The 1153433-nt window shown below is 37.7% G+C and overlaps 6 protein-coding genes, 2 long non-coding RNA genes, 1 other non-coding gene and 3 pseudogenes across 22 annotated transcripts; 5 read left to right on the top strand and 7 right to left on the bottom strand.

The window, feature by feature from the left end:
- Positions 1 to 39882: 39882 nt before the first annotated feature.
- Positions 39883 to 48259, bottom strand: LOC110743498 (annotated as a pseudogene).
- An 83916-nt stretch (positions 48260 to 132175) lies between these two features.
- ARRDC3 (arrestin domain containing 3) lies at positions 132176 to 147105 on the top strand. Of its 3 annotated transcripts, none has more exons than XR_648225.4 (8): positions 132176 to 132717; positions 136691 to 136772; positions 138707 to 138854; positions 139863 to 139965; positions 140624 to 140880; positions 141520 to 141682; positions 141924 to 142116; positions 144368 to 147105. XR_648225.4 is itself a non-coding variant. In XM_003899919.5 (8 exons), exons 1-8 carry the CDS (start codon positions 132438 to 132440, stop codon positions 144422 to 144424), a joined length of 1245 nt encoding a protein of 414 aa, XP_003899968.1. In that variant the 5' UTR covers positions 132176 to 132437; the 3' UTR covers positions 144425 to 147105. The 3 variants fall into 3 exon arrangements, 2 of the variants coding, with proteins under 2 accessions (XP_003899968.1, XP_017815220.1); XM_003899919.5 differs by having other exon boundaries at positions 141962 to 142116; XM_017959731.3 differs by lacking the exon at positions 138707 to 138854 and having other exon boundaries at positions 132209 to 132717; positions 141962 to 142116.
- Positions 147106 to 160450: 13345 nt separating this feature from the next.
- LOC101025021 lies at positions 160451 to 161414 on the bottom strand (annotated as a pseudogene).
- Positions 161415 to 244476: 83062 nt separating this feature from the next.
- On the bottom strand, positions 244477 to 244617 carry LOC116275199. The gene has a single exon (XR_004184144.1). It is a non-coding gene; the product is annotated as a U4 spliceosomal RNA (small nuclear RNA).
- A 109496-nt stretch (positions 244618 to 354113) lies between these two features.
- ADGRV1 (adhesion G protein-coupled receptor V1) lies at positions 354114 to 939171 on the bottom strand. 4 transcript variants are annotated; one of them, XM_031666293.1, is made up of 90 exons: positions 938947 to 939171; positions 890902 to 891086; positions 887961 to 888110; positions 886729 to 886824; positions 884439 to 884543; positions 881886 to 881999; positions 879653 to 880218; positions 878706 to 878976; positions 878005 to 878334; positions 872207 to 872383; positions 869535 to 869758; positions 864766 to 864892; positions 864483 to 864668; positions 863528 to 863708; positions 862660 to 862823; positions 861436 to 861559; positions 859772 to 860038; positions 855717 to 855843; positions 854887 to 855104; positions 853511 to 854254; positions 849168 to 849541; positions 841157 to 841333; positions 836907 to 837087; positions 835713 to 835915; positions 834949 to 835078; positions 831525 to 831605; positions 829687 to 829826; positions 826948 to 827557; positions 825146 to 825361; positions 823220 to 823435; positions 822251 to 822495; positions 820511 to 820692; positions 818575 to 819386; positions 816105 to 816314; positions 809432 to 809562; positions 808749 to 808848; positions 807647 to 807826; positions 806835 to 806998; positions 804478 to 804571; positions 802339 to 802417; positions 802090 to 802228; positions 801003 to 801144; positions 796679 to 796941; positions 794321 to 794496; positions 793454 to 793578; positions 789907 to 790064; positions 789664 to 789810; positions 789239 to 789346; positions 785921 to 786185; positions 785080 to 785202; positions 769849 to 770068; positions 769314 to 769518; positions 764390 to 764536; positions 761235 to 761490; positions 759901 to 760103; positions 758454 to 758630; positions 757919 to 758101; positions 755496 to 755675; positions 751335 to 751499; positions 740181 to 740298; positions 737895 to 738018; positions 736434 to 736572; positions 735890 to 736069; positions 735402 to 735634; positions 733616 to 733764; positions 731552 to 731753; positions 730822 to 731041; positions 726553 to 726792; positions 725035 to 725184; positions 723527 to 724000; positions 712679 to 712822; positions 709970 to 710144; positions 707694 to 707829; positions 704419 to 705524; positions 700349 to 700466; positions 699295 to 699466; positions 692710 to 692952; positions 680836 to 681243; positions 674544 to 674728; positions 669866 to 670115; positions 669195 to 669334; positions 667504 to 667664; positions 658773 to 658873; positions 560619 to 560735; positions 545005 to 545183; positions 447126 to 447283; positions 418958 to 419079; positions 368050 to 368241; positions 364897 to 365074; positions 354114 to 354557 (listed from the first exon to the last, which is right to left on the bottom strand). In XM_031666293.1, exons 1-90 carry the CDS (start codon positions 938966 to 938968, stop codon positions 354439 to 354441), a joined length of 18918 nt encoding a protein of 6305 aa, XP_031522153.1. In that variant the 5' UTR covers positions 938969 to 939171; the 3' UTR covers positions 354114 to 354438. The 4 variants fall into 4 exon arrangements, with proteins under 4 accessions (XP_031522153.1, XP_031522154.1, XP_031522155.1 ...); XM_031666294.1 differs by having other exon boundaries at positions 831525 to 831602; XM_031666295.1 differs by lacking the exon at positions 831525 to 831605.
- Positions 427794 to 433779, bottom strand: LOC103885243. The gene is made up of 2 exons (XR_001903555.3): positions 429607 to 433779; positions 427794 to 428120 (listed from the first exon to the last, which is right to left on the bottom strand). It is a non-coding gene; the product is annotated as an uncharacterized LOC103885243 (long non-coding RNA).
- LOC110743496 lies at positions 499367 to 499864 on the top strand (annotated as a pseudogene).
- A 21852-nt stretch (positions 939172 to 961023) lies between the features above and the next one.
- LOC103885242 lies at positions 961024 to 962651 on the bottom strand. Its single transcript, XR_648222.2, has 2 exons — positions 962546 to 962651; positions 961024 to 961389 (listed from the first exon to the last, which is right to left on the bottom strand). It is a non-coding gene; the product is annotated as an uncharacterized LOC103885242 (long non-coding RNA).
- LYSMD3 (LysM domain containing 3) lies at positions 962048 to 976597 on the top strand. 2 transcript variants are annotated; one of them, XM_009208765.4, is made up of 3 exons: positions 962048 to 962279; positions 966870 to 967135; positions 972760 to 976597. In XM_009208765.4, the coding sequence occupies exons 1-3, from the start codon at positions 962159 to 962161 to the stop codon at positions 973423 to 973425; spliced, it is 1053 nt and encodes a 350-aa protein (XP_009207029.1). In that variant the 5' UTR covers positions 962048 to 962158; the 3' UTR covers positions 973426 to 976597. The 2 variants fall into 2 exon arrangements, with proteins under 2 accessions (XP_009207029.1, XP_003899965.1); XM_003899916.5 differs by lacking the exon at positions 962048 to 962279 and adding an exon at positions 962578 to 962724.
- A 1281-nt stretch (positions 976598 to 977878) lies between these two features.
- Positions 977879 to 1019828, bottom strand: POLR3G (RNA polymerase III subunit G). Of its 8 annotated transcripts, none has more exons than XM_009208757.3 (8): positions 1019439 to 1019828; positions 1007675 to 1007834; positions 1005195 to 1005324; positions 997213 to 997269; positions 995235 to 995285; positions 990989 to 991071; positions 986011 to 986157; positions 977879 to 980264 (listed from the first exon to the last, which is right to left on the bottom strand). In XM_009208757.3, exons 2-8 carry the CDS (start codon positions 1007789 to 1007791, stop codon positions 980178 to 980180), a joined length of 672 nt encoding a protein of 223 aa, XP_009207021.1. In that variant the 5' UTR covers positions 1007792 to 1007834; positions 1019439 to 1019828; the 3' UTR covers positions 977879 to 980177. The 8 variants fall into 8 exon arrangements, with proteins under 8 accessions (XP_009207021.1, XP_021795240.1, XP_003899963.1 ...); XM_021939548.2 differs by lacking the exon at positions 1019439 to 1019828 and adding an exon at positions 1019128 to 1019239; XM_003899914.3 differs by lacking the exon at positions 1019439 to 1019828 and adding an exon at positions 1018738 to 1018985.
- On the top strand, positions 1018984 to 1038129 carry MBLAC2 (metallo-beta-lactamase domain containing 2). Its single transcript, XM_003899915.5, has 2 exons — positions 1018984 to 1019918; positions 1034781 to 1038129. The coding sequence occupies exons 1-2, from the start codon at positions 1019465 to 1019467 to the stop codon at positions 1035164 to 1035166; spliced, it is 840 nt and encodes a 279-aa protein (XP_003899964.1). The 5' UTR covers positions 1018984 to 1019464; the 3' UTR covers positions 1035167 to 1038129.
- A 51405-nt stretch (positions 1038130 to 1089534) lies between these two features.
- On the top strand, positions 1089535 to 1105600 carry CETN3 (centrin 3). Its single transcript, XM_009208755.4, has 5 exons — positions 1089535 to 1089679; positions 1091524 to 1091659; positions 1093573 to 1093687; positions 1099473 to 1099664; positions 1105199 to 1105600. The coding sequence occupies exons 1-5, from the start codon at positions 1089663 to 1089665 to the stop codon at positions 1105240 to 1105242; spliced, it is 504 nt and encodes a 167-aa protein (XP_009207019.2). The 5' UTR covers positions 1089535 to 1089662; the 3' UTR covers positions 1105243 to 1105600.
- Positions 1105601 to 1153433: the final 47833 nt, after the last annotated feature.

The following is a 1153433-nucleotide window of genomic DNA, read 5'->3' as shown; positions in this document are numbered from 1 at the left end:
TAGCTTCTGGACTCTTGGGGTTGAGAGGATAAAGAAATACTTTAAAAAGTACTTCTTGGAGTGGAATTGAAAATGGGCCTAGCACCAGGGTCAGAAAATTAGTTGATATTTGGCAATGTTCTATATTTTCTTAATTATTTTATCTATGTGCATAAGTCATTTTTAAATTTTAAAAGAAGAGATGGTTTACAATAAGATGAAATATTTCAAATATATTCTGAAAAATAATACATATTAAACTTGTTAAAATCTACTATTTCCCTCCATTTCCCCTTACAAGTAAGGTAGCATCTTCATATTTTTAACAAAAGGTCTCTAACTCTTTTAAAACACTAAGATTCATTTTCGTTCACTAAATTCCCAAGGAAGTCAGAGACTCCTTGTTACATATCCTTCTTTCTTCTCATTACAAGATCAAATACTATATATTTACGTAGTTATTCTACTTTTAGACTCTCCCTTTGCAGATTATCTAATCAGAAAATGCAAATATAATCTTCAGGGTTAATTAGAAAGAAAAAATTTAAACGAGTAACATACTCCAAGCACTTTGCATTTGATACCATGGAACAAAGACTACAATATTTACCATTAATGAAAGACCTCCACAAATTTATGCTAGGTAATTGAACCCAAAATAAAACAGAGTGAGTTAATGATTATAAAAATAATTATTTCTTCATGTGTGAGATTACTTATCCTAATATGTCTAATAAATTTAATTCTTAAAAACACATTATCCCATTTTTGCAAAAAATAAGAAATATGTATGTATGTATATATATGTGTACGTGTGTATATATGTGTTCATGTGTATGTATGCATGTATTTGTATGTACATGAAGAGAAAAGGGACGGAAGAGATATTCATAAAATTGCTGTTACCTCTCAAGAGGGAAATGGAGGTGGTAGGAAGAAATAATAAAGGGAGATTTCCATAATTTGCTGACCATAGTTCTCTGTGGTTTGAATTTTTAACAATGAGATATATTTATGCTTTGTGTAACATATATATGTATTATGTATATTTGTACATAATACATATAAAATCGATGACTGTTTTAGAGTAGTTAAAATTAAATTTATCCACAAAAATTAAAATAAAAGAAATCATTTTGTGGCCGGGCGCGGTGGCTCAAGCCTGTAATCCCAGCACTTTGGGAGGCCGAGACGGGCGGATCACGAGGTCAGGAAATCGAGACCATCCTGGCTAACGCGGTGAAACCCCGTCTCTATTAAGAAATACAAAAAACTAGCCGGGCGAGGTGGCGGGTGCCTGTAGTCCCAGCTACTCGGGAGGCTGAGGCAGGAGAATGGCGTGAACCCGGGAGGCGGAGCTTGCAGTGAGCTGAGATCCGGCCACTGCACTCCAGCCTGGGCGACAGAGCGAGACTCCGTCTCAAAAAAAAAAAAAAAAAAAAAATCATTTTGTGACATTGAGAACTTAGTATTTAAACAAACACCATGGAAAACAATCCGAAACATTTAAAAAATGAAGCATTTTTAAATGAATTAACAAACTTTTAATTCTTCTCCCTTTATGCCTAGATTTCTACATTCATATAGCTATACATAAAGTGTCACATACATTTATCCCATTAAAGCAGTAAAAAGAGTAAAACCAAATCTAATTTCTATAATCTTATGATACTGCAATTCTTAGTCTATACTAAGGAAATATGGGAGGGAGGGTTAAATAAGATATAACTTTATGTACTTCTGACATATTTGTAATATGTTGACTTTTCAGGGGAAAAAAAGTATCTTTCCTAATTATCTTATTTTATCTTTCTAAATGGTAGAGAACTTTAAGGGAAATGATAAAAGTACCCGATTTGTTCCTACCTTCCAAATCCATGAACTATTTCCTGAAACCTTACTGATGGGCTCTCATGCGGAACATTTCCCATCAGTAGCTAGAAATTACCTTTCAGAACCTCCAACGTGCTTCAGAATCTTAGGATGAATAATTAATGCAACTGCACTCACAGACCTTTGTAATGAGCACATATTTTATAAGTAAATAACTAATGTCCAATACCAAATGAATACCAATGGAATAGAGATTTCTGGGAAGTAGACTTGGTGTTTTATGTGAAGCCAGAAACTGACACCAATAGGCTAATATCCACAAACTTCCACTTTTATTAGTTGGTTTTTAGACCCATTTACTGAGTGGGTCAGCTTAGTTCTCATATGGGCAAATGAATATTGTTTGTGGCTCATGAAAGAGAATGGAATTGGCTATACCACGTAACCACAGGAAGTCACAAATAATGTTAACTGATCAGCTGGCCATAAATTTATTTTTTTAACTGTTGAATTATGCATTCAATATTCTGCACCTGAAAGCAGTTTTCCTTTCCTTTCCTGTATTTGTGTATTTGTGTCAGTTTTCTACTTTGTGGATCATTTTTACATTCACAGCGGATACTACATGAATCACAAGCTTACGCATACATATACACATATGTATATAAAAAATTGTACAGCCTCACATGCCTGCATGACTGTTAAACATTTTTTCACTTAATTTAATATTTTTTAAAAGTCAGACTTCGTAGATTCTAATTTAAAGGTCTTGTGTTGCATAAAAGTACATAGCTAAGGAAGTACTTATAGAATTGACCACTTTCTCTGGTAACTACCAAGGCAACCATACTTTCTGCATTACTCTGTTCTCACAAGATTAGTTTTGCTGATCATCTCTAGATTGTTTTCAAGTGAAACTATTTCAAGTACTCATGGGTGTTAATTTTTTCCCTTAGGAAATCCAAATTATGTCTCATTTTCTATTTGCTTTGAGAGTCTGAAGTGAAGAGAAGGAACTCCGACTTTGTTATGATATTCTGTAACCATTTTACAGAAAATATCTGTGAAGTGTGTTGGCCTAAGGCAAAGGAAGGCTATTAGTGAATGTAAAGAGTGTAGCAGAAGGGCTAAAGAAACCGGAAGCAGTGAGGTCAGAGGGGTCTGAGCTCAGCTCCGCACAGCTGCTGAGAGAGCAGGGAGAGCTAACCTGACTTCCCTGCACCACAGGTTTTTCGTGTGTAAATGGGAATAAGGATGTCTCTTGAAGCTTTTATTCAAATTAAATTAGAGTATTTAAAGTGCATGACACATAGTAAAGAATCAATAAACATTAGTTCCCTTCGCATCCTCTCCCCTTCCCTTGTCCAGTTACAAGTATCACATCTGAAACTCTGGAATTTTGAAAAAAATAGACAAATGAAACTGCATCAAATTGAAAAGCTTCTGCATGGCAAAAGAAGTGACCAACAGAGTAAAGAGACAATCTGCAGAATGTGACAAAATATTTGCAAGTCATGCATCTCATAAGGAGCTAATATTAAAAAAATATAATGAACTTAAACAACTCAATAGCAAGAAAACAAATAACCTGATTTTTAGAATGGGGGGAAAAAAAACAAAACCTGAGCAGCCATTTCTCTAAAGACATCCAAACAGTGAACAAGTACATGAAAACATTCAACACATCACTAATCATCAGGGAAATGTAAATAAAAACTACAATGAGCTATCACCTTACACCAGGATGGTTATTATAAAAAAGACAAAAGGTAAGTGTTGGCAAGTATGTAGAGAAAAGGGAATATTTGTACACTTTGTGGGAATGTAAATTAGTATATCCATTATGGAAAACAGTATGGGGTTTCCATAAAAATAAAAAAATAATTAGCATGTGCTCAAACACTTCCACTTCTGGGTATTTATCCAAAAGAATTGAAATCAGGATCTGGAATAGACATTTGCACTCCTGTGCTCGTTGCAGCATTATTCACAATAATCAAGATATAGAATCAACTTAATCAACAGATGAATGGGTAACAAAAATGTGATAAATGTACACAAGGGACTACTATTCTGCCTTAAAAAAGAAAAAACCTGTCATTTGTAACAACATGGATGAACCTAGAGGCCATTAAGCTAAGTGAAATAAGACAGACACAGAAAGAAAAATATCACATGATCTCACTTATATGCGGAATCTAAAAGAGTTGAACTCATAGAAGCAAATAGTAGAATGATGATTGCTAGGGGATGGGGACTGTAGCAGGGAGACATTGGTCAAAGGACACAAAATTTCAGTTAGAAAGGAAGAATAAGTTCAAGACATCTACTGTAAAACGTGGTGATACGTTAATAACAGTGAATTCTGTCGTGCAAGATCTGAATATTAAGGCAATCATGTAGTGTCTCCCTGATTTTCCTTCTGTCTGTATTTTCCCTTAATGGCATTGACCACAACTGTAATTAATTACTCTTATAACTATCTGTTTAACGCATGGTGCCTCCACTAAGCTGTGACTTCACAAGGACAATGACCATTTCTGTCTTCCATAATTGCATCCCCAGAACCTGGCACAGGAAGTGCTTAAAGAATGCTCATTGAGTGGATGAAGATGCAAGCCTTTTTTGCTAAATGCTCTAAGATCAACTGCCTTTTATTTGAATCATGGATAGTCATTACTGGTACATTTCACCATGAAATACACAATTAAATGTAATAATAAAACTTCAAGAAAAAAACAACACAAGTTTTTACCAATACATAATCAAAATAAAGTTCAACATTTCCATGTGTTCCAGATAGAATGCCTTCAAATGGTTTATCGCATCAAATAACATTGTTGGTCACTTTCAAAAAGTATACTGATTCTACTGCAATTATTCTACAGCTACTTGTGTTTGTAGGTTTTGCTGAAAAGATCAATTGGTAACGATCTTTCTATGGAAGAACATAAACATCATTCTTTGATTTGTTGCTAGAGAGAGCTGTTATTTGCAGAGCCTAAGGCTGCTTAAGTCTTTACTTTAAACTCAAGGTTTACCTGAAACCTTTACGAAAGGAGAGGGAAAACATTTATGATTGTTCCATTCAGTGAGTTGTCCGCTACTGACATTACTTATATTAAACCAATTTTAATCCATTAAAAGTTGTTTCAAAGACTATGACTGGGATTCTCTCAAAAAAATCAAATAAGTAAAATACTGATTACCACAGAGACCACAGCACATGTGCATTTTATTTTTAGTGCAATTTAAGTGAAAATGCTAAAATTGTAAGGGAAACCTGTCCATTTTGCAAAGTTGGAAAAAGAATAAACTGCTTGAAAAACTTTGATACATGTAAAGAAATTACATGCAGAGATGTTTGTTAGAATAGCAATGGTGAAAACTGCTAAATAAACAGAAATCACAGTAGTTAGACATACCAGAACCAGAAAATTAATTTAATATTAATGTTCACTTATAGGTTTAACTTTAAAATTCTTTTAAAGGTCTCTTATATGGTAGTTCTTTACAACATGTCAGACATTCTGCTAAGCGTCTTAGATAACTTTTTAAAATTTAACTCCCAATTTTAAAAATGATCCTACAATGTAAGAATAATGACGTTTATTCTATAAAGAAATTAGGCCCTGTTAACAAGCAAAATCACTAGGATCTTAAATTTCTTTCTTTTCAAAATTCTAATTATTAATTGTTATGCTATATTGGCTGTACAACTTTATTAGTTAGACAATTCCAAAGTGAGAAGCATTTCATCAAGAAAACAATTTTGAAAGCCCAAGTTCAAAAACTTCTGCTTATGAGTCAGGTAAATCTGTAATTTAAAATCTGAACACAGAGAATCTAAGTAGTGCCAGCAAATATTTTTGTCACACTTGCCTTCTACAGTCCCTCTAGAGTGATTCAACAACCACTGCAAGCATACTGGCAGAGACTAGGGGAGGTCTCTGAGGTCCCTATTTCTATCCACATCTCCAAGGAGACCATGATTGAAAATCCCTTCTCCTAAAAGGCAGATGACAGCCAAGGGAAAAATTACAAAGAAAAGAAACAGCTTCTACTCCAAGGCAGAGATCTCAAATTTGTTGGCTTTTCTACAGAATACAGTTAGCAAAAGTCAACAGAATCCATTCATCCACTGAACAGTGAGAGAAAATTCCTCCTAGGCACTTGCTATGTGGAGTCCTTGGGCCAGCAGCACAGTCCCACCGGCCCCAGTTGTCCTAGAAGACAGCTAGCTGCTTGACAAAACTAAATTGCTTCCAGTCTCTGTGACAAGAGAACTAACTTTGGACCCTAAAAATCTCAGACCAGAGAATCTTCTTCCCAGCAAGTGTGAGAAGAATGAGAGTTAGCCAAGTCTTATTACTAGCCTGAGAGAGTAGGAAGTGGTCGTACAAACTGATAAATGAAAAAGAGCCAATACAAAAGTGGGCAATTTTAGGAAGCACATATTCCAACTATAAACAAACAAATGAAATGGTGTATGATCTCACTAATAGTCAGGGAAATTAAAATTTAAAAAACATGAGATGCCACTTGTCAAAATGCCAAGTTAAAAATATTAATGCGTGCTGCCAAGAATGTAGAAAAACTACTACTTTCTATGCAATGGAGACCATATAAAATGCTAAAAGTTCTTAGAAAATAATCTAGTAGTATCTATTAGAAGTGAAATTTCAAATATTCTTAAAAGCAGAAATTCCACTTTAGGAAACATATTGGACAATAATACAAGCATCAGAACATAGGAATATAGGTACAAGGATACTTTTGTGTTAAAAGAAAACTGAAATCACCTTGAATATCATCTATAGAGATATGATTAAACATGCTATAGTACGTCCATTTCATGCAATATAAACCAGCCACTAAAAGGAAGGTTTTAACTTTATTAATCTGGAAGTCTATGAAAAAAGCAAAGTGATGATAACATGTACAGTAATATTTTCTTATTTAAAAACCCAGGTAAGTGTATACATGTTTGATACATTGGCACAGATATGAAGAAAGATGCAGAATATCACACATTGTACTATTAATGTAGTTGATTTCAGGGGAGATAGCAATAGACACATACGTGGAAATCATTGTCTTTTCCTTTATATATCTCTAGATTTTTTTAACTGGCACCAATGGGATATTATTTTGGAATTTTTTTAATTCAAAGAAAAAAGTATTAGATGAAATAACTGACAATATAACACTGATCTGACTTTATATGAATTTAAGTAATATTTAATTTCCAATGTTTCATATTTAAAATAACTAGATCAAAATATATTAAATGGATTGCTATATTTCTATGATGAAAATGAAATATATCAATCATGTCCATATATGCATAATTTCTAGCCACACACTTTTTTGAATAAATGCTAAGATTTATGCTATATTCTTTCAGAGTCATTTTCATCATCTCCACTTTTTAAAAAAGTTAGTTAAATGGCAATAAAACAAAATAAATCAATTCTGAATCTAGAATTTGTGTTTGTACTCTCTAAAATCTATTGCTTTAACTTAATTTTGATGACCTGTAGGAGAAATAGCATTAAACATTAAAATGAAGTATTACTTTCATTTTATTTTGTTCCAAAAGGTTTATTTTCTCCTCAACACTCTAAGTAGAGGGTTTCAATTGTTAGAAAGAATTGTTGGATCATTTTTAAGCTTTTGGAGATAATATTGTTTCTAGTTATTTTTAAGAAGGCTGAAATAGGAGAGCAGTCCTGGAGTATCAGGCCAGACACTAATTTGAATACACTAATTAGAGAGAAACAATAAGCCCTCAATGAAATGTTTCCTCTGTGCTTTGAAGTGTTCAGGTTTCCTGGGTTAAGGACACTTGACATATCTGCAAACAAATGTATGGGAATCATATCCAGACACCTATTGTAAGTCTAGAAAAAAAAGAAAAAAATATTCAACATATCAGGGTCTTCATTCATTCTACCCTTCAACCATTTTCAATTTACTTGAAACCATTTTAAATGAAACCTACCTATTTCATTCCCAGGAAATTAGTTTCAAAAAAAATTGATAGATTTTCTATAGAACAAATTATTTAATGTTTCACTTGTTTCTACTACTGATTGTTTCTCATTACATATTAACTAAATTTCTGCTTCTTAAATTTTTTTTTCTGATGATAACTTCCCCCATTCGATTGCCTCAACACCTGTTTGGCCTGCTCTAACATTCTGATTCAAAAGCTGTACTCTCAAGTTAAAATGCTCTCTACCCTATGCTCTCTATTTTAATTACCAGGATTTCCACATACTCCATGAGCTAGAAACTTTTGGATCATCATTGTCTTTCTTTCTTCCCTATCACCCACATTAAAACCCATTTATGCCTAGTATTCCATTATTGGAATGCTAAGCATGTGGGAGTTACTGCTCAAGGTCATCACCAAGGCCTGATTTCAAAATTCAAAAAATTACAACCTCAGGCATAAATGGGTTAATGGATTACCATGTCCTGCGTATCATTTGAATTGGTCTCTTTTATTTCTCTGTCCACTAATATTACCTTGGTTTCGGTCATTATCACACCTCACCTAAGTTAATGATGACTTTACTATTCTCCCTATTTGAGTTGCTTTTTATTATTGTTTATTTTCAATTCTGCCAAGTTTGCATCTAAAAAATTAATCTGATTACATCTAAATGATATTTCAACACGTTTAAGACTCAATGGTCAGCCAGGCATGGTGGCTCACTCCTGTAATCCTAGCATTTTGGGAAGCCAAGGTGGGCGGATCAACTGAGGTCAGGAGTTCGAGACCAGCCTGGCCAACATGGTAAAACCCCGACTCTACAAAAAATACAAAAATTAGCCAGGTGTGGTGGTGGGCACCTGTAATCCTAACTACTCGGGAGGCTGAGGCAGGAGAATTGCTTGAACCTGGTGGGCGGAGGTTGCAGTGAGTGGAGATCGCACCATTCCACTCCAGCTTGGGCAACAAGAGCAAAACTCCACCTCAGAAAACAAAAAATTCAGTGTTCATGTATATTCATTCGTTGATTCATTCATCAGTATTTTTAAGCATCAACTAGTTGCTGATTACCTAAGTACATAAAGGTAAGACACCATCTCTTTGCTAATTCACATGGCTCCCTGAGTTTTTTCATTAGCATCTCAGGCATACAAAGCAATAATATTCTTCTTTCCCAAGGCTGAAACTTAAAAACATTAAATTCAGTTATCTGCTTTTCTATTTTAAACCAAATTTTACTATGTTCTTTCTTATTCCTGCAAAATCATTTTAATATAGGACCTTCAGGTTAATGCCTAATGAGCATATATTCTGTTTTAACTTAACAATTATTACTAGAAATTGAAATGTGTGTTTCTGTGTGTGTTTTATATATTAGTATACAGACATATATATACACATCTACATTATAATGTGTGCGATGGGGATACGTATTTACATGTATGTTTGACATAAAATACTTCATTTGGCTGGGTGCAGTGGCCCATGCCTGTAACCCCAGCACTTTGGGAGGCCAAAGCAGGTGGATCACCTGAGCTCAGGAGTTTGAGACCAACCTAGGCAACACGGCAAAACCCCATCTCCACCAAAAATACAAAAAATTTGCCAAGCCTGGTGGCATGCGCCTGTGGTCCCAGCTACTTGGGAGGTTAAGACGGAAGTATCGTTTCAGCCTGGGAGGTGGAGGTTACAGTGAACTGAGATCTTCCCACTGCACCTCAGTGTGGGTGACGAAGTGAGACCCCGTCTCAAAACAAACAAACAAACAAAAAATAAAATACTCTATTTGAATAGGAGACAGGGACAGAGTTTATATTGTTTCTGAAATTAATGAGCCTGACTGGTGTTCTCAGCTGGGCAGAAGGGCTTAAAGATTTTTATAAAGGCGGGACTAAAGAATAACTATAAGAAGAGTCAAATAATCATCAGAGAAAATCTTCAAATGTCTTTAAGTGCCACACTCTAAAGCACAAAAGAAAAAAATTTGATCCAGAAAAAACACCTGTAAGTAGAATGACCTTATTCCTTTGGTTCTACCAGAATAAGTTGCGTTGACTTGCTGGATTGAGTTGTGTTATTGGATATGTAAGCACTGTAGAATATCTAGAACTATGCTTGTTGCCTTAGTTTAATAGGTAGAGTACAATTTCTTAAGTAAGATGCCTTTGTCCGCATCCGAGCCCCATCATTGTCCAGCAGTAAGACCTTGGCCAGGTCAGTAAGACCTCTTAATCCGGTGCCCTCTCATCTGCAAAATGGGAATATTGACTGTGCCTACTGCACAGAATCGTATTAGAATGAGTGGTAGGCAGAATAACAACCTCTCTCCCAAAGATGTCCACATCTTAATCTCTGGAACATGTGACTCTGTTACCCCATATAGCAAAGGGACTTTGCAGATGTGATTACGTTAAGGACCTTGAGATGGAGAGGGTATTTTGAACGAGAAACTAAATGCAAAATGCATAGCACAATATCCCTGATACAATGAAGTACTCAATAACTGTTCACATGGTAATGATGGATGATGATGATGCATGTCTATTTTGGTTCCGATAATTTCCAAAAATTTTGACTGTTGAAATTAAGTTGTACAAAAATTCCAATATTTAATCATTTTACCTACAAAAATGATCATATCATACAGCTCAACCTAATATTTCTAAGTCTACTACTGGTTCACAGGAATAAAAACACCAGAGGAAGATGTCTGTGCCCTCAAAGTTCATCTTAGCAGTACCTCTTCAATTCTAACACCTCATGAAACCGTTGTAAGGATTAAATGAAATAACATACGTAAAGTAGTAACAGGAGTATTTATAGTAAGCCTGAATACAAGTTAGCCATTATTATCCTCTTCAACCTGAGTTCCAGAAGAGCAGGAACTTCCTGTTTAATTCACTGCTGAAACTTTTGCTCCCTCAACAGCACATGGCACATTTTCAAATAAATTACTTGCAAAAAGGATTTGGACCCAAAAAAAGTCTTCCAAGTTTCTCGTAGCACCGATCCAATATGCCTTTTTCTTAGAATTGTCATGTATTGAAAACAAAAATTTTTGTTGGATTAAAAACTATCACTTGGGTCTTCTTTTGTCAAATATTCTGTTTCTCTTCTGTTGCATGATTGTTCTCCATCTGTAGCTTACTCGTTATCGGTATTTTTTGTAGCACCTAACTTTGGGGGCTTAAGAGAAAGTTGTTTTCAGACTACCTGATACAAGCAATGATATCTTTTAACAAAGGTGTCTTCTTTCTGCCTCCCTCCTGGGGAAATGAAATACAGTAATCCACATCTGCTTTGTTCATAGCAAGCAGTGTGAGACTGAAGTAAAAATTCAAAGTTACCAAAAATAATGGCAAGTGTTACTGCCTACCAAATATACCTGTGCTTCCCCACATTTTCCTGCCTCCTTTTTATTAGGTAAAGACCCGTGACCAATTAGTATGGTCTAAGAGAAACAATGGTATGTGCTCCTTCCTGCCCAAAACATTTAAAAGTCTATGTGTGAGCCTCCAACTCCCTGCCCTAGTCAAAGAGGCCATGTGCTTCAGACAGTTCATTCATAGGAAGCAGAGCCTCCTATAGCCTGTATTCCTTCAAGGATATGAAAAGCAAAGCCCCACACACCCATGTTAGACTTGTAGCACAAAGGAGAAATAAACTCTGTGTATGTCTTAAGCCACTGAAATATTGGAATTGTTTGTTACTGAAGTTCAGCTTCTCTTACCTTGACCAATAAAAAGAAAAAAAATATGTATCTAATAATTTAGTGATCCTGGTCTGATCATAGACATAACATATTTACTTATCCTTACCTTTCTAAAAAACAATTATTTTCAAAATAACTTTTAAAACTTAGTTTGGAGAGAATATCAGGGACATAATAAAATAGCAGGAAGCAAAGGAACTAAAGCATTGAATATGATAAATGGAAGAACAGCCATCAGAAATACAGTTAGACAAAAATTGAGATTTATGCTACTAGTTCATAACACACATAGAAAGAAAAGCAATATTCTAGGTTTCATAATGCCAGGGAACAGACACCCTGTTCAACATTAATGGATATTGTATGTTATTATGCACTATTATTGCTTGTATTAGAATTCTAGACAGATGTTCACCAGCTGACAACATAACTCTTCGAGAATTTCAAATAGAGAGAGACCATCTGAGATATAAGACTGTGAAATAACATTCTACATCCGTGGGTCTCAAACTTTAGTGTGATTAAGAATCACCTAGGGATTTGGTGGGAAATGCAGATTCTCGAGAGCTGCCTCTGGTCATTCTGGTACCCTGTGCTTAGGGAGATGCCCGTAAACTGGCAATTTTAGCAAGCATCCCTGCTGATTCTGATGCAAATGGTGCATGTACCCATACTTAAAAGTATCCTTTACTAGGAACAAGTTAGTAACTGGCTCTAACATAAATGTAAAACACCCTCCCACACATACTCCAATGATTGCTTTTCCCTACACATTTGTTTTATCAGGGTTAATTTCAATATAATATTGGAGGTTTTTCTCCCTCTTACTTAAGAGAGTGTATATGTGTATATGTGTGTGTGTGTGTGTGTGTGTGTGTGTGTGTGTGTGTGAGATCTCTAAATAACTCAGTAGTTTAAATGTGTACTTGGTTGAAAATAATCAAAAATATTTCTGTATAACTATGTATTCTATAAGAATGTGTTCTTTCCATTTTTACCATCAGTGATGTCATATCTGAAACACAGGTTTCTTATTACTGTTTTAATTAGAACAATCTACAAGGATTGTTAAAAGAATTAAATGAGATATTATATGTAGTTAGAAGAGTGCTTAGAATATAGTGAGCCTCAATAATGTCAGATATTATTAACCACTAGAACATAAGTTCCATGAGAACAGAAACTTCGTATGTTTTACTCATTGCTGTAACTTTTGCTCCAACACATAGAAGATACTTGATAAATGTTTGCTGAATAATGGATGGATGATGCACAGATGAGCAGAAAATGGTTTTATTACTGTCATCTTCTAAGGTTCAACCATTCAACAGCCCAAGGGTTTACCCTCACACCTGGTCAGATTAAGTTTCACTGTCTGTCTTCCCTTCCTTGCTCTCATCCCCATATCCTCAACACCCTTAGCTCAGGCATTTAGTCCTACTTATCCATAATTCTAAAAGGTCCATGTTTCAGAGTGGCCTCCATTCAGAGTTCCCTGAAATGAACTCTGTTATTGCTTGACCCCAAGATGTTGCTCAGTGGTACAGGATCTGTGCACATGAGGCTGAGAACTAGTGAGTCCATCCCTATGCCAGGAATCCAGGAGGTCATATAATCACTGTATTCCAGCTACTGAGTGGAATTCAACAGTCTCCAGTGGAAAACATAAAATTTATAAACTTGTATTTGGGCAGCACACAAGATGCTCCTTAGACCATGAGAGAACAGCAACCTGGCCAAGTAAGAGGCTGCCACATCCCAATCTGACATCAGAGTGTATCCACAAATATTTCTGTGCTAATAAGGGAATAATAACGTTGTGAGGAAAAGAAAATATCAGCCTAAATCTCTTTCAATCTCCTAAGGATGCCAGGCAGCTGGATATTTTAAAAAATGGTAAAAAAAAAAAAAATATGTAAAGCCTTCAAAAATCATATCAACTGCATACTATCAAATATTACACCACATTGTTCTGACAAACTTTGACTTGCAATACAAGTTACAACACATCTGCTAGTAATTATTACGATGATTTTATTCCCTAATTTTGAATAATGGTTGTGTTCCTACCTCTTAAACCACACAGACATACATTGTACATGACATTAATGTTACATTTGTTTCTCATTATACACGTTTCTCATTAACAACTAATTAGTCTTGATTTTTCTCCTTAAATTATGTACTATTAAAAGAAATAGACCTTAAAAAATGTCAACAGCAGTCAAAGTCAATCTTAAAGAAACAAACAGTTCTGGCCTATAGTTAACCTTACAAGCAAGAGGAAAAATTGACCACTCAAATTCCATGTTTAAATTAACCCCAAAAAAAGTGTGAAAAAAGTATGCTTTGTACAGCATATATTTTTGTGAAGGAATAAAAAGAGATTAGGTGCACTGCAGTTGGAATAAAACTGGATTATATTAGATTTGCGCCACCAATATGTTTTATCCCTGCTTCCTCTCTTCATAGTTAGAGACCTGAATGATGTATGTTTCTCGAACAAAAAAAAAATGGTTTCAATAAATCACACTGCATTTAAAAGGAAAAAAATGCTTAAAATGATATTTTTAAAATCTGAAAAATCAACTGCCAAACTAAAGCATCCTAATGATGTCAAACAATATGCTAGTACGATAAAACTGGAGGAAAATGTTTCATTTTCTTTTCTCTGTTATAAACTCAAAAATGTTTGACACCTGTTAGAAATAAAGGATGTAAAATGTATCCAGTCTTTAACGCCTATATTTGGCTGCACTGAATTTTAAAATATAAAAGAAACCTAATGATGCCATGTCTACTTCACTAATAATTTTAAATAAGTCTTAAAATTCCCCCCTCATTATTTGGCTAGAAGCAGAATACTTCTAATTGTTTACACGGCCTACAGCAATACTGCATCATGGGAAGAGATGCCTACAGTTGTAAGGCTTCCTGCAGTGTGAGAAGGTAGAAGTTCAACATGTCCCCAGTTTTACCCTGCCCATCAAGGGTTCAAAGTAAAACAGTCCTGACATTGACCTCTCAAAGACCCAACAGCTAAAATAGCCTTAACAAGGTATTAACACTGCAACATGCTTCATAAACTGTTACCAGCTGGAACATGGGCCAGGGAGGTGAGGCATGAGAGACAGAGACTGATGAAAAGAAAAATACCAAACCATTTCACAGCTGAAAGAGACAGGGCAACAATAGAAAATTAAAGAATACAAAGTTACTGGAGTTTTTCTGTATAATTGTTTCACTGGGGACAAAGTCTAATATAGAACAGAGATGAAGTAATACATTGCGACTCAAACCATTGGAGCTATTTTATACCTTCTCTTTCATTGCATTCATTGTGTTTCAATTTGGATTTGGAAAAATGCAGGGTTCTTACTGTTTTCTGTTGGCTAAAAAAAAAAAAAAAAAAAAAAAAAAGGAGACTTCTTGCTTTAAGAATATTATTCCCCAAAGGTTTTAAGAGAGGGAGGAAGAGGAGAAGAAAAAAACCACCATTTGAACCCCTAAGAAAATAAAGTAGTCCTAATTCTAACAATGACCTAAATCTGTGTTTCTCAAGCTGTAATGTGCATAAAAATCACCTGGAGAGCTTGCTAAACTGCAGTTCTGATTCAGTGGGTCTGAGATGGTGCCTGAGATTCTATATTTCTAAAAGGCCCCTGGTGATGCTGACACTGCTGGTCCACAAAACCACACTTTGAGTAGCAATGACCTAGATTCCACTGCAAATCAGCAGAAGATCCTAGCAGATGGAGCCTTTCAAAAAGAAATTGTTAATTGGTCTGTTTTACTCTTAGGTGTTTAAGGTGGCTTAACTTTGTAATTTCTCAGTTTCTCTTTTGCATACTCTGGGCCATGTTTTCTTCATGTTTCTTAGCCACATTCCATGGGAACCATGGAGTATTTCATAATTGGTATTTGATTATTGTTTCCCTTCTGTCCTATATATCATATATAGGTTATTTGATTATTGATGAAGCATTAGAAACTTATCTCCTCCTAACAAACTGGAAGAAGACAATTTCAGGCTGACTGATCAGATCACTCCCCTAACGGTACCAGAAAATAATTGAATGAAATTGGGTAGTTACAGTAAAAAATTGAGGAACTGTGAGAAATGGGATGAGACAAAGGCTATGTCCATATGAATCCAAACATCCAGTCTTTTCACCAGGAATAAACACCAACCCAAATAAGTATTTGATAGGAAGTAGTAAAAACTAGTAACTGGTCAACTAAACTGGTTTCTCAACCAGTTACTTGGTGCCATGTGGTCACAAAAATTATGAGAAAGAGAGGTTGGGGGAAATAAGCTATTATTATTTTCATGTTCTTTATTGTTAACAAAGATAAAGAGCTAATAGAGGCTATTCTGGAAAAAAGCTGGTAAGAAAAGTATAGGACTTCATTAGAAACTAAATTTAGAAGAGCTAAAAAGGTAAGGAAAAGCAAAAAGTAAGGCATGCAAGCAATAGATAAAATGGAAAGGCTCCTTGCAATGGAAAGGCTTTATCGAGAGCCAGGGCTATGGAGAGCAGAGAGGATCTGGGAAAAGGAAGGAGGCGAAGAAGTCACAGGTCAGGACAGAGACACAACATGACAAAACCATTGGAATGAAGGAATAGTTGTAAAGTTACATTAACATTCTAAAATATCAAAAAGTGAAACCAGAATTCCAAAATTCAGAATATTTTATCCACAGTAAAATCTACATAATAATGCAAGGACTATAATAGGAAGGAAAAAGATTTTTTCCTTTTGAGAACTCTTCATCACATAATTTAGGCAATAAAATTCTGTGGATTTTAACAAAGCAACATATCTTTGAATAAAATGGCATTCATAAAGATAGCTGAGCTTCCTTCTATTAAACTCAGTGAGACCATAAAATAAAAAGAATATCTCACCAACACCTTATCACCATGAAGATATACTGTTCTCATAAATGTGGACAGCAGTAGTCACAGGACACTGTCTTATGTCTGCTTTCTTTTTATTAAAACTACAATTTAAAATACTATCACAAATGGACAACTAAAGTCTACATCTAAAGCTGTGGCTACTTTTGAGTATATTAGTACATTGTCAATCCAAAACTAAAAATATTAACTCTAAATAGATTTACTGGAAGTTACCTTATTTTTCTAGAAGTGATACAATCTGCAAAAGGAAACACGGTAGAATAAGAGATCTATTTAGGATAAAAGGACTCCATTTTTTAACTCCCCCCAACCACCACCATCATCATGTATCTCTTCATCTTTTCCTCTTAATCCACTTTTTCACTAAAAAAAAAAAAAAAAAAAAAAAAAATCTGAGAAGAGAGGACTGGGAAGGAGGTACGGCAACGGTAATTTAACTTTAGTCTTACAGTGACATCTAGTGGTGATAAACGGTTATACTAGCGAATGTGTTCCTATTTAGCATAAAAATAGAAATTGCTCCATTAAAAATGATAAGTTATTTCAATGAGGATCTTCCATCTCTGTGTAAGCATGGGAAGATCTTTCCTGATTGCTTCTACCACTCTGTGTGTTCCTTAGGTGATTTGCTTTTATACTGTTTAACACCCATTTGCTGGCTTGTTTGTCTTGCCTGCATAAGGTGAAAAGACACAAGATCAAGGCTTGTATTTGCTGTACTCAGGTTCTTTACCCATTCCTTATGCTATAAGTTAATACAGGTGATTCAAAATAATCATTCAGGCCGACCGCGGTGGCTTATGCCTGTAATCCCAACAGTTTAGGAAGCTGAGGCGGGCAGATCACCTGGGGTCAGGAGTTGACGATCAGCCTGCCCACATGGCAAAACCCCATCTCTACTAAAAACACAAAAATTAGCTAGGCGTGGTGGGGTGCACCTGTAGTCCCAGCTACCTGGGAGGCTGAGGCAGGAGAATCGCTTGAACCTAGGAGGCAGAGTTTGCTGTGAGCCAAGGTCGTGCCACTGCACTCCAGCCTGGGCAATGGAGCCAGACTCTGTCTCAAAAAAACTAAAAAATGGTTTTTTAAAAAATATTGTTCAGCATGTGAGCAATTATTTTAACACACACAAAACCAGCTTAATAGCAACCTCCTTTTGCTTTCTCCTTCCTCCAGAGCAACTGAACGAACCTGGGGACAGATCCCCAAGCCTCTTCCCGCCCAGCCTTTTTTTCCTTGGCTTCACAATATTACAGATGCTAAGATCATGAAATTTGAATTTAAATAGACCTGGATTTTATTCTTATCTCCTAAATGTGATCTATGTGACCAGGAAACATTGTTTAACCTCTATAAATTTTAGCTATCTTACTGATGAAATGGAGCTAATCCCTACCTCATAGAGTTTTGGGGGGATTAAATTGGATGATGCATGAAAAGCACCACAGAGCTTGGTTTGGAGAGACTGTTTAACGTGTTTGGTATTTGCTTTGGTAATTTTCTTCCACTGAATTCACAAGCAGACAAATATCCTACCAGTTCCCAAATATTCAACATATATTCCAAGCTGTGTAACTTTACTCACGCTGCTCCCTTTGGTTGGAATACCCTTTCTTCTGGGCCCAACTCAAGTACATCCTCTCCCAGAAAGAAAGGCTGCCTTAATAATAATGTCTCTTACATTTCTCCTTTCTCCAGTTCCTAGAGAAGCTATTTGGTTCTTGACATGATCTGCTTTGTTTCACTAATATCCCTTCCAACTAGATTTTAAGCTACTTTAGGGCAGGACCCAGGGTCCAACACTGAGCAGTTTCATATAATAGGTACTCAGCAGACACCAGCTGTTTATAATTTTGAAGTTTGGACGTTGAGAAGTTCAAGTGTATGGCATTTCCTTAGGCAAAGGTATAAATACAGCTTCTCAGTCCACCCTCAACCCACAGATCGATTTTCGCTGATGAAACCATGGTTTTCAAATATTTGACAGTAAATGAATAGACATAGACATTATCCAGTCATTATTAGTGGAAACTCTTCTCCCTGACCCTTTTTTTCCACATAAAGATGCCTTCAGGTAGCATCCCTAACCTCTTGCCTCATTTTCTTTACATGAATTAGGAGTGATTAATTTGATTAGTAGGTGGTGTTCACTTATTAAAAACTGTAAGGAATGAACATCAAGGGTTTTTCTTTCCTGTCTGCCCTGAACCAGTGCCAAGCAGGGATCTGGGTAAATGCAACTCATGGGATCACCTGAGACACTATCCCAAGTGATAGCCAGCAGCAGGAGAGACGGGGAAGGTGTGGAGGAGGAAGGACAAAGGACTATTACCAAACCACCTTCTCCAAAAGCTTTCTCACAAAGAAAGTTTTTATCCGCCTAACACTTGCAACTATCTCTCAACTCAGGCAGAAGCAGCATATCCAGTTAGCCTTTCTAAACCCTGGCAAGTCACATCAGCACCGCCACTCTTCCATCTTATACTTTCTGCTTGCCTAAAGACTCTTGAACCAAGTATCAAATTTTAAACAAAGACAGGCTCTGGCCCTACCTTGCATGACCCTGACTTACTCACCTAGGACTCATCTCAGCTCTCATTTCAATAAAAACTATTTACCAAAACCGGCAGCCAATCCATAAGGCATAGGAGACGAACTTGACTTTTTAAAATACTGCGTTAAAATTTATCTTGATTTCTGAATTGTTCAATGTCCCCTTATATTTTGCATCTGAAGTGAACACCTCACTCTCCTCCCCTAGTCCAAGCTCCTCTGAATTATAACCTTCTTCTCAGGGACCTTTCCAGCAAGAGGTTAAGTAACAAGCTTGAGGAAAATGAAGCCAGGGCCTTTAACTCATAGTACCCCCGTGGCGAGAGAAATTTTTTTTTCTCCAAGCATTTGGGCATAGGGTACAAGGAAGGCCAGAGTTCTTCCTTAGAACGGGACTGGCAGAAAGGAGTTCTCACTCCTCAGGGATTGCTGAGTCTGGAGCTAGGTCTCTGGTGCTACCAGCAGGCATCTTCTGCATCATTTGAAAAAAGCTTGTGTGCAGAATAAAGCCAATCAGAGACCAGCATGATAAAAGCTAGATAGAAAGAGACAGTCCAGAGGTACTGAGACCCTTTCAGCATCCTAGTTTTCCCAACAATTCCTTCAGGCATGTGAACTAGTGGAGCTGCAAGAGCCACCATGTTTCCTTTCTGCTCAAAGTAATTTGAATTAGGTTTCCGTCACATGTTTCCAAAAGAGTGTTGATCAATTTCAGGATCCCATCACTAAAAGTTCTTTGATGTCTATCATTATCACCCCAAAAAAAACTTTTTCCGGAATTCTGTTGGCTGGTCTAACCTGAAGACCTTAACCTTCAGGATGGCAAATATTCCCACACAGAGAGCTAAGTTTTGTCCCATGACAAATGGAGAAATGTTTAATAACATGACACATTTCGTGTGACCCAAGATGCCTGTGGAATTACAGCCATGAGCTGCACAATGACACTTCAGTTAATGACAGAGAAGATATGACAGTGGTCCCATAAGATTATAATACTGTATTTTTCCTATACCTTTTCTATGTTTAGATCCACAAATAGTTACCATTGTGTTACAACTGTCTACAGCATTCAATGCAGTAGCACGCTGTACAGGTTTGTAGCCTAGGAGCAATAGGCTATCCCACATAGCCTAGGTATGTAGTAGGCTACACCATCTACGTTTGTGTAAGTACACTGTATAAAGTTCGTGTGATGAAATCATCTAATGACACATTTCTCAAAACATATTCCCATCACTAAGCAGCGCATGACTGTACTAGAAATCCATCACAACTTTTCCTTCAAAAACAGCCCCCAAAAAGATAGGAACTAGTTGAAGTTTGTAATTTGTGTCCTAAAACTTATTTCTAAATTCCTCTATGTATTTTCAATACTCCCTCTTAGACATATTGTGCTTCCAACTGTTCCTTGATATGTTGGGTCTCAGCAGAGCTTGCAGAATGAGAAAATGACTACAAGATATCTAGAATTCCTTCCCCAAATATCTAGGAAACTTAATAAAGCTAATAGCAGAGAAGTTCTACTTTCAGTGAACCCTATTCCAGAAAATTCATCTCAATAAAATGTCAGACACCTCACCCTACTTTTTCCAGGAAAACTAGGACTCGAAGCTAATGGGGTCACAGAGAGACTGCTCTTCCAAGAGCTCCTGGCCATTTCTGGGTTCTCTGAGTAGCTGATTCCTTGAGCCTACACAGATGGCAGGACACTCAGATTCTAATTGTGAGCAGAAATATATAGAAGATGAATCCTGATTTTTTTAACTTATCATAAATAAGATTGCTTTTAATGACTCGATAAATCATCTTACATAGCTAGAAATCTATAAACTATTCTTTTAAATTCCTAAATTTTGTCTAAAAAGAGGGTGTGGTTCTGTATTGTCACTCGCAGATCACAGCAGGACAACATCCAGAGGGTTTACCCCGTGCTCAGCACTAAGCTAAGCCCTAAAGTGACTTTATAAGACACAGGTTACCCTTTAAAAGCTTAAAGCAAATAAATGTTTAAGGCAGAGGCTGAAAGCATGGGGCACAGTCTATAGAAACTATAAGTGAGGTAGGAGGGCTGCTGTGTGTAGGTTGTACCCTGCTGGGGTGGTGCTGAAATCTATCCTTTAACTTCTGACCAAACCGTGAGTCCTGGAACCACTTTCTAATTGCTCCACCCAGTGGGGGCTCCCTTTTGCAACTCCTCCAGGAAGAAGTAGAATGAATTAGAGGACTCCCTAGAGGACAACAGACCCTAGACTTGAAGTTCTTCCTCTCAACAGTACAACCAAAGCAAGTGGATAGAACCATGGGCCAAAGAAGTACCAAAGAATAGCAAATAACTTTGATAACAAAATGAGTCAATTTCTGATAATCAAATGAAACTGATAACTAAGTTATTTGCAATTGGTGCAAAAATACCTTTCCACCACATCCTAATTCCTAGAACCTATGTTAAATTACATAGCAAAGGAGAATTAAAGTTGGAGATGAAATTAAGTTTGTTAATCAACTGACCTTAAAACAGGGAGATCATTCTGGGTTATCCAGGTGAATCCAATGTAATTACAAGGGTCCTTACAAGTGGAAAAGGTACACAAAAGAAGAGAGTGGAGTGAGGAGGACTGAACCCGCTCTTGCTGGCTTTGAAGATAGGAGAATGGAGGCCAGGGCATCCCATAGTAGAAGATAGGACACAGTATATCTTCCCCATCGCTTGAAAGGGGAGAAAGGCACACAGACATCCTCTAGAATCTGAAAAACAGAAAGTAAATGGATTATCTCATAAAGCCTTCAGAAAGGAATGCAGATCTACTAACATTTTTGTTTTAGCCCGGATTTTTGACCTACAGAACTATAAAGTAATAATCTTGTACTGTTTTAAGCAACTAAGTTTGTGGTTATTTGTTATAGCAGCAATATAAAACTAATGCATTCTTTTTAACAAGTTTGCACCACTAATATAATGCTAAATTAATTAAAATCACAAAAAAATTATAAATGATTTACTTAGGATCTTAGGAAGTGATACTGGAGGAATAATTTCAGGCATGGGAAAAGCCACAGAATAGGAAATCCCTTTGAAATCCTCTGTGAATAGTGATTGACTATCGTACCTAAGGTGAGATGCCACCCCTGCTAAGACAGCTCACAAACACAAACTCGCATGTTGAGTCTCTAAGTCTAAGTAAATCTGTAATATCAGGACTGGCTAAAATCTCAGAAAGAGAGCTTCTTGTTTCCTGAAAATAAATCATAACATTTAAGATTAGTGAAGTTCAAACTTTTTTTTTTAGCTGTGAAACCATTTTTTCAAGTGAATGGCTCTTCAGATGATTAGGCAAAAAAGCAGATTAAACTAGGTCAATGCTGATTGAGTGGTGTTGGGAGTCAAGCTTCCCCTCATGGCCTCCCTGACTTTCATCCTCACCAGCGGTCCCGTGAAAACTTCACTGTGTATAAACTGTACCTCAAAAAATCAAATACTGAATTCTAGTGTTCATTATGTTGAAGTGCTTTCAGGTGAAGTGTACTGACTGCCATCTGCAAGTTATTTTGAAGTATATAAAAAGATATGTGGTTGGATGATGGATGGATAGAAAGAATAGATATGTGATAACACAAATATAATAAATTAGGCTACAAAGCAATCTCAATTTCAAAAAGCAACAATTAATTGATATCAAGCATTCACAATTAAGTAGGCAATTACAAGACCAGTTTTAGTTAAAATTTCAATATTCAACAATCTTATTTGTCCTTGCCCTGTAGTTTAATGGACCTGTAGCATATCTACAATGTTAGCCCACACCTTGTGTGGATACCAGCACCCACTCAAGGAGCTTTATTTATTTGTTTGTTTGTTTATTTATTTATTTTTGAAACAGGGTCTTGATCTGTTGCCCAGGCTGGAGTACAGTGGTGTGATCATAGCCTTGAACTCCTGGGCTCAAGCAATCCTCCCACCTCAGCCTCTTAAGTAGCTAGCACTACAGGTGTGCACCACCAGGCCCAGCTAGTATTTTTTTTATTTTATTTTTTTTTGTAGAAACAGGGTCTCGCTATGTTACCCAGGCTGGTCTTGAACTCCTAACCTCAGGCTATCCTCCTGCCTTTATAGGTATGAGACACCGTATCATCAAGGAACTTTATATAGCATTTTATTTGTTCTAAAGATTATCTTAGAGTTCCTCTTCCAAAGTTCACGAGCAACTGCAGGTGAAGCAGAGTGAAAACTTACTTAGCTAATGCAGAATGAAAATTTATCAAGCTAGAAAGAACCATTTTCTAAATTCCATACAATTAAGATAGTCAAAGTCCCTCGAGTTCTTTAGAACTACTTTTAAAACAAAAGTGTGGCTCATAAACAATTATGAAGATATTAAGACAATCTTATTTATCTTCTCAGCAGTGCATAAACTTCCCTTACAAATGCTAGCAATCCTGAGCTGTTGGGAGGACAATTTTGAAAACCTCTTTAGCACAGAAATCTTGACATTTGAAATGATTTTTTGCATTCAGCACATGATATAAAGTTTACCTATTTATAAGGTCGACATCAAACCTTTATTAATTTTTCTTTCATTTCACATGAATAAGGACACCAAATTTTTCTGGACTGTCCCTTCTTTAAGACTTTTTTTTCCATAATTTACAGGAAAAAAATAAAAAATAAAAAAAAGATCTGTGTCATGCAGAATGCAAACCACCCCATCTGACACAATGAGTAATTTTGTGAATGGTCAGAATTCACCTTGGCATGCGCCCCTTACCTTAAATACTACTTCCACTCTTCCAAGGGAGAACAGTATGGAAGTTGCAAGCTTTTCTCTCTTTCCTAAGCCCTATCCTTTAGTAATGTCTAATAAATCATCACACTTCTCAGAAGTCCTTTTTTAGGAAATTGAGACTGGGGAACTTTCTTAGCAAAAGGAACCCAGGCCTCCAATATAGGTCATAATTCAGAATTAGTCCAAGCTAAAGATTTGTCCTTATACCTCCTAAGACAAAATCTAGATAAAGATTAGAACCAGTATTCTCTATTTGTGTGTACTATCTGGGAGAATTATTTATTCTGGCTTTGAAGGATTTCTCTCAGGGGAAAATAAAACTGAAAGTTAAAACAAAATTGAGTGGCAGATGTGACTTTGATAGCTCTTACTGTTTGTTCTTTCGCAGAGGTGACTAAAATTGAAGAAATATCCCTAAATTCAACTAATTGTTCTCTTCTACGAAACAATCTGCTGAACAGACATATGTTATTTCCCAGCGACTTCTTTTAAGTTTTGATTTATTCAGAAAAACTCTTTAGCCTTTGACATTCAAGGAAATGAGATTGATGCTGAAAGCTTCATGTAAATTATTAGAGAGTCAGAGAACTTAGCTCCATACTAACCTTCCCTACACTTGAATCAGAAAATGTTCCAGAACACACCACTTTTTTCATTTTTAATCCACGAATCTAAGTAAGTGTGGAGACCTAACTGTAACTTAGTCGGATATTGTCATTGCCCCACTGCCCATGCAATTTGTGAACCCCAAATGCCAGCCTTGTGCAATGAATTTTCCAAGACCAATTTTGATGGACATAAAACTTCTTTAATCAGTTTATATTCCTAATGAGATTAATAACTCCTTTATTTGAGTATGTATATGAGTATGTGTATGTATCATGTGCAGAAGAGAAAGTGTTAACAAAATAGATTGGGGTAGGGGGGGATAAACAAGAGTCATTTCGGCCCAGTGTGGTGGTTCGCCCCTGTAATCCCAGCACTTTGGGAGGCTGAGGCAGGTGGATTGCTCAAGCCCAGGCGTTTGAGAACAGCCCTGGAAACATAGTGAGACCTCATCTCTACAAATTAAAAAAAGAAAAAAACTTAACTAGGCATGGTGGCACACACCTGTAGTCCCAGCTGCCCAGGAGGCTGAGGTGGGAGGATCACATGAGCCTGGGAGGTCACGCCACTGCACTCCAGCCTGAGCCGCAGAGTGTGACCCAGTCTCAAAAAAAGAAAGAGTCATTTCATTTTTTACCATATATCTGCTTTCAACTATTTAGAACTAACCAGCCCTGCAAACAAATCTAAACTGTGTAATGTCATAAGATTTTACTACGACTCACTATTCAAAAAGCATTTATTGAGCTCCTACTTTATACTGGGGTAGAAGAAACAGATACTGAAAACATGTTTGTAGCCTTGAGAAGCTTATAATCACAGTACATGCTCAGCTAGTAGAGCAAAGTAAGGGCTTGACTCTGTTGTTTTTCCTCCCTGGCACTGAAATTTCCCATAATAAAAACAAGTAGGAAATGTTTTGGCAAGATGTCTCTAAGCGCTCTTGTAGAGTTGAAATTCTGTGATCTTATGAATTCATTATATTTTCTTAGATGTGTTAGACTTTTTGAAGTTGGAGGAAGAGTAAGAAGCCCAGTTTAAAGTAGTTAAAGCTAGTTTGCTGTAAGGATACCCAGGGAATTGAGGAATAACAAAAAATAACCTCGACAGCTTTACGATTGCAACCTAGCCCACTTTTAGTGTGACGTTTCAGTTTTCTGATGGTTCAGCTACTCTCTATTTCAGTTTTTATAATATCTACTTCTCTTGCTGTTTCTTAATGACTTTGACTTTCTACCTGCAACTTTTGGCTTTTGCATTTGGTGGCTTTGGCAACGTTGTGGAGTCTGTTAATTGCTTTCTTTCTGTGATTCTCTGTGCTTTGGAGTTGTTATACCATTTATATGTCTCACATTTGAATGCGTTAATAAGAAGATGTAGCCAGGTCCAGTCTCCTGTCTCCTATATAAAACATTGCTACGTCCCAGGGTTCTCATGCCATAACCTGCCACCCCAGGATTAGTGATCAGCACATAGTTGCCTTTCTTTACCTCACGTGTTGATCTCTGGTCCGATTGGCTATGCTACCAAGCAAAGGCTGCGCACACCCATGGATAAGGAACTATTCCAAAAGTTTCACACTTAAAGTCAGAAGTTACAAGGAGTCAAATTTTAAAACTCATATATTATCCTTTCAAATTATGAATTCAGTGTTATTAACATAATAAAAATACAGTTTTGGTTTCTGATGAAAAACTAAATGTAAAAAAAAAAAAAATAGCCACAAAGATCCAAAACATCTATCAGAGGGGCTTATGTTTCTGATAAATATTTAAGTGTGTAAGGCAGAACCACTGAGAACAATAAATACTTTATAGCTGGCACTTTGTCAAACCTATAAGTGGCTCTGCCTTAGAATTTTACATCATCACTAAATTTACAGTCATTTGATAGGTGGAACAGGACAAGAATTACTTCTTTCTAAATCTAAACCCGGTAATAAATCTAACATCAAGATTCTTCTTATTGTCTGTTATCATCTGATGACAATGCCTCTTACCTTCATTGTCTTGGCAGAAATATGATATGTAAAATTATAATGTCATATTACTCACGGTGATTTAACACTATCCAGCCCATACCATTTTAATCAATCAAAATTGTCGCTTTTTAGTGTAATGATTTTGTGGTGAATTCCCTGTGTTTAATATGATATATGGTCCTATCCACTGGTTGATTTACTATTCTCTTCCAAAGTCTAACAGCTCAGGAGGCTGTTCTTGCTTTCGGACGTCTTTGGAATTAGCAAACAAGAATAATTTGTGGTAATAAAAATGCTAATTTCTATGGCAAAAATGAAAGCTGAGAAATATCTTAAGTGCTAGTAGCTGAAGCTAATTTAAGAAAAAATAAAAAGATGATTTTGTGAATTAAAACCACAGAAGTCCTAGAGCTTTTTCCTCTGTGTCCACATATTCTTCAATGCTATCAAGAAAAATCAGGAACACACAAAGTATTCTCCTTCATTAAATTCAGACACACATGGTAGAAATTTCTTCTTTAAAAAAGTAATTTGAAAGGCAGTTTAAAGTGATCATCAAATATTTATAAATCTTTTCTACTAGAAAAAAGCTAATAAAAATCAACCTCAGATCTCATTCTTGAACTATGTTATACATTTAGAAGGGACTACGGTGCCGTAACACCCAACTACCAAACCTCAACGGCCAATGCCGTAATTTCTCACTCACACTGTGCACCCCAAAGAGATCCACAGTCACTTGGGTATGCAGTGCCTGAGGGACTCATGCTACAGACTCCACATAGGCCACCAGGGAGTCACCTAGGGAACCCGGTTTGTGAAGATTCTGCTCTCCTATGGCTGCACTTCTGGAATCTGCAGCCTCCTGAGACATCCTAGAGAGCTGGGTAGTAATAATTTCCACATCACAAAAGGAGGAAGCAGGGTCTCATGCTAGTGATTAAATGATGAAATTACACACCTGAGCACATGTCTCTTCTGCTCAGAGCCCATTAGCCAGAACTAGTTTTAAGGCTCCTCTCCAATTGGAAGTTGGGGAAGAAACATAATCCCCCCATTTGCCTGGAAGGGAAAAACAGGATATGGATGAACACTAAACATCTTAAACTTGCAGGTTTTCAAAGAAAAAAAAATGTACAAGTTTATTCCAGGCAACTCTCTTTGTAGAATCTTGAAAATCATATATTAGCTCTGGAATCTGTCATCTTACACAGTGAGAGAGAAAATTCCCTATATGACACTAGATGAGATGAACAACTGATTCCATTATTTAAGTGACTGTGTATATTTAAGTGAGAGGAAGGCAAATATTCTGCCCATCGTTTAATAAAAGCACTGATCTTTAAAATTGAACCTTTTACCAATTGGCAGAGTAATAAAAATAATTTAAAATAAAAATTTTTGTTTTGGCACAGTCATCCCAGTCTGGCTTGTTGAAGCATAAAGACAGATTTTTCAGAACAAAAATATTAATAAGAAATTTAAGATTCTAATATTTCTTATTTAACCTTAACAGAATGGGTTGAGTGAGGTTCTTTCAAACTTATCAAAACCCACTGTTACTGGTGCCCCTGGCCCAACCCATTGAGAAGCTGCCATTGTAGTTCCCAGATTGCAGAATCAACTGCTCCTACCTTCAGCTGGTTTCCCAAGGCCCACCCTATGCTGGTGGCAAGAGGAATATGGGAGTTCAATCATTCATCTAATGAATATTTGCTGAATACCTACAATTGCCTACTAGTATGGCACTCTGCCATTCTTTTGAAAATGTGACAATAAATGAAATAAACAATAACAAAAGTTTTTTTTTTCTTGAACTTCACATATTAGTGAGAGGACAAACAATAGTAAGGGGAGTTAGGGAGTAAACAACCACAAAATCCCAGTGGCCAAACACCAAAATTTCTTACTCATACTATGTATCTCAAACAGGTCTATAGTCAACAACAACAAAAAAACATAATTACATAGATCATTCCATGTAACTATGAATGTTATGAAAAAATAAAGGCAAGTAATAGGAGAGTGACAGGCATGGAATTTGGAGCTACTTTAGAGTAGATGGCCAGAAAAGGGCTTGAAGGATGTGACATTTGAGTTGAGAGCAGGTGGATATGAGAGAGCCTGGGAAAAGAATCTGGGGTTGAAGGAACCCAAAGGCAAAGTTTTAAAGCCAGAAATAATTTGGGCACACTGGAAAAAACTACCAGGGCCACAGGGCTGAGGTGTAATAGGCCAAGTCAAGGCAGCATCAGGGAAAAGTAAGAAAACAGGTCAATAGCAACTCAAGATAAACAGCCCCCAGACTTTCAAACCATTAATGTGGTATAGAACAGAAAGTTTCATGTGGTGATCAATAGTTGATATTAAACAAGTTCAGTATGGTGGCTAGACCATCAAATAGTGTAAAACTTATCCTCCAAGTCCAAGAAGCACTCTAGAAGAGGTTTAGTTAGTTAAAATTTTGAAGTGATGAATATAAATTTGGAGTTGTGGTTGGGGGTGGAGGGAATATAAGAAATTTAATCTGTGTTTTAAAAATTTTACAATTATATGTAAAAAAACAGAGCATATACCCTAGAGAATGAATCAAAAACTTTTAGAACACGTCACTAAGTAAAAATTAACATGAGACAAATTAAATTCCAAGTATTGAGGGAAGAGTCAAAAACAAGGAAAGTAACTCAAGAGAGGGTGAATTCTATTTGGAATTTTGAAATAGAGGCCAGATGAAAGACTTACTAGCGAAATGCTAGAAAAGTATCAAAGCAAGGTATTCCATGTAGAGAGAAAGAAGGGTGCAAAGTGGGAATAAATGGTTATTGTTTTGGTTATCTATGCATTACAAAACGTGCAAATTCTAGTAGCTTAAAGCAACGTATAGTCTCTCATGGCTCTATGGATTGACTGGGCTCTGCTGGGTAATTCTTACTTGAAGTGTCTCATACAATTGAAGACAATGGCTGAGGCTTAACTGAGTCACTCATCCAAGATGGTAATTAATGCTGGCTCCTGGTGGGGAGCCCAGTTGTAGCATTCAACTGGAATACCTTCAAGTGGCCTCTCTTTGTGGCTGGGGCTTCTCACAGCAACAGCAAGTTTCCAAAAGGAAATGTCTCATAAGTAAGCATTGCAATAGAACAAGACAGGATCTGTGTAGCTTCTTATCACCTATCCTCAAATATTCCATAACATAATTTTCACATTTTATTGGTCAAGCAAGTCACTGAGGTCAGCCCGGATTCAAGAAGAGGGAAATTAAAATCCTCTTCCTGACATAAGTAGAAGCATGTCTATATAAAGATGAACAGAATCCATAGGGACATTCTTTTACTACTATGCCTTCTGGCCACCAAAATTTGTGCCTGTTCCGCTCACTCTTTCAAGACTCTCAATATTCTCATCCCACTATGGCATCAGGCTCAGGTTTGAGGTTCAAGATCTTGTTATTTAAATTGGGTCCAAGTGCAGATGTGCCATGTTTCCTCAGGCTCAAATCTTGCAAGTACAGTTTCTATAAATCTAAAGAATTGTTAACTTAAAAGACAAGTTATCTGGCACATATACATATCATACAATAGTGAAAAGGCATAGGATGACTGAAATAGATACTCTCTTTCACAAAGAGACAAAATGGTAGGTACATAGCAGGTCCACAGACATTCTGAAATCTATTTGGGCATGTGTCACTGGTTCCCTGATTATGACACAGTCCTATTTCCTGGGAGTGATTCTCTAGCTTTTGATTACTCCTCCTAGGATCCTGATTCATCCTTCTCTCTTCATCCTTCTCTCTTCATGACAATAGTCATCTTTGTAAATAAGCAGGGTTTTTTTTTTTTTCAACTTGTCTCCTGCAAGTTATGAACACAAAGAATTTCCTTTTCACTTTGTGTCATCTCATCCCTTTAAGTCAAAACTTGTATAACTCCTTTAAAAGCTTTATGGGCCTCCTGTGTGTCATATTATAATCCACTCTACTCAACAAAATTCACACCCCAATTTCTTTCTAAAAATACTTGGTCCAAGCATCGAAGTCCATGGACTTTAGGATACTTAGAAGCCTTTTTTTCCAGTTTAAAATATCTAAGAGTCACACTCTTAAGATTTTTAGGGGACCTATTTTCTATAAGACAGGGCATGCATTAATATTTTTAGAAGCCCTAAGCACGCCCTTAAACTTTTCTTAGGTCACAGCAAATGTCTTACAGGCAAACCCTTGAGGTTTTAATCTGAGATTATGCCTTATTGATACCATGCTGGATTTAATCATTGTTCATTGTTCTGGTGTCATCACTGATTTTGAAAATCTTTTGTGGGGAGAGGCTAAAGATGAGAAACATTTTTTTTAAACACAGAAAGTCCCATCTTCTTCATATTTCCTCTAATTTTGCTTAATAACTGTTCCTTAAATTTATCTAAAGTTTTTTAAATATGGTTTTTAAATTTCATTCTGAAAGCTCAAAATGCAAACATTTTCATTTGGAAAATTCTATAATCAAGAACTAATGTTAATATTTTGGGAGACAGTACAAACAAGTAGGAGAACAGTACATGAATTTCACTGCCTCTTCTTTCTGGTAATTGGTCTATAGCTATAACCATTGTGTCCTAATTTCAAGACACACAAGAAGACAGATCAATTAGTTATTGGAATAGTTGCAATCAAGATGTTTTTATTAATATATATGCCCAAATACCAAATTATCCTTTTATTTTCTATAATAGTAGTTCAGGGTTGGGATGAACTTGATTCCTGGATCCCACACATTTAAACTTCCCTTGATTTTATTATGTACCTTTCCAATAAATAGGCCACTCAACCAAAGTTGAAGTAAAATGCAGGTAAGCCAGACAGTTGCCCAGGGTGCCAGGCCATGACGGACACCAAAAATCTCCTAAGTAAATTAAAAATACAATGCCAGTCAACTGAGGTTTTACATACGACTTTTCACATGGTTGTCAAATTATAAATGAATCCTGCTCCCATTTAGTTCCTAGTTTTGATATAAATATGTCTTGAAAAATATATAAGTTATTCATAATCCCTACTGCCTTTGATGGAGAATGGATCTTTCAAATGGCAGGTCTTCTGCTAGCTCTGGTTTTTTTTGTTTGTTTGTTTGTTTTTAATGTCATTACAATGGTCTTTGACATACTTGTGGATAATATAAAGTAGTAAACAAAGACTGTGGTGAAATTTGAAGTATTTTCTAACCAGTAGACCAAGGGACACTGGCTAATAAATACTTTTCTCAAAAAAAAAAAAAAAAAAAAAAGTTTATCTATGTCTTTGTCTCTCTAGAAGAAACATCCCCATGGCTTTCAGGTCTGGCTGCACTATCATGGTTGTAAAGATTCTCCCAATGCTGTTTTATGCTCCCCTCTCACAAGGCCGCATTCCTCACTGATGAAGACAATATGCCACATTTGCCCCTACAAATATGAAGTACAGCAGCACTCTCACCTCTCTGTGATGCACTTTTAAATCAGTTAAAAATTATACCAGCATTTTTTGCAGCTGCCTCATCATGTTGACTTATGAGTTATCTTTCTGTAAACAATCTTTTAATATTACCTTATTACATTCAAAGTTTATGTCAAAATACTTAATTAGAAGAACAGACACCTATCTGATGACTCTAAGAGGGAACCTGCCAAAGTCATTTTTCCTCAATCCCAAAATATATGAATCAGAACATCCTGATGTGTAACATATTTATTCTAACTGCTTAAATTAAAAGTTGCTCAAAAGAAGTGTTTTTATACTTACCAATTTAATTAACATTCACATGACTGTGAGAAGCATCTTTTATACCAATGTTTAATTCACACATCAGTAAGCACTAATGACAAGTGTATTACCATATCATCTTCTAGCAGTTAGGTATATCAGTGACATGCATCATAAAATTAAATAGATAACCAATATTCAAAAGTGCTGCAATAAGAAATTATTGTTGTAATTACCAATGTTGAAAGTAAAGAATTTTAATCAAATCACTTTCTTGGGTTTCCATATTTTCAATTAAAAATTACTTTAAGAAATCACAGAGAAGCTTGTTGTTCTCAGTGTCAAATGCATGTCTAATTAATGTCTTTACTAAAATTAATAACTATTACACTCAGCATTTTAAAAATCAGTATAAATATATTCTCTCTTGCTTTTTTCTCTTCACCTCACTCTTTGCCAGCTATGTTTGTTACTGATGTTTGGTAACAGGGAAGAGTGTCTACTTTGCTTGGATAAAATAATTATCATTCCTAGTGTCCAGGAAATATCCTCATGACTGGACACAGTAGATATTTGAAGAGACTTCCAATTCCTTCTCCTTCTTATGTTTGTGGCTTTTAACCAATTCCGAAAGATGCCATCAGTTTTTTATGATAGTATCTCATAGTACAAGCTCATACAAATTCTGCTTTCTTTCGTTCCCTTATTTATTTGATAATATAAATTTCCTTTTGGCCTTCTGTTGAAACTGGATTTTCAGAAGAAATTGTTCTCTTTCAATGGTACTTTATAATTTTCAGGCTGCATTTATATCCTCTGGTATTTGCTAAAGGTGATTATTCAATTATTACATGAATGTTAAAACAACATGCACTTAACTAACCAAGATGATAAAGAACCCTTACTCATGCAATGTTACCTCAAAATAGTATAATGGCAAAATAGAAAGAGAAAAAACAGAAAGATAACTGGACTAGAAATCAGAAGAACTGAGCTTGAATTCTGATGCTCCGACTATTTTATTAGCTGTGGAATTTTGCACACATTACTTAAAACAGCCTCAGCTTTTTTTTTTCTTTTCTTTTCTTTTTTTCTGAGATGGAGTCTCGCTCTGTCACCCAGGCTGGAGTGCAATGGCGCCATATTGGCTCACTGCAAACTCCGCCTCCCCGGCTCAAGCGATTCTCCTGCTTCAGCCTCCTGAGTAGCTATGATTTTAGGCGCATGCCACCACACCCAGCTAATTTTTACATTTTTAGTAGAGATGGGGTTTCATTATGTTGGCCAGGCTGGTCTCGAGCTCCTGACCTCAGGTGATTCACCCGCCTTGGCCTCCCAAAGTGCTGGTATTACAGGTGTGAGCCATTGCACCCAGCCCAGCCTCAGTTTCTTTATTTACAAAATGGTGGTGAGTATTTATAATAGAGTGATTTGAGGACATGAAGAAATAATATATTTAAATGAACCTTTAAAATAACTCACTCTAAGATCTTAATAATGCTATCTTGATGGTAGATGGTATAACTACTATGAAATCAAAAAATAACACATAGAGAATTCTATAATACCTCTTTTAAAGTATGTGATTTTTTGCTTATACGCCTAAGTCTTTGCAAATATAATTGGTTTTTTAAAAGTCATATTATTTCTGAGGTTTTCTTTTATGAAAACTTATCTCCTTCTGATATATCTCAAACAAATGTAGGCTACACTTACAAATTCTCTCATAATCTTTCTTACACAAATTTTTGGAATAACCGGAAGAGTGGGAAGAGCTGATAGCCCTAGTATTATAAGGAGAGAAAAATGAATCGTTGTTACAAGCTCTTTGCTTCATGGTACGAGAAGCTTCCTGCATGCAGAGGCAAAGTCTGACCTATACAGACAAAATCTTAGTGATGCTGAATTTTTGCAATGTTCACTGGTGACTGCAAAAACTCATAGTACCTAGCCCGCCAAAAAAGTATGACTAAAGAAAGGTTTTTACAACATAAGGAAGATATCCAGTAAGAGAGCTCAGAAAAAGCAACAGATTATAGAAACTGATATACACTCTATAACTTGTCACATCGGCCAAGTGAGCTCCACAATATAGTATTAAATGGTGTGTTATTAGTTGGAACTTGCCATCAAAGTAGACCATAAGTAGTCCAGGACTATAGTATTTCAAGGCCTCTTTTGTAAAGTGGAAATTCCATGAAAATCCTGGCCTGAAACCATCTGGTCAGCCTAGCACAAAGGACTCTTTCTCTGACTTGTTTCAAAATAGACATATAGAAAGTCCTTCAGAAAAGTTCTCCAACTTTGGGCTGCAAAGTGAGGGTGAATGAAGCTGCCACAGTTACCTCTAAGATGTTAAGACAGACCATTAAATCACTTATACAACAAACATATACTATGTGTCTGGTGCATTCTAGATCCTATAGTTGAATCAATGAACAGAACAAAACCTGTTACCTAATAGAGTCCAGTTCTACTAGAAAGGACAGGTAGTAAGCAAGTAAAAATATAAATGCAAATTACATTATCAGGTAATGAGAAGTGCCATCACAAAAACTTACACAAGTGGGGTAAAGTAACAGGGAAAAGCAAGAGGGGTGACTCCCTTGAGGTAACATTTGCATAGCCAAGAAATGAAGTGAAAAGATAAACAAAAATCTGGGGGAAGAGGGTTCAGGGCAAAAGAAATAAGCAGAAAAACTCTTCGGCCAGATAAGCTTGGCATGGTCTTGAACATAGCAAAGTCAGGGTATCTAGAGCAACATGAACAAAGGGGAGGGTTAGAGAAGACAAGCTCAATGAGAGAGGACCTCATGGCCACTGTGAGAGCTCTGGCTTTTACCATGAGTGAAGGAGGAATCACTGGGTTGTGTTGGGGTAGGAGTGGCATGGTTGACTCTGCCTGTTACTCAGGAAAAAGACAAAAGCAGCTGCTCAACTTTTTAATCTCCCAGGCACTTTACACCTAAAACTTACTGAGGACTCCAAAGAGCTTTTCTTTAACAGGGTTATATGTATAAATATTTACTATATCTCAGTCTATTTAGTAAGAATGTTTTTAAATATCTGTGTATTCATTTTAAAGTAATAATGACCCATTACAAAATAAGATAAATAACATATTTTTAAAATAAGCGTATTTTCAAGCCAAAAAAACTTGATGGAAGAGTAGCATTGCTTTACACCTTTGCAAATTTCATTAATGCCTGGCCTCATAGAAGACAGTTTGGAGTTTCAAATCTTCTGCATTAAATTTATGCTATATGATGTTTTGGTTAAAGCATATTAAGAAAATCCAACCTTACACAAGAATGTAATCAAAAAAGGAATGAGTGTTTCAATAAACTTTTCAGATAATTTTGCATATTCTTCTTTGATATTATACCAAAACTTAACAAGTGCTAATTTCTTAAAGGTTATTTTCAAACCACGTTAATAAACCTCGCCTACTCTGTTTCAAAAAGATCCATTGGTCTATTCTGTGCTGTTTGTTTGTATGTTTGTTTGTTTGTTTGTTTTTAGATGGGTTCCCACTGTGTTGCCCAGGCTGATGATCTCAAACTCCTGGGCTCAAGCTATCCTCCCATCTCAGCCTCCCAAGTAGCTGGGACTATCCAGCTATTCTGCTCTTTGAATGGATATTTTTTCCATACGTGATCTCTTAACATTATGCATTGGTCATTTGAAAAAATTCTTGATTCATTGAGTTATGCAGATTCTCCAAACTTGCAAATATTTCTTTACATAATATCAAAAATCATATTCATTAATAGCACTTCTAATATCAATTAAAAAGTTCTCAGGTACTGAAAATCTCTCAAGCACATACAAGTTTTCCAAAATTTGAATTTTCACTCAAAAACTTTATCATCAGCAACAGATGCTGTAAATTGCTTTCCATGAACTGTTAGGCTTATTTTATTCATTTTTAAGAAAATGTCTGCCAAATGTCCAAATCTGAATAACTATTGTTTTTTGTCAGTTTTTCATTCAAGTAAATAGGTGTTTCACGAAAAAAGTAGATAGTTTAGTTTTTGTCTAAAGCAACTGCACATTGTGTTCCTTCCAGACAGCCACCATATGTCAGTAGGCAACAGAAATGCTTTCTGCATACTTCCCACATCATCATATAGAATATTAAAAAGTTGTATTATCAAAAGAGAACAAATCACAGTTTTTGCTGCTTTACCAAGGACATCCTTAAGTGAAATTGCATTTTTTTGGTGGATTGTTAATGAAGTACATTTTGACTGCTAGTAGACTTTGGTGCCACTGGCTTGATTTGTGGTAATGCACTAGCAATTTACTCACCAATACCTTTGCACCAACACCACAAATGTCAGTAAGAGTGAAAAACAGCAGATCCTCATATAATTAAGAAATTTGATTTGACCTCATGTACCCCAAGAAAGGGTCCTGGGGACCCCCAGGGATCTATGGGACACATTATGAGAGCTTGAACTATAAGGAACTTAGATGGACTGTAGAGAGACAGTCCATCTGCCATAATCCAGGCAAGGAATGTGGGTCAACAAAGCCTGGGTGATAGCAGTGAAGTGAGCAAGAAGTGGTCAGATTCTGGAACCAACAGGAATTTCAGCTACATTAGATATAGCCTGTGAGAGTCAAGGGTCAAGAATGATTAAGAGATTTAAGGCCTAAGCAAATTAAAGGATGATTCTGCTCTTTACTGAGATAAGGGAAATACTTAAAGAAAAAATTGAAGATTTGTTTTTCGGATATGTTAAATTTGAAATATCTATAATATATCCAAGATGAGATTTTTAAAAACGGTCAGTTAGATTGCAAGTCTAGAGTTCAAAAAAAAAAGTCTGAACAGAAGATATGAAGATATTAGTTGCATAAGTTGACCACACAAAACATTCTAACCTAAAGATAACTACATAAACTGATCACAGAAAATCTTCTATAGGCCTTTATGAAGATTGGTTCTGCAGCCTTAGTAGGCACCACAGTCATCAAGCAGACTTCAAAAACTGTTATCATGCATAATGTGGCATGGTAATCTATTGAGATGATTCACGCATTCTTGCTTTTTTTTTTTGAGACGGAGTCTCACTGTATCACCCAGGCTTGAGTGCAGTGGCACGATCTCAGCTCAATGCAAGCTCCACCTCCCGGATTCACACCATTCTCCTGCCTCAGCCTCCCGAGTAGCCGGGATTACAGGCACCCGCCACCACACCCGGCTAATTTTTTTGTATTTTTAGTAGAGATGGGTTTTCACCATGTTAGCCAGGATGGTCTCGATCTCCTGACCTCGTGATCTGCCCGCCCCCGCCTCCGCCTCCTAAAGTGCTGGGATTACAGGTGTGAGTCACCACACCCGGCCTCTTGCTTCTTTAATGACACAAAAAAATGAACAATGTTGCCCTCTTCCTCCAACAAGAGAGCAAACTAACCTGAAAATCTTGGAGGCCTGGAGGCTCTCTTGTCAAAGTTAACAGGCCTTGATTTGGAAAAGCCTCTGCTTACAAAAGCAATAGAGTCTGGAGAGAGGTGTGGAGTTGATGGATGGGAAGTGGCCCTAACTGAGAGAAAGAGGATGGCTTCCCTGAGACACAATGAAGGAGATGGTTCTGGAGTGAGCTTTGGGAGATGAGTTGGCAGGCTCTTCACTTGCCAGAATGCTCTTTTCCCAAATATTCACAGGGCTGGTTCCACTCTTCATCTAATCCTCTGCTCACTCTCCTGGAGGCTTTTCCTGACCTCTGTCTAAAATAGCCACTTCTAACACCCCATCATCACCTTATATCCCCTTTGGTTTTTATTATTTTGGGGTTGTTTTTTTTGTTTGTTTGTTTTGTTTTGTTTTTGGTGCTTGTTTTATTTGTTTGTTTTTGAGACAGAGTCTTGCTCTGTCAAGTAGGCTGGAGTTGCGGTGGCGTGATCACAGGTCACCTCTCAGGTTCAAGTGATTCTTCTGCCTCAGCCTCCCGAGTAGCTGAGACTACAGGTGTGTGCCACCACGCCTGGCTAATTTTTGTATTTTTGGTAGAGACGGGATTTTGCCATGTTGGCTGGGCTGGTCTCAAACTCCTGACCTCAAGTTATCTGCCCACTTCAGCCTCCCAAAGTGCTGTGATTACAAGCACAAGCCACCATGCCAGGGCTGGTTTTTGTTATTTTCTAATGATAATCTCAAACTGAATTTTATCACAGATATATTGTACCTACTTACTTACATACTTATTTATATAGAGACTTATTGTTATTCTCCCTCACTAGAATTTATGCCTTTCAAGGGAGGCATTTTTATTTTTTTAATCTTTCTGTACCTAGTGCACAGCAATGAATCAATAAATATTTGTTAAATGATTGGTTTTCTATTTGCTTTTGAAGGATATGAAAGATGTAAACATTGACAGGGCCCCCCAAAAATTTAACTTTTCAGATTTAAAATTTGTTATTAAATATTGTAAACATATTAAACAATTTATAAAGCATTAGGTGAAAAGAATAAAGAGAACAACCACATATCACTAGTTAGCTTAAAAATGGAACATTGCAAGAACTTTGAAGCCTTTTGTGAGCCCCTTCCTGTATCCCACAGGTAATCACCACCAGAAATTTTTGTATTTATTAGCTACTTGCTATTCTTTATAATTTTATGTTTGTATCTCTTTAAAATATTACTTACTTTTGCCTGATTCTAACTTTATATAAATCAACCATATCCTCTCTATTTTTCGACTTGTTTCTTTGGCTCAATATCATTTGTGAGATGAGTTCATGCTGGTCCCTTCAGTGCTACTGCTTCATAGTATTCCATTGTATGAAAAGCACAATACAGTCATCTAATGTCTCGCTGCAGGATGTTTGTTTCCAACTTTTTTTGTTATTACATACAATGCGGCCATGAAATTCTTGTACACATTTCCTAACAAACATGCTCAAGAGTTGCTCTAATCTATATGCCACTGAGAGGAACTTGGGAGTCACAGAGCATGTATATATTGAAGTTCACAGAACGCCAAATGCTGAAATGTTTTCCAAAGTGCATGTATCCAGGCTGCTACACACCAGGATGACTTGACCTGTTTGTAAAATATTGAAATAATTCCACACTTGATAAACAACTGCTGCCCTAAGTCTCTGGAGGATCCCCTTGCAATTGCTATGTCCACAGGGTAACCTACACTATCCCAGCTTTCCTGGGACTGAGAGGGTTTCTAGGACAGGACATTTCAGTTTTAAGCCAGAAAAGTTAAAACAGGACAAGTTGGTTATCATACCTAGCCAGCCTCTTAGCCAACACAGACTTTCTCACAATTCAGTAACTAAAGCATTAATGCCTGACACAGTGGTTAAGTGTTGTGAGCATTGTGTGTGGTTGCACCTGCTTATATTCCCACTGACAGCTTATGTGTTTCATTACTCCCTTTCTTTATCATCACTTGTTATAGCCCTAATTTTTATTTTTTGTTATGTAGTGAGTATAAACTATTACCTCATTGTCATATTAATTTTTTATCTAACTATATTGAAATTTTTGAATAGTCCGGAATCACTTTCACTACCTGGTCATATCACCCCCTTTTGAATGTGGTGAAGAATTTTCATGAAGCCACATGAGTAGCCAATTATCCTACGAAAATATGATCAACCACATTTTGACTATATTGACAAGATACTGATTGGTTACATTTTGAAGAAAATATACAATACAAAATACAAGAAGAAGTTGGTTCTGTCCCCTCCCACTATCCCCCCTACCCAGCCACCCCCAAATACTCATCATGATTTGGTCAGAACTGGGCTCAGAGCCAGAGGTCAGGGTGACCGAGGGTGGAGGAGTTGTAGGCAATGGGTTTGTGGCTGTCACAATAATGCTGTGATAATGCTGTGGTTTCCCAGAGGGGAGCATGTGGCTACAACCAGCAAAAGAAAAGTGGGAAAGCAGTAGGAAGAGGAGGAAGTGGGAAGAGCAGAAGATCATATATATTTAAAAAGTGACTTCAGACTTAAAGTCGAATTAGCATTTGTACAGAAAGGTACAGGTGAAATAACTCACTATGGCCTATGACCAAAATTATATGGAGAAATCATGGTGGACTCCTACCCCCTTACCCAAGAGGTGGCCCAAGTCGTTAAGTACGATTGGTAAGAGTGGATTCCAGGTCGTTAAGGTGGAGAAGGTGGGGGCAGTGGCAGGCAAGGGGGGCTCCATTGCTGCAACACTGGCTGGGGCTGGCCGGCTGGTTCTCCTGGAGGTCCCACAGCTTGGTTTCTGTCTGGAGCACCAGCTGCATTCTGGGGCTTGTTCTTGGGAAGCTTCTCAGCTATTGCCATGAAAATTTCATTCACATTCATTGCAGCCTTTGCTGATGTCTCCATGAACAGCCAACTGTTGTTGTCTGCATAGGCTTGTGCTTCCTGGAATTCCAGGGCTTTCTTGCTGGCCAGGTCTGCCTTGTTACCTGTGAGTGCAAGGACCATGTTGGGGCTGGCCTGCCTCGATAGCTCCTTCACCCAGTTCTTATCTCCAGCAAATGTATCTGTATTGGTGACGTCATAGACCATGATGGCAGCCTGGGCTTCCCAAGAATACATGGCGGCCAGGCTGTGATATCACTCCTGTCCAACCATGTCCCAGATCTCAAACCTGAGTGTTGTGTTGTCCAAGCAGACATTCTGTGTAAGGAAGGCTGCTCCGATTGTGCTCTCCTGGTACTCATGAAATTGTCCCTTCACAAGGCAGAGGACAGGCTGGATTTGCCCACTACAGATCCAGCAGAACAAGCTTAAATAGACAGATCTTATTGGGTCACGCTGTGCCTCCCCAGCTCGCCACTGCTCATCCAGGTGCAGTGGTCCAGAGAGGTGGGAGCAGGGACCAGTGCCCAGTGCTGTGCAAAAAGGCATCTAGTGGGGAGAGGGACCTCCAAGGTGGCTCCGGGGCAGTGGCTTTACTTGGGGCCAGGGCTTGGACCAGCTCTGCTTCTCTCCCCAAAGGCAGTGTTCCAGACTTCAGCCTCCTATCATGTTATTTTTCATTTTTATGATGTGGCTGATCAATTTTCATAGAATAATTGGCTACTCATGCGGCTTCATGAAAATTCTCCACCACACCCTAGAAGAGGTGATATGACCAGGTAGGGAAAGTGATTCCAGGCTATTCAAAAATTTCATTTCCTAGTAGCCTTTAAGCTTTGACAACGTTTCCTATCCTCTCCTAGCTTGGCCTGGAGTAAGTAGAGCACCTAAAATTAGACCATCAAGGCTTATAACTATGAGCGTCTATCACAATGCAAAAAAAAAAGTAAACTGAGGACCAAAAGTCCTTCCCTGCCTTTTTCCTAGTGTGTAGGCCACACAAGTTTCCTGCATTGTACCAAAAAAGAGGGTAGGAACAAACCAATTACAGCCATTACTGAATATCTAGCCAAACTAAGGTGGATAATGAATATATCAATTTTATTCAATTTAGAAATATAGCAGTATGCTACTCTTGTACTTTTTCATACTGAGCCATATTTATATTCCCTACACTAGACTCATCTGACCACCAAACCAAACATGTTATAATCTGCTCTAAATATGTAATCCATGCACATTTTCATATTATCCAAAACCTGGATGTTAGTGCAGACTTGAAAGGTAAAGCAAATCCAGAGGCAGAGAGAGACTGAAAAATGAAGTGTCACAGCTGGCCCTCTTCTCTTGTGAAAATGTTTTAATGACATCTTGGAAAAAGGGTTGGGCTCAGTGAAGGTAACTGAGAAAGGCTCCATGTAACTGAGAAAGGTTCCATGAAATTGCTGCATCAGAAAACAAAGCTTTTACCTAATTTCTGTGGCTGACAGGAAGAAGGCATAATTTTAACCTTGATTAATATTTCTTTGGCTTTTACACTCTATAAAATTGTTCATTCATGATCCTTCTATGGTGCCTTGTTTATAAGAAGAGGAATTTCTGCAGAAATGTTTGCAGTGCATTATTCATAAATATTTTGGTCAATAAGTAGTGATGGTGGAGACAGTAGAAGGGCTGGAGAATAAGAGGAACTTGGCGATTAGATTTGTTATTTTTTAATCAGAGAATCTCTCCATTCAATATGATTTAGAAAATGTGAAAAATGATATTTAAGCTATTGGCAGAAACATAAAAACAGTTTTGTAGCTATCTTTTTTTAGACTTGTTGAGCAACTAAGTATAATAACTATAAATATGATAAATATGCTGGGTCTAAATAGCTTAGTAACTAAGAGCCCAGTAGCTAAGAGCAGTTCCTGAAACTAGAAACTTTGAAATGCAAGCCTGTCACGGGCTTATGTTGTACATGAACCTTTACAGTCAGAGGTTCTGGAGACATGTATGTCAAGATGTTTCCAAGAGACTCTCAGCATTGACTACCATAACTAGGCTTCCACAACACCACTCAGAATTAGCTTCCTCTTGGGTAATATAATTTAAGAGATTTGGGGAAGAACCATCCAATTCCAAAATATCTTCTCACTCATTGTTACAATGTGGGGAATTATATCATTAGACCCTACATAGAACTTGAAAGTATTCGACAAGAGGACCCTACATATTTATTTTTCAAAAGCAACTGTTTTCAGAATATATGACTCAAAAATAATGTAACAGATGAGAAGGGATTATGGGGTGAAAGCTGCATCATCTAACATAAGAGTAAGTTCTCATAAGTGTTCCTTTATACTCCCGTGAAATCAACTGAAGAATTATTAATGAATCAAAGATAAGACTTACCTTCTTAGTAGCACATTCTGCTTATTCCTACTAATGCATCACTACTCCACCAGCCCTTCTTCCACTTGCCATAGCCAAGTGATTTCCCTTTACTGCTACATCTTAAGACCCTCAGTGGAGCCCAGGCAACATCTGACCACTCATTCCCCAAGCCACAAAGATGGACTATTCGGCCTGTGTGTTCTGTGCAGGAAATCTTAGGCTGCTTCATTTACTAAAGGCAACAAATTTTTTTGCCCACTATTATTGCTGTTTTTAAAATGTAGATAATATGTCAACAGTAAATGAAATCTGAACAACTAATTAAGAATTAGAAAACCACTTTTGTGATTAAAACCTGAATTACTATTAATGCTGAAAATCTTGGGAATTTTAATGAATAATGTGTCATGTTTTTATGTAGCAGGAAATTTTTGTCATCTTTTTATGTAGCAGGAAACTTTTAATTTGAAGCAACTAAAAACTCAGGAAAGCAGCAAATCTCTGTGAACACAGAATCATAAAAACTTAGGCTTGGCAAGGAAACTCCTTTTCTATTTAGATGTGCTTCATACAAATCAGTTCCCAATAATATTGTGTGGAAGAAATATTTGTGTTATACAAGGCAGAAGGATTGTGAAGCTACTGTTATCTGTGGTTATACACACAGAGAGATGTGCACACATAGACACATAGAAAAATAAATGTCCCCCTATGAAGGGAAGAAATAAATCAAGAAATTTGTATTTTAAAAAACTGAAAGAATCAACAAAATAACATACATAGAATGAACACTGAGGAAAACAAAGGATTTGGCAAGAATCTAATTAGCCATATCAACCGAGAGAGGTTTGGGTTAGTTTTAGTAAACACAGAGTGGTTTCTGAGTAGAAAGCAAATAACTGCACTGAGGTACTGTTCTAATCACATTTGTTCTAACATTGACCTTATAATAATTAAAAATTGATGCTTGCAACATAATACAGCTGTGCAATCATATTTAAACCTAATCATTTCATAGACAGAGGAAAGTTGTACAAAAAGGTCAAAAACACTTTAATTTCATGACAGTAAATTTACTCTTTATTCCCAAAGTGAAAATCTCTAATTTCTAAAAGAGCAAACCAATAATTACTTATTATAAAGCTATTTTAGTCAATACTTAATTTTGCTATATTGATTAGTGTTTAGACATTTAAAATGTACCCTACAGCAAGAATATGTGTTTACAATATGATTCTCCCTACTGATGTTTGTAAGTATTACAGATATTGATTTAAGACATGTCTCAAAAATGCCAAACTTAATAGTAATCATATAAAAAAACTGACTCTTAAAATTGGAATTTAACTTTAAAAATTTGAATACCAGTGTCCTTAAAGATCTCTTTGTATCGTGATCACCAATTCTGCCATTAAATACTCTAACCATGAGTGCTCAATTAAACTACATTATAAACTCTACCCCATCCCAAAAGTAACAGAGAGAAAAAAAACAAATGATCAATTTTACCGTTCACAACTGGAACAAAATGTTTTCTCTCTATTTTATGTACTTCTGATTGTAAAATAAAGACTGGGATATTATTTCCCCCTTAACTTGTATTCTGTGTAACTTAGAGCTCCTTGCAATAAAACAAAATGATGCTTCATCAGGATGTTACTGGGAGTACCAAGGCAATTTACAAACATTAAGTCTGAGAACATCACTGTGAGGGAGGTATTAATATAACACTTCTCTCTTGAGGAGTTCAATGCACTTTACATAACGTTATTTTATTAACTCTTCCTTGAGCTGGGCAAAAAGGCTAAGAATTGTCTAACCATTTACCTCACTCACATGCAAGCGTAAAAAGAACAGAAGAGACGGTTCGACACAACCACGTCATTTAAATTCACTTTCACTTCTAATCTGAAATTATGACTAAAGATAAGGCCAAGTAAGTCACTCAATATATTTAGTTTCTACTAATATGGATTTTGAACAGGTATCAATTTTATAAATATAAATTCAGAATTATATATTTGAAAGATAATTAATCCCAGTAATTCTTAAGCAATAATTGCTTTTGAAAGTGGAAAAATGGACAGTAATAACTTTTCCCTCTATTATAATATACTAAAGACTCCAAAACCACATTATAATTCTGTGGACAAGCTTCACAACATCCTTAAGTAAATCTATGCATTTCTTAGCAAGAGTGCAACTACGCACACATGAAGACAGCCAGAAGAGATATATAAAGTGAAAGATATAGAAATGCTGGTGATATCTAATGGTGCTTGCCAAGTGTCAGTCACTATTCTAAGGAATCTACATGTATTCACTCATTTAATCCTCATAACTCTGAGATGGGCAGCATTTTCATCATTTTATAGACAAAAAAATTGAGGCTCAGGAAGTTGTTAGTCCTAGGTCACAGAGCTACAAAGTGGCAGAGCTGAGATGCAACCACAGAAAATATGGATCCAGAGTCCATGCTCCCAGCCCACGTTCTAGAAAAGAAGTTGTCCCCAGACATCCCTGATCATGGAATTCCGAATCCACAATCATAATTTTTTCCACTCCAAATGTAACATTTCCCACCTCACAGTCTACCTCACAGTAATCACAGAACAACTGCTCAATTTTATGTATCTCACTTTCAAAATATGATACTTGTATTTAGAAAATGGTCACACGGAGGCAGTATAATATAGTTTGGAGTACAGACCTCAGGATCCGACAGATCTAACAGGCTATCCCTAGACAAGTTATTTCTATCCAAGCTAAACAATATAGGTGATAGAACCTACCTCCTGATGCTGTAGAGAGAATTAAACAAATTAATACAACGTATTTAACATACACCTTACTATGCCTTCTACATAGTAAGCATTCAACAACTGTTGCTACTGTAAGTTAGTATAAACTTATTCAAGCCATTCTCAGAATTCTGAAACTCCCAATTAGCATTGAATTTAGCATATCTCAATGCTGGTGTCAATAGAACTGAATTGATTTTTTCATCAAATATATGTTCTAGCCACTGGCCATGATCTCATTTAATCCTCAAAACAAACCTATGATTTGTGTTTTTATGCCCACTTACAGGAAAATAAGCCTTGAAATTCTAAGTAACATCCATAACCATGCCAGTAATAATTAGATGATTAATCAATTAACTGCATGGATCCCACAAAGCAGGTTAAAAAGTAACCAATAAGCAAGGAAATTATTTGAAAAAGCCTTCTCTCCATAAAATTATAGAACTAAAATTTCCTAGACTGAAGTTCACCTTGTTTAGCCTTTGCTATAATTAGAGCAAAGCTGTGCCCAGAGAAAGTAGTTAGAACAGAGATGATAAAAAGGAAAAATACTACCCAAAAATACACACGCCAACCCCCGCCCCAACCCTATTTCCAGTATACACAAGGCGCTTCTGATTCTTCCATCATCAGAACCACTGAAGAAAATAGCAAGGGCCAAGGTCAGGGTAGGCTTCAGAGTTGGACAGTATTATACAGGACACAGGCAAGAAGTCTGCACTTGGGGACCGGTGCTTCAGCCAGAGTGAGGTACGAGATTGTAGATCTGTAAAGCACATTTGCCTCAAATCAGCCTCACCTGCACCCAAACATCCTGTAAAGGTCAGCTTCTGGTCTATTCACAGAAATCTGCAGAAAAAGAGAAAATGCATTACATTAGTCTTTTGCTGACCAAGCTTCCTTGACCCTTGACCTACCAGCATTCCCTAAATTGGAAATGTCTTAGTTACGCAAAACAAAAATAGTTCCTGCTGAATTAGGACATTATTTCCTCATTCCCTCTATTTAATGTAAAAGAAATATTTTTGTCATTTGCATAATGACCTGCTGCATATAGAAAGACAATTATTTATGATTTTCACTTTAAAAAAGTGATTCTGAATTGATTATGATACATAATAATCATGTGAAAACATGATTGCAAATAAGACTTAAGTGAAAGAATGGAATTTCCACTTTCATCAGCCAACGTATAAACCAATATGGAGGAGGTGGCAGATACAAAATAATCATATATAAAGAGAGACAGAAGCTCAATGATAAGGGTCTGCTTACACAGGCACGGAAAGTAGTGGGAAACAATCTTCAGCCCATACGTTACAAGAAATAGAATTTTTAAAAATTCACATTATCCCAAGAATATGTAAGATCTTATGTTCCATTATCAACTAGCAGGTAGTACCCAACCTAGTCATTTCTTCTATACTTAGAATCAGTGGCCTCTTTCAATAACTCATTCCAGCTTTTAGTAATTGTCATGTAAAGGTAAGCTTTTCTTTTATCTAACTTCAGTTCTTTACATAATATGATTGAAAAACCTGGAATGATGCTCCACACATGCAGAATACTTCATATACCCTTGTGGATGGGATGTTGATTTCAGTCTATTTCCCTTTTTTCTGACCTCAATGGAGACAGGAGAAGTGCTTAGACAGAAACATTGACAAAATGGTTAGAGATAAGAGGAAGTTGATTAGGGACAAATGCAGAGTCGAACCGGGGAAGAAAACAACGTGGAATGACTCACCGTGCCCCAGAACAGTTGATCTGTTTTAGAAGACACAGCCAGCCACCAACAAAATGTGAGTTGTAAAGCAGAACATGCTCAAGCATGCGCTCAGAAGATCTACCGCTGCCTTTCCACTCACTTCCACGCAGATAAATCGATCAATCCATCTCTCTCTCTAACCCTGGCCTCTGTGCAGAGTTCCAGTTCTACCTACACGATTGTAAAATTGAACTGGGTGGATAGGATATTCTTTCCCGTGACTCACTCTGTCCTTCCTCCACAGCTTTACTGCTGGTATGAAGGCATCTTTGGTAAGCTCTAGTGAAGAGAACCACAGTAACCAGCGTCACTTTAATATGAAAAATAATCCGTACTAACAAGGAAAAATGTTGTCTTATCTTGCAGATTCACCAACATCTTAAACCCAAAAATGTACAGAAAAGACCTCATCCTGCCCGTCCAAAAAAAAAAAAACAAAGAACCCTGGGGAACAGGGTCAGAAGCTCACTGGGAAAATTAAGGTAGGCGATTGGTAAACAGCAGGACACTTTCTGAAAGAATGGACTTGCCTTTTATCCCCTACAATAAAAGGCCCAAGAAAGGGGTTAAATTTGGATGCCCTGGCAGCACCTCAAACTTAACATTTCTAAAATTAAACTTCTCCAAGAACTAGTTTCTGCTGACTTCCTGTTCGTTAAGGGTACACTTGTTCTCTCCGGCTCCAAACATGAGTCATCTTGCTTTATTCCTCTCCCACCCCCACCATATCTAATTAAACACCAAGTTGCATCTATTTTTTTCTTCAGCACTTTTTTGCAACTCTCTGTTGCTCTTTTCACATGCTTTATCTCTTATTTGGTTTTGACCCCATATTAGGCCCACTATTCTTCCAAACAATGTGGCTGGTAATTTCCATTTTGAGTTTAAGCTCTGCCTTGATTAGGTCTGCTCCTTAGCAAAAAGATTCTGTGATACCTGCTTGTCTACTGAACAAAGATGTTGCAAGCTATTTCCAAATGCACCCCAAACTGCCTTTCAGTCTTACCTTCTCCTATTTTCCTGGGCATCAGGCAAGCTAGCTATCATCCTACTCCCCACCATACTCTATTGCCTTAACTCCTACCACTTCCTTTTTCTGAAATACAATCTCTGCACCCTCAGAAACTCCAAGCACGCTGCCCACACAAACGTTAATGCCACAAATTCACCTGTGAATGTTTGTTCAGATATTTTTATTCAAAAAGTCATGTCTAAGACCGAAAAATAAGTATTTTAAGTGTTTTTTATACTAAAACTCCATGAGTTTCCATGGAAAAAGGTGTTATTGAGAGGTGACAATGTGCTAGCAGCCCTCACCCTTCTCGGCCTCGAGGAGCGCTTCAGCCCTCCATGGCACCGTGGGAGTCCCTCTCAGAGCTGGCTGAGGCCGGAGCCGCCTCCCTCTGCTTGCTGGGAGGTGTGGAGGGAGAGACACGGGAGGCAACCGGGACCACCTGCGGCACTCGCGGGCCAGTGCGAGTTCTGGCAGGCGCGGCGCAGGCTCGGTGGGCCCCGCACACGGAGCAGCCAGCCGGCGCTGCCGGCCCAGGGCAGTGAGGGGCTTAGCACCCGCGCCAGCAGCTGTGGAGATTGCGCTGGGTTCCCCAGCAGTGCCGGCCCGCCGGCGCTGCACTCAAATTCTGGCCCGGCCTTAGCTGCTTCCGCCCGGGGCAGGACTTGGGACCTGCAGCCCGCCATATCTGAGCTCCTGCCCTAGGATAGGCTCTCGCGTGGCCAGAGCCTCTCAGAAGGGCGCAGCCCCCTGCTCCATGGACCAAGGGCTGAGGAGTGCAGGCCCCGCTCGTGACTGGTGGGCAGCTCAACCTGCAGCCCCAATGCAGGATCCACTGGGTGAAGCCAACTGGGCTCCTGAACCGGATGGGGACTTGGAGAACTTTTATATCTAGTGGGAGGATGGTATGTGCACCAATCAGCACTCTGTATCTAGTGGAGACTTGGAGGACTAGCACTCTGTGACTCTGTGTCTAGCTCAAGGATTGTAAATGCACCAATCAGCACTCTGTGTCTAGCTCAAGGTTTGTGAATACGCCAATTGGTACTCTGTATCTAGCTAACTCTGTATCTAGCTAACTAGCACTCTGTGACTCTGTCTAGCTCAAGGATTGTAAACGCACCAATCAGCATTCTGTCAAAACGGACCAATCAGCTCTCTGTGAAATGGACCAATCAGTGGGATGTGGGTGGGGCCAGATAAAGGAATAAAAGCAGGCTGCAGCGGCAAGCACCTGCGACCCACTGGGGTCGCCTTCCATACTGAGGAAGCTTTGTTCTTTTGCTCTTTGCAATAAATCTTGTTGCTGCTCGCTCTTTGGGTTCACACTGCCTTTAAGAGCTGTAACACTCAGCTCGAAGGTCTGTAGCTTCACTCCTGAAGCCAGCGAGACAACGAACCCACCGGGAAGAATGACCTTCACTCCTGACGCCAGCCAGACCACGAACCCACCGCGAAGAATGAACAACTGCAGACGCGCTGCCTTTAAGAGCTATAACACTCACCACGAAGATCTGCAGCTTCACTCCTGACAGTGAGACCACCAATCCGCCAGAAGGAAGAAGCTCCAGACACATCTGAACATCTGAAGGAACAAACTCCAGACACACCATCTTTAAGAACTGTAACACTCATGGCGAGAGTCTGCGGCTTCATTCTTGAAGTCAGTGAGACCAAGAACCCACCAATTCCGGACACCTTACCAGCTCAACTGGTAGTTCAAGATGTTGAGATAGAGCCCCTACAAAACAGTCTTCCTTAAAAAAAAGAAAAAAATACTCTTACTACAACTGCATGATTCAACCCAGCAAAGCAATTAATAATAGATTGATGTTAAATAAATTCATACTTAATAGTAAATTTATGTTCAATAATACTAATAAATGGATATCATTTGGAGTTTAATTTTACATTTTAAATTAGGCGCAGTGGCTCACACCTATAATCCCAGCACTTTGGGAGGCCGATGCAAGAGGATTGCTTGGAGCCAAGAGACTAGCCTGGGCAACATGGTAAGACCCCCATCTCTACAAAAGCAATTTTTTTAAATTAAAACAAAATGTTATGCTTTAGAGGACTTTTAGATCAAATAAATCAAGCAAAGTAATATTTTAGTTGATAGTGTCTGTTTAAAATTATTTGCACTCCTAGCAAAAGAGAATTCTACAATATTTACTATAATGCACTATCAAAAAATGCACAAAAATAAGTCTATTTTCTTACAGAAATGATTTTGGTTTGCTATACAGCTTTTCTTATTGTTCCTAAAAGTTCAAATAACTTATACTTTACTATTGTACAACAGCGAGTAGTAGAAGGTTAAAAAAAAAAAAGACTTGTTTTAACTTATGTTAGAATGAAGTCTTTTCTTTGTCTATTTGCGCTGTGGTCTCACCATGCTTTTTTGCGAGTATTTCCTATCTGTGTAAAGGTCACCTTTCCTTGGAAGCTCTACCACTGAGTCAGTCTACTTTAGCCTCCTTATTAGTTCTTAGGAAAGCCACTGTCCATACAAGGAACTTCATATACAGATTAAGTAAACACAGATAAAATTGCAATTTTACCTCATTCTAATCCCAGATCTATACTTGACCTATTAGGTGGCACACATCATGAAAGTTTAAAAGTGAAAAAGACACAGTCTTTAAATAGAGAGTGAAGGGGAGAGCCAGATACCAAGTTCCGTTGGAAGAAAAGCAAGGTCATTTGCAGGAGAATGTAAGAAAGTCATTTAAAAACCCCTCAGGAAAAGAAAAAAAAAAAAAAAAGGAAAAGAAAATATTAGCAGTGGTAATAAAGTGCATCTCCATAATCATCTCTCTGCTTTGAAAAAAAAATTGGGGAAATTTTTCCATGACCTTAATGGTGCACTCAGAACATATTTGTCGTGGTCTATTATAGACTATTTACTTGTATTTCTCACTCACCTAAATCTTATCAGCAATATAAAATGCTGGATTTGGCCAGGCGTGTTGCCTCACATCTGTAATCCCAGTACTTTGGGAGGCCAAGGCAGGCAGATCACCTGAGGTCAGGAGTTCAAGACCAGCCTGGCCAACATGGTGAAACCCCATCTCTTCTAAAAATACAAAAACTAGCCAGGCATGGTGGTACGAGTCTGTAATCCCAGCTACTCAGGAGGCTAAAGCAGGAGAATCACTGGAACCCAGGAGGCGAAGGTTGCAGTGAGCCAAGATCGAAACCATTGCACTCCAGCCTGGGTGACAAGAGCAAGACTCCATCTGAAAAAAAAAACAAAAAACAAAAACAAAAACAAAAAAATTGCTGGATTCATAGGATGGCCTATAAGTATTAGAGGAATTCAAAAAGACCTGTGCAGGTGAATTAGTCAAGGGTGGCTTCCGGAAGAAATCACCATCAGTTTTTTTCTTATCCAGACCCATCTTTTCTAAACAACTGGTTTTCCCATAGAGCCAGAATCTAATCAGGCTCTCTCTGTTTCCTTATAAAGTCAACTTTGATATTTGTCTAAACATTTTATAGCTCCTTCTGCTAATTTACATGCTCTTTGTATTACACAGATGAAGTCAAACATTTTTCAATGAATTTCATAATAGTGAAGTGGTTCTGGCTTACAACATTGTTTCTGTGTTCCACTTAATATTCATAGGTCCAAAATTTTAATAACTTGGTTATAGTAAACTAAACAATGGACTATCTAATACACAGGAATCCTTCTCTGAAAGCCATCTATGGGGTCCCATTCCTTACAGAGAAAGACCATGATAATGTGTTGGTACATTGCAATGAAGGGAGAAAAGGAAGGGAGGGAAGTAGAAAGAAAGAGGAAATGAAAGAGGGAAGAAAGGGAGGAAGGAGGGAAGGAAGGAATAAAGAGAGGGAGGGAGGGAGAATTGAATTGAACTGAGATGTTTAAACTTTCTATTTTGTCATCTCATAGCATCTTTACCTCTCTTCACACTTTTCTACATCAAACGATACCTAAACAAAACTATCATGAGTTCCCAAATGGCCTTTAGAAGAATATTCTAATATTCTAACAGATACAGAGGCAAGAAATTCGTACATTCTGAAGAGTTAATTTTCTCTTCAGAATTTATACATGAGCAATGTGAATTGTAGAAATTTTAACAATTTATATTTTATTACAAAATTTCATTCCAACTAAGAGGAAAAAATAATTTTGCAACCTTAAAGAATTAACTCACCAGGTGCAGTGGCTCACACCTGTAATCCCAGCACTTAGAGAGGCCAAGGAGGGTGGATCACCTGAGGTCAGGAGTTCGAGGCCAGCCTCACCAACATGGTGAAACCCCACCTCTACTAAAAATACAAACTTAGCCGGGCATGGTGGTGCATGCCTGAAATCCCAGCTACTTTGGAGGCTGAGGCAGGAGAATCACGTGAACCAGGGAGGCGGAAGTTGTAGTGAGCTGAGATCGTGCCATTGCACTCCAGCCTGGGCAACGAGTGAAACTCCATCTCAAAAAATAATAATAATAATAATTAACTCTAGTTCAACAAACACAGTCAAAATAAATAGTCATAGATACGTAAAAGATTATAAAGATCTAGTCACATAATTTTTTTTACTTAAAAAAATGTTTAACTTTTATTTTAGGTTTAGAGGTACATGTGAAGGTTTATTACATAGGTAAATGTGTCATGGGGATTGTTGTACAGATTATTTCATCACCCAGGTATTTAGCCCAGTACCCAATAGTTATCTTTTCTGCTCCTCTCTCTCCTCCCACCCTCCTGGTTCAAGTAGGCCCAAGGGTCTGTTGTTTTCTTCTTTGTGTTCATAAGTTCTCATCATTTAGCTCCCACTTATAAGTGAGAATATGTGGTATTTGGTTTTCTGTTCCTGTATTAATTTGCTAAGGATGATAGCATCCAGCTCCATCTATGTTCCTGCAAAAGACATGATCCCATTCTTTTTTACAGCTGCATAATATTCCATGGTGTATATGTACCACATTTTTTTATCCTATCTGTCATTGATGGACATTTAGGTTGATTTCATGTCTTCGTTATTGTGAATAGTGCTGCAGTGAAAATTCACATGCATGTGTCTTTATGGTAGAATGTTTTATATTCCTTTGGGTATATACCCAGTAAAGGGATTGTTGGGTCAAATGTAGTTCTGCTTTTAGCTCTCTGAGGAATCACCATACTGCTCTCCACAATGGTTGAACTAATTTACAGTCCCACCAATAGTGTATAAGCGTTCCCTTTTCTCCACAGCCTTGCCAGCATCTGTTATTTTTTGACATTTTAATAGTAGCCATTCTGACTACTCATTGGGATCTCATTGTGATATTGATTTGCCTTTCTCTAATGATTCATAATATTGAGCTTTTCTTTCTTTCTTTCTTTCCTTCTTTTTTTTTTTTTTTCTTTTTTTGACACCAAGTCTCACTCTGTTGCCCAGGCTGGAGTACAGTGGCGTGATCTTGGCTCACTGCAACATCTGCCTCCTGGGTTCAAGCAGTTCTCCTGCCTCAACCTCCCAAGTACCTGGGACTACAGGTGTGTGCCACCATGCCCAGCTAATTTTTGTATTTTTAGTAGAGACAGGGTTTCGCCATGTTGACCAGGCTGGTCTCAAACTCCTGACCTCAGGTGATCCACCTGCCTCGGCCTCCTAAAGTGCTGGGATTATAGGCGTGAGCCACCACACCCGGCCAGCTTTTTTTCATATACTTGTTAGCCACATGCATGTCTTCTTTTGAGATATGTCTGTTCGTGTAGTCTGACCACTTTTTAATGGAGTTGTTTTTCTCTTGTAAATTTAAGTTCCTTATAGTTTTTGGATATTAGACCTTTGTGAGATGCATAGTTTGCAGCCTGCAGAATATCTCCGATTCTGTAGGTTATCTGTTTACTCCGTTGTTAGTTTCTTTTGCTGTGCAGAAGCTCTTAAGTTCAATTAGATCCCAATTGTCAATTTTTGCTTTTGTTGCCATTGCTTTTAGTGACTTTGTCACGAAATTTTTGCTCATTCCTATGTCCAGGATGGTACTGCCTAGGTAGTCTTCCAGGATTTTTATAATTCTGGGTTTTATATTTACATCTTTAATCCATCTTGAGTTGATATTTGTATATGGTGTCAGGAAAGGGCCCAGCTTCAATCTCCTGTAGGTGGCTAGCCAGTTATCCCAGCACCATTTATTGAATAGGGAGTCTTTTCCCTATTGTTTATTTTTGTCAGCTTTGTCAAAGATCAGATGGTTGTAGATGTTAGGCCTTATTTCTGGGCTCTCTATTCTGTTCCATTGGTCTATGTACCCGTTTAGGTACCAGTACCATGCTGTCTTGGTTACTGTAACCTTGTAATTTTCAAGGTAGGTAATGTGATGCCTCCAGCTTTGTTCTTTTTGGTTAGGATTGCCTTGGCTATTCAGGCTCTTTTTTGGTTCCACATGAATTTTAAAATAGTTTTTCCTAGTTTTGTGAACAATGTTGTCAGTAGTCTGATAGGAATAGCACTGAATCTGTAAATTGCTTTGGACAGTATAGCCATTTTAATTATATTGATTCTTCCCATCCATGAGCATGGGATTTTTTTTTTTATTTGTTTGTGTCTTCTCTGATTTCTTTGAGCAGTGTTTTGTAATTCTCATTGTAGAGATCTTTGGCTTCCTAGTTAGCTATATTTCTAGCTATTTGTGTGTGTGTGTGTGTGTGTGTGTGACAGTTGTGAATGGGATTGCCTTTCTGATTTGGCTCTCGGTTTGGCTGTTGGTGGTGTATAGGAATGCTCGTGATTTTTGTACATTGATTTTGTATCCTAAAACTTTGCTGAAGTTATTTATCAGCTGAAGGAGCTTTTGGGCCTAGGCTATGGTGCTTTCTAGATACAGAATTATGTCCTCTGCAAACAGAAATAGTTTGACTTCCTCTCCTCCAATTCAGATGCCCTTTATTTCTTTCTCTTGCCTGATTGCTCTGGTTAGGACTTCCAATTCTGTGTTGAACAGAAGTAGTAAGAGAGGGCATCCTTATCTTGTGCCAGTTTTTTGAGAGAAGCTTCCAGCTTTTGCCCACTTAATATAACATTGGCTATGGGTTTGTCATAGATGGCTTTTGTTATTTTGAGTTATGTTCCTTCAATACCTAATTTACTGAGAGTTTTTAACATGAAGTGGTGTTGAATTTTATGAAAAGCCTTTTCTGCATCTATTGAGATAATAATGTGGTTTTTGTCTTTAGTTCTGCTTATGTGATGAATCACATTTATTGATTTGTGTATGTTGAACCAACCTTGCATCCCAGGGATGAAGCCTACTCGATCATGGTGGATTAGTTTTTTGATGTGCCAGGTTTGCCAGTATTTTGTTGAGGGTTTTTGCATTGATATTCATCAAGGATATTGGCCTGAAGTTTTCTTTATTTGTTGTTTCTCTGCCAGGTTTTGGTATTAAAATGATGCTGGCCTCATAGAATGAGTTGGGGAGGAGGGATTTTTGGAATAGTTTCTACAGGAATGGTACCAGCTGTTATTTGTACATCTGATAGAATTGAGCTGTAAATCCGTCAGGCCCTGTGCTTTTTTTTTTATTGGTAGACTATTTATTACTGATTCAATTTTGGAGCTCATTATTGGCCTGTTCAAGGAATAAATTTCTTCCTGGCTCAGTCTTAGGAGGATATATGTGTCCAGAAATTTATTCATCTCTTCTAGGTTTTCTAGTTTGTGTGCACAGAGGTGTTCACAGTAGTTTATGATGGTTGTTTTTATTTCTGTGGGGTTACTAGTAACATTTCCTTCATCATTTTTAATGCATTTATTTGGATATTCTCTCTTTGCTTACTTATTAGTCTAGCTAGTGGCCTATATATTTTATTGCTTTTTTCAAAAAAAAAAAAAAACAACTCTTGCATTCATTAATCTTTTGAATGGTTTTTTTGTGTCTCGATTTCCTGCAGTTCAGCTCTGATATTTGTTATTTGTCATCTTCTACTGACTTTGGGGTTGATTTGTTCTTGTTTCTTTTTTCTCTTCTTCTTCTTTTTTTTAAAGACAGGGTCTCACTCTGTCGCCCAGGCTAGAGTGCAATGGCATGATCTCAACCCACTGCAACCTCCACCTCCTGGGTTCAAGCAATTCTCCTGCCTCAGCCTCCCGAGTAGCTGGGATTACAGGTGTGCACCACCGCACCTGGGTAATTTTTGTATTTTTAGTAGAGACAGTTTCATCATGTTGGCCAGGCTGGTCTTGAACTCCTGACCTCAAATGATCCTCCTGCCTCGGCCTACCAAAGTGCTGGGACAGGCATGAGCCACTTCACTGACCTTGTTCTAGTCTCTCTTATTCATTCTGTTGTGAAGTTAGGTTGTTAATTTGAAATCTTTCTTTTTGATGTGGGCATTTAGTGCTATGAATTTAACACTGCCTTAGCTGTGTCCCAGAGAATCTGGTATGTCATATCTTTGTTCTCATTATTTTCAAAGAACTTCTTGATTTCTGCCTTAATTTCATTATTTACCCAGAAGTCATTCAGGGGCATGTTGTTTAATTTCCATGTAATAGCATGGTTTTGAGAGATTTTCACTGCCTTGACTTCTGTTTTTATTGTGCCGTGGTCCAAGAGTGTATTTGGTATGATTTCAGTTATTTTACATTTGTTGAGGATTGTTTTATGTCCAAATATGTGATCAATTTTAGAGTATGTGCCATGTGGTGATGAGGAGAATGTATATTCTGTTGTTTGGGGGTGAAGATTTCTGTAAATGTCTATCAGATCTATTTCGTCCAATGCTGAAGTTAGGTCCCAAATATCTTTGTTAATTTTCTGCATCAGTGATCTGTCTAACACTGCCAGTGGAGTGTTGAAGTCTCCCACTATTATTGTGTGGGAATCTATGTCTCTTTGTAGGTCTCTAAGAACTTGCTTTATAAATCCGGGTGTTCCTGTGTTGGGTGCACTTATATTTAGGATAGTTAGGTTTCTTGGATTGAACCTTTCACCATTATGTAATGCCCTTTTTTTGTCTTTTTTGATCTTTGTTGGTTTGAAATCTGTTTTATGTAAAATTAGCATTGTAGCTCCTACTTTTTTTTGTTTTCCATTTTCTTGGTAGATTTTTCTCCATCACTTTATTTTGAGTCTGAGTGTCATTATATATAGTCACATAATTTTTAATAGCAAAGTAACTACAAACTGAATGTATAAATTAATCAATATTAATTTAATAAATCAGAATAGTGTATCATCACTAAAAGTGATTCTGTAGAAGTATATTAACTAAAATAAAATTCAAATTTTTAAGAAGCAGATTGCAAAATACTACAAAGTCATGTGCTGCTTTCCTATGGGAATATGTTCTGAGAAATGTGTGGTTAGGTGATTTTGTTATGCAAACATCACAGTGTATACTTACAGAAACCTAGATGGTATAGCTTACTACACACCTAGCTATATGGTCTAGCTTATTGCTCCTAGGCTACAAACCTGTACAGCATGTTCCTGTACTGAATAATGGAGGCAGTTGTAACACAATGGTATTTGTGTATCTAAACATAGAAAAGGTACAGTAAAAATATGGTATTATAATCTTATGGGACCGTCATTGTATATGCAGTCATTGACCAAAACATCATTAATGCGGTGCCTGACTGTACATGGTATACTTGTAACATTTTGTGACACATATAATCATGGAAAATAAACACTAGTAAGATAGTCACCAAAATGTTAATTATATTCGTCTCTGACTTGGAGATTATAGTTGATATTTTATTTTGTTTGTAATACTTTGTCTACTTTATACATTATCTATAATAAACATGTAATATTTTGATAACCAGAACAAAAATAAGAAAATGCCTGGATTCTAATGATAGCTGGGTCACATTGAGCAAGTTGCTTAAGCTCATTCAGCCAAAGATACTTCATCTAAAAATCTGGAGCAATAATTGTACCAACCTTTTAGGGTTGGATAATAATTATATAATATAATTCATGTAAAATTCTTAGCACTGGTACATGAGTAAATGGAAGTTTGAAAAGATAAGCTACAAGAGCTGTAGAGGAATTTCAAGTTTCCCCTCGTCTTTTATTCTTAATCATTTTAGCCATCAACAATTTAGTTAGTTTACCCTTGAGTTCAAACTCTCCTAAATCAAATCATTGTTTCACTAACTTGTGGAGGTTTGTTGAGCCAAAGAACGTAACTACAGCTGTGGCCCAAGTTAATATTTCCCATCAGCTGCATTACACATTGGTAGTTTCAGTAAATGACCATCATGGCCAACAGAGGAAAGAAAAGAATTATCTTCCTAATTCATACTCTTTGGGAATTCTAAGAAGGAAACACGTAATTACTAGAATTTGGCTGGCATATTGAATCTGGGGCATGAAGAAAAGTCATGGGACTTTTAATGATAGAAAACAGTCCAGACCTCAGATTTTTATGTCATCAAATAAAAAAAAATCCTTAAAGTAAGATACTCTAATGAATAAATATTTTTTCTGGGTATATTTCAGTCATGTTAACTGGAAATATAAATTGTTATTCTGTATAATTATTATATTTTTATTTTTTCTGGAATATATATGTCAGCATTAATCAGGTAAAAATCTGATTGAAGAGAGTCACAAGTTCAGAGATCCACTCATTCCTTCCTTCATACATTCACCCAAGAAATACTTATTGATCACTCAGTATGTGACATTCACTGTGTAGATAGGAGGATACAAGGAAGGTCTCTTCTTGTGAGGACACATAATGGGGGGAAATAGTCAAATAAGAACACAAATAGTTATGTAATTATAACATAATTAAAGTTACAAAGGCGAGGTGGCATGGTTCTAAGTGAGGAGTGGAGGATGTGGAATTAGAAGCAGCAAGCTTTGGCCAGTGGCTCACACCTGTAATCCCAGCACTTTGGGAGACTGAGGTGGGTAGATCACCTGAGGTCAGGGGTTCGAGACCAGCCTGGCCAACATGTTGAAACCCTGTCTCTACTAAAAATACAAAAATTAGCTGGGCGTGGTGGCGCACGCCTGTAATCCCAGCTACTCGGGAGACTAAGGAAGGAGAATCGCTTGAACCCAGGAGGCAGAGGTTGAAGTGAGCTGAGACAGCACCACTGCACTCCAGCCTGGGTGACAGAGTGAGACTCTGTCTCAAAATAAATAAATTAATTAGTTAAATTAAAATAAATTTTAAAAAAAGCAGCGAGATTTTACAACGCTGAGTTCTCTCTCACGGGATAGTGGTCTCTCTCCCTCTCTCTCTTTTGCTCTCTCTTCCCCACCTTCCCTTCCTCTCCCCCAACCACCTGTGTGTGTATGTGTACATGCGTATGTGTAAGAGACAGAGAGTATGTGTGAGCGTGTGTGTGTTTTCTCTTGTAAATGCCCATCATGGTATATCCACACCCATGCTTTAACCCAATCAGTTGAAACTGTTAGGGGTGTGTACTAGTTTTTGAAGGCTACCATAACAAAATACCAAAGACTGGGTGGCTTAAACAATGGAAGTTTATTTCCTCACAGTTCCATATGCTGGAAGTCCAAGATCAAGATGACAGCTGGGTTGACTTCCTGGGAGGCCTCTCCTTGGCTTGCAGATGGCGGTCCCTGCTGCCACTTCACATGATACATGGTCATCCTTCTGTGAACATGCTCCCCCAGTGTCTCTCCCTTTTCTTAAGAGGGCACCAATCATATTGGATTAGAGTCCTACCCTGATGACCTCATTTTAACTTCATTACCTCTTTAAAAATGTTATCTCAAAGCATGGTTACATTTTGAGATACTGATGGTTGGGATTTTGACATATAAATTTGTAGGGGACACAATTCAGCCCATGACAGGATATTAAAGGCTTAGGGTGTTGGGGGGCATAGTTGCCACACATGGTTGTGCCACTTATGCATTGCACAGGCTATAGATGTGCCATTCACATAGCAGTTATCATAAGCTTTTATATTTTTTAATAAAAATTTTCCCACAGAAAGTGTCTGGAGAAAGATTTGCCTTTTTTCCCGCCACTATGAAAGGTTTGCCTTTTTCTGATTTTCACAAAGGACTATTTGGGCTAACAGTGTTGCTTTATGGCAGGAAACACTTTTCCCTAATCTGGTATTTCCTTCCATATGGAAAGGACTCTCCTACAGTAACACCACAGGCCCCTCTTTGCCCCTCCTTACTCTCAATCAATCCTCCCTTGAAGAGTGATTTATCTTTGATGACTAATTTGGAAGCAGCTCCATAAACGTCCTGTGTCCACACTCACACATTGACACAACAAAGGCCATGTGGGGTAGGATTAAACATGGAGCTTCTGGAATCAAATGACCTGGGCTTAACTCCAGTTCTGCCACTACATGACCATAGGTCTTATTTAACACCTGTGTGCTTAACACTCCTCACCTGTAAAATAGAGATTATAAATATAGCCTCCTTTTGGGGTCATTGTAAGAATTCTATTTATAGTGAAGTCAATAAATAAATATTCAAGTAAAAGTTGCTCTTATGAAAGTTGCTCTTATGACTTCTACACAGATTTCAGGATTGCCTTTCTGATGTTCTTCCTTCAAGGCAGGGAAGAGCAGGCAAGCCACGCTGATAATTATGTGAATGCAGCTTCAAGAGGGCTATGACTCCTTTGCATATATACCAAACACCTGGCAGAGCTCTGGGCATGGAGAAGGCATTCTTGACTTGTTGAATGAATTTATTTACTAAAAGAATCAAGGTCAGACTGCAGAATTCCAGTCTATACTTGAGAGTAGGGTTTTTATCTCATGAGTCTGTATATCCTCTGAACTGCCTAGTGTGATAACTTGCTTCTGGTAGGTACCAAAATATGTACTGAGTTGCTATTAGTTGCTTTAAACATGAAACATTATACTGTAATTTTACTATTGTTCCTTCCTGTATGATTTTTCCTTGAAAGACAAAGAGCTTTTGAGAAGCTTTGCATTATTTTCAGTGCCCCTGTAGAGTTCTGGAGAAGGCTAATGGTGATGGTTGCATAACAATGTGAGTGCACTTAATGCCACTAAACTCTACACTTAAAAATAGTCAAAATGGCTAATTTTGTGTTATGTATATTTTTTAAATATGTCTGCCAAGGATCTATGGTGAGAAGAAAGTAAAGTCATGCTGCTCAAAGATTTTTTTGAAAATCAAGTAAGGTACCCAAGTGCCTGGCACATGGCAGAAGCTCAAGAAAAGTTAGTTCCCTTTCCACAAGTTCTGAATCACAACTGCCCCTGATGGTGACAGGTCATGAAGGATGACCCCTGTAGTTTCTATTGCCAGATGAAAACATTTTTCTAGGGATGGGGAGGGGGGGAATCAACATTTGTAATGCTTCATGTCCTGACACTGTGGATGGTGGCAATAATCCCCCCGCCCTCCCCCCCGCCAGAAGAAACATTAAAGCTTGGTCTCTATTATAATCAATTCTAATATCATGAATTACAAAGTGTCAAAGGAAATGCTTGAGATATTAAAAGAAGACATGCCATCTACTTTCCATTTTGGATAGGCATCTGTAACATTTGTTTCAAAATAACATAGTTTTTTTTTTTTTTTTTTTTTTTTTCAATTACAGCTCTAGTGAATTTATGTGCCTCATTATAAAGTAATTCTGGAGGAGTTAAGGGATTAGAAAGTAGAGCCATTTACTCTCTTCAGAGGAAAACCACAATAACATACAAAGAAAGAATGAAGGATACAAATAATCTTGCATTTAATACAGTCAATATTTTAGACAAGATACGTTCTATCCACCTACTCATCGGCCTCCTTGTATTTGACTATTTTTTACAAAAATCAACCTATTCTTGATTGTCTTAGTTTAAATAAATCATGACATGATCCTGAGAACTTGGCAAGAACATCAATGATTTTACATCTGGCATCACACACCAGCTGCATATTGAGGGAATGAAAAGCTTTTCTATTTCTTTACCTTGCTTCATTAGTGAGTATGTGGTGATGCATGCATTACCGCATGTGTGCAGGCTCAGCTCCCCATATGGAGAGGCACCCAGCAATGTCACAAATCCTATGCATCATTTACTGTGAAGCAAAACTTTCAAAAAATAATAAGAATTGTATTTTTACTAAAATATTTTTATCTAAAAATGGATATATTGGGTTTTTGTGAATAGAATTATATGCTTAGCGTATATAGGTGGAACCTGTTGCAAAAGTCTCTAATGGAGAAATAACTTTAGCTGTCACAGTTGAACATATGTACGGTATGGTACCCATCTTCAAGTCATCATACAGTAAAAAACAATAATTTCCATGCCAAATCTATGTCCAACACATTTTCTACTCAGTTCTTGACAACTATACTACTTACTGGGAAAATATGTGCTGTGAGCTTTATGGTTATCTAAGAACTCTTTACAATGTCCTCAGTCTCAGCAAGTTACCTTGTATTTGAATTTTGTAAAGTTAGCAAACATCTCTTTGTACTAGTTATCTATGCTGTGTAACAAACTACCCCAAAATTTAGTGGCCTAAAATAACAATTTATTATCTTATGGTTTCTGGGAATCAGGAAATCAGGAGTGGCTTAGCTGGGCAGTTATGGCTCTGGATTTCTTATGAGATCTTGCCAGGACCACAGGCATCTTAAGATTTTACTGTGGCTGCAAGATCAGCTTCCAAGATGACTCACTCATGTTATTAGTTTGCTGTTTATGGCTGTTTTTGCAAGAAGTCTCAGTACTTTTCATGTGGAACTCTCTAGATAGCTCCCTGAATATCCAGATGACATGGCAGCTGGATTCTCCCAGAGTGGCTGATCTAAGGGAGCAGAGTAGAAGAGGCACTGCACTGCCTTTCATGACCTAGCCATAGAACACCCACCCCATCACTTGCATGGTCACGCAGACCAAACTGGGTACAGTGTGGAAGGGGATTACACAAGGAAAGTAGGAGATGAGGATCATTAGAGCCATCTTGGAAGTTGAAAGTTGGAGATGAGGATCATTAGAGCCATCCTGAAGGCTGGCTACCACACTCTTAAATAAATTTTATTTTCAAATGTATAGGCTTCCATTGCATATACACTTTTATTTGGTTGAAATCTGATTTTGCATATGTTCATTTTTCTGTCTTGGATGAGAATTAAAACGTTCTCAACTTTAATAATTTAATCAATCTAAAAATTATAGACATATCCATACTCAGCAAAAGAAAAATGTATCTGATCTAAAAGCAACAGCTATTTGTAACACACTGGAAGCACTTACCCAATGATGAAAGCTAAAATCATTTTAAGTAGTTGGTTAAAATTACAGATCAGGAAACTAATTATTTAGAGAGATTTTATTGTTTCATCTCATTCAATATTCTGAGGTAATATCAATCATTAATCTGGAACTATTTTTTAATAAACAAATAAAAGCTTTTTATTAATGACATGTGAAAGGAAAAGAATGATCTTTATTGGATTTTACATAAATGAAAAGGAAATATTCATTCAGAATTTATCACTAAACTATTTGTAGAATCTGTAACTTGGTATTTATTCAACAAATATATCTGAACACCTGTTGCTTTGAGATATTCTAGGGAAATAAAAGTAAGCCAAGGAATTTGCCTTCAAGGAACTTACACCTGGTTGGGTTGATAAGGCAGGTTAACACAGACTTAAATACTAACCATTGTGCAATAAATTTTATAAGAGAAGGGAAAAGTGTAATATGAATAGTGGAGAAATAAAGCAATTTTAACAACAAACCCGCAAAGCATTAGAGAGTATTGGCATTTTAGCTGACTCTTTAAAGATTAATAGATTTTAACAATAGTGGATATTACAGTAAAAGAAGCAGCAAAATAAAAGTCTAAATTCAGTAAAGCACAAGGTTACCAACACATATCAAGCCCTCCTCAGTGTATGTACATCCTCCCACCACCTCCATATTTTCAGGTAAGAAGCCAGGTAGATTCTGTCTCACTGAAGATTACATCTTTCTCCTCACGCATCCTCCAGCCAGTCCAACATTGTCTTTACCTTCTACTGGCTTTTTGGTTTGCATTTTCTGAGGCTGGTTTTCTGCCATTCCATCAGTTCTATAATTTAAACAATTTGATTCCAGTAAGTTCCCTCTTTTTGTTGTTCCTGCTTCAATGAACCAGTGAAAGTCTCTACATAGGATCTAAAATGTATTTTTATTTATTTTTAACTAATACATAATAATTGTACATATTCATGAGGTACATAGTGATGTTTTGATACATACAATGCACAGTGATCAGAGAGTGGTAATTAGCATATCCATCATCTCACACATTTATCATTTCTTTGTTTTGGGAACATCTAATATTCTCTCTTCTAGCTATTTGAAAATACATATTATTGTTAACTGTAGTCATCCTACAGTGCCATAGTTTAAACTATTCTGATACAGCTATTGTGTCAGATTGTATTTCTAACATGGCCACAAAAAGATCTCCCATTCAACATTTTCTTTTTATAATATGACCCTTCCTCTATCCAGACATGGCATCTACATTCCCTTTTCTTGAAGTGGGCCTGTGACTAAGCCAGAAGTGGTAGTATGTGACTTCAGAGGCTGGCTTCCTCCTAGAACCATTGGGATGCTCATTCTTGGAACCCAATAATCATGCCATGAGATGGCAAAAAAGCCACACAGAGACAGGGAGGCCATGAGTAGCAGGAGTTACCACAAATAGTTGGAGCTAAGGTCCCAGCCCCAGCCACCATCTGACTGCCACCACAAGACCAGTCTCAAATGAGAACTGCCTAGCTGGGCCTAATCAATGCCAGAACCATAAGAGGTAATCATGAGCTGACTGTTGTTTTAAGTCATAATACCTTTGAATGATTTATTTCATAACAGTAGATAGTTAAGAAAGATTCTGGCACCTGGAAGTGGGGCACTGCCATGACAAAATCCTGAGACATGTAGTATTATCTTTAGGACCAGATAGTGAGCAGAGAGTGGCAGAACATTGAAGAGACTATTAGTAGAAACTTAGCATTCAGTAAAGTGTTAGTGGAAGCCCAGAGGGCTGAAGGAGGCTGTCAATCAGGGCTCAAGCAAAGTACAGGAAACTCAATTGGCAACACTGTCATCCCTAGTAATGTGAAAAAATGAAAATGTACCTAATGAATGTGAAGATCTAGTTAAGAGGATTTTAGGCAGAATATTGAAATTGCCACCTGGCTTCTCACTGCCTATGATAAAAGGCAGGAGGAAAAAGATGGGCTAAAGAATATACCGTTAAATATAGAAGATCCAAAACTTGTTGGATTTGAAAATAAAACTATTTCTTGTTCTCAATCTCTTACAATGCAAAGGATTCCAAAATTAAAAGTAGCTTCTGGGCATAGATGAAATCCAGTGCACTGTCTGGAAAACGTGGTCTACAAGTGAAACATAGGGCATGACTGTAAAATTCTTCAACATTTTAAAAAGATTTAAAGTGATGGCTCATAGAACCTTTCAGTCAGACCAAAAGCCATTTAAGGATCTTAAGAGTGTGCTTTGCAGATCTTCTCAGTTAAACGATTGGGCTTTAAGAATCTCAAGGATGTTGTGTCCTGCAGTCTCATATGAGCCTGAGGGAGAAAGGGGTTTATCTGGAATAATAGGAGGGTGTGCCTCAGGATTATAAAGTGATATATTTAAACACACAATGCTTTCAAAAGAAGTATTCTGGAGGAATCACTGTCAGCTTGGACTGTAAAGGACAGATAAATACTAAATATTTAGTAACAAGATGACTTTAAACCTCTACCCTTCTACAGGCAGAAAGCAGACTAAGAAGACTACTAAATTGCAAACTTAGGTTTTCTTATTGAAAACAGAGGATGATTCTGAGGGCACCTAGAGCCCAGAGGGTAGAGCCAAGAGCCATGATGAACACCTCCCAGGCAGGTGGACTGAGCCCTCATCAAGGATATAGAAACATGCTAGCAATCAGTGGCTGCTCTGTGCCCTTGTCCTACCCTTTGTGAACTATTCTATCATTATATGTTGGGGATGTAGAAGAGAGACATCCTGTTTCTTTAAACTGAGAGCAATGTCTTCGAACTGAGAGCAATGGTCCTCCAGGAGATGTACCCAGGAACCACAATGAAAGAGCCTCACCTGCACCTGGGCCTGATTGCAATTCCTACGCCTCAAGCAAATGCCATAATGAAATGAGATTTGGCAGAAGAGAAAAAGACAAGCATATTTTGCCTAGAGGAGGGATGTAAATTATTATGGCCAAAGGGGGGACTGTGACAGATACTGCTTTCCGACATGACCACAAGATCTTCCATTCCAGATCTGTTCTTGGGATGTGATTTGACACTTCTCCCACAGACAGATCATATGCCTCCTCCTTGAGCCTAGACAGGTCTATGATTATAGCAGAAATGGAGTGACCTCACTTCAGAGGATAGGTTGTAAAAGGGAATACAGTTTCTACCTGGACCTCATGGGACACTCCTTCTTGAAACCAGTCATGTGTCATGAAGAAGAGGAAAGACTTCATTGAGACTACAGAAAGTGTTCTTGCCAATAGTCCCAAATAAGGTCTTAACCAAAAGCCAGTATCAACCTCCAGGCATGGGGGAGAAGTGAGCCTGGAGACGATTCAGCCCCAGCCACCATCTGGCCACATGGAGATCCCAAGTAAGAACCACCTAGGCCGGGCGCGGTGGCTCAAGCCTGTAATCCTAGCACTTTGGGAGCCGGGCACGTGGATCACAAGGTCAGGAGACTGCACCATCCTGGCTAACACTGCAGTCCCCATCTCTACTAAAAATACATAAAACCAACAGGTGGCGTAAGCCTGTGGTCCCAGCTACTGGAGGCTTGAGGCAGAGAATGGTGTAAACCCTCGGGAGGCTGGAGCCAGAGCTGAGATCTGGGCCACTGCACTCCAGCCTGGGCGACAGAGACTCCATCTCAAAGAAATCACCTAGTGGAGTTCCAGTTTGTCCCCAGAATCAATATGACTATGTTTAAAATGGATTCTGCTGTCACTAAGTTTGGAGGTAATTTGTTACACAACAATAGATAACTAGAACAGTTTTCTACTAAAATAATTAATGATTTTTAATCCTTAAAAATGCCAAGAGAATTAAGTTAATATTGGAAACTAGGGGTTTTTTTTCCCATAGCAGCTTTTATTAATTGATGTCTTTCTTTCATATAAAAGTTTCACTAAGGTGCTACCTTCTTCTTCTTTTTAAATTGGGAGTATCTGCTTCAGAGCTTTTTCTTTAATATAAAAATTTATAAAATCTTTTGCAGTAGATATTTCTTGCTTTTTGTCTCCACCCTATCCCCCAGTTCAGGTTGGTCAATAGGAAGTTCTCATGATTTAAGAAATGCCATGTGACCCACCATGCTGAGGCAGTCTATCTGTAGAAGGAACTGCTACTTGTCAGGTATAAGTTAAGTTTCTGTAATGAAGAGGCTTCAAAATATTGTTAGGGAAATAAAGCATAAGTTTAGTACACACTAGTAACCATCCAAAAAGTGAGCATTTCAGGGCTGGCAAACTTTGCTATACAAAGTTATCCGGGGACACAGAAATGATTACTCATTAATCCCATGATAACCCATTAACCCATTAATCCATTAATCCACAAGGACAGGGCCCTCATAACCCAGTAACTTCTTAAAGACCCCACCTCTCAGTACTGCCACATTGCAGGTTAAATTTTTACACGAGTTTTGGAGGGGACACATATTTAAAAAATAACAAAAACATTGGCACCAGAAGGCAAAATGAAGGCATTTAAATGGGATGGAATAAACACACAGAGCAGGTGACTTAGCCTAGTCAGCTCAAGTCATGGAGGTCAAACTACAGCTAGCAGGTGAGTAAGCAGCCAATGTAAAGGAGTTATAGCATGATTCAGATGCTAAGCAGAACTAGGGTAAGTTAGTTTGATGTGACCATCAAACTATGGGGACAGACAGAGCTGCAAATCCAACTCTTCCAGAACAATGACTGCATGGACAATGTTAATGTTTTCCCCAGGTACTCTCTTTCTTGTGTTTCCTAGGTAAGGTGACCAAATTTTTTGGATTGACATGTTCTTTTCGGGATATTCTTGCAATCCAAATTTGCCAGGTAAGGTCACCATGAACAGTAATACAGATTGAATGAACTATACAATGTACAGTGGACACATATAAGGCAACAATACCTCCATTCACATGGATTTCATATATTTGTATATTTGTTATGGCATTTATCTAACCAGATGGAAGTCAAATATCTAGAGTAAGGGGTTTCTTTTGTAGTAAATTATATAAAACTATATGGACTAGTGGCTGGCAGTACTCATTCTTCTTGCCCCTTAGGAGTGGATGGAAATTGAATTCCTCATTATTCTATGGGAAGAAGCCTGAGAAACAGCCTAAGTGCCTTCTACTTAAAAGTTCTCTGCTAGTCTAGATCCCACTCCAACTAGTAGTGTGTGACAGAGTACCTATGTCCATTCTGCCTAGTCCCCTTCTTAAGTTCAGCCATGCTTGTCTCTTCCAGACTCATATGAACTCTAGGAGAGGTGTGATAGCTTGAGCAGTTCTTTTACTTATGAAAACTACTTCCAAATTCCATCCAAAATGTATGAAGTAAACATACTCTAACTAAAGAGTGCACTTACACTATAAAAGAAGAAGGGGTGAAGAAGTATATTTTTGAAAGGCAGTCTTGTTTCCTCTCAACTACCCTTATGCTTTCTAATCATCAAGTCTCAGGCCTTCTTTAGGTCCCTCCCTGGTCCAGAAACTCCAATTCCCTTCTGAAGAATTTCTGCCTCTCCTCAAATGAGATAAGTCCCACACCACTGTCCTTTTTTGTGTCTTCTGAACATTGATGCCTCTGGTCTCAGTCTGATTTTTAATTTTTTTAAATTTAGTCTTGATTTTAATGTTCATTTTTCTGCTCTAATTGCTGCCTTCCCCAAAAGAAAAAGAGTGGACTTTAATCCTGTGAACACAAGGAAGAAAGTATGTGCCAAGATTCCATATCAATCTTTCTACCAACAATAGTTGCAACACATTTCCTTTTAAATTATCTAAAGGCAAACACACCACCCCCAACACCAAGTGAACTAGTTTCCTACAGTTTTCATTTCAAACTACCACAAACTTGGGATGGTTTAAAACAACAGAAAGGTATTATTTCACCATACTGAGGCTAACAGTCTGAAATTACGGCATTGGCAGTGCCATGCTTTCTGAAAGCTCTAAGGAAGAATCTTTCTGTGGTTCTTCTTAGGTTCTGGTGGTTGCAATCCTTGGGGTTCCTTGGCTTGTGGATGAATCACTCCAATTTCTGTTTCCATAGTTACATGGCATTCTCCTTCTGTCTGTCCATGTTCTAATTTCCTTCTTATAAGGATACCTGTCACTGGATTAGGTCCCACCCTAATCCAGTATGACCTCATTGTAACTTGACTAGATTTGCAAAGACCCTAGTTCCAAATAAGGTCACATTCATTTGTACTAAGGGTTAGGACTTGAACATATCTTTTGGGGGGGCACAATTCAACCCACAACACCACCAAGTATTAATTTTCTGACATCAACAATATAATCTAGTTCATCTGAGGCAAGTATATTCCTACTATCAATATGACTTTGAACCAACACTCAACAAAATAATAACTCTGATTAATGGTGTTTAAGAAAAATTACCCCTTTTATAGGCCTTGAAGTATTTCTCTTTTTAATTTTTTTAATTTATTTTTTATTTCCGTAGGTTTTGGGGGAGCAGGTGGTATTTGGCGACATGAGCCAGTTCTTTAGCGGTGATTTGTGAGCTTTTGGTGCACCCATCACCCAAGCAGTATATACTGTTTATCCCTCATCCCCTTCCCTCCCTTTCCCTCTGAGTCCCCAAAGTCCATTGTATCATTCTTTTGCCTTTGCATCTTCATAGCTTAGCTCCCAATTATGAGTGAGAACATATGATGTTTGGTTTTCCATTCCTGAGTTACTTCACTTAGAATAATAGTCCCCAATACCATCCAGGTTGCTGCGAATGCTATTAATTCATTCTGTTTTATGGCTGAGTGGTATTCCATTATATATACATACCACAGTTTATTTTAATCCACTCATTGATTGATGGGCATTTGGGCTTGTTCCACATTTTTGCAATTAGAAATTGTGCTGCTATATGCATATAGGCCTTGAAGTATATCTCTATGTGTTTGTAACTATCTAGCTGTCTGGAGCATATGAGTTTGCAACCTCTTGAATACAGTCCAATTTTGCAGGCCTGGAACCGCTTACAAGGGGAGTATGTACATATCTATAATGTCATCTATTATACTATTTTTAAAATTTAACTCTCAGACAATATGTTTATTTCCAAGTTTTTAGAGGAAGTTGCTTATAATAACTGACACATCCTGACAACGTTAGCTGTCTAAGGGGACCAGGGCATTGGGGTTGGGGGAAGAGAGGATTAAGCCTATCTCCTACTTCCCCCTCCCCAAAACGCTCCAGCAACTAAGAGGATTTGGGGGTATTACAGGATTCTGTAGGCTATGGATACCTAGGTATGATGAAATAGCCCGTCTGTTATATAACTTCATAAAAGAAACTCAGGGAGCTAAAACTCATCTTTTAACCTGGGAACCTGAAGCTCAAAAGGCCTTTAACCAGCTAAAGCAAGCCTTGCTCAAGGCACCAGCTCTCAGCCTTCCTGTAAGGAAGGCCTTCAATCTGTATGTATCAGAAAGGAAAGGAATAGCCCTGGCAGTTTTAACACAGGCTGGAGGAACAGCTCAACAGCCAGTGGGTTACCTAAGTAAGGAACTTGATTTGGTGGCTAAAGGGTGGCCAGCATGCCTCCAAGCCATTGCCTCGGTGGCTCTGCTGGTCCCAGAGGCCTCCAAATTAACCCTGCGGAATGATTTAACTGTTTACACCCTATATAATGTGGCAGAACTACTGTACTCTAGAGGAAGCCTTTGGCTAACAGCCAACTCCTTAAATATCAGGTCCTACTGTTAAAGGGTTCCAACATCCAATTAAAAACTTGTTCTAGCCTAAATCCAGCCACCTTCCTCCCTGAAGAAACTAGGGAACCTGAGTATAACTGTGAACAAGTCATAGTACAGACCTGTGCAGCCAGGGAGGATTTCAAGGAAACTCCTCTAGAGAATCCAGACTGGACCCTCTTCACAGATGGGAGCTCTTTTGTAGAACAGGGATCCGCTGCCTGGCACGGTAGCTCACGCCTATAATCCCAGCACTTTGGGAGGCCAAGGCAGGCAGATCACAAGGTCAAGAGATTGAGACGACCATGGCTAACACAGTGAAACCCCATCTCTACTAAAAATATAAAAAATTAGCCAGGCGTGGTGGCAGGCACCTGTAGTCCCAGCTACTTAGGAAGCTGAGGCAGGAGAATGGCGTGAACCCAGGAGGCGGAGCTTGCAGTGAGCCTAGATCACATCACTGCACTCCAGCCTGGGTGACAGAGCAAGACTCCATCTCGAAAAAGAAAAAGAAAAAGAACAAGGATCCACAAGGCAGGATACGCAATAGTCACTGTAAATGACGTCATTAAAAGTGTGTCTCTCCCTTCAGGCACAAGCACTCAATTAGCTGAGCTAATAGCTCTTACAAGAGCAATTGAATTAAGCAAAGGAAAGGTAGCTAATATTTACACGGACTCCCAGTATGCTTTCCTAGTTCTCCATGCTCATGCGGCCATTTGGAAGGAAAGGCATTTTCTTACCACCAGTGGATCTCCTGTAAAATATAACCAGGAAATTAACAGGTTATTATCCTCAGTTTTCCTTCTATGAGAAATCACAATAATGCATTGTAGGGGACATCAAAAGGGAACAGATGAGGTAGCCAAAGGACATAGATTCACCGATCAGGTAGCTAGTTTAGCAGCAAGAAACCCTCAAGACATCAACACACTTCAAACCCCTCTAATCTGGGAAGGCTCCATAAGAGAAATTAAACCTCAGTACTCTCATACAGAAATAGAATGGGCCACTTCTCGAGGGTATACATTTCAGCCCTCAGGATAGCTACAGTCAGAGGTTGGCAAGCTCCACTTCCAGCCTCTAGCCAATGGAAAGTCACTTGGGAAATGATAAGACGTTATCAATGTGCCCAGAGATTGTTTTCAGGAGAGAACTTGCTAAAAACAATTAAGCAAGTGGTTAATGCTTGTGAAGTCTATCTTAAAAATAATCTCCTTCCTCCTCAAACCCAAAGAATAGGAGGGCATCCAGGGGATAGACGTCGCCCACATGCCAAAGACAAAGAGTATCCAATACCTGCTGGTATGAGTAGATACCTTCACTAACTGGGTAGAGGCATTCCCATGCCATACAGAAAAAAGCCTCTGAGGTAATAAAACTGTTAGTTGATGAAATAACTCCTCACTTTGGTCTACGTAGGTATCTTCAAAGTGACAATGGATCCTCGTTTAAGGCAGCTGTCACACAAGGGGTCTCAACTGTGCTTGGAGACTCCAATCCTCAGGAAAGGTAAAGAAAATTAATGATATTATTAAGAGACACCTCAGAAAATTATTCCAAGAAACTCACCTTCCTTGGGTCACTCTTCTTCCTATGGCCTTACTATGAATAAGAAATACCCTTTCAAAACTAGGTCAAAAGCCAAGAGCAAAACCCACTGTGACTTCCAGTTACCATCTGAAAGGGAGTTCAGAAGGATGAACCAGAGATCTCTGCTGGAAGAATTTGCAAACCTTGGAATTTTCTTAAATGTATCTATCTTGTGTATCTTCTCCTTTTCCTAAAATGATTAGTTGAAACCCCATACAGAGAAAAGGGCCTGGGTGCTTTGGGCACAGTAAAGAAAAAGAAAGTTACTCTTGATAACAAGCAGGCCTAATGAGGAGAATAAAGAGGACTTTTAACTGCAGTGGTTAAGTGGCCAAGCCCTGCGGGGGGGTGGGAGGGGGAAGGAAAGAACGAACTTTGAGCACTAGGAGCTATGTGGGATCTTTCTCAATAAGCAGGAGACCGATTCACTCTCTCCCCTGGGACACAGAGATAATTGATTATTGTCCACAGGACAGGCACTCAGAGTTACACTAAAAGGGTGATTCTTGTGAGCCCCAAATATCTGAGACAGGTCTCAGTCAATTTAGGAAGTTTATTTTGCCAAGGGTAAGAATGCACCCATGACACAGCCTCAAGAGATCCTGACAACATGTGCCCAAGTTGGTCGAGGCACAGCCTGGTTTTATACAATTTAGGGAGACATGAGACATCAATCAATATATGTAAGACGTATACAGTTGTCCGGAAAGGTGGGACAACTCGAAGCGGGAAGGGGCTTCCATGTCATAGGTAGGTAAGAGACAAATAGTTACAGACTTTTGAGTTTCTGATTAGCCTTTTCAAACGAAGCAATTCCGCAAGGAAATTCCTTGTATATAAATTGTGAGGGAGGTATGTACCTTTTTATCTTTTGTAGGAATAGAATGGGAGGCTGGTTTGCCCTAAGCAGTTCCCAGCTTGACTTTTTCCTTTGGCTTAGTGATTTTGGGGATCCCAAGATTTATTTTCCCTTCATATTCTTATAATAAAATGTGGTTTCCAGGCTGGATGCAGTGGCTTATGCCTGTAATCTGAGGAATTTAGGGGGCCTAGGCAAGCAAATCACTTAAGCCCAGGAGTTCAAGACCAGCATGGACAACATGGTGAAACCTCATCTCTACAAAAAAATCCAAAAAAAAATTAGCCAGGTGTGATGGTGCATGCCTGTATGTGCCTGTAGTCCCACTTACTGAGGAGGCTGAGATGGGAGGATCACCTGAGCCTGGGAGATTGAGGCTGCAGTAAGTTGTTATTACCCACTGCACTCCAGCCTGGGCAACAGAGTGAGACCCTGACCTTTTTTATTAAAAAAAAAAAAAAAAAAAAGTCTGGGTGCAGTGACTCACACCTGTAATCCCCACACTTTGGGAGGCTGAGGCGGGCAGATCACGAGGTCAGAAGATCGAGACCATTCTGGCTAACATGGTGAAACCCCATCTCTACTAAAAACACAAAAAATCAGCCGGGCATGGTGGCAGGCACCTGTAGTGCCAGCTACTCTGGAGGGTAAGGTAGGAGAGTGGCTTGAACCCGGGAGGCGGAGCTTGCAGTGAGCCGAGATCATACCATTGCACTCCAGCCTGGGCGACAGAGCGAGACTCCTCTGTCTCAAAAAAAAAAAAAAAAAAAACAAAAAAAAACCAGTGATTTCCAGGCCAGTAACACCATCATCACCTGACAATTCATTTGATATGCAAATTATCCAGCCCCATTCCTGACCTACTCAATCCAAAACTCTGGGGATTAGGGCTAGCAATCTGTATTTTAACAAGGTTCTGGGTGATTATGATTCACAGGAAAGTTTGCAAACCATTGCACTAGGGGATAGGATTTGGATCATTACAGCATTTCACTGCAGGAGGTACTATTCCCCTGGAAAAAAGGTAAAAACAAAAGTAAGTTGATTAGAAGGTAACTGTGCTGGAAAAAGCTAGAGAAAATGATTCACTTATTCAATATATTTGCCAGCAGAAAATGTCACAAGAAAGGCAAGGCAAATAATCCATTGAATGATCATGAGTCATCATTCTCAATAGTATCTATCTTCTATATATACTGCTGTACAATCCACATTTGTTTGCCGACAGTTGTACTTGTTAACCAAAACCAAGAATACTCAGTTTGACATAAAAATAGGACTTAAGATTAGTGCAACTTACCATATCAGATAGCAATGAAGTTGGCTGAAAACAACATATGCCTAAGATCAATATATATTATTCATTCCAGTCAGACACTTTAAAGAAAAATAAAATAAAATCCAGACTACGGCTATCAACATAAGACACTGATGTTATAAAATGAAAGGTTTATTATTCAAATATACCCATGAACTTATTTAAAATGTAAGAAGTCCTTAATACACTGTTAAATGTTTATACATTCTAATTAGTTGAATAAATGAAGAAAAAAATTGTATACAATATCATGACCAAACCTCTCTGCTTCCCAGATTTTAATACGTTAATTTTTAGATTTATATTTCTCATAATAAATAATCAGTCTTTGTCATCACTCCAAATAGAATCTACAGTTTTTTCCTTTCCTCAAAGATTGAGTACATCAGAACAGGAAGAAATGTTGGAAACAAACCCTTTTATTGGAGAAGAAGAACCTCAAGGCCTCTCACCATTAGTAGAAGACAATCCCATAGCGTGGAAGCAAGGTGGCTAAGCCACATATGAAAGTAGACTCCCTGCTATGGAGCATTACACAAATGTCAACAGTGATTAATTGAGAGCAAAAGTTCTCAGTGCCAGAGTCTGGGAACGTGAGTCAAGTAGGCTTACACAGTCAAAGGAAAAGCAGTCCTGGAATTCTACCCACCATGGCTATGGTAGGTGACAACAGATGTTTCGAATCTTCAAGTGGTTAGATTTTCTTTATTAAAACAATAACAACCCAGAGATGATACTGATGTATGGACACTAGAGCAGCAAATAATTTCCATTTATCTCAGATTGTCTCATTTCAACCTTGCTATATTCAAAGACACCTAATAATATCACCATATGCTTTGAAAAGAACATATTTATCACTGCATTTAAACAAGCATATGGTGAAATATTTTTCAGTGTTATCTTTTAAATGAAGTGAAGAAGAATGGATGTAGTATATAATACTTCTAATATATGAGGAGCTTGAAGACCTTTGAGATATAACATTGAAACAGGTGGATTAATAATTTTCTTGACATATTTTTGCATGTTTGATTAATTAATCAGTGTCTTGAGACTATGTCATTTTATATCAAGATTTGAGTGTACATGGGTTAATTTAGTAATGGATATCATTTTAATTGGATTTGAAATTGGGGTATATGTCTCCAAGGATCTTTAACTGGTCAGGGTAGTCAAAAGTATTAATTAATGTGCTTCAGAATATTAACTTATTTTCTCAAAGCCTTATGGTCCTGTTGAATTCATAGAGTTGTGAAAGTTTTCCTCTCAGCACAAACTTAATGCCCACACATTCAGATGTTATAAAAGATTAGTCAAATGTGAAATTATGAAAAAAAGTTAAAAATATTTTATCACAGGCCTCTGTTACTGATTTTTAAATTTGTTTACTGAAAATACACGTGTAATATCTAGGGAAAATTCAATTTTGTGTTTCTTGGATGTCTAAAGTTTCTTCCTATCAAATAGCAATGCACTGGCTGGTGTTAATGTTAAGTCATTTAAACAAAAATGTTTGTCAATCTGTTTTAGAAACATGTGTGTCAAAATACTCATCAAGTAGTTTGGGGATCAGAAAATATAAGAATTAGTTGTATTCTTTCCATTAATCATTTGTGCAACCTTGGTCACCTTAACCTGTACCTTTGTGTTTGGTGCCCTTATTTGTAAAATTATGCTGCACTTTTAAATTGCCATGGTTCATTGATGTCTTGGTCTATGAAGCCTACAGAGAGAAAAGATGGTATCTATTTATTAATTTTATTGTGTTTATTGAGATACTCACCAATCACTCAAGGACACCAAATACAAGGTATTGTACTCCTTGCAGCTTACAGATGCAAAGTGTCGAAATTCTTAAACAACTTCACACCCCATAGTGCTCTGGTGCATATCACATGGATCCCATTACATTCCCTGAAACCTCTGGAGGTATGGCATGTGCTCTAGGAATACCTTCCAGGAATCATCTATACAAAAGATCCTACACTTATTACCTTCCCAGTATGAGTCCAGGCCCATGAGAAAACAAAACCAAGGACTATGCACATTGTCCTCCATTTTATTTTCTTGCCTTGTGTAGGTGAGTAGAGCCAGAGAGAGGCAAAGCCTCATGAGTACTTGATGTGTCCTTTCAAGGCCCTGCATGAGTTTGTCACCTGCTTAACTCCCTAGCTTCATCTACTTCAGCTAGCAGTGGGGCTCCTCCTCACCATCCATGCTCCAATTAGAGTGGGCATCTTGCCTCCTGTCTCAGGGTCCTGGTACCCATGGATTCCTCCAGAAGACTCCAATTGCATGTGCCATAGATCTACAAACACTCTTGACCTAGTTCATTCATTCACATCACTGTCAAAGTATCACTTTTTCAGAAAAGCTTTCAATAACCCCTAGTCTAGGTCAGGTTCCTTTCTGATGAACACTAAAGATTATGATCCTTTCCTTCACTTACCTACATTTGAAATTATATTCACTGATAAGATTATTTCAATTGTATCTGTCTCCTCAACTCAATTATACTATCCGTGAGTGTGGACTTTGAGTCTTTTTGCTTACTAATTCTTTTGCTTACTTTTTTAGTCTTTTTGCTTACTGATCTTCTCATTCAACACTATCACTTTTTGCTTACTGATCTTCTCATTCAACACTATCATTTAATCCTATCATTCACAACTGCAAGCAACAAAAACCAATTAAGCTGATTTATAAGCTGGTATAGATAGTGGTTAAAATCCTACATCTGGCATCAAGCTGCCTGGGTCTTGACTGCCACTTATTAGCTTGTGACTTTGGATGGGTTCCTTAACCCTTCATGTGCCACGGCATTCTAATATATAAGAAGGGAATAATTAGAGGATCCACCTATTAGAACTCTAGTGAGGGTAAAGTAAGTTTATTCATGTAAAGCACTTAGTAAGAACAAAAGAGCGTAAAACATTCAATAACTCTTAGCTATCATTAAGCAGAAAACAAATGTATTAATATTTATTTAAAATGTTAATATTACAATAACATGTTATTAAGAAATTATTAGGTAATATTCTATGACTCTGGAAAATGTAAAACCATAGGGATAGAAAACAGATCAGGGATTGGGGTGGATGAGAGTTGGCTACAAAGGTTCAGCAAGAGAGAATCTGAGACATAATAGAACTGTTCTATAACATGACAGTGATGGGTACATGACTTTATACATTGTTAAAGTTCATAGAACTGCATATCTCAAAGAGTGAATTTATTGTATGTATATTTTTAAAATAAAAGGCTACTAAAGAGCTCACATAATCACTGTGATATTTGGAGAATTAGGCCTAGAAATTGAGCAGAAATAAAGAAAGCAAGGCTGTTGGACACTGGGTGCCAGGGACTGCACCACAACCACCACCATCCAGGGCACGGAATGTGAGAAGCTGCCCTTGCCGTTTGTTACCCCCATTTCCCTATTTCCCCTAGAGACCAGATATTGATACTTTCATGGCAACCACCTGCCACCAGAGAGCTTTTCCACCCCTACTTCTTAGGTCACTAGCTACCAAGTCGAACTCTAAGGTGAGTGCAAAAGATTAGCAGAGCCTAGATCATGTACACCCATCTTAGCTACAAGGGAGGCTGGAAAGATGAGTGTCTGTTTTGACTTTATGATGACAAGCAAATGCTACCCCCAACAACATTAATAAAGAAGGAATTATCTCCAACATAGGAATAGGTTCAGATACTGGGAATCAAAATGAATAAAAAATAAACATGTCAATGGTAGTTTTCAATAAATACTTGAATCAGATTTACTCAGACAGCTGAAATCAGAACTTTCAGAAAAGCAGTTCTTATGAACTTTAACAATAGATATTTCTATCTCATTTAAGTATAAACTGCATTTAACAAAAAACTGTTATGTTATTATGGAAAGAAAACTGAACCAAGCATCCACAGATCCTGAATTCATAGACAAATCCCTTGTCCATGTAAAGGTTTTACTCCTATATCTATAAAACAAGACCTATTGCAGAGTTGTTGTGAGAGTGAAATGAAGGGAAAATTATGAAAGTCTGTAAAACTCTAAAATCCTACATAAATGTAAGTTATAAAATAATAAGACACTTTAAATGATTTAGATCTCTATGTGTTGCGATGGTAAAATCTCCAAGATATGTTTGCTGGAAAAGAAATTTCTATCCTCTGCCTTGTATTTCTATATCAGCCCCTGGGAGAGGATTTAATACCACCTATGCTTCCCAGCCATGTGTCTACCCACGTTCTAGCTACTCTTCTGCCTGCTATGGGAGGAAGAATTGCTAATGTCAGCCTCATTCTTGAATGAAATCTTACTAGTGGCAGAGGTACTTTTTTTTTTTTTTTTTTTGAGACAAAACCTCACTCTGTCACTAAGCTCACTGCAACCTCTGCCTCTCGAGTTCAATCGATTCTCATGCCTCAGCCTCCCAAGTAACTGGGATTACAGGCACACACCACCACACCTGACTAATTTTTGTTTTCTTTTTTTAGTAGAGACAGGGTTTGCCACGTTGGCTAGGCTGGTCTCAAACTCCTGGCCTCAAGCAATCCACCCACCTAAGCCTCCCCAAATGCTGGGATTAAAGGTATGAGAAGCTGTGCCTGACCAAAGTTACTATTTCTTAAAGGCAAGAGTAGGTTTCATCTACTCTATTGCTGCCTATTCCTACACTGTCAGTTCACAGAGCAAAGTCTGGCCTCTGAGGCAGGTTGCCATGCTCACCCATAGGTAGGGTAAGTACCTGGACTTAAACAGGAAGCAGGGAGCTAGAAGCCCTGCTTAGATTTCCAGGCCTCTTCCTCATGGACCATCACCACTTCATAGGGACATCTTCCTATTATACAGGTGTCTTCTGAGGTAAATCTGATTTAAAGATATGGGACACTTGCTTTGTGATTCTGTTTTAGAAATTATTACTTGTACTTTGCCCTCTATTGGGCTGTTGTTTCTTATTCAAGAGTCCTGGAGAAAAGGCAGGTCAGCAGTAGGATTTAGTATTAAATTTCCAACCAACAACAAATATTTTTAATAGAGGTAAGAGAAGTCTTAGAACAATGTTCTAAGAATAACATTAAAGAATTACATTATAAGTCTATTTCTATCTAAATAAATATGTTCCCAAATTCTGAGTATATGCTTCAGTGATTTTGAAAATAATTTTTTGAAGACACAAACCACACTCTTGAATTATGCCTGTCACTAGAGAGGAGAAGAGGACAAAAGGAGTTAAAGAGAGAAAATGTGAAGAGAAGTGCTGACCTTCTCCTCTGTGTTTCTTCTGTGACTTTTTCCTCTACATTGTTTGAATTTTTACAACGAGCATGTTTTCATGTATTATGTGCAAGTGTTTATAAATATAAAGTTTGTTTCTTTGTTTCTTGGTGGAGATAGGGGTCTCACTATATTGTCCAGGCTGGTCTCACACTGTTAGCGTCAAATGATCCTTCTGCTCAGCCTCCCAAAGCCCCAGGATTAGAGGTATGAGCCACCACACCTGACTGATAAAGATAAAGTTTTTAATACACAGAAAAATAACTTGCTGAATGTCAAAAATCTAAGAAACAAAATCTTACACACCAGAGGTTTCCCTAAGCAAATATGTGGCCTTATTTAAACCAAACTCTCCCTCTCCTAAAAAAATTCAACAAGAAATATGAGAATCTATGAAAAACATCCTTAAAAGAAGACAATGAAAGATAAAACACAAAATAATTCCTACTTTAAGTTTCATTCTTGGTTCACTTGAGTTGCTGTTACCTCTGGGCCATTTGTAGAAATAGACTTAAACAGTAAGTATTGTGGAAGATGGATACAAGATTATAAATTCTCTGAGAACAAAAGAGAGGCTGCAGTTTGCCAAAGCTGGAACTGATGTTTGTCTTCTGAGGTTAGGTAATGTTATTATCAAGTGCCACAAATGTAAATATATATAGCTAGACATAGGCACACATACATACACATGTTTATGTTATATATTAGTAAGCTTCCTAAAAGGACAAACCATACTTAGCCATCTTTGGATCAGAGTACCCTGTGCAGTATCAGGTACCTAGTTCTCAACACAAATGCCTGAGCTATGTAACAATATTTATTAACTATTGTTGGCTAAAGACTTACCAGGCTAGCCACTTAAAGACATTGTAATTGAACCTACAACTTACTAGGTAGTTGTTATGACCTGAATTGTATCCCACACCCAAAATTTATATTTTAAAATCCCAACCCCCACTACCTCAGAATGTGACTATTTTGATATAGAGCCTTTAAAGTGGTAATTAAGGTAAAATAAGGCCATACGGGTGAGCCTTCATCCAGTATGACTGGTATTCTTATAAGGAGAGATTAAGACACAGACGCATAGAGGAAAGACATGTGAAGACACCAGAGAACCACGGCCCTCTACAAGGTAAGGACAGAGGCCTTAGAAGAAACCAACCCTTCTCACACCTTGATCTTGGATTTCTAGCCTCCAGAATCGTAAAGAAAATAAATTCCAATTGTTTAAGCCACCAGTCTGTGGTACCTGTTATGGCAACAGTAGAAAACTGTCATCATCAAGTAGATAAATTATTTTATCCTACTTCCAGATTCTTTTGAGGTTTAAGAACTGGTAGTGTGCGTCAGTGGACTTGTAATGGATATCTGTTATTTGTCTGGCCCTACACCCTCTTCACTGTATTCTGTTAACAGTACCCTGCTCTTCCCATGAGCTTCTATTTAAGTCAGGATGGGTCTTCCAAACAAAAGGTGAGCATGTTGGCCCTGGAGAAGACTCGCAGCCCAAGCTTGCAATCAGCCTCTCTCCTAGAATCTGAAATCTGAGTAAAGTCACATAGGACAGAAGGAACTTGGAGCTGAGGCATTTGAAGGCTAGTGCCCTACAGAGATTCTCTGTGAGTGATCATCATACAGGTCCCTTGAGGCCCTGTTTGTTTGCTGACCTTCCCAAGGCCTTGAATTTTCAACTCTCCCTCTGCTTTTAAGCCTGTGGAGCATACTTCTAATTCATTCCCTTTTTTGGCCTAAACTCACTAGAGAGAGTGTTGGTTCTGCAGCCAAAAACACCTCAGTAATGCACATATTATTTTGTACAGCCAGGTTCCTCCCATAATAGTCTCTTCATAAATGAATTAATAGTATACTCTTCAGCTCCATAAGAAAAAAATATTTGAAAATATCTTGCAAAATAAAATTCTCCATTATACCTATCCAATGTAGGTATGTAACAACACTGTTTCACAGATGAGGAAGGTCAAAGAACAGATGCTAATGTATGAACAAACTTCTGCAACACATCCACCAGAACCTACAAGGAAAATTAAGGGCAAGAGAAAACAGGACGTGGAAAATTTGAAATGCAAGTCGGAGTTTGTACCTGCGTGCACTATGGCACACAGCTAACATGGAGATGGAGAGTGACTGAGTGCAGGGGTTTTGCAATGGTACCTTTGCCCTACTGAACTATCACAACCCAAAACCAGATGGTTGCTACAGAGAGAAGCTACCTCACCACCAATGTGACTTAACATCATAACTTGGTAAAAGAATTTTAAAAATCATTTTTAATAGTAATGTTTCTCTATCCCTAGGCAAGTAATATGCAAAGAAGTTCTATCTGTGCCAAAACAGTGATTTCCCACTATGGAAATCACTTATTCTGCATTTATTATTTATATCACTGTCACATTGTTAGCATCGAGTTTATAATAAATGTATTCTCTCAGTCACTAATCATTCACAATTTTAAAAATCATCTACAGCCAGATAATAGAATTAAATCACTGAGTTAACATAACCCTTTTTCTGCTTAAATTTTAAAACATCAATACAGTTTTTATTTACTTTTCCATTCTCCTTCAATCTGAACAATTAAATTTCATTACTTTTTTCCCTATTATCTGGAAGATTTTTACTTGTGGTTTCTGCTTTTTTTTTCCCCATTGATGAACTGCTACAATAGTTTTCCAAAGCTTTATCAGCCACAATCCAAACTGATTTGATCATTCATAAAACTGGCATCATTCATGCTGCCAGGTTGCTGCTTTAATTAGCAAGTATTAGGAATGACCTTTTACACTCCAATAAAGTAAATCACTTCCCAAAGTAAGTTAACTAGTGGGGTTAGCAAGGAAGCCTTATTATAATGTCCTATACCTAAGGAAGTGTGCAGGTATCTCCACTACCAGCTACAGAGCTAATATTTATTTCACCCAACTACATATCTACAAATCAAAATCTCCCTTTTTCATTCCCCTTACCCCCCTCCTTCCTCATCTCTATTTATGAATATTTCCACTTCAGTGTTCTGGATCAATCAATTTCAGTTCAACACATTAGTTCCCAAATAGAAATGTACAGGAAGATAAAATAGTTATGACTCAGGAGATGCTAAAAACCTCTATGGTGCTTTTTCCATTTATGTAACCGTTAACACTGCCCCCAAATTCCCATTACTAATAACCGTAAGAGAAGGTTAAGGGCTAGTGTCTCTAGAACAACTCTTAAAATACGGCAGCTCTGGAAAATTAGAACATAAATAGACATTCACATGTTAGGGGCTCATATGCTAGGAATGAAAAACTCAGCAGCAAATAGCATAGACCTTGACATTTAGCTGTGATGTGATCAGTTATCAGCAGAATCACAGATTGAAAGACAGAAATGAAGAAATTAGATGGCATAAGAAGTTATAATCTGGGAGGAGATTTTTTAAAAGTCGGTGCAATAAGGTGAACTGCTTCCATGAGAATGGTGGGGGAAGGTCCACATTTGTGTGGAATGTAAAGTTACAAATAAAATTGGGGATAAAAGTGAATGTTGATTTAGTGTGAAAAAAGAAATAATGAATTGCTTATTTTTAAAAGCTGACATACATGACATACCTTTTTAATACACTTTTCCACCTTTCTTATTTACATATTCTTTGATCACCTTTTCAAATGGCAATAATTTGGTCTGTCTAGAAAGAGAATAGAAAAGTAATCCAATCTTCCTTTAGCCTGGCTGACAGACTTTTTTTTTTTTTTTTTTACCGATAGATTCTAAACGTTTCTTTCAGTTTCATTACCTAATTTGTAACATCAAGCAAATTTTTAGGGTTGTTTGCCAATTGGAGAAAACCTCCCCTTAAGTTTCTTTTATACATAACTAGTTTTGGGTTCTATACAGTTCCAACCTGTTTATCTGTGCTGCCTACATATTTTCAGAGCCAAGGACAGGTTTACATCACAATATGTTCTCTGGTCTTACGCCTTCAAAACAAGCTGGCTGGTGAGTGGGCACACTACAGGAAGCCATTCCTACACACCCTTTAGTTTTGAAACCACATTTTAAATGTAGAACATACATCAGTAGCTATTTTATTTTTATAACATTTCTCTCTGAACCAAGTTACAAAATACAGAAGCATTTACAGTAACACACAGATGTACACCTACTTTTAATTATATTCTATATAGAGTAAATCACATGACTATGCCAATAACTTCCTCCTCACCAGAGCCATTGGTTTTTCTGATTCTGCCTTCTTCCAGGCCTTTTTAGGTAACAGTGCTAACCAAATTACCCAATTATTCATAAAGCTCAATGAAACATTAGATCATATTTATTTTCACTAATTAAATTCATACCCAGGTGCTGAACAAGAAAAGCACTCCTTCTTACATAAACCAAAACCAGTTTTACAAAGACATTGCTCAGAAAGAGTGAATGTAATTGTATTAGTCCATTTTTACACTGCTATAAAAAACTACCCAAGACTGTGTAAATTATAAAGGCAAGAGGTTTAATTGACTCATGGTTCAGCATGGCTGGGATGGCCTCAGGAAACTTACAATCATGCCGGAAGGCCGAGGGGAAGCAAGGCACCTTCTTCACAAGGCAGCAGGAAGAAGAAATAATGCAGGAGGAACTACCAAACACTTATAAAACCATCAGATCTTGTGAGAACTCACTCACTATCACAAGAATAGCATGGGGGAAACTGCCCCCATGATTCAATTACCTCTACCTGGTCTCTCCCTTGACACGTGGGGATTTGGGGATTATGCAGATTACAATTCAAGATGAGATTTTGGGTGGGGGGGACACAGTAATGAATCAGAATATCCTACATATAAAGTTACATGTAGCAATGCAGGCAGTTGCACACGTGTTCATTTGCAGATTATAGGGAAAGTTGTACCCTTCATGTTATTTTTTTCTTATAAAATTGTATGTTCTATCATAAACTACACAGTTTACTAAAGAATTGATAATAGTTCCCAAAGTGCATAATATTGAAGCTAGATTTTAAAACCACAAAATAGCCAGGCATCGTGGCTCATGCCTGCAATCCCAGCACTTTGGGAGGCCGAGGTGGGTGGATCACAAGGTCAGGAGTTCGAGACCAGCCTGACCAACATGGCGAAACCCCATCTCTACTAAAAATACAAAAATTAGCCGGGTCTGGTGGCACGCACCTGTAATCCCAGCTACTCAGGAGGCTGAGACAGGAGAATTGCTTGAACCTGGGAGGCGGAGGTTGCAGGAGCCGAGATCACACCATTGCACTCCAGCCTGGGCAACAGAGTGAGATTCCATCTCAAAATAAAATAAATAAATATAAAACCACAAAATAAAAATAATATTTCCATAGAGCTAATTGAAAGCATCCATTCACACTATTCTTATGATGGCTATGAAGTTTCTGATTTGTATCCTTTGATTTTATAAAATTAAAAAGCTCTATAGGCATTTCTTACTCTAAATTTCATAGTTTACTGAAATACAGAGACCTAAAAATGCTTCTTTATCATGCATTTAGTCCTTTACAAAATTCCTTTTGGAAAAAAAAAAAAAAAACACCTGTTTAGGAGTTCAGGACAAGACAAATGTTTTGAAACTCTCTTTGATTATAGACAATAGTAAAATGTTACTTAAAGTCAGCTATTCACAATCTTGGATGCATATTAAAATCATCGGGAGCTTTTAAAAGTCCTACTGTCCAGATCACACCTCAAACAAATTAATAAGAATTTCTGTTTAAGTCCCAGGCATCAGTGCTTTCAAAGGTCCCAAGTAATTCCAAAGTGTGTTCAAAGCTAAGAACAGTTGTTTTACAGTGTGTTTATAATCAGCTGGCAGACACAAATACATTTTAGAAAGGGCAAAAGAAAGCACTTTAATTTGCTATGATTTAATTCAAAGGGGGAAACTGTACAAAGTATCCAAGTTGGGAAAAGTAGTCATTCCAGAAATAATGAACCATCTGATTTGACTATAATAATGAAGCTCATAGGTAGGCTAGGCCCAAATGCTATGAGGAGTGTCCCAAAGTGGGATCCATCATATGATGGTACATGTGGGGCTAGTGAGGAAGAAATCCCTCTTCAATTCTCTTTCTCTTCTAGTCACAAGGAGATGGCAGTGCCAGTGTTCCTGCAGAACGTCTTCACGACTTACTAATACTGCTTTTGAATGAGAGAGCCAGCCTTGGGCTCAGAGTATCAAATGAGAATTTAATAATTGTCTCATTATATATTTAGCAGGTATTTTACAATTATGGCAAGTGTTGCTTTTCCATTTACAGAAAGGAAACACGTTTTTCTTCTAAAATAAAGTTGTTTAAAGTTTTTTTAGCTGAGTCTTTTTAAATATTAGAAGTAAAAGTAGAATACTCATAGAATTTTTAATGTCACAAAATGAGAAATAATTCTTTTAAAATTGAGGTCCAAGTTGACTGAAAGCTATGGCCACAAAGTCGTGTTTATTAATCTTTAGACTCAGTCTCAGCATCACTTATTTATGAATGGCCTTACATAAAGATGCAATGGATCCAAGTAATCAACATTGAAAACTCATTTATATAAATTTCTAACAAACTGCAATTATGACTTATTGGTCAGTTGGGAAAACAAGGTAGTGTGGGTCTTACCAACATAAATTTTAAAAATAGAATATATTAGAAAATATCAGAGTATATCATTATCATACTTAGCAAGCAGAAGGGTTATTTTGTGATACTTTTGTTTCATTTAGCACATATATATATATATACTGTAAAATATGTTTCTTACTGCAAGTCTCGGCTGAATACTAAAAACACTGCTTCTTGTATATTAACTGAACTGTTCAGGCAATCCTATAAGGGCTTTATTATTTTTATTGTTACTATTATTATCTGTAGACAAGAGTAAACTGAGGCTAAAACTTAAAAACATCATTCATTTGCTCCAGGTCACACAGAGAAAATGGAATAGCCAGATAGGGACCTAGGCAAGGTGACTAATAGTTCAGGCTCTTAAAACAGTTCTCTAATTCCATGAGTATCTTTCTTTCCCTTCCATAACTGCTAATTCATAGGTCCATGGAAGGAGGCCTGCCCTCAGCCATCTATGGATGAATCTCCAAAAGAATTTGCTCTGTTTTGTTTGCTGACATGACACAAATTAATCTAGTTCTCAGTAAGAGGCTCAAGGATTTCTTACCAATGTAATAATATCTGAAAAACATTGAAAAATATGTCTGTGGTAGATAAAAGATGGCTATACATTCTTTGATGCTCTGTCTGACAGGAAGAGTTGATGTCCCTCAACTTGAATCTGAGAATACTATGACTGTTTAATCAATAGTGTATGGCATAAGTGATGCTACATGGCATTGGAGGGTAGGTCACAAAAGGCCACGCAGCCTCTTTAATAACTGGAACACTTGCTCTTCAAGCCCTGAACCTTCATGTAGGAAGTTCAGCTACCCTGGGGCTTCCACACAGAACAGGTGAGGTACACTCACTTAGGTAGACTATACCAGCTATGTACTGCCTCCTAGCCAACCCAGCTAAGGCCTCAGACATGTTGTGAAGTAAATGTGGGCCTCAGAGACCAGACCATTTATAGAGTAGCATTGAGAGGCTTCTGCAATGTTATATAAAACAGAATAATCATCCAGCTGAGCCCTGTCCAAGATTTCGATCCTCAAAATGCAAGCTATAATACAAGGGTCATTGTTTCAAGCCACCGAGGTTTGGGTTAGTTTGTCAGGCAGCAATAGTTAACTGAACCAGAACTTGGTTGTGGGGGTGCTTTCACAACAAAACCTAAAACATACAACATTGACTTTAGGACCAGATGGGGTCAAAAACATATAGGCCCTTAAAGTGACCATTAGCAAAAGCTGGAAAGTCCTTAAGGAGGGTGTTAGAAACTCTGGACAGGCCTCAAAGAGTTTGGCCAAAACTGGAAATGAGGAAATTGTTATTGGAGGTTGGAAAAAGGTGACATGTTATGCAGAAGAAGCAAGTTTGCAACGCTGTCACCTATGAAAACATGGAAAATAGAAAATATTCCTAATGAAGTGGTAGATTTGGCCAAGATTTGTTAGGCAAAATGTTAAAAGTGCTAACTAGTTTATTTTAGCTGTGTATGATAAGATATGAATACAGAAAGATGAACTGAGAAAGGAACTATTCTGTTTTTAAGCAAAATTCAGGGGAACGATAAAGGAACCAGCACAAGTTAGGTTTCAATATAAAACTCTTTCTCATTCCCAGCCTCTCCAGATGACAAAAGGCTCTCAAAATAAGAAGCAGTTTCAGGATAGAGATTACTTACTTTAAGGATGTGGCTATAAGACTTTCTGTTGACCCTCTCCATTAGACAAACAGACTTCTATGTCTAACAGGGGCTTTGTCTCACAGTATCTTGACTGTCAACCCAAGCTGAAGAGGAACTGCTCTTGAACAGATTTGAGGGTGTGGTGTTATCTAACAGACTAAACCCCAACAAAATTTATAGAAAACCCACAAAACTTTTAAGAAAATTGTACTAACAAAACACCATTGACTTAGACTAAAGGAGACAAGGAAGTTAAAAAGAAGAGCCCATAGGCCACCCATGTTCTACAGAGGTTAGAAAGCAAGTTGAGAAATCTATGCAACTATCTACATGGAGCATGGTAAACCAAAGGAAGGATGATCCAGGGGATAGAACCAAGGAGCCCAGAGGATAGAGCCCAAAGCACAAAAACATACTCAGGGGCCAGAACTGGGACCCGATCATGGAATTGGCAACCTGTGCCCAGCTAGAGTTCAACTGCTGCCATACCAAATTACCACAAACTTAGTGGAGTAAGACATCATATATTCTTTATCTTACCATTCTCTAGATTAGAAGCTATATACATTTTTTACCAGACTAAAACCAAGGTGTTGGCAGGGCTGCCTTTCTGGAGACTCTAAGAGAGAAGTTGTTTCCTGCTCATTCTGAATATTGGCAGAATTCAGTATCTTGAGATTACACTATTGGGTTCCCCACGTTCTTGCTAGCTGTAAAATGAAGGTCATTTCCAGCCTCTAGATGTCATGATATTCCTTAACTCACAGCCTCCTTTTTCCATCTTCAAAGCCAGCAGCAGCCTCTGACTCACCGTGCTGTCTTCCCCTTGTACTTTCACAGAGTCGGGTGATTAGATTTGGACCACAGACAAACCAGAATACTCTTTCCATCTCAAGTCCTTAAACTGAATCACATCTGCAAAGCCCCTTTTGCTGTGTAAGGTAACATATTCACAGGTTCTGTGGGTTAGGACTGGACATTTTTGAAGAGGCTTTTTCTTCCTGTCATAAGTAACTGCTATAAGCCTTCTGTTGTCCTCCTTTTAAATGGAAATTCCTTTCTAAATTTTTTTAAGAGGAGGGAGCTCACTACATTGCCCAGGCTGGAGGGCAGTGGCTATTCACACGTGCAAACATAGCACACTATATCCTCAAATTCCTGGCTTCAGTTGATCCTCCCACATCAACCTCCTAAGAAGCTGGAACTACAGATCCATGCCACCATGCCAAACTTCAAATGGGAACATCTGTTGTGGCTCTGTCCTAGCAGACTATGTGCAGGGAGTGGGCATGAGGAGGAGTGGGAGAGGGACAGATAATCTGCTCTTTAATGTACACATGTTCAGAACAACTACAACTGAATTTAGGAGCTGTATCCAAGGAACAACACATGAGAAGCCTCATCCACATCTGGATCTGATTCAAATAAGGAGGTCCTGGATTTCGAGCTGATGCTATAATAAACTGGCATTTCAAAGGACCTTAGAAGGGAAGTGAGTATATTTTGCATGTGGGAGAGATGTAAATAATTTGCAAGCAGAAGGAAAGCTGTGGTAGATTAAAGATGAATGCAAATTTTTTGCTAGTCTCCTCAATGAGAGGTGGAGGCTACTTCCCCTCCCCTTGAATCTTGTGACTGTTTTGACCAACTATGTATGACAAAAGTGAAGCAATGTGACTTCCTGGACCAATTATTGTGCCTATCAGTGACATAATACTGGAAAACACTTGTGGAACAGATCAACAAATGAAGAACCTACCCTCTGTAGAAGTCAGGGCAGAGGATTACTTTAATTATTAATCATTTCATATGGTCACATAACCATTTACTGAAGACTTACTATGTGCCAAGCAGTATGCTAAGTGTTTTTACATGTGTATACAATTTTATTTGATAACTATTATATGAAATAAATATAACTATCTCTACTTTATAGGTGAGAGCAGAGAGATTAAGTAATGTGACTATAATCATACAGTTAGTAGCATAATTGGTGTTCAACCCTGAGTCCCTCTAATGCCCGTCATCTTCTTGCTTGCTGGCTTTCTTCTTTTCTTTAATTATTTTTAACGTCCTTCATACAGCCAGAAGAAAAATACAAATATCGCAAAAGAGTATACTCTGTGAAAAAGATAGCTCCTTCCTACCTCTGACCCTAGTCTTCCAGTTCCCATTCTCAAAGAAAGGCACTGCTATTAGTTTCCTGTGTATCACTCTATATATATCCTATATATATACAAGTATATGTGTGTATCCTTTTTCACACAAGTGATAGTATTTTAAATACAGTTATTCAACGTTTTTCGTATTACAAGATGTCTCCAAAGTTTTTATTATTTTTTTGGGTACGTAAAAAGTGTATATATGTATGGGGTACATGAGATACTTTGATATAGGTGATATGGTTTCGGTGTGTCCCCATTCAAATCTCACCTTACACTGTAATAATCCTCACATGTCAAGGGTGGGGCCAGGTGGAGATAATTGAATCATGGGGTGGTTTCCCCCATAGTGTTCTCATAGTAGTGAATAAGTGTCACGCGATCTGACGGTTTTATAAAAGGGAATTCCCCTGCACAAGCTCTCTTGCCTGCAACCATGTAAGACATGACTTTGCTCCTCATTCACCTCCTGCCATGATTATGAGGCATCCCCAGCCATATGGAACTGTGAGCCAATTAAACCTCTTTCCTTTATAAGTTACCCAGGCTTGGGTATGTCTTCATTAGTCTGTGAGAACAGACTAATAGGCATGCAAAAGTAATAATCATATCATGGAAAGTGCGGTATTCATCCCCTTAAGTATTTATTCTTTGTGTTACAATCCAACTATACTATTTTATTTTTTTGAGACAGAATCTCACTCTGTTGCCCTAGCTGGAGTGCAGTGGCACAATCAAGGCTCACTGAAGCCTCAATCTCCCAGGCTCAAGTGATCCTCTCATCCCAGCCTCCTGAGTAGCTGGGACTACAGGCATGCACCACCATACCCGGCTAAGTTTTTGTGTGTGTGTTTTTTTTTTCTTTCTTTGTTTGTTTTTTTTGTAAAGATGGGAGTCTCACTATATTTCTCAGGCTGGTCTTGAACTCCTGGGCTCAAGTGATCCTCCCACTTTGGCCTCCCAAAGTGTTGGGATTATAAGTGTGAGGCACTGAACCTGTCCTCCAAAGTTTTTAAACAATATGCTACATCCTCATACACCAAAAAAAGGTAAAAACTTAGAAATCTGATAGTAATTTGAGGCAGTCTGTTTATTAGTTTAAACAATAAAACATTAATGTGTTCAAAATAAATCAAATATTTTATTCCTCAGGGTTTTTTCAATGAAATCTCTTAAATTATCTGTTCTACTCCTTGTAATGGTCAAGGGACATCAAGTATTAGGTTCACTAAGCAAATGGATAAAATATGTGATGTAACTTAAGTAATAATATCAAAGTTATATTCAAAGTATGGACACCTATGCAGTCTCAAACAAAGGATAAATGGCAGAGGTGTAGTCTGATGCTATTGAACTGATTTTAACCACTATGCAGGGGAAATGAGGAATATAAAAAGAAAAAATATAAACATTTCCACAGATTCTGAAATACTTCTTTTTAAACATTCTGAACCTATTGCTAATCATCATATGAAAAAAATTACCTTGACTGCCTCTTAGATAGGTTTGCTTCCATCTATTATTGATGCAAAATAAAATTTGAACAGAAGTTTTCTGCGGAGGTAGCAGAAAATTTTATTACTATAAAACAAGAAAATATAAATTTTACAAAAGATGAAAGAAAGACTTTGCAATATGAAAGATTAATTCAATACTTCAAGAATCACTGTCCTGGAATAGGCATTTATGTTCAAAATATGAGAAAATTATCAAACTGCATCTTTCAGGATAAATTTGGCCAATAAATGTCATACAAAATAAAACTATCAATTAATAAAATCTCTCTTTCCTTTAGTAGTAAGAAAAAAATGGCCCAAATGTTTGGTTATAAATTTTTCATCACACCTGAGTAACTTATACATCAAAGTGACACCATAAATAATATACATGAGAATAATCCACATTTGTCTTAGTTTGGATTTCCCCTAGCAGCACACTCTGCAACCAAGATTCCCCTGCAAGTTGTTGATTTGGGAGGAGATCTCAGGAGACACTGGTAAAGTGGGAAGTCAGTGAAGTGTGTTTTATCAAAGCAGTTACCACTGTGGGAGACTCGGAGTTGGTGTAGAACATGCCCAACCTAGGGGCAAGAGAGCTGGGGTATTTATCCATTGGCTCTCATTGTTTGAGGGCTACTCCCTAGAAGTGTTGATTCATGGGCCCTTCCCACCTGCTGGGAACACAGGCAGGGTGCTAAGACCGGAAGAAAGCCCTAAGGCAGTAGCAAAACCACTGCACTACAGGGGTAGGACCTGAGGACATATGGACAGTCTCTGATATGAGATATTTCAGAGGAGGGGTCAGCAAACATTTTCTATAAAGGACAAGAGAGTAAATATGTTAGGCTTTGCAGGCCATTACAATCTCTGTCACAGCTATGCAACTGTGGAGTTACAGCACGAAAGCAGCCACAGACGATACATAAATGAGTACGGCTGTGTCTCAACAACACTTTATTTACAGATACAAATTTGAATTTCATAGAATTTTCATGTGTTATGAAATGTTATTCTTCTTTTGACTTTTTTCAACCATTTAAAAATGCAAACACTATTCTTAGTTTGCAGCCACGCAAAAACAGACTGTATTTAGCCTTCAGGCCACAGTTTGCCAATCCCTGTTTTAGACTATGAAGATATTTACCAAGCACTTATAAAATCTCAAGGGAGATGACATTCAATTTGCAAGAATATCACATGAGAACATTTAATAACCAATTGAACACAAAATAGCCCTAGCGTTTCAAAAAGTAATTTATTTTCATGTTGGTTCACTGCTGTATGCTGGAGTTACTAATGAATTATTAAATGAAATGAACATGTATATGAAAATCCAACTGGTACAAATTATCTCAGACTGATTTAAAAGCTGATAGAGTTCATCTCATTAACTTGTTCTTTTAAGGTAGAGTAATCTTATATCTGATGACTACTAAAACAAAAACGAGGCCGGGCATGGTGGCTCACGCCTGTAATCTCAACACTTTGGGAGGCAGGCAGATCACTTGAGGTCAGGAGTTCAAGACAAGCCTGGCCAACATGGTGAAACCCCATCTCTACTAAAAATACAAAAAATTAGCTGGGCATGGTGGTAGGTGCCTGTGATCTACTACTCAGGAGACTGAGGCACAAGAATTGCTTGAATCCCCGAGACGGAGGTTGCAATCAGCCAAGATCATGCTACTGCACTCCAGCCTAGGTGATAGAGCGAGATTCAGTCTCAAAAAAAAAAAAAAAAAAAAACCTGAATGACTACATCACAAAGTTTTTCAAGTGCACTGTGTTAATTTGCATACTTAAATTAACTATGAAGTTTAAGTAATGCAATCTTAAAAGGCAACTGCAGACTACACTGGGCACACTGCCTATACGGTAGCCCTGCTCTGCAATGAACAGTAAAACAAAGGCAACTACAGAATGTCATTTTATAAAGGGATATCAGTGAACTGGTTGGAAGCTGGGGCTTCTTTGTCTTGGGCTGTTTGCATAACAAACACATTTTTTTCCTTATTCTATTTATTTATTTATTTTTGAGATGGGGATCTTGCTATGTTGCCCAGGCTGGTCCCTAACTCCTGGCTTCAAGCAATCCTCCTGTCTCAGCCTCCCAGATTATTAGGAGCCATTGCACCCAGACTACTTTTCTTTAAATTGTAAATTTACTTGGGTCAGGCGGGGTGGACCATGCCAGTAATCCCAACACTTTGAGGAGCCAAGGTGGGAAGATTACTTGAAGGCAGGTATTTGAGACCAGCCTGGGGAACATAGTGAGTTCCCATCTCTACAAAAAACAAAACAAAACAAAAAATTAGCTGGGTATGAAGCCACATACCTGTAGTCCTAGCTACTCAGGAGGCTGAGGCAGGAGGATTGCTTGCACTCAGGAGTTTGAGGCTACGGTGAGCTATGATCATGCCACTGCACTCCAGCCTAGAAAACAGAGTGGGACCCTGTCTCTAAAAAAAAAAAAAAAAAAAGTATAGATTGTGATTGGAATTTACTCGGAATTGGCTTCCAGGGTGAAAGGAAGAAATGCTGTAGATTACAGAAGAACTCAAAGCTTCCCTTTATGCCCGCACTATAGCAGGTAAAAGGGTCAGAGTACCAAAGAATCTAAGCTCAGTATTGTAGGGGACCAACCTAACCTCTCTGATCATCATTCATTTATAGAATAGTCATTGAACACCAACTATGCAAAAAGCTCCTTGCTAGATGCTGGAGATAGACACAAAAACCTTCCTGTTTGTAAAATGGATATAATTATGTGCCTTAGAGCAAGCATTCTGAACACACAGATAGGCTTCAAGACAGTCTGCTGAAAAATATTTGTTGATTAAACCAATATTTCTCAAATATTTCCTATGTACCAAGCCCAGTGCCAAGCCACAGGCTTACCACAAAAAACAAACACACACTAGATAAATTTGATGAATTCATAGGACCTACAGTATATAAAGGATACAGACATTTAATGAGTAAACAAAGAATAAAACAATTATAGATGTTTCTAAGTACTAAGAAGAAAATGAGTACAATGCTATGATAAAGACAGTAACAAAGGTCTTAGAAATTTTTTATTTTTCTTTTGAGTTATAGTTTGCCAGGAACAAATTTTTCTGAGGAGGTTTCATTTCAGCTGAGACCTGAGAGGAAAGATAGAGAAAACATTTAAAAAGATGATAGCAAGTGCAAAATCCTTTTGTGAGAAAGAACTTGATCTGCTTTCAAAACTGCCAGCATGACCAACAGATACAAGGCAGAATGGAAATGGGGTCAGAGACGGAAGCGGGTGCAAGTCATGTAAAGCCCTGAGAACATGAAGATACAATTAGAGAGTTAAAAAAATAAGAGTTGGAGCTGACTCCCAATTTTCTGATTATAAAGGATTGATGGTTACGTGTAATTTGCAGAGAAAATGGAGACTGAGGAAAAAACAAGTTTGGGTCTATAATCTAAAATTTGACTGGTATTAGCTTGAGGTATGTACAAAAGCCCAAGTGGGAATGTCAAAAAGGCATGTAGGTATATGAATCTGGAGTTCAGAGAAGAGGTTTTGACTGAAGAAATACTTTGGGAGAGTACTTAGCCTATAGGAATACTTTAGGGGAATATTTAGCCTATAGGATTGCAGGGTCTGACATTACCGGAGAAGAGTGCTACATTGTTCAATGAATATTTGCTGAATGAATAAATGAAACCTCATTTAAAATGTAAGTCATAAGTCAGAGAGACAAAAGTTTAAATCTTGACTGTGCCACTTGTGAGCTGTATGACCTTCGGTAAATCACTTAAGAACAGTCAGCTCAATTTTCTCATCTGTGAAAAGGGAAACAATAATAACCAACTCCTTGGTTGGTTTTGGGATTAATGAAATTACAGTTATAAAGTGCTTAACAGTGAATGACACACAACAGCCTCCAGTAGATACTAACTTTCCTCCCTTTGACTTCCACAATACCCAGTGCTGTAGGTGAAACTTCCTACTGCACCTTTACCAAGCAGCCCCTTTCCCCTTCTGCCTTTCTCCCTCCTTTCCTTTGCTTCCTTCCCTGTTGCTGTCTTGTGTGCTCTCTCTTTCTCTCTTTGTGTGTGTGTGTGTATGTATGTATGTGTCTTTTTGTTGAAACCCATTGAGTGCCTGCTACCTATATGTATAATGCTTCTTTTGGACACTGAAGATACAGCAATGAACAAAAGTGTAGTAGCACAGAACACAAGCAATCTTACGGTTTACATTACCCTAAAAATAGAATTAAACCAAAGACCCACTTAATCTAATTAACAATGATAAAAGTGAGTCACTACAAAAGAAAAAAAAATGACTTAAAAGCAGCCATAAAGAATGAAATTTTGTCCTTTGCAGCAACATAAATGGAGCTGGAGGCCATTCTCCTAAGTGAATTATCTCAGAAAACAGAAAACCAAACACTACATGTTCTGATTTATAAGTGAGAGCTAAACAATGGGTACACATGGACAAAAAGATGGAAATAATAGATACTGGGGACTCCAAAAGGAAGGAGGGTGGGAGGGGAGCAAGGATTGAAAAGTTACCTATCAGGTACAATGTTCGCTATTTGGATAATGGATACACTAGAAGCCCAATCCCCACCACTACAAAATATGCTGATATAACAAACATACACATGTACCCCCGAATGTAAAATAAAACAATTTATTTTTTAAAATCGTCAGTAAAAAGAAGAGAAGCAAAGAAGTTTCCACTAGTTTCTAGAGAGGTAACTAAAAAATTCCACCAATATGAACTCTTCCCTCCCTTGGCATTTTGTTTACCCCATGCTGTGCCCCACCGAGTTGCTTTCTGGATTGTGAAAGGAAGCTCTAAGGAAAGAACGAGGCAGTATACAACTTAATGCAGAGCTACAATCACAGAAGCACTTTAATCAGGAGACACAGGAAACTTTTATCTTGAAAAGCTGAAAAAAAAAAAAAGACTAAAAGAAGTGTTAATCCAGTTTTTCTGTCGTAGCTTAATATAAGCAATTGCAATCATTCTGCTAAAATAAACAGCTTTCTCACGAAACTTGAGCATTTATGTCCTTAACCTCTTAGACACTGGTCCAGCAGTAAAGCTGGGACAACACTTCCCATTGGAAAGATGGTTGCGGAAATTCATTGAGACCATCCACTGAAAGAATCCAACCCAGCCCTGGGTACAAAGCAGGCCATTTTTTTTATTGTTATTATACTGTAAGTTCTAGGGTACATGTGCACAACGTTCAGGTTTGTTACATATGTATACATGTGCCATACTGGTGTGCTGCACCCATTAACTCATCATTTACATTAGGTATATCTCCTAATGCTATCCCTCCCCCCTCCCCACACCCCATGAGAAGCCCCGGTGTGTGATGTTCCCCTCCCTGTGTTCAAGTGTTCTCATTGTTCAATTCCCACTTATGAGTGAGAGCATGCAGTGTTTGGTTTTCTGTCCTTGTGATAGTTTGCTCAGAATGATGGTTTCCAGCTTCATCCATGTCCCTACAAAGGACATGAACTCATCCTTTTTTATGGCTGCATAGTATTCCATGGTGTATATGTACCACATTTTCCTAATCCAGTCTATTATTGATAGCCATTTGGGTTGGTTCCAAGTCTTTGCTATTGCAAAGCAGACAATTAACAATGTCACTACCAGCTCCTTCCCCCTCTCCCTCTTGCATTTTTAAAATAAATTCTGATATTCATACACTCACATACCCCTAGCTCAATCTTTTATAGAATTGTGAAAAAATAAATTTAGATTTTATTGAACTAGTCTGATTTCTTTTGGCGAAAGAATCTTCTCTTGTATTAAGAAAAAGATAGCAGATTTATGTGTATAATGCTTTCATAAATAAATCAAATACAAGTATAAAAGAACCCATTCAAGACTGAAATTCTGTCATATAACAATAGGTAACATAACAGAAATCTGTCTTTGATTTTTGTTCTCAAGTTCTTGAAATCAACATTTTAAATAATTTTATCTATTAATAGTGTTTATTGGAAAGTGCAGAATAATTCATTTAAGCCTTAAAAGAGAATCTGAAAAGTTGATATTTGGCCACCAGATGGCGCCAAACCTCCAACTATTTTTGTGCCAGGCATTCAAAGCGCTCAAAAGTTAATTTAGAGCTAAAGGTTAGGCACTTGTTTATTGACTTTTATGCTTATATGTACAGTCATCTTGAAGAATCATACAAAATAATTTCCCACAGATCACGACTCCTTTATGTGCCTCTACCAGATTCTTGCTTTGCTGTTCTCATTCTAATATATCCAGTTGAAGAAGTACTTTTCACCACCAGACCCTCACCACATAAGTTTAGTGAAGAACTTATTCATTAAACATTAAACCATGAATGACAAAAAAGTGTTAAATATAATTTCTCCCAGCTCTCAAATTTTAGTTATTTTAAATCCAAAACAACTCTGTAAAAACGGATTCAAACCAGCTTTCTAGGATCATTAAAGTTTGGGATAGAAAGTAAAACTGTTTCAGAGGTATTAATGAGACATGGAAATTTCATTCTTAAGTACTGTGCATAGCTGTTTCTTTCCAAAGAAGTTACCTTTCATATGTGTCTTCTTTTCAACCTGCCAATTTCAGTACTGTGTATTTTTAAATCTGTTCTACATGTTTCTGGATGATACTATAAGATTTTGAGTTGTCATCTCATTGAAATGATTTAGTTTTCAACATTCTATTTTTTTATTTTTAAATGTAGGATATAGAATATACTGAAAGTATAGATATCTGACATTTTAAATTAATAAGTTAGAAATAATCAGAAAAGAATATTCAAAATTTTCATTAAGAATTGAAACTTATATCAATATTGATAGGTTATGCAGTTATAATCTATAACTTCCAAAACCTCAGAAAATTAAAAAACAAAGGTTTATTTCTTGCTCACACTCCAACTTCACTGAAGGTCATTTTGGGCTCCTCCACATCAAACTCACTCTAGGGACCCAACTAAGGTGTCAGTCACCAACTGGAATATTCCTAGTTTCTATAGCACAGAAGAAAAGAGCTAGAAAATTTACACTTGCCCAAAAAGCTTCCATCTGGAAGTGACACATCACTTTCACTCACATCTCTTTGGACAAACTAGTCACATGGGTACACCAAACACCAGTGGACCTGGAAAGTAGAAAGCTGGAAATAGATGATGAAGATTCGCTATAATTCATAAATATTAAATCATTATACCCATATATAACAATGTTTTGGGGATACTATGGTACAAAACATTTTATAAGAGTTTCTATGTCCTTACCAAATCTTTGTATTTTCAATCTATGTAGGGTAAAAGATTAAAGAAAATGAAAAAAGTTCTTCTTTTTACATATATTTAAACTGGAGAGAAAAGACATATATGAAAAACAAAAATTCTGGCGACAACCAATGCCAGAAATTTTGACAAATATTCTCATAAGTGCTAAAGCAGATGAGTGAGGAAGCACAAGGTGTTAGTTAAAGACTAACTGAAAGCAAGGAGATTTTATCTGGGTGTCACCAGAAGTGCAGCATTTGTATTTAAGTAGCTGGAGGACATTAGAAAAAACAGAGAGATAGGAATAAATGAGGCTGTTAAGGAAGAATTTTACAAAATCTTCACTAAATTTCCCAGACCAGCAAACATTTTCAGAGAGAGAGAGAGAGAGAGAGAGAGAGAGAGTCAACTCACTTTTCCCAAGGAAGATTTTTTTAAAATGCTTCCATCGACTATCAACTCAATTTTATGAAGAATATTTTATCACAAAAAGCTAAAATAATATTGAAATTTTAATTATGAATAACTTTAGCTTTATACAACCCTAACTTTATCATGTTACTGTGGACCAGTAAAAACTTTGTCACAAGCCAGCTTCTGTGAATAGCTGACCTGAAATGGAAAGTCCAAATTGAGATTAATAATTTCATCCAGTTGGCAATGAATAACTACTGTACATCTTTAAGTAGAGAGCTGCCTAGAATTGGGGGATGGAGCTGGAAGAAAGAATCTAGAAGCAGTGAGAACATTCAAAATGACCCTGATGTAACCCTGAAAGTTATGGGGACCTAGATTAGGGTGCAGACAGAGAAAAAGGAGAGGGGTATTTTAGAAGGAAAACCAAAAAGAAATCTTGAAAATAAACCTATTTTCACACTGGAGGAAAGGTTTGTTTTGGTTTGGTTTGGTTTGGTTTTAATGGTTTGTATAACAAACAGAGTTCTTAAATGTCTAACATATCAAAATGTTCCATAGATCTTGAAAAAATGCTATATAAACAAAGCTATAATCCAGCAATGAGAAAGAAAAGTATTTCAACATCTTCCGCAGGTTGGGGGCTATTACTTAAACCTTCATCTGGTAGACTTGACCCCTGGGGAAGGCAGCAAACTGATCTTGTTTATGTAACTCTAATCTCACTTTGGTTTTTACTTTTATCGTGACCCATTCAACCACGCAACTATATGAAAACAATGCTTAGGAACAGCCATGCACTAAAGTATGAGATGATTAGTTATTTCTACCTGTGCAACTCTGAAGAAGGAAAGCATTACTTAGCTTAGGCTACAAGTACTTATCAAGAATTATTGAAACTGGCCAGGCATAGTGGCTCATGCCTGTAATCCCAGCACTTTGGGAGGCCGAGGTGGGCAGATTACCTGAGGTCAGGAGTTCGGGACCAGCCTGGCCAACATGGTGAAACCCCCGTCGCTACTTAAAATATGAAAACTAGTCAGGTGTGGTGGTGGGAACCTGTAATCCCAGCTACTTGGGAGGCTGTGGCACGAGAATTGCTTGAACCCAGGAGGCAGGGGTTGCAGTGAGCCGAGATCATGCCACTGCACTCCAGCCTGGGTGACAGAGTGAGACTCCGTCTCAAAAAAAAAAAAAAAGAAGAAGAATTTATTAAACTAAGAATCTGCAAGTAGTTTTAACCTAAGTAAATCACAGTACTTTTCTTTGTAGTAAAATAATACTTTATTTTTCTGGGGAAAAAAAACCTTTTTTGCATTAATTAACTTTTAAAACATATTTCTTTATACAGGGCATTCTTCCCCACTGCAAATAAATCAACAGATGGCATCATTTTTTTAAGATGAATAAAAATCCAACATCCAATCAAATTCATTATAATGTTATGCATCATTTTGGAAAATGCCTACTGTCATATGTTTTTAAACAATAACAATAGTAAATTTCCCCCTCTGTTTTAAATGTAAAATATTTCAAGCTCACCAAAACATTCAGGGAATAATAGAAATATCCAGGCCAGAAGCAGTGGTTCACGCCTGTAATCCCAGCACTTTGGGAGGCTGAGGCGGACACATCACCTGAGGTCAGGAGTTCAAGACCAGCCTGGCTAACATGGCAAAATCCTGTCTCTACTAAAAATACAAAAATTATCTGGGCATAGTGGCAGGCGCCTGTAATCCCAGCTACTCGGGAGGCTGGGGCAGGAGAATCACTTGAACCCAGGAGGTGGAGGTTGCAGTGAGCCGAGTTCGCGCCATTGCACTCTAGTCTGAGTGGCAAGAGCAAAACTCTAGAGAAGGGAAGGGTAGGGGAGGGGAGGGAGGGGAGGGGAGGGGAGGGGAGGAAGAAAGAGAAAGAAAGAAAATCTAAGTGCCTCCCATAAGCTGTAAACATAAAACAGAAAATAAAATAATCTGGGCACCTCCACATACACACTAATTAGATTTTTTTCCCATCCCAGAGATAAATACTACCTCAATTTGATGTGTGTGTCATTATTATCACACATGCTGTTGTGACTTTGCTACATGCATAAGCATCCATAAGCAATATACAATACTGTCTGGCACATTTTAAAACTTTATATACAGCCTTTCCCATGTTCGTTTTTTCACTCAACATAACATTGAGATTTAGCCACAGGTTGATACATATAACTATGGTTCATTCACATTTTCCATCACGTAAAATATACTTAATCACTCCCCATTTAACAATTAGATATTTTTCCATAGTTGTATTATGAACAACACTGCCATCACTGTCTTGTCCCGATCTTCTCATATGCACATACAAGACTTTCTCTAAATTCCACATCATCACCCTGTACAGCCTCTCACCAGCAGTATAACTTCTTTCTTCTCCTCCACACCAACACGTCCTTTTATGAAATTTTCTGATTTCATGCAGTCTGATGTGTGTGAAATGATGTCACATAAAGATTTTAATTTCCTTTTTCCTGATTACCAGGGAGGTTAAGCATCTTTGCCTCTTCATCTCTTTACCTGTTTCTCTATTGAGTTGATGATTAAGTTTTTTTGTTTGCTTGTTTTTGGAGACAGGGTTTCACTCTGTTGTGCAGGCTGGAGTGCAGTGGCATAATCATAGCTCACTGCAGCCTTGATTTCCCGGGCTCAAGCGGTCCTCCCACCTAAGTCTTTCGAGTAGCTGGGACCACAGGCGCAAGCCACTGCCCACCTAATTTTTTACTTTTTTATAGAGGTAAAGTCTCACTGTGTTGCCCAGACTGGTCTCAAACTCCTAGGCTCAAGCGATCCTCCAGTCGGCCTCCCAAAGTGCTGGGATTACAAGCATAAGCCACCACGCCGGGCCTTTTATTTCTAATTTTGTAGGTATCTCTATATATTTGCAATATCATTTCTTTGAAAGCCAGTAATAAGTGCTATAAATCTCTCTCTCAATCTACGGCACATATATTTACTTCTTAATGCTTGTCCTTAATGCACATGAAGTAATATTAAAGGAAAACCCATGTGTATACTCCCTATGCAGATTGCTTTCTTTTGCTTTATGATGTTTTTTATGTCTTGTCTTTTTTTTTTTTTCCTAAATCACTATTCTGAGGGCATAAAGAATTTTCTTCTAGAATTTTTAAAGCTGTTCTTTCACACTAAAGTCTTTTATACACCTAAAATGTATTTTTTTTAGTATGATGTTAGGTAAGAATCTAATTTTATTTGTTTCTATGTGGGTGAAGAATTGCCCTGGCATCATTTATTGAATAATGCTCGTTGTTTCCTTGAATTTTATAGCATCTCTGTCATTTATCACATTTCTGATACGTAAACATCTGTTTCCGAGCTCTCTATTCTTTTCCAGCCAGCAGGGAACTTAAAAGGAGCAAAGCTTTATCTCACTCTTATCACTCATTATCTGAATTTTTCTGTAAGTTAAATATAAATTACAAGAAACTTTACATCTTCAAAAAGTATGAAATGAGCTTGATAAAATAGGTCTCTGCTTTATTTTCACCAACTTATCAGTATAAATTTTAATACAAAACTCTGATTCCCTAAGAAATGTTCCACATTCTTATGATCATTTGAGGTTAAAACAATCAATTTGAGATTTTTTTCCTTTTCCTTTTCCGCCTGGGGTGTCAGTCAATGAAATGAACACTTTTCCACAATGGTAAAATCTGCCGAGGAAGAGTAGGGGACAAGCAAGGAAAGAACACACACCACAGTTTGGGTTCATTGCTCACTTTATTTCTTCTGTCTTCTGGTTCTTCTGTTGTTTGCTAGACTTTTTTCCAACGTGTCTTCCTCAAATGTGATACCCCATTTAAGAGGCTGAGTGATGATGTAGTATGGAATCTCCGGAGCCAGATCAGTTTCATTGAGTCCTGGCTCTGTCATTTTCTAGCTGTGAGATCTCGGACATATTACATAACATCTCTGTGCCTCAGTCTCCTCACTGGTCAAGTGTAGATAAAAATGAACCTACCTCACAGGGTTATTGTGAGGAACAAATGAATTGGTACAATTAATATATCTAAGGCACTGAAGAAGTAACATAAGTATCAATAGATGCTACTCCACTGTCTTCTGGCTGCCTGGGTGGTACTAGAGAACTGATAACCAAGTCTGAAATGTTTTCCTATCTAGGACTTGTTCTTTCCACCTGAAGTCTTATAACATTTTCTATTAATAATTAGCAATAGGAATTTTATCATTATATACTAAGTATGTTTTTCTTCATGTCTCCAGTCTGGAACTTGGTGAGGTATTACCATCTACAAGCACTAATTTTTTCGTTTTTTTTTTTGTTTTTGTTTTTTTTTTTTTTGAGACAAGGTCTCTATCACCCAAGCAATGGGTGACAATGCAATGGCTCTCTGGCCCAATGCAATGGCCAAATCTCAGCTCACTGCAACCTCCACCTCCAGGGCTCAAGCAATCCTCCTGCCTCAGCCTCCTGAATAGCTGGGACTACAGGTGTGCACCACCATGCCTGGTTAATTTTTCTATGTTTTGTAGAGATAGCATCTCACTATGTTGCCTAGGCTGGTCTTGAACTCCTGAGCTCAAGCCATATGCCTGCCTTGGCCTCCCAATATGCTGGGATTATAGGCATAAGCCACCACTCCTAGCCTTTTTCTTCATCTTATGGAAACTGTCTTGCCTGTTTATTACTGGCTTCCTTTTTTCTTCTTGTGGAACTACTATTACTCACATGTTAGGCCTCCTAGACATATTTCCTAAGTATCTCCCCCAGATTTCCATCTTTTTATATTTTTACTCTGTACTTCAAGAAATGTCTTGGTCCTGATTTCTAGACAACTATTTCACATTTCAGCAGTGAGCATAGCATCTCCTCCCCTAGTTCCTCTACTAAATTATTTATTTGGAATTTTTTCTTAGCTCCAGAGAGCCTCTTTTGTGCAACACTTTTATTTCCTTGGGTGCTCTTATTATTTTTGAATTCAAGATTTCCTTTTTCTTCTCCCAGAAGCTCTATTTCAGTGATTGGTCTGCTGGGTCAGCCCCTCTGGCTCCTGACCCCATTTAAATAGGATGTTATTTTTCCTTTTAGCTCAGTTGGTTCGTTTCTGGTTGCTAGAGAACTCTGTATGGCAGTGGTCTTGCAGGATGCAAGGCAAAGATGGTGTCAAAGTGGCAAGTGGAGGAGCAGGCAGAAAGCCATTGCCCTATTGCAGCAATGGAAGGAAGCCACCCTCTTATCCGGCCTCTCAAGGATCTCCCAGCCTCGATAGCAGGGAAGACTCAGCGAACCTATTAAACTCCGTCTTGATTTTTTGGAGGCCAAGGAGACTGAGTATACTTGTGCTGAGACTGTACTTTCTCCCTGAGACGGCCAAAGTCTCCCCTGGATCCGTGGCTTTCTGGTTCTCCTCTGCCCTCCCAGCCCCAGGGCTTTACAGCTTACCTGTACTCTGTTTCCTGAATTGGGCTTAAGAAAGTACATAGACCGGAACTGGGTGTGGAAGTGTACCAAAAAATATTCCAGTCACCATCTTCCCAGTATCCCCTTATGTAATTTATAAAAAATAAAAGGAAAAATGCTTTAAAAAAAAAAAAAAATTCACAGAAGTATATACAAGGTAGGATTCCTATAGGGAGGCCAATTTTGTTATTTCTATCATTTCCAAATATTATAAAACAAATATATATAATTTTAATAAATAAGAAAGTGTGGGGCTGGGTGTGGTGGCTCATGCCTATAATGCCAGCACTTTGGGAGGCCGAGATAGGTAAATGGCTTTGAGCCCAGGAGTTTGAGACCAGCCTAGGCAACATGGCAAAACCCCATCTCCACTAAAAATACAAAAATTAGCTGGGTGTGGTGGCAAGTCTCAGCTTCTCAGGAGGCTGAAGTGGGAGGATCACCTGAGCCCAGGGAGGTCAAGGCTGCGGTGAGCTGAAATCGCGCCACTGCACTCTGGCCTGGGTGACAGCCAGACCGTGTCTCAAAAAAAAAAAGAAAGAAAAGAAAGTTTTGTGCTACTATTCATGTTAAAGCCACCAGAAGCTTTTGGTGGCTTAGATCATTTTAAAAATCTAAGCTTATTATTGGCCAAAACATGTCACATGCTTCAAATGAAAAATGTTACTATTATGATATATTTCAGTGAATCTGAATACATTTATAATCCAAATTACTGAATTAAACATTAGGATTAAAATGAGATCCAACAAATATTTCACCATAATATGATATCTTAAATTGTTACATGTGATGATTGACTACAGATGACTTTATGCAGATTTCATGGAATTGTTAAAGGTCATGCTGTTAGCAATAGCTCACTTCTACAAATGGCTAATGAAAATTTTCTATTTCAATAGGTGAAACACTATATTGGAAAAATGCCTAACCTGAGGGATAATAATTTCTATATATTAACTTTGAATTTGTTCTTGTCAATTAAAAAAAATATGTGCATGACTTAAAAATTCAACCAGTACAAAAAGGTACACAATGAGAAATAGGCTTATCTCCTGCCCAGACTTCCCAGTCTCCTCAGATCATAACAGTTTCTTGAGTACCACTCCATATATGCATTTAAATATCCTTCTAAAAAATGCAAACATACAGTACACAGAGTTCTGCACCTTGGGTTCTTTTAAGCAACAATATTTCTTGGATATCATTTCATATTTTTGAATGGCTATGTGTGGTCATCCATTTCTGTATAATCAGTAAATATGTTTCACATGTCCCTGACCACCCACAGAGGTCATTTTTTTTGTTTACTAATGAAAGCTAACACTTGCATAGCACTTACTATGTACCAGAGACCTTCTATGAGGTAAGGATTATTATTATCTCTGGTTTACTGATAAGGAACTGCAGTTCAAGGTTTTACAAATAGGAGAGCCAGAATTCAGAAAAGATTTGATATAATATTCTATTCAAGTTTTCATATTTTTACACTTTAGAGATGTGTTGTAGTCATTATCATTCTCCTGTATTGAAAAAGATACCCCAAAGTGACTATTTGTCTTTTACCAACTGCTGCTATTTCTGACATGATTTATTACAGTTTCCCTAGGCAGGATTCCTTTCCACTTTCATATATCCTCTTTTGCCTGGTTTGTAATAGGCCAGCGCCCTCATTCTGCCCTGCAAAAGGCCCAGCTCCTGAAGACCCTAGCAGTGCTTCTATTTGCCAGGCCATTTCCTTTTCTATAGCTTCAGAGACTACATCATATACATGATGTGTATATAACAGGTCCTCAAAAAACATCATTTTGTCCATGTCGTTTTGTTGTAATGTTGGTAGGGGGAAAAAAATAAATTCCCAGAAGGGCCACTGTCCATGTAGAGTTTGCACATTCTCCCCATGTCTGCATGAGTTTTCTCCGGGTAGCTTGGTTTCCTTCCACATTCCAAAGATGTGCATGTTAGGTGAATTGGAATGTCTACATGGTCCCAGCTTGGGATGGCGGCCTGGACGGGGCTGGTTTCTGCCATAAGCCCTGAGCTACCTGGATAGGCTCGGGCCACCTGTGACCCTGAACTAGAATAAGTGGGCTAGAAAAGCAATGAATGAATGAATGAATGCAAATGGTTGTACAATAAACATGCTTAAAGTCTCCTGTAATCATACAAATGCATGACAATAAATGATGCCATCTGAAGGTGCTCATTGAGCCTGCCATATTGGTTGTTTTTGAACTGCCTGGTGGTAGGAGGTGCTCCTAACAATTTTCACTTTGCAAACTTTTATTCCTTGATTTAACCCCCCACCACTATATCAATATCACTCACTGATTCACCAAAAGTTGGGTAAATAATTATCTTACTTGTTTTTATTGATCTTTCTTAAATATATATATATATAGCTCACATTTATTTCAGTGTTTAATATTAGAAGTGTCTTGGGTCTTTGTTTAGAAGTTTGGTGATATTTTTGTGACAAAAATATGTGTTGTAGGAACTTAACTCTTGTTTATATCAATTAGCCTATGGTAAAATTGGGGGTTTTTGGTGGTTTTTTTGAGACAGAGTCTTACTCTGTCACCCAGGCTGGAGCGCAGTGGCATAATCTCAACTCACTGCAACCTCCGCCTCCCAGGTTCAAGCAATTTTCCTGCCTCAGCCTCCCGAGTAGCTGGGATTACAGGTGCGCACCTCCATGCTGGGCTAATTTTTTATTTTTAGTACAGACAGTTTCACCATGTTGGCTAGGTTGGTCTCAAACTCCTGACCTCAAGTGATCTGCCTGCCTCGGCCTCTCAAAGTGTTGCGATTACGGGTGTGAGGCCACAGCGCCTAGCCTAACTGTGTTTTATTACATGTTGTTTTGCTTAAAGTCGAAGTTTCCAGGAAGCTATCCACATTAAGTGAGAACTTACTGTACCTAGAAGCTCTTCTCATAGGCTAGTGGGTGTTAGACTAACTATAAGTCAAAGTAAATTTGAATAGCCATTATCTCTCAGTCAGGGGCTTGTTTTCATTGTGTTTTGCAGCCTCCTTGAGTGAAGAACAGCTGAGCTGGTTTCAGTGTCAAATGGAGCCTAGATGGTGACTCCAAGGTTAGAGTAAGATGAAAGTCATCACTCTTTCCTGCCCTGCTCCCAAGGCAGACATCACTAATCAATCCCTGCACTCTATACTGCTGAGATCTGATTAGGTTTCACTGTATTCTCAACACAGTGTTGAGAAACCACTCCCAAGTGACCCTCTATATCTACATAGTCTAAGATTATGCTATACCAGCTTTAGGCCAAATCACAAATGAAGCAGATTGCATTCTTACATATTGGCATTTCCTTTTCATTATACATAAAATGATTCAAATACTTTGCTTTTATTACCTCTCCTATTTTTCAAACTTTATTTTTGATGGGTGTAATATTATTACTTTATTTTATTTAGTCTCTAAACATGGACAATTTGTCTTTTCAATTATAGAATGCTCCTAAGTGTATTAACAACAACTACTATTCAGAACAGGGATCTCTGAAGAACTAAAAATTAAGACAAAATAACCACTACTACAGTTTAGTCACTGAGTTCTCTTATTTAATCCAAATACATCTATTTAAGTGACTTGTCTGTCTGTAATCAGGGCTTTGCTGAGTTCACTGACTGAAATTATCTGTGATGTCTCAGAAATGCACAGTTACAAGAGTATCAAGTGGTAGCTGCACTTGCTGTGAAATACTATTGTGCAATTTTATATCTTACAAAGATGTAATAACTTTTGTTTACTCTAAGTATATGACTAACCATCTATACCCTAGATTCTGGACACTAGAAGATAATGTGTCAGCCTAAAAAGGTAAATAAAAATTAGTTTATATTTTATTGTGATTGAAATGGAAACAAATCTATGTTACAGGACTATATTTATTTAACTTTTAACAAGAGGCCCATGATCTAGTGAATGCTGGCTCATGAGGCCCTAGTTTGCCTTACAGAGGCGCTTCCTCTAGAATGCACTTTGCCAAAATAAAAAGTTGAAGATTGACCATGGGCAACAGAGAAAGGGCTGGGCTTTGGAATCAGTCAATCACTGCTCAGTCTTTACAGGAGTATATTTATTTAAGTTTTAACAAGAGGCCCATGGTCTAGGGAATGCTGGCTCAGGAGGCCCTACTTTGCCTTATAGTGGAACTTCCTCTGGAAGGCACTTTGCCAAAATAAAAAGTTGAAGATTGACCATGGGCAACAGTAGAAAGAGCTGGGCTGTGGAATCAATCTATCACTGCTCAGTGTCTTACTAGTTATATGATGCTGAGCAAGTTATTATTATTCTAGAGCCTCCATTCCTTTATCTGTGAGATGGAACTAATATTCCCTAACTTAAAATGATGATGTCATAAAGATTAAAAGTAGGTATATTTTTTAAAAGACAGAGCTTTATTGGTTGCTCATGAAGTTTTATTACTGCTGTTTTTGTTAGAATTGAAGCTGAGAAGACAGTGCTGCACAGGCCGGGGTCTGAGAAGTGACCTTCCAGGGTTAATTACCAAAAAGTCTACAAAGCTAGATTGAGTGATAGGCCTCCTATCCAGTTCGGATCTCTGACTCAGGATTTCAGACCCCCGCATTGGCTTGTTCCTTCCAAGTAGCCATGATTCCCCAAATGCTGATACTTGGGATACATGCACAAACATTTATTTCCATTCTGTCACCCAGCTGTCTACTGATGCTTCTCTGCTACTCCAGCACCTGCAATTGCTCACACTGTCTCTGTGCTTTATTCTCTTTGTAACTTCTCCACTACCTGAAATTACATTCTAAGCTTACAGGTTAGCTTGCTCATTATTTAACTCCAACATTAAAAGTATAAATTTCATGAGGGAAGGCAATTTGTGTCTGTTTTGTACCACTTGATCCTCAGTGCCTAGAAGAGTGGCTGGAACATACAGTGAATTCAATAAATACTTGTTAAATGAATAAATAGCTTAAATAATGTATTCACTCTGTGAAGGTAAACACAAAACTCAGCTTTCATTCAAGAACTATTGAACAATTCACTTACACAAAAATATTTTTGGGCAATGTTGATTTTACTAAAGATTTTGTATAGAAAATGGAGAAAGGATTTATACTGGCACTCTTCATTAAAAATTGCTCAACTTCATAGGTAACAAAAAGAATGCAAATTAAAAGTGCACCAAGAATCCTGAGGTATTGGAGGCTATGAGGAGCGAAGAGAACTTCTGCTACAGATTAGAGTGTGGAGGAGGGAGATGCCAGGCACAAAACCCAAGTGCCTGACATGAAATATCAAAGTGAGAAAGGTATTTATGTGGGAGGAGGCAACAGTGTGGGACTTGTTACCTACAGGGATGTTGATGAAATATGTAAGTACATTAAGAATAACATGAGCCAGGACTTCCACTGTGAGAGAAGAGTGTTAAAAATATGGAATGGGAAAAAATTAGAATGGATCTGGTGATGTTGGCTAGGAGTTGACGGAATACACATCAACTAGTAGTTGTTTATATATGGAGATAAGTAATTACCAATGTACATATGTAAATGTTACTTGGTGGATGGACAAGTGAGAGCAGTGAGGCCCCAGGATGGTAAGGAGACTTTCTGGCCCACATTTTTATACCTCTGTTAAAATATGGGTCTCTATCATCTATTCACAACATTAATTTTGAAAATCTCTCATTAGACATTTTTGTTTCCCAAATTCTTTCCTTTAACCAAGCAGCTACTTCCCGTTCCTCCCCACATAAATGGTCCAGCAAGCTGGCCCTCATTTCTTTTCTCAGTATTCCCCCAGAATCTCACACTCCATTCTCCTCATAAATATCCAGCAACACAGCCCTGTGCCAAATGCTACCTCCAAACCTATGTATCAATCTTTAAGGAAATGAACAAAACACAGGCTCCTAATTGAAAGGCAATTTGTCCTCATTGGTTGGGGATAGGTTGGGGGGTAAAGGAGAACTACCCACAAGCAGTTTATTAATGTTTTTTTCCTAAATACAATACATACAATCTTTGCCAAAGAGAAACTCTGATGAATGAGATTTGTTCCACCTCAATGAAGCACTCATTTACTCATGAGTGGTGCCCCTCTATCCACACACACAGTTTTATCCACCCTAGGACCCTCTCCTGCTTTTCATTTTGGTGGGTCCTGATCTGCATGTACCACCATCCCTCTTAACTAATGCTGAGCTAAGCTGCATCTGTCTCTAAATAGGCCAAAGGCACTGCCCAAATTTGGAGAAACATTTAAGAACTAGACAAAGCTGAGGATTTTTGGCTCAAACTCAAGATGAGAAGGATAAACAAACCCTGCCCAAATGGAATCCAGTTTGATGTATTTTCCTGCCTTTCTAATTAAAGCCAAATGTTTGAATATTTCCCAAATTACCTCTGATGAAATCTACTGTATCATTTCATCTTATAAAAACAAACAAGTTTATATTTACAGTTAATAATTTTATTTCAATGCATGCTAGTTTTTAATTTTATTTGCCATGAGGTGTCATAAATCTCCACTATGGGTTGACTAATCTGCTCCATGGGCCACACATGTACCAAAGAACTGTGGGAACCAGAGATGGTCAGAATACAATCTCACACAATTTTATACCTTTATTTTTCTCACTGTCAAGAATACAGAAGAGGCCAAGCACAGTGGCTCACACCTGTAATCCTGGCACTTTGGGAAGCCAAGGAGGATCATTTGAGCCCAGGAGTTCGAGACCAGCGTGGGCAACATAGTGAGACTTCATCTCTGTTTTTTAATAATTTAATTTAATTTTAAAATAATACAAAAGAGCCCGGGGAAAGGATCGCAGTATATTAGGGATGAGTGGACATCAACAGTAGAAAGTGAAGTCTTCTGACTTGATATTTCAAAACAATACTAAAAATAATGATCCTAAACATTTTAGCAATGCATTTCAGAACCTTCTATAGGCTTTGTCCCATTTGATTTCCATAATTTGAGGTGGATATAATTATCCCCATTCTATCAGTCAAGAAATGAGGACTCAGATGATAACGAATTTCTCCAAATCACACAATGAAGAAGCAGCAAGTCTGCAAGGTGCCTAAATTAGGCTTATCTTCAATGATCTGAGTAAATCTGTATGATTATTAAATTTAATGATTCTATTAGTAATGGGTATTTCCAAGTTCAAATGAGTTTAAAATTTTATAAGGCTATCTAATGCCTCGAGAACATTGTCTGTGGAGGCTGGGAATTCTACAAAATAGGAGCTAAAAAGGTTAATTTATTCCGACAGAAGGATGATTAACACTAGGTAAGATTACCTATCTCTAATTAACCTAGTCCATTATTGAGTTCTTAAGAAGGATATGGATAGCAAAAATGTCACTCAGAAAAAATTCAGCTGAGAAAGTTTGAAGACAGTACTGCACTGGGAATGATAATCGTTATATTTGTTAGCCATTGGGTATGCTTAAAGTCATTTTCATATTTAAGCCAGAACCTAAAATACTTCTTTACTCAAACCTCTTTAAGGGAACTATGAGGCTTAAGATTAACAAATACATTTTAGCACTAACTTAAATTTTAAAACTGCCTATCAAAAGTTTTAAAAGGAAATCTGTTTTTTTTTTAATTAATCCCAAATCTGCTTATATATAAAGGCCTTCTAATAAAAATCGTTAAACATTTTACTGAGTTATGTTCTTGACCAATGATTTCATGATAGGCTTAACCTCTCTCCCTCACTCTGACACCCATGTTATACCTACTATGTTCTGACAGAATGTAAAACAAAACAACTATAGTATTATTCATTAATAGTACTTTTGGGGACCTTGAAAAGTTAATGCTACTTCAAAGTTTCCTAACTTAAAAATCTTAAGCACTGAAAGGATCTGGTTTACCATATCCTGTGGGTTAGAGTTTGTTTTTTGCTTTTCATTATAGACCACAGTATCAAATAAGAATGGATATCATTTAATTTAGTTTTACCAGGCATGGTGGCTCACACCTGTAATCCCAGCACTTCAGGAGGCCAAGGTGAGCAGATCACTTGAGGTCAGGAATTTAAGATCAGCCTGGCCAATATGGTGAAACCCCATCTCTACTGAAAATACAAAAATTAGTCTGGTGTGGTAGCAAGTGCCTGTAATCCTAACTACTGGAGAGGCTGAGGCACGAGAATCACTTGAATCTGGGAAGCAGAGGTTGCAGTGAGAAGAGATTGCACCACTGCACTCCAGCATGGGCAACAGAGCAAGACTTCATCTCAAAAAAATTAAATTAAATTAAATAAATAATAAACTGTTAAAAGGGATTTTTTTCTGTTGTCTTGGAATTGTTGTTATGACTGAAAAAATGACGATAAAAAGTCACAAAGATTCTAGGCTATTAAAGGCCTCTCTAACCACTGGGCCGGAAACCTCTCTGAGGGCTTATTCAGATGCAAAGGAACCACCTCTGCTATTCCCAATCAACATTTCAGCCCTGAGTGAGTGAGCAGGAAAATATTTTCCCTCAACCCACTAGAAGCCAAGTGAAGAGGGAGTTTCAAAGGAATACAGAGTGGGAGTGCTTGCACAGAGGAAAGACTGACAGCTACTACCTAGATGAATACTTACAGAGTTGGGAACCTAGAGACTCACCCCAAGCCTGCCTTCAAAGTTCACTAAGCCAAGTGAGCGAGTCTGTGGGAGAAACTGACACGTGTCTTTTGGAATTTGGAAGCATATCTGAACATCAAGAATTGCGCCTGATTCTTTCCTGAAGATTTTGAAGAAGGAAGACTTGCAGACAAATCCCAGAAAAGTGGAATTTTTTTAAAAAGACCATATTGTGAGGCACTTTAAAAGAAGGTGGAGAAAACATCCATCCCATTCTAGGTTTCCTTATTTTTTATGGACTGAATGTTTCTGTCCCCCAATCCCCAAAAATTGACATGCTGAAATCCTAATCCCCAATATGATGGTACTAGTAGGTAGAGCTTTGGGGAGGTAATTAAGTCATGAAAGTAGAGTCCTCATGAATGGGATTAGTACCCTCATTAGAAGAGACATGAGCTTGCCCGCTCTGATGTCCAACATCTAAAGACACAGCAAAAAGGTGACCATCTGCAAACCACAAAAAGTACTCCCACCAGACATGGGATCTGCAGACACCCTGATCTTAGAATTCCAGCCTTCACAACTGTGAGAATAAACATTTGTTGTTTAAGCCACTCAGTCTATGGTTTTCTGTTATAGCAGTCCAAACTGACTAAAACATTCATTTACCAACGGTTGCAGAGGACTTTCAAGTTTGACTCAATTTGAAGGAATATAAAGAAGGTAAGAGAAGACCAGGCGCAGAGGCTCACGCCTATAATCCCAGCATTTTGGGAGGCGAAGGTGGGCAGATCACGAGGTCAGGAGTTCGAGACCAGCCTGGCCAACATGATGAAACCCCATCTCTACCAAAAATACAAAAAAAAAAAAAGAAAATTAGCTGGGCATGGTAGGGTGCGCCTGGAATCCCAGCTACTCCAGAGGCTGAGGCAGGAGAATCTTTTGAACCCGGGAGGCGGAGGTTGCAGTGAGCCAAGAATGTGCCACTGTACTCCAGCCTGGGCAGCAGGGCGAGACTCCATCCCAAAAAAAAGAAGGGAGGAGAAAAGCTGAAGCCCTGGGGTTAACTAACAGCTGCTGCTTAATAGAGTTACCACGCACACCAAAGGCAAAACTAAAGGGCGACATGGGCCCCTCTCTCTGCAGGCATCCTCAGTGATACAGTGAATCAAGATGAAGCTAAACAATCCTAAAAATTGCACCAAGTTATAAAGAGACCACCAACAGCAATAAAATCATGTGAAGTCTTGAGGGGAAGGACACTGCCTCATCTCCAAAAAGCAACCCCACCATCTCTAATATTCCTCCTCCCTGACAAAGGGAGAGGTACTAGTCAGATACTAATAAATGGAGCTGAGGAGATTATATTTGAATCAGACTTAAGATTGAATTTTTACACTGGAGTGAAATTAGTTTGGCTTTGCTTTGTGTTTTTAAAAACTAAAAACGATGAGAAAGTTGTGGAATGTGACCAAGAAACTGTCTTGGGAGACTCTCTACAAAGTGCTGTTGGGAATTGTGATTGGAGGAAAAACAAACATTATTGTATTACTATCTACTAAGCAGAATGTACTCAATAATACTGGTTATACTAACAAGTTGACTTTCTAAAGCAGGCTGGGAGGGGTGTGTTTTTGGGGAAAAGTTATATATAGTCTTCATAATAGTAGACAATGGAAAAAAAAACAACAAAACCAAAGTGAAATATAGGGCTTATGGAAGCATATTTCAAAATAAGTTTAAAACTATATTCATATTTGATTGCATTACATAAGTTGAAGACACAAACTTATCTATATCTTTCCCAAAAGGAGACATTTTTAGTACTATAAACCTTGGCTGTGTATATGATCTTAGTTTTCAAAGCACCGTTTCATACTTTTACTTATGAGCAAGAGAACAAACTCGCATTTCCTATCCACCGTGTACACGACATAATCTAGACCATAGAAAATGTTCAGACAGTGATTTTCAAATTAATCTATCACTTCCTACCTACTTCTCCCCTTTGCTATCATATATAGCAATATTTTGGTCATTAATCCATATTAATTGAAGATCAGAGAAGGTGGACAAATTATTTTTACAACGTACCTGTATTATTTTGTAATTCAGAAAAATTAAACTTTAAAAAGAATTTGCATTTTATTCAATGTCTCCCTCTTCATACCAACTCATGCTTTAATTTGCATAAGCTCAGTACCCACACACAAAATCTACAAATGCTGAGCATCTGTTGGTTTTGCCAATGGTGCTTCCATTCTCCTTCTTCTGTAAACAGCATCTCTGTTTTCCTTTGAGGAACTTCCCAAACTCCATTTCGTATACTCTTTTTTGGGTTTGTTTTGTTTTTGTTTTTGTTTTTGAGATGGAGCCTCACCCTGTCACCCAGGCTGGAATGCAGTGGCATGATCTCAGCTCACTCCCACCTCCACCTCCCAGGTTCAAGTGATTCTCATGCCTCAGCCTCCGAGTGGCTGGGATTACAGGTGTGCACCACTAAGACCAGCTAATTTTTGTATTTTTTTAGTAGAGATGGGGTTTCACCATGTTGGCCAGGCTGGTCTCAAACTCCTGACCCCAGTGATCCACCCACCTCGGCCTCCCAAAGTGCTGAGATAACAGGCATAAGCCACCGCACCCAGGCAATTTCATATAGTCTTGATAGAATAGTCAATCTCCTGCCCATGAGGGTGGGCACAAAATCTAAGCAAGACCACTTAAACCGTAATCTTTCTTCTCAGTATTTGAACCCTAAGCAGTAACAAGAATGTACAAATAGTAGAACTAATTTTTCCCAGTAGTAATACTGAAGGTGTCCATTACTTTCAAAACCTTGGACACCAAAGCTGCAATAGTTTCTACATCTCTGAAGCATGATTTTTTCTTCAGACTGAGTTTTAAATCTGTGAGCTACCTGATATATTTATAACATTCCACTTTCCAACCTCCACTTCACTCTTAAGTTAGAGTTGGTTTCTGATTGTTTAAGACCAAACCACACAAAAACCTTTGGGATAGGACATGACTCATCTACTGTCCTTCTTCCAGATTCTATCTCTTTACTTTCCTAATAGTTTACAGAACTGTTCAACATTTCAACATCCATTTCCTTCAATTTAAGCTCTCTCTAGTCAATATCCTCAACTCACTTGTCCTTGGTCTTTCTACTTAATTGTTTGCCTAATAAAAAAACTGACATATCCACTCCCAGCCCTGGGGGCTGCTGGAGAAAACCTGACAATCATTAGGGTTGGTGTCTCAATTCATTTTCAGTTTCTATTCTCAGTTAGGTTTTCCACAGTGATCAGAAGCCTTTCTGGTTTCCTGCTCATTTCACTTCTCATTCTCCACAGGATTTTCAGAATTCTCTTCAATCTCCTTAATCTCCAACTAGATCACTCCTTTTCAGCAATGTTTGCACAAAGTAAGTAAAAGCCATGGGATGGAAATTCACTCTTCTTGCGGCCAGAAGACTCTCAAACCAAGTTGTGTTCAAGCCATTCTTCTCTCCCACTCTGAATTTAAGTGGGAATGCAGTCTAAGACTAATCCTCAGAATTGTGCACCAGACCCTATCCCTTTCTTCCTTCTGAGAGAAGTGGTTTTATCAATTATTCTATCTCTTCTGTATCTTTAACCTCACTGTCTAGATTGGCTCCAAGGCAATTACAGGTAAATATGATGAATGCCATCCTTTTTCATCAAAAACTCTTGAAGGAGTCTCCTTTTAGCTACTGCTTTATTATTCTTTTCTCATTCTCTACTAAATTACAGTGGTATCTACTCAGCATGTAAAGGATGGTGATAGAGACAAGAAGGCAGCCAAGGGTCCCCCGGCAAAATCTCACCTTCAAGACTAAAACAGTCTGAGGTTGAAAAACTGGACTGCCAGTCCCAGTGAGAGACAGGACTAGCTGGATTTCCTAGGCTGACTAAGAATCACTAAGCCTAGCTGAGAAGGTGACTGCATCCACCTTTAAACACGGGGCTTGCAGCATAGCCCACACCCAACCAGTCAGAGAGCTCACTAAAATGCGAATTAGGCAAAACAAGAGGTAAAAAAAATAGCCAATCATCTATTGCCTAAGAGCACAGTGGCAGGGACAGGATCAGGATATAAATCCAGGCATTCGAGCCAGCTAGGGCAACCCCCTTTGGGTCCCCTCCCTTATATGGGAGCTCTGTTTTCACTCTATTTCACTCCATTAAATCTTGCAACTACACTCTTCTGGTCCATGTTTTGTTATAGCTCGAGCTGAGCTTTCGCTCGCCGTCCACCACTGCTGTTTGCGTCCGTCGCAGACCCCCTGCTGACTTCATTCCCTCCAGATCCAGCAGGGTGTCCGCTGTGCTCCTGATCCAGCGAGGCGCCCACTGCCACTCCCCATCAGGCTAAAGGCTTGCCATTGTTCCTGCACAGCTAAGTGCCTGAGTTCATCCTAATCGAGCTGAACACTAGTCACTGGGTTCCATGGTTCTCTTAAGTGACCCATGGCTTCTAATAGAGCTATAGCACTCACCGCATAGACCAAGATTCCATTCCTTGGAATCCGTGCGGTCAAGAACCCCCGGTCAGAGAACATGAGGTTTGCCACCATCTTGGAAGTGGCCTGCCACCACCTTGGGAGCTCTGGGAGCACCCCCCCTCCCCCCGCCACCCCATAACACCAGAGACTCTCTGACTGGCCTATGCACTGGGAGGATGGAGTGGATCCTTAGGACAAGGAGTCTGGTCTCTCCTGTTCCTGGGTGGTAGCCTGGGATTCAATCAGTGAGGTGGAGAGTCTGTTGGCAGGACCCAGTGAATTCCATTCCTCATCCTTCTGTGTGTCTGTGAGCCTAATCTTTCCGGGTTATGTGACAAGAACCAATATTTTTCCTACAACACTGGGGCACAGGAAAAGGGGGAGTGGGAGCAGTGTGTAAGCAAAGCCCACCTGATACAGGGTTCAGAAGGCACCAAACAAAGGCCAGTCCGCCATGGAGAGGTCCAGCCTGCATAGGGTGAGGATACATCCACTAGAGGGGCAGTCTGAAACAGGGTGGCAGAGCCTAGATAGGGAAAGAGGGCATCTACATTCAAGGGAGGATGACAGTGGAAACAGGAGATTGATCACATGCAGGGGGGATTGATCAAATAAGTCAATATGACAAGGCCAGTGGAAGCCTGCTTTCTCAGTGTCAAAAAGGTTACCTATATGGAAAGGGAGAAATTAGAACAAACCCTGAGGTGTCAGATTAGAATTTATGGTATCACTATACACTCATGGTTTTACAGATAGAGATAGAGACAGGGAGAGAGACAGACAGAAATATAGATGCAATTTTCAACTGTGTGTCTATACATCCGTATGTACACACATATATATATATGATAGCCCTCTCCACTGGGGACAGCCTGAAAGTACCACACTCTCAAAGCAAGGTGTATACCTAGTGCTCCTTCAAAGACTCAGGGCTAACTTGGAGAAATGGCTGATTCCAGGGCTAGGCAGGGGAATTACAAGATGAGCTTGTTAAGTACAAGAAGTACAGGAGAAGTGTAAGATGAGCTTGTTTCATGTGCCAGAAAAAAAGAAGGTCGTTGAAATATGATGGAGATATGTCATAAGCCACTTTGAAGGGATTTCTACTAGCTAAATTGGGCACAATTTGAAGATCAAGATAAATAATAAATTAAGGCTCATATTAATCAATGGTCATATAAATAAACAAACAAACAGAAAGTTTGATAAGAAATGGGATACTTGCAAAGTTTCAAAAAACTACCATACAAAATACTTACAAATTCCCTAAGGTCAGGGTGGGGAACCAAGTAGATGAGAATTCGGACAGACACATCCTTATTCAAATGATCATTAGTAATGGGACAAACCAAAATTGTACATTATCTGATAGGAATCAGTGAGGAGAAAACAGCATCACTTTTGAAGTGTTCCTATCAAAATCGAATCATTCAGCCTTTTTCAGCTGAACCCCAGCACATAGTGACCATTTGCTCAACTCTCTCAAGAATGGCATATAATTAATGCCATTCTAAATGTATTTTTAAAACTTAATTATTTCATCCAATACATGCTATGGTAGTTAACTGTGTCTGTCAACTTGACCGGGCCCCAGGATGCCCAGATATCTAGCTAAAAGTTATCTGGTTATGTCTGTGAGGGTGTTTCTGGAAGAGATTGGCATTTGGATTGGTGGACTGAGTAAAGCAGATGGGCCTCCCCAGTGTAGGTGGGCATTATGTAATCCCCTGAGGGCCTGAAGAGAACAAAAAGATGGAGGATGTTTCAATCTGCTTTCTGATTGTTCGCACTGGTATGTGGATCTATTTCTCTCCTTAGCACTCCTGAATCTTAAGACTTGTTCTGAACTCAGACTGGTATTAGGTTGGTGCAAAATTAGGTTGGTGCAAAAAAAAAAAAAAATTCGATTTTTGCTATTACTTTTAATTAAAAGTAAATTAGTTTTACTAATTAGTTTTGCACCAACCTAATACTAAATTACACCACAAGCTTCCTGGATTTCCAGTTTGCAGACAGCAGATCATGGGACTTCTCAGCCTCCATAATATCATGAGCCATTTATTTGTTATTTTTTCTTTTTTTTTTTTTTGAGACAGAGTCTCGCTCTGTCACCCAGGCTGGAGTGCAGTGGCCGGATCTCAGCTCACTGCAAGCTCCGCCTCCCGGGTTTACGCCATTCTCCTACCTCAGCCTCCCGAGTAGCTGGGACTACAGGCGCCCGCCACCTCGCCCGGCCAGTTTTTTTGTATTTTTTAGTAGAGACGGGGTTTCACCCTGTTAGCCAGGATGGTCTCGATCTCCTGACCTCGTGATCCGCCCGTCTCGGCCTCCCAAAGTGCTGGGATTACAGGCTTGAGCCACCGCGCCCGGCATTTGTTATTTTTTAATAAATAAATAAATAAATCCCGTTTTTTCTGGAGAACTCACTAATATAGATTTCTAAGGGTGTTAAGGCTTAATTCTCACCCAGAACCATGGCTGAAAAAAAAAAAAAAAAAAAAAAAAAAAACAGGTTGAATTGTACACAGAGGTACAATCTACAAAATATCTGGTCTTCAAAAGGGTCAAGATCATTAAAGACCAGGAAAGGTTATATTGCTGCTCCCAACAGAGGGAGACTAAAAAGGCCTGAAAACTATATGTAACAGGTGATTCTAACCAGGATCCTTTTGCCCTAAAGGAGAGTATTGAGACAACAGACAAAACTTGATTGGGATTTGAGTATTACATGGTAGTAATGTCTAACGTTAATGACTTGATTTCCATGGTTGTACTATGGCTGTGAAGGCATAGTCTTTACTGGCAGTGAGGCATCATACTGGCAACTTACTTTCAAATGGTCCAGGAAAAAAAGTCTTCTGTACTGTACCTGCAAATTTTCTATACATTTTGTATTGTTTCAAAATTTAAAAAATATAAAACTGAAATTCATCATCATCCTCCTTCCCCATGTTCCACATCTCAGTGAGGAACACCACCATTTAGCAAGTTGCCTAGGCCAACCAGTGTCACCCTTGATTCCTCTTACCTCTAACATTCAATTAACACTCTTCCTCTATACCCATATTCAATTACACACCAAGATCTGATTTTACCTAATTATTTCATTATTTTAAAAAATAATTTTAGGCCAGGCATGGTGGTTCACGCCTGTAATCCCAGCACTTTGGGAGACCAAGGAGGGCAGATGACGAGGTCAGGAGTTCGAGACCAGCCTGTCTAACATGGAGAAATCCTGTCTACTAAAAATTCAAAATTAGCCAGGCGCAGTAGTGTGTGCCTGTAATCCCCAGCTATTCGGAAGGCTGAGGCAGGAGAATCACCTAAACCCAAAAGGCAGAGGTCGCAGTGAGCCAAGAAAACACCACTGCACTCTAGCCTAGGCAACAGAGCAAGACTCCATCTTGGAAAAAAAATAAAAATTAAAAAATTGAAATAATGATAATTTTAAAAATTAAAAAATGTATATAAGATTGTTTTGAAATCATATATATTTTAGTGACCAGGGTTTTGCATACCTGACTACTGAATTTACCAAACTTATGAATAAAGAAGTGCCTCTACACAGAAATGTTTTTAGAGATTTTAATTTCTAAGAGGGACATCGTGTAAGTGTGTGTGTGTGTGCATATATATATATATATAAAATATATATATTTATATATAACAAAATATTCAGTAATCAAGACCTTTGAAATAAACCTTTCTATTATCTAGATGCAAATTGTTCAGAATACTTTAAACGTCAGCTATATAAGCTATATACTATGTTAAAAACACAGATTAACAATATTACAAATTTCAATTAGCTTCCTCTCAGGTATTTTGCTTTTTGCTGTGGTACACAATTGCACTTTTCCTTAGGTCCAATTAAAAGCAAGCTGAAAGATTCCTTGTTCATCAGTTTTAAATAATGTATCAAGTGTAATATAAGCAGAAAAATGCTAAAGGATAATATTTGTTTTTTGTGTGTTTGTTTTTTGAGACGGAGTTCTGCTCTTGTTGCTCAGGCTGGAGTGCAATGGCACGATCTCGGCTCACCACAACCTCTGAGTCCTTGGCTCAAGCGATTCTCCTGCCTCAGCCTCCTGAGTAGCTGGGATTATAGGCATGTGCCACCATGCCCAGCTAATTTTGTATTTTTAGTAGAGACAGAGTTTCTCCATGTTGGTCAGGCTGGTCTCAAACTCCTGACCTCAGGTGATCTGGCCGCCTTGGCCTCCCAAAGTGCTGGGATTACAGGCATGAGCCACTGCAGCTAGCCCAATATATGTATTTTTAATATTGCTTTTTAACCATAAAACTTTACTTTAGTCTAAGCTAGTAATCCTTATTTACTTTAACTGAAATTAGATACTTACTTCACCATACTGACCCTGTGGCAATCAGCATACATTTATAAAAATGATAGTTTGAATCTAAGTATTATCTAATTCATCAGTCTCGTGGTTTTCATGTGGTTATCCAGAAAAACTACTCATCAGTGTCTACAATGATACAATGAAAAATTTCTTAAAGATAACATTCCACTATCAATCTATCGCATATCAATAAACATTTATTGAGTGCATATGTGACAGGCACTATGCTACAAGCTGGAGATATGAAAATGTTTGACATTTGGGCACTAGATAAGACAAGGAAAGTGCCCTTGAGAGGCTTGGAATATTATGGAAGAGATAATATGTACAAACTATGTATAAAATTGTTAAGGAATAGGATTTTAAAAGGTGCTGTGAACACAAAAGAGAAACATATAATCCAAACTAAGAGAGGGGAGGATGGTTACAGAAGCCTTCTCAGAAGAGGCCATATCTTATTGATAAAGAGTGTTATAGTACTTGCTTGCACTATAGCATAATGATCAAAAACAAAGGTTCAAATCCTACCACCACCATTTACTAGCTGTTTCAGTTTGGGCACATTACTTAATCACCTTAAGCCTGTTTTCTTCTCTATAAAATGGGTATAACAGTATTTACCTCATATAGAACTCTTACAAGGACCAAACAGGATAATGAGTGAAAAGCACAGTGACTGCCATAAAATAGGCCATTATTGCAGCTGTTAACAATATGATGTGATCTCTCTCTCGCATGCACACATACCCCAGTCAACAAATAACCTCATGGATTTTGGACTTCTTAGCCAATGTATCCATGTCCTATACACCTATAAAGGAAAAAAACTGCTTCACTCCACCACCACTTGCCACTCCTCCCACTCCTCTCGTCATCTGTTATCAGCCAAGCTTCCCAATCCCCTGAAAAGTTTTCTTGACTTCCTGTCATTACCAGACATGCCTGCCTCATGTTCACTGTTTAATGTGAGCCTAACCACCTGAGGTGTCTCTGGACTATCTAATACGACTGTCTTCTCATCCCTCTCTGTTCCCACATCCACCAGGAGACATCATTGTCTGCCCTTCACTCCCATACTGCTCCACTGATGGGACTTCCTTAATGATATTTTGGTAATTTTTATGCAATCCACTAAACTATCTTTGCAGTTATTCGCCACCACTATCTCCTAACTACTGGCCAACGTTTTATTTCATTTGGGGTGACCAGAAAATTTTAAATAACTTAAATTATGTGCAAATGAACATATAACAACAAAAACATTTACAAAGTAAAATCAAGAATCACTGCAGAGACAGACAAAAATAAAAAAGCAAAGTGTTGAGAACACAGAATCACTAGGGCTTGTGAAAATGAGAAAGGTTACTACTATAAATAGAATTAACAGTATCACCTTCTGTTTTTTCCCATATTATCCTCTCAAGCATCAAGAATCTATGTTACAATCAGCCAGGCATGGTGGCTCACGTCTGTAATCCCAGTACTTTGGGGAGGCCTGGACAGGCAGGTCACTTGAGGTCAGGAGTTCAAGGACAGCTTGGTCAACATGGTGAAACTCATCTCTACCAAAAATACAAAAAATTAGCTGGGCATGGTGGCAGGCGCCTGTAATCCCAGCTACTCGGGAGGCTGAGGCAGGAGAATCTCTTCAACCTGGGCAGCAGAGGTTGTGGTGAGCCGAGACCACCTGCAGTCCAGCCTGGGAGGCTGAGGCAGGAGAATCGCTTGGACCTGGGAGGTGGAGGTTGCAGTGAGCCAAGATCGCACCACTGTGCTCCAGCCTGAGTGACACAGTGAGACTCTGCCTCAAAAAAAAGAAAAAAAGAAAAAACATTGCTGATCATCAAGGAAATTTGCTAGGTCATAAATTAAATGTGTGATTTTAAGGTTTAGTTGTCACCTAACCTATTTCCTGACCCTGAAACAAAATACTTAGAATTCTCAGGGTAGCGAGTTCTCAGCAAACAAACTAAAATTGTCCCTCCTCCTTACAGCTTTCCCTTGGCAAACACTTCCTTTATCACACCTACTTCTTCCTTTTTTTTTTTTTTTTTGATATGGAGTCTCACTCTGTCGCCCACGGTGGCATGTGGTGGCACGATCTCAGCTCATTGCAATCTCCTCCACCCACCAGGCTCAAGCAGTTCTCCTTGCCTCAGCCTCCCAAGTAACTGAGATTACAGGCACCTGCCACCACGCCCAGCTAATTTTGTATTTTAAGTAGAGACGGGGTTTCACCATGTTGCTCAGGCTGGTCTCAAACTCCTGACCTCAAGTGATCTGCCCACCTCAGCTTCCCAAAGTGCTGGGATTACAGTCACGAGCCACCTCACCCGGCCTTTTTTAAAACTTTAATTTTAAGTTTAGGGGTACAAGTGCAGGTTTGTTACATAGGTAAACTTATGTCATGGGGGTTTGTCGTCCAGACTATTTTATCACCCAAGTATTAAGCTTAGTATCAATTAGTTGTTTTTCTTGATCCTCTCCTGTCTTCCACCCTCTAAAAGGCCCAGTGTGTGTTGTTCTCCTCTGTGTGTCCATGTGTTCTCATAATTTGGCTCCCACTTACAAGTGAGAACATGCAGTATTTTGTTTTCTGTTTCTGTGTTAGTTTGCGAAGGATAATGGCCTCCAGCATCATCCATGTCCCTGTAAAGGACATGATCTCATCCCTTTTTATGGCTGCATAGTACTCCATGGTGTATTTGTACCACATTTTCTTTATCCAGTCTATCATTGATGGGCATTTGGGTTGATTCCATGTCTTTGTTATTGTGAATAATGCTTCAATTGCTACTTCTTCAAGTAAAAGTCCCTAACACTAGGAAAGACAGTAACATAAAAACTGGGCTGATTAAGGATGGGCGAGAAGCAAAAATTCTCTCTTACAATTTTAAAATTATAACATAAAGATAATAATTAATAGTACATAAAACTAACTTTAGGTGGCAAACTGTTGGAAAAATATTCCATTAAGCAGTACTGAGAAGTTAGTGGCAGTAAATAACAAGTTTTGGGGTTTAAAAAATCATTTATAATAGTGATCCCCTTCATCAACATAGAAAATGTGGATACCTAGAAGGGCAATATGTCCAGGTAAGGTATTGAATATGAAATTCCAGCTAGCTATATGTAAGTTTGATATTTAAAAACTGGCAACCGGTTCCCTTCTGTTGTACTTTACCACTAAAACTCAATATGCATCAAGAAAGTATTTGTAAAAGACAAAAATGACCAGGTGTGGTGGCTCACACCTGTAATCTCAGCACTTTGGGAGGCCAAGGTGGGTGGATCACCTGAGGTCCAGAGTTTCATACCCCTCTGACCAACATGGTGAAACCCTGTCTCTACTAAAAATATGAAAATTAGCCAGGTGTGGTGACCTGTAGTCCCAGCTACTCAGGAGGCTGAGGCAGGAGAATGGCTTGAATCCAGGAGGTGGAGGTTAGAGTGAACCAAGATCATGCCACTGCACTCCAGCCTGGGTGACAGAACACAACTCCATTTCAAAAAAAAAAAAAAACAAAGAAGGAAGAAGATAAGAAAATAACAGATGTTGGCAGGCTGTGGAGAAAAGGGAATGCTTATATACTGTTGGTGGGAATGTAAATTAGTTCGGCCACTGTGGAAAGCAGTTTGGAGATTTCTCAATTAACTAAAAATTGAACTACCATTCGACCTGGCAATCCCATTACTGGGTATATACCCAAAGGAAAAGAAATTGTTCTACCAAAAGACTCATGCACTTGTATATTCATTATAGCAGTATTCACAATAGCAAAGACATGGAATCAACCTAGATGCCTACCAATGGTGGACTGGATAAAGAAAATGTGGTACACATATACCATGGAATACTATGCAGTCATAAAAAAAGAATGAAATCATGTCCTCTGCGGCAACATGGGTGCAGCTGGAATCCATTATCTTAAGTAAATTAACACAGAAACATAAAGCCAAATACTGCATGTTCTCACTTACAAGTGGGAGCTAAACACCGGATACATATGGACATAAAGATAGGAACAACAGACACTAGGGACTACTGCAGCAGGAGTAGGAAGGGTTGAAAAACTACCCATTGGGTATTGTGCTCACTACCTGGGTTATCAGATCAATCATACCCCAAACCACAGCATCACACAGTATACACATGTAACAATCCTGCACATGTACCCCTGAATCTAAAATGAAAGTTAAAATTTAAATAAATAAGAAAATAAAAACAAAAATAGAATGGGTTCTCCGGTTGCTTAAAGGCAGGGGGTTGACTTAATGATTTTAATGGGTCTCTTCAGCCCTTTCATCCCTGGGAGAGTAAAATTTTTCAAAGTAGATATGCTATATAAGCTACATATGCTATATAAAATTATCAAAATGTTGTCCAGGAACGGTGGCCCACACCTGTAATCCCAGCACTTTTGGAGGCCAAGGCAGGCAGATCACTTGAGGCCAGGAGTTCAAGACCGGCCTGGCCAATGTGGCAAAACCCTGTCTCTACTAAAAACACAAAAATTAGCAGAGTGTGGTGACACAGGCCTGTAATTCCAGGTTGAATCCAGGAGGCAGAGGTTTCAGTGAGCCAAGATTGTGCCACTGCACTCCAGCTGCACAACAGAGCTGTCTCAAAATAAAACAGTCAAATGTTTGAAAAACTTTTTTTTTTTAATTTTTTTTGAGACAAGGTCTCACTCTGTCACCTAGACTAGAGTGAAATGGCACAAGCTCAGCTAACTGCAGACTCAACCTTCCAGACTCAAGTGATCCTCCTACCTCAGCCTCCTGAATAGTTGGGACTACAGGCGCATGCCACCATGCCTGGCTAATTTTTGTATTTTTTGTAGAGATAGGGTCTTGCTATGCTGCCCAAACTGGTCTCAAACCACTGGACTCAAGCAATCCTCCCACCTTAGCCTCTCAAGTTCTGGGATTACAGGCATGAGCTACCACACTCAGCCAGAAAATATTTTATTATAGCAAGTAAAATTTTACCCTCATTATACAAAGTTGTGCATAGTCAAAATTTATAAAATAGTTCAGAAAAGAAATTTAGCATTCGTAATTCTTTCTGTAGACCAGACGCCATTTGAGCTTAGATGAATAAACCTTACCAACTCATCTTCTACATGATAATATGCACTGTCATAGCTTAACTGGCAATGCTTTTCTTTAGTTGTACATCTAGATGAAAATACACCAAAATGTTAACAGTGGTGTCTCTGAATGGACAGACAGTAGAATTATGGGTGATTTTCTTTTAATCAAGAAACAAAATATAACAGATTAAATGGTGTTCACATAACACAAATTACACTATTTTATTAATGAAGGAGAACAGAATCCAAATTTGATAGTAATTTTCATCACAAAATCCATAACATATATAAAAGTCTATTAACTATGAAGAATATAACAAACATAATATACATTATGTTTGTAATAGCTCTCAAATCTAGAAAACGAATACTACTCATTTTGCTAATAATAGCAAATCTTCTCTCCAGTCTGCATGCCAAATTTGCTGCACCGTGAGAATATTAAAGAGTTAAGTCAGAGTTACAAAATCTTGAAATACAGAGTTAAGACCAAAGGGGAAGAAAAAACCCTTAGTTTCATAGCACTCAGCCTATCAGCTGCTAGTTAAAATACAGTAAGCATAGATTTCATATTTTTCTTTATGAAACAGATTCTGACTACTGGTAGGGTTTTTTTTGTTTTTTTTTTTAACAACCAAACAACAAAACTTCCAGTTGAGATGGCTTCCTTTTTTAAAAAAAATAAAAACATTGAGCATGTTGATATAATATGCAAAAAACTCCAAACTTGGCAGTAATCTTGACATATCTCCTCAATATCATACACCTTGATAGCAATGATCATTTATCAGTCTTTGATAGAGTTCTTGAGATTGAGTTCAAACTTTAATATATTAAGGTGAAAGAGCCATTTGACTCAAAAGCCAAAAAGCAAATATGAAAAGAGATTCCTACTTAAGCTCTGAAGAAGCAATGAAAGGGGGATGGGAAGTTAGTTATTCAGTCTAGTTGGAATTTTACTCAGTTGTGCCAACTGCATCTAGTGAAGGGATTAGAAAAAAGCAAAGGAGATAACATAGTAGTGGGATGTTATTCTGGGCACCAAAAGCACATGTAAGTGCACACTGGCAACAGTGAGACAAGCTAACAAAGGGGACAGAAGATGTACTTGACAGGAATATAGAAGAGTTAGCAGATGAGTAGGCGGAGATGGCATATGAGACGTAGGCTGGGGAGCAGTAGGAAAGAGCCTTGGTGGTAAAGACAAATAGTTTAAATATAATACAAAATACAATAAGGGCCCAGTGAAGAAAGCTGAGAAGCCCAAGATAATGTCTACAGTACAGCATTTCAAGCTGTCTAAGAAGTAGATATTTAGACAAAAAATCTGAAAGGGGGAAGTTATGAAAGCAACAAGAGAAAACATTCAAAATCTGGTCCAAGTGTTTTTGTTTTTCTTTTAAGAAATGAAAAGATAAGGAGAGACCAGGAGCGGGCAGCTCAGGTCTGTAATCCCAGCACTTTGGGAGGCCAAGGCGGGCAGATCTCTTGAGGCCAGGAGTTCGAGACCAGCCTGGCCAACATGGTGAAACCGTCTCTACTAAAAATACAAAAATTAGCCGGGGGTGGTGGTGCGTGCCTGTAATCCCAGCTGCTCTGGAGGCTAAGGCAGGAGAATCGCTTGAACCTGGAAGGTGGAGGCTGTAGAGAGCCAAGACTGTGCCACTGCACTCCAGCCCAGGTGACAGAGTTGAGACTCCATCTCAAAAAATCAAAATGAAAATGGTAGCTGGTAAGAATTTCTTGGAAATTTGCCAGTTACCTAAGTATTTAAGAAGACACAGTAAAAAGAAAATTTAAAAAATAGCAAAATAAATAATAAAGACAACTATTCAAAAGATCCTGAAAGCTTCAAACACAAAGAATAATGTACTATACAGTAACAGGAATGAAACACTTAATATTTTAAAACAATTTTCCAAACTACAGATAAATTTCTTAGAGTTCTGTTTTATTAAATGCAATTCTGGTGTATTTAATTCTTTTTTCTGAAATAAGTTATATTCTAATTAAATAAATTTTACTAAAAAAATCTGAATTCAGCTATTGTTCACTAACCCTTAATAATTTTTAACACAAATGTAGACACAAATGTGCAATGAATTTATGTATTCATTGTGGACTACACTTTTAAATCCATTCCTTGCTCAGTGGTTTTTGAATGCTTATTAAGTATCATTGACATTATGCTGAGGAAAAGCTGTTATTCTAGGAAATTCACCACTTCTACCACTAGGTGGAGAAAAAACACAAGTAGTATCTGTAATCAAAGCTAGTACAAGGCCCCAGGTACTTTACCTAGAATTTCCACCAGGTGTCAACCAAGAGGGGGGGAAAAAGATAAGACTGTTTTTCCCACTTAAATATGCAAATTTATAATTTTACGCATAACGATCTAAACTCTGAAATAAATGGCCTGCTCATTGTCTAGTTTGCATATTTATACTTTTTATATATTGCTGTTGAGTCCAAGATACTGCCTTGTCAACTAAAATCCAGCCCCCAAAAGCTTAGTTTCTTTTGAAATAAAGAAAACAGCAAGACCAAGAAGTTTAGTTTATTGTGACTCATAGGCTCAACCTACCCAAATACACTACGCAAAAGAATCTAAAATGTTTAGACACGGACAGCCAAAAATCTTCCAAGGTATTTTTGTTCATACATATAGAGAGAGAGAGAGATAGCACCAGATTCATATTTTTTCTTTCTACATTTCTCTTGTAAGGCAGTTCTGTTGATTGCCAGTAATCTAGATGAGTTTATGCTGTTAGGCTCTGAATCCCAGTGTGATGTGACGAAAGCACTGCTATTTTTTACCAAACATTCACAATAAAAAGAGAAATGTACCTATATTTAAGATGTATCATGAGAATTACTACGTTAAATGGTCCAAGGCTCTTTCGGCCGAAAATTAAAGCTTCACAGTTAACCCCTATTTATACACCAAATCATGCTTTTTAAAAACAATTTTATGCGCTTCACTAATTTCTAACAAAGATTTTCCGATTCTGTTGCAAACAATATGTCAGCTAAACCACTATGTCATATGCCTTTTATAAGGTGGTATTTTTTTAGGCCGAACTCTATTCTTATTCCTCTGGACACAGGAGTTGTAATCATGTCTTACTCTGCAAATCTAGCCGTAGGTGGTGTCTTAAAAAGGACTTTTTCTTCCTTCGAGGAAGTGGTCAAGCTTCCCCCCAGCCCCCACCCGTGTCATCCTGGAAACAACTTGGTTGTTTTTCGGTGCTATCTAATTAAGCGATGTAGGAGAAAGAAGTTGAGGAGACAAAAAAGCCTATTGATTACATTGTACTTGCTTCTCTACCTCGCTCTTCAAAGGACTAAGGTTCCTTTGACCTCGACTGAGTTCATTTCCACCTTGCCTACAAAGTACTGGTTTAAAAAAAAAAAATCCAAGCCAAGTATGCTCTTGTCTATGAACAATACTTCTTGTCGAGGTTTATTACGTTTTCTTTGAAAATTCGTTAGATTATGCTCAACAATCGGCCGCTTGCCCAACCGGTTTCTCCCTTCCCCCATCTCTCTTCACACATCACTTTTTCCTCCTCCCATCCAGGCAGTTGGTAAAACGCTGCAGTGCCAGTAACGCACGCTTTGGGGTGGTCACTGCAGTTTATCCTTACTTGGCTTTGCAAACTCCCCACCCAGGCCTTGTCCCCTCGCGCCCCACTCTGCCATTATCTTTCCAGTAAAGTGTGCTCGGTAAGGGGCTCCAGATAGCACGTCGAGGGTATACGGCAGCCTGCCTACCAATAGGAGCCCACAATGAAGAGAAGTCAGGTTCAGCCGGCCGGCAGCTCCAGTATCTCCTTTCCCTAACTCTACACCTACTGTACCCGGGAGCGAGCGAGCAAGGGAGGGAGCGAGCGAGCAAGGGAGGGAGCGAGCGCAGCGCGGCGCAGCGCGGCGCGGCGCGGGAGGGGGCGCGCAGGGAGGGCGGACAGCAGCCGCGGCCTGCGCCTGCGCATTGGGGTTGTTTTTCACAAAGCTGCTCTTAAAGTGAGCTGGCAGCCTTTAGCCGCCCGTCTTTGTAAGGAGACCACTGAGACGAGCGGGAGCGCGGAGCAGCAGCTTCTGCTGCCCTGACTTTTTAAGAAATCTCAATGAACTATTTGTAGAGAATCACTGATCCGGCCTGCAAGCATTTTGCACGGCAAAAATATCGATCAGTGTTAAGTGAAGATCACATTTTATATGCGATCTTGACTTTTTTGTCTTACATTATATTTTTATAGATTTTGTTATAAACATGGTGCTGGGAAAGGTGAAGAGTTTGACAATAAGCTTTGACTGTCTTAATGACAGCAATGTCCCTGTGTATTCTAGTGGGGATACTGTCTCAGGAAGGGTAAATTTAGAAGTTACTGGGGAAATCAGAGTAAAATCTCTTAAAATTCATGCAAGAGGACATGCGAAAGTACGCTGGACTGAATCTAGAAACGCCGGCTCCAATACTGCCTATACACAGAATTACACTGAAGAAGTAGAATATTTCAACCATAAAGACATCTTAATTGGGCACGAAAGAGGTAAGTTTTTCTGTTATTCAGAAGTCATTGGACTCATTTTCTTTGGAAACGTACCTTTTCAGTTTTCTGAATTAACGTGATTCTACTCATAGTATAACTAAGCAGTTTGATAAAGGTTAGCAAAGTTGGAAGGTTTGGATTCTCCTTGACGTTCATCGTGTGTTAAGCCGTAATGCATGCAGGCATCTGCAAAGTGACTGCAAACTACACTTATTCAACTACCTCTATACCCGGCTTGGTCTGTGCCATACGCGCTTGTAGTCCATTTGCACCTTATAAATTCTGCTTGAATCTAATGCAATCGTTTTACTAATATATTTTCAAATGAATTGCTAAAAGCTGCAGTCTTAGATTTTTGCCCTTTTACTTGCAACCTAAGATGTAAAAACTGAACTTCAATCAAGAAATGTAATAACATTTTTAAGAGGCTTAATGGGCGTGTTTCATTTTTAATTTTGGAATGCAAAAGACTTTAAAGAATTGATCACTGTGCTTTCATAAAAGGTTTATGTGGCTTATTTTGACATATGGTATCAACACCCCACGTGTTTTTTTCTCTATTCTTTCCCATTCCTTTAAAAATTTACACCCAGCATTCCTTATTTTAAAGGGTACTGTCTGTCATTATGATAGGTATCGAGTCAGTTTTAGAAGCCATTTAGGATCAGTAATTTTCTTTTCCGAGCATCATGTCTAACTTTGGAACGTGCATTCAATGAAACCCATGCCAGTCAAATGGAATTGAAAAGTATAGGGCACACTGGATTTGATTTTTGGTTAGAAGAGGGAGATAAAGGGTTGTCAAAGGGAGAAGGAGTCCTGAGATTTCCAATCTATTGTTTAAATGGTTACATTGTGGAAATATAGGAGAGTCTAGGCTTGTTTTTCTAAGTTTCCACCCTTTGTTAGAAGCGGTTCAATCCTGTTTCGGACCAGTTCTGGGGGGTGGTGAGGAGGGGCGCTTGTTCTGCTCTCAGCAGATTGGTTACACGCGTCAGGTGGTGGCGATGACTTAATTCCTAGCCCAAGAAGAATATAATGTTAAAACTGGTTATGTAATTTTTGTGCCTCTCCTTTTTAATGCAGTATTTAGTTCAGATGTTGGCGATTTTTCAGAAAAAAATTAGAGACATATTTTACCTTCTTTTTTATATTAAAAACGTACATCCTGGAGAGGTGCTGATGACTGAACTAAGGCAAGTGAGAAATGAAGGATGCTTTGAGGGGCAGTATTAATGCATGATTTCTGAAACTATTAAGGTGAACTCAGTTCTTTAGTAGGATTTTCGTAGATACAGGTACTTTGCATCCTGAAATAACTAATTAATGTCTCCAAGCGTTAACACTGATAGGAGATGCAGATGCCTAATGACAGTCTTGGTATTTGTTGAAAAGCAGATAGATGAGTTTGTGTTTCTACCTTTCTGAATATTGCAGCCTTTTATGAAATGGGTGAAACAAACAGATTTTTCTTCAAGAGGTTGAGACTTGCAATGGGGGAAAAGTAGAACAATGAGTTGTGAGGACAAATATAATTTCATTAGTTACACCATGATTTCATGGTAAAGAAAACTAAATGCCCTGCACCCCCAACAAAATGCCCCCCAAACCCTGCAACGCGTAGACGAGCTCAGTCTGGAATAGTTTCAATGACTTGAAACTGGGAGCTCTCAAACTAGCCTGGTAACTGAGACCCCGCCCCGGGCGCCCGGGATAGGCGGAGCCAGGTTTGTTAGCCTGTTGCTAAGGCGATGGCAGGCGCTGATTGGATTGGGCGCGGGCGGGTGGGGAGAGGGGGCTCGCGCCGCTGCTGGGGCGAGGCTAGGAAACCGGCGTGCGCCGGTAAAGGTCCTTCCAGAGCCACCCCCACCCAATCCATACTCACGTTTGTTCCCGGGCTTCTGGGGGCGCCCGGCCCGTGTCACATCACGTTCTATCGCCCCTCTTTTGGGCCTGCTAAGGACCATCGAAAGGAAACGACTTCAGGCTTTAGCTGAGTTGAAGGCAGACGCTCCTGCCGGCCTTACAGGTGCCGGATGGCCCGGGACCCAACTTTAGTGGAAAATCCTTTTCAGATGGAATTTGGATGGGAAGGGTTGGCAGGACCCCCGTTAGCTATCTTCCGGGTAGGAGGTGTCAGGGGACTCCTGTGAACGCTTCTGAAACAAAGCGTGTTCCCCGACCTCTCCAGTCGCCACACTGGCTACCTTGAGTTGACCTGAGGGGACAGAGCAGAGGCTGGCCCGGGGAAGAAAGAAAATGATTCCAATATCGAAATCTGGGTGGGGGCTTCGAAGGGTATTCTCTGCCCCCTCCCCCATTGTTTTCCGAAAGCTACAGGCCCCCGCCTCCCCTCGGCCGCCCCAGTTTCCCTCGCGGAAACTAAAGGTGTCAGAGTGGCCCGAGCCAGATCGAACCGGTCGCCGGCTGGGGCGTGTAAAGCGGAAGCGCCGCGGCTCGCTCGCCCCGCCCCTCGTCCAGCAGGCTAGGTTGTGCGGGCACGGGCGCGAGCGCCGCGCGACGTATGCCGTATGTATAGCGGGGCGCGCGGGCGGCGGCGGCGGCGCGCGAGCAGGCCGGCTGGGATCTGCTCGCGCCGGTTTAGGCCGGTCCTCTCCTGCTCCGGTCTAGTTCTTGATTGACAGCCCGGCACTTGTTTACCACGGCGCGGCCGCCGCCGCTCGCCTCAATGAGACTGCTGAGCTGGCACAAAAAGGGAGCGAAGAGGGAAGAAAGGGAGAGGAAGGCGAACTTTGGGCGCCTTCGAGGGGAGCGAATTTAAATGGCCCCCAGCTCATCAGCTAGTTTTTGGTTCCGAAATCTGTTCAGGGGATTTGCACAGGGGACGAGGAAAATTGTATGGAGACATAAGCGAATTACCGTGATTTTTAAATAAAAGTGTCGACGTATACATGCTTTTCCCCCCTTTTCTCGTTTGATATCAGGGAAGCATCACGTTTTTTGTGTATATTCAATACTTTGCTGAAGGAAAGTTAAATAATGTGCCAGTTTTTTCTACTCTGGGGGCTAATCATAAAGGTTTCTACACCGAGAAAACTAAAAGATATTTCTGTAATTATTTAGAACGCTAAATAAGCATTTTAATTATCTAGAACCCCCTCCCATATTTTCGATTATATTTCTTTATTTTCATGCCACTTGAAAAACAAATTTGACCAAAAAAATTGGTTGTAAAATGAAAGGTCATTCCTTTTTTATAGAAACTGGAAACTGTTAATAATTAGACTTCATCTTCTTCAAGAATGTCCGACAATATTGTTTCCTTATAAGTAGGCACCTCCTAAATGCGGTTCTTGGTAATGATCTAAGATATAGTTTATGCAAATTTTAATCGTTGCTAGGACTGAGTGTTGTGATCACTTTAGGTCAATAAATAATTATTTTTAATTACAAAACTGACAAAATCAATGTGTGTCCCTTTTTTTTTTTTTTTTTCCTACTGCATCTATTTGACAAAGTTTTCTAGTGGTTTTGGAGTATCTATTCTATTCACATCTTTGGCATTATTTCCCCTAAACTGACATATTTTTAAAAGGGTTGCACGAACAGTTTTTATTTGATACATTGTAGTCTTCATGCGATAAATTTAAGCAAACAGCTGGAGACAAAGATAACATTATCTTACCATGATGTGAGACCCGAGCCTTTTGAGTATATATACTATTTTATCAACAGATGCTTTACAGTTTGGGTCATTTTCCATTTAAAAAATAAAAGTCTGTGGGGTGTGAGTATTCATTATCCCCATTTTACGGATAAGGCAACTGAAAACGGGATTTTTATTTCGTCCAGAGGAAATGATGAAGTTAGAATTAGAACTCGGCTCTCTCAGACTCCAAAGCTTGTTTTGTGGTCTTAATTATTATGTAAGCATCTTTAAAGTTATGCCACCCTGCGGAGTATGTAAATGTCAAATAATAAATTCTTTGTTTTCTTTTTATGTTTCTTTTAGATGATGATAATTCCGAAGAAGGCTTCCACACTATTCATTCAGGAAGGCATGAATATGCATTCAGCTTCGAGCTTCCACAGACGTAAGTATTATAAATAATAGGCATTTTTATACATACCCATGATCAGCGCATTTCTTTAAAATTAAGTATTCTAAATTTAAACACTTTTAGTAAAAAAAAAAAAAAAACCCTTTTCATGACTGGAACTTGCTAGAGGAAAACAATATATTAAACATAAGAAGCTATTTTTTAATCTACCGTGGCAAAATTATAGAAAGCATACTCAAATTTCAGTCTTCTATCCCAATGTTCATGAGGTTTTTAAAATAGGAATAGTGTTTCCTTTAACATGAGTGAATTGGAAGGTGCTAGTCAAATAATAACCACTTTATACTTAGTTTATTATCAATTGTCATTATGAGAAAAGACCCTATCAAGTCTCAGTAGCTTCAATTTATAAAAAGTTCTGTGTTCCACATTAGCTTTTCTGCTAATACTAACCAATAACTAACCAATAGCAGTAAGCTTCAAAAGTAAAAATAATTAGGAATATCCTAACTTTAGAAATGTTGTTCTCCTGATATGAACTTAATAACTTCTGTACAAAGAATTATTGGGAAGGTCACACAAGAGATATGACCCAAGCTTAAAAGGAAAAATACATCAAGGATACGTTGATACAAAACTTGGAATCTAGTAAGAAAGGAAAAAGGAAAGTGGTGTATTCTTGAATTAATGACAGATTGTTGGAAGAGATTATACAAACTTTTTTAAAAAAAATAATGCCTTTTAGCAAATACTAAAACCTGCAAAATGGCACTTGTGCCTATTATTCTGGAGAATAAACAGATTACATAAGATTTTGTCAGGTGACAAATGTACATAATTCTACATTTGTTAATTCTAGTGCTTGAGATGTTATATAAAGAGAGAAGTCATAAATGGTATTTTTTAGAAAATTCTATTTACTATATTATTTGAGAATTTTATTTGGAATATAATGCCCTCATCTAATTTCTGAGAAAAATATTAAAGTTTGTCAATAGAATAACGCTAATATGGGGCCTGAGTATTTTCAGGGTCATTTAATGTTAAAGTTCTATCTGTAAACCAAAGTCATTTAACATAAACTTTGGATAATTATTAGCATACAGTTTAAGATTTTATTTCTCTGCTATATACAAGTTAATATGGGAGTCTAAAATGCAAAAAAAAATGTGAAAACACCAGTGTTCCTTATACTAATCTAAGCTAGCACTCTTCCTTGTAACTAACTGAACACTGAGTATTTTACTAATGAAATTATGAAAAAGAGACTGAACTCGCTAAAATAAAACCTTTCACAAGTAAGATCTGACAGTTAAAAAAAAAATTTGATTCTCTTGACATAGATCAAGAGGACTATTTCTTTTTCTTTTGAAGCCTGTAAAGTTAGAGAACAGCCAAACAAGAATTAGAAAATGAGTAAACTGAGAGATACAAAAGTAGTTTTTCAGTAAACTTATGAAATGTGAAATTTTTGAAACTATAATGACTATTCCAGGCCTTTTCTAGACCTTAATTAGTTGCTATAAAAAGATGATAATCTGACTAATGAGAAGTGGAGTACTATAGGGAATTTGGTCTGAATGTTTAACCAGTGTCTAGAATTTATCAGTAGAAATAGTTAAACCATTGTCAACTTTGTTTTTGAATTCTTGGCCTTTTCAAAAAATGTCCATTAAACTTTCATAATTTTGCCACCATCATTAAAAGTAGCCTCCTCTTAGTTTAAATGGATTGTATTCTTCTGGCTTTTTAAAGCAAAATTTTAAAGATATTTATTGTTTATTGTTACTTGGAAATAGAAAGTTTTTTCCCCAATGACTTATCCCTTTGGAAATTTTTTAAATTACATGTTTGATACCTCATTGGTACATAAACGATACAATATATTAACACTTCTATTCTGACCTACTGTGTAATTGTTAGAAAGAGGTATAAAATTAATATATTGACCTTTATATTCTGCACAGACCACTTGCTACCTCATTCGAAGGCCGACATGGCAGTGTGCGCTATTGGGTGAAAGCCGAATTGCACAGGCCTTGGCTACTACCAGTAAAATTAAAGAAGGAATTTACAGTCTTTGAGCATATAGATATCAACACTCCTTCATTACTGGTAAGAATTGACTGAATTATTCATTCTTTGTTTTTGGCATATAAATATTAAAGAATAATCAATCACCTAAACTATGCAGTTGTCATAATTTAGAAATACTGGTTTTCTTTTAAAATTCCATAAATATACATTTTCTTAAATACAGTCAAGAACACTGAAATTAATGACAAATATGCTCATATTTTTGACATTGTAGTACCTTTAAGTAAATATGAAACTAAGACCAGTATATGATATGAAGTATCTCTTACTCACAATATGAGTAACAAAAGCCATAACAACAAACAGATCTGGTCCTTGGATGATTTGAGTGGAAGAAGGACAGTAGTATCTTTTATTGCAATACAATATCACTTAACTTGACAATATCATAATCTAAAATTTGTACTATACTTTGTTATTCCAATAGAGGGATAGTTGTCAAATAATGGGGAATCATTCGTTTCATTAAAAAAACTCCTTTTTTAAAAGAATCTATTTTTAATTGCATTTGTCTGAGAATAAATCAAATTTGACTTAAAACTGTATTTGGTTTAAACAAATGATAACATCTTTAAAGCAAATAAGAAATGGGCATTTTCCTTTTTTTACATTTTTTTTATATTCTCAGAGAAAGATGTTAACATTTGGAATTATAGTCAGATTGCTTTCTGTGCTGCCTTTTTAAGGCAGTTTAAATGGAATGTGGAAAGGGTTTTTTTTATTTGGTTGGTTTTTCATTACTGTATTTGTAAGTAGTGTGAACTAAAAAACTGTTTATGGGAAAGGCTGTACACCCTTTACCTTTTTTTTCTAATTGAATGGAAATTTATATAAAAATAAAAGTAATGGTATAATTCAAAACCATCAATTAGTTAAAAAATAAGAAGTATATCTGGATCCAAAAAAAAAGCAAAACCAGTTTTAATTTTTATTTTTCCACAAATTTAGGATTATATTTTAAAATATTCTGGTATTGATTGTACCAATCCATACACTGACCTTTTTCTCTAAATTGTTTTCTTACAGTCACCCCAAGCAGGCACAAAAGAAAAGACACTCTGTTGCTGGTTCTGTACCTCAGGCCCAATATCCTTAAGTGCCAAAATTGAAAGGAAGGGCTATACCCCAGGTATGTATGAGGTAGATTCCCACAAAAAACTTTCTTCACTTAGCTTTTGTGTATAAATTTATAATATAACTATTAAATATCAACATAATATCGTATTCTTTTGTGAAATTACAAATTGTGCTTTTCCATTTGTTTTTTCACAAAATAGAATGTAGTTTCCTTTTTCAACTGGCTACTGATGAGTTCATTTCTATGACTCTTAAGTTATTTGCAGTTCCTAGGACACCTTTTCGTGCATGTTAGTTGCTCTTTCTTACTTTAGCTTTAAGAATCTTGATTTCTTGGCCAGGCGCGGTGGCTCAAGCCTGTAATCCCAGCACTTTGGGAGGCCGAGACGGGCGGATCACGAGGTCAGGAGATCGAGACCATCCTGGCTAACCTGGTGAAACCCCGTCTCTACTGAAAAATACAAAAAAAAAAACAAACAAACAAAAAACTAGCCGGGCGAGGTGGCGGGCGCCTGTAGTCCCAGCTACTCGGGAGGCTGAGGCAGGAGAATGGCGTAAACCCGGGAGGCGGAGCTTGCAGTGAGCTGAGATCTGGCCACTGCACTCCAGCCTGGGCGACAGAGCGAGACTCTCTCAAAAAAAAAAAGATTCTTGATTTCTTTTGTTATTTTTTTCTAACAGTAGATATGTATATATTTTTCCCTCTCTAGGTGAATCAATTCAGATATTTGCTGAGATTGAGAACTGCTCTTCCCGAATGGTGGTGCCAAAGGCAGCCATTTACCAAACACAGGCCTTCTATGCCAAAGGGAAAATGAAGGAAGTAAAACAGCTTGTGGCTAACTTGCGTGGGGAATCCTTATCATCTGGAAAGACAGAGACGTGGAATGGCAAGTTGCTGAAAATTCCACCAGTTTCTCCCTCTATCCTCGACTGTAGTATAATCCGTGTGGAATATTCACTAATGGTATGTACACATTTAAGAGGTTTTTTCCTTTCTTTTTTCTTTTTTGAAACACCTGTCACCCAGGCTGGAGTGCCGCGGCACAGTCTCAGCTCTGCTGCAGCCTCTGCTTTCTGGGCTCCAGTGGTCCTCCCACCTGAGCCTCCCAAGTAGCTGGGAATACAAGTGTGCTTGTAGCCAGGCCTGGATAATTTTTGTATTTTTTGTCGTGATGGAGTTTCACCATGTCACCCAGGTTGGTCTTGAACTCCTGGGCTCAAGTGATCCACCCACCATGGCCTCCCAAAGTGTTGGAATTAGAGGCTGAGCCACAGTGCCTGGCCCAAGAAGTCTTTGGTGTTTTGTTTTGTTTTGTTTTTAATCTTAAAGTTATGGAGACATAATTTTGTCTTACATCCAGGTTTTTTAATTCCATATATAGTGACATATGAAATACATAACTCTTTATATAGTTTGACTTATAATTATACCTTATATGTAAATGTACTATATAGAATTATACATAAAAGAGAAACTTTTCATGTATGTAAGATAAAAAATGAAGTAAATGGGGGTTTCAAATAACATTAAAATTGGTTATTAGTTTTTGAAAAGGAAATCATATTTGGCATTCTAAACGTAATATTTCTTTGCAATGTTTAGGTATATGTGGATATTCCTGGAGCTATGGATTTATTTCTTAATTTGCCACTTGTCATCGGTACCATTCCTCTACATCCATTTGGTAGCAGAACCTCAAGTGTAAGCAGTCAGTGTAGCATGAATATGAACTGGCTCAGTTTATCACTTCCTGAAAGACCTGAAGGTAATTTGATAATACATATCTAAGCTTAATCTCTTACTATTATTATCAAGAAAATTATTTTGCTTCTGATATTTTATGACCCTAAATGAATGTAATCTTCCCCTAAAGAAAGTAGATGTGCCCCTAATATTCAGTTTTGATTATATGTCTTCATAGTTTTAATCACCAAACAAATAATTATTATTTTACCTTGACATTGCTTTTTAATACCTACTATTTTGTGTATTTTGACATGCATAAGAACATGCTGTTCGAATTGCGTGTATCTTTTTCCTTCAGCACCACCCAGCTATGCAGAAGTGGTAACAGAGGAACAAAGGCGGAACAATCTTGCACCAGTGAATGCTTGTGATGACTTTGAGAGAGCGCTTCAAGGACCACTGTTTGCATATATCCAGGAGTTTCGGTTCTTGCCTCCGCCTCTTTATTCAGAAGTAAGTACCTACTCTTAAGTATGCAATGAACTGGCTGTCTTGGGAAATAGCATTGCAGGCATTTTTTTTTTAAATGTAATTAGATCTTGATTATCATGATAATAACAGAACAAATAATTTGACAGAGTAAAAGTTAAGATTAAGGTTGTCAATATTTACTAAGTTTGAGATAGAGGTAGGACTGTTCACTTGTTAGGGAATTAAGACAATGATCTAACCTCAGGTTGAATTACTAATTTTTTTTTCTCTTAAACTTGTATCTTGAGACACATTTTTTGAAGGAAGAATTTTGTATATCCAAGCATCAATAGGAAGAACTGGCATTTTGCAAACAGTGATTAAATAGCTAGAATTTATCTTATTCATGATTCTTTTCCAATTCTTGCATATTTTGACATTCTCAGTCATAAGAAATAATGTATTTGTGATAACATCTTAAAACAACATTCCCACATGGTTAGACTATTTTCATTTATCTCATTGATGGCAGCTAAGCACTTAAATGTAAATAAACATAACCCTTAGGAGAGGCCCACAGACTACTGAGGAAAACAAGCTAAGAAGCAAAATATTACATCATAATGTGATAAAATGCACAGCTCATTTGAGGAGCAGCTTATTGGGTCTTGGGAATCAGGTGGGGCTTCTTGAAAAGGCGACCGTTAAGCTGAATTGTGAAGAATGAGTAGTTCTCAAAAGGCAGAAAGAACAGTATATGTAAAGACAAGGAGTAAGTAGGTAGGGTATCTAGCAATTTCACGATATTTCAGAGTGACTTTAGCCACTAGTACACATTTTTAAGGGGTTTTGGAGTTGGTTTTGATACCAAAATAATTCTGTAAATTACTAGAATCAGCTTTTTCTTTTGGTTACTGTAATTTACATAGCTGTTTTACACTGAAATATTACTCCCAAATTAAACATCAGGGGGATTGTTCATCAAATTTCTCTCTCTTTTTTTTTAACACCATAACTGGAAGGGTCAGTTTTCCTTGGGATGCAATAATATGAGATCTTCTTCATTCATTGATTATAGAATATTCAGAATTCTTCATGAGACATAATTTTTTTTACTAATACATAAAATTTCTGTTAGATGCTAAAAGTGTTCTGTCACTTGCTACAGATTTTGTCATTACATTTTTACTTGGACATTTCTTTCTTGCTTATTATAAGTCAGTCATTTCTGGCTTGATTTGAGGCTCCCTGGCTGTCCAAGGAGGCATTTTAAAAAGAATGGCAATCTAAGTATAGTTCACTTTTAAGCAATTTGTGGGAAAATTCTGCCACCTTTTAAAAAGCACCAAAGATAATTTGCAACTTTTAAAACTCTAAAATATGTTCAGGGTGTGATTTAACTAAGAGTTATTTGACTTTTTTCCTTCAAAAATGTGTTTTACCTAAAGCTTCTGAGGTAATTTGGGTTGTTCCACATTTAAATGCAAGTGGATGGGTCTCATCCAAAAGCTCTTTCAGTAAAAAATATATTAAACCCAACAATTTGCTTTTCTGTGACCATTCTATTATCTTTGTACCTGAGAAGCAACTTTTCATTAAAAATATGTACATATGAAAGTCACTCCAAAGATAAAGAAGGTGAGAGAAAATCTCTTGAGTATTTTGGGTTCAGTAGTTTTACTTCCTGATACACACACTGCATTTTTTGGCCATCTCTGGAGTTTTACACCCATGAGTTATTACCTCACATAAGCACATTGTTTATGTAAGTAAACAAATTGTTTGCACATTGTATAAACAAAGAGAATTGTTTACACAATTTCATTTTTCCAAAGTCAGAGGAAGCAATGGGTTAACTTTTTTTTTGTAGAAGGATGAAAAGGGGTACTTTACAAAAGGAGATGATTGCTATGAAGATATTCTATATTGTGTATTTAGGTCTTAATTAAGTACTACTACAATACTGAGTAAGTCTTCATTCAATGATAAAATTTTACTGTTAATTTTTATGAAATAGGCTACTATTCAGACATACCTTAATCTTGTTAATCTAGTAATTAAATATCAGGTACTTTATAGGTACCAGCACCCTTTCCTCCCCACATAGCATTTCAGATATGAAAAGAGAATAATTAGATACAATATGCTATAATTGGCTACAATATGCTAACAAGCTATGTATGCTCTCTCTGATTACATTTCTTGACTAGTATTCAGAATTGTAATCATTTGCTGCATTCTTCCTAGACCTCATGAAATAACTTTGTAAACTTTTCTTCTCATTTCTTTCTAGATTGATCCAAATCCTGATCAGTCAGCAGATGACAGACCATCCTGCCCCTCTCGTTGAAGGAACACTTGGTTGAATCAAGTTGATGTGGGTTCTGAACTGTATCTCTTCCGGCTGAGGACAGAGAAGTATCTTGGAGACACGTTTCAGAGGAAGTGGAATTGTTTTTGCCCAGAAAAATGGCGAATACATGAAACAACCAGTGATCATGCTTTAGAAGCCTACAGCAACATTCTGGGACTGCTCCAACATGCTTGAAGATCTAAGCTTTTCTCTTTTAAAACTGGCACATACTCAGAGCAGTCTTCTTAGCCTATGGTCGTACGTGTCAAGACACCACGTTGTAAAGAGGGATGATCTCCTTCTTTTGATTTGAAAATTTGCACATGCTCAATGCTTACATTGTGCGGTTCGATGTCACTACAGCTTTTTTTTTTTTTTTTTTTTCTATTTTTGCCAGACTCTTGATACTCTTAAAACTTGTTTGTGGTCAGCACAACAAGGAACAAAAGAAAGCTTTGAAAAAACTTTAACATGAAAAGACGCACTGACATTTTTTTTTTTAATTTAATATAGCCTGGACTTTACCTGCGTATGCACATGCTCAGAATTGTCCTACTAGGCTGACCATGTATCACCTCTTCAGCTTGGATCCAATTGTGGATTTATTTACAAACATCAAATGCCTTCAAGCCAATCCTTTTTGCTGTATGTTTTGCAGCCTACTGTAGTAGATACGCAACAGATAATGTGGGGAAAAAAGAGATGAGAGGAGGAAGCTAATAAGAGACTGTCAAGATTGTATACCTTCTTGGTTTCTTTTAAAAATTTGTTGCCTTTCTACTATTACAGCAAAGCAGCATTTTGTTACTGACTGCCTAAAATCACTTAATCTCAGGTGAACGCATCACTTGCCAAACTGTTGGAATGCTATTTGTGTTTTGTTGCACTGTTTTTTTTTTGTTTGTTCGTTTATTTGGTTGGCTTTTTGGAGAGGGAAATTTGGAAACGGGACATACACAAAAGTTATAACCCACCCACATTCCCTTTTTATCATGACATGCAAGAAGAAACTAGCTGAGCTAAGAATGGAGTGAAGAAAGGCAGTATGGCAGGCACCAGCAAAGAGTTGAGGGCTGTTGCTCTTAAAAATTATTTTTATTATTATTATTTTAAAAGTATGGAAGTTTTCCATTCACTGGGGAAAGGAGGGAGAAGTGCATTTATTTTTATACAGAGTTACTTAATTACCTCCAAAACACATATGTTGGAAATCGTTTTTGCTGGTGCAAAGTATATTAATGAGCAGGAATACATATATTAAGGTTATGATTAGAGAGCTCAATTTGTACCTTTGCTATCTTGCTCAAGCTTGATATAGCATGAAAACTCAACTTTATTCCAAAAGTGTATAACTTCAAAATTTAAAATACTAGAACGTTTGCTGCGATAAATCTTTTGTATTTTTGTGTTTTTCTAATGAGAATACTGTTTTTCATTACCTAAAGAACAATTTGCTAAACATGAGAAATCACTCACTTTGATCATGTATAGATTACATAGGAAGAACAATCACATAAGTAAATTATAGTTTATATTAAAGGTAATTTTCTGTTGGCTCATAACAAATATACCAGCATTCATGATAGCATTTCAGCATTTTCCAAGGTACCAAGTGTACTTATTTTGTTGTTGTTGTTGTTGTTGTATTTTAGAAGGAATTCAGCTCTGATGTTTTTAAAGAAAACCAGCATCTCTGATGTTGCAACATACGTGTAAAATGGGTGTTACATCTATCCTGCCATTTAACCCCACAGTTAATAAAGTGGCTGAAAATAATAGTAGCTCTGGCTTGGTGCTTGACCTGGTTAAATACTGTCTTAAAGCTCATACAAAACAAATAGGCTTTTCCATAAGTGGCCTTTAAGAAAACATGGAAGACAATTCATGTTTGAAAAATGCTGACAGGGTGAAGAAAGCCCAGTGTAAAAATGAATCGCGTTTTAAGTGATTCGGTTAAAGGGTTTGGGCTCCCGTAGCAAACTAATACTAGATAATAAGGAAATGGGGGTGAAGTATTTTTTTATTGTTAAATCATTTTGTGAATGTCCCCCTCAAAAAAAAGCTAATGGAATATTTGGCATAAAGGGCATTTGGTGGTTTTATTTTTGTTTTGGGGGGGATTGTCAGAAAATCCCTTTTCTCTCTTATGTCTGACTAGGGAACAATTGTTGATATGCATAGCATTGGAATACTTGTCATTATATACTCTTACAAATAACACATGAAGCAAGAATGACCAATATTCTGATAATTGGCACTGGATCACAAAATGTGATAAAACTTTAAAATGTATAAAACTTTATCAAATAAAGTTTTATTTTCCCCATTAAAAAGTATTTCTTTAGAGGCATTACTTTTTAAAAAATATTGGTCAATTCCTGACATAAGATGTGAGGTTCACAGTTGTATTCCAGTATTCAAGATAGATTCCTGATTTTTCAATTAGGAAAAGTAAAATCCAAAATGTTAGCAAAACAAAGTGCAATATTAAATGTTTGCTTTATAGATTATATTCTATGGCTGTTTGTAATTTCTCTTTTTTTTCCTTTTTTATTTGGTGCTGAATATGTCCTTGTAGGCTCTGTTTTAAGAAAACAATATGTGGGAAATGATTTAATTTTTCCTATTGCTCTTCCTTGTGGAAAATAAAGTGTTTTGTTTTTTTCTGTTTTGTATAATTGTTTGGAGATTTATTTGAATCTTGATCATATTACTAACTCACCATACATGCAAATACATTAAACTTATAATTAAGCTCTATTTTAAGCCATTCTGGGTAAGAATTGTATCTAGGTCTGTACTAAAGAAAATTACTGACCAACTCTTAGGCTAAAGCAGTCCTCCTGTCTCAGCCTCCCAAGTAGCTAGGACTACAGGTGCACACCACCACACCCAGTTAATTTTCTAATTTTTTTGTAGTCATGGTCTCACTATGTTACCCCAGCTGATCTCAAACTCTTGGCCTCAAGCAATCCTCCCAACTTGGCTTCCCAAAGCACTGGGATTATAGGCGTGAGACACTATGTCCAGACTCTAAATTTCAATCTTAAATATGAAGCAAACTTAACCACGTGAAATAATTCACTTACAGGCACCAATTCCTTCTCACTGTGTTGTGTTGAAATTACCAGTGTTTCAAGAGTACATAAACATAACATAGTTACATTTTTTTTGTTTTTAAGAGTGTGTCTCACTTCATCGCCCAGGCTGTAGTGCAGTCGCAGGATCTCGGCTCACTTCAGCCTTGACTTCCCAGGTTCAAGCAATCCTCCTGCCTCAGACCCCCAAGTAGCTGAGACTACAGGCATGCCCCACCATGCCCGGCTAATTTTTGTGTTTTTTGTAGAGATGAGATTTTACCGTGTTGCCCAGGCTGGTCTCAAAGTCCTGGACTCAAGTGATCCACCCCACTTGGCCTCCAAAGTGCTAGGATTACAGGTGCAAACCACCACGCCTGGTGTGAAAGTTACATTAATTTCTAATTTTTGAAGAATATTACTAAATTTCTTTAAATTTTAAAAACAGTGAATATTCTTTGTCTTAAAAGAATCAATTTTATAGTGTCTGATAACCTTAGAAGTACTTTTGGAGTCACATTTAGAATTTTTCTTTCAGTGTTTATACATTCATGCATGAGTTATCAAGTTGTATATGGGCCTTACTATATGATTCTCCAATATTTCTTCCCAAATATATATTCACATGCAAAGTATGTTACAAAGAGGCATCTAGACATACACTTCGGATTTTTTTGTTTTGTTTTTTGAGACAGGATCTTGCTCTTTTGCCCAGTCTGGAATACAGTGATATGATCACAGCTCACTACCTCCCAGGCTCAAGAGACCCTCCCACTTCAGCCTCCCCAGTAGCTGGTACTACAGGCACATGCCACTATGCCTGCTAATTTTTATTTAATGTTTGTAGAGCTGGTATCTTGCTATGTTGCCCAGGCTGGTCTCAAATTCCTGGTCTCAAGCAATCCTGCTGGCCTCCCAAAGTGTTGGGATTACAGGCAAGAGCCACAGAGCCTGGCATAGACATACAAATGTATACATTTTATATACATTTATAGCCACTTAATTTTAGGAAGTACTGTCATCCTTTTCACTCAACCAGAAGCCAGCGATAGCATAATAAAGTCTTAATACATTAAGGAATAACAAGCCAGGCCCGTAATCCCAGCACCTCTGGAGACTGAGGTGTGAATCTGCTGAGGTCAGGAGTTCAAGACCAGCCTGGCCAACATGGGAAAACCCCATCTCTACTAAAAATACAAAAATTAGCCGGGCGTGCATGCGCCTGTAATCCCAGCTACTCAGAAGGCTGAGGCACAAGAATCACTTGAACCTGGGAGGCAGAGGCTGCAGTGAGCCAAGCTCACACCACTGTACTCCAGCCTGGGTGACAGAGTGAGACTCTGTCTAAAAATAAATAGATAAATATGGCCGGGCGCGGTGGCTCAAGCCTGTAATCCCAGCACTTTGGGAGGCCGAGGCGGGTGGATCATGAGGTCAGGAGATCGAGACTATCCTGGCTAACATGGTGAAACCCCGTCTCTACTAAAAATACAAAAAACTAGCCGGGCATGGTGGCGGGCGCCTGTAGTCTCAGCTACTTGGGAGGCTGAGGCGGGAGAATGGCGTGAACCCGGGAGGCGGAGCTTGCAGTGAGCCAAGATCAGCCTGGGAGCACAGCGAGACTCCGTCTCAAAATAAATAAATAAATAGATAGATAGATAGATAGATAGATAGATAGATAGATAGATAGATAGATAATAAGGAATAACAATGACAGTGTGGAAGAGGGGACTTGTAGAATGAGAAGGGTAGACCTAGGTTCTGGGTTCAGTAACTTTAGATGGAGCATAGAACAAAATGCAAGTTGATTTCCTCATCTACAAAGTGGAAAAGTAGCTACCCAAGGTCATTTTCACCACTGGAGGTGTGAGCTTATACTTTTTTTTTTTTTTTTTTCCAAGACTGGGTGTCTATCCTCCTGCCTCAGCCTCCAGATTAGCTAGCACCACAGGCATGTGCCACCATGCCCAGCTAGTGTTTTATAGAGACAAGAGTCCCGCTTTGTTGCCCAGATTGGCCTCAAATTCCTGGTCTCAGGTGATCCTCCCCCTTCAGCCTCCCAAAGCGTTGTTACACATCTTTTAAGTAAAAAGATAGTGCTGTAAATCAGCTATATTGGACAGTCACCACATTGCTTCTAGGACTGTATTAGAATACTTAGAGACGTTGAGTTCAGCACACGTCCCTTAGGTTACATAAGAGCATGAATTATCTTCTGCTTTTGTATTAACTCAACTACACTTTGATCAAAGTCCTATTGCCATTAGTTATAATTTGTTGAATGGCTGAACTTGGTATATTTACCAGGACTTTTGGTTGTAGGATAGGGAGAAGTTCAGACTAGCTTAAGAAAAAACTGAATATATTAACTTGTAATTCCAGGAATAAAATATATTAAACACATCTGAATCCAGGAATCCAAACAATGCCCCGGGGACATACTTTTTTATTGCTTCATCTTATCCCTTTTTATATTGGCCTTATTCTTTCATATTAGCCTTACTTTTTCATGTTAGATAGACCAGAAAAGATCACCCCTTTTATACTTGAAGGATGACATACCACCTAGGGTCCCAAAATCACTTTTTTTTTTTTTCTTTTTGAGTCAAGGTCTCGCTCTGCCACCCAGGCTGGAGGGAAATGGTGCAATCTCCGCTCATTGCAACCTCCACCATCTCACAGGCTCAAACCTTCCTCCCACCTCAGCCTCCCAAGTAGCTAGGACTACAGGCATGCACCACCACACCAGCTAATTTTTGTATATTTGGTCGAGATGGTGTTTTGCCATGTTGCCCAGACTGGTTCTGAACTCCTGACCTCAAGCAATCTTCCCTCCTGGCCTCCCAAAGTGTTAAGATTACAGGCATGAACCACCGCATCTGGCACCAAAAGCACTTCTTAAAAGAGATTATGATTGGCCCATACCTGGGTCATATTTTATACCACATAAAATGGGTTTCTCAGTAGAAAGAGTTCTGTTTCCAGAAAGCACAAAGTGATTACTACATTCTTGCTATTTCGAGTGATGTCCAAACCAGCAGCAATGGCATCCCACAGAAGCTCATGAGAAAAATCAACTGTCAAGATCTACCCTAGAACACTGACCCACATGACCCAGATGACATTTTTGAGATAGAACTTTGTAACTACTGAGACAGTAGGCAGTTATACCTTCGGGATTTTTTTTTTTTTTTTTTTTTTTTTTGAGAAAGAGTCTCACTCTTTTGCCCAGGCTGAAGTGCAGTGGCACAATCTCGGCTCACTGCAACCTCTGCCTCCCGGGTTCAAGTGATTCCCCTGCCTCAGCCTCCCCAGTAGCTGGGATTAGAGGTGCACACCGCCATGCCTGGCTAATTTTTGTATTTTTAGTAGAGACGGAGTTTCGCCATGTTGACCAGACTGGTTTTGAACTCCGGACCGCATGTGATCTGCCCACCTCGGCCTCCCAAAGTGCTGGGATTACAAGCGTGAGCCACCACGCCCAGTCTTACCTTTGGAATTTTTATGTCAGCAATCAACATTTCTCAAAACTTCCATGACAAAATAATGACATAATTCTACCTTTTCATTTTTTGATATCAAAGTCAATACAGAAGGGAGACAAATGTTTCCAACTAGACAAAAACTTTATTAATATAGTTTATTTTGACTTTTGAGAAATATAATCTGCAATATTTAACAAAAAAACTGAGAAAAATAATGAGGAAATGAAATGAATGAATGAATATGGAAGGATCACTACAAATCCAAGACAACCAGTGGTTTGAAAATCCAAAGGTATGTCTACCTGGAAATGGAACCAGTATCACTGTATTTGACTGTTGGACAGCATAAAGTTAAACATATAAGGAAAAAAATTTTTTTGAACCACCTTTGCAAATACCAACTTAAATGATGTCAAGATAGTATATCTTGACATAGCAAAAAAGCAATAAAGTTGCTTTGGAATAGTTTCTAGCATTTACATGTCAAAAATATATATCCTAACATTATTCAAGAAAACAAATGTTTACAATGTTTATATTACAAATCTCTAACACAGCATAGCTAATTCTAACTGGAAATGGATTTTTGCTACTTCTGAATTCAAGACCTAGATAAGTTCTCACATCAATTTCCTGTCCAAATAATAATTATTACTCCTGGCATTGGTAGGTCTCTGGGGAAGTTAATAAGACAGTAAGTTAGGACATAACTTTGTATAACTTGGAAGTCTGTTTACTAGTTACATAGAACAGTCTTACCAGTGAATAGAAGGAAATGAGAGATTAAAATATACTCTCTTAATTTTTAACCTTAAAAAATGATGTTAATTTCACCAATTCATGGGTGCAGTGGCTCACACCTGTAATCCCAACACTTTAGGAGGCTGAGGAGAGAGGACTGCTTGAGCCCAGGAGTTCGAGACCAGCCTGGGCAACACGCAGAAACTCTGTCTCTACCAAAAATACAAAAATTAGCCAGGCACTGTGGCTAATTTTACTTGTGGTCCCAGCTACCTGGGATTCTGAGGTAGGAGAGTCACCTGAGCCCTGGGAGGTGGAGTCTGCAGTGAGCCATGATCATGCCACTGCACTCCAGCCTGGGCAACAGAGTGAGACCCTGTCTCAGAAAACAAACAAAGTTCACCAACTCATAGATCTAACAGTGATAATAAAACTAATGATAGTCAAAGTATTATGCAGTAATTATTTTAGATAATGTGAATTTTTGCCAAAGGAAAAGCTGTTCGATTCTTATAGAATATAGGAATTTATACTTATTAGGTAATTTTTGTCAAATTAATTTACAACTTAATAAGAGAAAGGCAAATCGTTAGAATAAGCAGTCAGGAGGATCTGGTTTATTTGCTTTTTTTTTTTTTTTTTTTGCCTTTTTTTTTAGGGAAATTCCACATTTCCACCTTCTAGTGCAAGACACACTTTTATAATCCAGACAGCTTGACAAGTCTGAATCCCAAAGAATAGTATTAAGATGGCTAGAATAAAAGGAAAATAGCAAGAAACTAAGATAACAGCACACACATCATGCAAACTAATAGTATGCTGGTAGCCTATAAATGCATATACAGAATCTACGGCAATAAAATCATATATGCTTTCTTTTCTAGTTTGTCAATTCCAAATACAAAAGCAGAGGAGAAAATGTTATGTTCCCTCTCTTTCACCATTCTTCCTCCCATTTGGAAAGCCAATTCTAGAAAACCTTTGTGAGGAAAAGCCATCGGAATCTATGCTGTGTAAGGGAAGCCATGGACAAATGCCCCAGGCTGGTGAACTTTCATGAGTCTTGAGCAAACTGATCAGCAGACTGATGGGGAAAATCCCGATAAATTCTCCATTGACTTGCTCCCTAGGTGAGTTTCCTGTGGCTGCTATAACAAATCACCACAAAGCTTAGAAAAATAGAAATTTATTCTCCCACAGTTTTGGAGACTAGAGGTGGCAAAAACAAGGTATTGGCAGGACCATATTCCTCTGAATCCTGTAGGGAAAAAATATTTGCTTGCTTCTCCTAGCTTCTGGTGGTGCCTGATGTTACAGTTTGGATGTTCATCCCCTGCAAATCTCATGCTGAAATGTGATTAGTGTTAGAAGTGGAACCCAACCGGAGGTGTTTGGGTCACGGAGGCAGATCCCTCAAGAATGGCTTGGTGCCTTCCCCAAGGTAATAAGTGAGTTTTCACTCTATTAGTCCATGGGAGATCTGGTTGATAAAAAGAGTCTGGCACCTCCCTCTCCCATCACTCTCTTGCTCCTTCTTTCACTATGCTTGCCATTTGCCTTCCACTATGACTGAAAGCTTCCTAAGGCCCTCATCAGAAACAGATGCTGGTTGCATGCCTTTTGTACAGCCTGCAGAACAATGAGCCCAATAAACCTCTTTTCTTTGTAAATTACCCAGGCTCGGGTATTTCTTTTTTCTTTTTTTTTCTTTCTTTACTTTATTTCTTTTTTAAAAATACGGAGTCTGGCTCTGTCACCCAGGCTGGAGTGCACTGGCACAATCATAGCTCACTCGCTGCAGCACTGCAGACTCAATCTCCTGGGCTCAACTGATCCTCCTGCCTCAGCCTTCCCAGTAGCTGGAACTCCAGGTGTGTGCCACCATACTCAGCTATTTTTTTTTAGAAACGGTGTCTCATTATGCTGTGCAGGCTGGCCTCGAACTCCTGCCCTCAAGCAATCCTCTCACCTCGGCCTCCTAAAGTGCTGGGATTACAGGCACAAGCTTCCATTACCAGCCAATATTCCTTTATAGCAACACAAGGTGGACTAACAGCTGGCAATCCTTGGCATCTCTTGGTTTGTAACTGCATCACTCCAAAGTCCACCTCCATTGTTTTAGGGCCATCTTCTCCCTGTGTATCTCCGTCTCTCCATATGGCTTCCTTCTCCCTGTGTCTCTTTCTTCATAAGGATACCAGTCATATTGGATTAAGGGCCTACCCTACTCTAGCATGACTTCATATCAACTAATCACATGTACAATGACTCTATTTCCAAATAAGGCCACATTCTGAGGTATTAGGGGTTAGGGCTTCAATATTTCTTTTTGGAGGATATAATTCAGCCCATAACACTCTCCTTCTCTCCCCAAAATAGAACATGGTAACAGTACAGTATCCATAAGGAAGAGCTTCCTGTTTAGAGTAAATATAGTTAGCTATTCCTAACTTTACAGAGCAGACTCAATCCTGAACCATAAAATCAATAGAGATTAAAGGAAACTTTTTTTTTTTCTAGACACTGGTACTGTGGTGGGTGAGTACTCAAAATGGGAGATAACTAACCTGAGTTCTGTGTCACTAATCATCGGAGAAACGAAAAACAAAACCACAATGAGATTGAATGTGGTTTTTGTCGTGGGGAAAAAAAGAAAAAAACCACAATGAGATATCATCTCATGCCAGGCAGAAGGCTATTATTAGAAAGTCAAAAAATAACAGATGCTGGCGAGGTTGCAGAGCCAAGGAAAACACTTATACACTGTTGGTGGGAATGTCAATTAGTCCAGCCACTATGGAAAGCAGATTGGAGATTTCTCAAATAACTGAAAATAGAATTGCCGTTCAACCCAACAATCTATTGCTGTATATATACCCAAAGGGAAAGAAATCATTCTACCAAAAAGACACCTGCACTCACATGTTTATTACAGCACTATTCGCAATAGCAAAGACATAGTATCAACTTAGGTGCCCACCAGTAGCAAATTGAATAAAGCAAATCTGGTTCATCTACACAGTGGAACACAGTGCAGTCATAAAAAAGAATTAAATCATATCCTTTGTAGCAACATGAATGCAGTTGGAGGCCTTTATCCTAAGTGAATTAACACAGAAAGAGAAAAGCTAACACTGCATGTTCTCACTTATAGGTAGGAGTTAAACACTGGGTACAAAGGACATAAAGATAGCAATAACAGACACTAGGGACTCCAAAAAGTGGGTGCGGGAAGGGTTGAAAAACCACCTATTGGGTGCTATGTTTTCTTTTGGGTAATGAGATCAATTGAAGCCCAAACCTCAGTTACATGCAATGTACTCCTGGAACAAACCTACACATGTACCCGCTGGGTCTAAAATTTAAAAAAGAAAGTAAGAAATCTAAATTCTAGTCCACATCCACTAAGTGGCCCAATGAACTTGAACAAGTGATTTAAGTTCTCTGGGGGCCCCATTTCCTGTTTCCTAATCTATAAAACAAAGACCCTTCCAGCAATATCTTTCTACTTCGAGTGCCTGATACAATGGAGTTAAAATACCATAGCCTTGTATCCAGGCTTTAAGATTTCATATTATTGTAACATTCATAATTTCCCTAGATTTTAACCAATATTGCAGCTTAAAACTTGCACAATTTAACCCCAGTCACCTAATGGATAAGGCACTGGCTAAAATATTAATTAATTAATTAATTAATTTAAAAATAAAAAATAAAGGAGTAGAATAAAAAATTAAAATTAAAAAAATTTTAAAAGTTAAGATAAAAAATAATTTAAAAATTTAAATAAAATAAGTAATAAAAAAGTAAAAAAAAACACATAAAAATAAATTAAAAATTAAAACGAGAACTTATACAATTTCATTTTACTCTACGAAATAATTTGTACTACTATGTAGGCCACTACCTTATTTCAAAACAGTTGAAGCTCACCACATTCTTTCAAGGCTAGCCACAAAATTATCCAGTGACCACAGTGTTCTGGGAAGTGTACTGAATTAAGAATTAATAATCTTTAGCCAGGTTTGGTGGTTCACGCCTGTAATCCCAGCACTCCGGGAGGCTGAAGCGGTAGGATCACGTGAGCTTAGGAGCCTGAGACCTGCCTGGGAAACATAGCAAGACCCCAACTCTATTTATTTTTTTTAAGTAATTTGTTTAATAAAATGTTTTTTTTAAATTCTAACTCCCAGTCTTCCTATAGCCAGCCAATCACAGTGCAATGCACCCATCAGTATACTCCCTGGATGTTAGCTTCTTCATTCCTCTCAGGACAAGTGAAAGTTTTCCATGACTTCTGAAATTTCTTCTAGCCAAATATTGTACGTCTTTTCAATGGAAATGAAATTCAGGAGAGATCTTTCTTTTATAACACCACATACTATGTAATTTGGGGTTAGTTTGGTTATCTAGTCATAATTCCACGTAAAGTAATTAAAATCTTCCTAATTCCAGCATGAAGATACGTATTTTCGCCGAGTGTTAAGTAATTTTAATGTATACTCTTTAAGCCAAGATATAAATTTTAAAATCTCCAGGAAATTATCAGTAAATAATTATGTATTTACTACTACATAATTATGTATCAGGAAATGTATTTGATTTTTCTTTTTTCTGTTTTTTTTTTTTTTTTTTTTGAGACAGGGTCTTACTGTGTCACCCAGACTGTAGTGCAGTGTCAGGATTTCAGCTCACTGCAACCTCAGCCTCCTGTGTTCAAGCAATTCTCCTGCCTTAGCCTCCCAAGTAGCCTACAGGCATGGGCCACCACACCAGGCTAATTTTCTGGGGTTTTTTTGTTTGTTTGTTTGTTTGTTTTGTTTTTTGAGACAGAGTCTCACTCTCACCCAGGCAGGAGTGCAGGGGCACGATCTTGGCTCATTGCAACCTCCGCCTCCGAGATTCAAGCGATTCTCCTGCCTCAACCTCCCAAGTAGCCGGGATTACAGGCGTGAGCCACTGCGCCTGACCAATTTTCTGTATTTTTAGTAGAGACAGGATTTCACCATGTTGGCCAGAGTAGTCTCGAATTCCTGTCCTCAAGTGATCTGCCTATCTCTGCCTCCCAAAGTGCTGGGATTATTGGCATGAGCCACCACACCAGGCCAGAAATATATTTGATTATACATTATAACTTATGTGTGTGTGTGTGTGTGTGTGTGTGTGTGTGTCTACACACACAAAAAACTTAGGAAACTAATTTGTGGAAACAACATTTGAGTTGTAGTTGGTGTAAGAGTTAGCTGGTACTCAGGAGCCACTGCGAAGCCACTTGCCTGCTTATTTATGGTAAAGGTACTGCTGACTCTGGCTTACATAATGAAGGGAGGGAAACAGGAAGACCATAAGGTAAGCAGAAACATTCCTTCTAAGGGAGGTTGAATATTTCTCTGTTCACCTTAACGTCGTTTACTTCCATGGTAATCTCCAATTTAGTCTTAACATTAGAGTCTTTCAAGAGGAAAAAAGGGCCCTGGGATATTTCTATTTGGGACAATGCTACTCAAGTACAGAATGGAAAAGCTTGGAGAAAATGGTAGCAAAAAGTCTCTGCTACCAATCCCTCTTATTACACAGCACGATTTCTTCCAAAATGCCTTTGGTTCAGCTCTAATGAAATACAACGTAATAGAGTTTTGTTACCTTAGAGTATAATCTATATGCCTCTTTGACACTTAGCTTTCTTGATTCAATAAAGGAGAAAAAAAAGTTCCAGTTTAAGGAAAATCTATTAATGCATTAAGTTCTCTAAGGTACTATTCTTTAGCACTGAGAAGCACTAGCTTACAAAATAACATAGGAATCAAAAAGCTATGACCAGGTAGTACTCGGAGCGTATATTCTGAAATTAGGGAAAAGATCGTTTGTTTGTCTTTCTTAATCTCCTTTCTAAACCCATGTAAAATGATTTGGGAAGTGGAAAATGGCACACATATTTTCTTGGCCTGTCATATAAATATTGTCCTATCAAGCTCTTACAATAAGCCAGGTATTGTGCAAGGTCTCTTTATGTACATTATCTTATTAATCCTTACAACAACTTTCAAAGATTAGTATTTTGTCTATTTTTTTTAGTTGGGGAAATAATGTTCACAAAAAGATTGAGTAACTCTCCCAAATCACACACCTGCCAAATTAAAACTAATCCACATCCAGGACTATCTGAATTTAAAGTCCTTGCATTTTACTGTCACACTACACATATCAATTAACCTTTTATCTGACCCAAGGCTTTGTCTTCAGAAACACCCCCATTAGCATAAAACTCATGCATCCCACAAGACTCCACAAGAACTAGACATCAGAGTGGTAAATATTGCCAGTTGGAGAGAAGAGATTAGAAGACCCAGAATTTCAGGTTCAATTGTGAGCAGCGCTGAGCTCCTAAGGGAGGTCCAGATGGGAATAGGAAATTTAAAGGCAGACCGCTATACACTGTTTTCACAGAGGTAAGTAAGGCTGGACAGTCAGCAGCAGCTGCTGGTACAGAGAGAAAGGTCAATGGGAGTGGACCTGCCAAGGGGTGGGAGAGGCCAAGGTAAACGCAGGAGAGAGGACCTGATTCCAAAGGGAAAACTAGGTCACAGCGCAGTGCTCTCCCAGGCTCCTTGCCCACTGGAAATGCCTCAGTGAATGTACCTGAACTGTCTTGACAGTCAGATGACGCCTCGGAAAACTGAACTAATTAATCCTTTCACGTGATGGGAGAACCTCTTCTGCTTTTCATTTCTTCAGTGTTATGAATAATAAATAATGCTCAAAACACTTAATTAAATGGAAGTGGAAAAACTGGTTTGACTTCAAAACATCCCTGAAAAAAAAAAATCAAACAAATGAAAAAGGAACCCAGCAGTTCACAGCCTGGGCAACATGGCAAAATCCCATCTCTAAATTTAAAATACATGCACACACACACTTATATATAACATATACATACATATTTTTTCTTTAAATCCCTAATGCACATTAGGCTTTTTGAATTTTAAACTTCTAACATTCGTTCAATTATCAAGTCAATCAACAAACATTTATTTTACTTAACACTAAATGCTATGTATAAACTGAGAAAATTAGAACTGGATCCATTACATTTCCAATAGTTTCAAGTTATTATGCCATTAACTATTGCTGGATCCTTCCTGGTGATGGTGATGGCTTCTAAGGTCTTTTCTTACATACATCACCCTTCGCATTTTCTCAAAAAGATCATTCATTCCCTCAGCCTAAATTATCAACCCTTTGATGATTTAAATATCTATTATCATCAGTCCTACTTTCACTCATCTCTTTGCCCTTATTATTAATAACATTACAGATATTTTACTTGGTAAATTCTCCAGTTTCTCAAAACAAATATTTCTAAAATGAACTCCTCATCCTTCCTCATATGTCTAACTACATCCCTACATCTTCCCTCCTGGAATTTCTGATTTCTGTTAAAGGAACCACTCTCTTCACCCATTCACTCCACTGCCTCAATTAGAAAGTCCGTTTTCTCTAAGAACAAGGTGGTATTTGGCCCGCCATTGCCACTCTCTTGGTCTAGGTTTCTGTCCTGTCACACACTCCTCATGCCCTTCCAACCATTCTAAAAACCCAGATTAAGTGTCAACTCCTCCATGAAGTTTTTTTGATCAGTCGGCCACTGGTGATTCATCCCTATAATCTCAGCACTTTGGGAAGTAGAAGCAGGAGGATCACCTGAACCTGGTTCAAAACCAGCCTGGGGCCGGACTCAGTGGCTCATGCCCACAATCCCAGTACTTTGGGAGGCTGAGGCCGGCGGATCACTCGAGGTAAGGAGTTCGAGACCAGACTGGCCAACATGGTGAAACCCCGCCTCTACTAAAAATACAAATATTAGTTGGGCATGGTGGCATGCACTTGTAATCGCAGCTACTCAGGCGGCTGAGTAGCTTGAACCTGGGAAGCAGAGGTTTCAGTGAGCCAAGATCATGCCATTGCACTCCAGTCTGGTGATGGAGCGAGACACTGTGTTAAAAAGCAAAACAAAACAAACAAAAACAGCCTGGGTAACATAACAAGACCCCATTTCAATACATAAATAAAAGTTTCCCGGCCCCTTCCAACCCTTATTGATCCCTGTCGCTCTGGAGTGCCCTCAGCATTCACTCTACCTCACAGCATTTGTTCTTATTTACAATTTATTTGTCTTACCTCCCCAACAAGACCATAAGCTCCTGAAAACAGGAAACAGATTCATTACTTCTTTTGTACTTCATCCCACCCCACCCTTCAATTCTCACAGTGATTAACACTTGGGTTACTGATATGGACTGAATTGTGTCCCCTGCAAATTTATACATTGAAACCCTAACCCACAATGTGATTGTATCTGGAGAGAGAATCTTTAGGAGATAATTACAGTTAAATGAGTTCATAGGGTAAGGCCCTAATCTGATAGGACTATGGCTTTGTTAAAAAGAGGAAGAGAGGTCGGGCACAGTGGCTCACGCCTGTAATCCCAGCACTTTAGGTAGGTGGATAACCTGAGGTCAGGAGTTCGAGACCAGCTTGGCCAACATAGTGAAACTCCGTCTCTACTAAAAATACAAAAATATTAGCCGAGCGTGGTGGCACACGCCTGTAATCCCTGCTACTCAGGAGGCTGGGGCAGGAGAATTGCTTGAACTCAGGAGGCAGAGGTTGCAGTGAGCTGAGATCGTGCCACTGCACTCTAGCCTGGGTGATAGAGTGAGACTCAACCTCAAAAAAAAAAAAAAAAAAATGAAAGGAGGAAGAGTGAGAAGGAAATCTGACCTCTCTGTCATGTGAGGACACAGCAAGAAAGTGGCAGTCTGCAAGGCAGGAAGAGGGCCCTCGCTGGGGAATTGAGTCAGCCTTCACCGTTTTTTTGGTTTGTTTTGTTTGTTTGCTTGTTTTAAGGTATATAAACTACTAACAGACAAGGCCTATAGACTGATTTCTTCTTGGACACACCCACAGTATGGCCACGGTGATCAGTCGTCTTGGTGTGCTGGCTTCGGACATGAAGGCCCCAGGAATGGCAGAGCCCTCTTTGTGCCCAGATCTTCTTTGGTCACTCCAGCTCTTCACGGAGCTTGTTGTCCAGACCATTGGCTAGGACCTGGCTATATTTTCCATCCTTTACATCCTTCTGTCTGTTCAAGAACCAGACTGGGATCTTGCACTGGTGTGGATTCTGTATCATGGTGATCACACGTTCTACCTCATCCTCAGTGAGTTCTCCCACCCTCCTGGTGAGGTCGATGTCTGCTTTCCTCAACACCACATGAGCATATCTTTGACCCACACTCTTAATGGCAGTGATGGCAAAGGCTATTTTACACCACTCATCGATGTTGGTGTTGAGTACTCGCAAAATATGCTGGAACTTTTCAGGGATCACTAGAGACATGGTGGCAGCACAGTGGCGGCGTGTAAGCCTCCTGTGGAAACTGCCTGCACCTTGATCTAGAACTTCCCAGCCTCCAGAACTGGAAGAAAATAAATTCATGTTAGTTAAGCCAACTAGTCTATGGCGTTTTGTAATGACAGCCCAAGCCGATAAAGACGAGAAAGTGGGGATGCTGTCATCACCAGTGCTGCTTTTCTTCTCCTTTTACTATTAAAATTTCATCTTTGGCCAGGCATGGTGGCTCACACCTGTCATCCCAGCACTTTGGGAGCCTGAGGCAGGTGGATCACTTGAGGTCAGGAGTTCGAGACCAGCCTGACCAACATGGTGAAACCCCGTGTCTACTAAAAATACAAAGTTAGTCAGGCATGGTGGTGCATGCCTGTAACCCCGGCTACTTGGGAGGTTGAGGCAGGAGAATCGCTTGAACCCAGGAGGCAGACATTGAGGTGAGCCAAGATTGCACCATCACACTCCAGCCTGGGCAACAAGAATAAAACTCCTTCTCAAAAAAAAAAAAAAAAAAAATCATCCTTGTGAAGGAAAGAGAAGGGCCTAAAAGTGTTTTTTAATTTTTTTCTGTATGTGAAATAGCAACTGAGAGGATTATCAAAAGAAATGAAGGTTCTTCCTGACTGCATAGGTTCTAACATAGGTGTCTCTGTCCAACTTTGTACCCCTCTTTAACGGTAATAGTGTTCCCTACTCCACAGCTTTGAACTTTGAGGTATATGTGAGCTAATAAACAGTGAGCCTTGGTGAGCTTATTCTTATCACCTTGGCCACCATGAATAGTTGGAGGATAGGTAAATGACCCAGTACTCACCAGAGGGATACAAGAATAATTTGGGGAGGATTTCTGGGAAATTTTCTTGCCCTTGCCAAAGAGTTGTCAGGACACGTGTTCTCTCTTCCTCTGGAAATCGTTGTATGTGGAGTTACCTCAGCTGTTATTTAATGTGAAAAAAGCCAGGATATAAATGAAGCAGACACAGACAGGAGCAGAGTTGAGAGACTCAAAATAGAAGTCAAGCTGGAGCCCTGATCTGATTCTACCTGAAACCTGACTGCCTCTTGCACTTTTTAGCTTTGTGAGCTAATAAATTTCCATCATTGCCTAAGCCACTTTGAGTCTGACCTTTAATTACTTGCAGCCAGAAACATCCTTATTAAGAAGGGAAGGCTAAGCCCATCACAACGAGACAATTATTATTCACAGGAGAAAACTCAGCTCTTGTCACTCTTTGTATCTGCACCTGACCCAATTCGACCCCAAATGCCTTCTTTGAAAATACATTTGTATGTCCTCTCAAGTATTCTATCTCTGCTAATTGCTAGTCCATCTCATAGCCTGAGGCACTTTACTCTGGAGCACATTAAACTGGAACGTACATTAATTTATCCTCTCGGATCAACAAACTAAAGTCTCTGATAGACTAAATGGAACAACAGGATGAACATTTGAGGAGACACTGCAAGGGAGTATACGGAAGAAGATCAAAACTCCACTAAAAGGATTTGAGAAATGATTGTAAGATCACTGAAAAAAAAGGCCTTAGAAGCAGAGTGGGAGCTCACAATGTAATAAATGGAAGCCAATTACAAATGACAGGAGGCCCAGGGGGATATATTTTTGTTATAGTTGGAATAACACACTTTAGCTAAATTCTTGCTGACTCAAGGATCAGAAGGTGTTTGTTTGTTTGTTTGTTTGTTTTCGTCTGTGTGTGTTATGTGTGGTTTTTTTGTTTGTTTGAGACGGAGTCTTGCTCTGTCTCTGAGGCTGGAGTGCAGTGGCACGATCTCGACTCACTGCAACCTCCACTTCCTGGGTTCAAGCGATTCTCCTGTCTCAGCTTCCCAAGTAGCTGGGACTACAGGCTCCCACCACCTTGCCCGGCTAATTTTTGTATTTTTAATAGAGACGGGGTTTCAACATATTGGCCAGGCTGGTCTCGAACTCTTGACCTCAGGTGATCCACCCACCTTGGACTCCCAAAGTGCTGGGATTACAGGTGTGAGCCACCGCACCCGGCCATATGTGTGTGTTTTTAAATAAATTTTGAACACATACAGAGAAAAGAGAATGGGTGATGCAGGTTTTTGGGAAGCAGCGGATTTTAGTTGAAAAAGCAGAGGAAGCCCCAGACATTGCACAGTTTAGGCTTTAACCCTGTCCAAGAGGGCCAATAGTGCCTCAGATCTACTCAATACAAACCCTAAAGTCCTTCCCACCCCATGAGCCACTTGTCAGGGTGTGCTGAGAAATCAGCCAGGAGGAACAGAGTCACTTATGGCCAAGAGGAATTGTTCTGGGAGTTGGTTAGTAGGCAGAAGAGACAGAGAAAAAAAGAAGAAAATCCGTGCATGGTGGTCAGATACCTCCAGGTGAAGAAGGCAAGGTATAGAGATCTCTTAACCACTTTTTATATAAGAAGGATGTTTCTGGCTGCAAGCAACTGAAGGCAAGACTCAAAGTGGCTTAGGCAAGAAGGAAATTTACTAGATAACAATGCTAAAGTGTGCCAGAGTCATGTGGCATCAAATATGTTACTGGTGGTAGTTATCCATATGGATCTGCAGCAACCTCAATTCTTGCCTCCTCAGAAGAAAGAATTCGACTAAGGGGCATAAGGCAGAAGGTGAGACCGAGGCAAGTTTCAGAGCAGGAATGAAAGTTTATTAAAATCCTTAGAGCAGTAATGAAAGGAAGGAAAGTACACTTGGAAGAAGGCCAAGCAGATGACTTGCAAGACCAAGTGCACCTGTTTTTTTTTTTTGTTCTGTTTTGTTTCGTTTTCTTTTGTTACAGAAAAGGTCTTTCTATGTTGCCCAGGTTAGAGTGCAGTGGCTATTCACAGTCATGATCATAGTGCACTACAGCCTTGAATTCCTAGGCTAGAGCAATCCTCCTGCCTCAGCCTCCTGAGTAGCTCAGAGAAGTTTAATTTTAAAAACAAATCATTTTGAGTGAGCAAATCCAAAGAGGATCTAATTACTGCAGATTAATGAAGATCTATGAGGAAAAAGTTTAAAACTGGGATGATGTAGCCCAGAGGTCACCAATTTAAATGCCTTCAATGACGAGGTAGGTTCTGTCTAAGTGAATTGTGTGCAGGGGGTAGAACAGGGGATTTGGGATCTGTCAGGGCTACTCAATTCCAGCTGATTGGTGCCCTCTAGAAACATCAGCTTGTGTTGCTGGATTTTTTCAACTTTTTTCAAAAGCTGGAAATGTGTGTGTGTGTGTGTGTGTGTGTGTGTGTGTGTGTTTTGAGAAAGAGAGATCAGAAAAAAAAATCATTTTCAGGACAGAAAAGGAAAGAAGAAAAACGGAAGTCAGTGAGCCAATGAGCCATGTTCTCAGAATTTTCCTTTAACGAAGTCATCCTAAAGGAGCCTGAGGATCAGACGGATCACCAGGGCATCATTTTGCACCTATGGTCACTTCTCCTCTTTGCCCAGCACCTGGAGAACACCCTGTGGGGGCACGTGGAATTAACAGGTAATGACCAGCCCTACCTTCAGTATGCAAAGGAAAATCATCCGAGGATTTTGTCAAATGCAGTTTCTCATTCAAGCGGGTCTGGGTGGAGCCTGAGATTAGCATTGTCCAAGCAGCTCCCAGACATGATGTTGCTGGTTCACAATTTGAGCAGCAAGATTTTGGAGCAGATTTTTCAAGCTTTTTTGACCACCACTACATTTTACTTGGCAAGCTAGAATACATATATAAATGTACATGTATAATTGAGACAAAAATTTCAAAAGATGAAACTTTTTGCATTATATGAGTGTACGCTGATGTTTTTTATTCAGTCCCACTGTTTTATCCTATTCTATGATGTTATATTTTATTTTTTAAATGTTGGTCATGACTCACTAAATAGGTTTTATGGCTCATTAATAGCTTATGATATAGACAAGCCTAGACAACATGGCAAGACCCTGTTTCTACCAAAAATACAAAAATTAGCTAGGTGTGGTGGCCTGCACCTGTAATCCCAGTTACTCAGGAGGCTGAGGCATGACAATCACTTGAACCAGGGAGACAGAGGTTGCAGTTAGTCAAGATCATCACATCAGTGCACTCCAGCCTGGGCAATGAAGTGAGACTCTGTCTCTAAAAAAAAAAAAAAAAAAAAAAAAAAACTTATGATATAGAGTTTGCAAAACACTTCTTTTAAATTTATGTTCAAACCCTTTCTATTACTTTTTTCATTTAATTATTTAATTTAATTTAATTTTTTCTTTAGAGATAGGGTCTCTCTCTGTTCCCTAAGACTGTAGTGCAATAGTGTGATCATGGTTCACTACAGCCTCAACCTCCTGGGCTCCAACAGATTAATTAAGATCTGTGAGAAAAAATTTAAAACTGGGATGTAGCCCAGAGGTCATCAATTTAAGTGCCTCAGTGACAAGGCAGGTTCTGTCTAAGTGAATTGTGATGATTCTTCTACCTCAGACTCCTGAGTAGCTTGGACCACAGGCACATACCACCATGCCTGGCTAATTTTTTTTTTATTTTTTGTAAAGACGGGTCTCCCTGTGTTGCCCAAGCTGATCTCGACTTTGGTTTGAATCAGTCGTCCTACCTCAGCTTCTCAAATTCTGCAATTACATATGTGAGCCATGAACTCAGCCCCCTTTTTTTTTTTTTTTTAAATGTGAATGTCTTTCCATGTCTTCAGAGGACAGAGAGAAAAAGAAGAAAGATCTTGTAAACATTGCCTGAGAAACAGGCCAGCAGAGATTATAATAATAGCTAACAGAGGCCGAGTACTTATTATCTGCCAGGTGTCTTAGTTCATTTGTGCTGCTATAACAGAACACCACAGACTGGGTAATTTTTGAAAAACAAAAGGTTAATTTTGAAGTTCGGGAAGTTCAAGATCAAGGTGTTCGCAGGTGCATTTGTCTGGTGAGGACTGCTTTCTGTTTCCAAGATGATACCTTGTTGCTGTATCCTCCAGAGGAGAGGAGCACCATGTCCTTACATGGTATGAGGTGAAAGGACAAGCAAACCTCAAAAGACAAGAAAACACTGTGTGAAGCCTCCCTTAAAAGAGCCTAATTGCATTCAGGAGGGAGAAGCCCTTGTGACATAATCACCCCTTAAAGGCCCTACCTCTTAATACCATGACATTGTTCATTAAGTTTCAACACCTGAATTTTTCAGGGGACAAATTCAAATGATAACATCAGGAGTATGGTTAAGCACATTTGCTCCAGGACCAGAACATGAGTTAAGTGTGTAGCTTCCAGAGGCAGATTGTGAGGGTTCTAACCACAGTTTAGCCAGTTACAAACTTGAAACCTTGGGCAAGTTACTTAACCTGTCTGTGGCCACAGCTTTTTTATCTGTAAAACTAAGATAATAACATAGACAGGTGTGGCAGTGCACATCTGTAGTCCAATTACTGGGGGAACTGAGGCAGGAGGATCATTTGAGCCAAGCAGTTTGTATGGCTTGACTGTGTCCCCACCCAAATCTCATCTTGAATTCCCATGTGCTGTGGGAGGAACCCAGTGGGAGTTGATTGAATCATGGGAGCTGGTCTTTTCCATGCTGTTCTCGTGATAGTGAATACATCTCATGAAATCTAATGCTTTTAAAAATGAGAGTTTCCCTGCACAAACTCTCTCTCTGCCTGCCACCATCCTGGTAAGATGTGAGTTGCTCCTCCTTGCCGTCTACCATGATTTGTGATGGCTCCCCAGCCACATGGAACTGTAAGTCCATTAAACCTTTTTTCCTGTATAAATTACCCAGTCTTTGGTATGTCTATCAGCAGCGTGCAAATGAACTAATACAGTAAATTGGTACGAGTAGGGTGGTGTGCTGCTGAAAAGATACACAAAAATGTGGAAGCGATTTTGGAACTGGGTAACAGGCAGAGGCTGAAACAGTTTGGAGGGCTCAGAAGACAGGAAAATGTGGGAAAGTTTGGAACTTCCCAAAGACTAGTTGAATGGCTTTGTCCAAAATGCTGATAGAATATGGACAATAAGGCCGGGCACGGTGGCTCAAGCCTTTAATCCCAGCACTTTGGGAGGCCGAGATGGGCGGATCACGAGGTCAGGAGATCGAGACCATCCTGGCTAACCCAGTGAAACCCCATCTCTCCTAAAAAATATAAAAAACTAGCCAGGCGAGGTGGTGGGCGCCTGTAGTCCCAGCTACTCAGGAGGCTGAGGCAGGAGAATGGCGTGAACCCAAGAGGCGGAGCTTGCAGTGAGCTGAGATCTGGCCACTGCACTCCAGCCTGGGCAACAGAGCGAGACTCCGTCTCAAAAAAAAAAAAAAAAAAAAAAGAATATGGACAAAAAAGTCCAGGCTGAGGTGGCCTCAGATGGAGTTGAGGAACTTGTTGGGAACTGGAGCAAAAGTGACTCTTGTTATGTTTTAGCAAAGACTGGTAGCATTTTTCCCCTGCCCTAGAGATTTGTGGAAATTTTAACTTGAAAGAGATGATTTAGAGTATCTGGCAGAATAAATTTCTTAGCAGCAAAGCATTCAAGAGGTGACTTGGGTGCTGTTAAAGGCATTCAGTTTTATAAGGGAAGCAGAGCATAAAACTTTGGAAAATTTGCAGTCAGACAATGTGATAAAAAAGAAAATTCCATTTTCTGAGGAGAAATTCAAGCTGGCTGCAGAAATGTGCATAAGTAATAAGGAGCTTAATGTTAATCTCAAGACAATGGGGAAAATGTCTCCAAGGCATGTCAGAGGTCTTCACAGCAGCCCCTGCCATCATAGGCCCAAAGGCCTACGAGGAAAAAGTGATTTTGTGGGCCAGGCCCAGGGTCCTTGTGCTGTGTGCAGCTTAGGGACTTGGTGCCCTGCGTCCCAACCACTCCAGCCGTGGTTGAAAGGGGCCAACAAAGTGCTTGGGCTGTGGCTTCAGAGGGTGCAAGCCCCAAGCCTTGGCAGTTTCCTTGTGGTGTTAAGCCTGCAAGTACACAGAAGTCACAAATTGGGGTTTGGGAACCTCCACCTAGATTTCAGATGATGTATGGAAATGCCTGGATGCCCAGGCAGAAGTTTGCTGCAGGGGCAGGACCTTCATGGAGAACCTCTGCTAGGGCAGTGTAGAAGAAAAATGTAGGGTCAGAGCCCCCACATACAGTACCTACTAGGGCACTGCCTAGTGGAGCTGTGAGAAGGGGGCCACCATCCTCCAGACTCCAGAATGGTAGATCCACCAACAGCTTGCACTGTGTGCCTGGAAAAGCCACAGACACTCATTGCCAGCCTGTGAAAGCAGCCAGGAAGGAGGCTATCCCCTGCAAAGTCACAGGGGCAAAGCTGCCCAAGACCATGGGAACATACCTCTTGCATCAGAGTGACCCAGATGTGAGACATGGAGTCAAAGGAGATCATTTTGAAGCTTTAAGATTTGACTGCCCTGATGGATTTCAGACTTGCATGGGGCCTGTAGCCCCTTTGTTTTGGCCAATCTCTCCCATTTGGAACAGCTGTATTTACCCAATGCCTGTACCCCCATTATATGTAGGAAGTAACTAACTTGCTTTTGATTTTACAGGCTTATAGGCAGAAGAGACTTGCCTTGTCTCAGATGAGACTTTGAACTGTGGACTTTTTTTTTTTTAATGTATACTTTATGTTCTAGGGTATATGTGCACAATGTGCAGGTTTGTTACATATGTATACATGTGCCATGTTGCTGTGCTGCACCCATTAACTTATCATTTACATTAGGTATATCTCCTAATGCTATCCCTCCCCCCTTCCCCCACCCCACAACAGGCCCTGGTGTGTGATGTTCCCCTTCCTGTGTCCAAGTGATCTCATTGTTCAATTCCCACCTATGAGTGAGAACATGCGGTGTTTGGTTTTCTGTTCTTGCGAGAGTTTCTGAGAATGATGGTTTCTAGCTTTATCCATGTCCCTACAAAGGACATGAAATTTGAGTTAATGTTGAAATGAGTTAAGACTTTGGGGGACTGTTGGTAAGACATGATTGGTTTTGAAATATGACGAAAAGAGATTTGGGAGGGGCCAAGGATGGAATGATCTGGTTTAACTGTGTTCCCACCTAAATCTCATCTTGAATTCCCTTGTGTTATGGGAGGAACCCAGTGGGAGGTGATTGAATCACAGACACAGGTCTTTCCCGTGCTATTCTTATGGTAGTGAATAAGTCTCACGAGATCTGATGGTTTTAAACATGGGAGTTTCCCTGCAAAAGCTCTCTCTTTGCCTGCTGGCTGTCCACAAAAGCTGTGACTTGCTCTTTCTTGCCTTCCACCATGATTGTGAGGCCTCCTCAGCCATGTGGAACTGTCAGTTCATTAAACCCTTTTTCCTGGGCACAGTGGCTCACACCTGTAATCCAGCACTTTGGGAGGCTGAGGTGGGTGAATCACAGGGTCAGGAGATTAAGACCATCCTGGCCAACATGGTGAAACCCCATCTCTACTAAAAATACAAAAAAATTAGCTGGGTGTGGTGGTGCATGCCTGTAATCCCAGCTACTCGGGAGGTTGAAGCAGGAGAATTGCTTGAACCCAGGAGGTGGAGATTGCAGTGTTCCCAGATTGCACCACTGCACTCCAGCCTGGCGACAGAGCGAGACTCCCTCTCAAAAAAAAAAACAAAACAAAAAAACAAACAAAAAATGTTTTTCTTGTATAAATTACTCAGTCTCGGGTATATCTTCATCAGCAGCATGAAAATGGACTAATACAGAATTTAAAGCTTCCATGCCCTATGATCGTGCCTGTGAGTAACCACTGCACTGCAGCCTAGGCCACTCAGTGAGACCTCATCTCTAAAAAAGAAAAACAACAATAATAATAAACACATAGCTAATGGGATGTTTCTAAGGATTGCCGTACATGTAAAGCTGTATGTGTAAAGGACAATGTATTGCACACAGCAAGTGCCATGATCATCATTACTAAGTACTTGGCAGGAGTTAAAGCATTTAGTTTTCTAATAATCCTATAAGATAGTATAGCAAAACGATTGTGTGGCCCAGTTTACAATTATCACTTATATGCTGACAGAATTTCTAATTTATTCATGGTATCCATCCCTCAAAGCTGACTTGAGGGTGAATCCTGGTTAATCAAGGCCGGGCGCAGTGGCTCCCGCCTGTAATCCCAGCACTTTGGGAGGCTGATACAGGTGGATGACGAGGTTGAGAGATTGAGACCATCCTGGCCAACATGGTGAAACCCCCTGTCTCTACTAAAATACAGAAATCAGCTGAGCATGGTGGCATGCACCTTTAGTCCCAGCTACTTGGGAGGCTGAGGCAGAAGAACTGCTTGCACCCAGGAGGTGGAGGTTGCAGTGAGCCAAGATCGCGCCATTGCACTCCATCCTAGTGACAGACTGAGACTCTGTCTCAAAAAAAAAGAGAGAGAGAAAAAGACAATCAAATAAACCCTCCCCCCTTGCCAGTGACTGCTTAAGGAAGAGGACACAAATCAGTTCTGGCCAGTGAACCATGAGACATCTGGGAAATGTTCTCTCTCCCTTAAAGTAAAATAAAAGGAAGAAACAACCTATCTTCTTGCACTGAATGTTGTTCTGTCTGCATGTGATGCCAGAAACAGTAGCACACATTTGAAAACCATGAGGGAGGCCAGTAGAGAACTAAGTGAAAAGCATGCTCATGGATACGGGTAGGTATGGTTATCATCTTCACTACAGATGGGAAGGTAAGGCCTAAACAAGCATAGGACTTTTCCAAAAGTCACACTCAGGGAGTTGCCTATTCTTTATCCACTATACTATGATAGCCACATTTTTATTTATTTATTTATTTATTTATTTATTTATTTATTTATTTATTTGAAATGGAGTCTTGCTCTGTCACCCAGGCTGGAGTGCAGCGGTGCGATCTCAGTTCATTGCAACCTCCACCTCCCGAGTTCAAGTGATTCTCCTTCCTCAGTCTCCCGAGTAAGGGGGATTAAAGGTGCCTGCCACCAATTTTTTTTTTTTTTTTGTATTTTTAATAGAGATGGGGTTTCACCATGTTGGTCAGGCTGGTCTAAAACTCCTAACCTCAAGTGGTCCACCAGCCTTGGCCTCCCAAAGTGTAGGGATTACAGGTGTGAGCCACCTTGCCCGACCAATAGCCACATTTTTAAAGAACACATAGTCACCTTCTAAAATGCCCTGGGGATATGAAGTAACAGATATGAAAAACATTCCAGGATCAGTTGTCCATCTCAAGACTTTTAAGGCCAGTTAAAATAAGTCATTTATTGGAGGTAGACGGGTTGTAGACCTGTTAGTAGATACAGCATTTATGTATTTAATTTGTGCTGACTGGGTACGGTGGCTCATGCTTGTAATCCCAGCACTTTGGGAAGCCGAGGTGGGTGGATCCCCTGAGGTCGGGAGTTCAAGACCAACCTGGCCAACATAGCAAAACCCCATCTGTACTAAAAATACAAAAATTAGCTGGGCATGGTGGCAGGTACCTGTAATCCTGGCTACTCGGGAGGCTTAGGCAAGGAGAATTGCTTGAACCAGGGAGGCTGAAGTTGCAGTGAGCCAAGATCCCACCACTGCACTCCAGCCTGGGTGACAGAGCAAGACTCCATCTCAAAAAAAAGAAAAAGAAAACAAAAAGGTCCTAGAAGAAAAGTCTGAAACAATACAGAAAATCCTGTGTGCCCACGCTGAAGTGCTTAGGGTCTAAGAAAGGAGCCTATCAAAGATTATACTGACACATTCAGAATGCAGTGCCTTCTCACCAGATGCAGTGGCTCACACCTGTAATCCCAATACTTTAGGATGTTGAAGTGGGAGGATTGCTTAAGGCCAGGAACTCAAGGCTGCAGTGAGCTATGATGGTACCACTGCACTCATAGTGGTTGCCCATAGCCTGGGCAACATAGCAAGACTCTGTCTCCACACCTACAAAAAGTTTTTGGACTACAATGCTTTAAATTAAAAACAATAAGTATTTTAAAGTCCACTTATCTGCAAATAATGATTTGGAAACTAAATCACAGATCATTCTGGCATTTTAACATGTCTATAGGAGAAAGACAAACTGTATGAGAACTTTTTCCGCCATGACCCTATATACAGACTGACGGTTTATGGGTTGTACTGAGTGTGGATTGGGAAGAGAGCTGGGGCTTGGGGATGAAAGGAGAGGGGTGGGGAAAAGAAAAAGTTTTACATTCTACAACAATACTAGCAGATCTGCTTCCAATAAGACCAAAGACACAAATCCTCACACTAATTTAATTTTCCCCAAAACAAGCTATGGGTCAGCGCAGTATTCACCGCCTGTAATCCCAGCAGCATCTCGAGGCCGTGAGTATGGACTACAAGGTCAGGAGATCGAGACCACAGTGAACCCTAGCCCCCTAATAAAAACAAAAATTAGTGGCGCTGTGATGGCCGCAGTCCCGCCACTCAGGAGGCTGAGGCAGGAGAATCGGCGAACTCCAGGAGGCTGGAGCGCCCAGTGAGCCGAGATCGCCGCCACTGCACTGTCGGGCGACAGCGTGGAGGACTCCCCAAAAAAAAAAAAAAAAAAAAAACAAGTTAAGGACTCAATAAAACCAACATAGCCAGATTTCTTTCCCAATGTGATCTCAGCAGCTAGTCAAATTTAGAGATTTTCAGATAGTAATTTATTCAACACAACTTTTTTTGCCAGTTTTAAATAATGAAGGCTTAAATGGAGCCTCTAATACTCTTAAACCTAAATTATTTTTTTGTTTGAATCTGAAATATTCAGACCCTATGATCAAGAAGAGGAAAAAACAACTATCAGCCAAAACTCTTCTAAGTTACTCTCTGCATCTGCCTTTGCAATGTGCCTGATTCCTCTTAAGGAAATGTTATGTAAATAATCAGGAGTACATCTCAGTCATTCTGGGAGATCATGCCAGAGCTGAAAGAAGAAAACCTTGAGAAACATCTTCTTATAAAGGTTGAGGCCAAAAAAGGGGTTTATTTTGGTATTTTTTTCCTATAATAACATAAGACTTGTACAACACCTAGTTTGACATAATGAAACATAAGATTGAATAAATGGACAAAACCCCCTTTTCATTTCAGCTTCTTTTTTCCTTATTACCCATATAAACCTTAATTTCATTATAGAATCCTTTCAAAAACATTCCTGTTGTCTTAATTTTCATCTCAATTATTTTCAGAGAAGCCATTCTAGAAATTTTAATTGTTAACATGTATCTGGTAATTTTTTTTAAGAGGGAAAAAAAAACTCTCTTGGCTGGACATGGTGACTCACACCTGTAATTTCAGCACTTTAGGAGGCCGAGGTGGGCGGATCACTTGAGGTCAGGAGTTGAAGACCAGCCTGGGCAACATGCTGAAACCCCGTCTCTACTAAAAAATACAAAAATTAGCCAGGCATGGTGGTGCATGCCTGTATTCCCAGCTGCCTGGGAGGCTGAGGCAGGAGAATCCAGGAGTTAGAGGTTGCAGTGAGCCAAGATCATGCCACTTCACTCTAGCCTGGGTGACAGAGTGAGACCCTGTCTCAAATAAATAAATAAATATTAGCCAGGCATGGTGGCAAGCATCTGTAATCTCAGTTACTTGACAGACTGTGGTGGGAGAATCGCTTGAACCTGGGAGGTGGAGGCTCTAGTGAACTGAGATCAGGCCACTGCACTCCAGCCTGGGTGACAGAGTGAGACTCTGTCTCAAATAAATAAATAAATAAATAAATAAATATTAGCAGGGCATGGTGGCATGCACCTGTAATCCCAGCTACTTGGGAGACTGTGGTAGGAGAATCACTTGAATCCGGGAGGTGGAGGCTGTAGTGAGCTGAGATCAGGCCACTGCACTCCAGCCTGGGTGACAGAACGAGACTCTGTCTCAAAAAGAGAGAGACAGAGAAATCATTTCTCGCTCTGTCATCCAGGTTGAAGTTCAGTGGTGTGCTCATAGTGTACTGTAACTTGGCAGTCCTGGCTGAAGCTATCTTCCTGCCTAAGCCTCCCTATTAGCTGAGACCATAGTCACAAGCGACCATGCCTGGCTAATTTTTTTTAACATGTTTTGTAGAGACGGCATCTCACCCTGGTGCCCAGGCTGGTTTCTAACTCCCAGGCAAGTGATCCTCTCACCTCAGCCTCCTAAAGTGCTGGGATTACAGGCGTGAGCCACCACACCCGGCTGTCTCAGATAATTTCAAACAAATGAATATCTATGTCCTTATAGAACGGTGATTCTCAAGAGGGGCAATTTTGCCCTCCTCACTCTGTACTCCCAGGCCCAGGGAACATTTTGTAATATCTAGAACACATTTTTGTTTGTCATACTGGGGGTGGGAGCTGCTATGGGCACCCGAGGGTAGAAATCAGTGAAGCTACTAAACATCCCACAATGCACAGCACAGCAAAGATACATCCCATCCAAAATGTCAATAGTGACAAGGCTGAGAAACCTTGATGCAGAAATAGCTTTGTTTCTTTTTATTTGAAATATGCAATGTGCCCCAGGGCCCTTGGGACATAATTTAGTGCACCGGGAGAGAAAATAATTCCGCACAAACCCTTTCTGCCATGTGCACTGCTGGAACCCTCAACTGTGCTGCTGTAAATTCTTTTTTTTTTTTTTTTTTTTGAGGCGGAGTCTGGCTCTTTTGCCCAGGCTGGAGTGCAGTGGCCAGATCTCAGCTCACTGCAAGCTCCGCCTCCTGGGTTCACGCCATTCTCCTGCCTCAGCCTCCTGAGTAGCTGGGACTACAGGCACCCGCCACCTCGCCCAGCTAGTTTTTTGTATTTTTTAGTAGAGACGGGGTTTCACTGTGTTAGCCAGGATGGTCTCGATCTCCTGACCTCGTGATCCGCCCGTCTCGGCCTCTGCTGTAAATTCTTACCTGGACTTCTCCAATAGTCTCTCCACTGGCCTCCCTGTTTCTACTTCTGCCTTCTCTAGTCCCTTCTCTGCTAGAGCCGCCGGAGTCGGGGTTTCCCATTGCTAGTCTAGATCGTGATAAGCTTCCTATCTTACCAGACTCTGTAGGATTGCCCGCCTGCTTCTCTCTGCAGCCTCACACCAAGTACTCTGGAGCCATACTGGCTTTCTTTAAGTTACTCAATAGCTTTGTCTGACTCCTCTATATCTTCTTTGTTCGTTTTGTTTTTGTTTTTGAGGCTGAGTTTGGCTCTTGTCACCCAGGCTAGAGTGTAGTGGCGTGATCTCAGCTCGCTGCAACCTCCACCTCCCAGGTTCAAGCAATTCTGGTGCCTCAGCTTCCCGAGTAGTTGTGATTACAGGCACCCGCCATCATGTCTGGCCAATTTTTGTGTTTTTAGTAGAGACTGGGTTTCACCATGTTGGCCAGGCTGGTCTCGAACTCCTGACCTCAAGTGATCTACCCGCCTCAGCCTCCCGGAGTTCTGAGATTACAGGCATGAGCCACCATGCCCAGTCGCCTCTTTATTTTCTTATCATTCACATCTATCTTAATTCCAGTAAGCCTTCCTTAACCCATCATCACTAGATAAGGCGAGTCTGCTCTAAGTTCTCTTATCTCTGTGCTTTTCTTTTTTAAAAATATATTTTATTTTATTTTATTTTATTTAGAGATGGGGTCTTGCTACATTGCCCAGGCTGGAGTACAGTTGCTATTCGCAGTGACATGTATTGGAGTAAATGTCACTTACATTTATCAATATACCTTAATGAATCTGCTTGCTATTAAAGATGAGACACTGAAAAGCATAGGTAGGAAGAGTTTAAACTGTTAAACTGCTTTGCATAATAAAATAAGAATTAGAAGGCTTGGGAATGGGAGGTGGCTGGGGAGGAGAGACCTGTGGCAAAAATATAACTGGAAGTGATCTATTAAGGAGATACAGAAATTCTTTATGACAGGGACTAATTAGTAGACTTTAGTAGAGTCATTGTAATGATTTTGAACTTTTTTCCTGTACTGTGCAGCTCCGCAACCCTTTACAGTTAATACAAATCCCAGTCAAACTTACACCCTTGACCTTGTATTAGTGGTGCTTTGTGAAATGGGAGTAATTTAGGTTGTGTCCAATGTTGCGTACATGAGGCCTGGTGCGGTGGCTCAGGCCTGTCATCCCAGTACTTTGGGAGGCTAAGGCCAGTGGGTCACTTGAGGTCAGGAGTTCAAGACCAGCCTGGCCAACATAGCAAAACCCCGTCTCTACTAAAAATTAAAAAATTAGCCAGGCATGGTAGTGCATGTCTGTGTTTCCAGCTAATCAAGAGGCTGAGGTACAAGAATCGCTTGAACCTGGGAGGCAGAGATTGCAGTGAGCCAAGATCGGACCACTACACTCCAGCCTGGGTGACAGAGCGAGACTCTGTCTCTAAATAAATAAATAAATGTTGGGAACAGGATGGAAAAAAGGCATCAGAGAGGGCAGAGCCTGAGATGCCAACAAATAACAGCAAATTGGAGTAGAATGACTAAAATGTTAGCCCCTCGAGGATTACTGGGATAGATGCTGAGTTTCCACTGTATTGTAAAAAGGGCACGAGTTATTTAAATATTAGAGGTCTAGTTGCCTCCAAACAGGTGACAGGCACTGGCATCCAGACTACATAACAATGTAAAATGAATAAAGAAAGGATTGAGTCACATGATATCTAAGTTCTCTTTTATTTTTTTGAAATTTGCTTTCTTTATTCATTCTAACATCGTTAACACCATTAAGCATAAATCTGAGAATAATTGCTTTTAATTTTTAATGTTTGAGTGTGTATACATTTCCTCTCATATGACCAAGCGTTTTTTTTCTTTTGTTTTCATTTCATTTTCTTTCTTTATTTATTTTTTCAGACAGAGTTTTGCTCTGTCACCTAGGCTGAGTGCAGTGGCACGATCTTATCCATCTTTAACAATCATCTGACAGACAAAAGAAAATAATACTTACCTTTTATCTAAAGTTCCCATAAATGTTTGCAACTCCCTAATTAAAAGCCACCAAGTGACTCATTCTGGAAAGAAAAGGGGAAAACCAACTCTAATGGAATACGGGAAAAAAAATTAGCAATCTCTTCTCATCTACTATTTTAATCATACTGTTAGCTGAAATATATTCCAGGTTCTGTTTTTAAGTTCTTTCATATATCAGTTCCCTGAACATTATCAACACCACAAGATAGTACTATTATTATCCCCATTTCACAGGGAAGGAATCTGAGGCTCAGAGAAGTTAAGTAACTTGCTCAAGTTTAAGAGGTTAAGTAATACAGCCAGTAGGCAGTGAGCCAGGATTAGAAAACAGGCAATTTACCTCTGAAAGCTATCCATTCCAGAGGCTAAGCAATGTGCATTCATGCCTCAGCGTGATTAAGTTCATACTGACTGGTTGGCTTTTGAATACAGTACAGTGTTAGGTAAAACAAAGAATGACAATCTCAGTGAATGCCACCTCTGTACTTGGTTTGCTCGGTCCAAAGAAGCATCCTTGAATTCTGTCATTCTCTTACATCCCGTATCCAACTTGTCTGGAAACTTAAATTGCTCTGCTTTCAGAATATACCCAGACTCCAACCATTTCTCACCATCTTCACAACTACCATCCTGGTCTTTGTCACTGTCACCTTGACATTGCATTATTGCACTGACCTCCAGACATTATCTCTGCTTTCACCCTTGCCCCTTTAACAATTTATTCTCAACACAGTAGTCAGAGATATCACTTAAAATGAAAAGCCATGGCTCACATCTGTAATCCCAGCACTTTAGAAGGTCAAGGCGGGAGGATCACTTGAGGTCAGGAGTTCGAGACCAGCCTGGCCAACATGGTGAAACCCCATCTCTACTAAAAATATAAAAATCAACTGAGCGTGGTGGTGCATGCCTATAGTCCCAGTTACTCAGGAGGCTGAGGCAGGAGAATTGCTTGAACCCAGGAGACAGAGGTTGCAGTGAGCCAAGATCGTGCCACTGCACTCAGCCTAGGCGACAGAGTAAAACTCTGTCTCAAAAAAAATAACTAACTAACTAAATAAATAAATAAAATAAAATGAAAAGCTGGATCAAGTCACGTGTCTTCTGACAATAGTGCCTCCCTATTTTTTTCAGAGTGAAAGCCAAATTTGTTACAATGGTGTATGAGGCCCTCTGCTCTCTGCACTTCCTCCCTTATCACCATCACTGTGGTGACCTCCTCCCTGCACATGGCATTCTGGCTACACCTGACTATTGGCACTTTTTCAAATATTCCATGCAGGTTTGCTGCCTTAGAGCTTTTGCACAGGCCACTTCCTCTACTTGGAATATTGCATACCCTGTCTCCTCACTCTCTATGAGTCTTTATTCAAATGACAGGCCTACCCTAAAAACTCTATTTTAAATTTTGGGCTGGCCGAGGTGGCTCACACCTGTAATCCCAGCACTTTGGGAGGCCAAGGTGGGCAGATCACTTGAGGTCAGGAATTTGAGACCAGTCTGGCCAACATGGTAAAACCCTGTCTCTACTAAAAATACAAAAATTAGCTGGCATGGTGACACGTGCCTGTAATCCCAGCTACTTGGGAGGCTGAGTCAGGAGAATCACTTGAACCTGGGAAGCGGAGGATGCAGTGAGCCAAGATTGCATCACTGTCCTCCAGTCTGGGCGACAGAGGGAGATCTTGTCTCAAAAAAATATATATATATATAAACTGGTACTGTACTAGTCTTTACTGAGCCTCGTTTCTTTCTTCTTTCTCTCTCCTTGTATATTTTCCCATAGCATTAACACTTTATAACATGTAATTTATTCTATTTCTTATTCATTATATTTATTTTCTGTCTTTATTAGTATTCAAGTTTGTGAACGCTAAGGTATCTCAAGTGCCATACATATTTGTGTTGGTTTATTTATTTATTTATTTATTTAAATTTTTGAGATGGAGTCTAGCTCTGTTGCTCAGGCTGGAGTGCAGTGGCTCCATCTTGGCTCACTAAAACCCCTGCTTCCCAGGTTCAAGCGATTCTCCTGCCTCAGCCTCTCAAGTAGCTGAGATTACAGGTGTGCACCACCACACCCAGCTAATTTTTGTATTTTTAGCAGAGACAGGGTTTCACCATGTTGACCAGGGTGGTCTTGAACTACTCACTACTCAGGTGATCCGCCTGCCTCGGCCTCCCAAAGTTCTGGGATTACAGGCATGAGCCACCGCACTGGGCTGATACATATTTGTTGAATGAATGAATGAAAAAGTGGTCATAGTGACCCTGAGAAATGAATGCAGTTGGCTTTTAAAGTCAGAAAATTCTCCACAAAGGCATATGAAATGTATTACTATTGGGCAAATTTATTCTTTGTCATGCAGATATTTGGACTGTTAAAGACTAAAATTTCTTTCCCTATGAATCACTAACATTAAAATATAAATTTAGAAACAATGATTATCACCACTTTAATTGTGAAAGGCCCCATTCCAACACAATACCAACATACTCTCTGTTTATTTTCTTCAGAAAATAGTGGCTCTAGGTGCCCAAAAGAACAGGAAGAGTTATGGGAAAATGTATACATGGACAAATTTTATTTTCAGGACCTGTCATACTTCCAGATTGCTCAGCACATCCTTGCAAGTTTTCTTCTTCCAGAGTCACTCTATCTATGCATTATGTCCTCAGAACACAGCATAGACCTGCATCAGAGTAAGTGGCAGGAAGGACTATCAGCAGGCTCTCCAGTTCCTGGAAGCTGGCTGCCCATCCCATCAGCACCTCAGTGTGGTCTAGAACAATCTACATCAGGGTTTCTGCGGCACTTGTGAAAATGTGTATTTCTGGGACTGCAGCTATTCTTACTGAGTGAGAATCTCTGGAGGTGGGACTGGGCATTTGCATTTTAGTTCGATTCTGGCATGATTTTTTTTTTTTTTTTTTTGAGAGAGTCTCGCTCTGTTGCCAGGCTAGAGTGCAGTGGTGCAATCTCAGCTCACTGCAATCTCCGCCTCCTGGGTTCAAGAGATTCTCCTGCCTCAGCCTCCTGAGTAGGTGGGATTACAGGCACACGCCACCACACCCAGCTAATTTTTTAATTTTTAGTAGAGACGGGGTTTCGCCATGTTGGCCAGGATGGTCTTGATCTCCTGACCTTGTGATCTACCCACCTTGGCCTCCCAAAGTGCTGGGATTACAGGCGTAAGTCACCTTGCCTAGCCTATGATTTTTTTTTAATTTATTGTATTTTAAGTTCTATGGTACATGTGCACAACATGCAGGTTTGTTACACATGTATACATGGGCCATGCTGGTGTGCTGCACTCATTAACTCATCATTTACATTACGTATGTCTCCTAATGCCTATGATTCTTAAATGTCTTCCACATTTAAGAACTACTGCTCTGGTCTAGATTTTTTCCTGACCTTTCTCCCAAATCAAAATTCACTTAACTCTTAGGTAAGAAAACACACACACACACACATTAAAAAAAAAAAAATATATATATATATATATACACACACACACACACACACACACACACATATGTATATGTGTATGAAAAAAAATTCACCTAATTGTGTAGAGTTTCACCACATTTGCCCAAGCTGGGAGCTCAAGCAATCCACCTGCCTCGGCCTCTCAAAATGCTGGGATTATAGGCATGAACCACCACACAATGCCAATTATCACATGCTTGTACCCAATTCTCTGCCAAAGTTAATCATGTGAGAGATGTTCAGGCAATAATTATTGATGTTTTTACCTCTTTGCTCCCAAGATGTCTCCATAATTGCATTCAATACCTTTACACAAACTACTAACCAGTGGCAAGGACTATCCATATAGCCGCAGGCTCATGGGGAGGGCATTTGTGACAACCTCTCTCCCTTTAAGGCAACTCTTCTTTAATGTCTTGTCCTGGATGTGAGTTTGACTGAGAGAAAGAATGCTTCCCTGTTTAAAGAAAAAAAAAATCTTTTTTTCCAAAATGTCTTCTAAGTCATATATTTGGAAATAAATCTATGCTTTTGTACAGTATGTTTACATTTGATTTCACCACGTACCAGGTTGACCTAAACAAAACCAGAAAAACCCTAGTTAGAGTGGCATAAATTAGATTTGTCCTTGGATCTATATTAGCATTTGCTGGGTTACAGGTCAAATATAGACCTAGGTTGGTACTTCTGGTATTAATAGGAATAAAGTTACTCTGAATATCCCAATGTTCTTGTTTGTATGGAATTTCACTAAAGAAGCTAGCCATGGCGGTGTACACCTGTAGTCCTAACTAATTGGGAGGTTGAGGTGGGAGGATCACTTGAGCCCAGGAGCGGGAGAACACAGACTAGGCAACATAGTGAGACCCTAGCTCAAAAAAAAAAAAAAAAAAAGGCTGGGCGTGGTGGCTCACGCCTGTAATCCCAGCACTTTGGGAGGCTGAGGCAAGTGGATCACATGAGGCCAGGAGTTTGAGACCAGCCTGACCAACATGGTAAAACCTTGTCTCTACTAAAAATACAAATTTTAGCTGGCATGGTGGTGCACATCTGTAATCCCAGCTACTCAGGAGGCTGAGGCAGGAGAATCACTGGAACCCAAGAGGTGGAGATTGCAGTGAGCCTAGATCATGCCACTGCACTCCAGCCTGGGTGACAGAGTAAGACTCCATCTCCAAAAAAAAAAAAAAAATCAACTAAAGTGCAAGTGGGTTGGTTTTGTTTTTCTGTTTTTTTGAGATAGGCTCTCATTCTGTCACCCAGGCTGGGGTGCAGTGTGCAATTACTGCTCACTGCAACCTCCACCTCCCAGACTCAAGCCATCTGATCCTCCCACCTCAGCCTCCCAAGTAACTGGGACTATAGGTGTGCACCACCACACCCAACTAATTTTTGTATTTTTTGTAGAGACTGGGTTCCACCATGTTGCCCAGATTATTTTGAACTTCTGAGCTCAAGAGATTCACCCACCTCGGCATCCCAAAGTGCTGGGATTGCAGGTGTAAGCCACTGTGCCTGGCCTCTTGCAAGTGTTTTTAAAGCAAGTCTCCAATGAGTTGATTCTCATTATTCGTGGCAGTTATGTTATGTAAAGTCTCCACAAACACTGAATTAGTGAATACTGACGCATTGCTTCTTAGGAAAAATACAACATTAGGTTGCTACAGCCCTTGGTAACAATGTTTTTGTCAACTGATCAATACATAACCTTGTTTTATATGTTTTTCTGTTTAAAGATCCGAACCCAAAAGCATCTGAGGCAGGTCTCAGTCAATTTGGAAAGTTTATGTTGCCAAGGTTAAGGATGCATTCATCGCACAGCCTCGGGAGGTTCTGACATGTGCCCAAGGTTATTGGGGTGCGGCTTGCTTTTATACATTTTAGGGACACATAAAACATCAATCAATACAGGTAAGATTTACATTAGTTGGATCTGTAAGGGCGGGAAAACTCAAAGGGAGGAGGGGCTTCCACGTCATAGGAAGATTATAATATGTTCTGATTGGCAATTGATTGAAAGAGTTATTATCACTAGAAAGGAATGTCTGGGTTAAGATAAGGGGTTGTGGAGACCAAAGTTTTATCATGCAGATGAAGCCTCCATGTAGCAGGCTTCAGAGAGAATAGATTGTAAATGTGTCTTATCAAACTGAAGGGCTGTATTGATGTTGATGCTGGAGGAGTATAATGAGGTATGTCTAAAACAGCTTCCATCATGACCTGAACTGGATCTTCAGGTTAACTCTGGAATGCCGTTGGCTGAGAGGAGAGATCCGTGCAGATGCCTGGGGGGGCCTTAGAATTTTATTTTTGGTTTACAATTACTTGGCCAGGCACAGTAGCTCACGCCTGCAATTTCCAGCTCACGCCTGCAAAGCCAAGGTGGGCAGATTGCCTGAGCTCAGGAGTTCGAAGCCAGCCTGGACAACACGGTGACACCCTGTCTTTACTAAAATAGAAAAAATTAGCCAGGTGTGGTGGCATGCGCCTGTAGTCCCAGATACTTGGGAGGCTGAGGCACAAGAATCACTTGAACACAAGAGATGGAGGTTGCAGTGAGCCGAGATCGCGCCACTGCACTCCAGCCTGGGGAACAGAGCAAGACTCTGTCTCCAAAGAAGAGGAAAGAGAAAAAAGAAAAACAATTACTTAATATACTTATATCCAACAGCACTATAATTTATGCTGGAATGCAGCTTATCTAATACAAGGATTTATCTGTAAGACGTATCACAGGTGTCTTGTGCTTAGGATCACTAAACAGCACTTTGCCACTGCACTGAGAACTATTTTATTTTATTTCATTTCATTTCATTTTATTTTATTTTTGAGATGGAGTTTCGCTCTTGTTGCCCACATACTACATGGCGTTATAATTATACGCTCACATATCTTACTGTCCCAATGCAATTATGAGCACCTCAAGGGCTAGGATCTTACTTTATCTACTTTTGCATTGTCTAGCACAGTGCCTGACTCATAATGGGGATTCAGTAAAAGTTGTTGAATGAATTTGTAAATGGATGCATAGATGGGTAATAAATAGATGGATGTATGTTTCTAATTTCCACTTTATTTGTGCAATTAACACATTTCTTGGGCACTTGCTGTGTGTGAGGCACTGTACTAGACACAGGAGAAAAAGCAGTGCAAGCAATTTTTAAAGGGTCCTTGTTCTATGAAATACGTGAGCAGAGTGACTGGGTTGGAGGTGAGAGGGATCCTTGAGTGAGCAGCATTTGAACCAAGACCTGAATGATAATGGGAAATGAGTCATGCAAATACCAAAGGGGCCACGACCTCAGCTCAGAAGTAACATATCTTACTTAGGCTCACATTTCATTGTCTAGCACTGACTACATGGCCTTAACTGACTACTGGTCGGTTAAGAAGTAGAGTCTCCTATATGCCTAAGAAGGAAGGGAAAACAGCATGATTAACCAGCAACAGCTCCTCAATGGCTCAGAGAAAAAGGGAATGACAAAAATAATAACTTGGTTGTTTGAAAATACTATCTGTATTGGAATATCAATAAATTTAGTGTGGATGAAAAAATAAAAACCAGAGGCAATTGTTCCCAGCAGAAGGAGAAGCAAGTGTTTGGCACATCAAAGAAACAGGAAAAAGACCGATGTATAGCTTGTGAATGAGAAACAGTGAGGGGTTGGGCACAGTGGCTCACACCTGTACTCCTAGCACTTTGGGAGGTGAGACAGGAGGATCTCTTGAGGCCAGGAGTTGGAGACCAGCCTGGGCAAAATAGTAAGACCTTATCCCTACATGACAAAATTTTTTTAAATAGCTGGATGAGGTGGCATGTGCCTGTAGTCCTAGCTACTAGGGAAGCTGAAGCAGGAGGATTGCTTGAGCTCAGGAATTCAAGGTTATGGTGAGCTGTGATCATGCCACACACTTCAGCCTGGGCAGCAGAGTGAGACCCTCTCTCAGAAAACAAAAACAAACCAAAACAAGAGAACTAGTGTGGAAAAACAAGAGGAGCCAGGGTGTGTAGTGCAATGTGGTCCATGCCAAGGAGTATGGATTTTACTCTCAATGCAAAGAGATACCTTTGTGAGAAAGTGGTCAGATAATTTCGTTTACATTTTTAAATACCTCTTTGGCTGTTGCATGCAGAATAAATTAACAGGGGCACCAGTAAAGGTGAGAAGATAGTCAGGAAGTTCTGCACTAGTCCAGGTGAGAGATAATGATAACTAGGTCTGGCAGATGGTAACAAGAAAAGTGAGAAGTAGATCTTTAATGTAGAACAGGCAGGACTTCATGGTAGATTGTGAGGGGTGAAAATAGAGAACTCATTCACCCATAAATTTTTCGATACACTTGTTTTTCTTTCTGTCCTCATTTTCACCTACAAACTTGAGGATACCAGCACATATGTTAAACTGTGTTCTTCACTGTAAAATTTTTATGAACTGGATTCATAAAGTCAATGAGATATAATGAAGGCAGTAGCAACCATCTTAAACTCTAAAAGTGAAGTAGCCTGTAATCTCACTAGCTTGGGAGGCTGAGGTGGGAGGATGGCTTGTGTCCAGGAGTTCAAGACCAGCCTGGGCAGAATAGCAAGATCTCAGTCTCTACAAAAATTAAAAATAAGCTGGTGCGGCAGCACGCACCTGTAGTCCCAGCTACTCAGGAGGCTGAGGTGGGAGGATGGCTTCAGCCCAGATGGTCGAGGCTGCAGTCAGTGACAGAGTGAGACCCTGTCTCAAAAATAAATAAATAAATAAATAAATAAATAAATAAATAAATAAATAAATGTGAAATAGACTTAGTGGTTCTGGCCAACCTCATTGTCATTATTGAAAAATTGATGGCCAGGCTCAGTGACTCACGCCTGTAATCCCAATACTTTGGGAGGCTGTCTCGGGCAGATCACCTGAGGTCAGGAGTTCGAGACCAGCCTGGCCAACATGGTGAAACCCTATCTCTACTAAAAATACAAAAATTAGCAGGGCATGGTCGCGGGTGCCTGTAATCCCAGCTATTCAGGCAGCTGAGGCAGGAGAATTGCTTGAACCTGGGAGGCAGAGGTTGCAGTGAGCTGAGATCGTGCCACTGCATTGCAGCTGGGTGATAAAGCAAGACTCCATCTCAAAATAAATAAATAAATAAATAAACAAATAAATAAATTGAGACTATTCTTGAGTTTAGAATTTAAAATATACCTTATGATTGAGATTCAGGGTACATAAATGCAGAACATGTGTTTGTGTTGAAAATTTTCTAGAGGTTGGCTTATGACTGGCTGATGAGGTCCAAGTATTAGAATAGCAATCGAATTTTATAAACCTTTGCATTTATTGTCAATAACAATTACATGCTACCAGTGCACTTTCCTAACTTGCTACAATTATTTGTAACTTTTAATTACATGGTAAACTAAATATTTCAACTTTAGTTTTAGAAGTGCAATCTTCTGGCCAGGCGCAGTGGCTCATGCCTGTAATCCCAGCACTTTGGGAGGCCGAGGTGGGAAGATCACCTGAGGTCGGGAGTTCGAGACCAGCCTGACCAACATGGAGAAACCTCGTCTCTACTAAAATTAAAAAATTAGCCAGGCGTGGTGGCACATGCCTGTAATCCCAGCTACTTGGGAGGCTGAGGCAGGAGAATTGCTTGAACCCGGGAGGTGGAGGTTGCCGTGAGCCGAGATGGTGCCATTGCACTCCAGCCTGGGTGATGAGTGAAACTCCATCTCAAAAGAAAAAAAAAAAAGAAATGCAATCTTTAATTCTTTTACATTCTGTGTAGAAACATAAAGATTATTTTTACATAACTATAGAAAACGTTATCGGTTATAATGAATGGAGATATAGGAAAAAATGAAATATAAGCATTAGTTTTTCAGATACATTGAGGTTTACATTTGTGTTACATTCTAGGCAAAGTTGAGGCACCACAAAACGGGCTAGTTGATGTATGAACCACAAATATACAAGGCAACTGGAACAGAGATATGGAAATTATTTATTTTACTGTGTAATGTGACCAGATGTGTTTAAAATGCAACAGAATAGTCATTCTACCGGGAATACAAAACAACAAATATTTTAGAAAATAAAATAAAATGCAACAGAAGCTGAGTTGTGTCTTTCACAAGGCTGGGCACCTGTGAGGATCAGCTGTATCTTGTGATCACAATACATGGTTCCTTGCGATTTTTTTCCATTAATCCACATTTTAAACAGGGAGTCCTCCAGCTCCATCTCTATATACATTTTTCTGAAGCATATTATGCACTTCTTACCAGATGTGGAAACCGTTCCAGGAAGATAGAGCAGGTCTCAGACTGATCCATAGGCCTGATAACGTTTTTTTGTGGCTTGTTTGTGAAAGCCAGGTTGATTCTTTGAGCTAGAGAGACTCATTCTGTTAGAAGAAGAAATTACTCCCATGGCTGCCTAGATCTTACAGGTGAAACTAGACTGGTTTCAATAACATAGCCTAAGGAAGAAACTTTTTTTTTTTTTTTTTTTTTTTCAATCTAAGGGATTTACCAACAGGAAAGATACAATGGAAAGACATGAAATTCCAACACTGAAGAGGAAAGGAAAACTAGTGAACGAGGACATTCCAAGTTTTGGGGGTTTTATTCGTTTGCTTTTTGGTTTCTTTGAAAAGTGATTTTTGAGGAAAATTTTATATCTTTCCCTTTTTTAGATTTGGGATGTATCACCTTTCTGTAAAGTAAGAAGGAGTTATTATGAAAGCATATGTGTATTTCTCCCTTTTTTGCTAAGAAAATTGCCGTTAAACATGCTGCTGCTGCTGCTCCTCTATCTTGCACCAAGTAATGTTTAAATAGTTTAAATAAACATGTTTCAGCTGACTGCTAGGGGAGATTCATTACAGCCAGGGGGAACTCAGTGAAACTGTTCAAGGAGATCTGGTTAATATCCCCGTGATTTTGCTTGCGGTAGAAATTGCACTAATATTTACACGAAGGGCATGGTTTGGGGGCAACAGCAAAGCTCTACTGAAGTGGGAATTTGCACAGTCAGTGCCCACTAATGAAAATAGCTATAGTTCAATGCCCTTTCCAAAAGTAAAATTAGGCCCTTCAAATGACATGTGATTTTCACATTTTTACTCTCAAGGTGCAAATTTTTCTTGCCATCCAGTGCCTGGATTAAGACTATCACTTTGCAAAAATAATTAAGCAAGATAACAATAGGCTTCTGAATAACTTCTGAAAAATGTATGCTGCTTTTTCTTTTATAACAATTATAAATTAAACCCAAAAATTATAATTTTTTTGATAGTTATACTTAAAAAATTAATGGTCTATGTGAGTTATCTTTACAGTCTTTGAATACCATTATATAACTAGGCCAGGTGCGGTGGCTCATGCCTGTAATCCCAGCACTTTGGGAGGCCAAGGCAGGCAGATCACGGAGTCAGGAGTTCAAGACCAGCCTGGCCAACATGGTGAAACCCCATCTCTATTAAAAATACAAAAATTAGCCGGGCATGGTGGCGTGCGCCTATAATCCCAGTTACTGGGGAGGCTGAGGAAGGAGAATCGCTTGAACCCAGGAGGTGGAGGTTGCCGTGAGCTGAGATCATGCCACTGTACTCCAGCCTGGGCAACAGAGCGAGACTCCATCTCAAAAAATAAAATAAAATAAAATTATAGAACTATACTTCTTGGCAATCCAGATATTTGATTGAGTTCCATTTGGGTGGAGAAGAAACTTCAGACCAAAGTTACACTGCAAATACAGTTCTGCTAAAGTTCTTGTGGGTTTCCTGTTTTAAGTGGAGAGGGAGCCAGCGGGAAATCTCTAACACTGAGTTTGCCAGGTTTTTACTTTTTGTTTTTGCTTTCCTAGTTCAATGGTTATTTAACTTGTTCAGGAAGCAGAATATCCTGAAATTAAAGGTGCTCCTTGTGTTATGATAAAATATGGATGTATTTATTTCAATCCCAAAAACTCTGATTTAGTACAGAAAGATGTATCTACATATCTAAATCTAAATGGAGATACCTAGACAGATAAACAAATATTTATGCATTTATTTAATTTCTTTTTCAAGGACATTCAATGTTGGTTTTGTAAATCACATTGCCTTGATCTTATATTTATAAATAAACCATGGCTGCTTTCTTATTTCCAACTAGGGCTCTTTCCATCTTTTCCTGTTAGTATTTGCTACTTATTCACTCACTTTTGTACCCAACAGATAAGACGCAGTAGTTGATGTTTTAAGAAAAATACATGGGAGAAACACCTAAAATTTAGAAAATCCTATTCACTTGTTTGATGTTTTCTGAGAGTTGAGAAAAATCCCATTATTTGATTTTAGCACTGAAGACATTAGTCCATTTCAGAGTCCAGCAATTATACATTTGACAGATTTGAGCATAGCTTGAGAACTATTCTTCAAATTTTAAGTTGAGAACCCATTACGATATCTAATTACTGTTCAGAACATAAAGAGAGAAGGTATTGATACAGCCCAAGGTTAAACCAGAAGTTCTGTTTTTTCTTAACCTGTATTGAGCTCTGACTATATGCCGTGGACTGATTTAAGCCCTTTACATGAATAACTATTTTTAATCTTCAAAACAATTCTAAGAAACAGATAACATTCTTTCATTTATTCGTTCATTTAAACTAAGTGCTAGGCACTATTCTATGCCCTGAGGGTAGAACATGAACAAAACCAAGTCCTTGCTCCGTTCCAGTTTGTAATTCTCATCAAGGATACAATCTGACTGTTTAAATATCTACTCCACCCCTTACTAGCTCTGTGACCTTGGGCAGATTTTGTAATCTCTCTGTGACTCAGTTTCTTTATCTAGAAAGTATAGATGATAACAGTTCTTACCTTAGAAGGTTGATATGAGGTGATGTGATATAATATTAAATGAGTTAATCATTGTAAAACATTTAGAACCTTGTCTGGCTAACAAATAAGCATGATACAAGTATACGTGCATCATCACAGTCATTGTCAACAGAGCAAGCAGATAAAGTGTTTCCCCTGTGTTAGACAAGGAGGAAAATGGAACACATTTATGTATATGTGGTGCTGATGAGTGACAGGAAGAAAAATGAAACTGGGGGCTGGGTGCACTGGCTCACGCCTGTAATCCCAGCACTTTGGGAGGCCAAGGCGGGGGACCACGAGGTCAGGAGATCAAGACCATCCTGGCTAACATGGTGAAGCCCCATCTCTATTAAAAAAAAAAAAAAAAAAAAAAGAGCTGGGCATGGTGGCACGCACTTGTAGTCCCAGCTACCTGGGAGGCTAGGCAGGAGAATCTCTTGAACCGGGGAGGTGGAGGTTGAAGTGAGCTGAGATCACACCACTGCACTCCAGCCTGGGTGACAGAGCGAGACTCTGCCTCAAAAATAAATAAATAAATAAATAAATAAATAAATAAATAAATAAATAATAAAAAGAAATTGGGGAAGGGAAATAGACAAAGACAGAGATGGGTTCGTTTTCTGTAGGTGGATGGGAAAATCCTCTCTGTGAAGGTAAAAAGATACCTGACAGAAGCGAAGTACCAGATCATGTGGTTATGTAGAGGAAGAGCCATCCAGGCAGAGGGAACAGCATGTGCAAAGGACAGGGGAGGAGTATGCCTGAGGTGACCAAACAAGAGCACGAAGGCCAACATGACCAGAAAGGGAGCAGGAGTGAGGCCAGAGACGAGGACAGAAGGCGCTGGGATCATACCAGAAAGAGCTTTGTAGGCTATGAGAAGTACTTTATTTTTATTTTTATTTTATTTTATTTTATTTTGTTATTATTTTTTCTTTCGTTCCTTCTTTACTTATTTTTAAGACAGGGTCTGGCTCTGTCGCCCAGGCTGGAGTGCAGTGGTGGGATCTCGGTTCACTGCAAACCTCCACCTCCCGGCTTCAAGCAACCCTCGTGCCTTAGCCTCCCGAGCAGCTGGGACCAAAGGCTAGCGCTACCACGCCGGGCCAAAACTTTGTATTTTAATGAGCACATTGCTCTGAATAAAGTTGAAGGCAGCCAGGCGCCGTGGCTCACACCTGTAATCCCAGCACTTTGGGAAGGCTGAGGCGGGCGGATCGCTTTGAGCTTAGGAGTTTGAGACCAGCCTGGGCAACATGGTGAAACCCTATCACTACCAGAAACACAAAAAATTAGCTGAGCGTGGTCGCGGGCGCCTGTGGTCACAGTTTCTTGGGCAGCTGAGGCATGAGGATCGCTTGAACCCGGGAGGCGGAGGTTGCAGTGACGCGAGATTGCGCCATTGCACTCCAGCCTGGGCAACAAGAGTGAGGCTCCGTCTCAAAAGAAAAAAGAAAACCATAAGAAGAGAAAAGGTATATATCCCTCTAAACTCTGAGATGGGCATACATTAGGGGATTCAGAAAAAGGAATAAAAATCTCTGATTTACATTTTAGAAGAGTTTCTTATTTTTACCCCTCCAGATCCACTCTTTATTCTCCTCCCCTTGCCCTGTGCCAGGGGTGAGGGGAAGAGAGGTTGGACTGTCAGAAAGAAATCAAAGAGCTTCCATCCAAGGCCTGGCTATTTCTCTGTCTACATTCCCTGTAACCACTGCCTGCACTCTGGGATACTGCTCTATTCCTTTTTTATTTCCCTCAAATCTGTCCTTACCTTTGTAAATTGTTCTTTTATTAAACTGTCTTGAAATTAGTCAGTTTGTGTGGGCATCTCTTTCCTGTCTATACCTTAACTGATATGTAGATATAGTTGCTCTTGATGTTTTGTGAGGACAAGATTACTGATGGGAGAAGGACGTGTGGGGCCTGGGGTGAGGGTTGGAGAGAGGAGGCAAGCACAAAAGCAGGCCAATTAGAATCTAGCAGTGCTGCAGCCAGATTCTCAAAAAAAAAAAAAAAAAAGATTTCATTGCAATAATCTCCAGAATGTGTGGGAAAAGACAATAAAAATAGAAATAAATTATTTTAAAAATTTAAAAATAAACAAAATGGGCCAGGCACGGTGGCTCACGCCTGTAATCCCAGCACTTTGGGAGGCCAAGGTGGGCAGATGACAAGGTCAGGAGTTTGAGACCAGCCTGACCAATATGGCAAAACCTCCATCTCTACTAAAAATACAAAAATTAGCCGGGCATGGTGGCGGGCACCTATAGTCCCAGCTACTTGGGAGGCTGAGGCAGGAGAATGGCAGGAACCCGGGAGATGGAGCTTGCAGCGAGGCAAGACCGCGCCACTGCACTCCAGCCTGGGCGACAGAGGGAGAATCCGTCTCAAAAAAAAAAAAAAAAAAGAAAAGAAAAAGAAAGAAGAAAATAAAGAAAATATTAATATATTAACAAAAATTTTTTTTTAAAGAAGCGATTTCAATAATCAGGTGACACAAAGGTGCTGTGCACCCTGGTGGTAACCACAGAAGTGATGAGAGGTAGTTGGAGTCAGGCTTTAATTTGAAGGTAGAGCAGCAGGACTTGCTGATGCATTGGGATAAGGACTACACAAAAGAAAAATGTCAAAAAAGACCCCTAGTTTTGCAAATCTGTGGAAGAGAAAGGTGCTATTTAGACATCTGACAGAAACAGAATTGACTGTGGCTTTTTTCCCTTTTTTCCAGAGGTGGCAGGATATTCTCCAAGAATTTGCAAGATTGCTTTGGCAAGTTCTTTTCCTACTGGTAGTGTTCATCTCAACACTATTAATGCCTAGTCCCTATCCTGTGGTCTTCTGTGGTTTCTCCAGTGATATCTAAAATGTTGCACATATACTTTCACTGAAGGGAATACATTTTAACCCACTTATTAAAGAAAATAAATAAACCTGGCCTGGCCAGGTGGCTCACGCCTGTAACTCCAGCACTTTGGGAGGTGGAAGTAGGCGGATCACCTGAGGTCAGGTGTCTGAGACCAGCCTGGCCAACGTGGTGAAACACCCTTCTCTACCAAAAATACAAAAATTAGCCGGGCGTGATTGAGTGCGCCTGTAGTCCCAGCTACATGGGAGGCTGAGGCAGGAGAATTGTTTGAACCCAGGAGGTGGAGGTTGCAGTGAGCACTAAGATTGTGCCACTGCACTCCAGCCTGGGTGACAGAGCAAGACTACATATCAAAAAAAAAAAAACAAAACAAAACCAAAAAAAGTATATATCCCACTCCGCCTCTTTAGGAGAAGGAGGAAAGTGAATATTTTAAACCAAATTACAGAGGACTGCTGCAATTGTAACAATTTCAACCCACATATTAGCCCACAAAACAAAACCTTAAGTTTCCAAGCACAGAGCCTCCTCACTAGATCCACTGGCCAGAAAAAATGATGATGGCTACTATGGTGCACATATGCTGAGCATATGCACAGTATGCTCAATAGTATCTTTTTTTTTTTTTTTTTTTGAGATGGGGTCTCACTCTGGAGTGCAGTGCCATGATTTCAGCTCCCTAAACCCCTGCCTTCCGGGCTCAAGCTATCCTCCCACCTCAGCTTCACAAGAAGGTGGGACCACAGGCGCCTGCCACCAGGCCAGGTTATTTTTTTGTATTTTTAGTAGAGATGGAGTCTTGGCCAGGAGCGGTGACTCATGCCTGTAATCCCACCACTTTGGGGAGCCAAGGTGGGCGGATCACCTGAGGTCAGGCATTCAAGACCAGCCTGGCCACCATGGCAAAACCCCATCTCTACTAAAAATTACAAAAATTAGCTGGGCGTAGTGGCACGTACCTGTAGTCTCAGCTACCTGAGAGGCTGAGCTGGGAGAATCGCTTGAACTTGGGAGAAGGAGGTTGCATTGAACCGAGATTGAGTCACTGCACTCCAGCGTGGGCGACAGAGCAAGACTCCATCTAAAAAAAAAAAAAGAGAGAGAGAGAGAGATAGGGTCTCACTATGCTGCCAGGCTGGTCTCAAACTCCTGAGGTCAGCCAATCCACCCACCTCAGCCTCCCTTTCAAAGTGCTGGGATTACAGGTATGAGCCATTGCACCTGGACCAGCAATATTCTAAGAATATATCAATATGTGTATAGGAAAACAAAAACTGAACACATTAAAAGATAAACCAAATTGCTAGGGTTAAATATTATTTAATTAGGGAACTTTTATTTCCTCTATGCACTTGTTCCAATTCAAAGGTTTCTGAAATAAAAAGGTGTTAGTTGGCCGGGCGCGGTGGCTCATGCCTGTAATCCCAGCACTTTAGGAGGCAAAGGTGGGCGGATCACAAGGTCAGGAGATCGAGACCATCCTGGCTAACACAGTGAAAACCCGTCTCTACTAAAAGTACAAAAAATTTAGCCAGGCGTGGTAGTGGGCGCCTGTAGTCCCAGCTACTCGGGAGGCTGAGGCAGGAGAATGGCGTGAACCCAGGAGGCTGAGCTTGCAGTGAGCCGAGATCGCGCCACTGCATTCCAACCTGGGTGACAGAGCGAGACTCTGTCTCAAAAAAAAAAAAAAAAAAAAAAAAAAAAGGTGTTAGTTTTAGAAATAGTTTCTTTTCTGATACTGCATGCTTATACTGGGCTTCCCTGACCATCTATCTGAAATAGTGATACCCTAAAAATAGGCATGTAGACCAATGGAATGGAATAGAGAACCCAGAAATAAAGCCAAATACTTACAGCCAACTGATCTTCGACAAAGCAAACAAAAACAAAGTGGGGAAAGGACATCCCATTCAATAAGTGATGCTGAGATAATTGTCATGCCCCATGTAGAAGAATGAAACTGAATCCTCATCTCTCACCTTATACAAAAATTAAGATGGATTGAAGACTTAAGTCTAAGATCTGAAACCATACAAATTCTAGAAAAGAACATCAGAAAAGCTTTTCTAGACATTGGCTTAGGCAAAAGTTCATGACTAAGAACCCAAAAGCAAATGCAGCAATAAAAACAAAGATAAATAGATGAGAACTAATTAAACTAAAAGGCTTCTGCACAGCAAAAGAAATAACAGAGTAAACAGACAATCCAGAGTGGGAGAAAATCTTCACAAACTATGCATTCCACCAAGGACTAATATCCAGACTCTGTAAAGAACTCAAACTAATCAGCAAGAAAAAACAAATAATCCTATCAAAAAGTGGGCACAGGACGTGAATAGACAATTCCCAAAAGAAGATATATAAATGGCTGGCCGGGCATGGTGGCTCACGCCTGTAATCCCAGTACTTTGGGAGGCCGAGGTGGGTAGGTCACCTCAGATTGGGAGTTCGAGACCAGCCTGACCAACATGGAAAAACCCTGCTTCTTCTAAAAACACAAAATTAGCCCAGCGTGGTGGTGCATGCCTGTAGTCCCAGCTACTTGGGGGGCTGAGACAGGAGAATTGCTTGAACCCAGGAGGCGGAGGTTGTGGTGAGCTGACATCATGCCATTGCACTCCACCCTGGGCAACAAAAGCAAAACTCCGTCTCAAAAAAACAAAAGAAAGAAGATATATAAATGGCCGACAAACATCTGAAAAAAATGAAAAAAATATGCAACCTCACTAATTACAGAGAAATGCAAATTAAAACCACAATGGTATACCACCTTATTCCCGTAAAAATAGCCATAATTTAAAAATAAAAAAAAAAAAAGGCTGGGCTTGGTGGCTCATACCTGTAATCTCAACACTTTGGGAGGCCAAAGAGGGTGGATCACCTGTGGTCAAGAGTTCGAGACCAGCCTGACCAACATGGAGAAATTCCGTCTCTACTAAAAACACAAAATTAGCCGGGCGTGGTGACTCATGCTTGTAATCCCAGTTACTCGGGGGCTGACGCAGGAGAATTGCTTGAACCTGGGAGGCAGAAGTTGCGGTGAGCTGAGATGGCGCCATTGCACTCCAGCCTGGGCTACAAGAGCAAAACTCCGTCTCAAATAAAATAAAATAAAAATAAATAAAAATAAACATAAATAATAGATGTTGGGCCAGGTGTGGTGGCTCATGCCCCTAATCCCAGCACTTTGGGAGGCTGAGGTGGGCAGATCACTTGAACTCAGGAGTTTGAGACCAGCGTGGCCAACAGATAGTGGTCAGAGACCCTATCTGTTTAAAAAAAAAAAAAAAAAAAGAAAAGAAAATGTTGACCTGGATGGGATGTGGTGAAAAGGGAACACTTTTACACTGCTGGTGGGGATGTAAACTAGTACAACCACTATGGAAAGCAGTTCCTTAAAGAACTAAGTAGAACTACCATTTGATCCAGCAATCCCACTACTAGGTATCTACCCAAAGGAAAATAAGTCATTATATAAAAAAGACACTTGTACACATGTATTTATAGCAGCATAATTCACAATTGCAAAGATGTAGAACCAGCCAAAATGCTTATAAACCAATGACTGGACAAAGAAAATGTGGTATATATACAACACGGAATACTACTCAACCATAAAAAGGAATAAAATAATGGCATTCACAGCAACCTAGATGGAACTGGAGATGATTATTCTAACTGAAGGAACTCAGGAATGGAAAACTAAACATCATATGTTCTCACGCATAAGTGGGAGGTAAGCTATGAGTATGCAAAGGCATAAGAATGATATGATGAACTTTGGGGACTTGGGGGGAAGGGTGGGAGGGAGGTGAGAAATAAAAGACTACACATTGGGTACAGTGCACAGTGCTCAGGTGATGGGTGCACCAAAATCTCAGAAATCACCACTAAAGAACTTATCCATGTAACCAAAAACCACTTGTTTCTCAAAAACTGTTGAGATAAAATAAAATAAAAATAGTACATTATTTTAAAAATTAAAAAAAAAAATGATAACCCACTCCCCAATGCAGTTTCACACAAATGCATACACATACTGCTTTACTCTTCTTCATAGCATATAACTCAGCCTGAAATTAGATAATTCGTTCATTGCACAATTCCATCAATAAGATTCAAGTTCTCTGTTCTACTTTTCCCTGCTTCTCACTAGTGCACTTGACTAGTCTTAAAATAAAAAAATAAAAATAGGCCAGGCACGGTGGCTCATGCCTGTAATCCCAGTACTTTGGGAGGCCAAGGCACGCCGATTACTTGTGGTCAGGAGTTTGAGATCAGTCTAGACAACATGGCGAAACTCCATTTCTACTAAAAATACAAAAATTAACTGGGTGTGGTGGCGGGCGTCTGTAGTCTCAGCTACTTGGGAGACCGAAGCCCGAGAATTGATTGAACTTGGCAGGCAGAGGTTGCACTCCAGTCTGGGTGACAGAGCCAGAACTTGTCTCAAAAACAAGTAATTAATTAATTAAAATTTTAAAAAATAAAAGTAAGTTATCTACCTTGTTCACTCTTCCTGTGCCTAGAACTTAGGAGGTGCACAATAAATATTTGCTAATTCACACACACACAGACACACATGGTATTTGGCGCAGAGAGAGATTATCATGGTGATTCTAAAAATCTGTAGCACTCATAGTAGTATATGTTGATCCAAATTTTTTTTTTTTTTTTTTTGAGATGAAATTTCGCCCTTGTTGCCCAGGTTGGAGTGCAATGGCACGATCTCAGCTCACCACAACCTCTGCCTCCCCGGTTCAAGAGACTTTTCTGCCTCAGCCGCCCAAACAGCTGGGATTACAGGCATGTGCCACCACACGTGGTTAATTTTTGTATTTTTAGTAGAGACAGGGTTTCTCTATGTTGGTCAGGCTGGTCTTCAACTCCCAACCTCACGTGATCCGCCGCCCTCAGCCTCCCAAAGTGCTGGGATTACAGGAGTGAGCCATTGCGCTCAGCCAAGTTGATACAAATTTTCTAAAGATAAATGTTACGATCTTTTTTTTTTTTTTCCATATTGTTAGTAGAGATGGAGTTTTGTCATATTGGCCAGGCTGGTCTCAAACTGCTGACTTCAAGTAATCTGCCCCCCTTGGCCTCCTAAACTGCTGGGATTATAGGTGAAAGCCACAGTGCCCGGCCACCATCTATTTTTTTTTTAAAAAAAAAAGCAGCTTCAGAAATATCATGACATTCAATTCAAGAAGCCTACCTTTAGGATTGAATAGAATATTCAGGTAAATATTTATTTACAAAAGTGTCTTTGTAGCATTATATAGCAATGGGAAATATAAGGTTTGGTTAAATATATTATGAAGCCATAAAAGAATAAATTGTTATAGCAAAAAAAAATTGTTAGAGCAATTAAGTCACTATAGAATAGGGTGTGCCATATATTATTAAATTTGAAAAGTAGGTAACAAACTAGCATGATCAGTATTCCTTATACAAGGTAAAACTCTAATGGCTGGGCGCAGTGACACACTCCTGAAATGCCAGCACTTTGGGAGGCTGAGGCGGGCAGATCGCTTGAGCTCAGGAATTTGAGACCAGCCTAGGCAACATTGTGAAACCCCATCTCTACAAAATACAAGAAAAAAAAAAATTCAGCTGAGCGTGGTGGCACACCCCTGTAGTCCCAGCTACTCAGCTACTCAGGAGGCTGAAATGGGAGGATCACTTGAGCCCAGGAAGGACGAGGCTGCAGTGAACCCAGATAGCGGCCTGCACTCCAGCCTGGGCCACAGAGTGAGATCCTGCTTCAAACAACAACAACAAAAACCTCACCTCCAACTTCACCTTCTCAACCCCTCTTCACCTCCAACTCCAAAAACAAACAAACAAACAAACAACTTTGTAAAGTGTGTACTCCAGAATATCTACCATTATTATTGCTTGGTTGTGAGATTATAGATGTTTCAGAGTTTCTTCTGTGTGCTTATCTACAGTTTGTTTGTTTGTTTGTTTTGAAATGGAGTCTCACTCTATTGCCCAGACTGGAGTGTAATGGTGTGAGCCGCTGCACTTGGTCTTATATATGTATATTTACATGTCTACAATAAACTGATGAAACAACATGTTGTTTTACTTTGTTTCATTTTAAAATACTGTTTAAAATTATTATAAGGAAACCAAAGTGGATTTCCTAAGGACTCATAGCTACAGAAAATCTCAAAGCAGAAAAAGTAAAACTTGCAAGTGAATTAGAATCACAAAAAGTCTGAATATTTTCTCTTCATTGTTGTTACCCAAACATTTATCTCAAGTGGAAACACTTCTCTCTGGGCTCCAAAAGAGATTTGTAAAATTGCTACTGCCTGACAAAAGAAATTAATATTGCAAATAATAATTAGGCTAACAATGAAAACTCTGGGGGGTAAATGAAAAAACCACAATTCACAATTATCCTTGAGTGGAATCTGCAGAGATTGGAGGTAAGTGGAGAGCTCTTCTTTCAAAGTCAAATCAAATCAATGGTGTTAAGCACCACAGCATGGACAGGTCCCACTGAACTAAACTCCGAGGAAACACAAAATGTGTGACCCAAAGTCCTTGTTCGCCAAAGACAATACTGATGTAGCGGAGGAAATTCATGTTAGAGAATGGTTTGCGGCCAGGCGCGGTGGCTCAAGCCTGTAATCCCAGCACTTTGGGAGGCCGAGATGGGCGGATCACGAGGTCAGGAGATCGAGACCATCCTGGCTAACACGGTGAAACCCCGTCTCTACTAAGAAATACAAAAAAAAATAGCCAGGCGAGGTGGCGGGCGCCTGTAGTCCCAGCTACTCGGGAGGCTGAGGCCGGAGAATGGCGTGAACCCGGGAGGCGGAGCTTGCAGTGAGCTGAGATCCGGCCACTGCACTCCAGCCTGGGCTACAGAGCGAGACTCCGACTAAAAAAAAAAAAAAAAGAGAATGGTTTACAGTGAGTAGGAAGGATGGCGTAGAGGTGAATAGTGGGGTTGTGGGTAGTGTGGATTGTCATTCCCTTGATCTGAACCAGGGGTTGCAAAAGCATAATCTGAAATTTGAATCAGCCCTGCAGACAAATTAAAGCATTTATAATGCTTAAAAATATGCTAGAGACCAGCTGGGTGTGGTGGTGCAAGCCTGTAATCCCAGCACTTTGGGAAGCCAAGGCAGGCAGATCACTTGAGGTCAGAAGTGGCCAGCCTGACCAACATGGTGAAACCCCCATCTCTACCAAAAAATATACAAAATTGGCCAGGTGTGGCAGTGTGCGCCTGTAATCCCAGCTACTCGGGAGACTGAGGCAGGAGAATCGCTTGAACCTGGGAGTCAGTGAGCCGAGATCGTGCCACTGCATTCCAGCCTGAGTGACAAAGCGAGACTCTGTCTCAAACAAACAAAAAAGTTAGAAACCTGTTTAGCTCATTTCAAGCGTAGCACAGAGCAGCTAGTCCGAATCACAAATTTAAGTTTTCTGTTCCTACAGGTATGGTTTTTGATTCTTGTGTCTAAACTATCCTTGAATCCCTACTTGAAAGTCGACCATTTGTCAAACAAAAAAATCTAGAGAATACTGCTTTTTAATGGCCAACATGAAAGTGCTGTGCTACTAAATTATTTATTTATTTATTTATATTGAGATAGGGTCTCTTTCTGTCACCCAGGCTGGAGTGCAGTGGTATGATCATGGCTCACCACAGCCTCCATCTGCTGGGCTTAAGTCACCCTCTAGCCTCAGCCTCCCATGTAGCTGGGAACACAGGTGCACACCACCATGTCCAGCTAATTTTTTGATATTTTTGTAAGGACAGGGGTGTCACTCTTGCCTGAGCTGGTCTTAAACTCCTGAGCTCAAGAGATCCTCCCACCTCGGCCTCCCAAAGTGCTAGGATTATAGCACTAATAACTATAGGTGTGAGCCACCATACCCAGCCTACTAAATTTTGATAATGGTAACTTCTGCAATTCTCAGGAAATAGCTACTAGGTAGGATTTCCTCCTAGGCCACTTTCTCTTTTCTTTTTTTCCCCCTTCCCTTTCCCCTTCTTCCCCTTCCCCTTCCCTTTCTTCTCCTTTCAGAAGGAGTCTCCCTGTCACCCAGGCTAGAGTGCAGTGGGGTGTTCTGGGCTCTCTGCAACCTCCATCTCCCAGGTTCAAGCGATTCTACTGCCTCAGCCTCCGAGTAGCTGGGATTACAGGAGTGCACCAACACACCTGGATTTTTTGTAGAGATGGGGTTTCACCATATTAGGTCAGGCCAGTCTCCAACTCCTGACCTCAAGTGATCTGCATGCCTCAGCTTCCTAAAGTACTGGGATTATAGGAGTGAGCCACCACACCTGGCCTCTAGGCCACGTTCTTAAAGCTTTGTCTTGTCACTATTTATCTGCCAGGGACAAAAACAAAGAAACAAACAGAAATAAGCCAATATCAAGTAGAAGAAAAAGCAAAACAAATTAAGATTCTATTCTTCTAGGAAGGTAGGTATAGATAAGTTCCTATAGGACTCTAATGGCCAGGATACTGAATTTAGACTTTATCCTGAAGACGACGGAGAGTCTTTCATACGGAGACAGACTAGAAATGTAAAATCAGTCTCTAAATTTCAGAAACAAGGCTGAGTGCCATGGCTCATGCCTAGAATCCCAGCACTTTCGGAGGCCGAGGCGAGCGGATCACTTGAGGGCAGCAGTTTGAGACCAGCCTGGCCAACATGGTGAAAGTCCGTTTTTACTAAAAATACAAATAGCCAGGTGTGGTGGTGGGTGCCTGTAATCCCAGGTACCCAGGAAGCTGAAGCAAGGGAATCACTTGAACTCAAGAGGCAGAGGTTGCATTGAGCCAAGATCACACCACTGCACTCCAGCCTGGGCAACAGAGTGAGACTCAGTCTCAGAAACAAAATCTAGGCCAGGCGTGGTAGCTCACGCCTGTAATCCCAGCACTTTGGGAGGCTGAGGTGGGTGGATCACCTGAAGTGAGGAGTTTAGGAGAAGCCTGGGCAACATGGTGAAACCACGTCTCTACTAAAATTGCAAAAATTAGCTGGGCATGGTGACATGCGCCTGTAGTCCCAGCTACTCGGGAGGCTGAGGCAGCAGCATCACTTGAACCCGGGAGGTGGAGGTTGCAGTGAGCCGAGATCGCACCACCACACTCCAGCCTGGCTACAAAGAAAAAAGAAAAAAGAAAGAAGAAAAGAAAAAGAAACAAAAATCTATTGATAAGAGTTCATTTTAAAGATCATTCTCCACACTTAGAGCATGGAATCATGCCTGTCAGCAATTTTGGTCAGTCTCCAGATTAGTAACTGTGACTTGCCACCCTGGCTGATGGGCTGGCAGGAAGGAGTGTGTCATATCAGAGATTGCCATAGACACCCAGGGCAATGTGATTTGTCACTTAAAGAGGGAGGCAGATCAAGAGCATCTCATCCTCCGGCTGCTGAGTCATCCTGCTCTGGCAGTTATTTAAACAGAAGCCTCCAGGAGACATACAATCAACACTCCACTCAGACAATGCCCAGACCTCCAGAAATCATGTGTCAAGCTTGGATTGCCTTAGACAGGTGCAATTTTAAAACAGCTTTCATCCTCTTTTCTCTCATATTGTCACACTATGGGTTCTGACTTCTGGCTCCTTTCCTCATAAGAAGCTCACCCAGCTGGAACTCTTATGGGACCTTGGCACCAGAGATCACCAATTCCTCTTTGAAGTTTTCTAACAGCATCAATGGTATTTCTGACTTGGCTTTCTTGTATTTCTCTCACGTTAACAAAACTGGTTGAGCATCTACCACGGGCTACATGCTGAGCTACAGGTAAGGTTTGGCTAAAGGATGAATAAGACCCACTCCTTGTCTTCAGGAGTTTGTGTAGCAGAAGAGTTTGTCAAGTAATCAGGAAACCCCCATACACAATGGGATAGCTCTAAGACAGATATATACAAGATGATGTTCTGGACCATAACTGTTTGGGGAATACCACTGCCTTTGTCTAAAAGCCATCACCCTTTTTATATGCCATTTGGGAGGAAGTAGGGGGACGTGGGAGGCTTCTAAGGGCTATGGGAGGATGGACATTTTAAAAGGACTTTTCTTTTTTTTTTTTTTTGAGACAGAGTTTCGCTCTGTCACCCAGGTTGGAGTGCAGTGGCGCGATCTCAGTTCACTGCAAGCTCCGCCTCCCGGTTTCACGCAATTCTCTTGCCTCAGCCTCCTGAGTAGTTGGGACTACAGGCGTCCGCCACCACACCTGGCTAATTTTTTTGTATTTTTAGTAGAGACGGGGTTTCACCTTGTTAGCCAGGATGGTCTCGATCTCCTGACCTCGTGATCCACCCGCCTCAGCCTCCTGAAGTGCTGGGATTACAGGTGTGAGCCACCGCGCCCTGCCAAAGGGCTTTTCAAATCTAACGATGTATTCGCATTTCCACCTGTCTGCCAGCCCTTGTCCAGTTTGACCTGGGCACTCACTGCTGCTTTGGTGGTGAGTACTGTTGATGGTTCTTTTCCCTGCCCATCCTTGAGGTGCTCCCTTCAATATGTCAAATGAGGACTCCCATTACATTTGACTGTCATCCATCAGCCACAACTGTCCTGCCCAGAGGAGCTGGCCTTGGTTTTAAAGCCTACATCCTGGCTGACCTTCTTTACTGCTTTATTAAGGAACCTGACTTGCTGTTTGATATCACATGTGCTACAGGTGCTGTTGATGAAACTGCCAAAGGAGCTGAATATGACTGACATCTTTGGAAGGATGAGACTTAGCGTGCCCGTACAGTTGTGTCCAAATGCTGTCCTTATCTCCCAATGGAAAGGTATTGTAAATAAAGAGAAAGGTCAGAAGCTTATTTTAAACACTAAATATGAGCTAGGAGCTGTCCTAGACACTATGTAAAAGTTTTATTTAGTTCTCACTGTAATGTTGGCCTTATGTTATTATCCCAGTTTTTAGACTGAGGAAATTATGGCTCAGAGAGGTTAAGAGACCTATTGAAGATCACACAGCTCCACAAACTTTTGTGTAGATTGAATGTGTACATGGGTCTATGTGACTTTGAATCTTGTGTTCTTTACCTTAGTGGACTATTTCACAGAAGGAAAATGAAATATTAACATGGCAATAACATTTCTGGTTCCAGTCTGATTATTGGTTTTCCAAGAGTGTTATAGGATGTATAGCCTGAGTCTCTGAAGCTTTGTTCTGAAGCATGCTGTCAATATGAACAAATTGGTATGGAAGGAAGCCACAAATTATACTAAAATCTAGTTCATCAGAGGAAAATATTGTTAAATACATTTACATTCCCAGAACTGTTCATATTGAAGAATAAAACACACAGTGGGAAAGAGACGAAGAGAAAATATGCCTGTTTTTATGACTTGTTGATATCTATGGGGTTTTTCCTTAAGCCTCACAACAATTTCCAGCATTGCCAGCAGCATTCAGTACATTCAGAACAGGATCATTTCACCCGCAGCTGAACTAGGGCCATGCCTGGGACAGACAGAGAATGGCCTTCCAGCAGACATGCCAAGGAGCAAGCCAGGGTCAGTGAGTGAAGAGGAGGGCAGGCCCATTTGAAGTAACACAGTTTATGTAAGTGTGATCTAACTGCTTTCACTGGAAATGGGTCAGGTTCCAGTTGAGAGAACCAGGGGCCTGAATGACCCCAGCAAAATCACTGTGGCATTTCTTTCAATCACCTCTGAGAATATGGCCCTGTGACGACATAATGACACTTGGATTCATTTCAGTCGACCGTGTTTCCTCCTCCTTTCTTGCTTCCCCATAGTTGATTTGCCAAATTTTTTTTGTTTGCTTAAATACGCTAAACTAAACAGGATACATTATACGACAGTCTGTGATAAATTTACCACTGGGAAAAGGGAAAAAGTATGGGATAAAGAAATAGGTCTTTTTCGCCTCTCACAGCTGTGATTCAGTTCTGACTCAAAAGGAAGTGTGCCACCTACTGAATCACGGAAACCACTTCCTGTGGCTGTTTGGTTTATTCTGGAGGAGCATCAGGCCAAGTGCTGCCCTGCCCTGACCCTGACTGGCTCTTCAGAGCCAAGGCATTCACAGCTTGAGGTGGTTTGGCCTCAGACTCTTGAGAACATTGCATATTAAATTACAAGTGTTTCGTTTCCTAGCAAGGAGTCTTTAGCAACATGAAAACGAACATGTGTTATTTGCAAACCAAGTGTATCATTACTGAACCTGAATAGCCTTACTTTTTCATAAGGTATGTATTCCGGATGACCACTCTTAAGATCCGAATGTACACTGGTTCTGTTTATCCTGAGGGGAACTTGGGCAGTCTGCAGGGTGGCGTTTCCCAGCTGAGGGACTTCAAGAGCACCCCTTACTCAGTGAAGCAGCACTCAACTTGTATTCACTCACTCAACGTATTTCTAAGCATGTACTTATTGCCATGTGCTGTGCTAGGAAGGAGTAAGGATAGAGTGGCGAACAAGACCCCACAGCTCCTGACCTCATGGCTCATGTGTTCCACACCATAAGGGAATTATGCTCTGTCTCTCGGGGCAGGGACCTTCCTCTGTTCACCATGCAACCCCAGCATCTAGCACCTGGCCTTGCATAAAGCACCTCTAAATCAGGCTTGTCCAACCCAAGGCTCACGGGCCACATGTGGCCCAGGATGGCTTTGAATGCAGCCAAACACAAATTTGTACACTTTCTTAAAACATTATAAGATTTGTGTGTATGTGTTTTAGTCCATCAGCTATTGTTAGTGTTAGTGTATTTTATGTGTGGCCCAAGACAATTCTTCTGTGTGGCCCAGGGAAGCCAAAAGATTGAAGACTCCTGCTCTAAATACTTGTTTGTTGAATAGATACAGGAAAAGAAAGAAGGAGGGAAGGAAGAAAGGATGGAGGAAGGAAAGAAAGAAGGATGAGAAGAAGGAAGAAAGGAAGGGAAGAAAGAAGCAGAAAAAGGAAAAGAAAGAAATTATGGACAGCACGGTGGCTCACGCCTGTAATCCTAGCACTTTGGGAGGCCAAAGCAGGCTGGTCACCTGAGGTCAGGAGTTCATAGGCCAGCCTGGCCAACATGGTGAAACCCCGTCTCTACTAAAAATACAAAAATCAGCTGGGCATGGTGGTACACGCCTGTAATCCTAGCTACCTGGGAGGCTGAGGCAGGAGAATTGCTGGAACCCAAGAGGCGGAGGCTGCAGTGAGTTGAGATCGTGCCACTGCACTCCAGTCTGGTCAACAGAGTGAGACACTGTCTCAAAAAAGAAAAGAAAAGAAAAGAAAAAACTAAGGACGTTACCATTAATTTTTTGTTGTATTTGCAAGCAAAGACAAAAGCACCAAGGTACTTGTTTCCTTCTGTAATTAGATTTTCAAATAGACTAAAAGTTTCTGCTCTTAGGTGGGTCTGGAGACTCTGCAGTACCTCAGGACCTCAGAACACATGTGGTCTCTTGGTTGCTTCCTTTTTGTTGTTGTTGTTTATTTTTATTTTTTACTTTTAAAACAATTTTTTTGTAGATGAATATGCTTACATATGTTTGGGGTTTTGTTTTTGTTTTTGTTTTTGTTTTTTTTGAGACAGGGTCTTGCTCTGTTGCCCAGGCTGGAGAGTGGTGGTTTGATCACAGCTCACTGCAGCCTCGACCTCCCAAGGTAGGGACTACAGGTGTGGCACTGGGGCACACCACCACACCCAGCTAATTTTCAAATTTTTTTTGTAGATAAGAGTCTCACTCTGTTGGCCAGACTGGTCTTTGAAATCCTAGGCTTGAGCAATTCTCCTGCCTTGGTCTCTTAATGCGTTAGGATTACAGGCGTGAACACCGCACCCTGCCAGCATGTGGTCTCTTAACCAGAGGAGGCCTCTTCTGAACTAGGTAGAGGTCCTGCGAATCGATTCCGAGAGTAAAAGTCTCTTTGTTCTCCTCAGAATAGATCAGAATCCCTAATGATAGAGCATCTATTATTCCTCTAGTGGTCCATGCCCAAAAGATTCATCCAAGAATGGCTGAAGAGCTGTGTAATGTTGAGCAAGTAATCTAATCACCCCACAGAAGAGTTATGACTTGAATTATCCCAGAGTTGGCCCACCTGTTTTCATAAAGATCAGTGTAACTTGTAAGTTTCCCCAGTTCTCCTCGCCTATCATCATTTGACCAACAAAAAACAGAAAACTAGGCTAGTTACGGTGGCCAGTGCATATAATCCCAGCTCTTTGAGAGGTCAAGGTGGGCGGATTGCTTGAGTCCAGGAATTTGAGACCAGCCTGGACAACAAAGGGAGATTCTGCCTATATCCCAGCTATGCAGGAGGCTGAGGCAGGAGAATTGCTTGAACCTGGCAGGGCGCAGGTTGCAGCAAGCTGAGATCACGCCACTGCACTCCAGCCTAGGTGAGACTCTGTCTCAAAAAAAAAAAAAAAAAAGAAAGAAAAAGAAGAAATCCCAATCTCTTCTTTTATGTAGATTCCTCCTCACTTGAATAATACTTTTCTTCCCCAGTATCCTCCATATTATCCCAGAGTCAGCCCCTCTGTTTTTGTAAAGATCTGTGTAACCTCCTCCAAGTTTCCCAGTTCTCCTTACCTATCGTATCATTTGGCCCAACAAAGGGCAGGCAGCTAGATTCTAATTGATATTTTGAGGCCGGGAGTGGTGGCTCATGCCTGTAATCACAGCACTTTGGGAGGCTGAGGCGGGCAGATCACTGGAGGTTGGGAGTTCGAGACCAGCCTGGCCAACATGGTGAAACCTCATCTCTACCAAAAATACAAAAAATACAAAAAATTAGCCAGGCGTGTTGTCATGTACCTGTAATTCCAGCTACTTGGGAGGCTGGGGCAGGAGAATTGCTTAAACCTGGGAGGCGGAGGTTGCAGTGAGCTGAGATCATGCAATTGCACTCCAGCCTGGGTGACAGAGCAAAACTCCATCTCAAAAACAAACAAACAAAAAACCCCTGATATTTTCAAAATTGAGGCAGTTATAACAGCTGTTTAGCCAAGAAATATGATAGCAATAATAGCAAGAAAATAAATTGGTTCACAAATGAGTCTCAGAAGTCCAATGATTTTTATTTTATTTCTATTATTTGAACTTTTATTTTAGAATCAGGGGATACACGTGCACGTTTGTTACCCGGATATACTGCATGATGCTGAGGTTTGGAGTATACATGAATCAAATCTGTTATCCAGGTAGTCAGTATAGTACCCAACAGATAGTTTTTTTCAACCCTTACCTCACTCCCTTCCCCACTCTTGTATTCCCCAGTGTCTACTGTTCCCATTTCTATGACTGTGCCAACAATAATATTTTTTCTTTTTTCTTTAGAGATGAGGGTCTCACTATGTTGCCCAGGTTGGTCTCAAACTTCTGACCTCAAGTGATCCTCGCACCTTAGCCTCCCAAAGTACTAGGATTACAGACGTGATCCATTGCGCCTGGCCCATGCCAACAATAGTTTAAACCCTTATCTGCATATTCAAGTTTGCTACTGGTTTTGTTTTGCTCATTAATGTATCCCAAGCATCTAAACATGGCATATAGTACCGGCATGTAATAGGTGCTTAATAAATATTTATTGAATAAATAAATTAGTTTGAGACTTAACGTTTCAAATAAAACAGAATACCATTCAATTAATTCTCTTCTACTTTCTTTTAAGAGAGACAAATAGTCACACATACATAGGCAGGAGAGGATGCAATTTCCTGTGTTTACGTTTTTATGATGTTACTTTAGTTCAAATGTCACAGAAAATTATATTGAACTCTTGACCAATCTATCTAGTTTTTCCATTGGAGTATTGACCCAAATAAGAAATAGCATCAAGGAAAAATTATTTTTTGGCAGAAAAATATTGTCTCTAAATTCTTGTGTGTTTTGTTTTGATTTTTTCCTTAGTGACTGGAGGCCAGTTTCAATCCACTGAAGCTCAGATTCCAAATTTTCACTCTGGTTTTCTTGAGTAGTGACTGAGTGCCAAAAATGAAGCAATGACACAACATCGCCACCAAGACACTCCCCAGCACACACACACACACCAGAGTCCACCACCAAGACACTCCGCAGCACACACACACACACCAGAGTCCACCACCAAGACACTCCCCAACATGCACACACACACACGCCAGAGTCCACCACTAAGACACTCCCCAGCACGCACACACACACCAGAGTCCACCACCAAGACACTCCGCAGCACACACACACACACACCAGAGTCCACCACCAAGACACTCCCCAGCACACACACACACACGCAGAGTCCACCACCAAGACACTCCCCAGCACACACACACACACACGCCCCAGAGTCCACCACCAAGACACTCACCAGCACACACACACACCAGAGTCCACCACCAAGACACTCCCCAGCACACACACACACACGCCAGAGTCTACCACCAAGACACTCCCCAGCACACACACACACCAGAGTCCACCACCAAGACACTCCTGTTACACACACACACACACGCTTGTGAGTCCACTACTCAAGACATCTCTAGCACACACACACACACGCTTGTGAGTCCACCACCAAGACACTCCCAGCACACACACACCAGGAGTCCACTCACTGCATACCTCTAGCACACACACACCCCAGAGTCCACCACCAAGACACTCCCCAACACACACACACACACGCCAGAGTCCACCACCAAGACACCCTCCAGCACACACACACCAGAGTCCACCACCAAGACACTCCCCAACATGCACACACACCAGAGTCCACCACCAAGACACTCCCCAGCACACACACACCAGAGTCCACCACCAAGACACTCCCCAGCACACACACACACACGCCAGAGTCCACCTGCTACTCTCACACTCTCAGCACATGCTGCCACATGCTAGAGTCTACTACTAAGATAATTTCCCTAGCACATACACACATTACCGCCAGAGTCTACTCTTTAACCCAAGACACTCCCCAGCACACACACACCAGAGTCCACCACCAAGACACTCCCCAACACACACACACACACGCCAGAGTCCACCACCAAGACACTCCCCAGCACACACACACACACCAGAGTCCAGGCCATATTTGGGTGGCTTGCAAGCTTCTTCTTCCCTAGTATTTACTCTCAAAATAATGGCTTTTCTTTTTCAAACAAATTTCTTGCTTATATCTTTAACCAATTCTCATAAAATTTTTGTCTAATACACTGGTTAGTGTATTCCAGACCCTAAAAGATAACATAATGAAACTATCTATGACTAAAAGGTAATCGTATCTTCTAGTTATCCTTTTTTTCCTTCCTTTTAAACTTTAATTTTGATACATTTGGGAGTGAAATGATGACAATAAATGCAAAGTAATTATTGAAGAAACAATAATTTTGTATTAGCTTACTGAAAAAAAAAAAAAAGATAACCAAATATGTTTTGGCAGCCCCAAACAAGTCACATGTGTAATGCAGTGGGAGAGCAGTGCCCTGAAGGAAAAGGTGGCCTGCTGGACTGCCAAGAGAACAGACGTCCGCTGCAAGTAATATGAGCCGTAAGTCTGGACGAGGCCCATGTCTGCTATGAGGCTTGGGGCAATTCACTTAATCAGAGCCTTAATCAGCTACGGACTAACAATATCCATACCTGCTACTTATTTTGTAAATCTCCTTTCTAAAGTTAACTCTATTCGTTGTTCCATAATCCCATAAATTCTAGACTCTTTTCCTGTTACAGCCAAGTTGTCTATCATGGACAGAGATACTCACCTGGTGGTTTTGGCTTCTCTAATCCTCCTGGTGAGAACACCTCCAAGGGAGCTTTCAATGGCATTTAAGGTCACTTGTGCTCTTGGGCCTAGAAACTGCCTTGATAGTGGTTTTAGCCCACATGAGGTAAGTCTTTATTGTATGCCCAACCTCTTTATGCATTACTTCATTTAATTGTATACTAATTATTTGTCATAGGTTATCAGAGTGTTTGACTATGAGTTACAGGAAGGAAAAAACAACAAACTCCAATTGACTAAAACAATGGGGCATTTTTTGGCTCACATAACTGAGAGTCTAGAGAGAAGGCATCTTCAGGTTTGGCTGATGAATCCTGTATGTCTGCCTTGTCTCCAGGTCCCCAGGTTCTGCCTCCATCCTGACGTCCAGTGTTGGATTCCTCTTCACATCAACTCCTCTCTGCAGGTTGGGCCATCAGACCTTACCTCCTCATTTATGTTGAGCAAAGGAGAGAGAATGCCTCTACAGACAACGAAAAAAGTGAAAAAAAAAAATCCTTCTCCTCCTTATAACTTTAGTTAGCTTAACTTTAGTCAGTTTAACTTTAGTCAGTTGCTTAGCTACTAAACAGTAGCTATTAGGAGGTGGGAAGGAATACTATTGTGTAATCAACTAAGGCTCATACAGAAGATTAGGGTTATCTGGAATGATTTGAATTCATTAGAATTTACTCTCAGAGCTGTGGCAATTCCTTGAACCACATTGATTGCTATAAGGTGGAAGAGGAATAGATTGAATTTTGGGGAGTCAACTACAATGTGTACTACAGGTAAATACTATGAATTTCCAATTCACAGATGAGAAAATTGAGGCATGTGCTAGGAGGGAGGTTATGTAATTTGCCCAATATCACAATTGAACCTAGGCAAAAGCCTATCTCCAGGTCTAACAATTCAGTGACCTCCTGTGTACATTTCTGTCTCTCCGTTTTTTAGAGTCGGGGTCTCACTGGGCCACCCAGGCTGGATTGCAGTGGCTTGATCATGGAGATCGTGGCTTTCTGTAGCCTTGAACTCCTGGGCTCCAGTGATCCTCCTGCCTCAGCTTCCCGAGTGGCTGGGACTACAGGCTTGACAACACACCCGGCTATCCTGTGTACATTTCTTGAGAGTTTATGATATATAAGAGAAACTCTAAAATAAGGGGAGGGTGTGCTAAGGGGAAGACCAAATCACTATCGAGGTGGATTCAATCCTACCTCTTTTATTTCCTAGTTGTGTGACTCTTTTGAAAGGGGAATAATAGGCCAGGCACGGTGGCTCCTGCCTGTAATCCCAGCACTTTGGGAGGCCCAGGCGGGCAGATCACATGAGGTTAGAAGTTCAAGACCAGCCTAGCCAACATGGCGAAACGCCATCTCCTCTAAAAATACAAAACTTAGCCGGGAATGGTGGCGTGTGCCTATAGTCCCAGCTACTCAGGAGACTGAGGCAGGAGAATCGCTTGAACCTGGGAGGCAGAGGTTGCAGCGAGCCGAGATTGCGCCACTGCACTTCAGCCTGGGTGACAGTGAGACTCCATCTCAAAAAAAAAAAAAAGAAAAGAAAAGAAAAGAAAATGGGAATACTCAAGCCTGTAATCCCAGCACTTTGGGAGGCCGAGACGGGCGGATCACGAGGTCAGGAGATCGAGACCATCCTGGCTAACACGGTGAAACCCCGTCTCTATTAAGAAATACAAAAAACTAGCCGGGCGAGGTGGCGGGCGCCTGTAGTCCCAGCTACTCGGGAGGCTGAGGCCGGAGAATGGCGTGAACCCGGGAGGCGGAGCTTGCAGTGAGCTGAGATCCGGCCACTGCACTCCAGCCTGGGCGACAGAGCGAGACTCCGTCTCAAAAAAAAAAAAAAAAAAAGAAAATGGGAATAATAAAACTTACTTACTGGAGCAGTAGCAAATATTAAAATTTAGACCAGGCAGAAGAATGTTTTTCAAAATGACATGACCTGGTAACGTGATAAAAATGCAAATTCCTGTTACCACGCCAGACCCATTGAATCAGAAACTCTGGGAATGGGATCCAGGACTAAGTACTTTAACAAGTACTTAGGTGATTAATCCCCAGGTGATTCTGATGATTGTTAAAGTTTGAGAACCACTGGTCTAACACATTGCCTGGTACATAAGCTTTTATTTTGTTGTTGTTGTTTTTCCAAGGACAATGTGTATGTTGACTTCTGTTTCCAGGAGTTCATGACCTGGAGAACTAGAGAAAGGAAGACAAAAATTCTTTAAAGCAGAATGATACTGATTGATAAATACCTGAATATAATACAGGTTACATGTGCTTTGAATATTTATGAAAGGTTGAATTTATTTCCACCAGGGTGACTCTCAGAAGCTTTTATAGATTAGAGAAGAAATGGAAAGGGGAAAACACAGTTATGAACTATAAAGCAGAGCAGACAAGTTTTCAATGGTTACTGCCAATGTGTATATAGAAAGTTAGCTTGGCCAGGCAAGGTGGCTAATTCTTGTAATCCCAGCACTTTGGGAGGCCGAGGCGGGCAGATTACCTGAGGTCAGGAGTTTGAGACCAGCCTGACCAACATGGTGAAACCTTATCTCTACTAAAAATACACAGTTAGCCGAGCATGGTAGAGCATGCCTGTATTCCCAGCTACTCAGGAGGCTGAGGCAGGAGAATCGCTTGAACTTGGGAGACAGAGGCTGCAGTGAGCTGACATCGTGTCATTGCACTCCAGCCTGGGCAACAAGAGCGAACTCCGTCTCCAGAAAAAAAAAAAAAATGTAAGTTATCTTAAAATATATCAATACAAACAAATAAATTCAAATAAATTGATATTTCATATTGTACAGGAACAAAACCCATCAGAAGATGTCAGAAGATAAGGATTTTTGTCCTGATGCTACACTTACCAGCTGCCCCTCAGTGTTCTACTTCTTTTTTTTTTTTTTTTTTTTTTTGAGACGGAGTCTCGTTCTGTCGCCCAGGCTGGAGTGCAGTGGCCGGATCTCAGCTCACTGCAAGCTCCGCCTCCCGGCTTTACGCCATTCTCCTGCCTCAGCCTCCCGAGTAGCTGGAACTACAGGCGCCCGCCACTCGTCCGGCTAGTTTTTTGTATTTTTTAGTAGAGACAGGGTTTCACCGTGTTCGCCAGGATGGTCTCGATCTCCTGACCTCGTGATCCACCCGTCTCGGCCTCCCAAAGTGCTGGGATTACAGGCTTGAGCCACCGCGCCCGGCCTCAGTGTTCTACTTCTTAAAAAAAAAGAGATTGGTCCTGATCCCTGGTTCTTAACCAGGGGAAAATAAAGTGGGGCCAGGGCATGTGCAGACTTAAAAATTACACAGGGGAATGTAGGCATGACCTGTTTAAGAAATACTGGACTAAATGGTCTCTGTGATTGTAGATTAAAGAATAATCAAGTGTTGGCCAGGCGTGGTGGCTCACACCTGTAATTCCAGCACTTTGGGAGTCCAAGGTTTGTGGATCACACGAGGTTAGGAGTTCGAGACCAGCCTCGCCAACATGGCAAAACCCCCTCTCTACTAAAAATACAGAAAATTAGCCAGGTGTGGTGGTGCATGTCTGTAGTCCCAGCTACTACTCAGGAGGCTGAGGCATGAGAATTGCTTGAACCTGGGAGGTGGAGGTTGCAGTGAGCCAAAATCACACCATTGCGCTCCAGCCTGGGTGACAGAGTGAAACTCTGTCTCAAAAGAAGAAAAAAATAGTAATCAAATGTAAAGTTAACACATAAAGGAGGCATGTACATATTATTAAAATCTATATGACTATCTCTGCTTTTTTATTTTTTGTTCAATATCTGTATCTGAACACCTAATTAATGAAAGGAAAACATTTATAATATGTAGCAACTAAAATGTCACCTTCTCTGTGGGGATCACAAAGTCCTTGGCAATCACTTCCATACCAGACAAGTGAGTATTGTCCTTCTCTTTTTCCAGATGGATAAACAGAGGCAACCCGAGGATAAAGCCCTTGTTCAGTGTCACACATTTCAGTCACTAAATAAGACAGAATGGATGCCAGTATTCTCATCCCCTTACAAATAAAGAGCCTTCAAGCTCTTGCAGTCAACAAGAACTTTTGGAATGATTTCACTGCCTAAAAAGGCAGATACATAGATGACATCCACAAACAGGAAGAAAATCAACCTGAACCTGAGTGTGTGGCCTCACTGACTCTAAGCAGTAGAGACAGAAGAAAAGTAAAGTTTTAGCAAAGAAGGTTCTGAAAGAAAATAAGTATAGCTAGTTATTAAGCGCTGTTTTTACACAGTAAAACAAGGGCAAAATTACTCTTCTTTAAGTACTAATTCTTATCTCTTGATTAAGTCACCTACTCATTCGTTTAATAAATACATACTGATTACCTTCTATGTGTTGAGCACTCATCTCTGTATTGGAAATATAATATTGACCAAAGTTGACAATAGTAATAACAATAATAGCTAATATAGCAGGTACTAATGATTGTTTGTTGAGTAAAATGTCAAAATTCAGTGTGAACAGCATTCTGTTTGGGGCCGCATCCGTTGACTGTAACACAGCTAATCTATCTGAAATTTTCCACTTTGGGCCTCTCTGACAGAAGAAGCTGTGTTGGGCCTGCCTGTAGTTGGCGATGCATCCACCAATGAGAATGAATTTATGATCGTTCTTCCTGTAAAGGCAGCTGGAACTGACAGCATTGTGATTTTCTTTTACTGTTAGTTTTAAATTACTAGAACCAACTCCATTACTAGAACCAACTTTACTTCTTTGTTTCCTACTTACCAAAATAGTAAAAACAACATGTAAAATAAAAGAAATGCCATCTTAATATTGTTTTGATGACAAAATGGTGTTCCTTTCAGTTGTGCTTCAGATGGAATAAGACGCAAACAGGCTTGGTATGGTGGCTCAGCCCTGTAATCCTAGCCCTTTGGGAGGCCGAAGTGGAAGGATTGCTTGAGGCCATGAGTTTGAGACCAGCCTGCGCAACATAGCAAAACTATGTCTCTACAAAAAATAAAAAATTAGCTGAGTGTAGTGGTGTGTGCTTGTGGTCCCAGCTACTTTTGAGGCTGAGGAGGGAGAATCTCTTGAGACCAGAAGGTCGAAGTTGCAATGAGCCATGATCGTGCCATTGCCCTCCAGTTTGGACAACAGAGCAAGATTCTATGTCGAAAAATAAATAAATAAAAGACACCAATATATCTGAGATTAACTTTCAGTAGTAAATTTGTTCCATATATGATTTTTAAGGTTAAATGCTTTGGAAACTTTAAAAAACATTTCAGCCTTTTTAAATGCCAGCATACACTGATGATGCTCTCAGATATTAGGAAATCTTTTGAGCAGAAAATGGAAGTGGGGGTGTTGAGGCAGGGAGGAGAGTGATGCAATATTCCTTAGTGTTGTCCTGTGATTTCACAATTTGTTTTTCAATCTGTTTGGACTTTCAAAAGGGAAGACTCTCATATGTCAACGAGCACATGAACTGAAGCTTAAAACACTGGAAACAGCAACTGTAGAGGTTCAAGTATATGTACATTTATGTATTCATATTCCTTGATGGGAATGCTGGCTGGTGTGAATGTTCAGTCTCCTGAGAAATGTAAATCTTTTCTCTGACAGATTTACTAGCTTGCTGTATCTGAGCACATGAACAAAAACAATGCCTAATAAGAAAACTTTCTGTCTCCTTCAAAGTCAAACTCGGAAGAAATGAAGGGAAAATGACTTTTCTTTGCTTGACAGTGTTCAACATTATTGCAGTCAGTGTGCTCATGAAGATTGCAAACTTTTTCTTTTTTTGAGACAGAGCAGCTAGGACTACAGGTGCGCACCACCACACCCAGCTAATTTTTGTATTTTTAGTAGAGATGGGGTTTTAACCATGTTGGCCAAGCTAGTCTCAAACTCCTGACTCAAATGATCCATCGGTCCGCACACTGACTGCAATAATGTTATTTTTGAGACAAAGTCTCACTCTGTCACCCAGGCTGGAATGCAGTGGCATGATCTCGGCTCACTGCAACCTCTGCCTCCTGGGTTCAAGCAATTCTCATGCCTTAGCCTCCCAAAGAGCTGGGACTACAGGTGTGTGCCATCACTCCCAGCTAATTTTTGTATTTTTAGTAGAGACGGGGTTTCGTCATGTTGTCCAGGCTGGTCTCAAACTCCTGACCTCAAGTGATCCGCCTGCCTCAGCCTCCCAAAGTGCTAGGATTACAGGCGTGAGCCACCACACCTGGCCATTTGGCAGTTCTTCATAGCAGTATGAAAATGGACTCATACACCCCATCTCTCCCAAAATAAAAAAAGGAGACAGGTGTGGTAGCACACACCTGTATTTCCAGCTGCTCAGGAGGCTGAGGTAGGGGGATAGCTTGATCCAGGGAAGCAGAAGTTGCAGTGAGCTGAGATTGGGCCATTGCAATGAGCTGAGATTGGACCACTGCACTCCAACCTGGGTAACAGAACAACAACCCATCTCAAAAAAAAAAAAAAAAAAAAAATTAACTGGGGATTAGATTGAAAAGATATAAAAATAAAGCTATTAATCTCTTACAGTCCCATATATAAAGTATATGCTCTCATGTTATGAAAAGATCAGTATAATTATGAATAAGGAAAAAGATTATTGTTCTTTTACGTTCCCACTCTGAGCACCTATGATGAGCATCTATGAGAATCTCTGCTGGTACTTACCAGGTAGCCCACTCACTGTCTCCAAGATTCTGTATGTTTTCCACACTCTGTTGAGAGCATTTCTGGTACAGTATACATAGTTAGGTAATATTAGTCAAGGAGAAAAGAAAATAAAGTTCTGAAGTGGCATTAAGAATAGCAGCAATAAGACTGGGCGTGGTGGCTCACGCCTGTAATCCCAGCATTTTGGGAGGTCGAGGTGGGTGGATCGCCTGAGGTCAGGAGTTCAAGATCAGTCTGGCCAACATGGTGCCTGGCCAACGTGGTGAAACCCCATCTCTACTAAAAATACAAAAATTAGCTGGGTATGGTGGTGCATGTTTGTAGTCCCAGCTACTCAGGAGGCTGAGGCAGGAGAATTGCTTGAACCTGGGAGGTGGAAGTTGCAGTGAGCCAAGATTATGCCACTGCACTCCAGCCTGGGCAACAGAGCGAGACTCCTTCACACACACACAAAAAAGAATAGCAGCAATAAAATAGAGGAAATGACTGGCTTTGAGGTAGATTGTTTAAATAAAATATGCGTGGTGGCTCACTCCTGAATCCCAGCACTTTGGGAGGCCAAGGTGGGTGAATCACTTGAGGCCGGGAGTTCGAGACCAGCCTGGCCAACATGGCAAAACTCTGTCTCTGCTAAAAATACAAAAATCAGCTGGGCAAGTGGCATGTGCCTATAATCCCATCTACTCGGGAGGCTGAGGCAGGAGAATCACTTGAACCAGAAAGGTGGAGGTTGCAGTGAGCCAAGATTGTGGCACTGCACTCCAGCCTGGGCAACAGAGCAAGACTCTTTCCCAAAATTAAATAGATAGGCTGGGCGTGGTGGCTCACACCTGTAATGCCAGCACTTTGGGAGGCCAAAGAGGACAGATCACTTGAGGTCAGGAGTTCAAGAGCAGCCTGAGCAACCTGGTGAAACCCCGTCTCTACTACAAACACAAAACTTAGCCGGGCATGGTGGTGCATGCCTGTAGTCCCGCCCTACTTGGGAGGCTGAGTCAAGAGAATCACTTGAACTTGGGAGATGGAAGTTACAGTGAGCTGAGATGGCACCACTGCACTCAGCCTGGGCGACAGAATAAGACCCTGTCTCTGTGTTTTAAAAAAATAGAAGAAAAGAAAAAAAAAAAGGTACTGTATATATTTCAAAATAGCTAAAAGAGAGAACTTTAAATATTTTTACCACAAAGAAATGATAAATATTTGAGGTGATGTATATGCTAATTAGCCTGATTTGATCATTCATATATATATATATATATATCTATATATGGAAACGTCACACTTTATAAATATATACCTGTACAATTATTATTTGGCAATTAAAAATAAAGAGCTATTTAAATAAGTAAATTAGCCAACTAAATACAAAGTAGTATAAATAGATTATACAGAAATAAAAGTCAAATGAAGTGTTTTATTGCCAGTTCCAGAATCAAGACTTTAAGACAATCTTTATTATTGTAGGACCCATCACTGTGCATTCTCTCAATATTCTTAGATTTTTCTCATCTTTACTATACTACATTGTATTAATGGGTGCAACAAATATGTTTATTTACTTCAAGTCATAGTCAACTTTTCCATATAGATTAAGAATTATCCTTTTTATTTATTTATTTATTTTTTCTGGGACAGGGTCTTGCTCTGTCCCCAAGTCTGGCTAGCTCACTGCAGCCTGGAACTCCTGGGCTCAAGTGATGCTCCTGCCTCAGCCTCTAGAGTAGCTAGGATTATGTCCAGTCCTCTGCCTTGGTCTCCCTAAGTGCTACAATTACAGGTATGAACCACAACACCAGACCTAGATTATGAATTATTCTTGTATACAGCTATGGCCTTGTCAGAGGAGTTTGAACCAGAGCAATTTCATCTTGAATAGGAGCTGCGTAAAATGAGGTTAAAACCTACTGGGCTGCATTCCCAGATGGCTAGGCATTCTAAGTCACAGGATGAGATAGGAGGTTGGCTCAAGATACAGGTCATAAAGACCTCGCTGAGAAAACAGGTTGCAGTAAAGAAGCCGGCTAAATCCCACCAACACCAAGATGGTGATGAGAGTGACCTCTGGTTGTCCTCACTGCTACACTCCCACCAGAGCCATGACAGTTTACAAATGCCATGGCGACATCAGGAAGTTACCCTATATGGTGTAAAAAGGGGAAGTTTTTAATGAATAATCCACCCCTTGTTTAGCATATCATCAAGAAATAACCATAAAAATGGGCAACCAGCAGCCCTCAGGGCTGCTCTATGGAGTAGCCATTCTTTTATTCCTTTACTTTTTTTTTTTTTTTTTTTTTTTTTGAGATGCAGCCTTACTCTGTTGCCCAGGCTGGAGTGCAGTGGCACGATCTTGGCTCACTGCAACCTCCGCCTCCCAGGATCAGGCAATTAATTCTCCGGCCTCAGCCTCCTGAGTAGCTGGGATTACAGACATGCACCACCATGCCCACCTGATTTTTTGTATTTTTAATAGACATGGGGTTTCACTGTCTTGACCAGGCTGGTCTTGAACTCCTGACCTCAGGTAATCCACCCACCTCAGCGTCCCAAAGTGCTAGGATTACAGGCATGAGCCACTGTGCCCAGCCTTTTACTTTCTTAATAAGCTGGCTTTCACTTCACTCTATGGATTTGCCTCAAATTCTTTCTTGTGTGAGATCCAAGAACCCTCTCTTGGGGTCTGGATCATACCCCTTTTGGGTCACAGCGTATCACAGCATTTTTAATCCTATGCATTTAACACTTCTGTATAGAAAAAGAACATCACACCAGAATTTTGATGACAATAGATGACAATATGATGAATCTCACTATATGAAGCATCAAATTTATTAGAGCAGATATGGTACTAAAAATAAAATCCCACCTCCTCTAAAGTTCTTCCAGTCTCCAAGGCCATCATTTTTCATAAACACTGCAATATTTCTTTTACATCTTGCTAGTCTAAAAGTATTAATACTCTGCAAAGTGCATAGCTCATTATTTGGTAGTAACTTAAGCAAAGGAAGAAAGCTGGCTGGATCAATGATTTGTCACCAAGGTCTGAATCACAGGAGGTTGGTCTCTGGTGTATCCTCTTGGTCCAGAAAGTAGGAGGTGGTGGTCCAGTGAGCCAGGAATTGCCTGGCAGCATCAACATCCTGGCTGTTACTTGGGATAGGTTGCATTTTTTGGCTTTTGCTCTTGAACCAAAAGTTCAAGTGTGAAAACCAGGACTGACGCCTCTCCTCTTCTGAAGCCAGGTTAACCCCAGTTCAGCCAGAAGTTAGCTTGAGGGTGGAGTGGCCCAGCATTCCAGGAGTGGCACATGTCAGCAGGAGCTGTGCCAGGGCTGTGTCCCAACTGCAGAGCTGGGCTTGCCACACATCCTTCACTTCATTAGTATAGTGGATTTCTGGGTGACTGGGCAGAGACACTATTGAGACAGAATCAAGATGTGATTTACATGCTGGGTCTATTATGTCAGCTTGGGGGGGCACATATTAGATGAAAGTCAGGCTGTGGCCTGCAGAAATTAGGCCTCTGTCTCCACTGTACCTGGAAATGAACCCTTTTGTTTCATCTTTCTTCAGAGTAAACAGCTCATGTTTCTCCCTTTGCTTCTTTTTTGAAACGGAGTCTTGCTCTGTCGCCCAGGCTGGAGTGCAATGGTGCAATCTTGGCTCACTGCAATCTTCACCTCCTGGGTTCAAGTGATTCTCCTGCCTCGGCCTCTGAAGTAGCTGGGATTACAGGCATGTGCCACCACACCCAGCTAATTTTTGTATTTTTAGTAGAGACAGAGTTTCACCATGCTGGCCAGGCTGGTCTCCACCTCCTGACCTCAAGTGATCCACCCGCCTGGGATTACAGGCGTGAGCCACTGCGCCCAACCTCTCCCTTTGCTTCTTTTGCATGACCAAATACTTTCACAGTAGTGGTTCCCACACTGCATCAGAAAGAGGCAAACATATCCCAATCTCCCCTTCTGACATAACCTATCCCCTTATAATGCAGCATTTGATGTTCTCGTTAATAAAAGTAAGTTTTTAGAAAACTGCAATGATAGATGTAAATGGAAAAGAAAAGCAGTTTTTTTCTGTCTACTCTCACACTCAACACAGAATACTTAAGTGACCAGGCCAGGCGCAGTGGCTCACGCCTGTAATCCCAGCACTTTGGGAGGCCGACACTGGCGGATCACCTGAGGTCAGGAGTTCAAGACCAGCCTCGCCAACATGGTGAAACCCCGTCTCTACTAAAAATATAAAAAGTAGCTAGTTGTGTTGGCGGGCACCTGTAATCTCAGTTACTTGGGAGGCTGAGGTGGGAGAATCTCTCGAACCCAGGAGGCAGAGGTTGTAGGGAGCTGAGATTACACCACTGCACTCCAACCTGGGAAACAGAGCAAGACTCCATTTCAAAATAAATAATAATAATAATAAAAAACACTTATTTGACTAGACATGTAGGATTTTTGCCACACACCAAGCAATTTTCCAGCACATACCAACTAGGTGTCTTCTAATTCAATTAGGACACCGTCTACTTGGAGATAGTGTCAGATCTCACAGATTTAGGTCTCTATCTCAGGAGACTGGCCCCTATTTCAAATGCCAATCACAAGTCCTAGGTTGTGCACTGTGCTTCTGGCCAGCCCGCCATAAATCAGGATTCCAACAATATCCCCTGCTCCCCACTTTGGGTTCAATAATTTAGACAACACAGGGAAACATTTTACTTATCTTACTGGTTAATTATAAAAGATGTTACAAAGGATATAGATGAATACTCAGATGAAGTGACAGATAGGACAAGATATGGAGGAGGCAAGGTATCTGGGGACATGGAGCTTCCATGCCTTTTCTGGGCACACTGATCCCAGCACCTTCACATCTTCAGCAACCCAGAAGATCACCAAATCTTGCTATTCAATAATTTTTATAGAACTTGGCTGGGCACGGTGGCACACCCCTGTAATCCCAGTACTTTGGGAGGCCAAGGCGTGTGAACTACTGAGCTCAGGGGTTCCAGAGCAGCCTGGGCAACATGGCAAAATCCCCTCTCTACAAAAAATACAAAAAGTAGCCGCATGTGGTGGCATGTGCTGGTAGTCCCAGCTACTTGTGGGGCTGAGGCCAGAGGATTGCTTGAGCCCAGGAGGTTGAGGTGCCAATGCAAACACCTGGGTAACAGAGCATCCCTTTTTTTTTTTTTTTTTTTTTTTTTTGAGATGGAGTCTCGCTCTGTCGCCCAGGCTGGAGTGCAGTGGCGCGATCTTGGCTCACTGCAAGCTCCGTCTCTAGGGCTCATGCCGTTCTCCTGCCTCAGCCTCCCGAGTAACTGGGACTACAGGCACCTGCCACCATGCCCGGCTAATTTTTTGTATTTTTAGTAGAGATGGTGTTTCACCGCATTAGCCATGATGGTCTTGATCTCCTGACCTCTTGATCCACCTGCCTCGGCCTTCCAAAGTGCTGGGGTTACAGATGCGAGCCACCACACCTGGTCTCAGAGCGTCTCTTAAGAAAAAAAAAAAAGTTTTATATTAATAGAACTTTATCTCCAGCCTCTCCCCGACTTTCCTGGAGGTTGGAGCTTCCAAACCTCTAATCACTAGGTCTTTCTGCTGACCACCCCCATCCTGAGACTGCCCGAGGGGCCCCACCCTAATTAACCTCATTAGCATGAACTCAGGCGTTATCAAAGCTGCATGTTGCAAATAACAAAAAGGTACTCTTGTCACTCCAGAAATTCCAAGTGTTTCAGGAGCTCTGTGACAGGAATCAGAGACAAAGACCATATAGATTTCTTTTTTTGTTTGTTTTTGATACGACATCTCACTTTGTCGCCCAGGCTGGAGTGCAGTGGTGTGATCTTGGTGCACTGCAACCTGTACCTCCCAGGTTCAAGCGAGTCTCATGCCTCAGCCTCCCAAGCAGCTGGGATTACAAGCACGCTCCACCACACTCAGCTAATTTTTGTATTTTTAGTAGAGACGGGGGTTTCACCATGTTGGTCAGGCTGGTCTCGAACTCCTGACCTCAGGTGATCCACCCACCTTGGCCTCCCAAAGTGCTGGGATTAGAGGCGTGAGCTACTGCACCCAGCTATACTTGGTAAGTATACTGTGGTAAGACTATACTTACGGGGGAAAAAAACTGAGTTGTAAAAATGAAGACAAAGTTTACCTCACCAATCGTTTCACCTTCCCTCTCTGAAGGAAATATTACAGTGAATTTTTTGTTTTTTAAGAGACCAGGTCTTGCTCTGTTGCCCAGGCTGGAGAGCAGTGGCATGATAATGGCTCACTGCTGCCTTGACCTCCTCGGCTAAGTGATCCTCCCACCTCAGCTTCCCAAATAGCTGGGACAGGCCTGTGCTGCTGCGCCCAGCAATTTTTTTAAATTTTTGTAGAAACGGGGGCTTACTATGTTGCCTAGGCTGGTCTCAAACTTCTGGGCTCAAGCAATCCACCCACCTCTGCCTCCCAAAGTGCTGGGATTATAGGCATGAGCCACCATATCTGATCTACTGTGAACATTTCAATGTGTTTTTTTGGACTTTTTCTAAATACGTGCAAATATTATGTATGTAGGTATGTCTATGGGTTTTTTGGTTTTTTTTTTTTTTGGTTTTGTTTTGTTTTTACAAAAATGAGATTTCAATGTTCTCTTTACCTGTCAAAATGTGTGTGCAGATGACAGTTGGATGAGATGCCAGATGTAAATTTACCTCCCTCCCCTCCCTCTGAGTCTTGCTTGTCGCATGCTGTGGCTCTGTGTGACCTCATGACAGGAGAGCTTTCGGTGGCACTCAGGCAATGCAGCAGGGGTCTGGCCACTGACACAACCAACTTGTAGTTTTCAAATACAAGTCATATAGCCAAGACATAGGTGCTTGGGTTTCAGGGCCTAGCATAGTCCAATGTCAGATTGATTTTTAACCAGCTAGTGAATAAATTTGTAATAAATGATCCAGCTGAAGATTTCAATGATTTAACTGCAATGAAATTGCAATGAAACTTCCCAGCGGATAAAATTTTGTGGTTCACATTTGCACTGCTGTTAGCACAAAAGGCAATTATGATGTGTGTGAAAAATGGTAGTCTGATTAGTTGTTCACACACACAAAGAAGTGCTTTTCACACATCTTAATTGCTTTTCTGCTAAAGAAAGTGTAACTGCAAGTCATAAAATTATAACATCCTCCAACACGTTAATTCCATTTCATCAGCAGATGATGTATCTTGACTATTGGTGAAAAGTGACTTTAGAACTCATATTGATGAGGAAAGCTGAGGTTAAAACACTGCTGTCATAGAAGACAATTATAAACAATTATAGTTCATACTCATAAATACACATGTCTCTGTACAGAAGTATTGTGAATTACTATTTTGGGATAATGTCTTAGGTTTTACTTTCCTACATTTCTTTTGTTACTCACATGGACCAGTAGATTAACAGAAAGGAACAGGATACAGGCTAACTAAAGAAGTAAATCAAAGCACTCAGTAGCTTTTCTGAAGGCTAAAGAAAATCATCTTGAAAGTCAACACTTAGAAGAGAAGAAAGGGTTTTAAAGCTGCATAAAACTAAGAAGAACCTGGAACAGGCAGAACACCAGAGTTTCTATCATAGTGTAGGTAAAATGGCTGGCTTTTTCACCACTAAAAAGGAAGATAAAAGTTTCTCCAGCTTAAAGGAGGGAGGGATTAAAAGGGACCTGATTAGTGTCTACATGCTGCTTGCATCCCAGAGATGGGCAGCAGGAACCCCAAAAAGCTTTAAGAAGATGGAGAATATGGGGAGTTTTGTCCTATTCTCATTGTATAGCCAGAGGAAACTGCGAGTCTTTCAGAGAAATGCCTTGTCCAGCACAGTGGATGAGGAAAGATCTGAGGGGATGGAACTGAGAGGAGCCTCACCCCTATGTCAGAGGCGGAGGCGTTTAAACCATAGCAACTCCATCTTGAATAGGGGCTGGGTAAAATAAGGCTGAGAGCTGCTGGGCTGCATTCCCAGTAAGTTAGGCATTTTAAGACACAGTATGAGATAGGAGGTCATAAAGACCTTGTTGATAAAACGGCATGCGGTAAAGAAGCCGGCTAAATCCCACCAAAACAAAGATGGCAACAAAAGTGATCTGTGGTCGTCCTCATTGCTCATTATAAATTAACTATAATGTATTAGCATGCTAAAAGACACTCCCACCAGCGCCATGACAGTTTACAAATGCCATGGCATTTACCATATATGGTCTAAAATGGGGAGGAGCCCTCAGTTCCAGGAATTGCTCACCCGTTTCCCAGAAAACTCATGAATAATCCATCCCTTGTTTAGCATATAATCAAGAAGTTACAGTAAGTATAAGCAACTGAGCAGCCCATGCCTGGCTATGGAGTAGCTATTCTTTTATTTCTTTACTTTTTTTTTTTTTGAGATGGAGTCTTGCTCTGTCGCCGGGGCTGGAGTGCAGTGGCCGGATCTCAGCTCACTGCATGCTCCGCCTCCCAGGTTTACGCCATTCTCCTGCCTCAGCCTCCCGTGTAGCTGGGACTACAGACGCCCGCCACCTCGCCCGGCTAGTTTTTTGTATTTTTTAGTAGAGACGGGGTTTCACCCTGTTAGCCAGGATGGTCTCGATCTCCTGACCTTGTGATCCGCCCGTCTCGGCCTCCCAAAGTGCTGGGATTACAGGCTTGAGCCACCGCGCCTGCCTTCTTTACTTTCTTAATGAACTTCCTTTCACTTTACTCTGTGGACTTGCCCCCAGTTCTTTCTTGCACAAGGTCCGAGAACCCTCTCTTGAGGTCTTGATGGGGACCTCTTTCCAGTAACACCTACATAGGGCAGGAGGGTATCCGTCAGATCCCACAGTTCTTAAGAGGAGCACCAGGGTAGCTGAGAGTAGCTAAGAGACCCAAAGGAGTTTGGTGTAGACTAAGGAGGTTACATCTACCTCTGCAGTGTATGGACTGTGACATGAAGTGGATTTGGTTCAACTTCAAAGGGGACCAGTAGGAATAGGAAAGGATGGAAGGCCAAGGGCCCCTTCCCACCTGATATCAGGATGATATACATATCCTCACTCTCCTCTTCCCCCTCCTATCTCATACCCCAAAGAGGGGATGGAAAAAGGCAGAGAAAGGGTAATCCTGAGTTAAGTGAGAATTACCCAAAATAGAATGAATTTTCAATCAGTAAAATGCAGTTTTCCACTGGCAGTGGAAACTGGGCTCTAGAGTTAGGTTAAGATCAGTGATAGAGAAACAGAGCTACATGCTAGGATACCTGAGTCTGTGTCGGGACTTTCCATGCCTGCTTGCCTGCTGTGTAGATACATACAGGTACATGCACGACTAAGTGTGTCTGTGTCTTTTTTGTTTGTTTGTTTGAGACGGAGTCTCACTCTGTCGCCCAGGCTGGAGTGCAGTGGCGCAATCTGGGCTCACTGCAATCTCCGCCTCCCGCGTTCAAACAATTCTCCTGCCTCAGCCTCCTGAGTAGCTGGGATTACAGGTGTGCGCCACTGCACCTGGCTAATTTTTGTATTTTTAGTAGAGACGGGGTTTCACCATGTGGGTCAGACTGGTCTTGAATTCCTGACCTCATGATCTGCCTGCCTCGGCCTCCCAAAATGCTGGGATTACAGGCGTGAGCCACCGTGCCCAGCCATCTGTGTCTTTTTGAAATGTAAGCCCTGGAGGCAAACAGACGTAGCTTGAATCTTGGCTTATCCATTTAATAACTGGATGGCTTTGGGCAAATTTCTTAATCCAAGATTCCGCTTTTGTAAACTGGTCATAAGAATAGTGCCTCAGAGGATAGTTGTAAAGATTAAATGAGATACATAGTTTACCCAACGACCTGGCACATAGTAAGCCATTAATATATGTTATTTATCACGATCATGATTACTATAATTATAATTATAGAATAGTAAATAATTGTTATTATAATTGTATGTTTGCTCATTTTGACAGTGAGGCTGAACTTTTGACTGGCAGGATATAATTACCTGTTGTGCTTATGGCATGTCACATTCAGCTACCAATAGTATACATGCACAGAGGTTAAGGGAACATTCATGACAGGCCTTTATTGTCTGTGTATAAGATGTATCCCCTTTTATATTTTTGTTTATACGTTTAATTCTTTATTTTTGAGAATTTGCCCTTAGGGAGGGATATGCACCTCTAGATTTGGGGAAATCTGGGGTAAAATTTCTTTTGAGCCAGAATAGAAACTTACATTTTAAATGAGGAAAGTCTGTTCACCAGCCTCACTTCTCATCACTTAGGCGAAACCAGGATGGGTGGGCTCAAGGAGGTTTCTTTCCTCTTTGCCAAGGTCTTCAGAGGCACTGCATACTTGGTCCTTAACCTGGCATCCATTGAAGAGCACTGCTTCATGCAGGGCTTTCATCCAAGGCTCCTGTAGGATGTCTGGTCCTGAGGTGGGTTTATTAATGCAACAGCACTTATATAGTAACCAAGCTGTTATTGTATTTGAACATTTCTGATACGAGAGCAGTATCTACAGCAAAGTCTCTGGGACTTCCTTGTGATTCTCCAAGGTGCTTCTGGCCTAAGCATCTTAATGGTGGTTTGTCAATCCTAGTTCCACCCTCTATACTAACAAGGTGAAAAGCCTACAGGAATCCCCATCCTCAGGCAATAAAAAACTCAGTAATAATCTCTAGTGGTCTATGCTGTATCTGGAAGAAGGACATAAAGTCTTTTCCTGATTTCTGGGTGGCCTCAAAAAAGCATCCAAAAAAAAAAAAAAACAAAAAAACAGGCATCTATCTGTATAAGGGGAATAATGATTCTGTGATAGTTTGCCTCAAGAGGTATTATAAAAAGCTAAAGATTATAGGTTGAGGCCAGACATGGTGGCTCACACCTGTAATCCCAGGGCTTGGGAGGCCAAGATGGGAGGATGGCTTGAGGCCAGGAGTTGAAGGCCAGCCTGGGCAACATAGAGAGACTTGACTTCGTGCACACACACACACACACACACATACACAAAACAACAACAACAACAAAATACAGGTTGAAGGGCAAACTATGCAATGCTGTGATTATCATTATTCAGATAATGGTGAATGGAATGTAAATGATTCATCATATGAATAAAATCATTAACTGCTTAGTGTGTTGTTTACTACAGCCATTCCCTACAGCAGTGTAAAGTCTGGATAGCTGCATCTTAACAGTGGACTTCTGGATTTTTATTTTTACTTTTTATTTTGTAGACATGGGTCTCCCTATGTTGCTCAGGCTGGAGTGCAGTGATTATTCACAGGCATGATCCCACTACTGATTAGCATGGGACTTTTTACTTGCTGTTTCCAATCTGGGTGGGTTCATTTCTTCTTAGGCCACCTGGTAGGCCCCAGCTCCAGCATCGACACTGATGGGCATACATAAGGCATTACAGCCCAGAACTGGGCCCACGCAATCCTCCGTCCTCAGTCTCTCGAGTAGATGAGACTACAGGTGCCTTCCACCATGGCTGGCAACTCCTAGATTTTATTCCAGATAGGTCTTTAATTCATTTGGATCTCTGAGTCTTTCATTCTTGGGTCCTGAAACAAAGATCCTCCTTTTCCATTCGAAAGGAGGTTCTCTCCTACAAAGCATGCGGTTTAGAAGCAGGCGCAGGCTTAGCCAGATGAAAAAGGACAGATGCACATGGCCAAATGTCAGCTGAATTAGGCCTGCCCTGGTTCACACAGATGTTTTACGTAATCTGACTATCTTGTTGAAAAGAAAAGCTCTATGTACATCAACATTTGGCAAGTATTAATAAGCATACTGTGTTTTCTTATAATTATTAATATAATAAGAAGAAATGTTCCTTGGCAAGTACATATGGTATTAAGAGTAGCAAGTTCCTGTATTCTTCAAAACTTACCTAGAAATGTTAGTGAATCATTCTCCCCATCATATTTAACAAAAACATATATTAGTACACTCGTGGAATAAACACGGCAAGGTTGTAAATAATCACTTTAAGGCAACTCTCTGACATTTGAAGAAGACATGGGAAAGAGTCTGGCTTTTTTTTTTTTTCTTTCTATTACTTGTTTCCTCAGGGTCCATGGAATTGCTTAAGTTTTCTTCTGGGATGAATGCCAGCTTTATGCTCTGGTCTGGCTGTAGAAAATCCCAGAGTAGATCTAAGAATATCTTGGTTGGGGGCAAATAATTAGGTCATCACTGTCCTCATCCTTCCAGTGCCGATCCTGGCCTTCCATATTTTTTCTTTTCCACTGCGGGCTCTCAGGTAGGCCCGCATCACCTAATGGGTCAAGGCCTGCCTGGCTCCACAAGGTACCCCGCAAGGACATTTCTGGGGCTTACTCAAGGAAAGAACATAGGCAAAGATTGTGCCACGGAGCCCTCGAATTTCTCTCTTGACTTTCCTTAAAGTAGAAAACAAACTCCTGTAGGCAGGAGGCCGTGGCAATTACTTTACATAGTTGATTTTTTTACGTAGATTCTTCGCTGAGGAAAACTGGTTTCTGTGAAGATTCAAATTGTAATCTGAACTTAAGACAGGCAGCTATGTTTATTCTTCCTTGGAGATAGCAATGATGTGAATTGTGTCATTATTTCTTTTGGATTTGATTAAAAGGGAATATATTTTATATTCTTCTACTTTTCTCAATAACATCCCTATAAAGGCTGTTTCATATATTATAGTGACTGCCACCCCTCACACCCTGGCATGTTCCTACATTTATGTTATTGAAATCCTTAACAACCTTCTCACCGACTTTTGCTTAGAATTGGTGAAGCACAGAGGTACGTCAGAAAATTTTTATTTCTTCTTCTTCTTTTTTTTTTTTAAAGACAGGGTCTCACTCTGTTGCCCAGGCTGTAGTGCTCTGTTGCCCAGGTACAGTTATGGCTCACTGCAGCCTCGACCTACTGAGCTCAAGTCATCCTTGCACCTCAGCCTCCCGAGTAGCTGGGACTACAGGCATGCACCACCACACCTGGCTAATTTTTGTATTTTTTGTAGAGATGGAGTTTTGCCATGTTGCCCAGGCTGGCCTCCAACTCCTGGTCTTAAGCAATTCTTCCACCTCAGCCTCCCATAGTGCTGGTATTGCAGGCATTAGCCACTGTGCCCAGACAGAAAAGTTTTCTAAACTAGAAAATAAACTCATTTATTTATTCAACAAACACAATCAACTACATTCACTGTTGAATTATACTCAATACCAATTAACTCACTGAAATCGACTGAAATTATCCCCTTCTGAATTTTTATTGATAAAATAGATACCTGAAGCATATGATAGGGGAAAGAAAGCTAGTCTTGGAACCTAGTCCTACCTCTACCAATTCCTAGATGTGAAATTCTGGGTGAAATATTTAACTTTTCTCAGCTACAGTCTCTCTATAAAAATGAACAGTGCAGGCCGGGCGCGGTGGCTCAAGCCTGTAATCCCAGCACTTTGGGAGGCCGAGACGGGTGGATCACGAGGTCAGAAGATCGAGACCATCCTGGCGAACACGGTGAAACCCCGTCTCTACTAAAAAATACAAAAAACTAGCCGGGCGAGATGGCGGGCGCCTGTAGTCCCAGTGACTTGGGAGGCTGAGGCAGGAGAATGGCGTAAACCCGGGAGGCGGAGCTTGCAGTGAGCTGAGATCCGGCCACTGCACTCCAGCCCGGGCGACAGAGCCAGACTCCGTCTCAAAAAAAAAAAAAAAAGAACAGTGCAGAAATGAAGCAGAATAGCATAAGATCTCAGGCTTTGCAGCTGGACAGGCCTGGATTCCAATCCAGTTCTTTTCTGCTGCTTATTAGTTGAGTGTCCTTGGGAAAGTTCCTTAAACTTCTTATTTCTCAGTTACCTTATCTGTGAAAATAGGAATGATACTACCTCACCTCACAAAGTTGTATTTACAGGATCAGATTTTAAAATGTTGACCAAGTGTTTAGTATCTATCTGGCTCATAACAATATTCATTAAGCTGTGTTTTTAAAACAAATCTGGAAAGAACTTTTGGGATCACAAAGTATAAACCCTTTTATTTTTCTTTTCTGTGTGTGTGTGTGTGTGTGTGTGTGTGTCCCTACCCCTCCCTGCACCAACTCCTGTTACTTTTCAAAAAGAGAAATGGAGCCCCAGCAGCTAAGGATCCCACCCACAGTCACTGAATTAGCATGCCTGTGATGAACATTCCCAAAGCTTTTATGAGATCTATGGTCTGGAATAGGTATCTTTCTGATCTGTTCTCCTACTTACTAAATATATGAAATATTAAACTTCATAATCACAAAGTTTCTGTATCCATCGAAAAATGCCAAAGATTGAATTGCTATTTATTGAGCGCCAATGTTCAGAGAATGTTGTGGATACTATAACATGCATGTAAGAATTTGTCTCTTGTCTCAAGAGTGCTTACAGTTTAGTTGGAGAGGCATTTATATAGATATTTATGAGACATAAATACCACTTGACATGGCAGAAGTTCAAATGTCAAAAGGATAATACATGAACAGCAACGTATGCCACAAGGTCCTGCAGAGGGTGAGATCCATTTGGCTTGAAGTGTTAGTGATCAGGCTTCAAAGAGAGAGTAGGAGTTTTATCTGTGCACTAAGGCTGAGTTGGATTTGAATACAGAGAGAGGAGAAGGGAAGACATCATGTGCCTTGAACTAGTGCAAAAGTACAGTGGCAAAGATGGTCACCATTAAGTGTCCCACAATTTAGTACTGAAAATTGCAGAGATTACTGAATGAATTTATGAAAGGAAATAATTCTGAGTCTGTCAATACAGTCATGCATTGCTTAACGATGGAGATACATTCTGAGAAACAAATCCATAGGTGATTTTGTCATTGTGTGAACATCACAGAGTATTTAGACAGACCTAGATAGTATAGCCTACTACACACCTAGGCTGTATAGTATAGCTGTGAAAGGAAAATAAAATCTTGGAACACTAAACTCACTATGCCAAAGGGAAAAGTGAAGCTTGGGAAATGAGTCATGCAAAAACTGCCTTCCTTTTGCTCCAAAACAGATAACTGCAGCACAGGGGCCTCATATCTCCCCATGTGACCTCCCTCACAGATTGCACACAAGGAAATTCTTTGTGGGCCCAAGTCTTTACCCTAAAACAGAGTTCTGTGGAATCACATCCTGATAATGTAGATGAACAGTTTATCTTCACAGGTACTGGACAAAGACAAGATTAGAAATCATCCCTCTGCTCACCCTGAGACAAATGCATGTTTGACTTCTGATATGGTCTGGCTGTGTCCCCACCCAAATTTCATCTTAAATTCCTGCCTGTTCTGGGAAGGACCCTGTAGGAGGTAATTGAATCATGGGGGCAGGTCTTTCCCATGCTGCTCTCGTGATGGCAAATAAGTCTCATGAGATCTGACAGTTTTAGAAGAGGCAGTTTCCCTGCAAAATCTCCTTTATATGCCTGCTGCCATCCATGTAAGACATGACTTGCTCCTCTTTGCCTTCTGCCATGATTGTGAGACTTTCCCCAGCCATTGTAGAACTGTAAGTTCATTAAACTCTTTTTCCTGTATAAATTACCCAGTCTCAGGTATGTCTTTATCAGCCGCGTGAAAACGGACTAATACAACTTCTTTCTCTACTCCATGTTTATACTATGTAAAATGCAGATTTACTTTGTGAGAGGAATATATAATTGACTGTTCCTCTTTCCTCACCTGCCTGCTCTTTCCCCTTTAAAAACTGAAGTCCTCAAGACTCTTCGGAAAAAACATAGTCCACAGATTCTAGTGTAATTTGTGTCTCTTTTTCCTGGTGTGTCCTCAATCTGAGCAAAATAAGCCTCTAAATTGATGAGATTTGTCTCAGACACTTTTTGGTTTACATAGCCTATTGCTCCTAGGCTACAAAGCTGTACAGCATGTTACTGTACTGACTACTATAGGCAATTGTAACACAGTTGTGTTTGCGTCTCTAAACATATCTAGACATAGAAAAGGTAACACATCGTGCTACAACCTTACAATGACTATGATGTCACTAGAAAATTTTCAGCTGCATCATAATCTTATGGAATCATCATCATGTATGGAGTCTGTTGTTTCCTTTGCAAAGGAGTTGTGTTCTTTTGGTGGGGGGTAATTTTGAAACAAATATCTTCCTTTGCTTTGGGGGGTTTTTGGTATTGTTTTGTTTTGTTTTGTCTTGTTTTGAGTCAGGGTCTCACTCTGTCATCCAGGCTGGTATGCTGTGGTGCTATCATAGCTCACTGAAGCCTCGACTTCCTGACCCCAGGAGATTCTCCCGCCCTGTCCTTCCGAAGTGTTGGGATTACAGGCATGAGCCACTGTGCCAGCTGAAATCCCTTTCTTTGAAGCCCATTAGAGAATGAAAAAGAAAAGAGAGAAAAAAATAAGAGAAAGAATAAAAAGAAATTGCTGTGTTCTGAGTCATGTCCCTCCTGGTAAATAAAATTTATGGGAGGCCATTATTTTGGACTGAGGTCCCATAGTAGGAAACAATAGACCAAACCACATAATCAAGCTAAAACTTTAAGGAAGCAGATAAATTCCCAAACACACCAGTTTTTCTCGAAAACAAGAGGTTCACTCACAGCCATCACTTGGAAAAGACCCAGTCAACTTGAGTCACCCTAATAAGGAAGTCCCTTCTGCTTTAAACCTTATAAGAAAAGTAACCTGAAGTAACCTGATGTTAACCATTCTGCTTTTTTCTATATTTGTTTCCTTGTTCTCATATAAAAACTGCTGCAGTAAGCGCTGATCATGCCACCATACTCAAGCCTGGACAAGAGTGAGACCCTGTCTCAAAAAAAGCAAAAAACAAAAAAGTAACTGTTTTGCTAAACCCAGTAGAGCACTCACTATTTTATAGAATAAAATGCTGTCTGATTCTAGAATCCCAAATAAAAGCCAGTTTGATCTTTAAATTTGTTGTAATTTTGTCTTTTAACACTGTTAAAATTCATATATTGAAGCCTAAAACCCACCCCTTCTCTCTCTCCTCACCACCCTGTGTATGCACAAAGAAGAGGTCATTTGAGCATCCACCTGCAAGCAAAGAGAAGAGGCTTCAGAATAAAACCTTCCTTGCTGGCACCCTGATCTTTCCAGTCTCCAGAACTGTGAGAAGTATATTTCCATTGCTTAAGCTACACAGTCTATGGTACTTTGTTATGGCAGCCCGAGCTGACTAAGACAAATACTATTTTGAGAAAGTGACTTATCACTGGGTGCGGTGGCTCACACCTGTAATCCCAGCACTTTGGGAGGTGGAGGCAGGCAGATGCTTGAGATCCCAGCCTGGCCAATATGGTGAAACCCCACCTCTACTAAAAATACAAAAAATTAGCTGGGCGTGGTGGTGTGTGCCTGTAGTCCTAGCTACTTGGGAGGTTGAGGCAGGATAGTTACTTGAGCCCAGGAGGCAGAGGTTGCAGTGAGCTGAGATCGTGTCACTGCACTCCAGCCTGGACAACAGAGCAAGACCCCATCTCAAAAAAAAAAAAAAAAAAAAGAAAGAAAGAAAAAGAAAAGAAAAAAGAAAATGACTTAGTGATTTACTTTTTATGAGCTGCTTGGGGAAGTTGATGGGAGATTGGTCACTAACTTCTATCAACAGCTAAGCTCATCAGCCTTATATCTGGACAGAACAAAATTTCCGTCTCAGCTAAATAATGCATTTCTGTATGGCAAAGGCATTGATCTATAATTTAAAGGGCAATAGTACCATGGTACATCCTCTCTGCCCCGTGACTGCTATGCTACTTTGTCAAGGAACTCTCTCTGAGGATGGGAGAAAAGGGTTCTTGCCTGGTTGTTTTGCAACACCTACCACTTTTCTGGCCAACTGATGATTGTAGGGCATTCATTTTATTTAGATTTCCTTTATTTCTTTCATCTCTCCTCTCATAATCAAAGAACATTAAGTGCTTGCTCAGGTGTTTTAGACTCTTGTCCAAGGATCTTGCCCAAGGTCACTGTATTAGTCTGGTTTCACACTGCTACAAAGAAATACTTGAGACTGAGTAATTTATAAGGAAAAAAAGAGGTTTAATTGACTCGCAGTTTCACATGGCTGGGGGGGCCTCAGGAAACTTACAATCATGGCAGAAAGTGAAGGGGAAGCAAGCACCTTCTTCAGAAAGTGGAACAAAAGAGAAGAATGAAGGAGGAACTACCAAACACTTATAAAACCACCAGATCTCATGAGAACTCACTCACTATCACGAGAACAGCATGGGGGCAACTGACTCCACTGTCCAATCACCTCCCTCCCTCAATACAAGGGGATTACAGGTCCCTTCCTTGACACATGGGGATTACAAATCAAGATGAGATTTGGGTGGGGACACAGAGCCAAACTATACCAGTCACTGAACCACCACATTTGTGATGTACATTCCTAAAACTTTTCTTAGTTCTATGATCTGGACAAAGTACCTGTACTACCTCTTTGTGACCTGATCAATAGTTTAGTCAAGTTCAATAATACTGATACACAATACAAGCTTCGTTTACTGAGAAATTTTTTGCCTGGAAATGTGCTAAACCTTTTATAGGCATCATCTCATTTAATCCTGCTTTGTAAACAGGTGAAATGGTGATAATCTACATTATAGGCTTAGAGAAGCTAAGTATCAAGCCCAAGTTCACACTGTTGTAAGATGAACTTGGGTTTCGAACTGAAGTCTGACTGGTAAATGCCAAGGCAATATCAATATGGATATGCTAAGAATAATGAATCAGAATCAGGCACAGTTTTTAAAACATCAAATAATGTACGTAATTACTTAAAATTTTAAATTGTTATGCAATAATTTGACTTTTTTTTTTTTTTTTTTAAGGCTAGCACATTAAGTATACCTCCCATTACAACTAGTTCAAGTATATGAGATTCCATTTCTGGTCCATATTACTCATTTTGCTTTCCTGGGTTCTGATCATCTTTTGTATTTTCATGTTTCCTATTTGTATTTGTTTGGCAGCTTTTTTCTCCTTTACAAAATTGGGTAGTCATGCTTCTCCAGTAACCTTGGTGAGTCAGTTCAACCTCTAATTACTTCAGTCTCCTTCCCTGCAAGAAAAGCAGTCAAACTACACGAACTCTCTATTGTTTTGCATCATTTCACAAGCACACAGGGATAAGGAGGGAAATAATTCTCCCAATGAAGCAGAACCACCGGTAACAGCTGGCAAAACTTCTAAAGACTCAGTCTGTCTTGAAAAACAGCCTCAAATTGTCCCTAAATAATAATTACCCCACCTGTAGCAGGACTATCTCACTGACTAGCTGCACTTGATGACACAATACCTGCTATTAACTCTCAGCATGGATATAAACACTGCCATAATACTTTTTAAAACCAACAATGTATCATTTGCACATCAGGACAACAGAATGTTAGTTAAGGCATAGAAAACACAAAAGGAATGGCTACCCTGTTCTTTGGTGACTCCATATCTAATTATTACCAAATACGTCTCCAGTCTTTAGACAAATTTAATTATTATAAAGGTGGTTGGACAAATAGCAAAGATTTGCTTTTCATTAACAAAGGGCACATCAAAACCGAGTTTATCCTTCCCAGTTACCCAACATTCAAAGCTTCTACTGCAGCCACTTTCTAGTCATTTTAGACCCCAGAGCAGTGTGACGATTTGATGCATAAGTTTCAACACGTTTTATTAATCTATTCTTCTTGTGCTTCATTTAAAATATTGGAAACTATAAAAAGATCAGCGTGTTAATCCTCTGCCAGGAAACAGGGGGAAAAAAAGTTAAAAACCCAACAACAACACGAAAAAAGCAAGAGCGCTGGAATCTCAGCTTTGAGGAAACACATGGGATGAAAGCATCCGCCCAAGCTCTAACCATTTGTCACATGGGACACTTCCCCTCGGGGTGAATCCTGGATGTCCCCAGGATGGAGCGAGGAGGTCGTGCGTGCGGGCGAGTGTGTGACTGCAGGGGGCCTTGGCGGCGCGAGGAGGCGACGCCGCCCCCTCCCTCAGGCGCAGGGAGGGTCTTCCAGGAAGCGGCGGACCTCGGCTGACTCCGCGGCTGCGGGTCCCGGGCTGCGGCCGCCGAGGCCGGCACGTAGCGCCGAGCGTGACTCAGCGCTGACTCATCGGACTCGCTGCCAGTGGATTTCCCCAGTCAGCTGCTCGCGCTCCTCCTGTCGCCGGGAGCTCGCAGGACTTCGCAGATACCGCTGCCTCCTTAGTCTTTCCTGCACAGCAGAGCAGTCCTGTCGCTTTAAACAGAGCTAGCCAGCTTTCACTGCTTTTGAATCCCTACCGAGCGGGGCACTGCTGTGCTCTGTTTTCTTTGCCTGTAAGAGTGCAATAGTCCACTAATCAAATTCTTTCATCAAAAGCGTGTTGGGACAAATCCCTGACATCGTCCTTCCACTGTGACTTCGAGGTGACCTCCACCCAGGTTTCACTTCCGTTGTGCCCAGCTCTTGTCTTATTTTTGTCCCTCATTTTGTGAATTTATCCTCTCACCACGCTTGATAACACGTTGGCGCAAACCCACAATTGTGGTGACGCAAATCAGGTTGAAACTTGGCATCGTCGTGTGCAGGCAGTGAGGGACTTACTGTAAAAACTGGGACCTTCATAAAGGCGTTCTTATCTGCCATCCCACTTGCTGATTAGATACCATGCTCATTTTCTGTCAGCCACTCCCCTTTGAAAGTTCCTAAGAAAGATTTAGATGAAACCTGTATTCAGGAGCTGTCGTGCTCATTTGTTCTTCCCCAGAGTTCAATCTGCAATGCGGCAGTAGGGCAGCATTTCTCCAACTTTACCATGGACCGCCTGCATCAAAAGCGCCGCGGTAAAAATGCAGATTCTTGAAGCTCACCTCAAATTACAGACTCAGAATGTTCTGGCGGGGTGGAGGCATGGAGGCACCTGTCTGAGGGCGGGGCCTAGAAATAATCCATCGTGTTAACCAACTACCTATCAGTGATTCTTAGGTATATTTAGGTTTGAAGACTACTAGCAAGAGGGGGAGGGTGTGAGACATTATACTGGGTAGACTCTAGGACTCCTTACAATATAGAACACTGTGTTCTAAAATTGATGTTTAAGTTTTGATGGAAGGAAAAAATATTTCCAAATTTGGTTTTATATATTATATTGTTTGCTTTAACTGTATATTAATATAGACAAATTTTCTTTCTTTCTTTCTTTTTTTTTTTTTTTTCTTTAAAGACACAGAGGGTCTTTCTGCGTTGCCCAGGCTGGCCTCGAAATCCTGGGCTCAAGGAACCCTTCCACCTCAGCCTCTCCAGTAGTTAGGACTACAAGCGTGCACCACCACTTGGCTCTTTCTTTTTCTCTTTCTTCCTTTTTTTTTAAAATTTACTTATTTTGAGACATGGTATCTCTCGCCCAGGCTAAAGTGAAGCGGTGGGATCTCGGCTCACTTCAGCCTCACCCTCCCCAGGATCAGGTGATAGTCCCACCTCAGCCTCCTCAGTGGCTGTGGTTACAGGTGTGTGCCACTATGCCTGAATAATTTTTGTATTTTTTTAAGAGACAGGGTTTCACCATGTTGCCCAGGCTGGTCTCGAACTCCTGGGCTCAAAAGATCCACCTGCCTCTGCCTCCCAAGGTGCTGGGATTACAAGAGTACACCACCACACCTGGCCAGCTCTTTTTTTTTTTAATTAGAACTTTGTTTATAAAATAAAATCAAGTTTCTATAAATTTTCTTTATTTCAGAGTAATATTTCTTCAATCTGACTTTGTGTCAGAATTACCCAAAGAGTTATACAAAAACTCTAATTCCTTGACCAGCCCTCAGGCTTGAAGACACTATCTCTGAAGGTAAAACCCCCCAAATAGGCTTTTTTTTTTTTTTTTGTCGACATGGTCTTACCCTGCTGCTCAGGCTAAAGTGCAGTGGCATGATCACTGCTTGCTGCAGCCCCAACCTCCCAGGGGTCAGGTGATCCTCCCACCTCAGCCTCCCAAGTAGCCAGGGCTACAGGCGCGTGCCACGCCTGGCTAATTTTTGTATTTCTTATAGAAATGGGGTTTTTCCAGGTTCCTCAGGCTGGTCTCAAATTTCTGAGCTCAAGTGATCCGCCCACCTAGGCCTCTCAAAGTACTGGAATTACTGGCATGAGCCACGACACTCAGCCAAAAATAGGCATTCTGAAATGCTTTCAAAGTTAGTCTTTGAACTTTTTCAAAGTCACCACTATTCCCAAGTAGTAACATCAGTAACTCCAGGGTAGTTGGCCTATATTGTTCCATTGTGGTGTTCATTCATCTCTCCGTCTGCAGTGTTTCATTTTGAAATCACCATTTTAAAAATAAAATTATGCTAAAAAGGAATCTGATGAGATAAAAGGAAAAAGATAAAAATTAAAAGTGACCACATAAAATATCAGCTCACTATTATATTCATAAATTCACTTATTTAGAAAACAAGGTTGAAATATTTGTATTCTAAATCTTTTGTGTAGGTGGGGAGAGCGGGTCGATTGGACAATAATCTTCAAGTCTATTTTGAAATTTTTAGATCAGGTGTGGTGGCTCATGTCCGCAATCCCAACACTTTGCAAGGCCAAGGCGGGAGGCAGGATTGCTTGAGCCCAGGTGTTCAAGACCAGCCTGGGCAACATAGCAAGACACTGTCTCTAAAAGAAAGAAAAAAAAGTAATTGTTTTCCCCTTGGATATTTTGTTTATTTCTTTTCTTTTCCTTCCCTCCCTCTCCTCCTCCCCTCCTCCTCCTCCTCTTCCTCCTCCTCCTCCTCCTTCTTCTTTCTTCTTTAGGGGAGAGGCACAAGACACAAGTTCCATGAATACTTATTTTCTTTTCATTTCACTGGGTTTTTCCATTCAATCTCTGTTAGCATTGTGGCAAAAAGCCAAAAAGCCTAGCTCTGAAACATGCCTTACAAAGACATCTCCTTGCTGACCTTTTTTTTTTTCACTCTGTTGCCCAGGCTGGAGTGCAGTTGTGTGATTTCAGCTCACTGTAACCTCCACCTCCCAGGTTTAAGTGATTCTCTTGTCTCAGCCTCCAGAGTAACTGGAATTACAGGCGCACACGCCACCACGCCCAGCTAATTTTTATATATTTACTTCTTTATTTTTGAGATGGAGTCTCGCTTTGTTGCCCAGGCTGGAGTGCAGTGGTGTGATCTCGGCTCACCACAACCTCTGCCTCCTGGATTCAAGAGATTCTCTTCCCTCAACCTCCTGAGTAGCTGGGACTACAGGCACACACCACCAAGCCCTGCTAATGTTTGTCTTTTTAGTAGAGACAGGGTTTCACTATGTTGGCCAGGCTGGTATTGAACTCCTGACCTTGTGATCTGCCCACCTCGGCTTCCCAAAGTGCTGGGATTACAGACATGAGCCACCATGCCCGGCCAACGCCCAGCTAATTTTTAGAATTTAATATAGTTTTACTTATTTATTTATTTATTTATTTATTTTGACAGAGTCTCACTCTGTCATCCAGGCTGGAGTGCAGTGGTATGATCTCAGCTCACTGCAACCTCTGCCTTCCTTCCTGGATTCAAGTGATTCTCCTGCCTCAGCCTCCCAAGTAGCTGGGATGCCCAGCTAGTTTTTGTATTTTTAGTAGAGTAAGGATTTCATCATGTTCACCAGACTTGTCTCAAACTCCTGACCTCAAGTGATCCACCTGCCTTGGCCTCCCAAAGTGCTGGGATTATAGGCGTGAGCTCCCACACTGGGCCTGGCTTTTTTATAGGCTTGATTCTCCAAGCCTGGTCCTTGGTCCAGCCGCATGGGCATCACTGGGGAACAGACTCTCAGACCCATCCATAACTACTGAATCAGCATCTGCATGTTAGCAAGATCCCCAGGTGATGTGTGTGAAAATTCAGGAACCACTGTCTTACAGTAATTGTAAGAGTTACAATCTAAGGCTGGTGGAGGAGGAAAGAAGAAGAAATAAGTCTGGTTGTGGAGGGGACATGTATTAGTTTCCTAGGGCTGCTATAACAAAATACCCTACAAACTGGGTGATTAAAACAATAGAAATTTATTCTCTCACAGTTCTGGAAACCAGAAGTCCAAAGTGAAGGAGTCGGCAGAGCCATGTTCCTTCTGAAACTCTGGGTAGAATCCTTCCTTGTATCTTGCTAGCTACTTGCAGTTCCTGGGTTTGTAGCTGTATTACTTCAGTCTTTGCTCCTGTGGTCACATGGCATTTTCCCTGAGTGTCTGTCTTTTATGTTGTCTTCTTGTGTTGGATTCGGGCCCAGTGAATACGTTGTAAATTGATTATACCTGCAAAGGTTCTATTTTCAAATAAGGTCACCTGAACAGGTACTGGGGTATAGGATTTCAATAAATTATTTTGGGGGACACGATTTATCCCATAATAGGGAGATGTGGAGATTTTATTATCAATAAGTGGAAATGCATTATGTGAAAAAAAAACTTAAAAAATAAGCATTATTTTAAAATAACCTGATCGTATTTTATTTTTAAATTTTATTTATTTATTTATTTTTGAGGCAGAGTCTCACTCTGTTGCCCAGGCTGGAGTGCAGTGGCACAATCTCGACTCACTGCAACCTCTGCCTCCTGAGTTCCAGGGATTCTCCTGCTTCACCTTCCCAGATAGCTGGGATTACAGGTGCATGCCACCGTGCCTGGCTAATTTTTTTTTTCTTTTTTTGTATTTTTAGTAAAGACGGGGTTTCACCATGTTTGCCAGGCTGATCTCGAACTTCTGACCTCAAGTGATCCATCTGCTTCAGCCTGCCAAAGTGCCGGGATTACAGGTGTGATCCACTGTGCCTGGCCTCAAGGGCAATTTAGCATCTCTTATAACATGATGCTGAGTTGAAGGAAAGAACTCAGTAGTTATTAATAATAATAGTCAAAGCTATGGCATACCTCTGGACAAACATACAAAATCGCACATGTTTAAATATGTATGGTACAAAGCAAGACAAACTTCTACCACAAAGGATTAGTTTGACCATAGAAAGTAAGCTCTAAAAAAAAAGGGAAAAAGCCGGGCATGGTGGCTCATGCCTGTAATCCCAGCTACTCAGGAGGCTGAGGCAGGGGGAATTGCTTGAACCCAGGAGGCAGAGTTTGCAGTGAGCTGAGATTGCGCCACTGCACTCCAGCCTGAGTGACAGAGCAAGACTCTTTCTCAAGAAAAGGAAGGAAAAGTGAAAAAAATAATTATAGCTAAAATTATAATCACATTAACAGAGAAACTGAAAATATCATAGGACCAGAGCGAGAAAGAGAAGGGAATCCTTATAATCCTGGGAAAGGATAAGAGTAGGACCAGAGGGGCAGCTTCAAGGTAATAATGTATTTTTAAAAGCCCTTGACAGTTTGTAGTAGGAATCTCTTTTTGTCTGCCCTGCATTAATTCTCCCTCTTTCCTTTGAGAAGCCTCAAGTCATCCTGGCCAACATTTCTATGTAGGACTCTCAGCCACAGTGCTTGCCTTCTCCTTGTCCCTTCCCCCAAGGTTGAAACACAGGGCTATTTATGTCCTAGGCATCTAAATATGGAGTATAGTCTCAAAAATGAAGAAGGTGTTTGAAGCTGAGTCATTTTAGTGGTAGTGATCAGAGACACAAACCAGATATTTTGTTTGTTTTACCACTGAGAATCTGAGAGCAACCCTAATTGCTATCCTCCACAAGTCCCTGTTGTTTTTTTGTTTTGGTTCTCTTTTTTTTAGACAGAGTCTTACTCTGTCACCCAGGGTGGAGTGACAACCTCTGCCTCTAGGGTTCGAGTGATTCTCCTGCCTCAGCCTCCCAAGTAGCTGAGACTACAGGTGCCTGCCACCATGCCCGGTTAAGTTTTGTATTTTTAGAAGAGATGGGGTTTCACCATGTTTGCCAGGCTGGTCTCGAACTCCTGAGATCTGATGATCTGCCCACCTAGTCCCCATTGTTTAGCTATTTTCTTTTGTTTGAAATGCTGCCTAGTATCTTTCCAAATGTTATTTTATTAAAAGAATTAAGTGTCAATGTTTAATTTGTATATTGTTATTTTTAGTTAGTTATAATTTATTTTAAATTATTTTTAATGGGCCCAGAGCTAGCCTCAGTTGATTTCTGTTGCTTACAAAGAAACCTAAGCAACAAAGATACTGGTGGAGAGAATACATACTGCTCCCACGCTAAGACACCTGAAATAGTAGTCTGCATTCATGATAAATAAAATACGCACTCTTGAAATATAATGAAGCTCTTTTCAGTTTGTTTCAATGGATTTTACCATTATTGTCCTATATATTTTTTACATGTATTTACTTATTTATTTATTTTAGAGATGGAGGGTCTCACTATGTTGCCCAGGCTGGAGTGCAGTGGCTATTCACAGGTGCAATTATGGCACATTACAGCCTTGAACTTCTGCACACAAGCTAGCCTCCTGCCTCAGCCTCTTTAGTAGCTGGAACTACAGACATGCACCACTGCATCCAGCTAGCCCTATATTTCAAGTTGAGTCATTTTTCCTTTCTAACTACCCAAATTGCCAGTGGGTGAAAATGAGAGACTCTCTATTATCATGCTACAGGAAGACAACAATAATCTTTTAAACCTTTTATTTTTTTTTTTGAGACAGGGTCTTGCTCTGTTGCCAAGGCTGAAGTGCAATGGCACAAACATGGCTAACCACAGGCTTGACCTCCTGGGCTCAAGCAATCCTCCTGTCTTAGCCTCCCAAATAGCTGGAACCACAGGGGCACACCGCCAAGCCCAGCTAATTTTATTTACTTTTTTTTTTTTTTTTTTAAGATGGAGTCTCCCAGAATGGAGTGCAGTGGCTCAATCTTGGCTCAATGTAACCTTCACCTCCTGGGTTCAAGCGATTCTCCCACCTCAACCTCCTGAGTAGCTGGGATTTCAGGTGCATGCCACCACACCTGGCTAATTTTTGTATTTTTAGTAGAGACGGGTTTTCGCCACGTTGGCTAGGCTGGTCTCGAACTCCTGACCTCACGTGATCCGCCTGCCTCGGCCTCCCAAAGTGCTGGAATTACAGGCGTGAGCCACTTCACCTGGCCTATTTACTTATTCTTTTGTAAATATGGGGTCTTATCATGTTGCCCAGGCTGGTCTTGAACTCCTGGGCTCAAGCGATCTTCTCGACTAGGCCTCCTCGAATGCTGGGATTACAGGCATGAGCTACTGCACCTAGCCCCAATAATCTTCTTTATGTTGTCTCCAAATGGTTTTCATGATAATTGCAATATTAAGATTAATAAAAGGTGCTCCAAACTTCCTCATTAGAGCTAGTTTACTAAGGGTCTAATTGGCATAATAGAAACAGAGTCATTGTTTTGCCAGGCTAAATGTGATCTTTTTTCTGCAAGCCAAGAAATAATTTTAGCCTAAAGCTTTCATATTGACTAACACTAATTGTGTGTGCTTTGAGTTCTCCTGATAAAATTTAGCATTTATTTATTTATTATTCAGTCTCTGTAGAGATGGTCAAAATTTGCCCATGCTGGAGTCCAGGCTCAGTGGCTCATACCTGTAATCCTAGCACTTCGGGAGGCCAAAGTGGGAGGATCGCTTGAGCCCAGGAGTTCGTGACCAGCCTGGGCTACATGGTAAACCCAATCTCTACAAAAAATATGAAAATTATTCAGGCGTGGTGTTAGGTGCTTGTAGTCCCAGCTACTTGGGAGGCTGAGGTGGGAGGATCACCTGAACCTGGTAGGTTGAGGCTGTGGTGAGCTGTGATTGTACCACTGCACTCCAGCCTGGGTGACAGAGTGAGACCATTTCTTAAACAAACAAACAAAAAATTGCCAGTGCTGACTATATTGCAGGTCATTACAGTGAAGTATTGGGAACAGTTTTCAATTAATAATAATCGCACCTTGGATAAACTGCATTGGCTACCATACTGCCACTGCTCAAAGCTTTCTGATAGAATTGAATTTGACCAAGGTATATCAGCTTCTCAGAATCCTTACTGCTTGCTCTTATAAGTCTCCCTCTCTTGACATGCTTGCATCAATGGCTGCATGGTGGATATGGTTTCATTTCACTGGAGTGTAGGGGGCATATCAGGAAAGTAAATCCAAAATGGTAACTGATTTTGAGATTACAGTGAATCATGAATGCCATGATAAGGACTCCACACTTAAACAGAATGCGTTAATGGATTTTGACCAAAGTCAAAACCACAAATTGTTTCTCCTCTGCCACAACAATCAACACTTCTGAGTGAGTGTGGGGGAGGGGTTTGCCCACACAACAAGCAATCATTTCTGCAGTGGATACCAGCTGGGTGTCCTCTAATTCAATTCTGACACTATCTACCTGAAGATAGTGTCAGATCCCACAGGCTGAGACCTACATCCCCAAAACTGCCCCTCTTCCCCACTTCCGTTGCCAGTCACAAGCCACAGCTTGTTCTACCTGTGTTTCTGATCAGCCAGCTGTAAACTGGGGATCCTACAGCCTCCTCCTGGGTTTATCTATTTGCTAAAGCAGGCTAGAGAACTAGGGGAAACATTTATGTTGTTTACTGGCTTATGATGAGGGATATTACAAAGGATACAGATGAAGAGATGCATAGGGAAAGGCCTGGGGCAATGGGAGCAGAGCTTCCACGCCCACCCTGAGCACACCACCCCGTAGAACATCTGCATGTTCAGCTATCCAGAAACTCTGTGAATCCTTCTCTTGGGTCTTTTGTGGAGACTACATTGGATTGGCATGATTGCTAACTATGTGGAAATGTGATTGGACACAAAAGCATGATCTCATGGTAATGGGCTGAGAGGGAAAACTCAGCAAGGCCTGTCTGTTTAGATTTTTCTTGACCTTTCTGTGCAGCATTTTTTCCTCCAGGGTATGGGGCATGAATTCTTCTGAAAGGCAGGGGAAGATTAGGGTCCTTCCTTGGGGACAAAAAGGAGCAGGTGAAAGAAGGGCAGGAGAAGGCCGGGAGCGGTAGCTCGTGCCTGGAATCCCCGCACTTTGGGAGGCCAAGACGAGTGGATCACCTGAGCCCATGAGTTTGAGACCAGCCTGGCCAACATGGTGAAACCCTGTCTCTATTAAAAATACAAAAAAATTAGCTGGGCATGATGGTACAAGCCTGTAGTCTCATCTACTCAGAAGGCTGAGGCCGGAGAATCGCTTGAACCTGGGAGGCGGAGTTGCGGTAAGCTGAGATCGCACCACTGCTTTTCAGCCTGGGTGATAGAGTGAGACTCTTCCTCAAAAAAAAAAAAAAAAAAAAAAGGGCAGGAGAAGATGAAAGAAAAAGATTCTGCTTTCTGAGGCTTGCTTCTGAGGCCTTAAGTGCCTCAACATTATAACAAAATATTATAACGAAAGCTATGAGAGTTATGAGCCGGGAACTGTGGATTAAGATCGATATATAAGTGCATGTCCTTTTCTGCAATCTATTATTTTCCCCAGCGTTTCTAATTTAAAAAAATTTTTTTATCGACCGTAATTTCTTCCAAAGTTCTCCAACATACTACTTGGTCTATGGAAACTTTTCTTTCTAGGAGACCTCCAGCCTCTGGTATCCCTCTGGCCTCTTTGAACTGATTGCTTTCTATCCCTGTCGAACAGCTATTACTTTGAGACTTCTGTACATTGCAATATTAGGCTGGAGCCACTGTCTTCTAGATCCCATATCTTCATTCCTTGACTTATTCCCTCTACTCTCAAGTATCTTTAAAGAGAAAATGCCTGAAAGATAAACTTACTAATGCCTGCATATCTAAAAATGTTTTTTTGTTGTTACGTTTAATTGATTATTTATTTATTTATTTTGAGACGAACTTTTACTCTTGTTGTCCAGACTGGAGTGCAATGGAGCAATCTTGGCTCACCACAACCTCCGCCTCTCAGGTTCAAATGATTCTCCTGCCTCAGCTTCCCAAGTAGCTGGGATTACAGGCATGTGCCACGATGCCCGGCTAATTTTGTATTTTTAGTAGAGACGGGGTTTCTCCATGTTGGTTAGGCTGGTCTTGAACTCCTGACCTTAGGTGATCCACCCACCTCGGCCTCCCAAAATACTGGCATTACAGGCATAAGCCACTGCAACTGGCCCATTTAATTGATTTTTAAGCTGTCTGGAATTCTTGATTGAAATCATTTTCCTTCAAAAACCGACAACATTGCTTCATTGTCTTAACAGTATTGCAGATGAGAAGTCAGATGAAAGCTTGAATTTTAATTCTTTATTTTTTCCATTCTAACCCTTGAATTTCTTCTCTTTCTTCTTCTTCTTTTTTTTTTTTTTCTCTTGTTTTCAAAGAGGGGATCTTGCTGTGTTGCCCAGTCTGGTCTTGAACTCCTGGGCTCAAACAATCCTCCCATCTTGGCCTCCCAAAATGTTGAGATTACAGGCATGAGCCACTGCACCCAGCCTTCTTTATCCTTTTCTTTTCTTTCTTTTTTTTTTTTTTTAAGCGAAAGCAAGTTTATTAGGAAAGTAAAGGAATAAAAGAATGGCTACTGCATAGACAGAGCAGCCTATTCTTTATTTTTAGTTTAGCTATTCCTAGCTTTCTGTAATTTTAGGGTATTGTTTTTACTAAAGGGTTTTCCATTTATTCTGCTCACCATTTAGCAGAAACTTTCAGTTGGGAAATTCATGGTTCTTCAATAGAATTTCTCTGATAAACTTATTAGCGCTTTATCAGAGAAAAAGATGAAGAAATAGGTGTGTAAATACATTTTCAGGCTGTACAGCTAGGATTTATAGGCACAAGCTAAACAATCTATCCACTTTTAACAATTTGTGAAGATAATTAAAAGACACACATAGAGCATTCCAAAACTAAATGTAGCAATCTACTGGTGAAAAATTCCTAGTTTTCTTTCAATCAAGTGTTCCTTAAATGTAAAAGAGCAAATTTCAAATATACATCTCATTCTTATTCACTACATCTAAACACAGGTGAAAACAAAACAAAACAAAACAACAAACTCCCTGCAACAATGGTATGTACAACTCTTCATAAGGCTTATATCCTTACTAAAATATTGTAGCTCATGCAGTTCACTTTCTATTAATAGAACAGCCTGATGACTCATTTTGCACATTTAGAGTGTAATGAGGATTTCCAGATCTGCAATACCTGTGATGACCATAAATACCTCCTTCAAATTAAAGCACATTTAAAAAAATAGTTCTTTTGAAATATTATTTTGAAAAAGATAAGATGATTTATGTACAGTAATTTTTATGCATTTTAGTGCATAGTTTTGCAAGCTTTGACAAATGCATACAGTCATGTAACCACCACCACAATCAAAACACCAAGTAGTTCCTTCACTCCTCGAAGTACCTCCTACCTCCCCGCAACCTCGCATCCTTTTGAAATCAAACCCAACCCTGCCCTGCAGCCCCTGGAAATCACCCATTTGTTTGTTTGTTTGTTCTCTATATAATGTTGCCTCTTCCAGAATGCCATGTAAATGTTATCAAAGAGCATGCAGACTTTTGAATTTGGTCTTTTTTCATTTAGCATAATGAATTTGAGATTTATCAGTTTTCCTCAGTATATCGGTAGTCTGTTCCTTTTTATTGCTGATAGTATTCCATCTTATAGATATGCCAGAGTCAGCTTACCCAAGTATTGATATTTAACCATTTATCAAGACCTTATTTTATAGACGAGGTTAGTTTCATGACTTTTGAAATTATACTTTTTTTTTTTTCCCTTGAGATGGAGTCTCACTCTGTTGCCCAGGCCGGAAAGCAGTGGCACTATCTCGGCTCACTGCAACCTCCACCTCCGGGGTTCAAGTGATTATCCTGCTTCAGCCTCCCAAGTAGCTGAGATTATAGGTGTGCGCCACGACGCTTGGCTAATTTTTGTATTTTAAGTAGAGATGGGGTTTCACCATGTTGGCAAGGCTGGTCTCCAACTCCTGACCTCAAGTGATCCACATGCCTGCATCTCCCCAAGTGCTGGGATTACAGGTATGAGCCACCACCCCTGGCCTATGCATTTATTAAGAAGGAAAAAAGGAGCCAGGCGTGGTGGCTCACGCCTGTAATCCCAGCACTTTGGGAGGCCAACATGGGTAGATCACGAGGTCAGGAGTTCAAGACCAGCCTGGCTAACATGGAGAAACCTCGTCTTTACTAAAAATACAAAAAAATTATCAGGGCGTGGCGGTGGGCGCCTGTAATCCCAGCTACTCAGGAGGCTGAGGCAGGAGAATTGCTTGAACCCGGGAGGCAGAGGTTGCAGTGAGCCGAGATCGCGCCATTGTGCTCCAGCCTGGGTGACAGAGCGAGACTTCGTCTCAAAAAAAGAAGGAAGAAAGGTGCATTCTCATAATGCCTTAAATTCGTTAGTTACTTGGGATTTATTTGACAATGTATTAGATATAACTGTTTCAAAAGATATGTTTTTTCATATACTGCAGAAAACAATAGATATTTGTTCAACTCTCTAATTGTATTAGAGTGTGCATTTGAAATGTGTATTGTGATTCAAAAGTTTTCTCTACCTAGAAGGGGAGTACAACACATGGGATTATTATTGCTGATGACACCGGATGATATTTTGCCTAAACTCCTGAGGTAAGTGCTCTATGAAGACCCCATTCAACCCAGACCTTTGAAATGGCTCACTTCCCATTTAAACCCTATTAATCTTTTACCTCATGGAGGCAACAGGTGGTTTAGAAAAGAGCCAATAGAAAGATAATTTTTGTCCTTCAGGATCAGTGCCAATGGAAAAAAGTGACCTGAAATACAGATCTCAGGCCTGACATGATGAAAATCTAACGCCACAGCTGTTGTCTCTCAGAACTGTCACTCATCATGTTTTAATTTCACAGTTTTGATTTAATCTTTTCTAAATACAGCACTGGATAAATACAGAACAAGATAACAAGAGTTCCCAGCAAAGGAGCCAGGTTGGTATTCACACTATCCTCTTTTCACCTCCTCCCCAGCCCTTCGGGTTTTATTTTCTGTGGTGATTGCATCTCCAGCACCACAACTTTTTGTATTCGTGAGGGACAGGGCTTCTTTACTAGCTCTTGAGCCTAACAAGAATCCTAGTGGTTTGATTTCAGTGTGATTTATTTATGTTTCTTATCAGGCTAACCAGAATGCTTTTATCAGCCATGTTAATTTGTAACACACAGTGGAATTAGGTTTGCAGGTAAAAAAAAAAAAAAGAAAAGAAATTTTTCAGTGATGTACCCCTAAGAGCCCCTCTTTTCTAAGCTCTATAATGAAAAAAGTAAGTTAAATAAACCAACAAATAAAAGGAATGAGTAATACTTGAGAGCTGAGTCTCGAAAGATGATTAGCTGTTGGCCCACCTTTATAAGGTTTTGGTGAAATTCCTTATCATACATTTTTCTATAAATTAAGTAGCCATTCTCAAAGTTTGTATTGCAGAATAAATCACAGTGAATTGAAAGGAAATAATTATGTATTAAAAACTATAATTGGCAAGCATTATGCTATAGAGATTTTACATATTTCATTTTATGTTATCTCAATAACTATGAAATATTAATTACAAAGCCACATTTAAAGAACTACATTGAGTTATAATTTACATACAATAAAATGCACCCATTCTAAGCATACAATCCTGATGAACGTGTATGCTTGAGTAAACCACTACTACAAGATATGGAGCATCCTCCCCGTCACCCACAGGCCTCCCTAATGTCTCTTTTCAGTCGATTCTGCCTCCACCCTCAGCCCCAAGCAACTGATCTGCTTTCTATCATGACAGATTGCTTTTGCCTTTTTCAGATTATTCTGTAAACAGTGTGTACTCTTTTTGGCCTGGCTTTCTTACTTAGCATAAACTTTTTGAGAGTCATCAATGTTGTTGCATGCATCTGTAACTTGTGTTTTTTGTTTTTCCCCTACTGATTACTGAGTTTTATTTCATTTTATGAATACACCACAATTAGTTTATCCATTTGCCTGTTGATGAACATTTGGATTGTATCCACTTTAGGGCTATTTTGAGTAAAGCTGCTATGGACATTTGTATGTAAATCTTTATGTAGTATTCATTTCTCTTGGGCAAATATCTAGGAGAAAATGCCTGGGCTGTATGATTAAGTATATAACTTTAGTCATTTTAGTGGGTTTGTAGAGGTATATCATTGTGATTTTAACTTGCAGTTTCCCGAAGACTAAGGATAAGACTAAGGACATTGAACAATTGAATTTATCACTATTTCATATGTTTTGATGCTGTTGTGAATGTAGTTGTTTCTTTAATTTCATATCCAAGGGATCTTGGTTAGTATCTAAAATACAATTTATTCTTTAATATTGACTTTATTTCCTATAATTTTGCTAAATTCACTTATTTGTCTCAGTAGTTTATTTGGAATTCCTTAAACTTTTCTATATGCACAATCATATTGTTGGTGGGTAAATACAGTTTTACTTCCTCCTTTCCAATCTTGCTTTGTATTTTTTTTCTTGCCTTATTGTAATGACTAGGATTTCCAGTACTTTGTTGAATATATATGATAAATGCAGACTATCCCTTCGTCTTTGGAGGAGAAATACTCAATATTTCAATGTGATGTATGATGTTACCTCTAGGTTTTCCACAGTTGCCCTTTATCAGATTGAGGATGCTCTTTTCTATCCTATTTGTTAAGAGTTTTGCCATGAAGGGTGTTGAAATTTGCCAGATACCTTTTCTGTATCTACTGAAATGATTATATATTTTTTTCTTATTTATTCTATTAATATGGTGAATTACATCGACTGATTTTTTTTTTTTTTTTGGACAGAGTCTCACTCTTGTTGCCCAGGCTGGAGTGCAATGGCATAATCTCAGCTCACTGCAACCTCTGCCTCCCAGGTTCAAGTGATTCTTCTGCCCTAGCCTTCCAAGTAGCTAGGATTATAGGTGTGTGCCACCACATCTGGCTAATTTTTGTATTTTTAGTAGAGATGGGGTTTCACTATGTTGACCAGGCTGGGCTTGAACTCCTGACCTCAGGTGATTTACCCGCCTTGGCCTCCCAAAGTGCTGGGATTACAAACATGAGCCACCGTGTCTGGCCATATCAACTGATTTTAAATGTCAAATCAAGTTTGAAATCCTGCAATTACAAATACATAGTCATGGTCATGACATATTAATCCTCTTTATGTATTGCAGGATTGATTTTCTAATAGTTTAAAGATTTTTTTCCATTTGTCTATGTTCAGGAGAGATTAATCTATAGTTTTCTTTCTCATGATGTCTTCAACTGGTTTTAGTATTGACATAACAGTGGTCTTGTAAAATAAGTCAAAAACAGAAGTCACACCTTCTGTTTTTCTTATGCAGTTTCTGTGGACTTGGTATTACTCTTTTATTGACTGTCTAGTATAGTTCACTAGTAAAACCATCTAGACCTGGAGTTGTGTGTGTTTATGTGTGTGAAAGTTTTAATTTGAATTTAATTTCTCTAATACATATTTGACTATTTATATTTTCTATTTTCTATTAACAAAATTAGTAATTTGGGTCTCTCAAGTAATTTGTTTACCTAACCATTGAATTTATTGGCCTAAGGATGTTTAAATATTCCCTTATTTTATGTTTAAATATTCCCATTTTAATGTTTGTAGGTCTGTAGTGCCACCCCTTCTTCTTCATATTAGTAACAAAGTGCTATAATATTTGCTTTCAGCAGTTATGAATCTTTTAAATAAAGCGAGGAAATGTATGTGTGTACAATATACTACATATCTGTTTACCCACACAGTTACCATTTCCAGCATTCTTCTTTCCTACCTATAGATTCCAGTTATGATCTACGTAGTTTAGGTGTTAGCCAAGGATTGGGGAAATTTTTAAAATTCAATCTGGAGTAGCACTCTCTGTAGTTCCCTTAATTACAGAGCTACCCCTTCTCACTCTCCACAAATTTCCAACTATTCCTCCAGCATCTCAGGCCATTAAGCCTTCAGCTTTCTGCTGCCTCACGCTGCATTCCGGTTGGTAATATACTCTGTCAAGGACCAACAAAGTCACAGATCTTGCCTGAGATAGTTCTGATACAATGTTCAGATACATTATTCTCTCTTTTCTACCTATCTTTTGCTATCCCCATGTGGTCTTTTCTACTTATCCATAATTTAGCAGTCAGCTAGGGATTTGGGTAAAGTTTATACTCAGAATTTGGGCCTTATCCCTTTTGTGGTTTCCTTCCTTCTAAGATTTCCTCCTAAAGTTCCAGCTACTCTGAAAGCTCTGTACTCTGTCTTCTTCCACCAGTAATACTGTAGTTTTCTGTCCCAGGAGCTTTGGGCATTGCAAACTGTCCTCAGGCAAAACACACACACACACACACACACACACACACACACACACACAAATTGCAATTCTTACCTGCTGCTGTTACAATCTTTCAAGAATAAACTGTGTGCAACTTCTGGTTTTCTCCAGAGTCTTCAAATCATTGTTTTAAATAAATGTTTGTCCAGTTTTTATCATTGTTACCTGCATAAGGGTTCACCTGACCACTTTATAATGCCATAGCTAGAAACTTAACCCTCGACTTTCAGCATTTGGCTTTACAATCGTACACTGAAATTGTTTCTTATATGTGTGCTTTCCACAGATTGATCGGACCATTCTCTCTATAGGTATTGGGAATGATATTTTTATTTGTATGTGCTTTAAATGCCTAATTTTATTGCACATAAATTTATTGAATATTTGCTTGACTTGAACACAAAGGTAAATAAAACTTGGCATTAAGGACTTGTCTAATGTGGGAAAATAATAAATAGTGGAGTATGTATAATGAATTGCTGTTATGCCAGAAGTGGTTAGAGGGTACCATGGATCACAATGAATGTTAAGGGTCAAGACCTCAGAGAGGTTAGAGAAAGTCTTTACAGAATTAGCAACCCAGCTACTCGGGAGGCTGAGGTGAGAGGATCACCTGAGCCCAGGAGTTCAGGTCCAGCCTGGGCAACATAGTGAGACCCCCTTCTCTAAAAAAGAAAAGTAAGTTAAATAAACCAACAAATAAAAGGAATGAGTAATACTTGAGAGCTGAGTCTTGAAAGATGATTAGCTGTTGGCCCAACTTTATAAGGTTTTGATGAAATTCATTATCATACATTTTTCTATAAATTAAGTAGTCATTCTCAAAGTTTGTATTGCAGAATAAACCATAGTGAATTGAAAGGAAAAATTATGTATTAAAAACTATGATTGGCAAGCATTATGCTATAGAGATTTTACATATTTCATGTTATTATCTAATAACTGTGAAATATTAATTATTAGCCCTATTATAGAGATAAGAAAAAATAATTTTCAATTTGCCCAGTGTCAAGCAATTAACAAGTTATGTACATTCCTTCACCAAGTATTTTTAAAGCACTTGTTACATGCCAGACAGACATTATTCTTGGTGTTGGGTAATACAAAAATAAGCAACATAAAGTCCTTGGCCTTATGGAATTTACATTCTAATGGGGGAAGTCAGATTACAAACTAATAAACACATAAATATATGATGTTTTCATTGGCAATAAGTGCTACAGAGGAAAATAAAAAAGGCAAGGAGGTGATATGTTACTAGATATAGAGGATGATCAGAAAAGTCTTCTTAAAGAGACATTTGAGCAAGATCTGGAAGAAGTAAAGGAGGATGCCATGAAAATACCTGGGGGAACAGCATTCAGAAGGTAAAGAGGACAGCACATGCAAAAGTGCATTCTTTGGTGTGTATGAGGAATATGAAGGAGGCCAGTGGGGCTGCTGTGCAGTGCGAGATGGGGAAATGGTAGGAGATGAGATGAGATAGCTAGGGGAGCCCAGCTCATTCAGGGCTTTGTAGGCCAATGAACTTTTGAATGGATGAAATGAATGAAGCGGGAAATCACTGGAGGCTTTTGAGCGTTAGAGAGGCATATTATGTCTTATATTTTAGAAGAACCACTCTGGTATGGAAAATAAACTATGGGGCAAGGGTGGAAGCACATAGACCAGCTAGGAGATTATTACGATTGCTCAGGTAGGAGATTGGACCAGCATTGTGGCCAGTGAAGCTGGAGAGAAGAATTTGGATTCTGAACTTATTCTGTGTGTAGTGTTGACAATATTCCCAATGAATTGGAAGTATCTTTTGAAAGAAGAGCCAAACTCAGGTAAAGCTAATTCTGAACTCACACTTCCTCTAAGTGCAAGGAAAAAAAAATCTATTTAAAGAAGAAAAGCAGTGGAAAAATGCACAATTTGTACAGTTATACATACTGGTAAGAAACTAAGATGAAACTCACGGTCACTGGCAACTCTAAATTATTTTAATCACCCAAAATGTCTTCAAACTGAATTGCCCAGTGTGTCAACCTGAAGTACATTCCTTGTTATGAAAACGGATAATATACAGAGTGTATGCCAATTTGTGAATACTTTAGGATTCTGTGCATATAAAAATACTTTACTCAAGGTTGAAAAATAACTAAAAGTAAAATGAGATCATGACAATTCTGTGAAGTACAAGATGAACAACTATTAGTCCTACTATTCCATAAGTTATACATTTAAAGTCAGGATAAATATATGGCCCCTTTGGTCAAATCCAATTAATCAAGCACTAGGATCAGGGTCTATGGATTCTAATTATAGAGCAGAGATACTCTTTGATCAATTGCTGACTCATGCTCAAGATTGCCTGCCTTTTTGGCCTATTTTTAATTAAAGGTATCAAATATTTGATACCATACCCATGACAAGCATTTTGAAGCACCAATAGATGGTATAAGAAGATCCTACACAATGTTAGATTTAGAAGTGTCCACCAAAGGATAGCTCACTGAAGTACAAATAACTTGGAAGAATCAATTTCTAAGTCTTTATGTTCTATATCAATTATCTTAATTATTTTGAAACGTCTATAATTTTTTTTTTTTTTTTTTTTTTGAGATTGAGTCTTACTCTGCTGCCCAGGCTGGAGTGCAGTGGTGTGACCTTGGCTTACTGCACCCTCTGCCTCCTGGGCTCAAGTGAGTCTCCTGCCTCAACCTCCTGAGTAGCTGGGACTACAGGCATGCACCACCATGCCTGACTAATTTTTTGTAGTTTTAGTAGAGATGAGGTTTCACCATCTTGGCCAGACTGGTCTTGAACTCCTGACCTCAGGTAATCCATCTGCCTTGGCCTCCCAAAGTGCTGGGATTCCTGGCATCTACTACCATGCCCGGCCATAAAAACATCTATAATTGTGTAGATTTCCTTACTACTTACTCTGCAGTGGCAAAATCTGTTTAAATATATGCGTGTTTCTTCGGTGGGGGGTGTTTAGAAATGCACACAGAAGGAACATTTGCAAACACATTTAAACAAACTTGTTTGGAGACTATGATTTTTACTTCTATGATGTTGAGCACATAAAATGACAATTATGTTTTTCCTCTAAAATAAAAAAAATAAAGAAAATGTTTAGACGTGAGGCGGCCATAGAATTTATCTGTACTGAAGCAATAGGGTTGTGTGGATTCTTATCTTCCGTTGTAAATATTTTGCACTTGTCTAGAGTAAGCCTCGGTAATTAGGCCATAATCGTAATTTGTCACTCTTAAAGACTACAGCTGTGTGTATTTGCAAAGGTTAATGATAATTAGATTTTTCAATAATTCTGGGAGCATTGTTTACCAGACTAAGATGGCTAGCAAGACTCTTATTGTTTACTTGATATAAATATATTTTATTAAATATTTAAGACTACATAGCTACATAACTTTGTAAAGAAAGCTTTTAACCAAATTTTGGAAATTAAAGGTGAATTGCTTCTTTCTAAAGCTGTGATTTTAACCTTCAGAGTGCCCAGTCATGTGCCATATACTATTTAATGTTTAATAAATAGATGTCATGACATCTATACACACATATATTTTAGTATTAAAATGTATATTATTGGTTTTTCCTTAAAACTATTCAGAAGGTAATAAGCAATTCTATTTCTATTTTACAGACAAAGGTATGAATATTTAAATGTGTAATAGGCTAAATCACATGAGTAGCAGAATGAGTACCAGAGCATGATTCATTAATTTTGTGTTTACAGATCAGTGAGCCCCAGAATAGTTTTGTTTCTGGACTGTTCTTTAGTCAGGGTGGATTAAACTACATCTGTATTTGCTGTTGGAGAGATTCCAAATGCACATTTTATATGGTATAAGTTGAAAGTGGAATAAAATGTTACTAGAAAACATCACCTTTTCCAAATAAAGTCAAGGCTTTCAAAAGAAGCATAGTCTAGATTCATATAATTCTGGAACACCAGAATAAATAAACCAATCAATAAACTAATAAGTGAAGGAAGGTTTCTTAGTTACTCTTCCAGATTTTATGGCTGGTTGCAGTATCATGCTCATGTTAGTAAACAGCTTTGGGAAGCCTACTAGCCAACAGAAATGTGAACTAAAGATTATTCTCAGTGGAATAACATTAGTTAACATTAACCAGATAGCAAATTTCAATAAAATCATTTAAAATTGGAGAACATAACCCAATTTGGAAACTTCTGTTACCTATGCAAACAACAATGGTATTGAACACGTACTTTTTTTTGAGATGGAGTCTTGCCCTGTCGCCCGGGCTGGAGTGCAGTGGTGTGATCTCAGCTCACTGCAACCTCTGCCTCCCAGGTTCAAATGATTCTCCTGCCTCAGCCTCCTGAGTAGCTGGGATTACAAGCACCTGCCACCAGGCCTGGCTAATGTTTTGTATTTTTAGTAGAGACGGGGCTTCACTATATTGTCCAGGCTTGTCTTGAACCCCTGACCTTGTGATTCGCCTCCCAAAGTGCTGGGATTACAGGCATGAGCCACCGCGCCCGGCCTGAGCAATTATTTTATGTCCACCAGTGGTATAGGGTGATGAGATATGAGAGAGAAAAGTAAGCATTTTTTGCCTTCAAAGAATTTATCATCTAGTTCTTCCTGACTATTTCATTTCAGGGTGGCCAATACAAGCTTTAGATGCCTCTTGATACCTTTAATTAAAGAACCAAATTTTGTCAGAATCATTCAACTCATCAGGTACCGTGGCTTACACCTGTATCCCAACACTTTGGAAGGCTGAAGTCAGAGGATCATTTGAACCCAGGAGTTCAAGACCAGCCTGGGCAACATAGCAAGACCCTGTCTCCACAAAAAAATTTAAAAATTAGCTGGGCATGGTGGCATGCACCTGTAGTCCCGGCTACATGGGAAGCTGAGGTGAGAGGACTGCTTGAGCCTGAGAGGTTAAGGCTGCAGTGGACCATGATTGTGAAACTGCACTTAAGCCTGGGCAACAGAGTGAGACCCCACCCCCACCCCCACCCCCACCCCCACCCCCACCCCCACCCCGTCCCCCTAAAGAAAGAGAAAAAAAATCGCTCATCTCTTTTGGAAGTTATCAAGAAGTAAATGAAGGATAGTGAAAACATATACTGCAAAAAGTCCTTATTTTCTTCAGTTGGTGATGATTCAGTGACCTGTTAGAAAGATCCCAGTGTAGAAAAGGCCTTGACCAGTCAGGTGATCTTTGTGAACTCCTTCACCCTCAGAAAGGAAATAAAATATTGACTCTGCCTCCTGGCACTGGCAAGAAACACATGAATGCCTGTGTAAGTGCATACCAAGGACTGCAATGTCATTTTTCAACAGATTTCCAAAGCAGCAAAGAGCAAGCATTTAAACCACGCAATTGAATTTTAGGAAAAATGCTCAAAAATAAAATTTAACTAATTATTCAACTTTGTTAGGCACTCTGCCCGATCATCTTTCTTTTTTCCTACACAGCGCAAAACACTTCTTTGTGGTATTCATTTCAAGGAAAAAATAATAATTGTTGTGCCAAATTTTTGGTAAAAATTACTTAAAAACTTATCAGTCTACTAGATTTTTTATTGTTATTATTTTTTATTTTATTATTATTATTATTATTTTGAGATGGAGTCTTGCTCTGTTGCCCAGGCTGGAGTGCAGTGGCAAGATCTCGGCTCACTGCAAACTCCGCCTCCTGGGTTCACGCCATTCTCCTGCCTCAACCTCCTGCGTAGCTAATTTTTTGGTACCTGCCACCACGCCCAGCTAATTTTTCGGTATTTTTTTTTTTTTTTTTTTTTTAGTGGAGATGGGGTTTCACCATTTTAGCCAGGATGGTCTCTATCTTCTGACCTCGTGATCTGCCTGCTTTGGCCTCCCAAAGAGCTGAGATTACAGGGATGAGCCACCGCACCCGGCCCACAGTTACTTTCTAAAGTTTTAACAAGCAGTTACTATGTCTGTGTTTGCGTTTCAGTTTCCAGAATTTCCTTATATTGACTCCTTTTTTGTCCTCTTTGTCTTTATGGGTTTGTTCCTCTTTTTAAATCACTTCTCTGTCATTTTAATGAAATTTTAGAAAGAAAGTAAACACAAACACGTATTTGATTCTTTATCTTTATCTAGAACTCTATTCTTTACTTTTCATTATTTTAGTTATTACAGCAACTAGTCCAGAAGCTATGGGTAGTAGGATTTTACGAAATGTCCAAAGATAGATATCTTTCAAGGTGGTTTACGTTAGGCAGATCTAGGCTAATTATGAAAACTCCTATTTGGTTCTCAAAATTTTCCTAAGCTATTATTAACATACACAGCAGTTTATGCATTGCTTAAGTTGTCTCAGAAAAAACTACCCTCTGATTTTGTAGGTCCTAAAACCGAATTGTTCTATACATAATTTCCTTCACATTTTGAATTCAATGGGAGTCTTTTTCACTAATGTGGGCAAATTTATTCTTTAATCTATTTTTCACCAAAATGTTTTCTTTCTTTCTATCTATCTATCTATCTATCTATCTATCTATCTATCTATCTATTATCTATAAAATATGGTATGGATGTTTTTTCCCTCTGTGATGGTTAATATTGTCAACTTGATTGAATCGAAGGATGCAAAGTATTATCCCTGGGTGTGTCTGTGAGGGTGTTGCCAAAGGAGATTAACATTTGAATCAGTGGAATGGGAAAGGCAGACCCACCCTCAATCTGAGTAGGCACAACCTAATTAGCTACCAGCACAGCCAGAATAAAAGCAGGCAGAAGAATGCGAAAAGACTAGACGGGCTTAACCTCTCAGCCTACATCTTTCTCCATGCTGGATGCTTTCTGCCTTCAAACATCGGACTCCTCGTTCTTTAGCTTCGGGATTTGGACTGGCTTCCTTGCTCCTCAGCTGGCAGACAGCCTACTGTGGAACCGCACCTTGTAATCATGTGTGTCAATGCTCCTAATATAAAGGAGCATTTATATATATAAATATATATATAATCTTTATATATACATCTTTATATATACATTTCCCTCATGAGAACCCTAATCCACCCTCCAAATCTCGTGTTGGAATATAATCCCCAACGTTGGAGGTGGGGCTTGGTGGGAGGTATGTGGGTCGTAAGGGTGGATCTCTCTGGCTTGGTTCTGTCCTCTCAGGAATGAATGAGTTCTTGCTGTATGAGTTTGTACAAGATCTGGTTGTTTAAAAGAGCCTGAAACTTTCTCCTCTCTCTGTTGCTCCCTCTCTTGCCATGTGATAGGCCAGCACTCCCTTCGCCTTCTGCCATGATTATAAGCTTCCCGAGGCCTCACCAGAAGCCAACCAAATGCTAGTGCCATGCTTCCTGTATACCCTGCAGAACTGTGAGTCAAAGAAAGCTCTTTCGTTTATAAATTACCCAGTCTCAGATATTCCTTTCTAGCAGTGCAAACAGATAACACAGTATATTAAATTGCTTTTTTATGGCATACAAACAATGAGCAAGCCCTAAAAATTGTATTTTCAATAGCATCTCTATTCTTGTTTTTTGTAATAAAAATTATATTATTTTACTTATTTTACCAATCACTTATTCAAAGGACTACTTTCAGGTACATCTTAGTATAAATTCAATGTTTATAAAATTTATAGAGCTGGCCAGGTGCAGTGGCTCACGCCTATAATTCCAACACTTTGGGAGGCAGAGGTGGGTGGATCATCTGAGGACAGGAGTTCAAGACCAGCCTGGCCAATATGGCGAAACACTGTCTCTATTAAAAATACAAAAATCAGCTGGGTGTGATGGCAGGTACCTGTAATCCTAGCTACTCAGGAGGCTGAAGCAGGACAATTGCTTGAACCCAGGAGGCGGAGGTTGCAGTGAGCCAAGATGGTGCCACGCACTCCAGCCTGGGCAGCAAGAGCAAAACTGTCATAAAAAAGAGTTATCTCTGCTAGGTTATAAGTATTTGGACATCAAAAATAGGTTAATATTTATATTCATGTATTTCTTTCCATGTCTAATACAGTGCATTGTACCTTGACCTTGCACAATAAATGACTGTGCAATTGCTATTTCAGCATAATTACCATGCAGCAAGACTAGATTAAAAACTGCACTGGGCACAGTGGCTCACACGTGTAATCCCAGCACTTTGGGAGGCTGAGGCAGGTGGATCACGAGGTCAGGAGATCAAGACCATCCTGGCTAACATGGTGAAACCCCGTCTCTACTAAAAATACAAACAAAATTAGCCGGGTGTGGTGGCAGATGCCTGTAGTCCCAGCTACTCGGGAGGCTGAGGCAGGAGAATGGTGTAAACCTGGGAGGTGGAGCTTGCAGTGAGCCGAAATTGTGCCACTGCACTCCAGCCTGGGTGACAGAGCAGAGAGAGACTTTGTCTCAACAACAGCAACAACAACAACAACAACAACAACAAAACAAAGCAGCTGTGGGGAAAATAGAGAAGTAAATACATTTTATGTCAGTTTTCTTAGAGGCTCAAAATTGTTGGCACTAGGTGCTTTTGAACTATGGTGAATGTGAGCCTATAAATAGGAGATTGTGTTGAAAGTGTTTATAAGATGCAGTTGGACACCTCTCACCCCAGAGCTCTTCCCCTGCTCTGTATAGTGGATCAAGTGCAGGCACAACAAGGACAAAATATTGCAGGTTTATTCGAAAGAGAATATGGGAAATGGAAGACACTAGGCAACATCGAAGCTAGGGGCTACTCTGCCAAGAACAGTGGAATTGAGTGATTTTAAACATATATTCTAAGAGCAGTCAGCTTGTCTTCCTATCCTTAGTTCCCAGAATGTTTGCTTCCAGCCTCTACTCTCTCTAGGCTGAAGAGTGGAAAAGTCATCTCTGGGGAACCTGATGAGTCAAGAAGACCTAAAGATCCTGATATCAGAGTTCCTTTAAAGAAATGGGCTGCCCATATCGCCCACCAAGAGTAAAGGACCCCCTAAATGTAGTGCATCCAGAAGATGCTCAGAGCTCTCTATTAGCTTTCTAGTCACCTGCTCTTAGAGAATCCAAGGTCCTTCAACATCTGAGAGGATCCTCTTATGTGAAAGACAGAGAGGGCAACAAGGAGATTAAGACAACATTGAAGGGATGGATACAGGCAGGAGGAGAACATGGAAATACTTTTGTATCTCTGATAGAGAAGAGAGAATGCTGTATCCATAAAAGAGAACAGGTTGATGATCTATCTGTCTGTCTATCTGTCTATTTATCTATCTATCATCTATTTATCTATCATCTATCTATCATCTATTTATCTGTCTGTCTCTAAAAAGAGTAAGAAAGATATCCTCAATATTCAAATCACAAGAATATATATCAAAAAAAATATTCAATAGAAGAGTTGAAGGCTGGGCATAGTGGCTCACGCTTGTAATTCCAGCACTTCGGGAAGTCGAGGGCGGGAGAGGGGGTGGATTGCTTGAGGGCAGGAGTTTGAGACCAGCCTGGCCAACATGGTAAAAGCCTGTCTCTACAAAAAATGCAAAAATTAGCTGGGCATAGTGGCACATGTGTGTAATCCCAGCTACTCGGGAGGGTGAGATGAGAGGATCACCTGAGCCTGGGAGTTAAAGATTGCAGTGAGCTATGATTGTGCCACTACACTCTAGCTTGGGTAACACAGTGAAACTTTGTCTCAAAGACAAAAACAAACAAACAAAAAGAGTGGAAAGATAACTATATAAATTGAGGACATCTCTCACAAGGTAGAGTGAAAAGACAACGAGAAGGATAATTACATAGAGAAAAGATTTAGAGGACTAAAGGACCAGTGCAAGAAGTTCAATATCTGACAGGTATTTCAGATGGTAATAGGAATCTGAGGAGTTTTTTTTAAGAAGAAAACAATATTCATAAAAGTAGATAAGAGAAAATGGATAGAAGAAAATGTTCAAATAAGTAAATCAAGAGCATTTGTCAGAACTGAAGGATATGAATTTCTACATTAAAAGGGGACTACCAAGGGACCCAAGCAGTAATTTCTAATTGTTTCAGTGGAATTTAAAAGATTGCTTTTATAGAGACAAGGTCTCACTATGTTGTCCAGACTGGTCTTGAACTTCTAGGCTCAAATGATCCTCCCACCCTGGCCTCCCAAAGTGCTGGGATTATAGGCACAAGTCACCATGTCTGGCCTCAGTGGGAGTTTTTTTTGTTTTGTTTTGTTTTGTTTGAGGTTGGGGGAGAGTTTTTTGGTCATATTTTCTTTTCTTTTTTGAGACAAGGTCTCACTTTATTGTCCAGGCTGGAGTGCAGTGGTGCAATCACGGTTCACTGCAGCCCTGACCTCCCAGGCTCAAGCAATCCTCCTGCTTCAGTCTCCCAAGTAGCTGGGACTACAGGAATGCACCACCACACCTGACTAATTAAAAAAAATTTTTTTTTTTTTGTAGAGACGGATCTCACTATGCTGCCCAGGCTGCTTTTGATCTCTTGGGTTCAAGTGATCCTCCTGCCTTAGCCCCCTAAAGTGTTGGGATTACAGGCATGAGCCACCATGACCTGCCATGTTTTATTTCTAAATAATATGGTTATATAGCTGCTTCGTGACTTTTCAGCTTTAGACATCATCTACTATATTAGTCCATTTTCACACTGCTGTAAAGAACTCCCCTGAGACTGGGTAATTTACAAAGGAAAAGGTTCAATTGACTCACATTCCCGCATGACTGGAGAGACCTCAGGAAACTTAAAATCATGGTGGAAGGGGAAGCAGGCACCTTCTTCACAAGTTGCCAGGAAAGAGAAGAGTGAGGAGGAACTTCCAAACACTTAACAACCACAGATATCATGAAAACTCATTCACTATCACTAGAACAGGATGGGGGAAACTGCCCCCAGGATCTTATCACCTCCCTCCCTCAACACGTGGGGATTACAGGTCCCTCCCTCAACACGTGGAAATTACAACTGGAGATGAGATTTGGGTGGAGACACAGAGCCAAACTGTATCATCTGTTGACTTCCTATTTTAGGATGAGCATTGTTGGACTCATTGCTTTCTTCATATGTATCTATCCTTCTCATCCTACCATTCACCTCGTATAATTACGTTTTAATTTTGGCTAAACCAGTATTCATAATTTACATTATTATGACTACATAAAAGCTGTTCACAGCTGAGACATGTAGCATTTTACAATTTCTCTGTTTCCCATATAAACTTTTGCTTTCCTCTAAATTAATCTTTGTCTTATGTCTTCATTTGTGAGATCTGAAAGTTTAAGAATCGACCTATTTTCACTCACAATTCAAATACTGTCATTAAGAAATGATCTCCCTCCTTTGATCTGCTCTTCTGTCTTCTGAGCCACTTCATTCTCAGGCAGGCATTCCTAGCAAGCAGGCAAGAAGCAACTTCAAGCTTACATGCTAGCAGTTTAGAAACCTCAGCAGATAAAGGGAGACTTTCTCAATAGCTCCAGGAAGAAAACCAATCTCTAACCCAAGAGGATGTGCTTCTATTTTGCTTTCCAGAGTCCCACTCTAGTCAGAGGATGGTATAAGTTTTATGTCAGCATTTAGGATTGAGAATGAGGGAAGGAGTCTGGGCAAACAAAAAAAGATAATGGGCTTGGAAGAATATTATGTATTTTACGTTTGTATCTGTAACTATATTATAGCTCAAACTCAAAAAGGTGTTGTAATTGTACAGGCTAGAAGGGGATAAGAGTTCATTTAGTCCATTCTTCTGATTGAATCAGGGTCATAACCAAAGTATTCCAGATTTAACATTCAAAATTTGTTTATGTTGACCTCTATAAATGATGCATTTTGGTGGAAGAAACACTATATAATTCAATTTTTCAAGTTTAAAATGGCCCAGGGGGCTGGGAGTGGTGGCTCACACCTGTAATCTCAGCACTTTGGGAGGCAGAGGCAGGAGGATTGCTTGAGTTCAGGGGTTCGAGACCAGCCTGGGCAACATAACAAGACCCTGTTTCTACCAAAAAAGAAAAAAAGAAAAAGAAAAAAGAAAAAAAAAAAAGGTCTAGGAGATAAGGGCCTAGTATTATGATTTTAGAGTTAATTCAAAAAATGTGTATTGGTGCTCAAAGGGCAGAAATTTATACATAAATCAAAATTAAGATGACATGAATTTATGGTTCCTATTCTTTTATGGCTGTACCATCTTATCTCTCTGAAGATATAAGCAACTTTAAGAAAGCATAGTTTGGCCGGGTGAGGCGGCTCATGCCTGTAATCCCAGAACTTTGGGAGGCCAAGGCAGACGGATCACTTGAGGTCAGGAGTTCGAGATTAGCCTAGCCAACATGGTGAAACCCCGTTTCTACTAAAAACACAAAAATTAGCCGGCATGGTGGTGCGTGTCTGTAGTCCCAGCTACTTGGGAGGCTGTGGTGGGAGGATCACTTGAGCCCAGGAGTTTGAGGTTACACTGGGCCATGATCATGCCTTGCACTTTAGGTTAGGTGATGGAGTGAGACCCTGTCTCAAAAAAAAAAAAAAAAAAAAAAATTGGAGTATATTTTAAGTATATTAAAAGTACAGAGAATAACACACAAAACATACATGTACCCATCATTTAACCTTTTGACGTATTTGCTAACTCTTTTAAAAATTACTTTTAAATTATGTTATAGACAGTTTTTTTTTCCTCTTTTTTTTTTTTTTTTTTGTTTTTTGAAATGGAGTCTCACTCTGTCTCTTAGGCTGGAGTACAGTGGCAGTGGCACAATCTCCACTCACTGCATCACTGCAACCTCAACCTCCCCAGTAGTTGGGACTACAGGCGCCCACCACCACACCCAGCTAATTTTGGTATTTTTAGTAGAGACAGGCTTTCACCATGTTGGCTAGGCAGGTCTTGAACTCCCAACCTCAAGTGATCCATAAGCCTCTGCCTCCCAAAGTGCTGTGATTACAAGCGTGAACCACCACTCCCCGCCTATAGACAGTTTTAATAGTGTATAGTACATACCCATAATGGCTTAAGGAATAATAAGATGAATGCACATGTACTCTTTAGCAAACTTTAAAAAACAGAACATTCCTTCTGTCTTAGGAGGCTTCTGTGTTTCCCTCTCTAATGGTTGATAGTTTGACTGAGTACAGAATTCTAAGTTGGAAATAATTTTACCTCAGAAGTTTTAAAGACATTGTTCTGGCCAGGCGTGGTGGCTCACGCCTGTAATCCCAGCACTTTGGGAGCCCGAGGCAGGAGGATTGCTTAAGCTCAGGAGTTCAAAATCAGCCTGGGCACATAACAAGACCGTCTCTATTAAAAAAAAAAAAAAAAAAAAAAAAAAGAAGACATTGTTTCCATTGTTTCAATGTCTTCTGGCTTCCAATTTTGCCGTTCAGGCACCTGATGCCATTTGGATTCTTTTTCCTTTGTATATAACCTACTTTTCTCCTCTATGGAAACTTTTGCCCCCAGGGTTCTGATATTTCACAACAATGTACCTTGGTATAGATTTATTTTTATCAATGTGCCAAGCACACTCTATGAGTCCTTTCAATCTGGAAATTCATGAGCTTCTGCTCTGCTCAATGTTATTAGATTACTTTTTTGAAGATTTTTCTCCAGAACATTTCCTATGTTCCCTACTATTATTTCAGGGTGGACATGATGGGCTGATGTCCTAACTTTCTTTCATTTTTCTCTCTTATCTCTTTGCCTTTTTGCTCTACTTTCTGGGAGATTTTCTCAATGTTATATTCATGCCCTTCTAACTTCTCATTTCTAGCATATTTATAATTTTTTTTTTTTTTTTGAGACAGGGTCTTGCTCTGTTGCCCAGGTTGGAGTGCCATGGCATGATCTTGACTCTGTAAGCCTTCCTCTTCCAGGTCTAAAGTGATCCTCTGACCTCAGCCTCCCAAGTAGCTGGCACCACAGACATGAGCCACTACTCCTGGTTAATTTTTGTATTTTTGGTAGAGATGAGGTTTCACCATGTTGCCCAGGCTGGTCTTGAACTCCTAACCTCAAGTGATCTACCTGTTTCAACCTCCCAAAGTGCTGCGATTACAGGTGTGAGCCATCATGCCCTGCCCATATTTGTAATTTCTAATAGCTCCTTTATTCCTGTTTCTTAAACAAAGTATCCTATTTTTTTATGGCCGCTCTGTATTATCTCTCTGGAGATATAAGCAACTTAAAAATTATTTTTCTTCTCTTTGCACGATCTCTGTTTCCTTGAGAACTTTTTTCTTTTTGTCATTTCTTTGTTTTGGTTTCTCTTTCACATATTCCTCAGTATTTCATAGTGATCCTTGGCTGCCTGCTTTCACTAAAAATGGGGCATTTAAGAGATCGTTTGAGTCGGGCATGGTGGCTCATGCCTGTAATCCCAACACTTCGGGAAGTTGAGGTGGGTGGATCACTTGAGGCCAGGAGTTCAAGACCAACTTAGGCAACATGGCAAAACCCCATCTCTACCAAAAATACAAAAATTAGCCAGGTGTGGTGGTTCGTGCCTGTGGTCCCAGCTACTTGGGAGGCTGAGGTGGGAGGATCACTTTAGTCCCCGAAGGGGGAGGCTGCAGTGAACTGTGATTGTGCCACTGCACTGCAGCATGTTCGACACAGTGAAACCCTGTCTCAAAAAAAAAAAAAAAAAAAAAGATAATTTGGAGTTCCATATCCATGTCTGGGAGACTTACTGACCAGGAGCTTTATTATGAGGTGTTTTGGCTACAACATTTTATTGGGGAAGCCCTGACTATAGGTATTATACCTTATATAATATATTATATATATTATATTAATAGTTATATTATTATATATTATATTAATAGTTATATTATTATATATATTATATTAATAGTTATATATATAATATATATTATATATAGTTTTATATAATATATATAATATATATATATCTTATAGTGCCCTTAAGTATTTTTATGAGACCTGGAAAAGAGTCTTCCATATTCCTGCCTTGCAGGTAAAAACTGGTGGCTGATGTTTCAGTCAGAAGGCTGGTGGAGAAATGGTAGTGTCTCAATATTTAGTATGTAACCATTTTATTTAATCTGTTTTCAATATGGTAGCCTGCTCTCACAGTGCCTTGTGCCCCCTAGTCAAGTTCTATTCTCTCTAGGTGATGAACCTTCCGTGTTGTGTCAAAGTAAGAAAATGGCAATCCCTTGACTACAAGGAGTTGCAAGGCTCTGGATATATAACTGCTTCTTCAACATTGACTCAATCTTCCTTTTTAAGGCCCAACTTTATTCCCACTTCCAAAATTACCAGACATAATTACTGGGAGCTGTTTGTGGATTTTGAGGCATATGTTGCATTGCTGTTTAAATTTCTCTACAATCATTGTAGAGTAGGAAGTTTTTTGAATTATGCTAAACCCATTTGGTTTCAGATTGCTATTCAAATTTCTCATTCTTTCTGTGCTTGTAGACAAATCTTTCTTTTTGTTTGTCTTGGTGTTCTACAGTTTAACTAGGATGGGTTTAATTGTAGGTTTCGTTTACCTTGCATTGTGTTCCTTATGTTCCTGAATGTGACGATTTGTGCCTTTTATCAATTCCAGAATATTATCAGCCACCTTTTTTTTTTCCTTTTGAGATGAAGTCTGGCTCTGTCACTCAGGCTGGAGTACAGTGGCACAATCTCGTCTCACTGCAACCTCTGCCTCCCGGGTTCAAGCAATTCTTCTGCCTCAGCCTCCTGAGTAGCTGGGACTAGAGGCACGCACCACCAAGCCCAGCTAATTTTTTGTATTTTTAGTAGAGACGGGGTTTCACCATGTTGGGCTAGCTGGTATCGAACTCCTGGGCTCGTGATCTGCCCACCTCGGCCTCCCAAAGTGCTGGAATTCCAGGTGTGAGCCACCGTGCCTGGCCAAAAATAACTTCTTTAAACACATTTGACATGCTTATTGTCATTTCAGAATCTATGTCTTTGCAGATTTACTTCTGTTGTGGTGATAGCATTTTGCTTTCTTTTTGTTTTTGTTTCTCTTGCTCTCAGTGTCTTCTTTTGTTGTTTTGAGATTTTTCTAATCTATACTCCCGTTCCTTGGAAGTTTATCTGTGAAAACTCTTTGAGACCTAGATTTAAAACATCTACAAGTTCTTCTATCAGTACCACTTGGAAACACTGCAACCTAGAACCATTTTAATACAAATTTTTAGTTTGGGCATTTCGAACCATACAGAGAGTGTAAATTTTGACCTTAAGTTCAGGTTGAGGGCGACTTGAGGTTACATATTATCAAGAGCGATCTCTCACCCTCATCCATAGTTAAGACCAAGGAAAGCAAGTTTCTTTACTATTTTCTTTTGTCTTAGTTGTCTTATTAAAGAGAACAAAATTGTTTCTGGTTGGAGGAGGGTCTCAAATAAGAATTGCAATAGTTAATAGGCCCTCATGTTTATCTTTTTTTTTTTTTTTTTTTTTTTTGAGAAGGAGTCTCACTCTGTTGCCCAGGCTGGAATACAGTAGGGCAATCTTGGCTCACTGTAACCTCTGTTTCCCAAGTTCAAGCGATTCTCCTGCCTCAACCTTCCAAGTAGCTGGGATTACAGGTGCCCACCACCACACCCTGGCTGTTTTTTGTATTTTTATTAGCAATGGGGTTTCACCATATTGGCTACGCTGGTCTCGAACTCCTGATCTGCCCGCCTTGGCCTCCCAAAATGCTGGTATTACAGGTGTGAGCCACCACACTTGGCCTTTTATCATTTGTACTAAACCATAAATCCGAAGCTTTAGACCCCCTAGAATTTGTAGATTTCAATGTGCTACATCCCACCCCCACTCCAGGCAATGAGTGGCGTACACAGCAGTGTTTAGTTCTTGTTCACATCACAGTTCTTTATGGAATAGTCAGGTCTTCCCAGAGACTCTCTTCCAAGCTTTCCACTACCTGGAACATTGAGCTTTCAAAGGTATTACAAAAGTGTCTGTAGGAAAAATTGTAGGATCAAGAAGGATGTTTTCAAGGCCACACTTCTGCTTAGGTTTTATTGCCAGATTTTTGCCCCGATCTAACTCTATATGAGGCCAATAGGCCATGCATGGTGGTTCATGCCTATAATCTCAGCACTTTTGGGAGATGGAGGCTGGCAGATCACTTGAGGTCGGGAATCCGAGACGAGCCTGGGCAACATGGCGAAACCTCATCTCTACTAAAAATACAAAAATTAGCAGGGTGTGATGACTCACACCTGTAGTCCCAGCTACTCAGGAGGCTGAGGCACCGAGAATCGCTTGAACCTGGAAGGCAGAGGTTGCAGTGAGCCAAGATTGTGCCACCGCACTCCAGCCTGGGCCATAGAGTGAGAATGTATCTCAAAAAATAAAATAAAATAAAAATAAACTTATAGGAGGCCAAGAAATATAGTCTTGTGTGCTGAGGAAAAGGAATTAGTGAACATATAGCATTATTTCTGTCACCAAGGAGTGCCTGGGGGCTCTAATGAATCTAGAAAATGTACATTTATGTAATGAAAAGAAAAAAATGAGTAAGAAATCAGTGAAATAGTTTATAACCCATCTACTGCATTTGAATTTATAATATGTCAAATCTGATTCAAACTAGGAGAATTGATTCCCAGATTCCTTGAGCATCCCTGCTCAAAGGCTGTTTCATGTTAATGACATGCTGTGAGCTAGTTTGGGAACCAGTATGGTGATGCTTTGAGAATTATCAGGACAGAAATAAGATGAATTTTCTGGACTTACATTACTGGGAGATATCAACAGATTCTGTTAAGCATTAAACCTCTGACCCCTACTATTCTTCTATGGTTTTTTCATGAAACCCACTAGCCTAACCCCCAAATATATAGTCCTCTCTCTCACCTTTTAATCTGTACGTGTCTTGTTCTCCATACTTGGAGTTCTTTATTACTATTTGCCCTCATGAAAGGCATGTAATCACCAAAAGTTTATATGTAATCTTTTCTCAGAAGTCTTTTTGGAGTCCTCTAAAAAGAATTGCTTGTGTTTTCTCTGTTTTCAAGTATCGTTGTTGGTTTTACTTATTTATATGGTTGTGGCCCTCATTACACTGCCTTATTCCTTACAACACAGGTATACTCATAATTAGGGTGTGATCACATTGAAAGTAAAGATTGAGTCTTTTTGTGTTCTTTCTCCAACATCTAGGATAGTTCTAGACACATAGAAGGTGCTCAATAAATGTCTGTGGCTCAGTGATAACTCCAGCTTAACAGAGTTCTCCATGCACATGGTGAAATTATTCGGTTCAGTCTAGCTGAGGGGATTAACTAACTGCTCCATAATCCACATTATTGTGGTCAGATCACTTTAATTATAAGGGAAGAAGACACAATCTCTACCTTTAATAAACTTTATCTCTAAAAAAGAGATATAAAACATATCCAAGTATACACACAGATATACAAAGAAGTTACAATTAAATTTGAATGTATGAGTGCTTGTTAAGCAGAAAGGAGGGAAAGATGGAGCACACTGGGGTAAAAGAAAACCTATGACGTGAGGTGAACATGCATAGGCAACTGTGGCAGTGTACCCAGCCTGGCTGTCCTCATTCACCCCTCAGCTGCATGCTGACGAAACAGTCACTCTGTCTGTTTGGAAGCTAAAACATTTTTAGCAGGCTTGGAGTGCAGACGTGACCACATTTAGCTCCTCAACGCTGCTCCTGATTGACAGTCCCTAAAATGGAAAACTGGAAATTTGGTCATATATGAGTTTAATATCTCATCAGAAAGAATTTAAAAGGCAAAGTTTATTGGGCTTTTTTTTTTTTTTTTTTTTTTTTTTAGTGAATATCATTCTTCTATCATGCAGTCTTGAAAATACATGGTAGTAAGCATGGATTTTTCCACCAAATGAGGAAATTCTGATTCTAATTGTCAGTCTCTTTATCAATGACACCAAGTGGCAAGGAACATCACCCTCTTTGGAGGCCTAGTGGTGGAGTTAAGCTACTCCAGGGAAACAATTTTATGTAAAGAGGAGTTGAGCTTCCTAGAGGAAAAAGTACGTCTGTTTTTTGTTTTTCTTCCTTTTTCCTGATACAACTTAGCAGAGCAGCACAAGTTTGTAGGTGGGAACCACCACTTTACCCAACACATGCCCCAGAAAATTACCCAATTTCTGTCTATTCTGCTTCCCTCGGCACCCCCTTTCACCTCCCATTCCAATCCTGTCAGTGTCAATCAACCGTTACTGCTGACCTATGGGCCTGACTGCTGAATGCCTTGACTAGAATCTTGAAGAGTAATCATATCTGTTGTTACAGTTGTGGTGTTGGTGGTGATAGTGGTGGTAAGTGTACGTGGCTTAGGTGGGGGACAAGTAATGTTACATGACAGCTTGTTTCCACTCTATGTTCTTCAACAATGACTATACATCAGAATTTAGTATCTGGAGATTAACAACAATAACAACAACAAAAACTAAGTAATAGGGATGTTCATTTCCAGTAGTGACAAACTAGTAATTCAGACCAAACCTCCTACTGAGTTTTAATAGAAAAGATAAGGGGAAAATCCATTTGAAGGTATCTGAAAGCTGAAGAAGTAGGGCATAATTAGTTCAGGATTTGGAAAAAATAAAAATCAAGAGACTTGTGCCTTATGATTGAGGCCGCTTTTCTCCTAGAGACATTTGAAAATTCTAGAAAAGGTATCTGGGGTATAAAAGTCCTTCCCAAGTGGAAGCTTATCAAACTCTTTGCACGTAAGATTGTAACTCCAAAGAACTATAGCCAGGACTAAGGGTGAAGTAGAAGCCAACGGGCTCTCCCAAAGACTGTAGCCCAGTTCCAAATTACTTTTATCACTGAAATTATCTTAAGCATTTCCAGATTGCTAGAGATCCCCAACGCCCCAAATGCAAACTTTTTCCTGGGTAAAGTTAACAATGTGCTAGACCTCAAATTATGTCAACATACAATTTTTAAAATATAAGTTCTGATGCACAATAGAAAATAACCAAGACCCTAAGAAGACAGAACTTCATGAAAAATAACTAAAAACAGTCTTGCAAGGACTCCAAAAATTAGGGTCCCCAAACATTGATTTTAAAAGCTATGCTTTCTTACATTCAAAGAGATAAAAGACAAGATTTGGAATTATAGCTGAGAGCTAAAAATATTAAACCATGGTAAATTGAAAAAGGATCAAATAGAAAAGCTAGAATTTGCAAATGCAGTAACTAAAATTAAGAACAAAATATATGGATTTAACAGCAGACTAAACACAATTGAAGAAAGAATCTATGATCTGAATGGTAGGACAGAAGAAAATATGCAGAAAATCGTAAATCACAATTAATGGCAGACAAAAAAGAGAGAGAAATGATGAGATTACAGTGAGAAAATATGATATACATGTGGAATCCAAGAAGTAGAAGAGAGTGAAATAGGGCAGAAATAATATTTGAGAAAATAATGGCTAAGAATCTTCCAAAGTTGATAAAGAACAATAAGCCTATATTCAATAATTCCTAAGGATAAATAAAAAGAAATTCATACCTAGGCTCATCATTGTAAAGCTGATGTAAATAACAATAATAAGGTAAATTTTAAAAGCAGCCAGAAGAGAAAAGACAGATTACTTTCAAGGAAAACAGTTTGACATATTACTTTCCAAAAGAAACAATGAAAGCCAGAAAACAATGGGATATTTCCAAAGAACCCAAAGAAGATAACCTATAGTTTATACACAGGGAAAATATCCTCCAAGAATGAAGATGAAATAATGACATTTGTTTTTTAAGCAAAAACTGATATAATTGATCTCTAGCAGACCCACAATAAAGAAAATACTTCTTTGGGCAGAAGAAAAATCATTCCTAATGGAAGATCAACTATTCAAGAAAGAAAGAAGAGCAATGAGAAAGGTAAATAAATATGTGGGTATATCTAAATGAAAGTTGATTAAATATAATAATGATCATATCTTGTGTAATTTAAATATTATTAGAAGACAGTTCTTTATAGGCCTCTCTGCATGATTTGTGAGCAAGGGCACTGAAAGTTTTGTTTCAGACTATTTTTTTTTTTTTTTTTTTTTTGAGACGGAGTCTCCCTCTGTCGCCCAGGCTGGAGTGCAGTGCCGCAATCTCAGCTCACTGCAAGCTCCGCCTCCCGGGTTCACGCCATTCTCTTGCCTCAGCCTCCCGAGTAGCTGGGACTACAGGCGCCCGCCACTGCGCCCGGCTAATTTTTTCTATTTTTAGTAGAGACGGTGTTTCACCATGGTCTCGATCTCCTGACCTTGTGATCCGCCCGCCTCGGCCTCCCAAAGTGCTGGGATTACAGGCATGAGCCACTGCACCCGGCCTGTTTCAGACTATTTTTAATGAATATTTGTACAGCAAGGAGCTTTGGGGTAGAGATAGTGCCTCCCTTCAAAGCAGAGTAAGTTCACCCGCTCAGGATTTATTAGTTAAGATTCAAATGCACTATGTGCCTAGTATCTACCTGGACCACTCCATGTCACCCCAATGGGCTTTGCGGGGTGAGGAGAATTGACACAAACACAAAGCTCACATTTCTTCCTGTGCCATGAGTAATAATGTCCTTCATCTTTGACTCAGGAATGTCGTAGCTTCTGCCTGCATCCCTGAAATTATGGCAGGCTTACTTGCTAGCTTGCAAGTAGAGTAAAATCTCATATCTTTCATAGTTCTTGACAAATATGTGAGTAGAATTAAAATACACAACCCTACCATGTAAGCATATATATTACATTCAAGTGAGGTTTAGTAAAGAAATGTAAATTGACTTAACTTTTGAAAATTAACCAATGTAATTCATCACACTTGCAGAATAAAAGAGAAAAATGATTTCATCTCAAAAGATGCAGAAATATCTTTTAATAATTTCAATACTCGGGGCTGGGTGTGGTGGCTCACTCCTGTAATCCCAGCACTTTGGGAGGCCGAGGCAGGCAGATCACGAGGTCAGGAGATCGAGACCATCCTGGCTAACACAGTGAAACCCCGTCTCTACTAAAAATACAAAACATTAGCCAGGCGAGGTGGCAGGCGCCTGTAGTCCCAGCTACTGGGGAGGCTGAGGCAGGAGAATGGCGTGAATCCAGGCGGCGGACCTTGCCATGAGCCGAGATTGCACCACCGCACTCCAGCCTGGGTGACACAGCGAGATTTCGTCTAAAATAAATAAATAAAAATAATAATAATAATAATTTCAATACTCATACATGATTTTCAACTTCTAGCAAATTAGAAATAGATAGGCACCAGGTGTGCTAGCTCTCTAATCCCAGCACTTTGGCAGGCTGAGGCATGTGGGTTGCTTGAGCTCAAGAGTTCGAGATCAGCCTGGGTAACATGGTGAAACCCCATCTCTATGAAAAATACAAAAAATTAGCTGAGCATGGTGGCATGCACCTGTGGTCCCAGCTACTTAGGAGGCTGAGGTGGGAGGATCACTTGAGTCTAGGAGGTGGCGGTTACAGTGAGCCGAGCTCACACCACTGTACTCCAACCTGGGTGACAGAGGTGACACCATCTCAAAAAAAATAAAGAAAAAGAAATGGATAAGAACTTTCCTAATCTGCAAAAGGCATCTAAAATGACCCAGAGAATGCATCAGTTGTATTTACACATCAGCAGCATTTACAAAATATAAGTTTGAAAATATAAAATTCACAACATCATAAAAATTAAAATGCCTAGAGCCAATCAAGATGTGCAAGGTCTTTTTATTTATTTATTTATTTTGAGATGGAGTCTTGCTCTGTTGTCCAGGCTGGAGTGCCATGACATGATCTCGGCTTACTGCAGCATCTGCCTCCTGGGTTCAAGTGATTCTCTTGTCTCAGTTTCCCGAGTAACTGGGACTACAAGCGCACACCACCATGCCTGGCTAACATTTGAATTTTTAGTGGAGATGGTGTTTCACCATGTTGGTCAGGTTGGTCTTGAACTCCTGACCTCAAGTGATTCATCCACTTCGGCCTCCCAGAGTGCTGGGATTACAGGCCTGAACCACTGCACCTGGCCATTTGCAAGATCCTTATGCATAAATATATCAAATATTATTAAGAGAAGTTTTTATAGGCCAAAATCAACAGAGGGATACGTCATGTTCATGAACTGGAAGACTCAACACTATAAAAATATCATTTTCTCCAAACTGATTTTGATCCTAATCAAAATCCCAAAAGAGCTTGCACGCATGCATGTGTGTGCATGTATAACTAAACAAGTTATGTGTGGTCGAAGGTCACTATTGACTATCTACTCTCTCTCTGGCTTATACAGGGACTACGATTGTAAAGTCATAGCATATCTGTGTAATGGCAAAAAAGCTGTTTGTTCATATGATTTCATGTGTAATTTATAAACATGAGATGGACTTAATGTATTGCATAATATTTTGGAGGTTTAAAATGTTGCTATTTCTAAACCTAGTTTACCAGGATTGTTAAAACTCTTGTTGTTGGGGATTTTGTGAAAAATTTAAAAATAATTTATTTTATGTTATAGTCAAGAAAAACACAGTTTTCTCCTTTGACCAAAAAAAAAACAAAAAAAAAAAACAAAAAAAAACCCCCAAAGTCATTATATAGTTAAATATTGCTGTCTATAAAACTTTTATATTAATCATATGCTGGCCAGCTGATAGAAAACTGGCCAGTATTTCTGTACAGGAATGCCAAGAATAAAATTTCATAAGGCCTTTACTTCCAATGAAAAATAATAGTTTATTATCAATTTAGAATGTATATTGGGGAATTTAGATATTAGGAATTTTTAATTCAAATAAAATTTTAGTTCTTTCCTTTGAGGTAGAAAATTATCATTATTATTAACACTATTAACTGTACCTTGGCAGTTGTCTTATTTATTAACTAGATTCCAGATTTAAATATCTTATGTCCAATCTCCTCAACTACAACCCCAAAAGCTGCCTTAAACAGTTAAAGAAAAATTTTTCACAGACCAAATTCTGCATGCCTTGTAGTGGGATGCAAAGAGGTATGTTATATCAATGGTGTGCTAGAGCTTCCGTAAACTGATTTATGAGAACCAGTTAAGAGCGTGTCTTTCCAACTCCACATTTAGTGACGTCATATTGATAATTTGAAATCAGTCATGGTAGACAGGAGTAGTTATGCCACAGAAATGGGTGAACACAATAAATCAGGGTTTGTTGTTGTTGTTTTACCTGGAAGAGCTGTCTGTTAGACATTACCAGTATACAATTATGTTATGTGAAGAAAAAATGAAAAGGAAACACGGAAGTGGTTTTAGTTATAGAAAGGCCATGGAATTTGAAAATGGAGTTCAGAATGACTTGTCAGATTCAGAATTGGAAAATATTCAAAGTTTCATATATTTATGTATTTATTTATTTAAAGACAAGAGTCTCTCTCTGTCCCCCAGGCTGAGTTGTGCCATCTCAGCTCACTGAAACCTCTGCCTCCTGGGCTCAAGCGATTTTCCTGCCTCAGTCTCCCAAATAGCTGGGACCATACGTGTGTGTTGCCATGCCCAGCTAATTTTTGTATTTTTTGTAGAGATGGGATTTCGCCATGTTGGTCAGGCTGGTCTGAAACTCCTGACTTCAAGTGATCTGCCCACCTCGGCCTCCCAAAATGCTGGGATTACAGGAGTGAGCCACCGTGCCTGGCCGTGTGATCCTATTTTTGATCAAGCATTTGAAACCTTTATTTTTACAGACTTCCCCAAATCAAATTCTCAATTTAAGTCTTTTTAACCTTGAACTAACTTTGAGATGTTCCACAGGGTTCTAGAACTTTTCAAATGATGTGTAAAAGAAGTATTAAACTGAAGTAGGCTTATTTCATACATTAAATTATATGAGAAATATTGTCAAATAAGAAATGTTTAATCTTCTTCGAGTTATATTTGTATGGATATATTATTAATATGTGCTCCAAAATTGTAGGAGATTTCAAAAATTATGATGTTATAAGTCATAATTTTGGTTATTATGTTCCAATTTTGTACACCACAGGAAAAAACAAATTTCCTTGTCAAGTGGGTCACTACAGACTCTCATCAGATTTTGAACCATGGCCATTTTATGTCTTGTTGCCTGCAGTTAATTGCTTTGTTCTGATGCTTCTCTGAAAGCTTTTTGCAAGCAACTATACTCTTACAGCATTGTATCTTCAAGGAGATTCATGAAAAGAATGGAAGTAATTCTGACAAGTTCAGGTTTCTGATAACTGAGATATTATTAAACTGGGTAAGAATTTCTAAAACTCTAGTGAAAAAACATGGGGTTGGGCATGGTGGCTCACACCTGTAATCCAAGCACTTTGGGAGGCTGAGGTGGGCAGATCACTTGAGGTCAGGAGTTCATGACCAGCCTGGATGGACAACATGGTGAAACTCCGTCTCTACTGAAAAAAATACAAAAATTAGGCTGGTGTGGTGGCGCTGTAATCCCAGCTACTTGGGGGGTTGAGGTACAAGAATTGCTTGAACTCAGGAGGCAGAGGTTGCAGTAAGCCGAAATAGCACCACTGCACTCCAACGTCAGCAACAGAGAGAGTCTCTGTTTCAAAACAACAACAGCAACAATAACAACAAAAACTGATGGGTTTGTGAAGCTGCTAACCAAGATTAAACAGAGCAAACATTAATTACATTAGACTGAATTAACTGATGAAGACAACATATGAAGTTTTATGGCTTTTAAAAATTTGAGCCAATGCTGGTTCTTTTTATGTTTTGTTTTTCAAATTTAAGGAATTTCTTTTTCTTTTCAGCTATGTACAGCTTACAGCAATTTGATAAAGTATTCTTTTGTACATAAAATGGAAACATTTGCTTTTCTTCCCTACTTGATCTCTCCAAAGTTCAGAAACTATTGGTGAGTATTCTTATTTTTATGTCAAATATGAGTATTTACGTAAGTTCAATAAGAATTTAACTGTATCCTTTAACAAGATACAGTTGAAATATTGAATATATTATTACTAAGGCTTTGACTGGAATGTCATATTTGAAAATGTGCATAGAATGCCTGGCTTCAGGAGTTCCCAACCCTTCAGAGAGTGAGTAAAAAATTGTCACTTCTTGGCAGGCCAGAGAACATCAAGATATTACAAGATATTACTGTAGGCAAAGTCTGATATCTGCTTTGGTTTGACTTCCTAGTGTCAAGAGGTTTTTAAAAGTCCAAATTTAGCTTCCTTGTGAAAATTTACAGCAAAGCAAATTTAAAAGGAGTGAGCTTATGTGGCTATTCTTGCTATACTTATGTAAATATCAGGCCAAGTTTGAGGCTAAACTTATTTTACAAACGTATTGGTCTTACCATGATTATCTTTAATAAAAACGGGGGTGACTGTAGAGAGAAAAATTATGTTTCAGAAGAAAAGTACAGTACATCTGTTATTTGACTGTAGACCTGTTTATTGCTTTTGAGTTTTTATGATCTATCTGTAGACTGGATTCCAAATTCTTTCTAGTTTCCTCTAGCATCTGGGTACAACTCTTCAACAAAGAATAAGAACTGCTCTGTTCCTGAAACCCTATGGCCAAAGTTGGACGATTCAATATACATTCCAAGGGACAAGTCTCATGCCTGATGTTTGAGCCACATAGATAGTTTGTCAGAATGTCTGATGCCACAACTGAAGATACTCAAACTGCAAACTAGGATAAGTCGCTGACTTCATGCTGTGGATAGCTTATCACAAAACCAGAGGAACAAGACTCCATATCATAGTAAGACTCTTACCCTTCTTATTTTTCTTTAATAATTTTTTTCTTTTATATTTCGTAAAGATGGGGCCTCACCATGTTGCCCAGGCTGGTCTAAAATGCCTGAGCTCAGACAATTCTTACCCTTCTTAATTTTTCGTTATTTATGCTTACCTCTTTCACTTGACAGGATAATGCTATAGTTAGAATTTCAGTCAGTAGTTTTTGTGAGTAACTTAACAAAGCATTGGATCTGTCATGTCAAATCCTTTTTTTTTTTTTTTAAAGAAGTAGGGTTTTGCTATGTTGCCCAGGCTGGAGTGCAGTGGCTATTCACAGGCATAATCATGGCACATTACGACCTTGAACTGGGCACAAGCAATCCTTCCACCTCAGGCTCCTGAGTAGCTGGGAATTTAGGAATGCACCACCGTGCCTGGCTCAAACCTAAACCTTTACAGGACTTAAGAGATCTTTGAGTATACCTAACGGGTAACATTAGCAACATTCCTAACATGATGTTTGTTCAAATTGTACTAGTGGTCTCTTTTACAGAGTTAGTACTCTCTGCTTTAATTTGACATTTTCCTGTGTTGCTAGATGATAGAATTGCTGCCTACTATTTACTGAACAGGGAGGAATCTGTGCAGTTGATGACACTTCTTGTTGCACATAGATAAATACATAGGGTATTGTGGACATTCAGTTGCAAAAAGTTAATGATCAGGCTACTTGGTTAAAATGGGTAGATTTCTCATCTGATTCATTCTTTGATCTATTCAATTTTAGGTGGTTCGATTCATCAAGACCCTGGCTTAGGAGCATACTCCAAACTCTTGGTAATATCTTCCTAATAGTTATACAAATAGTCTCCCTGGTGCATTATGTCATCTTAAAAAGTTTTAACTTTTTGCAAACAGCTATCTGTCGAATATCAAATGGTTTTCCTTCAGCCCAAAGAAATGCATTTTCATGAGAACACTGTAACCTACCAATGACAGATTGAGAATGGAAACCCAGAATGATGGTAACTAAGAGTAGTGTTAATATCTTTCGTTTTGATTTTAAAATTTTTTTTTTAATTTTTAATTTTCATTGTTTTGTGATGGAGTCTTGCTCTTGTTGCCAGGCTGGAATGCAGTGGCGTGATCTCAGCTCACTGCAGCCTCAGTCTCCTGGGTTTAAGTGTTCCTCCTGCCTCAGCCTCCCAAGTAGCTGGGATTACAGGTGCCCGCCACCATGCCCAGCTAATTTCTTGTATTTTTTAGTAGAGATGGGGTTTTACCATGTTGGCCAGACTGGTCTCAAATTCCTGACATCAAGTGATCTGCCTGTCTTGGCCTCCCAAAGTGCTGGGATTACAGGCATGAGCCACTGCACCCAGCCAATGCCTTTAGTTTTGATCACACTCTCATCTGGGGGAGAACCTCATCAAAAGAGGGAAATTGTTAAACAAACAGAGGAGGTCATTAACTCCTGCAGTAGGCCCCAGCAGATTAGACTAGAAATGATAAATGGAGTCACCCACACTCACCAAATTAAAACTGAGTTATTATCTGGTCTTCCATGAAATCAAGAGGGACAAATAGCTTAATTTTTCTAACAGGTCTGTTGCAATCTTCAATTGGCATGATAATGAAGTTCCTCTTGTTTTAATCCTTATGCTAAAGAGTGATCTGAAGTAAACTGGTGTTAACCAATCAGTTATCTCTCTATTATTCTGTGTCCCTGTCCCTGTCTTACAAGGAAAGTAACTTTGAAATGATCTATCTCTTTTTGTTCTTTATGTCTGCCTTCTTTAGCTCATTTTCTATCTATAAAGCCAACCTCCTCAGCCCAACTCATTGGAACACTTATTCTATTTTATGGGATGGAGTGTTGCCTGATTCTAGAATCACAACTAAGCCATTTGAAATCTTTAAACTGAATTTATTGTAATTTTATCTTCTGACACTACCTATTACTCTGTTCCTAGGAACACAGATCTCATGAAAATTGTCTGTATGTGATTACCAATTTTTTATTGCTGTATCTGGCATATAGCTATTATTTCTACCTAGTAGTTTTAGTGGCATTTGTTTCCCATGTGGTTTCTTCAGGAAGTTTATTTCCAATATGTCCTTCATTTCTTTTCTTCATTCATCTTCCTTTAGCCTTTGTTTGCTCTATGAGAGGAACGTAGACTCTGGAACTAACAAAGGAAATAGAAATGTACAAATAGTATTTCCAATACAAGAGTCCATGTGACCTTTAAGAAGAGTCCAAGCTCAATTGGCTGAAAATTTTTCTGTGGGAAAAGCATTTTCCCAAGGTCAGGAGAGTTCAAAGAACACAGCAAACTTTGTGGAGCGTGCCAATTAATTCTGTAAAAATTGTTTTTGTGTGTGTGCAAAGACATAGGGCTTGGCTGGTCATTCTGGTCTCCAGATGGTCACAGGATGCAGCCAGTAATGACCATGGAACATCCTGAAACTGATTATTAGTTTAATCAAGCAACATAGTCTCATTTGTTTGCATGTACGAGAAAGTTTGACAAAAATTTTGACTATGCTCTCTGTCATCCCTACTACTACTCCACACTAAGTGACCATCATTTTCTGCCTGGATTATTGTAATGACTTCCTAACTAGTCACCTCTTTAACAATCTTGCTTCTCTGAAATCTATTCACAGTGCAGCTGGAGAGGTCATTTTAAAATCTACATTGGATTTTGTCACTCCTAGCTTTAGAAATGTCCTTGGCTTCCCATGTTAGTTAGAATAGCATGAAAAAAGCTTTACCATAGCCTGCAAGCTCCTGCATGGCTGGCACCCCACCTCTCTTCTCCATTTGTTTTTTCCACCATCCCTCAAATTTCCAACAATCTTAGCTGGTTTCATGCCACTGTCCCTTTGGCCCAGTGCCCCAGCCACAGAGCTTCTTGTGGTCCCTCAAAAGCCCACCCAAATTCCTTCTTATCCTAGGGCTTTTCCATGTGCTCTTCTTTCTCCCTAAAACATGCTCCTCCTTCATAATTCAGTGCTACACATACTGTTTGAGGTATCTCTTTAAGGGTTGTAGCAGGCAGCCAGCAGTGGTCCCTTTAACCTGGCCAGGCTGGTAGTGCTCCATGAAGGAGGTGATTCTCAAGCTTGAAGTTGAGGGAGCATTCATAGGCAGACAAGTGGGACAAAAGGGTAATCTCAGCAGAGGGAACAGACTAGATTAAAATATGGAAGGCAGGAAATGATTGGGATAAAAGTAATGATGACATTTGTTAAAATAAGGACAAAAGACTGAGGAGGAAGTTTTGAGAGAAAGATGAACTCTGCTTCTGTTGAGTTTGATTTCTCTGGGACTTCAAGATGGAGAGAAGAATAGGCAATTGGATATGTGGGGAAGGATTTGGACTAGTTGTCTAAAAAGGTAGGGGAGGACATGTAGATCTAAAAGTTACTAGCACAATTTCCCAGGGAAAACTTTTAGAGTAATACAAAAAGAAACACCAACATTTAAAAAGCAGGCACCAGGCCAGGCATGGTGGCTCATGCCTGTAATCCTAGCATTTTGGGAGGCTGAGGCAGGTGGATCATGAGGACAGGAGATGGAGACTATCCTGGCTAACACAGTGAAACCCCGTCTCTACTAAAAATACAAAAAATTAGCCGGGCGTGGTGGCGGGTGCCTGCAGTCCCAGCTACTCAGGAGGCTGAGGCAGGAGATGGAGACTATCCTGGCTAACACAGTGAAACCCCATCTCTACTAAAAATACAAAAAATTAGCCAGGCGTGGTGGCAGGTGCCTGCAGTCCCAGCTACTCAGGAGGCTGAGGCAGGAGAATGGCATGAATTCGAGAGGCAGAGCTTGCAGTGAGCCAAGATTGCACCACTGCACTCCAGCCTGGGGGACAGAGTGAGACTCCATCTCAAAAAAAACAGGCACCAGTAATGAAGACAAGAAATGGTCAGAAGAGTTGATGTCTCCGAAAGCGAGGAGGGGGAGAGTTTCAAGTTATCCATAGCAAAAACATAGATAATTTAATGTGAGAACTAAAAGGACTTTAAGGTATTTAGCAATAGGAAAGTCGTGGATGAGCTTTGCCAGGGAAATGTGGGAAACTGAGATGTGAGGAAAGTAGCTGGAGATTGGGGAGAAACTGGAATATCAAGAAACGTAGCTGGAGATTGAAGACCATTCTTCTGTGGAGTTTGACTGTGAAAGAGGAGAGAGGGAGCAGAGGAACAGAGTGGTTCCTGTGAACCCCTATGAAGTGGGTACAGAACTATGATGTGGGTACAGGGTTGAGTTAAATTGTTTTATTTGTATGTTTTAGATTAGATAAGGCTAATGGTTTGATAGGCAGAAGGAAGGTAAGATTGAAATATGATATTTGAGAAAACAATTTATGAAACAAAATATTGCAAGAGAGGGTAGGGAATCTGCTTTTGAAACTAAGAAGAAATTAGTAGAGGAACAAATTCTGAGATGGGTAGAAAAGAGGAAAGAGTCACGGCCTGGTTATGCAGCTGTTGTCTGCAACTTTCCTCTGTGAGGTAGGAGCTATGGCTACTGCTAAGAGGCTAGACAACGTGGTAAGTTGCTGCCTCATCTCAGCAACTTAGCTGAGATACCTGTTGGTACAAAATCATAGTGGTTTTACACGTCAAGGGTTCATGGCTATGAAGACTGGGCCTACATATAAAATAAAATATTCAAGGCTGTGATATTCCTGCAGATGTGTGCACATGGTCTGATCTGGTCTCTCCTGGCCCAGCAATAGGGATGCAAGGCCAGAGAAGATTTGAAGGTCAAGGATGTGAAAGTAGCTGCAACAGCAGGTGAGATCCTCTCTGAGTGTAAATGTCAGACCCTCACAGTGACTGACTATCAGGCCTGGATACCACCTTTTTCTTTTCAGTAGAGTGATTTAGGAATCAGTTACAGTTCTAGGGACTATCTGATAATGCTTGTCTGTACCTCATATTTGAGCTAAGAAACATTGTCAAATAACTGTTTAAGTTTGAATGGAGTGAGAACTTTTAGGGAAGGGTAATGCATGTAATTGCCTATTATCATAATAAAAGGCTATGCTGCACCTATACTTCTCCCTGGGGAATAACAACTAAAACATGTGTTTTAAAAATATATATCCAGTGCACTTCGCATATGTTTATCAGGTATATTTGATTTAAATCAAAAGACTTTAGGTGGAAGTAATTCTTCACTTCTTGTATCTGTGAACATATAATTATCTCTTTCTCCTTGCAGCAGTACTAACACTGCCTTCAGTGTTTTGTAATCTAAGTTTTTGTTATTTTGGCCTTTTTTCTTTTGCCTCTAACATTTTGTCTTTGCTTACGTTTTTCTGCTGAGTTAACAGCGTCCCAGGCACAAAGTAAGCACCAGATAAGTACCTGCTGATTGACTGACCCAAATCCTAAAGCAGGATGCTTTAGTCTCAGGGTAGAATCAGGAAAATGATGTTGCCAATTTAAACCTATCTTCCTGGTGGCTTCAAGCCACCCATTCATGGCTAAGTAGTGTGTGTGTGAGCAACTGCTTTGCAGCACTGCTCCAAGTGGCCATGCTCTTGCTATTAGGACCATAGAGGGTAGAATTTACTAAAGTATAGAAATGTTTAGCTTGGGTTTTCTTTCTCTCTAGTTGCTAATCTTAATTAGACTGTCATCCTAAAAGATCACAGGTACATACCATTTTCATTTTTTAAAAAATACAGCTTCATTATCAGTAGCAAAAATTCTTAGGATGAGGCCCTGGGTTAAAGCTATAAACACATAAAGAAATTGTTCAAGGCAGCTACATTTGAACATCTATTTTTATAGCCCATTAAAAAGAATGTTGTAGGTATTTCCATCGTAAGTAGTAAGGCGAGGTCTTTCTCTTTTTCACAAAGCCATGCCATCTATTACTCTGCAGCGTTGTATTTTAAGCAGTGTCTAACTTAAAATGTTACTGATTTTTCCTAGAGAGTTTTTATTGTTCTGATTAATTTGTACTTTTAAAACCTTTGCCTGCTGTTTCATGTGCAAAGGTTTTTTGAATTGTGGATAAATAATGTCTGAAAGATCACAATTTCCCACAGGAATGTGTCTATAATAGAGTGGCACACAGAAGAGAGGAGGTTCTTGTCCTCAGGGAGTTTATCTTCCAGTTGGGAAAGATATAAAAAATAAGTAAAATGATAAATAAATAATTTTAAGTTGGGATAGCATTTGTACAGTAGTGCCCCCTTATCCATAGGGGATAAGTTTCAAGACCCCAGTGGATGCCTGAAACTGCACAGTAACGGATCCTATATACACTGAAATGGAATGGCTGTATCCCCAACCAAATATCATATTGAATTGTAGCTCCCATAATCCCCATGTGTTGGGGGAGGGACCTGGTGGAGGTAATTGAACCATGGAGGTTCAACACCATCCTGTTGTAGTGATAGTGAGTTAGTTCTCACGAGATCTGATGGCTTTATCTTTTGTTTGTTTGTTTGTTTATTTGTTTATTATCTATTTTTAGATGGAGTCTCACTCTGTTGCCCAGACTGGAGGGCAGTGGCACGATCTTAGCTTACTGCAACCTCTTCCTCTCGGGTTCAAGTGATTCTCCTGCCTCAGCCTCCTAAGTAGCTGGGATTACAGGCTCCTGTCACCACACCCGGCTAATTCTTGCATTTTTAGTAGAGATGGGGTTTCACCATGTTGGCCAGGTTGGTCTCAAACTCCTGACCTCAGGTAATCTGCCTGCCACCTCAGCCTCTCGAAGTGTTGGGATTACAGGTGTGAGCCATTGTGCACAGCCATGAGATCTGATGGTTACTGATGGTTTTATAAGGGGCTTCCCCCTTTGCTGGGCACTCATTCTTCTCCTTCTTGCTGCCATGTGAGAAAGGAAATGTTTGCTTCCCCTTCTGCCATGATTGTAAGTTTCCTGAGGCCTCCCCTGTCCTGTGGAACCATAAGTCAATCAATTTTCCTTATAAATTACCCAGCCTTGTGTATGTCCTTATAGCAGCATGAGAACAAATTAATATAGTAAATTTGTACTGCAGAGTAGGGTGCTGCTTCAAAGACACCCGAAAATGTGGAAGCAATTTTGGAACTGGGTAACAGGCAGAGGTTGGAACAGTTTGGAGGGCTCAGAAGGTGGGAAGATGCAGGAAAGTTTGGAAATTCCTAGAGATTTGTTGAATGTCTTTGACTAAAATGCTGATAGTGATATGGACAATGAAGTCCAGGCTGAGGTGGTCTCAGATGGAAATGGGGAACTTGTTGGGAACTGGAGTGAAGTTACTCTCGCTATGCAAAGAGACTGAGGCATTTTGCCCCTGCCCTAGAGATCTGTGGAACTTTGAACTTGAGAGAGATGATTTAGGATATCTGGCAGAAGAAATTTCTAAGGGGCAAAGCATTCAAAAGGAAGCAGAGCATAAAAGTTTGAAAAATTTGCAGCTTGACAATGCGACAGAAAAGAAAAACTTATTTTCTGGGGAGAAATTCAAGCCCAGGGCAGATATTTGCATAGGTAATTAGGAGCTGGATGTTAATGGCCAACACACTGGAAAAGTGTCTCCAGGGCATATCAGAGAACTTCACCGCAGCCCCTCTTGTCATAGGCCAGCAGGCTTAGGAGGAAAAATGGCTTTGTGGGCCTGGCCCAGTGCCTCCCCGCTGTGTACAGCATAGAGACTTGGTGCCCTGCGTCCTAGCCACTCCAGTCATGGCTAAAAGAGGCCAAGGAACAGCTCAGGTCATGGCTTCAGAGGGTGCAAGCCCCAAGCCTTGGCAGCTTCCACATGGTGTTGAGTGTGCGAGTGCACAGAAGTCAAGAACTGAGGTTTGGGAATCTCCACTTAGATTTCGGAGGATGTGTGGAAACACCTGGATGTTCAGGCAGAAGTTTGCTGCAGGGGCAGGGCCCTCATAGAGAACCACTGCTCGGGCAGCATGAAAGGGGAATTGTGGGGATGGATTCCTCACACAGAGTCCCCACTGGGGCACTGCCTAGTGGAGCTGTGAGAAGAGGGCCACTGTCCTCCAGACCCCAGAATGGTAGATCCACCAACAGGACAGCTTGCAGAGTGCACCTAGAAAATCTACAGGCACTCAACGCCAGCCCATGAAAGCAGCTGGGTGGGGGGGGGCTGTACCCGCCAGAGCCACAGGGCCAGAGCTGCACAAGGCCATGGGAGCCTACCTCTTGCATCAGTGTGACCTGGAGGTGAGACATGGAGTCAAAGGAGATCATTGTGGAACTTTAAGGTTTAATGATTGCCCTATTGGATTTTGGACTTGGATGGGGTCTGTATCCCCTTTGTTTTGGCCAATTTCTCCCATTTGGAATGGGTGTATTTACCCAATGCCTGTACTCTCATTGTATCTAGGAAGTAACTAGCTTACTTTTGAATTTACAGGCTCATAGGTGGAAGAGACTTGTCTCACATGAGACTTGGGACTTGGACTTTTGGGCTAATGCTGGAGTGAGTTAAGACTTTGAGGGACAGTTGGAAGGGCATGATTTTGAATTGTGAAGACATGAGATTTCAGAGGGGCAAGGGGCAGAATAATATGGTTTGGCTGTGTCCACACTCAAATCTCATCTTGAATGTAGTTCCCATAATCCCGATGTGTTGTAGGAGGGACCAGGTGGAGATAGTTAAATCATGGGGGTGGTTACCTCCATATTATTCTCATGACAGTGAGTGAGTTCTCACAAGATCTGATGGTTTTATAAGGGGTTTCCCCCTTTGCTAGGCACTCATTCTTCTTCCTGCTGCCATGTGAAGAAGGACATGTTTGCTTTTCCTTCTGCCATGATTGTAAATTTCCTGAGGCCTCCCCAGCCCTGTGGAACTGTGAGTCAATTAAACCTCTTTTCTTTATAAAATGTGTGTCCTTATAGCAGCATAAGAAAGGACCACCACATACACTATGTTTTTTTCCTATACAGTATCAAGCAGGTAGCATGTATAGTGTGAATATATCAGACAAAGGGATGATTCATGTCCAGATTCATGTCCAGTGCAGGACAGACCAGGATGGTGCAAGATTTCATCATGCTACGCAGAATGGTGTGTAATTTAAAACTGATTAGTCGTCTATTTTTAGAATTTCCACTTAATATTTTTGGACCACTATTGACTACAGATAACTGAAACGGTAAAGCAAAACAATGGATAAGGGGGGACTACTGTATTTGCTTTTTCTTCCCCATATGTTTCTGTCAGCCTTATCATTTATAGACTTATGAAATGTATTCTCCATCAGAAGTGCCATACAGTATAACTTCTAATTGAGAAAGTTAAAAATAAGAAAATGGATTAACGTTGATGGGATTACTGACTTTACCATATATCTCATGATACATGGTAGCAGTCTGCCTTACAAAACGATGAGATGGGATACCAAATATTCAACTATGATGCCAGCCAGAAGATAACACATTGTGAAGTTGGGGTGCTAGCATATGAAATATGGTTTGTGGTCTGAAGCTGTGACAGTTTTACGGTACCGATGCTTCCATGGCCTGAATGCATGAATTTGGTAATTAAGGGGTAGAACTGGAATGACACCTCTCAAGAAATCACATAGTGGCTTAATCACAAAAGCTTGCGGCTCACTCCAGTCCCCTTGGGCTCTGCTGGTTTAGGGCGTCTTAGCAGCCAAAGGAGGGTTGCTTCCACAGTGTACCAAGTAAACACTGGCTTAACAGCACTGGAAGCTGAGTTTGCCACTTTTTTATTTCCAATTCTAAAACCACAGGATGAAAAGTCAAAAAGAAGATTATGATATGACAGAAATGATGATTCTAGCTACAATGGGGAAACAGTGTTGCTATTACACAATAGGATCAAGAAGGGTGCTGGTAGAAATCCAGCAGTCCTCTGGGGTGCTTCTTAATACGTCAAGTCCAGCATCAAAAGTTAAAGGAAATCCACAGCAACCTAATATGGGAAGAATGATCAAGGGGCAGCTTTTTCAGGATCAAGGTATGAGTAAATCCTTGTTTGAGGGGAAAAGAAAATTAAAATTGATAATAGAGGAGTTGAGTCATCAGTGCAAATACAGCACCAAGACAAATTACAGAAATAAGACTGTAACACCTACCCATATTTTCTTTCACGTATATATATACATCTTAACCGTTTTTCCTACATTGTATTTTTGTTCTATTATTTATTTATTAGTATTGGCTTTTACAAATTAGTCCATAGTTTATAGAATATTGAGACAATACCATGACACAATTCCAGAAGAACTGGATATCTTCCAGAAAGCCGTATTTCGAGCTGGATGAAACTTCAACTGGTTCCTTTTATATGAGGAAGAATAGTTACTTTAAGTTAAGTAGGAACATTTTTTTTCCCTAGAACGTTAAGCATAGGGAGAAGCTTGTAAGTTGGTGTTGAACTGCCAAAAGTTTGGCTTATAGTGGACATTCGTGATTCATTTTGACTATATGGCAACCAAGTCCCATTCTATACTGTATTTGAGAATTCCCACTCATGAATCTTGGTGTGGGGCAAAAAGAGTCTATTGCTAAGGAGGCTAAGAATGCCAGACACTTAACAGCTTCTTTTGAAGACAGCATATTGTCATGAGACTTAGATAGGTCCAGAACTGGACTTTAACTAAGGGTGAGTGATGGAAGAAACCAAGAACAGGGGTCTTTTTTCTTGTGACTATGGCTAAGACACCTATTAATATTACTTCCTTATCAACAATAAAGCTAAACTTAGTGTGAAACTTTCAGATTTTATCCTGAAATTAGGCTCTCCAGCCCTGCCAGTGAGTCTACAAATTATTCACTATCCTTTTAATAAATTCCTTTCCTGCTTAACTCCAGCTAGACTTGCTAGAAACCATGACATCAACTACCATAGCATTTGTTGAGGCATTTCCCAATATTTTACCACTGTTATGAATTCCTTTTAAAAAATTCTTTTTAAACAACCCCTTTTAAAATATTTATTTTTAAAAGTCAGCCACGGACCTCATACTTTAAAATATTTTAATGTTAAGTAAAATGCATTCATTAACATTACCACTTCTAGGAGCCCCAGGTTGAGGATCACCAGCATAAGATAAACCAAGTACATATTATGCAGCAACATCTCATTAATTCAAACGAAATGGGAAAGACTGTCTATATCTATGTGAAATATCCACTTTTAAAACAATGAAGTTTTATTATTTCCAATTACTTATAGCAAGTAATTGTATCTAACTACCATCAAAGCATTACTAGAAATCTACCAGAAATAACCAGAAATCTGCCAAACTATATATAGAGAGTACATGTTACTATAATCAAGTTTTATTTTCTTGGAAGGGTCCTGTATTATTCAGAATTCTTTCTGTTTCAAATAATTTTTTAAAAATTCAAACTGGTTTAAAAATAAAAGGGAATGTCTTAACACATAGAACTTAAAACTCCAGCGGTTAATCTGGCTTCAGACATTATTAGATGTATGGGCTAAAAAAAAAGAGCCAGGACTCAGTCTCCCTCTCTCCACTGCTTGGCTATGCTTTCCTATGGATTGGTGTCATTCTCAGGCAAGCCCTCCCCCACTTGCTAGCAAGATAGTTGCCAGAAGTTCTGGGCCTACATCTTACCCTTTCAGCAACCTGTGAAGAAAAAGATTTCTTTTTCCCAACAGTTTCCTTAAAAGTCTTAGGACTGCTTCAAATTTTCCAAGTGTGGACCATGTGCCCTTTCTTGGCCAAGGAGATAAAAGTCACTGAATGTCTATATAAGGATCAGATGCCCATTTCTGGAAGCTGAGGATAATTTTAGCTCAACCATACCTCGTAGAAATAGGGGAGAGGTGGTTCAACAAAGAACAATGAGATGCTGTTACCAGAAGAAGGAATAAGATGCTGGCCAGGTGAAAAGACCCATTTCACAAGAGAACCTTAAATTACCAGCGCCACCTGGTGCATCAAAACTCCTCTGAAGCCGGGCGCAGTGGTTCACAACTGTAATCTCAGCACTTTGGGTGGTTGAGGCAGGAGCACTGCTTGAGCCCAGGCATTCCAGACCAGCCTGGGGAACATAGGGAGACCAACCCTTCCCCCTACCCTGACACATCTCTACAAAAGATTTAAAAATTAGCCAGGCATGGTGGTGCATACCTGTGGTCCCAGCTACCTGCGAGGCCGAGATTGGAGGATTGGTTGGGCCTGGGAGGCTGAGGCTGCAGTGAGCTGTGATTGTGCCACTGCACTCCATCCTGGGTGACAGAATGAAACTCTGTCTCAAAAACAAACAAACAAACAAACAAAATTCCTCTGTAACACTACTGATGGCTACTGAGCTTCTACTTGTATACTTCCCGTATTGATATATTTTCTATCCTATTCAGCAACTTACTCTGTTGCCAATAAGTGTTAAAGTTCTTCCTTATGTGGAATGAAAATTTGCTTCCTTGGATTTTAAAAACTTCTGTCTATGCTCTGCTCTATGGAGTTCAGCATGTGCCCATTCTCACTTAAAAATGACACTCCTTACAGTGTTTGAGGTCAGATTTCATACAAATCATGTACCCCATTTCTCAAATGACTCTTTTTCTCCAGGACCTTTATCATCTTGGACACTTTTCTCTAAGACATTTTCTCATTCATTGATATAAAATATACTTCTATAAAAGAACATACTTGGAAGATAAATAAAACAAGGAAATGGGAGTACACCATGAAATACAGAAATCATTTTATTAACTGTGACCCATCTCTCTACATGCAACCTGATTTGGTTAGAAGAGCAATCCTTGGATGCAGAAGTAAATAAAATGCAATGGCCTGCTTTCTTTTTCTCTTTCCTTTTTTGCCTTGACTAGAGTGACTGTAGTCTGGTTTACCCAAGACAGTCTCAAAGTATCCGTTTTCGGCTAGTGTAATTATTATGGTGCCCCCCTTCTCTTTCAAAACCTTATTTTGGTCACGCTAGTCTTGAACCACTATCTGCATACATTGTCCATAGTTTGAAATAAATCATACCACAAGTTTTGGCTATGTGCCAGAGGTAGCAAAACCTACAACCTGTTCAGTTTTTGGATTTCATCCAGGTGAGATGTGCTGATTGAGTCAAGGAGTTTCCATGCTGGACAAGTATGTACTTTTGCTTGATCAGTGCTAGATAATAATGCTTCAAAACATTGTCTAGTAGTCTAATTAGAGGACTGTGTGATATTTGTGACGCTGCCAGATGGAACACGTTCAAGGAGAAGGACAACTATGCAGCCACAAGAAACACACTTTGTGCCTGAAGAAATTATGTTCTATCATCACACTGTTAATCAACTGACAATGCAATTACTTACAGTTCATTTATGCTGCAATAAATGTAATTCTGATATATTTAGGATTACATCTATCAGTTTACTATTTGTTTCCTATTTGTTCAAGCAGTTCTATGTTTCTTTAAAAATGTAAAGAAGACATGTTGATCAACTGATTAAAGTTTCAATGGCCTTATTTTCCTGAATAGCTATAGGAGTGTTCAAAATAGAAATGGACCACATTCCAAACATGATGCATCACTATAGTGGTTGCAGAGGCAGAGCAGATTGAGTGAGCTATTTGTAAGGGCACCCAGAAAATTTATCACCAAAAGTGAAACATTTTTGAGAGCGAGAGAGGGTGCTATTAATAATTATTCTGGAATGACAGATGTAAACCAGGACAATTCCAGGCAAACAAAGATGTATAGTGACCCTAAACAAATATGTATTTATTATATAATTAATTGTTTCCTATTAGGGAACTGTGCACAAGAATTCTGATCATGGAAGCTGGCGATAGGAAGCTTGTTGTATTTGCTGTATTAAGTGTGTACCTTAAGTAATAAACAAGTTCTATGGTTAGGATTTGGTCCAAGCAAATTAAATGTCTAGAATTTACACATCCAGAAATTATAAATGTACTATATCATTTGTAGGCATCAAGATTAGTAAGTATTACATGAATCAGGTCTTAAATAGGTTGGGAAAAGTACAAGTTGTTTTGAGATACCTCAATCCCTCTTCATTCCCATTACTAATCATGAAAACAACACAAATGTTTCTGTTTTCTTCTTGACTTGGGTCACATTCCATTGTGGGGTGATGTAAGAGTTTTAGCCAAGCATAGAATAGTAATGAGCAATTTGGGAGATTCAGTTCTAAAACCTTGCCTTGGGTCACACACAACTAGCACTTAGAATCTAAAAACACGGAACCATTTGACTTGCAAGGTTAATTGTATACCTGTTGACTTTGGGCATATTTTCTAAGGTTAAACTGGAAAAACAAAGAGTCAGTTATGGTCCACTTGTTCAAGAAAAGAAATACAAGCCCATGAGTCTTCTAGTATTTTTCCTATCCCATTGAAATATACAAGCCACCATAGCCTTCCTCTGCAAACAGCTGAGGCCTCTTGACCTCTGCTTCTAAGCCAGTAGTTCCCAGCTTGGATGCGCATTAGAATCATCTAGGGGGACACTAAAAAATCCTGAAGTGTCCAGGCGCAGTGGCTCATGCCTGTAATCCCAGCACTTTGAAAAGTCGAAGCAGGCAGATCATGAGGTCAAGAGATTGAGACCATCCTGGCTAACATTGTGAAACCCCGTCTCTACTAAAAATACAAAAATTAGCTGGGCATGGTCGCACATGCCTGTAGTCCCAGCTACTTGGGAGGCTGAGGCAGGAGAATCGCTTGAACCCAGGAGGCAGTGGTTGCAGTGAGCCGACATTGCACCACTGTACTCCAGCCTGGCGACTGAGTGCGATTGTGTCTCAAAAAAAAAAAAAAAAATTCTTGACGCACAAGCCATACCTCAGATCAATTAAATTATCATGTCTGTGGTGGAACCTAGGCATCCGTGTTTTTAAAACACTGCAGATAATTCCAATGTGCAGGCAAGGTTGAGAACCATTGCTGTAGTTTCAGCTCCATCCTAGCTCTGCAACCATGAAGGGCTGATTTGAAGGGTTCTAGTCCAGTGCTCCAAGATGTCTGAAAGATTCAAAACTGAGTTGCAAAGCTAGTCTGACTTACCAGTTCCAGTGACTAAATTTTTAAGACTCACAGGCTGAAGTAAGAAAAAGAGGAATAATTGGATTCGGATTTAGCTAGGCTTTATTTTATTTTTTTGGACATCTTTTTTTTTTAGACAGAGTCTCACTCTATTGCCGAGGCTGGAGTGCAGCAGCATGATTTCGGCTCACTCCAACCTCTGCCTCCCAGGTTCAAGTGGTTCCCCTACCTCAGCCTCCTGAGTAGCTGGGATTACAAGTGCGTGCCACCACACCTGGCTAATTTTTGTATTTTTAGTAGAGATGGGGTTTCACCCTGTTGGCCAGGCTGGTCTTAAACTCCTGACCTCAAGTGATCCTCCCACCTCAGCCTCCCAAAATGTTGAGATTACAGGTATGAGCCACCACACCCAGCATAGGTAGGCTTTATTTTTAAACCAGAATCACTAATTTAAATTAGCTGTATGGTCTTTGACAAGTTTACAAAGTCTCACTGAGCCTCAGCTTTCTGATCTGTAAAATAGACCAATAACACCTGTTGCCAGACTGCTATTATTGCTTTTCTTCTTAGTGAAACCGAACAACTGATCCCATTTAACCTGGTTTTGGAAGCTCCCACCTCTAAAAAAAGCTGTATTTCTCTCTTGAATTCTATTCTAGAACCTGGCCTCTGCCCTGTTGATATGGATGCCTTCTCAATGACTATAATCTCCTGTGACACCAGGCCAATGGTGGGATTCGGCTATTGGCTAACAGATTTTCCTAATCTTCTCTCTCCATGCACATGTACCTTTGCGTGCTGCCACTTCTGGATTTCCTGTATCTGGGCTTCTGCCGCTTGACCAGTGGCTTGGTCGAGAACTTCTTTTTGGATATCACTGACACCTGTCGCCCGTAAGCACACATACTGTGCACCAAGTTCCATCAGCCTGACTAGATTTCCTCCTATCACCTCCAATTGTGCTATCACTCAAGTTCTACCTCAGCCCTAAGGAATGTATTGTGTTTATTCATTCAATCAGTGTTTACTGAGCATTTACCAAACCCAAGCGCTTTGTCTCTGCACACAGAAAATGTATACAGTACAGTGGAGGAAGACAAACAACCAAAGGTATAATAAGTACAGTGACAGGGACAATTCTAGGCCTTGACTTTCTCTATATCCTCTTTTCTCATCAAAGATTAACACTTTTATATTGGATTAGGTCAGAAGATAGGATCATTGTTAAAGACAAATTATTATTATTATTATTATTTTACTTTGGAGATGGGGTCTCACCTTGTTCCCCAGGCTGGCCTCAAACTCCTATGCCCAAGCGATCCTCCCACTTCAGCGTCCTGAGTAGCTGGGATTATAGGTGCAACTGGCTTTTTTTTTTTTTTTTTTTTTTTGAGATGGAGTCTCGCTCTGTTACCCAAGCTGGAGTGCTGCAGTGGTGCAATCTCAGCTCATTGCAACCTCTGCCTCCTGGGTTCACGTGATTCTCCCGCCTCAGCCTCCCGAGTAGCTGGTATTACAGGCACCCACCAGCACGCCCAGATAATTTTTGTATTTTTAGTAGAGACAGGGTTTCACCACGTTGGCCAGGCTGGTCTTAAACTCCTGACCTCAAGCGATCCACCCACCTTGGCCTTCCAAAGTGCTGGGATTACAAGCGTGAGCCACCGCGTCTGGCCTTGCTGTATTACTTTCAAAATGGCAAAACCCTCAATTACTTTTGCATTAACCTAATGTGTTGGATACCTGTGTTTTGCTCTATATGATCACTGATTATTAATTTTTTTGACAATTTTTCAAAACTCATTTTCTACTCTTTAGTCTACAGCAAGCACCCTGTCAAGTCTATGTTGGGATTATCTTTGTGTACCTAAAGTGAACTCCATGCTTTTCCTTAGGAACAATTTAATTTGCTGTGTGGAGAAAGTGTCCTCTGGCTCTCTAAGAGTTAACTGATCTGGCTCTATCTGATCTATCTGTTAATTTCTATAAATACTTTACAGGTATGTGAACAAACCAGTGTCAGTAAAGGAATTTGGTAGCCATTCCAGCAATCTACTTTACGTGGCAATCGGTGAGGATGTTATCTTAGCTGCCTTTTTTTCTTTTTTTTTTTTTTTTTGACAGGGTCTCGCTCTGTCACCCTAGCTGAAGTGCAGTGGTGTAATTTCAGCTCACTGCAGCCTCGACCTCCTGGGCTCAAGCAATTCTCCCACTTCAGCCTTCCTAGTAGCTGGGACTACAGGTGTGCATCACCACACTTGGCTAATTTTTGTATTTTTTGTAGAGATGGGGTGTCGCTATTTTGTCCAGGTTGCTCTTTTTCTTTTTTCTTCTTCTTCTTCTTTTTTTTTTTTTTTTCTTTTAGAGACAGAGTCTCACTCTGTCACCCAGACTGGAGTGCAGTGGCATAATCTCGGCTCACTACAACCTCTGCCTCCCGGGTTCAAGCGATTCTCCTGCTTCAGCGTCCCAAGTAGCTGGGATTACAGCCACGTACAACCATGCCTGGCTAATTTTTGTTATTTTTAGTAGAGATGGGGTTTCACCATGTTGTCCAGGCTGCTCTCAAACTCCTGACCTCAGGTGATCCACCCACCTGAGTGGATGGATCCCAAAATGCTGGGATTACAGGCATGAGCCACTGCAACCGGCTCCAGGCCGGTCTTGAACTCCCAAGCTCAAGCAATCCTCCTGCCTCGGCCTCTCAAAGTGCTGGGATTATAGGCGTGAACCACGGTGTTCAGCCTTAGCTGTCTTTTTACTACCATCCCCAGCCTCTGCTTATCAGTCGTGAGTTTCCTCTATGCCTTTCTAATTCTCTTTCTCTGTGTTTTCTTCCAGCTCCTTTATGTTACCCACCAGAGGGATGAAAGCGATTGATTCTACCAGAAGCTATTGAAAAATGTATATGGCTTTTAGTAGTCGTGATGATGATGATGATGATGATGACGACAATTGTTTTGGCATTTTCAGATTTCAGAAGCAAATTGCTGCCTCCTGGGCACTCTACTCATGGCCAGTTAACTTTAAAGTGATCCTGTTTGCTTTGTGGTGGTCGGGGGTGGCTTAGCAAAAATTACAAAGGAATAAAAAGCTAAATTTAGCAAGTCTATCTCTACTATGTTGTGTCTAATCTTCTTGTGCTGGTTTCCTAGAGTGCCCTCTGCTGGGCCCAACCAGGTCTTCTGACTCCCATGAAACCCATGCCTCAACTGTCATCAAAAACTTACTATTTTATGTCACATGCCATCAGAATCCTAGCGTTTGCTTTCCAGATTGACAATGAACCCAGGTAAACTAATCCATGTTAATGTGTGAATGTATTTTATCGTATAAATGGGAAAAAAAACCCAACGCCCCTCTCAGTCATTTAAGTGTACATTTCCACAGTGACCTTATGAATGTATGACTTCTACTTAGTATCTAACTCTGGTGACTAATGCTGAGAATGGAAGCCAGGAATCTGGGGAAGGCTATGCTCTGGGAAATCAAAGGGGAATATATTTTCCAACAGACAGAACCTTGTGGCTCCCCTCAAATTACACTGTGTGGGCAGCTGTCTACTCAAGCTATCTGTATGGCCAAGCCCCATGGAGGTAATTTTCACCCTGTCAGCCAGAAAAGAATGAACATCATTGTTTACTTTTAAGTTTTTATGAAGAATGCCTTGAGCTCTTTAGATTGTGTTATCTAAGTCTTAATAGTAAGGAAGTATGTGCCATTGTTTTGGGGATTAATTTATCCATAAAGATAGGTATAGGTTGTACAGTCATTGGCTTGACCTCTGCTGCCCTGTGTACTTTCTTGTCTACTGAAATCAGTTGGGCAATTCTTGTCTGTAAGCACGTTTCCCAAGAACTGGTTAGAGCCAGTCTTCATAGGAGGAACCTATTATGAAACCAGCTCCGAGGATATTTACTTTGCTCAAGATCTACTGAATGCTATGCTTACTTGAAAATGAAATTGCTTTCTTTTAGCTCTGACCCAGCCCCTTGAAAACCAGCGACCCTTGGGATTCAGTTAGAATGAGACAGAAAGGGGAAATGATATGCCAGACCTGATTTACATTTTTCTGTCAATCAGGCTCAGTGACAAGCTTTTCTTATTGTTTAAACTAGTATTTGCATAGTTGTTGAATGTGTGTGTTTCAAGAAGATCAGCTAAACTGATAACATATTATCAAGTAAATAAGGCACCCAAGATTGGGAACTTGGAGGACATAGCACACATTTTTTGAAGGCCCACCTTTTTTCTTAAAATGTAATGTGAAATTTGTATCTTTCTATTTAACATATCCAGGTCTTATTTAAGACAAAGATAACTCACATAGTTGCTTTCCAGTTAAGTTATTTAATCATCCAAATCCTCAGTTAAATAAATGCTCCAGTAAGAAACATTGTCTTATGGCTCCTGATCTAAAATTATGCCTCCCCGGGAATGTATGTATCTAAATTTGAGAAGCACAAGCTCGGAGAAATAGTGAAGGAGAGAATCCAGTCAGAGAAAAATGAGTGTGTACTGATGGTCAATCTGTAGATAAGGAGGACTAGTGTAAGTTTTGTTGTAGATGACTTTCACAGGAGAGTGGCAGTGGGATTTGATGTTGAGACCTAGTACATAGTTGTACTGAGATAAAGATGTTAGGATTATCTAGATAGAGCCAGAAATGAAAAGAAAATAACCTCAGAATATGGAATCATCAGGATGGCTGTGAAAAAGGCAGAAATGTGATAAACACTAATTCAGACTTCTTGGGCTCCTTACACACTTATAGAAATTGTGGATGCACAAAGTAAATGGTATGGCATGTAAATAAAGAAGAAAATTCTGCATATTACTTTTGGCATAATAGCAACTTCTTTCTACTTTGTGAAATTCAAAAATAAATATCCTTTTAATCTAGAGAGTGCTATATACTTTTCCTAACTAGTGTCTTACATTTATTATCTATAATAAATATTATCTGTAATATTATCTACAATAAATATCTAAAATAGTTATTTATAAAATAATATATAATCTGTAATTATACAATATATAATTATTTATAGGATACTTATTATATTTAATAAATATTATCTATTAATATCATAATATCTATAATTATTACTTCAAAAGTTTATTTAAAACTCAGAGTAAGTTTTCCAATGCAGTCTTCTTAGCACTGAGATTTTCAAAACAGTCCCCAGAGTGTATTTAACACACAAGGTCTCTGGAAGAGGTCTGGAGTAAGGGGCTTAAGTATCTACATTTTTAGTAAACACACTTTGATGCAAGTGACCTGGACAACACCGTTAGAAACAGTATTGTAAGAGGTTGAAGACTCTTGGGATAAGGGCTGGAGACTAAGGACACCACTTGAGAGCCTGGGACAGGGTTGCAAAGGGTTGTAGAACTATATGAAGTTGCTTGTTTAGTCCATAATTCCTCTCTCTGCTACTTGGTATCTCTCCCAACTCCCCAACAAAAGTAGATACCTTGGCAGTTAGATGGAACCAACTGACCAGATCTCATGGAACCATGGTAGACACGTGACCTAGGCTAGGCCAACTAAATATTTCAACTTAAGAGTTTGGACCTGGGACAGGAATACCAGTTAACTACTGGTTGTTTGAAATGAAGAGATTCCCCGGAGCTACAGGAAGCCAGGCCTCTCTTGTGAATGGACCGGCAGAGAACAGCACACATAGAGGAAGAAGGAAAAACACACAGGGAGAAGAGATGAGGAACCATGGGTTGGAGATGGGGAGGGAGAGGGAGAAGGAGTAGAGGAGGGAGGGAGAAATAGAGAAAACCAGCAAGAAAGCCAGAGGGAAAGAATTTTCCCTAGAGCTTATCAATTTGCTGCTGTAGATGCTAGTTCCTCCTGTGGTCTGAGTGTGTTTTCTATAAGATATTTTTGTATCTGTCCAATAAACTCTTCTGTCTCGCTCAAGCTAATTTAAATGTGTTCTTGGGTGAGAGGACAACCAGGAATTAAGGAGAAGCACAGCTATAATGAGCTGTGTCTTATTCTTGTGACTGCTTCCTCCCTCCAATCTTTCTCCATTCTCTCTTCCCCTTTCTACCCGGATTTCCTCAACCAAGATTGTTAGAGGAATGAAAAAATGATTTTTCTTCTCTCCAAATCCTTGATCCTTTTCCTTTTTTGTGTTTAACTCCTTCCTCTTCTTCGTTGCAAAGAGGAAGAGAGCCTCCTTTCCTTTTGTTATTTTTAAATTATTATTATTAATTAGTCAATTTTAAAAATTAGAGATGAGATCTGTTGACTAGGCTGATCTCGAACTCCTGGCCTCAAGTGATCCTCCCATCTCAGCCTCCCAGAATCCTAGGATTACAGGCATGAGCCACTGTGCCTGGCCCCTCCTTTCCTTTTCCCATCCTTGCTTCTCTCTAAGTGTTATTCATCTCTACCCTGAATAAGAATGAGTGGCTGCGATGTGGAGGGAAAAGGAGGGAATTTCCAGGACCACTTGGCCACATGTAAGAAAGAGATTGCTCATATTAAAATGTAACACAGGGAGTATATTTGTTTAAAATAGCCCATTTAACAAATGCCCAGTGAACTTAACCTTATGTAATGTTTTACGTGATGGAACACTTCTCTGGTTGGATCAGTTTCAGTTGTGCTAATTGGGCCTTTTGTTTTGAGAGAGAGAGAGTTTCACTCTGTTCACCCAGGCTGGAGTGCAGTAGCTTGATCTCTGCTCACCCCATCACCACTTCCTGGGTTCAAGCCATTCTTGTGCCTCAGCCTCCCAAATAGCTGGGATTACAGGGGTGCACCACCACGCCTGGTTAATTTTTGTATTTTTAGTAAGGATGGAGTTTTGCCATGTTGGTCAGGCTGGTCTCAAACTCCTGGCCTCAAGTGATCTACCCATTTTAACCTCCCAAAGTGCTGGGATGACAGATGTGAGCCTCCACGCCCGGCCCTAACTGGGCCTTTAAAAATTAGATGCTCTTTATTGAGCTGAAAGAAAAGAATTTCAGGTGAGGAATAAAGGTCTAGATCTGTGCTCAACTTGAAATATAATAGTCATTATATAAAAGTTACATCCTTATATCATAAAAATATTTTATGTTGAAAGGGCTAAGCTAAAAATGCCCCAATTTAGACTTGGATGATGATGATGATGCTGATGATTTATTATTATTATTATTTGAGACAAAGTCTCGCTCTATCACCCAGGCTCCCAGACTGGAGGGCAATGGTGTGATCTCTGCTCACTACCCCTCCGCCCCCCGGGTTCAAGCGATTCTCCTGCCTCAGCTTCCCGAGTGGCTGGGATTACAGGCGCCTGCCACCACACCTGGCTAATTTTTGTATTTTCAGTAGAGATGGCGTTTCACCATATTGGCCAGGCTGGTCTCAAACTCCTAACCTTGTGATCTGCCCACCTCGGCCTCCCAAAGTGCTGGGATTAAAGGCGAGAGCCACCACACCTAGTTGGCATGGCTTATTTTTATGAAGACATGGATTGAGTTGTCATAAATCACCAGATCAAGGCAGACAACATATTTGCCTTAAATGAACCTGTAGTGAGTTTTCCTTCTTGCATTTGTATGAAGTTGGGAGAGATGTAGCTTAGCGTGTATGGACGGACAGAAGAAAACTTTGATTCTCGTTCAGCTCTGCTGCTCACTTGGCTAGCTACTGGAATTTCAATAAATCACAATTTCTCTGGGTCTAAATTTTCTTACTTTTATAAAACATGAAATACTTTCTTCAAACAAAGCTACAATATGTACATTAGATGAAAGGACAGTGCCCTGATTGGGTTGGTCTGCAGGTGGGCCAACTGGCCAGAATTTCTTTCCTTCCAATCTCCTCCCCATTGTCCCACTACTCTACCCACCCACCCCACCTGCCTCTACCCTTCTGGACTTGAATGAACTCTCAGGGCTTTCCTGAGCACCCCTGTCAATCCTTAGACTGAACAATTCCCACAATTGTTTCAAGCTCATTAATTTGATGCTTCTATGAAGTTTTTGAGGAAAACTCTAAAGAAAATGAGAAAATACATCGTTTGCTCCAATTAATGTCTTTGAAGGCTCTCTGATGACTATGTTTATGATTCAAGGGAAAGATAATGTGAGAGATCAGATGACTATTGAAGCCACCATTTTAATTGCTAGAAATCACTTTGCATATGTGTTTGTTAAAGCAAGAAGATCCCTCATGTCCCACATGTCTGTATTTGCATTTTGATGGAACTTCAGGGAAAAGGAATGTGCTCATAATGAACAGTTGAAATTGACTTTTCAGTCAAAGCGAAGTACTGTAACTGGGGTTACAAATATGCCTCTTCTTCTAAGAGCTATCAGTTACGAAAGTAAATTCTTAGTATTACTGTTGTTTCACATGGGGCCCGTGCCTCGGATGCCATGGCTGCCTTCCATCCCATCCTTCCTCTTCAGTCAGAATGCTGCCCTTTGGCAGAAAAAAGTCTAATTTGGATGACAAGATTCTTTTTAAGCTTTACCGCAAAGTAAGGACAAACAGGGAGGCTAACACATCTGAGGTTCATAAACCCCCTCTCTGTAGGTGGAGTTCTGTCCCTTAAAAATTCACATGCTGGAGTCCTCATCCATAGCATTTCAGAATGTGACCTTATTTGGAAGTAGGGTTGTTGCAGATGTAATTGGCTAAGATGAGGACCTACTGGAGTAGAGTAGGCCTGGATCCAATATGACTGATGTCTTTATAACGGGGGAAATTTGCATACAGATATGCACATAGGGGGAATGCCATATGAACATGAAGGCAGAGATTGGGGTGATATTGCAGAAGCCAAGGAACACCAAAGATTGCCAGAAAACCGTCAGAAGCTAGGGGAGAGGCATGGGACAGATTCTCCCTCACATCCCTCAGAAGGAACCAATCCTGCTGACACCTTAATCTTGGACTTCCAGCCTCTGGAACTGTGGGACAATGAATTTCTCCTACTTAAGCCACCTACTTTGTGGGACTTTGTTACAGTAGCCCTAGGAAACAAATACAACTACCATCATTATTAAATTTCCGGAGGGGTGTGTTTTAATATGTTCTCACACTACTATAAAGATACTACTCCCAGACTGGGTAATTTACAAACAAAAGAGGTTTAATTGACTCAGAGTTCTGCATGGCTGGGGAGGCCTCAGGAAACTCACAATCATGGCAGAAGGTGAAGGGGAAGCAAGGCATATCTTACATGGTGGCAGGAGGAGACAGAGCAAAGGGAAGTGCCACACTTTTAAACCATCAGATCTCATGAGAACTCACCATCATGAGAATAGCAAAGAAGAAATCCACCCCCATGATCCAGTCATCTCCCACCAGACCCCTCCTCCAACATGTGGGGATTACAATTCGAAATGAAATTTGAGGGGGACACAGAGCCAAACCACATCAGGGTGATTTTTCCGTGTCAGTCACTTGAATAAGGACTTTTGCTATGGTAGTACATGCCACCAATTACAACTTGTTTTATATTTCTTCCTTTAAAAACCTATTTTTAGTTCATTGGGTGTAGAAAAAAGAGAAGACTTTTTTTTTTTTTTAAGTGGATTTGGGGAGTCTAAGTGCTCTTTAAAAGCTACTGAAAGTGCTGAATTAAAATATAAGATCTATTGCTTTTCATTCACTCATTTGTTCAATAAATATGGGTCAGGTCCATGACAGGTATTGGCGATAGACAGAGAAAAAGCAGAACCTAGCTCCAGCAGAGACTAGATGCCTGTATATCATAGTATTTCCTCTTCTTCCTAGGTGCACAGCTTAACTACTTTTTCCAGTCTCTCTTATAATTGGGTGTGGCCATGTGACTTATGGGCAGTGATCATGTGAGGCACCAGCAGGCTTGGCCCATAAAGCTTCTTTTTCAAAGTGAACATGTATTGAAACTGGCTGAGCCACAGGATGGAATTTAGGACCCTGACTCATGCTTGGAGTAGAGCCACCTGACAATTAGGAACATCTGTTTGGACTTTCTATGGGAAAGAAAGAAATCTCCATTATATTAAGCTACTCAGACGTAGGAGTTTGTCTCCTGCAATAAGTAGCATTACCCTAATTAACATGCCATGCTCAAAATCAAATAGGAAAATAGATTTTTAAAAAACCACCATACAGTACAGTGCTTTGAAAGTGATCAAGCACGCTCTGGTCCCTGTACAGAGGACAGCTTGAGGAGTCAGAGACAGAGGAAATGACATTTGAAGTGAATTCTCAAGATTAGGTAAGTGTCAGGCAAGGTAAGCAGGGAGGAGTATTCGAGACAGAGAGAAATGTGTGTACAAAGGCTCCCCAGGCAAGAAAGAGCAATTTTAAAAGATTAAAAGAAGTTTAGGAGGGGGTTCAATGTGGACATGGTGTGAGTGAGTCAGCATTGAGGAGAAGGGTGAGATATTGAGTCTCGAGAGGTAAAGAGGAACTGAATAATGAAGGATGAACAGACAGCTGACCGGATGGGAAGTGGGCATTCTGGGCAGAAAAAAACTGAACGTCCGAAGCCCAGAGTTATTACAGAGCATAGTTATCTCTAACACAAATTAGCATAGATGGAGTAACGTGGGAGTGGAAAATCAGACCCTTTTTTTTCCTATCTTGATTCTGAAGACAGCAAAGTGCTATTCTGGAGTTTTCAGCAGGGGAGTAATGGAACATATTTTTACTTCAGAAATATTCCTCTGGTGAAAAATCATGCGGAATACAGATTAGGGTTTATGTAGTCTCTTAACATAGCAGTGTTTGTTTTTTTCTACCAAAAATGTTTTGTGATGTTTTCCAAGGAATTCTATTTTATCATTGCTAAGAGATAAAACTCTCATTGTGTATGGATCAGGATGTGCTCTATTAGGAAAGACTGGAAGTGAGGGGACATGTTCGGAGCTACCAGTATCATCCAGAACATTGATGATGATAGCCTGAGCAAGGGCAGAGTCAGAGGAAAGAGAGAAGAGGAGATGAATTCACAAACAGACTAAGCAATTTAAAGAGGGGGCTTAGGTGGGAACAAACATCAGAGCTTACTTCAGTTCTTTATTTGTGTGAGTTGGGAGATGATGTTGCTACTCACCCAAGAAGGACCCAAGGCATAGGAAGAAGAAAAATTTGCAGAAGAAAGAAAAGGTTGCTAGCTGAACAGGGTGGTGTACGCCTATGGTCCCAGCTGCTCTGGAGGCTGGGGCGGGAGGATTGCTTGAGCCCCGGAGTTTAAAGGCTGCCATGAGCTATGATCATGCCACTGCACTCTAGCCTGGGTGAAGACAGAGCAAGACCCTGTCTCTACAAAAAAGAGATAAAAGTTTCGTTTTTGGAATGCTGATTCTGAGGTAACTGAGGCTCATCTGAGTGGAAATGTTGAGCTTTCATTTGGAAAAAATGAAATGCTCAGACTCTCACAGACCAAAAAAGGGAAGGATAAATTGTGGAGTGCTATCAGTGTACAGCAGTCCCAGTAGAAGCCTGAATGAAAGCAAGAGAGATTAGCCTAGGTAAAAGGAGCGCTAAGTAAGGAAGCTTAGAGGCCTCTTACATTTCGACACCCAATTAAATAAAAGGAGAGACAAAAGTAGGAAGAAAATAGCACCAAAGCAAGGCTTGGCATCCAGAACAGCACAGTCTTAGCAGGCACCTGAAACCCTGCCATGGAGCATTTTTTATTTGTTTGTTTTGAGATGGAGTCTCACTCTGTCACCCAGGCTGGAGTGCAGTGGTGTGATCTCGGCTCACCGCAACCTCTGCCTCCCGGGTTCAAACGATTCTCCTGCCTCAGCTTTCCAGGTAGCTAGGGTTACAGGTGTGCACCACCATACCCAGCTAATTTTTGTATTTTTAGAAGAGATAGAGTTTCACCATGTTGGCCAGGCTGGTCTCAAACTCCTGACCTCAGGTGATCCACCCAGCTTGGCCTCCCAGAATGTTGAGATTACAGGTGTGAGCCAATGCGCCTGGCCCAGAAGAGGCTTCTATACTTATTCCTATAGAAGTCCCTGGAGACCTTTTGGAAAAGTCTAGTAGAAGAGTGGGAGTGGAAGTGGAGGCCAGATTATGGTGAATGAGAAGAAAGCACAGATGTGGAAATGTCTTCTTTCAAGAAATTTTCCAAAATGGCTAGAGATAGCAAAAAATGCAGGATGGAGGAAAGATTCTCTTGAGAAGAAACATTTGCAATTGTCCACCAAGATTAGAAATGGGTGTGATTAAGGGGAAGATATTGAAGATGGAAAAGCCTGGGGATAATGGTGGGGCAAACTCTTTAATGAGCTGTGAGGGACACAGAAGGACTCTTTTTCCATTGCTCAGAAACATTTTGGCAGCTTATCCTACTTTGGTTCTGAAATGCACCCATTTCTAAGCCAGGGTCCAATGGAGGAAGTGTCTTCTGTGCTAAACATTCTGTGAGAGGAGAAATACCAGCAAGAGAGATGTAGATGCAAGAAATGCATTGCAAATTGATTTACTGAATATACCCCACTCAACTGAAAATAAACACAATTTCAAAAATTATTAAGGGAGCTTAATTTGGGAAAATTAATGTTAAAATGATTGTTTTTGAGGCCACATTTTTTTTGATTCTATGAAAATCACCAAAGATATGTATCTGAAGTGTAAACCAACTGTATTTTTATTTTTTTCTTTGTTTTGTAGATTAATGGTGATGAAAACAAGCCACTTCTTATTTTCTTTAAAAGAATTGGGTTATTATGAGAAAATATCTGTGAAAAAGTCCTGTAGAAATACTAGTTAATTTAGATTTCTACAGTTCTAAAAAACATAATGGTATAGTAGCCTTAATTGACCCCAAACAATCTCATTTCTACAGATAACATATAGTCATGCACTGCATCATGACATCTTGGTCAACAATGGAGCACATAAACTTCCGTAAGATTCTAATGGAGCTGAAACATTACTCTCACCTAGTGCCATGCCATCATAGCCGTCATAATGTCATAGCACACTGCATTCATTACTCATGTGTTTGTAGTGATGCTTGTGTAAACAAACCTGTGTGGCCAGTCACATAAAAGTATAGCACATACGATTTTGTACAGTACATAATACTTGATAATGGTAATGAATGATTATGCTACTGGTTGATGTATTTACTATAATGTATGTTGAATCATTATTTTAGAGTGTAATCTTACTTACAAAAAATAATCTACAAAACAGCCTCAGGTAGGTCCTTCAGATGGTATGTGCACATCTTGTTTTATTGCAGTTTGGTTTATTATGCTTTGAAGATAATGCATTTTTTCCAAATTGAAGATTTGTATCAACCCTGCACTGATAAAGTCTGTTGGTGCCATTTTTTCAATAGCATGTGTTCACTTTATGTCTCTGCTACATTTTGGCAATTCTTGCAATATTTCAAACTTTTTCATTATTATTATAATATTCTTTATTTTTGACGTTAATGTCATAATTGTTCTGGGTGCCACAAACTGCATCCACAGAAGACAGCAAACAGCTAATAAATGTTGTATGTGTTCTGACTGCTTCACTCACTGGCTGTTCCCCTTTCTCTCTTCCTCTCCTCAGGCCTCCCTATTCCCTGAGACACAATAATATTAAAATTAGGCCAATTAGTAACCCTACAGTGGCTTCCAAATGTCCAAGGGAAGGGAGGTGTCTCATATCTCTTACTCTAAATCAAAGCTATAGATGATTAAGCTTAGTGAGGAAGGCATGTCAGAAGCTGAGATGGTCCAAAAGCTGGGTGGTATAAGCCAAACAAACTGTGAATACAAAGGAAAATTCCTTGCAGGAAATTAAAAGTGCTACTCCAGTGAACATGAATGATAAGAAAATGAAACAGCCCTGTTGCCGATATAAAGAAAGCTTTAGTGGTCCAGATAAAAGATCAGACCAGCCACAATAGTCCCTTAAACCAAAGCCTCGTCTAGAGCCAAGACGCAACTCTCTTCTATTTACGAAGCTGAGAGAGGTGAAGAAGCTGCAGAAGAAAAGTGTGAAGCTAGCAGAAGTTGGTTCATGAAGTTTAAGGAAAGTAGCCATCTCCAGAATATAAAAGTGCAAGGTGAAGCAGCAAGTGCTGCTGAAGAAGCTGTAGCAAGTTATCCAGAAGATCTAGCTAAGATAATTGATAAAGGTGGCTACACTCAACAATAGATTTTCAGTTTAGATGAAATAGCTTTCTATTGGAAGAAGGTGCCATCCAGGGCTTTCATGGTTAGAGAGAAGTCAATGCCTAGTTTCAAAGCTTCAGTGGACAAGCGGAGTCTCTTGTTAGTGTAGCTGGTGACTTTAAGTTGAAACCAATGCTCATTTACCATTCTGAAAATCCTAGGGCCCTTAAGAATTGTACGGAATCTACTCTGCCTGTGATCTATAAATGAAACAAGAAAGCATGGATGATAGCAAATATGTTTGCAGCATGGTTTACTGAATATTTTAGGCCCAGTATTGAGACCTATTGCTCAGAAAAAAAGATTCCTTTCAAAATATTACTGTTCATTGAAAATGCACCTGTTCACCCAAGAGCTCTTCTGAAGATATACAAGGCGATTAACGTTCTTTTCTTGCCTGGTAACACAACATCCACCCTGCAGCTCATGGATCAAGGAGTAATTTTGAATTTCAAGTATTATTAGCTAAGAAATGCATTCCATAAGGCTATAGCTGCCATAGATAGTAATTCCTCTAAAGGATCTGGGCAATGTCAATTGAAACCTTCTAGAAAGTATTCACCATTCTAGATGCTATTAAGAACATTTGTAATTCATGAGAAGAGGTCAAAATATCAACATTAACAGGAGTTTGGAAGAAGTTGATTCTAACCTTCATGGATGACTTCGAGGGGTTCAAGACTTCAGTGGAGGAAATAATTGCATATGTGATGAAAACAGGATGAGAACTAGAATACCTGAAGACGTCACTGAATTGCTGCAATCTCATGATAAAACTTGAACACCTGAGGAGTTACTTCTTGTTGATGAGCAAAGAAAGTGTAGGTTTCTTGAAATGGAATCTACTCCTGACTGTGAACATTGCTGAAATCACAATGAAGGATATTATGTAAATTTAGTTGACAAAGCAATAGCTTTGAGAGGATTGAGTCAAGTTGTGAAAGAAGTCCTACTGTGGGTAAAATGCTGTCAAACAGCATTACATGCTACAGACAACTCTTTTGTGAAAGGAAGAGTCAATTGATACAGCAAACCCTATTGTCTTATTTTAGGAAACTGTCACAGCCACCTCAACCTTCAGCAACCACCACCCTGACCAGTGAGCAGCAATCAACATTGAGGCAAGACCTTTCAGCAAAAAGATTATAATTCTCTGAAGACTCAGATGATCATTAGCATTTTTAGAAACAATGTATTTTTGAATTAAGGTACGTACTTTTTTTTAGACATAATGCAATTGCACACTTAATAGACTACAGTATAGTGTGAAGACAACTTTCATATGCACTGGGAAACCAAAAAAAGTGTGTGACGCACTTTATTTTGATATTGGCACTGTGGTATATCTGAAGTATGCCTGGATTCCAGAAGAAGACATTGTTGTCATAGGACATGACAGCTCCATGTGTATTACTGCCCCTGAAGACATTCCGATGTCTTCATTGGACGAGATGTGGAGGTAGTGGACAGTGGTATTGGTATTCCTGACTCTGTGTACGTCTAGACCAATGTGTGTGTTTGTGTCTTCATTTTTAACAAAAAAGTTTAAAAAGTACAAAAAAAAGAGAAATTACCAGAAAGTGGCTACAAATGGGGATATAAAGAAAAAAAATTTTAAGCTAAATGTTCTCATTTTAAGCTAAATGTTATTACAAAAGAGTCAAAAAGTTTAAAAAATGAAAGTTTGTGAAGTAAAAAAGTTACAGTAAGCTAATTTATTATTAAAGAAAAAAATTTTTAAATAACTTTAGTGTAGCATAAGTATATAGTGGTTATAATCTGCAATAGTGTAAAGTAATGTCCTAGGCCTTCACATTCACTCACCACTGACTCAATGACTCACCCAAGAGCAACTTCCAGGCCTACAAGCTCCATTCATGGTGAATGCCCTATATAGGTATTGCTTTTTTTTTTTTTTTTAATCTTTTATTCCACGTTTCATTATACATTTTCTATGTTTATACATGTTTAGATACACAAATACCATTGTGTTACAATTGCCTATAGCAGCGGCCCCCAATCTTTTTGGCACCAGGGACCCTTTTGTGGAAGACAATTTTTCCACTGATGAGGGCAACGGGGGAGGGCTGGGATGGGGAGGACAGTTTCGGGATGGAACTGTTCTATCTCAGATCATTAGGCTTTAGATTCTCCTAAGGAGCTCACACCTAGATCCCTCATGTGCACACTTCACAACCGCATTCGCACTGCTATGAGAATCTGATGCGGCAGCTGATCTGACAGGAGGCAGAACTCAGGCAGTAATGCTTCCTGGACCCTCGCTCATCTCCTGCTGTGTGGCCTGGTTCCTAACAGACCACAAACTCTACCGGTCCACAACCCAGGGACTGGGAACCCCTGGCCTACAGTATTCAACACAACATGATGTACGGGTTTCTAACCTGGGAGCAACAGAATATATTATACCATACAGCTTAGGTGTGTAATAGGCTATATCATCTAGGTCTAAGTACACTCTATGATGTTCACACAATGATGAAATCACCTAATGAAGCATTTCTCTGAATGTATCCCTGTCATAAAGCCATACATGACTGTATTTCACTAGGTAAACAACAAAAATCAACCAGCAAAGTTAAGTGACTTTCAAGAAAGCTTCTTTTGAAATTCTCAGTGGGGACTGCTGATATTTGAGCCTTATAAGAGAAGTATGATGTGGTCAAACAAGCTCTGTCCTTCAAGATGAAATGTTGACTGCACTGAGTATTTAAAACATAAACATAAAAAAAGGACACAGTGATCTGAAGAGATTAAGTATCTTTGTGGATTGGCTTTTTATGTTTTTATACAATTTTTTGTTTGTTTGTTTGTTTTTGGAGATGGAGCTTTGCTCCTGTTGCCCAAGTTGAAGTGCAATGGTGTGATGTCGGCTCACTGCAAACTCTACCTCCTGGGTTCAAGTGATACTCCTGCCTCAGCCTCCTGAGTAGCTGGGATTACAGGCACATGCCACCAGGCCTGGCTAATTTTGTATTTTTAGTAGAGACGGGGTTTCATCATGTTGGCTAGGCTGGTCTCGAACTCCTGACTTCAGGAGTGATCCACCCACCTCGGCCTCCCAAAGTACTGGGATTACAGGCATGAGCTACCATGCCTGGCCTATATAAATATTTGTTATATGAGTGATCATTTACCTTTCAGCCTGCTTTTATTTATTTTATCACAGTATAAACCCAACTATAGTTCACTGGCTGCCACAGAGTTCACTTAAACTTTGATCTTTAAACAATGTATATGCCCAATCTCACCTCTTTATTACCTACTTAGTTTCTATTTATTCTTACACTGCCTGTAGTCTGTGTTTTTATTTTCTCAGAGGGCAAGGCAACATCTGTGTCTTAAGCAATTTGACACATATTATAGAGCCTTAATAAACACCTTGCAATCAATTTTATTTGCTCTGTTAGAAAAGTTAACATTTACTCCTCAGTTAAATAATGATTCTAATGATTATTATAACATGAAATTAGAATGGTCTCTAGGACATCTCTTTCGTTTTCTATGTTCGGGGACAATCTATTCTTGAATTAAAAATGAGCTCATACTACACATATTTCTGATACAGGGCTTTTCTACACTTTTTATGTACTTTACTTTTTTTTTTTTTTAAACAGAACTTTATGTATTCCAAAATCTTGCTCACATCTCCAAGGAAAATGCTGGACTTGTGTTGGAGTAATAATTAGTGTAATTCACCATTTCCAATCCATATAGCATGTTATAGTTATATTTATCTTACAGTGTTTGTGTTTCTTCTGATTTATTGTTAACGTTATGCTCTTTTTGAGTTAAAATCATGTGCTGTCTGTATGTTTTTATCTTTGAGAAGTTACATTATGAAGTAAGGCTGTTTGGTGGGAGGATAGGCTCTTGATTTTGAGAAGAACTGTAAGCCACTCTGAGGCCTGAAAGCCAAATGGGAAGACAGTGAGTCCTGTTCATCAGCTTTGAAAGTGTTTGTGCCCAGCATAAATTGATCCAAACAGAAACAGCTTCTTCCGACTCACTTAGCTATTTACTGTTTTTGTTTGCGTTTGTTTTGTTTGGGGCTATGCTTTTGATTACTCACTTGGACCCGAGTTTGAAATACGAAATACTTATTGTCTGGACTAGTTTCAATTTTTTTTTTAAACTGTGGTAAAATGTATGTAATATAAAACCATTTCAGTCCTTCCAAATGTACAGTTCTGTGACATTAAGTCCACGTACACTCACATCTTTGTACAACCATCACCATCCTTCATCTCCAGAACTTTTTCATCTTTCCTAACTGAAACTCCACAACCATTAAACAGTAACTCCCCATTTTCCCCTCCCTCTAGCCCCTGACAACCACTGTTACTGTTTTCTGTTTCTGTGAATTTCACTATTCTGGGTATCTCATATAAGCGAAATCATAGTAATTGTCCTTTTGCGATGGACTTATTTCACTTGGTGCATCTTCAAAGTTCATCCGTATTGTTGCATAAGTCAGAATTTCCATCCTTTTTAAGGTTGCATACTCTTCCATGATATGTATAGACTATATTTTGTTTATTCGTTCACCTGTCCATGAATACTTGGGGTGCTTCCACCTTTTGTCTACTGTGAATATACCTTTACTTTAAAAGTTACAATGTATCCTGTATTTCAAAGATTTGTACATTTTGTACATTTGAAACACTTTAATGGCCCTAAAATCACGATGCTTTAAAACCATTGGAGTATCATATTTTAAAAATTAAGGCATAATTTACATACAATAGTTCAATGAACTTTGATAAATGAATATTTTCATGTAACTCACACCTTAATCAAGATACAGAAACAGATATTAGAGACAAAATATTTTCATCACCTTAGAAAGTTTCTCCTGCCTGGCACCCACACACGGGCCGCCTACACAGAAGCCACCGTGGTTAGGCTTCCTATCAGCATAGATTAATTTGTCTAGTTTTGCACGTCACTTAAATGGAATTACACAGTGTTTACTTTTGTGTCTGGATTATTTCATTCCATATATTTTTGAGATCCTTCCATCTTGTGTGCATCACTAGTTTATTATTTTTATTGCTGGATACTATTCCACTGTATGGTTATACCATGATTTATTCATCCAGTCTACTGTTGATAGCTTGTTAGGCTGTTTCTATTTTTTAGCTATTATTAATGAAGTTGTCACGCATATTCCTTTTTTTTTTTTTTTTTTTGAGACGGAGTTTCGGTCTGTCTCCCAGGCGGGAATGCAATGGCACAATCTCGGCTCACTGCAAGCTCCGCCCCATGGGTTCACGCCATTCTCCTGCCTCAGCCTCCCGAGTAGCTGGGACTACAGGGCCCACCACCATGCCAGGCTAATTTTTTGTAGAGACAGGATTTCACCATGTTGGCCAGGCTGGTCTTGAATTCCTGACCTCAAGTGATCCACCCACTTCGGCCTCCCAAAATTCTGGGATTACAGGCTTGAGCCACACTGCGCCTGGCCGCCACAAGTATTCTTTTACAAGTATTTCTATGGATGCATGTTTTCATTTATCCTGAGTAACTACCTAGGAGTGAAATTGCTGGGTAATGAATTAGATATATATTTAATTTTATAAGAAAGTGCCAAAGAGTTTTCCAAAGTGATTGTGCCATTCACTCCCTCACCAACAATGTTGAAGAGTTCCTGTTGCTTTTTACCTTTGCTGAAGCAACTATTATCCATATTGAACTTAGTAGTTATGTTTTTTAATGTGTGTGAAGTGTTGCAATCATTTGCTCACTTGAAATTGGGTTATTGTCTTTTTATTATTGATTTGCAGTTCTTTAAATATTCTAAATATAAGTCCTATGCCATCATATAGCAGATATTTTTTCCAAATCTGTGACTTGTCTTTTCATCTATTTAATGGTATCTCTTAATGAGTTGAGATATTTAATTTTGATGAAGTCCAATCCACCGTATTTGCTTTCTTTTATGCTTAAGCTCTCCCTCTATTTTCTGAAAGAGGTTATTCAAGACTGGTTTGATTTCTTCCTTAAATATTTGATGTGATTCACCAGCACAGCCACATGAGCATGATATTTTGTTTTTAGGAATGTTTCATTACAAATGCAATTCCTTCAACAGAGGTAAAGTTATTCAAATTTTCTATTTGTCCTTGAGTCAATTTTGATACACTGTGTGTTTCAAGGAATTTGTTAACTTCATATAGATCCTTTACCTTATTGGCATAAAATTATTCACCATGTCTTCCCATTATCATTTTAATTTTTATAGCTCTGTAGTGATATTCCCTGTCTTGCTCCTGATATTAGTAGTTTAATTTCCCCCTTCTTCCTCTCCTGTTTTCTTTTTTTGATCAGTTTTATTGGGAGTTAATCATGTTTACACTTTTTTTTCAAGGAACTAACTTTTGAGTTTGTTGATTTTTAAGATTTATTTTTTATTTTATTGATTTTTAGTCCTTGTTTCCTTAGTTCTACTTACTTTGAGTTTAATTTTTAATAGTTTTTATATCTTAGCAGTTTTTTTCTTTTTGTACTATAAAAATATGAATGCATTTCTATAATCCCAGCACTTTGGGAGGCCGAGGCAGGTGGATCACGAGGTCACGAGATCGAGACCATACTGACTAACACAGTGAAACCCCGTCTCTACTAAAAATACAAAAAATTAGCTGGGTGTGGTGGCGGGCGCCTGTAGTCCCAGCTACTCGGGAGGCTGAGGCAGGAGAATGGCGTGAAACCGGGAGGTGGAGCTTGCCCTGAGCCGAGATCACGCCACTGCACTCCAGCCTGGGCGACAGAGCTAGACTCCATCTCCAAAAAAAATAAAAAAAATAAAAAATAAAAACCATGAAAGTTTTTAGATTTGATGAAACATTGCTACTTTTTGCAACTGCAGTTGACCCTTGAATAAGATGGGGGTTAGGGCCACTGACCACCTATACAGTCAAAAAACCCAATGTACGACGTTTGACTCCCCACAAGCCACAAATTTTACTAATAGCCTATTGTTGAACAGAAGCCTTACCAATAACATGAACAATTGATTAGCACACATTTTGTACACGTATGTATTATATTCTGTATTATTACAATAAAGAAAGCTGCAGAAAAGAAAATGTTATTAAGAAAATCATAACAAAAAGAAAATATACTTGCTGTTCATTAAGTGGAAGTGGAGCATCATAAAGGTCTTCATCCTTGCTGTCTTCACACTGGGTAGGTTGAGGAGGAAGAGGAATAGGAGAGCTTAGTCTTGCCGTTTCAGGGGTGGCAGAGACTAAAGAAAATCCATGTATAAGTGTATTCATGCATTACAAGTCTATGCTGTGCAAGGGTCAACTGTACTAATTTTACAGAGATATTCCTGAAAAATATCACATCCTTATGGTTCAAAGACATGGGACAATTTCTCTAAAATTCAAAAGAATCTTAGAAAGCGATTTTCAATTTAAGAAAATAGGCAAAGTAAATAAATAAGTAGGTAATACACAAAGAAGAAATAATAGATAACCAATATAAGGAAAGATACGAATCAAATTTTTAACATAACAAACATTTTCTTTTACAACTTAGATTTTCAAAATGAAAAAAAGGTAATCAAAACCTAGTGTTGGTAATTATGAGGGGAAATACATATTCTCATATTAGTGTATTTTGGGTGTATTATTATTATTTTCTTTTTCCAGAGCAGGGTCTTACTCTGTCACCCAGGCTAGAGTGCAGTGTCATGAGCATAGCTCACTGCAGCCTTGACATCCCAATTTCAGGTGATCCTCCCACCTCAGCCTCCTGAGTAGCAGAATCACAGGTGTACCACCTTGCCTGGCTAATTTTTTAAGTTTTTGTAGAGATAGGGTCCCATTATGTTGCCCAGGTCCCATTATGTTGCCTAGGCTAGTCTCAAACTTCTGGGCTCAAGCCATGCTGCCACCTTGGCCTCCAAAGCAGGTGCACACCACCACACCCGGCTAACTTTTAAAAATTCTTTTGTAGAGACAGGCTTTCCCTATGTTGCCCAGGCTGGTATTGAACTCCTGGGCTCAAGTGATTCTCCCACTTTGGCCTCCCATGTTGGGATTATAAGCATGAGCCACTGCGCCTGGCCTCAGGTGTATTTTTTTAAAAGCATGTATTCATCTGTAAAATGAAATTCCCTGGATTATTAATTATTAATCCATTAATACTTAATTATTAATCCATTAATACTTAATTATTGAGCCTCTTAATGAGTACATATTTCAGAATTCGCATTAGGATAACTGAAGAGGGTGAATAAATGTAGTTGTGAGGATGTCTTTTTTTTTTTTTAATCTTTACTGTTTAAGTTCAGGGATACATGTGCAGAATGTGGAGGTTTGTTACATAGGTAAAAGTGTGCCATGGTAGTTTGCTTCACAGATCATCCCATCACTTCCGTATTAAGCCCAGCATCCATTAGCAATTCAATGGGATTGCTGGGTTAAATGGTATTTCTGCCACTAGAACTTTGAGGAATCATCACACTGTCTTCTACAGTGGTTAAACTAATTTACACTCTCACCAACAGTGTAAAAGTGTTTTCTCTGTAACCTTGCCAGCATCTGTTGTTTTTGCCTTTTTTTTTTAGAGATGGAGCTTCACTGATCGCCCATTGTAAGCTCGAGTGCAATGATGAGATCTTAGCTCACTGCACCCGCTGGCCCTGGGTTCAAGTGATTCTCCTGCCTCAGCCTCCGGAGTAGCTGTGATTATAGGTGTAGGCCACCATGCTCAGCTAATTTTTGTATTATTAGAGACAGGGTTTCACCATGTTGGGCAGGCTGGTCTCGAACTCTTGACCTCAGGTGATCTGCCCAGGTTGGCCTCCCAAAGTGCTGGGATTACAGTTGTGAGCCACTGCACACAGCCAGTTTTTTGACTTTTTAGTAATAATCATTCTGACTGGTGTGAGATGGTATCTCATTGTGGTTTTGATTTGCATTTCTCTAATGATCAGTGATGTTGAGCTTTTTTCATAAGTTTGTTGGCCACGTGTATGTCTTCTTTTGAGAAGTGTCTGTTCACGTCCTTTGCCCACTTTTTAATGGGGTTGTTTGTATTTTTTTTTTTGTAAATTTGTTTAAGTTCCTTGTAGACTCTGGATATTAGACCTTTGTCAGATGGGTAGATTGCAAAAATTTTCTCGCATTCTGTAGGGTGTCTGCTCACTCTCATGACAGTTTCTTTTGCTTTGCAGGAGCTCTTTAATTTAATTAGATACCATTTGTTAATTTTGGCTTTCATTGCAATTGCTTTTGGCATCTTCATAATGAAATCTTTGCCCATGCCTATGTCCTGAATGATATTGCCTAGATTTTCTTCTAGGGTTTTTATAGTTTTGGGTTTTACATTTAAGACTTTAATCCATTTTGAGTAAATTTTTGTATAAGGTGTAAGGAAGGGGTCCAGTTTAAGTTTTGTACATATGGCTGGCCAGTTCTCTCAGCACCATTTATTAAACAGGGAATCCTTTCCGCATTGCTTGTTTTCATCAGGTTTGTTGAAGATGAGATGGCTGTAGGTATGTGGCCTTATTTCTGAGTTCTCTATTCTGTTCCATTGGTCTATGTGTCTGTTCTTGTACCAATACCATGCTGTTTTGGTTACTGTAGCCTTGTAGTATAGTTTGAAGTCAGGTAGCACGATGCTTTCAGCTTTGTTCTTTTTGCTTAGGATTGTCTTGGATATTCGGGCTCTTTTTTCATTCCATATGAATTTTAAAGTAGTTTTTTCCAATTCTGTGAAAAATGTCAATGGTAGTTTAATGGGAATAGCATTGAATCTATAAATTATTTTGGGCAGTATGGCCATTTTCATGATATTGATTCTTCCTGTCCATAAGCATGGGATGTTTTTCCATTTGTTTGTATCCTCTCTGATTTATTTAAGGAGTGGTTTATATTTCTCCTTGAAGAGGTCCTTCACTTCTCCTGTTAGCTGTATTCCTAGGTATTTTATTGTTTTTGTAGCAATTGTGAACAGCAGTTAATTCATGATTCAGCTCTCTGCTTGCCTGTTGGTGTATAGGAGTGCTAGCAATTTTTTGCACATTGATTTTGAATCCTGGGGCTTGACTGAAGTTGCTTATCAGCTTAAGAAGCATTTAGGCTGAGACGATGAGGTTTTCTACATATAGGATAATGTCACCTGCAAACAAAAATAATTTGACTTCCTTTCTTTTTATTTGAATATCCTTTATTTCTTTCTCTTGCCTGATTGCTCTGTCCAGAACTTCCAATACTATGTTAAATAGGAGTGGTGAGAGAGGGCAAGGGATGTCTTTTTTAAAAACAGCTTTATTGAGATATAGTTCACATGCCATACAGTTTACCCATATGAAGTATATAGTTCAGTGGTTTGTAGTATATTCACAGATATGTGCAACCATCACCATAGTCAGTTTTAGAACATTTCACCACCTCATAAAGAAACCCTGCACATGTTAGCCATCACTCTTCTCCCCTGTAACCCCCAGTCAGTGTTGTTTTTAGGGGTCAAAAATGAGGAGTGATTTATGTGCTTATTAGTTGAGGTCTGGCTAAATAATTAGAAAACATCTAAACAATGGAATATTTTGATGTAGATATAAAATATCTACTTTTGATGTAGATATAAAATAAAGATTTGGAGGTATTTTTGCAATCTACTTTTGAGTGGAGAAGTGGGTGATGGATTAAGAGAGCACAAATAGCATCATCACATTTATGTGAACTGCATGCTTATACAATACAAGTAAATGCACAGATAGATCACAGAAGGAATGTTTAATAAAATGCTTATGACAAGATAGTGATAATTCAAGTATTATTTATTTATTTTGGGGTACTTTGTGTATATACATTTAAAAACAATAAAACAGTTTAGAAAGAAAAACAAGCTTGCTATTTTAAATAAGAATGAATATTAACTAAGTGGAGGTGAACTTTTACATGCCAGGAGGCACTGGATTTAATATTTTGAGTCCCAGTAGTTGCAGGCTTCCACTATTCTGGGTAGGGCTAGATCAGAGATAAAGGAGTGCTCCACTGTGGAATATCTGCATGCCCCTACCTCTTTATCTATCACCCATACAGCAAAATGCCTATGCAATCCTTTTAGGAATTCCCAGCTGCTTATAGCCATGGTTCTCAAATTTATGGATGGTCTGTCAGAAAAACCTGGAAGCTTGTTAAAAATACTAATGTTTGGACCCCACCCTGGAGATTTCGATGTAATATTTTTAAACTGTTATGTACTGCAGTCTTCAACTCACTTGTAGAATAATATCAAAATTTCTCAATCAGGGAATAAAGACCCTCACAAATATTACTCCAAGTTATCCATCCAATTATAATTCTCAATATCTTCAGGGAAGATATTCTCCCTACTTTCTTCCAAATTTAGGATGTTTATTCTCCCCACTGTGCTTTAGTTCAGCGAAATAATACTGCACAGACTACTGTCTCACTCTTTCTCTGGAGAAACTTTTGCCTGCATAAGTTTTTGAGTGCCACCACACAGCACAGTATCACAGGCTGGGCATCGTAAACAACAGGAATTTATTTTCTCACAGCTCTGAAGACTAAAAGTTTGATTGTGGTATCAGCAGGGTTGGTTTCTTTTCCTTTCTTTCTTTTTTTTTGAAACAGGGTCTCACTCTATTGCCCATGCTGGAGTGCAGTGGTGTGATCTCTGCTTACCGCAATCTTTGCCTCTTGGCCTCAAGCAATCCTCCCACCTCAGCCTCCTGAGTAGCTGGAACAATAGGCGCAAGCCACCATGGCCGGCTAATTTTGTTTTGTATTTTTGGTAGAGATCGGGTTTTGCCAGTTACCCAGTCTGGTCTTGAACTCCTGGGCTCAAGTGATCTGCCCACCTCAGCCTCCCAAAGTGCTGGGATTACAGGCGTGAGCCACCAAGCGCAGCCTCTTTGGCTTGTTGATGGCCATCTTCTCCCTGTGTTTTTGCATGATCTTCCCTTTGTGTGCGTTTATGTCCTGATTTCCTCCTCTTGTTAGGATGCTAGTCATGTCAATTAGAGCTCACCCTAATGACCTCATTTTAACTAACTACCCCTTTACATTCCCTATCTCCAAATTCAGTCACAGTCTGAAATACCAAAAGTTAGAGCTTCAACAGATGAATTTGGGGGAGGAGAGCACAATTCAGCCCATCACACCTGACCTCCAAGGCCCCCTACACCTGAAGAATTTTTACGTACGTCCAACCCACACTGGTCTTCCCATATTCTGCATTTCTTTATGAGAACCATTGTTATTTAACTGCTTTATCTGGAAATGCTCCATGCCTCTCAGGTCACCTCCTTGATATGATTTGTACTTTTCTGGTGTTTACCCCAATTTTCAGCTCACTGCTTTGTACATATAGTCAGTAATGCATAATACATTTAACTAAGTATTTAATGGAGCTTTCTCTCCCATTAATACAAACTTTGAGAATACTACTTCTTGGACATCGTAAAAATGGTTGCTACCAGGACTTCAAAATCATGTATCAGATTGGCCAAACCACAAGGTACAGTGCCTGAATACCAATTCAGTGAGGCAGTCAGAAGACAGTCTATATTCAGGATTATCAGTGCCGGCAGCAACAACACACAGACTCCTGAAGCCTCGGTGGTTTCCTACAACAAAGATATCTACATTTCTTCCTCACATTCTGGTCTGATACAGATCTGACAGCTCCCGCCATTTTGTAGTTATACAGTTGGGCCAGTTGTCTCCAAGTGGGAAGGCAGGGGAAGGTTTGGAGGATGGGGTGTCTTGAGAGGCCAGAGCTGGAAATGACTCTGCTCCTTCTGTTCTTATCCTATTTGCAGAACTAGTCACATGGCCCAGATCTCACCCTCGGGGAGACTGGGGAATGTGGAGGGCACATGGATATTTGTTGAACATTCTGACATTCTGTCCTCTAATCCAAACCTCATCTTTTTTTTTTTTAAACTAGTATTTGGGAAAACCTCAGCAACTTTCTCATTGTAGCTCCTTTAGAACTGAGCAGCATTAGGAAAGGGCACGTTCCCTCTCAGTGGGTTCCCTGAGCAGTTGGTATTGGAGAGAATAGAAACAGTGGCATGAGGGTAGAATCACAGAGTTAGGACTGCAGCGATCCCATTTGGGGTTCTGGGGCTCTGGATTTTAGGACTTCTTCAGGTTTTGTGGACATGGTGCCAGGACTGCAAAGGCTGGGGTAGAATCCAAGATCTGGGGGCTTCTTGTTGGCTTCTGACCTATCCCAAGCTAGGATCAGTTGGCCAACGAGCCTGGGCTGCAGGTTTGACTCAGCTCTGGGAAAGTTATTTGATATCAGTGTAATTCACTTAATATGTTGGGGGGAAGATGCTTCACCTTCTTCAGTGATCTGGATTGAGAAATAAGATTGGATGGATACAAGCATCCAGAAAACAAATGGGTTGTCCTTTTCCAGGCTTTTTCACTCCTCAGAAGAAACAGTGGACACTCTATGCCTCAATGCAGCTGCATTCCAGCTGGTCCCCAAAAGTATAGTCACAAAATTAAACAGGGTAAGTCACCCTACTTGCAATTTTGCTTGGTTGGGAAACTTAAACAATTTAAAGTTAACTGATTTCATTTTCAGTTTAATTTAGATCCATTCTGTTACACAGTCCAGCACTGGCACAGGCAGTTGGCACGTGTCTGTGCAATCGCTCTCCAAGCAGTAATAATCGTCACAATATTACCTTTCACTCACAGCAGGTGCCTCCAAGGAGCTCCTGCACCAGAATTGCTTGGCGGTTGGAATACAGCCCTTTAATGCGCTCAGTGCATTGAGGAACAATTGAAACATAGCTGTGATGAGGGGTAACCATTTTATGACATGGCTATTGCATTATCTCTATTGTTGTAATGGCATATCATTGGCTACCACTCATCAATAGGTTTTTATGGCACAGAGTGATCTAATAAATAGCAGCAGATGGAGTTTGAGTCTCCTTGGAGAATTGACTAATCCTCCAACCTGTGGAACTGCTCTCTTTACAATTTTGCCTCAGCCTTTTTCAGAGACCATAAATGAATAAGACAGAGAAACTGACAGGAGGAAAGCAAGCTGCCAGAGCTTAGAGCTGTTCTTTTGTCTGTACTCTTCAGGAACTGAATCTTATTCAAATTCATAGTAATTTTTTTTCAAGCCAAGCCAATTCACATTGGGAATTGGAACTCTGCATAGCGCTAGACGAGCTAACACAGTAAGTGGGTATTTCTGGTCTCTACCACCCTCCGGAGATTTTTTTTTTCTTTCTAATTGTATTAGTCTGCTCAGGCTGCCATCACAAACTATCACAGACTGAGTGGCATAAACAATAGAAATTTATTTTCTCTCAGTTTTGGAGGCTGGAAGTCCTAGATCAGGGTGCCAACATAGTCAAGTTCTGGTGAGGACGTTTTACTTGTCTTGCAGATGACTATCCTCTTGCTGTGTCCTCACAGGAGGGATGTGGAGCAGAGAGAAAGAGAGAGAAAGAGAAAGAAAGAGAGAGAGAGAGAGAGAGAGTGCTCTCCGATGCCTCTGTTTCTAACGGCACTAATCTCATCACGCGGCCTTACCCTGAACACCTCATTGAAACCTAATTATCTTCCAAAGGGTCCATCTGCAAATATCATTAGATGAGGGGAGTGAGGTCTTCAACATATGAATGTTGGGCGCATAACTCAGCGCACAGCCCTAACATAGTATATGAATAGGAGCACTCGAGGAGCTTCTTAATGGATCTTGCTGCTCCTCACTAGACCCCTACAATCTACTCTCAGTGGAGATATAATTTTAAAGATACGTAATGCAGATTATATCACTTCACTGTTCAAATCCTCCAGTAACTGCCATCCCATCTAGAAAAATATACCGTGGACTACAAGTGTCTGCATGATTCAGACCCTTCCTTCTTCTAGTTTCTCCTTTGCTTACTTCACTGCTAACATACCGGTCTCTAGGAATTCCTTAGGCACATCAAATGCACTTCACCTTGAGGGCCTTTGCAGTTGCTGTCCGCTTTGTCTGGAACACACTTTTCCAGATATTGATTGATTGATTGGGGCAGGGTCTAGCCCTGTTGCTCAGGCTGGAGTGTAGTGGCATGAACATGGCTCACTGCAACCTCGACCTCCTGGGCTCACGTAATCCTCTGTTCTCAGCCTCCTGAGTAGCTGGGACTATACATGCTGCACCACCATGGTTGGATAATTTTTTTTTTTTTCTTGTTGGTGGAGATGGCGTCTCACCTTGTTACTCAAGCTAGTCTTAAACTCCTGGCCTCAAGTGATCCTCCTGCCTTGGCCTCTGAAAGCACTGGGATTACAGATGTGAGCCACCATGCCCTGCCTGTCAACTTCTTAAAATGCTCCTTTCTCCCCAATTGTCTCTGACTATATGTTCTGGTCGACAGTGACTACTCTATCTTCAAAAGACTTCATATGAAACTTTGTTGTTTTTCTTTCACTGTATATTCCTAATAGCTAGAACAGTGCCTGATACATAGTAGGTACTGAATTAGCACTCATCACAAAAAATAAAGAAAATACTATGCACATGCCAATGACTCCGCATTTGTACTTCTATCCCAGTCCTCTCTGTGATTTCCAGGCCTGTATATTCCACTGTCTACTTGGTTGTCTCCAACTGATTACTTCATAAACATCTCAAATGCAAAGTTTTCAAAACTGGTTAATCCATCTCATGAAACCTGAGTTTTTTTTCATGTTTCTTTTCACACAGTCTGGGAATGACTTTAATTTCCCCCTTCCTCATCTCCCTATAATAACAAAATACTGTTAATTCTATCTCTAAAATACATCATGACTCTCTTCTTTGCCCCATCTCTACCAATGGCACTCTTGTCCAAAATACCACCGTTTCTTGCAACATCTTTCAACAGGTCTTTCCACTTTCATTTTTCGCACATCGCTCCTTACCTGTTTTTGAAACAGTAGCCTAAGTAATTCTGAGTACTTAACAGCAATAGTGAAACCTTATTGAGTTCTACCACATGCTCATACTCTGTTGGTGCTTGACGATGACCAAACCAAACATGAATTTTGATCTTCTCACAGATTAAAATGGAAATCTGTTCATGTACCTACCCTATATAAAAGTTATACTTTTTACAAAAAGCTGTATAAAAGCTAAAATGTTACTCCTCAGAGATGCTTCCCATGAGACACCTAGTTAAAAACTGAGTCGTGTCTAACACACTCTTCACAGCATTTACATTTGGTTTTATCACAGTTGGTAATTAAAGATTTATCTGTAACTGCCTAAGAGTGGCCTCTGCCATCATCTGCTTACAATCTTGTAAGCTCTGTGTGCTCAGAAGCCATGGTTTTTAAAAATTTTTGTTTGTTTTCGAGACAGGGTCTTGCTCTGTCTCCAACTGAAGTGCAGTGGTACCATCACAGCTCAGTGTAACCTCCAACTCCTGGGCTCAAGTGATTCTTCTGCCTCCGCCTACCAAGTAGCTGGGACTACAGGTGTACAGGCGTGCACCACCACACCTGGCTAATTTTTGTTGTTGTTGTTGTTGTTAGCCTTGTTTCTTGTAGAGATGGCGGGTTGGGGGGATGGTCTCAATATTTTGCCCAGGCTGGTCTCAAGCTCCTGCCCTCAAGCAATCCTCCTGCCTCAGCCTCTCAAAGTGTTGAGATTACAGGGGAAGTTTGTATTTTTAACTACCGTATCTTCAAGGGCTGAGCCAATTACCAAGTACACAGTGGAAATATAATACATACTTACAATTGTAGCCAAAAATGAGTGGGACACTCTCCACCACCCCAAAAAGTTACCCTATAATAGGCTTTTAACTCTGGTCCATTGAAAAGCTTAAAAAAGAATGTTCCAACAAGTTACTACAAAATGTATAATATGCCCAGTAACTGAGAAAAGGGAAGCATGTTTTAACCATGGCTTTCATTGAAATTGTTCAGTTTTCTGTTCAATAGTAAAAAAGAATCATATTTTCCTGTAAGGAACTTACTTGCATTTGATCATTATATGTCATCAATTTTTTATTTGAAAGCATACCTTTTAAAACATCTATTCTTTAGGATAAACTGCCAATTTATTAATGGAAATGTTGAGATTTTATTATCAAAGGGAAATGCTGCTACTTAAAGCGGTGGGAAGACACACATATTTCATCCAGTTACTCAGTTATTCTTAGCCAAAACTACTTTGCATATTTAATACAGGATTTTGACATAGATTTTTAAAGCCCAAAGTATCATACTATCTTAACAGCAACAATTATTGTTATTACTAACAACCACAAAAGGCCTGGCCTCTAAATCCAGGTTTTTAAAATCAAAATACAAAGGCTGCAGTAGCCAATCATAATAGGAGAGTAATTTGGGACCAAGCCTGAGGCAATTTGTTATAACTGAACTGATCAAATCAAGTTTAGGCTCCAAACAAAGAATATATCTCAATCTAGGTAAGACGTCAACAACCTATGCAAGTCCCAAGCGCCAAGCTGGCCAATTTGCTGTTTTGCTGTAGAGCCCATGACCTGAGAATGGTTTCACATTTTTAAATTGTTGAAAAGCAATCAATACAAAATACTTTGTGACATGTAAAAATTATATGAAATACAAATTTCACACAGCCATGCCCATTCATTTACATGTTGTCTATGCCTCCTTTTGTACTACAATGACAGTTAAGTAGTTGCAACAGATTTTCAAAGTTTTTTGACTAATTCTTAGTAATAAACATTGAGAGCTTTATAGTCACATAGGTACATAGCTAAAAAGTTTCACAAAACAATACTTACACTATTATAATGTGCTCTGCTGTGTTCTGCTCCATTCTGTTTCATTTAAATAATATTTTAAATGTTATTTCTCATTCCGATCCACTAATGATTGCTACTTACAGTTTGAAAAACATTCATTTGGATTTGTTTTCTCAATCCTGGTTGCGTAGTCATAAATAACAGAGGAAGTTCTTAAGGAATATGAAGCCCCACTCCAGATCAGTCTCTGGATACCTGAGTGTTAGTCTTAAAAACCAGCAGACAGGGCCAGGCGCGGTGGCTCAAGCCTGTAATCCCAGCACTTTGGGAGGCCGAGACGGGCGGATCACAAGGTCAGGAGATCGAGACCATCCTGGCGAACATGGTGAAACCCCGTGTCTACTAAAAAATACAAAAAAACTAGCCGGGCGAGGTGGCGGGCGCCTGTAGTCCCAGCTACTCCGGAGGCTGAGGCAGGAGAATGGCGGGAACCCGGGAGGCGGAGCTTGCAGTGAGCTGAGATCCGGCCACAGCACTCCAGCCTGGGTGACAGAGCAAGACTCCGTCTCAAAAAAAAAAAAAAAAAAAAAAAAACAAAAACCAGCAGACAGCAATCAGCCTCTCAGGGTGACCTTATTGGGTAACCAAAGTTGAAAACTCATCCCCTTGCTACTCAAAGCCTGGTCCTCAGAGCAGCAGTCTCTATATCACCTGGGAGTTGGTTAGAAAGGCAGAATTTCAGGCCCCAGTGTAGACCTACAGAATTAGCCCGTGCTTCTTAGCAAGATCCCCAGGTTATTTATATGTACATACATTAAAGTGTGAGAAGCGCTGATCTGAACCAGCTAAAAGTTTGATTAAGCACTGCGGCATGAGGGATTCTTCTTTGTGGAGGAAAGGAAAATGGACATATTTGCTTCTAGTTAGAATTGGATTCAGACCTGCAAGGGCAAGATGTGAAGTGGCTAAGGATAAAAATCCAGAACCAAAAGCCATTTCATCTGTGTGTCATTTTCTACCTGTAGGAGGTGATTCAACTCTCAAAAAAGGGGATTCACACAGAACTAGGTTTCAGAAACATAGCAGGAGTGACCTTGAAGCGTCAAGCCACCCAACATCTGAGCCGGGTCTAAGGGTATGTGAGTCCTTCCTCCCTCTCTCCTGCACCTCCAGGGGGATCCATTACTTGGTTTTCTCTAATCTCAACCTTTCCACCTGGGTCATAATCAGGCCGAGTTCTAGGAATCGGAGTCTAGGCTCTGCTACTGTCTATTTGATCAAAAACATCCATGTTTTAGAAACCAAAGCTCTCTGGGGCATTTCATCCTGGTAAGATCAAAGGCAGAGTTTCTGAGTTTTCGCTGGTTGCTGAGTCCAAGGCTTCCCAGGGACACAGTGAGTCACGGAGGAGCCACGGAGGGGTGAGGTCTCCGGCAACCTACACAAACTCCTTGGCAACTGGAACCTTGGACGGAAAGTTTTCCTCTGTTATTTCCTCAGGCCTCTTCTACAGTTTAAACTATCTGTGTTCTCACAGCATTTCCAAATGCTGGTTTAACCTCCACTGCCTTGAGCAATTCTATTTGGCGCTGTTGTTAACTTTTTAAGTGCTGGTAAGAGACCACAGCATTTTGTTTAGATATTTGCTTTGTTTTGTTTTATTTTTGGTTTTAGTTGAGGGAGAGGATGTGAGAGTAGAGGTACTGGATTCAGATGCAGACACTGACAGAAATTTAATCAAGTAACTTTAGTTCAAGACAGGAGTATTAGGAGCAATCTCTGTTTTTTAGTTCACAACTTCCTTCCAAACAAATAAACAATAAGAAAACAACAAGAAAACCAGATCTAATTTTAAATGAGCACATCTTAATCTGTCTAGAGAAGTTTCCACAATTACTCTTTGATATTATTGCTCTTTGATATTATTGCTCTTGCAGTCCCACCGGTAAGAGAGCGCCTTCCTAGGGCAGTGGTTCATAAAGTGTGATGCCCTGGCCGGGAGAAACCCTTCCACCTGGAAATGTGTTAGAATGTCCATTCTCAGGCTCCATCCAGATCTACTGAATCAGAAACTCTAGGGATGGAGTCCAGCTCTCCAGGTGATTCTGAGTCATGCTAAAATTTGAAGATCTCTGTTCTAGTAACATCAGCTATAATTTTAACTGGTTTTATGGACACGTTAGCTTGATTTGGAAAACAGCTGGTTACCACTCCTCAATATCTTTAGAAAAAAGTTGGGTTTATAAAAGCAGATTTTTAGCCTGAGCATAGGTAGATGCAGAACAACTTTTTATGGCCACCATAACACTTTTCTAATGAGAGCTTTGAAAATTATATAAACATGACCAAGCCGTATTAATCCTCATACTTACCTAGCGGGTTGGTCACCTGTTGTTGCAGATGATGTACTCTGATGGACATGAATCCGTCCGAAGGAAAAGAACATGTTGCTCTCGTTTTACAATTCAGTTATAACTTCCAGTCAATAAACTAGATAAATTAATGTATATCTGGAAGGAATAAAAATGCCTTCAAACAATGGAAAGTTCACCTGTCAAGATTCATTTAGCAGAAAGAAATCTCTGTTCCTGCAACTAGTGCCTTAAAAGCTAAAGGATAAGTCAATATTCGCACAAATACAAAGACTCATGCAGTGTATAAGATATGTTTGCCCAATGAATCATAACATATGGCCTAACAGAGATTTCCAAATAAACTGAAGATCTAAAGTTGCTGCCCAGTTCTCTAGAATAGCTGTAGTTCCTGAAAGAGATTATGCCCAACCCCTATATAGGTGCTTAGTGGAAATATCTTGAGATCACATCAGTGTGTTTTAAGGGTCGCTTTAAAAAAAAACAAAAACAAAACCCAAAACACCTAAATCCAAAAGAACTAGAGACCAATGATTTTCCATTTAAAGATTTTTTTTTTCTTTAAATAAAGGGTAAGTTTTGAGAAATGTTTTGAACAAAAGAACCTATGTGGCTTAATGGAAAAGTAGGAAAAGAGAATTTCAGGTGGAGGTTTTTTTATTCTTAAAACTTACATATTATCCATTCATAGATCTATTTGTTTGTTTATTCATTCCTTCTCTCCATATTTCTTCACACTCTGAGCTCTCCTTGCCTAAGGGATTGAAAATCATCATTAGTGATGAATATTCTGATGTATAATTACAGATTATCAAGGAAACAGAAAAGATTTGGCTATTCACAAAGTGTGTGATCTTGAACAAATTAAGTTTTCAGGAGTCTGTTCCTTTCATTTCTGCAGCAAAATTATACTTTTTTTTTTTTTTTAATGATTCTTGTGAGGAGACATCCTGTACATTCTACCAATGTGATTTCCTCTCAGTGAAGTGGAACATAATGCAGAAACAGCTAACATTTATTTGGGTGTTTCATTTTGTTTTGTAAACAAGATTAATATGCCAACTTTCTTTGTTCATTCTAGATTTTTTTAAATTCCAAATATCCAGCAAGAAGTTATTCCCTCACTCAACAGTCTCACTTTTTTTTTTTTTTTTTTTTTTTTTTGAGACAGAATCTTGCTCTGTCATCTAGGTTGGAGTGCAGTGGTGAGATCTCAGCTCACTGCAACCTCCATCTCTAGGGTTCAAGCAATTCTCCTGCCTCAGCCTCCCAAGTAGCTGGGACTACAGGCATGCACCACCACACCAGGCTAATTTTTGTAGGCTTTTTTTTTTTTTTTTCAGTAGAGACAGGGTTTCACCTTGTTGGCCAGGCTGGTCTTGAACTCCTGACTGCAAGAGATCCACCCACCTCAGCCTCCCGAAGTGCTGGGATTACAGGCATGAGCCACTGTGCCTGGCAACAGTCTCACTTTCTTCAGTGTTTTTTACCAGCCACATTACTCCTATTAATCAAACTAAATATGTCTTTGTTCTCTTTACAACCTGACAACTTCAAAGAACTTCACGATCCTACTGTCTCTTCCTTTGTAGCACCACCCTTGCCTTTTCTTTCCCCTTGCTTCATCCTCTTATGTCTGAATTATGCAATAATCTGTTACATAGTTTTCCTGCTTTCAGTATCTCCTTCTAGTCAATGTAGTCCTGACCATGTAGCAGATAGATAAGCTTTAGAACTTTACTGCATGGGTTTGACTGTTAGTGCTACCTCTTTATAGTAATATGAAATTGGCAAGTTATTTCAATAGAAATAGCTCCCATTTCTTTGTCTGGAAAATGGAGATAATTAAAGTGTCTATTTCACATATGGTTCTTTTGAAGATTCAATGATAGAGGAGATATAAAATCGTACCCATTAAGAGCAAGAATGATATAAAATGTTAGCTGTTATTATTTTACTCACTGATGAGTTAATCTTACTAAGGCATATTGTATCATGTCATTATCCACTCAAAATCCAGAATGACTTTCCAATGCCAACAAGTTAGAGCAGAATGTTCATAAATGGCTGATGACTTTATTGAAGAACAGGTATTCCAGAAATTCCTTAGTGCCCTTACCTTAAACAACCATGTACACTACAGCAGAAAGGGAAGGTAATATTCGCACCCAAATACAGGGGAAAAATAGATAAATCAAGAAGACCTTATAATTCAGAGTGGAGGATCACATGCTGGACATCCTCTCCGTTTCTTGCAAATGTGGTGTCATCTTTGCCCCCAGTGGACCATTGCTTAAATCTCTGAATTTCTCAGTTCTAAACCCCCTGGTTCCTTTCCCCCATCACAACCTTGTATGTGGTTATTTTTTTTTTGTACTTCTCCTGCTTCCAAAGAATTTCAGAGATCTTACAAATATATGTATAGCAGGAGAAAAATAAATACATAGCACCATGTTAAATATAATTAAATTAAAACTGGAGCAAAATGAGCTCTCTTAAAATCTGGAGTGTTCAAACCAATTTTTCCTGTGTGTGTTTGAATTAGACCCATAAAATGCATCCATCATCTGTCTATGAAATTAGGGACAACAAGGTCCTTCTTCCTCACCCATTCCAAGGTCGATACCCAACACCCTGTAACAGAAGTCAAGTTAACAAGAGAAAAGCATAACACATTTGTTTAAAGGATTAATAACAAATGAGTACACCCAAACCAAATTTACACACAAATTACAATTCAAACAAATACTTTATTCTGCTAATCTGAAGTTGGAAAGGAAAGGATAAAGATAAATTTTTACCTGCCACTTTCCCTCCACGGGCACTATAGGCAGAGATCCCGAAATACTGACCTTGGTAAAGACTTTTTTTTTTTTAAACCTTTTTGCTGACTTTTTATCAGTTGTCCCAGGATCTCAACTGCAGGCTCCGGAGTGAGTCAAGTGCCTCAGCCACTCCATGTTGGGTGCCAGAAACGTACGGGTAGAAAGTGAGAAGGTAATATCTTTTAGGGTCATGGCTGACACTTCAATACAGAAGACAAATTAGCAAAAGAAAAGCATAATAAATGTATTTAATTAAAGTTTTATGTGATAGGGAGCCTTCAGAAATCAAGACCTAAAGGCACAGGGAAAACCGAGTACGTTTATGTTTAGGTTCAATGAAGAATGGACAGGCATGTAGAAATGTAATTGGACAAAAAGGTTATGATCTAATGGTCATAAACTAGGGGAACTTAAGAAGTCCTGTTTGATCAGATTCTTTTTGGCCCCTCTGTTTGGCATTCTTTCCTCTGGGTATAGGGCAGGATACTTGTCACATGAGGGTCTTCAGGAGAAAAGGGAAAAGGGCAAAGAGTGACACGGGTTTTATGAATTGCTTTGGGATGAGGAGTTCTAGTTTCTGTGATCTGCTCAGAGGTGAAGTGGGAAAGGAGAAAGGAGGGTTGGAGACGGTCAGAGAGAACTTCTTGCTTCTGAAGCCCTTCCAGTCTCCTTCAGTTCCAACTACACAGCATACCGAAGTGCCATATTTTGGGATATTGTGTTCTAAGCCCCAGCACTATCTATCTCTGTCTATGTTTCTACATCTCTATCATACATTAGGCAGGCAACTGACTCATGGGGTGGGGGATGGAGATTGTCAGTTTTGACATCTGATAACCAACAGTAAGGTGTTGATATATTCAGATACTCAATATTCTTCTAAAAAGTAAATCCATTGTTCTATGAAAACTTAGAGAATTTTGGGGAAAAACTGACACTTTTATTCCAAAATAAACTTCGAAGTTGTTCAAAATAAAACTAAGTGTCTTTGAATAAATGTTGAAATAGTGGGAAAAACTGTAGGTATTTTTAAATAATCTTCTGGAGGATTCACAAAAATATAGCTATGTGGAAAGCCTACATCTCAGTTTCATAGAAATAAAATACATGATGAGATTCAAAACAGATTAGTGGAGATTTAGAATGTAGGATTATTTTTCAAGAAACTTGAATAAATTTACTTCTCCACATAAAAAAGAAAGTGAACAATATCCTTGCCATATTCCAATATAACGAAAAACATGAGGACTAGAGAAGAACTGTTTCAAGTATTGATGTATGTGCAGGTTGGCCACACGCCCTGTTTTACCCTGGATAGTCCATGTTTGCATGTGTCATCCTGTTGTGATTGTTTTTAATGCCTTCTTTTGCTCTTCACAATGTCTTGGTTTAAATGACACATTAAATGTTCATCCTATGTATGTAAAGTTAGATGAAGAATGCTTTATATGTTGACTAATTAAAATTGTCTGATTTGCAAAAGTAGAGCACCTGTTCATTTGGAAAGAAACCAAACAACCTTCTAAATGAGTGTTGCTTCTAGGAGGTGTGAGGACTTGCCAACTTTTTTTTTTTTTTTTTTACATATAATGATAAAAATTCTGCCTCGATTTAGAAATTTCAGTGTTTGGTAGGGATTACCATTTCATTCTTTCCATTTGATGAACCATCTCTAACAGACCTCTGGGAAGGATTTCTTGCAGGGGCACAGGGCAGCTGAGAACATGAGGCTAAACAAAACTCTATTAAAAGTAGGGATTAAGGGGAGGATATTAATCTCATGCAAGTTCTCTTGACAAATCCTAAAGAGACTAATGCAATCATAGGTCACAAACCAACTGTGAAGATTAGTTAAACCCTTAGGTTAATTACTCCGATTCACTTCCCCGATTTTCTATAAAGAGTATTTCCAAGTCCTTATAACTTTAAGCTCTTTCCCATTCATGAGCTCTGTAGAAAAGCAGTAGAGACTTATGGGGTATTTGAGGGAGAGGTATTACAGGCAGCCAACAGAGTCCAAGACTTCAGTGGAATATTGCCAACTTGCAAATATTAAGAGGAAACTACCCATGACTCTTCAGGCAGATGTCTCCAGAGATAGCTTTAGTTTGTACCATCGGGTCATCTCTGTGATTTTTCCCCCATGAAACTGCATTAGAAAACTATCAAAATAGACAAGAAAGGTATGATTTTTTTAAAAAAATCAAGGTCTTGAGCTTATTTAGGGGAACACTATCATCACTTTCATGTTAGATCTCTCATATACTTTAATGAATGACATAAGTGAGTATATGAGATGACACATGAAAACATTCTTTGTCAAGGAGTTATACAAATGGAAGGCATTATTATGGTTATCACTTCACCAGTCTGAATCCTTCAGATTTCTTGGGGCGCTTGGCCACAGGATAGTACAATGTTTAGAGCTGAATTGCAGCTAGGCCATTTGGAGTCCCAAAGGTGAAGTTTACCAACTTCCTCTTCAAGTAAGTGGGCGGGCAGTGGGGCAAGTGTTGTTGCAAACCTATTTCTTCCTCCTTCCCAAACTTGTTTTGACAGTCAGGTGAGCCAGCCAACTTATGAAGACAGTAGTTTCAGTCAGGAATAAATCTTTGTTCTGGATTTTTTTTCCCCCCTCTTTGAGCAGCAGCTTCAAGTTGACTCAGGTTTTACTTGTCTTTTCTTGTGTTCAACATTTATGCTTCTAAGAATGAATTTCTTATTCCTGAAACTCAAAGAGGCAAATGAAAGGGAAAGAACAATCGAGAAAAAAAAATAGAAAAAAAAAAAAAATGATGGTAGAACAGAAAGAAAGCTAGAAAAGAAGCCAGAGGAAAAGATTGAAGTGGAAATGACTTTTGGGCAATGGTGTTATTTTTTTCTTGGTTTCAGTTTCCTCTTCTGTAACACAGAGATGATCATTATAAATAGCTTTTAGGAAAGTTAGTGGAGTCAGGTGTGGTGGCTCACGCTAATAATCCCAGCACCTTGGGAGGCCGAGGCAGGCAGATGATCACTTGAGACTAGAAGTTTGAGACCAGCCTGGCAAACATGGTGAAACTTTGTCTCTACTAAAATACAAAAAAATTAGCTGGGTGTTTTGGCACCTGCCTGTAATCCTAACTTCTCAGGAGGCTAAGGCAGGAGAATCCCTTGAATTCTGGAGGCAGAGGTTTCTCCAAGAAAATGACATGATTCAACAAATAATTCAGTACTTTTTGCAATGGAAGTAATTCGAAAATAGCCAGAGATGCCTCTTAGGTTTCGACTAATCTCACTGAAGAGTCATGCCCTGAGTCCCAAGTGTTGTTTGATGCCAAGCCTGAACAACTGTTACCTGGATTGTGGACTCAGCTGGTTTGATGTTGGATAGGTGAGAGGCAATAACTAGAAAAGATAGATCATAAAAGGCCTTCAGAAATCTTCAATTATAGGTGTGGTGTTTTCAAGTTACCCTGTTTTTCACTAAACTCAGCTCCACCCAGGAGCTGACTGAACTCTGACTGTCAGTAGCCAGTCAAAGAGAAATGACTTTGTAAAGCTTGACAAATAGAGAAATAAGAAAGGAGGAAGCTGGAGGAGGAAGCTGATGCTTCCATCTTTACCTGGGGTGCAATGTTTATATGAAACGGCAACCATCTAGTCTTAAGCTCAGCAAGGAAACTCCAAGAAAGTTTGTATCCCAGGTCCTCCCTTTCGGTGAATCTCTGAGGAGGCCTCTTTGATCTCTTGAACTCCTGTTCCAACCCAAGCTGAGAGAAATTCTATCTCCCATTTAGTTACAATCTTATTTCTGAGATACAAGTGGCATCCAGGGCATCCTCTGTCAATCTAGGAAAATAATGAGCAATAGGAAATATAATTTTCATATACCCAAACATTTAAACATGCACCTTGTGCCAAAGGATCAAGAAACACACATTTCCCCCACCCCCCCGAACTGTCACCTGGACCTCCTTAGTCTTGCACAGGATAACTGTTGTAATGTCAGAAGACTGTTATGGAAGAGAACAAGTCATGGAAAAGACATCCAAAATTATCTAGTTCGGTGGAGCTTGTCCCTTGCTGTATATTAGAACCATCTGGAGAATTGTACAAAATACCAATTCCAAGCCCTACTCTCCAAAATATTCTGATTTAATCTTCTGGGCTGGGGTCTGGCAAAATTATTTTTTAAATTTCTCCAGGGTGATTCTAAAGTACAGTAAGAGCAGAGACACAAAGATTTATTTGTGTCCCTTTACTATATAACAGTGTCTGACATATAATAAGGCCCCCTAAATAATGGTTATAACAGGAAAGGATAAATGTGTTAATTAATTGATAAACATGTAAGTCAAACCTTTTTCTAGAAAGCTGGAAACAAAAGCAAATATTCTGAGATATGAGCTTGATTTGCTCCTATATTTCACTTGGATGGATTTTCTCAGTATTGTACACCGTGATCAGTCAGAGCAAAAATAAAAATTGAGTACTGGCTCAAATGTAGACTCTGAAGATGCTGTCAAAATGGTGTGGTACTTCTAAAATTGCATGCACAAATATTTTTATATTCCTCCCTTTAAGAGGTGGAGTCTAATTTCCTGCCCCTTGAGTGAGGGCTGGATTTAATGACTGGCTTCTAATCAATAGAATAAAGTGGAAGTTGTGGTGTGTAACTTTGGAGACTAAGTCACAAAAAGGCACCCTCTCTCTCTCTCTCTCTGATCACTGACTCTGGGGAAAACAGCTGACATACTGTGACGATGCTCAGGTAGCCCTGTGGAGAATCCCACATTGGTATGAACTTAGACCTTCCGCCAACAGCAATCTGAGTGAGCCATCTTGGAAGTGGATCTTGTAGGCATGGTCAAGCCATCGGATGATTTCTCATGAGGTTGCAACCTTGGCTGACAGTTTGATCCAGCTAAGCCGTTCCCGGATTCCTGACCCTCAGAAATTATGTGAATAATAAATGTTTGTTGTTTGAGGCTGCTAAATCTTGGTGGAATTTGTTATGCAGCAGTAGGTAACTAATACAGGAATGCATGATCCCTGGCCTCTACAAATTTACAATGTAGTTGGAAAAGTAGGTTATAGGCACAAAAAACATAACTAACTACAAAAGAATTTAAACATTCTATCAGATGAACAGAACTGCTGTGGAGTAGAACTCCAGGGGATGACATCCACATGATGGTCTTCATGAATTGCATGTCCTGAAGCACTGTGGACTTGACAACAAGTAATAATTTAAAGGAAGAAATCAAAGTTATAAAAGTTTGAATTGATAAGATTTGGATAGACACAGTGAGAAGATGATACAAGTCTCAAGATATGTCTTTGGGAATCTCTCATAGTTATGATATGTCTGTTGAAGCCAATGATGTAGTTCCATCACATCATTTTATAAAATATATATATATATATATAAAGATATATATATATATATAAAGATCCATTAATCTGGATCTATAATTAACTCACTGAGATTGCATTCAGCATCCTATGAAAACAGATCAATAAAAAATTGCCATTAAAGTAGCTGATTATTCATTGCACAAGTTAAGTTTTCTTGGCTTTAATGTTAACATTGTTCTTGGCATTTGTTTGCTTGCTTTTGAGATGCAGTTTCACTCTGTTACCCAGGCTGGAGTGCAGTGGCACAGTCTTGGCTCACTGCCCCCAACCTCCGCCTCCCAGGTTCAATTGATCCCTGTGCCTCAGCCTCCTGAGTAGCTGGGATTACAGGTGTGCGCCACCATGCCTGGTTGATTTTTGTATCATTAGTAAAGACGGGGCTTCACCATGTTGGCCAGGCTAGTCTTAAACTCCTGACCTCAAGTGATCCTCCCACTTCAGGCACCCAAAGTGCTGGGATTACAGGCGTGAGCCATCGTGCCCTGTCTGTTCTTGGCATTTTTTTTTTTTTATTGCTGTATGTTGTGTTTTTTTGAACTGTACCAGCAGTGGGCCTCTGATCACCATTTGTACAAAATGACTTAGCACTGTCAAAGGTGATTAGAGACTGAAATTCGGATTTAAACTAGAACAATCAGATCCATTCGCAGGAATTTAGAATTGTGATTTAGACCAGGTGCGGTGGCTGACACCTGTAATCACAGCACTTTCGGAGGCCAAGGTGGGCAGATGGCTTGAGTCCAGGAGTTAGAGAACAGCCTGGGCAACATGGCAAAACTCCACCTCTACAAAAAAAAAAAAAAAAAAAAAATTAGCTGGGCATACTGCTACACACCTGTAGTCCCAGCTACTCAGGAGGCTGAGGTGGGAGTATCATATGAGTCCAGGTGGTCGACGCTGCAGTGAGCTGAGATTATACCACTGCACTTCAGCCTGGATGACAGAGAGAGACCCTGTCTCAAAGAAAAGGAAAAAGAATTGGGACTTAGTTGTCCTTCCTTCTTTCTAGAAAGGGTCGCACTCTTTCACCCAGGTTGGAGTGCAGTGATGCAATCTCGGCTCACTGCAACCTCCCCCTCCTGGATTCAAGCAACCTCATGCCTCAGCCTCCCGAGTAGCTGGGATTATAGGAGAGTGCCACCACGCCTGGTTAATTTTTGTATTTTTAGTAGAGAGAAGGTTTCGCTATGTTGCCTAAACTGGTCTTGAACTCCTGGACTCAAGTGATCTGCCCACCTGGCCCTCTCAAAGTACTGGGATTGCAGGTGTGATCCACAATGCCTAGCCTGGGGTACTTTCTTAAATGGAGGATACATTGGTATATGTTGCCAGTCATTTTCTTCCATATTAACTGGGAAGCATAGACATCTAGTTGAGAGACACAAAGGGGAGAAACAGAGAGGGGAGAGAGTTCTATAGCTTCCATGAAATATTCCTGTAACTTTATTTGTTAATTGCCCTTTATCACAGCAGCTGGTTACAAGTAGATCTTTCTGCAACCAAAAGAACCCAATTACAGTAGCATTCATGAATTTACAGTTTAGACTACTAATATTAAAATCCACTTGAACTTTGTCAATTGCATATTATAATAGGGTCCCAATGGCAAAGCATCTATTATTTTGTACTTTAAGTGATTTTCTTTTTCCTAACTTCCCAAAGAAATGGCACAAGTAAAAGAATTTATAAACAACATCTGTCTAGCTCATGTTATTGGTTATTTGTGTGAAAATTTGTCTTATTACTCACACAAGATTTTTTTTTTACCTTCTGGAAAAGAATAATCCACAATTTCCTGTAAGTACAAAAGCCAAGGACATTTTTTTTTATTCTGATCTAAGTTATTTCTTCACTTTTAATTATTACAACTACTTTTACCCTATCCAGCCAGAAAAAAAAGTCTGACCTGATATAAATAAAGCTTTAGAACAATATTGATTTTAAAAGTTTCAATAGTAATGGTAGGGTAATTTAAATAAAAGGACTGTCATACGCCCATATGAAATACAGATAAAAGAGTTAATAAGATAAACCAAAAAATGAGTTTGAAAAACTGTAAGATTAATTGAATGGATACAAGCAAAGACTAAGACATACAGCAATATTTCCCTCTATTTTCTTCCCCAGCAGTGTTTCAGATGATTCTGAATTCCAGAGGAAGTGGTAAGATCTTTTCATGGTTGGTTTTTCCTTTTTTTTCTGCGGAAGGATCATATCTGGCTTAGTGACGTCTATTGTAAGAGATTGTTTTTCAGAATATTTTAACTCATCTTTTGGGTCACTGATCTCAGGTCCGAAGATTGCAAAATGTTTCCAAATGCAGCTTGTTCCTTTGAGCACTCCTCTTTCATAATTCTAGTTATGAAACTAGTAACTCGGGCTATCTGTCCTGGTGCAGAGGATTTATCTTTTCATCTCAGGAAATTTTGAAGAATTGTAAACGTGTATCAGAGTATCCAAAATTATTGTATTAGTCTTTTATGAAAAATTTATTATTTCTGCTTCTATCTCTTCTGGAATTTTCTTTATTGTGTTTGTATTGTTTCTTGCACTTGGTGTGAATTTTTTTTTTTTTTGAGAAGGGGTCGTACTCCGTCAACCAGGTTGGAGTGCGGGGATATGACCTCAGTTCACAGCAACCTCTGCCTCTCAGGCTCAAGCTGTCCTCCCACCTCAGCCTCTCGAATAGTTGGGACAGGTGTGGGCCTCCATGCCCAGTTAATTTTTGTATTTTTAGTAGAGATGGGATTTCACCATGTTGCCCAGGCTGGTCTCGAACTCCTGAGCTCAGACACTCCACCCATCTGGGCCTCCCAAAGTGCTAAGATTACAGGCATGAGCCACCGAGCCCTGCCTTGCACTTGGTATGAATGCTTTTGTTATGGTAGCCAGTGGTGATTCTATCAGCTTATTTCACCCTTAGTTTTTATTCCTTGCAAAAATTGAAGAAATTAACAGAATCTAAGGCGACTATTTAACTTTAGAAACATTTGATTTTTTTTTTTTTTTGAAACTCAAGATAGAGTGGTGAGTCAGCAGGGAGTAATACACTTGGTTTGTGGGAAGCATAGCTTTGGGTGGGCTGAAATGATAATGCCAGAGCCAGGTGTGGTGGCTCACACGTGTAATCTCAGCACTTTGAGAAGCTGCAGTGGGAGGATCACTTGAGCTCAGGAGTTTGAGACTGGTCTGCAACTTAGTGAGAACTTATCTGTATAAAAAAATTTTAAACAGTTAGCCGGGCGTGTGGTGCACGCCTGTAGTCGCAGCTACTTGGGAGGCTGAGGCAGGAGGATTACTTGTGCCTGAGAGGTCAAGGCTGCAGTGAGCCATGATTGTGCCACTGCACTCCAGCCTGGCCAATGCAGATAATGCCAGATATATAAGGCAGAGAAGGAAGCAGGGTGGCTGGAGTGGTAAGGGAAGTGCATGCATGAAGATACACACTGGATTAAAGTGGTCCACCGGAGATGATACGATTGTGTAAAGAATTGAGAGAGGCTCTGTATGTGGCCTAGGGAGTTGGTATTTACCTACATCTGCTCTTTCCTGACACACATTTCCTAGCCAGTCCATCATCTAGACAGTACCACATGACTGAGTGCTGGCCAGTGCACTTCTAGTGATGATGACCACATATTACACGAAAGCTTCCATTCTTTCATTCTTTCTCCCATCCACCTTGATAGAAATGAAGGATTCTGAGGGCCTAAAGGACAGTGACACTACAGAATGAAAGGAGAAGGGATTCCGAGTCATTGCTTTGACACGAGGGATATTGGACTTTGCATAAGCAAGAAATAACTTGATATTATGATAAATCACTGAAAACTGGGCTTTGTTTATTATGGTAGCTAGTATCAGTTCTCTTGATTAATACAATATCTCTTTGGTTCTGCTATTGTCTTTGACATTGTCACAGAAAGAGAATAAAAAAGTAATACAGAAGCAGAAAAATATTACTCGGGGAGAGGGTATTAGTGGATGGGGGAGGGAGCAGCAGAAAACAGATGGCATTGGACATGGAGGGCCTCATGAAATAGGAAACATTGTGTGGGTGAACTGACCTAATTTTAGAACGGAGCAGGATGCCTCTAAATGTACCTTGATTTGCGTGAAAGTAGAGTGATATATTTTTGACAACTACAATTAAAAGGATATACCACCTTCTAGTTTATGCAAGTGTAAACGAGGCACAATAAATTAAGTTTACTAAAAATATGAAATAGGAAAAAATCAGATATCAAATATCAAGTTCCTATGTTTATACCAAGACTTTTTAAAAATGCTAAAGTACACGATATGTATTTTAGAATACCATGTGGAAGAATAGGAGAGGCCTTAGACCCTGAGCTTGCTGAGCTGGGGAGTGCTGTGAGGCTGTGCACTGTATGTGGAGAATGTTTGGATTGTGTGTGATTAACTAGGAAGCATGCAGGGCCTGCGAGCCCAGAGAAAGTGGCAGCAGAGGACTGGTTTTTCTCTTTGCTTTTAGTATTTAAATAAAGTGACTTAGAAGTCAATCTTCATTCAATGAAAACAAAATTTCATTATCAGCTTTGGAACAGTTATTTGAAATTACAGAACATGTGAATGGTAAGGCTCAAGTTTCCTTTGAAATTTAGCAGAGTTTTTTTTTTTTTTTTTCCTGAAACATGGAACAAATACGAAAGTCTGAAATAATACCCCAAATGCTCATTTTTCCACAAATGATTCCTTTGTGACCATCAAGTCTATGTCATTATCTTTTAAATATGCTAACATTGTGGCACCCATTGATTAGAATAAAAGCACTCCTGTATTCCTTCCACAAACTGTCAGTGACAGACAATTCCTTTGGCTTGGGACTTCTTCTTTCTTTCTCCCCATGCCCAAATTAGAGATTTGCTTGGACTGAGAAGTTAAGTCTATTAGTTTACGAACAGAGGTCCCACAGGGTTTGGCACCCACAGCTCCAGGGGTTCTGAGGTTCATAGTACACTAATCGTTGTGGTCACCTACTGTCATCTATGAAGCAGATTTCACAGGGGTGTCATTTCTATCAGGAACAGGAAGCCTGTGGCCTTTAGACTCTAAAAATCTTATCTGTTATAATCGCTACACTGGAGATTGACTGAACAAAAAGAATAGATGCCTTAAACACCACTTGTGCTAAACCTGGGACTTAAATAATTTCCAGCAAACTATATGTATATTTTTTCAGAATTCAAATTTAATATACATTCTATGTAGAAAACTTGAAAAATACAGAAAAGTCAAAGAAGAAACTGAAAATCTCTGTACTTACACTATTAACAACATGTTATATACATGTATGCGTATAATTGTATGTGAAGATTTGTGTATACTTTTACATTATAAATATAACATGTAAAGGTATATGTTATATATTTCTATAAATGTATAATTTTTATATTCATATTGTATATTTATATGTAAATATATGTACATATTTATAATTTTATACATATTTTTATTAGTGATAAACTTTGGGTTATATTATAAAAGCTTTCTCACTTTAATTGCTAATATTCTTAAGAACTTCTAAAAATGTTCTTTCAAGTGACTACGCAAGAGCTTTCTTCTGTCATTTATTTCATTCTCCAAAAAATTTGTATGATGGAAGACCATGTATCCTGTATAATCTTATTTTACCACTATTACATTTTTCTTTAAAACACATGGTATTCTCTTTGAAATGAAGCTTTAATATTATTAGAGAGAACTGTGAACTATAGCTCATCAACATCTGCAAAACGAGGCTTAGTAAATCAAGTATCATGTGTACTTCTTTACATACTATAAGTGTGTTGTATTGCCATTGGGGGTGACTGCAGAAGCCATATTTTAAAAAGTCTCCCTGATTTGGCCATGAATTTAATAGTTTTGGCCATTGTCTATGATGCCTTTAGAGTCCATGAAGGGTCACTTACTGCTAGAGGTGATTCAGTAGTCTCTCCATTTTCCCCAAAATGATAAATGATAAGCCATTTTAATGGTTTTTCATTTCATTGGAAACCTTGGCACTCTCAAAATCTATTATAAGGAATGTTCACCTAAGTCACTTGTAAGTATGTGATGGCATGCTGAGCTTAATTTTTACTTTGCCTCGAAGCAGGCAGAGTGTAAGCAATTCCTCTCTGTTTCATGTTCACAGTTTAGACCTAAAACAGAAAGCAACTATTGTTTATTCCAAAAGCCATTCAGGGCCTTGGGTTCTATACATTTTACCACATGACACCTGGAACCAAGTGGAAATGTGTTATACTTCCAGCTGGTCTTTGTCTATTCTGAAGGTCTAAGTATTCAGCAACCATGCTTAGGAGAAGGGGTGGATGCTAAGGGAAGTACAAATCACTGAAGTTAAAAGGCTTGCCATCTTTTAGGGAGTTGTAAAATTGTGGTCACAGTTTTATTTATCACAATCTAAATCCTGTGAAGAATGGTTGTTCTCCAAAGAGAAGAACCCTGGAGTTCTTCTCTATTTGGAAATGGTCAAATAGTTTCCCTTTCTTTTTCTTTCTTTCTTTTCTTTCTTCTTTCTCTTTTTCTTTCTTTCTTTCTTTTTCTTTCTTTCTCTTTCCTTCTTCTTCTTCTCCTTCCTTCCTTCCTTCTCTCTTTCTCTCTCTCTCTCTCTTTTCCTTCCTTCCTTCCTTCCTTCCTTCCTTCCTTCCTTCCTTCCTTCCTTCCTTCCTTCCTTCCTTCCTTCCTTCCTTCCTTCCTTCCTTCCTTCTTTTTTTTCCATAGAGTCAGGGTCTCACTCTGTCACCCAGGCTAGAGTGCAGTGGTGCAATTATAGCTCACTGCAACCTTGAACTCCTGGACTCAAGCAATTCTCCTGTCTCAGCCTTTCAAGTAGCTAGGACTACAGGTGCATGCCACCACGTCCAGCTTAGTCAAAGAGTTTAAATTCTGCAAAATAAGCGAATCTTGCAATTCCAACTGGACAACTTTGTATTCTAGATAGTATTGGGCAAAATACAAAATCCACTAAACTTTACCTGTAGACTTCTATAGGTTTGATGAGATAGAACAATATAATCACAAGTACAGTGCCCAGAAAACAAGAAAATATATAATACTATGCAGTTTGTTAGTAGAAAATGTAACAAAATATAATAATAATAATAATAGCAATGAAGCAGTATCTGAATTTGCTTACATAGAATCATGGTATGCTAAATTTAATAGTTAAAAAAAATTGGGTGTTTGCAAGGGAAGCTTTCCAGTGCAACCATTTAGTGGATAATTCTGTCTCTCGGTAAAATCTCCTTTCGGGAAACCAGGCAGACATTAATCTAGAATTGTACTACAATTTTCCAATATCCTAGTAACTCTTGTGTTTGAAGTTTGTTAAGTATTTTATAATGCTTGTGTCCTTGACTCTTTGACTTCAATATTTGCCTTGCCAAAGAATTCCAATTTACCTTTTGTTTTTAAGGCATGCTCAATTCCTACTTCCTTTCTAATAACGACATGAACCTGTAACGCTTTAAAAAATAATTTCTCAACCTGAGTAGTATTTATTCCTCTTATTATTTGCTCTTAATATTAGACCTATTATAAAAATCCATAATATGGTCTATATATTTTTCTTTAGTTGTGTAGTACAGAATTGGTCATATTTACTTGTATAAATTTCTTTGTTTCATATCCAGGAAAGTAATTTCCTTTATACAATTTTCTATTATACTATCAGCATGCATAGTCCACTAGTCTGAATTTCAAAGGAAACTGAGCATTCATCTAAATAAAATGAATTATTATTGAACCTATCATGGTAATTATTTGGACTTGTTAACCCCTAAGAACTACTTCAGACTATTTACAGTTTTAAGGTGCTTTTATGAGAGAGACAAAGAGTGTGCATGTGTGCAAAAGAGAAATCACACAGTCTTCCTGTGCTGTGTGGAGAGCAAAATGGTTCATTCCATCCTGCTTCTACCTCTGTCTCACATCAAAATAATTCCTCTATGTACAGAAAAAAAATTTTCCCTGCCTTTGCCACAATACAAATTGTTTTGAGAACACTTACATTGAGTGTTTTTCTATCTCACCTAGGATGAAATGTATGTACTTTGTTGGTGAAACTCCTACAAAGCAGAAAATGCCAACTGCTCATCCTCTCTCTTAAGGCAGAAACAGGGCTGGTATTGATTGATAGAGAGGATAGAAAGGATATAGGAGGGAGCTGTGTGAGGAAAAATTAATCTGGTATTTCTGGCTCAAAAGTGAAGGGATGTGTATTAAAAACTACTTCTGTGTGGCCGTGAGCAATGGCTCACACCTGTAATGCCAGTACTTTGGGAGGTCAAGGCAGGAGGATCATTTGAGGTCAGGAGTTTGAGACCAGCCTAGCCAACATGGCAAAACCTCATCTCTACTAAAAATACAAAAATTAGCTGGGTGTGGTGGCGAGGGCCTGTAATCCCAGTTACTCAGGAGGCTGAGGCAGGAGAATCACTTGAACCCGGGAGGTGGAGGTTTCAGTGAGCTGAGATCATACCAATGCACTCCAGGCTAGGCGACAGAGCAAGACTCTGCCTAAAAAAAAAAAAAAAAAAGAAATCCTCTGCGAGTAGAGGTAGTGGTGGGAGGTAGTTGTGAGAAGAATATGCCAATTATTTTGATTCTTTACTAATGTTCTAATCAGAATCAGGAATCAAAATGGGACTTCTTCCACTTCCTAATATCCCAAGCACCTGATGCACAAATGCAGGTGCTGCCATTGGGGCGGGGCTGGAGCAGGAAGGAAGGGGATTCTCATGCTGCAATCTCAGCCTATTCTCTGGGGACAGAGACTCATACCCTCCCTGAATATTTTAGTGTGACCGAATACTCAAACAGCGCCTCTACTCCAGCAGCTTATCCAATATCACTTTCAACATCTCTGGGTTAAAAAATAACTAGAACTTTTAAGAACTGCTATCAGGCTTAAACTCTGGGTAATAAGCGAGAAATGGAAAGAGATTCTTTCTCATTGTTTCACTTGATCCTCTGTCCTGCCTCAGTTAGGCTGTGCCTTGGCGCTTGAATTTTCATATCATCTCCATCCAGCTGCTTAATCATCACTGGCAGTGACTTGGGCCCTGTGGAGAACTGGCTAAACATCATCCATCTTAACATTTTTGAATTTATTCTTTTCCCTCTAATGAGCTGATGGATGCACTTCATCTTATTATTTATTTCTTAAAAATTCTTAATTTCCAATTCCAAAGCATTTATTTTTTATTTTAAAATTATTTCTTGATTTCATCTTAATATAAATTAATCTTTTATTGGTATTTTGATTTATAATGGTAAATAAAATTTAAAGGTAGCCATTATTTTGAACTGAGCTTCTGCACAAGGCCCCAGCAGAACAAACCAAAATGGAGTCACTTGTGTTAAGTGCCACATAAACAAACTGAAATGAAAAAGAACAGGAAAATCTCTAAATAGGCCAGTTTTTCCAAAAAACACGAGAGTCACAGCAACCAATCCTAAAGGGTCCAGTTGACCTGAGCCGGCATGATAACAAAGTCCTTTCTGCTTTAACCCTTATGAGGAAAGTACTCTGAAGTAACCTGAGGTTAAACAATTTGCTTTTTTGTATTATGCCATTTCCTTGCTCCTGCTCAAGTTTCCTTACAAAAATCAGTTGTCCTGCCATACCCAATGGGGCTCCCTGTTTTGCAGATGAGATGCTGTCCAGTTCATGAATCACTAATAAAAACCAATTACTCATTAAACTGAATTTGTTGACATTTTTCTTTTTTAACAATAATCAGACATGCCCACATAGTGTGAAAAATATAATATACTTTATTTAAAAATAATTTCAACATAAATTTTCAAAAACTCTCTCCCCTATAAAATATGAAGTATGAGGAAGAGGGAAGGATGAATAAGAAGACAAAGAGCAAAGATTCCAAACTTTACTATGTGACCAGTCTTCCAAGAGAAATTTTGTAGGGTTAAGAAAAGGCTTTTTCTCTCTTTCAAAAGTGCCTATACTGTTCTAGTTTATAGAGGTTTTGAATAACTGGACCAAAGATAAAGTAAAATCTGTTTATCTTTTTGTTCATCCTTTGAATTTGTCAATTCTGTTGTATTTGCTCTATAATCTACATTGGCAAATTGCAATTTTGTGTATTTTATCAAAACTCTGTTGTGCTGACTTTAAAGTTTATTCTTTAAAAAATTATTTTCTTTTTCAAACTTTTTTATCTTTTTCCAGGAAAAGGGGTCTACTTTCCACAGGTTAGTCTTTATCTTGGTGACTGACAAGAAGCAATAACTTTTGACTCAGAATCCTTTGGGTTGTCTTGAGAAATCATGATGTGGTTGGATATGGAAAGGTCTTGATTCTTATCAACATGTAGTTCCTAAAATTGTGGAATAGAGTCATTGCTTGGTTGTGAAGATGACAGTGTGTTCTTCTGAACCTTGGACACAAACAGTTAAACTGATTACATTGCTTTATCTTCAGAGTACAGTGAGTCTTATTAACTTGGTTTACTACAATGAGAAATTACATGTTATCTAGAGTTGGGTATTACGGAGCGGACTTATTTCAAACATACTTAGTACAGGCATAATGAATCAACCATGAAATGACAAATACACACTTCTTTGACTTCATACTGTGGAACCAGATAAGTAGAAGCAATTACAACCATTTGGTTATGAAATACTCATGCATATGTAATTTTCCACACAAAGCCCTTATGACTAACAGGTCTTGAAACAAGAATGAGATGCAAAAAGTAAATATCATCTTTTGTTGTTCATTTATTCCTTTTGTCCTCTCCTAACCCCAGTAATCCTTAAAAATCTATTCTAGTTTGAAACCTGTTATATAGACTACTGCCAAAATGAAAATAACAAGTTTTTCATAGATCTTTAGTGGTTTTCAAGACTCCTTGGATGATTGTGAAGCAGAGTGAATTACAGATGCAGTTCAATAAACTGTAGCCTTGAAAATGAAAGCTGTTTGGTAACACGAAGATGATATGGCATCTTATTTGTTCAATAATTGCTATGCATTTGGATTTTTAAAGGCATAACTTCTGTAACCAAATCAATTTTTTAAAATCAAGAAAAAAGGTGCTTTAATTTAGCTACTAGGGTAAAGGTGACTTTTTTTTCAGCTCAACAAATTTATTGGGCATCATTTTGTTTCAGGCACTGTGTTAATTGCCTAGGATAACAAAGCAAATGAGACAGAGACAAGTAAAAGTGGGAACACTCTTAAGGAGCTTAAAATAGTGATCAAACTGCCTTGTAAGCAATTTTTTTTTTTTCTTTGAGACGGAGTCTTGCTCTGTCGCCCAGGCTGGAGTGCAGTGGTGCGCTCTCAGCTCACTGCAAGCTCCGCCTCCTGGGTTCACGCCATTCTCCTGCCTCAGCCTCCCGAGTAGCTAGGACTACAGGTGCCTGCCACCACGCCCGGCTAATTTTTTTTGTATTTTTAGTAGAGATGGGGTTTCACCCTGTTAGCCAGGATAGTCTCGATCTCCTGCCTTTGTGATCTGCCCGCCTTGGCCTCCCAAGGTGCTGGGATTACAGGCATGAGCCACCTCGCCCGGCCCCTGTAAGCAATTTTTAAAAAATTTATTTTATTGTGTTAAGAACACCTAACATGAGATTTACCCTCTTAACAAAATTTTAAGTCTACATTACATTATTGTTGACTATAAGTACAATGTTGTACCATTGTATGCCAAATTTCCAGAGCTTATTCTAGAGCTTATTCAACTTGCTTCACTGAAACTTTATGCCCATTGATTTAAATCCCCATTTCCTCTCCCCCATCCCCTGGCAACCACTATTCCATTCTTTAATTCTGTGAAGTTGACTATTTTAGATACCTCATAAGTGGAATAATGTAGTATTTGTCTTTCTGTGATTGACTTATTCCACTTATCAGCAGAGTAAAATGGCAACCTATAGAGTGGAGAAAATATTTGCAAACCATGTAGCTGATAAAGGGTTAATTTCCAAAATATTTAGGGAACTCCAACAATTCAAAAGCAAAAAACACTTGATAACCCAATTAAAAATGGACTAAGGACTAGAATAGACATTTCTTCAAAGCAGACATACAAATGACTAACAGGTGTATTAAAAAGTGCACAATGTCACTAGTCATCAGAGAAATGAAAATCCAAACCACAATGAGATTTCACCTCACAACTGCCAGGACAGCTCTTATGAGAAAACAAAAAGACAAGTGTTGGTGAGGGTGTGGAGAAACCAGAACCCTTGTACACTGTTGGTGAGAATGCAAAATGGTGTGGCTGCTATGGAAAACAGTATGGGACTTCCTAAAAAAATTAAAAATAGAACTAACAAATGAACCAGCAATCCCACTTCTGAATATTTGTCCAAAAGAAATGAAATCAGAATCTTGAAGAGACATTAACACTTATATATTCATTGCAGCACTACTCACAATAGCCAAGATGTGCAAACAACCCAGATGTCCATTGACAGATGAACAGATAAACAGAGTTTGCATAGACATACAGTGGAATACTACTCAGCCTTTAAAAAGGAAATTCTGCAAAATGTGCACAGAAGGACCTTGAGGATAAAGGTGATCTTTTAGAAGGGGAAACAACCCCTTTACTATATAACACCTGTGTATTATCTGATAGAACATTCAGGAAAGAAACCGTAGTGCCCCTGATAGTTCCTGAGTATCTTTCTAGTTTGTGTGAGGGTTCTTACCCACTCTTTCAAGTCTTTCATTAAATGACCACTACTCCCCTCCTGTAATGTACAAAAGTCTTCAAAATGATTTTGATGAATGCACAGAATAAGGATATATAATGTGGTACAGGTCACACACTTCACAAATCAGCTTTTGAAAACATCTTTTAATCATGGAAACTAATATTATTGTAATTTTCCTACTTTTCTTGCTCTGAATTCCCAGGACTTTTTTTTTTTTTTTTTAAGGCAGTCTATCTTTGTTGCCCAGGCTGGAGGTGCAGTGGCTCCTGAGCAGTAGGCTCACTGAAACCTCTGCCTCTTGGGTTCAAGCAATTCTCTTGTCTCAGCTTTACAGGAACCTGCCACCATGCCTGGCTAATTTTTGTATTTTTTGTAGAGATGGGGTTTTGCCATGTTGTCCAGGCTGGTCTCAAATGCCTGGCCTCAAGTGATCTGCTTGCCTTGGCCTCCCAAAGTGCTGTGATTACAGGTGTGAGCCACTGCACCCGGCCTCCAGAACTTTTCAATCTCTCTCTCTCTCTGTTTCTCTCTCTCTCTCACACACACACCTTTGAAATAAATGTAATCATACCAAAACTCAAAATAGTGATGTTGAAATTGTTTGCATTGTCTCTTTCCTTCATTAGTGTTACAAAACAAATGCTAGGAGTATAATCCTAAATTAAAAAAAAATCAAATTTGTGATTTGTTTACAAACTCATAAAGGTTTATTACAGGCAAAAAGTAAAGTTTGACCTTGCTAAAATTTGAATTATTGTATCTATTAGAAAACAGTGATTACTTATGTTTTTTCACAGTCCTAAAATACTATTTCATGTACTGAAAGTACTCATAAATTTCTTGAGCTATGTCAGTTTTAGGAACTTTGGCTCCAACCTTGGTTCTCATAGTTAGATCCAGTTGCTGAGTCCACTGCAAGGGCCAGGCTGGGAACTGAACTGAGACATCCATAGTACTCCCAAGGACCATGACAATAATACTTGATAATAGTATCCCATTGTCACAGATGACAGGAAACACGGTTATTCGCCATTTGTGTTTCTTCTTGAAACCATGTAATTTACTTTATAAAAGATGTTTGTTAACCATAAATCAATGATACTGAAGCATCAGTAAGTATCCGGGTTGTTTTGAGTAAATTCTTTGTTAAACCCTTTTATCTCCAGTGTAGTCAATTCCTAATTAGTTGCCTAACTTGTCAAGGTGGCTTGAATAGTTATAGATTACCATGAAAATAATGTGTTTTCCTTAGGAATATTGTGCATGTATTAATGCGTGTGCTAGCTACTATGCACTAGTTTAATAAAGCATCTGGGTGTTTCTAATGTTTATAAAGGTGAGTTTGCTTTTCTAGTACAGTGTTGTTTGGGTAGGTGAGAATAATTGAGTAAGAATAAAATCAGAATGTACCAACTACATTTTATCAATATCACTCATCTGAGTTGTATTTTATTTCACTAGTCAGTCAAAAAGACTAGAAGTGGCCTGGTGTGGTGGCTCATGCCTCTAATCCCAGCAGTTTGGGAGGCTGTGGCGGGCAGATCATCTCAGGTCAGGAGTTTGAGACCAGCCTAGACAACATGGTGAAACCCTGTCTCTACTGAAAATACAAAAACTTAGCTGGTTGTGGTGGCGTATGCTTGTAATCCCAGCTACTCGGGAGGCTGAAGTAGGAGAATCACATAAACCTGGGAGGCAGAGGTTGCATTGAGCCAAGACTGCGTTACTGTGCCCCAGCCTGGGAGGCAGAGTTGAGACTCCATCTCAAAAACAAACAAACAAACAAACAAAAAAGAGTAGAAGAGATGCAAGATAATGAAAGAGTTTCCTAGCCTCAGTCATTTGGTCCATTCTTTAAATACTACTCATGGAATATGTGGTCCTTTGACTTGGATCCTGCTAGAGAAGCAATGGAAGGACTGGGTCTATGACATTAACAATTAGAAGGCCATATGGAACACAGGCATGGCCTTGGTGCTTTCTTTGTTTCTGCCAAAGTCAGGGTGTCCAAGGGAGATCCACTCTGGCATCCAGACACTTTGAGGTCAACACCACTTACTTATCTGATTGACACTTAACCTCAAACAAATCTACCCAGAGGCCTTAGGATCTTAAGTGCTGGTAAACAAGGTGAATTTGTTTGGGAGTTCAGTTCCCAAATGGCATTTTGTTTTCATACCTCCATTATGTTTAAACTTCCGTGATCAGATTTGGGAGGCATGGAAAATGTTGATTAAACCTTAAAGTACTTCAAGAGATTGAAAATCAGCGCAAAACTCAAGTTCCAGAATGAAATGCTTTCTGTGTCTTGTTTACTAAGATTTTCATTCAACTGGTATTTCCTGTCTTGAAATTCCACCAGTTCTATCACCATCCTGTAACCCATGTGCATACCCCTCTGTACTTGTATCCAAATTATGAAAAATCCTTTTTATTTTTGACGTTCTAAAATACTAAAAATGTAAAACAGAAACAAATGCAAAAAAGTAATCACAAAAATGTAGAAAAATGAAGACATTACCAAGGAAATGTTAGGTGTCTCTTACAGAGGAAAGAAAATGTGATGGAGATGGGGTATACAGAGTTTCTGTTTGGAGTGATGAAAACATTCTGGAAATATATAAAGGTGATGGTTGTAAAACATCGTGAATGTAATTAAAACACTGAATTATACCCTTAAAATGGTTAAAATAATACACTTTATATGTATTTTACTACAATTTTTAAAAACTCCAATAAAGTAATATACCAAATACCATTGAAGTGTACACTTTAAATAGGTTTTATGGAATGTGAATGATATCTCAGTAAAGGTGTTAAGGAAATGTCATGGAGGGAAAGAGGATCAAGCCTACTGAAAGAGAAAGATCACAGGTGACGTGTTAGAGTCCTAGCCTTTCGGTTTTCATTTTTGAGAATTTGATTTTATTTGCTTCTCCCTACACAGTACTATATGGCAGGTGTCCCACTTTAATGCACATTTGGAGGAAACAGAATGGCAAACTATTGTTGCTATTGGCATATGAATCTTATTTGTTTTTAGCACTGTGGCTTGTAAAACCTTGGGTTTTCCTTCCAATATTTAAAAGAATCAAGCTGAACAGTGGCAGGTAGCCTTTTTGATTTTTATCAAGATGGCAATTTGAATAGCAATAGAAACCCAGCAACCCTTTTTTTTTGGTCAGGTTTTCTCAAATTTTGGCAACATATAGAAAAGAGCTATCAACAATTGCCCCTGTTAGATAATTAGATGTCTAATGTATTTTTTTTTTTTTGTAAAGACAGAATTTTGCCATGTCACCCAGGCTAGTTTTGAACTCTTGGACTCAAGGGATCCTCCCGCCTTGGCCTCCCAAAGTGCTGGGATTGCAGGCATAAGCCACTGCTTCTGACCCTTCATTTTCTACTTACAGTGATAGTCTACTTATCAAAACTCGATATAAGACGAATGGGGTAGGGGAAGGGGAGGACTCACAGGAAAAGGAGACATTTTATAATTTATCAAGATAAATAATGCCACCTCAGGTTTTATAACAAATAAAGCCACCCTTAATAGCGACGAAAAAGCACTTGGATCTTTTAGTTATGGCTCTAAGGAAAATTATTAGCAGAACAAAATTTTCTCTTAGCTAACCTTTTTAACCTTTCTTGAGATGACACTGATTTTCTCAAGCATACTTAAGAATTCCAAAATAAAAAATCAAAATGCCTTCCTCAGGACAAACTTGTTCTGTTCCTGATGATTCTTCTGGAACCACAGTCAATGAAATCATCACAAACACCACAGCGTTTGTTCCGGGATAGACTTTCTGATGTCTCATTCCAAGACAAAGAAAGACTGAAAAATCCAAACCGAGAAATGTTTCTCTAAAACAAACTCTGTATTGTTTGAAAGATCCTCTTCTTAACTGCATGAAAAAATGCTTGATGGAGTTATTTTTAACTGGGGACAGAACGTTCATTCTGAGAAGTGTTCAGATCCCTAATTTTATAATGAGCAGAAATACATACTGTTGAAAGACTAGGCCAAATTCAGTACTCTCATCAACATTTAGGTGCAGGATCATCAACAGACAGACCAGTTTACAGTTTTCAGGAACTAAAGTCTTCTAGCTGCAGTGAAGTCTTGATTCTGGATCACCTGGATTCATGCAAGATGGCACAGGGTGCCTGTCATCATCTACATATAGAGTTAGCTTTTTTTGCCTATGCACAATGTTTCTTTATGAATAATGAAGCTGGATGATACCAAATAGATTCTATTGCTTTATTGAGCATTACTTTCATTAAACAATGTTAGCCATATAGGAATGATTTAAAAAAACAACTAACATTCTTGGAATATGAACATCCTATTAACTGATACAAACTGACTCCATCTTTCTTATAGCAGTGAATTTTCAGGTCACACACAATCAGTAATTTATACTCCAAATACAACAGTCACTTTTGTGTTAATCATCCAGTACAATTCACAGGTTCCTATTACACAGGTGGATGTACTTAGAGAGTTTTAGCACAAAAGCTGATACAAATATGAAAGTGGGCTCAGTCGAATGGTTAGTGAGGTGCTAGAGGTGAGTGTCGGCGATGGGTATCCTCCTGAGCTCCACGATCTGGGAGTCAGTCAAGGTGCCCCCCTCCTGGCTGCCTTGACCAGATTCATTGTCACTGACACTGAGACCAGCACCTGCCACAGAAATAGAATGAACACAAAAATCCAAACTATTAATGCAGTGCATTCTTAAGAATCAATTTACATTAGGTCAATTCTTTCTATTTCTATTATATTAGTAAAAAATAAGCTATGCATTTAGAATAGATATTATTAATACCTAACAATTATGAAACTATCTTTTACGTTTCCTTTGATAGTTTTTTAAAATGTACAGATTAATTTCTAAAGACACACATTTGGGTTCTCAATCTTTATTGTTTGTTTCCACATGGTGGACAGGTGTAACCTACTATCAGAATATAATCTCTCAATGGGGGTCTCATCCAAATAGAAAACCAGTCAGGTTATTAGACTTTTTCACCAGTGGGGTAGGATTTGCTGTTACAAAACATATAGGCCCCGAGCTCATATGCACTGAGGTCCATCACTTGAGATTCAGTGTTGGGCAGTGATCTGAGAAGAAAGACAGGTATGTGAGAACACCTGGAGTCACACCAGTGCCCTGAAGACATTGGCTCTGAATGATTCAGATCTGATCCTAAGATAAAAATAATTACATAACACAGTGCCAAAATAGATCCACACAGGAATTCCACCACAGCAGTTAACTACTGACAGTGCTCAGAATCTGTTTTGAGGAAGCTCCACTATTTGCTACTTTGTTTTGTTTTTTTTGTTGTTGTTTTGTTTTTTACAACTCAGATAATTGAGAAAACTTAAAACGATGCTAGAGTAACACCTTGTTCTTTTCTCTTTCATATTTCTAGAGAACAATGTTCTTTTCTTTTGTAATACAGTTCAGAGGAACACACTAACTCTCATCCTCTCTACACACACACACAATGGGGATGTGGTCATAGGGCGTGCTGGATGAATCACCAGAGGTTACCAGGCCAGCCCCACTAGACTCTGCAAACAAGGAGGAAAGTGAAAAGCCGGTTGCTTAGGCAGCTGGGATTTCCCTTTCTGAGATGAAGAAACGGCAATTCTGCAGAGTTGATAGTTGTGGGAAAATGGTGAATTAGCTTAATCTTAGCCTGTCTGGAGATGGAAGCCAGAGCCTACTAGTGACCTTCTAGCCAAGCCCTTCTTCTTCTGGGTCTCTGACCTTTGCACTCTCTCTGTTAAAGGCCACTGTTGAAACTCCACTTCCTCCCTTTGCTTCTGTGACATGGTACTTGCCCATCTCATCCTCTGATCTGCTGGCTCTTTCTAGACCTCTTCTGCTTTCTCATACATTTCCTCCTGCTGCCTCATTTCTGGAGGCCTTGTCTTCTGCCCTGCCTCAAGGCCTGCAGGATCCTCTTGCCTGCATTCTCTCCTAATGTCTCACTAGGGTTTCCAAGCTCAGGACATGGAGCAGCAGGTCACTGCCTTTTCACACCACGTTCTTATTTTGGCACCTCTGCCTGGGGTGCTCTTCTCACTTCCCACCTCCTTCATGTGGCTGCCTCCACTCTTCCTACCAGTATCAACCCTGCTACCCCTTGAAACAGGATGATTCTCTTTTAAAATTTCTGACTCCCCCACTGGATTATGTCCTTCCTATCTTTGTCTCCTAGCTCAGTACACTGCAGGTGTTCAGTAAATGTCTGCTGAATGTAGTAATAAACTGTGCTCTGCATCCTAAGTTGTGAACCTGCCTGTTCCATCTCATCTCCTGTTCTGTTCCTCTGGTCTGTTCTGTATTCCGCTGCCCTCTCCTTCTCAAGAACAAATGTTAGTTCCTATTGCCAGTTGCAATGAGTTGGGAACCTTCTGCTTTGGCTCTCAAATCAGTCCTTAATCTGTCTCTAGCCTATCAAATAGATGCATCCCAACCATTGCCTTTTGGAGAGCTTTCTCTGAAACTGATCAGGTCTCCTGATGCCCTGAATGCAGCATGTTAATTCCAGCCTGAGTGTCTTCCTGCCTGTCCATCAAGGCCCATCTCTATACCTTTTTACAGATACTTATTTTTCCATCTTATTAAAATAGGGAGCTGGAGGACATAAAATGTGAAAAGTTCTCATCCCTGACAAAATCATTAATCACGTCCCCTTTATTCTCTCACACTGCCCAGGTTTCGATGATAAACTTAATAATACTCCTATCTATAATGTATACATAAGCCATAAAGTAAAATGCTTAACAAACACCCATAAACTCTTTTCTTCAAGAACCAGAATATTGCCAATGACAATGTATTTTTAAAAATTTAGTAAGTTGCTAAAATTTAACAATTTCACATAAAAAAATCAGATTTCTGGTTTCTCTTGAAAAAACAAAAACAAAAACAAACAAAAACCAAAACAAAACAAAAAAACAACCAGAAGATCAGGCAACACTGGGCCTGCATTTCTGCATTACAAAACAAACAAAAAACAACAACAAAAAAACCCATGGACCAGGCAGTCCTTCAGTTTGTCTCTGTTTTCACCCAGCCCTCTTCAATCATTTATGGAATACCATAAATAATGCTTGGCCCCTGAAGGTAACATTTGTGTCTACTTCCAGGCCTTCGAAGGACAAATGGCCCACGTTTCTCTGCTGTGAACAGGAGAACTGTGTCATTTGGAAGAACCTCAGTGAATTGTAAGATAGTGGCCATTCTATAAGGAGGTTACTAAGGCCCTGGAGCCTGTAGCAAGGAAGAGCTAAATATGGAAGCACTAGGGAGGAACAGAGAGGACCCCAAGATTAGCCTCAGGGAAGACTGACGCCAAATCGTTTAACTAGTACCAACTCCCAGTGATTTCAGTGTCTGCCCACTCTAGATCCCACTAGGAATATCATCATAAAGCGTGTGATGACACCTGGGACAAAGCACACTAGAAAGACAAGCTCTACCTTACTGCAAGCATGCTGAGCTTGTTTAGCAACTCAAGATATGTAAGCAAGTTCTAGACTCCTCTTGAGTCACCACATCTACCTGACCCACCTCATCATCTTTTGTAGTTTCTTCCCAGTTCAAAGAAATGCACAAATATCCAAATTCTCATCCCTCACTGAGACTCAGAAAAGGCATATATTACACACAAGTATAACAAGCTGAGACCTGGGAGCACAAACCAGGTCTCCCATCTCTTTGCAATTCATTAAATGATATAGGCGGGTAGTTTGCAGTAAGTATCCTGATATTCTGAAAGGTGTTTCCATGCTTAAATTTCAAACCAAAAGTTTAAGAAAAATCCAGCGACTGTGGTAACAGGGACACTTTCCTTTGGTCGATAGAACAGGCAATCATAAAGGAACTAAAACTAATAATTTACATTCATCATGAGCTTCACCTTTCTTAACATTTTAATATACTTTGGTTAGGATAGGGTGACTATCAGTCCTGTTTTACAGATGCAGGGACTGAGTGAGGATGAGAGGTGCTAGTTGAGTGGCCTCTGTGACAATGATCAATGTGACAATGATCTAAAGACCATACCCCTTCCATCTTTTTCTGAAGAAAAAAATCAAAATCTTTCAAAATTCCACTTTTCCATTTTGATTCTCACCTAACTTTGTTTACTACACTGGGCTGCAGAATTTCTTGAAGTTAAATAAGTCATTGTGGTTTGATGTGATATCTTGCAAAGAGAAATTTATTGATGAGTTCTTGGAGAGGTTTGAGTATTTTGGGCCTTGATTCTGAATGTTTTCATTTGTGTTCAAGGACTTGTCATCTATTTTCTTCTAACTGAAAAATAAATCATGTCTAGGTTTCTGATAGGGAAATGTTTACCATGACATTGATGTCATCGGCCTGGGATAACAGCAGGAAGCCAGGGGGCTGGGGATGGTGGGGAATCAGGTTAGTCATTCTGCGAGAAGCCCCCGCTGAAGAAAGACTCCTTTCTAAGCCCAATATGTTCTAAGCTTGACATTTTCAGGAATCTTGTCAACTTGGGATCAACACAGAAATGCCAGTACTCAAGCCACACCTTGTTAAGAACGTAAATAGAGACATTCCTTTCCATCCTACCCTCACCCTGAGTCTCTGTACTAGTTTGCTTGGAACTTTCTCCTCTTCCCTAAAATGGAGGCTGTCCCAGGGTGACTGTTCCCATTCTCCTAAAGTCTTGGGGACACTGATGATACATTACACAGCTCTATTAAAACAAACAAACAAACAAAAAAATAATAATCAGGATACCACTAGTCTAGAACTCAGTGTCTCACTTGCCTGTGGAAGTGCTGATGTACTTGAAGAACAAATAATTGAAAGACATTATGTCATCTTTTTTTAGAGTGAAATGTGGATTTCTCATAGAAAGTTGAATATTTTAACTTAAAAATTAGAAATGTCAATAGTGTTTTTTTCTAAATTTAAAAAAATGTAATATGGCTAAAATTAGATTGAAAAAGAAGTCCATGACTGGTTTATGGGCCAGGGTTTCTACTTTAGATCAAACAATTTTAATATACTTGCCTTTAATATAAGTTTGAAGTATGCAACTAAGTATGCACTAACACAGTGGCTTCAAAAACATTGTCTTGCTCACATCAGAATTCATTTGCAGCTATTAAACATGAATTTGGAGTCTGCTGACACATTTGTAAATGCTTGTAAAGAAGTGATGATGTTTTTTAATCTGGAAACTGACTACTTAAGCTTTCTCTTTTAGAGATATAATCTTTCTCACAGTTAATCTTAACATAATTAAAAAGAGAATGTCTTAGCTAAAGAGTGTTAGCTCTCCTGCTTGCCCCTTATTATGGCATTCTGACATTAAATTCTCTCTATTGCACTCAGTAAAGGCATTCTACCTACTGAATTAATACAAGCATTTTAGTATGTGCTTGAATATCTGAACATTATTCCTAACTGAAAGATGATGAATTCTAAGGGAGATTAAAAGGGCACAGGAAATAGTATCAGTGGCTATTGAAAGGCCTAGTCACTCTTCCTGAATCCCATCCATCCATCCATCCATCCAATATGGAGCATCAACTGAGATACTCAGCACTGTTACATATCCAGGGATACTGAGATGAATCCCGGTTTTTCAGAACATAAACTCTGGCCCAGGACTAGGCCAGATTCTTATTTCTACATGTTCATCTGGCCACCCTTCCTGCTTCTATGTGGAATTTGCATTGGATGGACCATGCTTCCTATTCTTGTGACCTACTTGTTCATTTGTGACTTATTAACCTCTGTCTTGATTCCTACATACTCTCCGACACATATTTTAGTGCAGGATATTAGGGTAAGGGAAGTACATAGAACAAACCTGATTAACAGGTGGTACAATTTGAGAAGGATAGACAAATAACTTTTCATCTGATACTACCACAGTGCCTGAAGTCCCACAATTAAAAATGAACTTTTTTCCACCTTGTAGGTTTTGGTTTTTAAGAGTTTTCTATTAAGATGTAAAAACCACAGAAAAAGCTTTCATCTTTTACCTGTTTATAGAAAACTTTATTATGAATGATGCTATAGCTAAGAAAGGAGGAGGTTAAAAAGAATAGCTGTTGAATGCCAAAGGCCCATTTTTGCCTTAAATTTACAGTGTTCTCTAAGGTTGGTTGCAGATGTAAGGAGAGATTGGAGGCCTGCCAGAAAGCCTAGGACATGGGCAGAAATTGGTGGCTCACTGTCACATAATCTCAAGTAGAAAATTATCAGATACATGGTAGAAACTGTTATTTGAGAATACGGAAATCTTTGCAATGTAGGATTTTTATAGGTGAGAAGAGGTGGTTAACGATTTGGCTAAAGTCAGTGGTGAATGTGGGAGCTGGCCGCCCCTCCTCATAATCTAATGCTGCACATCACTCCAGGTCAATGCCTCTGCAGGATGTAAAGCACCTGCAGTAGAAGTCTTCAGGCTGGGATTCCTTTAACTTGTGGTACATGATTCCTTTTCAAGGAGTACAAGGTGGTATGGGAAGGACAGCTTTAAAGGAATACATTCCCAGATCTTGAATTTCCATATCTATTATTCTGATTAGTCTTTTTCATTTTTGGCAATCATTTACCAAAACAGACGTTTCTGTTACTCATGTTGATATGTTGAACTGTACACTAGGAATAATTGTGATGGTCACAGTATAAAAGAAATTTTGAACACCTTAGAGTCTTATGGCCACAGAAAAAAATTAAGTTCTAATTTAAAAACATGTTCTGTTGGAGAGAAATATGAGTAAAATGAATTGTAAGTATGAAATATATTATAGTAGGATAAAATTCCATGGAGAAAGTAGAATGGAAATATAAGTTCAAGGAGAAAAGAAAGTGATGTCAAATTTCCAATTATTAAAAAAAGCCTGTTCATATATTTAAAGAATGAATAACTAGATATTACATTGCTAAGGTAGTTAGCAAAGAGCCTTTGGGTTAGTTTAAAAAAATAATGTAAAATTTTTATTTTCAAACACCAAAGTGTATGATACAGTGGAAATTACATTATTTGATACTATTTAAACTGATTGTGAAAAACTTTTTAAACATATGCAAAAGGCTCCATAGCTTTGACAAGTTGTTTAGGGGTTCAAATGAAAGAGACATGGAAGACCCACTGTTTCAGTACTTGACTTGGAGTGGGCCATAGTGAAGGTGGACCTGAGAGAGATCAAGGTTTGCAAACTCAAATGTCCTAGCGGCCAAGGAGGTTTTCATAAACCAGTGACATGGGCCCAGTAGGCACTAGAAAATGGAAGAGCTCATGTCCAAAGGGGCTGCTACTACTCAGTTCCAAGCAAGCAGTGCTGTGCTGGACTTCAAAGACTCTTGCTAGATTTTTCTAGAAATTCTACATTTTTAGAAAATAGCTCTAAATTTTTAATATTGGCTTTAAAAATGTTAAGATGTTATATGGATCAAGCAAAGCACTTTGTTGGGCTGAATCTGGCCTTATGAGTCAATTATAACTGCTGTAGACGGAATGGCATGTAGACTGATCCTTTATTTGACCATATTCTAGAAGGGAAAGTGTCCAGTGGCTGATACTTGATTACTACAGTACTTTTTCTAAAAATATAGGGAACCAAGTGTTAGAGATTTTTATTTTGGTCTTTTAAAGTATTTATTTCCTAGTGAGTTCAGGGAACTCTAAAGGAATGCTGAACCAAATCTATAAGTAAGCAAGACATTCCTTACATTCTAGAACCGAATGCACTTCATAGTTGTTATATAAATATAAGATGTAATGTAATATAGATCTAATTTAATTATGTTCCAAGAATTCACTTTATGTTTCTGGTGTCATAACTTCAACAACTGATGACACTGTAGCAGTGAGGACATAATCTGCCCTGAGAACAACTTGTAGTCTGAAAGTCCCTTTTCAGCCCTGACTTTAAGGAAACGTTTTATCCAGCCAATCATTTCTTACTTCCTGAAACTCCTTCCTCTTTGGTTTTCTTTCTGAACTTGCTACAGTTTCTTTGTGAGACTGTCTTCTAATTCACTCTTTAAATGTTGGTATTATCTACAATATTCTTGTTTCCCTTCCTTCTTCTCCCCTGACTTCCTCATCTCTTTTCCTTTCTTCTCTTCTCTCTCCTTCCATTCTCCCAGATCAACCTTTTTTCATCTCCATAGCTTCAAATATAGTCTCTCTGCTGATGCATTTCAAATCATTCCCTTTTACCCTGGTCCCTCACTTAAGATCCAAACCTGAACATTTAGGAGCCACCAGGCCTGATGTCGACAACTAAACTTATCAGTTTTCTCCTGCATGTTGGCTGAACCAAATCTATTTGTTTATTAGCATAAACAAACAAATGCTCTATATACTTTTCCTTCAGTCAGCCATCATGGTGAGAAGCATGAGCTTTGGAAGATTGTCCCTCAGTTTTTCCTCAGCATTCCTCTTGTTGGGAAGCTCGTCTTCTCATTTTTATTTCCACTCTCCAGATTTGAGGCCTTAACCTCATTCTTTTGGAACACTGTAATAACCTCCCAGCCTTTGTGATGTTGCTTCTAAATTTATTTCTTCATACTTTCATAAGAGTTATTTTGCCTCAAAACCAATAGGAACATGCCATTCCTTTTCTCCAAAGCCTACATGGCTCACTATGCTCTATAAAACTCTCACTCCTTCCCATGGCATCCGAATAGCATTTTAATATTACGCAAAGTTATCAGTGAGTGTTCTGCTCCCCCAAAATGAATGTATTGCTAGTGTTCTGGAAAGACCAGGTTAAATTAAGCAAAATGGGTTTCCTTTGTCTGGAACATTTCAGAGCTGCTAAAATGCTAATGTGAATTGTGAATCTCTGCAATTTCTCAAATATACTGGGTCAGGGATCCTCCCACTGAGGAATGACTATGAATAGCTGAGGGCGGGTATTTGCTGAAACCCAGCTGGGGAACTCTACTAGACAATCGATGGTGCCGGCAAGCTACCTGTCAGGCCTGCCTTCTGCTGCCTGGCTTCTCTCACTCTCTGCCCCTGCCACAGCAGCACTGGTTCTAAAAGAGGCCACAGGCCGTTAGGCCTCTCGGCGCCTGCTAATTCTATTCTCTCAGTTCCTAATGCCCTTTCCTCCATTCTTTACTTGTTTAAAACCTGTACATCCTTCAAGAATTCATAGAGAATTTTCTGTTACCTCTTCATCTCCTCTGTCATTTATAACTCTCTCCATTACTTTATTCTTTCTTATGTCATGTTTGTGTGAATGCCTATTTTTCCTAGCAAACTCTAAGCTTCATTGTTCAAATTCATCCACTCACTCAGCATTCAACAATATCTAGCAAAGGTTATTTTAAGCACTAATCTGAGTATAGGGTTGAGTTCTTATTCCTTTCTATAGTGATATGATTTGGCTGTGTCCCCACCCAAAATCTCATCTTGAACTGTAAGATTCAATTGTAATTGTACAATTCAATTATAATTGTAATTCTAGCCCTATATTCTCCACGTGTGGATGGCAGGACCAGGTGGAGGCAATTGGATCATGGGGGCGGTTTACCCTATGCTATTCTTGTGATAGTGAGTGAGTCTCACAAGATCTGATGGTTTTACAAGTGTCTGGCATTTCCCCTGCTTGCACTCACTCTGTCCTGCCACCCTGTGAAGAAGGTGCCTGCTTCTCCTTTGCCTTCTGCCATGATTGTACGTTTCCTGAAGCCTCCCCAGCCATGTGAGTCAATTAAACCCCTTTCCTTTATAAATTGCCCAGTCTCTGGTATTTCTTCATAACAGTGTGAGAATGGACTAATACAGATCGGATTTGCCATTCTTAACAAAGCACTTGCGAGGTGGTTGTGGCACAGTGACTGAGAGCATGGTCTCAGGGTCAGGTGGCCTGCCTCTGCTGCTTTGCTCCACCGCCATTTCTTAACTATGTAACCTTGGGAAGGTTGTAAAATATGATACGTGAAAATATGCTGTTATTCTTAGGCATTTTGGAGTATTTTCAAGATACAATGTAAACTTTTAATTTCAAAATAATGAAGAAAAATGTTTTAGCAAAGCAATATACTTTAGAGCCAAACAATAAAACTATAAGATAGTAAAATGCACTTCCGAATAAATATTTTAATAACTTCAACTGGGCATGGACATATCTTCTTGCTCATGTGGATATCTAGAAATTAAAATGCACTGTGATTTTTATAGGTGTCAGTTCAAAATTTTTCTGAGGAGAAGCAATTTTTAAACTGCATATTTGATTTGAAAACAACTCCAATTAGTTTATGGTTTTCTTTTAATGTTCAAAATAGAATTTCCCCAATAAAATATCCACTATGTTTCTATTATGAATGCAGCTATCATTTAGACACACAGGAAAGAATGATATCCACTAACTGTTTCACCCAGGAGCGTGTGACCTTTAATCAGGCGGTTTCATGGTCTTTTATTGCCTTAGCCTGTTTCCAGCATCATATGCTGATGAGTTGGGATCTTTAGGACTGTTTTCCTCTCATTCTGTAAGAACTGTTCACTGGGGTCTCAAAGTTGAGTGGGACTGAATATATAAGAGAGTCAAAGAATTACTGTATGTGATAGCCCTTGGAAATTATACCATGCTCATTATGTTGCCTTTGAAAGTTTCTGCTTCAAAGGAACTCCATAAGAAGGTCTCTTTGGCAGGCCAGAGGCAAAACTCCCTCAGTGAGATCCCTATCAACTGTCTATAGCAAACTTAATAGTATCTTGGTGTTCTAGCAAGATTCCAGGACAGGGATATTTACATTTAGTTAGAGTATGCCTTTTTTGAAAGCAAGTTGTAAATTATTTTTAGGTTGTCTTATATTTTGTGCCAAGAACAAAATATCCTAGAGTTTTCCCGGGATTAGGAATGGGTCATGAGAATCAGGATGTGCTAAGGGTGACTGATAGTACTTTGCAACTTCATGGGAAGAAAATATAAATTCTAACATAGCAAGAGTGCCTCCTTGTAATGTGGTTCATGGGTTCATACATACCAGTTTTCAATGCAAATATCAAATCATCAAACTCCTGGGACTCCTCATCAGCTATCAGCGACCCCTGGCCATATCCTCCAGAGGATGGGAATGTGGCTCCATTTTGTGGACTTGGCTTTAAATCAGGGCTGGCCTGACTGGCCTGTTGGAAGGATGCTCTCTCCCAGTCAGGCGGCACCTTTTTGGATTGGGATGGGGGAAAAAGAAATCATAATATGAATGCATACACATTCACTATGAAACCCATATGAACAATTGATCTCTGCCTTTCCTTACAAAGACCTTGTTAAAGGGTGGTGGCACTATTTTGAAACTAGACCTTTACTTATTTATAATTTTTTTTTGGTAGAGATGGAGTCTCACTACATTGCTCAGGCTGGTCTCAAACTTCTGGGCTCAAGAGATCCTGCCTCAACTTCTCAAAGTGCTATGATTACGGGTGTGAACCACCATACCTGGCCTTAAATTTTGGTGGGAGGATTGCTTGATCCCAGGAGTTAGAGACCCGCCTGGACAAGATGGTGAGACCTCCATATCTACAAAAAATTTTAAAATGTAAAAAATTAGTTGGGTGTGGTGGTGTGCACCTGTATTCCCAGCTACTCAGGAGGCTGAGGTGGGAGACTCACTTGAGTTCAGAAGTTCGAGGCTGCAGTGGGCTATGATCATGCCACTATGCTCCAGCCTGGGTGACAGAGAGACACCCTATCTCTACTAAAAAAACAAAAACAAAAACAAAACAACTTTAATTTTATCTTTATTCTTTAGAAAATTATGTCTCTCCCTGAGACAATTTAATCTGTGATTCTAAACAATGTCTCTATTTGAATTACTTGTAGATTTCTATGTTGTCATGTGTGGGGAATGAAAACTAATTTTTAACCCAATAAATACATTTTTTGGGAAGATGTGTACAAAGAAAACTCGGTTAAAAAATATAAGAAATGGAGACGAATCCTCCTAATCCTTTATCTAAAATGCCACACAGGATTTTAAATATAGTAGGTATCTATAAGGACATACTAAATTGAGAAAAATACTTTCATAGCATTCCTCCTTGTTTTGGATTGAATGATTAAAAAGATAGCTCTATCCTGGAATGATTAAATGTATTTACATCCCTCTAGGTTACTGATAAACAACCTCTTAATCCTTCTTTCCTATACTTTCCCTTCTCTGCATGGCTTTTTAGAATGTCTCTGACAGCACCTCACTGACAGCTGAATCAAGGCCAATTCTAAGCCTCTGAGGAATGCAGAGCACACTTCAGGCTCTGCTGTTGCACAACACCCAAATGAGCACCCAAGTGGTGGCTCTGGCCCAAGAATTGGACTGTTAACAGCTACTGCCTACCAACATAGGGTGTTCTGAGAGACAGAAAAGACACTTCATTTCTGAGAACAGCGATCTGAGAACTTTAGAAATGAACTTGAGAGGAAAAGATGAACCTTAAAAAATTTCACTAGGAAGTTGAACATCTAGACCAGCAGTGTCCAATAAAACTTTCTGCAGTGATACAAATGTGTTATATCTGTGTTCTCCAATATGGCAGCTACCAAACACATGTGGCTGTTGAGCACTTAAAATGTGGTGAGGGTGAATGATAAACTGACTCTTTAATGTTGCCTAATTTTAGTTTAAATTTAAATAGCCACATGCAGCTAATGGTTATTGTATTGGACAGTTCAGATCTAAACAAATGCTAGACTGAGCAACCATTCAAAAACATTTTAAGATTCATTTCTGAATTCTTGATCCTAAAAAATCCCTGTTTCCATTGGACCTGCTGTGATGAAATAAGTCTATTTTAAGAACTTTGGGGATAGAGAAGTCACACTAGATTTCCAAAAATTTAAGGATACTAAAGATATAGCTTGATTTTTAAAAACTGTACTTGAACTAATTCATTTTATAACTGAAATTTTGATCAAAATCCTTGGATCAAAATCCTTCATTTCTTTCACCCCCAGCACTTGAAAACCACCTTTCTACTCTGTTTCTGTTACTAGTTAATAATTCTGTATATTAAAATTTCTCATTAAAACTAAAAGTACATATAGTACTTGAATTGTGAATATTTACCTTAACTTTAACCTAACATAAGTAAAATTACTTTCCATATTGCTACAAAGGACAAAAGTTATCTCTGGGCAGGTAAGTTATCAGTCTATTGATCTATCTATCTACCTATCTCTCCATCCATCTATCTATTAATATAAACTGTTACCTTTTCAGACAGGTGTACCTTCATTTCCTGCCATTTTTCAGGAAGTAAACACAAATACTGTTTTCCTTGGCTCCTTAATATAAAGAGGGCAATACGAGCTCATAAAAAAATGGTAACCAAGCACATCTCGGACACTGCAGAAATTTTTAGAGGCCTTTGTTACTATCTCCTCCTGGCCAGAGGAATTCAGGGATGTTTTAAAATGTGAGCAGTGCCCCAGTGCTAGGGGCAGCATTACTGACAAGCTGGTGGCAATGGGATTCATGCACAGGAAATAAAAATGATGAGGACAGAATGCAGAGAGCAGTGGGAGGTAGATTTGTACAGAGGAAATCCTGGCTAGATTTTCCAATAGTGCTGCAGAAGCACTCTTCTGAGCTTTTTTTCTGAAATATTTTCTAGTATGTAAATTGAAAAGAAGTTTGGCTTAATTTCTTTTCTCTGTTTTTTGGGATTGAGGTAGTGAGTTGGAATGGGTGGAGGAAGAGAGCTATGAAAGTATTTTTAGGAAAAATAACATCTTAAGAACCATTTCCTTGGCAGACCCAGTCACTGGCATGTCAAATTAGAAATATTTTGAAGAAAGAAATGTCAAATTATACTCTATCTGATTTCCCAACACAAACTGCTGGTCAGTCTAGCTCACAGGGTGAGGAAGAGAAATAATTAGCTAATGGGTGTGACGCTGCAGTAAGGAAATCAAGTACCATAGGTCAGAAGATGTCAGTATGTAAGATTTAAAAATCACCTAGTGTCATTCATCTTGTACTCTTTACGAGGTAGAGAGCCTGTCAATGAGACACAGAGAGAGACAGAGAGAGAGAGAGAGAGAGAGAGAGAGAGAGAGACAGACAGACAGACAGACACAGAGAGAGACAGACAGACAGACAGAGACAGAGAGAGAATGAAAGGGCAAGGGCAGACACCTCCTCCATAGCACTGATGAGATTCTGAGTGGACTTGCTGATTTCCCCTCCAGCAGGAGGCATTCCACTCCCGGGCGTGAAAAAGGCTGTGCTGGGTCCAGGATGCCCATTCATTTCCACAGTGTAACTGGCCTTCATAGGGCAACACGTTTGGTTGTGTAAAATGAAATAAACCACGAAAACATAAAGTCCCTGAAAAAAAAAAAAAAAGAACATCAGTATGTCAAAGGCAGTCCTGCTACTGTAACTGAAGAATAAGCATGGTTGTATTGGTCCATTCTCATGCTGCTATGAAGAAATACCCAAGACCGGGTAATTTGTTTTTCTTTCTTTTCTTTTCTTTTTTTTTTTTTTTTGAGATGGAGTTTCATTCTGTCACCCAGGTTGGAGTGCAGTGGCACAATCTTGGCTCACTGCACCTCTGCCTCCTGGGTTCAAGTGATTCTCCTGCCTCAGTCTCCCGAGTAGCTGGGACCTCAGATGTGTGCCACCACACCTGGCTAATTTTTATATTTTTAGTAAAGACAGAGTTTCATTATGTTGGCCAGGCTGGTCTTGAACTCCTGACCTCATGTGATCCACTCACCTTGGCCTCACAAAGTGCTGGGATTACAGGCGTGAGCCACCGTGCCCAGCCAAGACTGGATAATTTATAAAGAAAGAGGTTTAATTGACTCACAGTTTCACATGACTGGGAAGGCCTCAAGAAACTTGTAATCATGGTGGAAGGCACCTCTTCGTAGGGTGGCAGGAGAAACAATGAGTGCAAGGAGGTGGGAATGCCAGACGCTTATAAAACCAAGAGATCTCATGAGACTCACTAATTATCATGAGAACAGCAGGGAGGAAACTGCCTCCATGATCCAATAATTTCCACCTGGTCCTGCCCTTGACACATGGGGATTATTACAATTCAAGGTGAGATGTGGAGAACACAGAGCCAAACCATATCATTCCGCCCCTGGACACTCCCAAATCTCATGTCCTCACATTTCAAAACACAATCATGTCCTTCCAACAGTCCCCCAAAGTCTTAACTCATTCCAGCATTAACCCAAAAGTCCAACTCCAAAGTCTCATCTGAGACAAGGCAAGTCCCTTCCGCCTCTGAGCCTGTAAAATCAAAAAGCAAGTTAGTTGCTTCCTAGATACAATGGGGATACAGACATTGCATAAATACACCCATTCCAAATGTGAGTAATTGGTCAAAACAAAGGGGCTACAGACTCCATGCAAGTCCAAAATCCAATAGGGCAGTCATTAATCCTTAAAGTTGCAAAATTATCTTTGACTCTATGTCTTACATCCAGGTTCATGCTGATGCAAGAGGTGGGTTCCCACGGCCTTGGACAGCTCCACCTCTGTGGCTTTGCACATTACAGACCCCCTCCCAGCTGCTTTCACAGGCTGGCTTTGCGTGTCTGTGGCTTTTCCAGGTGCATGGTGCATACTGTTTGTGGATAAACCATTCTGGGATCTAGAAGATGGTGGGCCTTTTCTCACTGAGGCAGTGCCCCAGTGGGGACTCTGTGTGGGGGCTCCAACCCCAATTTCCCTTCTGCACTGCCCTACCAGAGGTTCTTTATGAGGGCTCCACCCCTGCAGCAAACTTCTGCCTGGGTGTCCAGGCATTTCCATATACCCTCTGAAATCTAGGCAGAGGTTCCCAAACTCAATTCTTGCCTTCTGCACACCCACAGGACCAGCAACATGTGGAAGCTGCCAAGGTTGGGGGCTTGCACCCTCTGATGCAATAGCCTGAGATGTACCTTGGCCCCTTTTAGTCATGACTGGAGCAGCTAGGACACATGGCACACAGCAGGGAGGCCCTGGACCAGGTCCAGGATACCATTTTTCTCTCACAGGCCTCTGGGCCTGTGATGGGAGGGGCTGCGGTGCACGCCCTGGAGATATTTTCCCCATTGTCTTGGCAATTAACATTTGGCTTCTCATTACTTATGCAAATTTCTGCAGGTGGCTCGAATTTCCCCCCAGAAAATGGGTTTTTCTTTTCTACTGCATCGTCAGGCTGCAAATTTTCCAAACTTTTATGCTTTGTCACGTCTTGAATGCTCTGCTGCTTAGCAATTTCTTCCACCAGATAATCTAAATTAACTCTCTCAAGTTCAAAAGTTCCACAGATTTCTAGGGAGGGGGTAAAATGATACTAGTCTTTTTGTTAAAGCATAGCAAGGGTCACCTTTACTCCAGTTCCCAACAAGTTCCTTGTCTCTATCTGAGACCACCTCTGCCTGGATTTCATCGTCCTCATCACTATCAGCATTTTGGTCAAAGCTATTCAACAAATCTCTAGGAAGTTCCACACTTTTCCACATTTTCCTGTCTTCTTCTGAGCCCTCCAAACTGTTCCAACCTCTGCCTATTACCCAGTTCCAAGGGCGCTTCCACATTTTTGGATAGCTTTATAGCAGCACCCCACTCTCTGAGGTACCAATTTACTGTATTAGTCTGTTCTCACACTGCTATAAAGAAATACCTGAGACTGGGTAATTTATAAAGAAAAGAGGTTTAATTGACTCAGTTCCACGTAGCTGGGGAGGCCTCAGAAAACTTACAATTATGGCAGAAGACATCTCTTCACAGAGAGGCAGGAAAGAGAATGAGTGCAAGCAGGAGAAATGCTAGATGCATATGAAACCATCAGATCTAATGAGACACACTCACTATCATGAGAACAGCATGGTAAACTGCCCCCATGATCCAACTACTTCCATCTTGTCCTGCCCTTGACACATGGGGATTATTACAATCCAAGGTGAGATTTGGGTGGGAACACAGAACCAAACCATACCAATGGTTGAAAGCATCACTGATTTTCCACAAGCATTCTTCAAATTCTACTAAAAGCTGAGAATTTACAGAACATGTTAGGAGTCTAGCAAGCGACCATGGCAAATTCTGAATGTCACAAAAAATTTAGTCAATGTAATTTAGGAAAACTGACCTCTCACTAACAAATCTTTGTTTTTTTTTTTTTTTTGAGACAAAGTCTTGCTCTGTCACCCAGACTGGAGTTCAGTTAGAGTGCAGTGGTGCAATCTCAGCAGTGGTGCTACCTGCCTCCTGGGCTCAAGCGATACTCCTACCTTAGCCTCCCCTGTAGCTGGTACCACGGGCATGTTTCACCATGCTCGGCTAGTTTTCTATTTTTATTTTTTGTACAGATGGTGTTTTGCCATGTTGCCCAGGCTGGTCTTGAATTTATGAGCTCATAAGATATGCCCACCTTGGCCTCCCATAGGGCTGGGATTACAGGTGCAAGACACTATGCCCTCAAATTCTTCTCTTGGTAAAAACTTAAGCGAAGCTGAAATCTAGCTCTATTAATACATGAAAACAGAATTGCAGAAGTATATCTGATTAGCCATGTACATTTTGTTTTAGAACGGAAACTTCTTTCCTTCCAAAAAAGTACCATATTTTCCCATCTATTTCACTTATTTCCATTTTTTTCTTAGCAAAATGCATAAACTGGGGTACAAATAGTGATCCATTCACATTGTAGATTTCTGGAAGGGCAGCATTAATCAAGCCTCCTGATTTCATTTGTATATCTCACCTACCTATCTCATTTGAAAATAGAATCACTGGGTAGGGACTCAGAGGAATTCAGTAGATTGCTTAATATTTGGCATGCCTTGCCTCACAGTAAATGTTACGTAAGGATAAAGCTAATGCTAATGCGTGCATTCTTAAAGAACTGCTGGCCCTTTAAATTCTTTTGCGACCCAGTCAAATTCTTGACAATTGCTCTGCTTTTGTCACAGATAGCAACTCAAAATTTGTATTGCTGTTCCTGACATCGCCTACACTAGCTCTCCTTCATGGTCTCTACAAAGGATCTATTGTATACTTCTAATGGTATGTCTATAAAGCTTGGTAATTGTGACCTTTATGCTCAGCCAATAAAATATGTTAAATTGTGACTCTTGTATCTATTCATCCTGGTGCGTATGTTTCGGAAGCAAGTAAGAATCTCAATTAAATAGTTACTAAAATTATTAAATTAATACATAAAAATAAAAGCAAGGCATTCAGCTTATTAAAGAAGAAAATGAGTTAACATCAAGATTTTTCAGAAAACATGAATAAGTATCTTCATTTTGTGAAAAATGGCATTCTCCCATGGTTCCTAACATTTCTGGGAGTGTAGAAGCAATAATTTTCATGTGGGCCTGAAACTTACATCTGTTGATATAATCATAAAAAGTCTGTTAGAAAATACCCAGGACCTAAGAATTACAAACAACTTTTATAAAAGTGAAATTAGAGGGCAATGCTCAAGGTATGTAGGCTAGCGTTTGATTTCTGCTGCCATTTCTGGAATACTATTATAATTTAGTCCTTTCTCCCCTTTCTACTCGAATGATCCCTGCTTGGGTTGGCATCTAATCTGTATTGTTAAAAAATATGTTTTAAAATCAGTGGTTTATCTGCTAAAAATACTTTTAAGTGTAACTGCTCTAACCATGATAGAAAAGCAAACAAACATGTGTTTCCCTTTGAATTAGAGTTGTTTGTTTTTTTGGAAACAATAATAATATTCTAAATTGTGTACGATAATAAGTGAATTAGTTTCATGTGCAAAGGACATCATGAACATTAGCAGAAACAAATCTTCCTGAAAATACTCACACACATCCAAAATTTTTCTTGTACAATAAACTTTTCACATGGGTATGACCTAATTACATTGGCTACAGCAATAGACAAAACAGGAAAAAAATAAAACTGTCAGCCTTACAAATTGTGCAAATGTTACTGATTTATTTCAGGATTTCTCTCAGTGTTGTGAAGTGATAGGGTAAAATCTAGATCGGGAAACAAAATCCATGCTTTAAAATCCATCTCTAAGGACCCATTTGTTAAAACAGTGTATTCTCCCTCTTGTTTGTTTTTATATCTAGCCTTTTTTGCTTCAGGAAAGGACCTGCCTGCTGAAATTAACTTGCATGTGAAAGCTGCATTTTTTTTCTTAAAAGCATAGAAATATACAGTAAATATTGTGAATCTTTGAGATGTGCTGCAGTAAACACAAATGCTTAAAATGGAAAGAAAAGAATGTTTAAATGCGTATCGTATGACATTTGCCTGTGTCCAGCCCAAGCTGGGCAAATATAGAAAATGAACTTTCATTATCCAAAGTACTCAGCTGTGGAGGTTTCTGACCTCAGGATAAAAACAAGTCCCCGTTCCAAACACTGCACGTTAAATCTCAGGCTCCCTTTTGTATGCCAGTCTGTGAAAGAATTATAAGAGAGAATCTGGATTCTCAATTATTTAATCCAAGATTGCTGATCACCCACTATGTGCATTGCCAAGCACTGAGATGTAAATATAAAATATTTGGCTCCTAATCTCAAGTTACTCACAAATACAACAATAGCTTAACTGTTTACAATATAACAGCTTAACTGTTTTAGAAGCAGGACCTATATAATTCATCTGTTCTTCCTATTCTTTACCTAGTGAAAGCTGACAGGGAAGGGAATTCTTTCTATGCATTATGATTTTGATTATTTTGTTGGTTCTCCTACTGCAATCATAAAAAATGCTTTCAAAAGTCTTTAGTTAGATTGGGCTTAGTGGCTCATGCCTGTAATCCCAATGGCTTGGGAGACCAAGATGGGAAGGTCACTTGAGACCAGGAGTTTGAGACTAGCCTGGGCAACCTAGAGACCCCATCTCTACAAAAAATAAAAAAGAAATTATCCAGGCATGTAGCACACACCTGCTATCCCAGCTACTTAGGATGCTAAGCAGGAGGATTGCCTGAGCCGAAGAGGCTGAGGCTGCAGTGAGCCATGTTTGCATCACTGCATTGCAGCCTGGGTAACAGAGCCAGAACCTGCCTCTAAAAACAAACAAGAAAATATCTTCAGTAATATCTGGATTGACCATACACACTATTGATGGTAGCAATGGCCCATCTGGAGTGGCTGCTGTGGAGAAGCTGGCTGCAAAAGGGGAGGTATGGCTGGGCTTTGAACTCCATAGAGCTGGTGGGGGCTGGCAGAAGACAGAAGCCCTGACCTTTTGGGTACCACTGCAGCCACCCAAGCTGCAGCTGCAGACCTGGGCATATCTGCACTCTCAAGGGCCCAGGAAGCCCCCTGCTGCCCCTGCAGGCTCAGAAGTGCCTGCTCCCACTGCCTGGCCTCTCCACACTCCCAGTGCCTGCTCCAATCTCAGAGCAAAGTTGAGGCCAAGCCCAGGCACAGTTGCAACCCAGCCAGGTATACACACACTCAGGGCAGCACTGACATACTATCCCCCTGCTGCCTTGACCCCTTCCAGACTTAGAATGCCAATGAACATGGGAAGGAGGCTGAGTGGGGCTGAGGGCAGCTAAGCACTGGCCTGCAGGCTCCCCTCTGTACAAACGGCCTGGGCATTATGAACAGTGGCAGCAGGCAGACAGGCTCTGGAGTACAGGGGGAAGGTCCCTGTTGAGGCCCCAACTTTAAGTTGGGGAAGGCCTGAAGCCTAGGGACCAGGCTGTCAGTCCTGCAAACTGGAGTGAGAACTTATGGTGCTTTTCCTCGGCCTGCCCATGGCCACCCATGAACCAATCAGCATGCACTTCCTCCCTCTGAAGCCCATAAAAACTCCAGACTCAGCCAGACTTGAGCACTTGATGGGATGACCTGCCTGCGGAAATAAGCTACCTACTTTGTTGTCTCCTCTCTGCTGAGAGCTGAGCAGACATAGGGACGACCAGCTGCGGAGAGGAGCACTGTGAGTCTCCTCTGAGCTCTACCACTCAATAAAGCTCCTCTTCACCTTTCTCACCTTCCACTTGTCTGCATACCTCCTTCTACCTGGGCATGGGACGAGAACTTGGAACGTGCCGAATGGCAGGGCTGAAAGAGCTGTAACACACACAGGGCTGAAACACACCACTTCCTTGCCATATTGCAGGCAACAAGGAGAGAAGAGCTGTGGCTCCTTGGGGATCCTAGACCTAGGAGTGCCCCAAGCCAGGGCAGTGACACCCTCTTTGGGGCTCTGCAGTTCCTGGCATTTCCAAGCTTCTGGGCATGACCATGTTCCCTGGTGCCAGCCATGGAATCCACTTGTGGGATGCCTAGTCCAGCCACAGCCTCACAGAGAGCCAGTGCCTGTGGCGGTGTCTGGAGCTGCCGGTTCCACCACTGTGTGCAGTGGCCAGACCCCATACTTGCTCATTCACACATCCCTCGCCACTCCACCCGCCCTCGGCAGGCATGGGATCCAGGCCAGTAGCATGAGCCAAGCGCAGTCTGCCAGGCTGAGCAGGCCCAGTGGGCCTGAGCAAAACTCACACAAAGGCATCACTGGCCACAGAGGTTTCCAGTTGGCAAAGTGAAACCCCAAGGATCCCGTAACACTATGACCAATTCTGTATTTCTTTGATTCAAGAATTTAAACTTATTAGCAAACATTCAGTGAGACACAAATGAAATCATAATAGTCTAAAGGAGTTAATAAATGTTCTTGACATCATCAAGGAGTAAAATAAGTACAGGAGATTCTGGACGATTATCTCAAAAATTTTTATCAGTTCCATATGAGATAGGAAAGAATCAGTATTACCATTGTACAAATTTAACCAGGAAGTGGGGTGGGAAGAAGTGGTTAAAACAGCAAAGAGATTAAGCTGGGCTTTACAGTCTTTTGAGACCTTTTTACAAGTTCTCTAAGGTTCAACAACTCCTAGTTGAAAGACATCTTCAGATTTCAGATGAGTTCTCCAAATCAATGTGGATCCCTGAGACAATGTGGAATAAGGGACTCAGAGGAATGAAACTTCCATTCAAATTATGCTCTCTTCATCTCAAAAATTACAAATTTGGGATTAAAAAAGGAAGACCTTCCTTTAAGCTGTAACCTCCTAGAAAGTAAGAGGCCATGTCCAGTTTACTGTTTTATTTATTTATTTTTGTTTATAGTACGGTCCCTGACATGCACGAGTTTAGGAAATACTTGTTAAATAAGGGATTATGGCTTTTAATTTCATTAGAGGGACAGAGTAGGAAGGGGTAGGGACAGTCATGGGTCTGAGGGATGTGTTGGTTTTAGTCCTCTAATTCCATCACCACTATAGCCAGGTATTTCTCTAGTTGTTCAATACAACTTTTGTTTCGGCTTAGTCTTTCTGTTGCAACATGTAACATGTGTCATGGCTTCATGGGAGAATGAAGCATCCCCTCCTGAACAGGTCAATGCTCTTCTGGGTTGGTGTCTCCCTGGAAGTATGGTCACTTTGTGCTGAGCCCTCAGGTGACATCCTGGCTATCTGGCTTTTCTGCTGAAACTGAGTTTGCATACTGCCATGCTCTTTCCCATGGCTACATCTCCTTAGAGGGCCTGTTGCTTTTGCTGTCTCCTTGGCAGACACCCCTGGGAAGTCTTTGTGATCTCTTATTTCTGGATTCAAACAGCTCTTGGGCTGCTGACCTACAGCTGTTTTGCATCACCAATGACTTAGCAGCAAAGATAACAGATATTGTGCCAGTGACAGAATTGAAAAAAACAAATATGTACAGTATTTCTGCATTTGTATATTTTTCAGGTGTGTGAAGAGTAGGCATTTAATCTCTAATTGCTTCATCTTTAAAAACTACTCTTAGTTTTTTTTTGAGACGGAGTCTCGCTCTGTCGCCCAGGCTGGAGTGCAGTGGTCGGATCTCAGCTCACTGCAAGCTCCGCCTCCCGGGTTCACGCCATTCTCCTGCCTCAGCCTCCCGAGTAGCTGGGACTACAGGCGCCCACCACATCGCTCAGCTAGTTTTTTGTATTTTTTGGTAGAGACGGGGTTTCACTGTGTTAGCCAGGATGGTCTCGATCTCCTGACCTCGTGATCCATCCGTCTCGGCCTCCCAAAGTGCTGGGATTACAGGCTTGAGCCACTGTGCCCAGCCTACTCTTAGTTTTTACATTTAAAATTGCTTTTGTTGATGGTCTTATTTATAATACTGCTTTTGGTGATGGTCTTATTTATAATAAGAATCCACAATCTAACTGTGTATTACATACATGGAAAAAGGAAACAAGTGAGTTCATCTTGATAGCTATAGGTTAGTACAACTGAAATATTTGGAAATCTATGTAAGCAATTTTGCTCAAATGCTTTTTAAAATATTTGCATGGTTTAAGTAACTAGTATTCACCATGGGTTTGTCAAATTCTTCTATAATTCCTTAATAACTTAGGGGACACTATCTATTCAAAACTAGTAGAGAGAATAAAAGAAGTCTGCTGGATTCAGACATGTCTATCATTAAATACCTAGGCAGCAGACCTTCACTTTTAAGGTTTGGACAGATGTCTATTCTAAATTTTGCAATTCCTAGGAACAACAATTTTGCAGTTTTTGAATTATAAATATCCAGTATATGGACAAGGTATTCTTCTTTTTATATGCCAAGGTTTCTATCTGCAATTTAAGAATATATTTCTCTGTGTGCCACTTATGGACATAAGAAACATTAGGTTAGAGTCTCTTAGTGGTAAATACCCATAAGTCAAAAGGTAAGTATTAGGACATGCTTCAGTAATCTCATCTCCAGATAATATGATCCCTGTTCTTCAACCTTTCCTTTTGAGCCTATTTTACAGTGCTTTGTCTCCGACACTCTCAATATTCTTCATGTTTCTGTTAAGTTTCAAAGCATGGAATGCTAATCAGTCATGATAGGACTGATCAGGAGCCAGACTATTTCTGACAAGATAGAAGGAACTGAAAAGTGAGTTTTTAACAGATTACAAGAATCCAAACTCCCTTACCCCACTAACCCTGCTTGGACAGTTCCTAGATTTAAAAATTTTCCAAAGTACAAATCTGGGTAGTTGGATTGCGGGGTAGAGAAGATTGGAGGTGGTCAAACGGTATTGAGGTGGGACTTAATAACACAGAAAAGGTTTGGCATCCAAGGATAATTTTTTAAAAAGTTTTAATAAAAAGTGGAGGAAAGAATTGAGTTGGTATTATCTTTCAATAGGAATTTTTTTAAAAAATTATAAAAATACCACATTGTGCTGTAATAAATAAGATTATTTCTTTAAATCTTGTTATAAGTAATCTTAAATATAGTTTTGGTCAGTGTCCTTTAAATTACCTTTTTGAAAACAGGCCTTAAGAGTTTAGCCTTCAGATATCCTTCTCATTGTAGAGATCAGCGTAATTGTTTGGCCAGTGATAGGTGACCAAAGAACAGTGTTGATGATGATGAAAGGGGAAAATTGGATGACCCAGTTCCAACAAAAATAAGGGAGGAGAAGGGATCACTTTGCTGTAGAAGCTAAATTAAATTTCATACATGTTTGAGGTGAAAACATGTGAGATATTTTAAGTACCCCACTGAAGATGAAGAGAGAAGGCCATGTTAGAATGCGAGTGTAGAAAATAGCTGTGTAGTGGTGAAAAGCTGAAGCCACATGGGTGTATGACTTTTTAAGGGAAGACACTTTATAAAGAAAGAAAGCTGAGTGCTCAGGATTAAACACAGCTGGAGGACATGAACAGGAAGAAGAACCAGTGAAGTAAACAAGGAACAACTGACTGGTCAGGCAAGTCAGATTAAGGACAGCCACAACTATATCAGGGAAGCCAAGGGACAATTTTGTTCCTGGAGAATGAGGTGTTCCACATTGTCAAAACAGACATCAGGGAGAAAGAGAAACAGGCATTTGTTCATTTCAGAAGTAACTGATGTCTCTGGAAAAAAACCACAATTACAATAGAGAGAGTGGTGAGAATAGGCTGAACTATGTAATATGTACTAGTGTCAAAAAAAGGTGTCAGGTTACGGGAATAATCCGACTTGGTCCATTAAATCAGCCAGTTTGATAACTACATGTTAACACTTGACGGGATTATTTTACTCCTTCTAACCCATCCATTTCAATCATTATTTTCCTTATTCAGAGCAAAAGACTATATAGCACAGAATTAAATGCCTTTAAAATACAAACTGAATTCAGGTGTTCCATTTGAAGAGCAATACTGAATGCACACTGCAAACTTCACGTTCTCTGCAATGCAAGACTAGTGCGGTGTGCTTTCCTGCAAATGAAACGCCTTATCTCACACCAACATCCCTTCTAGAGATGCCCAATTTTTGTACTCTTGACTTATTCTTGTCCCACAAGCTGCTGAAGGGAGTCAGTCTGCCAAGATACATATATACCGGGCTTCTAAAGCTTTTATATTGCTTTTAACAGGAAAAAAAAAATCTCAAAAACTTTAAATAAATTATTGACTTCATTATAATGTAACTAAATATCAAAGATGACCTAAATGGCCTTGTTTTAGAAACATTCTCATGTGCATACATTCCAAGACAATGATAGAGTCCATGCAGACTCTTATAGAAATGTGCAACTTCACATGCTATGCTCTGTGGTACTGAAAGACACAGGTGTAAATTATGCCCCAAAGAGATAAGAGGTTTGTCAATAAAGCGGGCGTGGTGGCTCATGCCTGTAATCCCAGCACTTTGGGAGGCTGAGAGGGGCAGATCACTTGAGGTCAGGAGTTCGTGACCAGCTTGGCCAACATGGTGAAACCCTGTCTCTACTAAAAATAAAAAATTAGCCGGGTGTGGTGGTGCACACCTGTAATCTCAGTTACTTGGGAGGCTGAGGCACAAGAATTGCTTGAACCCAGGAGGCAGAGGTTGCAGTGAGCCAAGATGGTGCCACTGCACTCCAGGCTGGGCAACAGAGCGAGTCTCCATTAAATAAATTTAAAAAAAGTTTACCAATACAATTGGCAAAATGACAAATTCTGGTTAGTCTCACTAGTGGATAAATATTCATTGAGATATCATACTTCTTGGAATTTTTGCATTTATGGATTTGAGATAATACAGCATCCAAACAGAAATAAATATTGTAATAATTCCAGCATATATAGTGTCAAAAGATTATGTTATTATTTTCGAATACTCTTTTCTGATGACGGTTTAGTAGAAACAAATCATTATATATTTTTGTTGCTATTTTCTTATCAGTGAAACAAGGGCCCTAGCAGTTCTCTAAGGATGTTCTATAGAATCACTGATTTATTAGTAAAATGCTAAGACTCAATGGATGTTTTAATTTAAAAAAATAAAAATTTAAAAGCAAACCAAGTTCAAATTTATTGCAGAAGGAGAAACAAGAAAGAAAGAAAATACAGAGAAGCCCCCCAAAATTGATATCAAATTTTAGCATTCAGAAATAACCACTCCAGCTTGGATATAAACTTTTGTAAAATTACAATTTCTACAGAAGGTTTTTTTTTTTTTTCCCTCCAACCCGTTAATTATGTAATGAGATGCTTTCATATGTAAGCACTTTTTTGGAATAAGAGCTGAAGGTTGGATTTATGGTTGGGCAATCACTAGGGTAACCTCAGATATTGGTTTGCTTGTGACAGTCCTGGTTTGCCTGGGATTCTTGGGTTAGCCTGTTGTCTCAGCATTTTTATTAACATCACCCCATTTCATTCAACCGGCAATGACAGTGAGTTATAAGGCAAACTAGTAATTGCTTGCTAAGGGACCAGTATCGTAGAAGCCATCCTATTTGATACAGCAGGACTAGCAACTTTATCCTTATATAAATCCAGATTCTAACCAGCTCTTTTAAATGAGGATGGTCTGCAATTTAAGTTCTCTTAACCATCTTTGGTTCATTCACTGAGTAAATACTAATAGCTAAGGGTCCACCTGGTAATGCACTGTAAGCTCCTTGCAGACAGTGAACAGAACAGACTTGGTCTTACCTTCAAAGTATTTCATGGCCACTCATGTAGTCTAATGATTGAAATTCTACCAGGAGTTCCTCTGATCCCTGAATCTCAGACCACTGCTTGAATAGGAAAACAGTAAAGTGGATGATGGGTCCAAGTGAAGGCTTTGCCTACATTTAGGGAAATTCTTCTAAATTTTTTAATCTTTCCTCAACAAAATAATGTTGTATATCATTCTTTAAAAGTTTTTGAGTGTCTACTATATTGGAAACTCTGTGAATGCATAAAAGGATGTAAAATATATGGTACCTGCCTCAAAGAGCTACACTCAGTTAAAATATGAGGCATATGAAGCCTAACTCAGTTAAAATATGAGGCAGTTAAAAATATGAGGCATATGAATACAGTTAAGTCCTGTGGCCTAGAATGTCTGCCATGATGTGGGTCCACACTCCTGAATTACTTTCCCAACAGAAAATTTTCATCTTTATCAAGAGCAAGTAAGTTTTAGATGAGGTCCTGTATCACCCCATCTTGTGATGAAAGTCAAATGGAAAACAAAGGGCTGGGTACAGTGGCTCAAGCCTGTATTCTCATTACTTTGGGAGGCTGAGGCAGGAGGATTGCTTGAGCCCAGGAGTTCAAGGTCACAGTGAAAAGAAAAGAAAAAAGGATAATAGAAAAGGAATAACAAGAATTTCATACATGTATTTATTCTATAGCCAATTTTTCATAACTCAGTTTCTGGTAGTGCCACTTTTAACTGCCATGACCTCAAATCAATCTTTTTTTAAAAAGTACATTTTTTAAACAGAGCATTTCTTTTTCTTAGACCATAACAAAGAAAATCGGCAAAATGACTATTATTTCTACTTCTAAAGGAAATGGAGTGATCAATTCTTGTAATCGGTAACTTGACCAAAAAAATCCAAATAAGGATTTTAGTCCAGCCCCAAACTTAATTTTCTTCATTGAAAATAGCCAGTCTCTTGTAAAGAACAGGATGGTTTAAAGTCTGATATCTTGGAATGAATCTCAGCTCTGCTGCTTGCTAATTATTATTATGTGTACCTATATTTTATTTATATGAACCTCAGTTTTTTAAATCTGGGAAATGGGAATTTCAGTACCAATTACTTCCATGGATTTTTATGAGTCTCAAATAAAATGTACCATATATATTTGTAAGCTGTAGATCAAATTTATAAAGAAAGGTGATACTGTTATTTTTACTACAAAAAGAATTTGCACAAAGTCGATCTCATTCTTAACCTGGTTGATTGATTTCTTTGTACAGCACATTCCTACCAGTTGAGGTGGCCTGCCACAAGGCTGTCTTCCGAGAAATAACGTAACATTACAAGGCCAAGCAGGATCTTTGTGGTTGAATATTTTACACGGCTAAGAATCACTTCTTTCTCAGAACTGGTAGAGAACGCAAACCAAGGTGCTGTTCTGCCTTAAGTGTAGGTCTAAATACAAGTATTGACCACCTTCCTTAAGGCATTTGCAGCTCTTTTGATTCACCAATAAGGTTTATTCTTTATTGAGTCATTTCAGAAAATGGTAGGGGGTAATGGGGGAGGTGTTAATGTTTCAGTGGTTCCCTAATACCTTCGGAATAGAGAACATAATTTTGTAATTTGGCTAATAAAGCTTCTGTGGTTTGGTCTTCATCTGCCACCACTCCCTGCCTCAGAATCTCCACTGCAGGTGTACTGAACAAGGCCACCCACTGCCTCAGATTCCCCACTCCAAGCATACTGAAACATCCATACTTTCAATTCATCAAGATGTGCTGTGCTTCTCCTTAGGTTTGCCCCATGGACTTGTGGTTCCCTCTGCTGCTCTTCCCTAACTACCTGCTAATCCTACTTATCAGTTAAGTATCAACTTCCTCCAGGGTGTGGAGATGCTTCTCTGGCCACCCCACCACCCCATACTGCGTTAGGTAACCTAATACTATACTCTGCCCACGCCCTGTTGACAGCCCTTATTATGCTGTACCCTAATGTCACATCATTGCCCATCAACTTCTTCAAGCAAGAAAGCTGGATTTCTGCAATGTCATAGGCCAGCACGGTGCCCTGCAAATAGCAAGTTTTTCATAAATAGTTGTTGGGTAGATGAGCGAATATATGAACTCTAGAAAAGCCTGTATTGCCTGGGGCCTAGAAAAACAAGGGCAGGAAGAACCAGATTCCCTATAGGAACAGCTTCTATGAATTAAAAGCTCACTCTTAACTAAGAAATGGGTCGAATTATATCATCTATGCCATAATACATCTTTCCAGAAATTCTGAAATACTTAAATTGGGATGCTTTATTTGCAAGCTGCTCCTATGACTCAGATCCCTAGTAAATAAGGGTATGAAGGTATGTAACCACAGATTTTATAGGCTGGGACTAAAAACACCTATATTTGGAAGGGATGAAAGGCATATTACAGGAAAGGCAACAAAAGCTGAACTCTGTGTGTATGTATGCATGTGCATGTTTAAAACCCCTGGGAATATATGTAAAAGCATGTCAAATTTTACTATTTTATAGCATTAAAATAATTTTAATTTTAGTACACAACGCAGTGTCTATGTAGAAAAACAAAATTTTCCTTTTTTCTTTTTCTTTTTTGAGATGGAGTCTAACACTATCTCCCAGGCTGAAGTGCAGTGGCACGATCTTGGCTCACTGCAACCTCTCCCTCCAGTTCAAGTGATTCTCCTGCCTCAGCCTCCCAAGTAGCTGGAATTACAGACCTGTGCCACCACACCCAGCTAATTTTTGTATTTCTAGTAGAGATGGGGTTTCACCATGTTGGCCAGGCTAGTCTCAAACTCCTGACCTCAAGTGATCCGCCCACCTCGGCCTCCCAAGAAAAAGAAAATTTTCTAAAATTAAAAAATTAAATCCCAAATTTCCAATTTTGGTTTTCTTTAGGTAGTTTTGCAAGTCTTTCATTCAGAGAGTTATTTGTACCTTGATTTTAAATTTTACCACTCTTAGAACATACATTTTATAAAATTAGTCTAATATAGGTTGTAATTTTTAGAACAAATAAAACTTTGGGATTTATAAGACAAAGAAATAAAATCTTCATATTCTCTGAAAAAATAATCTTAACATAAGGAAACATTCTAGGTCTGTATGAGGAAATGATTGTACAATTAATAAAAATAATTCATTAATATTTATTTACACATCATTAGTGAAAATAGTGAATCTATATGTTCCTCCCCATGGCAAAAGGATGATTGTGATCCTTTATATGATTTGTCAATCATAGCAAAGTCTGGGCACAAAGAAGCAGTACAGGCAGTTGGGCACAGTGGCTCACGCCTATAATCTGAGCACTTTGGGAGACCCAGGCCGGCAGGGTGGGGATCACTTGAGCCTTGCAGTTTGAGGCTAGCCTGGGCAACATGGTGAAACCCTGTCTTTACAAAAAATACAAAAAATTAGCCAGGTGTGGTGGTGCACACCTATAATACCAGCTACCTGGGAGGCTGGGAAGGGGTGATTGCTTGAGCCTGGGGGGTTGAGGCTGCAGTGAGCCATGATCAGGCCACTGCACTCCAGCCGAGGTGACAGAATGTGTCTTTAAAAAAACAAAAAAACAAAAAAAAGAGAAAGAAACAGCAGGCCATTCCTTTAAAATATATGACCCAGAAAAAACAGAGTTCTCTGTGCTTGCCTACTTTTCTTCTCCTGAAGAATCAAGACACTTATCTTCCCAGTTTACATGCTATTTCCTCTTCCTTACAGATTTTACACATGTGTGAAATTAATAGGCTTGATATAGTAGCAGTTAGGTAATTTTCATTTTATTAAATTATTAGTTTATGGAACTGAAGTCAGTGGCATACTGAGGATTTCCTTTTTTTTTTTTTTTTTTTAGAGCATAGCTACACTTTTGGAAAAGGGCACCCTCTTGGTACTAAAAGCACAGTTATTGCCTAATTAATGATAGGTATATTTCTTTAATACACTGTGTGATGGGGTAACTTCTGTATAAAATCCTGACAAATTAAGTGCTGAATTAAAAACATACTTATGGCAGTAGCAAATCAAAGTTACTCGGACTCACAAAAGTTTAAGATATAAGAACCAGCACACAAAAGAGGAAAGGATTTCTATCTCATTGCATTTCTATATGTGTCACACACTATATCAGGGTCTTTGTAACATTGTTGTCCATATCTTCCAACAGTCCAATGAAGTAGGCATTACCATCCTTCATCCTAGGAGCCTTCAGAGAGGGTCAGTAACTTCTTCAAGTACATTGTTCTCCTTAGCAAGCTCAGAAACCTGAATGTGAGGTGGCTGGAAGCACAAGGATATTTGTAGTTCCCTTCTATTTCAGCAGTGGAGTAGCTTAGGATAGTGGCAAAGTCCAGGGTGGGACCAGAGGTGTGGGTAGTAGAGGTGGCATTCAGTAATGCAGTAATGAGCAGGAGAGTGCCAGATGAATCATCTATAGATGTTGAGTCACCAGGATGGCCCAGGACACCTAGTGTGACCCCTTCTCTCTCCTCCCTCAGCCCCAAATCCAATCTATCACCAAGTCTAGTCAATATCACCTCAGAATTAACTCTTGAACCTCCAACTTCTCTTCAAGTACATTGCTAATATGCTAGTTGAAAACACAATAATCATTTAAGTCTTTACTACCTACATAACGAACCTGCACATGTACCCCTAAACCTAAAAGTTAAGAAAAAGAAAACACCATGATATCACACCTTCACTCAGACAAAAATCTCCCTATCAGCTCACTCCCTAGTCTCTTCCCTTCCTCTCCTACAATAATTCTCCATAATAGAAGATGCAACGTCACTACCTATAACACTTTTATGATTACCGCTACTTTCAAGATGAAAACCTAAATCTTTGCTTGTCTTATAGGCCTCTGCATGACCTACATTCTGCCCACTTTTTCAAGGTCATCATTACACCTCCTTCACTGTCCACGTCTAGCTCCACTCATCTGATTTCAAGTCTCCACCTCAGTGCCTTTGCATGTTCATTAACTCAGTCATTCCATGAATATTTATCATGCAGGTGCTGCCCTCTCCCCCTCACATGCTGCTCCCTTTGGCTGGAATACTATTCTTGAATGGATAGTCCCTCCTGGGCCTGGTGCCACCTCGTCAGCCATCTGATTTCACTTCCTCAGGAATTCCCCCAATTAGATGGCATTTTTCTGTTTATGTATTCACAACACCCCATACTGTTCTCTTGTAGAACTTATCACAGTTTATAACAATATTTGTGTGATTATTTTATTCAAATCTTCCTCCTACAGTAGAATGCAACCTCTGTGATTTTATGCATTCTGTTTGGGACCATTCCGGTTTGGTTCTCCATTGTAGCCTCAGAACCTAATGTGGTCATGTACATAATGAATACCTTTGAATGAATAAATGATGAGAGAAGATACTTGTTGAAATCTTTTCAGAAATACTTACAATGTGATTTGTAAATGTATTAGTGATGAAGATAACAATAAAACTCAAATTTATAAAAAATTCCAAAGAACCTTCTAATTAAAGCCACATTGATTTTTGATTTTTAATATAAATAGTTAAATTAAATTCAACGAATTGTTCTATAAGGAAAAAAATCCAGTAAACCAATGAGAAATGATCATTTAGGTAGCCAGTGAGAGTCAAGAATCTGTCATGCCAATGGACCAGAACAGAGATTCCCGAAATAAAGTTGCACACCTACAGTCAACTGACCTTTGACAAAGTTCACAAAAATAAACAACAGGGAAGCATACCTATTCAATAAATGGTGCTAGGAAAATTGGATAGGCATATCCAGGAGAATGAAACTCCTAACTCTCACCATATACAAAAGTTAACTCAAAGTGGATTAAAGACTTACATGTAAGACTCCCAAACTACAAAAATCCTAGAAGAAAACTTAGGAAATACCCTTCTTTGACGTTGTCCTCCTCAAGGAATTTATGACTAAGTCCTCAAAAGCAAATGTAACAAAAACAAAAATTGACAACTGGGACATAATTAAACTAAAGGGCTTTTATATAGCAAAAGAATCTATCAACAGAGGAAACAGACAACCTACAGAATGAGGGAAAACATTTGCAAACTATCCATCTGACAAAGGACTAATATCCAGAATCTATAAGGAACTTAAACAAATCAACAAGAAAAACAAACAACCAACCTCATTAAAAATTGGACAAAGGGTCAATTACTGAAGTTTGTGCATTTGTCACGTAGTTCTCGTGTTATGGTTTTCATCTCTATCAGTTCTTTTAAGGACTTCTCTACATTGGTTATTCTAGTTAGCCATTCGTCAAATCTTTTTTCAAGGTTTTTAGTTTCTTTGCGCTGGTTACATAGTTCCTCCTTTAGCTCTGAGAAGTTTGATCGACTGAAGCCTTCTTCTCTCAACTCGGACCAGAGGGATTCACAGTGGAATTCTACCAGAGGTACAAGGAGGAGTTGGTACCATTCCTTCTGAAACTATTCCAGTCAACAGAAAAAGAGGAAATCCTCCCTAACTCATTTCATGAGGCCAACATCATCCTGATATCAAAGCCTGACAGAGATACAACAAAAATAGAGAATTTTAGACCAATATCCCTGATGAATATCGATGCAAAAATCATCAATAAAATACTGGCAAATCAAATCCAGCAGCACATCAAAAAGCTTATCCACCATGATCAAGTGGGCTTCATCCCTGGGATGCAAGGCTGGTTCAACATACGCAAATCAATAAACGTAATCCAGCATAGAAACAGAACCAAAGACAAAAACCACATGGTTATCTCAATAGATGCAGAAAAGGCCTTTGACAAAATTCAACAGCCCTTCATGCTAAAAACTCTCAATAAATTCGGTATTGATGGAATGTATCTCAAAATAATAAGAGCTATTTATGACAAACCCACAGCCAATATCATACTGAATGGGCAAAAACTGGAAGCATTCCCTTTGAAAACTGGCACAAGACAGGGATGCCCTCTCTCACCACTCCTATTCAACATAGTGTTGGAAGCTCTGGCTAGGGCAATCAGGCAAGAGAAAGAAATCAAGGGTATTCAGCTAGGAAAAGAAGAAGTCAAATTGTCCCTGTTTGCAGATGACATGATTGTATATTTAGAAAACCCCATTGTCTCAGCCCAAAATCTCCTTAAGCTGATAAGCAACTTCAGCAAAGTCTCAGGATACAAAATCAATGTGCAAAAATCATAAGCATTCTTAGACACCAGTAACAGACAAACAGAGAGACAAATCATGAATGAACTCCCATTCACAATAGCTTCAAAGAGAATAAAATACCTAGGAATCCAACTGACAAGGGATGTAAAGGACCTCTTCAAGGAGAACTACAAACCACTGCTCAGTGAAATAAAAGAGGACACAAACAAATGGAAGAACATACCATGCTCAAGGATAGGAAGAATCAATATTGTGAAAATGGCCATACTGCCCAAGGTAATTTATAGATTCAATGTCATCCCCATTAAGCTACCAATGACTTTCTTCACAGAATTGGAAAAAACTGCTTTAAAGTTCATATGGAACCAAAAAAGACCACGCATTGCCAAGACAATCCTAAGCTAAAAGAACAAAGCTGGAGGCATCACACTACCTGACTTCAAACTATACTGCAAGGCTACAGTAACCAAAACAGCATGGTACTGGTACCAAAACAGAGATATAGACCAATGGAACAGAACAGAGCCCTCAGAAATAATACCACACATCTACAGCCATCTGATCTTTGACAAACCTGACAAAAACAAGAAATGGGGAAAGGATTCCCTATTTAATAAATGGTGCTGGGAAAATTGGCTAGCCATAAGTAGAAAGCTGAAACTGGATCCTTTCCTTACTCCTTATACAAAAATTAATTCAAGACGGATTAGAGACTTAAATATTAGACCTAAAACCATAAAAACCCTAGAAGAAAACCTAGGGAATACCATTCAGGACATAGGCATGGGCAAGGACTTCATGTGTAAAACACCAAAAGCAATGGCAACAAAAGCCAAAATTGACAAATGGGATCTAACTACACTAAAGAGCTTCTGCACAGCAAAAGAAACTACCATCAGAGTGAACAACCTACAGAATGGGAGAAAATTTTTGCAATCTACTCATCTGACAAAGGGCTAATATCCAGAACCTATAAAGAACTCAATCAAATTTACAAGAAAAAAACAAACAACCCCATCAAAAAGTGGGCAAGGATATGAACAGACACTTCTCAAAACAAGACATCTATGCAACCAACAGACACATGAAAAAATGCTCATCATCACTGGCCATCAGAGAAATGCAAATCAAAACCACAATGAGATACCATCTCACACCAGTTAGCATGGCAATCACTAAAAAATCAGGAAACAACAGGTGTGGAGAGGATGTGGCGAAATAGGAACACTTTTACACTGTTGGTGGGACTGTAAACTAGTTCAACCATTGTGGAAAACAGTGTGGCTGTTTTGTGGAGATTCCTCAAAGATCTAGAACTAGAAATACCATTTGACCCAGCCATCCCACTACTGGGGATATACCCAAAGGATTATAAGTCATGCTGCTATAAAGACACATGCACATGTATGTTTACTGCAGCACTATTCACAATAGCAAAGACTTGGAATCAACCCAAATGTCCATCAGTGATAGACTGGATTAAGAAAATGTGACACATATACACCATGAAATAATATGCAGCCATAAAAAAGGATGAGTTCATGTCCTTTGCTGGGACATGGATGCAGCTGGAAACCATCATTCTCAGCAAACTATTGCAAGAACAGAAAACCAAATACTGCATGTTCTCACTCATAGGTGGGAATTAAACAATGAGATCACTTGGACATAGGAAGGGGAACATCACACACTGGGTCCTATTGTGGGGAGGGGGTAAGGGGGAGAGATAGCATTAGGAGATAGACCTAATGTAAATTACGAGTTGATGGGTACAGCACACCAACATGGCACATGTATACATATGTAACAAACCTGCACGTTGTCCACATGTACCCTAGAACTTAAAGTATAAAAAAAAATAAAAAATAAAAAAAATAAATAAATGTAAGGAAGAAAATAAAAAAAAAAAATTGGACAAAGGCTGGGCATGGCGACTCATGCCTGTAATCTCAGCTACTGGCAAGGCCGTGGAGGGAGAATCCCTTGAACCCAGGAGGCAGAGGTTACAGTGAGCTGAGATCATGCCACTGCACTCTAGCCTGGGCAACAGAGTGAGACTCCATCTCAAAACAACAACAACAAAAAACAAACAAACAAACAAAAAACCTAAAAGTGGGCAAAGGACATGAACAGACACTTCAAAAGAAGACATACAAGCAGTCAACAAACATGAAACAATGCTCAACATCACAACTCATCTGAGACACAAATAAAAACCATAATGAGATATCATCTCATACCAATCTGAATGGCTATTATTAAAATGTCAGAAAATAACAGTTGTTGGTAAGGTTGTGGAGAAAAGGCAATTTTTACACACTGTTGGTGAGAATGCAAATTAGTTCAGTCCCTGTGGAAAGCAGTTTGGAGATTTCTCAAATAACTAAAAATAGAATTACTATTCTATCCAGCAATCCCATTACTGGGTAATAAGCCCAAAGGAAAATAAATTTTTCTACCAAAAAGACATCTGCATTCATATGATTATTGCAGCACTATTCACAATGGCAAAGACATGGAATCAACACAGGTTCCCATCAATGGTGGGTTGGATAAGAAAAATGTGGTACATATATACCACGGAATACTATACAGCCATAAAAAATGGAAATCACATCCTTTGTGGCAACACAGGTATAGCTGGAGGCCACTATCTTAACCAAATTAATAGAGAAATAGAATCAAATACTGCATGTCCTCGCTTATAAGCGGAACTAACTTTGAGTACACATAGACACAAAGATGAGGATAAACACTGATGATCCCCAAAGAGGGAAGGATGAAGGGGTAACAACTGAAAAACTACTTATAGGGCACTATGTTCACTACTTGAGGGACAGGATAATAGAAGCCCAAACCCCAGCATCATGTAATAAATCCACGTAACAAACCTGCACATGTACCCACTGAATCTAAAATTTAAAAAATAAAGAGTCTGTCATTCATAGATTCCTTTTCAGTAACCAGTAACCCAGATACTTTATGTCTTGATGTCTCCTATTCAAGACATCATTGAGATGGAGTTTTGCTCTTGTCACCCAGGCTGGAGTGTAATGGCACAATCTTGGCTCACTGCAACCTCTGCCTCCCGGGCTCAAGCAATTATCCTGCCTCAGCCTCCCAAGTAGCTGGGTTTACAGGTGCCCACCACCGCGCCCGGCTAATTTTTGTATTTTTAGTAGAGACAGGGCTTCACCATGTTGGCCAGGCTAGTCTCAAACTCCTGATCTCAGGTGATCCACCCACCTCAGCTTCCCAAAGTGCTGGGATTACAGGCATGAGCCACCATGCCCGGCTTCATTTTTTGTTTTTTTAATTTAGAAATAAACCAGTTTATCTCCCAAAGTGGAGAGAAAGGGGTGTTATCAGATGACTTTAGCTTCATGAAAATATCCCTTTTTTCCTATTCAATTTTTTTCTAATTTTACAGAGCATTTTCTTTCATATTTTGTTCTATAGTCACTAAAAAATTTGGATTATCTGTAGTTCCAACTTCTGACCATCAATCCCACTGAAAAATCAGGGAGGCAGCAAGGGTTATGAGAAGTACACAGATCTCTCGAATAGGCCAATGTCTAAGAAGAGTATTTCTGAACATTTTTTTTCTTTTTCTTATTACAATTATGACTACATAAGAAGCGTATTTTGAATAGAGATCTGTGTCCTCTCGGACTCTAGTCTCAGCTGAACTCCAGTCTCAGCTCTGACACTAAGTAGTGCTAAAAACTCAGGGTTCCAATTTCCTCATCTGCAGAATCAAGGTCTCCTCTTGGAGCATATCACAAAGAAGCTTAAACTTTTGAATTTTACTTTCTATAGACAACTAATCCATTTCTTTAGCCAAGCATAAATCCCATTGTAAATTAATACATACTGAATACTGGAATTGTGCTCAGCTTTCTGCAGTATTGTTGAAATGAAATTGTTTTTGAGCCTGTAAAACTAAGGATCAAACTTTGATCTATGATGTCACCCAAAATAAAGGCAGACTTTAAAATATACTTGAGAGAAAACCAACAAACAATACCACACCCTACGCATCATTAAACTAGTGGTGAATACAATAAGGGCAAGTAATTATAGAACTCATAGGCAGGGGAGAACTCTACCTTTTCCAAAATGCTTTCTAATTTAGCCTGCTCATGGCCTGCATGACAGATAATCATAGTGGGGAGAAAATTTAAAAGTAGATGTTCAATAATGATTTTTGCTGTTCTTACAATATACATGAAAATCATATGTGTTAGAGAAGAATGAACACCTCTAGTAAATGTTAACCATATTTGTTCACAAAGAAAGGAAATGAATTTCAGAGATAGCTCTAATTCTGTTCTAACTCATAAATGTCACAGGAAAACATTCTAAATCATTTTGATCTTAAAACACCCACAAGTATGCATTGATTTCTTGGTACAGAGAAAATTAAGTATTTTGAACCGAGGTTTTTCCTAGCTTAGGCTGATTACCATTTGTCCTCATTTATACTACAGCTTTTGGCTTTAATTACAGAGGTATTGTTTCATTTTTCCAACATTAAAGAATCTTTGCCTCACTGTGTTCTATAATAATCCTCCAGGAACTTAAAAAGAGCATTTATTTCCCAGTGAATCCTGTCCTGCTTGATTTGCCTGAGAGTGAACAATGATGACGATTCAAGTACTAAGTATTGGGAACACAGGATAGACCATTCTGAAATTAGTGTGGCCATTATTAGCTTGCCGCAAGGACAGTAGAATTACCCTCCCCCCACCCATGCTATTACTATTTTTTCCAGGGTGTGTATGTGGATGGTGGTGGTGGAGAAGTTGTTTGAATTTAGGATGTGCCAACATAAGTCAACATGTTGGAAAGGTACAATAAGCCTTTCATTCTTCTTAGCATTAATCCAAGTATTTATTCATCCAGGGATCCATTCAATCATTAAACATTTACTGAGAACAAGTATTGTTAGGGTTGGAACACAGAGATTAAATACATAGCACCTGTCTTCAAGTGGCTAGTTCAGTGAGGGAAAGACAAAAATAATTACGTTACAGATGCTTCTGGACTTACAATGGGGCTACATCTCAATAAACCCATTTTTAGTTGAAAATATTGTAAATCCAAATGCATTTGCCACTCTGATAAACCCATCATAAAGTTGAAAAATCTTAAGTCACTCTAAGTCAGGGACTGTCTATACATAAATGCTGTGATAAGGGGGAAATATTATATTGCAGGAGTTCAGAGACAAAAAATCTAGGGGTAGTTGGGGCCCAACAGAGAAGCTGCCTTGAAAGATTTGACGTTGGAGAGTTTAAAAAGACAAGCAGAAAGCTAGGCAGGAGGCAGAGAGAGGGAGGGGAGGGCACTGGGAGAAAGACTGCAAGCAGATCAGACAATATATCCAAAGGCTTGCTTTCTTTTGTTTTGTTTTTGAGGACAAGGCTGTTGATTGTTTAAAATTAAAATACTAACCAGAGTGATTAGATTTAACACAAAGTTAAAGAGACACACTTCCAGGAAACATAATAAACTCTGAAGACTTGTAAAACTAGCATACTTCCAGTGAGTTCAAGAAGCAGAGTGACTCTATTTTGGAAAGGGTTAACAAGCTTGTTTAGGTTGTGAATCAAAAGCACTGTTGGTCTGTCGAATTTGAAAGCATCTTAAATTTGTATTATGAAAACACAGGAGAATTAAAATGGTTCGGGGCAAGTACTGGTGTCTCTATAAAGCCAGCTTCCTAATTTCTTATCCCAGATTTAAGCTGTCACTAAGATCTTCCTTTTGCTTTGTCTACTGTGTGACTATATGAACTGTTTATCCAGCAGAAGAAATATTTCTCTAAGACATAAAGTCTTCAAGGGATCCCTTTTGTAATAACCCAAATCTCTAGTAAGATTTTTTCTTTCTTTCTTTTTTTTTTGTGTGTGCGAGACAGGGATAGCTCCTTTACCAAGACAGGAATGCAGTGGCAGGATCAGAGCTCACTGTAGCCTTGAGTTCCTGGGCTCAAGTGATCTTCCTGCCTCAGCCTCTGGAGTAGCTGGGACTATAGGCACACCACCATGCCTGGTTAATTTTTATTTTTTTTTGTCACTATGCTGTCCAGGCTGGTCTCGAACTCCTGGCCTCAAGTGATCTGCCCACTTCAGCCTCCCAAAGTGTTAGGATTACAGCATGAGCCACTAGGTCAGCCAGATTTCTATTATTTAACAAATATGAAGTCTCGAATGTCTTGTAGGATGCCTGCAGAGTATGCAAGGGATAATAGCAACTAGCCCTGACTGGGGATGGACTCCCATACTAGTAATGGCTTGCTCTTCTCTGACCTGAGGCAGTTTACAAAGAGTCTAGTACGGCACCTACCAGCAAGCGCAAAGGTGCCGTTAGTTCAGGTTGTTGGGAAGTGCAATCAGGTGACCTTATGTATTATTTGGTTACCGTAATTCTGGAAACAAGGAATTATATTCTATAGAACAGACACCTGGCTGTTCTGCAAGGCTGGATGCCTGTCTTCAGATGTTAGAAAATCAAAAACTTTATAATATGGGTACGCTGCTTGCTGCCTCCGAGAAAGGCACATCCATTCAAACACCAGGCACTTCTGCTGTTGCTTCCGCCCTTCCTAAACCCACAGTTTTCCTACAAAAGTGGTCCACAAATGACAGAGCCATTTCACAGACGAATCCTGTTTCCAGTGCAATGCTGCAAACATAGATTAAGTCATAACTTGGAACTCTTCCACTGAGAAAACTTACAAGAAGCAAAGCAACTTTTCAAAGCATAGCAAAATAAACATTTGCTCCATGACTTACTGAATTTGGCACATGAAAAATATGCACTTCCAGTAAACTTGGTGACTTAACTGAGGTACCGGCTTTACCTTCCTGGTTGCTCAAGGCCACCAGACTGCTCTGGGGGCTGACCTCATTTCTACTACTACCCCCTTCGCTAAGTCTATTATTTGAGGCAAAGCATGTAACCTTCAGCTATTTGAGCTCTTCTAAGTGGGACAATGCTGCTGGCTTTTACCATGGTCTTAGGAAAAATGTTGGATAATTATGTTCTTTTCATGTAAACATCGTTTTGGTAGAACACACTGGAAAATTATGAAGCATCATAATTTGAAAATGTCAGTTTGGGTTGAGGTGTTAACACTGGTTAGTCATCTAAAGAGATTTCCCTACATTGAGAGGATTTATGGAAGGGGAGTGGAGGCATTGGAAATTTCAAATAAGAGATTTAATTCGACAAGAATTTACTGGGAACCCTGTGCCAGCTCTGTAATTAAGCTTTACAGGCAGTACAAAAGAACCAAGAGAGTGGGTCTTCAGGGAACTGGTTAGGGAACTGCCCCAGGCAATGTAGGATGAAGTGCCAAATGAGTGAAGATATGGAATGCAATGTGGGGGTTGCATCAGAAGATGTTACTATAAACTAGAGCAGGCACGGAAAGCTTCAAGGAAGTAGTCCATTTAAAGCTGGATTTAAAGAAAGGTAAAGTTTGAAAACATTTTAAAAAGGAAAACAGAATTACCGATGGACATAGCATGGTAAAAGGAATATGACAATGAAATAAAATCCCTCTGTATCAAATATGAACATAATCACTGCATGTGTTCATTTCATCTGATATACCTCAAAATAGTGCTTTCTAAGTTCTGTTGATCCAGTTACCAATGAAAAGCTCTAGCACAAAATGCATTTGCTCAAAATAAATTTGGAGAATTATTTAAGGCCATGCAATTCTTCTCTTCTTTATTCTTTTGAAAAAAATAATAAAGTTTCCCTTTACTGAGTGTTTACTATGTGGCAAGCACTGGGCTAAGCACATTATGTGTTATTTCATTTACTGGGATTTAGGGATGGCACTCTACCTGGAATTCAAACTTAGGCCTGTCTGATTCCAAGTCTGACTCGATGCTGTGATTTGCCCAAGAATAGTGTTGCCTGGATTCTCTGTGGACCTTAGCGATTGTCAATGCATTTTCAGGGATCAGGCAACAGCTCTGTGCTGTGATGCTCCAGACTGTAGCTCTCACTGTATCTTCCAAGCATATTCCTGGCCCTTTCAGGAAGTAATAGTAATGGCTACTTTTGGGGCAAAGGATATTATAATGCATGACCTACCCAAAGTGAATGATATGCACTTTTAAAGACCACTGTTTGTACATCATATCAGCAGCAGAGTTTAAAAGACTCTCGTACAAGTTTCGGGGATGTCAACCTCTGTGTTTCTCTACTCTCACCCATTCAGAGAAGGCAAGTCCTGAGTGTTGAGAATACACGCAATAGGAAGGAGAAATAAAAGCAGTGTGTGACTTCCCCTCTGTCCACTCCGCTGGCTTTATTCCAGATAGTCTTGAAGATCCTGGACTGAAAACCTGGTCACTCGGAGGTCTGCACTGCCCCATGGCACAGCTGCTGAAACCCCAAGTCTCCAAGGGACTGTCTTTGGCTGTCTCTCTTATCCCTTCTCCTCTGTCTCATAAATACAAACAGCATAGTTCTAGAGAGTCTTAAACCTCACTTTTGAAGTGATAGTTCATTTTAGTATTTAATAGTTCAAATGTCTTTAGAAATTAATTAGAAAAAATATAGGCTCAAACAAAAGAGAGCATTATAGAAAATTTTACAGTTTTATATTTTCACGTAATTTATCTGAACTAAATAAATCAATCTAAAATTTTTCTTCCTGACCCTGTAACTAAAATACCCACGTTTATTATGAACAGCCTTTTTCGAGGAATACTTCCACATTTTACCATGAAGTTTGCTTTTGTCCTGTCAATTTTTCTATCCTTCATTATGTTAACTTCAGAGGTTTTCACTAGAGGGTTACACGATTTTTTCCAGTCATGCTAAAGTCACCACTGGGACTTTTTCAATCTCCAGATAAAGCATTTTTGTTCTATTTTTGCTCACAGTACACCTACATTGGTAAGTGATGTTAGGCAACCAAATTTTAACTTCCTTTTGATGTAGCAATACCAAATGGCCACAATTTAAAATGAAACCTTACCTAATGAAACTAATATTAACTCCACTTAATGGTGAGAGAAAAACAAGACAAACATTTAAAAATTTTATTTTGTGGTGATTTTGGAGAGGTAAATTCAAATATACTAGATAATAAACACAATAGAAAATTTTAGGATAAAGGCCAAAAAACAGACCAAAAGGTTTAGTTTCAAAGATATTATCTTTGTGGTACTAGTAATGTTATGGAACTCACTGTAATGAATAATCGTACTCAGAAATACTACATACAAAAATTTCTACTCAGTAAAAAAGTTTAAAAATAACTATGTGACTCATGCAAGGAAGTAAAAGCAACTGAAGATGGACACTGAGACTCTCCCTGTCTTCCTTCTACCCGTGCTCATTAATGGCCTTCTCAAAGGTTTCAAGGCCTTCTCCTTGGCCACCTATCCCACTGGCCCGCCCCTCGCTCTCCTGGACTTGGAATTTATCATCTTCTAACATACTACATAATTTAGTTATGTTTATTTGAATTATCTATCTATTGTCTCTACCTCACCCACCCTCCACACCCTGCTAGGATGTATGTTTCTCAAGGGCAGGCATTTTTGTACGTTTTGCTAACAGACAGATATTTTGTCTATTTTGTGATTTAGCTAAAGCACCTACAACAGTTCCTGCAACAGAATAGATAAATTAATTAATTAATTAACTTAAATGAAGCATCTTCTGACTCTAATACAATAAATAGCTCAGGGAATGGAGAAGTAATTATAAGTCAATTCAGAAAACGAGACTTATAAAACAAGGATGGTAATGCTGGGAATTGCCATGGTTTGGCAATTGCCTCCAAAATTCATGTTGAAACCTAATCCCCATTGTGGCATTGTGGTGGTATTAAAAGGTGGGGCCTTAGGAGGTGATTAGGTCATGAGGGCTCTACCATCATCAATGGGATTAGTGCTGATATAAAACGGCCTGAGGGAGCTTGTTAGCCTCCTTTTCCCTTTACTCTTCTGCCATGTAAGGACACAAAGAAGGTGCCGTCTACGAGAAACAGGCCCTCACTAGATACCAAATCTGCTGGCACCATGATCTTGGACATCCCAGCCTCCAGAACTATGAGCTATAAGTTTCTGTTGTTTATAAATTACCCATATATTTGTTATAGCAACCTGAATGGACTAAGACAGAATAATAGTAACAACATAATAATGAACAGTTATTGGTATTTATTATGTATAGCCACTCTTTTAAATGTTTTATATATATTATCTCATTGAATCTCCCAACAACCCTGTAAGATAACCATCTTTTTCACTTTACAGATAAGGAAACTGAGACACAGGGATGTTAAGTAACTGGCCCATGATCATAGGACTAGCAAGTAGCACAGCCAGGATTTGAATCCAGGAGCATGGTGGAGAGGCTGTGCTTCCTATTCCCATGGAAAAAGAATGACCAGGGGAAACTGATTTTTGTATGTTCACTTTTGCTCCAGGAGCAGGAGAGACAGGCAGGAAGTCTGGGACTCCCTCTTTAAAATGCCAGTATCCTGGCAGGAAACATATCTGAAACTAGCACTGTGAAATCTTTAGCAGGGATTAACTGAGAGTAAGCCAAGTTCAGCAAAAGAGCACAAGCTAGAGAGTAGTGGGGAGAGGGCAAGAAAAGGAGAAAAACATTGGCAATTGGGTGCAGAGCTACTAAAGATAAACGTCTGCATATTCTATTTTGAAAATGTCACTAGTATGTGTTCTGTCAGTGACAACAATAATCACTTCCTGGCCTACATTTTGCCAGCCTACCCTCTGCCTTTGAAATAAGATTATAAGATACAATCCAATAAAAACTTATGGTTTCACACCGTTAAGTAATGCTATTTTATTTTTTCCCCCAAAATAATTTTCCCAAAAAGAAATATGAGGTAGTAATGTGCTATGACTAGAGCAGACAGTGCTAATAAATAACAATGGCTATTAGAAAATAAACTTGAACAAATAGTACTTTCTCTTTTTCTTTGTGTGTGTGTGCGCGCGTGTGTGTGTGTCTATACAAGTACATCATCAATTATAAAAAGGAGAGGACTTTTCTGCTGAAGGAGTAAGTCCCTCGTTACCATTTGGGAAATGCCACTATGAAATGTATTCATTAAAAGAATTATATTTCCACAGCTATATTCTTGTTCAAAAACATCAAAGGGCAGAAAAGCATGAGGGAAAAAGTATGACATCCCATTTCATCTAGTATGGTAACTCATATTCCACAACAAGGCAACATATAGAGTATTTAGAAACAACTTTTGCTGTTGAATTAGTTTTCTCCTTGTTGTTTTTATGGAAAGACCCAAAAAGAAGAGGAAAGTACCAGAAATTCACTAATTTGATTACAATCCAGTCTTTCTTGTTTCAGAGCCACCAAAACATTTTTAGATTTATTTTTACTGGTAAATACAACACTTTTGAAGTTCAATAACAAGTTAATGGTCCAAGTTTGTTTTTTTTTTCTTCTCTTTAAACCATAATGACCTTTATAGAAGCAAAAGAACAACATTTGACATTTTGCGGAAAAAAAAAAAAGAAACATAATTTAGCAATTTTTCACCAATTGCTGCATGCTACGGCTTTAGAGTTGCTCAACTCTTTCCAGACACAAATGTCTCCCAAGCATGCTTCATATTCTTTTAAAATCACAAGTAAATAAACCAAAAAATATTTAATTAGTTGAGCCTGTACCTCATATTTGGCTGACGTGATCTCCTCTCTGGGAAAAAAAAAAAAAATCCATTATCAAAAGGAAGAAAGGAAAACACCACAAGGCCCAGATGACACTGGACATGCAGGACTTGCTTTTGTCTCCAATGCTGTGGTTCTGAACCGCAGCTCGGATCCTGTCCAAACTGCAGGTCCTGACGTGGTTACTCAGACTTCTGGCCCGACTTTCACACCATAAAGAAGAAACATACCAGTCAGCTCTGGGGCTAACATCCCTTTTGAGTTGCCCCATGTATTTACCTGTTCACTTGGCCTTTTGTTTCACTTGGAACAAAAATAGCCTGCTGTCTCCATCCTAGCCCCTGCACCCCTGGCATGGCTTCTGGTTGTGGTGAAGATTTCCGATAGTCTGGTATAAGGATGGGTGCATTCATGGATCAAGCTAGAAAGGAGCACTGAGCATCTCCCATGGTCTCATGATTTAGCACCTCTACTTTTGATTTCTTTTTCTTATAGTTGAGGACTAGAAATAAATAGTGTTCCCCTATATTCCCCATTCTACTCTGTACTTTCTTTCTTTCTTTTTTTTTTTTTTTTGAGCCAGAGTCTCATTCTGTTGCCCAGGCTGGAGTGCAACGGCATGATCTTGGCTCACTGCAGCCTCCTCTTTCGGGGTTCAAGCAATTCTTCTGCCTCAGCCTCCCGAGTAGCTGGGACTACAGGTGCCTGCTACCATGCCAGGCTAATTTTTGTATTTTTAGTAGAAATGGGGTTTTACCATGTTGGCCAGGCTGGTTTCGAACTCCTGACCTCAAGTGACCCGCCCACTTTGGCCTCGCAAAATGCTGGGATTACAGGTGTGAGCCATAGCGCCTGGCCCCATTCTATAGTTTCATATCTCTTCTGTCTCCCACAGCATCTCATTCCCTTCTGTATGGCTATACTCCACATTGCCAAGGACAGCTGAAGAGCTTCTGACCTGACTTAGAATGAGTGACTTTTTGTCTTCCCTGCAGCTGTAGTACTGAGCCACGTGGAGCGCAGTGTTTTGTACTAGTCTAGAACAGGCCCCGAATGTCCAGACTCTCTGTTCTCTCCTTTCAGATCAGCTATGGACTTGAGGTCACTCGAGGGGATGGATCATCCTGAGGCCACCCTGGGAACTGGGGTTTGTTCCAGACTGTGTTCAGAAAAGGGGTCCAAAAGCTCTAAAAACAACTCTGATTAGAAAACAATGTTCAGTGTAGAACATTTGTAAAAGATAGACAAAGTTGGACAAATTTCTTTTTCCTGATCCACATGGACTATGAGGGAATGCCTACTAGGTAAGCCAGAGGCTACAAACTGGCAGCTTGAATACTGCCTGCTGGCAGGTTTTCATTGGCCCGCATAGTGTTTAAAGGTTGTCTTAAATACTTGCCACCATTCACAAATTAGGAGCTTTCAAATAAAAAATTTGGTTTCTGGCTTCTTTAGAAAAATCAGAAGATCTGACTGACACTGGATCTGCTTCCTGACCAGCAGATGTTTAACCGAAGCCACATAGCTGCTGCCCCTTTATCTCCCTTCTTCCCCCCTTACAAGGCATGCTCCCACTTGACCACAGGCTCCAGGTGAGTTTGCTTCCAGCCTTTGTAGACACAGGAGTTTGCAGCATCTTGGATACCCTGAGTATCCAAGTGAGCACCTGGTGTAAGTGCTATCCTCTTGTCAGTAGCTCTCTAGCAAGATTTGGTTCTTGCTAGTCTCACCTTTTCTACACTTTTTCTACTTCCTATTGAGTTGCCCTGAGGCTGGATAGGCATTCACTAGTGCCTTTTCCTTTGCCAGAAGGTTCTGAATGATCAAGCAAAGCCAAGGTCCTGCAGTCTTTGCTGTCCTTGTGTCTGCAAATCCAATAGCTGTTTGGGCTGGAAAAGACTTGTGCTAGTGAGGAAGATCTATAACTTTTATAATTGAGCCAAGTATTTGCCAATATAAAGATACAAAGTCACGCCAATGGAGAGACTTTCTGGAACCAAAGGAGAAGTGGATGTGTGTGGTTTACTTCTTAATGTTTGCCCTAAAGTTGGCTACAAAGTTGATAAATATGAGGTATGATGCCTGAAGTCAAGATAAGAAAAGTTCTAAAACATTTTGTTTGCTTCTACCTGCAACTATGGAGATTACATTTAGATTTCATCTTTGGGACAGTTGCCAGTTCCTTCCTTAGAAAATAGCAGAGGCTAACTTTTGGTGACACACAGCATGAAAGCCACCATGGGGGTAGGTGATAAGTTGGTAACAGAGAAGCAAAAGACAATTAGGGACGATTTTCAAAGTGCTTCAGGGCCTGCAGCTGTAAGACTCCCGTGGACTGCACAGCAGTGGTGTGCCTACATTTTTCTTCTTCACACAGCTCTAAAAACATAAGCAATCAACTCTTGGCTGACTTCAGGAATCCAGTTGCCTATGTATGATTCCTCACAGCACCTGCCAGTATTAACTGCCACTAGGAATGTGCACTGGCATTCTGAAATGGCACAAATCTGGGTGTTTTATTATTTCTTTTTGCTCTTACTGAATTGGAAAATTCACCATGTCTTCTAAAAATAAAAGAATTCCCTGCTGAACACTATTAGGTGGATTTAAAAACTTTGTTTGCTTTTTTAAAGCAGAGATGAGTCCTTGTATGCTAAAGGCTTGCTTTCTCAGAGAACAAGTCATACACAGTTATCTGTGGGATTACTAACAGAGCTGTGACTGTATGAGAATGATCAAGATAGATGAAAAATGAAAACAATGGGATGCAATAGAAAACAGATGTTCAAAGGAGAAGAAAATGATAAGAAGTTCCAGTTGATGAAACAGAGATGGAGACAGGAAAGGAAAAAAGAGATTTCCCTGTGAGTTTAGAGAGATACAAGCAGTGCCAAGTTCAGAGGGCCCCTGATTGGTGCCATTCTCTATGCCTTAAGGATTAGATAAGGTTCTTTCACTTCAGTGCTCATTTGTGCAGTGTCCAAAAAAAAAAAAAAAAAAAAAAAAAAAAGCTGTGCCAGGAATTCAATTCCGTACGTTCTTAGCACTGTAAGAGGTGTTACAACTATGAGAGGCATAGGAGATTTTTAAATCATGGCCCCTGATCTCAAGAAGATTACACTCTGGATTACAGTTTGTGTATTTATGTATTATTTATTTATGGTAAATTCTTTTCATGCTGCTCTGAGCTCATTCTCAGAGTCAGTATCAGTGCAAGGAGCAAAGCATCCATCATAATGGTTCTGTCCTCCAGCGGAATAAACTCCTTGGTGGCTGTCTTTGGATTTGTCTTTATAGATAGAATGTAAAAGGCCAGAATTCAATAATTGCAGGGGTTATGGTATTTACAAAACAATAATTTTTTAGAAGCTTTTCCCCCCAATTACTTTAAACTGTTTAAATAGATCCCATAATAGTGTGACACAAAGACTTGGCTCATGTGACCATCTCCCTCCCCTAAGGCCTTTTCAACAGTATTTCTCTTTATTATCCTACATAAGCTTAATTCCAGCCAGACAAGGATGACTATGCTCTCCCCACCTTGTACATTTTCCCATTCCTGACTTCTATCTGAAGAACCTGAAGAGACTTCCTTTGCCTCTAGACTCATCCAAATTTGGTAACATTATAGCCTGGCTAAGGACCACATCTTTCCTAAAGCCATCTCTGACTTTTCTAGATATTCCTGTGAACTTATCAAATTATTATTATTGCGAAGAATAATTACAAATAACACTAGATAGCAACCACCACAATGACAATAAGAGTAGCTAATATTTTCTGAGCACCGTTCCTGCTTTGCACACGTGGCCATGCTTCACATATATTATTTATACTACTCAGTCCTCTCAACAATCCTAATCCTAAGGTGGGTTCTATTATTATTCTCATTTTTTGAAGACGGAACCTGAGGCTTACAGCAATTGAGTAACTTTCCCAATGATTCCCAGAATAAGTGATAGGGAATTATTGTTAGTATCATCAGTTTAGCATTTAACTATGAAGTGATCACTTGTGCTCTTGAGTTGCTATTTATTGTGCAGTTATTCAAATATTTTCAGTGTAGTAGTTGAGTAAATGGTTTTAGTAAAAAGCAAAACTGAGGTTTCCAATATAATACAAAATGTCCTCTTCTTTCAGCGTTGCAGTGCATGATAAGGAAACTGATTATAGATTCCCCACTCATATGTTATTTATTGGGTATGTGACCTTGCCTAAAAGTCTCTAAGCCTTTGTTTCTCCATGTGTAAAATGGCAGGAAAAAAAGTCCCTACCATTCAGGTTGCTGCAAAGATTTAATGAAATAAGTACAATTCCACATAATAAACACTTAATCAATATTATTGTTCTTGTTCTGATTTTTATTATAATATATATTGAGGGCATAGAATAATCAGTCTACAAATACATACATGAACATAGTCTGGATAGATTAATGTTTCTGAATGAATGCATAAATAAATATAAGACTTCCAGTGTTATGATATTGGTTCCAACAATAAACTATGTATAATTTACTTTATATATTTGATATTACAAATTTTCCAAATAAAAATTTTACTATAAAATTTTATAATCAATTGTGCTATGAGGAGTACTCTGATGAATTCAAATTCTTTTGTTTTCCTCAAATGGTTACATATTAGATTTTTCTTGCAAACCTTTTTAAATGACCATCTTAACATTCTACTTTACCTACTTTTTACCTACTATTATTTAGTCTTAGCTAATAATTGTATTCCTGATAGGTGATGCTGCATAGTACTCCTCTGGGTACTCCCTATTCTAGCAATCAACATGCAAACAAAACTTTCTGAAAATTCTTTATGAAGGTAATGAGCCAATCCTGATTTTACCAATTTTCTTCCTAAGTATCACATGCCAAATCAAATATTATCTGCCTAGTGTAGTGGCCCCCTTTTTGCAATGCTTGGCTATATTACCACTTTATAACAGAGTTTCCAAGACTAGCAGTATGGTACTGGCCCAACATGTCCCAAAACATTAACTATGGAACAAAGGACAAAATATAACAGGCAGATTTTATGTCTACATCACATTTATATGGCACCCATACATTGAGGTCTTATTTCCAAATAAGATCACTGAGTTGGTAGCTTAGTAAATGCAGCCTGTGACATCATCGGGCTTCTGAACAGACTGAACAATTAGACTAACCGAAGGGAATTAGAGAAAACACTGCTAACTGATTTCAGTGAAGTAATCTTACATGAAATGCATATGCAGTTATGGTATCATATTAGGGACAAGAGAAAGGCAGTTAATGTTAATATACACCAGGTAAGTGCTAGAAATTTCACATTCTTTGATTGATTTCCAATAGGTGCCTTGTAAAGTAAGTAGTGCTAGCCTCATTTCAGAGAAATTATATAATTTGCCTACAATCACAAAACTAAAAATTAATAAGACAGGATTTGTATTTCAAGGTATTATCAATTTGCTGTTTCATGCCATTTCTCAAAGTAAAGAGAACATTATTTAAAATATTTGCAGAGGAAAACAGTGACATGGAATTGGTTTATTCTGCAGGACTGAAGATAGAACTTCCCAGACCCATCTATCTAAAGAGTTTAAAAAGAAAGTTCAGTTTATATTTGAAATCATGCTCTTTATATTTTTTTCAGTAGAACTGTAGTTGACATTTTTCTATCCGTATTCTGAGACGGCAGATCTGTTTCCTGGAGTCCTATCCATTTGGCGCATGTACCTTTAGTTGTAGTTGCCCTTTGTGTTATTAGTCTGTCTGTTTTTGTTTGTTTTGTTTTGTTTTTTAGATGGAGGCTCACTCTGTCGCCCAGTCTGGAGTACAATGGCATGATCTCGGCTCACTACAACCTCTGCCTCTTGTGTTCAAGCGATCCTTCTGCCTCAGCCTCCCAAGTAGCTGGGATTACAGGTGCCCACCACCATGCCCAGCTAATTTTTGTATGTTTAGTAGCCATGGGGTTTCACCATGTTAGCCAGACGGCCATGGCCTCGAGCTCCTGACCTCAAGTGATTTGCCCACCTTGGCCTCCTAAAGTGCTGGGATTATAGGCATGAGCCACTGTACCTGGCCAGTCTGTTTTTCCTATTGTTTTATTTCAGCTTTGTGAAATAGGTGTCGCCATTCTGAAGCTGAAATATCATTTCTGAATCTCAATCTTCAATTGATGGATTACAGATTCTAAGATCTTACTCAACCTCCATATTTATTGCTTTAGTTTTGGTGAATGCAAGAAAAAGTACAGTTCATCAGCTGACCATAAGACGTTGCATGTACAGGCTTCCTCATCATGATGTTCTTAGGATGCCGGCCCAGGAGTATATGCCTTAAAAGGTATCCACTAAATACCTGATGAATTTCAGCACCCCTAAATATCTTCATTTATTAGTATGCAATCAGTATATGTTAAAAATTATTAGATATAATTTGTTGAAATAAATGTATTGAGATTTTTGTTGCCAGCTCTGATGGAGTAGTATATGTCAGATTAACCTCATTGAGTACAACTATTTAAACTGGAGAAAAATGTTTTCACACACACTTATACAATAACAAAAATAGGAACACAAACAAAACCAGTAACACAAGAACAAGAACAATAATGAAATAGGGGTTGAAAGGCATCAGGGAGTACTCAAAACAGCCAGTAGTTGAGGGGCCAAGATCCTGGAGAGAAGCAAAACCCATTTATTGGGGAGCCCTATATTCAGCGCTGTTTTTTTTCCTATGAGAGATCTTGTAGTTTGCAGTGAGATGCCTAGAGGCTGAACAGAAAGTTGCAGCCTGAGACTTGCAGGAATCTGACACGGTTGGGGAGATAAATAACAGAGTTCAAGTCCTCCAAGGCAGCCAGGACTTGAGGAGCCACGATTCCAAAGAAAAAGGAAATGACGGCATGTTACACTTGTGAAGCTGCCTGTGCATGAGAGGAAAGGCTATGGGGACTGAGCAGAAAGCAGCTGCTCAGAAGCTAAGAAGCTGAGTAATGAATTCAAGAGTCTCATAGTATTGGGGAATGAAAAAATGGAGTTCAGAGACAAGGAGGGGAGGTTTCTAGAAAACACAATAGGCTTTCACTGGAGTCCTGGGTCCCCTCCGCAAATTTCCACTTTGTCTCAAGAGAGAGAAAACTATAAATAGATTGGTTAACCTTCACATGGCCTGAAACCCATTTCCTTCCCTTCCTTCCTCCCTCCCTCCTTCCCTTTCTTTCTTTTGACAGAGTTGCTTTGTTGCCGAGGCTGGAGTGCAGTGGTGTGATCTTGGCTCACTGCAACCTCCGCTTCCCGGGTTCAAGCAATTCTCCTGCCTCAACCTTCTGAGTAGCTGCAATTACAGGCGTGTGCCACCACACCTGGCTAATTTTTGTATTTTTGGTAGAGATGGGGTTTCACCACGTTGGCCAAGCTGGTCTCGAACTCCTGACCTCAGGTGATCCACCCACCTCAGCTTCCCAAAGTGCTGGGATTATAGGCTTGAGCCACTGCACTCAGCCATCTTTCTGTGTGCTTTTGTGTTTCTGAGGTGAAGTCTCGCACTGTTGCCCAGGTTGGAGTACGGTGATGCAATCTCGGCTCACTACTACCTCCGCCTCCCAGGTTCAAGTGATTCTCCTGTCTCAGCCTCCCAAGTAGCTAGGATTACAGGCTCCTGCCACCATGCCCAGCTGTTTTTTTTTTTTTTTGTATTTTTAGTAGAGATGGGGTTTCACTATGTTGGCCAGGCTGGTCTCAAACTCCTGACCACATGATCTGCCCGCCTCGTCCTCCCAAAGTGCTGGGATGGCAGGCGTGAGCCACTACGCCTGGCTTTTTTTTTTTTTTTTTTGAGATGCAGTCTCACTCTGTTGCCCAGGCTGGAGTACAGCGATGTGATCTCGGCTCACTGCAACCTCTGCCTCCCAGGTTCAAGCAATTCTTCTGCCTCAGCCTCCCGAGTAGCTGGGACTAAAGGCACATGCCAGCATGCCCAGCTAATTTTTGTATTTTTAGTAGAGACGGGGTTTCGCCATGTTGGCCAGGTTGGTCTCGAACTCCTGACCTCAGGGGATCCACCCACTTCGGCCTCCCAGAATGCTGGGATTATAGGCATGAGCCACTGTGCACAGCCTCTTTCTTTTTTTAATGATACAATATGCTAGGATTTATTAGGAATATATAGACAATATACTGAGGGACTATAATTATGGAACAACTGACTCTCTTAGAGGAGGTAAAGGAAGGCCTCAATGGGGAGGTAATCTCTGAGCTGTGGAAACCCATTTTCTACTAGATCAAGGTGGTCTGCCTATATTCAATTTGCCTTCCAAAAGAAATTAAATTCTCTTAAGAGGGAAAAATTTGAACTTATCCTGAGATTGCACACTGACTGCCATCCATGGAAATTTAGCTTGTAATAGCTTTTGCTTGGCCCGTACAGTGTTCGCTTTTTTCATTTGCATTTGAGCGCTTTTAGGAGGAGTGTGAGTTCTCCAGTTCTTCTGCAGTCCCCACTGATCCCTATAGTCTCACAATAAGCACATTTCAGCCATATAAGTTACCTGCTTGAGCCTAAAGGTGTTTGGTACATATCTGACAGCAGATGAATGACATACAACAGAACTACACTGTAAACCAAGGAATGTGATGGTAGTTACAGAGGAGCTACGGGAGCTGCACGAAGGAAATACCTGTGAGTGAATGCGACCATTGATGGGGAGAGCCTATGCCATAAGAGAAGAGTCAAAGACTAGGTTTACAGTCTCAGCTCGTTGGCCTCTCAGTTTTCTTTATATATATCCTGAGATAAACAATTCCTTTTGCTCATTTATTCATCTATAATGATTTGCACTTGTAAAATATTGCATAGTTTACAGATTTTATTTATACACATATATTTTTACACAGTCCTTAGCACAAAATTTAGGGCCAAAATCAGCACCTCTGAAAAGCGGATAATGCACGTTGCTCGGTAAAATAGAGGTTGCTTGACACTTAACTACAGGCAACTTCTACTAAATCTGACGGCTGAACATTACAAAATGTTGGTGTAAAATATTCATATAAAAGTATTTTTTAAAAAATGTATTCTCCCCACCCCAACATTTGAGTAATACGAGAGAGAAGAATAAAATTTTAGATCCTGGAAAAAATTATCAGTTAACATGAAGACAACGAATCTGAATGACCAGGTAAAAACGAGTCCCAAATGCCATTTGCTTTGTTCTCTCGAACTCTTTTGAAGAGGACGTATGCATCTTGTTTAGTTTAAATCTTGTACGTTTGCTCTTTCAAGTATTGGAGTGTGCTAGATCTTTTTGCAGGCAAAGTAAAGGCTCACAGAGCCCAGGAAAAGCACGTTATTAATACATTGTTTAAAATGCAATAAATGTGCTCATAGAACGCTCAGAAAATGGAAACATCACAGGAAAAAAAAAACACTAAAAGATTAAAAGATAGCACGAATTAGAGCAGAAGAAACGGAGGCACCTGTTTGGAAGGAGGGAGCCAGGTATGAAAAGGTATAGTTCAAGCCTCTCATTACTAAAACTGTATTTGTGGAAGATGTTTACTGGCAGATCAGACCTTGACACTTTTATTTAGAGAACCCAGATGAAACAAAAGTGAAAATCTTGCAGTCTATCTAAAGAACGATGCCTGGCCAATCAACAGGCTAATGAGCAGGCAATGTCAGACACTGTCACTCATTGTGAAATGGAGTTAGCTTGTTGCTCAAAAACACAGACATGTTTCACCAGCCCAGATGCTGCTGAACACAGGGCACAGTGGCACAACCTGATTAAGAAAATTTAAGTACACTTTGTCTCAGCTTCTATATATTTATCTGTGAAGTTATAGAAACCTTTGGGGATGTTTTGAAGGGCGCATGAGGCATTCATTAGTCTCTCTGAATTCTCACTTTACAAAACAAATTTAGTAAATTTTTTTTTCCACTGAATTTGACATGGCTCTGGGACAAATCAATGATAGAGTCCCAGCCTCCCCTGGCTTCTACATGTTTATTCCAGGGTTTTCTGGGAAGACTGCTTTTCCGCTCTTCATGAATAGTTCATGTGCTAGTCTCCAATGGAAACAAAGTGACATTTCTTATTACTGTTGGCTGTTGGAAAGCAACTGGAAAGGGAGTGCCTTGAAACAATTAGTCCTCTGTAACCGATTATTTAACAATGTGTATTTCCCAAGAGCTGTTTATCCTCAAAAGGAAGCAGCCAAGACTAAATATGTACTGTATCTAAGCAGACACCTGCACTGAACCCTTCTGGATACTAAGTGAGAATTGAAGGGGGATTATTAATTTGATCCAGTATTCCATTTGGGATGGAATCTATATTTTCTATGAGCAAAGAAATATGTTCCATTTCTTATGATACCTCAAAAACTATTTTCATTTGGGAAAATTTCTTCCTAAAAGATGGCTTTAATTTTAAAACTGAAATTCAACATATATCAACAAGAGACACATAGAAAACAAGAAAAGAAAGGGTAAAAGGCAGGGTGGGTGGAGGGAGAGAGAGAGAGAGAGACAGAGTGAGAGAGAGAACTGTTTGTTTTTTTAAAATAAGAAAAATGTTTTCTGTGTTTAAGGCACTCTAGTGACCACCAAAAAACAATTTTTAAAAAACAGAATAAACTGTTTCCATCTTTCAATCACTTATTTCCCAGCCATTTAGTAGCTTAAGACACGGGGCTAGGAATGAAAATGATTTTAACCAACTGGCTCTTTAAGTCTGAATATGGACTACATATTTTTAGCTACAAATTCCATGTTGTAACTCCCCTCTCTGAAATAGGGAATGATTCAAAACGTGCCAGGGAACATCTCGAGACCAGATGCTTGTACAAACGAACATGTACAAGTCAGTCACAGAGAAACAGTCAAACAGTACTCTGGAGAATGCAGTCTCATAACTGACATACTGAGAAGTGTCATATCCCAACACTGTGCAAAGCTCTGCTCACTTGCCAGCTTATGCATTCCAAGAAGAATGCGTTTCAGATTTTGGAAAGCTTCTATGCATATGAACCTTCTCCACAAATGGATTTTCTAGCATCTCCAAGCAGCACACGTCTGTTACTGCTGGCTACTCTCATTATCTTACATGGGATTCTCTCTACATGTGAGAAAATTGTCACTGAAATTCTAACACAGTAAGTGTGAGAGACCCCCTAGAAGAAAACCTGAAATAAATGCTGTATTTCAGCCTGAATCTGACTGGTTCACGTTAAAATTAGAAGAAATATTTCAGCACATAATTACAGCTAGGAGTGACATGCAAAATATTTAATAATGAGTGTGGCATAAGCATTGCCCAATCAGAATGGCTGCAGGTCTAGCACTGCACTAGCATCCTGGAGGATCCCTGTCTGGAAGCCTAGAGATGCTTCTAATCTCAATGGGTGGAAGCCTGGAACACCTGCAAGCTTTGGACAGTAGCTATTTTCAATATTTTAACTGACAGGGTTCTGCCAGGGTCTTCCAGCTGAGTATAAACCTGGTGATTGTTACCAATAAATGATGATACAAATTTGGATATACCTTGGCCTGATTAGTTTAAGAAACTTACAACCTATAAGTATTAGCATGAATCCCCTTAGAAATGACAAACTCAACTCAGTTTTTTTTAAAAAATAGAGGTTATTAGATTAATGGAACAGGAAAATAAAAAATATTAAACATAGCTTCTTATGAATTTCTTGTGGACAATATAGAGACATTGGTTATATGATAGATCACAAGCACTATTCTAACAAACTGATATCACACTGATAAAGTTTCCTAATTTTGTGACAGAAGCTGTTGCTGGCCTTGTCCCAAACTTGTATCAATGAACAAGCAGATTTAGAAAGTAAGTATAGTGGATGTCTGTTACTTTGGCCTGCCTAGCACTGTTGCCCCCTTCTGTTGCTAAGAGAATCCTTTCTTCTGGCAGGAATTCCATTCCATGTGGTTTTTTATGAAACCAGCTTGACTCTTTCCATTACTGGACTCTGTTCATGACCAGGCCTGGCCAGAGTACCTGTTACCCTGTGATTGGTTCCTGCATGGGATGCGACCCAGGATGGTACCATTCAGTCCTCCATAGGATTTTCTTATCTAGGAATAAGCTCTCTCCTGCTGGGGCTGGAAAGCTGGCAGGAGGTGAGTCTTGCGCCGTGGCGGCCACCCTGATCAATGCACTTGGAAAGCCCATTCAGCGTAAGGAAACATAGAACCCCAAGGCCTTTGGAATCTGGGCTCACTAGGCATGTAGGTAAAAAAGTACTTTTCTTCTCTCTTGAAGTCAGAGCCCTTCTTTTGACAAAAAATAAAGCACAATGAAAATCAGGATTTGTTAACCTCACATCATGGGGAAGTGGCAAAAACACAATTATCATGACCATGCTCACATGTTATATAGTAGCTACTGGAATTAGGAACAAATTCTGATTGAATAAGCTGAAAGGGCATTTTCACCTTCATTCTCTATGTTCTGCTCACCCTTGATATCCAACAGTTTAATTTTTTAAAATGATCAAGAAAATGTAAAGAATAAGGATAGACCAGTAAGACTTTGAGTAAAAGTTCACTTCTTGGACGAGAAGAAGTCCTTATAGTTCAAGGAAGAGTATTCAGCAATAAAAATTAACAGTAAATGTTTAGAATGATGATTTTTAAACCTTATATTTGCATTTGTATCCATAATGCTTTGCAAAATACTTCACATACATTTTCCTAAATGTGCAAATGTATTATAAGTTTGGTAGTTCAACTTTGAAATTTTAGGAAGTGATAAATTTCAGGTAAATATTTTAGATAATATTTTAAGTGATCAAGATTTTCTTACTTAAAATACATCACACACTAAATATCAAAAAATCAGGCTAGACATGGTGGCTCATGCCTATAATCCCAGCACTTTGGGAGGCTGAGGTGGGAGGATCACTTGAGGCCAGCAGTTCAAGACCAGCCCAGGCAACATAATAAAACCTTGTCTCTACAAAAAAATAAAAATTAAAAAACAGCCAGACATGGTGGTGTGTGCCTGTAGTTCAGCTACTTGTGGGGATGAGGCAGGAGGATTGCTTGAGCCCAGGAGTTCAAGGCTGCAGTAAGCTATGATTATGTCATTGCCCCCCAGCTTGGGAGACACAGCGAGACCCAGTCTCAAAGGAAAAAAGAGACTGTAGAGAAAGAGGACAGAGGTGGCTAGAGATCCTGAGATCTCAGATTCCAGAGTGTGTGTTGAAAAATATTTTTAAAAAACTTAAAATATTAAAAAGATCAGAATATTATAGAAATATCACCTTTCAATAATCAGTTTTAGAGCACCTATGACATCATAATAATCTGGATAAAAAATTAGTCAGTAATCTCCTCTAAGCAAAATGTAGTAAACAAGCATAAGATACATAATATGCTTTTATGGTCATAGGTGTTGACAAAGTCAGTAGAGAAATATGAAAGTCATCTGAGGGTGGGGGGGGGGCAGGGGAGGAAACAAACAAGTGTTTATGGAACATACTTAAAAAATCTTACTATTAATACTATATAGCCATATTCCATGGAAAGGCCTAAATTGAATACCTCAAGCGATTTATAAGTTAAATGAACCAAAATAAACTCTAGAGAAAGGATATTTTCCAGGTGTTCCTTAATAGACATTACTTTTAGGACTGATTCACTGAGCACCTGGTACCAGGAATGTGCCAGTGTGCCAGGTACCAACCAACAGCAGTACAAATAATCATTGCTGCTTCAGTAATGTCACCTGGATTGAATTAAGCTCATTAAACATAAGTTTAAAATATTTTTAGTTTTTACTTATTCTTAGTTTCTAATAAGTTCTTCAAAGAAAGAGACCAAAATGTTTTCTTGTATGTACCAGTGATATATACTACTATGTTCCACAGTCCTCCTTTCTTTACAAACCTCCATAAAAGCTCAATAAACTTTTCCTGTGCATGTGGTTTGATAGGTTACCCAGGCTACCATTATAATCCTAAGGCTTACATTTATTTAATTACTGCTGACTGGCTCAATTACAGATTTAAGTTGTCTAATCTCCACTGAATCCCACTGATTTCTCTCTAAGCAATTCATTTATTGATGATCTTTCAGCATAGTTTAAGTTATGTATGTTCTGTCTAGAAACTGCTCCATACCTTCTTAAAATTTTTATCTCATGCTTTGAACCCATTCCTCTCAACAAATGACTTTGCCTCTTGCCTTTAAGACAAAAGAGAGGGCATTACATGCAAATGCCAACATTCCACACTTTCAGCTCCAGAGTAGTTTTTCATGTTCACCAATCATTTATTCTTTCCCCAGTGTCAGAGAAAACAAAACAAAACAAAACAAAAAACATTGCTACTCCTCCCTCAGAGAAGCCCTCTATCTCTTCTGTTCTTCCTGCCTCGTCCATGATCTTGCCATGACAAGAAATCTTTCCTATAGATGTCAATTTCTCCTCTGTTAGTTCTTGTCACGAGAAAACAAAACCAAAAAATCTCCTTTGAACCAACCAACCTCCCTTCCTAAGCGATTTCTTTCTCTCTTTGCAGTCTCTATTTCACTTCTTTTTCTCATACTGTAGCTCCTATACCAGCCGAATCAGTACCACCTGGAAACTTATTAGAAATGCAAATGATCAGATTCCACCCAGACCTACTGTATCAGAAACTCTGGGTGTGGGGCATAACATCTGTGTTTTAACAAGTTCCCCATGGAATTCTGCTGCACATAACGGTTTTGGGAACCACTGCTGTAAACTGCATTGTTCCTCAGTTCTCATCCTATTTAACTTCTCTCCTACACTAGCCAGAGTTAGGCATTGCGTCCTCTTGAACTTTCTTTTCTACCCACAACTGCAAACCCTGTCCAGGTTCTCTTCCTAGCTCTCTGATCACTCATTAACAATTTCTTTCATTAGCCCTATCTCTGTACCCAGTTACTATAAAACATTGGTATACAGTACTTAGCAATGTCTCCTAAATCTCACCAACTTCACTGCTTATTCACCAGACCTTGCTCTTTATGTGATCTCCACTTGGACTAAAGATATCGGTGCCCAGCCATTCATTCAAGCCGGGAATTTCTAAGTGATGTTCCTCTCTCACACTTTACCTTCCTATATTTAATTGGTTAACCAAATTTCATTAATATTTATCTCATGCTCCTCATGGGTCAGAAGAATTAATATTGTTAAAACAACCATACTAGCCAAAGCAATCTACAGAGTCGATGCAACCCCTACCAAAATACCCATGATATTCTTCTCAGAAATAGAAAAAATAAAATAAAATCCTAAAATTTGTGTGGAATCACAAAAGACCTCAAATAACTAAAGCAATCCTGAGCAAAAGAACAAAGCTGAAGGCATTGTACTATCAGAATTCAAAATATACTACAAAGCTATAGTAACCAAAACAGCATGGTATTGGCATAAACAAAGACAAGTGGACCAATGGAACAGAATAGAGAAACACAAAATTAATCCACATTATCTACAGCCAACTGATTTTTGACAAAAGGCAGCTAGAACATTAATTGGGGAAAGGAAAGCCTCTTCAATAAAGGTTGCTAGGAATCCTGGATGTTCACATGCAGAAGAAAAAATCTAGACCCCCAACTCTCACCCTATACAAAAACCAATTCAAAATGGATCAAAGACCTAAATGTAAGACCCAAAACTATAAAATTACTGGAAGAAAACAAGGTGAAATGCTTCACTTTATAATTTTATAAATAGATTCTTATTTATAAAAGGTTTATAAATATAAAAGGATACTAAATATAAAGAAAAGGTTTTAAAGGCTATTAAATATAAATAAAAGGTTTATAAATATAATAAGAATCTATTTACAAAATTATAAGAATCTAAAGATTCTTATTTATAAAATATTTTCCTAGACCAATGTTCTGAAGCATTTTTATAAAATGTTTAGTTTATAAACAAATGGGATTATGTCAAACTAAAAAGCCTCTGCACAACAGGAAACAAAGTAAAAAAGACAACCTAGAGGATGAGAGAAAATATCTGTAAACCATTCATCTGACAGATAATTAATATGCAGAACATACACGGAACTCAAACATTTCAACAGCAAAAGCAATCTGAATAAAACAGGCAAACGATCTGAACAGTTATACAAATGGCCAACAAATATATGAAAAAATGCTCAGCATCACTAATCATCAGGCAAGTGCAAAACAAAGCCACAGTGAATTATCATCTCACCCCAGTTAGGATGGCTATCATCAAAAAGACAAAAAATAAATGCTGGTGATGATGCAGAGAAAACAGAATTCTTCTACACTGCTAGTATAACCACTATGGAGAATGGTATGGATGTTCCTAAAAAAATTGTCAATAGAACTACATATGATCCAGTCATCTTGCCACTGAGCATTTATCCCAAGGAAAGAAAATCAGTGTATTGAAGAGACATCTGCACACCCATGTTTGTTGCCGCACTATTTGCAATAGCCAAGATGTGGAATCAACCTAGATGTCCAATAACCAATGAATGGATAAGGAAAATGGTAAATATACACAATGGAATACTATTCAGCCATAAAAAAGAATGATGGCCAGGTGCGGTGGCTCACACCTGTAATCCCAGCACTTTGGGAGGCAAGGTGAGTGGACTGCTTGAGTTCAGGAGTTCAAGAGCAGACTGGGAAACACGGCAAAACCCTGTCTCTACGAAACAAACAAACAAACAAACAAACAAAATTAGCCAGGCATGGTGGCATGTGTCTGTAGTCCCAGCTACTTGGGAGGCTGAGGTGGGAGGATTGCTTGAGCCTGAGGTGGAGGCTGCAAATGTAACTGCGGTTTTTGCCATTATTTTTAATGGCAAAAATCACAATTACATTTGCATCAACCCAATATCATTTATGGCAACACAGATGGAACTGGAGGACATTATGGTAAGTGAAATAACCCAAGAACAGAAAGTTAGACATTGCATGTTCTCACTCATGTGTGGAAGCTAAAAAATGTTGATCTCATAGAAGTAAAAAGTAGAACAGAGGGTACTAGAAGCTGGGAAGGGTAGGCGGAAAAGGGGGATAGGGAAAGATTTGTTAAAAGATATAAAATTACAGCTAGATAGAAGAACTAAGTTCTTGTGTTCTATAGCACTACAGGATGACTATAGTTAACAATATTTTATAGTTTCAAAGTGCTAGATGGAGGACATTGAATATTCCCAACACAAAGTAATGATACATGTTTGAGATGATAGATATGCTAATTCTTTTATTACATGTTATATGTATCAATACGTCACTATGTACCCATAAACATACAATTATTACATATCAGTTAAACAATAAAATGAAAAGTGTTTATCTCTGTAACAACTCCCAAACCTGTTACCTACATTTTATTCCCAGGCACACTGCCAGAACATCTATAGTCTAAAATATGACAATAACCTACCTACTTAGAGCTGCTCTTTTTTTCAATATCCTCTCATAAACATTTCATTATCCTTCCAGTACAAACATGTCATCCCATTCAAAATGAAAAAAAAAAATTAATTGACAAGATTAAAAAAAATTAGAACAAAACAAAGAAAAAACACAACTTTGATGGCTTCCCCTTGCTTAAAGACTAAAATTCAGCATCCTAAGCATAGAAAGCTGGCATTTAAACCAATCTATGCTTTCTGTCTCCTCTCCCACCACTTCTTTTCTAATTGCAAGACCTTTCTTTTTCCTTCTCAACTCATTGCTTAATCTAGGCGAGATTAGTCATTTTCCCTTCTTGCAGCCTTGGCTAACAGTTTTCTCTGCCTGAAATTCCCATCTCTAACCATACACTCATTTATTATTTAATAAGCATTAAATGTGTGATTATCTCAGGGGCAAGTAAAATGAATGAAGTATATCAGGTCTGCTCAGGGCTTGGAAATTGCTGCCACGTAAATACTGCCTTGAAAAAAAAGCCAGCAATTCAGGTTTTTAATGTGAAATTCTTAATTTTAAAAATTTGAAGCAAATATTTGAAAATCTAAAACAATCTTTTGTATAACATTGTGTGTCTGACAAGCAAAACACACTGCAGGTTGTTGGTTTGGACCTTGTTCTTAGTTCCACTAGGCCCTAGGGATCCAAAGATAACCAAGACCGAGCCTCTGCCCTGATGGTCAACAGGCCCCTACTCACTTTCAAAATGCTCTGTTTACATGGCACCTGCCACACTGGATTCTTAAGAGTTAATTGTTTACTCCTTGAATCATCAAATCCCAGAGAAGCCGAGCTGTCTTTTTACCACCTGGCAATAGTAAGTGCTCACCTGTAACTATAACCACAGACAGTTTTCTATATAGAAACTTGTACCAACTTGATTCTAAAGTTTTAGTTATTTTGTATTTTCCCCTTCCTAAGTTGATAATATGCCTTGATTAGGCACCATCATGTAAGCTATGATCTAACTAAAGAATTTGTCTGCTCAGGTGCAAACCTAAAAAATGATCGGAGTCACATTTCAATTGTATGCTACAATTCTGAAAGTGTGTATATGTCTGTATGTTTGCCGCACATGATCCTTGCAAGATGGTAGCCAAAAGAAGGACTATTTAGAGATAATTTTAGTAAATTTAAGAAATTATTTTAGTCTAGGGCAGATCTTTTTAGTTTGGAAAACAAGGAAAATGTGTTCACTTGTTCCTTGTTAATATCAGGGTGCAACATCTTTCCATTTAACAAAAGTACTAAAAATTTCAGCTTTCATTTTTGCTGCAGTTATATAGTTTCTAGTTACCCAAGCATGCTTATAAAACTAATTTAAGCTGGGCACTGCTGGACTTAGGAGATGTCAGTCATGTTTTAGTGAACCAAACACTCTCATTTCACTAAGCATCACACTTAAGAGGGGACTGCTTGAACATCACTATTTCACTCCTCAATTGATCTAATTTCTAGACCTAGCCACAATCCAAATATGTGCATTGATCTTACATGGCTGCCATCTGCAAAGTTGATAAACATCAATCCTACTGAAAAAGAAATATGTTTGTGTAGTTACTTCGATGTTGTCAAAATGAAGGAGAATAAATATTTGTCTTCCCTAACTGTATAATGAGCAAGTTAGAATCCCAGTCATATTTCATATGTTAAAGATTTAGGCTCCTATCAGTTTATTTTACAACTCTATATGATGTTATTGTATACACAAATTCACCTGTGTGTGGATGCCTGACTCTTTAACATTGAAATTCTATGCCTTGTGTTCATTAAGATAAATGTCTGTTGTCACTAACCAAACTGTAAGGCTTACCTGCAGACTGTTGAAAATGACAAAGAGAACCAACATCCAGAAGTGTCTGTAGGCCATGTGTAGTCCTCCCCAAAGCCATGTCACAGAAATCAGAGCAAAGAGATATAAAATCAGTGGAATTTCTAGAAATTAAAAAAAAAAAAAGAATTTTTGAGCTTCAGAATACTGCACAGTCACATGTATACACAAAGTTATTTTTGGCTTCTTTCTGTGGTATTCTAAGTGCCCATTTTGAGAGAACAACCTTGGAAATCCCATTCTTATGCCAGAGGAGAGAAGGCACATTGCTGAGTCCACATTCTTTCTGTTTTGCAAATTGGGCTGCTGGTAGGTCCAGGGATGGATGGGGGAGGATGAGAACTGTTCCTCTCCTAGACTACCACCTGCTGGACTGTTCAGAAAGTACCACAAGCAACAATGGAGTTGTAGAAATTTCCTTAAAAGAGTGTTCCACCAGAAAATGGCAGTCAGTAGTGTGCTCCCGAAATTAGCATATTCCAACCAGGCACTTAATAACAGAAATTACATAACATTGTGTGCGTGTGTGTGTATGCATGCACGCGTGTGTGTGTTCGAAAAACCTGTACTCACATCCTTTTTCTGACCGAGAAGACACCAAAATTTATTGGTAAGTTTAAGAGCAAAGAGAAAGTGACTGATTCATAATGATCAACTAAGTTTATTCTACACATATTCTAACGCAGTTTGTTTCAAACGTTTTCAGAATAGATTTTCTCAGGGTGAAGGGACTTTATTACCCTTTCCACTTGTTTATTTTGAATTTTCTTTGCTATCTGAGTTTTAGAATAATAACCGTACAGAGGTGATTTTAATATTTAAATGACAAGTTATATAAGAGAAAGTGAATTAGATCTTTGCAGCCACAAATAAACACATTTTCATGCTGTTGAAAGACATCCGGGTAGACCACACCACTGACAACTTTCATGACAGACCTCAAAGCGTTTCTTTACCCACTACCATCAATTAACACCTAAAATCCTTGTGCACTATGGAATTTAAACAGTTGCTTACAACTTTAGCAATTTTCAAATTTAATTTTATTTGGAAACAATCTCAAATATACAGAAGAGGTGCAAGTAGAGTACAATGAGAAAATTTTTTTTTCCTGAATCAATTGAATATTGTCAATCTGATCCCCCACTACCCTCTGAATAATGTTTTTCTACAAAGACATTTTCCTACATAAACATGATGCCATGAAATCAGAAAATTAACACCGATATAGTACTATCATTCTCAGATTCCATTTTATTATACCAGTAATTTTCTTTTTAGCACAGAGATCCAGAGATCCAGCCTTGTATAGTTGACATGTCTCTGTAGACTCTTAATCCCAAATGGGTCTTCGTGTGTCCTTGACTTTTGTAACTTTGACACTTTTGATGATTACCAGCCAGTTTTTCTTGTAGAGTGTCCTTAAATTTGAGTTTATTTGATTCTTCTCATGATTAGATTTAGATTATGAACTGTTAGAAATCACAGAAGGGATGCTGGGTTCATCTTACAGCATTCTATCAGGTGGCACAAGAACTCAGTTTGTCCCATTACCGAAGATGTTCATTTTGGTCACTTGATTAAGATGGTGGCTGCACAAATTCTTCACTATAAAGCTAGCATTTTTCCCTTTGTAATTAAGAAGTTTTATCTGTGGCATTTCTTTGAAACTATGTAAATATCTTTTTCCTTACCAAATGTTTTATTTATCCACTTATTTATTTTCTAATATAGACTAATAGATTCCTGCTTATTTAGCATATTGTCCATTATTCTTTCTTTTACTCTTCTTTCCTTCCTTCCTTCCTCCCTCCCTCCTTCCTTATTTCTTTTTTCATTTTCTTTCTCTTTTCTTTTTCCTCTCCTTTTCCTTCGCATAGGGTCATACAAAGTGTTTCTCCATTGCCCAGACTGGAGTGCAGTGGTGTTGTCACAGCTCACTGCAGGTTTGACCTCCTGGGCTCAAGCCATTCTCCCACCTCTCAGCCTCTCAAGTAACTACAGGTGCATGCCACCACGCCTACCTAATTTTTATATTTTTTGTATACATGGGGTTTCGCCATGTTGCCTGGCTGGTCTTGAACTTCTGGGCTTAAGCGATCCGCGTGCCTTGGCCTCCCAAAGTGCTGGGATTACAGGCATAAGCCATGGTACCCGGCCACTATCATTGTTTGTTTTGATGCCAAGTTGTCCCTAGTGGGAACCCTTTCAAGATGGTTTCTGTGCCTGTAGTTATATCCTCATCATTCTACTAGCAGTTGTTTGGTTTTTGGCCCAAGATGTTTCAAATGTTCTCTGTCCCAGTCCTGGTTTCTTTTAGGGGAGAATGATATTTAGAAAGTGTGATCTGGGGCTAGGTATGGTCACTGCTGTTGCTGCTCCTAAGCTCTCTCAGTAGATAGAGTGAGAGGATACACATGCATATGCACACACAAACACATTTAGATCTGTTTTACTCTATCTATCTCTATATAATGAAATTCATTAGTTCATTTCAATGCTTCTAATTCCAACCCAACATCACAGGGTTAATTCCAGTTTTCTTCCTTTCCATATTTGTAACTCTTCTGTGTTGGTAAGAGATCTACTTCTCATTATTCTTGAACTCCTAGATTCAGGCGATCTGCCCACCTCAGCCTCTCAAAGTGCTGGGATTACAGGCGTGAGCCACTGCACCCCGCTATTTCTTATTATTCTTAATATATCTACTGATCCGATCCACTCCTCTGCATGTAACCAACTTCTATTGCTGTTATCCATTCCCTCGCTCAGGTGGCCTCCCAAACTCACTCAGCATCCCACAATTCCTGCTGGGCAGCACTGCACTCCTCACATGGATTCCTTTCTCACAATGACTGGCTTCTGACACCCAGGCTTGGGCCCCTTCCTGCAGATGCACACCTTGCTCTGTACCAACTGGTGGCTGTAGATGGAATTGCTCGGGAAAGGGAGGAAAAAGAAAGCACAAGGAGAGAATGCAAAGAGGGAGAAGGGAAGTGGTGAGGAGAAAGAGGGAAACTGAACACTTTTTTTTTTTTGAGAGAAAGAAGGCTTTAGAAGGGGACTGTGCTGATATATACCCTTCATCACAATATATACAAATTGTCTAAATTATTATTATGACTTTACAGGGAAAATAAGACTAATACAAGAAGATTTACATAGATGAATAATTTCTTTGTCACTAATGCTTTGCAGCAGGACAAGAAAATATATATTAAGATTTATTTAATTTTTAGAAAAATTCATTTTTATTTAATGAAATAATACAATTTGATAAAGGGCCAGAAGGCTCATTTTTACTTCTGACAAGATATCCTAATATTTAGAAAACCCCTAAGCTGTGGTCACAAAATTTTCAAAGATTAGGTATCAAGTCTGGCAACTGCATTCTTTTCTTCCACCGTGTAAGAACAAAATTCTATTTATGGCTCTGTGCAGAGTACAAAGGGACACGCACATTTCATATGAACAACTAGGAACCAATTTTCAAAGTTTGGCCTGCATGTTCCTGTAAGTTCTTAGAGCAAAGCAAGTGGTGTGTGCTGACAGAGCTTGGTGGAGAAGCTAAGGGAGCATACTGGGGCTCAAGAGAATGTCCATGGCTTATATTTTCCTTGAATTCTGTAGAATAGTAGTTTGGCACCCCAGACTAGAAACTCCGCAAGGAAAAAAGCTAGTCATAAATAACTCAGCATACTTAATAGATCCCAGGCTTGCCTTCCAGAAGTACAACAATGATTAAGATAATGATTTCAGATAGAAGAAACATATCCAGAGGCACATTCGGATTTTGTGGGCCTTCTTATATTAGGGAGGCTTATATTGGGGAGGCTTGTTTAAAAAACAAAAATTACAAAACCATAATTAGGTACAGGATCTTGGAAGCAGCCAAGGCTGGTGAAAGGACCTGAAACTTAAGCTTCATCAGCTTTATGGTTAATCTACCTCTGAGGAGGCACCTTTAACTCTCTTTAGGGCCTAAGTCAAAAGAAAAGAGGTATTGGGAGGGGGTGATGGTGATGAAAGTTAGTGGGGGGCATGTTGTTATTAAACAGTGATTATAAATTTCATTTGGCAAACTGAAAAACAGTGCTCCATTCAACTGAAAATCACTTTGGTTTTATATTTCCTAAGCTGTCATTTCATATTTGATGAACTACTAATAACTTCTCTGCTGTCTATAATTCAATATTTACCAAAGAAAGCATTTGTAATTGGTAATACTGGAAACAACTTGTGTTTAGAAGTGAATTAGTGAAGATAAAACAGAGTCATTTCAATGTTCTCAATAAAAGGAGGCCCTACAAACACAGTGTTGCACCCAAGGAATGAGTATCTATGTAAAAGACTGTGCCATATAGAATAAAGAACTCCTAAAACTTAACAAAATACCCATTCAATCCATTTGAAAAATGGACAAAAGACCTTTCTTTTGAGAAGATATACAAATGGTCAATAATCACATGAAAAGATGCTCAGGATCACTAGTCATTAGGGAAACAAAGATCAAAACCACAGTGATACCATTTCATACCCACAAGGATGACTATTATCAAAAAACCAGGAAATAGTAAGTGTTGGTGAGGATATTTAGCAACTGCAACCCTTGTGCATGACTGATAGAGATGTAAAATGGCACAACTGCTGTGGAAAACAGTTTGGTAGAACCGCCAAATGTTAAACATAAGTTACCATATGATCCAACAATTCCACTTATAGGTATATATTCAAAAAAAGTGAAGGTACAGGTACTCAAATGGATATTTGCACACCAATATTCATGGCAGTATCACAATAGCCGAAAGGCGGAAGCAACCCAAATGTCCATCAACAGATGAAGAGATAAATAAAATATACTATTTGCATATAATGTAATATTACTCAGTGCCATGTTCTTAATATTTGTGTTCCCCCAAACTTTATATGTTGAAACCTAATCACCAATGATAGCATTAGAAGGTTGGACTGCTTGGAGGTGATTAGGTTGTGAGAATAGAGCCCTCATGAATGGGATTAGTGCACCCCATAAAAGACGCCCCAGGGCGCTGCCCTGCCCCTTCCACCATGTGAGGACACGCGGAGAAGGCACCATCTACGGACAAGAAATCTGGGCCCTTGCCAGACACTGAATCTGCTGGCACCTTGATCTTGAACTTCTCCGCCTCCAGAACTGTAAGAAGTACATTTCTGTTGTTTATAAGTTAGCTGGTCTAGGGTATTCTGTAACAGCCTGAACAGACTGAGATACTGAAGCTTAAAAAGGAATGAAATTATAATATATGCTACGCCATGGATGACCCTTGAAAATGTTACATGAAACAAGCCATACACGAAAGGACAAATAATTTCATTTACATGAAGTGCCTAGAATAGGCAAATTCAGAGGCAGAAAGTAGAACAGAAGTTACCAGGGGCTGGGAGGAGTGCAGAATAGTGAGTTATTGTTTAATGGATATAGAGTTTCTGTTTGGAGTGATGAAAAAGTTCTGGAAACATGGATAGTGGTGACGGTTGCACAACATTGTTAGTGTACTTATGTGACACTGAAGTGTACACTTAAAATGGTTTAAGATGCTAAATTTTGTTATGTATATTTTGCTACAATTAATAAAAAAGAAAAAAGACTATGCCAAGTAACTCAGGCTGTGTCAAGATGAAGTTCCACGGAAGGGAGAAAAAAAAAAAATCAAATCATCACAGTACTTAATTTACATAGTTAAATTAACAAGGAGTCACAAATGTGAAAACCAAAGTAGTTTGAAAAGGTTTTAGTGAAAGAAATTACTTCTTGAAAGGTAAAGAAGACAAAACAAACGACAACAACAAACAAACCAGCAAGTAGATATGTCAATTAGTGCTACTACCATTAAGAAAGTCTACTCATGGGAGTTAGTAGATTCCATTGAGATTACATCACATCTCTTTATTTTTTAGTGAAAAATATTATTTCCATGAATTTAACTGCCATTTTTAAAGAAAGTATGGTGTTGTATTATCTGTTTTCTTTGTAACTGCAGCCTTGGCTTTATTGCTGTGCACCAGTGACAACAATAATGGCTTTATTATGGAAATCACACTCCATTTACATGAAGCTGAAATTTATTCTGTGTTTACAATCTTCCAAAGTACTTGTTTTAATTTTACCTCACTGACCTTCTGATTCTAACAATTTGGAATGTGCTACTTAAACAAACCTATCAATGTAAAACATAGAACACAACTGTGAAATAATGTGGATTTAAGATATCAGCCAAGTGCTGTGGTTCATGCCTGTAATTCCAGCACTTTGGGAGGCCGAGGTGGGGGGATCACCTGAGGTCAGGAGTTTCAGACCAGCCTGGTCAATGTGGCGAAATCCTATCTCTATTAAAAATACAAAAAATAGCCGGGCATGGGGGCTACTCAGGAGGCTGAGGCAGGAGCATCACATGAACCTGGGAGGTGGAGGTTGCAGTGAGCCGAGATAGCACCATTACATTCCAGTCTGGGCAACAAGAGTGAAACTCCATTTCAAAAAAAAAAAAAAAAAAAAAAATTAAATGAAAAGATATTAATGGATCTATTTCCAACAGTGGGGACACATTATTTTTAAATTAGAAAAGAAAGATAAATTGAAACGAAAGAGTATCAAAGAACTTTATTTCTAAAACACAGGTCTTTATTCTGAAATTCACACTTAGAGACAAGGATGTTTCCGTGATCTGAATATTTTCTTGGTGAGAAAATATTGGTGTCCTCGAGGTTTCCTAACAAGGATTAACACCAATTCCGCAGCAGTCAGCCACCACTGTTCTCAGCAAATAAACTGAGGGTCATACAGGAAGACAATAAGGCACATATTTCACAGCATTGCCAAATCATCATGAGGACACTGTGCATGGGAGAGTGAACAACAGAGTTAAAGACGGGTCAGCCTGGGCAACATGGCAAAACCCTGTCTTTACAAATAATACAAAAATTTAGCCAAGTGTGGAGATGCATGCGTGTAGTCTCAGCCACTCAGGAGGCTGAGGTAGAAGGCGCTCTTGAGCCTAGAAGGTGGAGGTTTCACTGACAGAGTGAGACCCCGTGTTAAAAAAAAAAAAAAAAAAAAAAAAGACTGGGTTTGCAAATTGTTCAAAAAAACACCCTCCACCTCATTTGGGTAGCTGGCATTCCTAATCCTTGGCCACTAGTTCTATACTCGGATCTAATTTTAGAATTTACTTTTCTCTTCAGCGGTTCTCCAACACATTTCCAAAATAGCTCTTGAAAACCCATTCGGATAATAAGAAACTCACTCTAGGTCCTTTGGCCTCTATCTCCAGATACGGTTGCAAATATTTATTGCAGCAGGCTAGACTGTATCAACACTTATTATGTGCCAGGTTCTTCATTTTATTACAATATCCTTCCTAAATTCATAATCTCCAATGTTACCTTCCTCCAAGCACATTAGGGCCAACTCTTTCTGAATCTGCTTCTTCACTTCTCTTAAGCTCCAGGCCTGGAGATCCCCAAACCACTTCAAACAGAGTTCCTCCACGGCTGAATTTAGTATTCCTCTTCTCATCACACTTTTTCCTCCGTCTGAGTACTGGCATCACCATTCACACCGATTTACCCTGATGCCGCATTTTCCTTCATATGGTGCTTCAAATCAGTCGACATATTTTATCTATCTTCTAATTTGCTCTGAAATTTGTCCTCTACAATCCTTCCTAGAACATTGTCCTTCCTGAGGACTTCATCTCTTTTAGTGAGCCTATTTTGACAGATTTGTAGGTAGAGCTGTCTGTTCCAATTCACCCCTCCTACTCCTATTATGGCCAGATAAACATCTTTTTTTTTTTTTTTCCACATAGATGGAGTCTCACTGTGTTGCCCAGGCTGGAGTGCAGTGGCATGATCTTTGCTCACTGCAACATCTGCCTCCCGGGTTTAAGCAATTCTTCTGCTTCAGACTCCCGAGTAGCTGGGATTATAGATGCTCACCACCACGCCCAGCTAATTCTTGTATTTTTAGTAGAGATGGGGTTTTACTATGTTGGCCAAGCTGGTCTCAAACTCCTGACCTCAGGTGATCCGCCCACCTCAGCCTCCCAAAGGGTTGGGATTACAGGCATGAGCCACTGTGCCTGGCCCAGAGAAACATCTTTTAAAAAATTATGGCTGGGTGCAGTGGCTCATGCCTATAGTCTCAGCACTTTCGAAGGCTGAGGCCGGCCGATCACTGGAGGCTAGGAGCTTGAGACCATCTTGGTCAACATGGCGAAACACCATCTCTACTAAAAATACAAAAATTAGCTGGGCATGGTGGTGCATGCCTGTAATCCCAGCTACTTGGGAGGCTGAGGCAGGATAATTGCTGGAACCTGGGAGGTTGAGGTTGCAGTGAGCAGAGATCGTGCCACTGCACTCTAGCCTGGGTGACAGAGTGATAGACAAAAAAGAAGTTATGTATGTATGTATGCATACATGTATGTATACATAAAAGTGCATGTTTACATGTATTTTCATATATGATCATGCCATTTAAAGGCTAAAAATCCTTCAACTGCCTCCCATATCATAAAAGATAAACCTCACCACCAGTTCCTGCCTACTTCCCAGTGAATGCTCTCTAGTCTTCCAGGCACCCTGACCACACTGTATTTCTTCACGCGTGTAGCTCTTTGTCATTACTTGTTATGTGCCTATCTCTTTCATTAGAGGTTATTAAGTGCACTAACTCAGTCTATCTTATTTATCTTTATATTCCCAGTGCCTAGCACATGGTCTGGCATAAGCAAGTCACTTAATGTTTGTTCAATAAAAGAATTGTTGATGTGACTTGTCGGTATGACCCTGCTTTTTATTTTTACTGCTGCTCTTTTCATCTGAAAGCTTGAATTTCTCTTTAGAGAAGCCCTGGACTTTGAAAGTACAAGAATGAAGAGAATGCATTTCAGGGAAAAGTTAATTTGCTTTGCAGCAGTAGGTCTAAGGTACACTAGTCCTTTAAGATATGATCCATGGAGGAAAATAACTGCTCTGAGGCAATATTCTGAATGGGGATGAGCATGAGGGATAGATAGATCTGCATCCAGCTTCCAATTCTATCACTTCTGAGCCTGTTGAGTGGGTCTCAGCCAAACTCCTTAACTTCTCTGTGCCATAATTCCTGATAAAAAAGTAAAGGATAATTGTGGAAATTTTAATAATTCATGGATCAATTTGTAAGTATTAGTTAAGGCTGATAGGTCAAATTCCATGTTCCTATTGAACAGCTATTGTGCTAAGCGCTGGAAGTAAAGAGATGAGCCAAGGCAGAGGCAGCCTCTACCTGTGTCGATCTGCATTACAGAGAGGGAAACCACGCACCTAAGGCACTCAGCATAAGGCTGGGCATCAGGCACATGTTCAATAAGCATCAACTACTATTATCCTGATTCTCACCACCATCATGAGTTTAGTCACATTAGGGAAAGAGCACATAGCTATAGATACCCTGCAATTGTTGCTTGTTTTGTTCTGATGTGGGTAGTATTTTTCAAAGAGCAACTATGGCCCTATTTAATTGGCTTCATCTCTCGTCTTCTACAGTTTTTCCAACTTTATTTTTTTTACTCCACCTCTAAATTTCCCTCCATTCCCATTACCTTGCTGCTTCTCATCTTGTCTCATTCTATTTCTTCCTTTGTAGATTTGAAGTTCTAAAATATCACATAGTAAATATGCGATAAACATGTTTAAGTTTTTTATATATATACACCAGAATCTCCCATACTTGTTTGGCTATAGAACCCTTCTGTTTATCCTGATGTAATCATGTGTAAGTCTAGACTCTGAGGATTGTTTTCAACATGCAGACTCAAAGTTCTATCACATTCAAACTGTCACTAAAAACTTCCTGACTAACCAACTAAAAATGGACCTCTTGGGCCGGGCATGCTGGCTCACACCTGTAATCCCACCACTCTGGGAGGCTGAGGCAGGTGGATCACCTGAAGTCAGGAGTTTGAGAGCAGCTTGGACAACATGGTGAAACCCCATCTCTACTAAAAAATACAAAAATTAGCCAGGCATGGTGGCAGGGGCCTGTAATCCCAGCTATTCGGGAGGCTGAGGCAGAGGAATCGCTTGAACCTGGGAGGCAGAGGTTACAGTGAGCCAATATTGTACCATTGAACTCCAGCCTGGGCAACAGAGCAAGACTCTGTCTCAAAAAAAAAAAAAAAAAAAAAAAAAGACCTCTCGGCATCTTCTATTTTCCCTCCCACTCTCTCTTTTCTGACTTAGTTTTTTCATAGCACTTACTGACATCTAACTCACTATATGATTTATGTGATGGTTAATTTTGTGGGTCAACTTGACTGGACTAAAGGAAGCCCAGATATCTGATTAGACATTATTTCCAAGTGTGTCTGTGAGGGTGTTTCCAAAAGAGATTTGCATGTGAATTTGCAGACTGGGTAAGCAGATGGCCGTCCCTGATGTCAGTGGGCATCACCCAACACCTTGAGGGCCTCAAAAGAACCACAAAGGTGGAGGAAGGTTAGCTTCACCTATCTTCTGCTTGACTGCTTGAGCTGGAACATTCCTTCTTCCACCCTTAGCATTCCTGGTTTTCAGGCCTTCAAACTCAAACTTAAATCTACACCATTCACCTCTGCCTCTCAGGCCTTTGAAATATACCACCAGCTTCTTCAGTCTCCAATCTGCCAGTGATCTCTTGTTGGTTCTGTTTCTATGGAGAATCCTAACACAATTTACATATTTGTTTATTGCTTAATACTCTCCTAGAATGTGAGCTCACAAAAGCAATGAGATAATTCTCAAGCACTAGTTTAATGAATTTAAAAAGACAATTTCTGATTCTAGTTTAATAAATTTAAAAAAAGGCCTTATGGGACTGGCTAAGAAGACATACTACAGTTAAAAGTAAAATTGACAAGAAATTGTACCCCCACTATCCCCTTCACTCTTTATTTAAAGAGTAGGGAAGGTGCAGAGAGAAATGTGGATGTCACAGCAGTGAGAGAATTGCTTTTGGGCTGCAGGGGCTTGATAAAAAATTGGAGTTTGTGGCTTGTAAACAAAGCTGCCCATGAGTAACATTTCCATAGAGACACTTCAATGGGATTGTTTCTTAATGGGAGGGAAAAAGAGGGGGAAGGAGAAAAAGTGTGACGGAAGCATTAAATGCTTCCCAGAAACAATCCACCTTATCTAAGATTTCCATAGACATATGTCAGTTCCAGGGCCATTGATGAGTCAAATTTACTGTACAATACTGACTTTCAAACTCTGACCACAAACCGCAGTGAGAAATTCATTTTACATGTGAACTACACAATCTTTAAAGAAAACTTTTATGAAACCCAAGTTAATGTATGACACACTTTGATCTATTCTATTTGATCCTATCCTATCCTATCCTATCCTATCTTATCCTATCCACTCTACTCTATCCCATCCCATCCCATTCCTATACCATCCCATCCACTCTACTCTCTCCCTTGCCATCTCATTCCATGTAAAATATGTTGGCAGTGGGACTCATCAATGTACTGTGTGACCCACAATTTTTAAACTTTTGCCTTAGAAAGTAATTTAAGTAGCTTGTCCTTTAGAGGTAAAGGTAGGAACAGTAAACATAACCATAGTGGAGGCTTCCACCGACTACCTTCTGACCTGGATTTACCCTGACCCTTACTGATATGTGAAGGATACAAGCATGATATGGAAAGATCTGTGCAGGTGACATACTGGATCTGCAGGCAGAGAAGTGAATCAGTTTGGCCTAGAGTATATTTTCCAGGGGTAAAGAGGAGAATGTAAGCAAATTCTCAGTGGAGTCTCAAGGTTTTCTGGGAACTTAAAATGCAGTACTTTGTCAACAGCTGACTTAGGGCTCTCCTGGATGCTAAAAGACAGTCCAGTGTCAGGTTTACTTTGAATGTGATTTATTGGGGTTGAAAAAAAATGGTTCAAACCTAGAATTATGGTCTTGCCTTGCAAAAGCTATATATAATTTTCAATTTGCAGGCTATAATTTCGAATCTAAGGAGAATAACCAAGTTAGATGAGACCCACACAGACCTTGCAAGAACTATTATTAGAGTAATTCTATTTGAACCATGTACTTCGAAAGTGCCAGATAATATTCTGCTGAGGGGGGATCAAATAGATCTGTGATTCTTAAGGAAAAGGTTAAGTGCTCTGTTTTCTTCTAGTGAAGAAAAAAAATATTGAAACTATGGGAAAAGGAATTATCATTTGGATTTACAGCTATCTTAGTAATTTTCTACACATTTCATAAATGTTTCATAAGGTAGAATTATGAAAACAATTTCTTAGAAGATTAGAGTTCTAAAACAAATATGAAGTCAGCCAACTAATGACTGAAGACTGGCTTAACCTAGTTTTCTAACTACATTACCGGTTACTCAACCATTAAGGAGCTCAAGACGCAGCTACAGGCATGCTCAGGCAGCTAACAGCAATTTTCCAACACACTTAACTTTTGTAATACAATGAAAATGTACAATGCATCTTTAAACCTGCCTATGTCTGTATTTTGAATCTGACTAGATGGTCTCCTAATTTTTGGACATTAGATGACTATGTATTTGGCCATGAATAGCCAGTTATCTTTTATAGATAGTTTGATAAGACATCAGTTAGCACTCATTAAGAGTTAATAGGCTCAAAATCAATGCTGAATCTTGAGTCAGAAATGGCATGATGTCTCAGGAAAATTAACCCTAAAGATAACCCTAATTGTGCAAGAAGATATTTGAATGAGTTATCGTAAATGTCAGTTCCCAGAACTGTTTTCTGGTAGACCCTCAATCTGGATAAATGCCAGCATACCTCAAAGCTGCCTTTGTTTCTTTAATTTGGTTCTCTAACCATCACACACAAAACTGTAACACAAATTTAAAATTTGATTAAATTGTTTTACTTCCCTTGCCATGTCACTATTCTAAAAATTCGACTTGAGTTAAATCCTTTGATTCTCTTATCAATGTGATTAACTGCATCTCTTTTCCCAACAGCTATCAGATTATCAGGGCATTGTCTGGTCTTAGAAATAATGGTATTTCCCAACAGCTGTAGGTATATTAGTTACTCTCTGTTGTTAAATAATTGTATTTTTAATTAAGCAAATGGATACATAACTCACGCAGAGCTGTTTTTCACCCATTTAAACAATGGTACAATAGCCACAGGTGTGGCAGGGATTTTAATGCGTAAGGGAGTGAACTAATGTTTTATTGCTCATTCTTACTAGCAACATTGGACCAAGCCCTTACAGAAAAAAAAGGGAAACAGTGGTGTTCAGAAAAAAAGGCAATTCCCAGATTGAATGCCATATATATACTCTAGGGAGAAAGAGGCTGTCTAATACTTGTATATTAGTGATCAAAGTGATTTGATCAAAGTGATTTGTGCCCAGTGATAGACTATTAAATTTTATTTCTGTGTTTGTCAATATTACATGTAGACTTACTTTTTGTGATATTTTAATTCCAGGGTTTTTTTTTCTCCTTTTCAAATGTAGAGTTTAAATTGTTAATGGTTAAACTGGTTCACAGGTGTGTCTGATATTATTAGCAAATGTATGGTTGATGTTATAGCTTCTTTTTGCCCCAGGCTCACAAGTATATGCTTCCATTTTTTCTTTTTAAGAAAAGGAGCATTAGAATCTTATTTAACTCTGGATACTATAAGTTTGACATTAATAGTTTAAGACTAATAAATGAGCAGTCATACAGTTTTTTGGTCACTATGCTTCCTAAGCCTCCAAAATGGAGCTATTTCCACTATTCAATTTCATCTTTAATAAGCTAGGCAGATCCTGCTACCTTCTTGTTTTGTTTCCATTCACTTATTTTTTTACCTGGTGGAATCTGTCCAGTGACAAAGTTTGTGAAAGATGTTTGTAAAAAAACCTTTTTTTCACGGTAGCAAAGCAGCTTTAATATAACCATGGATTAAATATTTATTTGCAAATACGCTAGCATTGGGGGAAAAAGATGGGGAGAAGGAAATCACATGTCTCGGAGATTGTATAATTAAATGAGTATAAGAATCAAATATTGTTCATTTCAATTACTTATTAATTTATAACTATTCTGATTTAGTCTTTATAAAATTGTACAACAGAGCTTTATGTAACTAGGCAACACATTTAAATCTTTCCTATAAGCAAATTTCTACTTCTTCCTTGAAGTTGATGAATCCTAATTGTAAATCACATTATTTGCTTTCTTGAAGGTTATTTATGATAAAATTTAAAGCTCGCTTCTGTCAAATTCAATTAAAAGAAAAAGATCTCTTTTGAATATGAGCCCTCAGCCTATTAAATGTTAAAAGATGCACTGAGGTTAAAAAATATGACTGGGTGGAATTTATTCACAACAAAAGGCAGAATAGTACAGTGATTACAAGCATGGACTCTGGAACCAGGCTACTTGAGGGCCTTCACTAGCTATGTGACCTTGTATTAGTTACTTAACTGCTCTGAGGCTCAATTTCCTCATCTGTAAATTGAATATACTAGGCCTCCCAAATAAGGTTTTGTGGATTGTGAGGATTTAGTGGTTGAAAAGTGGAACACTATGAACAGTTCCAGATAAACTTTGGCTTCTGTTTGTTATTCAAGAAATATATTTCTTTAGCACCAAAATGTATTAGATAAAATGTGACAGATAAAAAGTTCAATTATATTTGGATCTGCTCTCAAAGATTATACACATTCACTTTGGGAAGCAGAGGCAGGTGGATCACCTCAGGTCAGGAGTGCAAGACCAGCCTGGCCAACATGGTGAAACCCCATCTCTACCATTAAAAAAAACAAAACAAAACACTAGCCAGGCATGGTGGTGCATGCCTGCAGTTCCAGCTACTTGGGAGGCTGAGGCAGGAGAATTGCTTGAACTCAGGAGGCGGAGGTTGCAGTGAGCCAAGATCAAGTTGAGTGTACTGTACTCCAGCCTGGGTGACAGAGTGAGACTCCGTCTCAAAAAACAAAAAACAAAACAAATAAAAGACTATATATTTGTAAATATTACATATATATTTGTATATACCCTATAAGAAAAGGTAGGAGATAAGTATTATAAGAGAGATTTATAAAAGTTACATAAAAGTTCAGGGAAAACAGGACGTTCTTCCTATTGATTATTATCAGGGAACTTTGGGGGAGGAAGAAGGAATTTTGGCTGGGCTATGAAGATGGGCCATATTTGAACACCCAAATATTGAGGCAAAGGCAGTGAGAGCAGCATAAAGAGAGGCAAAAAGCAAATGCATAAATTAGTGTAGGTTGTTCCTTTTGGCTGGTATTAAAGGTCCACGAAGGTGAGTAACAAGACGTTTGTAGCATTAGGTCACGAAGGAATACTGAAGGCCAGGTTAAACAATACATAATTACTTTACAGAGAAATGGGCAGCCATTTTAAATTTTGGAGAAGAGGTGTGGCATATTCACATAGCTTAAACTCATAGGAAAGAAAATAGGTTGGTGGAGAGAATGCTAGAGGCAGGGATACCAGTTAGGGAAGGATTGCTGTGGTCTCAGTAATGAAGGCCTGAGGTAGGGGAATGGCATAGGAGTGGCCCCCGCAATGTAATGAAGGGGTAGGCACAGAAATGTAGAGATAGAATCTCTAGTAGTACCCTCATATTAGAAAAGAGTAGGAGAGTTTAAAAATATACAAATTGTGGAACTTCATCACCAGAGATTCTAATTTAGTAAGTCTCACTATAGTGAGACTCATCAAACCACAATTTCTGAAAGCATAAGTAATTTTGATGATCAGTTAGTTTTGACAGCCACTGATCTGAGAGTATGACTATGAAGTGAAAGAAATTATCCTAGCTTTCAGGTTAGGAAAATCAGAAAAAGTATCAAGAGGAAGAAGAAAAGAAAGGAGTGAAAGAATAACACTGAGATCAGAGCAATTAGGATAAGGCAGAGGAGCAAAGTTGATGACAATATCTGTACATCTTGAGGACAAGCTATCAGAGAGAAACCCAAGCAAATGTATCCCAAGACATTTGAAAATGTGAGCTTATATGTGGAGAGAGAAGTTAGGCTCAAGTTAATAGATTTGAACACTATCACTATGACATAAAAAATGCAAAGGCAATCCCTGGAATATACATAAACTTCAGAGTTTTCAGGCATAAGAAGAAAGGGTTATGACCTGGAAGTTAGCAGGAAAATACTTGTAAAAAGAATAGGGTGTCGTGAAAACCAAGAGAGATTGACTTTTCAAGGAAGGCTGGTTATCAGTAGTGATTTCTACAGAAGAACTGAAAGATAACGCAGATGAGAAGAGTGGTCAGTGGATTTGGTGCCCAAAGTCATGAGTGATGAATGAAAGAGAATAAGCAAGGTGCTCTGAAGGCTTAACAGTGAACAGAAGGTGATGAGAACAGGCAACTTGTATGAACTACTTTTCAAGAGTAGTTGTTGGTAAAAGAAAGAAGAGAGGCAGGGCAGTAATTTGATAAAGCAGCAGCATTACAAGTAAGCTCTTCTAGGCAGTGTAAAGTGATACATATTTCTACGTGGACAAGAAAGACCCACAGGAGAGAGAAACATTTAAGATGTGAGGCAGTTGTGGAAAATTCAATGAAACAAGTTCCAAGAGTAGGAAAAACACATGAAAGACACAATTGGGAGAGCTGGCTTTGGTGAGAATGAGCCACTTACTTTCTCATCTAAGATGAAATGAAAAATGGTGAAGAAGAGAGATGGCAAAGAGAAATGATCAGAGAACATAAGGAAAGTTGTGTGAGGTAACACCATGTTGTTTTCATGTCTTGACTAGACAGTGAGGACAGAATGTATAAAACACAGACTTCAGGGTAGTAGAATCTGTTTCAAAGATCGCTTAAGACTTATCAATTAAAAATAATCCAAAGGATGTCTCAGAAGCAGAGATGGCTTAGTTAAGAGTACTTATAATAATTAGTATCCATTACACAGTAGCACTAATTGGCTGATAAAAGAGAACTGTGTGGCAAAGACCGGGTTGGTGATTGGCAAAATTTCTTTTTTTTCTATATATGTGTGTGTGTGTGTGTGTGTGTGTGTGTGTGTGTGTGTGTGTGTGTATATATATATATATTTTTTTAAGACCGAGTCTCACTCTGTCACCCAGGCTGGAGTGCAGTGGCACGATCTCGGCTCACTGCAAGCTCCACCTCTTGGGTTCACACCATTCTCCTGCCCCAGCCTCCCAAGTAGCTAGGACTACAGGCGCCCGCCACCACGCCCAGCTAAGTTTTTGTATTTTTAGTAGAGACGGGTTTCCACCATGTTAGCTAGGATGGTCTCGATCTCCTGACCTCGTGATCCACCCACCTCAGCCTCCTAAAGTGCTGGGACTACAGGCATGAGCCACCGCGCCCGGCCTATATATATATATTTTTAATTGTACTTTAAGTTCTAAGGCACACGTGCACAACGTGCAGGTTTGTTACATAGGTATACGTGTGCCTACTCTTGGAACTTGTTTCATTGAATTTTCACAACTGCCTCACATCTTAAATATTTCTCTCTCCTGTAGGTCTTTCTTGTTCATCTAGAAATGTGTATCATACTGTAAAAATGTCACTTTCTTCTATTCACTTGAGTTTTATACTATGTAAACTGTTGAGTATAGCATTATGATCATGGGTATTGTGCTAACCGTTCATTTTTAAGAAATTTATGATGCAATTGCTAATTCCCCAAATTACCTTTCCCTACTTCCTGTTTCTGTAGTACTAGTACACCCATTTTCCTTTATTTCCCGATCTCCTCTTTAATAATGTACCAGTTGATTCGTGTAACTACAGTATGATCATACAAAGGATTGTGGACTATGTATTTCCTTAAAGAACTGTGTAGGCACTGAATCATAAATTAGAGGTAACTTTAAATAATGAAAATAACAACAAATAATACATGGAAAAAGTTGCAAACCAAGAATGGAAATACAGGTAAGAACTTGGGAGAGAGAAACATAGTGTGTTACAGTATCACCATGTTGATATCAACTGAGATGGCTCATAGACCAGCTTGAGAGAGAAACACAGTGCTTTCAATGCCATACTTATTCCAAGATAAAACAGCCTCAAGAGACTAATTTTTCTGCTCTCTAGTCAAGTTTTATATATACTCATTCTGAATAAAATCCTGGAGAGAAACATTTTAAAAAATCAGTAACTGTATTTTCATTAGCCAAGAGTTGAATGGAAAACTTTAGTTATCCATTTTTTAAAAAGTGCTCTTAAGTAAAAAAATTTAAAAAATTAGCTGGGCATGGTAGCATGTGTTTATAGTCCTGGCTACTTGGGAGCCCAAGGTGGGGGTATCTCTTGAGCCCAGGAGATTGAAGCTGCAGGGAGCTATGATTGTGCCATGGCACTCCATCCTGGGCAATACAGTAAGACTCGGTCTCAGAAAAAATAGGATCTGCCAGGAAAATTAAAATTTATTATTAATTTGGAGAACAATGGCAAGAAAATAGATAGGAAACTTACTTAGCCTGAGTACAAAACTGATAAACAATGGGAATGTTCCATTAATTCTCTGGGTCAAACATTGTATGGCATGGCAGTGAAATGCACATGTCAACAAGAGATGCCAGCCACACTAACGGTCAAAGAGTGTGCGATGCACCTAAACAACAACATCACTTTGATACTCTTAGACATTGGCTTTAAGTGTGTATCACGTTAACGTATCTTCCACTAACACCCTACTGAAGCTTATTTATCACGGGTATCAAGATGGAAATGAGTTTCAATTCTATTCTGTCTCCTCTCTCATTACCGTAAGTGATGAACTCAGCAAGCAAGAGTGAGTTTAGTTGTGTTATTTAAGTCGAGTTTTATCAGAAGTCATATCACTTTTAGGTGGCAGCACTAGTTAAGTATGGTTAGGACATTAAAGACTGTGGAGAAGTAGTGAATATTTGTTTTATTTTAAAATTTTTTAATTAATTAATTAATTTTTGAGACGGAGTTTCACTCTTGTTGCTCAGGCTGGAGTGCAATGGGGTGATCTCGGCTCACTGCATCCTCCACCTCCCCGGATCAAGACATTCTCCTGCCTCAGCCACCAGAGTAGCTGGGAATCCATCATGGCCAGGCTGGTCTCAAACTCATGACCTCAGATGATCCACCTGCCTCAGCCTCTCAAAGTGCTGGGATTACAGATGTGAGTCACCATGCCCAGCTCCTGAATTTTTCCTTTTATTCTATGGTCTAATGATTGTCATTGGATGATTTTATGACATAGTCAATTTTGCTTTTTAGAATGCTTCAGTGTGGAATGGGGATAGATGAGAACTGAGCAATATCAGTCTCAAGATAGCTGTAATAGTCTAAGGATGAGATGATGGGAGACATCACTAAGATGCTACAGACTGAATTGTTTCCTCCATCCCCCAAATTTGTATGTTGAAGCCCGAACTCCCAATGCAATAGTTGGAGATGGGGCCTTCAGGAGGTGATAATCTCATGAAGGTGGAGCCCCCATGATGGAATTATAAGAAGAGACATGAGAGGGCTCTCTCTCACCCAAGAGAGGAGACAGCAAAATATCCATGCAAGCCTCGCCAGGACCTGAATCAGCTGATGCCTTGATCTTGGACTTTCAGTCTCTGGAACTGTGACAAATAAATGTCTGTTGTTTAGGACACCCAGTCTATGGTATTTTGTATGGCAGCCTGAGCGAATACACCAGGCAAAATCATGAAGAAAGGGAGGGGAACATTTGAGAGATACCGGTGAAGTATACAGGAGAAAGGAGTTATATATCTGACTGTATTCTGCACCAATTACATATTGAAAGGGTTCCTATACTAATAAAAATACTAACACATATTGAGTGCTTAGTATGTTTCAGGGACTATACTAAATATTTATATGAATTAAAATTTTATCTTTCACACAACCCTACAAAATTAAATAATGTTATTATACTTGCATTACATATGAGAATAGTGAAGAAAGTAGGGATGTTTTGGTACACCATAAAGAGGGGCAATCTTTCTTGGAAATCAGAAGATTAAGTAGAAGATGAAGGATTAATTTTCCAACCCTGATACCTTCAAGTTTTTTTTTTTTTTTTTTTTTTGCAGGGTGGGGTGGAGCTGGGTGTGAAGTCTAATACTACTTTTATGAAATTAGAGTTCTTTAAGTTTAATATTTAATGTTTACATGTCACTATTACCAAGAAGAGTTTTGAAAACAAAATGGTAAGGGCAAAAGTATTGGTGTTAACAACAATGGCAGCTCTGGAGAGCCTGTGAATCAACCTGCGATTCTAATCCCACAATTTAACAGCTTTGTAAATGTGAAAGCGTTTCTAAGCCTCTCATTTCCTTGATTTTCTTGTCTGACTAGAGGAAATCATACCTGCTTCATAGGCTTCATGTAAAAATTGAGATAAAATGTTTGATAGCAAACTAGGTTAACTATAGTTAACAACATGTACTGTATATTTCAAAACAGCTAGAAGAGATAACTTGAAATGTCCCCAACACATTGAAATGATAAATATTCAAGGTGATGGACATCCCAAGTACCCTGACATGATCATTACACATTTTATGTGTGTCACAGAATATCACATGTACACCATAAATATGTACAGATATTATGTCCATAAGTATATATTAAATTGAGATAATATACGTGAAATTCTAAACACAGTGCCTGATGAATGGTGAATGGTGAATGTTAATGGGTGGCAGTAATGATGATGACAACAACCATGATGTGGATCACCAAGGTGCAAAGGGAGATGCGCACCTGCCACTTACATGCAGTGCCAGCCCTTTACTCTTTCTCTCACCCCCGTCCCATATCCATGCTCTATGCCCTCTGTCCACCTAGAAAAAAGATGTCAATTAAACATAATAGTTTAGTACTGAAATAGCCTGAGTTGGGGATTACCTTTGTCCTCATCCATCTTCAATTGAGACTGGTAAAAGGCACTAAAGTAAGAAATCCAGGAAACCTGAGTTTTAGAAAGGTCCAGGTCTGCCACAAGTGGTCAGCCCCTTTTCCTTTTTGGCGACACGTGTAAATCAGGGGTGTTTCAACAGAAATTTAAGCCTTCTCTCCAAAGTATGATTTTCCTTTTTACTTTTCATGTCAATATGTAAAGCCTTAGGAAACTCCTGATGTTATTGTTCTGGGAGTTTTTCATGAGCAATATCAAATCCCAAGTGTTTTCAGAAACAATAATGAAGAAAACAAATGCTGAATGACTACACATCATCTTCTAGGCAGAGAGATTTCTGATATGAATCTTTGAGGAATGAGGTAAAAAACCTAAGCAGAGAATGGGCATCCATATGTATATGTTTTTAATATGTGGGATTTCCCCCACCACCTTTGGCAAAATGTGGGAAGAGTGAACTGTGCTTCACAAAGATTTTTTCAAGATTGAGTGGGAGTGTCTGTTCATGGTCGAGCGAGAAGCTAGGGTTTTCCTTAGGCCCCAAGGCATTGTTTTTTTTAAATGTTATTTTCAGAAATGGAACTGGGAGTAGACTTCAAACAGGCATCTAACTGCCAAGGACATGTGAAACCTGTTATGTTGGTCATTCTGGATCCTATTCAAGTACGTACTGTTACTGGGTAAGATCACTTTTACTTTACTTTAGCAGAAGCCCCAATTCTGCTTCAGGAAAAAAAAATCATATCATGTTTTTCCATTTTTATTTATAAATCCTGAAGGTTTCTGCAAGCAGTAACATTTAAAAGGACAATGATATACTTACAAGTTTGATGTGAGAATAATGAGAATATTGAAACACCAGAATGTTTCAGCTATTGATTGCTTCATAATAAGCTAGCACCAAACTTGGTGACTTAAAATAATGTACTATTTCTCCCAATTCTGCAATCTGGGATAGGCAGATTTTCAACTCTGTGTAGTGTCCATTGGGGATGGAACCTACAAGAAATCTTCTTCACTCACATGTCCATTTCCGGAATCAGAGTTGGTTTGCCTGACACAACTGGAGGCTGGCTGAACCTCCCTTTGCACATGTCTGCTCCACATGGCCAGTCTGGGGTTTCTACCACCGTGGTGGTCTCTGGGTAATTGAACTTAGTTGGTGGCTGGCTTCCAAGAGGAAGGAATCCAAAACTGCCATTCATCTTAAAGTCTAGGCCCATTATGAAAAAGCACCACTTCCATCACATTACATTGGTCTAAGCAAGTCCAAAGCCAGCCCAGATGTAAAAGGATGAGAAGCAGTCTCCATCCTTTGATGTGAGGAGTAGCACCTACATAAAAGGAGAAAAGTAATTGATGGCAGCCATCTTTGGAGACTGCAACACAGTTTATTTACCAGGAGCTCTTTCCTTTCCCTCTTTTTCCTTTGGATTTCATTTCCTTTGAACTCTATTTGAAATTTTAAAAATGACAAGAGTAAAAAAGGCATTCAACTTTAGGATGTAAGGCATGAGCATTTACAATATTCACTATAAAAAGTTTTCAATAATTTTTATAATAATAATAAAATATTGATTTATATTACTATTGTTGTTCACTCTAAGGTTGAAGAAATGGAAGCATTCATCCTCAAATAAGGCTCCCATGTAAGAGATGTGGCCATTACAGTACCAAGAGATTCTAAATGTCTCAGGTTCACATTACATGACTAGTTGGATCAAGCCACATTTCCATTTTCATATATCATATTGAAACCTATGTGTGGGATTTTTAGAAGAAAGGGATTTGTAATCATCTACTTCCTTTGTTGATTGAAATGAATTTTCCTCTCCTGATCTATGAATCATTCCTCATATAAGAACTGAATCATGAATCAGAAAGGAGTCAGTAAATTCTAATGAGCCTAAAAAGAGAGACAAGCTTATCATTGCCAGAGATCAAAACCAAGCCCGAAAATTACAGGCTTTGTTTAAAATGCTGTTTGAGACACTGAAATTTAGTTCAGGGACATACCTTTATCAAAACTCATTCTCACTGCACATCCACCCACTGAAGGGAGAAGGAGGCAAGTGATTCTCATTAGGAGTCACTGACCTTCAACAATTTGGTCCATGGCAGTCAATGGGCCACAAAAAGCCAAGTTGTCCTGTCCCAGGCCATGCTCGGGGAGGGAAGGGGTTGATGGTGGGCATCTATAGCACTGAGTGTATTCCATTTATGAGGTGCTTATTCTTTGTTCTCCCCATCACTTTGGGTTTCACTGAGTTTATCTGAACTCTGTTTGAAATGAAGGGATGTTGGGAACAAAAACGTCATTCAAAATACACGGTGTAAGGGATGGTTACTTGTATTCATTACAACCAGTGAACAAATGTGATGCAAAGTTGCTCCTGTGGTCAGGAACATTTAATCCACAAAGAGAGTGATTAGCTTGGAGCTCAGTTCTACAGAAATCATGGAAGATTTTGAGCCCAGCAAGACGTCCTGCGTCTACCTGCTTCTGGACCCCAGAATATATCAGGTCTATGGTTTTGGCCTATTCTACCGGTACATTTGGTGTTTCTGCTTTATTTCTGTTCTATAGAGATGCTCATGGTACTTTTAACATTCTTTTGTTATATATTATTCTTTGGCTATTCTGTATATAGAGTAAGGCAGAGGGCAAAACGTGAATTTATAGTACCATCTTAACTGGATATTTAACAGGTTAGCACAAGAGAATTTTAGCAAAAAGATTCACAGAGAGTGTCAACTGCTCCATGGTAGAGTAAATAGAAGAAATACCTCATGTAAATGACGAGTTGATAGGTGCAGCAAACCAACATGGCACATGTATACCTATGTAACTAACCTGCACGTTGTGCACATGTACCCTAGAACTTAAAGTATAATTACAAAAAAAGAAAAGAATTATCTGGAAAAGAAAAAAAAGAAATTTTGAATTTGAGTTAAGTGGAGCATATTCAAGTAGAGGTTGAGTTATAGTATGTTGAAAATAAAAACACAAAAGATCAGGTTGGGAGCAAAGCTGAACATGAGTTTTGGGAATTATAGAGTTTTGGAACTGGGAATTTAATTGAATTGGGAATTACAGAGAATTTGGGATTATATAACTTTAAAAAATATTTCTTATAAAAATAGTCCTAATAATAATAACTTTTGAGGAATATTTACAAACAAATCAGAGAATTAAATCATTTAATTTCTACTTTGATAATATTACAGTTTCTCTCCTTCTTAATGCTATCTTTAGCTTGGGTATCCATTTATACAATTATAGAATTTTGTGGTACATTGATGATTATTAATTTATTCATTTAATTAATAAATATTAATTATGCTCCTGCGATCCACTGAGCACTCTGTAAGGCCCTGGGGATACAGAGATGAATACTAAATGGTTCCTGCCCTCAAGGAATTAATAATTTTTTAAGGAAATCCACCAACCACACACACCAAAACAAATGACCACTCCATTCTAAGATAAGTGCTACAATGACTAAAGGGACAAGTACTTAAGGCATAGGGAAGGAAATGAGTAATTCTTATTTGGTGTGATTCTGTAAAGAGGCAATTCGTAAAGCTTCACAAAAGAGGGAGAATATTGAAAGTTTCTAGAATTTCTGTAAAGAAGTAAAGGGATGTCTAGGAGAATTAACTTGTGATTGTCAAGCACATCACTGTTGCTTAGATTCTGAAGTTATTTTGGAAAGCTTTGTAGAGCTAACAAAGAATACAGGAGGGTGATAAGCCCCTTGCACCGGTCTCTCACTCATCTACATTTTCCCATATCACTTATTGAGCACGTGGGTTTTATCAACTAATGCGGGGGAGCTGAAAGTAGAGATTTCTTTACATGAGCAAAGATGGCAATGTCAGGCAAATTTAGGAAAAAGTAAATAGATTGGCATGCCAGAATGCAGGATAATAGTAACTAATTTGGGAATGGAAACATGGTCCCGGGTTGGACTGTGGAAACTCTTGTAAGCTAAAGGGACTGGACTTTTTTTGGGGACAACGAGAGAAACCATGACTGAAATGCTGGAGAATGAGGAAATCCACTTTATATTTTAAAAATGTAGACATCTGAGATAATGAAATGGAGAATAAAAAGAGTAGAACCAGAGATATTAATCAGAAAACTGCGGCAAAAGTCCAAGTATAATGACTATTAGAATGAATTGCCATGGGAATAGGGGAATTAGAAATATTATACTTTTTTATTTGTAACACAACAATAGGGCAATGCTTCTATTCACATTTTATGTAAGAGAGGGTTCCCTTGTTAAGATACAACTGTGCTGGAACTTTTGCCTTATATTCAATGCCTGAGGGCTATCTTTTTCCGATAACCAGGGTACTGTTTTATCTACTATATCAGTAATGAAGCATATTCAAGAGGTGCATGGGGTGATTTAGGCATTCAAAGAATTAACTCACTATGTTAGGCCCCTATCTTATGTTAGCATTATTGAAAACATGCAAGCACTGGCACTTTTACATTACATATAAAACAACAAATCTTGTCACTTAGAGGAAAAAACAAACGACCATTCTCCCCCAAAAAGAATGTCCATTTTAATAAGATGAATCCCAAGCTGATTAAAAGCATAGCTTCTGAAATGGGACCTAATTAAACTAAAGAGCTCCTGCACAGCAAAAGAAACTATCAACAGAGTAAACAGGCAACCTACAGAATGGGAGAAAATTTTTGCAAACTATGCATCTCACAATGGTCTAATATTCAGAATCTTTGAGGAACCTAAACAAATTAACAGGCAACCCAAACAAGACCATTAAAAAGTGGGCAAAATACATGAACAGACACTTTTCAAAAGAAGACATATGTGCCACGAAGAAGCCAACAAGCATATGAAAATGCTCAACATTGCTAATCATTAGAGAAATGCAAATCAAAACCACAATGAGATACCACTTCACACCAGTCAGAATGGCTATCATTAAAAAGTTAAAAAATAACAGATGCTGGCAAGGCTGCAGAGAAAAGGGAATGCTTATACATTGCTGGTAGGAATGTAAATTAGTTCAGCCATTGTGAAATACAGCTTGGCTATTTCTCAAAGAACTCAAAGCAGAATTACTACTCGACCCAGCAATCCCATTATTGGGCATGTACCCAAAGGAATAGAAATTGTTGTACCACGAAGACACATGCACACATGTTAATCACATCACTATTCACAATAGCAAAGACATGAAATCAACCTAAATACCCATCAGTGGCAGACTGGATAAAGAAAATGTACATATACACCATGGAATACTATGCAGCCATAAAAAGCTGAGATCATCTCCTTTGCAGCAACACAGATGGAGCTGGAGGCTGTTATCCTAAGTGAACTAACAGAGGAACAGAAAACCAAATACCACATGTTCTCACTTATAAGTGGGAGTAAATATTGAGTACATATAGACACAAAGATGGGAATAAGAGACACTGGGGCCTACTTGAGGGTACAGGGAAAGAGGAGGGTGAGGACTGAAAAATTACCTATTGGATATTATGTGTATTACCTGGGTGGTGAAATAATCTGTACATCAAACCCCCATGAGGTGACATGCAATTTATCTACACAATAAACATGCACATGTACCCCTCAACCTAAAATAAATGTAAAAAGAAAGAAGTTAAATTTTTAAAAAAAGTAATTAAAAAAAAGAGTATTAAAACTGAAAAAAACAAGCATAGCTTCTAGATAAATTCTGTGTCCCATGAAAAAGTAGAATTTGTACATTGAATATTTTTTATTAAAGGAGTCAAAATTAATCATAACCTTAAACAATATTCCTCGGCTGGGCATGGTGGCTCATGCCTGTAATCCTAGCACTTTGGGAGGCCGAAGCAGGTGGATCTCCTGACCTCAGGAGTTCAAGACCAGTCTGGGCAATGTGGTGAAACCCCATCTCTACTGAAAATACAAAAGTTAGCCAGGCGTGGTGGCACATGCCTGTAGTCCCAGCTACTCAGGTGGCTGAGGAAGGAGCATCGCTTGAATCTTCTAGGCAGAGGTTGCCATGAGCCAAGATCGTGCCACTGCACTACAGGCTGGATGACAGAGTGAGACCCTGTCTCAGAAAAAAAAAAAAAAATTCTGCCAACACAAGGATTGCATGCTAAATGAGAAAGAATAGAAAAGAGCTGGCTAGATACTGCTATCCTACAAACTATTCCACAAAGTAATACAAATGAGTGTCTTTTCTTTATACTACAAGGAAAATCCTTTTGCATATTAACTGATCAAGTTCAGGAACTAGAACTGCATTACATTAGAGTGACACCCTGTAGCTACTGAGCCCCTAATAATGTATTAGACACTAGTCTAGAGACATCATATATGCTACTTGCTTAAACTTTGACAAGCACTTAAAATGTGAAGAATTCCTCTAAGACTGTCATTCATTTGACTTTAGACTTGTAAAACTTTAGAAAAAAGGAGACTTCTCTTCCTCACTGGCCCAAGAGGGATCCTCTACTCCCAGTTCTTAAGCTGCTCCCTAATATCCCAGTCACTCACATAACATTTTACAGAGCATTTTCTGTATGCAGGTGTGTGCCTATTGCTTCTAGTTAAGAAAATTCCTGAGGGCCTGTAATCTAAAAACAATAATTAAAAGAATCAGATCATAAAAACCTCTGTTAGGTATGATTCAAAGGGAAAAAATGAGCTGCAGTGAAAGCCAATTTGAACTAGAAAGACTTGCATTCTTAAGTAACCAGACATGTGTAGCCACTTATGTAGCTGTCTGATTACATGTTTTTAAACATCTGTCAGCACAACCAGACCTCCGCATGCACACTCATGAGCACTGTGGATGTTTGTTCGACTGTGCAGAAGTCTCAGAATTGGAGAGAAATGAACAGATTTCACAGGGAGAACACAAGTCATTATTGCTTCACTTAAGGCAGGCTTGGGAAGTGGCTCCCAAGGCTGTGACTCATTTACTTGGCTATCAATATCTTAAGGACAAAATTGGAAAGAGCAATAAAACCTACAGAGCACTGGAGAAAGAGACACATCAGAGGTACCAAGAAGCAAGAGAAACTGGAGAGCTACAGCTTAACTTGTGGCTTCAGAGCTGAAAGCTGAGCCGAACTTCCCTCTTCTTGATAAAAAAAATGCAGTGACATTTTCCCACCATTAAAGCGTTTCAATCTCCAAAGTACAAATATAGTTCCTTTCAAACCTGCAGCATTTGTCCTTCCTCTGAAGACATCGTCATATGCTTTCCACTGTGGCTTCACCTGGTAGGCATGGATGAACACCACGAACACCACCACAAGGCACATCAAAGGAACAAGAGCTGCAGTGAACAAAGCAGCATAGACGTTTGGAATAAAACACCTGGAAGAGAAATGAGAAGAGGTAACTCAGACAGTTTCAGTGCAGATATTTCTAAATTCAGAATGTATCACATCACTACTTTATACTAGCTCTTTGTATCTGGATGCTGGCAACATCAGATTTTTGGTTTGCCAAACTTAAGTTTTGTTTGAGTACAACATCCGATTAAATCTAACCCACTGCTTCACACAGTAGGTTCCCCGGAACATTCGCCTCGTGTAAAGTTCAGAAAGCTGCAAAAAAAGGTTATGGCCAAATAAATTTGAGAGATGCACACTACATACATCTCACAGAAGTTAAGGGTACATATCTGTTCATTTGTAAAAAGCCACAGAAAGTCATGGAGTCAAGAGATCTGGGCTCTGAAATCAGGCTATTGAATCCACACCACATCTTAAAAAAAAAAGTCACTTTAGATACATTTTTTAACTTCTCTGAACACTCATCTTTAAAATAAAGATTACAGGTGGGGTGCAGTGGCTCATCCCTGTAATCACAGCACTTTGGGAGGCTGAGGCTGGCAGATCCTCTGAGATCATGAGTTTGAGACTAGCCTGGCCAACATGGTGAAACCCTGTCTCTACTAAAAATACAAAAAAATTAGCTGGGCGTGGTGGCAGGTGCCTGTAGTCCCAGCTACTTGGGAGGTTGAGGAAGGAGAATTGCTTGAACCTGGGAGGCGGAGGTGAGGTTGCAGTGATCCAAGATCATGCCACTGCACTCCAGCCTGGGTGACAGAGTGAGACTCCATCTAAAAAAATAATAATAAAAAATAAAAAAATAAATAAATAAATAAAATAAGGATTATAATAGTATCCGCAACAAAAGTTAGTTGTCAAGATTAACTGAAATAATTCACATAAAGCATTTAGTAAATTTGGTTTAACCCATCATTTCTAGACTTCAACGAAAATTAAACCTTTCTCCTTTTTCACACACACACACACACACACACACACACACACACACACACACACATACATAGACATATGGTCATGCTACAGGACTAATGTGCCCTGGAACACACTTTGGGAATCACTGATCTAGTCATGCCCAGCTTATGTTTCAAATTAGTTGGTGGATTCCAGGGAGAGTTCCAGGTTCCTTTCTACTTCCTTCCTCTATTTAACCTCAAAAGAAGAATGCCATCAGGATTTATGGCCATGGGGCTGATGACAAAGTCACTGTGTCCTGTCAATGACTGATCATGTCAGAGGGACTTCTCTTGACCTCTTTGGCCCCTCATGGTAAAAGGTCACAGAGGCCATTGCTGCTCCTGCATAGGAGGAGGCCAAGCCACCTGCTCTCTTCCCTCTACCCCCTTTCCCTTCTCTCCCTTTCTGCTCTTTCCTTCCTTCCCTCTCTCTCCATTTGGAGTTTTCTTCCTGGGAGGAGTTTTCTTCCTAACAGAGGAAATAAAGGATGAAGGATCATGTCACAATTAGGGAGCTAATAACAAAGCATGGGTTTGCCTTGCTTTTCCAGCCCCAGCATCCCTTGGGAACCATAAGAGAGAAGGTATTGTTTAAAGGCAAATCTGAGGATTCCCAGGGCTCCACTCTTGTCATCTCCACAATCTTGTTTTTTGAATGACTGACAGTTTTCTTATTTCTAAACTATACATTTCCCCAAGAGCCATGTATTCTCTCTTGAAAATGAAGATAATTTATCCATTTAGAAGCTACACTGCACAATTATATTTATTATTACCAGAGTTTAGATAGGACAACGGGGTCCGAGGCAAACTTAGATTATTTATTTATTTATTTTGGTAACACTGAAATTATCAGCAAAATGGTTTTAGAGATATAACTAGAAATTTTTACTTATGGAACATAACATCCACTTGTGCTTTGCATAAAATCTTGCATGAAAATCTCAAAATGGGGGGCGGAGCAAGATGGCCGAATAGGAACAGCTCCAGTCTCCAACTCCCAGCCCCAGCGACACAGAAGACCGGTGATTTCTGCATTTTCAACTGAGGTACTGGGTTCATCTCACTGGGGAGTGCCGGACGATTGGTGCTGGTCAGCTGCTGCAGCCCGACCAGCGAGAGCTGAAGCAGGGCGAGGCATTGCCTCACCTGGGAAGCCCAAGGGGGAAGGGAATCCCTTTTCCTAGCCAGGGGAACTGAGACACACAACACCTGGAATATCGGGTAACTCCCACCCCAATACTGCGCTTTAAGCAAACAGGCACACCAGGAGATCATATCCCACACCTGGCCGGGAGGGTCCCACGCCCACGGAGCCTCCCTCATTGCTAGCACAGCAGTCTGTGATCTACCGGCAAGGCAGCAGCGAGGCTGGGGGAGGGGCGCCCGCCATTGCTGAGGCTTAAGTAGGTAAACAAAGCTGCTGGGAAGCTCCAACTGGGTGGAGCTCACAGCAGCTCAAGGAAACCTGCCTGTCTCTGTAGACTCCACCTCTGGGGACAGGGCACAGCTACACAACAACAACAACAAAAAAGCAGCAGAAACCTCTGCAGACGCAAACGACTCTGTCTGACAGCTTTGAAGAGAGCAGTGGATCTCCCAACACGGAGGCTGAGATCTGAGAACGGACAGACTGCCTGCTCAAGTGGGTCCCTGACCCCTGAGTAGCCTAACTGGGAGACATCCCCCACTAGGGGCAGTCTGACACCCCACACCTCACAGGGTGGAGTACACCCCTGAGAGGAAGCTTCCAAAGCAAGAATCAGACAGGTACACTCGCTGTTCAGAAATATTCTATCTTCTGCAGCCTCTGCTGCTGATACCCAGGCAAACAGGGTCTGGAGTGGACCTCAAGCAATCTCCAACAGACCTACAGCTGAGGGTCCTGACTGTTAGAAGGAAAACTATCAAACAGGAAGGACACCTACACCAAAACCCCATCAGTACATCACCATCATCAAAGACCAGAGGCAGATAAAACCACAAAGATGGCGAAAAAGCAGGGCGGAAAAGCTGGAAATTCAAAAAATAAGAGTGCATCTCCCCCGGCAAAGGAGCGCAGCTCATCGCCAGCAACGGATCAAAGCTGGATGGAGAATGACTTTGACGAGATGAGAGAAGAAGGCTTCAGTCCATCAAATTTCTCAGAGCTAAAGGAGGAATTACGTACCCAGTGCAAAGAAACTAAAAATCTTGAAAAAAAAGTGGAGGAATTGATGGCTAGAGTAATTAATGCAGAGAAGATCATAAACGAAATGAAAGAGATGAAAACCATGACACGAGAAATACGTGACAAATGCACAAGCTTCAGTAACCGACTTGATCAACTGGAAGAAAGAGTATCAGCGATTGAGGATCAAATGAATGAAATGAAGCGAGAAGAGAAACCAAAAGAAAAAAGAAGAAAAAGAAATGAACAAAGCCTGCAAGATGTATGGGATTATGTAAAAAGACCAAATCTACGTCTGATTGGGGTGCCTGAAAGTGAGGGGGAAAATGGAACCAAGTTGGAAAACACTCTTCAGGATATCACCCAGGAGAACTTCCCCAACCTAGTAGGGCAGGCCAACATTCAAATCCAGGAAATACAGAGAACGCCACAAAGATACTCCTCGAGAAGAGCAACTCCAAGACACATAATTGCCAGATTCACCAAAGTTGAAATGAAGGAAAAAATCTTAAGGGCAGCCAGAGAGAAAGGTCGGGTTACCCACAAAGGGAAGCCCATCAGACTAACAGCAGATCTCTCGGCAGAAACTCTACAAGCCAGAAGAGAGTGGGGGCCAATATTCAACATTCTTCATGAAAAGAATTTTCAACCCAGAATTTCATATCCAGCCAAACTAAGTTTCATAAGTGAAGGAGAAATAAAATCCTTTACAGATAAGCAAATGCTTAGAGATTTTGTCACCACTAGGCCTGCCTTACAAGAGACCCTGAAGGAAGCACTAAACATGGAAAGGAACAACCGGAACCAGCCATTGCAAAAACATGCCAAAATGTAAAGACCATCGAGGCTAGGAAGAAACTGCATCAACTAACGAGCAAAAGAACCAGTTAATATCATAATGGCAGGATCAAGTTCACACATAACAATATTAACCTTAAATGTAAATGGACTAAATGCTCCAATTAAAAGACACAGGCTGGCAAACTGGATAAAGAGTCAAGACCCATCAGTCTGCTGTATTCAGGAGACCCATCTCACACGCAGAGACATACATAGGCTCAAAATAAAGGGATGGAGGAAGATTTACCAAGCAAATGGAGAACAAAAAAAAAGCAGGGGTTGCAATACTAGTCTCTGATAAAACAGACTTTAAACCATCAAAGATCAAAAGAGACAAAGAAGGCCATTACGTAATGGTAAAGGGATCAATTCAACAGGAAGAGCTAACTCTCCTAAATATATATGCACCCAATACAGGAGCACCCAGATTCATAAAGCAAGTCCTTAGAGACTTACAAAGAGACTTAGACTGCCATACAATAATAATGGGAGACTTCAACACTCCACTGTCAACATTAGACAGATCAACGAGACAGAAAGTTAACAAGGATATCCAGGAATTGAACTCATCTCTGCAGCAAGCAGACCTAATAGACATCTATAGAACTCTCCACCCAAAATCAACAGAATATACGTTCTTCTCAGCACCACATCGTACTTACTCCAAAATTGACCACATAATTGGAAGTAAAGCACTCCTCAGCAAATGTACAAGAACAGAAATTATAACAAACTGTCTCTCAGACCACAGTGCAATCAAACCAGAACTCAGGACTGAGAAACTCAATCAAAACCGCTCAACTACATGGAAACTGAACAACCTGCTCCTGAATGACTACTGGGTACATCACGAAATGAAGGCAGAAATAAGGATGTTCTTTGAAACCAATGAGAACAAAGATACAACATATCAGAATCTCTGGGACACATTTAAAGCAGTGTGTAGAGGGAAATTTATAGCACTGAATGCCCACAAGAGAAAGTAGGAAAGATCTAAAATTAACACCCTAACGTAACAATTAAAAGAACTAGAGAAGCAAGAGCAAACATATTCAAAAGCTAGCAGAAGGCAAGAGATAACTAAGATCAGAGCAGAACTGAAGGAGACAGAGATACAAACAACCCTCCAAAAAATCCATGAGTCTAGGAGCTAGTTTTTTGAAAAGATCAACAAAATTGATAGACTGCTAGCAAGACTATGAAGAAGAAAAGAGAGAAGAATCAAATAGATGCAATAAAAAATGATCAAGGGGATATCACCACCGACCCCACAGAAATACAAACTACCATCAGAGAATACTATAAACACCTCTATGCAAATAAACTAGAAAACCTAGAAGAAATGGATAATTTCCTGGACACTTACACTCTCCCAAGACTAAACCAGGAAGAAGTTGAATCCCTGAATAGACCAATAGCAGGCTCTGAAATTGAGGCAATAATTAATAGCCTACCAACCAAAAAAAGTCCAGGACCAGACGGATTCACAGCCGAATTCTACCAGAGGTACAAGGAGGAGTTGGTACCATTCCTTCTGAAACTATTCCAATCAATAGAAAAAGAGGGAATCCTCCCTAACTCATTTTATGAGGCCAACATCATCCTGATACCAAAGCCTGGCAGAGACACAACAAAAAAAGAGAATTTTAGACCAATATCCCTGATGAACATCGATGCAAAAATCCTCAATAAAATACTGGCAAACCGGATTCAACAACACATCAAAAAGCTTATCCACCATGATCAAGTGGGCTTCATCCCTGGGATGCAAGGCTGGTTCAACATTCGCAAATCAATAAACATAATCCAGCATATAAACAGAACCAAAGACAAGAACCACATGATTATCTCAATAGATGCAGAAAAGGCTTTTGACAAAATTCAACAGCCCTTCATGCTAAAAACGCTCAATAAATTTGGTATTGATAGAACGTACCTCAAAATAATAAGAGCTATTTATGACAAACCCACAGCCAATATCATACTGAATGGGCAAAAACTGGAAAAATTCCCTTTGAAAACTGGCACAAGACAGGGATGCCCTCTCTCACCACTCCTATTCAACATAGTGTTGGAAGTTCTGGCTAGGGCAATCAGGCAAGAGAAAGAAATCAAGGGTATTCAGTTAGGAAAAGAAGTCAAATTGTCCCTGTTTGCAGATGACATGATTGTATATTTAGAAAACCCCATTGTCTCAGCCCAAAATCTCCTTAAGCTGATAAGCAACTTCAGCAAAGTCTCAGGATACAAAATTAATGTGCAAAAATCACAAGCATTCTTATACACCAGTAACAGACAAACAGAGAGCCAAATCATGAATGAACTTCCATTCACAATTGCTTCAAAGAGAATCAAATACCTAGGAATCCAACTTACAAGGGATGTAAAGGACCTCTTCAAGGAGAACTACAAACCACTGCTCACTGAAATAAAAGAGGACACAAACAAATGGAAGAACATACCATGCTCATGGATAGGAAGAATCAATATCGTGAAAATGGCCATACTGCCCAAGGTAATTTATAGATTCAATGCCATCCCCATCAAGCTACCAATGAGTTTCTTCACAGAATTGGAAAAAACTGCTTTAAAGTTCATATGGAACCAAAAAAGAGCCCGCATCTCCAAGACAATCCTAAGTCAAAAGAACAAAGCTGGAGGCATCACGCTACCTGACTTCAAACTATACTACAAGGCTACAGTAACCAAAACAGCATGGTACTGGTACCAAAACAGAGATATAGACCAATGGAACAGAACAGAGTCCTCAGAAATAATACCACACATCTACAGCCATCTGATCTTTGACAAACCTGAGAGAAACAAGAAATGGGGAAAGGATTCCCTATTTAATAAATGGTGCTGGGAAAATTGGCTAGCCATAAGTAGAAAGCTGAAACTGGATCCTTTCCTTACTCCTTATACGAAAATTAATTCAAGATCGATTAGAGACTTAAATGTTAGACCTAATACCATAAAAATCCTAGAGGAAAACCTAGGTAGTACCATTCAGGACATAGGCATGGGCAAAGACTTCATGTCTAAAACACCAAAAGCAACGGCAGCAAAAGCCAAAATTGACAAATGGGATCTCATTAAACTAAAGAGCTTCTGCACAGCAAAAGAAACTACCATCAGAGTGAACAGGCAACCTACAGAATGGGAGAAAATTTTTGCAATCTACTCATCTGACAAAGGGCTAATATCCAGAACCTACAAAGAACTCAAACAAATTTACAAGAAAAAAACAAACAACCCCATCAAAAAGTGGGCAAAGGATATGAACAGACATTTCTCAAAAGAAGACATTCATACAGCCAACAGACACATGAAAAAATGCTCATCATCACTGGCCATCAGAGAAATGCAAATCAAAACCACAATGAGATACCATCTCACACCAGTTAGAATGGCGATCATTAAAAAGTCAGGAAACAACAGGTGCTGGAGAGGATGTGGAGAAATAGGAACACTTTTACACTGTTGGTGGGATTGTAAACTAGTTCAACCATTATGGAAAACAGTATGGCGATTCCTCAAGGATCTAGAACTAGATGTACCATATGACCCAGCCATCCCATTACTGGGGATATACCCAAAGGATTATAAATTATGCTGCTATAAAGACACATGCACATGTATGTTTATTGCAGCACTATTCACAATAGCAGGGACTTGGAATCAGCCCAAATGTCCATCAGTGACAGACTGGATTAAGAAAATGTGGCACATATACACCATGGAATACTATGCAGCCATAAAAAAGGATGAGTTTGTGTCCTTTGTAGGGACATGGATGCAGCTGGAAACCATCATTCTTAGCAAACTATCGCAAGAACAGAAAACCAAACACCGCATGTTCTCACTCATAGGTGGGAACTGGACAATGAGATCACTTGGACTCAGGAAGGGGAACATCACACACCGGGGCCTATCATGGGGAGGGGGGAGGGGGGAGGGATTGCATTGGGAGTTATACCTGATGTAAATGACGAGTTGATGGGTGCAGCACACCAACATGGCACAAGTATACATATGTAACAAACCTGCACGTTATGCACATGTACCCTACAACTTAAAGTATAATAATAATAAATAAATTAAAAAAAAAAAAAGAAAATCTCAAAATGGAGGAATGTTAAACAGGTTCTCAATATCTAAAACTGCTTCTGAAGTATTCTTATAAGGGATATACCTCCAAGTTACAAGACTATACTTTTAATTACAAGAAACTTTACTAGTAAGAAGTGTCTCTTTTAAAGTATTTTCCCCACTTTCTCTATTTTTCAAAAATATAATATCTATAAACCTAGATAATAATACAGCCATAAATACTAGACTTTGAAGAAAACTCAAGGGGAAACACACATAGCCTGTTTAGAAGGAATCCAAAATATAAGTAACCAGGGAAACACTCATTCTTCTGCTTTGGGAAAATAGTGCTTTAATGTCTTTTTAAATAATTTCAACTTTTATTTTAGATTCTGGGAGTCCATGTGCAAGTTTGTTACACGAGTATATTTCATGATGCTAAAGTTTGGGATATGAATGACCCCATCACCCACACAGTGAGCGAAATATCCAAGTTAGTTTTGTAATCCTTGCCCCACTCCATCCCTTCCCCATCTATCAATTTCCAGTGACTGTTGTTGCCATCTTTATGTCCAAGAGTACCCAATGCTTAGCTTCCACTTATAAGTGAAAACACGTGGTATTTGGTTTTTTGGTCCTGTGTTAATTTGTCTAGAATAATGGCCTCCAGCTCCATCCACGCTGTTGCAAAGGACACGATTTCCCGTTTTTTTGTTATAGCTACATAGTATTCTATGGTTTATATGTACCACATTTTCTTTATCCAACCCACCATTGTTGGGCACCTGGATTGATTTCATGTCTTTGCTATTGTGAACAGCGCTATGACGAACATACAAGTACATGTGTCTTTTTTGATAAATGATTTATTTTCATTTGGATACATGTCCAGTAATGGGATTGCTGGGACAAATAGTTACGTTCTAAGTTCTCTGAGAAATCTTCAAACTGCTTTTGATAGGGTCTGAACTAATTTATATTCACACCAATAGTGTACATGCATTCACTTTTCTCTACCACCTTGCCAATATCTCTTGTTTTTTGACTTTTTAATAATGACCATTCTGACAGGTATGAAATGGTGTTTCATTGTGGTTTTGATTTGCATTTCCCCGATGATTGATGATGTTGAGCATTTTATCATATGTTTGTTGGCTGTTTGTAATTCTTTTGAGAAGTATCTGTTCATGTTTTTTGTCTACATTTTAGTAGAGTTGTTTTTTGCTTGTTCAATTGTATAAGTTCCTCATACATTGTGGATATCAGACCTTTGTCAGATGCATGGTTTGTGAATATTTTCTCCCATTTTGTAAGTTGTCTGTTTACTCTGTTGATACTTGTCAATTTTTGTTTTTGTTGCAATTGCTTTTGGGGTCATAGTCATGAAATCTCCATGGACATTGTGCCAGGGCCTATGTCCAGAATGATATTTCCTAGGTTTTCTTTGGGGAGTTTTATAGTTTTAGGTTATACAGTTAAGTCTTTAATCCAACCCGAGTTAATTTTTGTATATGGTGTAAGGAAGGGGTCCAATTTCAATCTTTTCGATATGGCTAGCCAGTTATCCCAGCACCATTTATTGAATAGAGAGTTCTTTCCCTGTCATTTGTTCTTGTCAGCTTTGCAGAAGATCAGATGTTTGTAGGCGTATGGCCTTATTTTTCCGTTTTCTAACTTATTCCATTGGTCTATGTGTCTGTTTTTGTATCAGTACCATGCTGTTTGGGTTACTACAGACTTTTAGTGTAGTTTAAAGCCAGGTAATGTGATGCCTCTAGCTTTGTTCTTCTTGCTTAGGATTTCTTTGGCTATTCAGGCTATTTTTGTGTTTCATATGAATTTCAGAATAGCTTTTTTCTAATTCTATGAAAAATGATGTTGGTAGTTTGATAGGAATAACATTGAATCTGTAGATTGCTTTGGGTAGTATGGCCATTTGAACAATATTGATTCTTCTAATCCACAAGCTGGAATGCTTTTCCATTTGTTTGTGTCATATATTATTTCTTTTAGCAGTGTTTTGTAGTTCTCCTTGTAGAGATGTTTCATGTCCTTGGCCAGATGTATTCCTAGGTATTTCATTTTTTTGTGTATGTGAGTGCCTCAATTTTATATTAAAAAGAAATATATTATTAAAGGCTTAAGATACTATTTCTTTTTTGTTTGTTTGTTTTTTGAGACGGAGTCTCGCTCTGTCACCCAGGCTGGAGGGCAGTGGTGCAATCTTGGCTCACTGTAAGCTCTGCCTCCCAGGTTCACACCATTCTCCTGCCTCAACTTCCTGAGTAGCTGGGACTACAGGCGCCACCACCATGCCCAACTTTTTTTTTTTAAGTAGAGATGGGGTTTCACCATGTTAGCCAGGATGGTCTCGATCTCCTGACCTTGTGATCCACCTGCCTTGGCCTCCCAAGGTGCTGGGATTACAGGCATGAGCCACCGCACCCGGCCACTCAGATACTATTTCTAATTAACATAATCTGCTTAATGTATTTCTCATGTAAACCAGGCATATTTCAAGAGATATTTCTACACATACTGTGTATCTGCAAAGGGATATAAAAATGATAAATTTCTTGGCTTTTAGAATTTTGATAGCATGAAGCCTGAATCATTAGCTGAACACTCATCTGTATGCAATAAGACCTGATTCTTCCACATGAAGGACACATGATTAAATAAAATGGGCAAACATTAATGGTCTTAATATTGAACATACTCCTGCACTAAAAATAATGGCCATGTTGGTTACTCATTCTTATGTATATTGGCTTCAAAAGGTCACTTATTTTTTTCATGTGAATTATGGAATCCATTGACAGCAAGTAGCCTACAGACGCTTATACAAATTCAGATACTGATGAAGAATCACACATAGGTTTCACTGCCTTATTTGTGTCTTGAAAAATGTCATCACAATTCAATTTGGGATAGCAAAATAGGGAAAATTACTGACTCAATTATTGAGTTGCTCTAGGAATACAAAGATTTCGTAGAGTGCTGTAAGAACAGACTTTGAAAGGTGACCTCCAGCTGATGACACATTATTTTGATTAAAAAATTAAACAAGCAACGTGAAACTTTGGGAGGTTGGAAGTAACCAGACATGTCCACTGCTCCACTCAGGAAGAGAAGGGAACTCTCTAAGTGCTAATCTTAATTTCCTTTGTGGCCAGGCGCAGTGGCTCATGCCTGTAATCCCAGCACTTTGGGAGGCCGAGGTGGGCGGATCACCTGAGGTCGGGAGTTCAAGACCAGCCTGACCAACATGGAGAAACCCCTTCTCTACTAAAAATACAAAATTAGCTGGGTGTGGTGGTGTATGCCTGTAATCCTAGCTACTCGGAAGGCTAAGGCAAGAGAATCACTTGAATCTGGGAGGCAGCGGTTGTGGTGAGCTGAGATCATACCATTGCACTCCAGCCTGGGCAACAAGAGCGAGACTCTGTCTCAATAAATAAATAAATAAATAAATAAATAAATAAATAAATAAATAAAGTCTCCTTTGCAGTTCTCCCTGCTTATAGGATGACTTGACATTGATGGCTCATCCTTTCAGAAAAGGGGCAGGAAAATGACCCAATCCTGAAGCCATCCCCTTTTCTCCTTTTATTCAGAGCTCCACGAGTCATGACTTCTCAGAAGTACTAGTCCCCTGAGAGTACCTATTCCATGTTCATCCTCCACTTGGTCAATGTCGGACCAGAATGTTAAGGAGGAGGGCTTGCTCCCATAGCATGCCTGTTCTTGTTGGCAGCTCCTCTTGCCTTCTTCTCTACTTAGAGCATTGCAGAACCGCAGGGCCAATCCCCTTGCTCACTGCTGTCCAGCTGGGACTCCATCCCAGTCTCCTTCAAACAAAAACTGCCTGCCTTGTGTGCTACCTCCTAGGGATCAGGGAGTCAGACAGTGTTATGAAACACTTAACATTCGCAAAGGAGGCAGGGATACCAGGGTAATCCATGGTGCAGATAACAAATGGGCTCCCACTCCCTGATGGTCCATGGAGAGGAGCTGGGACCAGCTATGATTCCACATCCCCAAATCATGTCTCATATACTTAACACCTTCTTGTTTTAAATTATCTTTTAACTCTTCTTTTAAAGCTCATAGGCATTATTCTGATTTTCTGAGCAATATTGTCTGAATAAAATTTCTATTGGTGTACAATAAAATTTCTCCCAAATACTTAAAAATGTTCAAGATAAATGAACTATATTCTACCCTTAAAAGAAAAAAAAAGTAGCCTTGCCAACCAGAATTTCCTCCAGTTCACCCAAATTAGAGGTACAGTATATTCAGGTAGTTAGTTTGAGGATTAGAGCACATGAAAGTGATGAGGGGTGTTAGGAAACTGTGAATATCATGTTAGAATAGCTTCTGAAATAAGGCTGGGAATGAATTATTAGAAAAACTGAAAGTAACATAAGAAATCAGCAGACAGAAGGCAATGCCTGCACCAGGGCTGTGGAAGTAGCTGATTAACATGCAGCTATTGCTTCAAGAACACATCTGGCAGATATGAGAAGAGAAAATGAGACAAAGGCCATGTAGATTTGCTTCCTTAAAAAAGGTGAGGAGAATGTGTTCTCTGTAATTACAGCTCAACCACCTTCAAAGAACTTCAGGAATCTTTCTCACTTTGGGTGTCAAATAGTCTTTTGGGGTCTTACAACCACATAACTATTAATGTTCCTTTTTAAACTTTCAAGGATAGATTTTCTTGTTAGAACCTACAGACAATTCTAATTCACTTCAAAGTCTTGTCAGGACTTCATCTTTTTCTCTATATTTAGCCAGATGAAACAAGTAGATGCTGTTTCATTACCTTCAGTTTTTCCTCTTCTGAATCTACCCTCGGAGTATTCATAATGCTTTTACTCACTTTCTAAGTTAGTAAGATTATTATCTCTCCTCAGTAATGCTTTATACTTACTGAAACATTTTCACTCGCGTTACCCAACTTGATTTAAAAAAAAAATTCATGTGGGCGGCATGGAGTATTTCAATTTCTTTATTCCTGTCTGAAATCTTTGTAAGAAGGAACTCAGAGGCAGAGGGGTCTAGGAGAGACATGAACTCCACTTACAACCACTGAAAATACTGGAATGGATGCTGGGAACTCCCTGTGCATGAGATTGTGATTTGAGTCCATTTAAATTATATTTTAAAGAAAAAGTTGACCCTGGCAAACTGGAAAATCTGAAGAAATCCAGGCAGCTGGACAGCCAGGTTATATCTGGGTTACATAGGTAATGAAAAGGACTCAGGTAATGAAAGGACAATAAATGTGTCCAAGGTCTTCTTTGTGAGTACTTCTAAGACAAGGATAATAGTCATGATTCCCAGGCTCAGGTACCAGCCTCCCTCAGAGGTCTCCTGAGTATTTCTTCAATGATAGCCTCTACATTAAAAGACTCATTTGTCACTTCAACTACCTTTTTCTTCTCTACGTGGAAATTTATAGTGATGACCTACTTTATCTGGGGAGTACATGGGATGGTCTAGCAATCAAGAATTGTTCACCATTTATCACAAACTGGTTTCTAATTTGTACAGTATATCAGCTTATTGGTTTTATTAGTTGAAGAATACAGATGTTATTCTATAGATGCTTATCCTTTGTAAAGTCTAAGACACTATTTATGATTTCAATATTCCTTTCCTTGTATACTCAATTTACATTCTTTACAAAGATAATGCTCTTATTTGACATACATTTTTATTCACCTGCGAATTTATGCATGCATGCATTGTGTGTGTATGTATGTATTTCCTGGTCAATCCAAATGGGCTGGAGAGACTTAGAGAAACACTTTAAGTGCATTATTTTTTTTTAAAAGGAATAAATTTATGAAAACATCAAAGAAAAGGAGAAATACAGTTTGGGTTTAAACAACTGTAAGGTGGGAAAACATTCCTCTTTCTGTCTTTCTGTTGTAGAGCATATAGCAGTTGTTTTCATATCCAGGGGAATCAACTAAATTCTAAAATGCATTTTTGTTTAAGTTTATACTTTGAATAACATTAAGCTTAAACTGCAGATAATCTCTATAAAGTGAAATGGAACATTAAGAAAGCATATGCACTTACAGAGGGAGAGGGGAACAGGTTTTCCTAAACTGAACTGGCTGGATAATTAAGACTAATTAAGTATTACTGCTGCCACTACTACTACTGCTAGCAATCCTTTACCGTGTGCAGGGTATGAAACCCAATCCTCACATGCATTATCCCACTGAAACATAACTAGAAACCATTATTGTTATGTATATATGGGGAAAATAACGCCTAAATTATAAAACGTCAAATTGCTAGGACCATAAACAGGCTCACTGCCCTTCACTGTACCTCTACAATTTGAAAATTATTTCCACAATTCCAATATAGACATATTCAAGTTAGTGGTAAATATGCCAGTGTTCTTTTGAGGACAGGGACTGTAACATTTTCTTTATATTTCTCCCAGAGCTTTGCACAATCAGATCCTTAAGAAATGCTTATTGATTTAACTGGTTCTTAGCAGTCTTTGAAAACCTCTCACTTAAAAATATGGCATAGAAAATCCTGTATTTCAAGTGTCCTCAGCTCAATCATAATCCAATCAACATTTAAATATCAATCACATACCAGCTACAGTGCTGGGCATGGAAGGGCATATAAAGATGCCTAAGGCATCGTCCCTCCTGTCAGGGAGAATATATTTACAACAATGCACAACACTTCTGAATCTAATCTTCTACTGGAAGTTGTGTTGTTCTTCCATCAGCATCACCACCATCAGCTCCCCCATGGAGCTCCTGAATCTCATCTGCAGTTTCACAAGTTCCCCAGGTGTTTCCTATGTGTATTAATCCTGTTTAGAAAAAAAAGTGCACTTCACTGCCGGCCTCATTTAATTTTACATAAACATGTTCTTTGAGGCTGAAGCAAATTTGACTGATTTTCAATGTGAAAAGAAAACATGAAAACTGTTCTTGGAGTTATTTCTAAACAGAACTAACATCAGAATCGTCTGAATCATCAGAATCTTCTATTTTGGAAAAATCTGACTCATCAAATGAATCTTCCGCCAACAACTGTTCCAAAATGATGTTAACATCATGCGTAGGAATGCTACATTTTCTAGGATTTGACAACTTAAACGATAGGGAATTACTATATATTGTAAATGAAAATACCACTACTAAAAATAGAATGCTATAAATAGAATTATGTCTTTTGTTTCTAAAATCCATATACTAGACAGACATGAAAATAATAAAAGCGAGATATTTTGTGGCAAAGTTATCTTGGGGTAAACGCTGTAGCCACAAGCGCCGCTGCCGGGCATTCTTGGAGCAAACAGGAAAACAGTTTAAAGTCTGAGAAAAACAGTTGGTGCAGTGGCTCATGCCTGTAATCTCAGCACTTTGGGAGGCCGAGGTGGGCAGATTGAGCTCAGGAGTTCAAAACCAGCCTGAGCAACATGGAGAAACCCCATCTCTACAAAATACAAAAATTAGCCGGGTGCGGTGGCATCATGCCTGTGGTCCCAGTTTCTTGGAGGGTGAAGTGGGAGGATTGCTTGAGCCCAGGAGGTGGAGGTTGCAGTGAGCCAAGATAGTGCCACTGCACTCCAGCCTGGGTAACAGAGTGAAACTCTGTCTCAAAAAAAAAAAAAAAAAAAAAAAGTTTGAGAAACACTTTTCTAGCACACTCTTTAGACATAAAGTAGCTTAGTCTAATTAACTAGCTAATCTTTACATCTCTTTGGTAGGGAGCCAAGGGGCTATGGAACTCCAAAAAGAAGCAGACAGAGGTTTCACAGCACAAGGTGGTCACAACAGCCTGAAGAACCAGCGAGAAAGAAAAACAGCTGAAAGCAAAAGGGATAGAAAAGCAGAGATCTGTGATATTTAGAAGTCTGGGCTCTTCAGATGCAATGTTCAGAAGCAATCTGAATGTTGCAGAAAAGGAGAGCTAGCATTAAAGTGACAGAGGATACAGCAGATCTGCAGACCGGCCGAACGAGATGGGAAGGAAAGTGCCGGGCTGCAGTGGGTGTAGTAGGATGTTAATATTCAGTTCTGCTGCATCTAAACAGCTGTTGAAGGAATAAGGTTTCTGTGTGAGTGCAACAGACATGTTCCACAGTGACCTGTGCTGCTCAAAGTTTCTGGAAAGGGGGATCCATGTGCTACGTCCTCCACCCCCACTCCCCCAGCCACAGATGACTAGCTCTGAGATGAACACCTGCCTCAGACAACCATTCTTGCATGCCCCTGACTTATAATTTGGTGACTCTGCTCTAAAAGCTGAGCTGAGCCAATCTGTCTTTTGCCCTTGAGAATCTGACAGGGAGAGTTGCACATTACTGGTGGGCACTAGAGCTGATGTCAGGGCAAATGGCCATATTGGAGCAAATACACAAATCTTCAGAAGAAATTAACAGAGAAAGGGGAAGAGGAAGCAAGAGAGAAGGGGAGAGAAGAAGAGGGTTCCAATGCAAGTAACAACACAGAAGTGAGAGACTCTGTGGTCCCTAAAAGAAGAAGAATGTGGCTCTGGTTTCTGGCATGCTAGTTCTAGGTCTCCGGAGGTAACTGTACCTCATTTCCCGCTATTGAATATTCACGTGAATGCCTGTGGTATACTTCTATATCCCCACCTCCCTTCGACTTGAAATAAGTTTTGTGGATTTACATGCAACTACAATGACCATAGTTAAAACATAGCTAGTGAGCAAGTGATAGAGAGAAAAAGGGAGTGAACACACACCTGCTCTTTCAACAACATTGCTCTTAAAGATTCATAGGATCACTACCATGTCTACCTGTTTTAGAGCACACTCCACACCACGGTGAGAGTTGCTAACTCTACGTATTGACAAATGCCTCAAAAAAAATGCCAAAGGACCAAGGAACAAGAATTGGGCTCATTTTTAAGTACTTAAAATGTACTCATATGCTTATATTGCTTGAAAAGATACGGAAGAAAAAAAGGACCTATTATAGCAATATTATTTCATCTAATTTGAAAGGAGCAGATATTTGATTTCATTTAATATTAAACTAAGATTTTGAAGTAGTCAGATACACTGCCTACATTAAAATACTACCTTATATTGTAAATAATTAGCTCTTGGTGAATAAGGAAGAATTGCCCACATCCCTGGCTCATTAAGGAGTTAAATATATTTACATATAATTCCAAGGGCAAATAATGGACTCCAAGTATTAGTAGGTTAAAGACAGTTGATGAAAAACAGTCCAAAAATCAATATACTTTTTTTTTTCTTTTTCCAAGAAACTGAAGTCTGAGCAGCCTGTTCCCCAAGTAACTCGATAAAACTGCTGAAATAAATCCACTGGACACTGCTTGCCAACTTCATTCCAGGTAGATTCCAGTGAATCAAGCCCCATCAGCATTTCATCAGAATAAGGTCAGGCTGACTTGTTATTTTTTGTGTGTATGAATGCTCTATGTTCTCTCAGAAAACAAAATTGTTTGGTACTGGAAAATGTCATTGTCCTAGAGTATTCAAGGTGTCCTGTTATTACCTCTTGCTCCAAAAAGAGGGCAAAAGGTACCTGGAAAGAAAAGGCCAGTTACCTAATGATTTTCTAGAAAAGGGAGAGTTTCTTGCCTTTCAGAGCCTGCATTTTGGATGGGTCTATGCCCAAGGGGTGTCACTCTTGGCCACTATTGATGATGCAGATGTCTCACTGGCAAAAGAATCCTCACAGCAATGGTTTGATTCCTCAAAAGGGCAAACATCATTTTGTAGAAGGATAATTCAACTTTTAATTATTCACCACATTTTACAGAACAGTAGCCACATTACATTGACCTGGAAATTAGCCCCATATGTGGCTTTATGTGATAGTTACAAATGCTCCAAGAAAAAACTTCTAGAGCATTCCATGCAGGGGTGAACATTCAGTCATGCCCATATGTGCCATCTTTAGTCATATTAACATTTGCAGCACATTGCAATAACTGGTGATCCTAAATGATAACTTAAAAATCATTAAGAAATCATCGGTTAAAGTTAGTCATACTCTGTTTAAAATACACTACACATTTCTTTGCACTATTATTAAAATTTTAATCATAAAATTCTGGAAATAGTAAGGTAATTTTCAATTATTAAGAAAACAGTCGCCAGGAGGGTTGGCTCATGCTTGTAACCTCAGCACTTCCGCAGGCTGAGGTTGGGGGATTGCTTGAGGCTAGGAGTTTGAAACCAGCCTTGGCAACATGATGAAACCTCATCCCTATTAAAAAAAAAACAAAAAACATATATACACACACACACACACACACACACACACACACACACATACATATATAAAATTGCCAGGCATGGTGGAGTATGCCTGTAGTTCCAACTACTTGGGAGGCTAAGGCGGGAGGATGGCTGGAGCCTGGGAGACACGCTGCAGTGAGCCATGATCATGCCACCGCACTCCAGCCTGGGTGACAGAGTGTCTCAAAAAACCAACCAAACAAACAAGCAAAAGAAACAAAACTACCGCCCCGCCCCCCAGCAACAAACAAACAAACAACAGGAAAACAGCAACAGTGTGAGTAGATGAGGTTATATGTCCATCATTTTAAGGTTATTATCTTAAGTTGTAGATTAGTTATGTCTCAAATCCAATACTCAGCTCTGTTGCAGAGCCCATTTCAATTCTGGTATCCTAATTTTTTTTTTGAATAAATATGTAAGGATGTTGGTGTTTGCTGTGTAACAGGTTAGTACATAAAAATGTACTAAGATATCTAAACCCTAAATATGCTCATATTGGATTGTTGCTAGTTAGTCTATGGTGTTACTATTAATTAGTATTTATTTATCATTTTTATGTGTCCTGCAATGTTACAGTTAAAACTGGAAACTTAAGAAATGTAAAAGGCCAATGTGCAAGGGATATTCAATAATGTTAAAAAGAAATATTGGACAAAAAATCTGGAGTAAACTTGAGATACAGGTCATGAATTAATTTCAGAAGAGGAAAGTAAAACTAAAAGTAAAGGAAATACAAGCTAAAATTTTATCCACTTTATGGGGAATTCCCAATATCGAGGGGGAAATGACACATTTCACTTTCCCTGAAGCTTTCCCAGAAGCTTTGAAGTGGTAAGAATTAGATCATACATATGTAGAGGCAACATTTTAAAGGTCCCAATTTGAACTGCCCTAAGCTAGACAGACACATGTCAAGAGAGCTCCTTTATGACTTTCGTAAAGAAGCTTCTCAAAAGAAAATGATCTTGCTGTTGAGGGTATAATGTAGGGGGAAGGACAGAGTGAGGAGAAGCCTTTTACTGATGGGTTAGAATAATTCTGCTCACAAAAAAATACTGGTAATAATGAAGGCTCCGAGGCCAGATATTTGGAACGATCCCAGGTACACCTCTTATTGACTTTGCAACTATGTAACTTCTCCACATCCTCAGTATGTAGCTTCTCCACACCTCAGTTTTCCAAAAAATAAAATGGGGAAAACAATGGCATCTACCTTACAAGAGTACAGTGAGAACCAAATGATTGAATACATGTAAAGATCTTGGATCAGAGGCTAGCATGCTGTAGGTACTCAATAAAAGATAACTAGGATCACTGTCATCTATTGCTAAGCCCAAATCCTCTTATGTATATAATATACAAGATTTAATTTGTATTAAAAAGGAGAAGATATCAAATAGTAGAGAGGAAAGTGTGAACATTCATCACATTTCTTTATGTGTCAGAGAAAAGTGCTGTGCAGTATGAGTTCAGTGAAAGAAAACAGCCTCTCAGTTGGGGTGGTCAGGGTAGACTGTGGAAGAGGTAGGTGAAACCAGCTCTTTCTCTCCCGAGTTCCTTACCAATCAGCAGGTGTTTAAGGTGACTCAGTCATGCAATTATGATTGTCTGCCTGTGTCCACAGCACATTCGCATGAGGGGAAGCAGGAAAACTTTCCCTTTGCTGCTTTTCCTCATGACTCATGTGTGTTTCTGCAAAATCAGTGTTGAAACTTGGTCCAATTTGAAAAGCCAAGGTAATTATGGGTCATTCAAAAAGAGGCATGTACTACTCAAGGAAGCCCAACATGACACCATCATACCGCCAATGGCTGACAAACCAGTCTGGCCAGTGGTGTTAGCAGCAGTAAATTGAGCTGTTGGTGCAGGGGCTTTTCTAGGGATTTAAACTTAGGGTTTCTTATCTTCCATACTCCTGTCCCACTCCCACGAAGCTTCCAAAAAGAGGGCAAAAAGTGCCAAAAAAGAAAAAAAGGTCAATTACCTAATGATTTTATGCAAGAGGGAGGGTTTCTAGCCTTTCAAAGCCTGCATTCTGGATGGGGTGACTGCTGGAGGATCTCAGTGTTGACTGTTGGAATGCAGGCCACTATTAATATCCCTGTCATTCTGAGCTGCCCACTAGAAAGATAACAGCACTTCCTTCTTTAAGAAATAAGTTCCTTCATAGACTCTTAGCACTAGAAGGGATAGGAGAGGTCATGCCACCCTCCCTCCAGCATCATGGGTGAAGAAACCAAGTGCAAGGACTTCTGAGGCTTGCCCAGCACCTGACTGTTTAAACTCCTGGTCAGTGCTGTCATGAGGCTCCGCAGCGTGAGTCAGACTCCATGGAAAAATAACCTAAAATGTTTTCAGGGATCAGATTCTGCTAATAATCTAAACCCCTTGTCAAGCAAATGTCTCAAACGTTTTATTCTTTGCATATGCATTCTCAGGGGTTAGGGAACTATTGAATAAATCAAGTGTTAGTGAACATCACACTAAACATGCTCATTCCTAAGTATAATACTCACTAGTAATACCTGGGCAGCACAGACACACATATTTCTTCCATAAAACAGTTTTCAAAGACATCACACATAAACATTTTTGCATAACACAAAAATTCATGTAAAATAATACAACTCATTCCTTTAGAGGGAGAGAGAGCAAAGCTAGGAGGAAAGAGCAATGAACCCAAATCAGCATTCTGCCACTCACAATCCCCTGTCCCACCAAGGCCCTTTCCCCATCCAAAAAAAAAATTGGCTTCAGTTGAAAAATATTTTATCATAAGGAATTTATTTTTGTCAACAGGATGTTCCTGTTATTTTTAAGTCCTGTAGTTTCAACAACAGGATTTCAGGGTAGCGAAATAAAATAGGAACAGCAGAGTAATTTGAATTTCTGAGCATACTCATGCATGTATAAGAAAAGTCCAAATAGTCTAAAACTGGCTTTAAAGAATGTGAGGCTGTCTCCTTACGAACTTTCTAAATTTCTTCTCATTAAAAAAATGATGATCTAATAGACAGTAAATATTTCTGACCGATATTCTAAAGGTTTTAATTGTAGCCAAACTTCTTAATTGTGGAGCTGGGCCAATTAATATATTCAAACACTTCCCATTATAATGGTACAATAGTTTATTTGTTCTTTTCTTTTTTTTTTCTTTCTTCAAATAAATGTTGCATGTGCTACAAAATAGAAATAACTTAAAAACACACTGAAAATTCAAGAGTGTGAGATGCATCCCATCTGGGAAGGTATCAAGTACTTTTAAACAATACAATTTTCCTAAAGGTCAGGGATGTTTTTCTTTACTCATATAGTGGCCTATTACCTAGGTGTGTGGAGAGGGGTCAGGAGAAAATATTAGGTTGGTACAAATGGAATTTCCATTGTTGGAATTTGCCATTTGATAATGGAATACATTCTTAAATAAATGTGGTTATATTATACATCATTTTAATGGCATTTCTCGATTTATGGCTTTTTGTTAATGACATTACTTGCTGTTTGTTTTATGTTTATTTTAGACTATGGAGATTATGTTAGACAAAAAGCAAATTCGAGTGATTTTCTTATTCTAGTTCAAAATGTGTCATAAAGCAGTGGAGACAACTTGCACCATCAATAATGCATTCTGGCCCAGGAATGGCTAACATATGTATAGTGCAGTAGTGGTTCAAGTTTTGCAAAGGAGACAAGAGCCTTGAAGATAAGGAGCCTAGTGGGCGGCCATCGGAAGTTGACAATGACCACTTGAGAGCAACCATCGAAGCTGATCATTTTACAACAACACAAGAAGTTGGCAAAGAACCCAATGGAGACCATTCTACTGTCGTTGGGCATTTGAAGCAAATTGGAAAGGTGAAAAAGCTCGGTAAGTGGGTGCCTCATGAGCTGAAAGAAAAATTTTAAAAAATTGTCATTTTGAAGTGTAGTCTTCTTGTATTCTATGCAATAACAATGAACCATTTTTCAATTGGATTGTGACGTGCCATGAAAGTGGATTTTATGGGACAACTGGTGATGACCAGCTTAGTGGTTGGACCGAGCTCCAAAGCACTTCCCAAAGCCAAACTTGCACCAAAAAAAGGTCATGGTCACTGTTTGGTGGTTTGTTGCTGGTCTGATCCACTACAGCTTTCTGAATCCTGGCGAAACCATTACCTCTGAGAAGTATGCTCAGCAAATCGAAGAGATGCACTGAAAACTGCAATGCCTGCAGCCAGCATTGCGCAACAGAAAGGGCCCAATTCATCTCCATGACAACGCCCAACTGCACAACGCACAACCAATACTTCAAAAGTTGAATGAATTGGGCTCCGAAGTTTTGCCTCATCTGCCATAGTCACCTAACCTTTTGCCAACCAACTACCACTTCTTCAAGCATCTCGACAACTTTTTACATGGAAAATGCTTCTACAACCAGCAGGATGCAGAAAATGCTCTCCAACAGTTCATCACATCCTGAAGCACAGATTTTTATGCTACAGGAATAAACAAACTTATTTCTTGTTGGCAAAAATGTGTCAATTGTAATGGATTCTATTTTGATTAATAAAGATGTGTTTGAGGCTAGTTATACAATGATTTAAAATTCACAGTTACTTTTGCACCAACCTCTAAATTAAAGACTTGCTTAAAGATCCTGTTGCCTGCTGTCACCCAGAACACAGACTAATCTTGCTGGGTTGGATTATGTGCGGAAATATACCAAAACTCACCACTGTCTGGGTCATTCTGAATTGAAGAAAAGAAGAACATGATGATTTCACAAAACAGTGAGAAGTGAAGTGCTTACTGATGTGAACTCTGAACCAGATAGCCCTGGTTTTGAGCACCAGCACTGCTTTTTAATAGCTCTGTGACTATGGGTGAAAGAAACTACCTCTCTGAGCCTCAGTAGCCTTATTTGTAAAATATAAATAAAATCTGGTTTTTGCCCCACAAATTTGTTGTGAGAGATAAATGAGGCAATCAAAATGCTTAGCATGTACCTAGCATGTGGTAAGGACTCAGTAAAGGACAGTCATTATTATCATTAACTTTAGTAGGCAAATTGATTTAATTTTTTTGCTGTAGCACTGTAATGTCTCCTCATGTATAGAAATCATATATGGCACTTAACTGTATTCATATTTCATTTCATATGCTACTCAAATGTTTGGTTAATATCCCCCATTTTTTTGCAACAACAAGCTTATCAGAGGTCTTAATCCATAAAGTTGTCATCACCTCTAATCCAGTGTCTAATACCACTTCTCAGAAAAGCAAACATTTCCTTTAGAGCACTCATAGCAGTGACTTAAATGTGAAGGCTCTGGGTCAGTGCTTAGTCATTTGAAAGCAAGAAAAACCTACAACCTTTTTATAATATGTGTTTAAATCTTTATTTGGTTCTGTCGAGGTAACTGAAAATTGTCTACAGTAAATCCGAGGTTTAAAATCACAGAAAGGGGAGACGGTAATTAAGCCTTCATGTTGGGATGACTTGCCTACTCAGGGATGTGTTCTTTCTGGTTGCTGTTTTGAAGGGTGGGGAAGCACACACAATCTCAGTGGCCTCCTCTACTGTGACTTTGAAGATGAGGCAGTTCTATTAAAGGTTCTGCCTGCTGTAGTTTGAATGTTTGTGTCTTCCCAAAATTTACATGTTGAAATCCCCAATGTGATGGTACTAGGAGGTAGGGCTTTGGGGGAGTGATTAGGTCACTAGAGCAGAGCCCTCATGAATGGGATTAGTACCCTTATAAAAGAAGCCCCAGACAGACTCTTGCCTTTCTGCCACGGGAAGTTATAGTAAAAAGATGGCTGTCTATAAACCAACATGGGGTCCTTCTGCCAGTGCCTTGATATTGAACTTCCCAGCCTCCAGAACCAAGACAAATAAGTGTCTATTATTTATATGCTACCTGGTCTATCGTATTTTGTTATAGTATCCCAAATGGACTAAGAAGGCTCCTAACATGTTACTTCAATATCCAGGCAGCAGTAAATAGCATCCTCATGATTTTTTTGCCCATACTTTCCTCTTCAGCAAACAGGCACTAGATCTTTGTTATGCTTTTTAATTATTTCTACAAAATACAAAACGATTAATTGATGTGCCTAAAAAAGGTTTCAAGTTGCTTATAAAGTTGCTCAACATAAAAAAATTAAAAATGAGAGAAATGAGGCAAAAAAGAAATAAACTAAGATTGAACTAGGAGTGGGGTATCAAAATGCTATTCTCTAATAATGGGTTATGCATTCATCCCAATTTGCTCTCTTTAGCAGCTGTTTCAGAGTCTTTGTCTCTCTCTGTCTCTCACACACACACACACACACACACACACACACACACACACACACACACACACACACATATAGAGTAGCTGAAATGAAGCACAACTTTTTCCAGTATGAAAGCAGCAGGGCTTTTGTGTCACATAATGGAAAAAATTCTTGATCTTATATTAATGGAAAACCCACCACTGACTTTTACTTGACTGCTATTCATTATTTATTCATTTTATATGCATTTATTAAGCAATAACTATGTGCATGCTATTTGCTATGCTTGGACATGCAGTGATGAATAAGACATGCTTCCTGAGCTGGAGATCAGTCTGGTATGGAGAAGAGGCTCACATTATGCCATAAGTTAGTTTAGTGTTTTAAATGTGATAGCAAAACCACCTGGAGTGTGACTGGAGCACAAGGAAAGGAGTGAATTATTATGTGAAGGGAAGTTAAGACAGTGAAATCTTATTTGCCAAGAACAAGATCAGATTAGAATCAAGAAGGACATTTGTTACTTTAACAATATGAAAATGAATTGGATAGTCTTTGGAGAACTATATTCTCTTTCTGGACAATGGCAAAGAAAAGAAAGGCTCAAAAATTTCTCAACTTTGTTTCCTGTTGGTTCAGGAATCATCTGTGCACTTAAAAAGGGAAGCAGGGCTTGAGATTTTCAGGAAGATAACAATTATGATTAATCTTTGTTTCTCTGGGGCCATAAAACTTTCAAGGTCAAGGATTTGTATATATGCTCTGATTTTGGGGGTAGGGACCAGAATTAATAAACACACAGAATTAAAATAAAGGCTTGAGGGTCCAAAGACACAAGGACTGTGTATTTTACTAATTTTAGAGAAAGGGCCTAGAGAGACTGAGTGACACATATCATTTTGTAACCCCTCCAATAAAGACTGTGTGAAGGGTGATTGTAGAGGAAAGCCCAAGAGAGCTGTAATATAAGGATTTCAAAAGAACCCCAGACAGTTTAGAAATCAGAGCTACATCAGGAAGGAAGCAGTGATCAAACCAATGTTCCCTTTGGAGGTCCCTTTAACCCAGTGAAAATGACAAGGAACGAACCATAAGATCAAAGCTGAGTGGAGGGGCCTTGGGAAGTGCAGTAGAGGTAAAATAATTCACCACTCCCTGAAAAATTCCACTTTCCTTTATTAGCCTTTAATGAATCAAAACTTAACAACTGAAGAAAGCATTAATATTGGGTAGGTCAGCAAACTGAAGAATACTAAAGAAGCATGTTTCTGGGGGGAGGAGAGGCCTCTGATACTGTTTATTCCCTGTCTTTTAAAATCTAAATTTGTCCTTTATTGATATAGAAAAGTTTCTCTTAAACTATAACTGGAGTGTGACATAGACATCTTTAACAAACCTCAAGATACTTAAAATGCTAGGTGTAGGCTGGGGGCGCAGTGGCTCATATTTGTAATCCCAGTACTTCGGGAGGCCGAGGCGGGTGGATCACCTGAGGTCAGGAATTTGAGACCAGCCTGACCAAAGTGGTGAGACCTGTCTCTACTAAAAATCCAAAATTTAGCCGAGCTGGTGGTGGGGGCCTGTAATCCCAGCTACTCAGGAGGCTGAGGCATGATAATTGTTTGAGCCCAGGGGGTGGAGGTTGCAGTGAGCTGAGATCACTGTGCCACTACACTCCAGCCTGGGTGACAGAGCAAAACTCTATCAAAAAAGAAGAAGAAGAAGAAGAAATATGCAGAGGTTTTCCCTTTTTTCAGTGCTATCAACAAAACAGTGCTATTTAACAAAACAGTACAATCAATTCAGTAAATGCTACTACAAAGCAATTTTGGAAAGTCAGATTCTAAAATGCACCTTTTTTTTTTTTTAGGAGAAATGTTCAAGAAAACATAGAAGGTATCAGGCTACCACAAAAGCTAATATTTGATGTCTTATTTCCTGTAACTCCCTTTCTCCAATCCTTATAAAAACTCACTGCAGAGACACTGATGTTAAGGCTTATATTTGCTTAAAGTTCAAAGTGGAGCACTGCCTCTAGATTAACCTTTGAAAAAAAAAGAAAAGGAGATTAATTTAAAAAAGAAAAGCCAGTAAGTTTGTTCCCTAGCTTTGGGTGTAATAATTATTAAACAAAGAGTGTCAAAATACAGATCAAATAAAGTCACAAGTGGTCTTCAGTCTATGGTTAGGTAAAACGAATATCCTAAACAGGATATTCTTCCACCTTTTATATGAAAGAAGTTTTTATATAGCAAACATAAAGTGAATTGTTAATAATATCAGAGTGAGGTTCTCATCATTGTAAAAAAGTCCACTTACATAAACAAGGATGCCAAATGTAGATGCTTATTGGGATGTAACCCCATTTTAAGTCAAAAATTCCCTAAGTCGATCGAGACTACCCTGGCTAATGCGGTGAAACCTCATCTCTATTAAAAAATACAAAAAAATTAGGCGGGCATGGTGGTGGGTGCCTGTAGTCCCAGCTACTCAGGAGGCTGAGACAGGAGAATGGCATGAACCCGGGAGGCGGTGCTTGCAGTGACCCCAGATCGCGCCACTGCACTCCAGCCTGGGCGACAAAGTGAGACTCCGCCTCAAAAAAAAAAAAAAAAAAAAAAAAAATCCTAAGTCAAAATGCATTTAATACACCTAATCTACTGAACATTATAGCTTAGCCCAGCCTACCTTAAACATGCTCAGAAAACTTACGTTAGCCTACAGTTGAACAAAGTAATCTAAAACAAGCCTATTTAATAATAAAGTGTTTCATGTCTCATGTAATTTATTAAAAACTACACTGAAAGTGAAAGAATGATTGTATGGGTACTCAAAGTACAGTTTCTATTGAATATATATTGCTTTTGTATCATTCTAAAGTTGGAAAACTGTTTAGTTGAATCATTGTGAGTCAGGGACTTCCTGTATAATATTTAGAAGTTGAATATATTTAAAACATGCATATAATCAGTATCTTCCGTTTATGGGTTGAAATTCATACATTTAAAAGTCTGACTGCAATAAGGAGACTTTTAGAGATTTTGTATCTCATGTTGTGCTAAGTTTATATGCAATCTTTAGTTTAATCTTCACAAGAAATCCATAGGACAAGCCTTAATTATAATCTCCATTCTTTCCTGACTATTGAGCATTGGTTTAGGTCAGAGAATGTCCGAGACTCCAGGGTTAGAGCAGTGAACAACCACAGCTGCAAAAAGTCCTTGCCCTCCTGGAGCTTACATTCTAGTGGGTATCACTTTGTCTAGATCCTTTTTAAATATTTAATTTTATTTTTCGAGACAGGGTCTCACTCCATCACCCAGGCTGGAGTGCAGTACTATAATTGTGTCTCACTGCAGCCTCAACCTTCTGGGCTCAAGCAATCCTCCTACCTCAGCTCCTGAGTACCTGGGACCACAGGCACACACCATCATGCCTGGCTAATTTTTAATTTATTTTGTAGAGACAGGCTCTCTCTATGTTGCCGAGGGTGGTCTTGAACTCCTGGGTTCAAGCAATCCTCCTACCTCAGCCTCCCAAATTCTTTTTAGTCTAACCTTGTTCAGTGCTAAGTTATTACAAAGACTTTAAAAAAACACAAAAAACTTTCTTTTAAACCTAAGCTAGAATCCCACACAGATACCTGAAATACAGAAAATATGAAAATGCATACAAATAAACAAATACATACTATACTTGATATTGATAATGATATCAACAATGCCATGATGGAAAAATAAAATAGGATAAGGTCATTGTGAAGTGCTAAGAATTGTTGATTTTATATGAAAGGGTCACAGGCACAAAGTACCCTATTTAGAAGCCAAACTGAGATTTAAGATTTCCTACTACCAAATCAAGGAGCTAGACCACTGATGTCTCTTTCAGAACAACAGGAAAATATGTACTGAATTAATATTGCAGTGTTCTTATTAATATGCTGTTGTTTCAAGCAAATTAATGCTACTCCTCAAATGTCAAGATATCACCCAAGGAATACCTCACCCAACTGGAAAAGAGTCCAAATGCTTTATTTCCAAAAAATGTAGATCCTCACTGTCAGCATAAGTACCCAGATTGGTATGGTTAATTATTTTTCTAATTCTTTACCAGCAGGATCTGGAGGAGGACATCTGGAATTCTCCCTGGCAGGCCCGCACATGACTCATGTCAGAGGAACAGTTGCATTAGACAACTGATAAGTTTGTAAATTTTTATGAGGTGTTTCCAAACTTCACACACAGTTGTCCCTCAGTATTTGTGGTACATTGATTCCAGGGCCTCCCGCAGGTACCAAAATCTAAGGATGCTCAAGCCCTAAAGTTGGCCCGGTGGAACTCGTAGCACTCTATTGTCATTCTTGTTTATAACCAGTTTGTTTCTTTCATCTAAAGCACTCCCCCTTCAAAAATAATCAAGAGATACTGGTTATCTGAGTTTTATATTTGTCTAAGATTGATATTTTTCTTGTGAAAATTCATTTCATTTGATTATAGTCATCCCTTAAATTCCGGTGTTTGCCTAAACACAAGCTATCCAGAATTACTTTGAATGATAATATTTGTCTTGATTTTGAATTAACATAAAGTGCAACAAGTGTCCAGGTATGGCCATTTAGTGTAAAATTCATGTATTTAGTTAAGTATTTAATCATTTATTGCAAATGGGCTGACTTGTTCCAAGGAGACCACCACATGGAAAGTTTTAAGACTTTTTAAAAAATGTTGAAATAATCTGCTGTGATCCTAACTGTGAAAGGTCCACTGAGCCTAGACTTAACTATTTCAAAAGAATGAAGGAGACATCCTGGATCATCAGACAACGCATTTAAACGGAGAATTGTCCTGACGAATCCATAAACAAATGTGAATTTATGGGGATAAACCAGTGATAAATCCATAAACAAACACAAGATTTATGAGAATAAACCAGTGCTGTGTCACATAAACTCTAGGGTAAAGGAGAAAGGTTTACTAGTTTACCTAGAAATTATTCTTAAATCTTTAAACCATATCACTTTTTAAGATATATTTTGTTAACACAGATAATTATCAATTGGTTCAGTTCAGTGGTCTTGGTTTTTTTTTTTTTTTTTTTTTTTTTTAAGGAAAAGCAGAATGCACAATAAATATAGGCTGTAATATGAAAGTCACACCAATAGACGGTTTTTAGATAAGTTGTTCATAATCCGGTTACCATCACCCATCTGCAGGTGACTTAATGGCACTGTAGGCAAAGAAACTAGAGTAAAATAAACTTCTGTTGGTGTTGCCTAACTACGGCAAACAAGCCGTACCTTTTTTGTGACTTTCATTTATTTAAGTCACTCTACAAACATCGATAGATCTTGTTGTTAAACTGGAAGTTTTGATCAAGAACCTAAGGCATCAGATATCGAAGTAAGCTGGAAGACAGAACGCATCAGAGCAACTTGTGAAACTATGTGGCTGAGAACAGGCTAGATATCTTTACATGTCAAAGGCATTAAACAGACAGAAAGAGAGAAAGGAAGTTTAGAAAAGGAAAGGTTTTATTTATTTGTTTATTTAATTATTTTTGGCATGCACTTGTATAGGAAAAAGAGAGAACAAGACACCTACAATTGTGCTATGTAGAAGTAACTGTGTGCCCCCTGGAGCTGGGGGGAAGGGATGAAGAGTTCTGGTTCTGACCCTCTTTGGAAAGTCTCCAGTGTGAGAGACAGGCTGGCTTGCTACTCTAGCAGCAGGCTAGAAAAAGAGGTGGTTAGGTTGGGTAAACTTGCACTTCAAAAGTTTATTGGGTCAATGTGTTGCACAGATTTATCTGATACATTGCACAAGAGAGAACTAGAATAATATGATCCTAGTTCTTGTCTGATAGAGCCTTCTGGAAGCACCATTAGGCCTCAGCAGAGACAGGCAAAAAGTACCGAGTTGCTAGAGATTGTGCAAATCATAAGCAACCATCCAGAGGATGGCAGCCAACTTATGACAGTACCAATTAAACAAATGTGCCAGTATTCTCCTGCCTCTCTTCCATATTCTTCCTCCCCATGTTCCAACTCAGGAGAGAGAGAAATAAAGATTAATTAGCAGAAGTGTAAAGAGTCAGGGAAAAAGAGGCTAACCATATGCTTTTCCCTATCTGTAAACTTTATGCCTTAGTAAATCCTTGCTGTTGGAAGGACAGTAGTTTTAACCAAATAAAGTTAGCAACTTTGACAATCCCATGGGATCAGATTTTTAAATAATTGAGTCAAGACTATCTTTGTGATTTACAGTAATCACAAGGCTTTCTATTTCCAAAGAATTATTAGAAGTTTCAAGAAGTTTTCTAAGGTTTTATTTAGTGGCAGAAGACTTCTTTCATTGAACAAACTATAAAGAAACAATCAGCGGCAAAATAGTAAGTAGCACTTTATGATTAGACCTCATGAATCCTAACACATTAGTCACACTGTGATGGTTAATATTGAGTGTCAACTTGTTTGAAGGATCAAAGTATCGTTCCTGGGTGTGTCTGTGAGGGTGTTGCCAAAGGAGATCAACATTTGAGTCAGTGGACTTGGAAAGGAAGACCCCAACCTTCATCTGCTTGGGCACAATTTAATCAGCTGCCAGCATAGCCAGAATAAAAGCAGGCAGAAGAACATGGAAAGGTTAGACTGACTTAGCTTCCGAGCCTACATCTTTCTCCCATTCTGGATGCTTCCTATCCTCGAACATTAGACTCCAAGTTCTTCAGCTTTGGGACTTGGACTGGCTTCGTTGCTCCTCAGCTTGCATACAGCCTATTGTGGGACCTCATCTTTTGAACGTGTGAGTTAATACTCCTTAACAAATTTATCTTTATATATATATTTATCTTCTTAGTTCTGTCCCTCCCTCTAGAGAACTCTGACTAATACATACATGTAAAGAGAAAAATTATGGATAAACAAAGGATATTATCTTTTTTTATAACAACAAGGGAACTGTTTGACTAAGAAATCTGTCCACAGTTACTAGGTGTGGCAACTAGAGCTCAAATTCAGATCTTTGAACTCCCAGATTAGTATTATTTTATTCTACAATAGTCACCACATTGTTTTTCACAGTGGTTGTACTAGTTTACATTCCCACCAGTAGTATAGAAGTGTTCCCTGTTCACCGCATCCACGCCAGTATCTATTATTTTTTGACTTTTTGATCATGGCCATTCTTGTAGGAGGAAGGTGGTACTGGCATTGTGGTTGTGGTTTGCATTTCCCTGATCATTAGTGATGTTGAGCATTTTTTCATATGTTTCTTGGTCACTTGTATATCTTCTTTGGAGAATTGGCTACTCATGTCCTTAGCTCACTTTGGATGGGATTGCTTTTTCTTGCTAATTTGTTTGAATTTGTTGTAGATTTTGGATATTAGTCCTTGGTGAGATGTATAGATTGTGATGATTTTCTCCCACTCTGTGGGGTGTCTGTTTACTCTGCTGACTGTTCCTTTTGCCATACAAAAGTTCTTTAGTTTAATTAAGTCCCAGCTGTTCATCTTTCTTCTTACTGCATTTGCTTTTGGTTTCTTGGTCATGAAATCCTTGCCTGAGCCAATGTGTAGAAGGGGTTTTCCAATGTTAGTTATCTTCTAGAATTTTTGTAGTTTCAGGTCTTACATTTAAGTCCTTAATCCATCTTGAGTTTATTTTTGTATAAGGTGAGAGACGAGGATCCTGTTTCATCCTCCTACATGTGACTTGCCAATTATCCCAGCACCATTTGTTGAATAGGGTAGCTTTCCCCACTTCATGTTTCTGTTTGCGCTTTGTCAAAGATCAGTTGGCTGTATTTGACTTTATGTCTAGGTTTTCTATTCTGTTCCATTGGTCTATGTGCCTATTTTTATCCCAGTACCATGCTGTTTTGGTGACTATGGCCTTATATCATAGTTTGAAATTCGGTAATGTGATGCCTCCAGAATTGTTCTTTTTGCTTAGTCTTGCTTTGGCTATGCAGTCTCTTTTTAAATTCCATATGAATTTTAGGATTGTTTTTTCTAGTTCTGTGAGAATGATGATGATGTTTTGATAGGAATTGTGGCGAATTTGTAGATTGCTTTTGGCAGAATGTTCATTTTCACAATATTGATTCTACCCATCCATGAGCATGGGATGTGTTTCCATTTATTTGTGTTGTCTATGATTTCTTTCAGCACTGTTTTGTAGTTTTCCTTGTAGAGGTCTTTCACCTCCTTGGTCAGGTGTACTCCTAAGTATTTTATTTTATTTTATTTTTTGCAGCTATTATAAGAGGTGTTGAGTTCTTGACTTGATTCTCAGCTTGGTCGCTGTTGGTGTATAGAAGAGCTACTGATTTCTGTACATTAATTTCGTATCCAGAAACTTTGCTGAATTCTTTTATCAGTTCTAGAAACTTTCTGGAGGAGTCTTTAGGATTTTCTAGGTAAACAATCATATAATCAGTGAACAGCAACAGTTTGACTTCCTCTTTACTGATTTGGATGCCCTTATTTCTTTCTCTTGTCTGATTGCTCTGGCTAGGACTTCCAGTACTATGTTGAAGAAAAGCGGTGAGAGTGGGCGTCCTTGTCTTGTTCTAGTTCTCAACTTTTCCCCATACAGTGTTATGTTGGCTGTGGGTTTGTCATAGATGGCTTTTATTACCTTGAGGTATGTCCCTTGTATGCCAATTTTGCTGAGAGTTTTAATCATAAAGCAATGCTGGATTTTGTCAAATGCTTTTTCTGTATCTGTTGAGGCAATTATGTGATTTTTATTTTTAATTCTGCTTATGTGGCATATCACATTTATTGCCTTGCATTTTTTTTTTTTTATACTTTAAGTTCTAGGGTACATGTGCACAATGTGCAGGTTTGTTACATATGTATACATGTGCCATGTTGGTGTGCTGCACCCATTAACTCATCGTTTACATTAGGTATATCTCCTAATGCTATCCCTCCCCGCTACCCCCTCCCCACAATAGGTCCTGGTGTGTGATGTTCCCCTTCCTGTGTCCAAGTGATCTCATTGTTCAATTCCCACCTATGAGTGAGAACATGCAGTATTTGGTTTTCTGTTTTTGCGATAGTTTGCTGAGAATGATGGTTTCCAGCTGCATCCATGTCCCTACAAAGCACATGAACTCATACTTTTTTATGGCTGCATAGTATTCCATGGTGTACATGTGCCACATTTTCTTAATCCAGTCTGTCACTGATGGACATTTGGGTTGATTCCAAGTCTTTGCTATTGTGAATAGTGCCACAATAAACATACGTTCTTCCATTTGTTTGTCTCCTCTTTTATTTCACTGAGCAGTGGTTTGTAGTTCTCCTTGAAGAGGTCCTTTACATCCCTTGTAAGTTGGATTCCTAGGTATTTTATTCTCTTTGAAGCTATTGTGAATGGGAGTTCATTCATGATTTGGCTCTCTGTTTGTCTGTTACTGGTGTCTAAGAATGCTTGTGATTTTTGCACATTGATTTTGTATTCTGAGACTTTGCTGAAGTTGCTTATCAGCTTAAGGAGATTTTGGGCTGAGACAATGGGGTTTTCTAAATACACAATCATGTCATTTTGTGTATTTGACTTCTTTTCCTAACTGAATACTCTTTATTTCTTTCTCTTGCCTGACTGCCCTGACCAGAACTTCCAACACTATGTTGAATAGGAGTGGTGAGAGAGGGCATCCCTGTCTTGTGCCAGTTTTCAAAGGGAATGCTTCCAGTTTTTGCCCATTCAGTATGATATTGGCTGTGGGTTCGTCATAAATAGCTCTTATTATTTTGAGACACGTTCCATCAATACCGAATTTATTGAGAGTTTCTAGCATGAAGGGCCGTTGAATTTTGTCAGAGGCCTTTTCTGCATCTATTGAGAGAATCATGTGGTTTTTGTCTTTGGTTCTCTTTATATGCTGGATTACGTTTATTGATTTGCGTATGTTGAACCAGCCTTGCATCCCAGGGATGAAGCCCACTTGATCATGGTGGATAAGCTTTTTGATGTGCTGCTGGATTCGGTTTGCCAGTATTTTATTGGGGATTTTTGCACCGATGTTCATCAGGGATATTGGTCTAAAATTCTCTTTTTTTGTTGTGTCTCTGCCAGGCTTTGGTATCAGGATGATGTTGGCCTCGTAAAATAAGTTAGGGAGGATTCCCTCTTTTTCTATTGATTGGAATAGTTTCAGAAGGAATGGTACCAACTCCTCCTTGTACCTCTGGTAGAATTCGGCTGTGAATGCGTCTGGTCCTGGACTTTTTTTGGTTGGTAGGCTATTAATTATTGCCTCAATTTCAGAGCCTGCTATTGGTCTATTCAGGGATTCAACTTCTTCCTGGTTTAGTCTTGGGAGAGTGTAAGTGTCCAGGAAATTATCTATTTCTTCTAGGTTTTCTAGTTTATTTGCATAGAGGTGTTTATAGTATTCTCTGATGGTAGTTTGTATTTCTGTGGGGTCGGTGGTGATATCCCTTTGATCATTTTTTATTGCATCTATTTGATTCTTCTCTCTTTTCTTCTTCATAGTCTTGCTAGCAGTCTATCAATTTTGTTGATCTTTTCAAAAAACTAGCTCCTAGACTCATGGATTTTTTGGAGGGTTGTTTGTATCTCTATCTCCTTCAGTTCTGCTCTGATCTTAGTTATCTCTTGCCTTCTGCTAGCTTTTGAATATGTTTGCTCTTGCTTCTCTAGTTCTTTTAATTGTTATGTTAGGGTGTTAATTTTAGATCTTTCCTACTTTCTCTTGTGGGCATTCAGTGCTATAAATTTCCCTCTACACACTGCTTTAAATGTGTCCCAGAGATTCTGGTATGTTGTATCTTTGTTCTCATTGGTTTCAAAGAACATCTTTATTTCTGCCTTCATTTCGTTATGTACCCAGTAGTCATTTAGGAGCAGGTTGTTCAGTTTCCATGTAGTTGACTGGTTTTGATTGAGTTTCTTAGTCCTGAGTTCTAGTTTGATTGCACTGTGGTCTGAGAGACAGTTTGTTATAATTTCTATTCTTTTACATTTGCTAAGGAGTGCTTTACTTCCAACTATGTGGTCAATTTTGGAATAAGTGTGATGTGGTGCTGAGAAGAATGTATATTCTGTTGATTTGGGGTGGAGAGTTCTGTAGATGTCTATTAGGTCCACTTGGTGCAGAGTTGAGTTCAATTCCTGGATATCTTTGTTAACTTTCTGTCTCGTTGATCTGTCTAATGTTGACAGTGGGGTGTTAAAGTCTCCCATTATTATTGTATGGCAGTCTAAGTCTCTTTGTAAGTCTCTAAGGACTTACTTTATGAATCTGGGTGCTCCTGCATTGGGTGCATATATATTTAGGATAGTTAGCTCTTCCTAATGAATTGATCCCTTTACCATTATGTAATGGCCTTCTTTGTCTCTTTTGATCTTTGATGGTTTAAAGTCTGTTTTATCAGAGACTAGGATTGCAATCCCTGCTTTTTTTTGTTTTCCATTTGCTTAGTAGATCTTCCTCCATCCCTTTATTTTGAGCCTATGTGTGTCTGCATGTGAGATGGGTCTCCTGAACACAGCAAACTGATGGGTCTTGACTCTTGATCCAATTTGCCAGTCTGTGTCTTTTAATTGGACCATTTAGTCCATTTACATTTAAGGTTAATATTGTTATGTGTGAACTTGATCCTGTCATTATGATATTAACTGGTTCTCTTGCTCGCTAGTTGATGCAGTTTCTTCCCAGCATTGATGCACTTTACATTTTGACACGTTTTTGCAATGGCTGGTACCTGTTCTTCCTTTCCATGTTTAATGCTTCCTTCAGGATCTCTTGTAGGGCAGGCCTAGTGGTGACAAAATCTCTAAGCCTTTGCTTATCTGTAAAGGATTTTATTTCTCCTTCACTTATGAAACTTAGTTTGGCTGGATATGAAATTCTGGGTTTAAAATTCTTTTCTTTAAGAATGTTGAATATTGGCCCTCACTCTCTTCTGGCTTGGAGAGTTTCTGCCAAGAGATCTAGTGTTAGTCTGATGGGTTTCCCTTTGTGTGCAACCCAACCTTTCTCTCTGGCTGCCCTTAACGTTTTTTCATTCATTTCAACTTTGGTGAATCTGACAATTATGTGTCTTGGAGTTGCTCTTCTCGAGGAGTATCTTTGTGGCATTCTCTGTATTTCCTGAATTTGAAAGTTGGCCTGCCTTACTAGGTTGGGGAAGTTCTCCTGGATGATATCCTGCAGAGTGTTTTCCAACTTGGTTCCATTTTCCCCGTCACTTTCAGGCACACCAATCAGACGTAGATTTGGTCTTTTCACATAATCCCATATTTCTTGGAGGCTTTGTTCATTTCTTTTTACTCTTTTTTCTCTACACTTGTCTTCTCACTTCATTTCATCATTTGACCTTCAATCGCTGATACTCTTTCTTCCAGTTGATCCAGTTGGTTACTGAAGCTTGTGCATTTGTCACGTAGTTCTCATGTTATGGTTTTCATCTCTATCAGTTCTTTTAAGGTCTTCTCTGCATTGATTATTCTAGTTAGCCATTCATCCATTCTTTTTCCAAGGCTTTCAGTTTCTTTGCGCTGGTTACGCAGTTCCTCCTTTAGCTCTGAGAAGTTTGATCGACTGAAGCCTTCTTCTCTCAACTCATCCAAGTCATTCTCCATCCAGCTTTGTTCCATTGCTGGCGATGAGCTGCATTCCTTTGGAGGGGGAGATGTGCTCTGATTTTTTGAATTTCCAGCTTTTCTGCCCTGCTTTTTTACCATCTTTGTGGTTTTATCTGCCTTTGGTCTTTGATGATGGTGATGTACTGATGGGGTTTTGGTGTGGGTGTCCTTTCTGTTTGTTAGTTTTCCTTCTAACAGTCAGGACCCTTAGCTGTAGGTCTGCTGGAGTTTGCTTGAGGTCCACTCCAGGCCCTGTTTGCCTGGGTATCAGCAGCGGATGCTGCAGAAGATAGAATATTGTGGAACAGTGAGTGTTGCTGTCTGATTCTTGCTCTGGAAGCTTTATCTCAGGGGTGTACCCTGCCATGTGAGGTGTTAGGTGTCGGTCTGCACCCAGTGGGGGATATCTCCCAGTTAGGCTACTCAGGGGTCAGGGACCCACTTGAGCAAGCAGTCTGTCCATTCTCAGATCTCAACCTCCGTGCTGGGAGATCCACTGCTCTCTTCAAAGCTGTCAGACAGGGGCATTTACCTCTGCCGAGGTTTCTGCTGCTTTTTGTTTAGCTATGCCCTGTCCCCAGAGGAGGAGTCTACAGAGGCAGGCTGGCCTCCTTGAGCTGTGGTGGGCTCCACTCAATTCGAGCTTCCTGGAGGCTTTGATTACCTACTTAAGTCTCAGCAATGGTGGGCGCCCCTCCCCGAGCCTCGCTGCCACCTTGCAGTTAGATCTCAGACTGCTGCGCTAGCAATGAGGGAGGCTCTGTTGGCATGGGACCCTCTGGGCCAGGTGTGGGATACAATCTCCTGGTGTGCCGTTTGCTAAGACCCTTGGTAAAGCACAGTATTAGGGTGGGAGTTACCTGATGTTCCAGGTATTGTGTGTCTCAATTTCCTTTGGCTAGGAAAAGGAATTCCCTTCTCCCTTGCACTTCCCAGATGAGGCGATGCCTCATCCTGCTTCAGCTCTCACTGGTTGGGCTGTACCCGTGGACTAGTGCCAACTGTCCAACACACCCCAGTGAGATGAACCCGGTACCTCAGTTGAAAATGCAGAAATCACCCATCTTCTGTGTTGCTCACACTGGGAGCTGGAGGCTGGAGCTGTTCCTATTAGGCCATCTTGGGCACGCCCCCTGCCTTGCATATGTTAAACCATCCCTGCATCCCTGGTATGAAACCCACTTGATCATGGTGGCTTATATTTTTGATATGTTGCTGGATTCGGTTAGCCAGTATTTTGTTAAGGATTTTTGCATGTATGTTCATCAGGGATATTTGTCTGTAATTTTTTTGGTTATGTCCTTTCCTGTTCTTGGTATCAGGGTGACACTGGCTTCATAGAATGATTTAGGGAGGATTCCCTCTTTCTCTGTCTTGTGGAATAGTGTCAACAGTAATGGTACCAATTCTTCTTTTTGAATGTCTGGCATAATTTGTCATTTTTATCTTTGCTCATGCTGTGTTTCATGCATGGAATGTTCTCTTCTCCTTCCAAATTACCTAATAAAATGCTTTTCATCCTTTAATGTTTGGCAAAGCATCATCTCTTCTTGTGTTCTCAACCACCCACCATAATCTTCCTACATCTGAATTTTTTTAGAAACGAATGATTTACTGATATGTACTGATTTCTTATGGTTTTTTTTGTCTTGTTGCTCTAAAGAGACTATAAACTTTTCAAGAACATAACTTTACGCATTTTTGTATCCCACTCAATGTTAAGCATATTGGTACACAGTAAGGGTTCAAGAAAGAAGAAACATTTATTCTTTTATCTTTAAGGTACTGACAGTGCGTAGCTAAATAAAATTTCAAAAGGCAAAGTCAATTCATTTTTGTTTGACATTATTGAGATAATAGTATCAAAGCAAGTGCAATTCTGGTGTGGGCTAGGAGGTCTTCCATTTTTCTGACATTTTCCATTTTTACTTAACCTGCTTAAACAGACTTTGGCTATTTTACCCGGTGGTATGTGGTAAAGCAAAGCAACAGCTCTAACAATGCATTGTTGAATGATTCAAAATTGAAAATGAGAAAGTTCTTCTAATAGCAATACTGAAAAAAATGCACACAAGTGATTACTACTTAAAATAGTGAGTTTTTCTTGACCAGCGATAGAAAGTATTATCATTTTTGTATGTAGAGAACTGTCTTAAATTTTTAAACTTGTACTATTTTTTTCTGTTTCAAGTGTATGTTTTACTTCATTTATATTGAAAATATAACTGACTTTGAGAAGTCAAACTAAAAGATCAGGCTTATGTTGTGAGTCCCTGTAGACACTCTTAAGTGTTTCATATGAGGCTAGTGTTCAATGCATTGCAAGCACAGCCTAAAACAAGATCTGATTTATCTTGTAGTAATTGTGATTATTTTGTGCTCTGGAGAGTTCTGATAGAGAGATTCATACATCTACAGAAATGCATTCTAATATAAATATCTTTCTATAATAATTTCTTCATTCATTCTCCAAATATTTGTTGAGCATCTACTATGTACATACCAGACACTGTTCTAGACTCCAGGCATACAGTCTTATAAAAAAGACCTCATTAAGATTACTTTCTTTTTGAAGAATCAGGGAGTTCAAAATATAAAATAAATATAAAATATAATATTGGATGGTGATCAAGGCTTTAAAAAAATAAAGCAGCAAATAGGAACAGTGAAAAAGATGACCAGGAAAGTCCTATTTGAGGAGTGACATCTGGAGAGGGCATACCATGTGAAGTTTGAAAGAATATTCTAGATAGAAGAAACAGCAAATGCAAAGCCTTGAGATAAGAGCAGCTATACAAATATCTAACCTTTAAGTACTGCCCACTAAGTGCTAAGCACTCTTCTCAGTAATACTTAGAATAACTTACTTAATCCTCACAATAATCCTAAGAGGTAATTACTAGAATTATCATCCCCATTTTATAAATGGAGGAACTGAGGCACAGAGAAGTTATTTAACTTCTCAAGGTTAAATTCTAGGAGGAGGCAGAACTAGAGTTTGAACCCAAGCAGTTGGTCTGGCTCCCGAGTCCCTGCTGTAACCACTGTGTACACGGTTTCTCTGAACAAAATGGCTGCTGGGGCAGAGAGCACTGAGCAATGTCTCCTTACAAAAGTGGTAGCAAGAACCTCTAGAGCCCCGAAGAGTATCAGCATCAAGATAAAAGAATACTAGTTTTTTTTAAGAAGTATGGCTTATCAGCTTGAACCTGACAAACCTTAAGCATTAACTATTGATAGAGTATTTAATAGAACTATATCTGGAAAAGAGATTCCTTTAGAAGAAGATGAACACAAATGGATTTGTATTCAGACAATGGACAACTCTACTGCATTACAGCCAAGAACACACTGTAGATTTACTCCTTTGATTATATCTGAAATAATGAAGTAGAGATGGAACGTTGGTGCCTCTTCTCATAAGAGTTACATCTGATTTTCCCAGATGGTGAACAGGAAATTGCAGATACACAGTGAATTGGGGATAAAGAAACCATACAAAGCTCAGACTGTTGCTGAGTAAACATTAATAAAAATGCTTGGGGTTAGTACTGCCTTGAACTATAGCTTGTTTGTTCTCTTGGGAAGGAAAAAAAAAACACCCAGAAATCAAGTTTTAAGGATCTCAATAAAGAGTTGAAGCCAAACAGTAAGCCCTTTCAGCACTCCGAATCACATGTGAAACTGTCATGGAGGCTGCTTTCTAGGGTGCCTTCCATTTATGGGTCTACAAGCACAAGTTTGTTAAAACCCTGACTTCCATAATTTTATAACTGCATAAAGGAAACAGGACAGAGATTGTTTGGTAATGTGGAGGGTATTATTTTTAAAAGGCTGCTCTATTTTCTAATACTGAAATTCAATTCAGATTAAATTATCCTGCTTTAATATTTAAAGATAGCTGTCTGCAATGTGATTGGCTAAAACCCTGAACATATCCCACTTAGGCAATATAACATTTGTTTGAACATCCTAGGTAGGCATGTTTCCTTAGGTCCAAGGAACAACTCTGGCCTAGCTGTGAATGATATAAAACAGTTTACTTGGTGGCTGTAAGAAAGCTGTTGTTTTTAATATATCAATTGCACTGTGATATTTATTATAATTCATTATCATTTCTGGTGACTCCCACCATTATGACTCCTTGGCTGTTTTTATTATCTAAGATAAAAATAATTTGCTGTAGCAAACCACAATCTTTTCATCATGCATTAACTACTCTACTGATTTCAGAGAAGTTCAGGCAGGGCTTGGGGAGATCTTTGAACTGAACGACTATGTCTTCCTTGGTCAGTGGTGAACGAATTAGAGTAATTAGATCACAGTAAATGAATAAAACTAAGAGCCTCAAGCTTAAAACATCTGTAAAGCAGTTAAATAACTTCCACATTTCTTCATCCTCAAAAATACTTCCTAGTGGAGGGCTAATTTTAGCCACATCCCCTAAGTTCTCCTCAAATATAATACTTTCCTTAAATATACATAAGGAAAAACAAACATAGTATGCATGTGTTTAATGTCTGTGTTGAGTTCATTCTTAGAGCATTATGAAAATGGTCAACCAATTGAGTCTCAAGATGATATGAAGGTAGAGATTATATTGACCAACTGAAATCAATATTGATGTTAAGATAGGCCTCTGAAAACTCTCCTCTAGCTTCAGGAAATTGAAATTCTTTCAAGTAGGTTTTAGTTCAGTTTCTGCCATAAAGAGGTTATTTCAAATTGCACAAGTCTCTCCCTCCTTTTTTTATTATTATATTTTAAGTTCCGGGATACATGGGCAGAACCTGCAGGTTTGTTACATAGGTATACACGTGCCATGGTGGTTTGCTGCACCCATCAACCTGTCATCCACATTAGGTATTTCTCCTAATGCTATCCCTTCCCTAAACCCCCACCTCTCAATGGGCCCCACTGTATGATGTTCCCCTCCCTGTGTCCACGTGTTCTCATTATTCAACTCCCACTTATGAGTGAGAACATGTGGTGTTTGGTTTTCTGTTCCTGTGTTAGTTTGCTGAGAATGATGGTTTCCAGCTTCATCCACGTCCCTACAAAGGACATGAACTCATCCTTTCTTATGGCTGCATAGTATTCCATGGTGTATATGTGCCACATTTTCTTTATCCAGTCTATCATTGATGGACATTTAGGTTGGTTCCAAGTCTTTGCTACTGTGAATAGTGCTGCAATAAATATACGCGTGCATGTGTCTTTCTAGTAGAATAATTTATAATCCTTTCGGTATATACCCAGGAATGGGATTGCTGGGTCAAATGGTATTTCTGGTTCTAGATCCTTGAGGAATCACTACACTGTATTCCACAATGGTTGAACTAATTTACACTCCCACCAACAGTGTAAATGGGCAAGTCTCTTAACATAATTAGGTCTCCAACACATCATCACTTAAATAATGAGATAACTAGAGAAGAAGATAAGATTGGGTAGAAAATGGTCCTTAAGTATTTTTTCTGAACCTAAATTCTGTTGCTTAATTCCCTAAAGACCTGGATGCAATATTGAGTCTATTCATAAAGGTGTTATGACTGTGTCCTTCATATTCATTATAACTTGTAATATTAACAAACCTCATCTTCCATAATTACTCCTGAAATGAATACTTAGTTGACAATAGATGGAGACAATGGATCAGATGATCCAAAATTGCAGATAACTGGAAACTATATCAGTCTCTTCTTGTCATCATCTTTTACTGAGCACATCTAGCTTCTACTCACTGAAAACACAGCAGCTAGAAAGTTGGCAGTCTACGTATGATGCCATGTATGTATGACGACAACACCAATATAAATGTAATATTTGTTAAACAGATCCATAAAACAGATTCCAAACATATAATTAACAACTAAGTGAAATACAAATTAACATCAACACATACTTAGCAAATATTTTAGAGACCGTTATGCTCCAGCCCATCAGATGTGAATTTGCCCAACAGAGGATTCCCGTCCTCATGAAGCATACAGTCATCTAACTGGTCACTCTACCCTTGAGCAGTACAGTGCCCCACGGTCCAAACATATGAGAAGGAACTCTACTTTAAAAGATCCCAGAGAAGGCTTGAAATTCATTCTAACAGTTATTAACTCCAAGTTAAAAATATTTATCTCTCATACAAATATTTCGTGCACCTGCTTGAACTTCTTTTATTCTGTTTTATTTTGAGTATGGATGCAAAGAGAAAAATAGCTGCATTTTTTTCTGAATTGAAACCATATATGTAAAAGCATTATATTTCTCTTTTGCTATTGCAATAATTGTATATATTTTATCCTCCTCAAAGAGCTTTATTTTGCATGGACAAAACACTACATACAAATTTATTGATTTTTAAATTTTACTTTCTACCCATTACTCATCTTCATAGAGCTCTTCCGGATCTTTCTAATTGTTTTCAGTTTTCTTTAGCTGAGGAGTTCCACCTCAGATACAAGGATCTAATTTAAGAGTAGTAAAATACCAAAATTAAACCATCATTCCCACATTCTAGACATAGTTTTTATTCATCCTTGTACATCTTTGTTTTTAAAACTTTGACACCTATGGATTCACAAGCAACATACTACAGTCTTTCTATCTTTTCATGTGTATTACTGCATAAATATCTTTTCTTCATCTCATATCAATGTACCTTGTTTTAACCTTCCACATCTGCAATTCTACACTAGCCTGTACTGAAGTCATTCTGTGATGTTTCAGCTCTTCCCCAATTTACTTATCTGAAGTGGGCATTTATTATTTGTTTGTTTGCATGCCCATCCATCTTTATTTCCCCATGTTCTGGGATAAAATCTCCTCTTCTTGTGGAGAACAGATTAGAACCAGAACCAAATATGATTCCAATTAGACTGGCCAAGGCAAGCAGGTGACCCAACTTGGACAATCAGAGCTTTAGCTCAGAGGTGAATACATGACTCAGTCTTCCCTGTTTTCATGGTCAGGAAGCGAGACACTTTTCCACGGGGAAATCAGATGGACTGTGTAGGCCTAGAGCTGCCAGTGACTTCCTTTTGTACTTCATGAAGAAAGCCTGCCCAATAACGAGGGTAACAAAGGACTCCAGAAGGGAGTCATGGAGCAAGACAGCAGCGTGATGACATCTTGGGTATCTATGACTGCCTGAGTCCTACCCTGCTCTGAAAGTTTTTACTTATATGAGCTACACATTTTCTTATGTTAGCTTGAGTTGGATTTTTGTCAATTGTATTTTAAATACTCCAAGAAAATGCTTTTAGTAGTTTCTTAATCCTAAGGAATAACTTACATATTGGAAGCACCAGGTTCAATATTTGATATGGTTGAATATCAACTACATATTCAGAATATCTGTGGGTAGTAAGAGCATTCTTTTCTCCGCATGAGAAAAGGACATATGCCTCATTAGAATCAACATGGGGAGCATTAATGATGGCATCATACCCCAGTGTAAATTATACAGCTTAAAAGGGATCATACTGGTAGGAAAATGTGAGGTGCAATTTGTAACCAACTGAGAGCACAAAGGTATTCTTTCTTCTATGAATTCAAGTAAAAACTACCTGTATATTGAGGTGAGTGTGACATCTCAATTCCCTACAGCTCATCTTTTATCTGTACCAAAGTTAGTTCTTAGGGCTCTGGAGAGAATCAGGTTCCCTGTGTGTATATATCTAGCATGCTTGCTGTCACTGAAATAGAAGTGAATTTATGAGATGAATCCCCAAGAGGCTAGTTAATTCTAGGCACTCTGCCTGCACAGTTGCCCATGCCAGAAATCTGAGAATCATCCACGACTTTCTTTTACTCCCTCTAGATGAAATCAATCATGCAGGTCTGACAACTACACTTTATAAACATATTTTTTGAATCCATTCATTTCTCTTCATCCACACTGTCACTGTCTGTAGCCAGAGCACTATCACCTCTTGCTGGGCTTGTAGCAATAAGCTCTTAACTCTAATGTCTGCATTCATCCTTTTCCCTACAACCAATCCCACGTACAACAATGAAGGGGCATTTTAAAATGCTAATATAATGAGGTAATTCTCTTTCTTAACCCTTCACTGCCTTTGCATTGCCATCAAAATCAAGTCCAAAATCCAATCTGGCTCCTGCTTGTCTTACAATGCTCTAGTAATCCTGACTTTCTTGTAGTTTCTCTAATAATACAGGGTTCCTTCATTCAATAGGGTCTTCCTTCTACCCAGAATATTGTATTCCCTACTCTTTACCTGACAATTCCTACCACAAGTGAAGTATCTGAAATGCTTGGGACCCAAAATGTTTTAGATTTTGAATTTTTTTCGGATTTAGGGATATCTGCTTATATAATATCTTAGGGATGGAACCTAAGTCTAAACAAAATTCATTTATGTTTCATGTATACCTTATGCACATACCCTAAAGGTAACTTGTACAATAATTTTAATAATTTTGTGCATGAAACAAAGTTTGACTGCATTTTGACTGTGGCCTATCACATGAGGTCAGGTGTGGAATTTTCCACTTGTGATGTCATGTTGGCGGTCAAAAAGTTTTGGATTTTGTAGTGTTTAGGTTTTAGGATAAGAGATGCTCAACTTTATTCTGTCTGTTAGGCCTTGTTTTCAAATGTTACCTCCTCAGGGACACTTTCTTTGATATCATAAACTAGATCAAGTCCCTCAATATATAGTTTCATAAATCTTCATTTCTTCTGGTGAAACTTATCTAAATTGCAATTAATCATTTTATGGCTTATCTGTTTAAAACCTGTCACTATCACCAGACTGTTAGCTCCCTGAAGGCAAACATCACATACGTCATGTTCTTTTCTTATTTCTGATTACAGCGAAGAGCTTATTAGTTATCTATCCATCCACATAACTAACTTTATCCACCCTCTCCCAACTAATATATGACAAAATTTTCCCTTCCTGACTTGATGGGACAAACATTGGGAGACAATTCTTTTTCTTTGTTTCTGCATGGCTTGCAAGCAGAGGCACTGACAGCTTTCACTCTGGACTTTTTTTTTTTTTAAGAATATATGATCCACTTTGGAGGATAGACACAGTTGCTTTCCTCTAAAGCAGACAGCAGATTTGCTTACTGTCTAGTATAAAAAAGACATGTCCTTCTACTGCAAAGATAAGGCATGTTTGCTTGTACTTGTTATAAAAGATTGGGCTTTCCTAAACTTGGATATCCTCAGCTGTGATGCAAATCCACTGCATGCACAGCATCCTCCTGGGCTGCTTTGTGTTGCCTGCCTGGGTCTTTGGGGCAAGGAGAACTGATGCGAACATGGAGCAGTGCTGTGTGCTGTGCCATGAATGATAAAATTGCATTGTCTCTGACCTAGAATGTTCGTATCTGTCAGTATCCATGAAACTATGGCAGGCTAACTTACTAGCTAGCAAGTAGGGTAGCATTTTAGATCCATCAGAGTCCCTGGCAACAAAAAGGTCATCTAAGTTGTATAATCTTTAACATTTAAAAATATTTTATTTTTATTTTCTTGCATTTAATTTCCTGCCAGAAACTCTTAAGCCAGGGATTCTTAATCTGAGGTATAAGAATGGGCTTCATGGGCATTGTGAATCCCCTGGGTAACCAATATTTTAACATAGTTCCTTTTAAAAACAATCATATATATATACACACACACACAAATATATATATATGGACAACAGAGCAAGACCCTATCTCAAAATATATATATGTATAAATGTGTATATATGTATAAATATATACATGTATAAATATATATACACATATATACACACACATGTTGAGACAGGGTCTTGCTCTGTTTCTCATGTTTGAGCACAGTTGAACAATCATAGGTCACTTCAGACTCCAACTCCTGGGCTCAAGTGATCCTGCCTCAGCCTCTCTAGCAACTAGGACTACAGGTGCTCACCCGCATGCCTGGTCAAGTTTTTTTATTTGTTGTAGAGACAGGCTCTTGCTTTGTTGCCCAGGTTGGTCTAGAATTTTTGGCTTCAAGCAATCCTCCTGCCTCAACCTTCCAAAGTGTTGGGATTACAGGTGTGAGCCACTGTACCCAGCATTAGCAGAGCTCTTGAAAGGAGTAAGTTACTTTTATCAGATTTCCTAAGGAGCCAGAAAAAAATACTAAGAGCTATTTAAGGATATATGCCTTACCTCCTTATGTGAAGAACATTGTGAATTCATTTAGAGTATATTAGAATATATAATGAAACATAATGATTTCTTCATTAAGTATATTTTTTAACATCAGATATCTATAACACTTAATCTGAAACCCTCATCTGTCAGCTTCCTTTATCTCATATTTTTGTTCTTGAGATTCTGTGTGTAAGTAAGTAAATCTTAGCTGACACATGTATATAGTGCCTACTAGGTGCTAGGCATTGTTGTAAGATATGTGTGTGTATATATATATATATATATATATAGAGAGAGAGAGAGAGAGAGAGATGATTATTATTATTATTATTATTAGATATTATAGATTAGGAAACCAAAGAACAGAGAGGTTAAATAACTTGTCTAAGGTCACCCCAGCTAGTAAGTGATGGAGGAAGATTTGAAACTAGGCAGGCAGATACATGATTTCATCTATACTATTCATACCCAAGCTATATTGGCTTCTCAATTCAAGATATTTTTAGATTCCTTTTGCTCTAACTAAATTAGCCTAGTAAATAATATAAATATAAATGAATAGTTTACCATTCACAAGAACTACATTCTTGAAATTTTCATTATCTAACAAAACCTGAGTTAGTAATATTTCAGAAAATTGGAGTTAAGCAAAAAGTTGTAAAATCATTCTAAAACATATATTGGGGAAGAGAAAAATATTATTTTAAAATCTTATAAACAGAATTATTCTTGGGGAAATAATTTGTTCAGCAAAACTCTTTAATAGTCCATTGGGAAGTAAGTGCATGGACCTCAAGACAAAGACAAGGTGACACCAAGAGAAGATGGATTTGCTTTTCAACAGAAAGTGAGGAAAATTTGGTTTCTTTCCAGAGACAGCTCAAGAGGGAGGCAGTGAGAATTAAGGACATCAAAAAGGGTGGATGGCATACAACATATGGTGGCAGGCTGGATGGTGGAAGAACGATAGGGCTAGAAGGAGAAACAGAGCCATTGCAAAAGTTCCTGTGTTACAGACGGCAGAGGAAGCTTTAAAAATAAGGATGTCAGTCTGGATGCAGTGGTTCACATCTGAAATCCCAGTGCTTTGGAAGGCTAAGGTGGGAGGATTGCTTGAGGCCAGGAGTTGGAGAATAGCCTGGTCAAAATAGTGAGACCTTGTCTCTACAAAAAAAATAACAAAATTAGCATGCCTGCAGTCCTATCTACTGGGAAAGTCAAGGTGGGAGGACCGCTTGCACCTAGGAGTTTGAGGCTGTAGTGTGCTATGATCATGCCACTGCACTCCAGCCTTGGCAGCATAACAGGGGGATAAAAAGAATGTTCACCAAAACACCCATTATGCTGTTTTGTCTGCTTGTCACTCTGATTTGTACTTTTAGAATTTGGCAGAATGCAAAAAAAAAAAAAAAAAAAAAAGAAGAAAAGAAAAGAAAAAAAACAAAAACAAAAGAAGACTGCTTCATGGCTCTGTGGATAAGAGACAGAGAAGAAAACACCTGAAAGAAGCTAGAATCAAGAGTGGAGAGAGAGAATACAGGCAAAGCAGAAATTCAAAGCAAAAGTTTCCATGGAGATACCGGTGAGGACACTGTACGCCCTGCCTTTCTTGTGATAAGGAATTAGGCCAAGCTCTCAAAACGTTTAAATGGAAGGAAGACTTTAGGAAGATGTAGTACTTAATAACAAAACTTCTAAAAACACATCCTTTTCTAAAATAAAATGGAATTATTAATGTTAATAATCTACCATGACATATTACCCTTCTTGAATCTCTCTTCAAATTTTAAGGAAACTTTGCTCAGTCTAACCAGTGAGGCAGATTTCTCCATGAGTTTTGTGTTATGTAGACTTTAACCTGCTTGAAGTTTGTAAACCAAACCTTGTTAGAATGGAGTGGAATGTGTTTGTGCTTAGACTGACCATAGCTGGTTTTCACAAGCCTCAGCAAAATGCTTAGGTAACCTCCCGGCCTACACTAGATTTGGTCTTCCAGCTATATTTTGGAAGATTTGAAGGACAGAAAGCAATCACATTAAATACAAACTTTAAATTTTTTAAAATTTAGTATCTGTAGAAAAAATCAGGTTATCACAAAACTGTAGTTGATTAGGAATTTCTGCATGCTTCATTTCTCTTACATAAAGAAATCAAGATATTTGGTGACTTTAAGAGAAAAAGAAATGTTAAATGAAAAATGTCTCTGTATAATGAAGTACTCAGAATATAAAAACAATCACTAAGATTTGAATATCTGTTAAATGTAAAAATGTGAAAGATGAACTTCAAGTCAATATGGCAGACAGTACTGATATATAAGAATCCCCCACCCTTGCTCCAAACAAATAAATTGCTTAAAATGTAAATAAGAATAGTACAATTTGGAATTTATAGTGTAACTCAAAATTTGGAATCATAAATCCTCATGTGCCAAAAATAAAGCCACAACAAAATGTCACACTGGGTAACAGGACTGAAGTCCTGTGGCTCACAGAGCAATCAGAACTGGGAAGGGCAGGGTTTAATGCCTGTGTGGAGATGTCAGGGCCCTGTTTGCACATTGCCAGGACTAAATTACATGCAGAGACCTAGGAGCCATGAACGGCTGCCAAAATCATAAATAGGGAATCAGAAAAATCTTTGCGCACTGCTCTGGGAGAGTGGCAAATAGTTACCAGTCAGAAACTTGAACTCCAAACCTTGCCCCATGTAGATGTGACATCCAAATTCACACTATTCACACAGACCAGGAACATGAAGCCGAGAATGTAAGATAAAACTGGTCTGGAATCTTTAAATCATGTAGGACCCTGTCAAAGGGCACAAGGAATTCCTACAGAGAATTCTAGCCATGCTTATAATAAAAAAATTATAAACCACACAAGGAAATAAAAGTTCTTGTATCATTCAAGAACAAGTTAAATACATTATTAACTTAAAATATTTTTAAGTATATGTATTTTAAAAACCATACACATTAGTAACCAAAAAAGTGGACTGTTTAATCACATCAATGGAAGAAAAGTAAAAACAGAAGCTAACAAAAGGCTCAGTTCATAGAAAACACAAAGTAAGTTAGTAGAAATAACTCAAAGTTTATTAGCAATCAAAATAACTGTAAATGTATAAAACCCACTAATTAACAGGGCTCTAGATTGGATATAAACAGTTCCAGATCTGTGCTATATAAGATTTACCTAAAGTAATGAATGACCCTTAAAGTCTAAAGTAAATGGCCAGGAAATGCCACAGCAGAACAGAAAGTTGGAGTAGTAATACTAATAGGAAATCGTATACAAAGTAAGGCTTTAAAACATTCATAGAGATTTAAAAAGGTTCAAAAAATGATTTCCCCTGGAAGATATAACAGTGTGGATCTATATGCATCTAATAGAAAATGGCCTCAAAATATATAATTCAAACACTAATATAAAGTAACATTTACAAATCCAAAACCATAATGGAAGACTTTCTTTCAGAAACTGACAGATAAAAGTTGAGAAAAACAAAACTTAGTAAGGCAAAGAAAGAATAAATTATAAAATTAGGAGACTAATAAAATATATATAATTATAATTAGCAGAACAAAACAGATAAGACAAGGTGGTTAATGACTCAACTATAGAAAGCAGGAAGACAATACTAATGATATAAGCCAACACTGGTGAAATAAAGACAAATGAAGGCAACAGAGATAGGTGACTCTAAATAAACCACTACATGTCAGTTGTTGCCACCTTAATCCAAGTGACTATCATTTTTTGCCTTTACATTGCAATAGCATCATAACTTTTCTACTCTGCTTCTGTTTATATTTAAAACTATAAATCAGATTATGTCATTCCTCCCACAGCCTTCTTAAACTCAGAGTCATTACCCTTACCTATTCTGACTTCTCTCTTCTCCCTCTCATTCACTCTATTGGAGCCACACTGGCCTCTTCGCAATCCCCAGACATGCCCAGCATGCTCCTGCCTTAGGGCCTTTGCACTGGCTGTTCCCTCCACCAGGAATATTACTTCTGGGATGCTCACATGACTAACTTCCCTGCCTCCTTTAAATCTTTGCTCAAATCTCATCTTCTCAATAATATTTCTGCCCACCTTCTTTAAAATTGCAGCCTGCATGCTGCTCCCAACATGTGGCACTTCTGATTCTCCTCACTTTGCTTTATTTTCCCATAGCATTTATTATCTTCTTAATATATCAGATAATTAATTATTTTTTCTTTTTTGAACAACCTGTTTCTGCCTCATAAAATCCACAATGCTGGGATCTAGGATTTGTTTAATCTTTACTTTTTAAAAAGAAACCCAGTTAGTTAGAACAGTCTGGCATATAGCAGTTAATAAAATTTATTGATCACATAAATGAAATATAATTGTTTAAAGAGTTAATTCTTTGACAAGATACTAACATTCTTTGGCATTACTGATCATGAGAAGAAGGAAGGCACAAGAACAATGAGATACAACTTTAGATATCAGAAAATAATATGACTCATCTAATGCTAACATATTTGAATACTTGGATTATAAACTATTTTCTAAAAAGAACTCTCAGAAGCGGGGCCGCCCGGTGGTGGGGGTGCCAGAGCGGCCACAGGGACCAGGGCCGCGCATGACCTGCCACAGTCACAAGGTTCTTAATCACTAGTAGCTGGTGCTCCAGACTGGTGGCACTCACCTTTCTCTGAGCCTAGTGACCCAGGGGATTTACTTTCTGGTGGCTTTCTCTGAAATGCCAAAGCCACCAGATTATTCAGAGTTGAGTGACTCTTTAACGCTGGCCATGGTAACAGGAAGGTTTTCGGGACCATTGCATAGAGCATGGAGAATGATGAACTTCCATCAGCGGATGAGATAGATTGGAGTGGGATTGTATCTGTCAGTAAGTGCAGCAGCATTTTACTATGTTTGAAATCAGTGAGACTTACAACAGGCTGGCCTTGGAACACATTCAACAGCACCCTGAGGAGCCCCTTGAAGGAACCACATGGACACATTCCTGGAAACCTCGATTACTTTTCTTGTCTTTTTGGTTGTGGACAATTATTTTTCTGATACCTTACTTACAGATGTTTTTGTTCCTTTACTCTTGTACAAGAGCTGATCCCAAAACAGCTACTGTATCATCCCTATATGATTGGCAGTTATTTGCAATCGCCATGAGGCATTTGTCAAGGTTTCTAATCAGATCAACTGACTACAACTGATTGACATATAAAATCAGTCGACATTTTTTCCTTTGATTACAAAACTGCCAGTACTATATGACTCTGATCACAAGACTGCAGTTTCTTCACAGATCTCAGGAAATTGTGGTGGGGCAGAGGCTTTTCAAAAACATATGAGTAGGGGCTTTCTTTATCTGAATAATAATGAATTTTTAGGTAAAGCCTGAGATAGAGTACTACATAATCATGTTGATGACTTCAGACTTTGGAAGTTAATCTTGTCTGTTATTTGCATTCTTAACTTGACTAAGTACCTGAATTCCTATTCTACTGTGCAACATAGTGATGATTCAGAAATTTTTCCTTTGGGGAAAGAATAAATATGAACATTTCCACTGTGTTAAGTGTAAAAAGGTCCACACATGATCATAAAATTTAAATTTTATACAAAAACAAAAAATAAAAAGAACTCTCAAAAGTGACTCAATAAAAACAGAAAACATGGCTAGACCAAAAATTACTGAAGAAATTAGAGTCAAAATTCACCCTACACCTCTAAAATCAATAGTTTTACGAGCAAAAGTTAAACAAATCTTTATGCACAAAGAATCCCATCTTAAAAAAATGGTACCATTTCTTACCACTTCATTTTTTATGTTATCATAATTTAGATACCAAAATACCAAAAACATATGAGAAAGAATCATCATAAACCGGCCTTGCTTAGAATATACATGCAAAAACCTGAATTAAGTATTAATAATTTGAATCCAACAGTGGACTAAAAAAAAGGGTTTATCTAAGCATTTCAAAGACTTTAATATTTGAATATCTATCAATATAATCTCATCATTAGCAGATTAAAGGAGAAATATCATACAACAATTAAAAGAGTATGGTGTTGATGCAGGGATAAGCAAATGGAACAGAAGAGAGAGTTTACCCACACTTGAATAGTAACTTTAGTATATGACAAGTAAATGGGGAAAGATATTACTAATAAATGCTCTTGAAACAATTGGTTATTATTTTTAAAAAGTAGATCCCTCCTTGACACCATTCACAAAATACATTCCAGATGAATAAAATATCTAAGTGTAAAAAATAAAACTTTAAATATTTTACAAAACACTGTAAGAGAGTATGATATTGAAATACTGTGGGGGATTTTTTTCTAAATCAAAAGTTGAGGAAAATATTGGTTAATACGACTGTATCAAACCTGAATACTTCATTTGATATACAGAATTTAAAAAACAAGGAAAACTAGAAGCAGATATTTGCAACATATTTAATTGACAAATGATTATATTCATGAAATAAATAAAATTTCTACAAATCAATAAGAAAAAAATAAACAACCTATTAGAAAAAATTGTTGGACAACTATTTGAAAGAGCAAGACACCATGTGTTGGTGAAGCTGTGGGGATATGCTTCAAAATAGCTGGTTAGGTTTAAATTGTTGCAACCATTTTTTAGAGTAATTTGTCAATATTTACTAATATTTAAGATACATCTACATGAAGCCAAGCAATTTCATTTCCAGTTACATGTTCCAGAGAAACTTTGTACATATGTCTATGGAAGTGTGTTCATTGAACTACTGTTTATAATAATGAAAAATTCAGGAAAATCTACGTTTCTATCTATTAATAACTAATAAATTAGAGAAATAAATTGTACCATATTCATACCTTGGCATAAAAAGTAATAGATTAAGTGAGTCAACTAAAGGTATGCATATCATTTGGAATCACATCTAAGACATTATGTTGATTAAACAGGCAAATTGCTGAAGCATAAGTACATTTGCATACATTAATTTTCTTTGTAGTTCATGAAGAATATAAAAAGACGGAAAAAATATACACCAACTTTCATAATATGAAGGAGTAGAATGTGGAGTGGAATTGTACATATGATAAATTTCTTTGTAAAAACCCTAAAGAAAAAAGTTCTAATGCTTTGGCCAGGTGTCGTGGCTCATGCCTGTAATTCTACCACATTGGGAAGCCCAGGTGGAAGGATCACTTAACTTAGGAGTTCAAGCCTAGCCTGGTCAACATAGCAAAATCCGTCTCCACATAAAATAAAAAAAACTTAGCCAAATGGTGATGTGCACCTGTAGTCCTAGCTACGCAAGAGGTTGAGGCAAGAGGACTCCCTGACTTCAGGAGTTCAAGGCTGCAGTGAGATATGATTGCACTACTGCACTTCAGCCTTGGCGACAGAACAAAGCAAGACTCTATTAAAAAAAAAAAAAAGAAAAGTCTAGTGTTTTCACTTGGACTTGGGCTCAGACATGTTGGGTGTCATGGTACATCTGCCTGGCACAGGTTGTGTTTAAAGAGGCTGGTCCTTGATGGTAGAGATGTCTTAAACTGGAGGAGGGCAAGACATTGCAGCATGACTAAGATAGATCTAGTATGTTACATAAGTCTGGTCATGTGTAAATGGGCGTTATTATTGAGAAAATGTGCTTAGGGCAGGGTGTGCATTGGGCCAGACAAAAAAAAAGCAAAATGAAAAGATAACAAGACCAACTTTAAGGATATCAAAGTCAGTCTGAAGTCTTTTGTAAATATAGCCAGGAGTAAATAAGCAATCAGTCAAGAAAGAACTGTGAGGCAGATCTTGGTAAATGCAATTTTGTTTCACAAACTAGGAATATATTCCAGGGCACCTTTGCTTCCATGGGGTCAGGTCCTCTCTCTGGGTTTATGGGGATAGCTGGATATGAGGGAGAAGAGGGAATAGTGGAATTGGTCCATTGTTTCAGGGATTTTTGTAGGAATTATTTCCTAAACCATGACTCAGATGACCCCAAAGAAGGATTCAGAAGCAGAAGCTCTATTCTTTTACTCATAAATCTATCTCATCTACTTCTTTTATACGAAACAACAGCACAGAAAAGTTGAAGTTCAGCCATTCATTGATTTAAAGAATTAAAAAAAAAAAAAAAAAAAAAAAAAAAGCTGGACCTGAGTAGCGAGTGAGTCACTTGTGTCTTCCAGTATACAAAGCCTGCTATTTAAGAAATCCTGATTTGGAAAAAAAAAAAAAAAAATCCCTTAGCAACAAAAGAAAGTCTGCTGGCTTGGTAAAGCTTAGAAACCAGCAGGCTCTTTGCAAAGTTCGTCTCAGATTCAGTATTTATACTACCAACAATAATTGTCAATAAATTAGACTTACTATTGTACAACACAGGAAAAAGCAATGCTCCTTGTTTATCTTTGGCCGCTGTTTACTTTTAGCTCTGCTGTGGGAAAGAGAACTCAAACAATGCTAAGCTTTCCCTTAATGAGATCCTGATTAGATAGTCTGGACCAATGTATAAAGCACAGTATACTAAAGCAGGAGAGCAAAACTGAACTCTTCATCACCCCCTCCCCTGAAAGCAAAATTGTCAGTTCATTCCAGTTTGCCTTCAGCACAGAGCAGAGGCATCTCCTCAGTGACTGCCCTCCTTCCAGAGTGCCTGTGCTAACTAGCCCAGTAGCCTTTTTGACTTTCCTTCTTATGCTGTTTCGGTATCTTTCAATGTTCTGGGCTGGCCTTGCCATCTTGCCAAACAAGGAAATACACTCACTGTATCTCACCTTCTCAATACTGCAAATTAACAGAAATCACCACTGTAGGCATTACAAAGAGTTTGAGGGATTTAAACTACAAGTTTTTAACCTGTAGGATGAGGAGTCCAGGGACTCCATCTGTTAGATTATCAAAGAGGTTAGCAACTATTGTTTAGTCCATTATTTGTTTTATAGATTAGAAGATGAAGAACGGAGAGATTGCTCCTTTCCTCTAGTTAGTTTTTCTTTCTTTCTTTTTTTTTCGAGACTGTGTTTTGCTCTGTTGCCCAGGCTAGAGTGCAGTGGCACAATCTTGGTTCACTGCAACCTCTGCCTCCTGGGTTCAAGCGATTCTCCTGTCTCAGCCTCCCGAGTAGCTGGGACTACAGGCGTGCACCACCACACTTGGCTAATTTTTGTATTTTTGGTAGAGATGGAGTTTTTCCATGTTAGGCAGGCTGGTCTCGAACGCCTGTCCTCAAGTGATCCACCTGCCTCGGCTTCCCAAAGTGCTGGGATTACAGGTGTGAGCCACTGCACCCGACCTAGTTAGACAGCAAGGACTAGTTTCTGGTTCTGTGGGTCTCTGATCCTATTCTCATTGCAGTATAAAAGCTGAGGTTAGCTTATCTTTATGAAGACATTAAATTCTTACTTATTTCTTACACATTTTAACTGAGGCCTTCGGTGTCACCAACTTTTGTTACCTGCCAAGTCTTTTTGGCACTCCTCCAAAATCCACTCACAACTCAAATGGCTCTGTCACCTATGATTCAGGAATGCTCATGTTTAAAGTGTCATGAAGCCTCCCCAAGAGATTCCACTTTCTCTCCATAACTGAAATCCAAGGAGGTACCAATCCAAAGTCATGTCTACTTAATAGTGTGTACTTATTTCCTGCTGTTCCTCAATATCAAGACTAGAGGTCTAATCTTGAAATTGTTCACTTTTCAGGATTGTGTTGGAATGTAGGGAAAGGGAATTGTACTGAGATAGAAGAAAAATATTATTTCATAATTAAATGGCAGGATTTTAGAATGGAGGCTTAATTAACATTTACAAAGCAACAAAGCAGTGAAATGATCTTTGACTGGCTTATTTTTTTGAAAGGCATTGTTTTACGCCTTGCTCAAATGAAATATTTCATATTTCCTTTCTTGGCATCAGGCTATTCAGGTTTAAAGCATTTGCAAATATTTAATCTTGTTTGTAAGGCACAGAAGTTTCATAAAGCTTAACAGAACCATGGCCTAACGGTTCAAAGCGCTGACCTTGGAGCAGGTTCAATACCAACTAAGCTGTGTATTGCTAGCTGTGGGACTTTGTATTAATTTTATGTAAATTTTGTACCTCAGTTTTCTCATTTTTAAAATGAGGATGGTGATGATAACAGTACTATCAATTTCACTGTAGCACTGAGTAGTAAGCACTTAAGTATTACTGTCATTATTATTAGATGGCATTTTCTTGGTTATTATCTCAGCAATAAACTGTGCCTGACTCTTCAAGTCTGTCACTCTTGCCTTGTTGAGAACTGAGATGCTTTCACGTGTTGAAGTTCACCTGCCAAGCTTATTCTTAACAGCATATTCATGGTTTTTGGATTGATCACAGTGAAACAACCGTAAAACAGCTTTGTTTCACCTCTCTGTTTTGGTTATCAGTGAAGGTAACTAGAATAAATACAATGGAAATGAAAATGTGTGGGTTTTGCAGCCCTTTTCACTGTTGCTTATTGGTGATGCCCCTGGTTCCCAGGCTGCAACTCTGAATGTGCAACAGAAGGGTGGGGAGATGGGTACTGTACCGGCTATGTCTTTTGCCTGTGGCAGTCTCCTGAGAGATCAGCTGAAACAAACTGTTTCTCTGACGCATGCCCTTCCTTTATGTCTCACAAACAGAAAAAATGATCTTTTGTATTAAAAAGTAATTATATCTGTTATTTCACCTCTATGCCCACAAAGGTCATTGATTTTTATACTAAATCCCATATTCTTTTTGGATGGTAGTTATGCATCTATTTTGATAATTTGTATTAAAATGCTCAACTATTTGGCTTAGATAAGACGTGACCTAAAAAAAAAAAATCTTCCTTTTGCCCTTAGGCAATATTATTGCTTCTCTAATATGCTAGCTCCCGACTTTGCCCCTTGACTACTTATGTGATTTTTATGCAATTCTGCATGAGGGAGGAGGTGGGAAACTGTGAATAAGAGAAGGCGTAAGTGGAAAACAGAACAGAAAAGGAGGGAAATGTTAGAGAGAAGGAGAATTATGCAGAAGAGGAGTTATACTGTAATTAATGTGTGGCAGGTCTTTTGTGAAGATGGATTGGGAGTGGTCTCAAGGTTGCCAGTGTTGGCCAGAGAACCTTGCTATAGGTAATCAACTTTCCTAGTCTAAAGAGAGCTCAAAAAGCTGCAGTTTATAACCAATGGAAACTCTAAAGCCTTTTACTTTGGCACAATTCCCAGGGAAGTGGATGAGGAGCCCACTGGCTATGAACACCATTCTGCGCAATTTGACACTTTTCATTTGGTAGAATTTTGTTGCCAAGGCTATTGCATCAAGTTACCGAAATCTTAGTGGATGTAAATTGTCTCATGTGTTACTTAGCCTGGCAAGAATTTAAAGGGCATGCCTTCTACTGAAAAGAAAGATTTAACTTTAACCCATTAAAGCAATAAGCTGCATTCTAAACCTTATGGAGAGAACGCACATGCTATATAGTTTGTATTCTGAGATAACAAAGTAACTTTTTTAACAACAAAAAAAATTTTGATGGAATCCTGGATCCTTCATTATGAAGTATGCCTACAATCAGGGGCATTTTTTAGGGATTAGGAATTTTATTTATATTTTTAAATCATTTTGTGTAGTTCCGTTTTGTAAAATGTGTGTGCAACTGAGCATTGCTTTTAACTAAATCCCAGAAGAGAAACAAATCAATGCTGACTTACAGAGGATGTAAACAAGGGTTTAATGTTTCCAAATCCTAAATGTTGGCAGAGTAAGGAGAGTAGTTAATAGAGCAATACTTTAGGGTTTATTAACCTACTAAAATGATTCAGGCATACAGAGGCTGCTTCTGTTTCTAAAACAGGATATTATTAACATGCTTCCTTTCTTCCCTTAGGCTGAAAATGCCCAAACCTTCAATTTCATTGTCATTCTCCTCTGACTCAAAGTCATCCAACACCAGACAGGCTGGCCATACAATGGAAGAAATGGCTAAGATCACCAAGAATCAACTGAGATAAACAGATGTTACAGGTGTGAATGTCTAGAGAGGAGGAACTCAATCCTGCTGCACATTAGAATTAGCTGGGGAAATTTTAGAACCTAGCCATGCTTGGCCCCAAGGCTCTAGGCGCAGAAATTGGTTTAGGATTGAGCCTATGGAACAGTACTACTTTTAAAAAGTTTTCCAAGTGATTCTACTGTGTACTCAAGTTTGAGACATAGTGGTTATTTAAGATGAAAAACATGAAAAGATAAACTTGAACTGGAGAGAACTGAGGTTCAGTTACAGGTAGGTTACAAGTTACTATACATCAGTTATTACATTTAGGTCACAAAAATAAACAAAATTAATATTTTAGAAGCATTTTAGTGATACTCCCTGCTTTCATCCTCTCTCTTGTCAGCATAGCCACTTGAACTTTCGAAAAAGGAAACGTAACTACAACAGCCTTGTTCATGGCTTCAGGGGAAAACACTGCTAGGACCCTGAGTTCCCTGCCCACCATGCCAGCCCTGGAGCTTGGGTGGCCCAGGATCCTTTTGCCATTCTGAAATAGAAACCATGGATGGGGATATGGTGTATTTCCAAACCTTTTACCAGAGAGCATTTCCAAATATCTTTCACCCAGTATTCTGGCAACTAAACAATTCAGGAAAAGAAACCCTAACTCAAAAACCAAACAAAAGAAAAGAGAGCACATATATACCTTTTCATTTGACTACACAGCAATAACTTAATCTCCGGTATCAGGTATTTGCTTTCCTTTCCATTCCCACTTTATCACCTCACCTTCCTCACTTCCTTACACTATCACAAGGACCTCCTTGCTTTTCATCCGGCTCTGGTATCTTACCCCTAACTCAGCTTGTGAATTGCTACAGATTAATCTTCTTACTCAAAGTACATAGCACTTGTATAAAACTCATGGTTTAGCTACACATTATGGTGTTTTGAATCACAAGAGTGTTTTTAATATATAAGCACAAGCTTTATTAACTGCAAAAATTCAATATACATTTGTTTATAAAGAAAGGTTTCTGTTTAAGCATCAATTTTCCATTAAGATAATTAGTTTTTATCTGTGGAATCTTCAATGGGGAAAAATCAATCATTTCTATTTTAACCCACTCACAAAAAGAAGTAAGTCCTGAGACAACTGTGGGCTTCATAGTCATCGAAAGAGCCATAGGATCGCAAATATCCTACCCCAAGGTCCTAGGACTTCACACCTAAATTTACTTATTTTTAGCTCTTGTGTCTCCTTTAAATATGACATTTTAAAATAGCAACACAGAAAGCTGCAGGCTAAAACTGTAACTTGTAAACCTGTTGGAACAAATTCATCCCTCACATTAAGGGAAACTAAATTACATATTCATCTCCCCCAAATTGTTTCCTCACAAGTAATCAAGCTTATCTGTGACCCAATTTTAGTTGTTCATGAGTAGGGGGTGGGGTTCCATAAACTCACGTGGTGGAAACACTTGAAAGATTTATGAGCCTGTAAATGGGTGCTAGCCATTTCAAGTAAATACAGGCCAAACCAAACTCTTAGCTGTCTGCATTTAGCCTTGATTACAGGAGTTACACAAATAAGACTACAAATGTCTCTAGAACTTAGAAAATTGCTTAGACGCTTTTTTTTTTTCCCCCAGAAACCTTAAAGCACAGGGAGTAGGTAACCTACTGAGCCTTGGAATCACATCTTTTACTGAAATATTTTTTTCCTGCAGCAAAAAGCCATAGAGAATTTTTGGAGCTCATATTAAACTCTCCCTGATGATAAATTTAGTGGTCTCACCACTTGGGCTCCACTGACACTCTGAGCAGCTGGATGTACCTAAGCCTAAGTCTGGATTTAGCACAAATACTAGGTTTCCTCAGTTATAAATTCTACTCATGAAGATCTGTCATCACAGATCCTAGATTACATTGATAAATCCACTGGATAGCATCTGCTACAATTGAATCTGGCAGATCAAGCTAGAAGAAAAATAATGATTATGCTATTTTAACTAGTTCAAAATAAAATTGTTTGGAGGACTGTGATTAGTAACTATATCAGGTATTCCACTGTGTTTTTTCAATTTCAAAAAGTTTTCAAGTTGCATGCTCTATTATTTGTTTGTATGATTTTAGAATCTGTGTCACTATATTGATACTCTCAATTGCCACCTTTCTTGACTGAAGACTATGCTAATATGGTGCTGACCCATTCTTACAGGCAGGCAATCAGTTACAAGTTGACGGTCATTGGCTGTTTCTCTGATGTATGATATCTTTGCTCACACGAAGCAGCTAGATCTGAATTCCAAATGTTACAGCTGTTCCAGATGCAGACATTATGATGCCTTCTATCTAGGCACCAGTCTTCTTTTGAAACAGAGTTCATATCTGCCTAGGTATTTTCTCAAAAGCCAGGACAAGGATCACTGTGTGTCTGTGTCACACCAGATACAATAATTTAGGCATGCAATCACACTGTATCTACCACTGCTATCCTTTCAGGATAGCCAGATACCTCTATTTGCACTTCCTTGGTAAAGATTCACATGAAAGCTGATGAGATGAGACAGGACTATTTCACACAGGAAATGTGGAAGATAAGCAGTCTCTAACCTGGTTCACTGAGTGGGCTTAATTAGGTCTCTTATTCTTTTATGGGCACAGAAATTATTAGTCTCAGCTTTGATTTCTCCACCTAATATAAATAAAGCTGAGCTCATTAAACCATTTGATCTGTTTCCAGCCTCTCAAATTGGATTTTCTGTACTTAACTTTGTAAATACAACATCGTGAGGAAATTGAGAGAAAAATAATACCACCAAGGGAAAGACAGTAGGCGAGGCCTCGTTTAGAATTCAAGTCATATCTTACTTGCTAGTAAGTGAAAATGACAACCTAATGCCATTTTACATTATAGCTCTTCAAAAATATCATTTGTGACAGTTGTTATTGACATTCTAGAAATGACACAAAAATGAGGTTAGATAAAATATTTTCCTTTAGTAATTCAAAGTTCCAACAATAAGTTAACTGACTTTAAATAACTGCTCTTAGGGATCCAAAGCATTGGTTTGTGTCTGTTTCTGATACGGAAATATTTGCTTTAATTTCTATTGAAATTTGAAAACATATAAAAAGGGATTAAGAGAAAAAGTAAACCCTCATTTACATATTAGCAAACTGGGAATGAATAAGCTTGAAAGTATTCAAACTTAAACATATTTCAAATGAAATGACATTCAACTAAAATACTTATTTTATTTGAATTGTGTACAGGTAGCACAAGAACTAACTTGTACTCAAAGTCAGTACCCCTTAAATAATATTTCAAAGATTTAGACGTCAAAGCAGTGGTATTCAGTAGGCTTAATATCCTTTAAAATGTCTTCTGCTGGTTCATTCCTCTTTCAGTGGCTTCCTAGTGTCTCAGTTTCTATGAGGCTCCCATGCCTTCCAACTGAGATGACGGCACATTCTTCAGCTTTAAAGATGTCTTGATGGATGTGAACAATGGCAGTGGGTCTTTCACACATGCTTAGCTCTGTCTCACAGTCTGCAAATGCTGGAATGGATTCCAGGCAATAGTGTGATTGGAAGAACACAGACAGTTCAGAGTCAAAGACCTGACTCTGTCATTTCTTAGTTATGTAACCTGGTGCAAATCATTAAGGTACCTAAGTTCTACTCTTGACCTGCAAATTTAAGACAATAAGACTTCATCTGTTATGAGAATCAAGTGAGATAATGTACATGAAAGTATTTTCTAAAATGAAAAGTCATATGTAAATGGAAGCTATCTGGCAAATTCTTTTTTCTGTGATCAGCTGATTAAACAATGCGGGCCAGTGAGTATGTCAGCACTAAGAAAGTTACATAGTTCAGAGGGTTGAGAAATAGAACTGGACACATGTTGGATTCCTAGCCCTACTCTTTAGGATCAAGGCCAGCTTACAAAACCATACACCAGTGGTAGCCTGACAAAAACAATTGCTGGGACTTACTCAGAAATAATGTAAACCAGTTAACTTTATACAGATAGGAGCATCATTTGCCATCCATGGGGAAGAAATCATAGTCAATATGCCATAACTATAAGCCTTAAAAATTAAAGTTAGAAACATTATATTTCTTCTAAAACTTTCTTAAACATGACATACTTTGATCACTAAGGCTTAGACAGGCCCAATTATTGGGTGAAAATTTTAGCATTCTAGCTGCTCAAATAATTATACAGGGAGAAAGCATGAGACCTGGGGGTGTAAGAGAGACAGAGAGTAGGAAATAGTTAAACAAGTGAAGGAAAAAATTTTCTGCACCAGAAGAATTCGATTTCACTATACATATATTTAAATAATCATAGTGAATCTGAAGAGCTAACAAGATGTGAAGAAATAGAAAATAATCATTTTTTTAAGGGTCGTGTGCTCAGATAGCAGTATTTTCACTAACAACCAATTTATCTGAATGACATCTATCACCAAAATCCTGGGAATTTAAGGATTAAAAAATAATTGTAAAACAGTTTCCAAATTATCAGACTTCTATGAAAAAAAGAGGTATCAAGTGGCATCATATCCAATTTTTTTTTCCCACAGAAGAGAAATAACCAAGTAAATTAATGGTACAGCAGATCTGTTACTGTTAGTCAAGGGCAAGAAGAGTTGTCTTAATGTTGGTCTCACTTTGCACTAAAGTATAACACACTTATCAAATAGTATAAGTCTTAAGGCAAGAAAAAGTGGTTAAAGGTGTTCTGGCCAAAATGACCATCCATACCAGATTAAAGTAGACAACAATCACAAGGGTGAATGCACAAAAAGCCCACTGCTACTTTCCTTACTACTTACTAATTATGGTGTACCTGTGTAACAGACATAGATGCCAGTTGCCAGTATGACATTTATTCCTTGTTCTTCTGGTAACAGCACTTTAGAATTTCCTTTGAAATCCATGTGATTTCATCATAACTGACCTCATTCTTCCCTGCTCTTGCTCCAGCCATGGGCATATGACCTGGACAATCAATGTTATCTGCTCTCCTATCCACAGTGATAAGTTCAGGGGTGAATATTGAATCCATGCACCCAACAGGACTCCTATTTAGAACTTCTGCTGGAACTGTTGAAAAGAGAAACTATCTTTCTTCTGGACTGGTAGGCTGAAAGGATGAGAACCTGAAGCCACCAGTCATTGTCTTGCCACCCTGAGGGATGCATCTTACAGTGATGAAATGACTGATTTCTATAACATCGGCTCAACACCTAGATGGTGAAAGTCAGAATGCTGTGACATCTTGAACCTCTGAATTCAGCAATGATTGAAGCCAGTCATTCACAGACAACTTATTTAAGCTTTAAGGCTTAAGCCATGGCAGTTTACATCGGATTTCTGTCATTTGTATTAACATGAATCCCAAGTTTGCTTCATAAAATGTAGGTATATTTATTTACTGAATCAGTATAACTCTGCTTTAAAGACAGCTTCACAAAGGAATCCAAATGTGACTAACAAAAGGATTTAAGATTAATTTCTTACTTTATTTGTATGAATGTCCAGTTGCATTTTCCCCTTTAGCTGACTTACAGCAAACATGGTATGCAAGACTTACAAGTTTCTTCTTTCTAGAAAGGCAAAAGTTGCCTTTCACACCTAAGAACTCAAAGCAAACACTACTTGAGGTCATAAATCTACTACTACTTGAGTAACATAAATCTCAGCTTTTCTTTCAACACCTCTCTTGAAGAGGCTCTGCCAAAACCTCTCTCCCACTATGCTGCTATGTAAATCTCCCATATCCAGTTTACTAAAGGCATCTCCCAAGGAATCTCTGGCAGGTCCCAGGACAGCAGAGGGAACTATTTGAGAAATTCATCTGGTGATGAGCTGTCTGGAGCTTCAGTTAACTTCACATACTTAAGGGCAGGGAGAATTGCAGTCTAGGAAGACCACCTGGGATTGCCTGTAGGCCATTCATCTTTCAGAACTGACAAGGTCAGAAGAGAAAAGATGCTCAGAGACTTTCAGAAAAGGTATTTCTTTCCCTTTCAGAACCAGGTTCTTTATTAGGTCTCTGTATATTGTTTTCTTTTTCTAAGTGAATATAGAAGATCCAGCATGTACTTGTTAAAAACATAGTAGGGTAGACTATGAATACTCTCAATATATTTGTTTTACATTCTTCCAGAATATCATATATACTTTATACTGCTGAATATATAAAATTATAGTTTTCTGTTAACAATTTAGTTATGTTGACTGATTGGAAGTGATTCTTTTTCTTCTAGGTCCATAGCTTTTAAACTTCAATCTGCATTAGAATCCTCTGAGGACTTACTCAAAGTGCTGACACCCAGGGCCCACACTAGACCTGAGAAATAAGAATCTCTGTAGAAGGAGCCTAGAAATAGGAATTTTCTAGTGATACAAGTCACCTGGAAACCACACACTGGAAAACACTGTCGTGGGGGTAAATTCACATCCAAGGGCATACACACATTTGTACCTTATAAATCTACTTAACAACAATTCACATCACTGGTGATATATCTACATCTTGATGCTTTTATCATAAAATCCTATTTGCCAAGAGGCACGGCACAGAGTTGCAAAGAGCATGTAATAATTGCTGTGACTGGTTGTTTTGTCTGCAATCACCCCCTGTATTCATGCCACAGGAGGATAAAGTGTTCCTGACTCACTGCTGAAGTGGCAGCACAATATAAACAGCTTCACCTCTCCTTCAGATAGCAAAGCAAAAGACATTTCAGAGACCCCCACGGATCCACTGGAACATTTAATTTGAAAGTTGGTCGGTTTTTTTTTTTTGGTGCTTATTTTTTACTTTCATTTTGAAGATGGAATTACAAAGAAGTACTTGCTGCATTATCTTTCACATTAGAATATGTTCTGCCAATTGTGGTCCAAATGTAGTTCATGTGGTTGGCAGCTGGTCAATCAGTATTGCAAGAGAGAACAGCACCTCTTAATGAAAAATATATGTCAAAATTGAAAGTTTAGCAATAGTAGATTGAAAGCCATGCTTGTAGTAAGCCATGTATCAATTGAAATATGAAATATGTATCAATTCTTGTGGACTGTTTGGTACTACTGAGTGCAATGGAACAATGGTTTCATAAATAGTTCTCCCATTGGAACTCTTCAACTTATATTCTAAATATCCCTATGTCTTCCAATCATATTACAGTCTAGATTAATGTTAAAGTTCTCTTCTCTGTTTCTCTGTTCTCTCATTAGCTTCCCTTTTCATCCCTGTACTTTTTCTTTTTACTAGCACCAAGGATTAGTATCAGGTACTACTTTTATTACTGTATCTCTAGTGTCTACTTCAGCAATTGGCACTTAGAAGGTGCTTAATATTTATTGAATTAATGAACAACAAAAAAGTGAACTAAATGACTTTCTTTTCTTTGGCCACATTATCTTTTATTCCATTTTAACTTCATCTGTAGCCTCAAGCTGGAGCAGGTGAGCATCATCTCTGATTTTCACCATTTGCCACAGGTTACCTAAAATTCATCAATCTCACCTTCGGTAGGCTTACAGGATTGCATGTCTGTTTCTTCTACTAATGATCCAGAGGACAGGGAATGGTTTTCATGAAATATTGGCCAGCATTTCCCCTCCCCACAAAGTCCAAAGGTTTTCTTTGTAATCAATAATCAGCTTAACGAAATTAAGACAAAAAAAGAGACCAAGTAAATGACCTGGGTCACAAGTAATTTTTCTCCGCATTTGTTCACATGTGTGTGAAGCTTGCAGGGACTGAGAACCAGGATGGGGGCTGGAGTGTGTAAGAACAAGGACCCTCTAGGGTCTGGTAATTTCTGAAGAACTTCCTACCACACAATACCTGAAACCAGATAATGAATAAATCCTTAAAAAACACAAGATATTGTTTGTCATTGTTAAGGCATGGCATGGTCCAAATCAGCCAATTAAAGGCTAATTAATAATTTAAAAAATATAAAAATCTTCAACTGAAATTTCATGTCCAGCCAAATTAAGCTTCCTACGTAAAGGAGAAATAAGATCTTTTTCAAATAAGCAAACATTGAGGGAGTTCATTTCCATCAGATCTGCCTTACAAGAGATCTTGAAAGGAGCACTAAATAGAGAAAGTAAAGATTGTTATCAGCTAATACAAAACACACTTAAATACATAGACCAGCGACACTATAAAGCAACCTCATAAACAAGCCAGCATGACAACCAGTTAACACCACAATGACAGGACCAAATCCAAACATATCAATACTAACCTTGAATGTAAACAAGCTAAATGCCCCACTTAAAAGGCACAGACTGGCAAGCCGGATAAAAAAGCAAGCCCCAATTGTATGCTGTCTTCAAGAGACCCATCTCACACATAATGACACCCATAGGCTCAAAATAGAGGGATGGAGGAAAATCTACCAAGCAAATAGAAAACAGAAAAAAACAGAAGTTGCAGTTCTAATTTCAGACAAAACAGACTTTAAACCAACAAAGATTAAAAAAGACAAATAAGGGCATTAAATATTGGTAAAGGGTTCAATTCACCTAAAGGACCTAACTAACCTAAATATATATGCACCCAACACAGGAGCACCTAGGTTCATAAGGCAAGTTCTTAGAAACCTACAAAGAGACATAGACTCCCGCACAACAATAGTGGGAGACTTCAACATTCCACTGACAGTATTAGATAGACCACTGAGGCAGAAAATTAACAAAGATATTCAGGACCTGAACTCAAAGTTGGACCAAATGTATTTGCTAGACCTCTACAGAACTCTCCACCCCCCCAAAAAAAACAAAATATACACTCTTCATGGCACATATTCTAAAATCTACCACATAATTGGACATAAAACGATCCTCAGCAAATGCAAAAGAACCACAATCATACCAAACACACTCTCAAACCACAGTGCAGTAAAAACAGAAGTCAAGACTAAGAAAATTGCTCAAAACCATGCAATTACATGGAAATTAAACAATATGCTCCTAAATGATTTTTGGGTAAATAATGAAATTAGAAGAAATTCTTTGAAACTAATGAGAACAAAGATACAAAATGCCAGAAACTCTGAGACACAGGTAAAGTCGTGTTAAGAGGGAACTTCATAGCACTAAATGCCCACATCAAAAAGTTAGAAAGATCTGAAATTAATAGCCAAACATCACAACTCAAACATTAGAGAAGCAAGAAGAAATGAACCCCAACGCTACCAGAAGACAAGAAATAACCAAAATTCCAGTTGAACTGAAAGATATCAATACACAAAAAAATTTAAAAGATTAATTAATCCAGGAGTTGTTTTTTTGAAAAAATTAATAGGATATATAGGCCACTAGCTAGATTAATAAAGAAGAAAACAGATCCAAATAAACATAATTAGAAATGTTTATTTGGTAACAAAGGGGATGTTACCACTGGCCCTCACATAAATAAAAATTACCACCAGAAACTACTACAAACACACCTTTGCATACAAACTAGAAAACCTAGAAGAGATAGATAAATTCCTGGACACATATACCTTCCCAAGACTGAATCTGGAAAAAATAAATTTCCTGAACAGACCAGTAACAAGCTCCAAAACTGAGTCAGTAATAAATAGCCTACCAACCAATAACAACAAAAAAAGCCTAGGACCTGATGGATTTACAGCCAAATTCTACCAGATGTACAAAGAAGAGCTGGTTCCATTTCTGTTGAAACTATTCAAAAAAATTGAGGAGGAAGTACTCCTCTCTAACTCATTCTATGAGGCCAGCATCATCCTGATACCAAAACCTGGCAGAGAAACAACAAAAGAAAACTGCAGGACAATATCCTTGATGAACATCGATGCAAAAATCCTCAACAAAATACTACAAACCATATTCAACAGCACATCAAAAAGCCAATCCACCATGATCAGGTAGACTTCAGCCCCGGGAGGTCTTTCACCTCCCTGGTTAGCTGTATGTCTAGGGATGTGTGTGTGTGTGTTTGTGTGTGTGTCTGTGTGTGTGTGTGTGTGGCAATTGTGAATGGGATTGCCTACGAGGCTACAGTAAGCAAAATAGCATGGTACTGGTACAAAAACAGACACATAGATCAATGGAACAAAACAGAGAGCCCAGAAATAAGGCCACATAGCTAGGATCATCCGATCTTTAAGTTGACCAAAACAAACCACGAGGAAAAGGCTCCCTATTCAATAAATGGTGCTGGGATAAATGTCTAGCCATACATAGAAGATTGAAGCTGGACTGCTTCCTTACACCATACACAAAAATCAACTCAAGATGAATTAAAAACTTAATGTAAAACCCGAAACTATAAAACCCCTGGAAAACCACCTAGGCAATACCACCCTAGACATAGAAATGAGCAAAGATTACATGACAAAGACAACAATAGCAATCTCAACAAAAGCAAAAATTGACAAATGTGATCTAATTAAACTTAAGAACTTCTGCACAGCAAAAGAAACTATCAACAGAGAAAACAGACAACCTATAGAATGGGAGAAAAAAATTCAAATTATGCATCTGACAAAGGTCTAATACTCAGTGTCTATGAGGAACTTAAATTTACAAGAAGAAAACAAACAACCCCACTAAAAAGTGGGCAAAGGACATGAACTTACATTTTTCAAATGAAGACATACATGTGGCCAACAGGCATATGAAAAAAAGTTCATTATCACTGATCATTAGAGAAATACAAATCAAAACCACAATGAGATACCATCTTATACCAGTCAGAATGAGTATTACTAAAAAGGCAAAACAAAACAAAACAAAACAAAACAAAACAAAACAAAAACAGATGCTGGCAAGGTTGCCAAGAAAAGGGAACAGTTACAGTTATACACTGTTGATGCTAATGTAAATTAGTCCAACCATTGCGGAAAGCATTATGGTGATTCCTCAAAGAGCTAAAAGCAGATCTATCATTCAACCCAGCAATCCCATTACTGGGGATGACATCCATAGGAATAGAAATCATTCTATCATGAAGACACATGCATGTGGATGTTCATTGCAGCACTGATCACAATGGCAAAGACATGGAATCAACCTAAATGCCCATCAATGACAGATTGGATAAAGAAAATGTGATACATATACACCATGGAATAGTATACAGACATAAAAAAGAACAAGATCATGTTTGTTTGTGTTTTTGTGGGAACAAGGATGGAGCTGGAAGCTATCACCCTTAGCAAACCAACGTGAGAAGAGAAAACCAAGTACTGCATATTCTCACTTATAAACTGGAGCTAAATGATGAGAACTCATGAACACAAAGAAGGGAACAACAGACATTGGCGTCTACTTGAAGGTGGAGGTGGCAGGAGGGAGAGGAACAGAAAAAATATCGAATAATAGGCTTAATACCTGAAATAATATGTTAAACAACCCCTCGTGACACAGATTTACTTTTATAACAAACCTTTACATATACCCCTGAACCTAAAGTAAAAGTTTAGAAAAGAATTAAAAACATATATATAATTATGTATTTTAAATATTTATGAATATACGTTACCATGGACGCTGTCTCAAGAGGGAGCAAACTGCTTTTTGTTTTCCACTTTTCCCTCAGCATTGAGCACATTACTTGACAAACAGGAAATAAAGAAAGTAATGGGAGGAGAGCTACATAAATGATGATACAAGAAAACAAGTGGTAAGTGACATAAGATTGTTCAAATAAATAGAAAGCTATTCATAGGGGAGAGAACCCAGCTATAATGGAAATAAAGCATGGCTTCTAGAAGGTCATGGAACCCCAAATAATTTAAAGGTCTAAATAATATGATTTTAATAGACAGATGATAAAGGTGAACTGAAGGCAACTTATGAATATAAATGGTATAAGAAAGTGGGCAGAGAAAGGGAAGTGTAAGTTGTTCAATGGGGAATAATAACAAGTATTGCAACCAGACTGGAACAAATGGAATGTCTAACAGTCATAGACCAAGCTGAAAGGTATCCAGGGACCTTGAACACTGGTTTAAGGGATATCAAATTTTGTTGAGGAGTGAGTAGGAAACCAGCTACCAGGGGAATGGCAATAGGGGAAGGTAGAACAACCTAGCCCCAATGTAAAGAAAAACTGAACACAATTAGCATGCTATTGAAGTTGTTTGTATTTCAGGTCCTGGATTTAAGCAGTAATAGTGTGAATGAAAAGGAAAGGTTAAATGTGAGATACACTATAATAGTTAATCAAAAAGAAAGGGTAATTTTATTAGCCGTGAAGAGAAGGGTGGGGAATGAAGTGCTCAGATACCTGGGGGAATTTTCAGTATTGAAGGAGATTGTAGCTCGTTTCCCAGGGAGAAAAGTGTTTTGGTGTAAATGGACAAAGTGGTTAATTACTACTACTATCATGAAATGCAATTTCAAGCTAATAAAGTAGCTTTATTAACTACGAAACCATTTCTGTTAGCATTGCTTTTTTTTTTTTTTTTCTTTCCCCTGGCCTTACCAAAACAAGCCTTTGTGAATGGAAAATACAGGCAATGTCGTAAACATACAACTTGATAATGATGATACTAGTTAGAGGAAGAACACAGAAATTTAAATTCACCATTTTCTAGTTTTATAGATTAGGGATGTTGGATATGTACACAGTGTATTAATATGTTAATACATATAGAGGGTCTACAAAAGTATTCTGAACATCATAATGTTCTAAATAGATGAGGTAAAATGTGGAGTGAAATTCCCTAGAATCTAGGCAGTAGTGCTTGTTTGCCACTTATTAGGGTGATGATGGCTAAATAAGGAAACTGGTAACTCTAGAAGAAAGAGAAGCAGACACAGAACTGTGAAGAGAAGACAAATCCAAAACATCAGAAAAGAACTAAAAATGACATGTTCTTAACTATAAAAGTATTCAAATTTAATTTTTCTTCCTCAGAAAATAAAATAACTGGTAATACAATTTAGTGAAGACTCTACCATAAATAGCAACAAAAAGTTGGATAGTTGCCAAGTTTTTCATCTACTAACTTTAAGGTGCTACTTGTTTATGTCCTCATAATTTTTATTATAAAAGTAGTAAAACAAGGTTGTGATGAAGACAATCATGCATATCTAAAGCAGAAAGTAAAATACTCCTGATACCCCTTCCCCATCCCATTTCTAGAGAAAACTACTGCTAGTAGATTGACGTATATTGTTCCATATTTTTTCTATGCATATTAACATTAGTAACATAAATTGAATTCAGTATCTTTTTCGAAGAAATCATTCACTCAAATAGTGAGTTTAAGTGCACAATGCTGAAAATCCAAAGTCAAATGATATTGAAATCCTATTTTCAGGGAACTCATAGTCTAGTGGGAAAGAAAGGTAAATCAATTATTAAAATACACCACTCATCACTAAGAAATTATTACTTTGTCTAATAATTATTAAATAAATTTCAAAAATTTCAGAACATTTTCAGAGATTAAGATGAATACAGTTTAAATGAATGAAAAGTGATTCTTAGGATGCAAATTTGATTAACTTATAGAAAATTTACAGAAGGTTTCCACTGTAAGTAGTACATGATTTAGCATTTCAGATAAATCAGACAAAATTTCTTTGTATTATGGGGTGACTGTCACTTAAAGTACTCATTTCCTGGTGGGTTTAATACATGAAAATATCTTTGGCCTAAAACCTTTCATTTCATTTTCGGTCCACTAAAAATTCATCTAAACAAATGAGAACTTGATATCTCCATTTCAAATATTTTAGGACTCAGAGAAAAGCTAAGCTTCTCTTACAATTCATAAATATGTCTGCACAGGCCAAACAAAAGTCAATGAAAAGTGCCTCCAAGATCATCTGATTTCTGAGAACAAGCCTGGTGTTTTAACATAGCCTTTGTGTATAGTTGAGCATTTCCTTTTCTTTTAGATGATGGATAGATGTGTGCTCATATTTAGGTGGTTCTTTTGATCCACCCCAGGAACTGCGTATGAAACTACTGCTTCTCAGAAATGGTGAATTAGCTCATTATTTATTTCTTAGGAAGCCTGTGTGTCATGTTGCAGTTAGCTTTTATCCATTCCCATTCATTTTGTTCCCCTATTAACATAGACTTCCTAACCCGGCCAGTTTTCAGTAATTCATGTTTAAGGACTATTATGTTTGTAATCTACCACAGGCCAATTCTTATGAATGAAATGCTAAGATGATAAGAGTAATTACCAGGGTGACCCTGATTAAGTCAACATTTTTTTTTTTTTTTTTTTTTTTTTTTGCGCTCTGTAATGCCTTAATGGAACTCAGAAATTCAACCAACTTGTTATGTTTTAAGAAACACATGAAATTTATACTAATAATTCACGTAACTATCCTTAGTTTATTGAAACACACTTAAGTGTATGTCCTTTATTTTCTGATGCTTTTTAATCTCTCTTTCTCCTTGACTCTAAATACCTGAAGGGCTATGATAGAATGTTTGCAAATCCACTCAATTTAGTGTGGTGGATTAGTACAATTTTATAAACACATATGATACAACTTGGGTTCATGACATGACTAATTAATTTCTCTTTAGCTACTGCAAAATAAGAGAAAAACTTAAATGGAATTCTTTTATTAAAATCTTACTCAAAAGTTACAGCTTTGAGAAAAGAAAATTTCCAATTATTTTTCATTATCTGGTTCTAAATGTCTGTTATAGACAGATATTTACTATATGACAGAGAAAAGATTACAGGTATGAACATTTAGAATAAAAAATAAAATTTATTCTGAAATCTCTCAGAAATATCTAATTACATGTCATGGGACAGATAACAGTAAGTCATTCTGTTATTCTTGGAACACACTACAGCTGTATTATTTGCCTCGTCTTGTTTCAATTGTCTCCAACAGGACCAGTAAGCATAATCTGAGACTTGTGGCAGAATTGCAATAATGAGTTTAGAAGAGTTTTTATCTGAGGAAATCCCAACAATTCTTGATACCACATCTATTCTCTTTATCATCTGCTTTGATGAAAGATCATTTTGCCCAGATTCTGTGAGTGGAAAGTCATAGTTGCTCCCTTTGACCTCATATCTACACAAAGGAAAATGTCAAGCTTGAAAGAACTCAGGGAATGATGAACAGTTTTTGTGTTACTCTGTGATTTACTTCTATGAACAACACATTTTGAGAATTTTTATGAATTGAAGAGATAGCAAGCTGCATATAAATGCAACAGATTATCTGAGGATAACATCAGTATCAATTTAAGGGTCAGTATTAGTGTTCCTCCTCCACTACAAATATGAATTTTTTCTAGAATCCTCTGAAAATGTCTGTTGTGATTTGTCAATATTCACTTTCAAGGAGCCATGTAAAATACTGTGCTGGGGCTGGTTTGTACTAGCTCTATGAGAACCGATTGTTACATTTTCAAGAATTTGGTGAACCAGTTATTAAACAGAGCCATTATATAAAATTATACAGGCCAGGCATGGTGGCTAACACTTGTAATCCCAGCACTTCGAGTAACTGAGACGGAAGGATATCTTGAGGTCAGGAGTTTGAGATCCACCTCAACAACATGGTGAGACCCTCTCTCTACCAAAAATACAAAAATTAGCCAGGCGTGGTGGTACATGCCTGTAATCTCAGCTACTTGGGAGGCTGAGGCACAAGAATCACTTCAACCTGGGAGATGGAGGTTGCAGTGAGTTGACATCATGCCACTGCACTCCAGCCTGGGTGACAGAGTGAGACTGTCTCAAATAAAAAAAAATAAAAAATAAAATTATATATACTTACAATTAACTAGATTAAAAGCAAAGGCAGTAAATACTCAAAACTCATGACTTCTTAATTATTTTGCTACATTTTATTATTATTCATGCATCTACTATATCTGTCTAGTAGAAATACCCCAGAATGGTGTGCCGTATGCATCTCTTCCCAATGCTGTGGTCAGTGATTCTCCATTGGTAGCTTGGAAGCTACCATGTTGGGAGCATTTAAAACACAGAAATTAACTGATGCTCCAAGTCAGTTGTCGCCTAACCACAGAAGTCAGCTGTTAAACATTTACCAGCACAACACTGCCAGAATAGGTTCCTGGATTACAAAAAAGAATGAGACATTGCTTTTATAAATATTATGACCTAATATTTATCTATGAGAGATAAATATTTGACTGTAAGATATCTTCTAAATGATAAAATAGGGGTTAAAGGCATTAGAAAAGAAGAGAGAGACACAATTAATTTTGCCTGAAGTGTCCTGAGAACGTCACATAGAACAACACAGAATAATAACCTTTGAACTAGACCTTGAAAGTTGAGTAAAAAATCATTTGACAGAGATGGGAAATGCTCTTCAAAAAACAAACAAACAAAAAAACAAAGAGTGAAATATGAAATAATACTATTAGTAGTATAATTGAATATGTACACAGCAGTGTTTCTCAGATTTTTCCACTTAGAAAAGTGGCAAAGAACGAATGGGTAATTCTGGTGAACTGAAGTTGCAGCTTGAAAAGGCCCAATGCTAAGATGGAGATTCTTTGATTTCTTCTGTTTCATCCTAAACATGCATTGGAGTTTTCCATTATCTTTCCTATGTATTTTCACTTGAGATATGGCTCTGTTCTCTTTTCTATCTCAACCTCTTTGCAAGGCAGGGGGAAGTCTTTCAGTACATCAAAATACTAATATTTAAAGCTATGAGAGAAAAATCAATATTATCAAGAATAACATTTGTGTGTCTTATATATGCTCTGTTCTGAGGGTGTAAGGATTCACCAGTAACCTTTCAGAATGGAGACAGAAATCGGCATATTTATCCATGACCACAAGAAGCAGTAGCAGGATGGAGCAGGACCCAGGGGAGAGAAAAAGAAGTAAGTAGGGAGATCAAAGGAGGAAAAGAATGGATTGACTCTAAGCACTGAAGGCTACACTATGAGTATATGTTAAAAAACGTTTTGTATTAATTATCAGGAGCCACTGAAGTGTGGTCTTTCTTTTAATGAACTAGAGGTAGATGTACCATTGAAGGTAATGAAGCTTACGTGTCAGGGCCACTCACTGGCATGGCCCCTTCCAAGGCCAGGAGTGGCCCCAGCAATATGTTCAACTGGTCATGAGTTTTTGTTAAATTTGTAAAACGATTAGCTAAGGCCACTCTCTTTTCAATCTCAATTTTCCTTCTGGCATAACCGCTCTTGCATTGGGTATATTGGAAGGACTGTTAATTTGGGGTGTGGTTAAGGGGAAGTGCAGATGGGATTTAATTTTGCTGGAGTGTGTGGGAAATATTTGTGTGGCTTGCAGGCGCTTCCACTTATCATGAAGTCATTATTAGCCATCACCCACTGTACCACCTCCTATGGCATCAGTGACAAGGACATGCAGGGTCAGAGGTTATACAATGATATGAAAATGTCCAACTGGGTCCAGACACAGAAGAACTAGAGGAAAAATAAAGTTTAAAATGTACATAGCCAGAAGGTTATCTAAGAAAAATGCTTCCAATTATCATACCCCTATTTCTCTTTTTATCAGAAAGATATCTAGTATATTAAATTATAAATGCTTAATATACCTATTTTTAATTTAAAAACTCACATAAAGTAGAATTTATGAGAATTCTGTCTTTGTTGTGAAAAATCTGTAGCAATACTACAAACAGTGAGAACATCTATGAGTATAGGAACAAATTTCAATTGACCATGTTAGAGGAAGTACTCATCTATCATTCAGGTTTCTCCACAGAACATCTTATTAATTGATACCATGCAAAAAGGTGATCAAAAAGTATACAAACATTTTGCGAAAAAAATTAGAGAAGTATGTCTGACAACTAATAATACAGTTATGTTATTTCTGGATTTTGTATATTTGTGGTGTTTGTCAAAATTTTAAGTACAAAATATGTGGTGACTTTTTTCTCTTTACAAACGAATATTCATTTTTGTATCTAATTTTGGATTTGCAATTTTGTACATGTTTCTTATGGTTGGCTCTCCAAATCACAGATGTGTCAGTCTCCTTGAAACCCATATCTGCCCCTGTAAGGCTCTGTACCTGTATTCCCATTCAGACGTCACAGGTATAACTTGTGTAGTATAAAAATGGTATTTTAACTTATTTACCAGCTGACTACTTTAAAAAATCCTAGATATGTAAATAAAATTAAACTTTCAAGAACATGGGTGATGTCTATCCTGTGGCTCTGTGACTCTGGCCACTCTACAAGTATTCTAGTTTGAAAAATATAGACTCAGGGCTTAGCAGGCATGAGTGGCTGTGAAAATATAGGTTGGGGCCAATGAACTAAGGACATTGCATACTGTGTAGAAGAGTTTGGATTTTTCCCTCCAGGGATTTAAAAATTCCTGAAGGGTTTTAAGTAGATCTGTGTTTTGGAATGAACTTTAGTGATGGTACAGGGAAAGGACTGGAATGGGGGTAAGTGATATAACTCGTTTCGAGGCTATTGCAATAGACTTTGTTCAAGATCATGAGGACTTGAATTAGGGCTGTGAAATAAGAATGGACAGGAGAGGACAGGTTTTAAGTGTTATCAAAAGGATCAATAACCCTGTGACTAACAGGATACAGAAATAGGTGAGAGAGTGCTGCCAAAGATGACTCCAGATGATCTAGCTTGAGAAACTAGAGGAACAAGACTGCAAATAATAAAGCGGGAGAGTGCAGCATAAGCAGATTTTTCACAACATAAATAGCAATAGACCAGCTTGGGCAACGTGGTGAAACCCTGTCTCTACTAAAATACAAAAAAGAAAGTAGCCGGGCTTAGTGGCATGTGCCTGTAGTCCCAGCTACTTGGGAGGCTGAGGCAGGAGAATTGCTTGAACCCAGGAGGCGAGGTTGCAGTGAGCCAAGATTGCACTACTGCACTCCAAAAGAAAATAGCAATAGCAAACAAACTGATTTTTTTTGCCTTAAAAAGTTATGATACAATTTTAAGATATAATTTTAAAATTATGTTAAATTTCTTTACCTAAGTATCTTACATTGTCTTTTTCTGTTAAGAGAAAGTAATTTTGGTTTACAAGTCATATCTAGGTGATATTTTAGCAACTAGAAACTTAAATTAGCCAATAAAATAGTTTTTTGAGCATTTACTCTGAAACCAGCATAAAGAAGCTATAAAGTTTAAGATGAATTCTGAGAAAATATACAAAATATCCACTTAAATTTAGTGTAGGGTTGAATGTAGTGTATTTAATAACAATTTTAAAAAATATGACTGTACTTTAGGCTTATAAAAGAGAACCAAATTATAAAACATTGAGGGAAGAACTTTAGAGTTCATTCAGTTAACTTCCATTCAATGCTTGCCTCTCCCAGTTGATTCTCCAGGCCTCCTTTTTGGCTATGTCAGTTCTTCATTTGAAGAGAGCCATGCTGTCTCCCCTAGGACTTCTCACACTTGAGCCCTCCCCGTTGCTTCTATCCGTGACCCTCTACATGATGGCATGTGATCTAACCATCATGGCCATTCTCCTCCTGAAGCCCCACTGTTTTCCAGCATTTCTCTTTAGCTTTAGAATTCACAATGAACGATTAAACCAATACTTAGATACATTTATTAAACCAATCACAAAACAATTCAACCATATCCAGTCCTATATTTCACCATCTCATCCTTAAGAAAGTCGTGAGAGTCAAAGGCAAAGATTACAACGTCTATAGCATTCTCCTATGTTGGTATACCCCTTTGCAAAGGAAATTGGTCTAATAGTATATGTAATCTAGTTTATCACCACTTTCTTTTCCTAAATGTTCCCCAAAAATCAGATGAATAAGACATTTTAGGAAATTTTTTTCAGGACTGGGAGGATTCAGAATCTAATTCATAAAACTGATAAATTAGACATTGAGGATTCATAAGATGGTTGAGATTGATAAATCAGATTTATAAAAATATTTGCTTATTTTTCATTTGTTTTCCATTACCAAACTGTCCTGCATTCTACATTCCTCAAAGTCAGTTCATCAGGTTCTCTCATATGTGAATATTATCATTCATGCAGGAAGAATATATAATGTTACTTAGAACATCTAGATGCTTTTACATCAGTTCACTTATCTGATAGTTGAAGTTGTTTACACGTAGGCTTCCCCGTCCACAAATATTCTATTTGACAGAGAAGATTAAAGCAAAATAGGACTTAATCATTTTTCCTTTTTCTAATACTATAATGTTTCCTTATAGTCGACATTTTCTCCACTGTTGAGTGCATGTTTAATCTGAACACAAACTTTAAATGGCCTCTCCTTTCCTACAGTTACCATTTCATCATTTTTTAGCAAGCCTCACTTTGTTTTAGATTTAAGCTTCCTTTTTTCTTACATTGGCTATTCTTTTCCCATTAATGATACTTTCCTACTTTCTTTCATTATACCTGTCCTTCTTACATCTGAGTCCACTGGGAAGAATACAGGTACCCATACTGGTTTTGATGACTGTAAATATTTTTCTTTAAAATTATTCCCAATCATTCCATTGGAACTTAACTTTTGAAACTTTTATTCCTCTGGCACTCGTTCCTTTCAGCACCTCTGTTCATGAAATACTCATTTTCGTCGGAGTGTTTAAAAATGGATCTTCCTAAATTTTAGTGTGTACACACATCTAATTACGTTCAGGATTTCCCTCCCTGTTTATCAAGGGCTCCACAAGGCGAGAACTGTTATCTCCTGGGATCTCGTCATTTCTATTTCTAGAACTGAACAGAATTATGTCAAGCAGTTTTCCTCACTGCTTCCTCCACCTTCAGAGAAACTGTCAGATATTCACATAAAATATCACCAGTGGCTGTGTTTTAAGTAGAATAGGATTTCTAGCGTATGTTTGAGAGCAGCTATGGATCTGTGGATAAGTCAGATACACGTGGTTTAATTCTAGCTATGCTACCTATAATTATTCTGCCCTTGTACCTCATTACACCTTAATTTCCCAAGAAGAAACAAGTTACCTAATGGTTTACCTGGTATTCACTCAATTAAAAGGTGCAGGATTTCTATCCACTAAAAAGTTGAGCAGCTCAAATAATTTCTTTTTGAGACTGAGTATGACCTTTTCTTCTGCTAGCAGTTCATCTCTTCAACCAATCCTAATTACCTTTATACATTGTTTAGAGGCTGCAGCTCACCAATTCCACAGGAGTAGCTGAAGTAAAGGGGACTGTGTTAGAGTGTGGTACCCTGGGAGGTAAGGAAAGATCTATTACACAGGTACAGAGACAACTGGGGGGCTCACATTTTCCATATATTTCATTGGTTTTTAAAGTATCAGATAACTAGACTATGTAGGTAACAGTAGGTAAATACCACATCCATTCTATAGATCTGTAGTAAATGAATACTTAATCATTGTTAATTGAGCTATTATAATGTATATACATTTAAAATTAGGCTGTATATTTAAAGATGGAGATTCTAAGAAGAAACTGAACAGAACCAAAGTCATAACTTCATGTATTGGACAACATGAAGCCCCATGGCGATCTCCTTCTAGAATGAGTCAATAAATTCAACAAAAAATATCAACATGGGTACATGAGAAGAAAAAGTGAAAGCTCTGAAATTCAGAAGAAAAGATTATAATTTAGAAAATTAGAAAAAATTTAGAAAATGGCTTGGAAGTCTAAGTAGTATCCAAGAAGACAAACCCAAAGGAAAAGAAGCAAAATAAGGCCCAGACAAAGGTTGACTGAGGGATTTAACTAAAGAGGAAAAGAAATGGGGGGAAATGAAATAACACCTGACATCTGCATTGGAAGCAGTAATAAGCAGAATGACACTGCAGAATCCAAAATCACTTTCATAGCAGACAAACTGGAGAAACTGTGACAGATGCATGGGGTAAAGTCAAAGAGCTGAACACTGTTTTTAAAACAACATGATTATTATGAACATGAAAGACAAAGTACTCACAATACTTTGATATCTCTGATTCCAAAACAATGGAAAAATAGCAAATAGACTGTGTAAGATTGAAAAATTTCATTAAGCAGAACACATCACGTCTGTTGACTTACGAGACTGCCCAAGATCAGACAGGTTTAAGAAAAAATAGTTACAGTTATATATACTCAGCTCAAAGTTTTACATTATAGAAATAAAAATTTAAAGATCTATAAGCATTCATGAAGGTGAAGAAAAAATTTACCTAAATGGAAAAATAATATCAGGCTAATCTGTAACACAAAATGCTAGAAAATAATAATATATTTTCTGAGTTCTGATGTGAATAACATCAAGAAAAATAATGTTACAATATTTAGTGTTGTAGGAAATAAACACAGCTTGCAACTGAATTAGCAACAACTGAGAGAAAAAGACACAAAGAGAAAATAATTAGAGAGAATATAATGCAAATGTGTGAGATAGAAGGAAGATCAAATAAGTTAATTGATATTCAGGAAAAAAAGAATCCTCCAAAATGAAATGGAATAAAATGGTATTGAAAGATCTAATAGAAGAAAAACGTTCTGAAACATACAATACAATAAAAATATACAAAAACTTGGATAGATTTTACTACAATTTAAAAATGTAAATCACAAAGTGTGGCAAATATTTTCATTGAATACTACAAAGTAATATCTTTAACAGGAACAAAATTCTCACAAATCAATAACAAAACAAGAAAATGGACAAAAATACAGTTTATAAGATAAGTCCAAAATGGCCAATGAATAAATAAGAGTATGCCTAAATTCCCCGGTCTCATTAAAAAAAATAGCAACAAAAACAATAACATATCATGACATGTGATAGTTAATTTCATGTGTCAACTTGAAATTATATGACATAATTAAATTATTTGACATAATACATTCACAGCAGACTTCTTAAAAAATGAAAAATGGCCAGGTGCAGTGTCTCACGTCTATAATCTCAGCACTTTGGGAGGTCATGGTGGGAGGATTCCTCCAGGTCAGCAATACAAGACCAGCCTGGGCAACATAGTGAGACCCGGTCTCCACAAAAGATAAAAAATATTAGCCAGGTATGGTGGTACATGCCTGTAGTACCAGCTACTAGGGAAGCTGAGGCAGGAGGATCACTTGAGTCCAGGAAGTTGAGGCTGTAGTGAGTCATTATTGCACCACTGCACTCCAGCCTGGGCAACACAGTGAGACCCCGTCTCAAAAATAAAAGAAAAATGGAGACACAAAGGAGAACCTAACTTGACAGATATTTGGTCAAACATTATTCTGGGTGTTTTTTGTAAGAATGGTTTTAGATGAGATTAACATTAAAATTGGTGGTCTGAGTGAAGCTGACTGCTCTCCCTACTGTGGGTGGGCCTTATCCAATCAGTTGAAGGCCTGAGGAAAAAAAGGCTGATCCTTCCCCGAGTAACAGAGAATTCTTCCTGTCCAATAGCCTTCAAACTGGGACATCATTTTTTTTTCCCTGCCCTGTACTCAAATTGAAACATCAGACCTCCTGGTTTTCCAGCTTGCCAACTCACCCTACAGATCTTGAGCTGGCCTTCATGACAGTGTGAGCCATTCCTTATAATAAATGTCTTTATACACACACACACAGAGATCCTGTAAGCTCTGTTTCTCTGGAGAATCACCGAAAGTAATGGCAAAAATCACAATTACTTTTGCACCAACCTAATATACAATATTTACTGTCAAAATCATAACGCTAATAAAAAAAATCAAGACTAGTTCTTGTGTTGGGAGACTGGTACTTTCAAAAAATGTTAAGACTGAAAATTTTCAATCTTTCTGGAAGACAGTTTGGTAATTCCAATATTTCTAAAAGTCTTATATCCTTAATCTAGTAATTTCATTTCAAGGAATCTGTGAAGTGGAAATACAACGTAGCACATTCACTACAGGTTTTTAAATATTAAAAATGAGGATGGGGAGAATTTTAATGTTCAATGCTGAAGAAAGGTAAACATGTTTTATAAATCTGTCATGAGATAGACATTGTGAATCCATTAAAAAGTGTTGAGGTATACTCAATGGCATGGGAAATTCAAATAATATGACATTGAGTGAAATAAGCAGGAGATAAAATTGAGAGATCTCAATTTTCTATTATAAAACAAAAATGTATAAATCTAGACATAAACAGGAACACATCAAGTGTATATATCTAAATGATGAGGATACCTCTGATTTTTATTTTTATTGTATTTTTTTTGCTTTCCATAATTTCTAAAAAAATTGATTAATTTTATAAGAAAAATATAACATTATTTTAAGAAAAAGAAAGAGTAGGCAGATCCTTGCTTCTGAGAAGCTACAAAGTAAATAATACAAACCCAAAATCAGTTGTCAGAAAATCCTTTTGAGCCAGGAATGGTTTTTCCTAAATTGTATGAAGTATCCTGTTTAACAAGCTGCTTACGTTTGTGTGTATTCCCTTTTTCATTAGAGACATCTACAACAGAACTTCCTCTATAAAGAACTGTTTTCTTTCCTGAATAATACACACTTGACCATCTGTGGCTGTATGAGCTTTTTTCAGTTTTTCAAATGGAAATCTTTGAAATATTGAAAAAAACTTTGTATTACAGAGCTTCTGACAATAAAAGGTGCCCAATTTTCCATTTTATCACTAAAATTTTTAAAGAGAATAAAAAAGATGAAATGTAATCTCATAAACATCTCTATCATTATAAGTTCATCATCCGCAGTTTTACAATTACCTATTTCCTAATGCTCTATTCCGCTTGATATTTCAAATGCCTAAATTCTTAGCACTTTGCATTAAAAAGTAATCATTAATCTTCCTGATTCTGCCTCTAGTTAATAAATTACGATGAATATAGACTGAGGTTCTTATGGCAACATATGTTTTCACCATTTTGATCCTGAGTTAAAGTTAAACATAACTTTAAATGTTCTCAACATGTTAACTGTACTATTATTGTAGATGGAAAATTGAATTAGCACACAAAATATTTAAAATAATTATCTGAAACAATTTGATATACAAAAACTCATCTCATATAAGATGTAAATTTCCTTAAAAATACATAAGAGAAAGATGTGTTAATAGATAAATAAAAATTCAAGAGAGACAAAAACTAATAGCTATAATATAGCCCACCTCAGTGCCAAAAGAAGGAAACGAGAAAAGAGTAAGAACAAAGCACTCTCCAAATCATTGAAAAACATGAGCAAACAATCAGAAAAATTAATGTAGGGAGATGAACAAGTAATTCAAAAAAGAAACAAATGCTATATAGATCTGTGCAAAGATATTCAAACTCACAGCGTTCTATATGAGTATGCCCTTAGTATAGTGTCTGGTAACATGATAAATGAAGCTATTAAAACATAACTAATAATTAAAGAAATACAAGTTTAAGGTACTATATATGTGTATATTTAGGTGTGTGTAAATCACACTGGTAAACATTAAAAAGAACTTATTATGCCCAGAGTTGGCAAGAATGTGGGGAAAAAGGCACTGTCATCATTTGTTGTTTTAGTATAAACAGGTGCATCTTTTTTAGAAAACACTTTGACAATCTTTTAAAGTAAAAAAGTATACATATATCATTGAGTCATTCCACTGCTTGAAATTTTCCCTACAAAAATATTAACATAAGTATACAAAGATACCTATATATGGATATTCATCACAACAATGATATAAAGAAGAACTGGAAATAGTTCAGAAGTCTGTCAAAAAGATTGATTAAATCAACACAATAGAATATTATAAATTATCATGTAATGGGTATTACATACTGACACAGAAAATGAGTATTACATACCGATACCGGGAATTATATACTGATAAAAAGTAAACATTTTATTTATTTACCAGTAAACATAAAGTAAATTGCAAAGTACACATGATATCCCATTCTTCTTGTGATTGTGTGTTAAAAAAAAATAATGCTCACTTTTTAAGTCATCCAGTCTATGGTATTCTAGTACAGCAGCACTCACCGACCAAGACAGTCTCATAGAAGATTGTAAGCTTTAGAGACATTTTTCTTTCTCATTTATGACAAAAACAAAACAAGCTCCTAACTTACGTTGGTAGAAGCTTCCGAGTTTCAGAAATATTAAAGAATTTAGTGCTTGCAATCCTTATGTCAAACATGAGTAAAGAAGAAAAGGATGGAAATGATGTAAATAATACTTTCGAAATAGCCGGAGATAACAAAATGGTAAGCAACTCTCCAGGACTTATAGGGTCAACAATGTTTAACTGGGCTTGTCTGATTGCTTACATGTAATTACTACTTCATATGAGACACACATTCATAGACTTATACATGTAGCTTTCACTTATTGTCCCCTCCTCTGTGCCAGGTACTGTACATGCATTTTCCCTACAGGTATCATTTCACTTAATACACATCACAATCCTAGGACACAGGTTTTATGATGCCCATTGCACAGATGGAAAACTTCAAGCTCACAGAGGGTAACTAATTTGCTCAGTGTCACACAACTAGAACATGCCCCAGTCGGTATTTGACTCCTCATCTGTCCACCTCCAAAGCCCCTGCTCTTTCCACTGTACTCCAATCAAGGATAATTTTAGAGGCATATCTTAAGACATATTTAATACAATGAGTTTGTGAAAATGTAATTTTAGGTCTTTGTATTTCAGTACCTGGGTATTCTAGATATGAAGCTGTGTTAGTCTATTCTCACACTGCTGTAAAGAACTACCTGAGACTAGGTAATTTATGAAGAAAAGAGGTTTAATTGACCAATAGTTCTGCAGGCTATACAAGAAACATGGCTGGGGAGGCCTCAAGAAATTTACAATCATGGCAGAAGGTGAAGAGGAAGGAGGCATGTCTTAAATGGCAGGAACAGGAAAAAGAGAGGGCAAAGGGGGAGGAGCTACATACTTTCAAACAACCAGATCTCATGAGAACTCTATCACAAGACAGCATTCTGGGGATGGTGCTAAAGCATTAGAAACCACTCCCATAATCCAATAATCTCCCACTAGGCCCCACCTCCAACACTCGGGATCATAATTCAACATGAGATTTGAGTGGTGATACATAACCAAACTATATCATACCGTCACTGTCCCCTCCCAAATCTCATGTCCTCACATTTCAAAACACAATCATGTCTTCTCAATAACCTCCCAAATATTAACTCATTTCAGCATTAACTCAAAAGTTCAAGTCCAAAATCTTAATGAGAGTCAGGCCAAGTCCTTTCCGCCTATGAGCCTCTAAAATAAAAAAACAAGTTGGTTACTTCCAAGATACAACGGGTGTACAGGAATTGGGTAAATACTCCATTCCAAAAGGAAGAAATTGGCCAAAACAAAGGGACTACAGGTCCCATGGATATCCAAAACCCAGCAGGGCAGTCATTAAATCTTAAAGCTCCAAAATAATCTCCTTTGACTCTGTGTCTCACATCCAGGTGACATTGACACTAGGCGTGGGCTCCCAAGGCCTTGGTCAACTCTGACCCTGTGCTCTGCAGGGTACAGCCTCCACAGCTGCTTTCATGGGCTGGCATTGAGTGCCTGCTGCTTTTCCAGGCACATGGTGCAAACTGTCTGTGGATCTACCATTCTGGGGTCTGCAGGACAGTGGCCCTCTCCTCACAGCTCCACTAGGCAGTGTCCCAATGGGGACTCTGTGACTCTTTGTGGGGACTCTGTGTAGGGACTCCAACTCCACATTTTCCCTCTGTACTGTCCTAGTAGAGGTTCTCCATGAGTGTCCTACCCCTGCAGCAGACTTCTGTCTGGACATCCAGGCATTTCCATACATCCTCTGAAATCTAGTTGGAGTCTCCCAGGCTTCAACTCTGGCACTCTGTGCACCCACAGGCTTAATACCATGTGGAAGCTGCCAAGGATTCTTATGGCTTACATCCTCTGGAGCAGTGGCCTAAGATATATCTCTGGCCCTTTTCGCCACAGCTGGAGCTGGAGGGGCTGGGATGCAGGGTACCATGTCTTGAGGTTGCACACAGCAGTGGGGTGCTGAGCCTGGTCCATTTTTCCCTCCTAGACCTCTGGGCTTGTAATGGGATAGGCTGCTGTGAAGGTTTCTGAAATGCCTAGGAGGCATTTTCCCCATTGTCTTAGCTATTAACACTCAGCTCCTATTTACTTATGCAAATTTCTGCAGTTGGCTTGAATTTCTCCCCTGAAAATGGGTTTTTCTTTTCTACCTCATAGCCAGGCTGCAAATTTTCCAAACTTTTATGCTTTGCTTCCCTTTTAAATATAAGTTCCAATTTCAGGTCATTTCTTTATGCAAATGAGCATAGGCCTTTTGAAGCAGCCAGGTCACATCTTAAACATTTTGCTGCTTAAAAATTTCTTCTGCAAGGTACCCTAAATCATCTCTCTCAATTTCAAAGTTCCAGAGATCCCTAGAGCAGGGGCACAATGACACCAGTCTCTTTGCTAAAGCTTAGCAAGAGTGACCTTTACTGTAGTTCTCAGTAAGTTCCTCATCTCCATCTGAGGCCACCTCAGCCTGAACTTCATTGTCTGTATCACTATCAGCACTTTGGTCTTAACAATTTAACAAGTCTCTAGAAAGTTACAAACTTTCCCTCATCTTCATGTCTTCTGAGCCCTCCAGACTGTTCCAACCTCTGCCTGTTACCCCATTTCAAAGTTGCTTCCAGCTTTTCAGGTGTCTTCATAATAATGCCCCACTCCAGGTACCAATTTTCTATATTAGTCCATTTTCACACTACTATAAAAAGCTACCTGAGGCTGGGTAATTTATGAAGAAAATAGGTTTAATTAACTCACAGTTCCACAGGCTGTATAGAAGGCATGGCTGGGGAAACTCTCTAGACTCATATAGCCTTGAAAAATAGTCTGCATTCTGGGTACACTCTGGCACCCACTGGAGAGGGGCTTTGGGGAGCAAAATGAAGCTGGAGCTCTTTCAAAGCTTCAGTCTCAAAGAAAATCCCAACTTGCAAGGCTTTCTGTATTTCATGTATCTCAGAGTTCAGTCAATGCAAAAAATCTATTCCTTGAGTATAGGGTAAGGAGACAGGGGGTTGTTTGTTAAAAACAACTAAAAGCACATGATTTAACATCATGGCTATCTGAGCCAGGGGATAACAACAATTGAGCAAAAAACCTCAAAAGCTTAGAAGAAAAGCTGGAGTATGAGATATACACATAGGCTTTGGAAAGCTCCAATACATTCCTGGGAATGTAAAAGGCCATGGGCATGCTTGAGGCTTTGCTCATGTTCAGGAAAGACCTGAGAAGGCCCTAGGCTCTCTCACCACTGGTTGACTTTGAGGATGTACGTAATGTGAAGGCTAAGACAGTTACTAACTTCCTGGTAGAGTGTTGAAGTCATGCCCCAACATGCACATAGAGCTTTCTGGCAAAGACTGGGAGATTTATTGGTTACAGGCATTTAAGGAAATCTCTCTTCAATCATTAGCTGACCACTAAATTAATGAAACAAGAGATGTCAGTGGTCACGTGTGACAAAGAATATAGATTTATGAAATCAAATCTGTAAATTCAGAAAAGTTAATAAACAACAACTACTCCTATGAACAGAAACAACAAACCTGAGAGAAAAATTTATGATTTCTAAATTTTCCACATAGAATGTCCAATTTTCAATGAAAATTTACAAAATATGCAAAAAACCAAGGTATGATGTATACACAAGAAAATAATGAATAGAAACTATCCCTCAAGAAAACCAGATGTTAGATTTACTGAACAAATACTTTAGCTATTTTAATTATGTTCAAAACATAAAAGAAACTATATCCATATAACTAAATGAACATATGAGAATTACACCTTATCAAATAGAAAATATCAAAGAGATAGAAATCATAAAAAAGAACCACATAGAAATTCTTGAATTGAAAAGTACAACCACTAGGGTGGGCATGGCAGCCCACACCTGTAATCCCAGCACTTTGGGAGGCATAGGTGGGTGGATCACCTTAGAGACCAGCCTGGCCAACATCGTGAAACCCCGTCTCTACTAAAAATATAAAAACCAGCTGGGCGTGGTGGTGGTTGCCTGTAATCCCAGCTACTAGGGAGGCGGAGGCAGGAGAATCACTGGAACCTGGGAGGCAGCGGTTGCAGTGAGCCAAGACCATGTCATTGCACTCCAGTCCAGCCTGGATGACAAGAGCGAAACTCTGTCGAAAGGAAGAAAGGAAGACAGGAAGACAGGAAGAAAGGAAGGAAGAAAGAAAAGAACAGAAAAATAACCAAAATGAAAATTTTACTAATGATGCTGAACAACAGATTCAACCAGGAAGAAGAAAAAAAATTGGTAAATGTGAAGACAGGTCAATAGAGGTTATCACAACTGAGGAACAGAAAAAAAAAATAGAGCAAAGAAAAATTAACACAGCCTTAGATTTTTGTGGAACAGCATCAAATGTGCCAACATATGCATAATAAAAGACTCAGAGGAGAGGAGGAGAAAGGATATTTGATAAATCAATGGCTGAAAACTCCCCAAACTGATGAAAAACATTAATCCATATATCCAAGAAGTTTAACAGACAGACCCACTCCTAGACATATAAATTGTTGAAAGCCAAAGACAATGAGATAATCTTGAAACCAGCAAGTTAAATCATATGACCCAACAAATTCTACTCCTAGACATATACTCAAGAGAGTTGAAAACATATGTTCATATGAAAAAACTTGTACTTTAACACTCTGTGTCATTCTAGCCAAAAATGTGTAAATTCCATCTAATCTTGAAAAAATATCAGAGAAGTTTGGAGTTATTCTATAAAATAATTGACCAGTACTCTTCAAAAGTGAAAACCGGCCGGGCCTGGTGGCTCATGCCTATAATCCCAGCACTTTAGGAGGCCGAGGTGGGCGGATCATGAAGTCAGGAGTTCGAGACCAGCCTGATCAATATGGTGAAACCCTGTCGCTACTAATAACACAAAAATTAGCTAGGCGTGGTGGCACATGCCTATAGTCCCAGCTACTCGGGAGGCTGAGGCAGGAAAATCACTTGAACCCTGGAGGTGGAGGTTGCAGTGAGCCAAGATCACGCCACTGCACTGCAGCTGGAGTGACAGAGTGAGACTCTGTCAAAAAAAAAAAAAAAAAAAAGTGAAAACCAAGGAAAGACAGAGAAATTGTCAGATTGAAGACCAAGGACACAGAAGCACTAAAGATAATGGGACATAGTGCATTGGATTTCAGAGTAGAAAAAAGACATTGGGGAAAACCTGGTGAAATCTGAACAAGGTCTGCAGTTTAAAGGGTTTTATCATTGTTAATTTCCTAGTTATGATCATTGTGCTATAATTATGTAAGTATGCATGCACACTGGATAAAAGGGATATGTAAACTCTGTATAACTTTTGCAATTTTTCTATAAGTTTAAAATTCTTAAAATAAAAGGTAAAAAGAAGAATTGACATAGACCTAGTTTAGAAGAGATCGATCAAAACAGTGAAGAGATGTTGCATAAGAAACTATATAAACCAATCAGAAATGTTTAGATTGAAAAACAGAACTGGGAGAAATATTTAAAGGATTATCATGTGGAAAATATCACATTATTTTGCTTATTTGCAATGAACCCATCAATTAGATATTAAACCAGAATCTAAAAGAGACAGTTTCCTATTCTACACAAAGAAGTCTTGGGAGAAAGTATGTTCTTTCTCATGGAAGAGTTCAAACATAAAGTGAAAGAATGTCAGCAATGCTGTCAAGGTTACTCAAGAACTACATGGAGATTGCATTAAAAGCTTGATAAAGTTCTTTTTACACCTAGGTTCTACCTTGTGTGCAAAGAGGAGGATCCAGGAACTAAGAGAAGCCAAGCGAGACATAACTCAAAACATTAGTTGGAATTTTTCTCAGAGACCAAAGCGGTAATCAGAAAAGCTAAGGTTGTTGTTTAGAGTGATAATACTGTAAATCAAACTAAGATAACAAGGTATTAGCAGAATAAATTGTATAATTAATCACCATAAAAAGTCAGATATACTGAGCATGGTTAGAATAAAAATTTGAAGGAGCTAACAAGCCTTTGAAAAAGAATTTGAATCATGTTTTTAAGGATGTGGGGGAGACTTTATTAGAGCAAGTTAGACATTTTCTAACCCTTAGATTCCATTATTCTAAGAAGACTTTGTGGGGAAACGTACTTTCAATATTTTTTAATCTTAGGGTCTGAATAGATAGAAAACGCTAGTCTGAGGTTGCTATTTTTATGTGGATGTACTTTTATCTCTTTATGTGTGTGCATGTGCACCCACAGGCAGTAATATATCCCTACCTGAGCAAATGCATGAAGAGATCCTGACAACATTCCTTTTCAAAGCTATATGGCGACTTTGTTCACTCCTCAGACAACAAGTAAACATGTTCTCTAAAAAACATTTTTTTCATGATTCTCTTTTAAAGTAATTTAATGAAAATAAAGACTCTCGTATTATATATTTCCCATACAGTACAATTACTTCTATTTAGTTCTAATTTAAAATAGAGATTTGTTCTCTATATTAATAACATTTCTTCTAATACAGCTTGCAAAATTAGATTGTTTTCAGAGGATTTAGCAAAACTGGTAATTCAGTTCAGAAGCAGGATAATAAGAGTAGGTTTTAATAAAGATTTGTTTAGTGTATCTAAAGTAAAACATAATGCTAAAATACTAAAAAACTAAAATACTAAAACACTAGGCTGGGCATAATGGCTCATGCCTGTAATCCTAGCACTCTGGGAGATGGGAAAATTGCATAAACCCAGGAGTTTGAGACTAGCCTGGGCAACACAGCAAGACCTTGTCTCCACAAATTAAAGACAAACAACAAAAAAACTAAAAAACTGTAATCAATTTTAAAATTAAGTTATGAAACTATGCAACTTTTCATTACAATCAAATTCTATGCTTAGAAGAGAATTAACTTAAGCCTTTATATATAGTCATTATTCAATAAGTTTTGTTGATTTTTCTTAAGTTTGAATTCATACGAATTAGCAAGGATGAAAAAAAGCAGGCATTTTGGAAGTACAAAACAACCTATCATCTTTATTGTGTCATTTTTACTGCTATTGACATTTATTAATGTGTTGGGGTTGTTTAGAAGTTAGAATATTGAGATAAAAGTAAGTAATGTCTTCATTGTCCTCACCTCTGTATGGCATGTCTTTGGCACTCATTCCAATCACTCTATCAATATTCACATAACTGGGGTTCCAGAAAAAAGGCATATTCTCTACGTAAGAACACCCCTCAGGACCACATTCCCTTTACTTACACCCTGGGTCTTGACTTTTTTTTATATTCTCTTTTCCCCTACACTTTGCATGATAAGGTCTCCTTTAGCTTGTTTTCTTTACCTAAAGTAGCCAAAAATCTATCCCAAGAAAAGTAGGTGACTACTTCCAAAGATATTCCATATAAAACTACTCAATAGACTACTTCCAGGTACTCTCAATAGAGTTATTTCTGGTAACAAATAGCAATCATTCAGGGGCAGATTCATTTACTTTTGCCTTTGTTTCAGTTTAAGCACTGTTCAATTATAAAATAGAAAGGAAGTTGGAAGCATTTCTAGCACTAAATTCAAAAGTAATGAATATATATTTTAGGAGTCTCCAAACCCAGGGCCGTGGACTATTAGGAACAGGACCGCAAAGTAGGAGGTGAGCGGCGGGCGAGCCAGCATTACCGCCTGAGGTCTGCCTCCTGTCAGATCAGTGGAGGCATTAGATTATCATAGGAGTGTGAACCCTATTGTGAACTGTGCATGTGAGGGATCCCAGTTGAGTGCTCCTTATGAGAATCTAACTAATGCCTAATGATCTGAGGTGGAACAGTTTCATCCTAAAACCACTTCCCACTCCCAGGCCCTATCCGTGAAAAAACTGTCCTCCACAAAACTAGTCCCTGGTGCCAAAAAGGCTGGGGAATGCTGCTTTAGAAAACTTTGAAAGTGTAGGTGCCTCCTCCTATTAACTTTGAGTAAAGTATGATTCCTCATAGATCCATAGCATCATCTAGTTCAGTGGCAAAGCAGCAATATTAAGTTTATATTGGGTTTTCTACTTTATAGAAAAAAGGACATTTTAAATTTTATAGGTACTTTTGACTTTTCTCCAAATCAGGTTGTGCAATTTAAATCTAGGTTGAAAAATACATATTTGTCTTGGTAAATTAGAATTTGATCTCTTATGTACATATAAGAAAATTTCTTTCTTATAAGATTTGACGCCTCATGTGGTGTTTAAAATATTGAGATATATCATTTGGTGACCTCTAAATATATTAGATATCTTTACTAATCATATTGTTGTATGAAATCTTTATTGTGCATGTGTATGTTATTGTGTAGAGGAAACATGAAAGTTTTTTCTAAACTGTTATTTGTGTAAACTTACACTGGATTGTTAAGGCCTTCCTTTTTCTACTTGAGATATTTCCACTAAGGGATAAACTTACCAACCCTTTCCATATAGTCGGTAAGTAATCACTGTTCTCCAGGCTGAATTTCAAGTTACATGAATGACATAAACAAATATTTTCAACATAGTATAATTAGTACAATCTTAGGATTTATGAAAAGTTATGAGTCTACCAAGGCTATGTATAAGAGGTAGCATTTTAATCTGAAAACAGATGCTTTACTAAGTTGATATTTAAGCTGATGCTTTGAGGAAAAATAGGGACTTTGTAGGCAGACAAATGAAAGAAAGGCATTTGAGATATAAAAGATATATTTAAAGGTATAGAAATAAGAGATCATGGGAAAAATCAAGTAATTCAGTTACAAAGGAAAACAAGGGAGGAGAGTGGGAAGAATGATTTTTAAAAAGCTGGTTCAGCAGTTTAGTGTCAAACCATGGATAACCTATCAAGCTATGACCTTGAAGGTAACGAAAAGCAACCACTGGGTTTTAAGCATCAGAGTAATACGATCACTTGCATATTTCAGAATTTAATGCATAGATTATAAAATGAAGAAATTATAGGTAGGGGCACAAGTTAGGAGGCAACTCAACATACCAAAGAAGACAGAGGCTGAACTGAAGAGATGGTGATGAAGTAAGAGATGATGGTTGAAATGAGAAACTGTATTAGGAAAACAAACATTTAGGAGTTAGACTAGAAAATAATTCATGATTGTAGAATATTGAGTGTAAGGTGAAAGAAGTAGAAAGTAACTTGGGTTCACAGCCTGTGTATGTGGGTGGACAGTGGACATTTCATAAAGAATGTGGGTCAAAGCATTTTAGGATATCAATTTTAAACATACTAAATATGAAATAGCTGTGTGTCACTCTGGTAAAGATGTTTCTGAGACATTTGAATATATAATATGGGTATGAATATATAATATGGGTATGGAGCTCAGAAAAATGTTTTATAGGCTAGAGACACAACTTCTGGGGTTATTATATAGAAAATGGCAAGCCCTAAGAATAGACAACAATGTATAGGGAGAAAAGTAGACCAAAGTCAGCACTTAGGAAACACCAGTATTTAAAGTGTTTTCACTGCTTTCCATAAGAAATTTAACACTTGATTATATAAATTATTTGGTAAAATTTTGGACTTTGGCTATATTTAATCAGTAACACTTAACCAGCGTATTACCATTTAAAATGTAGACATTCACACTATCTATAAAATCCATCTTAAAATACTGAACTATGTTTAGTGAAATAGCTTGTACATGATTTATAATTCTATCTAGAATAATCAGAAAAAATAAAATTAAAGCAAAATCAACGAAACAAAATCTTTTGTTTGAAGGCACTATAAAGCTGTTGAGGCAGGCAAGATTGAGAGGCCAAACTTGTAAAGAAGAGAAGCTCACTGAAATCAGTGCTACATTCAGCATACCACTTTTCCCTCCAGGGTATTTGCCTATTAATACTTGGAGAAGAAAGGGAGACTAAAAATCCAGGATAAGGAAAGATGCTGAGAACCAGGAAAGCCAGTGAATTATTTGGCAATCTCAAAGAGCTAAGGAAACAAAAATTAGACTTCAGGGCTGGCAGGAAAGAGAACTTGAGAAAACACGTTCCAGAAAGAAGTGAACAAGATACTTGGAGATTTTCCCCTTGAGGCATTTTTAAAAATTCTTAGCTCTTCCATAATGAGCTAAGAATTTTAAAATTCTTCTAGGGAAGAGCCTAGAAGAAAAGCAAAATACTATGAAGTAACCACTGGTCAACAGATGAGCCATTAGTTCATACAACCATAAATCTATCATGACCTTTAGAGAAATGGCATGCTTTAAAATGATGATATAAGTATACAATATTTTAGTATCAATAATATGTCAGTTTATAACCTTATATTAAAATTGAAGTAATATTAAAGATACAGAATTTTTACAAGCTAGAATAAATTCATATGGGAATGATTTAGGAATATTCTTTGTGAATTAAGGAGAAAAGTAACCTGTAATGCAATGGTTAGACACGCTGATCTAATAATTTTTTTTTTTTTTTTGAGTTGGAGTCCTGTTCTGGCACCTAGGCTGGAGTGTAATGGTGTGATCTTGACTCACTGCAACCTCCGCCTCCCGGGTTCAAGTGATTCTCCTGTCACAGCCTCCTGAGTAGCTGGGACTACAGGCATGCACCATCATGCTCAGCTACTTTTTGTATTTTTAGTAGAGACGGGGTTTCACCACATTGGCCAGAATGGTCTCGATCTCCTGACCTTGTGATCTGCCTGTCTCAGCCTCCCAAAGTGCTGGGATTACATGCGTGAGCCACCACGCCCGATCTCTGGTCTAACAATTCCTTAAGATTAAAACCAGGTAGAAGTAACTATATTTTACATTTCACTTGTTATAATTTAGTTGGTCATAGAGAACATTTGCCAAAAGCTTAAGAAGGCAAATACTTTGAGTAAGTTCATTTGTACATTCTTTGATCATAGTTTATTTCTCCCTTTAGAAATCCTTTTAAAACGAACAAGATAGTTTTTTCTAATTAATATTACATTCATTGGGTCCATTTAGCAAGGCCAGATGGGTATACATGTAATGCTAAAATTAAGTAAGTCCTGTCTTGCCAGGAAGCTCATGAAAAGAACAGCCTGCTAGCCACCACGACTTGCTTCATGGTTACTTTGCATGTCACAAGGAATGATGTAGAATTTTCTGAAATTAACCTTGGCAGTCCAAGATTTAAATTAATGCAAGGGGTGGTAAAATGTAAAAAATCATAATATAATTCTGAAGAGATGCCATCGTTCCTTTTTAGAAGATTACAGGAATATAGACTTGTATATGCATAAAACACATTATAATATTATAAAATAATCAGTATTAGGGAGTCTTTTGAATTTCAATAAAAAGACAGAATTACAAAAATATATGGTATATTAGTGTGCATTGTGTTTGTATGTTTGTGTATGTTTGTGTGTTTGAGTGTGTGTTTTACATAGCTAGCCTCCTTCATCTGAATGTGGTATGGGGTATGTGTTTGTGATTGCCTATGTGTGCAATACATTCGTATATATCAATAACAAGTATTTATTATGTATATAACTGATCAGAAACAATAATTCTATTAAAATGACTTCTGCTGATATAGTACTTTAACTTTCAATATTTTTCATGTTTATTAACTAATTTTATCTTCATAATAACCTGTTAGACAATTAAGTAATACTGTCTTCATAAGACTGTGAATAGGCTATTTTTTCTTATTTAGAATTTTACTTTTTCTCCTCCTTATAACAAGAGAGTTGGTTGAGCTTTACTATTGCAAAGTGTTTTTCCACCCCATACATGTGGAGCTAATAAGAAGGGCTCAGTGGTCCTCAAAGCCACAAGACACCAGATTTAGGATTAAGTCACATATATATATATACATATGTACATAAAAAGTGTTAAGATTTTAAGATTAAAAGGGTATTTTAACAAGAATATCTAAGACCAAGTTGACCTTGTCTTGTTCCTATGCACTTCTGCAGACACTCTCCATTCACTGTGATGCAGTTGTTTGGTATTCAGGGATCTTATGGGTGATGGTGGCTGCCATCTCCCTCTCTCACCAAAAACACACTGCTTAGATAATGTGCCAACACTCCAACTTTTTTTACTAGTTCTTTATCAAATATTTCATAGTGCCCTGATTTTGCTAAATATTATTGTTTGCTTCAATCTAATAAACTAAATGCTAATGTACAAATTACCATGAACTGTTTGATACACCAACTCACTTGAGGAAACTGCATCTACTAAAGAAACTTGAGAGGCCATAGTTTCCTATTTAGAAGAGTAATTAGAGTAAGCAGAGCTTTGGACACTGTGGCAGAAAAACAAAGATCTTCCCAGTATGTATTTAATCACAGCTCTTATGGCAACAAAATCTGCTTAGGTACATGAAAGCCAGGGCAATGTGTTGCCTGGATGTACTTACAGGTCACCATGAATGAGTCCATAGATCTGTGACATGCTCTGATGATAGATTCCTTTCAAAATAACTATGAGGAGAATCACCACAAAAGCTGGTAGTCCCCAACTCAGAAGGAAAAACAGCAGATATCGCCTCTCTGTGTGCTCATCATTCATCACCAGCACGTACCAGAAATTCACAGACTAAGGAAGAAAACAACATAAAATGAACAGGCTCTTTTTTAATGGCACAGAACACAAATTCACCTGGGTTAGGCAATAAGTTACTGACCAACAAAGGGTCAGGATCTACTTAATGATTAGTTTTGTTTTTTTTTAAAGTTAATTCATACATTCATTCTTTCATAAGAACTTCATTCTTACCCAATAAATTCAGGATACCTCAAATCCTCAAATTCTGGAAACACAGTGAAATATTTAGTTGATTTTCTGTATTTTTTTATTTGCCTTAATTTGCTCTGATTTACTCTCAGTTACAATCTTCTATGATTGCTTTGTAAATGTGTCTTTGAAGAAACATACACTGATATGCAAACCTACTTCCCACATTAACTTCCAGGTGATAATGAGGTAAAAAGCCCTATATTTTCAAACTTTTTGACAATTTTTATTTATTGAGGGCCTATCATATGGCAGGGCCAGATACTGTTCTAGCGGGAAAATAGCGTTGAAGACAACCAGTGGAAGGTGTTGACCAATAAACAGAAAATGATCACATGGAGAGAAAGTACTATAGCAGGGTTTGTTTTGTGGTCCATGTTTCCCAGTTTATACTCTCTCCCTTTTGTTCATTCACATGACAAATATTTATTGAGTGCTTACTAAATTTCACAGAGCAGTGTAGGCACTGGGGATACAGCAGTGAAAGAGACGGGGTGGTATTTACTTTTTTGAACCTTTGTTTCCAAATAAGTAGGACATAAATAATTAAGGGCAATATTTCTTTTATATTATATTTACGTTGCATCTTATATCTGTTATTTCTTACTGAAATAAAACATATAAATGGGACAAGTGTGTAGAGAGTGAGGGGGGATGAGGGGACACATTAAATAAATAGACTAAGAAAACTGAGGCCTATAAATGTTATGTTGGCTCCAAATCCCACACCTAACTTGGATCTAAGTCTTCTAGTGTCTTCTTTCCATGAGGGATGCTTATATTTAATTATCATTTAGTACAGAAACAATATTGAAAGTCATGCCATACATATTTCAAACAGTAATACCTATTGCCTAGATAAATCCACCATCTCAATTTTGCATGGTAGAAAGAGTGTATGAATGAATTATATATTATGTCTATATTATCATATGTCTATATAATTCATTCATACTCATTAATGTTATACTTTAAGTGGATAATCTCGGGCAAGTGACAACATTTTCAGAGCCTCAGTTTCATGTGTACAACAAGGTTATTATAAAGATTAAATGAGATACTACACGCAAAGTGCTGAACACATACATAGTCAATGCTGGAAAATGTCACTGCCTCTTCTTAAGTCTCCTATTAGGAGGTCAGACAGTGTGAAAGGCAAAAGATAAACACTTTTCTATTTGAAAAATAAGCATTCCTAATGTTTGTGGGAAGGCTTTCAGATGTTTTATTTACTGAGGCTTCTGAGTAAGATTTTATCTGTACCAAATTAGCCTTGAGGGATTAGTATTAGGCTAAACCAGAGAAGGATAAAAATGTTTGGTTACTTAGAGACTTGTGTCTCTGAATTTTATTTCCTGCCAGCACTCCATATCTCTATGTACATCTGCTTATATCTGTAATTATGAAGCATGTTTTGAGTTGTTGCTTATATAACTTTGTTCCAACTCATTTTTAAAAATTACTAGATCCAGCATTTTTTTTTTCTTTTTATAATTAGTATAGGGATGTGGACTCAAATAAGTGGGGTTGTGTCAAGTGTTGTTGCTGGGGTAGTCAATATGGCCTGTTAAAGAATGAAAATTCATACAAAGCAAGGATCATTGATTAATCCATTTTCTAAACAAAAGTACTAATTATTTATGTTGGTTAGATGCTTGTGTGCATCCATGTAACATCGTAACTTAGTGGTGCAATAGGTGGAAGAGTCAAGGAGGAGGGTACAGATTGGTAAATGACTCTAAGTTGATTCATCATGATAAAGATTGAGACATTTTCAAAATGTCTGCTTTTACGCAGATGGACATTCGTTCCATCAGTTAGAATTACTCAATCTTTCAGCAGCTGTCTGGCCTTGACCACAGGCTCAGATAAGACTGAGACAAGTGTAATTGTTAGATTTATACATGCAGTGCTTCCGTCCCAAACAGCTCAAGGCCCAGTGTGGCTGAATTACTGAATACTTGGTTAAGCAAAACAAGCTTCAAATGTCATAAGCTTTTGCCAATTATAAATAAAAAATAATTTAAATTTCTTCTTAAAAGACTATGATCACTGATTGGGAGGCTGAGGCGTGTGGATCACGAGGTCAGGAGATCGAGACCATCCTGGCTAACATGGTGAAACCCTATCTCTACTAAAAATACAAAAATTAGCCAGGCATGGTGGCAGGGCCTGTAGTCCCAGCTACTCGGGAGGCCGAGGCAGGAGAACGGTGTGAACCCAGGAGGCAGAGCTTGCAGTGAGCCGAGATCGCACCACTGCACTCTAGCCTGGGCGACACAGCAAGACTCCATCTCAAAAAACAAACAAACAAACAAAAAAAGAATATGATCACTGAAATATACTCTAAGAGAAGTACTTTCCATAATAATATCATTTTTAAAGCTATGGACTAGAAATACTAGAATGTAATGACGCAACATTTAATTATTCTAGAAATATTATGGCCCAAACATAAGATTTGTGTTGACTACCTCATTTCAAGTTTTACTTGAATTTTATTGTAATGTACTGTGGTAGGCACATTTTTGGACACATGCCTAGCTCATGAGCACCCCTTTTCCAAACTCTGCCTCTCTAACCCTCCTCCCATCACAGGCAGAGTGGGTTCAGTGTGCTCTGTGTACTCCCTGACACTGCTCCCCTGGCCACAGCTGATTTGATCAGGGGAGAAGCCTGGCCCAGGCTGAGCCAATCATCTGCACTGAATTCCTTGATGTTCCATGACAGTCTAAGCTGGTCAACTAAAGTAAGAGGACATAGAAAGGGGGTAGTCATGAGCACAGTGAAGCAGAGGTGTGTTAGAGAAGAATGCTCACAGTCCCTTGTGAAGTCCAACTGTAGGTACAGTTCTTAGATTCAATGAGTTATCCAAAATGCCTTTAGCATTTCAATTTTGTTTACTTTAGCTCGACTTAGGTAACTTAGTTTTTCTTTCTTCTTCCACCCAAAACTTGAATGAGATGTATTAATGTATTGCTTTCCCAAAGCAGTGGGGTTAAAATCTCCAGTTACCGCCGTTTTATTTTTAAACCAAAAGAAGACCCTGGAGCATTTGACTATACAATATGTCCTCACTTAAAATCATCAATAGGTTCTTGGAAACTACAACTTTAAGCAAAACAGAGTACCACAAAACCAATGTTACCATAGATTAATTGATGTAGAAAAGAGTTAAGTTCCTATGGCATATTTCTGGTCACAAAACAATGACCAAGCTTCTAAAGACTTAAATACTTCTCATATTAAACACTGAATTAAATGTGACCTATACATACCTTTAAGAAAGACTGATAAAAACAAGTGAGATGATTATTTTTACAAAATTATTTTTTAGAGACAGGGTCTTGCTCTGTCACCCAGGCTGGGGTGCAGTGGCACAATCATAGCTCAGTGCAGCCTTGAAGTCCTGGGCTCAATCAATCCTCCCACCTCAGCCTCTCGAGTAGTAATTAGTTATCCAGGTTTTAGTGAATCAATGAGTGCCACTTGTTGTCATTATGGTGGGTTAAATCAAGGAATAAATGTTTGCAAAGTGAAAATTGTCAGGAGCACTTTCTACCACTATGCAGGTCAAAGACAATCACAAACATGGCAGGCTCCCTGTGCACTTCCGTACAGCATTGTTTATTGTCTTGCATTTACCTGATTTACTTTCTTCATATACTTTATAAATTTTTATTTTACAATAATTTGTATTCATTTATTCATTCATTTTATAATCTGCTTATTCCAGTTCGGGGTCAAGGATGACCAGAGCCCATCCTGACAGCTCAGGGCACAAGGCAGGAACCAGTTCTGGACAGGACGTCATCCCATCTCAGGGTGCACTCACACATACCCACACACATGCAGAGCGGGAACATCTAGACATATCAATTAAGCCAGTGTACACAGCTTTAGGATGTGAGAGGAAACCCGATTACTAGAGAAAACCCATGCAAACATGGGGAGAACATTCAAACTCCACTGTGAAAAGAAAATAAATCTTGGGGCCCCAAAATCACTAAGCTAAAGGGAAAAGTCTAGCTGGGACTGCTTAGGGCCAACCTGCCTCCCATTCTATTCAAAGTTATCCTTCTGCTCACTGAGATAAATGCGTATCTGATTGCTTCGTTTGGAGAAGCTAATCAGAAACTCAAAACAATGCCTCAAAAAGTGTATCTTTTCTACCTATGAACTAGAAGCTCCCTCCCTACTTCGAGTCTTCCCACTTCTGCTTCGGGTTGTTCTGCCTTTCCAGACTAAACCAATGTTCACCTTCCATATGTTGATTGGTGTCTCATGTCTCCGTAAAATGTACAAAACTAAACCGTGCTCTGACCACCTTGGGTACATGTTATCAGGACCTCCTGAGGCTGTATCATGGGCGTGTGTCCTCAACCTCTGCAAAATACACTTCCTAAAATAACTGAGACCTGTCTCAGATTTTCAGGGCTCACGTCTCACAGAGTAGCCAAGGCTAGCAATTTATTTATTTTCTCATCAATGTTACAACAAAATGATGTTGAATGAAATGATATTGATGACCTGTTGTATTCCTTTCCTTGAAATCATTGTTCTTCCTTCATAATCTAACTTAAGAGTATTAACAGATCATGTTTGCACAATTTTATGTTAACAGATATATAGCAAATATGATCTATGTGTCTGACTGACTATGCGTTTATCCAATGTGGAACTAACAGAACACAAATTAGAGGGTGTCGCTCACCCAAATATGCTTCATGCTAACTAAACATAGCTTACTGTTCACAGTTTATCTTATACTTCTCTGCTAAAGACTGTTCTAAAATATTCAATCTGTAGGTCTCTATTTACACTTCTGTTTCTAAGTTTTTAAAATGTTGTTAGAAGGATCTTATAAACTATCTTAAGACCACCCATCCTCACAATGTAGTCATGGCATTTTTAGCCAAAATGTTATTATGCCCAAAGTTAACCAACTACATCCATCCTACTTGATTGTTTCTACATTTCATACACACTCAGAATACAAAGTTTCCTAGCATTAAGGTCATTTAAACAGATGGGATATAGTCTCTGAAGACAAGTACAAAAAAATTCCGAAATATTTTCAGCATTATAAACCAAATTCGTCACTTGGAAAGAGACAATTAAATGAAATTTTTTGTAGCTTAAAAATCCGTGATGTTACTAAACGGTCTCATCTTCAATAACTCTAAACATTAGGATATTAGAACTACCATTTTCTTATTTTCATTGTTGCTTATCAGGAAAGATGATGTACTCTTGAATTCTCACACTTCTCACAATTACCAGCATATCATTATGTCCGGAATTGGTGGGTTCTTGGTTTCACTGACTTCAAGAATGAAGTCGCGGACCCTCGCGGTGAGTGTTACAGTTCTTAAAGACGGTGTGTCCAGAGTTTGATCCTTCAGATGTTCAGATGTGTCTGGAGCTTCTTTCTGCTGGTGGGTTCTTGGTCTCGCTGTCAAGAGTGAAGCTGCAGACCTTTGCAGTGAGTGTTACAGGTCACAAAGGCAGCGTGGACCCAAAGAGTGAGCAGCAGCAAGATTTATTACAAAAAGCAAAAGAACAAAGCTTCCACTCCGCCGGAAGGGGATCCAAGGCGGTTGCCAGTGGCTAGCGCTGACAGCCTGCTTTTATTCCTTTATCTGGCCCCACCCACATCCTGCTGATTGGTCCATTTTACAGAGAGCTGATTGGTCCGTTTTGACAGAGTGCTGATTGGTGAGTTTACAATCCTTGAGCTAGACGCAGTCATGGAGTGCTAGTTAGCTAGATACAGAGTTAGCTAGATACAGAGTACCAATTGATGTATTTACAAACCTTGAGCTAGACACAGAGTACTGATTGGTGTATTCACAAACCTTGAGCTAGACACAGAGTGCTGATTGGTGTGTTTACAATCCTTGAGCTAGACACAAAGTCACAGAGTGCTAGTCCTCCAAGTCCCTACTAGCTTAGTTAGATACAGAGTGTATTCACAAACCATGAGCTAGACACAGAGTACTGATTGGTGTATTTACAAACCCTGAGTTAGACACAGAGTGCTGACTGGTGCATTTACAATCCTTGCGCTAGACACAGAGTCACAGAGTGCTAATCCTCCAAGTCTCCACTAGGTTAGCTAGATACAGAGTGCTGATTGGTGCACATAGGATCCTCCCGCTAGATATAAAAGTTCTCCAAGTCCCGATCCCAGTTCAGGAGCCCAGCTGGCTTCACCTAGTGGATCCTACACCAGGGCTGCAGGCAGAGCTGCCTGTCAGTCCCAAACCACGCCTGCACTCAGCCCTTGGTCTGTCTATGGGACAAGGCTCCATGGAGCACAGGGTGGCGCCCTTTGGAGAGGCCCAGGCCACACGGGAGCCCACCACAGGTGGGGAGCTCAGACATGGCGGGCTGCAGGTCCCAAGCCCTGCCCTGTGGGGAAGCAGCTAAGGCCCCGCGAGAATTTGAGTGTGGAGCCGGCGGGCCGGCACTGCTGGGGGACCGGTGGTGCAACCTTCACAGCTGCTGGCCGGGTTGCTAAGCCCCTCACTGCCCTGGGCTGGCTGTGCCAGCCGGCTGCTCCGTGTGCGGGGGCCTGCAGGAGCCGTGCCTACCGAACTTGCACTGGCTCGCCAGCGCCGCTTGCAGCCCTGGTTCCCGCCAGCGTGTCTCCCTCCACACCTCCCTGCAAGCAGAGGGAGGCGGCTCCGGCCTCAGCCAGCCCAGAGAGGGGCTCCCACGGTTCCGTGGCAGGCTGAAGAGCTCCTCAAGCACAGCCAGAGTGGACGCAGAGGTCGAGGAGGCACTGAGAGTGAGGGCTGCTAGCACATTGTCACACCCCATCATGATCACCTAGGGAACTGTACTTGGGTGTACTTAATTAAAAGCTCATATTAATAAATGTAAGGAAAACTATGTAATGCTATTTTTGAAAATTTCCTATTACAAACACAATCTATACAAATATAGAAAAGGAAGATTTGCAAAGCACTCATCCAAAAGTAAAGCTCCAGGTGCATAATAAGTAATATAAATGTTACATATTTTTAAAAATCTACAAAATTCAAAAGGACATGATGATCAGTAACTTGATTTGCATCTTGGACATGGTTCTGCATGGATAAACTGCTTTTGGCCAATATCACTTGGCTTCTCTGGGTTTTAATTTCCTTCTGTAGTAAGAGGAGAGGTTAAATTTTTAGTTATTAGTAATTTCCTAACACTTTGTGATTGATTATTGCAGAAATGACAATTCTTTAAGTAAAAACACTAATGGCATGGATGTATACAGACTATGTTTTTTTAGCAGCAACACAGATCTTACAGGTCATTTTACCATGACCCCTTATGAGGAAACTGAGGTAATGAAAGAACAGCATAGCTTTTTCATCTTCTGGTTAGCTACAGAACTGGGAGTGCAACATAACTCCAAACTGCCTTGTAAAGACTGATTATATTTAAGATTTATTTCCATATAAATTGACACAAATAGGCTGGGCACGGTAGCTCACACCTGTAATCCCAGCACTTTGTGAGGCCGAGGCAAGCAGATTGCTTGAGCCCAGGAGTTCAAGATCAGCCTGGGCAACACGGGGAAACTCCGTCTCTACAAAAAACACAAAGTACTAGCCAGGCATGATGATGCACGCCTGTAGTCCCAGCTACTCAGGAGGATTAGGCAGTAGGATTGCTTGAGCCTGGGAGGCAGAGGTTGCAGTGAGCTGAGATTGTGCCACTGCACTCCAGCTGGGGTGACAGAACAAGACCCCATCTTAAAAAGAAAAAACAAAAAAGAAATTGACACAAATATTGACAATATTATTATTACGTGACAGTTTCTCGTCCTCATTTTTTTCCCCACTCACTTTATATGCCAGTGGAGATACGCTTTACTCATATAAGAAAAAAAACCTGTTCTGTATCTTCATTTTTTTTCTAAGACTTAAGGAAAACTTACAAAGGCTTATCAGAATATAATACCTAAAACAATTGTGAACTGTGGATTAATTTTTCTTTACCTTGTAGTACCTACTGAAATGCTTTGCATATAATTTTAATTGAGAAATACGAAATAAATGAAGATGCATACAATTCGTTTTGAGCATTTAAAACATTTTATTGACTTTAACACTAATTTTATAATTTGGTTTAATAATTTGGTTTAGTTCTGAGTTTGTTTATATACATATATATGCCACCTTGTTAAAAATAATTTGATTTAAATGTGTTTAAATTTTTAATTAAAATGGGTATATAATAGGTATATATTTATGGTGTAAGTGTGATATTTTGATACAGGCATACAATCTGTAATAATCAAATCAGGGTAATTGGGGTATCCATCACCTCAAGCAGTTATTATTTCTTTGCATTAGGAACATTCTAATTCCACTCCTTTTGTTATTTTAAAATATACAATAAATTTTTGTTGAGCACAATCACCCTGTTGTGCTATCAAATACTAGATATTATTCATCCTAACTATATTTTTCACCCATTAACCACTCCCTCCATAAAGAATTTTAGAAGACTCCATAATTTTAATTGATTTGGCTGAACTCATAATGAAGGACAAAAGTTAACTGGTGAAAAGTGAAAAACGGTGAAGGTAATAGTTTAACGGGAAGAATGAAACAAATATTTATTTTATTTTATTTTATTTTATTTTATTTTATTTTATTTTTTTGAGACGGAGTCTCGCTCTGTCACCCAGACTGGAGTGCAGTGGCGCAATCCCAGCTCACTGCCAGCTACGCCTCCTGGGTTCACACCACTCTCCTGCCTCAGCCTCCCGAGTAGCTGGGACTACAGGCAATTGCCACCACGCCTGGCTAATTTTTTGTATTTTAGTAGATATTTTAACAGGGTTTCACCATGTTAGCCAGGATGGTCTCAATCTCCTGACCTCATGATCCGCCCGCCTCGGCCTCTCAAAGTGCTGGGATTACAGGCATGAGCCACTGTGCCCAGTCGAAACAAATATTTATTAATTGGTTAATAAATGTAGACCAAACATAAAGCTATATATCATTTAATCAAGACTTCTCTCCTAGGTTTTACTATGCTCTGTTTACACTAGAGGAAACGGAGGATGGGAGAAGTGTATTTCTCAGAATTAGTAATTCAGGCTATTGGAATTTAAACTGATTCTGTGTTAAATGCAAGCAACCAATTGTAATACCCAGATATAATTTAAGTCAAATATAGATAGCAGTAAACTAAAAGACTGTGTCTACAAGCATATATACTTACATTCCTACACAAATCTATTTATTTTTACAATAACATTTTCCCTACTATTTTTCCCAATGTCCAGATAGAAAAATTGAAGACATACCTTGTTAAGTGTTTTGTCATAGGCCATAGTTATGCTTTCATATGTTCCATAAACACATATTCATTCACTTATTCATATATCTTCATAAAATGCATATTAGCATATGAGTAAAACATAAAGGAGAAATGCCTTTTAAAGTTAAAAATCGGCTATTTGAACTCCATAATTTTCATGGTATATGAAATAAAGATCGGTATCCTGACTGTTTTTTAATAGTTGATTATTAATTGTGTCACCAGAATCCTTAAACTGACCTATAGCATCAAGTTTAGTCAGAGATCATAGATGCTATTAATTCTATCTATTCCATATGCTCTTAATCATTCATTTCAGATGAGAGTCTAAGAAATGTTATCACTGGTCCTTGCCCCAATTCTCCTCCCTCTTTCTTAACATTTATTGCATGAAATAAATTGCAAGACTTTTTGAGGACTGGAGAAGTCAGTATTTTCTGAGTGTGTCATTTTTATCTTGATACCAGTCTGTTGTCCTTAACACCTTTGATGTCCCCCCAAATTAAATCAATGATAAAGGAGAAACAAGGCTAATTTTAGCATTTCCCTTCCTGTTTTGCTATGCTATGGCACTAAGTAGCCTTTCTACCAAGGAATAAATAATATGTACATTTGCTTGTTCATAGTCTGGTTACATTGAGAAATTAACGCACAAGATGTGAATGCTCAAGTACAACTGTAAAATGATTTCTAACCTTATTCTACCATTTTAAAAATGTGTTCTTCAGTTAAGCTGTAATTTCAAAAGAAAAGATTATATTTCAAATTAAGCTGTAACTCTAGGCATGCAATGAGCAGACTGCAAGAACAATGCAAGGTTTGTATATTTTTCATAATTGATGCAGATTGCTATACAATCATTTAACTTGGTGACAGGAAGTGATCATAAAATTGAGTCAAATGAATATACAGGCAAAAATTGTCTATTTATCTATATCATATACGAATATCTCAAATAATTTATTTGCAATTTATTTACCTCATGATCTGGAAATCCAACTGAGAGCATGTTTCATGTAGACATGAATAGTAAAAGCATAATTCCTAGGAATTTATTCTATGGATACGGCCCAAGTAAACAAATACTCAGAGTGTGAGGATATCCAAGGACACATTGTTTACTATAGCAAAAAGTAACACGATAACCAAAAAATTATGTAATGTCATCAACTGGAGCCCAGAAAAATAAATTATGTAATAACCATATTAAAGCATAGGAAAAAGATATACCCATGCATGGTAAACTTAAAGATGTCCATATATATATACACACACACATGCATATACATATACATGTAACACATATATACACTATATATAAATATATGTACACTGTATATATATATACACACACACATACATACAAGAACACACATGTGCTTATTTAAATATTCATAAATATTTGTCTATGCATGGAATATTTATGGAGAGATACACAGGAAAACAGTAGTGTTTACCTTCAGGAATTGGTATTGAAGGTAGAGCAGAGAACGGAGAATGCAAGAAATAGTGAGAAAAAGATGTACTTTTTATTTAGTATTCAATTATGTTTTGTATCTGCTATGTCTAAAATGAAACCAAATCAGAACAGAAGAAGGAAAAATAGAACTCGCAAAACAGAGTAAAGATACTGCAAGATTTTAAATTCTCATTGTCAATTTTTCTTAAAGGAGATATAACCCTGCCTTCTTAAGGGAGAAATGATTTCAATAGTTCCAAGGGAGTGCTCTTACATGAAGAGCAAACAGAAGGATAATTCAATATGTGTGGCCAAGAAAGGAATTTATGATTTGTTTCCTTTTAAAAAATAAGCAAAATAATCTGTTACTACATCCTCGTCTTGCACTGTGTGACTTTTCTGTCAAAGAAAAGGGAAGCCTGAAGAAACAGAGGCAAGGCTGTTATTTATGGAGGCTGTTATGAGCAATGCATCTACTTTAATAAAGGGTTAAAGGTTCTCCAGCTTGCTAAGGCTTTATAGCTAGTTAGTGTCCACCTCACTCAAAGTCAGACCTCTTTCCACTACATGAAGTTGATTTTCTTTGGTTAAAAAGAAGGTATAATTTATATTGGAAAAGCAGAGCAGTCAAGATGTTTTCAAATCTATGAAATTTTAGCCACAACATATTATCTTAACAAATAATATGGGTAAATATGTATAGAGTATGCAGTCTGTCCCAGACACCACTTCAAGCTCATTCTATGTATTAATTCATTTTATCTTTTCACAGTCTGCCAAGAGAGGTAGTATTATTACAACTTGAGTTTTCAAATAAGAAAATCTAGGCTTAGAGAGCTTATGTAACTTGTTTACCAATAAAATTTTCCCTAAGCTACTCTACAATTAATCTAAATTTATTATAAGGCACTAAAAGTATAGGATATAAAAGTAAAATAATTTTCAAGATAAAGTCATAAAAATGTATTCTAAGACTGAAGATATAATGCAGATAAAAATAAACATTAACAGTTCTGACATGCTTAACTCAGTAATTACAAATTTATGATTAATTTATTGTCATAAGCTATGCACAGACATAAGTAGTATCATATTCACTCCTATATTACTAAAAAAAATGAAGTAGAATCATTGAAGTAAAAATTCTCTCAATTTTATTCAACCTAATTCAACCAATGGGATTGAGCTAATAATAGTCTAACCTTCTACATAATGTTTTTAAAACAGATTTTAGAAAAAAAAAATTTAACAGTCACTATTTTTATGAATGGGAAAATGTTGGTTGGTGAAGTGACAACCTCTGAACATAAAATAATTCATTAAAAGTAACCTAACTAGAATTCAGAACTTATTGACTTTTCCCCTTGTGGTCACACCACAAACCATGAAAAATGTGTGGTGTACCATCTGAAATACATTAAACTTCACTGGTACTTTAAATAGCTTTCCTAAGCCATTAGCCATCCAGAAATCTAATTGGTCTACTAAATGTGAATCAGCCACAGTCATATTTACCTAACTTGAAGAAGAGATGTAGAATATACCAATCTTCATTAACTTGGGTGAAATCTTATATATGATTTTGTCTAATGCTCCCTGAAAGCAGAAAATCCATCTAAAACATGTTTGAAAGTTGGTCATTTCCCTCTCAATATATTTCAGTGATTGAATTCACTCTACTTTTAGAAAAGCCTCTTCAACTTTGACAGTTTTATTGGCTATGAAAACTCTTAACCCGAATCAAGAATTTCCTTCCCTAATTTTTGACCCATTTGCTCTGGTTCTGCCAAATGGAGCTACATAGTCCACCCTTTCCGGTAGTAGCCCTTCCGGCATTTGTAGACAGCCATCACATCTCCCTAAATTCTTTCCAGGTTAGTTATGCCCAGCTGCCTCAAAGTTTCTTAGAGGGTTGTTTTCCAACTTCTCATTGGACAATTAATGTTCCTGCTGAAACATGACCCATGAGAGTGGTTGCTGTGTCCCAAAATAGTCTGAATTTTGTAGATTACAGTGTAACCATGTCTGCTTCCATACTGCTATCAATGCAACCTAGGTGTGTGTTGTTTTTGCAGTTAGTGTAGTTGTTATTGTTAAGCATTCTGGTCACATATTTAATTGCTGCCAAGTTTATGTTAAATTATAATTTTGAGTAATTTACATTAACTTCCATCAGATGATGTCTGTTTCATTCTAGTTTTTAATTTATCACAGTACAGTTTCTCTTCATTAGCTCTACCTGTAATCTTAATGCAGGCAGCTCTCTGTTGCAGCTGTCCTTTCAGTTCTGTACCACATGCATATCTGATAAGCAATTTCCTGTGTTTTCATCCAAGTAATGAATCAAAAATTCTGAATAGGTCAGGGGCATGGACAAAGACCTTTAGCACAGCACTGGGGACCTCAATCCAGGCAGATAGATAACAACATAAATAGGACACATTTTAAAAAGTTTAACTCACATAAACTCTTAAAGAATTTTGCAATCAGAAAATCTTGCAAATGTTATTCTAATTTCAGCAGATATGTAAGTTTTATGTTATATGCTTTAAATTCACTTTTATTTGTAAATTTTTTTGAGAGGGGAGCTTGAAAACACCATAAATTGTCCATGATTAAAACCGCTGAAAGAGCTATAAAATATTAATAATTATTCTATGAGTTTGGAATTATTATCTCTATATGCAGATTTAGAAACAAAACTTGGAGAGAGTCAATAGTTTAATTAAGCTTACACAGACAGTAGCCGAGCCAGAATTCAAACCCAGATCCAGGGTGCCACTTGTTTCAACTAGTTCTATTAGCTAAATAGTTCAGTCCTCTTCTTCAGCCCCCACTACTATCATATCATACTGGGGAAAACAACCCTTCCTTGAGCCTGTGTGGTATTCTCTCATAATATCACCACCTCACTTTCTTTCTCCTTTTACCATTATTTCACTGTTGCTACATAATCAGGTCCTACAACCTTCTTCTTCAACAAGAAAAAAGAATATGCAAGGGACTGAATGCATCTGTTTTCATAAAATAGTTTACATGCATACTCAGAAATGCATATGAAACTGTATCACATGAAAAACTTAACAATACCATTACACAGAATGCATTATCAAATGCAGCATTTTAGTTGAGCCATTTAATTAGTGACGTTAATACTATGCACTGTCCTCCTCTTTATCAACTATATCAGCCATTTATCAACCAAATCAACAAAGAATAATGGAGATAATTTGGGATTTTAGTTAGAAAAGAATTGAAATTTCTCTGCCAATATGCACTAGTTCCTCAGGTGAGTATGCTAGGACTCTGCTGGTCTCACTCTGTACCTTCTCCCCAAGTAATCTCTTCCAAACCAATGGCTCCATTTTCCAACTCTAAGCCAATAACTTCCCGGTGCATTTTTTTTTTTTTTTTAGACGGAATTTCGCTTTTGTTGCCCAGGTTGGAGTCCAATGGCGTCATCTTGGCTTACTGCAACCTCCACCTCCTGGGTTAAAACGATTCTCCTGCCTCAGCCTCCCTAGTAGCTGAAATTACAGGCGCCCACCACCATACCCAGCTAATTTTTTGTATTTTAGTAGAGATGGGGTTTCACCATGTTGGCCAGGCTGGTCTTGAACTCCTGACCTCAGGTGATCTGCCTGCCTTGGCTTCTCAAAGCGCTGTGATTCCCAGTGCATTTCTAAAATGTAGGCCTCCCTTCTGAGCTTTAGCTTCATGTGTCCCCGTCTCCTCAAAGTTCCCACTGGAGGTTTCATAGGCACTTCACATTCAGCATGTCCCAAACGAAACTCGCCAGCTTTTCCCCATTGTTCAGTGATCATAATTTCAGTTACCAGTATCCACCAGATACCCAGGCCAGAAATCTGGGGAGCATCCTGGGTTCCAACTTCTGCATTCCTCACAACCAGTCTTTACATCCTATAGTTCTAATTTTAAAAAATCTCCAAAGCAGTTCTCTTCCCTTTGCTTCTACTGCCACCTCCCTAGTTCACGCTACCATGATTTCCCCTTGAATACAGCTAAATGTACTTAATTGGCTTGCCTATCCACCCTTTCTTGTCTCATATTCACTACAAACAGGGAGATCTTTCTAAAATCTAAATCTTATCATGTCACTCCTTAAAAACCTTCTATTACTTTTCCTAGAAAAATGTTCTAATTTCCTACTGTGCTTTATAGGATAGGGCCCGCATTGCAGACTTCATCTCTAACCACTCCCTTGTTTCAAATCCTACTGGATTTCCGTAATTTCTTCAAACTCACAATGCTCTCTACCATTGTACAGCTTACAGGGTGTTTTTATTTGGCATTTATATCCTGAGAATGCAGTGATGGACATATGGAATTACTTCTACTTCAGTACAGAGTATCAGACATTAAGACCACTCCACCCAGATTCATCATAAGATTAAAGGGGCGGGGAGAGGGAATGAGGTACCAACCTGAATGAGCATCCAGCTAAACTGGCAAAGGTACAGATAATGTGTGACAGCAGCCACAGCTGAACAGCTCTCCTCAGCGAGTTGGGGACTTGCATATGCAGACGCCAGAAACAGAATCTGTAAAAAACAGATACTTCTATTTTTAAAATATGCTAAAATCGATGAAGAACATTAAGAAAGTAAATGCTTTCTTATCTAAACCTATGACTCAGTGATTCCATGGGAAAGTAAGTTGACTTGTTGTCTAAACTGATATGACTTTGTCATTCTAAAAATGGCAATATATGGATTTTTATATTTCTAAGAAATAATGCATGATATGAAATTATGCTACATGTTGCTCTAGGCTCTCATAAGGAAATTCGCAAAGTAAACCATGTTCTTATCATTGACGAGTAAAAATCCCATGAAATACATTTATTTTAGCAAAGTAGAAAATAGTGGAAATACCACTCCTTGTGTAAATCAAAGCTAATGGGAGAGAAAAGAAAGATAAATCAAATATTTGACTTTACCCATCACCTGCAGCCTCTTGCCAGGAAGTAACACAGACAACAAAATGGACTTAAAATGAGTTTAAAAATTCAAATTCTATGATTATCTTAATCTTTGGATTTTTATTTCAAGTGCCTTCAAGCTTTTGTTCAAAAGTCACAATGAGGCCTCTCTTGACCACACTATTTAAAATTGCATCCTGCTTTTAAATTTTCTTCTCACACACATAATTCCCCAACTCTACTTTTCTCTCTCTCTCTCTCTCTCTCTCTCTCTCTCTCTCTTTTAACCATCACACATCACCTTCTAACGTGCTTTGTATTTGCATTTTTTTTTTTTTTGGCTATTAGTCTCACCTCCTAGAATATAATCCCCGCAAAGACAGGATCGTTGACTGTTTTACTCACTAATGTAACCCAAGCACATAGCTTAGTGACTGGCACATGGTAGGTACTCAATAAATACTTGCTGAGTAAATAAGCAAGTGAAGTGAAAGACTCTTTGTAATTTCTACCTTTTCGTATTTTCTCCAATAAATGACTACTGTGTCAAATATTGCAAGGATGAGTGTAGATGGCAGGGGGAAACTTGGAGCAATAATATTGGGCTATAAATTCTCAATGAATAAACTCTGGCTCCCCCTTACAGACAGGAATCAACTTTTTGACTATATTTTCAGAGAGTACCACTGTGCCTGGAATATAGAGGTGATCAATAAATGTTTATTATAAAAATGAATGGTTTATTCCAAAAGCACAGAGGAGAAAACTAGTTGACTTATGCCTTAAAATCTCTCAACTTTTAAAAAGAAAACATGACTGCCTTTAATGCTATTTGAATTTATTTTAAAAAATAAATAATGTGCCCAAAAATAAATAAGACCACGGGATAAAATGTTGTTAAATTTCAAGTGAAATGTGCCCCTCCCCAATCCTCTTGTTACCAAGGACATGTCCCTCAACTCCCCTTGAAAATTTCTACTCAAGTGTATTGGTAGGGCAGCATCCCTGTGGTAAATTCGTTAAGATCTGCAGTGAGGCTTTGCATGTTCCCAACATCTCAATTTCACAATGAAAGATGTACCTTAATCTGATTCCTCAATTACATAAGACCCAACATGCTAATTTAAAATTAATAATTATTAATAATTACCAATTTATTACTATAATTGATATTGACTGTAAATTAATAAATCTACAATATGTATCTCTTATGCTGAAGTGACTCTTTCTTCTTGGAAATTATTCATTGAGTACCTTCCTGTGCCTGATCAAGTATAGAATTAAAAAAATCTTTTTTTTAAGCTACGGACAGTGAACAAGTCCTTTTCCCCTTCTACTTCCCTCATCAATAATAGAAGGAAGTTGGAAAAAATCAACTCCAGAGTCTCTTTCTACTCCAAGACTCCAGAATAATTTTTAAAATAAGAAGTACCTTGATTCAACTTTCTGTTTACTTAGTCTTGGATTTGGTGCATTTGTAATACACACTATTAAAAAGAAGGCATGCCAGCATTTAAAGCAGAAAATAGAAATTCATGTAACATTATTTCCTGACAAATGTGTTCCCTTAAAAAAATAAAGTCCACAAATTCACCTTCCTAGAACACACCACAACATAGCTTTTGAATTATTAGCGATTATGCTTAGATTTTCCTTGACTTTTTTGTCTAACTTTACCATTTATTCTGATCTTTATTATAGGTCATAAATTAAACCTTCCTAAATTCCACAATTATTCCTTGAACACCTTCTATGCACTAAGCACTGGAACTACGAATTAAGAGTATGGTATGGTTTAGCCAAAAAAAAAAAAAAGATAAAAAAGCAATCATTTTAACATTTCATGTTCTGTCTTTTCACAAAGGTGCATCTATTTCCATAAAGTCTTCATAAATGTAGGTACAATAAATTCAAGCCTTTCTAATTCAGATTCTATTATATGGATTGTGTTGAAGTTTACCTAGTAGTTTTGTTCTAATCAACTTAAATAGGTTGTTAGGTAATAGAATAGTGTAATCCAAATTATAATTGACTATGTTTAGCTTTAAGCATTCTATGAAACTATCTATAAGTATATGCTAACTTAAATTCTTTTTCAATATGTTTTCTTTGAAGCAACTAAATCAGTACAGATTCTTGTTTAAAACTGTATTTACTTTCAGAATAGTTTTAACATCCAAAATTCTATTCTTAAGGTATGATTTGATATTTTATTAAACTCTAATCTCCTTTCCTAAATTATAAGAAGATCAGTTACAAATCTACTTTTGTAAACCATGAAAGTTGTTCCAGGTTATTATCTGAATTATGGGAATTGCTTCTGTCTGTACAGGAGATTAGTCAGCAAGAGGAGGCTGAGCTGTCACAATGCACATTGCTATAAAAGGGATGCACAAAGAATACTTGGAGGACTAGGTATTACATGTGACCAGGACTACCCAAAATTTCATCAACTTAAGATGGAAATAAAATGAGACCAAATAAAACAAAATAAATAAAATCTCCCAGCATATTTAGCTCTCTCATTTTTAAGGCTACAAAACCTAAAAATAGATGGAGTTTCACCATTGCTCTTTTATTCAAACACAGAGATTACCAGAAAAAAAGGTTATTTTCAAAGTCAGTTCTCTGAAAGCATTAAGTTGAACATGAACAAAAAAAAGGAATTTTTCAAAGGTTCTCAGTTGTTCGTACGTTGATTTATTCAGTATGAATGAGTGCTTAAGTATCCACTATCTACAAACTATTGTGCTGGGCAAGATGAAGTACATGACGGCAGAAAACTGCTGTATACCAGCATGGAGCTACATGTTTTCCCTCGTTCTTTTGTGTATAAGTCATATATTAATAATGTGAAGTCATTATTGTTTTTACCCCAATTTAGTAAATCACGAAGGAAGAACTATAGGATAATTAACATGTTTAAAGGTCCTTAAACAAGCTTTAAATTTAAATTGGGATTCAAATTCTGGTATCCTGATTTGCAGTACCAGCATTCCTTTTTTTTTTTTTTTTTTTTTTTGAGACAGAGTCTCGCTCTGTCGCCCAGGCTGGAGTGCCGTGGAGCCATCTTGGCTCACTGCAAGCTCCGCCTCCTGGGTTCATGCCATTCTCCTGCCTCAGCCTCCCCGGTAGCTGGGACTACAGGCGCCGCCACCACGCCTGACTAATTTTTTGTATTTTTAGTAGAGACGGGGTTTCACCGCATTAGCCAGGATGGTCTCGATCTCCTGACCTCGTGATCCTCACGCCTTGGCCTCCCAAAGTGCTGGGATCGCAGGCCTGAGCCACTGGGCCCGGCCCAGCATTCTTTCTTGAACACCATACCACTGCCTACAAAGCTAAATCAAACACAGTCCCCTCTCAAAGTGCTAACATTCTAGGTAACTGTTTCTCAAGTCGTTTTACTACATGGCCCACCACAGGCTCATAATGACAACCGTATATAATGCCAATAGCAAATATAATACTATTCTCAATTCCATTTTGATATAACATATATACAACTTAACAGAAAATAATAATAAATATATTTCCCCCCAAAAGCATTTGAGATATTCTTTTTAAAATGATTTATAAAATTCTCTGCTTATTCTGATTGATTAGAGCTCTACTGTGCCAGCTAATGAAGGAAATGAAGAGTAAATACTTTTTTAGAAAACTTATATATACAGCATATGTCCCCACTTGCTTGGGCTACATAACAACTGATGATAAATATTAGATTTCCTCTAAACCTCAATTCTTAGTGCTCCTTAATATATACACCCTCCTCCCTCACTTTACTACAGAATTACAGATACTCTTACTCCAGGTAAATTATTCTTTTAAAAATTATAAAAGTTATTATTCTTGAAATGACCCCCCCCTTTTTTTTTTGAGACAGAGTCTCACTCTGTCGCCCAGGTTGGAGTGCAGTGGCACGATCTTGGCTCACTGCAACCTCCGCCTCCTGGGTTCAAGGGAATGTCCTGCCTCAGCCTCCCGAGTAGCTGGGACTACAGGGCATGCCACCATTTTTTGTATTTTTAGTAGAGATGGGTTTTCATCGTGTTAGCCAGGATGGTCTCGATCTCCTGACCTCGTGATCCACCCACTTCGGCCTCCCAAAGTGCTGGGATTATAGGCGTGAACCACTGCGCACCACCAAAACTAATCAGTTTTTAAAGGACCAGCTCAAATTCTGCCTGACTTACTCTGATCATGGCAGATTCCTAGACTTTCTTATTTTTTAAAGTGGGACATCCCTTGTTATTGAGCATTTATAATGAGCCAAATGTAGTTCTTTCTAATAGAAGGCTGCCTAAGGGTGAAGCTAGACATATGATGCAATACAATGTGACAAGTACTGTAGCAGGGTATGGAGTAAAATACTAGGAGAATGCAGAGTTGAAAGTATTAGCACTGCTTGTGGGGATTCAAATAAACTTTCAGAGAGGAAACCCAAGTCCCATCTGCCCCACCTTCTCTTCCTAAGTTTATCTTCCATAAGACTCTTTGTATACCAAACATTCTATCCAAATGCATTTACTGCTATTCTCTAAACATACTTCTTCATGTCTGGACTCTTGCCTTTGTTCTTCCTCTTCCTTTTATCTACAATTTCTATTTCTCATCTTCCCAGGTTGAACTCATGTTTACCTTTCAAAATGTGGTAGAACTCTGTCATGAATACCTGGAAATTCTACCTGCTTACTCTGATCATGGCAGATTCTTAGACTTTCCTATTTTTTAATACCTGGTTATTCCTTTCAACCATAAACAACCTTTTCCTCCTCTGAACTTTTAAAATAAGATTTTATTATAAGAATTTTTCTCATAAATCTCAACTTTTAAATAAAATTAATTTTAATGTCTTTGAAAACTGTCAACTTCTTAAAAACAATTTGATCCTATCCATTCTTATAATTATTTTAAAGTATATTTTTGTAAAAAAGAGAACATGGCAAGCATCCTGTACAGATTCTATCATGAGTTTGAACACAGTAGGTGTTTGTTTAAAAAACAGCTTTACTGATGTATGATTGACAGACAATAAAAGGTGCATATTTAAAGTATTTGACCTCATAGGTTTTTGCACCTATGAAGCCATCATCACAATTAAAGTAATGAACAATGCATCAGACCCAAAAGTTTTCTCGTGCCCTTTGTAGTACCTCCCTGCACCACCACCACCCCTACAACCCTAGGCATACACTGATCTGGTTTTTGTTTTTTTTTTTTTTTGAGATGAGTATCGCTCTGTCACCCAGGCTGGAGTGCAGTGGTGCAATCTTGGCTCACTGCAAGCTCCGCCTTCTGGGTTCACGCCATTCTCCTGCCTCAGCCTCCAAGTAGCTGGGACTACAGGCACCCGCGACCACACACGGCTAATTTTTTGTATTTTTAGTAGAGACGGAGTTTCACTGTGTTAACCAGGATGGTCTCGATCTCCTGACCTCGTGATCCGCCCACCTCGGCCTCCCAAAGTGCTGGGCTTACAGGCGTGAGCCACTGCACCCAGCCACTGATCTATTTCTAATACATTAGTTTGCATTTATTAAATTTTATATAAATATAGGCATATGTGCTCTTTTGTGTCCAATTTCACTCAGCATATTTTGAGATTTTTTTTCCAAAATAATGTACCAATATTTTTTCAGCACCATTTGTTGAAAGACTGTCATCTTTCCTCTAGTAAATTGCCTTTGGGTATTTGCCTATATATGTTGGAGTCTATTTCTGGACTCTCTAAACTGTTCCCTTGATCTATTTGTCTATGTTTACACCAATACTACATCATCTAGATTACTGTAGCTATATTTATTGAAAAGGGTAGTGTTAGGTTCTAATTTATTCTTTTCCAAAGTTGTTTTGGTTATTCTTAGTCATTTGCATTTCCATGTGACTTTTATGATGAGGTAGTCAATTTCTACAAAAGAAAGCTGAATCTCAACCTGGGGAGAAATGACATATTAACAACATTCACTCTTGCATCCCATGAATACAGTGTCTTTCTCCATTTATTTAGGTCTTCTGTAGTTTCTCGCAGCGTGTTTTGTAGTTGTGCACATACATCTCCTTCACACATTAAAAAAAAAAGATTTACCCCTAATTCTTTTATATGTTAGATATTATTGTAATTGATATTTTTATTAAATTTTAGTTTCTGATTATTCCTTCCCGACGCATAGAAATACAATTTATTTTTATATATTGATCTTGTACCCTGTAAACTTACAGAATTACGTTAGTTTGAGTAGCTGTTTTGTAGATAACATTGTATTTTAAATATAGGATCATGTCACCTCTATATAAATAAGGTTTTACTTATTTGCTAATTAGAATGCTCTAATTGTCTTATCTTGCCTATTGTACTTGCTGGGAGAAATATATGCACACACACACACACACAATTAAATAGAGGTGGCAAAAATGAACATCCTTGTTTTGTTTTCTAATTTTAGGGGGAAAGCATTCAGTTTTTCAGCATTAGGTATTGTTATGGGCTAAATTGTTTCCTCTCCAAATTCACATGTTGGAGTCCCAAACCCCAGTACTTCAGTATGTAACTGTATTTGAAGATAAAGTTTTTAAATAGGTAATTAAGTTAAGATGAGGTCTTTAGAATGAGTACTAGTCCATTATGATTGGTGTCCTTACAAGAGGTGAAAATTTTGGACACAGACACGCACATGCACAGAAGACAAACCATGTGAAGACAAAAGGAGATGATGGCCACCTAAAAGCCGAGGAGAGAGGCCTCAGTATGAAGTCAACCCTAAAGACACCTTCAACTCAGCCTGTAGCCTCCAAACTGTGAGAAAATTAGTGTTGTTAAAGCCATCCCGTCTGTGTTACTTTGTTATGGCAGCCCTAGCAAACTAATACAAGTATCATGTTAGTTACATAGTTTTGTAGATACCTTTATCAGGTTAAGAACATTCCTTCTCTTCTTACTTTGCTGTTTGCTGGGAGTTTTTAATGGGAATTGATATTAAATTTTGTTAATTATATTTCCCTATAGAAATTATCCAAAACATTTCTTTCTTTTCTTTTTCCCTTTTTTTTTTTTAAATTTTTATTTTTTAAGACAAGGTCTGGCTCTGTCGCCCAGGACAGAGTGCAGTGGCACAATTTTGGCTCATTGCAGCCTCAACCTCCTGAACTCAAGCAATCCTCCCATCTCAGCCTCAAAAGTAGTTGGGGAATACAGGCATGCACCACTGGCCTGGCTCATTTTTGTATTTTTTTCTTTTTCTTTTTCTTTTTCTTTTTGTAGAGTCAGGGCTTTGCCATGTTGCCTCAGCTAGTCTTGCAATACCCAGCTCAGGCGATCCACCTGCTTCAGCCTCCCAAATAAAAAATATTTTTTATTTTAGTTTGCTATTAATTACATTGATTAACTTTTGAATTTTAAGTCATCCTTGCATTATTGGGATAGCTATCATTCTGTCATGATATATTATCATTTTGATTTGCTAATATTTTATTAAGAATATTTGCATCTATGTTTATCAAAGACATTGGTTGGTAGTATACTACTTCATATATAGAATGAAAACCTCACAATAATATACTATTTTCTCTCCTGATCTCCTGGCATATATTCTACTTTTATATATGTTGGAAACCTCACACTACTTTGCCATTATTTTTTCTTCAATAGTTAATTATCTTTAAAATAGATTTAGAGAGTAGGAAAAACTTCATATAGTAATATATATACATATATGTGAAATATATTACATACATAATTAAAATATATACATATATGTTATATATACTATATGTAATATATGTGTGTGTGTGTATATATATAAAACAGTTGAAATTTAAAAAAGGAAGCAAAGTTAGCCCGCACTACAGAATTTTTATAGAGCTATTTTAGTATGCTTTTATTTTTTCTCTTTTCTTTAAAAAGTCATCTTCTGAGAAACAGATCTTTATGAGTCATTAACACCAAGACTAGTCTTCTTCATCTGGTACACAGCCAAAGAAGTACTGATTTATTTTTATAAGAAATAGTAACAGCAACAATAATAATAGTTACCATTTAATGAATGGTTTTCATGTGCCAGGTACTGTGCTAAAGGCCCTAGAGATATTATTTCATCATATTTAAATAATCTATGCAATTTAGAGATCACTGCTGTTTTATTTCATAGTGAAGGAAACTGAGGCTTAATAAAAGTAAATACGTTTGCCAAGGGCACAGACCTAAGGAAAGACTATTTCTTTTTTCCTGCTTAATTATGTTTGGTAGAGATTGCCTGGATCATGTGCCACTTGGAATAATGCCATACTTAGTTTCTTGCATTTTCTGTATCTTTTCTTCATTACCTTGTGCTCACATAGCATGTTTACGTTCTTTTTTTTTTCCTGGGCTAGCATCTTTTTCACTAGTGTTTCTACTCTGTCCCTTAAGAGAATATTTAATTGTCAGGAATGTTCTGTCAATTCCAAATCTTAACATTTGCTGTTATTGATAGCATCTTGCTTAACATTACAGCTCTTACCACTGATGTCACACAGCTATACCTAAGATACAACAGACTCAGGACTTGAGCCAAGTTTGTTGACTTCAAAGCCTGTGCTTCTAACCACTTTTAATACTTAAAATAACCACTTAAAATGATGCTAGCATGTACTCCAAAAATCACTAAAGCCACATACTCATACTTCCTGCTTGTATAGGAGATTCTCTAGAAGTATATAAAGTCTTTTTATTTGAAGGAAGAACAACGAGTGCAAAGGCTGGCTGAAATATCAAGCTGAAACATCAAGATCATTTGAATATTACAAAGTTTGAACTAAATTTTACATGTAGACTTGGATTTTCAAAGTTACATTTCTTAGTTCTGTAATGATAGTTTACGAATTCCGTGGAAACAAAAATGTCTCTATAACTGGAGTGAACATAATTAAATTATTTACATAGATAGCACACTGAGGTTTGCATTCTACTACTTTACTGATGGTACTGAGTCATTACTCAGAAAATTCAGATTTTAGATAATTTTGTTGTTGTTATTATTGTTGTTGAACAATTAACTTGTGACAAAACTATGTTCATTTTTTCATTTTATTTTGGTAGTGGATACATGGCCAGAGTCTGAATACAACAGATACATGGTCTGAATATAATTCAGACTCTACAGTCACTTCAAAATTGTACAATAAACTTATTTGAAATATATAGTGGGAAATTGCTGTTATTGCTTCATAAGTTATCAATTGAAAATATTTCGATTCAACTTCTCATGGAATTCCTTGGACTTAGATAAGCATACATATAAGCTGGAAAGGAAACCTTGTTAGATAGAATTGAAGAGAAACTGAGCAAGACTAATACAATTCTATATAAATCTAACAATAGTGTTTATTAACTCACAGGCCATAGCCTAACCTTACTGTGCAAAGTCCAAAGTTTATACTTTCTCTGCCTGACAACATAAAAGAAATTAATGTGTTTCTCTAAGTGTAGTGACATTAGATGTTTCTTAAAAATTAAAAAAAAATATTATTATTCCTTCCCATTTCACATTGAGGATATGATTGCTTGTCCTTAATTATTGAGAGAGTTACCATTTCCCTGCTACGTACACCTATATTTTTAACTACAAAGCACAATTCCCAAATATTTCATCCAATGTAAAGTTGACAGAGAAGCCAACATCAAGGTTACGTTTATTGCATAATTGCTTTAGTTAGAACACTTTCCCAAGTACAAAAGTGTTGCATGATCTATAAAAAGATAAAAAAAGAGGGAGAAGGTATTTCAATATGAGAGCATTTTACAAATCAGATCATCTTTTCATTTCTTTATCTAATTATTCAGAACTGGTGAGTTAGTAGCTGCTGCTTTTTAGGCATGCCATGCTATCAAACCAAGATAGAACATTATCAGTAAAAACATTTGAACAAAATCCTAAGGGACATATAAAGGAAGTCACTTTATGAAAAATGTAACTGCTTTTCAACATGTTTACCTTTTCTTGTACTTGCCCAAATTATGTCTATGATGCATTACTTATAAACAGGAAGTCTAAAAAGTATAAACATTTGATATATTTGTGCATATGTTGCATTTTCTTTTATAATTTCTATTCCCAGCATAATTCAGTTTAGGCCAAAATGTTAAGTTTAGTCGTGATTTTATATTTCCTTAGGTTAACTTGAGACATGTAAACAAGTAAATTATTTATGTGCTATATAATCCTCTACCTACTAGGACATTTACTTAATAGTAGTTTTGTGGCTTAGGAAGCAGAGTAATCAGAGTGAATTAATGGTACACACTGGTTGCTCTATGTTTCTGATTTGCTTTGGACTGAATCTTTATGTTGCTCAAGCGTTGTTTCTGCTGTTTAGCAGTTGCCTAAGTTCATATGTTGGAGCCTAATCCCCAGAGTGATGGTATTTGGAGATGGGGGCTTTATTTGGGAGCTAATTAGGTCATGACAGTGAAGCCCTCGGGACCGAGATTCCATCAACATATATATTCTGTGTGCTTGCCACATGCCTGATTCCAGAGCCAAGGTTCTGTTATTTTAAATCACATTCTATTTCAGGTTGAGGGTTATTTTGAGAAGGCCTGGGATGTATGAATAAACAAACATATACAAGACTCTCTGCTTTGGGGTAGCAGGCAAGAAGTATAGACAATAAAATATATAGGTCTTTGGCATATAAAATTGGGAAATGCATTATTTTCAGATAGAAAGCAAAAAAAAATTATGATTTTGGTTTATTTGTTCATAAATGAGGAATAAATGTGTCTGAGTCAGTTCGGGCTGTTATGACAAATATTATTATAGAGACTGGGTAGCTTAAACAACAAACATTTATCATGGTTCTAGAGAATGGGAAGTCCAAGATCAAAGTGCTAGAAGATCTGGTGTCTGGTGAGAACCCGCTTCCTGGTTTGCAGATGGTCGTCGTCTCATTGTGTCCTTACATGGCAGAGAACACAGAGAAAAAAAGCGAGCTCTCTCTGTTCTTTTCTTCTAAGTGCACAAATCTCGGTCATGAAGGCTTCACTGTCATGACCCAATTAGCTCCCAAATAAAGGCCCCATCTCTAAATACCATCACTCTGGGGATTAGGCTCCGACATATGAACTTAGGCAACTGCTACACAGAAGAAACAATGCTTGAGCAACATAAAGATTCAGCCCAAAGCAAATCAGAAACACAGAGCAACCAGTGTGTGCCATTAATTTACTCTAATTAGTTACTCTGCTTCCTAAGCCACAAAACCACTATTAAGTAAATATCCTAGTAGGTAGAGGATTATATAGCACATAAATAATTTACTTGTTTACATGTCTCAAGTTAACCTAAGGAAATATAAAATCACGACTAAACTTAACATTTTGGCCTAAATTGAATTATACTAGGAATAGAGATAATAAAAGAAAATGCAACATATGCACAAATATATCAAATGCTTATACTTTTTACACTTTATGTTTATAGGTAATACATCATAGTCATAATTTGGGCAAGTACAAGAAAAGGTAGAGATGTTGAAAAGCAGTTACATTTTTCATAAAATGACTTCCTTTATATGTCTTTAGGATTTTGTTCAAACATTTTTACTAATAATGTTCTATCTTGGTTTGATAGCATGGCATGCCTAAAAAGCAGCAGCTACTAACTCACCAGTTCCGCCTTTTCATATCTCGTACAACTATTTTAAAAAGTGAATTAGTATTTTCTAACATATAATAGAAAATATGCTACCCCATAGAGATCCAACATTTAGTGAGCACATATATATGAATCAAAGCATTAGCAAAGTGCTTTAAGGGATACTAAATTTCATCCCCCACTCTCACCCACAAGCTTTTTAATCTTTATAAATAGGATGTTTAAAAAAAAAAAAAAAAAAAAAAAGCAAGGCTGGGAAAAGCAGCCTGATATTTTACACAAGGTTTTACATAACATATGGATATCTAATATATTTTGTTATCATTAAAAAGCCACGTTAGCTGAGTTACCACTTAGTTACCTTAATATTTGTTTAAATATAGAAAGTACTTTTAAATTACTATTGGTAATTATTTGATCAGTCAGTTGACATAGTTAAAATAAAGGAGTATAGCAGAAATTTGATTAACATTTAAAAATAAAACACATGTCTATAGGTCTTTAAAGAAAACAGTTCTTATCTTTTATCTAGATTTCTAGGAATGAAAAATGAAATAAATTTCCTACAACCATTACCATACTCTTCTCTTATGCTGTTCTTTGCACCATTTCCCCTTTAAGAATTATGCAAGAAAATTATAACAATTATTACAAAGAAATGGCATACATTAGTTTTATAATCATTCTCAATTCAAACTTTTACTTCAAATTAAATTAAATACCTAAAAATTTTTATATGTTTTAAACTTTGAATTGTTTTCTTCAAGAGCTGTTTTTATTTTGTGTGACTGTTAGAGAAGAAATATCAAGACATTTATGAATTGTGTAAGAGTCTTCATTATCTGAGTAGGTCAGTTAAAAAACAAAACAAAACAAAAAACTCCCAAACCGATAAAAATAAACTAGATCCTTCAAGAAAATCCAGTATTACCAGAATTGGAGAAATAAGCATATAAATTCCAGAACTGTCCTAAAATGAACACTGTGGGAACACTGAAGTAATATTTTGACTTAACTAAATGAGGAGGAAATCAACATTTACTGGATTCTTACAGTGGTAGGCTTTTCTGTGATTTCTACAGATAGGTTATTTCATTTGACTCCTCATAATAGTCTTATGTTATTGTCCTGTGTGATAGCAAAGGTAACAAAGGTCTCACAGCTAACCAATGACAAAACTTGCATTGGGCCTACCCGACCTCAGCTCAGTTCTCTTTCTGCTATTCTCTGCTGTCGTTATGCTGCTTTATGAAAACTTCTGAAACTCAAGCAAGGGCTATCATGAGTTCTCTGAATTTATGGAGACACAATTGAGATTTTTTCACATGGCTTTCAAAAATATTTCTGTTAATACCAGTGTTCCCGTACACTTGGTCCAAGCTAACCAATGAACCTCACTGGTGAGTAAAACTGTGGTCTTTTCAATGAATAATTACTAAACTGGTTTTCCATTTATGTGAACACTAACATTTATATTCTGTCACTGACAAAATAGGTGACAAAACAATTATCAACAGAAAATTCAAGTGGTTATCTTAAAAAAACATGTCCTGATACAGACAATCCAGTAGCAAATAGGAAATAAAATAAAGGAGCACTGTGTAGAAGAAAACAAGGCAAATCAAGGGACAAGTCAAGATCTACATAAAAGTTCACTTCAGAATCTAAATGGCGGAAATTTTAGGGGAGATTTGAACACTTTCCACTTATTACTACCTATACAGACAGTTCACCTGAGTTTAAGTCCCAAATAGAAAATTTGGTTCTCCTAAGTCATAAAACAATATTTGGAGTAAGACAAGGACTTCTGGAAGCTCAACTGTACTTTAATCATATTACATGTCCTGGATATCTATAGATCAGCCCTTCAGCAACTTCAAGTATCCAGAACGCTCCAGACGTCAAGATAGCCCATCCTGCCACACACTCCAGTGTTTATCACGACCCCCTCCCTCCATCATAAACGAAAGTTAACACAAAGGTAGTACTCTTGAATAGCAAGTAGGAAGAAAGATGAAAAGGGCACAAAGATAACTAATGGTATTCCACAATTGGCTGATCAGAAAGAAAAGAGCATGCCAACTGCCTAAGAACACCCATAGACAATCAGTTGTTTTGAATGAAGGTGAATTTTCTCTGGAGAAGTGGCAGAAATCAAAAGAAAGAGAAAACAGGGAGGTGGAGGTGGTAGCGCAGGTCATAGAGATTAGCAGTGGAGGCACTATCTTGGCAGTGGTGACAACCAGTACTAAAAAGAGAGAAAGAATTTTAAAAGTACAATGCAGACTATGGGCAAATATAAATAGTTAGTATAATGAAGTTTTGGATAGCCACACACAATTTTTATTAATTTTACATCTGTGTAGAAATTTCAGTCTTCAGTCTTTAGAGAAAATTCTTACTTCAATAATTACAAATAACTGAGCTTTATCAGTATTCCCATTGATTTGCATGAGACTATTATGGTAATTTAGCTATTGTCTGGAAAAATTATTATAGCTTTATATACAGTATAATTTATGTCTTAAAAATAATATCAACTCTTTATAATTTGGATTTCATGAATTCTAAGTTCAGATTTTAAGCACTTTGAGGGCAGGGATCTTATTTATTGATATATCTCTAGCACTGAGCATATTGGCTAAGATCTGATAATTTAATATACAATTGGTGAATAAACATTTGTTATATGCAGTGTTCTAACTTATTTAGAAATGTTTACAAACCGATGATTTAAAATTTAAGTTTGAATTGGAGACATTCACTTATTGGTAGCCCCATTAAAAGTGATTTACTTTAACAAATACATTATTAGCTATAGTATATGTCAATTACTGATAGCCGTGGCACCTAATAAAACAGAAATTGTATTAACATAAGTAAAATGTTAGTTTTTAGGAGTAAACAGTGACAAACATAAAATAAAATTTTAGTTTCTAGGCTCTGTTTAAGTCATGGTCAGATGGTATTAGGTTTAAAACTTAAAAATGTCGGAAAATGATTAAAATCCTATTGTCTATTTTCAAGAATCCACAATAATTACAGAAATGTCATTCACTCTTTCCTCAATAAATGGCCACAGGTATCTTCAAAACATGTATTACTTTAAAAATAATCCAGAACGCTGACTTGTCCCCAGTTCAGTTTTGGAGAACAAGCATTCTTATTACCTCTCTACAGTTCAATTAAACTAGTTCTTCCCTAGCAGGCAGAAACTACCGAGCACTGAGTAGGGCTCTATGGAAGACATTATGGAGCAATGAAATGTTTCCTACTGGGAAAGAGTTGACCATCTAGATGCAAAAATGAGCAAATGCCATTATCAAGGCATGGGTTCCATACCAGCTTCCCTTTTGCCTATTGTTTTTATGTTTTCACCACAAATTTTGTAACACAATTGCTTGTTCTGCAAAGTGGGAATGAGGATATAAATGAAGAGCGAGGCCTATCTTTGTTGAGATCAATAATATGAAATATTCAACTTTTTAAAATTAGCCATATCATCCATAGGAAAAAGAGAGATACAGGTAACAGAAGAACATTATTTATAATTCATTTACTATTATGCAAGTTGATCAGAGATACATACTGAAGCCTAAACACGCACTACAAGGTGCCAAGTTGAAATTTTGTTCCTCTTCAACTAAAGTACTCCCGCTACTCCAGCATCTGTGTATCACTCAATAGTTTAAGTTACTCAAGATTTTGACTCCCTTTTTTTCTTTATCCTGTGTACTTGGTTCTCAAATTCTATCAGGTATATTTTAAAAATAGTTCTTAAGGGCTGGGCGCAGAGGCTCATGCCTGTAATCCCAGCAATTTGGGAGGCCAAGGCGGGTGAATCACCTGAGGTCAGGAGTTTGAGACCAGCCTGACCAACAGGGCGAAATCCTGTCTTTACTAAAAATACAAGAATTAGCTGGGCGTGGTGACGGGTACCTGTAATCCCAGCTACTCAGGAGGCTGAGGCAAGAGAATCTCTTCAACTGGGGAGGCAGAAATTGCAGTGAGCTGAGATCGCCCCAATGCACTCCCACATGGATGACAGAGCGACACTCCATCTCAAAAATAAATAAATAAAATAGTTCTTAAATATGTCCATCCCTACCCCTTTCCACTATTATTTCTCACCTAGAATACTTCCTCTCCACAGTGAACAGTGTAATTACATTGATATATAGCAATATATATACACTAAGAGAGATATACTAATATATCTTAAAGTGGGAATAAGACGTTCCTTTTCATCCAGGAGACAAATGCAATTTAAGATGTGGCATGGTACCTTAAAATCTATTCATTGCCACATTTTTCACTGAAATGGCTACCACATTTTAGTGAATGTATCTCCACTTCTCCGACATTCAGAAACATTTAATTGCTAAGATGCTGATAGGGATCACGGACCAAGCATTGTACAAAGTTCACGTTTAACAATGCTTTATTCTGGAAATTAATGAAACTTCAGTAAAGGCATCCCTCCTTTGTCAAAGAAACACCACATCAGAGCACTCTGTACTGTACTGGGTGACTTCCAAAGAGTAAATGCAACATAGTCCATTTTAAAATAAGAGGATTGGGCTGGATGAAATGTAATATACCTTGTCTTACAGCTCTAACATTCTATAATTTTATTTTTTATTTTTTGCTTCTTTCTGGCTTATCATTCAAAAGCATTTCAGAATACTTGCATCAGACTCTAACCAAATCTAGCCATTATGAGAAAGGGCACCCTGTTACGCAAAAAGCCCCTAGAGAATTTCACTGTAGTGGGAAGGTGATGTCCTCTCTATATTTCCCACCACCTGTCCTTTCGGTAACCTATTTCGGAACTTGCTCTTCCATTTATTACTTCTAACATCTATATCTATAATGTTTCTTACTAATTCCCCATTAATTTTTAATTTTATAGTCATTAAGAGGAATACATGTACTACATGATTTGCAAGATCGAATAGTTTTATAAGGTTATAACAGAAAGGTTGTTAAAACAACTGCTACCTGGGATTTCCCTTTATCGTCACCTTAAAAATTTTTTAGATGGAAGTTTAACATTCACACAGTAGGGTGCACTCACCTTAAATTATAGTTAAAGTTTACACACAGACCCATATAAAGTATAGACCCATATAAAGTATAGACCCATGTAACCACAAACAAGATCAAGGTATAGAACTTTTCTAACACCTTGCAAGGCTCACTCATTACCCTGAAACTTAAAGTATTCTTGCATCATCATCATTAATTTTGCCCATTCATGAACTTCATATAAATGGAACCATGTAGTATGTGCTATTTCATGCCTGGTTTCTCTTAACAAGTATCTGTGGGATTAACTCATATTGTTACACGTAGCAACACTTCACTTTTTTATTGTTGTATAGTATTCCATTGAATGAATACATGAAAATGTACCCATTCTACTTCTGATGGACACTTGAGTTGTTTACTATTTCAGGCTAGTATTAATAAAGCTGCAATAAATATTTTATACCCAGATGGCCCCTAACTTATGATGTCTGACTTACAATTTTCTGACTTCATGATGGTGCAAAAGTGATACATATTCAGTAGAAACTCTACTTGGAGTACTCATACAACCATTCTGTTTTCCGCTTTCAGTACAATACTTAATTACATGAGAGGTTAAACACTTTATTATAAAATAGACTTTGTGTTAGATGATTTTGTGCAACTGTAGGCTAATGTAAGTGTCAGAGCTTGTTTAAGGTAGGTTAGGTTAAGCTATGATGTTTGATAGGTAAGGTATAGTGAATGCATTTTAAACTTATTATAGGTTTCTTGGGATGTAACCCCATTGTAAGTCAAGGACAATCCCTACTTGTTTTCTATACGACATTTCTCTTGGGTATTTACCTAGGAATAAAGTTGAAGGGTCATAGGGTACCATGTGTTTATTCGTTTAGCAGATATTCCTACTGGTAACACTTACGTTATCCACTGGTAGTTCTTCCTAATTTTAGTCATTCTAGTCGGTGAACAGTTGTATGTCATTGTGGTATACAACATATTTCAATGTCCTTTAACTTAGGTTCTATGGTCACCCAAGGCCAAGTGCCAAGATAACTTTTTAGTCCTCATCCGACTCGCACTGCTTGGTATTTTATATTATTGACCATGTCCTCTTTCTTTATACTTGCTCCTAGCTCACCTCCTTATAAAACATAAAGATTTCAGACTTTGGAAGCAGAGTCCTGGATTCAAATTCTAATATCACCTAGTAACTAACAGAATAATGTCACGGAAGTTACTTAACTTTCTGAACTTCATTAATGATAGCTTTAAAATCAAGTTAATTATATCTACCTTGTGGAGTAGCTGTGTAGAATAAGTTATAATTCATTTAGTATGTCTCAAACATTTCTGCTGAAGCACCTCTGTAAGGAAAGGATATGAATGTCCGAGTTCTCCTAGGAAGTCTGGGCTATATCTTTGCCAAAGACTTATTTTGTATGTATGTGTGAATGTGTGTGTCACATTGAATCTTTTAAAACTCATTTGCATTTTATAATACTTGTTGCTTTCTCGATATGTTTATTTAAACTACATATTAATGTCATTATGCCATAAAATAACATCAATGATTGATGATATAGGAAGATAGGACACGTGGGTTCTCATTTCACTCTGAAAAATTATTCTCTGGGTCTGGAGGATAAACATACCTTTGTTTGATAAGACTTTTAGGCACAGTGCCTGTACTGACCTTCCTCATCCTATTTCAGGACCTGCTTTCTCTTCCTCCTACTTCCCTTAAATATTGGTGTTCTGGGCCTTCTTTCATATGTCTTTTATATCCCCACTTTCATCCACCAATACTCTAATGCCGCCTACACCTGCATTTTAGCTTCAATTTCTTCCTCAGAATTATGTCAACATTTAAAATAATCCACCCATCAAATATTTCATGATGAAAACATAAAAAAAATTACAACAAAAGCAAAAATTGAAAAATGGGATCTACTTAAACTAAACCCTACAGAATGGGAGAAAATTTTTGCAAACTATCCATCTGACAAAGATGTAATATCCAGAAACTACAAGGAACTTGAATAAATTTACAAGAAAAAGACAACCCCGTTACAAAGTGAGCAAAGGACATGAACAGACAGTTCTCAAAAGAAGACATTTATGTGGCCAACAAACATATGAAGAACAAGCTCGACATCACTGCCTGTTAGAGAAGTGCAAATCAAAATCACAGTGAGATACCGTCCCATGCCAGTCAGAATGGCAATTATTAAAAAGTCAAGAAACAACCAATGCTGGCGAGGCTATGGAGAAATAGGAACACTTTTGCACTGTTAGTAGGAATGTAAATTAGTTCAATCATTGTGGAAGACAGTGTGGTGATTCCTCGAAGACCTAGAACCAGAAATACCATCAGAACCAGCAATCCCATTTTTGGGTATATGTTCTTAGGAATATAAATCATTCTATTATATAGATACATGCATGCACATGTTCACTGCAGCACTATTCACAATTGCAAAGACATGGAATCAACCAAAATGTCCATCAATGATAGACTGGATAAAGAAAATGTGGTACATATACACCATGGAATACTATGCAGCCATAAAAAGGAATGAGATCATGTCCTTTTCGGGGACATGGATGTAGCTAGAAGCCATTATCCTCAGCAAACTAACACAGGGACAGAAAACCAAACACCTCATGTTCTCACCTATAAATGGGAACTGAACAATGAGAACACATGGACACAAGGAGGGGAAAAACACACACTGGGGCCTGTTGTGCGGGAGGACTTGGGGGAGGGAGAGCATCAGGATAAATAGCTAATGCATGTTGGGCTTAATACCTAGATGATGGGTTGATAAGTGTAGCAAACCACCACAGCACGCATTTACCTATGTAACAAATCTGCATGTCCTGCACATGTATCCTGAAACTTAAAATTAAATTAAAAAAAAATCCAGTCAATAAATATAGCCACACAGATACTGCAAAATAATGATGTTCAAATCTCAATTCATTATATTATCTTTTACCAAAGTTCTACCTGTCCATCTCCACTTAATGGAGTGATTCTTACAATGTAATTAAGAAGCCTTACCATGATCTTGCAATGCCCTATATGATCTTGCCCTATCTACTCTGTCACTTCATCATCTATACCGTTGTGCCTATTACTCACTCAGCTGCGGCACTGCAGTCTCTTTTCATTTTCCTGAACAAACCAAGCTCTTTCTTGTTTTAGATTCTTTGCACATACGCTTCCCTTTGCCTGGGATATTCTCCTTCTAGGTGACTCCTGTCCATCTTATTTGTCTGAGTTCAAATGTCATTTCCTTTGGAAGACAATCCTTGATCATACTCCTAGTATTACTTTTTATTGTATCAGTCTGCTAATTGTCCCTCCCTCCCTCCTTTTCTTTTCTTTTTTTTTTTTTTGAGAAAGGGTCTCACTCTGTCACCCAGGCTAGATAGAGTGCAGTGGCAAGATCTTGTCTCACTGCAACCTCGACCTCCTAGCTTTTAGATATCAAAAATTACCCAGGCATTGAATATATAGAAATAAATAAAACAGACTTAAAGCTTGCCTTCATAGAATTCCCATGTTAGAAAGATAAACCAACAAAGTAATGTATAACTACAAATATAGTAAATACAATAAAGATAATTTTAAAACGGGGTTGGTACTGGGTTGAATAGTGCCCCCCCCCCACACACCCCTCAATTCATGTATACCTGGAACTTTAGAAGTTGACTTTATTTGGACATAGCATCTTTGCAGATGTCATTAGTTAAAATGAGGTCTTGCAGAATTGAGGTGGGCTCTAAATCCAATGACTGATGTTCTTATAGGAAGGCCACATGAAGAGACCCAGACACACACAGGGAAGAAAGCCATGTGACCACAAAGGAAGGGGTAGGAGTGTTGCAGCTGCAAGCCAAGGCACACTAAGGATTGCCGGGAACCATCAGCAGCTAGAAGGAGGCCAGGAAGGATTCTTCTCTAAGTTTTAGATGAATTAGCTGCTGGAAATATCTTGAATTTGGACATGTAACCACCAGTTTGTGGTATATTTGTTACCTTAGCCCAAGGAAACTGATAGAAGCTCCACTTTAGATGGGAAAGTCATGGAAGGCCTCTCTGAGAAAGTGACATTTTAGCTGTGATCTTAAGGACAAGAAAGTGACAGTCAGGTAAAGGTGAAGAGAGATTTTGCAGGTCAGGAAACACAGCATGTGCCACAGCACCAAGATGACGAAGAATTTGCCAGGTTCAAGGTGTGTGTGATTTGTCCAAGGTCATAAGGCCAGGAAGTAGCAAAATTGGGACTTGGTTCCAAGTCTTCTGATTGTAAGATGAGTGGTTAAAGCTTTTCCCACTACACCCCACATCTCAGAAGAACCTTAAGAACTAACCCACCCACCCACCCACCCCTCACTGTTCAATTTTCTGAGCAATTACAGGTGAAGCTGTAGAGGCACCACTACCAGTTAGAGGCAGGTGGTGCAGATATTGTGGACAAAGAATACTTTTATGAGAGGCAGGGGAAGTCCAGCTGTAAATAACTACAATCTGTCCCCCCAGCCAAAGCACCCTAGAGAACACATGTGACAGCCAGTTTAATCAGTCATCAAGTCTTGCTGATTACCTATTTAAATGTCTTCCTAACTCCTAATTGTAGAAGGGGCAGAAAAGGCTTCCTGAAGTCTATGGCTTGGGTCCACAGGTCTTTTCCATTCAAAATCACCAATAGGTAACCATTGCGATAACCTTCCTAAAGTATTCATCATTATCTCTGGCCTGACTAAAAAGCTCTAAGACTTCCTTTTCCTACACAGTTATGGGTGTAGTTTAAAATCTGTGTCTATAGGTTTTGTTTGATTTGCTTAGTGTTTTAAAAATCCAGGTATTTCACATAATAGTTCATATAATCAATTTCTCTTGAAAAATAAGAAGTCCTTGCCATAAGGAATGATTAGGTGGAGGTAAATAATGGCTTCCTCTTAGGGCACATATTCATCTGTTACCACCCCTTCTGCCAGTCCCTAGAGCCTTGCTGAAGTAGCTTCTCTGGCCCCAGAAGGCACTTGGGTTTTTAAGCCCTGATCTATAAAAAGATTAACTTTACATTCTTTAACCTGACCCCACTGTATCTGTACACTCAAGCTTCTCACTAGTCTCAAACTCAGAACCCGCTATTAACCCTGAGAAACTCTCCAATCTTCCATAACTATTTCATACTATTCCCCCTCCTCTCTTCTTTCAGCCAATGGGACCCCTCTTCCAGGGAATAACTCGAGTTATAGCCTTTTCCAAATACGTCTAGTCCACTATTTTTCCAGAATTAACTCCTTACTGTGTCTGCTACTTAAGAGTTTTCTTAATTGATTACTACTTGGCATTGTTAGTTTACTGTCCAGTATGTAAGTTTCTTCAAAGATTATGGGATCATCATTAACTCACCTGCTATCATCTTAGCACTTTGCAGCCACAGTACAGATTAGCTTTGGCCAATGTATGGTGTCAATGAGTGAACAACTAAGAAAAAGTGGCTAGTTAACAATGCAAATTATTCACTTTTGGTTTAGATAAGATAGGCTTCTTGTAGACCCTCTAATTTCTGGACAGTTCCACCCCATGGTTATCTACCAAAGAGTTAGGAAGAATAAAGAAGAACATGGTTTTCTTGCAAATTGCTCTAATATAAGCCTTTGTGAGAAGAAAAACTGAAACCAATGTCTAAGATAAGATTATTAGATCATTCAGGCTTTTCATGACTACAATTACCATGGAAAATTTAAAATCAATTGTATCATCACATTTTGACTTCCAAAGTCATTATAATATTATGAGTTAATTCTGGATAGCATCTACTAAATGAAACGTCAACATACACTTCTAACTTAGCTGTGGGTTTTATTTCATATGCACCTGAACTCAGCTGGTGAGAATCTACCCTTAAGTTGCTGAATCTTTAAATTCCTAAGGATGTCTGCATGGCAGAGTGTTTGTGTTAAACATTTCTCCCAGTTTTGTCTCCAGTCCCTGTATTTTTGGTTGGGGGATGGGGTTGGCAATGACTTCTATAGTGAAAAACCATCCAGCAGGTTTTAAATAGTTTTGGATTGCTGCCTAGTAGTAGTAAACCCTGAAATTAATGAGACAGAACTGATTTGAGAATGATGAGCTTGAAAGATACCAGAAGCCCTATAATCACCTTCTTGCCCACTCAATTTAACTCATTCTTAAAAGTCATTCTCATTTTTAAAAATGGCTATTTGTATTTTAAATGTTCACAAGACTAATCATATAATGTTACCCAATTTGATTGCCTTTACTTAAGAAAGTCTTTTGTGACTTTATTTTCACTAGGTGTTATAAAAGATATCCTGTCTCAATTTATTTAGAGCAAATAGAGTTTCTTTATGCACATTCTACAATATCATAACTAGATATCATTTTGAAGGAGTTTTATTTGTTTTGGATGGTGTTATCTGCCTAGACTTTTTTTTTTTTTTTTAAAGTAATTTTCCTTGCCACGATCTTAGAAATTCTCTAGAAGCTGGTTTTGTTTTCATTTTTTTCTCAGGAAATGTCCAAAACTAAGGATGCTATTTTACCAATGTCCACGTTCAATTCTAAATGGGAGGGGGGAAAAAGGCAAATCCCAGGAGGAGAAATGCAGAAAGCACTGCTGTAGCACCAACAGCTATTTCTGTGTCTCCTTCACAGAAGAATAAGAAGTTTGTGAAAACATTAGGCCTATAACCACACAGTTAAATTACATCCTCTAAATGGCCTTTACAGTGAACCTGAGAAATGAGGCAGTGGCTGAATGTAATTCCCCTCTGAGTGTGAATGCTCCTCCTTCCTGTGCTGGTCCCACCTCTTTTCTCTCTGCCATTACTAACTAGTGCCGGTTCAAACTGGCTGGCTCCAGCCTTTGCAGCATCCTTTCTCTCCTTCTGTGGGCTTTTGTTTGAGTTAGAACAGAGCAAGCTTTTTGCTTCCATGCAGTTTGTGAAATTAATCCACAAACTGGAAAACATCACAGTATAGCACTCAATAATTTATTATTGATCTGGTTACCTGAAAAAAAATTAATCTAAGGTAAATGTAACTGCATGTTTATTATCATATATATTTGCATTTCATCTATTTTCCTAGCTCTGGTAGTTCAATAGCTTTTATCCCTTGGCTAGTTGTAAGTCATTCTGTATAATTGTTCTGTTTGCTGCTTATGAGGTTCTAAAGAAATAAATCATTTGAAAACAATCCAAAGAAAGTTCATTCGAATATCCTAACTTTTTCTGTTTTTTTTTTTCACTAGACAGAGAGGAGGAGTAAACAGAACAGTCTTGAGTCATCCAACAAAGGGAAAACTGGAAAATGTTGCTGATACAGTGGCATCATTTTAAGCAGTACACTAGTTTTATAATTATTTTGAACACTGAATAGTCATGCCTCTTCTGTTATAGTACCTGTGAGATGAAAAACTATTCCAAAGCAGTTTCTGTTTTCGGAGTAAGTATATGTTATTATGAAAATTCAAAGGGGGAAAAAAAGCAGTTTAAAGGATAGAAACATTGTATTTTGATGAAACAAAAGGTAACATTATTTAGTCACACCAAACAGCTGCCACACCATATTAACTACAGTATGCCTTCTAGTGCTGAAGAACAAAATGACACCTGTTGTGAGTGGAGTTTTGGCTTCTGACGTCTGTATTTCTAGACCTGCACTATGTGACTGTGTGTGTGTTTGTGTGCATGCATTGGAGAAGGTAGAAGAGGAACAGAGAAAAGATAAGGGTAATGTGACAGGGTCACTGACTCTTTCAGTCCAGAAATTAGAACCCTTTTATGTGCTAATACGCCCTTAACAAATTTAATGGGCTCTACTGAACTAAGGAGGCCTCTACCCCCACTGCAGAGCCTAAGATGAGTCCTGTGACTAAAACCTCTACTAGTACATCCTACAGCCTGCTTCCAAGCTCTTGATACATGTTTCCCTCTCTATTTTAGGAATTTTGTTTTTAGAAGCAAATTTACTCTGACAGTAGACATGGCAATGTGTACAAAATACCACCCTATTTATACCCAGTGCATATATGTTTACAATTAAACAGAGAATTGTACTGAAACTCAGCCAACTCACCTGTGTAAAGTCCCATTGCTGGCAACGGCCAAATTTGGAATAAGAAGAAGCAGCATCAAAATCACGGATGATTCATAAATTCACAGTAAATGCCAACTATACCTGGCCTTTTGACTTAGCTTGGATTGTTAGTGAACACTAGACAGTAACACAGATAATATATTTTCTCTTCGTGGAATAGTTTGAACATAGAGTGTGCTCTTGTATTTCACAAAATCAAAGCAACTAATATTTTGGATAAGACAGCATCAGATTTATATCCAAGTCCTCGAAAGACAATCAGTGAGGGGAGGTAGATTCTTAGCCTATTTACATTCCTTCCCTGAAATAACTGCAGTTCTTTTACTGCTCTGCTAGTCTACAATAAATGCTGGGAGCTGTTTACAGGAACAGTTCTTAAGAAGAAAACAAGTCGACAATGCATTTTGAAGGTCTAAGGAAAATAAAAGACCAAGTTATATGCTTGAGAAAACAAATTATTTCTGAACTATGTGAAGATATGAGGCTAGGTAAGAATGACAGGATCATCTTACATGGAGAGCTCTAAAATGGCATCAGGTTTGAAGGACAACATATATGTGTCTAATCTCTCTTAACCTCTCCAGGAAAACAGATTATTGTCTGTTTTCCACATGAGGCCTCAGAGAATAATTGTCTAACTTACAGGGCTTTTCTAAGGTTCACATAAGAGTAGAACGAGAAAGAGTTTAAAAACCTGGAAATCACTATTCAAGTATCAGGTATTATTATTTTAAAGTCAAGTAAAAAAAAGCAATTCTGCCACCTGTACAGCATCTAAATTCCCCCTAAAAGGTTGTTTATGAATTCTAAATATTATTCCCAGATGAACAAGAGAGACTCTTTATCCTAAATTATAATTTTTCCACATTTGCTTTCATAGTACTTTATATCCTTGTCATTTAGAGCATTTTATTCACAGTAACATTAATCTCCAAATATCTGCACAAAGCAGAAGAAATTCAAATTGCATGGAAAGTCAGCCATGAGCCTAGAGTGGAATTCACATTTCCTGACCTTCAGTTTAGTGTTCCATCTGTTAGGCCCTGCTATTTGAATAATGAACTCAAATTAACCTAATCATCACTGCTCAAAAATTCATTAATCACAGCAGCAGATCAGAGCAAAATGTGTAAGTCAGTGAAAACTAATACCCTAAAACTGCTTTTAAGAGTGATTCCTCACACAGCTACCTAACTAATGAGAGAAACTCTAATCTGTATTTTGTATCTAATTAAATATGGGTCCCTTCTTTGATTATGTTTTAAAATGTGACTTTGAGGTTTAAACTGACAATGTGCTTCCCTTTCATTGCTTTAGTTTAACTTTGTTTTCAAAGCTGGAAGAAGTGAACATGTCTTCTAAAACTGGCACCTTTGATTGATAGAGAAATAAAACAGATTATCAATCTTTTCCTGGCTTATTTTATCTCAAATCCATAACAATAACATTAGAATAACTGACAGTCTTCCACCAGCATAGATTTACTATAGAAAATAGAGAAACACAAGTATATATGTATGTGGTTAGGATTTCTTGTGGCAGTTTTCTAGAAATGTAATAAGAATAAAAGTGGCTTTCCCTGGATATACTTCCTGGGTTGAAAGATAACAAAAGCAGATCCTAGAATCATCACTTTACTTTTCCTACCAATACTTTGTAAAATAAACAATCCTAGAATTATACTTTCTTCAGTGTTTCAGTGATTAATAAAAATTTTCTCTGAGCAAAGCTATTACTAACAATAAGCTGGAATGTAGGTTCCAAGAGGGTAGAGATTTTATATGATCTCTCTGCTGTCATATATCCAGAGCATAGAGGAGTGCCTGGAATATAATAGGTGCTCAATTAAATATGTGTTGAGTGAAAGGGAGAGGGGAATTAAGCAGAGGTTCTGGCTGAGGGAGCACTGTCATATCCAGACTAGATCACAGAAAGCTTTTATAGAAGTATTCATTGGGAAAGTCTTCAAGTAATATCTTTTGGCACTCAAATATTGCCAGTCTCACTGTTATCTTTTCCCTCCAAAAAACCATACTTTCCAATGTTTATGGTAGTATATTGCATTAGGAAGTAAAATGTAAGTAACAGCCAAACAGTTCTAAGATTAAGCCAATCTAAATAAGAATAGCTTCAAGTGAATTCAAAGTAAACTTTTCAGAGCCATGAGTACCAACATGGATGTAAGGAAAGAAAAAGCTGCTTTTGTCCTAACTGACATTAAAAACTATTGAATGACAACTCCAATAAAATTCTTTTTTAAATTTTCCCCTCTTACTCAACCAAGCTGTTTGGGACTCTCAGTTCCAGATGCACAATGAGTTCATACAGGAAAATCCACTGTAAATACATACCAATGATGGATTAAAAAAAATAAAGTTGGGGAGTAAAAATTACAGCCAAGGACAAATACAAGCAAACATTCTTGTGAACCAGAAATGGAATAAAAATCAAGACACTGGGCAGGTACAAATAAAAGACAATTAATAAAATCAACAGTTTGAACATAAATGCACTTTAGATAAAATTAACTTCATGAAACAATCTGACAAAGGTATTAAAAGAATATGCTAACAATGGCCAGAGATTAATAAAGACAAAACCATCAATAAAAGGAATGAATTCATAAAATATACACAGTCAGAAGTGAAATAAGAATAGGTAAAGATGAAAAACACAAAGCTTAAAACTGAAACAAATACAGTCACTGTAATTAAAAGATACAATAAATGTGATATCTTTAAACTGGGATCAAAGGGTGAATTAATGAAGGGGTAATGAAAACTGAGAAACTTACCCAGAATGTAGCACAGAAAGATAAGGCTTAAAATTATGATGTAATATTCATGCTACAGAAAAGACCTCCAACAAATCTTCCAGAAAAAGAGAATGAAGGAAATAGTAAAAGTATATGTAAAGTATTGCTGAGAATTTTCCAGAATTAAAGAAATACACAAGTCATTAGGTTGAAAGTACAAAGTACTAAGTAGAAAAAATAAGGATCAAATATGTAAGGTAAAACCGACATCAATATATATTGTAATGAAACTGGAGAATCTTAAAGTCTACTAGAAGGGGAAAATACAAATTATCTACATTAGAAAAATAGACTGACAATAAACTTCTTACTGGTTACAACAGATGGTAAGAAACAACGAAATGATATTTTCAAGGTGTTAAGGAAGTATAAGTATTAACCTAGAATTTTATACCCTGTCAACCTATTACATGATGTAAGATTGCAGGCAAAATAAAGACATTTTAGACATATTACATTTTTATCCAACATTATTAAATTAGAAATCAACAATTAAAAAGTAGCAAAAAAACCATACGTTTAAGAAATTTTAAATGCACTCCTAAATTAATTCAAGGAATTAAAATAGAAATTACTAACTGTTTAGGACTAAATAACATGAAAAGTACTATCTGCCAAAATTTGTTGGAAAGCAGCTACAGTGATACTTAAAGGTAAATTTAGATTTAATTGTATTTACAAAACAAAACTAAATAAGATAATTTAATTTAAAAGCCAAGTAAAGATGAAAATATAAACATATTAGGTAGAAGAAAATAAATAATAAGAAGATAAAATATTTATTAGAATAAAAGTAGAGATAGTCAACAAAACCATAAGCTCGGTTTTTGAAAATATCAATAAAATAGATAAAACTTGAACAAAGCTTAAGAAAAAAAGCACACATTTTAAAAAGGGGAAGATTTTTATAGATTCAATAGATGTCATTTTTAAAAAAAATCCTAAAGAGATACAAAAACATGTTTACAAATTTGAAAGTAATAGATAGATAGATTTTTAGATACAGCTAGAATGTGAGTGTGTGTGTGTGTGTGTGACAGAGAGAGAGAACACCATAATGAATGTTAGAAATAAACAGAAAATAAAAAACAGAATGATCCAGTAATAACTAAATTGGATCCATAATCCAAAATATCTTGGCCCAGAAGAAATCAAGAAGATTGGAAGAATACTGCAAAACACGACTATTGTCTTTCCGCACCACATACAGCAATAATTCATAAAGTTTACGGTACATAAAAAGCATCCTGGTAATTTATTACAAATGCAGATTTTCAGGTCTCATCATGGAAGAGTCTTATTTTCAAACTCTTGAAAAGCATTTTTTTGTTGTTTTGTTTAGAGGTGGGGTTGTCGCTATGTTGCTTAGGCTACAGTGAAATGATTATTCACAAGCATCATCACAACACACTACAGCCTTCAACTCCCAGACTCAAGCAGTCTTCCTGCCTTAGCCTCCAGAGTAGCTGGGGCAACAGGTGTGTGTCACTGCCTGGGCTGGAAAAACTTCATTTGTAACAAGCAATCCAGGTTACCTACTGCAATCAAGGTGGCCTTCAAACCACATTCTGAGAAACACTGCCTCCAGTCATATGACATTTGGACACACATCTGTCCTTCCTAATTGTGCTGAACACATACCAGAGTTATGTGTATAGGTGTAAGGGCATAAATTTTGTGGGGCCCACAGACTTATAAACTAAACAGCAGCAACAACAAAAGCAGCATCAGAAGGTCACATGCCCCATTTTTTACAGATTTTTTTTCTGTTGAATAACTATGATTTTCCATAATTTTTAAAAGCATAATCAATATTTTCTATATTAGAAAGCAATACGTGACCAAATAGGTTACAACTATTCCCCTCTGCCAGCTGGTACTAGTCAGGGTCTAGGAGGTGTGGAAGTTGGGACTGAATGTAGCAGAGAGATGCAAAGCTCTAGAACTACTCACCCCTGGCCATGAGCAGTGTTATTGTCAACAAAAATACTTTTCTATATTTCTTGTGACATCAAAAAGGCTTAAAAGCAAAACTATGGAGTATGGGAAAGTATTAACTTCTGTTTTGACAAACATTAGAGCTGAACAATCTAATTTCTCATTGGAGAGCCTTGAACCTTATTGACAGGAATAGGAAAGATTTCTTGCCTAGGTGAATATGCTTCATATTTTCACTGATTAAGCATTTATTGTTCTCCATTATAACTGGCACCATCATAAATGCCAGAGATGAAAACAAAAGAAGACAAAACAAAACTGTCATGGATTGAACATTTGTGTCATTCCAAAAGTCATATGTGAAGCCTTGACCCCCACTGTGATGGTAACTGGAGATGGGGCTTCTAGGAGGTAATTAGGGTTAGATGAGGTTGGATGAAGTTATGAAGGTGGGGTCCTCATCATGGGATTAGTGCCCTTGTAAGACACACCAGAGAATTTGCTCTCTTTCCTTCTCCAAGTACAAACAGAGAAGAGGTCATGTGAGCACGCAGTGAGCTAGAGGCCACCTATAAGCCAAGAGAAGAGGCCCCCAATGAAAATCTACCTTGTAAGTGCCCTGCTCTTACTTGCCAGCCTCCAAAACCGTGAGAAATAAATTTCTGTTGTTTAAGTTACACAGTCTGTTGTATTTTGTCATGGGAGCCCTAGCTGACTAAGACGAAAACAAAACACCCCTGAACAAGCAGTGGTCCCTGTGATCTCAAGGACCCAACAATTGAAAGTCTGGAACAACAATTCAAAAGGTGACACGATACCAGTGGACAAGGGTCAGGATGGAGGACACAAACAAAATGCCCAGGGAGCACACAAGAGGAAGTGCTTGTCTCCTGCGATGAGAGAGACCAGTAGCTGTGGCCAGGTTGCTAAGAGGAACTGATAAACAAGACGGGCCTGAAAAGACAAGCAGGACTTTATCAGACTTAGAAGCGTAAGTGGCAGAATAATGTTCTGAAATAACCAAGGTTTTTTTTCCTCTGGTTTTCCTTTTCATCTGTTGTAGTCTCCACCCGTTCAGGCAATAGCAAGATTGAGCAGCATTCACTGCTCAGAGAAGACATCAATTATAAGCAGAACGAAGATAAGGAAGAGATCAAAGGCCTGGAAGAATACTGAGCAAGGGCAAAACTTCCCATGCTAGGCCAGAACAGATCTAGAGACCTGTAGGGTCAGAAGGGGAGAGATGAAGAGAGTGAAGAAATGAGGTGAGACTATGCCAATATCCAGCAAGAAGAATAGACAAAACCCCTGCAGAGGTTTAGGGATCTGAGGTCAGTAAGAACCCATGGCTACTTTTCTGAAATAGTTTCTGGAGTAGAAAGGCTACAGTCTGTGTCTAGGCAGTTGTGCCTGAGACAGGGCCCTTGCCTACCTCCCTGGATGGCTCACTGTTACAAGAGTCCCCAAAGGCCTACGTGCAGCCACAGAATAAGGCCAAAGGAGACCAGAATTGACAGACTGTTCATACCACCCACAGAATAGGGCTCAATTCAGCTGCGAACAAATGGTTATATTCCTCACATATCTCTGTGTGTGGACTGGGATTCACACCCTCTACAAGAAAATGGGCATTCCAGGCAGAAGGAACCTAAATAAAAACCAGAAGGATTGGAGGGCAGAGAACTTCCCGGGAGCACCAAGTAGAGTCCTAATAGTGAAGGCTTTTGAATACCAAATCAACTCAAAAGCTAGAAAGAAAGATTCTCCGAAAAGTTAGTCTCATCAACCCACTCTTCTGCACGAACCCTGCCAGTGACTTCCTATCTCATTTGGAGAAAAATTCTACTAGGTCCTGGCACATCTCACTAACTTCATCTCCCACCACTCCCCCTCACATTCCAGAACCAGACTCACTGTCCTTAAAATAAACCTCAGGACTATATTTGCTTTCCCCTTTTATCTGGAATGTTATCCCCCAGCTACATGTATAGCTTTCTTCCTCATTTCCCTCAGATCGCTGCTCAAATAGTATCTTCTCAGACACATTTTCCTTGGCATTCCTATATAAAATAGCTCTGCTTCTAGCACTCTTAATCCTTTTACAACATTACCCTTTGTCACTGCAATGAATCCTAGTCTAGTGTGCACCCCTGCCTTGCCACCACTACCACCAAACATAAACACCATGAGTAAATTTTGTCTTTATGTTCACTGCCATAAACAAAATAGAGAACAAGTCCTGACCACAGAGCAGACACTCAATAAGTGAATGAATTGATGGGACCAGGTCTCAAGCTCTGACATTAAAAAATTTGAAAAAGCATGTTTTTTAAGCAAACCAACCAATTTCAATTTGAAGTTCATTAAAAGTCTTCAGAGAGTGATTATTCTGGGATCACTAATAACTCTAATTTTATATGTATAATTACACACGTGGGGCCTGCATATGAATGTGTGACCAGCACAGTGTGTGATGAGACTGACTTTCACATGCCACTGAGCAAGTGTCCTTTTTATATAGTCTTGTTGCCATCTGTGTGTTTTTACATGTATACATATATGTATGTGTGTATACTATGTGTATGTATACACACACACACACACACACACAGCTCACGGCAAGCCTATATTCTCTGATGATTTTTTTGGTCCGAAAGCTTTTTCTGACACAAATCACTGTTTGTCTTTTGCAGCAATGCATTCTATGATGACTTAATGCTTTCAATTGTTCACAACTGAGCTGTACTTAGAGATCGATACGTTTTTACATTTGAAAATAAATATCAGGGAGAAAATTACTATTTTAAAGGTAATAGTAGAACTTTTAGTGAACACTTGATATCAAACACATTGTGTTTTTCTAATAAGTTAAACATCTCTCCACAAACTAGTACCTTGAAAAACAGGTACCAACCGAAACAGTTGGAAGTTGTTTTTGTTGGTTTGTTTTAAACAACAACAAAAAAGGCCATTTCCACTAGCAAACAGAAGCCAGGTACAAAAACCTTAGCTTAGTAACAAAAACACAAAAGATGAGTAAATGCTCACAGGTTTTTACTGGGGAAAGTCAGCTGGACACCTTGTGAAACAGAGCTTGGAAAGAGTGCCTCCTAGTGGGCAAACTAACTCAGTGTAGACGTGATGAGATGGAAAAGTACCTTTCACACGAAAATGAAACGGGATATTTGGGAAATCATACCACTAATGAAAAAACATTCACAGCCCTGCGAACTCATTTCCTAGCAAGTTACCACTTCCTTGAATTCTCTCACCTGCTAAAATGATTACATACAGATTTACCCACGAAGAAAATAAACTAAGCTGCCCCGCAATGCTTGAGAAATCCCTTCTAGCAAGTGGAAAATTTATAACAATTTATGCGGAGAAGGAAAATAAAACATAGGGAATAAAGTAAAAATCCAAAGCTAGAGTCCTTCATGCTTCTCTTTGCTGTTTCAACTTTGTGCCTCTGCTCTTATGGACCATTCATTTTATGTCCACTAAATATTCAATTAAGCTTTCAGATTTTAGGGGCTTATATTTATTTAAGCAGCAAATTGACATAAATTTTTCTCTAAGCCAATATACAGTAAAGGATTTTCAAGTATATGCCTGTCCAGAGAGAGTGATTTCATTTCTTTTCATCAATTAGGAAACATGCGTAATTATAGACTAATAAGTAGGAATTAACAATTATTAAAATATTTCTTTCAAGAAATTGTGTTGTCAATTTTAATAAAATGTTTGTTGAATCATGCTGTTTTCCATACTTCAACATAATCACATATAAAATTTGGCACATAATCAAAATGATTTTTTTTCTTACAATTTGTGATTTTTAAAAATATGCTTCCAGGTAGAATTATATTACTTCGAGAACAGCAAACACTTTACCTAGTGAAATTTATCAATTTGGGCATCACTAGGAGAACTGAACTAAGACAAGGAATTTGATTTATAGAAACCATTTGAATGTATCTAGCTCCATAAGTGAGCTAGCTCCATTAAGTGAGCTGGATACAGTTCACTTGGATAATTGACTAACTTTTTGGATAACTGATCCCTTCCACATCACCCCTTTGCCCTAAATCTTCACTGTATAAACTTCTTTGATATCTGGCCCTTGATGACTTAGTTCCTGTTTACCAGTCTAGCCTCATCCTCCATGACTCTTCAAATTTGCATTACCCACCAGTCATCTTAAACTGCTGTTTCATTCTCTTCCTCCATCCACACACGACATTCTGTCAGATCTGCCTGCTTTTACCAGTGCTGCTTGCTTTATCAGGACACACTTCGAGCAAGTACCTCCTTCTCCCTCCTCTCTCTCTTCACCTATAAAAAAATCTACAAATCCTTTAGCTTTGGTGTCATCTATTCTGAGTCACCTTGGGATGAACAAAGTGGCCTCTTCTCTGAGCTCTCATGGCAGAAGTTCAGAAGTTTTCTTATCACTGATGCAACATACTGAAATATTCTGGTTAGGTTTCTCCTTCACAGTTAGGCAGTAGTCATCCCAGATGGCCCACGGGGGATCCTCTGCAAGTGTTTTAATGAATTGGATATTCTATATTATGCAGGCTCTCATATTGTGAGAGATATTTCATTAAAACCTAGGTAAAATTATTGTTACTGAACTTGAAACCACAATATTTCCTCATTTCTTTAAAGTTATTTACAGTAGTGCAAGACCAAGTTGATCAGGGCAATAAAAATTATCAGGTAAGCAAAGGAGGATTATTAGTTCTTGCTTGGAAATTTGGACTCACGTAAATTTAGAAATAACTCTCCAGTATTTAAAAATTACAATTTTGGCTAACACTAAAGTTTGGTCTTTTTTTCTTTGGTTAAAAAAAGCCACATAAATACTCAGACACAAAATGATACTATTTCATTGACAAGAATTCATACATTGAATACCGAGTTAAAAAAGTCCATGCACAAAACCACCCAGGCAATGAAAGTATTACCATTTGGTCATTATGAATTTTAGAAGATTATGTAGGAATGTTCTTGGCCAATTAAGTCTATAATAAAAATACGTATTTTTTTTTAAAGTTGGCATTCTCATTCACTATTTCTGTTTGTTTCTTATTTGGAGTTTGCCAAAAGGACTCATGACATGCCTCTGGCAACATATCCATTTTGTTAGACCAGTACTAAAAGTAAATATTGGCATTGATGTTTCTAATAAGAAAGTAGAACATCTGACTCTATCGGTCAGGAGGCTGTTGCAGCAAAATCACAGTTTAATCTGTCCTTAAAATAGTACTGTTAAGAAATGTGTTTCTTTACCAAAGATTTGCTAGACAAACAACATATTTTTTTTAAAAGAAACAACAAAAGAAGATGTTTACTGGTCAGGCCATTAAAATGGAAAGCCAACACCCATGGCTAAAATTAATGCCTATTTTAAATATAGACTGGCCTTTTAAAATTCATCTGCTATAAAACAGAATGTGGATGAAAAATTAAACTAAAATATAAGCAGGAATGGAAACTTTTCTTAAAAATGATTTCTTAATGTTTCTGTAGGATATAGTTATCTACTTTTCTTAACATTGTACAGAAAAAAATAAACATATCTATATATTAGTCAACAACTTAAATATAGTCAGTGCAGTATAATCCATAGTGTACCAGCTAATATGATCAAAAGCTATTTAAAGAAGATGTGCCTAATCATTAACAGCAACATAAAAAGAATAGCACTGACAACAACTTTTAACCTGAGATGTTGTCGGCACTTACAACAAATAACCTAAGGCCAGATTGGGACTGTTTTACATTGCAGTTTGCAACAGTGACAGTATTGTTTTGTTTGTTTGTTTTTTTTCTTCTACAAGAGTCTGAGGTGTATGAGCCCCAGGTCAATGAAGCAAGCTATTTTATGTATATGTCCTAGTAAATATTCAAAATTTTTTTTTTTTTCTTCTACAAGAGTCTGAGGTGTATGAGCCCCAGGTCAATGAAGCAAGCTATTTTATGTATATGTCCTAGTAAATATTCAAATTTCAGGTTTATATTTCGGTATATATTTAAATTTTATATGTTTAAACACATACTTAAAAAATTTATTTTAAATTGATTTCAAAGAAAATTTCTAAATTGTGATGAATTTTATAGTACATATTAAAAATCAGAGGCAATTTCTAACTTTAAAAATGTACATTCTTCTTTATATACATTAGGCTAGCCCTTACTATAATATTTGTTTATGAAAATATCCTTTTAGCTAATGGTTCCTTTAGAGCCATAATGAAAAATTATAATCATAAACTGCAACAAATTCTTTCCAAATTATGTGATGCATGCACATGCATGTAATCCTCATAAGTTTGAAAGGATATGGTTTAGAAGGTGCAAAAATGCTTCTGTTTCTCATAAAGATAAATAATTTGGTGGGTTTAGTGCTGAAAACACCCAAATTCTAAGCATAACTTCTTATAGGACCATTAGATAAGACAAAATACAAATCAAGTCACTCAGTGTAAATTTAGAGGGAGCCACTATGTAGCAGATACTCTGTGGAAGGTTTTGAAAGGTTCCACATTGAACAAGATACAGTTCCTGCATGAGAAACTTAAGGCCTACAGGAGACCATGCATCAGGAACCAACTGTCACTAATATGATGAATGCTATTTCTAAAGCCTGAGGACCAGCAGTGTCAGATCACATGGGAACCAGTTACAAATGCAGATGCTAATTCAGTAGGTCAGGTTGGGCCCAGCATTCTGCATTTCTAACAAACTTCCAAGTGAGGCCAGTGCCGTTGGTCTGCAGATCACATTCTGAGTAGCAATGGTTTATATACATGATAACACAGGTAAAGCAGCAATGGGCTCTGCTTTGGTTAATTGGAAGGTTATCTAGGAAAGCTACTGATAGGAGGTGACCACTGTAGAGGAAAAAGGGAAATATAGCTTTCCAGACACAGGAAACTCCAAAAATGAAGACACACAGCTATGAAAATACACGACATAGTAAGTGCCAGTGAGCTGGCAAATTTGTTCAAAGTATAGAATATATGCAATGAGTGACAAAGCCAGAGAAATAACCTAAGGTCATGTTGTAACTGTTCTATATACCTGTCACACATCATATTGTTTATCCCATAAATATTTCAGAGGCCACAGAGAGATACTGGACTTTTTAAAATTTTCCTGAAGGGCAACAACAAAACACCAATATTTTAGAAAGATAACTGACATTAGCATAGGGGATGGATTGGAAGAAGAAAATATAATCAGCCAAAAGACTATTTGAAATAGTTTAAGCAAGCAATGTTAACACCATACAGTGTGGCAGTGAAATGAGGTAAAGAAGGAAAGGCCCTGGAAGACATTCATGAAGTTATGTGTGGCACAGATAAGGGACTGTCCACCAAAGTTATCCTCCTATATTTTAATGATAGAGTTAGGGCGAGGGGGTGGCTACCCACTTAGGGACTGTTTTTATTAGACCCCTTGCAACCAGTAGTGTGAATGGAAGTGATTGAACAACTTAGGCCCTTCTTATGAGTCAGTTTTTGACCCCTGACTTGCACTGTCCTCTCTCCCACAGGCTGGAAGGATGACCTCGGAAGTCATATGTTTGAAGATGGAAGACATGTTGTAGTGCTGCATTGACCTGGGGCTCAGATACCTCAGACTCGTGTAGAAAAAAAACAAAAACAAAAACAAACAAAACAAGACACAACTTTATTGGGTTGGGTCTTACTTATTATATATACGCATTACTACATTAATATATCTTGTTCCAGCAGCTTAGTTTTTACTTTTACCCTCTAGAGGATTTAGTGATTTAAGTAGCCATGAAGTTATGGTAAAGAATACCAGGGATATCACAATGACTAAATTTAAGAGCACAGATCACAGAATTGATAGTGTGCCATTATTTGAATTAAAGAAAAAGCAAAAGAAATTGCAGATCTGGGGAGACGATAATAAACCCATATTTTGAAGGATGAAGTTTATGTTATTTGCGGGATATCCTGTTGGAGATATTCAGTAGGTTTTTAGACAAACAGGCCTGGATCTAAGAAAAATATGAAAGGTTTATAGAAGCCACATGAGGCAGGGAATATGTAGGGAGAGGTTGTGCAGCTAGAAGAGAAGGCAGTCAATTACAAGACCCCCAGAAACCAAAAACAATAAATAAATAAATAAGACTCTCATAAAAACAATGTTAAATGATGAAACAAAAAATAGGTGCTAAAAAACACACTCATTCACACAGTGTGGTATCATTTAAATAAAAGTTAAAATATACCAAAATATGACATGACACATTATGTACAGGTACATACTATGTAGCAAAGGAATATTTAAAATGCATATGATTGTAAATATGCAAGTTTGGATAATGGTTACACTTCCATTTAGGCATGAAGGAATATACAATCTGGGAGGAGCACATAGGGAACTTGAACTTTGTTGATAGTGTTTTATTTATTAAAATGGAAGCAGGTACAGAAGTGTTCACTTTTTAAATAGCTTACATGATTTGATAATAAAATTTAAAACTAAAATACAGAAAAGAGAGTTTTACAAAGTAGGATGTGATTAACAATATCAAAGGAAGATGAGAAAGAGAAAATGACAATTGAATTTGACAGCCAGTAGTTAATTAACGACATTTAGAAGAGGAATTTTAGTAAGTACAAGCTGGGCGTGGTGGCTCATGCCTGTAATCCCAGTACTTTGGGAGGCCAAGGCAGGTGGCTCACGAGATCAGGAGATAGAGACTATCCTGGCTAACATGGTGAAACCCCGTCTCTACTAAAAATACAAAATAAAAAGGTAGCCAGGCATGGTGGCAGGCACCTGTAGTCCCAGCTACTCAGGAGGCTGAGGCAGGAGAATGGTGTGAACCCAGGAGGTGGAGCTTGCAGTGAGCCGAGATCGTGCCACTGCACTCCAGCCTGGGCGACTGAGCAAGACTCCCTCTCAAAAAATAAATAAATAAATAAATAAATAAAAATTTAAAAAGTAAGTACAGGGGAACTGAGTTAGCTTTTTAAAAAATGGAATGTGTAAAACTCCACATTTACATTTTAAACATTACACTATTTTTGTTGAGCTATTCACTCTAAGAAATTGCCTTATAATGAGGAGAAATAAATAAATTTTATATTCTGTAGTAATCAGAGGAAAAGATACTAATGAGATGATAACTGCTCTCATTCATCTAATAAAATATTTTTTATTGGCTTAATTTATTATGGGAATCAGCTATAAAATATTAATCATTTCCAACTAGTATATTAGAAATAACTCTTAAATCTGGTAATGTACATAAATTCTAGTGGGCACCTGTATGTAAAATAATGAAAAGTAAAAAGACTGAAGAGAAATTTTGTTTTAAATTTAGGAAGCCAGTAAACCATTTTCAAAAGAGTATTTGTTATGTTCTAATGTTTGTGTCCCCGCCAATTCATATGTTAAAACTCTAACCCATAAAGCAATGGCATTAGGAGATGGAGCCTTTGGGAGGTGATTAGGTCATGAGGGCTCCTCTTGAATGAATAGGATTACTGCCCTTATAAAAGTGGCCCAAGAGAGCTCACTGGCCCTTTCAGCCACATGAGGACATAGAGAAAAAATGTTTATAATCCAGGAAGCGGGCCCTCACCAGACACTGAACCTGCTGGCATTTTGATTTAGGACTTCCCAGTCTCCAGAGCTGCGAGAAATAAATGTTTGTTGTTTATAAGCCACACAGCCCATGGTAATTTGTTATAGCAGCCTGAACAGGCTAAGACAGTAGTGTAAATATTACTCTTTCAAAATATTTTTCTTCTTTTTTTTTTTTTTGTTTTTTTTTTGAGATGGAGTTTCACTCTTGTTGCCCAGGCTGGAGTGCAATGGCACAATCTTGGCTCACTGCAACCCTTGCCTCCTAGGTCCAAGCGATTCTCCTGCCTCAGCCTCCCTAGTAGCTGGAATTACAGGCCTGCACCACCATGCCTGGCTAATTTTGTATTTTTAGTAGAGGCGGGGTTTCTCCATTTTGGTCAGGCTGGTCTCGAACTCCTGACCTCATGTGATCCACCCACCTTGGCCTTCCAAAATGCTGGGATGACAGGTGTGAGCCACCACGCCTAGCCCAAAATATTTTCCTTTCTATTCTAGTAGCACATACATTTAATGAGCTCTCAAGCAATTATCTGTATTTCTGTTAATGAAACTACACTCAAAGTTTAAACTAAAACTCATCTGAATCACAAATACATTTAATAATTACAGTACATTTTAGAAAGAAAAGAGATTACTTTGAGGAATAACTTTGATTTATCAAAGTCCAGTTTTTTTATCTCATTTATAGTCATAATCACTATAAGATCCAGAAAAATAAAGTGAATGAATTAGAAGGTGTAATAACAGAATTTTGTATGTATCCACTACACCTCCCAATATTATTTTCTCTTATCAACGTCATTTTGAAGTCTCCAATCCTATCTAAATACCATCTCTCTAGTTATTAGAAAACATTTTTTTTATGATTGGTCAAGGCTTTCTCTTTCATCCATTGTTTGGGAATATACAGATGCTGATGAGAAGTATATATGAGATAGGAACAGCGGATTTGGGCTAAAAGGAAATAATTAGATGAGTTCTATGCTCCTTTATGATTCTGTGGTTCTTGATCTGGGTGACAGGAAGGAAGTTAATAGCAGCTGGAAAATATGAAAAATTAGAAAAAGAGGTTTGGATTTGTTATCTGAGGATGCACATAATTTGAAATGCTTTATGTGTTGCCAGAAAACCAGAGGATGATCTTTAGTAGGCAAATTAAAACAAAGTTTTTAGAGAAATATTACTCAAAACGTATAAGATGCATCAGGCAGGGTAGGGCAGGGTTATGTTCTATAGTCAGATTGATTAGGTCTCTGGGTTATACACACTGTGAATTCCTAAACTAGGGATAGATACAATTAAAGGAGGAATTGAGAAAGGCCCTTATGGCTCATGTAAATTTCTTCCACTAAGAGGTGAAGAGAAGGAGGCCTTGGTTATAGTAACATAAGAAGTGGAAATATAAAATAATGGTTTAAATAATCATTGTGGAGTAAACATACATGGGAGGAAGAGAGCCTATCATATGCAAGACATTGTACAACATGTTTATATATAGATATCTCATTTAATCTCCATAACAACTCTGGAAACTTACTATTATTTACAGTGTAAAGACAAGAAAGTTGAGGCACACAGACATTAAGAAACAGTATCGAAAGTTATAAAAATACTAACTACTAAGGCTGGAGTTCAAACTCAGACATATGTACATTCGAATTCTATAATTGTTCCACTAATGTTTGCTATCTACTTCTCATACCGAACTTGGTGACTCATGGATGTAGAAGATGCAAGAGAAAATTGTAGAAGATTGAAACCTAATAATGTGATTCTGAATAAAACAGATCTGGCCACTGGGAAATAGAGGTTTAGAACATTTATCTCCGGATCTGGGCTTTCACTTAGTCTAGTAGATGTGGTCTGTCATAAAACCATTGCAGGCTTCCTGAAAGTCAGACTAGGCTTTCTGTGGGGTCACTAAAACCAGAGCTGGTCCCAAACATTGGGACTACTTCCTACAAGATTTAGCACCTGCCACAGCCTCCAGATTGGACTGACCCAGCACTCTGAACTGATCTGAACTGTGAGAGTCAAACAGCTTTAGCAAGTCTACTCAGACCGTAGGGTCTAATACGCCTCAGTCAAATCCCAGTTTCTGCTCTTACTGGTCGTGTAAACTTGAATTAGGTATTCATCCTTTGGCAGCTCATCCTCATTTGAAAAATGAAATACTGAAATATATCTCCCTAAGAGCTACTATTAATAAAGATTAAATAAAAGAAGGCAGATAAAAATGCTTCTTTTTTTAAAAAAGTGGTAGTGGTTATGGTGGTGGTGATGATGATGATGGTACAAGTGACAGAGGAAGAGGGAGAGGAAGAGGAGAAAGAGAACAATAAAAACAACTCAGAGAGATTCTCTGAGCATCTGGATTTCTTGGTATTTGTGACAAAGCCTGCTTTCTGCTTGGTAGCACGCTTCTGTAGTCAAGGGATAATAAACAATACAAAATGAGACTCTAGCTGGTTTATTCTTTTAAGGAAAGAAGTTGGTTCTCTCAATAATAGAGCTTATCTCTCAATTATAGAGGAAACTGACTTCCTCAGGAGTTTGGCAGATTCAGAGCTTGATATAAACTTGAAGAATGCGAAGCAGGTTACACCTGTTGATTTTGTTTTGATTCACTGAAGTTTTGTTTGCTTATTTTGACTATTCCCACTGCTAGCACATGGTTGGCATAAGCTGTAGTAGTTAATTTTTATCCATTCTTGATTGTTGTAGGTAATTTATATCTTTAAAATTTGTATTGGTAATGACTTAGAAAGTCATTTAAATTAGAATAACCTACGTGGATCTAGTTGTAGGCACATCACTGTATACATCTCTCTACTTCCAGGGAACTACCAATGGCTCCATTTATAAACACAGCTATTTGTGGCATTTTCCCCTTCTTTTCATTTTTGGAGCCCTGAAAACAATGAAGATTTGAAATGAGTTTAGTAATCGATAATTCCCAATTCCAGGAAAGCTGTGGTGAAACAAGCACTCATTGCTGACAGTATTATGATTGCTACATCCCTTATGAAAATAACGTGGCAACTGGAAACAGCAAGGTTTGTTCATTCTTTTTGATTTGGTCTGGAAATGATTCAACATAGAAATCAAATGATACTGCACCATTATTTTCTACTAACTTACAATGAAATGTTCAATATTATATGAATAATTTAACAAATTGAGATACACAAATATACATTCTAATTAAAAATTTGTGAACCCTGAAGAAACAAAGAAAATATTCCCTATAAAATTAAGTGAAATATAATATATAAATTGAATGCAGAATAATATGTACACTGTGGTTGAAACTATATAAAACATTGCTTCTTTACCTGGGGTGCACACGAAATCATCAGCAGAGCTCCTAAAAATTCAATGCTTAGGCCTCATCAAAAAAGAGGCCTGATCAATTGATCTAGCATTGTCCCCCAGTATTAGTGGTGAATTTGTTGAAAATTTAAATTTCTTTTTGATTTACAAAACATTGTAATGATGTTACCAATTTTAAAAAATCTTCATATATTTAAATATTAAGTCACATTATTAAAATGTCATTTAAAATGAAATGAAAAATTATTATATTAAATCCATGTTTTAAAAAATTGCCATTGCCTTATTAAATATAATCCTGCTTCTAAACAACTCACTGGGATGGGATTCTTGAAAAAAACAATGTCATAAAAACATAATTAAGGCTTGTTTGCCCCTACACTGAATACTCAGTGAGAGGCCAATGACATCTTGCATTCAAATACCCTCTCCTTCCTATCTCTCCAATTCCCTAAGCCCTGGTGCTAATTCACACCCAAAGAAAACCTCTTAGAAATGCTACAGAAAGGCCAACATTCTCTGCCCATACCCTCCTAAACCAAAACATCCACCTTAAATATAAGGGGATCAAAAACTTTCCAGGGCTTGAAAGTATGAACAAATAAATTATGTTAGGTATGGCCAAAGGCCTTACCTTTAGAATTTCAGTGTTTATACACATAAATCATGAAATGCTGAACTGTTAAATATGTGCATTTTTACAGTTAAAATCAACTAATCTTCCCCTTTGAAGTAATTAATCTTAGTACTTTGTTTAATGATGAAGCGTGCCAACTTAGTATGATCTAGAGGCTTGACTCCTCCTCCCCCTCAGAGCACCCCTGGGGGCTGGGAAAGGGTCTTCCCATCATAGGGTCAGCCAGCAGCACCCCCTTGGCAGCATGCATTGATCACAGTGGCTAATTTTAGAACTTGATGTGTATTTTTTTACTTTGTTCCCACCCTCTTCCCACCAATCTCACAATCAACGTTAATTTTTGCAGAATGCTTTTGCCTTTTTTAAGAGTTTAGCCTTCAGTCACAATGGAAAAACAAATAAACAATCTTGTGGACCTAGTCATGCCCAACTCATGTGGCTCTTCCCCAAATTCCTGACCAAAGGACACAGAGATTAATAAGTAATACTAAAGTCAGGGGGATTAAACAGCCACTGAATTCTTAAGTCAAAATCCATAGCCACTCCACACAACAAATCTCAAAATAATTATTTTAGCATCAGAGTCCTTTAAACCAGATTACTGATTATTTTAAATTTTTTACTTGCCATTTTAAAACGATAAATACTGCCCTATACAAATGATAATTAAGAATTCATTATACTAAAGTACATTGGAATACCTTTTCTATGATTACTTTTAGAACGCTGTCTGGGTAAGTGAGCATTTTCTAGGTAATAAATAATTCCCACAAATTAGTAATACTGAACATTTTTTAAAAGTTTATGTTTGCAATATTTTTAAACAAAATAATTGGAAGAAAATATAACAGTAGTAATATTTTATTATGGAGATATTTGTTATATTCTTTGAATTTTCTGTAATTGTTAAATTTCTTAAAGTTAAAAGAAGAAAAAAAAGTTACATCACAACTCATCCAGTTTTTAGGGGAGCATGTAGGCAGGGACAATAAAATCTGTTTGTTCATAAATGCTCCAATGGTTACTTAGAGAATTTGTCTTTTAACAGATCTTGAAGGCAATTAAAATATATTCCACTGTGGTACTATGACAACTGTTTATTATAAAAGGAACCTTGAAAAACAGGTTGTTTTGTTTCTGTTGTTGTTAATAAATAAACTTAGCTGGTAGATTTAAACTTCTGTTTAAAGATTATTAACAACTTGACCTGTAAACTTAATGGAAAGGATCTAGCAGCTGCTGGCAAGTAAAAATCAATCAAAAATAAGGAAATCATCTCTTTTGTTAATTAAAGGTTATTAGATAAAACCACATTTACAAAATTTTGACTTACATATTAATAGTACATTTGCTGTATAGTTATGTTTCACTCAACATAAAACTAAAACTCTTCATCTAGCCTTAAGGTTTATCTCCACTTAATAGTTGTGTGACCTTAGAAAAGTTAAATACATTCACAGTTTTATTTAAACTCAGTTTCATCATTTTAAAAATAGGGACAAGAAGAGTACCTCATTCAAAGATTTGTTGTGAGGTTTAAGTGAGACAAGTCTCCATGAAAGGTTAAGCACAGCGTCTAGAATAAGGTAAAGTTTCAATTAAGGTTAGTGTTACAGGTTGAGTATCCCTAATCTGAAAATCAGAATCTGAACTGCTCAATAATCTGAAACTTTTTGAGCACCTACATAATGCTCAAAGGAAGTGTTCACTGGAATATTTTGGACTCCTGGATTAGGGATGTTCAACTGATAAGTATAATGCAAGTATTCCAAAATGTGTAAAAACCCCACATCCAAAATATTTCTTGTCCCAAGCATTTTGGATAAGGAATACTCAAACTGTATTATGCAGCTAAATCTGGATCCATTACTATAGCCCCACTCACTACTTCATATGTTAAACCAAGGATTCAATTTTCCCTGTTAAAGTAACAGTGCTAAGGGGGGCTTATTAAGTCTTTAAAATTCATGTCATGGTGAAAAAACATTATAGCACAATATTCACCTGCAAAGATTTATGTTGAGGCAGGACAAAAGTATCATTTATCTATGAGCAACTAATTATAGATATTTTTAAATAAAGCAAACACATGAATCTTGGAAGTGCCTTTTGGTTGGCTTGGTTTTCCCTGTAAACACTCACATGGAACTCATTTCAGAATAAGGTTTTATGAAAGGAACCTCATACTTTGTGATTATATTTAGAAAACCACTCTAAAACGGGAAGAGAGGCATGAGTTATGATAAATTAGGCCCATGACTTTAAATGGAAGATATTTAGTTTCCTCATCAAATGTAAATTTCCTGCAATCAAGAAAAAAAATAAAACTCAGACATTTAAAATATTTTATTATTTAACTTTACTGCAAAAGACATTTTATAATGTCATGTGTATATCAATCATTAAATCTAAAACTATTTTTATGCTACCACTTTTTAATGTTAAACTTCTATTAGAACTAATTGGTTAGATAACTTCTACCAAATTATAAAAATAAGACTTCTCACTAAGAAAATGATAAATATTGATATAACAGCATAATTATTGTAAAAAGTCTAGAACTTCAGGCTTGTACTTTGGGCCAGACGTGAAATTCATAAAAGTGTTGATTCTCTAATTGCTAGTGTAATTGCTGCTATGGGAAGGGGTGACATTTTCATTCCAAAGTTGTAATGGGATAAATGCGGAGCACTGATTTCACCCTGCCCTCAGTCATAACTAATCACTGAGAAGGCACTGGCTATATTTCCACAGTCTATAATGCTCAGTTTTCCTGGGGCCCCAGATTGCCCAGTGGAAAACATGAATCCATGGCTAAGGGTGGCACATCATTTATACATTGAACCTTTTAATGATGAGAAACTTACTACTTACAACTTACAATGTTTGCCTAGTCTTGTTTCTCATGCAGTATTTCATGAAGAAAAATAAAAATATGTTTCGAAACCCAACATCAAAGTCCCAAATTTTTACTACAGAGTAATAAATGTGGAAAATACAGGCTTGAGAAGTGGACTTAATTAACTTTGAGCAAAAGATGATGCTGGACTATTTACAATAGCGAAGACATGGAATCAAACTAGGTTCCTGTCAACAGTCGACTGGATAGAGAAAATGTGGTACACCATGGAATACTTTGCAGCTATAAAAGAACAAAGTCATGTCCTTTCCAGGAACATGGATGCTGCTGGAGGCTATTATCCTAAGCAAATTAACACAGGAACAGAAAACCAAATAACCCATGTTCTCCATGGTATGGAGAACCAATATCACTTATACCACATTGTAAGGGCGAGCTAAACATTAGGTTCTCATGGACATAAAGATGGCAGCAATAGACACTGGGGACTACTAGAATGTGGAAAGAGGGAGCGGAGAAAGGTTTGAAAAACTAACTATTGGGTGCTATGCTTACTACCTGGATGACAAGATCATTTGTATCCCAAACCTCAGCATCATGCAATATACCCTGTAACTAACAAATCTGCATATGCAACCACTGAATCTAAAATAAAAGTTGAATAATTTTTTAAGAAAGATGATGCTGGCAGGAGGTCAGAAGAAATGTTTGGTAGTTTCATTTAAGCTGACACAGGTGCTTCTATTCAGCTGCTTCTCCTTTCCCTTTCCCTCCTGCTTGCTTCATTAGAAGGGGCGTTGGCATCCATACTGCAATAGGCTTTCTGCTTTTACCACTGGTCTTTTTGAGAAGTTACTTTCTCCTCAAATACCCCTGCTAACAAGGTTCTCTCTTCCACATAATCATAATGATAATAAAAACAGCTCGCATTCATGAAGTACTCACCACTTACCAAGCACCTTGTTAGGAAACTTACATGCTTCACAAGAACTCCATGAGATTGACTCATTGAGTCAACTGCACAACTCCATAAAGCTTAGAATTAGCAGAGCCAACATTTGAACCCAGTACTGCAGACCTGACATGCTGCTTTTATGCTGCTGCTCAACAGGAGACTTAGTAGCTGTTTCCTTATGTCCTATGTATAATCTGTCCTCAACCTGAGCTACTGAAGGAAACTGTGGGACCATGACAGTTCCTACTTTAATCAATTTCCTGGGAAGACAACAGAAAAGTCTATGACATTGTTTCTGATTCCAAAAGCTTATAATCTTCTAAAGATGCAGAAAGATCAAATAACAGAGGCGGAATAAATATATAAAGAAAAGGAGGGATACATTTTAACCCAATTTTATTAAAAGTTTAAAATTTCAAATGCAATAGTATTAAAACCACTAATATAAAAAAATGAGAAGTTTCAAGGTCAACTTCTGTGTGACTCACTTTATATGGTTTATATTAATAAAAATTGCCAAAAGCTAAAATAAATTTTATTTTCCCTTCAGGTAAACCTCTATGTAAAAACAACATTGTAGATTAGTTTTTTAGTTTCCACAGAAACATTATGAAAACAAATCTAAATCACATATTTTAATGACCTTTGAATAAACAAACGTAAATGATCATGAATATACCACATGAGGTCTGGATGAGTGTGTTTGCATTAGGACACACACTGGTGCTTCCTAATGTTTACAGAATAGGAAAGAGTTCAAAAGCTAGGTGGCTCATTGTCTGTCTGAAAAAGTCACAGCATTGTCAGTCCATGAAAAAAGTGACCTAAGTTAAAAATAAATTCTCATTATGCTGTCTACCCCCTTTTCCTGAAGAACTTCATTTAAAAATAGAGTCACACAGATTTTACAGCCATAATTACTTTCTTTGGTAAACCCATCAAATGTGTTTAAGATGTTACGGTTCTCTGAAAAAACTCCTTTACCAGGTTTATTTGTAGAATGGACAGAAAACACATGAATTAAACTCTGTTTTTTTTTTTTTTTTTTTTTTTTTTTTTTGAGATGGAGTCTCGCGCTGTCGCCCAGGCTGGAGTGCAGTGGCTGTAAACTCTGTTTTTTAATATTGAATAAGACATGGCAACTACTTAGCTAATACAAGAACCATGTCAGACTAGGTTAATATTATCCTCCTTTTGCGCTGGTGTTTCAAGGTTCAGATAAACAACCAAAACTGTAATAGGAATAGATAGGAAAACTGATTTAAAAAACGTGTCATCACCACTGTCAAACAAGATTTAGTTTTATGTATCACGTTGGTAAGAAGCAACATTTCTGAAAGCATCTAAGAAATAATTTTCATAAAAGATTAGATTTTCAGTCAGTTTTCAGTTTCTTGTTATTAAAGAAACCACCCCTCACTAGGAGTACCTGTATTCTCTAAAAATTTGTAATCGGATGACCACAGAATAATTCCTTGAAAACTTTTTGATCACGTGCCCAAAATATAAATATTTATGTACAATATATATGTTTATTCTCAAAATTAAATACATACAGGTGTGTGCGGATATATACATATAACTAAACACAGACAGTAAAAGTGTCCATTGAAAGTGGGTATTTTAAAGGCTGAGTATAAAAATGAAATAAAAATGATTTTTAAATGGCTGACTAATCATAATATTATATTCACAATGTGTATTATCTCAAAGTAGAATATACACTTAGGGTGAGGTTCTTTGTCAAAGGTATTTGGATACGTTCACTTTTCTAATAGTTTTCTTGGAAATTATCAACTTTTGGTGGTAGAAGTTCAGTTATATCTGATTAAAATACCACTGATTTTTGCTCTAAGTATGGCTAAAGCTAGTATTAGGAGTACAAGCATCAGCTCCTCCGTCTGACTGCGTCACAAGTAGTAGCTTCAACCTGCAGGTTCTTGGCAGGAATCTTTTAAAGGCACTTGACCACTTTACAAATGTTATTTTGGTTAAGGCTAAAACACAATTTGCAAATCTAGGCACGTATAAACAGCAATACCTCAAACAAGCTGAAAGGAAGGTCCTGCTGTCAGCGCCTCCAGGACGCGGAGTTCATACTCTTCCCTCCGGAAGCCCGTTACCAAAGTTGGTATGTGACCATCTGACATATGGAGTGTCTTGGCTCAATCCACAATTTAAACATTTGTATTTTTAATTTATTTTATATTTTAAATGTTTAGTTTTTTTGTTTCTTCTGTATTTTAAATAACTGTATTTCTTAGAAAAAAGTTTTTAAAGATAGAAACACACTGAACCAGTCATGAGAATAATTTCTTTCCACACCCCATGGATCACCTTGCCTATTTTTGAGGTGCAGACCTTGAACTTTGAAGGTCAATGGCCTAGAGAACGAAATACAAACTTCAACCTTTCTTGCAAATCCTTTCACAGCCTAGCTTTATCTCTCTCTCTCTCTCTCTTTTTAATCTTTTTGCGTATTCTCACAAAGTTTTTAGTATTCCCACAAATGATCCCTTCATACCAAGCAAGCTGTTTGTTATGACAGAACAAGAAGCTGGGCAAGAGACCAGGACTCCAATTTGTCTGGTTGGGAATATCACCTATGGAGTAGGTCAGCACTAGCTGAAGAGTAAGCCAGCTATACTAACCAGCCAAGAGTCTGAGTCTTCAGGCTTCAGCCAGGCAAAAGTTACAACACACAGGTCACGGGAAGGCAGACACGAAAGGCAGAAGAGAAATCAAGCAGGCAGAGAGCACCAAGGCATAATAGCAAAATTTTGGAATGGTCAAAAGATCAAGGACTCAGGAATCAGGAGATCCACTTTAGTAGCACAGGGGTTGGTGAAAGGGCAAGGAAACAGATGTGAGGCCCAAGCAACAAAGCAATTTGATACTAGAGCAATTTTCTGCTATGGCCAGGAAGTTTCTTACACGTTTCCTACTGGATGCTTTCCCAGAACTAGGCTAGTGTGACCCTGAGCAGCAAGGCAGCAGGCAAAGAAGAGTGTCTGGAGAAAAGACAGCATGAGAAGGGACCAAGGAAAGGAAAGATTTCTCATTCTCTTTAGACGTTGTGCCTCTGCTCTAATGCTCCCAACCTCCTGCAATATCCTCCTCTCCTACTCATCCTTAAAATCACTCACAAATCCTACTTCCTCCCTTACTCTTTAACAATCTCAACACACTATTCTCTGAATTCCTATAGTGATTATTCCTCTGAGCATTTTAACTTAACTGTGTGCTGCCTTGCATTTTTGTTTGTTTGTTTCATGTATGAGTTTCCCCCAAAGAGATTCCAAACACCTGGAGAGCTATGGATTCGTGTTACACTTTGTTTTTTAATAGGCAATGCTCCTTAAATGTTTCTGAGATTCTCTTTAATAATACATCACTCTTCACTCAGGGATATGCACAGAAGGTCATGTACACAATATTTAGTATATAATTACATAAGAGTAGGTAATTTATCTTATGTTATTATAATAAAATTCTACCATTGAATTCAAAATAAAGGCAAGCAAAAAGTCTGTATCAAAATACAATAGGCACAGATTTCTTTACGTATGTGAAATATGAAGAATCAGAATAGGAAATATTGGCAAGTTGTCATTAAAACATTATAATCTATGGATATAAAATAGAAATAATGTGTATGTACTAATATTTGCTAGCATAACAGGGTGACTATCATCAAAAATAATTATACATTTTAAAATAACTAAGAACACAATCAAATTGTCTGAAATACAAAGGATAAATGCTTGAGAAGATGGAAACCCCATTTACCCTGATGTGATTATTCATTGTATTCCTGTATCAAAATATCTCATGTAACCTATAAATATATACACCTACTATGTACCCACAAAAATTAAAGATTAAAAATAAAAATTAAATTAAATAATATAAAAAAGTATAATCTATCCATGAATGATTACCATAACATTAATTTATCAGCAAATTCTGGCCTGGTGTGGTGGCTCACGCCTTTAATCTCAGCACTTTGGGAGGCGGAGGTGGGCGGATCACCTGAGGTCAGGAGTTCAAGACCAGCCTGAGTGATATGTTGAAAGCCCATCTCTACTAAAAATACAAAACTTAACCTGGCATGGCAGCGCACCTCTGTAGTCCCAGCTACTCGGGAGGCTGAGGCAGGAGAATTACTTGAACCTCGGAGATGGGGGTTGCAGTGAGCCGAGATTGTACCACTGCACTCCAGCCTGGGTGACAGAGTAAGACTCTTAAAAACAAAAAAAAAATTTGGCAAATTCCATAAGCTCCTACAATATGCCTACCATCGAACGCCTAGCAGATACTGTGGTAGGTACTAGATGAAGAGAGGAACACAGAGATGAAGAAAGCTTCATCTCTGCCTTAGAAGACCCCAGAGAATATAAAATATTTCACGTCTACCTAATCAAGTCCAGAAAGTTTTCAAATGCCCATCCCTTTGACATTGGGTATGAAGGATGAATAGAAATTCACCAGGTAAAGATGAGAGAAATCACAGTTGGCAGAAGGGCAAAATTTGGATTTTGGAATCCACAAGGAAAAAGACATACGACAACTAACATACGGGGGTGGGGCAAGAAGAAGGTGTGAGAAACAAAGGATGGAAGGTAGGACTAAAGTGTGACCTGGTACTAGGGCATACACTATGTTAGGGAGTTTAGACTTTATTTTCGAGGCACTGAAGAGCCACTGCCAATTTTTAAGTAGCAAATTAGCAGATTTTTATCTGATTTGCTGGACAAAAATTAATATTTATTAATTTAAGTGATTAATTATAGACTGCTTTAGGACAATATGTGAATCCAACCAAAGTGATACATAACATTAGGGCTTATTCTTTTGTTTCCAGAGTTAGCTATTTTGTTTTTTATGAGTCATTTGATTTCCAAACTATATTTGAGAATATAAAATATGTACACCATGAGGTTAAAAAGAGAAATGTCAATGGCGCCACCATGTAATGTATTCATAATGCCCATAATAAGAAATATGTTGATTAATTTAAACTATTTCCTAGTTATGTTTCATATACGTATCTTAACTTGGAAAAGATGAGCAATTAAGTGCTAGTGTACTATCTTCTGGAAATCATGGACCGTAAACAGAAGCCACCTACAGAGAGTCTTAGCAGGTTTAGATGTGCATCTCTAAACTGCTTTAGAACATTAATTACGTATATTATTACTCAAGTTATTCATGTCCGGATCATGAGTCTAGCAATTCTGCCTTTTCTTATATTAAAGCAATGGAAAACAAAAAAAATTCAAATAAACAAGCTAATGATGCATCTTAAAGAACTAGAAAAGCAGAGCAAACCAAATCCAAAATTAGTAGAAGAAATAATAAAGAAAAGAGCAGCAATAAATAAAATTGAAATGAAGAAAATAATACAAAAGATCGGTGAAACAAAGAGTTGGTATTTTGAAAAGTTAAACATAATTGACAGACCTTCAACCAGACTAAGAAAAAAGAGAGAAGATCCAAATAAATAAAATCAGAGTTGAAAATGGAGACATTACAACTGATAACTGATACCACTAAAATTCAAAGGATCTTTAGAGGCTACTATGAGAAACTACATGCCAATAAATTGGAAAATCTAGAAGAAATGGACAAATTCCTAGACACATACAACTTACCAAGATTGAACCAAGAAGTCCAAAACCTGAACTGACCAATAACAAGTAATGAGATGAAAGCTGTAATAAAATCTCTCCCAGTAAAAAACAGCCCAGAATCTGATGGCTTCACTGAATTCTACCAAACATTTAAATAAGAACTAATACCAGTCTTACCCAAATCGTTCTGGAAAAAAAAAAAAAAAAAAAAAAAACAGAGGAAGAGGGAATACTTCCAAACTCATTCTACCAGGCCAATATTACCCTGATACCAAAACCAGACAAAAACACATCAAAAGGCCGGGCGCGGTGGCTCAAGCCTGTAATCCCAGCACTTTGGGAGGCCGAGACGGGTGGATCACAAGGTCAGGAGATCGAGACCATCCTGGCTAACATGGTGAAACCCTGTCTCTACTAAAAATACAAAAAACTAGCCGGGCGAGGTGGTGGGCGCCTGTAGTCCCAGCTACTGGGGAGGCTGAGGCAGGAGAATGGCGTAAACCCGGGAGGCGGAGCTTGCAGTGAGCTGACATCCGGCCACTGCACTCCAGCCTGGGCGACAGAGCCAGACTCCGTCTCAAAAAAAAAAAAAAAACAACACAAAAAAAAAAATATATATATATATAGGCCAATATCTCCAATGAATATTGATGAAAAAACCCTCAATAAGGGTTTTTCAACTAGCGAACTGAATTCAACAATACATTAAAAACATTATTCATCATGATCAAGTGGGATTTATCTTGGGGATGCAAAAATGGTTCAACATAGGTAAATCAATCAATATGATACATCATATCAAGAGAAGAATGGAGGAATAAAACCAAATGATCATTTTAATTAATGCTGAAAAATCATTTGATAAAAATCAACGTTCTTTCATAATAAAAATCCTCAAAAAACTGGATATAGAAGGAACACACCTCAACACAATAAAGCCATATATGGCAGACCCACAGGTAGCATCATATTGAATGGAGAAAAACTAAAAGCCTTTCCTCTGAGATCTGGAACACAACAAAAATGCCCACTTTCACTACTGTTATTCAACATAGTATTCCAAGTCCTAGCTAGAGCAATGAGACAAGAGAAAGATATAAAGGGCATCCAAATTGGAAAAAAAGAAGTCAAATTATCCTTGTTTACAGATTATGTGATCTTATATTTGGAAAAACCTAAAGACTGCACAATAAAATCTTAGAACTGATTAACAAATTCAGTAAAACTGAAGGGTACAAAATCATCATACAAAAATCCGTAGCATTTATTTATGCCAACAGCTACAAGTTTGAAAAAGAAATACAAAAAGTAATCCCATTTACATTAGCCACAAATAAAATTAAATACCTAGGAATTAATGTGACCAAAGAAGTGAAAGAACTTTATAATAAAAACTATAAAACACTAATGAAAAAATGGAAGGTGGCACCAAAAATGAGAGCTATTCCATGTTCATGGATTGGAAGAATTAATATTGCTAAAATGTCCATACTACCCAAAACAATCTAAAAATTAAAGGCAATCTCTACCAAAATACCAATGACATTCTTCACAGAAATAGAAAAAAATCCAAAATCAATATAGAGCCAGAAAAGACCCAGATTAGTCAAGGCTGTCTTAAGCAAAAAGAACAAAACTGGGGTAATTACATTACCTGATTTGAAATTATAATACACAGTAGTTATCAAAACAGTATGGTACAGCATAAACTGAGACACACAGACCAATGGAACAGAATAGAGACCCCAGAAACAAATCCACACACATACAGTGAACTTGTTTTCAGTAAAGGGGCCAAGAACATACACTGAGAAAAAATGCAGTCTCTTTAATAAATGGTGCTGGGAAAACTGGATATCCATATGCAGAAGAATGAAACTAGACTCCTATCTCCGACCACATAAAAATCAAATCAAAATGGAGTAAAGACTTAAACCTAAGACCTCCAACTATGAAGCTCTGACAAGATAACACTGGGGAAACTCTCCAGGATATTGGTCTAAGCAAAAATTTCTAGAGTAATACCCTACAAGCACATTCAACCAAAGCAAAAATGGACAAATAGGATCACATCAAATTTAAAAGCTTCTGTAAAGGAAACAAAGTGAAGAGAGGTCCTACAGAATGGAAGAAAATTACCCATCTGATAAGGGATTAATAACCAGAATATATAAGGAGCTCACACAATTCTCTAGAAAAAAATATAATAATCCTATTAAAATATTGGCAAAAAATTTGAATAGACATATCTTGAAGAAGACAAACGAATGGTGAACAGGCATATGAAAAGATGCTCAGTATCAATGATCACCAGAGAAATGCAAATCAAAACTACAGTGATATATCAGGTCACCCCAGTTAAACTGGCTTATATCCAAAAGACAGGCAATAACAAATGCTGGTGAGGATGTGGAGAAAAGGAAACCCTCAGACATTGTTGCTGGGAATGTAAATTAGTACAACCACTACAGAGAATAGTTTGGAGGTTCCTCAAAAAACTAAAAATAGAGCTAGCAAATGTTCCAGCAATCCCGCTGCTGGGTATATACGCAAAAGAAAGGAAATCAGGATACTGAAGAGATATCTGCACTCGCATGTTTGTTGCAGCACTACTCACAATAGCCAAGATTTGGAAGTAACCTAAGTGTACATCAACAGATGAATGGATAAAGAAAATGTGGTACATATACACAATGGAGTAGTATTCAGCTATAAAAAGAATGAGATCCTATAATTTGCAACAAAAGGATAGAACTGGAGATCACTGTGTTAAGTGAAATAAGCCTGGCACAGAAAGACAAAGATCACATGTTCTCCCTCACTTGTGGGATCTAAAAATCAAAACAATTGAACTCACGGACATAGAGAGTAGAAGGATGTTTACCAGAGGCAGGGAAGGGTAGTTGGGGGTTGGACGGAAAGGACAGGATGGTTAATGGGTACAAAAAATTAGAATGAATAAGACCTAGTATTTGACAGCAAAACAGGGTAACTATAGTCATTAATAATTTAATCGTACACTTTAAAATAACTTAAAGAATATAACTGGATTGTTTGTAACATGAAGGATAAATCCTTGAGGGAATGAATACCCCATTTTCCATGATGTGGTTATGACACATTGCATGCCTGTCTGAAAACATCTCATGACTGTATAAATACATACACCTACTAGGTACCCACAAAATTTAAAAATAAAAAAAAAATTAAAAGAAAACAAACTCTGATCTGCTTGCCTGTTGGCTTGAGGCCCATTCTAATTTCTTCCTAAAGTATATCTGAGAAATAATCTGCAGTTCATAGTATGTTCCAAGCAAAATATCACTAATCCAAAAATAATAAAGTTAGTAAAGTAAAAGAAAATATTGCTATTATTTCAACTTGTAAGGGCCTAGTATAACTGCCCCATTTTAAAGAGATAAATATTACTCAATATTTTTAAAAATAAACTTTGGTGGATATTATAAAACAAACATCAAAAATTTATCTCCATCTAAAATCATGCATGATATTATAATTCCATGGAAATATTTTGGAGTAATGACTTTCAAATGAATACAGGAAGAATGTTATTAAAAAGAACAAAGATTAGGAAATACACTGTAGCACATAATCCTGCAGTGGGGAAGGGAACAGTCTCTTATGATCTAATAGGATTTTTCCATTATTAAGTTGGTTAATCTTAGACACAAAGCAAATAAATCATTCTTGGTTCCTAAAAGTCCGTGTGGTGATACTCAAAGGAAATTAATTCCTTTTGCTACACATGGTTTATAAAAACATATTATGGAAGCCAAGTCAATGAAAATTTTAGATTACTACCATAAGACGTCAATTTTTCTTAAAATAAGGGATTTTTTTCATCCCTTTCCTAATAGTTTCAAACACAAAAGTGGCTTTCCAGTAACAAGAATTACGTGATGCATGTGGCAGAATGGCAAAGGCATGATGCTGTCATAAATGGAGAACTTGTGAACTCAACATGGTAAAGAGGCCAACACTTGAAAACTGAAAGCAGAGGCTGCCTTCTGAAAAATCCAGATGTTCTAAAGATACCATTCCATTACTTTAAATGTGAGCGGAAAAGAGCCTAATTACTGGTGAAAATGTGATTAAAGTTCTTATCAAATACAGCCAGTACATTGGAATCAAAATGTTATCATCACTTAAAAATGATTTATTTAGAACCTAATTGCACAAGTAAGGCAGCGATTGCCCTCTACGTGCTAACAATCAAAGATGGGCACTTATATCAATGCACGCATATTGAAACACTGAATTAAGACTTGCAGAGCAAATATATGAATGGAAACAGGAATTGTCCAGATAAAAGGTAAGTGCACCGCAGCAAGGGGCAACATATGTAACTGGGTTGAGAACAGAATAGCTATGGAAACCCTTCCTTCCAACTGAATAAACTATGTGGAAATAGTCTGGTCTTTGGTTAATCAGGAGAGTTTGATGAAAGCACAGGGATTTCAAAACCTGTTAGGAAGTTCACAGAACAGGTATAATCTGTAACCTTCCACAGGTAGGTGGTGACAGAAAAGGAGGAATGAGAAAGCCACTGAATAATGGAAAACGGTACAAAGGTGATTTCTTAAAGGTAGAAATAATGTGGATAATTGGTGTCTTGAGGGAAAGAAATCAACAAAGCTTGAATGATTCAACCCAGGGCTCTTTCTCGACTCCTTTCTTTTCCTTCAAAATATAGTGCAACCTTGAAACCTCTTCTCCCCACTACTAATCTCCTAGTTCAAATCACAGCATCTTTCACCTGGACTTCTGCAAAGCCTTCTGAACTGTCTTCTCTGCTTCTACTATCCCCAGAGGCCATTATTCACACTACAGTCTACCCTCTACCCAGGAACCAAAACTTCATAATGACTTATCACACTTAGAACACTTAGACTAAAACAAAAACTGAAGCTATTAGAATCCCATTTAAATCCATGATATTGCTAGAATAGTACGTTTTTAAAAAGGAAGAAATTGACGTCAGTTGAACACCAGCTATATACCAGAGTGTTGAGTTCTATATTTCATCTTACTGAAAAAATATTTTATAATTTAATATATACATATGTCACAGTCATACTATGTATTAAATTCTCCTTTGGGAGCAAGCAAAGGAGACCAAGTACTAATTTTTAAAAAATTATTTGCATCCTAAACACCTGAGATAGAATTGCTAATATGCACAACAATTACAAATCAGAGGTTGATAATTATGTAAGTAGTTGGAGCAAAAGTCAAATGGATTCACATTCATTCCTAAGGGGAGGGCTCTTGGGTACAACGGTTTAGGGGCAATAGAGGTGACTTGGGACTGTGGATATGGTATCAAAAAGGAAGAGCAGCTGAATTTCTCAACTTTGGTCCAGATGCTTACTTGATTATACTTACATCTCACTTCCATTGGCTTGAAGTTGGTCTGACAACTCTCTAACCAAGTAAGGTTAGGACTAAGATGAATCTGGCTTGAAATGCTCCATATTTATGAATACTTACAAATTAAACTACTAAAGAATTTAGAGCTGTGCCTTTATCCTATTTAAATCACTATGAAATTAACTGATAACCATGTTTTTGACTTGGGCCTAATGGCCTGACTAGGAACCATGAGAGTCTGTGATTTGGGGAAAGTCTAATGCCTTAGGCACAAAACTACTGGACTTTACAAAACCGAGATTATTGTATCTCTCGAAGAAAAAGGTAGTAAATTTTTAAGAATGAGGGAGACTTCTTGAGAAGAAATTCACCCCTGCATATAGAAATAAAATTCTGCAGGACAAAAATGGGATTAGTCAGGGGAAAAAAAATCATGAAATAAATATGCCAAAATATTAGTAGTGATTTATTCTGGGTGGTGGTACTATGAAAGACTGCTATTTTATTCTTTGTATTTTAGGGTAGGCAGCTTATTTTATGTTCTTTTAAAAGAAAAGCATCGCTGGGTGGAAGTCTATGCCTTTACCTCTTTGGTTCCAACTATGCTTCTCCTTTAAGACAAGAAGTATAAACTCACATGCCTAGAAAGCCCAGGCAACTAATGTGAGTGATGAATTGTGTCAAAGCAGCAAGCACATTCCCATGTCAAGAGGCAGCTGCTCCTTAGCGCAAGCACATAGCTGCGGCAAAGAAATGCAGGTAGCATTGTTGAGAGATCTTAACATTTTTTTTGGCACTTGCAATCTGTATTTTTGTTGAAACTTTCTGATTTTTAAATTGTAGCAATTTATTTAAATTTTAAAAACCTAAGCAAATAAAAAAGCAAAACAGAACAAACTCTGTGAGGTATCGAGCAAAATGTAAAGGATTTTCAAGGGTGATTTTGCTCATAAAGCACAAGGCACATATTTGTTTATCTGTTTTGATATACAAACCTATATTCATGGTTACACACCAGAAGCACAGATCTGGATTTTTTTAAAAAAAGACTAGCAATGGTCTATAAGCAGAATTTGGGCATACAAACAATGCCTTTAAGAGAACTATTAAATCTCTATCTAAATGGAGGATGGACAGAAAATTCTCAAATATTACTTTCTGCTCATAAAATTTATTCCCTTCTATTTATTACTGTCTTTATTGCATGTTAACAGATTAAACAAGATAATGGGAGTGACAGCTAAAATGGGGTGTCATAATAAAAGTTTACCAAAATTGTAAATGAAATAAGTATGTTTCTGTTTGGTTATTTTGTATATCCAACATAAAATTTGCTGAGAAAAAGTAGTGAAGACTAAATGAGTCAGAGAAAGGAAACCCGAGGGAGCAGTTAAGACAAATCTATGATAAGAATTCTTTCTCTCAAAGAACTGGATGCAAGGAGTGTCATCTCAGGTGGACAGAACACAAGGCAGCTAAGGCCATTAGGTGATGGAGGAATGTCGGCTGGCCAAAACCCCATGAGGCTCAGGTGGAAGACCTTGATCTTGTTATCAGAGTCTTCAGGTGAGGTAGAATAGATTGAGGTGGAAAGAGTGGAAGGAATGGAGCATGACAGTCTGGAAAGTATGACAGGTTGTTAAGCAAGGCCTAGAGAAAACCTAAAAATATATTTAAACAAGGGAAAAAAATAAAAAGTGTCTGAAGGATAAAAACTAGAGGTAGGATACAAAGAACGAGGGTCGGATGAGGCAGAGGGAGAAAAGCATAAAGTCATGTATAAGACAGGTACTGAGGTCAAGGCCAGCAAAGAACAGTGGCCTGAAGTCAGACCCTGGGAAGCAATCTGGAATGTGGTTCTGGTACAGGAAGAGGCAGACTAACAAGTTTCCAGATTTGGCCAAGTTTTTTCAGCTTTGTTACTTTTGGTCAGGCAGGGGATGTTTACCTATCAAGGGCCAGATGAAGTGGAGAACATAAACTCAGGGAGGTATTCAGAATGATCAGTTCCCTAAGTGGACTGGAGGCCAGAAATACCATCCTGAAAGTCTGGGACCAACCTGGGATCAAGCAGTGTATCCTCATTACAGGTGGGCAAAGCTGTGATTCATCTGTCAGCAAGTTTGCTATCTGATATATTTCTGCTAAAAGTAAGCATCCAGGAAGTTAACCTGTTTCATTTACTTTGCAAACAATATATAATCATGAAAACACTTAAAGAAAGAATTTTTAAAAAGTTTTACAGAAGCTAAGTGATTTTTTTATATGTCATGTGTGGCCCTTGGACTTTATGTTTACATAAGAAAGACAGCAGCAGAGTCTGTTTTAATCTTTAACCACAACTGATTTCCAAGAATGAGTGCCACATCCTCAGTTCCTCCTGTTCAGTTACTTTCAACCAGTTTCTAGCATTTATTTTATTTTATTTTTTTAGAGACAGGGTCTCACTCTATTGTGCAGGCTGGAGTGTAGTGGTGTGATCATGGCTCACTGCAGCCTCGAGCCCCCGGGCACACAAGATCCTCCGGCTTCAGCCTCCTGAGTAGATGGGACTACAGGTGTGCACCACCACACCTGGTCAATTTTTTAAATCTTTTGTAGAGACAGGGTCTCACTATGTTTTGTAAGCTTGGTCTCAAACTCCTGGCATCAAGTGATCCTCCCTTCTTGGCCTCCCAAATTGCTGGGATTCAGGTGTGAGTCCACGTACCCAGCCAGTTTCTACCATGTAAACTTATTCAAGCATGCTTGAAAATCAAGCATGTTGAAAATACTAACCTATATTAAGCTGTGAAACTGTTTATTCAGAAGGAAAACATTGCGGTATAAGTCCCAATTATGATATTTGCTATGAAAGTGAGGATAGAGCAATGACTCAAGACTGACTAAGTGAATTAAGCCTGAAACTTGGCTGCTTATCAAGCATTAAAAATGAATCTCTACTACTGATTTAAAATGTAGGAGCTAAACTAAAATATGATAACCACCTAAGGAAATGGTATGAGCACTGAAGACCAAACAATGGTGATTGAAATTGCCAGGATCCTCTACTTTTTGGCCCAAGCATAAAAATTAAAGTCATTGGAGACTCATGTTCTAGTTCTGAACACAAAGTGTTACCCATTATTTTCTCTTTGTTTGCATAAGATCTTTAGCACCAAATAGTCAAACACGACAAAAGAAAATGAACTTGCAATTCATATTACACTTTATAGTGCCTTCAGGGATTCATATGTATAAATGTGCCATGGGAATGAAACAAACACTTTCCAAAGTAATACTACACATGCCTACACAAAAGAGGAGTGCTTCTTAGGGGACACATCAAGCAATCTTGTTCATGAGAAAACCTCTATCTTACTTTTAAGATCCTCCTGGGCCTAGAGGGAACTGGATAAAGGCAAAGACTCTGAAATCTGGAAAAGCCAGGCTAAAGTTAGCAGGGTCTGCAGACAGGGCACAACACCCTCTAAACCTCATCCATCTGCTACTGTTATGGGGTTTGGCAAGGCAAGTTCACCGAATCTGCAATTCCCTCTCCTATGCTGTTAGGCTACATGAGCACATTGTTCGCACCCACACATATTCTAAAGGCATGGCAGAAGGGAAACATTTTCTTGCCCTCTTAATTATAGCTAACCCAAGCCAAAGAAGGCCTCCTAGGCAAAATGACAGCCCTCAAAAAAGGAAGATCTAGGTTTATAAATAGATGTAAAAACTTATTTTAGAGTTGATTTAGTCCCGAATGATATTACAACGGTAGAATGCAAAATGTCCAACTACTCTTTGGGGGCACAAAAAGCAGAAAATATGATTGTTAATGATATTCGTATGTGTTGAGTGCTGATGTTTTGCCAAGCACTGTGCTAATGCTTGCAGTACTTCAAGGACCCCTTATATAATACATGTAATTCTATAATATATGTGTATTACACACATATATCTACATCCACAGTTTGCTCTTCTAAATAATTAACACTATATTATTCAAATTTTATAGCTGGTGAAACAAGGACAAAATTAACAAGTGGCAGGTAAGGGTAAAAAATCTAGACCTCTTGAATTCAACATTGAATCATTTAAATATGAACTATGAATCATTATCCTGTCTTTCTGTCACAATTCATTTTTATTTGAACTAAATTAATCTATAAAATTAAAACTTTACATAATATTTATATTTATGGCCAGGAGCGGTGGCTCAAGCCTGTAATCCCAGCACTTTGGGAGGCCGAGGCGGGTGGATCACGAGGTCAGGAGATCGAGACTATCCTGGCTAACATGGTGAAACCCCCTCTCTACTAAAAATACAAAAAAAAAAAAAACTAGCCGGGCGTGGTAGCGGGCGCCTGTGGTCCCAGCTACTTGGGAGGCTGAGGCGGGAGAATGGCGTGAACCCGGGAGGCGGAGCTTGCAGTGAGCCGAGATCGCGCCACTGCACTCCAGCCTGGGAGACACAGCGAGACTCCGTCTCAAAAAAAAAAAAAAAAATTTATATTTATATTATATGTAAGTATATATTCAATGTGCTAAACTTTGTGCTATCTCAGTGGTATTTCGTATTCAATTCTGTTTCTCTAAGGTGAGACATTTTCCTCTTTAAAATGCGTGCAAACAACAAACAATAAGGAGTCAGTAAGAAATAACTATTTCAGAAGCAAATACACGTGAAAGAATCACTCCCTAAAGCAAGGATTCCAATTTCCTAACCTGTCCATAGAGGTCAGTGCTTTGTGGGACTTCATGGTCTACACTCCATGTGGGTCAGCCCACCAACAAGAACCTGCCATAAGGGGAATGTCATCCAGCCTGATGGGCCCCTTCTTGCTCATTTAATGCTGTCTTGTGCTGGTACAGGCACCAGGAGTTCATGATAAGGCTACGTTTTTATAGTCTTTTTCATGAGATCATAGTATTTACTTTTTCATTTACATGAGATATTTATTTTTTATGATAGTTTCACTTCTACTGCAAATATATTTAAACCATACAATAAAGCCTAGCTGTCAAGGGCCAAACCAGATGAATGGGTATCAACTTGCCTAACACATTACCTATTAGAGTGTAAATTGTTATCTACTTATTTCTCAAGAAATAACTTCAATGCTTACATAACACATAACAAATCAGCTAGGTGCAGTGGCTCACACCTATAGTTCCAGCACTTTGGGAGGCTGAGGGGTGTCAATCACTTGAGCCCAGGATTTTGAGACCAGCCTGGGCAACATGGCAAAACCCCATCTCTACAGATAATACAAAAATAAATTAGTTGGGCATGGTGGAAAATGCCTGTAGTCCCACCTATTGGGAGGTTGAGGTGGGAGGAGTCTCTCAAGCTGGGAGGTTGAGGCTGCAGTAAGCTGCAATCACGCCACTGCACTCTAGCGCCAGCGACACAGCAAGACTGTCTCAAAAAAAAAAAAAAAAACAAAAAACACCAAAACCAAAACCAAAAACAGGTCACTGTAATATCAGATTTATTTATTTTAAATCTGATTATTTCAGAATAAATTTGTAAGACCAATAATCATAAACAGATAAATTTCCTTACACTGAAATTTCTAAGGAAGAAACTCCAGATCTATTGCATTTAAACTAATTTATCATATTTATCATAGTTAAAAAATAACAATGACACAATCCAACAATTTACATTTTCAACTACAGTGAAATCCAGTTAGCTTGATCATTTTGATAGTCAATGACCTCTGAGAATGGAATTCAAGCACTTATCGGCACCCCCATTGGCACTCCTAAACAGAATAGAGCACATCTCATTCTAATAAATGACACAAATTTATAAATAAACAACTTGCAGTTCAACCGTTAGTAAAAAATTAACAGAAGCAGTTCATAATTAAAGTAAAGTTATGAAGACTATACTCTTGGATGTATAGTCAAGCTACTCCTGACTGCTTGCTTACAGATGTCTCAGATTTTGGCTGTATGCTCCCTGTTACACTGTATCTCCTAAACTGGAGGACAGCAAGTTAAAACTATTATCAGCAAATTAGAAGCTATTTCAACTCTGAAGTAGCCAAAATGATGGCATTCTCCTCAGTTTCCTATCTTGAAATTTGCTGAAAAGGCGAGATATTCCATGTATTAACTGAGAAAAAGAGAAAAGAAAGGTGAAGTTTTAAAGATGTGCTATATGAAGACCTTATCCACCTCCTGACACTATTTTCTAAGACTCCCCATCTTGTTCCCTAAATTCCAGCTACAATGTCCGCTTTGTTGCTCAAGCATGCCAAGCTTTTTCTGGCCTCTGGGCCTTTGCACCTGTTGTTTTCTCTGCCAAGATTGTTATTGTCTTAGATATTTTTCTTTCTTCTCAAATCACGTCAGCCCCACAGTGATGCGTTTTCTGACCCCACATCCCTTCAATTACTCTCTGCTTTTCACTGTTACACTTACCACTAGCTAAAGTGTGTTTATGTACCCCTTCATTCTGTCTCAAATGCCAAGGTATTTACTTTCAGAGAGCAGAGACCGTGTCCTTTTTTGTTTACCACTGTGAACATGGTTACCCGGCCCATATTGGAAATTCAGTAAGGCATGAGGATCGCTTGAGCCCAGAAGACCAACCTGGGCATCGTAGCAAGACCTCATCTCTACAAAAATAAAAAATAAAAAAATTAGCCAGACATGGTGGTGCACGCTTGTGGTCACAGCTGCTCAGGAGGCCGAGGTGCGAGCATTACTTGAGCTCAGAAGATCAAGGCTGCAATGAGCAGTGATGATGCCACTGCACTCTGGCCTAGTTGACAGAGCAGGGCCCTGTCTAAAAAAAAAAGAAAGAAAAGAAAACCTTAATAAATACTGATTAATGTAATGAATGGCTAAAATTGATCTAATTAGAGCACTTTGACTTAAGGACCAGACTTAGGAAATAAAACATTGCTTCTTAATATTGACATTCCTCATTTAATCAAAAATTACCTTGAGGAAGTTGAACGTAAAGAATGAACCAGGTTCCATACTCATTTTTAGAAACAGATACCCAGTGTCTTGCACTCTGCCATTTCTTGTGTCCATGCTTGAATGAATCTGTCTGTCAAACTCAGGGAACTCACTGGAGTCTGGGAAGTCACTTTGCTGCCTTGTAGAGTCGGTGACTGCTGTGCTCTTAACAAGGTACTGAAATATCAGCTAAATAAAGTGTTGTCATGGGAGCAGAATAGTCAAAATTTATTAATCTGCTCAGTTTTGTCAGCTAGCAGACAAATACAGTCCCTCCCACCCCACAGCCAGCCATCCCCACAACTCACTAAGCAAAGGCAAGCCATTTCACCTACTCATTTTACATGCTGCTCTGGTTTTGGGTGCAGTTAAAATTATATCCAATTCTGCAGGTAATCCTGATGTCATAAAGTGATAAGTAACAGCAGAGAATGAGGCAGTGGGATATGAGCATAAAAATAATAATGAAAAGGAACACAGATCTTGGAGTTGGAAAAAGGTTTGAGAATTATGAAAATCTCTGCCAAAACTTAAGCTTTGGAGCTTGCTGCTCTGCCTTGGGAACAGCATGTGCTATAGGGTGAGGCACAGTGATTTTACTGACAGATTTTTTGATGCTGTGTTCAATTTAGTTTTTACTGTTTGCATTTGAGGGCTTATTTTGAGTTACGTACTCTCTTACCGTTAATATGTGAGAACATCCATTAATATTTTGAGTCTTTATTAGGGTTTAGCCACAAGCTAAAGATGATCTTCTAAAAGTATGTTGAATGTCCGTGGGATTTAATGATATCCTCTTTGTGTTTCCCAATACCAGTTTTTAAAGCAACATTAATTTTTAAAATATATTTACACCTAAAATACTGCAAATACATTGAACAGTGTGAACAACATATTAATAATCTCCAAAATGAACAACTTTTTGTCAGTGCAGGGCATGGGAAAAATAAATATTGAATTAGCTAATCTTCAATTTAATGTTTATTATTAGTCCTTAGGAGTAATCCTTATGAGTAAATAAGATTCAGATTCTTTTACAACACACTGAAGGTTTAACCTATAAAGTTGGTTCTCTTTTGTTCCAAAAGTCTCGTAAGTACTTAAATATATACTAAAAAGAAAGTGCAGAGGAATGAGACCTACCAGGTTGAACAAAGCTATTGAAATATAGAGTACATTTAAAGAAATGCAACATGGTTGATGGTAGGAAATTATTAAATACATATGCTCTTTAAAAAATTATTATTCAATAAAACTATAAAATTATTGTGTAGTCAGCTCATAAATTATAAGCAAATGGATACTGCTAAAATAGATTTTATGGGCTGATTACACAAGAGTCTTAAAACTTGTCAAATAGTTTGACTTTATATAGCCAAACATATCACGGCAGCCAGCCTTCACAATGGCCTCAGTGATCCCCACCTCCTGGTATACCCTTGCGTTAAGTCGCCTCCCACAGCAGACTAGGGTAGTTGTGTGTGACCAGTAAAATACGGGAGAAGAGATGGCATGTGACTTCTAATAGTAGATTGCCAAATAAAATGTGGCTTTTATCTTGGTCATGCTCATTCTCTCTCTCAGAGTACTCAATTTGGGGGAAGCTGATACTATCATTAACAGTCTTCTAAAACACCCAAAAGGTGAGAATCTGAAGCCTTCCGAAAGCAGAGAACTGGAGCTTTTAGCCAATCATCACACTAGTCAGTCATCTTGGAAACAGACTATCTACCCTCAGTCAAGCATTTAACTTCATTCCTCACTGATAGTGACAGCAACCTCATGAAACAGCAGAGGCCAAAACTACCTAGCTAAGCCACTCCTAGATTCCCAAACCTCAAAAATTTTGTGTCATAATAAATGATTGTTGTTTAAGCTGCCAAGTTTTAGTATAATTTGTCATACAGCAATAGATAACTAATAGACGAATCCACTTGCAACTCATCTACCCCTGTTACTCCATCTTGGCCGAGCTGAAGTCAATTGGGTAAGTTTTGATTAAAGATTATGGATAGAAATAAGCTGTGTTTTGGATACTTCCCAAGGACATGATTGAATATAGAAAAATTTAGAATTAGTATACTACTCTATTACAAACTGGGTTGGAATTTGCTTTTGCAGTATAATGAATACGCTTCGTTAACAAAAATACATAATTCAAGAATATATAAACTCATATTTTATAACAGAAAACAGATCACTGGTTAACTGGAGATAGAAGAGTTGGGGGTGAAGGATTAAAAGGGGTAAGAGAAAACTTTTGGGGTATGCTTATTACTTTGATTGTGCTGATGATTTTTAATAATTATATACGTGTGTGTGTATATATATATGTCAAAACTTATCAAATTGTACACTTTAAATGAGTATCTTTGTTTTTCCAATTTACTTCACTGAATTTTTTAAAAATGTATTTGATTAATGGATCCAGAACTGACCTAATTTTCAAATGGTTATGATTTTCAAATTGCCAGGCCTGAATGACATAAGACTGTTCTTTGGGATCTGGGAAGTTAAGAAAACCATATTTTATCCCATATTATTCTATCTTTATATTACTGAAACAGTCTCATAAATTATTATAACACTGTGTTGGACAATTTGAATCAGAAAGTACTAGAACAGAACAAATTGGAAAATTTCTCAAAATAATAAAAGTTTATTATATAAAATATGTTAAGAAATACAATGGAAAAGTGACCTCACATTCACATGAAATTTTGCAACATTGAGAGAGGTGAGCACTTCAAAGCAAAAGAAGTCGATAAATCTACACTAATGATTTCTTAGTTCTATGAAAGATTCTATGACACTTCCCCTTGAAACTAGAATCAAGAGTTCTAGTCAATTTTTTCAAAAGAATCTATCCTTTAGTCTTTACATTCTAAAGGATAAAACTTGAGGTGCATTCTCTACTCTGAACTCATAATTTTTCAATAGAGACTAAAGAAAAATTACCTAGATGAGGTTATACCATATATAATTTGTCCATGTTAGAATCAAAGTTTCCATATTAACTATATTAATAATTACAAATATATTGCTGCTTCCCCAAATTAAATATTACATATTTACATGGATAAGTCATGATAGCAGGTGGGTTTATGATATTTGCTTCCCTTCAGTGTCAATAACATCTAACCTATTTTAATGATATTACCTAAAACAGAAATTCTCCTAAAAGTGAAAAGAAAGGTACTTTTATGCTATAGCCAAGCAAAATTTTATTGATCTAATTAATTTTGTAGTAAAACATTTTAAATATGATATTCCATAGGATATTTTATTGTTTTATCATTACACCATAATTGATGTGATGATTATCAGTACCTGAAAAAATCTCTCCTTTTTGCTCCTATTATGCTCCAAATATACTTTCCATGTTTTTTCTTGTAAATTAGATATTATTTTCATTTTCCCATTTATACTTTTATAATTAAAGTTTTACTATAAGTAATTTACTTCCCTGCACATACTAATTTTCTTAATTATATTTAGAATATAGCTATCACTTATCAGTCATCTATAGGAAGGTGATATTTTATAAAAGGCTATTTCGATATTACCTTTCAGTTTGTGTTGTCTAACACCCCTATAACATCATTACCCCCATACACACATCTATTGCTAACTCCAATCCAAAAAAAAAAATGAGAAATACAAAAGTATGTCTAATCAAAAGGAAGGCTAAATGCTGGCTTGGTAATAAACCTAAATTTATGTATTTTCAAAAAACTATGAAAATCTGAAAATATTATGAAAAGAACAACATAATATAAAATATAAACAGCTACTCATCATTCAAATTAAAACAATAAAAATTTTCCATATTTTTTCAAACTTTTTTGCTTAAAGAAAAAAAAATGTTACAGATGCATATAAACCCACTCTCCCATTCTATTCCTGCTCCTTCTTCCCAGAGGTAAAAAGTGAATTTCCTTTTAATTTCATATGCTCATATCCACTATCATACATTTTGTTTCGTACAAAGTATGTTAATTGAAAACTACAAGAAAGGCCAATTTAAAAAGATTTTCAACTTTACTCTTTATCAGGAAATGCTAATTAAAATCAACAGACTAAAAAGTAGTAAAAAATCTGATGACACGAAGCATTGGAGAAGATGAAGATAAACAGTAATTTACACGGCACTGGTAGAAATATAAGTTGTTACAATGTCTTTAGAGAACATTTAACAATTTGGGAGCAAAACTGAATATATTCTTATGCTGTGGCCCAGAAATTACCCTTCTATGCATTTACACATGAAAATGTGTCACATTTATATGTGAGGAGGCATGTAAAAGGGTCATGTTAATAAATGGAACACTTGCATAGTGTTTCTTATGTGACAGGTACTGTTTAAGTCTTTCATGTGTTTTTACTCTGCTATCTTCATAAATATGCCTACCTCACAGGAAATATGCTTCATTTAACAGGTGGGTGAACTGAGCACTGAGTTTTACGACTTGTCAAGGTCCTGTAACTAGCAGTGGTAGAACTACAAACCCAAGCAATCCAGCTCAGTGTTGTTAACCACTGTGCTGTATGGCTCACTGAAACACCATGTGTAAGAGCAAAAGGGTGGAAACCATTCAGAGTTCATCCAGTTAGGAAGAACACATGGTAGGACATTCATACAAGGCAGAACAGTATAGCCTTTCAAATGCATAAAACAGACTTACACACAGCTAGTGTACATTTCAGAAACCTAACATGGTATGAAAAGGTGAGCTGCAAAAAGATTTGCACTGTGTAATAACTGAAGTCAGTTTTATGATTTATTTTCAATAGCTAAAATAGCTAAAGCAATCTTAGAGTGTATTAAAAAATATGGAATCAAACAAAGAAAAGGATTCTTTTTTTCCCTCCTTGAGGTTAAGGATTGATCACACCTAAAATGGTGTATCAATATAATGAGCTGCAAGACTTATCAACCAGACTGGGTTTAGGAGTGAGCAGCTGGAATGGCCAAGGGTTTTGTAGCTGTATAGAACAAGTGTGCAAAGTCTTTCAAGTAAGAGAATAATTGTTTATGTGCAAGAAAGAAACTCGGTCTCCATCAGCCCTCTCTTTCTCTACAGGCTTCCTATCAAATGTGTCAGTACATACTTTGATAGGGCTTATCTGTTTGACTTAGGGCAATTATCCTCATATGAAACATTAACAAATGGTATTATAACATCATTTAACTTGATATACATTAAATATGGCATTCTCAAGTACATGGAAGAGTATTAATAACAAATTGTGCACAAAAAAATTTCATGGAAAATCATATAATAATTAAAAAATCTGGCCATTTGTATCTGACCACAAAAGGTGAAAAAATGATGAAAAACTAAAATTGCATAGTTTTTATATTGTTGTAGATGATAGATCCACCAAGAAGTTTCCTTCTTACTGTTAAAGACTATTAACAAAAAAGTATAATACCCTAAGAATATATACTTAAGGGGATATTCTAGTACTGAAAACAATGGTCTGTACAAGGAAGAGCCCTGAGCAATTCTTCATTCCCTGAGTAAGTCTTCTCTATAATGAGAGGCCTGTTAAGAGACCACAATGGTGATGTTAATTCATCTAAACCATCAACCTCCACAGAGTAGGTTCACATTTTATGAAAAGCAATTAATATTTTAAAAGGTCTCTTTTCAGAGAAGACAAACCTAATAAAGACAAACAGTTGAAAGATCAAGGGGTTAAACTGAGCACTGACACACATGGCTAAAATGTTAGTTTTCATGAATACTTAATGGCCAAACAAGTGGGGGTATATTAAATGTTAATTACTCTTAATGTTAGCTCTTGAAAAAATGCTTGTTTGGGTGTGGTATCCCTTTTTGAAAAACTTGTTGGCACTCCAGTGTAGACCTTGCTATGATTTCTTTCCAACATTGTACACACCTTATTCAAAAGACAAATGACTCATAGAAGGCCACAATCCAAGATTTGATAGTCAGCATTTAGCTTACTAATGATATCCCAGATGTAGCCACAGTTTCTAGTATGAGAAAAATAGTAGACAGGGGATTACACTATGGCTCCTATATTTCACTAGAGTCTGTTTTGCGGGAATAGTAAAAATACAGTGAAAGAAGTGTCAGATAAGGTAACGAGGAGAAAGGCCACAGAGGGGTTGTGAAAAGTATGCCAACATCAACAGCTGTTACTCAATATTTGTACCACTTAACCAAAACAAGCCAAGCATAGAAGGTGAAAATGGCTAGATAAGAAAGGAGAAAACAAAGGCAACTAATATAAAGTTGACTAAGCAAATCTGCAGTACAATGATAAAAACACCAAATGATATATGATATCCAACATCAAATACATTATCCATTTGTAAAGGACAAAGGCCCATTAGTCATTTTTTTCCTGCAAAGTCCACAAGCACATTTATATGTTTGAATGTATCATTCCAACTTTTGCCAAGATATATTATTTTGTTTTTAAACACTTTTGCCAGCCAGAAGATATTGCTATTTTATATTTGTTGTAGTTACCAATTTTTAATACAATTTTATGAACACCTATGATTTTACGTCCTAATGATTCAAACGCAAACAAACCCCACTTTTTTTCTCTTTAAGAGCTCACAGTGCAATAATGAGGCAGAAATCTACATAAATATTTCTGTTTAAAAATGAAATTATGCTCTCACAGAGTTATATGGTAGTCAGTTTTCACTTACAGCTCACTCTTCCTTCTAGAGGGAAAAAATTACTTAATGCTACCCTGTTCCACTAGTCAACATAAATGTGATATGACAGATCTCATACACATTGTAGTTTGATACTGTAATGACACTTTCATGCATATATAATTTTAACAGAACAGGATAATATTCAAAATGGTGAAATTTTGGGCACACAACAAAAACAGGAATTAAAGAATACTTCTCATTTTATTTGCTTTTATAATCTCCCTCAAGTCAGACTCTGTGGGGAAATATCTACTTTATCTGTGTATCTGAGATCAACCCTGTGTTCTTTTTCCACATATAAGAAAAAAAAATTAGTTACTGTGTCTAGAATCCTGACTAAAAAAACTGGTACAAAAATGCTATTGTGAATTATACAGCTAAAGAAAGCATTGGCTAGTAAATGTTATCAAAGACTGACATATAATCTGTATAACAGCATGAGAGAGGAGGGACAAGGTACAGTTGAACTATTACAACTCCATGTTAGGTTTTAGTTTGTAGGTTTACACTTTCACTATCAAATTTGTTACTTATTATAAAATCTCACCCAACTTGTTTCCCATATAAACACTTCTTGGCCCTACACTGAAGACATTCTTGCCCTTGTATTAAAGACAAAGAAATAAAACTTTAATAATTAATACCTAATATGCATTCAGTGTTTATCATTTGTCAGGCACTGCGGCAGAAAATGAGTGCACAGCAGTAATGAAAGCAGCCATGGTTTCTGCCCTCATGGAGTGTACCATCCATGAGAAAACAGAGATGAATAAGTCAAGACCCACAACATGCTGAGTACTATAGAGAACAGGAAAATGAACTGAAAGAATACAGTCTGTTGGAGAGATGGGAGGATTAAATAGAGTGAAATAGAGTGATGAAGACCTCCATAAAAGGTGACATTTAACCTGATCCTTGAAGTGAGAGAAGGAACCTCTGATACAAACAGCCAAGGATCAGGGAAAAGAGCACACCAGAGACCATGGCACCCACAAAGGTTCCAAGGCATGACACCTTTAGGGAACCAAGGCAAGGTCAGTGTGGCGTGGCCGTGCAGTCTTAACAGCCATATTATAATGTGGAATTGATCTTGAAGAGCAATGGAAAGCTGTAAAAGGGCTTCAACAGAGGACATGCATGGCATTTTTAAAAGATGACACTGGCTCCTAACTAGAGAGCAAACTAGTAGAGAGAAGAGGTGAAGCAGGCAGATCAGTTAAAACACTATTTCAGCTGTCACATAAGACATGTGGTACATTTCGCAAAAGGTAGTAGATGGATTCAGAAAAGAGATGAACTCATGGCATCATTTAAAGGTAGAATTAAAAGAACTTGCTGGTAGATGAAAGTCTTGCTGGCAGGCTGAATACACATATAGGAAGGAAAGAATAATGCTTGAGAAACTCTGTGAATGATGGCCCCAATTATTAAGATATGGGAAACTGGGAAGAATGGTTTTCAAGCGGATGTTAAACTTGTCATCCAGACATATTAAATTTGAGATACCTGTGAGATATCCAAGAAGAGCTATCAAGGAGCAACAGAGTATATGAGACCAGAGCTTAAAAGAGTGGTTTATGGTGGAGATAAAAGTTTGTGAGTCACGAAGTATACAAAAATGGTTAAAGCTTAACGCTATGGCTAATGATGAGATCATTTATGGAGAGAGTATGGAGTAATATTTCTATAATTTTAGTATACGATTCCTAAGGAGATTCTGATTCAGTATGTTTGGGGTGGAGGCTTTGAATCTGCATTTTTATTAAACTCTCCAGGCATGTCTCATCCCAGTACTTTGTTAAATACTGCTATAGAGACAGAAAATAAGCGAGCCTAGTAGTGAGCTGACAACCTCTAGCAGTTGGTAGTTGGCCAGAAGAGGAAGAGTCTGAGAAGCTGAAGCCAAAGACCAACCAGGAGTGAGCGATCTATTTAATTTTTTGAACCATCTTCAAAGGGAAAATAAAGGTTCCTGACTATTAGGTAATACTAGTAAGAATATGATCAGAGTTCCTTTGAGCAATTTCCTATAAAATAGTGCTAATAGCCAGCCTCCAGAATGATAGGTTGGTGCAAGTGCTTGATGCTGCTCAATAAATTTGTGCATTGTCACTATATGAAAAAAATATGGATTATGTCAGCAACAGGATTGTTGGTGCCTTCTAAGTAAAACTATTAATCCTGCTACACTAAAATCAGGAGAGGGCATCATGGGATTAGTATTCGATATTTTAGAGTTAATGAGATCTTGACCAAGCCACTTCCATATACTGGGGGTGGGTAATGAGCAATACCACCACCACCCTCCCTTTCTTCCTGCTTCCCTCTCTCCCTCCTTCCCTCTTTCCCTCCTTCCCTTTCTTCTTCATGTTATGTGCAGTAGCCTCAAGACGTGACTATTAAGCAACTCCTTAAAACAACAGGCTAAGAATAAAAGGTCCAGACAAATTATGAGGCAGATTCATTTCTATCTCTTTCTCTAACCAGTATTCTGTTTCCAACCCTTCTCCTGGCACTCCTTATCTCCACAGTCTTTTAACTGCTTAGAACTGTCACCTTTCAGTCCTCACCTTGTGCCAGACAAATTAAGCTTCAGAACACTTCCTTCCATCTCCTCTCAAAGCTTATCACATTTCACCTAGGGTTGTGTAATAACCATTTGATCCATAAACTTACTATATGCTGATGGGTTTGTTATTTCCCACAGATTTGCATTTTAACAGGAGTTTTTGTAGAGACAAACTTTAATTTGAAGGAGTTAAGCTAAAGTTGGAGTATTTCCATATCATTATGGAGAAGATGTAAGTATGGAGAAGATAATTTAACAGTTCTTAATCATCACCCAACAGATTGCTATCTGTTTCATCTGTAAAGTCCTGAGACTTTAAGAAGTCTTTGAGTTAATCACCTGGGAACAAGAAAACCTTTAGAAAGACTGCCAAGAGATTATTAAATTGCTTCAGAAAGCTGATTTCTTGTTATGTGGTAGCAGAAAAACATCTTGAACAACAAGTACATCTATGAGTCTGTCTTGTGAAAAAATTACACAGAGCTAAAGATTTTCTTCAACAAATAAAACTGGTCCTTAAATGAAGGGTTGCAAAGCAAAGGTTATCAGGTACAAAACTATTAACATACATGTGTAGACGAGCTAGATATAAAACAACATGGGGCTGCAAGGTCCATGCATGGGAAGCATACTGTAAGAACATACATACCACGACAGTGAGCCAAACTCAACCCACAGGACCTCAGTGCCCCTGCACTAAACTCCCCAGGCCATTGTACAGGAATGAGAGCAGGATTCATTACTTTGGTTGCCAAAGAAACAAAAAGGAAATTATCAATTAGGGTACTCAACTCTCCTAGATTGCTTGGGACTGAAGGATTTACCGATATGTAGAACTTTCAATGCTAAACCCAGGACAGTCATAGGCAGGTGGAGATAACTGGTCACCTTAAATCAAGACAATTATTGTGCTATGCTTCGGGCTGGAGAAACAAAACATAATGACAATGTGGGGTCTAGTTTTTACAAAAAGTTGAAATTGATAGTTTGGTTTGAGTCACAAAGCACATAAGGAAGAGGGCAGAGTCATCACCAAGACAGTCTCCAAAGAATAGTTAGAGTGATCAGGCAATTAATTGTCAGAGGCACCTGATATATACCACTAACATTGTCTTTTCAATATCTCACACAAAAACAATACTGTAAAAATGTAGTAGCAGCTCTTGAAGAGACCATAATATGAAACAAGTCAGAAGCAATTTAATGACCCAGTTGTGTTAAAACCAACATCCTAAAGTCAAAGGAGATAACCGTTCTGTAATTTAAAAACAACAAGATACATTTCATAAAATGTGCAGAAAAAAATGATGAAAAGAATAGACTGGCTGTCTAGAGTAGTGGTTCTCACTTGGAGGTGATTCTGGCCTCCAGGGGACACTTGGTAATGTCTAGAGACATTTTTAGTTTTTGCAAAATGTTTTAGGGGAAGTGTGCTACCGGCATTTGAAGGGTAGAGGGCAGGGATGCTGCTAAACATCCTACAATACACAGGACAGTGCCTCACAACAAATTATCTGGTCCCAAATGTCAATAGTGCCTGAGTTGAGAAATCCTAGTCTAAGGCTATAAATCCTTTATAAAAACCATTTAGTTAATGCCAGTGATGTTAACGTGTATGATAGTAATTTAGTTCTATGAGTGTGATTCCTAACTTGACACAGAGCAATAAAGGGAGACAAGAAGGGAAGTAATGAGGAATAAGGAATGCTGTGGATGATGCACAAACTAAGGGCTACACAAAAGGAGGAGAAGATGACTCGACTGTCACAATACAACCTTCCAGTTCATTGGGGCCCATCCCCATCAACTTCTGTAGAGGCCCTGTAACATTCCACTCAGAAACGCAGAGGTCTAGTTACTGCAAAACACTTCTCCATGCCACAGTCCCATGAGTGGAAGGATGATATGCACGTGGACATGTCTGCTAGCTACAAAATGCAGGTGAGAATGATGGCCTTGGGGAGTTAGGAAATGGGGGTGTGAGAAGGTTAAAGGCTGAAGAAGTAAAAAACAGAGAAGTAGCAGTTAGAAGAAGGAATAGTCTGCACATGTGCAAATACATTTGGGAGGTGGGAGAGAAAGCCAGCATTGTACCAGTATCCCTCCAAGTTATATTCAGAAGCTGTGAAAGGGAAATATGAATCACAGGAGTGACAAGTTTCCAAGAGAATCATTATTTAAAATGAAAATGTTCAAAGTACTAACCAGGAGTCTAAACACCATCATTTTCAGCATACCTCACTACTAGATTTTATACCTACTGAAGTAATAGGAAGAGAGAAGAAATTAGATACTTATTTAAGGATCAATACATATTTGCTGCCTCTCCAGCACAAAAATCCTCTTCGATAGCCTGAAATACCATGCAGATATTCTAGGAGGTAGAAGCAAGATATGACCTTCCTTCTGGTTCCCACAGATGAACATGTAATTTTTAGTATTATCTGTCATGAAAAATCTGTCAGAGTTCATCTGAAAACACAGGAGAAAGAATAATGATTCTTCACAGTTGTGTCTTTGATCAAACAAAATCAATTCAGAGATAATTGAGGCTAACAGTTTTATAGATATACTCACTAAGATTATGTTCAAAGCCTAAACTTTCAAGGTAGAGATTGAAATTTTTTTCTTACTGCACTGCAATTTTGATGAAAATATTACTACGCAAAAAAGCTATCTTTACTCAAAAATCTCTAGTTACTAACAGCATAATAGATAATATGGTCACAGACATTTTGTAAAGTGAAGGTTTTAAATTCAACACTATTTTAAGGACATTGCTATAAGTTTTGAAATTTTGAAATCACAATTACGTTCATGTTAAAAATAGTGTATTATTTACATTTTTTTATTACAACTTACTAGTTGACTATTTCTTTAAAATATGTGTATTTTTGGATGTTGTTTCTCATATTTCTTTACCTTAATCCATATGCCCTAGTTTCTTTAGAAAAAGAAAAGGTATTCATTTTCTATATGTGAAATGCAAGCTTAGCACTTTATTCTGGTTAAGCAGGAAGGGGGTGAGTGTACCCAAAGGCCCTGAAGGGCACAAAGGGAGTTTCCCCATCCAGAACAATAGCTTTCCTGAAATTTTAAGGTGGGAATTATCACAGAGAAAAGTATTTAAAAGGCTGTAATGAAGAAATAGATAGGCGTATGTGTAGTGAGAAAAAATAGGCTATGAAATGATCTGGACGTCCATTAGATTTACAGCTCCATCAGTACAGGAGACTGTGAACAAGTTTCTCTCCACATCAGGAAATAGGAATTAAAAAGGTAAAAGACATGGGTCTCAAGATGATATTCAGTATTTCCTTTCTCAACAGAATATTCAATATTTCCTTTCTTCTCTTTCAAAATTAATGAGAAAGATACAAAAAGAAGTACTGAAAAGATTTGTGAAATCTACTCTCAGAAAGGCAAAAAGTCTATCTTTTAAAATAATTATAGTACAGCAAAATATCAACTTCAATCTTAAAATCTATAGATAACTTTCTGTTTGAAGGTGGGTATATTAATATAAAAGGTAATCTCTTTTCATCTGTGAGGAAATCTGCAATTTTCTACCATATATGAAATGTAGAAGTTTTTCTTTTGGCTCAGTCCTTAGTATAAATGTTGGTTTATTTTCAAAAGTTAAAAAGCAGGCTGTGTGCAGTAGCTCACACCTGTAATCCCCAACACTTTGGAAGGCTGAAGCCAGCAGTTCGCTTGAAGCCAGGAGGTGGAGACCAGCCTGGGCAACAAAGCAAGACCTATCTCTACAAAAAAAGAAAAAAGTTGAGCCTATAGTCCCAACTACTCAGGAAGCTGAGGCAGGAGGATCACTTGACTGCCCAAGAGTTTGAGGATACAATAATCTATGATCATACCACTGTACTCCAGTCTGGTCAACAGAGCAAGACTTTGTATTTTTTTTAAAAAAGTCCCACATTGCATACTTGATGTCTCTTCTTTCCAATCTCTAATCATCTTTCCATATTTGTTGTATAATACTTTCATTAATACTGCTGAGACAGCTGGAAACGATTACAAATTCCAGCCATCCCTGATACATATTACCCAATCTTTATCCTTTGCTGTGACCCACTGGCCAAAGTTCACCTCTCTTGAGTTATTCAATGGGATGAATTTATGGAAAAATACAAGGTTAAAAAAAAAAAAAACTTTCTAAGACTTTAATGAAGATTTGTGATCAGAAAATCCTATTAAATGGTAGCACATTTAATGAGGACTTAAATAATATTATTAACAGTCCAATAATTAGACCCCTTCACCACACAATGTCAAGCTAACAGGGTCATAATTTCCGGCAACACTGGTTACAGGTGCTCTGGAGTTAGCTGCTTTTCATTCTTCTCCTTTAATTTGATTAAGCCAGAAATAATGAGCAAATGTAAACCCTTCCTGGTACGCATCATTTAATTTCTTTTCAAAAATTGCACAGGTGGAGTCCAGCAGTTTCTTGGCCATGTACTGAGGTAGGATCCAAGAAATACAAAATATTCCATCAATTATCAACTAAAGATGAGATGCACAGTGAAGCTTCTCACATTGGTGTTTACCCTCATCATCTGGTTTTGTTAAAATGTACTCCAAAACATTATCCAGGTATGAAGAAAAGAATGCATCATTGAGCAGATAGAGGTCAAGCTTCCCCAAAGAGTGAAAGCAATACTAAGTATACCGGACAGAACCATGAATCCTGTAAAGCAGTCTTTGAACGGGAATGGACTACATAGGAAAGCTCACTGCTAAAATCTGGCGACTTTTCACTGCAAGCTTATTAATACAGATGGGAGACTACTAAGGATGAGAAATTTGAAATTATTTACATATCCTGACATATGGACAACATTCTCCGGAAAGCTGACATCTTGGAATGGTTGCTGCTATTGTTATGAGTTTGTGCAAGTTAGTATAATAATTTCACAATGTTCAGAGAAGCTGAGCTGAGAGGTGACTCCAGGATAAATCTTCTTCTATTATTTCCTTGATAAAAATCATCTAAAGTCTGGAAAGTAAAGCCCCAACTACTAAACTAAGCCTTCATGACCTCCCATAGGCTGATCTGAATCTGCTTTTCAAGCTTCCCCCCAACATTCTCATTCAAAGATGGTACATGTCAGTCAGTGTCCTACTCTGGTGTATTTTAAAACATGTCCTGTACTTTCTTAAACCCAAGGTGTGTCACTGATGTTTTCTTTGCTCAAAATGCTTTCTCCCCACTGACAGGCAACCTCCACCACTGACTGCTCAAGTTCCATCTATCTGATTAAAGCCTTTAGCAATTTTCAGGAAAAGGAAACAGCAGATACTGTACATAACATACATTCATATAGATATGATATACATATTTATACACACATTTTTATACACGTTTGTAATTTAGTGCTTAAAAGAGAATCAGACACACAGAGGTTCAAATCTTAGCCCTGCTTCATAGTTATGGGATCTTAAGCAGATTTAAGTTTATTTAGTATAAAATGAGGATGGCAATGTCTACTGGTAGCACTATTGTGAGAATAAAATAAAGTAGCTTACTTAAAGTCTCTGGAATATAACAGGAGCTCAAAAAGAATATTATTAACAACACCATCACCTCTCTGGAATTATGCAAATAAAAGGAAAAAATAGAAATCTAAAAATTGCTTCTTAAAATAATGTAATTATTATTATTATTATTATTTTGAGACAGAGTTTCGCTCTGTTGCCCAGACTGGAGTGCAGTGGCACAATCTCGGCTCACAGCAACCTCTGCCTCCTGGATTCAAGCAATTGATTCTCCTGCCTCAGCCTCCCAAGTAGCTGGGATTACAGGTGTGCACCACCATACCTGGCTAATTTTGTATTTTCAGTAGAGACAGGAGTTTCATCATGTTGGCCAGGCTGGTCACAAACTCCTGACCTCAAGCGATTTGCCTGCTTTGACCTCCCAAAGTGCTGGTATTACAGGCACGAACCACTGTGCCTGGCCAAGATAATTTAAATTAAAATTTTAAATTAAACATGTCCCTTACCATTTGGAGAAAAAAAAAAAGCATAAAATAAAACAAATCAAAACAGCATAATTAAGAAGAAAATTGAAATTTTGAGAAACTCAAAAGGAAGTGGGAAAAGGTCATTCTTCCTTTGATAACAGGAATCTATGCTTCCCATAATCAAAATTATATCACAAATTTTAAAAGTTAAAAAATTTAAACCTAAACAAATAAAGTATCTTAACTGTTTTACTTCCATAACATCCTACCTTCTGTTTTTTTGAATGAATACTGCTTGTTCTTTTCTTTTCAAATCTCCTTTCAAGTTTATGTCACCCTGTATACTGATACTTTCTTTTGCTTCCAAAATGTTCATATGGATTGCTTTTCAAAGGAATATGATTGCTAGGTTTCTTTGTGAATATAAGGGCCTTTCACTTCTATGTATCTCAAAACAATTTCTGGAAAGATGGTATTAGGTGGGAACCTTGGCTGGGCTCTGCTCCTGTGTAGGGAACCATGGAGGTGAGGTTGAAGCCCTCATTCAGCTTCTGTCAGTGGATGTTCTCCTTCCTTCTTTTTGCATGCAGACTGGAAGAAGTGGAGCAAAAGTCTTGCTTCAAACATGTCTCAGACTCTGTGACCTTACTTCCACAACAGCTTCCCCAAGCCACTCTCCACTTAAAGCTGAAGTAGCCTTATCGCAGTAAAGAATGACTCACTTGTAGCTGGGCGATGGTTTCTCTTGCCATTTGTTCTAGTCTGTCCACAGGAGGAGAATTAACAACCAAATATGGTTCGAATTTTTAATTTTCAAGCAAATTGTAACCTGTAAGTGGGGAAAGTATAAATGTGCAACAACTAATAATGTGTGACAGCTACACTACACCATGTAGCTGACTTCATACTTCCTTGATTTGCCCTCCTTTCATATCTGTATAAATCTCCCCAGCACTCCTAAGATTATAATCTGCTTAAGGACACCATCATGACTATGTTGGAGTTTGTTAGTCAGCTGGTTATCTGTTTAATCTCGTAAATGACTGTGAACATAGAGGTATTTTTTAGAAGTATGTCTTTGACTTTTCATAATTACCTTCAAAGAAGTGATAAGAAGGTGTTCTTCGGAATGAGATCCTAATTAATATTTAGGACTAGATGCTGGGTGGATGTTTCGGGAATCACAAACATACAAAACAGCATTCCAGTGGTGTTCTAAACCACTTACGTTAGCCTTCGAATTCCATGTTAAATTTAAGTGGTAAACAATCTTTTCTTCAAGTTGCTTCCTCTCTCATGGCCACCACTGACGCAGACATCAGCTGGAAGAGAGGCCTCCAAGGATTAGGCAGTGTGCGTTAGACATAACTTGGCAGCCACTTGTAAACTCCAAAGAAAGTAAATCAAATATCAGTGACCGATTGTGAAGCTCAATTGCTTCCTCTTTTCCAGTTTCTCACAAAACTGTTGGAATTCAGCTTCCCTTCTCCCTAACAGTAGCCAATTCTGACGGAAGTCTATTCTCTCAGACTTGCTTCTATTTAGGAGAAATTGCTTATATTGTTTTTCCCAAGCCTATTAATAACCTAGAAAAGAGTTACACACGCTGAATTTTAAACACCACCACAATATTTTCCTGTGGCATTTTCACTGTATTTTTCTAAGGTCCGAATTCTATCTTTACCTGAAGAATATGAATTCGATAGCAAATTCACAAAGGGTAATATCACAGAAACTATACACGATTTAATTTCTACAGTCATACAGTTGCAGTTTTTACGGTTTCATTTTTTTTCCCTGAATTTCACAAAAGGGCATATATGAGGTAGTATTAATATTTTTATATAAATTTAAATATTTCAAAAAGTAAAGTAATATTGATTTATGTCTTATGAGTCTTCAATATGTGATAGCAGTACATTGTGTTTGAAATAACATTGAAAAAAATAATACTGAAAAAATATACCTTATACCTGATTATTTTTTCCTATCTCTTCACTTAAACTAATAACAAAGGGTTCATTGGGGGATGTTATGAGGAATCATTCTTTAAAATATTAAATTTGTAAGAGACATTAAATGAAAAAAACAAAACATAAAAACACACTGAAACCCAACTGATGCCTAACAGACAGAAACCTTCCATTTTTCCATAAACAGTAGTACAGAACTAGATACTTCAGCCTTTTCAGATTAGACAAGTTAACACATTTCAAAAAAAAAAAAAAAAATGCTTGTGAGACACTAAAATATATCTGTGGAACCCAAATTCTTATCCAAAAAAATTCTCATTTTCTGTTGCTTCTCCATACATCAGTTCTGCTCAGGTCTGGCGACTATTCTACTTTTCCAACAGGTCTGCTCAGGAGTAGCTCTCTTTTCCTCGCCATCGGCTGTTAACCAGTTGAACCAACCCAGATTCCTTGCAAACTAAACAAAACATAATCCAAGGTAGAGCAATCCTTTTTGCGTCATTAATCCTGCCAGATACCGCCCATTCCTCTGCCTTTACTAATGTCTGTCTTTTAATTATATGTAGATTCTTCCTGGTGAAGACATCTCATCTTTCAAGACAGCTAAGCATTTTTATCTCTATAAGGATTCTTCTGACTCCACCCCTCAACTTGGATAGAATTAATAACTCTTTTTTGGTTCCTACTGTATACAGACTGCTATCGTACGCTTACACTTGAGGGTGTAAACTATGTCTTTTACTGTGTCATTACTACATATTACATAATATGACATTACTGTGTCATAGTACATATGACACTAAATAGTTGGAGAATGGGAACAGCGAATGAATAACTGTAAACATGAGATAAATTTAAATTGTGCTTCAACAAAATTTTCAGAAAAGGTCTTCTTTTCATTACCTGGAGAACAAATAGATTTTTCTGCTACTTTAAGACTGAAACAGGAGGTGGTAGACAGACTTGCTTGACCTCATCTGACTTTCCTATATTCACACAAAAGTCTTCAATAATTAACCCCAACAGAGGTTGTCAAAGAGCATTTCCTAATCTTAGAGTGAAAGGTTGCTGAAGTGTGGATTGTTTGTATAATACAAGGGCATTTTTAATGGCTTCTCACGAGTATCTAGTGAGTTAACAATAATGATAACCACAAACTCAGTTAAAACACGGGTAATTCAGCTCCTCTGGCTTCCTGGGGTTAATCTCTTAGATGCCTGCAGCCTTTGTGCGCCTGTGAAGTGAAGAAACTGTGTTAGCAGTGCCTACATGGATATTTTTATATAACTGTAAATGCTTATATTGTCCTTCCGAAATAAAAATTTATTGAACACTTTTAAAGTGTTCCAAAAGTTAAACCAACAATTTAACTTAAAGATTTCTAAGGTACAAAACCATGCTCCTCAAATGCAAAGATTTTAGTTTTTTTAAATGTTTCTGAGAGGAGGATTAGGATTTGTGATTGTTATATCTTATTAATCCATTTATTTACGAAATACCAGGCACCGTCATGAATGCTTTCAACTACTCATAGGTTAAAAGACTTTTGGAGTGTGGTATCAGATACGATAAACTCAGAAACAGAGTAGATTAATCACAATTATAAACATGACCTAAACACAACAGGATTGCTCATTATGTCTAGACATCCTGCAGCATGTTGGGGTATTTCATTTGTCAATTTCAACACACTAAAAATATAATAACCTTGATATTTATAGCCATATTTTAATGGCCCATTTTAGTTATTTTGGTACTATAGACATTTACTAGTTAACACTATTAAAATTAGCTTTTACAATTAGTAATTATCTATCTTGGAGTATCTAAATTTTAACACAAAATTTAATTCCTTTGAAACATAGACATTACTTAGGAAAACTTTTTCTGTACTCAAAAAATTGTTCTCTCATCTCCAACCTTGCTTCTTAATAAGTTACTAAAGCTGCTTTAAGAGCCAATTCTCTTTGCACACTCTGTGACCACAAGTTTCAGAAACATTACCATTTGCTATCCAACTCACTTGCAGAAGCACCTATCTGACCCAGGAAGCTAGTGTCCAGAAGTCTCCCTCTTCCCCTCCATCTCACCTTTCCTGACCCCGCCACCACCTGCTTTCCTTGTAGCCTGCTTCTATGGACTTTTGAAGGAAGAAGAGGCATATAACAGAGGCTGTGGGAGCAGTATGGGTTTTCTTGAAGTTCCCAATTAGAAATCAGAATGTGCTTTAACATGAAGAGAAGTTACAAATTCAATTAGGATCCAGAACAGTCAGACAGATTAAGAGTCAAATAAGCTTTGGTGGCTGGCTTGAGATCTTGACTTCTCTTTATAAGCATTTTTTTCTGGGAAAATTAATTCTGCATTGAACACATCTAAATTATAAACCAAGAATTATAAGACAATTTGTTTATAAAAGATGTAGATCACTACGGATTACATTTAAGAATATGTCGTCTCATCCCAAAATCTCATTAAGCTGATAAGCAACTTCAGCAAAGTCTCAGGATACAAAATCAATGTGCAAAAATCACAAGCATTCCTATACACCAATAACAGAAAAAGAGAGAGCCAAATCATGAGTGAACTCCCATTCACAATTGCTTCAAAGAGAATAAAATACCTAGGAACCCAACTTACAAGGAATGTGATGGACCTCTTCAAGGAGAACAACAAACCACTGCTCAACAAAATAAAAGAGGACACAAACAAATGGAAGAACATTCCATGCTCATGGATAGGAAGAATAAATATCGTGAAAATGGCCATACTGCCCAAGGTAATTTATAGATTCAATGCCATTCCCATCAAGCTACCACTGATTTTCTTCACAGAATTAGAAAAAACTACTTTAAAGTTCATATGGAACTAAAAAAGAGCCTGCATTGACAAGTCAATCCTAAGCCAAAAGAACAAAGCTGGAGGCATCAAGCTACCTGACTTCAAACTATACTACAAGGCTACAGTAGCCAAAACAGCATGGTACTGGTACCAAAACAGAGATATAGACCAATGGAACAGAACAGAGCCCTCAGAAATAATACCACACATCTACAGCCATCTGATCTTTGACAAACCTGACAAAAACAAGCAATGGGGAAAGGATTCCCTATTTAAAAAATGGTGCTGGGAAAACTGGCTAGCCATATGTAGAAAGCTGAAACTGGATCCCTTCCTTATGCCTTATACAAAAATTAATTCAAGATGGATTAAAGACTTAAATGTTAAGATCTAAAACCATAAAAATCCTAGTAGAAGAAAACCTAGGCAATACCATTCGGGACACAGGCATGGGCAAGGACTTCATGTCTGAAACACCAAAAGCAATGGCAATAAAAGTCAAAATTGACAAACAGGATCTAATTAAACTAAAGAGCTTCTGCACAGCAAAAGAAACTACCATCAGAGTGAACTGGCAACCTACAGAATGGGAGAAAATTTTTGCAATCTACTCATCTGACAAAGGGCTAATATCCAGAATCTACAAAGAACTCAAACAAATTTACAAGAAAAAAACAACCCCATCAAAAAGGGGCAAAGGATATGAACAGACACTTCTCAAAAGAAGACATTTATGCAGCCAACAGACACATGAAAAAATGCTCATCATCACTGGTCTTCAGAGAAATGCAAATCAAAACCACAATGAGATACCATCTTACACCAGTTAGAATGACGATCATTAAAAAGTCAGGAAACGACAGGTGCTGGAGAGGATGTGGAGAAATAGGAACACTTTTACACTGTTGGTGGGACTGTAAACTAGTTCAACCATTGTGGAAGACAGTGTGGTGATTCCTCAAGGATCTATAACTAGAAATACCATTTGACCCAGCAATCCCATTGCTGGATATATACCCAAAGGATTATAAATCATGCTGCTATAAAGACACATGCACATGTATGTTTATTGCGGCACTATTCACAATAGCAAAGACTTGGAATCAACCCAAATGTCCATCAATGATAGACTGGATTAAGAAAATGTGGCACATATACACCATAAAATACTATGCAGTCATAAAAAAGGATGAGTTCATATCCTTTGTAGGGACATGGATGAAGCTGGAAACCATCATTCTCAGCAAACTATCGCAAGGACAAAAAAACAAAAACAAAAACAAAAAACCGCACGTTCTCACTCATAGGTGGGAATTGAACAATGAGAGCACTTAGACACAGGAAGGGGAACATCACACACCAGGGCCTGTTGCGGGGTGGTGGGAGTGGGGAGGGATAGCATTAGGAGATATACCGAATGTAAATGATGAGTTAATGGGTACAGCACACCAACATGGTACATGTATACATATGTAACAAACCTGCACGTTGTGCACATGTACCCTAGAACTTAAAGTACAATAATTTAAAAAAAGAATATGAATAATTTCTTCTTTAAAATTCTGACTTTAAATTCAGGGTCTTGCTCTGTTTCCCAGGCTGGAGTGCAGTGGTGCAATTATAGCTCATTGCGGGCTCAAACTCCTGGACTCAAAGGATCCTCTAGCCTCAGCCTTCCCAGTAGCTGGGATTACAGGCATGTGCCCCATACCCAGTTCTGGTTTTGTTTTGCTTTAAGGAATTGAGAATATAGGAAGTGCTTATTTTCATGAGAAAATGGTGATAGGTTAGTTTCAGATTGCCAAGAATGTTCTTCATAAGAAAGCCTAAGATTTTTTTTTAACTTCATTGTCTTTCTTATTCATTTAAACAGTTTTTTTTTTTTAATTGAAAATCTAGTGTAAGCCAAAAGGCCTTTTATGAATGCTAGAAACCACAATGAACAAGATAGGCAATTCCTGATCTAATGGAGTTGACATTCTAGAAGCAGAAAGGGGAAAAGGGGACAGAATACAATACATGAACAAGAAAATTTAGATATTGATATATGATATGAATAAATGTAACAGTGATGAGACACCATGGGGGAGGAGCTTCTTGGGGAGGCCACTCTGAGGTGGTAACATAAGAGCTGAGTGTGAGTGAATGCTGTATAAATGGAAACATGGATGAGCAAAACACTGGGGCAGAACTTTCCAGGCTTAGGTATTAACTAGAACACAGCATGTAGGACAAGAAGAAGCTGGGCATATTTAAAGAATTGTGCCCACTGTGGCTGTGCTGGGTGAATGTGGAGATGGTACAAGATGAGATCGGAGAATGGTCAGAGACTGATCCTGAGTAAGAGGGAGGTCAGAGTCCCTCTGTTATGTGCAATAGGAAGACACTGAAGGGGTTGAGAGAGAATGATTAGAGTCAATTTAGTCTTTAAAAGGACCACTCCTGCTGCTGAGAGGAGAACAGATTAAGGAGAAAGGGGTCAGGTTAAAACCATGGAGAAGAGTTTGGAGTCCATAAAAGAAGAAAGGTGGCTTAAGTGAGCAAGATAATGGTGACAATTGAGAGAAGGGATCACAAATGGGATAAACCCAAAAAATGGAGAGTAGAAAAGCATTTAATTCCCAAATATGGTTAACTGAAGTTTTTTTCCTTTCTTTTTTAAGAGACAAGGTCTTTACTACCCAGGCTGGAGTGCAGTGGCACGATCACAGCTCACTGCAGCCTCCAACTCCTGGGCTCAAGCAATTCTCCTGCCTCAACCTCCAGAGTAGCTGGGACTACAGGTGTGCACCACCATGTCTGGCTTTTTAAATTTTTTCTCTGAGCATTTTTTTTTTAAAGAAATCTATACTTTAAAAGTTTTAAAAAATGCAAAAATTGAGAATTTGTACTCAAAGATTTTCATTCAACCTTGATCTCTGTCTTGCAGAAGAGTGAGAATCGGGGGATGGGGCTTAGAGGTGCGCTCTGGAGTGGTGGAATTTCTCAGTTTCCACATCAAACCCCATAAAATCACCAGCACCTGCCATCACCTACAGATGAAATGTGACCACAAAACCCACTTGGTTGTTGATATTTGACATGTTTTTCAGTTTGGCAATAACATTCGCCCTTACAACCAAAATATAGTGCCTGAAACCAAGCTCCTTCCCACTCCTGGCAGAACACAGAGTATATGTTCCCGGAAGGTGGTATCCGAATAGGGCTCTGCCAGAAAGACAGTTCTAGACTGCACACAAAGAATATGGAAAGGCTGTTTTGTCTTTATGACTGATGTTATTTTGGTCTTTTACCTTTTGGCATTGGATGTGATATAAAAAAGAATAGTCTCTTCCCTTGGGAACTTAAAGCTCAGCTAGGCAGGTAGGCAACTACATAAAAGGCACTCTGTTGGTACAGCAAGCAGATAAAGCTCAGGAGACACAACTTCATGGGGTTGAGGTCAATGTAAATCTAAAAACCAATTTTATAAGGATCACTCATTTAAAAGTTTCACAGAAGGAAGCAAGATTTCAGAGAGTTACAAAGGAAACTAAAAAGAAGCCTACTAGCACGCTTGGTATAGTAACAGAGTGAATGCTAAAACTGTCTGCAAGAGGACCATGTCATTAGGCTCCATGGAAGTGGATGGAAAAAGGCTACCAGGGTGTCTGAGGGCTCCTCTGTAAAGGGGTGGAGAAGGGGTTACAGAAACACCCTTTGGAGATAGACTTACTTGATCTGAGACCTGGGGCAAGTCACAGAACTGTTTAGTGTCTGAGATTTCTTACACACAATGCAGAGGCAATAATACAAATACTGACTATGCCATCGAGTGCTGGAATTAACATATCAAGTGCTTATTATAGTCCTCAGCAGTACTGTTTCATTAAATAAGTGTCTCTGTATTTTCACAAGACCAGCCCTCTAGCCCTTCAGCTTTGGAGCCAAGTGTCTCTGTATTTTAAAATATAGGTCTATGTCAAATTTCAAATGTATACACACACACATACACAAGCTCACACCATATATATTTTCTAGATAGGCACGCATATATTATATATATATATATATATATATCCAATTTTTAAGGTTATAACAATTCAACACAAGCAATGAGGACACAAACACTTAGAAAATACTCAGATTAGGAAAAGAAACTCTTAAAAACTATAAACAAAATTACTGATGGTGTCTACAACAGATAATGCAGATCAACGGAAAAAAATTTCATGGTCTATATTATCTATAGTACAATGACAGGCACAGTTACAGGCTTGACAGAGTCAATTACTGAAAAAGGGTGGGGCCCCAAATTCTCTCCTCCCTTGCAGCTGATTTAAGAAAACCTGAAGCACAGAAAAGCAGACTCAGGGCTCAGGTTCTCCAGAAGGATTCAGCGTTCAACTCAGGGCAGAACCTGAAGGGCCTCTGCACATCGTGAGACAGCAGGAATCCTCCTTGCCCTCCTCTTCTGAAATCTCCTTCCCCAGATCTTGTGTTTTGTGCATTTGAACATGATCCACTATGTATCTTCTCAATAACGCTGCAAATCAGGCATTCTTATTATTTTCCTAGTGATTTTTTTTCCACTGTAGTTGACAGATGTTACCCCATCAGTCTCTCTAATTCCAAAACTGAGACGCTTCCCCCTACGCTCCATATTTGTTACAGTTCTTTAGAGCACTCATTAAATATTCATAAAAACAACTTTTTTCATATGCTGATTTTGCCTAGTCAGAGACATCAAGGAAGTCTTTTAAAAGTCAAGGATAGTTTATGTTACTGAAGCTGTAATAGATGGTTCCAAACCGGTATTTTTTTGGGAAAGTCTGGATTTGCCTCACAAATTTTCCTAGTAACAAAAGCCATGTTGCAAACATGATAATGTCACTGTAGCCTAATTCAGAACATTACTCACTCTTTCTGTTGCTTTGCTACTTCAGCACTTGGGAAAGTCTGAATTTCCCAGTATTGTGACCATGATACTATTTTTGTATCTTCAGTGTCCACTTATTTTCAATTTAACGAGAACAGTCTACTTGAGCTGAATTTTGAAAGCTTGCTGAGGAAAGGAATTTGATTTTATTATTAAGAGACTTTAAGAAAGACAAATTTGATACATAAAGGAAAATGTAGCCTTATATAAAAAGAAAGCAAAAATAAAATAACATTTTTTTGGGGGGAGAATTCAATACCTTAATCAATATGCAAATTTCACTCTATTTTGAGTACCAAAATCATTGTAATACTCCAAAGCACACACTTGTGAATAGCATAACATTAATATTTTTGGTTGTAGAATGACTTATATAATTATTTGATAATTGCTAATTATAAATTTGTTTCATGATTGATTGCAAGTTTACATAAAGTTCAATAGTAACAACACCAAAAATGTAAGGCTGTCACAGAAATTTGGATTCAAGAAATGGAAAAAGAAAGCTCAAACTAGAGTTCTAATTTTCTCCTAGATATAACGTGATTAGGTGAGGTGCACTAGCAGGGAGTCACTTGCCTAGACCTAAATAATTCAAATTAATCACAACATATAAATAAACACATGGATCAAAGAGAAACTTACTAGTTCCTATTACCCTTTCAACAAACTTCAATAGGAAGTTCTCTTTCAAGGAAAGAAAATACCAGTGGAGGAGATGGGGGAGACCTGCCCCTTGGGTGGCAGCCCTAGGGGCCAGATTCCCTCCAGCAAACCTTCTATGATCAGAGTCGCCATAATTGTTCCCCACTTCCTGTGCTTTGATTGCCTTCTTCTTTCATTGACAAACTTCACAGCTGTGGTCTGATAGTCTCATCTATTTTCTTCCTACCCATTTACTCTTAAACCTTTTCTAATTTTCATAATTTCTCTCCAAGTTTCTAGGGACCTTGTTCTTGCCAAATTTGAGAACTAATCTCCTCATGATGCACAAATCCTTCCATTTGAAACCCTTTTCCTTCCTTGGCTTCAAAAACTTTAACATTTTTCCAATCCTCTTGTAGTGATCCTTCTCATTCCACATAGCATGGTCTCTAAATGCACGAGTTTTGGAGCCAGACCCATCTGGCTTCAATTTCTTCTTCCTTCAATGTTCTACCTATGTAGGTTAGGGCAGGTAACTGAATATCTCTTATTCTCTTTAGGGATGATAACAGTATCCACCTCATTTGGTTGTTATAAGAGTAAATAATGTAGTATGTGTAAATTACTAAATTCAGTGCCATAAAGTTCAGCCCTTAATGACATTAGGTATATGTATTCTATCTACACAGGCTCTCTACCCAACCTGTCTCAGAGAACCTATTTTAAAGTGTCAAGAAGTTCTACATTTATGTAGATAACATCTAAATCTCTATGCTATGGAATCCTTAAACTCCTCATGCTGAAAATTGCACATACCACTCTCCAACTATTAAACCTTTCCACTTTTCTATTTAAGTCAAATGAAACCACTAGTTTCACAGTCACCTTAAAAATCTCTCTCATTTGGTGACAGAGTAAATTTCATTAATTCCTCATTTATGAAGCAACTTAGTATAGCAGTTTAAAAAAGGACTGGAGGCTGGCTGCTGTGTTCAAATACTAGCTCTGTTACTTACCACTATGTGACCTACGGCAGGTAATTCAACTCTTTATGTTGCAATTTCCTAATCTGTAAAATAAGAATAATATTAATACCTACCTCATAATCCCTACCTCTTGTAATATGTAATAAGTATTGCATTAATGTTTAGTAAATAAAATTTGCAATGTGGCTTTTTTATTGATTTAAAGACAGAAGACAAGAAAGTGCAGAAATTTAATAAAGCAAAATACGATATTTTTATTAGTCCTTATTCCTTCCTTTGAATTCTCATTGCCATTACCATTGTCTAAGCTCAGAACCCATCCTAACTGGATGATGGTAAAAGCAATCCACCCAACCTCTCTACTCTCCCTAATTAGAGTCTCTTATCTTCTTTAATTCATTTTTCCTTTAATCCCTCATTGCCAGATTAATCCTTAAAAACACTCCTTTCATATTGTGACTTTTTGGACTAACTCCATTGGTGACTCTGTAACTCCTCATGGTTCTCAGACAATGGGGAGCTGCCTCACCTGCAGTCAAAACTTACCTATTTCTCTGTGGGATCTTCAAGCCTTACTCAAGTGAAAGCAGCCAGGATCACTATAACCACGATGTCTTTGTTCTTGTTCTTTTCCTTGCCTAGAATGTGTCACATGCTAAGTCTTCAAATCTTATGCACTCTTCAACAACCAGGTCAGATTCCATTTCCTCCCCAGAGACTCTGTAAGCTGGGATCCCTTATTCTCAGCCTATGTAGTACTACATAGTATACTACAGAGGAAGAGATTTTTTTCTCTTTATATACTTGGTTCTTACTATGAGGTTAGTGTTTTAGGTTATTATTTACATGCTTCGTGTGTGTGTGTATGCATCTTGCTTGGTATTTCTCATTGCACAGTCTCAATACTGTGCATATGATAGATGAGATGGAAGTGGTCGAGCTGCTGGATGAACAATGGTCTTGACCTGAGATGTGGGTTTACTCAATTTTTTAGTTTTAATTTCACTATTGAATGTTGAATGGTCACTCAGTCATGAATGTAATAATATTTTCGCCATACATTGAGCATACCTAAATTGAGTCAAATAGTTTAATAAACTCAACTTAAATGTATATTCATATCTGTGTGCAGAATGTCTTTATTCATATTCACCAAACTAATCTCTACATGAAGAAAAGATACAGTTAAATACCCCAATATCTACATAAAGACACAAGTAAATACAGTTAATTGTACAAAAAAAAAAAAAAAAAAGGCTTACATACTCAATACCTTTGTAGTAGGGCGAGGCCACCTACGAGATCTTGGTAGAAAAGAATGAACTTGGGGCAGGGGAACTAGTTATATCTTCTTTCTAGTAGTTTATTTTATGTCCAAAACAACACTGAGAAGTTTTGCAAATTTTCAAATGCTGTGAGAATGACCAGAATAAAAGCCTTGTTCATACTCTAAATTATCTCTTAGTCCACTTGCCTAAGAACCTTTCCCTTTCTTAGAAAAAAGAAAAAAAAGTCAGAAGGACACAGCAGCAGCCTTTCATTAATTAGGGAAAGATACAAGTATGCAAGTCATTTTAAAGGCAATAATATTTGAAATGAAACTAAAAAAAATTAATAAATGGGATGTCTTAAATAAAATTTCATACTAAGAAAAAGAGCTTGATTATATGGATTTAGTAATAATAATAACAGCAACAGCAGCAGCAACAACAACCACCAGAGATGTTTTGGGGTTATAATATAGCTAATCTAATATCTTAACAAGTAGGATCTGGAAACCCACCATAGACTCACTGATGCACTATCCGAATTGTAACAAGATGCCGACATTGAAGTTTAGGAAACACTTCGTTGTTACCTTCTTGATCCATTTATGTCTGCACTAACATATAATCATAAATGTTCTACTGAAAAATGACCCTCTGCTTCTCAATTTCCTAATCTTCAAAGCAAGATTTAATTTTGATCCTTGTACTTAAACTCCTACATACTTTTTTTCTTAGCAAAAAAAGTAGAAACAACAAAGGATATTCTGGTTAATAAGTGATTAGCAAAAACTTCCAACTAAGGAAAATTCTGTTCTGACTAATGAACATTTTACCATCTCTATCTCACTCTGCTTCAGTTAAAATATGCTTGTTACATATGTGTCTTCAAGCCTTACTCACACAATGACTTTCTTGTGTTGGCAATCTCAACAAAACAGCGCAAACTGCTGGAACAGAAACCAGGATTCATAGTATCCAGAAGGAGCTAGCATTTGGGAAGTCACACAGGACTTCTGCCTTTAGTCATGCACGGTCAAAGATTCCCAAAGATGCTAGATACTCAAAGCAAGAATGACATAATTCCAGATTAAAGCAGAAGCTTTTCGCAAGGGTGTCTGAGTAGGATCCTTCCTGGGAAACAGGACATTGCAAAATGACATCCCAAAATGTTGCACAATGAGAAAGTGGACAAAAGACAGTAACAGTCCAACTTTTTTAAATTCCAGAGAATAGGTCCCTAAGCTATAGTCTTGCTGGTAAATGTACAGACTTACACACATCATTTCTAGATGAATTTGCTATTTAGTTTCAGAAAATATGTTTACGCTGTACAAATAACCAACCATAGAGAAGAAAAACAAATATTTTCCCTTGTTAAGTATTATTAATCAGAGTAAATACAGTTCTATCTTATCATCATGTTTTCTATTAGGAAACTTCTGTTCTTTTTTTAGATTTGGAAGATTGCTTTTCCTGACAGAACCTCCAGAACTGAGAACCCTGAACTGCAAACTTGCCCTTTGTGACTAGTTGTTTACCAGCCTTATCGGGGCACACATGGGTTGGCAATGTGATTCAAAGATAAAAATCCCAAAGATATAATTAGATATTTTTCTCAGAAATATCACCCAATACCATGCAAATTTGTTTGCTGTTTTTTCACATAATACTTGAAGCGCTCCACAATTTCTTGCCATTTAATCATTTTCATTTATATAAGTGAGAAAAAAATAACTTGGTATTGAAGAAATATGTATGTTTTTTGATAAACTGAAAATAGAGACCTCTATCTCAAAGCTTCTGTGACATAATAAACACATTTTTCTGTATCAATAACACACTTAATGCTCATAAATATAGTGATGAAAGTGATTTTATGTCCCTGAATTTGAATATATATAAGCAGTAGAAAGATATATTCAAACCAGTGGAGTACAATCTTTTCTTATGGCACTTTTGCATTTAATTAAATTCTGAATAAAGAGGATAAAAAGACAAAGGTAGGAAACCACAAATATGTATTTGCTATGCTGCAGACCAACACCCTCTAGCCCAGTTAAAGAAGTACTATGAAAGCATCTCTCAAATTTTTTACTGAATGCTGTCATGGCTAGAGACTGGCAAATTTAAGGGAGAAAAATAAATCTTCTACTGCCACCTACTGGTATTTTATAGTCCATGATTTTCAAAGGGGCTATAATGACAAACTCCAGATTAAAGCAGAATCTTTATTTTTAAAGCAGGAATCATCTTTGGATTTGTATCTATATTCCTCCAATCATGAATATATATAAATACACACACACATACATACATAGATACACACATACACACAATAAATTATGGTTATAATAGTCCACATATTTCTAGAAGTGGAAAGTAGAGCTAGACGAGCATATTTTCCTGACTTTCTGATTCCTGACTTTCTGATTCCATTATACCACATTGCTCCAAAAGGAAATTCAGGACTATTGCATTTCTATTCTTCCCTTCTCTACAAAAGCCATTCTACTTAGTCCTAGTTCATTAATAAAGATTTGAAAATGAATGGTCTTGGCAGACTTGTCTGCAAAGTATTCACAACTCAAACACTCTAGGTCAGCTACAGAATTTTCCCTCTTAGCTAAAGAACCATAGGCCAAGCCTGTATTTTTTGAAGACTTCTCTAGAGTTAACTCAATCTCCAAAAATGACAATATAACATTGACAGCGGATCCCAAATGAAAGATCCAAGTCTGGAACTGTAATAACTCCTGTTGGAAGATTCTATAACTGGAGCTATAAACATGACTTTAAAATTTATGTAGGGTGGGGGCCCAACTTACTGTAGTCAGCTTCTTGTTTTGGGGGCCTAAGAATTTTTTAAAGCCTTATCTAAAAGGTTTTAAGGGAGGTAACTATTCTTCTTAACTCAGAGGGCATTTTTAAATCTAAGTAGATAAAGCATTTTGAAATAAACTATCTTCTATCAATAATATACCAATTCTTCCTGCCAAAAATGAGATATGAAAATGCTTTTTTAGTTATTTCATGTCACAAGTCATACATTACATGATTTTTCATGCTATCTTGTTTCATTTATTCTAAAAATATACTGAAAAACATGGATATGACTGACCATTTTCTCCAAAATCAATGTTAAATACAACATGAATCAAAAGTTAATGCTCCAACATAGAAATCCTGGTTTTGTCTTTCACATCCCTAGACATGAGAAAATTTGTCTGCTAGGACACTGAAGAGTTGTCTGTAATTCTATAGTGCTATAATTAAGTCTTGCACAAATTCTGCTGCCAAAAAATCACCAGAGTGGGTAGTGAATACAGCCAAGTAAACTCTAATTATGGAAGGTGGGTTTTCTAATATATTAGATTCAAGAAGCAAAGGCGAGATCAAACAGCTAAGACAGGTCACAAAGGCAATATAAATAGCCTTGTGAAATTCAAAGCAAGTCCCTTTGGTAACCACTGCTACTTCTCATGGCTCATAGGGCCTTTAAAAACCCAATCAGAGACCTCTGTGTAGAATCCAGCACTTAATTATTCCCTGAAAAATAGAGTGTGGAATTTACAGGCCATTTTCACTCGTAGAACAAAAAAGTGTGACAGAATCCCAATATTTAAGATAATTTTCCATTTTATATTTCAGCTCCACCACAAATGCTATTTTTTTCAAGTTCTATCCAGAGTTCAATAAATGCACTTTAGCATTCTAAAAAAACTATGCAAATCATGTCTACAGCACAATAAATGCACACAAATTGAATACACACATATGACCAGCACCCAATCAATAGAGTATTGTCTGCATTGCAGTAGTGTCTCCCCATCCAGAAGAGTGGGATTTTCTAATTTTATAAAACAATATTAAAAAGTATCTCAATAAGAACATTATATAGAATATTCTTTCTGCCTGGATCTATAATTTCAGCCTTAAAGTAGAAGTAATTATGCTTTTTTTCCTTTGCCTATATAAATGTCTAGGCCCTTTTTAGTCCTTATCAACAAACTGAATTTTCACTCATTTGAGTCCCAGCTCAATATCATCTCCTCTAAGATTTTCTTGACCATCAGAGAAAAATTTTAAAAAAATGAATTAAGCCTTCATCTATTTTCATAGAGTAGTTTGCAAATGGTCTATGTTCACACATCACACTGAATTATAGTTACTTATATGTACATCTGCTTTTCTAGACTATAAACACTGTATGGATAGAAAAAGCATCTAATTTCATCTTTTGTTCTGGTTTCTGTGCTTTACACGGTGCTTTAAACTAGATACTTTAAATTAACATTGCTAATAAGTCAATGTTTTTCACAGTTTCTTCTACCATAGAAAACTGATTGATTTTTCAAAAGAAAATGTTCTATCAAACTATTATATTATAGGAAACAATACAAAGTGTCCAGATACTTCAAAAGTTTACATCATCTTAACGTCCTACACATAAAGAATTTATAACACAGCATATTTCAAACAGATTAATATGTTAATTTTAATGTATATATAAATTACAAACACATTCAGCATATATTAGCTGACAATATGATACTTTGTGATAAGAAGCTTTTTTTGTAAGCAATGATATTAAGGTGCTTCTCTGTAGAAAGAAGCATTTTAGGCCTAATTTTCCTTACATGACTCTCCTAGCCCCATTCTCTTCCACTGCAAAAGTAAACAAGTTTATTTCAACTAAGTTGAGATTAAACTTTACTTTTACACTCAGTTCAAGGACCAAAGAAGAAGAAACACAGACATCTCATGATAAATCATAAATGCCAGCACTCTCCTACCTGTGTACATAAGCTGGCTGCCATCATGTGAGTCAGAAGTTTAGCTGCAAACATGGAGTACCTGGCACAGAAGATATGGGAAAGAACAGCCAAGCAAAGACCTGTAGGAACAAAAAAGTCCACGTATGGCTTAATAATCCACGAAGATTCTAACAGCATCATAGCAAGAATCTTTGGCAGCAGCTAGGCATGTCAGGTCTGCCACCTGCCTCTGCCCAGTACCTCTGGAAAAGATGACATGGCAATTGTAATCTACTCCATTTTCCATGACAAGTAAGATCTTCACACTTAGCAGTCAAGCCCAATGGATAACTATAAATATCTACATGTTCACTTCTCCACTAAAAAGAAATTACAAATTAAGCAGATTAATAATTTTATTAGGCCCTTGGTTTTCTATATTTACAGAAGTCAAGTTTTAGTGTTTAAGAAAAAATCAAATTGGAATCCAACTTTCTAAGAACAGGTGGCTTGGGGAAATAGAAATATTCAGGTACGTGAATAGGATTTTTCAGTCATAAAATTTTGAATGGTCCTACCAAAACTCAGGCTTGGTAATTACCCCTTTTTTATCCACTAGAAGTAGTTATGTAATTACAATAGTGCTAATTATGAATTTTAAAGGCAACTTTGCACTACTGGATGCCCAAACCAGGAAGAAAATGTGCTATTTTCTCCAAAATGACTTTTAACTTAAACTTCTAAATTTCTAAGTTGTATGAAGAAAATTATTCTTATTATCTTTGAGTTTGTTTGAATTCGCCTGTTTACACAACTTTAAGGGGATAGTCAGAACCTTAGCACTAATCCAAGAAATCTTTTATCTTGCAATTCATATACATTTCTTTTAATGTTAGATTTTTAAAGGCAGAATATACAAGTATTTTAAAAATATTTTCTGCCTTTTAAGACTTAAATGTGCTGCATATGATAACCTATTTGCTTTTTCCCTTAAGTATTTTACCCCACTCTTATTCTCAGTAGGTTATTTCATCTAAGGATTACTGAAACATAACAGCAATTGACATATGTATACTGCTTTGCCATGTACTTTGCACATATTACCTTGTTTAGTTATATCAATGCCTCCTTAATAAACAGGAGGCACTGCACTCATTAAACATTTTGTTTTCTTTTGAAGCTGTGGAACAAACTTTCAGAATACATTGCATGTTGGCATAAGTGGACTGGGCATCTGCAAAAGGTCTACATGGGGTCTTGTGACTCATTTTCTCATAACTTCTTTTTGAGAAACCATTTGAGTTATATTTTAACCAGGTAGACAAGGCTCTCCACAACAAGGGAGGCTTTGCATTAGTCAAGGCTTTTGGCCTAGAAATTTGGCCAAGATATCTGGAGCAATCCGTTTTTTGGGAAGGCTTCCATGGGGTGTTCTGGAACACGTGTGTAGGTCCTGGGGCTGGCTTCAAAATCCACCCACATAAGTACAGAGTGTATCTTCAGAAACTGCAGAGTCATGCCAGATATTGTGCATCTTGACCCAGGTAGTCTATATTCTATTAAAGCGGATGCTCAGAGCTCAAGTAATGTATACTTTGAATTCCCTAGGATGATAAAAGCCAGTTTAAATTCAAGGCTTGAGTGTGTGAATGTGCATGCGTGTGTCTCCGTGTGTGTGTGAGTAATATATCGACTTTAAAGCAGGGCTTGCAAGGTTTTCTTTTTCATTTTAAGGCACATGATCACAAATACATGCTCTGCTGTAAGTTTACTGCGGTAGACGATAACAATGCGAGGCAAGGGATTAGTGCTGAGCAAGGAGAAATACACAAGTCAACTGTTTGTTCTAGTGCACAAGAAGAGCTTATTTATAGCCTTTTCCTTTAATTTAGTAATGCTCTATTATACTCCTGTTTCATGATATACATTTAGTATACTAAATTTGACCAGTTCAGAAATATTTAATTAAGTATATTAGGCTTCAATTAAAATGCTAGCATGACACCTGGTGGCAGTTCAAGATTCAAAGCCAGTGGCAGGAAGACAGGCGAGATTCTACTAGCCTATAACGCATCATAGTTATCTAGATGCGTTTTTTTACGTAGGGCAGAAGAATATTGCTAAAAACCTCAAACAGACCGGGTCCTAGTCTAGGGAAACTCATCTAGCTTGGGTGAGGGTATTAAATACCTAAAATTTAAAGAAATAATTATTTCAATTATCAGGTTTCTAAGACACTATAAACTAAATACTTACCTTTTATTTTTTCATCTGAAATTAAATAGCTATATTTAACATCTATTTAAACTTAGAAATCATTTTTTTAATTGCAGAAACTTTTCGGTTTAAATTCCTTAATATAAATATGCAAATTACAAAGCATAAAGTGTTATAACTATAAATAGAATGATTTTTTTAAAAAAAAGTATAGCCGGGCGTGGTGGCTCATGCCTGTAATTACAGCACTTTGGGAGGCCGAGGTGGGCAGATCACAAAGTCAGGAGATCAAGACCATCCTGGTTAACACGGTGAAACCCTGTGTCTACTAAAAATAAAAAAATTAGCTGGGCGTGGTGGCATGCACCTGTAGTCCCAGCTACCCGGGAGGCTGAGGCAGGAAAATCACTTGAACCCTGGAGGCAGAGGTTGCAGTGAGCTAGGATTGCACCACTGCAATCCAGCCTGGGCGACAGAGCAAGACTCCGTCTCAAAAAAAAAAAAAAAGATAAATAAATAAAAATTTTAAAAAACAAAGTATCACAATTCCAGGTATTACTTAAAGGTATACTCTGAACAGTTTAAAAAAAAAAAAAACAGATTTCTTGGCAATGATGTAGACAAAACAAGCAGCTAATTGAGTAATCTGCCTTTTCTTTTTTTTTTCCTACCGCTATGTAGATTACAGATTTGATTCTAAAAGAACATCTAATTAGTAAAGAACAGCTAAAGTCTTTTATTATCACACTTGACTACAGATTCCCCTGTCTATCCACACAATATCTGAAAGTTTGTATGCATATAAACATATGAAATATTTGTACATAAATTACATATGTGCATTACATATGTTTGTAAACATCTTTATTATTTGGCATCACTTAAGAATGAGAGATACTTTCCAAATAACTTAAGTTTACTCCTTCACAAGACAAGTATTAGTACCTTTTCTCATGAAATTTTCCTTAAAATATTTATGAATTATCTGTTTATCTGTCTGCCTTCTCTACAGATAAATTCAAATAAAACCAAATTATCATTATTTCATTATTAAGTCCACTATTAGCTTTTCAGCTTAGGCTTTTTTTTTTGAGACGGAGTCTCGCTCTGCCGCCCAGGCTGGAGTGCAGTGGCCGGATCTCAGCTCACTGCAAACTCCGCCTCCCGGGTTCACGCCATTCTCCTGCCTCAGCCTCCCGAGTAGCTGGACTACAGGCGCCCGCCACCTCGCCCGGCTAGTTTTTTTTTTTTTGTTGTTTTTTTTTTTTTGTATTTTTTAGTAGAGACGGGGTTTAACCGTGTTAGCCAGGATGGTCTCGATATCCTGACCTCGTGATCTGCCCGTCTCGGCCTCCCAAAGTGCTGGGATTACAGGCTTGAGCCACTGCGCCCGCGGCCAGGCTTTTTTTTCTATTATCCCACCTAATGTATTAAGTTGGTGCAAAAATAATTACGGTTTTGGCAACTAATTTTTTTTTTTTTTTTTGAGACGCAGTCTTGCTCTGTCGCCCAGGCTGGAGTACAGTGGCCGGATCTCAGCTCACTGCAAGCTCCGCCTCCCGGGTTTACGCCATTCTCCTGCCTCAGCTTCCCAAGTAGCTGGGACTACAGGCGCCCGCCACCTCGCCCGGCTAGGTGTTTTTGTATTTTTTAGTAGAGACGGGGTTTCACCGTGTTAGCCAGGATGGTCTCGATCTCCTGACCTCGTGATCCACCCGTCTCGGCCTCCCAAAGTGCTGGGATTACAGGCTTGAGCCACCGCGTGCGGCCTTGGCAACTAATTTTACTTAATTTTAATTTCAAAAACTGCAGTTACTTTTGCACCAACCTAACTGCTGTGCTTGTCACTTTTTCTACTTTTTGGTGCTTATCACTATTGATTCCCATGTTTCTCATCAGCATAATGCCTCCGTCCTCAGCATAATGCCTTTTCGTTACTGCTGATAATAAGCTAAAGGCACAAAACCCTACCTCTACTAAAAATACAAACATTAGCTGGGCATCGTGGCGGGCACCTGTAATCCCAGCTACTCAAGAAGCTGAGGCAGGAGAAGTGCTTGAATTCCGGAGGTGGAGGTTACAATGAACTGAGATCGGACCATTGTACTCCAGCCTGGGCAACAAGAGTGAAACTCTGTCTCAAAAAAAAAAAAAGATTTCTAGTATGAACAAAAGTCAGCATGAAGGATTTTACAGTATAAAAGTTCTGTGTATTAGGGGAAAGGAGTTATTCTAGAGGGATGAGGTTTCCAGGAGATCACCCTCCAGATAAACAGGTGGTTGAACTTAACGCTGTTCAATACAATAGCCACTAGTCACATGTGGGCATTTAAGTTTAAATTTTCATTACTATTATTATTATGTTTTAAGAGACAGAGTCTTGCTCAGTCACCCAGGCTGGAGTGCAGTGGCATGGTCATAGCTCACTGCAGCCTTGAACTCCTGAGCTCAAGCAATCCTCCTATCTCAGCCACCCGAGTAGCTAGGACTACAGCACGTGCCATCATGCTTGGCTTTTTTTTTTTTACTTTTTGTAGAGACAGGGTCTCACTATGTTGCCCAGGCTGGTCTTGAACTCCTGGCCTCCCAAAGTGCTGAGATTAAAGGCATGAGCCACAGCACCCAGCCTTAAATTTAAATTTTCATTAATTAAAATGAAATAGAATTAAAAATTCAGCTTTCCAATTGTATAAGCCATATTTCAAGGGCTCAGGCACCACTGGTGGCTAGTGGCTACCATACTAGACAGTGTAAAATATCCCCATTATCCTGGAAAACTCTGTTGGAGAGTGTTGTGTTAAACTACCCTAAGTGAAAGCAAGAAAAAATATGCCATATTTTAAAATAATTTTTTAAATTATCCAGGCTTGGTGGCACGTGCCTGTAATCCCAGCTACCCAGGGGGCTGAGGCAGGAGACTCGCTTGAGCCCAGAAGGCAGAAGTTGCAGTGAGCCGAGACCACACCACTGCACTCCAGCCTGGGCAACAGAGAGAGACTTCATCTCAAAATAAATAAAATAATTTTTATTAAAAATGGCTACAATAATATGGTATGGCACTTGAAAGTATGAACTTGACACATAGCAAAAATACATCTCATTATTGGAGGATATCATCAGATCAATACTGTATATTTATTTACTTAACAAACATCTATTAAAACTATTGTATGTCAGGCTGGTGTGGTGACTCACAGCTGTAATTCAAGCACTTTGGGAGATTCAGGCAGGAGGATCGCTTGAGGCCAGACGTTTTAGAGACCAGCCTGAGCAAAATAGTAGGAACTCCTGCGCCCACTTGCCTCACTCCCACCATCTCTACAAAACAACCAATGAACTAGTATATGTCAGGGACTGCTGGGCAATGTTCAGAAAGATAAACCCTTGCTGCTCTTTCAGTGCTTGTCTCTCTATTTCTATCTGGATCTTCTCCAAGACAAAGACTAGTTATGAAAGGGCACAGAATATAATTCTGATCAAAAAGAAGCAAGGGAAAACATTCTGGGTGGCTTTTAGGAAAGTTTTCACTGCTGTTAAAACTGGACCCAAATAAGAGCTTTTCCCTTGGCAAGCCTGGACATTGCTAGTGTGATGCCTGGAGTTGCTACAGCCAACTTAAGATCATGTACAGACAAAGCTGATGGAAAAAAATCTTTGAGGATAAAAAGAGAAGAGCCTGGGCTCCTGACAACACCATTAAGGTACTGAATTAATCAATCTGGGAATTAAATCCGTTTGTTTAAGATATCTTTGAACTGTCATCTGTTACTTGTAGCCGAACTCATCCCAAATAATATGTCCATATTGGCCAGGCATGGTGGTTCACATTTGTAATCCCAGCACTTTGGCAGGGTGAGGTGGAAAGATAGCTTGAGTCCAGGAGTTGAGACCAGCCTGGGCTGCATGGTGAAACCCTATCTCTATAAAAAATACAAAAATTTGCCAAGTATGGTGGTGCTCCATCTCAAAAAAAAAAAAAAGATTACAAGACTATAAGAGTTGTATTCAGAGTCAAACTCAATGCAGTAGCCTAACCAATAGTCTTATCTTTGATAGCACAATATCAAAAGAGTTATGGGAAGGCAGAGTAGGCTTCCTTGACATCCTCAAAATAGCAATGATGTGTATCTCAAACCATGCTGAAGTTTCTTAATAATTATACTACAAAATTATGGCTTTATTATCTGATTATTTTAAGTTATACTTCTACCAAGCCATCTTTGTGTTGAGTTCCATAATGCTGCACTCTAATGCACACAGCGATGGATGATTTGTCCTTTCATTTTAACCTCAAGGAATGATCTTAGTTTAATTTTCTGATAGTTGGCAAACTAGTTTACAATTTTAAGTCACATGTATATGCCCTTTCCTTTCATCTTTCTAAGCTGAGAAGTGGTAAGCTTTTTGGCCTTTACAACTATTTCACACACTAGGGTAGTTTTGCTCTAGTATAGTAAATAGAACTGTAAACTAGAATTGGGACCGAAACATTGTGATCTACTCTGTATTTTTAAAAAAGGTTAAATTCCTAATTGTATATTGCTGTATTTCAGGAAAAGTACTAGCAAACTGCTATCAAGTTCAGAGGGATATTCGATGTGTCCTGACCTAAATTATAGAATATGTATATAAGATATATAAAGAATATGTATATAAGATATATAAAATTCTCTTTTCTGGTTCCTGGGGATCCATCAGAGGGATGGGAATTCATCCAGCTCTGAGGGATGAGCTGCAACTGAGGTACAAAGACAAGACTTTGTGTCTCCTTATCGACAGAACATGCAATTACATAACAATATGACATGGACAGAGAGAATAAAATAATTTCAAATATGACGCCAAGTCAAAAGTGATAAAAGCAGATATTAACATTTAGGTGTTGATTCTCAAATACATGAGCAAATCCATGTAGCCTTTTCTAGAGTAAGTTGCAGAAAATATACACAGGTATTTACTAACGATTCTCCAGGAAACCCATTATAGTCAGTCCTACTAGTTTTCTATACAATCCGGATAACATTCTCTCTTCAGTTTTTAAAACTCCTTTTTTTTTTTTTGATATTCAGTCTTTGGGAATAAGCAAGGGATTTTGTGGGTCATAGCAGCACATAAACCTATGTCTCGATGAAAACATTTAAAGTGACATCTAGATTGTATTTCAACATTGTACCTTTTGATATTATTTCATCATTCTATAAAATTGATTTGCTCTTTAAATATATTAGCATAAAAGTAAAATAGGATGTCTCCATCTGATTTTGGAACTATATGGACCTAGAAGATTCTATTAAGTAAGAAATGTCATCCTTTATGAAAGATATTAAGAATAAGAAGTTATTAACTTGCTATTGAATTGAAGTTAGGTTCAGAATTAAAACACATTAAAGAAAATTTATAACTATATAAAATAAAGTTATATTGGAAAGACTGGCAACCAGAACAAAGAATATTAATTAATTACTTGATTCTATCTCCAGAAAAACTTCCTAAAAGATAATGACTATTAGAGACTGTTTGCATACCAAATACAAGAGATATGCATTCAATAATAATCACATTTACGGACAAAATATCACTAAAGCAGAATGTTAGAAAAGTCTCACTTCATATATTTACCACCCTGTTACATAGATACAATTTGTAATCAAATATCATGGGTGGGAAAAATGAAGTACAGAGAAACTAAGTAATTTGATCCAGGTCCCACAACTAGCTAACAGCATAATTAGGATTTGAACCCAAGCAGTCTGGCTCCAAAGTTTGCATTTTTTAACCATTATCCTATACCCAGCTCTTAATTTAATTCACTATATAGCACCTTGTTCATAGAAAAAGTTGTGGGGCTGTAAGAAGAGTATCAGGGCACAGAATGGGTGAGGGTGGGGCATAGAATTATAGTTTAAGGAATTCTTAGATGTCCAACCGTATCATTAATACAGCAAATAATAACACTTCTATTGTTAAGCTGTAGGTAAATAGTTTGACAGACATTAATACAATTTAATTTCTTCTTACTGCCAAATATGAGGCCTAGATGTGGAATGTGAAAGATGATTTATTTTTTAACACAGTGGTTGGCATATTCACAACTCTTAAGTTGTAGAATACAAAATCTTCCCATGGGGTAGCTTTAAAAACAATAAAAAATACAAAAATCTTTGCATGTATTTTTTTGAAAATTCTTTGTGTATATTTCTTAATATCTCACATAGTCATCACATTGTAACTGCAGAACCTGCCCTCTAAACCATGGTATTGTAAACTATAGCTTTTCCTTACCTATTATCTAGCTTCTATTCTACACTGTAGTACATACTCTTTAGGGGTGAAACTGCATCTCATTCTTTACTGTATCCTCAGTACAGAGATGGCCCTCCATAAATATTTGTTGAATGAATTAATGAATAAGACAATGAAAAAGTTTGCTTTATCCTAGTGCTGATGGAATTATGGTATGTTTGCATCCTGCATATATAAAAGGACTATGGAAAAACAGATTTCCATTTTCATAAACATTTATAACTATTGATTCAAAAATACTGTCACTGACCTGAGATACATATAAATCCAGAGGTGAAGAAGGCTTCATTGTATGAAGACAAGTTGTCAGTCTGAGCATAGACAGCATACACAGACATGTGTGAACAGGCACATTCCACATAGTCTGCAGTTTCCTCAACCACTTTGCAAAATTGACTGTCAGACAACCAGCTAGGGCAAAAACACAATAGTCATTTTTCCTCTTTCATCAATACTTAAGGTGTTGAGATGGCTTTTAAAGAAAAAATAGCTTACTGAACTTAAGTGTTCTTTACTCAATACTTAAGTAAACCACATTTTCAAGAAGAAACAGTGAAAGGAACATCTTGTTCAGAACACGACATAACAGATTCCACAGGATGTCTTAAGAAGCAGCCTAAATACCAACCAAAGCTTTGAAGGCATTGTTGGTACCAAAGGAGCTTGTCCTCTCAACAGGGCAGTACAAATTCCTAACTAATCTAGCAAACCTACCCGACATGTTCAATAGAAGGCACTCTTCTCTAGCATTCAAAATGCCCACAAGAACAACATGGCTGTGATATGTGTTTACTCTTCTTTTTTTTTTCCCCACAAGTCCTTGTATTTTGAACCATATTAATTATTTCTATGGTTTTCTAAGATTTCTTCCTCAATTTTTTTCTACTTTGCAGTGACTTATGTATATGTTTTCTAAGCTTCTTTCAAGTGTTTCCTTTATGAATTCTGGCTAATTTAGCAGAAAAACCATGTCATGATTTTAGCAAACATTGCATCTAATGCCAAGCCATCTGAGCCTTCCTCAGTGACTATCGCTTGAGCCTCTTCCCTTTTAATGCCTCTTAGTTTCTTTACCTTTTTAAGGACCTAAAACTTCCTGACCCAAACTCCAGATGCAGCTTGAAACATTCACTATTAATTATATATTGAAGATTTCAGAGTATCTATGTATTAGGTTTAAGATCTGTCTTAAACCTAGGAAGAAATTTCAAGTGGAATTTTTCTAAAAGAAAGTAGAAATTTCAGTGTTTTTGAGGACACTTGGTTACCAAACTAAGCTATTATATTACACCTATTTAGAATTTTAGTTTGCGTGGCTGAAATTCAGTAATAAACAAAATCAAGTGGCTGACACGAACCCTAGACCCTTCTAGGCCAGCACTGCCTGATCCTGCAGCACTGACTGAGCTCCTAGTGACTGTAACTGCTCAAAACTTGAGGCCTGAGGCCGAGGAGATTCAAAGAAAGAATCATTCTCCCCTTTCCATTTGTGTCCATGGATTTAATCTCAAAATGTACTCCAAGCCATGTGGACTAGAATTATAAATTTCTGCTGATTCCTCTTAAACACAAGGCATCAGCTTCCAGAACCACAAGCCCAGATGGAAATGGTAAAAGAAGGAATTTCTTTCCTGCCCAGTAAATTTACTGATAACTTCAAGGTTATCAGAATTGGCCAGAACTCATGCTACATCCCATGAAAGTAGTGAAAATGAAGAAGTAAATAATGTGCTACATGCATATTGAAATGCTGGGCTGCATTTGCCATCAGAACGATACTAGACCATTTCCTATGTTGCTTCCTCTTATTTATTATGGAGGTTATTTTCCAGTCTAATGTCATCTGGGGCCACCATCTATGCTCAGTACAAAACATTAGGCTCAGTGGTACTGAAATGGGGAAGGACCAAATTCTGATTTTTTAAATATATTAATAAGTACCTTGCAGCAGCCTGATTCCAAAGGAGACACAGAGATGTCTGAGGGATAATTCTCGGCTCAGCAGCATGGATCCTGTAGAGAACCTCATTGTCATTAGTCAGGAGTTGTGAACTCTGACCTTTCACACTCAAAGATAATACCTAGAATGTTAAAAGCAACAGAACATATAATGATGTTTTACAATTGGTGTAATGACTGAGTCTCCTACCCTGAGCTTGAGCTCATTTTTCTAGTAGCTACAGTCACTTGTTTTCTCTCACTGTTAGTATTTAGCTTATTTAGGCATGCAGGATGTCCGATTGGTTTTCCATTGTGCCCTTTCTAACCTGCCTTAGTCATTCAGCAGTCTTCAGCTGACAACACTCACTTTGACTCTAACTGGATGACTTCACTAAAAGTAAAGAATAGCATATTATATTAGTGAAAGCTATATATATTTTACTTTCCTCACATACATAATATGTATTTTACTCAAAACATGAAGGAAACATTTCCAGCTCACTTAGAAACTAAACTTTCTACAAATAGTTCATAAAGATGGAACACATTTCATATTAGTTCACCATGTGTAGCACTTACCAAAACTGTGATTAAACAAACGCATTCCGAGTGTGCCTGCTAAAGAAATAAATCACATTCCAACCATATAAGTGTTTTAAATGATAGATTACCTTATTTTTCAGGGTAGGAAGATTGTTTCCACTTATAAACCACTGTTGGCTGCTATACTCTGTAAACTGGACTAATTTACATGTACTTTTCCCAGCCATTATTTCTGCATCCTGGATATCCAGTAGCCTCTCTGGAATTCGAATGTAATCTCCTTCCTTTCCTTCAAACTTGTGTCCATTGATTTGCTGAGGATACCAGTGAAGAGCTAATATTGACAAGTAAGGGCAACTATCAAGGATGGTTTTGCCTCTACAACAGAAAAGCAAAGGGTCTGTAAAAATGGCATGTATTTGAATACATATATCCACTTATATCTGTTAAAGTGCATTACAATTGGGTTCTAATCTTTATGTATAACAATAACACAACAAACCCAGAAGCAGTAGATAAAATGTGCCTTCAGTTCTTTTGTGGTTGTCATGATTTTTTGCATAGAATTTTCTGCATCCTCTGGCTTGATGCTCCTAGTAACCTAAAACATGGGTTTTTGAAAACTGTTTTATGGATATCAAGATGAAATCTGTGGCTATAAAGATGAAATCTGTGGCTATAAAGTATGCTTTTCTATGTCAGTCACATCGGCATTGCTGGAAGAGGTTGAGAAAAGCATGCCCCCCACTGAGCTAAAGCCCTTTGCTTTATTTAAGAACAGCATAAACCTTATATATGTAGAGCCATGTTTTCAACAAGAGTTTACCTCATGCTTTTCTAATCCACCAGAGCCTGGCTAATATAATCTTATTTGACGGACAAGAGAAACAGCACTGAACAGTGATCTTTTTTCACTTAACAAGTCTGTTTTGAAGATCTACTAGGCATAATAAGAACTTGGGCTCAGTGAAATTGCTTCTAAACCTCAGTGTGCATTGAAATTACTAGGAAATTTGTTTTAAAGTACAGATTTCTAGATTACACTGCAGATTTACTAAATCAGAATCCCTACCCAGGGAGGGGATTAGGGGTTCTAGGAATTTATATTTATAACCAGTCCCCCAGAGAATCAGATGCATCCTGTTGGCTGACCCATCATGTTTGCAAACAATCAGGAGATACATAGATAAATCAGATCTTAAACCTGCCTGGAAAAGCTGAGAGAATATTAGAATAAGATTTATGCATTAAATGTTAAAAGTTATATATGTCACAATCGATGTAGAGTATGCGTAACTACATCATAGATTTACATGATATCTTGTCAAGACCCCAGACGTGGGAAATGGATCAGAGAATTCTAAACTGAGTCAGGAAAAGAAAGAGTAAGGGCCAACTTTTTCCTGTAGTGATACATCCTCTCTAAAAATATCTCCTCTACAACCTCAGCTATCCTGTTCAAATTGGTGCCTTCAAATATCTGAATTGAATCCACTTATTCACCTGGGGCTCTAGGTCCTCTGTCCATGCCTCCTACTGAAACACCTCAATTTGCAAGGACCCCACATACCTTCACCTCCACCTCCACCATAGCTTGTCAAAATCTCATCTTTTAATCTGAAGACAATGGTGACTCTCAGCCTAAAAGGTGTCACTGCAGACACCCTGACCAGACACAATGTGGATGAGATCAGTGAACCTCAGACACATGACTCCACATCCCTTTTCCCCTCCCACCCTTTGTCATCTACTCAGAGTCAGTCCAGTCAGGGACTCTGCTATCTTGGTAAACTAAGAACACCACCGCATGCAGTGACTCTACCTAACCTTGACACAAGCATGAGAAATTCCTGACCCCTCCTATTTGCTGATAACCATAATTTCCCTGACACCTTAACCGGTGACACCTATGTCCCTCAAATGCACTCACCCTGATCAATCTCACAGTCTGCTTTATACCTAGGTTGGTATGAGGGGGGAAAACTCCCACATTGACATGTAGATTGGCACCACTGCAAATTCACAGTGACCAACCTCAGTTGGACCCTCAGTGCCACCTGGCATTATTTTTACTTGGCTTCCAAGTGATTGTTCTAGATTTCATCATTCTCCTCAATATCCTTGCTCACTCCCCAAATGCTTAACTCTCAGCAGACACCCTTGATATTGCTCAAGACAATGTATAAATAATGCATATCAGAATGTTCAGCATCTTTAGGGCTTCCTGAGTAAACAAACTAGTCTTGAGCTCTCTCTTATTTTCTGTGTTCAATTTGTCTTCTTCATATTAATTCTACCACCTAATTATTTTCAAGGTACCACCCTCTCACGTCCCTGCCTTAATTTCAGTCCTCATCTTCTTTTACCCGAACAGTAATCCTCTATGTGGTTTTCCTGTTTCTTTCTTTGCCCTATTCTCTAACCTTTAACACTCTTCTCAACATAATGTCTCTAAAATCCAAAGTTTGATTCATTCTCTCTCTCTCTCTCTCTCTCTCTCACACACACACACACACACACACACACACACACCCTACCTAGCTTACTCCATGTTCAATCTTTAAAAAACTGATGATCTCCCCAAACATACCATGCTAATTCTTGCCTGCCTGCCATTATACACGCTGTTTCCTTTTCCTGGACAACTCAAAAAGAAAGGTAAGTCTATTTAGTGGAAGCACATGGCAGAAAACATGTTGATTCATTTACTCATTCTATTCCCTCATTTTATTGTAACCACTGAGAATCTACCACATACCAGACACTGTTCTAGGCCTGGGGAATACAGTAGTCAACAAAACAGAAAAGGCCACTCTTTCTGTACATCTTATATGCTCTTGAGTTTTCACTGGGCCTTTGAAGGCACAGATATGGGACTCAATGTCCACAGCAAGGTAGATGGTTCACATCTAAGATAACCTGGTGATTTTAACATGCTGGTGTTCTTATAGAGATATGGGGAAAATGGAAAAGAAGAATGAGATTGTGGGGATTGCAAAGCTATGAACTGCTTGATTTCATTGAACAAAACAGTTGAACATAGTTCAACAGGGGAAAATAATGACAGGTATTCTTGACTACATAAGCATACAAATGCATACTGTGGCCTCAGTGAGTGTAAACTTACTTGAAGCAAATAAATTATCCATTTCAGAGGTTTCTGAAGACAGCATTAGAGACATTTATAAGACGCACTAAGGAGCTGAACTGCTAATCATTGCTCTCAGATGGACGTTTAGGAGCGGGGGTGAGGATTGGAGAATCCTTTCAAAAGGCCCCTGCGAGGCTTTTCTGATTTTGCACATTAAGAAAACCTCAATTTCCAGGACCCGCTCATCAAAATTAAAGGAAGAGTAGAGTATAGGGATATGTTGATTCTGTACGTTTACCTCAAGTCACACCTTAGAACTGATCTGGGATGAAAGTCTAGGGCACTTCAGAGCCATGGGGTTGGAGAAGGCAGATTTTGCTATGAAGGAGGGGGTTACAATCTATTCTGACCACAGCTGTCCAGCAGGGGCTGTAGACTCAAGTAAGTCTGAGATTGGGTCCAGGTCTCACCATGGACTAATTGTGTGATCCTTGGCAAGCTGTGTAAGATTTCTAGCCATAGTGTCTACATCTGTAAATAGGGGTACTAAAAGCCCTCACTCAAATCCTGAATAGCTACTTAAAATGATCTCTGTAAGGACAAAATAATATGCACAACTTTTAGCAAGGATTAGGTTGAACCACATGGAAATTTCATTATACTGTTTTTACCTATTAACAAAGGCAATTGATATTGTTCAATTTAAATCAGTGTCAGGACTATAGCAGAGGTATAATTAATATCATTTGTATTATTATTATTTTATCCCTTGGTCTGTCTTATAACTTTTTTCTATCTGGATTGACTATCTCTTTGAACTTCGTATGTCTTGTGACCTAGGAACTAACATTGGTCTGGGCACAGTGGCTCACGCTTGTAATCCCAGCATTTTGGGAAGCCAAGACAGGTGGATCGCTTGAGCCCAGGAGTTCAAGAACAGCCTAAGCAACATGGTGAAATCCTGTCTCTACAAAAAATACAAAAATTAGCCAGGTGTGGTGGTGCACGCCTCTCGTCCCAGCTATTAGGGAGGTTGAGGTGGGAGAATCACCCGAGCCTAGGAGGCAGAGGTTGAAGTGACCTGAGACCCTGCCACTGCACTCCAGCCTGGGCGACAAGAGCAAAACTCCGTCTAAAAATATATATATAGTTAATATAGAGGTATTAGTATAGTACCTATAGTATAGAGAGGTATGTTAACATATAGTTATAAAATTAACTATGTAGTTAATAATGAACATGAGCCACATTTTATTTTTTCCTTTTCCTTTTGCTAGCTTTCCGACAACTAGTCTGAAGTTCAACAACATTCTGAGAGCTGTCTCCAAATGGACAAAACAATCACAATTGTTTGTGATTGGGGGAAGCACAGTTAACAGCACATCAAAACACTCCTAAGGGTTGAAATTACTTTTTTTTTTCTATTCAGAATGTACCTTTCACTCATTAAATAAATAAGAGTAAACAGTAAGACTTTGTTATTTTCAAAAAACACTTCAAAATAAGTGGAATATATTGTTGACAGTATACATTCATTTTTTTGATGTACCTGCTATGTTTCCTTCAAATAATTAACTTCAACTGCCCAAGAGGTACAATGCATTGACTGTATCATTCTTAGTTATATCATCTAAATGTCATTTTGCATTACATGTTGCTTTGTAAACAGTGAAAAATGCATAAAAAGTACTGCTAATATATTAAAAGATACTTACTTTTCACCAGGAGAGCCACAAGTAACATTAGTCAGCAGAGAAAAGGCAAAATTCTCAGTCACTTCAGTAAAGTGACTAAATCCCCTAGTGTCCTTGCGCTTTGGGTTAATAAGAGAGCAAAGAATCTCATAGAAAAGAGTTCGGCTGGCAACACTGAAAGCTTGATTTTTTCCTTCAGTAGTTATCTGGAAAAAGAATCTAAGTATAAAAATATATCTATAAAAAGAAATTTCTTAAATTATATGCTATATACATGTGTGTGTTCTTTATTAATAGTTATTAACATTAGTAAGGATAAACATAAGAAAATTTAAGAGAAATTGGTATCAAAATTATATTTCAAATATATATATTTGCAGTTGAAAAGACATAATCATCTATAAAGAAAAGGCATAATCACCAAAATATTTTCTACTTAATCATTAGATAAAGTCCTAAATGGCTGCACAGATTACTTAATTTTAACTACAATAATTAACATCATGAGTTAAAATTAGTCTCACTTTTACATCTATCCCAGGAATTCTTATTCTTTTGACCAACAAATAAGGAAATAAATACCTCAAGAATATTTGTTTATAATAGTGGCAAAATTATTTTTTTCAGTAAACAGAAGCTACCATAATCACTAAATATTTAAAGCACCAAATGAGAAAATCCTTTTCAAGATTAGTTAAGAGCTCCAGTCACTTTTGCCTTTTTCAATAAGTATGACCCTTCCTACTAAAAAAAAAAAAAAAAAAAAACTGGGTTATTTGTTTTTTTGAGAGACAGGGGAAAAAAAGGAGGAAAAATCCAGAATGAACGGGGACCACATCTTTATTGTTTAAGCATTGGTGTGAAGCCACTTACTCCATTACCTTCTGATAAGTCCCTATTACTTTCTCAAACTCTAAAAGTCATCACTTTCTCTATGATTCTTACACTATGCCCCATCTACCAACCTACATTTTCACTCTCTTTGTAACTTGTATGTACCTTTATTAGTGAACTTATGACAACCTAGAAATGATTTGTCTGTTTCAAGCTCATCGTGAAAGTGGATCATGTCACCCATTTTTTTTATGGCTTTGTCATCTAGTACAGTTCCAAGCTTGCAGGAGAGCTCACGATTAGCATTTATAAGAATAGTCATCTCCCAGATAGTAAGGCAGAGTGGAGAATAACCCACAGGGAAATGTAAAAGACACAGAATAAAAATTTAGCAATGCAAAAATTACAAACGGAGACAGAGCACAACCACTGGATACTGAAACAAGCAAACTGAACATGATAAATGGAAACAAGCTCAAGAAAATCTCCCAGAACTTAGAGAAAAGATAACAGGCTAGTAGGACAAATCTTGATAAATCCCTAAGATACAATTTTATATATAAAAGAGCAGGCAGAGGCAAAAAATAGCACAGCTCCATAATATGCTGAAGAAATATTCATGTCTAAAAATGTAGAGATTGCTTTTATACTAGGGAAAATTAGAAAAAGAGACAACACCAGATATTATCTTGGTGATTTTAAAAAATATTATTTCAAGAGTAAAAAAAAAATCATACCAGAAATCAGATAGGAAAAAAATTACCAACAGAAAAACAAAAATTTACTTTAACTTCTGACTCTTCTAAAAATGAAATGTCAGAAGTCAGCAAAGCAATATGTGCAGAATTGTAAGAATTAAAGGTTGTAATCCAGAGATTATATGGCTACCCACACTTTCATTCATATTAAAAAAAAAAAAAAGATAGAAATTTTCTTTTAGTAAGCACACAAAACTGAAACAAAAAGGCCATTTCTGTAACACTCAGTTAGTACAGGGACCTTGTAGTTTTCCGCACTTTCTAGCAACTAATCTTCACAACAACCTGTGAGGAAGGTCCTATTATCTTTGTTTTGTTTCCAGTTAGGGGAACTAAGGCAGAAGGAGGATGACTAACTTGTCCTTTTTGTTCGCACACAATTGGTGACCATGAAGCCTCGGAGGTGCTCCTGACAGCCGCCCTACACTGCCTGGCAACATTCCCCACTTGCTTGTCCAAAAGCAACCACCTGGATTGACTCAGTTCACAGACAAGTCAGTCAAAATTACCTCGAGCATGAAACACAAAACCAGCCAGTAAAGTACAAAGTTAACTCAAAATCCTTGTTAGTATGAAAACAAACTAAATCAAGTGTAAAAACCAATTATTGAAATATAAGGTACCTACTATTAAAAAGTATATGATGAAAAGAATAGGCTGCCTCCACAAGGCCAGTTTACACAAACAACAAAAGAACTCCCAACATTATTAAAATTGCCTTACGAACAAGTAGAAGACCTGAATCAACCATGAAAAAAACTTAAAAAGTTGTCAGGATAGAAGACAAAGATGGAGGTCTTTGGAGGTAGGGGATAGTCTATCAAACTTTTACAGAACTGATTCCTGTGCTCTTTCAAGTGTTTCAGACAAAAAATTAGAGTCAACACCTCCTGATGGGCTTTGCCAAGATTTGATAACCACAAAATCAAAACCTGACGAAATTCAAAGTTAGCATATCAGATTCAGAGGGGTTTTAGACTGCTCTTGCTATTAAGGCGACTGAGAACTTCTAAAATGTTTTTTATTTCACTATGCCTGGGAAAATCAGGGGATAGAATATTCTGTCATAGCAAAAATTTGCCTGAACCCACAGCTGGATTTCATATAGAAAGTCTTTATAGTGAGGCATTTAAAGCTAATGCTCTTTTTCAGTACAATACTTGTGCCACTTCTAGCATGTGTAATAATATTTCCTCAGATTTATTGAGATTTTTTAAAAGAAATGCTTGTATGGAATAGATTTTGTTTCAAAGAACTCAGAATCTGGGGGAAAATAAAATTTAAAAACATAAAACAATTTCACTTAAAATATAAGATCTTATAGAATGAAGTACCTTCCAGTACTTGGAAGTTCTATTCTGTCCTTTTTAATTTGAGGTTATTTTAGAGTGTATATAATTTCATATGGTATATATCAATGGTTTGCCAGGTAAAGTACAAATGACCTTATTCGAATTTTAGACAGGCAGCAGTAACTTTTTGGTATAAGTATTTCCCAAATAAGTATCTGCAATATACTTATACTAAAAAATGTATTTGTTGTTTATCTGAAATTCAAACTTAACTGAGCATTCCTTATTTTTATTTGGTAAATTTTGCAACCTTATCTTTATGTGATAATCTACATTTTCAGTATTTGTTTTATTATTCTCATTATTATTGCTATGTTTAAAATATAAAATATGTATTTCTTGCATTTTTAAATACATTTTATGCATTCATTTAGTCAGGCCCTTCATAATGGCTATCGTTTTTCCCAGTTTTTATTGTTATAATAAGTAATGCTGAAATAAACATTCTCATCACACGTGTATTTGCAAAAATGTTCCCCATACTCATTAGTTGTCTTTTCACTTTGCTTTGGTGTATGCTAAGATAAATTTTATTTAAACTGTATGTGGTCAAGTTATCAATCATTTCCTTTGTGGCTTCTGGGTTTTGTCTGATACTTTAGAAAGATCTTCCTCATTCTAAACTAAAACGATGAAATGACTGATCCATGTTTTCTGCTGCTTTCATGGTTTCAGTTTTACACTGAAATATTTGATCTCTCTAGAATTTATTTTGGGGTAGAGTTTAGGATAAAGTTCAGCTCTTTTTTTTGCTTTCAAGTGGTTACATCAGCCATCTCAACACTATTTGCTGAATAATAGTTTCGACCCATTGACTTTTAAATAGCACCTTTATCACATATAAAATTTTCATATATGCTTCAGTTTTTGAACTTTTTGTTCTATTCCATTGATGTGAATGTTTATGTCTGCACCAGTGCCCCTTTAATCACAGTAACATCATATTTCAAGTATGTTTTTATATCTGCTAGGGTAAGGTCCCTCTCCTTTTTCTTCTTTTTCAGGAAAGTTCTGCCCATTTTCACATGTTTACATTTCCAGGTAAACTTTAGTATCATTTTATCAATGTAAAAATAACCCCAAAACAACCTACTGATATACTGATAGGAATTATGATGCATTTATAGGTTAATTTACAGAAAACTGTTGTGGCCATATATTGAGTCTTCTTATTGCAGAACAAGGTATGAATTTCCATTTACTGAAGTCTATGTTAGTAGAATTTTTGTTTTCTTTATATGTTTTCTGTATGTACCTATGTATTATATATTTCTATAATTATTAAATGTCAGTTAAATCAATAGATTCCAGTATTGGTGTACATATAAAAAAGGAATTTGAGAGTACATTATACCATTCTATTTTTTAAAAAGTAGTGACAAAAACTTGATTTGAAAATAAGCAGAGCAAAGAAGGCTTCAGCTGAAATCAAATATTAGTCATTTTCTTTTAAGAATTCAGGCCGGGTGTGGTGGCTCACGCCTGTAATTCCAGCACTACGGGAGGCCGAGGCGGGCGGATCACGAGGTCAGGAGATCAAGACTATCTTGGCTAACACAGTGAAACTCCGTCTCTACTAAAAATATAAAAAATTAGCCGGGCGTGGTGGCGGGCGCCTGTAGTCCCAGCTACTCGGGAGGCTGAGGCAGGAGTCTTGCTCTGTCACCCGGGAGGCTGGAGCTTGCAGTGAGCACGAGATCTTGCGTTCAGTGCAACCACCGCCTCCTGGGTTCAAGGGATTCTCCTGCCTCAGCCTCCCCAGTAGCTGGGACTACAGGCGTGTGCCACCACGTCTGGCTAATTTTTGTTATTTTTAGTAGAGACAGGGTTTCACATGTTGGCCAGGGTGGTCTTGAACTCCTGACCTCAAGTGATCCACCCACCTCTGCCTCCCAAAGTGCTGGGATTACAGGCAATATTTTATAATATTACAATATTTTTATAACGTTTAAAATTTATTTTTTTCCTCCAAGTATTCCCAGGTTATTTATTTAAGTATCTTCATGTATGAGAAAATTGTACTGTTTGCTAATGGTTACTCAAAAAAAGTTAATTATATTTTCCCATAGGAGCTACTTTTATAATTCAATTGTATTATTCATGATAGTACTAGTAACAGTCAATATGTACTATCTGACAACTCTACTGAAATAAGTGTTGATTCTTAACCAATAATAACTTGGTTAACACACATAACTTATTGAGAACAAAAAGTAGCAGAATTTGCATATATTTTTCCTAAATCATATGAAGTGAGGTCCTGTTTTCTTCCCTAAAATGTAATTACTGTACATTCTTTCTCTTTCCCTGACCAAAAACAACTTGGCATTGTTCTATGCCATTGGGCCATTAGAAAATTCAAGTAATAATATTTTATGGAGTGAGTTTTATTGCTAGAATTTTCTCTGCATGAAATAGGAATTGCTTTCCTTTGCTTTATAAGATGTTTGCCATGGTCTGCTCTTTTTACCTCTGTACTTTATAATTTTCTTTTCTACCCTTCGAGCATTGTCTTTTAAGAGCTAGCACCAGATGGAAAGTGCACGACCATCTAAAACCCCATTGTAAACATCTAAAGTATTTAAAGGTGACTATGTGAGAGATGTAGTAATTATATACTCATGTGTATGTACTCAAACATTCAATTCTTCTATATAAATATATTGATAGGAAATAGATTTATAAGAAAGCCCAAAGTAAACCTTTAAAGGAGGCTTTTTTAAAGTAATAACTTTATAGATATCTTTCAAAATTTATATTCTTAGGCTCTCACATCTCCATTTAATTCCATCATTTGCAGAGGTATAAGTAAATAGGTTTAAAATAAAATCTGTTTTGTACAAGTCTAAACCAAATGGAAAGTCTGAAATTATCTAGTCATTTCTTAATTTTTCTTTTCTGTGAGTTTTCAGTGCCCGCGAGGACCAAAGAACAAGCAGAGGGCGATAATCCTATTCCATGGCATTTAAACTGGAAGGGCTATGTAGATAATCTAGTTCAAGTCCTTTTCTTAATGGACTAAAAAAACTGAGGCTGAAACTACAAAGTTAATTGGTCAGTTTCTGGAGAATCGCCAACTGCCTATAGCTTCCAACCTCTGCAGCCTTTTTTTTCAGGCACTAGGCTATCTTTACTACTGCACTAGGTCATTCTCCAAGCCTAAGACTGAGATTTCCAAAGAGGCATCAGTCATATCCAAGCAAGAGGACAGTGTTCGATATGATGCATTCTATTTCTATATTCAGAAATCTAACTTTATCATAATTTCATAATAACCAATGTTAAAAGAGAATGCAATTTTGGTTTTACTCGGGTTTTTAAATTTACAAAATTTCACTAAATGAAGTGCTAATATTCACAAGAACTTACCTTTTCTATTAAATGCATCATGGCACTGAGTTGTTCATCTGTGTTTTCTGTGGCCACTTTCATGCTGATGGTATGGAGCACTCTGTTGAGAATATCATCATTCATGGGCTGATGCAGCTGATCTGCAAGCCCCCAAATGGCCTGCGAATCTGGGTCCGAGACAAGAGTGATGTTGGCAGTACCATACACTTTATCAATTCTGGCACCACCTTTTGGGTCAAAAAGGACAATCTGGAAGCGTTTAGGAAAAGAATTTAAAGATCCTGTCTCTGGCGTTAGGATGACATCCAATACAGTGCTTCTCTGGCCAGGTTCAAAGACCAATGTACCTTCAGTTATCACAAAATCCTTCCCAGAAATAGCTGGAGATATGATAGTACGACCAATTGTTTCAGCACTCCTCAACTCCTAGAAATTAAACAACACCATTTAAGTGAATCTATGACACCTCTGATCTTGTCCTAAACAAATTCTTGTTTCTTAAACAAATTCAGTTTCTCTTAAACAAACTGGAGGGCAATGATGACAATAGTACTACCAAAATATGGGGTTTTATACTTTTTATAATCTTCTAAGATAAATTAGAGAGAGAAATACATAATATACAGTGATGAGATTAGGAAAGAGATGCCTTCAAATGGACCAAGGAAGCAAATTAGACCAGAAATGTCACTCTTGCCTCCATTTCTCCAATTGTGACTGAAAATCGGGCTTCAAATAACACATGTGGCAAAATTTAAGTATGCAGGAAAAGGGGGAATATTTATATTTTCACTGTCACATAGAAATTTTTGGGGGCGGGCTGGGGAGAGTAGAGAGAAAGCAGTGGGGAGGAAGCAGGAAGTAGAAGAAATTGGTTTCATGTTTACACTCAAATATGGAAATATCCTAAGGAGTAGGGTCCTGGACATATATACCTCTGCTGTTCTTCAAATTACGGTTATTGAAAAGTTTTCTTGGAAAAAGTGTTTTGGAACATGAAGCATGAACACTTTAGTCAAGGAAGAATCAAAGGAATGTGCATTTATTTACTACTGAGCCAAGAACTGTTAAACTCCTAGTACAAGCCAAGTGGCATACTACGGATGTAGATTTGAACAACAGAATACCTGCATTCATAGAACCTACTATTGTAGCAGAAGATACAGGTTGCACAAGGGCTGTGGGATTAATGATAGATTTTTACATGAAGACAAGTTCTATGAAGAAAAACAAAAGTAGGTAAGGGAATGCAGGGTGATGGTAAGGGTACCATTTTATATAAAACTGGACATAGAAGCTCTTGTGATATTTGAACAGAGACTGCAGAGAAATAAATGAATAGGCTACATAAGGATCTCAGGAAATATTCTAGGGAGAAAGAATAATTACAAAGGCACTGGAGGTGGGAACCATCTTAGTCTGTTCAAGGAAGAACCTAAGGCCAATGTGACTAGGAGAAGGAGAGTGCTGGATGCTGATATAAGAGAGGTGGAGGCCGGGTGCGGTGGCTCACGCCTATAAACTCAGCACTTTGGGAGGCTGAGGCAGGCAGATCACAAGGTCAGGAGATCAAGACCATCTTGGCTAACCCAGTGAAACCTCATCTCTACTAAAAATACAAAAAATTAGCAGGGCGTGGTGTCATGCACCTGTAATTCCAGCTACTGGGGAGGCTGCAGCAGGAGAATTGCTTGAACCTGGGAGGTGGAGGTTGCAGTGAGCCGAGATTGTGCCACTGCACTCCAGCCTGGGCAATAGAGTGAGACTCCATCTCAAAAAAAAAAAAAAAAAAAAAAAAAGAGAAGTGGATAGGAGTCAGATCATGTAGGCATGTAGGTTCATTATTCAAATGTGGGAGGCAGACCCTAGAGGATTCAAGCAGGAGAATGACACATTTTATTTAACATTATTCATGAGTATTCTGGCTATTGTGTATATTAGGATATAGTAGGGGATGAGCATGGAGGTTTTTGCATTCGTTCATGCAAGAAACAGTGGTAGAATAAATAGGGTCACATGAGTAGAAATATCAGACTAGAGATACGACTAGAGATACACATGAGTAGAAGTACTCAGACTAGAAATAAATTTGAAGGTAGAGTCAACAGGACTTTTTGTTTGTTTGATTTTTTTTTTCTTTTTTTTTAAGAGATGAAGGTCTTGCTATATCAACAAGGCTGGTATCCAACTCTTGGGCTCAAGAGATTCTCCTAAGTAGCCGGGACCACAAGCTTTCACCACTATGCCCAGCTTAGAGTCAATAGAACTTTCTGATGAATTTGATATTGGGTGGAAGGAAGAGGAGAAGTAAAGGTAACTCCTAGTTGCTTGCCTGGATGAATGAGTAAATGGATAATGAATGGTGGGAAACTGGGGAAAATATTATTAAGGGAGAAATTAAGAGTTATCTGTTACACACAGTAGTCTGAGATGCCTCTTAGACATTCAAGTGATGACATCAAGTAAGAGCAATCAGATACATGGGTCTGGATCAGGAGAGGTGATGAGGTTAGTGATAAAAATGTGGAAGTCCTCCATTTACAGATGATATTTAACAAACAGTTCTACATAGTCTAGCCTGGAGATTGAATCTTGGTGGATCCCAACATTTACTGGCTAGGAAGACCAACATAGACAACAGGAAGGAGCTCCAAGTGAGGTAAGGATTAAGAGCAGGAAGGTGTGGTATTACAAAAGCCCAAAGAAGAGCATTCTTCAGGAAGGAGGAAGTGATTGATTGTGTCAAAAAATGAAAAAAAAAAAATCAATGAATGCTTTTTAAGAGCATCTGCAGTATAATGATAAAACAGAAAGCCTTACTGAAGGAAATAACTCAAAAATCTAATGGCTTTGGAATGGATACATTAAAATATTCCCTGGAATACGATATAACAGTTAAAATGAAAGAATTTCAATTATACACATCAGCATGGATAGTTCACAAACATATGACTGAACAAAACAAGGACCATAGAACAATATAATTGGATTAATTTCATTTGCACAATTTCCAAAACAGGTAATAATACATAAGAATAGAACTACTTAAAAAGCATATGAATAATTTAACATAAAATTCAAGATAGAAATTATCTGCAAGGTGGGGATAGTCAAGGAAAAAGCAAGATGGCATCAGAGGGGTTCATAATGAAAAGTTTTATAATAAAATTCTGATAAAGTTGAATTTCTGAAACAAGGTGTTGGTGATCTGATTACTATAAACTGTATGTATACATTTGGCCTGCTGTTTTTTGGCAGGACTTATTTCACAGTTCAAATATTTAAAGGAAATGAAACAATCAAAATGTTCTTGTGTTCTTTGTGTTTATTAAAATACATATAATAAACACAAAGAAGCACTATGCAATTTAAAAGTGACAATGGGGAGGCAGAGGCAGGTGGATCACTTGAGGTCAGGAGTTCAAGACCAACCTGGCCAACATGGTGAAATGTCATCTCTACAAAAATACAAAAATTAGCCAGTCATGATGGTGGGTGCCTGTAATCCCAGCCACACAGGAGGCTGAGCTGGGAGAACAGCTTGAACCCAGGAGGCAGAAGTTGCAGTGAGCCAAGATCGCACCATTGCACTCCAGCCTGGGTGACAGGGCGAGACTCCATCTCAAAAAAAAAAAAAAAAAAAAAAAAAAAAAAAAAAAAAAATCAATATAGAAATAGTCTTTGAATAGAAAAGGCAATGTGAAAATAAGAATGAAAAATACGGTCTTTCTTGAACTTGTGTGCTTCCAGCTAGCACACATATATAAAAGAAAGCATTTGGAATCAGTTTCAAATTTGTTTTTAGCTATAGGTCTATTTAATTGAAAGATAACTAGAATAACAGATGTCTTCATTGTCTCAAATAGGAAGGACCAGAAATTCCGTCTTAACTTTATATCACAAACTGAGATATAAGAGAACTGATGCTAAGGCTACAGTACTTACGTACATGGGAATGCTGGTCTACCAAAGGGTATCTATGTTACAATGACTGTTTTAACTGCCTTAATCTATTTAAAGTAAAATGAAAATCAATATCATAACAGAATAACAACTTCATCCATAATTATTTTTTCATCCATGCCAGCTACTGGAAAAGAGAATTAATATGTCTCTGTTTTCTAGTAATATGCCTAGCACTTAGAGGACAACATAAGAGCAATTAAGCAACAGGAAAATAATACCAGAGAGGTGAAACTGTCATTTCTAACTGTCTAAACTTTTATTCTGACATAATTGCAGATTCACATGCAGTTATAAGAAATAATGAAGGAGATTTCCTATACCCTTTACCCAATCTCCTTCATTAGTAACATCTTGTATAATTGCAATATAATATCACAACCAGGATTTTGTCATTGATACAGTCAAGAGCCAGAACATTTTCACCCCCACAAGAATTCTGTATGTTACCTTCTATAGCTACACTCGCATCACCCCAGCCCATTCCTTCCTTAATCTCTGGCAACCACCAATTTCTTTTCCATTCCTATAATTTTGTAATTTCAAGAATATTATAGAAATGGAATCGCACAGTATATAATCTTTTGGTATCAGCTTTTTTTTTTTTTTTTTAACTTAGTATGATTATATGGAGATTAGGTGGTTATATGTATCAATAGTTTGTTTCTTATTATTAGTGAGTAGTGTTCCATGCATGGATGTACCACAGTTTAAGCATTTACCCATTGAAGGACACCTGAATTGTTTCCACTTTGGGGCTATTATTAAGAAGATACTATAAATGTTCATGTGCAAGTTTTTGTGTGAACATAAATTTTCATTTATCAGGAATAAATGCCTGGGACTGCAACTCCTGAGTCATAAGGTAGTTCATGTTTAATCCTTGAAGAAACTTCTAAACTGTTGTCCAGAGTGGCTTACCATTTTTCATCCCATCAGCAATAAATAAGTGATCCAGTCTCTGTGAATTCTCACCAGCATTTGGTATTGTCATGGATTTTATTTTAGTCATTCTGGTAGGCATCTAGTGATATCCCATTGTGGTTTCATTTTGCTAATAGCTAATGGTGTTGAACATAATTTTACATGCTTATTCTTTATCTGTACATCCTTTCTGGTGAAATCCACTTTTGTTTATTGTGTTCTTTCTTCCTTCCTGATGTTCCAAGGTTCTTTCCTTTTTATCATTCCCTTTCTGTTTAAAGATCTTTCGTTAGCCATTCTTTCAGGGTAGGTCTGTATGCAACAAATTCTTTGTTTTTCTTTCATCTGGGAATATCTTAATTTCCCCTTCACTTGTGAAAGACGTGTTCACTGGATATAGAATTTAGGGCTGAAGTTTATTTTCCTTCGGCACTTGAAAAATAGTGTACCATTTCCACTTGGGACCCATGGTTTTCCATGAGAAATCTCCTGTCATTCCTATTGCTTTTGCCATAAAGGTAAGGTACTTTTCTTTCTCAGTTCTTTCAATATTTTTCTTGCCTTTAATTTTTATTAGTTAGACTATGATATATGTTATGCAGTGGTCACCATGGGCCTTAGGTGAGACCCCCAGTGCTGTGCTGGCTTCAGGTCTGATCTAGCACAATCCCAGTGGTAATGACCACAAGAGTTCTTGAATCAACCCTCTGGCAGCTCCAGGAAGTTCAGCACAGAGAGAGAGGCTCCTTTTGTTTAGGAGAAAGTAAGGAAAGAGAACAAGAGTCTCTGCCGGGTAATCCAGGGAATTTTCCCAGATCTTATCCAAGACCACCAACGCAGTACTTCTAGGAGTGTGCAAGAGCAACAGCATTACTGGGCTTGGGGTGCCACCTAATGCAGACATGGCTGCAATAACCAAAAATTTAGATCACAGCACCCAAGCCTCTTCAAATATCTGGAAAAACTTCCCAAGAAGGATGGGTAAAAATAAGCCCAGACTGTGAAGACTACAATAAATACATAATTTTTCAATGCCCAGATATTGACAAATATCCACAAGCATCAAGACCATCCAGGAAAAGATGACCTCGCAAAACAACTGAAGAAGACACAAAATGCAGATATTTCATGTTCATGGATTGGAAGAATCGAGAAAGAAAGGAAAGAAAGAGAGAGAGAGAGAAAGAAAGAGAAAGAAAGAAAAGAAAAGAAAGAAAGAAAGAAAGAAGGAAAGAAAGAAAGAAAGAAAGAAAGAAAGAAAGAAAGAAAGAAAGAAAGAAAGAAAGAAAGAAAGAAAGAAAGAAAGGAAGGAAGGAGGGAGGGAGGGAGGGAGGGAGGGAAGGAAGGAAAGGGAGTCAGAGGAAACAAAAGAAAAAAGAATGAAAAACAATGAAACATGCATACAAGATCTATAAATATCATTCAAAGGCCAAATTCAAGAGGTACTGGCCTTAAAGAGGACGTAAGGAGAGAGACAGAAGGATAAAGTTTATTCAAAGGGTTAATAATAGAGAACTTCCCAAACATAGAGAAACATATCAGTATTCAAGTACAACAAGGTTACAGAATACCAAGCAGATTTAACCCAAGGAAGGCTACCTCAAGGCATTTAATAATCAAACTTCCAAAGGTCAAGGATTAAAAAAAAAAAAAGAATCCTAAAAGCAGCAAGTAAAAGGAAACAAATAACATAGAATGGAGCTCCAATACATCTGGTAGCAAATTTTTCAGTGGAAACCTTACAGGCCAGGGGAGTGTAGCATGACATATTTAGTAAGTGCTGAAGAAACTTTTATCCTAGAGTAGTACATCAAGTGAAAATATCCTCCAGACATGAAGGAGAAAGACTTTCCCAGACAAACAAAGCTGAGAGATTTTATCAACACCAGTCCTATCCTACAAGAAATGCTAATGAAAGTTCTTCAACTTAAAAGAAAAAGATGTTAATAAGCAATAAGAAATCATCTGAATGTACAAAACTCATGGTTAATAGCAAGGACACAGAAAATTACAGAATATTATAACACTGTAATTTTTGTGTGTAAGCTACTCATTTCTTGAGTAGAAAGAGTAACAATGAACGGATAAAAATAATAACTACAACAACTTTTCTAGACATAGACAGTATAATAAGATACAACTAGAAACCACAAAAAGTTAAAAAGTGGGGTACAAAGTTAAGGTGTCAAATTTTATCAGTTTTCTCTTTGCTTGTTAGTTCATTTGTATGTTTATGCAATCAGTAATAAGATGTCATCATTTTAAAATAATGACAATTACTTTAAATGGCAATTATTTTAATGGCAATCAGACAAGAGAATGATATAAAGGCCATCCAAATTGGAAAGGAAGAAGTCAAATTATCCTTGTTTGCAGATGATATGACCTTGTATTTGGAAAAAACTAGATTTCAACAACAAAAAAAATAGAATTGATAAACAAATTTAGTAAAGTTGCAGTATTTAAAATCAACATACAAACATCAGTAGCATTTCTATATGCCAACAGTGAACCATATGGAAAATAAAAAAAAAAAAAAACAATCCTATTTACAATAGCCACATAAAATAAAATACCTCAGAATAAACTTAGCCAAACAAGTGAAAGATCTCTAAAATGAAAACTATAAAACTGGGTAGGCATGGTGGCTCATGCCTATAATCCCAGCATTTTGGGTGGCTGAAGTTGGTGGATTGCTTGAGCCCACGAGTTTGAGACCAGCCTGAGTATTATGGTAAAATCCCATTTCTACAAAAACTACAAAAATTAGCCAGGTGTAGTGGTGTGCACTTGTAGTCATGGCTACTTGAGAGGCTGAGGTGGGAGCATTGCTTGAGCCTAGGAGGTTGAGGATGTAGTAAGCCATGATCACACCATAGCACTCCAGCCTGGGCAAAAGATCAAGATCCTATCTCAAAAACAAAAAAAAAATCTATGAGAAACATTGAAGCAAGCAATTGAAGAAGACACAAAAATGCAGATATTTCATGTTCATAGATTGCAAGAATCAGTATTGTAAACATGTTCATACTACCCAAAGCAACCTACAGATTCAACACAATCCCTATCAAAATGCCAATGACATTCTTCACAGAAATAGGAAAAATAGTCTTAAATGGAAAAACAAAAGACTCAGAATAGCCAAAGCTATCCTGAGCAACAAGAACAAAACTGGAGGAATCACATAACCTGATTTCAAATTATACTACAGAGCGATAGTAACCAAAGTAGCATGGTACTGGCATAAAAGCAGACATATAGACCAATGGAACAGAATGGAATAGAACCCAGAAACAAATCCGTACTTCTACAGTGAACTCATTTTCCACAAAGGTGACAAGAACATACATTGGAAAAAGGGCAGTCTCTCCAATAAATGGTTCCGGGAAATCTGGATATCCATATGCAGAGGAATGAAACTAAATCTCAATCTCTCACCATATACAAAAAGCCAAATCAAAATAAAAATGGATTAAAGACTTAAATTTAAGATCTCAAACTATGAAACTACTACAAGAAAACATTGGAGGAAACTCTCTAGGACATTGGACTGGCAGATTTTTTTTGAGTAATACCCCACAACCAAAGCAAAACTGGACAAATGGAATCACATCAAATTAAAAAGTTTCTGCACAACTAACGAAACAATCAACAAAGTGAAGTGACAACCCAAGGAATGGGAGAAAATATCTGCAAACTACCCATCTGACAAGGGATTAATAACTAGAATATATAAGGAGCTCAAGGAACTCTATAAGTAAAAATGTAATAATCCAATTTAAAAATGGACAAAAGAGCTGAATAGACATTTCTCAAAAGACATACAAATGGCAAATAGGTATAAGAAAAGGTGTTCAACAGCACTGATCATGAGAGAAATGCAAATCAAAACTGCAATGAGATATAATCTCACCCCAGTTAAATAGCTTTTATGCAAAAGAAAGGCAATAATGAATGCTAGTGAGAAGGTGGAGAAAACGGAACCCTCATATACTGCTGGTAGGAATGTAAATTAGTACAACCACTGTGGAGAAGTTTGGAGATTCCTCAAAAAACTAAAAATAGAGCTACCATGTAATCCAGTAATTCCACTCCTAGGTATATACTCAAAAGAAAGGAAATCCTAGGGACATACCCAAAAGAAAAGAAACTGTATCGAAGAGATACCTACACTCTCATGTTTGTTGCAACACTATTCACCACAGTCAAGATTTGGAACCAACCAAAGTGTCCATCAACAGATGAACGGATATTGAAAATGTGGTACATATACACAATGCAGTACTATTAAGCCATTAAAAAGAATGAGATCCTGTAATTTGCAACAACATGGATGGAACTAGAGGTTATTATGTTAAGTGAAATAAGCCACGCAGAGAAACACAGACATTACAAGTTCTCACTTATGTGTGGGAGCTACAAATTGAAACAATTGAACTCATGAAGATGGGGAGTAGAATGATGGTTACCAAAGGCTGAGAAGGGTGGTGGCGGTGGGGTGGAGGGGGTTGAAGGAAGTTAGAATGGTCAATGAGTACAAAAAATAGTCAGATAGAATGAATAAAATCTAGTATTTGATAGCACAACAGGATGACTATAGTTAACAATAATTTATTGTACATTTAAAAATAACTAGAAAAGTATAATTGAATTGTCTGTAACAAAAATAAAGGATAAATGCTTGAGGTGATGGATACCCCATTTATCCTGATGTGATTATTATGCATTGTATGCCTGTAACCAAATATCTCATGTATCCTATTAATATATACACCTACTATGTACCTACAAAAATTAAAAATTAAAAAAAAACTGGTATTAATGCATTGCCACAAACATTCTCTACTAAGCCCATAATCTCAGGGTAGTGTGTTTATGGGTCAGGGTCAGAATAGGGTGTGTGTGTGTATATATATATGTATGTATGTATATATGTGTATATATGTATATATGTGTGTCTGTATATATATATATAGAGAGAGATTTGTTATAAGAAATTAGCTCATGCAGTTATAGAGGCTGAGAAGACTCAAGATTGTCTGCAGGATGATTTCACAGGCTGGAGACCAAAGTCAGTGGTTCCAGTTCAAACCTTATGGCCTGAGAACTAGGAGAACCAATGGTGTAGTTCCAGTGCAAAGGCCAGCAGGCTTGAGACCCAGGAAAAGCCAATGTTCCATTTTGAGTCCAAAGACTGAAAAAGCCACTATTCCAATTCAAAGCCTATCAGATAGGAAAAATTATCTCTTACTTAAGGGAGGGCCAGGCTTTTTGCTCTATTTAGGACTTCGACTGATTAAATAAGGCTCACCCACATTATGAAGTCAATCTGCTTTACTCAGTCTACTGATTTACATGCCAATCTCATTCCAAAAAATAACCCTCACAGAAACACTCAGAATAATGTTTGACCAGATATATGGGCACTCTGTGGTCCAGTCAAGTTGACATGTAAAATTAACCATTATGGTGGGGAAAACTGGAAATTCCTAAAAATATATTGTTCCATAAATAAGTGCCCTTTATGATTTATACACAAGTGACAGCATGCATTTTGCAAAGAATCACTTATAAAGAATCTATAAAAGATATAAATATATATGATAGAGATGCTGGCCTTCAGATTCTTCTTTTGGCAACTTCAATTTCCCTCTCATCTGACTGAGCACATAAACTCGCTTAAGATGTGCCTCAAATCTCTTTTATCATCTGTTTCTTCATCTCCAGTCCCCTTTCTTCCATTCTACAAAGTAGTAAGTTATGACAATACACATTTTATGGGAGAACAGGAAGAATGAAACAGACTTTCTATAATTTGTCTTCTATCTTAAATACTCCAATAAAAAATACTCAAGTCTTCCTACTGTAAATGAACATACTTCTCTTTGTGCTATTTAGAAAAGACTTTATTTCTAGGGTCTCATATCATAGAGAGTTTTCTTTTTGTTTGCTGAGCTGTGGACTCTGTCATAAAGATAACTTTTACTGCCTGGCAAACTTCCAGAACAGCTTAATATCCACAGCTTGAGGCCTATTCTCTCATCTTGACTCATGCAACTGCTACAGCATACTGGCCACATATATGTTCTCTTTTATGCACAGAATGTCCTGTTTGTTTGAGTCACCCAATGGTGACACAACCAAGCAGGTACTAAAGGGAACTTTTAATGAAACTGTGAAATCTTAAGGCCCAAGGAGTCATCTGCTTTGGATTCTTGAAACATAGGAAATAGAGGAGCTGTCCAGAATGGTGGTTTTCAAATAGTGGGTTTCCTGAAGTTACCTAAAGTAAGGGGAACAAAGAGAGGACAAAGGTGGGTCAGCTATGATCCTAACAATTATGCTTCAAGCAGAGTAGAGACACATTTTTGCTTTACTATATTAGAGTTTCTAATATAGTAAAAACAAAAGCAAAAAATAAGGCTGAAAGGTATATGGTATTGTTGGGGCCAAGCCCATGGTCTGGTGACTTAGTGTTATGCAGCATTGATCTTCTGAGTCCCCAGATAGCCTCCCTGTCTTTTATCCAACCTAAGAGGATGGATGTGAAAAAAGTGACAGCGAGGCTTTGTGAACGCATGGATGTGAAGAAGTGTAAAGATCAGCTAGTACTGGAGGTTCTGAAAAAGAAAATTTTCAACTGTTTTGGATACAAAACATAATAAGATCCTTACTTTCTGCTTCTGGCCTTACACAGTTACATTCTGAAGAAATTTTAACTCCCTAGAGATTTTATAAAATAGATTTATGTAAGATATAGTTTGCACTGTATAACCAATCTTGTCAAAAGAGAGAAAAAATAAAAGTTTGTCATTTTAAAACATGATCTGTTACTGATGAGTGAAAAGCTGAGCTGTTTCAAGGATAAAGCTTAATGTAATGAACAAAAAGTGAATTACAATGTTATCCTCAGAAAATAATGTATCAATTATTCCCTGTGTCATTACTCTAGCTGCAGTTAAAGAAGAAAACCATAACGTGTATGAGTATATATTCCATGCTTACCTGGGTACTAAAGTTAACAGACATCATTAGTCCTGTCCCAGAATCTCTGGCCACCTGCAGACTGATTAAAGTGGCCTTCTTGTGAGCCACTGCCAGCCGAGAACCCACAGAAAAATACACGAGGCTTTGAGATTCATCACTTTGTAAGATTTTAATCTGTGCAAATCTGGCGCTGTTGTTTATTGCTGCTCCAGCAGTAGCTTCATATAGTTCCACAAAAAAATACACTTCAACCTGTGGTATCTGACGAGAAAAAGGAAAAAAAAAAGAACTATTACTAATATATTTCTATCTGTAGATAGTTCTGATATTTAAAAATTGTATGATTCATACACATTATTAGAGAAATAAATATATAAATCTAGAGATATATTCTGTAAATTATGGAATTAAATTCTTAGATTATCATGACATTTATTTTTTGGTCTTTCTTTAAAAATACATTCACTTTCTCTGGGCGAGCTTCTTACTAGAAAATCAATGTCAGGAAATAACCTATGCATACTATGATCAGCAAAAAAATAAATTAAATGTATTCATACCACAAAACACTATAAAGTAGTTAAAAGGAATAAATTAATTCAATATTTTTTAACACAGACACATCTCAAAATATGACAAGTGAAAATATCAAGCTGTATAATGATATGTATAGCATGATACCATAAAGGTAAAGTTAAAACTACACAAAGCTTAGTATATTTTATTAATAGATACACATTTATGTAAAGTTTTCTTTTTTAACTACCACACCCTGACTGCAGTTGCTCTGGGTGGAGGGTTTGGGTAGGGGACAGGGCAGGGAGTGGAGCTGGAGAATATTACTGGGGAGAGGGAAAAAATGGATTTTCAATTTTGTAAGGTTTTATTTTTATTTTTTAAAGTGTTTTAAATAAATATAATCAAATATTTATAATAGTCAATTCTGAAATTTTATGTATTTTTCAAAATTTCCCAAAATTCAGTATATAGTCTAAATGTAGTCTGCTGGTTGTAGTTTGCTAATGTTTCACCTTGGTTCCTTCTCGATAGTCTCAAATAATTTATTTTCTAAAGCCTGAATTCAATTTTATAACATATTGGCAATCACCTGTTTTTACTAATGATTCACTCTTAACAAAATCATCCACGAGTCTGAGTAATATTGTTACCTTCCCGGCATAACTCAAAGGAGCTAAGCTGATGCCTTTATAACTGCAGTAACATTGTCTAATTTGATATAATGTATCATTTTTACCTACCAGCAACTGCCATTATGTTTTGTGATCATTTTAATGATAATTATTACATCATGAAATGATACAACGAACCCTTCAGAATTATCCAAGTGTTTATAAGTAAGTTATATCTTAGTCACAGCATAAATCAACTTAATCTCCTTTTGTTTTCTGAAGAAACATTTAGTTTTTCCTATGGCACGTATCATTCTTTACTCTTGCTGATCAACTGTCAGTCAATATTGAAATATGGAAATAATCATACTATTTCCACTTTTGAGAAACTACATTTGGCAAACACAATAAACTAAAGCACTATCAAAGTATAGTAACTATATTCAAGATCTAGTATGACCAAGTGAGCTTGAATTCAAAGTAGTTTCTTTTAACTAAGGATTTCGGTATATTATTGTCCAACAGAGACTTTTATTTATTCTCTAGTAAAATATTCTTTTTCATTGTGATGATGATTAGAACATTACGTACAGCCACCTACAAACAAAATAATGTTACAATCTAAGTAAAGAATCATCTGAAATTGAACAGTGTACAGATGGGTGCCTACACATCATTAGACTAGTAACATAAAGAGTCTTCCAGTCTTAGAAATAAACAGTCTATTGAAACAACATTTCTGAAGTCTCATGAGAAATCAAGACTCATAGGTCATATGTGAACCTCCCCAGACTCCTAAAAATGACAGAGACCTCATAAGAGCCCATTCCATGCGTAATTCCCAGCAGGTTCTTTTCCTGGTTAGGTCAGAAGGGTCCCAGGATGATCTTTTGCCCTAACTAGTATAAGATGATTTCTCCAAGGACCAGAACTGTTCAGCAATAGAAAAACCAAAGTAACAATGAAACAATACTTTACTTAAATATGTTTGAAAATATTTGCAACAAATATTTAAACACTGGATTTAAACAGACTTTGTGGTTAAGAGCATGCTTCCTAAGTTAATTGTTAACCTTTCACATTTCGCTAATACAGAATCATAAGATAAATCATCAGGAAAAGGGGAAATGGACTGAAATTCAAGAGATGAGTTATAATCTTGGCCCAGTAATTGAATTGGGAAAGTTACTTAAATTCTTAATAATTCGAAAGTGAAAGTATTGAAAAACTGCGGAGATGATAATCTGAGACAGGACAGAGTCAAAAAACTTTGCGTACCAATAGACTGGATTGAGGTAAGGGACACTGCCATTAATGAATGGTGTTGTAGGCGGCAAGCCACCCAGGTGCCAAGGCAAGGGATCGAGGGCACAAGCTGTGCCAGTACAATAAAGAAAATATATAAAATAAGAGTAGTTGTACTAGAAATAGATTATAGATATGATGATATATGAGTATTGTTAATCATCAGTTTGTAGCATTACTCTTTAATCCAATATTATAATAATCTTTGCTCTACAATTATAACCTAGGAAAAACCAGAGCATACAAAGAAGGAACTAAAGGGGCATGGTGAGAAGCGACCAGAAGACAAGAGTGTGAGCCCTCTGTCACGCCTGGACAGGGCCACTAGAGGGCTCCTTGGTCTAGCAGTAACACTAGTGCCTGGGAACGCAACTGTTACTTAGCTGACCTTGGTCTAGCAGTAGCATCAGTGCCTAGGGAAGGCACCCGTTACTTAGCAGACTGGGAAAGGGAGTCTCCCTTTCCCTGGGGGTGTTAGAGAAGACTCTTCTCCACCACCTCTTGTGGAAGGCCTGACACCAGTCAGGCCCACCCACAGCCATCCAGAGGCCTAACTGTCTCCCTGTGATGCTGTGCTTCAGCAGTCACGCTCCTGTTTCACTTTCATGTTCCACTCTGTACACCTGGCTCCACCCTCTAAATAGCAGTAGCAAAATTAGTGAAGGTGTTAAAGTCTTTGATCTTTCTGAAAAGAGCATACAAGAAATAATGATGTAAGCTGTCCTCTCTCTCTCTCTGCCTCGGATACCTAACAGGGAAGGGCCCCCTGTCTGGTGGACACGTGACTCACGTGACCTTATCAATCATTGGAGATGACTCACACTCCTTACCCTGCCCCTTTTGCCTTGTATCCAATAAAGAACAGCGCAGCCAGGCATTTGGGGCTACTACTGGTCTCCACGTCTTGGTGGTAGTGGTCCGCCGGGCCCAGCTGTCTTTTCTTCTATCGCTTTGTCTTGTGTCTTTATTTCTATGATCTCTTGTCTCTGTACATGAGAAGAAAAACCCACAGACCCTGTAGGGCTGGTCCCTACATGGTGTAATTCTGTGGATGCATTTGTTGTGTCTGCAATATCTGTAACTCTTCTATCACTTGTGTTGATGTAGTTATTACTCAAGTCACTGCATTCCCTTGGGCTCCATCTCCATCCATTCTGAATAATCACAATACTCACCATCTCTTATGAAGGGCCAACTCTGCCGAGAGCTGTGCTAAGAACTTCTTATTCATTATTTTCTTTATTTGCCTCACAGCCATATTATTAACCCGGGAGGCTCAGGAAGGCTGAGCAACCTGTCCAATGTCACCCAGTTAATTGGTAGAAGAGTTAAGATTTGAACCAAAGTCTTCCATTATCAGAACCCTAGCTCTTATACTGACTCCAGTGACTCCAAGAATAAGTTCAGTGTAACTGATGTCTTTCCTTTGACAAAAAATGAAGAAGATGGTGTTTAGGTCAAAAGTCTAGCAATAATTGGGGGGCTCTACTAGGACCTCCAAATAATTTCTCAAAGCCCACTACAGAAGAATATTGTCACAGAACATGTGTTGTTTATATCATTAGGTTTCAGTTTATCTGACATAAAAATAATTTGAACTGGATGAGTAATAAGTTCCCTTCTACTCAAAAAAAGGTAAAATGTTAAAATGTATGGCAAAAGTACTTTTTAAAAAATATTTTTTCATTTTTATGAGAATACAATCATCTTCCATCTTCTCTCTTTTCAAATTTCCTCTTAATGAAACTAGAGTGTATATTAACCTTGCTTGTACCTTGCCTTTTAACAGGTAAAAAGATAATGAGGGAAAAAATGTCTTGAAAATTAGCTGCTTCTCAAAATGTAGAAGAAAACTCTATGATTTGAATATCATATGTGAAAGAGAAAGAAGAGGTGCAAGTAGTTTTTTTCTCTTACCTAACTGAAACTATTTGATGATGGGCTCAGCAGCATTTGTCTAGTTAGGATAACAAATACATACAGATAGCACCCCATGTATTGCATGCAACATTCCCTTACCCCTTAATTATATATTCTTCTGCAAGGAGGGCAAGCTCCGAGGAAGCAGTCTTCCCTAACCCCATCTATACTTTAACTTTCCTATTTCTCTTTATTCAGCTTCCCCAAGCCCACTCCTGATGGCTCTTCTCGTCTCTCTTCTTAGAATTACAAGGTTAACATCTACTGTATGAAACAGATGTTTAAAGTCTAGTGAAATCTTATCAGTATTCTACTTCACCAAAAATTCTATTCGAGATAAAATGCACAATATAATTTTTAGTAATGCACGCATGCAAAACATATTTATGGAGGATGTAAAACCACATTCTAATTTTTGAACGGCTAACAGTTTTATAGTCTATATAAACTATGCATAAGTTGTAACACTGCATATAACTGATAACTTCCATAAGAAATATACAGATAATGTTTTGTAAATTTAGAGAATCAACAACTCCAACTAGAGGTTTCATGGGAGGCTCCATGGAGAAAGTGGTACTTTGATTAAGAGAAGCTATAGTTAAGAAATATGGAGGCTGGGCACGGTGACTCATGCCTGCAATCCCAGCACTTTGGGAGGCCAAGGTGGGTGGATCGCTTGAGGCTAGAAGTATGAGACCAGCCAGGCCAACAGGGTGAATCCCCGCCTCTACTAAAAATACAAAAATTAGCTGGGCATGGTGGTGTGCACCTATAATTCCAGCTACTCAGGAGGCTGAGGCATGAGAATCGCTAGAACTCAGGAGGTGGAGGTTGCAGTGAGCCAAGATTGCAGCACTGCACTGCAGCCTGGGCCACAGAGCGAGGCTCTGTCTCAAAAAGAAAATAACAAAAAGAAATCTGGGGTTGAAAGGGTTGATGGAAGCATAAAAATATTTGGAAGAAATGTGTGAAGAAGGGTTTAAATGTTTTCAAGTAGAATACAGTAAGTCTTCACTTAACCATGACAGATTCTTGGAAACAGTAACTTTAAAGGAAAGGACATACACTGTGCAGCAGGAACTCAACTGTTGTTTATATCAATTAGTCTATGGTAAAACTGGTTTCATTATACAGCACATTGTTTCACATAAAGTTGCAGTTTCCAAGAGCCTATTGAGTACGTGAAGTGAGGACATACTATACGATCAAATGCCTTGAGTACTGAAATTTCAGTTCCTCATTGTCAGTGTGACAGAAAGTTTTAGTAGCTGATGATAACTCAAGAAAAGCAAAAAACAATGATGTGATATGTTGAACTACGAAAAAAAGAGTGGGGATTCAAGACCTTAAGGAAAATATATTTTCTAGCGCTACCACCACCAGAGTGGCCACAAGAGCAACACATTTGCCTGCATCAACTTCCCTGCATAGCTCTAGTACATACATATAGATCTCTAAAATCTTTCTGATCAAAGAAATCAAGTCCTTTGACACTAGTTAACTGGCTGTCTTACATTAGGGAAAAAATCAAGACAGCTCTAGAATACTTGTTATTGCTATAAAGCAAGTATGCTTCCAGATATTTTTAAAGTAATACTGAAAAGACAAAAGACCAGCATAATAAGACTATCAGTGGCCATGCCATGACTATTTGAATACCGAAAAGAAAATCACTTAGTAAGTAATAAAAATTATTTGAATTTGAATTTATAGTGATACTGAAAGAAGAAATGTTATCATTATATAAAAGAGATAGCATGCAAGATAAATATGATTCTAACGGTATATACTTAATATTTTATTAATTTTAATGTGTAGAGTTAGCATATCAAGACATATCTTTTATTAAGCATGTGTTCATTTATTAAGCAATGATAAACATTTTTTTCTTTGTATGTAAGTAGGAAGGCGTTAATAAAAAGAATTGTGAAGAAGACATTTATTTCAAGAAAAGGAAAGAACTGTACCAAGAATACAAATAAAAGAAGTGAAACCTACATGGTTGTTATTTTAGAATACGGCAAGAAACAAAAAAATAGAAAAATGACGTTTATTTACAAAATTCATAATGTAATCAAGTCTGTCTAAAGTTTGTTGTCGGCAAAGAGATTTAGAGATTGTGGCTAAGAAAGACACAAAGAATCTCCATATTAACAATGTATAAGTTTCAATAGTGGTTTTAAAATGATTAATTCTAAAGAAATACAATTAGAAGTTGACACTAGTGTGTGTCTTCATTTCTTACCTTCTCTGGTTTGAGTTCAATGCTGATAAAGCATTTTGTTTGACCCGTTGTACAGGTTGTGGTCCCTGACACAGACCGAAGTTCCTCCACCAGGTTTACCCCATCCTTCTGGAGCACGACAACTGTTTTGTTAAGTGTGACTCGCCAAAAGACCTTGACATCTTCAAAGGCCCTGTGAGCAAGAAACCCACCCATTGCCTTAACAGAGGGTGTCATCCCCATGTCTAATAGAGTTTATTATCACTGTGCCAAATGGTACCTCTTCATCCAAAGTATAGCACTTACTTTACCATTGATGATGCTGAAAATGACCAATTTTCCTCACTACAAATGAGAGAATTAAATTAAGCCTCAGGGCTTATGTGGTTTTCTTTGACTACATTCCATTCGATAATGACTAAGTATCCTGATACTCTATATAAGGAATGTAAAAACAAATAATATTTTTCTATTATGTCCAAAAGATGTGAAAATGAGAACTACAGGGAGTTCTTAAAGGCAAGTAAATGTTCCTCATTTCTCTTTTAAAAAGAATTTTTCTAAAGAAACAACACTTCCACTCATAATGGTTGTTTCTGCAAAATAGGGCAAAGGGAGACTTACATTCTCACAGATTTTTTAGGCCCAAAATGGAAAATGTAATATATACACATGTGCATGTGTGCATGCCAAGCACATGTATGTGATTAGTATCCAAAGATGCTACTATACAGTTTTAAGTTGCAAATAAAATTTTGGTACTCCAAGTTTTCCTTACAGGAAAATGGTATGTGTGTAGAGTGAGCAGGTAACAGGCAGTAAGATGAAGTGATGACCTACATAGTCTGATATTTGTATGGTACTTCATGAAGTATAAAACACTCAAGGTAACCCTAAGTTATGATCATAAACAAAGTATCATAATCACAGATTAAGAACTACAGCATCTGAAGACATGCCAAATTCCACACTACTTCCTTCTATCTTACCCTGCCTCTACCATTGTATGAATTAAAATTGGATTTATACAGACACACAGAATGTTACATCTTCCATATACTATATATATACTTACCTGTTTGGCTGTCTTGTGACAATAAGGTGCAATCTTCTCATATCAGGTCCTTCCCTGAGTTCTAGTCCACTCTGGGACTCCTCACTGAATCCTATGATGCCATTGTGAAGGTCACTCCCTGAAAAAAGAATGGAGGGCTATAATATATTCAAGAATTATTTAAAAGACCTCCCATGCTCCACTAATCTTGCCAGCTCACATGGTTTAAAAGTGAGAAATTCACAGGTGGTGAGGGGAGCTAGAGTTGTTAAAATATCTTTATTAAAAATAAACTAAACTGTGATAACATCAAGGTGGCTGTTTGGGAATAGAAGAAAAGAAGAAATAAATAATCAAATCCCACTCTTTCCCCTGACACACATATTCATTTTTCTATTAAGATCCTACTTTACATTTGACAGTACTTGAAATTTTAGATGTTTATCTGTTTTAAGACTATATATCCCCCACAGAATGTAAGCCCTACTCGAGCAACAACTTTTATTCACTACTGTATCCCCAGCTCCGAGAACAGAACTGAGCATATAGTTAAGTGTTGAATAAATCTTTGTCAAATAAATGAACTCTGCTCAACGGATTTACCTTCACATAAGAGGTTTGACTAAAAGACCATCTATGCTACCCATTAAGCTATTTGGCCCAGAACAAAACAGAAATATTAAGGAACTCCTGAGCATCTCTGGGTATCAGAAACTTTCCTAAGCAACACTTGAGGTTAGAGGTACCATTATACTTAAAAATAAATGTTTAAACTGGAACAAAACTAGGGCCCATACTATACAGAAATCATCACTTCAAATTCTAGGCAGCACCTAAACCAGCTTCTCAGACTAGAGAAATACCAGTGCACAGCTCTGACTGCTTTCTCTTTCTCCATGACCCAGTTTTGCATTGATCCTAGAAGCAATGATCCTAAAGCAATCAGCCTGAAAAACAATGTGTATTAGTTCATTTTTATGCTGCTATAAAGATGCTAGCTGAGACTAGGTAATTTATAAACAAAAGAGGTTTGATTCACAGTTCTGCATGTCTAGGGAGGCCTCAGCAAACTTATAATCACGGTGGAAGGGGAAGCAAAGCACATCATATATGGTGGCAGGAGAGAGAGCAAGGGGAAGTGCTACTTCTAAACCATCAGATCTCATAAGAATTCACTCACTATCACAAGAACAGCATGGGGCAAACTGCACCCACGATCCAATCATCTCCCACCAGGTCCCACCCTCGACACACGGGGATTTGGGGGATTACAACTGGAGATAAGAATTGAGTGGGGACACAGAGCCAAACCATATTATCATGTGTACCCATCACCCTGAAACCTGATTCCTGGCATTCTAAGGAGACAGAACTTCTGAAGTTAGAGTAGGTTGGGTTAAGGAAACAGGAAACCACTGAACTGTCCCGATAGGGAAGAACTAGTAGTCATCAGCGTCTGGACCATTTCCCTGGTCTTAAAGTAAATGTGGAGCCCCTTTGTTAGGGACATGCAAGTGATGGGTTACATTTGTCCTAGGATCTCATGTGTGTTTTGTTTCAGACTGCCAGTCCTCATCCTCACCCATTAATCACTATAATCACTTCGTAACCTGGTATCAGAATCTGACATTGACTTTTTATCTTTGGCAGCAATTGTTTTCTTGTCACCTTAAGTGAGGATTTGGGCTCTTCAAGTAGATTACAAGACTATCACAGCAGAACCCTCATTTCCTTTTCCAAGGCAATAGCAATTAGCATGATTCTAATGAAAATAACACTTCCCTTGTCACATTTACAATAACAAATTTGATTTCAGATTTCCAGTAAGATGATTCCAGACTGATAATATGCCAATGATCGAAATCAAAACTAAATAAACTTTTTTCCCTGACTTACTCAGAAAGTTTGCTCTAAAATCTAAATGTGAAAAGATTATAAAGATGGGTGGATGCAGCAAAATTAATTATCCAGTTAAGTGAGAAATATTATTAAGAAAAAAATGCCAGATAGGGAAAAGATGAGGGCAACATTTGCAAGTAAAGGAACTTAAGGTATTATGACCACGTGAATGTGCCTGGTGGTGTAGTCAGGCCAATTACATCACATGACGTTAGTGGTAGCTATGGCAGGGTGTCAGTCATTTGCAACAGGTGTGTGATGAGTGTGCCTTATGTAGGGAAGGTAAACATCACAGAATCTCACAGAGCTCAGCTGACTTACCATTTGCCTGGTGAGTTAAAACTAAGCTCAGAGCTGATGAAGGAATAGGCACTGGTAGGCTATATTATCTCATAAAACAGGGAAGCACTTCCATTCCAGTTGGTACCTAACTTCTGTCCTGAGCCCCCCCCCCCCCAAAGAGCCCACTGCCACTTTCTTAACCAGGACTACAAGACCTCCTTGTGATCCATTAATTAATGGAGTATCGCTTAGAACAGCAAAGAACCACCAGAAGCCATTTTAATGGGCCTGGCCGGTGCCAAACTAATTGTTACATGTTTTAACTATCAGCCCTGGTCATATTCAAATAACTGTAATAAAATATCTGTGTCATAGAATGAGAAGGAGGATGCTGACTGCCAAACTAATTTTAATAGAAATATATAGATGGTATTAAGCCAATTTGAATCAAAATCAGTAAATAACTTGTAGAATAGAATAAGAATTTACAATACACTATATAAACTGTAGAAATAGGAATAAATCATACTAATTGATGCAAATTTGTAGGTTAACATAAATGAGATAATGCTGAGCATATGAAAGGAAGTTAAAAGACTGCAAAATTATGACTGAATTAAAACTGAGTGACTAAAATAAAATATGAACTCCAGGAAGCATCAAATCTCAAAAATATGTTTTGAGGTCTATTGCACAGAATGGTGAATACAGTTAATACAGAGTACTGTACATTTCCAAGTTTCTAAGATAGTAAATTTGAAATATTCTCACTACAAAAAATGTTGGAGATAATGTACATGTAACTAGCTTGATTAAATTATTCTACACTGTATTTATAAATCATAACATCATTACTTGTACCCTTTAAATATGTATAATTATAAATTGTCCCTTTACAATAAAATATAAAAATGAAAAAAGAAAAGAATCATGAGATAGCCTGTCACTAACTCATATAAGGTATTGACATGCTGATGTATTTCATTTGAAGAAATACAGTATGACTGCAGGCCGGGTGCAGTGACTCATGCCTGTAATCCCAGCACTTTGGGAGGCTGAAGTGGGTGGATCACGAGGTCAGGAGTTCAAGACCAGCTGGCCAGAATGAGGAAACCCCGTCTCTACTAAAAATACAAAAAAATTAGCCAGGGGTGGTGGTAGGTGCCTGTAATCCCAGCTACTCCGGAGGCTGAGGCAGAGAATTGCTTGAACCCAGGAGGCAGAGGTTGCAGTGAGCCGTGATCGTGCCACTGCATTCCAGCCTGGGCAACCCAGCAAGACTCCATCTCCAAAAAAAAAAAAAAAAAAAAAAGAAAAAAAAAGAAATACAGGATGTATTTACAGAGGTAAACTGCAAACTGTTACGAAAAGATTGCATAAGATACCTGAGAAACAAAAAATAATTAAATTTTTAAGCTATTGTAACATATATATGCAATAGTATGATGGCTATATCATCTACATTGGGTCAAAAGCAAAACAAAACACAATAGTTTAAATCTATTTGGTAACAGAAAAAAAAAATTTCCTGCCAATGAGATCTTTGACTTTAGGATGGATTACTGAAAGTGGCTGGTAAATTTAGAATGAAGTTTCAAAACAGGATAGGCAATCACGTGTTTGGATGATTAAATTAAATGCTCTTTATATTGTGAAAGTATGGATTTATAGATTGTATTACTGGCTCTGATCTCAGTGACATTTATAGTACATTAAATTACAGGGCCCTCAGAACAGCACATCTTGAGTTCATGTCATGGGTCCATGCTACAGAAAAACAACATTTTAATGCATTCCTATGAATAACTTAAGTACTTCACCTTCTTCCATTAAATTTAAGCTAGATTCATCTTAATACAAATTACGTACCACAAAAGTACATTTTTATCTCCATCATTTCAAAGATATACCTGTAATAATAACCACGGCAAAAGCTGCAAATCCAGTGTCATCCTTCCCCTCCACAATCTGTGCTCCCCCTTGAGGGTTTGTGAGAAACACATAGAAGAACTCATGCCCCTCGGGCTCATCGTCATCCAAAATTTGAACTGATACTTTACGTTCTTTTTCTCCATCTAAGAATATAAGGGTAAGAGTTTGTTCTTCAAAGTCTTCTTCTTCAACTGCCCACGTTAGGTTGGAAATTCCATAGATACCATGAAAGGGGAATGCATTTGGTTCCTTCTGAGCATGTCTTTCACCGAAAGTTTTAACTGTTATGCTGACATTGCCAGTAAACCCACCAGTTCTTCGGATAAGAACTTCTGCAGTGTTGAATATGCCATTCTTCATCTCCTCTTCAACATAAACAATGGATGGCCCAAGGCTGAATGTTCCATGAATGGAAACATTGGCAGTTACCGTGGCCACATCAGGCTTTTCAGACACAGCAGGTGTGCCATGAAGGGTGACAAGTTTCTCAGGGATGGCAGATACACCAGTTGCCTCAGTAACAATGGCAACCACATTGGTTGGCTGCAGAATGGTAGTCGTCTTGCTTGTGCCGAAGTATGTGGTGGATTCAGTTTCTACAGGAATGAGAGTTGTGTCAACTGCTACAGCCACAGTTGTCATGGGGAAGGAAACATCCATTCCTGTCAGGTCATCATTATCCAATATTGTGATCACTGCAACACTGAAATCTAGATTCAGGCGTGGGCTCCAACTAACATCAAACTTTTGTAATCCCCTAATTTCTACTGAAGTAAGGTTAATGTAAAAGAATTCTTCCATCTCAGAAAGCTGATCATTAATAATGGTTATTTCAAAATCAACCTCAGTTTGGAATTTTTGAAAAAACAGTTCCCCATTCTGAACAGGCTCAAAATCTTCCAGTGGCTTGGCGCTTCCTGCAGTGGTCTGATAAGAAACTTTAATAAGATCGCTGTGGAACCCAAATAGTCTTTGTACATGTAATCTGATCATCTGTGTATCTTCTGACACCATGATATTTCTTGAGCTACTGGAAAATTGGAAGATGCCCATTGGTTCAATTTCAGCAACGATGAAACCTGATCTGGGAAAAAAATTAAATCAAGAAGAAATTGATTTTAAAAAATAGGAATATGACTGTAGAGATTCATCATTCACATATTTAAAATGCTGCTCGTGAGGGCAGTAACTTAACAATGAAGTGCCATTTCAAATTCCATCAAACCTTATTTATTGATAAGGGCACAAGAAATGTAAGAACAGGAGCTACAAAAGCAGGGACAGGACCTAACAAGTCTGAGCCAAATGAAAAGCTCATAGGTCTCTATTGTATTTCTCCATCATCCCAGAGCAACTGTCTGAGGGATCTGAAAATAGAGGATCAGTGCAAGGGGTACAATATTACTACAACGTTCTGGACCTCTGCCAGCTTTCTTATCTACCAGATAGAAATAGTTACTGGCACTAGCAGCAAAATCCTTGCTTCCTTCAGCTGCCAGTAATGGGACTATCCTCTCATGCAAATGTAGCTAAAACTTTGTGTGTGAAGTAGGATAGACACCCATGATAGAATAATTTATCCTCAGTTTTTTCCTATAGATTTTTGTTGTGAGTTAACAGCTATATCAGAGGTTACAACTGGTGGCCTCTTGGCCTAATTCTGTCTACAGGTATAATTTCTTTTGCTAACAGGTTTTTGGTTTTAATATAAATTTAAATGTCTTTAGGGAGGATTCTTCAGATCCCATCACTCTCTATTGTCAAGCAGCTAGCACTCACTACATAAAACAGTGGTTAACACCTCAGACAGAGGTCATTCAGCCTGGGTTGAAATCATGACCCCAACATGTATAAACTGTGTGCTTCTGGGTTATTGCATAATCTATCTATGACTTTTGTCATTTATAAAATGGGACAAATAATAGAATCTACTTCATAAGGCTGCTGGGGAGAGTAAAGAGAGAGAGAGAATATGTGTGTGCATGTGTGTGTTTGTGTGTGTGTATGATTTATGCCTGGCCTAGAGTAAGCACTATAAGATTTATGCCTGACCTAGGGTACGCACTGTAATACTACTTCTTGTTGTTGTTTTTGAGACAGACTCTCACTCACTCTGTTGCCCAGGCTGGAGCGCTGTGGCGCGATCTCAGTTCATTGCAACCTCTGCCTCCTGGGCTCAAGTGAATCTCCTGCCTCAGCCTCCCAAGTAGCTGGGACTACAGGCACATGCCATAACACCTGGCAGATGTTTTGTATTTTAAGTACAGATGGGGTTTCGCCATGTTGGCCAGTCTGGTCTTGAATTCCTAACCTCAGGTGATCGGCCTGCCTTGGCCTCCCAAAGTGCTGGGATTACAGGTGTGAGCCACCACAACTGGCCAAGCACTATAATACTGTTAATGACTATTGTTGCTGTTAAAGCATTTGAATTTGTAACTCTAAAATATGTTTTAAAATGACGAACATTTTAAAAATGGCATATGTATAAAGTTATATCTGATTTCCCCAATGGAGATCTCCCACACATAAACATGTATACAAACATACTTGAATACACTCTAGTTTTCATACCCCCAAATCTTCTTTATTTTACAAATAAACCAAAGAACAGAAAGATCAAGTAACTTTCTCAAAGTCACACAGTGAGTAAGTGGCAAAGCCAGGACTAAATCCCTAAGTCTGAATAACAGGTCTGCCCTCTACTGCTCTGGTTGAGTCTATCCCAGAAATAAGGAAAGTAAATTGCTTTTGGCTGGTACGTGTTTATCTGCAAATATACTGTATTTGCAGAAAGAGTCACTACAGATACATAGTAAAATTCAATAAAATTATATTAAAGTCAAAGGGTCACTGATCCAAACAGGTAATATTTATCACCCCACTGTGATGTCTTATTCTTACTTAATCTTATTCTTACTCTTAATCACTTGGAGCAATCAGGTATTTTCAGCTTCTCAGAAGACAGCTTCCTTTAACAAGAGGAGAACTGCCATCATGGCTTTTAGTGGAGATGGTTCCCCAGTCCCCATTCTCAAGGTGGAGCATGAGGAACTCTCTTTAAGGCAAGCAGTGGGTGGCGGGGCTCCTGAGAGCCGCCTCCCTCTCCAGCATGCACGCCATGTGATGCTCTACACTAAAACTATGTTTGCGTTTCCTTCAAGGAGAATAATCCTTGTGCCTTTTTCTGTTTTGATGGATGAATTCCAGATTATTCCTCAGAGAATTTCTTGGGTGAGAATTAGGTTGGTCTTACCGGAGTTGAGCTCCGCCAGGAGCGCTGCTCTGCACTCCTGATAGATGAAGAACAAAGGCCTCTGGCCGACCAGGGCTGGGAAACGTCCACAGGAAAACTCCTTTCCTTTGTTCACCGTGGGAAAATGAAAGGCTCCCTGAAGGAAAACATGAAAAGGAAAGTAGGGTATTAGTTCTTATCTTAAACTGGGATTTGACTTTTAAAACTGTAGTAATATATTTTCTTATCCAAAATTCAATTATAGTTTACAAAAGGTAAAACATTTTTATAAAGGGATAGGGGAGAGGTAAACTTACAGGAGACCACACAAATCTTGCTGTCAGTCCCTGTTTACTTTTCTCCTTTATATCTTTTTCTTTCCTGGCTCAATGACAAAATCCAATAGTGAAAAGAGACTGGTGTTAGGCAGGCTTTAATACAGATTTAGTGTTAGGCTTTGGTTTAAATTCTGGCCCCAGAATATTTTTAGGATACATATTGAAGTAGATTGGGGTGAAATATCATAATCTATGTATTTTACTTTAAAATGCTTCAGAAAAAATGTCACAAATATGGCTGACTGTAACAACTATTAAATCCAGTCAAGGCCAGGTACAGTGGCTCACACCTGTAATCCCAACACTTTGGGAGGCCAAAGAGGATGGATCTTGAGGTCAGGAGTTTGAGATCAGCCTGGCCAACATGGTGAAACCCCATCTCTACAAAAAATACAAAACTTAGCCAGGCATGGTGGAGCGAGCCTGTAATCTCAGCTACTCAGGAGGCTGAGGCAGGAGAATACCTTGAGCCCGGGAGGTGGATGTTGCAGTGAGCTGAGATGGCACCACTGCACTCCAGCATGGGTGATAGAGCAAGACTCTGACTCAAAAAAAAAAAAAAAAAAATTAAAAATAAAATAAATAAATAAATCTAGTCAGTGAGTTTATGGGTGTATACTGTACTTTTCATTGTGTCTGAAAATTTATTACAAAGCCTCAAAAAAACTAAATGAACCTGTTTGAAGATACAGATCTATTATTTGGGAACTCCTGTTATTTCAGTTGAATCAAGTTAACATAAACTCACAAAAGCGTTTGAAGATTAATGTGATATGTAAGCACAAAATCGTATACACACTCATAATAAGCAATATTTCTACACATAAATCTTTTCATATGTAGAAGTAGTTACTAACATAAAATTTTTTAAAAATCACCCTAAATTGTATGGAGCATGCATATCACCCAAAGTGACAGAGGAGTAAGGAAGTAAAAGATAAGAGTTTCTGCAGGAAAAAGGGGGCTAGAAAATAAAAAAGAAAAGATAATTAAATATTTTTAACTTAGGGGACATGCCAAAAGGAAAACAAGAGGAGCCAATGTCTCAGACATCAGATTAGGGCACCTATCCAGTGGCTAAAGAAGCCCCAGTATCCAAGGCAGTTATCACACTATGGTGTCTCTCAATCGCGCAGCTAATTTCTCTCTGTGTTCTGGGATTGCTGTTAGGATGGAAGCTGGCATGAAAATGTCATTTTCATTGGCCTAGCCCTCATCCCCCATCTTCTACAGGACTTTAGCTTTCATTCCTTCTTATCTCTCAGTGATGCCAAGATCTTGGGAAAATGAAAATCATTCCCTCCTCTTTGAGAGACTAAGGATCTCAGTCCTCCGCAGGATTCATTAGGTTTCTTACTGAGTGTAAATGGTGTTTGCCTGGTGACCAACAAGACCCTGTGAATCAAGGAGGGAGATCCTCAGATTCTGAGCCCACTGGAGGGTTCTTTATAAACTCTCATTATCTAAATTTGCAATGAGCTTTCTATAACATGTTAGTGGTCAAACCATCTAACATTCGCATCTCACTAACTCTCAAAGAGCTAATGCTATACTTTAAAAAATAAAGTATCTAAAGTAACAGCTGCCCTACTGCCAGAAATAGTCAGGTGAACATGGAAATGCATAGAAGAGCTGTACGTATTTTTATTTTTCTTATTACTGTATTTGCCAAATTAGATTCTTAGAATTACTTTCAACAAGCTCCTATTGTATAGACAGAGTAGTTTGCTTAGTGACCCCACTCTTTTGAGGTAAGGCATGAAGTTGCTAATTTGACTGAAAAAAGTTTCTCTCCTTTTCTCACCAAGCAACCTGCACTACTCTGATCACTTAAATATGGGAGTATTGTATTAGAAAACTACATTCAGTGTCCAGAATAAGAATAACCCAAGACAATTAGTGGTCAATGATACCCTTCCAATATTCTACAGGACTCATCTTAGAAAAACTACAACTCACCCAGTGTTGGGGTCATGTTGCCAACAACAATGAATTCAGGAATTTCTAACCCAGGAGCATATCCAGTGGTCCAGGCAACTGACAGAGCACCATATGTGCCCCTCCTAGAAATCATAACGTGGCTTGTGCCGGCAGTGATGTTCATGAGTTGAAAAGCAGTGGAGTCAAATCCGACCTGAGCGAAAAATCATGCTTATTTTATTTCTCTCTAAACCTTCCTGTTTTCTGAGGAATGGGTTAAACATAAACTTTTCCTTGGTTTATATAATATATATCCTTGTCTTATATTGAATTAAAGAGAAGTGCTTAAGAAATAACATCTCAGATTTTAAAATTTATTTTACTTTATTATTTAGGTTATAGTCGATAGCTTTTTCTTTTTTAATCAAAAGGCTATCTTTTGAATGAACAACATCCAAAAAAAGGTAAGCATAATTATGGTTAAATGAAAGGAAACTATTTTAAATGGCATTTAACAGGACTTGTTCATGGGTCTTTCCAGAACCTCATTTGTAGAACTAAAATTTGCCTTCTAAGATAGAATAGTATATTTTGTCATTTATAAAATAAGCACCATGAACTAGACCTTCTATTAGGGTTCTTTTCAGCTCCAACTTAATTTTATACCTTTTTTTGAAGACCAGAAGACTTCAAAGTTTTTTTAAATACCCATCTCTATCACAAGCATCAAGTAAGATTTTGTTTTATGCGCAACATTCCCAGGGTATGTGATTTATAGATGAAGTAAGTTCTGAGCAATGAGGAAGAAAAGCAGATTCCTGGCTTCACATTTTGATTTGAACAATTCAGTTTACCTCTTTTGGTCTCAATAGCTATAAATGTGGGATACCATTTAATCAAGAGTTATATATTAAAACTCATTCTCCCCTTCTTAAATTGTAACGAAGAATAATAGAAAAATGTGAGAGGGTTCCGCAGGATAACTTCTGGAGCCACAGAGGAAAAGAAACAACTACTTTAATTTGACTCCAGCCTAGATTCTCTGTTACAGTGAGGCTGTTCTTCTTCTTCCTCCTCTTCTTCTTCCTCTTCCTCCTCCTCTTCCTCTTCTTCCTCTTCCTCCTCTTCTTCCTCCTCCTCTTCCCCCTCCTCTCCCTCCTCTCCCTCCTCTTCCCCCTCCTCTCCCTCCTCGCCCTCTCTCTCTCCCTCTCCTCCTTCTCCTTCTTCTTCGACAGAATGTCGCTCTGCAACCCGGGCTGGAGTGCAGTAGCATGATCTCGGCTCACTCCAACCTCTACCTCCCGGGTTCAAATGATTCTCATGCCTCAGTCTCCCCAGTAGCTGGGACTACAGGCGTGTGCGACCACATGCAGCTACTTTTGTATTTTTAGTAGAGATGGGGTTTCGCCATGTTGATCAGGCTAGTCTCAAACTCCTGACCTCAGGGGATTCGCCCACCTGGGCCTCCCAAATTGCTGAGATTAAAAGCATGAGCCACCATGCCCAGCCCAGTGAGGCTTCTGCTTAGCAAATGCCAAAAGCTTTGAGTGAGATCATTCTTGCTACATGGCTAGAGGGCTATTTTAAAATGCCCTAGCCACATCACACACACAAACACACATACATACACACACACACACCCCAAACACTGATACGAGTATAGAGTATACACCAAAGACATGAATGTACCATGATGGACTCTAGCCTTGCCCTTTGGGGTGATACAGTATTGTGACAATATGCATGGATAAGCAGTAGGAAATGTTTTACTCTAAATGAATGGTTTTGCTGAATCTTTTTTTTTATAACAACCCATGAACAAAAAGAAGACAACAAAATTCAAAGCATTAATAAATTCTATTTCTTCATTCGCTCTTAAAGAAGAGGAGGCAAAGAAAAAAAAACCTCTTCCTCTCAGTTATTTTAAATGCCAGTGTATTCCATTTTAAGATAAAAAGTATTCATTCTCCTTGGAGAAGATGCTCAGGAGGGAGTAGCTGAAGAGCATCCCGTAGTGGCCAGAGACTATATCTGCCCATATTCCTGCCCATTCATCTGTACAGATTCCACCTCAGCATCTTAAGACAGGCTTGCCCACGTCACTTCAGCTCCCACCTGAAGGAGCAGGATAGAATTATATCTCACAATGGCTTCAAAAATACACATGTTACCATAGCCACAGACAACAGCCTTGTCTTTTTCTTATATTGACAGAATCCACCTGAAAGGAAAGGAAAGCCCTCAAGTTGTTCTTTGTTCTCATGAGCATTTATGAAGCCATTGGGAAATAATCTTTCCTACAACAACCTCAGACAGAAGATGCAAATACTTAGATACAACCATATCACAGGATCTGACTATCAACATTTATCTACATCAGCACAAACTCGCCCCAGTAAACCAAAGTCTGAATATTAAAGATAAACATTCACAATGTTAGTACAAGAAAAAGTCTGGAATATTAGTGCTTCATTATAATTTTAATTATTTAACATAAAATACCTCAATATTAGACACATAATATCAAGAAGAGATCTGGACATATCTCTTTTTTTCCTACTAAATGTTGAAAATAGACTAAGTATTTTTATATAATATATCGGTTACATCTACTGTGATATTCACAGAGTTATTTATATTTAAGAAAATAGTTACTCATGAGAAATGCTAGCTCTAAGAGTCTCCATCCTTCCTGTAAAAGCTGCTCTCTAGTGGTCTGCTGAGAGAACCACACCCAGGGCCAATTACCTGAGAATTGGCAGCTTTCTCAGAGACTGGAAGGACAGCAGATTTTGCTTCCTGAAGAATTGTTGGCATTCCATAGAAACGTCCACTGACAAGCATCACAGTCACCAGTTGCAAAGTGAAATTAGAGCCCAGTGATAGGAAGACCTATAAACAAACAGTGTCAGTGATTTAGAAATAATTTTCAGAGAAAAATGCTGTTATTTGACTTGAGCCATTAGCATACTACCTGAGGTTGCTTTAGTAGCAAACAGTTTCATCAATATATGCACTTTCCCCCATCACAAAACAAATGACCAGTATGTAAGCTGTGAGATAAGGAGCGTAAGATGTAGAATATAAAAAACTACAAATGGGCCGGGCGTGGTGGCTCACGCCTGCAATCCCAGCACTTTGGGAGGCCCAGGCGGGTGGATCACTTGAGGTCAGGAGTTCAAGACCAGCGTGGCCAATATGGTGAAACCCTGTCTCTACTTAAAAAAAAAAAAATTAGCTGGGCTTGGTGGTGCAAGCCTGTGGTCCCAGCTACTTGGGAGGCTGAGGCAGAAGAATCACTTGAACCCAGGAGGCAGAGGTTGCAGTGAGCTGAGATTGTGCCACTGAACTCCAGCCTGGCAACAGTGCAAGACTCTGCCTCCCCCTCCCCCCCAAAAAGGAAAAACAACAACAACAACAAAATACAAATTTTCAAATTTTTCACATGTGCCCAAATGGCTTGACCAATAACAGTAGTCACAGAGGCAGTGTTCATGATGGAATCAAGTGTCAAGAAAACAGAAGGGGCACTCTGGCGAAAGTGTCAGCTCCCATAAACTTGGCAAAACTCACTTTCCTCCTCATCATTGAATAATTACTAACAATTCATCATATTTACTCAAAATGAGTAATTTCAGTATACTAATTATTTGAATATGTTGGATAAATAAAAATTAATGCTATGTATTACATATTTTCAAAATTTTAGAATCCAACACAATAGGGGGAATCTGGAATTTATGTATTGATGTTATGCTAAAAGTTATTTTTGAAACTTACAGCACATTTTCCCATAGAAACATTGGTCTTGGTAATAATCCCCAAGTTATCTTACAACCTGGAATATTCCCAAAAACTTCGCATATCTTTATTGAATGTAATAAGCAGCCGTTTCTGTAAAGTCTCTTCTTTTAAGAATAATGAATTTAGACAACACATCCTCAAATTTGCAAAATATATACTGTGGTGGTTTCAAATACTGGGCACCATGAGGGTAACAGATGTTTTATTCATTCAAAATGACATTCACTGAACATGAATCACAGGTCAAGTGCTAAAAAAGACAAATAAATCACCGAAAAACTTTAATCATATACATCCCACCTCTCCTATAAGAGTGTACCCCTCCCCCATGAAGGTCACTGGCTTGGCAGCTAATGATTTTTCTTTATCTTTATTTTCCCAAGAGTGAAGAGCCAGGTGTCAACTTAAAGCACCAGGTCACTTGTGCCTTCTCGCCTAGCTCCTCTGCTTATGGGCCCATCCAGTACACGTAGACTTGTATGATGTGGCAGATCCCCAGGGAGCAGTCATTAAATGCTAAAATGGAACATGAGTTAGAGCAGATTTGAGGAAAAGCTGGTTTATCTACAGAAGAAAATAGGTTAGATTAATTTAAAAATGAATTTGAAAGTTTTTAGGAGTTGATCGTGTTCTCAATATGCTCTTCCATTTGCGTAATCCAAGACTGTGTCACCAATACCATTTTCTATATTGCCTATCGTTCTTTCTTTATTTTTATTATTATTATACTTTAAGTTCTGGGGTACATGTGCAGAATATGCAGTTTTGTTACATAGGTATACACGTGCCATGGTGGTTTGCTGCACCCATCAACCCATCAGCTATATTAGGTATTTCTCCTAATGCTACTCCTCCCCTAGCCTCCATCCCCTGACAGGCCCTGGTGTGTGACGTTCCCCTCTCTGTGTCCATGTGTTCTCATAGTTCAACTTCCACTTATGAGTGAGAACATGCGGTGTCTGGTTTTCTGATCTTGCGTTAGTTTGCTGAGAATGATAGTGTCCAGCTTCATCCATGACTCTGCAAAGGACATGAACTCAACCGTTTTTATGGCTGCATAGTATTCCATAGTATATATGTGTCACATTTTCTTTATCTAGTCTATCACTGATGGACATTTGGGTTGGTTCCAAGTCTTTGCTATTGTGAATAGTGCCACAATAAACATATGTGTGCATGTGTCTTTATAGCAGAATGATTTATAATCCTTTGGGTATATACCCAATAATGGGATTGCTGGGTCAAATGGATTTCTAGTCCTACATCCTTGAGGAATAGTCACACTGTCTTCCACAATGGTTGAATTAATATACACTTCCATCAACAGTGGTAAAAGTGTTCCTATTTCTCTACATCCTCTCCAGCATCTGTTGTTTCCTGACTTTTTAATGATCACCATTCTAACTGGTGTGAGATGGTTATCTTATTGTGGCTTTGATTTGCATTTCTATAATGACCAGTAATAATGAGCATTTTTTTCCTGTTTATTGACTACATAAATGTCTTCTTTTGGAAGTGTCTGTTCATATCCTTTGCCCACTTTTTGATGGAGTTGTTTTTTTGTTATAAATTTAAGTTCTTCGTAGATCCTGGATATTAGCCCTTTGTCAGATGGATAGAATGCAAAAATTTTCTCCCATTTTGTAGGTTTCCTGTTCACTCTGATGATAGTTTCTTTTGCTGTGCAGAAGCTCTTTAGTTTAATTAGATCCTATTTGTCAATTTTGGCTTTTGCTGCCATTGCTTTTGGTGTTTTAGACATGAAGCCTTTGCCCATGCCTATGTCCTGAATGGTATTTCCTAGGTTTTCTTCTAGGATTTTTATGGTTTGGGGTCTTACTTTTAAGTCTTTAATCCATCTTGAGTTAATTTTTGTATAAAGTGTAAGGAAGGGGTCCAGTTTCAGCTTTCTGCATATGGCTAGCCAGTTTTCCCAACACCACTGATTAAATAGGGAATCCTTTCCCCATTGCTTGTTTTTGTCAGGTTTGTCACAGATCAGATGGTTGTAGATGTGTGGTGTTATTTCTGAGGGCTCTGTTCTGTTCCATTGGTCTATATACCTGTTTTGGTACCACTACCATGCTGTTTTGGTTACTTAGCCTTGTAGTGTAGTTTGAAGTCAGGTAGCGTGATGCCTCCAGCTTTGTTCTTTTTGCTTAGGATTGTCTTGGCTATGCAGCCTCTCTTTTGGTTCCATATGAAGTTTAAAGTACTTTTTTCCAATTCTGTGAAGAAAGTCAATGGTAGCGTGATGGGGATATCACTGAATCAATAAATTACTTTGGGCAGTATGGCCATCTTAATGATATTAATTCTTCCTATCCACGAGCATGGAATGTTTCTCCATTTGTTTGTGTCCTCTCTTATTCCCTTGAGCAGTGGTTTGTGGTTGTCCATGAAGAGGTCCTTTACATCCCTTGCAAGTTGGATTCCTAGGTATTTTATTCCCTTTGAAGCTACTGTGAATGGGAGTTCACTCATGATTTGGCTCTCTGTTTGTTACTGGTATATAGGAATATTTGTGATTTTTGCACATTGATTTTGTATCCTGAGACTTTGCTGAAGTTGCTTATCAGCTTAAGGAGATCTGGGGCTGAGATGAAGGTGTTTTCTAAATATACAATCACGTCATCTGCAAACAGAGATAATTTGACTTCCACTTTTCCTGTCTGAATATCTTTTATTCCTTTCTCTTGTCTGATTGCCCTGGCCAGAACTTCCAATACTATGTTAAATGGGAGTAGTGAGAGAGGGCATCCTTGTCTTGTGCTAGTTTTCAAAGGAATGCTTCTAGTTTTTGCCCATTCAGTATGATATTGGTTGTTTGTCATAAATAGTTCTTATTGAGATACATTCCATCAACACCTAGTTTATTGAGTTTTTTTTAGTATGAAGGGCTGCTGAATTTTGTCAAAGGCCTTTTCTATATCTGTTGAGATAATCATGTGGTTTTGTCATTGCTTCTGTTTATGTGATGGATTACTTTTATTGATTTGCATATCTTGAACCAGCCTTGCATCCCAGGTATGAAGCTGACTTGATCGTAGTAGATAAGCTTTTTGATGTGCTGCTGGATTTGGTTTGCCAGTATTTTATTGATGATTTTCACATCGATGTTCATCAGAGATATTAGCCTGAAATTTTCTTTTTTTGATGTCAGGTTTTGGTACCAGAATGATGCTGGCCTCATAAAATGAGTCAGGGAGGATTCCGTCTTTTCCTTTTGTTTGGAATAGTTTCAGAAGGAATATTACCAGCTCCTCTTTGTACCTCTGGTAGAATTCAGTGGTGAATCCGTCTGGTCCTGGACTTTTTTTGCTTGACAGGCTATTAATTACTGCCTCAATTTCAGAACCTGTTATTTGGTCTATTCAGGGATTCGACTTCTTCCTGGTTTAGACTTGGGAGGGTGTATGTGTCCAGGAATTTATCCATTTCTTCTAGAATTTCTAGTTTATTTGCGTAGAGGTGTTTATAGTATTCTCTGATGGTGGTCTGTATTTCTGTGGGATCAGTGGTGATATCCCCTATATCATTTTTTATTGAATCTATTTGATTCTTCTCTCTTTTATTCTTTATTAGTTTGACTAGCAGTCAATCTATTTTACTGATCTTTTCAAAAAATCAGCTCCTGGATTCATTGAATTTTTGAAGCATTTTTCATGTCTCTATCTCCTTTAGTTCTGCTCTTATCTTAGCTATTTCTTGTCTTCTGCTAGCTTTTGAATTTGTTTGCCCTTGCTACTCTAGTTCTTTTAATTTTGATGTTAGGGTGTCGATTTTAGATCTTTCCTGCTCTCTTGTGGGCATTCAGTGCTATAAATTTCCCTCTAAACACTGTGTTAACTGTGTCAGACATTCAGGTACATTGTGTCTTTGTTCTCATTGGTTTCAAAGAACATCTTTATTTCTGCCTTCATTTTGTTATTTACCCAGTTTTGAGTGAGTTTCCCAATCCTGAGTTCTAATTTGATTGCACTGTGCTCTGAAAGACTGTTTGTTATGATTTCCATTCTTTCACATTTGCTGAGAAGTGCTTTACTTCCAATTATGTGGTCAATTTTAGAATAAGTGCTATGAGATGCTGAGAAGAATATATATTCTGTTGATTTGGCATGGAGATATCTGTAGATGTCTCTTAGGTCCACTTGGTCCAGAGCTGAGTTCAAGTCCTGAATATCCTTGTTAATATTCTGTCTCGTTGATCTGTCTAATATTGACAGTGGGGTGTTAACATCTCCCATTATTATTGTGTGGGAGGCTAAGTCTCTTTGTAGGTCTCTAAGAACTTACTTTATGAATCTGGGTGGTCCTGTATTGGGTGCATATATATTTAGGATATTTAGCTCTTCTTGCTGAATTGATCCCTTTACCATTCTGTAATGCCTTTCTTTGTCTCTTTTGATCTTTGCTGGTTTAAAGTCTGTTTTATCAGAGATTAGGATTGCAACTCCTGCTTTTTTGTTTGTTTGTTTTTTGCTTTTCATTTGCTTGGTAAATATTCTTCCATTCCTTTATTTTGAGCCTATGTGTCTCTGCATGTGAGATGGGTCTCCTGAATACAGCACACTGATGGTTCTTGACTCTATCCAATTTGGCAGTCTGTGTCTTTTAATTGGGAAATTTATCCCATTTACATTTAAGGTTAATATTGTTATGTATGAATTTGATCCTGTCATTATGATGCTAGCTGGTTATTTTGCCCATTAGTTGTAGTTTCTTCATAGTGTCGATGGTCTTTACAATTTGGTATGTTTTTGCAGTGGCTGGTACCGGTTTTACTTTCCATGTTTAGTGCTTCCTTCAGGAGCTCTTATAAGGCAAGCCTGGTGGTGACAAAATCTGTCAGCATTTGCTTGTCTGTAAAGGATTTTATTTCTCCTTCACTTATGAAACTTAGTTTGGCTGGATATGAAACTCTGGGTTGAAAATTCTTTTCTTTAAGAATGTTGAATACTGGCCCCCACTCTCTTCTGGCTTGTAGGGTTTCTGCCAAGAGATCTGCTGTTAGTCTGATGGGCTTCCCTTGGTGGGTAACCCAACCTTTCTCTCTGGCTGCCCTTAACATTTTTTCCTTCATTTCAACTTTGTTGAATCTGACAATTATGTGCTTGGGGTTGCTCTTCTCGAGGAGTATCTTTGTGGTGTTCTCTGTATTTCCTGAATTTGAATGTTGGCCAGTCTTGCTAGGCTGGGGAAGCTCTCCTGGATGATATCCTGAAGAATGTTTTCCAACTTGGTTCCATTCTCCCTGTCACTTTCAGGTACACCAATCAAATGTAGATTTGATCTTTTCACATAGTCCCATATTTCTTGGAGGCTTTGTTCATTCCTTTTTATTTTTTTTCTCTAATCTTGTCTTCTTGCTTTATTTCATTAAGTTTATCTTCAATCTATGATATCCTTTCTTCCACTTGATCGATTCGGCTATTGATACTTGTGTATGCTTCACGAAGTTCTTGTGCTGTTTTTGAGCTCCATCAGGTCATTTATGTTCTTGTCTAAACTCATTATTCTAGTTAGCAATTCATCTAATCTTTTTTCAAGGTTCTTAGCTTCCTTGCATTGGGTTAGAACATGCTCCTTTAGCTCAGAGAAGTTTGTTATTATCCACCTTCTGAAGCCTACTTCTGTCAATCATCAAATTTTTTTTTTTTTTTTTTTTCAGAGATGCCCTGCCCAGAGAGGAGAAATCTGGCAGTCCAGCCACAGCAGCCTTGCTGCACTGTGGTGGGCTCAGCTCAGCTAGAACTTTCTGTTGGCTTTGTTTACACTGTGAGGGTAAAACCGCCTACTCAAGCCTCAGCCATGGTGGACGCCCCTCCCCCAACCAAACTCCAGCTTCCCAGGTCGATCTCAGACTGCTGCTGTGCTGGCAGTGAGAATTTCAAGCCAGTGGATCTTAGTTTGTTGGGCTCCTTGGGGGTGGGACCCATTGAGCAAGACCACTTGACTCCCTGGCATCAGCCCCCTCTCCAGGGGAGTGAACAGTTCTGTTTCGCTGGCATTCCAGGTGCCACTGAGATATGGGGCAGGGGGGGAACAAAAAAAAAAAAACTCCTGCAGCTAGATTGCTGTCTGCCCAAACAACTGCCCAGTTTTGTGCGTGAAACCCAGGGCCCTGGTGCCTGGTGGTGCAGGCACCGGAGGGAGTCTCCTGGTGTGCAGGTTGCGAAGACTATGGGAAAAGCGCAGTATCTGGGCCGGAATGCACAGTTCCTCAGGCTCGGTCTCTCATAGCTTCCCTTGGGTAGGGAGAAAATTCCCCCACCCCTTGCGCTTCTCAGGTAAGGCGACGCCCCACCCTGCTTCAGCTTGCCCTCCATGGGCTGCACCCACTGTCCAACTAGTCCCAGTGAGATGAACTGGGTACCTAATTTGGAAATGCAGAAATCACCTGCCTTCTCACTGGGAGCTGCAGACTGGAGCTGTCCTATTCGGCCATCTTGCCAGCAATTCCTGCCTATTGTTCTTGATGGCATTGGGCACAAACAGAAACAATTTATGGTACCATAACATCCTGTGAACATGCCAACACTGTTTATCCACATGCTTTTATAACTGGTTGTTCATACACTACACAGGGAGCAACATGGCACCAGGAATTGTTTCTCAGTCATCTTTGTATCTGCTGAGCTTCTCACAATGATTGACACATAATAAGTGCTCAATAAATGACCCAGCCACAAATATAAAATTCCTCTTGCATTCCAAAAAAGTATTTCAAACCTAGACTTGTTTCTTTAGCAGGCCAATGATTCTTATTGTCAGTTTGTGCCTCATAAAAAAAAGTCAGTTGTTAACCAGGTGTTAACAACTTACCAGGTGCTAACAGTTGACAATCCAAGGTTCTGGTGTTAAACCTACATCAAGACTCTTTTGTTCTTAGAGTCTAATGGAAACCTACCCTGTTCAAAGACCCATTTGAAGGTTACAAGCCACAGCACAAGGGGTTAGATACATCATGGCCCTTGGGGTCTTTCTCTGTGGCTTACCTGTCCAAAGTCTCAACTTTTATCCCAGACGGTAGAAGAGGGAGAACAGGATGTAAACTCTTGTAACTAACATCCTAATCTTCAAAGAGCAATGGGTTATATACCGGGTGAGAAGGAAGAAAGGGACCACTGAAAAAACTCTTGTCTTTGGTTTAAGGGCATGTCACACCTTTCCCCAAACAGTTCCTTGGAAGACTAACTCACCAATACCTAAAAATCTATGTGAAGTCTTACACCACAATCCTGGAATGTGCCAGAAAGAAAGAAGATATGCAACTTGAAATAGGTTAAAGAGAGGCATTAAAGTGAGCAAAAAAGAGGGTTTTTTTGCATGCATAAACTAGTAAACTTGTGTTACTCTTTATGAAAATAGAAATCATAAAAACAATTAAAATGGGTTCAAAGACAATATTAAGAAATTCATAAATGATACTTCATTTATCGTATTAGGAAAGCTAAGTTTTTTATAAACAGGAATGCTAAGCTTTGAAATGAAATGAAAAGGGGACTACCAGGTACTGTGAAAAACAGTCTAACAACTAGGCAGATCAAGGGTGTTAGTCCGTGCAATAAACATCACATATTTTGGTTTTCTTACACCTGAGAGCAATTTTGTACTACACATTGCTTAGTAAAACAATACAATATCTAATCTTCTCTTTGGCATGCCTTATTGTCAAATGAAAACTTACTATAAAATGAGACCAAACTATTCCTAGAAAAGTTAAAGGATTGCCCCTTAGTGTTCTTTAGCAGCTTATAATCTGAATATGTTCAGAATGTAATGCTACAAATATATGGGAAAATGTTTCGAGTTACACAATTGAGGCATACTGTATTTTTAAAAATTTTTCTAATTTGTAAGTGAGACTTGATACATGATATTCTGGTTAACTTAATCCACCTCTCTTTTTCCATTTTTGTACTCTTTAGCCTTGAAAGCTGTTGGATACAGGAAATGGAGGTTAGAAATTGATCAAGCAAGGTCATGACATTGAGTCAGTTTCCCAAAGAACTACAACAGGTCTTCAAATCACACGATTTCATTCAATGCTGTTTCATACAATGTTGATGAGAAAAACATGAATTCCCAGCCAGGGCCACTGTCCGTGTGGAGTTTGCACATTCTCCCCATGTCTGTATGGGTTTCTCCAGGTGTTCTGGTTTCCTCCCACATTCCAAAGATGTGCACGTGAGGCTGAATCAGCATGTGTCAATGATTCCAGTCTGAGTGAGTGTGGGTATGAGTGTGACTATGCCCTGCGATGGGATGGAGTCCTATCCAGGGTTGATCCCTGCCCTGAGCCCTGAGCTACCATGACAGGCTCTGGCAGCCCACGACCTTGAACTGGAATAATAGGGTGACTAATTATTTTGTTTTTATTACTCTTGTGACTAATTATTTTGCTTTCATTACTCTTTCTCAAACGTAGGTATAGCTCACATTTATTTCAATGTTTAATTTCAAAGTAGGTGGTCTTTATTTAGAAGTCTGGTGCTGTTTTTGTGACCAGAAATATGCTGTAGGAACTTAACTATTGTTTATATCAATTAGCTTATGGTAAAATTGGTTACACTGTACATCATTTCACTTAAAGTTGCAATTTCCAAGAACCTGTGGACATTAAGTGAGGACATACTGCACAGGAATGTAGGAATAACTATGAAACCCATGTCTCACTAAGAAGACCCCATTTGTTTTCTGTATTAAGCAACAACAAAACACTCAGGTACACAACACATCAAAACATTGCACTGTAAATATGGATTAGTGTAATAGGCTTATTCCTTACCCAGAAATGATAACCTATTTTCTACGGATCACAAGTTTATATGAAACTAAGCTGACACTGGCTGAACACCACACCTCCATGAAAGCAGCACCCAAATGCTCGAGCCTTCAGGAATTGATTTGGGTGTTCCCAAAGGCTTCAGAATCCCCCTCTTCACCATTCCTCAACAGAGAGAATATATATATCCTTTCTCATTCTCTCCTAGCTTCACAATTCACCCTGCAAGTTTTTCTCAAGATGACTCCAATCTGTCTACTTCTTGGATAGCCTTTCTTACCTGTGAGATAATTAATCCCAATGCCATAATGCATCCAGTGGCAATGAATGCCATAATGCATGCACAGAGGATGATATGACATGTACCATCCTTGGGGGATTTAAAAAAACAGTCAAATCACTTTCTGTGGTTCAGACTGAGAAAGACTGCTGGGCTGTCTGCTTGACCCACAGGAAATCCATGCATTCTGATCACTCACCCCAGATGTTGGCAGAGCAGCCTGCTGTGATTTCTCCTCACGACTATTAGAGAATATCATAGCCAATTTCCTATGTTCCAACTTTTCAAAGAGAGAAGCAGGTACCAGTCTCTGTATTCGCAAATCCCTTTCATGTAAACTATTTCATTGCACTACTCTTTGCTAGAAGCAAAAAGAAGCCTACAAATTTCTCCCCTTTGACAAGCAGTGTGTGCGCGCGTGTGTGTGTACACATGTGCATGGGTGTGCAGGTGTATATGCACAGCACTGCAAACACTTCCTAGAACTTTGTAAGTAAGTGTCTGTTACTCTCTACACTAAAATCTATTATCTCCATCCAAATAGTAATACACTTATTATAATCTGCAAATGTATTATCCAGTAGTTACTAAACATTTTCAAGGGCATTTTTTGTGGTTCCATTTAAATATCTGAATAAGATTTCAAACTGATCATGAGGTAAGCATGGGCACTCCTGAAAGGGTTTTATTGGAATGATCAGAAAACTGAAGAAATGTCACAAACCTGATTCTTTATTGGCACCATGTCCACTTTATATGTGGCACCATCTTTGACCACCAGCTGCCTCTCCGTATTTTCAGTAACAATCGGCTGTTCTTTATGATCAGATGATATTCGAAGCCCAACAGCCACATCTCCAAATGTTCCAGCAAGCCGGGTTATGTTAATTTGGATGGATCTAATAAGGTTCTGCCCAATAAGTATTGACTGGCGATCAGAATACAGGGCAAATATTCCATGTGGGTCATCATTTGCATAAACAGAGAACCATGTAATACTTTTCTCCAGGTCCAGTTCTGCTCCTCCCTCTACAGAAACAAGCTGGATCATATAATCTTCCTCTATCTCAGGTACCTCATCTGGTAGCAAATGAACACCAAAGCTAGCTTCACTCTCTCCATCAGCAATGGCGAAAAATCCATTGGTGAAAAGAAAGTCTTCAGTAATGTCAAACTCACTACTTAATTCCCAGTAGACCTAAGATAAAAGAAAAAAACTCAACAAAGTTATATAATTCAGTACATAAATATATATATATATTTGTGTGTGTATATATATCATATATATATGCACCAAATTCCTTTAAATTATGTTTTTCTCTATAATATACAAAAAAAAATTGTAATTGTGCATCACTATATTCAAACCAAACTCTCTACGTATATGTTAGCTTGAGACGTATATTGACTCTTTCAGGCTGTTGAATACTATTTGCAGGACAAGATTACAAAATCTCATTATTTAAAATAATAGCACAATTTGAAGGGACACAGAGAAGCAAGCTACCTTAAAAATTCCAGTTCCACAAATAGCTTTAGTCACACACAATATTTGAAGGTAAAAAGTAGATAATTTGACAATTCAAATCAGAATTTTTGTTTGTTTTTAATAAAAAGGGACTATGTAGGAGATGTCAAAAATCAATCATCATTTTTCAGGAATTGCTGGCCTCCAAACTACGAAGTTTCAACTGAAGAAGTACCAGTTAATATCCAATACAGAAAGAGAAGTCAGTGTATAGAGAAATTTCACAAAATATGTTTTTCTAGCAAACAAATTACCTTGATCTGTTAATCAAAAATCATGAAAACTTACAAGGCCAAACATTCTATATAAATATACATGCAAATACAATTTCTTAAAAAACAGTTGCTAATGGAAAAATTCTAATGAGAAATAAGCCCCGGGAGAATTTACACAAATCATTGAGAGGCTTAAGTAGGAAAGGCTTCACTTTATAGTAAACAATAAAATGTAAAATCATTTGGTTCTTTTTTAAGTGTGAGGAAAATCTTTCGAAGTAACTGTAACCAATTTAATTTAGAAAGACAGCTAGTGGTTGATGCTGAGAGAGCCCAAAGATGTTTAAACAAAGCCTCTGTTTCTCTGAAGACTCATGTAATTTTAGTTTATCAAAAACTTTAATTAACTAGAATATGCAGTTTCTCTGTCCCTCTTAACCACATTTGTTAAGCAAACAGTACTTTGAAAAATCAAATGAAAAATAATACCGTAATCTCTCCAAAGGTGCCCTTGACTCTTCTGACAAAGAAGGTAATGAGCAGGGGCCCTTCCAGAGCCAGAGGCTCCGAATAAGTCTTCTTAGACAAAGTCTCAGGAGCAAACTGAACAACTCCGTTTGGGTCACCAAACTTTTGTATCTAAAAAATATAAACAGAGAACAGAGGAAATAATATATAAAACAATAGGGATGAAATTATAGTATCCAACATATTAACAAATGGAGAAGCTGAGGAAATTAAAGAAACATAAAAATGACACTTGAATATAATCTACCTAGCTACCTGATTTTTGAAAACTTCTTTATCACATTGACTGTTACCTAAAACAAGTAGGTTCTTATTCCCCAAAGATGATGGGAATTAAGAACCCAGAAAACTCCCATTTGTAGAATCCCAAGAGAACAGTAATCTGATGCCTGAATTTTGCTTTATTCATCTCATATTTACTACATTTAATCAGTTAATTTTAGCTAAATTCCTCCTACTAGCTATGATATACATGGAGCGAAGCAAATAGGTCCTGTGAGGACTAATTTTGTGTATCAGTTTGCCAAGACTATGGTGCCCAGTTGTGTGGTCAAACGCTCATCTAGATGTCACTGTGAAGATATTTTGGAGATACAATGAATACTTACAATGTGAATGGGCCTCATCTAAACAACTGAAGGCCTTAAGAGCAAAAACTGAGGTTTCCTGGAATAAAAGGAATTCTGCCTCAAGACTGTAACTTAGGAATCCTGCTTGAGTTTTTAGCTTATTGAACTGCTCCACAAAATTGCAACTTCAACTCTTTCCTGAGTTTCCTGTCTGCCAGCCTATTTCATGGATTTTGGACTTGCTAGCCCTCACAATCATGTGAGCTTATTCCTTCAAATCTCTCTCTCTCCCACCACCCCGCTGTGTGTGTGTGTGTGTGTGTGTATGTGTGTATGTGTGTGTGCGCGCACGCATGTCTGTCCTATTGGTTTTGGGTCTCTGGAAAACTCTGAATGATATAGATCCCAAATACAAGTATTTTATAAACTTTAAAAAATGGGTCATCCATCTGCATTATTTTCAGTAGTCTTGGTCCCCGCACTTTTTGCCTTAACTGAACAAGTACCATTTTTCCTTCAAACCAGCTGGAATACAACTAGTTAATAATTTTTACATTCTCTGAAGACAAAGATATCCAATGTTTGGTATGCTATAACAAATACCTCTGGTATGCTATAACAAATACCTCTGCTCTAAAACAGCCAAATATTCCAAAAACACCAAATTTTCTCCAAGCTTGTAAAATAAGTACTTATCATATATTAAAATGTTTTTAAATTACCAATTATCAGGCTATGTAATGAGCTGACATGAAAACCAAAAAGTTTGACCCTTCAGAATTATTATGATTTTACTTGGTTTTATAATTTCCAATTCATCACAAGTATGTAGAGTTTCAACAAATGTAAATGTATTTTCTGATAAATCCATTAAATCCACATTTTGTGAGAAAAATAAAGTCATACATACGGTTAATGTAACATCTTTAGCTCTGGAGTCTAATTTAGCTTCTCCTTTCACAAGATGAAGTTTAATAATGAACGTCTCTTCAACTTCAATTTCTTCATGAGGATAGATTGTCAGAATTATGGTTCTCACTCCGCTTTCTCCTTCTCTAAAAGAGAAGAGCCCGCTCACTGGGTCTGCAATGTCTCCATTCTGTGGCAGTAAGGCTTCTTGAGAGTTGGGTCCTACTATCTCCCAGTTCACCTATAGGATGTTTTTGGTTTTGGTATTTAATAGAGATCAATTTTAAGCAAAGAATTATTTCAGGATATCTAGTATTAAGAAAATATATACACATACAGGAAAATTATTCTAGGATAATTCCATCAAATTGCTGTTTCATAAACTGTTTTTTGTTGTTAAAAAGAATGATATCTGCGGCAGGGTGCAGTGGCTCACGCCTGTAATCCCAGCACTTTGGGAGGCCGAGGTGGGCGGATCACCTGAGATCAGGAGTTTGAGACCAACCTGGTCAACATGGTGAAACCGTGTCTCCACTAAAATTATAAAAATTAGTCGGATGTGGTGGCAGATGCCTGTAATCCCAGCTACTTGGGGCTGAAACAGGAGAACTGCTTGAACCCAGAAGGCCGAGGTGGCAGGGAGCCAAGATCATGCCACTGCACTCCAGCCTAGGCAACAAGAGCGAAACTCCATCTCAAAAAAAAAAAAAAAAATATATTTGCAAACATAAACTACATACCTATAATATTCATGAATAAAATTGTCTAACAGAAGAAAAGTATTAATAACCAGTAATTTGTCATCACATAGGATAAAAAACATGTAATAATCTATATTAAAATACATATTGGAGAAATATAAACATTTTAAAAACATGTAAGTACAATACTGTCCTGCTGTGTGCACAGGCTGTGCCAATCAAAACCTATATAAATAAGACAACAAAACCATGCAAAAACTCTGCTGTAGACCATGCAAAAACGTTAAAGATACTTACATTCCTAGTGTAAAAGACACAGAAATCTTCATACATTGTTATAAGAAACGAAGACTTCTATGTTTCTATGATTTGAAATGGTATGCCTCTCACACAGTCTACAAAGAACGTTGGGCACTTGTTTTTGCTTCTTACTTGATCTTTCATCAGCAGCGTGCCAGCTGACTATTTCCTCCTTCAAACACCACGTCCTGTCTTCTTGGCTTACATGATACTTAATGTGCCACCTGCCTTTCTAGTTTTCCTCCTCCTTTACTTCTCAAGCTTCTCTGCTGGCTCTCCTTCCTCTGATCTCCACATGGTGGAAGCTCAGGACTCAGCGCCATATCCTTCCCGTTTCCAGATATACCCCTTAGGCCCCACGTGTTCAAACGCCTCTCCATGTGTCAACACCTTCCAAACCACAACACACACTCGCACGCTGACCTACCTATGTGACCACGCTCCCCTGGGATGTCCAGTAGTATCTCAGAAGAACAGAAGAAAACAGAACTTTTAATTTCTCCTTGAGCTTCTGCATCTTAGTAAACAACCCTACAAATTATCTAGCTGCTCAAACTTAAATTCAAGGAGTTATCCTTGATTCCTGTGTTTTCCTCAGCCTCTACTTCCAACCTAGTGAATGTTTCTTCCAAATATCAATGTATACCAACTTCTCGCCATCTTTATTTTCACCACCTTGTCGGAGCCACTGTCAGCTTTGACTTGGACGGTAGAGGGAAATAAATAGCCTCCTAGCCATCCTTCCTGCTCCTATGCTGCCCCACCAACTTCTTGAATCCGTTTTCCTTGCAGTAGACTTAAATAGCTGCTTTAAAAGACAATCTGGTGACATTGTTCTCTGGCTTACGATTTTCTAATGGCATCCTATTTCCACTTCGAATGAAATGTTTTTTTTAATTATTATACTTTAAGTTCTAGGGCACATGTGCACAATGTGCAGGTTTGATACATAGGTATACGTGTGCCATGCTGGTTTGCTGCACCCATCAACTCGTCATTTACATTAGGTATTTCTCCTAATGCTATCTCTCCCTCAGTTCCCCACCCCCCAACAGGCCCCAGTGTGTGATGTTCCCTGCCCTGTGTCCAAGTGCTCTCATTGCTCAATTCCCACCTATAAGTGAGAAAATGTGGTGCTTGGTTTCTTGTCCCTGTGTTAGCTTGCTGAGAATGATGGTTTCCAGCTTCATTCATGTCCCTGCAAAGGACATGAACTCATCATTTTTTATGGTTGCATAGTATTCCATGGTGGATATGTGCCACATTTTCTTAATCCAGTCTATCACTGATGGACATTTGGGTTGGTTCCAAGTCTTTGCTATTGTGAATAGTGCCACAATAAACACACGTGTGTGTGTGTCTTTATAGTAGCATGATTTATAATCCTTTGGGTATATACCCAGTAATGGGATTGCTGGGTCAAATGGTATTTCTAGTTCTAGATCCTCGAGGAATCGCCACACTGTCTTCCACAATGGTTGAACTCATTTACACTCCTACCAACAGTGTAAAAGTGTTTCTATTTCTCCACATCCTCTCCGGCAACTGTTGTTTCCTGACTTTTCAATGATCCTCATTCTAAATGGAGTGAGATGGTATTTCATCGCGTTTCGATTTGCATTTCTCTGATAATCAGTGATGATGGCATTTTTTCATGTGTCTGTTGGCCGGATAAATATCTTCTCTTGAGAAGTGTCTGTTCATATCCTTTGCCCACTTTTTGATGGTGTTTTTTTTTTTTTTTCTTGTAAATTTGTTTGAGTTCTTTATAGTTTCTGGATATTAGCCTTTTGTCAGATGGGTAGATTGTAAAAATTTTCTCCCATTCTGTAGGTTGCCTGTTCACTCTGATGGTAGTTTCTTTTGCTGTGCAGAAGCTCTTTAGTTTAATTAGATCACATTTGTTAATTTTGGCTTTTGTTGCCATTGCTTTTGGTGTTGTGCTTTAGTCATGAAGTCCTTGCCCATGCCTATGTTCTGAATGGTATTCTAGGTTATCTTCTAGGGTCTTTATGGTTTTAGGTCTAACATTTAAGTCTTTAATCCATCTTGAATTAATTTTTATATAAGGTGTAAGGAAGGGATCCAGTTTCAGCTTTCTACATATGGCTAGCCAGTTTTCCCAACACCATTGATTAAATAGGTAATCCTTTCCCCATTGCTTGTTTTTGTCAGGTTTGTCAAAGATCAGATGGTTGTAGATGCGGGGTGTTATTTCTGAGGGCTCTGTTCTGTTCCATTGGTCTATATCTCTGTTTTGGTACCAGTACCATGCTGTTTTGGTTATGGGAGCTTTATAGTATAGTTTGAAGTCAGGTAGCATGATGCCTCCAACTTTGTTCTTTTTGCTTAGGATTGTCTTGGCAATGTGGGCTCTTTTTTGGTTCCATATGAAGTTTAAAGTACTTTTTTCCAATTCTGTGAAGAAAGTCATTGGCAGCTTGATGGGATGGCATTGACTCTATAAATTACCTTGGGCAATATGGCCATTTTCACTATATTGATTCTTCCTATCCATGAGCACTGAATGTTCTTCCATTTGTTTGTGTCCACTTTTATTTCGCTAAGCAATGAAATCTTTAACCCGGCTTAGGAAGTTCTGTGTGATCGAACATCTGTTGGGCTCTCTGATTTATCCTGTGCTATTATCCCCTTACCTCCAGGTCCCAACCACATGAACCCCTCCATGCCTGAAACATGCCAGCTTATGCCTCTGCAGAAGCTATTATTCCTTCTGCTCAAATGCTCACTCTTCTAACCTCTTTCTCATAACGCATCTTTCAGCTGAATTATCACATCCTCACCATCCAGCACAGCATTCGCAATTGTGTCTCCCAGTTTTACAAGCAGAGCCCTTACTGTTATCAGATCAATTTATTTTTAGTTGTTTATTGCTCAGCTCTGCTTAATAAAATGAAAACTCTGTAGGAATGGAGAGGAGGTCTGTCTAGTTCCCCAGTATATTCTCAGTACCTAGAACAGGGTGTGACACACAGAAAGCATTCAACGAATACTTGTTGAATTACTGAATTTTATCAGAATCATTTACTTCATTTCTAACAAGCCCTCAAGGTTCCCTGAGGACAGATGTATGCCTCATACATTTTTATGTACTTCATCTGGCTCAAAAGCTGCTGTACACATACAAGGTAATTAATAAATATTGATTGATTGTGAATAAAGAAATAAATATACTTGGGGAATGAAAAAACACACCATACTCAGTCTATCAAAAATTATATTTAAAGTCATGGGTAAAATAAATCTACCTGAATCTCTCCCAAGAGTCCTCCAGTCCGCTCCAGAACCAGTGATAAAATCATTGTGGAATTGGGATTAGGAACAGAAATTTTGCTTTGATTGAGAAACCTTACAACGCCAAAGGGAGAGTCACTCTTGGCTATTATAATTCTGCTCACTAGGTGGCGCCCAAGGACCGCTCCTCCAGTAGCTCCAGTGAGTAGAATTTCAATGGGCTCCTCAAATTCACTGCATGGCAAGAAGGAGCAATTCTGTGAGTCTAAACATATTAAAGTGCTTGTAAAATCCCAATAACCAGTCATTTTCCAAATTGGTCATACATATTCAAGGCACAGTAGTCACACATCAAGTGGTAAGAAGTGGGTGCTTAGCTAAAAGAATGAATGATTAACATCAATATTATATGACCTAGGGCAGTCGTAGGGACTTTCTTGCCCTCTTTTTAATTGCTTAATGCATAAAGCAAGTGAATTAAAGGATGTTTCCACATTCTGATTAGATTTTTTTAAGTCTAGAGAAACAGAAAATATTATTTCCTTTATTTGAAATGAAGTGACATATGCAACCACATTGTCTCCTAGCCCCTTTCCCTACCCCTATACCCCAAAAGTATTTCACCTGTTGTTTCTCAATGGACACATATTATCTAAAGTTCTATTGTCAGTGCAGAACATATGTAAGGGTTAGAACACAATACTTATGTCTGATGTATGCCCACATTATTTTCTATATACCAACCTTTCATTGTCATCAATGATGGAGATATTTATAAAACTTAAATTTTGCCCATGCTGAAAGGTGACTGTACTGTCATGCAAAATGTAATCAACACCTCCAGGACTGGCAGAGGAGCTCTGAGAGATGAAATCAGCTGTCACATAGCCATAAGTTCCATGTAGCCTCACCACTGGAATCATGATCAGCCCAACATCTTCCTCCACTGTAATGGGAACTTGGAATTAACTGGTAAGCCAGACAGAGCAACTAACTTATAAGATTCAGCCAAATTAAACCTGGCAATTAAATATAATGGCACAAAGTAAGCACTCTATGTTTTCATAGTTCTTTTTATCATTTTCAAAGGGGATTAGTGAAAAACCTCCTGACTTATTTTTTAGGAGGAACATAGTTTATGAGATGTTGGAAGTTACAGTGAGCAGTACAATTAGCATTTAAATAACCTATTTAATCGGTAGCATTGGCATTCTCCCTCTGTGTACTACATACCAATAAATGATCCTTGCTTTCTAAGACAATGTTAGATGGACACAAGGAAACATTTAAGTTGGTTGTGCTCACAGGAAACCACTCTGGATTGCTTCCACACATTCAATTGAAATATAAACATGGTAATATAAATAAATGAGGTTTATGATATGTATATCATATGAATTTTTTAAAAGTCTAGATATAAGTACAATTTGATTACATTTTCACTTCCCATGAAATCTACTTGTGAATCTGAAAATGCATCTTCAGTGTTTGATTTCAACTTAAACATTATTTTCAAAAATATGTTTCTTAAACTATGCTAAATTCTGCATATTAAAATATAATTTAATAGGGTTCATATGAGCTATGACTAAACAATACCCAATGTACATTATAAATATAAATATGCACTGACCAAAATTCCCCAAAGACAATGAATCTAACAGAAAACAATGAACTGAAAAAATTCTAAGTCTCATTTATTTCTTGATGCAAAAATGTAATAAGATTTTTACCAGGTAGAGACTGAAGTTCACAAATAGTGATGCATTCCATGACTTACCCATAAAGTCATTATAAACCAATGCCTAAGGTAATTTTTTTTTTTTTTTTTTTTGAGACAGAGTCTCGCTCTGTCGCCCAGGCTGGAGTGCAGTGGCCAGATCTCAGCTCACTGCAAGCTCCGTCTCCTGGGTTTATGCCATTCTCCTGCCTCAGCCTCCCAAGTAGCTGGGACTTCAGGCACCCACCACCTCGCCCAGCTAGTTTTTTGTATTTTTTAGTAGAGACGGGGTTTCACCGTGTTAGCCAGGATGGTCTCGATCTTATGACCTCGTGATCCGCCCGTCTCGGCCTCCCAAAGTGCTGGGATTACAGGCTTGAGCCACCGTGCCCGGCCTCTAAGGCAATTTTTTATGAACTTTAAAAATGGCTAGATAACCAAAGAATTTTGGTAGAGGCAATGAAGCCAATCAGGTTAATTGCAGCAATAAGATATTTATTTTTAAAGTCATATTCGTATTCTGTATTTTAATAAAATCATTTCCTAGAAAGGCAGCCATCTCTTCCTACCTGGGAAGGAATATAACCATATATTCTGTATTCTGCTTCTACAAGAGGAGAAGAATTGGGAACATCAGGCAAGCTGCTATTGGGGACTGTTTCGAGAAAGCAAGATCAAGGATTCAGATACTACCTGCATCTCTAGGCCAGTAAAATGTTCATTTCAAAGATGATTATTAATTAGGAAGTGAATATTCACTGATTTCTAGTCATATACGAAATTAAATATGCACAAATTACAAAGGCTTTCATTAAAATGTTTGAAACAGAAACATTTTAATAATCCTAATGTTAAATACAGTTTTTCTAGATAGCCTTGTTCCTAACATTGCCATGCACAGCAAGGTTCAAGACCACCCAAAGGTAACTGAAAATGTACTTCAAATAAGTAAATAAGTATAAAAGTGCATATGTGTAAACACACACACACCCACAGCAAACTAAAAAAAATGTACACATTGAAATTCAAACCAATGTAATTTGGAAAGTGGTGGTAAACTTACTTACAAGCCAGCTAACTGAACCTACCTTCGAAGGCAGTATACTTTGGGTCAAATTCAATGATGCCTTCTGCGTTATCATTTTTCATTATCATGATTCGAACAATGGAGATGTTTTCTATTTCAGGAGGTTGATCTATCTGAAGTCCATTTTCTTGGATGGTAAAATCATACCCTCTTCCAAAGGCATAGGAAGGAGGAAGGAGAAAGAAAATATAAGAAAGTAAAAGTCATTTCAATTTCATAGCATGAATTACCAAGGTCATATTACCAATTACAACTCTATCTTTATATAGATGGTAGTTTACTTCTGTAATGATACTTCTGCAAAAGAAGTTTTTTTTTTTTTTGAGATTATACTATTGATTCCCATTTCAATACTGCACTCAACTTCCAGGTGCCTATACGAAGCCAATATGACTTTAATTCCTGATGCTAAAAAATGGCAATAAACCATTTTAGTCCTTCATTCAATTCCCAAATTCTATTCTGGTATTTATACGCTACCTAGTGTTGAAAGGTTTAGTTGGTGAATCAAATATAAGGCAAAATCAGAAAATTGAGGTTTGGACTATTAAACGATGAGTAACTGTGATCAGTAGTCTGAGATGGGCTGTAGATTAGCTAGTTGTACTACTTACCTTTTGAGATCAAAGAAAACCTAGAAATTTATCTAGAAGGCAAAACTTGTTCCCCCAGAATTAAACTTACATAGAAATTGCTTTTTAAAAAAACAGTAGCAAAGAAGACAAAATCCTCAAGCTCTAGCTGGTTAATAACACAAATATGATCTCACACTAAATGAGCTTTTACCAAATTGCATTTATTTAATTAAAATAGTCAGTGATCAGCTCAAACTTTTTACTATATTTACTAGGAATACAAATTCACTCTCATTGCCAGGCACAGAAGCATTTTTGGGAAATTTAAAATTTGAAGGGTATGTGAGCCCACAATATATTTTTTTCCCAGATGGGATGATATACACTTAAGTCACTGAGTGACATATTTTAGTTTAAAAAAGTTTTTAAAGCATGATAGTCACATTACAAATGCAAAAATATTTTCATGCACAAGAAAAATGTCTTTGTGATTCTTCTAAACGCAGGCATTATTCTAGTTGAAGGGCCCACCTATCTGCTATCCGGGCAGAGGTGCTGGTAGGTCTCTCTCAACCTGTGCGCTGCAGAACCTGTGAGTATTTAAACATGCTAAAGATGTTTTTCCACCTCAGCAAATCTGCCCCACTAAATCAGGGAATAAAAGAGACTCATTATGGTTAATTCATGATCTTCCTTGAAAACATGGTGCACATTAATGACCAACTAGCTTTCACTCAAAATTTTCCCCACTTTAAAACTATGGGGCATCTATGTCATTCACCCACAGAGAAAACAATCCAGCCTTCAGATGCACCAAGGAAAGAAATCCCTCCCTCTAGCCCTTTCACAAGCATGGAAATCAAAAGCAGCAAATTCAGCCACACCAGTTGACCTCTGATTTAGAGAGCTGTTAGGCTGTTTCTTCACCAATTAGAAGCCCATATCATATTCAACTTCCTGGCCACCCAGAATGAGTCCACACAATAGAAACACATACTTTCAACTTTCAGAGGGAAGTTATATTTGAGAAAATTAAAGAAAAAAAAGCAGTCATTGCCGTAATTTCCCTTCTATGACCTGTTCTAATGTAACACACATCTGGGAAACAGTAGGGAAAGGACTGCTTTAGACCTCAGTATCAATCTCTACACCATAGAACTTTCTCTCTCTCTGCTTTTTGCTTTCTTTTTCCTAATTTCCTTTCTACTTTACCTTCCCTGGAGTTCCACCTTTGTAATTGTTAGAGAAAATTCCTCTGGGCCTTCAGGATGGTCATCATCAAGGATTTCAACTTGCAGACTTTTCCTCATCTCCCCTGCTTCAAAGAGGAGTTCTCCAGCAGCAGGAACAAAATCCAAGCCTGCTTCCGCTGTCCCGCTCATCGACTCGTACCAGAGTCGCACGCGGCCAAAAGCTCCACCGGAACGGATAATTGTGATGTTAACCTATGCAAAAAGCATTTTCTTATTTGATTTGGATGTTTAATCTACCAGACAATACTATCTCTAACTAAAGGTTCTATTTACCAGGATTGTGTTAAAATTACATATAAGGTTATAAAATTATATACATTATATGCTAAAATAATGATGTTTGGAGCAAATTAATCAGTTTGTGAAAAGTTTGGAATAGAAACAAGAAAGCATTTTAATATGTAAAAATAAAAATGATATTAAAATCTTAAGCATTTCATACTATACCCTCTGTGCTTCTGACACTCGAAGTTGCTCATGTGAAAAGGCAAATCGGCCATAGGGAGAGTCACTGGCCACCATCGTGATGTTGGCAGTGCTGCTGGATTCACTCAGAACTCCCTCACTGATGGCAGTGAGCTGAAACTCATAGAAGCTTTTTTCCTCGGGAATGTCATCGTTCAAAGCCTAGAGAAAGACAAAGAGTCATCGACAGTAGAATCTGTGAAATTTCAAGAAAAACTCCTAACCTCTAAATAATAACAGATTTTGGAATATTAATCTCCTCCCCATTCCCACTTTTAACCCCACACACAGGCGCCTCCACAACAACAAATGCTGTCATATTAACCTTCTCTCCAGTCCCCATTGTCATCCACACACACACACACATGTGCATGCCAACAACCATAAATGCTGGAATATTTACCTCCTCCCCATTCCCTACTTCTAACCCCCCCCCCACCCACACACACACACACACATGCTCACACCTGCACACACACCAGCACACAGAGTAAAGGGCATAACAGAAACCAGTTAATATTGATACCTGTATTACTACAATGACTGCAGACTGTCCATCTCGCATTGTCAGTTTTCCTGATGTTTCAGCAAATTCCCCCATGGAAGGAGGGAATATCCTCCAGAACACTGTGACCGCCCCCAGAATTCCTGGGCCACGAACAAGGCTACAACAATAAACAAATGTATATCCAATACATTTCAGTTGAAGGTACTTTTCTTAAACATTTTCTCTTTTAACAATAATCAATTTTCATCCATTTCAGTAACAGTTCTCTTTTAAATAACCTCATCTGCCAACTATAAACCAAAGAAAGTCTTAAAGTTCCAAGACAGTAACATCCAAAGTATTAAGCTAGTGTAAATCTATCTTGACAGGAATACAGGCAAAAATTTATCACTAAAAGCAGAAGGTTTAAAGAAATAAAAAGAAGTATTAATATTTATAGGCTTTTCACTTAACACGAAAGGTACAAAATATGAAAAGTCTTAAGTTATCTAAAGACTGGAAGACCCTTCACATAAGGGCATGCTGATGGGAAGGGATAGCCTTACTTCTGGATAACTACCATGAGGATAAAGTATAAAGTCAAACTCAGCTATGCCATTGATAGTTGCTTCCCATCCCTTATAAGAAAATTTACGAGAAACAAACTAGCCTATGATCATACTAATTTAGTTATATGATAGGCCCTGATACAGTTTGGCTCTGTGTCCCTATATAAATCTTATGCTGAAGTGTGACCTCAAATGTTGGAGGTGGGGCCTGGTGGGAGGTGACTGAATCATGGGGACGGAATTCCTCCTTCCTGTGTTCGTGATCAAGTTCTCACGAGATCTGGTTGTTGAAAAGTAGGTAGCACCCCTCCACCCCTTCCTCCTGCTCCAGCCAGGTAGGACGTGCCAGCTCTCCTTTTGCCTTCTGCCATGATTGTAAGTTTCCTGAGGCCTCACCAGTCATGCTTTCTGTACAGCCTGCAGAACCTTGAACCAATTAAACCTCTTTTCTTCGTAAATTATTCAGTCTCAAGCAGCTCTTTATAGCAGTGTGAGAACAGACTAATACAGACCGATTTTAGAACACTTGGAAGCAAAATGTTTGGCCCTTATGATTTTCTAAGGAATGATTTTGTAGCTAAGACACACAAGCTTGCAGAGATGAAGTAACTCCTTTATATCACATGTTTAGTCACAGAACAGAGGTGAAAGCATAGATTTTCTGATCTGAACTCCATGTGTTTTCCTTGGTGTAATTTGTGCAAATCACTCAAGAGTCAGAAACCTTCTCATGATCTAACATCAAGATAGGTCAGGATATTATTTCAATTTCTGCCCAAAATTTGTTCTCCTCTCCACAGCATGTTAACAGTATATAGGATGTTAATGCTTGAAGACTATGTATGTATTGAGAATGATGGATTTAAGACTAATTATTTAAATAAAACTTTGTAACCTCCACATAGGCAAAGAAAAATCATGAAGTCCTTACCTGATAATAGCAGTACCATTATATTTTGCTGAGGGTTCCCCGATGAGGATGTGCCTAGATGACGGAGCTATCCCAACTTCTCCTGATGCTTGCTTATCACCCCGAATAATTATTGATGCACTACCTAAATTCAAGATGATATAGACCGCTTTGTAGCAGATGCACACAAGCACTTAGTATATGCCTGGCAACTTTCTAAGCACTTTACACACAGGAATCTAGTTCATTCTCATGACTCTCATGTAAGTTAGATATTAAAATCCTCATTTTACCTGTGATGACACTGAAGCACAATGAGGTCTTGAAGACATGGATGCAAATCACTTGCCCAAGATTACATTTTAATGAAAGGGGCAGAAAGAAAATTGGCAGTAATTTCCCTATCACTCTCATGAAAAGCAAGGGCTCCTCTACCATTGGCATTAATTTGCTTCTATAGTAACCATTTTGCAGCTCACTGCAATTGGCTACACAGCTATGTCAACTGGCTATGTGGCAAAAGCAAGACTTCTTGGGGGCACTTTTTCATTTTTAATTTTCTGACTCTATCATTTGACTGTAAGCATTTATAAACCTGTGTCAAATATTTCTACTAAGATGAAATAAAAAACTGTATCAAGTATTTGAGTATCCATATAACTTAGCAGAAACTTAAAGAAAATTGTTTCCAGAAACACACATTAGGGGTTCATGACACAAAGAGCTAGATCATTATACTCTCATTTGGCTTGACAATGGGTTAATGGAATCAACAGTGGCTTGTCACAGCAAGTGTCACAGTCAGACAGAAATATATTAAGAATTAGGTGCAGTGGATCATACCTGTAATCCCAACACTTTGGGAGGCTGAGGTGGGAGGATCCCATGAGCCCAGGAGTTCAAAACCAACCTGGGCAACATAGGGAGACTCCATCCCTGCAAATATAAAAATAAATTAGCTGGGCATAGTGGCACATGCCTGTAGTCCTAGCTACTCAGGAGGCTGAGGTGGGAGGTTTGTTTGAGCCTGGGAATTCAAGGCTGCAGGAATCTGTGATCACACCACTGAACTCCAGCCTGAGTGACAGAGCAAGATCTTGCCTCAAAAAATATGTTTTAATATGGTAAATGATTTATCCTGATCCAATGATATATTCTTCTATGTTTAATTAGCCGATGTGACATCTGTCATTTTAACATGATATGGATAACTAAAGACCTATGAAAGAGTTAACTAAAGCTAACTAAAGACTTATAAAAGAATATGGTGCAATGATATGATTCCCTTGTTGGAAAATATCCTAAACAAAAATGCAGAAAGAATAACTACCCTAAGTATATATAGTGATAGATACTCTACAATTCTAAAAATTTCCTTGGACATGAAATCTGCTTTTAGCCACAGACCCTTGCATAGAATGGAGTTCTTGATGGCAAAAAAGAAATGTAACAATCACCAAATTTTCATGCTAAAAGTTTCTGAACCAGTTTTTTATGGTTGGTTATTATTGTTTATAGCACAATAAAACCATTTTAGAATCATTAATTTTTTCTCTATGGATCCAAGAAACAAATCATCATATCAACTGGAGGCAAATGAGAATTAAAATGCCTGTTTCTGAAATGTCAAAATATCTGAGTAACTACTTTCAGATGAAAATAGATGTACATAGGCTATAATGCTAAACATAATATGAAATGTTTAAAAATAATGTTTTATTACAAAGATAATGTGTGATAATTGTAAATATGCTTTAAAAATACAGGTAATCAAAAACCACTATTAACATTTCAAATCAATAATTCCAACCTCATGTAAGACATGCACATGACAAAACAGATTACATTTAGCATGTTGTCGTAAAATCTGTTTTCTTAATGTGACTGTTATCCATGTAGTTATGTGTTCTTATTTTTTAATGTAATTAACAGTTTTTCCTGTTACGTCATGTTGAATGGCTGCATGGTATTCTAACACATTTAACTAGTCTCCTACTATTGGACCACTTAGGAAGCTGACATATTTTATTTTACATTTTATAAACACTGCTACAATAAACATCTTCATTAAAAAAAAAAATTACACAACTAAGCAGTATGAAATCTTTGACCTATGATCTTACCAAGATTGGGTATTGTAATTTTAATTTAAAACATTCTTAACCTTTAATACATGTGGAAAATGGTATCTTTATGTTTTAGGAATTATAAAACCTAACACTGCCCATTTTTGTAACTATAGGTTATTTTATTACTTTTTTTCTGAGAACTTACTTTTTAATTTCCAAAAATGTGAATTTCTCTTACCTTTTACTGGAGATATTTCTGCCTCATCAATTGATATCAGCTGAATGGTGAAACGCCTGTCCTCCTCCAACACTGTGTCTTGAAGTGTGTGCAACACAATGGTCTTCTGGGACTCAGTCTACATCCAATGACAGAAACAGTGCATTTTCCAGATTAACCAAAGCCAAAGTTTGAATGTTGTCATTAGCAGAATAATGTTTATGTCCATAATCACTTTTAAGGGTGTCTTTTTTGTCACTAGAATTATAAGTTGCACCTAGAAAGAATTACTCCACAAAAATCAGTTCTGAATACAAATTCCATTTGGGTTCTTTATGGGGAAAATGGGAAAAGAATACAACCATTAAATTTACTGAAAAATTTTAACCGTTGAAAATCCAATCTTTAAAGAAAGCTAAATGATCACACAATTATGTAAACAAAGGCCACAGACTTAATATTTATAAGAAACAGCTCCATTCAAAGGAGGAAAAAAAGTGTGAATGACATTAGATTACAGTTGTAGGGACAACCGACAGTCCTGAGATGTCAGCCGTCGTTCATCATCACTGGATATCCAACTCATAGTATATTTTGCTGATGTTAAATTAGTAATGGCACCTTCCAGCTAACAAAAGTATCTAAAGGTAGCAGTAAAGGGCATAATTCATATGAAAATGTAGTTTTTCTATCCAGGAACTTGGTATTTTATATGCAGGTTTCAGTTTTCTTTTACCTTCACCTTTAAGATTTTGTTTTTATCTTTATTTATTAATCAGTTCCACTTGTTTCTTGCTGAATCTATTCCTAGGTATTTTATACTTCTTTCTCATAGTACATTGTTTTTCATTACTGGTAATTCATAAGAATGTTAATGATTTTTTCTTACTTTTTTTTCTTGGATCTCAAGTGTATAGTTTGAATTGGTCCTTCTGTCAGCAGCATTGTTTCTACTGGACAACAAATGGTCTTTTATTATAATTTATTCTTTTTGTCCCCTTTATCAGCCCATTTCAATCTCCCTTTTCAAAACTCTTCCCATCCTATTATTCACTCTAAAATGCATTATGTCTCCTTAATTTTTCCTTCAATGCACACCGTTGAGGTTACCCATATTTTCATATGTAGATTCAATGTATTTTTTTTTTTTTTTTTTGAGACAGGGTCTCACTCTGTCACCCAGGCTGGAGTGCAGTGGTATGATCTCAGCTCACTGCAACGTCCGCCTCCCAGGTTCAAACTATTCTTCTGCCTCAGTCTCCCAAGTAGCTGGGACTATAGGTGTGCATTACCATGCCCGGCTAATTTCTGTGTTTTTAGTAAAGACGGGGTTTTGCCATGTTGGCCAGGCTGGTCTCAAACTCCTGACCTCAAATGATTCACCAGGCTTGGCGTCCCAAAATGCTGGGATAACAGACATGAGCCACTGCTCTCAGACTCAATGTATTATTTTCATTGCTGTGGGGATTCCATTGTTTGCCTTTATACTATTTGCAAGATTTATCTGACAATGGCTATTTACTCTTACAAATAATACTGCCATGAACATCTTTACATACTTATTTATATGTACAGTAATTTTTCCAAGGTGCTACTGATTTTATATACAGTTGGTTCCTCTATTCTTGGATTCCTTATTTGCACATTCGTTTACTCACCCAATTTTGTAACTCCAAAATCAATATTGAGAACTTTTGTGGTCATTTGCAGACATGTGCATATTAGCAAAAACTTAGAATCATTCAAATACATTTCTCATGTTTAATAAGCACTATGACTCACACCTGAATAAAGTTTATCTAATATACATATTTTCTCCTTAGGGTACATCACAGCCTTCTTGTGCTTAGGAACACCATATTTCAGCACTATACTTGGGGGCAAATTTAAACAGTAAACTCACCAACAGAAAGCACAAAAATTTTAAAAAGTGATAATAAATGGACTGTAAAAAGAACATTTGTTCACAACATGAGAGCTGAAACAAAAAGTCAATGTGTTGACTTGTTCAACCTCGGCTGTAAATGTACAAATCAGGTGAATCAAATTCTCCAACACTTTCTGTATGTCCCTGAATGACCATGAAAACACCAGGAGTATCGACTTTGGAGGTTGCAAATACACCTTAGTGAGTAGGGAAATTCACAAGTGGGGGATTGTGAATGATAAGGATTGGCTACTGTGAATCATGAGAATCAACTATATTTTATGTTTATATTGCCCTCCACCTTATCTACTGTATATGTAAGGCAGCTCTTCATACCATATGCTCTTCATTTCTCAAAGAAATCTACAACCAGTAAGAGGGGGAAAAGGGTGACTACAGGTGGAAAATTCCAGCCAATGGTTATAGAAGATAGTAATAAATGTTCTCGGATAAAAAGGTGATGGGGAAGTTTCACAGAGGAATAAATTCAGAATATTTCTTCTATTTGAGATACATTAAAGTATCTAAAAATAATCCTGCATAAAAAGAGCCTACTTAGTTCAATCAAGGTTTTCCCAAATCCATGTGAACCCGGAATCCCTTTTTTTCTTTAAAATTCAGAACAATTATTTGTGTTCTGCTGAATAGCAGTGCAGAGCAATAGTTTGAGAAATGGCACTACATATAGGCTCTCTCAGGAAAATAAAAATACAAAGTCTTCCTATTTTTACAAAATTTAAAACCTTTATTTTTTTATCCTATGGTGTAGAAAAGGTGTTGAACTTCAAAAATTTAAAGCGTTTAGTTTTTATCCTATGATATAGATATTAAGTTGAGGTAGCAGCCTGCTATTTCATTAAAATGTTTCTAAATTACAGTTGTTGTATCAAACACTTTCTAAATGTCTGTAAATTGGTTAGTTTCTTCACAAATATTATTTCATGCAATGCTCAGAGCCTTTGTTTAGATTAAGCCTTATTATCGCCATTTTGCAACTAAGAACCCAAATGTGAGATAAATTAATTTTCCTAAAGTCACATGGCATTAAATAATAGAGTGAAGATTTGGATTAAGGTCTAGCTCGCTATAAAATCTATATCCTTTTTACTTTTCTTTTTTTTTTTTTTTTTTTTTTTTGAGACGGAGTCTCGCTCTGCCGCCCAGGCTGGAGTGCAGTGGCCAGATCTCAGCTCACTGCAAGCTCCGCCTCCCGGGTTCACGCCATTCTCCTGCCTCAGCCTCCCGAGTAGCTGGGACTACAGGCGCCCGCCATCTCGCCCGGCTAGTTTTTTGTATTTTTTAGTAGAGACGGGGTTTCACCGTGTTCGCCAGGATGGTCTTGATCTCCTGACCTCGTGATCCACCCGTCTCGGCCTCCCAAAGTGCTGGGATTACAGGCTTGAGCCACCGCGCCCGGCCCCTTTTTACTTTTCAGTGGCTACTTCCCATATCTCAAGAGAACCAAGATTGTGAAGATAGTAAAGGAGAGGAAAATAATACAAATTATAGGTGACAGAAGTCTGCGAAAGTATATAAACATTCGGGAAAGAAGAACTAGACAGAATTAAATACTAAACAAGAAATATGAATCCCAGAAAGATAGAAAAAATGTAAGAGAACTATAAACACCACAGTAAACCAGTGCTCATGAAGAAATGTCAATAGTATCAAATACTAAGGGGAATCTATGCAATGAAAAACATGTAACCAATTTTTTTAGTGCAATGGATTTTGGCTAGTATGAAAAATAAATGTTTAAGATAGATTATAAAGTAAAAAGAGCAAGCTACTGAACAGATTGCAGTGTAAAATTCCATTTGTGTAAGAATAAGATACATATGTTTGGATACGCATAGAAAATTTTTCAAAGGGTATATAAAAAACTGTCAATAGCGGTTACCTCTAGGAAGTAGGAATGCAAGATTCAGAAGGAGTCAGGAGAATTTTATTTGTTTTTCTACATCCTTGTGTACTCACTGAGGTGTTTATTTTTATTTTTATTTTTTTCCATGAGCACATATATTTTTATAGCAAATTTAAACAAAGATGGAGGAAAGAGACTTCTGAGTTAAACTGGCAGAGACTGGTTGAGTGAATTATGTCTTCTTCAAACGCACATGTAAACACCATAAAGGGCCAAGACTGACAGAAAGAAAGAAACTAAAGATTAAAATGTTTCTAAAATATAGGTACAATTTCACTAATGAAGGAATCAATTTGGAGTAGACCACAGGATACACATTTCATGCCATGAACCTAAATAACAGGAAGAACAACAGAGGGGGTGCTATGGTTTGGCTGTGTCCCCACCCAAATCTTATCTTGAATTGTAGCTCCTATAATCCCCACATGTCTATTGGAGGGACCTGGTGGGAGGTATTGAATCATGGAGGTGGGTTTTTTCCAATGCAGTTCTCATGATAATGAGTAAGTCTCACAAGATCTGATGGTTTTATAAGGGGCAGTTCCCCTACACATGCTCTCTTGCCCACTACCATGTAAGACATGCCTTTGCTCCTCCTTCATCTTCTGCCATAATTGTGAGGCCTCTCCAGTCATGTGGAACTGTGAGTCCATTAAAGGTCCTTTATAAATTATTGAGTCTTGAGTATGTCTTTATTAGCAGTGTGAGAACAAACTAATACTGGGGGTAAGACCCATTTCCTGACTTCTTTGAACTCCAGGCCACAGAGACTACACTAACCAAGAATAACTGGTTACCACCTACCTCAGAGCTTTAGTGTTCCCACTGTTATCAGCTCTTTCCTCCTTATATTGCTTCTGAGTTTCCAATTCATAATATGTAGAGAGTAAAAGGAATGACAGTGATGCACTGCATCCCAGAATTACGGATTTTTCATAAGTACATCTAATGAGGTCTCAGGCAGGGAGTACATATTTTCCTAGAAGCCCTTACAAAATTTTTTAAAATGCATATATTGTAAAAATAACAATAAGCAACTATGAAGAAACAAAAGCTTAACAATAAGCAAATATGAAGAAACAAAAGCTTAAGTGAAGAGATTAATACTATTTAATAATAAAAATCTCAAAGAAAAAATGCAATTGCAAAACTACAATGTTCATGAGAAACAATAAAACGCAGAATTCAAACTGCAGAAAATTTAATCAGTGATGCATAGGACAAATTAAAGTTGTTTTAGAATGTGGAGGAAAAGGTAGAGATAAAAATGATAAGCATCATGATTCTCAAAGTATTGGCGTAGTTGTTCTCTGTATATTTCCTTTCCTCTTATCTTCCCAGGACCATTTTATTTTTACCAGCCTACAGTGATACTTAACAAAGTTTCTAGAAGTTACTCTGCTAAGAGAAAGACAAGAGAGGAAAGACATAATAGGGAATACTCTTGGGACCAACAAAAGTGGATGGGGCGGGAAGGAAGCAGGAATGGGTAGAAGGCAAAGAGTCAAAGTGGGCAGTGAAAGAATAAGTTATATCATAAAAGACCAAGGGAAAGAGAGGGAGAACTTTTCAGAACAATCTTCTCTTGAACGTGGCCCTACCCTGCATCTCTGTGGTGGACGCTCTGATGTTCACTAAGATTCCCCTCCTGGAAAGGACTCATTATCCTGTCTGCTGGAAGCATTTCCAGCAGACAACTCTCATCTGTCAGGCTCCTTTGCAAATTGCCTCATCTGAAGACAACCCCTTCCCACATGGTCAAATGCTCTTCCTGGCATGCTCCACACACAATGACTGCTCAACACAAGATTATAAAACTTAACATCATTCTAACTCAGACAGCTCTGAAGGGTCAGTCCCATTTCAAAATAAATTGTAGTATACTATAGTGTCAGTTTCAACTGCCTCATGGTTTGCCTTCATCCCTGCCCAATCCTGCTTCTTCCACTTACACAGGTGTTGACCTCAAGAGTACTTCCTAAAAAGCCTCTGGACACCAATCTCCACTTCATAATTTTCTCCCCAAGGAAGGTAAAGTGCAATATCCCCCTGACTTATCACCTACGGACCATTCATCAGTTCCAGAGAGTTGTATGTTTCTATAAACAGAGTATGGAGCTTAGTTGTCCTGCATAAAGTAGAAATAGGAAAGAAGAACTTTGCCCTGTTACCAAGGTAGGATTCAACAGAATTATTGTGAGACTTTCCCTGTAAGATGGGCAATGGTGAATCTACAGTCACTGTTACATTTTGAGAAAGTCCAGGAAATATTTACACAGTAAGTATTGGTACAACCTGGGATGTACAGTAGGTACAACAGCTTCTGTAGACTAGGTTTCCCTATTGCCAATGTGAATACTAAGTTGCTATGAGAACGATTTGTGGGAATGGAGATCCACCTAGGCATTACTGATGCAGTGGATACCACTAGCCATGAGTAGAACTGAGAGATGATGAAAGGCATCCTCAAAACCAATCAGAACCTGTGGGAGACACAGATCTTTGTACATATTCAGACATAGACATACAAAAACAATGGAGCCGTTACACAGTTGTACATGAAATATACCAGGCAGATGACTAAACAAGTAGATGGAGAGAGTGGAATCTAGAAACAACACCATCCCTCCTAATGCAGTACTCTAAAAACGAATGACCTTATTCGCTGGAGGAAAAGATCAGACTATTTGCCATTTTAGTGTAGATTTTATGCTCAAAACAAGAAAACCTTTTTAATCACCTGGGAAGTGTATATAGCAGTAAGAATCTGGTAACCAGAAAATTATTGCTTCTTATTACTAAGGAAAATCTTTAGAGACATTTGAAACTAATTTCTAAATTCTAAATGCTCCTCAGGTGAGAAGTTTTCAGATCATGGCTAGGGCACACAACCTAGATGTTTCATGAGTCATAATTTGTCAGAATCTGAGAAGTAAGTGGATGATATACTTGCAACATCTGCCTTGAGATTTAATGCCATCGGGGTAATCACACCTCAAAAATGATGGCAGAACAGGTGCATGGCAAATAGACTGCCAGAGAGCATCACTGATGACCTCCTTAATCACATATTGCAATACTGAAGGGCAAAAAGGTATTTGTTTCTGTGCCATCTCATGTTGCAGGCTCTGAAGAGTCGTCACTAGACTGAAAAAAAAAATGTAGACATGGACCATGTAAGCATATTTGTTGGAATTCCTTTGGAAAACCCCCTACAGATCTTTCAATGTTTTTAATATTTATTCTCTATTCATTTTCAAAAGTGCATATGTTTAGACTTTCTATATCTGCTGTATATCTGCTAGAGCCAATTTCACATAGGTTTTTAAAATTTATTTGTCTACATTTATATAATCTCTTACAATTTTCAATATTTTCTTTTAGTAATTACTTCCTTCTTGTCAATTCTTATTTTCTAAGTTTTTTAAATTTATGAATCAGGTTTTATTGGTATTTTTGTTTTTTAACTAATTGCCTTCTGGTTTCATCTTTATTAATTTAAGAAAGCTGTTTACATATTAAACTAAGAAAACTGTTTAAACATGATTCTAAAAGCAAAAACTATAAAAAGACTGACAAATCTGGACTAGTTTCTTCTCTTTGGCCTGTTTGTTCATCCCAGAGCAAATATCACACTGTCTTATTTACTTTAACTGTGTATTATTTGACACACTGGCTAAGTAGGGCCACCCTCCATATTCTTCTTTTCGAGCTGCTGGCTATTCTTGGCATTTTGTATTTCCATGTATATTTTAGAATCAGATTGTCTCTTCCACCTCCACATCTTCTCTTCCAGAAAAAGACTTAGGAGTTTGACTGGTAAATACCACTGTCCTGTGGTTAGGTTGGAATTATTCATTTAAAAAAACAAAAACAAAAAACTCTGTGCTCAGCTTAACTGGGCCCCATATGCTGCTTCCTCACTTCTTTTGATTATTAAAACTAGCCAAAGAATGGAAAGAGGAGGAAGAAACTGAATGAACACAGGCAACCAGAAAAATCACATCCTACGGTGGGCTGGTTGATACTCCAGCCAAGGTTCTCAGGCTCATGTTGATGAAGACATAAAGAAACAGAAACAGATCTGTAAATGTCCGACCAAACTTTGAAAAGGGGAGTCATTCTTACAAGTTACAGAAACCAACTGCATGGGCCAAAAGATTATGTTCCTACTTCAAAGTAGATAGGACCTTGCACCTTCACTTCTTATCAGTGTGGGAGGCTGAGACACATACAGATGGACTGCAATATGCTTGCTATTCTCAAACTACTTATTGTGTTTCAGTTTTTTTGATTGGCTGAAATTCTTCCTTAATTTCTTTTCAAAGTGTACATGGATGTTACAACCTATGAGTTTTTGTAAGTTTGACATTGTCTTATTATGTTACACAATCAGTATTTTGAGTCAGTATAGAAGTTCTGCACAGTCAGAACAGTCAGAAAACACACTTGAAGGGAAAACTGACTAGACTTGGTAATCAAATACATGTAACAATTACAGAAAGGGTGCAGCTGGGGATGACACCCAGACATCCAGCATGGTTGATTGGCTTTGCCTTCAATCAGGAGAGGAAAAATGTGAGAGAGGGGTAGTTTTGATGGAAAAATGGGGGCAGAGTCTGAATTTAAAATTTGACTATAGATAAGGCACAGTGACTCACGTCTGTAATCCCAGCACTTTGGGAGGCCAAGGCAGGTGGATCACGAGGTCAGGAGATCATGACCATCCTGGCTAACACGGTGAGACCTCGTCTCTACTAAAAAATACAAAAAATTAGCCAGGCGTGGTGGCGGGTGCCTGTAGTCCCAGCTACTCAGGAGGCTGAGGCAGGAGAATGGCGTAAACCTGGGAAGTGGAGCTTGCAGTGAGTGGAGATCGTGCCACTGTACTCCAGCCATGATGACAGAGTGAGACTCCGTCTCAAAAAAAATAAATAAAACATAAAAAAATAACTTTAAAAAATTTAAAAATAGCTGGGCATGCTGGCACAAGCCTATAGTCCCAGTTACTCATGAGGCTAAGGTGGAAAGATTGCTTGAGCCGGGAGGTTGAAGCTTCAACGAGCTATGATCGCATCACTGCATTACTGCTGGGTGACAGAACAAGACCCTGTCTCCAAAAAAAAAAAAAAAATTTTGATATAGGTAATAATAATCTATTGTACATTTCAAAACAGCTGCAGAATAATTAGACTGTTCCTAGCATAAAGAAAAAATACTTAAGGTGATGGATATCTCAAATACTCTGATTTGATTATATGAATGTATCAATTTATCACATGTACTCTGAAAATATGTATATCAATTATGTATCAATAAAAACTTCAAAAAAGAGAATTTGATTTCAGATATCTAGAGTTTCTGTGTGTGTGTGTGTGTGTTGTGTGTGATTTCTTCCCCCCATTATGCATATGGATTTCCAAAAAAATCCCATAGTAAATACTATCGCATGCATTCACAAGTAATACTATGCAAAAGAAAATCAGACAGTTCGCGAGGTGTGGCCACAGAGGGTGACTACAGTCACCATTCCCCTCAGCAGCGACAGCACAGCGCCCACTGCCTCTAGCAGATGACTCTCCAGGGACATCAGGTGCCAGTTCTCCTCAGGAAGATGACCAAAGTTACTGGTGAAAGGACAAGTTCTGAACAGAAAACCAGTGGAAGAGAGCCAGGATCTGTCAGAGGGCCAGTGGGAAGAAGCTGGGGTGTAGAAAACGGAAGCAGCAAGAGTCCGCAGAGATTGACCCCAAGGAGTTTGGAACCCCATGGAAAGTAAGTGGGAGTGCTTCTCTCTTCTCCTCACTCCTCTGACAATCTCCTGCCTGTCAAGCTTCTGAGGAGCCACTCTGCTCATGACACAAGACAATGCTGTAAGTGGCTATTCAGGAACTTCCCAGGGACAGAGAACCGGGTTGCTAGCTTGTGCAGGCATGTCTATGTTCCCCTCAGACCCAAACTGAGATGGAGGGTGCCATAGTGGTTGTGTACCTGTAGTGTCACTGCCCTGCCTGAGACCTCTCTGCTCTAGAGTCCCTGCACCACCAGATCTCCTGCAAATACACCCCACAACTGGCTCTGACGTTGGGAAGCATGGAGGACGGGTGGGTGCCAGGGAGCCAAAGGACTTCTGGAGATCTAAGATAAACAATACAGGCTGCCTATAAGGGAGGGGGAGCACAGCCCACCAAAGTTCCTTGGGACAAAGGAAATGCAGGCATAGGGCCAGTCACTGAAAAGGGCAGCACCAATGCCTAGGGACAGTGGTAGAGAGGCGGTCATCTCCCACTCTAGACTGTTGCAGACACAGCTGTGGTTCTTCCCACGGGGAGTTAATGCATGCATACAAAGAAAGCTTTTTTGTGTGCTTTTTTCAGTGACTCTATCCCTGCTCAAAGTGAGCCTGTGCCACTTGGGCTTACAGGAAGAACAGGGCCCAACTCCCCCTCCTTACACAGAGCAACAGTGTCCCAGCAATGGAGGACAGACAAGTTGTGAAGTTGCTTGCCCTGGAGGAGGGGAAGAGGCCTGCCCTGAGCCCATTTTGGTAGCAGCTCCTAGAGGGGCACATCTGTGGCCTGCAGCTGCACTGCGGAGCCAAAGGACAGTCTATATGAATTGAAAGTCATGAGTCCTGAAACAGGGGCACGAGAGGGAAGCAAACTTCATTCCTGCTGGCTCAGGACTAGAAGCTGGTGTACCCCCTTACCACTCCCCAAGAGACCCCAACACATTCCAACATGATCGCTTCTTACCATCCTTCCCTGCCTGCACCCCACACCAGGGCAGGTGCTTCCACTCAACATCAGATATCTGTCAACCTATTCACAATAGCAAAGGTATGGAATCAACTTTAGTGTCCATCAACAGTGAACTGGATAAAGAAAATGTGGTAGATATACACCATGAAGTACTACACAGTCATATAAAATAATTAAATCATGTCCTTTAAAGCAACATAGATGCAATTAGGAGCCATTATCCTAAATGAATTAATGCAGAAACAGAAAATCAAATACCATGTGTTCTCACTTATAAGTAGGAACTAGACAATGAATACACATGGACATAAAGATGGAAACAGCAGACACTGGGGACTATTTGAGGTGGGAGGGTGGGAATGGGGTATGGGCTGAAAAACTACCTACTGGATACTATATTCACTATTTAGGTTATGGGCTCACCAGAAGCCCAAACCCCAGCATTATGCAATATACCCATGTAACAAACCTGCACATGTGCTCCCTGAATTTACAATAAAAAGGAAAAAGAAACTCAAAGACAAATTAGGGAAAAAACACACGAGTCCTAATGCTGACTATACCTCATCAAAATGAAGGGTCCCATTCAAAGGACTAAGGTCATGTTTAGCCTTCTCATCTATGGTCCACTGAAGTCGTACGGTTCCTTTTCCTCCTGGGGACCGGACAACCGTCAATGTCACATATGAATCTGGGTCATCGGATGAAAGGGATTCATCAATCATTACCTGAAAGAAGAAAATCCAGTAAGGCAAAAGAAACAAACAAAAAGAGCAGGATAAACAAAAAGAATCTTATTTCTGTTTATAATGAGTGCAGTTTTAAAGTTTAGAATGAATGTTACATGTTATGATCGTGTGGCAGAAAAATTTTTTTTTACCAAATCCCACTTTCTATTCCTAGATGCTCAACTAGTTGGCATTTCCTGTCTTCTCTTGCAATTAGGTAGGGCATGCGACTGAATTTTGACCCAGAGAATAGAGGCAGAAATGACTTATGCTGCTAATATTCTTGCCATAAACTTCCACACAAGACCCCACATCCTCTACTTTTCCATTTGGCAGGTGAACAGAGAGGATGCCCAGGACATAGAAGAGGAGAACCCCAAAATGGACAGAGTGTAGGGCCTGAGAGTTGCCAGTTGAATAAGAGGTGTCCATAAGCATCAGCCGACTGGGCACTCTGGTGCAGGATTCCTGCATGAAGAAGAAATGCACATTTACTATATGAAGAAACTGGATATGGGGGGATCTTTGTTACTACAATGAGGCTCCCCACATAATACAGATCTAAACTGTCCTCTGAATTATCTGTAGTGTACCTACTTTAGTGAGTCGAAGTTTAAAAGTGGTTTTATTAATCTGAGATAAAGAGAGGAGATTCAATACATTCATTTACCAGCACTATTTATTTTTTATACAAGTCCTTATTAACAGATCTAATTTAAGTGAAGTACATATGTTGACTCTGTGAAGCAAAGTCCTCACTGAACCTATATCATCCATCTGCTATATAAATAGAAAACATAACACAATGCTTTCCACTTTCAAGACAGATAGAAGCTTAACATGCAATACAATCTTGTTTTGTTTTCTTCATGAGATTTGCATTGATGTCAAGAGCACAGATTTAGAACAAACTGAAATGAGGTTCTATTGTGTGTCAGTTCTTACATATACCTTATCTTATTTAAGCCTCACAGAAACTCACAGAAATCTGAGGGCCAGATATATACATATATTTGGAGATGAGGAGCCTGGAATCTAATTAGGATATTTTGACTCCAAACTGTTCATACCACTCCTCAGGGACTAGAGATATTTAGCAAGAAAAAATAGAGAAAATCCATTATATAAGTCTTCTTGATTCTATAGATGTAACATTTTAGTTTAGGTTTCACAGGTAGATTTCCATGGGTCTCTGCTACTCCCAGGGCTTTCGTGTACTTACCACATTGCCCTTGTGAACAGCTTGTTAATTTTGATGGATTTATACTAACAGTCTTTTCTCAATGTACCTCAGCTGTGAATCTAATCTGTGTCACCAAATAATGCTAACAGAATGTTTATTGTGTGCACAATATTGTATATCTCATTAAGGTTAAAAGATAAACTCCATGTTACCAAGAAACTTTTGTGATAGGAAAGATAGGATATAAGCAAGGGAAGCAGTCACAAAGGGCTGAGCATCATGCAGCTATTATTATCACCAACAATCAAAATAGCCATCAACATCTAATGAATTAAAAGCCCAAGCACGTGTGCTTTACATATTCAACAATACAGTAGGAATTGGGTAACCTAAATCTTTCCTTTAGACTCTAAGACAAATTGAAAATTTGTAGCTGTAACGACATTATTTCCCAGACCAAGTGTGCTTAACACTAGGTTTAAAACACCAGAGTTTATGATCGCAGTTACAATAAAATGAATAAAAATTATTTATGAATACTAGTGTAGGTTTTCATTTACTCTAATAGTAAGAGTAGATTATAAACACATTGTCCAGTGCCCAAGTCCAAAAGTTTGATGAAAAACGTTATTGTGAAGTTTCATCAATTGAAGATTTGAACACTAAACCCTGAACTTTTAATCATTTTATAAAAAATAAATTACATATTCATATGTAATTTTCTGCTGCTTGGAAGATATTCACAGTTACTCTTTTGCCAATCCAACACTCCTTACAAACACAGCTGCCCATTTTTTTTTTCAAGGAAGAGCTCATTGGGCTACAGTGAAAGTTTGTTCTATCCCTCTTACAGGTTTCATATTCTTATGAAATTGAAATTAAATAGCCAAATCATTAGGCAGTTATTTGTTATATTTCAATTTTGGAGCATCTGGGAACTCCAGCCCTTGCAGGCAAGCTGTGGGTCTAGCCTTGCATCCACAGGACAGTAGAAAATTACGGCAATTGGTTTATTAATTAAAAGCGATCTATGTGAATTACTGACTACCTATAAGTGATTAAATGAAGGGAATGGTGACATATGGAGCTGGAAAAGTTGCTGAGTATATGGGGATTATCTAAGTACTTTTATGGTTAATTCATACCTTGGAATTTCTTTTGAAAGGTAAGGTCATAATATTATGTCATAATTATGTAATAATAATTATAATGGAATTTATAGTGTTTTACACTTAAGATGTAGTGACAATTTAGTACTGGGTACCAAATCTGGCTGCACAAACACTTAGCTTTCATGATTAATTAGGCTTTTTTTTCTCTCTCTCTCTCTCTCTTTGTGGCTGAATCAATAATAATTGGGTTCCTTCTTTCAAGTCTTGGAAGTAAACAGCTAATGAGAAGTGAGAAGAAATACAGAGAAATACATGAGCTGGTGGGGGGTGACTGTGGTGCTTTGTTCTGCATAAGTCACAACAGACTAGCATAACAGTGGGTAATATAAATCCCTCACCAGGTAAACCCATTGTGGGATGTAACACCCAGACCCATGACAGAATCCTGCCTGTGACCAGAATGGTGGTCTGGCAGTAAAGCAGGCAGAGAATAGGTGGTGTGGATGAAAAGTACATCTTGGGCCGGGTGCGGTGGCTCAAGCCTGTAATCCCAGCACTTTGGGAGGCCGAGACGGGTGGATCACGAGGTCAGGAGATCAAGACCATCCTGGCTAACACGGTGAAACCCCATCTCTACTAAAAAATACAAAAAACTAGTCGGGCGAGGTGGTGGGCGCCTGTAGTCCCAGCTACTCAGGAGGCTGAGGCAGGAGAATGGCGTAAACCCAGGAGGTGGAGCTTGCAGTGAGCTGAGATCCGGCCACTGCACCCCAGCCTGGGCGACAGAGCAAGACTCCGTCTCAAAAAAAAAAAAAAAAAGAAAAGTACATCTTGGTCTACTACACCCAATAAATAGGAATCTGTTCCCCTTCGTAATTTCCTGATATTAAGGCTCACATTACTATCAAATTGTGTGCACAGGCTGGAGGATTGGCCTCTAATTCAATAGCCCACTCAAAAGATCCTTGAGAAGAGACTCATTCGTGAAGGGTAATAAAGACTTTCTTTTTTTTTTTTTTTTTTTGAGATGAAGTCTCACTCTGTTGCCCAGGCTGGCATGCAGTGGTGTGATCTTGGCTCATTGCAACCTCTGCCTCCCGCGTTCAAGCGATTCTCTTGCCTCAGCCTCCCAAGCAGCTGGGACTACAAGCATGCGCCACCACACCAGGCTAATTTTTGTATTTTTTTAGTAGAGACAGGGTTTCACCACATTGGCCAAGCTGGTCTCGAACTCATGACCTTGTGATCCACCCGCCTCGGCCTCCCAAAGTGCTGGGATTACAGGCGTGAGCCACCACGCCGGGATTTGTTTTTTTTGTTTTTTTTTTTTTTGAGATGGAGTCTATGTCGCCAGGCTGGAGTGCAATGGCGTGATCTCGGGTCACTGCAACCTCTGCCTTCTGGGTTCTAGCGATTTCTCCCGCCTCAGACTCCCAGGTGGCTGGGATTACAGGCACACACCACCATGCCCAGCTAATTTTTGGATTTTTAGTAGAGCTGGGGTTTCACTATGTTGGCCAGGATGGTGTTGATCTCCTGACGTTGTGATCTGCCCACCTTGGCCTCCCAAAGTGCTGGGATTACTGGCCACCACGCCTGGCCAAGACTTTCAAAACAAAAATGCAAGACACTTTCTACTCAAAATTACATGAAACACTAGCCTGAAATAAGGCGTGCATCCCCCTGATATATTTAACTTACTGTCTTTTCTTCAAATCCAAATACTCCAAATGGAGAATCATTTTGTGGAATAACAACAGTTACCACAACATCATCACCAAGTCTGCCACCTCCAGCAACACTGATCAAGGAAATATTGAAAGTCTCTGTCAATTCAAATTCAGCATCATCAATTATGGTCATTTCTATCACTGCAGTAACCTATGAAAGAAAGGAAGGAAGGGAGAAAAAGAAGGAGGAAAAGAAGGAGGAAGATAGGAAATGAGGAGAGAAATAATGTAGTAACAGTTTTTGCTTATATATATTTTAATTTTTTAGTTGAAACTAAAAAACTTAGAAACATGGTACAAAAAAGTAGTTCTTTTGCTTATAATATTCGTAATACTTTTAAAGTTGTATATATTTATGGCATATATATTTATGGCATTTTAAAGTTGTGTATATTTATGATATTTTAAAATCAGAAATTTGCTATTACTTTCAAGATAAAAAAGTATTGATGTGATAAGATAGTATTATTTATACATTAAAAACAATAAATCCTTATTCTTAAAATTTTTTTAATGTCATGCAGGTTCTAATACCATTGCACAAACATAAAATGCAGTATGCTTGGTATTAATATTACATGATATGAAACTTACATAAAAATTACCATTGTCTTCTACAATTAAAATAAATCCCAATGGTTTCAGATATTGTTTTTGCAATGCAGTCAAAAATAAAGGCAGAAAGAAGACCCAAATGTGCTATTCCTGGATGTTTATAATCAGGATTTAGTTCAATTTTCTGAGTCTATGTTAAAAATTTTTATAAACTTATAAATAAATAAATCTTGATCCAGCTTGCAGTTTCACTATTGGTCATAAAAATATTCCAATGTTTCTGACACAGACATTTATCAGAAAATGAAGTTTTTCTATCTAAATCTACCTAAAGTCTTTAATTTAACAACAGAGAAAAGTGAAAAACCTGGATATCACACTCAGACAGGTGGAAACATGAATAAAATGAAATGCTCAAATAGAAGCTAATTAAATTGCCTGCACCTTAAATCTGTGCTGTAAAATAGAGTCCCTTCCTTCGAGGATGTGAATTTTAAGAATAAACCTGATCCTCAGGATGCTGGTTAATGATGGAACTTGAACTTCATGCACACATAAAGAGTTGATAATGTCATTAAAGTTGGAAGGCTGCTTCAATGAATAATCAATGTATTTGTTTTGCTTTTTTTTTTTTTTTTTTTTTTGAGACGGAGTCTTGCTCTGTCGCCCCAGGCTGGAGTGCAGTGGCGCAATCTCGCTCACTGCAAGCTCAGCCCGGTTCACATTCTCCTCTGCCTCTGGCCTCCCGAGTAGCTGGGATTACAGGCCTGGGCCACTGCTCTCGCTAATTTTTTTTCTATTTTTAGTAGAGACGGGGTTTCACCATGGTCTCGATCTCCTGACCTTGTGATCCGCCCGCCTCGGCCTCCCAAAGTGCTGGGATTACAGGCATGAGCCACCGCGCCCGGCCTTGTTTCTGCTTTTAACATAAGAATCTCATTGACTTGCATTCTGCTCTTTTTACTAGGAAATGTTTCAAGTTCTAAAACTGTTTTAAAAGCTCAGAATTTCAAAAATATTAACAATAATATGTTTTTCTGTGTAGGAAAATCTAGATCTGTATGCTTACCTTTTAACAGCACTTACTACTGCTCACCATGAGCAACTAATAAGTTGACGCATACTCTGGTAATCTGTCTAGCCAAAATAAGGCTACCTGTAGACAGAGGTGCTAGTTGAAGTTACTAACATTTCATGGTTGTTCATAAGCCTTATCCACTTACTGATTAAAAAAAAATTTGTATGAAAACATCTTATTCTTACATATTAAAAATGCCAAGTTTACAAAATTTGTAATTCTTGGGGAATGTTTCATAACATTTAAGACTGGTGAGCCTAAATCTAGAATATTGTTTTTCAGTTTTTCAAGTTTTAACTATTTTTTTCATTTTCTCTTAGTCATTTTTTTAAATTATAAAGGGCATTTTAGATATTAAGTAAAAACTGTCCATACTTTTAGTGCAAATTCTAAATAAATATCTATATTTACTGGCATTAAGAAACAAAATAAAAGATAAACTAAAGTCCACAGGAATAGTCTAGTTCATCAGACAGTTTTCTATATATTGTTAGGCATTTCTAAGTCAATTATTATCCTGTTTTGTAACTTCTATTTATTTTAAATAAAACTGGGGCAGGGGGTTCAGAAAAGGGTAAGATTGTTGTATCTTTATAAGTCTCTTCCCATGCCCATTAATAAACTGTATTTCAATTAATAATATTTGTTTGACTCAACATAGAAACATTTAGAGTATAATACATTTAGCAGTCACTAATGTACATTCATTTGATGGATGCCTACAAAATGTCTGAAGTACAATATGTTAGTGACTGGCGTACTTGTCTATCTGCAAATTCAAGAATCCCATGAGATGGTTTAAAGTCTTCCAGGCCAGCACTGTCTGGTGATGCTTTCCAATAAACATTTACTGCCCCAAAGCTTCCAGCCAGCCGGACTACAGGAACTTGAAGAACGTTCAAGGGTGGAGGCACTTCATAGGCAGTAATAACTTCACCAGCGCCCTTTAAGTAAAGAATATCAGTTGAAAGGCAAGATAAAATGGTAACTCTCATAAGTCATCTTTCTAAAGGTATTGTTTCTACTTAACTTTCTATACTTCACCCTTCAAAGTAGAAATTAACAGTCAGATGTAAGTATGCATAAAAGGTCTTCTGAACTCTTACGTTTAATTTAATGAAAGTAAACTTGTTGAATCCTTTGGTCTAGCCCAAAGAGATCTAAGAATTAGTTTATAAGAGCAATTTGGTTACTAGAGACAAAGCTAAATGTTTTGCAGAAAACATTACAAAACACTGGCCAAATCAGCAGGGAGAGGCCTCTGTATGACTGTAAACAAATGAAAGTTCGTCTCACTCTAGTAACATGAAACATAAAAATTCCTCTGGGATCGTCATTTTCTTCAATCATTATCTCAGCTACTTCCATTCCAGGCCTCCGCACACTTGGCTGTCCTGCAGAGAAGTCAGAGTTCACCAGGTTCACCTCAGTGATAGTGACAATAAATCCTTCCTCCAATTCAGGAATGTCATCCTGGGGGATGGGGGAAAAAGATGGTGTTTCATTTTTTTAAAGACATTTAACTTGCATTGAATACTGGATATTTTTCAGTAAGGAAATAATTGACTTTGTTCATGGGAATGGGCAGATCTGTCACACATAGAAAAGATTCTTGTTATATTTTAATACCTTCCCACTGACAACTTCAGAATCTATGGAATATCCTAGCTCACTGGTGATGTTTCAATGGAAACTTCACACTCATTAGCAAATAAAATAATTTTTAAAAATCTATCCTGAAATTTTGACCATATTCTATTGTATGTTTTACATATTTAATATCCCAAAAGAAAATTTAGGAAACACTGGTAAATGCTACATACATTTTTAAAGTGCTCTAGACTTGAAAATCTAGATATAAGCCTATATTTAATTTTTTAAAATTTCTTATTTTGTTTTCGCATAATACAAAATTTCCAAAGATAAAAAATACTCTAAAAAGAGGAGAAAAAAACCCTCATTTCTATCCCATCCCTTATATCTTTCCCAAATTATAATCTTCAGAAGATACTATTACCTAAAACCACTAATATCACTATTAGTAACACTAACATTATATATTTATTTAATAACGTAATATATTCTATGGTATATAATATATAAGATTAATACTATTTATATAATATAAAACAACATTTTGTTATTATTTTATAATAATATTAACACTAATCCACTATTAAACACTTTCAATTTCTTGTGCATCATTACGGATATATTCACACATTCTCCCCCTCTCTTTCTCTGTTTTTCTCTCTCTCTCCAGACATACATGGATAAATACAGATAGCTAAAACCAGATCTAAACCATCTGAAGACTAATCTTGATTCAAGTAATCATATCATGAAAGGAAAAATACTGTCCTATTAAATGAATAATAAAAATAACGAGATTGATTTGGGCATTTCATTTGTTGTCATTAGTTTAAAAACTGACAAAACAAAATTACAGTGGATCCAATCAGATATAATTAATCTAAATTCAGTGCTTCAAAATTCATTCAAACAATATTCCAGTTCAAGGATAAATACAAGTAATAGACATCATTTTTGTCAGCCAGTTATAAAATATTCATTCATTATTAAATATTTAGGTGGGTGGGAACATTAGAATACTTACATTTTTTTATGCTTAAAAGCATCCTTTTATGAAAAAAAAAATGATTTTTACCTAGAAGAGCATCACAATTTTACTTAAGAGCATTTTCCTTTACTTTAGATCACATTCATGGCAGCCTTGACTTACCGGCAAAATGGAAACTTTGGCATGAGCTTCTTTTACGTTTTCTTTCATTATGATTATTGTTTCTTGCAATATATAATCTTCATTCTCAGTAGCTTGATTATCGACATGCAGTAAGAAATTGGGTTTAGCTCTCAAGTGAATGGCAATATCCCCAAGTAGTCCTTTATCTCGAGCTATTTGTAACTGAAGAGTGGTGGTGTTTTCTGTAAGAGAAACATGCCACAAATAAATAGGCTTTTCTATTTGCTGCTAATGCTGTTCCAAGCACCTAGAGTGGAACACTCTACTCTATCCCTTGTAGACAGTTAAGGAAAAAGAAGTGAAACAAAGACAATGTATACTCCCAAGGATTATTCTGTGCTTGGTCTTCCTGGTCCCCAAAGTTGGGCAGAGAATTACCACCCACTCCTAACATTATATCCCAGTTCTAACCCCCCACTTCTGATTCTCTAAGCACCCTTCTATGTTGCACATGTCATACACATTAATAGAAATTGCTGCAAAGTCTTAGGGAAGTACAGATATGCAGGTTGAACAGAGATGATAATTATAAATGCTCAAACGATTCTTCAAAAAATGAAAAATTATGTATACAAAGTCATCATTTAATGACTAATCATTAAGAGTGATTTTGTTCTTACAGTGATGTGCCTATCACGAGACTCAAAGTATTTCACAGCACCTAACTTTTATTTCAATGTTCAGATTTTAAAAACTTAATATGCCATATTAAAGACCAGGAACATAACTACATGTCGTATTTTTCCCATTGACTATTCAAATGAAAGGTACTGGAAAGCTGGATGTCCATGTTATCATGTGAAAAGTTTAGAACCTTCACCAGCAGCTAATATGAATAATTATTTGGGTGATGATTTTATACTCAAAAGAGAAAATGGCCACTGTACACTTCCCAGGATAAAATTATTCGAATTACTATTTTGGATTAAACAATTAATACCTTTAGTGCCATGTACATTTCACTGTGTTGCTCATTGTTCTCTGTAACTATTGAAAATCTACAGAAAGTATAGCTGAGTGAAGAGAACAGATGAATGATGAAAAAGAAAAAGTAAAAAAAGTCACCTCTACTGCACTCACAACTAAAATATTAATATTTCTATTATAATGTATCTTTTAAAAGACACATTTGCTTTAACAGTATTGCTAGGTGATTTCACATGATTACCAAATTTAACAACAAGGATTGAGTATGACCTGTCAAACTGAAAAAGTCATATAAAAAGAGAAATTTACATTCCTTATAAATATTAGAATTAAATTATCCAATGAAGCTTCTCATTAAAACTTGAAAGATATTTAACAATATTTACCTTTAGGCTCTGCTACCCTAATGAAGACAGACACAGCATGCCAGCCCACCAAGCCAAAAGGTGAGTCACTGGGCAAAGTTGTTATAACAGACTTGCTTCTGTCCTGATCAATAGTAGCACCTTTGTATGAGTCCTCAACCCCTTCTGTAGTGATATGGGTGAGGGTTACAATCACAACCTCTGATAACTCTGGTATATTATCAGCAAGAATAGTCAGAGTGATTGTTGACAGTACCTGGCCTTCAGTAAATGAAATCTAGAATTTTAAAGAAAGAAGATGTTATTTATTTTGTAATTGTCACTATGTAGTAAGAATATTTAAAAATTTGATTTTCTTTTATTAAACCCATAACTTAAATAGCAAGAGATATTTAAGCAACATAATAATATGATTCTACATAATCAGATGCCTTTCATATTAACAGAAGATTGTTAGGAAAAAGGAAAAAGCAAACCATTTATAAACTTTAAGCTAATAAAAAAAAATAAAAAATAAAAATAAAAAAAAACCATGCAGCCAAATTGTCAAATACTGGAGCCTGAATTCCATTCTAAGATAAAGTACATAGTCTGTCTGGGAATCTAAGCTCTAGATACCCTATACAAAGATCCATAAAAATAAAATAAGGTGGCATACTAGCTTAAAGATTTTTCTCTACAAAACTTTTGCCCAGATTATTTCCTTTGACTAAACTCTGAACAGATATATCACTAAGCAATGAATCAACTAAAACACAGGTGGAGAGAGAAAGATAGGGAGAGATGCAAATCATAGCATCTCTCTTCTCCTTTTGTGTCTCTCCTATCTAAAGAGTCAAATTCAAATTTGCTAAAAAGCATCTGAAATCCTTGCTGATAGGACTTCTTGAATGTCATTTTCCACTGATTCTCACCTCACACACCACTCTCCAGCAATGCAGCTACAAACTATTTATAATTATTCAAACTAGCATTATAGGCTGATGTTATTATCTACCTTTGCTGACATTCATCTTTCTACCTGGAAAAGGCAATGGAGAATATAAATTGAAAAGCTCTATTCAGTCTATCATTGATGGTCATTTAGGTTGATTCCATGTCTTTGCTATTGTGAAGAATGTTGCAATGAACATACATATGCATGCGTATTTATCCCAGCATGATTTATATGCCTTTTAAACTCACTAATGGAATTGCTGTATTGAATGGTATTTCTTTCTTTAGGTATGCAGTCATAAAAGAAAAATAAGATCATGTCCTTTGCAGGGACATGGATGGAGCTGGAGGCCATTATCCTTAGCAAACTAACACAGGAACAGAAAACCAAATACCACATGTTCTCACTTATAAGTGGCAGCCAAAAGATGAGAACACACAGACACATAGAGGGAAGCAACACACACCGGGGCTTATTCAAGGGTGGAAGGTGGGAAAAGGGAGAGGATCAGGAAAAATAACTAAGGGGTACTAGGCTTAATACCTGCATGATGAAATGATCTGTACAACAAAACCCCATGACACAAGTTTACCTATGTAACAAACTTGCACATATACCCCAGAACTTAAAATAAAAGTTACAAAAATAAATTCAAGAGCTTTATTAATAAAATCAGAGGTCAGAAAACTACTGCCCAATGGCCAAACCCATTTGTCATAAATCAAGTTTTACTGGAAGACAACTAAGCTCATTCAATTGCATATTGTCTATTGCTGCCTACATTGTCTGCTGATATTGCTTATATTGTCTAGCACAATTCTACTGCAAAGGATAAGTAGTAGTGAAAGAAACCAAATGGCTCACAAAGCCTAAAATATTTACTATCTGGCCCTTTACAGAAAAAAACTGTACTAACTCCCTGAATGAAATAATTAATTCTTCCAAAATATAGTCTATGTTTAAGGTACCATTTTATATTTAAATTAGAAATAATTGTAATCATGTTTATATAAGAAATGACAATTGGGGAAATATAAATCAGAACATACAGAACCTGACAGACACAACTTACAGTTTTGGTAGCTTACCTAAAGTAAATATTAAATGCAACAGAATTTACTATAACATTCTTAATATACAGAAGCTCCAATAACCTTTGAAATAATACAGAAACCTAGAATTGATGAACCATGATATATATCTGTCCTTTTTTTGAGACAGTTCCATGAGAGTTCCTTTAAAAGAACTCTTCAGAGAAGCATTTGGGCAATATACACGGACTAATCTATGAAACCGAAGGCAAGCCAAGAAGACAATCCATCTTCCAGCTAGGAACGAAAGGCTCTCTGATCCGTCTTGTTGTTAATCATGTACTTATTTGGCTCATTCTGATTCCATGCTTGAATTTCAGCTGCAACTTTACACTATTCTCCAGTAATGGATAATCTTGTCGTCTGGCCACATCCCTTCTTGGGGCTGATGTACCCATCCCGTGGCTACTAGGAACAACAAGTTCTGTGCTCCTCGTTGGGAATCACCCTGTGCTACAGCAAAGGTCTCACTCAAGGTTATACCCAACCCTGAGGGTGGCCTGAAGCCAAGGACTGCTAAAATGGGGATGTCAATGGCTCAGCTCTAAACTGGGAACAACTCCTAAGGACCAGCTCATCTCCTGAACTCAGTTGCAATCAACCTCAACTGCAATTGCCTGTGGATCAACTTCTCCTTCTGCACATCCTCACCTTCCTCATAGCCTCATAGATTTATCTCTTTAAAATCCTTCTGTCCACAACTCTCAATCTCAGAGTCTATTTACAGGAAACCCAACCTATATCACTCCACAACTCAGATCTACTTTTTCATATGTCTGACTGTTTTATGCAGTTACTACTTACTACTTCCTACTTCTACTTACTACTTCCATTGTGCCTAAATCTGGAAACCACATTTTGATTTTATCTAACAATGTAATGCACCCACAATGTGGCCAAAGAATGTACTGAAACTCAAAAAGAATGACCTTTTAAAGGAAAATTTTGGTTTTACATTTTAAAAAAAGAACAATATCCACAAAAAGAAAACTAACCTTAAAATTATATCCCTCTCTACGATGATTAGTAGGAATCCAGTGTTGACATGGTCAAACTCAAACACTTCATCCATAAGGCAGGATTTGGCCCCATACACCACTAGTAACCATAATTTAAAAGTGTCTCCTATAACTTCGTAAATTACATACCACTCCTGAGGTAGGAAATATATCACTAATACTTCCATCAGCTTCCCATGCTACGGTTATATGACCATATGTTCCTTTCAAGCGTTCAACATTCAAGGTTACTAGGCTATCTTGCTCCATTTCTTCCACTTGCTTATATAATGAATTCTGGAAAAGTACACAGAAAGTCACAGGGGGTTACCTGAAATTACATAATCAGATTTCTTTTTTTGTCTCATGTTATTATGAATTTGCAAACTTCACGGTCCTAAGCAACATGACATAGTAAGTGAAAACCACAATTAAAAAAGAGTCATATAGAATGACCATGATTTAAAACATACATGTTTGAATAAGTAAAAGACTAAGTGAAAGTAAACAAAAAGGTTAATTATTATAGGATTATTTTGTTTCTATATTTTTCTAATTTTGCTCAGTGAACATATATTACATTAATACTCAGAAAGCATGTACTTTTGTAAAAGTATTCATAGCATGCAAAAAGTTTGTAGAAGAGAAAGGATGTAGAGTCAGGAGAGCAGGGAAGCCTTTTTCTCCTTTGTAACCTCTGGCAATCCCTCTAGGTCTTTGTTTCCTGTTTGTAAAACAAAAGCTTGACCTCTATGGTTTCCAACATCCCATCCATGCGCAACGATGTCATGAGAATTAGAGCTTTCTCCTTGATCATTCGCAAATGTCTCTTATCCTTAAATTCATATCCTCTGAAATGTTTCTGTGGGCTATCCTGTCTCCATTGATGGTGTTTTATCCTTAGCTCATGGCCTTTACAACTGTGTTTTCTTGTCTGAAATATCCCTTTCCCTTATGATAGAATTCCTTACTTTCTTTGTTCTTCTTATCTATGCTTCCTAGCCTCTTTCTTTTGTCCCAAACTAATTATCTATTTCTGTGTGACTACAACATTCTTCACCAAACATACACAACATCTCTTGTCAGCCATTTCACGAACTGTTCCTCAAAATGAATGCTTCAGGCAATCTCTTCTTGCAATACCCCTGGATTTTTCATATCAGTAAAGCAAGAATAAGGAGTGTAAAGATTTTTTTAAATCTTTCCATTCAGGTCACTATGATAACCTGAAAAGAGATTCCCCCATTAATTTCTTAAAACTTATGAGAGCTTCTACTTAGAATGCTAATTTGAGTAGCCATTCTATCCTTTAGCAATATTTTACACAGTATTTTAACACGCTGTTACAGATGTTACATAGTAATAAAATCTTGCTCCAGGCAATCAAGCATTCCTAAATAAAATGCCCTGATTTTAAAATATGCACATAATTTATTCACTAAAGACAATGCCTTTTAAAAAGCCAGCTCTCTCTGGCTCCATGCCCTCCATTAATGAGGGTTAATAAAATAAGCACTTCATGAAGCTAGAAAATATTCGAGAAATTCTCATTATCTACTATATCTCATTTTGAAATGAGATTGTCCAGACATAAAAGACCTGTAATGAAGAATCCTACTGAACAGATTGAAAGAATTCAGTATCTATTGGCAAGTATTAACTAACAGTAATTTTATGTCTCCAGAACAATTTTGGAACAAGCTTCATAAAGGGAAATCTACCATGCTCAAACAGTTGAGGAATAGCACATGCTCTCCATCTGCCACAAGGCTGCAGGGTGAGAAGATGGAACCACACAGCAGAGCATGTCAGTTCTCACCCCAAGAAGCCCAACTCTGCCCTACAGACTTGTACAAGGCCTTGAGAAGGCCTTGTAAGTGTTGTGCTTCTCCCACAGAATGACAGGTATGACAGGTTCATCCTAAGCCTCTAAAGTGTGCCAGGCACTTCTCTGGGTGCAGGGATAAAGCTGTGAACACAGCAGTATCCCAGCTCTCATACTCTTCAATTCTTGTAAAAAACACACCTTGATGATAGACAAATTAGGAAATTTAAGTGTCATAAAGAAGAAACTTTTTATAATGATAAAAAGATACAGAATGATGGTGGGGAGCTGCAATTTTCCATCAATGAAGATCTCTCTGGTAAGGTGTCATTTTGCAGAGATCTGAAGAAAGTGAAGACACAAGTGAGTACCTAATAAAAATAGGGGTCCTCTTCTTTCTTTCTAACTTTCCCCACCCACGACTCAGCTCATATCTTATGAGTTGCCTTTTCCTTCACAATAGCCACTGGCCACATGTGGCTATTCACCATTTGAAATGTAGTTAGTGTAGCTAGTCTATAAGTGTAAAATGCACACCAGAGTTTGAAGACAAGATATGAAAAATGTAAACTATTTCCTTAATGATTTTATGTTCACTGCATGTTGAAAAAATATTTCAGATATATTGGGTTAAATAAAATATATTAAAATCAAATGACCTACTTCTTTCTACTTTTTAAAAAAATGTAGGCTGCTAGGAAACTTACATTTTCATATGTGGCACACATTATATCCCTGTTGGGCAGAGATGCCTCAGAAGAAGCTGATCTATGCTTACTTAGCTCCAGGGATGGGCCAGATTGAGTAGCAGTGTAAACTTCTGACCCTTGCAGGCAATAGACACAAGACTTTAAGCACATCCAAAATTCCTCATCTTATCCCCTAAACCTGCTCTTCCTATATCCGTAAGTCAGTGAACACGCTTCCCATAGCTCCATCATTTATTACTGTAATAATTCCTAACTGGTCGATTTCTGTCCTTGCCCACTTACAATGTATTCTCTGTAATATGGTCAGAGTTGTTCCTTCTAAAATGTGAGTCGGATCATTCACTTTTCTACTCCACCCTCTTCAAAGGCTCTCTAATTCCCTCAGGGTCCAAATTCATTACAATGCTAGCGGGCTAATGCAGGAAATTGTTCACACAGTGAACCTGACTGCTATCCATCTGGACAACGAGACAAAAGCCATTGTTCACAGGTCGGCTCTCTGCTGGTGTCTGGGAACTTGGATTTCAGGAGAGTTCCCACCATTCCCAGAACTGTTAAGCAGCTCCCAGTGCCTAAATTGCATAATAATTGTGGTTTATGCTGAACATTCATTTTCTTTCTGAGAGTCTAGAATTTTGGTATGTGCCAGGCAGAGGGTACCTGCATGATTATGATCAGACCCCAGTTAAAATCCTGGGCACTGAGTCCCTAGTATGCCTCCCTGGTTGGCAACATTTTATACATGTTGTGACAACTAAAGGGGAATTAAGCGTGTCCTGTGTCAATGGGTGGGATTGGGAGGGAAAATCTTAGAAGCTTGCCCTGGCTTCCTCTGGACTTTACCCCATGAGCTTTTTCCCTTCAATGATTTTATTTTGCATTCTTTGCTGTAATAAATCATAGCCATGGGTATGACTAAATGCTAGGTCCTGTGAGTCCTCTTAGTGGCTCATCGAAACTGTGGGTGGTCCTGGGGATTCCTGACACAGAGCCCTGGCCCTGCACCTGTTGAACCTCATCCCCTATCACATGCAGACATCAGCCACAGTGGCCTCCTTGTTGCTCCAGATGGGCAGGGCTGCACTGCAGGGCCTTTGCTCTAAATGGGTCCTTCTGCTTTAAATGTTCCTACCCAGATATTACATAGTTCACACCCTCATCCCCCACCAGTCTTTGTCCTTCTATCATTTCCTCCAAACAGCCCTTACTGATCATCTTATTTTAGATTTCCCCACATGCAACCTCCACTCCCTCCCTTGCATTCTCCATCTGCCTTGCCTGCCTAACGTTTCTTCATAGTACACTCATCACCATCAAATATAGCACATATTTTCTTATGTCTGTGTTTACTGTCTTTCTCCCCTTGCTCTCTCTAGAATTTAAGGACCATGAAAATAAAGAATTTTGCTGTTTTTATTTTCTATCATGATTTAGCATCTGAAACAGTATCTGGTACATAACAGGCATTTGTTAAATGACTGCTGCATGATTCAATGAATGAATGAGTGAGTGGGCTTGTTACCCAGTTCTGGACAATGAGACATAAGCCATTTTCTAGAGTCTTTTGGGAAATGTCTTCCTTACTTTGAGAATCTCATAAAATATCTCTCTCTCCCCAAATGAACATAAACAGGAACATAGTAACCTTAACAATAACATCAGGTTTCAAACAACCAAATGAAAGTCAATTTTGTGATGGCAAAGTAGAGAGATGGAAACAATCTAAGCCATAATGACACGGTAGAGTATCCAACTAACCCCGAAGCTCACCTTCTTTTAGGACATACTCTTGGTGTGTAGGCAAATTTGGGTTAGGTTTTCCTTATATGAAAAATATTTCAGAGAAAGATACATGATAGCTGCAGTTATAACTTGAATTCAGAAGTAAGAATTCACTTTGTCAAAAGGACTAAATGATGTAAATAAGAGATGTCCTTTTGCTTGCTGACAAAGAAATATGAAGTCTGGGCACAGGATTGACTTAGGATTTGCATGGTTCTCTTTCCTCAGGAAAAGACATCTACACGTCCAACGTACATATAATTACAACACTCTCTCTCTCCTCCACCCTCCCCCTACCCCACCTCTCATTCTCTTCCCCTCTCCACAGAAGTAACAAAAGCATAATATGACAGTAATATATTTGTACATGATGTGTATATCACACAGTATATATTGTATTTAGAATCTATGTCATCCTTTCTCTCTGGTAACAGAACTAACAGCAGAGTCAAACTTTTAGAGCAAGATCAACCTGTAACATTTCAAAGTCAATCCTATAAAAGGAATCTGAAAATAGCAAAAAGATTAGGACAAGTTGACTCACAGTCCAGTGTGTAAGACTGTAAATTGCAAAATTCAGAATTTTTGTCAGTAGAATTCACCCTAGAATGCAGCATAAAAGGGAGGCAGGGGAAAGGGAAGGGAGAGAGGCTGATGATACTCAAACTATGACTTGCTGAGTGCTAATAATAGCTAATACACAAATACAATAAATCAAACATTTGCATTGCAAGTGTGGGGTCTTCAGTATCATTACCTGAGCAAATGCAACAATTCCATAGGCATCGTCATTAGACAGAATGGTTATTGTTACAGAATCATTAATACCAATCTCTGCTCCTCCTTTGGGATTTTTAAGTTGAACTTTGAAGGATTCTTCTTTTTCTGGAACTGTATCATCAAGGATATTTACTGCTATTGTAGCTTCTCTGTCACCCGGTTCAAATATCAGTTCACCTGAACTACCATAAGAAGCATATACAAAATAAGTTAACTACAACAAATTTAAGATATATACATAGTAGAGTACTCATAAAGTTACCATTACATTAATTGATATTAAAGGTTTGGAAGAATCACTTTCATAAATAAAATTTTAATCCAAAATATTCATGTAATACTGATTAACTTGGTAGAATAGATATTAGAAATATGGATAATAACCAAATTTCAGGCTGAAAAATAACTTATATTTTGTATATTTTTCAGTCACTAAATAAAGTCTTAGAAATGAACTGTCATATAAAATTACGGTGAGCATAAATATACTTAGCATAAAATGTTGAACCTACCTAGGAATAAAGTCAGAATGGCTGGAAATGTAGGCTAGCTCATATATATGTGAATGAACTCCCACTAGAGCTATTAAATTCTTGCTTGAATTAAGGGACTTTACTGTAACAGAAGCCACACCATAAGCAGAAGGTACTTCCAGAACAAAAGAGAACTGATTAAGCTCTGAATTCCAGCAGTAAAGAGCAGACATATCTTGGCCAATAAGAAGTATGTGGGCTGCAGAAAGGAAAGAAAAGACAACTTAAGATGTAAACCGTCACCTCCCACACTCCCTGCATCGGTTCCAAAGCAAAATCTTCCAAAGTCTCAAAGTTCCATTGTGATTCCTGAGGTAAGTAAATATGCTTTAATTTCTGAAATAACTGGATGTAAATAATAATTTTTTAAGTGCTTTGGGATGACCAAGCCAGCTTGATGAGGTATCTATACCCATTTAATAAAAAAGAAATTACTAGCTGCTAAAACTCAAACTAATTTTAAACTCCTTTATATTCATCTTAATATTCATTAGATAGCACAGTAGGATATTTTAAAAAGTGAAACATACTTATAATCCCATCATGAAATATTTCATTTTCCTTTCTAGTTACCATTCATATGAATTCATAATTGACACAGTTATAAACAGTATAAATACAAAAAACTCTTAATTAACAATATTAAATCATGTCTATACTATTATAGTATTCTATGTTTCTACATAGTTTTCAAGTCTATAATTTCAGTGCATAAATAATACATATGTTTGATCAAAATATATTTAATAATTTCCCTACATTTGATATTTGTTATTGTATAATTATTAAATATTAAGTAGAAACAGAATTCTTCATGTTAATTATCTTCACTTGATAAATTCTTCAAGTTAATTAATTAGGCCAAAGGATATGAACAAATTTATGACTCTTAAAGTATATTCTTCCAATGTTTTTGAAATGTTACCAGGAAACCATACTTTTGATAGTTCAAAGCAAGGTTGGGTACAGTGGCTCACATCTGTAATCCCAGCACTTTGGGAGGCCGAAGCAGGAAAATTGCTTGAGCCCAGGAGTTCGAGATGCGGCAACATAGTGGGAGCCTGTCTCTACAAAAAATAAAAAAATTTAGCCAGGCATGGTGGCAAGCACCCGTGGTCCCAGCTGCCTGGGAAGCTGAGGTGGCAGGATCGTTTGAGCCCAGGAGGTCAAAGTTGCAATGAACCATGATCATGCTACGCACTCTACCCTAGGCAACAGGGTGAGATCTTGTCCCTATATACATATCAGTTAATAGGGTTGTGCCTAAAAAAGAAGTAAAAAATAGCTGAAAGGACATATTTATATCTACACAAGTTTAGAAGGAAAGGGGCTTACTATGTTATATACAATACTAAACAATTTTCAGACTTAAATAAAACTGGGAGAAAAAATGAGAAATCATAGAAAAACATGAACAAATTCCAATACTTAGATAACCACATTGGAATATAAAGATATCAAATGAGATTGATTAGATATTAAAATAGCACCAAGAATAAGAAAGCATGAGCCTCTTCTACAATTTCAGCCCATTGGTTACAATGGGAAGCCCCATATCCTTACTCTTACATATCAAGAACTATTGATCATGCTTTTTTATAGTAATGGATTTAAGTATTATCACACTTTAGCAAATGTTGCATAAAAAGTTAACACAGCCAAAAAAAAAAAGGGTTATCAATAAACTTGCACTTTAAATGACCATATAATTTTCATAAAGTTTTATGAGACCAGAGACACTCAGTAAAAAAATGAATTCGGGGGATCTCAACATCCCTCAAGTTTAAAATGAGCTGATTCAATAGTATCAACCAAGATAATCTCTGCGTGCAGTAAAATGACCTTCTGTACTTTGGATTTCCAATGTATATGAGCAAACCAAGACCCTCCTCTAAGCTCTATAATCAGTAGTGCTTACTCTGCATGTGAATGGCAAACTTAACATATTCCAACCAAACTCATTTTCTGTGCCCCTAAAAGTCTGGTCCTCTCCCAAGCAATCACCACCACGGTAGTTACAGCACTACCATTCACCCACCAAATGCCAAAATTAGGGCTCATCTTTGACATCCTCTTTTTTGCCTACCTCCATATCTAATCTATCACCAACCCCGTGGTTCTACTTGTGAGACACCATCTGAATCAATCTCCTCTAACCCGCATCACCTACCACTTTCCAAGCTTCATCATTCAACATCTCTAAAGAATGAGCCTCCAGCTCTTTCTCAGACATCTTCTCTTCTAACATTTAAGTTTTTCTTCCATGGTAGCCACACATGCATGCACACCTGTGCGCACACATATACACACACACACAAACTCTCTTTCTCTCTGCCCATCTCTCTATCTCCACCTTCCCATCCACTCCTCAAGAAAGGCATCCCAATACTCTTAGGATAAAGACCATAATCCTTTAAGTCCCTATCTGATTACATCTTCAGTTAAGCCCAGTATCACTGTTCCCTTACTGTCTGTATTTTGGCCACATTTGTCCCTTTTTAGTTCTTACCTAAAAGCACATGCGCACCACTACCACCTGACCTCTCTGCACATGCTGTTCCCTTTGTCTAGAGCCTGCTCCATCATTAACTCTACCTCTTCAACTCCTATTCAACATATAATTCTCAATTAAATGATTCTTCCTTAAGTTAGGTTTCTGGGCATCTCTTAGACCACGGCAAGTCCTCTCATTTTGTAGTATGAAAGTATTGTAGTCTTTCATAGCAGTTATCCATTTATAACTAGAAACTTATATGTATGATTATACATAATATTTCTCTTCCCTGCTACATACGAAACTTCTTCAGGGCAGGGTTTATATGTAGTTTTGCTTACCCTTGTTTCCCCAGGGTCTACCAATGGGCTTGGCACATAATTGGCACTTAAAATTAACTACTAAAGGAGAAAAGGGTGGGAGGGAAGATAAGTTTATATGTTCTCATGGTCTTTGTCATATTCATTCTTCTTCTTCCATTTAAAGCATTCAGTCACCACCCAGTAATCTGTCAAGTCATTAACCAGAATAAATATGTGATCCTCATAGTTATGGCTCCAATCTAATACTTTTAATAAAACATTTGACACATTCAAAATAAGAAAGCCCTTGAACATTATTTAATGCATAATTTCAGCTTTCAGGAGATCTATAATAAGCCATTCTAAATAATTACCTACAATCTTTTCATACTTCTACAGCCTCAAGTCACAGAAACAAAAGAAAGAAAGAGACCTCACAATGGGTTCTTTAACAAGCCTCTGGCAGAATTTTTCGCAAATTCTTTTAGAAAGTATGCCTAATATATAGTTTTTAAATCTTTAAAGAGAATTCTATAACTTTATTTAATGGTCCTTTCAGGCAGCACTCATCATCCTTAAAAACATTCATTAGGCAACTATTTTGAATAATAATAAGTGACTCAAGGAGACATAGTTAGTCCACTTGAATACTTGAGGAATAAGAAAAGCAAACATAATAAAGGCAAAAAATTAAAGGACAAGTAGATAAAAACTAAACAAATATATGATGAAAGACACATAATTTACTCAACAAATCACTTGTTGAATGAATGATAAGTCACTCAAGTTGTATATCTTAGGATAATAACAGATTTATGACTAGCCAAAGTGTTGGCAATGTAAAGAGAAGTTATTTAAGGAAAGAATGAGCAGAACAGAGACAGGCAGAGGACTCTAATAGCAAAGTAAAGACAGTGTGGAGGCCAGGAAGTGATGTAATAGTTCAGGTAGGAGGTGGCTGGAGACTGGGAGAATGTGGTATGGGCATTCCACAGGGATGAGGAGGAAGGAGTAGAAAACATGGAAACAAAGTACAATGTGAGAAACAATCTATAGAAAGTGAGAGGTAAATAGAATGACATCACCAAGAAGGTGAAATAGGAATTCTCTGGCTCTACTGTTTTCTACAGAAATCCAATTTGCAGCTATTCAGAGACAAGAATGCCTTGATGAATATCCCAGAACATGGGAGTGAGGATGAAACAACCCCTTGGACCACAAAGAAGAGCTTCACTTGAAGTGTAAGAGGAACAGTTTCTCTTTGATTATGTTGCCCCTCCCCGAAGCCAGCACAGTCTGGCACACAAGAGATTCCCCAGGAACTGTGGGTTTTTACAGAGGGAAGAGAGAGTTGAGTTGGAGGCAGACATTCAACTTCCCCAACATTCTGGGCCCATTCACAGGTAACACTCCCTGTCTTGCCCCACTGGAAACACTGGCAGTATCAACATGGCTAGACAACCTGAGGTCACTTAGAAACAACGAACAGGGGTAGGGCTCACAGTGACGGACATGCAGATCTTGGCGGTGGCTCTGCCTTGTGGCCAGTGGAGGCACACTACCAGAAAGGATACCCAACAGCGTTGCTCTGCATGAGGCACAGTTGACAGGCCTCCCAGGCCCAAATCCCTGGCCAGCTTCCACACTCAGCCTTCGTGCTCTCCTTAAAACTTCCCCAGGCCAGGAGATAGCAGCATGTTGATAATTATCTGATGAGTGAACATCTAGCTCCACCCAAGCCTGGTGATTGAGCTGCAACCCAACCAAGCTCTAGTGTACTCTTAAGTCCTTTCTCAGGCCAGAAGGCAGGGGTACATTTGTGATCATTCACAGAGGGGGCATCTGACACCACCTAGATGCAGCTATAGAGCTGTGACCTAGCCAAGCCCTGGTGATCTCCTTCACAGCCACTTCCAGGCCAAGAAGCAAGGGCAGGTCAGCATTTTCCACGAAGGGACCCTCTGACCCTTCCCAGACCTACTGATGATCCAAAGAGAGCATCTGACCCTACTCAGACTCAGCTGCAGTGCTGTGACTTAGCCAAGCCCCAGTACTTTCCTTAACTTCACTCCAAGCTAGAAGTTAAAAGCAGGTGAGTGATTATTTGAATCTAGTCCTGCCCAGACTTAGCTAGTGAGCATCAATCCAACCAAATTCTGGGGTTCTCCTTAAGCCCTTGCCAGGCTAGGAGTCAAGTGCATGTATGTGAATGTCTTCTGAGGACAGCATCTGACCCTGCTCAACTCTAGTAGCTAAACAGCTACTGAACCAAACCTCAGTGCTCTGCTTAAGGATATACTAGTATGGGAGGCAAGCCCATGTCCATGCATATTTATGCAGCATAGTCTGTGGTTCTGCCTACCCCGAGTAGTTAAATAGCAATCTAGACACCTCGCCCAGTCTCCCAGCCAAGGTGGCCCTGCCCAGATACAGATCCCAAACCACAGTACTGGCCAGCCAGGGAAGACAATCTACAACACTGTCTGATCAGAGGCAATTACTAAGCTCAGGCAACAGCTCTGCCTTACTGAAGACCCCAACCAGAGATCTCACTGGATCTCAGAGCACAGCCAGCATTTCCATTTGATCCCAAGTTACAGGTAACAGCCCAGCCCAAGTATAAAACATGATAACAAAGTCTACTTGTCTGGGGTCACTACCAACTAACCCAACCAGAATCCCAAGCAAGACTAAATAGTAAAGTTCTATCACCACCACAGAACACTAGAAAAGCCTGAAAAGGGTGGCTGTTTCCTCACATGTGCAGATGCCAACACAAGGATTTTTTAAAAATCAGGGAAATATGACACCACCAAAAGAAATTAATAAAGTTCCAATAATGAATCTTGAAAAAATGGAGATCTATAAAATGAATGATTAAAAAATTCAGAATAATTCTCTTAAAGAAATTCAGGGACAAAAAAGTAAATGCAATTTGGAAAACAATTCATGAACAAAATAAGAAATCTGATCAAGAAATAAAAAGAAACAATAAAATCAGAAACACTAGAGATAAGGAATATAATGACTTTCTAAAAATTCAGTAGAAAATTTCAACAGCAGACTTGACCAAGCAGAAGAAACAAAATCAGTGAATTAAAAGATAGGATACTTAAAGTTCTCCAGTCAAAGCAGCAAAAATAAAAAAGAATGAAAAAGAATAGAGAAGGCCTATAGGAATTATGTGACACAATCAAGAGAACTAAACAGTACATAACAGGAGTTCCCAAAGAAGAGAAAGAAAAAATACCAAGAATCATTATTTTTAAAAATAATGGCTGAAAAATGCCTGAATCTAGGGAAAGACAACACTATCTAGAAATTGGAAGCTCAAAGTTCTCCAATCAAATTCAACTCAATGAAGAGTTCACCAAGACAAAAATCAAATGCAAAGAAAGAATACTGAAACCAGCAAGAGATAGAAAATATAATCACATTCAAAGGCGTCTCAATATGGCTAATTAGCAGAAGTCTCAGCAGAAACCCTGCAGACCACGAGACAGTAGAATAATAAACTCAAAGTAATGAAGGAGGGGAAAAAAAAAACTTCCACCAAGAATACTTTACTCAGGAAAGCTGTCCTTCAGAAACACGAAAGAAATAAATTTTTCCCAGACAAAGGCTTAGAGAGTTTGTCACCACTAGGCCTGCTCTACTGAATTGCTAAAGGGAGTTCATTAAGCTTAAATTAAAGTCTGATAACTAATAACATAAAACATGTGAAAATTAAAAAAAAGACTGAATGGTATAAGTAATATAGTCACGTTCAGGATATTCTAATAATGTAAGGTGATTATATAAAGCAAATTTATCTCTAATATGAGGTTTAAAAGACAAAACTATTAAAAATAACTGTAACTATAATAAATTGTTAAGAAATACAAATTACAAAAAACATTCTGAGATCAAAATCAAAAAGTTTTAGGGGAGAGAACATAAAAATACAGTTTTTGTTTGCCATGAAGTTTTCATCAAATTTAAATAGCTGTTTTTGAGTACAAGACATTTTATGTAAGCCTCATGGTAATCATAAAGCAGAAAACTACAGTGGAAGCAAAAACTATAAAAAGAAAGGATTCAAAGCAGACCACCAGAGGAAACAAACCCCAAAGGAAAACAGCAAGAGAAGAAGAAAGAAACAAAAGATCTACAAAACTTAATGAAAGAGCAGTAGCAAGTCTGTTCCTATTAATAATTATCCTGAATGAAATGGATTAAATTCATCAAAAGACACAGAATGGCTGAATGTATTTAAAAAAAAAATAAGATCCAACCATATGCTGCCTACAAGAGACTATTTACCAATAACGACACTTATAAAATGAAAATGAAGGAATCGAAAAAGGTATTCCTTGCAAATGTAAGTCACAAGAGAAGAGTAGCTATCCTTATATCAGGTAAAACAGACTTTAAGTAAAAAACTATAAAAAGGGACAAAGAAGACCATTATATAACAACAAAAGGGTAAATTCATCAAGAAGACATAACAATTATAAATATATATACACCCAACATTGGAGCACCTAAATAATAAAGCAATTATTAAATGATCTGAAGGGAGATATAGACTGCAATACAATAATAGTAGGGGACCCCAGTACCCCACTTTCAACAATAAACTGACTATCTAGACAGCACATCAATAAGAAAACACTGGACTTAAATTATACTGTAGACCAAACAGACCTAACAGACATATACAAAATCTTCTATCCAACAGCAATAGAATATACTTTCTTCTCAAGAAAACAGAACATGTTTCAGGATAGACTGTATGTTAGGCCACAAAACAAGTCTTAACAAATTTAAGAGCACTGAAAGCATAGCAAGTATGCTTTCTGAACATAAGGGCATTAAGCTAGAAATCAATAGCAGAAGAAATCTTGGGAAATTCACAAATTCATAGAAATTAAATATACTCTAAACAACAAATGACTTGCAGAAGAAATAAAAAGATACCTTAAGACAAAAATAAAAATAATATACTAAAATATATGGTATGCAGCAAAAACAGTCCAAAAAGGAAAATTTATAGCAATAAACACCTGTATTGAAAAAGAAATAAAATCTCAAATAAACGGTCTAATATTACAATTAAAGGAAACAGAAAAAGAACAAACTAAGCCCAAAGTTAACAGAAGGAAGCAAATAACAAAGAGCAAAAATAAATAAAAGACAGACTAGAAAAACAATAGAAAAAAAATAAAACTAAGAATTGTTTTTTTGAAAAGAAGAGGTTGACAAACCCTTAGCTACACCAACTAAGAAAAAAAGTGAAGATTCAAACAAAATCAGAAATAAAAGTGGAGACATTACAACAGATACCACAGAAATACTGAAATACAAAGGATCAAGAGAAACTACCACAGTTATGTGCCAAAAATTGGATAACCTTGAAAAAATGAATAAATGTCTAGACACATAGCACCTACTAAGACTGAATCATGAAGAGATAGAAAACCTAAGCAGATCAATAATGAATAAGGAAATTAAATCAGTCATAAAAAGACTCATATCAAAGAAAGTCCCAGAACCTGATACCTTCATGGCTGAATTCTACCAAACATTTAAAGAACAAATACCAATCCTGCTTAAATTATTCCAAAAAACTGAAGAACAGAGGATAGTTCCAAATTCATTTTACAAGGCCAGCATTAGCCTGATATAAAGGCCAAAGACACTGTAAGAAAAACAATTACAGGCCAATATCTCTGATGAACACAGATGCAAAAATTCCTAGTAAGACACAGCAAATTAAATTCAACAATGCAATAAAATAATCATTCACCATGATCAAGTGGGATTTATTCTTGGAATTTATGGATAGTTCAATATATGCAGATCAATAAATGTGATTCACCACACTAAGAAAGTGAAGAATAAAAACCAAATAATCATCTAAATCGATGCAGAATAAGCATTTGAAAAAAATCAACATCCTTTCATGATAAAAGCTGTCAAAATAATAAGTATAGAGGAAATGTACTTCAACACAATGAAAGTCACATATAACAAACAAGTAACCAACATTATCCACAATGGTGAAAAGTTGAAAAAGGTTTTCTCCAAGATCCTGGCCAAGACAAAGATGCCCACTATTGTCACTTCCTTTCAACATAGTTCTGAAAGTTCCAGCCAAAGCAATTAAGCGAAAGAAAGAAATAAGACATACCTAAACAGGAATGGAAGACATTAAATTGTCTCTGTTTGCTGACAACATATTTTATATTTGAAAACCCCAAAGCTTGCATTAAAACAAACTCTTAAAACTGATAACTGAAGTCAGTAAAGTTGCAGGATACAAAATCAACATACAAAAATCTGTAGCATTTCTATACACTAATAACTAGCTATCCAAAAAAGTTAAGAAAACAATCCTATTTACAACAGCAATAAAAAATAAGATAAAATCTTTTGCAGTAAATTTAACTAAGAAAATGAAAGACTCGTATACTGAAAACTGTGTAACACTGATGAAAGAAATAGAAAAAAACACAAATAAATCAAAAGATATCCCACATTCATGAAATGAATGAATGTTGTTAAAATGTCCATGCTAACCAAAGTGATCTACAGATTCAATGCAGTCCTTATCAAAATTCCAGTATCATTTTTCTATTTTCACAGAAATAAAAGAAAATCTTTAAATTCTTATGAAACCACAAAAGACTCTGAATAGCCAAAACAATCTCAAACAAAAAGAACAAGGCTGGATGCATCACACTACCTGACTTCAAAATATAAAGCAATTATGATCAAAACATCATGGTACTGGCATAAAAACAGACTGACTGATCAAATGGGATAGGATAAAAAGCTCAGATATTAATTCACACATTTACAACCAATTGATTTTTGACAAAGGTGCCAAGAACACACAATGAAGAAAGAGAGTCTATTCAATAAATGGTGTTGAGAAAACTGGATATCCACATGTGGAAGAATGAAATTAGATCCATATTTTACACCAAATACATAAATCAACTCAAAATAAATTAAAGACGTTAAGCTATAAACTACTCAATGAAAACAGGGGGAGTATCTTCATGACATTAATCTGGGCAAGGATTTTTCTGATTGACTCCAGAAGTTCAGGCAACAAAAGCAAAAATAGACAAATGGGTTTGTATCAAACTAAAAAGCTTCTGCACAGCAAAGGAAACAATTCACAAAATGAAGGAACAACCCAAAGAATGAGAAAAAACATTTTAAAACCATACAGCTATCTGATAAATGGTTAATATAACTCAATAACAAGGAAACAACCCAATTAAAAAATATGCTAGGCAGGGCCTGGGGGCTCACGCCTGTAATCCCAGCATTTTGGGAGGCTGAGGCGGGTGGATCATGAGGTCAGGAGTTTGAGACCAGCTTGGCCAAGATGGTGAAATTAGCTGGGCATGGTGGCAGGTGCCTGTAATCCCAGCTACTTGGGAGGCTGAGGCAGGAGAATCACTTGAACCTGGGAGGCAGAGGTTGCAGTCAGCCGAGACTGCACCACTGCACTCTAGCCTGGGCGACAGACCAACTCTGTCTCAAAAAAAAAAAAAATAAAAATAAAAATAAAATTGGCTAGTGTCTGAAAAGACATTTCTCAAAAGATGTCTTACATATGGCCAAGAGGTTCATGAAAAAAATGCTGATCACTAATCATTAGGAAAATAAAAATTAAAACCAAAATAAGCTATCACCTCACACTTATTAGAATAAATCTTATAAAAAATAAGTGTCGAAGAAGAGGAGAAAAGGAAATCCTTGCACATGCACTGTTGGTAGAAATGCAAACTAGTAAGATGTCATGGAAAATGGTATGGAGGTTCCCCCAACAATGAAACAGAATGATCCAGCAATACCTGCTTCTGTCTGGGAATATGTCAAAAGGAATTGAAATCAATATGTCAAAGGGATATCTGCACTCCCATGTTCATTACAGCACTATTCACAATAGTCAAAATGTGAACTCAACCTATATATCTATGAACAGATGAATGGATAAAGAAAACGTGGTATATATACATGATGGAATACTATTCAACTTTAAAAGAACAAAATTCTGTCATTTGGGACAACATGGATGAATCTGGAAGACGTTATGCCAAGTAAATAAGCTAGGCACAGAAAGACAAATATCGCATGATCTCACTAGTTGTGTAATCTTTTAAAAGTTGAATTCATAGCAAAGAGTACAACAATAGTCACCAGGGTAGGGAAGAGCAAAAGAATGGGAAGTTGGTGGTAAAAAGGTACAAAGTTTTGGCTAGACAGGAGGAATTTTTGAGATCTGCACACCAGGGTGACTATAATCAATAATAATGTATAGTATATTTCAAAATAACTAACAGTACATTTCAACTGCATCATCACAAAAACGTTAAGTAAGTGATGGATATGTTAATTAGCTTGATTTAATATTCCACATTCTATACATCTATCAAAACACACTACACTTAATATATGTAATACAATTACAACTTGTAAATTAAAAATAATACTAAATTAAAAGTTAGACATAAATAACCTATGATTCCTGGTCAGTAGTTGAGATGACTGAAGGTTAACACTGCCTATATGTTAAATGTCTGATAAAGAAAGCAGTAGTCGGGCACCTAAGGGAAAAATTCCAAATACTGACTCCTGTATTTGTGCTAAATCCTCCAGTCTTCGCAATCAATATAATTTACTTTGTACATTTTAACACTTGTGCGTTCAACTATCCCCACGCATGGATGTCTCCAAAATCCAAACCTTTAACTCCCAATTTCTTCCTGATTCTAGTTCCACATCTCTACTAATCATCTACACATGCTTCTCTATTATCTCAAACTAGACACCTATAAACAAGTTCATCACATTTCCCACTACAGACATCTTCTGTGTCTTTTCCTAATTTAACACCATTATCCTCCCAATTGCCAAGGTATAATAACTTTTGCTCCCCACATTTGAACAGACATCAAGTGCTGTTCAATCTTCATTTCTAACTTCTCTTTCCCACAAGGATTTTCATTTCTAATTTATCTTTCCCACAAGAATCTTCATTCCTAATTTCTCACCCCAGCTAAGGGCCCTCTTCAACTCTTGCCCAGGCAGTTGCAAGTTACTTTGTCCAGCATATTCTATACACCAAAGCTATGAGGAGTTGTAAAACATGCCTTTGATCATCATTTGCCGTTGAAAAGCCTTCAAGGATTTCTCTATCTCACTACTGTTGAGTGTGATCCAGGGATCTAAGAGACATTGAAACCCTTTTAGAGGATTTCAGAGGTCAAAACTATTTTCATAATAATATGAGCATAATGCTGTTTTCATAATAATGCTGTTTTTCTACTTCACTCTCATTCTTTCATGAGTGTGTAGGACTTAGCAGAGGCTAAATGACTGATAATACTGCAGTAGACTGAATTCAGATGCAGACATGAGAACCCAGACTCAGACAAGTACTGCCTGATCTCACTTATATGTGGAAACTGAAAAAGTCAAGCTCACAAAAGCAAATTGTAGAATTGTGCTTGACAGGGGCCAGGGGTTGGGAGAAGTAGGGGATTTTGATTAAAGAGTACCAACTTTCAGTTATAAGATGGGTAATTTCTGTGGACCTAACCTACAGCATAATAACTACAGTTAACAATAATGTACCGTGTACTTGAAATTTGCTAAGAGACTAGATCTTAAGTGTTTTCTTTTAAAAAAAGGTAAATATGTGAGGTAATGGATGGGTTAATTAGCTCAATTGAGGAAATACATATCACTATATGTATATCAAAATATCACATTGTATATCTTAAATATATGTAATGTTCATTTGTCAATCAAGCCTTAATAAAGCTGGAAAAAAAGTTAATTAAGAGAATCAGTTGAGCACAGTGTCTCACGCCTGTAATCCCAGCACTTTGAGGAGGGAGGATTTCTCGAAGTCAGGAGCTCAAGACCAGCCTGGGCAACATAAAGAAACTCCATTTTTACAAAAAAAAAAAATTTTAATTATGTGGGCATGATGGAGCATGCCTGTAGTCCTAGCTATTCAGGAGGCTGAGGCAGGAATATGGCTTGAACTCATGTGTTCAAGGTTGCAGTAAGCTATGACTGCACCACTACATTACAGCCTGGCAAATGAGCAAAATGCTGTCTCTCTAAAAAATTAATTAAATACATAAATAAAAAGTAGAATATACATACCATGTATTAAACCAGCCATTAAAGATTTTCAAAAATTAAAATAAAACCAATGCCATTCTCATAAAAGTGTTCGTTTTAGAAAATATGTCTTTTAAAAATAACATGTTACATTTACACGAGTATATTGTTGTCACTTTAAAATAAATGACTTTAAAATTTCTCAGTTTTAATCTCTTATACAATAAATATGAATAGATTCTAAGACCAAAATGTGTGAAAACTGCTGGATAATTTGAGGCATAGGCACACCATGTGCCTGCCATTCCAGGCCATCTTCTCTAGATTCCAGTGTTGTACCTCCAACCTCAGCACCACAACATTCTGGTCAAATCCTCTATCCCTGGCACTTTCACCTACCAATGGTTCCCTCAATGCTACAAACACTTCTGCCTTTATCCTTTGCTCACACCTTCCCGTCTGCCCAAAGTGTGTCCTGCCAATCCACCCAAACATAGCTCAAGCTCTCTCTTATCTCTCTTAATCACTCCAATTCTACCCCTCAGAGAGCAAATGGTATTGGTTGCTGAAATGGTTTGGCTCTGTGTCCCAACCTAAATCTCATGTCAAATTATAATTCCCAGTGTTGGGGGAGGAACCTGATGGCAGGTGATTGGATCATAGAGGCGGATTTCCCCCTTGCTGTTCTTGTGATAGCAGGGGAGTTCTCCCAAGATCTAGTTGTTTAAAAGTGTGCAGCACTCCCCCTTCACTCTCTTTTCCTCCACCATGTAAAGAAGGTGCTTGCTTCCCTTTTACCCTTCCGTCATGATTGTAAGCTTCCTGAGGCCTCCCAAAGCATGCTTTCTGTACAGCCTGTGGAACTGTGAGTCAATTAAACCTTTTTTCTTCATAAATTACCCAGTTTCAGATAGTTTTTTTAAAGCAGTGTGAGAATGGACTAATACAGTCGTATACCTTGAATTAGTATCTTAATATTTTTTCCTGCTTCTCCAACCATACATTAAGGCTTTAAGTAGAGGAATTCTTCATAGCGTTGTAACATTGACTTACATATAATATCAAATTAATAACTGTGTGCCATTTAATTTATACAGAATTGCCATATCTCAATTTAAAAGCAGGACTGTGATTCATCCAGAGTCACCTGTGGAGTCACTCAGGCTTGGCTCACAAATTCTCTAAAGACCTTGACAGGAGACATGATGACCCACTGTCTGTGTCTGCTTCCTATGCTATGAACACCCACCCCATGAGCCAGCTTGATAAGCTCACCATGCCAGCTGGCCTCAGCTTCATCTCCTTATTATCACTGGCCCGCCCAAGGGATTCCTTGCCAACCCTAAAATAACCCTACAACCTGCAGACAGCAATAATACCTTGGGTTCTCTCCAACTGACTTTGTTTCTGAAACCACAGTGATTAAAACTATTGCTTATGTTTCTGATGTGTGGATTAAAGTACAGAAGACCAAGAAAGGATTTCAGACTGTGAAGGAGGTTGGGAGAGTTAATGAAAATGGAAGAATTCTCATAGTCATTCTCCAACTTAAAAAAAAATTCTTAAATGCAAATACTTGCTATGACCAGACACATACTTTCATATTTTAAAAATATATATTTAATGTCAATGTCCCTCTTCATGTTTCTCTAGACAAAATAAATATATTATTTTTATTCTTCACTAATATTTTCCTCCATATTTTAGTTATTCTGATTATTCTCAAGCCAATGTCCATTTTGAAAGTATTAATCTGCAAAAGGAGAACTGAAATTCAAAAGAATTTCAAAAAATTATAGGATTTCTGGAAGGAGTTTTGTAAAGATCTTGATGTTACATTCCCATTAAAATACCCAGTGCCAGCCGGGCACGGTTGCTCACGCCTGTAATCTCAGCGCTTTGGAAGGCCAAGGTGGGCAGATCACAAGGTCAGGAGATCGAGACCGTCTTAGCTAATGGGGTGAAACCCTGTCTCTACTAAAAATACAAAAAAAGTAGCCAGGCATGGTGGCGGGCACCTGTAGTCCCAGCTACTCAGGAGGCTGAGGCAGGAGAATGGAGTGAACCTGGGAGGTGGAGCTTGCAGTGAGCAGAGACTGCCCCGCTGCACTCCAGCCTAGGTGACAGACTGAGACTCTGTCTCAAAAAAAAAAAAAAAAAAAAAAAAAAAAAAATACCCAGTGTCTGGCAATGTGACACTAAATCTAAATCAATGAGATTAAAATCATTCTGGCTTTCCATACTACCTTTAGAATTGGTAAGCAGTTGAAAAGTCCTTACCTATTCCTGAGGCTGGTGTGAAGGAGTGGATTCTGTTAACAGCAGCAAAATCTAGGGACTGAAAATACCTGAAGGAAGACTGCCCCATCTCCCAGATGAAAATATCAATTGAATTCTGATCTCCTACAATAATGAAATAAAAGTCAAATCTTAACACAAAAGTTACAGAAAAAAATGACAAAATTACATAATAAAACTACAATAAAAATATCAAGAAACAAATTTCCTCAGAATCCATTTAATCTAATAAAAATACAAGTTAATAGGAAGTACGTCAAAAGTCTTTTTTGCATTTACTGCATGACACAAATACATTATTAGTCATTAACCATGATATAATGTTAAAGAAAGAACAAGGACAATTTTTTTTTTTATTTTTTAGGAATGCTGCAATTTTACCTATGAAAGTTCTACTCAGCAGCAAAAAGCAAATTTTCCTTCCAAGAATATTCTGAAAGAGTATTATAAAAAGTTCTGAACATTATTTATTAATACTATGAATTATTCATGGCACCTCAAGTAAATACATATAAAAAGTTACTTGTTTGCATCCTGGATATAAAATATTCATGTATCTTTCAACTTTACCTATCTACTTCCGATTTGTTTTAATATAACTTTAAGGTGGTAGTCAGAACACCACAAGATTAGGGGCATACTGCTTAAATATTTCTCAAAAATCCATTTATAGCTAACAATTAATACTTATCATCTATCAAGAAATATTATATGGATTAGTAAAAAATTATTACAAGAGCATTTTCATATAAAATATACCATATGAATGCTAGATGAATTCAATAACAACTATATATACATTACAAACACTTTATCTTCTCACCTAGAAAAACATTTTTGGCAAATATTAAGTAAATATCATTGGCTGAAGACAAAGCCTCAACTTGTGTTGTCCCACTGACAGGCACCTCTTGAAAGTTAATAAACCCAATGCCAGACCATCTGAATAAAAGGGAGTTTAGCCTGGCATTAGCCTGGGAAATGGCTAAGAACACAGAGCCTTCCTTGTTGAACAAGGCCATGGTCAGCACACCTCGGACAGGGAGTTTTTGATGCAACACGAAGCTTCCTCCATTCCACCTGAAGACCTGAAGGAAATGTTGAAATACAAAACCCTTTATGACTAGGAATTTAGCACTTGCAAGAATGTAATCAATATCGTATGTTTACTCTCTTGGATCCTTTTATTTGGTTAAAAAGATACCTTCATAAAAAAAGAAAGCGCTAAAACTGATGCTCCCTCGCTGCTCTCTCCCTTATCTAATCTGTGTGAGTGTGCACATCTATGTCTATACACATGAGTACATACGAGACACACACACACACACACACACACACACACACACACACAGTGAATGAAAGAGAAGTTATTTGAAAAGAAATCAGTATCAAATGTACATCTGGGTAAGGGTTGGTAACAGCAGGGGAAGGGAAAGCTAAAACCAGGAAATAAACTAAATATGAAAAATTTAGAAATGAATAAGAAACATTCTAATGCTGCAATATTATTAACAATTGCTCGAGCAATAGAATACAGAGAAACACCTAAATCCTTTTTGTCCCCATGGTGGCAGTCAATGCACACAAGGTTTCAGGGTAAGTGTTCATAAATGCAAAATTAAAATTCAGACCCTGCCTGAAAGCAAGCTAGTCAATGTCACAGAAAATTATACTTATTCAGTCAACAATTAGGAACTTTTAAGCCACAGACATTATGCTGGCAACTATGGATACAGCAGCCTTTCCCTTTATGGATCTTATTAACTATTAGGAAAAGGTAAACAAGAAACATATCAATAATTAAATAAATGTCTGAGTATAAAATGGGTCAAGTACTGAAGATGACAATTAGGATGGTCTGATAGAGAATTATGAAGGTATTAGGGAAATCAAGTTAGAAGGAACGACATGACAAAGTTCTTAAGACAGAAAAAGTTTGTCATTATCTGAATAAAGACAGGAAGGAATTTGATAGTGCTGGGAGATTTATGAGAGTTAAGGCTGGAGAGGTAAGATCATGGAGAACCTCCCATTAGGGTGGCCACAAAATTTATAATCTAAACAGGGATCCTTTAAAGAGTGAAAGGGGCAATAACAATACCGGAACAACAGGCATAATCCAGTACTTTCCAAGGCAAATCCGGAAATGTAGCTATGCTGTTAAGCCCATATTAAATAATTTCAAATTTATTCTAAGTATAATTGCAAATCATTGAGTAGCTTTAAAATCAGAAATAGCATTAGTCAATTAATATTTTCAAAAAATGCCTCCGGTTACTCAATGGAGAATGGATCCGAGGAGGTCAAGGAAGTTCAGAGAACAGCTAGGAGGATACTATAATGGTGTGGAAGAGAAATAATGGGGACCTGAAGTAGGGAGGAGTAGAGACGAAATGTCTTCACTTATTGACACATATAATCAAAAATACTTAATGATAAACTCGATGTGAAAGAATAAGAAGGAGTAAGTTCAAGACCAACCCGAGAAACATGGTGAAACCCCATCTCTACAAAATACAAAAAAGCAGTCAGGTGTGGTGACACACACCTGTTGACCCAGTCACCCGGGAGGCTAAGGTAGGAGGATCACCAGAGCCCAGGAGGTCAAGAATGTAGTGACCTGTCACTTCACTGCACTGGAGCCTGGGCCACAGAGCCAGACCCCGTCCCCCCTGTCCACAAAAAAAAAAAAAAAAAAAAAAAAAGGAGTAATCAAGGAAGAAATATCCCAGGATTCTGTCCTAAGCAACTGAGTTTGTGGGGTTGCTACTTCCTGAGATGAAAGCTAGCACTGAAGTAATGAGTTTCATAGTGAAAATCAAAGGTCAGTTTGGGATATGTTAAATATTATGTACCAAAAATATATTTAAGTGAACATGTCAATAGGTAGTTAGGTATGTAGGCCTGAACTACAGGGGAAAGGCTACAGATATAATTTAAAAGACACTAGCCTATTGCTGATATTTAAAACCATATGATTGATAACAGTATCCAAATGAGTGAAGAGAAAGAAAAAAGGAATTTGAACTTTAAGTGAATCTTTCTGGAAAACTCCAAGACATCTAAGTTTACAAAAGGGAAGAGGAACTGGGAATGGGGAATGAGAAGGATCACACAAACACACACACACATACATACACAGAGAGAGAGAGAGAAAGGGAAAAGGAAAATCTGTGTAGTGTCTTAGAAAGCAAGATAAGATTTATATTTGAGGATGAGGTGACTGTCACATGCTGGTGGAATGTATAATGATTACGCAGAAAAACACCCACTGGAATTGGCAACCCAGTTGTCATCGGCGAGCATGGGGAAGTAAAGACAAAACAAATAGATAATTCTTTCAGGATGTCTTACTATAGAGGGGAGAAAGGAAATGAAACAAAAATTAGAAGGGAATGAGATCGGTGAGGAATTTAAGCTTTTTAAGCTGGGTGAAGTTAGAACATTTACACTGACTGTAGTAACCAAATAGAGAGAGATAGACGCCAGAGATGGAGGGAATAGCTAACCTTATGAGGGCAAGATGGGCACCTATGTGAGAGGCCTGGCTTTTTAGAAGGGACACTTTCTCTGTGGTAGCAGGAATGAGGAGTAAGATTGGGTTTCAAGTGGGTTTTTGAATTTGGTGTTGGGAAAATGAGTAATACCCCTTTTGGTAGCTTTCATTTCAACAAGGGAATTAGCTGAAAATGGAAATGTGAAGCATGTATAGAAGTTTAAGGAGTCACAAAAGTTATCAAATAAGCATTACTAGGATTGCAAGATCTAGTTTACTAAAGAAATGTAGGATTTCTGAGGTGATACTGAACACCTGTGTGGCAATGCTAATCATGAATCATGATACTCTCTGGCTGGCTGTGTGATTTTTCTCCACAATGTTTTGCAATTCAGTTAAATTCTAATTAAATGTTCATATTTATTATTACATTATCCTTGGCTCTTGAAGACAATAATATTTTATGACTCTAGTGTTTAAAAATTAACTTTTAACTAACCAGTCTTTACATTCTACTTTACTACAATCAAATTATGGTTTTTCTTTTATACTAAATTGGCAGATCATACCTTTGGTAAATTTCAATTATAATGTTAAAAAGAAAAGCAAAAAAAAACAACCCACTTCATTTTAAAAGAATCAAACCTGAGTTAATTCGGAATCATCTCTTTGACTTGCAATGATTAAATAATCTTGGCTGTCTGAAGTAAAATATCTTACTTGAGAACTTTCCAGAATAACAATTGTTTGTACCTGCAAGGACAGAGTGGGAATGAAAACTTAAAGGAGACTTTAACTAAGAAAGCCACCAAACACACTAATAGCATGAGTTACTATATGAAGTGCAAGACTTAAAAAATTTTAATCCCAAGTTACGCATACCTAAGTGTCATTTTAAAAAGACAAAAATATCCCTGGATTAAGATACTTTGCTAAAATGTATATCAACTCACAAAAAGTCTTTTTTCACATTAACATAGAACATACATTATCTTAAAATTTGAACAATCTTACAAATTTTAATTACTTTTAAAGAAAGCAATCTATTTAAAAATGAAACTTTCTTTTACCAGGAATAATTTAAATCCAGACGTGAATGTATACACACTGTTAAGAGAAGACTTTTCTTCATTTCTTTCTTCATGAGTAATCACAAAGTAGGGAGAAAAACCGATATTAAAGGCCTCACAAGTTTTAGGATTTTCTATATTTAAATCCTAGAAAATGAGGAATAAGAATACGGTAATTTATGATACATCTAAAATTTATCTGCACATTTTATTTTTGTGTTATAAAAAAATGCTGATGTTTACCTCAACTGGAATAAAAATCCCCTGCCATCGGTAAACAGTAACCGATGATTTTCTTAACATTATACCATATATTAAATTTTCCAAACTAACGAAACACCAGCCAGAAGCTGATTCATCCAAAAAACTTTGAAATACGGAAAACACAACATCCATTCCCCCTGAAAAACACAAATCATGATTTACTATTTTATTATTCCTTCAAAAACTTATCTTTCTTATAGTTTAAACAATGAGACTACTGCATTTGTGACTACAAATGAAGATCCTTTCATGACGCATGTGTGTATGAGTGTGAAAAGACAAGACACAAGTGAGAAAACTTTACAATAACAACAAATAATTAATTTGTACTACAAATAAGAATTTTCTAAAAATTCTAATTTAAAAACCAAGAAAATGTTTTAATGTTCTGCTTTATACCTACACACACTTTTCCAAGGTGTATTTAGAAAGAAATACTAAATGTGGCTGGGCATGGTGGCTCACGCATGTAATCCCAGAATTTTGGGAGGCCAAGGTAGGTGGATCACTTGAGGTCAGGAGTTTGAGGCCAGCCTGGCCAACATGGTGAAACCAGTCTCTACTAAAAATACAAAAATCAGCTGGGTGTGGTGGTGTGTGTCTGTAATGCCAGCTAGTTGGATGGCTGAGGCACGAGAATTGCTTGAACCCGGGAGGCGGAGGTGGTAGTGAGCCCACATAGTGCCACTGCACTCCAGCCAGGGACAGACCCTGGCTCAAAAACTAACTAAATAAATACTAAATGTATATTTTAAAGGGAAATATGCAGAACATGATTTTTATCAACTTCGGTAAAGATAAAAATATAACTGAGAAATTTTATAATAATAAATACCTTTATAGAAGCATGATAAATATTTGGTTTAAAAAATTTATGCTATTAATTTGAAATTATGCCCATCTAAGTTTCACTTTACATTTTATCTATTTTAAGAATGCCAAGCAGATTCACATATTTCAAATGGCTGTCAAGGTTTTACCAAACTGCTACAACTGGTATATGTTTTAAAATTCTGTACTACAAAAAAAAAAAAAAAAGGACAAAAATAAAAATCCCCTAACTAATGAAGAGTAAAATTTTTTAAAAAATGTATAATCTCTTAACATGGCTGTTTCCCTTCAAAACATTAAGTTCTTTTTAAATTTTGGTTAGTGGTGTGAACATGATGCAGCAAGTACAACTATCAAGGTTGAAACCTGAGCTCCCTATAAATGATTGATCATTTTTAGATTATCAATTCAAGAGAATTTGTCAATGCCTTACATGTAATATCCAATAGCAATTTCCTTTTCTAAAAAATCTAGCATTTTAAATTCTTATGTTGCTCTCTTTTAAGGGTATACTGCAGATTTTTCATTTAAAGTCCCAAATGGTCCTGACACATGGACAAATCCTTCTCTACAGTAACTCAAGATGACCACAAATGAAGAATAAGCAATGACTGCTAATGATTAAGAATTTCCAACATATGCTCTCATGAGCACTTCCAAAAAAATACATGCAAAGTCCAAGCAGTAATGGAGAAATCTAAATTAGAAACCATAATTTTTCTTTTTTTTGGATCCCATCTCTACTTGTCTTCTAGACAACCATACCACTATTAATTATGTCCTTTTTCTTCTAAATATTTAATATTTCTGTACCTTTTCCATCCAACCTACACATGCTTGGGTCTCTCCAAACTAAACATGCAAAAAACCTTCTGAATCCTACACCCCACCACTACCACCTTCTCCAGGTCCTATCTTCCCAGCCAAACTTCTTGAAATGGTTGCATATAGTTGAGGTCTCTCTTCTTTCACCTCTATTCAAAATGGTATTCAGTCTCTGTCTTTCTATACAAATAGCCCTTTCTACGGTCTAACGCCTTCTATGTTGCTAACTATAATAGTTATTTTTCAGGTTCTCATTTTACTGGACTTCTCACCAGGGGTTGACACCATTTACTTCTTCCTCCATTTTAAAGCACTCTTCTGCTGGTATCTGCCATCCTGTTTTTTCCTAAGTTTCTTACCAGGTCCTCTAAGTCTCCTTTGCTAGGCCATCATCCCATATCCTCAGCCATTCAACTTGAACCTTCTTATAGTTCAGTCTATAGCATCCTCTTCCCTTCTCCATCTTCAGCCTTTCTTTTCAGATTTACATCAATTTCCATGACTTCAAATACAATATATATAGCTAAAGTTCCCAGGTTTATCTCTCCAGCAGAGACCTTCTTTTGAGTCTAGAGAAATTTATTCTCAAAAGTAACTCAAATTCAAAATGTGTTAAACCACATTTATTTTACTCCCCTTACCAAAATACATCTATTCTTTTTTTTGGAATTCCATCTTAGTGAATAGCATGAACTCCTTCTCCCATCCAACTGCACAAGCTAGAAACCTGAATCATCTCTGGTACTTCCCTCTCCTTCACCCTCATATTCAACATCTGGTCTAAGCTACCATCATCTTTCTTCCCTGTATCTTCACTTCTCTTCTGTGCCAACCCATTATTTACATGGCACTGTGAATAACATCTTCAAAATCCAAATATGATTATACCATACCACATTACATATGGTAACTCTCCTCCATTCCTAAACCACTCAAAGGCTCTCCGTTAACACTATTACAAAGACTGGCAACTATAAAATATTCCTTAAGGTCTTGAATGATCTGGTCTTGTCCAGCTATCCAAGCTCAACATTCCTCCTTATTTCTGTACCTACTATCCACCCAAGTTCTTCCCTTATGTGTGTTTTTTATGCCTCAGTTTTCTGCCTTCACAGCTTCTCACTCTCACCTCCATGTTCTTCCAACCCAGTCCTTTGCATAATCAATTCTACTTACTATTCAGTCTTAGTTCAAAGATCAATACCCCTTGAAAGCATTCTCCTATATTCTTTCAACACTTAGAACTTCTCCTTTGAAGCACTTACTAAAGTTTAAAGTATACATTGATTTTTACTTATTTGATTCATTTCTGTCACCCCCTAAATTCTAAGATCCATGAGTTCAGTGCCATGCCTGGCATGTGACAGGCACCCAATACATACTTTATTTTATTTATTTATTTTAATTTTATTTAATTTTAATTTTATTTTATTTTTGATGGAGTCTTACACTGTCGCCCAGGCTGGAGTGCAGTGGCGCGATCTCAGCTCACTGCAAGCTCCGCCTTCGGGGTTCACGCCATTCTCCTGCCTTAGCCTCCTGAGTAGCTGGGACTACAGGTGCCCAACACCACGCCCGGCTAATTTTTTGTATTTTCAGTAGAGATGGGGTTTCACCGTGCTACCCAGGATGGTCTCAATCTCCTGACCTCATGATCCGCCCACTTTGGCCTCCCAAAGTGCTGGGATTACAGGCGTGAGCCACCGTGCCTGGCCTCAACACATATTTATAGGTGCAATAAAAGAATCAGATTATCTGTTTTCCATTTTCAAATGATCAATAACATACAATTCATGGGAAAAAATATGAATCTTATACATGCGATATTTCTTGGTTACAGAATTTTGTTCTTATAAGAAATGAAACATACTCATGCCAAAGGCTGTTTCAGATACTGTCTCCCACTGCACACTCACAGCCAAACCAATGCCATTAGTTCGAGATACATTTAAATACACGGTCCTGTTGGCTTCTTCGAGGTCTACGGAGGTGGCGCTGAAAGAAATACATGGATTGTGGAAAGCAGAAAAAGTACATATTCTACATATTTAAAATATATATCATATTGCTAGCATATACTTAATACACTTTTAAATTTATACAATCCAAGATAAGAAAATACTGAAAATCAGTTACTTCAGTAACTTCACACTATATATTCTGAAAAACAAATAAAATTGTCATTCTTATGTTTCTTCACATATGTATGAAAAACACTTTATAGGAAAAAATGAGTCAGTAAATTAACATATTAATGAAACTAGATTAAAATATTTTTATGATATAAAAAATAAATATTTGTCAGCTTCTAGAAGAAATTTTAAAACCACAATCATGTTAATATATGTTTGAAGAAGAAATTTTAAAACCACAATCATGTTAATATATGTTTGAAGAGTCATTCATTTGGTTTGAGCAGTGAAGTCTACTTTATATTATTTCTTGCTTTTCATTATTTTTAAAAACACAAAATAGTACAGACCTTTACCTGAAAGTGTGAACTCCAAGAAAATAAGAATTCTAATAACACCATTCTAATAACAGGGTGAGTTTAGGTTTTTGATACTCCCAGTTAGGAGAGTAATTGGTCTCTCTAGACTTATCTTTAGTCTAGAGTTCATTTTAAAAATCCTTTTAAAAATAATTAGACATCAATTTCCTTCTGCATTTTCTTATGCAAAAAATATTCCCTACTTATAGGTTCAGAAGGGATAATTTCCTTATGAATAAACTATACCTATTTTCAACTGCAGAGATACTGAATAGCCCCAAAGGGGCCTGGTTTTGCAAAACTGTTATCAGGGTTTGAACACGTGCCCCTAGTCTAGCACCTCCAGTTGGATTAAACAAGGTGCAAACAAAATACTCATCCATTTCTGGTTCCGTGTCTAATATGGCAGATATGTGTAAGGCCTGAAAACAAAATCAAAAGATAAGGTTACTAGAATACAGTATTTTTTGTAACACACATATAGAGAAATCTACTAAACATTTCTGACAACAAAATACTATGTTTTGAAAAATACCATCTCACTTTGATTTAACACTGATTCCTATAATGTGATGGTTACACCTGTTTCAGGTTATTACTTTTAGGATTTTCAACTTTGTGATATATTGCACTGAAGTGTCCAAAAAACATTTAGTGCATTTTAAAATAACATTGATTAAAAATTACATCTATGTCTTCATTTTTGTGAACTTTTTGTCCTGCTCTGGCTACATAACTTGATTAATCTCATTCTAATCTAGGGTTCACTGTTAAAAAAACAGCTGCAGTCATAGCAGGAACAAATTAGAAACATCCCGAATGTTCATCAGTGGGAGAACAGACAAACCAATAGTGGTCTATTTTATAAAATGCTACTCAGTGATTTAAAAAAATGTCCAACTACTGATGCATGCAACCACACAGACTTAAAAATTATATTGAGTGAAAGAAGGCAGACACAAAAGAGTACACACTGTATGATTCTATTTATAGGAAGCTCAAGCAAAATGAGTCATCAATGATAGAAATCATAAAGTAGTTTCCTCTGGAAAGGGGAGGAGACAAGGGGAATCTTCTCGGTGATGATAATATTAAACACATTTATTTATTTATTTATTTGTTTGTTTGTTTGTTTATGAATGAGACGGAGTCTCGCTCTGTCACTCAGACTGGAATGCAGTGGCACTCTGTTCACTGCAACCTCTGCCTCCCAAGTTCAAGTTATTCTCCTGCCTCAGCCTCCTGAGAACCATTACAGGCACGCACCACTAAACCTGGCTAATTTTTGTATTTTTAGTAGAGACAGGGTTTCACTATGTTGGCCAGGCTGATCTCAAACTCCTGACCTCAAGAGATCCGCCCACCTAGCCTCCTGAAGATTACAGGTGTGTGCCACTATGCCAAGTCTTAATGTTAAATATTTTAATCTAAGTGGTAGTCACATGTGTGTATGTATATATCTTCAAAGTCACTAAGCCATATACTTAAGATTTGCGTATTTTACTGTTTATACTTCAAAACAAAAACTTTTTGGAATAAAAGCAGTTATGTCAGTTAAATTTATTTAATCCAATTTGCTCTAACATTCAATTTGCCTAATAAAAATAAAAGTACATACATATACTGTGAAAAAGGAGCCTTTTATGAAAAAAGTCACAGTAAAAAATATAAAACAAACAAAAAAATTAATTTAAGAAAAATTTTAAAAGATGAAAAAACATGAATAAACAGAAAATTAATAAAATATTTCAAATTTGAATTTTTATATACATATTTCAAGATTTAAATGTAAGTGACCTTGCACAAACCAATTAAGGTTTTAAATTTCCAAAATGTGAAAAAAAACCATGAAAATGAATATGCATTTGCAAATGTGCTGAAGTTACATAAACTGATCATTAAAAAAATAATTATTAGATGGACTGTTTTAGACAAAATAGCTTTAAATCTATTATTTTAGATTTATTATACTTGATATAGCTGGCTTGAAAAATGCCTAAAGCTAACATAATTAGCTATTTTAAACTTAAACTGTTTAAAAAAATAAAGTTTAGTAGCAGGAACAGAAAATTGTTAATACATAGAAAAAGAGGTTTTGGAAGGTAAACTGTGAGTATAGATCATATTTATAATTAATCTCAAATCCCCAATTTTTTTCTCCAATAAACTATTCCTGTTGTCAAACAAGCAGTCTGAAGTAAGCAGTTACATTTTGTTCAACAAAAATGTGGCAAAAGGGAAATGACTGGCTGGGACTTAATGCTTACAAAAATTGGCTTGGGTTTTCTTTTATATGGTTTATACACAATATAAAGTGACATATACAATTTAAGTGTGCTGAAAATTTAAAATAGCCATACATATATTTTCTTTATTATTTACATATTCTTCTACCCTATTAATAGTAAAATGTTCCACTTGCACTTTATACAGAGTAAATAGAACTATAGCACTTGTCACATAGTAATTGAAGCATGTCTTCATCTATCACCTAAGCTGGCAGAATTGTTTTTTCATTCTAGGACTTCAGTGCTCATCTAAGAGAAATTTATTTTATAAATATTAAAGAAAAACTTCCATTCTCATTAAAGCTTCTTACTGTACCTTGAATCGAATACCTTCTTCTAAAACAATATAGCCTTTGGAAGGAGTCAGATCTTTAGATTCATTTGAGGAATTCACTTCTGTCACAATGAACTGAACTGTCACTGTTCCAAACAATCCTTGTGCAGGTTCCCGAACAATGTACAACACTGCAACACTCTCCTGGACGTAGAGAGCTGTTGGCTCTCTTAGGAAAAAGTGCTCACTGTTGTTAAATGATAGAACTCCAGGGCCATCATCATTAGCAAGGACAATAATTAAGGCTGCCAAAATAAAAATATTAAAGCAACAAATGAAAATAGATTGGTTATAAATGCTGAAAAAAGTGTGGATGTCTAATTGAAAACCAGGCCAACTCTTTACCTAAGGTGATTGTTTTAAGAGGATCTTAAAAATGACAGAATTTTTCAAAGCATTTTAAAAAATTCCATCTTCACTCATGATAGAAAAATACTCAGTAATCTTGGGATAAAAGGCAGCTTCCTTAACCTGATGAAGCAATCTCTCAGAAGTCAACAGCAAATATCAAACTTAATATTGAAACATTAGCAGCATTCCCACTAACAACAGAGACAAAATAATAATGTCTGTCATAATTGCTACTATTTAACAGTGTCCCAGGGCTACCAACCAGATAACACTTGTAAAAGTAGTGGAAAGAGTCAGAACTGTCACTATTTTCTAGATGACATGATTGTCTACTAAGAAAAAGCAAGAGAAAATATTAGAACTATAGTAAATACACAAAGCAAGCTGAGTAACGTTCACAAATCAAGAGTGTTCTATTTTTTACTGTCACTTATATTAATAATAATTGAAACTAATACTATTAAGAACTTGTTAATTGCTTAACCTGTATTAACTCTTTTAATTCTTGCAATAACCCTATGATATTGATTATATTATTATTCTCATTTTACAGAACCTATGACTGAAGCATAGACAGGTAATTTGAAGAAGTTTACAAGCTGGGATGTGGCAGACCTGGTGCACAAAGTCAGGAAGTCCGCTTCAGATCATACATTCTTAAAGACTACTATAATATCTCTATAGATCAGCTATCTAAAAAAAAAAAAGTGGACCTTATTCACAATAGCAACAATACTTAGAAATTAGCCTAATGTAAAAACTATAAAACCTATATGAAGAAAATCACAAACTTTTAAAGTATGACTGTAGCAGACACTGTCAGCACCTCACCTATATCCCCTTCACTAAAGTGATCTGCAGCAGTTCCTTTTTGCCCAGTGATCTCTCTTTACCTGAAGAGAGCATCAGCCCATGCAGGAGTAAAATCACAACTGTTGCAAAGAGCAACCCAAGAGCAACTCTCAAATGATCAGAAATAGGAGCCGGTGAATGAACAGCCCAGATTTCCTTCCTTGTCATGGGACAATCCTAAGCTTTATTCAACCTGGTGTCTAAGAGGGACCCCAGCAGGACTGAGTGTCAGTTGCCCACAGCAGTACTGTTCATTAGGACATCACCTATCAACTTTCCTCTCTCTCTTTCACCTCCTTATTTCTCATCAGGCCTCCACAGATCACCTCTAAAATAAACTAAATCCTTGTCCGAATCCTTGTCTTATAGTTTGGTTTTGAGAGAACACAAGGGAAGGTAATGGTATAAAAGATTTGAATTACTGGAGAGGCATTTTATATTTCTAAATTGGAAAACTCATTATTATAGTGATGTCAAATCTATCCAAATTAATCCATAATTCTAATTCAACACCAATCAAAATTGTTTGTTTTATAGATCTCAGCTTGAATCTAATGTTCATATGAAAGAGACTTTTTTAAGGAATAGGTGAGATAATTTATAGAAAGAAAAAGAAAAATATTTGATCTGCAAAACTAGCAAAATGTACTTCAAGGCTATGATAAATAAAACAGCATGCTATTAGCACATAAATAGGCAAATAGAACAAAACAGAGTCCAGAAAAACGATAGGTAGATGGATAGAAAAGAAGGAAAAAAAGAAGGGTAGATATTTCATGTTGAAAATTGATGTTTCAACTCTCTGTTTCATTCTCTGTACTGTTTTATACATTTTAGGGTATATGTTTTATACATTTTAGGGTATACGTTTTATATTTTAGGGTATTGTTCTATACATTTTAGAAGAAAAATGAAGTTGTATCCTTGCCTCACACACTACAAATGAATACCTTCCTTATATGTTCAATAATGTAAATATAAATCAAAACTATGAAAATAGTAGAAAAATATAGTAAAATATTTTATGGCATTTGGGTGAAAAGACCTAAGTAAGCAGGATTTAAAAGCATATCAAAATATTTGATATTTTAAATTTAAAAAAATTTATGAGACATTATAATATAAGATAAATGACAGACTGGGAGAAATATCTTTATAATATATTTAAGAGGCAAAGGGCTGAATTCAAAATATACGACTATTCCTACAAACCAATAAAGCAAAAACCACAGGAAAGTATATAAGGGATACAAAAAACAGAATCACAAAGAAAAAACCAAACCCGTGTCAAGCTTACTAACAAACAGGACAATGAAAGAAAAAATCACAATAATGCATAATACAACCACATATTTTTCAGTCATTAGAAATGGCATATGAAAATTTAAAGATTAAAGAAATTGCTGGGAAGGATATGGAGAAACTATTGTGTATGTACACAGTTGGAGTGTAACTAACACAGAAGGCAGTGGATTAGTCCTTTCCACTCAACATGCATTGTACTCAACAGATGATCTTAATTATCCACATATACAAAGATTTATGTAATAGGATATTTATTGAAACTTTATAAGGATCTGGAAATAGTTTCAAGGTCAATCAATGGGGCATGGTTTAAGAAACGACTCACTGTCAAAGCACTTATTTCTCTGAGGAATTTTTTAATCTTTAAAAATAGAAAATTACAAATATAAAGTAACCTTGGCAGCGCCCAATAATATATTCATTTCTCCTACTCATGGAAGTGGGCATGTAACCGATGTAATTTCCATCAGATTTATATGAGGACCTTGTAGGAATGCATGAATGTGAATACTCTCTCCTGTTATATGAAATGCAGAAGAATGATCCTGATCACCATCTCATAACAATGAATAATGTTAGCCTTGCAATGAAGCCAATATTCCAAAAGGCAAAGAAAAGAGACAGAAAACCTCAGGATCTTTGGCAGCATTAAGTCCTGCTCCTGTGTCATCTAAAGCCATATGTCTCTGTACCCTCAGGTTAAATAAACCAATAAATTATATGTGTTTAAATCCATTTGCATTGAGTTTTCTGTTATTTGTACCTAGACTATTCTCAACCAACACATGGTATCCATTCATACAACCATTTACCAACCCATTATGTTTTACAAGAAAATGATTTGATCTCAAATGTATACTCTGAATTTGAAAAACAGCCACAGCCTCAAAAAATAAAAAAATTAAAATAAAAATAAAAAATAAAAAGGCTTCTGGGGATTTAGAAATATCAATGTATTTTATTAATATAGCAAGAAAAGTAAAAACCAATCCTGGGGCTACTCAGAATTCTTTCATATTTTCTACTACAAATCAAATATCTCCATAAAGGCCAATAATTTAGGAATGCAAATATTCATCAAATTAACTAAAAAAAAAAAAAAAAAAAAAAAAAAAAAACACCTGCTCAGCCACTGACTAAAACAGGAGTTTGAAGGGTCAGTCAGCATTCAATTCTTGAAATTCACCTGGCTTGTCTATCATCAGAAGGAATGGAAGTGACTTTTTAAGAGCTCTTCCAACCTTAAAGTTCTGTATGTTCCCGAGTTTTCTCCTTTGTCTCTTTCTTACCTTCTCTAAACGGTCAGCACAATACCTATCAAGCAATGGAGTAGAACGACTCTTAGCAACAATACCTAACTGTTCCAACCAAAGAATTACGGCTCCCATAATCTGTCTGAAGTATCAGTATACCTCAACACTATGCGGAAATACTACAGAGTAGATGACACTACTAAAGGTAATTCCTTCTATTGCTAAGTAGGAAACCAGAGCAAAATTGAAATTCCAAAGAAAAGACATCTACAAATTAAATAACCCTACAATAACTGAGGAAATAATATTATCTCTAGTATCAACCTACTTTTTTTGTCTTTTATATACATGCCTATATACACCAACACATACAAGCTAGAGGCACTGTTATAGAGACACAGAAATTCTGAAATTCTCTAACTTAAAATCACTCTCATTGTAAGCATAGAAAACCACCAAGACTTTTTAATCCCTTTACATCTTCCCCCATATTAAGGAACCCAGCATGAAGGAAAGGAAGCTGTTTATAAGAAATTATTAATTACCTATTGTATTTTTCCCTAGCTCTAGTCCAGGAGAAGGATTTGTTAAAATCAGCTGAAATTTTTCATCTCCTTCTGGAATGCCATCATCAAGAATCATGATATTGACATTTTTATACCTTTCTCCATCAGCAAAATGAAGAATCTGGTCAAAAAGGTAAAAGCAGACAGTATTATATTTATATACACTGAGTTTCTATAGAATGTTTGGAAAGAAATACAATATAGTTGCAAGTGTAAAGAATAAGCTATTTTACACTGAATTTTGTTTCCTTATTTTTTGGTTTATATCTTTTTATTTAAACTGTCAACATTAAGTCTAAAAAGTAAAAATTATGAGGGGGCTGGGCGCAGTGGCTCATGCCTGTAATCCCAGCACTTTGGGAGGCCAAAGGGGGCTGATCACTTGAGGCCAGGAGTTTGAGACCAGCCTGGCCAACAAGGTGAAGTACACTAAAAATATAAAATACATTAAAAATACAAAAAAAAAAAAAATTAGCCAGGCATGGTGGTGGCCACCTGTAATCCCAGCTACTCAGGAGGCTGACGTAGAAGAATTGCTTGAACCTGGGAGGTAGAGGTTGCAGTGAGCCGAGATCGTACCACTGCACTCCAACCTGAGTGACAGAGCGAGACTCTGTCTCCAAAAAAATTATGAGGGAAGAGAAGAAAGTAAACATTTGGCTAAGAAATAAAAAGTGTGAAGGGATCAAATAAAAGTATTTTAAAACACTAAAGGTGTTTCAGTGAGCAAAAACAAAGAAATAAGAGCTAAAATTTTCGAGAAGTATGAGAAACATTCTGGAAAGACTATCAAATGATATAAATTCTTTAATATTACAGGTTGCGTTCTCCAGTATCAAATACTGTAATGAAATAGTTAATGCACACAGAATAATATTTAGAATAGTAAAATAGTGAAGCAAACTATTTTACCATGTGGAAATCTTCTGTCCTAATTTACTTTGAAATATGTAATGGCTTATTAAGAATAATTTATTTATATGGGACCTAAATCACTGTAATTCTTAAGGAATAATGATTATAAAATAATTTGTAAAAGTCATCTGTGATAGATTTTGAGACCCACCATTGGGGTGAAGATATAATCCAGCCCCAGTTGTGCTTCCAAATTCTGAGCATACACAAACAAGGAAACATGGCCAAGAGCTTCTCTGCTCCTCTGGGCTACCAATGTTAAACTTCCATGGGTTTCATTTACTTCAAACCTATAATATAGTTTAAAAAAAACATTACTTTTTCCCTTATAAACTTTTATTTGGTAGACAGTAAAGAATACAAAACCCAGAAGAGGACTCTCACGCAGCCTTGGCCTTACCTGCTATGTTGCCATTCAATTACACCTCGGGCCCCATCATTGGCATCGATGATAATTTGTGCAGTCAAACCTTCTGAATCTAAAAAAATAGAAGCATATCTTAAAATACATAAAAATGATTAAAAGTACTTTTTGATATAGGATTCAAAGACAGTCCCTTTGAAATTATATAACTCCTAATGTACAGGTATTATCAAAATTACTCAAAAGATATTTAAGAAAATAAAGAGACAATGTTTATCACATCTGAATAAGGACACTTTTGGCTAACAAAAGCCACCGATTTATAGAAATTTAATCAACTGAGAACAATATAAAATAATTAACAACTGAGATTACTGTTTTGTTTCTATTATTTTAATTAGTTAAAACATATTTGGCATCTCTATTCTATAATATCACTGTTTCAGGAGGAAAGGAAAATGGGGACAGTTGGAAGGAGCAGAAAGAGCAAAAAAAGAAATGAGAAGAGAAGCACAAGGAATGGTACAGAGAAACATACAGGCATGCAAAAGAGACACAGAGAGACAGGGACACAAACAGAAGCTGAGACATGTGGGAAAGATGGGGAAAAGGTTTGGTGAACTCAAGAGAGATTAATATCAAAGTAAACTTATCTTTCCCTTTTTATTTTTATTCTGTCCACCAAACTTACTTAGTATGTTACCAATACCCTAAAATATTAACTAACCCTGCTCCTGGCTGGCTTTTTGGTTTCAGTCTTAAAATATTACTAACCCTGCTCCTGGGCTAGTCTTAAAATATTAACGAATCCTGCTCCTGATTGGTTTTTTGGTTTTGATTTTTGTTTTTAATATTTTGTTCTTTACCTTTTAAATTTCAGAGGTACCACCTTAGTCTAGGACACTTATGATAGCTGCCTGGATGGGGAAAGGGTAGGGAGAGTGTAATTCTCTGTAGAGGGAAAAGAACAACACTGTCCAGGAAAGCATATAAAATCAGGGTTTGTGTCCACCAGACAAGAGGCTAAAAAGCAGAGATTCTAAAATCAGGCCACACCATTGAAGACAGCTCTACCACTCCATAGTTGTGTGATTTGGGGCATGTTACTCAGCTTCTCTTAGCCTAAGCTACCTCATCTGTAAAATGAGAAGATGTAAGTAATGACATTACCAACGTACAAAGCACTTGAAATAGCATTAGAAATCACTCAACAGAAGTCAACTATTCAAATTATCTCAGTAAGAGGATGAAAGAAATCTGAATTGTTTTGTTAGTTGTCTTAGTGTGAATAATAATTATCTTGTAATAATACCTGATGTAAACAGCCTAGTCATTAGAATCATCTATTTCTTTAGCAAAAGAACTGAAACTATTCAAACAATAAGTTAGAAACTGATTATTTCCTTTCAATATTTTCAAAGTTATCACAATGAGTTTCAGAAATGAATAAGGAATGTCTGTTCCCCAGGCCACTGCTCCTGGCCATGCTTCTCTTCCTTTAACCCAAGTTAACTTTCCCCTGTCCAGCACTGCTTCTAACCAGTTCAGCACCACCCTCTATTGGGCCATCACACCTACAGGCTTCAGACAAAATTTCCCAGTAGTAAATGTCCACACTGAAAACAGGAGTTTGTGTTTAAACAGGAATACATCTTTTCAAAGGAATCTAGATAAGTTTGTACTAAGGTTCAGGTTTTACCTTTCAGTCTGTAATGAATTAACTGATTCTTTTCTAAAAGCATGAAAAGAAAAAGAAAAAAGGTCAAAAGAGAAGCAGAGAACACAACAAAGCAACAAAGAAGCAAACAACAGCACTGCTTAACCTGAAAGAAAAGAAAAACATCTGAGAGTTTGGAGATCTAATGAAAACAGCTAATTTTAAAAGATAATGAAAGAAAAGTACCCTCCAAAGAACTATTTTGAGGATTACAAATTTGTTTATAAAATAGTTGTAAAATTTAAAGAACATCACACAATAATTTTTAATGTCTTTACATTGTTCAATGTAAACATTGCAATATATGAGAGTATCAAAAATAAATATAAAATTCCATCATATTTTGACACATAGCCAAGATTAACAAAACAGCACAATGATCACTTCTGATTCAAAAACAAAGTTTCTTCATTTCATTTAAAGTGAGTAAAAAGAAACAAACAAGAAACCCCTTATACCTAGTCTGGGAGGAAATGAAGTTGAAGCAGCCATGATAAGTTCAACATAAGTTAAATTCACCAGGAAATACTCTTCTAGCTCTGGTATATCATCCTGAAAAAAATCATACCATTAAACTCCTTTAATTATACTCTCAAAGTAACCCTCAGAAACCATTTTTAAGTTAAAGTGTGTAATTAGCATACAGAAGATACAAAAATGCAACCATAAAGTAGACATCTAAATTAGAAAAAATAAACATAAAAGTATTAAACTTATACTTGGGTGTATAGGAAGTAATTAGGTTGACACATATGAAACCACTTAAATATTTTAACATTTTTAACGTAGATTTATATAATATGTAAACCAACTTTATAAATATATAAGCCTAATTATTTTAAGCATAATATGAACAAAACACTTTAAATTACCATAATATCCAAAGTGTAGAAGGAGGAATAGAATACTATGAAAAAAAAAAAGGGCTTTGCAGTTCAAGGAGGCCTAGTACCAAATTCTGTAATTTTAAGTAAGTTACTTAAATTTTAGGACTCCAATTCTACTATCTCTATACTGGGGCAATAATAGGTCCTTTGGGTGGGAGACTGTAATAATGATTACAAATCATGTGTGTAGAGTGGCCTAGAGAAAATGCTTTCAAATTAATAGCTATTATTATCAATCACTAGTCCATATAACAGCAATGAAAACAAGGCAGGTACTACAAACATAAGGATTAGCAAAATCCATGTCAAGAATGATCAGCCAGCCGTCAATATTTACAAAGAAACACAATATGTGTGTATATTTATGCGTATATAATGTCAGCACACACTCACTAACATATGCTTTTCTCCTCACTTTATTTAATGGAGTCATGTTTCCATGTGAACAAATACGTGAAAATCATGGTCTCTAGATTGTCTTATGCAATATATGGGCCAATATGAGTTATAAGGTCAGTGACACAGAAGGACTGCTGTGCCTACTCTTACTGTCCCCCACCCCCCATGCAATAACTCCTCCCTACCACTCCCCAGGGCAGTTTGTTCCTATATACATAGCCCTGCAGTCTCTTAATCTAGTGCTACTGAGGGAGCAAAAAGGGTTGCAAAGAGCTAGGATGAAATAAAGGTGGAACCAAAAACCCCATGTTCAAAAAAACCTAGACTCCTCAGAGAAAAGAAGGGCAACTGTGTATTCTCTGCTTTAAAACCAAACATATCTAAGGAATAATCAATCCATTTATTGATATTGTTATTAATAAAGTATACATTTGAAAGATAACTTAATTGAAAGCTTTATCAAATCTCGTGTTATATCCCATATACTGACATTATATTACCTTTAATTTTACAGTTTTGGAATTTTTATACTGTTATATTAGGTCACGGTGCCACAGTAATCAACAAAGTAAGTTACTGACTTCAAAAGGTAGATGGTTTATACCACTTATAATTTTGTAAAAGAACAGGCCTCCAAGATAATAAAATACATTTTAAAATAGAACTCCCAAAATACATAGGAATTGAAAAATATTTTTTCAACTGCAATATTCATGCTTTCTCCCTTTTTCCCTTCCCCTGTCCTACACACTATCTCCTACCCCCTCCATGAGTACCATTTTTATAAACCTCTTGGAAATGTATTTAGGTAACTGATACACTAAGTCCCAAAACAACATGAGATTCCACAATGTGAAAAATTATTTAAAATACAATTTCAATCACTAATGATTACGCTAAGTTTAACGTAATCATAATTGCATATTGTGCCATCGGCCTCTAGTGACTCTCTCCCTATCTCTAATTTAAACGGTCCTACTACCAACAAAGATTCTGACATACATGGATTTTCTGGTCCAAAGAATCCTATGGAGTAATCAAAATACTCCTTGAAACCTCATAGTTCTATGACATCTTAAAGGGGACTACCCTAAGAAAATTCTTTATCATGGTTATGTCTATAATAAAATACATAACAGCAGGCCAGTCGATCTAAACAAGAACAGAAACCCCTGTACGATTAAAAAAAAACAAACAATAACAACAAAATCAAGAAAAGAAATAAGATGATTTAAAGGTACCAGCAGGGGGAACCAAGCAGAAAAGAATTCACTAAGTTTTTAGTATTATAATTGTAGAGTATCCAAACCTGATATTAAAGTCAGAGTATTTTTTTTTTTTTTTTACAAATAGAAAAAACTCAGGTAGACTTAGTTTTCACAAAACTTCATGTCTTAAAATGCAAAGTTACTAGAAGTGTCTTACTAAATGTTACTACTTATATGTTATAGACTCTTCCATCAATTTCTACCTTCTATGTAGTTACTTCAGGTTTAATACAATAGTAAGGAAAAAAATAGGAGTTTTACCTCAAGAATGGTAATGTTGATGGCTGCTGCTGTTTCCCCTTCTTCTAAAATCAGAAAGCCAATGACGGGGACAAAATCAACTTCTGGCTCTGCTAGGTTTCCTACTGTTTGGTTCTTCAGACTCAGCATTCCAGGAACCGTGGTATATGTGACATTGATAACTCCTAATTGAATAGGTTGGAAAAATGTTTTATAATTCCCTAAACGTTTACAATAATGTCCCATTGTGGATTTTTTGCCTTTCCTAAAAGCACCTTCAGTAGCTAGTATTACTGTTCCCAATTCCTCACCCCTTCCTATATCCATAATCTTTACCATGTGATGGCTCACAGGTGTCTCACTGTGGGAAAAGCGTATTTCCCTGCCTCTAGACTTTGCATTTGGATATGTGACTTGTTTTGGCTAATAGAACAAGGTAAAAATGATGATGTGCTGGTTCTAACCCTAGACCTCAGGGGGCCTTACACATTTTCACTTGGTCTTTTGTGCTACCACTGGTTCCATGAGAAGAATGACAGACATATGAAATACAGCCACCCATGACCAAGTCCAGCATAGATTAGTAGACCCACAGACAGCCTAAATTACTGTATGCTGCTGAAGTATTGTTTGTTAATTACACAGCATTTCTGTGAAAACAGAAAATTCCTTTTTTTTCAAAAATAAGGAAGTTATAAAGTTCTGTCCTGAATGAAAAAAAATATTAATTTTCTCTTATCCCTGATTTATTTTAGCAATGGCTTTCAACCACACAAGTAGAATATTAATAAGCACCTGACTGGAAAACCCATTCATTCTAGAGTAACACAAACCTAGAGATCCAAATTCTCTGTTGATGAAAAGCTGAATTGTTATGTTAGCCTCTTGTAGTAATACAAATCTTGATGGAAGAGCAAAATTTAAAACTCCATGTGGTTCATCACTGGCTTCTACTGTGAGGACAGCTGCATATCCTTGAGCATCAAGCAGGGCGATTCCTGCTGGTGGAACTCCTAAAAATGTCAGGGAGGAATCTACCAGTGATTTGGCATTAGCTTTTAATCATTGGAAATATAACCTCACTCTCTGAAACATGAAGGTAATCAAAAGTGTTCTATTTACTTCTCTAACAAATCTTCAGGTTAACAAAAACCACATTCCATTTTTCTTTCAGGTGGAAGATCATGAATTTCTTCACTTCACATATTACTGTCATTATTAGTTTATATTGGTTATCAGAATATAGAAACTGAGTAGAAATTGAGGAAGGTACCCAGATAATTTGCTTAAAAATGACTCAATTTGGGCCGGGTGTGGTGGCTCACGCTTGTAATCCCAGCACTTTGGGAGGCTGAGGCAGGCGGATCACAAGATCAAGAGATTGAGACCATCTTGGCCAACATGGTGAAACCCTGTCTACTAAAATACAAAAATTAGCTGGGCGTGGTGGTGCACGCCTGTAGTCCCAGCTACTTGGGAGACTGAGGCAGGAGAATCGCTTGAACCCGGGAGGCAGAGACTGCAGTGAACCGAGATAGTGCCACTGCACTCCAGCCTGGCGACAGAGCGAGACCCTGTCACAAAAAAAAAAAAAAAAAAAGGAAGACTAAATTTGAATTATCCATATAATTGGTCCAAAATTCAAATTGGCCTGTAAGTCTCAAATTAATTTCAAAAAAATTCTACCTTTGGAAATGATTTTTATTCTGTAAGTAACCATTTAGCAAAACGTTTCAGGGTTTTTTTTCTCTAGTCCATAAAGATAAGTATTCCCATGTGATGCTAATGTTTTTTGGATCTAACATTTCTAGGGGACACATAATAAAGTAACATTTTAAAAATTGGTATGCATCTAATTGTTAAATACAGAGATAACAACAATTTTCTTTTACGAAAAAAATATATCAAAAAAATTAAAATTAAATTCTGAATTACCTTGTGTCCTGACATCATACAGAATGACTTGGTATACTTCTTTCTCCTCAGGAATGTTGTCATCCAACAAATGCACAAACAATGTTGTATTCAACGACCCCTATGTCATACAGAAAGAAATCAATCCCTCTATCGTTATCGAATGAGTTATCTCCTGCTTTATTTTTATTATAAATAATGCAGCCAAACATATTTTCATTTAAACAAAAGTTCCGTGGCTTAAAAATAAATAAATAAAAGCCACTGACTCATGGGAATGTAAGCTCCAAGCAGACAGGGGCTAATTGTGGAAGATCTTGAATGCTGAGCTAATGAATGTAAATCTTATTCATTGAGCAATGTGGCACTACCGGAAATCTCAAAGCATAAAGTTGGGGAGGTTTCTACAACAATGGTGAATAGAAAAAACTGGAGTAGAGAAAAGAAGACAAGTGCTGCAGGGACACTAGTCATTAAAAGTTCAATGTACTACTCAAGGAGAAAGTAATACCGGCTTGGCTTAATATTGAGGCAATGGGAAGGAAGATAAAAACAATTAAATACATCGTCAAAGACTTCATAGCACGTAGGTCTGGAGAAGAGAGAAAGATAATAAATACAATAGTGCTGCTTTTCTATCCCATTTTCCTCAAAATACACCATTTTTTCTAGATATTGTGGTTGACTTTTCTTTGCAGTATTACCTCAGGAAAGAAGAGTTGTCCGCTAAAGTTAGCAAAATTGAGTTCTAGATTTTGCCCAATAATTTTCCAGTTAACAGTAACATTTCCTCGACCAGGGGAAGTTCTTATTACATGGAATTGCAAAATTTCTCCTGCAAGTAAAATGTGTAAACTGATAAATGCTTAATGGAAAATAAACTTCACATTTGAACTCAACAAAACCCAAACCCCAAGCATGCAACTATTACAGCACCTTTCCCAAGAACATTACAAAGCTGTTCTGTTTTGAATTTTCTAGAAGTTTTACACATGCTTACTGTTTATTATCCCACTTCTAAATACTTCCATTTAGTAGAACTTCAGGAAACTCAACATGTAAAAGTTACAAAAGCACATGCTAAAATGGGAAACACAAACTTTTATACACTCCAAAACATGCACCAGAACATAAGTGTTCTGTAAATTAAAGAAAATAATAAAGTCCTCATGGTAATAACACAAGTAAATTCTTCCTTCACTTTTCAAAAGGGCACAAATTCCTTACACTGATATGCAATGTGATTTTACACAATGCACGCATAAAAATGCTTGCAAATACCTGAAAATCACATTTCTATAGTTGTAACTTACATATTACCATCAATGATTTTGTTTTATAAAAAGAAATACAAAGGAAAGGTGTCAAATCTGTACATCAACATCTGTAACTTCGCCAAAGTTACAGTTATCATTCCTGGATGATGGAGATATTTTAGATCTTTTCTATTCCTGGCTTTTATCCCCATATAATACTTTACAAAAGTGAAGAAAATCATAACATGTCTTTCAAATTGCTAAAAGCATAAAGTAAGCTGTTAGGGAGTGTGCTAATGGCCATATGACTTGTTGAAAATATGCTCAATTCATTAGATTTATAGGATGATGAACACAGTTAAGAAATACCAATGAACTATATCACTAAAAAAATTATTATTATGCAAAGATAGAATGATGTTTTAAAAGATTGAGAAGACAACATCCTTAATCAAATTGTATAGCATAGACATATAGTTAAAAATCACATTTACTAAAAATGTCACTTTTAGTTAGTTTAGTTTAGTTAGTTATCCAAGTAACTTTTGTGTATATAAGTAATATCTTCAAACACTTTTTAAAGAGTAGAAATAAAGCAATAAAATTTAAATACCGCTTTCAAGTATTTTTTAAACTGCCATGTTTTTTATTTCTGAAGACAACTAAACAAATATTTCTAATAGGAAGGTTTCTTAAAATATCATGAATTAATTAATTTAGAAACTATCTTAATTTCAATTTAAAAATAAAATAAATTTTTCTTACTAAATTTAAACACAATTTTAACAAAATGAACATTTTAAGGAGAGTGGATAATATAAGTAAAAGCATTAGAAAGACTTTTTAAAACACATTTTAAGTGTGTCAATACAAAAAACCTTAGTTGCCATTACATTAGTAGACTATGTCTTAGACTGATCTTTTAAAAATACAGGAATTTCTAGATCACATTGTCCAAAGATTGGGATGAAACTGAAAGACTGTGTATAGTCAGCCATTGCTAACATACCATTTAAAAATTTTGTATTTGTAAAACTTGTGAACAAAATATAGACACTACTATGAAACTCTGGTGTCTATTGTACAATATATAAAATTTCTTATAGAGCAAGTTTGGAACACTGAAAAACAAAAATTTATTCCCAAAGAGCATAGAAAAATCCTTGAAATTATTAAGTTATTTCACCTACAGTGTTGTCTGGTGACTCTTTCGTAAGAGTTGTGGTTTTCAAACTTTTCAAATCACAAAACTTGTTAATGGTTCAAAAGGAAAATTATGGAAGTTTAATGAAGTACTAAAGTGCAAAGAGAACACGAATGGCAAGAAAATAAAATGTAGGTCAAAAAATTTCCATGTTGAAGGGTAACCTATAATCACAATAATAAAACTGCAGTTGCAAGTTTACACATAGAGATTTGGGAATAAATACATCACTTTTAGGTAAAAGTAAAAATAAAATGCTTAGGAGAAAAGAAAGTAAAATGTTCAGACAAACTTACTACATGTAAAAACACTCGCAGTCTAATATTACTTCATCAATATCCCCTCTGAAAAGTTAAAAAGTTACCATGAAAGTAATCTGCAAGAAAATACTGCAAAAATATAATTTGAAGCATGACACACACAAACACATACACACACAAACACACATACACACAAACACATGTGCACCCACACACACATAGAGAAGCACATATAAATAAAAGATAAATGAAGTATTTCTCAAACACATAATCTTGTAAGCCTAGTGAAAATGTATCATGTCAACAGCAAGAATAGTGTGAAATTTTTTCTAAGCAATAATCAAAAGGGAGGTATTGATTCTGTCTCTTTATTGCAGACTTCCAGGAGCCAGGTCCATTTAAAATGCCTCCTGGAAAAAATGACTGGACATTTCAGAAAGATACCTTCTGCCAGGGTGAAAAGTCAAACAGTCACAGGAAAAAGAAAAACTTAAAAATAAGTACTTAGTCTTCCAAATTTAAGGGAAAAGACAGAAGAAATGTCTTAAGAGAGAATATAATTTTTAGATGACAAAAGACTTTACTAGGTACTAAATAGCAAACAGCTTTCTAGTTTTCACCCAAGATGAAAGCCAGAAGAGCCCTTACCTAACCAAGTGTCTGACTACAAAACCAGAAGATCATCTTGATATGAAATCCACAGTTGACCAAAAGTTAGTGACACATTTCAACTCTAAAGCAGATCTGTCATATAGTGTCTAGGACTAACTTAATGCAGATTAACAATATGAATGAAGAATGTATTTTAATAATCCTAAGTGTTTTATGCACTTATTTTCAAGGCCTGAATTCTTTTTACAAAGATAAACACCAACTACAATGTACATAAAAATAATGGAAAACCAAAATACAGAAAATATATTTTAATAGATACATGTATACATGACATACGTATACTATCCAAATTGCCCTCTATAATAAAAAAGAAAATGGGTTAAAACAATTATAGGAATATGAATAATGGGAAGCATAGATTGTCAATAAGAGTTAAGAAAAAGTTGAATATTTCCAATATAGCAGTTCTATATATTTCTTTAAAGAATCACATTTCTTGTTCAAATCTTTGTGTAAAAAAGATTCATGCTGTCCCTAAGAGAAGAAAAAATTTAAAATCCATCGAATGTGACAGGATGATTATGATGCTGCTGAGCTGGGTTACTGAGAGAAACACCTAGCACAGATTTATAAAGAGCCCATTTATACCCAGTGTGCAACCACAGTAAAATCCATTGTCCTATATTTCTAAATTCTGTCCATTACATTTGAAAGAAAGTAATATTTATCACTGGGCAGCTCTCCAATTGCATTAGGACAAAATGTAGAAATAGGATTCTACAGAATTCAATACATTGTTAGAGACTAAGGCAAATCCTCCCCATGAATCAAAAATGCATTCTAGAGCCAGAAGTCAGCATAGTCCACATTTTAAATCTAATCACATAAATGAAACTCCAACACCAGGCCAAAAGCAATGTTAACACTGTTAAAAGCTCACATGGCAAGGTTATTTTTACCCCATTGGTTTAGCAGTTATCTCTGAAGAATCACCATGATGTTTTCATTAATTCACTTTCATAAACTCATCATGATACATACACATTTCTCTGTGCAATTTTCATGGTAATATAAAGCATACATAAAATACAGAACTATTGTGGCTTAATATGTTTTTGAAAAAAATAATTTATATTCCAGGAAAAGGCTTAGGAATGAAGAGAAAAAGTAAGCAAAAAATAGAAATTGACCCCAACTTTTATGTAGGAAATGTAAAAAATCTAGGGAGCACGCATACCTGCAATAAAAGCAATTTGGTGTTTTAGATTCAAATGCTAAAGCAGATTTTTAACCATAACACCTTTGGACCATTTATTTTAATTACTAATCCTTCCTGTTTGCCTCTCCTGCAGATAATTAGCTGTTGGAAACTGACGAGGCCACAATATTGTTTTCAGGCGAAGTTCACCCGGGCCAAAGAGACTGTAGGTGTTCATGTCTGCAGTCTCTCCAAGACGCTGTGGTACCTAGAAGGAGGGCCTCAGTGTCTTCAGAGCCCTCCAACTCACCACTACCACCACCATCCAGGCTCACAGAATGCACTTTCACAAAATTAATGGCCCTACAGTTAAAATCTCCTTAAATTGATCCTAGACATCCAAATTCTTTTGTATTCCTCAGAAAAGAAATTTCACCACATTGCTGAAAAGCACATGCCTAGTCTAGCTCTAAATCCCTCCTTAAATCTCATGTATCCTTTCCTGATCTCAGCTCTTATTTGTACCTTCCACACCACTAACACTTTGATTCTCTTCTTTTCCTTCCTATATTTCTTCAACAAAACAAAACAAATCCAAAATGCTCCCCCTTCATCTGTTTTCTCCAATGTTTCTCCTCTCCTTGCTGTCACAGCCAATAAGCAGTGCTTCTCAAAACTTCATGCTGTGAAGGACAGGGCTTTTTGCTTTGTTTGCCTCAATACATCAGAGGCTGACCCTCTTGTAAAACACAATAAAATAAATGACTAGATAAGTTAAACGGCAAAAAAACAAACACAAAAAAACAAACAAAAAAACAAATACCAGCCCATAGACACTGCTTTCGGATATCACAGCAAAGTGAAATTGTTATGAGTTTCCAATCCTCTTGTCACAGACCAGAAGCAAACACTGAACAGGCAGCCTCTTGAAAGCCACACTGAGGACCACCCGCCGAAGGCCTCTACGTTTGTCATCCTTAGATATTTGCTTCCTATCCCCAGTCCTCCTTTAAAATTCATCTACCATTGCTACTGTCTTGTTTGGCCCATTTGAGATCTAACTCCCCTTTTTGGCCGTATTAGCATGAGACACATCGATTACTGAGTAATCAGTGTAACTGATCGAAAACACACGCTCTCCCTGGTTTTTCCCTGCCTCTCCAGCAAAGGCTTCTCTCTCCTCTCGGGTAATTTTTCTTTCCCAGCACCTTAGTCTGATGTTTTGCATGGTTCCATTCCGATAATTTGCTTTTTATCCTCTGTCCGCAGAAATCACCATATTCATTTTCCAGATTTGAGCTATCATCTTTAACCAATGTCCACCTTTAACCTGAGACAGAGTCAGGTTCTCTCACTAATTTCCTTCCCTCACATAGGCATTGCTACTCAAATTCATTCTGCTTCCAACTCAAATAACTTCAAATATTTACCAAAAGTCCCTGCATTGCCAGGTTCCACAGAAGACACAAGTTCAAGCAAAATAAATTCTCTCCTCACTAGGTGCCCTATAGAGCATGGGCTTTGGATTTGACACAGCTGGGCCTAAGCACTACCACTGAATAATTGTTGCTATTTAGTCTCTCTCAAATTCAGTTTCCTTGAATGAAAATCTGGTGTATACGATTATACCTATTTCATAGGACTGCTATTAAACCTAAGTGAAATAATGAAGGTGGAGTGTCTGGCACACAGAAAACACTCCATAAGTGTTACTGTTGTCATTATTATTAACTATTCCTGCAGTAACTTTGTATTATGTTACAAATAACTTTTTGATAGTTGATCTGTCTTTAAGTTAGATTTATGGAATTTGTTAGTCACTTTTACTCATTGCTGTTATGACAACATGCAATTCCAAACCATTAATAAAAGTAGAGTACTGAAAATGGCTCGAACATTTGCATGGATAAATAAACTTGCAAGTTGGAAGTGCAGTAAGGGAAAAAGAAAAAGTAATACAGTAAAATACATTCTGTTTCTAGCACAGCCACTAACTGTCTGACATTGTCAAGTCTTTTAATCTGTGTCTCAATTTGTTTTCTCATCTAATAAATAGATGTCCAAGTACCTAATCTATATCCTTTTCATTTATTAACTATTCAAGGTAAAATTATTTTTTTAATTCCAGATATAAACTAAGTAATGAAACACAGGCTATAAATACCTGTTTTACCTCAAAACAGGCTTAAACAGACAAAAACACTGTTATATTTTAAACACACAAAAATCAGCCCCTCTGTGTAAAACCCTACATGTCATATAAAACATTAAGTAAGAATTCAAGAAAATTATTGTTTTTTAAGGAAGAAAGACATTTTATAAGGTTTTCTAGCTTGGCACTTTGTTCATAAAATATACAAACACAATATAAAATCCAGGCTAAAATATTCACTGATTACAAACTATTATTTGTTTTTAACCGGCTGCCAATGTTTCACTGTTTGATACCAACGGCTACCCTTGGGCATACGCTATACTTTCCAGGAACTATGCTAAGCATTTTACATTTATTAGCTCACTTAATCCTCACAAAGAAACCTATGAAGTAAGTAATATTTTGTATCATTTAACAGATGGGAAAACTAAGCATTCCAGGTTTAACTTCCTTAAAGTCATACCAGTAGAGAATGGCAAGCTAGAACATGGAATTGGTTTGCAAGGCTCCTAAATCTGGCTAAACAGTTCATTACAAAGCCTTCTCCCAAAGAAGTTCTATGCAGATTAACACACACACAGTTCAACAAAATAATGAAAGGGAAAAACATCAGAAGTTTTAAAGAACTAGACAAAAAATGACATCCATGGAAAAGAAAATTAATATGCTTAACAAAAAAAGGAACCCACCTTCATGACCTATGACAGATCTGGAAGCTGTCTGAAAGCTAACAATTCCTGCCACATTGTCATTGGCCAAAATATTCACTCTAATGGTGTCGGAGCTTGGCAAAATTCTGCTTCCACCTTCAGTGTACACCAAACTAACTATGATGCTTTCGTCATCCTCTGGTTCAGAGTCATCCAAGATGGTTAAAATGACTGTCTTTTTGGTTTCACCTATAAAAACACCAATGGAATAAAAACCAAAGTAACAAAATCACCAACATAGAGAACTCAGAAAGGCCTAAAATAATTTTTAGTTTTAAAAGTTAAGTAAAAATATGAGTGAATTATAACAGCTCCATATCATGGGCAATATAAGCAAATTTTGATGATTATATATACATATATATTATATATATATATCTTTTCACACACCAAACACTGCAAAATTTCGTTAATGAAGACAGATTGGGGAGAAGGACATTTTCAATTATGGGAAAGTCAAAAGGTAGAATTGTTTCAAAGAATCATGGCTTTACTTCCTGGATTTTAGCCAAGAACAGACACCTAGCTAGGAAAAGAGCTTCAAAGGTATCTTCTGTTTAGAAACAACTCCCTTTAGGAGAGTGGGGTCTCATTCTCATTCTGGCATTACTGTGACAATTTTAATCAGATATTCAACACAATACCCTCCTGAAAAACCAGGAACACTTACAGAATGCTGGTCAAAATGAGGAACTAAAAAGGGATGTCAAATTCTAAGCAAAAGAACCAGCCTGAATGAGATGCATCTTTGGGTAACTAGATGAGATAACAGCATCAAGTACCAGTTTCCAGGAAGTAGTGCAATGAAGGAAGAAAACAAAAGAGGAACTCAAAGGGACAAGTGACAGCCACAAAGTCCAAGCAATCTACTTTGCAATTTGATCTAGTAGATAGGGCACCACAGAATGTCCCTACATCCAATACTGTTTCTATTGTTCAGTCTAAGGTGTCCCCTATTTATTTGCTCACCACTTTCTGGAGAGAGAATAAAAGAGTGAGAAAAGACAAGGCAGGAAAAAGGAGAAAGGAGATTAAATGCATGTTCTCTCTTTTGTGACCCTGGTGCATTTTCATCAATACAGCAGTGTCAAGATTGCTTTAAGACAGTCTGCACTAAGAATCTAAGTTAGCAATAGCTATAAAATAGAGTCCATTTTGTGTGATGCTAAGGTTACAATTCATGGTAATAGTAATTTATATAATGCTATTTCTTTATATATAACTTTCTTTGTAGTTAACAAAACCACTGGAAAATCTAACTTTATATTTTCATTCCCACGCCCTCCTTGTTACATTTTCATTATTTCTTTTGAAATAGAAAAGTTACCAATTACTAACCTGTTCCCATCTTCCGTCAAGCATATCATATCCCACTAAATCCTCAAATCACTGACTAGAAAATAACCATAATAAAAATATTTTATACAATTTAAAAAATTTACTCTAAAACATAATGATTATTATATGTTTCAAAAAGCATATTATATGTGTACCATGACCTCTAATTAGTTTCCAAAAAAAAAGTATATGCCTTAAAAAGTTAAACAAATACAATGGATTATTCTAAAATACGGAATTATGAATAAAGTTTCTTTCCTTCATTTTGTTGTATATTCTGAAGATTTTATAATATACATTACTTTTTCAATCAGAAAAGCACTATGTTTTTTAAAATTATATGGAATATATAATTGCCCAAATGAGGATTTAATCAATAATCTCAGTAAAGATACCTTTCCCACACCCAAAGAAAACTATTTTAAACATACTAACTTTCCCAATTTTAAATAGCACAGAAGTCAACCAGTCCTGAAAAAGAACCACTCAATCTGATCCTAATTCTAATTAGCTGGTCATGTAAAATATCATTATATTGTTTATGAAAATTCACAGTAGTGATCGCAAGTGTAGGGACAGTATTATAAATTGATCACTAGGATTAATGTAATATAAATGCAGTCACCAAAGTTTATGCTACTTTTATTTACAAATAATTTTCACTAATATTTCCTGATTTGTCTAGTGCATATGAAAATGTTTATCAATTGATACTCATTTTCCTAGCTACCACTGCTTCTTACCAACATGCACGGTTGTAGGTACATGGGTCATTATTAAAAGTTCCCTTACAAAATCAGAACTTGCCTTGTAGTTTCCTCCGTGCTTTGTTAAAGACACTACTATCAAACATAAAGGGATAAAATTCACATATTCCCAGAAAATCTGTTTTTTAAACTAAAAAGATATATATGTACAGTCATGTCAGGCTATGTATTGTCATGCCAACCATTAACAAGCCAATTAACTTCTATTTTTTTCTAAAGCCAAACTACATTTTTATATATTAACAAGAATGTACACAGTAAGAATTCTTATAAATTTTATCATAAAAATGGACTATGATGACTTTACCAGTGGCAACTGAAATTCATTTAGAACCATCACTCACCTTCAGCAAAGGTCAGAATCTCTCCAGCACCTATAAAATCTAAACCTTCAGTAGCCGTTCCACCAACAACACGCCATTCGACTGCCACTTGACCTAAGCTGCCCCCTGTCCTGTGTATCATCATCTCCACCAAGGTTTGGGGCTGCTCCTGAACTTCAGCAAATAAGCCATCTTCGGAAGTATTGGGACTAATACTGTAGATCACAAACACTCCAAAGGCATCACCATTCAGTGCTATGAAAACTGTGGAAGTATTTGGCTGGCCTATGGTTGGCTGATTTTTCAAACTGGTTGAAATGTTCATGAGGTGAACTTCAAGGAGAGAAATCAGAAAACTCTCATCCATCTCTGGGAAATCATCAGGAAGAATAGACACTGTGAGATTTGCGAATTCATCACCTTCCTGCATTATGGCCCATTGCCTTGTCACAGGCTCATAGTCACTCCCAGCCACAGCCTGACCACTAAAAAGAGATGCTACCCTGGTCATGTTTTTCCTGTAGGTCCAAAAGTCTGAACTGTTGACAGCTGGGCTGATCCATGATGTCATCCAGACACACTGGGGACCCTCAGAAGCACTGAAAAATGAAAACGCTGAGCAAGCTTGTTCTTTAAGGCACAAAGTGGCACAGGTATACTGGGGCTCCCCCCCGACAGAGACATTCACCCAAGTTCTCCAAAATGGGTCAGGCACCCCTTGAATTGGTGATTCATAGTAGGACAGTAAATCTTGACCTTCCTCCATTGCCAGAGCCACTACATCAATGTCGGAAGTACTGTAGAACAACAACAGCTGACCAAAGTGCCCTCCGCTAAAATGTGGAGTGACAATTAAAAGACAGGTTAAGCACTCAAAGTAATTACACATAGAGAAGAGGAATGCTGATTGTGGTTTTCAATTTTTTTTTTAAATGTTTAAAGTCGTAGTACAAACACAACCCTGTTTCTTAATTACTTGTCTCCCAACATTTTGTTTTCTCCTGTAAGGAAAGCTTGCTATTTTCAATCAAACATCACTTATTTTTAATCAAGCTATGAAAATATTTTCCAAGGTATGCAAATTCAGGATTTCAAAACAAAATTACAAAGTTAATTTTTATTGCTATACTTAACTGAAACAAAGTAACAATGATAACAAACATGACTACATTTTGAGGAAATGTAGTAACAGTCAGCCCTCTGTATCCACAGGTTCTACATCTGTGGATTCAAGACCGCAGATCAAAAATATTCAGAAAAAAAATTTTTTTAAATACAAACTTGAAAAACCAGTCCAGTATAGCAACTATTTACATAGCATTTACATTGTATTAGGTATTATAAGTAATCTAGAGATGATTTAAAGTATATGGGTGGCTGTGCATAAGTTATATGCAAATTTTATATTTTACACCACTTTATATAAGGGGAGCATCCAAGGATTTTGTTATATCCAAGGACCCTGCAATCAATCCCCTGTGGATACCAGAGGGCTGACTGTACTTGTCACAATTTCCCAAGATCCTGTTTTCTATTTCTGAAGGATCTCAGTGAGCCCAATGCTGCCTCACCAAAAAAAAAAAAAAAAAAAAAGCGAGAAAAAACAGACCTTGAAATCAACTCCTTCATACATCATACAAATGTTCTTTAATTTAGAAGCCAGTTATATTTAAGTACTAATTGTAACAAATTACAGATTAAAGCAATGCATTTCTGGGGTTAGAGAGCTCAGTGATATAAAATTTATTACCCATTTCACTAACAATTGGTATGATAAATGAAAGGCCCTTTATACTAATAAGCATAATTCAATTAACACATAAAAATAACCTATAAAATAATTTATGGCATAGGAAAAAACCCGCAAAACCTAAATGATTTAGCTGTGCAAGGGATCCTTCCCCACCACCCCACAACTCTCATCACTCCCACAGATGCAAGTAGCTATCTCATATACCTTCGCCTGACAGTTATGTTGGCACAGGAACTTCTTTCCAGAGGCTCTTGAACACGATAAACCTTCTGAACAAAGGCTACTGCACCATAGGGATTATCATTGGCAGGAATAATAATATTTGCAATTCGATCTAACCCAATAGTACCTCCACCAGAGGCATCAGTTAGTTGCACTTGGATAACCTAAAAATACAGTGAAAACTTCCTTAACAGCATCACAGTTCTGAAATTAGAATAAAAATGATTCAAGGGAAAAAAATCAAACATATACATACAAGTACAAGAACAAAATGGAATGAAATATAAATGGACTAAAAGAAACTCCCCCAATTACACTTACAAACCCAGCATGTAACAGAATAACCCATCATCAACATTTAATAATAGAACCTAGTTATATATAGGACATACAGGCTGTTTAAACTCCTTAATATCGTTATATAATCATGTGACTCAATTTTAATATCCCTGTTTATTTTTACCATTTCAATAATAGGACTTTTACATCCTATACCCTTTTTTAAAAAATCTGAATATACATTTTAATGGAGAGTTAATACACTATGCTTTACTTCCCACATTATTGTAAATAAAACTATTTGACAAAATTTAAAACAAAAACATACTGTAATGCCACCTAAATTTACAGAGACAAAAACAGAAATGTTTATGTGCTAATGAATATCTAGTATTTTAGAAGTGAAAAATGGCACAATTAGCATTCAAAATAAATTTTATGAACTTCTATAAAATTTTATGCTATTAAAGAATAAATGCTATCCAAAGTAATTTTATGATATGTAAATATTAATAATATCTTGAATTTCATATAATAAAATTATCTTCAGCCAATTTGTTAGTGATTAACTTTTCCACTGATACTGTACCTTCCTGCTTCATCATGAAAAGGAAATATCAGGAAGATACATTTCGCACAGTATTTTTCACATAGTTAATTGTCAACAATGGTTGAAGAATAAGTGAATGAATGAATGAATGAATGAAAAACCACAGTAATACTTAAGATTGACTGGCTCACACCCAAGCCAAAAGGGAGTATAAAATAAGTTAAGAGTTCATACAGAACAGGCCAGGTGCATTGGCTCATGCCTGCAATCCCAGCACTTTGGGAGGCTGAGGCAGGTGGATCACCTGAGGTCAGGAGTTCAAGACCAGCCTAGCCAACAAAGTGAAACTCCGTCTCTACTAAAAATACAAAAATTAGCCAGGCATGGTGGTGTGCTCCTGTAATCCCAACTACTTGGAATGCTGAGGCAGGAGAATTCCTTAAACCCGGGAAGCATAGGTTGCAGTGAGCTGAGATTGTGCCACTGCCTCCAGCCTGGGTGACAAGTGCGAAACTCCATCTCAAAAAAAAAAAAAAGAAAAAGAAAAAAGAGTTTATACAGAACAAATGTATTAAAAATTATGGCATATATGTATGTGTGTGTGTGTGTGTGTGTGTGTGTTATTTAACCTTTTAACCAAAATGTTGAACAATGCAATGTAATTGTACAAAAAAGTCTTATAGTAGTAAACTGGCATATGTACACAATCTATTTCTAGAATATTCCTGCTTTTGTCAATTGTAAGGATCACTTTCACACTAGCATAGTTTGAACATTCTTGCAGGAATAATTTATTTGACATCCTCTCCAAAATGTCACAACGGCCATCTGTTCTAGTCACTATAGATAAGGTACGATTTACAGTGTCATTCTATACTAGCCATTCCTCTCACCTCTTCAATCTCCGGAACGTCGTCAGCCAGGACCTCTAACAACAAGGTTTGAATGGTTTCCCCAGGGGCAAAGGTCACATTACCTGAGACAACTCGCAGGTCGCCAGTAGCAAGCTGTCCATTAATGGTGGCAACCCACTGAACAGTAACATTGCCGAGTGTCCCAGAATTTCGAATTATTGGCAGGTTTACCTTCACTGAGTTAAACTCAGGTTCCTCTACAATAAGGTTAGTAATCTGAAAACCTGAAGGGTAGACAGAGCAGAGTTCACTTCAAATACAAAGTGAAACAGAGATAACAGTTAACCAAGCACCATTCTATAGTGGATTCTCTTTACCCCTAAGCAATCTAAGTAGCTATAACCCACAAAAACCAGAGTAACACGCTGTGATACAAATTGGTCTGCCCTGCCAAAATTTTCAAATTAGTTTTCACTGTGATAGAAGTAGAAACCACAAAGCCCACAGGGCTCAAGTCTATACCAGACATGAGTCACAGGTCCAGTGAGCACAGAAGCTGATTGCACAGTGCAAGCCTGCTCCAGAGGGGCAATTACTATTTAGTTCCCATGACTGACGTTATGCAGGAAAGGGAACTTGATATTGCCAGATTTCCTATTTATCAAGAAAGCCCAGAAATCCACATTTTTGTGTGAATTTCTATAAATTAAATTATTTCTCTAAAGAATTGCCTAAGACTCACAAAACACATATAGGAGCCAGGTCACACTCTAAAGCCAATAGTCTGTGACTTTTCCATATATGCTAAAAGACTGATTTAATTTCTTTTTAAAACAATCACTAACCACTGCCAATGACTGTGCACAGATGTCTTATATGTCAGTAACAGCAGTTAAGAAAGAAAACATGATCAGATCAATTCTGAGTCTCTAAAAGTAAAGAAAAGATCATTATCTATGATCTATGCATACAGACAAGTCAAAGAGAGACACAAATTAGTCTTCATACCAAATAATCCATAGGGGTCATCAGAGGCCTCAATAATAATGACTGCCTCTGTCAAAGCCCCTAGTCTGGCTCCTCCCGTTGTTTCATTCAGCAGTTGCACAAGAAAAGATTCTTCCGGTTCAGGATAGATATCATTAATGATATATATTGGCACAGCTTTACTGGTTTCCCCTTCTAGCAAGACCACATCTGATGAAGCTATACTATAATCTTCACCTGAAAAGACCAAAAGTAAAATGCTAAGGCTTCTAAAATGTGATCACAAACATTCCATATACTAGGGAAAAACTATTAGGTATCAAACTTTATGGATCTACTTGGAAATACTTTTTTGAGGATATTGACTACATTTATTCTAAGCAAGAAGACTTTTATGCCTCTCAGTAGAAAAATGGGTTTGATAATATCACAAAACAATGAAAAAGACTTCCTAGGGGTGTTCAAGTTCATTCCTTCACTTTGAGAAAGATGTATACATATTTGGTCTATTTATACATATAAATAGAGAGAGAATCATTCATTACAAGATAGCCCCTCTTAAGTACAAGAAAAAAAGGTGTACTTTTAGAAGAAAGAACAGAACTAGAATTGTAATGTCACTGGAGAGATAAATTACACCATTGCACAGATAGGGGAACGCTAGCATCATCAATGATGCAGCTGGACATGAAAAGACTTTCTTGCATAGATTGAAAGCTGCTACAGAGTACTGCTCAGGATGGCAGGAGGAAAAAATAGTGGGTGGGGAAAGGAGGGGTGCTCCGTGTGAAGACTGAGAGCTAATTTCTTAGAACACTGACCAAACCCCACCATCTGTCAGTGTGTGAGGCCCTCTACAGGCAGCCAGGTACTCCTAGGAGCTACCCCAGCCTACACCAGTTAGGTATTAGATGGGCCTGGTTTATTGTCTTTTCAAGCAAGTATTATGTCCAGATGATTTATTTTTTAAAATCAAGCACAGTATCCCACCCACTCACATTCCTGTTCCTCTGAGAGCACACTAGAAATATTCTAATTGAATAGTTCTCAGTCAAGTCTCCCTCTGGATGCTGGGACAGAACTATCAAAGTAGGCAGTCTTCTAATACATACATCTGGCAATGATGTCATTTTTTATACATGAAATAGTTAATACTAACTATTGCCTCTTCCTTGCTCTTCACAAATAAATAAGCAAGCAAGATAAAGGGATCCAGAGACAAGGCTGTTGCCAAGCACTGAAAGCATGAAGCTGCCCATTTTCCCTGCATTCCTCAGTAGTCATTTACAAGTGAATCCCTTTCAAAAACGAGGAGTACACTCAGAGAAAACCAGTGTTTTCCTCAGTTTACTTTTCACTGATTTGTGCATATCGACCTTTTAAATTCATAGATAATTTAGCCAAAACTTTTTGCTACATCTACAAGTTTAATGTCATAAATATATAAAAACTCTACCAGCACTTTGGGAGGCCGAGGTGGGCGGATCATGAGGTCACAGATCGAGACCATCCTGGCCAACATGGTAAAACCCCATCTCTACTAAAAATACAAAAATTAGGTGGGCATGGTGGCACACGCCTGTAGTCCCAGCTACCCGGGAGGCTGAGGCAGGAGAATCGCTTGAACCCGGGAGGTGGACGTTGTAGTGAGCCGAGGTCACACCACTGCACTCCAGCCTAGGTGACAGAGCAAGACTCAATCTCAAAACAAAACAAAACAAAATTGTAAAATCAAGCGAGACTCCATCTCAAAAACAAACAAAAAACAAAAAACCAAACAAAAAAAAAAGACTCTAGATTTGTCCCTTGAAAAAGACACAAGAGTATTTCTAGTTTTCTAGTTGATTATCCTAATTGCAACTTCGAGAGGTTTTGTTAATCAAGGATACATGTCCCTCTGTGCATATGTCCCTCTGTAAGTACTGCTTTTTAGATGTCTTTTCTTACCAGCGATTGCAGTTATTGGCACAGCTTTAAATTTCACAGAGACATCTGCAAATGCTCCTCCTGTTCTAGTCACATTGATAATGGGTCCAACATGATTTTCTGCCACTCGGACAATTGGCGCTGAGAGCTGAAGAGTTCCAAATGCATCATCATTGGCAATGATAATTAGTTGTGCAACAGTTTCTACCTTAGGCCCAAGACGTGGAGAATTTGGAACTGAAAGACAGAAGATCCAAATAGAACACAGAAAGCTGTCAAAATTCTAAGAACTGGCCAAACGTCATCAAGAAATCTCAGCAAGATTCCATCAGCCAAACAGGACTCTCATTTGGGGTTTTCCCTCTACTATTTATTTAACTAATTTATTTATTTATAGAGATGGAGTCTCACTCTATCACCCAGGCTGGAGTGCTGGAGCGCAGTGATGCCATCTCGGCTCACCACAACCTCCACCTCCTGAGTTCAAGCAATTCTCCTGCCTCAGCCTCCCGAGTAGTTGGGACCACAGGCACACGCTGCCATGCCCAGCTAATTTCTTTTGTATTTTAGTAGAGCCGGGGTTTCACCATGTTGCCCAGGCTGGTCTGGAACTCCTGAGCTCAGGCAATCCACCTCCCTCGGCCTCCCAAAGTGCTAGGATAACAGGCGTGAGCCACCGCGCCCGGCCCTACTATTTATATTTAAGAATATGTATTGTTTAATATGCACCAGCATTAATCTAGACATTCAGGATTCAAAAATAAACTAAATGGAATGTCCCTGCTCTATTGTAGCTTACATTCTAGAGAAATTTTTATTACAGAATTTATAACAAAAGAACAGTTACCTACAGAAATATTTTAATATGTGTTGAAAAGTTATCAAAAAGGAAAAAATCATTAGAGTATAATTAATCATCACTTTACATAATATTGCAACAGATAACGATGAAATCTACAGAATGATGCTCTTCTAATTAGCTCACTATGCAATTAAAACAAAACAGCATTTCAGTTACAAGACTGAGAAGGAAACTAATTTAGTTCCTTGACCTCAAAAACCAGCCACAAATCATCATACTCTAAATTACTGCCTCTTTAACCGCTTGGCTTTCTTCCCTGACAAACCTGTTCTGCATTGCCCATCCTTAATTAATATTGTCACTGAACTACTTTGTTCCTATGGGCTGAAGTCCTCCTACCTCAAAATTCATATGTTTGAATCCTAATCCCTGTGTATTAAGGGATTAATCCTAATCCCTGTGTATTAAGAGGTGGAGCCCTTGAAAGTGATTAGGTTAAGGAGGTGAGACCCTTGTAAACAGGGTCAGTGCCCACGTAAAAGAGGCCTGAGAGAGACAGAGACCCCACAACCCTCCACAAGACCCAGGAAGCAGACTCTCACCAGACACTGAATCTGCTGGCACCTTAATCGTGGCACTTCCCAGTCTCCAGAACTATAAGGAAAAATTTCTGTTGTTTCTAAGCCAACCAGTTTATGGCAGTTTGTTACAGCAACCCCAGTGGACGAATCCACTCATCCAGAAATCAGAGTCAGCCTCAAGACTACATCAACCCTGTCATAATAGAGTGTGCTAGATAATTTTAAAGTTCCCGTCCTACTTTCTACTGACTTTTAAAACATAATCTCGAAGAAAAAATGTGTCTGGCTTCCAGTTGCCTTACAGGTAAACTGTTGAAAGAGGACACTTTCAAAGTTAGAGTTTACTATTTTTTTATAGAATTCTCTATTAAATAAAATTTAAAATTGATTGTTTCAGGATTCTGATGGCTAATAATAATAACACACTAAGGGATACTTACTTGAACGACTCTGTACTTTTGCCATTAAAGTAGAGTTGAGTAGTTCGATAAAGACAGATTCGGACCTTTCTGGCTCATCATCATCCAAAATTGAAATAGCTATTGTTGCCTCACTCTGATTAGCTGGAAAAAGAGCAAATCCAGAAGCTGGTATATAGTCTCTTCCTTGAGTTGCTCTCGCTAAATTAGGCGGAAAATAAGGTGGTTTTTCCATATCATCTAGTGTTGCATATGAGACAAGGACTTTTCCCATGAGGCCTTTCAACCTTATTATTGATAGTGTGATGTTCTGGGTTGCTTCCTCGACTTTAACAGGTCTGTTTTTCTCAGAAAAAATGAATACCCCATGTGGATCATCACTAGCCAAAACTGTTAATGTGGCATTAACATGAGCTCCCAAAGAACCACTGGAAACACTGAGGATTGACACAGAGAATGCCTTATCCAGTTCTGGGTCTTCGTCAGGCAGTATCTCCACAGTGATATTGGCGCTGGTCTGCCCAATCTCAAATGTGATGTTGCCAGAGGTGAAGGCAAGATCACCATCAGGATCAGAGTCTATGTTCCAATGCAAAGTCACTGGAGACAGAGTTCCATGATGTCTTATAACCTACAAAATATTTAATATTAAAATCTATTAAAAGAGAGATTAAAGCCAGTTACTTAGAGGCTTACAAATACACTAATGATAGCAGCACAATTTTATTTTATAGAAGTTCTTCTCCAGACTACAAGACTGCTGCAGGCAGGGGTCATATACTATTCATCTTTTAAGGCCCACAGAGAGTCTTATAAATGGAGGATATTTAAAAAGTGACTGTGCCGAGTGCAGTGGCACATGCCTATAGTCCCAGTTATTCAGGAGACAGAGACAGGAGGGTTACTGAAGCCCAGAACTTCAAGGTTACAGTCAGCTATGATGCTGCCACCACACTTCAGTCTGGAAAACACAGCAAGACTCTATCTCTTAAAAAATAAATAAATAAAAAACAGTTGAAATAAAAATTTCAAAGCGATTGTTGCGTGAAAGTATACATTGACGAAAAAATGTAGCTTCTATTCAAATTATAACTATCTTTTGTGTATCTTTTATTTTATCCCCAACAAATCAAATGTGATTAACAATGAATTACATTTAGGCACACTCATAAAAGTTTTCACAATCGCTGCAAAAATGGTATATATTTCATTGCAAGTTATATATAAATGGTGTTTTCTGAAAAGTGAGCTGTAAAACTCATTTTAAAACAAATCACATTTACTTTTATCTTCAATATATTATGCAAACAAACTCACCAAAAAACATATTTGACCAAAAGTACAAGAAAATACATTTAAGAAGGAAGATATGCTTCTGTCAATAATATGTTAACAATGAAAAGCCTAAAAATTTATATGTTAACAATGAAAAGCTTAAAAATGTATCCAAGTAAATCCCAACTAAGAGTAATTTTTATTTGTTCTTGAAATATGATGGTTACATCAAAATGAAATTAGAGACAGTAATTTTATAAAAGTTGATCCTTTCCCTTAAGGCTTTTTTTAAATCTTTCCTGAGTCATTAATTATCCTTTCTAAGGTTGTTCAATTTATCGCACAATAGTTTATTGAAAATCTGCCATAGTAGTACAGAAGGGTATGTTTGAGTGATATTTCTTCATTATTCATATGGAAGCTGAGCAAGTAGCTAGTCGCTGTGAGTCACTGAACAAAGAATCCTTCTTAATTTCTACTGGAACAAAGCAGAGTAGCCATTCAAACACACACATATATCATATAGAGTTATTATTATTGCCAGTTCACCCATGTTTTAGATTGTCTTTCCTTATGGGAGAGAGACAGGATAGGACTGCACTTCATCCACTGACATTAGGCACAGCCAGGAGACCTGCTTTGACCAAGGAAGTTAAGTAGAAATGACGTAAATCACTTCCAGAAAGAAGCTATAAGAGCTGGTATGCTGTTCTTCACATCCACATTTCCCTCCACCAAGAAGATAAAAGCACCTGCTGAGATATAGCCATGGTACCTAAAGTGTCTAATAATCAGAGCCCCTTGCTAACTTAAGTTGGACATATACATACTGTGAATGAAAAACAAATCTTTTCCAGCACTTTGAGAGGCCAAGGCGAGTGGATCACCTGAGGTTGGGAGTTTTAGACCAGCATGACCAACATGGAGAAACCCTGTCTCTACTAAAGATACAAAATCAGCCGGGCGTGGTGGTGCATGCCTGTAATCCCTGCTACTTGGGAGGCTAAGGCAGGAGAATCGCTTGAACCCAGGAGGTGCAGGTTGTGGTGAGCTGAGATCGCGCCATTGCACTCCACTGGGCAACAAGAGTGAAACTCCGTCTCCAAAAAAGAAAAAAAAAAAAGAAAGAAAAACAAAAACAAATCTTTCTTGTATCAGCCATTGATATTTTACAGATGTTTGTTACCACAGCCCATCTGAACAAACACAAAAATCTATGTAAGATAAATACTTGTAGTACAGCTCCATTATATTCCTTAAAGGGTCAAGGATCTTCAGAATTAAACAATGACTCCATGTGCAACACTAAAGACAAAAATAAATGCCAAATCACTGTTCGATCACCAATTTGTATTGCCTGTGCCAACAGGCTCATTCCTCTCGGCCTACACAAAAAAAGGAAAACATAAAACACACTTTCATAACATAGTACAGTTTTTAAAACAACAGAAAATATCTAGGAATGAAGGAAGAAAAGGTACTCACGTTTAATATAACAGTGCTATACCCATCTTCTGGTTCAGTTCCACTGACATAGAGTGACTCAGGGCTAAATTCAAATACGCCATGAGCATGGTCAGAGGCTGCAATTGTCACTAGAATTTGGGAAGCCACTCCTCGACTGGCTGCATGAACAAGTTCCAACAAATAGAAAAAAAAAAAAATGTTAATGAGTAATTTACAAACCAAAGGAAAAGCCAAGGAACAACTTTTTGAAAAGAGTCCGTACATTCATTGAGTACATTCTAATTTGTTTTAGAAAGAAAGGCAGACACAAATGGGTGCCACACATATTCATGCTTTTATGACCTTTCTCTACTTTGGCACCAACGTGATGTACAAGTGCTGCATAAGCACTTGGAGATGAATAAGGAAAACTTGTTTTTCTTTTTCTTCTCTATGAAAGAGAACATTCTTCCACACTGAGTATATGAGGAAGGTCTCCCACGACCTTTGCTGACCTCAAAAGAACTTGAGCCAAAATGACTCTTACCTTCATGAAATAATAAGTAGTTTCCCTATGATTTTAGTCATTCTGGCTGAACAGATTCTTGGTTTCCAATGTGCATGAATTCTAGGCCTATTTTTTCATCATGGGATGATGCTATAAATCTCTCTCTCCTGATCCTAAATAGTCCCATTATGCAGCTAAAAAGATGCCAAGATCTAAAGCAGCATTTAATTTTGTCCTAAAAAGACTGTTCAAATTTTATGTTGCATTAATGTCTGCAGACTAGAAAATGAACAATTCTAAAAGTAATAGAGTAATTAACTACAGAGGTTGCATTAGGCATTGATGGAAGATAGGAATGAAGGGGGTGAAATCATTGAGTTCTGACACTAAAATATAAAATCTGACATTGTGAAAAAAGAAGGATTTGAGGATTAGAAAATGCTCTTCTTCAAGAAACAAATATTCTAAGTATGCTTTTCACATATGAAAAAATATTTGAGGTAAAAAGCTGAATCATGTTTGTATATAAATCTACTTCAAAAGGCATCCTGTTTTCAATATCACCCTCATTAATTGCCAACTATCCTTCCATTTATTTTCTTCCTAATTTCTTTTTCCCATTTGTTTTTTTCTTTCTTTTTTTTTTTTTCTTTGAGAACAGTCTTGCTCTGCCACCCAGGCTGGAGTGCAGTGATGCAATCTTGGTTCACTCAACCTCCGCCTCCTGGGTTCCAGAGATTCTTTTGCCTCAGCCTCCCGAATAACTGTTATTACAGGTACATGCCACCACACCTGGCTAATTTTTGTATTTTTAGTAGAAACAGGGTTTCATTATGTTGGTCAGGCTGGTCTTGAACTCCTGAGCTCAGGAGATCAGCCCGCCTTGGCCTCCAAAAGTGCTGGGATTACTCCCCATTTGTTTTGATTAAATTTTACATATAACAATTCATAGTTCTTTTTGTACAGAGAATAAGTGTGATGTATTTAAAATGAAAATACAAATTTTCTATTGACCTCTTTTTAGGTATTTGACGCTATGTAAAATGTTTCCAAACAATCATTTTTACCAATGACATTCAAGTGAAATTTCTATCACAATTAGAATCAGGAAACTGCATTACGTTCATACAGGAAGGAGAGTCTGGGTTTTGGAAGCAGACAAGGATGTGATTCTGACTTGATCCCTTTCTAGCTGGGTGACTACAACATGAAGTAAATTATACTTCATAAGTTGCTGTGACAGTTAATGAGACAAAATATGTAAAGGACCTACACATAGTAGGTGTCAATAAGTGGTCAGTATTGTCTCTAAAACGAGAAGTTAAAATAAAAACGTATAATAGTAAAGGACCTTAGAAAAGCTGCTTACCATGTTTGTGAATAGTTGGAAGGAGGAATTCCATGTCCCCATCACCACTACCACTTCCATCAACCCTAAAGAGTTCAGCTACTTCACAAGGAGACACAGAGACACAACCCACACAACACACATTGACACAATGAGAAAATTGAGAGGTCTTAAAACATATCAAGCAAAGAGGAAAATGCAGTAGTATTAACCCAATAACATGCTTTCTTCCACACGAAACGGATCATTTTAAATAGCAAAATTATAGCACCAGTCAAGCTATCAAATTATCAAAATTTCATTCACAGTTTCATGAAATACTCCATGTAGACTGTAATTGTTACTTCCCATTTCTGCCAATCTAGTATTATTTTTAAATTTTCACTTTTTTTGCAGCAATGTAAATTATTTTCTAATATCTTAGATATTTAAAATATATTTATCTGATTATGTAATCATACGCTTAGGCCTAATATGCCTATGATAACCACCTCACCATTTGCAACAACCAGTTCAATATTGGGAAATGCATCTAGCCTTTCCTTCTATCCACACATTCAAATCCCCACCACAATTATTTACCATTCTCAAACTTGATCACCCTCTGGCCACCGGCATTGTGGAAAGAGTCCTAGACAAGCCATCTAAAAATTCTGCTTTCCTGGTTGTGAAAGATGCCAGCTGTAAAAATTTCAGCAAGTCACAAAACTTCTTGGTATCTCAGTCTCCTCACCTATGAAAGGTGCTGTCTTTTATAGATATGTTGTTGCTATGGTTTGAATGTGTTCCCCAAAGTTCACATGTTGGAAATTTAATCATAAATGCAACCATGTTGAGAATTGGGAACTTTAAGGGGTGATCAGGTCATGACACCTCTGCCCTCATGAATAAATTAATGTTGCTATCCCAGGAGTGGGTTCATTATTGCAAGGATGGATTTCTTGTAAAAGCAAGTTCAGCCCTCTCTTGCCCTCTCATATGCATTCTCTGACCATGTGGAGCCTTCCACTACATTATGATGTATCAAGAATGCCCTACAAGATGCAGTCCCCCAATATTGGACTTTCCAGCCTCGAGAACCACAGCCATGTAAACTTCTATTGCTTATACATTGCCCAGTCTGTGGTATTGTGTTATAGCAGCACGAAATGGACTAAAGAGTTGTAAAGATCAAATAAAATAATGGAAAATAAATAATATTATAAAAATATAAAATATAAAGTACTTTGGCAATAATAAAGAGAAAATGGTTATACCTTCCCCTCTAATACATCTTGTACCCCAACCATTATTTTACCAAATGTTTGCAAACAAAGAAGATAGGAAGGGCAGTGATGATAACAATAGAAGAAAAGGAGAGTAAAAATAGCAAAGCCACATCCATACATATATGCTTCTACCAATATCCTTGATTGACATGCTAGTTTAAGATCTGCCCTCTCTTATCCTTTTGCCCTGTGTTTTTGCCTGTCAATAAGACTGGGATATACCAGACATGAGAATGTATGGCACGAGGAACCTGAAGTCATCACACAGATCCAAAAGGCAAAATGGATTTCCAGCAAATATCTGGTACATGGCTTTGCCCCCACATTATCCAGAAGTCATAAAAAAAGAAGTTCAACACCATATATACTTTGGCTAGCGTAAGATGTCTATTCAGGTTGTGGCTACCTTATGTAGAATCATCAGTTTCATCAGTTTTATAGTTAAAAAGCATGAAATAAGTCCTTGACTCTCCAAAGAATTTAGCTCTATAAGCTACTTGACATGTTAGACAGTCCCTACATATGAGTCCAGGAGCAGAGGTCATTGTATAAATTCCTTTTCCTCCAATCCCAACTCACTGAGGGATAAATCAGATCTCTGCCACTATTGCTTCCTACGAAACTGCAAGGTTGGTTTTCTAGTGAGTATTCAAGTCCAATTAATATATAACAATGCATATTCTAGAGATATGGGGAGAAGTTTCTCAATAATACAACAAGTATCACTATAAGTGGTCATATAATCACAAGTATTTGTATCATCTCAATAACATCTCATGTACAATTACTAATCAGTATTAGCTAATGGTGACTAACATTTTCTCTTTCTGTTACATAAGGATTTTTAGCTATAAGGGATACAAAGGGCAACTTTTCAAATATTTTATAGTAACCTTTTTAGTAATGCAAATAGTGATTTGGAGATGCAAGGACTTGTCTCTGGAAGACAAGAAAAGCTGGTATTTTTATATGCCACCTACTAGACAGCACATTTCTACTGTTTTATGCATTCAACCAAGCTCAACACTGCTTAACCATTTCCCTGCTCCCAAATACTGGCTTGGTCTCCTTGCTCTCACCTGAGATTTGGGAACATAGGAAAGAAAAAATTTTGCATATTTACCCCAAATACCGACTTTATATATAAAGACAATTTTAATATCTCAGTCATACCAATTTTTCCTTTGGATGGCTTATATACTATAGCTTTCTTCATCAAAATAATAAATAATAATAATGAGATAATGATACCAGGTTTTGTAATGAAAGGGACTGTTCTGATGAACACCATATCATCTCTCAATTTCTTGTACTTATAAAGGTAATACAATGCATATCGTACGTATTCCATAACACTCCCAGTAGCACCTGATAAACACATTAACACTTTTGCAAAGAAGTATTGCATCTAATTGGGATAGATATTATCAATAGCCTCACTTAGTACAGATGAGTTTTGTCATGAAATAAGTTTGATTCCAATAACCCTTGATAATCAGAGCTTTCTGAAAAGCAGAACTGAAGTTAAGGCATTGTTGACTTCTTTTATTAATAATCAACTGATAATAGATCATCCAAAAGGACTAGATTTTACAGTGTTATATCTGTAGATTGACCTAGCAGAGCTATAGCAAAAAACGGAAAAGAGAGAGATGATCTTACGGGAACCTACCATGAATGAAACCTGTAATTTGGTGACTTAGTACACTTACACGTTTCATTCTAAAAGTATATCTCTTCTAGTAAAATATCAGTGGGTAATAATAAGCGGGAAAAAAAACAGCACAAACACGCTGTCCATATAATAAACAGAGATATTACTCAGAATTAACCAAACTTCATAGCGAAAGTATATCAATGTGAAACTATGAGTTGAATATTAATTTATAAGACTAATACTAAAAGTGTATGTAAACAGGAGGATTTTCTTTTTACCAAGAAAGGAATTATCAATCAAAAATGATTCATATAGATTATATTACCACATATATTATGGTATACATTATCATGTATCTTAAGCAATTATTAACTTTCAGGCTGCCTCCTCCAAAAACTAATAATTTATTCATTTATTTAAGTAAGATTAATTCAAAGGAACATACTTCCCTAAAAGAATCTACTGTCATCAGCATGGGGAGACAAGCAAATATTTAATATTTTTGCATCACCAGCCTTACCTCCTCCTTCCAAATTTAACAACTCAACTTTAAAAGATTTTTCCAGTTCAGGAATAGAATTATCAGTGATGTTTACAGAAATGTATTTATATCTTTCTCCTGGTTGAAATTCTAATGTGCCAGCAACATTCTGAAATATAAAAGATTGATCCGTTAGATTACAATCATTCTGTATACGAATAGATTACAATCATTCTGTATACGAATTTGTAAAATCAGAATGTTTGTTATATCCCAAATTATTATAAATACTAAGAAGACAAGTAAAACACAAAATTGAAAACACTTCAGTGTGTATGAATAGTGTTCAACGTAAATTCTAAATAAATATTCTCCAATTAGATAAAGTAGATTATTTCTTTTTTTCTTTCTCTTTTTTATTTTATTTTATTTTTTAGAGACAGAGTCTCACAATGTCACCAACGCTGGAGCTCAGTGATGGGATCATAGCTCACTGCAGCCTTGAACTCCCAGGCTCAAGCAATCCTCCTACCTCAGCCGCCAGAGTAGCTAGGACAACAGGTATGCACCACCACACCCAGCTAATTTTTTTTTTCTGTTTTTGTAGAGAAAGTGACTTGCTACGTTGCCCACGCTGGTCAACAACTCTTGGCCTCAAGCAATCCTCTCACCTTGGCCTCGCAAAGCGCTAGGATTACAGGCATGAGTCACCATGTTCCAGGTACAGTGTAAATCCTTTCCAGAGAAGGATTATGTCTGTTTTACAAGTGCAAATACAACTTCAAAAGGACTCAGTGAATTACCTGGTAATCCTCAGGACTGAATGCTGTCAAGGACACTGTTCTAAATTCCGCAGTCACCCTTCCCAGAAGTCCCTGTGCACGGATGACCAATAACCTGATTTCTCCATCTTCCTCCTGCACGGTGATATGTGGAACACTGCTTGCAGGCAGGGTCATTGTGTCCTCAGGCTGAGGAGGCAGCCCTGTGGAGAACTGCAGCAAGCCTAGTGGAGACAAAGGGGCCAGGGCATTCTCCCAATGAATTGTGCAAGAATTTCTTATTCAACTAAAGCGATCTTACACGATTATTTTGATCACCAGGCCAAAAATCTGAGGGCCTTTATTTAGAAAATATTTTAGCAAAGATTTAACTAACATGCTTTTGACACAGAATATATTTATAAGCTTTCAGAATAATGAAAGTTAAATTGTTAATTTTCCATGTCTCTACTCAAAGAAAGCTTTTCTTCCCACAGCAGCATCAATAGCAGGAACATTGATAGCATTTTAAAATATATATTTTCTAACTTTTACTCATATTTTATTCGAATCTCCAGAAATCATTCTAGAACAAACAGGTTAAGTGGCACCTTAAAGGAGTTGCAACACTTAAAAACAAACAAATCAACAAACAAATAAAACCTAACTATGAAAACTAAAGGTGACGAGTCTCTCAAGATTTCTACCCAAACCTTTTAACAGATGTTCTTGATTCATTCCTGTAGAAGAAATACTATTTTTCAATACAGAAAACATTCTCAATTTACTAGGACAGACATCTGTGATAGTTCCCCAGTAGAAAAAATTGTCACTATTTAGTATAAGACAAAAAGAAATTAATATAAAGAGTGATAGCTTCACTTCTTGAAGCTTAATAAAATATAAATTACAAAGTTTTTCACTTACATGTTAACAAATCACCATAGGATAATTAATAAAGAAATTTGATAGCTATGAACAGAAATAATTTGTTCCATTTTAATAATTGGGCAAAAACTTTTCAAAATACACTATTGAAGTATGGAAACTGATCTTTATATTTTCTCTCATAAACAATGTCCCTCAAAATGGCAGCATACAAGTTAAAGAGTTTAGAAATCAGGAGGTCGAAGGCATTCTACTTCTATCATTTGCAAAAAGTGCCTTAAGAAGTTCTTAACAAAACTAAGTACACCCAGAGAAGAGAAGATTTTTCTTGCAAAAGGAGCAGGTTACCATATGGATGATCACTAGCTTTGATGGTGATATCGGTCGTTTCCTTTTCAGGATCTATGCTTGCACCACTGGTAGGAGTTGAGCCTAGCTTCCCATCTCCAGGAATTGCAGAAACCAATGTCACACGGAAATACTCATTAAGTTCAGGAATATCATCATCAAGGACATATATATTCAGAACCTATAAATATAAATATCCAGAGGCACTAAGCAATGAGGCATTTAGAAATTACTTACCAGAAGAAAATTCAAAAGGCAACTAAATTATATTTAAGTGAAGTTACCACTTAAGACTTATTTCTGCATAAATTTAAACATTAAAACATTGTATGTGTGTGTGCATATGTGTGTATACAAACATATACAGAGAAAGAGAAGTCTGAATAGATTAATTCCTTTAAAATAATGGGTGCTGCTATAGTCTGAATGTCTTGTCTTCCCGCCCCCCAAATTACCATGTTAAAATCTAATCCCCTAAGTAGTGTTATTAAAAGGTGGGGTTTTCAGGAGGTGTTGAGGGCTTGAGGATAGAGCCCTCATGAACGAATTAGTGTTGAGGGAGCTTGTTCGCCCCTTCCACCGTGAGGAGGGCATATTGAGAAGGCACCGTATCTTTGAAGCAGAGTAAGCCCTCACCAGACACAGAATCTACAGGCACCCTGCTCTCAGACTTCCCAGTCTCCAAAACTGTGAGCAGTAACTTTTTGTTCTTTATAAGTTACTCAGTCTAAGGTATGTTGTTATAACAGTCTCAACAGACTAAGGCAGGTGCTGAGCAGTAGCATTTTCTGACAGTAGCCTATACATGTATCAATATCACATCATATATGATACGTTGATTTACCAATATAATATCATATATTTTTTGTACCAAAGACCATGGTATTACCAACATCAGGTAGAGACTTCCCAATTAAGAAACTGCAAGTTCTATGATGAGATGTGATAGGATAAGAAGAAAGGGCAATGTACCTGTGTCTAGTGTCTGCCTAAGGAGCGCCTGACGTGCTCAGGAGCAGTATTTTAGAAAGTGGATTCATAATAGGCCTTAGGAGTCCAGCACAAGCAATTAATCCAAAAAAGGTTATAAAAGGAATAGGAATAACTCAGCCATGCTCTACAAAATTTAACTCAAAATTTAAAGTGAAAAAACAATTTCTCCTTTCTTTATTAATCAAACAAACATGTTTCGACATATGCAGTATGCTGGGGTTAGACCCCACTCCTGATGTATCACAGGAGACAGGTCTATAGGAAATCACTTAAAACCCAATGCGAAAATATCATGATAGAGTTCTGTACAAAATAAAGTGATGAAGAAACTAATTCTACCTGGTAAGGTTTTACAGCAGATGTGTTTGAAGCAAATTCTGATTGATCACTTACAGTTGTAAATAATAATGGGAAAGGACACTCCAAACAAAAGACACAATACTGACAAAGGCAAGGAGACATGAAAGAACACGGCATCTGCAATCAGAACACCAGTCAAGAGGAAAACATGAGGCTGAATGAATAATCAGGAGCCAAATCATAGGGATCTTTTATGCTATCATAAAACACTTGGACTTCATTCCATAGAAAGTGGAGATAAATTGAAGAATCATAAGCAGAGGACTGACCAAATTAGCATTCTGCTTTAGAATAAGTACCATGGCAGAATAAACAGAGTGCACAAAACAAAAAAGGATGCAAGAGGATAAGTTAGGAAGTGACTGACCAGAAATGATAAAATTCTGAACTAATACAGTAACAAAAGAGATGTGGAAAAATTGTTAGATTTGAAATTTGTCTAGAGAGAGAAGATGCAGGCCTGATGAGGCACTTAACATGGAGACTAAGAAATAGAGAGGCTATGTAAGTAAGAATGGTGACTTCCTGGTTTCTCCCAGAAAAGAGTGACAACTGTCTGAAAACAAACTCTAAATCCAAATATAGTCTCCAGAATACTAATCATTGGTCCTAAAAACACCTGGAAAGGTTTTTTTTTTTTTTTTTTTTTTTTTTTTTAAATGTTCTTTTTCTAGAGATTTTGGTTCACTAGATCGGAGTTCAAACTTAAATTTGGCTTTTAATGTACATTTTAATCGTATTTTAAATTAAGGAGTAATACATGACACATGTGCTCAGAGAAGCGCAAAAATAACATGTACTACCTAAATCATAGAATTCATGAACTAAGGGAAAAAGAAATTGTTAACTTAGGTAATCAAATATATATGAGACAAGGTCTGGCTCTGTTTCCCAGGTTGGAGTGCACTGGTGTGATCACAGCTCACTGCAGCCTCAACCTCCCAGGACCAAGTTATCCTTCCACCTCAGCCCCCAAGTAGTTTACGCTACAGGTGCACACCACCATGTCCAGTCAAAATACTTTATATGATACTCGACTGGAACATTTAGAACTGTTTTAATTACTAAATTTGATTAACTCTTATCTCTTTCAAAATGTATATAAATTTAACTTATAAAACAATGGTAAAGTACTAGTAAAACCTTTATCATGGGCCTGTCCGCAGACTAGTATCAAGGAACTTTTGCTGTTACACTATTTAATTTGCTTCCTTATTCCACCAAATTATAGAAATTTGGTCACTTTTCCTTAGCTTTTATTCTTTAGATCTTAACATTTTAAACTTTCCCTCAATTTTTTTTAATCCAACTAACTTCTAAATCCCTCAAAAGTGTCCTCAAAAATTACTTATTATTTACAAACCTTAACTTAGTTTGCTATGTATCCCTGATGACTTATGAGAGATTTATATTTTAATGTAAAAATTATATTGACATGCATATTCCAACATGATCAATACTTAAATATTCTGATACAGGAGAAAGCCTCATCCCAATCTCACTTATAAAAAGTATCATTTATTTATGGAGTATATATTCAGACACGTGACTCTTGTTCATGGAAAGTTTTTTTTTTTTTTTTTTACGGAGTCACGCTGTGCTCCCAGGCTGGAGTGCAGTGGCGTGATCTCGGCTCACTGCAAGCTCCGCCTCCCGGGTTCACGCCATTCTCCCGCCTCAGCCTCCCAAGTAGCTGAGACTACAGGCGCCTGCCACCACGCCCGGCTAGTTTTTTTTTTTTGTATTTTTAGTAGAGACGGGGTTTCACCATGTTAGCCAGGATAGTCTCGATCTCCTGACCTCGTGATCCACCCGCCTCGGCCTCCCAAAGTGCTGGGATTACAGGCTTGAGCCACCGCGCCCGGCCTGGAAAGTTTTTTTATGAAACTGAGGTCACCTTTACTCTTGAAATATATATTTAAAAAACCCTCATCTCTCCAAGTTTAATGCAAATAAAACGAGATTACAGTTATAAGAATTTCTCACTGGCTGATTAGAAGACTACCATTAAGAATTCTGGGCTGGGCGCGGTGGCTCACACCCGTAATCCCAGCACTTTGGGAGGCCGAGGCGGGCAGACCACTTGAGGTCGGGAGTTTGAGACCAGCCTGAGAAACATGGAGAAACTCCGTCTCTACTGAAAATACAAAATTAGCCAGGCATGGTGGCGCATGCCTGTAATCCCAGCTACTTGGGAGGCTGAGACAAGAGAATCACTTGAACCCAGGAGGCGGAGGTTGCAGTGAGCCGAGATCATGCCATTGCACAACAAGAGTGAAACTCTGTCTCAAAAAAAAACAAAAACAAAAAAAGAATTCCTGTGATTTCCCATCATTCTCAGCAAAATATCACAAGGACGGAAAGCCAAACACCGCATGTTCTCACTCACAAATGGGAGTTTAACAATGAGAACACATGGACACAGGGAGGGGAACATCACACACTGGGGCCTGTTGTAGGATAGCGTTAGGAGAAATACCTAATATAAATGACAAGTTGATGGATGCGGCAAACCAACATGACACATGTATACATATGTAACAAACCTCCACGTTGTGCACATGTACCCTAGAACTTAAAGTATAATAATAATAATAAAAGAATTCTGTGGGTTCCCAGTGCATCAGTAATAACAAAAAATCCATAGAAATACATCTTTCAGTTATACAATTATTATTATATTGGGATTCATAAACAAAACAGAAACACACATTATTCAAAATTATTAATTTTTCTTTCGCATAAATACAAAAATATTTTATACCATGATGTATACCTAACAATCTAAATATTTTAAATTGCTTACACAACAAGATGCTGCAAAGAAATTACAGAACAAACATGTCAGGGAAAGCTTTCCAGGAGGCTTTCAAAGGAACAAAAAAGGTAGGGTTTACCTCTGATCTCTGCCAAGGAAGGAATGTGATAGTTCCACTGGCATTAGCAAAGTCATCAACAAGGTAATTAATGCCATCAGTTTCAATCTGTGAGATGGTGTAAAATACATGCACATAATCCAGAGCTCCTCTGGTTCTCTCAACCACACAAGAAATGGTTGATCCCTCCTCTGCAATCTGAAATGTAAATTATTAATAAGTGCACAGCAATTCAAATCAGTGACAAAATTACAATGCTTTAATGAAATCCTTTTACCATAAACTTAATTCTACAACTTTCTACTTCTCTAAAAGGGACTAAAGAGGCCTGTGCATTCCCCCAGATAAACTTTGACTGCTAAGACATATTTACAATCATTCATTTTCTCCCATTCCTTTATAGAGATAAAGGAAAAAGAATTATAATCTCTGAACTGCACAAGTAATTCATTCGTTGATGTCTCTGTGTTCCAACCACCGTGCCATATGGTATGGTTGCAAAATATTTTTTAATGTGTAGTCCTTTCTCTGGATAAGTATAATTCTAAACAGAAAGACAAACTTGCAATTTTATAATGGGCTCAGCACAGACAGACCAAATAAGGGTGGGGGTTCGGGGTAGGGGGAGGAACATGACATCAGGGAGAACTTTCTAGGCACAGACATAAGAAGCAATATAGTATATTTGGTGGTATCATTTTGGCAGGGGTGCATGAAGTGCCAAATGGGGAGAGCCTTGAGAAGTGCCTAGTATGGGAACAACAGTCAGATCAAAGAAGGTATCTTATGCCATGCTTAATATATTTGTTGGTGTTTTTACCATATAAACCTAGAGGTGTTTTTTTCAAGTGGAAAATTTTTTATCTAAACACTTAAGATAATTCTTAAAAACTCTATGGTGGAAGCAGTTGGAATATCATTTAGAGTAAGGCCTTCCTACTGTCAAATCCTCAGCTTCTCAATTCAATTTTATTTTTATGTTAGCAAATATATAATTTGGAGAAAAAAGAACCAAAAATGAATACAGATAAAAATACAAGTTTTAATATATAGAATGTCATTCTGTATTTTTCATATGAACCATAAGCATCTCTGATCAGCATAAGATAGAGCCATTTTGGTGCTGACATTTTGGAGAGGACAGATTTGGGATTTGTCTACAAATCGACAATAGTCGAAAGTTATCAATGAATGTGGAGTCACCAGGAGACGTTCCAGCAAATCCTCTGAGTTTCACTGAGCAGCACAGCAACCCAGGTGTTCTCATGGTAAAGAGGATCAAGTACACCTGGGGCAACATTCTAACTCTTTTATTTGCCTGCTGGTCCATGGGCATGAGAGGCCCAAAACAAGCAGGTGATAGGTCAGTGGTGCCCTCAGGTGTCTCCTAGCAGGCACATTCTTCCCCCAGCCCCACTGCCAGAACCGGAACTTCTAATCCAGTGGAGCCTAAAGTGGGAAACAAATTCAGGCAGCAGGTCATTAAAAGTAGTAGAGACAGGGGTCAGTCTCACTTCTACCTCCTGTTTCCTGAGCCTGTGTATTCTAGTTATTGGGGACACAGAAACAGATACCAGTCATTGAATGCACATACTGAATCCTGGAGGACAATACTTCAACCTTCCAAGAAGCTGTCCTTAAGCCAGCACCATGGCTAGGTCTTCAGCAGGCCATTCAATTGTATGAGGCCAGTTACTTCAGGTAACGTGGTATATGGTGAGGCCAGTGAATCAGTCCTATGACTACGTACCCATTGCTACACCTCCTTCATATTAGTCCTTTTGAGGCCATGTGATGCAGGTCTCCATGTGGTTAAAGCTGGCATTCTCTATGCCTTCAGATGATGGTGCTTGTATTAGGATGTAGTAGGAGGCTAAAGTAAATACATTAGCTAAAGTATTAACTCCAGTAAGAATGAATTGTTGTTTCCTTTGAAGTGATAAAGTCTGGTTGGGATCAATGTACCAGTAAATGGTTTATTGAGAAGTGCTTAGCTTTGGTATCTGCTGCTCACTGTTTGGACATTCAGCAACCACCACTTGCTACATTAGTCTTGGTAAGAGGGAGCTCATGCTGTCAGACCTATGCATAACCTCCATCCCTGCCATCATGCTGTTAATGGCACTGTGGTGACAAAGGAGAGTCTGGCCGATATGCAATGGTGCCTTACTCTGATTTCACGGTTAAGAACCTTTTGGGAAACACCCCCTCATATTCAGTGTTGACTCCTGGCAATCTATTCACATGACTCCTCCCCAAACATCTTTGTCTCTAGTCTTGATTCTTCCAAGCACCTAACCAATCAACTACACCACGAACACTGCTCAGGGTTGAATGTAGCTTCATACTTCAGGCCATTTCTCCAATCACAAAAGATGAATGGCTAAGTGGATGGTTTACGGCTCTGCCCTCTGACCTTAAGAAACACCTCTGATTAGAGCACTAGAGAGGCATCAGCCCACTTACAGCAAGTAGCAACATATGAAGCCCAGGCATCTGTGAAGTGGGCTTGACTTTCCTACTGTATGAGTCAGACACAGGTTTTGGGTAAGAACCAAAGGGCTTAAAATATGTCTAATTTGAAGTGTCTATGAAATAAACATACTAGAAATGCATCAAGTTGTAACTAAAGAAATGGGTCTGATATTTTAGAGAAAAGATGAGCTTGACATCATAAATTTGGAAGTTAACAATATATAAATGATATTTAAAGCCATATAAAATCGGTGGATAAATATATAATTATACAAATGGTATTTGAAAACCAGTTGCGAGAACAGGGGGAGTGTAGATGGAGAGGAGAAGAGGACCAACTACATTCAATTCTGCTATAACCCTTATATTGAAATCATGAAATTGTTCCAATGCAATTGATAACATATTAAGGAACAATTTGAAAACAGCTGCAACTTGCATTTGCTTGTAAGTGCTATTTCATCCATAAGAAACATGATGGACACAGAAAATTGTGCCCACCTGAAACAAGCCACAAACCTCAAACACATACCTCCAACAACTACCAGCTACTCAGTTCAACATCTGTGTTACTAGCCACACTTAACCACATCTAGTGTTATAATTTTCCTCCAATTTTAGATAATGCTCATTCTATCATTTCACAATGACACACAAGCTGCACTCCTTCTGATGCCCACTTCTACAAATAAACTTAAAGTTTTTAAATTAATATGTCATATTTATTGTGTTTTATAAGTATTAAATACTTAGTGTGCACATTTTTATCAGGTCCCTATTTTTTTTGAGTGTCAATGACCAAGTTCTTGAGCAGTGTTTTCCTAACCCCATCTTTTCCATAAGTTCGGTGTTTCTCATTATGCATCTGGCAAAGTGTGATGATTTTTAAGAATCCATCCATCATGTCATGGCAGAACTGACTGTCCTGAAGGTGGGGCACTCCAACCTTAAGATGTTGGACAGAAGAGGAAGATGCAGCTTGAGACCCATGTGTCAATACAACATCAGATTTAATTTCCACTTAGGGATCTACGTCAGGATTTTCATGCTAGCAGAATGGTACATGAGCAAATGTGTGACGGAAAGAGTATGGCTTTAAGGTCAAACAGTCCTGAGCTTCCTCATTCTACCACTTATCAAGCATTCGCAGTCTCTTCTGAAAATGGAGATCATAACATCTCATGAGTTAAATTAATAAACCATTAATCTTAATACGTAAATATTAAATCTTTTCCCTTTTCAGCAAGAGGCAGGAGTTAAATAGATCCAAAGAGATACTAAGAAATGTATGATGGTTTCTTTTACAAACTTAAACTTTTATCAAGTCAGTAAGCATTACCAGATAGCATTTAGGACTAAGATGAGGATTTTGTTTGCAAAAGTTACAGGGAAAAGTTACCTAACTATACTTTTATTTACTAAAACCTTCATCAAAACCTACAGCTTCCTGAATATTTTCAGTTTTACAAAATCACTATTCATATCTAATAAAAGAATGTACAGTTATATGCTATATATCAACATTTTATAGAAAATTTAATGAAGTAATATTTTGTTCAATAAAGTAAACTTTTTAAGTTATAAAAGAGCTTTCTAATGTCAAGGGTCTATTAAAAAAACCGCCAGGATTCTCAGTGCAAATTCACCTTTAATATTTCTGAATTTACAGAGAAATCACATAATGCCTAAGGTTTGCTTTAAAAAAAATACTTTAACCGGCCAGGCACGGTGGCTCATACCTGTAATCCCAGCACTTTGAGAGGCTGAGGCAGGCGGTCACGAGGTCAGGAGACCAAGACCATTCTGGCTAACACAGTGAAACTCCGTCTCTACTAAAAATACAAAAAATTAGCCAGGCGTCGTGGTGGGCGCCTGTAGTCCCAGCTACTCACGAGGCTGAGGCAGGAGAATGGCATGAATCTGGGAGGCGGAGCTTGCAGTGAGCCGAGATCCTGCCACTGTACTCCAGCCTAGGGGACAGGGACTCCGTCTCAAGAAAAACAAAGTACTTTAACCAAAAATGATTAAACAATATTGACAAAAGGCTGATAATTATTGAAGCTAGTACACTGGGACTCATTCTTTTATCTTCTCTGTTTTTGTGTATACTCTATATATGAAAACTTTCATTTAAACAGATTTTCTAATTCAGCTTAAATTTCCCCTGTCCCCCAGCCAGAGACTGTGATCCAGGAATGGGGTCCTGAGTCAGGAATGATGTCCAGTAATAAGCATTAGGTATTTCTGACAAGGTCATCCAAGGGCAACACTTTTAGAAATACTGGACTCCAGTATGTAATTATTAATACAGAAACGCACAGGACATAGAAAATAAATATCTAAACCTTTTTTCTAATATTAAAATATTCATCTGATTGAGTTTAGAATTATGATACAAACAAACATTTAGGCCACTAGAGGAAGGGGCCTAACATCCATAATAATCATCAAACTATCCCCACACAGTATCTCACTAGAAACAATAATACTCACTACCGTCTCCTCTTTTAAGTCAAGAATTTGCCAAATATTCAGATCATCAGAACAGTAATAATAAACAGAAACAGTAAGAAGAGTTTTTGAAATCTCTTTTCTTAGAAAAAGTATTCTGAACCATGAATCGGCCTTCTCTATTGCAATAGAAAATTAAAGCTACAAATCCAATTAATTTTTAATTTTGTTTCATGCATGGGTGATGATTGGTGATATCGGATTATACCAATATCACTTATATCCAAAGGAATCTATTCACATAGCATATGGTAGGCACTTAAAAACAAATACAGTCCAAGTCGAAATGATATTTTTATTTTCACAAGATCTTCCCAAAGCTTATAAATACAAAATATATTTCATATAAAATAAAGCCACAGTTTATAAATATAAAATATAATGCAAGTAATAAGACTAGCAAGTTCTGTGAGACACTATGAAAGCAACTTCATTAATTTATAATTATGTGGTATACAATTTGGCAAGACACGTAAAAACAGTGTTAAAATATGGTAGAGAGAAAATAATATAGGAAGTATATAGAATAACGAAATATGGGGAAGAAACATGAGAATGTGGTTAGTAGGCTATAGAACTAACAAAATCCATCTTCTGTTCAACACAGATCCCACTGGGAATCCAAAGCACTATCTGGCATGCCTCACCAGGACTCTAAACGGCTTCACAGGTTTTATTCATTCTTTTAATTATAGTTTATTAACCACCTGCTCTTTGCCAGGACATAGTGTACCTGGTTGGTAGAAAACAATTCACAGAATAATTACCTTCTCTTCCAATGTGCCAAATAGCAAGCTATGCCATAGTCTACATATTTTCACTATTTAAGATTTCACTATGCTACCATTTTAACCTTAATATTACTTTATGTCATATTAATCTACAGAAAAGGTAAAAGCATAACATAACTCAGAAGGCCTATTTTAAATTTTTAAAATTTTTATTTCAATTTAAAATAGACAAAGGTGTCTCACTATGTTGCCTAGGCTGTTCTCAAACTCCTAGGCTCAAGAGATCCTCCCACCTCAGCCTCCCAAAATGCTGGAATTACAGGCGTGAGCCACCGTGCCCAGCCCAGAGTCTTTACAGGTCTCTACTGCATTCAGAAATTTTGAAGGAATTTTTTTTAAAAGTTAAATTGTCAATGTCATTGCAACAACATAATAGAGAAGAATCTATGGAAGTGGCTGTAGTCTTTATTTCTAAAAATGAGGCAAGTGATCATAAAATTTAAACTCTAAAGATAGTTACAAGCACAGAGTAAACCAGCAGTTCTCAAATGTTTTAGTTTCAGGACTCCTGTACACATCAGAACTACTGAGAATCCCAGAGAGTTTTTTGTTGATGTCATTAAAATCTGCTGATATTTTCCATATTACAAATGAAAAACTAAAAAATTTAAATATTGATTGATAACTCATTTTAAGACAGCAATAATAAGTTATGCTCACATAAACAACATATTTTATGGGAAAGAACTACAGTGTTAGCCAGGATGGTCTCAATCTCCTGACCTCGTGATCCATCCTCCTCACCCTCCCAAAGTGCTGGGATTACAGGCGTGAGCCACCACGCCCAGCCTGTCTGTTTCTATCTTTTACTCTGGTTAAAGGGTATAAAGAAAATCCAGCCTTATATATACATGTGTGTAACAGGAAAAGGAAGAGGATTTTACTAGTCTTTTCAGATAATTATGGGTATTTTTCCTTGATATTATACCAAAATCCAAAATTTGACAAGTGGCAGTTTCTTAGCATTTAGTTGCAACCTGGAAACATACTCTAGTACTTTAAAATCCACTGGTCTACCTTGTACTTGGAAACAGTCTTTTACTCAGGCATGATTTGCAACAATATGCATTGATTACTTAAAAAATATTAGTTACTGGTTATACAGATCTTCAAAATGTTGACACACATTATACAAAATAATCACACTGGTTAATATCACTATCACACTGGTTAATATTGCACCTGTATTATGGATTATCAGAAAGGTGCATAAAACGCAATATGTGAAAATTCTTTGATAGCTGAATACTTATTTAAAGGTATTATCCACTATATGTAAACAGCTTTCTTTTTCAAGTTGTAGATTTGTATGACATTTGCTATTGCTAGTCTAGGATATTCTATTTCTGATGTAAAAAAAAAAAAAAGATCACACTATTTGAAGATCTCTTATGACTGTCACTAAACCAAAGGGCTCAAGTGGCAAGAAAGACACTCCAGAGAGGCAGGCATCCCAGTTTAAGCTAGAATGAGCCTATGACCTAGATTTTTTTTTTCAAATTCTACTCATCCATTTTTTAAAAATCATTTCAATTTACTTATACACCCTTCTAAACCAATTAGAATCAACTGCAAAAAGAAAGACTCTTGTTCCTTGGCATCCTTTCATGGCCACCAAGCTGTTGCTGTCACACACAACACCTGGGAAGTAGTTTCATGAGTTCTCACATTACTGAACAGGAAACCAAGATGATTACGAATCTTTGAAAACATGGAAAGAACTGATAAGGACAGTAAGACAGCCTAATGAATTAAGCTGGCCAAGATGGTTGATAAGAAAGGCATTTACACCCAACACGGAAGAAAGTTATAACTGACTACTCAAGTACATTTCACGTGTAAAAAAATAAAACCTCAAAAAATCATATTTTAATAAAGTTGCAAATACAATTATTCATACAAGCTTTCAACATATATTATTTCATTCACTCACTTAAATGGCATCCAAAACACTAGCCAAAAAATAAATAGGTGGAATATAAACATGCATTCTTTGAAGAGCATTAACTTTAAGGCGAATTGCTAAAGTTTCATTTGCTAACTTACTACTTCTATTGGCTCATTAAGTTGATTCAAAGGGTGAACTCCTAAGAGTAAGAATTTTGTAATTTATATTTGCAATCACTGGCCTAGCATACTTCTGGACTTGGAGTAGATGCGCAATCAATCTTACCAAACGAAAGAAAGCCGAGTCCCAAACAAATTCACCTACAATGAATTTTTTAACTCCAAAATTCTCCAAGCTCACTACTTACCTCTGGTATACAAGCTCCTGTGAAACCAAACAAGCCATTTGCATTGTCACTTTTTTGTATTATTAATCTTGCAGTAGTATTTTCTTCAGAAATACAAGCTCCTCCATATACAGAGACTAGTTTAAGAATGAATAATTCTTCCCCTTCCTCATCATTGTCATCTCTCGCAGAAATAATGAATGATTTGTTAGTTTCTCCCTGTCTGAACTCCAGATATCCAGAAACGGGGTGTAAATCACTTTTTGCGGGCATGGCATGAAGTTCATAAATTTCTTCAAGTGTCAGTTTCCGCTCATAGGACCTCACATCCTGCATCAGACCTGTAAATCTGTCATTGCCATTTATCCCTGCTCCAATTCTCAGTATTCCAGGACCTGAAATTAGAGACAAGTGTAAATGCTACAATACTTTCAAGTGTCCTGTCCTAAATTATAAGTGTGATTCAGAAAGTAAGCCACTTTTACTGAAAGATATTCTTGGATAAATAAAACTTTTTCGTAACTAGTATACAATAAATTGGATATTATCTTCTATTATGATTTTTAAAAACGAATCCATAATCACTAGGATTTATGATATTTTGTACTAAAAGAATTGGTAACTATCTTCAAATTAGATAATATCCTTAAAGGTAACTTATATCAGTCTGTCAACATTTCTAGAAAAAAGTATCTGAACATATACATACACATACATACACATGTATACATGTATGTGCATGTGTGTATTTAGATATAAATTTATTCTATATTTTAAAATTTACTCTTGCACATTTAAAAATGGACTTAATTTCATCAATTTTAATTAATTAATTAAGTTATTTATTTATTTACTTCAGAGACAAGATCTTGCTCTTTTACCCAGGCTAGAGTGCAATGGCATGGTAATAGCTCACTGTGACCTCAAACTCCTGGGCTCAAGCAATCCAACCACCTCAGACTAACAAGTAGCAAGGACGCTACTACAGGAGTCCACTGCCATGCCTGGCTAATTTTTTAATTTCTTTTTTTTTTTTTTTAAGAGACAGGGTCTTGCTATGTTGTCCAGGCTGGTCTCACACTCCTGGCCTCAAGCAATCCTCCCAAAGTGCTTAGATGGGAGGATCGCTTGAGGCGCGATTACAGGCAAGGGCCACTACACCTAGCCTCATCACAATTTTTAAACTTCAGTATTATACTATTATTTAAGAACTTCAAGGCTTGATATGTTAAGACACTCATTGAGTTAAAAGTTGTGAGAATTCATAAAAAGTATTTCTACAGGACAAATACATCTCTCTATCCAAACAACTAATAGAATAGATGTAGAAATAGAAATATTTCTTCTCAGAAACATTGTGTGTAAGTCTTGCGGACTTTTTAAAATAATAATAACATGCAGCCCAACTGTGTCACTATATCTCAATAACTACCCTTTTCATGTTTCCACTAGTTCTCATTTCTTTACTTGTTTGTACTCTAATAACTCAACTAAGATATTTATGTAAGATCTTTACGTAAGATGAGATATTGGCAGAGATTCTGGAAAAAAAAAAGTACAAACAATATTTCTTGTCAATAGCCTCAATGGAGGCTGTTCACAAATCTCCACCCAGATGGCTTTCAGGGTAGTCACAAGTGTCTGGCATGTTACTGTCATGACTGCTCCCATACCGACTACAGAGAACACCTTCCTGCCCAGCAAACCAAAAACACCTGTTCACTGGAGCTCCAGTTTGGATGGGAAATCCTACGATGTTGTCTCTTCTACTGAATTATCTGGCAACTAAAATGATTCAAGTTCCCCTGATTCTCACAAAACCACATCATGGTTCTCACTGTTAGGATACTATCTGGAGTCAAGGATATAGAAATGATCACTTCTCCTTTGGTTTTGTTTCTATGATATGTTAAAAGGAATATTGACCTAGGAGTTAAAGGCTTATTTTCAGGTGTTGGTTCCTCTATTACTTGCCTGTGTGATGCTAGCGAATTTATTTACTGACTCTGACCTCTATTTAATATATTGAATTATTATGAAGTACAAATTAGGTAATGTATGGAAAATGCCTTATAAATGTAAAACACTATACAAACTTGAGGATTCTAAGCACTTTGCTTCTATGACTAATTCTCTGGAACAAACGTGATCATTATTTCTCTACTTGTAGTGTTAACTACTAAAGTTACAATGCTAAATCATTGAAAATAAAAGTTATAAAAATGCCAGTATGTTACAGTGGTTCATGGAAGGAATATGGTAGCTTTCACTCTGCATCTTAATGCTATTCTGTACTTCTCAAATTTCATGGAATATACCTGTATTGTTTTGACAATAAAGAAGAAAAATTGTGAAATATGTATATAGTGTGTGTATATGAACATGTTAACAGTATGCTTAATGTTTATAGTGGCTATCTCTGAATGACAGTAAATGATTCTTGTAATGATTGTAAATGATTTTTATTGTAAATGATTTCCATTTTTGTTGTATATGTGTACTTTACAATCTTTCTATATTTAACATAGAATTTTTTTTAAAAAATACACTTTTTTGATACTGTGAGATACCACTACAAACCAAAAGTAAAGATGGAAGAAGCTAAGCATTAATGAAGTGGAACTCTCATACACTAGAGGTAAGAGTATAATTAGGTTTGACTATTTCGGAAAATGGATAGGCATTATCTACTAAAACCGAATATTTGCACACACTGGCATTCAGCAATTCCATCCCCAGGAATGTGCTCAACAGAAATGCATATGGCAGGCATATGTTCATCAAAAAACATGTATAAGAGTATCCATAGAAGTACTATATGTAATAGACAGAACTGAAAACAACCCAAACAGAAATTAAAAGTAGCACTAATAAACAAATTGTGTTACAGTAACGTAAGAGAATTCTATATGGTAATGAGCATGAATATCTACAACCGGCAAAAATATGGATGAACTTCACAAACAATACTGAGCAAAAGAAGCCGGACATTCAAGTGTATATATTGTTCAGCTCTATTTATGTAAATTTAAAAACAGGAAGAGCGAATCTTAAGCTCTTAAAAATGCCAATAGTCAGTAGGAAGGATGCTGAGTTAGCAACTGGAGAAGAGTCAAAGGGGGCTTCTGGAATGCTCTGTTTCTTGGTCTGGAGGCTGATTACATGAGTGCTGAAACTGATTAATTTAAGTTTTAAAAATTTCATTTATCTGTACACTTACAATATGCATACTTTTGTATTTTTTATAATATAAAGTACATTACAGTTCAATAACTTTATATATACTTTAAAAATTATCTTTCCAAGTTGCAAATTACAAAAATAACAAGTTCCTTTGCAGTAAGCCAGAGGAAAAAATACCAGCTCCCACTTCCCCCAATCGTTTCCATTCTCATTCCACCACCAGTACCATCACCAAAAGAATCAAAGCTAACAGATACTTGCAGGTATTCACACAGCCAAAAAGTGGATAATACCACAAAGTGCTTGTAAGCAAAATCCATGGGATTGAAATTGGTAGATATGTGCATGTTTCCATTGCCTATCTTTTTCCCCCACTCTGGGAGAAAACAAAAAACAAAAAAAAACAAACAAAAAAACCAAATAACTAATGTAAGAGGTTCAGAGAAAAATACTCTATTAAGCTATAGTCATATAAGCTCTACTCTATCTTCCACTAGATATAAAAAGGAACAAAATCATAGGATGGAGGGGCTGAGAGGAAATGGTGACCATAATGCGGATAACCAGTATTTGTGTGCACACACACACAAATGTGCTTCTTCAGGAATCAGCATATGATCTAGTTTAAAGACAACAAAGATTATCTCTTCAAAGCACTCCACAGAATTCACAAAGTTACCTCCTGATAGTATAAATCCATAATCACTTTTCACTGTGATTTTTCTCTCCTGCTTTCTTTTCACATCCACCACCCTCTACCTCCAGCAACACTGAACTAGCAGCAGTTCCCCAGGTACAGCATGCCGTTTCACATTTCTATTCGTTTGCTCATTCCTCTGCCAGGAATATCACTTCCCATCTCTCCTACTACCCACAGAAGGACAAATGTTCGTCTTTCATATTTTTTTCTTTCTTCCTACAAGGTATCATGATATATCACACATCTCTCTGCTAGTGCCTATTCCAGGTTCTTCAAGTGCAAAACTCTGATTCATTTCTGTAACACTCAGGACAGAATTGATCATGATCTTGGTAGGCACACAGTTTTGATTAAATAAATTAAACCAATGCATAAGTAGAGTTTTCAAACACATGTTAGCATTTTTAAAAAAATCTAAATTTTAATGAAAAATTTCGCAAACTTCAAATTTCAGTGTCCTAGTTGTAATGATAACCCTCACCATCAGTAATGGCTTCTCCTTTCAGACTCTTGATTCCCCTGGGCATTGCATTTCCATCCAGGTAGAATTCGATTATGCCATCATCCAGGATAATTAGTAGATGAAGCCACATACTTTCTTCTAAATATTTCATGACTGTTGCCTTGGCAATGTATGTAGCATTGGAACCCAGGGTTTTATAATGAAGGGAAAGTGTCACATGGGATTCATTACTTTGAATTTTTACGCCATAGTAGATGCTTCCATTACCATCATCCTTCGCTATAATGAATCCATTCGTATTGGCATTGGGCATTACCCAAGCTGAGAATGTAAAGTTGGCAATTGTATTATTCCTGAAGGGATGATATTTTGGATTAACAGTCCCAAATGCACCCTCTAGTCCGGTGAAGTACAAAGCATCCGTTCCACTATGGTGACGCCGCATGTGCTGTTGTAAATGCACAGTGGTGGGGAAAATTCCAACCAGTAAAAAATCTAACATTGGTGGCAAACCAGCAGGGAACTCACTGGACAGTATTTCCCAGCCCAGTCGTACATCACCAAATACACCCTGTTGCCTCAAAATGGTGAAGTTGGTAATATAAGACATATCATCTTCAGACAGGACATCTTCTGCCACTTCTCTCTCTAAACACTCTGGATCCAAGATGAAAACCCCAAAAGGATCATCATTGAATGGAATCATTACTGTCACCTGGAGGTTGGTTTCTGCTAGTTGGCCCCCAGGACCTGGGGATCCACCTGTAATAAGAAAATTTATGAGTAAGAAACTAGAATTTCAAGTACTTTCTAGTATAAAGAAAAAAGAATTTGCTTAGCAAACTTCTGGTTAAATAATTTACTGATTATCAATGAATAGTAGTGTCACCATGTGGCTTTCACCACATTTTAGGGGCAGGATATAAAATAATATTGGTTCAGCATAATTTTATTGATAATCAGTCAAGCCTGAAAAGAGTATATGAATTAGAAAGGTTTAATTCTGTGCTTAAACCAAAAGTGATGCGAAAATTGATTGTTTAAATTGTGACACAAAGACCAAGCTTTAAGCTATCATGAATCCTTACCTCCCACCTTCCACTAATATCTTGTTGGAGACAGTATAGTTGGTGTGGAGAAAGTCTATTTGCAAGTTTGAGGATGGATGTAGGCCTCCATCCCTAAAACTGAACCAAACTAAGATATCAAAAAAGTGAATGTTAAGAATAACACTTGAATCAAGAAGGGTATTTTAACATTTAAAATCAGATAGTCATGACACAAATACTAAACCAATTGCATTTTGTATATGGCTCTAATTATCTAAGTATAAAATATAAAATTTAGTATAAATAAGACATGGAAATAAAATAAGACACAGAAAAACACAGTACCTGAAATGTTTACAAGTTTTAGAATATAAAATTCATTGAATTCAGGAATTTTATCTGGAAAAGCATGGAGAATGATTGGTTTTGCTTCTTCTCCATCCATGAAGTTAACAGTTCCTGAAGTTTCATAGAACTCCTGTCCAGGCTGCAAAGCAGAATCATTCTGAAAGAGCTGCCAAGATACAGAAACACTACCAAAGCATCCTCGGTGCCTCAAAATCCTACAAAATAAATTAAAGAAAATTTTTAAGTAGGGAATCTTACTCTAATGAGAGCTTCCTGTGTTATCAAGGAAACATATTTTTACTATTTATCATCTTTAAATAAACCAACCAGCTGGTTCTATGAGGCAAGCTATGAAGAATTTCATGGGAAGAGAAGAATGAGGTAGAACTTTAATAAAGAGAACCAGTCTTAAAAGTCTTGTCTTCAAAATCCAAACTGAAAGATAAATTCTAAGCTCCATCAAAAAATACTAAACGACAGTTGGAAAAAGTTTTCCAAAAGCAAAGTACAGGGTGGGGGTACTCACATATCATCTGAGAGAAGAGTTCCTGAAGATGTTCAATAATTCAAGTTTCTCAGTCTCAAAAAGGATTGAAGTTTGAATTAGAGGGGTGGGGAGAATAACTTCTGCTTACCAGCTAAAGTTATTTTTTTTTAAGATAACCGGCAACAGCATAAAAAAAGTTTACAACTCATTCAGACTGCCAACTTTGAAATTACTCAATTCTTAACCAATTTTTAAATTTTGAAGGAATATTTCAGAATTTCACATACTTAATGGTTTTATTTCATCCAATTTTAAACTTGCCTTATCTAAATATGCTTACCAAAATGCATTAGTCTTTCCTTCTTCCACTGCTTTGTCTATGGGCTCCAGAGAAAAAATGCCGTTTGGGTCATCATTAGCTTCAATAATTACTGTAGCTACCCCATATTGATATACTACTGTATCACCTAAAAGTGGAAATGACAAAATAACAAAGAAGTAGCTAACTTGTTATTAAATTTATGTTTTTAAATTAAGAAATTTTACAATTAAGTTGAAATTTTCAGCGAGAATTTCCTCACTGAAGGTCATACAATAAATGCAAAATACTGCTCCATATTTCCCAAAGACGTTTACATATACACACATATGTACAAACATACATACAAAGAGAGAGAAATGTCTAATTTCAAGATGAAATAGTTTCCATTTTGTTTTTTAGTTACAAGTCAACTATTTTATTGAAAAACACACTTTTCTTCACAAAAGGAATATAGCTTCAATAGCTTAATTAGAAATCAAAAACATAATTTCTTCTATTTTCAAATTTCTTAGGTGGATTATTTTATTTCATTAAAATAATAAAGGATTACCTGATAACATAAAATACTACTGTCTGTGTTCACTGGAATCACTGGCTTGAGCGTTTCCCTTTACATCTCTGCCTTCAGGCAGCAAAGTTTGATCTGGTTGTACATAGAACAAAGCAATCTCCATGGTCTGGGCTTGATTCTTTTCTACTCCAGTTCTTTGCACAGCATATTGGCACTGTTACTGCCTACACATTAGGTCTCTTCTCATCACTTCCCTGTGGTGTCTATCTCTTCACCTTTACTCCAGCTGTTGCACAGGGGAGCAAAAGTCCTTCTCATCTTCACTCACCTAACTTACCATTCCTGAGAACCCAGCTCAAGCAACAACTCTTCCAGGAATTCTTCCTTGAATCCCCAGGTTAAGCTAAGTGCCTCTCCAGAGTGCTCCCATGGCACTTTGCTCTTTGTCAATCTATCATAACAATGATCATACTATATTGGGACACACACACACACACACAGTCATACACACAATTTTACTATAAGCTCCTTGGACTAATGATTCTTATTCAATTCCATGCCCTAGAAAAATAGATGCTCAGTAACTGTTGTAGAGAATGTATTTATTGCTGAACTGATGCAACTAACACTTTCAAAAATAGATATATACAACAACACCTACAGCTAAAATTACAGAAACAAATTATATATAGCAAATCAGGTCATCAAAAAAAATTATACAAATATACAACTGTACTCAACTTCACTTGATAATTCAATGGAAAAAAGACATAAAAATGGCAAATCATTGTGTAGAAAATGCTGACAATAAATAAAGAACATATAATAAAATCTAACAAAAATGAATAAAAAATAATAAAACCTAATTTTGGCAGGGTTCTATTATCATGTGCATTTGTAATGCAACATGTCCTAGTGGTGCTGAAAATTCATTCTGTTTCTCTGCAAGATGAACTGGCAATATTTAACAAGGCCTTGAAGGATGGCCATATCCTTTGACCCAATATCAGAGCACATGCTCTAAATGATAAGTATCAGGATAAACAGCCACTGCCAGCACTAGGTCATGTCAGAAATGCTGCCTCTACAGTGTCCCATCATGGGTCCCACCAGTCCTTGATGTTTCAACATCATAAAGGAGGAAAGAAAAGGAGGAAAGAGCTAAGAAAGGATGTATTTAAAAATCACAAGTTCTGGGGATTTTTGTCATCTGAGCCTTCTTAACTAAAGTAATTGGATTCTCAAATGCCATCATTTCTGGAAAAATATTAAAGACAAATGCAGCAGCAGTATGAAGTAGCACACATACCTCAGGCCAGCAACCCAATCACACCTTGTGTTCTCCCTCCCTCTTTCTCTCAAAATCAAATGTTAATATATATTTTTTCCCAATGACATAGTTCACAAAATAAACTAAACCTCTTTTTCAAGCGTCAATTTCTAGCCAGCCACAGTGGCTCACGCCTATAATCCCAGCATCCTTGGGGGGCCCAGGCAGGCAGATTGCTTGAGGTCAGGAATTCTAGACCAGCCTGGCCAACATGACGAAACCCCATCTCTACTAAAAATACAAACATTAGCTGGGTGTGGTGGTGCCAGCCTGTAGTCCCAGCTACTGAGGAGGCTGAGGCAGGAGAATCGCTTGAACCTAGGAGGCAGGGGTTGCAGTGAGCTGAGATCACACCACTGCACTCCAGCCTGGGCAACAGAGTGAGACTTCATCTCAAAAGAAAAAAAAAAAGTCAATTCCCCTACTCTTTACAAAAGGTTCAAGATGTTTTGATTCATTTACTATTTAACCATATTGGTGTTTTTTTCCTAATGATAGTTTAACCACAGTGATATTTTTGAGACAAAAATGTTTACCAGAATCATATTAGGTTAATATACATCAACAAGAACTTATTTCTAGAGTAAATAAATTCTATTAAGATAATATCATTTTTCACACCTGTAATCCCAGCACTTTGTGAGGCTGAGGCAGGTGGATCACAGGGTCAAGAGATCAAGACTATCCTGGCTAACATGATGAAAACCCGTCTCTACTAAAAATTAAAAAATTAGCTTGGCATAGTGGTGTGTGCCTGTAGTCCCAGCTACTCAGGAGGCTGACGCAGGAGAATCACTTGAACCTGGGAGGCAGAGGCTGCAGTGAGCCAAGATTGCACCACTGCACTCCAGCCTGATGACAGAGCGAGACTCCATTAAAAAATACTACTACTACTAATAATGTCATTCCTTCATCGCTTTTCTGTATTTCACAGTAAAACTTTGTTTTCCACTTTTACTTCACTAAAATTATTTTTATCTGTAGCAACTCCTTTCATTTAAATTTTAGAACAACGATCAGATTCACCAAATGTTTTTCGTCTACGTAAGAGCTGACGATGGTTTTTGCAATTGTGAAACTGCCCTTGTGGGTTTATTCTACAAAGTCAAATTTTCCTCACAGGATAATAGTTTTTAGTTTTAACTTTTGTGTTTTCTTAGTTAAGCTATGTGAAAAATGAGAGACAGAGAAAGACAAAAGGAGAAAAAGAGAAAGGGGAATAGAAAGAGAGACAGCAGTGAAGAAAGTCAAGAAGATGGGGAGAATGAAAGACACAGCTAAAACAATAATTAAGAGATCTCTTTCTCTTCCTCAGTCTTTCAGTCCAAAAGGCACAAGGTGGAACACAACGTTGGCATTACACTGGGGGTGGCAGATAGGGCATCACGGAGCCCCGATGCAAACGTTAGAGCTCATGAGGGCATCTCTGTGGGAGAGCACACGTATTTAGGTTGATAGGGCATCATGGCGACCCGATGCAAACGTTAGAGCTCATGAGGGCATCTCTATGGGAGAACACACACTAATGTATTTAGGGTGATAGCGCATCATGTCTTTAGCTTACTCTCAAAAGGTTCAAGGAAAAAAAAACTCCTTGTACTGCTAAAAGAATAAAATAAATACCAAGAGAAGCCATAGGCCTTTCCAATTTACAGAAAGTAGAGCCAAAACATTCTCAAATCCCAAAAAGTAGAGTGAAAACATCCTGTTTCATTTATAGTATGGAGAAGAAGGACGAACACATCTTTTTCCCTTGCAGATTGTCATTCATTTTGGCCATGGCTCCAGAGAATTATCAAACAGTTGAGGTTAGCTGCCTACAGAATTAAGCTTCCCAACCAAGTATGCCAGCACCCTGCTCCAAGGAAAATGCTATAGGATACCTATCCCTTAAGTTGCTGGGTGACTAGGCAATACCTAGAAAAGCCATATTCCCAAGGCCTGTTACTTTTAGCTGTAAGAATTCACTTACTTATATATCAGAATTTTCTATTTGTGCCATATTGTAAAGAAAATGTTAAAAAGGATGTCATAAAGTATATGAAATACATAAAGGTTCAACACATATATTCTTCACCCCATTTCTCAAGAAAGCAATGAAATAATTTTGCTCTTGAACTGTACAAATACAGTTAGGCCCTACTTGTCCTCATTATTGGACTATAGTGCTTAATTTCATCTTATTAAAGCACTGAGGCAGATATGCCACACAAAAAAGTATAATTTACTTACCTGTTGAATTAAAGAGGATTATATAAAAGGACTCATCCATTTCTGGGATACCATCTTCATTAACAAATATGGATATGCTCTGCTCTCTACTTCCAACCTCAAAAATGAGCATTTCTCCTTTTTCAACAGGAATGAAATCTCTCTCTCGTGCAGTAGCCTTCCCATCCATGGTAGCGTACTGGACCGTGCAAGTCACATCAACAGATCCATTTCTGAGAACTGTAAAGTTGGCAGTCTCACCTTCCTGAACCCTCACTACACGAGGTTCTGAAATATCGACAAAGAAAATACGTGAGCTTTTCTGATTCCACCACATATTTTCAGATCACATTGTGCTTCTCCCTGCCCTCCAAGAGAGACACCTTCTACTGTGTCTTTGCCAAAATAATTAGCTCTGTTCCCAACTCTGACATGAGTCCCCTCTGATTACTTCAACAGTCAATGGCCGTCCGTCCGCTTGCCTTAAGTCCTACAAAATCCATTATCTTCAACATCGAATTTGTCAGCAAATTGCATGCTATTTCAAATCCTCTGCCTACTATTTCATAAACCTCATTTCCAAGTTGAGGATGTAACTTTCTTGAGAACAGGCCCAGAGAGCTTATGTTTTCTATTTGTAGCAGCAGTTACCAGAAGGTTGAACGTAAGGTTAATTCATTAAGTACACATTAACTGAAAGTTAAGAATACAAATCAGGCTGGGCGCAGTGGCTCACGCCTGTAATCCCAGAACTTTGGGAGGCCGAGGCAGGCAGATCACGACGTCAAGAGACCAAGACCTCCTGGCCAACATGGTGAAAACCTGTCTCTACTAAAAATACAAAAATTAGCTGGGAGTGGTGGTGCCAGCCTGTAGTCCCAGCTACTCAGGAAGCTGAGGCAGCAGAATCACTCGAACCCAGGAGGCAGAAGGTGCAGTGAGCCGAGATCACAACACTGCACTCCAGCCTGATGACAGAGTGATACTCCATCTCAAACAAACAAACAAAAAAAAAAGACAGAAATAATACAAATCAATAAAATACAAAAGGCTACAAAATTCCTGCATTGGGTAAATTAATCCATATATAGCTGACAAAAAGGATTCAAGAAAGAGTTACACATCAACCATTTCATAAACAAAACCAAAAGATGCCTCAGGTGGCCAAAGACAGTTCTAAAGAAAGCGTTAAAGTGGCGAAATGAAGACATTTTAATTAATATTTCCCTTAAATATTAGTTTAGTTATTATAGTACATGGCTATCCATTAGGCACAATACTCAGGTCCTTCTAGTACATAATCTAGCCCTGAACCAGCTAGACTGTGTTATTTGAAGAAATCACATGGAGAAGTGTTCTTTTCTGCACAAAAGAAAAAAAATACCTAGAAATTTGAAATGGGGAAAAAGATAACAAAACAGTACTTTTTTTTTTTTTTGCTTCAAAAAGTTTTGAAGTATTAGTTAAAACTTCAAATTAAATAACAATGTAACTCGAATGAATTACAAAATCATCTTTAAACAAGCATCAATTGTGCTTTATTGAAAATGTTCAATGAAAAAAATTGCTAAATATATGTATATAAATGTATGTATGCATGTGCATATATATGTGTGTGTGTGTATATATATATATATACTGTTTAATAAATATGTGAACTCATTCAAATAAGATAGCAATACCACCTGCAAAATAAATGGGGTCATCATTTCTTCTAATTCTCAGAGTTGCAGTTGTTCTATTTCCCACTTTAGCTCCTCCAGTGGCATTCAGTAAGAGAACGGTAAATTCTTCTATTTCTTCTGGAATCTTTGGAAAATGTTACATATTTTAAGTCAGGTGACTTATACACATAAATTACATTATATATTCTTAAATTATTGAGTATTTTTTTTTTAAGCACCATTAACACTACTATTATTCATTTCCTTTTCGGAGGCAGAACTTTCCCTAACATATTCAGGTAAGACTCAGACCCCCCAAACAATAATTTTCATGTGCATTCATACAAACAGCCATTTCATTTAGACTAACTATGAAATTTAATGGAAATATAGATATTTTGCCTTATATAAGCTAAAAACAGATATACCACAGAGGTCATATTATTTCTGCAGGAAAATGGGAAACATGTTGATTTTTAAGATGAAACATAAAAATAACTTTTTGAACACTTAGAGCAGTTTGTCATAGTAACTAAAGCTCAGCCAGCTCACAAAGGCCTCTTACAAACCTCACTGAAGTTTCACCTGCATGGGTCATAAAGGCCTCACTCCATGTCCTAACAAGATTTGATTCCCCACATTTCTGAGCCTACATGGATCCCCAGGTGGACACTGTTTCTTTTTCACGTCATCTCTGTGAACTGGTGCTCCCCTCCCCCTAAAACAGAAAGGTGTCAGAATTTTGTCTCTTGAGGAATGGGTCTGAGGGAAAGGGGACTGGTCTCCATATCCGTTCTAAGTGTCACTCTCCTAGGAAAGGTTCACTCCCTGTTGTTACTAAGATCTTTCTCTTTACTATCAGTAAGAAGAAATGCCATGTTTGGTCCATGACTCATGCGACCCCATGTCCTGATGCTGAGACTGCACCACAGGACACTTGATAGCTGACCTTGCATTCAGAGGGACTAAATACAAGCCAAGGGCTTCGCCTCTCCAACTAAGAAGCCCTGATACTGGATACATGAGCAGTGTCACTGACCACTCTCAGTTCTAGAGTTCAACATGTCTTCAGGGGGACCAAAACATAATACTGCTCTTTTGGCTTATGGTCAGACACTGTCACACCTGAGTTCTTTATCAGAAACTTTTATCACAAAATACGTTACCAGATGCTTAATTATTTAATCAAAAATAATTATTGATCAACTACAACAAGTAAGGCAGAAAGTTATATGCAACATTTACCTCATCTGGAAGGGAGTAAATGGTAATATTTTTTGAAAATTCCTGATCTCCAAAGACAATAGTCCCTTGTACAGGAAATACATCTTGTGTAAAGTCTGGACTGACGAGCCATGATACACTAACATCACCAAAGTTGCCTCGATTTCTTACTACATCATAAACAGCTGTGAAATGGAAGCATACATAATATATATGAACACATACGAAACTTTAAAATGATGAGTAAAGAAATTTGTTAAATAAACAAACATAAAAACAACACCTCTTTTTAGTAACTGCCAACTATTTGCTTAGCACAGTTTTTAAGGTACATATAAAAATATATTAGCCTGTTCCTCCCTCTGTAGCTATATAATTAATTAAATAAATGGACTCAATCTCTTCTAGTTTGGGATTTTAGGAGTCAGTCGGAATGGGAAACAGAAGGATGATGAATTAGACACACCTATCATAAAGTCCTGTAAAAATATCTGCTAAAAGCAGTTACAGGAAGCTGCATGCTCAAGTGCGATTTCCTTACTCAGACAGACACTGCTCTAAAAATAAACTTTATAATTTCCTGTCAGCTCAATAGTTCCCTAGCAATAGTTCTTACTTTTAAGGTTCTTCCTTTTTGGATGGACTCATTCTTGAGTGTTTGAGTTGCACTGCATATGCTTAAATGGTATCAAAATATAACTGAAGTCATCAGTATCATCACAATACTATGTAAGAATTAAAAATCGTGGTCCTAAATATGATTCTAAAATATTCTGCACTATGTATAATTTCTAAGGCAGGGTGAGCAACTGTCAATAACTAGTTACTAAAAAAATTATATTTCTTCTTCAGTAAACAGAAATACAATAGAAGACACAGAATAAATTACCACTATAGATATCATCTCCTTTGCTTTCATTTATCATCACAATTAGACCATCAGAAACAAATTCTATAATCCCATGAGGATCATCATTTTTCAGAATGGTTATATTGACAATGGTGGCACTTCCCAACTTGCTTTCCCGGTCTCCATGGCTGCTGAGGACCACCCAGTAGTGTTCATCCAACTAAAATGAATGTGTCAAAGTATGGAAATTATAAAGTTGACATTTTCACAACAAATTAAAAAACATAAATATTCAAGATTATTAATATACTCATATTTTCAGAAGCATATAACTCACTCACTGAAAGGACAAAAGAGGTGATATCATTTCTTTTAAAATTAACATTCTCCTATCAATTAAGAGAGACACCAGAAATACGTATACATTGTCCAAAAAGAGAAAAAGAGAAACAATGATACTACTCTAAAATGTTAAGAAAAGTGGATGTTATCACTGATGATCTAGTCATTTAAACTTACAAAAGTGAATAAAACTAAATTAATTTGAGAGTTACACATGTATTGCTGAGTAAGCATAACGGAACTATACCTGGTTCCATTAATATGAAACTTGAATTTCTTTTTTTCAACAAAGTAATGCTATAGCAAAATTTCTTCAGTTTAAAACCACATCATTAAAAGTTCAGTCAATACATATTACCTAAAGGAAGCCTTAACATGAATAAAGCTAAAAGGAGATGAAAACTGATCACACACTGAAAGTCTAAGACTGTTTGTTATTTCTTTATGTGGGGCAAAAATACAGCATTCTAATTTGAATGAGTCTTCATTTTTTAATCTTTTGTTAAAAATTTTCCAAATCTATGTACTTCTCAATCTTTTCTTGCCCACCTCTTTCCTGTCTCTTTGCCAATGTTCAAAATACTTATATTCATAATATACCAAATACTATCAATCTTACAGAGAAACACAAAGAAAAAATAAAATCCCATACCTCTGGTATCCCATCCAATCTTGCTAGCAAGGTGATCACTATCTCCCTTTCTCCAGGTTTAAATTCTAGTACTCCCGTGTTTCCATAGAATTCATTGCTATCTCTTGGCTCTACTCGGTAGTGTAGAAACTGCTTAACAAGGGACCCCCTCGATCGGATGATGTGGAGCTCTACAGATTCTCCTTCCTTGAAAAAAAAAAAATCCACAAAAGTTCAAAATCTTTGAGATCATTCTTCTAAAGTTGTGAGCACAGAATAAATGGAAGTTTTTTTTCATACTTACATTTATAACATAGGGTCCTCTGGAAGCAGGAGAAAATTCAAAAACTCCCCCAGGGTCATCATTTTCCAAAATAATTAGGTCACAGCTAGTATATCCAGATTTCAGCACTTGGTTTTCCACGTTAACCCTAGAGAAGTCAGAGGGAAAAATAGCACCTGCTACTTCCAGTTTTACTTCTGAATTTTGCAGGCTTTTAAGGCAATATTTGCAACTCTTCAGGATTAAGAAAAGGAAGGCTATGAGGAATCAGACCTTAAGTGAATTTACGTGTGTTGAAATCATTTAAGATCAAAACAGTTTTACTCCTAACAGTTATGAAAGAACTTCTATTTCTGAATTCATTACAGCTTTTTTATTTGATAAAAAGCAAACACTACATATGTACACCAAGAATACTGTAACCAAATGTCATCAATATATTTTATTTAAATAAAGTATCAAAATTTGCAGATTTGATTCCAGTTTTAGACAAATTTAATTTGTAACACGTAGTTAGAAGATATCTTAAAACAAAATTATGTTTCAATTTTACATACACTTGAATTTATTTTTAAAACTCATTACATAAGATCATACTAACTGAATAGAGCACACAATAGCTGGATAACTAAATGGACTAAAGCAAGCCACGTTGATAAAAAATAAACACAATTGTAATTACATCTTAGGAATATGTTGTGGCTTCAACTGTCTTCTATTCTCCTTAATTTTCAACCTGTGCTTTTTTTCTTTTAGTATAAAAGAAAATGTAGGGAATATAAGAAAAAAAGAATAGAATAGATCTGAGATGCATGACATGTTATACCAATTCCTATGTATCTCCAAAAGAACATATTAAAACAATATGTCTTTTAAATTTCTGGTTTTAACATTCAGAGCATAATTAGAATGATCAAAGGGACTTGGACTGCAAGATTCTGAGAGTTAAAAAGCCAGCAGGCTCTTAAGAATTATCAATCCTGCAAGCTGCTCTAAACCTTGCCAAATGTCACATCCTATTGAACCAAAAATATATTCATGCTCAGACCACAAATCACAATGAAACCACAATTCATAAGTAGAAATATGTAGAAGAAAAGCTCACTTCCTATTTAACAGAGAATCTGAATTGACATCCTTCCCTAGTTTTTAGAAATCTGATAATATCTAGCATGCTAGTGACCACAGAAGAGAGAGAGTCTAAATAATAGGAGAGTTATTTTATACTGTTAAAACAGTCTTATGATTTTCATAGCAAATTTATCCATCGTTTATATCAATATCCTCATTAATTAAAAGTTATTATATCCATAGAAGCTAGGAAACAAAAAACTGGCTCAGAATGCAAAATATAAAAATCCATTCTGACCATTAAATAAATTTATTTTTAAACTTTCTTAAAATATGCCACCCTTACGTGAAATGTAAATTCTGAAAAGTTCTGTATACGACTCTGAGATATAAGCAAGAAATTGCTTAAAGGCACTCAGAAAACCAATGGAACCGTTCAGTTAATTGATTGCTAATTCTCTGTTAAACAATCTACAAGATTCATAAAATATGTTGGGTAAAAATTTCAGAAGTACAGCACAATAATTGTTCTTGACGTTATGTGTACCTACAAGGAAATTTAAAAAGTTTAAGTTCTTCTTAATGTCATTACACTAATTCTTAAATTTCAAAATATTTTAAGTGCATTCACAGTGCAAAACTCTTAGGACCAAAAATAAATAAACACCTTTGTGTAAGCTCCCCTTATCATTAGAAAATGAAACTGCACACAAAGCATGCACAGCCAGGTGGACAGGCAAAATTTCCCAAGACCTGTAATCATGCAGAACAGCAGCCTTGTCCAAAAACAATCACTTGCAAAACAAAATACTGAATCACCAAAAACAAGGTATTATTTTGTACACTTACCCAAAATACACGACAAACCTTTCAGTTTCTACCCTGTCAACACAGAAAGAAGTGTGGGAGGGGAAAAACAGGAGGCAGGGCACCATTTGCCAAAATCTCACTAATCCTGCGAGAAACTTAGAATGGCAAGGGAAAAATAAAGCTAAAGAAAGGTTTCCTTTTTTTCCCAAGAGCTAGTAATGCTGGTTTTATGGGAACTCTGCACCCTGGATTCTTCGCTATTGACAAATGCTAGCAAGAGCTTCAGCAGTTCCCACTTATGGAAGATGACCCCATGGCCAGCAAGCTTGTCAAGACCCATTCAAAACATTCCTTTCCAGGCCTCCTCCAAGGCGCTTATGCCTGCCAAGCACTGTACAGGCTCACAAACCGCAGCAGCTGAACAAATTTCTTTCAGCCCTGCTTATAATTACTTAGTAGCTTTAATTAGGTTTTTAAAATATAAAAACCTCTCAGATCTAAAGCCAGTTATTCTTTGAGTTAGAAAAAACAAAACTGTGTAACTAGAGAAATCTATACCTATATCATTTGCACAGCAATATACTAAAGAAGCCATATCATTATATCTTTTAATTACGTCAAATATTACTTAAATACAACTTTTATCAGGAAACCAAAACACTTTTCCAAATCTGCAGTGTATTCCATTTTCAAACAGCCTTGAAAGCACATGTCAAATGTAGAGCCCTATAGCTTCATTTTCAAAATCAAATGCACCATTTATAAATATAGGGTTATATACCACATATACCAAAATTTTTCTGAAATAAACTGGCATAATGAAATTGTTTGTGATCTGAGGAAAACTAAATAGAATATTTTTAACCAGCATGGTATTTGAAAGCACCACAGGTTTTTTAGTACCAGGGCAACTTTTGTCTATATTGAGTTGAAATAGAGAATCTGAACTCGGATTTGACATTGAGAGAAAATTACAAACTGTTATCACAATAAACTGTTAACTATTTTTATTGCAATATTGTATTGTGATTTATTGTAATCACACTTGCCAGCATTCATTTATTCTTTCACTCAAGTTTCATTAAAACTGCAAAACTAAGAGGGAGTTTTTGATAAAATATGGTATCTAGATTTTATTTAACTAAATGTCCTTGAACATTCAAATGTAATTTGCTCATTCTTGTTCACACACAAATGAGATAATACAAGTATGCACCAATTATTAATCAAATTAAAACATTTTAATATATATATGAACTAACTTCCTCTATTTGAAAAGACCCAATAATTTCTGAAATTTTCTACCTCATGATTTGTACTTCCTTATGTACTATTTTTACCCATAGGAGAAAGAAAAAGAAGAACAAAATAAACACTTAAAAATTATGCTTAATTTCAAATGTTACCTAAGATTTAAAAATGAATAGTTTGAAATAATATAAAGAATAGTCACTATCAATTTGCAGATGGATAATCGAAATCATTCTTTAAACATTTAGTTGAGAGTAGAAACTGTCAACTAAGCTAACAAAGTTTGTATGGATTCCTACAGCATTGGTTTATCATCACTGTTTCTGTTTCTTTAGTTGTTTTCAAGATTGTCCACTGAATGCTTACAACTTACTTAAGGACAAAAAAATTTTTTTTTAAATTTCCAATTTACACTGCATTATATTTTACTGATTTTTTTTATCGTATGAAACACCTTTTCTTAAGAAAAGGTCTGAAACATACATTAAAACCATAAGTCATCTAGACTCTGTGTGTGTGTGTGTGTGTTGTAAATTGGTTTTTGCTTTTTGGTTTTTTTGTTTGCTTGGTATTTTGGTTGTTGTTTTGTTTTACTCTTTATGTAAGAAAGGAAGTAAACACAACGTGGTTTTGAAAGAAAGCAAAAGGAACAGTGGACATTCAATAATTTGTTGCCTACATTCTATACTTTTCTTTCACATAAAAATAAAAATCAGTTACTCATCAGATTTTTAAAAATGTGTTTAGACAAAACACCTACAAAGAGAAATATATAAGACACTGATATAGAGACATCCAGGGATTATATAAAATAATTTTTACTACTTTAGTCTTGAATAATGTAACACAAAATGTCCCTTGAATTTATCTGTGAATTTTATTGTTTCTAAACATGAATTGCACAAAACCCTCCAAAAGTCACAGTAACCTTCTCTAATATGAATCAACTTTAATATAAAGAGACTTGTGTCAGGGATAAGACTGATCCTAATTTTTTAAAATTATGAGGTCATTAAACACAGTATTTTATATATTTAGAAAGGATTTTCTGAACTACTGAAAAAAAAACTCTTTGAGAGATTGTGAAATTTTCTTAATATAAATTACCCACTGAGAAAAGCTAAATCGATTCTTATTAATTATTACTGAAGAGGATCTCTTAATTTTGTGCAATTTTTGATTCTCTGGAAAATAATCATAAAATTAATGTTTAAGATCCATGTAAAAAAGAGAATTTTATTATATGAAGATTAATGCTTTCTTTTTACTCACAAGCTCTAGTTCTCTCTTCTGTTGAACATAAAGCCAGCAGAACCGTTTGCTTAACCTAACGTTTTCGATTTAGATTTGTGCCTTTTTTTTAATATAACAACATATTAGCTATGTTTCATATTTATCTGATACCTTCCATAAATTCTCTCTGCAGTGCTTCTTCACAATGAATAGCAGGGTAAAAATTCACTGAAACATATAATTATACTCATAGTCTAATCAGAAGCCATCAACAAATAACAGAACAGTCTGAAGGCCAGTATAACACTATTTACTTGATTTTTCTTTTTTACTTTATATAGAAAAAAAGAATAAAACAAAAATCAAAGTTATTGAAGAGAACTCAAACATAAATGTTACTAAACATTTGGTTGTTTTGTTCTTACCTGTCTAGAGAAAGTGTTACAGTTTCATTCATTTCCGGTATGTCATCACCTTTGACAGTAATGTTGATTGTTGTGTCACTTTGCCCAGATAAAAACAAAACAGAGCCATTAAAGGGACCTATATCATCTGGGGTCACTGCTTTTGAATTAAAGCCAGAGGGCTTCAAGCTCCAGTAGACAGTAGCCTGGCCATCAGTTCCATCCCGATGTAAGGGAATGTATACCTTATAAAAATAAAAGAACAGAACAACTTCTTCTAAAATGTATGTTCAGAAATTATACAAGCTTTGGTATTGCTATTAGTTTGTACATATATTATTGTGTGAACATATGTATTCTATATAGAGAAGTGAACTATTAAATGCATTAAAACACAAACAAACAATCCTCTAAGCACGAAAATAACTTTAAATATATTTTTATTAATTTTTGCTAACCAAATTTATATACAAAACACCCCTCACCCAAAAATGTGTCTAATCTGAGTTTTCTTGATAAAAGACAAATATTTTAAAACTCAAAGAATTGTGAAAAACATACAGCTATCTTGCTAAAGAATAAATTTCCATTAGAGGTTCTCTGAAGATAGAATTAACTTACCATCACAATATAAACTGAAAAATAAACTTCAGTGATTAAAACTGGAAAATTATGTCATATAAAATACATCCTAAGTGATGGGGGCAAAATTTTAAAAAAATGTTTCTAACCAGTAGGATAAATACCATAGAAATAAAATCAGATATTTTTATCATGATTCTGGGTTACCTTGAGCAAGTTACTTAACCTCTCTGATCCTAATTTTCTCATGTGAAATAAAGCTAATGATTTCCTATTTTGCAAGTTTGCAGTGACGATTACAAATTGTTTAAGTAAAGTATCTAGAACAGTGCCTCTCTACAGTATAAGTCAAATAAATGGAAGCTATTATAATAATTCTGAAACAAATTGTATTTGGTGGCTTCATTCAAGGGCAGTACACTTTAAAAATATATAATAAAAGCATCACTACAGATCATGATGAAGTTTTTTCAAAGGAAGAATATAAAGGAATATTTAATGGTTAGATTACGCTATTCCTTTTATGCTCCTAAAAGAGGAGTATGCTGTTTTATTTTTTCTTTGCCCTTTAAGCTCATCTTGGGAAAAAAAAAGATATTTTCACCATTAATCATTCTGCTACTTCACCTAACAATGGTCATAACCTGAGACTAGTGAGCAAAGATTCTTAGGGAAGACAAAAGAAGTAACAGAGGGCTGGGACCCTGAATCACCTTGAGGGAGTGGGCATCATCCAGGCTGTATCTGAAACAAACAAAGGAAAACTCCTAGTTTTTCTGCTGTTTCCCAAGAGGGGAAGAATGCAGGTCCAAGGAGCCCAAAACTTCCTAAAAGCTAATTTTTCTTAAGGGAAAAATATGAAATGGTAAATTTACAGCTATCTAAGATAAATAAAAGCAATCCATTCCTTAAGAGCAAACTAAATGCTTTCCTGTTTTTAGAAGTGTATTCAGAAAAACATGAAAAATCAAAACCATCTTGAAAAATGAAACGTCTCTGTCCATTTATAGATGCTAATATACAATGGAAATTGAGGTCACCATATTTTAACATAAGGCTTTGATAACAAAAACAACTCTCCTGCTTTCAGATCTAAACCTCAACTCAGTTTAAATCAAATTTAAGTGTGGGGGATTTGGAGAAGGTCTTGGACAAACTATGACTCAGGAAATGGTAAGACTAAAGGAAGAGCCCTCCCTAAGACAGAAATTCAACCAGGGCATGGTTGAAGGGGAGGGATGGTGTGCTCTGCATGTGAAATTTTTATATGTCTATATGTAAAAATTTACATATATTGTATATATAAAGAAAGAAATTCTTAAGATTTAGCATTCCACAGCTTTACCACCATCATCTCCATCATCAAGCATAAGACCCAAGCTGGCCACCTCACTCCAACCCAAATATATGGAATGCTCAGAAATGAAGTAGGTCAAGCACACCTGTGGTGCCATGTCTTGGCCATTAAGAAAAAAAAAAAAAAAGAAAAGGTTTATACGCCAGGCACGATGCCTCATGTGTGTAATCCCATCACGTGGGGAGGCCGAGGGAGGTGGACTACTTGAGTTCAGGAGTTGGGTACTAAACTGGGCAACATGACGAAACCCCCATCTTTACTAAAAATAATAATAATAAAACAAGTAGCCAGGAGTGGTGGCACACATCTGTAGTCCCAGCTACTCAGGAGGCAGAGGTTGCACTGAGCTGAGATCACGCCACTGCACTCCAGCCTGGATGACACAGTAAAATCCTCTCTCAAAAAAAAAAAAAAAAAAAAAACTTTATGTTTGGCTACCACTGTAGTATCAAATGTCATAGAACTGTCTGAAAGCTGTCACATCAAAATATCCTACACTCACTGTGAGCAATTAATTCTAATTTCATTCTACCTAATAATGTAAAACATGATGGGAAAATCACGTAATCATCAGTTACCTATTTCAAATGACATACTGAAACTTTCTTGTACACTGTGAAGCTGTTTAAGATCTGTTAACCCTATATGCTGATCCTATTTTAAAAACAGTGTTATGCTGATCCTATTTTAAAAATAGTGTCGGTACATTACTTCATATTCATTAGCCCCCATCAGTAAGAAAGAGCCTACTTACCACTTCAGCAGCAAAATCTTCTGGTTCATGCAAAATAATTGGAAGATTGCTAATAAGGCCAATTTCTCCATTTGCAATGGCTGGAGTAACCAGTAAAGAAATATTGCAGATTTCCCCAAATCTAGGGCTTATGGGTGGGATTGGGGGAATTATGTTCAACAACTCCACAGTTTCCAACTATAATAAACAAAAACACAAAAAAAGTAATAAGAATTGATAGAATAGAAATGTTTTTAAAAAGCGTAACAGCATGGGGCAACAAAGTAAGCATAGGTAGAGGTCACCAATAACTTGGCAATTTTATTCTCCTCCTCCCTCATTCACCATCCCTTTTCAATCTCCTTCCCTGGCCTCTGGAGCTCTTTCTGCCCCTCAATTATTATTCCCCAGGGGTCTCCCTAAACTCTTTATCTTATAATTTTATGCCTGCTCCTTAATAATCTCTGCATCTCTCCCTCTAATTCCAAATCATTATAGCCAACTGCCACCAGACATCATATAAATGTCACACAAACACCTTACATATACAATATCCAAAACAGAAATCACTGTCCCTGTTCCAGGCTCCTTCACTAGTATCATCGCCAGTGCCACCATCTGCTTTTCCTCCTTGCCACCTACATCCAACTACCTTGACCTTAAAGCCAAATATCAGTCGTACACATCTCCTTCCTGTCTTCGACTGACCCAGACTTCCAATCATCCCCCATTTCCCTTCTCCTCCAGACAAAATTCAGTATCAGAAGACCACTCAGAACTCCATTTATAACTTCATGCTTCTTTACATTTAAAGAACTGCAATGTATAACATATAGTATCCCTGTAGTTATACACTTTACATATTGCTGGTTTATCATCATTTGATGCATTCCAGATTTTTACTTCCCAACAGGTCTGTAGAACTCTTATGGATCTGTGTCCTTTTCAGCATTTTCCCTATACATGACATAGGCTTGACATAGACTTGAAACTGCAGCAGCTTCACAATAAATATTTGTTAATTCCTCCCTTCTACACAATCTGAGCTCTATAAGAATTCTGATAAATCACAAACATTCAACGTTTTCAATATTCTAACTTTTCAAAATCTAACTTCTCAAAGGACACAGTGTTCACTTCAAGAGTGCAGGAATAGGTAATCATTACAGGACTACAAAAACCATAGGGATTTTAAATATTAAAATAAAATGCAACTTTTAACTTAATAAAACATGTCTCTCCCACTCTTTAAAGCCCTCTGTTAGGCTTTATAATATTGAAATGATGACACTAAGTAACCACCAGTAGAACTGTGATTTAAATTGATTTTCCACACGTGGACAGGACTGGTACTGATTTCCCTCCTACTTTGTGATGAATAGTACATGTTAACGAATAAAAGTAAATGTCTTTTTTAAATGTCACACATTTTGCTTTAAAAAAATCACATACAGGAGAAAGACATAAATAATTTTGGTTTTGGTAAATACTCATTCGAAAAAAGAAAAAAATTAGATTGATCAATTTTGTCAAGTATTGGCATATAGATGAAGTCACATAAAATAAAACATGATTTTTAGTATACTGCATTTACTTTGCAATGTAAATTAAATGTAAAGATAAAGTCATGCAACTGTCATTCTTTCTAGAGAAAAGGAATATATACACACATATATATTTATCTTACAAAATAGCACAAAGTTAAATAAAATACATATATTTGAATGGTATATAAATATAAGGGTGTGTATTGTTATAAGGCAAAGATATTTCTAAAATACACTGGTCATGTATGACCAAGCACATGTTTGTGAATGAACATTCTCATTGCTGTATATTCAAGAAGAGCTAAACAGATAACACTGTGTTAAGTATCAAGAAAAAATCAACATATTTTTACTCAAAACTTTCTAAAAAGAAAGAAATATGTAAGTCATATTTCCCTACACTTATCAAAAATGTTATACAATTAATCTTACATATAGTATTTTTGACAAATTAGAAAGAAAATATAGACGGTTATGATATGAACTGATGGAAAAGAAAATGTTAATTGTACATGGCTTATTTCCTAGCCTATAAGCCTTTTTTTGTCTGGGTTCCATCTGCTAAATCAAACTGCTCTATTCATTCATAAAGAATCGTTCTTTACTTTCAAATAGTTTGCCACTGGGACAGCACATTAGTAACCCCATGCTTGCCAAAAGCTGCACCTCAGACTAATGTATTTAGCTGAGAGGTTTACTAAAGAATGAGGAGCGACTAAAGAATTCTCCTTTCTTTAGTTTCATTCAACTTTGCTTGCAGAGGCTGAGGCTTCCTATTCTTGAGTTGCTCATCCATTACGTACTATGAAAACTACACAACCCTCTTATTCCAACCAGCCTTCCAGAACCTACAACTGTTTTGAACCTCAATGATTTATGTCAGTGACTAATAATGCCTTCTTCCCCCTAAGCGAGTGTTAAATTAACTGCACCATAAGACCTATGTTTTTTAACTATATAGAGAGATACACAAAGAATTGAGTCTGAAATTAGTGGTGCAACTTTCTAACCCAGGATCACCAAAAATCAGATATTAATTACATCCTTCTTCAACTTTTTCTTAGTTTTCAAGTGTTATCAAAAATTAATTTTGTCATATTTATATAGAATACTGAGGCAGAGTAGCTAGTATAATATCTGACTCGTACAAAGGATGTATTTATACAAGAATTCTCTGCAGCTACTTGGATAGAAATATTGGACTTTTTTAAAAGATTAAAAGTTTAACATAGAGGATACTGATATTGGTACAGATTTTTTATATATATTAGCACAGTTTTTACTGTCTCTATTCATAGTAAAAACTACTTTTGAGGCATTATGAGAAAAGAAATTAGAAAGCTAAAATAACAAAAACATTCTCTGTAACTCCAGAACAACGTTTCTGCATCATCAATTCTCAAAACTTTTTATCACATCACCGCAGCTATTCCACATATGCCAGAATGCCCAGGCCTCCATGAAAGCAAAAGCAACTGTGTAAAATCTTGGCCTCATTCCACTTGTTTTAATAATCTGGTTCTTGTATGAGTTATAGATGATGCCAGACGAGACAAACAAAAGGGAGAACACTAGGCACCAAAACATTCCAAAAAATCCTTGAACATATACTTATGAGAATGTTCTGAAACCCTGAAACCTGAGGACACTGACAGCACAGAAGACAAACAAGTGCTGACATCAAAAAAATTCCATTAAATTCTGAAACTCAACAAATTGTATCCCAGACAGTCTTGAAACTTCAGAAATGCTACTGTAAGTGTGAACTGGTAAAATCAGTATGCATTTCCATATTAATAAAATCAATGTTTAAAAGCAAACAAATTATGTCATGTTTTTGTATAAAGCCAGAGGGTTTTTTTGGTTTTGTTTTTTAGTTTCTAAATATAGCTCTAAATGTGTTCTGGTGGCAGCATTCTAGTTGTTTTAACTTAATGCTCACAAGGGCCCAAGTCATGTGCATGGCCATTTGCATGGCCATTTGCAGTATTTCACTTCACAGATCCAGACTCCCTGGCATCCACAAGCCACAGGACAAACCAGACACAATTGTGAATAGAGCCATCTTCCCCATCTTTCCACTCCAAGAAAAATCCAAGGGTCCTCCAGAGAGTGAGTTATCCTCACAAGTAGAAGCACGCATCACATGAAAATTTTCCCACTTGGAGGAGATGCAAGAAAACAAAAATTAATAATAATAAAGATGAAAAATTAATAATAATAAAGGTGATATAATAATAATAATAAAGGTGAATAATAATAAAGGTGAATAACTACTGCCATTAGTGTAGGGCTCTGGGGAAGATGGCAAATGCCTCCCTCTGTGTAGATATATTACAAAAAGGTGTCGCCTACATACTGACAAATCCTACATCCCCACAACAGGTTACCCACTAAGCCCCTTGGACAAGAGTTCTCGAAAAATGCACTAACAGCACAAGTATGCCTGGAGGCTCAGCTTAAAAAAAGGCGGGAGTCTTCAAAATGAAAATAGTCACCCTACCAAGTGCTGACACAGTCTTACAAAATTCAGAACACCAACAAACAGTTGTAAAAAGCTTTCAGAGACAAAGATCGAGTTATCTAAAAGATAAATCATTTCCTTCCCTTCAAATTTCTCATCTGCAACTCTGGAAGCTTAACAACAATTCCTTTCAAGTTCTGAAGAAGAAATTATTTTAATCTAGAAATTTCTACCAAGCCAAACTATCAATATGAGTATAAAATTTCACATTTCAGGTGCTCAAAGACTCAAAAAGTTTACTTTACATATATAATTTCAACACATGTGGTTTGAGGGTAGATATAGTACAATAAAACTACAACATAATCCCAGAAGGAAAAGGCAAGAGATTAAGAAAATTCAGGAGTTCAGTAAAAAACATCCCAGACAACAGATGTAAAACAAGCATAGAAAGCAGTTAGTTTAGCTAAACTCAACATTCAACACGCACAGGAAGATAGCAGCAAGGTCTCAAAAATATAGTGAAGATAACATATAGAAAAGAGACAATCAGAAACTCCAGAGAAAAGAATAATAAATCCATCATAAAAGAAAATCTAGACAAAATATGAAACATACTTAAATGTGGTAAGATTCAAAGAAATTAGTGAAATAGAATATTTCATTTGCTATATACTTCAGTTGGTAAAATGTATGGCAACATAAGATTTTAGCTCTTTCCTTGTCAGTCCATTCACACTACCTGATTCTGTATTTAATTGGTTTACATAATTTAATAAGCACTCTTTATTGATTTTGGAATTTAAGTGTCAAGCAATCAACACATGGAAAACAACAACAGTATCATAAATGAGTGCAGATATTTTGCACTTTGGCCATAAAAATAATATTTTGGTTAGCAGAAGAAATGAAATATGTAAAATGGAAGGATATGTTATGGGGACTTTACTAAACAGTTGAAGGTACAGAGATTCTACCTAGACAAAGAAATTGATTTTTTAGTATATTATTTAAAAGTATTTATAAAATTTTTCTTGGGCCAGGAGCGGTGGCTTACACCTATAATCCCAGCACTTTAGGAGGCCCAGGCAGGTGGCCAACATGGCAAAACCCCATCTGTACTAAAAACACAAAAGACCAGCCTGGCCAACATGGCAAAACCCCAGCTGTACTAAAAACACAAAAATTAGTCAGCTGAGTGTGGTGGCAGGCACCTGTAATCCCAGCTACTCGGGAGGCTAAGGCAGGAAAATCGCTTGAACCTAGGACGTGGAGGTTGCAGTGAACTGAGATCGTGCTACTGCACTCCAGCCTAGGTGACAGAGACTCTGTCTCAAAAAAAAAGAAAAATAAATTCTCATATTGCTTTATTTCTGAAATATTTTCCTTATAATATTCATTATGAAAACACACTTATCCTACAAATCCTATTCCTATGTCATATTTTCCCAAATCAATTCAAAGCATAGTTAGCCTCTCTTTCTCTTGCCCTCCCCTGTAATAGTTTGTAAGTTACTCTACTATGTTATCCATGACAGTCTGACTTGCATGACTGGCATTTCACGTCTGGTGTACTTTTAATGTCACGTAATTAAAATATTAACTTTGGTAAAAATTCTTGTCTTATTTATCCTTATACACCTCAGGAGCAGGCATCATCTCTCTTCCAACTACCTAAATAACTTTTAGTAACAAAATATAAATGACAGCAAAATAACAAAGTCAAAATAATTTTAGTTAATTCTTTCACACAGATTAGTACACTTGAGGGTTAACCAAAATTATGATTATTTTAATACTAAAAGTACCTGTACTAGAAAGTGAGCTCCATTTTGAAGGAATGCATCATTTCTTATTGGTAATTTTGTAGTGACTTGAGTTTTTTGCTCTGGAAAAGTGAGGTCATTTCTCCTCGATATATTTAAGATGCCATCTTTTGCTTGCAAGGAGTCCACAGCTCCAGCAGGAATGTAAAGTACAGAATAAAGCAGCCTCACATCTCCTTTAGTCCCTCCTAGTCTTGTAAAACTCAAGGATAAGTGTCGTTCACCTGGGCTGCTTTCAATCTTCTGGTTTTCCATAGGAAAAAATGTTATTAGGCCATAGACATCATCACTATCCTGAATGTAGAACAAAAGCTGCAGATAAAGGAATAAAATATTAAAGTATAGAATTCTCACATCTGAGATTATCAAATTCTGTATTTTCCATGTTATTCTAATTTGAATATTAATATTTCATGTCTAAAAATGATGACTTCCTACACATAATAGAGTAAAAGATGAACCAAAAACAGATTTGGAAATGTTCCTATATCAGTTTGTGGAAGTTTTTAGAGAGTAAAATATTTATTTTCAGAAGGAATACTGAACAAGAAAACTATCTTTCCAAAGCCAGTGTTTTTCCTGTCCCTTCAAACTAAACATAAAGTTGATATGTATGATCAAATTCTTTGGTTCTTCTACAGCACAGAAATATTAACAAGCGTAAAGCGTAACAAGAGTTATACCTCTGCTGGCTCGCTCACTTCTGCACCTCCTCGGATTGTGTGAGGCAGAATTTGAAGTAGATAAGCTTCTGCCTCTTCTGGAAGATCATCATCAACTACAGTAAGAGGAACTGTTGCCAACATCTGCCCTTGTGCAAAATGGAGAACTCCAGAGCTTGGTGTGATATCTGCTGTTACTGGTGAGGGATCACTGCTGTTCCGTGTCAACACCCAATTCACAGAGACGTTCCCATGGGTACCGCCATTTCTAACCACTGTGATTTCTTCAAATCTTAAATGTTTTAAAAGAAATACATATTGTCACATAGTACACTTTATTTCCCTTAGATTAGCCTTCCCAATGTCAAGTTGTCCATTAGACACTGATAAAAACAGAATCTATGTAACAAAAGAACAACTGATTTGTTTTTTGTTTGAGACTGGGTCATACTCTGTTGCCCAAGCTGAAGTGCAATGGTGTGATCAGAGCTTACAACCTCAACCTCATGGACTCAGGCAATCCTCCTGCATTAGCCTCCCACATATCTGGGACTTCAGGTGGACACCACCACACTCAGCTAATCTTTTCATTTTATTTTATTTTATTTTATTTTTTGTGGGCGGGGTCTCACTTTGTTGCCCAGGCTGGTCTCGAACTTCTGGCCTAAGATAATCCTCCCCCTAAGCCTGCCAAAGTGCTGGGATTACAGGAGTGAGTCACCATGCCTGGTGAAAAAAACATTTTTAATATGAAGGTGTAGATATGTGAATGCGTCCTAGGGAACTACTATACTATAAATCATTTGCATAATTAAATCACACTCCAAATAAGAAAGAAAACAATGAAGCCATGGTAGAAAAAATGACACATATTCTAACAGTTCGTTGGTGTGTCCAACATCACAAAACTTAAATCTTGGAATAATATATTAAAATAATGGTAGCAATATATTTAAAATAAATCATACCTTGATATTCTGTCTTCATCAATTATAACTATCCTTTCAAACAAAACACTGTTGAGTGAAAGGACTCCATAAGGTTTATCATTTGGCTTAATGGTGACTTGTACAACGGAAGGGCTTATTAGCACAGCATCTCCCTGTAAGGTATCTTTTAGTAACATAATGTGAAACGATTCAGCAATCTCTGGTATGGTGTCATCAACTATTTGAAATTTCAAGTGAGATTCATGAATAAAAGGTGGAAAAACAACAGTTGTGTTTGGCTGAAGATCAATGAAGTCCAGATTTTGCTGGGCATGTGCTGTGGAATTCCCAGTTGCGATAGCATAACTGATTGAAACCTCATATTCATCAGATCCAATCAGATTTCCATTGTTGTCCTTTCCACGAACTACTGGAATTAGGAGTATGTGGTCTTCCTCAGGAACCAAATAAATACTCTGAAGGAATCTCACGGGACTATCATTTTTCTTAATGATGATTTCAACTGAATTCCTAGAGGTGTTTATCTCAGCTCCTCCTTCTACACTTTTCAGTTGAACTAAAAATACTTCATCATTTTCTGGTACCTGTTAAAGGAATATAAACAGAGGCAAAACATCAACAGCCAAAACACCTGGAAAGAAACTAAAGTGTAACAAGTCATTATGCTTCAATACAATCACATAGAAATAAAAATTCTCTAACTGAGGGAGCAAATAGAAAGGCTTGTTTAGTCTCCAATTAATAAAATATTTTCCACAGGTAAATAACGTATTTTAGACAGGAAAAGAAAACATAATGAAGCAACAGTACAACTAATGAAGTATAAGTATAATGTCTTTCAACCTTAACTGGTCTTTGGGTAACTCCAAAGATTAAACAGTAAAAAACTGTCATACATTTCTATCAGTTTTATCAGTTTGGTAGGGTCAGAAGTAGTACTGAAAATCTAATAATACCTAAGAATCTGGAAAGTACGTTAAACATTACATAAAAATTGTTAGTTTTCCTTGTGAATTATTCTTGCTTTTCTCCAAATGGTTGTTAATTCAGGAGTTAAACATGTGACACCAATATATGCTTTTCGAGATACACATCATGCCTCTCTGGAGAAAAAGCTGTAAGAGTCACTACTAGGAAAAATGTTGACACTGTTAAAGTGCAATTTTTGCTTTTTTGTTTTTTGGTGTTTTTTTTTTCCTTTTTTTTTTAATGCTCCTGCAGAGAAATCTTGGGGTTAATCTCCACAGTGCTGTGTGAGCTTTTCATTCACCACAAACTCTATTTTAGAAATAAAAGTGAAGAAAAAAATGCATACTTTTACCTCCATCAGTAGCAATACAAAAAGCAAAGCTATTTATCTTAAAATGTTATGATTTGATTGATCTTTCAAATTTACAATCAAAATGTATAATTAATCATCTCCCCAAATTATAGCCCGTTCAATGCTCTGAGATCTTAAAACAAAAGGTTTTTTTTGCTTGCTTCCAGAACCACAGGAACTAGAGATATCAATGCTTCCAAATATTTTATTTTTTTTCAAGAGAAGAACTCTTTTCTCATAATGTCTTCTAATACTCTAATACATTTTTTTTCCTTCTCTTGAGGTTTCTTGTGATTTAGTTTCGGAATATTTGTAGGAGGGTAGAAGAAGGGTTACAAACTCCCAGCTATTTTCTTTTTGTTTTCTTTTCTGGCAAAATTTAGTTTCTTTTCTAAAAAGTCATGTTTTCTCTTGTTTAGCTCATGGGGGGGACATCCTTGCACATTATTGCTCAGATTCATTCTTTTCTTAGCAGTTAAGCTAGCTGTATCATGTATCTCTATCCTTGGTAGTCTCAATGTGAAATATGAAAATAATAAAAACCTTCCCATAAATGTGAACATTAAAAATATCCAAACAAAAGAATATCAACTTAAGTAGAATTTTTCTTTGCTTTTGTAGTAAAATATTTATTCCAGGTTAGTACTGTTCTTGCTCAAAATTGAAAGCACGAACACAAATAGATTATCAGGGTATACAAAATGCTTAAATGTTTGTATTATGTATGGTTGCTAGTTATATTCAAATTCATCAGCTTTTAGATGTACAATTTAATGTGAATTAAGTAAGATAAATAATAATAACATGTATTCCAAAATAGTCAGCTATTTATAGCTGAGGTATGACTGGCCACAATACACTAAGTTTATATAGGACTGTGTCCTGCAACACAGGGTCCTTGTCCCATTTGGGTATGTAACATTAGCCAACCTCATCGTCGAGTACTGTCAAGTTATAAATTACTGTTGCTCTGCCAGGGGGAAAGGTGATATTTCCTTTAACTGGACTCAAATCTTCATCAGGGGAATTTGGGCCACCCTCTACCTGAAAAGAAACACACAATGCCGTCAATAAATACAAAATACTTCTCGAGATTGAGAAAGCATCATTGTGATGTCAGCTGACAAAAATCTGAAGTTTAAAGATGTTCCGAAAGAATTATATCATTCTGCCCTTCAAATTAATAGGTCCTATAACGTAATTATAGATATTGACTACAACTGCATTAAAGTACGTGGTTTCCATGAGCTGCTTTTTCTCAAGCATTACGTTAAACCTGAGGGGAGAAATACTCTATAAATATTTCTTTTTGGAAGAAAGGGTATTCAAGATTAGTAAATTCCCTCAAGTAACAGAATCAAATGCCAATATTTTCCACTTCACAAGCTGGATGTGAAGATGTGAAGAATGAATAAAATCATTCATTAAAAAAAGCATTTGTTGAGTACTCCATGCCGCATCTCTTCTAGGTACTAAAGATTTAGCAGTGAACAGCGCTAACTCCGCACCATATAGACCTGACATTTAAAGGAAGGGAATAAATGATAAATAAATAAATGGGTGTGTGTTATATGATAATAAGTATCATGGAGAAAAAATTAAGAATAGTATGAGAGAGATCGAGTGCCAGGGAGGGGTGCTATCTGTATGCAGTTATAATCAATATAAAGCACTTACAACAATATATGGCAATATTAAGCACTCCAAAAACGTTACTTATAATTATTTAAACAGAAAACAGGCTACAAATCTGATAAAATAACTTTAGACATCCATAGATAAGTTGAAAACACTCTAACCTGGATGATTTATTCTTTCTACAGCCAATTATTTTCTAATTTTTCCAATATTTATCAGAAAAACTTTCAAAAATTTATTGTCTAAATGCATATTCCTAAGTGCCTGAAAAATTGTGTATGACTTCCAGTGTAGAACTTGCAAGACTACTGCATATTTAGTTAGTGTTTACTATGTTTTTCATGCATTATTGCCCTCTGCTGTTCTATGTTCTGTGTAGTTAACATAACTACCATATGATGTGGACACCCACAAGCATGAACAAAACTATTCTATGCTTCCATAGAATTGTGTTACATAAATATAAGTTTCCATTTTATTGATATTACAATTGATAATTAGGAAAGAAACTGGTGTCTGAAATTGCTACCACTCTAATGTTTGAAAATAGTGTATGATCATGTTGCGGATCCTAGAAAACACAGAAAACACAAAAATTAGTTGGAGATTTAAATGTGTATCTCACGGAACAGCAATGTGGTGACACAATGATTGGCACATGGTCAGTAAGCAATCAAATCACATGATTAGAGCTAGTACCTGAAAAATACACGTCACCCACAGCTTATCATATTCATGCCACATCCTGTAACATTTATGGATTCCCATGGTGGAGTGCAATGGCAATAAACACCATCCATTTGGTGTACTGAAAAAAATGGGGGGTAGGGGAAAGGCATGGTGGGTCATGACTGTAATCCCAGCTCTTTGGGAGGCTGAAGAGGGAGGATCATTTGTGCTCAGGAGTTCGAGACCAGCCTGGGCAACATAATGCAACTTCATTTCTACAAAAAACATTAAAACTTAGCTGGGCATGGTGATGCACACCTGTATTCCCAGCTATTCAGAAGGCTGATGCAGGAGGACTGCATGAGCTCAGGAGGTTGAGGCTGCAGTGAGCCATGACTGTGCCACTGCACTCCAGCCGGGGCATCAGAGTAAGATCCTCTCTCAAAAAAAAAAAAAAAAAAACTAAAATAAAAATAAAATGGAGAAAGACAACATATTAAATAATTTTACATAAACCTAAGTAATCCATGGGTATTTTAAAATTTCCTATTTTTGAAAACATTTATCATAAAAGTTTTATGAAATTTATAGAATTAACATTATTATTCTATCTTATGATTTATTTTTCCCACATAACTAAAATGTTAGCTTGTATTTCATGTAAGCATTGTATACACAAGCAGCAAGGAAAACATTTTTATATTAATCATGAAATGTATCAGATCAGAAAAGTATTCATCTTTTTTAATTGTATTGTGTCGTGTTTATTATACAAGGAACTTTGATTTTCAAAACTGTAGCCACCTGGTATGAACTCCAGTGTTCGCATTTAAAGTGATTTCAGGGCCGGGTGCGGTGACTCACGCCTGTAATCCCAGCACTTTGGAGGCCTAGGCAGGCAGATCACCTGAGGCCAGGAGTTCAAGAACAGCCTGGCCAACATGGTGACACCCTGTCTCTACTACAAATACAAAACTTAGCCAGGCATGGTGGAGCGTGCCTGTAATCCCAGCTACTGGGGAGACTGAAGCAGGAGAATCACTTGAACCCAGGGAGCAGAGGTTGCACTGAGCTGAGATCATGCCACTGCACTCCAGCCTGGGCAACAGGGCAAGACTCTGTCTCAAAAATAAAAATAAAAGTAACTAAAATAAAATTACTTCGGAGTAAACTTACCTCAAAAGTCACCATGACCATTCCATAGGTTCCCTTTTCCCTGATGAGAGTAAGAGGCACGGACTCGTTTCTGCCCCTGGGCTCACTCACTGTGACTGAGGGAAGCTATTGAGGAGAGCAAGCACAGATGATGAGGAGCTGAGCAATCAGAGGTATGAGGCGGTAAAAACTATTACCTCAGAAACGCTCGATTTCCACAGACAAATCAATCCACACTGTATATAAGAATGTGATATTTCCTAGCCTCAATGAACTATAGCTTTAAAATGCTGAAAAAGTTAAAAATAATAGAGTAAAGGGAACATAAAAACTAGCCAAGCAAAAGATGCAGTTTCTTGTCCTGGTTCTACCATCAAGTAGCTGTTCTGCTGAGGAAGTTAAAGGTGTTTTAGTTGAAAGGTGACAAACTCAAATGCTCACAGAGGCCCAGGAGGTGACAGACATGAGTTAAGCCTCCAGACCAAGGCAGCAGGTCACTGGGACCACCACTTAGCCTTGCCCACAACCCCTCTTTCTCCACATCAGCCAGCTTGTCAGTGAAAAGCAGACACTGCTAACAACCTTCAGGACAGGATCTCTGCAGGAGGTGAAAGCGAGGACTTCAAAAGAAATATGCTGATTTGGCTGGTGGAAATTCAAGGTGGGAGAGGAGGAATACAGACGCAGCCAAGTGCACACAGGTTACAGAAGCAGTGGCCAATTCTCCGGGTGACAGCAAAACTCAGTAGCTCCATCCATAACTGGGGTTAGGAATGCCCATCTTGAAGGGTTGTGATAAGGTTTCAATGCAATAGTTCACATCAAGTGCTTATACTAAGGCTTCTGTAAATGTTGCTACCTGACATATACTGAGGGTTCAGTAAATGTTGCTATTATTATCATCATCATCAATGTCATCTTCACTACCAACATAATCATCCTCAGGGTGGAAACCAAAGCCAGCCTATTGAGCACCACTGTGAGCTCAATGGTTATTTAGTTTAATTTTAAGGATGTCAAAGGCTGCCTGGCAGCACTGAGACCCCCACCAGTCAGGGACCTGGGACTCATGCCAGAAACTAGGATTCATTTCCCAGAGGCTAAGATGTATAATGTCAACAACAACAACAAAATAAACCTTTAAACAAATCAGTATGAGGTCAGAGGTGATACACAGGGAGTTAGTGTAGCAGGAAAGCCATATGGAGAGAAATTAAGCAATTAAGGGAGCCTGCTTCATCATTAATAATTCCTTATCATTCAAATAAGAGATGGCTGATTAATTAACTTAATGTTTGTAAATGATAGTATAATGGAGGTTACCGAATTTCTACTAAACTGAGGTTGGTCAAATACACTTTTTAATGAAGATACTGCATTATAAAGATCATATTTACCTATAGCCCACTTGTTTCAAAGATAAGTTAAGGTACCAAGAAAATGACATACAATACAACCAATTGTAGTAGCAATCTAAAAATAAATGAAAAGCTGGGAAGTACTGCAACGTGTTTTATTAATTATAATTAGTAATGTGATTCAAAGAGACTCCAAGTCAGGAATGTTACTGGAGTCTAAAATTTAGTGGCCAAATTCAATTGTATTGGAGATAAACTTGGTTTTATTTTAAGAGCTAGAAACAATTTATCTAAAGAAGGGCCCTATCTTGTGTATTTGTTTCCAAGCATAAAACCCTCTGATCATAGGATTGACCAGAGCCACAGGAATTTAGTTAAGGAACAGAAAATAAACTATTGAGCAAAAGTGAGTGGGATGAAATGAAGTTTCAACCTTCAGAAAATATCAATTAATGGGAAAATCTTAAGAGTTGGGATGACTACAGAATTTTAAAGAGATGTTAACACCTGCTATTCAATTTAAGTTCATAGTAAGTTTTTTGAAAAGTATTATTTCAATATGCTTTCTCATCTCCCATTAACTCCAAACTTTCAGAAGAGTCTGACAAACAATCAACACTTTATTTAGGTGACATTTGGGGAAATCAGGCAAAAGCAATGGGTGGTATATCTGAATTAAAGACAAAAGTGGAAACAAAGGAGTCAGGTGGAACAATCAGCAAAAAGAGATTAGGACAACAGATGACCACGATCATACAAGCCTCCTCAATTCACAAACATCTTGGGTAGAACAAATGAATGGTCTACAGAATGTGAAACAGAGATAAAGTTAAAGCAAATTTTATTTAAATATCAAAAGACAGCATGATACTGCTAACATCACGAAAACTAATTTTTAAAATTTAATAAACTATTATCTAGCAACCACAAGTATCATCAAATTGTGTCCATACCATATTAAATGAAATAATTCCAAATGCATTGTCATTTGATAATATTGTCACAGTAACAGTCCTTGGCCATCCGAGCTTCACATTTGCTGAAGGTTTCTAAAATAAAATCCCAAAAATAAAATAATGAATTAAAAATAAAATAATAAATTAAATATTTATTTTTGTAGAATTTGTCTTCAAGTAGTTATTGAGAATATAATAAAAATACATATGTAATCTTAATGTACAGATTAAGTAAACATTCCAATTACATCAATATGGTTAAGAAGTTCCAAATGAAAAATTTTCAAAAAAGTTTTGAAAAGCATAAGTCACTGACTCTTAATAATATATGATAGTATAATTATAAATCATCACTGGCTAGTAATACTATATTATAAATTAGTTATAATTACTATGCTGTCACTAATATAACAGAATTAAGTACACACACAGTACAAAATTCAATGTAATTTTTCTCATGCTATTGAAGGTACTGGAACTTTAGAATTAGTTATTCTATGAATCACAGAACCAAATTGAAGATAAAACATTAAAACTATGTTTATAAAATGCAGAGTTTTCTGTAACATTTGCACAGATGTTCAAGAGCAGCACAAAAGTATATTTTTTAAAGAATGACTTAAAAGAGCAAAACATAACTGTTTCAAGTGTCATTTTCACAAATATTTTAATTGTAGTGACACAATTATTAAAAAAAAAAAATTCTTAATGGTCTTTAGAAAAAAACACCAGAATGTTGTTAGCGAGTCATTGCCTCAACCTAATAGATGAAGCCATAAAGTTCAATTAAACCTAAGACTACTCAAGTTTTTTTCCCCAGCGGTACTCTGAATTTAAGTCACAGGGACCTCCCACTTCCATGCCTGCTTTTTGTATCCTTGTCCTTTGAACTCAGAAGTCACAGTCATTCTTTGCATATCTGGTAGCAGGCGAGGAATAAAAGAAAAAAAGGCCAAAGGGAAGGCAAAGTTCTCTGGAGCAAGTGTCACGGCAATTCCCGAGTAAGGTGAATGGATTCAAAAACTAGCTGTGGAATTTCTGAACAAGATCAAGGAATAACCAGATTATGGAAATGCTGAAGAGGTTGTCAGTTCTGGATTCTACGAATACCACCACCAGTTATCTGAATTGGCTCATCTCTAGATAGATACGTTGTTAAGCACTAAAAGATTTTTACAAGTTTTATAAGTCCTCCTTATAATTTCTATAAGGAGGAAACATGGACTTACCTGTAATGTTAAGTGAAAAATAAAAGTTTCATCAGGCTCTGGTAAGTCATCATCACATACTGCTATGTACACTGTTCTGTTTGTTTCTCCAGCAGGTATAAAAGCTGCAGCATATGTATCAAAAAAGTCACCACTGTCCTCTCCATACAGCTATGAAATGCAAAATATAGATCATTCTTACTTAACACAGTATTAGGACAAGTAAAACTGATGTTAATTACAGCAATCAAGAGAAAAAGCATAAATCAAGTGACTTTTATATTTATCAACAGGGTTTACAAAAACAAAAATCATAAATATTTAACAACTAAAAAAACTTATCTTCAGAAATAAACAAATGATTCTAGGCCAGGCTCAGTGGCTCACTACTGTAAGCCCAGCACTTTGGGAGGCCAAGGTGGGCGGATCACAAGGTCAAGAGTTTGAGACCAGCCTAGCCAATATGGTAAAACCCCGTCTCTAATAAAAATACAAAAATTAGCTGGGTGTGGTGGTGTGCGTCTGTAGTCCCAGCTACTCCGGAGGCAGGAGAATCGCTTGAACCCGGGAGGCAGAGGTTGCAATGAGTTGAGATCGCACCACTGTACTCCAGCCTGGGCAACAGAGCAAGACTTCGCCTCAAAAAAAAAAAGAAAAAAGAAATGATTCTAAACAAAATCATTTGTTCATGTTGTGAAATGAAAACAAATATTACACAGAAAAATAATAATTATATAGGAAAGCAATTATGTGAATTTTTTTCTCTGCTCTTGATTGATCTGGAGTAGACTACAGCAAACCTAACAAGAAGACAAATTATAACTAAAATTCTCAAAAAAATGTTGTATATATGCAAAGCAACACAACAGAATATTATTCAGCCATCAAAAAGAATGAAATCCTTTCATTTGCAGCAACATGAATGTAAAAAGAGGTCATTATGTTAAGTGAAATAAGCCAGGCGCTGAAAGATAGATATTGCATCTTCTCATCCACACATTCTCATCCAGCTAAAAATGTGGATCTGATGGAGGTAGAGAGTAGAATGGTGGTTACCAGAGGCTGAGAAGGGAAGAGGACAATGAATAGAAGTTGGTTAAGGAGTCAAAAACAGAAGGAATGGGTTCCAATATTCGATAGTACAGTAGTAAAATTATAGTTAACATTAATTTATTGTATCAAATAATTTAATATATCAAAATAGAAGAGGGGAATTGTAATGCTTCCAACACAAAGAAAAAATTAATGTTTGAAGTGAGGGATATCCCAATTCTCCTAATTTGATCATTACACATTGTATACAAATATTAAAATATCACATATACCCCCCAAAATACATACAACAATTATATATCGACAAAAAAGAGAGAAGGAAAAGAAAGAGGTGTATGTGGCCTGACAAAAAATGTGTCAGGAAAATCAATTATTTCCCTATCTGTTTCAAAGAAACTGCTCTTTCCCAAACTCAACCTAAAGTTGTACTCATATTCTCCCACATCTCCAATAAAGATCTAATTCTTTTAGCATTTCAAATGTTTTAGTCATCATAAACTTCTCCTTAACTTTTTAAGATCTTATTCTGTAAAATCAGCATGACTAGTAAGAGTCTCCACATTATTAGTAAGATTCTGCATGACCTTGTGCAGATCAACATGCGATCTCTTTCACCAAACAGCACAAAATGAGTAATTTAACTACTAGAAAAAATATTTGATTTAGTACCAATAAAAAACATGTACAGGGAAATTTTAGTCAATTCCTAGTTCTCATACATAAAAATAAGTTTTAAATAGTTGAGAAATCCAAGTAAGTTGTCAAGGGTGTTGGAAATATACCTTACTATAGAAAATGACACAAACTTTAAGAAAGAATTATCAAGAGCCACTGAAACAAACAGAAAAGCACAGTAATTCAGCCTATGAAAATCATTTCATCAATTTCATTAATCAAATGCAAATTAATCAAATAATTAACAATTCAAAATAAGTAAAAATCAAAATATATACACATATATATATTCACCAGAATAACATTCATAGTAGTAAAAATTAGAAGCAACCTCAATGGAAAGGAAGAATGATAAGGAAGTAATTACAACACCATCAAGAAAAGTTGTGAAAATGATAAAGGAATCTGAAAAAATTGTTAAGATTCAATGAAAATTATGTGAAAAAGATTATCTAATATAATGCATACTCTAAAAATAATTTCTCTATATAGCTGTATGTCACAAATAACTAAAATTATAGCATTGGATTTGTTCATAGGTCATTTTTCTGCATCTTCTCTTTTTATAATATTTCATAATGTGATTATTAAACCTACTACTTAAAATTTTATTTTTACAAACAAAATGTTTAAGTACTTTGAGACTCAAATATAGCAATGTTCTTAGTGGTCATATAACATAACTTTCTGGTTAAAAGTAGATACACACTCACGCACACACAATCCACCCAGTAACTAAACTGTGTGCAAGGTAGATCTATAGTTTAACAAATTCTACCTAACATTCACTTAAGTTAATATTCTTAATTTTTCCCACTAAAAGAGTTCTCAGACATAACTAAAGTTTTTTTTACTATTGTCAGTTTTCTACTTTTAAATATTCCATACATTTTCTCTACACCACCTTACAATAGATAGTATATCTGAGCAGAGATAACTACAATCCAAATTACTCAAAATGAAAAGTACTTGTTCTAAAATAAATATATGAACACTATAAAATGATCAGTCTATATCTTTAAAAATGGTACTGTCAAATGCACATGGTTATGTTGGAGCACTCTATAAACCTATAAGAGATAAAAATGGAATAGTGTTATGTGCAAATCATCTATCATTTACCATAATGAAACTGCTCAAAATCTCAAACGGAAAAAAAAAAAAATTCCTTGCCATTAAAACTAAGAAATTTCATATCTATTTCAGTAAAAATAGAACTATAATAATTTCTTACCGATACAATTGCAGTAACATTTGCTGGCTCTCCTATCCTTTCAATGATAAGACGAATAACTGTTGTACTTGTTTCATTAACAATAAATTCGGTTTGTCCAGTAAATCTTATTTCTGTTTCTCCAAACACAAACAGGATGAGTAAAGCCGAAAGAAGATTTACTAATAAAGATGCAGAGGGCATCCCTAAAACAAAACAAAACAAAACAAAATGTATATATGTATAAAATTCACAAAATATATCTAATCTATTTTCATTAGATTGTGATGTTTATAGACATAAACACAGTATGAAAAGTTAGACAGCAAACAACTAAGACATAAATATATCAACTACTAAGCCATCAAACTCAGATGTGTGATGACAGAAGTTAAAAAAATCACGATTGTACTCTTATGGTTCTTTTTCTACCATTCAGAAATACTTTTTGTTTTTTAGCTTCTATACCAAGATAATAGTTATAAGTTAAACTTACTTATTAAATTTAGTTCATGTAAAAAATTTATTGACATCCACACTTTAAGAAAAACCTAAGCAGCAACATGGAAATTTAATTAAAGACCATATTTATACAAATAAAACTATGAAATACCAGCCAAAACTGAAACAGTTGAAGCTACATTTCTAGCAACAAATTGATTTCTTGGTTGGTGTTTACTTTTTCCTTAAATTTGTCTCCTTTGAGAATTTTTTTTAATTCTTAGTCATTGCAAGGAAATTCTAATCCTCTCAAAGAAGGGATAAATTTCCAGGACTTAAATTTCTTTCATTTTACTAGCTAAAATACTAAGACCACATCTAAGAAAATGTTCATGTTGCTTTAAAATAAGCAAGTTTATCAAAGTGTATATTTCCTTTTTTTCATGATACCTTTTTTTTTTTTTTTTTTTTTTACTACGATATGTATATGTATGAGTCATCAATATTGTTCCTACTTTCAGCACTCTGGGATTCAAGAGCTTTCAAAAGCACAACAGTGCAGTGGTCTCCTGAAAATGCTGCTGTTTTGTAATGTAGATGTACCTCTAAAAATGTGAACAATTTCCCTCATGGATCATTAAGATTCCAATGGATCTATGTGATCAGTCACACGAACATAAAAAGTTCACGTGTTTTAAGGAGCTGCATTACATATTCTATGAGCCAAAATGCTTCCTATTAATCTTTACCTTGGCCAAGAAGTAATAAAATTTTCTTGTTTGTGATGTTTCCACTTGGCTACACGTGGCTTTATATTTAGACACACCAAATACATGAGTTTCTGATATATTTTAGGATTTAAATGCAACGTTCTCAGTTAAGTATATACGGATAATGCAGTCTGAGACTGCTCAATGATGTCTCACACACTTCTGACTGCAAAACCCAGACAGGGATGCTGAGTTCAAATGGAGTCCAGGAAAGGGATATAAGCTAACAGGGACAGAGATGCTGAAGGATTGGGACTTCTTTTGTACCTGTCCCTTCTCTCCAGGCAAACCTGCCAGAAGACTAATGAAATCTGAAGAAGAAATAAAATAGTTTTCCTTGACCAGCTGCAAACTCTTCCCTGTCTTCTAATCCAGTAATGTTCATGGAAAGAAAGGAAATGAAAAAGATGAGAGAAAGGGAAGGGAAAAAAGCAAAGCATTTGTGAGACAGGAAGGTGGGAGCAGTTCTGAGCTAAACCAAAGCCAAGTGAAGGTCTTTTTATGGAATCCCAAAGCCAGAATGATTTTACACCCCACTTAGGACAAATAGTGGGAAGGAAATGAACAAAGTACAATGAAGAGAGTACAAAATGAAGAGGGAGAAAGAAGGTGGCAACCTAGGCTTTGGATGTGAAAGAAAAAAAAGTCAACTATGGTCTACTGTGATTTTGAAAGAAAAATCTAAAGTCCCTGAACGGGAGATGTGATAGAACCGTGAACTGAGAGAAATAAGACATCTGAAGTGCAATGTGAGACAGAGTGAAAGTGAGATTACAGCATGAGTAGAGGGAATCACGAACAAGTAAGAACAGTTCTCAAAATCTGTCCTGCATAAAGATCACCTCAGACATTTGTTAAAATGCAAATTCTCACTCTCAAAAATTCTGAGCTGGTGAGTCTAGAGTGAGGCCCAGGAATATGCATTTAAAACAAGTAGCCCTATTAATTCTGATGCAACTGATCCTTGGTATAAGACACTTTGAGAATTACTGTCCTAGAGTGTGAGGAATAGTGTTAGAAGTGTGTCCTGGAGTGAACATACAAAAGGTCACATTTGTAGTTACGAGTTAACTACTGAACTTTTTCAATGCTATATGTGCAAACTTCCTCATATGTTTTTTCATATTCTGATATCGCATTTTAAGATTTTGTGCATTCTGAATAAAAGCTGTAATGCCTTTTACAGAGTGATCATAACAGCAAATGCTTATATAGCACTGTTTTAAGGTACTTTATGTACATTAACACATTTAATCCTTACAATATCTCTATGAAGAAGGTGAGCATAGCATTAGTACCATTTTATAGCTGAGAAAACTAAAGCAGAGATGGGTTAGTTAACATATGCAATATTATTCAGTTAAGTGGCTATGTAGGCTTTGAAGGCTAACTCCAAACTCTCTACCCAATAACCACACCATACTGCCATTTACATTTTATTTCAACAAATCACACACCACCACCTTGAATAATATGATAGATCATTTATGCTACGTTTCCAAGCATTCAGATATTTCAAGCTCATGCACAATAACCAAAACTCCCATAAGAATGCATAATTTTGAATCTCCTAAAAGTTTCACTTTATTATTCTAATAAACATTACATTTATTTAAATGACACTACAGTTTTCTTGACTACTTTAAATATTTAACAGCATCTTTTTATGTCAGGACCAATAGCTCAAATGCTGCATTCTTACAGTTTCCCAGGCAATTAGAGCTCCAAGATCCTGTGTTTAAGTCAATAAATTCATTTGAAATTGGTCCACATCAGTGAGTTTTGAGATTATGCAAAATGAGCACACAGGCATGATTGGAAATGCCTCAAATTCTGTGACATCATTGATAATTGCATCTCCTTTGCTTTCATCTTTTCACACTGTATGAAAAGTTGTTGGGGCAAAATTGGCATTCAATAGAATTTAAAGATTAAAAAAAAGCTTTGAAAATGAAGTTCCCATTACAAGACACGCATAATTACACAAATGCTGAATAGTTTATTTTTTAGAGTAGCTTGGTACACTTCCCTCTATCATACTAAAAATCTAATCTTTGGAATTCTGTTTTTTTTAAATAAAACTCAGAAGACAAGGCATTAGTAATAAATGACACAGTGCATAAGTCTTAAATCTATTTTAGGTCATTTTTTTCTCTTATTAGATTTAACACAATTTTTTCATGCCCCGTCAGACCACTTATTTTTAAACTTCTCTATAAAATGAATTTCAAACGTATGTTTTAAGATCATGATGTGCATAATTTGTATTCTGTTGCAATTGTGAAAGAATAATTGCTTCACTGACATCATTCTTCTTCTCTAATGGGATGATATTCCAATATTCAAGTCCTCTCATTTCCAGCTATCATCCATGTTCTCTTCGCACCTCTCACTTTTGTTTTGTATGATTCAAAAGAAATTAAAACTCTTTCTTCCCTAATCTCTTAATAGATCTCTTATCATGCTAAGATGACATGTAATTTAATTTCTTGCTTCTTATTTCCTGAATTCTACTGTGAGATTTTGATAAGTCCTGATAGCACACAGGCAGAAAATCTCAAATTCTTGAATTCTAGTAATCATATTCAGTCTCTCCAACAAGTCACCTAATTTTGCTCCAAAAAAAAATTCAGAATTACCTTCTGGACTATATTAGAGCAGCTCTTACAATGCAAAATGGTTGTTTTCAGAAAAGCAGCTTACAGTTTAATATAACATTTGTATATTGTGTACCTGTATGTCATGCAACACCCTGTGCTAATCTATCACCGAGGACACAAAGACACTTAAAATATGTTCCTTGGCTCAAACAGAATCATAGGGTTGGCCATTCAGATCAGGTCAATCAAAGCCAAGAAGACAGAAGACACAATTAGGAAACTTTCCCTTAAGCATAAAAATGGAAATTCCCTCTACCACTGTATTTGGGATTGTGATAATTGGGGCAAGTTCTCCCACAGTCTGGAAATGAAACAAACACAGCCAAAGACAGAGCCAAGGGGATGAAAGGAGCCACATTTTGATAATCAAGCTTAAGCTCTTGAATTCAGCTTTATCCTGGATTTTCCAGTTAATGAGACAATAAATTACATTTTGTGCTCTAGCTGGATTGGGTTGGGTTTTCTGTTGCTTTCAACATCAATATTTATCCGCCTATCTCCAGTTTGTGATACTGAAAACTCATCTTACAATAAACAAACTGGAAAGTCCCCTCTGTCCCACTATAACATTCAAAAGTATTATTCTTCTCTAAGCATTCATGAAAGGATGCCATGCTAGCTATCTTCTGTTCCCATGCAATTCTTACCACCATCTGTACTCACAGTCTAATATTTTCCCCTCCAGCTCATAACTGGCAATGACTAATAGGACCCTTAGACAAACTAAGGATGTCTTCAGAATAGAACACAGCAGGACAAGAATGTACCATATTGATTCAGTGTCTGAAAAAGCTAAGCCCCTTCTGATTGTCACCAAGGAACCCCAATATCTTGCTTCTTTACATTAGTCTGACATTAATTTATTCCTATTGCTGTTTCTCAGGATGCTTCATTGTTCCTGTTTAAAAACGTAATCCTATTTTCCCTGCTTTATTTTTTACCTGGATTACTTAGCCCATAAAAGCATCAAATACTATAAAATTCATCAACAATGTTCATTATAACCAATAAATTCTAAATTCTGTTTATCTAGGACAGTACCTTCCTCCCATCTTGTCTCAAACAAGTGATAGGCACCTTAGGAAATGTAATAGGTAGAGCATATTCTGATTAAAACGAAGAGTCAAAGAGTGTTTTTTTCTATGTCTCAATAACTATGCAGAAACAGAGTAGAATAAGGAAGAGAGTAAAATTAAAAAATAAGAATTAGGACCCAATAGAAGACAATGAAAGAAAATCATAATTCAATTAATTTTGCATTAATCAACTTCAATTAAAAAAACCTTCCCTCAATTTGAAAGTTAACTCCATCTCTTTACATTTCAGAATAAACAACTGTACAGTATCTATGAGTGATGGGACAAGGACCTGAAAAGACAAATATTACTAGCGCAGAACTGAATGAATGCATTGACCTTTTAGCTTCATCTTTTGCCTTGTCAATGCCATAGCAAGCATCTTCCCACGGAGTGACCACCAGGTAATTAATACTGAAAATATGATCCTAAAGGAACAAGGTTTTCAAGTTTAGAATTACTTGAATTCTATTACATCTACTAAGGGGCATTCTAAAACTATAGAATTACTCCTGTGGAACAAGAGAAGCTTCATCGTTCCTATCATCAATTATTCAGCTTCTAAGAATTCTTAATCTGTCTTATTTGTATTTGGCAAGAACAACCAAAAAAAATGACCTTTGCCCTCTCCCAAACCAAAACAGAATTTAAATTTACAACTTCCAAAAACAAAGTACTCTAATGTTACAAATAGAATAAGTGCTAAACATTTTTAAAGTAATAAATAAAACGAATAGTCTCTTACTCAGACTGTAGTTAATGTCATTTGTCTTTATCTTCAATTTTTAAGAAATACATTTTATTTTATTCATTTTTAAATACCTTATATACGCACGTGGCAAAATATTTAAAAAGAACAAAAAGATAAACAGTAAAAAATAAGCCTCCCTCACAGTACCCTCCACCAGCCATATGCTGCTCCTACCCACAGTGAATCCCAGTTATCAACTTCATTTATATCTCTCAAGAGATTGTTTATGCGTGTGTATATATATATACAGACATATATGTATTTCTACAGAAGACAGACCATAGAAATCTGTGTGTGTGTGTGTGTGTACATATATGTATTCCTACAGAAAACAGACTATATAAATCAGCACACCTTTCCAAGATGTTAGTTAACAAGGGAATACCAGGCTTCCATGTAGACCATTGTGTTAGGAATATGTTTATTGTTTCAGACACATACCATCATCATTGTATATCTCATCAATAAAATGCCAGTTTCCATTGACTTTCACTACACCCACCGATTCACTCTTGGGGAACAGCTGACACAATTATGGTAACTTAAACCTACATCAATCAAAAGTGTTTGTCCTCTACACATGATGGGCAACAGTCATGCTGGGATCCCTGTTTCTATTATCCTGGAATCCCTTTGAATCCTTTCCTGTGTTTCATTCTCTGTTTGTTAATCCCATATTTTCTTCTTTCTTAGTTTATTTGGTTTATTCCCTTGTTTTGATGGAGAAAACTCTCCAGTAACATCCTGAGAAAGCATATGTAGAGATAAATGTTTTAGGTCTTGTATGTTAGGAATTATCACAATAATATCCTTCCACTTAACTAACGGTTTAACTGAGTATAGAATTGTAGGTAAAAATAATGTTCTTTCAGAATTTTGAAAGCCTCAGTTCACTGTTTTCAAACACCTAGTGTTGCTACTAAAAAATCTAAAATTGTTTTGATTCTGAAGTGTTTGTGACCCGTTCTGATTGTGCTGTCCGCCCTCTGGAAGGTTCTTCTCATTGTAAAGTGTTCTGAAACTTCAGAATGATGTATCTTGGAATTAGTTCATTCTTGCCCATTTGGCTGAACACTCTGTAAATTCCCTTCAATGTGCCACTCATATCCTTCAGACAGACAGTTTCCTTTATTATTTCACAATGATTTCTGCCCCAACTCCATTTTCACTGATCTCTCTCCCAGAATTCCTATTATTTGGTACTGCTATTCTGAGGATGGTTCTCTCATTTTCTTATATCTTATTCTCTCTAATTTCCAATTCTTTTATTTTTGCTTTGCTTTCCAAGAATTTGATTCACATTAAATTTCAATTATCCTAGTATTTTTTAATTCATGCTATCATGTTTTCAATTTCTAAGAATTTAACAGTATCCTGTCATTTTTCTATTAATCCAATGGTTTTGTAAAATATCTTAGAAAATACTGATTTTTAAAAAAATCTTCCCTCTTTATATTGTTACCTCTAAATTAACAAAAACAAAATTTGTTATTTATTCTGGAATCTATCTTCTATATCTGGTAATTCTTGATCATCTGTATATACTTAAAATTATGAGACTAAACTGATGACTGGATGCTCTGAATATGTGGATCTTCATATCTTCATATGATCAAGGATAAGAGACCAAAATAGTATTTGAAAGTTCTGAGCATGTGTAGAAGAATGTGGCTTGTCAACTTTGGGTGAACGAGTGAACCACTTATTAAAAAGTCCCAATTTTAGTATCTATAGAAAAAACTTTACTCTTACATCGATCAGTTCCCCCAAAGAAGAATCTTCCATACTCCCATCTAAAGGGTACAGATATAATTACCAAGACATCTGGGACCCAATAGAAAGTGGTAAAACACTGGACTCTCTGAATTCAGTCATCATATGGTCACTTAATCCCCTGTTTTGCTTAGGGATCCTAACCCACAAACATGGCTCACATCATCGTTCAAGAGATGCTGTTTTACCTTTCCTAGAGAATGAACACCAGATTTGGAGGGGTAAGCAGGAGGTCAGCAGCAGCACAGGATGGAAGGGATGATGATTTTAAGGATATCCTGGAGCAGTTTTCTCCCCATCTAGTTGCTCACACACCACCAAAGTTGTAAAGGTACCTGATACTATTATTTCCTGTGCCTTTAGTGGTGATTTCTATATAAATTTGACTATTTCTCAGCCTCCTTGCTTACTGCTAAGCTTTCTTGGGTCTGCTAAGGGAATCACTACTCATCCATCTGCCTTCTGGCTCCAGAACTGAGTTGCAATTGTTTCTTCTCGCCTTCCTTTTGTCCTTGGAGGTTTATCTAATTGTTTGAAAATGTTTTTCTGTAAAGTGCTACATTAAAGGTAACTACCTGAAGTTAATAGTTAAAATTCTATACCCAAAGAAACTATTCATTAAGTGGAAGGATAATGTCATGATAATTCCTAATATACAAGACCTAAAACTTTCGTCTCTACATACCCTTTCTCAAGATGTTCCTGGAGGGTGTTCTCCATCAAAACAAGGGAATAAACCAAGTAAACTAAGAAAGAAGAAAAGACAGGATCAGTAATCAAGAGTCAAACACAGCAAAGCATCAAAGGAAATCCCAGGATGATATAAAGGGGGATACCAGGATGTCTGCTGCCCCCCAGGTGTAGAGGGCAACCACTTTTGACTGATGTGCATTTGACAACATGTGGTCTAGGAAAGTGTAAATTACCATAATTGTGTCTACCCTTCCCTGGAGAATGAACGGATAGGTGTAGTGAAAGTCAATGGAAACTGCCATTTTATTGATGAGTTCTAGAATAATTATGGTGTGCAGCTGAGACAATAAATACATTTGCAACACTAATATCTACCTGGGAGCCTAATATTCCTCTTTTAAACAATGCCCTTTTGTTTCCTTCTATGTAGTTGTCACAATTTGCATTTATTGTGTTTCTTTCCTTAGAACAAAAACGCCTGCAGGATAATGACCTTGCCCATCTTGAATAGCTTTACCTACCCACGACCTAGTACAGTCCCTGGTATACGATGACCCTCAAGACATACTTATTTAATGAAAAACCAAGTAAAGAAATACATTAACCCACCTTCTTAGAGTAATGAGAAGGTAGGAAAAGCACGGTATAGAAAAAGAAAGCAAGAGACTCTCTTCGTCCTTCCTTGCCTTATTTAGTTTTGTCAGATTCAGACAAATACAGATATTTTACTCTGACAATGGCACAGGCACAGACATGAGGCTCACGTTTGATTTTTTCTTAGGGTATCCAAAACTTGAATACAAGCCGAAGAGTAGTGTTTGGACTATGCTTTTAATGATCATACAGGACACAGACCCACCGAATAAAACACACTTAGTCAAATCAACAATTGTTTACCATTGATAAAAGATCTCAGACTTAGTGAAGTCACATGTAAATTTGGAAAAATTTGTCCTATAAAAGTGCAAGTACTTTTTTCTTTTTTTTTTTTTCCATCATTTTACTTGGCTGAAATGTGCAGGTAATTTTTGTACAGTGAAACAGATAATCCACAGGTTACAGCTTTATTTCCCGGTAGGATGTTAACTAGTTTTACATCTCACCCAGAAACCTTACCTTAACATTTCTTTATTAATTTTCTTGTAAATACTTTGTTCCAAAAATGCTCTTTGAACCAGTATTAACACTCTATTAGTTTCCTCACTAACTAATGGGTTGAATAAAATCTTGACAGGTTCATTTCATGTTTGTATGAGAGTTACGCTTATAAACTTTCAAAAAGTGTGCCTAAACACAATAATATTTTTCAGAAAAGTAACCATGATATCACAAATTGCCATGGTACATACATAAGACTGATTCCACAATGGCCATTTCCATGAACAATGATGCAGTATAGATAAATACTTCCAGGAAAAGTCACATTTTACATAACAGAAACAGGGCAAGTAAATACTTGATGTAATACATAAAGTCATTTTTAAAAATTTTTTATTTTTTTATTTTATTATTTGAGAAGCAGTCTCACTCTATCACCAGGCTGGAGTGCAGAGGCGTGAGACTGGCTCACTGCAACCTCCACCTCCTGGGTTCAAGCGATTCTCCTGCCTCAGCCTCCTGAGTAGCTAGGACTACAGGCACACACCACCATGCCCAGCTAATTTTTGTATTTTCGGTAGAGACAAGGTTTCACCATGTTGGCCAGGATGGTCTCGATCTCTTGACCTCATGATCTGCCCGCCTCGGCCTTCCAGAGTGCTGGGGTTACATACAGTCTTTTAACTCATGTAACTGGACTTCTGATTTCTATCTTCTTTCTGGAATATTTAAGCTTGACATTTTCCATGAGATCATGTACTCCCACTTGCATGAGTCATCAAGAAACAGATCACAAAAGCCATTCGAGCTGTTTATATTTGGACTACATATGCCCACCATGGAAACAGGAAGAACAGTGTAGAGAAGCTTTAATTCCAGGGCTCTGTGGAGCTCTAGAAGATTATGGGTTTCAATTGCGCTTTCTCTCTCCCACATTTGCAAAGCACAAAATGAAAATCTCACTAATCTAAATATTTTGAGGCCAATTTAGAAGCAACAAAATAAGTCAAAGTTTGCTCATATACGTTATAAATCTGAGTATGTGACAGTATCTCTGTCAAGTAGTAAGATACCACTTGTCTTTTAGGTCCTCTAAAAAGTAAGGATCATACGTTTAACTAAGATTTCTTAAACCACCATTAGATGGCACCCCTCCATCTACAAAAATAATCAACCACAACAATTTCCCAAATTATGAAGAGGTCTTAAGGATCTAAGGATAGATTTTTGCCCCCTATAACTCTTCTCAAACAAACATAATTTTGTAATCCTACATAGATCTTAAAAAGTCATGAAAGCAGTTTTCTTGAAATTAAGATCTCACTAAAAACAGCTTTAATTAGCTCTAGTCAAATAAAAATTATTTTTTTCTCCTGAGATTTAGTAGTATTATCTAAATTTTTAAAATTGTTTCTTTGGATTCTTTCTGTGAGTTTCTTTCTCTTCATTGAAGACAGTCTGCTTTTATTGAAGAATCTAGGTGCCTATGCTTTCTAAATGAATTATTTGCACTCACTGCCAGTAAGAAAGAAAGCAAAAGAGGGAATTTAATGTTATAAACCCAGATGCCGAGAGATATGTGTCTTTTAGTCCAAACTGTATTTACAAAACAATACTAAAAGATCATTTTTGCCAAGATTTAAAATTTGTAGATTTCACATTTAAAAAATGGATTTCTAGATTATTTTGAAAAATTACCAATTGGCAAATCTGAGTCCACATTTCTGCATGGCATCCCTTGCCTGGAGCTAAGCAGTAGCTGCCAGTTAGACAGAGAATTTGCTCTCCTATACCCTCCTAATGTCTCCTCAGAGTAGAGTCAAAGAGGAGAGTAAGACATTTCTTATCTCCATGTCATTCAGAAGTGGAAAAGCAGTTCACAAGGTGGTGAGCATGCATGTGTACGTGCACGCCAACACGTGTGTGCATGCACATACACACACATGCACGCTCACCACCTTGTAGAATGCCTCCATGCAGTGTCCCAGGACTTTGATTTTATAGGACAATGGGAAGAATTTCTGGCAGTGCCTCCATGGGCATCCTACCACAGATGTCATGAAGCCTTTAGCTGGACACTGCAAGCACCTCCTGGGGTGTTGAGCCCTGAGTCACCTCCAAAGCAGGAGGCAAGCACTGATTCCACTCAGCCTTGGGCTCCAATCTAGTCACTGCCATCTTCCCAGCTGTGGAAGTTTAGACAAGTCACTTCCCTTCACATGGCCTTGAGTTTCCTCAATTGTTAAAGGGAAGCAAAATGAACAGCTATAGCACTGAAGTATTCATGAGGCCCAGGGGAGAGAATGAGGGAATCCATCTCTGTGCACCATGAAGTGCCAGTTTCTAGGCTCTAGACCTTCAATCTCCACATGGTCAAGAGACCAAAGGAAACAGCATTGGGCATCCTGGACTGTCTTATATGAGCACCACCCGTCCACCCACAATCTCCTGCCTACCCTTCACAGTAGCAACATTAGAGTGAAGGAATGTTTGAAGTAGATGGAAACATTGAGAGCTCAGGAAAATTGAAAAGAACAATGAAAACTCATCATGGACTTCAAGGTCAGAAGAGAAATGAATTACAACACTATATGTGAAAGAACAAAATGCTGGGATTTCTGATGTTCCTGGATGACCCCCAAAGTTTGAACCACAGTATCTGCCACCTCTACACACTGCAACTGGCATGGGAAGCACAGCTAGAGGTCTGGGGACTTTGCAGATGCCTATCCTCCCAGCTACATGTATGACCTCAGAGAAGGAGAACAGTACTTTTCATGGTTAGAAAAAAAATGTTTGTATTTCATCTGTAATAATTGGTGGTTCCTCCAGGTTTAAAAAAAAGAAGAAAAAGAAATGATAGACACCAAAAGTTAGATCAAGAGGCCCTGAAAGTGTTTTGAAAGGGAAACCACTGCCACACCACTTTGCATGTGCCCAGTCTGTCTTCAGGCTTAAACACCACAAATCTTTTAACCACCCATCTTCTGCTGAGCTACCACCATTACTTTTTATCTCGATTTTTTTTTTTTTTTTTTTTTTTGAGACGGAGTCTCACTCTGTCGCCCAGGCTGGAGTGCAGTGGCCGGATCTCAGCTCACTGCAAGCTCCGCCTCCCGGGTTTACGCCATTCTCCTGCCTCAGCCTCCCGAGTAGCTGGGACTACAGGCGCCCGCCACCTCGCCCAGCTAAGTTTTTGTATTTTTTAGTAGAGACGGGGTTTCACCGTGTCAGCCAGGATATAAATCATTTCTATAACAAAATAGAAATACAAAGTATCATACAATTTGACTAATTAAAGTCAACACTTTTTTCCAGTTTTTTTAGTTTTTAGCTAATTTTCTTTTTCTGTTCCAGGATCACATCCAGGACACCACATTACATTGGGTTGTCATGTTTCCTTAGGCTCCTCTTGGCTGTGACATTTCCTCAGAGTTTTCTTATTTTCGATCCTTGGCGCTTTTGAGGAATGCAGTCAGGTATTCTGGAGCATGTCCCTCAGTTAGGATTTGTCTGATAACTTTCTCATGATTAGACTGGGGTTATTGGTTTTGGGGAAGACCAAAAAAGGCAAAAAGACCTTCTCATCACTTACACAAAAGGTACATACTATCAACATAACTTATCACTACTGATGTTGAGCTTGGTTACCTGGCCGAGGAAGTATTTGTCAGGGTGCTCCACTGCAAAGTTACTCTTTCCCTCTTTTCCATATCAAATACTTTGGAAGGAAGTCATTATGTATAGCACCCCTCACCCCTTTTGAAAATCTCTTACTGCTTTCCATTAAATCAAACAAACTTACTTCCTCTCATCCATCTACCCACTTATTAAAAACTGTACCAGGCATCGAAACATTGTCAGGATGTTGTATTGTAAATGTGCAGAACTTGGGAATGGAATCTAATTGGAAGATGAACGGGATACATGCATGGTAGCCTAAAAGAATTTATGGAATACAGGATCATTACAGCATATGTTTATGGAGATATGTTGCCAAAAGGCTAATTGACAATTGCAGATTTTCATCTTCAAATACTCTCTGAAATCATGTGTTTACATTCATTATTTCTTCTGTTAATAAGACTCTTGATCATAATGTTCCAGGTTGTAGTGATGCTTGCACACCCTTATTGTCCAAGCCTCCAGCAATCCCCAACAGACTGATGGTCTTTACTCCATTTCCTTGGCTTCCTCAAGCAATTATAGTCTCCAGCAGTATCACCTGCAAACCACTTTCTAGCCATTAAAGATATAAACTGTTACCCAGAATTTAGACTAATTGGCCAGTTGGATAATTCCAACCTTCACACTGAAGAAAATGCAGCAGGGTCTAGCATCTATGCCCTTAGAGTACTCTGACACTTACCAGCAGGGTAAAATGAAGTTATAAGACTACTGACTTTATTTGGTTATTTTGATCTGGGATTAAGTCCAATGCTTTTCTGTTTTCTAATTCATCAATTTCATTTTTAATCTTTATCAATTCTCTATCCTGATTGGTTTAGTATGGTATTTTTTTAAGATTCATAAATTGAAAACCAAGTTACTTTTTATTATTTAAAAGATATGGTTTTGCTTCATGTATAGTTTTGGCTGCATCTCAGGTTTGGTAAGTGGAGTTCCTAGTGTTATGATATTCTAAAAAGTCTGTTATATTATGAAATTCTAAAAAGCCTACTGCCACAGATGTGATTTCCTATTTAACACAAGGCTTATTTAGAAAAATTGGTTTTCCCTTGCTCCTTTTTTTTTTTTTTTTTTTTTGAGACGGAGTTTCGCTCTTGTTGCCCAGGCTGGAGTGCAATGGCGTGATCTCAGCTCACTACAACCTCCGCCTCCCGGGTTCAAGCGATTCTCCTGCCTCAGACTCCTGAGTAGCTGGGATTATAGGCATGCGCCACCACATCCGGCTAATTTTAATATTTTTTAGTAGAGACAAAATTACTCCATGTTGGTCAGGCTGGTCTTGCACTCCCGACCTCAGGTCATCGACCCACCTCAGTCTCCCAAAGTGCTAGGATTACAGGCATGAGCCACCGCACCCGGCCGGGTTTTCCCTTGCTTCTAAGTGAAAGGATATTTTGTCTGTTTGGTTTTTTAATGCATCTTTTTTTAAATTTTTGTTTTTAAAAAGATGTAGGTTTTTATTTAATTTTGTTCACAAATGTGTGGTTTTCTGGTTCTCACTTTCATTTATTACTTTTGACACAAAATGGAATTGTGTGAATTTACCAATGATATGAAGAAAAATAAACATTTTATTAATCTGGCTAAATATATGGTGATTCCTCAAGGATCTAGAACTAGAAATACCATTTGACCCAGCAATCCCATTACTGGGTATATACCCAAAGGATTATAAATCATGCCACTATAAAGACACAGGCACATGTATGTTTGTTACGTCACTATTCACAATAGCAAAAACTTGGAACCAACCCAAATGTCCATCAATGATATACTGGATTAAGAAAATGTGGCACATATATACCATGGAATACTATGCAGCCATAAAAAGGATGAGTTCGTGTCCTTTGCAGGGACATGGATGAAGCTGGAAACCATCATTCTCAGCAAACTATCACAAGGACGGAAAACCAAACACTGCATGTTCTCACTCACAAATGGGAGTTCAACAATGAGAACACATGGACACAGGGCGGGGAATATCACACCCCGGGGCCTGTCATGGGGCGGGGGTAAGGGGGAGGGATAGCATTAGGAGAAATACCTAATGTAAATAACAAGCTAATGGGTGCAACAAAGCAACATGGCATATGTATACCTATGTAACAAAATGGCACATTGTGCACATGTACCCTAGAACTTAAAGTATAATAATAATAAATATATATTTGATGCTCAAATGAATTAGGTAAAGCTCTGGAAGATCACTTATGGTCCAGCTAAGTGCTACCTCTTTCCCATTTGCAAGGTATTTGCGTGTCATATTATCTATTGTCACTACCAGGAGCCATTTACCAAACTAAAACAAGATATTTAGTATTTTATAGACATTCAATCCCTTCAACTAACAATTTTCCACAGGGCCTCAAGGACGGTACAAAATTCTATTAAAATAAGAGCCTTAATTTGCAACCAAAATACCTGAACATGCTCTATAATTCCCCCAACTTCTACAATCCTCCACCAATTTCAAACTTGTAAAACCTAAGCCTGGATTACAAACATTTCCATCCCAGGAAGTTTGAAGCCAAAGACTTTACAGTACTATTTCTCCATCTGTCTCATACACATTGAACTTGTGAGATTTCATGTCATCTCGGTATGCTACAATGTTTTGATATGCTTATATCTCTAAGGAAAAATCTCTGAGATTGGGCTTCTCTGACTTCTCAGTTACACAGAAGCTTACAAATAAAAAATATGATGATAAAGCCTGAAATCAATTTTTTAATGACTTTCTATAATGCTTGATAAGATTACAAAAGCATTTATCAATCAGGTAAAAACCAAATGTGAAAATACTCTTTGCTAAATCCATTGAAGATTGTTAAGTACTCTCTAGAAGTGACACTAACTCCAGGGTAAACTCATTTCAGACTGATGTATTTATAAAAATGTTAATAACATCGGTCAGAACATTTAAAAATTCCATGTCAAGGGATGAAAATGTTCCAGTTTAGGGAATGCCTAAGAGTTTATCAACAACTGATCATTTAGATGGGTCAGAGCTGTACAAAACATTTTGTAAAACTTTCTATTTAAAATTTTAAATAAGGTATTCATTAGGTTTTATTTAAATTCATCTTTGTAGAGAAGTGAATGCCTAATACTATACTAGCTTTACTTTTTCTGACTTTCATGAACATACTTTGTAAGTACACCTGTGTTTTTCTCAACACATTTACTCTAACCCTGTAATTTCTTTTCTTACCTTAAACCTCTACTCTTTGGGCTTTTTTATGGCCACGAGCTACTACCTACACATATTCCAAAATTAAATGTTTCTCTTCTTTTCCTGTTCTTAAAGGATTTGGTGGAGTTTTTTGTTTTAAATGCAGCCAAAACCCTCTTTCATTACTCTGCTGGAATTGGAGGGATAATAGGGTTAGATTGATACATTTGATTAAAATTGTCTTATAGCTGTGATGTAACAAAGATTATTAATTCCTTGGAATACCTAGCATGTAACAAGTATGAACTAGTCCACAACACCCATAGTGCAAATGTGTCAGCACTCCATTATTTTCCAAATTAAATTAAATCCTACTCAAGATGCCATGCATCATGCTGGCAGGAAATCCATTTTTACCACTTGGAGTTCCCCTACTTGTATGCTCTAAGAATTTCAGTGGCTAATGCATTCCTAAAGGACGTCTGGTGTCTCCCAGACTACAGTAATTCAGCTGCCACTAACCTCCGGTACCTGATGCCCTGTCTTAAGTCAGTCTTCTTCCATCTGTCCAGGTCTGCTACTTCAGGCTGTGTCCCTTGTGCCTCGCTAGCCCCAACTCCTGGCACAGGTCAGCACAATTCTTCAGAGGAGAAACGCTCCACTGCCTATGCCACTTCTTTAGTGCTATCTTTAGCCCACAGGGTCCCTAAGCAGCTGCCTCTGGCTACAGGGCTTAGTGCCAAGTCTTTTCAAGAGCTTAGTCTTTTCGTTCATGGACACAAGTTTGAAAGAGCTTAAAGGAAAGCCATGTGTGGCATGTGGGCACTATTGATGTGCTGTGGCTGTGTCTAACATTCATTCATCATTCAATGGCATTCCAAAAGTACTCACTGACTCTCTACTATCTGCCAGGCACAATTGAAGGCGTGGATACACTGCAGTAAACATGACTAAAATCAAGGCATTTAAATCGGATCCCATCTTGAGTGAGTTTTTTCCTAAGAAAAAGTAAATCCTTTTTAAATCTGTTCTTGCCTCCCAACTATGCCCTCCACACTACCGCATGAACAGTTACTGAAAAATGAATTAGTATATCTTCATACACTTAAAATAAGAATGTTTATTCTTATTTGCTTTCATTATTGCATCAGATTCCCCATCAATATTAACTGTCCACCCTTAAATTTTTGTAATAGTTCAAACATTTAAAAGATTTTATTTCCTTTCCCTCAAAATTATCCACCTCTATCTCCATAGACTGTCTCCAAACATGGAACACCCATACTCTTCTCTAAGAGCAACCCACCATCTATGCTTCTGACCTCATTCTTCAATGTTTAAGATTTTACCTCTATTAATTTATCTTCTTCTTATCTTCTTCCTCTCTTCTCTCTCCCTCCTTCTCTCTCTCCTTTGCTCCCTATCCCACAAATGCACTCTTCTTACCTACAAAAAGCTTCCCATTCTCACCTGGTTTCCTCTTCAAGCTTCCACTTCAACTCCCTCCTTCCCTTCAATATCAGATTTAACACTGTCCTCTGAGCAATCTCAGCTTTGCCTGGTCCCTGTAAAAGTCTCCCTATACAACTCTTATCCTTTCATTTAAGTTCCAACCAATATTTCCCAGTGTGGTCTATGCAATGCTATGCCCACATTTTGATCACATGAAAGAATTCTGTCAGAAATACATTTAGGAAACACATTTGTGCAGATACTAAACAACCTTCTTAAATATTCAAAATACTTAAAGTCTATAACAAACCCTAAAAAGGCCTAAAAGAATACAACTTTTATTCAACATTTCCAAAATCTATAATAGCCACAGAACAACTTTCCCCATTGATATTTACATCTTGCAGAACAAGACTCATATTGTCAGCTATCAAGACACTTCCACTGAGCTACCTCGAAGTTTCTGGCAAGCTATTCTGATTATAGTGGCAATAATTATTCTTAAAGAAATAAATCCCCAATCATGCTCACACTTTAAACTGACTTCTGCATATTTCCAAACAAACGTCCTACCAGTCCCTCAAACAGGTATCAAATCAAAACTAAGTGTAACACCTCCCAACTACCCTCTGCCTCTGTCCTGTGTCCCCACAGTGAAGACGAGTTGATCATATCTTTTCTATAAATCACCTGTAATATTATTCTTTGTCTTATAACTACATAGATCACCCACTACTCTGTTTTTGTTTTTTTTTAAGAAGGGTGTTTAGTCTGTTCTCATACTGCTATAGAAAACTGCCTGAGACTGAGTAATTTATAAAGGAAAGATGTTTAATTGACACACAGTTCTGAATGGCTGGGGAGGCCTCAGGAAACTTACAATTATGGCAGAAGCAGCAGCAAACATGCCCCAGGAGAGAGAAGTGCTGAGCAAAGGTAGGAAGAGCCCCTTAAAAAACTATCAGAACTCATAAGAACTCACTCACTATCATGAGAACAGCATGGAGGTAACTGCCCCCATGACTCAATTACCTCCCATCTGGCCCCTCCCATGACATGTGGGGATTATGGGATCTACAATTCAAGATGAAATCTGGGTGGGGACACAGTCAAACCATAACAAAGAGTGTCATATTTTATTTACCTTTGCATCCTCTTCTACCCTAAACCTAATCATATTCCAAATTACCAATTTATACTTTTTTATTTTAAGAAGAAATCATATTACACAGACTTACAAACACTTGTGTTTTTTTGGGGGGTGGATTATAAAAATGTTCATTATTTACATTGTAGTAATGTTTCCGTAGATGTACACATCTGTAATAGTGGATCAAATTGTACAATTTAAACATGAAGTTTATTTTAATTATATATCAATAAAGTTATATAAAAAACACATAACTCTTAGCATGCTTGGAATACAAGAGAATTTGCTAATTTGACAAAAAGCTTATACCAAAAAAACTCCTATCAAGATCACAGTTAATGATAAAAGTTTTTCTTTGAATACTGTATTTTTTTTTTTTTTATTTCAATGGGTTTTGGGAGAACAGGTGGTATTTGGTTACATGAGTAAATTCTTTGGTGGGATTTCTACGATTTTGATACACCCCTCACCCAAGCAGTGTACATACACTGTACCCAACGTGTAGTCTTTTTGTAATTATTATTATACTTTAAGTTCTAGGGTACATGTGTACAATGTGCAGGTTTGTTATGTAGGTATACATGTGCCATGTTGGTGTGCTGCACCCATCAACTCATCATTTACATTAGGTATTTCTCCCAACGCTATTCCTCCCCCAGCCCTCCACACCATGACAGGCCCCAGAATGTGACGTCCCCTCCCTGAGTCCATGTGTTCTCATAGTTCGATTCCCACCTATGAGTGAGAACATGTGGTGTTTGGCTTTCTATCCTTATGATAGTTTGCTCAGAATGATGGTTTCCAGCTTCATCCATGTCCCCGCAAAGCACATGAACTCATCCTTTTTATGGCTGCATAGTATTCCATAGAGTACATGCGCCACATTTTCTTAATCCAGTCTATCTTTGATGGACATTTGGGTTGGTTCCAAGTCTTTGATATTGTGAATAGTGCCACAATAAATATACGTGTGCATGCGTCTTAACAGTAGCATGATTTATAATCCTTTGGATATATACCCAGTAATGGGATTGCTGGGTCAAATGGTATTTCTAGTTGTAGATCCTTGAGAAAACGCCACACTGTCTTCCACAATGGTTGAACTAATTTGCACTCCCACCAACCTTGTAAAACCGTTCCTATTTCTCCATATCCTCTCCAGCATCTGTTGTTTCCTGGCTTTTTAATGATTGCCATTCTAACTGGCGTGAGATGGTATCTCATTGTGGTTTTGATTTGCATTTCTCTGATGACCAGTGATGATGAACATTTTTTCATGTGTCTGTTGGCTGCATAAATGTTTTCTTTTGAGGAGTGTCTGTTCATATTCTTTTGCCCACGTTTTGATGGGATTGTTGGTTTTTTCTTGTAAATTTGTTTAAGTTCTTTGTAGATTCTGGATATTAGCCGTTTGTCAGATGGGTAGACTGTAAAAATTTTCTCCCATTCCATAGGTTGCCTGTTCACTCTGATGGTAGTTTCTTTTGCTGTGCAGAAGCTCTTTCCTAGAAGAAAACCTAGACAATACCATTCAGGACATGGGCATGGGCAAAAACTTCATGACTAAAACACCAAAAGCAACAAATGGCAACAAGGGCCAAAATAGACAAACAGGATCTAATTAAACCCTATGTGTAGTCTTTTATCCCTCACCCTCTTACCACCCTTTCCCCTGAGTCCCCAAAATCCATTTTATCATTCTTATGCCTTTTCATCTTCATAGCTTAGCTCCCACTTACAATGAGAAGATACAATGTTTTAGGAATGAGAAGATACAATGTTTGGTTTTCTATTCCTGAGTTACTTCTCTTAGAATAATGGTCTCCAATTCCATCCAGGTTGCTGCAAATGCCATTATTTCATTCCTTTTTATGGCTGAGTAGTACTCCATGGAACATATATACCACATTTTCTTTATCCACTCATTGACTGATGGGCATTTGGGCTAGTCCCATATTTTTGCAATTGTGAATTGTACTGCTGTAAACATGCGTGAGCAAGTATCTTTTTCGTACAATGACTTCTTTTTCTCTTGGTTGATACCCTGGAGTGGGACTGCTGGATCAAATGGCATATCTACTTTTAGCTCTTTAAGGAATTTCCACACTGTTTTTCATACTCCAAACATTTGTTTTGAGTTCACATCACCTAAGTTATATCCTGAATCACTCCTTATTATCTATATTAGTTTGGCAAGTGGCTTAGCATCTCTAAATCTCAGTTGTGTCTCTAAACCTGTTTTCTCATCTGAAAATGTGAAATTAAATCATCCACCTCAAAAAGCAGTTGTGAGGATTCACTGAAATAATTATGTAATATACTTAGCACAATGCCTAACTTATGTTAACCATTCAATAACTTGTGTTATTTTTATTAATTCACCCCATTTACATGAACAAAACCATTGCTACTAAAAGAATGCTTCAACAAGTGGGACTTCAGGTTCAAAGTATTTTTAGCTACTAAAACAATAATTCACTTTAAGTGTCCCGGATTGGTTGACTTTTTCAATCATTTACAATTCCCTAGTGGTCAGTTAAGCATTGAGCCATCAGCAATTATGCCTTTCCTTTACCAAATCTCTAGTTATTTTAGCTCTTTATACTGTATACTGGTTTGCTTAACCCCACTTCAATTTAAAGTGAACAATTACTTTGTCATTATTATAGTAACTGTTTTATCTAACCAGTGGATAATCTTTACATAATTTCAGAAGTGATATATCAGAAAAATATGAAAATATATATATATATATTTTTTTTTTTTGAGACAGAGTCTTGCTGTGTTGCCCAGACTGGAGTGCAGTGGTGTGACCTCAGCTCACTGCAACCTCCGCCTCCTGGGTTCAAGCGATTCTCATGCCTCAGCCTCCCAAGTAGCTGGGATTACAAGTATGGCTTGTAACCACACCTGGCTAATTTTTTTGTATTTTTAGTAAGGTCGGGGTTTGGCCATGTTGCTCAGGCTAGTCTCGAACTCCTGGCCTCAAATGATCCACCCACGTTGGCCTCCCAAAGCGCTGGGATTACAGGCATGAGCCATCATGCTCAGCCTCATTAAAAGTATTTTATGACAAAGGATAAATGCTTGAGCTGATGGACACCCCATTTACTCGGATGTGATTATTATGCATTGCATGTCTGAATCAAAAAATCTCATGTAACCCATAAATTATATACCTACTATATAACCACAAAAATTAAAATTAAAAAAACTATGAAAACTATAGACATTGGGAAGTGTTCAAGGGTAACAAGTAGGATAAATACAATACAAAAATACTATGACAGCATTTTTATTTAAAAAAACACACAAGTGCCATTTTTCCATAATAGTATTTAAATGAAAATATAACATGACTGATACGTCTGTTATTACAGAACATTAAAATAACAGTGCATTATTATACTTTCAAATTGGATGGGGCCACTTTTAATGTATAACAGGAACTGCAAATTCTTTGGTATTCCTCACTTTGAAAATGGAGTCTAAGTCCTCTCCCCTTGAATCTGGGCTTTGGTGACTTGCTTAATCAAAAGAATGTAGCAGAAATTTGACATTCTTGGTCTCTGAAGCTACGTCATTAAGTTGTTTTGAAGTTTCTGCCCAGTCCTCTTGGAATGCCTGTCCCAGAGGAAGACACCACAGTATAAGGGATCTGATAGAGCTAGCCACATGGAATGGCTATATGGAAAGAGACATACCTAGTTAGCCTCCAGCCATCCATACATGTCATGTCCAGACATGACATCACAACTCAGACATCAGACACATGAATGATTAAACAGATGACATCAGCCTCAGCCATTATTGGGCTGCAACTCTATGACGCATCCCAAGGAAGAAGAGCCCAGCTAAGTCCTTCAAACCCTAGACCTGTGAGAGATCATCATAAATTAATTTAAGCCACTAAGTTTGGACATGGCTTCTTACGTAGCAATAGATAATGAAACATCTCTGTTTCTGATGCTGCTGTTTGAATACACATTAATTCCTCAAATGAAATACAACAAAATGTGTCGTTTTAATACTTACTATATAATTATTTAAAATAATAAGTAGTATCACAAAATATCAGAGTATATTTTAAATGAGTTTTATGATGCAGCATGTTAATCTAAAATGGAATATTTTACATTAAAATAGAATAAATGTGCAAATATATTTATGTATAAAAGTGAGTATATCCATAGAAAAGCACTGGAAGAACAGTAGTCAACCTTTAGGTAATTTTTTCAGTAATTTTGGTGTTTCTTTGTGCTTTTCTATGTTTTCCATAGTTTCTACATTGAATATATTCTACTTTTGGTCATTTCTGATGCTGTTTTTGAAAAGCAAAATTCCAAAAATTAGAACTCTGAACCAAAACCTTAAAACTAAGATCATTGAATACCCATAATCTAGCACCTGAATTGTGAGTATAAACACCCAGGGCTTAATTACAACCTTACAGTGAGAATTAGATGAATGTGTTCTCCACCCATAAGCAAACAGGGAACTTCTTGTTTCGTACATGTCAAATGTTTTTATAAAATAAAAAAGGCAAAAATATCATTTAGTCAACACAAGCATACAGACATTGAAACAAATAACAGATCATCTATTGTATTTCTACCAAGCTGTTTTTCTCCTTTTCTTCCATTCCCCACATTCCTTCTCAGCCACAATACATTGCTTGAGGAGAGAAGCCAGTTTCCCTCCATATACATGTATTTCACATCCTTCTGTGAAATCCTTTGTACCTAAAACTTACCTTTGAAGAAAATTCACAAGTGAAAAGGAAGCCATTACCAGAATTCACTGAGTGCATCAACTATGGTATCTTTCATCTCTTGACTTCGCCTTAGGAACTCTGGTGTCATAAATTGAAACACAGGGAGTCTTTTTGTAATAATGTAATGACTCCTCAGACTTGCTGCTTTTATTATTTTGCCTTTGATCAATGTGTCCAGCGTGCAGAACACTTTGAAGTTATACCACCCACTCCGCCCTCACTTTCTATCAAGATAATTGTCTTTTCCTGCAATCATAAAATTTAGGCTAATCAATTGGCTTTAAAAAAAATAGAAGATACCTTTATTTTTCTCTTTTGTTTCTTACCCATACAATTCATGAAAGACAATACTTTTTAGCTTCTTATTATTCTGACTTAAAATTTCAGTTTGATGTTCTTTTAATTCCTGACTTCCATCTAAGCTGCAAAATCTGCTGAGAATTCTGAGGTTATAAGGAGGTAGTTAGGCGCCGAATTAAAGTTTTCAATGAATTGGTTTACTTCAACTTCTCACTTGGACTCACTTTGCCATTATCAGAGCTGTCCCCTCCCACTCTAAACATCTCCCGCTTCCCTAACTTCAACTACCTCTTACGACTCTTTAGATATTCATTTGTGGTTTAGAACATATGAAAGGATAGCAATACAAAAAGTGACTGGAAGGGTACATGGTCAGTTCCTCCTTCTTGAGTCACGTTTTCATGTGGCTTCCTGACACCACATTCCTCTGAGTTTCCTTTTCACCTCACTAGAAGCCCCTCCACCTCCTTTGCTGAACTCTTGCCTTCTTTCTGACCTCTACGTGACGAGACATATCACTTCTCAGGCTTAGACTGCTTCATCCACATTCAGACTCACTCTGGTCTCATTCACTCATCTGTAATTTAAAACACTGTCTCCCAAATTTACATCTCCAGCTTAACTTCTCCCCTAAATTCCAAACTCATTATCTCCATCAGACTATTGGGCATCTCCAGGTGAAGATTGTTTAATCTAATTTTTATTTTCTAAATACATAACACATTTATATGAATCCAAAGTTAAACCTATATAAGAATGTATATTCAGAGAACACTCACTTTCATTTACCCATTCTTTTCCTCCCTGTATAATCATTTCCACTAGGTTTTAAGTCACCAATGTTTCTTTTATAAATAAAAGCATATACACTGGCAAATAACTGAAATAAAGCTACTGAATATAAAGTAGTGATAATAGCACACACACAAATTAATTCTAGTGGCTATAGAATACAGTATTTTGACTGTCTATACCTAGCAGAATAAATTCTAAAGACAAATACAGCTGTAAAGAAAGCTTATATTTCATTAAATATTCTCAGTGCTAATATCAGTATAATTATTTGAAATTAAAATTTTTATGCTGCAGAATAGACATTTTGAAACCATATTTTATATACTGTAGGATATATATTTTGAAGCTATACATTTTGTAGGATAGAGCAAATAATAATTACTTAAGAGAAAACATGCCGGGCACAGTGGCTCATGCCTGTAATCCCAGCACTTTGGAAGGCTGAGGTGGGAGGATCACTTGTGGTCAGGAGTTTAAGTTCAGCCTGGCCAACACGGTGAAACCTCATCTCTACTAAAAATACAAAAAAAATTAGCTGGGCATGGTGGTGTGCACCTGTAGTACCAGCTTCTCAGGAAGCTGAGGCAGGAGGAATAGCTTGAACCTGGGAGGCAGAGGTTGCAGTGAGCCAAGATTGCACCACTGCACTCCAGCCTAGATGACAGGGCAAGACTCCATTTAAAAAAAAAAAAAAAGAAGAGAGACAGAAAAGAGAAATGACAATAAAATCAAAGAAATTATGTAAAGTTTCTGTAAGGTTAAACTTAACCTGGAAATATCAGTATCACATCACGACTTTTTTTCTTTGTAAAAATACGTATTTCCTGGCTCTGTCCACTAAAAAGACTTCCAAGTAATGAACAATTCAATAACAGTAAGGATCATAAGGGACCGGACTTTAGACTCTAACCATCATTCCCCACTACAAGAAAAAAGGACTCTTTAGAGGAACGACTGGTATCTGGGGAAAGAAATATGCAAAACAAACTGAACACCTTGAGCAAGGAAACTATGTAAGAGTAATGGGGTCACGTCACAAGAGAAACACGAAAGTGCTCCCATTGGCTAAAGATTAAAATTTTTGAGTATCTAAAGGGATAATGAATGTAACTGTTTGAAACACATTGAATATATAAATCCATATGTTCATAGGGATGAAAAGAAAGATGGAAAGAAAGTCAGTTCAATGGCCACCACTGAAGGTAACTAGGGCACAAACTACTTACTCTGAAATTAATGTTTAAAGGGAAAGAATTAAACATTTATCCTGTCTATCCTAGGTAAACTCCTTTTCCAGGTAACCAAATAGCCAAGTTGTTATGGAAAAAGTTTTTCCTTACAGAAAAATTCCAGCTAATGAGGTAAGAATGACAGAGTTAGAAAAGCACCTATTTGTAACTCCTAGTAAAATAATCAAGGAAGCCAGCATGCGTGGATGAAACAATGAGATAAAAAGATAATGGGAAACTTAACAATGAAGGGATTGAGCTGTCACCACCTGAACCCACTGCTGAATCCCAATGCCACCGAAGTGGTAGAGCCAGACACGGTGTGTCTCCTGACATAATGCAATATGAAATTCACAGCACCATATCGACGTAGCATTCTTGCCCAAAAAAGCAGAACCTGAATCTAATTGGAGCTTTAGAGCTAACTTCCAGTTTACAGGAAAAAATGGGGGCTAAAAAAGCATGTGAAGTAATCCAAAAAAGAGAACAAACAAATTCAGAACATGGACATTCTATGGGACAAACTGCCACATTTCTTCAACAAATCACAGTTGGTGGGTTAGAGATGCAAGAAGACTGCTGTCGGATAGAATATCTACAACTTACTTATATTCTAATTAGAAGAAATCAACTATAAAAAGACATTTTCAAGACAATCAAGGAAATTTGAAGGTGGACTTATTATTGAACACCACCATGGAATTATTGTTAGTTTTGTTAGGTAGGATAAAAGCACTGTAGTTATGTAGGAAAATATCCATACATTTTATAGCTGTACTCTATATTATGTAGACATACATGAAACAAGTACGGCAAAATCTTGATAACTGCTAATTCTGAGTCGGGGTAAAAAGGGGTTCATTTTACTATTCTCTCTACTTTTGTGCATGTAGAAAACCTTTTATAACAAAAATATTTAATGGCACACTCCACATAATAATCAAAATTCTAACTTAAATTTAACATTAACCCTTCTTCTGCCCCAACTAGGGACTGCTGCAAGCTGGTGGCTTACAGCTGGAGAAAGTTAATGTCCATCTTTTCTTTTTGCCTGTCAATAGTTTTCTTCCTCCCTCAGCTGGCCAATTGGTTTCCCATCCCCACTAAGGGCAGAGCAAGGTGAGGGTTGAATAAGGTCAGAACTGAGAAGAGGTTAGAAAGATTCTTACTTGACTGGCCTGCCATAAGATGGCTTTGTTCTCTATGTCCTTGGCTGAATCATTCTAGTGGCATGTTAAGTCTCTACCGAGGTCTCACTGTAGGACCCATCAACTTCAATCCCAACATGCAGGGGCTGCTTCTCTTTCAGCTGACTAATCTAGACCTCCTTCCGCTTCAGCTTCTGACAATATGCCCACAGCAATGTACTCCTGGGCTCCCCTTTCCCTGACAGGCTGCTCTCTGGGCAGGATCCCTTTAAAATGACTTCAGGTTAACATCTTTACCACGGGTTTCACAGCCAGCCCTGGGGCTCACTTCCATTTGCCCCGCTGTGGGAGATGATATAGTTCATCCAGACTCTGCCCTCCATCCTACAACCACAGGCCTCCTTAGATCCCTCAGAAATTGATCAGGACTTTTGTCATTGTTGTCCTGAAGCAAACATCATACTCTCCAAGGGGTTTGTTGAAGCCCTTCTCACCACACTTAAGATGATGCACAGATACACATGAGGGGCAGAGGGTCAGGGGATGCTCACAGCACCCTCACAGTTCTCCCAGTATAAATTCTCCTCAGAAAATTCTCTCTCAGATTTTACACTTGAATTTTTTATATACTCAATGTAAGTGAGAGAATTCAATAGTTACATAATTGGTTTTGTTATATTCTTTGAAATTTTGTGTTTGGATAATTTCTCACAACTCATTTTGACATCTCATATATTTGTTGGTGCTTCTGTTGAAACTTCCAGTGTAAAAAAAAAGTATGACTATATCATCATCAGGAGGTCAAAGTGGCTTTTTCCTTAAGTAACCCAGAAACTACATCCTCTGTAAAATGGGTACACTTCCAACAAAGTAGTCCATAATAGCTACCTTGCTTGTTATTATTTTAATTAATAGCAAACGCAGTGTGGTGATTTTAAAATATGGAACCACAATTTTTGACACTTCTCCATTAAAAGGTGGGTTGTTTGTCCCCTCTTCTTAAATGTAGGTTCTATAGCCACTTGAATAATAAAATATAGTAGAACTTAATACTATATTTACTTCTAGCAAAGACAGGCTGGCTTTCCTGCCCAAGTCTTTAAAAACTGGCAGCATCCACTTCTGTGAGGAAGCTCAAGTCACCCCACAGAGTGGCTCACATGGAGAACTAACAGCCAGCATCAACTTGCCAGCCATCTTGAGTGAGACATCTTGGAAAAGGGTATTCCAGCCCCAGGTGGGCTGCCCCAGGAACCCTGTATATAGCACACACGAGCAGTCCCCTGCAAGCTCTACCCAAATTACAGATTCATGAGCAAAATAAGTGGTTATTTTAAGTCATTAATTTTTAGAGAAGTTGGTTACGCCTAAAGCACATACATATAATTTGGGACTCTGCTTCAAGCAGAAAAGTAAAAATTAAAACCAAAATGCTCAGGGGCTGAAGCTTGAGCTCTAGCAGCTTCAAGGTAAATTTAAACATTCTTCAGGATTCTAGAAGGAGAAACAGGAGCTAAGGGAAAAAAAAGTTTCATTTAGGCACCCAAATTATTAATAATTTGAATTTTTATGTGTTACAGTATTCACTAATAGCAGCTAACTTTACCAAGCACTACATGCTGTTTTAACTGCTTTACATTAAACTCAGCTAATCCTCCTGATAACCATCTAAAATATTGTATTAGTACGCCCATTGTGAAATGAGGAAACTGAGATACAGAGGGATTAAATATATTTGCCAAATTGTACTTTGGAAATGGCCAGGATATAAACCCAAACCATCGAAGTCCAGATCTTACACTCTTAACAAAATTCTAAATACACATTTTCTATTAACAAAGAAATCTTACAAATAGTCACATAAGAAAGATCATTTTCAAAGTCATTATATATATAGCACCTATCATATTAAAAATACCATTGAATGAAAAGTTCACATTTTGCTGTCTTTTCTCTATAATCAAACTCAGTCTCTTATGGGCAGCACAGTCTGTTATTTCCAGCACTAATGAATAGAAAAACCCTTACACCTAGTGATTAACTATGTAATAAGAATGGTCATATTACAAACAATTTTAAACCCACAGTGACTTACCATTTGCAAGGTAATTAGTTGTAGGCCGAAATGTTTTTTGTGGCTATCATGATACTTCAATAGAACAAAAGTAATGAAAAAATGCAAGCATGGGGCCCTAATTCTATGGTTACATTCATCTTCTGTGCTGAAAGAAGTGTGCCAAGGAGGCAGGGAAAGGTTTTTGGTAGCTAGAAGAGTAGGAATGGAACTTCCAAATGTACAGAGCCATGAAATCACAAAGATGTTAAAATATCACTAAAAATCATTATAAAACAAGTTTTGAGGCTGTAATAAAATGTGAAAGCAGAAATCACCAGCTCAATGTTTTTTTCAAACTCATGTTAGAGTGCTTCAGTTAAAAAAAAGAATGAATTAATGACCAATTCCCAATATATAACACTCACGAATATTACTGAGAAATAAAAAATGTGATGAAGTAAAATCTCTTGGAAGCTAAAACAGTTTCAGGAAAGTCTATTAATCATATATTATACTAAGGTCTCAACTACTAGGTATGCTACTGACTCATAAAAGCTAGGGCATTCTAGTCACCTGAAAGCATGAACAATTTCCAAAGTTTCCTAGCTTTACTACTTAAATACTATATAAAACTGCCACACAATGATCAAATTGCTTTACAGTAATACTCAAAGATTATTTCCAATTATTTATACTTCTGGTAGCAAAATAAAAAATCCTAGATACGTTTTAGAAATATATTTTATTATAGTGATGTTTTCAATGTAACAGTATCCAATGAAAATACCTAATACAGATGTATTTGTGATTATGCACTTATTTATATTAGAAAATTTAAGATACAAAGTGAATTCATTTTAAACTAAGCCAGGCATGGAGGACTGAGCCTGTGATCTCAGCTACTTGGGAAGCTGAAGCAGGAGGATCACTTGAAGACAAGTTTGAGACAAGCCTGGTCAACACAGAAAGACCCTATATCTTAAAAGAATGTTTTGTTTTTTAATTAGCTGGGCATGGTGGTGCACACCGATAGTCCCAGCTCCTTGGGAGAATGAGGCAGGACAATCTCTTGAATTCAGGAGCTCAAGGCTGCAATCAGCTATGATGATACCCACTATACTCCAGCCTGCGTGAGAGAGACAGATCCCATTTCTACAAAAAATTCTCAAAGTGAAAGAGTGGAGGAAGATTTACCAATAACAGAAAATTAAAAAGCGCAGGAGTCACTATTCTTATCTCAAATAAAACAGACTTTAAACCAATAAAAGTTAAGAAGGACAATGAAAGGCATTACATAATGATAAAAGGTACAATCCTACAAGAAGCTTTAGCTATCCTAAATAAATGCACACCCAACTCTGGAGCACCCAGATTTATAAACAACTTCTTCTTGGCCTAAGAAAAGACTTTAGAAAACCATACAAAAATAGTGGGAGATTTTGGAGATTTCAACATTCCACTGACAGTGTTAGACAGATCATTGAGGCAAAAAACTAACAAAGAAACTCTGGAATTAAGCTTAACACTTGAGCAATCAGACCTAATATATGTCTACAGAACTCTCCACCGAACAACCACAGAATGTACATTCTTCTCATCTGCACACAGAACATATTCCAAAAACAAACAAACAAACAAACAAAAATACATGCTTGGCCATAAAGCAAGCCTCAATAAATAAAAAACAACTGAAATCACATACCAAGTACACTCTTGGACCACAGTGCAATAAAAATGAAAAGCAATACCAAGAAAATCTCTCCAAATAACACAATACATGGAAATTAAACAAATTACTCCTGAATAACTCCTGGGTGAACATTGAAGTTAAAGTAGAAATGTAAAAATTATTTGAAACTAATGAAAATAGAGACACAACTTACCAAAATCTCTGGAATATAGCCAAAGCAGTGTTAAGAAGAAAGTTAATAGCCTTAAAACACCTTTATCAAGAAGTTAGAGCCCTGTCTGACAGCTCTGAAGAGAGCAGTGGTTCTCCCAGCACGGCATTTGAGCTCTGAGAATAGACAAACTGCCTCCTTAAGCGGGTCCCAGACCCCTGTGTGGCCTAACTGGAAGACACCTCCCAGTAGAGGCCGACAGACACCTCATACAGGTGAGTGCCCCTCTGGGACGAAGCTTCTAGAAGAAGGATCAGGCAGCAATATTTTCTATTCTGCAATATTTGCTGTTCTACAGCCTTCACTGGTGATGCCCAGGCAAACAGGATCTGGAGTGGACCTCCAGCAAACTCCAACTGACCTGCAGATGAGGGACCTGACTGTTAGAAGGAAAACTAACAAACAGAAAGGACATCCACAGACAAAACCCTGGGGCAAGGCAGGTCCCTAAAGCCATCGTGCAGACAGGATTAGTCTAGGATGAAACTTTCACTGTGCATTAATGGGAGGAAAAACCCCTGGAAAATGAAGGCAAGGTAAATGGCCAGCTGCCTCTGTTTGAAAAGGGCCAGCCTGCAATCTGAGATCAGAATTCTTTGAGTACTTCCTTCGTATTCAAATGTCCCTTTTTACCAGCCTGGCCAACATGGTGAAACTCTATCTCTACTAAAAATACAAAAATTAGCTGGGCATGGTGCACACACCTGTAATCCCAGCTACTCAGGAGGCTGAGTCATGAGAATTGCTTGAACCCAGGAGGTGGAGAATCAGTGAGCTGCGATCATGCCACTGCACTCCAGCATGGGCGACAGAGTGAGACTCTGTCTCAAAGAATAACATAACATAACATAACATAACATAACATAGCAAAATGTCTTTTTTAAAAGTAAAAAAAAAAAAAGTTAGAAAGGTCTCAAATCAACAATATAACTTTGTACCTAAGAAAACTAGGAGAAAAAGAACAAACCAATCCCAAAGCTACCCATAAAAAAGAAATAACTAAAAATTAAAGAACTTAACAAAATTGAGATGCAAAATTCATACAAAAGATTAATGAAACCAAAAATTGGATCTTTAAAAAATAAATAAATAAAATTGATAAACCCCTGGCTAGATTAACAAAGAAACAGAAAGAGTAGATCCAAATAAGCACAATCTGAAATGACAAAAGTTATATTACAATTCATGCCAGAGAAATATTAAAAATCCTCAGAGCCTACTATAAACAACTGTACGCACTCAAATTAGAAAACCTTAGAGGAAAAGGATACATATTTGCAAGCACAAAATCTCCCAAGATCGAATCAGGAGGAGCTTGAAACCCTGAACAGACCAATATCAACTTCTGAAATTAAATTAGTGATAAGGAACCTACCAACCAAAACATACCCTGGACCAGATGGATTCACAGCTGAACTGTAACAGACATACAAGGAACTGATACCAATCCCACTGAAACTATTCCCAAAAATCTAGGAGAATAGACTTCTCCTTAACTCATTCTATGAAGCTGGCATCAACCTGATATGATTCTGTACTTAGAAAATCCTAAAGACTCCATGAAAAGGCTCCTAGAATTGATAATTTTAGTAAACTTTCAGGATACAAAATCAATGTACAAAAATCAGTAGCATTTCTATACACAAAATTCAGGCTGAAAGTTAAATCAAGAACAGAATCCCACCTACAATATCCACAAAGAAAATGAAATACCTAAGAATACAGTTAACCAAGGAGGTGAAAGATCTCTATAAGGGGAACTACAAAACATTACTGAAAGAAATCAGATGACACAAATGAAAAAATATTCCATGCTCATGGATTGAAAGAAACAATATCATAAAAATGTCCATACTGACCAAAGCAAGTTACAGATTCAATGCAATTCCTATCAAACTACCAATATCATTCTTCACAGAATTTAAAAAAAAAAAAAAAAAAAAAAAAAACTGTTCTGAAATTAACATGGAACCAAAAAAGAGCCTGAATAGCCAAAGTATAAAGAGCAATGCTGGAGGCGCCAAACTACCTGATGTCAAACTATACTATAAAGCCATAGTAACCAAAACAGCTTGTTACTGGTACAAAAGCAGAAACAAAGACCAATAGAACAAAACAGAAAACAGAATAGAAATAAAGCTGCATACCTACAACCATCTGATCTTTGACAAGACCAATAAAAACAAGCAATGGGGAAAAGACTCTCTACTCAATAAATAGTGTTGGTATAAATGTGCACACATGCTCACATGCACACACACACACATGAATTAACAATATCTGACAAATTATGCTTTGGTAACTGGGATTTAATTTTTACTTAATGCCCAGTTCTCAATCAAGTGATTTATTAAATTTCCCTCATTAAAAAACAACATTTTAAAACTTTAATAATTTGTCTCAGAAGAAAATAATAATTTATTTCTCATTTTGGCAGTTCATCTAACATACAGTCATAGACTGCATAATGATGTTTCAGTCAGTGATGGACCAGGTATATAATGGTGGTCCATGAGATTATAATATTGTATTTTTACTATACCTTTTCTAGGTTTAGGTATGTGTAGATACACAGATTCTTACCTTGGTTTTACAATTACCTACAATATTCAATACAGTAACATGCTGTACAGGTTTTTAGCCTAGGATCCACAGGATATACATATAGCCTAGCTGTGTGGTTGGTTATACCATCTAGGTTTGTGTAAGCACACTCTATGATGTTTGCATGATGACAAAATCACCTAACAACACATTTCTCAAAAGATATCCTCATCATTAAGCAATGCATGACTGTAATTTAGATAAGTCTCCACCAAAAAGACAGAAGCCATCAGGGAATGGATCCAGTGGGAATCAGATAATATTCAATCACATTTCTGATTTCAGCAATATCCTGGAGAGCTCAATCATTATGCTGGCCAATACCACACTTCCTTTCTTAGGAAAACCTACATTCAGTGCTGAGGGGAAAACTGTGAATTGGAAAGCATTACTTTATTGTGTTTCCTCACAATTTGGTGGCCTTAAATTTCTTACTTAATTAGTAGATCTATACACGGAGAGATCTAACTGAAACCTTCAAGCCATCTGTGATGCATTTGCCCCATAACTTGATCCTGAGTTTAACAAGATATATAGAAGAATGGGGACAAATTCCTTTTAAATGCTACTTGTCTGTTTTATCCACGCTTCCTGGTAGGTGAGGAAGGGCATGAATACATTCTCTGATGCATCCTTGCTCCTATCCAGTCCATTCTAATTCCAATTTCCCCCAATTATTTTATTTTCTCCTCTCTCACAGTACAGGAAATCCTTCCCTTTTCCAAGGTTAGTCCCAAAACACGTATCCTATGGTCTCAATTTTTTTTCCTTTGAAAATTATTCACTATTTTCTCTACATCCATCAAAGCATAATTTGTCATTGTTAATTCATGTGTGTGTGCATGCGTGCATGTGAGCGTGTGTGCACGTATATACCAACACCATTTATTGAATAGAGAGTCTTTTCCCCATTGCTTGTTTTTGTTGCCTTGTCAAAGATCAGATAGTTATAGGTATGCAGCTTTATTTCTATTCTGTTTTCTATTTTGTTCCATTGGTCTTGGTTTCTGCTTTTGTACCAGTTCATTCACATATATTTGATGAATGAATGGATGACTGGATGAATGGTATATTCTTCAGAAGAACTTTTTTATCTTATTTTATTTTATAGATATCAAACCTGCTTAAACACAAAAGTCATGCAAAAGGTCACCACGTACTTTTGACACTTTCTTTAAATGCCTCCTTTATTCTTCATTTAACATTGTTTTGCTGCTACCCAAAACAAGAGCTTATCAACATACATCCATTGTTATTGGCTTTATGAATTTGCTCTCTTCTGCCCATTCCAATAAGCCTTCTCTACATTACCAAAAGAATAGTCTTCAAAAGACTATTTTTATACCAGTCTGTAATTCAAAAACTGACAGAGATTCCACAATGTCTAACAAGAGGTAGGAGAAACCCTAACTCTTGCTCTGAAAATCCAAACCAATGCAAATGTCAGGGTAAGGACCTCCTAAAATCCTCTGCTCCATAAAAAGGAGAACACTAGCAAAAATTGTCAGAATCCATGCTGGCAGAACTTTGGAAATTAACCAAGGGCTTGCAGGATTCCAAGGAGCATTTATTAAAGAAAAACAGCTGAATCTCCAGGAAATCAGTGTACTTTATTATATTTAAACTTGACCTATTCCCACACAACTCTCCCAGCCTCCAAAGTCACCTTAAAAACTAACAGCCTGCAATCACAGCTAAAACCAGCATCCTGGCAGCCACTGAAGGGAACAGAATGGGGCAGGAAAGCCATCAAAGCCCAATTCAGAGTTGTCATTGTTTGATCTATCTAGTGGTTTCTTGAAGACTTCGCTCACCACGGTATCTTTATTTGCCCTGACTCAAAGTTTGCCCAGTATATGAAAGGCTTTTCCTTAGAAGCACTTGTCAAAAATATTTATAGGCAATTATGCAACATAACAGCTGCCAGAGGTAGTAGATAACCGCTGGGAAAAACAATAAGCTAACTAAAAGCTTAAAAGGAAAGACTGGGCAATGAGAAGTTTATTGCAAATTTAAAAATTTCTGACATATTCCTAGAACCTAGAAGATGACACACAAGTATAAGGCTGTGCACATGTTCATGAAAAACCTGTAAAAGCCCTACATTCTCACCTCTGGCTGGCTTTGAGGCTGTGTGCAAAGAGGAAGTGAAGGTCAGGCCAAGTTGAAAATTTTCTGGCTGAATGCTAAAGGTCTTCTTCAAAATGCACACGGAGCTCCCAAGCAAAAACTGGGAGACTTACTGTTTCCCAGGATTTAAGAAAATCTCTGTCCAATCATTAGCTGACCACTAAGCTAACCAAGCAGAGAGGGCAATGGCCACACATAACAAAGAGTGCATACTTTAAATAGACTTCAGAAAATTCACTAAACAAACAACAATAAAAACAGTAACAACAACAAACCCTAGGAATAGGGGGAATCTGAACTTCAAAGCCATACAGTTTCTTAAAAAAGAAAAACACCAAGCATGGAAAGAAACAAGAAAATATGAGCAATACACAGCAAAAAAATAATCGATAAATATTGTCCCTGGAGAACATACCAGACGCTAGACTTACTAGATAAAGACTTTGCACAAACTGTTTTAAGTATTTTCAAAGAACTAAGGGAAATCATGTCTATATAAACAATAAAAAGTATAAAAATGATTTCTCATCAAATGAATGTTATCAAAAAGCTGTTTGTTTAAAAAAAAAAAAAAACAGAAATCTGGAGTTGAGAAGTAAAACAACTACATTGAGAAATTCATTAGAGGGGCTCCACAGCTGATTGAAGCATCCAGAAGAGTAAATCAGTGAACATGAAGATAACTGAAATTATCCAGGCTGAGGAACAAAACAAGGAACAAAAATGAACAGAGTCTCAGAGTCCTGTAGGACACCACCAAATATACCAACATAGGCTTGGTGGAAGTCCCAGAAGAAGAAGACTAACAACAGAAAGGAATTAAAGAAATATGGCTGATGAAATAATGGCTGAAGGCTTCCCAAATGTGATTTAAAAACATTAATCTACATATCTAAGAAGCTCAGTAAACTCTAAGTAAAATAAACACAAAGAGATCCACATGTAGACATGTAACAAAACTGCCAAAGCAAAAGACAAAGAGAGAATCATAAAGGAAGGAAGAAGAAAATTATCACATAAAAGTGATATTCTGATTAATACCTGATTTCTCCTCTAGCCTAGGAGGCTAGAAGGCAGCGATGTATTCAAAGTGCTGAAAGACAATAAACTAAGAATACTATATACAACAAAATTGTCATTTCAAAATTAAGAAGAAATTAAGACATTCCTGGATAAACAAAAAGTGAGAGACCATGTGGCTAGCAACTTTCCTTTCCAGAAATACTAAAAGGAGTCTTTCAGGGTGAAATGAAAGAACACTAGAGAGTAATTTGAATCCACAGAAAAAAATGTAAAATGCCAGAAAAGGTCACATGACAGATAAATATAAAAGATGGCATAAATGTACTTTTGTTATAACTACTTTTAGCCTCTCTGATTTAAAAGATGACTACATAGAGCAATAATAATAGATTTGTGCTAAAGAGTATATACTGTATAAAAATGTAATTTGTACAACAATAACAAAAAGCAGGGGCAGAAATGGAACTATATAGGAGCAAAATTATTGCATGCTATTGAAATTAAGTTGTTATTAATCTGAGCTACATTACTATAGGTTAGGATAGTAAATGTAATCCCCAGGGTAACCAATAATAAAATTAATGAAAAGAATATAATAAAAGAAACAACCACAAAATTAAACTGATACCTTAGAAAATATCTATGTAAAATAAAAGAAGGCAGTAAAAGAGGAACAGAGGATGAAAAGGGACATAGATGCAAAAAACAAATAGCAAAATGGCAGACATCAATCCTATGTTATCAGTAATTACATTAAATATTACTGCATTAAATACTCCAATTAAAAGGCAGAAGTCATCAGAATGAATTGGAAAAAATGACCCAGCTATATGCTCTTTATAAGTGATGCACTTTAAACTCAAAGCCACAAATACATTGAAACTAAGAATGAATATATATATAGGCCGGGCACAGTGGCTCACGCCTGTAATCAATCCCAGCAGTTTAGGAGGCTGAGGCGCGTAGATCACAAGGTCAGGAGATCGAGACCATCCTGGCTAACATGGTGAAACCCCGTCTCTACCAAAAATACAAAAAATTAGCCGGGCGTGGTGACAGGCGCCGGTAGTCCCAGCTACCTGGGAGGCTGAGGCAGGAGAATGGAGTGAACCCTGGAGGCAGGGCTTGCAGTGAGCCAAGATTGTGCCACTGCACTTCAGCCTGGGCCACAGATAAAAACTGTCTCAAATTAAAATAAAACAAAATAATAATCATATATATATAATCATATATATATATCAATCAAACAGAAACCAAAAGAAAGCTGAAGTGACTATATTCATTACTATGGTGTGAATGACCTGTTCAAAACTCATATTGAAATTTAATTGCCATTGTAACTAACAGTGTTGTGAGGTAGGACCTTTAAGAGGTGATTACATTATGAAGGCTTTGCCGTCATGAATGGAATAATGCTGCTATTAGGGGGGTGGGTTAGTCATCACAGGAGTGGCCTCCTGATAAAAGGATAAGTTTGGTCTAATTTCCCCTCTCTGTCTCACATGCTTGTTTGCCCTGTAACTTTCCATCCTGGAATAACACAGCACAAAAGCCCTTGCCAGATACCAGAGCCAAGTTATTGGACTTTCAGGCCTCCAAAACTGTGAGTTAAATAAGCCTCTATTGCTTATAAATTACTCAATCTCTGGTATTCAGAAAATGGACTAAGACACTAATATTGGACAAAATAGACATTAGGACAGAAAATGTTGCTAGAGACAAAGAAGGATATTTTATAAAGATAAAGGGCTCAATTTATCAGAAAGATGTAACAATCATAAATCTACAGGTACATAAAAATCCAATCCCAAAACACATGAATTAAAAAATGACCAAACTGAGGGGAATAACAGACAATTTAACAATTATAGTTAGTGACTTTAGTACTCCACGTTCAATACTGAATATAACAACTAAATAAAAGATGAACAAGAAAAGAGAAGAGTTAAAACATACTATAAACTAACTAGACTCAATACACATCTATAGAACACTTCACCCCACAACAACAGACACACATCTTATCAAGTACACATGAAGCAGTCTCCAGAACAGATAATATGTAAGGCCCTAAACCAAGTCTCACTAAATTTAAAGGACTTTAATCATACAAAGTATATTCTCCAACAATAAGAGAATGAGATTAGAAATTAATAACAGAAAAAATCTGCAAAATGTACAGACATGTTGAAATTAAACAGCACACTACTAAATGACCAAAGGATCAAAAAAGAAAGCACAATGTCAATTAGAAAATAATTTGAGATTAATGAAAATAAAATCAGAACACAACAAAACGTATGGGATGTACCTAAAGCAATGCTTGGAAGAGAATTTACAGGCATAAATGTATATATTTAAAAAAAGAAAGATCTCAAATAAAGAACCTAAACTGCCACCTTAAGAAAGTAGAAGAAAAACAGGCAAACTAAACCCAAATCAAGCAGAAGGAAACAAAGAAAAAATATTTGAGTGAGAATAAATAAAATATAGAATAGAAATACAATAGAGAAAATCAACAAAAGTGAAAGTTGGTTCTTTGAAAAGGTAACAAAAGTGACTGGGCATTGTGGCTCACGTCTGTACTCCCAATACTTTGGGAGGCCAAGGTGGGTGGATCACTTGAGATCAGGAGTTTGAGACCAGGTGGGCAACATGGTGAAACTCTGTCTCCACTAAAAATACAAAAATTAGCTGGGCGTGGTGGCAGGCGCCTGTAATCCCAGCTACTCAGGAGGCTGAGGCAGGAGAATCGCTTGAACCCAGAAGGCAGAGGCTGTAGTGAAACAAGATCGCACCACTGCACTCCCGCCTGGGCAACAGAGGAATATTCTGTCAAAAAAAAAAAAAAAAAGAGATAACAAAACTGACAAAACTTTGGCTAGACTAAGAAAAAAAGGAAGAATATTTGCATTACTATAATGACAAATTCAAAAGGGGTCATTGCTACCAACTTTACAGAAATAAAACTAAGTATACAAAGCATAACCATGAACAATTATATGCCAACAAACTGGATAACCTAAAAGTAAACAAATCCCTAGGAAGATACAAACATCCAAAATTGACTCGAAAAGAAATTAAAAATCTGAATATGCCCACAACAATTAAACAGATTGAACTAGTAATTGCAAAACTTACCATGAAGAAAGTCCAGGACCAGATGGTTTCACTCGTAATTCTACCAAATGTTTAAGGAATAATTAACATCAACCCTTCACAAACTTAAAAATATATATGTAAAGAACAAGACTTCCCAAACTATTTTATGAGGCCAGTATTACCCTGATACTAACACCAGACGAAGACATTATTGCAAAAAAGAACTAAAAAAACTAAGACAAATATTCCTTATGAATATTGACACAAAAACTCTTAACAAAATACTAGCAAACCAAATCCAGTAACATATAAAACAAAATATACACTATATAACCAAATTAGATCTATCCAGGAATGCAACACTTGTTCACCATCCAGAACAAATTAATGCAATGTACCAAATTAATAGAAAAAAAGCAGAGGGAATCACATGATGATCTCAAAAGACACAAAAAAAAGCACTTGAAAAAATTCAACATCTTTTTATTATACAAAGTAGGAATAAAGGAGTAATTCTCCAACCTGACAAAGGGTGTCTATAATGGGTATCCACATCATACTTAATGCTAAAAGACCAAAAGTTTTCTCTCTAAGATCACAGGACAAGACAAGGATATCAGCTCTCACCATTTCTATTCAGCACTTTACTGGAAGTTCTAGGCAGGACTGGAAGTTCTAGGCAGGACAACTAAGCAAGAAAAAAAAAATAAAACGTATCCTTGGGAAAGATAAATTCAACTGTCTCTATCTACAGATGACATGATATTGGATATAGAATATCCTAAAAACTCCACACATAAAAAAATAAAAGAGTTCAGCAAGATTACAGGATACAAAATCAATATACAAGAATCAATTGTTATTTCTACACATTAGTAATGAAGAATTCAAAAATAAAATTAAGAAAATAATTGCATTCACAATATTATTAATAAATAAAATGCTTAGGAAGAAATTTAACAAAAGATGTAAAATAATCAAAACTGTGAGGTACTGGCAGAAAGACAACTAGATCAATGAAATAGAGTTGAGTCCAGAAACAAAATCATACATTTATAGTCAATTAATTTTTGACAGTGGAGCCAAGCCAATTTAATGAGGAAAGAATGATTTATTCAGCCAATGGAACCTGGATAATTGGATATCTATGCGCAAATGAAGGAAACTTATATCATATTAAAAATTAACACAAAATGGAATAAAAACCTAAATGTAAAAGCTTAAACTATAAAAGTCTTAGATGAAAACACGGGTATAAATCTCTGTGACCTCGTATCAGGCAACAGTTGCTTAGCTGTGACACCAAAAGTATAAGCAACCAAAGAAAAGTTAAATAAATTAATTCAACAAAATTAAGATATTTTGCTTCATATGACACCATCAAGAAAGTAAAAAGACAACCCACACAATGAAAAACAATTGCAAATGATATATCTGATAAGGGATTAGTATTTAGAGTATGGGAAGAACTCTTATAACTCAATAAAAAAAAAATTTTTTTTTAACTATTTTAAAAATGGGCAAAAAGCCTGAATAGAAATTTCTCCAAAAATGATACACAAATGACCAACAAGCATGTGAAAAGGTTCTCAACATCATTAGTCTTTAAGGAAATACAAATCAAAACCCGAATGAGACATCACTTCACACCTAATGGGATGGTTAACATAAAAAAGAGAGAAATTGAAACTCTCATACTTGCTGGTGGGCATATAAAATGGTAAACACACTTTAGAAAACAGTTGGAAATTCTTCAAAAAATGAGGCACAGGGTGACAATATGACCGAGCAATTCCACTCCTAGATGTGCAACCACAAGAACAAAAAACTTATGTCTGCACAAAAAACTTGTATGCAAATGCTTAAAGCAGCATTACTTATAATAATCAAAAAGTAAAACCAATGCAAACACCCATCTATTTATAAATACATAAATGAAAGGTGGCATATCCATACTCTGGAATACTATTTGGCAATTACAAAAAGATTGAAGTATTGCTACATGGTATAACATGGATGAATCCTTAAAACATCATGCTAAGTGAAAGTAGACACAAAAGGCCACATATTGTATGATTCCATTTATACGAAATGCCCAGAATAGGCACACCTATAGAGATAGAAAATAGATTACTGGTTTCCAGGAACTGGAAGGTGGTGGAGAAAGGTGAGATAGAGAGCAAACGCTAATGGGTACAGAGCTTCTTTTGGAGGTGATGAAAATGTTCTGGAATAGACAGTGGTGATGGCTGCACAACTTTTTTTTTGAGACGGAGTTTTGCTCTTGTTGCCCAGGCTGGAGTGCAGTGGCGCAATCTCGGCTCACTGCAACCTCTGCCTCTGCGGTCATACGATTCTCTTGACTCAGCCTCCCAAGTAGTTAGCACTACAGGCCCGCCTGTAGTGCTGGATCCACCACCACACCCAGCTAATTTTTTTGTATTTTTAGTGTAGACAGGGTTTCACCATGTTGGCCAGGCTAGTCTCAAACTCCTGACCTCAGGTGACCCTCCCGCCTCAGCCTTTCAAAGTGTCGGGATTACAGGAGCGAGCCACCACACCCAGCCACAACTTTTCAAACATATTAAATGTTACGGAAATGTACGCTTTGAAAGGTGATTTTTTTTTTCATATGTGAATTATCAATTTAAAAAACAATCAAACCTTCTCTGTACTTCCAGTCATCTCTTTCTCTTCCTTCAACATTTCCAGTCAAGTTAATCTAATATGGGTCTGGGACAAGGCCCTTGTATTATTCATGCTTCTGCAACTTTAATCTAAGGTAGTCCCAATCCTCTCTACCTCTTTTCACTCCCTCTCCTCCACTATTTTTCAAAGTCCCAATGAAGTCCCACTTTTTCCAGAACACTCTCCAACCTTAGCTTACTAGTCTGCCAGAGAACCAACCAACAAGCTCTCTTCGTTTCATTCCTGCTCATTAACACTGTTGAATTTAGTTAAATAAAACGAATGATTCTAACTATAACTGTAATAAAAGCTTTATAATCACAGATTGGAAATATAGATGAAAATGAATTATTTCACATGTTCTCAAAACTATACTGATCACTTGTAAGACATATCTAAAACACTTCTATTATGCCTTCTTTTGGTTAAACATTATTTGAAGAATGAAAAATGTATTATTTTACTTCCAAATATTTACACAAGTACAGTTATGCAAAAACAGTATTGCACTAAAAGATAGAGCTACACTGAATTACTGGTCCATGACATGGATTACAGGACAATATCATCCTAATTATCCTAACAAAAGGATTACCATACCATACAGTGGCTCCTTCAGAGGAATATGAGTGTATACATGAAGTATATTAATACTACCTAATTGCCAAAATTCATGACTAAAGAAGCTGACAAAAATCTTATTTTCAGTCAGCACACAGTACAAAACCTTTATTTCCACAACATGCCTCAGAGCACTTATTCATTTGTTGTAACACTTAAGAATCTTTTCTCTTTTAAACTTATTCCCCACAGAATTCTTTCTGGCATAAAGGAATTGCACCTTCTTTGTTAATTTTGTGAGTCATGGTAACTGAATTAATCCCAGTATGTATGCCCTATGCTTATTGTGCATACTGCATGAGAAATAAACCATTAACAGTGCACACAATGACTTTTTGGAGTTGCATTTTATTTGAAGCTATTCTATGTCTTTCAACCTGTGCCACATTTCAATAATGACTATTTATAATTACAGTCATCCCCTTATTTGCTTGGTATTTCATTTTCCTTGCCCTATGGCACCCTACAGTTGAAGGCAAGGAAAACTCTCTGTTGATTAGTTATTTAAAACCAGCAACAATAACTATGCTGGAGAGAAGACTACTTGGAAAGGATTATATAAGACCTAGCACTCAACAGCCTCAGACAGAGAGCAGCAAATTATAAACCCAAGTACTTCGTTGCATGTAACCAAATTGGCTAGTTGAAATGCTAATTGCCTTTCAGCAAAACTGAAGACAGACAGGGGACCTTGTGCTTCAGAGAATGAAATGCATTTTTACTCCACTTCTATACCATTGTCTTGCTGAGAATCATTTGGAATCTATTCATAAAGGTAGCTCTTTCCCTAACCTTTAAAATGTGGGAAATTTATTTGGCCCCTACCAGCACCTCAGACGTGCTGATGTGCCAAGATGAGAACAGATGGTTGGATTAAAGCCCTGTTAAGCCCCTAATAAAGTGAAGCATGAAAAATCTCTATGCTCAAACGTATAGTTTAAACCAAGAAAATATGCCTAGGGAAGTAAGTTTTGAATAACAAATAGATTTATGAAATTAAAATAACCAGAAAACATAATCTTCAAAACAACTATTTTCAGTGTAACTACATGCAAATGCATACAGAAAGAGTTATCGTTTCTCTCAAAGAAACGCCACAACTTTTCTTTACACTTAATAATTTTGTGAGTATTACTTCAAAACTCATTTATGGACAATGATTCCAGCAGCCAGTGTTTCCCTTTAATATAAAAGAGGGTCCATTCTACGTTTTCAGAATCCTGAATAAATGAATGAGAAATGCCCTATCAGCATCTTGCCCTCGCTTTGGGGTAAAGCCAGACTTACGCCCGACTGCACCAGAAAAGGGCCCCGTGACCACCTGCCCAGCAGCTGGGGGAGGGACTTGGTCTGGTACATTTTTAAGTGTATAGTGTGTCACAGTAGAATCGGAAAACACAGCCTTTGTATTACTACAGTCGCTTGTGCCTCAGCTCCACCCTTCTCCTCCTCTGCCACACCTCACTCAGGGTAACAGAGCTGGGGTGCTGTGGCTTCATGTGTGGCCTAACATCCTGGCATATTGGGGAACCCTCCATGCATGCAAAAGATGCTCCCTGTGTTCCCAATCCTACCTTGTGAAAGGAAAAAATTAGGCATGCAATGTGAGGAAATCAACTTTTCTGTACTATTCCATTCTACATGGAGTAGACTCTAGTTTATTAGTAGTATGTTTACCTTCATTGCTCAACAAATATCTTTACTTACATAAAGTCTGAACTACCCAGGAGTAATGGAAAACTAAGACTAAATAGAACTTTACTGTACATGGTTTCAATAAATAATTCAGCTCTCACCCTGATTCGACAGGAATTAAGAGAAGAAAGACCTCTCTGGCTGGATATTCACCAAAACCTTTAGACTGGGGAGGTTCTGGTGATTTTTCATTATTTCTTTACTGTCTGAATTTCCTGCATGACTTTGCATTATCTTTGCACTCAGAAAAAAAGTTATTTCCAGAATGGTGGGGAGGTAAATTGAACAGTGTGTGATACTCAGCTATGTGATTCCTCCCCGCCCCACCAAAATCAGGGAAATACACATCCAAATCTCTCCATGGTAACACACTGCATTTTATAACCAAATTAAACAATTTTCTAAGAGGCTCATTACACTTTGTAAGCATCTGTAAATTGTCTAGTTGCCCTCTACTTGAAGTGAAAAATGGTGATGGCATTGTGCTTCCACTGTGTAGATTTCAGACCTGGTGCACAAAATAACGACTTATCAAAGGCAAATAGGCAACAAGGCAATTTATTCAATAGATTAACCATTATGCTAAACCCTATACATATAATCACATATATATAGACACTATATAAGAGAAATGTAGAATACAGTCATCGTCTTCAAGGATTTTGCATCCTAACTGGGGCAACCTTGAAATTTTAAATAAAAGTAGGGCAGCAATATAAGAAACGGCACGAGGTGGCATTTGTTTGAGTGACAATAAATCAAACAATTAATGACCAAGTTAACCCATTAGGATACTTCTTACCTAGCAGTATACAAGAATGTATAGGTGACTAAAACATGTGGCCTTAAGTGTGTCTCTTAACTGTTCTAGGTCTCAGTTACCTCAAATATAAAATAAAGAGGTTGGTTTAGTTTGGCTCCAAGTCTCCTTCCAGTGCTTCAAGATTTCATGTTATGTTAACAGCCTAAGAATTTCAGAACAATGAATGATCACACATTTAATCTAAGATAAAAAGTATTTTCTTTGTGGGTCCTCCCAGGACATAGATCTTTCTGCCTCAGTTTCCTCATTTGCAAATCAGGATAAAACAATTTAATTCATGATCCAATATAAAATTACACTAATAAAGGGCTTAAGAGAATTCCTGGCATACAATTCAATAAATGTGACATACTATTATGATTCATCATGGGATATGAACAAAAGAGTTTAGTCACAGCTAATTCCGCTCTCAACACCCTTTTCCCTTGGGTGTAAGCATTTTTGTCTCAAGCATGACTACCTTCAAGTAGAAAGACATCTGACATACTTAATAATAGCATTTGCTTAATACTAGTTTCTGCCCTCTCACATTTTTTCTAGTAGTTATATTACCATAAAACCATTTGTGTTCCAAATATATCTCATATTATCACTTTCTTAGAATACAACTGGCATTCCATAAATATACAGCATAAATATGTAACTTATTAAGATATAATAAATGGAGACTGATACAGCACCTATATATTCAATCGTATCAAGACTCAGTGTTACATAACTTACCTTTGCCCCATTATGGACTCTCATAGTAGTCCAAGATTACCTCAGTTTACGGACAATTTTAGCTTTTAATCATCACATTCAGTATAGTATAAGGTCCTAAGAGCATTCCGAAAAAATATTTGACCCAGCTCTTATAAACTGCAACTCTGGGCAAGGAGCTTAAACTTTTCATTCTTCAGTATCATTATCTATAAATTGGGATATACTACTAATCAATTTATGATGGCATTGTGTTAAATAAGATAATCTATGTAAAGAGTTTCTAAGAATTCACTACCTAGCAGGCATTCATTAACGAATGACTGCTATATTTATTCATCATGGAAATGAGAAAATGGACATAAGATTCAGTCGTACTTCAGCTGTACATTTTTAAAGTGTGTACATCTTGGTTACTTCTTCTAAAAGTAATAATTTGAGAGATATAATATTTTTAGCTGAAATAAACCTTTGCAATCACCTAGACCAATTACTTTATTTTATAAATGAAGAAACTAATGCCTGGAAGGATGGGTGAATGTCCAAAGTCATTGTGTGTTAAAGGCAGAGCTAGAACATTATATCTAATCACATATATTTAATATATTTTATCATAACATAGTTCAGAGTGTTTTTGACATCTCCCTGTAACCTACATTTTTCTCAAATTTCATAGGCGGGAATAGTTTCCACTTACTCTATGAAATTAACCCAGAATAAATAATTGGTGCTCATGTGTATCCTGCCTAAAATATCATTTTTTCTCTTACTTATGATCCGTTGGGTTTCTGTTGTTGTTGTTGTTTGATATAATTATTTTGATCAACTACACAAAAAGGGAGAAAAAAAACTTTAGTAATTTAAAGTAATCATAACTTCAGTAAGAATTTCTAATCATGCTGTATTAGTTAAGGTATACTTTTGACTTTCATCCTAATTCTCAGTAATTATGCATCTTTAAAATTTGGTATCAGTTTCTAAAAGAGTGTGCAGCATACTAATAAATATATTACACACATTTTAAAGGCTGTGGATTTCATGAAGTGGGAAAAGTTGGTTTAAAACAAGTTACATAAGATAACACACCTTAAAATCAATTTTCCCCTGACGAACACAGCTATAATTTCTTGGTTTTAAGAAAAAATCAATTTTGAGATAGTTTTTAAAATTAAAGTATAAGCTTTTAAATATATATACATATATATGTTATGCTATAGCTCCATGTTAATCCCAAGCTCCCTAAAATCAATATATTTCGCTGAAATTTTTCGACGCAGTGGTTATTTTGGAACACAAACAAGACTCCTTAAGTTTATCTCACCCTTTCCGTTATCAATTATTACCTATGGCGCGCCGTTCTTGGTCGGTTATTTTTCAGCTAGACTTTTTTAAAATTAAAGCTACGGTTAGGGTTTCAAACAGGCAGAAAAAAGAAGAAAGGAAACTTTTCACTCTGCTCATTCACCTCTCACCTTCTTTGAGATCAGGCATCTTTGGAACGGGCGCATAAGGGGTGCAGGAACCTAACGCTCCCTTCAAAGCCGCAGCCTTGGATAGAACCGACGCGGGCAGCTATGCCCCGTTACCCGCAGGCCGCGGCGCCGGCTGCGAGCCCAGCCTCCCTGCGTCCGGCTGTGGCCCGCCCTCCGGGCCGCCCTCGCCGCCCACCTCCAGCAACAGGTGCTGATGCTGAGGCGCTCCCCTGGGGCACCGAGATGCTCGCAGCACCACTCCTCAGTCATAGCCTACCTGGCCGCAGAAACACCGACATCCGCGCGCTCCCAGCGGTCCCCGCCGGCCCTCCACACACCCTCGCTCTGCCTCTCACTCCCGTCCCGTCCGTACTCCCTGCTCGGGCTACTGATTCTTACTCCTACTACGCGATCAGGAGGAGGGCTCCATTCTCCTCCCCTTTCTCCCCGTCCCTTGCCTCCTCCCTCTCCATCCTTCCTCTGCTCCAATAGGACCCCATGGCTCCCCAGGCAGCGCTCACCTGACCAACGGAGCGGGGGTGGCCGCCCAGGGCAGCGCACACTGCTCTGCGCAGCGGGCAGCCAGGTCCGCGCTCCGGCGTCGGGAACACCCTGCCTTGGCCATCCCTAATGGACTCTTCCATCAGCGAGGCGCCTAAGCTGACCTGCCGGGGCTTAGGAGCGCGGGAGTCCTGCCTCTGCCTGCGCGTCCCGCCTCCGCCTGCGCGTCCCAGTCAAAGTGCGCGGTCAGAGTTTTCTAATCGTCTCGTTTGGCTAAACTTTCTAGTTGCCCCTTGGGCACAAGTAACTCACCATGGACAGCGGTGCACACCGCCCTGGGTACTCCACTGTAAGCAATTCCTAGTTTTCTTTCTGGGAAGAAAACCCATTTACTAGTCTTGTTCCGTTCCTAAGAGAATATTTCTTTGCATGTTGACCGAATCACTCCCTAAGTTTACCGCATAAGAATTTGAGCATAAATTGATGAAATATTAGAAAGGAAGGATCAACCCTCAACTGAATTTATAAAGCAGGGATTGAGGTCAACATCTGAGATGAACTGTCTGTCTCCTCATAAGATAGGATTATTAATTACTAACTCATAAGGCTGTTAGGAGTAGTTGAATGAGACTGTGTGTGAAGTGCAACTCTACAGTATACCTGGCAGGTGGTAAACCCTCAGCAAATGTTGCTTATCTTTCCCAGTGCACAAAGGTAAAGGCCCAATGTCAGACCATACCATCAGCAATGTGCACATCCCTACCTGCACCAGAGATTTTTAAAGCAAATGCAGCATTATTAGAATCACGGAAGTTTCAAACTGGGAGCAAAGAGAAAGATTAGCACTCCCACACCAACTCACCGCTTTTTATAGAAAAAAAAAAAAAATGGGTTCTCAGCCTCCTCATTTTAAATGCAGCTCACACAAGTACTCTTCCTAACTGGAATAGGAATAACTAGATACTTCGTGTTACATACTGCCGTCCAGGGGCACTAATTTAGCGCTATTATGAGCTGTTGCTGAGCACCTCCTCTGAAAGCTGCAATACTCAACAAACAGCTGGGTATCAAAGGGCAAGTTTGTTCAGACTAAATGATTCTTATACAGAAACCGTGTGGGAATGCAAATGGCACATCAAGGCGCTGCAAAAGGTAGGGAGAATAGCAACCTAGGTGATCTGGGAGATTGAACAGCTTTCCTGTGAGGCAACTACAAAAAGACCTGGGTCTGGAAGCTTTAAATCCACGAGCATATTAACAGAGTAGACATAGACATCCTTACTAAATCCTGCCGTATATGGACGATAATTGCAAAGCAACTTAAAGTAAAAATTGTGAATCAGTTATCCATGTAGTCACATGTAAAACAGAAAACAGTAACAGAAAAATGTTTTCTTACAGATTATTTAAAACGTCTTACTAAAATGAATATTCAACCCACAGTGTTGTTTTATTAGCATTTGTAAAGGCTTTATTTGTGGTTAAATATTACTTTAGTTGATTAAGACCCTGGCAGAGTCAACGTCTACCAACTAAATATTCCATCTTAATTCTTGTTTCACCAAGTCTCATGATTAAACACATTCCCCACAACTGGACTTACTCAGCTTGCATATTTACTTAGTGTATGACACTACCCTAGGCACTGTGATGAGTAAATGAAAATTTACACCCTCACCCAATCTACCTCAGAGAACTAGGTAATTAACAATTATTACTAAGTGTTTAGGAAGCAGAAGACTCTGGAAGACACTGTGGGAAAAACAGTGATCTCTAAAACCACTCTAAGTTCATTGATTTGCACTCTTTCTGGGGTGAAAGTTAATCAACCAAAAAGCAGAATATGCCATGCAAAAAAACGAGCCACTCAGAGTGCTAGAAATCTCTAGGAAGAAGAGAGCGTATGGATTGCTGAAGGCTTCTCCAAAAAGCTTTGCTTTGAAGAATAAAACCACAAGAAACAACATAGGTGGTAATTGTGGTACAAATACTTGACAAAGTAGTGTAGATGCTCTCAAATGCTGAAGTTATTAAACAAATGCTCACTGAACTTAAATCCAAACTTCTTAACATGGAACAAGAGACCTCACATAATTCTATTTCTCTTTTCTTCCCCAACCTCATCTAGTACCACTTTCCCCCTATTTCACTGTATTCCTATCACACTGACACTCCTTTCTTTGGCTCAAACACAGCAAAGTCATTTCTGCCTCCAAGACTTTGCACAAGTTTTTTCCTCTGCCAGGCACACTGCTCCTGGAGAGCTTCATATGGCTGGCTCTTTCTATCATGGACCTCATTTGAGGGGTAGCTTAACTATCTCTTCCTTGGAAGCACCTGCCCTGATAACTTTCACCACCACACGCAGCCACTACACTCTTGTATTTATTTTCCATAATTTATCCCTAATAAATACCCTGTTTACTTATTTAGGTGTTTTTGTCTCCCCATAAAAATGAAAGCTCCATGGGGGTAGCTTGCATGTGTCTGTCATTTGCTGCTCTATACTCAGTAGCAAGAATAGTCTCTGGGATATAGTAGAAACTCAGTACATGAAGGAAGGAAGGAAAGGAGGAATGGAGGAAGGGAAGTGGTAAAGAAGGAGGGAGGGAAGTGGTAAGGAAGGAGGGAGGGATGGAAGGAAGGAAGCAATGAAAGGGAAGGAAGGAAGGAAGGAAGGAAGGAAGGAAGAAAGAACAGACAGACCTGAGAGCCTATCATATTAAAAAGTTTCCCAGGGCTCATTTTTCATTTATTTATATTTCACAATCCAACCTTACAAAACATAAGACTTGATCCCATGTAAAATACAAATACGCCTGAATCAGAGATACTTTAAACCTCACCCATCATTACAACTTAGAGAGCCTTTGTTCTTCAAAGGCTTTGATTAAAAAAGAAAGAAAAAAAAAAAGAAAGGAAAAGCATATTACTAGGCACCTGGAGGTGGGAGGTGTCAGGTGCCACTGAGAGATAAGAGCGTTGAAAGGAAAGTTGAAGGTTCTAAAGACAAAGTTAGCCCAATTCCCAATTCTGCCTAAAAGCAACATTGGTAGAATGTAACCTTTTCTTCTACAGGTAATCTTCGTCAAAATCAACTCAATAGCTCCAAATTTCACACTGTAAAGAGAAATTAGTTTTCTTAAACCCAGTAAGAAAAGTACTAATGTCATACAATTTTCCTTCCTATTCCAATTTAATTAGTCTTGCATACTAAGTAAACCTTATAAATCGCCTGAAAAGAATCTTTTTATTCCCTTGAAAAAGGTATTTCTCATATCCTAGGTTTCACATATCTAAGTTTAGGCATGCATAAAGGAATTTCACCAAAGCAGCAAAATCAAGCTTAGGCAGTATCTACTCCCTCTTACCCCTCAAAAGTAAAAATAGGATAATACTTCAAGAGTACCCGAATCTGCCTCTCAAAGGCTTTTTCTATTTGGGCCCTAGGTCCCAGATGGGAAAAGAAAAAGTTGGGATTGTCAGGAGCCACAGACTTGAACTCCTCTTTCTCTCCCCACTCTTAAGTTCAGAACCACCTAGAATCTAAAGATAAAAGAAGGAAGCCGGGCGCGGTGGCTCAAGCCTGTAATCCCAGCACTTTGGGAGGCCAAGACGGGCGGATCACGAGGTCAGGAGATCGAGACCATCCTGGCTAACATGGTGAAACCCCGTCTCTACTAAAAAATACAAAAAAACTAGCCGGGCGAGGTGGCGGGCACCTGTAGTCCCAGCTACTCAGGAGGCTGAGGCAGGAGAATGGCGTGAACCCGGGAGGCGGAGCTTGTAGTGAGCTGAGATCCGGCCACTGCACTCCAGCCTGGGCGACAGAGCAAGACTCTGTCTCAAAAAAAAAAAAAAAAAAAAAAAGATAAAAGAAGGCACCCAGTCACCTCAACAGTCCCCCACCCCCACTGCATTTGCACACTAATATATAGTAACATTCTCAATAAATTTTAGTGTTTGTCATTTTAGAACTCTGTAATTGTCTTCATCCATTTTTGCATTGCTTTAAAGGAATACCTGAGGCTGGATAATTAATAATAAAAAAAAGAGGTTTATTTGGCTCACAGTTCTGTAGGTTGTACAAGAAGCATGGTGCCAGAATCTGCTTCTGGTAAGGGCTTCAGCTACTTCCACTCGTGGTGGAAGGTAAAGCAGAGCTGGCAAGTGCAGAACTCATGTGACAAGAGAGGAAGCCAGAGAGAGAACTGGAAAGTACTAGGTTCTTTTTAACAACCAGTTGTCTCGGCAACTAATAGAGCAAGAATTCACTCATGGACAGCACTAAGCTATTCATGAAGTATCCACCTCCTGGTGAACCCAAATACCTCCCATTAGGCCCCACCTCCAACACTGGGGATCGGACTTCAACATGAGGTTTGGAGAGGTCAAATGTCCAAACTATAGCAATAATGAAAAAACAAACAGAACTTAAATCCAAGTTATCTCAAACAGTCAGGCACATAAATAGGCTCTTAACTTTCTTTGAATGAGCGATATGACTGGGCAAAAAAGTGAGGAGGGCCCACTATCAGAACCTGATTCAGAATTTGTGAGTCAAAGAATTTCCTGTCCCAAAAGGATCAGAGAATCTGTTTAACAACTAAGACTACTTTCAGCCTGAGCATCTGCTCCAGTGTCAGAAAAACATGAGTATTCTTGGGCCTTTTGGAAATAAAAAGCCTCCGCAAGTCTGAGGAAGTTCCTAAACAGTCTTTCACACAGAGCTATGTGTTGGTACTGCCACTTATTTAGACACTCTGCTCCAAACTGATTTTCATTTAATTGATCTCTTACTTAATAATACTTAATAGCCTGCTGCCTCCAAGCTGCCAGACCTTGCTTTTCCTCTTCTTCCAATAGTATCATAATCCAGCTAGCTGCAGTGCATATTTTAAATGAGTACCTATTTATTCAGAAGCATCATTAGTCACTCAGAATATGAACATGAGCACATTATGATCTCCGCTTTCATCTAGTCCACTTCAAGTAAGAGAAAGAAGACATAGTTGAAAGTACAATGTGAACAGTACTATCAGAGATATACACGGAAAGATGGTTCAGAGAAAGGAGGGAAGATATTACTTGTTTGAATCAAGATGACTTCCCTCTTGGCTCAGAGAGAACTCTCACACCCACCCTGTTTCAGCTCCGGGACCTACCGTTATCCTTTGGACAGAACAGCCAGGTGCTCCCAATCACCTCTACCTGTAGGACCTGGGTTAGCCATGCTACAACTGAGCTGCTAGGAAACATATAAAAACAGTTTTAAACCTCTATGCTTAGACATCAGGAAACCTTTAATATAAAGAGCCAGATAATAAGTATTTCAGTTCAGTTTCATAGGCCACATAGTCTCTGTGGCAACTATTCAGCCTTGTCATTCATTGTAGTGTGAATGGACCCAAAGACAATATGTAAACATATGAGCCTGACTGTGTGCTAATAGAACATCTACAAAAAGTGGCAGTCAGAAAGGGCCCAAGGGTCACAGTGTACCAATGCCTACTCTATGCAGAAGCAAAAATTACTTAATTATCAAATCGTTTTTTGATACGAGTGTCTGTCCTAAATTGACTAACTCATTCAACAAACATGTACTAAGTGCCAATATTGCATAATGCCTCAGAGATGTAAAGCTGAGTAAGGACATGGTCCCAGTCCACAAGAAGCTTTCTGCAGCAGAATTTGCTGGCTTGTCCCACAAGGTTCCTCTATGTGTTACATGTTAAATACATTCTAGCTCTGATACTTTGCCAAAAAAAAAAAAAAAAAAAAAAATTCTGCACTATTCTGTTCTAGGTCCTCATTTTTGTAATCTTCTGTTTCTTCTTTCTCTGCCTAGTTTCTGATCAGTATTTTCACCTTACTCTCAAACCTGCAATATGTCCAGATTCTGGTTAACTTCTTGCTTGATCTGACTTAAAATTCTGACTCTTACCAGACTTACGCCAAATTCCTCATTCTCAACCTCTAAAAAAAGTCAAACAAGTATGATCAGCATCTGCACCCACTGGTACTTCGTGTCCAACTGCTATGAACATTATATGATATTATAAACCAATGCACTAAATGAGCCATCTTCTGCTCCCCTGGAACTGGTGATTAGGTACAAGCTAGGACCAAAGAAACAAGTACATGACTTCTAAAGAAATCTGCCAACCACCGGGAACAGAATCTACTTCCAGAGCTTTCTTAGAGGTGAAAGGATTGAATATAGGACAATTACCTGCCTCCATAGTCATCCCAAGGAGAAGGGAAAAAGGAAAGAGGCAGTCATAAGTAGTTCGCCTAGTGGGGAGGTTCTGGCTTTTCTCTCTTGCCCAGAAAATTTGTGGTAGAGATTGGAGACTGTATTAGAGAGTGAGAAACGGCAACTCATTCTCTCATTGGATGTCAATAACTTATTTATCTGCCCTAAGCCTACCACTAAGAGGAAAGAGAATTTTAAAAAGAAAGATGGTACGACCCAGAGAAGGGCTGCAAGGGAGAAGCCTCACTCATACCTTTGTATAAGGATGTATAGATCTCCCATGAATTGTGATACCATGTAAGCCGCTTATGAGCAAAATCTTGCCAATACCTGACAAAAAAACAGCCTATGCAGTGGGAAGATCCCAGGAATAAGAGACTGTGTACTGCTGGGCAATAGCTGAAGGAGGTAGTTAAGGAAAAACACACTTCAAGCAACCATACTATGGGTTAGGCTTGCAGAAGCCAACCGAACTTACCTGTGTGCTTTTGGGAAAGTTAGTGTGCTGTTCACACAGGCAAGAGCTAGTCTGTTATCAAAAGAAGCAACCACAACCCTAAAGAAAGACACTATTCCTATAAGCATGTTAAGTAAAAGGATGTTTGTCCTTTTCCTATATTCCCTCAGTATCCAGAAGAGTTAGGCTTTGAAAAGGAACAGGTAGAAAAGGGGCTTCCTAAAACCAGAATCACCATACACAATCTCTCTCTCTCTCTCTCTCCCTCTCTCTCTCTCTTTCTCTCTCTCTCTCTCTCTCTCTCTTCAAATTGGTCTCTTGGAGGGGAAAGCTTTAAATATGGTTTGAGATTGATGCTTTAAATTATACTGCAGTTATGAAATCTGCCCAAGGGATTTGCTACCCAATGAGAAAGAATGATTTGGCATAGGACACCTACAGAAGATACTGGAGATCACAATGCTGATTCATGTTTGAACTCCACTGAATTAAAATTCCTCAGTAAACCAGTTGTCTCACTATTTCTAAAAATGTTATTATGAGGTGGGACATCGTGGCTCACGCCTGTAATCCCAGCACTTTAAGAGGCCGAGGTGGGCAGATCACCTGAAGTCGGGAGTTCAAGAACAGTTTGGCCAACCTGGCAAAATGCTGTCTCTATTAAAAAGACAAAAATTACATGGGCACAGTAGCATGCCCCTGTAGTCCCAGCTATTCAGGAGGCTGAGGCAGGAGAATTGTTGGAACCTAGGAGGCAGAGGTTGCAGTGAGTTGAGATTTCACCACTGCACTCCATCCTGGGCAACAGAGCGAGACTCCACCTCAAAAAAAAAAAAAAAAAAAAGGTTACTACGAATTTCAGTTCCCCAATTTTGCAAAGGGCAAAAGCCTCAAACCACAAATGTGGGAAACATTCTTAGAAAATCAATAAATTAATAATTTAATAAAATAAGAGTGCTTTCTTAAAATCAGTTTAAATTTGTTTAACTTGCTATTGCATAAATAAATTTATGAAATAAATTTATGAAATAGCAAGATAGAAACCTTTTTTTCTATCTTATTCCAATTAATATTCAAAATAGACTTTGGAAGTGCTGTTTTAAAGAAGTATTAAAGCCTTACTGTGGGTCTAACATCAAAGTCATATGAATTCCAGTGTGGCAGCTAATGGAAAGGGACTGAGTTTCCTTGGGGTTTGGCATCCTTATGGCTTGGGGCCATGCCTGTCCATGTCAGTCCCTTCATGGGTGCAGGAGTTGTGCAACTCTTGTTCATGTAATTCCCATTTACGTGGAAATCTATGTGACTGGTGCTCCTGGAGTTGTCTCTCCAATGAAGACTACATAAGAAAATATGTACTTTATGAGGGGATTGAAAAGCTGGTGAAAGGCTGGGCATGTGGCTCACGCCTGTAATCCCAACACTCTGCAAAGCTGAGGCAGGAGGATCACTTGAGTCCCATAGTTTGAGACCAGCCTGGGCAATACAGTGAGACCTTATCTCTAAAAAAAAGTCAATTAGCAGAGTGTGGTGGTGCAGGCCGGTAGTACCAGCTGCTTGGGTGGCTGAGATGGGAGGATCACTTGAGCCCGGGAGGCAAAGGTTGAAGTGAGTCATGACAGCACCACTGCCCTCCAGCCTGGGCAAGAGCGAGATTCCATCCCCTCCCCCTGCCCCCAAAAAAAAGAAAAAAAAGAAAAGAAAAGCAGAGGAAGATTTTGGAAAATTGACAGGAGTAAGTCCTTCTGGAAGGTATAAAGCAGAACAGCAGAAAGAGTTCCAGAGCTCAAAAATAGCTCCAGTGAGACATGACACCACACTTTCCCAGAAAGGAGTTAAGATGTGAGCAGCATCTCAAGCCTAGGTTGGTTCTGTTTGGACAAGGTAGGCCCACTGAAAGCTGCTTCTCAGAAAGCTTCATGCAGTGACCCAGAGTAAAGAATCTGAAGTGTGTCTAGAAGTCTGGTCTCCACATTTTCCTGTCTTGACAAGGCCTTTGGATCTTACCTAGACTATGTGTGGGTTATCTAGAGGTGACAAATTTATGGTAATTTATTATGACTATTTTGAAATCTTTAATGTGATGTGACAAAACCTTCTCTGTAAATGAGTTGTTCCCTATATAGATGAAGTATACAAAAAGTAGTTCCTCTTTAAGACTGAGATGTTTGACAAGCCAGCAGTCAACCCAGATCCTCACAGACAACAGAAGTTGAGGTGGCATTTTATAATTTTAAACTACAAACGTGATAACAAACAAACGCAACAAAAAAGGTTTTTCGCTTTGCTTCTTCATGTGAAATTAATACTTCACTTTTTTGTACTTGTTTATCTCTCTCTTTTCTAAATTTTTATACTCTCATGAAATGTCCTAAAATTAATAAGTAAAATACAAATGATAAATTAAGTATGATCTTCACGTTCTACTGCAAATATTTTAAATCTTGACCTTCCTAAGTTAAAAATGTTTTTTTCAAGAAGTCTATTTATAGAACATGATGTCTGAGACTTTGTGATATCAGTCACTAAAACGGTTTCTATTTCTAAAGCCACAGAATAGCAAAAATCAAAATATTTAATATGGTTAGGTCCAGATAATATCAAGAGATCATGTAGTGTAGACAGGTGGAGTGAACTTAGATCAATTTATTAACCTTTCACATTTTAGTTTCCTTATCTGCAAAATAGAGAGTCTCCCAGGACTCATTGCTCAGGCTTGTGTGTGGATTGAATAATATAATGAAGCCTGCTACATAGTGAGATTTTAATAATTGACAAACAGAAAAACAGTAAAATAAAACAAAACAGTTATTGCCTACTCTAGCTGTATTTTAGATGCAATTGAGACAGTTTTTCTTCTCAGTTAACCAATTCATTATTCAAAAATACTATAGTGTTAATTATACATAAAGTTAACAAATTCATAATCACATATATAACAGCAATTTCCCACTAAAAATTTTAAAATAACATCTTTTCATTGATGTCAATTGCACCTGCTTTTAATATATCTTGATATACTTTATACTAAGAACACATATGTAATTCCTAATTAGCTCCATCAAATGAGTATTAAGATCAACTAATATCCAAGTATACATATTACTTTCTGACATTTATTTCCTTACAAATCTAAATATATGCAGCAGTAATCGTTTGTGATTACACATACTGTATTTTAGTTTTTTTACTGGCCATATGTAATACTTTACTACATTATTTAGTAAAAGATGAATTGAGTAGAATTTATTTCCTATGGGAAATATTTTAAATCTATCTTCCCAAGCTAAAAATATTTTATCCTCAAAAGTATGTTTACAAAACATTTACAGAGAATGCTGTCTGAGACTTTTAAAAATCAGTAATAGTTTCTATTTCTTAGCAAGAAGCATGTCTCAGAGCAGTTTTTCTCATATTTTAAAAGGAATTCCTCCATAAATCAGACATAAATGTGTATCAAGTTTTTAACTTTTTGAGAACAGCTAATTAAATCTGTTTTTCTCCTCCAGTTGCCTCTGGTTTAGGCACGCTGTGTGTGGCACTTCCCGTGGTTTGTCATTTTGCTTTAATGGCAGGGGGAGGAAGCCAGCCAGGCTCAGTAAGCAAGCTGCATATCAAAGCGTCGCCATGGCAGCGTTTGTCCACTTGTCAGAGTCCTTCTGAAATGACTCAGCCATTCATTTTGTTGAATCAATATTGAAGCTTTTGAGATTTATTACTTGAGATTTGGGAGAAGACAAGGCAAACAAATCCTTCATTCCTAACTTTGAGTTCCAGTTGAACCAAGATTATTATTTCTGTCTACACTTTATTTATGAGGGTAGAATATAAAGTTTCCACTCCTTGCATAATTATCTTATAATAAGTTTGCATTTACATTCCAGATACTGCAGTAAAAACGAATTTAACATTTTCCAGAAATAATCTGTGGGCCATGGTAAACTTATCCAACGATGAATTCAAATAGTTAATTTCCTGGGAGGTATATGAGAGGGGGGATGGAAATGAGGGGACAGTATAAATCTTTTGATATAAAATCTTTAAGTCTTTGATATAAAACATATTAAATTCCATTTCTATATATAATCTATCTGGAAACAGAAGTAACAAGAAGCATGTTATCTACCAAATCTATTTATTAATAATCACCTCCACACATTAATGCCTTCACCATTCAATAAATTTAAATTTATAAAACTGACCCTTCCTATTGTAAAATACTGAGATTTCTTCAAACACTTTTTTATAATCACACAAGTTTCCAGTAGATTGGGTCGCAAAATGAGACTGATTTCTCAGTTTAAGCACTCATTGTGTACATTTTCAGCTATCAGTGGGCTATGTCCAGTGCAGAGCTCATCAGTACTGTCCAAAGATGAAATTACAAGAAATTTTTAGACTACAATGCTGCCTGACAAGACCCTGAAGTGCCTTTGAAGATTCATTGACAGATAGGGTCACGCTAAAGTGAAAGAGGGCATTTCTCTTCAATATTCCTCTTTCAGATCCCTTCCAGTGGGTGGGGAGTCTCTCACTTAACATCCAGTCCTACATGGATATGCACAGGATGCTGCAATCCAATTTTCCCAAGTGGGGCAAGTCTAAACCAGATAACCTGATGAAGTCATCTGTGTTGGGTTATAGGAAAAGTTCTCCCAGAGCCCCCAAGCTCAACCAAGGACTTCTTCAATCTGAAGTAATGTTTATTTTACCAGTGGCTGCAAGCAAACAAAGACACTGCAAACAAAGCTCCCACTGTCTATTCCCTCATGGGTGGGAAAATCAAGCCCAGTGGGAAGAGAGGGTTGACTTATGGTGTGTCTGGGGATCATGCAAGACCTTGCAAAGTTTACATCTTATGTGTGGGTGCCTGGTCCACTTGACACAGACATCTCTGCTAACAGTTTTAGACTTGAAGTTAGGAGTGCTCTACCTTTCAAATCATATTGAAATGCATATACATACTCTACAAAGCTTTAATACTTTGTGGCTTGTAAATGTCAGGTCATATCAGAAAACTTACACTGAAATTGTCTCACTTTTCAGAAAATAAAAATTCTTTTTAAGTTTTCTTCTTTTGTAGGGTTCTGAAAAAAGATTAAGATTGTGCTTCAAAGAGTACCATGCAGAAAAAGAGTTTTAGCATTGCATTAGAGCAATCCCACATGGAATACTCCCAAACAAAATGGAGTTCTCTAATACTCCTTAGTTCTTTCCTTTTCTGTCTTTCTTTTTCTCTTCTTCCAAAAGCAAGGAAGTGAATTGTGAATATTTCCTACAAGAAATGCTGAGCTAGTTAATTTCTGATAATTATAAAAGCACGGGTGGCCACTAGTTCAAAGAAAATCTTTCCCAGATAAAACCAATTATGAGCAGAGACTTTAACTGTATCCCTTTATCCACTGCCAAAATGCAGTATCAATAGAACAGAATGTGAAAGCTGCAGCTTTGATATGAAAGGTATTGAAAGTATTCATCTTTAGCAGTAGCTCTGCCACCACATGGAATCGAATAAAAGGAAAAAGAACTATGCAGCATCAAGTTGAATTATGCAACTGGAGAGCCAGAAAGGCAAATCATAACCAGATGAGTATATGCCTACATTTTATTTTTAAATTTCAATTGATATCACCACACAGCCAACGCACTCTACTGGCAGTGTGAAGTAATTAAAAATAATACAAAAGAAAAATTGACTAACGTATAGTATTATTTAAGTAGAAAAGCATTACAGCAAAGAAATACTATCAGCAATGTCTTTAAAATATCATTAGGCTGAACCACATGAAATTGGTATTTTCTTATGTTAAAATGGTCAAATGTGTAAGAGCATGTACTTACCATAAATCCCATCCTTAGGTCAAAACAACCTTGACTATAAATCCTGTGCCTCAGGAGATTACTATGGTATTCTTGCCTTTCTCTACAGTTGTCCTATACATTCCTTCCCTATGGTATATTATGCCTGAGGAGTGAAGGTGCTGGTATCCACCATCTTGTCTCACCACCACCTGAGACACAGACATGGTTATCTTCATAAATCGTTAATAAATGTTCATTTCTGAAAAACTGGCCCTTATTTTCTTTCTTCCGCCTTTCAGCTTCCTCAGACTTTTAAGGGTAGTCTTGCATAAACCCGCCGCCATAGAACACCCTTATGACAGAACTGAGAGGTGATAATGTGCTAGCAGCCCTCACTCTCAGCGCCTCCTCGGCCTCGGAGTCCACTCTGGCGGCGCTTGAGGAGCCCTTCAGCCCGCCACAGCACCGTGGGAGCCCCTCTCTGGGCCGGCTGAGGCCAGAGCCGCCTCCCTCAGCTTGCGGGGAGGTGTGGAGGGAGAGGCCCCGGCGAGAACTGGGATGTGCGCAGCGCTCGCGGGCCAGTGCGAGTTCCGGCGGGCGTGTGCGTGGGCGTGGGTACGCGCTCCGCCGGCCAGCACACGGAGCGGCCGCCTAGCACCACCTGCCCAGGGTAGTGAGGGGCTTAGCACCCGGGCCAGCAGCTGCGGAGTTTGCGCAGAGTCCCCCAGCAGTGCCAGCCCGCCGGCACAGCCAGGCTCAGTCCCTGCAGCCGGGCTCCGGCGCAGACCGAGCCTCCCTGATGGGCGCCGCCCCTGCTCTGTGGCCCCCAATCCCATCGACAGACCAAGGGCTGAGGAGTGCAGGCGTGGCTCGGGACTGGCAGGCAGCTCCGCCTGCAGCCCTGGTGCAGAACCCACTGGGTGAAGCCCACTGGGCTCCTGAACTGGATGGGGACTTGGAGAACTTTTATATCTAGCAGGAGGATCATATGTGCACCAATCAGCACTCTGTATCTAGCTAACCTAGTGGGTACTTGGAGAACTTTTCGGTCTAGCACTCTGTGTCTAGCTCAAGGATTGTAAATGCACCAATCAGCACTCTGTGTCTAGCTCAGAGTTTGTGAATACACCAATCAGCATTCTGTGTGTAGCTCAGGGTTTGTGAATACACCAATCGGTACTCTGTATCTAGCTAACTAGGCCTCTGTGACTCTGTATCTAGCTCAAGGATTGTAAACGTACCAATCAGCACTCTGTCAAAATGGACCAATCAGCTCTCTGTAAAGTGGACCAATCAGCACTCTAAAATGGACCAATCAGCAGGATGTGGGTGGGGCCAGATAAGGGAATAAAAGCAGCTCCCCACCCCCCCCCCCCCCCCCCCCAACTTGGGTGGTTTTGCAGGCCGTCGCAGTGGATTTGTTGTTTGAAATAAGTCTTGTTGCTGCTCACTCTTTGGGTCCATGCTGCCTTTATGAGCTGTAACACTCACCGCCAGGGTAGCCTCACTCCTGAAGCCGATGAGACCAGGAACCCACTGGGAAGAATAAACAACTCAGGACGCGCTGCTTTTAAGAGCCGTAACACTTACCGCTAAGGTTTGCAGCTTGACTCCTGACAGCGAGGCCATGAACCCACCAGAAAGAAGCAGCTCCAGACACATCTGGGTGAACGTCTGAAGGAACAAACTCTGGACACACTGTCTTTAACAAGTGTAACACTGCGAGGGTCTGCAGCTTCATTCTTTAGGTATGTGAAACCAAGAACCGACCAATGCCGGACACAGAACCACACTGTTGATTATTGTAGTTTTGTAATTCAAAAGTGTGTATCCTCCAAATTTGTACTTCTATTTCAAGAGTATTTTGACTATTCAGGATCTTCGGCTTTTGATACGAGTTTTAGGATCGGTTTTTCAATTATAAAAAAATGGCCAGTAAGATTTTGATAGGAATTACATTGAATTTGTAAATATTTGTAGGGAGCATTGCCATCTTACTCATATTAATTCTTCCAATCCATCAACACATCATGTGTTTCCATTTCCATAGATATTCTTTATTTTCCCAGAGCATTATTTTGTAGTTTTCAGCGTACAAATATTACACCTCTTGATAAGAGTATATTTTAAGTATTTTTTGATGCTATTACAATCTTAGTTTCTTTTTCAGATTGTTCGTTGTTAGTGTACAGAACTACTAGTGATTTTGTGCGTGTGTGTATCTTACATCTTACAACTTAATACTTAAGTCATTTATTAGTTGCAATGACCAGTAATTCTTGTATTTGCTCCAAATTCAGTCTGTTGCTATATGTGGTTTTGGCTGAAGTAGATTAAAAAAAAAATCTGGCCTCATACAGATACATGGTTGGGATAAGGGAAAATATTTTAATAGTTTTTCAGAAAACTGTGAGTGTTCTTCTTTGATACTATACCAAGACTCTCTGATAGCTTCCTAAAGGTAAGTTGCAATGTAGCATTTGAAGCTGTGAAGGAAAAAAGGAATTTCAGGACCCCAAACTCACTATGCCCAAGGCGAAGTTAGGGAACTGAGTGACACAAAACCTGCATTCCTTTTTTGTCCCAACAGAGAGCTGTCATTTCGCATGCTTGCTTTATCTTGTGTAAAATTTAAACTTAGGAAGCACAAGAGGAACGCATAACTGACTTTTCATCTACCTCCTCCTTTTTGCATGTAAAACACAGATTCACTGAGTGCTGATCAAAGTGGTTATAACAATGTAACCACTTCCCTCATTGCCTATCCATCCTCTTTTTTCTTTTTTCTTTCCCTTCTTGTTATTTACACTTTAAATATTGATGTTTCCAAAACCCTCTTTGGAAAAAGTGCAAGTAACAGATCTTACTGTAACTTGTGTTTCTTTTTCCTAGGCACATCCTCAATCTTGGCAAAATAAACTTCTATTCAATTAGATTTACCTCTGTCAATTTTTGGTTTATAAAACCATAGCAGTAAGCTTTTATGCTTCAAATCAGCCACATTAAAATCCTTGGCCTTAACACTTTGAATGGATCTTTTATCTGTGCATGATTTTTTAGCATTTTACATTACATTATTTGGAAAATATTGTTCCCTGAGTTATGCACAAGTTCCAAGTCTTGACAAATTTCAATATATACGATATTTGAAAAATTACATTATTAATATCACCGCTAATCTCATCACAAAATCCTTATAGTTTTGGGAAGCTGCCAACTCTCATAGAGGCAATAAACGTTTTCTAAAAATCTAATTTCTGCTTGAGAACTTGAGTTTTATCAATGATAGCTACTATGGTCTTTTTTTTTTTTTTTTTTGGAAGTAACTGGCTTGCTTTGCTCATTTTCAAGAAAATGTCCATCAAATATCCAAGTCTTATTGATCATATTTGGTTTTGTTGTTGTTTTTGAGACAAGGTCTAGCAACCAGGCCGGGATCCAGTGGCATGGTCACAGCTCACTGCAGCATCAACTTCCCAGCTTCAAGCAATCCTCCTGCCTCAGCCTACCGAGTAGCTGGGACCACAGGCATGCGCCACCATGACCAGCTAATTTTTAAAATTTTTTATTTTTGTAGAGATGAAGAGTCTCCCTGTGTTGTTCCGGCTGGTCTCAAATTTCTGGGCTCAATTGATCCTCTCACCTCAGCCTCCTAAAGTGCTGAAATTACAGGCATGAACTACTGTTCCCAGCCAACCATAGTTTTTCTGTCAGTCATTCTTTATGTTAAAAACAGTATCGTTTGACAAAAACGATTTGCTCAGTTCCCAACTCAAACAAGGCCACCAGACTTTTTTCTCAGACAACCGTATTACTTTGATATGCAGCAGAAGAACTTCATGTGCATTTCCTGTTTCGTAAGAAAGAATAATAAAACATATATTCAAGGACTGAGAGTTATTTATTTTGAGAGATAGACTCTCACTCTGTCACCCAGGCTGAAGTGGAGTGACACTATCTCTGCTCACTGCAAATTCCACCTCTGGGGTTCAAGCGATTCTTCTGCCTCAGCCTCCCGAGCAGCTGGGACTACAGGCATGTGTCACCATGCCTAGCTAATTTTTGTATTTTTAGAAAAGACAGGGTTTTGCCAGGTTAGCCATGCTGGTCTTGAACTCCTGACCTCAGGTGATCCACCCACCTCAGCCTCCCAAAGTGCTGAGATTACAGGTGTGAGCCACTGTATCCTGCCTCCAGGAGTGAGACTTAATACAATAAATATATATTTACTGCTTAATCAAGTAACATTTTTAAAGTGGTATATGGTGTTCCTGTCTAATTTGAATCAACCTCCCTTTTTCTTGAGTTACTGCAATTGCCTCTTTTTTTTTTTTTTTCTGACAAAGTCTCACTCTGTCGCCCAGGCTGTAGTGCAGTGGCACGATCTCGGCTCACTGCAAGCTCCACATCCTGGGTTCATGCCATTCTCCTGGCTCAGCCTCCCGAGTAGCTAGGACTACAGGCGACCGCCACCACGCCCAGCTAAGTTTTTTTTTGTTGCATTTTTTGTTGTTGTTGTTAGTAGAGATGGGGTTTCATCGTGTTAGCCAAGATAGTCTCAATTTCCTGACCTCGTGATGCGCCTGTCTCGGCCTCCCAAAGTGTTGGGATTACAAGCGTGAGCCACCGCACCCGACCTGCAGTTGCCTCCTAACTGATCTCCCTGCTGCTGCCCTAACCTTCCTATAAAATCCTTTTAAAAGGTAAATGATAATCTTCTCTGCTCAGAAGCCTCCAGTTGTTTGTTGTCTTGCTCAGAGTGAAAGCCCAAGTCCCTACAATGGCTAACAAAGTCCTATTCCATTTGACTACCTATGGGCTCATCTCCTATGGCTGTACAAGAATAACTTGAACGCAAGTGATAACTCAGTGAACGCAGCAAATAACTTCTTAGAATTATTGTGAAAATACTTGAGGACCCTATGAAGGAGTCTTGAGGATTGGCAGGGGTCCTGAGATCATACTTTGACAACAGCTTGTATAGTTATCAAAATGTCAGTTTTGCACAGACTGCCTTAACTTTACACATGTTGGAAGTGGTGGTTACCATTCTTATCATAATCTCCTTGTTGGTGTTTTCCAGTCCTTTAGCAATGCATTTGAGTGCTCTTATTACACACATACAACCAGCAACAGCAGTCTCTACTTGTAGTTTTTATGAAACTAGAATTTTAATGAGTAATGGCAGATATTGAGAAAAAAATGAACAAGGCTCATGAGAGGTAACACAGAGCAGGGGGAAAAAATTTACTATAAATCCTTTGTCTATTTTCACCATACTCATTTTGAAACTCTATTCTGTTCAGTTGCTAAAACCAAATACAGTCAAAGGGCTAACATCTCTATTTTACTAGAATAGATTATGCAATGCTTTTATGTCTTTGCCTTACAAGCAATCCTAATATTTGTATACAGAAAAGCGATTCTTTTAAAATATGCCTTCTATTGCATCAGCATTAAATACAAAGCCTATAAACATTATCCTGTACAAAGCCAGGAATAACACACAAGAAATTTTCCTTAGAAGATTGGTGTAGTAATATTTATCTTTCAGTGAAATGATTGAGACAATAGAATTTGAGATCTTTATAAAACAAGTGTTCATTTATATTGTTATGCAATATATAACCAAATCCGTAGTATGAGCTTAAGGACAGGGTAATAAAAGAAAAGTTAATCAAGTTTCAACTAATATAAATTGATTATTCTACAAAATAACAGATTAGATTTTAAACTGAAAAACACTCCAAACAAAAATAAGTACTTTTCAAAACAACAAATCAAAGAAATGAGCTTTTGTATGTTTCTTACTAACAGATTGCTCATTGATCAGTGTGTATCATTGCCAAACACATTGTTCTGGATGGAAAGGAAGGAAGCCTCCATGACCCTTGCTATATACCCCACCAAGTAAGTCCAAGTGTAAAATCTTCTTTGAAATCAGCAGGCATTCTTAGCTTCAAATAATTCTGAAGGGATTTAGAAGCCAGATAGGATTAAGGCTTGCAAGAAGGGGAAAAAATTCAGCTCAATCTTAACTGTAAATAAAAGAAAACATGGTGAGAGGGCGGAATGGAAACTTTACTCAGATCCAACAATTGCTACAGTGGTAAATCTGGCTTATTTAGAATTAATGGGGAAAAGAGGCCCCAGTATAGAGTCATTAATCAAAGTATGCAAGAAGGAACTAGTGAAAAATATCTTAAAACTAAAATTGAGCATCCTCATAGAGTCGGGGGCTTTGAAAAAAAATTCTTAAGTATTTTTAATCCACATCAATGTGATATTTGATGTTTTTCTCCAATTTGAGACATCTTCCCTCTTGCCTGAATTACTACAATTTCCTCCTAACTGATCTCCCTGCTGCTGCCCTCACTTTCCTATGGGATCCTTTTAAAAGGTAGATGATGACCTCCTCTGCTCAGAACCCTCCAGTGGTTTCCCGTCTTGCTCAGGGTGAAAGCTCAAGTCCTTGCAATGGCCGATAGAGTCCTATCCCATTTGGCTCCATCTGACCTCTTCTCCTAAGGCTCCCTCCTTCGGCAATCTGCTCCAGCCATGCTGGTATCTTTGTTGTTCCTCCAATACTCCAGGCACAGCTCCTTTCTCAGGGAGAGAGAATTTTCATAGGGTGGAGACTCTCCCCCAACCCAAAACACTGCAGCTCCTACCCTATTGAGTGTTCCTCCATTCACTTACCACCATCTAACACAATTTCATTTATTTATCTTTCATCACAAGAATATACGCTCCACGTGGGCAAAGATTTGGGTTTGTTCATTGCATGTCCCTAGTGCTTTATTAAAGCAGGATTTGAAACACAGTTGCTGCTTAATTAACATTTGTTGAATGAATAGATGTAATTTCTGTCTATATTTTGTCAGATAAACAACTACCTTCATTTTAGGTATGCATATACACCTCACTATTGTTATTTTTTGAGCACGGAAGTTTTGCTTTTGAAATTCTTTTTTGGTTTTGTCAGTGTTGACTAAGCTGAGGATGGTCACAGAAGTGGTCTCTATCTGGAAAGGCCTAGACTAGAAAGAGAAGATGCTGTTGCCTCTTCCATTCTTTTTATTCTTCCCCACTCGCTAGCTTTCCTGTCTCTGTGAATGCAGTGCTGAAGGCCTAAGAAATCAAACTGGATGTCTACTCTCTGTACTCCATTTTGACTTGCTCTCCACTTCTGGGTTATCACTATCTACCATTACCCAATTCCATAGACTGGGTCATGCCTCAGGTTTTCCTTTGGTTTAGTGAACTTAATTACGTTCTGTCTTATCATCTTAAATCTCTGAAGAAGTAGGCACAGAAACAAGCAGGATGAAGGTTCCGGGGGAATTCACCTGCACTGATCTATGTGACAGTAGTGATTATAAAGACCATGGGAAACAAAGCATTTCAAATTACAGTCTACTTAAATGTAAATATGTAACTGTTCCTTTCTATGTGTACCAACCACCTAGCTAAAGAGTGTAAGGATAGTATTTGTGAGGCTAGTTTTCATCGTGTCTTCATGGATGAAGATGTGAAGATGATTGTTTTCAAGTCATGTTTAGGATCCATGAATTAATTACTAGCATTTATAAACAGCTTTGGATTCCTGAAGCATACGTGACTCTTCTTTTATCCACATTATGGCAAAGCCATGATTACAATAATCACTATGTTTAAAAATCACAGGATTAAAGGCAGCTAGAGAGGTCACGTGGTACATATGCAGCAGAACATATCCAGATCATCCAGTCTGGTTTTTTCCAAGACTTCGAGAGAAAAGACACAATAATTTTCTCTCTACATAGGTTATTTGAAGATCAGAGATGTAGGAGGTTTTTGTTTGTTTGTTTGTTTTTTAAAAGTTTCACTCCATAGTCCAATTTTAACTTCATTTCAGATTACTTACAGTATTTCCTTATTGTCCAACAGTTCTTTCTAGTTCTGCTTCTGAAAAGTAGAAACTGGACAGAAAAGGCTGCTAAGAGGATAGAAATAGGAATAATAGGAAGGAGGAGAGAGTAAAAGAGCAGGGTTGAAAGAAATCAGAAAGAGGAAAATCAAGAAGACATGTAAAAAGAATTCAATGTTTTGTTACCCTTTCATTTTTTGATTTATGAGAGAATTGATCTGGTTCTTTTCTCCAAACATTTGCCACTTGAATACAAAGTACAAACAGACTCAGGAATGACTAAGAGATGGATGGTTAATTATAGGTTAGCTCCAGATAAACAAGTCCAGTTACTTAAAAATAAAATGTGTTAATTCTTAATATAATAATAAAAGCATGTACTAATAAAAATTCAATCTATATAGAAAGTTTAAAGGAAAAGGCAAAATCTCCTGCCTACTCCCCTGCCATGTCTAGTCCTTTTCAGCCACTGTTAAAATTCCTTGAGTAACTTTCCAAATGGAAAAACTAAATGCATCTCTCTGCATGTATGTGTGGTGTGTGTGTGTGTGTGTGTGTATGTGTATGTGTGTGTGTCGGCAGGGTACGGGGGGTAGGATGGGAGATGCTTATTTAAAGTTTTATTCCATAGAAATGACATCATACCTCCTGTCCTATCTTTTCTTCTGAAAATAGAGTAAAAACATTTTAAAGTTCTATATGCTTCAGTCATTCAAGCTCCACAAGTAAGTGGAATTTGTCTTTTTAAGCACTGTTTTTCTTCAACAAAAACTTCTTAGGTAAATGAATGAATAAATCAGCAAATGCCAGATTAACTTCACTCTTTTGAACCCAAGTATAACATTATATTGTTTTAATGTACCAGAAGTATCAGTCAACTACTGATAAACATTTAGAATGTTTTTAGATTTTGGCTATTGCTGTGCAAACATTCCTGAACCTATCTGTTAAATCTTACACATGTGTATCTGTAAGTAAATCTAAGGTAATTACTTAGCAATGTAATAGTTCAGTCAATTGCATTTCTAATTTTGATACATACTGCCTAACAGGATGCATCAATTTACACTCTCACTTCAGTACAACTTCTATTCTGGGGCAACTTACAAAAACTAAACGTTAGTGACTAAAACATATTCCTAGAAATTACATATTATTTCATCTATAGCCTTTTAACAGAAACTGTGTCAGATGAGATCTTGAAGCACTAAAAATCCTTTTGGCTCTGCTGAGCACTGGGGACATCCTTTTTCTTAAAGACAAAATGCTTGTTCCTACTGGCCAGCTTTCTGGAACTTGGCCAAAATTCACGCTCGCCGCTTCTTTTGTGTATTCTGATAATAAAATATAACCCTATTCTTGCATTTTTATAAAAAGCTTAATATTTGCATCCTTGTTAAATACAAATAACGATTCAAGAGCATGCAGATATCTTTGAGAAAGTTGTTTATATGAAGGATACAGGTATTGGTCCTATAGAAGTGCTTGAAATCTATCACTTTGACTCTCACATTAATTCCGCTGTCTGTTGACATTAAAATAAGAAAAATAACCTATAGACAGAAAGAAGGTTGTATTCCCATTAACATTCATGAGGGCTAAGCAGCCGAAGTCCTACATATCAAGTAGGGAATATATCCTTTGTCTGCTGATGAGAGAATGTCTCAGTGATAAATGGTTACAGACAGGGATGTCATGAGGGCAACAACACACAGAACAACTCAGACAATCTTTTTTCAAAAGTCGTCTTCTCCTGCAGTTCTTTTTGTGACGCTGGGGAGCACAGTTCCTATCCCTGCAAATAAAAGAAAACTATTGCAATGCAAAACTCCTAACCTTTGCAGAGGCACTTACCAGAAAACCAAAAACATACCCTTTGAAAAACAATTTAAAACCAAGCTTCAAAGGCTTTCTAATGTATAAATATTCAGACATTCTGAAAAGCACTACTGTGCACCCTGCACCCCAGCTATTTGTGCCTAAAATGGGTATTGTCGTAACAGTTAGCATGGTCGTCAAAGTGCAACATCTCTAATGTCAACACTGAGAGACATCAGACTCATTAAAATGCTTTACATTCATTTATTAGGTTGGTGCAAAAGTAATTGCGGGTTTTGCTATTCAAATACGTAAATTGAAACACATTATCATACTCATTTAACACATTTGTGATAAAAATCATGTATGAAGTCATGAGTTTGTTATTGAACAAGCTAACATCTCATAGAGTCCAATGGTGACTACCAATGACTCAGTTAATTTTCAAACCAAAATAAGTTAGATTACAATTTGTTGACTCCCTTGACTCCTCCAGCCAGGGAAAACATTTCCTGGGGCCTGACTCTAGGTGGCTCACTTTCCTCACCTAAAAACACAAAAGTTGAAACAACCCTCCCCAACCCTCGTCCTTGGTCCCCCAAGGGTTTCTCTCCAGTATTTTGCTTCTTCTGCAACAGTCTGGAGTCTTCAGCATGAAAAGGGTAACAAGCATGGTGCAATTTTCTGAAACTGTGATGTCAACAGTGGTTTTGAGGTGTCCTTCCCCACCCTAAAGAAAATTCGAGATGCACAGCAAGAAAAAAATGCAAGACAGCTCCCGGACACACCCTGAGCCACGGCTCGTCCTCCGTGTGCCTCCGACAGTCTCTGCCAGCTCCGTGTGGTCGCTGGACAAAGACGCAGCCAGTAGGTCGCTGGGGGTCGCGGGTTCGGTCTGCTGACTTGACCACCAGATCTTTTCCGCTGGGAGTGAGGTGACGGGGAAGGAGGAGAGGAGTTAAGGGTAGGGCTGGGGATTGGACCCGGTGATTGGACCTGCCCCCGGGCCTCTGCGGAGTCCCTGCGCCTGCGTGCTGGGCGTGGACCTGTGGTTGGACTCCCCCGTTCTGGGCTTGCCCTCCGCCTCCTCCCCCGCCCCTTCCCACCTCCGCCCACTTGACGCGATGACGCACCTCAGGTTTGCGGACGTGGCGGCGGCGTACGGCCCGGAAGGCGGAGACGTTGGCGGCAGAGGCGGAGGCGGACTGGGTCAGCCCAAGGCGGAGGCTGGACTATGAACTTGCCCGGGACAGCGGGGGCGACGGACCTTTTGGTCATCTCGTCGCAGCGTGTCCCCTGCTAACGAGGACAGGTAAAGATGGTGGCAGGAGGTGAGGGTGGCCCGGTCCAGGAGGGCGGGGTTGGGCCCCACCTGCGTCCTCACTGGAGGCGCTGAGCCCTCGGCCACAGGTGTGGTGGGTGCTGTAGGGCGGGGCTCGGCCCGCGGGGAGGACACCCCCGAGAAAGGGAAGAACTTCCAGACCAGCCCTGCCAGGCCCTCTTGTCACACTGTCGGGGAAACTGAGGCTCAGAAGAAGGACACCTACCGGCTTTATTACTGGGGCAGCTCATTTCCCACCTAAATACAGCATTTCTCCCACAACTTTATGTTGGCGTGAAATATTCGCTGACGGCATCTTGTCACATCGCTCAAGTGTCATGCCGTGACCGAAGAATCAGACGTAATCCTCGCTGACGATAGCAGGGAAAGAAAAACTTGAGGTCTGCGATACAGAGGGGAGGAAGTTAAGTTTTAAAAAAATAAAATTGGCCCTGGCAGCGGATAAGGCACTTTGATTCTGTCCCTTTGCAGCTTTAACTTGTGCCCTGTGACCCTCTTATTGCTTCTTGCTTAAAGAAGGTCAAGGCGAAACACCCAGCAGCAGCCGTTCTACCGTACGAAGGTGTTTGAGAAACCATTTTCAGTTACAGTCTGAGCTGATGAATGCTTTAACACTGTTTTGTGGCCCTTCGTAATCTACGTAGCGCGCAGGCTTGTTCCAGGTTTCTGAAGAGGGAATTCGTGCCTTTTTCCTGCACTAAGAGAATTAAGAGAAGTGAATAGAATTGAGCCAGATGACTTAAATATTACGTACTTTCTAATCTCTTGAGTAGTAGACTGGAGTGATTGCCTGGGTCTGTCTATTCACTTCGGTTGGAGACACAGCCAGTTCTTGATCATTCAGAATACCCAGTTTTGTAACTAGGTATAGTCAGCTGCCTGCATTTCATTATAAAGGGGAATGGAGAGATAGTGAGACAGGTGAAGTTCTGACCTTTAAATTATTATTTAGAAATATATCATGGAGAGAGGTTGATAGAAACAAATAGCTAAAATGGCTTTGGGGCATTGCTTAGTGATTTTCAGTTAGCTGTACTACTAAGCCAATTTTTAAGTTCTAAGAACAAATTATTAGGGAGAAAGTGTCTAACGGGACAGCATAAGTAGGTCGGTATAGCCACGTGTAAATTGCTGTATATTAAGTCTTAACTTTTTTGATCATGGATGCCTTTTGAGAATATGAAGCAATAAAAATTCTCCCCAGAAAAATATACATATGTATAAAATTTGCCTGGAATCTACAGGGTTCACAGACATTCCCTAGATTAAAGACACAAGATTAAAAAAAGACTTGGTTAAATGAGTGGAAATAAAACTGTTATCCTTGGAGGAAAAGATGTGGTCATGGCTTCAAAACTACTTTGGAGATATAAAATGTGATAGTTTTCTTTAGTTTGATAGCTGTCAAGTTAGGAATCCTAGTTCTTGGTAATAATGTAGCACTTAAGAGAACAGTTGAAATAATCTACTTAACATATAGCTATTAGTTCTCTGTGTTATCTTAATAGGAAATCTTGAGCTTTTAAAGCATTACAATATTGCCCTTAGAGCAGGGTCAGAAACTGGCTTTCAAGGGTTGGATTCAACTATATTAAATGGTTTTAAAGCATTTTATGATAAGTATACGCCTACATAGAAAGTACAGGTTGGGTAGTCCTTACCTGAAATGCTTGAGACCGGAAGTGTTTCAGATTTCTTGGGATTTTGGAATGTTTGCATATACATAATAAGATATATTGGGGATGGGACCCGTCTGAACATGAAATTTGTGTTTCATGTTCAACTTATACACATAGCCGGAAGGTAATTTTATATAATTCGTGCACAAAAGTTTTTGTACCTGGAACCATCAGCAGGCAAAAGTGTCACTATCTCAGCCACCCTTATGGAAAATTTGTGGTTGTTTGGCATTACCATCATTCCTAACTCTGAATTTATGTGCTACTAGTAAGCAATCATTTTCTTACACTTATTCACACATAAGCGCTTAACAGGAAAAAATAAATTAAAAAAAAAAAAAGACATACCATTAATACAGTGAAAAAATAATGTGTTCAGGGTACTTAAGCACATCACCAGAATACCTATACAGGTTTAGCATTCCTAATCTGAAATCTGAAATATAAGACGTGGAATTTTCCATTTGTGGCTTCATGTCAGCACTCAAAATATTTCAAATTTCAGAGTATTTAAGATTTGGATTTTTGGGTTAGGGATCCTCAACCTTTGTAATTTATTGTCATCCATTTTATGTACTCAGATTTTTGGAGCTGGTCTTTTCTATTTTTTGTTTGTTTTTTCCTGTTTCACCTGGTGCTCATCCATAGTATTAAAAAAATAGTGAGTCTTTGAGATGTTATTTTGCTTTGGCTTCCATGACATAATACTTCCATGGTTTCTCCCTCTCCTGGACACTCCTTGTCCATATTTTCAGGCTGATTTCCTTTCACCAAGATACTGAATGTTGGACTTCTTTAAGGCTCAGTCTTGGGCCCTCTTTTCTTTTTCTATACTCTCTAGGTAATATCATATGTACTCACAGATTCATTTTCACCTATGTGCAGATTGGTCATGAAATTTTATTTCTAACCTAGACCTTTTCTCTGAATTTGACTGTATAGCCCATTTGTCTATTTGCTATTCCTTTTTACTATCTTAGAGGAATTCATAGTCATAGCCATGCACCTACTGCCCCAGCTCCTCTTCCATATCTCAGAGAATGGCACCACAATTTGTTATGTAAATCAGAAATCTTGGTGTTATGCTTAACTTACTCCCTCTCTTCATGTCTGAACCACCTTAAGTGCAAAGTATTTTATCTCCAAAGTGCTTCTTACTACTACCCTCCATCTTTCCCAACAAGAACAGAAAGCAATCTTCCCCTTCTTATGTGAATAATTAACACGAAGCCAAAACTGAATGTGGGATTAGTTTTTTAGGTTCTTGTGTTCCTAATGAGAGTAGATCAACTTGATGATGGTGAGTTGAGAGTGAGTATGCAAGTAAACAAAAAGTATTCATTGATGCATGTTTTTAACTTAGGTCAGCTCCCAGTCAGTCTTACAATGCTTTTTCTAAAGTATAAATGAACACAGTGACCTAAGATCTGTTCACAGTCTTTATGGACCATCAATTGAAGTTGATGAGGACTCTTAAGTTGACTAAAAGGCTTCCAGGGAAGCAAAATCATAACCTGTATAGCTGGCATATCTGCACTAAATATAAATACCGAAGTCCAGGAGGAAGTAATACAAAAGATACTCCAAATTTGAATGAATTTAAAATGCAGAACAAGCCGGAAAGTTTTGAATTCATAAAAGTGTATGTGTATGTAAAACATGCTTTGATTCCATCAGAGCTATAAGTTGTATAGTCACAAGTTTTTAATACATAACACAATTATTTCTCTGATTTTCTTCACATACTCAGAATAAGGGGAATTTAAGATTGTATATTTATACATTATATTTAATGTAATATTTTATAGTGTTTAATTTTATAAGTTCTATTTTTACCAAAAAAATTATAGCAATTTGCCTGTTAGTATGTAATTACTCCACGTATTTAGTGATATATGATCTAATAGAGGAGGAGATTACCTCTTCTTCCCATACCTTTGCCTCCACTGCCAAATATGTTTGTTGTACTTTAACAGTTATAAAGCCTGAACCTAGACCAGGCATGGTGACTCACACCTGTAATCCTAGCACTTTGGGAGGCTGAGGTCGGCGGATCACCTGAGGTCAAGAGTTCCAGACCAGCCTGGCCAACATGGTGAAACCCTGCCTCTACTAAAAATACAAAAATGGGCTGGGCATGATGGTGGGCACCTGTAATCCCAGCTACTCGGGAGACTGAAACAGGAGAATCACTTAAACCTGGGAGGCAAAGGTTGCAGTGAGTTGAGATCGCACTATTGTACTCCAGCCTGGGTGACAGAGTGAGACTCCATCTCAAAAAAAACAAAAAAAACAAAAAAAACTTAAACCTAATGTTCAAATAACTAATACCATTAAAACAAAAACAAAAGATTGTGTCCTGAATGTACGATACATGCAGTCAGTCAGTTGGATCAGCTACATTCCAAAATTTTCTCTGCTTTTTTTTTCTTCTAGATTTTAACATTATGGCAGGAAGGCATCAGAATCGTAGTTTTCCTCTTCCAGGAGTTCAGTCAAGTGGTCAAGTACATGCATTTGGAAATTGTTCAGACAGTGATATGTTGGAGGAGGATGCTGAAGTATATGAGCTTCGATCCAGAGGAAAAGAGAAGGTCCGAAGAAGTACATCAAGAGATAGACTTGATGACATTATAGTATTAACAAAAGATATACAAGAAGGAGATACACTAAATGCAATAGCCCTTCAGTACTGTTGTACGGTAAGTTTTAATATCACATAATGCAATCCATAAGAAATTATTTGTTTACCCACACTGAAATAAATTCCATGTCCTTTTTTACCTTGTTTATTCCTTTCTCCATTTTTTGCTCTTATTATTTTTTGCATGGAAATCTATGCTCCATGGGGCTGGGAGTGGTGCTCCGCGCCTGTAATCCCAGCACTTTGGAACTGGTAAGATGGATCGAGGTGCGGAGATCAGAGATCACATCCTAGCTAACACAGTGAAACCAAATCTCTACTAAAATACAAAAAATTAAAGGCAGAGTAGTAGCCTTGGCATGCAATTGCTTGTCCGGGAGGCTAAGGCAGGAGAGAGAGAGCGTGAACCCAGAATGGGCTCACAGTGAGCCAAGATCCATCACTGCCTCCCTCCAGCCTGAGCAACAGGAAGCAAGACTCCGTCATCAAAAAAGAGAAAGAAATCTGTGTCTATGTCACATTTAGCAAATGTTTACTTTTTAAAATTTTAACAAATACTTGAATTTCTGTGTCACATTCGTAAATGTTTACTTTTTAAAAGGTACAACAAATGCCTAATTTCTGTGTATTTTAAATCCCGCAGTTTCAGTAGTGAATCAACATAACTATATCTTACTTAATTAAAATTGAAGTAAAAAAATGTGGAAATGTATAAGGAAAAGTTTTCCCTGTAATTCTTGTGCTTGATGTGCTACTTTGGCATGCTTCTGTACCTTTTTTTGTGCTCATAAGTATTTATTTATATATACATGTTTTGGGGAGTTAGTAATCTTTGTATTTTTAAACGTGGATTGTATCGCATTTTACTCTGCAACTTGCATTTTTCATTTTTTAGTGTATCATGGACACCTTCATGACCATCCCTCAAAGCCTTATAGATCTAACTTATTATTTTAAATGGTTGTATAATGTCTGTAGTATCAATGTTCCAGTATTTTTAAGCCATTGCCCTATTAATTGATACTCAGGATTTTCTTGGTGTTTTACCTTGTGTGGCAAATATCATCACAACTGTATCTTTAAATGGCAGTGCCTTTATTTCTGTGGGATAGATCCCAAAAGTGGGATTGCCAGATAAGAGGAATGGTGTATTTTTTATTTTAATAGACACTGTACTCTATTTGGACCCTTTTTCTGTCTGTGTTATTATGTCCATTTTGAGACCTTAGCAGGATATTTTTATATCCACATTGATATGGAAACTGGTTAGAACATTTGTTTTCAAACTTTTTGTTCTCATACTCCCAACAGAATTTTGAAATATATGTACTGTGTACCTCCTCGCACATTTTTAAGTGAACTTAAATTCTTCCTCATGACTTAAAATAGTTACAAAGTGTATAATTTTCAGAATGTTGTATTAACATTTAAAAATAAGACTATTAGAGTGCTCTTTAAATGCATCCACAGAATTCTAAGTACTTCCAGGATTTGCTACCTGAAATTTGTATTTTTTAAAAAAGTGGAAAGTGTGTATATGAGAGCTCTTTTATTAATAGCGTGAGATTTTATATCATCCCTTTTTCTCATTAATATTTTCATCTTCCCCCCAAATTTTTCATGATGTAAAGTATTTTTATACTTGAAAAACCTCTTATTGACTACCTGTAATACTTTCATAGGAACATACATCTATAAGTTTATATTATATAAATGTATTTATATATATTTATATTCCAAAAAAATTATGGTCATGAGGTTGTATTTCTTTCTACATTTGCAACTATTGCAATAATTCACATTTCTTATTACAATTCACAATTCATCAAAACATTACAAATTTTGATTTTAAAATTTAATAAAATATTTTATTAAAATGAATTTTTTTGATGTAAAAGAGCTGGGTAGTTTTTTCCTCCTACCTTGCTCATGTATGGCAACATCAGTTCTTGCCATTATTACATCACAATATATCTAAGTTTATATCTAAATGTAAATAAATATGTGAGTAAATGTTTTGTAGAGAAATAAGACCATTGATAAATAAATTACAGAATATGTCATAGAAGATAGATGGTGGAATAGACTTCAAAATGAGAGACAAGGCTAAAAACATCAAGGTACAGATGTGGTTTGTGGTTCAGAGGTTTTATAACATATTAGCTTTCTTTTAATGAACCTAGAAAATTATCTTAGGAAAATTTAACATACCATCTGAATAATTAAAAATAGGTCATATTTCCAATGAGGTACAAGGATGTTTCAGGCATTCAACAGTGATGTAAAGATTTCAAGGAGGAAATATGGTAAACAACAAAGGGAATTTTTGTAGGTATTTCAGAAATGAGTGGCACAGACTATTTGGGATGAAATGCTTTGAGACACTGAGGAAAAGTTTGATCCATACAGTAAGGGAATACGTATTGTAAGATTTTAACAGGAGTGATACAGAATGGAAAAGTTTGATCCATATAGTAAGAGAATACAGTTATTGTAGGGTTTTAACAGGATTGATGCAGAACAACAGAGGGGCCTGCTGATGAATTGAAGGGGATCCAATAAAGAGATTACTGGAATAATAAAGATGATCAGGACTTAGACTAAAATATTTGTGATAAGGATAAAGAAGTGTTAAAAAATGTACTGGGGAAAATCACAGGATATATCAGTTGATTGCTTATGTGAAATGAGAATGATGAAAAGTGCTTAACATTAATGGAGAGATGGCATTGGCTTCTGTATTAGTCTGTGCTCACATTGCTATAAAAAAATACCTGAGACTGGGTAGTTTATAAGAAAAGAGGTTTATTGGTTCTGCAGGTTTTACATAAAGCAGGCAGCATCTGCTTCTGGGGAGGCCTCAGAGAGCTTTTACTCATGGCAGAAGGCAAAGCCAGAGCAGGCATTTTCACATGGCTGGAGCAGGAGGAAGAGCGAGTGAGAGAGGAGGTTTCACACACTTTTAAACAACCAGATCTCACAAGAACTCAGGACATTATCAAGGGGGAAATCCACCTGCATGATCCAATCACCTTCCCCAGGCCCCATCTCCAACATTGGAGATTATAAGATGACATGAGATTTGGGTGGGGACACATACCCAAACCATATCAGCCACTATAGTGGGAAAGGTGATGAACAGAATTAGTTAAGATAAGCAGTGCATCTTTTTGATGGGAGCATAAGCAACAAAAAAATTATAAAATTTATTATAAAAGGATTTATCATTTAAAAAATACAGTAAGTAGTTAGTGGTATATTCCACTTAGAAATAATCTTAAGAATTATTAAAAATCTGTCAGTTATACAACTGATGAGAAGAATAAAAAGTCCAAGGTTGGAATCTTGAACGCAACCAAGGAAGTTGGCATAGCATAGAAATCATTATAGGGATATTCAGAGAGATAACTTAGGTAGATACTAAACCTTGGAACCCTAATTCAAAAAGAGTATTAAGTAGATTAGTAGGAGTACACAATACCAAGCAAAAGAGCATTTAAAGAGAATGGGGTCAAACTTTGGGATTTGTCAGTGAATCTTCATTTGCTGTAAGACAAAACAGTGTGAAGGTAGTAAGATGATAAAACACCCTTTATCTTTACTGTTTCATTTTTTAGTTATTGTTCAACCCTTTCTTTCTAATCCCCCCACACATACACTGCAAGATAATTTTTCCAGCTTGACCTCTTTTAGTCTTCATTGTACTTGATCACGAATCTACAGTTGATTCTGTTCACTACTCCCTCATAAAGACCCTCTCTGCTTGACCACCTTGAATTTTCAGGTTTCTGGTTTTCCTACTGTTAACATTTAATAATAGCTAACTTTTATATGACATACTATATATCACTGTTCTGAGTGTCCTGCAAAATTTAAATCATTAATGTTCACCTCAACCCTATAATGTAGGTAGTATTATTACTGCCATATTGCAGGTGTGGAAACTTAATGGCAAGGAGGTTAAACAACTTGCCCCAGGCCATACAGCTAGAAAGTGTCAAAGCCATGCTTCAAACCCAGTTATCCATGCTTTTAACCACTATTGTATATTCCCTTCCTGGCCATTCTTCATCTCCTTTGTGGATTTCTGTTACTCAGCATACCCATCAAATGTTGGAGTTCCTTAGGGATCTTGTTGTTTTTTTCTCCCAGGCTTTTTCTAGTGAATCTGTCTACTCTTTGACCTCTTTCACTTCAATTACCTTTTTTTTTTTTTTTTTGAGATGTAGTCTTGCTCTGTTGCCCAGGCTGGAGTGCAGTGGCATAATCTCTGCTCACTGCAACCACAACCTCCCGGGTTCCAGTAATTCTCCTGCCTCAGCCTCCCGAATAGCTAGGATTACAGGCACGTACCACCATGCCTGGCTAATTTTTATATTTTTAGTAGAGATGGGGTTTCATCATGTTGGCCAGGCTGGTCTCGAACTCCTGACCTCAAGTGATCTACCTGCCTCGCCTCTCAAAGTGCTGGGATTACAGGCATGAGCCACCATGCCTGGCCGACTTCAATTATATTTTTGCTGATAGTCCACAAATCTGTGTCTCCAGCTGAGATCGTTCTTGAGTTTCAGACATATATCTACAACTCTGTCCTGAACATCTTCCACTTGTGTATCTCAAGCAGCTCCAAGTCAGCATGTCTAAAATCTGCATTCATCCTCCTCTTACCCTCCACAGTGTTCCATTTCTTAATGAATGTCATCATCCCTCAAGTTGACCAAACCAGAAATCTAAGCTTCATACTAGACCCACTGTATCTCTCTGACATCAATCAGGTGTTACATGATTAGGTTTTAGATTAAAGCATTGATGGAAATGAATGGGACTAAGAGATGGTGGGAGAACCTGGCATACCAATTGGTAATCTGCCAGACACTCCCCTCTTCCCCCAACACAGTGGAATAGGATGTACAGACAGGTTATCTCACAGTGGATGGGATAATACAAACAGGTTGAGGAATATATAATATATAGAGAAAAAGCATATGTGATTAGTCTTGAAGGTAGTTGAATAATGCATTTACACTGAGAAGTTTGTGGGGGGGGGGGGGTGGAAAGTGGAAATGGCCTCAGAAGTAAGGGGGATAAATTACCAGTTTTTTAAATTCTAAGGTATATATGCTTTTCCACACATTTTAGCATCTTTTTTTTGAATGGTGGCATCTTCAATTTTTGGTGAAGTTTTTTTTTCCCCCTAGATATACATAAAATAATGCTGCATCTTAAGAGTTATGGCATCTTAGTTTTGATAAAATATGGTAGTTTTAGTCGGGTAGCATTTGTCTATATTCCAGTTTCCAAATTGGAATAAAGAAGATAACTACCCATAATCCTTCCTTCACAAATTGTTCACAAGTAGAAGGACTGTGGTATTTATGCATGATGCACAAAGGGAAGCAGCAAAGGATTCTAGGATTTACTTAAATAGCATTAATTAGTGTTACAAATATATGTGGGTGATAGTAGAAAGTAGTGATTTCCTAAGATCGGTAGATCTAAAGTGGTGTAGAATTCTCATCTACAAATAAAATTAAAATTTCTCTGGGTGCAACTTAATACTACTAATAATTAAGTTCAACTTTTTTTTTCCTCCAAAAGTAACTAGGATGAATGACTATTGCTACCTTTATTTTGATTTAGAATTCAGTTGTATGTTGCCTTTTTTTTTTTTTCCCCCCACAGGTAGCAGATATCAAGAGAGTTAACAATCTCATCAGTGATCAAGACTTTTTTGCCCTTAGGTCTATCAAAATTCCAGTAAAAAAGTTCAGTTCCTTGACCGAAACACTTTGTCCTCCAAAAGGAAGACAGACTTCACGTCATTCATCTGTTCAATACTCTTCCGAACAACAGGAAATTTTGCCAGCTAATGATTCTCTTGCTTACAGTGACTCAGCTGGTAGCTTTTTAAAAGAAGTAGACCGAGACATAGAACAAATAGTAAAGTGTACAGACAATAAGAGAGAGAACCTCAATGAGGTAGTATCGGCCTTAACAGCACAACAAATACATTTTGAACCTGATAACAAAAACACTCAACGTAAAGATCCCTATTATGGAGCAGACTGGGGAATAGGGTGGTGGACAGCTGTCGTGATAATGTTGATAGTAGGTATAATAACACCAGTGTTTTATTTGTTGTATTATGAAATTTTAGCTAAGGTGGATGTTAGTCATCATTCAACAGTGGACTCTTCACATTTACATTCAAAAATCACACCCCCATCACAGCAGAGAGAAATGGAAAATGGAATTGTGCCAACTAAAGGAATACATTTCGGCCAACAAGATGATAATAAACTGTATAGTCAAGATTCTCAGTCACCTGCTGCTCAACACGAAACATAGCAATTAGTTCGTAATCAAACGTTAGTAGTCACATGTGCATCTGGAATGTGGTGAATCAGTTATATCCAATAATCACTTCAAAGGCAGAATTTAGAGAGATTGAGATGCTTTTGTTTTTAACAAAAGGATTTCACACTTTGAACATTTTTTGAGCAACTAGTTGATGTTGAGAGCAGTTGATCCATAAATCTGGTGTGTCAAAGTTTCAAGCAGAAATTAATTTAAATGTGTGTTTAGGAAATTCTTAACTTGGAAGATGTATCATTTTTCTTAAGATGTATGTTTAAATTTTTTTTAGGTAATTTTTAAAAAGTTTATTAATGTTAAATTTATGATGCAGAATGATAGCATCAGTTATCTGCAGCTGAAAAAAATTTACTACTATGAACCCCCAAAATATTCAGTTGCAAGAAAGTTTGATTCTAAAATTATTCATGGTAGCATACGTAACACACCACTTCAAAACCTTTAAAAATTACATTTAGCACATGTACTATGAAAGCATACATACAAAGAGAAAGGGGAAAGTGATTTATAATTCCTACAACAGAGGCCAAGAAATAGATTAAAATATTTTCAAGACCTCAAAATAATGTATTATGGTTGGGAAGTCAGTAGAACACTGGAATAGGTGAAGACCTGACAGTAATTTTTGTCTTAAGAATGCTTTCTTTAGGACAGACCCTTTAACCTCACCTCTGTGCATCTGTTTTTAAAATGATTATATTTGTCTCTGATATTTGAAAGCACTTTTGTAGTTTTGATGATGAAAAATATGTTAAACATGTACATATTACCATTATTTAAGAAATAATTCCTTATATACTGTGATAAATCATTGCTGTTACATACAGTAACATGCCTTAATTATATTTAATGCCTTACTGCTTTATGTAAGTAAATCCAAGTTTCAGAATTAAAATTAAGCATTATTTCAGATGGTCCAGTCAGATGCGTTACATAGGCTATATAAATTTGTCTCCATTTTCACCATCAAGCACAAATAATTGGGTCAAAACTGTCTGAGGTCTGTTGAAGAAAACGGTTCATTAGGCAAAAATGAGTAGAGGTCTTTTATATTAACTGTAACAGACAAATTAGTAATCCCTTAACCTCTGTTTTCAAAGAGAAAATACCCAATTTAGACTTTTTTCCTGAACTATACATGTAGCATCAAATTGGGAAACAAAGGCCAAAGGTGTATAGATTGCTTGAAAAGGGCATGATAGTGCCTCTTTTTAAGATCTGTTGAGTCGGCTATAGTCTGGCTAAGGAAGAAGCGTTTGCATACGGATTCCATCATTTAATCTTTAAAAGTATGTGTTCTAAAAATGTAACCAGAATGATTCTTAAATAGAAATGAGATTTGGTGGAGTCTGGATTGCCTGTTTTGTATATAATATATACTTAAGATATATAATACCACCTCATTTTCTGGGCATTATTTCCTAATTGTTGATGTTTCAGGCTTTTGATAAGTCATTTTATATATTTCAAATTTCAGTCGGAATAAGTAAATATTTATGGCAAGTGGAGTTTTATGTACTTTCAGAAGACCATCAGGAAAAGACAGGACAAAGAAGTCAAACATTAAAGCCTTTGCAAATATTAGAGGACCTTAGACAATTACCAACAAGTGTTTAATAGGGAAGTTACAAATTGGTTCTCTTAGCAAATTAAACATTTAAAAAATAGTTTTAATGTGCCTTGGGCATCTTGAAAAGAAGAGTGTGATATAATTTATGCTCAGTGTTAACTGGTCAGTTTACATTGTATTTATTAAGCCTGCTGAAAAATGAGGTTTTAAGTAAGAAAATGCAGATTATTTTAGGGTAAACAGGCCAGGTGTCCTTTGAAGAACTTTGTTTACATCAAATTGATGAAATTACAGTGATTCCTTACCTTTTTGCTAGTCGTACTTTGAAATTGTTATGGGTTCGATTTCCAAAATATGTTACTTATTTTTAAAGGAATAAGGTGTGCTGTGTATTTGTTGATTAAAAACCATTTGTCTTGCAGAGTATCCTTTTTTGAAGGAAATATACATCCTTATAACACATCAGGTAGTTTTCTTTTTTCTATATTTAAATTATATATTTTTGAATTAATTGAATATAATTTGAGTTACATATAATTCTGTATAAAGGTTACCTATTGAATTACAGTTCTTATCCGTTTAGAAAAGAATTTTCTAAGCATTTAAAACATTTGGAATAATTTTAGTTTCTAAAAAGTACTAATGTAAGTTAAGTTTGTATCAAATGCAAATTACCTTGTATAACTAATTAACAAGCACAGTTATTGTTTAACATTGTGATTTTAATTGTGTTGACACCCTTATTTGAATCTGCTGCTTTACATGTGGCCTGTGTGTGTGTCTGCATGTGTGCACGCATGCACTTGTATGCAATGTAAAAGTAACAGCAGAATTACTGCATTTGGTTCACTTAAAATTTTGGAGTTAGCAAGTAAAGAAAAAGCTGATAGTTTTATGAAGTCTGGGTTAAAATAAAATTGCTATCCCACTCCTAGGAAGTTATGGGGTTCCTGTTTTCAAAAGGTATGTTAAAAGTGGTTATAGACTCTGCTGGCCACATTAAAAATTAGAAGACTCATGTTAAATTATCTTCTCCAAAGGACTTTTTATTTACAGCTTTTCTTTTGCTGGACTCTACCTGCTTGGCTCAGTGTCCTGAAGTTTTTTTTAAATGAACCACTACTTAGTAATTAGTTCTTTTTTATTTAAAGTATTTACTTCTAAAATTACCTAGTTGGAAATATATGAAGGATACGCTTAGTTTTAGAAATATCATGAAGCAAGGATCTAGTCAGTGTTACAGGATAAAAGTGGAGTCTTTTAAAGTCTGTATTTAAATGGTGCACTGATGGGAATCATTTTTTATTTGAATTACAAAAATGTTGCTCAGGTAATCAGTATTTTCTTCCACGTATGTGCATATTGCACTGTTAGATCATAGAAATATCTGAATGCTTTAATTTTTATGTATGCAAAATCTATAAATCTTTTGTATAATGTATTTTATACAAATGTAACTAGAACATTATGTTAGCATGTACATCTGTAAAATGTTTTTAAAATTTTTTGCCCCTTATTTTTCATATTTTGAAAGATCTGTAACATGTAATAAAGTTTCTATTATTCAATCTAAAATGGAAGCCAGTGAATTTAATTGAATAAAGCAAAGCTTTTCTCCTCTACTCTCAAACGAATGCAGAGATATTATGTAAGATACAGCAAATTGCCAGAGGTTTACCAATTCAGATTTCCTGTTTGCTACAGTGAGGCAGAATACACTGGATTATCTCTAAGACATAGATAAAACATTTTAGATGAATGTTCTTTGGGGGATTTTCCTCAGGGTAAGATCTGGTAAGGCATGGTCCAGGAATTGCTATGAAGTTGTAGATGAGTCATTATCTACAGATTATAACCTGCTCTATTTATATGTAGTTTTAATTTATTATAAAACAACCTCAAGAATACTGTTTAAAAGATGCTTAGCAGAAAAATTGAGAAAGGTCTTTGGAGCTTTTATTTAATGGAGGAATGTGTATAAACCCTGTTTTTTTCTTTTTCCCATTTTCAAATGCATCTTGATCTTAAAATTGTGTTTTTTAAATAAAATGGAAATTTTTACTACAGGGGTTTTTTTATTTTTTTTTTATTTTTTTTTTTTTCTGAGACAGACTCTTGCTTGGTCGCCCAGGCTGAAGTGCAGTGGCATGATGGTTCACTGCAGCCTCGAACTCCTGGGGCCAATTGATCCTCCCATGTGAGCCTCCCAAGTAGCTGGGACTACAGGCACATGCCACCACACAGGCTTGAGATTTTAACCATGTAAAAGCAAAGCCATGGACACTACATTTGAAGGTAGTGAAGTGAAAAGTTTAACAAGAATCTCCATGGACACTACATTTGAAGGTAGTGAAGTGAAAAGTTTAACAAGAATCTTCTGAATGTCTTAACATTTTCTGGTATCTAGTATAAGTCAGCCCAAGCACGAATGATCACACTAAATTATATTGTCTGCCAAATCTCTTAAGTTTGTTGTCATAACTGTGTGTGTGTGTGTGTTGCCATCTTGGCTCACTGAAGCCTCAACCTCCTGGGCTCAAGCAGTCCTCCCACCTCAGCTTCCTCTTGGCCCACTGAAGCCTTGACCTCCTGAGCTCAAACAGTCCTCCCACCTCAGCCTCCTGAGTAGCTGGGACTTATAGGCACAGACCAGCATGCCCATCTCACAACTTTTTTGAATAATCATTACCCAGAGTTTTGTTGTTTGTGGTGATTGTTTATTCAAGACTATTTGGAACAAGCATCCCTGCTTAATAGATAGTTACTAGGTAAGATCTGTATTAACAAATTAGTTTTCTCTCCCAAATAAACATTTAAATAAGTTCAAAACAAAATATCTTACTATAAAACGAACACAATTTTGTAAGAATTTAATGTGTAAATAAATACAGAAAAATAAGCATTACAGCAACCAAACAGTTTTGCTCATGATAGCAATTTTAAAGACACTTCAACAAATACTTTTATGTAACAGGCTAATTCTGCAAAATAACATTCACTTTCCTATGGAATAATTTCACAGTCTCAGATTTTAAGCCAGAAAAATGAGATTCATGCTGGTAAAGCAACCTGCAAATCCTGCTTGTTCTCACAACTACTATACTTTAACATTGTAAAAAGATCTTTCAAAGGGGGAAAGAAGGCTCTTAAAGGGTATGGCTGGTACCTCCCAGAGTAAATCCTTGCCCCAAGGGGCTGCCCTGCTATCTGCAAGACTAAAATTGTCATGACAAATTCAAAGCTAAAAAAAGAAATAACCTTTATCTTCAGTGTATTTGCCTGGTTCAAGTGGTTATCTGCAGATTTATAGTAAGTAAGTAAACAGAACAATATTGATAAGATTTCCGAGAACTAAATGGTATTTGGCTCTGGTACTAAGGAGTTGAAAGAATAAAACACCTATGTTAATTATCAACCGCAAATGACAACTTTTTGTGAGGTTTCTATTCTACGGCTTACTTTATTCATATATTCCATTTAGAATCTTAAAAAATTTTTTGACAACTTCCTTTAAACAAGAAGTAATTCACAAATGGTTAACACAGCTCTAAACTAATAAGATAGGTCCTCACACCCATCTTGAATTACTTAAGAAAGTATTGCCATTGAAAGTGATCTTTTTCCTGAGAAATTCATGTTGCAAAATGGCACAAGACAATACACATTGTCTCCAATTTTCTGCATGAATACAAGATAGGAAAATAAGATTATATTTTGTGAGGAAAACATGTTTCTTAAAATTGTGTTTTCAGTTACTCTCCAAACTACAAATTTTTAGAGGGTGAGGGCCAAATGTAAATTAAGAACTGATCTTTAAGGCAAGAGAATGAATACATATGGTAAATTTTGGTTGGTGTTTAAACAATTTTTATAGGAAATTGTTTACGAGTAGAGAAACTAAGGCACAGAAACAACCAAGCTCAGGTTCAAGGTTGAGTTTAATAGTACAGGTAGAAACAGAATCTAGGGATCTGATTCTCACATTAGAGGATAATAATATCTTCCCAAAAGGGAAAAATAAAATTATCTCTTTTGGTAGATAACATTCATAAATCATTTTTGAAATATATAATATGAATTTCCTTGAAAATCTTTGGCATTTGTGAGAGTCTTTGTAGGCTGAGGTTTTTAGGTATTTTTCCCAAAATATAAAGTTAGGAGAGCTAGCTTTGAAGTTAAACAACAAAAAAATTAATCTTAATTTCAAAATGACCTGAGTTCATTTTGCATTTTTATATAAATCAATTGTACAGCTTGAGTACTCTGAAACATAAAAGGCCACCACACTTCATAGAGTTCACACACATGCATTCTACATGGTATTTATATGACCAGAACTTACTTCACATTTACATAAAATATAAAATTAAATAAAATGTCTTAGTCAAATTTTTCATAAGCCCAACTATTTGAAGATGTCAGTTATTACAGTGGGATGATTAATTCATATATCATACAGTATTAAGTTAGTCCCAAATTCAAGTATTTATAATATTCACCCCATGTGAGAGTTTCTTTGTACTGGCTAAGATGTGAGTTGTGACATTTATATTGCTCAGTTTGGTATTTTTCCCTGTGTGTATGTTTTCCATCACAAAACCTCTATCTCACAATTCTGTACTTGTAAGAGCTCAGGTAGGTTTATGTAGTCATAATGCAGTAGTCTAGAACACACCATGTAAAGGTAAAAAATAAAATCATTTTCAAGTTTCTTTGTTTTTAAAGTGCTCCATGTGCTGTATTATATCAACTTTCAGGTTATAGAAATCCATTATGACTAGCAGTAGTTTTACAAAAGATCAGCAGTTAAGCAAGAATGATTTCTTCAAGTACATAGACATAGATTATAATAGAGCAAAAATTCTTTAGGCACATTCATATTCAAATAATAATAAAAAAAAAATCCATGAGAGTACGTGAGAGAGATGGCAGAGGTGTTTAGAAGGAATGTCAGAATGTCAGGGACTAATTTGTAAGGTAACTAGTATGTAAACTCAAAGTGGTTTTGAATATTTTGGTAACAAATATTTGTCCAAAACAAAACAAAACAAAACAAAAATAAATATTTGTTCCTTATCAGAGACAAAATACAAATCAAGTCTGTCCAAATGTTCAGAAGCTGCGTCATAAAAATATTTTTTGAAAAATTTCATGCCTAATAGGTTGCTTCATCCGTGTTGTCATCACTGTCTGCGCCAAAATCATCTCCATCTTCAAAGTATGAATTAATGTAGTCATTTTCCTAAGTGAAATGATACATTCTTTTGTCAATATTAAAATGAATGAGTAGTAAGAAAATATTCCAGGCTTAAAAGTCTCTGCTTTTTTATCAGCTTCAAAAACACAACAGTTTTTGCTTGTGTTTACCTGTGCTACTTTTTTCCTTAAGACCACCACCTCCCACTCTTGTCAGGCACCAACTAGCTAAGAGAACATGAACGGTTGCCCATACCATCTCGATAGGATAATATAGCTACTAACACATTACAGCTTACTGGGATGATACATAGTTTAGTTAGCTAAACCTCTAAACACTTACCCAAAAAATGCACAGACACTCAAGAAAAAAAGCCAGTTTACATTAACATCCATTAGACTACCCCAGTACTGAGATTTTTAGTCACAAAGCATAACTGAGCATAAGCCAGAGACACTTTTACTTCCTAAAAAAAAAAAAAAAAAAGCCTCATGATACCAAACCAAATCCTTAAGATGCCTATATTATACTCTATTTAGGGCTTCTTAGTTTCTTTTTCTTGTGGCTGAATAAGACTGTTGTCCATGCAAATAACTCAGAAAATATCTGTGCTTTCTATCAAAAATTCAAAATCTTACTTTCTTATTTATTTTTCTGGGCCTCCAGTATCTTGCAATCAAAAATCCACTTTGGATATAAATTAAACCTAAGAGTTATTAATCAGTTGCAATGTATGGATTGTATTTGGATTCTGTTTGAAACAAACAAACCTTTTGAGACAACCAAGAAAATTCAATACTGGCCTGGTATTTGATGAAATTAAGAATTACATTTCATTGTATGGTATGTTATAATGATACAGTGATGTTGCTAAAGAGCCCTTATTTTTGAATCCATACTGAAATATTTGTAGATGAAATGATACGATGCCTAGGATTTTCTTTGCAATCCAAGGCACATGGGGCACAGGGAATGGGATGGGTGGACAGGGAGGGATTGGGTAGATCAATGAGTGGTTGAAAGGTTAGCTATGAATTGACCATTGTTAAAGCTGAGTGATAAGACCATGGGTGTTTCTTTTACTAGTCAGTACATTTTTGCACATGACTGAGATCTGCTATAAAAAGAGATTAATCTCCACATCTCTACTATCTATAGTAAGAAATACAGACTATTCTCAAATTTTATTAATTTTTTAAATAAATTTTATTTCTCCTATCAATTTTATTAACTTTTTTCCAAAGATTTTTTTTTTTTTTTTTTACTATCTGGACAGTGGGATTTTTAATATAAATGTATTTACATAATGCAAGAAAAGTAACATGTATTATTCACTGTATATGCATTATTTAGATAGTTATCTCATTACTTTTTATTCCCTAGATACTGTAAGTTTCTGCATCCAGCTAAAACCATTCCCATCTCTGGAAAGTTGGCCTGGCTTTTCTGGTGCCCAAAAAAATTTGGCAATATTTAGACATCTGGGTGAAGCTTGGGGCCTGTATACCAGGGGAGGGTGGCATGGTTGAGAGTTCAAATGAGGTCTCATTGTAAAGGAGACCTTTGGTAAGAACACTTGTGTAGAAATAAAAGTAAGCCGATTTGTACATAAAGTGGAGATGAATAAGGAAAGGATACTCTAGTATTCTAAATCAAGCATATGTACTTGTGTTTTAGACATGAGTACCTCCTCCAAGTTCTGTTTAAGTGGTTCAAATTTGGTAATTGTGTAATGTTAGTAATCTTGATACAGGTACAAAGTAGTGAAACCTATAATTTCAGTAGTGAAACTGATGGCTTAAATGGTTCTAGGCTCTCATTTGAGCCCTTGTGTTTTTCTTCAATTACAACATTCAAAAGATTGAAGAAGACAAGTTTTTATTTCCTTGATTTTACTAATAGGTGTTACCAGATAATTTGCCGCATTTTATTCTTCAAAAGAAAATGCGCCATCAAATCTTCAATACATTGGATAAATTACCACAAATTTTAATCAATAATTGCTAAAAAGAGCAGAGAAGAATAATTTTAAACGTAGAAAGGTGTTAATGAAGATCTCCTTTCCAACCCTCACTCAGCCATACATGCAGAACACACATCTATTAAAATGGGGAGTTTTTTTGTTGTTTTTTTGTTGGTTTTGTTTGTTTTAAATGAAATGTTAAAATAAACCCACTGGTGTTGTTTAATATTCTGCTAAGGCTAAATGAAGAATTCTAAAGCTACTAGAATCCCAATGTTTGTTGTTTTTGTTAGAGGAGATCTTAATTTCAACACGGATATAGTTCCAACTCAACTCAGTGCAAGCAGACATTGTCAATAGAGCATTGCAAATGCCAGTCTTGTCTCAAATATTGACCACACAAACTAGAACCTACTACTACCCTACTACCCCCATGGCAGTGTGACAACCAAATGTATCTCCAGACACTACTAAATATCCCTTCAAGAGTATTGAAAACCACTGGTTTACAGCAATAAGCTTTCAAATATGACCCAAACTTGGCTCTTCCATTCAAAGCAACTGAGCTTTCTAAAATATAAACATCATTATACCATTCCACTGTTTAAAACCCCTGAATGCTCCCCACAGTGCTCAGGATAAAGTCAAATTTCTCAGCTTGACATTCAGAGTCCTTAATGACCTGCTTATCTCTCCAGCTTCATCTCTCAACATAAGCCCACTTACACCCTCTAGTTCAGCCATACCGATTTATCTTATCAGTTAAATTAAGATGCTACACTCTCATCACCTGCAAGCCTCTCTCCATGTTCTTTTTTCTCCCTGTAAGTGTCCACTCCATTCCATGTTTCTATCTTGATGTGATTAGCTCTTCAGATCACCTAAATTGTCTTCCTTAAAATATCATCTTTGATATGCCTAAAATAGACTTTGGTGTGCCCATAGCATCTCTTATGTGCCGCTATAGCATCCTGTACTAACATATCATAGCGTTATTCACTGTGTATTAACTGTTACCTTTCTTGTCTCTCTAGTGATTTCCCTGAGAGAAGAACTGTATCTTATCTTCATATTCCCATTGCCTAGTACAATTCCAAGCATATACTTAGTGTACACTTACTATAGGTTGAATGAAAAAGAACTGAGGAGTTACACGTCTATTCAGGGTAACTATGGGGAGGGATGCAATCAATCAGAGAGATTATGGCAAGAAAAAGAAGCCCAAGGGAAGAACCCTGAAGAACACTGACATTTAAAGACTAGAAATAACTCAAGAGACTACAAAAATGTATCAGAAATAGGAGAAAAATGAGAAGCATCATGTAGCAAAAATGAAGGGAAGCTACCATGTTTGTCTACGACTTGGCAATTAGCACAATCCCTGACATACAGAAGATGCATATAATTGCTGAAAATTGTTGAATTTAAAGGAAATTATAAATATATGTATTTATATATATAAGTATATATATATGTTGCCCAGGCTGGAGTGCAGTGGCATAATCTCGGCTCACTGCAACCTCTGCCTCCTGGGTTCAAGCGATTCTCCTGCCTCAGCCTCCCAAGTAGCTGAGATTACAGGCACCTGCCATCATGCCTGGCTAATTTTTGTATTTCTAGTAGAGACTGGGTTTCACCATGTTGGCCAGGCTGGTCTCGAACTCCAGACCTCGTGATCCGCCTGCCTTGGCCTCCCAAAGTGCTGGGATTACAGAGTAAGCCACTGTGCTTGGCCAGGAAATAGTATTTTAATAATAGAGCTATCAAAAGTGTTAAATACTACAGAAAACTTAAGTGACATAAAGGCTAAAATTTGTCTGTGGTGAGCGTGGTAGCAATAATTTCTTTCTTTAAGCTACTTGTCAAAAGCAATAATTTGAATAGGATGGAGGTGAAACTAAGATTGAAAAGAGCTAATGGTGGGGGAGGAGGAGGGTGATGACAGCTAAAGCAGCTTTCCAAGAGATGGCATGAAGGAGAATGTAGACACCATATTTTACAATGGGAAATGAACATGTTTTAATACATGAATGGAAGAGACAGACAGAAAAAGAGGTTAAAAATATGGAAAGGGAAATGACCTGAGGACTATGGTTCCAAAAAAGGATAGGACCGTTACCCCCAAATAGGATAAAGGGGATTTCCTCCCTCGATAAAAAAAAAAAAAAGAGGAGGAGGAAGGAAGACACTGAGTTTGCAGGCAGAACACATGAAATTAATAGAGTTTCCTCTTGATGACTTCATTTCCTGTATGGAGGTACTATCACCTGCTAAGAGTGAAAGAAAAGGTAGTAAACAAAGGGAAATAAGAAGAAAGAAGTTGATCTAAAATAATTGCTGTAAAGAGCTGACTTAAAAAAAGAAACAGAAAACATGTTAGCCAGAAAAATGGGGCTAGTGTTTTTTGAGGGGCATCAATTTCTGTGATTCCCAAGAAATGCTCAATAGGTCAGATTTGAAAGGGGAAAGAGATAGAGAATGGAAATGATCAAAGTTGGCTTTGGTCTAGAGTGTGCGCTGGGAGGACAAGAGACAAGAATAATGGCAAAAAAGAAGATGAAGGGTGAGCAAGGGTCTAAGTTTCTTAGAAAAGAAAATTAAAACAGAGAACCAGCAAAGGGGAAAGAGATGATCAGAAGTACTGACAGTCTCAATCGTGTCAGAGAGCAATAGAAATAAAAACATGAATGATCTGAAAAGAAGGCTGGAGACAAATGTGATCTACCACAAATGTGACATATTCAATTTTTAAATGTTTAGACTTAAAATTTATCTGAAAGAATAGACAGAATATTCAGGAAAATTGTGAAAACAAAAGAGTAGCACGGAAGACATGCTCTACAAGCATAAACAAATAATCAGAAGCTTCTACTACTTGGAACAGCTTAGTGTTGATTCAAAATAGATCAGTGGAACAGAGAACAGAGGTAGAAATGGGAATCTAATAGCTGATACAGGAAGAATTCAAAATCAATGAGGAAAGCAAATTATTGAAGAAATGAGGTTAGCAGCTGGCTAGCCACTCGGAAACAGATAAAAAATATATCCACACTACTCTGTTTATGTCAATATAAATTTCAAAAGATAGCAAATTTAATGCAAAATAAATATAGTAAAGATTTCATAGTTGGAACAGTTTCTGGAGAAGCAAAATTTGAGAATGTGGTAGAAGAGGCTGAAATGAAATGCAGACAAAGGTCACCAGAATAGAGAAGAAACTCTCCACCTAGGGTTACTGTCTGAGGTGTCTACAAAGTCCCAACAAGGCTGTGGTCTGCAAAGTTACCCTGCTAAAAATATACCTGATTGACCCAAGCTACTTCTGAAATGTACTATGTGCATTTCATTCTAAAAGTTAGGCATCCCAAATCGAAAACACAGGGTCCTCCTGACTCAGCCAGATACCTGAGGTTAAATTATCAATCTTCTCTGATAGTGTCCACACGCACTTTGGAATTTGAAACACACTGCAGGGATTCTCCTCTAGACCTATGTGGTTAAGCCCTCCGTTACCTGAATTGCTGACTTAAATTTTTATGTTGTTAAATCTTAACTGCACTAATCTGATCAATCTCCTTAACTTGCAGATTTATACTTACAAAGCTGCCAATCAAGTTATTTTTATCTCCTATATTCAATTTGACATCATTATAATTTCAATGCTATAATAGTTCTCTCGATAGCAAGGAATTGATGCCATTGATAATAATATACTTCTGGTTCTCATCATCTTGGTTTCTGTTTGTTGATTTTAGTACATACTATATATATGATTCCTTATTAGATCAACCTTATTTATTTTGCTGCCATCCCCAAATGAACCATTACCTCTTCTTGCTCTTCTTCATCATATTCCTCCTGTTCTGCAGCATCATCGTCATCGTCATCATCACCTTCTTTACTTTTCTCTTTGCTGCCTTCTTTATCTTCATTTTCCTCATCTGATTTTTCACCATCGTCTCTTTTTTCCAATTCCTGGTATAAGCATGTTTCATTAATTTGTGTGGAAACCACTAGACTGCTGACTTCCCTGCTTAGCCTTAAGGGAACAGTTATCTATCACCTTATTCTAATCCCATCTTAACACCACCTCCAGGTCACCACTAGGAAACTATCAGTCAACTCAAGAAAGAAGGAATTTACTATCTCACCATGAAACAAGCATTTTCTTTGATTTTGTTACTTAATAATTGGGTTTCAGATTAATACTGGGCTTATCAGCTCTAATGCACAATGCTTAATTTCCCTCCTACCTTCTCTTTTTTTTTTTGAGAGAAAGTCTCTCTCTGTCACCCAGGCTGGAGTGCAGTGGCATGATCTCGGCTCACCGCAGCCTCCTCCTCCTGGGTTCAAGTGATTCTCCTGCTTCAGCTTCCTGAGTAGCTGGGACTAGAGGCGCACACCACCAAGCCTGGCTAATTTTTTAGAAGAGACAGGGTTTCTCCATGTTGGCCATGCTGGTCTCGAACTCCTGGTCTCAAGAGATCTGCCCACCTTAGCCTCCCAAAGTGCTGGGATTATAGGCATGAGCCACAGTACCTCGCGGTCTATCCTACCTCCTTCTAAAATATTTGAGGTGACTTAGTTTATGGAGAACTTTTAGGATGTTATTTTGTTTTCCTTCTAACATAAAAGGAGAAAAAATAAGGTAATAGTATTATTTCAAAATGTCTATGTTTCACTTTATACATGAGACCATTTAACACTATTATTATAATAGCAAGTCATCCTGGGCTAGATTATCCTAGTTGCATTTTATCTGTGTCTTTATCTCTTTTCTCTCTCATTATTTACTTCCTGTTGCCAGGAATTCTTGTTTCTTAATATATCTGGCAGATGGAGAAGAAAGAGAGAAATTAAAACTCAAATCACAGTCAATACCAGCAATTATTAGAAATTCTAAAAAAGAAGACAAAAGAGAGATGCAGTTTGGAAAGCTTTGATTCCATGAGAGTTCCACTTATCCACAAGTGGAACCATCAGGGAATAGTACACAAAATTAACTTTAAAATTACATCTTTGTATTTTATTAGGACTACCAACAATTTTTTTCATTTAATAAAAAGTGACCTATGTTCATTACTGTCATTATCTGTTCACTAAATTGTACTATGCTCAATTTGCACATATGATAGAATTTCACAAGTTTTCCAGGAGTCAATAATTTCACATATTAATACTCATAATTAAGGCATAAATCACCTCAGCTAAAATGTGATTAGTCCCCTAAACAGAAATTGGAATATTAATGCATGAATCTGCAAACACTCCATCTCTATTATAAAGTATTTGCTTTGTAGATTACATATAGAGAGAAAACAGGTTTTATATCTGGAGTAACTGCAACTTAGCTATTCCTTTATTGGTTCTTAAATGCGTATCTTTAAAAATTGTAATTAATTCAAATTTGAATTTAAGGAAACCAAAGACAATAGAGAGACTACATTAGATAGGCTCAATTTCTAATCAAAATTCAAACTCTACCTTTCCTGTCTGCTTAACCCACTCAGGCAGAACAAATAACACCAAGGTAATAGACATAAGATGATTTATCTTGATACTGACTCATATGTTGTCTTTTATGAGTTATTACTACAATATAATGTGTGCAATTTTTCCAAATGGAAATCCTTTTGGAAAAGTGCGAGTAAAGCGTGCTTATGGATCTTTTGCAGCATCTATAATAAGATATACACACATATATGATGCTATGTTAATATTATAACTTTTTTTTATATTTTAATCAGATCACAGTAAAAAGACCTGCAACCAATAAGTTTGTGTAGTTAATAGGAAACTGTAGTGCCATATTTATTTAGCTCTGTGCAGGGTACACACTATGTCTAAAAAATCATGCTATTATTTTATAATTAAGAACATAGTTATTTAAACCAGTTATGTAAAAGTACGTTTTTTTTTTTTTGGAGAAGGAGTCTTGCTCTCTCACCCAGGCTGGAGGGCAGTGGCACGATCTCGACTCACTGCAAGCTCCACCTCCCAGGTTCACATCATTCTCCTGCCTCAGTCTCCCGAGTAGCTGGGACTACAGGCGCCGGCTACCACGCCCGGCTAATTTTTTTGTATTTATAGTAGAGACGGGGTTCCACTGTGTTAGTCAGGACGGTCTCGATCTCCTGACTTTGTGATCAACCTGCCTCAGCCTCCCAAAGAGCTGGGATTACAGGCATGAGCCACCACGCCTGGTCAAAAGTACTTTTTAAATTCAGTGCCACATAGGAACTAGAAGTCTATATTTCTATTATTGCTATCTCAAATATCTTCAAAAAAAATTCTCATCTTTATTTCCACCATATAGATCTAAATCAGACTAATAAAATAGGTTAAAAATAGCAGATTTATACAACTTTTTAATAAAAACTGATCTCAAAGTCACATACATTGTCTCACTGCCTCATTCCTTTTGCATTAAGCTACTAGTTTCAGCTCTTCTACTTACTAGTCTCCATTTTCTCTCCTGTTGAGATTTAACCATCTAACCTTACTACTTTACAGATTTAAGAATAAAATGAATAATATAAAGACACTGAAAACAGTGTTCAATTATGGACAGAGAGCAGTTCTTCTGGTTTAAATATTATACAGCCTTACAGCCACCATACAGAGCCTCCTGTTATGCAGAAAAAAGAAATCTCAGATATTAGTTTACCAGTAATTACTCACACATTAATCATGAGATTTGAATGTATGTCACTCCCTATCCATCCATTAATGTACTATTATAAAAAAATTTGGGCCGGGCGCGGTGGCTCAAGCCTGTAATCCCAGCACTTTGGGAGGCCGAGACGGGCGGATCACGAGGTCAGGAGATCGAGACCATCCTGGCTAACATGGTGAAACCCCGTCTCTATTAAGAAATACAAAAAACTAGCCGGGCGAGGTGGCGGGCGTCTGTAGTCCCAGCTACTCGGGAGGCTGAGGCCGGAGAATGGCGTGAACCCGGGAGGCGGAGCTTGCAGTGAGCTGAGATCTGGCCACTGCACTCCAGCCTGGGCGACAGAGCGAGACTCCGTCTCAAAAAAAAAAAAAAAAAAAAAAAAAAAAATTTGGAACTGTTTTTGCTGAAAAAATCAGCAATAAGAGAGTCATCTGGGAACAACTTTTGCTCTACTAAACTCATTGGTATTTCTAGATTTAAATTTCCAGTTTTACCAGTATGTGTCCTGAAAAAGGTGTTTAAATGTAGAGAATATGGAAACACAATTTGTTACCAGGAGAAACCACACCCAGAGGTCCAGATCAATCTTCCTTACAGCACATGTCATCTTAGTAAGTTTTCTCCAGGAAGCTTTAAGCATAGCCAGAACCTGAGTTCAATCAATACAAACTGGCTAGAACTGCAGTCCCATCATTCCAGTATAGTTAAACTTGACAGTTATCACTGCTCCTTCATCAGTACTCTGGCTTTATTTTTCAGACATGTTATCTCTAACTCAAGTACTGGTCAAATAATAAAATAAAAATATGAGTTTCCACTACCAAGTAGCTGTGCCTACTTGGCCAGGCAAGTAAAAAATTTAAAGCCTTGACTTCCTCATCTGTAAAGAAGGAATAATACCCACCTCTCCTTGTTGTTACGAACTTTTATGAACATAACATATGTAAAGAGCTCATCAAGGAGGCTGGCACAGAATAAGTTTCAATAAAGTGTTAGCTGTTACTGTCATCATCATCATCAAAGCAAGACAATGCATGCACTGATAATGGTAGTTAATTGGTATAATCTCCATAAAGAGCAATGTAACAATAGCTATCCATTTCATACAGTGCACGTAAGTACTGACCAAACAAATATTGTAGAAAGCTACCCTACACATGTGAAATGACATACTTAACATGAATTCATTGCAGCACTGTTAATAACAGCAAAACACTAGATGAAACATAATGTCTGTATGTCCAATTATGTAGGACATTAATTAAATAAATTACAGTTCATTTTTATAGTGCAGCCAAAAAAAAAAAAAGGGATGAGGTAACTCTATACAGACTGATATGGAACCACATCCAAGGTATTTTGTTAAGTGATAAAATGAAAATGCAGAATGTAATACGCTACCTCTGTCTTTAAAAAGAAAAAAAAAAACCTCGTATTTGCTATGTATGAAATACTTCTGAAAAATACATATAAGAAACTAGTAACATTGGTTGCCTATAAGGAGGGAACTGGATGACTAAAGAAAGGAATAGGAGGGAAATTTTTCAGTGTTTTAACCTTCTGAATCTTACATTTTTAAATTTTTGAAATATTTAAATTTTTAAAATTTTCAGTGTTTTAACCTTCTGAATCTTACATTTTTATTTGTGAAATATTTAGATAAAGAAAGCTATAAAAATAAGTTCTATAAAATACAGTTTTCCCTCAATATTCAATACTTAACATAAGACCAAAAAAAGCATTAAAACAGTACATATTAACCAACAGGAGGAAAAATGAGAAGTTTTTACAAGAATTACATATGTAACTCTTTGTAAAACTTTTTCATGTTTCTCTCCCCCTGCATGATTCAAATACAAGCGGAAAGGGGGATACAGTGAAAAAGAAAGAGATGACAGAAGATGAGGTAAGTGGCCAGGCAAGTGGTAACGAAGGACAGGACAGACCCTCCATATCTCCCAGCCCACAAAGTTCAAACCTTCCCAGTTACCTTAAACGCTGGGTTCGCTTCTGCCAAATTTTCATTATTAAAAAGTAAGAGAATGCTGAAAGGTTGAGACAAGAAAGCAAAAGGAGGTAGGATCTTTTACATTTTTTCAGTTCACTTGTATAGTAAGAAGAAAACCTTACCTCAATTTTTTTCAACACATCTGCAGTATTAGTGAGTGATGTGCCTTTGCCTGCGTCTTTTGCCTTTTTGGGTTTTGGGCCTGCTGAAGTAAAACTACCAGTTAACACATTTTTCTGCAACTGCAACTGTGTATTATATGTCCTTGTCTTTGTGTATGCTGTCCAGCATTGTGCTACTGCATCCTAGGCAGTCACATAGTTTCCAGAGTAAATTAATTTTCTCAAAGAATAAACAAATCACACCTCACCAATTTTCCAATGATGAGGAATAAATGATAATCACTTAATAGGATTTTTCTTTTTTTAAGACTGAAGTATATTTTTTACTAGTACTGAAAATTGGTACTGGCAATTAATATCATTAGGGCCAAAACTGCTAAAATGTTGCCTCAGATAGAGAAGTACCAAGAGTATAGTGAAAGGCTCCCACAAATCCACCTGCACTGGCTTCTCCTTCACTGATAAGTGTACTTCATTCTAACCAGAGGAATCTTACCAGGTGTGCAAAATAAAAAGGAAGTGCAGGATAAATATTCTTTTCGGCTTTAAAGTCAACTATAGATGTGTGATCCTCTAGGACATGACCAGTATCATTCAGGCACAAGTATTTTATTATGAAAATAATATACTTGCCCAATAAAAATGAATGGTATAAAAGACAGAAGATAAATTGCCATATCTCAAAATTCTGCATTCAAGCTAAATATGATTATATACTGTATCTTTAAAATAAAATAAAAATATGCCTGCCTTAAATACATATGTGCAAAAAATGTAAATTGTGTATGTACTTCAAATATGTGCATTTGCCAATGGTGAAAGAGATGACAATGCAACACACAGTATCTTTGGAATAAAGATTACAATAGTTAAACTGAATATACTCCTCATATGAATCTGAAAACTCAAAAGCATATAAGTGAAATAAAATGTTGTAATGGCTTTGGGCTACATAATTTTTTTTTCTACTCCTATCAAAAATATTGCATTTTGAGGCTATTCTGAAAGTGCAGGGTCTAGAGAACTATTTCACATATAAATTCTGCCAGTCAGTTACCAAAGCAATATGATAAGCGACAAAATTGTCCCATTGTGGTCAGAGAGTATTACAGTTCTTTTCCAAAATAAAACTAAACACTTAGAAATTACTTTGCAAGAGGAAAATGTGGCTCAGGAAGATGTAATTTTGTTAAAGATTAACATTTAACCTACAAAAGAAAATTTTTAGATTGTGGTAGATGACCCATAACTGATGGAATTACAATTTACTGTGTTATACTGAATTGCCCCTCAGGGAATTACTGAGCTCAGAGCTCCCAAACATATGTATTAGTGATTCCTCAAACAAAAGTAGTAGTTAAATTTAATGATGGGTAACTTTCTCTGACCCCCTTGGGGGCAAAGACTGTTTAATATGAACTGTAACAAATAAAATATAGCATCACATATGAACAAGATCTCAAGAAATATAATATTAATGCCAAAAAACATTAGCTAAGAATGTATTCTACTTACATCATGAAGTCTTTTTCTAAGAACTTTTTATCAAAGTATTTAATTTCATAACATAAACCTTTGTTAAAGGGATACTAAAGAATATGCTCAGGTAAGTAAACTAATTTTTTTTCCCATCTTTGACCAAGTATCTGCATATATTTGAATAGTTTCTTTTAACACATGGCAGTAGCTGGTTCTTCAAGAAACAACTGTTTTCAGCCTTTGACTCTATTGTTACTGTTCACTTCTATGTAAATCAATGGAGGACATCTTAACAAAAAGGAGAGTCCAAGCCTATCAGAAACAAGACATAAAAATTACACAATATGTAATAAAAAATACTAGAGCAACATGAGAAACAAAGTTTCATTGTTGCTTTGTTTATTAACAAATGGAAATCCTGATACATTGGGAGCTTTTACTAATGATTAATGTGGGTATAAAATCCCAGGGATGACATATTTGAAAACGTTAACTCCTCCAAAATGAGCACATTCTTTTCAGCTTTAAAGTCAACTACAGATGTGTGATCCTCTAGGACATGACCAGTATCATTCATGCATAGATATTTTATTACGAAAATAATATATTTGCCCAATAAAAACCAACAGTATAAAAGACAGAAGATAAATTGTCATATTTCAAAATATTCTACACGCAAGCTAAATATGATTATATACTGTATCTTTAAAATAAAATAAAAATACACATGTGCAAAACATGTAAATTGTGTATGTACTTCAAATATGTGCATTGTATTGTATGTCAATTATATCTCAATAAAGGTGTTAAAACAGGGAATGGGAATTCCTTCTCTTCTGTTCGTTGATAACCCCACTGTTCTTAACCTCGCTGGCTACCTTCCTTTTTCACTCTTCATTCTTCATAGCAAAATTCTAAGAAGACTCATGTATGCTAGCTGTCTCCATTTCCTAAGCTCCATTTACCGGTTAAGCCATTCCAATATGGATTCTACCTCTGCGAATCTTTCAAAAAGCTCTCACTGAGGTCACCAATAACTGACACGCCAAAAATGAGCGAACATTTTCCAGTCTTCAACCTATTTGACCTCTTAGCAGCAATGTCTAACATCTTTTAACATTGTTGACCACCTTTCGAAATACCAGACTACCTTGTGTAACTCTGCTCTCCTGGTTCTCCTCCTCCCTCTCTCTTTCCAGTTTCCTTCTTTGTCATTCAGTCTCCTCTACCAGCCCATTAAATGTTGGCATTCCTGTAAGCTCAGGTTTAGGCCCTCCTTTCTTCTAATTATCTAATTCTGCCCTAGACCATCTTACCCTTTCTTTTGGTCTCAATGATCGTATCTCTGATAATGACTACAGTCTCCATTTTGAAGTCCATTCCCCTGTGTCCAACAATATATTTAACATTTCTATTTGTATATTTCAAAGGAACCATAAGTAACACCTTTGAACTGAACTTCTGATTTTCTCTCACAAACCTGTTATTTCCCTATTTCCTCTTCCACAACTGTGTCTCAGTAAACTCCTACTCATCCTTCAATCTCAACTCCAGTTCCATTTCCTCAAAGAACCCTTCCCAATGAGGACAGTGTGTTTTTGTTTAATGATGTTACCCCATTTGACTACAAGCTCCACGAGGGCAAGGATTATTCCCACTTTGCTCAGTTTTATTCCTGTCAACACAATGTCTGGCAATAACAGATACCTATTTACTGAATGAAATTACTAAAGAAAAACAAACTGCAAACATTCACTTTGGCATTCTTCTATACAACATAAAACTCTATTTTATTGGTTTCCCAATTTTAAAATGTTTTAGTAATAATTCATACTGTAGCCACTATAATAAAAAATCTGCAATTATGCAAATGAAAAGGTCCACAGTAATTGAAGAGTCTTTCTTAGCATCTCCAGGATTCCACAACTAAAGGAAAATCCTAAGTGAATAAATACAGAAAACCAAATATTGCATGTTCTCACTTATAAGTGGGTGCTAATGAGCACACATGGACATAAACATGGGAACAATAGACATAGTGAACTACTAAAGTTGGGAGGGGAGGATGGGGTGGAGTGGGTTAACTACCTATTAGGTAGTACACTGACTACCTGGGTGCAATATACCAATGTTAACAAACCTGCACATGTACCCCTGTATGTAAAATAAACACTGAAATTTCTAAAAAGATATAAAATTTAAAAATTAAAAAATAAGACACAAAGAAAAGGCAATAACTAAGGGGAAAAAACACCCAAAAGATAAACAACAAAAAACAAGCTTTAGCAAAATAGTTATAATGCATTTTTATATATACAGGGGGACAGAGAGAGGGAGAAAGAGAGTCAGGGTCTTAGAGTGTCAAAGTCTTGCTCTGTCTTCCAGGTTTAAGTGTAGTGGTGCAATTTGGGTTAACGGCAGCCTCCGCCTCTTCGGCTCAAGTGATCCTCCCACCTTAGCCTCCCAAGGAGCTGGGACTACAGAAGCATGCCACCACACTTGGCCAATATTTGTTTTAACTTTATGTAGAGACAAGTTCTCACTATGTTGCCCAGGCTGGTCTCAAACTCCTGGGCTCAAGTGATCCTCCCACTTCAGCCTCCCAAAGTGCTGAGATTACAGGCATGAGCCCTCTTGTCTGGCACAAAATACTTTAAGAAAAGCATTAAGAACAGTTGAGTATAATTTTGGGTTGACAAGTCCATATTAACAGAATGTAAGAAATAACCTTTTCCTACCTGAATTACTATTATATTAGTGAATGTACCTTTTTTACATTTATTTCTTGGCATCATCTCTCTTGGAAGTCTTCTCCAATCTGTACATAAAATAAAAAATAAAAAAATTGCAGTTTCCTCTAAGAATTAGTGGCATTGAATATAACTATGTGAAGGACACAATAGTTATCCAGGAAATGACAATAAAGTGCCTTAGTATCTGACTTTACAAATTTAGCTTGAAACATAAAAAAACAAAATCCAAATATAACAGACAATGATATATTTTCTCCTATAAAGAAAAGTTTATTACAATAGCTTTGAAACAGTGCTATAAATTTTTTGGGGGAAGAAAATCTTACGGTAATTATTTGTGGGTGCTGGAATTATGACAGTTTTTCTTAAGTATTATTTATATTTATTTATTTGACTACTTTGTATTTCATAAGTTTTCTGTAGTTGATATATTTCTTATGCAACAAATTTTTTTTTCAAAAGTATGTTACCACAATCCCAACATATGCAAAATGAAATAAACAATTCTAACATCTGAAAACTTTAAAATTAAAAATATAAATAGCTGTCAAAAATAAATTTCTTCCAATAAATAATTTTGCTTATATTACTTAAATAATTCCTCTAATGTGTCACTTTCTTTTAATTTTTAAGCACAGAGTTAAACAGAAAATTGAAGCAACATAAAAGTTGATTTAAAAATACTGCCTGCTAATAAAGAAATTTCGGAGCATTTTTACAAAGAATTTAAATCTCAAGTCATTTTACCTGAAAAATAAATTTTGCTTTGAATATATTTTAGTTTTTGTAAACTATTCATTTTAGATCATGACGGGAATATATAAAGAGACTCATCTGAGAGATGAATACTAATGAAACGGAAGAAATGAGAGACCTAAGTTGTTTCCAACCTTACCAACACTGAAAAGATAGTACTATAATCTGTGAAAACGATAATGCTATTAATGCCATTTATGTTTTTACATAAGGGCAGTTTCCATAAAAGACCAAGGACAGAGACATAAAAAGAATGTGAATTAAAATGAGAAGACCTGGGTTCTAACAGTATCTGACAGGTCACTTTATTTCTATGACAACTGTTTTTATTTGCAAAATGAATGAGTGGGATGAGATCTCCTTTACGGCCCCTTCTAACTTGTCCATACTCAAGGTAAAGCTTCTTTTTAGATATAGTTCTTTTGAAAAAGAAACCTAACAACTAAAACTAGTCTGCTTAAAAGAAAGGAAGATCCATGAGCTTGGCTTAAAATACCTTTAAAACAAGAATTTTGTTTTCTCTTCAAATGCTCTAAAATTGCTCAGGAGCATAGTATTTGTGCTTCTTGGTACTACAAATTAAAATTGTGATTGTGGCTAATTAAATTGGAAAATCCAAATGGTTTGTTTGGCCTGTCCTATTTTTATAAAAAATATATTTTAAGGGCTGGGCACAGTGGCTCACGCTTGTAAATCCCAGCACTTTGGGAGGCCAAAGTGGGCGGATCACAAGGTCAGGAGATCAAGACCATCCTGGCTAACACAGTGAAACCCTGTCTCTAGTAAAAATACAAAAAATTAGTCGGGCGTGGTGGTGGGCGCCTATAGTCCCAGCTACTCGGGAGGCTGAGGCAGGACAATGGCATGAAAACCTGGAGGTGAAGCTTGCAGTGAGCTGAGATTGCACCACTGCACTCCAGCCTGGCCGACAGAGCGAGACTCCATCTCAAAACAAAACAAAACAAAACAAACAAACAAATATATATATATATACACACACACACACACATATATATAGTTTAAGAACTTCCACAAAAGCACTTCAACTCTTCCTTGTTTTAGCATAAAAATCTTTTCACCTTAGTTTCTAACAGATTTATATTACTAATTAATCACAATAAAAGAACCAGACTCAATTTTCCTATGGTAAAAATAGAAAACTTAGCCTAAAAAAAAATATGAGGTGAGAGAGACAGCCTTTAAAAATTGTTTCCATATTGTGTGTTTTGCAGTTACCTGGTATCCATTCTTCCTTGTATACCTTCATGTATCTTTTACTATACCTTTCAATATCTAGGAGAAAAAAAGAATAAAGAACTCATTAGGAAAATCAAGAGTAACCCTGAACTTAAGCCATTCCTTTAAGATAATTGAAAACAAGAGATAACATTTTTTATTTCACATGCAGGGAGTTTCCTATATTTGTACATAAGAGAATGGGAAAAAGGGTAAGGGTAGGCAAGGTTGGACTTGGTGAGGGGTTACCAATGTGAGGCATAAATGAGTAAGCTGCAAGCCCTACATGCCAACTGCTGAAAACTGCAGGGATCCTCTGAGCTTGCCAAAACCAGTAAAGCCACAACTGCGGCTCTTGCTTCAAACTGGTCCACCTTATCACAAGAAACACCCTTAAGGAGGGCACAAACTCTGTCCTAGCAGCACAAGTTGGAAAGCAACACTATCACACAAAAGCTTGAAGCCATGTTCATCATAAAAAGTAGGTCAGGAGTTAGTCATGAAAAGCGAAAGGTAATACTAAAGATGAATAGATAAAAACCAGGGACCAAATACGTACTGATTTTTCTTCTATGTTAAAAATTTGCTTCCAAATAATACAACCACGTATGACAGAAAGGTAACTAAAATAAGCAGTAGATCAGAGACCAAGAGATCAGGTTTTTCTAGGTATTTTAACTGCTTGACTTCAGGTCAAATGTTTTAACTAATCTTGCCAAGTTTTTCACCTGTAAAATGAAGTCAGCACAAATGAGAGATTCCTAGCATTTGTAACACAACGATTTCTTTTTAAGAATTTTCTCCAAAACAGATTCCATATTTTAAATAATTTTAACCTTCAGTATACCAGAAAAAACAATTTTTAGCCTTTTTCCTCTGGGTACAATAGACCATTTTTTATATTTTAAAATATTTTTAGGTTAATTTCAAATAATGAAATACAGAGAATAAAAAAGATAACAGATAAAAGAATAGCTATTGAAAACTAATCATTGGAACCCAATTAAAAAGGGGTATAAAGGATTTGAATAGACATTTCTCCAAAGAAGATACAAAAATGGACAAAAAGCATTGAAAAGATGACCAACATCACTAATCATTACGGAAATTCAAATCAAAACTACAATGAGATACTGTGTTACAACCACTAGGATGGCTAGGATCAAAAAAAAACAATAAGAAACATTGGCAAGGATATGGAGAAATTTGAACCCTCATATATTATTGATAGGAATGTAAAACAGTACACCCGCTTTAGAAAACAGTTTGGCAGTTCCTCCATATGTGAAATACAGAGTTATCATATGATCCTATGTGCATACTCAACAGAAATGAAAACATACGTTCACACAAAACATGTACAGGAATGTTCATGACAGGATAACTTATGTAATCCTAAAAGTGAACCGACCCAAATGCCCATCAAGTGATGAGTGGATAAACAAAATGTGGCATATATCCATACAGTGGAATGTTACTCAGCCATAAAAAGGAATGAAGCACTCATATGCACTAAGCCATGAATGAACCTTGAAAACATTATGGCAAGTGTAAGAAGCCAGTCACAAAAAGACACATATTACAGGATTCCACTTATATGACATGGTCAGAACAGATAAGTCTCCACAGACAGAAAGCACATTTCTGGTGCCACGGGTTGGAAGGAGGGAAGAGTAGGGACTGACTACTAAAGGTTACAGAATTTCTTTTCTGGATGACGAAAAGCTTCTAAAAACTTAGATAGTGGCTGGGCATAGTGGCTCACACCTGTAATCCCAGAGTGGCTGGGTGCAGTGGCTCACACCTGTAATCCCAGCACTTTGAGAGGCCGGGGCAGGTAGATTACTTGAGGTCAGGAGTTCAACACCAGCTGGGCCAACATGGTAAAACGCCATCTATACTAAAAATACAAAAAAAATTAGCCAGGTGTGGTGGCATGTGCCTGTAATCCCAGGTACTGAGATTACAGGTACTGAGATTACAGGTACTGAGATTGAGGCAAGAGAATCACTTGAATCCAGGAGGCAGAAGTTGCAGTGAACCTAGATCATGCCACTGCATTCCAGCCTGGGTAACAGAGCAAGACTCTGTCTCAAAACAAACAAAAATTAAATAGTGGTGTTGGCTGCATAGCTCTGTAGCTATATTAAAAGTCACTTAATTGTACACTTCAAGAAGTAAATTTTACACATGTGGATTGTGTCTCAGTAAAGCTGTTACTTAAAAATCATAAAACTAGGCCCAACACAGTGGCTCAGGATGGATGTAATCCCAGCACTTTGGGAGGCCACGGCATGTGGATTGAGTCCAGGAGTTTGAGACCAGCCTGAGCAATATGGTGAAACCCCATCTCTACAAAAAATACAAAAATTAGCCAGGCATGGTAGCTCATGCCAGTGGTTCCAGCTACTTGGGAGGCTATGGTGGAAGGATCGCTTGAGCCTGGGAGGTGGAGGCTGCAGTGAGCTGAGATTATGCCACTGCATTCCAGCCTGGGTGACAGAACAAGATCCTGTCTCAAATAAAAATAAATAAATAAAGCTATTGGAGATTTTACTAAGCAATTAACTATAGCAAATCCAAATTTATATTACATGTTTTACTGGTTTTGAAGGTAAATTTAACCAAAATGGGCAAAGTCATTTGAATGCAGTTTTCTGTGCATCAGCTGCCACACACAAACCTAGAATATATGCCTTCTGTATTTCCTGATCCCAGATTCCAAATGCATCTTTAATAGGTTCTAACTTATCATTTCCTCTGGTTCTTTTTCTCATAGGTGTATCATCTAAATAATTTCATATTACAAATGCATTTCTAGTACAATCTAGCTTATCACTACTTCCAAGTCTTCTTGTACTTACATATCTAAAATGCAATATTTTTAAAAACTTTCATGTCTCATACTTCTATTGAAGAGAGGATGGCCCAGCCATCTTCTTTGCTCTATACTTGCAAAATATTTTCATTATTAAATTTAAAATCACCAATTAACATGATCAATCCAAAAAACAATTTCATGTCTATACAATCAATTTCCTTTTGATCATTATTGTCTCTGCCTTTATGTTGAGCATTTGCCAGTTACAAAACACATCAAATTAATTTTGGTGCATAAATATCATAAAACAAAACAAAAACGATCACCTCATTTTAGCAAATGGGATGTTCCAGGTTTTTGATACAAAGTATTACACGATGAGGTCTTCTTCAAAGATTGACTGTACAAGGTCACCATAATTCCTTTTTAATTCTTGGAGATAGTGTTTACTCATTGATTCTTGAATTTGAGAAAATTCACTGAAGACAATGTCATCTGAAGACTCAGTCTGAGATTTTGCTTATACAATCAATTTAATCGTCATCATTAGCATCCAGAGAGCTATCTATCTCTTTGCATTTGTCTTCTGATTCATCTAAGAACTGTGGAATATGTTTTACTGTCAATTTTGGACATTATGAGAAAATTAAAAAATTTTGAAATTTTCAATTGTATTAAATGAAAATTAAAACAGAGCAACTACAAATATGAAGGTCTCTGAAGACTTTATGTCTTCTTAAAACACAGATATAATACTTTGGACAATGCAACAGGAAAACTATATGATGACATAATAGTGATAATTTATTTCAATTGCACAGTCAATTCCATCATTCTCCCATTTTTTATATTTATTCTTTTTTTCAGTATAGTGGGGAATGTCTGATGAATAATGATAAGGTAATATCTATGATGATGAAATAGGAAGGTATTTCAAGATAGAGAAAAAATAAGATTACTCAGATTCCACAGTTATCTTAGATATATAAAAGGGTTCAATGGGCTGATATGGTATTCTAAGATAAAACGAGTTTTCCTTTTTAAGTAAATTTCTGTTTCTTCTTTAGAAAACCTCTACGCAAGAATAAAAGTTATGAATATCAATCACACAAACAATAAGAACTGCTCCAAAAATACTGTCAAAAATTTATATTGAGTCTCATGGACACGGATGGTATAGCAAGAATTAGTAAGCCAAATTCCATTTATTCAGTAACAAACCTATGGATGTATTTAAGTAAACGTATTATTTCCATTAAGCTGTGAGGTTCTGAAAATGACTTATGACACCATCACCACTGTCAGAATCATGTTTCTACCTCAAAGGACCCTGTAGTTCAGGAGCTTGAGCTAGAAACCACCGGACTGGACGATCTCTACATCCTCTTACAGCTAAAATTCACTAAATAATATTCATTGGTGCTTTTCCTTTATTATATAACAAATTTTGATGCAAAATACTAATCATTTCTATAATTCTACCTGAAAACATTAAAAACAAACTTTGAAGACATTGCAACATGAAAAATGTTCATTCCATGCCTTCAGTTCTTTAGGACTGATCTCAATGCCCTGAGCCACCAGCCACTTGACTATCAGGAAGTCTTGAGATCTCCCACCCTATTTGTCTGTCCTAGTGTCTAATGATTTAGTTCTTTACAGTAGCCCTTAAGTCTCTCTTTCCTAAAGAACACAAGTGGCAAGTGATGCACCTGGCGAAGGCACAGTCATGCAGTATCTCTATCCGGAATATGATTCTGACAGTAGGGTGGTTCAGTTCAGTCTGGCCAATTCTTTTTCACTCATAGCATGGATATTATATAAATTTATACATGCACATATATACACATATTATATAAACCTATATATGCACATATAAATGTATATATTTTATAGAAAAACCTTTGTTTTTAACATGAGTGTTTTTTAAACACACTATATCAGGAAAGAGAGGTAAGCTGGGTGTGACGGCTCAGGCCTGTAATTCCAGCACTTTGGGAGGCCGAGATGGGAGGATCGCTTGAAGCCAGGAATTCAAGACCACTGTGAGCAAAAAAACGAGACTGCTGTCTCTACAAAAAAAATAAAAATAAAAAATTAGCCAGGCATGGTGGTGTGTGCCTGTAGTCCCAGCTACTCAAGAGGCTGAGGTAGGAGGATCACTTGAGCCCAGGAGTTTGGAAGCTGCAGTGAGCTGTGATCGTGCCACTGCACTCTAGCCTGGGTGACAGAGCGAGACCTCATCTCTAAAATACAAAAAAAAAAAAAAAAAAAAAAAAAAAAAAGACAGAAGTAAACATGAAGATCTCAGGGAGAATGTACTTGTATCAATCTGGAAATTTCTATACAAGAGTTTTCCCCTGAAAGAAATAAAAGCAAAAAAACCCCTTATTTTTAAAATACTTTATTGCCTAGTTATCAAAGATAAAGTGCCCCTTAATCCAAGTACAAGCCAACCACTCCCATAGACCAACAACAGAATTATAGTTTTTTGTTTGTTTCTTTGTTTGTTTGTTTTTAAGAGACAGAGTCTCGCTCTGTCACCCAGGCTGGAGTGCAGTGGCACAATCTCGGCTCACTGCAAGCTCCACCTCCCGGGTTCACGCCATTCTCCTGCCTCAACCTCCCGAGTAGCTGGGACTACAGGCACCCGCCACCATGCCCTGCTAATTTTTGTATTTTTAGTAGAGATGGGGTTTCACCGTGTTAGCCAGGATGGTCTCGATCTTCTGACCTCGTGATCCGCTTGCCTCAGCCTCCCAAAGCGCAGGGATTACAGGCGTGAGCCACCGCACCCCACTGACAAAATTATGTTTTTAATATCCCTGTCTAAAACACTCACATAAATGCTTTAATTATTTGATACACTTTTTTTTTTTTTTTTTTTTTTTTAGACAGAGTCTCACTCTGTTGCCCAGGTTGCAGTACAGTGACATAATCCCAGCTCACTGCAACCTCCACCTCCCCGGTTCAAACGATTCTCCTGCCTCAGCTTCCTGAGAAGCTGGAATTACAGGCACGGGCCACCACGCCTGGCTAATCTTTGTATTTTTAATAGAGACAGGGTTTCCCCATGTTGGCCAGGTTGGTCTCAAACTCCTGACCTCAGGTGATGCGCCTGCCTCAGCCTCCCAATGTGCTAGGATTACAAGAGTAAGCCACTGTGCCTGGTCTAATTTGATGTACTTTTAAATTAGACATGTGTTTTAATAACAACCACATTCAGCTAAATAAATCTGTACCATAGAGAAAAGATCAATTTTAAAAGCACTAAAGTATACCCTGCATTACTATTTTTTCTAATAAGAATGAATACTGATTAGTTCATTTGGTCTTTTTGAAATCTTTAAAATGAAAAGTTTTATTTTAGAACTCAAACAGATGAAAGCATACAACATATTCATGGAAGTTAAAAATTTCAGTATTAGGCTAGGCGCGGTGGCTCACATCTGTCTGTAATCCCAGCACTTTGGGTGGCTGATGCGGGCAGACTACTTGAGGTCAGGAGTTCCAGACCAGCCTGGCCAACATGGTGAAACGTCTCTAGTAAAAATATCAAAATTAGCTGGGCACGGTATTGCACGTCTATAATTCCAGCTACTCAGGAGGCTGAGATGTCAGAATCACTTGAACCCAGGAGGCAGAGGTTGCAGTGAGTCGAGATTGCACCACTGCACTCCAGCCTGGGTGAGAAGAGTGAGACTCCATTCTATTACAAAAAAAACCAAAAACAATTAAGTATTTTTGAGATAAAATATCTCTTATCAAACCATTATATAACTCAAAGCAGCTATGTTTTGAGAATTAAATGAATTTGTCTAAAATGCTTCTTATAATTATAAGCACATGCTAAGATCATTACACAAGGCTTCCTTTTTTGACTCAGCCAATTCAAACTATTCTAGAGAGAGGAAAAATGGAATGTATGTTTAATACTAATGGAATGAGATGACACTATTAATTTCTCATGTTTTAATGATGTTGTTTTGAGAACTCAAAGATGGTATCAGTCTCTCTAATTTCAACAATCAAGGGCAGAAAGTGAAAAATCAATATAGTACTGCTGTGCTAAATAGCTACGCAGGAATCCTTTCCTTTCCTATAAAACCACTTCCCACTTCTAGTCTGAGACTGTTGAGCCCTCTCCAACTATAATGTTTCCTTTCTTCACTAAGCAGCACTAATGAACACATATTTTACATCATATCAAATACCTAAATGAAAAACCAAAATCAAGTCTTAAAAATTTTTTTAACCTAAATATTAAATAATTGGAGACATGAATAAAGGTTTATGTATAATGATAATAATCACAGCATTATATATACAAGCAAAAAATTGGAAATAATCTTTAAAAAGCAGGAAATTAGTTACAGTTAATATTATATCCACAGAGTAGACTACCAGTCATTAAAAGTCATGTTTGCCAAGAATAATAAGGATATGTGAAAATGCTAATACGCAGGCCGGGCGCGGTGGCTCAAGCCTGTAATCCCAGCACTTTGGGAGGCCGAGACGGGCGGATCACGAGGTCAGGAGTTCGAGACCATCCTGGCTAACACGGTGAAACCCCGTCTCTACTAAAAAATACAAAAAACTAGCCGGGCAAGGTGGTGGGCGCCTGTAGTCCCAGCTACACGGGAGGCTGAGGCAGGAGAATGGCGTAAAAACCCGGGAGGCGGAGCTTGCAATGAGCTGAGATCCGGCCACTGCACTCCAGCCTGGGCGACACAGCGAGACTCCGTCTCAAAAAAAAAAAGAAAATGCTAATACGCTACTGATTGAAAAAAGATACAAAGTAATATGAATCTAATTTTGTAAAGAGAATATGCATGCATAAGAAAAAATCTGGACTATATAACAAAATATTAATAGTGGTTCTCTAGACATAAGCATGGGTAATTTTTACTTTTCAAAATTTTCCTGTTTTTCATAATTTTCACTGAACATATAAAATTATTGTGAAAGCTATTTCTAAAACTAAAATATCAAAGTTTAAAGTATTTTTTCTGTTAAAGCAACATAAATATGCTTTTTCAAAGTGGTTGATAATTTTTTATTGAATAGAATCAATCAACATTCAATGATTATATATCTTGTGCTTAAACACTGTTTCATCTGTACACATTAAGACACATAATCAAAGACTCCAATATGGTACCTTGTCTTTCTTCAGGTGTTTCAATAAAATAAGGCATTCTTTTCATTGTTTCTCTCAACTCCTGTTTCAAAGCCAGCATATATTCTTCACCTTCTCCTGTTTTCAGTGGCACTGGTTTATAATCTGTATCCTGTTTAAATTAAGACACAAAGGTTTTTTTTCAAATCAATTATGTATTTTAATATCCCTTTTATCTGTATTGTAGAAAAGAGCAGTTTTATTGAAATACTGTGTTTTACAGGCACTAAGTTTTACAATCAACTTAAAAGATGAACTTCTGTAGTCTATTTAACCTGTTAACCCATTTCCTACTTTGCTCTCATATTAGAGGTAAAAAAGATGCATAATTTTCCTATTGGCCCTGAAAACTACACCAATAATCATTTTGTCATACAGTCTGTTGACCTATGTGATTATCTACTTTAAGGATTAAGATACCAGGCCAGGCACGGTGGCTCACGCCTGTAATCCCAGCACTTTGGGAGGCCGAGGAGGCGGATCACAAGGTCAGGAGATCGAGACCATCCTGGCTAACACAGTGAAACCCCGTCTCTATTAAAAATACAAAAAAAAAAAAAAATTAGTCAGGTGTGGTGGTGGACACCTGTAGTCCCAGCTACTCGGGAGGCTGAGGCAGGAGAATGGTGTGAACCCAGGAGGCGAAGCTTGCAGTGAGCCAAGATCGTGCCACTGCACTCCAGCCTGGGTGACAGAGCGAGAGTCCGTCTCACCAAAAAAAAAAAAAAAAAAAAAAAAAAAAAAAATTAACATACCAAAAAAAAAAAGAAAAAGAAAAAGAAAAACTAAGGTACCCAAATGAGGGCAGCTGCTTTAGGTCCTTATTAACCTCAACTAGTGGTGGTGCTATTGGAAAAAAATAAATAAAAAAGCAGCAGCTATAATTTAGTATATGGTTACTATGATATATTCAATATCCAATATCCATTATCTCATTGAAAGGACTACCAATATTTCTCCTTTTACAGTGAAGAAATTGAGAAGTGAATAATTTATAAGCCCATAGAATGAATAAATGGCAAGATGGAGTTTGAAGCTGCATTTCAAGTTTTTAAAATTATACACACATATACATATACACAAATATGCATTTGTATGTGTATATATATTTACACAAATATATTCATTAACAAGTGGATCTCTAGGGTACATAGTAAAGACATTTCTGGTTTCAGAGAATAAAGATAAGGTACATTTTCAAAATTTGATTAGGAATATATACATTCATGCTGCAACTACTTATTGAGTACCCAACATGGTTAGACTATAGAAGATACCATGATAAACAAGTCAAAGTCCCTGCCCACAGGGAACTTACATTCTAGGAGAGAAACACACAACAAATTAGTAAACAAATGAGGTGACATACAATTTCACATAGTGATAAATGACATAAAAATAAACGAAGGTGGGTAAAGGAAAAGTGACTGACAGTGCACGGAGGATGGAGGTGCAGTCTACACAGGGTGAGCACGCGTGGCCTCTTGGGGAAGTCACATTTGAGTAGAGATTGGGATAAAATCAGGGAGCCATCCATGCAAAGAGAAGAGATGGTAGGGAACCAGCAGGCCCAAAGGCCTGAGGACACAAGGAGGCTCGCGTAGCTGGGGAATGAGAAGGACAGTGGTAGAAAAAGAGTCAGAGAGACATCAGAACGGAGAGATCAGGAAGAGCCTTTTATCCAATAGTAAGGAATTTTAATTTTATTCCAAGCATAAAGAAATACTATGTACTAACATCCCCAGTGTTTAGAAGTAATCTCACACATGGAAAAGAGCTTGTTTTAAAAATCACTGTAAAGTGACATTATGCCAATACCTGAGATATTTGTCTTTGTTTTTATGCTGCGCTGAATATCAAAAAGGTAAAATATCAACAGCAAAAAGCGGAGACCCCTTGTGTGAGATATCTAGATCCCTGGATACATTCTAAACTAAACATAAAGTGAAAACATTACATATTATGCAAATTTAGCTTGCAGCATACTCACTAAATTTTAAAACAACACTAAAATAAGCAAAAAAAGTTCAGTGGGGGACAAAGTCAAGTGGCATACTAAGGAGCAAACTTAAGTTCTATAGATACAAGACGAGAAGAAAATCATTAAGTGAAGGTGCGATAGGGTGGGAACTTAGAACCATTATAAAACCTAATGACTTTTAAAACTATTATTTTCATATTGGAATTTATCAGTAACACCAACAGGAGTTGTAAGAATTGAAAACTAATTCTTTACTGGTTCACATACTACTAAATATATTAATAGAAAGATGTATACAGTTTTGTTTTCTATATTTTAAGAAAGCAGATCATTAAAATATTTAAAGGTAAGTGAAACACACTCTCCTTTACTTTCTTATACTTGAGGATACTATAATCATATATCAAGTCCTATATAGAATTTAATATGCTCTGAAAAATGAAAAAACACACTATGAGAATTCAACAGTTCATATACTTACAGGAAATAGTGGGGGTGGTTTCAACACTACATCAGGTAACTTTTCACCTTTGCTAAATCCAACAGCCTCAATATTAAAGGTATAAGCAGCACGTCCTCTTCCTTTATTCCCAGCCATCAGAAATAGTTATACCAGATGAGTAGCCAAATTCTGAAAGGCACTATTAATGATTAAGATTTACTGGATCACACATAAAAAAGAAATCAACACTTTAAAGCAAAATATAAAACTGCATCCCTTAAGTAGCATCGTTGATTTAAAATACTTTTGGAAAGCAAAACATGTGGAGAAATAAACATTTGACAAGTAACTGTTGAATTTCTCACACTCACACATCTTTGGCAGGTAAGATAATGATGGCTTCAACTCCCTCACCCACTACTACTGTCCCACATCCAGACTGATGAGGAGAAGAAATCTTTCTTTTTCATATCAACATAAAAACTATCATTAGTCATATATACTTTAAGACTTTAAATGATTTATCTTAGCATGTGAGTGTTAGGAAGAATCCCTGAGATCTAGTCTAATGTCTCCCTTTTAGAAATGGGAATGGTCGCTTGATGAGACTCGAAAGAAGCCTGTCCAAGAAAAAAAAAATTCAGAGGAAAACAGTTGAAATCATTAAAGTTACGATAAACCTGTACTCTTCAATTTTGGGGACAGGAGTGACATCATACATGCAAGTTGTAATGAACTTTTGAATCCTCTGATTATACTATGAGAACTGAGCTGGCAATGTAAAAACAGGGTTCCCTACGCTAGAGTTCTTCCAATAGAAGTCTGCATTCAACTGTAGTGATGATTATAATGCACACTCTTTACATCTCTTTTCCCGCTGATAATACTGAGCCTCATTTAAGCCTGTGAACCCAAGACATAAACAATATGTCCTCCAGTCCACCTGGAGGAAGTCAGAGGAGTGGCTTTGGTTTTGGCTCCATCAGCTCAGTCTCATTTCTGAATCTACTCACTCTCACTTGCCCTCCTTACAAAATTATGCAAGTCACAGTACTTCACACAGCTGCTCTACTCTTCACCAGGGTTTCTTGCCTCGTCATTAATGTCACTCCTCTTAGTCTGCCACATTAATGGTGAAGGAACACCACCTAAAACCAACAAGGTGCTACTTCTTTATATCAATTTTACTGTCTACAATTTGAATATATGCAGTTCTTTGGACCAAAAGGCTGAAAACTCCCAGCTCACTTTATCACAGGGCCAACACTACAAAGCAAGCGCCTCTCAGTTCTCAACCCTGGCTGCCATTAGAATCACTTGGGTAGCTTAAAAACCTAGAGCAATGGTTCTCAAAGAGTGCTGTCTGCAGCAGCATCACTCAGAACTTGGTAGAAATGCAAACTGTGAGTTCCACCACAGACCTAAAGAAAAAAGAAACTGTGGGTGAGCCCAGTACTGGTGTTTTAAGAAGCCTTCCAGATAATTCTTATGTATGCTAAGTTCTGAGAATCACTGAACTGAACCAATCAATCCAGATCTCTTGGGGTGAGGATTGGGCAAGAGTCAGTTTTAGAAGCTTCCCAGGTGATTCTAACACACAGCAAATGTTAAGAGTATTGAGAGAACCATTCTGGTGGAAGTCTTAGCAACTAAGGAGTAGTTGAGTTAAAATACACATGCAGAATCAAGGACTTCATAGGTCTCATCTTTGAGGTTTAAAATTATACAAACTAGCTTTAGCAACTTAAAAATATTTGCCTTAAAGGTGAGATAACTGTAACTGCTGTAAATCTACACTCAGGATGTGGCAGTCCAAGTTTTAATTCATTTACAAGGAATAGCAGTAACAAGGCACTGCACTTTTAGCCAGCCAATTTAATTTTTAAAATTAATTAATTATTTATTGATTTATTTATTTATTTTCAGATGAAGTCTTGCTCCGTCACCCAGGTGGCACAATCGTGGCTCACTGTAACCTCCCTCCCTTGCTTAAGTGATTCTCCTGTCTCAGCCTCCTAAGTAGCTGGGATTATAGGACTTATTTTTGAATTTTTTTAGGAGAGACGGGGTTTCACCATGTTGGCCAGGTTGGTCTCAAACTCCTGACCTCAAGTGATCTGCCTGCCTCAGCCTTCCAAAGTGCTAGGATTATAGGCATGAGCCACGGCACCCAGCCAATGACACCCTGCCAATGATGGCCAATTTTAATGTCCTTCTACATTTAAGGCCCCAGAAGCAAATCATATATTCAACATCTTTTTGTAATGAAACATTGTTTCCTGTTTTCTGTGAATTACCCAAGTAGAATATATGGCATTTGATTTGACATAATGGCTATGATACTGAGAACATTTTCAGATACTATTTTGTAACTGCCCAAGGGGTTCACCCTGCCTGTTGTATGGACAGAGCTGATTTATCAAGACAGGGGAATTGCAATATAGAAAGAGTAATTCACACAGAGCTGGCTGTGCGGGAGACCGGAGTTTTATTACTCCTTAAATCAGTCTCCCCGAAAACTTGGAGATTTTTTTGAGATGGAGTGTCGCTCTTGTTGCCCAGGGTGGAGTGCAACGGCGCGGTCTCAGCTCACTGCAACCTCCACCTCCCAGGTTCAAGCAATTCTCCTGCCTCAGCCTCCCGAGTAGTTGAGATTACAGGCATGCACCACCATGCCTATCTAATTTTATATTTTTAGTAGAGACGGGGTTTCTCCATGTTGGTCAGGCTGGTCTTGAACTCTTGACTTCAGGTGATCCACCCGCTTTGGCTTCCCAAAGTGTTGGGACTACAGGAGTGAGCCACTGCGCCTGGCTGGAGATCAGAGATTTTAAGGTTAATTTGGTGGGTAGGGGGGCAGTGAATTGGAAGTGCAGATTGGTTGGCTCTGCGATGAAATCATAGGAAGTCAAAGCTGTTCTCTTCTGCGGAGTCAGTTCCTGGGTGGGGGCCACAAGATCAGAAGAGTCAGTTAATCACTCTGGGTAGTGCCCCCTGATCCATCAACGGCAGGGTCTGCAAAATATTTCAAGCACTGATCTTCGGTTTAGGGAGGGCAGGGTCTGCAAAATATTTCAAGCACTGATCTTCGGTTTAGGGAGGGTCAGAATCTTGTAGCCTCCAACTGCATGACTCCTAAACTATAATTTCTAATCTTGTGGATAATTTCTTAGTCCTACAATGGCAGTCTAGTCCCCAAGCAAGGAGGAGGTTTGTTTTGGGAAAGTCTGTTACCGTCTTTGTTTTAAACCATAAACTAAGTTCCTCCCAAAGTTAGTTCAGTCTATGCCCAGGAATGAACACGGACAGCTTAAAGGTTAGAAGCAAGATGGAGTCACAGTTAGTTTAGATCTCTTTCGCTGTCTCAGTCATAAATTTGCAAAGGTGGTTTCACGCCCAAGAATGAACAAGGACAGTTTAGAGGTTAGAAGCAAGATGGGATCAGTTAGGTCTGATATCTTTCACTGTCATAATTTTCTCAGTTATGATTTTTGCAAAGTTGGTTTCAATCCCTCCCTTTGGGTTTCATAGTTTTACATTATTCATTTTGTAAATTTATCCTTGCAGGCCTCCATATTTGAGTTTTCCTTCATAGCTGCTTGAACACTAAAAGTTGATTTATCATCTTTAATGCTGCCATTTTAAACTACAACTCCATGCCTTTTTTTTTTTCTAATACTTACATTTACTATACTTACATACACAAAAGTCAGTATACTAAATCCCCATATACCCACTACTCAGCTTCAAAATTATCAGTATATGACTATTGTACTTTATACTTTTCTACTCCCATGCTTCAGATTGTTTTAAACTCTTCAGTATGTATCTTCTCTGAGAGTTAAGGGCTTTTAAAAAAAAATCACAATAACATTGCATCTATAATTTTAACAATAACTCTATACCATCATCTTATATAGAACATTCACATTTTTTACTTATCACATAAATGTTTTTACAGTTAATTTGTTCAAATCAAGATATAAAAAAGACATGACATTTTACTTTCTTTTAAACTGCAATTGTTTTCCTTTTTTTTTTTCTGTCTATTTGTCTAAAAAACTAGGTCAGTGCCCTGTACAATGCTTCTTAAACTTTAGGTACAAGAGAATTACCTAGGAATCTTGTTAAAATGCAGATTTTGAATCAGTTAGCCGCAGACAGAATCTGAGAATTTGCATTTTTATCAAGGTCTCAGGAGACATCAACTGATTTGTAAACCATACTTTGAAAGTAGCAAAGCTATACAATTTCCCGTATTCTGGATTTGACTGATTTATACCTGAGATATGGTTTAACATATTCCTCTATTCACTGGGTGTATTTCCAATAAACAGGTAAACTAGAGGCTTAGATTAGGGTTTGATTTTTTTTTTTTTCCAAGAATACTTAAAAGGATGCTCTCTCTTTCCTTCTGCATTATATCAAGATGAACATAAAGTCTCCCTCTTGGTATTGATCAGGCTGGTCATGGGTTCAGGTGTTGGTCTATTTCATTAAGTATAAAGTGTCCATCAGTTTTCACCTAATGATTTTAGCAGTCACTGATAATCACCACCTACATCCATTTTTCCATTATGAATTGCAAAATGGTGGTATACAAATTTTATCATTCTTTCTGTTTTATTAATTGGAATTCCACCAGGAATCAATTTCTCTTATCTATTATTTAGTTACCTTAAAATAAAGTTCATACAGTAACTGTATTTATTTTAAGAGCCAAGCTTATTCCAGCTCTCCACATTAAAAAAGCAGGAAAATATCCAAATGGACTTGTTTCAACTGCTGAGTCACTAAGACATACGCTGAGCCTAGAGAAAGCGTATCTCCCAAGTATCCAAATTGCTGAGCAAAAGGGGTCACACCTTTCACTCTAAGAAACAATTACAAGAGCCCACTAGCCCTACTCAAAACCACTGGGCTGCACTCCAGTCCAGGATCTGCCACTACTTAAAGATTAAAAACAATTTCAGGTAAAGTTTACCAGACTTTCCTGATCATAAGAATTAACCAGAGGACCTGCTAAACACACAGTCCTAAGCTTTCTTCAAGCCCTCAAACCTACTATACCAGAATCTTTGGAGGTGGGCCCTGGAAAAGTTTGGAAAACTCACTCTAAAAAAAGAGGATACCAGCTAGCACGGCTTCATGGAATAGCTCTTGAAAAATAACAAAATTTACTGATTCTAAATTTCCATTTTTAATCAAGCAATCTTTGGGTGTATGAATTGCTATCATTAGCGAATGTACCACCCTTGACAGAAAAGTTTCCTAGTTTGTTGACACATTTAATAATTATATGGCATTCCAGTCTACAAACCCATCTCTTTAAGTTTAGTTTTCATGAATTCATTCCCCTGTACACAGAGGAGCTGATAAATTCATTTTCTTCTCCTGCAGAGCTCAGAGAGAGTCCCTGGATCCTGGTAAATATATCATGAAAGAAACGACCTACAAGTGAGACTGTGGTTGAGTTAACTCACACTGCCTCATTCCTTTTTCAATACATCAAACTCTTGAATAAAAAAAAAAAAACTCTTGAGTTTTAGTGCTTTCTATATTTCCTCATGATCCAAATCTTTCTCTACTTCATATGGCCCAATTTCACTGAGTCACTCATTCAACCAATATTGAGCATTCCAGGCACTGTGCTAGGAGCCAGAGAGCACTGATCAATGCCTTCCTTCTAAATGTCACTTTCTTTGCAATTTTTGTACCATAATCCAGCTCAGTCCTTTTTCACCTCACTTCTGATTAACTGCAAACTTTGTGGTATCCCTTCTTCTTCCTGTTTAATTTATGGATCCACATTACTCATTCTAAAGCAGAGTTTTGATTCTGCTACTCTCCTCATCTTCCCTCTTGGCTAATTGAATTAAATCCAAATTCCCTATTTACTCAGAGCCCTTTTAAGATGGTTGCACCCTATTTTCCTGACTCACTAGTCTATAGTCATTTCTTGAATACCAGTCTTTCCACTGCAACTTACTCCCTCTGCCTCCCTGACTTGCTACATCCCTTTTTACCATAAAAGCCAGTTTAAGTCCCCAGCAACCACAACAGTCACTTCATCCCACATTGCTCTTGGAAAGATCCTCCTGTTAAAACACATAGATTAAAAAAAAAAAAAAAAAAAAAAAAATTCAGGTGATACATGTTACCACACTCATCAGTTTTTAAAGAAATAAAGAGAATACCACTTTTGGGAAATGGACCTTTTCCAAAGGAGAGGAGTTTCACCTATGTTTTTAGTTTGTTGTTTGTTTGTTCCCACCCCCCCCCCCCCCCCCCGAGATGGAGTCTCTGTCGCCCAGGCTAGAGTGCATTGGCGCGATCTCGGCTCACTGCAACCTCCGCCTCCCAGGTTCAAGCAATTCTCCTGCCTCAGCCTCCAGTGTAGCTGGGATTACTGGTGCCCGCCACCAAACCCGGCTAATTTTTGTATTTTTAGTAGAGATACGGTTTCACCATGTTGACAAAGCTACTCTTGAACTCCTGGCCTTAGGTGATGTGCCTTCCTCAGCCTCCCAAAGTGCTGGGATTACAGGCATAAACCACTGCACCTGGCTGTTTGTTGGTTCTGACTGTGTTAAGTAGAGATTTTATCCTCCCTACTGTCTATTAAGTAGAGATTTTATCCTCCCTACTGTCTAGCATAGTGCTTCCTATATAGCAACAGCTGTACGATTAATGTCAAGCTTACCCTATTTGTGCACTGTGATTTGAGGAGCAAATCTACCCACAGAAGTACAATTCAGTTAGCCCATTATTAAGGCTTTTTTTCCCCCTTTCTTTGAGTGGGACCTACCTGCACACTGGAATCACTGGGAGGTTTTAAAGAAAAGAAAACCCAGGATTCCCCCCAGAACAATAAAATCAGAAGCTCTAGAGGTACTATTTAAGCATCAGGACTTTTTAAAGCATTCCAGGAGATTACAGTGTGCAACCCAAATTAAGAACCACTGCATTTTTAGTAGAGACGGGGTTTCATCATGTTGGCCAGGATGACCTCGATCTCTTGATCTCCTGATCTGCCCGCCTCGGCCTCCCAAAGTGCTGGGATTACAGGCTTAGCTGGGCATGGCAGTACACGCCTGTAGTCCCAGCTACTCAGGAGGCTGAGGCAGGAGAATCACTTGAATCCGGGACGTGGAGATGGCAGTGAGCTGAGATTGCGCCGCTGAACTCCAGCCTGGGTGACAGAGTGAGACTCCCTCTCAAAAAAAAAAAAAAAAAAAAAAAATCCGGGCGCGGTGGCTCACGCCTGTAATCCTAGCACTTTGGGAGGTCGAGGCGGGCGGATCACGAGGTCAGGAGATCGAGACCATCCTGGCTAACACGGTGAAACCTCGTCTCTACTAAAAATACAAAAAATTAGCTGGGCGTGGTGGCGGGCGCCTGTAGTCCCAGCTACTTGGGAGGCTGAGGCAGGAGAACGGCGTGAACCCGGGAGGTGGAGCTTGCAGTGAGCCCAGATCAGGCCACTGCACTCCAGCCTGGGCGACAGAGCAAGACTCTGTCTCAAAAAAAAAAGAACCACTGCAGATTAAACCTTCCATTTTACAGAAAAGGAAAGTGACACCCTAAGCGGTTACTTGATTACCTAAGGATGCAAAGCTAATTCCTAACAAAAGCAGGACAGCTTTAAGGCCTCAGAAAACCTTTCCACTATTCTTTCATTTGCATTACACTTCAGGAAGCATAGTCTAGGCTGGTTAGAAGACTTTTTTAATCCCAGGGAGGTCTTTATTCAATGAAGTGAATTAGTAACTGCAAAACAGACTCAATTAAAAATGTAAAATCAGTAGCATTGCCCCTTCCATTTCAGGATGTCTCCTGAAAATTCCTATTCAGAATTGTTCTGAGAGGCTTAAAAATGGGTATAGTTTAAGCATCCAAGAGATGAAATAAAAAAGTCAATTTTAATCAACTACAAAAACAACCCCTAGCAGATGCTGAGCTAATCTCTGAAATTCCTCCTAGTTCTAACATTTTATGAGTTATGATGTAACCGAAATGTCTTGTCCTCCACATTTTACACAGTTCCTTGTATACAATGAGGCAGGAAAACAGGGTCTGGAGGCAGGGAACAAAAAGGCTGATTCACACTTCAGCTATGACAGGAAATACCCTCTTCATAGGGCATATGCCAAGTAAATGACTTTGTAACTTTACTTCATCCTCTTCATTTACATAGGGTGTACACCAAGTAACTAAATGGAAACCCCTAGAGGGTATTTAAACCCCCACAAATTCTGTAAGGGGACCCTTGAGCCCATATGCTCCACCCACTCCCTCACTGGAGTGTACTTTCATTTTCAACAAATATCTGCTTTTGTTGCTTCATTCTTTCTTTGCTTTGTGCATTTTGTCCAATTCTTTGTTCAAGACGCCAAGAACCTGGACACCCTCCACCAGTAACAACATCAGCTCCATCAATAAATGCACAAACAGATAGAAGCAGACACAGAAGCCAGAGGAGGCAGCGAAAGTTAAGTCACAGTATTATTCCTGATGAATGACCCCTAAATTGCTACAATCAGGATAGGTATCCTGACCTGTCTACTTCCAATCCCCCATCTAAAAGTAGAGGTTTATCAGCTCTGTTCTCTCTCCCATGTTCCGTTTCTCTGCTTCAGTTCCACGTTCCACCTCTGCTTCAGTTCAGACTCTCTCATCTTTCACCTGGACCTCTAAAACAGAACAAATAAACTTCCTGTGGCCGGACTCTCCCTTTCAATCCACTCTGCAGTCTAGGGTATCTTTCTGGAATACAAATCTTGACATGTGACTCTCCTTAAAAGAGCTTTGGAGTCTTTCTGCCTCTCACTACATGCACCCCACGCTGTGGCCAAATCAACCAGTGCATGCCTGGAGTGCCCTTCCTGCCACATCCACCTAAGCCCCAGGTTCTTTTCAGATGCCATGCAAATGACACTTTCTCCATGACAATTTCTTCCACCCTACATGGAGATAGGCCTCTCCCTTCTCTGTGTTTCCCAAGTACTACTCTGCTTTTAAGCCCTTTTTACAATCATGTTGTAACTGTCAGCTCTTATCTGTCTCCCAGGGAGGCTCTTCAATCCAATCAAGTATTTATTAAGCACCCTCATCGTCAGGCTGTCTTCTATGAATTGGGAATACAGTAGTGAGCAAAACAAAATCTCTCCTCTCATGAAGCTTAGAGTCTGAGGTAAGAAACTGACAAAATATATTTTATAGGAAATGTCAGGAAGTGACAAAAAGAAAAATAAAGACAGGAAACATGGATGCTATTGTGGAAAGGGTGGCTGAAGAAGTCCTCTCTTATTCAGTGATATCTGAGCATAAGCCTGACAAAAGTAAAGCAAAGAGCCATGCAGAGAATTAAAAAAGGATATCCAGTGAGATGTGGGATGCAGGCAGAGGGACCTGGAAGTGTGAAAGTCTCCTTGGAAACTTATTCTCCTTTTTATGTCCCCATTACTAACCAAAGCCCGGCAAAAGGCCAATGATTATTGCGCAAATTATTGCTGAGCTCATGGCCTGGTAGAGATATCACTCCATTTCACCACTAGTGGCTCACTTCTGCCTAGAGAAAAAGTACCCAGACTACTGAGGGCCCTATATTACTCTGCTGAGAATGCCCTAAAAGTAGTCTTTTAAGGCCAGCTCAAAAGCCACTCCTCAAGAATCCCTTCCATCTGTATTCTTATTGAATCTAGTTTTTACTTTCTCTGTGGTACATACCCTGTAATGCTTTATCTTCCAAGTAATTGTGTACAGACATTATCTTCCTTCAAACTCCTGAGATTCCAGATTATGACCTTTTTACACAATTCTGTTCATGAATTATCTAGCTCAGTGACTTGTGCATAAGGATAGCCCCCAACTGAGTAACCAAATAATCTCTACCAAGATTAGCAAAGTATTTAGAAAAGCTGCATGCCCACCAAAGACTTCAGGAGGGTAGGAAAAGAGGGTATACCTCTCCTTCCATGAAGGCTTATTAGTAGTTGTCACAGTAACGGTTTTCATAATTCTTTTGTAATGCTGTCTCATGAGTCTCCTTATCATTTTTCCTGGCTAAGTTGGGAGGTTACTCAAGTTCTCAAGGGAATTTCTGAAGCCTAAATAGATGCTTCTGGCCGGGTACAGTGGCTCACGCCTGTAATCCCAGCACTTTGGGAGGCCGAGGCAGGCGGATCACTTGAGGTCAGGAGTTCAAGACCAGCCTGGTCAACATAGTGAAACCCCATTTCTACTAAAAATACAAAATTAGCCGGGTGCAGTGGCGGGCGCCTGTAATCTCAGCTCCTTGGGAGGCTGAGGCAGGAGAATCGCTTGAACCCAGGAGGCGGAGGTTGCAGTGAGACGAGATTGCGCCACTGCACTCCAGCCTGGGCAATAGAGACTCTGTCTCAAAAAAACAAAAAACAAAAAAAAACCTAAATAGATGCTTCAATAGCTGGGAAGTGGGGAGTGGAGACAGTGACCTGATGTTAACAGAGCGGATGATTTAAGAGGCTGGCAGGGCCACACCCAGACATTATTCACTTTTCCCGTCCTTACCAGGTGCTCCTTTTCTCTATTTGAGCCTTTCTACCAACTCGCGTTTCTCTCTTCCAAGGACAGACCAAATCAAAAAAAAAAAAAAAAAAAAAAAAAGAGGGTGGATACAGAATTTTATTTTTTAGAAGAAAAGACAAACCATATTAACAACTTCCTTCCCTACGATATAAAATGCCAACAGTTACGAAAACAGATACTGAACAGTCGGTCCTTAGCTGCAATTTGCGGCAATGACTAGTGCCTCAACAAATCATAAAGTCACTGGATTCGGAAAATAACCTACTATCAGTAAGAGCATAAATACCCTCCTAACTCACTGCAAACAGTCCCAGGAGTGGAGACTGGGTAAGATCTGGAAATTCGACTTAAAAAAATTCTGAAGGGAGCAGGACAAGGAGGGGAAGTACCAAGCTATCTCCAAACACCCCTCAACCCAGAGGCGCTTTAATGAATCTCTACCCCCGACTTCCCCCACAACTTCTCCACATGCCCCTTTAACTCCCCTCTACCCTCACCACCCCTCCCAAGTCTTCGATTGCTTCCTCGGTTACCTGTTCCCTAAGTCTCGAAGCTTGGGCAAAACTCTGCAGCCGAAGCGCCGGCCGGCAAGTAAGGGGTGCTGGCAGAGAACACCGGCGCTCGAGTGCCGTTCGTTCCACCTCAGGAGAAACTCGCACCGCCCTCCACGCGGCCCCAGGACCGCGGCGTGAGCCCTACCAACTAGCCCCGCCCACTCCCTAGGCAGGCCCCACCCCCTCGGCAAAGAGCTTTTTTGCCCTTGGCAGGCTCCGTAGTCTCCGTACAACCTGCTAGGCCCCACACTTTCCGCGCCAGCTAGGAGTGCGCGCCGTGGGGAGCCAGTGGGTGGGCGGTCCTAGCGCTTCCCACCCTTGCTCCGGGCCTCTGCTGTCACACGCCCGGGGTGGCGAAAGGGTCGCCACCTGAGTCTCCATTCTGCTGCAGTGGTCCCTGCGTTACAGCTCCCTCGTGGTGCGCCTGCCGAGGCTGCGGTAGCTCCTGCGCCCCCGTGCTGGTGGCGCAGTCTCTGCTTGCTGCCGACCTGGCGGGAGGGTGCGAGAGCGCACGCTACTGGCAGCGTCGGTCTGCGTCCTTCCTCCTCCTGTTCTGACTCCCGCATCCCCCGGCCCCGCCTCACTCAACGCCTCCTCCCTGGCTGCAGGCAGACGGCTCCACACAGCCGCAGCGCCCGGTGTCTACACAGCCTGTGGGAGACTCGCACGCCCACACTCACCCCGCCTGGCTGCATCCCTGCCCAGCATGTCGGCGCTCGAGTGGTACGCCCACAAGTCTCTAGGCGATGGTATCTTCTGGATTCAAGAACGCTTCTACGAGTCGGGCAACCGTGCCAACATCTGGCTGGTGCGCGGCTCCGAGCAGGACGTGGTGATCGATACAGGCCTGGGGCTGCGCAGCCTGCCGGAGTACCTGTACTCTTCCGGCCTCTTGCAGGACCGCGGGGCCAAAGAGGACGCGGCGCGCCGGCCGCTGCTTGCCGTGGCCACCCACGTGCACTTCGACCACTCCGGCGGCCTCTACCAGTTCGACCGGGTGGCCGTGCACCACGCCGAGGCCGAGGCGCTGGCTCGCGGGGACAACTTTGAGACCGTGACCTGGCTCTCCGATAGCGAGGTGGTGCGGGCGCCCAGCCCCGGCTGGAGGGCCAGACAGTTCCGGGTACAGGCGGTGCAGCCCACCCTCATCCTGCAGGATGGTAATGGGCCCCCGCGGGCGCGCGCTCTCGTTAAGGGAGGGTATTGGGAAGAGACTGTACGAGTGCCGCATGTTGCAGACTTGCGTGGCCATAAAGGGGGTTATTTTGGCACCTCGCAGAACCACTTCTGTTACACCCTTCCCTAAGTAAAAACCTACTTGACCAGAGCCAAAGCCATCACAGCCTTCCCTGCCAGAGGCCAGCTCTGGCACTGTGTAGCAATTCTGAGTACTTCTTTGAAAGCCGGCACTACCCCTCCCTAGCCAGTTTCCTGAGTCGGCTGTAGTAGTAACACTACAGAGACTTGTGACTGACTAGGGATTTCTTATTCTTTCCCTAAGCACCTACCCGACATTTCCAGGAGCTTTCGTAGTGAGTAGACTTTTAAGGAATGACGCCCCACGGGGAGTGCATGTCATGATCTGTGCTTTTGAGAACTGCAGACTTCATCAGCTTGGTCACCACCGGGTATGGGCAGTTCCCACCTGTAGCCTTAGAAAGTCATCAGACCAGCGATTCCAATCCGCTAATGCGATTGGAAACCTCTCAGATAGGTTTCTGTTCTTGATGTTGACTCACGATTGCAAAAGCTTAATAGTAATCATAAACGTAGAATATGTCTGAGTCTAACTTTATGACAGATATCTGGTCCGGCTGAAAGCAAAGCCTGAGAAAGATCAATAAGGAAGTAATTTTCGGTAGAAGTAAATTATGTGTACTAATGCATAGGTAGCCATGGTCCTCTTTGGCTCTGTGAAAGACAAATATGGAATTCAGAGAGAAATTCATGGAATGAAAATAAATAGATTAGGGCCTCAGCCCATTTCCCTACGCAAGGACTTAAATAATTGAGCTAATTTGCCACATCAGCAATATTTGGTATATTAGTTTTCTATTTTCTTTTTAGTATACTTTTGATTTCATTTTATCCTCACAACACATTTAAAGTGAGGCCACTGACCTCCCAGTTAAATGGCTTGCCTGAGACAGATCATGATAAAAGCTAGGATATGAATCTAGGCACAATAGATCAAGGCATGCAGAACGTACATAAATCCTACCTCATAAATATATGATGATAATTCTGAGTAGAATGTGAAAGGCCCCTTCTTTCCTTTAGTGTGAGACCATTTTAATTACCAATTTGGTTTATTAAAACATGCGTCTATATAGTAGAAAAAGCCAGTTGCTGCAGTATAGTGAAGCTCACTTTATGACCAAACAATATGGCAAATAATGAAATATTTTACAAAAATCAGTTTATCTCACAGATGACATCTTACTCATTTGAGATATTTTAAAAATTGCAGTATTATATTGTACTACTTATCGGTGCTAAAAAAAAAAAAATTGCAAGATTCTGTACCTCAACCCCACCCAACAAAAGTCTTCATTAAAGTTTTAAATCTAAAATTTAAAAAAAAAAAAAAAAAACTGGTTTAGATGGGAGTCTTACATTATCTGACAATATGAGATGAAAGTACATGTACATTAAATTTTAATTTACATGAAAGTCACACCTAATTACTGTATTTCTTGACAAAAATGGGTACTTTTAGGGGTAAGATTTCCATGCAGTTGATGGGTATTCAGACTAAATTCTGACACCCGGACCAAAAATGTTTACATTAGTATTAAAATATACTTAAATTATTGAAAAGAATAAATTACTTTTGAAATTGACTTTTGATTCTGTATCAGCAATGGGAAATCAAAGGTGAAAGAATGATAGGGATTGTTTTATAGATGAAGAAAGAACCCATGTAGGCCTGAGTATCATGCAAGAGGTCACATCGCCCATCTCGGAAAGAGCTGGGACTAGAACCCAGGTTTCCAGTTGATGGTAGAATCCTAACATTTTGGGAGCTGAAAGGGGCCTGCAAACTACTTGTGTGGTACTTTAAGCCTTTAAAAGGGTGAAAAGAAAGCTTAATGTTTACCAGACACTTTGAAGGTGATAGTACTGTGTTATCAAAAGTTGTTTTTCATGAGGAGCTGGATGCCCCACCCTCTCAAGCAGTGTCTACTTTCCTCTCTTCTCAAGAATATTAATTTCCCATATCTTCTGAATGATGTGGCCTGCTAACTTGCTGTTAACATAATCCAGATGCCTGGGAGGATACATAAAATATTTGTATTAAAAATTTGTATACAGTTACACACATGAGCAGCATAAAGTATTCATTGCTTTGGTAGAATGCAAGGAGCTGAAATCATTTATTACATTTCCTTTAATGAATTGATGATTGCTTGTCATGGAGAAGCAAAAATCTGTGCACTGTATCTCTAACCCAAAAGCCAACTTGTAAATGAGGGACAAGGAGAGAACAGCCATATAATCCAGTGCATTATCTGGATGAAAAAGCAACTCGCCTTATTAATAGTGAAATGGTTATCTTCCTCTAAGATAGCAGTAGACCCTAAATTGACATAGCACATACCTCTTGAGTGGGCATACATCATTTTGCCCATTTTTCACGGATACAAAGTTCTGGCATTGTGATCCCTATTACATACATGTTTAAACCATATGCCCAGTGTCACCAAGATATCTCAGAGGCGTGATTTCAGGCGGACTTAAGTCATTTGCAGAGGCTAAAACAGGTTGTAGGAAGGTGGTGAATTGAACAGACACATCTAATTTGGCTCTCTTCCGAAGCACCATTAATGTACTGTAAAGAAACCGTGATTTAAATGTAAATCCCCATTGGCTGGGGGAACTGTTTCGGATGCTAGAAAGTAGATGTGGTGACTAAGTTAACAGTTTTATACTATGCCAGCAAAGGGAAATTAAGAGCCAATTCAGTTTCCACCGCAGAAGCCTTAAAAAACACAGGAATTAGCAATAGGCAGTACCTCAGTGGCAGCAAACGGAAGAAGAGTAAGTAGAATTTCTTGAAAACCTTTTAAGAAGCTCTTAAAACTCTAGTGAATGCCCCTCCCTCTCCCATCCAATTAGTTTATTCTCTAGGGATAGTAAAACAAAGGAGTTTCTTGATTGAAGGATGCCAAATTACTATTGAGCTTAAGGGCTCAGTATGGAAAACAGGAGAAAGAAAGAGTGTGTTTGTGTGTGTGTGTGTCCATCCTACTAGTTTCCCAGAAGGATGAGAGCCAGGCCTTTCCCCACCCAGGTAGGAAATTAGAAAAATGTTATCTAGGGAATCTGCCTCCTAGAGGAAAGACGAAGATACCAATGTAGAAGAATACCTAAGAAATCCTGGCCTCTTTCTCTACTGTGAAGCCTCAGTTACCAGGCCCCATGCATGTGCTGCAAGCAGCCTTCTTGTCCCCCCTTCTTTTTTTAAATTGATACCTAATAGTTGTAATTACTTGTGAGGTACGTGTGATATTTTGATAAATGCATACAATGTAATGATCAAATCAGGTTATTTAGAATATCCACCACCCTTCAAACATTTATGATTTCTTTGTGTCAGAAACATTCCAAATCTTCTAGCTATTTTTAAACATACAGTAAATCCTTATTAACTCTAGTCTATCAAACGCTAGAACTTATTTATTTTATCTAATTGTATTTTTGTACCCATTAACCAATCTCTTCATTCCCTTCCCCCACCCTTTCCAGCCTCTGGTAACCACCATACTAGCACTACCTCCCACATATGAGTGTGAACATGAGGTATTTGTCATTTTGTGCCTGGCTTATTTCACTTAACGTAATGCCCTCCAGTTCCATCCGTGTTGCTGCAAGTGACAGAATTTCATTATTTTTTATGAGTGAATAACTCCACTGTGTATATTGTCCCACACTGTCTTTATCCATTCATCTGCTGATGGACAGTTAGGTTGATTCCACATCTTGGCTATTGTAAATATTGCTGCAATAAACATGGGAATGCAGTTATCTCTTTAGTATTCTGATTTCCTTTCTTTTGGATGTATATACCCAGCAGTGGGATTGCTGGGTCATATGGTAGTTCTATTTTCAGTTTGTTGAGGAACCTTCATACTATTTTCAATAGTTGCTGTACTAATTTACATCCCCACTAACAATGTACAAGCATTCCCCTTTCTCCACATCCTTGTCAGCATCTGTTATTTTCTGTCTTTTTGACAATAGCCATTTTTACTCATGCCCCCGAACTCTTAAATAGGCAACCAAGCATTATTTAAAAAATCTGAGAAAATTCTCTAACATGAGATCAACTATTAAACAGCATAAAGCAATTCGAGAGTGGGGAACTATCATCAATATCATCAGGGGATAAGACAAGCTATTGCATTCAAGATACCTAAGAGTCAATAAGGATGCTTTAAAAATAAATAGTAGAACAATATTCACCAAAAAAAAAGCTCTTGGAATTTAAAAAATCAGAAATTACGCAGCAGTAGGTCTGGAAGATAAAGTTGAAAAACTTACTAAAGAGCAATAAAGGAAAATAGAAACCAGGAGAGAAAAAGACTAAAATAAGTAGGAGGATCAGTTTGGAAAATCCAGCCTTAGAATAATGGATGCAGAGAGAGGATAGAGACAGTGAAAGAAAAGAAATAGTAGGGCAGCCGAGTGCAGTGACTCATGCCTGTAATCGCAACAATTTGAAAGGCCGAGGAGGGCGGATCATCTGAGGTCGGGAGTTCAGCCTGGCCAAGATGGTGAAACCCCATCTCTACTAAAAATACAAAAATTAGCTGGGTGTGATAGTGCATGCCTCTAATCCCAGCTACTCGGGAGGCTAAGACAGGAGAATCCCCTGAACCCTGGAGGGAGAGTTGCAGTGAGCCGAGATCGTGCCATTGCACTCCCGCGTGGGCAACAGAGCTAGATTCTGTCTCAAAGAAAAAGAAAAAAAAAATAGTAGAGGTAATCCAGTAATATATCACACAATTAAAGGATATAAATTTTCCAGATTGAAAGGGCCCACAGAATTCACAGGACAATAGATGAAAACACATCCAAACCCAAGCATGTTACTGTAAAATTTCAGAACACTGAGATCAAAGAAGATTTTACAAGCTTTAAGAAATGTAAACAAAAGAGTAATGTACTCAGAATAGAATGGTTTTGGAGCTAGCAAAGAAGAAATCTTGCCTTCCAATTTGAATGAAAATGATTTCCAATCTAGAATTCGATATCCCACTATTAATCAAGTTCTCAAATTATTTCCCACATACTGTTACTTAGAAAGCTACTAGGATATGCCCCTTCAAAATAAGGGAGTGAACCAAGAAAGAAGTAATATAGTAAACAGGAAATATAATTCAAAAGAAAGCATCAGGAAGATGCAACAGATGACACTCTAATAATGATAGTATCCCAGACTTAGAGGGTCCAGATCAGAGCACTTGAATCATAATTCTTTCTCAGGGGGATGTGATGGTATGTGGAGAGTGGGGAGTAAAGAGAACTAAAAATCCTATTTCACAGTGAAGTCAATGGCTAACAAAATTTTAAAACCAAGAAATAATACATGCATAAAATCAGAGTATACCCAATTGATAAATATGGAAATGGAGTATAACCGTTATTTAGAGATAACTATATCTGGGAGAGGTAACTACCAGAAGAAATAGCTGAGATTGTTAAAAGTGGGTGCATCATGGAAGCAAGATTGGAGATAGAGCAAAAATGGGGCAAGTAAATTTTTTTCTTACATTTTAAGCCCCACTGAAATACATTTTAAGCCCCTCTGAAATATTTTATTTGAAATATGCACATATATATTTTTGTGTATAAACTGAAATTTTAAAAGATAGAGGATGCCGTGTTGGAAGAGGGTATAAGAGAAGTCTAGAAGGACTGGAATCTGGACAATTAAATCAGGATGAAGTTGGAAGGATTTTGTGTATGTGTGTGCTTGAGTGTTTATGATACACTTCATAGGCATTTCTGGTTCTTGTAAGAGAGGTGCTCATGAAATTCTATGTGTGAGCATTATCAGTATATTGAAAGCATTTTTAAAGCCACAGGATAATGGTAGAACTAATGATATTCAGCAACCATGGCCTTATTGGTTGCTTATAGTTGGTATCTATTTTGATGGGCGGGTACTTACATTTTATCTATTGCTAAATATTTTAATATCACCTGGATATAACCAAAGATCAATATGATTCTGTCCCTGAATTGGTCATTCTCTGTAGCTTCTTTTTAGGATCAGTCTTCTCTTACATTTAACCTTTCTCTACGTTTATTAAACAGCTGGTCTCCAGTAGCTCTATTACTAAATCAACTTAGCAATAATTTATTTGCCTTACCTGCCAGTCATACAGGAAATGGTAGTGGTTTGTAATCACTAGAGGTGCCTTAAATCTGGACTGATTATCCTATAAAGGAATTCTGGTCCCTTATGACTGGAATGTGAGGAACTCTGGAAGTGTCCGAAACCATCTTAATGTCACTACTGGGATTCAGACAAGACAAAATGGGTAGATGAAGCAGCAAACGAGGCTCTGCCCTGACGTAGATTTCAGCTACCCAGGACAGATGCCAGCTGGCTTTTTGCTCTTGTGTCCTGGCAGTACCATCAGGACAAAAATTCTTTCAGAGAATTTAGCCCTATGATTATACAGTGCTTGGCATCATCCATTAGAAAAGTCATTTAGGCATGATGACAGTGGTTCTAGATCTTTGGTATGCAGGAGCTTGTTAAAAATAGCAAGTTCTAGGCTTTAACACCTAAGTTTGGATGCTGTAGGGCTTGTGTGTGACAAAGGAATCCTTTAACAGTCCCCAGGTGATTCTGATGCAGAAGTTCTGCATACCATAATTTGTGAGATATATTATTTTATAGAATTACATTGCATAGCATTGTATAGTGCAGTTATGGCTATGCAGTATTTTACTTCATCCTTCTTTACATGTTGTCATAACTGAAGAGGCAATGCTGCCTGAGCAGTAGTTCTCAAAGCATGGTCCTCACCAACAGCTTTAGTGTTGCCTGGGAGCTTGTTAGAAATGTAGATTCTCGGGCACTAGTCTTATCAGTGCAGTAATTGGGGGTGGGGCCCAGCAGTCTGTGTTTTAACAAGCATTACAGGGAATTCTGATGCACACTAAAGTTTGAAAACTACTAGCATAGTTCCTTGCTTCCCAGACTTTCTTTCCCATAATCACCTTGGTTGTTTGTTCAGCATACAGATGTCAGACTCTTCCCCAAAAGATTAATTCAGAAACTTTGGAGTGGGTCTAGAAACGTGTGTGTTTAACATGTATTACAGGTGATTCTTATTGTTACCAGCAGTGAATCTATATGGGTCTGCAGCAATCTCACTTCTTGCCTCCCCAGAAGAAAGACTTCGACTGAGGGGCAGAAGGCAGAAGGAGAGACCGAGGCAAGTTTTAGAGCAGGAGCGAAGGTTTATTAAAAAGCTTTAGAGCAGTAATGAAAGGAAGTACACTTGGAAGAAGGCCAGGCGGGCAACTTGAGAGATCAAGTGCGCAGTTTGACTTTTTGCTTTGGGGTTTTATATGTTCTCATACTTCTGGGGTCTTGCATCTCTTCTCCCCTAATTCTTCCCTTGGGGTGGGCTTTCTGCATGTGCAGTGGCCTGCCAGTGCTTGGGAGGTGAGCGCGCGCAATGTGTTTACTGGAGTTTTATACATATTCACTTGAGGCATTCTTCCCTTACCAGTTGAATGTCCCTGGAAGGTCACATACCAGTTAAATGCCGTTTTGCCTCTTAATGCACATGCTTGAGCCCACTCACCCACCTCTTAAAATCTTATTGGGAAGATGCTGATCACCAGTTTCAGGTGTTTCTGTCTATTGGGAGACTGCTTTACCCTGGCATGAGCTGCAGCTGATTGAGAGAGAGTTTCAGCAATCACCTGACCATCACCTGACATTGCTGATGTGTGTGTGGGGTTGCGGAGATCCCTCTCCTGCCCTGCTTATGCCTGACCGTTATCACAGGCAAATTCTAGAAGTCTGGATTAGATTTGTTTTTCAAACTACTGCATGCATGAAAAACACCTGGAAAGCTGCTACTGCTGCTGCTGCTACTGGTCTTCAGATCATGCTTTGAGCAGTACTGTTGTAGAGACAGATCAGTTCACAATGGAAGGGGAAAATGATACAGATAATGACACAAATGGCTCTTCAAAAGCAAATAATTGGGAATTCAAAGTATTAAGAAAGGCCGTTTGGAAAATTGTTAAGGCTCTTGACTTTTGCCCAAAGGACCTTCTGTATGAGAAGAAAATAGCACTTTACAGGGCATAATATTATTACATTTCATCTCACTAGGAACTGTGGCCACGGTAGATTAGCAAACTACCAAAGAGACTCTCTACTGATTAAATTTAGTAAAACTTTAAAATGAAATTCTAACCAAACTGTTTTCCATTTCTCACTATGTACTGTAAAATTTTAGTCCTTTCTACCTGCCCCCCCTGCAAAAAATTCAGTCCGTTTTAAATCATCTTATTTAAGTACTAATGATTACCAAATAACAAGGAATTTCTTTACTCCTAAATTCAGAAAAGAAATAATGTGAATCCCTGGGCTTATAAAGCAAAAGCCAGAAGTACCAGCATATTCAGAAAATGTATTTGAAGCATTATGCTTATCTTTAAAATTACTGAATTTTTTGCATTCAGTTCTATTATATCCCTTTTAATAGCTTTTTATGAATTAGATATAATTCATATACCATAAAATTCACCCATTTAACATGTATAATTCAGTGGTTTTAATCTTTTCAGTTGTACATCCATTGCAGTCAATTTGAGAATATTTTTCTTACCTCTGAAACAAATAGCCCCTTCTTTTAGCCATCATCCCCCTCAACATCCCCAGCCCCCTATCCCCACCCCAGATTTGTCTATTCTGGACATTTCATTAAAGTGGAAAAATACAACGTGTGGACCTTCACAATTGCCTTCACTTAGCATTATGATTTCAAGGTTTATCCATGTTGAAGGGTGAATCAGTACTTCATTTATTTTTATTACCAAATAGTATTTCATTTTATGAATATGTATCATATTTTAATACCCATTTATCCATTGATGTACATTTGGATTGTTTCCACTTAAATCTTTTTAACAGCTTTATTAAGGTATATTTACACACCATAAATATACCCATTTTAAGTGTATGGTTTGATGAATTTTAGGAAATATATTCATACATGCAACTATAACCACAATTTAGTTCAAGAACACTTCTGTTAACCCTGAAAGTTTCCTCCTGCTTTTTTTTTTTCAGTCACCTACTCCCACCCCTGGCCTCACTGATCTGTTTTGTGTTGCTGTAGTTTTGATTTTCTGAAAATTTTCTATAAATACAATCATGCCATAGATAGATAGATAGATAGATAGATAGATAGATAGATAGATAGATAGAGTCTTTTTTGGCTTCTTTTGGATATTCATCCATATTGTGGCATCTATTAATAATTCATTCCTTTCTATTTCTGATAAATATTCCATTGTGTGAATATAGCATTTTATGTATCTCTTCACCTATTAAAGGTAATTTAAATCTTTCCAGTTTGGGACTGCTATGAATAATACTGCCATGAACATTCCCATACAAGTCTTTGTGTGGATGCATATTTTCATTTCCCTTAGTAGACACCTACGAACAGAATTCCTGGGTCATATTGTAAATGTACGTTAATTTTTTAAGAAAGTGCCAAACTGGTTCTCAAAGTGATTATACCATTTTATATTCCTAGCTACAGTGTGTAAGGGTTCCAATTTTTCCAAATCTTTTTCTTTTAAAAAAAAATTTTATTTCAATTGGTTTTTGGAGGAGCAAGTGGGTGTTTGGTTACATGAATAAGTTCTTTAATGGTGATTTCTGAGATTTTGGTGTGCCCATTACCGAGCGGCATACACCGTACCCAATGTGTAGTCTTTTTTTTTTTTTTTTTGAGACGAAGTTTCGCTCTTGTTGCCCAGACTGGAGTGCAATGGCATGATCTTGGCTCATTACAACCTCCACCTCCTGGGTTCAAGCGATTCTTCTGCCTCAGCTTCCCAAGTAGCTGGGATTACAGGTGCCCGCCACCACGCCCAACTAATTTTTGTGTATTTAGTAGAGACAGGATTTCACCATGTTGACCAACCTGGTCTTGAACCAATGTGTAGTCTTTTATCCCTCACCACCCCACACCCTTTTCCCCAAGCCCCCAAACGTCAGTGTATCATTCTTTTGCCTTTGCGCCCTCATAGCTTAGCTCCCACATAATGAGTGAGAACATATGATGTTTAATTTTTCAATCTTGAGTTCCTTCACTTAGAGTAATAGTCTCCAATTTCATCCAGGTTGCTATGAATGCCATTATTTCATTCCTTTTTATGGCTGAGTAGTATTCTGTGGTGTGTATATGTGTGTGTGTGTGTGTGTGTGTGTGTGTGTATGTATCACATTTTATTGTTGATTGATGGACATTAAGATGGTTCCATATTTTTGCAGTTGCAAATTGTGCTACATTTCCATGTGAAATTTAGAGTCAGACTTTCAGTTTCTTCGAAAAAAGATCAAGATTTTGATTGAGATTATGTTGAATTTTTACTGGTCATTACAGTAGCCACTAGCCATGTATGACTAGCAAATTTAAATTAAGATTACCAGATGTGGTGGCTCACCTGTAATCCCAGCTACTTAGGAGACTGAGGATGGAGGATCATTTAAGGCCAGGAGTATAAGACTAGCCTACGTAACAAAGTGAGATCTTGTCTCTAAAAAAAAGTTGTTAAGTTAGCTAGGCTGGTGTCATATACCTGTAGTCCCAGCTACTTGGAAGGATCCCTTGAGCCCAGGTGTTCAGGGGTTACAGTGAGCTATAAGCAGGCCATTGCACTTCAGCCTGAGTGACAGAGATTCCATCTCTTTAAAAAAATAATTAAGATTGGTTAGAATTAAAATTTTAATTCCTTAATTGTACTAGCTTTATTTCAAGCACCGTTAGCCACACCATACTGAACAGTATTGAGAACCAGTATTTCAGTCATTGCAGAAAGTTTTCTTAGGCACTGTAGCTATTGGAAAAATTGGGTTACATTACCATCATAGCAATATTGAGTCTTAGTGATATTGAGACAGTCAGTAAGCATAGCCTATCTCTCCTTTTATTTAGGTCTTCTTTAATTTCTCTTGACAGTGTTTTTGTAGTTTTCATTATACAGTGTTCATATATTACAAAACATCTTTTGCCAAATTTTTTCTCAAGTATTTTACTCTTTTTGATGCTATTTTGAGTCAAATGTTTTAAAATTCATTTTTGATAGTAATTTGTAGCATGTAGAAATAGTTTATCTTTGTATGTTGATCTTGTATCCTGTGACATTCCTCAACTTGTTTTTTAGTTCTCTAGCTTTTTCCTACTTTACGTAGGATTTTCTGTACGTAAGATTATGTCTAAATAAAAACAGATTTACTTTTTCTTTTCTAATCTGTGTGACCTTACTTTCTTTTTCTTGGCTTATTACACTGTCTAGGATCTTCAGTATAATGTTGAATAGAAATGGTAAGAGCAGACATCCTTGCCTTGTTATCTTAGGAGACTTTCTATTCAAAGAGGTATTACCTATAGGTGTTCATAAGTGACCTTTATCAAGTTCAGGACCTTCCCCAACTATTCCTAGTTTGCTGGAAGTTTTTATCATGAATGAGAATTGGAGTTTGTCATATGCTTTTTATGTATCTATTGAGATAATCATATGGCTTTCTCCTTTATTAATACGGTATATTACACTAATTTATTTTCACTAGCTCAACCAAACTTAATATTTCTGGGATAAACTCCACTTTGTCATTTTCCTATTTATAAGTTGCTGGATTTGATTTGCCAATATTTTGTCAATAATTTTAAGACTGCATTCATTAGGTATATTTGTGTATAGGCTTTTGTTTTGTTTTGTTTGAAAGAGTCTCCTTTTGTTGTTCAGGCCGGAGTGCAATGGTGCCATCATGGATCTCTGCAGCCTCAAACTTCTGGGCTCAAGCAATCCTTCCACCTCAGCTTCCTGAGTAACTGGGACTACAGGCACAAAACACCCTGCCTGGCTTTTTATTATTATTATTATTATTATTATTATTAATTTTTATAGAAACGGAAGTCTCATTATTTTGCCCAGGCTGGTCTCGAACTCCTGGCCTCAAGCAATCCTCCCACATGTTGCCAAAGTGCTGGGATTACACAAGTGAGCCACTGCAGCAGGCCTGATGTTGTTGTTATTTTAATATATTGTCTTTCGCTTTTATGGGGGTAATAACTGAGTTAGATTTCTCATCTATATTCTGAAAGTCTTTATATGGGTTGAAATTATTTAGGGTTGAAATTGTCCTGTTTTAAAATGATTGACAGAATTGATCAATGAAGTCTTCTTTGAGCCCAGACTTTTCTTTATGGGGAAACTTTAAATTGTTAATCAATTTATTTGCTTGATATACCTTTATTTAGACTTCATTTCTTCTTGGATCACTTTTGATAATTTGTCTCTTTTTAAGAATATGTTCATTTCAAGTAAGTTGTCAAATCTGTTGGCTTAAAATTGTTCATAATATTCCCTTATTCTCCTTTTAATTTCTTCAGGGCCTATAGTAATGTTCCTTCTTTCATTCCTATTTTAGCAAATTGTATCTTCTCTAATTTCTTCTTGATTTGTCTAGCTAAAGGTGTACCAATTTTGTTGTAGTTTTCAAGTAAATAACTGTTGGTTTCATCTGTTTTTCTTTGTTGGTATTTGTATTCATTTATTTTTGCCCTGTCCTTTATTATTTCCATTAACACTTACTTTGTGTTTGATTTGCTCTTCTTTTCCTAACTTCTTAAGATAGTAATTTGATTATTGATTTTAAACATTTAATCCTTTATAAAATAAGTATTTAAAGCAATAAATTTTCTTTTAAGTACTGCTTCAGCTGTATTCTATACATTTGGATATGTTTTGATTTTGTTTTCATTCATTCAAAATATTTTTATATTTCCCTTTGATTCATAAACTATATAGAAGTTTGATGTTTGCTTTACATATATTTGAATATTGCCTATATTTATTTTTTTCTTCCTAATTTGTTATTTTTTGCCTATTAAAAACACATAATAAGGTTGGGCATGGTAGCTCATGCCTGTAATACAGCACTTTGGGAGGCCAGGGAGGGAGGATCACTTGAGGCCAGCCTTGGCAACATGGCAACCAGCCTGGCCAACATGGTGAAACTCCATCTCTACTAAAAATATAAAAATTAGCCAGGCGTGATGGCACATGCCTGTAATTCCAGCTACTCAGCCGGCTGAGGCACAAGAATTGTTTGAACCTGGAAGCCAGGAGGTTGCAGCGAGCCAAGATTGCACCACTGCACTCCAGCCAGGACGAGAGAGCAAAACTCTGTCTCAGAAAAAAAAAAAAAAAAAAAAAAGACTACACGTTATCAATTTTCTGTTCATTTTGTTATTTGTAATTTAATTATGTTATAGTAAGAGAACATACTTTGTATGATTTTATTCCTTTTACATTTATTTATTCTTGCTTTATGGCCTAGCTTTATAGCCTGTTGAATATTTCAACTGCAGTTGAAAAGAATGTGTACTTTGCTATTTTGGAGTAAAGTGTTTTATTTTTGTCAGGTCAAGTTGGTTGATAGAGTTGTTCAGGTCTTCCATATCCTTTTTGATTTTCTGTTTACTTATTTTATGAATTACACAGAGAAGAATGTTGAACTCTCCAAATATAATTGTTGAATTGTTTATTCTTTATTTCTGTTTGTTTTTGCTTCATGTATTTTTGGTGATATTTTAGGTGCATGTACATTTATAGTTATTTGTCAATGTATTGATTTAATGCATATTATCATAAAATTAGTAATATTCTTCATGTAAAAATCAATTTTGTCTTACATTAATATAGCTGCTCTAGTTCTCTTAAAGTAATATTTAATATGGTTAAGCTTTTCAACCTATTTGTGTTTTTGGCCTTATAGTTTCTTTCTTGTAGGCTGCATATATCGTGATTTTTAATCCAGTCTGACAATCTCTGCCTTTTTATGTTTACCAAATCCTGGTTATTACACCATTTTGATTCTTTTATTAATTTTTTAGCTATATATTTTTAAATTTTTTCTTGTGTATGTGCTCGCACTAGAGATTACAGTATGAATCTTTTAATTTACCATGATTTACTTCAAGTTTATACTAATGTAATTCCAGTGAAACAGAGCAATTTTGCACCCATGTAGCTCCATTTCCTCTCTGCTGTCGGTAACTGAAGTCTGAGATTTAACCCTATTTGCAAGTTAGCCTGCCAGAGTTTAAAGTATTATGACAGAAGACTTGAGGTTCCTGGGTCAGAGATTATGGAGATTATTACTCACATATTAGAGCATCATCATTTATATCAATTCCTCAAGCCCTAATTCTGACAGGGTGATACAACAAGAGGCAAAATACAACAAAATTCCCTAGAGCAACATTAATTAATTGTGTCAACAGGATACTGGTACCATAGATGTTCTGAAAATTAAAAGTTTCATGATCAAATAAGTTTGAGAAATTGCACAACTATATCTACTTTGTGTATATCCACAGTATACATTCATATAATAAAAGCTCAAAGAAGTCTTTCTGAAAAGAAAGCTGCTGAATTTTCTTTAAACTGAGAGTTCCTCAAATTATTTGACCACATAATTACCTCCTTTTCATTTATGTCTCATGATAGCCTGTAGAAATAGTGTTCCACATTACTTGCTTTGGCAAACACTGGTCTAGCAAACAATAGGAATGAACCATAGGCAGTTTATTTTAAAATCATCATTAAGAAATACAGTATTTATGAAATAAAGTGTCATCCTTCCCAATTTCTTTGGAAGCATACAATGCTCTTCTGTGCTTTAAATGCTAAGTCAAGTATACAACATGTTTATTTGTAAACTCTGTTTCCATTTGTAGGGGATGTGATCAACCTTGGTGACAGACAGCTCACTGTTATGCACATGCCTGGTCACTCCAGGGGCAGTATTTGCTTACATGACAAAGACCGAAAAATTCTCTTCAGTGGAGACGTCGTGTATGATGGATCACTGATTGACTGGCTCCCATACAGCAGGATAAGTGACTATGTTGGGACCTGTGAACGTCTAATAGAATTAGTGGACAGAGGTCTGGTAGAGAAGGTGCTTCCCGGGCACTTCAATACCTTTGGTGCTGAAAGGCTTTTTCGATTGGCTTCTAACTATATCTCAAAAGCTGGGATATGTCACAAAGTTTCTACTTTTGCCATGCGATCTCTTGCAAGTTTAGCTCTACGTGTAACAAATTCTAGGACCTCACCGTAGTATCTATACTGATAATATATTTTGATTAATTACATACATTAATTCATTCTGTACTATTTAACTGATTAATAGTGAGCATTTCATGAAGTGCTTTTTATACCACTATTATATATCAGAGAAAGATTGAGAATGAATAAGCCAAAAAGAAAATTGTTAAATTGTTTTCTTTCTTCTAAGAAAGAAGCCATTTAATACGCTTATACTTTGCCAAAGCTGTCATCTTGTAATGTATGCTCTAGAAATGACATAAAGGTTTATGGGGAAGTAAAGAGAGATTCTGTGGCAAGAGAAAGAACTGCTCCTGCCTCTGTTTGTCTTGTTTTATTTCCTAGATGACCTAGGAAAAAAGGCATATAGAGTATTATGTTTATACTTTAAACTTGATATTTTTAGTGTATTATTTAAAGATAAAGATTCTTGGGTTTAAAATACATCAGAATTAATATGAAGTAACACTGAGAATGACAGCTAAAACGTTCCATTGTTATCGTCCTGAATTTTTTATGCTTCATTTCATTTATTTATTCTTTGTGTAATTATAGCATACATGACATGTAATATAACTTATGAAAAGTACAGTGAATTTTGCTTTATTGCAAAGCTTTAAATATAAATTGCAGAGTGCTTCAGTATAAAGCTACTATATGTTGTTGTTTGTTATTGTGTAAGTAATATTTTCAATTATGAAAGTGAAATGCAAATGTCTGTAATCTAACTACAAATTGTCAGATTCTTAAAAGGACACTGTCAGGCAAATTTGAAAATATACACATTGAGAATAATTTTTTATTATTATATCCTATTTTAATATTAACAGCTATTATAAACAAAATTTTTCCTGTTAAATAGCGACTTCAGTATTGTGTTATGTTTTACAGTATTAAAACTACTATGAAGATCTGCAACTATTCTTTTACTTAACATGCATATGTACTACAGAGGGATTTTTAAATTAATTGCAAAATGTGCATTAGCTATTGACTTAGAGTGAATTGCCTTTTGTATCCTGATTCACAACACCTATTCCTGTTCAGTATTCTTTGTCTTCAATAGAGAAGTCTACATTCGTAAAGTCATAGAAAAGGTTATACCACTATTTAGTAAAATGTTTTAGTTTGGTGCTCTTAATAATTTGTTAAAAGGCCTTTTAGAATATTTCATAAAGGGTTTTAAACAGTTTTTTCCCACTGCCTTTTTATTACTGACATAACTAAAACCAAACTGAAATCACTTTGGAAATCAGATTTTTTAATGTTAGGAAGATCCAGCAATTTTGGTTTCTGAAAAATTATGAAACTTTTCTACCCTACAGATGCCCAGGTTCTTTAGTTTTTTATTCATTCAACTCACACACACATAAACATATACATACACAAACACAACCCCACATGCAAACACACACAGTCACATATATACATGTGTAGCACAGCGCTAAACACTGTGGAGGCTTAAAAAAGTCAAAGACGACATTATAGCTAAAAGTTGAAAGCACACAAAATATAAATAATAGTATATGCAAGTTAATGTACATTATAAGTGCATGTAAGGGACATAAATGGAGGGGTGTGAACTTTGGTTAGGCAGAGTTTACTGAAGGAGGGGTTTTTGAATCAAATTTGGAAGGATGAGCTTGTTAGATGGTCAGGGTAGGAAACAAAACAATCCAAGAACAGGGATATAAGCATTGCTAGTCTAGAATAGTCTATTCCTTGTGAAAATATAAATTTAATTTTCAGGAATCCAATATATTCCAAACACCAGATATTTAGCATGAGAAAAATTGATTTGTGATTGTGTATATGAGTCATTCTTAATGGGAGACAAGCTGAACTGCCACATGCCACCAAATGAACCTTTACTTCAATCAAAAAGGAGGGTATGATTGGTTCAATTATATTAATAGGATATCATGGGCATTTCTCTATGATGGTCATTCAAGGCAGTAGGTCTGTTTCAACTGAGTGCAACATTGAGAATAATGATTTGGTTCAGGGCAACTACAAATAATCACTTACTAAGCCTTAAATAAAGCCATTATTTTTATATCAGTAGCACAAAGGAAAACCAAAAGTCCTTAACCATTGATCATTTTTATCATATTTTAGGCCTTTTTTTAAAAATCAGGGTATAGTAGGCACTAAGTTTTCTTAGGAAATATTTAAACCTGCTGAAGGATTTATTTATAAAAAGTGCAATTTTTCAAAACACATTGATTTTTTTTTTAATTTCCCAATTTTTTCAGTTTTTCGAATTGTACCACAACATGGAACTGTGATATTTTACTATTACTTCAATGTGAATAAATTGGGTAAAGTGTATCATTTATTGAGTGCCCATGCTGTACATTTAAAATATGCTTTATTTAATTTAATCCTACTCCCAGCACCAAAAGGTAATTGACCAGCCTCAGACAACACAATTTTGGACAAAGCTGGTAACTGAACACAGGTCTGTCTGCCCCACACTTCTCTTTCTCTTGTATCTGCACAATAGCAGAAAATTGGCAAGGTGTATTTTTATTTTCCAAGATGCCACATGTGCCAAGAATAAATCAAACGATGCTAAAGCATAACAATAACATATCTTTAAAAAGCTTTTCAAAATATATTTTCATCCTGACAGTGACCCTTGTAACTTACGATTTTTGGAAATACTAGTATGTAAGTATAATACAAAGTTGTCAAAATGTTAAGACATTTAGAAGTAATTTTATTATTTATATTGTTAATGCTTAATCATTGGAAATTCATTTCCTTACTTGATGTTTTCTTTCAACTGGGAAGCCTAAAACAAACAAAAACCTTGTGTGTTATCCTGATATAGTTGACTAAATGACTGTATTTGTTCTTATATGGATAGTAATATGAATGTGACATGCACCAATTGTCCTATTATAATTTTCAGATAAGTGTAACTAAGCATTTGTATAATAAATATTAAAGTAGTCATTTTATTTCAATCTATAATTGATATTTTTATAACATTAGCAAGTTTCCATTTAATTTCTTGCAAGGATATTTCCTGTACAAAGTGCAGTTTTGAGAAGTTTATGGTCAATAAGACACTAAATTTGTGAGAAAGAATAGAGAACCCAGAAACAGAAAAATACTCATATAAGCCTTTTGTAATTAAGAAATATGACAATTCAAATCAATGGGTAAAAGATAGACTGTGCAATAAATGTTACCATTGTTGATGTGGGAAAAATGCCCCTGCCATTATAAAAGTAAATTCCAAATGGGTTAAAGACCTAAATGTGAAAATCAAAACCACACATGTATTAAAAGAAAATCATATTTAACACGTTGGAATGGGGAAGATCTGCCTTACATAGACACAAAAAGCAAAATTACATCAAAATTGTAAATGTCTTAGAATTTAGATGAAATAAAGTTAAAAACAGATTTTTAAAAAATCACAATTTGTATAACATAATTTAACAAATATAAAGAATGCCTACCAATCAGTAAGCAAAAGATAAACTACTGTAAGGGAGGAAAGACCTTTCTTCTCCCCTCTTCAGTTCTATAGCTGTGGCTGTGAATTAAACTGACAAAAGACAGATTAACAGGAGAAAAGCATAAGCATACAAATTTCATTTAATGTTAATATTTTTATGTGTACACACAGGCCTTCATGACCCATAGAAGCAGATAGGCCTGAGCACTTATATACCATTTCAACAAAAAATGACAAATTGTGGAGATGTGACAAGACAAAGAAAAGTGGAGTTTTGGCTAAGGGTGGTAAATTGTGGGAAAGTGAACAGAAAATATATGGGAGAAACCAATGGAAGATAAGGATTACTTTAGGTTTGTTTATGCAGATTTATTTTGGCATAACTCTTCATCTCCAGTGAGAAAAATGTCCTCTTTATGGTATGGTGGAGAAGGGTACCTCTCTCATGGGAAGTGTATGCCCTGCTTTTGGGTAGTAAGGGGGCATCTGCATTTTCTCAGTTACCTTCAGTTCAAAATATTCAGTATACCAAAATGGCATATTTGGGGGCAGCATGTTCTGATCCCCTTCACTACATACTATAAAAAATGGGTAAATTGGGCCAAGCACGGTGACTCATGCCTGTAATCCCAGCACTTTGAGAGGCTGAGGCAGGTGGATCATGAGGTCAGGAGTTCAAGACCAGCCTGACCAACATGGTGAAACCCCATCTGTACTAAAAATACAAAAATCAGCCAGGCCTGGTGGTGCATGCCTGTAGTCCCAGCTTCTTGGGAGGCTGAGGCAGGAGAATCGCTTGAACCCAGGAGGCGGAGGTTGCAGTGAGCTGAGATCACATCACTGTACTCCAGCCTGAGTGACAGAGTGAGACTCCATTTCCAAAAAAAAAAAACAACAAAGACGGGTTGGGGGTAAATTGTATGAACAGGTTACTCATAGAAGGGGAAAAACAAATATATAAACATATAAAATAACACTGAACCTCACTAGTAACCAGGGAAATACAAATTAAAGTAAATGAGATAGTTTAACCAGATTGGTAAATTTTAAGAATATGGAGTACTGGTAAGAGTAAGTGGCTATTTCATGCTGTGCTGCCAGAAGTATAAAGTGCTGCACCTTTGGGGGGCAATTTTGAAGTATGATTTGGCACCATCAGACTTTGCCTTAAGAAGGGCAGTTTGAGTATACACACTGCCCTCTGCTCTTTTCTAAAACTCTTAATAAAATGACAGGAAAGAGGTTTTTTTTAATGGCATAAACTCACAGGAATAACAAGAATGGCAAAGGAGACAACAGCAACAACATTTCTGGACACCAAAAAGCTGATGGATGAATGAAAACTGATTTGACAAACCCAAGAAAGCTGAAAACTAGGCCAGGGATGAGGAAAGCCAAGAACAGATCCTCTAGCACAAAACCCCATAAAAAGCTTAGAAATTGATATTAGGTGACTCTGAGAGGGAGGTTAAAGGTCTTCTTCATTCAAATTTTGTTTGTGATTTAGACCACGAAATCCTTACGCTATTAAGCAATTTTCTCTCCCCAACTTCAGGGACTATTGGGGGTCAATACAGATTTGCCATGAAGTAAAGTATGCTATAGTTTCAGGCCACTGCACTTGGATGAGCCCCTTCCAAGAACCCAAGAAGAGCCTGAGATATATGTTAAAATGGTCTTTTTTTTTGTTCTTTAACAGGGTCTGACTCTGTCACCCAGGCTGTAGTGCAGTGGATTGATCACAGCTCATTGCAGCCTCAACCTCTGGAGCTCAGGTGATCCTCCCGCTGCAGCCTCCCAAGTAGCTGGGATTACAGGCATGCTAGTTTTTGTAGTTTTAGTAGAGATGGGGTTTCACTATGTTGCCCAGGCTGGCCTCGAAATCTGAGTTCAAGCAATCTGCCTGCCTTGGCCTCCCAAATTGCTGGGATTTTATAGGCATGAGCCACCCTGCCTGGTAAGTCTTTTTTTTTTTTTTTTTTTTAATTTGCAAAGGTAAGTTATTTTTGTATTCGTTCTCTCAGAGCCCCCAAATTCCATACGCTTCAGGGCCCACAAAACTCAGATCTGCTCCAGGCTAGAGGATTTTTAGTTAGAAAGGTAAAACAGTGGATTTTTATTTTGAGGAGACTAAACTTTATTAAGACTTGGGCCCTATATTGAAAAAAAGAGAAATTTGGCAAAGGTTAATATACAACAAAAGTCCTGGCATGGTGGTTCACACCTGTAGTCCCAGCACTTTGGGTGGCCCAGGTGGGTGGATCACCAGAGGTCAGGAGTTCGAGACCAGCTTGGCCAATGTGGTGAAACCCTGTCTCTACCAAAAATACATAAATTAGCAAGGTGTGGTGGCGGGCGCCTGTAATCCCAGCTACTCGGGTGGCTGAGACATGAGAATCCCTTGAACCCGGGAGATGGAGATTGCAGTGAGCCAAGATCACGCCACTGTATTCCAGCCTGGGCAACAGAGCAAAACTATCTAAAAAAAAAAAAAGTCTGTATACAAAAGTAAAGACCCACCATTCCCAGACTCTTTTGACGTAGTTCAAAGAATGCATGTAGGTAGCATCACACCCTCCCAGCAGAAGGCTGAAAGAGTCTTTTTGCAGAAATTTGACTCAAGAGAAAGAACTTCATGATATTGAATCTGGAGTCCCCAAGGAAAGGGCCCAGGGAGATTACCCTGTAAGGCAGCTCACAGTTGAGACTCCTTTTCTTGCCACTCCTACCCCAGAAACTCTAAAGTCTTCTACTGATAATAAGTATCTATGTCAAAAGCAAACAACCTACGGGGGAAGGGGAAGGAAATAAGTGGAAAACAAACACTAAAAGCATTATGAGAATAAAGTAACAGGACATCAAATTAACATTAAAAATCGAGAGTTCATTTATACATACAACGAGTTCAGAAATATTATTTATTTATGTAGGTATTTTTTGTTTATGAGATGGAGTCTCGCTCTGCCGCCAGGCTGGAGTGCAGTGGCACAATCTTGGCTCACTGCAACCTCCACCCGGGTTTAAGTGATTCTCCTGCCTCAGCCTCCCGAGTAGCTGGAACTACAGGCGTGCGCCACCAGGCCTGGCTAATTTTTGTAGTTTTAGTAGAGACAGGGTTTCACCATGTTGGCCATGATGGTCTTGATCTCTTGACCTTGCGATCTGCCTGGCCTCCCAAAATGCAGGGATTACGGGTGTGAGTCATCGTGCCCAGCCCCAAAATATTATTTATAATATACAATACAGTATATACTTATAATAAATAATTTTTCAAATACCTAGGCACAAATAATAAAAAATGTTCAACATTATTTACAGAAAACTATGTCAAGAAAAACAACAAATACTATGTATTAATATTTGGATGGGAATATTGAGAAACAATTCTCCATGGGGTCTCTCACATTTCTGTGCACCTTGCAAACAAGCACTGACTACTTTTGTTCCATATGTTAAATTTTTTTAAATTATAAAAATATAATTCTCACACCATTAAATTCATCCATTAAAGTGTACAATTTAGTGGTCTTAATTATATTCACAGATGTGTGCAACCAGCACCATCACCTAATTCCAGAACATTTTTATTGCCCCCAAAGAAACCCTGTACCTATTAGTAATCACTACCAATTCTCCTTTACCCCTCAGTTCCTGGAAACCACACCTACTTTTTGTCTCTAGGGATTTGCCTATGCTGGGAATTCCAGATAAATGGAATTATATAACATATGGCCTTTTGAGTTTAGATTCTTTTACTTAGCATAATGTTTTCAAGATTCATCCACGTTGTAGCATGTATCAGTAGTTCTTTTTGTTGATAAATATTTCCTTGTGTAATATACCACATTTTGAATATCCATTCATCAATTAATGGACATTTCAATTGTTTCTACTTTTTAACAATTATGAATAATGCTGTTATGAACATTCAATAATAATTTTTTGTGTATTCATATATTTTCAATTCTCTTAGTTCCATACCTGGAAGTGGAGCTGGATATGGCAGCTCTACCTTTCACTTTTTGAAGACTCACCAAACTCTTTTGCAAAGTGGCTGTCCCATTTTATATTCCCCACCAGCAATGTATGATGGTTACAATTTCTCCATTATTTTTCATCTTCTTTATTATACCATCTGCTATGATGTGAATATTTGTCCACTCTAAAACTCATGTTGAAATTTAATTGCCATGGTCACAGTATTAAGAGGTGGGACTTGTCCAGGCAAGGTGGCTCGCACTTGTAATCCCAGCACTTTGGGAGGCCGAGGTAGGCAGATCACCTGAGATCAGAAGTTTGAGACCAGCCTGGGCGACATGGTGAAACCCTGTCTCTACTAAAAATACAAAAGTCAGCTGGGCATTGTGGCATGCCCCTGTAGTCCCAGCTATTTGGGAGGCTGAGGCAGGAGAATTGCTTCAACCCAGGAAGTGGAGGTTGCAGTGAGCCTAGATCGCGCCATTGCACTACAGCTTGAGCAGCAGGAAGAACAGGAAGTCTCAAAAAAAAAAAGGAGGTGGGACTTTAGGAAGTGATGATTAGGCAATGAGTACTAACTCTTATGGGCAGGATCGGTGCCCATATAAAAGGGAGGGTTCACCCCTCTCTGACTCTCTCTTGCCCTTCCACCTTTCACCATGGGATGATGCAGCAAGAAGACCCTTGTCAAATGCTAGCCCCTTGATCTTGAACTCTTAGCCTCCAGAACTGTTAGTCAATAACTTTCTGTGCATTATAAATTACCTAGTCTCGGGTACTATGTTACAGCAGCAAAAATATATTAAGACACCATCTTATTGAGCATGAGATTTTGATTGCAGTTTTGATTTGCGTTTTCCTATTGGCTAAAAATGTCAAGCATTTCTATATGCTCATTGGCTATTTGTGTCTTCCCTTGGAAGGAACAAGTATTCATATCTTTTGCCATTTTTAATAGGATTGTCTTTGGTTGCATTTTAAGAGATTCTTGCACATTCTGCATACTAGCCCTTTACAAATATATGGATTTAAAATATTTTCTCTCATTGTACAGATTATCTTTTCACTTTCTTGGTAATGTCCTTTGAAACACAGAAGTTTTTAATTTGGATGAAGTCAAATTTATCTAGATTTTTGGGGGCTACTTGTGTTTTTGGTAACATATGTAAGAAAGTGTTGTCTAATGCAAAGTCATGAAGATTTATGCCTATGTTTTCTTTTACAAGCTTTATGGTTCCAGCCATTACATTTAGTTTTTAAATCCATTTTGGGTTATTTTTTGTATATGATATGAGGTAGGGGGTTTGACTTCCTTCTTTTGCAAAAAGATATCCAGTTGTCCAATCTTCATTCGTTTGAAAGTGTTCTTTCTCATTATTGTCTTTATACCCTAGGCAAAAATCAGTTTTTTATGGCTGGGCATTGTGGCTCATGTCTGTAATCCTAGTACTTTGTGAGGCCAAGGTGGATGGATTGCTTGAACTTAGAAGTTTGAGACCAACCTGGGCACATGGCGAAACCCCATCTCTGCGAAAAAATTAGCTGGGTGTGGTGGCACATGCCTGCAGTGACAGCCACTTGGGAGGCTGAGGTGGGAGAATCATCTAGGCTGGGGGAAGTTGAGGCTTCAGTGAGCTGTGATTGCACTACTGCACTCCAGCTTGGGTGAAACAATGAGACCCTACCTCAATTTTTATTATTATTATTGTTTTTTTTTTTTAGTTTTTTTTAGATGGAGTCTCACTCTGTAGCCCAAGCTGGAGTACAGTGGTACGATCTTGGCTCACTGCAACACCCGCCTCCAGGACTCAAGCAATTCTCGTGCCTCAGCCTCCCGAGTAGCTGGAACTACAGGTATGTGCCACCACACCCAGCTAATTTTTTGTATTTTAGTAGAGACAGGGTTTCACCATGTTGCCCAGGGTGGTCTCAAACCCCTGAGCTCAGGTGATATCCCTGCTCTGGCCTCCCAAAGTGCTGGGATTACAGGCATGAACCACTGTGCCTAGTCTAAAAAAATTTTTTTAATCAATTTTTTAGCTAGGCATGGTGGTAAGCACTTGAAGTCCTAGCTACTTAGGAGGTTGAGGGGAAGAGGATCTGTTTAGCCCAGAGTTCAAGGCCAGTCTGGGCAACATAGCGAGACACTGTCTCTAAAATAAAAATGGGAAAAAAATTCATAGTTTCAAAGATGTCTGTATAGTGAATAGTTTTCAAAAATACAGATGGTGTCTCCCTCCAGAGCAAAGGGTGTATCTTCTTAATGTCCAGTATAAAAACACTGGGTTTCCTAAGCTTATATATGTATTTTTTCTTTTTAGCAGCTCCCTACTTGCGCCACTGTCACCTTGCCCTCTTCACATCACCTTGTGGCAACTGGAATTTGGGAAAACAGTGCAAAAACATTCTAATACCCTAGCTACTAACATTGCTATAATGAAATCCTTTGTCTCCGACCCAGACATCTCATATTTTCTACCAGCATCCATAAACTGTGGTAGGCTTACTAGTTAGCTTGTAAATAGGGCAAAATTTCATACTTTTCATAGGTTTAGACAAGGATGGTTCTGTATTATAAAGGTATCAATCTTTCCCAAGTTACTTTATAAATTTGACATGATACCATAAAATTCCTACCATTTTTTTTTCTAGACCTTAACAAGTTAATTATAAAGATCTTTAGGAAAAACAAGCAAGCAAACATAGCCAGAAAAATGGCCTGGTGCAGTGGCTCGCGCCTGTAATCCCAGCACTTTGGGAGGCCAAAGCTGGTGGATCACTTGAGGTCAGGAGTTCGAGACCAGCCTGGCCAACGTGATGAAACCCGTCTCTACCAAAAATACAAAAATTAGCGGGGCATGGTGGTGCGCGCCTGTAATCCCAGCTACTTGACAGGCTGAGACAGGAGAATCGCTTGAACCCGGGAGGAAGAGGTTGCGGTGAGCCAAGATTGTGCCACTGCACTCCATCCTGGGTGACAAGAGCGAAACTCCGTCTCAAACAAACAAACAAACACCAAACAAACAAAATAGCCAGAAACACCATGCTAAGGAAGAATAAATAAAAGGGGTCCTATCCTATCATATTACAAATTCTGTAAAATTAAAACATTACGGTATTGTTGCATGAACAGAACTGATCAAACAAAATGTAAAAATTTATATAAATAGATACAATTATTATATTGATTAGTGTACAATAAAGGTGGTACCTTAAATTAGCAAAAGAAAACATAAATTTTTCAATATGTGGTCTTGGGGTTGCAGTGAAATGGAAAAAGATAAAATCAGATTCATTCTTCTCAAGAGATGTAAATGTAAAATAATAAAACCATATATGTTTCAGAAAAAACAGAAGCAAACTCCTGTATAACTTGTGGATAGGAAAATTTTTCTGATCCTTATTCCAAATATTAGCAATAAAATAAAAAATGGATACACTTGCATACATTAAAAATTATTTTTTAATTTTGCATGATAAAAAGACCATAAACAAAGCAAAAATATAAATACCAAACTGGAAAAGATTATTTTCAGCTTATGCCACAAAGGGTTAATACCTAGATTTGAGCCTCTACATTTAAATGCCAGTTTATAGAAAACATAAAGCATAGAGTAACATGTTAAATGGCATCATCAAAATGTAATCAGCGAAGTTCATAATGTGGAAAACTTTATGAACATAATGGTTTCTTCAACAAATAAACTAGAGGAAAAAAAGGACAGAAGAAAAAGGAACCTATGTAGTTTTTTTTGTTTTTGTTTTCTTTTTTTTTGAGACAGAGTCTCACTCTGTCGCCCAGGCTGTGGTGCAGTGACGCGATCTCGGCTCACTGCAAGCTCCACCTCCTGGGATCACACCGTTCTCCTGCCTCAGCCTCCCTGAGAGCCGGGACTACAGGCGCCTGCTACCACGCCCAGCTAATTTTTTGTATTTTTTTAGTAGAGACACGGTTTCACCGTGTTAGCCACGATGGTCTTGATCTCCTGACCTTGTGATCCGCCCGCCTCGGCCTCCCAAAGTGCTGGAATTACAGAGTGAGCCACCGCACCCAGCCAGGAACCTATGTAGTTTTAAAGGCTTAAGAAACATTTAAATGGAATGCAAATCTTGCAGGTTTAGAGAGTGTTTAGATCCTGATTCAAACAAACCAGTATAACAACAAAAGAAGAGGAGGAGGCAGAGGAAAAAGAAAGAAAAAAATTAAACGTGGAGAAATGCCAATGCTGACTTGATCATTTGAGACTATTACAAATGTATTTTTTTGTGTGTGTTTTAGTCATGGTAAAACTATTACACTTTTGGAAAAAAAGTCATTTTGGAGATACATATTAATTGTTTACAAATGAAAGGATATCTTTCTGGGATTTGCCACAAAATATGGGTATAACAGACTGGCTCCATGGCTCATGCCTGTAATCCCAGCACTTTGGGAGGCCCAGGCTGGAGGTTAGTTTGAGCCCAGGAGTTCAACACCAGCCTGGGCAACATAGCAAGACCTCATCTCTACAAAAAAAATATATATATATATATATTAGGTGGGCATAGTGACACATACCCGTGATCCAACTACTCAGTAGGCTAGAAGTCGAGGCTGCAGTGAGCTGTGATTGTGCCACTGCAATCCAGCACTCACTCCAGAGTGAGACCCTGTTTCAGGAAAAAAAAATTTTTAAAAGGTGTAACAAAGAAGAAACAAATTAGCTATGCAGTTGTAAATGTTAACTGGATGATAGATACATGGGATTTATTACATTACATTCTCTTACATATATTTGAAATTTTCCATAATAATAAGTTTTGAAAAATGTACATAGCAAAAAAGTATATATCAAACACTGATATAACCAGAAATTTTTATGTAACTCTGGGGAAAATAGTAGGGAGTGTTGTCACATGAGTGCTAAATTTACATCTATTACAATAGGATATCAACACATAACCTTTAAAAACATAAACCATAAATTGCAAGATAACTAAATATCTTAAAATGTGAAGAAATGTCTTAAGGACTCTAAACTGGTTTCTTCTGGAAAGTAAGATTTATGGGTAGGCAGGAATAAGGCAAAGAGTTGCTGGTTTTTCATTTTTGCCATTGTTATTAGTCTTGTAAGACTGATGTTTTAATAGAGTATTATTTTCATGAAGATTAAAAGGAATTCTTGTTAATTTTTTAAGGCAAGATAAAGATATTACGGTTATACAAAAATAAACAGTACATATTTTTTGGACAACTATACCAAAAACAATAATGTAATGTCTGGTCTGGGATTTACTTCAGAATTATTCAAAGGGGGAGGGGAGTTGGGAAAGCACTGGGGGTATAGCTAAAACAAAATTGTGAGTTGATAATTGTTGAAGCTGAATGATAGATCCATGTGGGCTTATTATACTATTCTACTTTTGCATGGATTTAAATTTCTTAAGAAAGGAATACTTTAAGAAATACATTATTAATCTCCTCAAAGGTAAGACAAAACTTGGCATCCATAAAAGAATAGAATGGGGTATAAATAAGCAACAAGAAGAAAAAATAACTCTTAAAAAAAGATGATAGTAGAAACTTCATAGATATTTTGGACAATATGGTTGGAAAAAACCTAGAAAGTAAACCAAGGAATGGAAAATAGGATGGAGATGATAAATAAATCAGAGTATCAATCCAGGAGGCCTAAAATTCAAATAGTAAAAGGGGAAAATATTATCAGTGAAATGATTCAGAAGGATTTATGAGAGTACAAAATATGAATTTCTAGACTGAAAGGACTGCTTACAAAATGAAGATGGATACACACCAAGATACAAGCCATGAAGTTTAAGAATACTAGGTACAGACAAAAGACTCAACGAGCTTCCAGTTTGTGGGCGGGCGGGGATGGGGGGGGGGGGGGGGGTGAGAGTAGAATTAGACTTTATTTAAAAGATAAGGAATCAGAATGACTTTAGAGTCCTCAAAAGTTACCCTGGATGCTAGAAGACAATGGAGGAATGACATTTGAGGCCGGGCGTGGTGGCTCATGCCTGTAATCCCAGCACTCTGGGAGGCCGAAGCGGGTGGATCATGAGGTCAGCAGATCAAGATCATCCTGGCTAACACTGCGAAATCCCATCTCTACTAAAAATACAAAAAAAATTAGCCGGGTGTGGTGCCTGTAGTCTCAGCTACTCGGGAGGCTGAGGCAGGAGAATGGCGTGAACCTGGAAGGCGGAGCTTGCAGTGAACTGAGATCGCTCCACTGCACTCAAGCCTGAGCAACAGAGGGAGACTCCATCTCAAAAAAAAAAAAATTGAGGCAAATGCTTTTCAACTTTGAATTATATACCCAGCCAAACTATTAGTCAAGTGTGAGTTTAGAACAAAAACTTTTTTATACACTGGAATGCCTTCTACTGAAACAAGAGAATAAACTCTAAAATGTGAAGAAATATGATTTAAGGCACATGGTTTCAACACAAAAGCAAGACAAAGGCATTCCCAATATAATGTTGAAAGAGCTGCTCAAACCACAGGAATCTAGAAACCAACCCAGTTGTACTGGAGCAGTTCAAATGGCTCTTGAAGAAACTTCTTCAAGATGATAAAACTATTAGAATACTACTTAATATATTTATTTACCCATATTAAGAAGAGATTTACATACCTGGGGAATATTTGGATGATGAAATAGTGATAAATGCATAGAAAATTGAGTATATAAAAAAATAGTTATTAATTTCAGGAAAAACCATGTTTAGGAAAGGAAAAGTTACTACAAATAACCATACAAGAAAATTGGGGAAATGGGAAGCTTTATGGTTCCAGTACTCATATTTAAGTCTTTAATCCATTTTGAGTTGAGTTTTGTGTATGGTGTAAGATTAGAATCTAGGCTGGGCACGGTGGCTCCCACCTGTAATCCCAGCACTTTGGGAGGCTGAGGCAGGCAGATCACCTGAAGTCCGGAGTTCGAAACCAGCTTGGTCAGCATTGTGAAACACTGTCTCTACTGAAAATACAAAATTAGCCGGGCGTGGTACTGTGCACCTGTAGTCCCAGCTACTTGGGAGGCTGTGGCAGGAGAATTGCTTGAATCCCGGAGGCAGAGGTTACAGTGAGCCAAGATCATGCCACTGCACTCCAGCTTGGGTGACAGAGAAAGAGAAGAGAAGAGAAGAGAAGAGAAGAGAAGAGAAGAGAAGAGAAAAGGAAGGAAAAGAGGGAGGGAGGGAGGGAGGGAGGGAAGAGCCAGGCACAGTGGCTCAGGAGTTCAAGACCTGCCTGACCAATATGGTGAAACCCCGTCTCTACTACAGATACAAAAAATTAGTCACATGTGGTGGCGGGCGCCTGTAATCCCAGCTTCTGGGGAGCTGGAGACAGGAGAATTGCTTGAACCCGTGAGGTGGAGGTTGCAGTGAGCCAAGATCACACCACTGCGCTCCAGCCTGGGTGACAGAGCGAGACTCCATCTCAAAAAAAAAAAAAAAAAAAAAAAAGATTAGAATCTAATTTAATTTTCTGCATGTAGAAACCCAGTCTTCTCAAGACAATTTGCTGAAGAGATTGTTTTTTTCCCATAATTTTTTTTTTTTTTTTTTTTTTTTTTTGAGACGGAGTCTCAGTCTGTCACCCAGGCTAGAGTGCAGTGGTACAATCTCAGCTCACTGCAAGCTCCACCTCCTGGGTTCATACCATTCTCCTGCCTCAGGCTCCTGAGCTGAGTAGCTAGGATTACAGGCGCCTGCCACCACGCCCGGCTAACTTTTTGTATTTTTAGTAGAGACGGGGTTTCACCGTGTTAGCCATGATGGTCTCCATCTCCTGACCTCGTGATCCGCCCACTTCGGCCTCCTGAAGTGCTGGGATTACAGGCGTGAGCCACCGTGCCCAGCCAGCCCACAATGTATTTTTTAAGCCTGTTCAAAGATTAGTTACCATATATGCATGGGTTTATTTTGTGCCACTGGTCTGTGAATCTGTTTTAATGCCAGTGCGATACTGTTTTGTTTGCTAGAGCTTTCTAATATAATCTGAAATTAGGAAGTTTTGTTCTTGCTCAGGATTGCTTTAGCAACTCAGGGTTTTTTTGTGGTTCCATATGAATTTTAGGATTATTTTTTCTATTTCTGTGAAAAGTACCATTGGAATTTTGATAGAGGTTGCATTGAATCTGTAGATTACTTTGGGTAGTATGGACATTTTTACAATGTTGACTTTTCCAATCTATGAAGGCTGAATATGTTTTTATTTATTGATGTCTTCTTCAATTTCTTTCATTAATATTTTATAGTTTTCAATTTACAGATTTTTCACCTCCTTGGTTAAATTTAATCCTAAGTATTTTATTTTTAATGCTATTGTACATGGATTTTTCTTTATTTCTGTGGTTTTTTTTTTTTTGATAGTTGGTTGTTAGTGTATAGCAATGCAACTAATTTTTTTTTTTTGAGACGGAGTCTTGCTCTGTCACCCAGGCTGGAGTGCAGTGGCTGGATCTCAGCTCACTGCAAGCTCCGCCTCCCGGGTTTAGGCCATTCTCCTGCCTCAGCCTCCCGAGTAGCTGGGACTACAGGCGCCCGCCACCTCGCCTGGCTAATTTTTGTATTTTTAGTAGAGATGGGGTTTCACCGGGTAAGCCAGGATGGTTTCGATCCCCTGACCTCGTGATTCGCCCATCTCGGCCTCCCAAAGTGCTGGGATTACAGGCTTGAGCCACCGCGCCCGGCCCAGCAATGCAACTAATTTTTATATGCTGATTTTGTATCCTGCAACTTTACTGAATTTGTTTATTAGTTTGGTTTTTCAGTGGAGTTGTTTGAGTTTTCTATATATAAAATTGTGTCATCTGCAAATAGAGACAAATTTACTTTTCCCTTTCCTATTTGGATGCCTTCTTTTTCTTGCCTAATTGCTCTGGCTAAAACTTTTGGTCGCTCCTCTTCCAGTCTCTTCCTTTTCAACTTTTTGGAAGAATTTGAGAAGGACTGGTATTAATTCTTCCTTAATGTTTTGTAGAAATCAGCAATGAGGCCTGGCATGGTGGCTCACACCTGTAATCCCAGCATTTTGGGGGGCTGAAACCTGTAGATCACCTGAGCTCAGGAGTTTGAGACTAGCGGGGAAACATGGTGAAAACCCGTCTCTACAAAAAAAGAAAAAAAAAAAAAATTAGCCAGGTGTGGTGGTATGTGCCTGTACTCCCAACTACTTGGGAGGCTGACATGGGAGGATCGCTTGAGCCAGGAGGCAGAGGTTGCAGTGAGCCAAGATGGCACCATTGCACTCAGCCTGGGCAACAGAGTGAGAAAAAAAATACCTGGTCATTTCAAGAGCATTTGAAGAAAGAAGAAGGAAGGGGAGGGGAGAGGAGAGGAGAGGAGGGCGAACCAGCAATGAAATCGTGTGGTAGGAAAATCCAATCAAGGTGCCAACAGATTTGGTGTCTGGTGACAGTTTATTTCCTAGTTTATAGACTGCTATCTTCTCACTCTAACCTCACAAGATGAAGGAAGAAAAAGAGCTCTCTGGTGTCCCTTGTAGAAAAATCACTAATCCCACTCATAAGGACTCCACCCTTATTACCTAATCACTATGCAAAGGCCTTATCTTCAAATACCATGACACTGGAGGTTAGATTTCAACATAAGAATTTTGGAGGGGACTCAGATATTCAGTCTATGGTATAGCTTTCTTGATTTCACCACTTTTCTCATAGGTATCCAGAGCCGAATGCTCAGTTATTCTGACTCTTTCCTATTAAAAATGTCATCATCTTTCCGATGTCTGTCAAGCTTGTCTGTTACTTTGCATCACTCTACCTTCAGTCTATTTCAGGATTCTGTCATCTCACACATGGATTACAATAGAAACCTCCTACTATGCTTCATATCATTTCTCTGTCTCTCTCTCTGACTCCTCTCTCTCCATCTCTCTAATCCTGAACACTACCATTTGAATAATTTCCCTCAAATACCAGTTTTAACAGATATTCTTCAGCTCAGTATACTTTAACATTTATATATTTATTTACTGATGATAAAAACTAATGTGAAATGAAACTTGTTATTAGAGGTAGAGAAGTTGAAGAGTCTATTTGTTCTTATTGTTGTACTCTAAGTTCATAGCAAAATATAATGAAATTTAATGATCCGTACCATAATTGTTCATGTAGTTGATAATAATTAGATATGATTACAAAGCTACTTGCCAGTAGAAGATTGTGGGAAAAAAGATGATTTTTTAAATATAAACTATGTTTTATACTTATATATGTATCTTCTATAATTAATTTAAATTCTTATTTATTTATAATAAATAAATACAAAGTGGTGAAAAGAAAAAAAGGTAACTGAATCATTGATGAATGAATCGAAGAAAAACACATTTATATTGAGGTAAATTGTTTCCATTGAGCTAGTTATCTTATTTGAAGCTTTAAAAAACTGCCCATTAAATAGACAATAAAATGAGATAGTTTTAAATATTCAAATGATACTATTTCTTATAGCTAAAAATGCAAAAATTGCAACCTTTTTTTTTTTGAGACAAAGTTTTGGTCTTGTTGCCTAGGCTAGAGTGCCAATGACACCATCTCAGCTCACTGCAACCTCCGCCTCCCGGGTTCGAGCAATTCTCCTGCCTCAGCCTCTCGAGTAGCTGGGATTACAGGCACCCATCACCATGCCCAGCTAATTTTTGTATTTTTAATAGAGATGGGGTTTCACCATGTTGACCAGGCTTGTCTCGAACTCCTGACCTCAGGTGATCTGCCTGCCTTGGCCTCCCAAAGTGCCGGGATTACAGGCATGAACTACCGCGCCCAGCCTGCAACCTTTAAATGTAGGCCTAGGAGCCACCACAACTTTGATATTTTTAATGGAAATATATGATGTGGAGATAATTACATCAGAAATGCCAAGGAAGACTCAACATGACCCTGACGTTCCATTTCATCTTATTTTTAGCAACATTTTAATTTAACCTTCAGCATCATGATGGTAAAAAGCACTGAGAATCAGCTGTTAAAATCACCATAGAGATCACAGCATGTTCTCAGGTCACAAAAATGAGGTCTCTCCATTCTGCCAAACAAGAGTTTCCTGCATCTGGCAGTGCTGCAACCAGTAGACAGGGATTATCCATTGCATGATTATAAGTAGCAAATATACACAAATCAGCACCAATAAAGGAAGAGTTTATCAGGAGGACAAAACTGGTCACTTCAAAAGCATTTGAAGAAATAAAATATAGTTGGTCCACCTGGAAAATGAAAAAAAAAAGTGTTAAAACCCCAATACTTCCTTTCATCTCTCTCCAAGTGGCATGGCCCTGATTCTCTCTGTACTTCTGGGCATCTCTTTGCCCCCCCCCAAATTATCTTGTACTTGGCTTTGATTTTCTGTCCTTTGTCAGGTCTTGCCCTGACCTTTCAGTTCAAGTACTTAGCATTGTCTGACTAGTCGGCTCAATATCCATGTTCAGCATCTCAAGAAAAAGAATCTGATTGGTTCAGTTTAGGTCAGAGTTCTCCAACTGGTCTAATAGACAGTGATAGTGGTAGAGACTTTGGTATACATCTTTACAGAAACTGTGACCAGTTAAAATATACTTTCTATTATCCAAAGTTTTGTGAAATCCTTAGGGAGTAAAGGAGTAAAAGCAGGCTGTGGTGATAATATATTCCCAGTTCGTTTCTGGAATTTTATCATGAATAATTTAATCACACCTTTACTTCTCCACTGATTTTAAGAAATTAAGACACACACACACATACATACACACATGCACAATGTCTGAGTTGTAAAACAGTGGACAGAAAATTAAAGTTGTTATATTAATCCTTGACCTGTTATAAGAATGAGAACCCAATTAGCAAATATTTATTGGTTCCCTTAAGTGAGCTCAGCACTGACAGCATTGGAGTGGAGGATGAGAATAACAAATGATGAAACTGATACTCAATTTTTTTGAGTGTCAATAAACAAATGATAAAATTGATAACTGATACTCTTTAATACTCAAGTTTTTCCTAAGTCATGAGAATTCCCAACTCCCAAAGGACCCTCCGTTTGTGATGGTTCCCAATTGACTCATAGATATATTCTATCTATAGCCTATATATTCTCACTGTTTGCCTGCTCATTACTGCTGCTCAATTCTTGCCACTTCCCCAATTACACTCTTACTTCTCAACTGACTTTCCCTTTCAACTGACTTTAAATGGAAGAGGACTTCTAGAAAACTTCCTTAGGCAGATTTTTGTGAGGGCAAGGCAAGATACATAGTTGCCTGTTTGGGAGGTTGAATTTTTTTAAGGCCGTCTTAAAAAACCAGGAGAACGCAAAATTTGGCTTTCTTGTTTCTCTTGAGAAGTCTGAAAATCTGGCAATTTAGGGCATGTATTTCCCCACATTATCAATTGTCTGGACCTGAATATTGGTCTCTCTCTTTAGATGAGGCTGGACCTGAATAGTGGTCTCTCTCTTAGATAAGTCCTGAGCCTCCCAAGTTTTTATGGTTCTCATACCATGTGATATATTATATCCAGCTAGCTTTACTCATTTTACTTATCTGCTTTCATCTTCAAAGCATTTGAGTTTGCAAATTTTGACCTTTTCACAGTTTGCAAGATGTACTGTGTTCTCTTGTTTATTTCCAAATCTAGTCTCTGAAGAAAGTGGGACACATTTCCAGATTTGAGAATGAGTGGCACCACATCCCATTTAGAATAGTGAGCCAAGTCAGAGATAATTTATTTCTATTCTCTTTTAATTTAAAAACAATTCTTTGCTTATCTTCAAGGACATCTACATCTTTTTGTTTGTTTGTTTGAGACGAAGTCTCGCTCTGTCACCCAGGCTGGAGTGCTGTGGCGCGATCTCAGTTTACTGCAAGCTCTGCCTCCCAGGGTCCAGCGATTCTCCTGCCTCAGCCTCCCAAGTAGCTGGGATTACAGGCACCTGCCACCGGGCCTGGCTAATTTTTTGTATTTTTAGTAGAGACGTGGTTTCACCATGTTAGCCAGGCTGGTCTCGAACTCCTGACCTCAGATGATCTGCCTGCCTCGGCCTCCCAAAGTGCTGGGATTACCGGCATTAGCCACTGCACCTGGCCTGGACATTACTTCTAGAGTTAAGGCAACTCATTGCCTGCTTAATTTGTTCCAAAGCTTAATGACAGTATCCCTGATTTTATCACTAGTCATATTCGTCATTTGTGCAGGAAATTTAGAACAAAAAATTTCTCTTTGTAGTTTGCTCTGTTGCAGCACATGGAATAGGCTCTTTTCTGATATTATATTGCTCATTCCACAACATAATAACTTTTAAAAATGGCAGTGTTGGAAAAATTGTCTACCACTTGGAAATGGGCAAAATGAGATTACTGAGTTTAGCAGACCTTCTGGAAATTATCTGATTATATAAGGTTATGTACCTTTGACTGACTTTCTATTAAAAAGGCTATTTTACATCTTAATATAGGTAGACATTTACTTGGACAATACTAATATTAATAGTAATGGAAGTAATTATTATCTATAGCAATGCAAATTAATTCTGTCTGTTAGAGATACAATTGATTTTTGCCTTGTAGAAAAGTTTACCACAAATATTTTTATTGCCCTACAGACTATTACCAGTTTTGTATGTGTTAGCTAGTTTTTTTCAGCATTTTTAATTGTGTATATGTATGTATATGTTTTTGAGATTTTTCTTTAAATTGATTCATTAATCAATGAATAGAATAAAATCTTTCATATTAGTTCATTTTATATTTGCATGACAGTAAAAATTATATATATCTTTTTGCTTCTTCTGAATATTATAATTTAGCAGTAAAATGCTTAAAGTTTTGATGATCATATTTCAGCAGGTTCAATAAAAAAAAAGAAAACTCAGATAGGTTACTAAATATGTAAACCTAAGTTGCTCAAAAACTGTAATCCCAGCACTTTGGGAGGCCGAGGCAGGCAGATTACCTGAGGTCAGGAGTTCGAGACCAGCATGGCCAACATGGTGGAACCACGTCTCTACTAAAAATACAAAAATTAGCTGGGCATTGTGGCATGCGCCTGTAGTCCCAGCTACTTGGGAGGCTGAGGCAGGAGAATTGCTTGTACCTGGGAGGCAGAGGTTGCAGTGAGCCGAGATCGCTTCCCTGCATTCTAGCTTGGGTGGCCAAGTGAGACTTCATCTCAAGGAAAAAAAAAAAAAAAAAAGAAGTAGATGTCCTAGAAGATGAGTGAAGAATTGTTTTTAAATTAAAAGAGAATAGAAATAAATTGTCTCTGACTTGGCTCACTATTCTAAATGGGATGTGGTGCCTGCCACTCAATATTCTCAAATCTGGAAATGTGTCCCACTTTCTCCAGAGACTAGATTTGGAAATAAATAAGAGAACACAGTACACTTGTGAACTGTGAAAAGGTCAAAGTTTGCAAACTCAAATGCTTTGAAGATGAAAGCAGATAAGTAAAATGAGTAAAGCTAGCTGGATATAATATATCACATGGTATGGGAACGATAAAAACTTGGTAGTAATTCTGAGGTAGAAAATGCATTTTGGGGCCGGGCGCGGTGGCTCAAGCCTGTAATCCCAGCACTTTGGGAGGCCGAGACGGGCGGATCACGAGGTCAGGAGATCGAGACCATCCTGGCTAACAGGGTGAAACCCCGTCTCTATTAAGAAATACAAAAAACTAGCCGGGCGAGGTGGCGGGCGCCTGTAGTCCCAGCTACTCGGGAGGCTGAGGCCGGAGAATGGCGTGAACCCGGGAGGCGGAGCTTGCAGTGAGCTGAGATCCGGCCACTGCACTCCAGCCTGGGCGACAGAGCGAGACTCCGTCTCAAAAAAAAAAAAAAAAAAAAAAGAAAATGCATTTTGGGTACAGTGACTATAGTTTTTCCAGGCAGTGTGTAAAATCTTCTATGGTAGAGGAAATCCATCAGAGTCGTCTGCTCTGAAAACTTTCGTTCTACCCTTGGCTGTGTTTTCTACATACACAAAGAACAAAAATAAGTTTTAGAGTAGGTGAAATTAGATGAGAAAGGAAAAAAATTAGTCGAAAGTAATGAAGACATATTCATGATCCCTGGTTCAGCTGTGTCTTCCTGTATGAAGTATCTTTACAGGCCTAAAATCTTGGAAGTTTGCGGGCTCCAAAGTGAAGCCAGCTGTTCTTTTTCCACCTCAGTGACCCAGCGACTTTCTGATTACTAAGGAAGGACATTAATTTACTACAACTCAACACTATATAATGGTCTCTAACTGTTCTAGGGTTTTCTCGTTTGTAATTTTCTTTTTTAAGAATTGAGGAATTGCAATTTGGTAGCTGAAATAAGAGCTTTTAATAAAACAATCAAATGTTTTACGAGCCATTTGTCTAGTTCATTCACAAAGAAACAAAGCTATTGCCATCTAGTGGTTTAATTGAAGACATTCAGTAAAGCAAGTTTTTCCCATGAAGTTTCACATTAATATTTTCGTGTGGCTCTGAATATAAAAACATTTGTTTGTAGAAAGCAATTCTTAATACACTTTTTCAAATTAAGGATTCAGACTTGGCCACTTATCTTTTTCTTTTCAAGTTATATTCTCTATTAAGTAGGATTTGAATTAAAACACACAAAAACCTCATAATTGAAGAAAATATTAATGAAAGATGATATTACACTGAAGAAATTGACAGATATTAGACAGCCAAAACCAAAACCAAAATTAAATTAATGGTGAAATTAATAGTTCTAACAAAATTTTAGAAGGAGCCTTATAAAATAAATAGGTATATGTTATTTACAGTTATATAGTGATGTTTTCTAAAGTATAGTCTAAAGCTACAGTCCCTTGCTTTTGTTAAATACACTATTATAGCAAAATTGGCTACAAAAGTATATTTTATTAAATATTAATTTATCATTGACTTTTATTACAAAATTTAAAATGTATTTCTGTAACACTATTCAATCCAAAAACCTTTGACATTTATACTTATAAAAATTACACCTGTAATCCAGCAAAATTTTATTTATAGGTAAACTCAGAAAATTCACAGGCATCATTTACTTTCTGCATGGGTATATGTTTTTGTAGTCCTAAGTAAAATGGAATCACTCTAGTCTATAGAGCAATTTTATTTCTAATAACAGCATGAGAGACAAAAGCTCCCATAGATGTTTGGACTCCATCTGACCACGACAAAGATTTTCCCAGGTTCTCCTTGGACATTTCAGATCACCATTAGCTCAAGTATTGTCAAGAGGAAACTATTTTTTTTTCAATTCCTGAGTATTCTGATACCACTTTTAAAGCAATTTTTTTACTTTGGACACTATAATAGCTTAAACTGAATTAAACAGAATAGAGCTTAATTCTCATCCTTGGTCTAGAGAGTACCATGGTGGAATATATACAGCCTGAGACAAACAAGATGCCAAGTCTTTTCTAGAGTAATCTAGATTTTCTAGTATTCTTCTAGGTAGATATACAAGTTTAAAGGGGAGATGAACTAAACAGAGGAACAGATAGGCTCACTTTATGATTCCTGTGTAAAATAATAAAAACCTTTATTCTGAAAACAGTCTGGGGCAGAGACTGCCATGATACCCTGGATAGTTTACGGTAAAGGGAGGAAGGTGTATACTTGTCCTCACCCAGCAGCCCCCTCAGTTGTTGTCAGGGTTCAGGTAACTACAGAGCCTGTTGTGGGAAGTGAGAACAGACACAAGGTCTGGAGTAAGATTCGATTTTGTCATCTAGTAAGAAGGCAACATGCAACATGTGAGCACACACAAGTCAAAGTTGGATGACCACACTCCCAATTTCTTGGTTAAATATGCAACCTACCTTTACATTCACAAGAAAAAAAAAATAGACAGTGGATTTTTCTTTAGGTATGTTAAGTTACTAGGCAAGTCAATCAAGGCAAAATATTGTAACACTGCCAAACTTCAAGAGCTATTTGTAAAGTGTGCTGATAAACTCTTTTGAAACAGGTCATGGTATTTGTCCAGAGGAAATAAGTCATAAGGGTGTATCTGTTTGTAAAAATGCCATCCTTTTCTCTAAATTATACAATCTATAGTTCTGTTTATTATAGAGGATACTTTCTTCTTCAAAATCTCATTAAAAATACAGAGCATGGCTCCTTCCCACTCAAATAATGAATTTGAATCTTTGGGATTGGGGTTCAAACATCTCTATTTTTAGCAAGCTCTCCAGGTCATTCTGATGTGTCTGAGTTTAAGAACCAGTCTTCTAGACTTCATTACCAAAACTGATAAGACTAAATACTTAAAAAAGATTTTAAGGCAATCAAGGGTGAAAAAGTAGAACAACAGGTCTTATTTAATAACCACCTAGCTGGAGGACTGGCAGATCAACAATGAGATGCCCAAATTACAATACCATCTGTGCAGGGAAGCATTCTTTAATAAGTCTTACTACCACATGTAGCAACCTGATAAAATCTCTGTGAAAGAGTGGAAATATTCCAGAGAAGCAATTTTATTTATTAATTCAAGTGTTACATACTGAGCATCAGATACATGCTAGGAGCTATGTTAGGCACTAGAATTACAAGGAAAAAAGGTCCTTCCCTTTAGGAAGCACTTATTGTAAAAAATTGTTTTTAGACTTCAGTGTGGATAAAAATCACTTTGCATACTTTTTATGAATGCAGACTCTTGGTATCTGATTATGAAGAATGGTAGTCTAATTAGTAAGACACAAAGTAAGCCAATACTTATAATACAAGTGGTAGGTTTTGAGATATACAGGCTGGGCATGGTGGTTCACACCTGTAATCCCAGTACTTTGCAAGGCAGAGGTGTGAGGATCACTTGAGCCCAGGAGTTCGAGACCAGCGTGGGCAATATGATGAAACCCCATCTCTACAAAAAAGTACAAAAATTAGCTGAGCATGGTGTTGCATGCCTATAGTCCCAGCTATTCTGGTAGCTGAGGCAGAGGGATCACTTGAGCCTGGGAGGTAGAGGTTGCAGTGAGCCATGATGGTGTCACTAAACTCTAGCCCTAGTGACAGAGTGAGACACTGTCTCAAAAAAAAAATAATATATACACACACACACACACACACACACACACACACACAGAGAGATGGTCATTTGATCACCTATCCAGATCAAGAGGGAAGGGGAAATATCAGGGATAGTTTTTTGTAGAAGATGATACCGATTTGAATTCCTTAATGAAAACAAGGAGCTTTCTAGATGAAAAAAGGTGGGAGTCAGGCAATGGCAGTGAATGATGAGAAAATGTACCATACATTAGGCACTAAATCTTATGTCTGGGTGTGGAAGTTGAGGGTAAAGTACAGTGCAGATGGGATTGAGTAAATAAGCAGGACCAGGTTATGAAGAGTCTTGTGTCCTAAACTAAAGAGTTTTAACTTTACCCAGAAATAAATGGTGAATCATCAAAGCATTTGAGGTAGAGTTTGACCTTGTCAGAATTGGATTTTAGAGAAAGCATTCTGATAGTACTGAATGAATGGGTTGGGTAATTCAAGAAAGGGAGAATAACAGGAAGGTCAGGTAGATAGAAGGTTGATATAATACCTAAAGCAAGGAACGTGAAAGCCTACCTTAAGGTAGTGTTGCTGGATGGAGAAGAGAGAAATGAGAGATGCTAAAGTGATTAAACTGAGGAGACATGGAGAAAAAGGTGGGGTCAGCGGGGGAGCGGGGTGAAGAGAAGAAGGTAGAGTGAAGGATGACTTCCAGGTTTCTGGGTTGATTCTACTCATCTCATCTCCTTAGTGACAGTGTTTCCTCTTTTTAATTGGGAAGACCTTCCCTTTGCCATCTTTGTGCTGAGCACCTTGTACTTTAAGTAGCTGTATCATTTGTTGGGTGCTTACTGTGTTCCAGGAATTACTATGATAAATACATTATCTCACTGAAGAAGATGTTGTCAATGCCCTATCCATATCCCCTTGGCCCCATCTAGAAGTCACCTGCAGCCTTAGTGGACAGTTCCTGTGAAAACAAAGCTTTCTACTTCAAGCCATGGATTTTCTGTGAGAGGGCTTTCTCTGTGTTCTGGACTATACCTGACCTGTGCTCGGGGAGGCCAGAAGTGTCTGGTACACTTGCCCGGGAGAAATTCTCAACCAGCAAGGAATGGGAAGTTAAGGATAACCAACCTTCCCAGCTTCCTAGCCCTGTGAAGAAGAATCCCTGGTAGGATTTGGCCTCTTCTTCACACAGGGGGTATGTGCTTATTAACTCAGCCATTGTTGGCTTCTCCCTGTCTCACATCATCACACTCTCACCTCCCAAATAAACTACTTGCATTCAAAACTTCATCTCAGATTGTGCCTTGGAGGAAACCTAAATTAAGGTACTCGATCATCATTACAACCCAATGAGGATAGTAAGAACTATTCATGTCACCATTTTATGTGTGTGTAAACTTATGCTTGGAGAGGTTAAATCAATTATCCCTATCACTTAGCTGGTAAATGCTAAAACCTGGATTCAAATCCAAAGGCTGTGATCTTAACACTAGGCTATACTGCCAGTCCTGAATTCCAAGATACAAACTAGGCATCACTAGCTGTGGAGCAAAAGCCAGAGGAAGCCTGAGTGCCTTTTAGACAGCACTGAAGCTGACTACTCTTTTAAGATTTCAGTTCTTATTATTATAAATGCTGAGCCTGAGACTTGCCTGCCAGCACATCTTCCCTTTCCTCATGCCCACTTTAGTTGGTTAAAAATTCACTGTGTAGTTTCTTCCCCTTTTCTGAGCCTGGTAGTAATACAGAATTAGAAGCTGGCCAGGTCATTTTTGAAGAAGGTCAAATGTAGTCACATAATGGCAAAAAGTTGTATGATGCATCAACCCTTCTTAATTCTTTTTTCTGCTTGTCAGATTTGCCCACAGTATTTTCTTGGTTCAGTTCCTGGTTAAGAATTGGAAGCGAAATTGAGTGATGAAAGGCAAAGGGCAACTGCTACTTGAGGTCAAGAAAAATAATGTGTCCAGAACCCAGCAGCAGCTCAGACTTTTCTCTCCTTGTCTATAATGTAAATGATTCATGTTGAAGGGAAGTACAGAGGAGAACAATGGAAAGCAGAAAATCTAATCTCAATTCCTTCATGAACTAGTGATGTGACATTAAGCAAATCACCTAACCTCTAAAGATCGTGCCTGGGCAGAATGGTTTACGCCTATAATATGAACACTTAGAGAGGCCGAGGCAGGAGGATCACTTAAGGCCAGCAGTTCAAGACTAGTCTGGGCAACACAGAAAGATCCCACCTCTACAAAAAATTGTAAAAAACAAATCTTGGTTGTCATCTGTAAGAATAATTTCAAGTATAGATGGGCTATAAGTTCTTTTCTACTTTAAACATTTCTGTCATTCTATCAAGTCCTGAGTTACAGTTGCTTGGATGAGGGAATCTCAGCTTCAAGTACACTGGTCCACTTTCTACTCTCTGCACATAATTGCAACTTCCTAAGTTTAGGCTTTTTCCTTTGATTTTCCTTCCATATGTAATGGTTTGTCTTCTCTTACAAAATTTCAATTCAACTTTTATAATTTTTTGTCTTAATGATTGCAGAAATAATTGTGCCCTCCTCTGAAACCCTAAGCATTTATTATCACACCACTCATCATATGGCACTTAGCATTTATAGCACAAGAAAACACTGCAAGAGACATTATAGTAGGCATAGAGGACACGATTAATTGCCAGAGAAGTGGTTTGGAGCGTAGTTCTCAACATGTGGTGGTCAAATCACATTGAGTTTCTAAGACTGCACTCCTTTCTGTCTCACTGATCAGACCCATGCCAGCATGTCATAACACTCCAGGATGAATATAATTAGTATATAAATGAATTCAAATACCTATGTAGGCCATACTGCATAAAGTGAAGCAGTAGGTTTGCAATAATGAGTGGAGGAACTCACGCAGAAAAGAGAGCATAAGTCCCACCTAAAGGGGGCAGCAGTGCCTTGATTGTGAGGGGGGTACAGCAACCATGTTGATAGGTTCTCAGTTATTAAAGAAAAGTCAGAAATCTAAAGTCTTTGTTCCTGATTTTTAAGTGTTAGCAACAAAATGAAACATTTTAAGCATACTTTCCATACATCTTATTTAGCTTGTAGGTGACCCCTGGTCTCTGTTCCACAAGTTTTCCTTAGCAAATTGCAGTCTGGCTTTTCCAGTGAGATTACTTTCCCAAAAGGTATCCTACACCAGCTTTGTGACCCAAGGCAGATAATTTAACTTGTTTGAGCATCATAGCTTTCTTGCCTATGACATCAACCTCATAGGATGTATGTAAACAGTAAATGAGAAAAATCCTGTAAAACACAGTACACAGAAGTTAACACAAAGTACTCCATGAATATTTGTTCCTGCTCTGCTGCAACCATACTGCGATCTGGCTTTCTGCATCAACATGGCATACCTTTAAACACATTTGTGCCATCTCTCCTTCTGCCAGTGCACACTCTTCTCCCCGCAGCCTCTGAGTTTTAACTTCTTGAGTAATGTGCCTTCTCGAGTATAAATTTCTTGATGGTAAAGACTACTCGAGTTCTTCCCTTCCTTCATTTAAAAAACGGTTTTATTCTGGAAATATTCAATCACATACAATGTAGAGAGAATAGCATAGGGATCAACCCTTGCATACTGACCCATCATTAACAATTTTCTTTTTTTCTTTCCTTTTTTTTTTCTTTTTGAGGCGGAGTTTCGCTCTTGTTGCTCAGATTGAAGTGCAATGACTTGATCTCGGCTCACTGTAACCTCCACCTCCAGGGTTCAAGCAATTCTCCTGCCTCAGCCTCCCCAGTAGGTGGGACTACAGGTGTCTGCCACCATGCCCAGCTAATTTTTGTATTTTTAGTAGAGATGGAGTTTCACCATGTCAGTCAGGCTGTTCTCGAACTCCTGACCTCAGGTGATCCACCCACCTTGACCTCCCAAAGTGCTGGGATTACAGGTGTGAGCCACCATGCCTGGTCCCTCAACAATTTTCAATGCATGGCCGATTTGGTTTCATCTACACCCTCACTAACCAATTTCCCCTGACACTGGATTATTTTGAAGCCTGTTAAAGACATCACATCATCTCACGTGTAAATACTTCAATAGTTACACAGCTTTTTAAGGAATGTGTGAGAAACAAAAAGATGCTGTGGAAAGATTATTAATGATAATAGGGAGGTAGAGGGCAAGCGGGAGAGACACACTAGTAATATGTATCCTACAAAGATGAGGATTCTTTTCTTTCCAAGATTTAAAAATTTAAAAATTCTGCATAAGCCAATACTATACAGCTTGAACAAAATATGTGGGCACAATCTGGCCACCAGGCCATAAGTGTGCAACCTTTGCTATAAATAATAAATGGGGAAAGGGGCAATCAACAAGGGATAGACTCATAATAGAGTCAATTTAAAGGAGGAATTCGGTCTCCAATTGCCAGGTAAACTTGTGAGTTTCAAACGGTTTCCACCTTAGAGCTCTCATAATTAGAAAAAAATTTTAGAATACATTTTACATAAATCTTGGTTGATAACAGACATGCTGGGACTACTTTTAATTAATTCATTCTGGCTGCCAACATTTCACAAAATGTGCTTTTGATGAGGTTACCAATTTTGCCAAGCCCAGCTAAGTTGACCAGTTTCTCCTATATGGTTTTCAGCATGACTGGTTTTCTCCTGGTTTTTTTTTTTTTTTCCTACTACATTGGTCATATCACTTAACAAAATGCTAGCTTTGGTCTTGAACTCTCTCTCTCTGTATATATATATATACACACACACACATATAAATATATAGACACATCTATATATATGTAGACACATCATATATATATATATATATATATATATATATATATCTTTTTTTCTCCTGGTTTTCTTTCTAATACATTGGTCATACCTCTTACAATATGCTAGCTGCGGTTTTGAACTATATATATATACACATACACACACACACTATATATACATATATATCACATACACACTTTTTCTAGTTGATTTTGTCTAGTTACATTACTTTAAATACTATTTAAATATTGATTATTCAAATTTATTCCTAGATTTCACTTTTCTCTGAAGCTCTAGATTCTTATAAATGACTTCCTACTTAACAGTTCCACATATTTATTGATTTATGTATTTATTTATTTATTTTGAGACGGAGTTTCACAATTTCCCCCAGGCTGGAGTGAAGTGGCGCTATCTCGGCTCAGTGTAGCCTCCCTGCCAGGGTTCAAGTGATTCTCCTGTCTCAGCCTCCTGAGTAGCTGGGATTATAGCTACCAGCCACCATGCCTGCTATTTTTTTTTTTTTTTTTTTTTTGAGACCGAGTCTCGCTCTGTTGCCCAGGCTGGAGTGCAGTGGCGCAATCTCGGCTCACTGCAAGCTCCGCCTCCCGGGTTCATGCCATTCTCCTGCCTCAGCCTCCCCAGTAGCTGGAACTACAGGCGCCCACCACCACGCCCGGCTAACATTTTTTTGTATTTTTAGTAGAGAAGGGTTTCACCGTGTTAGCCAGGATGGTCTTGATCTCCTGACCTCGTGATCCGCCCGCCTCCGCCTCCCGAAGTGCTGGGATTACAGGCATGAGCCACCGCGCCTGGCATAATTTTTTGTATTTTTAGTAGAGACGGGGTTTTGCCATGTTGGCCAGGTGCTCTCAAACTCCTGACTTCAGGTGATTCACCCGCCTTGGCCTCCCAAAGTGTTAGGATTACAGGCGTGAGCCACGGTGTCAGGCCCCACATAGATTTTAAAAAGGCATCTGAAAGTTACTGTCTCTAAGTTCAAACTCATTCCCCATTTCTGCACCCATACTTTCCTTCCAGTCTTTTCATCTCTGTAAAAGGCACCACCATCCACCTAGTTGCTCTAACCCCACACCTAAGAAAGTTATTAATTCTTCCTTCCTCAGTCTCCTCCAATCTTGTTTCATTCATTTAGTCTCCAAATGCTACTTTGAATCTGTCCAGTCTTCTCCCTTCCCATGACCCCCACCTTAGTAAAAGCCTCTATCTTCTGTATTCTGGGCCACTAAAATAGCCTCTACTGGTTTCTGGGCTTCCATTCTTGCCCCATCTGCCTTGTGTACTTTTCTAGCCAACTACTTTCTTCTCCTTCCTTATTAACAGAATCATTGTTTAGAGGCAGCAATGTTTAAAATGCATGTTTCGCAGATTCCCTTACAGTTACAGGTGCCCATCTGACACAGATACAATAAATAAGACAAGCAGTGATAATGTCTATGAATTTTTGCACTTGTAATATAAAATTTACAAGTGCTATTCTTTCCTGCTCCCCTCTTTTTCCTTCCTCCATAAGTAAGATAAAAGTAAAACAATGAAGACATATGTTGAAACTTAATGCCTTTATCGATGATCTGAGTGACTTCTTGGCCGAATCAAATGATAGTTTTTAAATACTGGAAGGCTATTTCCTTGTTTATTCATGCTATGCATAATGTAATGGTTACTAACTTGACATACTTTAAAGTTTAATCTGTATTATTAACATTTTCTTCATCATGTTCTTAAATCTAGACGGTTGGAAAAACCACAAATTAAGCCCTGATTTGTAGCATTTGCCAGTATCTGAGGTGTAAATACTCTCACCAACTTAAATACATCAATATAAGGTCACTGAAGGTGCACAGCAGTGTAGTATTATAGTATTATATAGTATTTCCACAATGTGTGTGTGTATTAGGTATAAATAATTTCAAAAACATAGATAATAGGAAAATGTAAAATAATCCGAAAATGATAACTTTTTATTTATTGCTTTTGTTTCAAATATTTAATTATAAGTTTATATAATTTAATTTTTAATAATAATTGTGTATCAGCTCACAAAATTCCTGAAATTTTAATAGTTGGCTCTTCTGAGCTGACACAAGTTAGTTCCAGCATTTCACTGACACTAGCACTCTGTCCCGGATTATACTTTGCTTGTTCTTACTTCAGGACTTTTGCTTTTACCCTTCCTCTGCTCTGCAGTTCTTCACAAGCCTAGATTCTAATCTCAGCTCAAGTATTGTAGAGGGGCCTTTCCTGATCACCTAAACTAAGCAGTTTTACTTACCCCAACTTTATCCCATTATTCTCTTCATTAAGATTGAGCAATTATCAGTCCTAGAAAAGCATGTAATAATCTATGGCATTCATGCTTATGACAAAAAATTCAAACCAAACAAAAGTATAACCAGGAGGACTTCCATTTCCAGGAAGATGCAATAGATATACTTTTCCCAGTACAACAAAAAACCCTGGGCATAATATATAAAACAAACATGAATATTCTGATTAGTAAAGAGAAGGCAGAAGAGGTGAGAACTTCACAATCTGAAGAATGACATGATAGTGAGTTCCTTAGTCTTTGTTTTCCCTTTACATGTCACAGGTGGTAATTGCAAAGCTGGCAACCTGGAAATGCCAATGGCCACAGACAAAAAAAAAGTCCCAGCAAAAGTCTGCTCCTTCGAGTCAAAGGACAAGGATAAAGGCAGTCTAGCAAGACAGAAAACTTTGTAGAAAAATAACAAACTTATTGCTGCCAAGCATCAAAACTATGGCTCCATCCTCACTCATACCAGTGAAGGCCAAGTGGAGAAATTTGAACTTCACCCAATTCTAGCTTTGTCCCCCTATAGTCTTTCCTCTCTGTAGATAAAATTTAAGATATTCAGTCATGAAATTGCCCTTACTTCCATAAACCCAAACCAAAGCCAAATCCTTATGAAGTTCTTTTTACACATTTTCGCTGAGATATCACACAAATCCTTGCTTTCTCCCTTGCGGCACAAAATATTAAACCCAACTTGTTTAACTTAAGTACTTCTGGGGATCTTTGGCTGAAGAGCATTGACAATATGAAGTGGCCCCAACCCCTTTTTATTACTGTTTTCTAACTCAGATGATAGTATGTTACATACACTGCACTTTTAAAATTTCACTTAATGATATATTTCAAACATATTGCATATTAGTGCATAAGGATTTACCTTATTCCTTTTATCAAGTGCATAATAATTGTACAATATGAATGTAAATGAATATATTTAACCTGCCTTATATTAATGAACATTCAAGTCTTTTCCCAATCTTTTCCTCTTATAATCTACATGAATAGCTTTTTACATACTCTCTGTACAAGTACAGGTATATCTAAAGGATAATTTCTCAAAAGTATAAATGCTAGTTCAAAGGGTATGTGCATTTTAAATTTTGATACATACTGTTTCCAAGGCTTTCCAAAAAAGTTGCCCCAAATGATTTAACCATCTACAATATTTAAGGAAGTTTTGTCCTGCTACACTTTCCATAGTAAATTTGTATTACCAAACCGAGGTCTTTGCAAATTCATTGGGTAAAAATTTTTATCTCACAGTAGTTTGTTTTCATCTTATTTTTAGAGATGTTGTTTGAGTTCTATGTTTAAAAAGGATTTGTAGATCTTTTTATGTGAGCTGTCTTCTCAAATAGTTGTCAAATAAGCACATATTATGTGTAACAATATATAATGTATATGTTATACAAAATGTTATATAAAATATGTAATCTTTGTATCTTCTATTGAATGTTACTTGCAGGGTTTATTACATAGTTTTGAAATATATGTATATATTTCCTCATCCTATCTTTTGCAAGCTACTACTGTGATTTGTAGCATCTTTTATCAACATTCACAAAGTTTACCTTTACTTTATTCTGATATTGACTGGTTTGAATCCTAAACACATTTTTTTCAGTGTTTCCTTTTTCTTCTGGTTACCAGTTCCCACATTCTACTCTTCAGTAAAAATACTTTTTTTCTTCTTTTAATGATTATTTCTTGTTTGTTTCATAGCCTAGTTTTCCCTCCCTCCCACCTTCACTTTCTCTCCTTCACCCTCCCTTCCTTCCTTCATTCTTCCCCCAACTCTTTCTCTTTCTCCTTGTATCTAATCTGTTGCCACAGTAATAACTAATATAATTACATGCCTGATTTGGAAAGGAAAGAGGAAATTTTCAGAAACATCATGGTTTATTAAACTAAAAGAATCATTATTTCCCTCCTGCTCTTGATGTTGCCTTGATGGTGTATGTAGGTGGTAGCTAAAAATAACCTGATTAATATTCTCCTCTATGTTGTATTCACTAGCATGTTTAGTGCCTCATTACTAATGAGAATTTGTCAAAAAAATGCAAAATTCTTTGTTTCTGATTGTTGTAATAAGAACACCATTTGAGTTCACATCCTATGAATCTACAAATATGCATATGTAAATACAACTTGCTTGATTTTAAGAACTATAAAGCCAGACAAAGAATAGAGGGTAGAAAATTTCTTTTTCTCCAGCCAAGGCTCACAAAGCATTTTCAGGTCACTGCTAGCTATTAAGTATCCTGATTTGCAGAGCATATCTGAGATTAAGATATCATTTTCAGTTTTACACAGTGCTTTATAGGGAAGTTTTCAATTGATCACAATAACTCAGAAGGCTACATTACTTACTTTTTAAGTAGAAAAGAGCTTCTTAATAAAGATTTATAGGTTGTACTTCATTTTCTTTCTATTTTTTAGCATATTCTGGTTTTGAGTCTTTTGCTCTTTCTAGTCAGTAGTACTGGAGTTTACCTGTATTTACTATTGGGACTCGAAGTGTGAGTAATCTTAGAGTTAAATGTGACTAGCTACATAGCCCTTGGCTCTGGGCATGAGAGTCACCTGCTCAGGGGCCCATACTTTGGAGCCACTCTGGCCCTTCCTCAGCCACACCCCTCCACTATGAGGTGAGGGGCCTCTGGGGCCTAATGAGCACCCAAAGCCCACAGTGCTCCCTTCCAGAGAAAGCTCCAGGTACTCGGACCCTCAGAATTTTCTGCCCAAATGGCTCTGAGCTTGCTGGTAGGGCTTTTGTAAGGCAAAGACCATGCCATAGGAATGTATAACCCTAAGCCCAAGAATGACCCAAGGGTGCCAACGGTGAGAACAGAGCTTGGATTTGCAGGCTGGAGTATCCTCATACATATACCGGAGACCCCTTTCAGTGTGGGACAGAGGTGGAAGAAGGCAGAGTTGTTCTGGCTCTTCTCACATCACCAAGACTCAGTGTGAACTCCAAGGAATCTGGAGATTCTAACTTCGAAACTGGACTTCAAGTCATTTCTAAGCTATATTTATGAAAGGAGGAGGACAGAACATCTTTTACTGAATACTTTGCTAGCTTGATTTATAAGTTGTAAATATTTAGACAAAGTTTTTTGGACTTCATTTGCACTGTCCCTCACAAATGTTAGGAAAGTGCTTTGCACTAGATTCTGTATCCTTCTCTGTTGGGTCTTTTTTATGCTGACTCCAGGTTATTCGTTGTTTTCACCAAACTATTCAGGAAGGGTAATTTTCAGCATCTCTGCTCCTTTAAAAGGGGAACTAATATTCACTGTTTGCCTTATATGGACACTTTGTAGACATTAGCTCATTACATCTTCATAGCAACTCTGTGAGGTGAATGTAGTTTCCATCATATGAGTCAGGAAACTCAAAAAGCAAAGTAACTTGCCTAGGATTTCACAGATAATGACATAGCTACTTGACTTCATCAAGCTCACTACCTCCAGTCCTCTTTTCCCTACACCTCCTGAATTTTAGTAGATATTCTTACTTCCCATTTTAGTAAGAAGGTTGAGGCCAGGTACAGTAAAAGTCCCTAAATTATGTCTTCTTTTGAAAGGTGTCTTCTTTTGAAAAGTGTCTGTTCATGTCCTTTGCCCACTTTTTAATGGGGTTGTCTTTTTCTTGCAAATTTAAGTTCCTTATAGATGCTGGATATTAGACTTTTGTCAGATCCATAGTGTCTATGTTTCTTCACCTACTCTCTTCCTTTGCTCTATTTGATGAGGTAGACAGCTTCCTTCTCATTATTTAGGTAACTCTTCCATTTCTGACTCAAAGATACCAACTTTCTCTTCTCTCTGCTCCCATCTTTAACTTACGCTTCTCCACTGGCTTCTTCTCCCTCATAGTCATTCCCAATTCTAAAGGAATTTTGAAAACGTTTTTCTTTGACTTGTTGATGTCTTTTATTACTTCCTTAATTTTCTCCTTCTCTTCAAATCAAATTTCTTGAAGCTGAAGTTAATTTTCATTACATCATTATTCATTGATCCTTTATAATCTAGACTATTTTCCCTGGTTCTACAAAAATTGCAAACCAAGGCCCCATGAAAAACTAAGACTTTTTGACGGATAACATATCTAGTAAAATGCATAAAGTGTGCCAATCCTTATTTATTTATCTAATTTTTATTTTAAGTTAAGGGGTATATGTACAGGTTTATATGTAGGTAAACTTGTGTCATGGAGGTTTGTCGTACAGATTATTTCATCACCCAGGTATTAAACCTAGTACCCATTAGTCATTTTTTCCAATCATCTCCCTCTTGTAACCTGAACCCTCTGACAGGCCTCAGTGTTGTTCCCCTCTATGTGTCCATGTGTTTCATCATGTAGCTCCTACTTATAAGTGAGTATATGTGGTATTCAGTTTTCAGTTCCTCTGTCAGTTTGCTAAGGATAATGGCGTCCCGCTCCATTCATGTCTCTGCAAAGGACATGATCTCATTCCTTCTTAGCTGCATAGTATTTCACAGGGTTTATAGTATTTCATGGGCTATGTGTATCACATTTTTTTAATCTAGTCTACCATTGATGGGCATTTGGGTTGATTCTATGTCTTTGCTATTGTGAATAGTGCTGCAGTGGACATATGTGTGCATGTGTCCTCATAATAGTATGATTTATATTCCTTTGGGTATACACCCAGCAATGGGATTGCTGGGTCATATAGTATTTGTTTTTAGGTCATTGAGGAATTGCCACACTGCTTTCCACAATGGTTGAACGAATTTACACTCCTACTAACAGTGTATAAGCGTTCCTTTTTCTCTGCAACCTCACCAGCCTCTGCTGGTTTTTGACTTTTTAATAGTAGCCATTCTGACTGGTGAGATACGGTATCTCATTGTTGTTTTGATTTACATTTCTCTAATGATTAGTGATGTTGAGCTTTTTTCCATATGGTTGTTGGCCGCATGTATGTCATCTTTTGAAAAGTATCTGTTTAATGGCCTTTCCCCACTTTTCAATGGGGTTTTTTTCTTGTAAATTTAAGTTCCTTACAGATGCTGGATATTAGACTTTAGTCAAATGCATAGTTGCAAAATTTTTCTCCCATTCTGTAGGTTGTCTGTTCACTCTGTTGACGTTTTCCTTTGCTGAAGTGCAGTAATCTTAAATGAACAGTTAGATTATTTTTACATGTATACACCCAGGTAACTACCATGCAGATCAAGACACAAAACATTTCCAACACCCCGTAAAACTCCACTGTGTTTCTTTTCAGAACATATTATCACGACTACCTCCATCCCTGCCTGTCCAGAGGTAACCCCTACTCTGATTTCTATAAACATTGTTTACTTTGGCTTGTTGTTGAACTTTCTATAAATGGAATCCTATACTACATATTTGTTGTGTGTATTCTTTTATATATCTTTTATACTTGATTTACTTCACTCAAAACAATGCATGAGGGGCAACCTGGTTGTAGACTATACCAGAAATTTTATTTTAATTTTTTTTCTTTATCACTAATACTATTCCACTGTAGGAATATATCACAACTTATTTGTTCTTTTGACTGTCAGTGGACATTTCAATTGTTTCAGTTTGGGGTTATTATGAATAAAGCTGCAATGATCAGTTTTGTGAAAGTTTTTTGCGGGCACATGCACTTCTCTTGGGTAAATACCTACAACTGAAATTGCTGTGTCATAAGGTAACTGAATGTTGAGCATTAGTAGAGAAAGACAGACAATTTTACAAAGTGGGTGTATCATTTTGTACTGATACCAGCAATTTTGAGAGCTGATTCATATTCTTGCCACCATCTGATATCATTAGTCTTTAATTTTTTTTTTTTTTTTTTTTAATGAGACTGAGTCTCGCTCTGTCACCCAGGCTGGAGTGCAGTGGCACTATCTCAACTCACTGCAACCTTTGCCCCCCAGGCTCAAGTGATTCTCCTGCCTCAGCCTCCTGAGTAGATGGGATTACAGGCACCCACCACCACACCTAGCAAATTTTATTTTTAGTAGAGTTGGGGTTTCACCATGTTGGCCAGGCTGGTATTGAACTCCTGACCTCAAATGATCCGCCCGCCTTGGCCTCCTGAAGTGCTGGAATTACAGGCATGAGCAACCTGCACCTGACCTAAAATTTTTTAAATTTAATTTTAGCCATTTTGGTGCCTGCATGACATTATTTATTGTGGTTTTAACTTGTTTTAACTTGTATTTAACTAATTATGTTAAATATTTTCTCATGTGTTTATTGAGGTAGCCACATTTGTGAAGTGCCGTTCAAATATTTTATCCATTATTCTTATAGGATGTTTAGTCTTTTTATAATTGATTTGTAATGCTGTGTCAGGTATGTATATTGTAAATTTTTCCTCCCAGTCTGTGACTTGCCTTTTCATTGTTCTACTGGTGTCTTTGATGACCAGAAATGTTTAGTTTTGATAATGTCTAATTTTTCAAGTTTCAATTTCATGATTGGAGCTATTTAAGTTCTGTTTAAGAAATTTTGCCTGCCCCAAAGTCATAAAGATATTCCCTGATACTTTCTTTCAGAATCTTTATAGCTTTTTCTTTTACATATAGGTATATGATTATTCTCAAGTAAATTTCTGTGTATGGTACAAGGCAGGAATCAAAGTTCATGTCTTTTTGTATGTGTTATATCTGGTTGCTACAGCACCATTTATTGTAAAGGTCTTCTTTTTCCCATTGAATTGTACTGTTACCTTTGTAGTAGATCATATGGACTGTATAAATAGGTCTATCTATTGATATATTTTTCTCTCTTTGTCTAATGCCATACTCTTTTAATCACTGTGTCCTACTGATTTTGAAAAGCAGAGACCTCTTCTCAGTCCTTACTTCTCATCTTACGTATGGTATTTGAATTAGCCAGCAACTCATATTCTTTGTGGGGAAAAACATAGGCATTGAAGTCAGACAGATTTGTCTTTAAAATATAGCTCCATCACCACATAATGGCGATTTAAGATCAACGGCAAGTATGAGAAAAAACATATCCAGAACTTGGAAATAAGGCCAAGGAATGACTGCATGTCATACTGGAGCATTGCTTAATAGATCTCCTCAATGATTATTTTATTCTCCAGGAGATATACCTTTGTTTGATTTATATGCCATTTATTAGAACTTATAGTGTGTAAAAAGTTAACTCGTAGATTTTTGCCCTACAGAGATGCAAATCATTTTTATCTAGCAGAGAACATAACTCCAAAGGCTATAGTTTATTTTGACCTATAGAACAGTAACTTGTATGACATTGTAATTTAGCAAACTTATTTCAGCTTATAAGTTTAAACATCTTTTGTGACTCGCTATGTATACTCAATTTCCCTAATTTTAAGCCAGCTTTACCATAATGCTTGTTTTCTCATCGAAGAGACAGACATTTGAGACCTATTCATTCCATAATTATATGACAGTCATGTCTTTACATTTTGAAAATTATACTTTGACCATAAGTGAGGAGTTAAATGTTATTCCAAGAAGTTATGTGAATTGTGTGACTGGTGATGTCATTATCCAAGAAAGAGAATATATAAGAATTTTCTTTCTTTCTTTCCTTTTGGTACAATGTCTCACTCTGTCACCTAGGCTGGAGCGCAGTGGTATGATGATAGCTCACTGCAACCTCCACCTCCCAGGTTCAAGTGATTCTCCCACCTCAGCCTCCCAACTAGCTGGGACTACAGGCCTGTGCCACCATGCCCAGCTAATTTTTGTATTTTTTGTAGAGACAAGGTTTTGTTTGCCATGTTGCCCAGGCTGGTCTCAAACTCCTGAGCTCAAGCAATCCACCCACCTCAGCCTCCCAAAATTCTGAGATTATAGGTGAGCACCACTGCACCAGGCCATAAGCAGCATTTTTTAAGGAAGGTAATGATTTTTGTTTTGGTATATTATGCTCTCAGGTGGAAATGCATGACTCACAGATGAAAATATGGGTTTGAAGAGTGAGAATAGAGGGCTAGAGGTAAAAAAAAAAAAAAAAGTTAGAAATTTTGGAGTCATCAGCATGTAGGTGAAATTTAGCAGGTGAGAGTGCCTAGGGATAACATGAAAGTATTAAAGACATAATTGCCAATAAAAAAATTTAGGGAATGGATTTTAAAAAGCCATAGAAGGAAATTAGAAAGGAGTAGTGAAAAGCAGCCATGAGAGCAATCTTAAGGAGTGAGTGGCTAATGTGTAGCTGTGACCCAGGAGACAACTAGGATGGGAATTAGAAAGAAGCAATTGAACTTAGCAATTAACAAGCCTTTGGTAACCTAGTAAAAGCATTTTCAATAGAGAGGTGAGGGTGTAAATCAGACTTGCTGTGGGTTGGGAGAAAATGAAATATGAAGAAATGAATGCTATAAATACAGATTAATGTTTTAGGAAGTTTGAATCTAAAACCTAAATCAGATCATAATAAGTCACTGCTTAAAACAACTGGTTGATGGATTTCCATTACACTTGGAATGAAATTTACCCCCTCATAATAGTCTTTTCAGCTCCATATGATGGGGCCTCTGCTTATCAATTTGACTTCTTGTGCCAGTTTGCCACTTTCATTATGCTGCAAACTTACTCAGTTTTCTCTTTTCCTCAAATATACCAACAATTTTCCTATATTTTAGGGACTCTGCCTTTGCCATTTCCTCCTCTTGATAGATTCTTCCTCCAGATCTTTGGCTGGAAGGACAGCCTAAGAAGGTGTGCCGCTCAGATTTCCCTTCAAGAGAACCTGCTGTGAGGAGCAGAGTTGGCACCCTCTAGTGGCCATTACTTGTGATCCACCTTGGCATTCATACTGAGGCTAACTACATCCAGCCAAGGACTGAGCACTATCAATGGGATGGTCAGTGGGGACACCAGAGCTGGGCCATTCTTGCTCAAGGCAGGACTCCTCTGATAGGCAATTTCTGCTTGGGGGCTCCCATTGGCCTGAGACTTTCTCACAACTGTGCTGCACTCTGAAAACTCTTCCTATCCAATGCTCTTTCTTTCCTGCTCTCCTTTCCCAGGTCAGGTGCCAGAACTGCATTGCGGTTTGAAGACTCTCCTGCCTTCTCTTGCTTGCCACACCTTTATCCTTCACAGGTGTTTTCTGATCTATTTTAAAACCAATCCTGTCTTGTCATCTAGACCTTGGAGGACCTTAACTGACATAGCTGGCAATCACTTAATATCTCAGCTCAAATGTCACTTTCTCAGAGACTGCAAGTCTATAGTACTCAATCCCTGGTCACCTCCTATGTAATTCCCCTTAGTTTCTTCATAATGGCAAAAACCACAATTACTTTTGCACCAACTCAAAAAGAGATTTAAAGGATATTACAACCATATAAAATGTCTTGTCCCAGATTAGATATTGGTTTGGACAAAACTACTGTAAAAGGTCTTATGGAGACAATTGAGGAAATTTGAATATGAATTAGGAATTAGATGACATAACATTATTTATCATTGTATCCCTATTTTAAAGTATTTTTGTATATTATTTTAAAGTAAATTATAGAGATTTTGGACATTGCACCTCTTAACACAGTTTGCATTTCTAAAAAGAGAACATTTTCATACATGGGCAAAGTATTCTTATAATGCCTGAAAAAAATTAATAATATTTTATTCATATCCCCGAATTCCTAATTCATATTCAAATTTCCTCAATTGTCTCCCTGATGCCTTTTACAGCAGCTTTGTCCAGACTAATATCTAATCTGGGGCAAGACATTTTATCTGGTTGTAATATCCTTTCAATCTTTTTCAATCTAATTTACTGCCTTTTTTCTTGCACTGGCTTACTGAAGGGAATGGCCAGTTCCCAAGGAATGTTTTACTTTCTGGATTCATCTGATTGTTTCCTCTGATTGTTCATCTGATTCATCTGATTGTTTCATCTGATTGTACCTTTAAAATTTTTTTTGAAAGTGGTTCCTCTGTCTCCTATATTTTCATAATCTCAAATTGAGACTCTATGCCCATTAAACAATAACTCTCCATTCTCCCCTTCTTCCAATCCCTGATAATCACCATTCTACTTTCTATCTCTATGAATTGCCCTATTCTAGGTACCTCATATAAGTAGAATCATATTTGTCCTTTTGTATCTGGCTTATTTCATTTAACAATGTTTTCAAAGTTCACCCATGTTGTAGTATGTATCAGGATTTCATTACTTTTTAAGGCTGAATAATATTCCACTGTATTTACAGACTATATTTGATTTATCCAATGGACATTTGGGTTGTTTCTACTTTTTGGCTATTATGAATAATGCTGCTACAAATATGGGTAAACAGCTATCTGTTCTAGTCTCTGTTTTCATTTCTTTTGGGTATATACCCAGAAGTGGAATTGTTGAATCATATGAATCACATGTAATTTTTGAGGAGCTGCCATATTGTTTTCCACAGCACCTCTACCATTTTACATTCCCACCTGCAATGCATAGGGTTCCAATTTCTTCACATCCTTGCCAATATTTGCTATTTTCAGATGTTGTTTCTTTCTATACCAGTCATTGTAATGGATGTGAAGTGTTATCTCATCATGATTTTGATTTGCATTTCCCTAGTGATTAGTGATGTTGAATATCTTATCATGTTCATATTGTTCATTCCTGTGTCTTCTTGGAGAAATGTCTATTCGAGTCCTTTGCCTATTTTTGAATTGTTTTTCTGTTGTTCAGTTATAGGAGTTGTTTATACATTCAGAATATCAGCCCTTTATCAGATATACGATTTGCAAATATTTTCTCCCATTCTTCCACGTGGGTTTCTTTTTCACTCTCTTCATAGTATCTTTTGATGCCCAAAAGTTTTTAGCATTGGTGAGGCCCAATTTATTTATTTTCTGTTTTGTTGGTGAAGCCCAATTTATTATTTTCTGTTTTGTTGTTTCGGTGCTTTCCACTGAAGATCTTTCCTAATCCCTTTCTCCAGTTGCCATTGTTCTCTCCAGAGTTAAACACTGGTTATATAGCTTGGTGTGTATTTTATTTATATAAGGATATTTTATTTATATAAAAATGTGCAGTTGGGCCAGGTGTGGTGGCTCACGCCTATAGTTCCAGCACTTTGGGAGGCTGAGGCAGGTGGATCACTTGAGGCCAGGAGTTCGAGACCAGCCTGACCAACGTGGTGAAACCCCAGCTCTACTAAAAATACAAAAAGTAGCCACGCTTGGTGGCATGGGCTTGTACTCCCAGCTACTTGGAAGGCTGAGACAGGAGAATTGCTTGAACCTGGGAGGCGGTGGTTGCAGTGAACTGAGATTGCACTGCTGGACTCAAGCCTGGGTGACAGGGCAAGATTCTGTCTCAAAAAAAAAAAAGTACATTTGTGTAGTCAGATCTATCATTATTTATGGGTTCTAATACTGATAATTATGCTGAGGAAGTCATTGTGAATTCTAAGATTATGAAACTAAGTATATGCTCTTTTAAGTTTTTTTATAGCTAAACTTTCAACTTGTCTTGATTGTATTTTGATACAAAATCTGAAATGTGGATCTAACTTCATTTTCCTAATGGACTGTAGAACACATTTTGACCAGATGAATTTTTCCTTCTATTCTGCATTTTTATCAAAGTACTTCATGATGTGGTTTACTAAATATAGTTCATAAGGGTAAAAGTCACCTGTCTCATTCTTTTCCATTTTCCATTTCAACTGTGAAAGCAGTTGTGGGGACAAAATACAGAATTTAGAAAATTTGCCTGTCATATACCATTTCTGAGTTCCTAAAGATACACTCCAGCAAAGTAAGAGTGAAACATAGTAAGAGGATGAAGATGTGAAATATGAGAAATGGTGGGTTTAACCAAGGAACCCAACTATTGTTTGACAGATCTAAAAAGCAACTGGTCTCAGTCGGAATAGGAAATCAGTATCTCATTTCCCATTTCCCAGAGGTAATCCATTTTAAATACTCCAACAGTCTCATCTTTTTAAGAAAATAGACCATTTTTTTGGAGCAGTTTTAGGTTCACAGCAAAATTGAGCAGAAATTTCAGAGCTCACAAGTATCCTCTGCCCCTATACTTGTGCAACCTCTCCTCTATTATCAACATCTTGCATGAGAGAGGTATATTTAGGGCAACTGATGAACCTATGTTTGAGAGATAGGACTAGCTAGATTTCCTAGGTCGACTAAGAATTCCTAAGCCTAACTGGGGAAGGTGATCGCACCCACCTTCAAACACAGGGCTTTTAACTCAGCTCACTAAAATGCCAATTAGGCTAAAAGCAAGAGACAAAAAATAGCCAATCATCTATCGCCTGAAGGCACAGGGGAAGGGACAGTGATCAGGATAAAAATCCAGGTGTTCCAGCCGGTAGTGGCTACCCGCTTTGGGTGCCCTCCTGTTGTATGGGAGCTCTGTTTTCACTCTGTTAAATCTTGCAACTGCACACTCTTCTGGTCCATCTTTGTTCTGGCTTGAGGTGAACTTTTGCTCGTCATCCACCATTGCTGATCGCCATCATTGCAGATCTACCGCTGACTTCCACCCCTCTGGATCTGGCAGGGTGTCTACTGTGCTTCTGATCCAGTGAGGTGCCCATTGCCGCTCCTGATTGGGCTAAAGGCTCGCCATTGTTCCTGTGCAGCTAAGTGCCCAGGTTCATCCTAATTGAGCTGAACATTAGTCACTGGGTTCCATGGTTCTCTTCCGTGACCCACAGCTTCTAATAGAGCTATAACACTCACTACACGGCCCTATAACACCCACCACATGGCCCTATAACACTCACCATATGGCCCAGAGTTCCATTCCTTGGAATCTGTGAGGCCAAGAACCCCAGGTCAGAGAGCAAAAGGCTTGCTGCCATCTTGGGAGCGGCCCGCCACCATCTTGGGGGCTCTAAGAACAAAGACGTGCTGGTAACATTTGGTGGCCTGCATGGGGATTCTCCAAAGCGGTGAGTAATACTGGACCACTTTCACTTGCTATTCTGTCCTATTCTTAGAATTGGAGGAAAATACCAGGCACCTATCAGCTGCTGAAAAATGATTAGCATGGCCACTGGACTTAAGACTCAGGTGTGAGGCTTTCTGGGTACAGGCTTTCCAACTATCCCCAACCCTTCTGGGTTGGGAGCATGGTCTGCCTGGAAGCAGCTTCCACTTTCACAATTTTCCTGGGGAAGCCGAGGGCCAGACTAGAGGTAGAAAGCTGTCATCCTGAACTCCCAGCATTGGCTGGTTGAGATCATGGCACAGCCAGAAGTCTCTACTCCACAGTCGCCCATGTGTACGCCCCTACCTCTCCTTCCGACCCATACCTCCTGGGTCCCAACCACCACTTTCTTGAAAGTGTAGCCCCAAAATTCTCCTTACCTCTGAATTTACTTCCTCCAATCCCTGCCTCGTAGGTACTAATGCTTCAGACTTTCACTTCCTCTCCCAAGTATCAGAGCAAGTTGTATCTCCAAAGGGATCTAAGGAAGCTCTATGCTGCACCCTTACGCACCTAGGCTATGAACCCAGGGAGTCTTGCCCCTAGTGTCACTCCCAATTTAGGTATATAGCTCTCGACATGGGCAGTTATGTGGGACCTGTTCCCCACCACCCTTGCCAGGGCCCCAAGTTTGTAAATGGCTAAGAGGATTGCTCTCCCATTGTGTAAGATGCTCTCCTCCCCCATTTTCTACCCCGCTGCAATACAATCTCCAAGCCTCAGCTCTTTGGCCAGGGCCTTAGAACTGATGACCCAGTACTTTAACAACTGGAACTGTGTCTTCAACAACATAATAGATCAGGATGAAAGCAAATTGAGTAAATTAAAGGGAGGTGCCTTTTTTTTTTTTTTTTTTTTTTGAGACAGAGTCTTGCTCTGTTGCCCAGGCTGGAGTGCAATGGTGCACGTGATCTTGGCTCACTGCAAGCTCCGCCTCCCACGTTCACACCATTCTCCGGCCTCAACCTTCGGAGTAGCTGGGACTAGTGGTACCTGCCACCATGTCTGGCTAATTTTTTGTATTTTTTAAAGTAGAGACAGGGTTTCACCGTGTTAGCCAGGATGCTCTCAATCTCCTGACCTTGTGATTCACCCGCCTCAGCCTCCCAAAGTGCTGGGATTACAGGCGTGAGCCACTGTGCCCAGCCAGGGAGGCACGCATATTCCTATAGTGGCAAAGGGGGGCAACGAGTGAATGTCTTTCCACTGTGTTCCCAAAATCCATCTACCAAGAGAGAAAGCAGAGAGAGAGAGAGAAAGAGAGAGAAAAGAGGGGAAAGAGAGAAGGCAGAGAGAGAGAGAGGATAGAACTAGTAAAGAAAAAACAGTGTACCCTATTCCTTTAAAAGCCAGGGTAAATTTAAAACCTATAATTTATAATTGAAGGTCTTCTCTGTGACCCTGTAACACTCCAATACCACCTGCTTGTCAGTGCAAACAAGGGCATAGCCCGAAAGTACTGAGGCCACTCACAACCCATAGTCTTCCTATCAAAAATCCTTAACCCAGGAAGCTGCGGATGGCCCAAATGCATCCAATCTGTAGCGGCAACTGCTTTGCTAGCAGAAGAAAGTAGAAAAATAACTTTTGGAGGAAACCTCATTGTGAGCACACCTCACCAGTTCAGAAGTATCCTAAGTAAAAAAAAAAAAAAAAAGGCAAAAAAGTAGCTTACTAACTCAAAAATCTAAAAGTATAGAACTATTCTGTTAGAAAAAGATGATTTAATATTAACCACTGAAAATTCCCTTAACCCAGCAAATTTCCTAACAGGGGATTTAAATCTTAATTATCATACAAAGGTCCAACCAAGACCTAAGAGGAACTCTCTTCAGGACAGGACAGTAGATGGTTCCTCCCAGGTGATTGAGGGAGAAAACACAATGGGTATTCCGTAATTGATAGGGAAACTCCTGTAAGAGCAGAGTTAGGAAAATTGCCTAATAATTGGTTCAAACATTCAAATGTGCAAGCTGTTTGCACTCAGCCAAGCCTTAAAGTACTTGCAGAATCAAAAAAAACCATCTATACCAATTCTAAGTTAATTTAGACTAAACAAGGTGTTATTAATAGCAAAGAATAATTGAAATCCCAAACTTACAAGGTTTTCAACAAAAGTAAAGTTTGCTAAAAGTTAACAGTGTAACCTGTATTATCCTAACTTCTAATCTTGTGGCCTTACACAGTCTAGTCTACAGACATAAAGGAAGTTCGCTTTGGAAAAAAATGGTTATCATCTTCAAAAAAACTCTATCTCAATCCTGACTCAAAAGGTTATCTGAAGCGAATTTGCGTAAGAATTGTTGTTTATAGGAATGCATCTTGATGGGGCAACTGGGTTGTTATAAAATACTCAGGAACCCAGCCTAGCTCTAGAACTCACCCGTGAGTGCAAAGGCAATGTTGGGCACGCTTGTAAAGGACCACTAGACTCCAGCAGCCCATACCCCTTTCTTTGTGGTCAAGAAGGGTGGGAAAACAGGTGCAGGACTGCTACGTTAGTAAGCGTAACTAATCTGATAAGCAGAGGTCCATGGGTGGTTATGCACCCTGGAAAGGAATAAGCATTAGGACCATAGAGGAAGCTCTAGGACTGGTGCTCATGGGAAAATCACTAGGGGTGCTGGCATCCCTACATTCTTTTTTCAGATGGGAAACGCTCCCCTCAAGGCTAAAACGTCCCTAAGATGTATTCTAGAGAATTCAGCCCAGTCAGGGTCCATGTACCTTTTTCCCTCTCAGACTTGAAGCAAATTAAAACAGACCTAGGTAAATTCTCAGATAACCCTGATGGCTATATTGATGTTTTACAAGGGTTAGGACAATCCTTTGATCTGACATGGAGAGCTATTATGTTACTGGTAGATCAGACACTAACCCCAAATGAGAGAAGTGCCACCATAACTGCAGCGCGAGAGTCTGGAGATCTCTGGTGTCTAAGTCAGGTCAGTGATAGGATGACAACAGAGGAATGTGAGCAATTCCCCACAGGCCAGCAGGCAGTTCCCAGTATAGATCCTCACTGGGACACAGAATCAGAACATGGAGACTGGTGCAGCAGATGTTTGCTAACTTGCGTGCTAGAAGGACTAAGGAAAACCTGGAAGAAGTCTATTCAATGATGTCCACTATAACACAGGGAAAGGAAGAAAATCCTACTGCCTTTCTGGAGAGACTAAGGGAGGCATTGAGGAAGCATACCTCTCGGTCACCTGACTCTATTGAAGGCCAACTAACCTTAAAGGATAAGTTTATCACTCAGTCAGCTGCAGACATTGGAAACCTTGGGCCCAGAGAAAAACTTAGAACCCCTATTGAACTTGGCAACCTCGGTTTTTATAATAGAGATCAGGAGGAGCTGGCGGGATGGGACAAATGGAATTGAAAAAAAAAAAAGCCATTGCTTTAGTTATGACCCTCAGGCAGGCAGACTTTGGAGGCTCTGGAAAAGGGAAAGGCTGGGCAAATCGAATGCCTAATAGGTCTTGCTTCCAGTGCAGTCTACAAGGACACTTTAAAAAAGGCTGTCTGAATAGAAATAAGCCATCCCCTTGTCCATGCCCCTTATGTCAAGGGAAGCACTGGAAGGCCCACTACCCCAGGGGATGAAGGTCCTCTGAGTCAGAAGCCACTAACCAGATGATCCAGCAGCAGGACTGAGGGTGCCTGGGGCAAGCGCCAGCCCATGCCATCACCCTCACAGAGCCCCAGGTATGCTTGACCATTGAGGGCCAGGAGGTTAACTGTTTCCTGGACACTGGCACAGCCTTCTCAGTCTTACTCTCCTGTCCCGGAAAACTGTCCTCCAGATCTGTCACTATCCAAGGGGTCCTAGGACAGGCAGTCACTAGATACTTCTCCCAGCCACTAAGTTGTGACTGGGGAACTTTACTCTTTTCACATGCCTTTCTAATTATGCCTGAAAGCCCACTCCTTTGTTAGGGAAAGACATCCTAGCAAAAGCAGGGGCCATTATACACCTGAACATAAGAGAAGGAACACAGTTGGTTGTCCCCTACGTGAGGAAGGAATTAATCCGGAAGTTGGGCAACAGAAGGACAATATGGACGAGCAAAGAATCCTGTCCCATTCAAGTTAAACTAAAAGATTCCGCCTCCTTTCCCTACCAAAGCCAGTACCTGCTTAGACCTGAGGCCCAACAAGGACTCCAAAAGATTGTTAAGGACCTAAAAGCCCAAAGCCTAGTAAAACCATTCAATAACCTTAATTACACCTACAAAGTTCGTTTTTCCATGCAAAGTAACATTAACAAATTTCAAGGATTAGGACATGGACATTTTTGATGAGTCAGTCATTCTATGCCACACTCTTGTATTTTACATCTACCTTATTTTTGGATTTCATTCTTACTTTTCTGAAGTACATATTTCAGAAAGAGTATATGATAATTGAACTTTCTGAACTCTTTATTATGTATTCACACTTTATTTTTTGTTCTGACAGGAAATAGAGTTCTAAGTTCAAAATAATTTTCAGTTACAATTTTAAAGGTATTATCTTTTGGTATCTAAAGTTTCTGATGAGAAATCTGATACTAGCTCAGTTCTTATTCTTTTATAAAAGGTCAGATTCTTGTGTCTGGAAGCTTTTAGGCCTTTTTATTTTTGATGCTCTGAAATGTCTTCTTTATGTGTCTAGGTGTGTTCTTTTACTATTATTTTGCTCAGTATTAAATGTGTTCTATCAATTTAGAGACCTGTATTTCAGTTCCTTGAAATATCTTTTCAATGTCTGATATTTTTCTCCTCCTCCTCTTGTTGTTCTCTTTCAGAAATTATTAGTCAAATAATGAATTAGTCTTCCATATTTTTTTCCAAAATTCTCCATGTTTTTGTTTGAATACTGCAGGTTCTGTGATATTTTTTCAATTAAATCATCTTGCCATTTTAATTTTTACCTTCATATGTTTATTTTCAACAGACTTTTCTTATTATCTGATGTTCCTTTTTCAGAGTATTTTGTTCTCTAATATTTTCTTGAGTACTTCTTAGGAAGCTTATTATTATTAATTTCTTATTATTTTATTTTGGTTCCTTAGCTGACTCAGAGTCTTCCTGAAATAGTTTTTAGTTTCATCTTTCATGTTGTTGATTTTCACATCTCTGATGGTTTTTCATTCTTCATTCATTTTAAAGACTTGGGCCAGGTGCAGTGGCTCACACTTGTAATCCCAGCACTTCAGGAGGCCAAGACGCAAGGTGGGAGGCTGCTTGAGCCCAGGAGGTTGAGTGAGGTTGCAGTGAGCTATGATCTATGCCCATGTCACTGCACTACAGCCTGGGCAACAGAGAGAACACCTGTCTCTAAAAAAGGAAAAAAAAAAGAGTGGAGTTCTAGATAGAGGTAGAGACAAAATACTGGGGAGAGGAATCTGGAGGAATGGAAGTACAGTGGTTTCCTAAAGAGGTTTTAAATTGACATTTTGTATTTAGCCCCCTTCTCATTTCACCTTCTACTGTACAAGAGAACTCCATTCCTGGAGTCTCTCTGGGACTTTGCCAGGCAGATCAACTCTCTGTGAAACATCAGTCACCTCCGGAAAAATTATGGGATGCCACTTCCGTGATCTGTTTCATTTGTCAACAAGTTTCCACATTTCTTTTGATCTTTCCAATAATTTTTGAAATACCTAGTCTGCTGATGGCTCCTCTCCAGGTCACTTCAGCTTAACAAATTTATTGGCTAGGCATGGGAACTAATTCCTGTAATCTCAACACTCTGGGAGCCTGAGGCTGGAGGATCACTTGAGACCAGGAGTTCTAGACCAACCTGGGCAACATAGCAACATAGTGTAAAATTAAAAAAAAAAATTAGCTGAGCATGATGGCATGCTTCTGTAGTCCTAACTTTTCAGGAGGCTGAGGCGGGAGGATCCTTTAAGCCCAGTTCGAGGTTACAGTGAGCTATGCCACTGTACACCAGCGTGGGTGATAGAGGAACTCTTGCTTTATTATGGCTTTAGGAGGCAGACTAAACACTCATGTCACTACCTTCTCAAAGCAGAAATTTTTATTTACATTTGCTGTCTCTGGAATTTCTGGTCTGATTACCATTGTACCAAATACATTTTACTGTCCCATAGAGGAATTTTTGTATTATTATTCTTTTTCACAGTTTAGTAAGCTATTTTTATGCAACTGTTGTTGGATCTTTGGAATAATTTTGTTCAAGAAAAATGAGAATTTTGATTGCATCAAATTTAGATTTAAATGCGTGTAATCACCTGTCTTATCTTTAGAAATAGATGATCCGACCCCAAATTTCAGCAAAGCAGTTTTCCATCTAGAGATTTGTCTGACTCCTGTGAAGCAAGAAGTGGTTGTCACTAGTTCTCACTAAATATAATAAAAGTGATCCGTGTAAATTCCCTGTCACTCTTAAAAGGATACCCTATTGAAAACATGTTAAAATCTGTTTGCCCAAATTATTTGCTTATAAAACTCACTCTGAGACCAAAAGCATCTCACAAAATTCTAGTGTTTCAGGAATGAGGTTTGAGAAACACTGGTGTTTAAGTATTTTGCCGATCATATTTTAAAAAGTATTTTCTAAACCCACTTTATATCCTAGTAGAAAAAGTGTTGCCTATTATTCAGTGCCCTTTTGACACTGAGATGATTTCCTTAACACTATATTTAACACAGATTTATATTTTGAATTATCTTTGCACTTAACAAAAACAACAAAAAACTCAATTTGGTTATAGAGAAATGCTCCTTTAAGACAGTATCAAACTGATTTTGCTAACATCTAGGAATTTTGCATTTAAGTTCACAAATGAACATCAAATATGAGTCAGGCACTGGGGATACAATGGTGAGCAACATGTATAGCCTTCATCATCACTAAGCTTACACTGAGTGACTTTAAATGTTCTTTTAGGATGTTAAAGATTATGGCAGCTTCAAAAATTAAGCTAAGAAGCTCTCCATCATTTTCTATTACTTGAGTTTAAAGCACAAGATTTAGCTCTTATGATTTTTACCCATAAATCTGAGTGGGCTGGAGGCTTTTTATTTGAGGGTACAGAAATTTGGCATCTTTTTTTCAGTCCTGTCTGTAGTTATTGACTTAATTCAGTTTTCCATCTTTTTTGAGTTATGTTTTCCTTGAAAAGTGACTATTTCATTTTCTATTAATATTTATTGGCAGTATAAAATTGTATAAAGTATTTTAATAATTTTTAAATCTCCCTTTTGTTAAATTACTAACCTTACTAGTGGCACTATTCCTTTTCTTGTTACATTTCCTGTCTTTGAATTTCACTGGTATTGCCAAAACGCAGCTTTATACCAGACTGTAAGCACTTTATCAATTTGACCAGTTTCCTTTTAAAACGTTCTCAAACTTTACTAATTTCCTCTTCCTAATTTCAATTATACAATTTTGTTCTTCATTTCTAACATCTTCAAATAAATGCCTGGTCTATTTTTATTCTTTCTTATTTAAAATAATATTCTCCTATAGTTTGGTCTGTGTCTTAAAATGTTAACATATAGTTTTTTTCAATATCACTATGTTCTAGTAATTACAATTTCTCTTTCCTTTTAGACTCAAAGGTGATTTATAAAGGTACTTTAAAATTTAAAATACGAACAAAATAAAAGTTCCGCTTTTGTTTTTTAGGGGTGCTATCCCTTAGCTAATTTTTAGCTTGTTCTATCATACTATCTTTACTTGTGCAAATTTAGCCCATCCTTGTAGGTCTAACGTTTATGCCAACTCTTTAGGAAGCCTATCTTGTGCTCTCTCCCTTCTCTAAAATTTTATATACATCCCTTAAACATGTTTACATATTCTCCGCCTTCAACTCCCATTCTCAGGCTATTTTATTCCCGTTTATGAGATTTGCTGTTTAGCTCAGTATTTTGTGGGTTTTCAAAAGATTCCACTCAATTTACCGAGCACCTATGCACCAGACATTTTATTAGGTACAAGGAAAAGCGTTAAATAGATATACTCATGGCCTTCAAGAAACTGAACCTGGTAAGGGAGACGAATAAGTAGACATCCAAGTGAGCTTTAGGAGACTTGGTTTGGTAGTGAATACAGTCTCACGTGTATTAACAATTTACAGCACCGTAAAATAAGAGACAGAAGCCAACAAATCCGTTTCAAACAGTTCAAAGGAGGAAAAGGAGAGGGAAGGGCGGTTTAGATACAGCTTCACCATAAATAGCCTGATCATCTAACCCTGTGATAATCCAAGTCTAGTCACAGCACCTGCCTCAGAATCACTTGGAAGGCTTGTGAGGAATACAAACGCAAATTCATACCTACTGAAATTAGAATGGAGAAAGGGGCATTTACGTCTGCATTTTAAACACATTCCCCAGGTACTGAGGCCATCCAAAGTTTTAGAACAGAGCAGAGTCACGCTTGGCAGACCTTGTTCCTCAACTACCGCCTCCTTCTAGCCGGAGGGTGGCCTGCAGCATGTCCCTTCCCTTCCCACCGTCCAAGTTATCTATCCAGTTTTCGAACGTCGGCCCACAGACCGCAGGACAATACGCGAGAGACGAGGAGCTCCCACTACGCAAACCACCACACAGGGATCGGAGGCCGGACCCGCAAAGGATTCGGGGGAAAAGGCATCAGGCCAATCCGAAGGGCGAGAGCGGCCCTAGGAATGGAGGGGCGGGGTGGGTGGCGGGGTGGGGGGGGGGGGGGGGGGGGGGGGGGGGGGGGGGGAGAGAGGGGTTTTTTTTTTTCTTGATTGACGTAAAGCGTACCCAATGAAAATAAAATTGGTAAAGCTTCCGCCATAATGGGCAGAACCATAGCGACATTTCAACCAATCCAGCTCAAAAGTGTCTATGTTGTGGGAGGTCCCTGAGGCCGCTGAGGTCGTTCGTGTCTGTTGAACGGTTGTGGGAGTCTTGCTGCTTTGGGTAGGGGGTTAAAATCGTTTCTTGAGAGGAACGACTCTGTCCGAAGAGATAATGAGTTTAGCTCTGAGGTCGGTAATAAGGAGGCGGCAGTGCTCTCCACACCCCGGAGCGGGACCCAGGGAGGGTGTGTGTGGAAGGGAGGCCGTTTGGGGCCGTGGCGAGGCAGGGGATGCTGTTTGGGATGCGGGAAAGGAGCCTAGGGCAGCCTGTCTGGATCACTCACCCTCTGGGCTCCGGTGCCCTGCAGGGAACGAGACTTCCAGTGCATTTCTACTAGGGAGGTTATTTCTGTCAGCGCGTAGGGCTTTGGACTACCAAAAAAATGGGCTTAGTTGCGAGCGAGGAGGAGGGAATGAAATATCGCGAGGCTTCTACTCTGTTGCTCTGAGAGATCAGGCCGCGGAACATCCCTTCATTCAATTCGTATGCCTGGCCAGGGCCCCACCTCGGCTGCTCTGCTGCTGATGCAATCATCCACCTATAAATTTTGGAAATAACAAAAAACTCTTTGCTATTCTCCCAAGGTCCTGCTTTACGGTGTAATTAGAAACCCATTTTAGTGACTAATTGGCAAACTGTCTCTTGGATTTCCTGTTTCTTTCATTTCTTTACCTTTCAGTTCTAACCTCTAACCCTCTGTCTGTTGCCCGCTCCCCCTACGTAGACGTTGTACCGTAAAACTATACATATACTTAGGACACTCTAAAAATGTTCCATGTTCTGCTCAGGGATAATCATGGTACCCTTGGATGGGGTCGGGGTGGGTCGGTTCTGGACTTGGCCTCTAAAAGTCTCAGGAAGGAAAAGACTGACCCCAGGAATACCCAAGTTTGTGTCAAGTCAGGTCTCATGAAAGGAAGATCTTCCTCAGCTTTGTCATACTGCATCTACTGGTCACTTCCTAGCTTTTTTTTTTTTTTTTTTTTTTTTTTTTTTTTTTTTTTTTGTAGCGTTCAGAGACCAAAACGACTTTCAAATGCAGCTAGATACGTATTTTAAATACAGTCAACTGGTTTTGACATGTTAATGTGTTACCAGATTGTGTGTTTCAAAACTTGTTCTTATACCAGTGTTGCGGCTCCATTGGAAAACTTAGAGCACATTTAGATGGGCAGCTCTTAAGGAAAACATTTCTGGCTTTAAAGTAATTTTTGCTTTTTTCTTTAAGCGTTTCCAGAGTTTATGAGAAGTTTAACCTCCAGTTTACATCTTAAGTGAGACAAGACTTATGAGGCACAAATACTGTATACTTTTTTGACATCTAATATTTGTCATATGTTTAGACTCATTAATATTTTGGGTGATTTGTTAATATCAGTGGAGGAAATGACACATAAATTGCCAAACTATTAGAAACGTGTGATCTAAAAACATTTTGAACCAACAGTCCCAAAATATAAGTTAATTCAGTTGTATTTTTTGTAGTAATTTTATGAACTTAATTATCAGAACTATCAAAAGTAAACCGATATATGGTGATTGTCAGTTATGAATTTTGGTTTCATTTGGAGATTTTTTGGTTTCTTTAACATTCTTGTAGAATAATGTGAGTATTTTTATTTTTTTTTTGGTTGGAGTTGGTTGGAGTTTTAGACATAAAAGTAATGTTGCTTATTCACAGTTCTCGAATAAATAAAAAGCTAGGGAAAGTGGGAATAAATAAAAAGCTGGGAAAAGGAAAAGTTTGGTCCTCATTTCTTTTAATAATCTGTAACACTCTTTAGTTTTGGGAAGTTCATATTTATAGCAATTTAGACTATGGAATAAACAGGGCATTGACTCATAAAGGGAAAGTTTCCCTGTCTTTCTCCAAAGTACTTTCTTTTTTGAAATTTAGAAAATAATTATTGGCTAATTTCTGTTAGTAAAGAGAATTAAAGTGGACTAAGGGCTTTTTCTTTCCATTTCATAGAAGTGAGCTTGTAGTAGACAAAACAAAGAGGAAAAAAAGAAGAGAACTGTCTGAGGAACAGAAACAAGAAATTAAAGATGCTTTTGAACTATTTGATACAGACAAAGATGAAGCAATAGATTATCATGAATTAAAGGTAATGGTATGCTTTAAAATACTTGTTTCTGTGTTGAAATGATTTGCATTTTGACAGTTGCTTTACATTACATTTCTAAGTAATTATTTTAACTAAATTGGTTTTGGAACTATGAAGGCATTTTAAGCATTCATAGTTAGATTCTATAATAATACTGAATAGAACTCCTAACACAGTTTTTAGAAAATCTTTTTCACGTGATAAAACGAATAGCATTTTAAATGTAACAATACATTCCTAGGGAAGGTGCTTATTTTTCACTGACATAATTAAAGGATTTCAAACTGGAATTTAAACTATTCTTGCCATATTCTTTTCACTGTTTTTTTGTTTTTGTTTTTGCTTCTTGGTGACTCATACTGTTTTCAGACTGTGGGATTGTTGTCTTTTAATCTTATAATTTGTATTTGTTAGTAACATAGTCTCAATCCACTTTCTGTGGTACAAACAACTTCAGTGCTGTTTGATGTTGACACATGCTAATAGGTAAAAATGTCAACTTTAAGACCTAGAATGTCAAGGTGTAGAGAGGGATTTGTAAATTATTATTTGTCAGGATATAAGGAGAGATTTGGGTTTAGGGTAGAATGGGACTTACTTTTAGCACAGTGGGAAAGATAGTATTTTGAGATTTTTAATAGCCTTAATGGATAGGTGAATGTAAGTGTTTATTTGATAGTTTTAATTTTTGTAATTTCTTAAAGGATTTTTAAGCATTAGAATTCCAAGTAGGGATACGAACTATGCAGTGACAGTATAGAATGTATAAAAACAATTAATAGGCCTGTAAGTCTAGCTTTCTCAATCTTGCAGTCCTCTTTAGCTCTCTTTCCCACTGTTTTTGTTTTTGTTTTTTGTTTTTGGTTACCCAGATTTGATCAATTCTTCCTTTATAGTGTCTCTTCCGTTAGTAACCATTGACTGTCTTGGTTTCAGACCTTATTTCATACCTGGAGCTTCCTAAATGGTTTGTCTACTTGTAGTTCACCTTGTGCACTACCACTGAATTTAGATAGTTTAAAAAATCTTTCACCATTGCTTATAAATTGTTCGTTGCTCATAAGCCTTTACTATTAATAACTCCTCATTATATATTACTTAAAGTTCAGATTCCTTTGCTTTCTACTGAATGTTCTCTACACTTTTGCCACCAACTACTTTTTTCATTTGCTAACTGCTTTCTTCCTCCCAAACTCTTCTAATTCACGTGGAATTCACCTTCTAATTCAGGTGAGCAGTTTATCTCACCTGAACTCTTCTAATTCAGGTGAGGTAAACTGCTCTGTTCGTTGTCCTTCAAACCTATTGTTCATTTCAGTGTTTCTTTTAATACTAGTCATCCTTCCCAAATGCCCTACTGCTCCTCTTCATCTGTCCTTCAAGGAACAACTTGAATCTTTCCAAATAAGACTTATCTAGTCAGTAACATGTTTCCTTCCTTGTTACTAGTAACAAAGTCTCTTTTTTCTCTAAATTCAGGATTCTTCGCCCTATTATTAACCTAATAACTAATCATGGAGATACTGATGATAATTCTTATTTTAATGTTTTATCTCTTCTATCATATAACTTTAATATATATGCTATGCCTTTTTCTCATTTTGGTTGTTAATCCCGTGATAACAAATAACAGTCAAATTATCTGTGCAGTAAGTTAGTGCATTTTATATAGTAAACACTTGTTGGTTACTTTGTTATATAAAAATGCAATTTATAAATGAAAAAACTTATACATACTTAATTTCAGTAGTGAAGAACAATTACACTGTCACTGCTATTTTAAAGAGGTAAAACATGCAAAAAAGTTATATTTTACTAATGTGTTTTTATCTCTTAAGATGTAAAAACTTAATAATTAGAAATTCTTTTGTAAAGATTGCTTTATAATTTGCTTTTCCCTTTTAATCCAAAAGGTGGCAATGAGAGCCTTGGGGTTTGATGTAAAAAAAGCTGATGTACTGAAGATTCTTAAAGATTATGACAGAGAAGCCACAGGGAAAATCACCTTTGAAGATTTTAATGAAGTTGGTGTGTATTTTAATAGTCTTTGTAATCAGCAGCTGTTAGGAAATTGTCTGATTAATATGACTTTTTAAATTTTAAATTCTCTAGGTTATGGAATTTTCTTATAGAACACTGGTGTATAATGTGACTCTTACTCAGTTTTGTTTGGGTTTTTTTACTTTTTTCATTTTCAAAGAAAAAATATGGCTTTGCTCTGAGATTTATAGTTTTGTCTTTTGTTTTGTTGTGAAGATTCTAACCAAGGAACTACTGTGTAGCTTTTTATGGAAAGATGCTTTTCCAAGTTATTTGTATTTATATTATGTGATAAAACTTGAAGGGTGATCAAAAAATTATTTTTGCTCAGTAAAACAGAAAATTTGATATCCTGCTGTTTGGAAAATGTTTCCCAAGACCTTTCTGGTATGTGATTTTTGCTGGCTAAGTGGGAGAAGAGGGAACTGGTAGTAGTTGGTATCTTTGGCCGTAGATGAAATGCATGACTTCAGGTTGACAAAGTTTATGAGAGGCTACATCCTCTGGATGACCTTGATCTTAGTGGATAAAGTCATCTGTTTAGAGGGTAGTAGTAAAGGAGGCAGTGGGCATACTGGAAGCAGGAGAAAACATCCTGGTACCACCAACTGAAGATAATGTGTCATAGGCTTAATATGGCTAAATTTTTGTGTAGTTGATTTTAGTGAATTATTTATAGCATACAGAGAGCAGGCTTTTTCAAAATAGAAGAGTCTGGAAGGCAAGGGTGTTACTATTGTCTAGGATATTACCTACAAAATATATAAATATTCAGGTTTATTTCTATTTTTTCCCCCTAAACCAATGGGTCACGATATAAGCACATCATATAAGTATTTTAAGATATTTGGAAACAAATTCTGTTATATACACAAACCCCTTCTTTTAAATATTCATCAAGAAGCAATATGGGAAGCAAAAAGAAATGGCAATTAGTATACGCAGAGAAAATTCAGATTCATGTCATTAGTCAGTTTTTTGAATCCAAACGCTCAAGTCAAAAGCAGTTGAGATGGAAAATAAATGATAAACCTAAGAGAAAAAAAATAAGCACAGAAGATACTCAACTTACGAACTAATAGATGACTGTTTAGAGAGGCAACTTGTCTGTTGGGGACATTTTCCTTTTTTCCTCTAATTTGTAGAATTTTTTATTTGAGGAGAGGGAGAGAGCCACCTTTTGTTCTCCCAGAATGGACACTCTCCTAAAGTTTATGATCGTAGTATTCCTAGTTTTACCTTAGATTGTTTATTTGTAGAAACAAGATGTTAGGATACAGTGGAAATGATACTATTAGGAAGGAGCTATAATCCAGGTTATGTTTAGTACAGTATAGTGGTTTAGCACTTGGAACCAGATTCTGTTGGTTCATACCTTGGTTTTGCCACTTTATAGCTCTGGAACTTGGTCTTTTTAATACCGTGTGCCTCATTTTCAACTATAAGGTGGGGATCATTGTACTCTCTCATGAAATTCTTCTGAGGATTAAGTTAATAACATGTAAAGTACCTAGAAAAGGGCCTAGCATGTTGTAAGTGCTACTAAGCATTTGTTATTATTATTACTTTAAAAAATTGTCTTTGTTTCAGGGGCTCAAAATAATCATATATGCATCACTGGGACATAAAATAGACTCTGTGTATACTTTTTATTGACTTTGTTTCATAAAGGCTATTGTAAGCACTATATCGTCACTAATAATTTTACAAAATATTTTATTTCATCTTAAATGAATACAATTTTAAAACTGTGATTTTTTATTGGCACTTGGGACCAGAATCCCATGCCACCTCCACTTTTTCCTGACGCCCTATCTGTTCTATGTTATTTAACAGAGCAGAAATACTGGGTTCCTTTAGAATAAATAGATGTGGCTAAACTTCAGCTTTGACACTCAAAGATTAACCTTTTGACAGGGTCAACACCTATCTTAGCTATCTTAAGGCTACCTATGGAGAGTACCAGGTGTAAAATAAAAATTTATTACTGTTTGGGAATCAGTCAAGAACTATGTATTTCCCCTTTTGTTGATTAGTTTTAACTAATCACTGACCACAGATTAATATGTTTTGTACTTTGGGACAAATGATTCTAAATCATATATTTGAGTCCTAGTTTTATGAACTACTCAAGGATACTGTTCCACAGATATATCTGGATGAAGTTTGGCAGTTAACTATTATAGATTCTTCCTAGTACTGGAAAAAAGCTTTAAAATATATTTAATGTAAGTTTAGAGTCAAGACAACCTGAGGCTAGTGAGTAACATAGATGTTTTAGGAATTCTGTCTTTAACACCAACATAAGTCAAACGTTTGTACACTATTTTTGACATGTACTACTTATTGCTGATTCAGATTATAATAGTGTATTATTGTCTTCATTTTGCTTATTTAACACTGAATTTTTTGGTATTAGGTACTGTACTGGGGTTGGGAAGAAGACGTAATTAAAAGTTACTAAGAGGTTCTTCTTTCAGGGAGTTTACAGTGTACATATAGGTGACAACAGGCTATAGTACTATGTGGTAAATTGTAATTTTGTCTAGGACAGAAGTCAGCAATTATAGCCTTTGGACCAAATTCAGCTGCTGCTTGTACACCACCACACCCATTCTTTTATGCAGCTTTTGTGCTGCTATGGCAGAGTGAGTAGTGAGAGACTTTATGCCCCTCTACAAAGCCTAAAGTATTTACTGTCTGGCCTTTTACAGGAAAGATTTGTTAATCCCTGATATAGAGGAATTGAAGACTTTGCAGAGGAGATTTTAAATTTAGGCCTTTGGAAACGTGAGTAGGATTTCATTCCAAGATTGCCAGGAAGAGTAGAGAAAAAGCATTCTAGGCTTAGAAAGCAGCAACAACAAAGAATGGTACTAGAAGCATAGCATGTTTGGGAAACTAGATAGTGTTCTGGGCTAGACGATAGGGAAATGGCTGGAAGTGTAGGATTGGGCCAGACTGGTAAAGTCTTGCAAAACTTAAAAGATTTTGAATTTTAGTTAGCAGAGGATCATTCACAATTTTTAAGGGAAGAGGATATGATATATTTGAGAAAGAAAACTGATGAGAGTATTATTGATGATGCATTGGAAGGAAGAGAGACTGCAGACAGAAAATACTATTTTTTATGCTGAGGATGGCAAGCGTGAAAAGAAAATACATTTAAGAATAAAAAAGAGGCTAGGCTTGGTGGCTCATGCCTGTAATCCCAGCACTTTGGGAGGTCAGGGCGGGAGGATTGCTTGCTCACAGGAGTTTGAGACCAGCCGGGGCAACAAAGTGAGATCCTGTCTCTACAAAAAATAAAAAAAAAAATTAGCCAGATATGATGGCACATGCCTGTAGTCCCAGCTGCTTTGGAGGCTGAGGTGGAAAAATTGCTTGAGCCCAGGAGTTGAGGCTGCAGTAAGCTGGGATCATGCCATTGCACTCCAGCCTGGGCAACAGAGCGAGACCTTGTTTCAAAACAATAAAAATAAAAAAAATAGTATTCTCAGTACTATAGGACCTGATTAAGTTTATGGGACTGAAAATGATTTATACTTTTCAAATATGGAATCTGGCTGTAAATGTTGCTGTTGTCTTTTGGTGGGGGTAGAGGAGGCAGCTACAGTTACTGTGGTGGTAGTGGAATGAGTTTGGAGTCCAACATGTCTCACTGGTGTGTTTGGATAGAAATTTCCAAAAGACATTGAGAAATACGTTAAAGCTGTATTTCTAGCATTACCTACAATGATTTTTAATTTACTTTTGATGTGATGTTTTTGGATTTGCCGTATTCTTAAGTGATTTTTACACATGAAAGGTCTAAGAAAGTGTTTTGAAGAAGTACATTTCTGATAGTATGTGTAATTAAATCATTTGAAAATACAGTTACATGGACAGAAATTTGGAGTTTTGTGAAATAAATGAAACCCACCTTAACTGCCTCTATATCAGTTTACTAATATTTTCATTGAAAATAAATATATTTCTTGTAATTAAATTCTACTTTGTGGAACAAGAATAGAACATGAAGGCATGGAGGAGAGTCATTATAAAGTTATATATTAGGTAATGTTTTTGCTGTCCAAAATGATGAGCATTTATAATTCCCAAGAAAAGCTGCATTTTAAGGAAGAATATTGATAAAAGAATATATAGACACATAGCTCTGAAATAACTAACACAATTAAAGTACCAGTGGGATAAGAATTTATACATCTTGGAGCCCCATCTGTTCTCCAATCACCCTGTTGCTTCTTTAAGTACATTAATACTTTCAGCAAGCTGCTTTTTTGGTTCACCTGTCATGTAAATTATTTAATTGGTGAAGAAAATTTCTTAACACTTTTTTTCCTTGTCCTGCTTTTTTGTTGGGACTAAATTCAAAATAAGTTGAGTATGTGCCATAGAGTTAAGTGTGGTATTTTATTTTGGTGTTATGGCTGTAGATATGCCAGCTCCTTTTTGACTGAATATTTATGAGCTTTGATGATTTGCATACTTACAGTAATATACTTCAATTAGTTACTTGGCAGCCTTTTTGGATAAAATTAATGGATAAAAGGAAACTATTGAAAATATGTGTAGATGATATAATAGTCATTTGAATAGGTGATTATTGAACCTAATATAGGTGAAACAGCCACAAAACAATAACTCGTTGGAGATTTTGATTGTATTTTTTTCATTCTGGGTTCTTTAAACATTCCAGTATTTTCCATCTATAAGCAGTTTTTTTTTTTTTTTTTTTTTTAATGATTCTGTAACCTTTAACAGGACTGAGTTATTTTTAATAGCATAGTAAAGGCCATAAATACCTTTTCTTGTAGTGGCAGATAGTGTATATAATTACTTCAGAGATATTTATTTAGATATTGTTAGAATTTTATTTAGTAACTTAATTTTTATGCCACAGATTTTTATTTTAATTTTTATTGTGGCTATTGATTGAAGACTGGTAAAATTGAAAATACTTAAGCTTATTACTATGTTGTTATATATGATTATATTTAGTGTATTAAAATACACAATTACCATTGAGGTTTGAAACTACATTTATTTTTAGTTAGTTGTCTGAGAGTGATTTATCCAAACAAAACGGGTAAGCTTTAAGGAGACCTTCTTTCCAGAGGTTTTTTTTTGGGTGGGCTTTCCTGCTATAGTCAGATTTGATCCTATTTACTACTTTCTAAATTTTGGAAAACCAAGAGGTTCTTCTAATCACGAAGATATTAGTGGAATTTTCATCTGCTCTCTTGAGATTGTGCCTGTGTCTGCGATGGCAGTACTTTTTGTCTTTTGCAGTTTTTCTTGTTTTGAAGTTGGATTAAATTTGAGGAAGAATCAGTGTTAGTATGACATTTAGTTAGCAAGCAGCTTTTATTTAGTTAGCTCCAATTATTTTGTTGGTATGTCTCTCCACAAGTAGATGACACACTCCTTGTGTGCTTGATGTCAGTGGAGCCTAGTACAATTCTTGATTATAGTAGATCTTAAATAAATGGAATAAATGTAGTCTTTTAATTTTGCCTCTGTGTGATATAGTTTTGCTTACTTTTTTAATAAGACAAGTTGCTCATAATAAAAAGGTTAACATTCAAAATATGGATTTGGTTTTTCTAATTTCAGGTTTATCTCGGGGTTTGGGGATCTCATTTGACATTTTATTGTCAGACTAAATGTTGACAGTCAGCTTTAATTCTCATCTAATATTTAGTTGATATCACAGATGAATGCCTTTGTGACTATGCAGGTTTATTAAAATATATATTTTTTTAAACTGTAGTGACAGACTGGATATTGGAAAGAGATCCCCATGAAGAAATACTCAAGGCATTTAAACTATTTGATGATGATGATTCAGGTAAAATAAGCTTGAGGAATTTGCGACGTGTTGCTAGAGAATTGGGTGAAAACATGAGTGATGAAGAGCTTCGAGCTATGATAGAAGAATTTGACAAAGATGGTGATGGAGAAAGTAAGTTTTAAGTGAAACGTATGTTCCAAGTATTCCTGATGCTACACATGTAATACATTTTTCTAAAAACAAATGACTTGCAAGACTTTTGTAAACTTACCGCTTCTTGTAATGGGCCTTCTGTCTAAATAATTCACATATTCAGTTTAGAATGAAGCAGATCTCTAAAACCAATTACACTTCAAGAAGGTACCTCACTTTTCTCTGAAGGTGAAACATCACCAGAATTTCAGCCTTTCAATAAAATTTCAGTCTTCAATGGCTTCTCCCTCAACCTACATGCTAAGTTCTAAGTTCTATTGATTTTCCCCTTCAAATGTTTTGAATGTGTTTTTATCTTTGGCCACTGTGGCTGTCCTAGTTCAGGCCCTAATTTCTAATTAGGAATGTTATAATGGCCTCATTTATTCTTACCTTGGCTGCCTACTGGGTGCAGTGTCCTGTGTGTTGACTGGTGCTACACAATGAAAAAGGCAGATGTGGTTCCTGCTTTCACTTTGCAGTCTCTTGTAGTGTCCTGATTGCCCTTTAGGCATATAAAAGTCTCTAATCTCTTCTTCAGTCTCTTGGTCTCATTCTTTTCCTAAAATATACATTTGATAATGCCATTTCCTTGTTCAAACACTTGGAACGATTCTTCAGTGCCTACAGAGTAAACTTCAAAGCCTTCTATCATCTGTCCCACCTTGAGTAATTTTATTTCCCAGTGTATTCTTCCACTTTTCTTCTTTAACCCTCACCTCCTATATGTACACATTTTGTCAAAATACTCTATCCTGAAAACACATTTTTATGCTATTCATTTCATCATGCTGTTTCTTAAGAATGCTCTAACTGTTAATTTCTGCCTGCTGAAATGTGATTCATTCTCTCAGGTACGTATTAAACACCATCTTTTTCTCAAAAGCTTCCCATAACACTCTGTGTATGAATCATGAGACTTCCATTGAAGGCCTATAGCATTTAGAGAAACAGATTGTTTTGATACTTTCATACACTTAATATGGAATCTTTTGGCTGGAAACTTAAGTTTTGTTGAGATAAAAACCACTTTATTTGTATGTTAAACTGCTAAAGATTAGACCTTGCTGTTTTTTTGTGAACTTTAGTATTCTTCTGTCTTTGTGACTTTTTCATGCTTTTCGGTATCTAAGAGCAATGAAATTTTAAAAATATTGGGTATATAAAATAATAAACATGGCGAATGTGAAGTTAAAGGTAAATAAGGTGTACTACAAGATAGACATAAAGCTGTAATAATGATACAGAAAGAGTCACTTCCCCCCCGCCCACAACATATATAAAATAAAACACAGCACATCTTTTTGAAAAAATGAAAGGAACGTTTTGAAAAGCCAGAATGGATCATCTTTTAAATAATGATGATGTTTGTTAACATTTATTTAGCAGTTACTGTATTGGATATTAGCATGAATTATGTCACTTAATTTCCATAATAACTTGTAAAGTAGATACAATATTATACCTATACATGCGTGTAATAGATGTATATATATATAGATGAGGAAACTAAAGCTTTGAGAGATTAATAGTCTGTCCCAGGTTATCACAAAGCTAATACTGTACATGGTAGAGCCAGAACTCAAAATCAGATCTCCATAATGGCAAAGAATGTGCTTTTAAATATAATATTGTATTGCCTCTTGGGCTATGAAGTAAAATATTAACTAGACTTCTATGTTTATGGAGTTTTAAAAATTACATACTATTATAGGAAGCAGTGTATTAGCAACATACTCAGTTGCAACTTTGAATTCTAAGATTTGCTTTTCCCCTTCAAAGCCAGATGGTCTCTAAGGTACTTAATCTACTTAGTTCTCTAAAATTCCTATTGTTAGCAACTTATAATAAGATTTGCTCTATGAAATGGTTGATTTATGAAAAATTTTGTTAAGGCAATATAAAAGGAAACAAAGTGTCATATTTTCTTGATTCAATAAATGTTTTACCAAATGCTTATTTTAAGCTAGGCATTGTGGTAGATTTATTAGATATAGGAACTTGATTTAAGATATTAATAGAGAAGGTTATAAAACCAAATGTACAGAGGTATAGAAGATTGTTTTTTAACTGCCTACAAGACTCTCTGATAGTAAAGTAGCTAGTTTAATTTCCTGAGCCACTTTCTAATTTGTACTTTTTGGGGTTTAAGTACTATGTTTTTAGGTATGAATCATGGAATTCAGTTGTCCCTTGATAAGCACAGGAGATTGGTTCCAAGTCGCTTAAGGATGACAAAATCTATGGTGCTCAAGTCCCTTGTATAAAATGGCATAGTATTTGCATATAACTTTCACATATCCTCGTGTATACCTTAAATCATCTCTAGATTACTTATAATACCCAATACAATGTAAATGCTATGTAAATAGTTATACTTTTTTTTTTTTTTTTTTTTTTTTTTTTTGAGACGGAGTCTCGCTCTGTCGCCCAAGCTGGAGTGCAGTGGCCGGATCTCAGCTCACTGCAAGCTCCGCCGCCCGAGTTTACGCCATTCTCCTGCCTCAGCCTCCCGAGTAGCTGGGACTACAGGCGCCTGCCACCTCGCCCGGCTAGTTTTTTGTATTTTTTAGTAGAGACGGGGTTTCACCGTGTTAGCCAGGATGGTCTTGATCTCCTGACCTCGTGATCCGCCCGTCTCGGCCTCCCAAAGTGCTGGGATTACAGGCTTGAGCCACCGCGCCTGGCCTATTTGTATTTTTTTATTGTATTATTTTCCCAAATATTTTTCATTGCAGTTGGTTTAATCTGCAGATGTGAGGAACTTGTGGTTACAGAAGACTGAATGTAGTTTTAAATACGTTTGAAATGCTATTATAATTTAAGTTTTTATGTATAAACAATATAAAAATTAAGTGCTTTGTGGTTTTCAAACTTCTATATGAAGCTTAAAATGTGCAGTTTGAGTATTGAAATTTTACAGATCAAGAAAAAGTTCTAGATCTTTAAGTAACAAGTACTTTTTGGATTTTGAATATTTTAATCATGGCTGTATTACACTGTTAAAATGATTTGTAATCAAATCATTCTAAGACTGTTTTATATTTTTTCTCTTAATACAGTTCTTAAGAACATACTCTTGCTTCCTATTTGGTCTAGATGTCTCAGTCTAAATCAGGGGTTCTTCAGTGAAGGTGCACACTGGCTGAATTGATTAATAATTTTATATATTTGAGCTTTATTTATTGGAAACAGAGAGATCATAGCTTTCCTAAGATATGCAGACATGGCTATTTAACTGCAAAGGTTAAAGATCACTACTTCAATTTGTAAGATTCTTGAAAGTAGTTTGAGAGTATTATAGATTTTGTATTACGTTCTTACTATGTCTGTCATAGTGTTTTATAGATGTTAAATACTGATTGCATGGATTCGTAGTTCCCTGTCAGCTTCTGGAGGGTGCATTTTTCCTAACTCGTAGCTTATTTCTGTGAGGCATACACTATTCTCTTTCTTGACTGTATTTCTGATGGTATTCTCCCACCCCAGCTCCCTTTCTACATCCTTTCCAAATTCTGTATTTTTATTTTAGAGCCCAAGTAATGACTTACCTTTACCTGAATTTTTCTCATTAGTAATAATTTTTACCATTGTGAAGGATTTTTTTCAACACTGATTTAGTCTTTATTTTAATAATAAATAGTATTTTGTGTTATAAAACATTTGTTCTGTTTCAAGTATAAAAACTGACTAACATAGTTATCGAAACTGGTTTTCTATGTGGTTTCTAGAACCAGTGCAGTATATATTCTTTCCATTCCCTGTGACCATGTTTTATCTCCTCAACATTTTTTAATTGGCTAATTTTTTCTAACTATTCATTATGAATATTCTCAAACGTAGAGAAAAATTGTCAGACTACTACAGTGAACACCATTGTACCTTCTGCCTAGATTCAATAATTAGTATTTTACCGCATTTGCTTTATCTGTCGTGTGTATGTTTTTTTCTCAATCATTTGAAAATAAATTTCATATATTAAGAACTCAATCCTTTAGGCCAGGCACCATGACCCATGCCTGTAATCCCAGCACCTTGGGAGGCCGAGGCAGGTGGATTGCTTGAGCCCAGGAGTTCAAGACCAGCCTTGGCAACATGGTGAAACCTCGTCTCTACCAAAAACACAAAAGTTAGCCAGTCTCATAAATAAATAAATAAATTAATTAATTAAATTTTAATAATAAAACAGAAAAAAGCTTGATCCTTTAATATTGTAGCATATCCATCTACTAAGAACAAGGATATATCTTTCATAAAGCTATGATACCAATGTTACACTTAAGAAAGTTAACAATAATTTTATAATATCATATAGTATCTTTCTCATTTCAGTTTTAATGTGTACCAGAATAGGAAGCCTGGTGTCTGTTTTGATATATTACACAACACTTATTGTGGTGTTAGCATTCACTAGCCACTTAAAAATGTTTGATTCAATGGAGTATTTTCATATAATACCTTCTATGGTAAATAAGAGTTAAACAATCTAAAACATCATCTCATAGTTCAGTGTTTTGAGATGAAGGAAATGAGATGCAGAACTGTTCTGTGCAGAGCTATGACTAGAAACCAGGTCTTAATGTCTCTGTAGTTTTCTTTTGGCATTATCGAAATTATCATTCATAACTTGTGTCTTGCTTAGGTATGTATTAAGTCTTAGGGCTAAATGCTAAATACTTAGTAGAAGTATCTTCTGAACATTTTTCTTAATTGATATGTGTGCATATATTGGGTTTTCAAAATTATATTCAATAAGATTATCTGATTTCTTATTTCTAGGTTGCTGTCTTAAACATTATGTTTTATAAATTGGAGATTCTTACTATATTTATAATTTTGGCAAACTAAATATTAGTCCTTATCCATGATTATTTTCTGCATTTACATCTATATAGTTGCTGGATTACCTTGGCGATTAAGATTAAATCTGTAATCTTTTCAAATTGCCATTTTTATTGATACTTTTGAGGTATGGTGACCTGGTTTTAATTATTCTTTAACATAGGCTTTTAAGCATATAAAAGTTCAAAAAATAATAATTTCTTATTTTTATAATTTTAATGTATTTTCATTCTTTAGAAATCTAATTTACATGCATGATATGTTCAAGCTTACTTGTAAAGGAAGGATTTGCTAAATGAACTAGTAGAATAAAGATTATAAAGAAGATTGTTTAAAGAACTTTGAAATGTCAAGCATTTAAAATGTTTTAGCAAGTATATACAAATATGACTGTGATTGACTTTTTTGGTAACATTATCTTTTCCCCAGTTAATATTATAGAATGCTAATTTATAATGTTTATCACATTATATGTACTTTTGCATTCAAGAAGTTACATTTAATAAACATGTTCCACTGCCTAACGAAGTAAAAGCAAAAAGCCATGTCTTGATGTAACAATTTTGCATAATGTAAAATTTTTTAAATATTTAGTGTAAAATGGTAGTCCTGGACTCTGAAAAAATAAAATGTTTATATTTCTGACTGTTTCATTTTCTTTCTTACCACAGTAAACCAAGAGGAGTTCATTGCTATTATGACTGGTGACATTTAAAGAATTACAAGGATAAACACTAAGAATGTTGCAGTTATCATCTTATATTCTATTTTTGTGCCTGGAGCCATTTGAAAAAAACCAGCTTAGTTCTTTTATCCAAAAGGACCAAAAATAAGCATCTTATGTATTTGTATTTTACTACTGTTAAGTTTCTTTGTATGAAGTATGTTGTTAGTACTCAGATAGTTTAGCTTTGTATTTATAATAGAGCTTTTATATAAAGTTTTTAAAAATTGAATATGTGATATGTGTTCTTTGAAGATTTTTTAATTTAACATTAATAGTCACTTTTATTTTGGTGCACACGTTTTCCAGACTTTCATTAATAAAATACTTATTTTATTAGTATTTTAAAGTTTGGTAAATTTGTTTTTATTCCTAGTATCTGTTAACCCTCAAGAGTGTATTTCTTAAATCTCCTCTTTATAATTTTACTAGTTTCTGAAACAAAAATTGAAATATAAATAGCAATAGAATGGCACATTTTTCCATTACCTAACATTTCATCAATTTTGACAGTCTATATTTTAATACAAGATGACTTAATATAAGCCTAATTCCTTTTTTAAGAGTCCTGTCTTTGAGTTTAGAGGGAATAAGTATTGTCTAGATAGACCCATTTATCCTTGTGTATTATGTTTCTTAACTCTTTTGGTATCAATGTAAGTATGAAAGTTAATTTTTTTCTGAATATTTCCTCAAATGAATTGAATGAATACAATTTGAATTCTCTAACTTCTTGACTAAGTGAGAGATTTAAATTTTGGAATTTTGATTTGTTAAGATAATTATCATTCAATTAAATGTCACAGTGGTGAAAATAGAAAGCTGTAAGCCACAGAAATAATTTAAGTCTATGTTTAACCTATATAAAGGAACAGTCTGTGATTCACCAGGAAATAGTAGAGACAGACTTTCCAAGCATTGGTGGGCTCTTCTGCCTTGTAGAAGTGTATGTTAGGGGGAAACAAGTGGTTATGGAGATGGATCATAGGAAAAATAGTACTTCACTCATAATCTAGTACTTGGTGTTATGGGCTGTCCCAGGAAGGGAATTGAGTTGTCTATTTCAGCAATCTTTCTTTAGAATTCTTGTTTTAAATTTTAAGTTTAAAGTACAGTATAATTTGAGGCACTTTAAATGTGAGCCTTTTAAGAGTATTACATTAAGGGCTGTCCACTAGAAATTTAACACAAAATCAGTAGGGAACACTACAGGAATAGTGACATTTCAAACAGTTATCTAGAAAGCAAGTATATATTAGGTCATTCTTGTATTGCTATGAAGAAATATCCAAGACTGTGTATTTTATAAAGAAAAGTGACTTAATTGGCTTACGGTTCTGCAGGCTTTACAGGAAGCATGGTGCTAGCATCTGCTTCTGGGGAGGCCTCAGGAAGCTTACAATCATGGTAGAGGCAAAGGGGGAGCAGGTACATCCCGTGGTGAAAACCAGAGTGAGCAAGTAAGAGAAATACCAAGCACTTTTAAACCACCAGATCTCATGAGAACTCACTATTGTGAGGACATCTAATCACCTCTCACCAGGCGTCACCTCTAGTACTGGGGATTACAATTCAACATGATATTTGGGTGGGGATAGATACACAAACTATATCAGCAAGTTAACTAGAGTAAAACTTAATTTTGAATACAAATTCAATGGTCACAGTCATAACAACATTCAGGGCAACAGACCTTGAAATTAAAACATTTTTATCGCACTTACTGATGAGTTGCCTCTGTCTTGATCATGAAATATATTGATTTCCAGGAAAGTGAAAAATAAAACAGTAAAAGTAAATCTACTTTTGCGAGTCTTCTATGACTTTATTGGAATAGTGAAGCTATTTTTTGCCACTTTATAGATATTTTGTCTTTTTTCTTTTTGGGGGGGGTACAGAGTCTCATTCTGTCCCCCAGGTTGGAGTGCCATGGCGTGATCTTGGCTCACTGCAACCTCCGCCTCTTGGGTTCAAGCAATTCTCCTGCCTCAGCCTCCCAGGTAGCTGGGATTACAGGCGCCTGCCACCACACCCAGCTAATTTTTGTATTTTTAGTAGAGGTGGAGTTTCACCATGTTGGCCAGGCTGGTTTTGAACTTCTGACCTCGAGTGATCTGCCCGCCTCAGCCTCCCAAAGTGCTGAGATTACAGGTGTGAGCCACCCCACCCGGCCGTCTTTTTTCTTAGTATACTTCTCCTTGGGATACTAGCACCTTTGTTTCTTCTCTTACTGTGGGTTAGAAAGAGTGCTCATCTGGGCTCTTCATGTTTGTGGAAGACTTGCCTTACGGTAGGATATGAATTATTGTTGTTTCTTCTAGTATTCATAATCAGTAACTGTAGAGTGGAAAGGAAAAAATACTGGCTAGTGCAGTTGTATGAAGAGTGATTTTTTTCTGTTAAAAGAGGGAAGTAGGTATTTGTCATATTTATCCTTATGATCCTACTTACTATGCAGTGGCATTTCATGATGTGAGAAAGTTGTTACCTACTAAACTTGCTTAGTGCATTGCTACTCTGGTTTCCTGGTGAGCTTTGATGCTAGTCACTGGAAATAAAATCTCTTAGGGATTTAATAGTGATGTGTTTTTTAAAGATCGTTTACAATGTTCTGATGACCAATGTGAAAAAGAAAAAATAATTTAAAAAACCACGACGTGTAACGTATTACAATTTTAACAGTGTAATATAAGGAATGGGTTACATTGGTACTGGAGAACCAAAACAAAAGCAGAAAGGACACATAACTTCAGGTGGCAGCTACCACCCCTAGGCCTAGAGGACCGAGATAGAGGTTGTGGTTACTAGACACTTTGGGGAGAACTTCAGCAGAGCAGGGACTCAGACATCTGAGGAGGGGCCACTGGTAAGTGGTAGTAGTGTAGATAGGGAATGATGAGGCTGGTATGGGGAATGCTGAGAAAAGCTGGAGACGAACTAAGTGTTGCTACTGGAATGAAGAGCTGTTGCTCTGGGAATGCTGGCAGGAATAACAAGCAAACAGGAAACAGCAAGATTCTTTCCCTCTCCTGCCTTTATGTCTTTATCTTCTAGTGCTGCTATTAGTGGAGCCTAACAAAAATTCAGGTGGCAAGGGAGAAACGTAGTTTTCATAGTCCTAGCCCTAGTATTACACAGTTTGAGTATAGAATAGTGGTTTGGAGTTGTGGGGAGAAAAAGTAGTTCAATAACTAGCACAGCTAATTATGTATTTTATTATCTGAACCAGGTTACTTTTGAGAACGAAGGAGCTAGAGGGTAGGGGGGAGCTATTATTTACACTAGGATAACAGATGTAAACCAGAACTGTCCTAGGCAAATCATATGATTGATCTCTGGGAATAGTAACCACTGTTATTTTAGAGAAGTTACACATTTTAATCTTAATAACCTTTTGGGGTAGATACTGTAGGATTGCCTTTTACAAACATTTGGAGGGTTTAAATAACATGTTGAAAGTAACAGGTTGTAACTTAATTGGAATATGATCCCAAGTTTTTTTACTCTAGAGCCCACTCATAACTGATGCTGTCTTCTTAACAATGACTTTTATGTACTCTCTCAAGATGTAATACATCACACCTTTAGAACCACAAAACATGAAAGAGAATTTGAGCTTCAGAGCTCAGCTGAAAAACATTTGTGAAACATGTTTGTTTAAGTTAGCATGGCATTATATTATGTGTTATTCCATGTAAGTTAGTGTTTTGTGTCAGACCTCTGGAAGCTTATAACCTTAGGTAATTATACAGTCATGGAGACAACATATTGAAAGAATAAATCAGTTTGGAAAAGAAATACATTAAAAATAGTGTTAAGCAAATACTTATTGAGAAAGTACACATTATTGAGTAGTGAAGACTTGCAAACGATTTTCATTTTGAGGGTAAAATTTAGGGAAACATTTTATCACTTAATTTTTGTGGAGAAGATTTTATTTTAGGGACTGTTTAAAATGAAAGGAACTTTAGATTTAGAAGTATGGTTGATAGAAGGTTGTGTGGGTGGTCTTAAGCATTAAGCCAAAGAGGAGGAGGGAGCAAGGTTTGTGGACCTGAAGCTGGTAGTCTTAAAGCAAAGTTCTTGTAGGTCTCAGTTGAGGTGCATTGGTTGGAGGAGAGGGGTGGTCAGTAAAGGTGATTTTAATATTAGAATTGTGCAGAATTTGAGTTGTAAGCAGTAAATCTCAGAATGAAATATGGTAGCCTACTGGATGAGAGCTTAGTTGCATCTTGGAGTTCTTAGAATAGATTTTCAGTTGGAATAGGTAATTTGTTTACCTTTCCTGATTCTGAATTCAGAATATACTGTAGTTAAACCATGCATTGAAAACTTCATCCTAGATGCTATGAAAAATTGCCAAATGAAATCTAAAATAAAACCAAGTTCTGGTTTATCTGAACTTTATGATTGTATGTTAAAAGTTACCTTTCTGAGGTATACTCTAAATACTAGGTGTTTTTATTAATAATTTTATCTAATTGTCTACAGAAATCCAAATTATCTCTTTCATGAGAACTTTGGAAACCTATATGTCTTGTGCTATTCTGAGACTATGTAAAATATATTTTCATTATATAATGATTTTAGGAATATTACTGACATTTTATAGAATCAAACAGCAGCAGGGTTACCTCCATTTTATACTTAATTAAGAATATTTTCAAATAGGTTTTCTTTATTCTACAATAAAATAAGTAAGAGATACTTAATGGAATCCCTGGAGTCCAACATTTCTGATTTTAATATGCTTGTAACATTTGCTAACACACCACTGTGCTCTCTGAAAAGGGCGATCCTTTTCACTGTATGGTATTACCTAGACTGCCTATCTCCAGGGTCTTCCAAAAGGTCCGTGTATGTTTGACAGCACAGAGACATGTACTGTTGTAGAGCATAAATTCTAGAGACTTATTGATGGAAGCCTATTTCTGATACGAAGCTTTTTAAAGACCACTCAATATACATAAACTAAATGTTAAGTGACAAAAATATTTTCAAATTATATTTCCTACCATTTAGGACCTCCTTAAATTTAACAGCAGGTTAAAGGTTTGGGGTTGGCTTATTATTTTTTAAGAAAATATACATTTTGATTGTTTTGAAAGTTTATACATTTAAGGTTCCTGCCAAACAGGTAGATATAACCATACTTTAAGCTAGATTACATTTTCCTTTTCCTATTAAGATTAAAAATGTTCCATTAAATCTGAGTAGCTGGCCAAAACTGAGCTTTTCAGGAGACTCTCTATACTGGTCTTGCTGGGAAATAATTGTTGCTAATCTAAGTCCTAAGGGATAGTGGGATGTTTTTCAACACTGGCAATAAAAACAAAATAACTCTTTCAAAGAGGGAGAAGCAAGATTTGGATTCTAAGAATTTTCCTTGTGAAAGAAAACTTTGTTTATATCTAATTGGTTGATTTCACTATTGTAGCAAAGATACAAGAAAAACAAAACTGGAGAAGATTTTTAAAAACTAGAAAATTAATCTACTGTATTTCATATGGTTTGGGGAAAAATTAAATGAAATTATGTTTGTGAAAGTGTTTTGTGAATTGCGAAGTTATATTAAAATTAATTGTTATAGTTACACTTCTTGTGTAGTTTGAATTATTGGCCTGTGGGCCCAAGTGCCTATAGTTCTACAATCTGATCCTGGAAGTTCTGGGGTCTTCGGGGCCTCTAAGGAGCTGTTGGTTGTACCCAGACCTAGGTAGCTAGGATATTGCTTGGGGGTAAATTCTAAACTCAGATTAGTTTCTTTGGAGTATTCATAAACAGGTGAGCAAGGCAGTGTTCAGTCCATTTGGAGGAAATATATTCTTAGGGAGCATGGATAAATTATATGCTATTAACATTTGGTTGAAATCAGCTTAAAAATCATGGTTTATATTTCTACCTAAGTTATATTGAAGTCAATGGTTTTTAAAACATTGTTTTCAAAATGCTAAACTTGATTGCTGGCAGCTTTTAGGGTCTAAGGAGTTAATTCTTGTGAAAAAGAGAAAAGGCAAATCTTTTTAAAAGAGTTCTTAGTTTCTATTTTATTTATACTTTATGTAACATCTTTTTTTTTCTCAAAAAAGGATTGTAGCAGACTTCTCCAATACAAATTCAGTAAGATTATTAAATTAGAAATAATAGATCACAAACTATATAGAAATAAGAAGAGACAAATGCAGTCAACTTCAGTTATTTGGGGTCAGATGGAGGAGTGTTCAGATTAACCATATTAAACATAGCAGAGACCTGGACAAGGCTTATCTCCCAATCAAGTAATTGCTGCATTTTACCACTTTTGCTCTCACCTTCTCCCCCTTGTCTCCCACAAGATTAGAGAAGTGCTGAGTTAACTGAGAAGCCTGTTTGGTTAAAGTAGGAATGAGAACCCAAAGGAGCCCTTCCCACCACTACAGGGGAAGGAAAATGCTAAGACATCTGCTGTACTTTAATATTGTTAGTCTACAGACCAGTCAAATTGCTCCTGTATAATCAAGAAATTTGTTCTAGGAACCCCGGATGAAATAAAAGGTGAGTGAGGGCCTAGAGGTAAAGGAGAGCTTGATTTAGAATACAGCTTACAGTATGGATGTAGAAGTTTTCTGAAGTGTAAATTAATTACATACTCCTTATCAGTTCAATGACATACTCCATATACTACTTACTGAAAAAAAAAATCAAGAAACATGAAATTAAAGAGATTAAGATTGCTGTAGTGTTTGACCATCTGAAAACATTGCTCAGGATTCTGATGAATTAAGTGTTGAGGAATACACCATCCATATCAATAGCTGCTTAGTTGTTCGTAAGCCTCAGGGAAGCCAGAGATTTAGGGCTAATGCAGGGGAAACTTATGGGAGTCACAGGGAAATGGTGAGCGGCAGTGGGACACTGATGCCAGAGAAATGACCCATGGAGTGGTTATTGACCTATAGGTTCAAGTGATTTGCAACTCTATAATTAGATCTTGGATGTTCTGGGATCTCCAGGACCTCAACAGTGTGGGAAACAGTTAAAAAAAGATAGTATCATCTAAATTTCAGTTTTTGCCCCAGGCTGACACTGCTGGAACTTTCCTTTTCAAGAGGGTATGGAATGAAATCTGGGTTCCATATTGTTCCAAGGTGATTAGGCTTCTGGGTGGGCATCCACTGGTGGAACTGACTGGGAACACGTGGTTCTGGTTTCTCTTCAAGAACTCCTGCTTTATTCATGCATAGAAGTTGGCACACTTTTTCCTTCCATTACATGTCACTTGTGAAGGTATCATCTCATGTAAACCAACAATGAAAGGTGTATCTCTTCATACTTCCATATGGTAATTTTCTTGTGAGTCTTCAATGAACGACGATTGTTCTTTCCCAGTTAAGGAGCCATTTGCCTTGTATACATGAATATATATAGACAAATAAGAGGAATTATTAACTAGATTCTTATAATCTATGAGTGTGATTTTTAAAAGCTTCATTATTTTGCATATTTAATTTTATTAGTCTCTATCAGCTAAGACTTTATGTTTTGGGGAATGTTCTTTTTAGGCAGAATCGTTTAATTCCTGCAATTATGAATGTTACTAGGTACGAATTCATCTGTAGAAGGGATGACAGTCAATCCACAGGCCTTCTAAACTTCTTTATTCATTTCTTCAAGGAAGAATGGGACTTAATTACTCAAATCAGGATAGTGACTTGGAAAAAGAAAAATAGGACAAAATATATTTTCAATATCCAGCAGGGGGACCTATTGCTGCAACAAAAAAAATGAATCTGAGGAAGAACATTTGTTTTACACAACACTTCCATGATGTTAGAGTTTTATTTTTTTTAAGTGTATACACCTGTTTGAAAAAAGTGCTTTTTAGATTCCACGTAATGGTATTTCTCATGGTATAATTTTATTTTTACATTATATATAGTAATTAAAATATAAAAATAAAGAAATAAAAGATGAGGTTTTCTTGATTTGTTAGGCTTTTTTTTTTTAAGTAGAGTAACTATTAAGTGAAAATATAAATTCAGTCTTTATTTGAGAAGAATTTCTGTTTAATATATCTACATGATTACCTACAGAAAGCAGGAAAAACTCTTTTTCATGAAAACATATCTTTCTAAATTTTGCTAATTCAGTATATCTTATTCCCTACTCCACTGGCTTTGTCTAGGATTTAAAGGCTTACAGTTTTTATGAAACATTTTCGTACCATACTATTTATAATTACAAAATAGGTAAGTTCTATAATCACAAAGTTAGTAAATCTATCCTTTTGCCTCACGTCTAGTTGTGAGGACATTCTATTTTGTGCTTTCAGATTATGCATGCTTTCTTAGCATCAGATGCTATTTTATTTATTTATAGTCATATATATCTCAAAATTCCTTATTTTTTATTGTTCAAATATTCTTTTTCTGAGAGCTGTATAATTTTCTAAATTCTAGATGTTTTTCTCTGACTCATATGACTACCTCCTTTCTGAGTTCATTGATTAGAAGTGATTTATATTAATGGGTGTCAGTGGTGAACAAAGTTTACAAACGTTGTGGGACAGATATTACCATGTCCATTGTTCAGATCAGGAAATTGATGCTGAGAATGATTACATTACTCAGCTAATGTAGTGTTTTCTACCATATGATTCTAAACCCAATATTATTAAACACAGTTAATTTTAACACATCTCAGATACGAGCAAGCTATTGTTCCTAACATACTTTCTCAACCTAGACCAGACTAGTGAACTCACAATTTGAGTGTTAATGGTCCTTCTATCCCAGACATGTTCTTCTGCATGATAAATTCCTTGTTCCAGATAACTTGTTTGAATAATTTTCCTTGTCCTGAATAAACACTAAAATACGTAATACAATACTTTAGATGTAGCAAGAGATTTTTTAATATATATACTGCAGTTATACATTTGGCCAAGCAAGGTGTAATAATGTCTTTGAACTTTTGGTTACATGCACACACACACACAGATACATAAATACACACACTACTTTTTTCTCCAAATAAAATTATTAACTCTATATTATGAAGAACTGAATAAAGTTCAATCATAATGAAATAAAAATTTATATTAGACATATGAAATCACTCATACTAATGAAATGCAAAATTAAAGTACACTGAGGTACCACTTTTACTTATTCAATTATTTTTGTAATATACTCTGTTAAATGCAAGGAGGAAGGGAAATAAACCAGAATCCATCCACTGCTGGCATTACAAATTGGTACAACTCCCACGGAGGGCAATTGGTAACATTATGAATGCCTATACCACTTGATCTAACAGATCTCTTGGAATTTAGCTTATGGATATACTTGTATACATGCAAAATTGTTTATGTTTAAGACTATTCATTACAGGTTTTTTATAGTAAAAATTGGAAACAAATCAAATGTCCCTTGATAGGAGGCTGATTAATTGGAATACTATACAGCTGTTAAAAAGAATGAGAAAGAGGTCTATACTGATATGCAAAGAGTTTCAAGCAATATTAGATGAAAATGGCAAAATGCAGAACAGTCTTATAATAATCTATTTGTGTAAAAAGGGAGCAATAAGAATATATATTTATATTTCATCTTATGTACATAAAGAAACTCTTGAAGAACACATAGAGAACTAATAAAAGTGATTACCTGCTTGGGATTGGAGGCAAAGAGGCAACTGATGGCTGACAGACAGGGGTGGGAAAGACACTTATTTTCCTTTCGAGAATATTCTACCAGTATTTTAAAAAGTATGTGTGTGTGAAAATGAGAGAGAGGGAAAGAGAAAATGTATAAGTCGAGTTCAAGTAGACACATATACTTTTACTCCCTAAGATGACAGTAAAGGGCTATTTTTTAAAAGGTACATACCCGCAAGGACAGAAAGAATGGAGGAGAAAGAAATAGCAAAAATTTTGGAAGCTTGAAGGCAGATGAATGAATAATATTGACTCAGCAAACCTAGAAAGCCAGATTCTTTTTTGCTGATGTGGGAAAAGCTGAGAAACTTTTACACTGCAGAATATCCAGAAGGTTCAGGAATTGGCATTTCCAGGTACCTCTGAAAATGAGATTGAAAATGGAGCTAAAAATAGGAAGATTGGTTGAAAGCTTCCTTAAGAGGCCATTAAATAAATCCCCAATTGCACAGGTGGGCAACTTCCTTTACCCAACTTGATGGGGTTAGTCTCCAAAGCAGATAAAACAAAACTTCTCTGGATTGAGATGTATCAAGAAGAGTAGTGGTGGTAGGATGGGGTGTTGGGGAGGTTGGGGGAGCAATAACTTGTGGAAAAAAAGGGATTAATTGAACATTTGCATACTGAATATTCAGATCTCTCTCTGTAATCTTTCTTTCTCCACTCAGCTCTCAGAGTGTCCACAATATAGTTGAGGCAAAAGGTGCTTCTCTGGGAAATCTGACTGGTCAAGAGAAAAGACAACTGAAGGACCAATGAAATGACCAGCCAGAACCCCCTATAGTATAGATCACAGTTGACAGGCTCCGTTGCACTCAGAGCTGTCAGATAACTTTTTAGTAATTCACAAAAAGTTAAAACTCACCAAGTAAGTGAGGAAAGCTTTATTTTAAAATTTTTCTTTTTGAGGCAGAGTCTTGCTCTGCTGCCCAGGCTGGAGTGCCGTAGAGTGATCTCACTGCAACCTCTACCTCCTGAGTTCAAGCAATTCCTGTGCTTCAGCCTCCCCAGGAGCTGGTATTACAGGCATGCACCACCACAGCTGGCTAATATTTGTATTTTTAGTAGAGACGAGGTTTCACCATGTTGGCCAGGCTGATCTCAAACTCCTGGTCTGAAATGATCCCCCTGCCTTGGCCTTCCAAAGTGCTAGGATTACAGGCATGAGCAACTGTGCCTGGCCATGAAGAAAGCTTTTAATACAAAAGTTAAAGACTGTAGTGGAGGGGTCACAGCTGAATGGCGAAAAAATGTGCTACCTTGCCCGAGGTTACATCCTCTCCTCAGAAGCAGCCCATATTCAAAGGCTGGTCTGTTAGGATGGACCTTAACCCAATCTGACTGTTGCCCTTGTAAGAAAAGGAGATTAGTCCTGAATTGCAATGAGTACAGAGGGAGGCACCACAGATGCCTGAGCACAAAGAAAAGACCGTATGAGGACATAGTGAGGGAACCATCGCCAAGCCAATGAGAGAGGCTGCGGGATAAACCAAACCTGAGAACACGTTGATCTAGGACTTCCAGCTTCCAGAACTGTGAGAAAATAAACTTCTGTTGTTTAAGCCACTCAGTCTATGGTATTTTGTTATGGCAGCTCTTGAAATCTAATACAGTATTAAATTGTGGAAAGATCTGGAAATGAATACCAAAAGATTAAATTTTAAAAACTGAAACAGGTTGCTTCTGGGAAGCAGAATATAAGGGCAGGGAAAGAGGTTATCGTTGTTGTTGTTGTTGTTTTAATAAAAAATTTATAAAACTTGACTCATTAAACTATGTTTGTTTGTTTGTTTATTTATCTTGAGACAGGATCTCATTCTGTCCCTCAGACCGAAGTGCAGTAGCACAAACACAGCTCACTGCAGCCTTGACTTCCTGCATTCAAATGATTCTCCCGCCTCAGCCTCCTGAGTAGCTGAGACCACAGGTGTGCTCCACCATGCCCAGCTAATTTTTTGATTATTTGTAGAAACAGGGTCTTACTTTGTTGCCCAGGCTGGTTTTAAACTCTTGGGCTCAAGTGATCCACACGCCTTTGCCTCCCTAAGTGCTGGGATTACAGGCGTGAGCCACTGTGACCAGCCTAAACTATGTATATTTATAATGTTGATAAAAACACAAACCAAAAAGGTAGTGTCTGATAAATGAGAATTATTTTTTGTCTCTTTCATCTGGATAGTGAAGTTTCTTCAGGTGAGACTCTCAAGCACTCTGGACATTTGGGGGCTCTATAGAGGATGCCATCGATAGGGACTAATGGCATATTAGGCACTTTCTATAAATGCAGGCTACATTTAGTCTAGCTTATTAATATCCTGGTAGCTACTTGAGACTCATTGTTCATGGACAGGAACCCGGATTCACCAGTAACTCTCATAGCCAAGCCACCTCTGAAAAAAACTGTGATGTAATTCCACACCTTTCTCATATCATCTGACAAGAAATATTTTACATTTGCTATGGAAGTAGTATTTTTATATTATATTTCAATATATTTTCCTTTATCTGACCTCTGTCTTATCTCCCTGTGGCCCTCTCAACATTTTTACCTCAGGGAAGTTAGTATACTTTTGGCTGCAAGCCACAGAAAGTCAACTAGAAGTGTTTACTCATAAGTAAATATTATCTCACGTGAAAAGAAACCTTGAGGTGGGTGGTTCTAGGTAGGGTGTCTAGCTCAGTGACTCAATGACATTATTAAGGACCAGGTGTTTTTCTGGAGTCTTGGCTGCCATCCTTAGAGTGCTGGCTACTCTCCTCATAGCTGCAAGATGACTGCAGCAGTCGTAGGCCTTGGTCCTCATAAACAATATCCAAAGGCCGCGTGGGAGAAGAGGTCATTTGTCTTCATGTCTCTCTTTAAGAAAGTGTCAGAGGCATTTGAACCAGAGTGAATCCATCTTGAATAGGGGCTGCTGGGCCGCATTCCCAGTAGGTTAGGCATTCTAAGTCACAGGATGAGATAGGAGGTCAGCACAAGATTCAGGTCATAAAGACCTTGCTGATAAAACAGGTTGCAGTAAACAAGCCAGCCAAAACGCACAGAAACCAAGATGGCAATGAAAGTGACCTCTGGTTGTCCTCACTGCTACACTCCCACCAGCACCTTGAGAGTTTACAAATGCCATGGCAATATCAGGAAGTTACCCTATATGGTCTAAAAAGGGGAGACATGAATAATTCATGCCTTTTTTAGCATATAATCAAGAAATAACCATAAAAATGGGCAACCCTATAATCACAGCAGTTTGGGAGACTGAGGCGGGAGAATCACCTGAGGTCAAGAGTTCAAGACCAGCCTGGCCAACATGGTGAAACCCTGTCTCTACCAAAAATACAAAAGTTAGCTAGGCATGGTGGCATGTGCCTGTAATCCCAGCTATTCAGGAGGCTGAGGCACAAGAATTGCTTGAACCCGGGAGGTGAGGGTTGCAGTGAGCCAAGATCACGCCACTGCACTCCAGCCTGGGCGACAGAGCAAGACTCTGTCTAAAAAAAAAAAAAAAAAAAAAAAATTGGGGCGACCAGCAGCCCTCGGGGCTGCTCTGTCTGTGGAGTCTTTTATTCCTTTACTTTCTTAATAAACTTGCGTTAACTTTAATCAATGGACTCGCCTCAAATTTCTTTCTTGCTCGAGATCCAAGAACCCTCTTTTGGTGTCTGAATCAGGACCCCTTGCCGGAACAAAAGAAACACTTTTCCAGAAGCCCCCGTCATGCTTCTCCTCATATCCCAGTGGCCATAATTATACCACATGCCATTCCTAAACCAACTAGCCAGAGAAATTAAATTGCCATGCTTGGCTTAATCTGAATTGTATTTTACTCTCTGAAATTGAGGAGGGGCTCAGGCTCCCCTAAACACACCTCTGATCCATACTTGAACAAAGTCAGGATTACGTCAGTAGAGAATGTGGAGGAGAAGGGGAAAATGCCATGGAATAGGGAAGAAGAAATAGAAGTTTTTAGAGACAGTTCTGGTCAGATAGGAAGGGAAAGTAAAAAATTATTTTACTGGGAGAAGAGAGAGAAGGGGAGGGGTCAGAGATGAGTGTCCTGCCTGGCTCCCTACTTAAGGTTTAAGCCTGGGGAGGAGCATTGTAGGGAGGGATTGAGGAGGATAGAAACACCTGAATTTCAAGTGATGGGATCCTTAGTCCTAGTTTTTTGAGACATAGCCCGGGAAGTTGCAAGTCTTTCAGAGAAGTCCAGAAATTGGAATGAAACCACATCCAATCATGCCACTGAGTAGAGGATAAGATGTTTGAAGGATGGGGATAGGTGAATGGGTCTGGCCTAGGGTTCAGGTTCTATATAATTCAAAGTTTATACAAAAGGTGGATTTTATGCCTAGAGGATATGGCAGAGGCCAGGGGCTCTCTGGGTTACATTCAAACAAATTCACAAAATCTGTGGCACCACATGGGAGCATCTGTACTGCCACTGCCTGAGGATTCAAGGCTTACACCCTGCCCCATTCTCTCAGGAAGGCGAAAGGGGAAAAGAAAGTGAAAATAGTCCTGGGAGGGACTTTGAACTTTGCATTGACTGAATATTTACAGTTTTAAATGCAAAGAGACTGAATGCATTTAACTGGCAAGTTTCTGTATCTATTGATTTGGAGCTCCAGAGTAAGAGATCAGTTAGGAAGAATATGACCTTTTTTTTTCACCTCAATGTATACAGCTTCTGGCCTTGCTATAGTGTACATGTTTCAGTATTATCTACCTTTTTCACTTTTTGAGGGAACATTGTGGGAAGATGGAAAAGGAAAGAAAGACTGTGAAGGTGGAGGTGCAGGAGGCCCTCCTGAGAAGTGGCTAAAACTAGATTTCCAAGTGTCCAGAGAACATCAAACACGTAAAAATAATGTAAAATGGTTTAGCTAACCACTTTTTCTCTAAAACATTAATACAGTTAATAAAATATATTTTAGTATAAATAAACCAAGTATAAACTCATTCAACTGGGTTTTTAAAAATGCATGCATTAAAATGTTTTTTTTTTTTTTTTTAAATTAAAGATAACCATGATTCAGTACAGAAACAAGCTACCAGGTTACTTATATTTATTTTGTTTGCGTTATGTTTTCTTTTTACTACATATGTTTAACCAGGTGGAAAACAACAGAAAATTTCCATTTTAAAAAATAAATATAACCTGGTCAGGAATCAAATTTACAATCTAATTGCATTATAATAAATCAGGAATGTTTATGGTCACATCTCTCACCCAGTTAAAACTCAACACATGTATAACAATAATAACAAAATTTGTTGGCCAAAATGTTGTAATAGCTACTAAAAATACATGAATAAATTTTAACACCCAGACAGGAAACAACAGACATACAGTGTGTATTTGAGGCACATGTATCATTTGAACAGGTGCCAGAGTTATGTAGCTAAAGATTAAAGTGTGATTTAGAGATATATTCCACTCTGTATGCATGTACATCGCCTCCATTAGCATTAATAGAATTTACATGCACATAGTTAGAGGAGAGAATTGAAATTTGTTGAAAGGCAAAGGAGGAATGATTTTTAACTTTGTCTATAATTCCAGGAGCGTGGGACTGTATTATTAAAAGCTCTGTGAAAGGCCTTAATTTAGGAACTGAGATATAGAAGTTCTATATCAAACTACTACATGTATACTTTGTCTATTATTAGAGAAGAGTGAACCAGGAAAGTTGAAGGATTTGTCAAAGATTGTTCTGGGATTATGGTCCTGTGTAGAAATGGGAAGCTACATATGCATTTCGGATGTGGATTAATTTGAGAAATATGAGCAGTATTTAATCTGCAACAAAATGTAGTTGATGTTATTGTAGCCACTAGCAAGCATGCACACACCCCTAGGCATGGGCATACACACAGTTACTTATACTACTTATACTTATCTATAAGCATCTATTCCCTACCCAGGCTTTAGGAAACTACAATTATTTCTAGCCTATTGAATGTATTTCTTTTTCTTACTGCCAGATTATCAAATAAATTGTTGAATCTTGAAGTCCCAAGAGAAGCTTTTGGGGAATTGCGGGGAAAAGTAAGTTTGTGCCCTCCCCTCAGTGACCTCCCGGGAAATATTTCCTATTAAACATAGCAATTCCTTTAGTGAGTATTAGGAAGAAATAAATCAGCTAAATAATGAATCAGACCAAGATGGCGACAAGCGATAGACTTAACTTCCTGTGGGAATGATTGTATTTGAAAGTGCTATTTATTTTGTAAAGCCCTTGGGTAATGTATTAATTCATTAATTTAGTACATTCTCAGTGAGTGTCTACTATATGTTCATCACTTTTCTGGTTCTACTGACCCAGAGGCAAATAAGACAAAGTTCCTAAACTCATGGATTTTGCAAGTGGGCAATATCCATTAAGAACTTTAAAAATGTCCATACTTGGCAGGGCATGGTAGCTTACACCTGTAATCCTAGCACTTTGGGAGACTGAGGTGGGCTGATCACTTGAGGCCAGGAGTTTGAGACCAGTCTGGCCAACATGGCAAAAGCTCATTGCTACAAAAAAAAAAAAAAAAAAAATTAGTTGGGTGTGGTGACGTACACTTGTAATCCCAGCTATTTGGGAGGCTGACACACAAGAATCACTTGAACCTGGGAGGCAGAAGTTGCAGTGAGCAAGATCATGCCACTGAACTCCAGCCTGGGCAACAGAGGAAGTCTTTCTCAAAAAAAGAAAAAAAAATCCATACTTTTTGACTTAGTTATTTTTTTTTATTAATTTAATCTTAGAAATACATATAAAGATTTATATACATAAATTCCCATTGCATCATTATGGTTTTTTTGCATAATGAAGAAAAACCATAATCTTTTTTTGTTTGTTTTTTTTTTGTTTTTGAGATGGAGTTTCGCTCCTGTTGCCCAGGCTAGAGTGCAGTTATGTGATATCAGTTTGCTGCAACCTCTACTTCCCGGGTTCAAGTGATTCTCTTGCCTCAGGCCTCCCGAGTAGTTGGGATTACAGATGCCCACCACCACACCTGGCTAATTTTTTGTATTTTTAGTAGAGACGGGGTTTTATCATACTGGCCAGGTTGGTCTTGAACTCCAGATCTCTGGTAATCCACTCACCTCAGCCTCCCTAAGTGCAGGTATTACAGGTGTGAGCCAACATGCTCAGCCAGAAAAACTATAATCTTAAATGCACAACAGAATGGCATGTATCAAATGCCTAGACATTTTTACATGCACAGTTTACTTTTGAAAAATGTAGATTTGAACTTTGTCCACTTATATGAGTAATTTTAAAGTAAATATACTGGAAAATGTTTTGGACATTTGTGACAGTTTAAAAAACTCCTCCTGCACTCCAGCCTGGGCGACAGAGCGAGACTCTGTCTCAAAAAAAAAAAAAAAAAAAAAAAAAAAAAACAACTCCTAGACCAACCACACCGCCTAGAAATATAAAAATATTAGAAAAAGTAAGATATGCCATGAATGCATAAAATACATGTAAACACTAGTCTGTTTTATTATTAATGGCCAAAAAATACACACTAATCTATTATAGAAAGTTAAAATGTATCAGAACCTATGCACACAGAGTGTGTGTGGTGCCATTCACAATTGAAAGAAATGTAAACAAATATAAAGATGCAGTATTAAATCATAACTGTATACAATGAACTATAATAATATTGTACTACTATTAATAATATTTTAGCCCCCATCCTTTGGTATTGTGGTGAGCTGAAGTGCTGCAAGTGTCTGCTTAAAATGCTATGTGACACCAATCATCTCCACGTGAGCAGTACCTCTCTCCAGTAAGTTGCTTATTGAAGTAAAAAGTTATCACTTGTGATCCTTGTGTATTTTTCATCATATTTTCTGCACTACTCTAAACTTTGGATAACATCGTGGGACCCATATGAAGTACCACTAGTGATGCTGCAGGTGCTCCCAAGAAGCCAAGAAAAATCATGATATTACAAGAGAAAGTTGAATTGCTTAAAGTGTGCCATAGATAGAGGTCTGCAGCCGCAGTTGTGTACCATTTCAAGATAAATGAGTCCAGCATAAGCACCACTATAATAAATGAAAAGGAAATTCATGAAGCTGTTATTACAGCTAGGTTAGCAAGTGTGAAAACTTTTCACTTATTGTGAAATACCTTTTTATGTAGTATTGACAATGCAACTTTTATGTGATTATAGGATTGCTATAAGAAAGGCACATCTATAGACTCTAATATGATTTGAGAGAAAGCAAGGTCCTTATATGACAACAGAAAGCAAAAGGCAAGTGAAGAATCTACAACTACAGAATTTAAAGCCAGCAAAGGATGGTTTGATAATTTTGAAAGAGGTTTGGCTTAAAAAATGTCAAGATAAGAGGAGAAGTAGCTTCTGCTGACCAAGAGACAGGATACAAATTCCCAGGTGCATTAAGAAAATCAATGAGGAGAAAGTTTATCTGCCTGAATAAGTTTTTAATACAGATAAAAGTGCCTTATTTTGGGGTAAAAATGACATAAAGAACACCCATTAGTAAGGAAGAGAAACAAGTACCGAAATGTAAGGCAGGAAGAGATAGGCTAACTCTACTCTTGTGTAAATGCAGTTGGGTTTAAGATGAGGACTGCCCTTAGTTATAAAGCTGCTAACTTCCAAGCCTTGAAGAGGAAGTTAAAAAACAGCTGGAAATCTTTTGATTGTAGAACAAGAAGGCCTGGACAACAAGAACTCCATTTTTAGAACTGATTCCATCAATGCTTTGCTCCTGAAGTCCGGAAGTACCTTGACAGTAAGGGACTGCCTTTTGAAGTTCTTTTGATATTGGACAATGCCCCTGGCCACCCAGAACCCCATGGGTTCAACATCAACTGTGCTAAAGTGGTCCACTTTCCTCCAAACACAGTGTCTCTAATTCAGGCTCTAAATCAGGGGTGATAAGGACCTGTAAGGCTCATTATATGCAATACTCTGTGGAAACCATTTTCAAGGCTTTGGGAAAGAACACTGATAAAGAGGACATTACGAAAGTCTGGAAGGATTACACCACTGAAGATGCCATTGTTGCTATAGAAAAAGCTGTGAAAACCATCAAGCCTGAAACATTAAGTTCCTGCTGGAGAAAACCGTGTCCAGATGTTGTGCATGACTTCACAAGACTTATGACAGAGTCCATCAAGGAAATCATGAAAGAGATCATGGATGTGGCAAAATAGGTCAAGAATGAAGGGTTTTAAGATAGGGATCTTGGAGAAATTCAAGAGCTAGTAGACATCACATCAGAGGAATTAACAGGAGATGATTTGATGAAGATAAGTGCTTCCAGACCAGTGCCAGATGATGAGGCAGAAGATGTGGAAGAAGCAGTGCCAGAAAACAAATCGATGTTAGACAATTTGGCAGAAGGGTACAAATGATTCAAGACTTTTAATTTCATTAATTCTTCGATGATACAGATATTGAAACTAAAGTAAATGGTGGAAGAAGGATTGGTACTGTATAAAAACATTTTTAGAGAAATGAAAAAGCAAAACATCAGACAGAAATTACGATGTATTTCTATACATTTACACCAAATGTGTCTACCTCTCCTGCTTCTTCTTCCACCTTCTCCACCTTTTCTGCCTCTACCATCCATGAGACTGTAAGACGAACCTTTCTCTTTCTCCTCCTCCTCAGTCAACTCTATGTGAAGATGACAATCCAAGTCCATTTAATGAATAGTAAATATTTTTCTCTTCCCTATGATTTTCTTTATAATATTTTCTTTTATCTGCTTACTTTATCATAAGAATACAGTATATGATACATATAACATATAAAACATGTGTCAATTGAGTATAAGTTACTGGGAAGGCTTCCAGTCAACATTAGGCTATCAGTAGTTAAGATTTTGGGGAGTGATATAGTTTGGATATTTTTCCCTGCACAAATCTCATGTTGAATTTTAATTCCCCACTGCTGGAGGTGGCACCTAGTGGGAGGTGTTTAGATCATGGGGGAGGATCCCTCATGGCTTGGTGCTGCCTTTGTGATAGTGAGTTCTTGCGAGATCTGGTCACTTAAAAGTGACCTCTCCCTGCCCCTCGCTCCTACTTTCATCATGTGAAATACCTGCTCCTGCTGCACCTTCTGCCATGATTGAAGGCTCCCTGAGGTTTCACCAGAAGCTGAGCAGATGCCAGCATCATGCTTCCTTCAAAGCCTGTAGATCTGTGAGCCAATTAAACTTCTTTTCTTTATAAATTACCTAGTCTCAGCTATTTCTTTATAGCAATGCAAGAAGGGCCTAATACAGGGAGTCAAAAGTTATACATGAATTTTCCAACTCCATGGGAAATAGGTACTCCAAACCCCTTGCGTCTTTCAAGGGTCAACTGTATTTGGAAACTCTCTGTAATAAGAAATGGATATATCTAGGTAGTGAAATCTGAATTATTTTTGTCTTGTAGCTTTTCTGCCCTTTCTGAAATTTCTGATCACACAAAGCTTTTTAAAATTAAAAATGTTTTTCTGGTGGTTTTAATCTAAAAATGTAAAGTGGGTAGACTGACTGTAGAAGATATTTGTGAAGAGCAAGAGCTCACTATATATCTTGCCTATACAAATTGTCTTCCCCTGATTTCTGAGAGGTTGCCAGTTCCTGTGCCAGAATACTTGACTGGATTCTTCCATATCATAAGAAGCTAGCTCAAAGTGTTTTAGGTGCCGAATATGTTTGGGCTAGAGTTGAGTCTTAAGTGAGGAGAGACTAGAGAGAAAGAGCAGGAGCATTTTCCTACTTCTCACTGAGAAATGTAAATTGTCAGGTGCTCAAATGCAAAACCTGTCATTATATATTCACAAGTATTCCATTCCTCTTCCAGGAATGTGGAAGGGTTTAACTCCTACCCCCTCTGAAGTTAGGTGGACTATGTCACATGTTTTGGCTAATAAAATGTAAGCAGAAGTGCTTTGTGTCAACCAGAGGTGGGAGTGAGTGTGAAGAGTCTGTGTGTAGTCTATTAAGTTTCCTTGCTGTGATCATCATGAATCTATGTGTTAAAATGGAGCTTTCACAGCCTTGATTTCTTAGTGACTTAGGATTGAAATCTCCTGTGATTCACCTTTAATATTTAGCATGGAGATAATTAAATTGGTTGTGTTAAAGTGCTATGTTTTAGAGGTTGTTTATCATCACATTATAGTCTAATTTTGTTGGATCAAAAAAAGCAAAAAATTTTAAAAAAGTTAAAAAAGCAAAAATTATGATTTTTAGATAGCATAACTACAGACTTTCATTCACAAATCATTCACTGAATAGTTGGTCTTTAGGTAAATAGTTTGATTTATTTTTTAATGTGAAAGGTTATCATACAGTGGTGAGTTAGGAAGAGATGCTAATCTTTAAAATCTCAGACATCAAATAGTTTATACTTTCAATATCCACCCCTTCTAGAGTAGCAAGTGCCTAAGTTTTAACGCCAGCATTCTATGTGGGCCTTATTGTCACATGCAGTTCACAAGACAATAGAAGTTGCTTCAGCAACTTCTATACTCAGAACTACCAATAGAGGCATGGAGAACAGTCTGAACACTTTTGCGCCACAGTCACAAAAGCCATCTACAAATAGGGCCATTGCTTTACATATGGTCGGTAGATAAAGGATCTTTGAAACATTGACCTTGGAGAATGGAGAATACTTAGTGTTTTTATTTACTTATTTCTTTACTTATTTTTATTAAACTAATTAATTCATTTATGTTAACTAGAAGTTTCCAAGTATGATTCTGTGACTCATGGTTTACCTACTATCCTATTGTATTTCAGGTAAATTGTCACAAACTGCAAAGACTATTCTTTGTTAATTTGTAAAGCATCTATTACTAAGGAATGCCATGCTCTTATAAAAAGGATAATTATGAAGCAATTTTCTAAGATTGGACACACTTTCCTTGATATGTCTGATTTACTGTTTTTCTCTGCAGTCTGATTTTTTTCCATGTATAATATGATTTGGCTGTGTCCCCACTCAAATCTCATCTTGAATTGTAACTCCTACAATTTCCATGTGTCTTGGGAGAAACCTGGTGAGAGGTGATTGAATTATGGGGTGGGTCTTTCCTGTGCTCTTCTCATGAAAGTGAATGACTCTCATAAGCTCTGATGATTTTAAAAATGGGGGTTTCCCTGCACAAGCTCTCTCTCTTCCCTGCTGCCATGTAAGACGTGCCTTTCATCTTCTTCCATGATTGTGAGGCCTCTCCAGCCACATGGAACTGTAAATCCATCAAACCTCTTTCTTTTGTAAATTGCCCAGTCTCAGGTATGTCTTTATCAGCAGCATGAAAATGGACTAATACATTAAATTGGTAACAGGAATTGCATGTTGCTGAAAAAATACCCAAAAATGTGGAAGCGACTTTGGAACTGGGTAACAGGCAGAGGTTGAAACAGTCTCAGAGGTTCAGAAGAAGACAAGAAAATGTGGGAAAGTTTAGAATTTCCTAGAGACTTGTTGAATGGCTTTGCCCAAAATGTTGATAGCAATATGAACAATAAAGTCCAGGCTGAGGTGGTCGCAGATGAAAATGAGGAACTTATTGGGAACTGGAGCAAAGATGACCCTTGTTATGTTTTAGCAAAGAGACTGGTGGCATTTTGCCCCTGCTATAGACACATGTGGAACTTTGAAGTTGAGAGAGATGTTTTAGGGTATCTGGCAGAAGAAATTTCTAAGCAGCAAAGCATTCAAAAGGTGACTTGGGTGCTGTTAAAGGCATTCCATTTTATAAGGGAAGAAGAGCATAAAAGTTTGGAAAATTTGCAGCCCAACAATGTGATCAAAAGAAAATCCCATTTTGTGCAGAGAAATTCAAACTGGCTGCAGAAATTTGCATAAGTAATGAGGAGCCAAATGTTAATCCCCAGGACAATGGGAAAATGTCTCTAGGGCATGTTAGAGACCTTTGCAGCAGCCCCTTTCATCACAGGACTGGAGGTTTAGGAGGGAAAAATGGTTTCATGGACTGGGCCCAGGGTCCCTCTGCTGTGTATGGTCTAGAGCCCTGCATCCAGTTGCTTACAGCTCAGGCCATTGCTTCAGAGGTTGCAAGCCCCAAGCCTTGGTGGTGGCTTACATGTGGTGTTGGTCCTGTGGGTGCACAGAAGACAAGAATTGAGGTTTGGGAACCTTGCCTAGATTTCAGAGGATTTATGGAAACACTTGGATGTCCAGGTAGAAGTTTGCTGCAGGCACAGGGCCCCCATGGAAAACCTCTGCTAGGGCAGTGCACAAGGGAAATGTGGGATTAGAGTTCCCACAGAGTCCCTACTGGAGCACCACCTAGTGGAGCTGTGAGAAGAGGACCATGTCCTCCAGACCCCAGAATGGTAGATCCTCTGACAGCTTGCACTGTGCACCTGGAAAAGCTGCAGACACTCAATGCCAGCCCATGAAAGCAGCCAGGAGAGGGGCTATACTGTGCAAAGTCACAGGAGTGGAGGTGCCTAAGGCCATGGGAACTGACCTCTTGCATCAGTGTGACCTGAATGTGAAACATGGAGTCAAAGGAGATCATTTTGGAGCTTTACGATTTGACTGCCCCATTGAATTTTAGACTTGCATGAAGCCTGTAGCCCCTTTGTTTTGGCCAATTTCTCCCATTTAAAATGGTTGTATTTACCCGATGCCTGTACCCCCATTTTATCTAGGAAGTAACTAACTTACTTTTGATTTTACAGGCTTATAGACAGAAGGGACTTGCCTTGTCTCAGACGAGACATTGAACCGTGGACTTTCGAGTTAATGTTAAAATGAATTAAGACTCTGGGGGACTGTTGGGAAGGCATGATTGGTTTTGAAATGTGAGAACATGAGATTTAGGAGGGGCCAGGGGCAAAATAATATGGTTTGGCTGTGTCCCCACCCAAATCTCATCTTGAATTGTAACTTCCACAATTCCCATGTGTCATGGGAGGAACCCAATAGGAGGTAATTAAATTATGGGGGTGGGTCTTTCCTGTGCTCTTATGAGAGTGAATGAGTCTCACAAGCTCTGATGGTTTTAAAAATGGGAGTTTCCCTGCACAAGCCCTCTCTTTTCCTTGCTGCCATGTAAGATGTGCCTTTTACCTTCTTTCAAGATTGTGAGGCCTCTCAGCCACTAGGAACTGTAAGTCTGGTAAAACTTTTTCTTTTGTAAATTGCCCAGTCTCGGGTATGTCTTTATTAACAGTGTGAAAGTGGACTAATACAATATATTAATAGTTATTCCAAAGTTCCAGAATTTATATGGCCTCAGTTTTGTTTTTTTCCTTATGTTTATAGTTTTATTGTAGCAAAAGGATACAAACTAGAATTAGCCAAAAGAAGCAATGTATAGGTCTAAGAGACTCCCAAACATAAATCTTCTGGTGTCTTCTCCTCATGGAGTCAGAATACATCACCCTCCTGGCATCCTCCTGCTATGGATGTGTAACAATACACAGAGTGTTACCATCCAGGGAAGCTTGCCAAAGCTTCAGTGTTCAGAGTGTTTATTGAGTTTACATTATGTAGGCATGACTGATTGAATCACTGGCCAACATTGAACTCAGTCTCCAGGGCTCATCCTCTCCCTCATAAAGGTGATATCACATGGCTCAAATCACTAACCCTGTAATCACATGGTTCATCTTTCTGGAGTACAGCTGTATCCTGAGTCATTTCATTGGCACAAACTATCTAGAAACTCACCATAAGTCACCTCATTAGCATAAACTATCAGAGCCCATCGTGAATAGCAAAGACATTCTTATCACTTGGGAAATTTTAAGGACTACCTTCTAGAAAACAAAAGCCAGCCAAATTATTTATTACACATAATTCACATCACATTTCCCCCTTCATCAATACTATTTCTGATCTTAATTCTTGGTAATGTCAATCACATACTTTTTCAACATTTTGATCTTTCAGTTCTTTGAATTTGTCTCCTTCAGTGATTTCGCCTTCCAACTTACCTTAATCATTAATCCCCATAGTCATAACTTAGATCTTGACTAATTACTACAACTTCTTCACAATTTCAATTTCATGCATCCCACTGTCCAACCATCATGTGCTAAATTTCCATCTTTCTCCCTCTAGTACCCGGAGTATCCAATAATCATAATTCTTTAACCCCATTACGAACTTTAATCCATTTAATCCATTGATATTTCACCATTTCACTTCTCAACATCTTCATATCCTCTCTCCCTTCCTTACTTAGCTTAAATAAATTATAATTCTCCCTTGCACATACCCTTGATACCATTTTGATTTTCTTGATTCATTGTCCTTGCTGAGCCAAAGCCACATTCCTAGTTAATCCAACCTTCCACTTGTTCCATGCCTGCACTAGTGAAGCTGAATGTGGTTAGTAAAAATCACACAGTCTTATTAATGGGTTTCATTTTAACTCATGATCACAAACCTCAAGTGGAACCCTAATACTGCCTAGTAACCATGCTATATATCCTTAGTCCAGAAAGTGGGAGAACAAACAGATGATTATTTCACACTTCTTCTCATATCATACTTCTAATACTTTTTCTCAGCTAAAGACTTTTCTTCCTACCTTACTGAAAAAGTTGAAGAGAACATCCATAGAATCCCATAGTCACATCCACAAGTATTTGCATTCATGTCCTCAGTTTTTACCACCATAAGAGAGAAACTAGAATTACTTAATTCTAAAAACACTTTCCTGAAAAGAGAATCTGATTTCCTGAAAAGAGAAGCTTTGGCCACAATTACCTGATCCAATTAATTGTGGCCCATGTGATCATGTCACTGAACAACATATGGCTGAAATGACCCATCTCTGAATGAGATGGAATATTCGTTCTAAATGAAGGAGGCTGACACAGTAGAATGTATATGCTTTAGACAGCAGTTGGAACGCAATATAGTAAGTTCTTTACTTAATGCTTCTCAAAGCTTTGTCTTCGTCTTGGGCTCTCCTGAATCAGAATCACTCCAGAGTTCTACCCTAGGCATATATACTAAATTTGAGTGAAATTTCTTGAAGTGGAGTATAAAAGTTTGTCTTATAGCAAGTGAATTAATTGATTCCTCTATACAATAAAGTTTGCTCTATATAGTAAAACAGAGTTTGAAAGATTTCCAGTGGCAACCTTGAATATACAAAAAGGATTTACTCATTCATGACTAGTTAACCAAGAATCATATTTAAAACAAACAATCTTCTAATTGTTTTGTTGATTGAAGCTTTATTGTAAAATGTTTGGTTGATTGATTCTATTTTAAAGATTCTATTTGTACATTTTAGTCATACGGTGAGTGATGATGAATATTTAATGACTGTTTTTTATAAGCCAGGCATTATGCTAAGAATGAAACAGTATAGAATGATAAATATAGTCTAGAACTCAGGCACCCTTACTTTTAGTACAGTGTAATTCGTGTTGGTTTTGCCTATGTGTTTTTTTTTTTTTTTTTTTTTAATGTGCGTGTGCCTTTCATGCGGTTTTTAGTTCTAATATAATTAAAGCTTCATTCCAATATTTTGATTTTATTATTTTCAGATTTTATTAGGGGTGTTTCTTTTTGTGGTGTAGTAGAAAGGTCACTAGCTTTGAGATCAACCTGAATGTGAATTCCATTTCTGCCACTTATTAGCTAAATGTCTCAGCAAATTCAGTAAGTTCTCTGAATCTCACTGTTTTCTCACCTATTAAATAGGGATAATAAGGCCTATATTATAAAGTAATTGTAAGGATGAAACAAATAAATGCTTACAGTCTTGTTTACTTTTTTTCTTATAACATTTTCAACTAATATCAGTTTGTGTGTATTAATTTAATTTGACTAAAGGTATTTATCATTTTCAAATTACCATTTGCGTTTACATTTTTCTAATAGGCAGTTTGAATCAAAGAGGTGTTTTTCTGATTAATTGGTTGTCCTTTCTTTTTGTAGTATGTAATATTGATTTATCTTCCTTTGTAAGGAAACAAGCATTAAATTTGCAAGGTAAGGAGCACATCTTACTCAAACCATATCTCCTTCTGTAAGCAAGAGCTGTGGCACATGCTTCCAGAGGTGAAAAGAAGAAGGTTATAAGATATGATCTTTTTCCTCAGGTAACTTTGATTCACTAGCTGGGGAGATGATAAACAAATGGAAAGTTAAATAAAAACAGGGGATTTAAATAATATGCAAAGCAACTTTAGAAGAGCTGCTCCAGGTAGCACCTAATTGTCACACCACCATTAGCATGAGTATGCACTAATGTAACTCTCTAAAGAATGGTCAACCTTTGTGTGAAATAAAGGAATTCATCTGAAGCTGATACTGGAGCCCAGAATTACATTTCCCCCCTCCTGTTTCCAGGGCAACCCATGGAGGGCAAAGGAATGCTGTCTCTAGTTATTTACCAATCTCTATTACAAGGTCATAAAACAGAAAACTGTACCTTCCTTCATTATGTTGGAAATTATTCCTGAGAATAACATTGAAGTATACAGTATTTAATCTTTATTTGTAATGGTCATACTAGGTAAAAGAGAAAAAGGACTTAAATAATGAAGCAGATGAAATAATTCCTTTTTTTCCACTTCTGGTATTAGAGTATATGATATAAAATAATGTGTATGCTTTGATACTAAACACCCTTCAGAAAAGGGTGAGGAAACTGAATATGCTTACCCAGGCAAAGTACAATCAAAAGTCAAGTAAAAGTTAAATTAACTAATTTTTTAGTCAACTAATTTGAATATGCCTGTTAATTTTTTGTGTTCTACCTTGCCACTAGTAATTTATTTTATTTTACATATTTCCCATCTTGTCTTTTTCACTTAGGTTTTGGGAGATTTGTATATGTGTGCTTGTACGAACTATCAACATTACCTATATAAGATCAGAGAAATATGAGGAAAGTCTAAAATATTAACATTAATTAATACAAGGGGTTAGGATTTGTAGGAGGATGAGAGAGAAAGGGGATTATTAACTTAAAAAAAGGTATTTTCTTGTTTGACATGTTAAAATAGATGCACATTTTATGTAATTATTTTAAATTAAATAAAAGATACAGTGAAAGAAAAGGGAATACAAAAACAAATGAAAGAAAATAATCTCATAGAATAAACTGGAGATTTTTTAAAGTAGACATCCTTGCAAAATAGAGTCCAACCCCTTACAGATTGTGGCAGGTCCTAGGAGAATGCATTTGAAAATGATCTGAAAATTATCTCTAAGACATTTTGATTCATACACCCTTGCTATGCTTTCCCACTCAACCTTGCTATTCCCACCCTATGTCAAAAGCTACTACTTATAGAAAAAAAAACCTTCTTGGTTAATTGATTAATATATCCAACTCTTTTATAACCTAGTAATAATATTTTATAACAACATTTTTCTTTTAAATTACTCTGATGCTGGTCACACATATAAGGGGTGTGTAACCATTGAAATCAGGGAACCTCTGTTCTATTCTTGGTTTAATATTTTTTTCTTTCTAAGAAATTAATCTACACTTAAGTTGTGTCTCTTTAAAAGGCAGTCTTGGTTGAACCTTGGCCATGTGTTAGACTCTGAAGAAGATTTATAGAAGTGAAATATAAGGCTTGGTCACTGCCTTGCAGATGTTATGGGGAGATCAGACATTCAGTCTAAATCAGAATATCTGGCTTTAATCCTGGATCCCCTGTTATTACCTACATGACTCTTTTTTCTAATCTCCAAAATGGATAAAATAATAGGTGTACTACAAACCTTATAAAGTTGTGATTTAGAACAAAAGGCGAAGAGGATAATAGTAATAATAACAGTAATTTATTAATCACTTAATGTGTAGAAGATACTTTGGTTAACATAAAATACCATATAAAATATCTTAGGTAGTCCAAACATTATCTATGGAAGCAATACAATAATCTCATATATAAGTAATTATTATTTAGAAAATTTAAAGCACTACAAAATGTAGAGTGTAATTATTGTTGGTATTATATTAGAAAATCATAGAAAGGAAAACTATTTTCCTTGGGATTTTGAAATTTTGCCTTAGCAATTGAAAAAACAATCATGAAATTCTAAGGTATACAGAATATTCCAGATATATGGAGTAGTCTCATTAAAATATATTTTTTTTACTAGGATATCAAACTGGTTTTCACATATTTAAATTTTAAATTTTAATACAATTTTGAAGACTACACACAAGTCACTTTTGCTCATACTCACTTCCTAAACTCCTGAAATCTTATATAATCATAGTATAATAATCAAAATCAGAAAATTAACATTAAAAAATACTAGTAATTAATTTACAGGCCTTATTAAAATCTCTCAGATTATCCCATTAATGTTCTTTTTCTAGTCCAGGATCTAATTCTGAATCCTACTGATATGGTTTGGTTGTGTCCCCACCCAAATCTCATCTTGAATTGTAGTTTCCATAGTCTCCACATGTCATGGGAGGGAACCAGTGGGATGTAATTGAATCATGGGGGCAGTTTACCCCATGCTATCTTTGTGATAGTGAGTACGTTCTCATGAGATCTGATGGTTTTATAAGGACCCTTTGTTCAACTCTCATTCTTCTCCCTCCTGCCACTATGAGAAGAAGGATATGTTCATTTAGAATAATGGCTTTCAGCTGCATCCATGTTGCTGCAAAGGACATGATTTTGGTCTTTTTTAAGGCTGCATAGTATTACATGGTATATATGTACCACATTTTCTTTATCCATTACACTGCTGATGGGCATCTAGGTTGATTCCATGTCTTTGCTATTATGAATACAGCTGTGATGAGCATGAAAGTGTATGTGTCTTTTTGGTAGAATGATTTATTTTTCTTTGAGTATTTACCCAGTAGCGGGAATGCTGGGTTGAGTGGGAGTTCTGTTTTAAGTTATTTGAGAAATCTCCAAACTGCTTTTCACAGTAGCTGAATTAATTTACATTCCCATCAGCAGTGTATGTGTTCCCTTTTCTCCAGAACCTCGCTAACACTTTTTTTTTTTTTTTAGACAGGGTCTCACTCTTTTGTCCAGGCTGGAGAGCAGTGGTGTGATCACGACTCACTGCAGCCTTCACCTCATAGGCTCAAATGATCTTCTCATCTCAGTCTCCTGAGTAGCTGGAACTACAGGACTGACCCACAATGCCCAGCTGATTTTTGTAGTTTCCTGTAGAGTCAGGGTCTCCTCATGTTGCACAGGCTGTTCTCTAGCTAGCTCCTTTGCTCAAGCGACCCACCTGCCTCTGTTTCCCAAAGTGCTGGAATTACAGACATGAGCCACTGCACCTGGCTAACTTTTTAGTAATAACCATTCTGACTGGTGTGAGATGGTATCTTACTGTGGTTTTGATTTGCATTTCTCTAATTAATTGTGATGTTGAGCATTTTTTCATATATTTGTTGGCCACATTTATGTCTTTTAAAAGAATTTCAATAGTTTTTGTAGTACAGATAGTTTTTGGTTACATGGATGAATTCTATAGTGGTGAATTCTGAGATTCCAGTGCACCCATCACCTGAGCAGTATACACTGTACCCCATATACAGTCTTTTATCCCTCACTCTTCCCACCCACTCCTCCCTGAGTCTTCAAAGTCCATTATATCACTCTGTATGTCTTTTCATTCTCATAGCTTAGCTTCCACTTATAAGTGAGAACATGTGGTTTTTGGTTTTCAATTCTTGAGTTCACTTAGAATGGACTCCTGCTCCATGCAAGATTCTGCAAAAGACATTATTTTGCTCCTTTTTATGATTGAGTCATACTCCATATATATATATATCCACCACATTTTCTTTATCTATCATTGGTCGATGGGCACTTAGGCTGGTTCCATATATTTGCTATTGTCAATTGTGCTGCTATAAACATGCAAGTGCATGTGTCTTTTTCATATAATGACTTTTTTCCTCTGAGTAGATACCCAGTAGCGAGACTATTGAATCAAATGGTAAATCTACTTTTAGTTCTTTAAGAAATCTCCATACTGTTTTCCATAGAGGTTGTACTAGTTTACATTCCCACCAGCAGTGTAGAAGTGTTTCCTTTTCACCACATCCATGCCAACATCTATTGTTTTTTGACTTTTTAATTATGGCTATTCTTGCAGGAATAAGCTGGTATTTCACTGTGGCTTTAATTTGCATTTCCCTGATGATTAGTGATGCTGAGCATCTTTTTATGCTTCTTGGCTATTATTTGTATATCTTCTTTTGAGAAATATATATTCATGTCGTTTCCCACTTTTTGATGGGATTTTTTTTTTTCTTGCTGGAGTGTTTGAGTTCCTTGCAGGTCCTGGATATTAGTCTGTTGTTGAATACACAGTTTGCAAATATTTCCTTCCATTCTGTGGGTTGGCTGTTCACTCTGCTGATTTTTTTTTTTTTGCTGTGCAGAAGCTTTTTCGTTTAATTAGGTTCCATTTATTTATTTCTGTTTTTGTTGCATTTGCTTTTGGGGTCTCAGCATGTCTTCTTTGAGATGTGTCTGTTCAGGTCCTTTGCCCATTTTTTAATGGGGTTGCTTGTTCTTTGCTTGTTGAATTGTTTAAATTCCTTATGGATTTTGGATATTGGACCTTTGTTGGATGTACAGTTTGCAATTTTTTTCCCCATTCTGTAGGTTATCTGTTTACTCTCTTGCTAGCTTCTGCTGTGCAGAAGCTCTTTAGTTTAATTAGGACCCATTTGTCACTTTTTGGTTTTGTTGCAATTGGTTTTGGGGCTTAGTCATAAATTATTTGTCACAGTCAATGACCAGAATGGTATTTTCTAGGTTTTCTTCTAGAGTTTTTATAGTTTTAGGTCTTACATTTAAGTCTTTAATCCATCTTGAGTTGATTTTTGTATACGGTGAAAGGAAGTGTTCCAGTTTCAATCTTTTGCATATGGCTAGCCAGTTTTCCCATCGCTATTTTATTGAGTAAGGAATCCTTTCCCCATTGCTTGTTATTGTTGACTTTGTTGAAGATCAGATGGTTGTAGGTGTGTGGCTTTAATTCTAGGTTCTCTAACCTGTTCCATCAGTCTATGTGTCTGTTTCTGTACCAGTACCTTCCTGATTTGGTTACTGTGCTTTCAATATTTTAAAATTATAAACAATTTTGCAACAAATAATCTTTTGCATATATGTTTCTCTTTTGTGGTAAGTGCATCTTCAGGGTAACTTTCTAAAAGTTTAATTGTTGGGTTAAAATGTAAGTGCATTTAGGTAAGTGCATATCTAATTTTGTTAGGTATTATCAAATTCTTCTCCAAAAGGGTTGTACCAGTAATGTTTGAAAGTGCCTACCTCCCCACAGCTTCACTAGCAGAATACATTCTCACACTTTTATATCATTTGTGAAGATTTTAAGTTTAATTCCTTTAAATTTTATTGTTATTAGACAAATACTTTGAGAATTCTTTACTTTTTAGGATCTGTCAGGTAATTTCTTTGAGATTCTGTCAAGTTTTATAATTTTTTTGTTACAATCTTAAGGTTTTATCTATTCATTAACTCACTGACTATTCAAAATATATATTTGAGGGCTCTCTATTTCCCATACAATACGCTTGCCTTCAAGAAGCTTACTAACAGATAGGATAAGGTAAGTAAATAAATAGAGAATTATAATACAATGTAATAAGTACCTTATTATTTGAGAGGGAGTGGGCTGATGGAAATAAGTATAAAGTATTAAGGAAGCACAAAAGGGAAGAGTTTCCTCCTATTTGCAAGGGGTGTCCTGGGGGAAGCGTTTTTGTTTTTGTTTTTGTTTTTTTCTTTTTTTTTTCTGAGAGGATCTTTAATGGAATTAACCAGTGGAAAAAAGAAGAAAGGAGTAATTGGTAAGCTTTCCAGATACACACAACTGTGCATGTACAAGACCTTCAAGTTTGGGAAGAGAGAGACAAATACATTCTGGAATTGTCAAGAGTTTAGTGTAATTGGTGTATAACATTCATGTATGCACTCATAGATAGGGTGAAGTGAGAGAGAAGCAGAAGGAAATATGACCCAAGAAGCATGTATAGAAACTTAAACTTCATCCAGAAGTCTGAAAGATTTACTAAAAAGTTTTAAGCTGAGTAGTGTTATGATTAGAATTTTTATTGTGAGACTGACAATTCAGTGTTTCCAAGGAACTCAAGGTTTGTCCTCAAATCATTAAACTACATTGTATACATAGAAATATGCTAAATCAATTAGAAAAGTGGAATGATGGTTAGGCCAAAAATGGACAGTGATCTTTTTTTTTTTTTTTTTTTCGATGGGCCGTGGCCAATAGCGGCTCTACAGTGATCTTAAGAAAGGTAGTCAGCAATCACCATAAAAAAAGAAGGGGGGATATCTTAGCGGTAGACTGTCTGCTTCAGTGGCTGAAAATGAATCTTTTTCAGAGAAAAGGAGCTGCTTTTGGTATGCTGAGATTTTTCAGTTGAATTTGAAGAACACTCGTAGTATATGTGTTGGGATCCAAAGCTGTCTAAACTTACACAGCTTAAAATTTACATTAACTTGATTTTACTATTACGTTGCTTCATTAATGTGATATTATTATTTCACTATCTTCATAAGCTTGGTTTTATTATTTCAGAAAAGTTTTGCCCAGGGAGATAAAATTGCTGATAACTTTATCGTTCATTTCAAAACGTTCCCGGAAATCCATTTAAACATATATTAAACTACTCAAATTAAAGCAGCATCAAACAGCTGTTTACTCTTCAAGGACTGCGTTAAAACCCTTTTTTCAAAACTCTTCCCTCTCTATGTCTACTAATACTAAAACATTACAAACTTGACCAATCATAATCAAGCCCCCACATCCCACAGCAAGAGACGCACCTTAAACCAGATGCCCCAAATCTCATAAATACCCTCTCTTTGCCCTTTCCTCTTCTGAGATACTATAAAGATTCTTGTCAAGGTGGTGACCTCTGTTACTGTGGCAAGCACAGTAACTCAGATCTGCTTTATCAACAGGTTAGTTTGATGGTGTTTGCAGGCAGTAAAATACCTACAAAATTCATTTCTTATTCCACCAACAAACGATGCATTTTGCATAAATGATAACCTATAGTTTGAAGCCATAGGCCTAAATTAACAGTTCAAGAATATCTCAGTTAACTTTCTAAATTCGTCTCTTTCTTTCAATCTGACACACAGCATTTACAACCAGAGAGGCCTTGGGGAATGTCATTTGTGTGGCTCAGTCGAAATCATTGTTTTTCCAATTAGTGAATCTAGAAATGTATTATGGTTACAGGAATAAGTAAGTGAACTGTGTATCCCAGCCAATCAGCCTACATCAACCAAGAAAGACTTTTGAAAAAAGCTATATAGATTTTATGTAAATTTGGTATTTATGAGCACCAAACTTTTAGCACTGACATCTGCCTGAGAAGAAACTTCATTTACAGCAGTGGCAGAAATGAAGTTCACTGTGAACTAGTTTTGGATACCATATGCTTTAACAAGCTGAAGAGGAGGGGGGAAAGAGGCATTTTAAAAACAGATTTTTCTTGCTCTCACTGTGGATGATGTTGCATGACAACATTGTGACATCATGGCTTACGCTATTTTACTTGCTGTTGCACCAATATAGCATCAAGGAGTGTAACAGCACCTTAGATGTAGAGTGCTTTCCTTGTATGGAACTTACAGCACTTCACAGGCATTTTCTTTCTAAACCTCACAACATCTCTCTAAGGTATTGCCAAACTGGAGACAAATTTCACAGTTTAATCATGTGGAACACATTGGTAAATATAGATGTGCCTTTTAGAAAGTTGCTTCAAAGTGTATTTTGCAGCTCACGAGACGTTTCTCAGGGTGTAAACCAGTGGTGTAATGTAAAGCTTTTGGCCCTCCCCCATGCGAGCTGGGAGGATAGACGTGCTTGGCATAACACTCACAGTGGCGCAAAGGGAAAGGAGGGTAGTGCAGAAAAGACAGGCTGACTATTTTGTTATGTGTCCTCCCCTTCTCTTCATGTCTCCAAGGCCACACAGGGGTGCCTCCTATTCTTCCATCTCATTCTTTTCTTTTCAGCATCAAAAGTGAAAACTGAGTTATAAAACTTAATTTGTAATTAAGAGTCTGGTTAGATTTTTAGGACAGAACAAGAGTCCACTTAAAACACAAGGTCTGCTGATTATAATCCCAGCAATCTAATCAATATTTATAATATAGTTTTAAAGGAAAATGGGTTCTTATAAAACGGGAATGTGAAACATTGCAAACATGCCGTTGCCTGTCCTAATCTCTCCAGATCCACACAGGGAAAGGGAATGGCTCATTCTCAGAATAATTCTCCCTCCCAAACCCCATCATTTTCCTTCCAAGACCCTTGCTTCTCCCAATTCCCTAGAAAAGATCACTTGATATGGAGCAGAGACCTCAATGTGAGTCCTAGCTGTGTCCTGTAATAGCTGTAGGAACACTGCATAAGTCATTAAACCTCCCATAAATACCAACGCCAAGGTAAACCAGGATGTATGCTCATCCGACATATACAGGAAACCTTTGGATGGGAAGTGCATGTGCCTAATTGTGCATGGTATTGTGGACAGGGATGTTTGCATTGTAAGAATAAATGCAATTTATTAAAAAGCTTGCATTCTATGAATATCATTTATTGTCCACATGCCACTGGAATCTGTAATACATACTTCCTATTTTCAAAACCGTGTATAGTTTGCATTTCCCAAAATGTGATAATGTGGACAATTGGTGGTACATGAAACCACTTAAAGTGGTAGACAGCAAACATTAACTTTTTTATCTATCATGTCAAGTTTATAATTTTAAAGTGAAAATTTTTGTTTTAAAATAAATTTACCTAAGTAAAATTTTGAATTAATTTAAAGAAAACAATTAAGCAGGTCAGGCACACTGACTCACCCCTGTAATCCTGGAGGCTGAGGTGGGAGGATTGCTTGAGCCCAGGAGTTTGAGACTAGCCTAGGCAACACAGCAAGACCCTGTCTCACAAAAAAACAAAAAATAAACAAACAAAACAACAACAACAGCAACAACAAAACCCAGGTGTGGTGGTGCACACCTGTAGTCCCATTTACTTGGGAGGCTGAGGCAGGAGGACTACTTGAACCCAGGAATCAGAGGCTGCAGTCAGCTATAATTGTGCCACTGCACTCCTGTCTGAGTGACCTTGTCTCTTTAAAAACAAAAACAAAACAAAACAAAAACCAAAAAAAATTGAGCAAATCACGCTATAATTGGATTATAGATGTATACAGGTTGACCTGGAATGACTGATATGTGGGAAGCCCTGCTTTATAAGACACAGCCAGAAGGAAAGAACACGCTACTTAATATTTGAATAAAACACACAATAACTTATGACTTTCATTCAAGGAAAAGTGCTTTGCCAGGGTTGGAAATACAAACCTATTTGTGGCCCAAATTAGAGAAATAGAAATGAAATGAAATAATTGCAACTTGAGATTAGCCTCGGTTACATTTCCTGGTAGGTCCTGGGACTCACCATCATTTTTGTATATTATTAATGTAAACTATATATGAAGAATTGATAAAAATGGGCAGAATTCTTATATATGCCAGTTGATTCTTTGTGGGGACGTTTTATGCATGCATGATTCTTGGAGAGACATGATGCAGGACAGAGAATGAGCTGGCCTTGTCTTGAGAATTTCAGATATAAAGACTCCTCAAACTCTTTGAGTAGTTCATTTGATTCTGTGGTAATCAAAACGTTCTTCTGATTTCTGGCCCCAATCCCTCCTACTTTAAGTACAATCTCTGAAGAAACAGAAAAATTGGGAAGGTTTTGCTATTCCACCTCTTCATATTTAGTTATAGAGACAATGACAGCAGTGGACATTCTAATCATCACCTTTCTTTGTTTACACTCAATTTTATTTTTGTTTGTGGTTTCTGTCAATAAAAACATGAGCGCTTCTTATTGTTTTTGTTTGCTTAAAATGGAGATAATTTAAATAATGTATCAAGCTACTTGGTATGAATGATCAGAAGTGAGTCATTAGCAATTATATCCTTTCCTAAAACACATCAAAATATTCGAGAGATGGTCATTTACAGATATCTGTGTGCACTGGAGCTCAGAGTTTATAAAGGTTTACAAGTATTTATGTATGATTTTATGTGTATTTTCGGAGTTATTTTTTCTCATGGAACTTTGAAAAATGAAGAGAATTAAGTTGTTTCTAAAAAGCCAAAGCAGCCTGCCATCTCTTTTTCTTTTCTGGGCTACAGTCCAATTTGCACAGCAGTTGCAAAGAAAAAGCAAACGCATCACTAGATTCAGCGAGAAATATTGTAACAGTATGTAATCTCTGTCAAGATAAAATTGCTTTGTGATTTACATTACAATAAATCCTGACCTTTAAGTGCTGCAGACTAAGCTAATCTGTGAAGTACTTTATTTCAACATTGAATCAGCGAGTGCAGCTCAACCAAAGTGACTGTATTAGTCCCACTGTGGTGCGGTTAAAGAGCCTATATATATCGAAGCAGATTACAGAACATTGTTCTATGTGTACTATAATAAGTAGAATAATTGAAATATTCAGTCTGTTTCATCATTGTGAAATAATAGAATTATTTTAACCTCCCTTTTGTTTGCCTATTATGGGAATTGTAAGTAGCTACATTTAAATATCATTAGGACCTGATTTAGATTGATTAGAACAAGGAAATTCAGAATTAAGGTTAAAATACCACATGACATTTCAGCCTTAATTCACTTCTTAGGGCTGTTATTTCTTTTCTTTTTCTTTCTCTTTTTTTAGTAAAATAGTTAAGACGTCACGTGGAATTTCTCAGTAACAGCTTTGAATTTTTGGCTTTTTCCCTGCCCAAGCCAAGTCTTAGGCTCATCAATCATTGGAAAGTGGACTGTTCTCCAAGATATTATAAATTTAAAAAGTAGGAAGAATTTATCAAATTTGGAAGATTTTTATCCATCAATTCTTCAAATATTTTTTCTCTCCTCCCTTCTCTCAGTTTTCCTTCATGCATTAGACAACTTGACAGTGTCCCAGAGGTCACTGATACTTTTTTCTGTCTTTATTTTTGCCTCTGTGCTTCATTTGGATAGTTTTTATTGTTTCTTCAAATTCCTTGATTTTTTTTTCCTCTGCATTTCCCAATCTGCTGCTAAGACATATCTGGCATATTTTAAATCTCGGCTACTAAATTTTTTCATGTCAAAAAAGTATCATTTAAAAAAATTTCTTCCATTTGTCCCCTCTTTACATTCACCGTCACTAATTCCATCATCTCTGTTGTGCATGCAGCTTCTTGTGTCTGCTAATTATTGATTGGATACTGGATATTGTGTTTTTGGTTTTGGGTGCTGGAATTTTTGGTATTCCTTTAAATATTGTTGAATATTGTCCTGGAATGTAGTTAAGTTCTTAGGAATCAGTTAGATTCGTTTGAAGCTTGTTTTAAAACTTTGTTAGGTAGATCCAGAGCAGGGTTTAGTCTGGGACTAATTTGGCCTCACTACTAAGCAGTACGCTCTCAAAGACCCTTCCTATGCTTTGTGAATTATGTGGTCTTTCCACTCTGGTAGGAACACGGACTATTTCCATTCCTATAGGAACTGTGGGAATTGATTGGCCTTATGGTTTCTGTGGCTTCCTTATGTGGCCAGAGTTACTTTCTTCTCTTGCATGTACAGATCAGCTAGCCAAAGATTTGAGGAGAACCCTCCACAGATCTCTGAAAATTTCTTTGTCGCTCTCTCCTTTCTGGTATTTTGATCACAAATTCTAGCTGTCTCAGCCTCCCGAAATTTCATCCTCTGTCTCTTCTCCTCATGAGACCACAGGGCTTCCTTTTGTTGAGGACTGGAAACTATCTTTAGGTAGTAAGCTGGGGCAAATTATTCTTTCCAATATTTTTATAAAGTTTTCTCATTGTTTAAGGAGGATGTATCCCTGTTACTCTATTATGGTCAGAACTGACGTGTTAAATAGCTAGAATTTAAAAGGTAGTTTAAGGTTTTTATTTTAACTGTTTACTCAACATTCTTGCCAAGAGATGTGTCTGGAGACAGGAAAGTAAGTAATAAGAAGGTTATCAAAACAAGTTTGGACACAACTAACTGTAAAATTTTTTAATGCGTATTATCCCATCACAAAGCAATGTAATAATTGTAAAGCACATAGGGCACTGTAACCACATTAGCTCCTTGAATCAGAATGTTTTACTTTAGTCAGTTATATATAAGAAGGTGTTTTGTGGAGTGCTAGAGGCCTTTCCATTGTTTCTTATGGTAACTGTTGCTCTACTCTATTTTAAAGTTACATTGACTGAGGGGAATAGTTTTAATTTTAGTAAGGCAAACTTTTTTTTTTTTGCTATTTTGTGTTTTTTTATTTTAGATTTTTATAATAAATTTATAGAGTGCCTTCAGGGCAGCTCAATTTGCATTGTAGGGGGCCACCTAAGAAACTCACCTGGGACAGACCACACTGTTCTGCCTTGGAGCACTATGGCCTGAAAACAGATTTGTTCCTGAGATACTTCACATTATAAATAGAGATGTCCTTGGGGCACCATATCAATGTATACTAGAGGGTCTTCTCATACATTTTGAGGGGGAAACAGCAGTTGCAATATCCCCAAGATGACAGAAAGTGTTCCTGATGCTAAAAGTATGACAGCATTTAGCCAAAAGATTAGTGTTTTGAAAGGTCAGTTTTATAGTTCCAAACAATTTCAAAGTTAAAATACAGTGATTTTCTAGAATCATTTGCTTTAGTGCCAAGAAAGAGTATGAAACTAATTGTTTAAAAGAAAGATTATATTAAAATATTGATATATTGATATAGATAATATTACATACACACAAGCAATGCCTTTTGGGTTGCTATTTATTTTCTCACCAAAATTTAAAATACTGACAACTAATAGACAGTTATTACCTGGTTACTTAATGATATTTAAATTTTCTGTGGCCTAATCTTCAGATTAGGCATAAGAATATCTCATGAATCTTTTGTGATGTCAATTAAGTCAACATATACCTCTAAAACAGCATTTTAATTTTTATTAGGAAGAAGCCTTGTTTTAGCTGGTGACACTTTCTGATGCTTTGAAGGTTTTGCTGTCCTCAGGTCTATCAGACACTCCTCCACCTCTTTTCACACAAATGCTGATCCCACACATTGTAACTGTCGACATTTTCTCTGCATCTGGATCTGGGGGCTCAATGGGATACCTCTTTTGCCTATCTTGTTTTAGATGTTGATCTGGGTGTTTTTGCTTTACTGTCATAATTGTCTTTTGTTTGTATGTTGAACTTTGGGAACATTCATTACTACCCAACTGCCACCATTGTCTTTCCAGAATTTGCCCCTACCTTGACTTCTTAAAGCTTTTGAGATGGAAAAGGGACCAATCTTAGGGGCCTGCTGCAATCACCCAAGCATGGAAATAAAGGGAAAATTCTGAGTCCCTTCAAGGGAAATTCCAGGCATCTAGCTAGCCCTGAGAAGTAAATGAATAGCCTGATAAGTAAGAAGAGAATAATAACCTAAACAGTAGTCATCCAAGCAAGTCAGGGCCATAAGGTGTTTGGTTCCCCATAGAAACTAAAAGATAACATATTAACATACTTTCTTGATTTGTTTTTCAGAAACCAGGATCCCCATTGATGGAGATTGCTGCCCACTGTCAGGTAGACCTCAGGCAAAAAGAAACTGAAGACTGAACTCGGGCTGTTTTAAATTTCTTCCCAAGGGGCCTGGAGAGAGTCACACGTGCAGGCAACCAATCTTGCTAGACTGATCACACTGACCCAGTCTGTTGTGACTTGCTCTCATGACTTGAGTCTGACATAGCACCACTTGATGATTAACAGGTTTCCTCATCTTAACGAATGTGTGTTAACCCCAAGGTTTAACATACCTTTCTGCTGACCCCAAGGTTTTAGACAAAGTCTTGTTCCCTTAGCCAATTCAAATCAGAGAATCTCTAAATCCACCTTGGACCTGTTAGCCCCTGCTTTAAGATATCCTGTCTTTGCAGAACAAGTCAATGTATAACCTCCACGTATTGATTTATGAGTTTGCCTGTTACTTCTGTTTTCCTAAAATGTCCCCCTGTCTTTAAAAACTCTTGCTATTGTAAGTGACTGGGGAGGCTGGGTCTTAAGTGTTAGCTACCTGTTATTCTTACTTGGTGCCCTGCAATAAATGTCCTTCTTTCTCTTCCTGCAAACCTCAGTGTTGGTATTTGGCTTCATTGTGCCGGGTGAGTGGATCCAAGTTTGGTTCAGTAATAGTTTTGTTTCCTCATCTGTTAAAATAAAGAGAACTGAATGATTTCCTAATATCCCTTCCAACTGTAGTATCTATTTGGCCTAACAAGACCCAAAATTGTGGAGGAAGAAGTACATGAAATATTACCTCACTATCATGTTTTCAGATCCTTTATGTTTATGATTAAGTTGTTATATGCTATATTATATTATATTTTGTCATCTGAGTCATTATTCATTCTAATATAAATTTACCCATCTATCCATCCATCCTAAGAACAAACACCCAACCACTATTATATACTAGCTTTGTTTCTTCAGGTACATATTTGATTTGCCATGCTATTTAAAACTATAAATAATCACACTACAAATGTCATTACTAAGGTGATCCCTATATGATCACCTAGGGAAACTTAATTGTTACTTGGAAGTGAAATAAGAGTGTTATGGGATTTTTTTTTTTTCTTGAGACAGGGTCTTACTCTGTTGCCCAAGCTGGAGTGCAGTGGTATGGACATGGCTCACTGCAGCCTTGACCTCTTGAGCTCAAGTGATTCTCCCACCACAGTCCCCTGAGTAGCTGGGACTATAGGTGCATGCCACTATGCCTGGCTAATTTTTTTTTTTTTTTTAGAGATGGGATTTTGCCATGTTGCCCAGACTGGTCTCCCAAAGTGTTGGGATTATAGGTGTGAGCCGCTGCACTCAGCTAGGGTTTGTTTTTTTGTTTGTTTGTTTTTTTGATAAATGATCTCAGCTTTTTGCTGCAGAGGATTTCTTGCCTGCCCCCATAATCCTGGATCACTCAGCATAATCATCCGAGGATTGAGATTTCTCTAGGATTTAGTTATCAGCTAAATAAAGCCAATAGACCTCATTTTTTGACCAGTAGCCAGACTACGAGCTTGGAAGAAGCTCATAAGGCCTATGGCAGGTCATTGGGTGGTTATTACTTATAGGCAAGTAATAGTTTAGCATAGTCAGTCTTGTATCAGTTAGGGTTTTCTAGAGGGACAGAACTAATAGGATATATGTATATATGAAAGGGAGTTTATTAAGGCTAATTGATTCACATAATCATAAGGTGAAGTCCTACGATAGGCTGTCTGCAAGTTGAGGATCAAGGAAGCCAGTGGTGCACCAGTCCCAGTCCCAAAACCTCAAAAGTAGGCAAGCCGACAGTGCAGCCTTTGGTCTGTGGCCAATGGCCCAAGAGCCCCTGGCAAACCACTGGTGTAAGTCCAAGAATCCAAAAGCTGAAGAACTTGGAGTCTGATGTTTGAAGGCAAGAAGCATCCAGCACAGGAGAAAGACGAAGGCCAGAAGACTCAGCAAGTCTTCTCTTCCATTTTCTTCTGCCTGCTTTCTTCTAACTGCCCTGGCAGCCGATTAGATGGTGCCCACCTAGGTTGAGGGTGGGTCTGTCTCTCCCAGTCCACTAACTCAAATGTTAATTAATATCCTTTGGCAACACCCTTACAGACACACCCAGGAACAATACTTTGCATCTTTCAATCCAATCAAGACGACATTCAATATTAGCCATCACAAGCCTTATGTATGCAGCTGCCCACTCTGTATTGTGGAGGCACAGCTCTGCTGAATAATTGTCAGAGAGACTCCAGCAAATGGAGGCAGATGACACACTCAGGGAATATACAAGGCAATGCTTTCTTCCTTCAGAAAGATCCTGGGCCAACAAATATCGATCACCTACCTTCACCACATTCCTTGAAATCATATAATTTATATAAGAAACATTTATAGAAAACCTACTGTGTATCAGTCACTTCCTTAGAGACTTTCTTTACTTTTTATTCTTAAGGTAAATTTTTCTTACAAAATTTATACTTACACATGCTTAACAAATCAAATAATGCTTCAAGACTCATAAAAAGCTAGCCCTTGTTTTATTTCTCTCTTCTCTTGTTTTCTCCAATGGCTACTATTTAAAATTATTTGTAGCTGCTTATTTTAATGTTTGCTTTCATATACCTAAATAGAAATACTGCTATTTCTTCATTTGACAGTTTTAAATATTGTTTCTTGTACGTCCTGCTATGGAAGATATGGTTTAGTTCTCTTATATACTCATCTCTCTAACATGTAGATATTTAGCCCTTTACTCATGCTTCCAAAATTATATAATCATTCTTATTTAAATTAATATTTATTTACATTATTATGACTACATAACTATTATGTATAAATAATGAACCATACACTGCATTTCATTTCTGGTTATAGTATGCTTTCTCTAAAATTAAAAATTTCCTCTATTTTTGTTTTTTACTTTTCTACGTAAGTATCAATCCATCCCAATTCTTGAATAGAACTGGCATTCTGACAGTGTAGAAATCCCTTCTAGAGCCCTCTGTCTCCTGCTCTAATCCACACTGGTTGGTCTTTATGCTGGCCACACAGCTGTCATGCTGAGATTTCCACTTTATTCCTGTTGAACCTTTCTACTATTCTCCATTTGATGCTCATGCTTTTTCTGGCTTTTATGTTCTTTTATTCTGTTTATGTTTCAGTTTGAATTATTTGTTTCTAAAGAGCTGTTTTCCAATTCATTATCTTTTCTCTCTTGCTAGTCTAATCTATTGTTACACCCATCTGTTGATTTCTTAATCTCAGTTATTTTGTTTTTCAGTTCTAGAATTTTCATTTCATGCCTTTTAAACATAGATTTCAGTTCTGATAAAATTCTTCATCTTGTCATTTTTCTCCCTTGAATATATTATTACAGCTATTTAAAAATATGTATTGATAACTCTAATATCTGGACTATCTATCCATGAGGCATGGGATTCTATTTTTTATTTTTTTGTTTTTAGTTATTTTTTGTCATCCTGGCATTTCTGATAATTTTTGACTTAATGCTGGACATTGTAAGTTAAAAATTATAGAAGCTCTGGATGATTTTATCTTTTTTCAGAAAGAATTTTTTTCCTCTGGTAGGCAGTTAGAAGATGTGCAAATCAGCAAATGCCCTGAGGAGAAAAAGCACTGGTGAATATGAGGCTCACCTCAATGTATTTTCCTTTTCTTTGTGATCCTGGCTCTCCAAGTCCTGGCTGCCTTAATTATTTCCAATGCCTTAAAGTAGCTGTTTTCACCCAGCTTTTATAATTGTTTTAGGTGGCAGGCTTAGGTGGAAAGATACATAATGGAAGTGGACCTTAATTGTTACTTCATATATGATGTTTTTGTGTCTCCTTTCTCCGGAAAGTTTTAATTTTTTAAAAATTCATATTTATAGACAGTATACTAACTTTTCGTGGTAGTGTATCCTGGTGTAGGCCCTTTCTCACTTATTATATGATAAATTCAACAGATCTTTTCAGTTTGGAAACCCATGACTTTTGGTATTTGAAAATTTTTCTTGTGTTAGTTTTTTAATGATTTGTGTCTCTCAATTTTTTAATTTTTTTTTTGTTTGCTTTCTTTTTCTGCAATTCCTGACATTTTGACATAGCACCTCCTGGATGGATCCTGTAATTTTTTAACAGTTTTTTTTTCCCCTCGTTTCAATTTCTATGTCTTTTCCCTTTAGCCAGCTTATTCAGTTTATTAAGAGAAGAATCTTCCAATCTTATGCCTTAGGGGCTTAAGTTTGGCTGCCAGTGTTTTGAGAGGTAAGTAGTGGATGGAGTAGGGAGAAAGGCTATTCAGAATGTAGACTTCCACTTTATGCCCCTGTGTTCAGCTGGGTACCTTGCCTATACACTCAGTTGTATCTTCTGTTCCTGAATGCAGAAGTCTGGTTCATTCTCTGCAGAGAGTAAATCTCAGTCTTCAGCACAGATGAAGGAGGGAGATCTGTCTAAAGTTTTGTTTTCAGTCCCACTCTATCCCCATCCGTCAGGAATACTTCTGTTGTTGATTTTTGAGACTTTCCAGGTTCTGTGACACAACTAGATTGCAGACTTAGGTTTCAGCTTTCTGTAATATGTTATGACACTTACCCTTTATCTATTTGTTTTTCAGATTTTAAAATCATTGTACTCTTTTGTATCCTATATTCTCTCCCATTTTTGTTGTCCTTGTGGATTTACGTTTAATTTTTCACTTTTCCTTTTCTTTTTTAAAGAATCTAGAATTTTAGGGGAAGAAGCAGAGAACAGGTGTGTTCAATTCACCATAGTTAACAGGAAGTTTTAGGTGCCTTATGTACATCAAAAGAAATTTCCACAGCAGATATTATTACAGATAAGGAAAATGCTGAAGTAACATAGTAAATGACAGAGTGAGAATTAAAACTCAGTCTATCTGGCATTAAAACCCTCATTTTGGAATGACTTTTTTTAAACTGCAATTTCCAAGTTTTACTCACAAGTATGAAAAGATTCAGTATTTTCAAAACCAACTGATTTATGAATTTAGGCATTTTTACAACATGCCATTATTTTCTTGATTTAATGGTATAAATTCTTATATACTTATCACAGTATAATGAATTCTACATTTTTGAAAACCTATTGTAATTTTACTCATATGTTTTCCATTGTAGCTTTTTGTCTTGTACTTGAAATTACTAAAACCAAACTCTGGAGAAATTATTCCCTAGTTGAGACCTTTCTGTATGTCATAATTACATTTCCCAATAGATTACCTCACTTTTATTTTACAGAGAATAAAGTTCCTTGCTTGAGGTTTGACATATTCTTTGCTAAAGGTAGAAAATTTACAGAAAGTTTCTTATTCTCTTTCCTTTGGGCTGTTCAGGAATTCCCTTTTGCTTCCTCTTAGCATATCTTTGGCCCTATTTCTGGAGATTCATGATAAAATTTTCCCCACATACTCACCATAAATTAATAATTTACTCTTTCTTATGAGAAACAATTTAGATTTGTGTGACACTAGTAAGAGCTTTTTCAAAAGATAATTCATACATTTTGCAACAAATGGAACATATAATGTTTGGAAAATTTCTGTAAGAAATACCCAACTAAAAATTGTATTGGCTTGTACTTTCATATTTCTTCGTTTTTTTTTTGAGATGAGAGTCTTACTATGTTGCCCAGACAGGTCTTGAACTCCCGGGTTCAAACAGTCCTCTTGCTTCAGCCTCCTTAGTAACTGGGATTACAGGCTCACACCACTGTGCCTGGCTATATGCTTTCATATTTCTATTAAAGAATGCAGAATTCTCTGCTTATGGGAAAGTTTCACATGAGGAAATGGAGTTATGATGGGCTGTCTTCACTTTCAAACATCTTTACCCCATAAGAGTTTTAAAGAAACATGTGTTCCCCCTTTGAAGGTGTCATCAACTTCAGGCAAAACCTTTCTTTGACCTCCCCCACCTCTTGCCTACTTTCAAGAGGTGTGGCGGTTTATATCTGATAAACATTTATAGGACAAATATCCAGATAATCAGGGAGCTGAAACCAATGTAGAAGCATCAGATGTGTAATGTTGTTTGGATTGAGAACAACTTAAGCCTGAGTCAAATTATTTCTTTGGTCTTTTAGGTTTCTTGGTACTCTGAAACCTGTGCATTATTTTCTGTTTTAAAGGAATAAAAATGATTTTCTTTTGTTAAATGTCCAGTAGAGTTTTTCACTTATTTTTCAAATTTCTACTCCCTAGAAACTCTTTCACCCTATCAGGTCAGAAACACTCCCTTGCTCGAATCCCTACTGAGTGATTTGTTGCTCTACCGAGTTTTCTTACAAACTGGCACTTCATTATTTTTGTGGTGATCCCTGAATGTTCCATGAAGTTCTGTATCCCCAGCTAGATTACAAGTTCTTACAGTTAATAAAAAAAAAATGCCATGCTGACATCACATAAAAATATTCTTGAAAAATATTGTTCTCCGGAAAACCAAACACCACATGTTCTCACTCATAATTGAGAGTTGAATGAGAACACATGGACACAGGGAGCAGACATTGACACACCAGGGCCTGTTGAGGGGTGGAGGGCTAGGGGAAGGAGAGCATTAGGATAAATACCTAATGCATATGGGGCTTAAAACCTACATGACAGGTTGATGGATGCACCAAAGCAGCATGGCACATGAATACCTATTTAACAAACCTGCACATTCTGCACATGTATCCTAGAACTTAAATATAAAAAAAGTTCCCTTAAATATAGAAAATGTATGTTTTTGTTTTAATTTTATAGTGTGTGTTCTTTAGTGAAGGAACTGATGAAAGATTCCCATGTCTGCTCATGGTCAGCCATGAGTGAAGAGATAACAGGTGGCTGTCTGTTGGGAGTCTTGTAAAATAGAAGAGTGACATTTAGGGCATTCTCTCTAATATCTTATTGGTATACACAGACCAGAAGAAGATAAAAACTAACTAAATAAAAAGAAGCCATTTCAAAGTAGAGTAGTGAAATCCTAGGTCATTAAGTGATCAATTAGCAGAAAGAGGCATACTGAGGAATTTTCTAAGAAAGTTAGCAAAGGGAAATCTAGAAACCACAAAAGAATACATAAATAGATGTATTATAAATCATGGTGACCTATTCTACAACAAGGGCAGTTTCCAACAGGTAACTCTGCGTAAGAATTTAAAAATTGGTGTTAAAGCCAAGTAGAGAAAAATAAGAGCGTAAGCAAGAATAGCTTCAAAATGACTCCGTTTCAAAGCCTTGTAATGATAACAAAAGAGTAGCAAACAGGAATAAATTCCTGAAGGAAGAAAGGTACAAATATGATTAAAATTACAAATGTTAGAAAAAGAGAATCACAAATTAATGATATCATTTTTCCCTAAGTGTTGCAGAAAAAGAGATGTAAATCATTTGGAGGAATTGTCTCTTTCTGATGTAGAAATTACTTTTCTCTTTTAAATACGTAAGTTCTTCAGAAATATAAGTTCTTTGTTCAAGCTTAGGTTTGCTCTCCCTTGCTTCATGTGTGTCTTCCTCATGTCCTTTCATTTAGTCTGTGAGGAAAAAAACTCATATGACCCTCTGCTGGCATGTGTGAGGACTTGATATTTTAGCCCAGCCTGCTGGGTGAAACATCAAACACTAAAATAGCAGCTAGGAACTCAGATGATTGAATAAGACATGGAGAGGTATGATGCAAGCAAATGGTCACCAGTCCCTCCCATACAGCAGGATCCAATAAATAGTTGATGAAAGAATTAAACAAATGAATACAATTATAAATGCTGGAAGGAACTGTCCCAGAGTTGATAGACACAACAAAATGGATAATAAAAATAGCTATCATTTATCAAGTCCTTTTCACATGCCCAGCCCTGTTCTGGGAATT

The sequence above is a fragment of the Papio anubis genome, chromosome 5, assembly GCF_008728515.1.
Source record: "Papio anubis isolate 15944 chromosome 5, Panubis1.0, whole genome shotgun sequence".
Taxonomy (NCBI): Eukaryota; Metazoa; Chordata; class Mammalia; order Primates; family Cercopithecidae; genus Papio; species Papio anubis.
Note: the sequence above shows the minus strand (reverse complement) of the source record. Positions and strands in the feature narration are given on the sequence as shown.

Bases quoted from the DNA above. Each gene is read 5' to 3' on its own strand.
- ARRDC3 (XM_003899919.5), top strand. From the start codon at position 132,438: ATGGTGCTGGGAAAGGTGAAGAGTTTGACAATAAGCTTTGACTGTCTT. The intron at 138,855-139,862 runs GTAAGAATTGAC...GTTTTCTTACAG, and splicing joins TCAACACTCCTTCATTACTG to TCACCCCAAGCAGGCACAAA. The intron at 140,881-141,519 runs GTATGTACACAT...TGCAATGTTTAG, and splicing joins GTGTGGAATATTCACTAATG to GTATATGTGGATATTCCTGG.
- ADGRV1 (XM_031666293.1), bottom strand. From the start codon at position 938,968: ATGTCGGTGTTTCTGCGGCCAG. The intron at 841,334-849,167 runs GTAAGTAGTGAG...TTTACATTTCAG, and splicing joins CAGGAGCTTGTATACCAGAG to ATTGCAGAGGAGGGATCAAC. The intron at 735,635-735,889 runs GTATAGTATGAA...CTTTTTGCATAG, and splicing joins GAGTGTCAGAAGCACAGAGG to GTTAACATCACAATTATCCG.
- LYSMD3 (XM_009208765.4), top strand. From the start codon at position 962,159: ATGCACAGCAAGAAAAAAATGCAAGACAGCTCCCGGACACACCCTGAG. The intron at 962,280-966,869 runs GTAGGTCGCTGG...TTTTTCTTCTAG, and splicing joins GCTGGACAAAGACGCAGCCA to ATTTTAACATTATGGCAGGA. The intron at 967,136-972,759 runs GTAAGTTTTAAT...TTCCCCCCACAG, and splicing joins CCCTTCAGTACTGTTGTACG to GTAGCAGATATCAAGAGAGT.
- POLR3G (XM_009208757.3), bottom strand. From the start codon at position 1,007,791: ATGGCTGGGAATAAAGGAAGAGGACGTGCTGCTTATACCTTTAATATT. The intron at 1,005,325-1,007,674 runs GTAAGTATATGA...TAATTTAAACAG, and splicing joins AACCACCCCCACTATTTCCT to GATACAGATTATAAACCAGT. The intron at 997,270-1,005,194 runs GTACCATATTGG...TTTTTCTCCTAG, and splicing joins AACACCTGAAGAAAGACAAG to ATATTGAAAGGTATAGTAAA.
- MBLAC2 (XM_003899915.5), top strand. From the start codon at position 1,019,465: ATGTCGGCGCTCGAGTGGTACGCCCACAAGTCTCTAGGCGATGGTATC. The intron at 1,019,919-1,034,780 runs GTAATGGGCCCC...TTCCATTTGTAG, and splicing joins CACCCTCATCCTGCAGGATG to GGGATGTGATCAACCTTGGT.
- CETN3 (XM_009208755.4), top strand. The intron at 1,091,660-1,093,572 runs GTAATGGTATGC...TTAATCCAAAAG, and splicing joins TAGATTATCATGAATTAAAG to GTGGCAATGAGAGCCTTGGG. The intron at 1,099,665-1,105,198 runs GTAAGTTTTAAG...TTCTTACCACAG, and splicing joins CAAAGATGGTGATGGAGAAA to TAAACCAAGAGGAGTTCATT.